At 42.0% G+C, this 1,100,088-nt stretch overlaps 4 protein-coding genes, 1 long non-coding RNA gene, 1 other non-coding gene and 2 pseudogenes across 12 annotated transcripts in view; 4 read left to right on the plus strand and 4 right to left on the minus strand.

The window, feature by feature from the left end:
* Positions 1–221,756: 221,756 nt before the first annotated feature.
* LOC149467208 (U2 spliceosomal RNA) lies at positions 221,757–221,872 on the minus strand (annotated as a pseudogene).
* Positions 221,873–288,706: 66,834 nt separating this feature from the next.
* Positions 288,707–288,822, plus strand: LOC149467209 (U2 spliceosomal RNA; annotated as a pseudogene).
* A 19,673-nt stretch (positions 288,823–308,495) lies between these two features.
* Positions 308,496–312,214, plus strand: ID2 (inhibitor of DNA binding 2). Its single transcript, XM_089672013.1, has 3 exons — positions 308,496–308,965; positions 309,209–309,270; positions 311,555–312,214. The coding sequence occupies exons 1-2, from the start codon at positions 308,618–308,620 to the stop codon at positions 309,263–309,265; spliced, it is 405 nt and encodes a 134-aa protein (XP_089528139.1). The 5' UTR covers positions 308,496–308,617; the 3' UTR covers positions 309,266–309,270; positions 311,555–312,214.
* A 26,901-nt stretch (positions 312,215–339,115) lies between these two features.
* Positions 339,116–339,307, plus strand: LOC149467211 (U2 spliceosomal RNA). Its single transcript, XR_016311993.1, has one exon. It is a non-coding gene; the product is annotated as a U2 spliceosomal RNA (small nuclear RNA).
* Positions 339,308–345,699: 6,392 nt separating this feature from the next.
* Positions 345,700–362,988, minus strand: LOC149467212 (uncharacterized). Of its 2 annotated transcripts, XR_016311985.1 has the most exons (3): positions 357,421–362,988; positions 353,326–353,536; positions 345,700–346,517 (listed from the first exon to the last, which is right to left on the minus strand). It is a non-coding gene; the product is annotated as an uncharacterized LOC149467212 (long non-coding RNA). The 2 variants fall into 2 exon arrangements; XR_016311984.1 differs by lacking the exon at positions 345,700–346,517 and having other exon boundaries at positions 352,381–353,536.
* Positions 362,989–386,556: 23,568 nt separating this feature from the next.
* On the minus strand, positions 386,557–591,005 carry KIDINS220 (kinase D interacting substrate 220). 4 transcript variants are annotated; one of them, XM_089672016.1, is made up of 31 exons: positions 590,869–590,965; positions 576,644–576,731; positions 569,167–569,304; positions 557,138–557,236; positions 554,444–554,542; positions 553,890–553,988; positions 552,547–552,648; positions 550,148–550,246; positions 549,449–549,646; positions 545,614–545,712; positions 545,285–545,383; positions 542,497–542,595; positions 537,249–537,426; positions 532,282–532,446; positions 530,126–530,305; positions 528,710–528,875; positions 522,131–522,282; positions 511,101–511,390; positions 509,986–510,126; positions 501,142–501,385; positions 498,072–498,160; positions 493,581–493,725; positions 487,365–487,527; positions 431,925–432,103; positions 430,704–430,927; positions 427,415–427,528; positions 425,178–425,234; positions 395,859–395,996; positions 394,438–394,536; positions 393,010–393,231; positions 386,557–392,154 (listed from the first exon to the last, which is right to left on the minus strand). In XM_089672016.1, the coding sequence occupies exons 3-31, from the start codon at positions 569,272–569,274 to the stop codon at positions 390,928–390,930; spliced, it is 5,274 nt and encodes a 1,757-aa protein (XP_089528142.1). In that variant the 5' UTR covers positions 569,275–569,304; positions 576,644–576,731; positions 590,869–590,965; the 3' UTR covers positions 386,557–390,927. The 4 variants fall into 4 exon arrangements, with proteins under 4 accessions (XP_089528142.1, XP_089528141.1, XP_089528143.1 ...); XM_089672015.1 differs by lacking the exon at positions 576,644–576,731 and having other exon boundaries at positions 590,869–591,005; XM_089672017.1 differs by lacking the exons at positions 425,178–425,234; positions 576,644–576,731 and having other exon boundaries at positions 590,869–591,005.
* A 23,149-nt stretch (positions 591,006–614,154) lies between these two features.
* MBOAT2 (membrane bound glycerophospholipid O-acyltransferase 2) lies at positions 614,155–972,939 on the minus strand. Of its 2 annotated transcripts, none has more exons than XM_089672019.1 (13): positions 972,468–972,939; positions 871,551–871,696; positions 861,991–862,068; positions 765,742–765,837; positions 740,019–740,074; positions 721,658–721,712; positions 676,084–676,267; positions 648,912–649,104; positions 645,164–645,267; positions 637,675–637,739; positions 636,615–636,747; positions 631,665–631,816; positions 614,155–627,470 (listed from the first exon to the last, which is right to left on the minus strand). In XM_089672019.1, exons 1-13 carry the CDS (start codon positions 972,537–972,539, stop codon positions 627,248–627,250), a joined length of 1,557 nt encoding a protein of 518 aa, XP_089528145.1. In that variant the 5' UTR covers positions 972,540–972,939; the 3' UTR covers positions 614,155–627,247. The 2 variants fall into 2 exon arrangements, with proteins under 2 accessions (XP_089528145.1, XP_089528146.1); XM_089672020.1 differs by lacking the exon at positions 614,155–627,470 and adding an exon at positions 630,833–631,386.
* A 99,150-nt stretch (positions 972,940–1,072,089) lies between these two features.
* ASAP2 (ArfGAP with SH3 domain, ankyrin repeat and PH domain 2) overlaps positions 1,072,090–1,100,088 on the plus strand; it is a 326,350-nt gene continuing 298,351 nt past the window's right edge. Inside the window, exon 1 of one of the 2 annotated variants that reach the window (XM_089672021.1) lies at positions 1,072,090–1,072,464. In XM_089672021.1, the coding sequence (XP_089528147.1) occupies positions 1,072,339–1,072,464 (126 nt within the window). In that variant the 5' untranslated portion in view covers positions 1,072,090–1,072,338. The remainder of the gene's footprint in view (positions 1,072,465–1,100,088) is intronic. The other variant, XM_089672023.1, reaches the window with a different exon arrangement.

Below are 1,100,088 nucleotides of genomic sequence, written 5' to 3' on the forward strand. Positions count from 1 at the left end.
TGAACCTGCAAATATAGTACGACACATCTGCAATGAAACAATGATCCAAATGTTGATGTGAAAAAGCAGTCAGTGAATATGATCTTTTAAGGTATAATACGTCACATGTGGTTAACCTGGAAATGCTCATCTAAAATAAGCACAAGTAATGTCTATAGCTTGTCAAATAGTGAAACAAAATCTAAAGCCTTTTAAATACTTTTAGACAAGACAACCATAAGCACCCTGGACAGCTACTGTAGGGAAAACATGGCCATATGGAGCAGAAGATAATCAATCCACAAAACTATAACACATGCGGTATTTTCATCACTATGTGTTATTTGCTTTTTTTATGGCTGAAAATGAACTTTCAATTTCGTAAAGGTGTTTGTTTTATCGGTTTTTGAGGCACTGTAAATGTTAAAGTCAATTTACACAGATTATTTCATGGCTATGGCTTTTTAAAGTGAACCTGTATCAATGTTTTCACCCAACATTCTGATTAAATATTATGTAGAAAATAGGTGAATCTTGAGGGAAAGTTGAGTAAATGTTGGGTGAAAACATTTATAAACAAATCCCTCGTGTATTTACATATTCTTAACAATCAGTAAAAGAGCCTAAAGTGGTATTAAAGGTTCGGCTTAAAAAAAATAACAAAGATCTCATGCTTACCTGCTCTGTGCAATGGTTTTGCGCAGAGCAGCCCTGATCCTCTTTTTCTCGGGTCACCTGCCGGAGCTCCTCCTCCTCCTTGAAAAGTGCCCCTGAATACAAGCTGCTTTCTATGGGGGCATTGGTGTGTGCTCACTTTTGAGCCTGGCACTATGGGTCCATAAGCCCCTCCCTCTGCTCTCTTCTCATTGGCTCACTGACTGTGATTGACAGCAGTGGGAGCCAATGGCTCTTGCTGCTGTCTCAGCCAATGAGGAGGGAGAGTCCAGCGACAGCACAATGCTGGATAGAGAGGGGGCTCAGGTGGGTTTTAGGAGGGGCTGTGAGGGGAACACATAGAATGCATGAAGGTAAAAATCATTCAGCTTTTACGACCACTTTAAAACTAGACATGTGCAGTTTGTTTCATTCTGAAGCAAAATTTGGATGACATTTTCATTTTTCGGAGATTCAGATGTATCTGAATTTCTAAATTACAATAACAAACTATCTGAATTCGAACTGAATCAGAATTAAATTTGAGACAAATACAAAATGTAAACATATTGCTGACTATTGCTGATTTCCTTCATAGATTGTTTGTATTAGAATATAGCCGTCTTCCGAAATTTGAATTTCGAAAAGAATAGAATGGAAAATAGAATAAAATAAAAAAATGAAGGTTTGGGGGGAAAATAAAATAAAGGAATAGAACAGAAAAGAAAAGAAAAGCATGGAATAGAAAGGAATAGAATAGAATAGAACAGAAAAAAATAGTATAGATTAGAATGGAATAAAAAGTATGATTGTTATACTCACTGTGGAACCTAAGGGGTTAATCCTCCTCGTGTAAAAAGATTGTTTGATCCTGTCTTCCCCTTTTTCTACTGTCCTCATTGCATCTGCTAATGGTACACAGCTTTAAGAGTCACCCTGCACATGTTCAGTTTAGTGTATATTTCTAGAGAGTTTTTTTTTATTTGGGAAGGTGAATGTGATCAGCACAGGACCAATCAGCACTGTCCAGAAAGAGGGTCAGGAGTCATGCAGCCTCATAGGACAGTCAGAAGAGAATGAAAACTCCTCTCACAAGCTTTAACCGGTGCTCTGCTGGACACTGATAGAAGTCACATGACTGCTATATGCTGCTGATGAGAAGAGGTATTTAGCAGTTTAAATTGACTACAATAATTGCATTTCCATGCAGTGTGTACTACGGGAGACCAAATACAGTGAATGCAGGGTCCTGGGTTTAGTAACATTTTAAACTTTTTTACTACTAACACATGCACGCTGCTTTACTTGCTTTACTTACCACTGCCTCTGAACTCTGTGTCACTTACGACTGACCTCTGAAGTTTGTGCTACTTACTACTGACCCCTGCACTCTATGTTACATACTTACATAGAGATGACAAAACTTCCCAACACTCAGCCTGCAAAATAAATGTAAATAGAACTAAAGGCAAGACGTTTTTATATTGGGTAGAGTAGGGAGGGTTAGAACTCCTGTCAATTGTTTTGTTTTTCCATCTGTGTCACTTTGGGGAGATTTCCTCTTACTTCCTGTCCCATATCCAAAACAGGGAACAAGAGGTAATCTCTGGTTGTCACCTGTGTTACCAAAACTAGTGTCTCCATCAGAGGATTTCCCCTTTTTTGACAACGCAAAATTTGGAATTTTCTTTGACTTTCACTCTCAGTGATAACAGTCACAAGACAAATAGAGAGGGTGAATCTCCCTAAGGGGGAAAGTGCTAAAAGCTTGACAGGTGTCTCCAGCAGCCTTGTACAACATATTCCACAGACCTCAAATCAAGGTTGTGTTGACTGGATTAGGAATAAAACAGCACACATTGCATTTGTCACTTGCCATAGTTTCCTCTAGGCCAGCTGCAATCTCAGTTATCATGATGCAGCGGTAACAGAAATTGGACAGTATCTAGGCTCCATGCACACTGGGTGTATTGATCATGCTGGTAACATTAGCTGTGTAAAGTCACGTTAAAAATGTAAGTTTTTTATATTTTTTTTAGCATTTTTGCATTAGTGTTTAGCCGCATCTAGCGGCATTTTCCCACGTTTTTCCACGTTTGCGGTTTTTAGCTGTGTTTTTTTTACTAAAAAACATTTTGTTGGTCAAAAAAGTTCAAAAACACCAGTTTGTGGCATTTTACCGCGTTTTTCAGCGTTAGAGCATTTTTACAGCTAAAAAACTCCTCTAGAAACCTACTAGTCCTGGCGTTTTTTTCCTGCCAAAAAACGTCCCAGCCAAAAAACATTGATTACAGTCTATGTGTGCATGGACACATAGGATAACATGCTGTGGGGTTTACTAGCTATCGAAAAAAAGTCAAAAGCCAAAAACGGCAGCTGTAAAAACGTCAAGTGTGCGTGAGGATGTAGCTTTTCTGACATTGCAAATAAATTGAGTAAAATGTACTGATTTCACTGGAACCTATTATTTTAAAGAAATAGGCTTCCAGCTGTGGCAGGGTGAGGCCATGCCACTGTGTAAAATGGCAGTATAGGCCAGGATTTGTAGAAAACAGGCACACTGATAGCACAGGTAGGACAGGACTAAAGTTCAGGGCCCCACCTTCCTGAAGAGGTCAATGTGTGTTGGGAGCAGAGAGAGGTGCACAGCTGCACTGGTCTGTCCAAGACAGGACAGACAGAGGCCGAGTCTGTGAGAGAGAAGGATGTAGCAGCAGAGAGCTGCAGGATAAGAGACCATCTATGAGAGGTATAGCGTTGGTGCATGAGCACTGGAAAGTGTTTGATGATCAGGAGCACCAAAGGTACTAAACTTGAGCAGTAAAACTGCAAAGAGGACCAGGAGGCTGAATATTATGTTTTGTTAGTTTGATGGTGGAAACCCCTGCATGGGCAACTGATGTCTTGTGTGGAACTTTTCTTTGCCATTTTGAATAAAAGTGGACAGAAAAAGCTCTGAAAAGACACCTCTGGCATGGAGTTGCACTACCAATGAACTACAAAAGCCCCAAGTTGGCAAACAGCTCACTTTTATGTCATTCTCATTGTTGCTGCAATTATGCCTGTTGATTTCTCAAAGCAATATAGAACTGGCTAATACTAGTCACTGATGGGATCAGGTCCTCCAGCACTCAAGGTGACGAAGCTTAGGTTCCCCAACCTCCCCAACGGTGACTCATTGGGGTGAAATAGCTATAGGAAAGTTTGGAGAATCTTGTCCACTCACCGATTTCCTCCTCATGAGTTGAAGCCATTGGGTTTGTAATATTGTACACCATGAATAGCTACTGTGCACAGAGTAGCACACAGAAATGACAGTTGCTTTCCCCCAGCCCTATGATTCTGCAAGACAAAAGGTAACTTAATTCCCCCACTTCCCTAGCAGTATATACTCACCTTTTCTTGATCCCAAGCCACACCGTTCAGCCATCGGCATCAGGAAATAAAGTGCTGTATAAGCTCCAGATCAACTGGTTGAAGTTTACACAGGGATATGGACTTCTTCCCCACCTCATGGCAGTCACATGGGTAAAACCCTTCCTTGGCAAAGGAAAGGGTTAAAGAATAAATCCTGCATTCACCATTTGTAGGCTTCATTCATACAGACGCCACTGTCAGCACTCTTGATACAAAGAGAGTTATTTAGCAGCCACATTTATGGGTAAGTCCCACAGAAAATCCTGGGAACTCAAAGCCACAACTGCACCCACCCTACAAAATGGCCACCTTTTCTAATTCTGTGTTGGCCCATCTCTGGTACTAATAGTCTGAGGGGAATACAGAAAAAAACAGAAAGCTAGATCCAGAAATCCAAAGCACATGAAGAAGGAAAAGGTACAGCCATTGGAAAGCTTCTTTTTACCTAATATGGCTGACAACAGGCAAAATATGCTGCACAACAAAGTCAATTCCAACATGATATATTTTAGTACAAATATGGGAGAGTTTATGTATTTATTGGTGGTTGGCAAATTATATTAGTAGCACTTTACCATAAAGTAACTTGAATTTTATGTTTACTGCTGCTTGAAAATGCTCATCATGACAACTGAATAAGTATCTTAATCCTAGGATCTTTTTGCTTTCCACTGTGCTGCCTGTTCCCATACGTTAGCTAAATAATAATAAACTAAAGTCAAATAAATCTGTCTGTAGGCCTTGAGGGTCTGCAGTTACTTACAATGTGCTATCTCCCTCCCCCACTTAGCAAATGAAGAGGGGGGGGGGAACCTCTACCAGCCATAGAGCTTGCATTGCTTCAGACCACTGACGTTTATGTTAATGTGATATTACTGTCACTTCGAGATCTGCCTGCAAAGTGTTCCGTTTTGTTCCGTAGCAGAGCAAAACATCTGTCTGTGCCTGATTTATGTTGATTGCTGCACAAGAAATTCTGTTAGATTTTACACCATTTTTCTAACTACCTATCTTAACTGTCAAAAGAAAACTTATCATAATGAATTAGGTGTATGGAGGAATCTGAATATTCTTGTGTTACCGTTCAGGTGATAAGCTGCCATGTGATTTTTAGTGGAAAAAAAACACTAAGAAAGAATCATGTATAAATTACGGGGAAATAAATAAGGAAGAAAACAGAACATAACAACTTGTCATTAGAAATATTTTCATTGCAATACAAAGTATAGGTAAGGAGTTTTCAGACAATGCTCCCTAGGAAACATAAAGATAAATATGGAATTCTGGATAAATTGCACATTTCCAAGGTAGATCTTTAAAGTGTACACGTGGGTTGTTTCATGATGTGAAACTGGCCGTTGGTCTAATTAGCATACACCTCCTGTCTGCATACATACTCAGTGTCTTAATTCTCATTTATAAGTGCACTTACAGTTTTCTATTAGACCCCCTGCAAAGGTCCACAAATATCTGCTGAGCCTTCTAATGGAGTCCATCTCGTGAAACTTCTTGTGATCGCCTGCACTGCTCCTAAATTCAGAGTAGAGTTGTCACCCTCCTGTAGGCTCTGCCTGCTTGCAATACAGTGGGATGAAAAAATATTGCAGGGGATGTGGTTATCAGTATTATCCCTGCTGATTCACAAACAGGGGTGGACTGACCATTTGGAAACTGCCCGAGGGCCTGGGGTCAGTAGGGGGCCTCATGAGATGCCCCTGGTACCTTTTTCATAGGCTTTTTTGAGTTCGGGCAAGGACAAAGGGGCCCCATGATCCCCTATTGCCCGGGGGCCCCATGAGTTGTCAGTCCGCCCCTGTTCACAAACCTGTAGCTTGTAAAACATTACTTGACCACACCTAGTCCTGCCCACTGATTTCTGGATTGGCAGCACTGCCTTTATTGCTGAAACCCTCCCACTATGAGCTGCAGCATCTGGGAGGGGGAGCATTGGAGACTCAAATGGAGGAGGATTTGGCACAGTCAGGGAAGGTAAAGGGAGTTTTTAAAAGGCTTGTGCATCACATATTTGTATATTCCATGGCATTTAACCTGCTGAAAGAGCGCGTGACGACCTACCAGGCAAAGCATTTACTTAAAGCAGTAGTAAACTCTGCTTTGTGATTTTTACCTACAGATAATCTTGTAAGAAAGCTTACCTATAAGTAAAATGAATATCTCCTACACATGCACTGTTTAGGAGATAGTCACTTGTTTGGCAACCAGTGATGCGCTCTAAAGGAATGGTGTGGAAATAACATCATTGCGGCATGGCCATTCAAGTGGCCATAGACTACAAAGTCAGAAGGAAGACCAGGTGAAGATGGAAGCCCTGTCAGCAGTGACAGTACACCACTGGAGGGCTTTGTTTCAAGGTATGCTATGCATACCAGCACATTATGATATTACCTTGTAGGTGGACCAGCCTTTTTTTTTTCACTACCACTTTAAAGGCTTGTCATGTAAAATCCTATTTACCCAGAAGGCATCTGCTTGTTATGGTAAAAAAAAACTGTGCTGTATTTAAAGCAAGCTAAATGTCCCTGCATACTTTTGACTGTTTGATACTTTTTATGACCTAAGTCGTCCAAAATAGTTCTTATCTTTGTTGCCATATAGTAACCAAAGTCAAATCTGTACATGGAAATGTCAGTAAATTTTATTCTGACTGCATGTTGTAGTACAACACAGACAATTCTACCTTTACACCTTTGAATACAACCCTCCTAGCTGAATCTAAGCTTGTGTAATATAATTTTTTTACTTCCAAAGCTCCTTGACCAGTTAGCTGAAAGATTCAGCTGCTCTAGAGCTGATCTGCTGATGAGTAACCCATATGTATGACTGTTGCACCCAATCATTTATATTAAAATTGGACTGCTGGACTGGAGCTAAATTCAGAGTTTTAGAAGGCATGTGAGCTATCTGGATAATTCCATTTGTATGGAAAAATATGTTAACTGTAAGGTCTTCCAATAAGGTTAGACAAACAAATGAGCAGGGGCAGACATAATGCTTCCTCTACGATTAAACCTCATCTTGGGGTGAAATGCATCAGAGAGGAGTTGAGTTGAATGAGAGTTGTGCACAACATGGAGCAACGCGGTTTTATTGGATCTCAGACCAAAGCAATAACGTGACTGGAGTTCTTCAATGTGATGCTTTGGGTTAGGTAGAAGGCCTAGTTAACGCCTGTACATCCATGGCCAGCCTTTCCAGGCAGCGAGGTCTAGAGTGCAGCCAGTACTTGTGTTTGAATGTTGAGCTCCAACAGTGTTGTTGACATCATCGCAAATAAAGTGCCCATGGCATCCAAAAACAGATATAATCATTGATGGAGTCAAAATGTTAGGGATGTTCCTTGGAAGCACTTGAAGGTCCAATCAAATCTTCTTTTAGATCAAAGAAAATGTCTGGGAGGTGTTCAAGAAAACATTATATTCTTTTAGGAAAACAGGGATGTATGCTATAAACAGGTCTAGACAATCAGTCTGCACACGTTCTTCACACTGTACCATTGTCAAAGTGTACATAAATATACCAAGTGCTGAGTAGAATAAGAAAATAATGTTTATTACATTGGGTGGTCCACCCGCTGGACCTCTGCAAGGGAAAAAGATAAAATGAAGAGCAATGAATTTTTTTTTTATTTCTTTTGCATCATTAAATTTTTAAAATGCTAGTGGCGACAGACATTGTTTAAATCATACAGAAGAGTATGACATTTAATCACGATTCCACATGAGATGAAAAAAAATGAGGGGACGTAAAAGTGAAACGTGTTTTGAGCAATGCAGATTTTACCCTGCAGTGCTCAGTGTCCTGAGAGATACCGTGTATCAACTCACTGAAAGGTTAAACCTCCCCATCGGAGATTTTGCTATCCAGCCTTTCAAGCTCCCTTCTCTTTAAGTATCAGATTCTTGAAACATGCCTGCAAAGGGAGCCTTCAGACAGCATGCGTCTTAAGTGATAATCGGAGAAATCCTCTATCACATGTTTGTGTACTGTGAGTTGGCATTACCGGGATGAAAAGACATGCAGATGTTGCCCAAATGCTTCCATTAACTTAATCTTGCTCAGAAGAGCCCTTCTGCTGCCAAGTGCTTAAGATTGTCACTTGGGATTTAGATGACATTTTTGTTCGCTGCAGAGGACCGGTCATGTGGAGGAATCTGCAGCACTGATAATAGGGTTTAAGAGAGGAGCATGAAAATAGATTACTGCCTGCCATAAAACAAAACACAATGTGCCTCTTTATTGGTTTCAAAGCGCATCTCCAGCTTCAAAGTCCACGTGCTGTTACTTCATCCCGTTTGTGCTAACCTAGATAGTACCTGCTGATGGTAATTCACAGATTGCTTGACACTGCCACAATTGTTGGCATGTTTGGAGAAAAGTAAGAAGAGGTGGGTGGAGGGAAAGGCAAACCATGGCATTTCCATTGTGCAGGGATAAAGGTGTACCTGTTACCCTAATACATATTTAAAGTGAGAAAGACTGAAGGAGAAAAAAAGAGGATCTAAAAGATGGAGAAGGAGAGACAGAGAAATATGAAGGGAAAGATGGAGATACAAAAATGAAGAAAAAAGTGACAGGGAGGTTGGAATAGAGATAGAAAGCAAAAGGAGAGAGAGGGAACAAGCTGAAAAAAGGAAGACTTGGCAGAAGGAAAATTGGAAAGGGAGAAAAAAAAAGAAACATTAGAAGGCACTTAAAGCAGAGTTCCAGTCAAACTGTAAAAAAATAAAAGTCAGCAACTAAAAAAACTGTAGCTGCTGACTTTTAAAAAACAGCCACTCACCTGTCCCTCTATCCCGCAATGTCCTCCCCACACCAAAACAGATTTGCCAAGTTGGATGAAGATATGGGGGTGCCAAGCTCAGGAGTGGCAGCCCTGTCTGTCACTGCTATCCCTAACAGCCAGGAGAGCAGACCATCTGGGAGGGTGGTGAGGGTAGTGCATGAAGGCCTAGACAGTGGGAGGTAATAGGGGATTCTATAATCAGAAGGACTAATAGAATGATTTGTAATCAGGATCGCCTGAACCTGCAAAAGATGTCAATGAATTAAAGTGTTTGTTCAGCAATGCCAGAAGTATGCCAAGCAAAATAGGTGAGTTGGAAGCTTTGGTGCATGACGAGAACTATGATTTAATTGGTATTGTTGAATCTTGGCTTCATTCTTCACATGACTGGACCATTAATATTCCTGGCTATGTTCTCTTTCGGAGAGACAGGGTAAAAATGAAAGGTGGTGGTGTCTGTCTCTATGTGAGAAGTGATCTCAAAGTGAGTGTGAAGAGGACCTAGTTGATGGAGAGTGTGATGAGGCTGAAGCATTATGGGTGGAACTGCACATGGAGGTGCGTACTACAAAGGTAATTGCTGGAGTTTGTTATAGGCCACCCAGTATTAATGAGGAGGTGGAGACTCAGCTCCTTGCACAGATTGAAAAGGCTGCAAGGGCTGGCACAGTGATAATAATGGGGGTTTTAACTACCCAGAAATTGACTGGAGTAATGGTACTGCAGGAACAGTTTTTTCTAAACCTACTACAGGACAATTTTATGGTACAGTTAATAGAGGCCCCAACTAGGAATGATGCTCTGCTGGACTTGGTAATCTCAAACCATGCAGAGCTTATTACTAATGTCCATATAAAAAAACATCTGGGTAGCAGTGACCATATAATAGATTTCATTTTTTGTTAGCTGTAAACAACAAGCACATATGGGAAAAATAAAAACACTCAACTTTAAGAGAGCTAATCTTCCAAGGCTGAGAGCTACTCTTCAAGACTTAGACTGGGAGGGAATATTGGCATCAATGAACACAACACAGAAATGGGAGTTCTTCAAAAAGACTGTATGTGAACACACAGCAAAATATATTCCCATGGGCAACAAGTTTAAGAGGCTAAAAATCAAACCTATGTGGCTTACAGCCAAAGTTAAAAAAGCTATAATAATAAGAAAAGAGCTTGTATAAAACATAAAAATGAAGGAATGCTATCATCGTTTTAAACATTACAAAGCATATAGCAGAATATGTAAAAAGGAAATCGAGGCCACAGAAGTTGAAAACAAACGACAGATTGCAAAAGATAACAGGACAAACCCCCAAAAATTCTTCAGATATATTAATAGTAAAAAGGTCCAGTCCAAGCATGTAGGCCCTTTACAAAATAATTTAGAGTGGGTGACTGGGGGCAAAGACAAGACAAATTTATTAAATACCTTCTTCAGCTCTGTGTATACAAAGGAGCATGGGGGAGCTCTTGTCCATAATGGGCATGGTATTGGCACAACCCCAGATGATCCACGTTGGCTCACAATTGATATGATCCAGAAATATTTAGACAGAATAAAGGTGAATAAAGCACCTGGAATGGATGACATGCACCCACAGGTCCTTAAGGAACTGAGCTCATTTCAAAGCCATTGTTTCTAATTTTTAGGGATTCTTTAATGACTGGCATAGTACCACTGGATTGGTGTAAGGCCAATGTGGTGCCAATATTTAAAAATGGATCCAAATTTTTACCAAGCAATTATAGACCTGTTAGTTTAACTTCTATAACTGGGAAGATACTGGAGAGTTTAATAAAAGACCACATAGATGTGTTCTTTCTTTAAAACAATATTTTAAGCAACAGACGGCATGGATTCATGAAAGACAGAAGCTGTCAAACAAATCTGATTTCTTTTTATGAGGAGGTGAGCAAAACCTTGGACAGAGGGGTGGCGGTGGACATGGTATACTTGGATTTTGCAAAAGCGTTTGGCACAGTTCTCAACACACAGCTAATGTGTAAGGTAAATTCTACAGGCTTGGAAAAATCTGTATGTAAATGGAAAGAAAACTGGCTAAAAGATCGTATTCAGAGAGTAGTGGTTAATGATTCATACTCTGAATGGTCTAGGGTTGTCAGTGGTGTACCCCAAGGTTCAGTGTTGGGACCCTTACTTTTTAATATATTTATAAACAATATAGGGTCTGAGATTACAAATACCCTTTCAGTCTTTGCAGATGACACCAAGCTGTGCAGTGGAATAACATCCTTACAGGATGTCTCCAACTTACAAGCTGACCTCAATGCACTGTTTAATTGGGCAACTATGTGGTAAATGAGGTTTAATGTTGATAAATGTAAGGTTCTGCACTTGGGGGCTAAGAATATGCATGCATCATACATACTAGGGGAGTACAACTGGGGGAATCAATGGTGGAGAAGGATCTGGGAGTTCTGGTAGATCACAAGCTTAATAATGGCATGCAATGCCAAGCTGCGGTTTCTAAAGCGAGCAAAATCCTCTCTTGTATTAAAAGAGGTATAGACTCCAGAGAGACAGAGATATCATTTTACCCCTGTACAAATCATTAGTAAGACCTCATCTAGAATATGCAATTCAGTTTTGGGCATCAATTCACAAAAAGAACATTGGGGAACTGAAGAAAGTGCAGAGAAGGGCAACCAAACTGATAAGAGGCATGGAGGAGCTCAGCTATGAGGAAAGATTAGAGGAACTGAATTTATTAGATTAAGGGGGGATATGATCAACATGTATAAATACATCAGTGGTTCATATTGTGAACGCGGAGTAGAGTTATTCACCTTGAGGTCATCACAGAGGACAAGGGGGCACTCCACGTCTGGAGGAAAAGAGATTTAATCTCCAAATATGGAAAGCTTTCTTCACAGTAAGCTGTGAAAATGCGGAATAGACTCCCTCAAGAGTTGATTCTGGCCAGCTCAGTAGATTGCTTTAAAAAAGGCCTGGATTTTTTCCTAGATACATATAATATAACTGGATACTAACATTTATAGGTAAAGTTGATCCAGGGAATATCCAATTGCCTCTTGGGGGATCAGGAAGGAACTTTTTCACTGCAGGAGAAAATTTGACCATGCTTTGCTGAGGGTTTTTTTTTTTGCCTTCCTCTGGATCAGCTCTGGGTATAGGATTATAACTTTTATTTTATGGTTGAACTGGATGGACTTTTGTCTTTTTTCAGCCAAACTAACTATGTAACTATGGTTACTGAACCAGGAGCTAGCACTAGCTATAATAGAAAGGTGGTTGAAGTATAACTAAAGGCAAATCTTTTTTTTTCAGTTTTGGATAAAATGGAGAGGGATTAGAACACTTTTCAGTTTTTATTGCTGTCTGCGCCCCCGTCAAGGAGATTTTCCTTCTCTGTTTGTCTTGTTTATCATTATCATTGAAAGTGAAAGTAAAAGAGAATCCCAAATTTTGGCTTGTCCCCAGAAAAGTAATAGAGGGGAAATCTTCAAATGTGGACACTAGTTATGATGACCTGGGGGTCCCCAGGGAATTCCATTAATTTGCAGGGATTTCCTCTCACTTCCTGTTTGGCTTTAGGACAGGAAGTGAAGGGAAATCTCTACAATGGGACACAGATAGTGAAAAAAAAAATCTGACAGGAGTTATATCCTTCCCTTGCTCTATCCAAAATGGAAAAAAAGTTTTGCCTATAGTTCTACTTTAACTTAAACAACAGGAGCTGTATATAAACTTTATTGCAATAAACAGGTTCACTTACCAACAGTTGACCACTACACACACGCACACACAGCGCACAGGTAACACAGACTTAGCTATCTGATATATACTGTATCTACACTATATTGCCAAAAGTATTGGGGCGCCTGCCTTTACACGCACATGAACTTTAATGGCATCCCATTCTAAGTCCGTGGGGTTCAATATTGAGTTGGCTCACCCTTTGCAGCTATAACAGCTTCAACTCTTCTGGGAAGGCTGTCCACAAGGTTTAGGAGTGTGTCTATGGGAATGTTTGACCATTCTTCCAGAAGTGCATTTGTGAGGTCAGGCACTGATGTCGGACGAGAAGGCCTGACTCGCAGTCTCCGCTCTAATTCATCCCAAAGCTGTTCTATCTGGTTGAGATCAGGACTCTGTGCAGGCCAGTAAAGTTCCTCCACCTCAAACTCGCTCATCCATGTCTTTATGGACCTTGCTTTGTGCACTGGGGCACAGTCATGTTGGAATAAGAAGGGGGCATCCCCAGACTGTTCCCACAAAGCAGGAAATTGTCCAAAATGTCTTGGTATGTTGACACCTTAAGAGTTCCCTTCCCTTCAGTGGTACTGTGTACCACTGCATCCAACACTTTGCATTGCACATGGTGATGTAAGGCTTGGATGCAGCTGCTCGGCCATGGAAACCCATTCCATGAAGCTCTGTTGTTGTGCTAATCTGAAGGCCACACAAAGTTTGGAGATCTTTAGCTATTGACTCTGCAGACAGTTGGCAACTTCTACTATGCGCTTCAGCATGCGCTGACCCCGCTCTGTCATTTTACGTGGCCTACCACTTTGTGGCTGAGTTGCTGTTGTTCCCAGTTGCTTCCACTTTGTTATAATACCACTAACAGTTGACCGTGGAAAATTTAGTAGCAAGGAAATTTTGTGGATGGACCTATCATGGTACCACACGACCCATTCTTTCACAAATGTTTGTAGAAGCAGTCTACATGCCTACTGTATGTGCTTGATTTTACACATCTGTGGCCTTGGAGGTAATTAGAACACCCGAATCCAATGATTCGGAGGGGTGTCCAAATACTTTTGGCAATATAGTGTGTATATATATATATATATATATATATACACACACACACATATACAGTGCATCCAGAAAGTATTCACAGCGCTTAACTTTTTCCATATTTTGTTATGTTACAGCCTTATTTCAAAATGGATTAAATTCATTTTTTTCTTCAACTTTCTACAAACAATACCCCATAATGACAAGGTTAAAGAATTTTGTTTTTAAATCTTTGCAATTTATTAAAAATAAAAAAAACACATGTACATAAGTATTCACAGCCTTTGCTCAATAATTTGTTGAAACACCTTTAACACCAATTACAGCCTCAAGTCGTTTTGAGTATGATGCTACAAGCTTGGCACACTGATTTTTGGGCAATTTCTCCCATTCTTCTTTACAGTACCTTTCAAGCTCCTTCAGGTTGAATGGGGAGCGTCGGTGCACAGCCATTTTCAGATCTCTACAGAGATATTCAATCAGGTACAAGTCTGGGCTCTGAATGAGCCACTCCAGGACATTCACAGAGTTGGATGGGGTATGAAGATGCGTTTGTGATGAGAGAGGGCTGCATAACACACCAGAATAGGTGCCTATACTATTTTATGTAACAATGCACCACAACGTGCAGCATTATGGTGCACTGCAGCTCACATTCATTGGCAAGGTGCATTGAGGTGCCATTACAAATGCATGGCACCACGGTGCACCAGCATACAAAACACACGATTTTGCATTTTGGGGTAATGCACACACTAACATATGTAATCCAGCCTTACCCTTGGTTCACATCTGTGTGGCCATTCGGGCTGCGATTTGTACAGGCATGACAGCCCATTCATTTGAATGGATTCCCGTGCCCTGGGACATGCAAAGAAGAAGTCTGTGCACTACTTGGGAAATCGCAGCCCACACAGGAATCAAGGTTCCCAGTACGGTTGCGATTTCCATTGCAAGCGGTGTGCCGTTAGAGTTAATGGCACCCGCCTGTGGATCCCGCATTCCTCTGTGTGGGTGGTGCGGCTGCAGGTATTTGTGCAGGTCCTACAGCGGCACCACATGCACAGATGTGAACCGAGGCTTAGATAGGGGAATCACAAAAGTGCACTTCAGTTTGCAGTCCTGTGACTTGTATTCAGCCAACAGTGGGCTAAAGCAGACATCACTCAGCTGGTCCAGATTCCGGAGCAATTCCAATGTTGTGATCCACCTAGATGCCTGAATGGCAGCTGGCTCATCCTCTCAGCGCACTACTGAGAGTCTGAACTAGCCTCTCTCATCCCCTCCACAGCCCGGTGCTCCAATGAGTACTGGGGGGGGGGCAAAGTAGACAGCCAGTGACTGCCAGTCAGCTCTCTACGCACTGAAGACTGAGAACTGAGTGATTCTCAGCCTTAGAAGTGGCAGGGGACACCTAGGTGGGTATGAATGTTTGTTTTGTTCATCCAGCACTTGTGTTTTAGTCTATTACTTATGAAATGAATATTTACATTTTATTGACTATCCTGGTGAAAAGAAAAATAATTCATTACTTTTTGTCTCTTTCTATTTAGGGCAGTGTGCTTGCCAAAATTCCACACCCTGAATGTAAAATTTCCAGGAGAAGTTTAGGTATTCCTGGGGGCTTTCAGCATAAAGGAAGATTTACAGAAAAGTACCTAAAAGAACTCGAGTGTGGCATATTTTATAGAAATGTGTTCTACTTCTTGAATTTCCAGCTCTGATGTAAAAATGAGAGCTCAGGTTACACATCTTTTATTTGATCATTATAGGTAATTATATAGCGAAAACAATTTATGTGTATTACACATTCACATCATTGATCTGATCTCATCAATCCCGCCCCGCAAGCCAAAGTCCTTGGCGTCATTCTGGACTCTAACCTTTCCTTCTAACCTCATGTCAAATCACTTACAAACACATGCAGGCTCCACCTCCGAAACATCGCCAAGATACGTACCTTCCTTACCCCAGACACCACTAAACTACTCGTACACTCCCTGATTATCTCACGCCTCGACTACTGCAACTCCCTTCTCACCGGCCTACCCCAGTGCAGGCTCTCCCTGCTCCAGACCATCCTGAACTCAGCAGCTAGACTCATCCACCTCACCAACCGCTCCACATCTGCCACCACCTTCTGCCTATCCCTCCACTGGCTCCCGATTGCCCAACGCATCAAATTCAAACTACTAACCCTGACCTACAAAGCCATTCACAACACTGCCCCTAACTACCTCACCAACCTGATTCTCAAGTACCACCCTAGCCCTACCCTTCGCTCCTCACAGGACCTCCTTCTATCTTGCTCTCTGGTCTCCTCCTCCCACGCACGACTGCAAGACTTCTCCAGGTCCTCCCCCATCCTCTGGAACTCACTGCCCCAATCCATCAGACTGTCACCTTCCCTCCTCACCTTCAGGCGCACCCTGAGAACCCATCCCTTCAGGGAAGCCTACCCCTCCCTCACCTAACAGCCGTTCTCCTTCATTCCTCCTACCACTCCATCCCCCACAGCCACTTCCTCCTGTGCTACTACCCCCTCCCTCCTAGATTGTAAGATGGAAAGAGTAGGGCCCTCTAACCCCTCGTGTACTGTTGTTGTTGCTGTTCTGTTTCTTGTATTGTCCCCCCCCTCTATTGTACAGCGCTGAGTAAACCCTTTGGCGCTATATAAACTCGATGTAATAATAATAATTAGAAGAGAAGACAGCTAGGGTACATTACAACAGTGTTCCTCAACTTTATGAATATACACCTTTAAAGTGTCTGTCTTTACAAGTACTCCATGACATGGTTCAGCTAACTTTAAGTAGCCCATGTCATGTACAACTTTATTCTCAGTACACCTAATTTCATGTAAACATTTTCCAAACAATCTATTGTGGGTTTTTATATGTATCTGCTTTTTATGTTTCATCAGCTCTAACGGCAGACTGCTATGATGAGGTTTCTGAAAAGTCCAACTCAAGTTTAAAATAAAATGAAAAAAATAATTGCCCAGCTGTAATTAGAACACAAACCAGCTTTCATTGGAATACTCACCTCCTGTCTGGTACTTTACCCAACAGAGGTCGCTATTCTGAGGTCCAGGGCTGCAACCCTTTAAGGTTAAATGAATCCTTCTTCCAGGAGCCCAGGATATCAAGAACCTATCCCCTAGGGCAGGGGTGGGCAACTGTGTCCCTCTAGCTGTTGTAGAACTACAAGTCCCATGAGGCATTGCAAAACTGACAGTTACAAGCATGAATCCCAAAGGCAGAGGCATGATGGGACTTGTAGTTCACCAACAGCTGGAGGGCCACAGTTGCCCACCCCTGCCCTAGGGTGCTCAGTTCACAGAAGAGTGCTGTAGAGAACAACACATTGGAGTTGATTTACTCAAATCTTGTGCAGCTCTGCATTGAAACAAATCAGCTTCCTGGTTTTTTTGTCAATATTTAACTGAACAAGCTGAAGTTAGAAGCTGATTGGCTACCTTGCATAGCTGCACCAGATTTTGCACTCTCCAGTTTTAGTCAATCAAATCCTACATATTGACATTGCGCCATTCTCCGCAGCATTCAGGAACACCCATTGCACATGAAGAAGAGAAAAAGGAAAAAGTGTGCAAATTCTAAAAAATAAAGACTAAACTTCCTAGGGGTGGGGGACCAAAGTCAGCTCTGTGATGTAAAGTTAAGCATCTCATTCTGTCATTTGTTCATTTTGCTACCACTTGTCCTGATTTCTGCAAGAGCAGTCAGCTGATTTCAAATTGATTGTCACACTCATAATTGACCTGTAACTTTGTACTTTTGAACAAGAAATGAAAAAAAGATAACAAGCCTCTGATTAAATTGAAATTGTATTTAATGTCTTTAATGAGCCTGACATGCACTACACTTACCTTTTATTTTTTTTAATACAATAAGGTTCTTGAAAAATATAATGTTATGAAACATTTGAAAAAAAATTTAATTAATTGTTTCAAAACCAATGTAACTATGTTTGGCTTTAACCATTTTCCAGGCTGTACTGTTTAAAACCCAAATGGGAATGTTTTCCCTGTAGTCAATATTCTATAGTCATAACTTACATTTTCATTTTAAAACACCAATTCTGATGTTACAAATGGAAATGTATGCTATGAATATAGAATGTTTGACAATCCAACATAAGCTTACTTGAAAAATCTGCTTTCATGTTCTGCCTGTCTTCTGGCCAACTCTTTCCACACCTTCTTGCATTCTCTCCATGCTTTTCAGCTTCCTTCTGCTGTTTACTTTCAGTTTGTAAGGACTACATATCCCATGGTACCTTGCTGTCTGCAAGCAGTCATTCCTATAATGACTCCACCTCCTGAAGCTCCTCCTCTGAGCACCTTTGTAGTTCAGAAGGCAGGCTCTATGAAAGGTGTGACACAGTAGTGCTACTCACAGGGCATAGTGACTACATGCCAGAATTCAAGGAAGTAAATGTGTGGGATCTTCCCAAAGAAAGTTTACAAACTTTAATAAAAGTAGACTTGAATATTAATTGAATTTCAATGTGGAAATTATTACAATGATTTTAAATTTTCACAATCGCTACTCTTTCAAACAAGACTGCCAGTTCCCTATATTACAAAAAAACTCCATAGAAGGGTTTTATATATTTAGAAGCACATGCATACCTACATACATACATACACACACATAATACTGCACTGTAAATTTATATTTAAATGACGAATGTATAGAAACCCACTTGCTCAGCCACCAGAAAAATACCTTCAAGCCTATAAAGGGCCAAGGGATATGTGCAACCCTTTACAGCTCCTAATAGCTCATCTATCCTTTAAAGAGTCACAAAATCCGCCAAGACTTATGTTCAAACTTTTTTTTTTCTTTTTTGGCGCGTGCACCTGTGTGTAATATACGTGTACGTTATGTTTATCTTTGACTGGGTTTTACAATAACATTAAATGAGCAAGAAAAACTCATATAAGCTGCCAAAAGAATTTGAAATGACTTGACAGGAAAATCTCTAGGCTACAGAATGCTATTATAAGCACAATATTCTCATTAAAAACTCTCTGCTTTCTTTTCTCCCAGAGGGCAGAGTCCTCGTGAGACTGTCCCTCTGGCACAACATGTGATAGAGCTAATCTGTCTTCACTTGGACAGCACTGTGGATATGCAAACCCAGGTGGCACTAATAGGTTTACTGTAATAACTGTGGAATTGGATACAGTATGTTACACAGACTGAAATTCCCACAGATCCATTATGACTGCAAGAAACGTTAACCACCAAACACAGGGGCTTCATAGTAAAAGTGTAACAGCATACCCGTCTCACAGTGTGTGTGTTTGTATACATATATATATATATATGTATATGTCATCCAATAATTTCACTGTAAAAGCTGCACGCACAATTACATGTACTAACTTAAGGCTCTCGGCTTGCATCGTTTTTTTTAGTACTTCAAATCCTCATTTAAAATAGAGAAATGGCAGTAGGATATACAATAAAAGGGGGCACAGTACATTTTCAATAGCAATGGAACGTCCCATCTGCCCATGGGGGGGTAAAGTAATTATGTTACATTTATGTTTTTTCTTTTCTTTTTTGATCCTTTTTTGAAACTTTATTAGTAATTCACAAAATCACAATTTAAAATGCAGAAGTAGCAGTAGGACATACAATAAGAGGGACGTTTACAATAGCATCAGAACATCCCATATGCCTGCGGGAGTTACATTTATGACCTGTCTCGTTTTCGGTCTTGTGTCATTCAGCCTATTCAAAATGCCCTAATGTAATGCACGTTAATGTGCAAAATACAGCACATTAACACACTGCAACAGGCTGCAAAAGTCTGAAAGGAGTCTAAATCATTTTTATTCTGCATCATTATAGGTGTACATCACAGTAATGCTTTGGTTATTGTTATGATGTTTTTTTTATTTTTTTTATCCCTATTTCGGTTGTTCAAAACATCTGGCGTAAAGTGTAATTAGTGTCGTTACACAATTGCTAGAAATTGACAGAAATCTGCTATTTTTTGCCAAAGATGGCCATAGGTCATTGATGGTTGACCATTCCCTTGGATGATGCTACAGTGTCTACGGAGGTGGCTGTAGTCGGATCCTATAAGCTCTGTCTATAGGAAGAGTAAATCCCGCTCTGTTATTACGGCCCGGGAGGTGGCCCGGTGAGTTGAGACCACTGGTTCCCTCCCCCCATATTCCATTGTGGAGGAACCCTCATCTTTCTCATTTTTACTCCTACCCCAACCCTGTTATCTGGACAAAGTATTGTATAAAGAAAATCAGTGCATAACAGGGTTTTGCTGCAGTTTGCTGGATTGAAAACTCAGTACAATTTACCTAAGTCCCACTTATTTCATTTTTTGCAATTCAGGCATGCATTTCAGGCTCAATTCAAGCTAGCTTGTGAATGCTCCCAATTTGGAAAACGATGATTGGGATGAAATGTGGGAAGCCTTTTTTATTAGATTAGTGTTGGCTAGTGATCAACTAATCCACTACAAGTTCCTGCACAGGAATTATCTGACCCCAGCACGGTTGGCTAGGGTGTATAGCTCCCAATCCTCCACATGTTCATGTTGCTCCATCCAAATGCCAATTTCATACATATTTTTTGGAATTGTCCTGATATTCAAATGTATTGGTTGGATGTCATACATTGTATATAATCTGTGAACACCATCACCATTACCCTCCTATCGAGGTCAGTCTCCAAGCCTCGTGGACGCTTTGGCTCCCATGAAAGCTATCCACACCCTACCCATCCTTCTGTTTTTTTACGCTAGGAAGCTGATAATTCTCTCATGGAAATGCACTTCTGCACCTATTGTATCAGCTTGGAAGGCCTTGGTCAACAAGGCGCTTCCCTTCTTTAAAGCCACGTATGCCCATAAGGGAGTACCTTCTAAATTTAATAAAGTCTGGGGTGATTGGGTTAATTCTATCTCTATGATGTTGGATTGAATCCCTCTGAGTGTTCCATTGTATGGGATTGCATCTACTATCTCTGATAGTCTGGTTGATGTTGTCTATCTGCATTATTCTACCGGTGCTCCTGTTTGACTTTCCGTTCATTGGGGAGTTGATCGAGTCTCTAATGTGCTTGTTTCCATATTACTGTTTGAATGAGGCTTTGGTGTAACATTTGTAATGTATGCTACCATCATTTTACATCATACATACATTTTACATACATTGGACTCAATTGTGTGATAACTGCAGTATGGGGTTGATTTACTAAAACTGGAGAGTGCAAAATCTGTTACGGCTGTGTATGGTAGCCAATTGGCTTCTAACTTCAGTTTGTTCAATTAAGCTTTGACAAAATCCTGGAAGTTTATTGGTTTCTATGCAGAGCACTCTCCAGTTTTTGTAAATCAACCCCTATATATGGTGCGCAAAAGTTGACTTCATCAGACAATGATCTCTGCTGATGCCCCAGAGCTGTATATGAGATAAGTTGTTTTATAGCCAGCTAAAGGAAATCAACCTTCAACCATTACCATGGTTAGGTAGCATCTAGTAATCCTTTCCTTTCAATGGTCACCTGTGCATCCAATGGAATACCCAACAACAGAACAACTGTGCATCCCCGTGGGGCAAAACACGACCCTTGCACTAGCGTATGCTTAAGAACACCCATGTGCCTAACGAGCACATAGAAATAAAATTGAATAGGTTGAAGGTGGTGTGTATATTAAAGGGTGGGAGCTCTTCAAGGTACTGTTGAGGAGATCAAAGGAAATTGGCCAAACCTTTTTAAAAATGATATGCTCATATGTTTGTATAGCAAGAGCTAGTTTGGTTTTTGATTCATTAGGAAAGTGTTTGAATTCCTGTCAATACTAGATAGATTCCTCCTTTATATTTAGCTGTATTGACTACTGGTACCGAGACAGAAAATTAGAGGAAATCCAAAATCTTACAGTTGTCACAAGGGGAAATCTTCCAGTGAACACATCTGTTTTGGTGACAACTTTCCATGATGGGAATTTTCCTTACTTTGTGGAGATTTCCTCTCACTACCTCTGGGACAGAAAGGGAACCCTCCACCAAATTGAACACAGAATGTGAAAATTAAACTGACAGCGGTTTTCACCATTCTCTACTCTATCCAAAACTAAAAAAAACAAATGTTTTGGCTACACATACACTTTTAGTCCTCAGTGCTCATGCCTGGTTGTTGTCCAAACCTGTTAAATCACATGTATTGGGCAGCAGGCAAATAATATCTATCGGCAACATATCAAAAACAACGCAATTAAAGGCAGATGTTCTTTTTACAGTTTTCAGAATTGTTATTTTAGGTGTGATTCTTAGATTGTGCTGCAGGATTTAGAAATGTAGAATAAAGAGCCTTTTATTTCCCTAAAGGGTGGAATTCCTGTGGTGGCTTCCCTACCACATAGCCAGCACCCTAGAGGGACTGTATTCAGATAGAAAGTCAACCAAATAAAAGTATCATTTCTTCTTGTATTCTGTGTGTTATATAGTAGACATGGTGAAGTCATGCCATGTATATGAATATTTATGGAAGCCGAGGATTCAGAATCACTTAAATTTGCTTCTATTTTAATTTCATGCAATGAGAATGTGATTCAATGATGAGAGATTTTTCTGTTTGATGGGTCTCAACACCATATCCTAATAAAGGTAAACTGGGGCCAGTCTGTGAAAACAACATCATTTATTTCAGGAAACTATTTTTATTAATACATACACAAGTGTGAGGACTATGAAAATAATAGAAAACAACACAGTGTTCTCAATAATACAGTTTGAGGGGCTCCAGAATTTCACTTCTGAGCGGAGAAAGGTGTTTTTCATCTTTCTTCAGGTTTTGTAATTTCCAGATCAGGGTTTGGAGCTCAGAGACTTCAAAGTGCTGTGGGAGAGAAGGAGTCTACAGTTCTGTGCCTGGGTCTTCTCAGAAACCAGTAGGCCAAATGTGCAGGTGTTCACAGCTTTTATAATCTAGAACCTGACAATAGATCAGGGCTCCACCCAAGAGACAGGAGGTCTCTGTATATGGGGGACAGGAGGACTCTAATCCTTAATCCTTCCCCTGGAGTCAGAGAGGCCGCATGGGATAGCCAGAGCATCTATGTTGGCATGGTGCAGGTGCAGTTGGTGACAGAGCAGCAAGGAGCCAAGGTACAGAGTTATAGGAGCACTGAGGTGCTGTGTTAGATGGTCTGGAGGACCAGGGCAAAAGGCTTGAGCAGTGTCACTTCTAGGGAGAGCCACAAGGCTCAACCTCATTTATGTTCATGTTGATGGTAAAACCTATGCATGGGAAACTGATTTGTTTGTGTGAACTTTTCTGTTCTATTAATAAAAATGGGCCAGCAAGCCCTTAAACAGCATTTCTGGAGTGAACTGAATTTACTATAAAGTACTACCACTGAATGTAAATTCTCAAAACCTCAAACAATACATTAAAAAGCAATCATATACTTGGGTAAAAATGCTTAAAATTTGCCTCACTTTTATCATCCCTATACCACCACTTTTCTTGTAAAAGGTTACAGATGATTACAATATTTAAAGGGGTCTTATTGATATAATGTTGGGGTGGTGAAAGGGGAACATAATCTCGAATCTGCATTTTTCAACCTTGCTTTCTCTGGGGATATCTTTAAATCTTGTAATCATCTAAATCTTTTACAAAGTAGTGGTACAAGGTGAAAGAAAGTGAAGGAGAATGTAACCATATTTAATCAACCTAACTTAAAGTGATTGTAAAGGCTCCATGTTTTTCTTTTCACAAAATAGAAAAACATGGTATACTTACTTGCTCTATTCAAGATTGTCACACAGAGTGGCCCCTTACCTCCTCTTCTGAGGTCCCCAGGCGTTGCTCTCTACTTTGCCTCTTCTCCAAGTGCCCCTCAGCAAGCAGTGTGCTGAGGGGACACTCATGTGGGCGTGCTCCCATCCATAGACACACCCATCATGGCTTCGTCCCACCCCCAATCACTCCTCATTGAATTTGACTAACAGCAGCAGGAGCCAATGGCTCCCGCTGCTCTCAGAGCCTCCAGTGAAAAGAGGAAGAGAGAAGGAGAGCTGCAGCAGAAAGGCACAACTGTGGATCAAAAAAGGATCGAGGTAAGTGTTTAAGGGGGGCTGGGGGGAACTGCTATTGAAAGTTTTTTTTTACCTTAATCCAGATAATGCATTAAGGTAAAAAACCTTTGACTTTATAACCACTTTAACCATTGATTTTGTATGGGTGTGTATTGTCCTATAGTTTGTAACATTGGGGGAGATTTACTAAACCTGGAGCACTGAATCTGGTGAAGCTGTGCATTGTAGCCAATCAGCTTCTAACTTCAGCTTGTTCAATTAAACTTTGGCAATAACACCTAGAAGCTGATTGGTTACTCTGCAGAGTGGCACCAGATTTTGTACTCTCCAGTTTAAGTAAATACTCCCAGTGTGTATATTAAATAAAAGACATTTTATTATACACTGACTGGCACCATTCAAAAGTCCCATTCATTTTTTATTTGTTCATATAAAGTGAATGTTTTATATGGCAGCATAAAGAAGAATAAAATATTATTGATGACCGAAGTACCCAAACAATATTGATGACCGAAGTACCCAAGCATAATATAATGCACTTTCCTGCAATAAAATCAGTAGAAGATAAAACCTGATTTGCCACGATGGTTCACAGTACTTTGTGTAGTATGATACAACAGCAGTATGATTGCAGTTCAATGGTCAGATCTTCTACCTGTCATCTCATGCCTGTGGATAGTCTGGCTTATAAATGGGTCATCAGAAGCCTTCACAAGCCAAGGAATAATGTAAATTGGCTCCTACAGTATCTCACAGACGTGAGTACACTCCTCACATTTTTGTAAATATTTTATTACATCTTTTCTTGTGACAACACTGAAGAAATCACACTTTGCTACTATGTAAAGTAGTGAGTGTACAGCTTGTATAACAGTGTAAATTTGCTGTCCCCTCAAATAACTCAACACACAGCCATTAATATCTAAACTGCTGGCAACAAAAGTGAGTACACCCGTAAGTAAAAATGTCCAAATTGGGCCCATTTAGCCATTTTCCCTCCCTGGTATCATGTGACTCATTAGTGTTACAAGGTCTCAAGTGTGAATGGGGAGCAGGTGTGTTTGGTGCTGGTGTTATCGCTCTCACTCTCTCATACTGGTCACTGGAAGTTCAACATGGCACCTCATGGCAAAGAACTCTCTGAGGATCTGAAAAAAATAATTGTTGCTCTACATAAAGATGGCCTAGGCTATAAGAAGATTGCCAAGACCCTGAAGCTGAGCTGCAGCATGGTGGCCAAGACCATACAGCGGTTTAACAGGACAGGTCCCACTCAGAACAGGCCTCACCATGGTCGACCAAAGAAGATGAGTGCACGAGCTCAGCGTCATATTCAGAGGTTGTCTTTGGGAAATAGACGTATGAGTACTGCCAGCATTGCGGCAGAGGTTGAAGGGGTGGGGGTCAGCCTGTCAGTGCTCAGACCATATACCGCACACTGCATAAAATTGGTCTGCATGGCTGTCCTCCCAGAAGGAATCCTCTTCTAATGATGATGCACAAGAAAACCCGCAAACAGTTTGCGGAAGACAAGCAGACTAAGGACATGGATTACTGGAACCATTTCCTGTGGTCTGATGAGACCAAGATAAACTTATTTGGTTCAGATGGTGTCAAGCGTGTGGGGCAGCACCAGGTGAGGAGTACAAAGACAAAGTGTGTCTTGTCTACAGTCAAGCATGGTGGTGGGAGTGTCATGGTCTGGGGCTGCATGAGTGCCTCTGGCACTGGAGAGTTACAGTTCATTGAGGGAACCATGAATGCCAACATGTACTGTGACATACAGAAGCAGAGTCTATCCCCTCCCTTCGGATACTGGGCCGCAGGGCAGTATTCCAACATGATAACAACCCCAAACACACCTCCAAGACAACCACTGCCTTGCTAAAGAAGCTGAGGGTAAATGTAATGGACTGGCAAAGCATGTCTCCTATTGAACATCTGTGGGGCATCCTCAAACGGAAGGTGGAGGAGCGCAAGGTCTCTAACATCCATCAACTCCATGATGTTGTCATGGAGGAGTGGAAAAGGACTCCAGTGGCAAACTGTGAAGCTCTGGTGAACTCCATGCCCAAGAGGGTTAAGGCAGTGCTGGAAAATAATGATGGCCACACATTGGGCCCAATTTGGACATTTTCACTTAGGGGTGTACTCACTTTTGTTGGCAGCAGTTTAGTGTGTGTTGAGTTATTTTGAGGGGACAGCAAATTTACACTGTTATACAAGCTGTACGCTCACTACTTTACATTGTAGCAAAGTGTAATTTCTTCAGTGTTGTCACATGAAAAGATAGAATAAAATATTTACATAAATGTGAGGGGTGTTCTCCCTACTGTCAGATACTGTATACTAACTACCCTGTAGAAGAACAATGTATGTTCTTACCTACTCTCAGGGCACTCCTGTCTGGTCACATGATCTCCCCTGTTTACAGGGGAGAGGAGAGAGCATTCCAATATTGGCTGGAATGCCTGAGCGGTGATGTCACCTTGTAGGCAGGTAGAGAGCAGAGTAGGTCCTCTTTAAAGGTTACTCCTCCTACAAAGGATTCTGGGATTCCCTAGGTAGCGCTACCCTTGCAGGGGTCACTTGATAATGCTTGTTCCCAGTGTTTCCCCTAAACTAGCAAGCCTCCCGACATCTCTGACACTCTGGATTCAGACATATTTTAACAGTGTTGTCGCATGAAAAGATATAACAAAATATTTACAAAAATGTGAGGGGTGTACTCACGTCTGTGAGATACTGTACCCCTGAATGGAATAATGACATTAAATCCAGAAGATTGGGACATTATTTTCTGGAATTCTGCAAATATTTCTCTAAAATTAATAAACACCACCTTGTAAATCATTTATAGAGTCTTTGTGTTGTCTGCCCAAGTGACCTCCTGTCTTCCCCAGAAAAGTTGTACTGTATTCATTATACTCCTTACAGGCTCATCCACAGTTCATGTAGGATCCTTAAATAAATTGGTAGATCACGCCACCATACAATTATAGGAAAATAAGCATCTTTGGTATAGTGTTAATTTTGTCTTTTATTAACCCCTTGACGCCGATGTAACACAAATATGCGGCCTCACGGACCTGGGCTTTTTTCCGTGGGGCCGCATATTTGCGTACCTGTCTTTGTGCTGGGAGCGCGCCGCTCAGCGCGCTCCCAGCACCAAGACCGCGGTGTCACTGAGAGCCCCAGGTCCCGTTCTAACGATCGGGACCCGGGACTCCCGATTCCGGGTCACGTGATCGCTGTGATAGCCTCTGATTGGCTATCACAGTGATCAATCACTGTGCAGCCCGGCCCCCTTGTTTTCTCTCTCTCTATGAATGAAGAAGAGAGATACATTGTATCTCTCGAACTCCTGACATAGAGAGATAAAAAAAAAGTTTGTAAAAAAAAAAAAAAGATAAATAAATATTAAAAAATAAAATAAAAAATAAAGAAAAATACCTAGATCAAGGTTTGATCTAGTTCAGTACCAGGGTTAGTGTTTGGGTCAAAGGTCAGGGTCAAAGGTCAGGGTCAAGGGCAAAGGTCAGGGTCAAAGGTCAGGATTTAAAAAATAAATTGGTATCAGTGTCAGTTAGTGTTAATGTCAATGTCAGTGACAGTGTGTTTTATGTAAAAAATAAAAATAAAAAAAAAAAGACAAAAACAAAATGCGCACTGTTGTTTCTGGACTGTACTACGGGTACAAACAACAAATAACATATACATATATGGTATTGCTGCGATCGTCAAGAACTGGAGAATGTATTTTGGGTTGTTCTTTGGTGGTAGGTTATGGTCGTAACAAGAAACACACAGTTAAATTAAAAAAAATGATTTTTTTTTACTATTTTGGCCCAGTTTTCCTTTAATAATAAAAAATTAGGAGCTATCCATGACCATTTACCACCAAATGAAAGCCCAATTTGTCCTGAAAAAAACAAGGTATAATCCACCTGGATGTACAAAGTAGTTGTGACGATATGTACGGTTTTACTAACACGTCAATGTTGCAGAATTGTGCTTAGGCATTTAGATTTGTTTTACCCTTAGGCGTGAAGGGGTTAACATAAAGCGACAAGCTTCACAGGTCAAAGCTTCAGGACCTCGCAGGATTCCTTTTTCAAGGCAGAGTTATACACTAATATGAGACAAAGACCGTAAACAGTACCAGCAACCAATCAAAAACAGGCAAATATATCAAAGCTGTAATGTAACAATGACATATTTGCTATGTTTGCTGCCTGTCTGTTGGCCATCTCTTTCCACAACTTCCTGTATACACTGCATGTTTTGCAGCTTCTCCTCTGCTGTTTACATTCCATTTCTAAGGACTACATATCCCATGGTACCTTGCTGCCTGCAAGCAGTGATTCCTGTACTGACTCCGCCTTCTGAAACTCCTCCTCTCAGCACCCCTGTAATTAAGAAGGCAGTCTCTGTGAAATGTGTGACACAGCAGTGCTTACTCAAAGGGTATTGTGACTATGTGTTCAAGGAAGAAAATGTGTGAGGATCTTCACAAAGTAAGTTTACAGACTTTAAGGTCATTCAGATTAATAGGAGCAGGCTAGAAATACACTGCTCAAAAAAATGAAAGGAACACTTTGAAAACACATCAGATCTGAATGGGGAAAAATATGGAATGGGTAATGTGTTAGGAACATAAAGATGCCCCATCGTTTGATGGAAATGAAAATTGTCAGCCTACAGAGAACTGAATTCAAAGACACTCCTGAAAATCAAAGTGAAAAAATGATGTAGCAGGCCAGTCCATTTTGCTGAAATTTCATTGCAGCAACTCAAAATGGTACTTACTCATTTGTATGGGCCTCATATGCTTGTATGCATGCCTGACAATGTCGAGGTATGCTCCTAATGATACAACGGATGGTGTCCTGGGGTGTTTCTTCCCAAAACATGATATCCCAGAAGTGTTCTATTTGATTTAGGGCAGGCGAGCGTGGGGGCCATTCAATGGTATCAATTCCTTCATCCTCCAGGAACTGCCTGCATACTCTCACCACATGAGGCCAGGCATTGTCGTGCACCATGAGAAACCCAGGACCTACTGCACCAGCATAGGGTCTGATAATGGGTCCAAGGATTTCATCCCAATACCTAATGGCAGTCAGGGTGCCATTGTCTAGCCTGTAGAGGTCTGTACGTCCCTCCATGAATATGCCTCCTTAGACCATCACTCATCCACCAACAAAACGGTCATGCTGAACTATGTTACAGGCAGCATAACGTTCTACATGGCTTCTCCAGACCCTTTTACATGTGCTCAGGGTGAACCTGCTCTCATCTGTGAAAAGCACAGGGTGCCAGTGGCGGACCTGCTAATTCTGGTGTTCAATGGCAAACGCCAATAAAGCTCTATGGTGCCAAACAGTGAGCACAGGGCCCACGAAAGGACATCGGGCCCTCAGACCACCCTCATGAAGTCTGTTTCTGATTGTTTAGTCAGAGACATTCACACCAGTGGCCTGCTGGAGGTCATTTTGTAGGGCTCTGGCAGTGCTCAACCTATTCCTCCATGCACAAAGGAGCAGATACTGGTCCTGCTGATGGGTTAAGGACCTTCTATGGCCCTGTCCAGCTCTCCTAGAATAACTGCCTGTCTCCTGGAATCTCCTCCATGCTCTTGAGGCTGTGCTGGGAAACACAGCAAACCTTCTGGCAATGGCACGTATTGATGTGCCATCCTGGAGGAGTTGGACTGCCTGTGCAACCTCTGTAGGGTCCAGGTATTGCCTCAGGCTACTAGTAGTGACACTGACCCCAGCCAAATGCAAAACAAATGAATAACAGTCAGAAAAGATGAGTAGCGGAAAACACGTTAGTGGCCTCCACATGTAAAACCATTCCTGTTTTGGGGGTCATCTCATTGTTGCCCATCTAGTGCACCTGCTGTTAATTTCCCTCCATGAATTTGCCTCCCCAGATCATCACTGATCCACCACCAAAACGGTCATGCTGAACGATGTTACAGGCAGCATAATGTTCTCCACAGCTTCTCCAAACTCTTTCATGTCTGTCACATGTGCTCAGGGTGAACCTGCTCTCATCTGTGAAAAGCACAGGGTACCAGTGGCAGACCTGCCAATTCTGGTGTTCAATGGCAAATGCCAATTGAGCGCTATGGTGCTGGGCAGTGAGCACAGGGCCCACTAGAGGATGGAGGGCCCTCAGGGCACCCTCATGAAGTCCGTTTCTGATTGTTTGGTCAGAGACATTCACACCAGTGGCCTGCTGGAGATAATTTTGTAGGGCTCTGGCAGTGTTCATCCTGTTCTTCCTTGCACAAAGGAGCAGATACTGGTCCTGCTGATGGGTTAAGAACCTTCTATGGCCCTGTCCAGCTCTCCTAGAGTGACTGCATCTCTCCTAGAATCTCCTCTATGCTCTTGAGACTGTGCTGGGAGACACAACAAACCTTCTGGCAATGGCACATATTGATGTGCCATCCTGGAGGAGTTAGACTGCTTGTGCAACCTTTGCAGGGTCCAGGTATCGCCTCATGCTACCAGTAGTGACACTGACCCCAGCCAAATGCAAAACTAGTAAAAAAACAGTCAGAAAAGATGAGTAGGGAAAAAACTGTCAGTGGCCTCTACTTGTAAACCCATTCCTGTTTTGAGGGTTGTCACATTGTTGCCCATCTAGTGCACTTGTTGTTAATTTCATTAACACCAAAGCAGCTGAAACTGATTAACAGCCCCCTCTGCTACATAACTGACCAGATCACTATCCCAGGAGTTTAATTGACTTGATGCTATACTCTGATTAAAAAGTGTTCCTTTAATTTTTTTGAGCAGTGTAATTGGAAAGCAATGTGGTAATCAATAAATTATTTTGAATTCTTACCATAAATACACATTAAATATGGCTCCATCCAGGCACAGTGAGAAGAAGGTATGGGGACAAGGAAGAAACTACAGTGAAGAAATCTGAAGAAGCTTAGATATAATTATTATTATTGTTATTATTTGGGATTTATATAACGCTAACAGTTTTCACTGTGCTTTAGGCTACATTTGCACTGGTGACTAGCACCGGAGTGAATGACAGTAGTAGGAATCTGCTGCAGAAAGCCTGTCACTTTAGCAAAATAGGAACAAGCAAAGTGAATGAATACATGGACGTAGGGGAATCAATCAGCCATGACACTACAAATTGCAGTCAGAACATGTGAGCCTACCATTACAAGTTAAGGCAAACAAACAGCGCAGGGAATATAACTACACTAATACCTAGTTAAAAAACAAAAACATGTGAAAGTATACAAAGTATTTAAAGTGGATCTACATCCAATTTGTTTTATAATGAACAGAGCTGAAGGGTTAGAGCCCCTGTCATGTTTTTATTGCTGTCTGTAACCCCATTAGAGAGATTTGCTCTCTCTATTTGTCCTGGTGACCCCTTGTCACAGGACTGAAAGTGAGAAATTATACAAAATTTTAGGTTGTTACCAGAACAGTAAAAAAAGGCTGACATTTTCCAATAGAGACACTTGTTCTCATGAAACTGCCTAAAAGGGAATTTTTTCTTTCTTTCCAGTTCTATTGTGTCTACAAGACAGGAAGTGAAGATAAATCTTTAAAGCAAAACACAGAAAAACTGTCTATCCAAAATGAAAAAGTAAGTTTGGCTAATAGATATACTTTTAGGAAAGAGTAGGAGGGCAACTCACAGCTCACCTTGAAATGACTGCCCTGGAGTAACAATTGTTTCCTTGAAGAATGGAAGTTTCACTCTTCAGACATGCATGGGGTTTACTGAGAGAAACAAGAAAGGGAAAACATTTTACAAGTAGACATTGACTATTAAATTGCAAAGAAAGCAGGTTCTTCTTTTTGACTCGATTTTCTGTTTAAACCTCATCTAATACTGGCCTGGAAGAAATGAATTTCTTTCTTCGTAGAAGTCTTGGAAAATGTGCCAGGCAGAAATAATAAAAAATAGGAGCTGACAAGCCCAGCGATAAGGAACATTAGAGAGAGAGCGCGAGTTTGCCTTGTATCTCTCGAGGCAGGAACGTATAATGAAAGGACGGACGTGCAGGGCCCGAGTGCCAGCCAGGAGAAGGAAACATAAAGAACTCTCTGGCATTTTCTCAAAGGATATTCTTCTTCTGAACACAAACTTGAACTTCTGTGAGATGAGGAAGCATATGCACTGGGGAGGAAGCACTGATAATAAATGGAGGTATACACCTGTCACAACCTACTGCTTTGTGCACAGTTTATTAAGTCATAAAATATTACCATTCCGCAAGTGACAGCATAAATTCTCTGTTTGTTAGTAAATTAAAAGAACGAGTTGAGACATATCTCATATCTCCATCTGGAGGGGGTCTCTGTGGTACAACCACGGCTCCAATGTGTTTCACAGTGACTGTGTCCTGAAGCTTAGCAAGGCCCCCATCCCAGTCTCTATTTAGGATGTGACATCCAGGGGGAATTGTGTCTTCTAAACAGGATCAGTAAATTGTAAAACAGAATTGTCTCATCCAGTTACTGATGGGAAGACTTCCTCTATGGATTTGCCCTAGTACTGCTCTATGCTTTTTTAAAGCTATCTCACTGGAAGTAAAGTTTGATTATTTATTTATTTCAGGTACTTATATAGCGCTGTCAATTTACGCAGCGCTTTACATATATATTGTACATTCACATCAGTCCCTAACCCTCAAGGGGTGTACAATCTAAGGTCCCTAACTCACATACATATACAAGGGCCAATTTAGACAGGATCCAATTAACCTACCAGCATGTCTTTGGAGTATGGGAGGAAACCGGAGTACCCAGAGGAAACCCACGCAGGCACAGGGAGATCATGCAAACTCCAGGCAGGAGGTGCCGTGGCTGGGATTTGAACCAACGACCCTAGTACTGCCAGGCAGAAGTGCTAACCATTTAGCCACTGTGCTGCCCATTTGCTGGTCTATAGGAAAATCAATTAAAAGGTGAGTACTTATTGTTACAATATAGAGTACCTTTTTAAAATACTATTTATTGGGGTTTAATTTTTAGGTAGTTTTTATAGAGAGTTTTTACAATTGTTCTGCAACAAACAGATGTAGTGCTCACCCCCGACATGGCCCACGTTTTCTGCCCCAGGTTCTTTTCCCAAGCTAGTGTAGCAGCAGCCAGGCACACATCAACAGTTACTTCTGGCCTAATGAGCAGTCTCGGAGTATCTTTTTGATTTTTATTGCTGATTAAACTTGGATGGGGATCATGGAGCTGTGGGATACTCCAGCAGCACTGTATAAGATCAAGAGGACACTCTCCACTTTGTAAAAGCTTCTTAGTTAATCCCTTCTAGTAGCAGATAAGGAACTGAGCAACACTGAGACACCATAAGAAAAGTCCCAATTTGAGCAAGCTGTGGCATTTGTGCACAAGGGATAGTAGCAGTACACAGTCACTAGGATCTTACAATTAGGGCTATACTCAAAATGACCCTGGATACATGGATGTCTCCTTACAATATCAGCCAGACATTTCTCCTGTGAAATCCTTTTATTAGTTCCTGAAATTTTCAGCAAGGCAGGCCCCCCAGCTCTAGCAAAGCTGTGGCTTCAGTGAGCTTATGTAGAACTACAGCTGGGCTGCCCAGAAAGGCAGTAGCTCTTTAGGGTGGGAACTTCTCCTCCTAGACAAAAACAAAACTGCCTCAGGCCCCAGACTATTTATGCACTCCCACGCTACCTACTGGGCACCCACCCCCAGGAATTGGCTGGGGCAACATAAATATTCAGGCTGTTGATTTGCCTCTTCCAACCAATTACATTCATGAATCCTCCAGAAGGAAGAGGGAACCAGTCGAACGTGCAGCCAGTGAAGCCTGGAACAGCCCAAAACAATCATAAACTTCTCCACTGATTACAGGGGAGCTAAAAGAATTAAATTTATCTAGCATATCTAGCAACCTATCTAGGAGGGTGATACACACAAAAATACAAAAAGTAGAAAATAATACAGTTACGACTTGTTCCACTTTGTAGAGGTTCTTTTTTGATGAAAACAGACCCTCAATTGTTAGCACCAACAACTTGTGCAGTGCAAAATGGAAGCATGGAAGGAGACAGTACACTTATATTACAATTCAATACAGGAGGAACCAGATGACCCTGCCTCTGCTCCTTTGGAGCTTACAATCGAAAAGGGAGGGTCAATTGATACAAAAAGTAATAAATGTGGGGGATGAGCTGATGGAGAAAGTAAAAGTTCAGTTTATTAGAGTTAATATAGGCCTCTTTGAAAAGATTGGTTTTCAGGGATGGCCAAAAGGTGGATAGAGATATTTGGATAGATTGGGGTAAGGTGTTTCAGAGGATGAGGGAGGCACTGGAGAAGTCCTGGAGGTGAGCATGAGAGGAGGTGGTAAGGGAGCTAGAGTAGGAGGGCTTGAGAAGAGTAAAGAGAATGATTTGGTTGGTTTTTGAAACAAGGTTAGTGAGGTGGCTGGGGTCAGAGCCGTGGATAGCTTTGTATGTAGTTGTTAGTATTTTGAATTGTATTTGTTGGGTGAGCACAAGCCAATGTATTGGCAGAGAGGGGTAGCAGACACTAAGCAGTTGGTAAGGTGGATGAGTCTGGCAGCAGTATTCATAATGGACTAAAGGGGGGATAGCCTATGTAAAGGTAGGCCAACAAGCAGGAGTTGCAATTGTAAAGGCAAGAGATGAGTGAATGAAGTGAATAAGCAGCTTTCTGGTGACGGTTAAGAAGGGGCGTATATTGGAGATGTTATGTAGGAAAGACATATGGAATAGAACAGCTGAATGAAAATAATTTATTTATACAAAAACAGCAAATTACAAAATATACAAGCTAGCTACAACCAGTGAGATTGATTATGTTGTTTTTGTGTAATGAAAACACAAAATCCATGTACAGTCACTGACAATGTTATTTGCATGTCATCTCACATGAATGATTTCTTCTGCATACTTTGATTCATTTTATAATGCTGAATTCTATGGGCTTTTTACCAAACTGTTAGCAGGATATGGGTACAGTTCTCCTTACTCTTCTAGCCATCAGTTCTACTTATGTTAATACAGAATGGAAAAAACACTCTTGTGTCCTGTTTGGCCTGTTTGACTGTATCTGCTATTGATTTTATTTATTTATTTACTTTTTTTTTTTACTTTATTTACTTTTTGTTTTAAAATTCTTTTTATTCAATTTTGCATAAAAACAGATACATAAACTTAACATTGCTCATCACTGAGTGCCAATAGTACAGGCCTCGCAGGGCCCTGAAAAATTACAAAGAAAGCAGTAAAACCAGCTTATGCTATTGCCCAATAACAGAGACCGACTAGCATGACTAAAAAAACAAAATTCCCCCTCCACCTCCCAATATGATTATTATTATCCAGCTAAAACACACCAAAAGTATAACTTCCTCCAACCATCAACTAATGGTAACACAGGAGTGAATAAAACAAGTCAAATCCCTCATTCAGGCTATCACAGACATCACTATAAGAGAACGTGAGGAATACTTATATGGCTAACACATAGTGGGAATTTGTAAGAGACCTCAATATAATATACAATGTAGCCTACCCCATCATGTCAGAGGAGGACAGCCACGCTTGTCAGACTTTATTAAACTTCTTTACACAACCTCTAGACAGGTAAGTGGCCTTGTAATATGGGATCATCATATTCACTAGACCTTTCCAGGAGGAAACTGTAGTGGCAGTGGGTTTCTTCTAGTGCAATATGATAGCCTTGTGAGCATAGAATAATAAGATGTTGAGAAGGGTTCTATGAGTATTAGTCCGAACCACCTCGTCTACCAGGCCTAGAAGGCATACAGAGATAGTCAGAGGGAAAGGGGCAGTGAGAACCTCCATGATACATAATGTAACACCCTTCCAGAAAACACTGTCAGACTGGAAGTTCCAGAACATATGGGCGAATTCAGCAGGGGAGTGGGAACATCTCCAGCACTCCTTTGAGGAAGTAGGGTATATTCCAGCCAACCTAGCCAGGGTATAATATATTATATGCAGGAATTTGAAGTAAATCAACCTATCCTTGGCCAAAACCATGTGTTTGAATGGGTGATCCCACATATCACCCCCTTGGACACCCAGAACTTCCACACTCCACTCCTCTCTACACATAAGTAACGTGAAAGGGATTTCAAAACATTTCCTTATACATCACTGATAGTGTTTTTGAGAGCGAGTCATCTTTCAACATATTTTCAAGGACTGAAGGCTGAGTCTCGATGGTCAAGTCGTTAAATTGAGACTGGTACGCATGATGTAATTGAAGATAATGGAAATGATAGTGATTTGGGAGATTATATTTTTCTTTTAGTTGATCAAACATGAGCAATTTACCATCCCTAACAATGTCACGCACCCTTTTAATGCCTCTGGTCCTCACAACCCTGGGTCCGGTATAGAGTGGAAATGAGTCAAAGATGTGTTCATCCATAAAGGGGAGGAAGGCGAAACCCCTTCCATTTCAGGTTGCATCAATTTAGTGGCAAGCTCCCAAGCTAATGGTGGATTTCATGGAACATGTGAGCAGGAGAGAAGATCTTACTCCTCTGAACAATGCTAACAGTAGGCTTTCATAGGACCCCAAAACCACTTCCTCCAGGATCGTTGCCGAATCTGCATGGTCTTCCAAGGGCCAATGGCAGGAAAAAACCATTTGGCCTGCTACTGTAGATAGTACTTTTACCAGTCTGGTAGTGCCAATCCTCCCTGTCCCCAGAGCTCCTGGAGTACCCGTAGACCAATCCGTGGAGGGGAGAGGGACCATAGGAAGGAGATAATGAGGCCATCAATATTCAATTTTTTCTTGAAATATGATTTAGGAACCCAAGTGGGAGCCTGACATAAAAATATAGGATAACGAGGAGTACTTTCACCTTGATGAGATTAATTTTGCCAATTGAAGACAAAGAGATTTTTTCCAGGCTTGGACTTTCTTCTTCAAAAAAGCTTTCAGTGAAATGAGATTAAAGCTCATATAATCCGCTAAATTCGCCGTAATCTGAACCCCAAGGTAAGTTAGTTGAGACACCCACCACAGTGGGAGAGTAGGGTCAGCTACCACTCAAACACTCAGGTCAAAGGGTATAATAGACAATTTGGACCAGTTTACCCTCAATCCAGAGTAAATAGCAAAATCGTTTAGGATATGCACCTGAAGGGATGGTCCTGGGTCCTAGAGGAAAAGAATCAAGTCATCTGCATACAATTCAATGCATTATTTAATGGTACTCACCCATAGGGCCTCCATCGCTGGCGAAGATCTCAAAGTTATAGCCAACGGCTCCATCAATAACGCAAACAAAAAAGGCTAAAGTGGACAGCCTTGCCTCGTGCCCCTACCTATGGGAAAGAAGGGGAAAACCGAAAGTCCAAGCCTGATTGCCAAGCGGGGACTGTATAACATTGCTACCCATCGGCGGATGTGGTCCAAAGCCCATCATTTCCAGCACAATAGACATGTATCCCCAGTCGATAGAGTTGAATGCCTTCTCTATGTTGATAGATACCAAAACCCTAGTAAACTGATCATCCTGGGGAACGTAGAGGTGAGTAAATACCCTACAAAGATTAGTGTCAGTCGACTTACCAGGCACAAAGCCAGTTTGGTCAACGTCCACTATGGACTGGATAACCGGGGCTAATCTGGTAGCTACGACTTTGGTCAGAGTTTTTAGATCAGCATTTAGCAGGGCTATTGGCCTATAGGAATCACAGTCTGTGGGATCCTTCCCTGGTTTAGGCAAAAGGCCCATGTGCTCAAACAAGGCACAGAGTTTAGGGGACAATGTCTCAGGGTAAGTCTTATACAGGTCTACTGGGAAGCCAGTTGGGCCCAGTGCCTTGTGAGGGGGGAAGTCCCCAATGGCAGCCTGAATCTCAAGGGGGGTTATCCTGGCTTCCAGTGATTCCCTGTCTGACTCTGAAAGTGCTGAAAGATTTAGAGGGGCAAGACGATGTCGTAGGGAGGCATATCAAAAGGTGGTATGGGAACCTGAGAATAGAAAAACAACCCCAATGTGGTAGTGGAAGCCATCATCTAACTGGTTGGTAAAGATTGGATGAAAGCAAGGCACTGAGTAGTAGCAGCATCCCAAAGAGGAATCCAGATTCCTACTGGACTGTGTCAAGCCATTCACTAGCCTCTTGCGGAGATTCAAAGATCTTCACAACTCCTTTGTGTTGGACCTGGAGCTTGATAGGGTATAGCAAGCTGTACAGAAGGCCTTTCTCCCGCATGCATTTCCTTATTTCCATGAAGAAAAATACTTTTCTTTGGGTCTCAGCTGAGAAATCCGAGAAGAACATAACTTTGTAACTGTAATTCAGGGTGTTTTTGGGCTTCCACCAGGATCATGTCCCTGTCCCGGTAATTCAAAAAGCGCACTAGTAACAGTCTGGGGGAAGAACCGGGGGGGGGCGGGAGCCCATGAGAACTCGATGGGCTCATTCTACCACATAGGTCAAAGATAAAGCATCCAGGGCCAGCAGTTGTTTGAAAAACTGCTCAGCAAATATGGTTGACCTGGTGCCTTCCACCCTCTCTGGCAGCCCCACCACCCACATGTTGTTCCGGCATTGCCTGTCCTCAGCATCATCTGCCCAATTTTGCAATGCTCTTACCCATTCCTGTAGCTTGATGTGCAGGGCGCTGTGAGATGTAGTGATATCTACCACATCGGAAATGCGCTCCTCTGCTGTAGTCAGTCGGCCCCGCAACTTATCCAGATCACGGCGTATCAGGGTGCATTCCGCTGCCAGGTGGTCAATACAGATCATGAGGGCGGCTTTGCCACCGTCGATACCTTCCAGGATCGGTTGGTGATTGCACCGGCATCTGCCTCGGTAGCTGAGGAGGCCGAGGAGGTGTTCGGGTCCAGCACTAGCTCCCCTGCCAGTGAGTCCATCCTCATGGCGTGAGTTAGGTGAAGAAGGAGCATGCAGCAAGATGTAGGAGGAGGGGGTCTGAGTTCCGGCCTCGCACTGGTTGCTGTGGCCGAGGTTCAGAAGGCACCTTAGCCCTTTTTTTCTAAGCCATGGATGGGGGTTCCTCAAACTGCTTGATCAGGTAAGGGTAACGAAACCAGGTTGCAGGTGGACTACGGAGCTCTAGAGAAGCGCGACCAGTTTCGCTCACATCCCAGCCATGCCCGAATTTATTATACTAAAGCGGAACTGTATCTGAGCACCACAAACTGAAAACTTTCCCTGTTCTTTGGCATCTTCAGGGAAAAATCCTTGGGTGGGGCTTCTATTACTCTGCTGATGTATGTTCTCTACAATATGAGTCTGCAGCCTTGGTTGGTGCTGTGACAGTCACATGGCAAAAAAAGAGCAATTCAAAGTAAATTATAAATATTTAAAAAAATGTTAATTTTAATTTAAATTAATATGGTGTTGGCGGAGTCAAAGATAATTGACACAAGGTTTCATTTTGTTCAGATGGCATCTGCATCCAAGGCTATTTTTTACATTACATGTATTAGTAATTATATTTGATATACAGTATTTAATACTAATCTATAGTAAAACTAAGCTTTTTTTTAGTTTCTTAGCAAATGTAATCAATCAACATTCTATATCCTGCCCCCATAGTGTTCAGCAGTAGGAGGACATGGAGGAGACGAGGGGAGGAGAGTGTCATTTACCACTGTGTATACACCCACATGTGTGACTCTATAGCCATGTGGGCTGCATAGATAAGAATAAAGAGCAAAGGAATAGCTTAGAAGGAAACTAAAGCAGGAGCATGCTCAGTAGACAACAACTAGTCTACACAATCTCAGGCTTCAATGGGGCACAAAGAAGATGGGAGAGGCAGCTGAAGACAGGATCAGCCAGGTATAATGCACTCTACACAAAACAAATGCTTTAGTGGTATTGTGAGTATGAACGCTCTGTTATATAGCATGTAATGAGAGTTGTTCATAGTCTGGGTTTAACGACACTTTCATTCACTTTTAATATTCATAATCAATAAATGATTAAATTATCTGCTTAAAAACTGTTTATATCATTTTAAGGAGCTGGGGCTGGGAAGTTAAAGTTTACCATAAATGCACTTGTTTGTTCTGTGCTGATAGCTCTCACTATCAGTTGCTTACTTGTTTTTGAACACTGTCTGTCCTAACAAAGGGGTTAAAAATGTAAAAGTTGGGCATCTGTGTTGTATATTAATAAGGGGAAACGATGTATCTAAGGATAGACTTACTTTGAAAATGTTCATCGTAGCTTGCAGTCTGCCCCAACAAAACATCTGAAAGGTAAAAATATATTTTTTTATTATTTAGGCATGCTGTGTGAGTTCCAACACATAAACTCATAGTGAGCTTTTTCAAATTTTACTGCAAAAGTGGAATTACACTTTAAGCTAGACAAGACAGTTGGTCTAGGGTGGCAAGATGTATATATGCAGCCCTGGTTCTCACTATGAAATCATGACAATATTCAGGTCCATTCAGGTGGACATATAATCTTCTAGGGCAGGGGTCTCCAAACTTTCTAAACAAAGGGCCAGTTTACTGTCCTTCAAACTTTACGAAGGCCAGAATGCAGCCAGTGGGAGTAGAAAAGGTCCCGATGTCAGTGGGAAAAAAATAATGCCTCTTTGTTTGGTGTCAGTGGGAGGAAATGTGCCCCATCATTGATGTCATTGACCACTATTATTTGTGTCACTGGGAGGAATTGTGCCCCTTCATTGATGTCACTGGACCCTATCAATTGTGTCACTGGGAGGAATTATGCCCCATCATTGGTGTCATTGGAAGGAGTTGTGCCCCCTTCATTGGTGTAAGTGGGGGAAATTATAACCAATTGTTGGTATCAGTAGATGAAATAGTGCCCCAAGGACCAGATAAAAGCAAGAAAAGGGCACTATCTGGCCGCCGGGCGGCAGTTTGGAGACCACTGCTCTAGGGGAACACTTCCATGTTACCACTATAAATGAATATAACAAAGCATTCACTAGCTATTCAAGTAGCCCCATCACATGTAGATTTTAAGAGGCAAAGTAAAGGTTTATGGCAACAGTTTATTTCTGCTTGTAACCCTCCATCAATAAGACAAATCTGCATCTGATGTTCAAAGTCAGAAATGTTTTAAAAGGCCAGCATTGTGCTTGTGACTAACTTTGTTTTGCACATCAGATTATGTCAATGATCCTCATTCACTGTAATGTCAAGCTGGCAGTGCGCAATTAGTGAGTCACTGACGTCTATTCACGTGAGTGACAGTGAACTGCGTTATTGTGTAGCTGACAGTGCTGAACAAGGGTCACATGTCAAAGCAGACTATAGAATTTCTCTGCTTTATAATTGTAGTTTATATCTGTACTAAATCTTCGCTAGTTCTTTGTTCAGAACTTTCACATACATTCATTGCAGAGCTTTGTAATGTTCTTTTCAATCATGGATAATACATACTGTATATATGTGTATGGTAAGCAATACTTAAAATGAGAACCGACTGCATTATGGATTGACTGTTTGACTTATTGATTGATCAGTTGATTGAACCACTTCTTGTCAAAACACTGATTTATTTTATTTAAACTAAAATTTCAGGCACTAACACTATCTAATCTTAAAACTGCTCCCACCCCCCTTCTAACACCTACAGTATCACAGAAGTGAGTACACCCCTCACATTTTTGTAAATATCTTATTATATCTTTTCATGTGACAACATGAAGAAATGTCACTTTGCTACAATGTGACGTAGTGAGTGTACAGCTTGTATAACAATGTAAATTTGCATTCCCTTCAATAAAACTCAACACACAGCCATCAATGTCTAAACCACTGGCAACAAAAGTGCATACACTCCTAATTAAAAATGTCCAAATTGGGCCGAAAGAGTCAATATTTTGTGTGGCCACCATTATTTTACAGCACTGCCTTAACCCTCTTGGGCATGGAGTTCACCAGAGCGTCACAGGTTGCCACTGGAGTCCTCTTCCACTCCTCCATGACAACATCACGGAGCTGGTCTATGTTAGAGACCTCGCGCTCCTTCACCTTCCATTTGAAGATGCCCCACAGATGCTCAATAGGGTTTAGGTCTGGAGACATGCTTGGCCAGTCCATTACCTTTACCCTCAGCTTCTTTAGCAAGGCAGTAGTCAATGAACTGTAGCTCCCCAGTGCTGGTAGCACTCATGCAGCCCCAGACCATGACACTCCCACCACCATGCTTGACTATAGACAAGACACACTTGTCTTTGTACTCCTCACCTGGTTGCCGCCACACACGCTTGACACCATCTGAACCAAATAAGTTTATCTTGGTCTCATCAGAGCACAAGACATGGTTCCAGTAATCCATGTCCTTAGCCTGCTTGTCTTCAGCAAACTGTTTGCGGGCTTTCTTGTGCATCATCTTTAGAAGAGGATTCCTTCTGGGACGACAGCTATGCAGACCAATTTGATGTAGTGTGCGGCGTATGGTCTGAGCACTGACATTCTGACCCCCCACCCCTTCAACCTCTGCAGCAATACTGGCAGCACTCAAACATCAATTTCCCAAAGACAACCTCTGGATATGATGCTGAGCACGTGCACTCAACTTCTTTGGTCGACCATGGCGAGGCCTGTTCTGAGTGGAACCTGTCCTTTTAAACCGCTGTATGGTCTTGGTCACCGTGCTGCAGCTCAGTTTCAGGGTCTTGGCAATCTTCTTATAGCCTAGGTCATCTTTATATAGAGCAACAATTCTTTTTTTCAGATCCTCAAAGAGTTCTTTGCCATGAAGTGCCATGTTGAACTTCCAGTGACCAGTATGAGAGAGTGAGTGCGATAAAAGCAAATTTAACACACCTGCTCCCCATTGACACCTGAAGCCTTTTAACACTAACGAATCACATGACACCAGGGAGGAAAAATGGCTAATTGGACCCAATTTGGACATTTTCACTTAGAGGTGTACTCACTTTGTTGCCAGCGGTTTAGACATTAATGGCTGTGTGTTGAGTTATTTTGAGGGGACAGCAAATTTACACTGTCATACAAGCTGTACACTCACTACACTGTAGCAAAGTGTCATTTCTTCAGTGTTGTCACATGAAAAGATAGAATAAAATAGTTACATAAATGTGAGGGGTGTACTCACTTCTGTGAGATACTGTATACTAACTACCCTGTAGAAGAACAATGTGTGTTCTTACCTAATCTCAGGGCACTCCTGTCTGGTCACATGATCTCCCCTGTTTACAGGGGAGAGGAGAGAGCATTCCAATATTGGCTGGAATGCCTGAGCGGTGATGTCACATTGTAGGCAAGTAGAGAGCAGAGTAGGTCCTCTTTAAAGGTTACTCCTCCTACAAAGGATTCTGGGATTCCCTAGGTAGCGCTACCCTTGCAGGGGTCACTTGATAATGATAATGCTTGTTCCCAATTTTTCCCCTAAACTTGCAAGCCTCCCGACATCTCTGACACTCTGGATTCAGACATATTTTAACAGTATAGTATAATAATACAAGAGACACAATTCTTTAGTAACACCTCTATATTAGTCTTGTTCAAAAGAGAAGACCACAAGAATAATGAGCTCCCTCTAGGCCAATGGTGCCGCAATGGGGCATGCAGAGAATTATGTAAATGTATCCTAATTTGAATAATAATGGGCTTATAAGAGAACAGGTCCCTTTAACTAGAGATTGCAACTTGAGTCCTGTTTAAAGTTCCTGATACTGTATGGTGGCGTCCAATGTCCTCTGCTAGCAGTGGTGAGGTCCATAGTCAGTAGTGAATACTGGTAATTAAGGTAAACAGATAGACTGTGGTACTGCTCAAAGCAAAGATCTCCTGATACTGAGGAGTAAAGGTGTCTGCATGCAGTGTCTCTAGAGTGATGACAGAAAGAGATTGGGCAGCCGCCTGCTCACCAATGGATAGCACGGCCTCCTGGGAACAAGAGTTCTTGCACAGGCTCTTGGCTGTTTGAGGGATGTGCAGAGTTGCAGCCTGACAGCCTGTCAGAGCAGTGTGCAGAGATGTCTGTGTGAAGACCGGATAGTGACAGTCCCAATGCACAGAAGCTGATGTGATCCTGGTCCCAAGATCCTTTGCTGTCAGAAGAGCTTGATCCACTCTGTGAAAGTGATGTAGCAGTCCCAGTACTGAGCACTAGGGGGAAAAGTATTAATTATAGTATCATCTGTAAATGTCCCTGAAGGCATAATGATATAGCCGAAACCTAGCTACATCTATATAGTTTAGGGGGAGAGGAAATAAGTGAAGAGGCCAGGAGAAAGCAGGGAGGAAGACAGGGCTGCTGTGTTCCTGCTCTCCTGTTTTCTTGGGGGGGGGGGAGAAGGGCTCTATGGAGGTTCCCCTTTCTGTATCCCTGGGGAAACAAGGTGAAGCTCCACTACCTCAGAGCTGGGGGAGAAACAGTGAAGACTTGGTCCTCCCCTTGATTACCCCCTCAGGAAAGGAAGTTATGGAAGGTAATGTGCTAGGAAGGTCTAATCACTCCAGCCAAACTTTAGAAGCGAGCATCTCTTAGCTGGGCAGTGATATGCTACCTCTGTCTTGTTAAAAAATGTTCTGGGCAGTGGCGTCCCAAAGCAGGTGCGGGGGGTGCGGTCCGCACCGGGTGACACCGACCGCACGGGGTGACACCGGACCCGCTCCACAAAAAGGTAACTTGTAAAGCAAGCCGACGATCCCCGCAGGATGGATCTGATCCATCCTGGGGATCGTCGGCTTTCTTTACAACTTACCTTTTCTTGGAGCAGGTCCGGTGTCACCCCGTATAGGTTGCATGCCGACGATCCCCACAGGATGGATCTGATCCATCCTGGGGATCGTCGGCTTTCTTTACAACTTACCTTTTCTTGGAGCAGGTCCGGTGTCACCCCGTATAGGTTGCATGCCGACGATCCTGTGGGGATCGTCGGCATGCAACCTATACGGGGTGACACCGGACCCGCTCCAAGAAAAGGTAAGTTGTAAAGAAAGCCAACGATCCCCGCAGGATGGATCGGATCTGTGGATTGAGCATAATGGATCAGAGTCCGATTCATTATGCTCAATCCACAGATCCGATCCATTCTGCGGGGCTCGTCGGAGGGGGTGTCACCAAGTGTTACCACACCGGGTGAAACCAACCCTAGGGACACCTCTGGTTCTGGGTCTTGGAGCTGGATTTCTTGTGCTGCCTCTCAGCTTTATACAGTAAAGAAATGTATTGATCAATTTTGGCCTCCATGTGAATGTTTGCACAGGGGATGTGATCCACAGCCAAACTTGGAGAGTATCATAGTACACATTGTCTGTGCAATCTTGACTGTTGAGCCTGTGAAGGAATGAGGGGCCAGCATGTGGATACACCTGGAAGTGAGGGGGCTGAACAGGCACAGCCAGGAGGGTGGAAGGGTCCGGTCCCAGGCCACCATCCTCACACATGGAAGTACAGTATAATTTTGCCGTGGGAGTTGGTACCACTTACATGGTGACCTGGCTGCTCACTAGGGCCATGCACAAAACAGTCCATGCCCCACTTACAGGCTTACTATGGGCCATCCGTTGTTGGCGCTCCCTTCTCTCCCCTTGAATCTGCTGCTAGGTGAGAGAGAAGAGACAAAAATGTGACCAAACTGGAGCACCCTGAAAAAAGGTATGTATATGCATCTTTCTTCTAAAGGGCAGTTAGTATAGACTTTAGAAGGGTGGAGGGGGAACAGTTTTAAAATTAGTTCATTTTAGCTTTGAATTCTACATTAAGGGCTGAGATATAAAGTGTCTTAAGACCAACCAGGGTTAAGCTTTGCTTGTTGATCACCAACTAATGATAAATATGAGAAACTAACTGCCAATATGCTTGAAACAAACCTATGCTTTTTCTGTGCAATGGTAAATGCTGCCCTCCATAGCATTACACACTTTCCTTTACTCCCCTCCCTCCTCCATTCAGCTGCAAGGAGCACAGGATATACCCAGTACTTCCAGTTATGCAACTGCCTTTGTTTCCTCTCATGTGACTACATTGGTACTTGATGATTGGCCCAAAACGTATACAGAAGGGTGGGGAAAAATCTTTTTTAAGACCTGGTTTACACCTATGTGTTTTTTAGTGCTTTTTGAATTTTGCAGAAACTCACTACTGTCCATTTAACATGGTTTCTTATGAGACACGTTCACATTTATGTGTTTTCTGCTGCTGTGTTTTTGGATAAGGTCAGGGACTTTTTTTTCTCGGAGCAGATTGCAACACACATAGATGTGAACCAGGCCTTAAAGTGTATTTCCACTTTTGTAGCCAAATTAGGATAACACCTGTTACATGTCCCCATTCACATAGCATAACTTAAAAACATAACTTAAAAATGCAGCTTACTTTTTAGATGGTTTATTCTGGACCATCCAGCAAGGAAAAATCCCCCTAGTTATCTTTGTTTATGAGGGGTCTGGGCAGATATAATTAACCCTTCCTGTACTGTGCAGGTAGATCTGCATTATCACTTGTAATTCGATTTGAACACAGAGGGGTGGATTTACTAAAACTGGTGCACTCAGAATCTGGTGCAGCTGTGCATGGTAGCCAATCAGCTTCTAACATCAGCTTGTTCAATTAAGTTTTGACAATAAAACTTAGAATCTGATTGGTTTCTATGCAGAGCTACAACAGATTGACACTCTCCAGTTTCAGTAAATAACTCCCTGTCTGTGCTAACAAAGGGTTAAATGTGTAGGCACTTGGCATCTTGCATTGAATATTAATGAGGACAGACTTGGGACAAGCTCATTCTTAAATTGTTCAGAAAAAAACCTTGCAGTCAGCCATGATAACCTCCCCTGAGAAACATCTGTAAGGTAATACTTTTTTTTAAATTTAATTTTTGGTATGCTGTGTGAATGGAAACACACAACAGACATATAGTGGGGGTTTTCAAATTTGACAGGAAAAGTGAAAATATGCTTTAGCTTACAAGGTTACAGGTTTCCTTTCCTTGCTCCCAACCGCTGAATGGAGGGGGAGAAGAAAAGGTGAATAAAGTATGTGCTGCTGGGAGGTGAATATTACAGCAAACCTGTTTCTTCCTCCTACATGGTCAACATATATTTTTGCTTAAAGCTGACTACAGTGGGGCGGCACAGTGGCTTAGTGGTTAGCACTTCTGCCTGGCAGTACTAGGGTCATTGGTTCAAATCCCAACCACAGCACCACCTGCCTGGAGTTTGCATGTTCTCCCTGTGCCTGCGTGGGTTTTCTCCAGGTACTCCGGTTTCCTCCCACACACCAAAAACATGCAGGTAGGTTAATTAGATCCTGTCTAAATTGGCCCTAGTATGTGTATGTATGAATGTGAGTTAGGGACCTTAGATTGTACACCCCTTGAGGGTTAGGGACTGATGTGAATGTACAATATATATATATATGTAAAAGCACTGCATAAATTGACAGTGCTATATAAGTACCTGAAATAAAATAAATAAATAAAACAGTGATACAGCCAGGGAAAACAATGGTCACAATCTTTACTCACCCACTGATAACATCATTCTCCTGTTACATCTGAATTCTCAACCTTCTCAATTAAGGCGAAAATATTTTTCCAACTGGTTGTAAATTCTCCATTTGCAATAACAAGCATCTCCATTTAGCTGCGGAGCTCATTGTCATCTTCTAACATATAATTCAGTCCAAAAATTTCTGGCAATTCTCAAAGTTGGAAGCATTGCTTTTATTAAGCCATGTTTGGTCCATATCCATTTTAATATTATAGTAGATCTATGCACAGAAGGTGGAAAGACGTGCTTTTCAGGGCTTAGATTTACTATTGTTCATAAGGGTTTGAAGCAGAACTCCACTGTTACATAGTTACATAGTTAGTCTGGCTAAAAAAAGAGAAAAGTTCATCCAGTTCAACCATTAAAAAAAAAGTTATAATCCTATACCCACAGTTGACCCAGAGGAAGGCGAAAAACCCAGCAAAGCATGATCCAATTTGCTTCTGCAGGGAAAACAAATCCTTGCTGATCTCCCGAGAGGCAATCAGATATTTCTCAGATCAACTTTACCTATAAATGTGTATCTAAGAAAGAATCCAGGCCTTTTTTAAAGCAATCCACTGAGCTGGTCAGAACCAACTCTTGAGGGAGTCTATTCCACATTTTCACAGCTCTTACTGTGAAGAAACCTTTCCGTGTTTGGGGATTAAATTTCTTTTCCTCTAGATGTAAAGAATGCCCCCTTGTCCTCTGTGATGACCTCAAGGTGAATAGCTCTACACCGAGTTCACTATATGAACCACTGATGTATTTATACATGTTCATCATATCCCCCCTTAATCTCCTCTTCTCAAGAGAGAATAAATTCAGTTCCTCTAATCTTTCCTCATAGCTGAGCTCCTCCATGCCTCTTATCAGTTTGGTTGCCCTTCTCTGTACTTTCTCCAGTTCCCCAATGTTCTTTTTGCGAATTGGTGCTCAAAACTGAACTGCATATTCCAGATGAGGTGTTGCTAATGAATCTGTATCTGAGCTCCAAAAACCAAAAGTGCTTTATAAATCATTTTTAATATTCAAAGCAAACTTCCCCATCCATTCATGTCTCCATGCTTTATTTTGCTAAAAAATCACTTTGAAAAACTCCTCCTAGTATTTCTGGCTGTGGCCATCTTGAGTAAGGGCAGATGATTTATGTAGCCTTTACTTCCTGGAATCCATCTTCCCTTAACTTAGGCATGCAGGCAGGATGGCGTGCTTAGCTGAGAAAACCCCTTCTCCACTCCTGAAAACTCTTGGGATGTATGACATCATTTGCCTAGACCTGAAAACCAGAAAGTAACTAAAAGAATGTGAAAATCATTTGAAAACTAATACATATATTTTCCTAACTATTTAATATTTCTAGCAGCATAAGGATTCAAAATAGTCAATGTTGATTGAGAGAGTGAAATTCCACTTTAACATCTAAAACAGGGATTCAATGACAACATATGAATACCATGAGACCCTTCATTCTCTTGCTGAGGAAATCAGTCAGAAGCTCCCACACAGGGGTGGACTGACCATTTGGAAACTGGGGCACTGCCCGAGGGCCCGGGGTCAGTAGGGGGATGAGATGCCCCTGGTACCTTTTTCATAGGCTTTTTTGAGTTTGGGCAAGGACACAGGGGCCCCATGATCCCCTATTGCCCGGGGGCCCCCATGAGTTGTCAGTCTGCCCCTGCTCCCACATCATTCAACTCCTTTGCTACTGAGACTGAGAAGGTAGGGCAGAAAGGAGGATATTGGATGGAATCCTCTCCCGACACCTCTAAGGAATCTGACAGGGTCAATGAAAATCATTGATCCTATATCCTATCCGTAGGAAGAAAGTTTTTACAGAACATGATATATGTTATGCAAATAGAGCCTCCGACCGACTCTGGACGCAGAGTGCATCCAGGTTCTACCTTTCTGTGCAGTTTTGGTCACACGCAATCTGGCCGCAGCTATTCTTCCAGTTTGCCAGCATCAAGAGCACAGAGTGTGGTTTCGTCCAGCTGCCTCTGAACGCAGCAAGCCATCCACCCCTGGCAGCCCATGTGAATGTAGCCTTATTGCTTTGTTTACAGAATGTACTGTATATAACAAAGTAAAAGTCTGGACACATTTATTTCAACATTGTTTAATCATCTCTATAAAGCATCATTCATTTGTTGTTTGTCTCAGAACATGCCCCCGCTGACCTTATGTTCTATAAGTGAAATCCACAATCGTTATGGAGGATCGGTGTGAACAGGTTCAGCTCAGTGACACATCGCAGGCATATGTGCTGCCATCCTCCCCATCTTAGAGTGATTACTGAAGTGGCAGAAACAGTTTTTTTTTTCCTCTTTTGCTTTAACAAAATGAAGGTGTGATTTTCTCAGGTTGAGTGAGAACATACACACATATTTTAACAAACCAATCTGTTTCTCTGTAGACGAATGTCCGCAGGGTCTGTGAGCCTGTGCTAAGTGTTAGAGCCACAGCAGCTTGCTGGAGAAAATGAGACAAGAAGAGAAAGAACACGAGCAAGGTGGAGAGGATATCAGTCTGAAAGTTTAACTGATTTTCTGTAGGTGGATATGGAGAAAGGTATACATTAAATATTAGGCAGGCTTTTATCTGCAGGATGACTAAAACACATCCAAGTGGATCCAACTCAGACAGTTGTTATTTGATGGTGAATGCAACTAGGCACTAGGCACCAGACCAGGCCTGACCAAGTCTCTTGCTGTCTCTGTGTCTGCCAATGTGATTTATCACTACCGGTCTAGTACTAGTATTGTTGCCGCAAAATGTTGATATCTCTGAAAGTATTCCTGGAGATGGGGGAGCTCTTAAAGCAACTCTATTGCTATTACAAAAAAAAGAAAAACCTAAAAATAAACTTTCCCTCCAAAGGGAACAATTAGGCATCCTTCACATGGTGGAGGTCCCAGAACGCGACACATACCTGCACCTGCTTGGACGTCAAATTGGGAGCAGTGGTGTATTCGTGCAGTCACTGCATACCAATTGACATAAATGGGACTGCTTGGATGGATGTAAAGATTGCCTTTGCACAGGTGTATGCACTGATACGCCCCGGGCGAACAAGACCTTACAGTATGACTAAAGGCTAGAGTTTTAGTTTTAGAAAGAGTGGTAAAATTTAGAACATTGGTCAGGTTTTTATTTCTGTCTCCCGTTATGGAGATTCATCCTCTCTAGTTATCCTGTTTGCCTTTATCACGAAAAGTGAAAGTGGAAGAAAATCCCAAATTTTATAGTGGATCTAAAGGCAGAAGGTTTTTTACCCTAATGCATTCTATGCATTAAGGTAAAAAAAACATTCTGAGTGCAGCTCCCCCCTCGGCCCCCTCCTCCTTATACTTACCTGGGCCCCATCTCGATCCAGCAATGTGCATGGGAGCAGTGGCTCTCCTGGGTCTCTCTCTCCACACTGACTCACACATCAACGGGAACCATTGGCTGCTGCTGCTGTCCATCATGGCCAGTAAGCCAATGAGGAGACAGTGGGTGCAAGACTGAGCCATGCATGGCTTGGGAGCGAGCCTGTTCGAGTGACCTCATAGAAAGAGGCTCGCTATGGGGTGCACTTGGCAGGGGGAAGGAGCCAGGACCACTGGCGGAGGACCAAAAAAGAAAAGGATCGGGATGGCTCTGTGTAAAAACATTGCACAATGCAGCTGAGTATAACATGTTTGTTATTTTAAAAAAATTACCTTTATAATCACTTTAAGTAGTTACCTGAATAGTAATAGAGTGGAATCTTCTAAATCTTCTAATGGGAGCAGTTCTACTTTCATACTTACCTGTTCCATCACCCACACCAGGACATTTACTACCTAGAAGAGAGAAACCTGCTGAGAAATCATGCAACATTTCTTGGGTGTCAGATGCCTGTGTTCACCATCACAGTTTGTGCTGTCATCCATTGGCCCCACATGACTACAGAACACAATAGTGACCTAGGGGTCAACTGATGGAACCACAGAGTACATTAGAGGGCTCAGACATCCAACACACCCAAAAGCATTGGATGGAGAAGATTTATTGGACCTTTAATCTCTTCAAAACAGCAGAATTCAGTGATTCTATATGGGTTTTTTTAATAAGTGTAACACACTCCTAGAGAAGCTAGGGTGAGCTAGATGATTATTTTTGGTTAGAGGCTGAATAGCAGCCAAGGAGAAAAAGTCAGGAGGTCAAATTTTGGTCAGGACTGAGAGGCTCTGCAGATTAGCTGTCTGGAACCTCCCCTTGATCTACAAACGTCTCCAAGTTTCTAGAATTAAGTGGGCAGGTTTGAGGAGTGGCTGGTCTGCACTCTTAGGGGATCCTGACCTATCCCCAAGTAGTAGGCTTGGCATGGGGTCAGGACAGCCCTTAAGAGTAACCATGCCTGCTCAGCAGCAGGAGAGTTTGGGTGGAAGATGGACTGAGCAGGATGGAGTGTGGAGCCTGGGAGGGGGTCCAGGAGAGGGGTATACCTACAGGCAGAGGAGCTGGAAGGGAGGATCTCTCAGCCTACTGTCTCCTGAGAGAGGAAAACCTTGGAAGCAGGGAAGGAGCCAGCCCAGTGTAAAGCTTGAAGGCAGCCACCAATTCACGAGCTTGCAGGAGTGACTGAGTGAGTAACCCCGCACCCCCTGGGCCAGACAAGGGGAAAGGGCATTTGGGTGGGAAACCTGACTAGCCCCCACCTTTCATTTAAGGTGGCAGCTTCTGGTACCTCTTGGCCAGGGATTCCCTTAGACAGCTGGGTGAAGAGGAGATTTCATCTGGGGTTTGAGGTGGTACACAGGAGAGGAGAAAAACCCTTTCTGACTACTTGAACATAGTTCCAGGAAGTTGTCCTCAGTTTTACAGTTCCTTGGGCATCCCATGTACCCCTCATCCCATCCAAGTTATCATCCCCTAATAAAGTGCAAAAAAACAAGTTCAAGGAGTGTTTACGGTCTATGGAGTACAAGTCTGGGAGGAAATGTGTGTTGCCTGGCTGTGCAGGACTATAGGGGGACCCAAATCTCTAGCGACTCCTAAGGGGGCAGTGCTACGTAAGTAACAGAATTGCTATAAGGCTTGTGTTGACTTAAAGCTGAACTCTGGGAATTAGGCAAAATTTACTTTTGCAGTGGGCCCCCTATGCTGCAAGGGTTAGCTGCTTGTTAATCCCAAGGGTAGCCAGAATCAGGAGTAATGCTTACCTTACTCTTCTCTCCAGCAGCCTTCCTCACTCCGTGAAAGCTGTCCCGCAATGCCTTCTCTCTAAGATGATCCTGTCCATTGTCATAGTCTGGTCTCGTTCAAGTACAATGCTGACATAGAAGGACCACCAACATCCTGAAGTGGAAGGGAGAAGAAGGGGAACCTGGAGCTGGCCAGAGCAAAGTTTAAGATAAACAATACTGCCTGTTCATCTCCCCCAGAGACATAATGTGAATTTAATCCTTGCATTGTTGTGGGGACCATGCTGCAAGGGTGCATTTTCCTTAAGTCATGGAGTTTGGCTTTAAACTACCCTGATTTATCTGCTTCCCAAGTAACTGCAAATACATTCTTCTAATGAGTATTCTGTGCTGCTAAAATGCTAGCAGTTTTCTTTGCAGCTGTGAAGTCAGCACAAGGTCCAGGCTGCCACTGGAAGCCTAGGGTACTGGAAAGTGGATCAGGACAAACCTTTGGGGTTCCCATTGCTTGGTTAATCAAAGTTTAACTGGCGGAATTAAATCACTTAGATAATTGCAGGTTCCTTCAATTAACAATTAACAGTTGCATTAGCTGAAAGTAAAACTGCCTACAGACATTAGACCCAGCTGCCAAATGATCTTTCTATTAAAGGATCTTTCTACAAACATGCAAGCACTGATCAGGCAACATGCATGTTCATGTCTTTGAGGAAGAGCCCTACAGACTCCTGCCCATCTCAGAAAACAATAGTGATTGGCCAAGAGATTCCATTCAATCAATGTTTCCATGAGAATCATGGAGTGGCCAACCAACCAATCTGAGCTCTTGAGTCAACCATAACCATGGAGGGCCTACCAAAATATAAAGTAATGTGAAATGTGATCCAGCTGTAAACATTCTCTAATATACATAGAGACACCCTACAGTGGTCATAAACCTTAAACTGTTAGTTCACCCTCTCACAAATAAAAATTACTAATTACGCAACCCCCTCTCTACACCCCCAGTCCCTACCTCCCTGACCTCCTTGGATGATTATCTTTCACTGCCCACACTCTCTGATGTAGCAGTTGGAGCATTTGAAAACCACCCTCCCCTGCACCCTTCTTTCTTCCAGAATGTCAATCAAAAACATAGGAGGGCATAGAGAGATTATAATCAATGTGGTGACATGCTGGCACTGACCAAGGCCCACTCATCATGGCAAGCATTAAGATGTTACATAGGTTCTGGGCTATGTACTGCATTTTTCAGATGCCAGGACTACTACACTGGCTGACATGGGCGTCAAAAGATAATCAACAAAGGAGATAAGTGCAGTGGGTACCAGGGGTGTGGGGACGGTGTAGTGAGTTGGCTCACCGTTTGTTTTTCATGAAAAGGAGAACTAACCTTTTAGAAAGAAAGATTCGCCACCAGGTGAAATCAAAATTAAAATTTCAGCTGCCAAGAAACTTGGTTTCCAAGATAACATAACCGTAGCATACTTATGTCTGCTCAATGGGTGAAAACAAAAGATGGTGGACCTGGAAGAGGGGAGAAAACATGGCATACTGGCAAGGGTGAAGTGAATCAGATCTCATGGAGGAGAGCATACTAAGAGATATGTGTATATGTGGCAAATGCTGACCTCTCCCACCTTGGTTTACTACTGATTTAGGCCTCCATTTGTTGACTTGACTGCTAGCAGTTCCAGGCTGGCACAGAGAGAAGAGAGGCTACCACTTCGGACAATGGGGTTGAGCACTACTGCATTGGAAGACCCTCTATCTTATGTGCTTTGTGTCTCTGTGCTCTGCAAGACCCTGTTATCAAACCAGCAGCCCAACTCTGCAGATTACACTGCCAAAGTGGCACTTCTATGAGCTAAAGCACTGACACTAATATTTGCATTTAATTGGTAATTATAGGCACACTATTTGTTCCAGTTCTCTACTGAGACATTTTCATAAACCGTATACAGCTGAGTAAGATGAGCCGTGATTTCTGTCTGCCACCACTCTCCTGATCACATCAGAAGAGTCAGGTGCAGGTACCTCTCCCTCCCTGTGCAGTTGGCATAGTGTTATTTTTTATGACATGTAATATTATTTCATCATATTATGCTCTTACCACACTTGTACAGGGTGATTTAATTTTCCATCTGCAAATTTTCCACACGAGTAGATACTTCTTTCTCACTCAATTCTGATAAACAAGCTAATGAAAGTCATCTTTGCCCTTAGTGCACCTGTGATCACTTCCTGAATTCCCTTCTTCTTCACCCGCTAAATGAGTCATAGACGTTCCAAAGAAAAAAAATTAAATTATGGGCAAAAAGATAATATGCCTGTGTAATATTCTTTGTATGTTATGAAAAATGCATTGCATACAAGAGCAGGGAATTAACCTGGGATTGTAATGTTTTCTCAACATGTTAGCTTGGTGCTTACATGAATATAATTCTAAGCCAGTGTTTCTCAACCTGTTTTCAGTCAAGGCACCCTTTAAAATTATGGACAGTCCCGAAGCACCCTTTAAAATTATGGACAGTCCCGAAGCACCCTTTAAAATTATGGACAGTCCCGAAGCACCCTTTAAAATTATGGACAGTCTTGAGACACCCCATTCTAAAATATGAAAAACTACTCTAATAGTTTTATATAACACAGCAACAGCCACACACGTAGGACACTCAACATTAGAGGTGATTTATTATTTCAAAGCAAATATCCTTTTGCACACTGGTACTGACTAGTATTCCAATGTTTCTCTTCTCTCTCAGGTTTTCTCCATCACTGAACTAATGTGACCCCAGCACTGACAGGGAGAGGCAGGGGATGACAAAACTAGGATGCTGTGCAGGCAGCTGACAACCTACTTATTACTATTATACAGGATTTATATAGCGCCAACAGTTTGTTCAGCGCTTTACAATATAACGGGAGACAATTCAGCAATAATACAGTTCAATACAAGAGGGTTAGGAGGGCCCTGCTCCTTGGAGCTTACAATCTAAGAGGGAGGGGCTAGTGGTACAAACAGTAATAACTGTGGGCATGGACTGGTAGGAGGAATAGAAGATTCCATTATTAGTTGAAGGCAGGATAGGCTTCCCTAAAAAAAATAGGTTTTCAGAAAGTTTGCTGATGATGTTATTGGCTGTCAGGACACCGACGGCTAGAAGGGCATAATGATGCAGTATGAAAACCTGTGGCTTTGTTTAACTAAAAGGCAGGCTTGTTCCACCCGCTGGCTTGTATACAAGTTTTGGGAAATTTTTGGACATTTTGCCAAGGCACCCCTGAAGAAACCTCAAGGCACCTGGTTGAGAAAGGCTGTTCTAAGCTACGCTGACATAAGCACAGTGGCTACTAAAAACTCTAGTTGACTGACAATCATGCTGATCCCCTGGCATCAATACATTCTGAGTCTCAGTCCTGTGACAAATATTAAGCCAGGGAAGTCAGAACTTCTGAACTACTTGTCAGTGACTCAGAAGGAATGAAAGCTATTGTAGCAGCATGACAGAATCTTCAGAACGTGGGTACTTTAAAATAATTCATCCTCAAAGCTCACAGCAGAAGGTACTTTCACTTTCATTTCAGCAGCTCAGCTTCATGTGCTCCCCTCTCCAGGCAGGGATATGGCAGGCAGCCAGCCAGCCTACTAATCTCTAATGTAAACAGAAAATGGGTACTCTGAAAGAGAGGAGAGAGCAGAGTGATGAGGGCCACCTTGAACAACTTCACTGCTTCTTCTGTGAACTTTAACAATGAATTGCTCCATGCTATCTGCAACTACAGAGGTCAGTAGGGGTTTGATTTCAAGCTTGTGAATAATATGTAAATACATGAATGTCTGTAACAGAGACACCCATTACTCTGCTAGCACATGTCATATTTTAAAACGAAACTAAACCCTCCTATCCTTTTCAGCCAAGGAAGTTGCCATCTTAGCCTTTGTTTGATCTGCAACTGTCATGATGCTATGCATGTGATCAGTTATGACACCATTCATTTGATGGGTTGACAATTTGGTCGAAAAGCAAAAGCAAATACGAACGCATTCCTGGCATGCCGGGAATGTAACTTTAATTTAATTTAAATTTTTTTTAAACCATTAAAATTGATGGCTTTAGTTTCACTTTAAAGAAGACTGGGGGTGCTAGGGGTTAAGATAGAATCACTGCAACCTTCTGGGCAGGACAGTGTAAACCTGACATTCTGCAAAACATTTGTCATGTGGTTCCATCTACACCACAAACAGCTGGAGAGAGGTACAAAATGCCGGAGTGAAAGGTGCATATTCAAATTTCCACAAATAACAAGGAAGTTTCATTAACTACTTAAGCTCCGGAAGAATGTACCCCCTTCATGACCAAGCCATTTTTTTTCTATTTAGCACTGCGCTGCTTTAACTGGTAATGCTGTACGCAAACAAAATTTATATAATTTCTTCCCACAAATAGAGTTTTCTTTTGGTGGTATTTAATCACCACTGGGTTTTTTTTATTTTTTGCTATATAAATGAAAAAAAGACCCACAATTTTGAAAAAAAAAAACAGATTTTCTACTTTCTGTTATAAATTATATCCAATAAATAAATTTAAAAATTAAAAAGAAAAAAAGCGTCTTCATAAATGTAGGGCAAAATGTATTCTGCTACATGTCTTTGGTAATAAAAGTTGCAATAAGTGTATGATGATTGGTTTGCGTGAAAGTTATAGCATCTACAAACATACCACAAAATGGTATAGATACTGGATTATACATATATACTGTATATATATATATATATATATACATACATACATACATACATACAAGTAATGGCGGCAATCAGTGACCTATAGTTGGACTGAGATAGTGCAGCAGGCAACTAGCTGACGATGAGTGGAACTAACTAACTGCCACTGACATCCCCAGTGAAACTAAAACAGTGATCAGTACTAAAAATATACAGTATATGTGTCATACCTGACCTCCCCGTGGAAGGTGGAGATCACTGTTGTCCCCGAGGAAGCTGGAGATCACTGTTGTAGCTTCTGGGCCCTTTTCAGGGGGACTGTGCTGCTCCTTAGTGAAGTCACTCACTCAGCACAAGCACCATTCAGAAAACAATGTGCAAATGTGAAGCATTCTTTAATTGGACAAGGTGTAGATTTGGGGCGGTGATGTCATAATCTCCACTCCATCCAACTGGAGATCACCTTGCATTCAATAATATTTCTGATAGTTTTACAACATCATGGAAAGGGAAATTTACATGACATTACGAAATGAGATATATACTATATACTGTACATACAGTATAATGAAGAACTGATATCTGCACAAGAATCATTGTCAATCATTGTCAAGAACCACAGGACAGGAGCCATATTTCACAGATAAAAAGTAGGACTTCACAGGAAAGTAAACAGCGTGTGTAGCATTTATTGTGATCTAACATTTTGATGGGGCACAATTTACCTTCCTCACAACCTCCTTTTTTTAAAGTGAAGTTTTTTAAAAGCAAAACTATCACTTATACCCACAAATAATAATCAAATACTATAAGAGAGACTTGGATGCAGCATATTTCTTGCTTGTTAAGGCAGCAGTGTTAATTATGGGTAACACAAAATAAAATTAGCAATTAGCAAAAGATGTAACCGTAAACCATTAAAACAGCAGCATAACATTCATGGCTAGTGAGAAACTCAATAAAAGAGAAGTCATAAATCATGTTCCCAGATTAGTGCAATTTTCTGTGCAATATTCCCTACAATGCACAATCCACTAATAATTTGGCAACAGTCTCTGATGAGGAAGATATACTGTATCAGAGCCCTGTAAAGAAAATGGCACCACATCTCCTCATAGCAAACATAACCAGCAACCTGGTCACCTGGATAAAATTATTATATATAACAGTAATATGTAACATGACTACAATAATACCTGTTTTATGTCATTTTAAGATAAAAAAAAATGTGAACAGTCATGAACCACTGAATAAACAGTGTAATATGAAATACTTTAAAGCTCTATTAAGCACTTTCCTGCCGCCCTATAGCAGATATACTGCTACAGCGTGGTAGGGGTGAGCCAGATCACACATATATATATATATATATATATATATATATATATATATATATATATGTGTGTGAATATGTGATTTTGCATTTCCAGGTAGAGGGCGTGCGCCCTACCTGCGTCGCCATTGGCAGCCTCTCCTGTCGATCACCGGGTCCAGGCTGGTGATTCCTACAAACAACTAGCATTACCTTCAGAAAGAAGAGGTGATATACACTGCTCAAAAAATGAAAGGAACACTTTGAAAATACATCATACTGATATGGACTGCGTAATACGTTAGGAACGTAAGGATGCCCCATCATTTGCTGGAAATTTAAATTATCAACCTACAGAGGACTGAATTCAAAGTGAAAAAATGATGCAGCAGGCTAGTCCATTTTGATAAAATTTCATTGCAGTAAGTCAAAATGGTACTTAATAGTTTGTATGGCCCCCACGTGCTTGACTGCATGCCTGACAATGTTGGGGCATGCTCCTAATGAGACAACAGATGGTGTCCTGAGGTATTTCCTCCCAGATCTGGACCAGGGCATCACTGAGCTCCTGGACAATCTGAGGTGCAACTTGGCGGCATCGGATAGACCGAAACGTGATATCCCAGAGGTGTTCTATTGGATTTAGGTCAGGCGAGTGTGGGGGCCATTCAGTGGTATCAATTCTTTCATCCTCCAGGAACTGCCTGCATACTCTTGCCACATGAGGCTGGGCATTGTAGTGCACCAGGAGGAACCTAGGACCCACTGCACCAATGTAGGGTCTGACAATGGGTCCAAGGATTTCATCTCGATACCTAATGGCAGTCAGGGTGCCATTGTCTAGCCTGTAGAGGTCTGTGTGTCCCTCCATGGATAAGCCTGCCCAGACCACCACTGATCCACCACCAAAACGGTCATGCTGAACAATGTTACAAGCAGCATAACATTCTCCATGGCTTTCACCCTTTCACGTCTGTCACATGTGCTCAGGGTGAACCTGCTCCCATCTGTAAAAAGCACAGGGCACCAGTGGTGGACCTGCCAATTCTGGTGTTCAATGGCAAATACCATTCGAACTCTATGGTGCCAGGCAGTGAGCACAGGGCCCAGTAGAGGATGTCGGGCCCTCAGGCCACCCTCATGAAGTCTGTTTCTGATTGTTTGGTCAGAGACATTCACACCAGTGGCCTGCTGGAGGTCATTTTGTAGGTCTCTGGCAGTGCTCATCCTGTTCCTCCTTGCACAAAATAGCAGATAGTCCTGCTGATGAGTCAAGGACCTTCTACGCCCCTGTCCAACTCTCCTAGAGTAACTGTCTGTCTCCTAGAATCTCCTCCATGCTCTTGAGACTGTGCTGGGAGACACAGCAAACCTTCTGGCAATGGCACGTATTGATGTGCCATCCTGGAGGAGTCGGACTGCCTGTGCATCCTCTGTAGGGTCCAGGTATCGCCTCATGCTACCAGTGGTGACACTGACCCTAGCCAAGTGCAAAACTAGTGAAAAACCGAAAAGATGAGTAGGGAAAAAAATGTCAGTGGTCTCCATGTGTAAAACCATTCCTGTTTTGTGGATCATCTCATTGTTGCCCATCTAGTGCACCTGTTGTTAATTTCATTAACACCAAAGCAGCTGAAACAGAGTAACAACCCCTGACCAGATCAATATCCCAGTTTAATTGACTTGATGCTATACTCTGATTAAAAAGTGTTCCTTTTTCAGCAGTGTACCTACCTTTCCAGTGGTCCGTGTAATGAATCACCACCATGATGCTGCTCTTGGCCACCATAAATTTTCAACTGGCCAGTTGAATTGAGAATCTGTTAGTCTTGTGATACAGTTGTTCTTCCCATCAGCTTATACATCCTGTATTGACATATGAGAAGGAACCACTCCATCCGTATGGGTGTGTGAGGGGGGGGGTCCGTCCCTTTGGGGGATAGCAGGAAATTACACACCTGAAAGTGTAAAATACTTGCAGTGGCTGGAAAGTGGCATCTTGACATGTTTTAAAACACAAGTCCCTGGAAAGGTAAATATAAACAAAAGAAACTGCATGACGTCAGCAATATATGTGATTTTATTGAAACAATTAAAAATAGTACACTCACGTGTAAAGTTCTTGGCAAATGGCTCAGGTACAGATCTTGACACCACTAACACTGCCTTGTGGATATCCGTACACTGTAGGAATGGAGGAGAAGGAGCAGTAACGCGTTTCAAAGGACACACCTTCATTGAGGTTTTGACAAAGAAGGTGTGTCCTTTGATACGAGTCCACGAAGCAATGTCAGCGGTGTCGGCCATTAACGGGGTTTGTCAGCTGTCAAATTTAGTCCCTCGATATGCCGGCTGAGGTATTCGGAATGGTCGTTTACTTAACACACTTGATGTTATTTCCATGTTGAGATCTGTACCTGAGCCTCTTGCCAAGAACTTTACACGTGAGTGTACTATTAAGTGTTCTTGCATGGTAAGACCACTTACTGCTATCTCACATATATATTCTTATTATTATAGCCAAATTTACCACCCTAACTCCTCCCACAGTTTTTACACTAAATAGACAGTAATATACAGGTTATAGGTTTTGTAATCCTGTATCGGGGTCTGGAGCTTGAAGGCTTCAAAGTCTCTTGAGTGGGACAAAGCCTTCAATCCTGTGTCCAGGTCTTACTGAAGACTTGCACGTTGTGTGGGTGTGCATACTTGGTATATGTAAGACAGGTATCACTCAGGCAGTCCATTAGGAGAGAGCTGTGTGCTCCAGCCAGAACCCAGAAAGAGGTGATACCTCGAGGAACTGCACTCCATGATAGAGTAATTCCTCACCTTCACAACTGGGAAAGTTGGAACAGCTGGGCTGAGGCGACTACATGAGTCTAGTGGACGAAGAGTGTCTGTAAGTTTCAAGTGAGTGAGAGAGCCTGGCTTGCCAGGTGATCTACTACCTAGAGGCTAGGAGTGGGCCAGTGCAGCAAGGTGCTAGAACTAAAGGCTGAGTGAACAAGGAGAGTCTGAGAACTGGGTCTGAAGGATACTGACAAAATCAGTGGTGCTGCTGAAGAGTAAGCTAGGTGGCATAGCATTTTTGTTACTTGTTTTTGCTTATACCACTTTCTGAGGCTGAAACACCTGCGTGGGAAACACAGACTTAAGAGACTTTGTTTTTCCTTTTCGTTTGATTAATAAAAACGGCCCAGCAAGCACATAATCACAGTTCAGACAGGCATGACACATTGAAAATGCTCACCACCACTGAGCTAAACATCCCCCATATCACACTAATAACCTGATGACCTTGTTTCACTTCACCAGTGGTTCCACATACAAAGTGGCTGCTTCTTCTGAGTAGATGACAGGTCATCTTGCATTCAGTACCTTGTACATTTCCAGAGGCAGCTGTATGGATGGAACTGGGTAAAGAACATTCGAAAATGTTATTATGTCATTATAATTATCCCATACATAACCGCAGATGCACAAATGATACCTATCACTCCGGTGATTGATGATCTTATTATCTTCATCTATTTTTGTTGCATTTCTAAGTAACATATGTTGCAAAATAGATTACACGGTAATTCATTATTTCATACGTGGATACATCATTTAAAAAAAAAATGAACCTGTACAGGTGTCCCTTTCATAGAGTGATAACGATAAGATAAATGATAAACTTTGTGCAGTGGAACGAGGAGCCATAATATGGGAACGTTCATCAAAAGTTCCATTTTGTACCCTCAGTGCTATGAAGTATAGATTTATACACAGACACAAAGCGTTGGTCTTTCTCAATTGGTTTAACCTGTAAAAACCAAAGTTTGTGAAAGCATAAGAAGAATTTCATAAGTAGCTATTGAGCAAGAAAAAGTGAATGACTGGTGTATGTTTCTCTTAGCCCCGGTTCACATATATGCGGCCATGCGAGCTACGTTTTGCACGAGCATGAGAGCCCATTCATTTGAATGGACTCTTGTGGCCCTTGACAGCGTACTGAACCTTGGTTCCCAGTACTGTTGCGTTTTCCAGTGCAGGCAGCATGCCATTAGAACTAATGGCACCCGCCCTCGGATCTGCATATCTCAGTACGGGTGGTGCGGCTGCACAGATTTTTGTGTGGATTTGCAGCGGCACCACCCACACAGATGTGAACCTAGCCTTACTGATGACTTATCTGCCTAGTACAAATAGGAAGGGAGACCTCTTCCCTCTGAAGTGAAGTACTGATATACAGTAATACTTACCTTTCTTTATGCACTAGCACTATTCAAATTGTGGCCCTGCCCAGCGCCTCAGAGCGCACATGGGTGCAAGGGCCCTTTCACATTTATACAGTCTCTTCAGCAGTCCATCAGAGTATAGCTCAAACATAGGAATTAATTGGGCCAGGGCACACATGTGCAGTAGGAAGAGGACCCAGCAGGGACATTTGTGTTACAAAGGCACCAGGCAGGGTTGCATAGTGAAGAGTGCTGGAATTAAGGAAGAAGGTATGTGTTTAAAAAGACAGCCTGTACTCAGGATAGTGGAGTGAATAATTAATGGACAAATGGACTATATAAACAGTTGTCATTTAAAGCGACAGTTTGTTTTACCCATCCAAGCCTTAAGCATCCAAGCCATCCAAGTTTAAGGATCACTTAGCTTCCCCACTCCAGCAGTGCATAATCACCTTTCTCAGTGATGTGATCACATTGCTCTATATGATCCCTGTGGCCAGGGAAAGAAACCCTGTGCAAGCTCCAAATGATTTGTCAAGACTTACATGGGGTTATGAACTCCTTCCCTGGCCCCATGTGACAGTGCTTGCTCAGTCAAAAGGAGAGGGTGAATTAATGATATGCTGGAGGTGCTGGCAAATTTACTTTGCTCCCAACGGCTGAATGGAGTGGCATGGGGGCAAGAAAAGGTAAGTATAAGCTGCTGGGAAAGGTGTGTAGGGGGCAGGTAAGGAGTTAAGTAATTCATTTTCTTTGCTCTGCATAGTCAAATTAAAGGGCACTCACATGTAGAATTTTATTTGAAATTTCATACGAAACTTTGGAAAAATTATTCATCAGTATATGCAATAATACCATCAATGACTGAACAAATTTTATGAAAAAACCTTTAAAATTTTGGTTCAATTGCTAAGCTGATGGTTCACATTTTAACATTCAATTTTGGGATGCACAGTAAGGATGTAATGTTCATGTTGGTGTCCCAACCACATACCATATACAGTGAAGGAAATAAGTGTTTGATCCTCTGCTGATTTTGAATGTTTGCCCACTCACAAAGAAATGATCAGTCTAAAAATTTAATGGTAGGTGTATTGTAACACTGAGAGACAGAATAGCAACAAAAAGTTCTAAAGAAATGCATGTCTAACAAATGATGCACTGATTTGCATGTTCATGAGGGAAATAAGTATTTGATCTCCTTCACAAAACATGACTTAGTACTTGGTGGCAAATCCCTTGTTGGCAATCACAGAGGTCAGACGTTTCCTGTAGTTGGCCACCAGGTTTGCACACATCTCAGGAGGGATTTTGGCCCACTCCTCTTGGCAGATCCTCTCCAAGTCATTAAGGTTTGGTGCCTGACGTTTGGCAACTCGAACTTTCAGCTCCCTCCACAGATTTTCAATCGGATTAAGGTCTGGAGACTGGCTAGGCCACTCCAGGACCTTAATGTGCTTCTTCTTGAGCAACTCCTTTGTTGCCTTGGCCCTGTGTTTTCGGTCATTGTCATGCTGGAACACCCATCCACAACCCATTTTCAATGCCCTGGCTGAGGGAACAAGGTTCTCACCCAAGATTTGACGGTACATTGCCCCGTTCATTGAAAATCAGCAGGGGATCAAAAACGTATTTCCTTCACTGTATATACCATACACAAAGCAAACTAATGTTCATGACAGATAACAAAAGCTCTACTTCTTTACCTTTACCTAGCACATGCACATAACAATAAGGCCTAGTTCGCATGTGGTATGTGTGCCCCCATCCAGGGCTATGTTTTACCAGCATGGGGATGTACAGGTGTTGCATGTATTCTCATTGTTGTTTGATGGGGCATAGCAGCAGCACTGAAACAGCCAATGTGTTCCAATATGATATCCACATGGGTGCGGGTGCACACGAGTCCCCAAAACCTACTTTGTGTGCATTCAGGGATCCACACCAACACAGATGTCATATTAAGACATAGCGACTATGTCTGTGCAGCCATTGTGATCTAATAGACAACAATGGAGCTGCCAGCAAGGGGATGCATGCAACACCAGTACATCCCCTTGCCGGTAAAACACAGTCCTGCACTGGGCAGGGATGTAATGCCCCGTGTGAATGAGGCAATAGATGGATCGAATGTTAGCTGGCTTCTTTATTATTTCGTTCAGGTACTTATATAGCTCTGTCAATTTATCCAGTGCTCTACATATATATTGTACATTCACATCAGTCCCTAACCCTCAAGAGGTGTACAATCTAAGGTCCCTAACTCACATTCATACATACACATACTAGGGCCAATTTAGACATGATCCAATTAACCTACCAGCATGTCTTTGGACTGTGGGAAGAAGCTGGAGTGTCCAGAGGAAACCCATGCAAACTCCAGGCAGGTGGTGCTGTTGTTGGGATTCGAACCAATGACCCTAGTACTGCCAGGCAGAAGTGCTAGCCATTTAGCTACTCTGCTGCCCAATGTTCAGCAGGGACAGGCCAAAAGTCCATCTATCTATAGGCAGACTAGTTGTAAGGAAGTTGATCCATCAATCGACTTCCATACAACCAGCCTGTCAGATGCATAAGATCACAGCTGGTGGCTATAGCCGCTAGCAGTAATCATTACATCCAACAACTCAATAGCACTGCCGGACACATTCCCCCATTAACACTGCCTGTGTTGATGGGGGAATTGAGCAATTTTCTTTTCTTCCACCCATGGTAGATGGAAAGAAAATTGTACGATCTATGACTTGCGTTACAGTGGGAGCATGGAAATGAACACCTAACAGGAAGTCAAGTTGCAGCTATAAAATGAATAAAATGAAAAAAAATTGATTTGGAGAGTTGCAGCAAGCTGAGAGAAGTAGAATGTTCCTTTTTGAGCTAATACATACTTGATTTTTTTTCTTCTTTAAACAGCAGTTTAGTGTCACTTTAAGAAATGATTTCTGATTGGTTGCTTTTGGTTACTTCACTTCAGATCACGTTTGCTGCGTCTGCTGCCTTACTGACTAAGCCTGTCCTCATACAGGATCTTGTACAGTGTCGCTCTGACAGCAGACAATAGCAAATCAAGTCAGCAGCATTACTGGGGGCATGACAGTAATTATGATGATTTGTGGTGACAGACCATTGTAAAATAACACAACCACAAGAAGACTTACTACTGCCTGACTGAAAAGTGATTGCCTCGGCTGAGTCCACTGTGAAGGGAATGGGGAAATCTGCATACAATATATTTAAACCAAGCTGACAAAAACCTACTGCAAAGCAGCATTAGACTAACTCAAGGTCATTAAAAACCTCTAGATGGGAAATTTATGTCTAGTTTTAGTGTCATAGGAAAGTCATATCTGGAAGTCATATTTTAAGGCTATGTGCACATGGAAAAGCCAATAATAAAAGCTGATGAGTGGGATATTTCACTGCAGTTTCAGCCCATTGATAAAGCTGAAAAAGGCACAAAAACTTCCATTTAAGTAAATCTCTTAAAATGCCTTTGCAAACCTAGATATGTATACATAGCAGTGACATCTTCAGCAGGCTCCACCCACTACAGGCTGCCTGTGGAAAGCTACAGCAGGGGGCGGAGACCAGACCAGTCACCCTGCACAAGGAGAAAAAACACCAGTGACTGGTCTTTATTACAGGAAGGAAAGTTTCACACTGGATTGCTGCACAAATCTGGAAGCTGAACAAGATTCAAGAAAGAATACACAATATTTGCTTATCAGTTCAGCTTTAAAGTGATTCTAAAAGCTTTTTTTTTAAAGAAAAAATAACAAACATGTCTATACTTACCTGCTGTGGGCAGTGGTTTTGCACAGAGTAGCCTGGATCCTCCTCTTCCTGGGTCCCCCGCCGGCACTCCAGGCCCCTTCCTCCTTTCAAGCAGCTTGCTATGGGAGCACCCACTACACTTAGGTGAGTATTAGGGGGGTTGGGGGGGATGCTGCACACAGAAGGTTTTTTACCTTCATGTATAGAATGCATGAAGGTAAAAAATCTTGAGCCTTTAGAACCACCTTAAACACTTCTTTTAGAATGTTTGATATTTCATTCAATCCTAATTAAAGTGATTCTAAAGGCTCAAATGTTTCTTTTTAAAAAAAATAGCAAATATGTTATACTTACCTGCTCTGTGCAGTGGTTTTGCACAGAGCAGCCCTGATCCTCCTCTTCTCGGGTCCCCACAGGTGCTCCTGGCTACTGGAAAGACGAATGTAGCAACCAAATGCATGTGCTCCTGCGTTGAACTGTGGACTCCACAATATTAGTATCCCCACATGAGTTAGCGAAATGCAGGCCTTGCTGCCCTCAACAGACCAGGGAAATCCAAAGAGAACAGTTCTCTTTGGATTTCCCTGGTCCGTTGAGGGCAGCAAGGCCTACATTTCTCTAACTCATGTGGGGATATTAATATTGTGGAGTCCACAGTTGAGCGCAGGAACACATGCATTCGGTTGCTACATTCTTCCTTCCAGATCTCTACAAGGGACCTCCAGCTGCTACAGGACTCTAGAGACTCCTTTCTATCATCTATATTGACTTTTTTTGACACATCACCTCCTTACTTCCCCCTATATCTCATGCATCTATATTTAATGTGTTGCATTGGTTCTTTATGAGTATTTCACTATTTATTAATAAATCCCATTTTTTAAGGTAATGCACTAGGCCTCTCTTTTGTTTTCTATATACTGCTCCTGGCTACTCCCGGCCTCCGAGTGCCCCCATAGAAGGCTGCTTGGTATGGGGGCGCTCGTGCATGCTTGCTCCTAAGCCAGCTCTGTGTATCCATAAGACACACAGAGAGTGGCTTGGCCCCACCCCCGCTCCTTTCTCACTGACCGTGATTTACAGCAGCAGAAGCCAATGGCTCCTGCTGCTGTGTCTGAGTCAATGAGGGGAGAGAAAGAGCAACTGCTCTCATGCACAGCACTTGATCGAGATGGGGCTCTGGTAAGTATAGGTGGAAACTACTTTAAGTATTCAACCCTATTGCTTAGTCACTGCTTACTCCACAATGCTAGAAACAATGGACTGTAAATGTAATAAAATGTAACTTTAAAGAAGTCCAAGCATGTATATTTTTACAGTTTCATTGGTCCAACTTGGATCTGTGTAACTATGTACTGTATATACCATACCTGGCAAATGCCCCGGTAAGCTGGAAATTGCTGTAGTAGGCATTGTTACTTCAGTGATCTCCACTTACTTCTGGGTCTCAAGCTGGGCAGATGGCCTAATGCATTGTGAACACAGAAGGTCAGGCCGCTCAGCATAGGTGCCGTTCAAAGAATGCTTTTAATTTTCTGAATAATTGCAAAGCATTTTCTGATGGGACATGGAAGAGAATGTGAAATCTATTTCTTCCAAAGAGATGCATCATTCAGAAACTGCAAAGCATTTTTCGAATAATACCCATACTGAGTGGCCAATCTCCTTGTTAACAATGCATTAAGCTGGTTGCTCAGTACAAGATTCGGAAGCAAATGGCGAAAACTGGAGTAGTGTTGACTACTACAGTGATTTCCAGCTTCCAGGGGCATCGGCTAGATATGGTATATACCATACATAGTTACATTGGTCCAAGTTTTTTTCTCACCACCAGAAAACGGGGTGGGGATCTGATGTCAAAAACACTGCAGAGCTAGAGCACAGAGCTGATTGTGATCTGAGAGGTGACTGGACAGAAGTGACACACCCCTCTCTTCACAGGCTCAGAGAAACATAGATCTGAAGGTATGAATCATCTGCTGTGCATTGAAGGTAAGTGGGGGGGGTTGTGCCATCTTCAGGACGGTCGAGGTGTTGTCTTAATCCATTAGGAGTGAGTCATGCAGATAGCAGATGCGCTTGGTTCATTTTTCATGTCTGAGGTTTATACCACCTTAAACACTATGTTTAGTTAAAAAAAAAGGAAAGTAATGATCAGTGTGATGTGTGCCTTGTACTGCTGTACCCTGGTTTAGATGAAATCTTCCTCCTCTGCCCCCACCCCTGCAGCCATAATCTTCCAGTGCGGTGGGGGTTAATAGATACGAGGGACCTATCATATGCTCTCACCAAGAGTGCCTGGCTATGCTTGCCCTTTGTGTCGCCCTCTGTCAGTCGCAGAAGCTGTACTATCATGATCTATGAATGAAACATGGAGGTGGACCTTTCAATCATTTGCCTGTCCCCCATTCTTAGATTGTTTTTCATTCATAGAAGCTGCAGTAGAGCTTCTATGAATGGCAGAGCTGGGAGAAAAGGCCAGGTGTAGTCGGGCACTCTTGATGACCAAACAGTATTGGCTACAGTGCCCACTACTTACCAAAAACAATAGTACACTGAGGCCAGACTTCAGCCAAAATTACCTGTCAAATAGTTCAGTTTTGTCACCAGACATTGTTGTAGTTCAGCATCCCACTGAGCTCCTTTCCGTAAATAATATGGGTATCCTGGAAAGCATCTATCTGTAATACTAGAACACACACTTCAGTGTCCTCACTCTGTGGCATCACTAGGGTTGGTGTCACCTGACAACATGGTGCCATTCATGACCCCCCCCTCCTCCAAGCCCAGCATGGAATGTACCATGTTAGTATGTGGGGGGGAGAGGGTTGATGAAATATAACATGTCAGTATGTGGGAGGGGGCGGTGAATGGATTGTATCATGCTAGTATGTGGGGGTGATAGATAGAACGTACCATGTCAGCATGTAGGGGGCTATGAATGGATTGTACTATGTCCCTATGTAGGGGGGTGATGAATGGAATGCACCATGTCAGTATGTTGGAGGGAGGGGGTTGATGAAATATAACATGTCAGTATGTGGGAGGGGGCAGTGAATGGATTGTATCATGCTAGTATGTGGGGGTGATAGATAGAACGTACCATGTCAGCATGTAGGGGGCTATGAATGGATTGTACTGTGTCACTATGTAGGGGGGTGATGAATGGAATGCACCGTGTAAGTATGTTGCGGGGGAGGGCGTTGATGAAATATATCATGTCAGTATGTGGGAGGGGGCGGTGAATGGATTGTATCATGCTTGTATGTGGGGGGTGATGGATAGAACGTACCATGTCAGCATGTAGGGGGCTATGAATAGATTGTACTGTGTTACTATGTAGGGGGGTGATGAATGGAATGCAAAATGTCAGTATGTTGGGGGGAGGGGGTTGATGAAATATATCATGTCAGTATGTGGGAGGGGGCGGTGAATGGATTGTATCATGCTTGTATGTGGGGGGTTATGGATAGAACGTACCATGTCAATATGTAGGAGTGCAGTAGAGGAGGTTGGGAATGCCCCATGTCTCAGTGACATCAAAGGGGGGGTGGGGCAGGGGATGGATGTCTCCCCCTGGTGATAGAGGAAGTATCACACAGTGACCTGCTGTCTCTCTCTCTCACTGGTCTTTTCTATGATCTCCAGCACACAAGCAGCAGAAATATTCATCCCATCCTCTCCACACAGACTCTGACCCAAAGTCTCCGCCTCCTGTCCCTGCTTCATGGGCGTCGCTATCTTTCCATCTCCCCCTATAGGGATGAATGGGGGTTGGACTCCGGACATGGTGGCTCATGGCGGCATGGCTGCTTATCCCTGGCCTTCCCTGGGCCAGAGCGGACACCTCTCTGGCGGGTGCCACCTGGGTGTGGTTCGCTCCCCATATTGACAGGACACTGTCCTTACTGCCTAATACATGCAAAATGCCTGACGTGAGGGCAACACAGTGGCTTAGTGGTTAGCATGTCTGCTTTGAATGCCAGGTTCTAGTCTGAATCCCATTCCCTACAGACACAATCTGCATGGAGTTTGCATTTTCTCCCTAAGCTTGTGTGGCTACCCTTCCATGCTGGGAGGTTAATTGTCTCCTGTCTAAATTGGCCCGAGTATATGTATGCATGTGAGATAAGGAACTGGATTGGAAGCACCTTAAGGGCAGAGACTGATGTGAATGTGCAGTGTGTAAATCACCGCATGTAATGAATAAATAATTTAAAAAAAAATGCCATTAATAAGAAGTTTATCTCAGTTGCCAAATTCATATCTACACTCTCTCACAATAGGTCTGTATTGATCTACGGACAAGGAATGACGTTTATAGAAGGAAAGGTCAATGCTGGTTGTCACATTTAGCCTATTCCATACTAATAGATCAAGTCTACTGTATACTTCCTTCTATTTATGTTAAGGACATCCAGTTCCCACAGTCATTGTGCATAGAATCAGCTGTAACATTCATTTTCTGTTCCCTTTTCTGAGCACACAACACCAACACACAACCAGGAATAATGATGCCATGTTATTAAAGCAGAACGATAATGGTGGGGGATCTTCCTGTCCTATACACATTACATGCCATGACTTTAGCATGGCCCCAGCTAGTGATAAATGGTGGCCTCTGACCATAAGGACCATCTTTGTAAAACATGTATTCTGCACATGTAAAATAAATCATATTTTCATTTTAGAGGAAAAAATGACAGCATTTTGATATGTTTTAAAGTGCATGTAACCCTAACAATGAGCTTCTCTTATTTGCTCCCTTTTGGTCTGCTAAATATACTTGTTGTTTTGGTGGGAAATCTTGTGAGCTGATAACTTCCTGTGTTCTCTGTCTATTTACAGGGAGGAGTTATGTAGATGAGATGGGAAAAGATATTAGGGGGAGGGCGTATGCAAATAAGATGGAGGGGTTATGGAAATGAGATGGAGGGAGGGCTGTGGATATGAGGAGGGGAGGGGAGAGGAGATGAGGGTCTGTGTTCTTTGCAATAGATATTGAAATGAGATGGCGGAAGGAGATGAGAGGGAAGGGTTATGGATATAAGGAGGGGAGAGGAGATGAGAGGGAAGGGTTATGGAAATGAGATGGAGAGAGGAGATGAGAGAGAAAGTTATGGATATAAGGAGGGGAGAGGAGATGAAAGGGAGGGAGGGGTTTTGGAAATGAGATGGCGGGAGGAGAAGAGAGGGAAGGGTTATGGATATAAGGAGGGGAGAGGAGACCAGAGGGAAGGGTTATGGAAATGAGATGGCGGGAGGAGATTAGAGGGAAGGGTTATGGAAATGAGATGGTGGGAGGAGATGAGAGGGAAGGGTTATGGAAATGAGATGGTGGGAGGAGATAAGAGGGAAGGGTTATGGATATAAGGAGGGGAGAGGAGATGAAAAGGAAGGGTTATGGGGATGAGATGGAGGGAGGACATAAAAGGGAAGGGTTATGGAAATTAGATGGAGGGAGGAGATGAAAGGGAGGGGTTTTGGAGATGAGAAGGGGAGAGGAGATGAAGGTCTCTGTTCTTTGCAATAGAGGGAGATGTTATGGCAATGAGATGGAGGGAGGATTATGGATATAGGGAGGGGAGAGGAGATGAGAGGGAAGGGTTATAGAAATTAGATGGAGGGAGGAGATGAGAGGGAGGGTAATGGATATAAGGAGGGGTGAGGAGATGAGAGGGAAGGATTATGGAAATTAGATGGATGGAGGAGATGAAAGGGAGGGGTTATGGAGATAAGAAGGGGAGAGGAGTTGAGAGTCTATGTGCAATAGAGGGAGAGGTTATAGAAATGAGATTGAAGGAGGAGATGAGAGGAAAGGTTATGGAAATGAGACAGAGGGAAGAGTTGGGTTAAGGAAGATGAGGAGGGGAGAGGAGATGAGGGTCTGTGTTTTGCAATATATCAGAAATGAAGTAGGCAGGGCTGATACCACATGATTAGGAATTCAGAGCTGCGCTGTCATGTCAGAGAAGGTAGGAGTACACTATATTCCTGACATATCAACAGTTATTTTTTCTGTACTGACAGCATGTTTAAAGGGATAAAACATGGAGACATATGTATGTATTGCAAAGATGTACTTAATACATATATACAGATTTTTTATTTACCCTGATATGCTTTATGATAACACATTTCAGGGACTTCCATGTAGCTCAGTTTTAACATCAGAGATTGCTCAACAGATACGCCTATGGACTAAAATTTGGATTTTTTTACTTTTTTTTCTTTTTTTTTTTCTTAATTTGGCTAGAGATTTTATGTCTACATTAGAGACAGACAGGAGTTATTGTACAGCAAACATGGAACAGGTGGCTTGTCAATAAGTCATTTCAAACATAAAAGTGAATATATTAACCTTTGTGAGATTGTAAATACTTTCACATTTGGAAACCAGTGTCTGGCTTTTTCCCTTAGAAAAGGGACTTTATGCTTTAATGGTAAAGGAAGCAGATGTCAATGACTTATCTGCAGATGTAGGACTTTTGTAAAATAAGAAAAAGGTGCTGTCCCCATTGTAGTCTATGTTTGTCTTATGGGAGTATTTAAAGGAGATCTCTGGGCTAAACACACTTTTATACAGTTTCTAACTGAAGCTGTTTATATCCATATCTATAACCTACTACAGTTTGGTCTAATTTCTGCAGTGGGGGGATGTAACATGCAATAAAGCATGTAACATGGACAACCAAAATATTAAAGTGTGCATCAAACCAAAAAACTTTTGCAAGTTTTGAAAAGAGTGGGAAAGTAATAAAACTCCTGTTGGGTTTTATTGCTGTGGCTCCATTAGATTTTCCATCACTTCCTGTCCTGCAGACAATGGTTTCTCCAGGTAGGACATTATGGAAATTCTACAACAGGGACACAGACAGGGAAAAAATCTGACAGGAGTTTAAGGCTGGCAATCCACTATACAATTTTCTTACAAATTTCTGTCCAGTTTCTGCCCAATTTCCTTTAGATTTACCTTCAACTATGTAGTGCAAGGGTCTGCCTAATTGGATAGAATTAAAGTGTTGTTTAGGATTGACCTCATATTATATGGTTTTTGGTAAATCTAAAGCAAAATTCTCAAGAAAATTGTATAATGTATGGCTAGCCTTAGCCTCTCCCTACTCTACTAAAGAAAAGTATTGTTGTTCTGTCTGCATTGCTGAGAGTTCCCCTCACTTCATATCTAATGTAACATTGTCAACAGCACAGTATGTTATGTTTCAAGTTCTACTTTATGTGTTGACATACTTCTTTAGATCCAGTTTGTCCGAACAGTATGGCCACCTGCTGATGTGGCACCATCCACAGGCAGCTTAACTCTTCAATAAAATGAAAAACCTAAATCCTATACAATTTATTGCAGGACAGAGGATATTTTTCCAGTCTTTTGAAGCGTAGAAAAACAATGACTTTCCTAAGCTGTCTCTCTTCAAATAACTAGCACTGGCTGAAGGAGCATGGAAGAAACAGTGAGGGTGAAGCTAGAACTAAACTAATTAGCACTAATCAGGAGGAGAGGACAGAGGGAGCTGTTTCTGTTGCTACACATCCACAGCGGCTTCCTGGTGTCACTCTGCAGTATTTGAGTGCTTCCCCAGAAAACTCTGCATAGGCTCCTGAGAATCTTATATGTTGTAGTTCTTGAACCACTGACAAAACAGAGGCCTTATGTGGCCTCTCCAACTTTTAAGTGTAAGTGCAGGAAGATATAAAACACCAGAAAATGTAATTTAATGATATATTCAGTGAATGATTTTAAAGATCAAGGCTAGCCAAAACTTTTAATTTAGTATAAGATAGAGGGAAGGGTTAGATTTGCTGTTAATGATAGCTAAGACATGTGGTCCTATTACAGGTGAGTTTATTTTATGGGTCATCACTACCAGAAGGCAAATTTTTCTTCACTTGATCATTAGAATCTCACGTTCCAACACAGCTTTATACGTTATCCTACTAACTATGTTTGGTTGAATGTATTGAAATGTAATTCAGATATTATTGAAAACCTTTTAGATTCTCACAGGTTAAATAGCTAGTACTCTAGCCATAGCTCTTCCAATTTAGCCATACTGAGTTATTATTATTATACAGTATTTATATAGCGCTAAAAGGTTTGCTCAGCGCTGTACATTATAGTGGGGGACAGAACATGAGACAATACAGTAACAAAACAAAACACGAGGGATTCGAGGGCCCTCCTCTTTCGAGCTTACAATCTAGGAGATAATGGCAGAATCCATGATCACCTGATGTGGTTAATCTCAAGTCTTCTATATGCTGGAGGGGGCTTATATCGCTGTCTGGCTAACATAGACACTTCCCTTTAGCTGTGTATGAGTGAGTTCCTCAAAGAAGACTTCAGCTATGTGATGATCCCACTATGTAGGATACAGTCTGCAGCAGGCATGGACTGCAACACTCAATCACCGGTCTCCACCCCTGGAAGAGGCTCTTGTAACTTTGGTGATGCAGTGTGGGATGGCAGACTTCAGTGAGTAAAGTTTTAGGTATTAGATTAGAGATTTAGGGATAGATTTATTTCCCCTCCATGACTCTTTCCTGTGGTTCTTTACAGTATGCATACTCCATGTATCTAGAATTGTTGTTTCAATATTATCTGTCACCATCCTATGAATAATTTTAAAAGAATATGAGGTGACATAAGATCCAATTACAAATTCATAAGTTTGTTCTGCAGAAAAGTTTCACAAGCCAATGTCAAAAGTAAAAGACAAATGTCTGTGTACACTGGCTTTTAAGCTAAGTTCACATCTATGCAGGTTGCGGTTGATGATTTTTCCAGTGCATTTTGCATTTTTGACATGTTTATGATGCATTTTTGGGGTTGGCTAATAGAAAAGTATGCCAAATCTGTTCATGTAGCACAAATTTGATGTGACTTTGATGAGACTTTGTTGCGATTTTACATTCTCCAGCACACAGGTAGCATTAAAGCCTCATCAAAGTAGTGCAGGAACATTTATGTGTCCAAAGTCGCAGGCTTAAGGGCTGGAGTTAGGTATTAAGGTTATGGTTAAGGGTTAGGATTAAGGGTAAATGTTAGGGTTAACGGCTAGGGTTAGGTTTAAATGTTAGGGTAAGGGCTAGGGTTACATTTTAGGGTTACGGTTAAGGGCTAGGATTAGGGTTATATGTTAGGGTTAAGGACAAGGGTTAGGGTTAAATGTTAGCAATAGGGTTAGAGTTAGGGTTGGCGATAGTCATTAGGGTTAGGGGTGATAGGGTTAGGGTTATCGTTCTAACCCCAACAATTTCCTGCTAACCTTACAATTATCGCTAACCCTAACATTTAACCCTAACCCTAGTCCTTAACCCTAACATTTAACCCTAACCCTAGTCCTTAACCCTAACATTTAACCCTAGCCCTAGTCCTTAACCCTAACATTTAACCCTAGCCCTAGTCCTTAACCCTAACATTTAACCCTAACATTTAACCCTAACTTTTAGCCTTAACCCTAACATTTAACTCTAACCCTAGTCCTTAACCCTAACCCTAACATTTAACCCTAACCCTAGTCCTTAACCCTAATCCTAACATTTAACTCTAACCCTAGTCCTTAACCCTAACATTTAACCCTAGCCCTAGTCCCTAACCCTAACATTTAACCCTAACATTTAACTCTAACCCTAGTCCATAACCCTAACATTTAACCCTAACCCTAACTTTTAACCTTAACCCTAACCCTAACATTTAACTCTAACCCTAGTCCTTAACCCTAACATTTAACCCTAGCCCTAGTCCTTAACCCTAATCCTAACATTTAACAATAACCCTAGTCCTTAACCCTAACCCTAGTATTTAACCCTAACCCTAGTCCTTAACAATAACATTTAATCCTAACCCTAGCTTAACCCAACCCTAACATGTGATTTTGGACACATAAAGGTTCCTGCCTTACTTTAATGTGACTTTGATGCTACATGAGTGCCAGAGAGTGTACAGTCACATTAAAGTCTCACTACATGAACAGAACTGTCATAGTTTCCTATTAGCCACAAAAATTGCATTTTGAAGTCCATTGAAGTCTATTACATGCAAAATGCAATCTGCTGCGGGGAAAAAAAATCCCTGACCCTTTCCAAAAACACACTGGTTCAAAAATGCACAGATGTTAACTTGATCCATCGGAAACCATGTTAAATGGACTGTAGTGCACTTCTGCAAAATGCAATAAAAACACATAGATGTACTGGGTATACACTAAAGGGTTTTTGGTTGAAATTTTTCATTTTAAGAACATTTGTTCAACTTTCAATATATAATACATTTTGTGACAGTTGTTTCTTAGTCTGTAGCAGTAGAGAATCAGATCATATGCTAGTATGCTAATAATGTGAAAGGGATTGGAATTGCAGTGTTACGGGTGGGGGAGGTCACCAAGGGGCTGAAAGTTGTAAACCCAGGGCAGTGCAAAAGTAAAGTATGACATGCCAGTGGTAAGTGATTTCTTACCATGTCACACAAAGTGCACCACTTCTTTTCTGCTCCTTCTTTTATATCCCAAGAGCATTTGCTTTAGACTCTTGCCCCAATCTGTAAGTACAGTACAGCAGTTCAGGAAGCCAAAATTACTTATAAGCTCTTGTTTGCCTATGCGGCTTGCAGGATCAGACTGAAAACTTCTAATATAACGCCTTCCAGAAACTAGAGGCTCATTTACAATGACAGATCCCTTTGTCCTCCTGCTTTGACCCTAACCTTACACCTGGGCCACATCCTCTGAGAAAAATAACATAGCAACTCCACTGCTATTACTTTTAATGTATGCATTATTGCAGTGATACCACAGCACGTATTGACATTTCCCATATATAGATGTTTACAGAGGACAGTCACAGCTGCTCCTCTGTCCATTTTCATTTTAAGTCTCCAGCATTCACAGGAAATAAAAAGAAAAATCACCTATGCCTACTGCTGTATAATTTATAGGGTACTGGATTTTATGGCTGACGCATTGGAACATTGGACACATTTACTGAAAGTATTTCTTGCAAACATAGCACCAGAGTATTTTAGATGTTAAAAAATAAAAATAAATAAAATAATATAAACTTTTTACACTTACTTTTTTGTTTATATTTTCACTCAAATGAATGCAATCACATTTTCAGTTGAATTATATGTATGCTATAACCACATCCCTCTGTCTCCCTTTCATGCCCCTTTGACCCTTTTTTTGCTCTGATGTATGGTCCTCAGTAAAAAATAGTTTTTGCTTATATCCTTACCCAAATAAATACAATTGGTCTTTTTTTCCAATTGAATTACTATATGTATATTGAAACCACATCCCTCCGTCTCGCATTCATCCTCAGTTGACTTTAATGAAAAATGTGTATATAAATATACAGTATTTAACTACTAAGAGTGTTTTACTACTCTAAAACCTTCATTCAACCTCTCAGTTATTAAATTAGTTACTATATCTTTAAAAGTAGTGGCAAAAACTGGCAATTGTCGATTTCATCTGTCACTTTTATTCTTCATAATCTGCATAACTAATGACATGGCAGGGGTGTGCTCTTTGTCTACATGCTTTGTACTATAATGAGTCTCTCCTCTCATCTGAGATAGTTGGGGGGTGTGTTGGCAGATGTTAGTGCCCCTTTAAGCTTTGCCCCTCCTGTAGTGATATCATGGGTGGAGCCAGTGTCCATAAAATGGCAGTTGTGGGTTGGTCCCGGGGAGAGCAGGGTGTGAGAACAGGATACGCCAGTGCTGCACCACTTAAAGCTTATTTCGGTTATAGTAAATAAGAGTGCCTGGCTGGGCAGGGCTGAGAATGAGACCTTTTAAAAACAAGCAGTATGCAATTGAAGAGACCTTTCCACCACTGACCCTCAACTGTGGGTCTGTGACTTGGTGTAAGAGGGCCTAGGGGGCTAGGGCTGAGCAATCTAGAGGGAAACTGAACCAATCTTATGTTCTTCCTAGAGAATTGGTGTCAGGGGGCAGGCTCAGACACCAGTAACTATAGCAGTAGAGAGGCTCTCATTGAGCAGCTGGATGAGTACACAAGCAGGTTACCCTGGTGTATGACACGGGCACACCCAAGGTTCATGTTCTAAGCACTAACTGGTATTCCCCAGAGCTTCCGATGGTGGAGATGGGTTTTGCTGTGTCTTAGTAAAAGGTCGTGGTCCTCAGGATCACCCAACCAGGAGGTGAGTAAGCTCAGGTCCAGTAGCAGATATAGCAGGTAGGTATCAAGCAGAAGCATAAATAAGAAACAGGCCAAAGGTCAGTAACAAGTGGTTTCAGATGGGAATCCAGCAGAAGCATAGTTATGGAACAAACCAAAGGTTAATAACAAATAATAGTGGAGTTAAAGACAGCTGCAGGTATGAAAAGGAGCAAAATATTGGCTGGAGACAGATACAATAATCTGGCAAAAAGGAAGTGCAAAGGCATTGATTAAATAGGACGTTTGTGCGAGGAGCATGAAGTTCACGGTTCAGCAGAAACAAGGTACAAGGCAAGATTATCCAAGGAATCAGACAGGATGCTATCTAGCATCTCAGGTGGCTCAGCAAGAAGAGCTACTGCCAGATGCAGCATATCCTTGTCCTGACTAGTGAGGAAGATGGATGTATTAAGCAAACTAGGATGTTATGATTTGCAATGAAGTGTTCCACTGCAATATTCTTACAGTATGTCAGCTGTGATGTATGTTGGAAGAAGTTGCTGAATGCAGTGAAGTGTTCAAAATGCAAATGGAGTGGACAACTCTTTATTTCAAACATTAGCCCTTTGGCTGGGAATGTAGAGAGGGCCTAGGGCTGAGAGAAATGTGTCCAAGATGGCGGACCAAAGACAAACGGGTGGTTGCTCTGTCCTACGGAGAAGCAGGTTAGGACCTGGACAGCTTGGTGCCAACTGCCATTCAATCCAGGTTCCTTCAAGTATGCTAATCCCAACCACTTATACATAGAGCACTAGGCTACAATCAATATAAACAAACAGAAATCATGCTATTAGACGAAAACAGCTGCTGGCAAAACAATTAGATAAATAGTCTACCAAAAATATCAATTTACATTGCCATGCCACGCTATCACTCATGACATCACCATGCAGGTTGTAACCTGGAAATGACCAGTACGATTCTCTGAACCAGTATTTCTGTTATGATAATTGTTGTTTTTAATCATGTGAGTGGCTAATACTTTTAAAATACATTTTGTATACAGTTTTACACAATGTTGGGGTTCCTAGTTTTCTTTATATGTCACAGCTGAATACCCTGCTTTATTGGATGTTGTGTTTTGGTGACCTTATGCGGAGATCCAGAGGTGGCACATGTTCCCCAACAGATTTTACTGATACACAAGCCCAAGTGACTTTTTTTATGTACAAAGAGTCCACTTGCTCTTCTAAGAGTATATATTCAAGGTGGTGGCAAACTTTGGGATTTGAAGCATCTAGCTAACAGGATTTCTTTCACTATATTTCTTACAAGTTTGGTTGCGTTCCTTTTCTTCATTGTTCACAAGTTTGGACTATTTTTCACTTGCTTGGGACTAACACTCTCATATTTAGGTTTATATGTTGTATCTATGATATTCACTTGGAATTTTTTAGCGCAGCAATGTAGATTTACACTAGGTTACACTCCCCTGAGCCCTCTTTTCTAGTGTGCCACTGGACATGTGCGCATCATAGTTACTAAACTGGTGCATTATGGGTCAGCTATCAGATTTTGGATCATGTAGATGGGTGTTATTTCCCATGTGTGATGTTCATTTAAAACGCCAGTCAAACACAGGTGACTCCAAAGACATGCTGGTAGGTTGATTGGTTCCTGCTTAAATTGGCCCTAGTACCGCATGTGTACGTATGAATACAAGTTAGGGACCTTAGATTGTACGCCCCTTGAAGGTTAGGGACTGATGTGAATGTACAATACATATGTAAAGTGCTGCATAAATTGACGGCACTATATAAGCACCTGTAATAATAAATAAAATTTGGATTTACTTCAATGAAATAATATGGATGACAATTTAGAAATTGTGTTTGACTTGCTTTTCTTTGCTTTGTATTGCATTATGTTTCTTCAGAAGTTACATAGTTAGTCTGGCTGAAAAAAGATAAAAGTCCATCCAGTTCAACCATAAAAAAAAAAGTTATAAACCTACACCCACAGTTAATCCAGAGGAAGGCAAAAAGCCCAGCAAAGCATGATCCAATTTGCTCATGCAAGGGAAAAATTCCTTCCTGAACCCCCGAGAGGCAATCGGATATTCCCTGGATCAACTTTACCTATAATTGTCAGTATCCAGTTATATTCTGTGTATCCAAGAAAGAATGCAGGCCTTTTTTAACCACCTCCCGCCCGCCATATAGTAATATGACGGGCGCAAAGTGGTTCTCTTGTTCTGGGAGGACGTCATATGACGTCCTCCCATTCTCATTGTGCATGCGCGGCTCAGGGAGCTCACAGCGCGGCGATCAGTGGTGCGCTGTGTCCCTCGGACACAGCGGAGCACCGATCACGGAAAGAGCCGAAGATGTCGGGTCGATCATGTGATCAGCTGTGTCCAATCACAGCTGATCACATGTAAACAGGGAAATGCCGGTTATCGGCATTTCTTTCCTCTCGAGCTGTCACGCTGACAGCTCGAGAGGAGAGGAGAGCCAGTAATCGGCTTTCCGCGGAGGAGACATGTACACTGATCATCAGGGCACTGATGATCAGTGTGCCCTGATGATCAGTGTAGCCCTAGCAGTGCCACCTGTCAGTGTCCATCAGTGCCTTATGTCAGTGCTCATCAGTGTCTCGTGCCAGTGCCAGTGTATCAGTGCCAGTGCCTACCAGTGCACATCAATGCCACATATCAGTGCCCATCTGAGCTGCCTTTCAGTGTAACCCATCAGTGCCAGTCAGTGCCACCTATTAATGCCAATCAGTGGCACCTATCAGTGCTGCCAATCAATGCCACCTATCAGTGCCAGTCAGTGCCGCCTATCAGTGCCAGTCAGTGCTGCCTATCAGTGCACATCAGTGCCGCCTATCAGTGCCTGTCAGTGCCGCCTAACAGTTCCAGTCAGTGCCGCCTAACAGTGCCAGTCAGTGCTGCCTATCATTGCCAGTCAGTGCCGCCTATTAGTGCCAGTCAGTGCCACCTATCAGTGCTGCCTATCAGTGCCATATATCAGTGGCATGTATCAGTGATGCCTTTCAGTGCCCATCAGTGATGCCTGTCAATGCCCATCAGTGCCCATCACTGCAGCCTCATTAGCGCATATCAGTGAAGGAGAAAAATCACTTTACACAATTTTATAACATAAACTAAGAAAAAACATTTTTATTTCAAAATTTTCTGTGATTTTTGGTTTGTTTAAGAAAAAATAAAAAACCCAGAGGTGATTAAATACCACAAAAATAAAGCTCTATCTGTCACAAAAAAATGATAAAAATTTCATATGGGTACAGTGTTGCATGACCGCACAATTGTCATTCAAAGTGTGACAGCGCTGAAAGCTGGAAATTGGCCTGGGCAGGAAGGGGGTATAAGTGCCCTGTAGGCTAGCGGTTAAAGCAATCCACTGAGCTGGCCAGAACCAACTCTTGAGGGAGTCTATTCCACATTTTCACAGCTCTTACTGTGAAGAAACCTTTCCATGTTGGGAGATTAAATTTATTTTCCTCCAGACTTGGAGTGCCCCCTTGTCCTCTGTGATGACCTCAGGGTGAATAACCCTACACAGAATTCACTATATGAACCGCTGATGTATTTATACATGTTGATCATATCCCCCCTTAACCATTAGCCGCCCAGCCAATGGCCGTTTGGCGGCTTCAAAAGTGTCTCTGCACTCCGGGTGCACGCCATTTGGCGTGCTCCCGCACATGCGCCGTTTGCGGTAATGCAGAGCGGCGCAACAGTGCGATCTGTCACCGGCCGTGCACCTCGGACACGGCCGATGACAGATCCGAGTACCGGCTCCCGTTGCTGGTACCATGTGACCTGCTGTGACCAATCACAGCAGGTCACATGACAGTTGTATACAATGGATGGCTTCATTCATGATGCCATCCATTGTATACTAGTGCCTAGCTGTGAATGGTCACAGCTAATCACATGCACATGTCATGTGATTAGCTGTGACCAAATCACAGCTAAGCACAAAAAAAAAAAAAGCTGAATGAATCGATTTCATTCAGTTAAATGCTTGCTTATAGCAAAGTAATTCTTTGCTATAAGCAAATTGTGTAAAAAAAAAAAAAAAAAATACTGATCACTTCCCCAAAGTAGTACAATGTTACTATGGTAACATTGTACTACTTTGGTCATAGTAAAATATGAAAAAAAAAATCTTAAAAAAAATGTAATAAAAAATTAAATATAATAAAAAAATAAAAAAAAATTAAAAAAAAATATATATATATATATTTTTTTCATACTGTCACCAGTCAGTGTCCCTGTTCACCGCCATGCCAGTTATATGATGACGCTGTACTGCACTGGTGACAGTATGTAAAAAAAAAAATAGTGAAAATAATTTTTTTAATTTTTTCATTTTCCGAAAAATTATGACAAAAAAATACAACTTCAAAAAACTCGCCATGCCTCTTATGAAGTACGTCGGACTGTCTACTCTGCAAAAAGGGGTCATTTGGGGATATCTGTACTATTCTGACATTCTTGGACCTCAAGAAATTAGATTGGCTGTCAGTACTTCAGGATTGATCAATATTCATATCTATACCATAGTTTGTGAACTCTATAACTATCCTACAAACTAAAAAATACATCCTAATTTGGGTTATTTTCACCAAAGACATGTAGCAGAATACATCTCAGCCTAAATTTATGAAGAACAATTATTTATTTGTAAATTTTTATAACAGAAACAAAGAAAAATGTGTTTTTTTAAAAAAATTTTTTTTTTTTTTTTGTTATTTTAGCAAAAAATAAAAACCCCAGTGGTGATTAAATACCACCAAAAGAAAGCTCTAGTTGTGTGAAGAAAATGATAAAATTTTAGTTTGGGTACAGTGTTGTATGACCGCGCAATTGTCATTCAAAGTGTGAGAGCGCTGAAACCTGAAAAATGGCCTGGGCAGGAAGGTGTAAAATTGCACGGTATTGAAACGGTTAAACTCCTCTTCTCAAGAGAGAATAAATTCAGTTCCTCTAATCTTTCCTCATAGCTGAGCTCCTCCATGCCTCTTATCAGTTTGGTTTCCCTTCTCTGTACTTTCTCCAGTTCCCCATTGTTCTTTTTGTGAATTGGTGCCCAAAACTGAACTGCATATTTCAGAGGTTCCTGAGGTTTTAGGATTCGTACAGGGGTAAAAGGATCTCTCTCTCTGGAGTCTATACCTCTTTTAATACAAGAGAGGATTTTGCTAACTTTAGGAACCTCAGCTTGGCATTGCTTGGCATTATTAAGCTTGTGATCTACCAGAACTCCCAGATCCTTCACCACCATTGATTCCCCCAGTTGTACCCCCCTAGTATGTATGATGCATGCATATTCTTAGCCCCCAAGTGCATAACCTTACATTTATCAACATTAAACCTCATTTGCCACATAGTTGCCCAATTAAACAGTGCATTGAGGTCAGCTTGTAAATTGGAGACATCCTGTAAAGACATTATTCCACTGCACAGCTTGGTGTCATCTGCAAAGACTGAAATGGGATTTATAATCCCAGACCCTATATTGTTATAAATATATTAAAAAGTAAGGGTCCCAACACTGAACCTTGGGGTACACCACTGACAACCCTAGACCATTCAGAGTATGAATCATTAACCACTACTCTCTGAATACGATCTTTTAGCCAGTTTTCTATCCATTTACATACAGATTTTTCCAAGCCTGTAGACTTTACCTTACACATTAGTCATGTGTGGAGAACTGTCAAACGCTTTTGCAAAATCCAAGTATACCACGTCCACCGCCACCCCTCTGTCCAAGGTTTTGCTCACCTCCTCATAAAAAGAAATCAGATTTGTTTGACAATTTCTGTCTTTCATGAATCCATGCTGTCTGTTGCTTAAAATATTTTTTCCAGCAAGAACTCATCCATGGTATCCTTTATTAAACTCTCCAGTATCTTCCCAACTACAGAAGTTAAACTAACAGGTCTATAATTACTTGGTAAAGATGTTGAAGTGAAGTGACATGATGAGAAGCAAAATTTCCCAAATCTTACAAAGACTAAAAAGAGTTTTATTTTTACGTACACTTTGCAGCATATGTAAATGACTGGAGGCAAAGTGATTTTATTTCAACACATGTGCAATTATACTTTTATGGCCCAATTCATAAGTCTTGCAAAGCTTGCAAAAGCCTAGAGGTGTGAGTAGGGTCTCTGGTCCCATTATAGCTTCACAAAGTGAATCCAGCAATCTTGTTTAACTACTTGTGGGATCATCTTTGTTACCTCATATTCTAAAATGGAACGACTTCACACGCCAACCAGTTTATTGGAAAAACATAGTAACTGGACAGCATTCAGATGGCTGTCATGTATGGAATAAAGTCCAAAAACAGCTTCTTGCAATACCCTGACCCCAGGTCCATATGGACTCATCAAAGAGGACCTGTCGCTGTGAATCTATGCTCTGATTAACTGGGCTTGTTCGCAGTTAACTTTATTCCCTACATAACATTAAACTAAGTCCCATCTGACATATTTACATTATAAATCTTCATTTATCACATATACATGAGCCTATTCGCTATAACACATCCATCCTTGCACATACCAAAGCTGTTACACGCATTACTGTTCAATAAAGGGATAGAAGGTCAAACTGTGTTTAGAGCAAATAATGTCACATTCCTCAACATTAAATATATTTAAAACCAGAGAGACACGTGTGTTGTCACATGTTGCTGAAAGCAGTTTCTTCTTTAAAGTCATGGGAATATTAGAGTTTAGGTCAGGGGTCAGCAAGAAACTGAAAGAAGACAAAAAATTGCATGAAGTTGAATCACTGTATTTTTCAATGACACAATGACATCATGCTGGTGCCCAGGTGTACAAGGCCACGCTTATGTCTTATTTTTCTCTGTGGTCACAAGATATATATCAGCAAGCTTTCCATCATTGGCAAATGTCCCTGATTTCTAAGGACAGTCTTAAGTTTTGATTTAATTTGACCCTGAATTTTTTTTTTTCACATTATTATTATTATTATTATACAGTATTTATAAAGCGCCAATAGTTCGCTCAGCGGTGTACATTACAAAGGGGGACAGAACATGTGACAGAACAATACCAATACAATGCAAAACATGAGGGGATCGAGGGCCCTGCTCTTTCGAGCTTACAAGATAGCTGTGGAGGATGGAGTGGTAGGAAGAGTGGAGGAGATCGGCAGGTTAGCAGGGGGTGGGGTAGGCTTCCCTGAAGAGATGGGTTTGCAGGGTGTGCCTAAAGGAGAGGAGAGTAGGTGATAATCTGATGGGTTGTGGCAGGGAGTTCCAGAGGATGGGTGACACCCTGGAGAAGTCCTGGAGGCGGGCATGGGAGGAGGAGACCAGGGAACTAGAGAGAAGGAGTTCTTGTGAGGAGCAGAGTGTGCGTGCTGGGCGGTACTTGGATATTAGGTCAGTGATGTAGTACGGGGCAGTATGGTGGACAGCTTTGTACGTCAATTTTAGGATTTTGAATTTGATCCGTTGCGCAATCGGAAGCCAGTGGAGGGATTGGCAGAGGGGGGGTGGCGGAGATGGAGTGGTTGGAAAGGTGAATGAGTCTGGCAGCCGTATTCAGGATCGACTGAAGCAGGGATAGCCAGCGGCGAGGCAGTAATGTAGGAAGCAATATGAGATGTGTATGGTGACAAAGGGTGGGTGGGAATTTCAGTATGGGGCAATGGAGGAAGGAAGAGATTAGCGAATATGGTGGACAGGACATAAAAGTTTAGCAGTCAAGAGAAAAGGGGATAGGAAAAGACTTCGCCTCTCGGATGCGGTCAGATTAGATGTTTGAAGGTAGTTAAGGAATTTTAGAGGTTTATCTGGTTTATATCCATATAAAGTATTCACAGTTTCCATAATTTAAAGCAGAACTCCAGCCAAACATAAAAAGATACAAATGAGTAGCCTATTAAAATATACAAAAACAACACAAATTTTTGTTACAATATTCACCTTCAAGCCAGATATTTGAACCAAAGTACTTTTTTTTGCAGCTAGATGTCCTCAGTCTGACGGCCAACATCATTCAACCCACTTCCTCTGAGTCTAGGTTGCCCTGCACCCGCCCCAGTCTGTGACTGGACAGTGTAAGGAGAAGTAGCACATTGATGAGCTCATCTCTCTGACACTTTGTTCTCCTTTCCTATCAACATGGAGGAGATCAGCTATTAGGAAAGATTAGAGGAACTGAATTTATTCTCTCTTGAGAAGAGGAGATTAAGGGGGATATGATCAACATGTATAAATATATACAATATAGTGAACTCGGTGTAGAGCTATTCATCCTGAGGTCATCACAGAGGACAAGGGGACACTCTTTACGTCTGGAGGAAAAGAAACTGAATCTCCAAACACAGAAAAGTTTCTTCACAGTGAGATCTGTGAAAATGTGCAACAGACTCCCTCAAGAGTTGGTTTTGGCCAGCTCAGTGGATTGCTTTAAAAAAGGCCTGGATTGTTTCTTAGATACACAGAATATAACTGGATACTAACATTTATAGGTGAAGTTGATCCAGGGAATATCCGATTGCCTCTCGGGGGATCAGGAATGAATTTTTTTTTCCCTTGCAGGAGCAAATTGCATCATGCTTTGCTGGGTTTTTTTGCCTTCCTCTGGATCAACTGTAGGTATAGGATTATAATTTTTTTTATTGTTGAACTGGATGGACTTTTGTCTTTTTTTAGCCAGACTAACTATGTAACTATGTAACATGCTCCTTGCCAGCACATGAACTGAGTGGCTCTTTGTGCTGTTTTATACTTGTGCACTGCAACCCTGTTGTACAGGAGCTGCAAGAGGCTGATTGTATGTCAATGTCAGGTGCTTGCATTGTAAAATAATACATCTATGACGCACTACAGAGCTGCAGTCATTTGTATTTTATATCTGCCTGGAGTTCAACTTTAAAGGACAAATTCACCTTTAGTTACATGTTACATGTTCCATCCATATTCAGACTGTAACATGTGACATGCTACAGATGCACTGGCCTCCGCTCCCCCCCAATCCTCCTTTTTGACAGCTAGTGGGCAATCATCTCCCCTGGCTGGTTGTCAAATCTAAAAATATTCTGTGAATTGGAAAACTACAAGTTCCGACAGCCTTTACGGCAGTCAGCTTGTAGTTCTCAATGAACTACCAGAGCGCTGTTGAGCGCCTTATGTAGTTTATTAAGCTTCCTGTGACTGAGTAACTGCTTGCCCATATTGGAGGTATGGGCAGACAGCTACACAGACAGCCTGTAGGACTGTGGCATTACATCCACGATATGCTGCTTGCAAGAGGGATGCTTTACGGGCTCCTAACAAAAAAAGAAAAATAATAAATGCATATTTTTTACCTAAAAAAATGTGCTTTTATTATTTTTTTGTAAAAGTGAACTTATCCTTTAAAATGTAGGTCATGTCAAAAGTTTTTTTTCAAGTTTTGCATTTTTGAACGTAGAAATGTTGAGTATTTGTTAGGTTACCTAGCAGGGATATATAGCAATAAAAATTAAACCCCCCCACCAATTTATGTCCAAAACTAAACTCTGGTTATGCATAACATTTCACATCATGCACATAGTATGGAATTTACTCATCACAAAATCCAGCAACAATATAGCAATCACAAGCTCTTGCACATAGCAGTATAGGCATAAGGGTGTACAAGGAAAAGTTCACTTGTTGTGGCGCACGGGCCCATTACATCAGTATTAAAGCCAACACCAAACATTTTATATGTTGAAGGTTACCAGTCCTTAGATGTGATGACTGTATTCATTTTCTTTTTTAGCTTTCCTTTCCTTTACTTTCACCTAGTGATCCAGCCAGTAAGTCTGTTATTTTTCAATTTCCTTTAACTGATGAAGCTGTTCAGCAAAAGTAGCAGTTAAATTGTTGAGACAAACCATTTATCACTGACAGGTCAGCTGACTTACAATGGTCAGCTTTTATTTATGTACTGTAAAACCTTTATCCCAAAAAGTAAAAAAAAAACTGTTGCTGCTGCTGTGTTAGCTGGAGTTTGCTTTTGCTTTTAGGTTGTTAGCCAAGTCCATCTAAATCTACTAGTACATCTAGCATGACCAAATCCCCAGACTGACAATGCTGTCATTTAAAGGTGTCCTTGTTGTTTCTCCATCCATAGTGGAGCCACCCTAAGATGAGAAGTGTATTACTGGCAGGATCACCAGGTGAAAATAAAGAAAAAAGACTTAAAAAGGAAAACTAATGCAGACACCACATTTAGAGCTGATTTACACATGTGCGGTGCAGATTGAAGCTCAGGTTTCACAGCTAATTGATACAGTAGTTGTTCGGCGGTTCATGTCAGGTTCACATCAGGTTCAGGATAGGATTAGCTCTTGGGATTATCCTGTTCACACATATGCGGTTTAGAAACGGTTCCCATAGTAGTCAATAGCACCTGAACCGGACTGCACTGCTCTGAAATTGTACAGGACTCTTTTTCAAACCGCACTGAATCTGCACAGCCAGTGCACCAGACGTATGTGAACAGGCACCATAGGAAGCAATGTTTTTTCACATGTCATGTGGATTGGATGCATTTCAAACCTCATCCAATCCGCATATATGTGAACCGGCACTTAGGGATTGCAAAGCTGCAATATATTACATTTTTGTTTTAGGGCTTAATATCACTTTAAGTGCTCATTCTTGCTCAGTGGTTTGCTTTCTTACATTTTCTGATTATACAGAGGGTTGCTGAAAACGGCCACATTAATCACTTGTGCATATCATACCATGTATGGCTTGTATAAGTCTATTTAAAATAAAACTTAAGAAGGTCATGAAAGTTTTGCTGGCCCTCCTCACTGTACATTCCAGAGGGAGAAAAAAGGAAGCCTGAGTGACTGCCGAGCCAGGCTGCAGATATAAATGAGTGCCATCTCCCACACAGCCCGCCAAAAGCGCTTTTATGGCATTTTTGTTCACTGGCAATTGCTATAGAGATCTCAGTATTGCAAGTGGCAACACCATCTCAAGTACTGAGCTGTTTCAGAAGAGCAGATTTTCTTGATTAATAACAAAAGGTTTTGTTGAGATCAGAGCTGTTTCCCACCATCTCTTTGCAATCCCAGCAACACAAACTGTGTTCATTAGCATTTCAAGGAGCTTCATAATAGTGATGCTAAGAAAGGCCACTCTCGATGGGTGAAATCCATTTTGTCCTCTCTGGTGACATCTGTTCTAACTTTTAAAGCCAGAAAGGAAGCAGGATAATGCCAGGGAGCCTTTTGATTTACTGTATTGGCACTTGTGAGGATTCCCCTGCATAGTGTACATAAAGGCGGGTATCCTTGGTGTTTACACATGAATGTGAAAGTGCAAATATCCTGCCATTGGCAACAAAAACTGAGCACTATGATTGCTATCTTTCTACTCATTCCGACAAGCATCATATTTACAGATGTGACAATAGCAGGGATCATGACTGGCTGTATAGGAAAAAAGAACTATTCTATTTCCCCAAAACAACTAGATTCCACCCTTTCATGTCTGTAATAAAGCATGAAGGCAAGCGCGTTCCTATGTTAAATAATTCCTAAGGGAACACTCAAAGAATAAGTTCACCTTTCATAACATGTTACATGTTACACACATATTCAGGGTACAACATGTAATATATTACTGTAACATCCCCCCCCCAATCCTCTGTTGTGACAGCTAGTGGGGGATTCCCCCCCCCCCCCTCCCTGCTAGCTTTTAAAATGTAAAAAAATGCTCCACCCGCTCAAAAATGTCATTTATTTACAGAACTCAATGAACTACCAAGGCGCTGTTGAGCGCTCTAGGTATTTCATTGAGTCTTTCTGTCAGTGTGAAACTACTTGCCTGTATGATGTACGGGCTGACAGCTCACACTGACAGCCTGCAGGAGTTCTACATGGCACCAGCAATCTGCTGATCGCTGGTGCAATGCTTTATAGCAGGGCTTGTAAAAGCCGCTCGCCCGCTCACCAAATGCGAGGAGAAATTCTCTAGCGGCGAGCACAGATGATGAAGCGGCTGCGCTCCAAGCCTCATTGTGAAGCCGAGTTCCGGTTTCCGAGTTCCGGTTTCCTGCTTCTTCTGCACCGCCACTGAGGGGACAGGTGCAAGAGAGGTCCCCTCTCCTCCTCTGAGAGGAGACACCCTCTCCACCGCTGCGGGGGACTCAAGGAGTAAGTACTGTATACATGTCATATTACTATAATGGAGTACAGGGGAGCTGGGATATACATTACTCAGTATATGACATGTATACAGTATGTATATCCCAGCTCCCCTGTACTCCATTATAGTGATATGACATGTATACAGTAATGTATATCCCAGGTCCCCTGTACTCCATTATAGTGATATGACATGTATACAGTATGTATATCCCAGCTCCCCTGTACTCCATTATAGTGATGTGACATGTATACAGTATGTATATCCCAGCTCCCCTGTACTCCATTATAGTGATATGACATGTATACAGTAATGTATATCCCAGCTCCCCTGTACTCCATTATAGTGATATGACATGTATACAGTATGTATATCCCAGCTCCCCTGTACTCCATTATAGTGATATGACATGTATACAGTAATGTATATCCCAGGTCCCCTGTACTCCATTATAGTGATATGACATGTATACAGTATGTATATCCCAGCTCCCCTGTACTCCATTATAGTGATATGACATGTATACAGTAATGTATATCCCAGGTCCCCTGTACTCCATTATAGTGATATGACATGTATACAGTATGTATATCCCAGCTCCCCTGTACTCCATTATAGTGATGTGACATGTATACAGTATGTATATCCCAGCTCCCCTGTACTCCATTATAGTGATATGACATGTATACAGTAATGTATATCCCAGCTCCCCTGTACTCCATTATAGTGATATGACATGTATACAGTATGTATATCCCAGCTCCCCTGTACTCCATTATAGTGATATGACATGTATACAGTAATGTATATCCCAGCTCCCCTGTACTCCATTATAGTGATATGACATGTATACAGTAATGTATATCCCAGCTCCCCTGTACTCCATTATAGTGATATGACATGTATACAGTATGTATATCCCCCCTCCCCTGTACTCCATTATAGTGATATGACATGTATACAGTAATGTATATCCCAGGTCCCCTGTACTCCATTATAGTGATATGACATGTATACAGTAATGTATATCCCAGCTCCCCTGTACTCCATTATAGTGATATGACATGTATACAGTAATGTATATCCCAGCTCCCCTGTACTCCATTATAGTGATGTGACATGTATACAGTAATGTATATCCCAGCTCCCCTGTACTCCATTATAGTGATATGACATGTATACAGTATGTATATCCCAGCTCCCCTGTACTCCATTATAGTGATATGACATGTATACAGTAATGTATATCCCAACTCCCCTGTACTCCATTATAGTAATATGACATGTATACAGTAATGTATATCCCAGCTCCCCTGTACTCCATTATAGTGATATGACATGTATACAGTATGTATATCCCAGCTCCCTGTACTCCATTATAGTGATATGACATGTATAGTATGTATATCCCAGCTCCCCTGTACTCCATTATAGTGATATGACATGTATGCAGTAATGTATATCCCAGCTCCCCTGTACTCCATTATAGTGATATGACATGTATACAGTAATGTATATCCCAGCTCCCCTGTACTCCATTATAGTGATATGACATGTATACAGTATGTATATCCCAGCTCCCCTGTACTCCATTATAGTGATATGACATGTATACAGTAATGTATATCCCAGCTCCCCTGTACTCCATTATAGTGATGTGACATGTATACAGTAATGTATATCCCAGCTCCCCTGTACTCCATTATAGTGATATGACATGTATACAGTATGTATATCCCAGCTCCCCTGTACTCCATTATAGTGATATGACATGTATACAGTAATGTATATCCCAACTCCCCTGTACTCCATTATAGTAATATGACATGTATACAGTAATGTATATCCCAGCTCCCCTGTACTCCATTATAGTGATATGACATGTATACAGTATGTATATCCCAGCTCCCCTGTACTCCATTATAGTGATATGACATGTATACAGTAATGTATATCCCAACTCCCCTGTACTCCATTATAGTAATATGACATGTATACAGTAATGTATATCCCAGCTCCCCTGTACTCCATTATAGTGATATGACATGTATACAGTATGTATATCCCAGCTCCCCTGTACTCCATTATAGTGATATGACATGTATACAGTAATGTATATCCCAACTCCCCTGTACTCCATTATAGTGATATGACATGTATACAGTAATGTATATCCCAGCTCCCTGTACTCCGTTATAGTGATATGACATGTATACAGTAATGTATATCCCAGCTCCCCTGTACTCCATTATAGTGATATGACATGTATACAGTAATGTATATCCCAGCTCCCCTGTACTCCATTATAGTGATATGACATGTATACAGTATATATATCCCAGCTCCCCTGTACTCCATTATAGTGATATGACATGTATACAGTAATGTATATCCCAGCTCCCCTGTACTCCATTATAGTGATGTGACATGTATACAGTATGTATATCCCAGCTCCCTTGTACTCCATTATAGTGATGTGACATGTATACAGTAATGTATATCCCAGCTCCCCTGTACTCCATTATAGTGATGTGACATTTATACAGTAATGTATATCCCAGCTCCCTGTACTCCATTATAGTGATATGACATGTATACAGTAATGTATATCCCCCCTCCCCTGTACTCCATTATAGTGATATGACATGTATACAGTATGTATATCCCAGGTCCCCTGTACTCAGTTATAGTGATATGACATGTATACAGTAATGTATATCCCAGCTCCCCTGTACTCCGTTATAGTGATATGACATGTATACAGTAATGTATATCCCAGCTCCCCTGTACTCCATTATAGTGATATGACATGTATACAGTAATGTATATCCCCCCTCCCCTGTACTCCATTATAGTGATATGACATGTATACAGTATGTATATCCCAGCTCCCCTGTACTCCGTTATAGTGATATGACATGTATACAGTATGTATATCCCAGCTCCCCTGTACTCCGTTATAGTGATATGACATGTATACAGTAATGTATATCCCAGCTCCCCTGTACTCCGTTATAGTGATATGACATGTATACAGTAATGTATATCCCAGCTCCCCTGTACTCCGTTATAGTGATATGACATGTATACAGTAATGTATATCCCAGCTCCCCTGTACTCCATTATAGAGATATGACATGTATACAGTATGTATATCCCCCCTCCCCTGTACTCCATTATAGTGATATGACATGTATACAGTAATGTATATCCCAGGTCCCCTGTACTCCATTATAGTGATATGACATGTATACAGTATGTATATCCCAGCTCCCCTGTACTCCATTATAGTGATATGACATGTATACAGTATGTATATCCCAGCTCCCCTGTACTCCATTATAGTGATATGACATGTATACAGTAATGTATATCCCAGCTCCCCTGTACTCCATTATAGTGATATGACATGTATACAGTAATGTATATCCCAGCTCCCCTGTACTCCATTATAGTGATATGACATGTATACAGTATGTATATCCCCCCTCCCCTGTACTCCATTATAGTGATATGACATGTATACAGTATGTATATCCCAGCTCCCCTGTACTCAGTTATAGTGATATGACATGTATACAGTAATGTATATCCCAGCTCCCCTGTACTCCGTTATAGTGATATGACATGTATACAGTAATGTATATCCCAGCTCCCCTGTACTCCATTATAGTGATATGACATGTATACAGTATGTATATCCCAGCTCCCCTGTACTCCGTTATAGTGATATGACATGTATACAGTATGTATATCCCAGCTCCCCTGTACTCCGTTATAGTGATATGACATGTATACAGTAATGTATATCCCAGCTCCCCTGTACTCCGTTATAGTGATATGACATGTATACAGTAATGTATATCCCAGCTCCCCTGTACTCCATTATAGTGATATGACATGTATACAGTATGTATATCCCCCCTCCCCTGTACTCCATTATAGTGATATGACATGTATACAGTATGTATATCCCCCCTCCCCTGTACTCCATTATAGTGATATGACATGTATACAGTAATGTATATCCCAGGTCCCCTGTACTCCATTATAGTGATATGACATGTATACAGTATGTATATCCCAGCTCCCCTGTACTCCATTATAGTGATATGACATGTATACAGTATGTATATCCCAGCTCCCCTGTACTCCATTATAGTGATATGACATGTATACAGTAATGTATATCCCAGCTCCCCTGTACTCCATTATAGTGATATGACATGTATACAGTAATGTATATCCCAGCTCCCCTGTACTCCATTATAGTGATATGACATGTATACAGTAATGTATATCCCAGCTCCCCTGTACTCCATTATAGTGATATGACATGTATACAGTATGTATATCCCCCCTCCCCTGTACTCCATTATAGTGATATGACATGTACACAGTAATGTATATCCCAGCTCCCCTGTACTCCATTATAGTGATATGACATGTACACAGTAATGTATATCCCAGCTCCCCTGTACTCCATTATAGTGATATGACATGTACACAGTAATGTATATCCCAGCTCCCCTGTACTCCATTATAGTGATATGACATGTACACAGTAATGTATATCCCAGCTCCCCTGTACTCCATTATAGTGATATGACATGTACACAGTAATGTATATCCCAGCTCCCCTGTACTCCATTATAGCGATATGACATGTATACAGTAATGTATATCCCAGCTCCCCTGTACTCCATTATAGCGATATGACATGTATACAGTAATGTATATCCCAGCTCTCCTGTACTCCATAATGGCGATATGACATGTATACAGTAATGTATATCCCAGCTCCCCTGTACTCCATTATGGCGATATGACATGTATACAGTAATGTATATCCCAGCTCCCCTGTACTCCATTATGGCGATATGACATGTATACAGTAATGTATATCCCAGCTCCCCTGTACTCCATTATAGTGATATGACATGTACACAGTAATGTATATCCCAGCTCCCTGTACTCCATTATAGTGATATGACATGTATAGTATGTATATCCCAGCTCCCCTGTACTCCATTATAGTGATATGACATGTATGCAGTAATGTATATCCCAGCTCCCCTGTACTCCATTATAGTGATATGACATGTATACAGTAATGTATATCCCAGCTCCCCTGTACTCCATTATAGTGATATGACATGTATACAGTATGTATATCCCAGCTCCCCTGTACTCCATTATAGTGATATGACATGTATACAGTATGTATATCCCAGCTCCCGTGTACTCCATTATAGTGATATGACATGTATACAGTATGTATATCCCAGCTCCCCTGTACTCCATTATAGTGATATGACATGTACACAGTAATGTATATCCCAGCTCCCCTGTACTCCATTATAGTGATATGACATGTACACAGTAATGTATATCCCAGCTCCCCTGTACTCCATTATAGCGATATGACATGTATACAGTAATGTATATCCCAGCTCCCCTGTACTCCATTATAGCGATATGACATGTATACAGTAATGTATATCCCAGCTCTCCTGTACTCCATAATGGCGATATGACATGTATACAGTAATGTATATCCCAGCTCCCCTGTACTCCATTATGGCGATATGACATGTATACAGTAATGTATATCCCAGCTCCCCTGTACTCCATTATGGCGATATGACATGTATACAGTAATGTATATCCCAGCTCCCCTGTACTCCATTATAGTGATATGACATGTACACAGTAATGTATATCCCAGCTCCCTGTACTCCATTATAGTGATATGACATGTATAGTATGTATATCCCAGCTCCCCTGTACTCCATTATAGTGATATGACATGTATGCAGTAATGTATATCCCAGCTCCCCTGTACTCCATTATAGTGATATGACATGTATACAGTAATGTATATCCCAGCTCCCCTGTACTCCATTATAGTGATATGACATGTATACAGTATGTATATCCCAGCTCCCCTGTACTCCATTATAGTGATATGACATGTATACAGTATGTATATCCCAGCTCCCCTGTACTCCATTATAGTGATATGACATGTATACAGTATGTATATCCCAGCTCCCCTGTACTCCATTATAGTGATATGACATGTACACAGTAATGTATATCCCAGCTCCCCTGTACTCCATTATAGCGATATGACATGTACACAGTAATGTATATCCCAGCTCCCCTGTACTCCATTATAGTGATATGACATGTATACAGTAATGTATATCCCAGCTCCCCTGTACTCCATTATAGTGATATGACATGTACACAGTAATGTATATCCCAGCTCCCCTGTACTCCATTATAGTGATATGACATGTACACAGTAATGTATATCCCAGCTCCCCTGTACTCCATTATAGCGATATGACATGTATACAGTAATGTATATCCCAGCTCCCCTGTACTCCATTATAGCGATATGACATGTATACAGTAATGTATATCCCAGCTCTCCTGTACTCCATAATGGCGATATGACATGTATACAGTAATGTATATCCCAGCTCCCCTGTACTCCATTATGGCGATATGACATGTATACAGTAATGTATATCCCAGCTCCCCTGTACTCCATTATAGTGATATGACATGTACACAGTAATGTATATCCCAGCTCCCTGTACTCCATTATAGTGATATGACATGTATAGTATGTATATCCCAGCTCCCCTGTACTCCATTATAGTGATATGACATGTATGCAGTAATGTATATCCCAGCTCCCCTGTACTCCATTATGGCGATATGACATGTATACAGTAATGTATATCCCAGCTCCCCTGTACTCCATTATGGCGATATGACATGTATACAGTAATGTATATCCCAGCTCCCCTGTACTCCATTATAGTGATATGACATGTACACAGTAATGTATATCCCAGCTCCCTGTACTCCATTATAGTGATATGACATGTATAGTATGTATATCCCAGCTCCCCTGTACTCCATTATAGTGATATGACATGTATGCAGTAATGTATATCCCAGCTCCCCTGTACTCCATTATAGTGATATGACATGTATACAGTAATGTATATCCCAGCTCCCCTGTACTCCATTATAGTGATATGACATGTATACAGTATGTATATCCCAGCTCCCCTGTACTCCATTATAGTGATATGACATGTATACAGTATGTATATCCCAGCTCCCCTGTACTCCATTATAGTGATATGACATGTATACAGTATGTATATCCCAGCTCCCCTGTACTCCATTATAGTGATATGACATGTACACAGTAATGTATATCCCAGCTCCCCTGTACTCCATTATAGCGATATGACATGTACACAGTAATGTATATCCCAGCTCCCCTGTACTCCATTATAGTGATATGACATGTATACAGTAATGTATATCCCAGCTCCCCTGTACTCCATTATAGTGATATGACATGTACACAGTAATGTATATCCCAGCTCCCCTGTACTCCATTATAGTGATATGACATGTACACAGTAATGTATATCCCAGCTCCCCTGTACTCCATTATAGCGATATGACATGTATACAGTAATGTATATCCCAGCTCCCCTGTACTCCATTATAGCGATATGACATGTATACAGTAATGTATATCCCAGCTCTCCTGTACTCCATAATGGCGATATGACATGTATACAGTAATGTATATCCCAGCTCCCCTGTACTCCATTATGGCGATATGACATGTATACAGTAATGTATATCCCAGCTCCCCTGTACTCCATTATAGTGATATGACATGTACACAGTAATGTATATCCCAGCTCCCTGTACTCCATTATAGTGATATGACATGTATAGTATGTATATCCCAGCTCCCCTGTACTCCATTATAGTGATATGACATGTATGCAGTAATGTATATCCCAGCTCCCCTGTACTCCATTATAGTGATATGACATGTATACAGTAATGTATATCCCAGCTCCCCTGTACTCCATTATAGTGATATGACATGTATACAGTATGTATATCCCAGCTCCCCTGTACTCCATTATAGTGATATGACATGTATACAGTATGTATATCCCAGCTCCCCTGTACTCCATTATAGTGATATGACATGTCTACAGTATGTATATCCCAGGTCCCCTGTACTCCATTATAGTGATATGACATGTACACAGTAATGTATATCCCAGCTCCCCTGTACTCCATTATAGCGATATGACATGTACACAGTAATGTATATCCCAGCTCCCCTGTACTCCATTATAGCGATATGACATGTATACAGTAATGTATATCCCAGCTCCCCTGTACTCCATTATAGCGATATGACATGTACACAGTAATGTATATCCCAGCTCCCCTGTACTCCATTATAGTGATATGACATGTATACAGTAATGTATATCCCAGCTCCCCTGTACTCCATTATAGCGATATGACATGTATACAGTAATGTATATCCCAGCTTTCCTGTACTCCATAATGGCGATATGACATGTATACAGTAATGTATATCCCAGCTCCCCTATACTCCATTATGGCGATATGACATGTATACAGTAATGTATATCCCAGCTCCCCTGTACTCCATTATGGCGATATGACATGTATACAGTATGTATATCCCAGCTCCCCTGTACTCCATTATGGCGATATGACATGTATACAGTAATGTATATCCCAGCTCCCCTGTACTCCATTATAGTGATATGACATGTATACAGTATGTATATCCCAGCTCCCCTGTACTCCATTATAGTGATATGACATGTATACAGTATGTATATCCCAGCTCCCCTGTACTCCATTATAGTGATATGACATGTATACAGTATGTATATCCCAGCTCCCCTGTACTCCATTATAGTGATATGACATGTATACAGTAATGTATATCCCAGCTCCCCTGTACTCCATTATAGTGATATGACATGTATACAGTAATGTATATCCCAGCTCCCCTGTACTCCATTATAGTGATATGACATGTATACAGTAATGTACAGTATATCCCAGCTCCCCTGTACCCCATTATAGTGATAGGACATGTCTACAGTATGTATATCCCAGGTCCCCTGTACTCCATTATAGTGATATGACATGTACACAGTAATGTATATCCCAGCTCCCCTGTACTCCATTATAGCGATATGACATGTACACAGTAATGTATATCCCAGCTCCCCTGTACTCCATTATAGCGATATGACATGTATACAGTAATGTATATCCCAGCTCCCCTGTACTCCATTATAGCGATATGACATGTACACAGTAATGTATATCCCAGCTCCCCTGTACTCCATTATAGTGATATGACATGTATACAGTAATGTATATCCCAGCTCCCCTGTACTCCATTATAGCGATATGACATGTATACAGTAATGTATATCCCAGCTTTCCTGTACTCCATAATGGCGATATGACATGTATACAGTAATGTATATCCCAGCTCCCCTATACTCCATTATGGCGATATGACATGTATACAGTAATGTATATCCCAGCTCCCCTGTACTCCATTATGGCGATATGACATGTATACAGTATGTATATCCCAGCTCCCCTGTACTCCATTATGGCGATATGACATGTATACAGTAATGTATATCCCAGCTCCCCTGTACTCCATTATAGTGATATGACATGTATACAGTATGTATATCCCAGCTCCCCTGTACTCCATTATAGTGATATGACATGTATACAGTATGTATATCCCAGCTCCCCTGTACTCCATTATAGTGATATGACATGTATACAGTATGTATATCCCAGCTCCCCTGTACTCCATTATAGTGATATGACATGTATACAGTATGTATATCCCAGCTCCCCTGTACTCCATTATAGTGATATGACATGTATACAGTATGTATATCCCAGCTCCCCTGTACTCCATTATAGTGATATGACATGTATACAGTAATGTATATCCCAGCTCCCCTGTACTCCATTATAGTGATATGACATGTATACAGTAATGTATATCCCAGCTCCCCTGTACTCCATTATAGTGATATGACATGTATACAGTAATGTACAGTATATCCCAGCTCCCCTGTACCCCATTATAGTGATAGGACATGTATACAGTAATGTATATCCCAGCTCCCCTGTACTCCATTATAGTGATATGACATGTATACAGTATGTATATCCCAGCTCCCCTGTACTCCATTATAGTGATATGACATGTATACAGTATGTATATCCCAGCTCCCAGCACAGTTCCTGCTGTATTTTACATGAGGAAAAATGTACATTTAGGAAGTACTTACATCAATTCCTTCCCCAGAGGGGCTTACACTCTAGTATTAAGCAAACAAGATTAAATAAAACTCACTAAGCCTACCAATGTGTTTTTTGGTTATAGGAAAGAGACAGGTCCTCTCAGAGATAATCCATGAAAAAGTCATGTGTGACCCTTTTGTAACACAGAAAAACATGGTACTGTTTGAAAATGGAAACTTGACTGACTAGTTCATCAATTTTATTATTAGAATTTCTGATATGCCACCATACAGGATCCTCTCTGGATAAATATCATGCCTATCATGCCAGCACAGTATTAGATCATTGTCATCCTATTATTCTCATTACTTTCCACACACACACACAAAGCTTACTGACATCCAAATAAAGTAAATAACAACTAGAGTAATTGGGTATTATTTCACAATATAACTAAAAACTTCTATATGGTAAACAGGAACATGCTGAATTTACAAATTTTATTCCACTACAAAATTTTTAAAAACTCTTTGAAACTAATTATTGAGAGTTACATGTTCACGTTCCTTATTATTTTCCCCTTAGAATAAACAATATTAGGCGTTGTAAAGAAGTCCTTACTTTTGTGAAGGCCATTTAGTAAGATTTTAGTTCCCATAGGCCATTGTTCAAACAATTCCAAAGTTTTAGAAGAAAAAACACATTTGGTTATGTATTGCATATACAACAAAAAGTAGGTCAAAGTAGGCTAATGAGTATCTAAAGTTGACCATATAATGCGATCTTTCTTGTCAAATACTCAGGAATCTGAGATTTTTCAGTAAGATACTTGTATAATACAACTCTTTCATACCAGCCAGATTCAAATTTTCAAAGAAAATTATAATTTGGTATAAAGATTTGAAGCTAATTTACTGGGCGGGATGTCCTTTTTATTAAGAATTGTTCTAATTACCTCTTACAGAGTCAATTACCCTCATTTTGCTGTTGCCAAGGGGAAACTGAGACCCTGCAATATACTCACTCTTTTTCTGTTCTTATATAGTCCATTCTTCCATTGTAGTAGGGGACAACTTTTTTTTTTTTTTTTTTTTTTTAGAAGGGATAACGTTTACTCTACGTATGGTAACAGCAGAGTAGTAGATCCTTCTTCAAGCAATAAAATAGTAAAATCAAGACTTGCTATGGATAACAATTGATGTTACACTCTACCACATTCTCTGGATTTGTAGCAGATGTAAAAAGAAATGAGCCATAACAGAAACACATACCAAACCACTTCCTGACTTGCTAGTTGCCAGGATGATCCTCTGAGTAACCCTCAAAAAAGTATGAAGATAAGGAGCTATGACTTAACTGGCTACAAAATTGTTCCAGATCAATGACTCAGAAATTGCTGAAGGTAGAGGATCATCATGACAACAAAGAAACTAGTCTTTTTAGAATGAGGACAGCAATGGCAGCCCATATACATTTCTCTTATGACAAATTTACTTAAAGACAGATGATAATAAATGGGTTCATACTGTATATTGCCAGCAAAACAATCACAGCTACAGTCCTGTTCTCAAAAAAGGATTATGGTTTGAAGTAGTCTTAACAAAGGTTCTTAGGACGGTATACACAAGTAAGCTTAGTGAGAAAAGAAAGTCCTCCAATTACTGCAGATCATTCAACAGGGCCTTCTCCAAATGAGACAAAATGCTCTGATCATGTACATAACACATTTTTGCCTTTCTGAATAAATCACATAACATTTCATCAGCTGAGCTCAAGTAATTTTTAAATAAAAAGGTAGAGAGAAAGTTTGAGTAGTTTGTCTCTTATGGTGTGTGTCATGTTGTTGGCTCTTTTGTAGTATAGATTAGAATAAGGACTGCTGATGATGATTAAATTTCAGGGGGCAGACAAAAACTTCCAGTAATATTAAAATCTACTTGGGTGCTGAAAGTCCATGATGAATTTTGTAGCCTTCTATGCACCTGTTTTTCAAAATAAATAAATAAATAAACAAAAAATTGTCACTTGCCCTACAAAATCAGAAAGTTCCGTTTATGTGCAGATCTTCCAGACCTCTCAGAGGTGATAAGATTAGTCAAATGTGTTAAAGACGTTTCTATTGTAGCACCACTCAAGTTTAGCTATGAAGAACTAGTTAGTTTTTTTTAGGTAGAGGCTGAGTAGCAACCTGGGATGAGTCAGCCTGGGTTTGAGTCAGCCATGTTATTTTAAGTCGGGGCTGAGGGCTCTGCAGGTCAATTCCCTGATACCTCCCCCTGTTTCTAGAAGTCAGTGGGTGGGGGTGAGCAGGGGCTGACCTGCATACTTAAGGGATCTTGGCCAATCCCCAAGCAGAAGGCTTGGCATGGGGCTATGACAGCCCTTAAGTATGAGAGAGCCTGATCAGCAGCAGAAGTAGTGTCAGGTGGAAGATGGAGTGAAGACTGGAGTGAGGAGCCTGGGAAGGGGCCCAGGGAAGGGGCTTGCCTACAGTCTGGTGCTGGACAACGGAGTCTCCACTGTACCACCGTCTTCCAGGAAGGACAACCTGATCAGCAGAGAAGGAGCCAGCCCAGAAAAAGGCCTGAAGGCAGCCACCAACCCATTGAGCTATCAGGAAGGACAGTGTGAGTAACCTTACACCCCATGGGCCAGAGAAGAGGAGAGGAGAGTCGGGTGGAGAACCCAACTAGCTCCTCATGTGGGATTGTGTTTTGGAGTTGGCAGTTTCTGGGTTCCCTTGCCCAGGGAATACATTCAGACAGCTGGGTGAAGAGAAGGATTCATCTGGGGTCTGAGAAGGTACACCAGAGAGCTGAAGTTCACTCAGAGGAGAGACTAATCTGTTCATATCTGTATATAGTTGTTAAGGAGTTGCAGTTCCCTTGGGCATCCCATGCATCCCTCAACCCCATCCAAATTCAAAACCCCTTAATAAAACATCAAAACCAAGCTCAAGCACAGTTTACTGACTCCGGTGTGCAGGTGTGGAAGAAAATTCAGGTTGCCTGACTGTGCAGAGCTTTAGGGGGACCCAAAACTCAGCGACTCCTAAGGGGTAGTGCTACAGTAGGAATGCCCAATATCTTGATGATTAAAAGGGAATGTGTCTACATTCTGCAGATTACATCCACAGTATATCATTATGCATTGACCACCTTTCAGTATTTCAATTCCTCCTGCATATTAGAGATCAAGCAGTTCAAGCACTGACTTTTAGACCTCACTGATCATAATAGTAACTCTTACCCATCAGAAATAAATCAATCGGCCTTCTCATACTGATGGACAGATTGATGACTTCATTTGTCACTACTAATTAATCAGCTTAATTTGCTTTATAACGTATACAATGTAAACATTGTTTGCAGGTTTGCATTATTTGTCAATAACATGGTATAATCTGCTCTTCCCTTTAAAAGATGCTAATATCTATGGGTACATTGGTTTATTAAGTGCAATAATGTATTTTTAAATGCAAGCAATTATAACTCACTCTGCTTTGATGAGACCAGTACATGACTATTTGTGATTGGTTACGTGTGGGCTCACCTTGCTTGGTGAAATTGCCCCAAGTCTTTGGAATAGGGACCTCCAGGTGACTACTTACAGTGCAAACCAGGATGCCCAAAACCAATGGCAAAAAAACAATGGTCATGCTCTGACCCACTGGCCCTGTATCTCCATGTTGGCCACCTTATGTGATGAATGGCATTACTAGCCAATAGGAAATTATAGGTAATGTTAGTATACCTGTATTTTACAACACATTAAGGGTGTAAATGTTAGATAGAGTATTAAGGTTTAAGATATTGTTGGGGCTAGGTTTGAGGTTAAGTGGTAAACCTAAATGTTAGGTCGACAGCTAAGATTAGGTTAAAGGAGCTGCATGCATACACTGTACAGTGCCAACTAGACTGTGTAGCCATGATGTAAGATTGACAGGGTGTCAGAGGTCATTTGCAGTAAAAATGGAAGCAATGGCCCCACAGGTAAGTGAAATTTATGTGAAATGTATGTGTACTTCCTCTTTAAATGTTAGGGTTTAACCAAGGGAGGGTCTAATTTTCAAAGGCAAATTAAGGGCAGGGAATGGATAGTGTTGAGTGTTATAGTAAGGCTGTTAGACATAGGTTATGAGTTATGGGCATGGGTGCATGTATGAAAAAAAATCATGTTTGTTTTAGGTTCCAAAAGCTTGGCAATGCTAAACTTTCACAATCAAAATCTATTTTAATAAGGTTTGACTTCTACAACTTATATGAGAGGTTTAGGCATATAATAATGTTATAAGGGTGCCTTTGACATTGTCTACAAGATTATCCAAAATAAAAATCTTTTTTTTTTCCCAATATATTGATAAATGATTATCCCCATTTTCCATTAACAAGAAATTATTGTTATCGTAATCACCCTGCCTGTACTGTGCTGACAGATCTCATTATCAGTTTTAAAATAAACGTGCACTGTCCTAACTTTCCCTGGTCATACACTGTAAAAAGTTCATCCAATTCAAGGGAATCAACCTAAATTCTTAAACTTAGTGGCCCTGCTTGACAAAAGTGGATTACTCAAACAACTTTTGGTTTCCAATGAGCCTGTCCGAAAATCACATGTGGTCAATCAGCTGCAGGCACTGTTCAGATATTCTGCTTGCAGCTGTCAGAATACAATAGCCCAGCAGGAGAAATTCTTCCACCCATGCTGTTCATGTTGATGAAGGAAGTTACATTTCTTTCATTCAGCCTGTGGGCCTGAAATCTATGTGCATGGCCAGCTGAAGTGTTAAAGATCTTAATGCTTGGAGGAATATTGTATTTGAATGCACTATTAAACAAAATCTGTATCCTAATTGCAGATTACAAGCTTTTTTTAAACAGCACAAACTTGTTTTAGAGTCATATGTACTGTATAAACTTACTAGAAACAACTAGAAAAATATATATTTTTTTTAGGTATGCTGTGTGAATGAAAGCTATAACAAACATATAGTGGGAGGTTGCTAAGTTTTACTATAAAAGTGGAAACTGGAAATATACTTTAAGAAATAAATACAAATATATTTGCACCTTCCAATTTTTGTAAATATTTCTAAAAAAAAAAAAAGAATGTAGGCATATTTTTCAGACAAGAAACAAAAGTAGCTTGGTGAAAAAAAAACTCACCCAGGAAAGATTAAAAGCAAACTAAATCCTGCCAGTTCGTACCTCTTCAGACCATCTGTGCAGGAAGGTTGTTGGGTATTTTACACTGGTCATCTTGAGAACAAAGTGAAAAGCAGATTCCAGCAGTTTTTCCATTCACTATTCATTCAGGGTCTCATCGGCTCCATATGGATCCAGCCAACTGCTGTGTTAAATCAGGACCTTTTCCCAGAATTGACATGGTAATGAAGTCATGGTATTGCTCTCAGAAAAGACCTCCATAGGTATTCCCTCTTCCAACAAAACCCAGCCTTTTCACCCCATTCACTTCTGAAAATTATCTCATATCATTACAACATCTGTGAGTGGTGTTTTTCTTTTATTTTTGCTTTATATTTTTCCTTATTTTTTTTAATTCTATGATTTTGGTGTCTGGAATGCTTTATAGCTCTCTTATGTCTTACATACTGTTTAACAGGGGGTGACGCAGGATCATGATGAAACTATTATTAAAAAAAAAATAGCCCCCCCCTCTTGGCCTGTAATCATTCTCTCCGTTCCGAATTACCATTTAGAATTCATTAAAAATTCTGCCTTTTGTTCCTAATAGGTTTTTAAATGATTATGTTTTTCTCTGCCAAGCCAACTGTCTGCCCATTTTCCAGAAGAAATGTAGTTCTTATGTGCAGTGTATTTACAATATGTCATTCTCAAGGCAGAATCAACTTATTTTTCTTTTGGTTGTTCTATACTTTTTTTGGTTGATTGAATGTTTATGTATTTATTCTAAGGATCTGCAGTTGCTACTTTGTTACTTAATATAAAGACCACCATAGTTAAAAATACTATATTCTTGTAACAATATGGGATTATTATTTGTAATGACAGTACTCGGTATATGACTTTTTTTTTACACAAACAATTATTAGCTCATTAAATGGTCAGATCTCTAAAACTTAGAATTAAATGTTAAGCCAGTATGTTGACGGAGTGGATTTTTATTTATCTTATCTTAAAATATATGTGAACTGTCACCTTGCAAAACAACCCATTCAGTTTAAAATAGAAATTAAAGGTAATTTGTATATATATATATATATATATATATATATATACACATGTACATTATAAATATCTGTCTTCCCCTTTTTTTATAAGTGATCACAAACCCTCTGTTCTCAGCTGCATTAGGATCTTAGAGAGCTGGGGGAGGAGAAGCAGCAGCAGCAGCACACTGGTCTTCCCAGTGAATGGCTGTTCGGGGGGGGGGTCAGCACAAGTTTGATAATTGGAGAGCAGGTCGAGTTCTCAGTCTAGCTACAAAACTGACCAGCTGTGCTCTCATGCGTAGTGTGGTCAGTTTTCAACAGGAAAACAGAAGGACTGGCAGGAACACCAGGGATTTAACTCTAAGGAAGCAATGCAAAGAGAACAGGATACATTTTCATACAAGTACTTACTGAAACAGGCATATATCAGGAATATGAAATTTTGGTATGACATATTCTTTCCTAACAAATCGTTGAATTCTTTTAAAGGGTCTTCAGTGTGTCCATATCACTGCCTGGGTAACATGGACACTTCCTGTTGGCTGTCCAATAGAAGGTTCTCTCAGGCTCCAGAAGATTGCACAATGTTTTGCAATCTTAAAGTAACATTAAATTTAAAAATTTAAAAAAAAAAAAAAATGTAGCACTTTCCTGTTCTGTGCAACGACTTAGCAGTCCTCTTCTTGCACCCCCCACTGATACTGTAAGCTCCTCCCCACCTTTGGGTGCCTCCTGTAGCAAGCAGGGTGATAAGGAGACACCCATGTGTGTGCGGTCTCTTCAGGTCCCCCACCAAACTTTATGTATCCATAACACTTTAAGAGGAGGAAAGCCATGCCCCCGCTCCCTCTTTACAGGAAGTTGGCAGCCCATACGTGAATCATGGGGTTTTTTTTCGTTCAACCGGCAGATAGAACAAAAAATTTCCCCCATCCTCACATTCAATGTGCATGGGGCAATCCTCCCCACTGAGCCTTTGTATTCTGACAGCGAGGAGACTTCGCTGCTTTCAATATACACTGATTAGCACTGCAGGGTATAGCCGGGTGTGCTGATCGAGCAGCAAAAATCTGACAGGGCAGTTGTAAAGAAGCTGATCGATAGATCGACTTCTGTACAACCACCCTGCTCATACATGGATCAAACGTTAGCAGGAACTGGCCATATTTCAATCCATATATGTCCGGCTTTTGACTGATGGCAGCAGAAGCCCAAGACTCTGCTTCTCTCAGGTACTCCTGTGAAACTAGAAAATGAGGGGAAATGGCATTGGAGCCAGCAGCAGTGAGATGGAGTAATGGGGCATTTTTTTACCTTAATGCAGAGATTGCAATAAGGCACAAAACTTTAGACTTTAGAAAATACAGGTTGAGTGTTTTACCTGCCAAAACATATGCATTTGTTTTCAGTCACTTTTCAAATCAGACAGCACAGCCAGATTCTGATCACAAATTTCTCATCTGCAGTTAAAGTGTTACTAAACCCACAACAGTAAAATCAGTCTATATATGCAGTAAAGCATGCTTGTTATACTCACTGTGGAACCTAAGGGGTTAATCCTCCACATTGTGTAAAAAGGCCGTTTGATCCTTTCTTCTCTGTTCCTCTCCTTTTTCAAGTGACCACCTCTTATCTCTTGATAAGACAGACTGAACTGTAGGCATTTGCACATGCTCAGATTGGTGTGTATTGGTAGATAGGTTTTTTTTTCTTGGGAGAATGCATGTGATCAGCATTGGGCCAATCAGCACTGGCCAGATAGAGGTCAGGGGTTTTGCATCCTCCTAGAGCAGAAAGAAAACTCCTCCTACAGGCTTTAGCTAGTGCTGGGCTTGACACTGATAGAAGTCACAAGACTGCTCTAACTGCTGATGATAAAAGGTATTTAGCAGTTTATATTTACTAAAATAATTGAATTTCCATGTTGTGTGTACTGTGGGAGACCAGATATAGTGAGTGCAGGGTCCTGGGTTTAGTAACACTTTAAAGCACTATACTTTAGTCATGATCCACCCCAGCCTTTGACTGGACACTGATAGAACTGAGACGTATGGATACGGTAAACCCTGAGCTTTCACTAGTGGTCTGTGCACTTTGCTGACGGGTTTACAGTACTGTCACTTCCATACCCGGCCATTTTTTAGGGATGTGCCTCTTAACCTTTTTTCAGTCATGGCACCCTTTGAAAGTATGCAAAATGTCACATCGGAATCTACTCTTTCAGTCCTCAGTCCCCCACCCTTTCAAATCAGAGTCCTCAGTTAGCAGAGGGCAGGAGATCAGGGGCGGACTGACCATTTGGAAACTCAGGCACTGCCCGAGGGGCTGGGGTCAGTAGGGGGCCCCATGAGATGCCCCTGGTACCTTTTTCATAGGCTTTTTTGAGTTTGGACAAGGACACAGGGGCCCCATGAACCCCTATAGCCCGGGGGCCCCATGAGTTGTCAGTCCGCCCCTGCAGGAGATGGAGCAGTTCTAAACAGAGGCCGCTTTCTGGTCCCTTCTGAATGTTGGGGCTGCCCTGAAATCCGCTCGCCCTGGATCTCCATGATGCTGGTTGCTGGCCCACCTGCACCATGTTAACATTGTGTAAAAATATCAGAAACAGCACAGCACCCCTGACAACCCCAGAGGGCACACCAGGGTGCGGCAGCACTGCAGTTGAGAAACATTGGTGTAAGGAACTTGATTTTTATCAATGAATAAATAATATATGAGAATTGTTCAAGTCAAACCGGGACTTTTGCGCTTATATAATAAAAGAACAAATTTCAAGGAGTGGAAACTGCATTTATTTTTCAACATACTCCCCTGCTACATTTATACACTTATGCCAGCATTTAACTAATGCCTGGAAAGCTTCGGCATAGAAAGATTTGTCAGTACACCTGAACCATCCTAGGACAGCCTGCTTCACTTTATCATCAGTGCTGAAATGCTGACCTCCGGGGAACTCTTTTAGGGGTCCAAACAGGTGTAAACCACTTGGAGAGAGGTTCGGGCTGTCAGGGGGTTGTGGCAATACCTCACATAGTAATGCACATAGTGCGGTAAGTTGTATGAGCTCATGCGTTGTCAGGCTTCGTCACGTAATGATGCAATCCAGAAAATCCTTGCCTTTCCTGTGAAAACGCTCCTTCAACGTAGTACAGACTCTTGGTACCCAGTGTGTTCCAACTTTTCAAAAATGCAAATTTTTGTGAATGATTGTGTTCACCGTTCCCACAGAAAGATTTGTCTCTCGTCCAAATAATCAACATGTTATGTGTTGATTATCCAGGATCAGGTGTTCTACGTGAGTTGTTCACTGGAATGACTGCTGTGGGCTGGAAACCACCATGGCCGGGATCTTCACTGACAGATGTACAGCCATCTTTGAAACAGTTACACCATTCAAATGTCTTACTGCGGCTGAGCTTCTCATCATCATACTGTGCTTGAAGTCTTCTGAAAATATCCGTGGGTTTTACACCTTCGTTCACAAGAAACTTCATCATCACACGCTGTTCCATGCACACACTAACACTGTTGTCTGCCATCTTGATTAACGGTCTCTGGACTGGCCCGCAATATCAGTAATAGAAAACACTTGCCACTTACTACTGCATGTAGTACCGCCACACTAGCATCCCTTTTTATACCTGTAAAATTAAAAGTCCCGGTTTCACTTGAACGCCCCTCACAAATGGGGGTGTTTTACATCTTAGATTGTAAGCTCTAACAAGCCCTCTGTTTCCTGTGTTACCAAATTGTATTGTAACTGTAATGTCTACCTTCATTTTGTAAATCGCTGCGCAAATTGTTGGCACAATATAAATCCTGTATTATAATAATAATAATATGCCTACATTACTTCAGCTTAAACTTTTGTAAATTGACAGCATTGATGTAAACACCACAAAAGGCATCACAAATATGTATATAGTAAATACGTATACATCATCTACATATTGATTAACTTTATAAAAAGGGCATGTAAACTGCTGAAATCACCAATTTAATTGAACCCTACTCAAGTATATGGCTACCAAATCCAAGTGTCACTTGGTTACCTCCCTCCTGCTGTGGTTCAAAAGATGTACTAATCTGTTTTCAGTGAGGGAAGACAGTGGGGATTCAGGATATCTAATGGACTCCATCACAGCACAGAACAAAGTCAGCTTGCTGGCTCTGACCTCTAGGCCAGACCATTTGTAGACCATCCATTTGTGCCTGGGAAGGAATGGTAAGCCAGTGGAGTAACACAATAAAACAGGACCACTTTTGTAAGACACACCATTGTCAAATTTGTATCTATTGATTAGGCATAAGCAGAAGATCTACTTCATTTCATTGACCTGACCTAACCTAACCCTTCTAGCACCAGATATAATCTTACTAGGTTATTGAGCACGGTGTAAATGTGCTTGTCATTTTATGTGTTTTATTTCTACCTTTCATATTAACTCTTTGACTATTATGTATATACATTAGACATAAGCAAAACTTGCTTCTGCTCCAGATTTAATGGATATCTCCCCTTCTTACTGTTAGGTTTGTGAAGTGTATATCCTCTGTGGTTGACAAAATTGTCCTTTATAAGATTTTATGAGTACAAAAGAGGCAATTTGTTAAAGCCCAATTCCACCCTTAACCAAGTAAAGAAAGCAGCTTTTGCTGCAGTACTCACCATTTCTCCAGTGCTGTCCACTGAAGATTTCAGGAGTAAAGGTACTCATAAAGTTTTTTTTAAGCTGATATGCAAACATTTTCCAAATTGAAGAGTTATGTGTATTCTTACTTGAATTGCTGTGCTTTGTGTATTTCTTCCAGATCTGTGCAGTAATCCACTGTGAAACTTTCCCTCGGTGCAGGAACTTCCTGTAATAAAGACCAGTCACTGCTGCTCTCTCGTTGTGCGGGGTGACTGGTCTCTCTGCCCCCTCCTGTAGTTTTTGCAGACAACCTGTAATGCGTGAGCATTCTAGGCACCTCTGGCAGCACTGTTCTCTGCACAGAGAACAGGGGCACAGTAATGATGTCACTGCTACTTTTATATGGTTATATCTGGAAGGTGAAACATCACATCACACATCTTCAAAATGCCCAATACCTGCTGAAAGGGGACACATTACATCACAGATCCTCAGAATGTAACAATTCCCTCTGGAAGGTGCCACATTACATCCTACATCCCTCCTCACCACATATACCACAATGCTAGATACACAATGTGCTGCACTATTAAAAGTACATATAAAGAAACAATTAATATTAGGAAAAATACAGTGTTATCCAAATCAAAAAGTGCAATGTCCAAAAAAATGCAAAGTCCAAACAATTCTCCTCCAAAAGTGTTCAAAATATGACACCATTTTACAGTGCCCCACCACCAAGCTGAGACTTAAAATCTGTTTAGCAGATTCCACTGACTCTTATAGCATAAGAGTCAAAATGCATCTAAATATAATCCATAGTGATCAGGTAAGATCACTCTTCACCAAGGAATACTTCTGCAGCACCCACCACCAAAGGGATCTGTGTATACTGGTAAATATTATTATTATTATACAGGATTTATATAGCGCCAACGGTTTGCTCAGCACTTTACATTATAGTGGGAGACAATACAGTAACAATACAGTTCAATACAAGAGGGATTTGAGGGCCCTGCTCCTTGGAGCTTACAATCTAGGAGGGAGGGGTGAATGGTACAATAGGTAATAACTGTGGGGGATGGAGTGGTTGGAAGAGTAGAGGATTCCAGTATTAGCAGAGGGCGGGATAGGCTTCCCTGAAGAGATAGGTTTTCAGTGATCGTCTAAAAGTAAGAGTAGGTGATAGTCTGATTCATTGGGATAGGGAGTTCCATAGGATGGGTGACGCCCTGGAGAAGTCTTGGAGACGAGCATGGGAGGAGGGGATAAGGGAGCTAGAGAGTAGGAGGTCTTGCGAAGAGCGGAGAGTACGGTTTGGGGGATATTTAGAGATAATATCGGTTATGTAAATTGGGGCAGTGTTGTGGACGGCTTTATATGCCATTGTTAGTGTTTTGAATTTTATCCGTTGGGCAACTGGGAGCCAGTGGAGGGATTGGCAGAGAGGGGTGGCAGATACAGAACGGTTAGTAAGGTGGATGAGTCTGGCAGCAGCGTTCATGATAGACTGGAGTGGGAATAGCCTGCGATGAGGTAGGCCAATGAGGAGGGAGTTACAATAGTCGAGGCGTGATATGACAAGGGAGTGAATAAGTTACTTAGTGGTTTCTGGGGTTAGGAACGGTCGTATCTTGGAGATGTTGCGGAGGTGAAGTCTGCATGATTTTGTCAGCGATTGGATCTGGGGCTGGAAGGACAGATGGGAGTCTAGGATTACACCTAGTACCCTGGCATGAGGGGATGGACTGATGATTGTGTTATCGATATTTATGGTGATATTATGGTATATTTAAGTACCCAGAAAAAGAAGATCAGATGTTCCACATAGTGTTACAACTGTCAACATTTTGTAAGGAAAAACTAGTAGTGTACTTACAAAGGTAAAAGAATCACCAGCGCTGCAAAAAAAACCATAAAATCCCACATGGAACTGCTAAAATGGCTATTGTTGTGCGCAATCACGTCACGTCTGATGTATTTCGCCATATATCATAATGCTCCATGGGGACCTCAGTGAAGTGATCCCCAGCATGCCCTCTTCTGTATTTCTCCATAATGTCATCAGAGCTCTGCTATGAAATCATGTGAATTCACTGATATCCAGTGGAACCTGATTTGGATCACATGCTCAAGGTCTGAAGGTGGAGCCTGGAGGGCCAGAGTCAGTACTGCAGATAGTGCGTGGGTAGTGGTAAGAGAGTGGTAAGGGTTGCTGGCAAGGAGCTATGTGTACTGAGGGCTTATCATTGCCTTGAGCTGTTATAGAGCCCCCTGCTTGTGCTGTACCACAGGTCATTCTTATTTTGTCATTATTTTATCATCTGGCAGCAAGATTCCTGATTGTGAATAATGCCAGCAAGGTATGTATATAATAAGAGTGCACCTTGCCCCACATAAATATATTGTGCCCAGGGCAGCTGACCCTCCTGCCCAACCCCACTCCCCATTTATTTTGGACCTAATTAGCATTCCCTAGCATGACGCACCATAATGGTGATATAATATTAAATGTTTTGTGGGAGAACTAACAATAACGGCCCACATTTGCTGCTAGTTCTGTTCTCTGCCTGTGTCTCACTTACAGCTGCCCAGGCAGACTAGCATTGGGGTACCAATCAAACTACAGTATATCCTGATTATGTGTTCACTATGACAGTCAATCATAAAAACAAACTCAGCAGCTGGTCTATTATTATGCATCACAGAGGAGGTGTTAAAGTGAAAACCTGAAAAAAATACATTGATAACAAAGATACAAAAATAACATATGCTGTTAGGTGTAAAATGTAAACATTTTTTAGGTAGATAAATGATCCACTACAAAAATGTTTATGAACTGCACCACAGATCTTTATTTATTTATTTCAGGTACTTATATAGTGCAGTCAATTTATGTAGCGCTTTACATATATGTTGTACATTCACATCAGTCCCTAACCCTCAAAGGATGTACAATCTAAGATCCCTAACTTACATTCATACATATGAATACTAGGACCAATTTAGACAGGACCCAATTAACCTTCCATCATGTTTTTGGGGTATGGGAGGAAACCGGAGTTACCGGAGGAAACCCACGCAGGCACGGGGAGAACATGCAAACTCCAGGCAGGTGGTGCATTGGTTGGGATTCAAACCAACGACCCTAGTACTGCCAGGCGGAAGTGCTAACCAGTTCAACAATATATATAATAGTGCAGCTGCTATCTGTATGATGAAAACATCACCTCCAATAAATATTTGTACAGTACTATCACCAATAAATACCAATAGATATTCAGAAAAATTACAATAAATTTATCCGCAATATACAGTGTAAAAACATCCAAAAATCATAATGAAAAAATAAAATTAATTTTGTTAACCAATAAAATGTCCAGTTCTTAATGTGCAAATAAATCAATATACAACTAATATTTCAATCAAAATGTTACGTGCCTCCATGAATTTCATTAACTCTTAGATTGTAAGCTCCAAGGAGCAGGGCCCTCCTAACTATCTTGTAGTGAACTGTATTGTTGCTGTATTGTCTCCCATTATATTGTAAAGTGCTGAGCAAACTGTTGGCGCTATATAAATCCTGAATAATAATAATAATTAACCAGTCCAAAAAACAATTTGTGCAAAAAAGTTTTCTTCACCCAACTTCAAAAAGTCCAAGCAGCCACTGCAGATTCTTGTTAAAATCCACCGGAAGTGTGTCCATCAACACCACTCACATTAAACCACTCATGAGAAGTAATTGCTGGTAACCATAAACACGAGGAAAAAGCACATCACCAAAATCAACTTCTGAAATCACCATCCAGTGGGGTCACTGTTGCCTCTTAAAGAGCATAGTAACATCACCTGGCACCCTCAATCAGTAACCGCAGCTCACACCAGGATCTAACCTAAAAGAAGAAGGAAGAAAGCCTCCATAGTGTAAAACTGTTATGCTATTTATTTATGAAAACCTACGCCAACCACTTCCATATTATAGTGCAGCTACCGACACTACAAAAACCACCCCCTTGAAGACATTGGGAGACAAAACGTGCAGGGAGGGGCTGTGGGCGTGACGTCACCACGTATGCTGGGTCCATGCTCGCAGCCAGGAAGTGCGGCTGGAGCCGGCCTTGTTAAGGAGATACTGTGTGTTTTTCCTAGTGTCAGTAGAGACATAATAGTTGAATTTTTTCAATATATTTGGATGTTTTTACACTGTAAATGGCTGATGGATTTATCCTCTGTTTCCACTTGTACCAAATTGTATTGTAACTGTAATGTCTACCTTCATTTTGTAAAGTGCTGCGCAAACTGTTGGCGCTATATAAATCCTGTATAATAATAATAACAATTGTGATTTTTTTTTTTTTGTATATTTATTGGCAGCACATATTTATTGGTTATTGTGCTGTTTACATCTTTATTGGGTAAATTAGCCATATAGATATTATCAAGTTAACTGACACATACTGAGACTGATAAAGTTTTCCTGAACAAATAGGCATCAATAATCTCATTATAAAAGAGTTATTGATTAATTTGATTTTACGACATTAGTTCTGGATAGTAGAGGTGACTACACAAGATTCCAATGTTTTTGACAAGTTTGCTTCACCACAAGGAGCATAGAAGCATAATTAGAAAATACTCCTACGCAGATCAAAGGTGCCTATCCTTCATTTAGACAGTTACTGCTGGTGACAAGCCCAGCACCTATTGTCTTCTGACTGTGTTTGATTCCATGACTTGACAATTTGTCAGACAGAGATATAGAATCTTTTAGTAAGACATTTATAACTAATAAGTAATTGACTTATGCTGAAGAGTAGACAAGTTGACCACCTCAAAAAGTATTTTCATTTCCAATCTTTATTAAATAGTTCAGGATTTACAGTCATGGCCGAAATTGTTGGCACCCTTGATATTTCTCCAGGAAATCATGTATTTCTCACGAAACGTATTGCATTAACACATGTTTTGCTATACACATGTTTATTCCCTTTGTGTGTATTGGGACAAAACAAAAAAAGGGAGGAAAGAAAGCAAATTCGACATAATGTCACACAAACCTCCAAAAATGGGCTGGACAAAAGTATTGGCACCCTTTCACAACTGCGGATAAATAAGAATGTTACAAGCATGTGATGCTCCTGTAAACTCACCTGGGGCAAGTAACAGGTGTGGGCAATATAGAAATCACACCTGAAAGCAGATAAAAAGGAGAGACGTTCACTTAACCTTTGCATTGTGTGTCTGTCTGTGCCACACTAAGCATGGACAACAGAAAGAGGAGACGAGAACTGTCTGAGGACCTGAGAACCAAAATTGTGGCAAAATATCAACAATCTCAAGGTTACAAGTCCATCTCCAGAGAACTAGATTTGCCTTTGTCCACAGTGCGCAACATTATCAAGAAGTTTGCAACCCATGGCACTGTAGCTAATCTCCCTGGTCGTGGACGGATGAGGAAAATTGATGAAAGATTGCAACGCAGAATAGTCCGGATGGTGGATAAGCAGCCCCAAACATGTTCCAAAGACATTCAAGCTGTCCTGCAGGCTCAGGGAGCATCAGTGTCAGCGCGAACTATCCGTCGACATTTAAATGAAATGAAACGCTATGGCAGGAGACCCAGGAGGACCCCACTGCTGACACAGAGACATAAAAAAGCAAGACTACAGTTTGCCAAAATGTACTTGAGTAAGCCAAAAGCCTTCTGGGAAAACGTCTTGTGGACAGATGAGACCAAGATAGAGCTTTTCGGTAAAGCACATCATTCTACTGTTTACCGAAAACGGAATGAGGCCTACAAAGAACAAAACACAGTACCTACGGTAAACTATGGTGGAGGTTCAATGATGTTTTGGGGTTGTTTTGCTGCCTCTGGCACTGGGTGCCTTGACTGTGTGCAAGGCATCATGAAATCTGAGGATTACCAAAGGATTTTGGGTCGCACTGTAGGGCCCAGTGTCAGAAAGCTGGGTTTGCGTCCAAGATCCTGGGTCTTCCAGCAGGACAATGACCCCAAACATACGTCAAAAAGCACTCAGAAATGGATGGCAAAGAAGCGCTGGAGAGTTCTGAAGTGGCCAGCAATGAGCCCAGATCTAAATCCCATTGAACACCTGTGGAGAGATCTTAAAATTGCTGTTGGGAAAAGGTGTCCTTCCAATAAGAGAGACCTGGAGCTGTTTGCAAAGGAAGAGTGGTCCAAAATTCCGGGTGAGAGGTGTCAGAAGCTTATTGATGGTTATAGGAAGCGACTGATTTCAGTTATGTTTTCCAAAGGGTGTGCAACCAAATATTAAGTTAAGGGTGCCAATACTTTTGTCCAGCCCATTTTTGGGGTTTTGTGTGACATTATGTCATATTTGCTTTTCTGCCTCTGTTTTATATTTGTTCCAATACATACAAAGGGAATAAACATGTGTATATCAAAACATGTGTTAATGCAATACCTTTTTTGTGTGAAATACTTGATTTTCAGGAAAAATATCAAGGGTGCCAACAATTTCGGCCATGACTGTAGCTACATGTGTATGTAAAATAAACATCTTATTAATAAACTAGGGGTTTTATTTATATTTTTATGCTTTATGGTAGGGATGCACCAATACCCTTTTTTTATCGGCGAGTACGAGTACCAATACTTTTGATTAAGTACTTGCCAATACCAATTACCGATACTTTGCGCTGTGATTTGCATCTATATAAAATGTATGAAGAAATAGAATGCGATTTGAACAGGAATGTGATTCCTGCTAAATCTCATGTGGTTTCCCCACTGCTACTGTATGAATCCAGGAGTGGTACAGGGAGGTTTCCTGCGGTGGAAAGTGGGAGAGTGGGCGTGTGTGGATGTATACTATGGATGCAGATGCTCCATATTCTCAGTGGTAGGAGAGGAGAGAAAGCGGCGGGGATTTGAAATCCCCTTTCTAATACCGCTTTCTATCCTCTCCTTGCAGGGATGACATTTCGGGCTTTAGGGCCTTTGATTGGTCAGCACCGTGACATGGACGGTGCTGACCAATCATATGCTGTCTAGCCCATACTGTCATCCCTGCAAGGTGAGGAGAGGAAGCCGATTCACAGGTCTGGAGATTTGAAATCCCTGCAGCTTTCTCTCCTCTCCTTGCATTGATGGCAGTACGGGTGAGACGGCATATGGTTGGACAGCACTGTCCATGTGACAGGGCTGACCAGTCTATAACCCTCTAGCCTGAACTGTCATCCCTGCAAGGAGAGGAGAGAAAGTGGCAGGGATTTCAACTCCCTGCCACTTTTTCTCCACTCCTACCACTGAGAATATGAACCATCTGCTTCCATAGTATACATCCCCACATGCCCACTCTCCACTCAGCATGGGATGCCTGCAGGGAGGTTTCCCGTACCTCTCCTGTGTGAACTCAGGCTATGACAAGCCTGGGTTCACACAGGAGCAGTGGGGAAACCGCATGCAATTTGGACAGGAATCGCATTCCTGTTTAAATCGTATGCTAATCTTTGCAGTGCAATTTGTATTAACACAATTTGCGCTGCAAAGTATCTTCTAGTATTGGGAGCATTTTCATGAGTACGAGTACTCATGACAATACTCAGTATTGGCACTGATACCATACTTTATATGTATGTTTTCATCTAAGATTCATACAACTTTCTCGCAGGAATCACACATTTGTCCAACTGAATCCATCAGAATAATTTGTGAATTTGGGTAAAATTTGTGTGAATTTGTATGAAACACTTATAAATGTTTTTTGTTATTTGTGATACTTTAAAAAGTTTCTGTAGTTCTACAATCCTATAAAAAGAAACACATTTATGAAATTAGGTGTGAACCTTAAACTAAACCTTGCTCTAAAATTATATTTCAGCCAACCCTTACCATGTATAATACATTATAGGTGAAAAAAAAGGATAAAAGTTTAAGAAAATACCCCTATATTGAACTTTTGCACGGAAGAGGGTGACTTCACGGTCCTTCCACTGAGATCTTGGGAACATCCAAAATCTTGCAGGAAGATGCTCCTGTGCTGTGTTGGAGTGTCTTCTCATGAGATTTAGGATTAGGATGTGAAAAGGGACCAAAATAAATCCTAGGTTGTAAAGGGAAAACAAAATTTTAATATGCAATATTTAATTTTTTACCAGACAAACATTTTTATTATTTTGCTTCTAATCATACACTGCTCAAAAAAATTAAAGGAACACTTTTTAATCAGAGTATAGCATCAAGTAAGTTAAACTCCTAGGATATTGATCTGGTCAGTTAAGTAGCAGAGGGGGTTGTTAATCAGTTTCAGCTGCTTTGGTGTTAATGAAATTAACAACAAGTGCACTAGATGGGCAACAATGTGACAACCCTCAAAACAGGAATGGGTTTACAAGTAGAGGCCACTGACAGTTTTTTCCCTACTCATCTTTTCTGACTGTTTTTTTACTAGTTTTGCATTTGGCTGGGGTCAGTGTCACTACTGGTAGCATGAGGCGATACCTGGACCCTGCAAAGGTTGCACAAGCAGTCTAACTCTTCCAGGATGGCACATCAATATGTGCCATTGCCAGAAGGTTTGTTGTGTCTCCCAGCACAGTCTCAAGAGCATGGAGGAGATTCTAGGAGAGAGGCAGTCACTCTAGGAGAGCTGGACAGGGCCATAGAAGGTTCTTAACCCATCAGCAGGACCAGTATCTGCTCCTTTGTGCAAGGAAGAACAGGATGAACACTGCCAGAGCCCTACAAAATTATCTCCAGCAGGCCACTGGTGTGAATGTCTCTGACCAAACAATCAGAAACGGACTTCATGAGGGTGCCCTGAGGGCCCTCCATCCTCTAGTGGGCCCTGTGCTCACTGCCCAGCACCATAGCGCTCAATTGGCATTTGCCATTGAACACCAGAATTGGCAGGTCTGCCACTGGTACCCTGTGCTTTTCACAGATGAGAGCAGGTTCACCCTGAGCACATGTGACAGACATGAAAGAGTTTGGAGAAGCTGTGGAGAACATTATGCTGCCTGTAACATCGTTCAGCATGACCGTTTTGGTGGTGGATCAGTGATGATCTGGGGAGGCAAATTCATGGAGGGACGCACAATCCTCTACAGGCTAGATAATGGCACCCTGACTGCCACTAGGTATTGGGATGAAATCCTTGAAGCCATTGTCAGACACTACGCTGGTGCAGTGGGTCCTGGGTTCCTCCTGATGCATAACAATGCTTCATGTGGTAAGAGTATGCAGGCAGTTCCTGGAGGATGAAGGAATTGATACCAGTGAATGGCCCCCACTCTCACCTGACCTAAATCCAATAGAATACCTCTAGGATATCATGTTTCAGTCCATCCGCCGCTGCCAGGTTGCACCTCAGACTGTTCAAGAGCTCAGTGATGTCCTGGTCCAGATCTGGGAGGAAATACCCCAGGACATCATTCATTGTCTCATTATAAGCATGCCTCAATGTTGTCAGGTGTGCATACAAGGACGTGGGGGCCATACAATCTAGTGAGCACCATTTTGAGTTGCTGCAATAAAATCTAAGCAAAATGGACTAGCCTTCTGCATCATTTTTTCACTTTGATTTTTTGGGGTGTCTTTGAATTCAGTCCTCTGTAGGTTGATAATTTTCATTTCCATCAAACGATGGGACATCCTTACGTTCCTAACACATTACCCAGTCCATATCAGTATAGATATCCAGCATGAGATTTTTCCCCATTGAGATTTGATGTGTTTTCAAAGTGTTCCTTTAATTTTTTTGAGCAGTGTAGTTACATTCACTTTTATATTTGCAATAAAACTAAAGATTAGTAACCCGTACACCCCAATCCTATCATAAAACTAAATTGATATATACAATACAAATGCAAATGTTCTGCTGTTATACTGTTGGGGTTTCTGCCTTCAGTGCCGCAGTTCATGTACTGTGCTATTTACTATGTACTAATGTACTATTTTGTGAGATTTGATATCTCAATCATTCTCGGGATCTTGCTAGAAGGATTTAAAGGTCCGCTTTAAAAAGGAATTGCTAATTGTAATGTTGTGCTTTTGTAGCTTTCTGCTGTTTCTTTGTTTAGAGGGTTGTTTTTGGGTGGATTAATTGGAAGGGTTTAGTTTAGTTTTGTTTTTCTTTTCTTATTTTGTGTAGTTGATCAGTATTTGTAAACCATTGCTTTATATTTTTATTTTATATTTTTGCATATTTTTTATTCTTTCTCTGATAAAAAAATAGTGAGTCCAGTATAGTTGAAAGATGATTTTGTAACCCTCATAAGCAATTTGAAGTCACATTTTCAAACCACCCTAATTTTGCTTTCCTCGCTGACCCCAATGTATTTTGTCAAAATGGGAAAATTTTATCAAAATCTTCCAGTTTTTACCAAAATTTGAGGGGAAAAAAACCTCTCAGTTGATCACTGTTATTTGACAATAGAAGTCCGCTGTCTATAGCTGTGTATAACTAGTGTCGCTCTCAGCAAAAAAGTTTATGTGCTTCAGTTTTAAAAGTGACAGCAAACTCACTAGCTGAATGAGAAGGCATTATTGCTAAAGATAAAAGGTTATCTACACAAAAGCTTCTCAGTCTAACTAGCCTAACTAGAGTCTTTGCTCTTGACAGGCCTAACAGCCACATTCTAGTTAATTGGTCCATTCAATGAATTGACATGCCACCTGCATGGGGTCACTCAGAGTAGTTCTAGGTTCCTTTTATTTTGTAATTAACCGTATGCTGCCCCAGCAGAAAGCAGCTAATTACAGGTTATAAGTTAATACAAGAATAAATATGTGTATAATTAAATCTTTTTAACGACTGGCCACTTTCAAGTAGCAGTAGGTTCAGACTGCCTTATCGTTAGGTGTATGGCTGATCCTGCCATCCTGTAAATAAAATAATTCTACACATATCTTAAGACTCATTCCAGACTATACAATAGCATCATCCCAGGTGTCCAAAAAGAAAAAAAAACACAGATATACTATCCCATTGATGTGATCTTAAATGACCACAAATAATTTAAATTCAGATATCTGAGCACAAAATGGGCTTTCCCATTATTTGCAATTTTTTCTAATTTGTGAATTCAGAATAATTTGAATATCCCCATCCACTACCTTATCATGAGGAATTAAAAGCCCTTTAAGTTGATGTATTTAAATAAAAAAAGTTTGCATACTTTCTTTTAAGAAAAAGTCAATTCTGTACAGTATTTCCTAAAACCTATAATATATTATAATTAGTTCAATACTGTTAGCACATAGCAGGCATATAACATCAAATTCTTCCTATATGCTGGTACCCTTGCTGCCTAGTTCAACCAAAAGAAGGGAAAACAAATATACAATCCTATACCCACAGTTGATCCAGAGAAATGCAAAAAAAAACAAAAAAGCATGATCCAATTTGTTCCAGAAGGGGAAAAAAATTCCTTCTTGATCCCCCAAGAGGCAATCGGATATTCCCTGGATCAACTTTAACTATAAATGTTAGCATCCAATTACAGCATATCATGTGTATCTAGAAAATAATCCAGGCTTTTTTTTCAGCAATCTACTGAACTGGCCAGAACCAGCTCTTGAGGGAGTTTTTTTTCCACATTTTCAACGCTCTTACTGTGAAGAAGCCTTTCCGTATTTGCAGTTTAAATTTCTTTTCTTCCAGACGTAAAGAGTGCCCCATTGTCCTCTGTGATGATCTTAAAGTGAATAACTACATCGAGTTCACTATATGGACCACCTATGTATTTATACATGTTGATCATATCCCCCAATTATCTCCTCTTCTAAAGAGAGAATACATTCAGTTCCTCTAATATTTCCTCATAGCTGAGCTCTTTCATGCCTCTTATCAGTTTGGTTGCCCTTCTCTGCACTTCCTCCAGTTTCCCGATATCCTTTTTATGAACTGTTGCCCAAAACTGAACAGCATATTCCAGATGAGTTCTCACTAATGATTTGTACAGGGGTAAAATGATATTTCTCTCCCTGCAGTCAATACCTTTCTTAATATCGTCTAAGCCTCACTATTGACCTATTACTCTGATAGATTGGCCAAAAGTGTATGTAAATTCAAAACTTTTTTTGTTACTTTTGGATAGAGTTGGAGGTATTAAATCCCCTGCCAGTCTTTTACTGTTATATATATAGTATGTACCCACGGGGAAGGTTAATTTGTCTTGGGGACCACTGACTTTGGTGCAGAAAGTGATGGGAAATCCATAATTTTTGAGTTGTTGCTAAAACAGTGATACAGGTGAAATCCTCCAACGGGGGCACCCATTTCAGTGACACTTTAGAAGATTGTCCTCTTACTCCCTGTTGTGTATTTGAGATAGAAAATAAACTGAAATCTCCCCAATGGAACATAAGCAACAAAAACAAACAACAACTTGGCAGAGGTCCTCTATCCAAAGCACAAAACATTTTGCTCTTAGAGAAGGGTGTGAGTAGAGCCTCTGTCTGTTTTTATTGCTGTGTCCCCATTCTATTTTACCTCATTTCCTGTAAAGGATGAGAAACCTCTCCAACAGAGCACATCTTTTATTGATGTTATAGGGACAGGACATGAGAGGAAACCTCCCCAACGGGCTCCCAGACAGAAATAACAACCTGATAGAAAATTAGCATTTTCCTCACTATCCTAAACTAAAACAAGTTGTTCCATTAGGTGGCTTTTTGTTTCCTTTTTTTAGTTCATTCTATTTCCCCTTAACCTCTCTTTTTAATAACACAATTTATACATTTTTAACTCAACTAAATGAAACATTGTCTATCATCTTTGCTCATCCTATTTCTTAATAAATTCAATGATATGCTGTATCTATAGGCAAATAAATGTCACTGAATTGTGAAAATTGTGGATAGTAATTGCAAATTGTTATTGATTTTGTACAACTGTACGGAAACTAGTGGTGTTATATAAAGTAGTGTTTCTCATAATCTCCAAGACGGGGTGAGATTTTTGAAGGAATATTTCATTAGGTTATTCCCATTCCATTATCTCTTTTTCATTATGGCTGAGCAGGCTGCAGACTCTTCTTGTGTCCCAGTTCTTTCGTACATGTGACAAGGAAATAAATAGGGCCAGCAGTGATATTCTTGAAGACTGAGTTGTTGAAATAGACCTCATGGGATAATGCACAGCCTGGCTAAATTTATATCAAAACCCAATCTGAACATCCTTCTACATTTCCTCTTTCATTTCCTCTTCCATTTATAACAGGATTTGCATAGTAGTTCTGTAAATATACCACTCTGATCATATATTGTTAATTCAGGACTAATAAGAAGGAGAGATCATCTGGATATTAATTATATAGCACATTGTTCATTTTGTTTGGTTATTGATTATGAAATGAACATGTTTTTTTCATTTAACGAACTTTGTACCTATGCAGGTGCAAATGTTTTGGTCAGTAAGTTCGTTATTTGAGTGGATCTAAGCAAAAACATACAGTGGCTTAGTGGTTATCCACTGGTCAAGAGATTATCTGCATCAAAAGACTTCCTGGTAGATTAGGTGGCCCCTGTCCAAATTGGCCCTAGTATGTATGCACTCTTTAAGGGACTGATGAGAATGTGTGCTATATAAAAGCTCTGTTGACCCTATGCACAGTAAATACCTGTAAACAAATTACATTTATTATAATACAACCTATCAGTCCTTATATGTTGTGGTTGCATTTGTTTTCTTCTTTTTTTCAGGCTTTATGTTTACATGGTGATCTCGCCACTAACACACTTCCTCTATTGGGGTGGTGATGCTCGCTCACTGTGGTTTATCTATGGAGCACTACTGAACACCTCCCCCCGCTTCTCATCCCCACCACCTTGGAGAAAGGTGTTCTGTAGCTCATAGAGGAGAACTGTAACAATGCTTTAAATTTCATTGTAGAAAAGGCACTGTGTTGTCAGCTTGCTACAGAAAAATAGCAGCTCACTGGATATTTGCAAAAACTGGTGTAGCACCCTCTCAGTTAGTGCTCAGTGTCTCATGTACTGCTACTCTGATTACTACCCCTTGTATTCTAGAAGATTCTAAAATCATAGAGGGAGGAAGAACAGAGTAGGCAGACTGAATATTTATGGAGATACAACCAATCCCTGTAGAGGTATGCCCAGTAGGTGGTTGGAGAGCCCATAGTCTGATGTCGGAGGCAGAGGAAGAGAGTTCCTGGGGCCTTTCCTGCCAGAGGAGACCCCTGTGCAGGGGCTCTGCTCTGAGGCAGAATTGCTGGAGGTGCCATTTAGAAAACATTGAAGTCCCAGATGGAGCTTTAGCTTGGGGAGCTTGTTAGCAAAGTCTGGTCCTGGGGTCAGTTTGGGTCTGGAGAAGCTCACTGGTGAGTACTAGGAGGAAGTTGATAGAAGGGTGTCCAACTGTCTCATGGTGGTGTGAGTCTATGTCTCCCTCACTGAAGAGTGCCTGGTGGATATCCGAAAGAGGCAATCAATAATCCTGTTTCATTGTGAGTAAACGACCTGAGTGAGGAGCCTTTGTTACTGTGTGTAGCTCTTAGTTCTTGGAAAGAAGACATAGTCACCTGTGAGCAGCAGAGAGTCATGTGGGACTTTTGTGCAGCTTAGAAAGAGAGAGAAGAGTCCGCAAAGAGTTCAGCTCACCAGTATCCCATGTTCCTTTTACCCCATCCAAGTTCAGCTTTCCAATAAAGCATCGAAAAACACCCTTAGACTGTTCTATTCGAGCCAGTGGAAGTGGAAGGAAATGTGCGCCTGGCTATGAGTACATTAGTCTAGGGAAATTATCAGTTTCACCAGTGGCTCCTTAGGGAGTGTGCTACACTAATTTGATGCTGAACTGTTGATATATTTTGCATACTTACATTATGCCTCTATGAAAGCTGTAAATCTTTGTAGCATCCATAGCTACTACTGCGATGGCTGCAGTCTTTCAGGTGCTGTGCCAAGTAGCTGCCCTTCTGCTTAGCAATCTCAGTTTGTTGTTCATTTCGGAGAATGTTTTGCATTTTTTACGAATGAATGTAAATCTTTCTCTGATTGAACGAGCAGGAATTGTGACATCATCACACTCCTCTCCATCTCATCCAATCAGAGAACGCTTTGCATTTACTTACAGTGGGCCAAGCTTCTGTGTTTAGTGATTTATGGAGAGTTCTATGCTCTCACGCTGAAGCAAACCATTCTGGACTACAAGTGAACTGTGCCCACTTTTCCAAGTGGTCCAGGGCACATTACACTCAACTGTTGCTCCACAGTTTGGAGCACTCATGCTACACAGATGAGCTGGATAAAGGGGGGGGGGGGGGGTAACTGCGCCTGGACACAGTTAAAACTGCCTGTGTCAGTGAACCCTTCAATAAGACAGTCAACAAACATCATCCATCAGGGATCTAACACTTCATTATGCTATGCAAAATTAAAACACTGTAACTAAAATCATTCTTCAGAGTTCCCTACATGTACTGGTTTCCCCCTAAGGCTGCTTACAGCTGTACTAGACATATAGTGCTCAGCGTAAATGAGTACACCCCAACAGATTTTGTCAGAAAACCTTTACTTTCCTTTCAGAATCAACATTTTCTATAGGATGTTATACTACAAAATACTCCCACAAATGTGGGCCATTGATTGCAAACAAGATTTGTTAGTTTGCACACACAAAGCAGTATTTTTCCTAACAAATTCATTCAAGACCATGTTGCAAAAATGAATAAATCCCAATGAAAGTCTTAGGAGCAAAGCTAAATTTTAGACAACAAAACAGGTGTCCAGCAGACAGTTGATTATAAAAGAACATTACCTAACAAAGAAAACTCCTTCCCATTTCATGCTGTCAACAATGGCACCACTTCGAAAAGAAATGTCACAAGGCCTGAGAATGAAAATAATTTCTTTACACAAGAAAGGTGAAGGCTACAAGAAGATCAGCAAAACTTTACTTATCAGTCAGAATACTGTAGCAAAAGTGATACAAAAAGTTAACAAAGATGGAACTGCAACCATCTTACAAGGCCATCCAGGCTGTCCATGGAAGTTAACATCTTGACAGGATTGTCTTCTGATGAAAAGGGTTTAAGAAAATTGCCATGCAAGTTCACTGCATTTAGCTAAAGAAGTAGAAAGCCAAACTGGTGTGATTGTTTCCCGTGACACAATACGGAGTACACTGCAGAGGATCCCATGCACAAAAAAGCCCGCCTAGAATTTGCTAGGGCCCATGCTGAAAAAGAAGAAGACTACTGGGACTATGTACTATGGAGTGATGAGACCAAAATAAATATTTTTGGAACTGATGGCTTCAAAACTGTATGTCGCAAAGGTGAGGAGTACAAAGAAAAATACATGGTGCCTACAGTGAAACGTGGTGGCAGTGTCCTTCTGTGGGGCTACATGAGTGCTGTTGGTGTTGGGGAACTGCATTTCATTGATGGTATCATGAATTCACAGATGCATTGCTCTATATTGAAAGACAATTTGTGATGGATCCAGACTGAACACTCTTGTGAAAGGGCCCTTAATCTGGTTAAGCACTGACCGAAATTCGACTTCTTCAGCAGGAACCAGCTGAATGTTGATCTATGTAGTCCTCTCGGTTCAACAGAAGCTGATCATTAGAATGGCTTCTGTGGAACAGTCCTGCTGGAAAAAAACATTTGATCAGCATTGATCAGTGTATTCTACAGGGAAGTGAGTCCCCGCTGTCAGAATACAATAGAACAGAGGGGGGGATTTCTCCATCCACATCACTTGTGTGGGTAGCACCCCTCTAGATAGCTAGATGAAGACAGCTCAGGTTTTTCAGCTAGGAAGGCTGAATAGCAGCCTGGGCTCAGACAGGGGGTTATTTAACATACAATTCCTCCCTTCATGCTGCCAAACAAGCCTACTTTGTCACTCTTATTAATACCTTGTCATCCAGTCCTCATCGTCTCTTCTCTACTTTTAACTCTCTATTTTCTCCACCTCCACCTTCACCCAGTACCTCACTCACTGCTCACGAGATTGCAAATCATTTCAAAAACAAGACTGACGCAATTTGTAAGGGCATCGCCACTGCACAGACATCCATCCCACTTAGCATACCTTATACTAAACCTCCCTCAACACTTTCCTCTTTTGACCTTGCTACTACCGAAGAGGTCACTAAGGTTTTCTCAGAAGCCCATCTCACTACCTGCCCCCTGGATCCTGTCCCTTCACAACTACTACGGTCACCCTCTTCTTCCATCCTATGCTCCCTCACTCACATCCTCAATCTTTCCCTCTCTACTGGTGCCTTCCCCTCCCCTCTAAAGCATGCGCACATCACTCCCATACTTAAAAAGCCATCCCTGGACCCCACCAACCTGAACAACTTAAGATTCATCTCCCTGCTGCCATTTACCTCTAAACTCCTAGAACGCTTAGTCTACAATCGCCTGAGCTCCCACCTCACCAACAACAACCTTCTTGACCCTTTACAGTCTGGCTTCGCTCACTACACTCCACTGAAACTGCCCTACTAAAACTCACATATGATCTACTAACAGCTAAAACCAATGGCCACTACTCCGTACTTACTATTTGACCTCTCTGTGGCTTTTGATACGGTTGACCATCCCCTCCTCAAAAAAAAACTCCACTCTCTTGGTCTCAGACTCTGCTGTCTCCTGGTTCTCCTCCTACCTATCGCAGTGCTCATTCAGCGTTACCTATAACGCTGCCTCCTCCTCTTCACTCCCTCTTTCTGTAGGGGTCCCTCAAGGTTCTATCCTTGGACCCCTTTTCTTCTCCATCTACACCTCTTCCCTTGGTCACTTGATAAACTCCCATGGCTTTAAGTACCATCTCTATGCTAATGACACACAAATCTATCTTTCTACCCCTCACCTCACCCCTTCTGTCTCCTCTCGCATTACTAACCTACTAAGCGACATATCGGCATGGATGTCACTTCACTTCCTCAAACTCAATCTTTCCAAAACTGAGCTCTTAGTTTTCCCCCCATCACGTGCACCCTCCCCTGACTTCTCCATCAAGATCAATAACACAATCATCAGTCCCTCCCCTCATGCCAGGGTACTAGGTGTAATCCTAGACTCCCATCTGTCCTTTCACCCCGAAATCCAATCACTGTCCAAATCTTGTAGACTTTACCTTCGCAACATCTCCAAGATACGCCCGTTCCTAACCTCGGAAACCACTAAGCAACTTATTCACTCCCTTGTTATATCTCGCCTTGACTATTGCAACTCCCTCCTTATTGGCCTACCTCATCACAGGCTATCCCCTCTTCAGTCTATCATGAATGCTGCTGCCAGACTCATCCACCTTACTAACCGTTCTGTATCTGCCACCCCTCTCTGCCAATCCCTCTACTGGCTTCCCATTGCCCAACGGATAAAATTCAAAACATTAACAATAACGCATAAAGCCATTTAAAACTCTGCCCCAAATTACATCAATGATCTTGTCTCCAAATATCACCCAAACCATACTCTCCGCTCCTCGCAAGACCTCCTGCTCTGTAGTTCCCTTGTCTCCTCCTCCCATGCTCGTCTCCGGGACTTTTCCAGAGCTTACCCCATCCTCTGGAACTCTCTACTCCAATTTATCTGCTCACTTTTAGGCGATCTCTGAAAACCTATCTCTTCAGGGAAGCCTATCCTGCCCTCAGCTAATAATGGAATCTTCTACTCTTCCAACCAGTCCATCCCGCACAGTTACTACCTTTTGTACAACTAGCCCCTCCCTCCAAGATTGTAAGCTCCAAGGAGCAGGGCCCTCCTTTCCCTCTTGTATTCAACTGTATTGTTGCTGTATTGTCTCCCGTTATATTGTAAAGCACTGAGCAAACTGTTGGCGCTATATAAATCCTGTATAATAATAATAATAATTTAAGGTCAGGGCTGAGAGGCTCTCTAGGTCAGTTCCTTGACACCTACCCTTGCTCTATAGATCTTGGAGAAGATTCAAGAAGCAGTGGGTGGGGGTGGGGAGGGCTGGCCTGCACACTTAGGGAACCCTGGCAAATCTCCAAGCAGGAGGCTTAGCATGGGGCCAGGGTAGCCCTTAAATGTGAGAGTGCCTGCTCAGCAGCAAGAGGGTTTGGGTGGATGATGAAGTGTAAGGCTGGAGAGCAGGAGCCTGGGAGGGGGCCCAGATGGGAAGGGGCTCACATGCAGGCAGAGGAGCTGGAAACAAAGAAAGCTCAAGGCCTCATCGGCCCTCTGTGCAGCAGGGAAGGAGCAGCCCAGCGGAAGGCCTAGGAGCAGCCACCGAGCTCAGAGGACTGAGGACACCCCCTGTGCCAAAAAGGGGAAGGAGCACTCTAGTGGGAAACTGTATTAGCTTGCTACCCAGGACTGTCTTATATTTAAAGTGACAGGCACTGGATATCCTGCCCAGGGATTCCTTCAGACAGCTGGATAGAGGAGTATCTGGGGTCTGGGGTGCTACACGAGGAGATGCTGGCTAGTTTTCCAATAAGAGAATTTTTGCTGTTAAAGAGACTTGTACATAGTTTCAGGAAGATTGTCCACAGTTGCTATCCCCTTGGGCATCTCATACACCCCTTACCCCATCCAAGTTCAAATTCCCCTAATCAAATCCAACAAAAAACAAGCTCAAAGAGTGGTTACTGTCTCCTGGATGCAAGTCTATGTGAAAAATGCATGTTGCCTGGCTGTGCAGGACTATAGGGGGACTCAAAACTCAGCAACTCCTATGGGGGTAGTGCTACATGTGGATGCAGGAATCTGTGAGGTTTTTTTTTTTTTTTTTCGTTCAGCCTGCTAGTTGAGCAAAAAAAAACCTCACAGTGTGCACCCAGCTTTAGGAAGTAACCATCATTGGATTGAGCACATTTAAGTATGAAGTGACTGTAAGAAGCTGCAAAAGATAAGCAGCACTGAGATGCAAAAAAAGGAAAAAGGTGAAGATAGTAACGACTTTCATATTTCTCTTTTACATGCTCCTATCCTGCACTGAACATTCTATTTATTTGTTTGTTTTGTTTCTAAAGCCATTCCATTCTGACATCTCAGTTTTTACCACATCTTATGTGTTCTAAGTCAGTGTCTCTGATTATACAGAACAGATGAGAACAGACTCAAATGCTCAACTGATACAATTTGAAATCCATTAAAAAAATCTCTTTGAAGACAAATCTGGGTTTTGCTCAAATTAACATTTAGGTTTCGTTCAAGACTGGAGGTTGTGGGTTACAAAGTACTTATATTTCTCAGATAACACCAGCACCTGCATTGAGTTACACCAGCCACACTCCAAATCTAATATATTATATGCTGACAAGACCTCAGGCTGAAGTGTGCATGCTAGGGAACCTTTCCCGCTGCTTATCTGGCCGTAAGGCAGCCCATAGATTAGTCCTTTTTTTTGTTTTTTTTTTCATTCCAATCAGTGGTTTGAACAAACAAAATGAACCGCTTCCCCCATTAACACATTTGACATGGATGAGGGAATCCTCTCCACTGAGCTATAAGTATTCTGATAGCGGGGAGACTTCCCCAATGTCAGAATACACTGATCAGCATTGCAAGTTATAGCCTGCAGTGCAAATCAAGTGGGCAAAATCCAACAGGCCTGCTTTATAGTAGTCAGTAGGCAAATTGACTTCTGTACAACCTCTCTGCCCGGATGTGGATCGAAATTTGGCTGGTCCCTGCTGAACTGGCAAAATTTAAATCCATGTGTGGTCGGCTTAAGAACATTCGCTGTCTTTTGCCCTGCTTGTTATACTGTAACCAGGTAAAAAAATAAAGATTTTGTTGTTTGTGGGGAAAAGCTCACATTCCAACCTTTTGAAAGACCATAAGGAGTTTGGAGATCTCCCCCACTTCACTGATCCAAAAATGTCAAAAAGTTAGTATTTGAATAAGGCTTTGCACAGTGCTGAGACTTGGCAATAGTTTGGCACTGAGCACTGCATTGTGAGAAGCAGGAATGTTGAGGTGTTCATACATGCCCTTTTTTGTGAAGTTTAGGGATATTTCGGGCTCCAATAACAGAGTCTACTCTACATGGTGTGTAAGTATGCTATGTCAGTGTAGGGTACATTTATTCTAAATATCCACTTATAAATATTGTTGCCTATTGCAGATTGGAGTTTCCAGTGGTGTGGTTGTGGAGCTGGCGGGACCACTTGATCCAAAAAAGTTTCTTCTTTTTCTTGTGAAGGTCATCAAAGCTTTCCCATAGAGATGTCACTTACAGTTGCAAGAAAAAGTATGTGAACCCCTTGGGATTACGTGGAGTTTTGCATGAATTGGGCATAAAATGTGCTCTGAACGTCATCTAAGTCACAACAATAGAAGAACACAGTCTGCTGAACATAATACTACACAAACATTAGATGTTGCCATGGTTTAATTGCACATAACATGTAAACATTCACAGTGCAGGGAGGAAAAAGTATGTGAACCTTTGGACTTAATAACTGGTTGACCTTCCTTTGGCAGCAATAACCTCAACCAAACGTTTCCTGTAGTTGCAGATCAGACCTGCACAACGATCCGGAGTAATTTTGGACCACTCCTCTTCACAAAATTGTTTCAGTGTAGCAATATTATTGGGATGTCTGGTGTGAATCGCTCTCTTAAGGTCATGCCACAGCATTTCAATCTGGTTGAGGTCAGGACTCTGACTGGGCCACTCCAGAAGGCGTATTCTGTGCTGTTGCCGCCATTGTTTTGTTGAATTACTTGTATGCTTTGGGTCATTGTCCTGTTGCATCACCCATCCCCTGCGGAGCTTCAGTTGGCGGACAGATGGTCGTACGTTTTCCTGCAAAATGTCTTGATAAACTCTGGAATTCATTTTCCCATTAATGACAACAATCTGTCCAGGCCCTGAGGCAGCAAAGCAGCCCCAAACCATGTTGCTCCCTCCGCCATGTTTTACAGTGGGGATGAGGTTTTGATGTTGGTGTGCTGTGCCTTTTTTTCTCCACACATAGTGTTGTGTGTTCTTCCCAAACAACTCAATCTTGGTTTCATCTGTCCACAGTATATTTTGCCAGTAGTGCTGTGGAACATCCAGGTGGTCTTTTGAAAACTTCAAACGTGCTGCAACATTCTTTTTGGACAGCAATGGCTTCCTCCGTGGTGTCCTCCCATGTACTCCATTCTTGTTTAATGTTTTCCTTATTATAGATGTGTCAACAAAAATGTTAGCATGTGCCAGAGATTTTTGTAGGTCTTTAGCTGACACTCTGGGATTCTTCTTTACCTCATGCAGCATTCTGCGCTGTGCTCTTGCAGTCATTTTTACAGGACGACCACGCCTAGGGAGAGTAGCAACAATGCTAAACTTTCTCCATTTGTAGACAGTCTGTCTTACCATGGACACATGAACATCAAGGCTTTTGGAGATACTTTTGTAACCCTTTCCAGCTTCATGCAAGTCAACAATTCTTGATCGTAGGTCTTCTGAGAGCTCTTTTCTGAGAGGCATGGTTCACATCAGACAGTGCTTCTTGAAACAAGTAAACCCAAAACAGGTGTGTGTTTTTTAAGGGCAGGACAGCTGTCTGCAACACATCCAATATCATCACACTGATTGGAGTCAAGGTTGGCTCACTCCTGGCTCCAATTAGCTCTGGGAGAAGTCATTAAGCTAGGGCCTCACATATTTTTCCTCCCTGCACTGTGAATGTTTACATGTTATGTGCAATTAAACCATGGCAACATCTAATGTTTGTGTAGTATTATGTTCAGCAGACTGTGTTCTTCTATTGTTGTGATTTAGATGACGTTCAGAGCACAATTTATGCCCAATTCATGCAAAACTCCATGTAATCCCAAGGGGTTCACATACTTTTTCTTGCAACTGTAAGCATGAAATCACGTTACCCTTTGAAATGTGGAGTGTATGCACACATGTAAAACATGAAAGCAATAGAATGCTTGACCTTGGTCTACAAATCTATACACTGCTTTATGGGAAAAAAGTATCTATAAAAAGTTGGAATATCCATGTCCCAAACAAGCAGATAGAGAATGAACAAAATGCATAGACTACGGAGATGTCCATATGTATGTCTACTTAGGGGTAATTGCTAAATTTGTAGAAAGCTTATTTAATGTGGACAGGAGGAATATTTGGGGTTGCCTTATCCTTATGGTCATTTTATTATGTGCTAGCAATAGATTACATATTTTATGATTGATGTGTTACAGTGTTTTATATGAGTTAACCAAAACCCTCCTTTCCTAAATTGATGTTGAACATCGTGATGCAAAGTAGTTACATATGGATGGGGTCAAGATAATATTTATATCAACTCCTAGATTGTAAGCTCCAAGGAGCAGGGCTCTCCTAACCCTCTTGTATTGAACTGTATTGTCGCTGTATTGTCTCCCATTATATTGTAAAGCGCTGAGCAAACTGCTGGCACTATATAAATCCTGTATAATAATAATAATAAAAGTCATTAGGGTACACCCACTGGTTAATATAGATGACCAATCTGCCTATTTCAGAATGAGGAAAAGGTTGACTCAGGGCAACAAAATTTTGATGAGGATGAGATAAGTTCCTTTTATAAAGAGACAGCTGGCAACCTGACACTATAGACACTTCCTAAATGTGGTGTGTGTCATTGGAGTAGTCTTCATAGATCTATATGATTCATTCTCATGCTTCCTTACTTCATCTTTTTTATTTATAAGCATATCCTACTTCCTAGTTTCCCAGTTTTGGGAAAATACTGGTGTATAGCAATAAACAATGTATTTGACCTCACTGACCTGAGAACTCAATGGAAACTCACAAATGTTTAGACAATAGTTTTAGAAGCAAAAAAATACTAATATAATATTCAGTTTTATGGTAAAAACAGCTTTTCAGAAAATAAATAATGCATAAAATACAAGAATCTGGCCACATTGCAGCTTTTTACTGTGATGTTCGAGTGGATTGCCCACCTTGAACAGAGCAATTAAATAGAAATATGTTCAAAGAATGACATTTATTGGTTTTTAAAAGCCACAGTGAAACATGAAGTAAAGCAATGACTTTTTTGGGTTAAGAAGCCCTCCATCAGGCTAATTCCTTAATTGCCACTTTCACGGTATGCACCTGGCTCTTGCAACGCTGTTCACCGCTAAAAGCAGAAATGATTTTCCAGCACTCCTGTCTCAGGCAGCTGCTGACATGATATATGTCTCCACTGTCATAAGGTGTTCATTTACTGTGGTGGAAGCTTTCTACAAGATCTAAAATGTTTACATTACTTTTGATCCCATTTTTAAAGATATTTCAAGTTCAATGCTGGATTTCCAGTTCTTTCTTTTCTATCTACCTGGATTTCTACCTAGTAGATCTGTGCCATAAAAAAATTAAAACATGTAAATAAAATAGCCATTACCTTTTTTTACACACCATTCAGAAATAAAATTGAATAGAGAGGGAGAATAGCTCAGTGGTAGGGATGAGCTTCAGGTTTGCAGTGAAACCCCAGGATTCGTGAAGTTCATGTATTGCGAACTTTTGACTGAAAACTTTGCTACCAGAAATAAAGAGCAACCTATACTGGGAGGAGCTTTCTGTGACGTCACCTCGTTCCAGCCAGTGGTCTGACACCGCGGGAATTTTAAATGTTTACACTGTCTTTATGCACCTTATCTATGTAAGTGCAATACTTTAATAAATTCTTTGCTGGTTTATCGGGTCGCACTATGAAGTTTTCTTCTTCTGTTTTAAACCTTTCCTTGCATGATATGGAGAGCTGTCTGATGTGATGGATTCGTTCAAGTGAATCTGCAGTTGTCCATTCATTTATTCATCACCTTGATATGGCTAACTAGGGTGTCAGTGTGGATCTGAACACCATCAGCTTGTTTGATCTCTTGATTGGAGATCAAAGTGACTTGTAAGAGGCTGATTTTTCCTTTGTGTCACGCATTTGTGGACACCTATGCACTTTCCGTTGGAGGATTTCTTTAGCACGCAGCACTGTGTTATTGGATTTTGGGACTTTTAATTATTTAATATATGAATGTGGACTTATATTATTATTATACATTATTATTATACAGGATTTATATAGTGCCAACAGTTTGCGTAGCGCTTTACAATATAAGGGAGACAGTACAATTACAATACATTTCAGTACAGAAGGAATAGGAGGGCCCTGCTCGTGGAGCTCACAATCTAAAGAAGGGGAATGAATGTGGACTTATATCATTTTAATTCATTTATGCACATTTTTCATGTAGCAGCATTTATTTGATTGATTATTGTTATGATTATTTAGTGTACAGAGCACTCATTTTTTATATGTTTATAAGTATACAGTATAGCCTTTACCCCTGGTGATCTGAGGCAATAATATGAAAGAATTAACAACTCAGCCCCTTTGTTTTAAAGGGTGGATTACAAAGCCCATATTGTCATTGTGTGTTAGAATAGTTAAGGAGAGATGACAATTTTTTTTATTTTTTATTCTGGAACTGTTTTTGCTAACCAATTCTAGGCCGATTTGTTCATTACTACTCAACAGCAATATGCATAGTGTACCCACCCCAAAAGTGGCACCACTTGGAACATTGTGCAATCCCAAAACCTTTAGCCGGCCATAGATGGATCGAATCTCTGCCAGATAAGCAGGGACTAGCAGAGATTTGATCCATCTATGGGCAGACTGGTTGTATCCAAGTTGATCCATAAATCAACTTGGGTACAGCCAGGATGGTGGATTCTGTACATGAAAGTACTACAAGCAGCTACAGTATAGCAGCTAGTAGTAATCATTGTGTTCTGCCAGCCAGGAAGGCTCCCTGCCAGTTAAGCAGGGACAGGCAGAGATTCGATCCATCTATAGGCGAGCTTGTTGTATCCAAGTCGTTCCATAAATCAACTTGGGTACAACCAGGCTGGTGTTTTTTTACATAAAAGTACTGCAAGCAGCTATAGCCGTTAGCAGTAATAATTGTGTTCTGCCAGCCAGGACGGCTCCCTGCCGGCACAACAAAATAGCACTGCGGGAGAGATTCCCTCATCAACACTGTGTTGATGGGGGAATCTAGCAATTTTCTTTCCTAGAAGAAAAGAAAATCGAATTATCTATAGCTTGCCTTAGACATGGATTTTTGATCCATATAGTAATTGGTTGCTGCTCCTAGCAATTACCTTTTAGTGATTTTAGTAGTATTAATAAGCTGCTATAAATCACTTACATAACTGTGGCCTTAGCAATATTCTTCTTATTTATACCTATATCAAATTGATTTTTTTACAGGCTAATGTTCATTATAGAACATTTATTATATTATAGGTTTGGGGTTTTTTTCAGCACAATGTGAGTATGGCTAAGAGCACAATTGATCACTATATACTGCTATTGTATGTTACTTGCACTCCACAGAAAGCCATTTGTTCTATCTGAAAAAAAATATGTGAACATCTTGCAGCGATGTAATTTTTTTAATTTTGACCAGATATACGCTGCAATATAGGCAATTTGCTATTATTCACAGGAAATATGTAAAAGCGCAAATTAGGTAATATTGATTAAATGAAAAAATCTTCACATAAATCTATTTCTGTAATTCAAATTAAATAGCTTCCTTAGAGCTATAACATATGAACCAACTCATTAACAGAAAATGAATGGCCACTTGTGACATCCCCATATGTACTTCCATTCTGAAATGAAAATAATGTATTTTGTTAATTATTAACGTAGAAATGTATAAACTATAAGTCTAATTAATGAATGACATCTATATGACTTTGTTGGCAGTATTTAAGAGGAACAACACTTAAATGAAGCTTCTGGTTTTGGATGGTCTACTGGACTTTGTACTTCCCATGTAAGTAGGAAGTTTATGAAGCACAGAAGTGAAAAGACTACATACAGCCATAAAAGAGCCATTAATACCTGCTTACCCATGTATGTATTTTTGTAGCCATTCTTTGGTAGTAAAGTTGATGATACACTGGATATTCAGTATACTGTTCCTCCAAAAACCTGCTCGTGACATGAAATTTTATGTAAATGTTAAGAGCTGTTTGGTATTAATCCTGAACTCCCACAAATTGTATGATCTAAGCAAAGTATAGATCCAACCAAGATGGAAACTGGAGGTCCTTGAGGTATTAATATTCAATGGAAGTACTTCTGCTGCTGACATTTCAGACAAAAAATAAACATCCTAATATATTTTCAGTGAACATTTTTAATCTTAACTAAGCCCTCATTCACACTTGAGCATTTTTATGCTTGTTTATTAACACATGACTTTGCCTCACTACTCCTGACTACACATAACCCATTCAATCTAACTGTCCCAGTTCTTACTTGTACATTCAGTCAACCTATACTCAAAAAAGTACATGAGCTTTTCCGGAGTGTATTAAGTCATTTCTGGCCCCATAGACTTTAATGGGAGCACTTGTAAATGCCCAATACATGTGTTTTCGAGTGCATTTTTGAGCACATTTTAGCACTTGATTGTCCTCTCCTTCAAAAGAATTCACATCCCCTTGTCCAGCTCAGAAATCTAACTCCTGAAGCTTGATACACAAGAAAAAAATGTCTGTAAAATGATTGTAATACACCAAAAAAGCATGTAAAACACATGAAAACCCTCCTGAAAAAAAAGTTTTCAAAATTTCCAGGAATATGCTCTGCTCAGGTGTGAATTCAGACTAAAGTGTTCTATAGAACGAAGCTAGTGGTAGCAAATCACATTCAACTGGACAAGTTCTGTAACGTTGAAGATGTTTTGTGACTTATTCAAGACCCTACTTTAGTTTTAATGGCTACTGCTAGCTATACCATGACCTGAATAAATAAGAATGTTCATAAATATATAGTGCCAACATATTCAAACATACAAGCCATCCTGAGTAATAGTCAAATAAACTACTAGCATGTATTCCAGTTGGAAAAGAAAACAGCACACCTAAAAGAAACCAATACAACAAAGGAAAAACAGATACTGTCCATGCACATAATACCCAGTGGGAGTTGAACACGGGATCCAGCACTCTAAAGCAGCCTAGCTCATCTTCATAAACACTATGCTCCTTTTGGAAGGTCTACCCATTGTCACCCTGAAACTGTTCCCTTGTTCTGTCCATCACTACATGGCCTAACCAAGAGTTAGATCAACAATTCTCAACCAAGGTTCCATGGAACCTTAGGGTTCCTCCAAAAAGGTTGCCGGGGGTTCTTTGAGCAATGAGAAATTTCTGCCTCTTAGATAAGCAACTACTGACAACAATGATATTTTTAGCTATCTGTAAGGGGGGATTCTCCTCAATGACCACAAGTGAAAGGAACATTCTTACCAGTGACCACCACACTATTGTACTGTAGGCCGTAGGTTATAATACATATTAGCAGGGTTCCTTGACACAGGAAAGAAATTTCAAGGGTTCCTCCGTAATATAAAAAGTTTGAGAAAGGGTGAATTAGAGCTTTCATAAGTAAGCGCTGTCAATTTACGCAGCGCTTTACATATATATTGTACATTCCCTAACCCTCAAGGGGCGTACAATCTAAGGTCCCTAACTCACATTCATACATACACATACTAGGGCCAATTTAGACAGGATCCAATTTAACCTACCAGCATGTCTTTGGAGTGTGGGAGGAAACCAGAGTACCCGGAGGAAACCCACACAGGCACAGGGAGAACATGCAAACTCCAGTCAGGAAGTGCCATGGCTGGGATTTGAACCAACGACCCTAGTACTGCCAGGCGGAAGTGCTAACCATTTAGCCACTGTGCTGCCCACCTAGTAGTAGATAACTAGTAGGATTTTGTTCAAAATGTTTAGTTTCAAGAATGTTCATTCAATTTTCTAGTTATTAGTGGGTGATTTCGACTGCAGTGATGAGAAAAGACTCCTCCATCTATTTTGTTTTTGTGGATGGATGGATTTGTTAGGAACCTCCTGCTGGAATATTCTACATTGACAGCTGCACCTGTTGTCAAAATACACTAATCAGCAGCTGCAGCCGCTGATCGATAAAAATTTCCCAAAACGCCCCCTCACCAGATATCAGTCAAACAATTGACTTCTGTTGAGCAGCAACTGCCACAGACTAAAATAAAATTCAGAGTGAAATATTCCACTGCACAGCTTGGTGTTATCTGCAAAGACTGAAAAGGGATTTTTAATCCCAAACCATATATCATTTATAAATATATTAAAAAGTAAGGATCCCAACACTGAACCTTGGGGTACACCACTGACGACCCCAGACCATTCAGAGTATGAATCATTAACCACTACTCTTTGAATACGATCTTTTAGCCAGTTTTCTATCCATTTACATACATATTTTTCCAAGCCTGTAGTCTTTACCTTACACATTAGCCATGTGTGGGGAACTGTGTCAAACGCTTTTGCAAAATCCAAGTATACCACGTCCAGCGCCACCCTTCTGTCCAAGGTTTTTCTCACCCCCGCAGAAATCTGATTTGTTTGACAACTTCTGTCTTTCATGAATCCATGCTGTCTGTTGCCTAAAATATTTTTTTCCAGCAAGAACTCATCTATGTGGTCTTTTATTAAAATTTCCAGTATCTTCCCAACTATAGAAGTTAAACTAACAGGTCTATAATTACTTGGTAAAGATTTTGACTTCTTTTTAAATATTGGCACCACATTGGCCTTACGCCAATCCAGTGGTACTATGCCAGTCATTAAAGAGTCCCTAAAAATTGGTGTAGATGGAGAAGAGAAGGGGTTCAAGGACAGAACCTTGAGGGACCCCTACAGAAAGAGGGAGTGGAGAGGAGGAGACAGTGTTATAGGTAATGCTGAAGGAGCGCTGGGATAGGTAGGAGAACCGGAGGCCAAGAGAGTGGAGTTTTTTGAGGAGGAATGCATGGTCAACAGTATCAAAAGCCGCAGAGAGGTAAAGTAGTAAGAGTACGGAGTAGTGGCCATTGGTTTTGTCAGTTAGTAAATCATTAGTGAGTTTTAGTAAAGCAGTTTCAGTGGAGTGGAGTGAGCGAAAGCCAGACTGTAAAGGGTCAAAAAGGTTGTTGTCAGTGAGGTAGGAGCTCAGGTGATTGTAGACTAAGCATTCTAAGAGTTTAGAGATAAATGGGAGCAGGGAGATGGGTCTTAAGTTGTTCAGGTTGGTGAGGTTTAGGGATGGCTTTTTAAGTATGGGAGTGACGTGTGCATGCTTTAGGGGGGTGGGGAAGGGAGAGAGGGAGAGATTGAAGATGTGAGTGAGGGAACATAGGATAGAAGAAGAGGGTGACTGTAGTAGTTGTGAGGGGACAGGATCCAGCGGGCAGGTAGTGAGACGGGCTTCTAAGAAAACCTTAGTGACCTCTTTGGTAGTAGCAAGGTTAAAAAAGGAAAGTGTTGAGGGAGGTTACGTATAAGGTATGCTAAGTGGGATGGATGTCTGTGCAATGGAGATGCCCCTATGAATTGCATCAATCTTGCTTTTGAAATGATTTGCAATCTCGTAAGCAGTGAGTGAGTTACTGGGTGGAGGTGGAGATGGAGAAAGTAGAGCATTAAAAGTAGAGAAGAGACGACGAAGACTGGATGACAAGGTATTAATAAGAGTGACAAAGTAGGCTTGTTTGGCAGCATGGAGGTAGGAATTGTATGTTAAGAAAGCAGATTTATACAGGGTGAAAGCTTGCTGAGATTTGCTTTTACGCCACAATCGCTCCAGCGCACGACTAATTCGCTTAAGATTTCTGATGTCATCAGTCTGCCAAGGTTGTAATGGTAGGGGCCTGATACTTTGTGTAGTTAGAGGAGCAAGTGAGTCTAATGTGGATGAAAGTGAACTGTTGTAGACAGAAGTGGCCAGGTCGGGGCAGGACAGGGGAGAGATTCTGTCATAGAGGTGGTCAGTTGCAGAGTGGAAAAGAGAAGGGTTAAAGTTGTGAAGGTTTCTGCGGGTAATTGTTTGCTACTTGGAGGGATAGGCGTTTGAAGAGGAGGACACTGTGAAGGTGATGAGATTGTGATCAGAGAGAGGAAAGGAGGTGTTTGTGAGGTGGTAGAGAGTGCAAAGATGGGAGAAAACAAGGTCTAATGTATTCCCATCCGAATGAGTTGAGGACTGTGTCCATTGCGTTAAGGCAAAAGATGAAGTTAGGTTGAAGAGTTGGGATGTAGCTGAGTTGTTCACAATAATGGGGATGTTAAAAGCTCCAAGAATGATAGTGGGTAGTTCAGAGGAGAGAAAGTAGGGTAGCCAGGCAGTGAAGTCATCAAGAAAGCGAGACACCGGTCCAGGAGGCCGATAGATCACTGCAATCCTCAGAGAAATGGGAGAAAACAGCCGGATGCAGTGAGTCTCGAAAAAAGAGAAGGATAGAGAGGGAGGGTTAGGGAGGACTTGAAAGGTGCTCGGTGGGGATAGAAGCAAACCAACTCCACCTCCTTTCTGACCACTGGGTCTGGGTGAGTGAGTCCAGAGATGGTCTCCATAGGAAAGTGCTGCGAGAGAAGAAGAATCTGAAGCTTGAAGCCAGGTTTCTGTAATTGCTAGTAGGTTAAGGGAGCGGGAGACAAAAAGGTCATGGACAGAGGTGAGCTTATTACAGACAGAGTGGGCATTCCAGAGTGTACATGAAAAAGGGAGGGTGGTTTTTAGGAGCAAGGGGATAGGGATTAAATTGAAGGGATGGCGGCTATTCCTGGGGGAAGGAGGGTGCCTGGTGTGGGGGTGAGATACTGGAGGACCAGGGTTTGTGGAGATATGCCCAGAGGTTAGGAGAAGAAGGAGGGTGAGGAAAGTAAGGTGGGAGCGGGATGTATATGAGTGCACATGCCTTCCTGTCCTGGTGTTTGGGTCAGCAGGTGAGTAAAGTATCAGCAGGAGGTGATGAGTTATCCCGCTGTTTTCAACTGCTGCTTCATATTCCAGCATAAAAACGCACTCACTCAGAAAACTGCTCCCCCAGTCTGCGACTGTGCCCCCCCATATTAGGAACTGATAAGGATCACATAAATTGGGGGATGTTGCTCAAAGACAGACCAGCCACAGACACAGGCCAAAGTCATAAAAGATTCTCTGATCACAGAATGGCAAAAGGACATGAGAATCAATCACCACAAACAAACAAATAAAGACTAATTATCCTGAGTTTTGCAGAAAGTCAATGCGGTGTAGATAGACAGTTTAAGGTGGAGATGAAACAGCAGCATTTACCCTAAGTTAACAGAAAGTCAATGCGGTGCAGATAGACAGTTTAAGGTGGAGCTGAAACAGCAGCATTTACCCTAAGTTAGCAGAAAGTCAATCTGGTGCAGATAGACAGTTTAAGGTGGAGATGAAATAGCAGTATTTACCCTAAGTTAGCAGAAAGACAATGCGGTGTAGATAGACAGTTTAAGGTGGAGCTGAAACAGCAGCATTTACCGGTGAAAAGGCAGAGAAGACATGATCAGGGGCTGTTTTCAACTGCAGCTTCTGTGACTGCAGCGTCTGTGACCTCCCCCATGAGCTGGTCGAAATTTATCACTTGGCAGGGGTGTTTCAGATTTCCAGTAATAAAGTAGCAGATTGCAGGCTACAAAGAGTGTGCAGGTAAAGCTAGGCTTACACAGCTAGATTTCTCTTGTTCAGCCCACAGGAATTGAAGAATATTAAAAGAATCCGCACTGATGCCTCTTGTATTCAAGAAGCTGAGAATGTTCATCATACAGTGTTCCTCTGGGCTCCTTCAAATTTTTCAGTTGGGTTTTGATAAAGTGCTTAAAGGGGTTGACAACTTCTGTGGCTAGATGGGGCTGGACAGTGCAGTCAGCACTACTTCTGTTTTCGATAGCATGTGCCAATGGATGAATGCCAAGACTGCTTGTGTACCTGACATTCATCCCTGGACGCATACGTTCCTAAATTTAAATAGCACCGCTGAGCCCCATCCAGTCACAGCAGTTGTCAGACCCTCATAGAGCCTATGTCCTCCAGCCACAAATGTTGGAGTCTCATGCTGCGGGGCTACATGCCCAATGTGCATGAGGCCCAAGTCTTCAGTCTGCCCTGTATACAATTGGAGATCAACTAAACATCCAGATCACCCTTTTAATTCCTAAACTGTCTGTATGGGAAAAATACATATGCAGTCAATTTTTGCATTAAGGTAAAGGAAAAAATTAAACGAGGACATACTGCAAAGGGGAGGAGGGTACTTTGGGGGTAAATTTTGGTAATGTCTGCATTCGCCATACTACCAGTGCTCATTCAAAACAATTATGGTGCAATGATACATTATTGCAATATATCGTATGTAACACATTCCCTCGCACCATAGGCATGAAATATTGTACTATCATTTTTAGCTAATGTTTCATTTACTCTTCAGACTATTAAATATTGTGTCAGCAAAGAGACAAGTGTAAAGCAACAGTTTCAGCTCATCAGTAACGGAATTATTTTCAGTGATGTGAGCAATTTTGACATATATTTATATTGCTTGATGGGTGTATAATTACAAGGAATAATCCGCATACCTGACTCTTCTCCTCCAAATTTATATGATTTACTGAAGGGAGAGAACCAAATAAATATTGAAGGGAATAATATGCTCTCAGATCTGTCGCTGTGATTGAATTTGACGTAGAAGCTAACACCATGGAAAGGAGCAATGACAAAAGTATCTAATACTTCTTAATTACACAAGCTGCCACTGGTATAACATGAATAATGAAATAAGACAATGTGGAGGCGAGGAGGAATCTCAGTGCTTATGGCAGGTCTTCTGTTATTATGGAAGTGCAGGTGGTGATTTCACTGCTATGTAATTGGTGGTGATGATCCACCCCACGGTCACTTGAAGATAAATTGAGAGAATGTGTTTTCCAAGATGAGTTATAGGTGGTTATATAAAAAAATATGGTTTCAATTTAAAAGAGAACTGCCATTGCTTGGAAGGTCTCATATACAAAGACTTTGTGATATTTAGGGCTCGCTTAGAGTTGCAGTTTGGGGGGGCGCGATAAATACTGTTGAGCTGCGTTTTTAGCTCCCCCAGTTGTGCCCCCCTTAGGGTGTTTTCACACGTGTAAATGCACCTGCACTCCGATTAGATGCGAGAGCTCCAGAAGGCGTTCCCACAATTAGTGGTATGAGACAGCCCCATTGTAAGACATGGATGTCTGCTGGCTCCCACAGCTAATTGCGGCCACTCACATGCAATGATCATATTTGAGTGACCAGCCCTGGGCACAGACTGCCTTGCATGTGATTCTCCAGCAGTCTGCATCCCTGAAAGAACCCTGCTAGGGTTCCTGGTATCTAATCGAAGTGCGAGTGCATTTGCAAGTGTGAAAGCACCTTTAAGCTGCAAAGGCAGCAGATGAGGCTGTTCACATATCTCAGTGGTGATTCTTTTCTTCACGCTTACAGCAAAAATTAGTCTCACTGTTGTTTTCAGTGGGTGGTACCACCTCCGAATGTGACCAATTCAAGTGAATGGGAACATACCACAAACACGCCACAGCTGCATGCAATAGGTGACCAATTTAAACAAAAGTGGCCAGATTGGGCAGGCCTGAATTTATCCTTAGGCACAGAATTGTGCCCATAGGTAGCAAAGGCATAGAAGACATTTTTCCACACTTTTATTTTATTCACCATCAGCAGAAATCTAATCATCCTATGTAAACCTATGTATATAATAATCATTATTCTAAATAAGGACAAGGGATTGTTTATCAACAAAGTCATGTGATCACCATGTCAGCACTGACATGGTCATCATATGGCTCTGTTGATAAACAAAGCCATATCAATGACAGCTGCTACTGTATTTTTTCTAGCTGAGCTTAATGTGTACAGTCAAAATAAAAATAAAACAGAACAAAAATATTTTTGCAAAAGCTGAACTCGCAGAGAAAAAAGGAAAAAATAATGCAGCTTTGTAAACAATAATATATCAATAAATGCATTTTGTTAATACAAGCAGTTTAAGTACCAGAATTTTACCTAACTTCAGCATTTTGTAGTTCCTGTTTAGCAAGCTCCAAAAATATAAATATTTGTTTTTCACTATTTTTTTTTTTATATTTTTCTTTTTTATAAATTTTTTTTCTTTTTTTTACGATTTTCTTTCATAACACACTGTGACCAGAGTAGTATAATGTTACCATACTACTTTGGGGAAGTTATCAGTATTTTTTTTTACACATTATGATTGTTTATAGCAAAGAATTTCATTGAAATCAATTCATACAGGTTTTTTGTTGTTGTGACTAGCTGTGATTGGCCACAGCTAATCACATGACACAGATGGGCTGTGATTGGCCCAGTCTGTACCATGTGATTACTGTGATCGATCACAGCTAGTGACACAACTGTATACAATGAATGGCATGAAAGGAAGCCATCCATTGTTTACAATTGTCATGTGACCTGCCGTAATTGGTCACAGCGGTCACATGGCACTGGCAATGGGCCCGTACACAGATCTGCCATTGGCTGTGTCCAAGGGACACAGCTTGTGACAGATCTTTCCACAACGTGGGCACGAACAAGGCAGGAGTCGGGAGGGCATCATATGACCCCCAACCTGGATCAACGAGAGTCCCTCTCGGCCATCATTTTGCTACTGACCAGGTGGGAACTGGTTAATTTTAAAAAGTTGTAAAAAAATTAAAATTAAAAAAAGCTTAATAACCACCAGAACCCATCTTAATTTCACCTTCCTCTTGCCAAAATGACAAATTTTGCAAAAGTGTCTGGATTTTCACAGACATTTCAACCAAGTAAAAATTCTTAAAGGAAAAGTTAATCTTTAAAAAAAAAATAATAATAATTTGCAGGTAAAAAAATGTGCATTTATATTTTTTTGTTGGAAGCCTGTAAAGCGCAGCAAATTGTGGGTGCAATGTCGGGCTCTTGCAGACTGTCAGTACATTGTCTGTTCATACCTCCAATACCGGCAGGCAGTTACTAAAGTCCAGGAAGCTCAATATCCCAACCATGGCACCACCTGCCTGGAGTTTGCATGTTCTCCATGTGCCTGCATGGGTTTCCTCTGGGTACTCCAGTTTCCTTCCACACTCCAAAGACATGCTGGTAGGTTAATTGGATCCTGTCTAAATTGGCCCCCAGTATGTGTATGTATGAATGTAAGTTAGGGACCTTAGATTGTACATCCCTTGAGGGTTAGGGACTGATGTGAATGTACAATATATATGTAAAGTGCTACATAAATTGATGGCACTATATAAGTACCTGTAATAAATAAATAAATAGGCTACAAGAGTGCTCACCAGCATCCTCACAGTTCATCGAGAACTACAAGCCGTCAGCTGCACTGGCTGACAGTACTTGTAGGCATTCATTCACAGAATGTAAATACAGGTGTAACATGTTGAGAAGGGGAATTTATCCTTTAATTTCCCTTATCCCTAGTGAGGAATAGCAGAACATCTTTTTTTATCTTTTTTATTTAAAAAATGTGATCCAAACAGTGGAGGGATCCTGTGGGCACCAACGTTGTGTACATACAGTCTCCAGGAGATCTCACCCCAGCACTGGGCATTGACCATCATATGCCTACTGGTACCTTTGGGCCCCATGTACATAAGCACCTGAAGGAGGCACTAGCTGCCTTTGGGTTAAGTAATCCCAGGTGTGCAGAAAGTTTGTAATCAGCTTAAGCTGGCTACACACACACAGATATTTCTTTTAATACTCAATTTGCGGGCTGAATAAAAATCTAACAGATTCACCCAATCCACGCTATACAGTGCAAATGGAGGAATGTCCCACTTCTGCTTTTGTATTCTGACATTAGCAGCTGGCATCTGTCAGAATAACCAAACAGCGGCTTCATCTGATTGGGTGCAGGTGCTGTTCAGTTGACAATTTTCTTCAACTTTTCAATCAAAGAATGTCAGTAAAGAGGCAGCCAATAGAGGCACCCATGTAGAGAATTTCCCAACGAAGTGGATGAAATTCATATAGCATCTACCCAACCTAAATCTATAAGCCTTTTGTTTCCATCACGGAATAGACAGATTTAAATACCTTGCAATGAGCAAAAACTATTTTAGGATTTACTGGGAGGCACTTGTGTGTGGCAGATTATCTCTCATCCTATTCTAAACTCCTACATAGACACACATCACTCTCTTCCCTTTGATGTTATAGGGTGACACTCCCTGATAATAGGCTGAGCATCCTTTTCAAAATGCGCATTAACATGGAGTCATCACAGCCACCCAGTCATGTCAAAGCACTTAAATGCCATATTGAGATGTATACGTGTCTGCATTTTACATTACTTAGTTGTCCTCCAACATTAACCAGTAATGAACTGAAAGATATCAAAATAGCATCAGATATGTATGAATGATCACTTGCCTATTATCCACACAATGGATCTGATGTATGAAAGGTTATGAAGATTAATTTTAATTGCTGTGTTTTTTTTGCACCCACAAATATTCTCATGATTTCTTCATTAAAATGCTTTCCAAAGATAGTTTTTGTACAAAATGTATCTCTGAGAATTGGTATTGCAAAGTTTTCTTTTAATTCATTATGTGTAGTCAGAAGAAAAGGTTATTTTTGTTTGAAAATTAGCAACTCAGTTGAGAGAGATGAAAAGTTTTGTTTTTTGCTGTGAAGGAACAATCAGTTGAGGAAGTTTTCCAAAAATGCAATAGTCCAAGAAGATGTACCAAGAGGGAGCTAATGATGACAACTGTTGTGTGTTAGTATACAGGATGATCTTCCAGATAAGTAGGGTTTATGTGGCCAGACAACAGTTCTTCACCCCAGTGGAGTCACTGATCCAAAACAAGTGTGCACATAAGGACACCTGACATTTTATGACTTTCCTGATCTTCATACTTGTTTCAGGTCAGTGACTCAGAGTATGTCAGAAAAAGGTCAACAATAGCAGAATTTCTCTCATGACAGGTTTACTTTAATGAGGGAGTTTCCTTTTTATTGCGCCAGGAGAAGATACCTCAATTAAAGCCTAATGTTGGTCAAACATGTAACAATCATATTGAACGATTCTTCATAAAATCAGACAGTATGACCAAATCTATGAATTATTGGGGAAAAAACCATACTGTGTCATTAACTAATTTTCAGCTGAACCAGTAGATTTTATTAAAACTATTCTGATTGGTCTGGATGGAAAATCTGATTGCAGGACATAGATCAATATGATGTCAAGTATATGGCGCATCAAACCATCTTTTTAATTTTTTTCTCCCAGACAGTAAATTGATCATCAGTACGATCCTATATAAAATAATTCTGTGTAAATCGTTGTACCCAAACCAACTTTTTTTATTGATTTTGTTGTAGATAGCGTGAAGTCTAATTTCTGTCCAGGTGTATACTGCATTAGATATGTGGAGTGCAGTGAAGAACAGAGACGGGACAAGGGGTGGGTGGGGAGGTTGCCCTGGGTGCAATGGTTTGCTGATAGGGGCACCTTTCTTCTGTTGCAAGGCTGACAGTAGTAGTGACAGTAGTAGTGACAATTGAGTGACTGCTGGATGCAGGATCCCCTAAGCTTGCATGTCATGAACCGGCTGGAGGGGGCAGTTTGGCATCTTTGACCTGGGCACTGGATGACCTTGTCCCAGCACTGATGAAGAGCATTGCTCATGCTCTGCTTGTGGGCAGTGTACAGGGCCACCGTGGATTACTCCTGAACGTGCTGATGGTGACATACTGAGAAGATTCGTTTTCAGAAGTTTGCAGTATCAGGGGAACCGTGGATGCTGGTGGAGGATGATCTGGGTATCCTTTCCATTGTAACGCGCATACTGACCTCTGATGGTTTGGTGTCCAACTATTACCATACTACCATACCATTACCAATTGTTACCATTTTAACTCCATGTTGGTGGTCACTGATTGCTCCAAGAAGTCAGGAGGGTGATATCCAGTAGCCTTACTTCAAGCTGCAATTTTTAGAGTATTATTTGAAAAACTACATATATCATTCCTTATTGCATGCTGCTGTTTGATTGGAAACTCTATTACCACAGAATCTACTGCTTTTTTGGACACTTACTGTACTTTTGAGCTATTGAGTCAAAGTCATTAACTCAAATGTATCTCTAGATGGAAGGCACCCCAAGTGCGGTAAATGAAGTTCTTTTTTTCATCAGCTCATCCCGTAGTGAAATCATTGGCCTTGCTGCACCTTCTACGCAGACAACAGCACCAACATCTGGTAGTGATAAAGCAGGCCGGAGTGTTATGCTAAGCAGCCAATTACCGGCCTACAGGAGGTAATCTGCTAAAGTGGAAGCCAGTGGATGCTCTCTGTGACTTCTGTACATGAGAAATAGCAAGACTCCATTTTTTTCACTTTTCTAATAATAGGATGAAAGAGGGGAAAGAGAAAAAGCTTGCTCCATGTCTCCTGTCAGCATCTCTGCTCTGTAAGTAATCAGCTACCATCTTGCTAGAATTGAGCTGTCTGCAGATGTTACCACGGAGGAAATGTGTCAGCACCTGAGAACAGGACACGTTCTGACGGAAACAAGCTAGCAAATTGCAGAGAGAGATAACTTGGATCAAATGCACGTCAGAGGAAGCTTTGTCTCTCTTTAACCCTTCAAGGAAAGGAATTATTGTTGTAGCCAAAAGGGCACATTTCTTTGTACCGTTTCATTTCATTTCTCTGTCCACCTTCGTATATACAGTATTTAACTCAAAATGACACCAAAGATTTCCACCAATTACATCAATTTAAAGATCTTCTCGTGTAATCGAATCCAGCTGTTTGAACCAGTAGCTGTATAACTTAAGGCCTTTTTTTGGTTTTGGAGAGGGATTAGAACACCTGTCAGATTTTTACTGCTATCTGTGCCCCCTTCAGGGAGATTTACCTTCTTTATTTGTCCTGTTTACTATTATTACTAAAAGTGAAAATCCTAAATTTTGGATTGTCACCAGAGGAGGAATAGTGGGGATATTTTCCAATGGAGACCCTGGGGACAAGAAGGGATTCCTTCACTTTAGAGGGATTTTACAAAACTTCCTGTTTTGGCTGTTTGGAAAATCTTTCCAATGGGACACAGACTGCAAAAATATACCTTACAGGGGTTATAACCCTTCCTTACTCTACCCAAAATAAAAAAAAAAATTTCCTTTTGTATGTTCTACTTTAAGATAGCTGATTGCCATACAATCAATCAAATCCCATGCTACCAGCACAACTGAAGGAATCTCCACTGCTGGTTAATATATTCAGAGAGCCATCGGACTTAAGCCTGCCCAAATACCCAAACCAGGGGCGGACTGACCACTTGGAAACTCGGGCACTGCCCGAGGGCCCAGGGTCAGTAGGGGGCCCCATGAGATGCACCTGGTACCTTTTTTGAGTTTGGGCAAAGACACAGGGGCCCCATGATCCCCTATTGCCTGGGGGCCCTGACTCAAACACTGAATGCATGTGATGGGATGCAGTCACTGTTTGGCTGATAATTTTCCAACTAGCCCAGTTGGCTTTTTATATCAACTTTTGCTGAGCCAGGAAGTGATTACATGGTCACCCACGGCTCAAATTTCAACCAATTTAGCCAGAATCAGCTGAAATTCATATCATCTATGACCAGCCTTAAGCTTACCATAGAAGGATCAAAACTTGTCCAGTTCCGCAGAGATCAGCTGAATTCTCCTGAATCCACCTATGGCCATTCCTGTTCCTGAGAAGTTGATATAAATATTGACTTCTCAGGAAAGGGCTTGTTGGGAAATTTTCGTTCAATCAGCCCTGCAGCCAATTGGCTGCAGCGCTGCTCAGTGCATTCTGACAGCAGAGGAGTCCCCGTTGTTACAATACAATAATACAGCAGGGAGGATTCCTCTATTCACCACACTTGTGTGGTGTTTATTTATTTTATTTTTTTTCAATCAGCCCGCAAGTTGATTGAAGAAAAACTGCCCCATTTATGCCAGGCTTTAGGCTAGCCATGGATATCGGAAGGCTAGGCTTGGTGGACTGGGCCCAATCATCTTTTAGGTTGTCTCACCAAAAGCAGGTCCATAAGGCACTCAGCCCAGTGTGTGTTTTTGCTATAGGGAATCTGGTGCCATCTTATCACAGGGGAGATAACAGTGATCATGCTCACATCAACAAGGTTTATTTCCCCTAAGATCTAAAGGCCAGTGCAGGGGCAGACTGACCATTTGGAACTCGGGCACTGCCCGAGGGCCGGGGTCAGTAGGGGGCCCCATGAGATGCCCCTGGTACCTTTTTCATAGGCTTTTTTGAGTTTGGGCAAGGACACAGGGGTCCCATGATCCCCTATTGCCCGGGGCCCCATGAGTTGTCAGTCTGCCCCTGGGCCAGTGATGTCTTGAATTTCCCACAGACATGAGATCATCAATTATCAATATCTTATATTGGGTGACTGTCATCCCATGTCTATTGGTACTTATAATGGACAAGTCCACCTACTTTAGAGAATGCACTGGTCAACCATTTTTAGCTCTCCAAATCAAACATACTTAGAACGCCCTCACCTCACTGTTTACTTATCTCATCATTACAGCTGCAATCACCCCTTCACTGTTTACATGCTCTGAGATGCAATTTTCTTTGATGATGGCTGCCCCTGCAAAGGGAAAGTTCATAGACATGGATGGGGCCATTTTCCAAGACAGAAGTCGTTGTGTGGGCCCATTCAGGTCTTCAAACCACACGGTCTCATGCCATTTCTCCAAACTGAATTCTAGGAAAGGCAGTAAAGTGAGAATCCAATCTAAGCTTTAATCCTACAGTGGTACGTGGTCCAGGGAAGGTCATGGTGGGGCACTAGTATTCCACAAAGAATATAGCATGAAGTCACTGGAAACCCAGATGTTTAACTCCTGATAAACGCTTCCAGATCAAGCAAGGAACAATACAGAGGTGTGATAACTACACAAGATGATAAAGGTGTGGTCATTTCAGATCAAAATTTACATTTAATCCACTGATACACAGTTTGAAATCAGGTATCTATTTTCACTGATATGTAGTTCAGTTGCAGAAGATACTTCAAGGTCATACACAGGTGAAAAAGGGGGATTCATTATTACTTTCAGCTACTTGCTCTATAACACTCATCAATAACAGCCAAAGACAAATCTAATAATATTCATAGTTTGACATAAAGCTGAACTATAGGCAGAAACTGTGCATCAATCATAAATTCAAGAGAGAACAGCATGTTACCATTACTGGTAAACTACTTGTATATCTCAATATGTACAATAAATGACAAGAGGAAACCCATAAGAAATATACAAATATAAAAACAAAGTGCATTAGGTGCTGAACAATGCCATCAAATAAAGTGCTGCAACAGTCCATAAAGTGTCTTGTGCTCTATGTGCCCTTCTAACAATCTCCAGTGAGTCTTCACTTTCCCCCAACAGGGTTCTCACTCACCAACAGGTACTGACCATTTATTTCTTTTTTTTTTTATATTAACAATTTTTATTGGTTTTCAAAGAAATCATATGTTACAGAAAACAAGGAGAGAAAAACAAAAAAGACAAGCAAAACAGAGAAGTACATCGATGGCAAGGATTACATTTAGTCAAGACCAATAGAGTCATATATTAACAGTGCGTTAATAATCAGGGTCTTACATTTCAGGCCAGCATAGAGGAAGAGAAATTATCCCACGGGAGCCAGATCATCTCAAATACAGCAAACAAACCACTATGTGAAGCAGTCAAACACTCCATCTGTCTTACATCGGCAATAAGTTTATACAAAGTTGGCAAGGAAGGTGGAGTAGAGGATAACCAACACATAGGAATACTTCTCCTGGCCGCTGTTAGCACATGTGCAGCAAGTTTTCTGGCTAGTTTAGGTAGACCCGGGAATGGCAAGCCCAGCAAAAAATGCAATGGGTCAAATGGAAGAGAAACATGCAACAACGATTGCAACAAGGAGCGAACCTCTTCCCAAAAAGGAGCAATGGAGCTGCAGGTCCAAAAAATATGATAAAGAGAGCCAGAAGCTCTACTACAGCGCCAGCAAGCAGGAGAAGCACTCGGATTATAAACATGAAGAACGTCTGGTGTTTTGTACCACAACATCATAATCTTGTATATATTTTCCTTAAAAACCACACAAATAGAGGATTTAGATGCATTGTCCCATATTTTCTTCCATGACAATAAGTCAATATCACGTTGTATAAATTGAGACCATCTACGCATATAGAGGTGAGCATCATTGGACAAAGGGGGGGCCTCCATAAGAACTTTATAGGTGCTAGAGACAATACCCCTTTGGTGGGGACCTTCCATACATAGACGTTCAAAGGGGGTAGGTTTCCCTAAGCTCAATGAGGGAGATAGAGTAGAGAAAAAGTGGCGTATTTGAAGGTATATATACAGATGGCGAGAGGGTAGAGAGGCTTTCCTCTGGAGATCCGAGAATGAATGCAACTTACGAGTCACCGGGTGTACCAAGTGACGTAGTTGAAAAAGGTTAGATCCTACCCAGAGAGACATCCGGGACTTGGCCATATTGTCTGGAAGATTAGGGTTATAAAGGATATTTGTCAGTGGGGAGCAATCAGAGGCCAATGTGAATTTAGCCTTACATTTCTGCCAAACATTCAATGAGAAAAGCATGGGACCTAGGAATAAGTGTCGAAAAGAAAGGACTTCCACTGCTGAGGTCGACCAGAGAAGGGAACACGGATGAACAGGGGACAATTGCAAAGACTCAATCTCAGTCCATGTATTGGGAGGGTAGTGGGTGGACCATGACATGAGAAAGCGAAGGTGGGTTGCAAAGTAGTATGTTATTATATCCGGCGCTCCCAAGCCTCCCCTAGAACGTGGGGAAAGCAGAACCGAACGAGCAATCCTGTGCCGCCTGTTGTGCCAAATAAAGTGTAAGAAAGATTTCTGAAGGGAGTGGAGCTTGGACATAGGAACGGGTACGGGCAGAGTTGCAAACAGATATAAAAGTTTGGGTAGCACGGTCATTTTTAGGACATTAATACGACCGAGGAAGGAAATGGGCAAGGCATCCCAGTGTTTCAGAGAGCGAGAAATTGCTACAAACAGTGGGGGAAAATTGGCCTCATATATGGAGTGGTAAGAGGAGGTGAGGTTGGTACCTAAATACTTTAAAGAGTGGGTGCACCATCGGTAGGAAAAGGCTGCCTGAAGGGAGGAAAGAACGTCAGGAGAGACATGTATTGGAAGTGCCTCAGTTTTGGACGTGTTGACCTTATAGCCTGATAAAGCCCCAAATTGTTTCAAAGTTTTGTGCAAAATCGGTAAAGAGGTGTGGGGACTCGTAAGTGTAAGGAGAATGTCATCTGCAAATAACGATAATTTGTACTCACGAGAATGGGATTGTATTCCCCGGATATCCGGATCCGACCTGATGGCGATAGCCAATGGCTCCAGGCAGAGAATGAACAGCAGGGGAGAGAGTGGACAGCCCTGACGAGTGCCATTTGACATCTGAAAGGGTGGTGAGAGAAAGGAGGCTAATCTGACCTGTGAAAAAGGGGATGAATAAAGGGCCTTCAAAGCTGCTACAAATGAACCCCTAAAACCAAATCTCTCCAAAACCATGAACATATAGGGCCAGCTTAAACGGTCAAAGGCTTTTTGAGCATCCAGACTCAATAACACAGCAGGGGTAGAGGAACGATTGACCAAATCAACCAGATCAATAGATCTCCTGGTGTTATCTGCAGCCTGTCTGGCAGGTACAAAGCCCACCTGATCCCTGTGTATGAGCTTGGAGATAATACCGGAGAGTTGATTGGCCAAGATTTTAGTAAAAATCTTATAATCGGAATTAAGTGGGGCAATAGGGCGGACCATTTATTTCTTAAAAGCAGGTCAATATGAGCCAGTTTTAATCCATTTCCAGCCTCCATAGACTTTACAGGAACAGATTAACTCCATATTCACATATAGTATTATAAACAGTAAACCAGGGAAACCATCATAGTGCAAAAGGTTTTATTAATAACATTCCCAAAAAATGTTTAAAAGTAATGAACTCACATAATTCTAGGACCCCTGGCACCCAGAATAACCAGCCAATAATATGACTAAGAAACATCCCTGCTCCATGCTATTATGGAGCTGGAGTGTGCTCCAAATGGCGGAAGCTCAAAATCAGAATTTTGCAGTAATTCTAACAATTCCAAATTGCACTGCAATCCTGGCAAAATGCACCACCCGTGTTTGTGTGCCATTCATTTTTAATTATACCTAAAACACAGTGTAGTTTTGCCGTGATTGTTGGCAAACAGCATTGCGCAGAGCTTGTTGCCTAAAAGAAGCTCCCGCTCCTTTTTCAGGTGATAAGCTACACGTGTTGCAGATTGCCACAACTGCCGCACAATTCTGTCACGTCACAATTGTGAAAGAAAAACTGCACTGCGTTTGAGATACCTTTAAAAATGAATGGCACATAAACAAGAGTTACACATTTTTCCATGATTGCAGTGCAGTTTGGAATTGTGGGCACTGCATGTGGAAGTACTGCATGACTCTCAAGACTGAATGCAGAGAACAACAAATCATTTGGCAAGTAAAAGAGCTCCTATATATGTATTTCAAATGTGTCTTGAGCAGGGGCAGACTGACAACTCATGGGGCCCCCGGGCAATAGGAGATCATGGGGCCCCTGTGTCCTTGCCCAAACTCATAAAAGTCTATGAAAAAGGTACCAGGGGCATCTCATGGGGCCCCCTACTGACCCCGGGCCCTCGGGCAGTGCCCGAGTTTCCAAATGGTCAGTCCGCCCCTGGTCTTGAGCCGCTTGCCTGGAAGTCAGCTTTAAAGCTTGTGCTTTCTTGTAATCTCCAGTGCAGCAGTATTTAATTTAGAAAGTGCAAGTCTTCTGACACGTTACTGTCATTTGTGTCACAATAATTCTAACAGCGGACAGTAGTTAGGAGTGCAATCCAGGAGTGTTCTTTCAGTTCAGTTTTGCACGTAGTTCAGCACAGAGCATTCAACACACAGTCAACCAGCAGCAGGAAGATAGACAGAATCATCTTTTACCTCTGATGGCCTCTAGTGCATCACTGAAGATGAGATTTTTTCTGCTGAAATGACAAGCTGAAGGAGAAGGGCCAATGGTCCAGCCAGAGAAAGTTTGCAGAAAATGTTAATGTTGGTTGAAATTCCCAGATCCCCCATATGGAGTAGATTACTCATAGATTTTGTTTATTACAGTTAATTATATAGCACCAACAGTTTATGTAGCATTTTACATACAGTTTATTCACATCAGCCCCTGCCCTCAAGCTCACAGTCTAAAGCCCCATCTTATATGCATACATACCAAGGACAATTTGGATAGGAACCAATTAACATACAAGTATGTATTTTGGGTGTGGAAGGAAACCAGTGTACCTGAAAGAAACCCATAGAATTACAGGGAGAACATGCAAACTCCATGCAGGTAATATCCTGGTTGGGATTCAAACTGAGCACCCAAATGCTGTAACACAGAAGTGCTAGTCAATAAACCACTGTGCTGCTTCTCTGAAGAAGCCACTAGGGGCTGGTAGAAGTGACATTGATTCCTTATTGGATTCCTCTAAAATATAGAGAACAGAGAGGGGAATTATGTAGCAATTCTCATAGGAAGGCACTAGGTGTTAGCGGGGCAATTAGTAAGGGGAAATATTACCAAGGGGGCTGCAGGCAACAATAAAACCTGATAATGGATCTAACCTCGACATTTTCAAACTAAAGTTGGCCATAGACTGGTTGAAATTTGTCAGGTTCAGCCGAATTTCAATCAATGTGTAGCCATACCTGCTCAACAGAAGTTGATTGTTTGATTGACTTCATTCCAAGGGACATGCTAGATACCTTTTGTCAATCAGGCCAATTGGTTGCAGCCACTGATCAGTGTATTCTCAGAGTGACAGGTCCCACTTTCAGAATACAATCTCCCAGCTGGGGGCATTCCTCCATCCACCTCATTTGTGTGAATTGAGGAATTGGTTAGTTTTTTTTTTGGCCAAACAAAAAAAACCCACCCATATACGGCCAGTTTATATGAAAAAGCAAAACAAACTGAGTGGAATAAATATGCATGGAAACACATTGTTCACATAATTATTGAAGTAGATGGCAATGCCATTGTAACATTTAAAGTGTACATAAAACAAAGCATTTTAAACTAGAATACAGTGAGGAAGGATTAGCCATGTTGCAGTTACAATTTACTTTCTGTTGTGTCCCAGGGCAGGAAATTAAGAAAAATGTCCCCAATGGGACATAGGTGGCAAAAAAAGAACCTGCCAGGGCTTTTAAAGTGTACTTGTAAATGTGTAATACCTTAAAGTAGAAGTCCAGTCAAATCCTAACTATACTTAAACCTGCTGCCACGCCAATTCTAAGCCCTATATTAACTACTTAACTACTGATGTCTATACTTACCTATTCTGAGTGCGCTCCAGTCCGGTCACATGATCTCCCCAGTGGCCAGCTTCAGTGAAGAGGAGAGATTGCCAGCAATGGCTGCAGAGCCTGGTCCATGATGTCACCCATAGGCTGACAATAGGGCCATCCATTGTTGGCTGTCCCTCCTCTTCATTGAAGCCACGGCTGAAGCTGATCATGTGACTGAGTGGAAGCAGCCTCAGAATAGGTAAGAATAGACAATCTTTTCTCTACAGGGTAGTTAGAATAGGGATTAAAATGGGGGAGGGAGCAGGTTTAGGTATAGTTAGTATTTGACTGGACTTCTACTTCATTCTGTTCATCCTTGAAAAACCACCTATTCAGTGCTTGGAAGATGCTGCATATCTTCTACACTTCTGGATATATGGAATACTTGCTCCCCCCTCCACACATACGCACATTATTATCATTATTATACAGGATTTATATAGCGCTAACAGTTTGCTCAGCACTTCACACAAAAAGGGAGACAATACAGCAATGATACAGTTCAATACAAGGGTTAGGAGGGCCTGATCCTGGCAGCTTACAATCTAAGAGGGAGGGGCTGGTGGTACAAAAGGTAATAACTGTGGGGGATGAACTGATAGAAGGAATAGAAGATTTTGTTATTAGCTGAAGGCTGGAAAGGCTTCCCTGAAGAGATAGGTTTTCAGAATTCGCCTAAAAGTGGGCAGAGTAGGCGATAGTCGGATAGTATGGGGTAGAGAGTTCCAGAGGAGGAGGGAGGCTCTGGAGAAGTCCTGGAGACAAGCATGGGAGGAGGAGACAAGGGAGCTAGAGAGCAAGAGGTTGTGGGAGGACCACACATGCACACACACTGTGGTTTCTCCAGCTGGCTCATTCGTCACAATAGGACCTACAAGATGGCAGGAGGAACTGTGTATGGCTATCATTAGTGGACTGGGATATCTCATTTATGTCATCTGGAGGTCAACTGCTGTCACCTCAGTGTAAATAGACTTGCACCTATAGAATTTTTCAATTACTGACAGCAAAAAAGATATTTTGCTTTCGTCAATGAAAAGCAGTTACATGAGCAGAACAGCTTTTACAAGCTAAAAATACTCTAGAAATATACCTATAAAAACGCACAATTCTCATGTTTCCAGGCATTCCCATTCAAGTCTATGAAGCCAAAAAACATCCAATTCTGCTTAAAAGCAGCCCATGTAGCTTTAGAATCATCGGTCATTGAGCAAAAGGCACCTCAGCACTCATATGTGAACAGCCACCACTTAAATACGTGGGATTTTCTTTATCAAGAGTTTTGTTGCTTTGAACTTCAAGATACAAAAGGCTCAAGTGTGACTAGGACCAGCAATACTGTGTACTGGACCATGCACACCTCTGCAACATTACCTACTGGGCAGTGCACACCTCTACAACATTGTGTACCGGGCAGTGCACACCTCTACAACATTGTGTACCGGGCAGTGCTCACCTCTACAACATTGTGTACCGGGCAGTGCACACCTCTACAACATTGTGTACCGGGCAGTGCTCACCTCTACAACATTGTGTACCGGGCAGTGCTCACCTCTACAACATTGTGTACCGGGCAGTGCACACCTCTGCAACATTGTGTACCGGGCAGTGCTCACCTCTACAACATTGTGTACCGGGCTGTGCACACCTCTGCAATATTGTGTACCGGGCAGTGCACACCTCTACAACATTGTGTACCGGGCAGTGCACACCTCTACAACATTGTGTACCGGGCAGTGCACACCTCTGCAATATTGTGTACCGGGCAGTGCTCACCTCTACAACATTGTGTACCGGGCAGGGCACACCTCTACAACATTGTGTACCGGGCAGTGCTCACCTCTACAACATTGTGTACCGGGCAGTGCACACCTCTACAACATTGTGTACCGGGCAGTGCTCACCTCTACAACATTGTGTACCGGGCAGTGCACACCTCTACAACATTGTGTACCGGGCAGTGCTCACCTCTACAACATTGTGTACCGGGCAGGGCTCACCTCTACAACATTGTGTACCGGGCAGTGCTCACCTCTACAACATTGTGTACCGGGCAGTGCACACCTCTACAACATTGTGTACCGGGCAGTGCTCACCTCTACAACATTGTGTACCGGGCAGTGCACACCTCTACAACATTGTGTACCGGGCAGTGCTCACCTCTACAACATTGTGTACCGGGCAGTGCACACCTCTACAACATTGTGTACCGGGCAGTGCTCACCTCTACAACATTGTGTACCGGGCAGTGCACACCTCTGCAATATTGTGTACCGGGCAGTGCACACCTCTACAACATTGTGTACCGGGCAGTGCTCACCTCTACAACATTGTGTACCGGGCAGTGCTCACCTCTACAACATTGTGTACCGGGCAGTGCACACCTCTACAACATTGTGTACCGGGCAGTGCACACCTCTGCAATATTGTGTACCGGGCAGTGCTCACCTCTACAACATTGTGTACCGGGCAGTGCTCACCTCTACAACATTGTGTACCGGGCAGTGCACACCTCTACAACATTGTGTACCGGGCAGTGCTCACCTCTACAACATTGTGTACCGGGCAGTGCTCACCTCTACAACATTGTGTACCGGACTGTACACACCTCTACAACATTGTGTACCGGGCAGTGTACAGTATATTTGCTAGTACACTAAGGATCTTTGGGATAACTCTGAATAGGTTTTTATTGGAGAAGGATCACATCACAAACAAAACAAACATTTCAGAACCCCTTCATAAGGTATATAATTACATCACATGCATGTTGCAGTCTCCAGCTGCATCCAGTAGTTTAGGACCAATTCCAGGAACGTGTATGATGGGAATACCTGCTATTATTGCACACAGGGAGGCGAGCACCTCTGAACTTTGCACACAGGGAAACGCACACCTCTGCAATTTTGTACAAAGTGAGGTCCACAGTTCTGTAACATTGTGTACTAGGTAGTGCATACCTCTGCTACATTGCATACTGAGCAGGACAGACCTCTGCAACATTATGCACAGAGAGTAGAACATCTCTGCAACATTATGTACTAGGCAGTGTACACTTCTGCAACATTGCGCACAGGAGGTTTTAAACCTCTTCAACATTGCGCGCAGGGGGTGCACACCTCTGTAACATTGCACACAGGGAGTTGCAAACCTCTGCAATATTGCACACAGTCAGTGGTGTCCCGAGGCAGATGCAGAGGGTGCACGCCGCACCGGGTGACACCTACCGCACGGGGTGACACCAGACCCGCTCCATGAAAAGGTAAGTTGTAAAGCAAGCCGAAAATCCCCACAGGATGGATCCAATCCATCCTGTAGGGATCGTCGGCTTTCTTTACAACTTACCTTTTCGTGGAGCGGGTCCGGTGTCACCACGTATAGGTTGCATGCCGACGATCCCTGCAGGATGGATCAGATCTGCAGATTGGGGAGCATAGTGGATCAGACTCCAATCCATTATGCTCAATCCACAGATCTGATCCATTCTGTGGGGATCATCGGAGGGGGTGTCACCAAGTGTTATTGCACTGGGTGACACCAACCCTAGGGACGCCCCTGCACACAGTTACATAGTACTGTCCCATTCTGTAGGGATCATCGGAGGGGGTGTCACCAAGTGTTATTGCCCCAGGTGTCACCAACCCTAGGGACACCCCTGCACACAGTTACATAGTACTGTCCCTTTCTGTAGGGATCATCGGAGGGGGTGTCAGCAAGTGTTATTGCCCCAGGTGACACCAACCCTAGGGACGCCCCTGCACACAGTTACATAGTACTGTACCATTCTGTAGGGATCATCGGAGGGGGTGTCACCAAGTGTTATTGCCCCAGGTGACACCAACCCTAGGGACGCCCCTGCACACAGTTGCATAGTACTGTCCCATTCTGTGGTAAGTATAGCTACCCTGGCTGGGCCACTTTACATGTATCAATTTTGGGATGTACATTCGGCAGAAGATGTAAATAACCTATACCCATCATCAAATTATGGTTTCATGTCTGGAAAACAAAGGGTTAAAATGTAAAAGCATCAGGTTGGCTTTCACAGCCCCAACAATTAAATAATTATAGCCAAGCATACAAACAATGTAACACTTGTGACGATATCTTAGGGGAAAAAATACATATACAGGTTTGATGTATGCACAACATCATAATATGAGATGGCGCTGAGCTCAGAACAGATCAGCCCTTGTTTGTGGTCTGTAGATAGATGGAAATGAATTCCCACAGATGAAGCCAGCCAAACACTGCTTGGCTTGTGAGCGGCTTTCCAGTGTCACGATGAGAGGAATCACTATAGTAAGAAAGAACTTTGAAGGAAGAGGCATGATTGTTTCTACAAGCTAATTGTACTGAGTGCAGCTGCGTAAAGCTGGATCAGCTGCAATTGAAGCAGGCTGCAGACTTCCTGACGCCAAGCTTGGAGAGCTCCCACCAACACACTGGCAATTCCATATTGTTTTGCAGACATTATCTCGCCGGCTTCATTTTTCACTTGAATTTCTGACTTGAATGAGAGTGCAGCGGCCTCCCTTTGAATTAAAAGAAAAATAAAATCTGCTGTGGAGCAGATCTGGTGGGAAAACAGTCTGTGAGCTTGCGAGAAAGGGCTTGCTTATTTGTAGAAAGCGTATTTTCTGCAAGTTCAGCGAGCTGAGTACAGACAACTTTGGAGCAGAGAGTTTTGGCATGTTCGCGCACTCACTGGAGCGCTGTGTTTTCAGAATCCATTGCTAAATACCAGCTGTACACGTAGGTGGTTTTACATCTTGAGACGTCAATCCTGAACGTGTTTGCAAATATTCAAACTCCACGGGTTTGGTACCTGATAGCATTAAGTCATTTCTATGGCTGACGTATTACGAGACAGATCAAAATCACGTTGAAAGCAACTTTGGATATGGCAAAGGTTAAAGGAGGACTCTGGTAGTTGGCCTCATAACAATTCTAACACAATTTCAGAAAAACAATCATTTAATAGTAGTTTGCAAAAAGAAGTAAAAACAAGAGTTCAGTAACAATGTCCAAGCCAAAATTTATTTTCTATTATCTTTATTTTTATTGAGTTTAAAAGAAAAATTGATTGAATATATATGAATATATTGAATATATATGCACGATGGAGGAGTCATACCACATAGAAGGATAAAATGGAAAAAATGTGAAAATAATGAAATAGGTGGTATGTTTGTAAATAATCAGAAAAATATCTCAGGATAATGGGTACTAAGTAGGTCGATTTAGAGATTTAAACTGAACAACTGTGAAGTAGCAATCTTGTAGACTAATGCGGGCCATAGATGGGATGAAAAACGGCCGAAAATCAGCCGAAAAAAAAATTGGCCGATTTTCGGATTGTTAGTGCGGTAATCAGTCAGCCGTTTTTAGTGATTTTTACCCTTTTCGAATATCCGTCCTGCTGGAAAAAAATCGGACAAATTTGTCGTTCTGCCAATTTTCGCAGCAATGATGGACAAATCTGCCGATCTTTTTCCGATTTTAAAAAATGTGCACGAGCAATGACATGAAAGAAGGAAAAGAAGAAAAGGAAAAAAATAGAATATGAATGAGAAGAAGAAATAGAATATGAATAAAAAGAAGAAATAGAATATAAAGAAGAAGAAGAAATAGAAGAAATAGAATATGAAGAAGCAGAAAAAGAAGAAATAGAATATGAATAAGAAGAAGAAAAAAAGAATTTCAGTCTGATATTATATTTGACATTTAAAAGTATAGCAACATTGTATCTATTTGTATCCGAATAGAAACATCTGTATCCGAAATGGATACAAATAGATACAATGTTGCAACTTTTTTTTCTTCTTATTCATATTCTATTTATTCTTCTTCTGCATATTCTATTTCCTTTTTATTCATATTCTATTTGTTCTTCTTCTGCATATTCTATTTCTTCTTCTTCTGCATATTCTATATAATTGCCAGCCGTAGACGGGACGAAAATCAGCCGACTTTTTTTAACAATGGTGGTAACGTCGGCTGATTGAACGACCGATTTTTCATTTTTCTAAAAAAACCTGGCCGGTTTTCTCCCCGTCTATGTCCTGCATTATTATAGGTTTCTAGTAGAAAGGGTTAGAAAGGGATAGGGAGAATATAGATGGATATGGGGAGTTATGGGGATAAGGGGGAGGGGTTGAGAAGGGGTGGGGGTATAGGAAAAGGATAGTTAATGTTGTTTATGTTTGATAATATATGTATTGTTTTAATTTGTATTGAAAGAAAATTTAATAAAAGATATTAATAACAAAAGAAAAAGAAAAATACACATACATGCATATTACGCTCATGATCCACCTATGACAGTAGGGACTAAGGAAATCTTTTTTTAAATAGCAGTCAGACCTAAATTCACTGGTATTACTGGTATTTAAAACATTTTTTGCTTAGTTCCTCCAGAATTCCAATTTAGAATAGCAAACATGTCTTTTTTAAGAGCCAGCTGCTGCAAGTTCCTATATTTGCAGGTCTCATACACATTATTATTATTATTATTATTATTATACAGTATTTATAAAGCACCAATAGTTCGCTCAGTGCTGTACATTACAAAGGGGACAGAACATGTGACAGAACAATACCAATACAATGCAAAACATGAGGGGATCACATCTGCACGTTAGTTATTATTATTATACAGTATTTATAAAGCGCCAATAGTTCGCTCAGCGCTGTACATTACAATGGGGGACAATACATGCCACAGTACAATAACTATACAATGTGATACACGAGTGTACAAGGGCCCTGCTCCTTTGAGCTTACAATCTAGGAGGGAGGGGATAGTGGTACAGGAGGAGATAGCTGTGGAGGAGGTCGGCAATTAGCAGGGGGTGGGGTAGGCTTCCCTGAAGAGGTGGGTTTCCAGGGTGCGCCTAAAGGAGAGGAGAGTAGGTGATAGTCTGATGGATTGGGGTAGGGAATTCCAGAGGATGGGTGACACCCTGGAGAAATCCTGGAGGTGGGCATGGGAGGAGGAGACCAGGGAACTAGAGAGAAGGAGGTCTTGAGAGGAGCGGAGTGTGCATGTTGGGTGGTACTTGGATATTAGGTCGGTGATGTAATTTGGGGAAGTATGATGGACAGCTTTGTACATCAGTGATAGGATTTTTAATTTGATCCGTTGTGCAATCGGAAGCCAGTGGAGGGATTGGCAGAGGGGGGTGGCGGAGATGGAGCAGTTGGAAAGGTGAATGAGTTAGTTCTTGATGCTTTAGCACTGACTCTACATAACACACATTTTGCTGCAAAATTAATTGGGTGGAAGCTGGGTCCAAGGTAAATTTATCAATTTTTTGGCAGCTTTGATAGGTTGCTCTTTATTTGGGGGCAAATCATAGCTTGGATTTTCATCAACTTTTGCAGGCTGCATTTATTTTAAAGCAAAACAGTTTAGTTTATATATACTAAAAAGTACATTGTGGTGAGCAAGGGATTCTGACAAAGATCTTACAGAAATAGTTGAATCTCCTGCAGCTTTGCCCTTAGTTGTAGAGCAGGGGTGTCAAACTGGCGGCCCTCCAGCTGTTGCGAAACTACAAGTCCCACCATGCCTCTACCTTTGGGTGTCATGCTTGTAACTGTCAATCTTGCAATGCCTCATGAGAATTGTAGTTTGGCAACAGCTGGAGGGCCACCAGTTTGACACCAGTGTTGTTGTGTATACCTGGGTCCATGTACAAAAGTTTATATACAATATAACTGGTACAGTAAAAAGCTGTAAGTCGTCATCAAGCACATCCAAATATGGCAATGCAAAGTAGGTAAGTAGCAGAAGGCTCTTTTTTTTCAGCAGAACAGTGGCTTTGTGGCTAGCACTCTTGCCTTGCAACCATAGGATCCTCCTAAATTCAATTCCCAAACAGGATACTACCTGCATGGAGTTTGCATGCTCTCCCTGTGCTTGTATTGGTTTCCTCTGGTTTCCTTCCACACTCCAAAGATATGCTGGTAGATTTCCTGGCTTCTGTCTAAATTGGCCTTGTTATATTTATGTATACATGTGAGATAGGGACCTTAGATCATAAGCTCATTGAGGCAAAGACTGATGTGAATGTAAAATATACACTCACCGGCCACTTTATTAGATACACCTTCCTAATGCCAAGAAAATATCCCCCACACCATTACACCACCACCAGCTTTAACCGTTGATACAAGGCAGGATGGATCCATGCTTTCATGTTGTTTATGCCAAATTCTGACCCTACTATCTGAATGTCACAGCAACCAGTCTGCCCATTCTCCTCTGGCATCAACGAGGCATTTTCATCTGCACAACTGTCACTCATTGAATATTTTCTCTTTTACAGACCATTCTCTGTAAACCCTAGTGATGGTTGTGTAGTTAAATCCCAGTAGATCAGCAGTTTTTAAAATACTCAGACCAGCCCGTCTTGCACCAACAACCATTCCACATTCAAAGTCACTTAAATCCCCTTTCTTCCCTATTCTGATGTTTGTCTGAACTTCAGCAAGTTGCCTTCCCCACATCTACATGTCTAAATGCATTGAGTTGAAGCCATGTAATTGGCTGATTAGCAATTTGTGTTACCAAGCAATTGAACAGGTGTACCTAATAAAGTGGCCGATGAGTGTATAAAGTTCTGTGTAAATTGTTGGCACTATATGAATGCCTGTAATAAATAATTCCCATAAGCAAACATAACCAGACTAAAACCTCCACTTTCCGATGACCATTTACTAGTGCGCTTATTGATATATCATAGAGCAAGGGCTGTCACCGCCTGTCTTTGTAGAAAATCCATACCGCTCACTCAACTTTAGCCTGGGCAGGCTTGGCCAGAGAGTATCCACCTTATTCATGGACAAACCTACAAGCATGTGAGCATTCCTTGTGTTCTGCCAGGAGGGTTCCCTGTCTGCGGAACACAGTAGCACCGCAGGAGGCATTCACCCATCAAGGTTGACTTTGTTGATGGGGAATTAAACTATTTTGTTTCCTGTGGTTGCAGAAAAGAAAATCGAATTATCTATGGCCTGCCTTAGACTAGCCAAAATGTATCTTACCTAAAGACTAAATACAGCTATATGTTCCCTACGTCTTATTGTTCTTTCATCTATTTATCTACTTGATCTTTATTACTAGTGGTGTTTCTCAATGTCTATTAATTACAGGAGCACATAGGTGTAGGTGTCATATACACCTGTGATGCTTTGTAATAAAATTCAAGGCCAAGAGAGTGTTGCAGATGGATATAAAGGTTCAAAGCCAGGTACTCATTACACATCAACAGGCAATAGTGACTAGAAGAGTAGTTGAGTTTAGTGGCCTCTTTGGTGCCTTTGAAGTAGGTCATCCTGACTGGAATTGCAGCTTCAGAACAGTTTATGACCTTGGACAAGAGTGTTTATCTTGTTGTGCTAACACAAACATGCACATTTTATGCTCTGTATGCCCTAAGTGCACTCCTTCAAGATGTGGATTCTAAAGTTTCTATAAAGACTTTTTATGGATTATGTCCACCAACTTCATTACAGCATCCAACCAAAATAGTTAAAATATGTTTTTATGCAAAACTATTTTTTAAAAGTTGCATTTTCAAAACCTTTTAAAAATGTAAAGTTTCTTTATACCCAGTGACTAGAACTTCATATAAGCTTTAACATGTTAATGTAATTTCAAATGTAATTTTCAGTATTTTGAAATCTGCAACTTCCATTCCCAATTAATCTTCCAAGAAGACCCTTCTTTAGGCACTTCGTATCACAAACTAACAATGGTCTATCTCCCACTTGTTCTCCTGTGTTGTCATTCAGTTATATAGGCTTCCTATGGACATTTTTGCATGTTCTCCCTGTGCCTTTGTGGGTTTCCTCTGGTTACTCCAGTTTTCTTCCCACACTCAAAAGACATACTGGTAGGTTAATTGGCTCCTGTCTAAATTGGCCCTAGTATGTGTGTGTATGAATGTAAGTTAGGGACCTTAGATTGTACACCCCTTGCGGGTTACGGACTGATGTGAATGTACAATATATATGAAAAGAGCTGCATAAATTGATGGCGCTATATAAGTACATGTGACAAATGAATAAAATAATGAGGGCTGTTTCACACAAATTACATATTACCTCCAGCTGTCATACATTCTTTGCCTGCCTCCCAGAGGTGCCAAATTATGTGACATTAGTAAAGGAACTTTAAAGTGAAGATTCAAGTAGAATTATAGGCAAAACATTTTTTATTATTTTGGATAGAGCAAGGGAGGGTTATAACCCGTCAGATTTTTTTTTTGCCATCTGTGTCCCATTGGGGAGATTTCCTTCACTCCCTGTCCCATAGCCAAACAGAAAGTAAAAGGAAATCCCTGTAAATTTAGGAAATGCCTTGGGGCCCCGCAGGTCACCAGAACTAGTGTCCCCATAAGAAGATTTCCCCTCTATTACTTTTCTGGGAACAACCAAAAATGTGGGATTTTCTTTTACTTTCAATGATAATGGTAAACATGGCAAATAGTGAGGGTGAATCTCATTAACAGGGACACAGAAAAAAAATGTTGCCTTCATTTATACTTTCAGCCAAATCCCTAGCTTTGAATAGCAAGGAAAAGGTCCTAAGTGGGGAAGATTAACTAGATCCTTCTCCAGACTGCAGTGCAGTGCCAGCAAAGGTGGAGGCAATCAAGCAAATTTTCCCCAGGCCCTCAGCCCAGCAGCCACTGAGGCCTAGACAGAAGCTGCTTGTCTTTAGTGGAACTGCCTCCAGGGGCAGTAGCCCCAAGAAAATCTGGAACTCTCCCTTGAGAGAAAGAACACTCTGTTCAGGCCTCCTACACATTTATCACCTCCCCAGCTACCTTCTGGACACTTCCTTCCAGGAATTGGCTGGGGCATTATTATTATTATTATACAGTATTTATAAAGCGCCAATAGTTCGCTCAGCGCTGTACATTACAGAGAACATGTGACAGAACAATACCAATACAATGCAAAACATGAGGGGATCAAGGGCCCTGCTCTTTCGAGCTTACAATCTAGGAGGGAGGGGATGGTGGCACAGGAGGAGATAGCTGTGGGGGATGGAGTGGTAGGAAGAGTGGAGGAGGTCAGCAAGTTAGCAGGGGGCGGGGTAGGTTTCCCTGAAGAGATGGGTTTTCAGGGTGCGCCTAAAGGAGAGGAGAGTAGGTGATAATCTGATGGGTTGGGGCAGGGAGTTCCAGAGGATGGGTGACACCCTGGAGAAGTCCTGGAGGCGGGCATGGGAGGAGGAGACCAGGGAACTAGAGAGAAGGAGGTCTTGTGAGGAGCGGAGTGTGCGTGCTGGGCGGTACTTGGATATTAGGTCAGTGATGTAGTTCGGGGCAGTATGGTGGACAGCTTTGTACGTCAGCGTTAGGATTTTGAATTTGATCCGTTGCGCAATCGGAAGCCAGTGGAGGGATTGGCAGAGGGGGGTGGCGGAAACGGAGCGGTTGGAAAGGTGAATGAGTCTGGCAGCCGTATTCAGGATGGACTGAAGCGGGGATAGCCAGCGGCGAGGCAGGCCAGTGAGGAGGGAGTTGCAGTAGTCGAGTCGTGATATGATGAGGGAGTGGATGAGCTGTTTAGTGGTTTCTGGAGTTAGGAATGTGCGGATTTTGGCGATGCTGCGGAGGTGGAGTCTGCACGAGTTTGTTAAAGAGTGGACTTGGGGCTGGAAGGATAGGTTGGAGTCCAAAATGACACCAAGTACTCTGGCCTGCGGGGCGGGTTTGATGGTGGCGTTGTTGAACATGATGGAGAAGTCAATGGGGGGTGGTGTCCGGGCTGGAGGGAAGACAAGAAACTCGGTTTTGGAGAGGTTCAGTTTAAGGAAGTGGAGCGACATCCAGTCTGATATGTCGCTCAACAGGTGTGTGATTCGGGCGGAGACCAAGGGGGTGAGGTGGGGGGTTGAGAGATAGATTTGTGTGTCATCGGCATAGAGGTGGTAGTTGAAGCCGTGAGAGTGTATGAGTTAGCCAAGGGAGGAGGTGTAGATGGAGAAGAGAAGGGGCCCGAGGACAGAGCCTTGAGGGACCCCAACAGAGAGGGGGAGTGAGAGGGAGGTGGTGGCATTATAGGTAATGCTGAAAGAGCGTTGTGACAGGTAGGATGAGAGCCAGGAGAGAGCAGAATCTCTGAGGCCGAGGGAGTGTAGTTTTTTGAGGAGGAGGGGGTGGTCAACTGTGTCAAAGGCCGCAGAGAGATCAAGGAGTAGGAGCACTGAATAGTGGCCATTAGCTTTGGCGGTTAGCAGGTCGTTGGAGAGTTTGAGTAAGGCAGTTTCGGTGGAGTGTAGGGGACGGAAGCCGGACTGTAGGGGATCGAGGAGGTTGTTGTCGTTGAGGTGAGAGCATAGGCGGGCGTAGACTAGGCGCTCGAGGAGTTTAGATGTAAATGGGAGCAGGGAGATGGGTCTGAGGTTGTTCGGGTCATTGGGGTCCAGGGAGGGCTTTTTAAGTATGGGGATGATGTGTGCATGTTTCAGAGGGGAAGGGAAAGTGCCGGAGGAGAGGGCATGATAAATATTCAACTGATCATTTAAACCTCACAGCCCTATGCTCTGGAAACTTCTTTCAGAGGCAGGGGGAAGTAATCAGATAACCATGAGCAGGCCAACACAATCAATCAATCAATCACTGCACCATTCACTAGAATAGAGCCAAAAACTAAATTTACCTAGCAACCTAACTAGAGCTTCTTCCCAGTATCATCTTTCCGATCCTAGAGTGAAGATGCTCCCTTATTGTACTGTATCGGTGGATGAGCAGAATAGTATAGGTCTACAATACTCTCCCCCTCATCTTTCCTCTTCTCCATAACATAGAGGGAAAGGGTTCTGTAGTCCTAAGAGATAAATAGGAACAATGTACCAGTCCACGCATACAGAAAGCAGATGAAGTTATCAGCTCACAAGATTTTGGAAGGATCAACAGGCATTTTGTTACTTATCAAAAAGATATAGCAAAACATTTCAATGGTATATTTAACAGACAGAAAGTGAACAAATAAGAGAAGTTTATTGTTTGGGTTTAAATGCAGTGGAGAAAACTAATCAAAAATCTAGACGTGCCATCTCATGGGGGCTGTCTAGCAGAACAGAATTAAATATATTTTGGCTAGTAAGACCATTCAGATATGAGTATTTTCAGTGTGTATTAGCTGTTTGTGAGTTTAAAATTAACCAATTTTTCTTGATCACAGTTGCTGTAACTACAATATACCCTAAAGAATATGTGCTGGAATTCAAACTTCATGTACAATGGATATAAAAAGTCTACACACCCCTGTTAAAAAGTCAGATTTCTGTGATGTAAAAAAATGAGCCAAAGATAAATCATTTCAGAACTTTTTCCACCTTTAATGTGACCTATAAACTGTACAACTCATTGCATACGTGTGCACACCCTCTTATAAATGGGGATGTAGCTGTGTTCAGAATTAAGCAATCACATTCAAAATCATGTTAAATAGGAGTCAGTACACACCTTCCATCATTTAAAGATCCTCTGATTAACTCCAAATAAAGTTCAGCTGTTCTAGTAGGTCTTTCCTGACATTTTCTTAATCGCATCCTACAGCAAAAGCCATGGACCGCTTCCAAAGCATCAGAGGGACTGCATTGTTAAAAGGTATCAGTCAGGAGAAGGGTACAAAAGAATTACCAAGGCATTATATATACCATGGAACACAGTGAAGATAGTCATCATCAAGTGGAAAAAATATGGCACAACAGTGCCATTACCAAGAACTGGACGTCCCTCCAAAATGGATGAAAAGACGAGAAGAAAACTGGTCTGGGAGGCTGCCAAGAGGTCTACAGCAACATTAAAGGAGCTGCAGGAATATCTGTCAAGTATTGGCTGTGTGGTACATATGACAACAATCTCCTGTATTCTTCATATGTCTGGGCTATGGGGTAGAGTGGCAAGATGGAAGCCTTTTCTTACAAAGAAAAACATCCAAGCCCAGATAAATTTTGCAAAACACATCTGAAGTCTCCCAAAAGCATGTGTGTAAATGTGTTATGGTCTGTTGAAGCCAAGGTTGAACTTTTTGGCCATAATTCCAAAAGATATGTTTGGCACAAAAACAAGACTGCACATCACCAAAAGAACACCATACCCACAGTGAAGCATGATGGTGGCAGCATCATGCTTTGGGGCTGTTTTTCTTCAGTTGGAACTGGGGCCTTAGTCAAGGTAGAGGGATTTATGAACAGTTCCAAATACCAGTCAATATTGGCACAAAACCTTCAGGCTTCTGCTAGAAAGCTGAACATGAAGAGAAACTTCATCTTTCAGACTGACAAGGACCAAAAGCATATATCCAAAACAACAAACACCAGAAGAAGATTAAAGTTTCGGAATGGCCCAGCCAGAACTCAGACCTGAATCCGATCGAAAATCTGTGGGGTGATCTGAAGAGGGCTGTACACAGGAGATGCCCTCACAATCTGACAGATTTGGAGTGTTTTTGCAAGGAAGAGTGGGCAAATATTGTCAAGTCAAGATGTGCCATACTGATAGACTCATACCCAAAAAGACTGAGTGCTGGAATAAAATCAAAAGGTGCTTCAACAAAGTACTGTATTAGTTTAAGGGTGTGCACACTTATGCAACCATATTATTTTAGATTTTGTTTTTTTTTTACTGCGCTCCACCTAAAAGATTTCAGTTTGTTGATCAACTGAGTTGTACAGTTTATAGGTTACATTAAAGGTGGAAAAAGTTCTGAAATTATTTATCTTTGTCTCATTTTTTTACATCACAGAAACCTGACATTTTAACGGTGGTGTGTAGACTTTTTATATCCACTGTACCTTTAATGATTATATATTGTACATAGCAGCACAAGGTATTCAAAGCCACCACCCCCAATAAGAAACACCAAGTAAAAAAATGGAGTAAAATATTAGAGGAAAAATATAAAAATTCACCTTACAACATTCACTTCTCAAAGCAATGGGAAGTGTACTAGTAAACTACTCAGTTCCAGTGACTCAGTTCACAATTCAGTGTTGCAACGCAGGACATGCAGCGCAGTGGGAAGCTTATGTAACGTTTATGTCATAGCTGCCTATAGCTTGTAAAGTTACTACTGGCCTGACGATCCACAAAATGCCAAACTTGAAAGCTTTTAATGCTATGTGAATTGAGCCATATTATTCCCCTATATTAATAGCGCAAGGGGTTTCTGCCGAGTGCAAAGCCATGCACAATTTGGTGATTTGAGATAAATAATGCAAAGTTGCAGCTAGAACGTAACGGTATGTTGAAACCCAAATCTTTGTCTATGCCTGGCTTTATAAATAGATTTGATGTATTTACAGGGGCAGTGTGAAACAAAAGCTCAAACAGTCTATGTCCTCAGGAATTTCAGAAGGAATGCTCCTGCTCACAGTAATGCAACTATCCATGAAGGTATAATCTGACCTATGGAAAGCATGATATGTCCCATAGTACAGACAATCTAAAACGAAATCATTGAATCATACGGGCACACAGGCTGCATATTTTCAGTACATGGATCTTACCATTTTCAATGAGCTTTTTCAGTCATAACAGTATTCCTGGAATGAAAAACAGAAGACATCGATAGAGATGGAAGGAAACAATGTATATGCTCCTGTCACAGCATGATAAAATAAAATGCACGATCTGATTTTTTCAGCATGTGCAACAGATTCTCCTATCCAATCGCTTACAACATCCTTGTTAATGAACATGCCATTTTCTTTGCCATCGCAACTGGCCAGAGCTCACATATTGGAATAATTACTTCTTGGTGCAATGTAAAATAGATATGTGAGCTGAGCTGACATTCTAACACTGATTGCTAAATCAATATTCTATTTTTTCCATCTCGGTAAAGTGGAACCACTTGCACAGATGTTTTTTCATGAAAGTATTGAAGAAGTGATACTGACATCCGCACACAGTAGCTGCATGACCTACATGAAACACATAGCTGCATAAAGATGCAACAATAGGACAGAATGGTGGACATCCTGTTAACGAGACCGCCCAACCTTAACATTGAAAAAAAGGACATTTCAGATCTTCAGACCTACTACCACAAAAAGACACCTGTTCATGATCACAAATGGCCCTGGCAGTCAAGAATCTCTGACCAAAATGGCTGACAAATAACTTCGCAAACAGATAACGTATGTTTACTGCTTTAGCAGACACTTTAAATCAATAAGAAAGCTGACACATCAAACCCAATGATTTATGCTCTGCTTGCCAAAGGGCTCCCAGGAGGTTAGGTAAAAACCTTGTCTCTTACCATCCCTAGAGGGCCCTAGTTTTCACTTTGCCTCCCAAAAGGAGTAGCTTACCTGTGTAAATACATCTGAATGTGACCAAATATAACCATATTTAGACTAAATCACACATATTCATTTTTTATGAGATCTATAAATTAGGATTATCCATAAATTGAGACAACTGATAGGTGTAGCTTCATATTCATTCCTCAAGTGCACAGAAAGAACACGTATTACATTACAGTTAGTTTTTTCTAGAAGAATGCCTATACTTGAATAAGGTGTTCAAGGTAGAACAGCTTCACTCAGCTTCGGTCACCATACACTGTATCAGCCAATCAACTTCAAGCCCACAGTGGAATATGTGAGATGGAGAATGAATGCTTAAACCCAAATAGGTTATTTCTGGGTAATGCAGACCAATGATGGACACACATATATGTATATGATGCCACAATCCATTCTTCTTGATTCTTGGATGAATATGGCAATCAGTCTGGTCTTGTGAGAATAGGAAAAACTAGGCAAGAGCTTTGGTGGATGTCTAAGGGGTCCAGCTACAACCTTCATTCTCCTGAAGGCTGGGAGGGAGACAGTGCAAATTGGTCAAAACTATACACCTAAATATAAACAGTTTCCGGTCACCCTGAATATAAACAGTGTCGGTCACCATGGATATAAACCAAATACCCCAATGTTCAATATAATGTTGCTTTTTCAATATAAATCCATGCACCTTAATAAATCTCCATATAGTCTACCAGCACATAGTGCTCCATCAATTCTTTGTGCTCATCAAACCAATATGTCCTCTTCTATTAATAGTGCCTCAAAGCAAATAAACTAAACATAGTGCATTATCCTTAGATGCAAAAGATGATATTGGTGCGTGTGTATCACAATCAGTATCACCATGATCACCTATGTATCCAGTGATAAGATTCCTCCTCTTGCCCAAATACGTGAACAATTGCTTTATGTTCCACACTCCTCTATGTGCCACACCGCACTGCAAATAATGGTCATACAGTGCAATCAATCAAGTGTGCCACCTGTCAATCTATACACTTTACCAAATCAACAGGTGGTGCAGGTGGTGCAGGCTAAGCAAACCAACAAATTAAGTGCTCCAGAATTCTGCTGCCACTACAAGGTCAGCTATCCTTACTATATTGTGAACCCGTGCCACGTCAAACTTGAATAAGTGGTCAATGTATATACTGTAAGGTCAAAGGGACTATATATTTTTTGTAGCTGGGTGTGTTTTATTCTATATAAAACTATGCACCTACCTGTCTGATGGGGCCATGCCAGCACAGACAATACAAGTAAGAAGGCCTCTTTGTGCCTACTACAGTATTTATCAAGTAATGAGAGGGGAGGGCACCAAAGCTGATAAATTGCTTATGGCCACATGCTTCCATAATTTATCTCTTTTTCTACGTGCCTGTTATTGACTTTTCTGATTCTGTCATCACGTTACAATTGAAAGCACCTCTTCCCAGAGTGACTCAGGGCTGAGGTCCAGGCCCACCACCAACTAGTCTTGTTAGCCCTGTTTGTGTCATCTTTACACTGCTGCAGTCTTCAGGACCAGAGAGGTCTCCACCATAGGACAGCCAATGGAATGTTTCCATGTCACCCGGGGAGCAACGAGGATAGCCAAAGGAGGACACTTCTCTACAGTTCAGAAGATCAAAGACTCAGAACCTGGTGCTTCACGTGACCACAGATTTAGATGTGTAATTGGGGCTTTTAGCTTCATTATTTGTAAGCAAGGGTTAGCACCCTTTAAGGGAAGTTCTGGCCCTGGGCATATGATGTAGATTGGGCTGTCTTTTCTCCATATAAGAAGGGTCCGGAAGAGTTAGAGACAGAGGTTGATGGGAAGTGGCAACATGCAGCTTTATCAGAATCAAACTGTGCACCCTGTTCATGTTTACAGTAAAACATTAAAAAAAGCCAATTGTGTAAATGTTTGTTTATTTCATGGTGTGGGCCTCAGGCAGAGGCTGGGAGTAATCAAGATGGTTCCTCCAAACTACAAAGGTATGATACTCCATTCCTTTCCTGTTGTAGGCGAATAGTTGGAGGTGCCCTTGGTCAGCATGACTGTTGCTGGCAGCAAATCAGGGCCCTGCTTACACTCAGACATCAAATTTTTGTTCAAAAATAACATTCTTATAATAGAGTGGGGAAGGGTTAAAACCTGGCAGGTTTTTGCTTCTGTCTCTGGGCTACAGATATTTTCTCTCACTTCCTGTCCCAGTAAAATTGGTCAACAGGACAAAAAGTTAATTGAAATCTTAGCAACATGGACAAGGACAGCATTATAAGCCTGTAAGCAATTCTAACCCTTTCCCACAAAACTGAAATAAAAGAAAATTGGCTACAAATCAAAAACTACCAGAAAAAAATACTTGCTGACGACAGATAATATTTTCACTTCAAGTTTTGGAAGTCTTACATAATTTCCATATATATAAGGTAACTTCTGTTTTATGTTATGTTTTACTTTTTCAGCTGTATGTTTCAAACGTATATTTTAACTTAACAGAGTTTATAAAATGTAGTCACATTTAGAAGATAAAAGACACCTGATCCAAAAGCAGGTTAGTCATTTCGACACCAATATAGCAACTGCGGTCTAAAGGCAAGGAGGCCTTTAGTTTTGAGATGCCCTATAATTGTGTGACTCAGGGACAGGAAACCAGGTCTAAAGAGACTTTACAGCGCTCAATTATCTGCCTCATACAAGTCACCTAATGGGATGGCAAGAGACTGATCTGCTGTTGTGTGTTTTCTATAGTAGGCTCAGCCTGACAGGAATACTTTCAGAATGAGTGATATGTTCAGGGCTTGCTGTATTCATTAATAAATCACTGACTATGGCACATCCCTACAGTGCTAGACTGGACATAGATTTATGATATCGCACGCTGCACTGCTCCCATCTGATCATCTTTATCAAAATGAGACAAGCAACACCTGGAATCCCCCACATTCCCCCACAGAGAGAAGTAGAGCAGCACATCTGCTTGTGGGTCACGTGAGCACAGCAATGTGGGTTCAACCAGCATTATATAGTCAACATTCTCAGCTCTAGTGGGTCAGGCACATAATAGACCAATCTTGGGGGACTGAACTTTACCATCTCTTTTCTATTGCATACTGTATGCATTATATTACTATTAATTTGCCTTTAAGGAAATATCTTAGCTGGGTCACTCCAGTCCTGTCAAATTGGAACAAGCAACCTTCCTATTTTCTCCTTGCTGCTCTATGCCAGTTTAAAAAGAAACTATGATTTTTTTTAAGTGCTCATTTTGGGTCATTATCATAAACTTGCCTGCAAGTCATTTTGATGTGGCTTTTGCATTTTGCATATTTGCTGCTATATATTTTCATGATTTCATATTTCAGTTACATATTTTTAGATTCCCCAGCTAGTAGAAGTGTACATTAACCCTGTTGTTGACGTGATCTGCCTCCAATTTTGTGCCTCATATGGCTGAAGATAAATGACCATTTTTCACGTGCATGCTATAGACCAGGTGTTTGTGACCCACCCCAACCCAAACTATTTGTTGTCGGAAAGCACAGTCTGAATGCAAGATGGTAATATTGATTTTTTTATGTCCAATGTTAGGCTGGCCATGCAATGTAAGTTTTCTCTTCTGTTCAGTCAATGATTCCCCATCCATGCAAAATAAATCTCTCCTGCCGACATATTTCTACCCAGCTCCATCAGTTTTCAGATCAAAGGATGTCCATCAGAAGGATGCTACCAGGGCCATCTATGGTTCAAAGTTTCATTAGGAAGTCACTCTGTGTATGGCAAGCTTTAGTGTATCAAAGTGATCTTTTCAGCAAAAAAAATTACTAAAATAATTATAAGCACATACAAACACAATCCTACCAAATATGAAAGATAACATAGCATTGAGTTATTAAATAACACATCTATTAGGCTCCATTTACATATAGGCATTTTAAATCGCTCAGCTAAAATGACAAATCGTGGAACCGCATGTTCAGGTGCTATTCTGGAACTTCCTTTGGGCAACACATGTCTCGGCAATTGCAGCATGGTAGAACTGCACCGTGTTTTCAGTTGCCATTAAAGTGAATGAACACATGGTTCCATGATTTATCATTTTACCTGAGCATTTTGAAATTGCAGGCAGAATAGCTGAAAATCTGCCCGCTATTCAAAATGCCCATAAGTGAATGGAGCCTTAGATTGTAAGTTCTAAAAAGCAGGGCCCTCTGATTCCTCCTGTACTGAATTGTATTGTAATAGTACTGTCTGCCCTCATGTTGTAAAGCGCTGCGCAAACTGTTGGTGCTATATAAATCTTGTATATTAATAATAATATTTAATTGTACACTTTAAAAACAGCTAAAAGTGAGCAACTTATATTTACTGTTATATTTAACCAGTTGCCGACCGCAGATAGCCGAATGACGGCTACACTGCGGCCGGCCAGTTCTGCGAGGGCGTCATATGACGTCCTCCCAGAACGCGCTCTCCTGCACACCCCCGGCAATCTACGTGATCGTTGTGTCCTACAGACACAGCTGATCACGTGATGTGGTAAAAGACCAATCACAGCGGCCTTTTACTACGTGATCAGCCGTGTCCAATGACACACTGATCACAGGGAAATGCAATTGCCGGTTCTCGGCTGCACTTCCCTCTCGCTGTCAAAGCAGGGATCGGCACCGATCATCAGGGCACTGATGATCAGTGCCCTGATGATCGGTGCACAGCAGTGCCACCCACCAGCTCCGCCCACCTGTGCCCAGCAGTGCCACCCACCAGCTCCGCCCACCTGTGCCCAGCAGTGCCACCCACCTATGCCCACCAGTGCCACCCACCAGTGCTTATCAGTGCCACCCAGCAGTGCCACACACCTGTGCCACACACCTGTGCCCAGCAGTGCCACCCACCTGTGCCAAGCAGTGCCACCCTCCTGTGCCCACCAGTGCCACCCACCAGTGCCCATCAGTGCAGCCCAGCAGTGCCGCCAGTCAGGGCCACCAGTCAGTGCCCAGCAATTGTGCCAGTCAGTGCCCAACAGTTGTGCCAGTCAATGCCCAGCAGTGCCGCCAGTCAGTGCTGCCTATCAGTGCTGACTATCAGTACCCATTATCAGTGCCGCCTATCAGTGCTGCCTATCAGTTCCGCCTATCCATGCCACCTCATTAGTGCTGCCTATCAGTGCCGCCTATCAGTGCCCTTCAGTGCTGCCTATCAGTGCCCATCACTGCTGCCTCATCAACGCACATCAGTGAAGAAGAAAAATTACCTGTTTGCAAAATGTTATAATAGAAACAAAGAAACTTTTTTTTTTCAAATGTTTTGCAATTTTTTTGTTTATAGCACAAAAAGTAAAACACCCAGCAATGATTAAATACCACCAAAAGAAAGCTCTATTTATGAGAAAAAAATTATAAAAATTTCATATGGGTACAATCTTGCATGACCGCACTATTGTCATTCAAATTGCGACAGCGCTGAAAGCTGAAAATTGGCCTGGTAAGGAAGGGGGTATAAGTGCCCGGTAGGCAAGTGGTTCAAAGAAGTCCTCAAAATTTTTCTTAAACATAAATTATGTAGGGATAGCAAATGCATCTTGTGTGCTAAAAGGTACAAATGTGTGTCCTAATTCTGCATAAGCTGACGTAATAAAGGTGGGGAGGAAAAAGAGCGTTAATGCATTTTTGATGCTTTATTATTTTTGTTACATTTACTGTAATCTTTTTATAATGAGCAACAAAACTGGGTACCGGGGAGGTGAGGACTGGTATAAGGGTAGGCACACTTTTGTTGAGCTTGCGTAAGTGAACAAGCAGCTACTTAGTTGTATAGTTCACTGACAGGCCAAACTTTAAATTTAAAACAAGCTCACGGCTGATGATAAGATCAGTTAAAGGACATTCCACATACAGGCTGTATAATTTTCAATCAGTGTGAACAGAATAATTGAATTGTATCAAAAAGAGGGATCAGTGCAGTACAACAAAGCAAGAAGCTGATCCCTATAGATACGGTATGTATAATTACAAACTATTTACAGAAAAGAGGCTTGGTTATACATTAAGACCCATTGATGAGATTATTATTATAGTAAGAAAGGGGAATTTGAGGGATATAATACACAAAGTGCCAACATCCCTAACGAATACAAGGGGAGGAAAAGTCCTCTTTTTTGGTGGGACTTCAACAGCACAATTTACTTGTATGATAAATTTCAACAATAAAACTTTTATAAAAAAATCTCTTTTGATTTGTTGAAATTTAAAGTCCCACCAAGAAAGAGGACTCCCCCCCCCCCCCATTATTACAGTTAGATGACTTCATTTACGTGCATATTTTAAAAAGACTAGAGATTCCCTATACAAATTTAATTTGAGTGACCCAAATTATCCTGTAGCATAAAGGCAAGCACATTCTTCCACTAAAACATTTAAAATGATCATAACTTAATTGAACATATAGGTTAAACAACAGGAATCACTTGTGTAAAAAATAGATGAATCCCTAAATCTTTTGTTGGCAATAACCTTGACAAAATGCCTTTTGTGGGTTCTAATCAGACATGCAAAGCAATTAGTAGGTCATTTGGACCAGTCCTGTACACCAAGCCTTTTTATATCCTGTGTATTTTTAAGATGTCATACTTGAACATCCTGCCTCAGATCATCCCACAGCACTTCAATGAGATTGAGGTCAGGACTCTGCTTTAGTCTTTCTAATACAGAATTTCTTGTGTACGAACCGCTCTACAACTGAAATGGATACCTGTACCAAATGCACTTTTACTGCTTTCATTTAGTGCCAGATATTTATTTTTCTTTTTTTATGCTGATGTTATACTGTAATGAACATAATTTGTGTACATAGTCTATAGCCAAGTAAGTTGTATAGTTAGAAGCTCAGTATTTTATGTATTGTTTATTGTAACTTTTTCAAGTTCTTGTTATCTTTTATGTGTTAAAACTATACACTGACCAAACGTCTCATACTTTTTAAAATAAAAATGTTGCCTAAAGAAGAAACCAAATGTTGCCCTCCTGATCCTGGTTGTACATTTTACTCTAAAATTAAATTCCTGACAGTGGGATAAATCTGGCCATACACATTAAGATGTCTCTTGTCCAGCCCACATGGATGAACAAAGAATTTATTTGATTCCGCAATGCCGGTTATTGTATTCTGACAGCCAGCACCCAGAGCTTTAAGAATACCTGAAGAGTACCTGCATCTGATTGGTTGCAGGCACTGTTCAGCTGAGCTTTTTATGCCTGGCTCCTTCACCAAAAGTCAATTTATAAGTTGACTTTTGTTGAGTCAGGTGGTGCCAACAGTGCCCCCCCACTGAACAAATTTTGGCCAATTCAGCAGAAATTGAATGACATTTTATTGGTGTATGGCCAGCCGAAGTATATTTTGCTGGGCTTCTGTTTACTTGCTGCTTTTCCTGTCACATCGTGATTTTCCAACAAGAGCAACATTTCTGTCTACAAAATGGAACACTTCCTCCCTATCATTGCTGGCGATGTTCAAATTTGGTTGTGATCAGGCAATACATCTCAACTTGGGGGAAAGCCATTAGTAATAAAACGATGCCCTACCTGTTACAATCATTAGTAATTTTAATGAAATCTGCCCTCTGCTTCTCCGGCACATCCCTCTATTTCAGGGCCAATATCAGTGCATAAATATGTTATGTAACTGCAAACATCCTCAACTGGAATCACATGCTGTTTTCACAAATGGAATAACAAAACTATCTGGAACAGGAATAAGACAAGGAAACTATTCCCATGCAGTAATATAGTGCGCATTGTGACTCATCACAATCAGTCCATTTCTTTGGAAAGTTTGTCTGCCATGGAGCATTCATAAATGAAGCATAAAATGGATAGCAGAAATAGGAAGTAAATTTCAGTGGGGACATCTTTTTTGTTCCTCTTGGCCACCCCATCATTATCATACTATTTGTTTGCTATGTCTGTACAGCTAGAACAACATATAGTAAGCTTGCCAGATTGCTAAAACTGAGTTTTTAGGAATATCCATGCACCGCCCACAACACAATCACTATTACAATGGTATACACTGGTAGAAGACAAAAAATAGAGAATTTTAAAGAAAGTTTTACCTATATTTGTTCAAAGGATGGGTAAACGATTTGCTGCCTCAACAACTAATACTATGAGGTGCGAATCAAGAACATACCTAGTCTATCATGTACATTATAACTTGCGAAAACTAGAAATATCAATACTTTTGCATTTGTATGATATAGTATTTCTAATAATATAATTCACCGGCATACATGTAATATAATACAGAATAAAAACTTAGGCCAGCCATAGCTGGATCGAATCTCGAATGGTTTAGCAGGGACTGGCCAAGATTTAATCCATCTATGGGCTGGCTGGTAGTACCCAAGTCAATCCTTCCAGCCTGTTGGATTTTTCTACATGTGATTACTGCCGGTGGCTATAGCCACTAGCAGTAATCATTGTGTTCTGCCAGCCAGGAAGGCTCCCTGCAGACAGAACACAATAGTTCTGTGCGAGGGATTCAGTCAGTGTTGGTGGGGGAATCAAGCAATTTTCTTTCCTTCCACCCGTGATGGAAGGAAAGAAAATCACATAATCTATTGGCTGCTTTAGATTGACAAGCAGATTGTCAGGTTATTGTCTCTTGTTTTCTGATTTTGGCATCCAAACCCTTTGTACACTACAAACCTCCATTATATTACCACTTTATTGTGGCCTAGTGGCAATAGCAGTACTGAATTCCCTGGAGTTAGTGACTATAATGCCCAGCCGCATTCCTAGTTATCTGCTGGCTAATTATGATGCCAACAGTGTGACAGGTTATATACCGGGCAGCACAGTGGCTAAATGGATAGCACGTCCGCCTGGCAGTACTAGGGTTGTTGGTTCAAATCCCAGCCACGGCACCTCCTGCCTAGAGTTTGCATGTTCTCCCTGTGCCTTCGTGGGTTTCCTCTGGGTACTCCGGTTTCCTCCCACACTCCAAAGACATGCTGGTAGGTGAATTGGATCTTGTCTAAATTGTCCCGTGTATGTATGAATGTAAGCTAGGGACCTTAGATTGTACACTCCTTGAGGGTTAGGGACTGATGTGAATGTACAATATATATATAAAGCGCTGCATAAATTGACGGTGCTATATAAGTACAATAAATAAATAAATATGGTAGCTCCTAATCAGAATGTGGCCTAGTGGTTCTTGCTGAGCTGAGTGGTATCCATGAAATTACCAGTACCTTATAATGTCCTGCAATGTTCCTGGCTTTAACTAGTAATGCTTTAAATCAATGCCTAGCATTGTCCCTGGCTTGGTCTAATATTGCTTTATGACAAAGTCTTGCAAAGTTAATGGATTTTCCTAGAATTAGTTTATAATAAAGCCAATCAATGACCCTGGCAAGATTTAAAATTATATCCAGCAATATACCTGGCACTGGTAGTGACTAATAATAATATCTAGCAATATCCAGGGCTCTAGCAGTAATGCTAGTAATGCTTTATAATAAGACCCAGCAATGTTCCTGACTCTAAAAATGCTTTATGATTATACCAGCAATGTTCCTGGCTCTAGTAATGTTTTATAATAATACCCAGGAATATTCCTGGTTTCTTGTAATATTTTATAATGATACCCAGAAATGTTCTTGGCTCTAGTGATCCTTGATAATGAGACCCAGCAATGCCCCTGGCTATCGTAAACTATTGTAATGCTTTATAATATCCAGCAATGTCCCTGGTTCTAGTAAGCCCTTATAATAATTCTCAAGAATTTTCCTAACTCTAGTAATGCTCCAAACTGTGACCTGTGGGCCTTGGCTTGCCTTTATGCGACCCTTGAGACACTATTCCTCCTACTGACACCAAGGATGGGACTCTAATTCCTTCCACTGACACCAGAGTTGTGGAACTAATTTCCCACTCACACCAATTATGGTGTACTATTCCTCCCACTGACACCAATTATGGGGCACTATTCCTCTCACTGACTCCAATGATGTAATTTTTTTACTCCCACTAACCACCAAGCCTATGGCATTTTTTTACTCCTAACAATGCCAGGGCATTATCTACTCCCATTGGCCACAGTCCAGCCTCCCCTAAAGTTTGAAGGGCAGTAAACTGGCTCTTTGTTTTGAAAGTTTAAACATCCCTGCTCTGTAGTTAGAACCAGAAATGTCCCTGGCTTAATAAAAAAATACCCAGCAATTTCTCTGGCTGTAGTAATGTTTTGTGAAAAGACCTAGCAATGGCCTCGACTGGCTGTAGTAGAAACTTATAGTAATGTCCAGAAAAATCCAGGGCTCTTGTAGAGCTTCATAATAACATACAGCAATGTCCCTGGATATAGTAGAACTTGAAATATCACATAGTAATGACCCAGGCTATAGTAATGCTTTATATTGAAACCCAGCAATGTCCCACCAGGCCACACAGCCCCCTTGGTTGCTAGGATGTAGGCAGCAGCCTGCACCATGACAACCAATTACACTGTGAGTCCTAGGGGCCAAACATACACATGGCGTAAAAAGGAACTAAAGCCATAACTTTAATGGTTTCCAAAAACAGTTACATTCAATGCATGCTGTGAATGATAACTGTTACAGTTGCTTTTACTCTCAACTGAACTGTCAAGCCATCAAATGACCGGTGTAATAATTGATCATATGTGCAGCACCATACCAGATAAAACAGAAGCTCAGATTGCAGCATCCTGGTCTGTACAGGATAGGAGGGTTTAGTTCTGTTTTAACATGCATCGAGTCGAGAGCAGTGTGTCCGGTATGTCCTTCATGAGTGCCACTTGAGGTGACTGCCTCTGTTAGCCCCATGAGCAGCACAGCCTGCCGGCATCGCTCACACATATCAAAGTGCATGATAATGCACATTGCTGTATGTTATGAGATGGATTCATAGCTTTGCATTTTCATGCATTTTCTGCAGTATCAACGATCACACATTTTCATTTGCAGCCGCTGTCCTCAATTGATACTATAACATGTGTTGATATATAAAAATGGACAACACCACAACACCCTGTATATCAGTGCTCTGAATAGATGTGATCTAGTGCCATCTAAAGCACTGGGTAACCTGTGTACACACACTACTCTATGTTCAAACACATACATGTAAATAGGCTCTTACAATGTGAACAAGCTCAGTTAGTATTACCGGTTTATTTCTGACAATAATGAAAAACGTAGCTTTGTTAGAACTTAGCTTGGCCATAGGAGAACATTGACACATGACACATTTCTTCCGAATATGGATTTTAAATTATATGACTTATTCTAACCCTTCATACACCTTCTAGTCACTTCAAGATGTCAGTGCGAGGACCTAAAACGGCACTGTTGGAGCCCAATAGTGTGTTGTATTCAGTGAAACAAATTCACAAAGGCTTACAGATAATAAAAACAAATTATAAGGATAGAAACCCAGATAACATTCCTCCAGTGTCAGGTTCCATTCACGTTGCCATAATACGTATTTTATTGGGTAAAGCTGGCAGCATTTTCTGAAAACTATTAATGAAACAGATTAGGAGCAGATAAACGGCATTGAATTATCAAAGCAAATCATAGCTCAGATGCTTTTAATTGTCATGACCTCCTTTGGTAAATCTGGTTACATACTTCCAATTTCCAGAGAATGTGCAGCATGCGGTCTTTGATAAGTGGCCCCCACCATTACAATTTGTGCCTGGGTGTCTCGGAAAGGAGAGGAATGTGTAATTATCTCAACAGAGTCAGCATCTGGCTGGATGGGAAACGAGCCTGTGTGTGTTTTCTAGGTCGGTTACTGCCCTATCCAGCTTGACAGGATCTGTAAGGATGTTTCCCAAACCTATTGTGTGGCATGACTGTTGACAGCGAGGAAAAGGAAGTAAATGCTGGGCTGGTTAGGGGACAATATACCAACAACGGCTTCTGAGTGCGCCACATGAAAGCAGAGAAAATTGAAACTCTTCAACACTCAGCTTAAAGCCTAAGTAGTATATAAACAGAGCAGAGTATAGGGATTACTGTAGAGTGTGCATACACTGACATTGGGACTGTGCCTGCTGACAGCTGTGATTGAGCCACAGGACACAGAACACTACATGAGGAAGAAGAAGGGAAGAGAAGAGAATTTATAAATTGATATTATCTAGGTTTTAATTCTTTTATATTATTTTTGATCTTTAATTAAAGTAGAACTATAGGTAAAACTTGGATAAAGTAAGGGAGGGTTAAAATACCTTGTTTTTTTTCCATCTATGTCCTATTGGGGAGATTTACCTTCACTTCCTGTCCCATAGCCAAACAGAAAGTGAGAGGAAATCTCTGGAAATTAAGAGAATCCCTTGGAGCCCCCCATGTCACCAGAACCAGTGTCCCCATTGGAAGATTTCCCCTCTATGACTTTTCTGGTTACAATACCAAATTTGGTATTTTATTTTACTTTCACTTTCAATGATAATGTTAAACAGGTAAATCTCCCTAACGAGAGAACAGATAGCAATAAAAATGGCCTGGGTGTTCTAACCTCTCCCTAATCTACCCAAAACTGAAAAAAAAGAAAAAAAAAACAGTTTTCCTTTTGGTTATACTTTTGTGCCTTTCTAGGATTCTGGCTTGTAATTGAGCTGAACTCCAAGTAAGCAGCTAAATATACAACTGCACTACGTATATGGGAACTTTTTCACTTGTAAAAATGTTCGTAATTATGTGAAGCCAATTTTGTGATCCAGGTACACCTGCAGAACAGCAAACCCAGGTGCCTGACTTCCACTGCAGAGGCAACACAGCTTAGTCAATAATACACCCCAACCTGTAATGAATCTAATGGAGTAATCTTCATTATAGTACAATTTAACACTCATCTCAACATTTTTAAGCTTTGGATAGAGTGCAGTAGGATTGCTGTCTGTATTCCTTTCGCAAAGATTTAACTTAATTTCCTTTTTCAACATCATTCAGAGCACTGCCATGAGCCAAAATATCTTGTTTTCCTTCTGTAGATTCTCTTTAAAGGATAAGTTTGCTGGGTTTTTTTGCCTTCCTCTGGAACAACTGTGGGTGTAGGATTATAACATTTTTTTATTTTTTTTTTATAGTTGAACTGGATGGACTTTTGTCTTTTTTTCAGCCAGACTATGTAACTATGTAAGTTCACCTTTTAGACAAAAATAATAAATGCACATTTTTTGCAGGTAAATAAATGTGCATTTATTATTTTTGTAATCAGGAGCCTAGAAAGCATTGCACCAGTAATCAGTAGATCGCTGATCTCATGCAGGTCTCCTGCAGACCTGTCAGAATATCTGCTTGCCGTACGGGATGTACAAGCAAGCAGATATTCTGACAGGAAACTTCAATGAACTACCACGGTGCTCCACAGCACCATGGTAGTTTATTGAAAACTACAAGCCCACAGCCGCTAAGGCTGTCGGGACTTGCAGTTCATTCATTCACGGAAGTCCGTGAATGATGGACACGGCCATGTCGGCGGAGACCTGCACAGCTGCACTGTTTTCAAATTTGACAGATAATACGGGCAAACTTCTCCCCATACTATCTGTCAGAGGGAGGGGGGATGGTTGCTGTGGCTATGGGAACATGTTACATGTTATGCAAAAAAAAGAGGCCGGGGAGTCCACCAAAAATGTAAAATACGGTGAGGTGCCACCAGATGTACCTGGTAGGATGTTGCCTAAAGCAATTCAGGAAAAACCAAAAGAAAAAGAATGTAGGCTACACACCTATAAGGCTTCCCTAAAAACAGGTGGAACATGTAACATGTTCCTAAAGGTGAACTTACCCTTTAAATTCTTGAGAAAGTGGCCAATGACACTGTCACTAGATCCTAGTGGGCTCTTCATAGGAACAACTTCACTCCAGAGAGGGGAAACAGAGAGTGCAGCTTATAACAATGCATTGGATGGCATCTTGACCAGAAGGGACATATCCCCAATTATGACACTTCCTGTACCAGAGACACCATATGTATTAGGGTGTGACATGGTGTCCAGGCCAGAAAATGAGGGTAAATCTCCACAGCTTTGTCACAGCAATGCACTGCTGACACAGTTTTCAAAGCTTGCCATAGACGGTTCATTTTGGGGTTTTTTTCAATCAGTGAGCTTAATGAAGAAAATAAACATATTCCTCCATCCACACAATCAAGGAGGATGAAGGAATCCCCCCCTCCATTGGGACATTGTATTTTAACAGTGGCTCCCAGCACTGTCAGAAGACACTGAACACTTTTCTTCAACAGACGTTGATCAACTTCTTTCGAGCAAGGACTGGGCTGGCCCTGCTGAACTGGACAAATTTTGATCCTTCTATGGACAGATTTATAAGACCACAGAAACTTCAACGCAGTCACTGAAACAGAAAGTGTGGTGCTATCACTCCAACAAAAGGTGAAGTGCTATAATGGTGTAATAAATAATAAGTAGTGAAGTGCACTGGAAACCATATATTATGGTGGCTTGATACCAAATGATGTTCCTATATATGAAATAATAAAAAAGTGATTATGTATAAAACAAACAAAAAGTGATTGCATAAAAAAAAAGTAATTACATACAAGGGTTCTTGAAAAAGTTTCTGCACTTTTTTTTATCTTTATTATATATAAGTGTGGAAACTCACCCCTCATATAAAGAATTTTTTTTTATAAATTAATAACCTAGTGTCCCTACTGCTGTTGACACTATTTGTGTTCCCACAAGTGAACCAGATCTATAAATGAACCTATATGACAGTGCCATACAGTACAAATATAAAGTGTGTTATCCCAATGATCACATACCATTGTAACATACAGTGTATCACATACATATCCATATCCTTCCAGCCCCAAGTCCAATCTTTAACAAACTCGTGCAGACTCCACCTCCGCAACATCGCCAAAATCCGCACGTTCCTAACCCCAGAAACCACTAAACAGCTCATCCACTCCCTCATCATATCACGACTCGACTACTGCAACTCCCTCCTCACTGGCCTGCCTCGCCGCTGGCTATCCCCGCTTCAGTCCATCCTGAATACGGCTGCCAGACTCATTCACCTTTCCAACCGCTCTGTCTCCGCCACCCCCCTCTGCCAATCCCTCCACTGGCTTCCGATTGCGCAACGGATCAAATTCAAAATCCTAACGCTGACGTACAAAGCTGTCCACCATACTGCCCCGTACTACATCACTGACCTAATATCCAAGTACCGCCCAGCACGCACACTCCGCTCCTCACAAGACCTCCTTCTCTCTAGTTCCCTGGTCTCCTCCTCCCATGCCCGCCTCCAGGACTTCTCCAGGGTGTCACCCATCCTCTGGAACTCCCTGCCCCAACCCATCAGATTATCACCTACTCTCCTCTCCTTTAGGCGCACCCTGAAAACCCATCTCTTCAGGGAAGCCTACCCCACCCCCTGCTAACTTGCCGACCTCCTCCGCTCTTCCTACCACTCCATCCCCCACAGCTATCTCCTCCTGTACCACTATCCCCTCCCTCCTAGATTGTAAGCTCGAAAGAGCAGGGCCCTCGAACCCCTCGTGTATCACATTGTATTGGTATTGTTCTGTCACATGTTCTGTCCCCCTTTGTAATGTACAGCGCTGAGCGAACTATTGGCGCTTTATAAATACTGTATAATAATAATAATAAATAATAATAATGAATAAATAAACTGAAATGTGATTAAATAAAGTCCCAAATGTTCATATGAGATGAATTCTATATTATAGTTTTTATATTTATGTAATAATATTATAATATAATAATAATATAAAAAAAAATTCAACTCCTTGGTGCTTTTATATTTTTTCACTTTAACTTCTTATCCCCTGGTTCACACTAGCCTTGTCAGCTACGGGCTGGTTGAGGGTGCAGGAATTGCACCTGTTCCTGCACCCACAACCACCTGAAGCTGCATCGTGTTTCACCTGAAATATGTGTGGGGGGGTGCAATTCAGTATGAATGGGACCCCAAAGCACCTCATCCTGCAGCACGATCATGGGAGCAGGAATCACACACAAACCTCATGGCCAAAAAAGACCATGCTTGTTCCTTGCAGATGCGTTTTGGTGCATGCACCAACTCCTTGCATGCAATGTGGGCACAACAGCCCATTCTGGCTGCTGTGCCCGTGCAAATACAGGCTGCATGGCCTACACTAGTGTGAGCCGGATTTATCACCATATGCTTTTGTCCCATCACCAGTTTCCATATGCTCTCACCTTAATGTTGACCCAATAATATGTCTCATGTGCCTTCCCCTTATAGTGGGGGTCTCCTTTATCATGGTTGCTCTCTCTTTCTCCTTTTCATGGATGATGATCTCAGACTGCCTCCACCCCAGGGGCGGACTGCCCATTTGGAAACTCGGGCACTGCCCGAGGGCCCGGGGGCAGTAGGGGGCCCCATGAGATGCCCCTGGTACCTTTTTCATAGGCTTTTTTTAGTTTGGGCAAGGACACACACAGGGGCCCCATGATCCCCTATTGCCCGGGGGCCCCATAAGTTGTCAGTTCGCCCCTGCTACACCCTCTGCAATCCGGCAAGATTTGTCATTATACAGCTTGTAGGCAGGTACAGTTTGGCCTCCCTGCAGACATGGTGCCTGTTCAGCAGCTGCTATATACAGAGAGTGGAGGAAAGGAGGAAACTCCTGTTCCTCTGAGGCCTCCATAGGTGTTATCAGGAGAGCAGCTGTCTGACTGAATGCTGCTGCTCTGGATGACCTTTGGTGGCCATCTTTATTGTGGGCAGTGCTAATAAATATCACTGTCCCCTTCTGTTGGCAAGCATTTGCAAAGTGAATTGGTCAAGAACAAGATCCCACTGGTCAGGGACAGTGTGATAGCGCAGGGACAGGTTCCAGTGGTGGAGGGACAGAGTAGGGACTGCTCCCCTGGAGCTCTTCCATATAATAGTTACATAGTTAGTCTGGCTGAAAAAAGAGAAAAGTCCATCCAGTTCAACCATTAAAAAAAAAAAAGTTATAATCCTATACACTCAGGCAATCAGATATTCCCTGGATCAACTTTATCTATACATGTTAGTATCTGGTTATATTCTGTGTATCTAAGAAACAATCCAGGCCTTTTTTTAAAGCAATCCACTGAGCTGGCAGAACCAACTCTTGAGGGAGTCTATTCCACATTTTCACAGCTCTCACTGTGAAGAAACCTTTCCAGGTGCCTTTTTGCTTGCCACCTTCCAGACACCTCCTCTGTTAGATGTTGTCAGCATCATAAGTGGTTTCCACATATGCTCTGCAATCCCTCTGTAAGTGCTGCTTTGCGAGTCTGGCTGTGTTGCACAGACTGTTGCCACCTCTGTTGGAACTTTGCTGTTAATATACATTTCTACAATCTGTGGTCTCATTGTGAATTCTCCCCTCTCTGGGTACCAAATGCTTGGCCCCACCCACCCATAAGATTAACTCTTCCCCACTCTTTTCAAAACTACAAAGTTTTATCTGGAGTTGGGTTTTAAGTTGCACATACACCATGCATTGGTATTTGCAATATTTTTTTCCACTATAGCTTTCCAGCTTTCTACGTCAGGCTGAAATTGCATAACAGACAACTCTTTGGACTTTTCTCGGACAGTGCTTCCCAAGTACTTCCAGTTTAGTGCAAAATAAAAAAGCAAGAATAGATGCACTGAGGTTACTAGTTTGTGATATCTGGGTTTATGTAAAATGAATATTTTCGAGCTTTGAGGTCCCTAAATAACAAGATTCAGGGAGCTCATCAGATCGCACAGCAGTACAACTGATGGTTTAAAGACATATATTTAAAAAGAATCAGCGGTAGCTTTTCCATTGCATATCCACAAACTAATTATGCACATTATTAATGAAGCCAGGTGTTTAATTGCATGTAACCAAGGAAATGGAAGCAAAGCTTCTTGTAACAATATTCCACACAATACGTTCTGCAGTTCTACAATAGGACATAACATAAGGGGGAACCGGCCCATCAAAAAATGATAAGTTATAGAGAAGGATGAACTGTGCTGTCTTTATTGTGCTCCAGAACTCCCATTTAAAGGAATCTCATACAAATATGGATGCTGCTAATACCGACTTGCTACTGCAAGTTAATACTCCAGGAATGTCTGCTTACACTTTCTTCATCACTTAGTTAGGATCCCTTCACATACCCACAAACACAGTAAAATAAATTGTTATGTTGTACTTTTGTACTTCCTTGTAAATCTATTCTAAAGTTGCATTTTACAAATTTGTAAGCAGGAGTGTCATCTATCATAAAAGCTCTTTCCCTGCCTGTTAATTGTTTCTTAATTGCACATTGACTGCACATCTCAGTGTATCATCCTCGCATTTTAGAAGTGCAGGGAGTAAAGCTATCCATACATCTATAGATTTCTATTGCTTGGCCTTTGGGCCCAACTGGAGAAATTTAATATCCACCCTAAACAGTGCGGATGGAAGGATCTCCCCTGCCAGCGAATGTATTCTCACAGTCAGCACCCGCCATTTTTCTTTATTTTCCCCTGATGACTGCTCACTCACCACACTGTATATTGTTAAAAAAACTATATTTTTTTATGAGGGGGGTCAGTCTTAAGCACCTGAGGAGACTTGTAGGTGTGGGAAATTGCAGTAGAAAGGGCTCATTACTTGAGCTTACTCACTGATGTAGAGTCCTGCATGTTTAGCTAGGGGGAGCTAGTTAGCTTTTTAGGCAGAGGTTGAGTAGCAGCCTGGGATGAGTCAGTCAGGTTACTCTAGCTCATGGCTGAGTGCTCTTCAGGTCAGTTCCCTGATACCTCCACCTACTCTGGAAGCTTGAGAAAAATCTGGAAGGCAGTGGGTAAGGCTGAGGAAGGACTGAACTGCATGCTCAAGGGATTCTGACCAATCCGCAAGCAGGTGGCATGGCATGGGGTTAGGGCGGCCCTTAAGTATGAGAGAACCTGATCAGCATAGTTCAGTGTCAGGTGGAAGATGGAGTGAAGGCTGGAGTGTGGAGCCTGGGAAGGGACCCAAAAGCTGAAAGGAGGATCTGTCTGCCTCATCGTCCCCATAGAGAGGACAGCCTGTGGAGCACAGAAGGATCTAGCCCAGCATAGGGTCTGAAGTTAGCCACCAACCCATCAAGTTCACAGGAGAGTGAGTAATCTTACACCCCTTGGGCCAGATAAAGGGAGAGGGCAGTCAGGTGGAATACCCAACTAGCTCCTCATCTGGGACTGTGAAATTCACAGCTTCTGGGACCCCTTTCCCAGGGAATACCCTCAGTGCAGCTGGGTGAAGAAGAGGATTTATCTGGGGTCCGAGGAGGTACACCAGAGAGCTGGAATGCTCTCAGAGGAGAGACTACTTTGTCCATATCTGTACATAGTTGCTAGGGAGTTTTTCCTCATGCAGTTCCCTTGGGCATCCCATACACCCCTCAACTCTATCCAAGTTATCAACCCCTAAATAAAATCACAAAAACAAGCTCAAGGACTGTTTACCAAGCCAGGCGATTGCCTGGCTGTGCAGAGCTGTAGGGGTTGGGACAGGATGGATCCCAATAACCCCCCGCCCCCATCTACCCTATCTACACGGAATCTGTAGTCCACAGAGAAAACGTCAGAGAAAGGCGCACAGAAAATTATTGTTTTGCTAGATTTTTGGCAGGGTTTTTTTCAAGGGGGGGGGGGTTGCCTGAACCTATCAAACAAAAATAACAACATGGTTTCAAAGATTGGCAGACCAAAAAGATACAAATAGAAATTTTTTTTTTTTAAGGGATTACATAAATAATATATTCAGCTAAAACCTTATTTGTTAGTATTGGATAAGGTGGGGAAGGATTTTTTACTGCTCTCTGTGGTCTTTTGGGGTGAATTTCCCCTCACTTCCTGTCCCAAGGACCATGTTTCAGCAAGAGAGGAAGTGAAGAGAAATCTCCAAGCTGAATACAGATGGCAATACAAGCACCCTTTTATTTAACTAGGGGAATGCTAGTGTTCCCAAATAGATTGCTGGGTCCCTGTTGGAGATTTTTTTTCTCAATTCCTGTTTTGGGAACAACATTACTACAAGACAGAAAGTGAGAAAATTTCACAACTAAAGTCTTTGACAGTTCTAACTTTTCCGCTATCCAAGACTAAAGGTAGCCATAGACTAGTAGAATTTGGTTTGAAATGTTCTATTTTATGTCTGATTTTTTTAATCACATTTTTTTATCACAGTGACAAGAAAACTTGAGGAATTACTATTATTATTATGCAGGATTTATATAGCGCCAACAGTTTGCACAGTGCTTTTCAACATAAAGGCAGACAATACAGTTACAATACAATTCAATACGAGATGAATTAGAGGGTCCTGCTCTTGAAAGCTTACAATCTAAAAAGGGAGGGTCAAGTGATACAAATGGTAATAACTGTGGGGGATAGGCTTCTCTGAAAAGAAAAGTTTACAGTGATCGCCTTTCTAACAGTGTACATAGCTTTTATTCAAGTCCATTGTTTCAAAAATCAAATGTTTAAAGCATTTTGAAGTACGTTCGAACATCATTTGTCAAGTCATTGAGCGTATTGAGAATTGTCGTAGGATTGTTTGTTCGAAAATCTACTTGTTTATGGCCAGCTTTAAGAGAATAAAATTTTGGCTGTTGGTATTGTTGAAGTGATAATATAGGCAGATAATCATTGGCTAACTTATTATCTAGTTACGTTAATCAATTAAGCAGCAAAAGGTATCATCTTTATTTTCACTTTCCTGCTAATATTCACGGCCAAGATGGTACAACACTTTACGTGCTAATGTCAGAGATTTATGAGCAATTTTACTTCCTTCAGGTGCTGAATATCAGGCAAATAAAAGGACGTGATTGCCTAGTATGTGTAAACAAGTAAATATAAGAGTGTTACTTTGCTCTTGCAAGCTGTACAATTTGATTGATCCATGGCAATGCCATCAGGGAGTTTGCCTTGTTGGGTTTGTTTCTTTTGCCCATCACAGTTTGTTTACAGAGACGGAATGTCTTATTTTTTAAGTTGTTTGCTAGTCTTTACAATCAGCTTTGTTCCAGCTGTGTCCCCTTAACAAATGGCCCCCATGTGTTGCTGTGGATGGTTGATGAAGCTGGTGACATGGCTCCAGTAATGAAAGCTTTTATCCTTAGATAGGAGTTCCTCCGCCTCTGGAGAGTACTGTACATCATTACAGCCAGCATATGCTTTGTAACCACTGACCTTTCCATCTCATGCAGCTTCTTATAGGAATCCGCTGACAGCATTTCATCAGCAAAAAAGCACCATTTAACTTAATATGTTTATTGCATGTCATAACTAGAGAAGAGGGAACCAGAGAGCAAAGGCTGGTATTTGATAAAGATTGCTCACGAATAAGGCACAGATCCAAAGTTTGCATAGACAGCCGCTAACAATTACAAGGTCTTGTATATCAGCACTCGAAAGGTGTACTAAGGCCCTTTGCTCTTCTCCCTCTGACTCAGCAAGGACACTGATGCAGCATACACAGTGCAAGGTCCACTGTCTTTTCTATTGAGAGAAGACCACTGATGGCAACATGGCAATTCCAAACATTATCTAATGTGTGTGATTACCACTACATCACCCAACTACCACAGCCAATTCCATTATTTCAAACTATAGGGCCACTTACTGCCACCTTCGCTTCGTGCAAAGGGCCAGAGTTTTCAGAACAAATATTTGATTTTTGCTGCGAAAATGCTGGAGGCATGAATTATTATTTTATTTATTTATTTCGGGTACTTATAGTTGTGTTCAAAATAATAGCAGTCAGAGATCACAAACCTGATCAATCACTGATTTTGGTAGAAATGATATTTCTACATGGCAAATAATTTACTAGCAGGTGTAGTAGAGTAATAGAAATCCAACAGTCATGACATGCATGCTGCTGATTCTGTGTAATTGAATCACTAATTGAAAGGGGCATGTTCAAAATAATAGCAGTGTGGAGTTCTATTAGTGAGGTCATTCATTCTTTGAAAAACAGGTGGCAATTATTGCCCTTATTTAATGAAGGAAGGCAGCAAATGTTGTACATGCTGGTTACAGTGCATTTCTCTCTGAAATTCTGAGGAAAATGGGTCGTTCCAGACATTGTTCAGAAGAACAGCTTACCTTGATTAAAAAGTTGATTGGAGAGGGGAAAACATATAAAGAAGTGCAGAAAATTATAGGCTGCTCAGCTAAATTGATCGCAAATGCTTTAAAATGGCAACCAAAACCTGAAAGACGTGGAAGAAAGCTAAAAACTACCATTCGAATGGATAGAAGAATAGCCAAAATGGCAAGGACTCAGCCAACAATCAGCTCCAGGAAGATCAAAGAAGGTGTAAAGTTACCTGTGAGTACTGTTACAATTAGAAGACGCCTATGTGAAGCCAAGCTATCTGCAAGAAGCCCCCGCAAAGTCCCACTGTTGAAAGAAAGACATGTGCTGAACAGGTTACAATTTGCCAAAGAGCACATTGACTGGCCTAAAGAGAAATGGCGCAACATTTTGTGGACTGATGAAAGCAAGATTGTTCTTTTTGGGTCTAGTGGCCGGAGACAGTTTGTCAGACGACCCCCAAACACTGAATTCAAGCCACAGTACACTGTGAAGACAGTGAAGCATGGTTGCGCAAGCATCATGATATGGGGATGTTTCTCATACTACGGTGTTGGGCCTATTTATCGCATACCAGGGATCATGGATCAGTTTGAATACATCAGAATACTTGAAGAGGTCATGCTGCCTTATGCTGAAGAGGAAATGCCCTTGAAATGGGTGTTTCAACAAGACAACGACTCCAAACACACAAGTAAACGTGCAACATCTTGGTTCCAGACCAACAAGATTGACGTTATGGAGTGGCCAGCCCAATCCCCGGATCTTAATCCAATAGAAAACTTGTGAGGTGACATCAAAAATGCAGTTTCTAAAGGCAAAACCAAGAAATAGAAAAGAACTGTGGAATGTAGTCCAATCATCGTGGGCTGGAATACCTGTTCACAGGTGCCAGAAGTTGGTTGACTCCATGCAACACAGATGTACAGCAGTTCTCAGAAACAGTGCTTATACAACTAAATATTAATTAAGTAATTCAAAGGAAAGCAAAATCTTCAAACATCTTTCAGTTTATATAGTGAATGTTTGAGTTTGTAAAGAAGAATACAAACACTGCTATTTTTTTGAACAGTCTAATATTCACTTTTCTTCAATTTTTTTAATGGAACAACACAAATTTGATATATTTTTCTTCATGTTTTGATTTGGAATAGAATGTGTAGTGTGCCCAATGCATTTGTATGTATGGAAATAAAAGCTATTAAAAGGATTTTGAGCTTTATTCACTTTTTTCAACACACTGCTATTATTTTGAACACAACTGTATATAGCACCGTCGCTTTACATATATGTTGTACATTCACATCATCATCATCAGTCAGCTCCTTAGAATATATTTTTGTCTTGACAAATATAATTTCCATGCTTGCAGAAGTTGAGAGTTCATATCACATGGATCCAACTCGATTTCTGCTGTAAACACATGACTGAGCCTCTAAAAGTAGTGATATACACACAGTAAACATGGCTGTGAAGATGTCCATAGATTGCAGAGGGTGGAGAAATATGTGCAGACATGATCTAAATGGGATTGGACATTTGATGCATACACAGTACATGGTAGCTGGAGAGGAAGATGGAGAGCAGCAATAGTTGAAGTTGCTTGTTCTAGCTCAGCGATTTACATATTACTGAAGACAGACAGGCACCTAGCATTTTTAGATGTAGGTATGCAATGACAGTGCCCCAAACTTGTGTCAAAAATGTTAACCTTGGTAGGGGCTAATGTATCAAGAAAATATGAAGACATCACAAGACTACTTCTACTATCCTTCGTACCATTTGGAATTCCAACTCAGACATAAAGTTAAGTTGTCGAAAAAAGTAAAGCAACAGAATGTCTGGATTAGTAAGGTTGTTGCTGAATGGAATGTATAGTAAATCTGGCCATAGAAGACTCAAAGTTCAAGCAGGAACATACAGTGAGAAACAGAAGTATTTGAACACCCTGCGATTTTGCAAGTTCTCCCACTTAGAAATCATGGAGGGGTCTGAAATTCACATTGTAGGTGCATTCCCACTCTGAGAGACAGAATTAAAAAAAAAATTCAGGAAATCACATTGTATGATTTTTAAAGAATTTATTTGTCTTGCACTGCTGAACATAAGTATTTGAACACCTAAGAAACAGCAAGAATTCTGGCTCTCAAAGACCTGTTACTGTGCCTTTAAAAAGTCCACCTCTACTCCACTCATTAATCTAACTTAGTAGCACCTGTCTGAGCTCTTTAAAGACACCTGTCCACCCCACAGTCAGTCAGACGCCGACTACTACCATGGGCAAGACCAAAGAGCTGTCAAAAGACACCAAAGACAAAATTGTGGACCTCCACAAGGCTGGAAAGGGCTACGGGGCAATTGCCGAGCAGCTTGGTGAAAATAGATCAACTGTTGGAGCAATTGTTAGAAAATGGAAGAGGCTAAAGACGACTGTCAGTCTCCCTCGGACTGGGGCTCCATGCAAGATCTCACCTTGTGGGGTGTCACTAATGATAAGAAAGGTGAGGAATGAGCCCAGAACTACAAGTGGGGAGCTAGTCAATGACATGAAGAGAGCTGGGACCACAGTTTCAAAGGTCACTGTCGTTAGAACACTACGCCGTCATGGCTTCAAATCATGCGTTGCACGGAAGGTTCCCCTGCTCAAGTCATCACATGTCCAGGCCCGTCTGAAGTTTGCCAATGACCATCTGGAAGATCCAGAGGAGGCATGGGAGAAAGTCATGTGGTCAGATGAGACCAAAATAGAACTTTCTGGTCTAAACTTCACTCGTCGTGTTTGGAGGAAAAAGAAGGATGAGTTGCATCCCAAGAACACCATCCCTACTGTGAAGCATGGGGGTGGTAACATCATGCTTTGGGGGTGCTTTTCTACGAAGGGGACAGGACGACTGCACTGTATTAAGGAGAGGATGAATGGGGCCATTTATTGTGAGATTGTGAGCAACAACCTCCTTCCCTCAGTAAGAGCATTGAAGATGGGTCATGACTGGGTCTTTCAACGTGACAACGACCCGAAGCACACAGCCAGGATAACCAAGGAGTGGCTCCGTAAGAAGCATATCAAGGTTCTGGAGTGGCCTAGCCAGTCTCCAGACCTAAATCCAATAGAACATCTTTGGAGGGAGCTGAAACTCCATGTTGCTCAGGGACAGCCCCGAAACCTGACAGATCTAGAGGAGATCTGTGTGGAGGAGTGGGCCAAAATCCCTGTTGCAGTGTGTGCAAACCTGGTCAAGAACTACAGGAAACGTTTGACCTCTGTAATTGCAAACAATGGCTTCTGTACCAAACATTAACACTGATTTTCTCAGGTGTTCAAATACTTAAGTTCAGCAGTGAAAGACAAATAAACTCTTTAAAAATCATACAATGTGATTTCCTGAATTTTTTTTTAAATTCTGTCTCTCAGAGTGGGAATACCTCTACAATGTGCATTTCGGACCCCTCCAGGATTTCTAAGTGGAAGAACTTGCAAAATCGCAGGGTGTTCAAATACTTCTGTTCCTCACTGTATATATGTAGATGTCTTACAAATGTTTAGCCAGCTATAACTAGCTATACAAGAGGTTACCAAGCCAAGTCAAAGCTTGATGGATGGTGGGCTTCCTCCCTATATGCATACTTACTTTGAAATCTTCTGTGCGATAGGCAAATTTATGCAGTAGCTTCAGATAGACTGCTATGGGACAATCTCCTGGGCATGGTTGGCCTTTGAACATGGTCCCCTAGAAGTCTATGGGGAGCTACTGAGTAGGAGAATAGTTCAATCTTCCCTGGTGAAAAGGTTAAAAAAATGCTTAAAGCTGAACTCCACTTTCATTTAAATATATTCTCAATTACTACAATTTATATAAATCCATGTTGTGTGCACCACATTACTTTGCACACCCAGTTATTACTTTGTAAAAGTAGCAGGGATATCATCACTATGCTGTGCTGTGGAAGGTACCCAGCAGGCTGCACCCACTACAGGATGCCTGTAGAAAACCATAAAAAGGTGCAGATACAAGACCAGTCATTGTGTACAAGGAGAGAGAGCAGAGGCCTTAGAGCAAGCCAAGGTAAAACTAGGAATCAGGCAGCAGAAAGGTCCAGAGACAAGCTGGGTCAGTAACAGGAGGACAAAGGAATACAGGATACACAGGAGCAAGGAGTATTGGTAGCTGAAGATCTTCAGGCAATCTCTGACTGCAACCACTGTCCTTATAAAAGGTGTTTGGTGCCAATCCCGGCAGCAGATGCGTGTGAACGTGCCACAGTGTGTGCACCGGCACTAATACACATGTTCATGAACATGCACACATTTTTGAAAACTAGCACAGCCATATATAGTATTGGTAACCATGCCAGGTCTTTTCATCAGCACGTGCTCATTTTAATTCTGCCCTCTTCTTCTCAGCACATGCCAGCCTCTGTTCTGCATATACACACCTAGGTGGATGCAGCATCGATTTGACATTGCATCTGTCCCCCACCGACTCTGCACTGAAAACTGAACGATCAACATTGCTGATCGCTCAGTTCTCCCTTCTACTCTGGGCAGAGAGCCGTGACTGTCAGTCTCCCGTTAGTTCTGCCCATCCAGTGCTCACTGGAACGCTGGGCTGCGGAGAGGGTGGGAGGGGCTGACACAGGCTTTCTGCGGATTGCTGGAAACCTGAGTCTGGTGCTGGTCCAGGCTTTGGGTGGATCCCAACCATATGGTTTGAACTTTTCAAAGCCTGGACCGGCTTCGTGATGTTAGGCGACAGCAAACTTTAGCCCACTGTTGTATGAAAACGGATAACAGGAGGGCAGTACAAACTGCACTCCTGTGATCCATAGGAGAAGTATAGCCAAAAAAGCTTTGGCTATACTTCTCCTTTAATGCCACCTGGTTCATTGTAACTCATTGCTCATTGCATGTAAACTAGTGGTAACCTATCATGCAGTGAGGTCGATTTACTAAAGGCAAATTAATTGTTCATTTTGCAAGGGAAGTTGCACATTGCCAGGGAATTTTCCCTAGAGCTTAGTGAATGCAGTGAAATTTCACATAGCAAAGAATACCAAATCACATGAAAAGAAAAGAAAAAAGCAGTATTTTTGCTTACACATATTTGGATGGTGGAAGTCAGCAGAGCTTCACCTCATTCAGTTAGCTCTAGCAGAAATTAACTTGCAAATTGCAACTCCCCTTGCAAAAGTGAACAGTCTACCCAGTGTGTTACCGTTTGTAATTGTTTCCTTGTCTGCAAGGCAGCATTGCCCAATAAATCTGTTTACCATCCAAAGGTGTGTTTGTGGGTGCCAGAACTTCTAAGGCAGATCATCTTGTTGGGGACAGAAGAAGCCAATACAACTAGTGGCTCCTCCATGGGTAGCACTACATTTATACAAATTGTTATACATGGCATCCCATTAATCTGCTTCCTAGGTGTCTTACTATAATGTATTATGAGGCAAACATAATAGCATGCAAAGTCTTCTTATTTAGCATAGCAGCAGTTTTTTGCTAAATAATAAGGCACAAGCCCTTGCACCAGGTTTGCCCCTTGGACACACATTTCATCAATGGTGGAACAGAGTGTATGTCAATGTTTTATTATCGGGTGTGCTTTCAACACCACTTTACTAAATAAGAGGAATCTTTGGTGCTTCATAATATGTCACAAAACTGCAAGTAATTCTTTTCAGTACGTGCTAAGATTACCACATACGTCTTCACTGCCATAAGTGAGCTGATTATGAAGTATGAACTGCAAGTCATACTGTGACTGAAACTGACCATACGTCTTTCACAAATTCCTCTTTTACTCCATGTTAGATTCAGTTCCTATAATCCATTAAAGTGCTCCTTCTCCTTCTCCCTAATGTTAAAATCACCCCATTGATGTAACCACAAATACAAAGAAAGGATATTTACCTATATGGGAATGTAAATGGAGGATTCCCCCTACAAACCCCCCCCCCCCCTGTAGTGGTCCTTGCAACTAATCCATAACATCATCTTTAAATGGTGAGCGCTCCTTATGTCTTGTGAGAAGAGCTTTCATGTTAAAAGCTTTTTTATCACTATGAATGCTCCTGGTGCTACTGATCCTCCTCATGTGACTTAGATCACATTGCCCTTAGTAACTAAAAGCACAGTAGATGTTTCATGTCAGTTAAAAGACCCCATTACCAACCTAAAAAATTGCAAGAAAAAGCACAGAAAAAGCAAGTACTTTTTATTCACTTGCAATGTGTCTCTGAACTTGCAAGAATTTGAGTATTTTCATTCTGCATGTGCTGGCCCAACTCCTCCACCCCTCCTTACACCTCCTACATAACCTTTTATATAGCAATAAGTAGAGCATGAATACAATAGAGCAGGGCCGGACTGACAACTCATGGGGCCCCCGTGCAATAGGGGATCATGGGGTCCCTGTGTCCTTGCCCAAACCCAAAAAAGCCTATGAAAAAGGTACCAGGGGAATCTCATGGGGCCCCCTACTGACCCCGGGCCCTCGGGCAGTGCCCTGAGTTTCCAAATGGTCAGTCCGCCCCTGCTATAGAGTATCACTGGAGTTTGCTGATATGACATATAAGACGGTGGCACCCAGCATCAGTCTCGAGGTTTTTGGATGTTTATGCACGGGAGTTAAATAACATGACTATAATACGTTAGCCCCACCCCCACTTGTAAATATGGCCGTTATATGCAGGAGACTGTTCTTTATCCAAGGTTGATCATTCCCAAGTAATCGCTCCATGAGCGAACACATGCAAGTGGCCATGATTAACTGCAGAAGTTATCAGCTTCCCATTGATTTCAGTGGGGCTTCCAACCACAGCTAGTCGCTGGGAACCCCAGTTGGATGCCCACATGTAATTGACAAGTGTAAATTCAGCCTAAATATAAATACCATCTAATGGGAAGATTGTTGCTGAAATGAATAGTCTAGTGATAGGGTTCTTGAGGAAAATTCAGGGAGTCTATTATTTTAATCAGATAGCTCCTGTCTGGTAGACTTGAAGTGAATTAGTAGGATCAGCAAGGAAAATCAGTGCACAATACTACATAGTACGGCCTGCAAGTGTAATGAACAAATATTGCTGCCCTTGTAAACACACTATAAATGCCCTGTAAAAGAACAAATATATTTTATTTAAAATAAAATATTCTGAATTTTGTGAAACGGAGTGGTGCTTCTATTTTATGTCTTATATTTACTATTTCCACCTTCAGGCATCCTAGGACAAACAGAGCTGCCAGTCGACTCTAACACACTTTTCAAATACACATGGGAAGGAATTTACTAAAACTGGATCACAGAATCTGGTGCAGTTGTGCATTGTAACCAATCAGCTTCTAACTTCAGCTTGTTCAACTAAGCTTTGACACTAAAACCTAGAAGCTGATTGCTTACTATGTGCAGCTGCACCAGATTCTGTACACCAGTCTTAGTAAATCCCCCCATTGAGTAATCCAGTGCTCATCACTTCTTGAAGAATTACTGCCTAACGGCTTTTTTTCCCCTGACCTCAGAAATAATTCTTACTAGCTGCCATTACTTTGTTAATTGAGAGTGCCATTAATAGCCATCAAGGCACACTCCTTGGACAGGAGATAGCAATCCATATCCTTAAAAAGGTGGCCAAGTGAAATTTGTTTAAAATGGTTGTAAAGGTAAAAAAATATCTATACTTACCTGCTCTGTGAAAGGCCAGATCTAGCCTGTCCGATGTAGGGGTACAGTAAAAAAAAATGGCAGGGAGGAAGATGATGGGAGGTCATCAGGGCAGTCTACAGGGGGTCAGCGGGGGAGAGGACAAAGGTTCCTGATGGCAGGGCAGAGGACAGAAGTCACTGGTGGCAGCGGGCAGGTAGGGCTGGTGCTAGACTCTTTAGTGCCCTAGGCAAGACCAGCTATTTGCCCCTTCCCCCCAAAAAGATAAAACTGTACACACTGCCCCCATCCTGCACATACTGCCCCTCTTTAACCCTACACACACTTCCCCCATTTAATACTACAATGCCTTCCTGCACACACTGCCCCCCTTAACGCTACACCCCCTTCCTGCACACACTGTGCCCTTTAACCCTACATCCCCCTTTCCTGTACACACTGCCCCCATCCTGCACATACTGCCCCTCTTTAACCCTACACACACTACCCCCCTTTAACACTACACTGCCTTCCTGCACACATTGCCCCCCTTAACGCTACACCCCCTTCCTGCACACACTGTGCCCTTTAACCATACACCCCCCTTTCCTGTACACACTGCTCCCATTTCTGCACACACTGTCCCCTTTAATGCTACACCCCCTTCCTGTACACACTGCCCACCTTTAATGCCACACCCCCCTTGCTGCACACACTGTCCCCCTTTAACACTACCCCCTTTTCCTGCACACACTGCCCCCTTCCTTTTAACCCTATACCCTCCTTCCTGTACACGCTGCCCCCCTTCCTGCACACACTGCCCCCCTTCCTGCACACACTGCCCCCCTTTAGTGATACAATCCCTCCTTCCTATACACACTGCTCCCTTTAATGCTACACCCCTCCCCTCCTGTACACACCGCCCTCTCCTTCCCCTTGCACAGGGGATTATAAAGGGAAGTAAACAGGAAATGATTAGACCCCTACCAGAATATGAAGGGGAGGGATCCTGAGAAAAAATGCACATGGAGTGGATTGCTGGAGACTACTTACGGTGTGGCTGGGTTTGAAGTGGACAAAGAGCTGTGGGAGGCTGAGGGAGGAGGCCTAGTGAATGGCTAAAGCAAGTTCATGAAGCAGGTGACCAATGATGACTGAAGAAGCATGGCTTGGAAAGTGACATATGGGGGTGGATGATCATTTTGTCATAATTTAACAGTGATTGTAGATCCATGCTGACAGCTGAGTGGCTTGGGGGAGTTGTAGCTGAGAGTTCTGTTACTGGCATTGGATGCTGGAGTCTGCATTCTTGCACCCTACGCCAGGACTTGCAGTGGGTCTGTGGGAAACCAGGATTATGCTAGCCCCGGCCCTGGGTACCCTGGGTGGCAGTGCGCCCTAGGTGGCTGCCTAGTTCGCCTAGTGGTAGAACCGACCCTGCAGGTGGGTATGCATCACTTCGTGGCTAAGGCTAAGTTGACCCAACATGTATTGCTCGCCAGGCAGCAAGACCACCGAATGCTACACATGCAAGTCAATAGGGAAGTGTCGCAAATGCCCTGCAATTGTGTGCAAAGCACAGTGTTGCTATGTGATTTTCTGCAAAAATTGGGTTAAAACAGTCAGTTAGGAGGTGTCGCATTACTTCCTCACTGCCTGTCAGTAGCCTCTGGTGCGCAATCCAAATGCAGACCGGGCTTTAGAGGCAAGGGAGATTCACATGCTACTTCAGGATCTGCTCCCACTGGCCACCTCCTTCCCCATAGATTGTTTAATGCATACCACTTCAAAATGTCTTCAGGCTAATCACAAGACATGCAGGGTGATTCTTTTTCAGATCATCTCCCAGTGGTGAGTCTTTACTGATGCAAAGAATGGTGTAATAATGATGTCAGCTCTGCATCATTACACTGGGAGTTCAGAGCACCATGCACTCACAGTATGTCCTCAGCCGTCTGGTCTGAATGATACCAAGGATTATTCAAATCAGAGGGATTAATGCTGGGTACAACGCTGGAGGTGGGTATTGTAGCTTGAGCCGCAGATTTTTTAACCTCCTGGGGGACCTTTTTAGAAAAACAATTAAGCCAGCCATACATGGATTGAAAATGGGCCGGTTCAGCAGGGACCAGCTGAGATCCAACCCATGTATGGGCAGGCTGACTGTACCCAAGTTGATCCACCAATAGACTTGGGTACAACCATCCTGTTGGATTATTTAGATGCATCTACTGCCAGCGGCTATAGCTGCTGGCATTAATCACTGTGTTCTGCCATGCTGTCCCCATGCCCCCACCCACCAATAGAATTCTGGAGGAATTCCCCCATCAACAATGACTAGGGTGATATGGAAATTGAGTGATCTATGGGCTGCTTTAGACCAGAGTGGAGCTTCAAGCATGACACAAATGAGAGCTTTCTTTTTCTTAGGTTTACTTTCAACCAGGACTTTTACATTTAAACATCTAAAATAATTGACAGGTTAGTTTTATCATTTGAAAGGGTTTTTATAATGTAATATTTACTGAGGTGCCACATTTAAAATATAGAGTTTATGTGGCCCCCTGAGTAATGTGTAGACTTAAGTTTCTAAAAACTTCATGAAAAGTCTATTAGGTCAAATGTCCTGTTTGGTTTGTTTTGTCACATTTTATATTTTAAAAAAAAGAATTTGCCTAACTACAGAAGGCTGCGTAGTGCTGACCTACATTAGATAGATACCCGGACATTAGCCTACCACACTACTAATGAGGGCTGCACCTGCGAAAGGTTAAACCACTAAATAGGAGCAAGCAAGTTGTGCGAATATTTTCTCACCAGATCAGATAGAGATCTACATGCGTGTTTTACAGGGACACAGCGCAGAGCGACATGTTGACCACTGTAGCTATGTTTACAACAGCAATCATCTACCAAGCGGTTTTCTTGTAAAGTGCGCTGTGAAGATAAGATCAGCTGTAAGATCTTGATGACCACCGTGAGCAACCATTCAGCTTAACTATCTAGTTTTCTATTTTCAGAAATGTGTGGAAGTCCCTGCAAAAAAAAATGGCAAAGGAGCAGATGTAACAAGGGTTGACTTTTTGTGACAATAAAAATGTCAGTTATGAAACAAAATTGCAGTTTTCAAGAGGACACTGAAACAATGTCATAAACTGTTACTTTCTACATTTGACCTTCCATTGCTAAATAATTGGTAGTTGATAGCCAGCCGCTTTCCTTCCAGGGCTTCCAACTGTCCCTTATATGAAGGGACTGTCCCTCTTTTGAAGACCAAATCTCTCTATCCTTGTACAGCCTCAGTTTGCCCCTTTTTTTGATCTGATGTGTACATCTCTATACAAAATATGCTATTTTATTACCAAACGTTTTATGCTGCCCTAAACTTTTTATACAGACTCTATATTACTGCATTTTTTGTATTGTGAAAAGTCAATATAAAAGACAATGGTCAAAAAGCACTTGTGTTGTTCAGCTTTCTGCATAATAGATCTTAACCTCCCTGGCGGTATTCCCGAGTGCAGCGCGTGGGAAAGTTTCAGTACCACAAGCAGTAACCCCGAGGTACACTTGGGAATACTATGCAGCGCTGCTCCGGGATCTGTTCTTCTCTTGCCTTGTCCTGCGCTCCCGTGATGTCCCTCCTGCAGCGTCCCCGGCCATCTCCTCCGGCCGATGTCTTCTGGGTTCCATTCCCTGCGACGTCGGGACGTATGGGGGACGGACCGGCGGGAGATTTGAAAATGACAAAAAGTGACATTCACTAAATTCACTAAAATCACATAGTAAAACATTACTGTATCAAACCATTTCACATACATTTTGTCCCTAGTGCTTTGTCCTGTGCCCTGCCTGCATTTTTACTGTTCTTTCTGTCTGGAAATGGAGAGTTTTAGACCAGCTAGAGAACAGTGATAGTAAATTAGAACCACTTGCAGAATTGAGTGATAATGATTCGTGGGGAAATTCGTCATCAGACACTGAAAACAATTTTGCTACTAAGCTCAATGATGTGCGAACTTGGCGCTATATTTCAAATTTCAGTGTTTTTGGTTTGATTATATTATTGAATTAAATTTATTATTATTATATTTTATGATTATTTATTAAATTGTAATTTATGATTTTGTGTTTCATATTTTAACATACCCGGGATGTTTACTAGACTCTTGTTCAGACAGATTTCAGTGAGTTATTCCTAAAAATTACAGGCCTACAATAAAGAAAATACATATTTCCATGCAAAAAAAGTACCGCTTTGAGCACAGAAATATGGACATAATCAGACCGCTAGGGAGGTTAAACTGGGCCTTGGCAGGGACGCGTCCTTTGCTCACATCGATTGTGTAAATGGTGTCACTCTTTATCATTCCATTCATCATTATCATTTCCATGTTGAAGGGTATGTATTGCCTGATATGTATACTGTATACTATATTCTATAATACTGACATTTTGTATGTGGCATGACAGTTGCATCTCTTTGTAGAGTGTGGAAGATTGCACAAGGTCACTGTAAGAAGAGTCACTGTACAGCCATCTGATCACTTCCACCTGACAGAAAACATTCCTTGTGTCAGATTTACACATGGAGGGGCTGATTTACTAAAGGTAAATAGACTGTGCACTTTGCAAGTGCAGTTGCACTAATTTTTCTTAGTAAGGCCTCATGCACACTGGCATTTTTGCAGCCACTTTTAGGGGTATCATGTGATTTTATTTACTGCTTCCAAATGCCCCTCCATGTTATCCTATGTGTCCATGCACATATAGACTTTTGGAAGCTTTTAGTGGCAGGGGTGTTTATTAGCAGGAAAAAAACAGGGCTGGCGCATTCAGGAGCAGCAGCATTTTGGCAGAAAAAAATGCTTGACGAGTGTAAACGTGTCTAAACGCACCTACATGAGTGTTAACGCTAGGCACGTTTAGCGCTTGAGCATTCATTAATTTCCATTGCTAGAATAAACTATTATTCTGGCCAATGAAATGAATGCCCAAGTGCTTACCGCCTGTAAATGCACCTAAATGCTTGTAAAAGCATTAGAAACTTTTACAAGCATTAGGAATTTATCTACCAAAATGCTGCTGCAGAGGGAAGGAGCATTTTACAAAATCCATGCGCATGAGGCCTAAATGTAATGTGGTGAAATTTAATTTTGTAAAGAATACCCAATCAGGTGCAAGAAAATTTTTTAAAAAAGCATTGATTGCATTTGATCGGATGACTGAAATCAGCAAGAGCTTTACTGCATTTACTAAGCTATCGAGAAAATGAGTGCAACTGCAAAGTGCACAGTCTATTTTGGCAATGCAGTGGCTAATTGGTTAGCACTTCTGCCTGGCAGTACTAAAGATGTTGGTTCAACTCCGAACCACGACACCACCTGCCTGGAGTTTGCATGTTCTCGCTGTGCCTGCATGGGTTTCCACCCCCACACCAAAGATATGCTGGTAGGTTAATTGGATCCTGTCTAAATTGGCCCTAGTATGTGTATGAATGAATGTAAGTTAGGGACCTTAGATTGTACGCCCCTTGAGGGTCAGGGACTGATGTGAACATGCAATATATATGTAAAGCACTGCATAAATTGATGTAGCTATATAAGTACCTATAATTAATATTAACAATTTGCCTTTAGTAAATCAACCCTAGAGTGTGCAAACCCACTCAACTCCCCACCCACTAACGTATGCCATATGTCGATGGCAGTGAAAGGTTAACATTCAATTTTTGGAATTAATGCAATTTCATGAAAAAAAACTACAAATTGTTTGGTTGAAAAAAGTTCCCATCTTAATCCTTCAAATTTTCTTGTTACTGCAGTCAAAAATTTACATTGAACATTGATTTGTCCCCAACAATTCGTAAACTGAATGAAGGGTTTAGAAACAAAAGTTTTCAAACTACATTTCTCTAGTGTATGGCCAGCTTTAAAATTTTTCCATCCTGCTCCTTAAAATTTTTTTATCACTGATGTCAAAAATGAATGTCCATTTTACCCCACTAACGATGAGAAAATCGCACAATTTTTCATAAACAAAATTCCTTAAGTGTATGGCCAAATTATAGTTAAGGCTGCCGTAAATGGCTTAATGGCTCACCTCCAGGACTTCTCCAGAGCCTCTCCCATCCTCCGGAACTCCCTACCACAGCATGTTCGGTCAGCCCCCACCCTGTCTGCCTTTAGGCAATCTTTGAAAACTCACTTCTTCAGAGAAGCCTATCCCACCTCCACCTAAGAACAGTACTTGAATCACCTCCGCCAGATCATCCCCCGCAGCTATCACCTTTTGTATCACCTCCCCCTTCCTTTAGATTGTAAGTTCCAGGAGAAGGGCCCTCCTATTCCTTCTGTACGGAAATGTATTGTAATTGTACTGTCTCCCTTATATTGCAAAGCTCTGCGCAAACTGTTGGCGCTATTTAAATCCTATATAATAATGGAATCAGCCGAAATTGAAGTCCTGAGCGGCTCTGTGGGCTCCACTTTTTTCAAAGGGGCCAAGTGGAAAATTGGCAGCTGGACAGTGACTGCATCCATACAGATAAAGTCAGTGTTTAGGTATTCTGACAGCTATGGGTATCAGCTGTCAGAATACAATAGTATGAGGGGAGATTCATCCATCCATATGTTTAGCTTAGATGGAAGGATCTATTAGATATTGTTTGTTCAGCCTATATACATGTATATGTGGCCTTTTCACAGATCCAGGCTCATAGGATAGCATCCCACCTAATTACCTATAGGTTTTAAATGTTATTTGTGCCTTGACATTATAATAACAAACTCTATACATGCAAGAACAAGCAAATGGCATAACAGTATAAAGCTGTAATGGAAATATCAATTAAAGAAAATTGTATAAGATTACATTCCTGTGTGGTTTTCATTATCATGTCCTTGTTTGCACAAGAACAGAAGATGCAGGAGCTTAACAAAAGAAACAAAACAGCCTAGAGGTAGAATAGACAGATAAAATGATTTTACTCTACTTAAGTCCTAAAAAATGTAAATCCTCATAATGTACGCTCAAGTCTAACTGTAAAAAATATAATATCCTGCCTGCTCAGCTTCTGTATGCCATCCAAGCATTGCTGTAATGCACATGGAAACCATGCTATGCAAATCTGTGTTCTGGGAACACCAACTGATGAGCCACGTGAGTGAGTATTTCCAAATCTGCCTAATGGACACTCCTTGTTGTCTCTCAGCAGAGAAATAGAATAACCAGGACTGAATCATGTGAGTAGGGAAGGGTTAAAATCTCTGTCAGGTTCTATTTTATGGTATCTGCTGTGCTCTCGAAACAACTTCAGTAAATCCTTCTTTAAATCTACAGTGCTCAGCATAAATGAGTACACCCCAACAGATTTGTCAGAAAATCTTTACTTTCCTTTTAGAATTAACATTTTCTATGGTACACTGTACTACAAAGTACTCCCAAAAATGTGGGCCATTGATTGCAAACAAGATTTTTATTAATTTGAGCACACAAAAAAGTATTTTTCCTAACAAATTAATTCAAGACCATGCTGCAAAAATGAATACACCCCAATGAAAGTCTTAAGAGCAAAGCTAAATTTTAGACAACAAAATTCTAATTAACAAGAATTAAACTACAGGTGATCATCCAATCATTCATTAAACAGATGTCCAGCAGACAGTTGATTATAAAATGGTGTTGCTTAACAAGAAAAAACCCCTCCCATTTCATGTTGTCAGCAATGTCACCACATGGAAGAGACATGTCACAAGGCCTGAGAAAGAAAATTATTTCTTTACACAAGAAAGGTGAAGGCTACAAGAAGATCAGCAAAGCTTTACGTATCAGTCAGAATACTATAGCAAAAGTGATACAAAAATTTAACAAAGATGGAACTGCAACCACCTCACAGAGATGTCCAGACCGATCACGGAAGTTAAAACCTCAACAGGAGCGTTTTCTGATGAGAAGCGTTGAAGAAAATCGCCATGTACGTTCACTGCAGTTAGCTAAAGAAGAAGAAAACCAAACTGGGGTGATTGTTTCCCATGACACAATGCAGCATGCACTGCAGAGGAATGGCATACATGGGTGTCGGCCATGAAGGAAGTGTCAGGGCAGGGCTGTGGAACGGACAGGTAGGCCTAGTGGCAGGGTAACGCACTGGCTGACGACAACCACCACCAACAGACCGAAGTCCCTCAGGGCGCGGAGTCTAAGTCCCAGGCTGCCCTTCACCAGGGCCCCTGATGGTGGGGATGGACTTGACGCAGCCAGGGACCAGGTCGCGGCCCTCGAGACACCCCGGCTGCGGTAATGGCCGCCGCCAATGGCGTGTAGCTGGTGAGAATGACAATAGCGTAGTCAGGCAAGCCGGGTCAATAACAACGGGACAAAACAGTACAGAACAGTAGACAGAGAATCACAGGTCACGGGCCGGGTTCAGCAACGGAAGGTCAGATCAAAGGGAAACACAGAGAATGGTCTTAGTCACAAGCCGAGTCAGAATACCAGAAGAGTCACGAGCGTATACACAGAGCTGTAGCAAGACAAAGACACAAGACACAAGTGCAAAGAGCATGTGCGGATCCCAGGCTTATATGTACTCAGCCACACCCCTCTGGGGGATGGACCTCAGAGACCTGAAGGCATAAAAGATTCCCATCATGCTCAGCAGAAATCCAAGATGGATGCCAGCACATGGAGTAACAACCTCTGGGAAAAGGTAGGACCTTGACAGGAAGCCTCTCCTAAAGCCCATGCACAAAAAAGCCCGCCTAGAATTTGCCAGGGTCCATTCTGAAAAAGAGGAAGACTACTGGGACTCTGTACTCTGGAGTGATGAGACCAAGATAAATGTTTTTGGAACTGATGGCATCAAAACTGTATGGCCTCGCAAAAGTGAGGAGTACAAAGAAAAATGCATGGTGTCCACAGTGAAACATGGTGGTGGCAGCATCCTTCTCTGGGGTTGCATGAGTGCTGTTGGTGTTGGGGAACTGCATTTCATTGATGGTATCATGAATTCACAGATGTACTGCTCTATATTGAAAGAGAAGATGCTACCATCACTCTGTGCCTTTGGTCGTCGTGCACTTTTCCAACATGACAATGATCCAAAACACACATCTGAGGCCACTGTTGAATTTCTGAAGAAGAACAGAGTAAAGTGATTCAGTGGCCAAGTATGTCTCCTTATCTGAACCCAGTTGAACACCTATGGGGAATTCTAAAGAGACAAGTTAAGTATCACTCTCTATCCAGCTTCCAGGCTCTAAAGGAGATCTTTCTTGAAGAATGGAAAAAAATAGATGTTGCAGCTGGTCGCCAGCTTGTTCATTCCATGGCTAGAAGACATGATGCTGTCCTTACAAATCATGAAGGTCATACAAAATACTAGATGTAGTAGTTTTTGTTGTGCGGTGTATTCATTTTTGCATCAACTAATATGAGTAAAACTGAAGATATTGTATGCTAAGTTATATAATTAACCTTACTTTCATGTAATGAGCTAAACAAATGTTCTATAGAACTCAGTTTTGTCAAAATCTTGGAAATTGTTGTTGTGTTCATTGAGATATTGATTAAAATCTTACTTTTCGAAAGGAGTTTGCTCTTTTATGCTGAGTGCTGTATGCCTTGTTGTGCTGGTTTTCTCTTCTCTTTTGGTTTTGTATGGTGCAATTGTAAAGCCATGTGCCCACCCTTGACAAGGATTACTTATGGATGTCAGGGAGTTTTTACCGCACTTTTGCAGCGCTTTCTGAGGGTTTTTTAAAGGACACGTGTCTTAAAAACTGCACCAAAAATACTTCTCAGAGGCGTTTTTCATGTGTTTTCCATTGATTTCAATGGGAAGAGGTGTTTTGGGGTTTTTTTTTTTTTTTTTAAAGATGCTGCAAGCAGGATTTTTTACACCGCACCACAAGCGCAACGCTTCAGTGTGAAAACATGCATAGATATACATTCACATACACAGGGAAGCATTTTTCTTGAGCTTTTCAGATGCTTTTTTTATCACAAAAATGCTTAAAAAACTCCTCAGTGTGAAAGTAGCCTTATAGAAATGTATTTACATTTTTTTCAGATAGTAAAATAAAATTCATAAAATAAAAAATCATCTAGTACTATATGATTGTACAGATGTGAAGAAGAGGTAGGAGGAGGTAAAGAAAATAAATATGTTTTCCAAGTAGAAAAAAGGAAGTGTAGTGGACAGAAGGCTGCGTCATGTGTAAACACAGCAACTGCCTCAGGCCTGTACACCGAATTCTGAGGCAACCAAACTAGTAAGTGTTGGCACAGCTTGCCAGTGTCCTGGGCTACTGATTGATGAGCAGTCTATCTCCTCATCTCTGCTTCACTGGCATCCTATGGAAATTAAAGAACACTTTCTTGTCTGCTGCTGACTGCAAAGTAATTAGTGAGATCCTTGTCTGTAATGTAAAAGGTGCCCACAGACATGACATAGCCAACAATGGCTCCTTAGATGGAATTTCTACACACCTTCATAGTGGCCAGTTGTGCATATTTATACACTGTGATAAAAACCCTGACCTTTAGTGACACTAAAGGCTTGGTTTAAAAAAGTTCTATTCAAGTATGTATTTTTAACTCAAAAAGTTCCTTCTGTTGCCCTCAGCCTTCTCCAAATCCACACGTTCCTGTTTTATTTTGTTGCTACATTACTTCTCCATGGTTCAATTGTATGCAGAAAAGCCATCTTCTCTTGCTCACCTCTGAGATGGACTAGGGACTTTGGGATTTGTAGGGTACATAGAGCCGTGCACGTGACAATTAACATGTGCTGCTCAATCCAAGCAAGCAAAATTGAAGGGGAAATTCAGAGGTTCAGAAGTTGACAAAGTACAAAAGGAGGCAGGAAAAACACAGTCACGGCCAGGCCCAGACATTTTAAACTGAGCATCCCCGTCCTCGAGGGCCCTTCCCTTGGAACCTGGCGGTACAACGCCAGGGCCCAGTCACAAGTGCTGCCTTTGCAACCCTGGTAGCCACTGGTATCAATTTAAATTTTTTTATTATTTTCTACCATTTTATTTTACAATTTAATTTTTTATTACTTTTTTCAATTTTGTTTTTGGAGCCCCATTTGGGGGCTTTGGTGAGATATTATTATTATTATACAGTATTTATATAGCGCTAAAACAGCGCTTCTCAACCTGGGGGTCGAATGACCATTTCACAGGGGTTGCCTAAGACCATCGGAAAACACATATTTCCGATGGTCTTAGGAACCGAGACACCGCTCCTCTGTCTCAGGCGATGTGTGGGCGGGATGATATGCTGCCCCTGTCACCTGGCCACACCTCCGGGATCACTCAACAGCTCCGCCTCCTCGCCGCTGATTGGCCACCGGAACTGTAGCTCAGGAGAGGCACACAGGCGGCCAATCACCGGCGAGGAGGTGGAGCTTGGAGAGGAGGAGCCGAGCGGCAGCGCGCGTAGATCAAAGAAGATCGAGGGAGCTGCCGGAGCAAGTGAAGAGGAGAGCGGCCAGAGAAGGAAGACAGCTGACAGGTAAGTGCAAATTTTGCTGCTGCAGCCAGGTATGCTGCCTGTACATGGGTGAGGGAGAGAGAGAGCGAGCCCAGGCTGGAGCAGGGGTCAGCAAGGTAAGTATCATTGGTGTCAGTGGGAGGAATAGTGCCCCATCATTTGTGTCACTAATACCAACGATGGGGTACTATTCCTCCCCCCACTGACACCAACGATGGAGCACTATTCCTCCCCCCACTGACACCAACAATGGTGCACTATTCCTCCCCCCACTGACACCAAGAATGGGGCACTATTCCTCCCCCTGACCCCAATGATGGGGCACTATTCCCCCCTCCACCACACTGACATCAATGATGGGGCACTATTCCTCCCACTGATACCAATGATGGGGCACTATTCCTCCCACTGACACCAATTATGGGGCACTATTCCTCCCACTGACACCAATTATGGGGCACTATTCCTCCCACTGATACCAATGATGGGGCACTATTCCTCCCACTGACACCAATGATGGGGCACTATTCCTCCAACTGACACCAATGATGGGGCACTATTCCTCCCACTGACACCAATGATGGAGCACTATTCCTGCCACTGAAACCAATGATGGGGCACTATTCCTCCCACTGACACCAATGATGGGGCACTATTCCTCCCACTGATACCAATGATGGAGCACTATTCACCCCACTGACACCAATGATGGAGCACTATTCCTCCCACTGATACCAATGATGGAGCACTATTCACCCCACTGACACCAATGATGGAGCACTATTCCTCCCACTGATACCAATGATGGGGCACTATTCCCCCCACTGACACCAATGATGGAGCACTATTCCTCCCACTGATACCAATGATGGGGCACTATTCCTCCCACTGACACCAATGATGGGGCACTATGCCCCCCTCCACCACACTGACATCAATGATGGGGCACTATTCCTCCCACTGACACCAATGATGGGGCACTATTCCTCCCACTGACACCAATGATGGGGCACTATTCCTCCCACTGATACCAATGATGGGGCACTATTCCTCCCACTGACACCAATGATGGGGCACTATTCCTCCCACTGACACCAATGATGGGGCACTATTCCTCCCACTGACACCAATGATGGGGCACTATTCCTCCCACTGACACCAATGATGGGGCACTATTCCTCCCACTGACACCAATGATGGGGCACTATTCCTCCCACTGACACCAATGATGGGGCACTATTCCTCCCACTGACACCAATGATGGGGCACTATTCCTCCCACTGACACCAATGATGGAGCACTATTCCTCCCACTGACACCAATGATGGGGCACTATTCCTCCCACTGATACCAATGATGGGGCACTATTCCTCCCACTGATACCAATGATGGAGCACTATTCCTCCGACTGACACCAATGATGGGGCACTATTCCTCCCACTGACACCAATGATGGGGCACTATTCCTCTCACTGACACCAATGATGGGGCACTATTCCTCCCACTGATACCAATGATGGAGCACTATTCCTCCCACTGATACCAATGATGGGGCACTATTCCTCCCACTGACACCAATGATGGGGCACTATGCCCCCCTCCACCACACTGACATCAATGATGGGGCACTATTCCTCCCACTGACACCAATGATGGGGCACTATTCCTCCCACTGACACCAATGATGGGGCACTATTCCTCCCACTGATACCAATGATGGGGCACTATTCCTCCCACTGACACCAATGATGGGGCACTATTCCTCCCACTGACACCAATGATGGGGCACTATTCCCCCCACTGACACCAATGATGGGGCACTATTCCTCCCACTGATACCAATGATGGGGCACTATTCCTCCCACTGACACCAATGATGTGGCACTAGTCCTCCCACTGCAAAATTACAGTTATGAAGTAGCAACGAAAATAATTTTATGGTTGGGGGTCACCACAACATGAGGAACTGTATTAAGGGGTCGCGGCATTATAAAGGTTGAGAACCACTGCGCTAAAAGGTTTGCTCAGTGCTGTGCATTATAGTGGGGGACAGAACATGAGACAATACAGTAACAAAACAAAACACGAGGGATTCAAGGGCCCTGCTCTTTCGAGCTTACAATCTAGGAGGGAGGGGATAGTGGTACAGGAGGAATATTATATTAGGAGTCCAAACAGACCCCTGACATCTCACCTTTGAGACAGAGAAAGAAGATTGAGGACACATCCCTCAATCTCCCTCTCTGCAGTCTCAGCTGCACAGAATGAATGGACAGGAATAGCTCTGTACAGAGCTTCCCATTCATTCATAAACTGAAGCATAATAAACACTCTTTACTATGTCTTAGTTATGAATGGATAAAGTCAGTGATTGGTACTGGTTCCTCTATATGCTGCCCGTGACCCCTCCTATCCAGGAGGCCCTGGCAAACCAGGCAAATGCTGTGGTTTTATTACCCCTAACTGCACCCCCTCTCCCACAACCACTCCCCCTTATGCTACAAAGGCGATGGAGGTGTGCACATGCTGCTTAGCCTCACAACGTGGTAAAAAAATTTCCCCCCCCATGCAGTACCATATTCCACATCTGACATATTCAACTAAATGGAGCCGCACTGCAACCACCCAGCAACAATGCATGCAGTTGTGGCATGGTGACACTAGTTCTTACAAGTTAAAACAGATAGTTTCAGACAGTGAATCACTTTTCAGAGGACACCATTTGTGTAGCTGGGCCATTCATATATGCATCTACAGTCAATATATATGTGTGAAACCACATATTCCAGTTGTGCATTACATGCAATTTTGTGTTCATCATCCATCTCTATGGATCTGCCTAAGGAACCACAGTGCACAAAATATCCTGCATCTCCTAGTTTTGTGTTTTTGAAAAAAAATTGTAGCACATAAGCCGGCCATAGATAGTTAGAAACTCAGCCAGTTTAGTAGGGACTGGCTGAGATTCAATCCATCTATGGGCAGGCTGATGGTACCCAAGTTGATCCATCGAGCAACTTGGGTACAACCAGCATGTTGGATTTCTAGCAGGCGATTATTGCCCATGGCATCCCCGTTAAGAGAACACTATAGATCCTCAGGAGGGATTCACTGACTGTGTTGATGGGGGAATAGAGCAATTTTCTGCCATAGCTTTGATCTAGCTTCATAGGCGTGAGTGAGATCTCACCTTAGAATGCACTGTCATCCAGTAATGTATATACAGTTAGCACAGTTGCTTAGTAGTTAGCCCTTTGGTCTTGCAGCCCTGGGATCCTCAGTTTGAATCCCAATCTGGATGCTATCTGCTTGGAGTTTGCTTTAATTAGATTCCTTGGATACTCTGATTTTCTCTCATACTGCAAAGACATGTTGAAAGGTAATTTGCTCCTGTATAAATTGGCCCTAGTATGTGTATGTATGGAGAGGTGTCCCTAGGTTAGGTGTCACCCGGTGCAGTAACACTTGGTGACACCCCCTCTGACGATCCCCGCAGAATGGATCGGATCTGCAGATTGAGCATAATGGATCGGACTCCGATCCATTATGCTCAATCTGCAGATCCGATTCATCCTGCGGGGATCATCAGCTTTCTTTACAACTTACCTTTTCTTGGAGCGTTTCCGGTGTCACCCCATATAGGTTGCATGCCGATGAGGATCGTTGGCATGCAACCTATACGGGGTGACAATGGACCCGCTCCAAGAAAAGGTAAGTTGTAAAGAAAGCCGACGATCGTTGGCTTGCTTTATATCTTATCTTTTTGTGGAGCGGGTCCGGTGTCACCCCATGCGGTCGGTGTCACCCCGTGCGGACCGCACCCCACGCACCTGCCTCGGGATGCCACTGTATGTAAGAATGTGAGATAGGAAACTTAGATTGTAAGTTTCTTTGGTGCAGGGACTGATGTGAATGTGTAGCAAGTAAAGTGCTAAATAAACTGGGCAGCACAGTGGCTAAATGGTTAGCACTTCCGCCTGGCAGTACTAGGGTCATTGGTTTGAATCCCAGCCATGGCACCACCTGCCTGGAGTTTGCATGTTCTCCCTGTGCCTGTGTGGGTTTCCTCTGGGTACTCCAGTTTCCTCCCACACTCCAAAGACATACTTTTTTTTTTTTTTTTTTTTTTTTAACGTGCAACTATAACAAAAAAACCCGTAAGTGTTCACAAAAAATGTGCAAGTGCAAAACACCACACGAAAAAGTGCACTTAGGGGTGTGTTTGTCCTACCCCCGGAAGGGTTGGACCGTTCACCCGATCCCCCGGGGCACGAAGCTCCTGACAGGGACAAGGTTCCCATTTGGTCCTCCTGGCCAAAAGGCCTGGTGGACCACCGTTCCTTATGCCCAGCCGAAGCCGGACATCCAGTACTAGGCAAGGGGGTTCTCCCGAAGAGAAAACCCCCTAGGGATCAGGGGAGGAAGGAACCATAGGGCCACACATCCTCCCCCTAGACTTCAGGTAAGGCCCGAGGACCCACACCCTCCATCCGTGAAAAACACACACATAAGAACAGAAAAAGTGACAAAACGTGGGAGTGGTTAAATTAAATAAAATAAATAAATAAATAAATAAAAAATAAAAAAGTGGTACCGTGCCAAATAGTGCACAGACCAGGCCCTGAGGCCTGTAGCAAAAATTGCCCCGGACTTAGCCAAAAGACCTGGTCCTTAGGGCGCTGTGCAAAAAGAAGTGAAAAACAGTGGCCATGTGTCATCTTCACACCGTGGGGTCCCACACCCAAGTGTTACTAGTGACACCCCTGAGAGCGTCTTCCCCAGGGGGCACTGAGTTTGCGGACTTTTTGCGTCCCCAGCCCCAGGCCAGACCAAGGTAGATCCGTCCAAATCAGGAGGTACTGGGTCTTTCCAGCTTTCCCAGAGGAATTACTCCCAAGGTCCCAGAGCGTATCGTGGCGCCCCCTGGTTTCTGTCCCTCCGGTCCAGCCTTCCGGACCCCCATCATACCAGTGAGGGTACTATACAACAACCATCCCCGCAAAGCTAGAATGGTCGGGAGCACCCCCACTGGACACTGATAAGAACAGATACTACACTTGATCTTAGCCAAAAGGCCGAGAAGCCAAAGACATACTGGTAGGTTAACTGGATCCTGTCTAAATTGGCCCTAGTATGTGAATGTATGAATGTAAGTTAGGAACCTTAGATTGTACGCTCCTTGAGGGTTAGGGACTGATGTGAATGTATAATATATATGTAAAGCGCTGCATAAATTGACGGCGCTATATAAGTACCTGAAATAAATAAATTGTCAACACTATATAAATACCTGTAATAAATATGTTTTACAGCAGGAAAGCAAACGTGTGACTGGAGCCACATGGAATAGGTAGAATGATAACTGGTGAATGGCTTACAGTAGACTCCTTCTGTAGATCTATTGGAAGTAATTGTTTCTAGTATTTTCTATAGGCTATTTACTAACCTTCACCACTGTTTCCACAGCTGAGAATGAGCCAGTAAATATTGACTGACACAAGCAGCATGTCCCATCCATTCCCAGATATTTAACAAGCAATTCACAATTAGGCACTCTGTTAATAGGCCTAAATAAATAGGAATTGATGTAAAAACAAACATCGTTTAGCTGCATGCTACACATTTCTCGTTGGGGAAGGTTAATATATTACAGCACGGCTCAATGCTTACTGGGCCTTGAGCATCGAAATCTCTAAAATGTATGGCTTCGTCCAGGGGTGGTTGACGCTGTCGGATTTAGAGCCAGGAGTTAGCCACCTCTGTTCAGGGACTTTAAAGTGCACCTGTCCTTTTGGAGAAAAATAAGCCCCATAGAAGAAGAGGAGAAACTTGTATATTGTCCATTCTTTTCTTCCTTTCTTCTGTTACAAGATTTTAGGTTTTTATTTTAAGAATATTACTTAGCCCCAGGGGCGGACTGACCATTTGGAAACTCGGGCACTGCCCGAGGGCCCGTAGTCAGTAGGGGGCCCCATGAGATGCCCCTGGTACCTTTTTCATAGGCTTTTTTGAGTTTGGACAAGGACACAGGGGCCCCATGATCCCCTATTGCTCGGGGGCCCCATGAGTTGCCAGTCCGCCCCTGCTTAGCCCCATATATTTGTAAATGATTTAAGTCCCACCTCTATTTCAAACGAATCCACTCCTACTATGTCCACATATTTTGTGTATTTGATATCACAGTGATTTTATAGGCTACATATATCGAAGAATAAAGCGTAGGAACTGTGATATTGGGGGGGAGCCCACAATCAACAGTTCATATAAGGACTTAGTAATCCCAGGAAAGTTGCCAATCAGTTTTCCCCTTTTTTCAAATCACCCCAAAACCCCTCAGCCTTCATGGGTGAGAATCCCTGAGAACTCCCAAACTATGAGTCTTTTTGTCCCCCTTAAAGGGACCACAACTCAAATAATGGGGATACATATCTGGCGTCCTGTACAGAACATAAAGACTTCCTCAAAAAAAATCCCAGTGGAGGGATCTGCTGTTATTATCTCCTGAAGGTTACAGAACAGATCCATGAAATACTCTACTTTGAACTGTTTCACTAAGTTTTTTATTAGGTTTTTAAAGTTTTTAGAAAGTTTTATGCAGCAAATATTTGCAAAATAAAATGACCTGAAGAAGTAACAGGCAAAAACACATAAACAGGTATTTTTACTTTGATTTGGATCCTGATCACAAGGAGATTTCCAGATTCTCTGTATGTGTTGATGAACATCTCCAAAAGCCAGAAAAACTTCTGAAGTCAGAGATGGCCTTTCCTGTGAATATCAAACTGTTTATGGCCACTTTAATGGTTCAATAGCCATGGCAATAGGAAAACATTATACACAAAACTAAAGAAGGCTTTATAGAATATTGCTCTTTGTCAATGCAAGAGAAAGTAACAGGTATATTTTAATGCAGGCACCCCCAGCAGTACAAATTCCCTCCCCTGTCTGCTCTGTTTTCAGCTTAAGAGCTAAAAAAAATCCCTGCTACTTCTAGGTATGGGGGAGCATGTGACTCATTCCCCTTCCTACCACATGAAAGAGATGGTGTTTTGTGATTGGCTGCTCAGGAATAAAGCCATGTCATATGGAGGTGGAGATAGAGTCTTGAGGTAATTATTTGGGACTTTTTAGGTACTTTGCTCGTCAAATATGACCAATACATTATTAAAAGGATTTTTTTTATTAATTTTCAAATATAAAAACTTTTTCTATAAAACAACATGCAATATTTGTGTTCTTAAAGTACATATACATGTTCCACATCAGCCACATAGCACATATCCTCTTGTATACAATTCTCACGATCAACCTGTTTTTATCTCTACATATACAGCATCTATTCTGTGTAAACTAATGATTTGGTTGGAGGAGAAACCTCTCAACACATTTCCCATGCCAAGAAATTCATATTTGGTGAGCAAAGTACCTAAAAAGTCCCAAATAATTTTGGGACTTTTTGGTAGTGGTTTTTGTTGGGATAATTGCATTGAATGTGGGTACATTCCCTAAGAGGATAATTTTTGAATAGACAATGCTGCTATTAGAATACATTCTCTTCTTTACTTTTCTTCAGTTGGCCAGGTCATCAGTGAAGCAATGGGAAGGTAAATGCAGTTTGTGGGGCCGGTGTTAACACATGCATATTACTTTTCCCAACATAGTCATAGCATAGGTAAACTTGAAATGTGACATTTCCAAAATAATCTTCACCGAAAGAACTAAATACAGCATCTGCCTTCACTACTTGTTAACTCTCTCATAACCTTTTGTAATAATAAATTACAGATGGGCTTTAAATAGTATATTTAGTAGTTGTTCAAAGTAGACATAAAACTAATCAGTAAAATTTCATATAAGCTTTAACATGTTAATTTAATTTCAAAAGTTGGTTTTACTCTCTTAAAATCTGCAACTTTCATTAAAATTATACTGGTGATCCTACTATGAAAGTCCTTGTTATAAAGTAGCAACTTCCAATTATGCCCCTTCTTTTATATTTTGTAGTACACATCCCTGGTGATGACTACTAGCTGCCATGCCTATCTAGTCTAGAGTAAGGGTCTCCAATTTTTCTAAATAAAAGACCAGTTTACTGTCCTTCAGATTAGAGGGGGCAGACTGTGGTCTGTGGAAGTAGAAACTGCCCCAGAATCAATTGTAAAAGACATTTCTCAGACTTGGTGGTTAGTGGGAGTAAAAAAGTTTCACAGCATCTGTAGGCGCAGGAATAGTACCCCATCATTGGAATTAGGGGAATAGTGCCTCCATCATTGGTATTAGTGGGATGAATAGTGCCCCATCATTGGCATTAGTGGGATGAATAGTGACCCATCATTGCTGTCAGTGGGAGGAGTAGTGCCCCATCATTGGCATTAAGGGGAATAGTGCCTCTGTCATTGGTATTAGGGGGAAGAATAGTGCCTCCATCATTGGTATTAGTGGGATGAATAGTGCCCCATCATTGGCATTAGTGGGATGAATAGTGACCCATCATTGCTGTCAGTGGGATGAATAGTGCCCCATCATTGGTGTCAGTGGGAGGAATAGTGCCCAATCGTTTATATCAGTGGAAGGAGTTATGCCCCATTGTTGCTGTCAATGGAATGAATAGTGTTCCATTGTTGATGTCCGTGAAATGAATAGTGCTCCATCAATGGTGTCCATGGGAGGAATAGTACCCCACTGTTGGTGTCAGTGGAAGGAATGTTATGGTACCTAATTGTTGGTGTCAGTGGGACAAATAGTGACTCCTATCAGTGGAAGGAACAGTGCAGGGAGTGCATTTATGATGTGCCGCTGACACTGAAAGGAGTGCTTATATGATGCACAGCAGACAATAGAGACAATGCAAGTGTAATGTGCACCTGACACTGAAAAGAGTGCTTAATTGATATACAGCCAACACTGAAGGGCCTGTATGATGTAAAGCTGACAATGGTGTCAGTGCATGTATGATGTGAAGCTGACACCGAAGGGAGTGCTTGTATTATGTACAGAAAACACTGAAGGGAGTGATTGTATGATGTACAGCTGACACTGAAGGGAGTACTTTTATGATGTGCAGCTAACTTTGGAGTAAATGCATCATTAAAGGATAAGTTCACCTTTGGATCATGTTCCACCCATTTCCATAGCCGCAGCCGCCCACACCGCCGCCCCCCCCCCCCCCCCTCTGATAGATAGTATGGGGAGAAGTTTATGTCAGATTTGAAAAGAGCTCGGCCGTGCAGGGCTTCACCCGTATGGCTGCATCGCTCATTCACAGTGTTATGTGAATGAGTTGCTACAAGTCCCGGCAGCCTTAGCGGCTGTGGGCTTGTAGTTTTCAATGAACCACCATGGTGCTGTGGAGCGCTGTGGTAGTTCATTCAAGCATCCTGTCAGTATATCTGCTTGCTCGTACATCCTGTACAGCAAGCAGATATTCTGACAGGTCTGCAGGAGACCTGCATGACATCAGCTATTTACTGATTGCTGGTGCAATGCTTTCCAGGCTCCTTTGGACAAAAAGTGAACTTATCCTTTAATACTGTTTAAAACTGGTCATACAATTGGTTATTTTTTCCATTCAGCTTTCATGCAGAACAAAAAAAAAATCTATTAGATTCCTCTGGCAGTGCTACACAGTGTGGATGGACAATTCTCCCACTGCAGCTATTGTATTTTGACAGCCAGCCCCACCAGCTGTCAAAATACCTGAATAGTGCCTGCATCTGATTGGATGTAATGGCTGTTTTGTCCAACAATTATACAACCAGATCATGTATGGCCAGCTTTAAGGTGTCAGAAGAAGGAGGGAGGTGCACAGACATACATTTCTAACACAGATGCTGCTCTTCTGTGTCTTCATGTGACAATCAGGAATCATTCTGCTAATGTCCCCCACAATGACCTAGTGGTCGAAACCTCTCAGGAGTTCCTCCATTATCTCCAAGTAAAATGGGACATGAAAGTCTGGGCCACTTCCTCTCAAGAGCCTGAGGTCTCTCTAATATGGTAAAATGTCACACATGGTGCTCTACATATACTGCTTGTTTGTAACACAGGAAACAACAAAAAGATTTTCCATTCCACCTTCTTTACAAATAATCAGCCGCATCTTTACAGCAGGTACTATGTGTAACCATGACCCCGATACACCTTTGTATCTAAATAGTATATTAAAGAGGAATTACACTAAAGCCCAAATTAGCTGCAACCTGTCAAAGACAAAGTTCATCAGAAAAGAACAATAGCTACTAACCTTTCTGTGATAATTAAAATTCTATCATTTGTGTTGTCAAGCATTTTGCTATCAATGGCATGAAGATATTGGAAAATTTTTCCCTGTATCACCATATCTTTTCCTTGACATGTAATAGCTAAGCAGATCTGAACAAGAAAAGAAGCAGTGGGACTTTTCCCCATTTGGCAACCGAGTCCCCATTGTCTTGAATGGAGCTGTAGAAGGGAGCCCAAGAAACCGTGAAGGGTCCCTCCTGACCTCTGGTTCTGGGGCCGTTCCCACTGATACCAGGGTTCTTTATTACCGGCGCAGGGCCCTTTATTATGGTCCTGTAGCTGGACCCCTTCCTGATGCCTTGGGTAGGCTTGCCAACTTTTCTTCAAGCCAAACCTGAAGACTTTAGCGGAGCACAATTTGTTTTGTAGTATACACTATACAGTACATATATTTTGTGATTAGATAACAATTCTAAATATATGGATTTAATCACATGTCCCCCCCTTACATCAGGATCCACAGAGTTCCCTCTTTACATCTGAATCCACAAGGTTTCCCATTTACATCTGAATCCACAGAGTTCCCTCTTTACATCTGAACTTGCAGAGTTTCCCTTTACATCTGAATGCACAGAGTTCTCCTTTACATCTGAACTCGCAGAGTTCCCCTTTACATCTGAACTCGCACAGTTCACCTTTACATTTGAACTCGCACAGTTCCCCTTTACATCTCAACTCACAGAGTTCCCCTTTACATCTCAACTCACAGAGTTCCCCTTTGCATCTCAACTCACAGAGTTCCCCTTTGCATATCAACTCACAGAGTTCCCCTTTGCATCTGAACTCACAGAGTTCCCCTTTGCATCTGAACTCACAGAGTTCCCCTTTACATCTGAACTTGCAGGGTTCCCCTTTAAATCTGAGTCAGAATAGTTCCCTGTACATCTGAACTCTGTAAGGGGGGACTCTGGGGACTTTGATTTAAGGAAGAACAGTGACAACTCTGATGTAAGAAGAAGACTTTGATGTAAGGGGGAACACTGTAGACTCTGGTGTAAAGGCTCTGATATAAGGGGGTTACTGGTAACCAAAGCCCCCATTTACATCATAGTTCCCAGCATTTTCCTTTAATCAGGTTTCCCAGAGCCCCTGTTACTTCAGAGTCTGCAGAATTTCCATTGTAAGGGCCCTTTGACAGGGGTGTACCAATCTGACCACCCATTGTTTTCTATGGGGAGGTGGATGTAAACAGACATGTGTCCGTTTATACCCACCTGCATCTGATCTGATCTGCTGAAAAAACATGGATGGGATCTGTTCACCATTCGTCTAGTGGAACAGATGACAGTCAGGTGCAAATGGACAGGTGGTCCATTTACATCCGACCATCCCATAGAGAACAGTGGGCTGTGTCTGTGTCCGCTCTGCACAAGCGAACGCACACGGATCTTTCATCTGACTGCTCAGAGGGGATCAGCAGACAGAACACTTGCTGAGCAGGCGGATCCGCTTGGTGAAGTCCGCCCCATGTGAAAGGGCCCTAAGGGGGAGCTCTGTGGACTGTAAGGTAAAGGGGAACTTTGATGTAAGGGGTGCTCTGTGAACCCTGGTGTAATGGGGTCAATGCTCACCAAACCCCGACTTAAATCAAAGTCCCCCTTTACATTACAGTCCACAGAGCTCCCCCTTACATTAGTATACCCAGAAGTAAGAGAGAGAATGCAGGTAGGGAGAACACTTCACTCACCATTGATGGAGGCTTGGACAGGCTGCACATTTCCTTCAAAATCTAGTTGCCAGCTTCTGGGCTTTCCAGCCCACTCATCCCTTTTTGAGGCATAGCGCTGCAGGGCATTGGGCACACAAAGGAGGAGAGCAGATTAGCTCTCTCTCTCTTCTCCCGTCCATGCAAGGAGGGGGGCTATTAGGGCTGTGTGAGAAAGAGTGTATTGGACACTCTATGATCACAACTACAGCCATTAACCATGGAGCCAAAGTCTGGACTTTTGGGGCCCCATAAGGTGGCAGAACTCCAGAGCCTGGTCGCAAATGTGACCCTTGTGACCCTAGTAGTTCCGCCACTGGGTCATGTGAAGATTCTTTTGGTATCTGTTGTTAAAGGATGACCTTCAAAGACCTTTATTCCAACTACAATTCATTTGCTATGTTTATTGGCTTATACTTATTTATTTATTACAGGTACTTCTATAGCACCATCAATGTACGCAGTGCTGTACATCTATATTGTACATTCACATCAGTCCCTGCCCTCAAGGAGCTTACAATCTAAGTTCCCTAATTCACATTCATACATACACATACTTGGGCCAATTTAGACAGGAGCCAATTAATCTACCAGCATGTCTTTGGAGGGTTAGAGGAAACCCACATAGACACAGGGAGAACATGCAAACTCTGTGCAGGTGGTGCCATGGTTGGGATTCGAACCAACGGTCCTAGTGCTGGTTTACAAGTATGTCATTTGGCTTTGTATTTAATAAATGGCTATTGTGGTCACCAAATCAAGCTTTGTGTGGTTCAGTTAATGTAAAGGGTAGAGGCAGGGGTGGATTTCGCTTGGCAGCTAGGGAGAGAGGGGTTACTGCAGTTTAGATTGGGAATGTTGTAGGGGGGCTTTCTTGATAATAGTTATTATTTGAGAGTTATATACACTATCAGGATTATGTGCACCAAGAGGGCCACATGTCAACTCTGGGCCATCCTTTGGGAATCCCAGTTCTAAACATACCCTTGAATAAACATTACAGAAGATAAGAACAGAGCAGAAGTGGGCATTTTGTTTGTGCAACCACACTTTCAAAGCTTTTAGACGTAAGGGGTGAGAAACTGTAGATTGACAGTACCTAGATCAGGACATAAATGTGACCAGATCATTGTTTTATGTCTATGACAAGTCATAGAGCCTACCTGGATATCTACTGGCCCTGGAGTGCATTAACTTGTATGGCTATTGGACTGTTCCACCAGGGAACAGACTAACATGAATGGTTCAATGCACTCTATGGCTGTAAAGTATATGATAGCACTACATACATTAATAAAAAAAATACTGTACTTCCTTTATGCATGGTGTACGTCATGCTCAGCAAGAGCAAATCATAAGGAGGTTTTATGTTTTCATTCTAAATACCGAATTGTCCAAGGAAAACATCACTTTATCACAGTGTGCTTACTGCTCTCTGCCCAAAAAAAAAGAAACCCGGATGTTAAGTCAATAACGATTCCTTTGTCTTATTTGTACTTTGTATTACATTCTGCACAGATCACATACCTGAAGGATTAAATCTAACATTTGCCTAATTTAAGGGATTCATTGGAAGAATGTATTCACACATAAAGTATTAAATGGAATAACCCTGTCTTTGCTGGAGGCTCACCCATGGCTATATGGAAAAAAGGTCATCCAAACACAAATTACTACTAACAAGACTGTGCATCATATAAAAGGGAACCCCAATTCTAGCCTAAAAAAATTATGGAGTGCTTTTGAAATCTGAAACTTTAATAAAGGGTAACTGCAGTCTCAGCTCATCTTCTCAAACAAAGCATAATCTTTTAAAAAAGGACAGGACACATTTCAGCATTACAAGATCAAATTATTGTGTGAAAAGCTGATCACATGATCTCTGACTACCATCAGCATTCTGGGTGTTTCACTTCATTAGAAACTGAAAAATAATCTGTTGTATTCATCATAAATACCCTATCTGTTAGGCTGCCCATAGACAGTTTGAATTTCATTTGATTCCTGCTAAATCGGCCAAAATTCAAGCCATGGATGGCCCTGCAAGCACCACCCGACTCTACAAAACTTTCTTTACAAATTGACAGGTGGAAAATTATTGAATGAATACTGGCTTCACCCTATCAAATGCAGTCCCTTGCTAGGGTATTCAGGGAGCTATAGGTGCTTTACCTGGTTGAATACAATAACCAGCAGTGGAGTTTAATTTCGATGGAGAAATCAACTGATTCCTGCTCATTAGACATGGACTAAGGTGTCCGTTTATGAACCAGCGGTAATAGATCGCTGCTCAGTTCTCCGGCATTCTCGGAGAACACAGTTCTCCTGTGAATGCAGTTTATGAAGCAGTTCTCCGAACGAAGGGAGAACGGTCTCCAAACGCTGGAGAACGGTCTACAAACTCTGGAAAACGGCTGATTTTACTATGATCTCGCGAGATTACAGTAAAAGATCAGTTTACTAAGAAGAGGTATATTATCTCTGCTTAGTTTTCGGTCCCTCCGATTTTCCAGCTCTGAGCTGGAGAATCTGGAGGGAGAACACAGATCTCCAGAGAAGGGCTGAACATATTCTCCTGGGTGTTATAAACTGTGAATGACCAGAGAATAGCTGTGATCCTCTGAATCTCAGCTATTCTGTGTGTCATAAACAGACACCTAAATGAGAGTAAATTGGTCCATGTATGTCTATGGAAAAGCAAGACTCAAAACTATGCTTTATTATTACGCAGGAAGTAGAGTCTGGAAATATTACATAGTTGGTTGGAAAAAAAGTCTTGGAAATCAAGGGAAACCCAAAAGAACAACAGGCAAATTATCTTTATTTTTTACAGGTACTTATATATCCCTGTGAATTTACGCAGCTATTTACATATATACTGTACATTCGCATCAGTCCCTAACCCTCAAAGAGCTTACAATCTAAGGTCCCACATTCATACATACACATACTAAGGCCAATTTATACAGGAGCCAATTCACCTACCAGCATGTCTTTGGAGTGTGGGAGGAAACAGGAGTACCCGGAGGAAACCCACGTAGGCACAGGGAGAACATTCAAACTCCAGGCAGGTGGTGCTGTGGTTGGGGTTCAAATGGAAGTGCTACCCAGTTAGCCACTGTGCTGCCTTTACAAACCTAAACCCACCTAAACCCACATTTAAATTATTTCTATACTGTATGGTCCAAATTGCACTAACACGAACAAATATTCTACCTGTTCTCCAAAGGCAGTCTGAAAACTCCTGGGATCAACAATGAACAATGTTATTTCTTAGAAATAATAGGTGTGCCATTATTTTGTGCATTTAGCAGCACATGCAGCAGTCCAAATCCTATGGACATCAGTTCGACATTTTAACAGTTGTTTTATTAAAGAACCATTTATATATACTATGTTTAAAAGTTATCTAAACCCAAGTACTAAAACTTAAAGTGGTTCTACAGCCTTAAAGCGGAACTAAAACACATCTGAGCACCACAAACCAAAAGCGCTCATTAATTATTTTTTTTGTAATATTCAAAGCAAACTCCCCCATCCATCCATGTCTCCATGCTCTATTTTGCTGAGAAATCACTTTGTAAAAACACCCTCTATCATTCCTGGTCATGGCCATCTTGAGTAAGGACAGATAATTCAAGTAGCATTTACTTCCAGGAATCCATCTTCCCTTAGCTTAGGCATGCAAGCAGAAGGATGTGCTTAGCTTAGCTGAGAAAACCCTTCCTCCTCTCCTGAAGACTTGTTGGATGTATGACATCATTTGCCTAGCCATGGAAACTAGAAATTAACTAAAGAAATGTAACAAAAAAGACAGTTTAAAACAAGTACTTTCCTATCTACTTATTAATGCCAGCAGCATAAGGATTCAAAATAGTCAATGTTGATTGAAAGAGCGAAGTTCCACTTTAGGTTTTTTACATTAAAGCTGCCCATAGATTATGTGATTTTCTATCCTGCAACTACAGGTCGGTGTTTATGGAGGAAGCCCTCCCACCAGGGGCGGACTGACAACTCATGGGGCCCCCAGGCAATAGGGGATCATGGGGCCCCTGTGTCCTTGCCCAAAATCAAAAAAGCCTATGAAAAAGGTACCAGGGGCATCTCATGGGGCCCCCTACTGACCCTGGGCCCTCAGGCAGTGCCCAAGTTTCCAAATGGTCAGTCCGCCCCTGCCTCCCGCAGAGCTATTGTGTTCTTCTAGTGATGGGGGGGGGAGCCATCTCTGCCAGGAGAACACAGTTCCGGATTTATGCATTCTATGCATTAATGTGAAAAACCTTCTATGCTGCAGGATCCCCCCTCAGCCACCCTATACTTACTCTCGATACAGCACTGTGCCCGACAACAGCGTCTTTCTCCACTCTCCCTCCTCACTGGGCAGATTAATAGCAGCAGAAACCATTGGCTCCTGCTGCTGTAAATCAAATTCTGTGACGAAAGATGAGGGGGCAGGGCTGAGTCGCGCTGTCTCTATCTATAGATGCAGATTGAGCGGCTCAGGTCGAGCCCCACACAAGTGCCCCCCCAGGAAGCAGCTTTATATGGAGGCGCTTGATGAAGAGGAGGAGCCAGGAGCACCGGTGGGGGACCCCAGAAGAAGAGGGTCGAAGTTGCTTTGTGAAAAACCATTGCACAGAGCAGGTGAGTATGACATGTTTATTATGTTATTTAAAGAAAAACTAAAGCTTTACAATCATTTTAACCACTTGCCCTCCAAAGGATTTACCCTCCTTCCTGACCAGGCCATTTTTTGAGTTACGGCGCTGTGTTACTTTAACTGACAACTGTGCGGTCATGCAATGCTACACCCAAATTAAATTTACGTCTTTTTTTCCCACAAATTGAGTTTTCTTTCAGTGGTATTTGATCGCCTGTGCATTTTTTATTTAGTTTTTTATATAGTTTTTTTTTTAAAAAAAAGACTGACAATTTTGAGAAAAAAACAATATTTGTGACTTTTTGCTATTAAACATGTCCAGTAAAAAAAATTTAAAAATCAAATTTCCTCATAAATTTAGGCCAAAATGTATTCTGTGACATGTCTTTGCTAAAAAAAAATCACAATATTATTATTATTATACAGGATTTATATAGCGCCAACAGTTTGCTCAGTGCTTTACAATATAACGGGAGACAATACAGCAACAATACAGTTCAATACATGAGGGATAGGAGGGCCCTGCTCCTTGGAGCTTACAATCTAGGAGGGAGGGGCTAGTGGTACAAAAGGTAGTAACTGTGGGGGATAGACTGGTTGGAAGAGTAGAAGATTCCATTATTAGCTGAGGGCAGGATAGGCTTCCCTGAAGAGATGGGTTTTTAGAGATCACCTAAAAGTGAGCAGAGTAGGTGATAGTCTGATAAATTGGGGTAGAGAGTTCCAGAGGATGGGGGAAGCTCTGGAGAAGTCCTGGAGATGAGCATGGGAGGAGGACACTGTCGCAAACTTGCGCACCAGAGACTGATGCAGTCCGCCATTTTGTTAAGAATCTCCATGTTGTTCCTCATTCTCCCCCTTCCTCTATGTTCAGCCACAGTGACATCTGGTTGTGGGTCACTGGCAGGCTAGAGCCAGCAGGGAGCCCAGAGCTATAAAACACCTCACTGAGCCGGGGCCTAGCTGTCCAAAGAACCTGTGCAATTTCACACCTCGGAAGAGATAAGGCAAACTTTCCCAGGAGTTCAAAGAGATTCCAACCTAATAAACCTAACTCAGCGTAGGTGACAGAATCAGATGACCTTTGTTAAAGTCCATCTTTCCCCTATGTCTCATATCTTGGAATATGAGAGACTTACATAAAAACCAGGAATATCGTCAGATGGGTGATGAGCAGGCGAACAGTTTGATGGGTCACTCGTCTCGGACACATAGGAAAGCAGAAAAATAGATCTCGTGAACCGTTCAGTATAGAATTACATATTTCATCTCTAATCAATCCTCAGACGTGTCTGCATAATAATCTACCCCCGAATGGAATGTCACTTGTGCAGCTGGAAAGTTATGGGCCAAAATATGAGTTAAGGGAGATTTTGGCTCTAGTTGAGGTATCCACCCCTACCTTCACGCCCTAAGCGGGGTATTGGTCCTTGACTTCAGAGACACCCCCTGCTGGGGAATTCAAAATAGGCTGTCAGGCCTAAGAGTGGGAGTTGAAGATGTCTCCCATTTTAACATCAATACCACTGGGGGAGACCTGTGCCCTTTTGCTCTGAAACTTGGATCTGCTAACCCAGGACTTTGGCAAGTACCTTAACCCTTTCACCTCTCTCTGATATCTCTTTGCTGTGCTGTTGGTCTCTGCATGTTTATATATATATCTTAGTTAAATCTTTTTCTGTAAATATTTTTATTACACCCATTTGACCTTTTAGTAATAAATCTTTCCTTCTGAAAGTGTTGAACTGTTTCTATAGCACTTTATTGCAATTTACAAATTCCTGCCTCTAAAGAGAACGCTACTGTGTTTGTTTAACTCTCTGTATAATCGGATATCGTATGTACTCTCCAGCGCCTCAGGATATGCACAGCCAAAAGGGAAGCCAAGGGTACCAGGACAGTGACAACCAAAGGAAATGCTTCAGGGGTGCAGCCCTCCTCAGACGGGGAAATCAGCCACTGGATAGAGAGAAAACAGGTGGCGCACACACCTAGTGCATTATCCAAGGTTTATTGTAGGAGTGAAAGAATAATAAAGACATACTCACAGACGAAGCATGTATCTAAAAAGCATAGAAAAATGACAATGGCCACAACCCCAGGCAAGGTGTTCTCACTGTTTGAGGCATCAACAGCAAGGCTCTTACTTTCCATTTATCATACATTAGCATCATAGGTTGGTCATCAGCTCTGAGGAAAGGGATTCGTCCCCGAAACGCGTCAGCCATTTGACCGCACTGACAATGAGAACACCTTGCTGCCGTTGTGGCCATTGTCATTTTTCTATGCTTTTTAGATACATGCTTCGTCTGTGAGTATGTTTTTATTTTTCTTTCACTCCTACAATAAACCTTGGATAATGCACTAGGTGTGTGTGCCACCTGTTTTCTCTCTATCTCTGCATAATCGGCCTGCAGTGACCGTATTATGCAGACGATTATCTCAACCATTATGGTGTTTTAGCTGACATTGCCGAGTTTCCTCTTTCTCTGTACAAAAAGGAGGTGGTGGCAGTGTGAAGGGTTAATTGCGTAATTAACCTGACCCAGTAACAATCGCTCAGGCTGCCGGTACATCGATTGTGGTCCAATTAGCTGGAAAATCGTTGTGCAGGGTGCAGCTGGGTGTGGCATTGTTCCGCACGTGACATCACGGTTTTAGATCGGCTAGTTCTTTCGGTCACGAGTTTGGTGAGAAGGGCTGGGGTCTGATGCTGCGATCGTGACAGAGACAAGGGAGCTAGAGAGCAGGAGGTCTTGCGAGGAGGGGAGAGTATGGTTTGGGTGATATTTAGAGACAAGATCGTTGATGTAATTACATGTAAATTAATTGGTTTACGTGAAAGTTATAGCGTTTACAAATGGCGGTATATATACTGGGATTCTTTTTTTATTTTGTATTTTTACTAGTAATGGCGGCAATCAGTGACTTATAGACTGTGGCAGACATTCTGACACTGGGGGGAACTGACTGTGTGTGGGAGTGTTTTACTAGAGGCCGTGTCAGTGTGCTTCACTGTAATCACACTGCTCTGGATGGCTGTGCTGTGCAGAGCAGTGTGTCTGAGCTGCCAGGGAGGAGACCTGTTAGTAAACAAAACAATCCTCCTCCCCATCAGAGATCTTTGAAAATCATTGCTACAGGGTGACACAGATGCACAAAATCACGTATATATAGGTGATTTTGCATTTCCGGAAGGGGGCACATGTGAGCCGTGCACACGCCCTACCCACACCGCCATTTGTGTCCGCGGCTGTCAATCAACGGGTCCCAGCCAGTAATTACTCTCTGGCGCTCAGTGATTGACAGCCACAGCCGCTAATGGCAGCACGGGTATATACGTGATTTTGTGCATCCGTGCCACCCTGTAGCAGTATTTCTTCTATAGGGCGAACGGAAAGCAGTTAATATATTATAGCTTACTAATTCTTGAATGTGCTTGATGTATTTGTTTTCTTTTTTCAAGCGCTTTTTCCCCTTTAGCTTCACCTGGAAATCCTGCCAGTAACACACTTCCTGTTCCTAGCGAACAGATATAACAAAACCCTATTAATAGTTTTAGAAGACTTCCTAAACTAGGCTGACAACCTTCATGGTACTATATCTACAGAGGAACAACGTTGTCACCCTAGAACAGAAACCATGTTAGCATTAAAGCACACCTCCCTTTCCCACCATATCCATAATATGGGGGGGGTTCTGTAGTTTACAGAGGTGAACTGTGTGGGTTGAAAACACTTTTGATAACAGTTCAGCAGAGCAGAATGTACAAGAGGTAACAAGCTCACTGGATTTCAGGCAGAATAAACAGATATAACTTTGCATTCATCAAACAGGTGTAATAAATTGCTACCAATTGTATATTTACCAGACTTAAGATACCAATAAGAGAAGTTTATTGTTAGGGTTTACATACACTTCATTTCCTCCAGTCTCAAAGAGTGCGCCCTTATGTCCTTTGTAGTAACTGATAAAGAGAGGGGGGATACAGTACAAGAGGTGCCAACATCCTGGGAAAATGGGAAAGAACGGGGAAAGGTCCTCCAAAGTCCCACCAAGTAGAGGACCTTTCCTCCTTCTTTCTCTTTGTAGTAACTGATGTAATGATGAAAAAGCCCATTATTACATATACAATTACAGACATTATTGCACAGTGATATGACTATTTACATTGAGAAAAAGTGCAATTTATACATATGAAAGTGATACCAATACTAAAAAACCCCGATCTGGTAATCACATTTCCTCCAGGCGTAGCCAGGACATGTTGGCCAGAGTTGTGGAGGGGCCTAGAAACATACAGACATTCCCTGAAGGTTTTTAATGTTGGTAGGCGACACCTTTACCTTCTGCGCACATTCGTGGGATTGCAGTATAGGCAAGTGACAGATCTCCTGGTGTAAACTAATCCTACCTCTTTGACTTCAAGAGTTAGATATTTTATTGTCAAACCTGTCAAGGCTTGGACTGATAAGAAGTACTAAACCATAATGCACATCCAATTGAAGGAGAGACATGGTGCCTTTCTACTTATCAGACTCTGTTAAATCAATACACCCTTCAGTGCTTTCCATTGTGTTCTTAGCCTGTCTGATCACCTTTGGAGCCAGTGACTGGTTTGAATGTTATATACTTTGTTATCGAGTGTCTGGTCTCTTCTAGATCTTTACAAAGCAACAATGTACAGATTAGGAATTAATTGCTATACACTTTAGGAGAGGAAATAGCTTTTTTTGCCACATTTGCTGATTTAAAGCCAGATACTGTGTTGTATTTGAGATGTAAAGAGATGTCCTTGTTTTTGAGCCCTGTAACTTCTTACAGCTAATTGCTCATTTACAGCTGACTGCACTAAAAACTTTCTAGTGCTAGAAAACAAAGTTCATAGTAGAATTTTAAAAAAAGTCATGTCACTTCAATCTGCTATAAGGTGTCACCATTGTACCTGAATATAATGGGTTTTTTTAAATTGAATCTGTGTCCAATTTTGGCTTTCTTTTTAACCACTTGCCAACTGCTCACAGTAAATAAAATGTGAGTGGACAGTAGAAGCAGGCACAATCATGTACATGTACATTTTCGGCCTTTCTGCCGACCTGTGCTGTGATTGGACACAGCATGAGTTTGTCAGCTGATTTCAGCCAATAATATTGGCTGAAATCTGCTGATCTGCTGTGTCCAATCACACACAGAGTTCTGTTTTTTACAAAAACATACAAGGAACAGAAATCTGGCTGTTTCTTCCCCCTGCAAAGCAGGGAGAAAAAAAACAGCCAAATAGTTAATCAAAAGTAGCACACATTACACATATAACACATTCTTAGGCACACAGATAACCCTTTGATTGCCCCTAGATGTCAACCCTTTCCTAGCCAGTGACATTAGTACAGTGACAGTGTACAGTATTAGCACTGATCACTATATTAGTGTCACTATGTCTGTTAGTGTACCTCCCAGTCAGTGCCAGCTAGTGCCAGATTGCCCACCACACTATCACATTCCCACTATACGTCACTGATCACCACCTTTACTAGTATAGCATCATAGCTGCGTAAATTCCAGTATATGTACCATAGTTTGCAGACACTATAACTTTCACACAAGCCAATTGATTAGACACTTATTGGATTTTGTTTTACCAAAGACGTATACAGAATACATTTTTGCCTAAATTTAAAAAGAAATTTATTTTTTTTTAATTTTTTTATTGGATATGTTTTATAACAGAAAGTAGAAAGATTTTTTTCCCCCAAAAAAAATCCTTTTTCATTTATATAATTTTTTTTTAGTGGTGATCAAATACCACTGAAAAGAAAGCTCTATTTGTGTGGAAAAAAAATATATAAAATTTCATTTGGGTACAGTGTTGCATGACTGCCCAATTGCCAATTAAAGTAGCATAGTGCTGAACAGCAAAAAATGTATTGGTCATGAAGGGGGTAGAACCTCCAAGTGCCAAACAAATCCTTTTTCCAGCTCTTTTTTTTACAAAATACAAAATCAGACTTCTAAAGCGATAGCCACCTCCTCTGTTGTGCTGTCTTTGGCAGACCTTCTCTGAGGTTCAGTGTAGTTCTCATTCAGATCCAGCTTTATTGCCAAGGGTGTCATTGACACATTTTCTTTTGGTGTGTCATAATGCCCCTGTTTGATAGGTGCAACGTGGTGTGGTGGCAGAAAACAGACAGAGCCCCAAATTGCAGAAACTAATGTATTGCAGAACTTGCAAACAGTAAAACAAGCCCGGTGAAGAAGCTCCCCTGACTGGGGCACTTACAATAGATGAAGCAGAGAGTCAGTAATGTGTAGGCCCAACCAGGAGACAGCACCTGGCAATGAGAACAGAATGCAGCTTGGCTGGTCCAACTCCAACGGGGAGCTTCCCGAAGTTCAGACAAAGGCCCTATGCTTTTCCTACTCCTCCAGAACCTCCTCCTACTGCTAGTACTGTCCCTGACAGACAGATATACTGTCTCTGCGTCATCCACTCATGAAATGCACACAAAAACCCAGGGGAAGGACATAAAAAGACTCTGTGTGACCCAAAATGGCTGCCAGGGTCACCTGGATCCAGCATAGCCAACTGGATCACTGCCTCAGGGGACCAAGGAAATCAAAGAAAAACCCAGTTTCTCTTGACCTTCTCGCCCAGCTGCAATGCCATTCTGGGCAAGTCCACATACAGTAGACTGCACCTGCCTACACCCCTCTAAACCTAAAACTGGGTACACACTGTCCTGCTCAACCAACTGGATATCGATCAGTGTGTACAGTAGTCTGTCTTTCAGAAGCATTTGCCTAAACATTTGTAATTGCAACAATTTTCTGGGCAAAGTGATGCATTATCTGACAGAAATGCAGGGGTGTCAATATTTTTGGCCATGACTGTATATGTGTACCCATCTGTTACCGAGAGCCCTGGGTCCCATACTAACGATAGGGACCTGGGACTCCTGTTCCAGGTCACCTGATTGCTGTGATAGTCTCTGATTGGCTATCACAGTGATCAGTACTTGTGCAGTCCACCCGTGTTTTTTTTCTCTACACTGGGGTTTATTTACTAAAGCTAGGGAGTGCAAAATCAGGCTTTCTTCTGCAAAGAAACCACTCAGCTTCCAGGTTTTGTTGCCAAAGCTTAAAGTGTTACTAAACCGACAACAGTAAAATCAGTCTGTATATATTTTGTAAAGCACTGCACAAACTGTTGGCGCTATATAAATCCTGTATAATAATATAATAATAATAAATGCAGTAATTCATGCTTGTTATACTCACTGTGGAACCTAAGGGGTTAATCCTCTGCATTGTGTAAAAACACTGTTTGATCCTGACTTCTCTCATCCTTCCCTTCTTCCAGTGCTCCCCTCTTATCTCCTGATAGACATATCCTGTGGAGACACTGCACATGCTCAATTTGGTGTGTTATGCTAGAGAGGTTTGTTTTTTTTTTTGGGAGAGTGCATGTGATCAGCACAAGGCCAATCAGCACTGCCCAGACAGAGGTTAGGGGTTCTGCATCCTTCTAGAGAAAACCCCTCCTACAAGCTTTAACCAGTGCTCTGCTGAACACTGATAGAAGACACAAGACTGCTCTAACTGCTGGTGAGAAAAGGTATTCAGCAGTTTATATTTACTAAAATAATTGCATTTCTATGTTCTGTGTACTGTTGGAAACCAGATAGAGTGAATGCAGGGTCCTGGGTTTAGTAACACTTTCATTGAACAAGCTGAGGTTAGAAGCTGATTGGTTTCTATGCAGAAGTGAGCCTGATTTTGCACTCTTGAGCTTTAGTAAATAAACCCCATTGCATCTCTCTCTCATTGCAGAGAGAAAGTAAACATATGTGTGTGTAAAAAAAAAAAATAGTAAATAATAATATTAAACAATAAAAGAAAAAATACCTAGTGTTAGGGTCAAGTAAGGGTAAAAGGTCCGGGTCAGTACATTTTGTTTTTTTAAAAAGCATTTTTATAATTATCGGTGTCAGTTAGTGTCAGTCTTAGGTAGGATTTTAAAAAAAGCACAATGTGCACTATTGTTTCTGGGCCTTCCTACAGGTGCAAACAACAAATAACATACACATACTGTATGTGGTATCGCTGTGATTGTCAGGAGTAGGAAAATTTATTTTAGGTTGATATTCAGTGGTAGGTTATGGTAATAGCAATTAATGTACAACGAATTGAGAAAAAGTTTTTTTTTTGTACTATTTTGGGCCAGTTTTTCTTTGATAATAAAAAAATCAGGATAAATCTGCTACCATTTACCACCAAAAGAAAGTCCAATTTATCCTGAAAAAAACAAGGTATAGTCCACCTAGATGCACAAAGTAGTTGCGATGATATGTACGAGGAAGGTTTTTCAAGCTGTTTGAAACAATTATTATCACCATATATTATTAGCTGACCACAATCATTTTTGCACCTAGAATGATTTTACTGTTGCCACGTGCATTTGTTCAATCCTATAAAAGAATCCTATGCATGTTTACAGGCCCATGTATACACCAGAGTTAATTATAACAGATCATTTTAAGAACACAAATCAATTTTTATGAGTTATGATGCAGCTAAAGTTTAAAATGATGGACCGTCTTAACGCTGTGGCCATGACTGCATAGCATTTCTGGAGCAATGATAACTAGCAGCATGCTGTAAGTGAGCAGGCACCTGGGGATGAGTTCATTCTAGCAAGCCATCAAAAGCACAGATGTTTCTGGAAAATGTTTTGCCTGGACCTCATGATGGAAATAGACTTTCCAGTAGTTATTGTGGTAACATTACATTTTCCACTTTCTTATCCATTCTACCCATTTCCTCATTGCCAAGAACATTGATATGAATAGATATCCAGCTACCCACTTAAAACGACCTTCCAGCTTGAAGGAATCCATAACTAGGGATATTTTCATTGAACTCACGTATTTTGCTAATAGCATACCACCCAACTTTATAGGATGGGAAAGATGATCAAGCTTTCGCACAACATAAGTGGGAACAGTACACACACCTACTAGGAACCCTGTTCATGAAGATTTCATATTCAGTTAAATTCACTGATTATATTGTTCAGCACTACTTTCCTTTTAACCATTGTTTGACAAAAAGGCAAAACCAGTCATTTATAAATTAGTTGAAAAGATTAGTGGAGTATAGTATTTCTGCATTGTGCTGCAGTATATGTCCCTGCTTTGAGTGACACCCCTAGCAGGTGACACGGACTGACCCAAAAGTGACAACCTGGTCTTTATCATAGCACCCTGAAAGGATTGATGGGTTGGGGATCCTAGTGACCCCTGGGCTACTTTGCTGTAAGCTGACACCAGGTTGAGGTCCTCAGGATTGCCCCAGCATGGGGTTGAAGGAATCGGAAGGCTACGCTGTGGAGACAGGGTGCAGATAAAGGAAGATCAGTGTTCACACTGAGGTCAAGGCAGTAGTTGGTGTCCAGGCAGGTCAAGGCAGGCAAGTAAGTAGTTGGTATCAAAGCAGAGGCTGAAGAAGGCAGCAGGCAAGAGTGTAGCAGGAACAAGCAAAGGTACAGGAGATATAAGCAGAGTCAGGCAATCCAGTTCAGCAACAGGCAAAAGCAGAAACAACAGAACCTCAGGCACAAGGTAACTGACAAGAAGTTAGAGCATTGGCCACCATGAGGAAAGGAGCTTAAATACCCTCTTGCCCAGAGCACAAGCCCAGAACCATGCCAATGCATGTGCGCTAGCACGCACTAACACATACTCACCACTATGCAAGCGCCAACATGCACAACCAGTCATAGCTAAAGGGCCAGTGCAAGACATGCTGCAGGCAGACAGGATGGGCCATGCCCCTGGAGGTACTGTGACATCCCCGATGTGGTTTGCCTTCACCTGTTCCAGTGACATTCTTGGGCCCCTTTCACAAGATGGGTCTGATCAGGTCTGCCTGTCAGTCTTTTAGGTGGCCCTGATCAGCTGGGTCATTCATCCCTATGGAGTGGCCGGAGTAAACACACTTACATGGCTACATAGTTAGTCTGGCTTAAAAAAGACAAAAGTCCATCTAGTTCAACAATTAAAAAAAAAAAAAGTTAAAATCCTATACCCACAGTTGATCCAGAGGAAGGCAAAAAAACCCAGCAAAGCATGATCGAATTTGCTCCTGCAGGGAAAAAAATTCCTTCCTGATCCCACGAGAGGCAATTGGATATTCCGTGGATCAATTTTACTTATAAATGTTAGTATCCAGTTATATTCTGTGTATCCGAAAAAGAATCCAGGCCTTTTTTAAAGCAATCCATTGAGCTGGCCAGAACCAATTCCTGAGGGAGTCGATTCCACATTTTCACAGCTCTCACTGTGAAGAAACCTTTCCATGTTTCGAGATTAAATTTATTTTCTTCCAGATGTAAAGAGTGCCTCCTTGTCCTCTGTGATGACCTCAGGGTGAATAGCTCTACACCGAGTTCACTATATGAACCACTGATGTATTTATACATGTTGATCATATCCCCCTTAATCTCCTCTTCTCAGGAGAGAATAAATTCAGTTCCTCTAATCTTTCCTCATAGCTGAGCTCCTCCATGCCTCTTATCAGTTTGGTTGCCCTTCTCTGTACTTTCTCCAGTTCCCCAATGTTCTTTTTGTGAATTGGTGCCCAAAACTGAACAGCATATTTCAGATGAGGTCTTACTAATGCTTTGTACAGGGGTAGAATGATATCTCTCTCTCTGGAGTCTATACCTCTTTTAATACAAGAGATGATTTTGCTCGCTTTAGAAATTTGTTTCCATTTACACCCACCTACCTCCAATCTAATCCAGTCCTCTAAAAATTAAAAAAATTAAAAATTAAAAAAAAAAAAAAAAACAGAAAGGGATCTATCCTTCTCCATCTAAAAGAACTGGAGGGCAGTTGGGTGTAAATGGACAGTGGACTCAGTTTACACCCAGCCATCCATAGAACAGAGTGGGCTCTGTCTGTGTCCACTCTGCATAAACTTGGCAGACACAGTCCTGTCATCTACCAGCTGTAATCACCAGGGGATCAGCTGACAGATCCTCTGTTGATCAAAACGGGCCTTAGGATGCATACACACTTGAGAACACACCCTTGCTGCGACTGTATGCAAGAACCCCAGCGGGGGGGGGATTCTGCGATTAGCTGTGAGCGGCAGCCCCATTGAAAGCAATAGCTCTCACAGCTATTTGTGCCCACTTACAAGTAATCTCTCAAGCAGCTATTACATGTGAGTTATCAGCCTTGGACACAGACTGGCTGCGTCCAGGGCTGATCACTCGCATCTAGTTGCATGGGCATTAGGTGCTCACATCTAATCGTGGAAATCCCTGTTAGGGTTCTTGCATATGATTGCAGCAAGGATGCATTTACAAGTGAGAATGCAACCTTTTCAGAACTGAATAGAAAATTGTCAAAGTCCATTCCTTTCTTGTAACCACATCCAATACCCCAGGGGTGTATTTACCACAAGGCAAACAAGGCACTTGCCTAGGGTGGCATTTTTCAGGGGGGCAGCACCTCTCCTCAGAAGAAGAGATGGAAGAAGAGACATGCAAGATGGGAACCAGGTGGGATCTGAGAGAGGCTGCAGGCTGCTTGCTGGTGTAAGCAGAGCCTGACTCTCGTTCCCAGGGATGTCCGGAGCTCTGAAGATAAGTGTCTTCCTTTCTATTTATATATGGGGGGGCAGGGTGTTGTTTGTCAATGTCTAGCTCTCTCTGCGAGAGGGGGTTTTGGTCGGTGTCTGTGGGGGCAGATGATTTTTCTGTTGCCTAGGGCAGCACAAAACCTAAATACACCACTGCTATACCCTAACACATTCACAAGCCATATTTACCTACAACTCTGCTCTTTCAAGATCTTCAGTGTTCTGCCTCCCACACAGCCTCTGCCAGAATCTTCCAAAATCTGGCCACATTTCTCTTAAATATGAGCTACATATATGTATGGCAAAGCAATGGATATTGGCATATAAAGATATTGTAGAAATGTATGTTTCTCTTCTATTTTGTTTATTATATACCTATCAAGCAAGCCCTACTAAACAATAAAACAAGCTTATCCCAGAGAGCATGCCAGGACCACCGCAGTAGCCTCTAAAAAGCCATGGCCCCAAAAAAAAGGGGCAAGCTTCTTTTCACTCTTATAACACATCCTGAAACTACGTAGGTGGTCCTTCCATGTGTACTCTGAGAAACGAGAATGCTTTCTAATCAGTAGAAATGTGTAGTAGCCTATAGCAACAGCATAGCCATCTTCAGTTGAAGAAGTATTGTAGACTGATTCATTTTAGATTTAGTACAGCATTCATAAAGAGCAAACAACGGGGTTTATTTATTAAAGCTGGACAGTGCAAAATCAGGTTCACTTCTCCTAGATTGTAAGCTCTAATGAGCAGGGCCCTCTGTTTCCTCTTGTACCAAATTGTATTGTAACTGTACCTTGTACCTTCATTTTGTAAAGCACTGCACAAACTGTTGGTGCTATATAAATCCTGTATAATAATAACTGCTGCATAGAAACCAATCACCTTCTATCCTCAGCTTTTTCAGTTAAGTGTTGGGAATAAAACCTGGAAGCTGATTGGTTTCTATGCAGAAGTGAGCCTGATTTTGCTCTCCCCAGCTTTAGTAAATAAACCCCAATAAGACTAAGGTCATGGAGCTGCTGTTTGTGAATACGGCACAGATAAATAAAATGTAAAATACCTTTGTGAGAAAAGTATACTGTACATGCAGATTATAGTAGGGTCCAATAGTTACATCATAGTCATATTGATGCAATTCTTTTTTAAAGATACAATGTCAAAGATACAGAACACAAACATTGTACAACAGAAAAAGCAGATATCCCTCCACAGACTGGCCTTGTGTAAGAAAAATAAAATAAGGAAAGTTCCAACCAGTGTTGGTACTATAAAACCAACAACACTAGAAATAGTCTGCATGATGCAGGCCATGCACATAACAATATGTTTGTTCAATATTATTGTTGACATAAAAAATATATACATATTATTTATTTATTACAGGTACTTATATAGTGCCAGCAATTTATGCAGTGCTTTACATATGTATTGTATATTCACATCAGTCCCTAACCCTCAAGGGGCGTGCAATCTAAGCTCCCTAACTTACATACATACACATACTAGGGCCAGTTTAGACAGGATCCAATTAACCTACCGGCATGTCCTTGGAGGTGGGAGGAAACTGGAGTACCTGAAGGAAACCCATGCAGGCACAGGGAGAACATGCAAACTCCAGGCAGGTGGTGCAGTGGTTGGGTTTTTAACCAATGACCCTAGTACTGCCAGGTGGAAGTGCTAACCATATAGCCACTGTGCTGCCCATATACTTCAATAAAAGTGTGATTTAATAAAAAAAAAACAATCATTTTTGGATGAAAAAAGGACACTGCCTTTTTTTTTAATGTGTGTGTAGATGAATAATTTGCAAGTGTTATGGGCAGCACGGTGGCTAAATGGTTAGCACTTCCGCCTGGCAGTACTGGGGTCGTTGGTTTGAATCCCAGCCACGGCACCACCTGCCTGGAGTTTGCATGTTCTCCCTGTGCCTGCGTGGGTTTCCTCCGGGTACTCCAGTTTCCTCCCACACTCCAAAGACATGCTGGTAAGTTAATTGGATCCTGTCTAAATTGGCCCTTGTATATGAATGTGAGTTAGGGACCTTAGATTGTATGCCCCTTGAGGGTTAGGGACTGATGTGAATGTACAATATATATGTAAAGTGCTGCGTAAATTGATGGCGCTATATAAGTACCATAAAAAAATAATAATAAATAAGTGTTAGTGATCAGGCAATGTTTTATCTTCAGATGTGAGGACAGCGTAACGAAGAATAAAATGAAAGCTTTTTTAACCAGCACCCTGAACAATGCCCGTGTACTATACTACTACATGATTCATATAGGGATCTGATTCTTTGCAAACGGGAATTGGACTCCTGAAAGATCCTGTATTTACATGACATTTACTATTCACTATCATACAAACCAGGTGACCACCCCCTTCCATTTCCTGCATGTAATGCACAAAATGAGGAATAATATCTGACAACTTCCAACCTGACCTGTTGTGTCCGCCACAGACGCCAGTCTCATGCTGTGGACGTTTATGCATCCTGCACAGAGATGCGTGATCAACTGTATCATGAACAATGTCTTTCTTTGTGTGGACACTCTGCCCCTATCATGACCAGGGGTATGTTCTGCCTTCATGACCACATTGAGTTCAGTTAAAATTTGTAGATTATTATTATACAGAATTTTTATAGCACAGTTGTTGATGCACGTTACAACATAAAGGGAGACAATACACTTACAAAACAGTTCAAGACCAAAGAGTTAGGAGGGCCCTGCTTGTGAGAGCTTACAATCTAAAAGAGAGATGTGAGTGATACAAAAGGCAATATCTGTGAAGCTGGCCATACACTAGTACTGTACAGTGGTCCCCTACCTCAGTCCTCAAGTACCTCTAACAGGACATGTGTTCATGATCTCCTTCATCTTGTACAGGTGCTTTAAATCAATGTCAATGTCTTGTTATTTGACAACTATGGGAACTCCCAAAACCTGGCCTGTTGGGAGCACTTGAGGAATGAGTTTGGGAACCACTGCACTAGTAGATTTTCAAATGAATATTCATCCAAAACTTTGTATGAACATTTGTAGAAAACTTCTCACTACATTCAATGACTTGACAAACGTCGTTTGGAAGCACTTCAACATTTTGTTTGCTTTTAACATTCTATTTTGGAACCAAGAGACTTTCCTTAACAAAAACCACATACATTTGTACAAAAAAAAATACACCCTGCTCCTTTGAATTTTCTTGTTACAATCAAAAACAAACACCGTTTGACTCCAGTAGTGAATAGAAAATTGAACAAACATTCTTAAACGAGAAAATTCTAACAACATTCTCCTAGTGTATGGTCAACCTGAGGGATGAGTTGATGGAGATGGTAAAAGATGAATTTTTGAGGGAGGCTGGATAAGAAATATGTTTTTAAGGATCAAGGATGAAAACGCAGTAGGAGATAGCCTGACAGATTGGGGTAGGGAGTTGCAGAAAATGGGAAAGGCTCTGGTGAAGCCCTGGAGGAGAGCATGTGTGGAGTTATACCCACATGGAAGAAAAATATATTTGAAATATATTTTAAAAATATTCTTCCCAAATATATTGACATATATTTGGAATGCTACAATTTTGGCAATATTCAATATATATATATATATATATATATATATATATATACACTCACATACTGCATGTTGAAATGCATTTTTATTACAAAATATATGTAAAATAGTTTTAAAAATACATTTCAAATATACTGTATGTCTTTAAAAATACAAATCTACATTTTTGGAATGCATTTACAAATATGTAAAAATATATGTTAAAATTACTTTTTTATATGTTAAACAAAATCTGAAGAATATATTAAAAAAAATATTTGTTTAAATATTTTCATACATTTTGTAATATATAAAAAATGCAATTCAACATGCAGTGTGTATATATATATATATATATATATATATATATATATACATACATATACATACATACTGCATGTTGAACTATTTTTCATATATTTTGTAATAAAAACACATTTCAACATGCAGTATATATATATATTGAATATGGCCAAAATTGTAGCATTTCAAATATATGTCAATATATTTGTGAAAAATATTTTCAAAATATATTTCAAATAGATTTTTCTTCCATATGGGTGAGGGAGCTAGAGAGCAGGAGGTCTTGGGAGGAGCAGAAAGGATGGTTTGGGTCATTATTTGAGATGAACTTGGTGATATAGCTAAGAGCAGAGTTGTTAAAGTCTTGCTAAACCCACAACAGTAAAATCAGTCTGTATATGCAGTAAAGCATGCTTGTTATACTCACTGTGGAACCTAAGGGGTTAATTCTCTGCATTGTGTAAAAAAACTGTCTTCTCTGATCCTCCCCTTCTTCTACTGTTCCCAAACCATCTGCTGATAGAACAGCGCCTTTGGGGGCAATCTGCACATGCTCAGTTTGGTGTGTATTGCTAGAGAGTTTTTTGGAGGGTTTTTGGGATAGTGCCTGTGATCAGCACAGTGCCAATCAGCGCTGTCTGACAGAGGGTCAGGGGTTATGCAGCCTCAAAGGATGGTCAGGGTCGAACGAAAACTCCTCCTACAAGCTTTAACCAGTGCTCTGCTGGACACTAATAGAAGTCACGAGATTTCTCTAACTGCTGATGAGAAAGGTATTAGTTTATATTTACTAAAATAATTGCATTTCCATGTTCTGTGTACTGTGGGAGATCAGATATAGTGAATGCAGGGTCCTGGGTTTAGCAACACTTTAATGGCTTTGTATGTTGTTATTAGTATTTTGAAAATGACTTGAATTATCAGAAGTCAATGGAGGGATTGGTAGAGAGGGATGGTGGACACTAAGTGGTTGGTAAGCTCTATAAGTATCAACAACAAAAGATCTCAGATATACCTGTGCTGAGATGTTGGTGCCAAGAAGATTTAGTAAAGTACACTGGGCTGTGACCATAGTGGGCTATCAACAGATATCACATGCAAAAATTGTATTTTGTTTTTATATTTTGGAAATCTCACAGGAGATAATGAGTGTCAATTCATCAAAGTAAAATATGTGAGATAAATATCGCAAAAAAAAAAGAAAAATAGATAAATGACTAAATTCACAAAAAAAACATACATTCATTATTTATCTCAAGTCACAGCAGTCAGTATTTTTGGAATGTACAAAATAACACTGATGGGAACACTGCACTGGCCAGTAAGTTAAAAGTATACAATGTATCAGTGTGGAAATGTTCTGCTCTGAGCTCAGGAAAGGAAATAAAATGTAACATTTTACCAGAGGGTTATAGTTCTGTGAATGAGGGCACACTAAAACTAAGTTTGGACATTTGGTTGGTGGGCAGTAAAAATGCGCAATTGAGATGCGTTCTTACTGCCTTCCAACTGCTCCCCTTTAAAAGCTAAATTCACCTTTCAAAAAAAAAATATAAATGTACCTATTTTTGCAGGTAAGAAAACAGATGTCTTCCTCCAGCTTTGTGCCCAAATCCTCATTTGGGCTTTCTATTACAAAGCTAGAGGAAGAAGGTATGAAATACGAGCATGCTGAGCAGTGTGCTTGCAGCCCATTCAGACTACAGGTACATCTGCCACAGTAGAAGATGGTACTTGTGTTTTTTCATCCACAGATCTCTGTGAATAAATGATGTGTCTGTGTGGGCGGAGCCCAGCATGAACAAAAAAAAATCTATTATGGTTCATGCACACAGACATAGATACAGGTGTACAGCATAAAATACACCCGTTTGCTGCATCAGGAAACCCAGCTGGTGGGTAATTCTGCCCATAGAGCTGTATTGACAGAATAAGCTGCAGTTGGGTATACAGCTGTAAAAGCTGGTTCCTGTGCTTACATGTGCATATGTATTCTCCTGAATGCGGAAGTCTTGTGTTTGGGAATGTATGCCCAATTATGCCCATATGTGAGCACATGTAGCTGGAAATACTGATGCTTATAGGCATACATCCACATACAGATTATACAATTCTATCGGCAGAATGGGCAACTGGGGCTCCAGCCATTCTCAGCCAGGGATGTGTGGATTCCTAGGGTTCAGCCAGAGGCTGCTAGGGGTTCCTTGAGCTGTGGCTTATTGACCTCCAACATGATGATGCCTGTAAAGTTTTGGGGCCATTGTGACCTGGCAGAACCAGCAGCATGACACCAGTTATTTTTTTAATTGTAAGGGAGACATTCTGATCAGCACAGTAAAAGGGACATTCCTCCCAATGACCTCCAATGTAAGGAGCATTCTTCCCATCGACTTCCAATGTAAGGAGCATCCTTCCTACTGACCTCCAATGTAAGGGCATTCTTCCCACCAACCTCCAATGTAAGGAGCGTTCTTCTCACCGCTCTACAATGTAAGGGGCATTCTTCCCACCGACCTCCAATGTAAAGAGCATTCTTTCCACCGACCTCCAATGTAAGGAGCATCCTTCCTACTGACCTCCAATGTAAGGAGCATTCTTCCCACCAACCTCCAATATAAAGAGCATTCTTCCCACCAACCTCCAATGTAAGGAGCGTTCTTCTCACCGATCTACAATGTAAGGGGCATTCTTCCCACCGACCTCCAATGTAAGGAGTGTTCTTCTCACCAATCTACAATGTAAGGGGCATTCTTCCCACCGACCTCCAATGTAAGGAGCATTCTTCCCACCGACCTCCAATGTAAGAAGCATCCTTCCTACTGACCTCCAATGTAAGGGGCATTCTTCACACCAACCTCCAATGTAAAGAGCATTCTTCCCACCAAGCTCCAATGTAAGGAGCGTTCTTCTCACCGATCTACAATGTAAGGGGCATTCTTCCCACCGACCTCCAATGTAAGGAGCATTCTTCCCACCAAGCTCCAATGTAAGGAGCATTCTTCCCACTGACCTCCAATGTAAGGAGCATTCTTCCCGCTGATAACCAATGTAAGGAGCATTCTTCCCAATTTTTGTTTATTAAAAGTCTTGCAATCAATAAACATAAAATCATATACAGAATATACAAAAATAAATAATTCTATACCTCCAATGTAAGGGGCATCCTTCCCACCAACCTCCAGTGTAAGGAGCATTCTTCCCACCAACCTCCAATGTAAGGAGCATTCTTCTCACCGACCTACAATGTAAGGGGCATGCTTCCCACCAACCTCCAATGTAAGGAGCATTCTTCCCACTGACCTCCAATGTAAAGCGCATTCTTCCCAATTTTTCTTTATTAAAAGTCTTGCAATCAATAAACATAAAATAATATACAGAATATACAAAAATTAATAATTACATAGATATTTACACAAAAACTAAAATAAATATAGCAAAATCTGCTGTCAGACAAAAGCAAACTCTCAGAAATGAAACTGTTATTAATGGGGAAAATAAATCTTACTAAGACTCACATCACTACACCAGACATCAAACCCGGGAGGCCAAGAAATAACCCCGCCCCCATTATGCATGCAGCTCTTCTTCAAAAAGATCTTAACCAACAAAAACTAAGGGAGTTAAAATAACAGCATTAGAAAAGAGCCCCTCACCCAGAGATGGACAGTTCACCAAAGGCAGGTCTGATATTCCTCCACGCCCATATCCAGACTGCCCGAGGCTCCCTGCCCTTCTCAAGACCCAAAATCTTCCCAACCTCACCCAGAATATCGTGCACCACCACCTCAACAGGGAGGACTTTCTTGCGCAGGGTAATCTGACACCGTGCATTCTACGTGAAGTAACGAACAACTATACTAACTAGAAAAAGTGTATCCAAATCAAAGTCCCAGCGAGCTGGGAATGCCCCGTACACCCACTCTGCATAACTCATGCAATAGAGGAAGGGGATGCCCAGAACCCTCTCCACCCTTTTATATACCTCTACGTTAAAGGGACACTGGAGCAGAAAGTGGTCCATAGACTCTACTTTACCAACACACTCCACTCTAGAACAATCCTGATCATCCACAGGGCGGTGCTTCAGGTTCCCCCTCACATAGAGCCTTCCATGGAAAGTGAGCCAGGCTTGATCCCTAAACTTCAAAGAGATTCTCTCCAAATTAATTAAACGCAATCCCTCCCTCATTACAGAGTCTGGGCAATCCTTTAAGGCCAGTGACACACTGAAAGCAGAAGCCAAAATCCTCTCCCCCAGAAGCTTCCTGGGAAGGGACCTGATATCCTCCACTGTCTCCTGCCACTGCTGAAGTATTTTCAGATATGGGAAAACATAAGCCAGGAGTCTGCCATGTTGGACTCTCAGACTTTTTATTGGCCTGCCATTTTCCCAGCAATGCAGAAAAGACTTAAACCAATATTGAAAAATATCCACCTATCCCGGCAGGGTCTCTGCTAACATATTACCAAGATTGTACTTTAAAAAGAGCAAAGAAAAGAAAACTATCGGGTTGACCATTCCTAGGCCACCCTCCTGCCTGGACAGATAAGCTACATTGACTTTGATCAGGTTCAGCCTATTTCCCCATAACAGTTGGAAAAAACAGCTGTAGACCCTTGCATAGAGAGATACTGGCACGATACAGATGAAGCTGACATATAAAAGATCGAGATCAAGTAAGTTTTAATCAAGTCAACTATCTTCCTCAAGGAGAGCCTCCATCTCTTCCAGCTCGCTACTTTGGCATTGGCATCCATCAACCTGCTTTCCCAATTTCAATGACCATAGTCACCAGGACCAAATTTGATGCCCAACACTTTAATTTCCTGCTGGGGTTCTGGGAAGGCATCTGGAAGTTCGAAGTTTTCAGGCTCCTCACCCATCCAGAAAACTTCACTCTTTTCATGATTGACTTTAGAGCCAGATGCCTCTGTGTACTGCTCCATCACAGAGACCACCTCCTGCGCCTCCTCAGTCCCAGAGACAATAACAGACACATCATCAGCATAGGCCATGACCTTCAAAGGTGGCGCACCAACAATGCCCAGAGGCACCCGCACAATGATGCACCCTCTGGCCTTCTTACAAAGGGGTCGATTGCTAAAGCATATAGCAGGGGGCTCAAAGGACAGCCATGGCACACACCAGATTCAATATCAAAAAGCCGTTCAACCCAACCATTAACAAGTGGGAAGCTCTCAGCCTCTCTATATAATGTCTTCAGCCAATCTTTAAACCTCCCCTGCAGGCCGTATCTACCAACTAGCAACCACAGATATTCATGATTCACTCGATCAAAAGCTTTTGCCTCATCTAATGCCAGTAGGTACTTTCTCCATCCAGCAGCCCTGTATCATTCCAAAGCATCCCGGACAGCCAAAACTGCTGAAAAGGTACTTCTACTTTGGACCGAACAATGCTGATGGCTTGATAACAAATCACCTGCTACTGACAACAAGCGTCAAAAAAGAATCTTTGCCAAGATCTTTTTATCAACATTGCGAAGACTGATGATGCACCAGTTCTCAATCATTGAGCGGTCTTTACCTTTTGACAGAATCACAGCGTATTGTCTCATGGAGGGAAGGAGCGAACCCTCTTCTAGACAGCTGTTAAAAACCTCTGCTAGAAAGGGAGCCAGAATGGAATTAAAACACTTGTAAAATTCAGCTGTCAATCCATCTGACACAGGTGATTATTTGGTAGCCAGCTTGTCTATAGCACGGACTACCTCATCGCTGAAATTGGTTCTGTCAAATTCATTAAAAGCAATGTACCATTTCCAAATCCTGGAGTAGAATCCAGAAAGCTTTCCATCCTGTCCCGGCTAAGGTCCTTTCTTCCCAGGAGGTCTGCATAATATGACCCAAAGATCTCCAAGATCCCTGAACTGGACTTCATCAGGGTACCTGTACTGTCTTTCAGGCCAATGATCGTCTTAACTGCTATGCCTTGCTTACAGTTCTGGTAAGGATCAGGCAAGTGATATTTCCCATAATCCCTCTCCAGAACCAAGGAGGCATGCTGGTAATATTGACACTTCCTAAGAAGAAGCTTCGCTTCAGAGATCTCCCCTGAATCTCCTTCATACGAGACAAGACGATCAAGCTTCCTCTGCAAATGCAGGTAGGCAATATACAAACCAAGCTGCTTCTTTTTACTTATGGCCTTGAAAAGTCCAATTGCCCTTTGTTTCACAAGCTTCCACCACTCTAACTTACTGCTGCAAAAGTCCAGAATAGAAACCTGTGCCAGAAAAAAATCCTCAAAGGATTGTCTTACCTCTACATCTTCCAGGAGAGCCGAATTCGGTTTCCAGACACCCCTTTTTCTGGGTGGAGTGTCCGAGACATTCAGAGTCACAGACAGTATACAGTGGTCAGAGAACCCCACCTCCTTCAACTCGGGAGTCAATAAAGCAGAGTTCTCCTTTTCAAAAAAACTGTCTATCCTGCTGTGACTATTCCCTCTCTGAAATGTGCTGCCAGGGCAGTGCTTAATGTGCACATCTACCAGGCCTACCTGTCTAACCATATCTCTGAGAAAAACGCTATCATAACCCAGCCGGTCTATGAAGCCTCTCCTGTCTTCAGGAATAATTATGGTGTTAAAGTCGCCTCCAAAGACAACCTGCTAGGACCTAAAAAATAAGGGCTTGATCTTTGTGAGAAGGTATTTCCTGTCCCATTTTGACTGAGGTCCATAGATATTAATAAGCCGCAGGTCCTGCCCCTTAACAGAGATGTCTAAGACCATGCATCTCCCCATTTCTACCTCAATTACCCGCCGACATGTTACCATATCGGTTTTAAAATGCACCGCAACGCCGCTGCAGGTTCAGCCACAAAAGACCAAAAGGAGGGGCCACATCTCCACTCCCTTTTTGCTAGACATCGGCCAATGTATTCAGCCAGGTCTCTTGCAACAATAAAATCTCAGCATCAAACTCACTGACCAAAAATAAGACCATATCATGAGCTCATGCAGACTTAAAGCTGGCGACATTAATGGTTGCCACTTTAACGGAGCGGGAACTGCCATCAGGACGATTGGGGTAGTCGTTTCTTAACCTCTACCACACTCTCATCACCTGAAATTGTTCTCTTCAGGCCAGGGGCGGACTGACAACTCATGGGGCCCCTGGGCAATAGGGTATCATGGGGCCCCTGTGTCCTCACCCACACTCAAAAAACCCTATGAAAGGTACCAGGGGCATCTCATGGGGCCCCCTTCTGACCCCAGGCCCTCGGGCAGTGCCCGAGTGCTCGAATGGTTAGTCCACCCCTGCTTCAGGCTATGTGATTCCCCCTCATCCATAGATGAGAAAGAAATTGATAGATCAGACTCCATCTCATCACCTGACAAAACTGAATAGGTGTTGCCAAGAGGGACCCCTCCTGGGTCTGATTCTGAGGAAGAAAGGACAGCTCTTCTCATCCTCCTCTTCTTCTTTTTCTTGCTCTTGACCCTCTCCCACCCATCAGCCGAATCCCCTTCAGCAGGTGAGACTTGGGACATGGATACCCTTCCCTGAGCCCTATCAGCTCCACCCCCATCCAGCACCCCACACTCTCCTGACCACGTTTGTGGTGTTGTGGCACATGTACCGGAAGTGGAGTAGGCCGAGAGGGAAGATCTGCTAAACCCGCCCACCCAGCAGCTTCCACTAGTCTGGAGGATCTACGAACAGTAGGATTAGGATCAGACTCAGAGATGACATTACTAGGGGACAGAGAATCTGCCACAACAGACGGAACAGACACAGGAGGGGCAACAACAGTTTCCTCCCTAGCATCAGCTGCCTCATCTTCTTTATCCAGCCTCTGCAGCTCATTCTCCAATCCTGGCAGGTTGTGTAGTGCCTCTGGGCACTGACTATATGGACGACCCAGCTGCTGGCATAAATTGCACCAAATCTGAGTGCATTCTTTGGCCAAATGGCCTAAATCCTGGCACAGTGAGCACTTCTTGATGGTGCAGGACGATGCAAAGTGGCCTTTCTCTCCACATTTATTACAAACCTTAGGCTGACCCTGATAGAAAATGGTCCACTTCTGGGTTTCAGTTTTTCCAACAATAAAGATTGTTTCTTTACTATTTACATAATAGCAACAAAAAATTCAAAAGAAATGCATGTCTAACAAATTATGCACTGCTTTTCATGTTCATGAGAAAAAGAATTATTTGATCCCCTATCATTCAGCAGGATTTCTGGCTACCAGGTGTCATTCATGCAGGTAACAAGCTGAGATTAGAAGCAGTCTCTTAACCCCTTCACGCCTAAGGGTAAAACAAATCTAAATGCCTAAGCACAATTCTGCAACGTTGACATGTGTTAGTAAAACCGTACATATCACAACTACTTTGTACATCCAGGTGGATTATACCTTGATTTTTTCAGGAGAAATTGGGCTTTCATTTGGTGGTAAATGGTGATGGATAGCTCCTGACTTTGTTTTATTATCAAAGGAAAACTGGCCCAAAATAGTAAAAAAGAAATTCTCCAGCTCTTGACGATCGCGATACCATATAAGTGTATGTTATTCGTTTTTTTGTACCTGTAGTACAGCACAGAAACAATAGTGCGCATTTTGTTTTTGTCTTTTTTTTTTTACCTAAAACACACTGACACTGACACTAACTGACACTGATACAAATTTTTTTTAATCCTGACCTTTGACCTTGACCTTTGAACCTGACCCAAACACTAAACGTGGCACTGAACTAGATCAAACCTTGAGCGAGGTATTTTTCTTTTATTTTTTAATATTTATTTATTTATTTTTACAAAAAAAAATGTTTCCTTCTATGTCAGGAGTTAGAGAGATACAATGTATCTCTCTTCTCCATTTATAGAGAGAGAAAAAAGCAAGGGAGCCGGGCTGTACAGTGACTGATCACTGTGATAGCCAATCAGAGGCTATCACAGTGAACATGTGACCCGGAATCGGGAGTCCCAGGTCCCGATCGTTAGAACGGGATCCGGGGCTCTCAGTGAAACCGTGGTCATCGTGCTGGGAGCGTGCTGAGCGGCACACTCCCAGCACAAAGACAAGTAGGCAAATATGCGGCACCACAAAAAAAAGCACAGTTTCGTGAAGCCGCATATTTGTGTGACGTCAGCGTCAAGGGGTTAAAGGGAGTGCTGCTAATCTAATTTTGTTACCTGTATAAAAGACTCCTGTCCACAGGAGCAATCAAACAGATTCCAAACTCTCCACCATAGCAAAAGACCATAGAGCTGTCCAACAATGTCAGGGACAGGATTGTAGACCTACATAAGGCTAACCTGGGCAACCAAACTATCGCCAAGCAGCTTGATGAGAAGGTGACAACAGTTGGTGCAATAATTTGCAAATGGAACAAACACAAAACAACTGTCAGTCTCCCTAGGTCTGGTGCACCATGCAAGATCTCACCTAGTGGAGTGTCAATGATCATGAGAACAGTGAGGAATCATCCCAGAACTACACATGAGGATCTTGTCAATGATCTCCAGGCAGCTTGGACCACAGTCACCAAGAAAACAATTGGTAACACACTACGTTGACAAGGACTGAAATCCTGCAGTGCCCACAAGGTCCCTCTGCTCAAGAAAGTACATGTCCAGGCCCCTCTGAAGTTTGCCACTGAACATCTGAATAATGCAGAGGAGGACTGGTTGAAAGTGTTGTGGTCAGATGAGACCAAAATCGAGCTCTTTGGCATCAACTCAACTCACCGTATTTGGAGGAGAAAAAATACATACATAAGAAATGTGCAGCACTAAAAGGTTTATACTCCAGTCTGGTAATAAAATATAAAATGATAAAATAATAATATATTAAAATAATAAAAAAATATAATAAAATTGGTGACAGTTTGTGATAGGTGATCGGTACAGGAGATGATAGTGACTTCACGTTCCAGTGGTGTGTTGATAAATAGTAAAAATACGCACTCATCAGATGCGTATCTTTCAATACGCATATAATCAAAAAGACCAGTGGTCCCCCTCATGGGATGGGATGGATGAGCTGGGCCGCCTTAACGGACTCTCCTCCCTCTGGGTAATAGGCAGCCAAACAGTCGTCGCCCTTGGCGTATAAAGACAGGCATCCAGGTAGAGGTCTCTTTAATGGATGGGCAGGATGCTTATCAGCTTACACTGGAACCAGCACCCTCCTCTGGACTGGTGTCATATATAATGCAACTCCTGTATCTTGAAATATGGGCTCTAAAAATGAATGTTAGCTCTCCGGTGAGCCAACCAAAAAACGGGCCATAGTGTAGTATTCTTAAAAAATGAATTTATTAATCTACGTGGTTAAGAACATAAAAGGTGTACAAGCAAATGGTATACTGACCATTTACAATAAAAAGATGGCCCCCGGAACTGTGATAGGTACCGGTGGCAAGACGTCATGGCATAATGGAGGAGGAATACTGCCCATGACCCCAAGAACACCATCCCAACTGTCAAGCATGGTGGTGGAAACATTCAGCTTTGGGGGTGTTTTTCTGCTAAGGGGACAGGACAACTGCACTGCTTCAAAAGGGACAATGGACGGGGCAATGTACCGTCAAATCCTGGGTGAGAACCACCTTCTTCCCTCAGCCAGGGCACTGAATATGGGTCGTGGATAGGTGTTCCAGCATGAAAATGACCAAAAACACCTGGCCAAGGCAACAATGAGTGGCTCAAGAAGAAGCACATTAAGGTCCTGGAGTAGCCTAGCCAGTCTCCATACCTTAATCCGATTGAAAATCTGTGGAGGGAGCAGAAAGTTAGTTTCCAAACGTCAGCCACCAAACCTTAATGACTTGGAGAGGATCTGCCAAGTGGAGGGGGCCAAAATCCCTCCTGAGATGTGTGCAAACCTGGTGGCCAACTACAGGAAACGTCTGACCTCTGTGATTGCCAACAAGGGATTTGCCACCAAATACTAAGTCATGTTTTGTGAAGGGGATTTTGTTGCTATTCTGTCTCTCAGGGTTACAAAACACCGAACATTCGATTTTTAGACTGATCATTTCTTTGTAAGTTTGCAAACATTCAAAATCAGCAGGGGATCAAATACTTATTTCCTTCACTGTGTGTGTATAAGGAGGGAAGGATGTCTATGTGTATATGGAGGGAAGGGTGTCAATGTGTATATGGAGGGAAGGGTATGTATGTATATAAGGAGAGAAGGGTATGTTATGTGTATATGGAGGGAAGGGTATGTTATGTGTATAAGGAGGGAAGGGTGTCTATGTGTATGGAGGGAAGGGTATGTTATGTGTATATGGAGGGAAGGGTGTCAATGTGTATATGGAGGGAAGGGTATGTTATGTGTATAAGGAGGGAAGGGTATGTTATGTGTATAAGGAGGGAAGGGTGTCTATGTGTATGGAGGGAAGGGTATGTTATGTGTATTTGGAGGGAAAGGTGTCTATGTGTATACAGAGGGAAGGGTGTCTGTGTATATAGAGGGAAGGGTGTCTGTGTATATGGAGGTAAGAGTATGTTATGTGTATATGGAGGGAAAGGTGTCAATGTGTATACAGAGGGATGGGTGTCTGTGTATTGAAGGAAAGGGTATGTTATGTATATATATGGAGGGAAGGGTGTCTGTGTATAGGGAGGGAAGGGTGTCAATGAGTATATGGAGGGAAGGGTATGTTATGTGTATATGGAGGGAAGGGTGTCTATGTGTATTTGGAAGGCAGGGTGTCTATGTGTATACAGAGGGAAGGGTGTCTGTGTATATGGAAGGAAGGTGTCTGTGTATATGGAGGGAAGGGTATGTTATGTGTATATGGAGGGAAGGGTATGTTATGTGTATATGGAGGGAAGGGTATGTTATGTGTATACAGAGGGAAGGGTGTCTATGTGTATATGGAGGGAAGGGTATGTTATGTGTATATGGAGGGAAGGGTGTCTATGTGTATGGAGGGAAGGGTATGTTATGTGTATACGGAGGGAAGGGTGGCTATGTGTATATGGAGGGAAGGGTGTCTGTGTATAAGGAGGGAAGGGTATGTTATGTGTATATGGAGGGAAGGGTGTCAATGTGTATACAGAGGGAAGGGTGTCTGTGTATGTTGAGGGAAGGGTATGTTATGTGTATAAGGAGGGAAGGTGTCTGTGTATACAGAAGGAAGGTGTCTGTGTAAAGGGAAGGAAGGTGTCTGTGTATATGGAGGGAAGGGTGTCAATGTGTATACGGAGGGAAGGGTGTCAATGTGTATACGGAGGGAAGGGTGTCAATGTGTATATGGAGGGAAGGGTATCTGTGTATATGGAGGGAAGGGTGGCCGTATTTGTAGATGGAGGGAAAGGTAACTGAGTGTAAATTCAGTGTGTCAGGATGTACAGATCTCTTCCCTCCTCTCTCTCTCTCACACATACATTGAGTGTAACCTAAGAAATGCAAATGTGTGCAGGTGTGCGGGCCCCGGAGCAGCACACAGGGGCCGAGGTGACGGAATGTGAGGGCTCATTTCTCCCCGCTCCGGCCTGATTGACAGGCGCCGTCTCCATGGCAGCCGCCTCAGCGGCGCCAGCCCCAGCACAAGAGGCTCTGGCAGAGAGGGCCGGCCATGAATGGAGCCGAGAGAGAGAGAGAGAGAGAGAGAGCGGGGAGAGGGGCGCCGGTGACGTCACGGGGGCTGGCGCCAGAGAGTCTGCAGGCAGCCCCGGCTTCTCTCCGTTCTCTTTCTCTCCGGTGCCAATTCATCACCTGTCAGGGGGATCACTCAGGGGGTGTCAGGAGAAATGTACACAGCTGCGAGAACAAAAAAGAGGAGGGAAAAGAAAGAGGAGAAAAAAACTTCCAATTGGGCCAGATGTGTGTGTGTGTGAGGGGGAGAGGAGTACAAGAAAGAAAAGAGTTTGAGAATCCCAAGTCTGCATTGCATCACATAGAGGAGTCCCTGCCCCTCCTCCTCCTTCTACAATACATGTATAGGAGCTGAGCCCGGTGCTGAGCTGCTGCTGGCTGTCCAGGGATGTGTATGGAGCAGATGTTTGTGTCTGAACTCAGATAAGGGCTTTTATAGGGAAGAGAATGAGGACAATGGCGCAGAGGGTGCTGGGCCTGCTTTCCCAGACACATTTCTCACATGCCTTGGGTGGCCCTGGTTACCGGGCCTGTGGAGGAGTGAGGGAATGCAGGTGTTGGCCTGTGAGAGGGATGGCACACCGTCACCTCTGTATCCTCCTCACTGCCTCGCCTGTGTTCTCCAATATAAATACACCTTCACCCCAACGCCTTGTACACATAGAGCGGTTCTTCCCTAATCTGGACTACTTTGCTCCAGCGGAGGAAAACGCACCTAAAGCCACGTTTTGCATGCACATTCACACGTTTGGTATTAATGCATTCAGTTGGCCAGAATATTCTTTTATTCTGGCCTTTACAATGCAGTAACACATGAACATACTAGCATTGATGGGCATTTTAGCATTTTTTTCCCACCCAATTGTTTCTCTCCTGAATGCCCTGGTGGTGCGCATCTTTTTCTGCCCCTGAACCACTGTAAATGCCTATGTATGCATGGACACACAGGCCAACATAGAGGGGCAATATAGAGGCAGAAAAAAAGACAAACACTTGTAAAAGTGGCATTTTTGATGTCCTGTGTGCATGAGGGTCAAAAATCAAATGATTTGCACCTGGGTCTACCCCCCTCCTCCATTTTATTGTTTAGGGCCAGTTCACACCAATGCAGTCCAGTTTTTTTTCTGTATAGTAGGTTACATGGTTTCCAATGGCATAGTTCACACCAGTGCTGTCAGTTCCAGTGCGTTCCAGAAAACAAAAAAGAACGTGCTGCATTTTTTCTGCACTGAACTGTACTGGAATGTGGTAAAACGCACCAGAAATGCTACAGAATGCGTGTCCTTACAGCACAGTGGCGAAATGGTTAGCACTTCTGCCTGGCAGTACTAGCGTCATTGGTTTGAATCCCAACCATGGCATCACCTCCCTGGAGTTTGCATGTTCTCCCTGTGCCTGTGTGGGTTTCCTCTGGGTACTCTGGTTTCCTCCCACACTCCAAAGACATGCTGGTAGGTTAATTGGATCCTGCCTAAATTGTCCCTAGTATGTGTATGTATGAATGTGAGTTATGGACCTTAGAATGTATGCCCCATGAGCCCTGGTTCAGACTGATGCGGGGTGGAATTCGCAGCGTTTTCTGTGCAAATTCTGCACCGCATCAGAATCGCACCCCGTTCATGCGAACTGATGCAGGTGTGTATGTTAACAACACCCCGAAAGTGGTCCGCAAAACGCAATGCGATGTGCAGAATCGGATCACATAGGTGTGAATACCAATGCAATCCAATTCTAGTGCGGACCCAAAAAAGGGTCCTGCACCTTTTTGATGCGGTGCGATTAGTGCCATACAAAATGTATGGTTCCAATCGCACCGCCCACAAATAGCATGTGATTTGCGCAGGAATGTGGTGCGGTTCCTGTGCAAATCACATGCGATATACCACACCGCATATACGTGAACCCAAGCTGAGGGTTAGGGACTGATGTGAATGTACAATATATATATATATATATATATATACACATGTAAACCGCTGCGTAAATTGACAGCGCTATATAAGTACCTGAAATAAAAAATACATACATTTAAGGTGGAGGAAAAAAGAGGGAAACATGGTATACAGGTATACAGTTGCAAGAAAAAGTATGTGAACCCCTTGGGATTACGTGGAGTTTTGCATGAATTGGGCATAAAATGTGCTCTGAACGTCATCTAAGTCACAACAATAGAAGAACACAGTCTGCTGAACATAATACTACACAAACATTAGATTTTGCCATGGTTTAATTGCACATAACATGTAAACATTCACAGTGCAGGGAGGAAAAAGTATGTGAACCTTTGGACTTAATACCTGGTTGACCCTCCTTTGGCAGCAATAACCTCAACCAAACGTTTCCTGTAGTTACAGATCAGACCTGCACAACGATCCGGAGTAAGTTTGGACCACTCGTCTTCACAAAACTGTTTCAGTGTAGCAATATTCTTGGGATGTCTGGTGTGAATCACTCTCTTAAGGTCATGCCACAGCATTTCAATCGGGTTGAGGTCAGGACTCTGACTGGGCCACTCCAGAAGGCGTATTCTGTGCTGTTGCAGCCATTGTTTTGTTGAATTACTTGTATGCTTTGGGTCATTGTCCTGTTGCATCACCCATCCTCTGCGGAGCTTCAGTTGGCGGACAGATGGTCGTACGTTTTCCTGCAAAATGTCTTGATAAACTCTGGAATTCATTTTCCCATCAATGATAACAATCCGTCCAGGCCCTGAGGCAGCAAAGCAGCCCCAAACCATGATGCTCCCTCCGCCATGTTTTACAGTGGGGATGAGGTTTTGATGTTGGTGTGCTGTGCCTTTTTTTCTCCACACATAGTGTTGTGTGTTCTTCCCAAACAACTCAATCTTGGTTTCATCTGTCCACAGTATATTTTGCCAGTAGTGCTGTGGAACATCCAGGTGCTCTTTTGCAAACTTCAAACGTGCTGCAATATTCTTTTTGGACAGCAATGGCTTCCTCCGTGGTGTCCTCCCATGTACTCCATTACTGTTTAATGTTTTCCTTATCATAGATGTGTCAACAAAAATGTTAGCATGTGCCAGAGATTTCTGTAGGTCTTTAGCTGACACTCTGGGATTCTTCTTTACTCATGCAGCATTCTGCGCTGTGCTCTTGCAGTCATTTTTACAGGACGACCACGCCTAGGGAGAGTAGCAACAGTGCTAAACTTTCTCCATTTGTAGACAGTCTGTCTTACCATGGACACATGAACATCAAGGCTTTTGGAGATACTTTTATAACCCTTTCCAGCTTCATGCAAGTCAACAATTCTTGATCGTAGGTCTTCTGAGAGCTCTTTTCTGCGAGGCATGGTTCACATCAGACAGTGCTTCTTGAAACCAGTAAACCCAAAACAGGTGTGTGTTTTTTAAGGGCAGGACAGCTGTCAGCAACACATCCAATATCATCACACTGATTGGAGTCAAGGTTGGCTCACTCCTGGCTCCAATTAGCTCTGGGAGAAGTCATTAAGCTAGGCCTCACATACTTTTTCCTCCCTGCACTGTGAATGTTTACATGTTATGTGCAATTAAACCATGGCAACATCTAATGTTTGTGTAGTATTATGTTCAGCAGACTGTGTTCTTCTATTGTTGTGACTTAGATGACGTTCAGAGCACATTTTATGCCCAATTCATGCAAAACTCCATGTAATCCCAAGGGGTTCACATACTTTTTCTTGCAACTGTAGATGTTTTGCACTTTCTGAATGAATGCAAAGCATTCTCTGATTAAACAAGGTGGGGTGGTGACATCACACTCTCCACCTCATCCAGTCAGAATGGTTTGCATTCATTCAGAAAATGCAACGCATTGTCTGGATGGCAGCCATGCTAAAAAGCTGACCTACTTTTTTGTTTCTGTTTTTTGGAGCTCCGCGGTTCCATGCTTTGTTGAATCCCCCAAGAACAAAAAAAGTGACCCGTGAAAACACAGCACGCAAACATGCACTCGGTACAGATATGTCCAAAGTGGAAGGGTCTCCAATCCATACCCCTAGGGGCGCAAGGCTCCTGACAGGGGCAAGGTCTACATAGACTGAAGCCAGGTAGACCCCACTCCCCTTCCTGACCTTCTGATATATTTATGGTGTAACATGTTTAGCATCCCCCACCTCACCCCCATTACGCATGACAGCAGGCAGGGGTTCCCCCGCAGAAACTGTCACATTCTAAAATAGCTCCACCCCTCACATCTGGTTCATTCATTCACAGAGATCTGTGAATGAATGTACTACAAGTCCCATCTGGCACCAGAGCAGACAGATTTGTAATTTTCAGTTAACCGCGAGCGTGCTGCTTAGCACCCTCATAGTTCACTGATGATTCCTGCAGCTTAATAACTGTCTACCTATATAGAGGTATATAACTGTCTAGCTATACAGAGGTATAATAACTGTCTGCCTACACAGAGGTATAATAACTGTCTGCCTATACAGAGGTACAGGCAGAGAACTGTCAGTAGTGTCTGCAGGAGCCTGGCATTGCACCCGTGATCCACCAATGGCGGCTTCAATACTTTGCAGGCTCCAGTGTAATAAATGTACATTTTTTACCTGCAAAATCAAGTGCTTTAATTTGCTTTTCTTAGTAAAGGTGAACTTATCCTTTCAGCTAGCCATGCATGGGCTGAACAAGAGAAAATCTTATCATTATCTATCCATTCATGGATTTTAATGCATTGGCAACAGGTATTATTAGGCTTTGCTCAATGGCTGCTAACTTTATCCACAAATTAAAAATGTTAAAATTCAATGAAAAAGCTCATTGATCATAAACGCACTATAAACTCATCATAAATAATTACAATATTCCCCAGGTAGCTGGGGTTGTCTGATGCAGCCTGTGGACAGCAGTCATCACATGTCAGTGGGTAGGATCCAGCAAACAAATCTCCCGTCGCTGCTCACACCATGCTGATTCTCAGAGTTTGATGTTGGTCACGTAGGCTTCACAGGGTAGCTATCCTATACCAAGAGAGCAGGAGTATGTAAGCGGAGCAAGACTCCTAGAAAAACAATATTGCCCTTTCACATTGGGGCTGTAAAGGTAAATATCTTTCTACTTACAGACTAAGGCATCATGCACACAGGACATTTTTTTTTTCTCCCATAGACGCCTATCCTCCAGGGGAGGAAAAAGGAGTTTTAAAACTGTGTCTTAACCCGAGGCTTCAAACACGTTTAGGCATGACGAGCGTCTGGACATTCATTCATGCCATTGACCAGAATAATATTTTTTTCTGGCCATTGGAATGAATGAATGCTTAGGCACTAACTCCATTTACATGCATTTAGGCACGCTGGGTCTTTTTTTGCGTCAAAATGGTCCTCTACTGAGCGCTCAAGTAAATTTTTTTCTGCATCTAAACTCTCCTACCTCTAAACGCCAATGTATGCAAGGACACATAGACTAACATTGATGGGCGTTTAGAGGAAGAAAAAAGTCAGCCCCCCCTAAATTGACATTTTGACACCCAGTGTGCATGAGGCCTAACTAGGAGAGGAAATGTTTTTAGTGGAGGTCTGCTATAGACATACGCACAGACCTTTCTATAAAAAAAAAGACAAAATCAGTGTTCTGGTTGGGTGCTATCGATTGCTACAGTTTTCTTCTTTCACTGGTTGTTAAATACAAGATTTTCAAAATACATCCCTTTTTAACCAACACCACCTCCAGGCTACTAATTCACTCCCTAGTTCTAACTTGTCTCGTCTACTGCAAAACCCTCCTCATTGGCCTAACTCTATGAAGACTAGGCATGCTCAACCCATGGCCCACAGAGCCATCTGATGTGACCCGTGACCTAAAACCTATGGTAACCTGCACAGCTTCCTTTGGGTGCAAGCCGCTCATCTGAATGATTGTTGGTCCCCCATAATCCCAGTGGCTGTCATACACAAGCCACTATTGTGTCCAGCTCCCAGATCTTCTCTTTCCTTCCTAGCACCCAGACATGGTGAGAGGAGCCTTTAGCCAAGTAGATTACATCTAGTGGCATCCATACAGAGGTTCTGAAAGTGGATTCTCACAGTTGTGTGATGATCTTGGTGTCATTCCGGAAGCATGTGAGTGCACTATGTGTCATTTTATCTTTGTCTAATAAAGAAGCTTATTGCACTACTGGGGCAGGTGCTTCCCTGGTCTGTTGTTTTTTGTTTATTGTCTACAGTCCTTGTTTTGGCAATTCAAGGGATGGCTACAAAGACCCTAATATAGTGAAGGCTGTAACACTGGTTCGTAGCTTTTTTGGCTGCTCATATCTGAATGTGAGAGTGGGATTAATGGTGATTTTTGTGGTTGTGATTAAACAGCGGGTAAACATCCAACAGGGATTGGTCCCACGTTACATGGTGATCCTGATTGTTTGTTTAAAATCTTCATTATGCTATTTGAAAAAAAAATGGTTACCAAATTATTATTATTATTATTATACAGGATTTATATAGCGACAACAGTTTGCTCAGCACTTTACAATATAACGGGAGACAATACAGTTCAATACAAGAGGGATAGGAGGGCCCTGCTCTTTGGAGCTTACAATCTTACAAATCACTTACTGTAAGTGGCCTGCGCTCTTCAAATGGTTGAGCGATGATTGATGTAGACTATCCCCCCTTCAGTCTATCATGAAAATTGCTGCCAGACTCATCTGCCTTAAACACCTCTTAGGCTGCATTCACACTTGAGTGGATTTGTAGCTTGAAGCTCAAAGCTCCAAAAATTGTCAAATTTAAAAAAAAGATTGTTCACTATGGTGCCTGTTCTCACCTGATCCTATGAACAGGCATCATAGAAATTTACTCAAGTGTGAATGCAGCCTTAGTGTTCACCACCACTCTCTACCAATCCCTCTACTGGTCTCCAATTATCCAACTAATAAAATTCAAAACAATAACAGTATTCAAAGCGAAGTACAGCTCTGTCCCAGCTACATAACCAACCTTGAGGAAAGAACAAACAGAGGGCGCACAGGCCTAGTGCATTACCATAAAAAATGTTTAATAAGAAATAAAGTAGGTGTTGTACTCACAAACGACAATAAAGTCAAGGCACATCATAAAAGAACAGCTGGGTCAACACCGCGCTGAGTAACAGTCCGCAATATGGAGTGTAGACATCCAATAGGCTGACGCATTTCGAGGACCTGCCTCTTCCTCAGGGCTCTGAGTGCATGTTCCAGGACATTCTTAATGTGGTTGTAGCCTGCATCGAGTCCATCCCCAAGCATTTGTGTTTGCTGGTTCTACATAACCAACCTTGTCTCAAAATATCACCCAAACTATCCACGGCTCCTTCCAAGACTTTGTGCTTTCTAGCTCCCTCATGAACTACTCCCGTACTTGCTTCCAGGACTTGTTCAGAGATACTCCCATCCTCTGGAACTCCTTATCCAAACCTTTCTGGTTATCTCCTACTCTGTCCACCTTTAGATTATCCCTGAAAACTCATCTCTTTATGTTGTTTGAGAAATTAAAATTCAGTGGCGGGTAGAAGCAGGACACTGCATCTACCTAAAAACAACATTTGAATTACTCATTTGAATTACTCGAACAGCTCATCCACACACAGTTAATACGTTTTGTATCAATTGCATCATTTTGTATTACCATTTTAGAGTGTAAGCTGTCATGAGCAGGGCTGTCCTAATCCTCGTCTTGAGTTGTATTGTAACTGTACTGTCTCCCTTTATGTTGGAAAGCGCTGCACAAACTGCTAGCGCCATATAAATCATGTAAAATGATAACAAGTCCAATGGAGTCAAATTGTGACATGCTGTAATCATGCAAAGTTACAGTATGGGGAGACTATCTATGAAGTAAGACGATCTCTGACCTGATGAAATATCAGTTGGCCTCTATAGCAATTTGAGGTTTATTTGCTGCTGGGAGACGTTTAAAAAGCAGCCCCGAGTACCCGTTGAGTAATAACATCATTGTTGAGCTTCTGCAGAATGAGCTTAGCAATCTTCAGTGGGGGGAGAAGTCTTGAAATAACTTCACTGCAGGTGAACAAGTTAATGTGACAAAAGTTCAAAGGTTAAAAGAAACCAACAACCTTTATTTTGGCAGCATAAGCACATTGCATTTCTTAATCATTGACTTTAATTAACTGCATTCATTCTAACAGGACTGGAGTTGTCATGGAGGTGTAATAAGAATTTAAAAGAATATTAGGCTAGGGTTATACAACAGCTATTCAAAGCTGAGAGTGATTTCTTGCATGTGAATTATTTCCCTCCAGCTGGATTATTGCTTTTTTTTTGGATTCTGTGAAATTTAATTTCCCAAATATAGATGATTTATTTATTAAAGCATGTCAATGTGCAATCACACATTGTGAGCTAGTTCACACCATGCTGGTTGAGCTGCGTTGATCTGCATAGATCAACACAGGCTCAGTCCAAAGGCACAAGGAAAATAATTGTTTTCTATGCGCCCTGTTCGCACTATAATGCTGCGTTGAGGTGGGACGTGCTCTGTTTTTACGCACCACACTGCAGCATGTCACAATGCACTTTGGCGGAATTGAAAGAAGTATTTTTGTCATTTCAGTAAGGTTAGAAAAAAAGCACTGTTGAAATGTATTTTTTTATGTATTACAAAATATATGAAAAATAATTTTAAAAACATATTTTTTAAAATATATTCTTCAGATTTTTTTTTAAATATAAAAAAAGTCATTTTAACATATTTTTGCATATATTTGTAAATGCAGTCATTTAAATTTTAGATTTTTATTTTTAAAGTCATACAGTATATTTGATATGTATTTTTAAAAATATTGTTCATATATTTTGTAATAAAAACGTATTTCAACATACAGTATATATATATATATATATATATACAGTTATGTTCAAAATAATAGCAGTGTGTTGAAAAAAGTGAATAAAGCTCAAAATCCTTCTAATAGCTTTTATTTCCATACACACAAATGCATTGGGAACACTACACATTCTATTCCAAATCAAAACATGAAGAAAAATAGATCAAATTTGTGTTGTTCCTCTAAAAAAATTGAAGAAAAGTGATTATTAGACTGTTCAAAAAAATAGCAGTGTTTGTATTCTTCTTTACAAACTCAAACATTCACTATATAAACTGAAAAATGTTTGAAGATTTTGCTTTCCTTTGAATCACTTAATGAATATTTAGTTGTATAAGCACTGTTTCTGAGAACTGCTGTAGATCTGTGTTGCATGGAATCAACCAACTTCTGGCACCTGTGAACAGGTATTCCAGCCCAGGATGATTGGACTACATTCCACAGTTCTTCTCTATTTCTTGGTTTTGCCTCAGAAACTGCATTTTTGATGTCACCCCACAAGTTTTCTATTGGATTAAGACCCGGGGATTGGGCTGGCCACTCCATAACGTCAATCTTGTTGGTCTGGAACCAAGATGTTGCACATTTACTGGTGTGTTTGGGGTCGTTGTCTTGTTGGAACACCCATTTCAAGGGCATTTCCTCTTCAGCATAAGGCAGCATGACCTCTTCAAGTATTTTGATGTATTCAAACTGATCCATGATCCCTGGTATGCGATAAATAGGCCCAACACCGTAGTATGAGAAACATTCCCATATCATGATGCTTTCACAACCATGCTTCACTGTCTTCACAGTGTACTGTGGCTTGAATTCAGTGTTTGGGGGTCGTCTGACAAACTGTCTCCGGCCACTAGACCCAAAAAGAACAATCTTACTTTCATCAGTCCACAAAATGTTGCACCATTTCTCTTTAGACCAGTCAATGTGCTCTTTGGCAAATTGTAACCTCTTCAGCACATGTCTTTTTTTCAACAGTGGGACTTTGCGGGGGCTTCTTGCAGATAGCTTGGCTTCACATAGGCGTCTTCTAATTGTAACAGTACTCACAGGGAACTTTAGACCTTCTTTCATCTTCCTGGAGCTGATTGTTGGCTGAGTCCTTGCCATTTTGGCTATTCTCTCCATTTGAATGGTAGTTTTTCGCTTTCTTCCACATCTTTCAGGTTTTGGTTGCCATTTTAAAGTATTTGCGATCATTTTAGCTGAGCAGCCTATCATTTTCTGCACTTCTTTATATGTTTTCCCCTCTCCAATCAACTTTTCAATCAAGGTACGCTGTTCTTCTGAACAATGTCTGGAATGACCCATTTTCCTCAGAATTTCAGAGAGAAATGCACTGTAACCAGCATGTACAACATTTGCTGCCTTCCTTCCTTAAATAAGGGCAATAATTACCACCTGTTTTTCAATGAATGAATGACCTCACTAATAGAACTCCACACTGCTATTATTTTGAACATGCCCCTTTCAATTAGTGATTCAATTACACAGAATCATCAGCATGCATGTCATGACTGTTGGGTCTGTTGGATTTCTATTACTCTACTACACCTGCTAGTAAATTATTTTCCATGTACAAATATCATTTCTACCAAAAACAGTGATTGATCAGGTTAGTGATGTCTGACTGCTATTATTTTTAACACAAATATATATATACATATTTATTTATTTAAATATATTTTGAAGTATATTGAATATGGCCAAAATTGTAGTATTTCAAATATATGTCATGATATTTGGTAAGATTATTTCTAAAATATATTTCAAATATATTTTTCTTCCATGTGGGAAGGTAGGTGTTCTCGAGCTACTACTTAATGTTAGTGGAGTATCCCACGGTTACCCTGCACCCATCAAAGTTCAAGTTTTCAATAAAGCATAAAAAAAGAATACCCCTAGACCAGGGGTGGGCAACTGTGGCCCTCCAGCTGTTGGTGAACCATCATGCCTCTGCCTTTGGGAGTCATGCTTGCAACTGTCAGTTTTGCAATGCCTCATGGGACTTGTAGTTCTACAACAGCTGGAGGGCCACAGTTGCCCACCCCTGCCCTAGACTAATCATTGAGCCAGCAGAGTGGCTGAGACTGTGTTCCTGGCTGCTAGTGCACTTATTGGGAAAAGAACCTTAAAACCAAATCAGCGGGCTCTATTGGGGGGAGGGGAGCACTACACTTTGAAGATCACTGGAGTAGCGGTGCCAGCTTCCAAAGGCATCAGCCAGGTATGTTACATTGGTTCAAGCTGGACCAATGTAACTATTTATAAAGTATCCATACATTTATTTATTTATTATTTACAGGTACTTATATAGTGCCATCAATTTACGCAGAGCTTTACATATATATTGTACATTCACATCAATCCCTAGCTCTCAAGGGGCGTACAATCTAAGGTCCCTAACTTGCATTCATATATACACATACTAGGGCCAATTTAGACAGGATCCAATTAACCTACCAGCATGTCTTTGGAATGTGGGAGGAAACCGGAGCACCCCGAGGAAACCCACACAGGCACAGGGAGAACATGCAAACTCCAGGCAGGTGGTGCCGTGGTTGGGATTCGAACCGACGATCCTAGTACTGCAAGGCAAAAGTGCTAACTATTTAGCCACTGTGCTGCCTACATGGAAATCTTCTTTAACCGCTTCCCGACCACCCACTTACAATGTACTACGGCAGGGCGGCAGCTACAGGCAAAGCAACGTACCCATACATCGCTCTGGCTGTACCAACATAATGGGGTGGCACATGCCCGATCGGGTGTGCAGCGCTCCCATCTTGCGAATGCTGTGTCATTATGTACGCAAAGCTGTTATGAATCAATCTGATTCATAACAGCGCTGCGTCTCTTCCTAGTGAGCTGTGATTGGCCCACAGCTGTCACATGATACATGGGGCCAATCACAGCACCCTGTACCATGTTACCAGCTCAAGTCAATCACAGATCACTATACTGAGCTGTCAAAGCTTAACTCATTCATGACAGTTCATGAATGAGTTAGGTTCTGACAGAAAGCTTTGCATTTCAGGAGAAATTATCTTTCTATGGTAACATTGTACTATTCTGATAAAAGTATTAAGATAAAAAAGATGTTAAAAAAAATGTAAAAATAAAACCATATTGAGAATTTTTTAAAAAAAAATTTTAAGAGCTTTTTTTTAAACTACTTGCCATCCACTTACCTGCATTTTGCGGGCGAGCAGCAGCTTTTGGCAAAGCAACGTAATCTTGCGTTGCTTCCTATTTTGCTGTGTGAACTCAACTGCGCCCCCCCCACCCGTTGGTCCAGGGAGAGAAGTGAGAACACAGCACGGAGTAAAAGCACCACTACATTTTACACACACACTTTAGATTAGCACATTTATTTCTTTGTGTGCCCCTATTAACCCTTTGATCACCCCATCAAGCAACCAGTGCCATTAGTACAGTGTCAGTATATAGAATGTTTCACTGATCACGGCATTCCTGCCACTAGCAACATCAGATAGCATCAGGGTCAGTAAGTGTCCCTCCCAGCCAGGGTCAGTCCGCACACTATCACACTCACGCTATAGGTCACTAATCACCGCCATTACTAGTTTAGTGTTTGTACAGATCAATATATTGATTATGAACAGAACTATACTAGTGCCTCCTTTGTATAGTGTCCACAAAAATGCAGAGTTAGCAGGATCCGCCCCGTTCACTGCCAGCAATAGCCCCTCTGCTGTTTTTCACTGAAGATTTGTACCAATTGATTATGGGCCAAGGCAATTTATACGCACAACAATACATGGCCGCCTACTCAAATTCAGCTCTTGCCAGACAATTCGCATGGAAACCTATCAGCTGGTGGTCGGCTTTCATATAAAAGCAATCCTAGTGGCCAATTAGCTGCTGAATTGTTTTTACGAGCAGCGGGAAGGGAGATCCAATGATGCGGTCAGCAGATCCACTGGCTGACCATAGAGCTGATCAGAGACCAGAATGGCTCCAATCATCTCTATAGTATAAGAGACCAGATGCTACGAGCATTTCATCACTTCAGTTTCGCAGGATATAAACAGCGCCATTTGTAAATTGGGAAAGCATCTGATCACACCGATCTTGGTGATGTAAGGGCAGAGGAGATATCTAGAGTCTGATAGACCCCAGATTTCTCAAAAAAGAATATATGACAATGTCCATTGAAGTTATAGGGGATATTTGTATTCCCTGTGATAGCATTAACAGTGATAAAAAAAATGAAAGGGACAGTATAAAAATAATAAAAAAAAATCAAAATAACTAAAAAAAAAGAAAAGTACCCTTGCCTCCCTGCGCGTTTGCACCTGCGTGCTCAAGCGTTGATCCCACGCTGGCATGTAAACAGCGGATGCATCATGGATGTGAGATATTGCCGTGAATGTCAGATCAAGAGCAGTAATTCTAGCACTAGACCTCCTCTGTATATATAAAGTGGTGACCTGTAAAGGCTTTTAAAGCGTTGCCTAGCAATAATAAAAATGTATGTACTTTGTCGCCATTACACGGGCATGCACAATTTTAAAGCATGTCATGTTTGATATCTAGTTACTCAGTGTAGTATCATCATCTATATTCTATCAAACAATTGGGTAATATATTGTGTTTTTCTGCATTAAGATTCTAAAAATAGTATTTTTCCCAAAACATCTGCGTTTGAAAAATTGCTGCACAAATACTGTGTGACTTAAAAAATTTCAACACCCACTAGGGCCTCTGCTTTAAAAAATATATAATGTTTGGGGGTTCAAAGTAATTTTTTTACAAAAAACGTTTTTTCATGTGAACAAAAAGTGTCAGAAAAGGCATGGTCTTCATGAGTGAGTGATGTGTGGCATAAGCTTCAAATATTGGCCCTGAAATGCCAGGATAGTAGAAGCAACCCCTCCAAATGACCCCTTTTTGAAAAGTAGACTCTCCAAAGTATTTGCTAAGGGGCATGGTGAGTGTTTTGCAGATCTCATTTGTTGCCACATGGTTTTGGAAAACGAAGAGAGAAAACAAAAAATGATAATTGTCAAATACGCACTATGCCTCTTATTAAATTCCTTGGGGTGTCTACTTTCCAAAAAGGGGTAATTTGGGGTGCGTTTGTACTATCCTGGCATTTTAGAGCCACCGAAACTGATAGGTAGTGGGGAAGTGATATGAGGAATATGCCCTTTGAAAGCCTGGAGGTGGTCATCGGACTTTGGGGGCTTGTATGTAGCTAGGCTGCCAAAAAAGTCTCTCACATGTGGTATCCCCATACTTGGAAGAAGTAGGAGAATGTGCTTTGGGGTGTTATTCCACATATACAAATGGCATGCAAGAGCAATATATCATTAAAGTGACAACTATGTGTAAAAAAAAAATGTCATAGTCAAAAAATTAGTGGCAAAAAATAAAATGTTCCATGGACTAAACATGCCTCTCTGCAAAATCCTTGGGATGTCTACTTTCCAAAAAGGGGTCATTTGGGGGGGGGGGGTTATACTGCCCTGGCATTTTAGCACCTCAAGAAATGTAATATGCAGTCAGAAAGTGAAAGCTACGTAAATTCCAATATATATACCATAGTTTGTAGACGCTATAACTTTGACACAAACCAATTAATATACATGTATTGAGATTTTTTTTACCAAAGACATGTAGCAGAATACATTTTAGCCTAAATTTATGACTAACTTTGAATTTATTGGATATTTTTGATAACCAAAAATGAAAAATATAATTTTTTTTTCAAAATTTTCAGTCTTTGTTTATAGCGCAAAAATTAAAAACCGCAGAGGTGATCAAATACCACCAAAAGAAAGCTCTATTTGTGTGAAAAAAGGACATACCGTATTTTCCGGCGTATAAGACGACTTTTCAACCCCTGAAAATCTTCTGAAAAGTCGGGGGTCGTTTTATACGCCGGTGCGAGCCGGTGTCAGGGCGGCACTTTTTCGAGGGGCGACGCAGCGCCGCCCCCCCTCCTCCTCCAGCGGACACTAAGTACAGGGGTGGACACAGGGGCTGCTGTACCTTACCTGGCTCCGGTCCCACGACGATCCGGTCCAGGAAGCGCGGCTGCTCCTTCTTTCAGTTTGGCCGCTCGATGGTCATGCGGCCGCTCGGCTCCGCCTCCTCACCGGTGATTGGGCGCCAGCAATGGAAAGGCACACAGGAGACCAATCACCGGCGAGGAGGCGGAGCCGAGCGGCCCCGCGAAAATCGAGCAGCCGCACTGGAAGAAGGAGCAGCCGCTCCTCTCCCCCACTGACACCAACGATGAGGCACTGTTCCTCCCCCACTGACGCCAACGATGGGTCACTATTCCACACTGACACCAATGATGGGGCACTGTTCCTCCCCCACTGACACTAACGATGGGGCACTATTCCTCCTCCACACTGACACCAACGATGAGGCACTGTTCCTCTCCCACTGACACCAACGATGAGGCACTGTTCCTCCCCCACTGACACCAACGATGAGGCACTGTTCCTCCCCCACTGACACCAACGATGAGGCACTGTTCCTCCCCCACTGACACCAACGATGAGGCACTGTTCTCCCCACTGATACCAATGATGGGGCACTATTCCTCCTCCCCACTGACACCAAAGATGGGGCACTATTCCTCCCCCACTGACACCAATGATGGGGCACTATTCCTCCCACTGATACCAATGATGGGGCACTATTCTCCCCACTGATACCAACGATGGGGCACTATTCCTCCCACTGACACCAATTATGGGGCACTATTCCTCCCACTGATACCAACGATGGGGCACTATTCCTCCCCACTGATACCAACGATGGGGCACTATTCCTCCCCCACTGACACCAACGATGGGGCACTATTCTCCCCACTGACACCAATGATGGGGCACTATTCTCCCCACTGACACCAATGATGGGGCACTATTCTTCCCACTGATACCAATGATGGGGCTCTATTCCTCCCACTGACACCAATGATGGGGCGCAATTCCTGCCACTGATACCAATGATGGGGCGCTATTCCTCCCACTGACACCAATGATGGGGTGCTATTCCTCCCACTGATACCAATGATGGGGTGCTATTCCTCCCACTGATACCAATGATGGGCCACTATTCCTCCCACTGACACCAATGATGGGGCACTATTCCTCCCACTGACACCAATGATGGGACACTATTCCTCCCACTGACACTAATGATGGGACACTATTCCTCCCACTGACACCAATGATGGGGCACGATTCTTCCCACTGACACCAATGATGGGGCACTATTCCTCCCACTGACTAATGATGGGGCACTATTCCTCCCACTGACTAATGATGGGGCACTATTCCTCACACACTGACACTAATGATGGGGCACCATCATTGGTGTCAGTGGGAGGAATAGTGTCCCATCATTGGTATCAGTGGGAGGAATAGTGCCCCATCATTGGTGTCAGTGGATGAAATAGTGCCCCATCATTGGTGTCAGTGGGAGGAGTAGTGCCTCATCATTGGTGTCAGTGGGAGGAATAGCACCCCATCATTGGAATACCATACTGAAATAGCATACCATATTGAAATCAAATCTGATGTTTTTTCATTTTTATTTGGTGTGTGTTGGAAGAGGGGTAGTCTTATACGGCGAATATAGCTCAAACCTATATTTTAACAGGAAAAGTAGGGGGTCGTCTTATACGCCCAGTCGTCTTATACGCTGGAAAATACGGTACATTTTGTTTGGGTACAGCATTGCACGACCACGCAATTACCAGTTGAAATAGTGCAGTGCCGAACAGCAAAAAAAGCCTGGTCAGGAAGGGGGGGGGGGTTGGGGTAAATCCTCAGGAGGGCAAGTGGTTAAGTTGCTCAAAAATGCTTTGCTTTGCCTATTTCTATTGTTTGCACAAATATTGGGCATTGATCAGATGTCAATTAGCATGTTTCCAGTGAGAAAAGTATGATTTTCAGATAAGGAAAGACTGTTTAGTGGTTGGGGGGTTGAACAAGATAAATCTTAAGACAGCCATACAAGGATCAAAATTCTGTCAGTTCAGCAGGGACCAGCTGAATTTCTAGCCATGTATGGGCTAGCTGGTTGTATCGAATGACTATCTATCGATTGACTTGTGTACAAGCAGCCGTTGGGTGTTTCCCGAATGATCAGTGCTGCTGGCTATAGTCATCAACACTGATCATTGCATCACTGTAATACAGCAGCACAGTGGGAGTGATTTCTCCATCCACCTCAAAAGTGTGAATGGAAAAATAGGTTCTCTGGTTGAACAAAAAAAAAAAAGACACTTTTGTATGACTAGCCTTTCAGTGTATGACCAGCTTTAGCATGTCTGCTGAGCTCAGAGCTTAGACAGTCAGACATGTGAGTTACAGGTCTGGTAGTCTATGCCTTAATTTGATAAACTATATCTAAAGCCAAAACATTTTTCTAGTTATGGATAGAGTAGGTAATGGTTTGTTTATTTTTTGGCATCTGAGTCCCCATTGGGGAGATTTCTTTTAACCTCCTGTCATGTAGACACTACATGTAGACACTACAGACATGTAGACATTACAAACACAAAAAATTCTGTCCAAAGGGACAGAAATCCTCTCTTAGATAATTGTCTCCAGAACAAGTGTCCCCACTGGAAGATCTTCCAGGGCTGGCGACTATGGTCACTTGGACAAACAAAAAAACGGATTTTCTGCAGCAGGGACACCTGGAATCTAACCCTCCTTTACTCTATCCAAAAGTGCAATGAAAGGTTTTACTTCAGTTGCAATTTAAATACTTGGCTACCAAAATCCTTGGCAAAAGAAAAACATTAGAAAGATAGTAAAGTAAATTATATCTATACCTATGGCAAGGTTTAGGGCCCAATCACAGAAGCTTGCCTACAACTGAAACTCAGTGGGCTGTCATCACTATCACTATGACTGAATGGGCATAAGTGAAACATGACAATCATCAATAATAAAATATGAGTCTTCACAGATTGGTGCCTGCATGAATATGATTTAAAAAGTTTCCCTATTTTCCTTACATTCATGAACCCCCGTGGTACAGAGATTCCAAAGACAGACAATATCTGTGCTGTAAACCAGCAGCTCTGGATGCGTAGTTAGTTCTTCAGCAAAAAAGAACCAATGATTAGGCCTTTATGCTAAAAATGAGAAAATTGCTGTTGCTTTAGAAATTTGTAATAGAAATTAGTTATGATTACTTTGTGACTTAAGAAGGTTCTACTGTGCTTTTCGCAAATTTTGTAATTTTGGCAGATGTGGGGAAACAGATGTGACTGATTCTGGGGAATACATTGAGTAGTCAGGATGTCGCATATAGGAGGGCAGTGGCTGGTACTGCCAGACATTATAAATGTTATTTCTAGGAATCGAGGGATGCTTGTTTATGCGGAGTCCATCCTTTATCAGTCAAGCAACAACATGGTGTCTCTGATTAGTGTCACAACAAAATCTGTTTCACTGAAAAGTGATGGCAAACACTAGAAGAAAGGCATGGCTGTAACATGTCACAGATACTCCGCTGAAGCTGCCAGGCTGGGTCATGGGCTTTACCATCCGGAAAACAACTTGCTTTTGCCTGTGTCAGCTTGTAACATTTGTGTACAAAAGGCCTAACATTGTCTGACGGTGATTATAGACATTCCCAGTCTGGCCACTGGGTCATGCAAAGTCCACCCATTGAATGACCCTTGTGATGAAAGATTGTGGTAGAAGCATGCACAATTCTAGCAGTAATGGTGAAAGAGTGCTGACATCCCTGGTACCAGTCTGTCTCGGGGTGAAAAAGTATCCATTGGCGAGGAAAAGTCCAGCCTGACCAGTCCAATCAGGAGATGTCTGTTGTAATAAACAAACAAATTCTCCATCTTCCCACCATAAACACCCAATCAGGTGAATGTTTTCCAACCTCCGCAGGCACCTTAAGTCTTAAAGTACCCATACGAAGGGAAGAATTAAACACTGGAGCAACTGGTTTCCATATGCTCTGCAAATCCATTGGATGCATTTCGAATTACCTCTCCATAGCAGGGTATACATAGCACAGACGTACCTCCTAGGGAGAAAAACGATATGTAATACAGAACTGGAGCCAAAAATAAAAATGTAAAAAAGAATATACCATGAAAAAATAAAACAACTTTTGCTACACTATTCAAAATCAATCCAGAGGTTTCCTCCTCCAGTTTTTTTATTTTCTGCTGCTAGATGTCTTCAGTCTGATGACCAGCATCATTAAACTCACTTGCTCTGAGCCCAGGTCTATCAGCATACTTTGTCTTTTCATTAAAATAAGAGCTGGTGATGCTGGTCCTTGTTTAGGTATTTCCTATTATATGTCTTGTCTTCCAATTGGGCTGCTGTGTTGGCACCCTGTCAAAGGGGGTTCTCAAAGCGAAGCTCCACCCAAAAGGTGGACAAGACAAGTTCTGCTAGTTTGTACCCCCCCCCCCTCCACTGCCACATTTGGCACTGTTTTGGGGGGAGCAGATACCTGGTTTTATCAGGTACCTTCTCCCACTTACGGCTCAGTTTGCTGTGGAAGATCAGCCCCCCTCCAAAACCCCGCAGTCTTCTGGGACACTTCACAGGTCCCAAAAGACTATGGGACCATTCACAAGGAGCAGTGTGACTCACGCATGCACAGTAGGAAACTGGTTGTGAAGTTGCCATACAGACATGGTCCACAGTTGTCATCAGCAGGAAACCTGCCCTGAGAAATGCCATGCAGCCTTCAGACAGACAGATCAAAATGTGGTCGATCCCTGCCGAACCAGGCGAATTTCGGTCCATGTATAGCTGGCTTAACAGCCAAATAGCAAGGCATTTAAAAAGAGATACTTTTTTTTTGGGGGGGGGGGATAAAAATCCACTTAAGGCAATAATAATGTTCAGCAAGATTGTTTATTATATAATAATAATTTTTATCCTCTTTGTCTTTAAGTTTGCATTCAGGGACACTGGCATTCTTTCCCATCTGTTCAGTAAAAAGGTAACATATCTGCCAAAATGCTCCATTTTGCTGGTGGTACGTTCAGAAGAAAATGTCTACCAGCTGTATATACAACTACTGTTTTTCAAGCATCACTTTCTGATGATAATTCTTGCTAGAAATTTTCTTTGACCTCAATTTAAAGAACATTCCATAAAGCCCGCACCTAAAACATGTGTCTCTAGAATGCCACAAAATATTATAAAGGAAGGCTGTGCGGTCAATGAGAACAATATAGTTTGTAATTTCACCAAATTGATGCAAACAACTTTTTTTTTCTTTTTAAATATGTATATTTTTCTGCCCTTGTTTTCTTACAGATCAAATTCCTCAATCATAAAAAGTTACAAGATACATTTTAAAGTTGAACACCAGGCAGATATACAGTGCCTTGAAAAAGTATTCATATGCCTTGAAATTTTCCGCATTTTGTCATGTTACAACCAAAAACGAAAATTTATTTTATTGGGATTTTATGTGATAGACCAACACAAAGTGGCACATAATTGTGAAGTGGAAGGAAAATGATAAATCGTTTTCAAAATTGTTTACAAATGAATATCTGAAAAGTGTGGCATGTATTTGTATTCAACCTCCTGAGTCAATACTTTGTAGAACCACCTTTCACTGCAATTACAGTTGCAAGTCTTTTTGGAGATGTCTCTATCAACTTTTCACATCTAGAGAGTGACATTTTTGCTCATTTTTATTTGCAAAATAGCTCAAGCTCTGTCAGATTGGATGGAGAGCATCTGTGAACAGCATTTTTCAAGTCTTGCCACAGATTCTTAATTGTATTTAGGTCTGGACTTTTACTGGGCTATTCTAAAACGTGAATATGCTTTGATGTAAACCATTCAATTGTAGCTCTGGCTCTATGTTTAGGGTCGTTGTCCTGCTGGAAGGTGAACCTCTGCCCCAGTCTTTTGCAATCTCTGATTTTCTTCTAATATTGCTCTGTATTTGGCTCCATCCATCTTCCCATCAACTCTGACCAGCTTTCCTGTCCCTGCTGAAGAAAAGCATCTCTACAACATGATGCTGCTACCACCATGTTTCACAGTGGGGATGGTGTGTTGAGGGTGATTTGCAATGTTTGTTTTCCTCCACACATAGGGTTTTGCTTTTAGGTCAAAAAGTTAAATTTTGGTCTCATCTGACCAGAACACCTTCTTCCACATGTTTGCTGTGTCCCCCATATGGCTTCTTACAAACTGCAAACGGGATTTCTCATGGCTTTCTTTCAACAATGGCTTTCTTCTTGCCACTCTTCCATAAAGGCCAGATTTGTGGAGTGCACTACTAAGAGTTGTCCTGTGGACAGATTCCCCCTCCTGAGCTGTGGATCTCTGCAGCTCCTCCAGAGTTACCATGGGCCTCTTGGCTGCTTCTCTGACTAATGCTCTCCTTGCCTAGCCTGTCAGTTTAGGTGGACGACCATGTCTTAGTAGGTTTGCAGTTGTGCCATACTCTTCCCATTTTCAGATGATGGATTGAACAGTGCTCTGTGAGATGTTCAAAGCTTGGGATATTTTTTTTATACTTAACCTGGCTTTAAACTTCTCCACAACTTTATCCCTGACCTGTCTGGTGTGTTCCTTGGCCTTCATGATGCTATTTGTTCATTAATGTTCTCTAACAAACCTCTGAGGGCTTCATAGAACAGCTGTAGTTATACTGAGATTAAATTACACACAGGTGGACTCTATTTACTAATTAGGTGACTTCTGAAGGCAATTGATTCCATTAGATTTTAGTTAGGGGTATTAGAGTAAAGGGGGCTGAATACAAATGCATGCCACACTTTTCAGATATTTATTTATAAAAAAAATGTGAAAACCAATTATCATTTTCCTTCCAATTTACAAATATGTGCCACTTTGTGTTGGTCTATCACATAAAATCCCCAAAAAATACATTTATGTTTTTGGTTGAAACATGACAAAATGTGGGAAATTTCAAGGAGTATGAGTTTCAAGGCACTGTAAAACTCATAAATTAATGCAGTTAAGTATTCATTGATATACTGTATCAATACTTTTATTTTTAATATGCAAGTAGTGTAAGTACCTAATGTGACTTGGTATCAGCCTCTTGAAATCCACACACAGCATAACTCAGACTTAGAAAGGGAAGGTCAGGACAGACAACCAATCAGGAATGTTGTATTCAAAATAGATTGCAAGGAGCACACTGATAGAAGGAGACAGCAGATTGAGAAGAGCGGTGACTTCATAAGCCCCTTTCTGTACTTCCAGTGTACATCTAGCAGCTTGGGTGTGGAGAGAGGAGACCACTATCATCCTTCTACAGGCTTGAACCCTAGTTGTGTCATCTCCCTATGTGACCTGTGGGCAGAGCTGTGTAACACTCAAAACTGAATGGGCACAAATGTCTGACAGTTAAAACAGATCTTTATATACTTTAGATCCTTATATGTATTTAATTTATGTAATAAGCTGTTTGTCTGGAGTTATGCTATAAACTGGAATGCGTTAAATACCAAAAGCCTATTTTAAAAGGAAGCCACGCTCTTTCTGTGATTTTTTTTTTTAAGTTAAGAGTTCTGCTTTATGAAGATAATAACAATGGGTATTAAGCCCCGTTCACATCCTGCCATTTGGGATTCCAATTCGCTGCACAATGTGCAACATGCTTTTGGGTGCCATGATCCCCCAAAATGCGATGCAATTCTACCACGATTGTTGCGTGACAGAATTGAATGGCAATCTCAGTAAACCATGCCTTTGAAAATTGCGTGAAGCTTGTTATCTGAAAAGCAGCAGGATCTTCTTTTCGGGCGACAAAGGCTCATAGGGCAGCCCATAGCTGGCCCTATGCAACATGCAGAATCATGTGACAACCGTGCAATGGAAAACGTGTATTTGTAACAATCATTCACGTTACCTGTTATGTGAATGGGGCCTTAAAGATCCCTTGTCAGTGTGTATTTTTTATACACATACATCAGGCAACTGTATTTGTTATTAAATATGTTGGTTCTGCTTCTTCCTAGTGCTGCAATGATGTCTTTCACTAACCCTGCAAGTTTATCAGATGGGGAAAACAACAGATTCTCTGCATTCTCTAATTATGTGATATACACACAATGCCCCTTCTAGTTAGAGACCATGTGATCTTTTCCTAGGTTTTTGATCACATGAGGGCATTGAGGAGCAGTGCTGTGGAATTAATTTTTGTCAGAACGAATGCGTGGCATTAGATCTCCTGACCAAACTTTCACATCTATTGATATATTGCCAAAGTGTATCTGGCAACCATATACACTGCAGCTCATGGTAAGCTCGGGAGAGAAACCGTGCAGGCACGGAAATCTAAACCCTCAGAGGAAATGTTAGATACAGCAATTGAAGGAAAAAAGCCTGGAGTCATTTTCTAAATTCCTAATGATATGTAAGAGCATATGGGAATGATCTATCATTATTTTTTAGTTTATGGAGTGAAAAGGTGGCATTTCACCAGATTCATGCTGTGATTGTTATCGTAAGCTGTCTCAGCTGCAGAAATAAGGATAGTGGACTGGTTATATTTTATACAAGGAGAGGGAATTAATGTATTACTTTAGCAGTGACATAGTCTCCATACATATACTGTATCGTCTTCTGGGCTACCACTCATATGCAGTTCAGTGGTCTAAGCAGAAGTACTGATGGCCATGAAGGGAAGCTGCATGCTGAGACTGGACAGGGGTTCTTGGAGGATGTAGGAAACATCTGGTGAGGATGAGAATGGGACTAGTGGAGATAGAAGAATTACAGAATAGCCATAAGAAACATTTCAGTCTCTTGAGAGACAGGAAGAATCAATGGGATGCCAGTAAGATATTCTGGGCAGTCAAGCAAGTCACGAAGGTTTGTGCCAGCACTAGAAAAAATTTCTATCACAGTGCTTATCATCTAGCACTTAGCCATCCCAACGTCCAACACAGAAGAAGGAAGAAACGTAACACACACTAAAGTAAAGCTGGCCATAGACTAGTAAAACTTAACCACTTGCCCTCCTGAAGGTTTGACCCCCTTCATGACCAAGACATTTTTTACTATTCAGCACTGTGCTAGTATAGCTGGCAATTGCTCGGTCATGCAACACTGTACAAAAAAGAAATTTATATAATTTTTTTCACAAATAGAGCTTTTTGGGTGGTATTAAAATCACCACTAGGTTTTTAATCTTTATTATATAAATGAAAAAAAAAGACAGAAATTAAAAAAAAACAAAACAATATTCTCTATTTTCTGCTATAAAACATATTTATGTTACATTTTGTGTTTACACTTTGATTTATGTTGTAGTGATGATCGCTGTAACAGCAATGCTTTGAACTGTCCTCATATCAGCTGTTCTTAGGTATTGTGATCACATGGTACAGGGTGCAGTGACCAGGGCTGGATTTCCCAATTGGCACACAGCCATGTTCCTACAGGCACACTTCTGAGAGGGAGTCAAGTAGGTCAGCATATGAAGCAGTAAGGAACAGTGCCCGTCTGGCTTTGCTTTAATCTAAAAGAAACTTGTGTCATTAGATGATAAAGGCACCATAAGGTGCAAGTAGGTTCCCGTCTTACAGTTCTCCATCAGAAAGATTCTCTATTCTATACAGTGCAAAGTGTTGACTCTACTCCATGATACAGATGGCTCTCAATAGGTGGGGCACCTAGTAAAAAAAATTGACCTCCGTATGCTGAGCTGTACTGTAAAAAAAAATTAAAAAATGTACATACATATATATTTGGGTTTTTTTTTTTTTTTTTTACAGTACAGCTCAGCATTTGAAGGTCTGCTTTGTTTTGAGAGCCCACTGTCCCCCCACCTTCTCCAATGGAACTGGCTTTAAAAAGCCATTTGCAAACAAACCGTTTGCCCAAAAAAAAAATAATGCCTCAGCCATACATACACTTTAAGCTAATTTTTAACTGTTATTTTATTTTGTTCTCACACATGTTAAAAGAAAGCTTTGATATCTGATCAGATATCAAAGCGCTATTTTAACGCGTGGGAGAACAATTCAAAATGACAGGTAAAAATCAACCTAACCACCTGACCTCTGGAAGGTTTTACCGCCTTTCCTGACCAGACCATTTTTTTGCTATTCAACACTGTGCTTCTTTAACTGGCAATACACACACACACGTGTGTTTGAGCTTTTGTTTGGGGTACAAACCACAATGCAATAGCTGTGGGCCAATCATGCAGGTGGGTGTTGCAATTACAGGAACTGATCCCTGTGTGTGTCTTCCTGCAGCAGCTGAAAGCCGACTTCTGCTTCTCTACCTCCCGCTGGATTTCAGCATATGTCATATTTACTGGCCCCATCCTTTCCTGAATGAACACAGTGAGTGATCAGTACCAAACACTCATTGTGTTCATTCAACACTGAAGCATAATAGGAAAAAGAAGCACACAGGTGGTGCAAACACTTAGCGCATTATCCAAGGTTTATTAAAAATGTAAAAACAAAATACATACTCACAAAATGAGGTGCATATAAAAGCCTGTAAAACCACTGGGGTGGCCCAACGTGATGGCAGAGTTTTCTTACTGGCGGTGAGGTCAGCCTGCTGACATGTTTCAGGGACGTGTCTCCTTCTTCAGGGCTAAAGCCGACAAAGGTTTATGCCCTAATAAATATGTGTGTCAAAGGTGCCGCCTATAGCAAGGCCCCTCCCCTCTAGCTCAGAATGGGAGGGGGTCAACAAAAATGAAAATAAAATTAAAATAAACCAATTATACATAATACTTAATTGCGTCTGGTCCTCTAAATAACCACTGGTTCAAAACACATACATATGATATAATGTGCATATTATAAATGGATGAATGAAGCCATACTTATTTAGAGGGCCAGGCGTAATTAAGTATTATGTATAATCAATCTATTTTAATTTTTATTGACCCCCTCCCATTCTGAGCTAGAGGGGAGGGGCAGGCATTGCTCTAGGTGGCTCCTTTGACACACATATTTATTAGGGTATACACCTTTGTTGGCTTTAGCTCTGAGGAAGGGGACACATCTGAACACTGCATATTTAAACAAAGGCCAATGAAACCAATGGCGTAGATTTTATTTTTATTATAAAAAAATCCAACAGAAGGATCTAGAACATGCAAAAGGTGATTGGCAACTGGAACACGCAAAGGTGGGTGAGAACAGCCAGACTACCAGGTGGACAAGAACAGATGTGGGAATTATGGCAGAGGGGTCTCACTGTTGGAGCATCCAACACTCAGCCCTCTAGGTTCTACCAATAACTAAAATAACACTTTAAATGATGCCTAAAAAATAAAAGGTCAATATTAAAACCAATGAAAGCAATTGAGACGTGGGTGTCCAATTAATACGGAAAATTCAGATGCTTGGGTAATGGATGTGGGTGAAGCTAGACAATAATAAGTGACAGGTATCCAGATGAAGAATAATTAGTGAATAATTCATTGACCGCTTTATAAGTGCCCCAGGAAATCAGGATCATTTAAGAGTGTTTCCTAGGTCCTTCAAGGCAGTGAACAGGTTAAAGTGTGGGTACAAGTGAGAACAATCCATCATGGTCATTTATAAAGTGTTTTCTACTGTAACACGATTAACTGTCAAAGCAATAGATTAGAATAAATCCTGTGCACATATGTTCACCGCGGCTGTGTCTTTATTCAAATTAAGTATGTACCTAGCGTGGACGGTATGATGAGACAGGATTAGAGGCAAGTATTTCTTTCAGGTTTAACTAGATGAAAAGTCTGTCACTGGGAACCAGTTATGAAAAACCATTTATCATCAGGAAAGACAAAAGTATTTTTAAAAACTCTTAGATGTGTCCCGCTGTATGTGAAACCCAAGAATGCTGTAAGACACAAACATGGACAGGTGTGTTATTGTTTAGTTTTATTCTAATGAACTTTCTGTCCAGTTGTACAAAAAAGGTCATTGGACTGCTATGGGATGCTTTGACACAGAAGTCTCTTGAAGGAGTCAGATCATCCTAAAGGTACTTATAAACACAGAGGGGAAAGGAGATGAGCGTTGTGGGTAGATAGGACTAGTGCGGTAATAATTGTGATCTAAACATATCTACATATCTAAACAGGATGCACAATTCCTAGGCCAATATTTATTTGAAGTCACCATTAATAATTTAAATACATATGGCTTCCTCCTAGTACTCCGTTTTTCTCCCACACTCCAAAGACTTGCTAGTAAGTTAATCGGCTCCTATCAAAATTGGCCCTAGTATGTGTATGTATGAATGCACAGTAAGTTAGGGACCTTAGATTGAAAGCTCCTTGAGGGCAGGGACTGATGTGAAAGTATTATATATGTAAAGCACTGTGTAAATTGTCAGTGCTATACAAGTACCAAAAATCGCTTCTCGGCCTTTTGGCTAAGATCAAGTGTAGTATCTGTTCTTATCAGTGTCCAGTGGGGGTGCTCCCGACCATTCTAGCTTTGCGGGGATGGTTGTTGTATAGTACCCTCACTGGTATGATGGGGGTCCGGAAGGCTGAACCGGAGGGACAGAAACCAGGGAGCGCCACGATACGCTCTGGGGCCTTGGGAGTAATTCCTCAGGTGAAGCTGGAAAGACCCAGTACCTCCTGATTCGGACAGATCTACCTTGGTCTGGCGTGGGGCTGGGGACGCAAAAAGTCCGCAAACTCAGTGCCCCCTGGGGAAGACGCTCTCAGGGGTGTCACTAGTAACACTTGGGTGTGGGACCCCACGGTGTGAAGATGACACATGGCCACTGTTTTTCACCTCTTTTTGCACAGCGCCCTAAGGACCAGGCCTTTTGGCTAGGACCAGGGCAATTTTTGCTACAGGCCTCAGGGCCTGGTCTGTGCACAATTCGGCACGGAACCACTTTTTTATTTTTTCTTTATCTTTATTTATTATGCACTCCCACGTTTGTCACTTTTTTTGCTCTTATGTGTGTGTTTTTCACGGATGGAGGGTGTGGGTCCTCGGGCCTACCCTGAAGTCTAGGGGGAGGATGTGTGGCCCTACGGTTCCTTCCTCCCCTGATCCCTAGGGGACTCTTCTTCGGGAGAGTCCCCTTGCCTAGTACTGGATGTCCGGCTTCGGCTGGGCATAGGGAACGGTGGTCCACCAGGCCTTTTGGCCAGGAGGACCAATTGGGAACCTTGTCCCCGTCAGGAGCTTTGTGCCCCGGGGGATCAGGGTAAGCGGTCCAAGCCCCTTTAGGGGTAGGACACAGCACACCCCTAAGTGCACTTTTTCGTGTGGTGTTTTGCACTTGCACTTTTTTTGTGAACACTTACGGGTTTTTTCGTTATAGTTGCACGTTTGCGGACTTAAAAAAAAAAAAAAACAAGTACATGTAGGGTTCTTTGAAGTTTAATAATCATGTTGGCTTTTTTTCTGCAGTTCTAAAGGAACATTTAACAATATTCATTGAAATCAGCGAGAGCTAGTAACCTCACATACTTGTACATATAAAGTTTTCTAATCCATCTTCTCTTCAGCTGTCAAGTGAGGTCAGGTCTTCCCAAAGACGTAAGATCATTGCCCAATCAAGCCGAACAACTGTTTTTTCATGGGTGTGTGTTGAAAATTTACACCTGATTCTGTTGACCATTGTGTCACAGCTGCAATTCTGTAATAATTGTAGTCAATTGGTGTAGTTCATGGTCATGGGATCACAGTGATAGCCTTTCAGTGTTGTCACAGTGAAAATATTATTTTTAGATAAATGATGTATTTGTACCTAAAGCTGCCCATGGGCTTTAGAGTAGGGGTCTCCAAACTTTTCAATATGAAGGCCACATTGTATATTTTACAAATAATCACAGGCTAAAAAAAAAGTTTTATAAATGAACAAATCAAATTTAAATGAATGAATATATATTACTCAGAGTTTTTTTTTGTAATTAGCATTGAATGATTTACAACAACAGAGAAAAAAAGCTTTGGGTACACAAAACATAGAAATTCCAAATAAACATGAACCCATCAAAGTCCCCATCAGCGTTTCACTTACATCAGAGTCACCCTTACATCAGGGTTCCCATCAGAGACCACAGAGTCCTAGATTTGGCCATAGTTTGGAAACCCCTGCTTTAAAGGAAAGTGAAGACATGCCTGTAAATGATCGAAGTCTTTCCAAAACAGAGGTCAGTTCAGTATTGGGAAGGGAGGAGGAGACAATGTTCCTGATGCCAATTTACTGGGGTAACAGCAGCAATTGGGACAAGATTTGTGAACCAGTTCCTTCCTGCTGGCTCCCTCTGACAGTGGCTTGAAGGCTTGTTTGGGTGACTGACGGTTTTTGTTATAAGCCTAAAAATAATTGAAACTGTTGTTGTAATACATTTATGCATGTGTATTTACCCAATAATGTATTTTTCACATTATTTCTATGCTTACCCAATTAACTAATTAAGGTAAAATTAAAGGCAAAACTTTTTTTTTGGACAGAAAGGAGGGGGATTAGAACCCTGTCAGGTTTCTTATTGTCTGTGCCCCCGGTTTGGAGATTCACCCTCGTTATTTATCACATTTACATTTATCCCCAAGAGTGAAAGTGAAAGAAAATCCTAAAATTTGGGTTATCACCAGAACACAAATAGACAGGAAATCTTCCAATGAGGACACTAGTTCCAGCAACCCCGGGGACAAGCAGGGATTCCCTCACTTTGGTGGGATTGCTCTCACTCCCTTTTTTGGATATAGGATGGAAAAGAAGGGAAATCTCTGCAATGGGATGCAGATGGCAAAATGGAAACTGACAGGGGTTATACCCCTCCCTTACCCTATCCAAAATGAAAAAAGAATGTTTTACCTTTAGTTCTACTTTAAGGAAATTCCTATCTAATTATCTTTGCCCTGTCTGTTGCTGGGTAGATATACAGCTGAATGTCAGAAAGACATCTGAAACACATAAATATGAAATCCTTTACCTGCCATTTGTAAATCTGTTTAGGCCACTCTGTGATTCAGGTTCTCCTTCCAAACATCCCAGCTAGGCTGGTGACATTTTCCTTAGTCAATAAAATTCAACTGTGGCTCTCTTAGATTGTAAGCTCCGAGGAGCAGGGCCCTCCTAACCCTCTTGTATTGAACTGCATTGTTGCTGTATTGTCTCCTGTTATATTGTAAAGAGCTGAGCAAACTGTTGGTGCTATATAAATCCTGTATAATAATAATATAAGAATAATGAAGGAAATTTGTTGTTCAAAAACGCATTCCTTAGAGTCAAACACACATACTCCCTCGGTGGTCACACCACGCTGTCCATCCCTTCCTGCACGGCAGTTCTTCCCAGAGAAGCTTTCTCAGAAGAAGGTTCCAGCGATCTGCTGATCTACTGGTTCGCTAGTTCACACAGCAACTGAAGCTTTTGAACTTCTTGCTACTTGGCTTTGTATCCCGCTCTCCAAGGCGCCCATCCTCTCTGCATCTCCAGTGGCTGCCTTTCCATCCAGCTCCCAGTGGCTCAAGCCATCCATCTGCCTGCGGTTATGGATTTCTGCCACAATGACATGCCTGCATACACTTCACCTTTGTGAGTGCAATACTATATATTTTTAACAATTTTGTAATAAATTGACATACTACACTATATTGGCTATTGGCTTCTGGGGCGCCTCTCTCCCCTTCCTCATTTATTATTAAAATACAACTAAAGGCTAAAACAAGTACCAAATAAAGTTTCTATTTCATGCCCAAACCTTCTATATTTATTTCTCAAGCCAAATCCTTCTTTATTTGTGTCTCACACGCTTCCAATCCCAGATACTGCAGCTTGCAGGTTGGGGGGAGTTCAGCAACAGAGGCAGTGCAGTCAGCTCAAAAAGCAGTGGGCAGGACTATGTGTGGTCAGGTGATGAAGAACAAGCTACTATACTGATAGCCACCCCCACAGCATTTTTTCAGTCTGCATGAGAGTGGCAACTCTGCTCTGAATTTAGGCACAGTGCAGCATTGTTGCCACACCATCACAAGAAGTGGTATTAGGTGGACTTCAATGGTAAGATCAATATGTATTTATGGGACTTTGCAGGGAGCCTCATAAAAAATTGTAAGTGTACATATGCTTACACTAAAGTGCCACAGGACATATTTTTTCTAATTTACGTACTTCCAATTTAAGCTGTACAGCCTGGTTTTGGACACACCATCCATGTGCTCTCTCCTCTTACCCACATGGAAGAAAAATATATTTGAAATATATTTTAAAAATATTCTTCTAAATTATATTGACATATATGTGAAATACTACAATTTTGGCCGTATTTAATATATTTCAATATATACACTGCATGTTGAAATGTGTTTTTTATATATTACAAAGTATATGAAAAATATTTTTAAAAATATATTTTTTTAAATATATTCTTCAGATTTTTTTTAACATACAAAAATTAATTTTAACATATATTTTTACATATAATTGTAAATGCATTCCAAAAATGTAGATTAAATGTATTTTTAAAGACTTACAGTATACAGTGAGGAACAGAAGTATTTGAACACCCTGCGATTTTGCAAGTTCTCCCACTTAGAAATCATGGAGGGGTCTGAAATTCACATTGTAGGTGCATTCCCACTCTGAGAGAAAGAATTAAAAAAAAAAAATCAGGAAATCACATTGTATGATTTTTAAAGAATTTATTTGTCTTGCACTGCTGAACATAAGTATTTGAACACCTGAGAAAATCAGTGTTAATATTTGGTACAGAAGCCTTTGTTTGCAATTACAGAGGTCAAACGTTTCCTGTAGTTCTTGACCAGGTTTGCACACACTGCAACAGGAATTTTGGCCCACTCCTCCACACAGATCTCCTCTAGATCTGTCAGGTTTCGGGGCTGTCGCACTGTCAACACGGAGTTTCAGCTCCCTCCAAAGATGTTCTATTGGATTTAGGTCTGGAGACTGGCTAGGCCACTCCAGAACCTTGATATGCTTCTTACGGAGCCACTCCTTGGTTATCCTGGCTGTGTGCTTCAGGTCATTGTTATGTTGGAAGACCCAGCCACGACCCATCTTCAATTCTCTGACTGAGGGAAGGAGGTTGTTGCTCAAAAACTCACAATAAATGGCCCCATTCATCCTCTCCTTAATACAGTGCAGTCGTCCTGTCCCCTTCGCAGAAAAGCACCCCCAAAGCATGATGTTACCACCCCCATGCTTCACAGTAGGGATGGTGTTCTTGGGGTGCAACTCATCCTTCTTTTTCCTCCAAACACGACGAGTGAAGTTTAGACCAAAAAGTTTTGCTTTGGTCTCATCTGACCACATGACTTTCTCCCATGCCTCCTCTGGATCATCCAGATGGTCATTGGCAAACTTCAGACAGGCCTGGACATGTGATGACTTGAGCAGGGGAACCTTCCGTGCAATGCATGATTTGAAACCATGACGGCGTAGTGTTCTACCGACAGTGACCTTTGAAACTGTGGTCCCAGCTCTCTTCATGTCATTGACCAGCTCCTCCCTTGTAGTTCTGGGCTGATTCCTCACCTTTCTTATCATCAGTGATACCCCACGAGGTGAGATCTTGCATGGAGCCCCAATCCAAGGGAGACTGACAGTTGTCTTTAGCCTCTTCCATTTTCTAACAATTGCTCCAACAGTTGATCTATTTTCACCAAGCTGCTTGGCAATTGCCCCGTAGCCCTTTCCAGCCTTGTGGAGGTCCACAATTTTGTCTCTGGTGTCTTTTGACAGCTCTTTTGTCTTGCCCATGGTAGTAGTTGGCGTCTGACTGACTGTGGGGTGGACAGGTGTCTTTAAAGAGCTCAGACAGGTGCTACTAAGTTAGATTAATGAGTGGAGTAGAGGTGGACTTTTTAAAGGCACAGTAACAGGTCTTTGAGAGCCAGAATTGTTGCTGTTTCTCAGTTGTTCAAATACTTATGTTCAGCAGTGCAAGACAAATAAATTCTTTAAAAATCATACAATGTGATTTCCTGAATTTTTGTTTTAAATTCTGTCTCTCAGAGAGGGAATGCACCTACAATGTGAATTTCAGACCCCCTCCATGATTTCTAAGTGGGAGAAATCGCAGGGTGCTCCAATACTTCTGTTCCTCAAAAATGTATTTTTAAAACTATTTTTCATATATTTTGAAATAAAAATGCATGCAGTATATATATATATATATAGAGAGAGAGAGAGTTTAGAAAAAAATTGTATACACATAAATATATTTATTGAAATATATTTTGAATTATATTGAATATGGCCAAAATTGTAGCATTTCAAATATATGTCAATATATTTGGGCAGAATATTTTTAAAACATATATCTTTCTCTCATGTGGGTAAGGGGGTACCACCAGTCCTCCTGTATGGGGCCCAGGCCAGCAGGGGGGCCTAGGCAGCTGGGTGAATCGGATGTGGACAGGGAGGGTGATCGGTACAGCAGGGAGCAATTACTGGAACTGATCCCCTGTATGACTCTCTCTGCAGCAAAAGAAAGCTGACTTCTTTTCCTCCTCCTCCCCTTCCTGCTGGCTTTCCGCTGCTGCAAAGAGAGCCATACAAGGGTTCGGTTCCAGTAATTGCCCCCCGCTTCCCCTGCACCCCCTGAGTGCACACATCCCAACAGTGCTGTTGGTTTCCCTCTCCTTTCCACTAATAGCTGCAAGCACACAATATGATTTCTTAGGATGGAGAGAGGGTAAGGGTCCGGTAAATATGTCACATTTACCAGCCCGTTGCTTTCCTGAACGAACACAATGAGTGAACTGCACCAATCACTCACTGTGTTAATTCATAACTAGTTTTTTTTTTTTTTGTGGGGCTGTCAGGTTGGCTGTATGGGGCCCATGGTTTCTAACAGCAGCCCTGCAGTTGATAGTCATATTTATGTATTCATAGTCGTATTTGAAAATGTATGTAATAATTTCTTATTAATAATTATCAAAGAAACCGTAGTGTTTTTCTACATTTTCCTGGGGGCCAGAGATAAAACCAAACTATTTTGAAAGACTCTGATCTTTTAAAACAGAAAACAGCAGTTCAGTAAATGATGTCGGACACAATGGGGTGAATGGATACACATTCCAGTCTCATAAAACAAAAATAATAATATGGCACATGTTTTGTGCACACATCCAGGTGCCATCTAGTGTCAATGGCCAGCTTAAAGTCTCCTTAAAACCTTTATAATTGTTTACACTCCTTACTCAAAAGGTCATTTGCAAACATCTGATCTGGTGACTGCTCCATGAGGCTGTAGACACACCTGCAAAGAGATGTTTTATGGCAGGTTTATAGAGGTAGAGCCCTGCCATAAACAAACATAAACACGCTGAGTAGTCAGCTGCGTGCTTCCAAGGTGCAGTTGGAAGACATACAGGTAACTAGGGCTGGAATGATTCCGAGCATGCAGGTGGAATTAGCAATCAACTGCCCTGATTACTGCCGAGATCTGGATTGTTGGGTGACAGCACAAACCTGATTCTGCTTCTGCTTCATAGAAAGATCCTGAGCAAATGTTACCTGATATGTAAATCAGGAAACACCGAGAGGATTTTACTTAGCTACAGATATGTGTTAATTATAGTAAAGAAGATAATCTTTGCACAGCAGGTGTGAAGTGGAGGTCACAGTCTCTTTAACATCAACACTGCAATGGAAGATCAGAATATCATCATCACATAAGACAGCAACATTAGCTGATTCAGACACAAGCTGGCAACCCTGTCCTCACCAAACACACCTTAAAGTCCAAATAATGGCAAATAAAAAAAATGATCCTTTGCAGAGGGGATGTGGGGTTCTTTTACTAAGCCCCCGGTCACATCGGGTGCAATTTATCATGCGATTTGCATGCCAGGTGACTTGCAAATCATACGCCAAGTCGCACCCTATTGTCCACCATTAGAGCGGTCATATCGGCGCAGTTCTGACTTGGTCGGAGCCACACCGATTTCTAAAGTAGTGCATGCACTACTTTTCTGCGATTTGCATAGACAACTGTGTCAGATGTCTTGCAAATCGCAAGGAAATCGTCAGGTCACCTGATTTTGAAATCGTGCGACTTCACTGTAAGTCGCACAATTTCAAAATCAGCTGTGCCCGGGTTGTAAAGCTGGTTTACTCAGAATCTTCTGCACTTCTGTATAGAAACCAATCAGCTTCCAGGTTTTATTGCTAAAGCTTAACTGAACAAGCTGAGGTTAGAAGTTGTTTGGCTACCATGCAAAGCTGCACCAAATTCTGAGTGACCAGCTTTATTATTATTATTATAATACAGGGTTTATATAGCGCCAACAGTTTGCTCAGCTCTTTACAATATAACGGGAGACAATACAACAACGATACAGTTCAATACAAGAGGGAACTCTTTGGAACTCCTTGGAACTTGCAATCTAAGAGGGAGGGGCTGGTGGTACAAAAGGTAATAACTGTGGGGGATGAACTGATAGGAGGAGTAGAAGAGTCCATTATCAGCTGAAGGCAGGATAGGCTTCCCTGAAGAGATAGGTTTTCAGAGATCGCCTAAAAGTGGACAGAGTAGGCAATAGTCAGATAGATTGGGGTAGAGGGTTCCAGAGGATGGGGGAGGCTCTGGAGAAGTCCTGGAGATGAGCATGGGAGGAGGAGACAAGGGAGCTAGAGAGCAGGAGGTTGTGGGAGGAGCGGAGATAGGACGGTGTGGGTGATATTTGGAGATAAGATTGGTGCAGAGTTATAAATGGCTTTATATGTTATTGTTAATGTTTATCCGTTGGGCAATGGGAAGCCAGTGGAGGGATTGGCAGAGAGGGGTGGCTGATACAGAACGGTTAGTAAGGTGGATGAGTCTGGCAGCAGCATTCATGATAAACTGAAGAGGGGATAGCCTGCGATGAGGTAGGCCAATGAGGAGGGAGTTACAATAGTCAAGGTGAGAGATAACCAGGGAGTGAATAAGTTGCTTAGTGGTTTCCAAGGTTTCCAAAGAATGGGCGTGTCTTGGAGATGTTGAGGAGGTGAAGTCTACAAGATTTGGACAGTGATTGGATTTGGGGCTGAAAGGACAGATGGGAGTCTAGGATTACACCTAGTACCCTGGCATGAGGGGAGGGACTGATGGTTGTATTATTGATCTTGATGGAGAAGTCAGGGGAGGGGGCACAGACTGGAGGGAATAGTATGAGCTCCATTTTAGAAAGATTTAGTTTGAGGAAGTGGAGTGACATCCATGCTTTAGTAAATAAACCTGTGTCTGACTGTTGGAGAGCATGTCAGCAGGAGGCAGAGAAACAGCAGTACACTGAAATTCCCAGTGATGTGCTGTGCATAGGGGCATGTCAGCACAAGTCTGACCATTGGAGTACAGACAGAATCTTGCTCCCAAATAGAATGAAAAGAAGAAAACTGACTACACTGTGATGGATGTGTTTCCATGCCCTGGCCTATTCAGTTTGGAGAAAAGCAGGGGGACTGGCAGGATCACCAGATCTATCATAGAAAAGAAGCAATGTAAAAATAATAGGATACTTTTCATACAAGTACATGGTACCACAGACACATACAGTATCAGGGATATGAAATGTTGGAGTAACATAGACTTTAAAAAGCTGGGGTGTAAAGTGGGGGGGGGGGAGGGATGTTAGTGCAAATTTTGGCCAGGAGGGGTGAGAGAGAAGTTTAGTTCAGTTTAAATGTACAGTTGTCTTTAGAGATAACTCGTTATGAGAGAAATACAGGTGCTGCCATTGCTAACCTCCTTCTGAGATTCCTTGCTGCCTGGCTGTTTGTGTTGACCCATCAACTCCGGTACTTTAAGAGTCTTGACCTGGAATAAGTATGCAGATCAGGAAAATGAAAGAATTCCTTTTACAGTTTTATCTCATTTGACTAGCTTTTCAGAAACAGAGGTCATCAATGGCAGCTTCCATATCTCTCACATGACAGTTTTACTTTAGAAAACTGATGCCCAGAATCAGATTGTAATAGAAATGTATACTGGTAATATCCAAACTATAAGTCATTTTTGGTAGCTCCTTTATAGCCTGTTGGCATTAAAGTGTCTGATGTCTGTATAATCTGTGACAGGTTGGCATTCAGATCATGATCATTGGTCAGGTCATGCTAGAACTGTACTGTTCTATGCCTTTATGGAGTTTACAGAATTGTATTATGATCATGTCCATGGTTTGGTAATTTTGAACATATAGTGCGGTACTGAATATGTGTTTTAGTTGTTTTCATACATTCAAAAATGTATTTGTATAAGGACTATTACTTTAGGTCACATTTGCGCCTAAGCATTCCAGGAGCAGGGGCAGAAAAGTAAAAACAATGCAGCAAAACGCATTTTGCGCTTGTGGTGCCATTATTTCATAATGGCGCCCCACAAATGGGTAGCAGTCTTGTATTTTGTCTTGCATTTATCATGCAGCAAAATGCAGAACACAGAACTGAGCCAGCTTCTTAAAGTGTATGTTACCCCAACATTTATATTCCTGATATGTGCCTGCTGTAGCATTTACTGGAAAAGTATCCGGCTCTCTTTGCATTGCTTCCTTTGTGTGATATAACTGGTGATCCTGCCAGCCCCCCTGCTTTTCTTCAAACTGACCAAGCCAGGGCATTGAAGTACATCTGTCCCAGCCTCGTTAGTTTTCTTCTTTCAATTTTGTTTGGAAGCAAGTCTGCCTGGCTCTGTTTTGCATTATGTGCCTGGTTTGCACTTGGCTTGGTGCCAAAAAAAAGGTACATGAGCTATCTTGGCATGTTTCTCATACATAGGGAAGACCATCTGAATGGGCTGTCCTCTGCTGTCACACAACAAATGTGCCAAAAAAGTGGGTAGAAAGGTGTGAATACCGCCTTAAGCATGGGATTATCCTGAACTGTGTCATTATAATGTCTACTCTGGATACCTTCTCCTGCTTTCCATACTATTTATTCTCAGTACTAGTGCTTCATGATTGGTAATATCCCCAAGTCACTAACTGCTGCCCCCCCCCCCCCCCCCAGTGCACTTTATTTGCCTTTTTGCACAAAATATAGCTGGCTGACTGGTTTATGCAGTATTGTTTTAATATTATATTTTATTTATCTTTTAGTTTTGTTTTCCTACAGGTCACCACCTCCAAGATAGGTCTGTAAGATCAAAACTCAGGGCTGGTATCCTTTAACACCATGCTTCAGGTGCTTAATAAGACAAGTAAAGTGCTTTGCATAAGGATTTGACCCTGACCTTGGTCTTTTTGCCATTTTGTAGTGATAAGGGTGGGAATTAATTGATTTAATTTGTTTTTTCTTCCTATGATTTACACAGTATTTAAAGGTACACTTTTGATATTTGTAATATTCAATCCCCCCTTGCTCTTTCGAGTGAGTACTTCATTTAACAACCTTTGACTGCTATTATAGCTGTAAATATCTTGAGGTGAGTGGATCCTGAAATTTTTGCCTATACTTTTTGGCCAATCCTGAGCCATTCTAAGACATTCAAAACCACTATAGTGTAGCTTTGGCTGTTGGGTGCCCTGCTGGAAGATTTATTATTTATTTATTTCAGGTACTTATATAGCGCTGTCAATTTACGCAGCACTTTACATATATATTATACATTCACATCAGTCCCTAACCCTCAAGGGGTGTACAATCTAAGGTCCCTAACTTACATTCATACATACACATGCTAAGGCCAATTTAGACAGGATTCAATTAACCTACCAGCATGTCTTTGGAGTGTGGGAGGAAACCAAAGTACCTGGAGGAAACCCATGCAGGCACAGGGAGAACATGCAAACTCCAGACAGGTGGTGCTGTGGCTGGGATTCGAACCAATGACCCTAGTACTGCCAGGCGGAATTGCTAACCATTTAGCCACTGTGCTGCCCCATGTCCACTACATCAGGTTACTTGCAGGCAGGCACAAGTTTACCTTTAGAATTTGTGGGAATGTGTCTCACTGTATCTTGTTTCATGTCCTGATTAGTGTCCAACTCCCTGCTGATGAATAGCAACCTCAAAATAGCTCCACAATTACCTTTTTTCAACTTGAGATGGTGTAACCAGGATGACAAGCTATGTTGGGTTTTGGCCACACATACCATTTTGAATTAGGTCAATAAGGTCAGTCTTCATCTCATGGGACGAGAGAAACTTTCCATACATATTTGTTGTGTTTCCCATGCCTTTTTTTGCAAACTCCAAGTAAGGATTCAACATGTTTCCAATAGAGGCTTCTCCTCATTCTTCCATAAAACCTCAGCATTTTGGGGTTATACTTGACACATTGGACTATACATTCCATCTCAGCAGTACATTTGAGGTACCATTGGCCTCTGATGCTACTCTGAGTTTTGGTTTAAAGTTTCCCTTAGTCAGATATCCAGTCATACTACATTTTCCATTTGATAATGACTTGTTGGCATTTTTAAAGTGTTACCTATGGAAAACATAAGGTACTGGCGTTCATTATTGTTTTGTGGGCGTGTGCAATTTTAAAGCTTGACATGTTGGGTATCTATTTATTTGACACAACCTCATCTTTTATATTTTACAAAACAAAATGGGTAATATATTGCATTTGTGTGCCTTAAACGAACTTTAGTGTATTTTTGCTGAACATTTTCTCTTGATAAAAATGTGTGTAAATATTGTGTAACATGAACAATTGGAACTACCACTATTTTATTTTTCAGGGTGTCTTCATTCAGAAAATATGTTTGTGGGCTTTAACTAATCTTCAGGCCTAAAATTATTTTTAAAATATATTTGAAAATAAAAGCTTAGGAGGGTGGAAAGCACCAGCAGATAACAATAGTAATCGCTGCACATAACCAGGTGTATTCGCAATAACACCAAAATAATCAATATGTACTCCTAGATTGTAAGCTCCAAGGAGCAGGACCCTCCTATCCCTCTTGTATTGAACTGTATTGTTGCTGTATTGTCTCCCGTTATATTGTAAAATGCTGAGCAAACTGTTGGTGCTATATAAATCCTGTATAATAATAATAATAATAATAATACAAGGGGTTCACAGCATAGTAAGCATAATCTTATATTGTCACCAAAAAATAGCAACTTCAGGAATCCCTGCCCACTTTAATTACTAACCTGAACCAAACAGTAAAAAGGGAGGCATGAGTGTTCAGGTCCAAAAAATCTTCCATATACAACGTGCAACACATGAGATACTAAAGAGGTGTAACCACTTACCTTTCCATATAGCAAACTCTTGCTTATAAAATGGGGATTCTTAGTTTGCATATATTGTAAAACATGTTCAAGCTGGCCACTGCATCAAATTGATCCCTTTCTGGCCAGTCCCTACTCTGTCATGCAGACATGCCAACCTGCTACTTGCTATAATAATATACTCTTGAGACTGTGAACATATAGTGCCAATATGGGGCAAATAGACACAGATGGAGATGAAATGAGCTCTAGACAAAAGTCAAATGTGTGCAAATAAATGCAAAAACAGCTCTGCCAGTGAAAACGTTAAAGAACTGTGAAATATGTTGGCAATGTATTAATAAAAAGTAATAATAATAATAATAATATTACAAAATAAATACTGTATGCATGCATCGCCGTAAACTATGCTTGTAAGATCAAAAAAGAGGTAACATTTCGATTTCAGATCTGGCAACAATTAGAAAATACAGTGGTATCATAATTGTACTTGTTACCAGATGTGGTAGCATCCCTTGTAAAGTGAATGCGTTCAATCTGTATTCGCAGGGAACATGCTAGCCTATGTTTCTAATGTGCTTTGACAATTCACTTGTACCTCCTGCTGTTCTTGCTCAAAACCTCTCATCAGGCTCTCGGGCGCTGGCAAAGTAAATCTAGCAGGCAGCTCTGTATCCTTCCTGGTCTGTGTAGGGTCCTGAACCTCTACTCTTACTGTATCAATTTGTTACACTTTAAAGACACTCAATGTCAACCTATAGTGCCAGCATGAGATAAATGGAAAAAGATTAACCTCATACAGAGCAGAGGGGAATAATGCTGTCTCCTGCCTGCTTTCACTTCTCCAGACCTTAAAGTGGAAATGCTTGCTCTATTACTCAGCAAGTGAGCTGTCAGTCTTCAAACAGCACACAGCCACCTTCTGTTTACCCATAACACAGGCATGGATTCCTGCATTCCTTCTAGGGACAACCTCACCTCATTATCAGTGCTGAGACAATTTTAGCTGAGGATTTCTATTTCCCTCTAAATAGTATAGGCTATAGGGAAGGGTGCTCTCCTAAAAGCTGTTTAAGGCTGTATTTCGATTGCTGCCCCATGTAAGTAGGCTCAGTATACATTACGGGTAAGATGTACTGAGAGACAGGTGCCTGCTTGGCAAATGATCCCATAGGATGGAAAATGTCTTGCAATTTTCTTTTCATGTATGCGGATACAGCAGAGATAATCTGGCACCAGGTGGTAGTGCCTTAGAGGCAGTAATGAGAAGATCACCCAACATGCACTGAATAATGGCTCAATATATCACGGAAACAGAGGATTGTTCAGGAAATATCAGAACTGACCAGGTGGCTATTTTAGGGTATCTATAAATGTACTGATCAATACAAATGATGTAACAGGGTGGAGCACTGCATCCAACATCTAGCAGATCATCGGACTGTCTAAGGATAAACTAGGAAGGAAGATAACATTATCAAAGCCAGAGCCTTTTTTTGACCATGTTGGGAAATCTGTGTGTCCACATAATCATGATTTCCTCTTCAAAATAAAAAAGGGATCTCTCGCCTGATTGCATTTTTATTAATCAGCAATTGACTAGTATTACTAAGACTCAAGCTGAATTTCTTAAAATTTGGAGCCCATGGCTCGCATACCAACATCCAATGATTTCCTTGGCGATCCTGACAGCCACATAAATGGCCTTCCAGTTGGATGGACACTCCCTGCATCACACCCTCCCGCTCTTCTCCTCCTTCTCCCCTCTTTTCCTCTTCCAAATGAAACCTAATCCTCCATTACTGGATTGATGCCATGATGGTCATCCAGGTCAATGAATATTATCAGCCTTATGGCCAAAATCTCCCTCGCTGTTTTGCTATATTGACCAATCATTGACCATGCCATTTTGCTGTTTGTACCATTTTTGTTATGATGACTCTTTTGTTGGTATACTGGTTGCTCAGCTTTTGGGCATCAATTTGTAAACTGTATTTGTACCTCTCTTTAAAACAAAATAAAACATATTGAAAAAAAAAAAAGGATCAAACTTCTTACTGCATATGTACCACATTTAGTCAACAATGATGGGGTCATTCTCCTTGTTCCACCAATGCAAGTGAAGATAGCTTCCTAAACACCCCATTCCTATCAGGGAGACTACGCACCGTCTGTGGTCAGCCCAAAATCCAGATTCACAATTGGCATGAAATCAGTCCTGGCTACAGGAAATTGCAAGTACTGTAGCTGCTGACTTTAGATACTTACCAGGCCATGAAGTCCAGAGCTGTCTTCCCTGCACCTGATTCCTCTGATTGTGCTGCCATCTTGCATTCGGGAGCCAGCATTCACTTCCTAATCACTCACAGCCAGCAACCCCAATGCACGTCTATATTTCCAAAATATACAAAAAACATTCTTTGTGTCCCTTAATGATCTCACAACGTTTGGTCAGCTTTTCATTTTGTAAGAAGCTTACAAGAAAAAAGCAAACTTCTGATCTATCAATATCTAGTAGTAAATCAACCAAACTAAAATGGGACTTGCAGATTATCATCTGTGGGTATGTAACTGTAGTCTGTCCAGGTTCAGAATACTGGCTGGTCACTTGGATCACATTATTGTCCCCCCTACCCATCCATTGCATGTTTTGTAGTCCCTGCTCTCCCCATTAATGTGTATTGTATGTCATGCTTGCAACCTCCGCTCTCCCCCCATTGCCATGTCTTGTATGTCATGCTTGCAGTCTCTGCTCTCCTCCATTGCCATGTCCTCTATGTCATTCCTCCATCCCCATCCTCTATGTCTTCTTCTATTTCCTGCTCTATGTCATTCCTGCACCCCCCCCCTCCCATGTCATGCCTGCAGTCCCCAATGTCCCTCTCTATGTCACGCCTGCACTCCCCAATGTCCATCTCTATGTTATGACTGCATTCCCCCTATGTCATGCCTGCACTCCCCAATGTCATGCATTCTATGTCATGCCTGCTCCCCCCCCGTCCCATGTCTTATGTCATGCCTGCACCCCCTCACCCCTCCCCCCACATCCCTCTCTAGGTCATTCCTGCACTTCCATTTCCTTTCTATGTCATGCCTGCCAACCCCCCTCCCCCCCTGTCCTCTTTATGTCATGCCTGCTCCCCCCCTTGTCCTCCTCTATGTTATGCCTGCATGCCCCCCCCATATCCTCTCTATGTCATGGTTGCAGTCCCCCATATCTTCTCTATGTCATGCCTGCACTACCTCACATCCTCTCTATGTCATGCCTGCACTCCCCCCATATCTTCCTCTATGTCCCTCTATATCCTCCTCTATGTCATGCCTGTACTCCCCCATATCCCCCTACACTGCACTCCCCCCATGTCCTCCTCCATGTCCCCCCATATCCTCCTCCATGTCATGCCTGCCCTCCCCCTCCCCCCATGCCCCTCTCTAGGTCATTCCTGCACTCCCCCCATTTCCTTTCTATGTCATGCCTGCCAACCCCCCTCCCCCCCATCCTCTCTATGTCATGACTTCTCTCCCCCCATGTCCTCTCTATGTCATGCCTGCACACCCCCAATATCCTCTCTATGTCATGCCTGCACACCCCCAATATCCTCTCTATGTCATGCCTGCACTCCCCCCATATTATGCTCTATGTCCCTCTATATCCTCCTCTATGTCATGCCTGTACTCCCCCTATGTCCTTTCCTATGTCCTCCTTCATGTCCCCCCATGTCCTGTCCCATGTCATGCCTGCACTTCATGTCCTCCATGTCCCCCCATGTCCTCTCCCATGTCATGCCTGCACTCCCCCCCATGTCCTCTCCCATGTCCCCCCATGTCCTCTCCCATGTCATGCCTGAACTCCCCCCATGTCCTCCTCCATGTCCCCCCATGTCCTGTCCCATGTCATGCCTGCACTCCCTCCATGTCCTCCTCCATGTCCTCTCCCATGTCATGCCTGCACTCTCCCCCCATGTCCTCTCCCATGTCATGCCTGCACTCCCCCCATGTCTTCTCCTATGTCCCACCATGTCCTCTCCCATGTCATGCCTGCACTCCCCCCCATGTCCTCTCCCATGTCATGCCTGCACTCCCCCCCCATGTCCTCTCCCATGTCCCCCCCCCCCATGTCCTCTCCCATGTCATGCCTGCACTCCCCCCTATGTCCTCTCCCATGTCCCCCCCATGTCTTCTCCCATGTCATGCCTGCCCTTATGTCCTCTCCCATGTCCTCTCATGTCATGCCTGCACTCCCCCCCCATGTCCTCTCCCATATCATGCCTGCACTCCCCCCTATGTCCTCCCCCATATCCCCACCATGTCCTGTCCCATGTCATGCCTGCAATCCCCCCCCCCCATGTCCTGCCTGCAATCCCCCCCATGTCCTGTCCCACATCATGCCTGCACTCCCCCCTATGTCCTCTCCCATGTCCCCCCCCATGTCATGCCTGCACTCACCCCCCCCCCATGTCCTGTCCCATCCCATGTCATGCCTGCACCCCCCTCTATGTCCTGTCCCATGTCCCCCCCATGTCATGCCTGCACTCCCCCCTACGTCCTCTCCCATGTCCCCCCCATGTCATGCCTGCACTCCCCCCTATGTCCTCTCCCATGTCTCCCCCATGTCCTGTCCCATGTCATGCCTGCACTCCCCTGTATGTCCTCTCCCATGTCATGCCTGCACTCCCCCCCATGTCCTGTCCCATGTCATGCCTGCACTCCCCCCCATGTCCTGTCCCATGTCATGCCTGCACTCCCCCCCATGTCCTCTCCCATGTCATGCCTGCACTCCCCCCCATACCCTGTCCCATGTCCTCTCCCATGTCATGCCTGCACTCCCCCCCATGTCCTCTCCCATGTCATGCCTGCACTCCCCCCCATACCCTGTCCCATGTCCTCTCCCATGTCATGCCTGCACTCCCCCCCCTTCTCCTCTCCCATGTCCCCCCCATGTCCTCTCCCATGTCATGCCTGCACTCCCCCCCCCCATGTCCTGTCCCATGTCATGCCTGCACTCCCCCCCTTGTCCTCTCCCATGTCCCCCCCATGTCCTCTCCCATGTCATGCCTGCACTCCCCCCCATGTCCTCTCCCATGTCATGCCTGCACTCCCCCCCATACCCTGTCCCATGTCCTCTCCCATGTCATGCCTGCACTCCCCCCCATGTCCTCTCCCATGTCATGCCTGCACTCCCCCCCATACCCTGTCCCATGTCCTCTCCCATGTCATGCCTGCACTCCCCCCCATACCCTGTCCCATGTCCTCTCCCATGTCATGCCTGCACTCCCCCCCATACCCTGTCCCATGTCCTCTCCCATGTCATGCCTGCACTCCCCCCCATACCCTGTCCCATGTCATGCCTGCACTCCCCCCCATACCCTGTCCCATGTCATGCCTGCACTCCCCCCCATACCCTGTCCCATGTCCTCTCCCATGTCATGCCTGCACTCCCCCCCATACCCTGTCCCATGTCCTGTCCCATGTCATGCCTGCACTCCCCCCCATACCCTGTCCCATGTCCTCTCCCATGTCATGCCTGCACTCCCCCCCATACCCTGTCCCATGTCCTCTCCCATGTCATGCCTGCACTCCGTCCCATGTCCTCTCCCATGTCATGCCTGCACTCCCCCCCTTGTCCTCTCCCATGTCCTCTCCCATGTCATGCCTGCACTCCCCCCCCATACCCTGTCCCATGTCCTGTCCCATGTCATGCCTGCACTCCCCCCCCATACCCTGTCCCATGTCCTCTCCCATGTCATGCCTGCACTCCCCCCCATACCCTGTCCCATGTCCTCTCCCATGTCATGCCTGCACTCCCCCCCATACCCTGTCCCATGTCCTCTCCCATGTCATGCCTGCACTCCGTCCCATACCCTGTCCCATGTCCTCTCCCATGTCATGCCTGCACTCCGTCCCATGTCCTCTCCCATGTCATGCCTGCACTCCGTCCCATGTCCTCTCCCATGTCATGCCTGCACTCCCCCCCATACCCTGTCCCATGTCCTCTCCCATGTCATGCCTGCACTCCGTCCCATGTCCTCTCCCATGTCATGCCTGCACTCCGTCCCATGTCCTCTCCCATGTCATGCCTGCACTCCCCCCCATACCCTGTCCCATGTCCTGTCCCATGTCATGCCTGCACTCCCCCCCATACCCTGTCCCATGTCCTGTCCCATGTCATGCCTGCACTCCCCCCCATACCCTGTCCCATGTCCTCTCCCATGTCATGCCTGCACTCCCCCCCATACCCTGTCCCATGTCCTCTCCCATGTCATGCCTGCACTCCCCCCCATACCCTGTCCCATGTCATGCCTGCACTCCGTCCCATGTCCTCTCCCATGTCATGCCTGCACTCCGTCCCATGTCCTCTCCCATGTCATGCCTGCACTCCCCCCCCATACCCTGTCCCATGTCCTCTCCCATGTCATGCCTGCACTCCCCCCCATACCCTGTCCCATGTCCTCTCCCATGTCATGCCTGCACTCCCCCCATACCCTGTCCCATGTCCTCTCCCATGTCATGCCTGCACTCCGTCCCATGTCCTCTCCCATGTCCTCTCCCATGTCATGCCTGCACTCCGTCCCATGTCCTCTCCCATGTCCTCTCCCATGTCATGCCTGCACTCCCCCCCATACCCTGTCCATGTCCTCTCCCATGTCATGCCTGCACTCCCCCCCTTGTCCTCTCCCATGTCCCCCCCCATGTCCTCTCCCATGTCCTCTCCCATGTCCTCTCCCATGTCATGCCTGCACTCCCCCCCTTGTCCTCTCCCATGTCCCCCCCCATGTCCTCTCCCATGTCATGCCTGCACTCTGCGCTCTGACAGTGTGAATCCATCGCAGGTTATTTACTAGCACAGCTGTGATCTCACGGACACGCCCCCCGCTGCCCTTAATTGGTTTAGAACGCGGAAGGGATTCGCATTCCGTGAGTCTAATCCCCTTCCAATCACAAATCACCGCCGTTCCTTCTAGCCAACCAGAAAGCTGTGTCCCGCCCACCTGTCAGCCGCCTCGCTCTGAGGTATATAAGTGAATGCCGAGCATCCTGCAGCTCATTCTGAGCTAATCAATAGCGGAGTATAGGGAGTGTGAGACCCGCAGAGGGACCGCTGAGCGCTCGTCGTCTCTGTGTGTGTGGGGGAACCTCTGTCTATACCGCCGGCACTATGAAAGCTTTCAGCCCCGTCCGATCCGTCAGGAAAGGCAGCCTAACGGAGCACAGCCTGGGCATCTCCCGAAGCAAAACCCCGGTGGACGATCCGATGAGCCTTCTGTACAACATGAACGACTGCTACTCCAAGCTGAAGGAGCTGGTGCCCAGCATCCCCCAGAACAAGAAAGTCAGCAAGATGGAAATCCTCCAGCATGTCATCGATTACATCCTGGACCTGCAGATCGCCCTGGACTCCCACCCCAGCATCGTCAGTCTGCACCACCCGAGGATGGGCACCTCCTCCACCACCAGGACCCCACTCACCACCCTCAACACAGACATCAGCATCCTGACACTGCAGGTACGGGGATCCGACCCCCAGGACTGTGCATGCTCCCCACCCCATGGTGCTCCATCATTGTCCTGCCTCTCCTCCATCTGGACTGCACACTTGTACCCCATCCCCTATACCCCCATGGCCAGGTGTCTCCTCTCCTCCTCCTTCCCCTGCTGCTTTGTGTATGTGCTCCCCTCCCCCTCTTCTAGCACACTGTCAGCCTCTCTTGGCTCCCATCTACTTACACGTGCTTGTTTTCTCTTGCAGGCGTCTGATTTATCGGCAGAGTTTATCACGAATGACAGCAAAGCTCTTTGTCCTTAAAAATGGTGAGTGTCTAATGTGTGGTGTGGTCTCTGGCAGAGTGTGTGTGGGGCTGGGGAGGGATGATCACTCTCCCTGGGGAGGATACTCCACGTTCCATCACAATAAAGAACCATCTATTGACATACTCACGGTTCTGTTGGGTTCTGCGGTCAATCTGAACCTTCTAGTACAACAGTTTTACCCCAGGGGAACCTTAAATCCTCTTCAGGTCTTGGGGGGGATCTCCTGCTAAAAGTGGATTAATTGGGGGTCATTTGGAAGCATGCCTTTTTGCATTGGTGAGAATGCTCCGTTTGGTTGGACTGTCGTTTGAGAACACCCCCTCCTTCAGTTGGGTGGTCATTGGTGGGAAGAACGTGGTCGTTTGGTGAGAATGCTCCTCACATTAGTGGTCAGTGGGAAGAATATCCCCTTTTGGTGGTCAAAGGGGAAGAATGCTCCTTACAATGGTGGTTGTTAGGAAGAATGCCCACCTTCAGTTGGGTTGTCGTTGGTGAGACTGCCCATTTCGGATCAGTGGTCAGAATGCACCTCACATCTGTGGGGAGAACATCCCCTTTGGGTGGTCAATGAGGAAGAATGCTCCTTACATTGGTGGTCAGTGGGAAGAATGTCCCCTTCAGTTGGGGGTCTTCAGTGGGGAAGAATGCTCCTTACATTGGTGGTTGTTAGGGAGAATGCACACCTTCAGTTGGGTGGTCGTTGGTGAGATGGCCCCTTTCAGATGGGTGGTCAGAATGCTCCTTACCTTGGTGGTCAGTGGGAAGAATGTCTCCTTCAGTTGGGGGTATTCAGTGGGGAAGATTGCTCCTTACATTGGTGGTTGTTAGGGAGAATGCCCACCTTCAGTTGGGTGGTTGTTGGTGAGACAACCCCTTTCAGATGGGTGGTCAGACTGCAGCTCACATTTGTGGTCAGTGGGAAGAACATCCCCTTTGGGTGGTCAATGAGGAAGAATGCTACTTACCTTGGTGGTCAGTGGGAAGAATGCACCTTATAATTGGTAGTTGTTAGGGAGAATGCCCACCTTTGATTGGGTGGTCGTTGGTGAGACTTCAGCTCACATTTGTAGTCCGTGGGAAGAACATCCCCCTTTGGGTGGGCAATGGGGAAGAATGCTCCTTACCTTGGTGGTTAGTGGGAAGAATGCCACTTACAGTTGGTAGTCAGTGGGACACTGGTGAGAATGCCCCCTTGCGGTTGTGTGGTCAGTGGGTAGCATGCACCTTTTACAGATGGCTATATACACAACTGGTGAGATGTAGCTGGCTCAACCAAGTGGCATAGGGCCCCCAAACTATTCTGAGGTCGGTTATAGCCCAAGAAACCCTAAGGGTTCCATTGAACCCAGGCTGAGAATGGCTGCACTATTAGGATACTGAACTTTCTAATCGGGTGTGCTGTAAATCTCAAGGTGCTATTCCCATACTCTGAAAGATCTACTAGGTTACTGAATGCTATGTTGGATGTGTTGTCATAGCTGAATGTCCAGTTTATACTTCCCATTCAGTTTGAGCAGTTCATCTTTCTGCCTCAGGCAGAGTAAGTCTACCCTAATGCCTAAAATGTTTGTGGGCTCCTGCCATCACGTCTAAGTGGCTGCATTTAATCAAATAATTGATGCAAGCAGTAGACTGGCGCCTGCATGCTTGGATCCAAGGAGAGAATGGCTTAAACATTTTTTTTTTTCTCCCCTCATCCTATGTTATTTAACCTGTGCTTTGCAGTCTGCCCAAGTTATTTATTTTTATTCCCATAATCTCCCAGTTACCTGTGCTGTGCCTGGCAGCCTGTACTAGTCTTATTCATTAGTATGCTCTGTCCTTAATAACCAGTGCTATACCCAGAAGCCTGCCTTGATTTCATTCCATCTTAGACTGTTCCTTATAATAAGTGCTGTGCCTAGCCACCTGCCCTGGTCATTGTTTATGCCAACTGTGTCCCTCTTTTAGCCCAAAAGCTTGCGGTGAAAGGAAACATGCTTTTGCTTCCCCTCTGAATTTGTGCTGATTCTACAGCAGTATCGGTTGTACAAGATCTGTAGACTAATGCTCTAGTAAGTCTGATGGGTTGATCGGAGATGTGTGGGGTCTAGCATGTGACATAGCAGTGTGGGTGAAGTTGCCTGTAGCGTGGGAAGGGTTAATCCCCAGCTCCTGTGTACATCTGGAGGACTGGGTTCGCCCCCAGTGAGTGTTTGGTTAAATGTTCAGTGTGGCTTCCTCACTGGCGCCAGTCTGTCTCCTGATCGCTTCCACTAAAGGCCTCCTTCTCAATCTCTTGCAGGTGTTCCGATTGACTGTTTTTCTTTGCACAACATGGCTACAAGACTTCTCTATTTCATTATTTGAGTACTGCATTTGTACAGAAGCTTGTGGAAGAGGGGGGATCCGTGTGGCTATGAAATGGGACTCGCATCCAGTTTTTATTCATTTTATTTTTTTTTTATCCCCCCTGAAATAAATTTTTTTTTTTATTTTGTTCCCAGCCAAGCTTTGGACTGCTTATTTATGAAAGACTTTAATTCACCTTTCCTAACACAGGGAAGGCTTGAAATCTACTATTCTCTCCTGCAATGGGGAGTGGAAGCTAAAAAAGTTGTTACCACAAGGGATTTGCCACTTTACCAACAGCTATTTTAATGCCTTTTTATTTAATAAAAGGTGAAGCATCAGGCAATGTGGACAGGAGTTAAAGTTGTATGGGATCAGATGTCCCCTCCGGGACTGAAATGAAAATGTTTGTATATAGATTAATAAATAAGAAAATTGTGAACTCTTTAACATTCCACGTCTTTTCCCCTCCCTTGTACAGTGGCAGAGATTTTTATTTCTGCAAAATGTGTAATAAGAATTTAATCATGCTAAACTTTTTATAAAAGTTTAGTTGTAAGCTTTTTTTTTTTTTATACAGAATAAATCAATGGTGTTTATTGAAATGAAGAAATTTTAGTCTTTGTGGGTTTATTCTAATAAATGTATTGCCTTTATGTATTAGAAATGGTTAATGTAAATGATTTTCTTTACCTGTGTACAGATATTCCTCCAACCGATCCTTGTATGAATCACTCTAATTGACTTGTGCAAGTAAATGATTGTCTAACAGACTTTGCACTGTTCAGGTGGATCAGGTCACCCATTATCTGTAGGGTTATTGAACAAACCAGACAGAACATAAAAAATGTGGAACTCTCCAGCCGTGCTGTCTGTACCAGTTTGGCATGGGGGTCTTGACCTAACCAGTCTTCCATGTCCCCTTGAACAATTGCGAGCTGTTTGAGATATACATTCTTTGCACCCAAAGCAGCTGCCTCTACTGCCTTTCCATGTCCTGTTGAAATGGGCAGTATCTCATTGGGAGCTGTTGGAGATATAAATTTGAACCCAAGGCAACTACCTTACATATCATATGCTTGGTGATGGGGGAATAGATTGTACAGTGAAAAGACCCATATTTTTCAGCAGCTGAGCTGTTTCAGTTTTCTCAAGATCAGTCTGGAGTGTTTGAGAGTAAGTTAACCATTATATAACTGATTAAACCTTGGCTCCTTTTGGAACAAGAGTCAACATCTCCCATCAGAATTAAATTATCCCCTGTAACAGGACTCCCACTCAAATTCCCCCCCCCAGTTCCATTTGGAGACTCCATTTATTCTATCCTATTTTCCCACTCTGCATTGGTGTTTGGCTTTATGCTTGGAGTATAATTGAGTACCTCTTGCCCAATTTAGTCTGTCTCTATAGGGGTATGGTACACGGGTGCCAGCTATCAAGCCACCAAATTTGAATATTTTATCATGTTTAACCCAATGTAAAAATTAAAGCATTAAGATGTTCAGACTGGAGATGGAAGAATATTATTTAGGAACAAATGGCTTTAACCATATTTACCCAAGTTGGCCACAGTGTGAGCTAGATTTCACATAAATAAAATTATATATAATATTTTGGGCAAATGTGGGGTTGTCTGTAGAGGTCGCATACTGCCCAGAGCTACTGTGCAATAGTTTCATGATCTGACCATAAGCAGCTGATCTAGTTGTGGTGACCTTTTCTGGTTGAGAAGATGGTTGATGGAACAGACTTTCGGTCCAATGTGTACCAAAAAACTCCTGCATAATTAATGCAACACACCAAATCTTTTCCTGTGTTGAAGCAGAACTCAAAAGTCCAGTGAATTGTGTTTTCTGAAGCTTATATGCCCACACTGTTAGGATGAGGTTAGATGGTACCTGACCCATATTAACCAACATTTCACTATTCTCATATAAACTGCAGGTGAGATCAACACATTATTGCTTTTTGGACTGACTTGCCTCGGATATATGGGGACCTACAGCGGTTGCTGGCTACTACAGGCTGTCCCAAAAGTCACCAGGGGAAATTCTAGTCAAATGTGCAAAGATTTTACTAAATACTCTTTTGACCGAGGTATTCTTTTAGGGTATTTGAAAGTATAAAAATATATACTGTATATGAGTTTTTTCCTACATATGGAGACTTTTGCAACACCCTGTAGTGTCTCGAGTCTGTGGGGTCATGCACAATAGTTGTACATGCTCATTATCTGTAAGAGGGAACTGGACTTGTCTCCACATTCATTTTTCTATTTAACTTCAATATTGAGGCTTAGTGTAAAAAAAAAAAAAAAAAAAAGCCAAAAAAACATTATACTATGGTAGTGGAAGAAGTCTCAAAAAGTTCTGCAACGCAAGGGGACTTTTGCTCAGGTTTGTCCCATAGCAACTGCTGTCAATAAGACCATTCAAATATAATTCTGCTTTGGTGGTAGAGAGTTAAGGTAGATTTTTGTCTTGCTATAACCCAATCTTCTACTGGAACGCATGGAACATTGCAGCTGTTACCATACTGTAAGTCCCAGGACGGCACGGCTTCGTACGGGGCAGGTTCTCTATAGTGAAGGAATGCAGTGTTGGTCTATGAGAAGCAGAATGGTTTCTATCCTGCTGTTGGTGGACAGAAGGGGTTAACATAGCTACCTGGGGATTGCCTGCTGCAAGGACTGTGAAAGGAAGCCTCCTCACCTGTATGCTGGAACACTTTAACCTGAGTTAAACAGGTGTTTGGGAGGCGCCAAACAGTCTGGAGCAGCTGCCCTTCCTTGCCCTTGACACAAAATCCATCTCTCAAGCCTGGGAGCCAGACCAGTCCTGATCTAATCCAAACACTGCCCTGACAGCTCTGCAGCCAAGAAGGCAGCGGAGGGGGAGAAAGCCTTTCATGGTTTATCAGTGAACCCAAAACATGAACACTGCTCTGACAATCGCATACAAGAAAGCTAAGGAGAGGCTCTATCTGGCTGGGCTCCTCTAACCACACAAAAAAAGCTCACGTTCTACAAACATGGAAGTGTTTTAATGGTAGACGTGGGTTCCGTCTTAGTTCACGGACCTGACAAAGATTACATTCCCTCTTAAACACGGCTGGCTGTCTTAAATTGCATTTCTACATTTACAGTCAAATTTGAGATGCCTGAATTATGGGGGGGGGGGGCGGCCTTCATTTGTGACTCATTGCTGGCGGTGGGGATGTAGTTAGAATCCTCGCTCCAAAATCTAAAACCAGTTTTTATTGGCAAAACACTTTTACTATCTGTCACTATCGTTGCAACAAATTTATAAAGATGAGAAGTAAATAAAGACCTCGTCCATGTTGGAATAAATTATGTCTAAAACAACATCTTACTGGAACTGATTACTATGCCCCTCACTGACATACATAGAACTGGCGCAAGCTCTGCCCTTTGTCACACTACCGTGAGACAGATTTCTAACAAGTATCTAAGACACATTTTGAATTTCATAGCATGTTTGTTTTTGTAGGTACTATGTGTTTTTAAGTTTACAATGTTCCTAGTCACATAGCATACCTAAAACATTTTTTTACCTTTTGTTTGGAATTTTTATCTTTCCTTGGAGCAGGTTTATATATAGGACTCTAATGGACAGTTTGCAATGTGCACTTAGGGGACAGATTTGTTTGCATTAATATGCATTGTACCACACAAGCCATGTGATCTTTAATGCAGTGTGCCCATCTAGTTTACAACTGATAATGAAAGTATGCCAGTGCAGGCATTGTTCATTATGGTAAAAATAATTTGCTAGCCCTCTCCCAAACTTTACATAGAAGGCAAAAGCCAAATAAGATTTTTCAGCAAATAAAAAGGTAATCAGCAAATTATTTTTTTTTTTTAAAGGATTATTTCACCTTTGCAGTAAAATTCAAACCGTAGGGGGGCCTGTACTGTAATTAATTGCCATACCTGAAGGTCCATCACAGTTTCCCCCGAGCCTAAGAAAACTACTACTGGGATCGATCAGATCTGGGTGGTGCACCCAGCATCACGGTTATACAAGCATTCTCCCTCCCCTGACGCAGCAAAGCAGAGTTCAGCTGCAGCAGCAGCAACAGAGGGGGCACTGTGCATGCGCAAAACATGGACGAGGGAGCGCCTGTGTTCCATTTATGCTACTTTTAACTAATGCAATGTGGGCTGGGACTTCCACAAGTGCTACTTCTATCCCTAACTAATGCAATGTGAACCGGAACTTCCACAAGTGGCTGTAGTACAGATATTTTGTGGGTACCCCTAGAGCCTGTGCCTCCCATTCTTTAATGACAGCATTGCATTACATGTAATATGATCAGAATTCAATATATTGTCAGAGCTTGGAGAGAATAAATATTATATATTGTCATTTCCATAGTAAACACCATTTGAGACATTTACTGTCAGAGGAGTTACACATCCCAACATACTGCAAAACTTACCTGCAGGGCATGCTGGGAATTATAGTTCACTTTCAGTACTATATACTTTAATACATGTATGAGCATATAGAAGTACCATACTAATGTGAAGGTGATGGCACATTCTTATACAAAAAAATAAAACTCCACCTGTGCAGTTCTACCCCCAATTTTTTTTAAATGGAAGCTATTACGGTATTCATTAGTTATGCAATTAAAGCTGATTTTTGTTTTAAATAATTATATGGGTAATCAATAAAGCAGGCTAAGCCTGGGAATGGCAACACTGCATTTATTAGGCTCTACTGAACTGTACAGTGCTATAAAGCCTAACATGTTTCAGGCATTTAGTACTGAGATAGAAGGTGCTTATACAGGATTAATTGAAGGCTAGACCAGGGAAGGACCTCTCCAATGAATAAAAGGGTTCAATAAGGCTCCGTTCACCTGTATGCATTTTGCATGCGATGCCTTCTCCAGTGCATTTTGTTCAGCTTTTTTTTTTTTAAAGTGGATTTTTTTTTTTGGCTGGACAGAATAAAAATGCAAAACATGGCAAAAACACACTACCATGCATTGCTGCAGCTTCTCCATTGAACACTATTGTAGCAAAAATGCTTCTTTTTGCTTTTAAAAAAAAATCCCTGACCTTTTCCAAAAATGCAGCTCAAAAAAGCATAGATGTGAACATGTCCCATGCGAAACCATGTTAAATGGATTGTAGTGTGTTTCTGCAAAATGCACTAAAACCACATTGGTGTAAACAGAGCCTAATAACCCAGTGAGCAGATCTGGAAAAAGGACATAGAAAGCTGCATGTCCCGACCAACAGGGTCACCCTCTGGCTATGTAGTGTGGCAGGGGTGTGTGTATGAGGGACTGAACAGAATTACAAATATTTTGGCCGAGAGATCAGGTCACGTCTCTCATCACATAGTTAGCTCTTTGCCTGGAGTTGTAGTTTCACACATATTCAGTGGTAGCCTTCAGTTTTATTCCCTTTATCTATGTCTTTTTTCTCTAACAACATTTTTTTCCAGCTGATAAAGTTTCAAGTGCTCAGGCCTGAGTTACTAAACTTCATTTAGAATTTTTTTTTTTTAATGGAGAATTCAAGTAGAGGTCCTAATTACATGCACCTGCAAATACATGTAAAGACAACCTCTTTAAAGTAGAGTTCCAACCGTTTTTGTGTTTTTTTTTTTTAAAAGTCAGCAGCTGCAAAAACTGTAGCTGTGGACTGTTCTTAAACACACACTCACCTATCCCAGGGTCCAGCAATGTTCTCACTCGCACCGTCCCTTCTCTCCTCCACGGCGTCGGCATCTCAACTGTGGGCACCAGGCTGTGACAGCTTGTGGCTTCACCGCTTGGTGCCCACTGCGCATGCGTCAGTTGCGCTGCACCTCCTGATTGGTCCGGCAGTCTTCTGGGACCTGTGAAAGATCCCAGGAGACTTCAGGAGGAAGGAGGGGGTCGAACTTCCCACTCACTTTGTTGTGGCGAACTGAGCCAGAAGTGGGATCAGGTACCTGTCAAAACCAGGTACCCCCCCAAAAGGTGCCAAATATGGGAGTGGAGGGGGGGAGGCAAACAAGCGGAGCTTCCACTTTTGGGTGGAACTCCGCTGTAAGTATGGGTTTACAGTAATTGATGGGAGTACCAACATTGGGACATACAAAGACAGCACTAAACTGAGACAAAGGTTTAGCACAGCAACTTGTGTTATTGACAAAGGCCACACAAGGGTTTTGACACACTGGGGCTGATTTACTAAAAGTGGAACACTCAGAATCTAGTGCAGCTCTGCATGGTAGCCAATCAGCATCTATCTTCAGCTTGTTAAAGCTTTGGCAATAAAACCTTGAAGCTGATTGGTTTCTTTACAAAGCGGCACCAGATTTTGCATTCTCCAGTTTTAGTAAATAGTTATAGTAAATAACCCCCTACTGTATTATTCCATGAAACATCAAGTTGTCAAACCATCAATAGGCATGATTTTCTTCCCTTATCACACTGGAAGTAAGCTATTAGCCACCAAAAACAATTCCCAAACCGGTTTTGGAAGAGACTCCTCTTCCCTATGGTTGTGGGACACATGCAGAGATATGGCTTTTTTTTTTTTTTTTTTTAAATTGAGAGGTTTTTTTTTTAATTTTTAATTTTATTTTTAGTAGAAATAATAGCATCCCCCCCGTTGATAAAAATGCATGTGCCAGATTTTGTCAAATCTGCACAGACAAATGTTCTCATCTATATACACAGCTTAAAAACCCTCCTAACCCTCTTGTATTGAATTGTATTGTTCCCCGTTATATTGTAAACCGCTGCGCAAACTGTTGGTGCTATATAAATCCTGTATAATAATAATAAATAAAAAGCATAAATGTAAAAATATATTAATTGCAGTGTATGCTTTCATATTTTATCTGCAAAAAAGCATAGTACAGTATTATGATTATGGTTGCATTTTTATATTATTATAATACAGGATTTATATAGCACAGTGCTTTACAAAATGCAGGGAGGCAGTACAGTTCAATTCAAGAATAGAATGTGAGAAGGGCCCTGCCCGCTTGAAGTTTAGGGTGCAGGCGGCACACAATGCCTGTCTCTTCTAGCAGTCAGTCTAATCAGCGCCAACACAATAATGTTAAGTAGCTCTCTGGCTCCCTCTAGCTGCCACACAGCATTTAGCAGTGAATGGTATGTGGAATTTGGTGGTATATGGTGACTCTCTTGCCAGTGACTCTAGCATCCTGCTGATAAACACTTTGCTCTCCTTCCTGTTCTGCTAATCTTGAAGCAAACCTCCAAAGTGTCAGAAGGCTGCTGAGCAGAGCCACACTTGCAGGACTCTTGTCTTGACAGTGTCCCTTGTTAAAACAAAGCTGATCACTAAACTGCAGTCAGGGTATTTTTAGGTAGACATTTCCTGGAGAGGAAAAAGTAAAGCCACACTTCCTATAGCAACGTTGTGAAAATGCTTTTATGCAGAGCCTTGTGTGCTGAGAGAGGAGATCCGGACCAAATAACAAACCCTCAAGATGATAAGGTGCAGACATTGAAGATTTAGCCGGGATCAGACCAAAACATAGGTTCAAAGTAGAGCAATTTATCTATTATCAAGTCTTCATTGCATTGGTTGAAGAGGTGTGGATATTTTTCCAATTTAGTTTAACCAAGGTGAACTTTAGCAAATGTTCTAGTGTATAAAACTTTTTTTTCAATTTTGAACTGAACAGAGTGAGAAAAAGTTAAAACAACTTTCATTTTATTTTTGCTGTTTAAATTCCTTTGGGTAGATTTTCTTTCATTTGCTTTTCAAAAAAAAGCAACATAAGTGAGAGGAAATATCTAAAAAGCGAGAGAAAAATCCCCTCCCTGGACCGTCTGCCACAGTTGATTTGTACTCACTTCCTGTTCTGATGACAATTGTAAAACATTGGTTTTTCTATCATTTTCTGTCTCTGTGACATGGGAAATAGTGAGGGTAAGTCGACCTAGCAGGAAAACAGAAATTTTGAAAGAAATTTTAATCCTTCCCCACTTTATTGAAAACCAAAAAGTTTTTTCCCCTGAGATATGCCCTAGAGCAGTGGTGGGCAACCTTTTTTTTCAACTGAGCCAAATCTCGCCAAAACCACGATTGAAATTTATTTTGAGAGCCACATTTTTAAAACTGAAAATACATCTCCCATATAGTAATTCATCCCCCATAGTAATTCATCCCCCCTAGTAATTCATCCCCCCTATAGTAATTCATCCCCCATAGTAATTCATCCCCCATAGTAATTCATCCCCCCATAGTAATTCATCCCCCCTATAGTAATTCATCCCCCATATAGTAATTCATCCCCCATATAGTAGTTCATCCCCCATAGTAATTCATCCCCCATATAGTAATTCATCCCCCATATAGTAATTCATCCCCCCCCCCAAGTAATTCATCCCCCATATAGTAAGTCCCCCATATAGTAATTCATCCCCCATATAGTAATTTATCCCCCATATAGTAAGTCCCCCCTGTGTCAATTCACTTACCTTTGCTCCGTGCGTTCCTCTCGCCGTGTTCCCACGCCGTTCTGGTCTTCAGGGCGGACTGTGAGAGGAGAGGAGTTCGTCACACTGCCCCGCCTACATCCTGGCTGCCCCGCCTATATCCTGACAGCTGCAGAGTCCTGACTTTTGGGAGGGCCGCCCGAGAGGAGGGAGGGGAGCGGGCGCCCGGCACACAGAAGAGCCGCATTGAAGTTTGTAAAGAGCCGCATGTGGCTCGCGAGCTGCGGCTTGCCGACCACTGCCCTAGAGGAAACCTACGCAGAGAGCAATGTGTAGGCAGGCACTGCTGACCTCTTCTTTCGAAAATGCAAGCTGCCTGTTTGTCATGCTAATCCAGTGACTTCATTGCTAGTGTAAGGCCTCCTTCACACAGAAGTATTATACACCGGTGCAAAGGGCCACACTATCTGCATTCAGGCACACAAACCCATACCTGCACAGCTGTCTAATTAGGACCAACGGCTGAGCCTGTGTAGCCGCTGTGTCGCAATAGATATGAATGGGACTGCCTGCATGCAACACCTGTCTACCTATGTGGGCAGAGATTCTGGCTCAGAGTTTAAATGTTTTTTAGGCACTGAATCAGTATGTGTCCAGGTCTCACACATACTGTGACTGGGGATTGGTCCGAAGTTCTAGGAGGAGAGCGGTGGGAGAGACTTGAAGGAAGTTGCAGCAGACATGTCTGAGCCATTGAGCAATGTGGAATGGAGGAGCTGCTTTCCTATTATACAAAGTTACAGGTATGCAGCAGCACCGGTGGCTTGGCCCCACTTTACCATGCCAAGCATCCAAGACATCTCACTGGATACTGGCTTGTGGGTGATGCCAAGAAAGGAGTTGGCAATATGCCACTGGGAAGTTGTTGAGACCCTGGTTCCTGTGTGTGTGTGGAGGCCTAACCTCTGCTCTGACTCCTTGGGTCGCCATGTGAATGGCTGGTACCCTGGCAGGATGATGCTCCATAGCAAGTAGTGTAGACTAGTGTGTCAACACATCAGCCAAGTCAGCGGCAGATCGCCACCTGGGCTCTCCAGGCTTGGTGGTGCAGAAAGAGGATGTTCCTCACCAGGGCTCCCCCATAGACAACGGGGTTGAGGCTCCCCTAAAGCCAGCATTAAGCTCCCACCAATGTGCACCTGCTCATCTTCCTCTAGGGCAGAGTCCCTTCCTAATGCGGTTTTCGCAGCTACAGCACCGCATGATTCAGGACATGTCGTAGCTCTGTGGTCTGGAGTTCTCTCATGTCCTAGAGGCTGTTTTCGGGGTGTTAGAAACAGTGGTATAAGACTGACATCTGGGAACACTTGCGGGTACCCAAACATCATCGGGTACTCAGAGGGGATTGCTACCTGTGCTAAGTTCCACCATGTGTACAGGGAATGAAATTATGGGTGGCACATCTATATGGACAAAGTAGTTGCGGCCCACCGAGCATGTTCATTATTATTGTCAAGTACCTGATAAGAGACTGAGATGATGAGGTTGGCTTCATCAGCCCAACACAACTGAAGGTGGAACAGATGGTTCCAAGGGACAGAATGGATATGAGTGCCAGCAGGTGTTAATGGCTGAGCTTTTAGTAGGAGATGCTGTCTGGAACAGTCTGGCAGGACATCAGGTCAGGAGCAGCAGCCATACAGAATAAGCCAGCTGAGGTCAAAAGAGCACATTGCATGAACCGAAGGTTCAGGGCATAAGGCTTGTGAGAGCCCCCAGCAGACTGAAGACATGAACATACTATGATGAATGAACCTGATATGGGTGACAGCCAAGCAGGCACTCAGAGACAAAATGTAGCCAAATCAGAGACATAAGCAATGTGTTGTAATATAATGTTCATGTATTTTGTGCAACAACTACACTATATTGCCAAAAGTATTGGAACACCCCTTCAAATCATTGGGATTAGGTATTCCAATCACCTCCATGGGCACAGGTGTATAAAATTAAGCACCAGGCATGTACTGTAGACTGATTCTACAAACATTTGTGAAAGAATGGGTCGCTCTCAGGAGCTCAGTGAATTCAGGCATGGTACCATGATAGGTTGCCACCTGTGTAATAAGTCCATCCGTGAAATTTCCTTGCTACTAAATATTCCACAGTCAACTGTTAGTGGTAAAATAACAAAGTGGAAGCAACTGGGAATAACAGCAACAAAGCCATGAAGTGGTAGGCCTTGTAAAATGACAGAGTGGGGTCAGCGCATGCTGAAGCGCACAGTGTGCAGAGGTCGCTAACTGTCTGCAGAGCCAATAGCTAAAGATCTCCAAACTTCGTGTGGCCTTCAGATTAGCACAACAGTGCATAGAGAGCTTCATGGAATGGGTTTCCATGGCCAAGCAGCTGTATCCAAGCCTTACATCACCATGTGCAATGCAAAGCGTCAGATGCAGTGGTGTAAAGCACATTGCCACTGGACTCTAGAGCAGTGGAGATGTGTTCTCTGGAGTGGCGAATCACCCTTCTCTGTCTGGCAATCTGATGGATGTGTCTGGGTTTGGTGGTTGCCAGGCACCAGGCTATAGACCATTCTATTGTATACTTATGCCTTTGGGCCATATATTTGATTACTCTTCTGTGGTAAATTACAAACAGTGGATTCTTTTTACTATTTGTGGCTTTTATTACATTCTATAGATCCTCTCACTGGCTGCTTCAGTGTGGTCCTTGCTGATAGATGATTTATTGGGGCGTCCTTGCCTGTCCTCTCCAGAGTTTGTCAATTGGAAAGTATCCTCATCTAATCCTGTATAAATACTTGTCAACCATTATTCCATGTGGTGCAAATTAAAAGTAAGTGTATGAGTAACCAGCCTTTTCCAAAACTGATGGTGTGTGTTTTGTTGTTTTTATTTATTTGACATTTTGTTATGTAATAGACCTGACATATTTATTCCCTAAAGAAGGAATCATGAGTTCCGAAATGCATTGGATTTGTCTTGATAATACAATTGTTCAAGCTCTTTTGGGTTGTTAGTCCACTTGTCAGTTGATGTTTTACATACGGTCAGGTCCCTTGCACATTTTATATGCTTTTTGTATGTGAGATATGCACCATTGTATTTTAGTCCAATTTTATTGAATCGTCTGATTCATTTAATTGAAACAATATTATGTAATAAACATTTACCATTTTATACCTTTGTATACTCGTGTTTTTGCCATACAAAATCCCAGGGGGATATCTCTATTTTTTTCTGTTGCCAGGAGAGCGATACTTGCCTGACTGCATTGTGCCAACTGTAAAGTTTGGTGGAGAGGGATTATGGTGTGGGGTCAGCATATCAAGGCATTTTGGACAATTTCATGCTCCCAACGTTGTGGGAACAGTATGGGGATGGCCCCTTCCTGTTACAACATGACTGCGCACCAGTGCACAAAACAAGGTTCATAAAGGCATGGATGAGCGAGTTTGAGCTGGAGAAACTTGACTGGCCTGCACAGAGTCCTGACCTCGACCTGATAGAACACCTTTGGGATGAATTAGAGAGGAGACTGTGAGCCAAGCCTCCTCATCCGACATTAGTGCCTGACCTCACAACTGCGCTTCTGGAAGAATGGTCAAACATTCCCATAGACACACTCCTAAACCTTGTGGACAGCCTTCCCAGAAGAGTTGAAGCTGTTATAGCTGCAAATGATGGGCCAACTCCATATATAACCCTACGGACTAAGACTGGGATGCCATTAAAGTTAATATTTTTGGCAATATAGTATACATCAGTATTCAGTAGAGATATATTCCTCAACCAGTAGATGGCAGGGTTTATAAGTTTGTAGATGCATTTATGGTATGCGCGGTCTTTTCTCTGAATAATGTTTCCTGCTTCCTTGGTGCAGTGAAGCAGAAAAGCTCATGTGAAATGTGCACTGTCTGTTTTGTAGGGCTATATACAGAATTTCTAACAGGTTATGGGCCCTGTCATAGCTGGCTACAGCAAATAAGTGCAAAATACAGCAACAGAAAGAAGACTGCAACAGGATAAAGAAAATGGTCAGTAACACAGCTACAACAAAGCTTTCATTTGTAAACCTGACAAACCAGAACTACCAGTCTTGGAAATTCAAGAAGAAAATGCTACTAATAAGGGAAGGTATGTGGACATTTAAAAATTAAGTCAGGGCAGAACACCCTTCAGATGAGTGGATAGAGAAAGATCAAAAAGCTCAGAGCACAATCTCTCTTCTAATTTAAAAGGTGATCAACTCATACATATGTGTAGGTCTGGAACTGCTAAAGAAATGTGGGAAGGATTGCAAAAGGTGCATGAAATAGCTAATCTCAGCAATAAGCTGTATTTGATTAGAAAGCTACACCAAACCAAGCTGATGAAAGGCCAGGATATTCAGGATAACATAAGGCACAAATGAAAATGTGTGCCTAGGTTGATTTTAACTGGGGGTAGACCAATGATGCTTCAAAGCTCACAGTGTCTTCCTGGCACTTTAAACAGTATAGGAGTTAAAAATGAAGAGCCAGCAACTCATCCTCCCGATAAAAGTACTTTATTCATAAAGGGTACAGTGTGCAAGTTACAGGAGCTTACTCGTTTTGGTAAAAAACCTTATTCATAGCCACAGAACAACTTAGAACATATTTAAATACTAGGCACAAAGACAAATCTCTGTAAAACCTCCTCCCACTGCACATTGCACCATCAATTAGATTAATGAGTCCATTATCCATTAGGTGTCTTGGATGTCACTTGCAGATGGGAGGAAAACAGCAAAAGACATATAAGATATATAAGATAACAAAAATGACAGTATATGAAAAAAGTAAAAATAGAATATACAAAAATATAGCTGTACATTCCGGGTAGAAATATCATGAGCAGGGTACTTATCTATGATGTATAATAAAGATAATAATTGCTATGCAGCACAAATATGTGTATATAAGAGAAGGGGGCAAAGCTCAAACTTTTGAAAAATAAAGAAGGAGATGGATTAGAAAAAAAAAACACACACACACAAACAACTTTCTGACAGATAAACTCATTAAAACTGTGTAAATGATGATGTAATATTATAGAAAGGCATTTACAGACTGCAGAACACAGTTCACAAAAACAACCTGTTGCATATAGATGGAATAGAAATAATAAAAAGATAACCAAATTGTTATTTGAGAAAAAGATCTATATTCCATCTATAATTTAATCCTAAACCTGTAAAAATTACATAAGGCACACCTTGAAAATGGTTGAACACAAGAGAGGTATAGGAGAGGAAATAAAAAGTTTTAATGTTGCAGCACTATTACTTGGTGGTGTACCAGAAAGTTATGAAACGGTTGTCACGCCACTTGATGCACATCCAGATGATGAACTGATAATGGAATATGTTAAAGGCAAGCTTTAGTTTATGAATATAAGCGTAAAACAGAAAGTATTAATACTGAAAGTGCTTCTGTCATAGGGTCCGCTTTAAAAGCGAAAAATAGGAATAAAAATAGTAACATGCAACAAGAAACACAAATGTTTTGTGTGCAAGAAAAAATGCAATTTAAAAGCAGATTGCAGAGTCTGGAAAGCTAAAATGCAAAAGTAAACTAAACTACAAAAGGCCAATGGTGTGAAGGAAGAAACTGATTGTTCTTCAGATAATGTTTTTCAATCCAAAAGTTGCACCTTATCTTTGCAAGCATGGTATGTTGATTCAGGAGCTGCAAGTCACATTACTAATTACAGAAATTTCTTTAATCACTTTGACCAGAGTAAAACAGAAAAAAATCACCACAGCTAATGAACAAATAATGGAATCAGAAGGAATAGGAGAGAGTTTCCTTTACTGTCCTATTTCCCAGAATGTCACCAGAAAGATACCTGTGAAAAATGGCCTGTATGTCCCTGCTTTTGAAGCAAATATTTTATCAGTGAAGAAGCTCACAAAACAAGGCAATGTAATGACCTTCCAAGATGACAGTTGTGTCAACACAAAAGGGGATATCCTACTTGCAAAGGCTAAAATTACAGATTATTATTATACAGATGAACTGAATCAGCTGAACTGCAATGAGGTGGTTAATACTGCCAAGGAGGAATATCATTCAAACTACATTCACACATAGCACTGAAGTCCTGACATAATAAAGAAATTAATTGAGAAGGTCTATGCAAGTGGAATAAACATTTGGTAATGTGATCAAACAATGAAATGCACCAGCTCTATAAAAGGAAAAATGACAAGAAAAGCCTTTCCAAAGCAGAGTAACAGCAGTGCTAAAAAAAACCTCTGGACTCCATTAAGATCTTTGCAGACCAATGGAAAAATTGACTTTGGAATGAAGAAGTATTTTCTCGCTTTTATAGATGATTACTCCAGGTATACTACACTATATCTGTTAAAAAACAAAAGTGAAGTACCAGAGAAAGTTGAATAGTAAATGCCGAGTGTATTGTGCACAAACAATGCAAATGAATATACAGGTGATAACACACAGGCGTTTCTCAGAAGGCTTGGCATAATATTTCAAACTACTTTACCATACAACCCAGAACAAAACGGGGTTGCAGAAAGAATGGACCGTACTCTATGTGAGTGTGGAAGAACCATGCTGTTTGATGCAGATATGCCAATGGCATACTGGGGGGAGGCAATTATGCTATCTCCAAAATCAACTACCAGAAAACTCCATATGAACTGTGGAGTAGAAAGGCCCCCGAATTTGAACAATCTAAAAATTTTTGGAAGCAAAGCCTATGTGCATATTCCAAAAGAAAAATATACAAAATGGGATGCCTATGCAAAGAATGATGCACTTGTGGGATACAGTTAATCTCAAAAGGGATAAAGAATTCTACAAGAAGACAAGGTAACCATCAGTAGATCTGTAATTTTCGATGAAACTTCAGTGTGTTTAAAATGTCATGAATAATATAAATGCATCAAACTGAGGGAAATTCCACATCAGTGTCGCATGAAGATTAGAAACAAAGTGACACAGAAATAGAAATTAACGCAGACAATCCAAATACTGTAAATGAAGAAACTAGGCCATAAGAGGCTTCAATCATGAAATCCATCAGAAGCAATAAAATCATCCCAGCCACACGTTTGGCCTATGTTGCTCGTGTAGCATTAAAACCAGACCCAGATTCATGGGATGAGGTACAGGGACTTCCAACCCATAAGAATGATTTATAGAACTGAGATCTGATATGGGACTAATAAAAGAGTAGTTGTTGAGTGGGGATGTTGGAATACTGTGTTCATGTATTTTGTGCAACAACTACATCAGTATTCAGTAGAGATATATTCTTCAACCAGTAGATGGCAGTGTTTATAAGTTTGTAGCTGCATTTATGGTATACTATGATAAAGTATCATGCTTCCTTGTTGCAGTGAACAGAAAAGCACTGCACATGTGGACTGTCTGTTCTGTAGAGCTATATACAGAATTTCTAACACAAAGTCACAGGAGTAGCAGACGTCAGCAGCGTGCAGGCAACACAGTATACAGGCATAAGCAGCAGTGTGGTAAGGACTGAATCGAGGTCAGGAACAGGTAAGCAGGTAAGCAGAGCAATCATGATCCGAGATCACATCAATAACAGCCGAGTCAGCAACAGAGGTCAGACACAGGATACAAGTAGGACACAGGAACTGCTGAAAACCAGTCAGCGCAGAACATGGGCATAAGCATCCTTTAACCACGTGCCAACCACGCTATAGCCAAATGATGGCTGCAGCGCATTGTCCCGTTCTGGGAGGGCGTTATATGACATCCTCCCAGAACGCTCCCTCCCGCACGCCCTCAGCGATCTGTGATCGCTGTGTCCTAAAGACACAGCTGATCACGTGATGTGGTAAAAGGCCATTCACAGCAGCCTTTTACCACGTGATCAGCTGTGTCCAATGACACAGCAGATCAATGGTAACTGCAATTGATGGTTATCAGCTGTACTTTCCTCACATTGTCACAAAGTGAGGAAAGTACTGCCAATAACCGTCAATTGTCAGACGGATCTGCAACGATCATCAGGGCACTGATGATCAGTGCCCAGCAGTGCCACCCACCAGTGCCATCCACCTGTGGTCAGCAGTGCCACCCACCTGTGCCCATCAGTGTCTAGTAGTGCCACCCACCTGTGCCCAGCAGTGCCACCCACCTGTGCCCAGCAGTGCCACCCATCAGTGCTGCCGAGCAGTGCCGCCCATCATTGTTGCATATCAGTTCAGTATCATCAGTGCCGCCTATCAGTGCCACTTCATCAGTGCTGCCTCATCAATGCACATTAGTGAAGGAGAAAAATTACCTGTTTGCAAAATTTTATAATAGAAACAAAGAAAAACTTTTTTTTTTGCTTTTTTTTGTTTATAGAGCAAAAAATAAAACACCCAGTGGCAATTGAATACCACCGAATGAAAGATCCATTTGTGGGGAAAAAGGACATAAATTTCATTTGGGCGCAGTGTTGCATGACTGTCAGTTAAAGTAACGTAGTATCGCGAAAAATTGCTCAGTCAGGAAGGGGTGTAAATCCTCTGGAAGGCAAGTGGTTAGTTTCCTGCTTGCTACATTTTTGGTGTAGGCAAAAAAAAAAAAAGCACCAAAATCACACCTCCCCATTAGAATCAATGAAAAATGTGGCAAAAACGCATTATGTTGCTTTTTTGAGTCACATGTCCTTTTAAAAAAATGCACCACAAATGCGGTAAAACTGTGGCAAAGACAAAAGTAGCCTTAAGTGCGGAAACTGTACTATTGGTGTGGACATTTCTTTCTTTTCAATACAAAGGCGAATGGCTTGGGATGTTGTGGGAGGCCAATGACATGGAGTTTAGCACAATATGGTGGAGATGGAGAGCTACAAGCAGGTGGGTTGTTGTTCTATCAAGACGAAGTGGGGTGGGGACTTGTATCTCTTGGCGACAATACACGGCCAATCAGAAGCTCCCTTACATGTATGTTACTGACATGATCACCAGCTGAAAATAAGGGAAAAAAGTTTCAGAAAAGAAAATGAATATAGTCACCACACCTAAAGACTGCAATGTAATATATATGTTTGTTCTTGAGTTTAGAGCTCCACCCAAAAGGGGAAGTTCCGCTTTAAGGAGCGAGTGCCCAAATTTGGCAGGTACACGCTCCCACTTCCGGTGGCCTAGCCGATGGGAAGCGGAAGGTGTCCTCCCTCCCTGTAGTCTTTTGGGACACGTGACAGGTCCCAGAAAACTACAGGCCCATTCATGAAGCACAGTGCTACTCGCACATGTGCAGTGGGTACCCAGCTGTGAAGCCACAAGCTATCACAGCCGGGTGCCCACATTGAAGATGCCAGCCTCCTGGAATCCAAGACGGCAAGTGAAACAAGCTGCGGGGGACACACCGCTGGACCGAGGAACAGGTAAGTGGCTGTTTTTTAAAAGTCAGCAGCTACAGCTTTTGTAGCTGCTGACTTTTATTTTTTGAAAGGTTGAATGGAACTCCGCTTTAAGGCAGTTTCAGAATGTAACTTCAATGGTAGAAATAAAAATTAAAAACAGCTGTAGATAGTTTATATGAATGTACTGATAAGAGATTTGTCTGCTTGCTATTGCAGTGAATGTGTTTGTGAAGCCAATGGATTTGATTATAAGTCTGGTTGGGTAATTCATCTGGGATCCTGCCTAGAGTAAGGATTTGACAGACTGAAAATCCAAATTACTCTGCTAGGAGAAAACATGAATATCAGTGATTATTAGGAAAGCAATTTCCAATGGCTGGGCACCAAATCCAGAATTCAGATGGGTTAAAGGTGAGATTTGTGAAAGTTATAACATGTAGGTGAGCAAGTTTTATACAAGAAACAAAACACTAGAAATAAAGCGCTGCGCAAACTGTTGGCGCTATATATAACAATAATGTACTGTATATGGGAGTGTCTACCATAAGTCAATTCTGTAATTCGGCACCCTCCCAGACAGCACAACCAGATGTTTTACTCCAATGTAGCTCACCTTCTTTCAGAATACTGATCAAACCACTTTCAGCTGATTGGATAATGGGAGAGCAGTAAGATACTGAAGAGGCCATCACTTTAACATAACTAGTATGTTATCTGTCTGTAGTGTGCATGTAGGAGAGATTGTCTCCAATTGTGAACCTTCTTTCTCCCAGACTGTAGTCAAGATTAGGAGGAAATATAAGAGGCACAAACTCCAATTGTTAATGTAAAATATTGTATATGATTGTCTTAATAATTAAGCTGAATCACTTCTGTGGAACTGTTCTCACACAATGGAACCCCCCCTTCCCAAACAAAGAGAAGGTGCTGAGAGAAATCTAGTAGATAGCAGTAAGGGCGCCACATCCTTCGAGATAGAATAGAGAGTAGTTTATATTATAGAAAAATTAACAAGGCAAGAAAGCAAATGGATTTTGGGGGTTCACACTCTCCCCCTTCGTCAAAGCTTGTATGTCATTAAAGGAATGACTGGACTCAGAAAGGTTGTACTGGTCGTAGGCTGAGATTTCACAGTTATTTAGGTTCTTACTACATTTTTCTACGTTAGGGGACACCTTCCACTAAGTCCCATGCAGCTGTTCCATGTTATTACTACTTCTTGAGGGGACCCCTTACACATGGTGATCCCCCTATGTGGGCCTGCAAGTGATTGTAAGGCTACGCAAGTCTTTTGTTCATTATTTGTAATCTGTTGCCCACGTATTGTAAGCTATAGTTCAACTGTGTATCTCTGTGAAACTAAATACATGTTAGATATTTGTATAGGTGTAAGATTTATTATGCTCAATAAAAATGTATTGAAGTAGAAAGAGTGTTTGTAGATTCACGGTATCTGCATTACTGGGGAGAGTGTATGAACCCCCAAAACGTGTTATCTTACAATACCATGTAGCAACTTGTGGTGCTGCACGAGGTGTTCTAGTGTTAAGTCCGGTGTCTCACGGTGTTGTATGGGTGCAGGCCATCAGATACTTAACCCAGAAAGTAATGAAGCATGTAAGAACAGAAGGGACATGTAAACGGCCTTAGCCTTAGACTCTTCCTAAGCCATGCTCAAGGCCGAGGTCATTTACATCTCTTTTTACTTGATGAGCCGGAGGTCTGCAGCGTTGTTCTGTTCTTACAGGCTCTTATTTTGTTGCTCTTTCAATCTTTGGAAAAACTGGGGGTGCTGGACAACAGATCGACTGCTGCAATTTTACTACTGCTACAACCTCAGCCACTCCCAGTATCCCTTGGGGTCTCGATCCCTATCACTATGGTGTACTGCCCATGAAAGAAAGGAAAATCAGGTCAGACCACAATGCAGGAGGCCTTAGGCTGTGTCCAGCAAGCTATTCGGGAAATCTTCCAGACTCCTCAGACCCACCAGAGGAAGAGACCTCTGCCTCACATATAGAACTGATTAACCCACAAACATTAGGCCCTGGTTCATACTGAATGCTACTTTGAAATCAAGCTACTTCACTTCACTTCGATTTCACAGCGGCTTGCAACTTCATTTGACAGAAGGCAGTGCAAGTTGCAATGAAATCAAACAAAAGTAGCGCAGGAACTATCTTTGAAATCACGCTGCTTCAAATCGCACTGATTAAGACAGTGCCAAAGAAATAGATGCGATTTCCGGTAAATCGCATGTTGCATCTGAAGTCGCACTGGTATGAACCAGGGCTTATTAACCAGCTTGAGGCCCTGAACATGGTCTTTAAACGGATTACATTGCATCTAAGAAGATCCAGGACATAGCAAGCAGGACATTGTCAAGCAGCTCTCAACACTGAAGATGCACAGCATCAATATTATTGGCTACTAGCCAACCACCCACAGCACTTTTACTGCAGGCATGTATAGGCAAAGCTACATACCGGTCGTTTTGCCTGTACCGATACTAGGGGGGTGCACACAAGTGTGCTACTTTGCAGCATTATGGGACTTTACCCAAAAGCCTGACATAAACTTTGAATGATTAATATGAGGGCTGGGAAATTTCCTGAATGCAGTAGTATTCTCCTGATTTCTGTGTGCATAACGACCCACTTGGGGCTTTAGCTTTTGTCACATAACCATAATTGTCTTTGGTCCTAGTGACCCATGCCACAGTACATTATTTCAAGTTGGGAAGTGTCCCCCCCCCCTTCTGTAACCCCTAAAGTTTTTCCCTGATATAGCTTGTCTAGTTAGACATAAAGCCTTATCTGACTGAACCTATCTTACTTGCAAGCGCTCCATGTTGAAGGCTGCAGTGTAATAAAGTGGGGGTTGTATGGCCTGGTAGCAACCATAATGTACTATTCGCAGGGATTGCTATGTGTGTGCCAAATTCAAATCAGATTGGTTTCTTCACAAACCCGTTCCATGTGCTTGACTCACAAACTAATAGTACAGTACTTTGTACAGATTCCAATTTACTTTTGAAGCCTCATGAGGATCAGCATGGCCCCCAAAACCCATCTGTATTAACAACTGAAGTTGTCTCAGCCAAAAGGTTTTGTGCCATACTACCTCAATATCATTTTGTGGACTCCTGGAGGGACAAGCACGCTTTTAAAGAATCTTATACATTTTACTTGAACACCCTCCAAGTAGAATGCAGTTACATTAAGCACATATTAGTGTACAATACTTCTCTGCCTTTGATGAATTCTGTGTCCATTATTCCAAATTCATGCACTGTCCATGATGCCTTGAGCCTGATTCTTATGCAAGGTCCTTGGCCTTGCATAATAGTCTGTTCACAGATTCTGACACTGTCCTTACCTTACAATCCATCCTACTAACAATCCTATAACCAATGTGCTCTCAGTGACTTCCTCTATAACAGTTTTGGGAGGAGCATAAAGCTACTATTCAAGATAAGTTGATACAACTTACTTGACAAGAGAAAAAATGGAAGGGGGGGTCTATGTCCAGCAACAATAGCCCCCTTGACAGACAGTGGATGCTTTCTTTGACAGGTTTGCCCTCCCACTCCTCTCAGAGTCCTCTAGGGCTTCTGTTGATTCAGGAACTGGTCTAGAAAAGGTCCAACTAGCTACAAGAGCCTGGAATCCCTGCAAAATACTTGGTTCTGGTGGTTTTACAGCAGCTTATTACAAAAAAATTATTGGCCACTTTGTCCACCATCTTACTAAAGTCTTTAATGAGCTTGCTTTGGCAAGATTCTTCTATTTTGATGATTTGTAGGCTACCAAAACCTCAAATGTGCCATACCTGTTGGACCACCTACCTCCCCATCTCTTTGATTAATATTGATGTTAAACAGTTAGCCAAGATAATATAAAATAAACCAATCTGGCTTACCGTAATTTCTAAGGATCAAGTTGGGTTTGTAACAGGTAGACAGACAGGGGATGATGTTCTTAGGATCTTGCTTCTCCTTCACACACACCAAAGGAAATGTCCCTGAATGCTCCTCTTGGCGGATATTCAAAAAGTGTTCAACTTCCTAAAGTTGGCCTTGCCTGCATTTAGTGTAAAAACACAGGGAATTAGGCTATTTGTCCTTGAATTGGATTATGGCCATTTGCTCATCTCTGACACTGTCTGTCAGAAACAGTGGTTATCACTCGACAATATCTCCAATACTGAGTGGCATAAGACAGGGATGCCCCCTGTCCCTGCTGCTATTTGCTCTGGCTATTGAGCCTCTTGCCCAAGTAATTGAGTTACAATGGAACATTAGTGGGTTGGAGGTGGCGGGATACCATCACAAAATCTGCCTGTTCATAGATGTGCTCCTGATATTTCTCCAACCCTCTTATTTTGCTCCTGAACTAGAAGCCATTGCTCACAAAATTGGGAAAATGTTCAGGGCTGCATGTTAACGAAACTAAATCTAATGCTTTGAGTATTTTTCTTTTACATACAGTTACCAGGGTATGTTTCCGCAAAAACCCTGAAACTTGTACCGATACCCAATTTAAGCCGGTTACTTATATCCTATCAGAAGCCAAAAGGGCGATCGCTAAAGCCTGGAAGTCCCCCACCTTTAGTAACATATTACATCTGTATTTGGGGTGTAACATGCTACTAAAGAGCACTGGCCCGCACCCACCCTTTTCTCCCTGCACCCACTGTCACATTTTAAAAACAGAGCAGTTGGGCAGCTGAATAATTCAGAGTTCTGTGAATGAATGAAGTACAAGTACTATCTGCCTGTGACAGAGGTCTTTTAGCTCTAAATGAACTGAGAGGGCGCTGGTGAGCGCTTTTGGAATTTATTGATTCTTCCTGCTCTTCTGTAACTGTCTGCCCATATGGGAGGTATGGGAATACAGCTGTACTAAGAGTCTGCAGGAGCCTAACATTGCACCCATAATCTGTTGTTTGAGAGTGCAATGCTCAGCAGGCTCTTGGAAAAATAATAATAAATGCACATTTTTTTACCTGCCAAGCTAAACAGAAGGACACTAAAAAAAAATTGAAAAGTTTAGGAACCATGGGTCAAGTCATATCTACTTTTCATGGGGAATCTGTCAATTTTTAAAGTTGGACATCTAAGCTTTTCCCTCTGGCCCTCGCTGTCACCTATCCCCTTCTTCCTCTCCTTTCCTGTTTTTCTATACCCTTCCCCATTTTTCTTTCCTACGCCCTTCCAAACATCACTCCTGCTGTTTTCTTTCATAGATTTCTGAACACTGGCTTCTCCAATCCTAGCTCATATCAGGTGGTGTCCTCAATTATGCTATCTTGTTGGGTAATGAAGCATCTGCTATAACATATCTATGTGTAATGTCCACACTGTTTCCATCCAGCATGCGCTGGGACAGATTTGTCTTCTTGCTGACTTTAATTTCTGTTAGGGCTCATTCACACTTGACTTTATTTCTAACTCTTGCCAAAAGCCCCTATAGCATTTGACAGGTGTTAGACATGCATTTGTGAAATGTTTTTAACGCTCTCCAAATGCCCTATGCGTGGTTTTGAGGCTGTTGATAGGCGTTTGCCAACCGCACCACAAACACCTATAATGAAGTTAAATGGTATTAATGCTCCGCAAACACTTCGCAACCACAGGCGTTTGCGGAGCGTCACCATAGACTTGAATGGGAGACTTCAACTCCTCTTGACTCAACAAAAGGCATCAGTTTTGCTGTGACGCGATGATAACGCTTCCGTGTGAACAGCACTGTGTGCTGCCATGTGCAGAATTTTCATTGGCATTTGAGAAGCGTTAAAAACGCTTCCCAAATGCCTGTCTGACACCTGCTAACAAAGATAGTGTGAACGTAGCCTAAGTGTGCCTGTTCTTTGTTGCCTGAATTGTTCTGCCTACTTTTGTTACACAGTATTGAACTGTCAACTGAATCTGACATATTCTTGTATTGCTCCACTCATTGAAGTATTAATGAAACTTACTGAACAAAAAAAAAAAGCTACTCTGTAAATTACTGTGGCACCCATACTGCTATCTACCGTATTCCAAATCAGGACAGCAGCCTAGGGTTACATCTCCATAGATACAGTATAGGCAAGGAACGTTGACACCCTATGATAAGAAGTGTGTTAATGGTAGGATCTCCATTTAAAATGAAGGGGAAAAAAAATGAAATAAGAAAACTCATGCAGTCATCACTTCTGAGGACTGGTACTATGCAATATATTACATAAAAACAAGTGTTCGAGGGTTTAGATACACTTTAAAGACATTTTTCAAGGTTAAATAAGTTCTGTACTAATATGGGCAGCGTGTGAGCTGTGGATGTCTCATGAGCATTGACCTATGACAGTGAATCTGTCTAGGTGGAAATTGCAGTACTTGAAGTGTGTCAATCGCTGAGCGATCACAAATACAGACATTTCTGTACTGCAGAGCTCTGCTGCTAAACAATATGACTGGGAACAGTAAGGCTCAGGATTAATTTGCAGGGCAGCTTTGTGAGAGAATATGCTTACTCTAGAGCAGGCAAATAAAACCGGTCGATGTTCTTCAGATGACTTTATTATTAAAGTGTATGTTACCCTAAATATTTATGTTTTTTCTGTGTGTGTTTGTATATGTGTATTTTATAGATCATAGTCTTTTTCATTTTCATGTACTTCTTCCATCTGAAGCACTTGGTTGAACTTGCCAGTCACCTTTTTTTTTTGTTCTAAACTGACCACTTAAAGCATAGAAGCTGATTTTGTTAGCGTGGTCAGTTTTCATCCTTATACTGACCAATCAGAGGTACAGGGCACTGTACAGGCAAACAGCATGTTTGTATTGGGTACTTTGTTCAGCCACCATTCCCCCTGACCAATCACAGCCTGCCTCTGGCACACAGCTCCTCCCAATCACAACCTGACTTTTGAACATTGCCCCTGCTTAGGCACAGCACAGCCTGCATCTTGTTTCAGGCTGACCAGACTTGGGCTCCATGCACACTAGCACTTTTTTAAGCCAGAAAAAAACGCTGGATTAATATTGATGGATGCAGTTAGGAGCACTCAGCGGTTTTCTTATGCTGGCAAATCGCTCCCAAAAACACAAAAAGCTTTTTTTTCTGCTCTTAGAAGCTGAATCTTGAAAAACACTTCTATCCTACAAGAGTGTGCATGGACACATAAGATAACACTATTTGCTTCTAGGGACAGAAAAAAACGCTGATAACTAGCTGCTAGGAACTTAAAAATAAGCTAGTGTGCATTGAGCCTGAGGCTGGTTTCACACTCATCCTACCAAAAAGGCATATGCATTTTTGCTGCATTTTAACCACAGATTTTACAGGACATGTGAACCAAAAAATGCACCGCGGGTGTGTTTGATGCATTTTTGCCATGTTTTCCATTGATTTCAAAGCATTTTGGTCCATTTTTTACTGCACCAAACCATCACCAAAAATACACCATGCGTGATTTTAAAAAATGTGAAGAGTTCCATAGGAATACATGCTCACACATTTTTCTTCCACATTTTTTAACACAAAAGTGGGTGAAAAACAGATCGATGTGAAAGGAGCCTAAGGAATACAGGCACACTGTGTCTGCACAGTATCCTGCAACCCTGCCCCCCACTATCAGAAAGAAGATTTGCGAGGTCACATGACAGAACTTTTTAGCCTGAAACCTTGTAAAAACAAGTAAGAAAGATCATTTCTGAAACTAAGCAAAGCAGTTATGGTACCTGCATACTTCTAACTGCATTATTAAGTACCTGTAGCACTTTTTGTTCACAACTACTTTTTGTACTATAGTGCAATATGTTTTGGGGGGAAATAAGAAGGTTGAGTGTTAACAGGCATTGTAGCCCTCTGAAGACCAAATCTACGCAAATTGGCCCACTTATTCAGTCAAAGTATAACTAATAACAAAACTTTTTTTTTAGTTATAGGTAGAATGAAGAGGGATTGGTATACCTGTCAAGTTTTTTTTTTTATTGCTGTGTCCCTGTTCACCCCCTGTTTGTCCCATATACTTTTATCCTTCCACCCCTTGAAGGCGTTTGTGGCGCCTGGAGGCGGGGCAGGGTTCAGGGTCATGTGACCGCCGTGATTGGCTGTCTCAGCGGTCACGTGATCAGAAAGATTCCGATTACAAGTAGCGATCGGGACCTGTCGGCAAATGTGTCAGGAGCAGGCAGGGTGCGCTGTCTCGGCACGTTTGTTTACAATGGGTACGCAAATATGTGACCCCTCGGCGTCAAGGCCCAGCCACCAAGAGGCTGCATGTTTGCATACTGTCTGTGCCAAGGAGTTAAATGTATATCTCTGTGGCTGTGCTCCCACACCCTGCTCCTGGGCAGTCTTCTGAAGAAAAACATTAAACAGTTGCCCAGAACAACCACTGACAGACAGAAGTTACTGTTATTAGCAATAGCAGAATTTTTGTTCTGGTCCCCATGAATCAGCCCCAGCGTTAGGCCTCATACACACGATGAGAATACTGGACGAATGACCCTGTGTTGTTTTCTTTGCTTGTATCATATTGAAAATTCAGGGGTTACTAAAGTCACAAAAATTCTCGTAAGACAGAATACAACTTTGGAAGTAATGTATTGTACTGTAATGTATTCTTACATTTCTGCACATGCGTGGTCTTGGTTTTCCAGGGTTTTTTTTTTAGGAATACTGTACTAATTAAACAAAAATCATTCATTCTGGTGTCGTACTAGAAAAGTTTTCATGTTTGTCCCTTCAGATAATTTTGCATGAACTGTCATGATTGGCTCTTGAAAGCTGTATACTAACGATCAGATTATTAGACAATTGCACTGTTATTTTTTGTCCAATTTTCTGATTGTGTGTACTAGCCTTTAGAATGTATTAGCCCTTATGTCACGTGTCCAGTCTCTGGCCAGATAGAGGTACGTTCCTGTGTAACAAGCAATAACTATACAGCACTACATCTCCCACATGGGAGTTGCCTCATTCTCATGATTTACAGAGTCATTACAAATGTAGGAAGTGTCTCCTGTGCGGGCTTTTAATGAAGTAGTCTTTTATCGTATGACTTTGCTACACTGAATTAATGATCCCGTATCTCATTACAAATGGATGAAATTAGCTTCCCTTTATAAAAAACTGAATATTTAGCGAGTAGATCACTTATAAACACATTAAACGTCAGCCTTCTTTTGCCTTTCATGGATCCTCTCCCCACCCCCTGCTGCCTTATCAACAGGCTAATCCCATCCCTACCATCATGACCATGTTGCAATTTTTGGTGCACTTCTAATTACATTTTTTAAATAAAACCTTATTTCATTGCATTCCTTCTTTTAGATGCAGCAACATCACTGCTGGGTTTCTGTGCTCCTCTATGCCTACCAGGCACATCGTGGCTAATCGGAAGGACTGGCAAGGTGCTGTACTCAAAACATCCCAACATCCTGTTAAAGTGACACTAAACCATATCCTGACTCTGTATTCTATATTTCAAGAAATCATTTTTTACTATGTTTCTCCTTCCTTCTAACATCCTCCATGAGCTCCTGAAACGCTTTCCCTCCCCTCACTTTAGTTTCCTTGGAACAAGCAGTGCACGTTAGTTGCAGTTATGTGCATTTTTTTTTTTTTTGTACGGAGCTTTGCAGTGCGGAGCTTTGCAGTGCAGAGCTTTGCTGAACCCCTCTGATCGCTTCTCAGCCTTTTGGCCAAGATCAAGTGTAGAATCTGTTTTTTTTAGCATTCAGGAACAGAACACAGATTCCCCTTGCCAAATGGGAGTGGCAGAAGTATTACTGATGTAACAAGGCGTCTATGGTGAGAGGGATATTTTCCTCCATGGTTAAATCTGGTCTAGTTTACCAGGCTTGTCTGAATTTGTCTGACCCGGGGGTGGAAGGCACAAGGAGCTCCTCGTAATGTGTCTCTTGGGAGTGGAGGCCCAGGGGTATCAGGAATAAGTAAATTTTGGGAACTTGCACACCATAAATTTTCAGTGGCACTTGTTCACATCACTTTTTGCTTTTCTGGCCCATGCCTCCTGAGCAGGCCTTCTCGCCAGCTTGGAGCAACTTTATACTGGCTGAAAGGCCTGCTGTGTGTATTGCACATAGCACCCATTTTATTTTCACTATTCAGTTGTGGGCGCTTGCACTCTGTATTTGTTGCTTCTTTTTTTTTTTTTTAATTTATGCACAGAGATGGAGGATACAGGTTTTGGGCCAGCCATAATGTCAGGGGTAGGATCTCTGGTCTTCAGGTCTTTTTCATCTTCCCATTTGGGGGGAAAATGCGCTCAAGAACTTGGAGGACTGGCTTTGGCAGCTCCCTAAAGAGTGGAGTCCAGCTCCCTGTGGCCTAGGTAGAGGATGGAGTGCCTTACTCCTGTCAGGAGCTTTGTGCCTTGGAGGGGTTCAAGGCCCCTCCTCTTCATACGTCTGGCCATTTCTGTACCTTTGTGCCCATTTATTGTGTGCTGTGATTTCACACTGCACTTTTTTTGTTCACTGAAGTCAAGTTCCCTGCTCTATTCACACTGCACATTCCATGTTCATAGTCCCTAAACCATCTTGATAACAAGCGTGAGCGGTTAGCGACATCCTTACTTACAGTGGAACCATGAAAAACAAAACAAACAAAAAAAAATCTGGAGATTTGGAGGGCAGCAATAGAAGGTACTTTTTGAGTTAATACTATATATATACATACATACATACACACACATATACATACACATATACACACACACTATATTGCCAAACGTATTGGGGTGCTTACTTTTACACGCACATTAGCTTTAATAGCATCCCAGTCTTAGTCTGTAGGGATCAATAGTGAGATGGTCCACGCTTTGCAGCTATAAGAGCTTCAACTCTTCTGGGAAGCCTGACCACAAGGCTTAGGAGTGTGTCTATGGGAATGTTTGACCATTCTTCCAGAAGCGCATCTGTGAGGTCAGGCACGTGTGTCGGACGAGAAGACCTGGCTCACAGTCTCCGCTCTAATTCATCACAAAGGTGTTCTATCGGGTTGAGGTCAGGACTCTGTGCAGGCCAGTCAACTTCCTTGCTTTGTGCACTGGTGCGTAGTCATGTTGGAACAGGAAGGGCCATCCCCAAACTGCTCCCACGAAGTTTGGAGCATGATATTGTCCAAAATGTCTTGGTATGCTGACACTTTAAGAGTTCCCTTCACTGGAACTAAGGGGTCAAGAACAACCCCTGAAAAACAACCCCACACCAAAATCCCCCCTCCACCAAACTTTACACTTGGCACAGTGCAGTCAGGCAGGTGCCATTCTCCTGGCAACTGCCAAACACAGATTTTCATCGGATTGCCAGACAGAGAAGCGTGATTCATCACTCTAGAGAACTTGTCTCCACTGCTCTAGAGTCCAGTGGCGGCGTGCTTTACACCACTGCAGCCGAGGCACTTGCAGATTTGTGGTAAACTAACTCAATGTATTGTATATGGTATAGAATAAATAGTGGTTTGAGTATATATGAACACATAGAAGGTAGGTTCAGACACAGCCCGCAACTTAGTATAATCGCTATGCCAAGGCAACTTCGAATATAGTTTGTACAACTGAACTAGGATTAATTCATGAATCAGCTATAAACAGTGCATAGAAGTGTAGCGCTTACCCCCCGCAGGAGCCGCTGGTGATGACGGGTCCTCTGTTCTGTCACGATTCACTTAACTGCGCGACTCCCCACGGTCACACTTAGTCGTAAACTAAAGACTGTTTGCACCTGTGGATTTAAGGGTTAGCAGGCTACCACTCTAAGAATGCACAGGAATGAGGCCACAAACAGCTTGGCAGTGAATCAAGTGAATGTATAAAGGTAATTCAATGCAATACGGTGTAAATCAACAACCAGATGAATGCATAAACAAAAGATCACGATGATAGAAAAAAGGGCAATGAATCACTAACTCTAGAATGGCTAGGATATGGATGGTGCAATACCCTGCGAGGTACCACTTTACTTCTTATTGTAAGCAATAGGTGTGGGTTTCTGTGTAACAGCTGCAAAGGAGCAGTCTATAGTCCTAACTCTTCAGCTGTCCTGCGTTGGGGCCCAGTTTTGCCATTGGTGAACATGGGAATAGTCCCAGTCAAGCCTGGGGGCTGCAATAAACCTATTAGATGTATAGTCAGTTCCTAAAGGGCTCAGTCTCTCCAGCAGCTGATAGTAAATTCTCACAGCAGCAGCTCATCAGTCTCAGCCATACTGTAGCTCATCATCTAGACACACACAGCAATTACTCCACTCTCTGCTCAGCACCCAGGTGACCCTGGCTGTCAGCACACCTGGACTCGGCACTCCGGATCACGCTCAGGCTGACATTATGCAGCAGTGGTGGTGCACACTGGAAAGCCATGTGTATCCTCCGGGCTCACTCATGACAAGAGGAAGCTGTGTGCTGTACAGCTTCAGAAAATGCAGTTCTTTCCCCTCCTAATGGCAATCACCCTCTGGGAAATGCAGTTTAAAAGCTCTTGATTACAGTAGAGTCTCTCTCCTCTGGACTACAGTTCCCACAGTGCAGTGCTGCCTGACTCAGTCTTTTAAACTCTTCCTGCTCAGCAGCTCCTTCCTCTTGCCGATATGGCTGTTAAACAGTCCAGCACCACAGGGCAGCAGCAGCGTTTCTCTCACTATTTATTCTTAGCCAAACACCTGGCTACATGTACATGATTATTTGTGTCTAAACTCAAGTAGCACTACCCCCATAGGAGCTGATGGATAGGATGGGTCCTCTGTTCTATGCTTCAACCTTCTCAAGAATCTCAGCCACTCTGACACACCAGGTGCATGTACAAACATACAATATCAAAGGAAAAAACAAAGTAATGCTTAGTACCCAACAGTAGTGCTATAACAAAGAAAACAGGCACCAAACCAGGTAGTAAAGGCGAACTTAACATATTGTGGTGCAATATGGGTGGTATCTAGGCAAGCATGAAATGGATTGACAATGGTAATAACACAATTTAGCATACAAAGTGAATAGCAGTAAGCACTAGGCAAAAGGTGACATTTGGCATCCAGATCAGAATAAACAGTAGCAAGGCCACCTCAAGTGCAACAGTGAACAGTAGTAAAGTTTAATTTACCAAGCGCTGAAACTATACTTCCAGAGCGCATTTATAGCAGCGATGCTAGTCCTAGACCAACTGGGTATGCACTGTCCAAAAGAAAAGGAGGATGGTATCGAAGAGGGCAGGGGAAAAAAAAAAAAGAGACTTGCAGAATAAATATTATGGGAGGGACAGTCCTTTGAGATGTTATTCTGTGTACTATCATTGGGGCTCTTTAAGAGCATCAGTGAACTTAACGACATTCCCAGTAAACCTGCATGCAATATAGGTACTGTATACTTTTGGCACAGGTGCAAGAGTAGATGTGGTTCAGATGCAGTAAAAGTTTGGTATAATGCACAAGGTCTATGTTTGGAATAAGTGCGGTATAGAGTGCAGTATGGGTGTGGTATTGATTGGGTATACTTGATTTCCTGCTCTCAGTGGCTCAGCCCCTGCTGGTTGTATCAGCAATGGGCAAATAACTTTAGAAGGGGGGCCCCTTTCTCTCCATAGGATGCCTTTGATGATCAGCGATGGAAAGCTCTGGGTGAGAGGAAACTCTGGGTCTCCCTGCAGGAACGGTGTAGATGTGATCACTGCAGTCTGTGTTGCACTGCCACAGGTATCTTTTTCTTCTCAGGCTCAATCTCCACTAGTCTGGCCTCTCAGCAGTCTTGGTTCCCACAGCTGCAAAAGGAAGAGGTTTCCAGGGAAGTTTGATAAAACCCATCTCACCACTCCCCTTCCTCCTCAGTGCTCTGCACAGAAGTCTATGGGTTTGATTGGCTTTAGCTCTCCCTTGCTGATCAGAGAAGAATGGTGCAGCGTAGCATCAGTATCTCAGTAGAGGGAGAGAAGAATAAAAGACAAGATCTCCTCCATATTGCTGTAGCTCAGCACCTGGCTACACCCCTTTACTTCCCAGACAACTGAATGAAAATGCAACACAAAACATCACAGAAGTAACTCAATGCTTGTTAGAATCAACTTGAAGCAGCTCAAGAGTCAATCATAGGTATCCAAAAAGTCAAGTCAACCAAGTAAAACAAAACAGTAATCTATTACCTTTGACAATATACTGCATTTTTCACTTTGAATTTTAAACCATCCCATATGAATCTCCTCTGAAAAGATGAGAAGCAAGGAAGGAATTGTAGTGGAGTTCTTCACCCACCTTGTTCAGAGCTGGGTGCAGGCCCCTTAACTCCTTTTCCAATTCCAATTCAGTGGTCTCCCACAACTCCTAGGACTCTTGGACACATTCAGGGGATATAAATTCCACTGTTTCTCACCCAGGTTTGATGAGAGTTTTCACCTCATGGGACAGCAGTGATTGGGCACCACTTCAGCAGGCGCTGGATCCACCATCATGCCTGCCTGTGTGCGGGTTGCCAGCTAAGAGCACAAACTTGTGGAGGGGACTGTGCCTATGAGCCCTGACATACAGGAAGATACTGAGATACTACATTTCCAGTGTGGTGGTCCTGCTTCTGTGGCAGTACCCCTATAGATCTGCAGCCTGCTCCAGTGAGATTGCAGCCATCTAGAAAACAAATCCTGGGATACCTCACAATACCCACATTGGCTACTAAACTGACCCTGCAGAGACTCTGCTAATTGGGCCAAATGCAATAACTGAATATGTACCGGACTAAATTGCACTCTGTTTTAGTGCTTTTCCTTTATATTCTATTTTGAGTACTTGTATTATACGGTTTACCTTACAGATTTTATTGAAATCTAGGAATCTGTTATTCTGCACTGTGCTGCCACCTAGCAGCCTTTATGAGAATCTACCCCTAGATGGTCCTGTCACTGCACTGCAAAAGTTGTCTTGCCTGTTAGGCATGTTCTATACTTATTACACACTCTTATCAATCTATTGCATTGTCAGTTTATCCTGCCTTCATCCAGTAAACAAAATTGCACATTGCTGTTTGTCTTATTTGGCTGATACCATGCCACTACAGAATGTTTTTAAGCCTGAAATTTCAGGTGCTTTTCCCATCTCATCGCTTTGTGTCCCTACTGGGTAGCTGTATATTTGTACTGTTGCCCATTGTCGGAGCTTTCACCGGGGACACATTCATTGGTGGCAGCTGTCTAGAATAATTCATGTTAGAAAGAGCTCCTCTTACTTATTGCAGGGCAGGCAGTGAAGAGGAATCTCAAGCAGACAGCAAAAAATAATTAACAGGGCTTTTGGCTAGACATACACTTTCATGGCTTACATAGGGGAACTACAAATCCAAACGTGTAAGTATATTGAATAAGATTGGTGGGCCCGCAGTAGAAGACCTCCAGTGGGTCCAAGAGGGCCCATTATTTCAGGGAACAGCTTGAGATATAGATATATATATATATATCAGTTTGTGCTTCACAACACATGAAGATATGTTAGGAAGACACCATTAGCAAATAAATTGATGCGGGTGAGCCTATAAATTCACCACATTGGGACCACAAGAAGCATGAGACACTGTAAAAGTCACCCACATATTTCAGGATGTCAGGCATGGAAATGGTTCATTTAAAAGCTTAGTCTGGCACTTTAGCAGCACGTTTTTCTTAATGTGCTACTACCCCAGCTTGCTGAGTGTTATTACACCACTGATGCTACCGTGGGTGAAGAGATCATTTGGATGACATTTGCAGAGTTGCCTCCTCTAACGTGAGAGAGATTGAGAAGGGATATTATGCTTGGAAGCTGCCTGACTGTGCATAATATTTTAATGTGCACAACTTCCATTTACCTGTAGTAAAATCTTTTATGAAGGTTTTCATTATGATAGCGGAACTAGCATCATAAAGCTTTATAGGTTGCATTTAACTTGCAGGTGGAGTGGGTGATGGATGAGCTCACTGATGCCCGTTATAATATGGGGCCAAGTCTACATTTCATAGTGCCAGCACTGAGGCGCATCACATTGGGGGTAATTAATGATTGTTCCCTTTATTTATGCCTCCCAACCTTGCAGGTGTAAACAGAAGCAACAAGTGGAGCAGTATCATGTCCAGCATTCACTGTTGTCAGTTTGCAGTCCTACAGCCTATTTTGCATCGCCATGGTGACAGTCAAATAAGATGAAGGCATACTAGCATGATAATAGTACAAATAGTACAAAGTCAGTACATCAAACACTTCAGTCTAGATAAGTATTTAAATTTCAAATCTCATAATAGCAAAAAAAAAAGTATACTTTAATGCAGCATGTAGTATGTATAAGGAATCTATTCACAATGATCATTAAACAATACAATAAATAGTACAGGAATATAATTGCAACCAAGAGTAGACAACGCTAATAAGCAAAACATAAGACAGAATGAGGGATAACAAACCAATACATATCAACATATACAGTACATAGCAAAGGAATGTAACCAGAAAAGTACCAAAAAGAATAGCAAGCAAACCCAGACACCCAACAGAAGGTGTAGAGGTGGAAGGACATTTTGGGGTGAAAACCCCTTTATCAAGTTTTATCCCACCTGTGGTTAATGGGTGTTACTACAAAGTATACTAAAATGTATTCATTGCTAGTTTTTAAGGTTCACCTGTGATGTCTTGAAGAATTGAAGAATGACATCTCTACACCTTGTATACACTGAAGATTTCAAAATCTGCTACAAGTGACCATGGATACGTTTTTTTTTTTTTACTGAGTGAGGGTTGAGACTCAAAAGTCAAAGCCCACTTCACTTCCACCTCCCCTATACAATTATTTTTTATTTTTAAATTCTTATAATTTTTTTTTCAGCAGTCTTCCATCTAGTTGTATCGTGACGGATGTCTCTTCTTCTATATGTTCCTCCGGTGGTGAGTGCTGAATGTTGCCATTTAATTGTGGCGCCCCACTCTATTGCATTTTCCTGTACTTCCAGGGTGACCTAATGGTGCACCCCAAGAGGGCAGGTCTTTGACACCCTGGGCTCACTTTTGTCCAGTGTCATTCAACCCAGGAGAGGACAAGGCACTTGACAATTGCAGTGGTGAATCTGCAAAAGATAGAGAAGTTGAGTATTGCAACAGTAGTGTATATTTTCTATTTTAACCCTGGCAGGACTTAATGGACAGTATATTTAATTATTAATGGAGCATTTTGAAATAAAAAAAGCTGCATCCAGTCAATAGCATTTTCAATTATAAATTTGTGGTGGCTGAAATCTGTATTTTTCACATTCAGTCAAAACACTTTACTATCTGGTGAGATGGGCAATACAGCTACCGTGTTTGGGGGCTCAGTCACTCTTCTGGTCAATGATCGGTCTAGAGGTATACCTTTGATGCTTTATTGAACAAATATGAACTTGGACGGGTGCAGGGTAACTGTGGGATACTTCAGCAATGTTAAGTAGTAACTTGAGTTCAACTATCTGCCTCTTAAAGATTCTGAGCACAGTCCTTGCAGCAGCAAATAAGGGGCTGAGCTACACAGGAACACCAGAAAAAGCTGTCTCTGTTTCAAGAGGGATAGCAGCAGCACACAGTCACTGGGATCTTTCACAAGGATCTGTACTTACTAAAGTCCTTGAATAATTGGATGCCTCTTTCCCAATATCTTCCAGACACCTCTCCAGTTAATTCTCCTGACCAGATTCCCAAAGAAGTCCATCTGCAAGCTTCATACTATTTATGCTCACTCCCAGACACCATCTGGGCACCTTTCCTCAGGGATTGGCCAGGGACACAAATATTCAGACTGTAGATTTGACTACCCCAGCCCACTACTTTGCAGAATCATCCAGAACAAAAGAGAAGCAGCCAAATGCACAGCCTGTGAAGCTCAGAGCAGAACAAAGAAATCACAAGCAAGTCCACTGATTAGGAGAGCTAAGAACTAAATTTACCTAAAATAGCACTTATCTAAGAGGGTGCTACACAAGCATTCTAAAGTTCCACTGTTTAGCTTTTTTCCACCATCAGTGCCTTATAGAGTGCAGAGGAGTCCTCCATAAATACCTACTCATATTCCAACATCTGATTTCATCTGATTTGAGTTTCAGCATTGGCACAACCCATCCACCAAATGACAATGTTTGAGTTTGTATTATAGGCCACTTAGGCTTCAACATTTGGATATTTCAATTTCACTATTTGGGTTTTCTTTGTACTGTGAAAGGACCAATGGTAAACTAAAAGGTGCCTTGGCATCTTTTGATGCCTTATTAAAGTTGACCAAAACTAAAGCTATATTGTGGTTAACATCTGGAAATGATTGGAGATTCTTGTCATTACCTAAATGTGGCCACTGCCACATCAGCAAGCATCTTTGCCTGTTTGTTCACATTCAGCTGTAGGCTGGGGAATTTTCTGGCTTGTAATTGCATGGGGCTGGGTATGAGTCATTGGTTGCTAGGAAGCTGGCAGTCGTTGGCATCCTGGCAACCATGAACCCTGTGCAGGCAGCTGTCATGTTGTTCCAGCTTCTCACGACAAAATGTCACACTTTCAGCACTAGTGTCACGCTGTATGCCAACTCAAAGTTAGTCTTATTTACCAGCAGTTTGCTTATCTGAAAACTGGCAGTAATTCTTTTAGAATCTTTCACAACCATAGCAATAGATTCTGAAAGTACCATAAATAAAAGCTACCTGAATATGATATGCATTGGATCTTCTACCGAAACTGTTGCAATGTTTTTCTGAATTACACATGGGCCATTTTAAAGGAAAAATACCACTTTTATTAAATTCCCTGTGCTGTGGTTTTGACTTTGAATTGACAACTGAAAACGACAGGTTAATGCTCTCAAATGCAGCAACACTATGGTTTATTTTTCGTAAACATTTTTCTATAAACTGAAAGAAAGATTCTGATGTTTAACACATGAAGACCTTGGCTTTCTAAAGCTTTGCGTAGGAACAGTACTTACACATTTCTTAGTATGCCTTCTCTCCTGGTTATTCAACAGCAAATGGCCTTTTTTTCCTGTGTTGAAAATGCCCTGACCATGTGTATAGGCTCTAAAGAAGAAAATCTCAAGCTAACAAACTCTGTACTCTTCAACATTTTACAAACATTGGATAGCTCTCTAAAAATGTTGTACATAAGACAGAGAAAGATTTAAAACAAACACCTGCACAAAAAGAAAAGGAGGGCATCTCAAGCTGTCTACATCCATTCCAACCCCCAATTTCCAGAGCAGATAGAAATTAGTGTCTAAAAGTCATTAAATTGCTGGTAATCCATCGTGACAGTGAGGCAGAAAGGAGATCCTTGCCAGCACTTGAAAAAGTGCATCCTTTGTGTGGAGCACACACCTGCCTACATGCTGTTCCAATGCATTACCAGTGGACTGCCTCTTGACAGACACTTCTATTTGTGATGCATGAGATAATAAAGTTGTTTTTGCCAGAAGGGACAGGCCGAGTCACCGCTACACAGCATTGCTCATTCATCAGCAAAATGTACACCTCAATGCCAAGCCAATGCAATATGGATTTACAATATGCTTTCTGCAGTGTTTCCAAAGCTGCAGATGCAACTTGACTTTCTAATAATATGCTGCAAAAAGTAATTGTGATCAATAGGTAGTAACAACCAGATGAATCAGGGCTCGTTAGCCTACATTCCCTTAAAGAAACACTCATAATCACTTAAAGTAACCTGTACCATAACCCCAATGCAACCCTAGAAGAAAATAAACATTCTTGTAAAAGAAAAAAGGCTATTAAAAGTGCATCCAGGGATAACATACGGGCACAAATCGAAAAAAATGTAAAGTGTTTGAGCACTCCTCTATCATAGGTGAAGTGGAGAAATATAATCTCTCCTTCCAAACTCCAATAGAACTTACACTTTCAGCGTTTTTTAGTGAGGAGACACACAAAAATTCCATCATCTAATTTATTGTAAAGCATGATGGTAAAAAGAACAAAATTTTCTTGAATTTAAGGAGATTTTCAGTAGAAACAGAGCCAGCAGAATAGAAAATGTCATCTGTCAAGTAAGAGTAACCCACAGACATCAATGATTAGTTTGACTCTCACCAAACATCAGCTTAAGACAGTCCTACCAAACTACTGACCACCAGTGTAACTGGAGTCCCTACTCTGACCATCAAAGTAAGGGGACATAACACTGGTCACTAATGTAAGGGGGAGGTACACTGACCATCAATGCAACTGGTGGCACTAAACTGACCACCAATGTAAGGGACACTACACTAATCACTAGTGATGTGCTGTACATACCAGAGTTTGGTACAGGGTGGGTACTGCGAACCTTAGAGCAATTTGGATGCTGAATCTGAACCCTAATGAAGTCAATGAAAGCCGAATCTTAAAAATCAGTACTGCCCATTTTTTTAGGCAAAAAGGCAAGGGTTTGTCAAACAAATGTCAAGGAGGGCCATTAGGGATACGTACCAAAGCAAAAAAATAAAAATAAAAATGAATGAATGAATGGCAGGGAGAAGTGATTTAATAATGCTTCAAGTGAAATATTTAGAAAATGCAAAAATTGAAATGCAAAATACTTAGTGGATGCCCTGAACCTGCCAGCGAAGTAGTGTATCTGTACGATGTATACAACCTACAACTGCAAAATATATTATTTACAAAAAAAAAAAAGCCCATTTAAATTGATGGTAAATGACAGCTCAAAACCACATTCTGTTTGTAAACAAAGTGGTTGGGGATTCCTTTCTTTACTACCAGACCCTTATACTAGATAAGAGTCTGGTATAGATGGTAATAGGGGAATGTCACACACGAAAAAAAAAATCCCAGATTCCAGGTAACATGTCCTCAACATTCAGAGAGTACCTTGCCAGTAGTGATCCCCCTGGCAAAGCACCTTGTTTGCACATCCTTGAGAACAAGGTCCTTCTCCCTAAAACCCTGTCCTGGTGGTTGTTGGGGGTTTGTGGGGGGGGGTATTGGAATCTGGAAGTCCCCTTAAAAATTAAAAGCAGCGGGACTGACACTATGGCTGCTTTGTGCCATATAGTATATATATATATATATATATATATATATATATATATATATATATATATACACACACATATACATATATATATATATATACACATACATACATACACACACACACACACACACACACACACAGGCACAGGTGGCAACCTATCATGGTACCATGCTTGAATTCACTGAGCTCCTGAGAGCGACCCATTCTTTCACAAATGTATGTAGAAGCAGTCTGCATGCCTAGGTGCTTGATTCTATACACCTGTGGCCTTGGAGATGATTGGTACACCTGAATCCAATGTGTCCCAATAGTGACAATATAGTGTGTGTATGTATGTATATATATATATAATTTTTTTTTTTTTTTTTAGAAACAATTGTGCCAGGCACATTTGCACAACATTTACCAAGTCCACAGATCTCAAAACCACAGAATACGCCTCAAACTTATGATAGTGACAAACCAGAACCTGATCCCTAATTGGGACCACTTCTCCACTGACCACCAATGTAAGTGGTAAATTGTCTACCGACCACTACTGCTTGAGGGGACTATATTGACAACTAGTGTAATTAAGAACATTTTTGTAAGGGGGTCCTTATTCACTGACCACCAGTGTAAGGATACCCTTCAATGACCACCAATGTAAGTGGGGCCCTTCTTGACTCACCGATGTAAGCATGCACAATTTTTACTGTCTGAGTTGCTTTTCTGGGCATCAATATTATTTAATTTAGTCGTTATTCATTAAAATTATTTTTTTGCTTAGAGTAGGGGGTCGTTTAAGAGATGATCTATCTTGGCTGTCACTACACTATACCAGGTACGCCTCTGCTAAGGTGTCATAACGAACAGGAACACCTAACATGAAAAATACCATTAATTTAAATTAAAGGTTTTTTTTTAGTTGGCATGCATTGGGAGCAGTTGGTCCCCCTTTTGCCTCCACAACAGACCTGACTCATGGTACGGCACGGATGCCACTAGACCTCTGAAGGTATTCTGTGGTTTTTGGCATCAAGCAGTCAGTAGCAGATTCTTTAAGCACTGTAAATTGAGAGATGGGTCATCCATGGATCAGACTTATTTTTCCAGCACATCCCACAGATGCTGGATTGTATTGAGATTTAAAGATCTGTGTTCCTCAAACCATACCCTGAATTCAGTAGGCCAGGCCACCTTCTTCCATTGGTTCATGGTCCAATTCTGATGCTCAAGTGCCCATTAAAGGCACTTTTGGTTGTAGACATGGGTCAGCATAGGTCAGTCTCTGTCTACGCAGCTCCATACGCAACAAACTAAAATACACTGTGTGAAGATTCCACAGATGCTTGATTGGATTGAGATCTGGAGGATTTGGAGGCCAAGTCAAAACCTTGAACTGTTGTGTTCTTCAAACCATTATTGAGCCATTTGTGCAGTGTGGCAGGGCGTATGATCCTGCTGAAAGAGGATACTGCCATCAGGGAATATAGTTTCCATGAAGGGGTGTACTTGGTCAGCAACAATTTCTAGACAGGTAGTGTGATGATAGTGACGTCAGACCCCTGCCCTTCTCACCAAACTCGTGACCGAAGGACTGGCCAATCTAAAACCGCAATGTCATGTGCGTAACAATGCCCCGCCCAGCTGCACCCTGCACAACGATTTTCCAGCTCACTGGACCACAAATCGATGTACCGGCAGCCTAAGCGCGATTGTTACTGGGTCAGGTTAATTACACAATTAACCCTTCACACTGCCACCACCTCCTTTTTGTACAGAGAAAGGAAACTCGGCAATATCAGCAATAACACTATGATGGTTGAGATAATCGTCTGTATAGCACTGTCACCACAGACAGGTTATACAGAGGGTTAAACACACACAGTAGCGCTCTTTTAGAGGCAAGAATTCGTAAGTTACAATAAAGAACTGTAGAAACAGTTCAACACTTTCAGAAAGTAAGATTTATTACTAAAAGGTCAAAAGGGTGCAATAAAAATATTTACAGAAAAAAGATGTAACCAATATATATATATAAATATACAGAGAACAATAGCACAGCAAAGAGGTAACAGAAAGGAGGTTAAAGGGTTAAAGTACTTGCCAATCAGGCACAAGTAACATTCCACCCGTGGGTAGATTAATATGCAGATGCATCTGAGGAACGGTTAGATATGAAATATGAAATACATACTTGAATGGTTCAAGAGATGTAATTTTCTGCTTTCCTATGTATTCCAGCCAGGGTGTGTGACCTATAAAACGATTTGTCTGATCGTGAGCAATCTGAAGATATACCTGGTTTTTATGTAAGTCTTTCATATTCCAAGATATGAGACATAGGGGAAAAATGGATTTTAAAAGTGTTATCTAGTTTCTTACTCCTCTGGAATGTCTTTGAACTCAGGGGAAGGCTTGGGTTATCCTTTTACGAGGTGCCAGATTGCACAGCTTCTCAGCCAGCTCGGCAGCCAGCTCAGAGATGTTTTATAGCTCTGAGCTCCCTGCTGTGCCCTGGCCTGCCTGTGACACTTCGAACACACACACCGACCAAATGTCACTGTGGCTCTCAGAGAGGGAGGGGGAATGAGGAAAGATATGTTTGTACAAGATGGATGATCCTTTGCCAAGATGGAGGTTGGAGCAAAATGGTTGAACCGCGTCCATCTCTGTGGGTACGATTGCTACAGGTAGTACATGTCAAGCAACATCCAAATGAATGGTAGGACCCAGGGTTTTCCAGCAGAACATTGCCCAAAGCATCATATTGCCTTCTTCCCATACTGCATCATGGTGTCATCTCTTTCACAGGTTGGGGATGGACACGCATCCAGGCATCCACATGATATAAAAAACAAAAAAACATGATACATCAGAAAAGCCCACCTTCTTCCATTGCTCTATGGTCCAGATCAGATGCTTACATTGTAGGTGCTTTTGGCAGTGGATATGGGTAAGCATGGGCACCCTGACCAGTCTGTAGCTGCACAGCCCCATAAACAGCAAACTGTGATTCCCATTTTTTTTGCTTTTAACACTTCAGATTCAGAGACAAGATGTTCACTGCATAATATATCCCACCGACTTTCAGATGCCACTGTAAAGAGATAATCAGTGTTATTCACTTAGGCGTCTTGCACACTTCTGCATAAAAATGCAGTGTTTTTAGGCATACAGGCTTTTTTAATTATGTCAATTCAGACTATTGTTTTCAGTGTGCCTGTACACGCAGGCATGCAAACATGCACTACATATAGATCAGTAAAGAAAAAAAAAATGCTAGAAATCTGTGTTGCCGGTCAGTAATTTTACGCATATCCACACATATGCCACACTCCCTTAATTACAATAAAGCTAGAAGAATTTTTATGTGTGTGTACGCATATGCACAAATATACGCAAGTGCCATACATCCCATCCTTGTATGTTTTCTGCCAGGACTGTTTGATGTTCTTACATCATCACAGTGTGCAAGTACCCTCAAACTTTCCATAGGCATAAAGTTATGGCTGATCAGTGTGTGCATGTGTGTGTCAGTTACCCCCGAAGGAGGCACACAAATAGCACCACACACTCTGACACACCTGGCACTGTGCAAAGGTTTTAGGCAGGTGTGAAGAAATGCTGTACATTAATGCTTTCAAAAATATATTTTTATTGTTTATATTTATCAATTTGCAAAATGAAAAGTGAGCAAACAAAAATAAAATCTAAATCAAAGCAATATCTAGTGTGACTACCCTTTGGCTTCAAACCAGCATCAATTCTTCTCGGTTCACACAGTGCTTGTACGCAGTTTTTGAAGGAATTCGGCAGGTAGGTTGTTCCAAACATCTTCGAGAACTAACCACAGATCATCTGTGGATGTAGGCTGCTTCTATCTCTTCATGTAATCCCAGACAGATTGGGGGGGGGGGGGCAAACCATCACTTCCAGGACTCTTTTTTCTATTTTATGTTGACGATAGTTCCTAATGACACTGTCTGTATGTTTAGGCTCATTGCACAATAAATATGGGGCCAATCACACGCCTCCCTGATGGTATGGCATGGTGGATATGTATCTGCTTGTATTTCTCAGCATTGAGGACACCATTGATCAGGCAACGTTGAGGAACATAGATGCAGTTGTTGGCCAAGGTAACAATGCAGTAGATGAAAGACATGATAACTTCCCTTTGACATCGGAAGATGCCCTGCAGTGCCAAGAGCACATAACTGGCAGAAACCAGTTGGACCCAGGTACACCCCATCTGCTGTCCAGAGAAATCTGTCCAGAAGTGGTATTCATGGAAAAATTGCTGCCAAAATGCCATACCTCCAACGTGGAAACAAGGCTAAGTGACCCAACTATCAACTATGCACACAAACATAGGAACTGGGGTGCAGAGAAATGGCAGTAGGTGCTCTGTGCTAAAAAGTCAAAATCTGAAATATTTAGCTGTAGCAGGAGGCAGTTTGTTCACCAATGGCCTGGAAAGCGGTATCATGAGTGTCTGCAGGCAACAGTGAAGCATGGTGGAGGTTCCTTGCAAGTGTGGGGCTGCATTTCTGCAAATGGAGTTGGAGATTTAGTCAGGATCAATGGTGTCCTCAATGCTGAGAAAGCTCCAACACTTGTGGTTAGTGTTAAACTTGCTTCTAAGCCCCACAAACTGGCTAGATTTAAGATCAGAAATAAAGTAGTCATCCATGAAAACTGAGCACAGCAGACAAGAAATACAGCAAGGTTACTTCCCTTTAAATCAGTTGATGTCCAGCACTGTCATGAGCTCAGAATGGTCAGAAGTAACTGGAACCCTTGTAATCTACAATCCTGAGAATTCTTTTCAGATGTTGTCATGGAAGAGTTGCAACCATAAAGCCATTTCCAATGAAGTGGAAATAAAACCAAAACTCTCCCCGACACAAAAAAACCTCAAGGACTCGATTGTAAAAAAAAAGGCAGCAGGGGCTCCGGATAGTAGACACAAACAATATAATATAAGGGCCACTTAAAAGGTATTTTGTTTATTGAAAGTCTGGAGAATGGATACATACTTACACACCAATGTATATTATCTATCCTGCAATGGCTATTATCCCCTTTTTCACTCAGATCAGCAGATTCCATTCATTGTCACTAATCCTTCTGTGTCCAGAAGACACATGCTCAAGTATCTCAGCTATCATTTCCTGAATCATTAGAAAACGTCACTTCTAATTGCGTATGGGTTACTCGGCATGTGACGTCCAAGTGGGGGAACATGCTAAACTATTTTACCCACCACTGAGCATTTTTTTTTTACTCTGAACCACCAATGTTTTATATAAGTACAAACATTGAGTGCCCAAAGCCCAAAGAACACAGGGAGACCAAATACTCAAATGGGGAAACTGTTCCACAAAAATCAGCAACTATATTCACATACTGCACTTATGTAATGCAACAGTATTGAAGTAATTGACAGCCAATCAACCAGTATGGAAAAGTGATGAAAACAGAAGTTCTGCTTTATTCTGTACACAATGCAATGTTGTGTGCACACAGGTGGTAAATAATGGGAAGTAGCAGTCATAGTTGGGTCCTCCCACCTCGTTGACCCAGGAACAGCTGCGCCCTCTGTGCCCTATGTATTTAAATCCTAGAAATATTTTATAGCTACATTTACACCGTGTATATATACACACACTTTCATTTCTAGGATCTCGCCTTTCCTGTTCATGAAAGCATGTAATGCAGTGAAATAGGATGAAGGACAGAAATTTAATTTCACAGTGACCTACACAAGTGGAACAGTGGATAAAAATGTGGTGGAGGCATTCTGATGCCGACTAATGCAAGCAATACATCAGACATCAAACAATTATAAGCGAAGGAGAGAGAAGGAAGCAGTGTAATGGAAAATGACCTCAGGCTGCTAATAAATAAACTAAAATGTGATCACAGTGTACTGCGGCAGACAATTACCAAGTGTGACATGAGGAATGAACTTCATTATTTTCACAGAGAAGCCCTATCATAATTTGATACACAATTTGGCAGCCTCTGTTGCAGGAAAAACATTACAGGACTTCCACACGGTTATCAATGACAGAGAGGGAACTGTGAATTTATTCCAGTGAAATTACTCTCTGTGCTGGATATACTGGCCGTAATTCTTTTACGCTCAAAGCACAAAGTCAGAGGTAACAGCACAATGCACAGTTACACTTCCTTTAGATGATCACAGAATCCCAATGGCCAAAAACCAGTAAGAAAATCCCTATTGTGATTCTTGAAGCACATCTCACTTTTAGAAGGTCAATGCACTCCAAAAATGTTATCTTGGGATTAAGATGCAAGTGAGTCAAAGAAGCACTTGCTTCTTACATACATTATATTGTCAAAAGGTAGTGGACCTTACCATCACACCTACAGGAGTTTGATGAACATCCTGTTTGTGGTTATAACAGCCTCCACTCTTTGGAGAAGGCTTTCCATAAACGTTTGGAGTGTGTCCCTAGGAATTTGTACCCATTCAGCCAAAAGAGCATAATTGAGGTCAGGTTATGATGTTGTACTTCAAGACCTGGCTTGCAATCACCATTCCAATTTATCCCAAAGGTGTTCAGTAGAGTTGAGGTTGAGTCTCTGTGTAGGTCACTTAAGTGATCAAACCATGTATTTATGGAATTTGCTTTTTACACAGATGCACAGTCATTCAAGAGCAGAAAAGGGCCTTCCCCAACCTTCCACAAGTTTCAAAACATACAATTGTATAAGGCTCCATATGGATGGTTCGAGACATGTACCCGAGTATGATCATGTTATTTACTTCTATGGTCAGCAGTACAAGCCACCTGTGGTTCCTTTGGTGGGGACAAGCACCAGCTTTTTACACTAGAACTTGTTTTAAGCCTCAAAACATCTGTGTGCACGAGCCCTTAAATGTCTATGTTTTAGCTTTAACAGCACTCTTCACTGGAAACACCTAAACTCATTAAAGGATTGTCCACATACCTTTGGCTGTAAACTGTATGATGGGGCTGTAGTTGTAAGATTCTCCCTCTTGGGGTTTCCTGGCTTGGCCACAATGCACCTTGGAATCTTGCTTTTCACACTTCTGCTACATGAGGTTCAATTCACAAAGTTAAAACACTGGTAAAACGATTACTTGTTAAAAAGTAACAGTTATTTTTAGCAGAGAAAATGGGATTTGAAAATGATTTCCTTTTATTTTATTTCAACTTAAAGTGGAAGTCCAGCCTATTTCTAAACTTACATCTGCTCCTACCCCCTTCTAAACCCTATTCTATCTACCCTATGAAAGGAAGATGTCTATACTAACCTATTCTGAGAGTGATTTGGTCCGGTCACATGATTAGTTAACAGTGGAGACTTTAATGTAGAGGAGGAACAGCCAACAATGGATGCCCCATAGTAGGCCTATGAGTGATGTCAGCATTCAGGCACTGCAACCATTGTCTGCTCTATACTGAAGCCAGCCACTGGGGAGATCATGTGATTGGAGCAGATTGCTCTCAGAATAGGTAAGTATAGACATCTTCCTTTCACAGAGTAGATAGACAAGGGTTTAGAAGGGGGGTGGGAGTCAGGGTCCAAATCCATTGGTCCCTGACTGTAAAGATAGCCCATGAGTGACGATGGCGTCCAACTTGGCTGTGGTAAGGGGGTTGTTGTTTCATTTGACCACAAAGTCAGTGCCATAGAACTAGTTCTTTAGCTGGTCTACTACCACCTACTTGAGGGCCAGAAACTCACTTGTGAGTGGTAGAGTTTCCTTCAGCAGAGGTCAGACTTTTGTTTGCATATGCAACAGTCCCTGCTTACATCAGCATGAAGCTCATATGGTTTAGAGGGGTCAGCTTATGCTAGCACCGGGGCATTGGTTGGACTCTTCAGCTGGTGAAATGCCTGCTCAAACTGTTCTACGTTGAATAAATTCTTGAGGCTTCCTGGGCCCTTTACCTGCTCTTTCTTCCTCACTTTTTAACAACTCAATGAGAGGTTTTTTTTTACAAAGCCCTCGAAAAATCTTTTGTAGTAGGAGAATCCTAAAATTGATCTTTGCTCAGTGACCTTGTTCATGGGGATCTGATAGTACCCACTTTTCAAGTCCAGCACACTGAACCACTTTGTCCCTGACAGGCTCTGTAAAGCATACACTATCTTTGAAGTAATATACTAGTTAGGGTAGTTCTGTTGAGCACAGCCTTACAGTTCCATTCTTCTTTTGCATCACTACTATAGGGGAGGCAGAAGGACTTTGTGGCTCTTGTATGATGTCTGCTCTCTTCAGCTCTGTCAGTTGCTTGTGAAGATCTTCCAGGTCACTCAGGGAATGCGCCAAGCTCTCTCTGTGAAGGGTTTATCTTCTTGAAGTCAAATTTGATGTTGGGCACTGTTAGCGCAGCCTACAACGTAGTCATTTTTTCAAAAACATCTCCTGCCACTTTAAAGAAAAAATAAAATATGTTTTTCTGCTTTTACTTTTTTTTTTAGTTTCCACTTTCTGCTTTCTCTGAAGACAGGCGCACAAATGCCCATGTGCAGGCATTGTCACAATTGCCTTCAGGGAAACCTCATACCTAAACTGTGAGATCCCAGAAGCATGTGTGAGATGAAGCTCATGATGTCATGTGCCTCATTTTGCACATGCACCGTACAAAATTACTCTTTTTTGGTGGTTAAAAAAAAAAAATTGTTTTTTTTATAGATGCATGTAATGTATGGTACATTGTGAAATGAGGTGCGTGACGCCATGCGCTTCATCTTGCTCATATGCAGTACGAGTGAATAATTTTTTAAATTCCGGCACAGGAAAAAGGGGAGCAGGCAGCACAGAAGCAGAATGAAAACTCTTAAAAATGAACAAAGTCACATGGACAAAGGTAAGTATACTAAATTATTTCCCCCTCTACATATTATTGAATGTTTTATTGGGTGGGTGGCTCTTTAATGAAGTTGGATGAATGGGGGAATCTCCACTGCCAGAAATTATGTTCAAACAGCTGCTTCTACTGCAGCTGCCTGAATACTTGAGCGGTGACCGCATCTGATTAGGTGCAGCCACTGTTTGGCCGACAAGTTTCCATTCAGCTCTTTTAATTTTTCAATTGAAGTTTGTAGAGCCAATTGGTGCAGATAGAGCCACACATGGCTTGAATTCTGGTTGATTTAGCAGGAACTGAACAAACTTCAAGCTGTGTATGGTCAGGCTTAGGCCCTTATAACTGTTTGAAAGTTTCCTGTATCTAGCATACAGCAGACAATATAATTTGATTTTTTTTCATTTTATCCCCTCCCCTCTCTCAGGAGAAAATTTGTATGCTTGGTGGAACGTGGACTGGATGAAAGTGCCCCCACTGAAATATTCTTCCTCAGCTTTTCTTCTTGTGTTAATGCTACAGTTTTGGATTACCCATAACTTTCTGTCCCAATACCAATGCTAACCAGGACAGAGAGTGTGTATTTCCACAGTGGGGCCACAAACAGCATTTAAAAACTGTCAGAGGTTCTAACCCACATATTAGGCAAAATTGTAAAGGAAAAAAAAAAGATTTTGGCTAAACATTTTAAGAATATGTTGAAGCCTGATAGCTATTTCTGAGGATGATCAAAAAAGAGAACCCTCATACTTCCCTCACTAGAGGTTTCTTTAAGTGGTCATCTGGATTCCAGGTGGAGTGCATAACATATCTAGGCCAAACTTGTAGAGCAAGGCCCAGGGAAGAAAGTGCACGGGTTGTGCAAGTGCCAAGCATTGTAGGATGCCACGTACTGGGGCACCTGCTGTTTTGGCTGAAGAAACTCCTTTGAAGGTGGACTGGATGTACAGATGTTTGTAATGTGAATAAGCACTGTTGCAATGAAATTGGGTTCCTCCGCATTAGGGCCAAGTCTCCACTCCACACCAAGTTAGCAGGTTGTCATTGCAGAGACAGGAATGCCAAGCAGTTAACAGAATTCATCCTGCAGTTTAGTGCATGAAGCAGTTCTTGTGACTTTCCCTTCCGGATAAATGTACAGCACAATGTTAAGACTCTCGTACTGGAGCTAGGCACCAGCATAGTCTCAGTCTGGGAAAAACTGGCATTGCCTGATGTTTTGTGTATTACACAGTCATTTTCAACTCCGCAGAAAAATGTGTTTTGCAGCAGTAAAGATCTGTGCTGTGCCAAGTCATCCTATTGCAGAAAGGATACAAATTATAGGTAATAAGAAGGGGGCAGCTGTCCACAATAGTCGCCCATCCACGTGGGAACCTGGTCATCACATAAGTAACAAGAATACGAGATGCAGACAAGTTGAAAGGTGCAAGAGGAAAGAATGAAGGGGTAAGAAAGAGAGTAAGACTGGTGCAGCCTAGTATCTATTTGCAAAGACTAAAGAGCAGTGGTCCCCAAACTACTTGCTTTGATCTGGCCCGTGGGGCACTAATTTTCCCAGTGACACAAAAGATTAGGCATAACTCCTCCTGCTGACACCAACGGTGCACGATTCCTTCCATTGACAGAAACACTCCACTCCTCCTAATGCTAACAGGTGCCAGATCATCTTACTTTTACTCCCACTACCCACCAACCTTGGAGTATTTTACTCCAAATGAACAGTGCACCTGAGGCAAGGTTTACTCCCAATGATGTTAGGGCATTTTCCATAGGCATAAGTCTTAGCTTGCCCCCCCCAAAGTAAAGCTGGCAATTGTTTAGAACTTTTAGGGACCCTTACTCTAAGGCCTATCCTCAGGCTTTGTTAACAGTTTTGGGCATGCAGACTACTGCTGTGTGGATTGATTGAACAAAACAAGTAAGTTTCCCTAGGCTTTTTTTTTTTTTTATATATACAAAAGATACCTAATGTCAGTTAGATTAAACAGAGCATCTGCACATTAAAATAATCCATAAAAAAGCCATTGGAGGGTTAAAGTGGAATTCTGGGATAACCCTAACTACTCTTAAAACTGTCCATTTTCACCTCCGAACATCTATCCTTACTAACCTGTGTAAAAAAAAGATGTATATTCTTACCTATCTTCAAGTCACTCCAAGCTCAGTCACGTGATCTACCGTGTCAGCCAGTGCCAGCTGTAGGGGAGAGGAGAAAGCACACTGACAATGGCTGTTAATGCCCAGGAGCATGACATCACTCATAGGCTTCAATGGCTCATCTGTTGTCATATATGTTTTTCGAAATCTGTATATAGGATTAAAATGATTCTATAGGCTTATTTTTTATAGAAAAAATAACAAACATGTCTATACTTACCTGCTGTGTGCAGTGGTTTTGCACAGAGCAGCCCAGATCCTCCTCTTCTCAGGTCCCCTGCCGGTGCTCCTGGCCCATCTCTCCTGTTGGGTGCCCCCACAGCAAGTAGCTTGCTATGGGGCACACACTGCTCTGTGTGTGCATTCACACACGGAGCTGCAGCTCGGCCTCACCCCCTCTCATTGGCTGACTGGCTATGATTGACAGCAGTGGGAGCCAATGGCTCCTGCTTTTGTCTCAGCAAATGAGAAGAGGGAGTCCTGGAATAGCTGAGATTACATTGCACATCGCTGAATCAAGAGGGTCTTAGGTGAGTATTAGTGGGGGCATGAAGGTATAAAACCTTGAGCCTTTACAACCACATTAATTAGAGGAGGACATGGTTGTCTAATAGGCCAGATTCTGCAAAGTTTTCAACAAGGGGCAGATAGAACATGAAGTGTGTGAATAGTGCAACAATATTGCTCAACAATTGTATGTATAGCCTTTGAGACACAATAAGAAGGGAGAGAAAAAACTGCCCATAGTAAGAGGAAATCCCGCTCTTAGACAGTTGTCACCAGGACATGTGTACACACTGAAAGACTAACCAATACCTTCTGTACTAGTAATACCACTAACATTTTGGAGTTCCTCTCACTTTCTGTTTTAGTGGCACTTGTTAACCAGTACAAGTCAGAGAGGGTTAGTAAAAAAACAAGACAAAAGGGGGCTTTTAAGTGGGCAAAACGATCCAAAATCTTCTTTACCCACTCCTCTGTGCCAACTATAACAGCCTTTAGCAGCTCTTTGTAAGCCTCATTTCAATATATGGGGGTTATCAAAGGGGACTCGCATGCCTGTAAATTAGCAGACTAGAAATGCAGTTTTGAACGTGTGTGCATTGAAATGTGTTGCACCTTGTAGTATCTCCTGTCCATCAAATGGTGAATGGCAGCCCATGGACAGTGCAGCAGCCCCCCCCCAATACTTACTTGAGCCCGATCGCGATCCTGTAATGTGCACAAGAGCTTTGGCTCTCCGGGGCCTCTCCCTCCTCAGTGGCTGAGACCACAACGGCAGCCACTGGCTCCATTCATTTGTCAGAATAGGAAGTCCAACACCCCTCATCCCCATTCCAGGAAGCTCTGTGTATTTCACAAGGGCTAAGACAGGTCAACAGAGCAGCAAGACAGAATGGTGAAGATGAATGTAAGTGATTCAGGGGCATAAGTTTTCACTAAGAGTTATTTTCCTCTTAAAATTTGAGATAAAATAACTCATAGCTTTTTTCTTTTTAATTTAAACTTTTATTTGGTTTTCTTACAAACAGGACATCAATTCAGTTATAAAAAAAATATTTCACATATAATCCATTAACCCCAAATATTTCCCCTGTCCCTCCCCCCCACTGCACCCCCCATCCCCTCGACCTATCCCCCCATTCACAACCTCTTTCCCAATCTAGTTCTTCTCTCATACCTGTCTCTATCAAATTCTTCTTTTTCTCATATTTACCACTGAAACGCTCTTCTAGTTTCTAGACTTCCCCCTTTACTCTAATCAATTCCATGTATATTTCTGAGGTTTTAAATTTCATCCAACTAAACCATGTTTTCCTAACTTTTTCCATTTTATTCTCTGCCATATGATACATCTCCTCCATTCTATAGATGCCTTCCACTCTTATTTATCCAGTCTCTAATTTTTGGTGCTTCAGGAACCTGCCAATACTTGGGAATCAAACCCTTTGTCACGCTAATTAAGTGGTACAATACTTTATTTTTATGTAATTCCAATGGGGGTTCGAAATAATAAAATAAGCACTTTCACGGATCTCTCTGAAATGTTATCTCACATATTTCCTGAATAATTTGGGTTATATCCCTCCAATAATTCTGTATTTTCAGGCAACTCCACCATATGTGTGCCATTGTACCCCCTTCTCCACATCCTCTCCAACACAAAGGGGGGAGATCTACTTGCTGCTTGTGGGCTACGCTTGGTGTTCTATACCATCTAGCTATACATTTATAGTTCATTTCCACTGTACACATATTTATCGCCTTATGTGTTAATTTGAAAACAATATTCCTTTGCTGTGCTTTCATTTCTACTCCCAGTTCCTTCTCCCATTTTCCCAGAAACCCTGGGGGATCTACTCCTTCCATGTACATAAGGATCTTCTATATCCTTGAGGTAACATGTTTTGGAGTCATATCTCCATTTAATAATTTTTCAAAACGGATACATATCCTCCAACATCCTCTGTGGTTGTGGGATGCTCGCAACAAAATGGTTTAGCTCGTAATACCACCAATCATCCAACATGACAAATAAATCTTTATTCTTTTTTAAATTTTGAAAAGTGTGCAATTTCCCATCCTTTAAAATATCTTTCAAAACGTGCATTCTTATCCTTTATCCAATTCCCACTAATTTTATCCTTTCCTGGGGGAAAAAACTTTGTTCCCACTAATGGAATCAGTGAATTAAATTTCCATCTTTTTTGACGGTCTATTCTATCCCACGAGCTCAAAACTATCCTTGTCAGTGAACTAATATTTAGGTCCAATGTGTGAAACTTATGTGGTATCCATATGATCTTCTCTAACTGAGATTTACTTAATATCCCTTCTATATTTACCTATCTCTTCCCTTGTGAATTAAGTGCCCAATCTACTACAGTTGTGTCCAAAATTATTCAACCCCCAATGCTGTAAAGGGGTTTAGGGACTATAGTGTACATTTGGAATTGTATTCAGAATCAAATCCTACAAGGACGTTGTAACTACCCAAATGCAACTAAAATGACATCAATTGTTTATGTAATACAGTAGTAAATGGTTCTTATGTGGTTTCTTCATTGCCACAATTATTCAACCCCTTAAAGACTACCACTCTGAAGAACAGAGGTTCATACAGGTGCTTTCCATCAGGTATTGAAAACACCTGTGGATGTCACCGAGCAGCAATCAAGCATAATAAGCACCAATTAGGCAGCTTTAAAATGACTGTGATACTCAGCTCCTTCTAGACATTTACTGGTGTGGTTACAAACATGGTGAAGGCAAGAGAATGGTCCAGGAAGACAAGAGAAGAGGTGATTTCTCTTCACAGGAAGGGCAATGGCTATAAGAAGATTGCAAAGATGTTAAACATACCAAGAGACACCTTAGGAAGCATCATTCGCAAATTCAAGGCAAAGGGCACTGTTGAAACGCTACCTGGTCGTGGCAGAAAGAAGATGCTGACTTCGACTGCTGTGCGCTACCTGAAGCGTAGAGTGGAGAGAAGTCCCCGTGTGACTGCTGAGGAACTGAGAAAAGATTTGTCAGATGTGGGTACAGAAGTTTCAGCCCAGACAATAAGACGCACACTGCGTAATGAAGGCCTCCGTGCCAGAACTCCCAGGCGTACCCCCTTGCTGTCTCCAAAGAATAAGAAGAGTCGACTGCAGTATGCCAAAAGCCATGTGGACAAACCACAAAAGTTGTGGGATAGTGTTCTGTGGACTGATGAAACAAAATTAGAACTGTTTGGGCCCATGGATCAACGCTATGTTTGGAGGAGGAAGAACAAGGCCTATGATGAAAAGAACACCTTGCCTACTGTGAAGCATGGTGGAGGGTCAATCATGCTTTGGGGCTGTTTTGCTTCTGCAGGTACAGGGAAGCTTCAGCGTGTGCAAGGTACCATGAATTCTCTTCAGTACCAGGAGATATTGGATGGAAACGTGATGCAGTCCGTCACACACCTGAGGCTTGGGAGACGTTGGACCTTTCAACAGGACAATGATCCCAAGCATACCTCCAAGTCCACTAGAGCATGGTTGCAGAGGAAAGGCTGGAACATTTTGGAGTGGCCATCGCAGTCACCAGACTTAAATCCGATTGAGAACCTCTGGTGGGACTTAAAGAAAGCAGTTGCAGTGCGCAAGCCTAAGAATGTGACTGAACTGGAGGCCTTTGCCCATGAAGAATGGGCGAAGATACCCGTAGATCGCTGCAAGACACTTGTGTCAAGCTATGCTTCACGTTTAAAAGCTGTTATAACTGTAAAAGGATGCTGTACTAAGTACTAAGATTGAATGTCACTTGGGGGTTGAATAAAACTGATAATGCTGTGAGCACAGAAAAGACATTTGTGGTTATTTCATTATAACTGTTATGTTATATTTGTCTGACCTACAAGTGCCTCTTTAATGTAAATGTAAGCAAGATGACTGAATGATCAAAAGCAATGTCAAACTGGCCAAAACACTCAATTTCAGTGGGGGTTGAATAATTTTGGACACAACTGTATGTGTGATAAAATCACTGCTATGTAATAAATCCTCACATTAGGTAATCCCAAGCCTCCATTTTCTTTTGCTCTACTCAGTACCTCATAGCGGATTCTTGGTTTCTTATTTGCCCAGATAAATTTAGTAGTCATCTTTTTAATTATCACGAAAAAAGACCCTTAAAGATTGATCGGGAGCATGTGGAATTTATACACAATTTTTGGCAGTATCACCTTGTTAACCAGGTTTATACGTCCTATCCGAGGGGCTCCTCCTTTTAAGAGTCTTCTCAACTCTTCCTTAATTTCATTTATTAAGGGAATATAATTTGCTTGATATAAACTTTTTAATGAGGTGGTTAATTTTACTCCAAGATAATCTATTTCCTTTTCCCTCCGAGTAAAAGGAATTTTTGTTGTAAACCAGTCTTCTCTAGCATTGAGAGATTAATAATTACAATTTCTGATTTTACAGGGTTTATTTTCAGGTTTGATAGCTCCCCATACTATTTTAATACTTTCTTGTTCAAAATTTTTATTTTGTTCGTAGGGAGGGGTAACATAGATAAAACAAATAAAGTATACAATATACAATACTTATACAGTGAATTTTCTTGGGAATACAGTATTAACCGTAAACATCAGAACGGTAACAGGTAAGAACTGGTTAACAAACTTAGGTGGGGAATGTAAAGGTGGGAAAAGACAGGGGGAAGGTATGCGACTCTGCAAATGAGAAAAAAAAAAAAAAAAAAAAAGAAAGGGGAGCTGCAGGAGTAAAGGGGAGGGTACCAGAATAGTTAGGAGTGTTGGTTATGGGGTGAGAAGAGATTCATCAAAGTTAGAGGGTAGAAAATGTTCTACCCATGGGTCCCAAATCATCCTAAATTTGGGGATAGTATGTAAGATTGTGGCTTCTACTTTAGCATGGATCATCGCCTGGGTTACTTTGTTTCGGACCGCGGTAATGTTAAGCGACGTAGACTTCCATGATTTGGCAATGACCTGTTTGGCAGCTGTAGTAACCTGTAATAGAAGCTTAAATTGTAGTTTCGTGACTTCGGGTGGTCGTAGGTTAAGCAACGCTATTAGCGGGTTAGGATGGAGGTTTTTCGTACTTAATAAGGAGAGCATTTTGAATATTTCCGTCCAGAAGATCCTAGCGGTTTGGCATTCCCACCACGTATGGAAGAAAGTGCCTGGGTCTACGCAACCTCTGAAGCATGCGGAAGAATAGTTAGGGGTATATTTAGCTATTCTCGCTGGTACTAAGTACCAACGGGTTAAGACTTTGTAGTTGGTCTCCAAAGCCACAATATTCTGCGACGACCCCTTAGTGGTAGACCAAATACGGTCCCAATCCGAGGGTTATTTTAATACTTTCAATAAATTAGGCAACGTTATTCTAGGGTTAGCAAAGTAGAACAGCATATCATCTGCATAAGTGGCAATTTTATGCTCTACATCTCCTAATTTTATCCCCATTATATCTATACATTTCCTTACCCTCTCCAGGAGTGGTTCCAGGGACAAAAACAAAGGAGAGAGGGGACATCCTTGTCTAGTACCATTGTACATTCTAAAAAACTGAGAAAGAGATCCATTAACCTTAACTGCCACTGATGGGCCATTATACAATCTTTTTATCCAATTATCTAAGTATCAAGCATAAATCCCCAATTAACCCTATCAAAGGCCTTTTCAGCATCAATCGACAAAAGTATTGCCGGTATTTTTTCTTTTAGTTCTTTGTACAAGAATCAAGGATCTCAGGACATTATCCCTTTCCTCTCTTCCTGGGATAAAGCCCACCTGATCCAAGTGGACCCAATCAGGCATCAGATCCTTCAATCTTGTTGCCAGTACCTTAGTGTATAATTTAGTATATGTATTTAATAATGATATAGGCCTATAACTGGTATATTGTGAGCTAGCCTTCCCTTCCTTTAGAATAATCGTGATGTGGGCTTGCAATGACTCCTCCCTCATTTCCAACCCCTCTCCCAGAGCGTTCATGTATCTACAGATTTTAGGGACAAGAAGATCCTTGAATTTAAAACAAAAAAAAAAAACACTGTTACCCATCTGGTCCTGGGCTTTTACCTCCAGTCGTATTCTTTAAGGCAAAATTAATTTCCTCCGGGGTAATAGGTCTCTCGAGAGTCTCTAATTTTTCTTGTGTTATTCGTGGCAACTCCACCTCACATAAATATTTGTCTAATTTTTTTCTTTTCCTCTTCACTTTCCCTTTGCTCATTACCCCTCACATCATAAAGTTCACTGTAGTATTTATAAAACCTCTTAGCAATATCAGATGTAGTATACGCTATTTCTCCCTTCCCATCTCTAATTTTTTCTATAAAATTTTTGGATTTCTTACTCTTAAGTCTTCTCATTAAATATTTTCTGGGTCTATTCCCCCACTGGTATCTTTCCTTTGAAACCCTATTAAATATCCTCCTTGACTCTTGTTCCACTCATCTCTTTTCAATATTATCTTCTGATATACAACTATTCCGTTCTTTTTTTATGTATTTGTTCCAACTTATAAAGCTCTTCCATCATCAACTTTATTTTTTTCCTTTAACCTTTTCTCTACTTCAGGGTCCTGTATAAGCATTTAATCTAATCTCCATGAAAGTATTTTATCTTTACCTCCTCCTACTTGGAACCTCATCGTAATGGGTTAATGGTCGAAGATAGACATGACCTCTATGTTGGAGCCAATCAATGCCTCCAACTGTCTGTGCTCTATCATTATATAATCCAGTCTTATATACGAACCATGCACATGAGAGAAGAAGGTATAGTCTATTTCTCTTGGATAAAAAATAAAAAAACTTGCGCCAAAGGAATAAACAATAAATCAAAATAAATGCTGCTGTTCAAAAAATGACTGAGCATCAAAATATACTCATAAAGTGACACAGCACAATAAAAAATTTGAAAAATTATATATTAAAGTCCAACAAGCAAAAGTCCCAAATTAAAGACCAATGTCCCAAAAATGTGTGATGAAAAATATATAGAACTCTAACACAAACTTAATACATTTTCCAGCGTGCTCACATCCTCCGTGAAAAAAACATTTGTTCCACACTCACCAAATACTGTGAATTTTCGAGCTAATATATATTTAAGAGACAAAAAGACAAGCCTGCAGATGGAGTGTGGTATCCTCATATGGTGTAATACTCAAACGATTTCTCACTGACTCTCTTTCCCAGATATAAAGGGCAATATAAAATATGCCAATAGTATAATACTGTATGATGATCAAATGCAAAAATTCCAAGAAAAAGCCTTCCTTACACTCACATAAGGTGATTTAAACACCAATTTCCATGAAATCATGCGCTTCCCAAATCACAGATGATGATCCCTCCTTAACTTCCTCCAAGCTTTCACTCATGGATGGACGGATGGATGGATAAGGGTAAGATGTGTGGATGAAAAATGCAAAAGAAAGGATACAAAAATAATGTAATACTGTTAAAAAAAACTTTTAATACTCAAGTGATGCTCCAAATGCACTCACAATTTAAAAATGAATATAAAGCCTTTTTCATAAATAAATCAGGACTCTTTAAACTTGTTCCAATAGCCCTTCAGACAATTCCAGCTAAGCAGACACAGTTGATCAGCATTGGCAGTGAAGAACTGGCAAAAATGTAGAATCAGATCACTTTGCCCACATTAAAGATGGCCACGGAACGCAGCATCGGCATGCGCTCCACTCACCGGATATGACGCCACACGTTCAGGGTTGGAACTAGAAGTTATGTCAATGCATTTCGCCTTCCCACAAGGCATCGTCACAGAGACAGTAAGAAATCGTTTAAGAGTATTACAACATATGAGGATACCACACTCCACCTGCAGGCTTGTCTTTTTGTCTCTTAAAGCTATATTAGCTCGAGAATTCACAGTATTTGGTGAGTGTGGAACAAATGTTTTTTTTCACGGAGGATGTGAGCATGCTGGAAAATTTATGAAGTTTGTGTTAGAGTTCTATATAATTTTTGTCACAAATTTTTGGGACATTGGACTTTAATTTGGGACTTTTGCTTGTTGGACTTTAATATATAATTTTTCAAATGTTTTATTATTTGTGCTGTTTCACTGAGTATATTTTGATGTTCTTTCTCTTGGATGTTTTACTCTCCACACATCTGCCAATTGGTGTTTATATAATAACTTGTTCAATAATTTCAATTTCCTATCCTCTTCTCTCTTTGTACATGACGACGCATCCCACTGAGGATCTAAACACAAATTAAAATCCCCCTCCATGACCAAATAACCTTTTTAAATTCAGCAAGTTTCCTTAGCACCCCCTCTAAGAATATCGCTGGACAGTAAATATTTGGACAGTAAATATTAGCCAATGTGTATTCCACTCCTTGTAACTTTCCCCTGATAAACAGAAATCGACCCTCAAGGTCTTCCATTCTGTCCTCCAGGGAGAAATTAAAATTTTTTGAGAACCCAACTGATATACCTTTGGCCCCTTTTACTGATGAATCAGCATAATACCACACTTGGTGATACTTCTAGTATATTTTCACATTTGTATTTCAAGTTAAATGGGTTTCTTGAAGAAATACTGCATCTATAGAATATTGCTGAACTTCCCTGAGTATCTTATGTCATTTTTTGGGGGAGTTTAACCCTTTAATGTTGTAGGTTTTAAACTTAAAACGAATTTCTGTTATAGTTGTATTTGCCTACTAGCTTTCCTTCACGGGATAGGATACAGATAGTTTAGAGTGTGGACCTTCTTCCTCCTCCCACTCTCGTTCCCCCCCACCCATCCTCCCCTCCTTGCCTCCATTAAGCCTTGGAATCTGACGAGGGAAATCTCTGCTAGGGGATTCCTAGTTTAGGGTGAAACCCGAAACATGACCACCTCCCCTTCACCTGGACAGATGACATTCCTATTTTGAAGGCGGTCATATGCTAAGCCTCCGGACTGCCTACTCGCTCCATCCACCATGTCCCCCCCTCTCCCCAGTTTCCCAATTCGGGGGGTGAAGACCAATGAGGAACACAGGGAGACCCTGGCGCAGCCCAGTGAGGCCAAAGGAGAGAGAGAAAAAGCACCGCATCCTCCTAATTCTTCTTCCTAGATATCTATTGCCACCTTCATGGGCCCTGTCCTCCCTTCTCCATAGCCCGCTTCTGACCCTTCCTCAATATTCACTCTCTGTAGGTCTAATTTTTCACAAAAGTCATTATATTCTTCTGGGAATCTCAGCCTTGCCGATCTTCCACCTTTCTACCCAAATAAGAAGACTGGGAAACCCTAATTGTATCGAACTTTTTTCTTTCATATGGTTTAGCAATGGTTTTAAGGATCTCCTCCTCGCCAATGTCTCTGGGGAAATATCGGCATAAATATGTATGACTGTTTCTTCATATTTTATTTCAGTGAGGTCCCGCAACCCTTTCCATATCAGATCTTTGTCTCCTAAATCATGGAACCTAACAATCACATCTCTGGTACTTTCTACTAGAATTACCTTTGGCCATCTAACCCTATCCACTCTGTCCATTTTCAAATGATCCATCACCGGTCTTCCCATTATTGGATTACAAATTTTCTTAATTTTTCCCAGTAAGTCCTCTTCCTGTCCTAATTCTTCTGGTAAACCTCTGATCCTTACATTGTTCCTTTTGTTGCGGTTCTCCTGGTCCTCCATTTTAAATAGTAATTCTCTGTTATATCCGCCTCTCCTCTGCTTGTACTTCTAGGTTCTTAATTTGTTGAGCATATTCCTCTGTTTTTCCCTCTATTTCTTCCATTTGAGTTAGTATATGACCCCAGGTCATTATGAAGAATCCCGATCTCCTTTTTCAAAGCCAACTCTTATTTTGCAAACATTTTTGCCGGATCATTTTTTAAGAGTGGATGTGATAAAGACCCTTGCTGTTCCACTTTTCTTTGTTCTCCTGCACTTTCCATAATTGAACTTTCTTTATCTTGGTTGTCTTCTAGATTGCCAAATGACAGTCTAGATTGATCTCCGCCAGGGTTAGTGGGTCTTTCACAGTAATTCTCTTGGGCTTGCGGCTCTGGGCTTTTTTTTTCTTGTACAGGCAAGTATTTTTTTATCATGGAAGTTACACTTGATTGGGGGGTTTTAGAGCCACCCCCTTTAGTTGGTCTGCTTCTCATTTTTTCTTAGAACTTTACCTTTTGTTTACCTCTTAATCTAGAAGTCAAACACATTGCAGCCCATACAGTCTTTACCTTTCCCACACAGTAAATTACTTAACAGTATCTTTGGTCCTATAGGGATCAGTACTACATAAACTTCAGTACAGAATAGTGAAATGATGGATGGCCCCTCTGAGCCACAAGACCCCTCTGTTTCATTATCTTTTCTCCAGACAGCAAACAATTAGTGTATTGGTATGTTGCAGAAAAGTAACAGTTCATAAGCATGTTTTACAGTGTCTTGCTGCAACTCTCCCTCCTCTTACGAACTGCTTCTGTGTTGCTGTCCCATCCGCTCTAAGGTCCACAATGTTAGCTGCACTTCGATGCTGGCAGGGTCCCCTTTAGATCCGGGGTCTTGGGGCCACTGTTGTTCTCTCCCACAGTGGGCTTTGGAGAAGATATTGTGGGTGTCACTTGGTGTGGGTCTATAGGGAACTGTGAGGGGGACTGTGGGGCTCTGTGGGGTATTCACAGCAAAGAGGACACTGAGCTCCAGTCCTGCTGCTGCTTAATCCCGGGTACTTCCAGGTTGCAGTGCTCCCGCCGCTCAGGCAGTCCCTGGACACCTACGAGTCCCTCCGAATTCTCGAGGTCCCTACCTCCTCTCTGTCCTTCCGCCCTCACTCACCACCAGTCCCCCACCGGCTTCACGGAGCACAAGGGACCAGCTGCACATACTGCTCCCACACTTCCGCTGCACCGAGGCTCCGGTCCACTAAAAGCCCGGCCCCCGGGCACACTCCACTCGGGTCCAGGTAAGGTTCCTTCAACCTAGGGCACCTTACACATACAAGCAGGCTGGCGTCCGGAGCTCCCTAGCCATCCCGCTTACAGCGCAATGTTGCGGCTCCTCCCCCACTCATAGCTTTTATCAAACTTTTTTTGCAATTCACAAAAAAAACTAAAAAATAAAGCATGAGCTAATTCATCAAAATTTGAGGTAGTTATCTCATGAAACCATTCAGTATTTTATCACATGATGTGATAACCAGTGGAAAGGGTACAGTGCAGAAGGATCAGAACCCCCGTAGAAATATGCTAACAAGTCAGTGCGGTCCCTGAAGCATATGTTTTAATACAAAAGAAAAAAGGTGACAAGAATACCAGTCAAAGGGAAGCTGCTTTTACTGGACACACGTGGTGTATCAAAAACCACTAAAGTTAAATGATGTAAATACCAAATATCTTTATAAATATCAAATATTGAATGAAAATAACAAAAAAAAAAATAAAATCACATATATAAATACCCTTCTTCCACCAATAAAAAAAAAAGACACCGTTGTCATTGAGATTTCCCTTCACTCTTGTCACGTAGCCAAAACAGAAAGTGAGATTCAATCCCTGCAAATTAACCACTTGCCTACTAGGTACTTTTACCCCCTTCATGTCCAGGTCAATTCTGAGCTTTCAACACTGTCGCACTTGGAATGACAATTGCGTGGTCATAAAACACTGTACCCATATGAATTTTTTATCTTTTTTCACACAAATAGAGCTATCCTTTGGTGGTATTTAATCACCACGGGGGTTATTTTTTGCTAAACAAACCAAAAGTTTTGGGGAAAAAAAGTTTTTCTTAGTTTCTATTCTAAAATTTAGTAAAACAGGTAATTTTTCTCCTATACTGATGTGTGTTGATGAAGCTGCACTGATAGGCAGCACTGACGAGGTGGCACTGGTGGGCATTGATGAGGAGGCACTGATGAGGCCGCACTGATAGGCAGCAATGATGTGCAGCACCGATTGGCACAGACTGGCATTTATAGGCAGCACTTATGGTCACTTTTGGGGCTACATTGATAATCAGGGCACTGATCAGTTCCCTGATTATCAGTATAGATGTCTCCTTTTACACTTGTCGGTTATCGGCAGTACTTTCTGCACGCTGTCGATAACCAGCAACTGTGTTTACATCGTTATTGGATACAGATGATCACGTGGTAAAAGGCCTCTGTGATTGGCCCTTTACTGTGTCATGTGATCAGCTGTGTCCAAAGGATGCCTTCCCAGAACTGGAAGACTGTAGCCATCATTTGGCTATAGCGCGGTCAGCAAGTGTTTAAAAGAATCCCTTGGAGACCCCCAGGTCACTAGAACCAGTGTCCCCATTGGAAGATTTCCCCTCTTACTTTTCTGGGGACAACCCAAAATTTGGGATTTTCTTTTACTTTCAAAGATAATGGTATACATGATAAATAGAGAGGGTTAATCTCCCTAATGAGGACACAGACAGCAATAAAAACCTGACGGGGTCTAATCAATCTCCACACTATTCAAACCTTAAAAAAGTTTTGCCTGCAGTTATGCTTTGTGTGTTTTTCCATATTTAGGTTTCCATGCATTACTGTTGAGAAACTGATCCAAAGAGGTAGGGGACTACTTCAAATTGGCTAGTATATTTTCACATACCTCAATGCCTGGACCAGTACTTATTTAACTCATGCATTTATTTATTTCCTTTAGTAAATTGACCCTAATGCCATTTTATGAGTTATATAGCTCATGTTTTTGGTTTGTGAGGTAAATAACTCAAAAGGCGATAGTGAATTGACATTTTTAGCATCTCATGAGATAATTGGAAACAAATGTGTCATGCGATTCAATTATGGCTACTTTCACACTGAGGAGTTTTTGAAGCATTTTTGCATAAAAAAAAAAAACAAAAAAAACACATGAAAAGCTCAAAATGCTTCCCTATGTACAGTATCTCACAGTGAGTACACTCCTCACATTTTTGTAAATATTTAATTCTATCTTTTCATGTGACAACACTAAAGAAATGACACTTTGCTACAATGTGACGTAGTGGGTGTACAGCTTGTATAACAGTGTAAATTTGCTGTCCCCTCAAAATAACTCAACACACAGCCATTCATGTCTAAACCGCTGGCAACAAAAGTGAGTACACTCCTAAGTGAAAATGTTCAAATTGGGCCCAAAGTGTCAATATTTTGTGTGCCCACCATTATTTTCTAGCACTGCCTTAAACCTCTTGGGCATGGAGTTCACCAGAGCTTCACAGGTTGCCACTGGAGTCCACTTCCACTCCTGCATCACGGAGCTGGTGGATGTTAGAGACCTTGCGCTCCTCCACCTTCCATTTGAAGATGCCCACAGATGCTCAATAGGGTTTAGGTCTGGAGACATGCTTGACTAGTCCATCACCTTTACCCTCAGCTTCTTTAGCAAGGCAGTGGTCGTCTTGGAGGTGTGTTTGGGGTCGTTATGTTGGAATACTGCCCTGCGGACCAGTTTCTGAAGGGAGGGGATCATGCTCTGCTTCAGTATGTCACAGTACATGTTTGCATTCATAGTTCCCTCAATGAACTGTAGCTCCCCAGTCCTGGCAGCATTCATGTACCCTCAGACCATGACACTCCCACCACCATGCTTGACTGTAGGCAAGACACACTTGTCTTTGTGCTCCTCACCTGGTGCCGCCACAAACCCTTGACACCATCTGAACCAAATATATTTATCTTGGTCTCATCAGACCACAAGACATGGTTCCAGTAATCCATGTCCTTAGTCTTCTTATCTTCAGCAAACTGTTTACAGGCTTTCTTGTGCATCATCTTTAGAAGAGGCTTCCTTCTGGGACGACAGCCATGCAGACCAATTTGATGCAGTGTGCGGCATATGGTCTGAGCACTGACAGGCTGACACCCCAACCCCTTCAACCTCTGCAGCAATGATGGCTGCACTCATACGTCTCTGGATATGATGCTGAGCACGTGCACTCAACTTCTTTGGTCGATCATGGCGAAGCCTGTTCTGAGTGAAACCTGTCCCATTAAACTGCTGTATGGTCTTGGCCACCGTGCTGCAGCTTAGTTTCAGGGTCTTGGCAATCTTCTTATAGCCTAGGCCATCTTTATGTAGAGCAACAATTCTTTGCCATGAGGTGCAATGTTTAACTTCCAGAGACCAGTATGAGAATGATAACACCATATTTAACACACCTGCTCCCCATTCACACCTGAGATCTAGTAACACTAACGAGTCACATGACACCGGGCAGGAAAATGGCTAATTGGGCCCAATTTGGACATTTTCACTTAAGCCGGCCATAGACTTGGAGAAAACCGGCCGTTTTTTTTTTTAGAAAATCATAAAATCGGTCGTTCAGTCGGCCACATTACTACCATTGTAAAAAAAAGTCGGCTGGTTTTCGTCACGTCTACAGCCGGCAATTAATATAATAGCGATGTCCCTGCATAGAGCCCCACTATTATATTTGACAGAAGAAATAGATTATGCATAAGAAGAAGAAGAAACAACATTGTATCTATTTGTGCTTGAATAGAAACATCTGTATCTGAAATGGATACAAATAGATACACTGTTGCAACTTTTTCTTCTTCTTCTGCAAATCTATTTCTTCTTCTTCTGCAAAATCTATTTCTTCTTCTTCTTCTTCTTCTTGATATTCTATTTCTTCTTTTTCTTCATATTCAATTTATTTGAAAATCTGCAAAAAGAACGGCCGATTTGACCATAATTACCGCGAAAATCGGCCGAACGACCAAATCGTCCGACGATTCTCCAGCAGGGCCAATTTTCTAAATGTCTTAAAATTACGAAGAACGGCCGACCGATTTCCCCACTAACGATCTGAATATCGGCCGATAATTTGTCAACGTTATCGAAAGTCTATGGCCTGCTTTAGGGGTGTACTAACTTTTGTTGCCAGCGGTTTAGACATTAATGGCTGTTTGTTGAGTTATTTTGAGGGGACAGCAAATTTACACTGTTATACAAGCTGTACACTCACTATGTCACATTGCAGCAAAGTGTCATGTCTTCAGTGTTGTCACATGAAAATATAGAATAAAATATTTACAAAAATGTGAGGGGTGTACTCACTTCTGTGAGATACTGTATGTGAATGTATATTTTCACACTGAGGCGTTGCGTTTGCGGTGTGGTGTAAAAACTCCTGCTTGCAGCATCTTTGGGGCATGTTTGGTGGGAAAAAAAAAATGCCTCAGAAACACCTCTTCCCATTTAAATCAATGGAAAAAGCCTGAAAAATGCCTGAAAAGTGCCTCAAAAACACCTCTGGGAAGCGTTTAAGAAGTTCTTAAGTCACGTGTCCTTTAAAAATGCTCAAAGCGTGGTAAAAACGCCTATGCAATTTTGCGTCGGATCTTTGTGAAAGTAGCCTATCTCATGATATATTCTTTAGTGAATTGAGCCCTTTGTCACTGCATCTAAATTCTTTTTGAAGCAACCCTTCCACTTTAGGAGTTCAAAATGAAGTAAAGCCAGCCCATAAAAGATGATTTATACTTTATAGTGGGCCATGTCTTAAAACTCCATAACATTGCAGATCTTTGGCCGCTGCAAGTATTTGGCACTTCCACATATTTTGAATTCTTCCCCCACTGCCCCTATGGTTCACAGCATATACTGGGGGAGCAGGTATTTGACACACCTAGAAGTGCCTGATATCTGCAATCCCAGTTTTATGACAGAAGCCATCAAAAAGGTTAAGTGTACATTATTCCCTTTTACAGACAGGATTTACCTTTAGTTGGACCAACAAAATGACTCTAAGACCAGTATGAATACATTTTATGGTTAATTTTCTACTATAATTCATTAAAGGAGGAGGGGGGGCCAAAGCTCTTTTAGTTATACTTCTTCTGGGGATCACAGGGGTGCACTTTATTCTGCACTTCTGTAACCTGTATTCAGCCAACAGCGGGCCAACGTCTGCTGTCAGTGGACATTGTAGGATGCACCCCGGTGTCTGAACTGGCAGCTGGATTAGCTTCCGAGCAAGCCACTGACAGCCTAAGCCAGCTGCTTCCACTCCCTGCACAGCTCAGCATTCCAGCAAATGCTGACTGACAGTCACCGGCTCTCTGCTCACTGAAGACTGAGAACTGAGCAATCAGCGGTCTTTCATCGCTCAGTACTTGGTCTTAGAAGAGTTGCAGAACAGATGTACCATTAGACTGATGTTGCATCTACCTGGGTAAGTATGATTGATTTCTTTTTTTTTTTACAATTCCAAACTTCTCTTTTAACCACGTGTCCTCCAGAGGATTTACCCCCTTTCCTGACCAGGCCATTTTTTGTTATGCGGCACTGCGCTACTTTAACTGACAATTGTGCAGTCATGCAACGCTGTACATAAATTAAATTGATGACATTTTTCCCCACAGCTTTCCTTTGGGGTTATTTTATCACCTCAGTCGTTTTTATTTTTTGCGCTATAAACAAAAAAAGTCCGACAATTTTGAAAAAAAACAAACAATATTTTTGCCTTTTTTCCTAAAAAACATGGCAAAAAAATAAAAATCAAATATAGTCATAAATTTAGGCCAAACTGTATTCTGCTACATGTCTTTGAAAGTTATAGTGTCTACAAATGACAGTATATATACTTTAATTTTTTTTTTTAGAAACTAGATCAGCGACTTATAGAGGAACTGCGACACTGCGGCGGGCATACTGACACTGGGGGGAACTAACTACCACTGACATCCCCAGTGACAGTAATCCAGTGATCAGTGCTAATAAAAAGTACTGATACTGTACTAATACTGGGCAGGAAGGGGTTAACACCTGGGGTGATCAAAGGGTTAACAGTATGCTGTGTGTGTTTTACATTGTGTGCTGTGTTGTGTTTTACTTGGCATACATGCTGCTTTGTATGTAGAGAGATATAAAGCAGCATGTTATTGCTGACATGTTATTTGCTGATGATCGCCGAGTTCCATCTGGGAATCGCTGGCTGGGACCTGGTGATTGACATCCCCAGCCACCAATAGCAGCACAGGTAGGGTGGCGCACCTGCACCGCCTACCCGGAAATGCAAATCGCGTTTATATACACACACATGATTTTGCGATGCCGTGCCACCCTGTAGCAGTACTTCTGCTATAGGGCAGATGGCAATTAGTTAAAAAGCAAATTAAATGAACAAATTATGAATGCCATCCAGCAACTGCACTAAAAACAGAAGTTCACTTATTGTATCTTTATATGACTTCCATGTATTTAACTGTAGCCAGAATCTAGAAAGCACCTTACAGAATCACAGAAAGTGTAATTACTGAAATCTACACTGTTCAACTTCCCCTCTACTTAGTCACATTCAAAACCTCCAAGGCAAATTTTCAGCATGAGACACAATGAGAATACCATTTTTTCCAATAGCTCTCCAGCAAGTAGATATCCTCAGATCACCACATTAGGAAGAAGGAAGTGGGATGGACTGGTGTACAACATCTATGCCTAGATGAGAGCCCGAGCAGGTAAAAGTAGGATTTTTGATTTACCTGGTAAATTCTTTTCTTGAAATACAACAGGAGACAGAAGACTTCATATTTATGATTACTTTTGTTAAGCTGCTATGGAGGTAAATGGACACTAGCCAAAAAGGCAAGAATCCCCTCCCTGCTAAACAAGCAATTATTTTACAGGTAAATAAAAAATCCTAATTTCATAATTATATTCATGAATACTTGGAATGTCCTAAAGCACTGAACACGAGGATCAGGCAACACAGCAACAAGGCCAAACATACCCAGAACCCAAAAACACAACACCACCATTACAATGCCTACATGACTTTTCTTCTACATCAGCAGAGATGTGAAGCATTAACACCTCTGATGGAATAGGCCTTGAACAGAAAATGAGGCACCTTTCCTCTGACATCATAGGCCTGAGAAATAAGCTGATGAATCCACCTAGAAATACTGCAACAAAAAGCAGGCTGACCCTTGTGAGGACACTCAGGCAAAACAAACAGGGAATCAGACTATTAAAATGAAGCTGTAGACCTCAGATAAGTTTAGAACAATCCAATCAACATCCAAAGAGTGAGCACCTTCTTAGGATGTTTAAGGATAGGTTAAAAAGATGGCAACCCATGTTCAGATTCAGGTGGAACAAAGAAACCACCTTAGGTAAGGAGGGGGCGTCATCCAGGAAGGGCTCCTTGCAGGAAAGTGCAGCCAACTAGAAAGACAGCCTTGCTCATGAGAAGCTACAAGGGACTCTGCAAGAGAGACTCAAAAAGGAGAAGTCTGTAAAACAGCCATCCAAATTAAGGTTCCACAGTGGCAAGGTGGACCACGCAGGCAAAACAATCTGTGTGGGCACCTTGCACAAAGGCTTTTACCATAGAATAAGATGCTATGGGTCTATGAAACAGAATGACGAAGGCCAAGATTTGTCCCTTAATAAGAGACATCTCCACAGCAGATTTGAGAAAAGCCAAACATCAAACTGCCGCAGATGAAACCTAAAAGCCTCACACCATAGAAGAACAGCTTCCAATATATGGGGATACACTTTTCTGAAGGTCAACTCCGGATAGGAATAAGACTCAGGAACACCCCTTTCCCTTAGGACTTGGTCTTCAATAGTTATGCTATCAAAGCCAGCGACCATAAAGCAGAAAACTTGACCAATCCGGAAAAGCACATTACATGTGTCTGGCTATACACTATATTGCCAAGAGTATTGGGACACCTGCATTTACACGCACATGAACTTTAATGGCATCCCAGTCTTAGTCCATAGGGATCAATATTGAGTTGGCCCACCCTTTGCAGCTATAACAGCTTCAACGCTTCTGGGAAGGCACTGATGTCGGACGAGAAAGCCTGGCTTCCAGTCTTCATTCAAATTCATTCCAAATGGGTTCTTTCGGGTTGAGGTCAGGACTCTGTGCAGGCCAGTCAAGTTCCTCCACCCAAAACACTCATCCATGTCTTTGCGCACCAGTGCACAAAGCAAGGTCCACAGTCATGTTGGGACAGGAAGGGGCCATCCCCAAACTGTTCCCACAAAGTTGAGAGCATGAAATTGTCCAAAATGTCTTGGTATGCTGAGGTCTTAAGAGCCCCCTTCACTGGAACGAAGGGGCCAAGGACAACCCCTGAAAAACAACCCCACACCATAATCCCCCCTCCGAAATTTAAACTTGGCACAATGCAATCAGGCTAGTACCATTATCCTGTTAACTGCCAAACCCAGACACATCCATCAAATTAACAGACAGAGAAGCGTGATTCATCACTCCAGAGAACACATCTCTAGAATCCAGTGGCGGCGTGCTTTACACCACTGCATCCGACACTTTGCATTGCACTTGTTGATGTAAGGCTTGGATTTAGCTGCTTGGCCATGGAAACCCATTCCATGAAGCTCTCTACGCACTATTGTTGCGCTAATCTGAAGGCCACACAAAGTTTGGAAGTCTTTAGCTGCTATTGACTCTGCAGACAGTTGGCAACTTCTGCGCACTTCAGCATGCACTGACCCCACTCTGTCATTTTATGTGGCCTACTACTTCATGGCTGAGTTGCTGCTGTTCCCAGTTGCTTCCACTTTGTTATAATACCACTAACAGTTGATGGCTGAGAAAGTCAACCTGCCAATTTTCAATGTCCACAGTGGAAACAACCTGAAAGGGAAGTACTGGCCAAGAAAAGCTCAGGTCAGCTTCTTCCTAAGCAGCACAACTTCTTATTGGTTGATGTACTGTATGCCACAACTGTGGCATTGTCCAACAGCACCCTGACAGAAATACCCTGAAGTAGATAGATCAGTGTAGGAGAGCAAGCCAAATCACCTGAAGTTCCAGTAAGTTGATCAGCAACATCCACTCCTCTGATGATTGCGTTCCTTTAACCTAGAGGTTCTCCAAAATACCTTCCAAGTCAAGACTTTCCAATTCATTGGAAGGAACAATTTCCTAGCAGCAACATCTGTGTGGAAACTCAATATTCTAGAGACGGAAGAGGGAGCAATGCATGCTGCGAAACAAATTAGGGGTAAGAGATTTACTAAAACTGGCGCACAGAGAATCTGGTGCAGCTGCATAGTAACCAACCTGCTTCTATGTTTTATTGTCAAAGTTTAATTGAACAAGCTGAAGTTAGAAGCTGATTGGCACCTCTGCACCGAATTCTGTGTGCTCCAGTTTTAGTATATCCGTCCTATTGAGTTTAATCAATTGTAATAAATTTGTGACATTTTTTAATTAGCATTGCAATTCACTTCCTTACTCTGCTTTGTGAACTCCCAATATCCAGCAATGCTGATGTTAAGCGTGGTAGACGCAATCTTGGGATTAGTTTTCGAAGATCTTTTGGAAATTTACTTGAGCACTTGCTAAAGGAAACTTCATATCTTGATTCCAATTTACCTGCCCCCTCTGCTGAAACTCTAAAGCCGACCATAGATGGATCGTATCTCAGCTGGTCTCTCTGCTGCTGCCGGCTGCAGGTGCACACAAGGTGGGGGCAGACAGGGTACATACACTCTGTGCTGCTGGGTGGAAGCGGTGGGCTTGAGGGAAAAAAAAGAAAAAGCTAGGACACTCTGAAATGCATAGCCACACCCCCTTGCCGCTGTTCCTCCCACGTGTGGCATCACTTCCTGGTTTGCACCCTTTGTTCATTCCAAGGTGGTTCCAGGGCTTCTGGGTTCGGCTTGTTAGTGTTCATCCACCAAATCGGCGGCTGCATGCTTCAGCACAGATGAGTGCACCATTAGGCTGGACAAGAACAGAGCGGCATGTTTGAGATGAGAAATCCTTTGTTTTTAAACAAGTTGCCATTTGTCCTTTTAATAAAAGAGCATTTATAACACTGCAATTAGCTGGGGCCCCCTATTGTATTCTTTTATGACCTAGTACACTGTACCCTGAAGATCCCTGCCTGCAGGATCCAGTGGCAAGTGGTTGAGTTACAGGCCATCCCCGCCATCACATGCGGAGTCTGGGTTCAGTCCTCTCTTGGCCTGCTGGCTGTAGCAACCAATCCAGAAAAAGCCCCCACTAACCCCTAAGAGGTGCTAAGCTTTTAGGAACAGGCCAGGAATTAGTGAAAGTAAAGCCCATGAATGGAATCTTTGGAGAAACATTCATCACCTAAGGACACTAGCTAAAAATCGGCTGGGATTATGCCTTTTTTTTACCAGAATCCAGTGTCCATTCACCAGAAGGTGGCAGCGTAACCCAAATAGTCATAAATATCACGTCCGCTGCATCCTATGATGTACACAATTAATAAAATGTGCTATCAAGGACTGCATTTCAATCTTTACTGGAGTATACATTTACTGACACATGCAGAGCAACAATTACAGAGTACCCTTCCAAGCTAGGGAATCTGTCAGAATACTGATGTAAATATTTGCCTTTTGATGAAAGCCACCATCATTGTCCAGATAGAACATCCAATAGGTGTGTTGAAAACCTGACACTACAGAAAGGAAACCAAATATGCCCCAGGTCTAAGTAGAAATGTTTGCTCTCGCTTACAGTTCCCTGAAACACCTGCCAACAACTATTTGGTGGGTCTGTTTATTGACTGTGAAAAGGACGGAACCCTGGGTCTAAACATTGATAAATAAACTCCTTGGACTCCCACAGAAGTAGCAAGTCTAGATTGGAGCTTTGGTGACATGTCTGGAATCTGGGAACAAGCTAAGCCAGAGAATATTTCCAAATACTTAAAAATGCTTTAGAACTTCTCTGTACACATTTTGTGGACAGGACAGATTAGCCCTGTCCAAATGGTCTTAAAATAGTATTGCCTAAAAGTGGGCATCAAGTACCTGACATAATAAATTTTTTACTTCAGCTTTGATTTAGGGCACTGATACAACCCATTGTCCCATTATCTGATGAGGAAGACCTGCCAGCCAACAGAGGTATACTTTGGATAGTGGGATCACAGAGACAGGTGCCAAGAATTCTAAAGCAGAGCTAAAAAGTCAAGGTTCATGTAGGGAGGGCACTTAGGAATTTTAAACCTTTGTTTGCATGTATAGTTTGTAATTATATATGTATATTGGAGCAGCCATACTTGCCTATTACATATCACTTGCAGCTTGTTAACAGAGCAACACAAGGTTGTGCTTTGTTGATCCTTTTTTAAATCAATCCACTACTACCAGACAGTATCTACCCATAGGCTCGATTGACATGAAACATCCACAATTCTCTGGTAGCCGAAGACCACATTAATAAGGCTACCTATACTTAGGTTACAAGAGAGCTATGGAGAAGCAGTTTTTATCTATTCCAGGGGTCTCCAAACTACGGCCAACTGCCAGCTCGAACATCTAATAGTGCTTGTCCCAACATTCACAGAATGTCACTTCCACCATCTAGACTTGCTCCACTTCCACCTGCTACTACCACCACACTCCCAGGCTCTCCAGCCACGCTGTTAGTGTGTGAGGTAAGGGTGGATTCATGTATGGGGGAGGGGCAATTCTGATGAAGACCCCGAGAGGGGGGCTCTAATGGGGATCTGGATATAGGAGGAGGCTCTGATGGGGACCTTGCTGTTAATGGGGACTCTGTTTTGGGGGATAATTCTAGCTCTGACGGGATTAAGTTTTTTTGTAATTTCTTTGCTATGTTTTACTTGAGTGCTTTTTCTGTTCTGAATCATATAATGCTAATTACTACAACAAAACCTCCACATTAAACGCATTCATTTAAATTTTATTTGCTCATAAAACTGATTTTTTTTCAGCACGCAAACATTCGTAAACCATATGATGTGACTTTAGAAATTTAGGATACCCCTAAACTAATATAGTAACACAACTTGTACGTTTTCATTCAAAATAAAATTTTTGAATGCGGACAATGGCCTTACTGATTTAGGTTAAAATGAACCAGTACCAACAGAAAATGGAAGCTGCTATTGGTGACTCCTCCTTCATAAAAAGCTGGCTGCAGTGGCTATTATGATGACCCTCTGACATCAATATTTGAGTCACAAACAAAAGCAATCACTGAAAACATGTTTATGTATAGTAGGGTATGCAGCGCTGTAGGATGATAAGGTGAATATTATGATATATAGATCAACCGCATAACATTAGATAATCATATAGCAGTCTTTATATTGAGACTCATATATCCAGTTCATCAGGAAAAGTAGCACTTATAGGGATAAGTTCATAAAGGTAGCCGATATAAAAGATATGAAATACACCAGGTGATATCAAAAGCAATTGGTGCTCGGTGCGTTCCAAATCCAGTTCGTATATTCAGAAAATCTAGTGCAATTATGCGCTTACCAAAGGAACATACAGACTGAGCGTTGTATGTATGACATCAAGTACATCGTCGGTGGCCCCATGAGCAGTAAAGATAGCATCCAGTCATCGGGGATGGTGAATCTCACTCTGGGGTCATCTCAGTCTCCCTGGTAGGTCCAGCGAAGCTCAGACTCCTGATAGCATTCTTCCAAAAACGCTCCACCTTGCAAAGCTCGTAAATAACGAGCCAGGGTGCAAAATGGTCGATTGGGTGGATCCCCTGACATGTTTCAAGCAACCAGCTCGTTGTCAAAGGGTTATCTGAGGTTGCCTTTAAGTGTCAGTTCAGGTTTTGCTTTAAGTGTTAACTTTCATTATAAGATCCAAATTAACGGTTAAGTTGACCTTTGGGAACATGCTACATGTCATACCCAGGGGCGGACTGACAACTCATGGGGCCCCCGGGCAATAGGGGATCATGGGGCCCCTGTGTCCTTGCCCAAACTCAAAAAAGCCTATGAAAAAGGTACCAGGGGCATCTCATGAGGCCCCCTACTGACCCCGGGCCCTCGGGCAGTGCCCGAGTTTCCAAATGGTCAGTCCGCCCCTGGTCATACCCCTTTTTAGGGTGGAACATATAATCTGTTCCCACTTCTGCAGTGAGCTGTTTGATCTTCTCCACGCACCTGCTTTTACAATTAAAAATAACATGGCCGCGTCATTCATTCACAGAGATCTATGAATAAATTAACTATAATTACTGACAGCCTTTGCAGGTGACAACTTTTCTAGGTAGTCTACTGATTCTTCCTGTCATTGTGTAACTGTCTGACCGTACGAGCAGACAGCTTACACTGACAGTCTGCAGGAGTCCTGCACTGCACCAGCGACCTGTTGATCACAGATGCAATCCTTTCCAGGCTCCTGGAAAAGTAAAATGCTCATTTTTTTATCTGCAAAAAATGTACATTTATTATTTATTTTTAGAAAGGTGAACTTATCTTTTAAGTGACACCAAAGGGAGAGTCAATGCAGCCATCCCTCTTTATTTCAAATGGGGGGAAGAAACGTTTTATTTTATCATGGTAGTACACTTGGTGGACAACAAAATTGGCAGATGTTCTATAATTGCTAAATTAAAAGTCTTTTTTTCTTCTGGTCTGCACTGTAGTAAAGTAATGCTGGCACCAGATACCTAAAAATGTCATTGTACTGCTAACCAGATCCACTGCTCATTCATCCAGTATAACGGTTTACACGCTTATTACTATAGTATTATAACTGTATGCTGTATTATGTCTATTGGTGACTACAGTAAAAGCAATCAGAAAAGACAGGACACAACACTGTTTACATTTTGTTTTATTTTGACATATTATGAGAAACCGTTAACAGCACTTTAAGTGTGTTTTGAAATACTGTAATCATGCAGGCATGGGGACAGGTAAATGGCATTTAACAGTCTGACAACAAGGGACACTAGCACATACCTTTCATATTAACCACTGACACATGAACACTTCTCAGAAACTGTCTTGTGCTGGCCATGAAACAAAGCACAGATCTTATGACCAAGGAACTCCGCTGAGCTGTACTGACCGGCAGCACAAGTCAGTGCCAGGAGCTCTGGCAACCACGTCCAGACCACTGTCAGCCATCAGTCAAATTCACTGCAATGCTCAGAGCACTGATATGATTTAAGTTCAGAGGGATTTCTTTACATCCTTCATATTTTAAGTACATTTAACTAATCAATTAGTAAGTGGACTGTATATTTTGAAGTAAGGGCCACTTTAACCATATATGTTACTAAAAGCTTTTTTAAAAAACACTTTCTGAACATGACATAACAGTGGCCCTTTAGGCGTAGGTGACTTGTCTTTTCCAGAGTCTGCTGACATACACATTTACAGCAGGCCTTTTTCTGAATGCTAAATCTCATATTCCCTGTGGGGAATAAGGCAGTTACTGTCAAAACTGCAGCATCTTCAGAGCAGTGTCCATAAATCTGACACCTGCATTCACCATAGGAATAAATGATCATTATATAGGTATATTATCTGTGGTTTGGCACGTCATGAACCATACCAAGCCAGAAACATGCACCACAACTAGTCTTGAGAGAAAAGAAGGATGTACTGAAAAAACAACCAGATATCTGCTTTCAAGTGGCACTGGAAAAACGACGTCTTACCATTGGCAGCACAAGTTAAAGTGTATCCAGTTTTTATATGCAAAATAAACCCATTGCTAAATTGCTAAGTGTTTACAATGCAACCCTTATACTGTTCTAGTGTTGACTGCATTCAATTGTACAGATTGTTCTGTTGAATAACTCCCCATTTTCAAAACTGGAAAAACTGACCTTTAACCCGATGATGTCAAAGAAAGCCCCAGTGGTTTATTCCTTTATTAGTTTGGCCATTGGTCCAGCAGAGACAGTTCCAACCGTTCTACCATATCATCACTTCATTCAAGCTTGCCCGAGTTCTCAATGACTGTTGTGAACTTGGCAAACTTTTCTGGGCAATTACATCTTGTATTTTCTATTAGAGTTGCTCCTAAAATACAGACTTAACAGATAACAAAGGCTCCTTTGACCAGGAAGGATAACTACAGGTCTACAGCATGCAGTTCACCAGGACACTATCATCAAGGCATGCGTTGCAAACACTTAGAACACCACATGGCACAACATAATCTCAGAGTTACTGAAACAAATGACCACTGGAAAGAATTACTATTGTACAGTCACATTTCACTAGTGATTGCTCAACAGAATGTGTTGATTTGACTTCACAAGAAACAAGGTGACCCTAAACACTCTTTAGCATGAAGATATAAAAATATCAAGAATCAGTGACATCAACCTGGAAAATGTTTGAGGACCCAACATGACACAGTTATTTAAGAATTCCACTTTAAAATACAAAGGGAATTCATGAATATTGTGTCATCTACTGATTGCAAACCTCATTGTCACACATTTCCAAGACCCACAGCCTTCAACTGAATTACCCACAGAAGTGAAGCCCAACACTTAATACTGAATAGATAAGTGAAATGGCTGTAGATCTTCAGAAGTGAATCACTGCGTTATAATCAGGGGACAAATATGATGAGGAAAGTTTGCTGTCACACTTCTCACAGATTTCTGCTTTGCAAGCCTCTGGAAAAGCCTTTACAAAATTCCTAGGCAAATTAGGGGCAGCCACATTGCAATGTGACGCCATTCTCAAAGCCCTGAGCATTGGTTGCCTTGCTGAAGATACACTACTGAACACAACAAATGCACCATATTCAGGCTGCCACTAAGCTTCCCATGAGTCAAAGATATTAGTTTCCAATGAACTAAGAACATACAAGATATATTAGTAATGTCCACAAAATGGCTGCCTACTGTGTAGATGGGAGACACATCCATTTTAAAATATATGCAGCCCACAACAAAAATAATTCAACTGAAGTTTCTGATTTTTGGAACATTAATTTTATATTCGAAAATTTGTTTTCAGTCACTGCTGTGAGGGATTTATGCTAGGAAAACAGTTTTGGAAGCCATAAGGGGCCCTTTGCATTTTTTTGTAGAGATTTGATATTTTATGCTGATTCAGCAATTCCGTTACCATAAGCAGATGTCATAACATTAGCTTCTATTCGGACAATGTTGTCCACTGTATTAACTTAGTCAGTCTTAGAAACTCTAGTGGTTTGTACAGATTTAAATCTCAAACCACATATTGAATTATTTAGCATTTATTCTTACTACAAGTGTGAGCAATGTAGATTCACCCTCTTCATGAAGCAGTTTTAGAGTGCCTGTGATAGAGGTTTGCAAAGACTTCCAACACACCACTCAGTGTAAATCCAACAAACTTTCCACCATCACTGAACCAAATTTTAGCACAGTTACTTATCCCTAGCCCTTACTGGCATCGAACAGTGTAAAGCAGGCCATAGAAGAGACTCAAACTGAAAGAAAATTCTTGTCGATCGTCAGATCATTCAGTTTTTGCATCATTAGTGTGCCAGCTACAACACATGATTTTCATGCCCCAACCAAAAATGCTTGACCCAACATGCTGGATTTTTTTGGAAAAGCAATTGATGGCACAATCGTATGACAAAACCAATGGCATTTTTTGTCAATCAACAGAACGTTCCCTTTTCAACTCATCTATGGGCTGCTTAATTTACCTAGAATTTCAGATGTAAATGCAGATTGGTTATGCAATAATGGCTAGGAAGAACAGTTAATTCTGTGAAGAGATCTGAAATACATGCACTGCTGGCAGCCACCAAGGGACTAGATTTGAGACACTCTGCTACAGATCTTTAAATGGTTTCCCCACCCAGCTATGGATTTTTCTGGCTTCTAGTTAAAGTGTAACTTAAGGAAAAAGTTTTTTTTTTATTGTGAATGGTCTAGAGAAGTTATGTGCAATCACCTGGAGGGTAGTTGGGGATGATAAAATTTTATTTTTATTATGCTGGAAACTGACTGCGAGCCATGCACTTCTGCAGCTCAGATTGAAAAGTGTCAGCTTGTGTACAGTGAAGGATAGTGTTTGATTACTTTCCCCCTCCTCTCTCCTAGGGCATTCACAAAAAGCCTTGTATTCTATTCAATGGTTCTGTGAATGGGTGAGAGGAGATCCCATGGTTTACCTATCCTCCTCTTATCTCTCCTATTCAAATGAAGCCCTGCATTCAGTGAAAAGTATAGTGAATGGCTGAGGAGAGCAATCAACAGTATTCTTCTCTGTGCACAAGCTGGTGCTGTCAGGCTGAGCTGCAGAAGGACATGACTCAGTATCAGTTTGCGGCAAATAACGTTTTAGCATCCCGAACCACCCTAAATATGCGTTTGGCTAAGATTGTTCATAACATCTCTGGACTATTCACAATAAATGAAAGCACTTGTGTTCTGGAGTTCCACTTTAAACCACCTTGACATTCACTAGTGTATAAGAAAGAACTCCAAATTCTAGAGTTCAGTTGATCCTTTGGACTACATTTGGACAGAAGAGGTCTTTTAAAGACCTCCTATGTTGATTTATGTACTTATTATACAATTGATGATACTGATCAGATTTAGTTAGGTTGATCCAAATCTTTCTTTGAGCTTTTTACATTGGAATCTTAACTATTTCCTGACTGGCTCTTCAGCTGAGGGGCAAAAACCCAGTATGGAAAATTCAAGCTTTATAGTGGAAATCTGTCCACTAAGGAAACTGCTAACCGTTTAAGATACAATTTAGCTGGAAGAAAATATTGTGCTACATGGAAAAACCTTTAAAGAATCTCTTCAAATAACCGGTCTAATCTCACTGTCCATTATTTCAGGTCATGACTTTTCAATAATGCTTCTAAATGTGAATGTAATGGAATAACAAAATGGCTAATGAAGAGCACAAAATCGAATGGTCATAAAACTTTCTGGAACAAGATGTTCTCCTCTTGTCACATTAAAGAGCAGTAGAAAGATCTGCAGGAGGTATTATGGCTGCTGATAGGATTCAGTGCTCTTTACTAGGTTACTTGCTGGTTTTTGCTTTTACATATTTTCCAGAACATTTTAAGAAAGATGTGTTAAGGATCACAAGTGCTTAAGGTTTAAGGTGGATGAGGTTGGCAAAAAATGGTAACTGAGAAAGAAAAGGTAAAAAAAAAACCAAAATGGATGCTGACAGGAACTGAAACGATGGAGATTGAGTTTAAAGGATACTCTCTCGTTCCTCCGCAAAGCCAGCAGAGTCAGATGGTATGACTGTGTGTAGCTCTGAGGCATCTTTTGCCAGGCGGCTGTATCCTGATCGCTGACCTCTCTTGTGGGTCAATCTCTTCAGGTTCTCATTGTGAACTGGGCTGGACCCAGGCACCACTATGATTGGTGACTCTTCTTTTGCTGCTTCTGATTCTTCAAAGTTTTGGTTTGCTGTGTTATTGTTTAGGGTCACTGTACTGGGAGTTCGGTTGAGATTGTAGCCTTTCTGGCAAGTTGGCCAATTCTCCTCTGGGCTGCTGGCTATGAGGCTGCTTTCAGATGGGCTCTTCTTGTCTTCTGAGCAGATGGACATGCGTGCTATTGCAGAGTCTTGAAGACCGCTTAGACTGTTTGGTATTCCCCTCTTTGCACGCATGCGGTCATCCTCAAGTTCGATAAGGTTAGCCTTTTCAAGCTGTGAGTCATCACCGCCTTCGTTGTTGAGAGAATGGTTTGGTGAACTTTCATTGGACCTCACGCCAGAGTCGGAAGAATCTTTCTTGTCTAATATAGCATCAGACAGGTATTCTTTTGCTTTAATGAATGTCCTCACAGGTTCTGGTGCATGGTCAGACACTTTCTTGTCTGTGGCGGTGTCTGGCTTTTTTTCCTTGCCATCCTTTAGAAGAGGAGTGTTATCAGACTCCTCTGGTCCAGACTCATCTTCATCGCTAGGAAGCTTCTGGTAGCGCAGCCCAGATCCCTTAAGTTTTATATCAGCTCCCTGGAATATGCTTGTCCTCTCTGCTGTCTTCTTACCAGGAAGAAGCTTGGAACCAGACTGATCAGACTTTTCATCCTCTTCTGTGATTGGGTCCAATGGGGAAGCATCAGTTGTAGAAACTGTAGAAGATGTGTAATCAACATCATTTCTCTTCAGCAAAAATGGCTTTCTTCCATCTTCCAGCTTTTGCTCTTCTTTCCCTTTGTCTTGCTCTGAAGTTGAGTGTATGGAGCTCACAGACGTGCTCTGCCCAACGTAGTATGCACTGGAGCTCATAGGAGAGGATCTGCCACTAGTAGAACCCACGCCACTTTCTATTTGTGCCATCTGTGCAATATATTCCCGATAGGCATCTCTGTATTCTGCCTGAACTTTATCAGTTAGCTTTGAGATTTCTTGACTTGATTCCTGGGAGTTGAGACTGGTTAAGCTTGGAGTTCTATGTCCCTTTCCCTGAAACAGAAATACACCACATCATCAAACACAACGCACCAGTTACTGAAAATAGATTTTTCTTCTACAATTATACATCATATGGATTACTTTAACATCAATAGATTTTTCCATGTACTTTGCTATCCTCGACAACTCCTTCAACGTACTGACTAATTTTTGCATATCCAAGAAAAGGCAAAATCTCTATAATCCCCATAAATGCAAGCAAAATCTGCATTACCATTTATGTGAATGAATGCACATTTATTTTTCAAACTTCTGCCTTTCAAGCTGCCCTATCACTATTATGATTTTTTTTCACCAGCCATCATTAATCTGTAGGAGACGAAGTGGAGGGCATGCTTCTGCACTACCAGGAGGTACCAAAAAGTCTAATCAGAACCACCAGACATGTAGGCAGTGCATGGGGCATTCACAGCAGTTGCAGATATCGGCAAGCATGTTAGGTAACTTCCTTTTATATCCTTCAGAAGTTGTTTTAAATATAGGGAACTTATATTAAAATAAAAAAAACATAGCATAGTAAGGGGAACACAAACAAAAATATTTTTAATTTTTGCTCATTTTGTAAATTCTAATGCTGTCATCCAGAAGAAACAAAATGCAGATTTTCAATGAAACAATCAATGCTTCGTAAACAATTAAATAAATTACTTCGATCCTAACAGAAGTTGCTTCATACACTGGAATTCTATTGATAAACTCTACTACTCATCTAGATGGTGATGCCCAATTGTCCCAGTACACATTTAGATTTATACACCGGACATCAATTTAATATTAGTTCCAAAGACTGAGCACCATTTACAATGAAATAATAAAAAATCAAAAAAAAATCAAGTTGATGTGTACCTGCCAATTACGTTGTTGTGCCTCCTCAAATCCAAGTGTGTTAATTTCTTCAAAGCTAAAGCTGAAATCATAGTTCTGGCGGGCAAGGTCAGTATGTGGAAGTTCTGGACCTGGCATTAGACGCCGGCTAATCTCATTGTGAGCAGCTACATTTCTGACTGGCTCAGTCATACGAGTATCATCATGATGTATTTGTGTCTCACCGCTTCTCATCTCTTGAAGCTTTAGAATAAATAAAATGCAGACAGAATTACTTGACAAAGCAAATACAATTCACTGGTGCCCCCCTACAATTATACATAGAACGCTATCACCATCACATATCAAAACAAACCGGAAAGTATGACAAGTGTTTCTTTTCAAGTTTCATAGCTCATTTTCAGGCTCACGTGTCAGGTTAGCAGGCTGGAGATATAAAGGGGGAATGTTGAGCAACCTCCTTTTGCACCTGTCATCCTACTGCCTTACATGTTTTTTTCATGGCTTACAAAAGAGCAGTACTGATAGAATGTGCAGATTCTCAATCATCATAAACAACACTTTACCATTTTGATTTTAATAGATGAAATGACGTAATGATCACCTCAAGTGCCAGATCAATTTTTTCCTATAAAACAAAGTCCGACAGAGGAAGGTTTGCAAAGTAGGGAATGCAACTACAGAGTTTTTGCCACCAAGCCCCTGGAGAATAGAAGAGGTCAATTGGTGTATTAACCTGATATCTACTCAAATCTGAAATATCAGTTTTGTTTAACAGAAGCTATATCTGTTTCAATACAAGTTTTCAACAAGAGATGTACCGCTGGATACAGCCATGTAATCTAAGCACTGGCAACAAATTACTACATGTGCTGCTTTTTAAATGCAGATGAAAAGGGGAGCATTTTAAAAACACATTAAGAGAATGCCCATGTTGTACTTAGGAGTGGTGGGAGAGGTTATTCCGGGTGACTTCACAAATCATAATCTCTCTTAGGGGAAACCAGCACTGGTCTAGGAAATTTCAGCCTAACCAATCAGCTTTGCCCTCTGGAAAGCTTAGGCTGGGAATATACATAATGGGGTCTGGAAGACTTTATAGATGAAGGTTGTTGCCGGATCTTACTATAAACTGGCTGTATATTCGAAATACATCTGTAAGCAACTGCACGTGGATTGGTGGGTGTGATAAATATGAGAGGAGTAAGTGGAGATGCATAAAATCTTCAAGAGTGCAATACTAGGAATTACAGTACTCTCAAATTGAAGCTTTCCATTTGACAAGAAGCAAAATCAGAGAAATGCAGGAAAAGTATACAGCTAGTAGGTACAGGCCAGGCACTGAGACCCAGCCTTTAATAAGCAGCACTAGCTACAATATACCACATGCAGTCAGTCAATTGACAAATCAGCAGACCTAGCAAGTAAAAATGAGAGCAGAATCCTTACTGCGCTCTTGAAGAGGTGCCAGTCACCGAAGTTCATGCTCATCTCCTTCTTCAGCTCATCCATGCTGCACTGTACCAGGACACGACCATTGATGTTTGCCTGCAGAGGAGACAGAAGAAGTCAGTGACAGCAGGACAACTCTGCCTTAAGCTCAGATAGCAAAGATAAATTCTACCTGCAATGGCATAGTTGTCAGTAGCAAAATGTTCACAACGCTAGCAATCCAACCGTTCTATTCATTCCATAATGACACTGAAAATGTACATTTATTGCAATAAAAATAAACTTTACGTATTAGGGAATTTATGTGAACTGGCTCTATTATAAAGTTAGCTGACTAAAGGAACTGGCACCAAGTTACTGTATATAACTTGTTTTTTGAAAGTGTCCTCCTGAGCACCCCAAATACCAAAATGTGGTTCTCTATATGCCAATATTAAATTCCAGAACTTGTATCACTGACATGTTCCCCCTCCCGATGCAAAGCATCCCTCCACCTTGATCAGGACACAGGACTCTGTACTAGGTGATGTGTGTGGGTAACGGAGCTCTGAGTTTGAAGCTGGGGTCTGCAATGGTCACAAAACCAAAAGGTATATGCAGGCATATCTTAGGGACTGCTTTTCAAAGGTCAGACTGGCTTCACAGCTGAGAAAGTTGCGTTTAAAAATGGTCATGTATTATTCCAAGGATAATTAACACCTAGATGAAGGAAGGCTCAGCATTGTAGGAACTGGATCACAATTGAACCCATGTCCCACTTTCCTTTTGGCTTGAGAGGGTGGTTTATATAGACAAGAAATACCTCTAAAAAATCTGCTACTAGAGTGTAAGGAATGCTAGATGTGTGAAATTTAATAAGGGGGTTCTATGGTAACAGCATACACTTTCATTTTATAACATCAGCTTTGTAATGTAAACAGCTGTATTTGGCACACCAACATAAGCTTGCATGAAAAATCTCCATTCATATTTTGAATGCTGCCTGTCTGCTGGCCATCTCTTTAATCAGCTTCATGGATTCTCTGCATACTTTGCAGCTTCTCCTCTGCTGTTTACTTTCGGTTTCTAAAGACTACTTATCCAATGGTACCTTGCTGCCTGCAAACTGTTATTCCTGTGTGGACTCCACCTCCTGACACTCATTTTCTCAGTACCTCTGTAGTTCAGAAGGCAGGCTCTGTGAAAGGTCTGACACAGCAATTCCTACTCACAGGGCATAGTGACTACGTGTCACAGAATTCAAGGAGGTAAATGTGTGTGGAGCTTCACAAAGTCTACAAACTTCAAGATCGTTCAAATTAATGGGAGTAGACTAGAAATTATTGAAATATAACGTGGAAATGAATATATGATTTTACAATTTGGCCATAGATACACTTGAAATTTAAAATGATTAAAAATAATGCATTAAAACTCACCTTGCGGATGGTTGCAGTGTATTGTGCTAACATACTCTGATCAATGCCATCAATTTGCTTCAGCTTTTCACACACTGCATCCACATTCAAGACACTCAGTGCAGAAGAGTGTGCAGTTGCCACAGCACCACCACTAACCTGCTCATAGATGAACACAGTGTAAGTAGAGAAAACAAAGCCAAACAGATAAGCTAATCAAATAAGCAAATAAAAAGCCATGTTCCCACATCATTATAACCCGGGTCCATTAGATACAAAGCAGGTGATCCTTCTGCAAATCTGATTTCAACTTTCAGCTAGCACACAGTAATTCAGAAAGCATATATATTTTAGGTAATTACACCTAACGGAAAAGTGATTTCATTATGTTTAAGAGAATACATAACTAAAGAATGTAGTTTTTCATCAAAAAGTAATTGTACTTCTAAAATACATTAACATTATTAATTTACATAGGTATTTGAGCATCTCTGAGCAACAAAATGAAACACGTGATCATTACTCCCCTCCGAGCCCAGTCCAAAAAAAAACCCACAGCTATTGTGATGGATTGTTGATCACATAATAAATATCTGTCTTTGTAAATATAACCTCTTATGTCCCATTTATTCCCCTCTTGTCAACAAATGCCTCGGTCAGTGTAAAAAACTGCTCTGTTTGCATTCAGCTTTCTGCGGCAGCACTATAACGGCAGAGAAGATATGAAATCGAAGAAGGAATCAGATTCAACACATTTGGTGTCAGAAGCCAAAAATGAAGGTGTCTATACTGTTCTCAAAGAATCTCTAGAGAAAGGCTGCCAACTGCTGGAAACAGGCATCCCCTGAATAAAATGAATTACCAGCACAGACAGCACATGCCTTCAGACCAAAACTGAGGACAAGGATGACACTGGAAAACACTAGCAGTAAAATGAATTAAAAGGTTGGAGTAAAACAACAGAAGTCAGTAATCAGTGGGCACTGTTAAAGTCTACCATCCTGGAGGCAACTAGATTGTATGCCAGGCAAATTAGTAAGAGTAAAGGAAAGAAAAAAAAAAAAGAACAGTATGATACATTAAAGATGCAGGTAGGATAGTAAAGGGGAAAAAAACAGCATACAGGAGATTCAAGAAAACTGGAGGTGTATCTAATTTAAAAAAAAAAAAAAAGTATAAAAATAGAAAAAGGAGGCCAAACACATTATCAGTGCTGTCAACACACAGAAAGAGGGAGAAATGGCTAAATCTAGTGAAGTAGACAGCGGTAAACTAGTAAGCCTTATTTAGGTAAATCAGCAATGAAAGGAAAAAATAAAAAGGGATCACCTTAAAAGGTAAACTGGGCACAATACTTACACTATACTGCCAAAAGTATTGGGACGCCTGCCTTTACATTCACATGAACTTTAATGACCTCCCAGTCTGGGTCCGCAGGGTTCAATATTGAATTGCTTCACCCTTTGCAGCTATAACAGCTTCAACTCTTCTGGGAAGGCTGTCCACAAGGTTTAGGAGTGTGTCTATGGGAACGTTTGACCATTCTTCCAGAAGCACATTTGTGAGGTCAGAGACTGATGTCCAACAAGAAGGCCTGGCTCACAGTCTCCGCTCAAATTCATCCCAAAGGTGTTCTATCAGGTTGAGGTCAGGACTCTGTGCAGACCAGTCAAGTTTCCTCCACCCCAAACTCGCTCATCCATGTCTTTATAGACCTTGCTTTGTGCACTGGTGTGCAGTCATGTTGGACAGGAAGGGCCATCCTCGAAATGGTCCCACAGAGTTGGGAGCATAAAACTGTCCAAAATGTCTTGGTATGCTGATGCCTCAAGAGTTCCCTTCACTGGAACTAAGGGGCCAAGCACAACCCTGAAAAACAATCCCACACCATAAATCCTCCTCCACCAAACTTTACACTTGGCATAATGCAGTCAGGCAAGTACAGTTCTCCTGGCAACCACCAAACCCAGACATGTTCATCGGATTGCGAGACAGAAAAGGTTGGTTTGTCACTCCAGAGAACACGTCTCCACTGCTACAGAGTCCAGTGGCGGCATGCTTTACACCGCTGCATACGACAGTTTGCATTGCACTTGGTGATGTAAGGCTTGGATGCAGCTACTCGGCTATGGAAACCCATTCTATGAAGCTCTCTACGCACTGTTGTTGTGCTAATCTGAAGGCCACACAAAGTTTGGAGGTCTTTAGCTATTGACTCTGCAGACAGCTGGCGACTTCTGTGCACTGTGCACATCAGCATGCGCTGCCCCCGCTCTGTCATTTTAATTGGCCTACCACTTCGTGGCTGAGTTGCTGTTGTTCCCAGTTGCTTCCACTTTGTTATAATACCACTAACAGTTGACCGTGGAATATTTAGTAGCAAGGAAATTTCACGAATGGACTTATTGCACAGGTGACAACCTATCACAGTACCACGCTTGGATTCACTGAGCTCCTGAGAGCGATCCATTCTGTCACAAATGTTTGTAGAAGCAGTCTGTATGCCTAGGTGCCTGATTTTATACACCTGTGGCCATGGAGGTGATTGGAACACCTGAATCCAATTATTTGGAGGGGTATCCCAATACTTTTGGTAATATAGTGTATGTTGAGGGAGACCTGGATGTAGCAAACCATTTAAACAATTACTTCTTTCAGTCTTCTCAAAAATAAATTGTACTAAAAAGTTGGGCGATCATATTGGTTCTAGTAATGATGGTTCATTTTCAGAATTTTAATGTTTGAAAAAAAAAAAAAAAAAACATTTAAAGCCTAAGTTTAATTTAAAAAAAGGGGGGGGCATTACATATTAGCATTGTCATGTGTCCCCTACGCTGCTGGCTTTGCTTTAGTTTAAATCTTCCTTCTGATATATGAATGGAGGAGAGGCAGATGAATGAAAGGTCCGCCTCCCCCATTCACAGAGAGTTCCTCGTATATAGAAGCTATAGCACAGCTTCAAATACAGGAGGTGCACTGAAAAGGTGGACATAGTTGGCACTCTGGATGGGTGTATATGACAGGACCCTCTGCTTTGTTAGCCCCTGCCACATCAGAAAATTACAGTGGAGGGGCTGGGGGGGGGTTCAGAGGAGCAAGATTTCAATTAGAACAGAAGCCAGCAGCACAAGGGACACATAGCACTGGTAGTAAGTAATGCTCTTTGTGCAGATTTGTTGTTTTTTTTTTTTACTAAATTTAGGCTCCAATTACTAGAATCAAGTCTGGCTTCTCACTCTTCTAATATGGAGGAACCCTTAAATTAACTGTATGGTCTTATAGTAACTACTAGCAGGGGTTCTCTATCTATAACTCATGGTACATTACTGTGAGTGAAAAGAATGCTTTATACATTTGTGGTCAGTAAGAAGAATCTCTATTTACAGATAGCTGAAAAGATCATTGGTTTGAGAGATTACTTATCTGAGAGATAGAAATTGCTCATTGCTCAAGGAACTACTAGCAACCTTTGGAGGAACCCTGGCTGAGAAGAGCTGATCCAGCCTGAAGGACTGGTTCAGTCTAGGTTCACACTTTACCGCATTCCTGTGCAAATCACATGCAATGTCTGTGGGGTGAAATTTGAGCCATACATTTTGTATGGCTCAAAACGCATCACATCTACACCAAAAAGGTGCAGGACCCTTTTTTCCCCCCGCACCCGATTTGCATTGTATGGGTGTTCACATCCATGTGATGCAAATTTTGGCAATCACCCTGCGTTTTGTGATTTCTTTTGGGGTTCGTTAATTTAAGACACACGCACCAGATCGTATGGATGCTGTGCGATTATAATGTGGTGCAGGAAATGCACAGGATTCACTGTGTTTCCCTCACCGCATTAGTGTGAACCAGTTCTCACTGACCTGAGTAGCCACCAACCCCAAATTTATGGTTCTTCAAAAATTAAAAAGAAAAGTATTTTGCTGTGACACACAGACATTATTAAGCCCTTCCTTCTTTACAAAGACAAACCACCTATTCAACAAATACAATGGTTTCTAAGTAGAAAATTGTTAGTATCCCAAGAAGAGACTATAAATAACTGGATCACAGCGATACCTCAAACTATTTTCTGTAATTAGTAGGACACCTCTACAACGCTGAAATCAGTCAGCCTATTTGAATGGGAAAATTGTCACACTGCTGTCTGGTATTGTAAGCACCACACCAAACATGGACCAGGCAGGGCAACAGAGAGTTGTCTAAGGAGATCAGAAAGAATTGTAGACAAGCATGTCAAAGATAAAGGCTATAATGTGCTGTCACATAGTAACATATGACAATTCTCTATATTCCCACGTGCACTTTTAGTGGGTATTGAAAACGCTCAATAAAGTTTTACTATTATTAAAAAAAAAAAATTAAAAAACGATAAATTCTACAAGACCCTCCACAAGCAGCTTGGTGTTCCTGTGACTTCACTTCATCAAAAGACATTGATGGTCTATGGGAGTGTAGCCAAACTCCCTGCATGTGGCCACAAGAGGAAAACCAATCCCAGATTAAACAGATTCATAATGTGAATGTGAGATACTAAATGAACTTCAAGGTCAAGGTACATCAGTTTTGAGAGGCAGTGGATTGAAAGGAGAAGATTCAGAAGGAATCAAGGCTTAAATTTGCTAGAATGCATAGTGAGGAGCTACAATGCTTCTACGAGAATGTCTTTGACAGATGAGACAATGTAGTTTTTTGGCAAGTGACATCAGCACAGATGAAAAAATTAAGTTTCTAAAGAAAGGGTGGTGATACATACTTTGAAACATGAAGGAAGCTTGGTTATGTTTTGGAGCTACTTTGCCGCGTCTGGAAGCGGTGCCTTGAATCTGTGCAGAGGACAATTAAACCTTGAGACTATCGGAAGTGGAAACCTACTGCCTAGTGTCAGAAAGCTCTGTCTCAGTCATTGGACCGGAGTTCTCCAACAGAATAATGACTCAAAACACACAGCTAAAATACCAAAGAATGATTAAAAACAAAACACTAGCCTACTCTTAAGTGGCCTTTTATGAGCCCTGATCTGAATCCTATGTAACATCTATGAAAAAAGATGAAACAAGCAGTCTAGTGGGGGCACCCTTCAAACCCAAGACATCTGGAGCAGTTTGCTCAAGAAAATTGGGCAAAAAAGCTACCCGATGGCAAATGCAATGTCCCACTGAGAGCTACAAAAATTGCTTGTTTGCAGTGATTGCCTATAAAGGTTGTGCAACAAAATATCAAATTAACCACTTGCCCTCTAGAGGATTTACCCCCCTTCCTGAGCAGGCCATTTTTTTGCATTATGGCGCTACTTCACTTTAACTGCCAATTACGCGATCATGCAATGCTGCACCCAAATGAAATTTAAGTTCTTTTTTCCCCCACAAATAGAGCTTTCTTTCAGTGGTATTTGATTGCCTGTGCAGTTTTTAATTTTTTGCGCAATGAAAAAAAAAAAAAAAAAGACTTTCAATTTTGAGAAGAAAAACAATATTTTTGACTTTTTGCTATTAAACATGTCCAGTAGCAAATTTAGACCAAAATGTATTCTGCTACATGTCTTTGCTACAAAAAATCCCAATATGTGGAAATGAATTGGTTTACGTGAAAGTTATAGTGTTTACCAATGGCGGTATAGACACTGGGATTTTGTTTTTCAGCGCTTTATAGCGGGACTGCGGCAGACATTCTGACACTGGGGGAACTGACTTGGTGTCACTGACATCCCCAGTGACACCAATACAGTGATCAGTGCTCATAAAAAGCACTGACACTATACTAATAGCACTGGAGCAGGGAGGGGTTAACATGTGGGACGATCAAAGGGTTAACTGCGTGCTGTTTTACTTTGCGCTGTGTGCGTGCTTCACTGTAAGAACAGTGCTTTGCATGGCTCTGGAATGCAAAGTCATGAATAGCAGTGTGTAGGAGCTGACAGAGGAGAGAACTGTGTTGTTAATTTACAGTTCTTTCCCTCTGTTGGCAATGCTCCTTGATCACCGGGACCCGGTGAATAATCGCCGGCCGGCACCTGGTGAATGACAGCCAAGGCCGCGAATAGAAGCGCAGGTAGGGCGCGCATGCCCCCTACCCTGAAATGCAAAATCACGTATATATATATATATACATACATGTGATTTTGCGCACCTGTGCTGCCTTGTAGTAGTATTACTGCTACAGAGTGGATGGAAAGCAGTTAAAGTGATAAGATTTGTTTTTTAAATTAAAATAATATGTTATACTTGCCTGCTCTGTGCAATGAATTTGTACAGAGCATCCCCCAAAACTCCTCTTCTGGGGTCCCTTGCTGGCACCTCCTCTTCGACAAGTGCCTCCATAGAAAGCCGCTGTCCGCATCTATTGACACAGTGTGGCTAAGCCCCACCTCCTCGTCACAGGTTTTGATAGACAGCTACCAATCTGCCCAGTGAGAAGTGACAGTGCTGGGATAGCAGCTGCTCTCATGCATAGTACTGGATCAGGAATGGGCTCAGGTAAGTATAAGAGGGGGCTTGAGTGGGATTCTGTGACACAGAAGGTTTTTTTTTTTTACCTTAAAGCAGTTGTAAAGGCTCAAGGTTTTTTACCTTCATGCCTTCTTTGCATGAAGGTAAAAAACCTTCTGTGTGCAGCAGTGCGCCCAGTCCCCTTAATATTTACCTGAGCCTCATTGCAATCCAGCAATGTGCACAACAGCCTCAGCTGTCCTGGGTCTCTGCCTCCTCATTGGCTGAGACAGCAAGTGGGAGCCATTGGCTCCTGCTGCTGTCAATCACAGCCAGTCAGCCAATGAGGAGAGGGGGCGGGGCCGAGCCACACCACGGCGCTGTGTGTGAATGGACACACGGAGCTGTGGGTGCCCCCATAGCAAACTGCTTGCTGTGGGGGCACTCGACAGGAGGGAGGGGCAAGGAGCCTGCGGGGGACCCAAGAAGAGGAGGATCAGGGCTGCTCTGTGCAAAACGTAATTATTATTATACAGTATTTATATAGCACTAAAAGGTTTGCTCAGCGCTGTACATTATAGTGGGGGACAGAACATGAGACAATACACTAACGAAACAAAACACGAGGGGGGTCAAGGGCCCTGCTCTTTCGAGCTAACATGTTTGTTATTTTACAAAAAAAAAAATTAACCTTTAGTATCGCTTTAATGCATGAAGGCAATAAACCTTTACGTTTTAGAACCACTTTAAGTGTCCCATTGTTTTTTTGCCTTGGCATTTTTCTTTTGTTTTATTATTTATAATATTTATAATATCAGATGCAAAGCAGTCTGATTTTTCTCAAATATGAAATAAACAGTGATGGATACTGATTTTGTCAATTTCAGGTTATTCCAGAAATATTGTGGTTTTTTTTTTTTTTTTAATGAATCATCAACAAATTTACTTACGTCTGTAGACTGCGGCAGAGTTTTGGATGGTTTTGTATGTTTTTATATTGTGAATTTTATTTGTTGGGCGCATGGAAGCCAGTTCAGGGATTGTCAGCGAGAAACAGTGGGCACTTATCAGTTTGTAAGTCAGAGGAGTCTGGCAGCAGCATTTACTATAGATTGAAGGGGGAATTGTACATATAGAGGTAGACCAACAAGGAAGAGGTCCTAGAAGGCAAAGCAAGTGATAAAGAAGTGAATTTGAAGGTTTCTGGGATGACTGATAAAGAAGACACGTATTCTAGAAATGTTATGTAGATAAAGGCAGCAAGATTTGTACAGAGATTGGATGTAGGGCCGAAAGGAGAGGTCAAAATCCAGTATTACACCTGGCACCTTAGCAGGGCCCTTGACCCCCTCGTGTTTTGTTTTGTTACTGTATTGCACTCTTGTGCTACTGGTCTTGGCGGTAATGTCGGAAATGGGGAAATATAATGAGCTGAGATTTGGAAAGGTTTAGTTTTAGAAAGTGGTGTGACATCCTTCTCAATATCAAATACTACACATGCCACTCCAGATGAGATTAGGCTCAACATTCATCTCAGGTGTTGGCTCAGCTCTGCTCCACCGAAGATATTCAATTATTTTCCAACATGTTTTGTGCCTGGCATAATGCCTTCTCAATTCTTGAAAAAGCGCTGTGCCCTGCACGAAACCACTGCAAAACACGTCAGAACAGAATTTGTTCTTGCTGTCTAATTTAATAAAGATCTTTTTATCTTTTTTTTATTGTGCGGTAATCCTTTTGCTGATACAAATGATCCTTGTCGATATGTCAGAAAATTAGTGATGCATGAGGAAACAGATGGGGTGACCTGAGGAGTAAAGAGATAGTTTTGAATGTCAGCAGCATTGGAGATGGCACTGAAAACCATAGGAGGCTAGGGAGGAGGAGTAGATAGAGAATAAAAGGGGCCACTGAAGAGATCCATGGGAGACCCCTAATTACATACAGTATATTAGTTACATTATCCTCAGTAATCTGAACTACAGAACATCTCTATTTGTTATGTGATGAGTAACGAAAGAGGTGTTTTGTAGTCCTAAATTTCTAGGGTAACACCGCTGCTCCTCCATAGTTACAGTGAGTGGGCGTTGTCACCTTGGGAGAGAAAGTGTGTTAATGGAAGGCACTTCAGGTGAAAATAAAGGAAAAACTAATTAAGAAAATCATTAATAAAAGAAAACTAATGAAGCTTCTATTATATCTAAGGACTGGTAAGCTGCAATATTACATTTTTGCTTGGGTTTAGATATACATTAGGCATACCCATGAAAGCAAACATTTATGCAAATATTGCCATGAACAAAAAAATTCCTTATTTTTACGAATGAATAAAAATTAATAACTATTTTGGTGTAAAAAAAATGCTCTGGTTGCTAAATAGCATTCCGACTCTGTACTCGTTTAAAAGAAAGACAATGACAGACAACTTTGCTTAAATCCAACCTTGAACATAAAATCACAGCAGGAACATTTCCTTGAAATGAATTCCTTTTTCTATCAGAAACCATTATATACAATGTACATAATGCACATGAACACCACTAAGGACATAAATTGTACATTCACATTCATATACATATATTTCAACTGTGGAACAACCCCACGTGTATTCACTACCATTCTTCCAGATTTCATCACAGATGATCAGTGTGCAATCACAAACTTAAGCCGGCCATAGACTGTTTGAATCTCAGCTTGTTTAGCAGGAACCAGCAGAGATTGGAATCATGTATGGGCAAGCTGAATGTACCCAAGTTGATCGATCGATCAACTTGGGTACAACCAGCCTGTCGGATTTTACATGTGCATATCGCTAGCCTCTGGCAGCAATCATTGTCTTCTCCTGGCAGGGATGGCTTCCCCCGTCTAAAGAATACAATGGCTCAGCGGGAGGGATTCACCAGTTAACACGGTCTGTGTTAATGGGGAATCAAGCAAATATTTTTCCTGCAGGAAAGAAATTAGCTCTGTTTATGGCTTGCCTTTGTATTACAGACTTTTCATAGAGTTCATTCTTATCACAGGGATGAAAGGTCTGACTGTCACAAATAAAGAAAACTATTTTTTCCCATTATTTAGAAGGTTTAATGATTTTTTTTTGGGGTGGGGCATTTGAAGCTAACCAATTCCAAATACAACCATACAATTCAATTTGAATCTGTAAAAATAATGTGTGCCCAGTTTTGTACAAATCAATGACAATGTATTTAGTTGAGAAGCCTGTATGCATGTGCAATAGGGAGAATAAGATTACAACACTTTATACACATTGCCCAGATACAGGTGAAACTCAAAAAATTAGAATATCGTGCAAAAGTTCATTTATTTCAGTAATGCAACTTAAAAGGTGAAATATATGAGATAGACTCATTACATGCAAAGCAAGACAGTTCAAGCTGTGATTTGTCATAATTGTAATGATTATGGCTTACAGCTCATGAAAGCCCCAAATCCACAATCTCAGAAAATTAGACTATTGTGGAAAGGTGCAATATTCTAGGCTCAAAGTGTCCCACTCTAATTAGCTAATTAAGCCATAACACGTGCAAAGGGTTCCTGAGCCTTTAAATGGTCTCTCAGTCTGGTTCAGTAGGAATCACAATCATGGGAAAGACTGCTGACCTGACAATTGTGCAGATAACCATCATTGACACCCTCCATAAGGAGGGAAAGCCTCAAATGGTAATTGCAAAAGAAGTTGGATGTTGCCAAAGTGCTGTATCAAAGCACATTAATAGAAAGTTATGTGGAAGGGAAAAGTGTGGAAGAAAAAGGTGCACAAGCAGCAGGGATGACCACAGCCTGGAGAGGATTGTCAGGAAAAGGCCATTCAAAAGTGTTGGGGACTTTCACAAGGAGTGGACTGAGGCTGGAGTCAGTGCATCAAGAGCCACCACACACGGACGGATACTGGACATGGGCTTCAAATGTCGTATTCCTCTTGTCAAGCCACTCCTGAACAACAAACAACATCAGAAGCGTCTTACCTGGGCTAAAGAAAAACAGACCTGGTCTGTTGCTCAGTGGTCCAAAGTCCTCTTTTCTGATGAGAGCAACTTTTGCATCTCATTTGGAAACCAAGGACCCAGAGTATGGAGGAAGAATGGAGAGGCAAACACTGCAAGATGCTTGAAGTCCAGTGTGAAGTTCCCACAGTCTGTGTTGATTTGGGGAGCAATGTCATCTGCTGGTGTTGGTCCACTGTGCTTCATTAAGTCCAGGGTCAACGTAGCCGTCTACCAGGAGATTTTGGGGCACTTCATGCTTCCTTCCGCAGACAAACTTTATGGGGATGCTGACTTCATTTTCCAGCAGGACTTGGCACCTGCCCACACTGCCAAAAGCACCAAAACCTGGTTCAATGACCGTGGGATTACTGTGCTTGATTGGCCAGCAAACTCGACTGACCTGAACCCCATAGAGAATCTATGGGGCATTGCCAAGAGAAAGATGAGAGACATGAGACTGAACAATGCAGAGGAGTTGAAGGCCGCTATTGAAGCATCCTAGTCTTCCATAACACCTCAGCAGTGCCACAGGCTGATGGCTTCCATGCCACGCCGCATTGAGGCAGTAATTGCTGCAAAAGGGGCCCAAACCAAGTACTGAGTACATATGCATGCTTATACTTTTCAGAGGTCCGATATTGTTCTATGTACAATCCTTGTTTTATTGATTGCATGTAAAATTCTAATTTTCTGAGATTGTGGAATGTTTTCATGAGCTGTAAGCCATAATCATCACAATTATGACAAATCACGGCTTGAACTATCTTGCTTTGCATGTAATGAGTCTATCTCATATATTAGTTTCACCTTTTAAGTTGCATTACTGAAATAAATGAACTTTTGCACGATATTCTAATTTTTCGAGTTTCACCTATATAACAGAATCTGTATTTATACAGTATTTTATATATTTATGGGAGGCCCATTTAAAGATAAGGCACCATTACCTTTTCAAGTGCTAACAGCTCACTTTCTGGCATAACTACTATGGGTCCTTGAGGTGTGTAGATGGCATATATGGCTATTTGTATAACATTTGTTTGTGTCAGGATTTCATTTTGTGTGAGCGATGGAAGAGAATTGGCTGCAAAGGCAGTGACACTCTATTCTTTACTCCAGGTGGTGCAGTCTACAGGGTGTATCTATTATAACTGTGGCTGGATTTGGAAGGTAAGAAAAGACCCGCTTGTCCACCTGACTCGTGATAATAGTCAGCCTTGTCTGATGCTGTGTACACAGCAACATATGAAATGCCTACATGGTTAAAATTCACTGTGATGACAAATTTAGTCATCAATTTTTCAGAAAAGTAAACTTCTAAAAAACAGGAAATTACTTAGAAAAATTTTATTTTTTAGAATTGGTTTTACTTCCTTTACAACAGTTTTGATTAGAGGGAGAACACAGTACAAATATATTAAAATGTGAGTATCAAATGATCAGATGTTTACACTACTTTGTCCAATAAATCCTGTGTATTATTTAAAATGAGTAAAGAAGTTAAACATATTGCATACCGCACATCTACAACAGATAGAAGGACAGCTGCAAAATGTATATAGTTGCTACCAGTTCATGTCCTCCATCACCTTGGCCAAGAAAAAAAAAAAAGTAGGAAGTGCTTTTGTTTTTTTGGTACTTGAAAGCTGCCTACAATGACCAGTTTCTTAGTAGTTCTGTGTGTTTGAGGGAAAATACCTTTGCCTGGGAGACAGGTCATCGCCTACAAGTGGGTGTACGTGAAAGGTCAGAAGTGAGTTTGGGCTAGATGTTTTCCAATTTAAGCCAAGCAGCAGTATATCAGTACAACGGACATCTGGTGCAGAAATTTCCTTGATGTTTGAAAAACATTACCTAATTTTCAATGGTGTTAAAAAAACCTCTTAGACATCCAGTTGTAGGAGACTTTCTTGGGGTTGTAAGTGAAATAGCATACTACAAAGTCAGCTCTCTCCCCCAGCACTTAACCGAAGGGGACAATAAAGGTTAGTTCAATTTTTTTAAAAATCAGGACATGGGCTGTTACGTACATTTAATCTGAAGTGTGCCTTGTGCTGGTGTTGGCTACAGTAGTGGAAATACAAAGCCCTCAGCCCCTCCTCCTATACTTCACAGCTGTAATCTTGTGGTGTTATAGGGGTTAAAACCAATGCTGGACTTGTGACAGGCACTCATCAAGTGTCAACTATGCCCGCCCCTTTTTGCTCACCTCCTCCTCTCATAGAACCTTCCATGAATGAACAGTGATCTATGAATGGAGGACGGGCTACTTAATGAAAGGTCCACCACCTCCATTAATGCATAGACTGCATGAAGGTAAAAAACCTTCAGACTTTACAACCACTTTAACATTTTTGTATTTGGGTTTACATACACTTCAAAGTATAACTAAAGGCAAAACTATTTTTGTTAGTTTTGGACTGAGTGGAGGTGGATTAGAGCACCTTTTTTATTGCTGTCTCTGTCCCATTAAGGAGATTAGCCCTCTCTATTTGTCTTGTTTACCATTATCATTGGAAGTGAAAGTAAAAGAAAATCCCACATTTTGGGCTGTCCATAGAAAAGTAATAGAGGGGAAGTAATCTAATGGGGACTCTAGTTCTGTTGAGCTGAGGGGCCCCACTGGATTCCCCCTCACTTCTTGTTTTAGCTCAGGGACAGGATATGAAGGGAAAAATCCCCAATGGATCACAGACTTAGAGGGGTTATAAAACCCTCTCTTTCTCTACTCAAAATGGGAAAATGGGGAAAAAATGCCTACAATTCTACTTTAAGGTCTGTTTAGCCAAGTCCAGATGCCACTAAGATTTTTTTTTCAAACCACTGGCAACCCCCCCCCCCAAAAAAACAAACAGCAGTAAGTCTTTCATTGTGCTTTGACAATGTTGACACATCAGTACTTACTCATAAGGTCCAACAAAGCTTGCTGGTATCTAGACTTGACTGAACGGATCGTTCTCTATATACTAAAGTTTCATTATGGTCCGATCTTACTTGAAGGGATTCCTTAAGTTGGGCTGTCAGCTACCAGCATTTTAAGGAACAGCCTACATATTTCACTCATGACAGATTTAAAAATATTTTAACTGTGCTAGTCAGGAAAGTCAGCTAATGATTTATACAATAAATTGCAGGTGAGCTTAAAGTGGTATTAAACGAAAAAAACAAGTATCAAATCGCAGCTTACCAATTTAGATGTATTGGCTGCATTAGTTTTCTTATTTAGGTGTTTTCTTTTAAATTTTCACCTGGTGATCTGGCCAGTAAATCAGTTGTTTTTCCACAGAACAAGCTCTCCTGTGAGTGTCAAGCCAAGCCATTTACCACTGACAGGAGTGCTTACAATGATCAATTTATTTATTCATGTAAAACCTTTTGTCCCCAAAAGAAAAAAAAACTGTTGCTTTAACTGCTTGTGTGCTGGAGTTTAGCTTCACTTTGGTAAATCTAAATCTGTTCCTCCATCTAACACTCCTCTCCCCCCAGATTAACAATGCTTCAGTCCAAAGGTGCTTCATTGACAGTGGGGGCATGCTAATATAGGTGTGTTACTGGCCAAATCACCAGGTGACAAAAGCCTAAAAAATGCAAGCCAATTAAGTTACTACATCTAATGATTGGTAAGATGCAACATATCACAATTTTGGTTTTAGGTTTAATACTGCTTTAAGCCAATTTTCATGGCTGTCTGGATTGTAATTTATACACAGGGCAAGACATTCAAAATAGATTTTCTATCAATGCGGACTTTTGTAGCTGTTCTCAGTAGAATGTGAATGTGTTATGGCACATAAAAGTACAAAGTGCATTTTGTCATCATACACGTTTTTGGCCCACTTATTATTCTACTGACTTAATGTTGTGTTATACTGTGTTACAATTTCCCCTTAGTGTTGGAACACACTTCTACAGAAGCTTGAAGACAAATACTGAAAACAGTGCATTACCGCAAGTTTCACAATGGAGATGACTTGAGTAAGTTCCTTCCAGGAGCATTCTACACACAGTGGAACCGTCATGTAATTTCTTCATTAAAAAATACTAAAAGTAAGCACACTGATGTACAGTGTTATTGCAACCATGTATGGTGTTATTGCAAACACCAATATATATATTTTCCTGACGACTCGAGAGAAAAAAAAAAAAAAAAAAAGGATCAGAACCTGTTCTATTGCAGACATTCTTTGCATGACAAGTATGAATATATACACATATATGAAGAATTATCAGCGTCTTTGCACCATCTCTGTGGAGGTGTCCATTATGTGTTTTACTACCGTCTTACCTATGCACAGCCAATATCTGGTCTCATAGAATGACTACCCCTGCTATAGGTCAATGAGAGTTGGGTTAAAAAATTAAATGTCTTCTTCCCTTATGCAAAAGCAACCCCTTTGCTTGCTGTCTCAACTATGAGCTAGAGAAGGCCAGGTCCAGGTCATGGCTTTCACATAATTCACAATATGGCAGCAACTACAAAGAATAAAAAACAGTAGAACTTTCAAGACTTCTGAAATTACACTATATGGCTATGTATGAGGATACCCTAGACATCACACCTATATGACTTTGCTGGACATCTCATTTAGAAACAATTACGAGATTTTGGAGCAGCTGCAGGAATTTGTGAACTACAGATCCTGCGCCTCTCTGTGAAGTCTCTTTGCGCAGCACAAGATAATGGGGTGCACTGTGATGTAAGAGAGGGTGGGGGACTCTTGACATCTGATGTAAGGGGGTTGGGGATACTGTGGACAACTGCTTATAAATATTATGGGAATAATTCAATTCTATGCCAGCTGAAAAGGAGGGTCGTACAACACTGGTGGTATCAACAAGAAACGTTGCTGGAGACTGCTCAGAGAGAACACCATGGCAGAATCATGATGATACCAGCAGTGTGCAAACCTTTGCAGACTCGCATCATCTGCTACAGGAGTGTGAGTGTGCTCCATGCCTGTCTCCACCTGCCCTTCACAACTTAAGTCTTAAGTTATTAATAAAACCAGTAATAATCAAATGCAGAGGCAATTATTAGTATGATAAAGAGTAGATACATTTATATACAGTCGTGCCCTGGAGCGACTATGGCGCAAAACCAAATCCCAACAAGCCTTCACCCGATACAAATCTGCCTTCCACACCTACACCTCCTCCCTCCATACTGCCAAACAAGCCTACTTCCTGACCCTCATCAAGGCCCACTCCTCCAATCCTCGCCGACTCTTCTCCACCTTCAACTCTCTACTCTCGCCACCCCCACCTCCACCCAGCACCTCACTCACTGCCCTTGAGATTGCCAATCACTTCAAAAACAAGATTGACACAATTCGCAAGGACATTGCTGCAACTCACACGCCTTCTCAACCCGTCCCCTCTCACACAGCTACCCCCTCATCCCCCCTCCCCCTCGACATAACCCACAGGGACTTCGTCGCTGCTCAAACTCCCTCCAACCCCCTTCCCCCTCACTCAGCTACCCCCTCTACACCCCTCTCCCACGGCCCCACCACTGCTCTGACCTCCTCTCCCACCCCACCCTACATTCCTCATACTGAAGCTCCCCCAACACTCCGCACCTTTGACCTTACTACCATCGAAGAAGTCTCCAAGATCCTCTCTGATGCCCGCCTCACCACCTGCCCCCTTGACCCTATCCCCACACAACTCCTACAACCTCCCTCCCCCTCCATCCTATGCTCCCTCACCCACATCTTCAATCTCTCCCTCTCCTCCGGCACTTTCCCTTCCCCTCTGAAACATGCACACATCACCCCCATACTTAAAAAGCCCTCCCTGGACCCCAATGACCCGAACAACCTCAGACCCATCTCCCTGCTCCCATTTACATCTAAACTCCTCGAGCGCCTGGTCTACGCCCGCCTATGCTCTCACCTCAACGACAACAACCTCCTCGATCCCCTACAGTCCGGCTTCCGTCCCCTACACTCCACCGAAACTGCCTTACTCAAACTCTCCAACGACCTGCTAACCGCCAAAGCTAATGGCCACTATTCAGTGCTCCTACTCCTTGACCTCTCTGCGGCCTTTGACACAGTCGACCACCCCCTCCTCCTCAAAAAACTACACTCCCTCGGCCTCAGAGATTCTGCTCTCTCCTGGCTCTCATCCTACCTGTCACAACGCTCTTTCAGCGTTACCTATAATGCCACCACCTCCCTCTCACTCCCCCTCTCTGTTGGGGTCCCTCAAGGCTCTGTCCTCGGGCCCCTTCTCTTCTCCATCTACACCTCCTCCCTTGGCCAACTCATACACTCTCACGGCTTCAACTACCACCTCTATGCCGACGACACACAAATCTATCTCTCAACCCCCCACCTCACCCCCTCGGTCTCCGCCCGAATCACACACCTGTTGAGCGACATATCAGACTGGATGTCGCTCCACTTCCTTAAACTGAACCTCTCCAAAACCGAGTTTCTTGTCTTCCCTCCAGCCCGGACACCACCCCCCATTGACTTCTCCATCATGTCCAACAACGCCACCATCAAACCCGCCCCGCAGGCCAGAGTACTTGGTGTCATTTTGGACTCCAACCTATCCTTCCAGCCCCAAGTCCACTCTTTAACAAACTTGTGCAGACTCCACCTCCGCAACATCGCCAAAATCCGCACGTTCCTAACTCCAGAAACCACTAAACAGCTCATCCACTCCCTCATCATATCGCGACTCGACTACTGCAACTCCCTCCTCACTGGCCTGCCTCGCCGCTGGCTATCCCCGCTTCAGTCCATCCTGAATACGGCTGCCAGACTCATTCACCTTTCCAACCGCTCCGTTTCCGCCACCCCCCTCTGCCAATCCCTCCACTGGCTTCCGATTGCGCAACGGATCAAATTCAAAATCCTAACGCTGACGTACAAAGCTGTCCACCATACTGCCCCGAACTACATCACTGACCTAATATCCAAGTACCGCCCAGCACGCACACTCCGCTCCTCAGAAGACCTCCTTCTCTCTAGTTCCCTGGTCTCCTCCTCCCATGCCCGCCTCCAGGACTTCTCCAGGGTGTCACCCATCCTCTGGAACTCCCTGCCCCAACCCATCAGATTATCACCTACTCTCCTCTCCTTTAGGCGCACCCTGAAAACCCATCTCTTCAGGGAAGCCTACCCCGCCCCCTGTTAACTTGCCGACCTCCTCCACTCTTCCTACCACTCCATCCCCCACAGCTATCTCCTCCTGTGCCACCATCCCCTCCCTCCTAGATTGTAAGCTTGAAAGAGCAGGGCCCTCGATCCCCTCATGTTTTGCATTGTATTGGTATTGTTCTGTCACATGTTCTGTCCCCCTTTGTAATGTACAGCGCTGAGCGAACTATTGGCGCTTTATAAATACTGTATAATAATAATAATAATAATATAGTCTTACAGATAAAACCATAATGCTGATGCAGCCCAAATGGAGTTTGACTCCCTATTACTCTAATCTGTAGCATGACAGTATGATGCTTCACTGGAAACAACTAAAAAGAATTTAGTAGGTGTGTCTACATACCTTTGGCCATAAAGGGCACGTGAGGTGAGAATCAACCTTATAATATGGCGGCCTTCCATATACAGCCATGTGAAAGTACACCTTATGGAAATTGAATAAAGCACACCTTTGACATCAAAAGCTAGTATTCCCCCCTGCAGCAGAAATGACTTGTCCATCAGTCTTGACTATCCATTCATCCTCGATGAATTAGTTTAATTTCTATGCTCCTTGTAGACTTTTTAAATTCTTGGCCAGACAGACAGGCATCCACACCTTTTTTCCCTCAGGGCCTTCGAAAGTTCTTGGTGAGGTGATGCCAATGACTTGCCAATAGCAATGAGAACACCAGACTCTAGATACTGGAGGTTTAAATAAGGTTCTACCTGCATATTCCCCAAGGAGGTTCTAATCATGAGCACCTAACCTGAAAACACCAGAATTTGTTTCTATGATATAAATATAGAAAGTTTTGTCAAAAGTACAAAAGAGAAAGAACAACAGGTACAATCACATAAAGGGATACATAAAGGGCAGTCAAAAACTACCCTCAACAACTAGACCATCCAGGACCAGCCTAAGACATTCAGGTTCAAGAAGAGGACCATGCCAAAACAGAAGAAAAAAGAACCCCCTCCAAAATTTTCAGCTGTACAGAGTATCAGACTACTTATGTTCAAGAAAAGATACCTTCAAATATAAGCTAGGAGATCTTCAGGCTTAAAAATATGCAGCACAAGTTAAGAAGAAAAAAAAGCCCCACACAGGTCATTCCCTTTAGCCCACCCAGTTTAGTGGGTGGGGGGGGGGGGGTGAGGAAAAAGTTTTGTTCCAGGACACAGAAGATGATGATACACAAGAATTTTAATTAAATCTATTTCATAAGTTGTGCTAAACATAGTGGGTGTGCTTACGGAAATGACGTGAGCGGCTCAGCCTCAATGCATTTCCAGTCCTCCCGCTACGTCACTTCCGGTTGCTGGAAGGCACACTGGCTACAATACTGGGGTAAGGTTCCCTTTGGTGGGCTGTACATGGTGGTGCCCTTCATGGCACCAGATTCATGTGAGTGCATATACTGTATATGTTTTTCTTGTGTTTTTTAAATAAAGATACTACACACTACATACATTTCCTTTCTGGCTTCTCTCTGAGAGCAATTAGCAATACTGGAAGAGGTGCATCAATGAATGCTTATGAGGACACTTTTTTGGAAATTCTGCATGAGAAATAAACATCTAATTGAGGCTGATAAGAGGATCTATCACTCAAGGCACACTGACCACTTGGTGGTGGAGGAAATCTGGTGAGTGCACAATTAAGCTGAGCACGTTGGTGGAACACTGCTGGAATATTAAGATGATTTGGTCACTCCATTTCTGAGTTTATACACAAGAATTTGGTGGATGGGGACTTTTCTATCAAATATTATTTGAACTTTATTATAACCATTGCAGATTTATTTATTTACTTGTTATTGTAAAGGTGAGCGCCAATGATTATTGGTTTTTGTTTAGATCTAGAGTGTCAAGGTGCATTTAAAAGGGGCAGCTTCCTAGTAAATCAATGGAATGAAATTAAGATATTCACTATATGGGGCGGCGCGTTCTTGTCATTAGTATTTGGTTTTTAGCTAATGTCCTGGTTGAGGTGGAAGGAGAAACTCACCTTAGAGAGAAAAAAAGGCTCTTGGCTTTAGGGCAATCTGATCTTTGTGTAACATTAATAAGGGCTATTAACAGGATAACACTGCCAATTCAGAGACCCTCTGCATAGAGGTGATAGCAATAAGGAAGACTGCCTTGTGAATTAGGTCAGATAACCCAAAAGGTTCAAAGGGCAGCCTCTGAAGGGCCAAAAGAACCTGGTTAACACATGAGGAGAGATTTGTGCAAAGCTCAGAACAAAAGCCTTAACTAAGAAATGAGAGGCTAATGGTCTTTGAAAGTAGATTTTTCCCTTTAAAAAAGGTACCCAAGGCAGGAAGGAGAAGATGCATCATACTCCCTAGGATGGAGCTTCTTATCCTTGCAATAGACAAAATAGGCATTCCTGGTGCGATGGTAGATGTTCCATGAACCTAACTTCTTAGCCTTCAAAAGGGTAGGGATGACTAAATCTGATAAAACCCTGCCCCTTAGGATCTGGGACTCAACAGCCAAAAGTCTAAGTATGTTCAAATACAACATCCTCCTGGGTCAGTTCAGTGCAATGAGAATCTGGGACTCCCTCCATCTACGGAGCAGATGGTGGAGATTCTGGATTGCAGAAAAGCATTCAACAGGTGGAACTGATACCATTGAGTGTCCAGAGGATCAATTGCGATCAAGATGTGGATAGCAAAAGGGCTCGAACATCTAATTCAGCCCAAGAGAGGATCAAGTCCAATTTCCTTTTAAGCCATTCACAGTCTGCATTGTCCGCTGGACAATGGCCAACAGGGATAAGGAGGACAGACCCTTTAGTAGAAGATGGTCCAGGTAACCCGCAACATGCATGTCCTGGCAACAGAGCATGGCTAAGACTGGAACAAGCACCTTCATTAAAACCCAGGGAGCAGTGGACAGGTTAAAAGGGAAAGGTGACAAATTGGTAATTCTGATCGCCCAGTGCAAAATGTGAAAAGTGTTGATGAGGAAGAAAGAAGGGATTGTGCAAGTAAACATCCCGGATTGTCTACCTAAAGCAGAACTACACTGTATATGAGCACCACAAACCAAAAATGCCATTTAATTAATTTTTCAAATTAAAAGCAAAACACAACCATCCATCCATTTTTCCATGCTTCAATTTGCTAAGAAATCACTTTTAAAAACACCAACCTAGCATTTCTGTCCATGGCCATTTTGAGTAAGAGCGGATTCATACAGCATTTACTTCCTGGAATGCATCTGCCCCTAGCTCAGGCATGCAGGCAGGAGTGTGTGTTACGCCGAGAAAACCCTTGCTCCCCTCCTGAACACTCCTGGGATGTATGCCATCATTTGCCTAGGTATTAAAACAGGAAGCAGCTAAAGAAATGTTAAAAAAAAAAGTTTAAAACATGTACATATGATATACTTTCCTATCTATTTACTAATGCTAACAGAATAAGCATTAAAGATATTAAATATTGATTGAGAGCGTGAAGTTCCGCTTTAAGCCAGAAAATCCCCCAGAAGAATGAAGGCAATAACCAATGTGGCTGATTTCATCTGAAACTTTTGAACCCATAGGAACAAGTTGTGAGTTTTGTCAGAATGGGTAAAACTCCTCCATTTGGCTTTGGAATTGTGAAAAGGTTTGAGTAGAAACCTTGAAAGCATTCCTTGCTGAAGACTTGGGAAATTATCCACTGTGAAAGGATCAGCTGAACAGCATGAAGGTCCTCCCATTTTTTTGGGGAGAGTGGAAAATTTGACAGCATAAAGCATTGAAGAAGTAGTGTGAGAAAGTCCAGTTTGTAGGCCCTTAAAATTACACTTTGGAATTAGACATTTGAAACTCTTGGACAAGAATGCCGACAGACTCCACCCCCTCCCCTTCCTACCTTGACAAGTGAAGATGCTCCTTCACTGGGAAAAGAGCTTGGAGCCAGGTTTTGCTGGCTTGGAGGATCATGTTTTCTGACAAAAGTTTGTTTCAGGATTTGGTTTGGAACAGAATGTCAGAGAGGGATGAAAAGGATGTTTGCATAAAACTCTGTAGTAAAAGGGTCTACCCAAGGAAATGAAAGCCTTCTTTTTATGGGGGAGGAGAGTACTCTTGCGCCCTGTGGTCTCTTTAATGTACTTATCCAAAGAGGGACAAAACAAGCTCTCTCCTTCAAAGAGCACACACTCCAGGAGTTTCATGCACAGTAGTTCAGTTGATCAGCATTTGAGCCAAACAATCCTCTTCATATGAACAGAGATAGGGGTCACCCTGGAGATTTGGCAGAGCATATCAGCCATGCCGCAGTAGAGTAAGGCCATAGGTAAAAGTTCTAGTTGTTGGTGTTTGGAAGTATCCAGAAGTATGAAGGCAGGGTCTTAGGGTATTTGCTCAGTCCAGACAGTAAGGGTTTGGCAAACTGCAACGGAAGCAACTGCAGGTTGCGTGTTGGGGCCTATTAAGAAAAAAAGGGCCGTTAAGAGGCCCTTAAATCTTATATCCACCAGATCCTTGAACAAAGGATTATCCTCTTCAGAGACCGAAAGCATCTTAAGAAAAGAGATGGTAGGGTCCACAACAAGGACCATCCATTTTTGTATGAAGCAAGGTGAATAGCTGCCCAAGGTGATTTCAGCCACCATATAATTGCATATTTGTAGGGATCCTATGCAGGAGACATTTGGGAGTGAAGACTCTGGCTGTTTTAAAGCATCCTTAACTGCAGATGAAATTTTAACTAAAGGTGCCTCATCCTGATCGATTCTTCAGAAGGAGAGGGGGACTCTTTCAGCCACCTTATGTCTGCCTCAAGGGCAAAGTCAAAAACCAACATAGGAGAACAGACTGAAGGGACAGCTTGTGACCCCTGTTGTTATCTATGATCTCTATGCAGAGAAAACTTTCACAGGAAAGATTAAAGCTTCCCTCAGTAAAAAGAAAAGGTACATCACGTAAGAACACTAGCAAACAGCTGAGGCTAGCTGGGAGTGGGAGTAGTTAAATAGAGGAATGTCCCTGCAGTTCTGCTTTACCAGTGTCTAATCACTTGAGGGTAACTACATTTAACACACAGTCTAAGACAAAGATCCCGTGTCCTGCACTGTATGACTAGGAAACTACTTTCATTACTCCATGCAAGTGACAAATAAATTCACAAATTGACGATTTAAAATAAATACAAGTACATTCTAAAAAGATTGAGAACTTAAGAACAGTGAGAAACCTCAGCATGGCAGTGTATAGACATCTGCAGTACATTGTAATGCTCCTTGCTATGAAGAGTTCCCTTATCAAGCATTTATCCAGTGAGGAGCCAAGAACACAGGGTTAAATTGCTGATTCAGCAAAACATAAGTATTAGCATGCAAGCAGCAGCCTGTCCACAGCACGTTAATGTGGGTGAACAATTTGCCGTATAACTATTTTGTGTCGAGTGCCATCCATTTGAAATATGCAGATTGGTATCTCTCCCCACAAGCAATGTTTTATTTAACACACCGTCTTTACTTTGTTTTGTATGCAAAAGAAAGCTGAAGTCTACCATTTCACTGGCTCCAATTTTATTTTAGAATATATTCCCCCCCCCCCCATAAACTCAAAGAAGGGGGAGGGTACTTTATACAAACATGAAAAGCAATTTATGAATATTTTCATAATGAAAAGAGCATTGTTAAAGCTATGCAGCCCTTCGTGCGCCCGGATCACCGTGAAGCTACCTGTTTTTATTGACCTAATGCAGATTTATGTGTCTGCATGGAAAGAAGATAAAATATTCAACAGAATGACATCTTCAATTTCCTTACATTGATATTCATCTTCAAAATAAAAACATTTTTATCTTAACCCACAAGGAAAAACGACAAGATTCTTCAATAAAAAATGTTCATATTAAAAATTCATAAGTGAACTCCATTTTCTAACTCATAATTTTATCAAGAGCTGGCGTTATTGCCTTCTACTGTTGGAATGATGATGGCTCTCTCCCTAGATAGCTGAAAAGTGCCTTATATAGCAGGCTGCCAGAGCAGTGTTTGACTGGAAGAATGAAAAGTGTCCATTGCAGCTGAAGTTGTTCTTTTATTAGAAGTGGAAAATCCCTTCAGGATGGCAACCCCTCCGATATGAAAATTGATCTTTTCAATAAAAATTTAAGATAGATCATCTTCAATATAGGCTATGCTACACAATGTTTTACAGACTGTGTACTTGAAAGATCAATTCCTTAAAATCAGTCAAGAGAAGAGATCTTGGCCCCTAGGTCAGTCTATGAGTGTGACAATCAGTCTTCTCCTAGAGGTCTTGGGGATTTACAACAAATAATATAGGTTTTGTACTTATCATAAAATCTATTTCTTGAAGTCTGTTAAAGGATACAGGAATGCAGACTGTTGCGACTCCCCCCCCCCCAAAAAAGTGGCCATGTATAACAACTCCTACTCTCAGCATGCCTTAGATTTGTGAGGGGTGGGACCTCGATCTCTCAATGGAGTGCAAAAAATAGATTTTTAAGTACAAAAACCTTATTTTCTTTCTTGTCAATTGAGGGGCACAGTAAAACTGGTAAAATAGGAATACCTTGAAGGCGGCTACCATAAGCCCCCCAAAAAATGTCAAGCCACTATTGAACTGAAGATCACAAGTCTGGAAGCAGAGAGTTTAAAATTTCTCCTAGAGAAGAAAAACTCTGGCTTGAGCTGTGTCTGTGATAAAACCTAGATGTTCCAATCAATGAATCATTTACAGTCGACTTCTCAATGTTCAGGACCTAATTGAACTTTAGCAATGCCTGGAAAGGCCAGGCTACGTTGTCTGCCGGAGCCCATGCCATCTAGATATCATACAATTTGGATGCCCTAGGAGCACAGAAAAGCTAGTACATAGGCCAACCTGCCAACAAGCCAGCTTGGTGAATTGCTTGAGGTACAGAAAACAGGCCAAATGGCAGCGCCACAAACTGGAACTGCCGAGGGCGCACAGTAAAGCAAGGAACTGAGCTGGAAAAAAGAGCACCTGCAGGTATGTTTCCTTGATGTTCACAGAGACCAGAAAGATCCCTGATAAGGGGGGGACTATTACAGACCAGGTGGATTCCATGCAGAATTTCTAGGCCAGAATGAAGACATATAGGGCCTTGACATACAATTTGGGTAAGGGGATACCCCCTTTTAGTTAACCCTAACAGGTTAGTGTAGAACTCTTGGAACTGTTCTGTCACAGGGAATGGAGCAATGACACCCCGCTCCAGAAGAACTTGCAACTTTGGAAAGTGAGGCACCCTAATGCCCCGTACACATAAGAAAAGCGTATGAAAAACTTCACGGAACCACTGATCGAACGATTTTCTCTTCGTTGATGAGCAGGATATTTTAACCGATAACGATATTGTGAACGAAAAAATCCGGTTGAGCAACAGTGAAAAATTTGGTCGTTTCGCATACAAACGACTGATTTTCTATGCGATGGTATGACGGTCGTACAAAAAAAATCTATCAAGCGCTATCATGCATGAGCGGAAACAGAAGATGACCCAGATGTTTATGTCCCCAAAATCTTCGTAAACACGAACGAAAAATCCAAATGTTAAAAGTAGATTGGCCTAATGAGATAATGAAACCAGAATTATGCATATTATATTTTTTGTATCACTATTTATGTATATAGGTCATGTAATAAACTATATTATACTCATTGCTGTTAATTGTGTATATTGTTCGTTCTGTCCGGAAGGGCGTGGCCACAAGGTCGCACGCACACTGCATGACTTCCACTTGTACGGAAGACGTCAACACTACATATTGCCCGACGAACGATTTCTTTTAGATTTGTTAATGTGGGCCACGATTTCGACCAACGAACAAATGCCTCTCGGTCATCGGATGACCGATCGGTCGATTTTCTAATTGTGTATTCCCACCTTCATGCTGAAGATCTGAAAAACTAGGAAGTCTATTTGTGGGTGGGCTGGGAGCCAGGCTTAGACTTGGCTTCAGAAACTGAGGTCTGGAAGTAATCAAAGGAACTCTTTTTGACCTCCAACATGAAGCAAGCCTTCCCAGATTGAGTTCTAGGCTTCTTCTGCTGAAGCATTCAGCTAGAATGCTTCAAGGGAGCCCCCACTGATAAACCTAGGTTCTGTAATGTAGTTGAATAATACTCATTAGCGAGAAAGTGACATTCCATTGGTCTGGCTAGTGAGGGAGTAACTTCACAGCAAAATGTAAGTGATCCGTTATTATTCTTGTCACTAAAGAGTTGTTGCCGGTGACAGAATCGCTTATATGACGGCCACTTCCATGCCCAGTTTTAGAAAAAATGATCATAGTAACAGCAACAGAAAAGAAAATTTTTAGGTGTTGACACAGGTGAAGACTCTAACACATCATTTACACCCAAATGTTTCTCCCTTTGAAGAGAAGCAGCACAAACTGCTGGATATCACCAGAATGTGTGTGGAATGCGTTACTATAAATTTCAGCTCCACAAAAACAGTGGGCATCAAGGATGAACATCCACCCTGCTTTTCAAATGCCATTTTCCAATTACTTGTGTAATTTGCTCTTCGCCAATATAATCCCAAACACAGAATAAGCCCAGTGAGGGCAGTAAGCTGCTCGGGCACAGTGTCAGTTGCAGTTTGGCTTCAAATGACTGCAGTAAGAGGGATATCCTGGCATTAGAGAGAAGTTATGTTCCCTTTCAATGTGGAAACAGGCTCTAGGCAACCAGGAATGCAAGACAGAGCAGATTTCACGATTGTTATATGCTGGCTGACATACATTTGTTTGCTCCCAAATAAACAGCTAAGTCGATCTGTGTGAAAATAAAGACAGGTTACTGGCTAAGCGGAAAAGATTCTCTAGGCCCAAATAACTTGTTAACACAAGTTTGCTCACCAATCAGATTAAAGAACGTCTGTGTCAGAGAACCTTTACAACTAACATAACACCGGAGTGATCTGTAGACCTAAAGATTCTGAAGGAACTCTAGTATCTGGGAGGACAGAAGTAATAATTTGGTTGTTGGAACAGTATTTCTTTCAAACACTAATAGCAACGGTTCAGTGCCTTTCTGCAAGGTCCTTAACCAGAACTCTATCTAAAATAAATATCACCTTCAGGGGTGGTACAACATTTTAGGTATCTAAACTCCTATAGGTAAAACATACTGTATACCCCTAATACTAAAAGAGTGAAAAGTGAAATGGAAAATGCATCCAACTTATTTTGAATAGAACCTTCATTTAATGCCCAAGTCCACCTTTTACATAAACTGGTCTATGCAGACAAAAGGGTCCAAAGTAGTTTAACTAGTTCACCTCCTTGAACGTGCCTGGTACACTGACAGATTGCTCAATGCCCAAGGAAGACGTCCCTTGAGATGAAACTTGCGTAAGGTGGTAGTTGCGTAGCAGTGAAGTCAGTACAACTGCCGGAGAAAGTGGAACGTTTTCTGTGTTACACTGCATGAGTCTTTTTGTTTGTGAGTACCAATATTACAATATTAAATGGTGTCTATAATACTTCATTATGTAGCATTGTTCTTTGTTTCCTTCTTATTAATATTAAGTTTTGAAGACCAATATTGGCGTTTTGAAAGGGGAAATAGTCTGATCCAGCCATCCATCTGGGATTTATCCCTAAAGCGCTGTATGACCTGTGTGAATGTGGGGTCTATTGCACTGGTAAACAGTTCTGTGCGCAGGTAGAGGAGCAGTGGATGGACTGTTTTGCCCTGAGATCTCGCACACCTGAAGCATGTTTTTACATGTGGATGGACTTTGTTTTATCATTGATGAATAATGAGCACCGTGATTGATCCACATTGGATATTACTATACGTTTGTATTAGTAGATAGACAATATCTGGTATTTTAAAGCAGAGCTCCACCCAAAAGGGGAAGTTCCACTTTAAGGACTGGTTCCTCGTTCCCCATTAAGGGTTGGCACCTTTGAAGAGCGGGGTGGGGCGAGCGGGTACCCGAAAATGACAGGTAAACACTCCCACTTCTGCTGCGATCTCCTATGCGATTGGAAGTTATCCTCCCCCCCCCCTCCCCGTAGTCTTCTGAGACACATTATTATTATTATACAGTATTTATAAAGCACCAATAGTTCACTCAGCGCTGTACATTACAAAGGGGGACAGAACATGTGACAGAACAATACCAATACAATGCAAAACATGAGGGGATCGAGGGCCCTGCTCTTTCGAGCTTACAATCTAGACACATGACAGGTCCCAGACATCGGCCGGCCGGTGAAACGGGCTATGGGGAAGACACCACAGGATCGATTGACAGGTGAGTGTCTGTTTTTTAAATGTTAGCAGCTAGTTTTTGTAGCTGCTGACTTTTGTTTAACAGTGTGATTGGAACTCTACTTTAAGTACATCTGTTGAATATATAGTACTGCACAACATGTTTAATATTTATGTTGATAATAGGGAGCGCCGCAATATTTTGATTTACTAGTACACATCCACATACTGAACAGGTTAAAACAAGCTCACATCTGCAGTAGGAGCCGTGAGTTTGACTTTTTATCTGCAGATTGTGTTTTAGGCCTCATGTACACGGATGCTCCTAGAGGCGAGTTTAGGAGCTTTTGGCTGTTTTTGCCAATGCCCCTGAACTCAACAACTACCATGCTGTTTGTAAAAATATTGCTTAATGCAAGTGCCATGCATGTAGGCCTTTTCTGTTATTCATAAAGACTGGGGTAATTTTCATTGCAGTCGGCTGGACCCATGGGAACACCCTTGAACATCCATACATTGTATTCTCATCTGTCTTTTTTTGGGTCCCTGCATGCATCCCTATACATACCATTTGGTATGATCACTACTTGGGTCCACAGGCTGGAGCGTTTTTAAAGCACCTGAGGCTGAAAAGTATGCATCTCTCATTGATTCTGGGCTGGGCCCCAGACAGGAGAAATTTGAGGCACATCAGGCAATATTATATTCAATATGGATAATGTAACAATGCTGAGATCACCAGAATTATGATGTATGTTTGTACCATGATGTACATGTCTATGAGAGTATATTTGTGTTATTGCATCACCAGCCTATGCTTTTATACTGCGTGTTTTAACTTTGTTATGATATAAATCTGGATTTTTTTTATATATAAAACAAATTACGTTTTGTCAAGTAGTGGTGCCTCAAAATCCCGTACACCCACAGTATATTCCTTCTTTATTATTTATCACCATTGGGATGTTGGCATCCTGCCCAGTCCGAGTCACACTTTACTTCTTATTTTCCCAGCAAGAAATCTCTATACCCTCTCACTGTGGAGGCAAATAATTTTGCTGCATTCTATATAATATGCAATAAATAAAAGATCTACAGAAGATCCCACTGTAGTGACAAATTACAAGAGTGGACCTGGAAACCCACATTCAGAAATCTCTCTATCAAAATCCATTTTAGATATAGGGAGGCAGCAATGGAATCATCCCACTGGCATCCAACAAAAAACGTAATTCATGTTGTGTGAACTGTCTTATATTTAAATTTTATACATTATGCTAATAGTATAAACTAAAATAATTTCTACACAAATAAAGGAGGAGGAAAAAAAAAACAAAACAAAACCATAAAACAAGATTACACAAAACACCAGTGAGTCACGCCATTAGTTTTTAGACTAGTCTAATGGATGTATATCAACCAGCTGCTGATGCAAGGTTAGTAAGGTGTACGTTAAAGGGACTGATCCTAAAGCAATGGGATGCCACCACACAGCACCACACAAGTGCAGGTTTTACCAGAAGGGAGTGTATGGGAGTAGACAGATTCTCAGCTGCATCTTCTTCAATAATGTCCTAAGCAACACAACAATGTGTACAGTGTGAAAAAGGTCCCCAGCAAATACACAGTACTGTGATGAGATGGCTAAAGAAGTTATCAAACAGCCCCGAATGTTAAGGTGGAACAAGTTATAGAAACCGTACCTTCACATTTACTACAGAACAAAATAAAATACAACTATAGTAAACCCAAAGCCTACCATGCCACCCACTAAAGGGTTTTCTGGGTCATTTAGGAAATACTAAAATGCATTCTTGCATATATGGTGAATCTACATTTTACGTCTTAAACAGCTTACTGACAATCTATTTTCTTGGACCAGCATTTAAGCAGCAGGGAATATCAGATTGCCTCTCGGGGGATCAGGAAGGAATTTTTTCCCCTGCAGGAGAAAATTGGATCATGCTTTGATGGGTTTTTTTTGCCTTCCTCTGGATCAACTGTGGGTGTAGGATTCAAACTTTTTTGTTTATTTAATGGTTGAACTGGATGGACTTTTGTCTTTTTTCAGCCAGACTAACTATGTATCATTTCATTCAATTTACAATTCTCCAATTTTTAAAGTCACCTGAAAAAGTGAACAGCTACTTTTAAAGTGCATATGTCACAGAAATGTCCTTACCAAGGCTTCTTGCCATGTGGCCAGCAGACTGATATACCCATGCCATTTGCAAACCAGGCTGTGTCAAGTAACTTACAGCACCTGCTTGCCATCCTCTTATAGTCCCCAATACATTATGCTTACAACAGTATATGTTGGGATAGAGAGAGGAAAGCAAAAAGATGGTTTTACATTTACGTGGCATACACATGGGAGTTAATGCAAAATTGCATCTGCAGCCTGTGTGCAGATGCCAGCATTGCTTTGTGGGAACTTGACAAGATCAGTACAACAAAAATTACAAGCACCAAAAAGACAGCATTATAAATTCTTGTTAATGCTATGAGCCATATCAAAGAATGCTTTGGGGGTGTTGGGAACAAATGTTTGTACAGAGCTTTGTTGCTTCATCCAATTCAGGCCTGGTTCATAACAGGGTGACTTTTCATGCGACTTCACAGATCAATGCGGACAAGTCACACCCTATTTTCGGCTATAGAACCGTTCAAATCAGTGCACCAACTTCTTCCAGCATTTTCTGCAATTTCGCATGCAACTTGCATAGACATCTGTGCATGAAGTGGCACAGATGCAGGCAAGCCACACATGAATTCGCACTGATCGGTGGCTTTGAAATTACGCTGAAGTAGCAGGATTTCAAAGCCACATTCAGTGTGAACCAGAGCTCAAAGGCAACATTTTTTAGAACTGATGTTATTGCAAGGTAGTGTTGGAGAAGGTAAAATGCACTCTTCTTTGTCACCCTGTTCAATTAAATTCAATTAGTATTAAAATCACTGTTTTTTAAATTGCTGACAGGTGTCAACTGTCATGTACACTTAGCTATGCATGTGCAGCTCAGCGTGCATTAATGAAACCCGCTCTGTGCCGCGATGATGCGACATTCGGAGAGATGTCTTTGTGGCCAGACCATTCCAGCCGCCAAAGAGACGAAACCCGGAAAGAAGAATGGGCAAGAACGGAAGCACCTGGGACCTGCGAGATCAGCGAGACCGCAGTGCTGGAGGGTGACATTATGACAGATAAATCTGTCATAATATGTAGTATGTGGTGCATATAAGCACTTTATGGCATTAACCTGCAGGGATTATGATTATAAAAAAAAATACACAGTTTACTACCACTTTAAAACCCTGATCTGAGCACTTGCAATCCTTTTTTCCAGGGTCTATAACCCCCCCCCCCCTTCCAGTTCCACTAGGTGGTGGCCTCAAAAAAGTCTAGAAGAACCTTCAATACCAAGCAGCTGCTGAGGGGAAAAAAACGTGAGTGACATATACACAACAATGTAACCTGCTCTACTGAATGGTTATGGGACTCCCTTTATGTGGCTTCTGTAAATAGTGAGTTAACATATATGATGGAATCTGTACCAGATGCATAAACAAGAGGACAGACAGTAGAAGAGGCATAAGCAAATTTAAAACCTAGCTAAATACATCTAAAAATTTCAGCCTTTCAGCCCAAAGACAGTGAGAATAGTTAGTAACAGCACACTGCCTACTACAACCAGTCATGGTTAACTGCTTCTGGTTAGTTTCATGTGGCCCTCCTCAGTTTCTAAATACTTACTAGGCCATTGGTTTGATCTCTGGACAGACTGTGTTTTACAGGTGGACGTGACATGGGATGTTGGGAGTGGCCAAAGTAATACCTTGGCAGGTAAACATGAGGAGCAAAGAACGGCTATGGAAAAGAAAAAAAAAAACAAAACATGCAGGAATAAAAACCAAAAATGACAAAACTTAAAACATGGAATAAAATAAATGATAACAAATGAAGCTTAAAGTGTTACTAAACCCAGGACCCTGCATTCACTATATCTGGTCTCCCACATTACACAGAACATGGAAGTGCAACTATTAGTAAATATAAACTGCTAAATACCTTTTCTCATCAGCAGTTAGAGCAGTCTTCTTCTAGCAGTCTAGTGACTTCTATCAGTGTCCAGCAGAGCACTGGTTAAAGCTTGTAGGAGGAGTTCATTTTCCTCTATGAGGCTGTAGGACCCCTGACCCTCAGTCTGGACAGTGCTGATTGGCCCTATGCTAATAACAGGCACCCCCTGCCCCCGCAAAAACAAACAAAAAAAACAGAAAACTAGCAATCTAGCAATACACACCAAACTGAGCATGTGCAGAGTGCCTCCTAGGCATCTATACTATCAGATGGATTGAGAACAGTAAAAGAAGAAGAGGATCATAGAAGAGAGGAGCAAACATCCTTTTTACTCAATGCGTTGGATTAACCCCTTAGGTTCCACAGTGAGTATAACAAGCATGATTTACTGCATATACAGACTGATTTGTGGGTTTAGTAACACTTTAATGTGAAGAACAGAAATAACTGAAAATGTAGCATTAAAACTTGAAATAAAGGTCTAAAAATGTCACTAAAGACAAAACATTTTTTTCAATTTGGATAGAGTTAGGGAGGCATATAACCCCGTCAGTTTTGTTTTTGCCAACTAAGTCCCAATGATAGTGATTTCCTTTCATTATCTGTCCCATAGCCAAAACAGGAAATCCCTCCAAAGGGAGGGAAAACTTGTGTGTCAGTAGGGTCACCAGAACTAATTTGCCCATTGGAAGATTTCTCCTCTATTAATGTTCTGATGTCAACCCAATATCTGGGTTTTTCTTTTACTTTAATTTGTTAAGGAAAATGGTAAACAAGACAAATAGAGAAGGTGAATCTCCCTAATGATGTTCTGTTCCCTCTCCAGTCTATCCAAAACTTAAAAAAAAGAAAAAAATCGTTTTGCCTTTTTAAAGTGGTACTATACCTTGGGGAAACATGAAGGAATCTCCACCTTTTACATACCCTGTTTCTCTAGAACCATATCATATCTTAGATTTAAAGTACAGTCCATAATACAATGCATCCAGAAAGTGTTCACAGCGCTTAACTGTTGCCACATTTTGTTATGTACAGCCTTATTACAAAATGGATTACATTCATTTTTTTTCCTCAACATTCTACAAACAATACCCCATAATGACAATGTGAAAGAAGTTCGTTTTGAAATCTTTGCAAATTACTAAAAATGGAAAAAAAAAAAAAAAACACAGCCTTTGATCAATACTTTGTTGAAGCACCTTTAACACCAATTATAGCCTCAAGTCATTTTGGAGTACGATGCTACAAGCTTGGCACACCTATTTTTGGACAATCTCTCCCATTCTTTTTTGCAGTACCTCTCAAGCTCCATCAGGTTGGATGGGGAGCATCGGTGCACAGCTTTTTTCAGATCTCTCCAGAGATGTTCAATCGGGTTCAAGTCTGGGCCACTCCAGGACATTCACAGAGTTGGCCCATAGCCACTCCTTTGTTATGTGGGCTGTGTGCTTACGGTCATTGTCTTGTTGAAAGATGAACCGTCGCCCCAGTCTAAGTTTCAGAGCGCTCTAGAACAGTTTTTCATCAAGGATGTCTCTGCACATTGCTGCCTTCATCTTTCCTTCAATCCTGACTAGTCTCCCAGTTCCTACTGCTGAAAAATATCCCCACAGCATGATGCTGCCACTGTAGGGATGGTATTGACCATGTGGTGAGCTGTGCCTGGTTTCCTCCAGACATGACGCTTGGCATTCAGGCCAAATAGTTCAATTTTTGTTTCACCAGAACAGAGAGTTTAGTTTCTCATGGTCTGAGAGTCCCTCAGTCCCAGGCGGGCTGCCATTTGCCTTTTACTGAGGAGTGGCTTCCGCCTGGCCTCTCCACCATACAGGCCTGATTGGTGGAGTGCTTCAGACATGGTTGTTCTTCTGGAAGGTTCTCTTTTCTCCACAGAGAAACGCTGGAGCTCTTTCAGAGTGACCATCGGGTGCTTGGTTACCTCCCTGGCTAAGGCCCTTCTCCTTCGATCGCTCATTTTGGCCGGGCGACCCGCTCTAGGAAGATTCCTGGTGGTTCCAAACTTCTTCCATTTACGGATGATGGAGGCCACTGTGCTCATTGGGACCTTCAATGCTGCAGAAATTTTTCTGTACCCTTCCCCAGATCTGTGCCTTGATACAATCCTGTCTCAGAGATCTACGGACAATTCCTTGGACTTCATGGCATGGTTTGTGCTCTGACATGCACTGTCAACTGTGGGACCTTATATAGACAGGTTTATGCCTTTCCTAATCATGTCCAATCAACTGAATTACCCACAGGTGGACTGCAATCAAGTTGTGGAAACATCTCAAGGATGATCAGTGGGAACAGAGCTCAATTTTGAGTGCCATGGCAAAGGCTGTGAATACTTACATGCGGTTTTTTTTTTGTTTTGTTTTTTTTTTATTTTGAAGACATTGAAAAGATTTCAAAACAAACTTTTTTCATGTTGTCATTACGGGGTATTGTTTGTAGAAAGTTGAAGAAATAAATGAATTTAATCCATTTTGGAATAAGGCTGTAACATAACAAAATGTGGCAAAAGGTAAGTGCTGTGAACACTTTCTGGATGCACTGTATAATGGTCTTCATGTATTAAAAACGGATGACTGAAAAAGTGGGAACATTAACTATAACCACCAATTACTGATATTCTCCAACATCATGGATAGGTGGGATTTGACTGATTGCACTGAATACCACTTTTACACATAAATAATACTGTACAAATAATGTACATGCATTAAACAAAATTCCTAGAACTGGATATGATACATTTAGGATACAGTGTTTTAACATTTTACTGATGTGGGTCTTCAATACAACTTGAATATAAAAGTGTGACATAAAAAATGCAAGGGAAAAAAAAACATCCTATCATCGAATTTATCAACACAAGCATCACCTTACTGAAAAGAGCTGTGCTCCTATTTTCATATAGATCAATCTTCTGACAAGAAAAAGTGAAGGGCACACTTACCCTATTATAAAAAGGATGTTGTGGACCAGTCATACCACTATAGTAGCTGCTGGGGGGCTGTGGGGAAACAACGCCACCAGGGAACGGACCATTAAATGAAGAGGAGGAGCAAACAGAGGATGGCTGGCTGAAAACAGAGGCTGCCCTGGGTGGAGCATCCTGCAAAGGTAATGAAGGATAGGGAAAACCTCCAATGTTCATCTGATCCCTGGCTGCACGCACATCTGAAACAGGAGCATCACACATGGCAATCAATTTGGTACAATGCAAGCTGGGCACAGACTATGGCAGAGGCTCGCAGAAACCGTGAATATCACCCAACATACGCAAATGCCTAACTATCAAATAAACTTAGGCTGTCAAAGTGCAAAACAAGTTAAAAAATAAGTTAAAAAATAAGTGAAAAATTAAACAAAGGGGAGTCCTAGAATTCCTGTGTATATTCCACGTGGTACTTCCTTTTGGACCACAGAATTCCACCTTCCTTCCCCTCTCTAAATGCATAACTTACTTTATTTGCCAGCAAAACAATGATGCTGCCTCAGCTCCCAATATCCAACCACACACGCTGTGTGAAGAGAAAAGTCTCTTGGAAGATGTAGTTCTTTGGGACATACCTATGTCAGTTAGAACCTACCTAGGCACCCTGCTAATCCCTCATTAAAGAATATGAACCAAGTACAGTATATGCTCTGCAGGGGGTGAGGGAGGTAATTAAACACAAAAACCTAATGATCAGTTTCACATAATATTCACAAATCTTATAGCAGAAATACGTGAAAAAATTATTTTGGCCTGTACAGCGGGGCTGTGCCAGCACAAGTCAAATGCTTGTTTTGTTCTAGGGGAGAAGACACTAAAGATATAGTCACCTGACTTGTCTATCTCCCCTGCACAAGACCGGTCCTTTTGGCTCCTGCCATGGACCTCTCCTCCGAGGTCTTGTAAACGGACTGTTCCTGACATCAGCACGCTCAAGGCACGCTCCACAGACAGGGGCAGTCTACTGCCGGACCACAGGGGAGTGTGGTATTCCATAGGATCGGCAGGTCAGGTGAATATAAGCTTTGTCCTCAGCCCAAAAAAAAAAATGAGCAGCCGATCCATGCAGTGGGGGCACAGCCCCACTGCATTGGAAAAAAAAAAAATTAACTGGAGTACTGCTTTAAAGTTTGGCTTAGGTTAATTTTTTTATTCTCTGGTCATTAAACTCACACTTACCTGCAATAATCTCCCTGAGTTTTGGATCCAGATTTACTGTACATGGTAAGAAGGTCTTGACATCCCGTGCCACGAGAACAGGTGTCCTAGATGAAAGGAAAACTTCAAAATTTCTTATGTCAGCATCAATCTCCAGGAGTGGTTCCACATCTTTTGTTGTTGGGATATTTTTAGAAATTCTAAAGAGGAGAAAAAGAAAATGAACGGTATATTACAACTGGCATGAGGATAAAAGGCTCCACAAGAAGATGTAACTTTAATGTACATTGTTGGCCTGTTAGCAAAGGCCTCACCTGCAGGGGGTATAAAGCACTCCATGGCCACTGCTGACTGAAAACATGGTGGAGAGTACTAGTCTGGCTTCTGGGTCTCAACAGCTAGTTCTTAACAGCACGTGAAGAAACATAAGTAAAGGACAAAATTTTCTTCTAGCCGCTTTAGCTCCGCCCCCTAGCAGAAATACTGCTACAGGGCGGCAGCTGTGTGCAAAATCACGTATATATGTGATTTTGCATTTCTGAGTAGGGGGCGTGAGCGAGGCACGTGCTGCCATTCGTGGCTACAGCTGTCAATCACCGGGTCCTGGCCGGTGATTACTCGCTGGCGCCCAGTGATTGCTGAGGATCTCCGCAGGGGGGGTGGTTAGGACTGTTGGCAAACAAAACAGTTCTCCTCCCTGTCAGCTCCAACACACTTCTTTAGTTGCATAGCAGTGCGCTTACTGTAAAGCACAAACTCAGAAAATGATATAAAAAACGGCACACAGTTAACCCTTTGATCGCCCCACATGTTAACCCCTTCATGCCCAGTTCCATTAGTACTGCATCAGTGCTTTTTATTAGCACTGATCACTGTATTGGTGTTACTGGGGATGTCAGTAACACCAAGTCAGTTCCCCCCAGTGCTAGAATGCAGCCGCAGTCCCACTATAAGTCGCTGATCGCCACCATTACAAGTAGAAGAAAAAAAAAAAAGCCCAGTACATATACCATCATTTGTAGACGCTATAACTTTCACGTAAACCAATTAATTTACACGTATTGGGATTTTATTTTTTTAGCAAAGACATGTAGCAGAATACATTTTGGCCTAAATTTATGACGAAATTTGATTTTTTCCTTTTTTTTTTACTGGATATGTTTAATAGCAAAAAGTAAAGAATATTGTTTTTTTTCTCAAAATTGTGTTTTTTTTTTGTTATATAGCGCAAAGAATTAAAACCGCAACAGGCCATCAAATACCACTGAAATAAAGCTCTATTCATGGGAAAAAAAGGATGTAAATTTCATTCGAGTGCAGCGTTGCATGATCGTGCAATTGTCCGTTAAGTAACTCAGTTAAAGTAACGCAGCACTGTAGCACAAAAAATGGCCTGGTCAGGAAGGAGGGGGGGGGGGGGGTAAATACTCTGGAGTTCAAGTGGCTAGGGAGTACCCAAGTACAATTACAGAGACCAAAGTATTGGAAGACATGAATGTGGTATTATCATTGACAATGGGAACAGTCTATGTAAATAACTTGTCAAGAGAATGCTGGGGCTGTGGAAGGGACTTTTCCCAACACAAATATTAAAATGCATGGGCATCATCAGACAGAGCAACCAAAATAGAGACTAAACTTGCTGTCATCAATGGGAAATGAAGTACTGTAGGTTCCAACAAAATGTAGAAGTATATAGAGGAGTGCAAACTGGAGTGATCATTAATTTACATAAGATTAATAATCCTTCAGCTACTCAAGACAAGCAGGTGCATGCAAAAGAAAAGACAGTTTAACCTCCTGGTGCCCGACCTACGGCCCTTTGACATATGCTGTTTTTTACCCTTTACAGACCCTAGCACTCAGTAGTGGGAGCCTTCACTTGAAAGGAGGTTGTACTGTCAGTGCCCCTAGCTGTCTTATGTTGCATACCCACAGTGTTTGACTGTCTTCTGTTTCAAGTGCACCTGTCGCATGTCCACAGTCTCTAACCATCTCTTCTAATATGTTTAAAGTCTTCTGTCATATACTGAATATTATGTGCAGCCCTTTGGAGCTGTCTGGAGCCACAGTTGAGGCCCCCTATGCCTCCTATGTTGACAACCATTAGTTTAATCCATCCTAGGAAGAGTATACAATAGAACCCCAAAAACACTTTCGTATCTTGAGCAAGAAGGTGAAGAGGTCATTTAAAAAATTTGACCTTGCATTTAGAGGACTAGAAAAAAAGTTCTTTAACACTTTGTTCTTATAAGTCAATCAAAAGGTTAATTACTTATTTGGTTTTATTTTAATAGATGCATATACACAAAATGTAAAAGTTGAAAATTTTAAATAAAAAGTAGAGCATGCCACATATCTAGGCTCCAAGATGAAAAAAATAAACAAAAACCATACATGTCTCAGAGCCCTGTCAAGTCTTTACAGCACTCTTTGGGGAGCAAAGTGCATCAGCACTATCACCATCAACATATTAAAGACATTATGTCCTCAAAACATTAAGGCTCCATGTACACCGTACTCCAAAGGATGCCTAGGTGAAAGTCAGCTGGAAAAGCCACATTATTGCATGCACATTAATGCATTCTATTGACCAGAATAATATTAGATTTATTCTGCCCATTAGAATGTATTAACATGCGGATGTGCATAAATAGGGCTAAAAATTTCCACTTGCCTGCTCGCATTTTGGCAAGTGGAAATAATGTGGGTGCGCCACATCTAGGGTTGCCATGTGTACAGGATTGACCCGGTTTTCACCTGAAATCTGTCCTCGGAATGGAGCCAGCCAGTGAGGGAACTCTGATTCCTGTTGGCTGCGTCTGCCTGTCCTTTGTCCTCTCTGCCTTCTCCCCTGCGATGGCACCCCCCTTCCCCACCTGGTGTCCTAGCAACCAATGACGCTTTAGTCTGGCTGCTGTGCATACATGGGATTGTCTGCCCTAGAGCCATTTCACCTCCACTCCCTAACTCCAGCTCCCACACAAGACTGAGTGCTTTCTTTCCTACAGCGGCTCCACCAGAATCCCTCTCTCTCCTGCTGGTAAAGCATTATTCAGAGGCATTCAATAGAGGGCGGTGGGCACTCTCTAATGGAGGTCTCTAAGGCAGTGGGGGGACAGGGGCACTGATATAAAGGGGACTGTAAGTTAATGGGGATCTGTAAGGGGGGTGCGGATATAGGGTCTGATTGGAACACCTGATATAAAATGGGACACCTGATGTAAAGGGGGACTCCAATGGGGACACTTAATTTCCTTTTATGTTTACATTGCTTTATGTTACCATTGTTAAAGTTGTTAATATTTATTTTTGTAACTTTGTTCTGCATTTGTAACTTTGTATTTTTGTAACTTTGTTCCACATTAAACATTCAACAGTGTAATTTCATGAGATAATTTACAAGGGCATGTTTAAGGGGCACAATTAGGGGTGGGGTTGAGTGGGACAAATGGTGGTGAGTAACTCTTAAGGCCTGGCCAGTAGCTCAGGACTTGAAATTTTGAGCCCTGTGTATAACTATACATTTATGCACATTTGCTTTTTTTTTTGTCGAAATGCTCCCCCAGAATGCGCAAATGATGTGCTTGTAAATGCCTATGTGGGCATGGACACATAGGCTGACATGGAGAGGATCTAAAAAGGCAGAAAAAAAAATGCCAAATGCCTGTAAAACAAGCGTTTCTGAGCTGCAGTGTGCATGAGGTCTAATATATATTGCAGAATGATGAAAGATGTGCCCATTATCCACAACCAACCAAAAAGCCAAATAACAAAACCCAACAAGGCAATGATGAGTACAGTGGAGACAGCTGTATGACTGCAGAGATGATTAAGTAACTTTAACTACTGAAATATTATACATGAATTTAAGTTTCAGAGGGGTCAGCCAAATCTATAGGCAACATATAAAACCCATATAATGCAAAAACATTAATGCAAACATAGCTTTCATTGAAACCGCATTTAAACAGATGCACAAGTCAGCACAATTATTGTTTATTGTGTACAGACTGAAAATGATGGAACCAATAGTTTCCGAAATCTGCAATATCGATGTTTAAAAAATAGAAACGGTAAAAATGAAAAAAAAAATACTCCTCGAGTTTATGAGCAATAAACTGTACTGTTTATGACTCAACCAGTAAATTCAACTTTAACTACCAAGCAATAACACATCTACCAAAGGGAGCAAAAATATATTGCTGAAAAAAAAAATGTGCAAAGCAAGCAGTCCACTTGTGCTGATTCTACCCAATTCACATTGTTATTGCACTAGGGTCACTTAATATAGTTTGGAAAAAAACAGCCTATTAAGAAGAAACTTCAAAATGAGAGAAGAAAAAATTCAATTCCAGGATGTAGAGGATGTAATTTGCATTCTGCAGCACAGAATGATGCATAGCAGAGATCCATGTATCTATATAGAATTATAACAATTTGGTAAATAGAGAAACAAAAAAAAAAGTAAAAAAACAAAAACACTAAGGCCCCTTTCATACAGGCTGATCAGGTCTGCCTGTCAAGTTTTTCACCTGAAAAGGTCCAAGCATTCCTATGGACAGCACTGACAGCTGGCACTGATGCACACTGACAGGTGGCACTGCTGGGGCTACACTGATCATGTGTCCGAGGGAGGCAGCGAACCACCTATCGCCATGCAGCGCGCTCCCGGAGCTGCGCATGCGCGGTTAGAATGGGAGGACGTCATATGACGTCCTCCCAGAACGAGAGAACCCGTCATTGTACTATATGGCGGGCGGGAGGCGGGTAATGGGTTAATCCAAATGTATAAAAAATAATTTTCATTTTTGCAGCTTTCAATAAATTGAAATTAAACCTAAAACATTGAAGGGTAGGAGTTTTATGACAGAAGAGAAGCTATTGGTCTCATATGTTATTAAACCTTCTCCCTGCCTGTCAGCATGTGTGTACACTACTCTGTATATGTACAGCTCAATGTGCAATTGCAGCATGGCTCTGTGTCGTGACAATGTGACTCCTGGGCTCATTGGTTGGGCTCATCACGGCCCAACCAATCCAGAGCTTGAAGAATTAGAACCCGGAAAGAAGACTGGATTGGAAGTGCCCGTGACCTATTGGATCACTGACAGTGCTGGAGGGCAACGCTTGCCAGGTAAGTCTCTCATAATGTTCTACTATAATAATAATAATAAGTTCTACTAGCACATTTTGGCAAAAAGCTCCTGATGACCCATTTTCATTTTTTTTTCTTTTTTTCTTTTTTTAGAAGGTTTAATGCTACTTTAAGAATGTCCAGTGAGTTATTTATAAAAAAAAAAAAAAAAAAAAATCGAAGAGGTCGCCGTACTAAGCGATGTTAGGGTGGCGATCTTCCTCCCTGAGCTAATGTGTTCTAACAGGAGGACAGCGCTGACTGTATGTTAGTTTTCCAGCATACTCATTTGCCAGAACTTCTGCAGGACAGGGAACTGTACGCATTGGCCAAAAGTCATCTGGTTCCTGCCAAACCAACCATTTTCAGCCCGTGCGTGCCCAACCCAAGAGTCCTAACTTAGATACTTGCAGGTACAAAGAATGTTTAGGAGCCCTGAAATAAACTGAAAAACGACAGCTTTTTCACATTATGTGCTTCGTTTTCCACAAGTGTACAAAAAGGGGTAAAGGGACAATAACTTGCATCTATGTAATGTCATCAATTTCTGATGTGCACTGCTCTGTGGAACTTCCAATTCAGAAGTGTACAATAGCTGCCCAGGGCAATATTTGGATAAGGTAAGGAGTCGGTCTATCAATGTAACACCACCATGCCCTTAATCACACCTCATGGGTATCTCCTCACGTTATATCATGGACCCCACTGAAAAAGGAGGGGCAATTGCGCTTTTATATTAGAGACCACGATCTTCTTCAGCACTCACCCAGTCATTACCGATCTCTCAGGAATAGATATATTAAAAGGAAGCAGAGAAACATCCAATAGTGCAGACCGCTAGTTTATTTCAATAAAAGTTAAAATTCCACTCACATGTTAACGTTCACAGGCTATTAGCATACTCAACTTTCCAAAATGGCATCTAAGCTTTGCCCAGTGTGATGAGGTCACTGCCTTCCAATATTGGATGTTTCTTTGCTTCCTTTTAATATATCTATTCCTGGGAGATGGGTAATGATTAGGTTAAAGCTGAAGAAGCTTGTGGTCTCTAATTTAGAAGTTCAATTGACCCTCCTTTTGCAGTGGGGTCCATGATATAAGGTGAGGAGAAACCCATGAGGTGTGGTGAAGGGTACGGTGGTGTTGGTTCATGCTGAAGAAAGTCATATTGCTGTTCTGACAAGAATATATCAATTGAAGATTGCACGAAGATTGGTTGGTCTATGGGGTCTACATTGGACTATATGTTTTTGTTTTTTATGCTTTAAGAGCTATACTGTATCTATATTTTGTTTTGCACATTTACAAAGGATACTTAATACTGGGGGGACCAGCTTATGATAAAGGGCTATAGTATGACATTATATGATATTTGATTTATGTCATGTCATATGGGAAGCACTTCACCAGTATTTGATTTAGATTCATTACCACAGTGGAGTGATTGCACAATTGGGTGTTAGCTGCTTTCCTGATTCAATTTGACTTTATTTGACCTATTTTTTTATTTACATTTGTTTTTATAGAGTACTAATAGCGTGTTTTTTTTTGTATTTCTATTAATGAGTGAAACTAACATCTTTAGCCAGGGTCGTAACCCTTAGCAACCTCCTGAGAGTGTTTCTTTATTTTCCCCACACAAACTCTTTAGCCGAAGCTGACTTTAAGGCAATATTTTCCGCTTTTCAGCAGTGCATGCAATCCAGGAGAGATAAGACGTGAAAGGCGGGAATGAAAACCTCAGCTGACAAGTCACATGAAGTGTATTAGCTTTCCACTAATACCCGTTCTGCTAAAACCTGTTAGTACAAAGCTTTTATTATACGCACAGTAGAGCCATTGTTTATGAGGGGAAACTGAACAGACTGGAAGAGGTCACGAATGTCTAAACAGTCCATAGAAATAAAACGCCATACAAAAGGAAAACATATACTTAATGTCATGATGGGATACATTTCATTGTAAACACTTTTTTAGCACCTATGATAACAGTAAGGTACTTTTACAATTTTAATCCAAGTCAAGTCAGTGAACAAGCTAAAGCACCCAATAGTCAAACTTTAGAAAGTAATCTCAGTAATGTAATGGTGATCTCAACTGCTGCTCAATTGCGTAGCCTAGGCTTTCCTTTGATAAAGTGAAAGGTTTGACCTGCACTTCCCCTGGAGATGTTCCAATGTACTGCTAAAATGTTCCACAATGGGAGCCGTAAGGGAGGTTCTGAAAGAATAATGCAGCTAGTGCGGAGCTGGTCAATTACAGGCGGTCCCTGAGTTACGAACAAGATAGGGTCTGTAGGTTTGTTCTTAAGTCGAATTTGTATGTAAGCTGGAACAGGTACATTTTTTAAGTGTAGCTCCAGCCACAAAAATAATTTCTAAGTTTTTTGGATAGAATAAGGAAGGATTAACACCCCTGTAATGTTTGTTTTGCTGTCTGTGCCCCTGTTCAGAAGATTTTACCTTACTTTCTGTCCCAGCGACAACTGGATTTTGAAAAGTTTGGGTTGTTGTGGAAACAAGGGATTGGTGATAAACCTTAAGTGGAGGAGACACCTTTTCCCCAGGACAACTCTCAAAAGGAGTGAATTTCCCTTCCTAGGGGTAGATTTGCTCTCACCTACTGTTTCTCCCTCTGTTCGTAAGTACGAGTTGTTTGTACACTACAGGCAGTGCCCGAATTACAAACATTTGAGTTATGAAGATTGCAGTGAATAACATAAGACATATCATAAGACAACCCAAATATGTAACCAGTTGGTGGCTAAGATTGTGATGCACAGAACCCATAGCTAGTCTTGGATGTTCAGAACAAATAAAAACAGTAGGTATAATAACAGTCTACAACAAGCTATACAAAGCAATATTTAAAAGAAAGCCAGTCATACTTTCTAAAACTTCCCTAGGAGGATGGAGAATTCAGTTCTATAATATTTGTAAAGTGAGCGTGATCTACCAATTATACCAATCGCAATGTACTAAAACCATACTGGTGCTCTGAATATTTATAGAAACTGTCTTTGAATACCTGCAGGCTTTGTAAAACATGATGTGCATAGTTTCTTAAATAATTTAAAATAAAACATGGGTGCAAGGTTACAGAACAGCCATGGCAGAGTATCCACTCTATCTACAACCCACCATAGTACTAGCCTGCAGGATATAAAGTGCTTCTCAAGGTCACTGGATCTTCTTTAAAATGGAACCTATCAACACAAATCAGGTTTATTCTATATACCTGCAGCACAATTCCCCTGCACTGTAATCCAACAAAATGTAATTTTATAAACTTTTTGACCTGTATTAAAAAGGTACAGAATGGTAACAAGCCTGAAGAGGTCCAGAATATTCTCATCGCCTTATCAGTAATGCACAATGTGCCATCTTTATAGCACCTGGAGATTATCATTTTAAAATGTATTTATGGTCTTTTATTCTTGGATGTGTATTATTATGAACTGATATAATTAATTGTCAATGTAAAGGTTATAAAAAATTTATGTTTTATAGTTTGGAATTATATAGGTTTTGCTCTTGTTTTAAAAATATTTACCAATTTTTTTTAGAATTATCAAAACAATACATTTTAATGGAGCTTTTAAGGCGATTCCTTTGAACTGAACTACAATCAAGCATAATTGACAGTATTGTAAAGATTTTTAGTATTATTAAACAGCGTTTAATCATATGCACATGAATAAGCTATATTAACTCATCACATAGTTGAGAATCCTATTTATTAAAAAACTAAAAAAAAACCTAAAAAACCCACAAATGTCTGTGACTGACTTCCACCTCAAAGAATGTTGAATGTTTAAGGGCAACCTCACATGTATAGGTTAGTAAAGTGCCTTAGCTGTTAAGGACAAGTCACCTAAATTATAGGGTACTTCCTCATGATGGCAGTGGCATTTCATATAACAATCTCACCCCACATTATTTCGGAGCTGTTCCAGGCTCTATAAGGATCCTGGCATAACTACTGGGATCCACCCTGCTGCCTGATGCGTCTTCCCCCTCTCCTGCCTGATGATCCATTGACCACTGGAGGAGTAAAGCAGAGAGCAGTGACTGTTGGTCACTGCCCTCAGCTCTGAACAGACTGGGAACTAAGCAGCCAGTGGCCACGTGAGTATTCAGTTTTTGGTCTAAGAGCCAATGTGGGACTCATGCTGCAGAATATAGGAGAGTATAAAATGTCAATGGTTCTTAAAAGCCCATACTTCTGCTCAGAGACTTTAGGGAGCAGGTGGTAGGTGACGGTGCTGGATGAACTTAGCAGGGGTCACCCAGTATAAGCAACTGACAACAAGGGGCTGTTAATCTATAGTTGATCAAGCAACCATCCAATGTTTACGAAGTAGCACATGAGAACTCCAAGAATGCATTTAAATGGAATAAAACTAATTGCACAAATTTGAAAAGCTTGATCTGTTATCCCCATTATACCTAATGCCAGAACTGACTTGTATTTGGCATTCTTTCCCTCCTCTCATGTGAGCAGAACACTTACGTTTAAGGGAGCTACTGGACAGGCTGAATCAGCTCTGACTGATCCTTAAAGCAGAAGTATGGGCAAAGCTTTTTAGCTATATTTCTCCTCTGAGTCACAGGAGTGCAATTAGTGCTGCACTCCTATGTCCTATTTTCAGCAGACACTGGGCTAAAGCCTGTTGTCCGCTGATGTCATATGGTCAAGATCTGCCCAGAAGCTTGGACTGGCACCTGCTGGCTCAGCCACTCAGTGATCCACTGAGAGCTTGAGCCAGCCGCTCCCGCCCCCTCCATAGGGGCAGAGTAGAGAGCCGGTAACAGTCACCAGCTCTCTGTAGGCAGAGGACCAAGAGCTGAGCAATCAATAGTGTTTGATCACTCAGTTCTTGGTCTCAGTGGCAGCGGGGTACAGCTGTAGCTGGTATCAATGCTGCAGCCAGCCATCTAGGCGAGTATGTTTTTCAGGGGTTTTTTTTTTTTTTTTTTTGCAACTCCCAAATTTCTCTTTTAATGTCTACAGCCAGGTTTAATAAAGGACATTGGTGGTGATGTCTGTAATGTGACCTTAAAGCTGAACTCAAGGCAAACAGCCAAATACAGAGGTAAAACACAAATACTGTAGCTGTTTTAAGGATTTTTATGTCTGTCCATTTAATGCTGACATTTACAAAGCCATGCCAAAGTGTATAGGCAGCCTGGTGACCTGACTTTGCTGCAGTTAAACTATGATCACTCTGCTCTCTCCTCTAATGGGCTCCTAATGTTAACCCTACCCTCTCACAGTTTGAATGGTACGGATTACTTGCTTGTTATACCATAATATACATATGGCCATTAATAGGTGTGTTTTCATATCTGCCCAGAAAGACACCTTAAATTCCATGCAGACTAATATAGACAATCAACAAGCCAATCATAAGCAAAAGAGTGAACATTTTGAGAAGTCATGTCTCGTGTTGTCACTGTGTCATGAAAAAGGGACTTCGATATGTTGTCATTTTTAGAAACCCATAGTTGGGCATATATAGGAAAGTCATTTTAGGAAGAGCAAAGGTGAAAATTGCTTGTAGCAATATGTTACACTTTTTTTTATAAAAGTTTTATTTTACTTTAAATTTACAACCATCAGAGAGACATAGCTGAAATGTATCACAAAGCAGAACTGGAATACATTAAGTGAAATATTTGCAGAGTGGGGATGCTTTTAAAGATAATCAAAGACAGCAAGAAGTGGTCATGCCAGAACCATGCCTTCAAGCACGAGAAGATCAGCATCTGAAGCCACAAGGAAGAAATGAGCAGACTATGGACTTCATTCTAAGTTTCCACTATTGGCGTCAGTGTATGGAGGACTAACACATTGACTTGTATAAACACTCAAGACAAAATGAAACAGGGCAGCAAGCTCTGTGAAATCAATTCCATGTTCTGTGGAAATGCACTAAAATGTTGAATTCCTTGCAATAGTGGCACACAAAGCTGTGGAGGCATGTTTTCAGAAAAGAGAACCTTACACACACAATGCACTTCGTAGCTTCTAGAAGAACAGGAAACAACCTTTTGGTTCCTTTAAGAGGGAAACTCCAGCTTATAAAATTTTTGAACAAACGTATTAAAACTGTCTAAGTAATATGTTAATTGCTAAGAACCTAATACAAAGATATAAGAACAAACACACAGCATGGACCTGTTTTTGCAGCCTTAAAGTGAACCTGTGGCTAAGCAATGGACATTCAAATATTTATATAACAAGATGTAAATGAGCTTTAAAACAAGCTCTGACAGACCTCTGTAGCTACATGTAGATTAGAACAATTAATCCTCAAAGCTAACAGCCAAAAACACTAAGCCCTGGTTCAAACGTATGCAGTTTAAAATGCATTTGAACTGCCAGAATCTAATTACATTAGAAATAACGTGTTTCTATGGAGGATGCGTGTGTGTATATATACACACACACAAACACACACACACACATATATATACATACACACACACACACATTTCAGCTGTATGGTTTTTAAAAAAGTGTCCTGTGTGAGACTGGTACAGTGCAGTCCAAATCCAGTGCGTTTCTTATATCATATACCAAGACCTAAATGATAACGCCACTTTCGTGGGGTTAATAAATTACCAAATAAATAAAAATTAATTCAGCGCATACAATTGCGACACAAGTCTCATTGTAATTGAATGTCATTAACAATGACCTTTCCTTTTCCCTAGATCTGTCATTTCCTGCTTATGTGATCAAATTACTGATTTTCCCAGATTTTAAGCATCCCCGAAACAAAAATGTCATTTTTGCTAAGATACTCCCCAAGGGAAATCACATCTAAAAGGGATGCAGACCATGCCAATTTCCTCATTAGAACCCTGCAGGTGCAGCAGCTGATTGAGGATTATAAAATCACTGCCAGACAGATTAATTCTGCACATGGATACAGACAAACCGCTATCTCTTCAGAATAACAAAAAGGCAACAAAGTTTGTTAAACTACCTACAATGTACATTCATCATTCCACAAAAGTGGAGTTACTCTAAAGTTGTTCAAGGAGTTCTCTGTGTAGCTCAGCTCAGGATAACCTGAGTAACAGAGTACGACTTCAGTACTTTTGCTATGAACTTTGAGGATGAATTCCTTCACACTGCCTGTAGCCAGAGGTCAGTGTCACTAAACTAAAAATGAATAAAACCCTTCCTAATATTTAGTATATTGTGCCTGTTCCCTTTGTTTAGCTAAAAAAAAAAAAAATCTTTATTTATAAAAAAGTTACTGCTGCCTACAGTCACCTAGTGTGTGTGGTAATGATCTGCAAGCTCACAGTGCCTATGCATCCTTCCGACACTGCGCATGATCCAATCCTTCAATTTAAGTAAGCCTTATCTACGCACAGCTTACTGTGAGGGAAATCCCTGTTATTACTGATGGGTTGGGGGTGGTGCTAAGCCGGTGTGAGTCACATGTCCTGTGATGGTGCCTCAGCTTTTCAGACCCCATTCCCAGGCTGTGCAAAGTGGATTAGAAATGTCAGCCAGGGATCTGATCCACCACAAGGTGATGGTGGTTGGATCAGATCATTGATTGACAATTCCACTCTGCTTTATGCAATCTTTTGCTGCCTGTGGCTGTGCTCAGCACAGGGCAGCATACAGGCTTGTACAGTGATGAGAAACTTCCTGTGATAAGAATCTCGTGTCCCAGTTTGTTATCATTAAGCTCCTACTCAGCTGAGAATGTTCTGTAATGTGAGCAGGATGTTAATATGCCATTTTAAGTAAACTGGCCACTGTTAGAACTGGCTCACCTTACAGAGCATTCTCAGCTAAGCAGGAGCAGAATAATCACAGACTGGGGACACATGATTCCTACCACATCAATGGGATCACCAATGCATCCACTGCAAAGGCCTTAGGATTCCTGACCCTGGCCATGAATATGACCACTGGGCTGTTAAAGCAGGATGCCAACTGATCTACTGTACATTCAGTATCCTTTCAACAGTGACAGATGTCTCATAACAGACTAAACCCACACCAGTTGCCCCTGAAGCTGGTTGGTCTACTGCAGCAGAGAATGACAAATGGCCCTTAGCTTGACAACACTGATAGGAAGTCTGGCCTCCAACAACCACATCTCTGCTGCTTCTGTTCCCAGGACTAAGGCTGGCATCTGCCATAAGAACTGCCTAGGTTAATGGGAGAAAAAAACTTCAGATTCCAGAGCAGGTGGGGAAATCCCGAGGACCCAGATCTGAGCCTGCAATCTTCACTGTTTCTCGAAGTATCTCTTCTTGCTCAATCACCTGAGATGCTGGACAGCTCCCTGCCTGATTAGTTAAACAACTTCGTCTTGCATCTTGTTTCTCTTAAACTCTTGCTCCTCCCACAAACTTCCAATTTTGGGCAGCCCTTTTCACTTCCCCTATGCCTGATTATTGTGCTCTCCCCAGCCAATTTCTTGCTCGTCACTCATGCTGCCATTTGGACCTTTGCTACTGACCTTTGGCTTGTTCCTCAACTATTCTTCTGCTTGACCCCAACCTGCAACCACTTATCGACCTTTGGTTTGTTTACTGACTATGCATCTGCTTAAAACAGAAAAATACTCCTGCGCTGCCTATATACTTTATAGTTTTTCCTTCTCACAAGTTGCTAGAAAATGTGTTCCCACATAAAAAAAATGTGACCGTTAGTGCTGTGCTGCTCAAAATAACCATCAAACTATAGTGACAATATATCCTCTACTGAACCCCAGCCTGCTTACCTTCTAGTGGGGCGATCCTGAAGACTGTGACCTGGTGCTAACATACAGCAAAACCCATCTCCTCCATCAGGAGCTCTGGTATATACTAGTTAGTGCTTAGATCCTGCACATCAGGTGAATCTACGTCATCCGCCTGGGTGACTTGCTTGTATAACTATCCTGGTAATTGGTGGGAGCCGCTCTACTGCTATACCTACTGGTCTTCAAGCCTAATCCTTGGCTGTGACAGCTGGTCAACCACCACTTCTGACATATCCTCATGTATGAGTTGGTCCAAAGACTGCAGGCATATGTCCCATGCATTCAGTACATTCAGCTGCAGACTCTTGGAGTAAACCTGGAAAAATATCACTGCCTTGGATGATGTTACCAAGGGGCCCAGTATCCTCACTGAAAATTGGACTGACAGATGCATGCATTTGGCTCAAACTGCCTGGGACTGGGAACAGCCATAGACATCCCTAACGATTGCATGGTCAAGCTCAACAGAACAAAGGAAGCTTAGAGTACAGCCTCAAATATTTTGTCAACTTGGCCTTCAAAAACAGGGACATTCTCAGTCAGAACCATCAGGGATTTGTTGAGGCGAGAAATAGCCAAGACTCACCACAGGCACTTTCCACTATTTGTGATAGACCTCCTCCACTGAATACTGTGGAGGAAACCTTTTGAGGAGGGCATGCCGCTTTGTCTGGCTTCCATAAGACCTCTTACAGAATATCCTGTACAAGTAAGTGAACCAGAAAGAACCTAATCGATTTCTTGGTCTTGGGAAGAAATCCCATATCAGACACATTAGGTTTTGTAGGTGGTGACGGCATGAGTTTTAAACAGGAGGGTAACCTCATCCATCAGAACCTTAACTGTTTCTGTCTTTTAGCTTAGGTGAGATAAAGGACGATTACACATCTTTCTGGGAGGGTAAAAAAAAATTAAACAGCACCCAACAGCTGTGACATGTTCTACATGCTATAGATTCCAATACTTTGTCTAGCATTGTAATTCAATCTTGATTATTTGGTCATCCCTCTATATGTTGTTTTTATTGTTTAAGACATTTTATATCATTTTCAAATAGATTTTTGTAATTTTATACTTAAGCCTCGTTGGACATATTGCGGCATGAAAGTCCCTACATTTAGAGGGTATTTTTTTGTCTAACTGTATGATTTTGGGATGATTGCAGCCTCAGATTTCACTATTCCATTACATCTTTCTGGTGGGAGTTTTTAGACGCCAAAGGATTCACCTTCTACTTTCTCATCATCTTCCCCCTTCTCATCAGGAAACAATGCTTGCACAATTGACCAATAGGGCAATGACTCATTGGGCTATGCCAAATGGCAGCACATATACCTTGTGCATCTCACTATTAATGCAGAAACTTCCCCCATTGGGTATGTCATAGGCAGAAAATTCCTCTTCATGAGTGGAGTATGCCCGAGTATATATGGGAAGACTGAGTCCCAATGTCTCAGAAGCAGAGTTTTCAGGTGAACCCTGAAAAACCTCATCAAGGCACAATTTGTGCTGGTCTGTCACTTCATCCCATTTCCCTTCTGCCTCTATGACCACAACAAACTATGTAAAAGTGTAACGGTGCCACCCCCGGGCTAAAGAAACTCCTGTCTCTCACCTCTATGTGCACAAGGCAGGAGGTCTGGTGTCCAGGGACTACCCTCAGGCTGGAATTGGGGGGGGGGGAGTATAGGGGGGAGGCTTGGGTGTGGGGATCTGTGAGGCAGAGGGACAACACAGCAAAAAGGGCAAAGCCTCAGACTCACAAGAGGGTACTGGCTTCTTCCTGAAAGAGAACTCACCAAAGGACTCCCAACTTTGCTAGCTTTAAGAGTACATACTCTCGCCTGACCTGAGATGGTGATAAGGCACTGGTTCACATCAGCACAGACTGGAACTGCCCTTAACATGTAGGCTGCATTCATACCTTTGAATTTCCTGAACATATAACATGCATGAAAATGGCACCCCAAAGACAGTTAACAGACGCGCAATAAAAACCCACAAACCTTGACACCAGAAAATAGTTAGGGAGCTTCTTTGACACTTTTATTAAAAAAAAAAAAGTTATATATATATATATATATATACACACACACATATATATATATATATATACACACACACATACACACACACACATACATACAGTGGGGCAAAAAAGTATTTAGCCACCAATTGTGCAAGTTCTCCCACTTAAAAAGATGAGAGAGGCCTGTAATTGGCATCATAGGTAGACCTCAACTATGAGACAAAATGAGAAAAAAAATCCAGACAATCACATTGGCTGCTTTGGAAAGAATTTATTTGCAAATTATGGTGGAAAATAAGTATTTGGTCAATATCAAAAGTTCATCTCAATACTTTGTTATATATCTTTTGTTGGCAATGACAGAGATCAAACGTTTTCTATAAGTCTTCACAACGTTGGCACACACTGTTGCTGGTATGTTGGCCCAATCCTCCATGCAGATCTCCTCTAGAGCAGTGATGTTGTGGGGCTGTCGCTGGGCAACACGGACTTTCAACTCCCTCCAAAGGTTTTCTATGGGGTTGAGATCTAGGGACTGGCTAGGCCACTATAGGACCTTGAAATGCTTCTTACGAAGCCACTCCTTTGTTGCCCGGGCAGCATGTTTGGGATCATTGTCATGTTGGAAGACCCAGCCACGTTTCATCTTCAATGCCCTTGCTGATGGAAGGAGGTTTGCATTTAAAATCCCACGATACATGGCCCCATTCATTCTGTCCTGTACATGGATCAGTCATCCTGGTCCCTTTGTGGAGAAACAGCCTCAAAGCATGATGTTGCCACCCCCATGCTTCACAGTAGGTATAGTGTTCTTTGGATGCAACTCAGCATTCTCTCTCCTCCAAACACGACGAGTTGTGTTTCTACCAAACAGTTCTATTTTGGTTTCATCTGAGCATATGACATTCTCCCAATCCTCTTCTGGATCATCCAAATGCTCTCTAGCAAACTTCAGACGGGCCCAGACATGTACTGGCTTAAGCAGGGGGACACGTCTGGCACTGCAGGATCTGAGTCCCTGGCGGCGTAGTGTGTTACTGATGGTAGCCTTTGTTACGTTCTTCCCAGCTCTCTGCAGGTCATTCACTAGGTCCCCCCGTGTGGTCCTGGGATTTTTGCTCACCATTCTTGTGATCATTTTGACTGCACGGGTGAGATCTTACGTGGAGCCCCAGATCGAGGGAGATTATCAGTGGTCTTGTATGTCTTCCATTTTCTAATTATTGCTCCCACAGTTGATTTGTTCACACCAAGCTGCTTGCCTATTGCAGATTCAGTCTTCCCAGCCTGGTGCAGGTCTACAATTTTGTTTCTGGTGTGCTTCGACAGCTCTTTCGTCTTCACCATAGTGGAATTTGGAGTGTGACTGTTTGAGGTTGTGGACAGGTGTCTTTTATACTGATAACAAGTTCAAACAGGTGCCATTGATACAGGTAATGAGTGCAGGACAGAGGAGCCTATTAAAGAAGAAGGTACAGTTCTGTGAGAGCCAGAAATCTTGCTTGTTTGTAGGTGACCAAATACTTATTTTCCACCATAATTTGCAAATAAATTCTTTCCAAATCAGCCAATGTGATTGTGTGGATTTGTTTTCTCATTTTGTCTCTCATAGTTGAGGTCTACCTATGATGCCAATTACAGGCCTCTCTCATCTTTTTAAGTGGGAGAACTTGCACAATTGGTGGCTGACTAAATACTTTTTTGCCCCACTGTACGTGTGTGTAACTTGCGTAAAAATAACACTGCAAGCAGGAATGCGCGTTCCTGCTACATGAACGTGAAATGTGGATCCGGCAATAGAGTATCATGTAGCTAACTGCACCTAACTGTATCAAGGGTGAGCATCAAATGCAGAGTTAAATATCAGAGGCAATGCCTACAGGCTCTGGTTCCCCGAAGAGCTGCCAGGGGGTGAATGAAATGAAGGCTGCAAGAATTAGCCTGAGTGACTTTAGATGCAGCTAGGTGGAGAAGGGACTGTGTGGCCCTCTCAATCTTCCGGGTAGAATCGGAATTAAAATCCAGAAACCTGCAGTAAAGAGAGGACACCAGGAAATAACTGAGGACTGGTGGGAGCAGGAGGGGTCGTATTGGCTGTCCTAACTACTTTGTTTACCACTGTCCTCACCTGAAGGCAGCAGCACTTAACCTATGATCTGGCTTAATTAAAGCTGGTGTCCTTTACAGCAAGATTACAAAATTGGATAAAATTATACTTTACAAACATATAATGAACAAGATGCAGGATCTCAGAGTGGCTGCCCTCTGCATGGCTCACTTCTCTCCAAAGACTGCAAAATCTTTTATAGTCTGCCCATTCTCTACACCATGACCGGTTCCAGAAAAGCCAACAGGACATAAGCCCATCAACTGGTAGTTGTAAAGATATACAACTCTCTGGTTACAGCCTTAATCCAACTCTGTCATATGGAAAATGCGGTTTGGTCATCTGAAAAAGAAATGTTGATTTTATTGTCTGATCTAGGTGCAAACAATATGAAATTTTTGTTCACGGTCATCCTGGTGTTGAAAGTTCCTGCTGACCGTTTCTGTTAAATATTCTGCAACATCTATAACTGCTTTCATATTAGAAAGTTAAAGTGCTGCCTGCCATCTACATTATGATGAGAGAGAGAGTAATAAGAGAGTAAGGAGTAATAAAAGAGTAAGGACTAACTCACAGCCTTTCACCAAGACAATCCTTTTTTTAACATGCTTGTTTCCAATGGCAAAGTCAATGTCCACAAATAGTACTCTCAGGACATGAGTTTTCAGTTATTTCTTAAACAGACCCAGTTGCCATACCATTTTTCACCAACAATCATCTCACAGTATTATATGTGCATTTAACTTATGTTAGGCTTCTTAATATTGGACACTGTGTCAGCAACTCCATCAACCAGGTGACACTCGATAGTGTTCCTTTTCACTCCATCCCCGGCTGCTGCATAAAAGGTTAGGTAGGGAGATGACATGATGGGCAGAAAAGCTAGGCCAGTAATTAAAAAATTAAAGCTTACAAATTAATAGATTTGGTGGCTTCATTAGTTTTCTTTTTCTAGGCTTTCCCCCTCCATTTTCACCTGTTAATCTGGGCAGTAGCAGAACTTCTGTATTAAAGTCCCCCCCCCCCCCCACACACACACACACACACACACACACACACACACTCTGGATGAAGAAGCATAGGGGAAACATTTGTACAGCAACAGTGTCAGTCTGGGGGGAGTGTTAGATGTACTAGCAAATTTAAATACAATAACAAATTGAAGCCAAACCTCAGCTAACACTTTATAAGCAGTCACAGCAACAATTTTGTTGCTTTTGGGGAAAAAAAAAAGTAAAAAAAAAAAAAGATAATTGTAAAACACCCTTTTCAGTAGTAAATGGTTTGTCTCATCCATGTAACTGATACATCTGAATGAGAGCTTGTTTTGTGAAAAACCGGCTTGGTGGCCAGATCACCAGATCTACAAAAAAAAAAAAAAAAAAAAGAACTAATAATCCATTACATCTAAGAACTGGCAAGCTGCAATTTAAGTATTTACTTTTGGGTTTAATACTGCTTTAAGACCCAAAAAAGGAGAGGGCAATATGGGAGGGGGACTGTGCTAGGGAACTGACACTTTCTAGAGTGTGAAGGTACAGGGGATCATTGCAAATTAATTTAAAAAGGTTTGAGGAAATGAAAGGATTGGAAAGATAAGCATTTAAAATACTTGATTTTTTTGGTGCTTATACCAGCAACCTTTTAAAGTTAGTGACAAGGTCTCTTTAAACCATCCAACTGGCCATAAATTGCTTGAGAAAGTAAATGATACTCCAAATTTTATGCACCATTCATGATAATCAGGTCATTACTGGTAGGCATGTATAATGGGCAGACCGTCAGGAAATACCCCTATGAACAGATCCCAAAGTATCACTCTCTTATGGAAAAGAGTGAAGGATCCAAACTACAGCATACACGGCTATCCACATTCGACAATTGTGGTCCTAGCACGCACTCAAGCACTACCATCAGTGTTAAAAGGTTTGTCCCATCCCTGTAACTGCAAGAGAGCTTTCCTGTTGGAAAACACTTAGTGGCTGCATAGCCAAATGAAAAGAGACAAAGCCTAAAAAAAAAAAAAAAAAAAAGAACCAAGAGCGATCACATCTAAGAATAGGTAAGCTGCAATATAATAAATGTTTGCTTTTGGGTTTAATATACTGCTTTAACTGAAATAAAAAAAATACCTCTAATCATTAAAAAGCATGAGCTCCAAGCAAGTGAATCTAATTAGACTATGACAGAGATGTCATTAGAATGTTGCAGGCAGGAGGAAGCATTTCCTAAGTCTCCTCTCCCTTATTGATCAAATTGCAACATTCTAGAGGCCTGCATTTACAAGCTTGTGGTCACAGATTCTGCAATCCCATACAAGTATTAGGTAAAGAAGCAGTTCAGAAGGTGGTCAACTGCGAGTCCAATGTCCCTGTTATTGGCTGTTGCCAGCACCAGGCCCTAACTTTGTAGCAAGTCAACAGGCGAAAGGCTGAAACGGGGTTCATCTGTGTCAGACTTTTGTGAACACAGCCGCAACCTACACCAGGATATCTTCTCTGAGCCAGTCTAGAAATTGAATTCTGACATTGGATAATGGACAAAGATAACACCATACTTGGAGAGAAAAGCAGATGAAAACAATGTCTGTAGTACTGTAATCTCTGAAAGGCAATAAATTACCTGTAAGTTTTATACTAAAACAGTACTTATTGTGCATGCACTTAACATATAACAAAAATTCTGATGTTAGGCCCAGGAACACTGTGGTGAGAAACTCCGAGCTATCATTGCTGACCACTTCCTGAAAAATGCAGGCTGTTTGGCAATCTCTGGCCTCAATATTTTCAGAGTAACTTAATTCAGAACAAGCAAGGAGCTACTGAAGTCAAAGCAGAAAACTTGATATAAGTGATTTAAAGTACTAAAGCCTTTGGATCAGAATCAGAACTGCAAGCAGGTTTTGTTACTGCACCCTCACAGATATCCTCAAAGATTTCCACTTTCCTTCTACCCTAGAGACACAAAAGAAAGTAAAAGGAAATTTCCCCAAATGAAAGGTATCACGTTTAGCAGACATCACTGGAACAAGTGTCCCAATTGGAAGATTTGAAGAATAGAAGGTGTCGGCACATATCACTGTAAATACTTTTTAGCTCAGAACTGAATCATTTTAATGCCAATTTCCTGCAAAAGAGAAAGTTTTAAACCTATTCTGGTGGCCAGTTTCTCTTTAGATTTGCCCTGGGTTGTCCAAGCAGTATGCATAATACCTCTTTTGCAGGGAATGGCTTTTGAATATTTTTTCAGTAATGGTGTCACTGTAAACTTCTAACAAGCATGACAGAACTCACCCAGGCTAGCAATAGCAGTTGCTAGGCCACTACTGACCTCTTAAGTTGTGGCCATGTCAAAAAATTGAGAGCAAGCATCCATTTGACTAGAGTTACTCTTTAAAGCAAAACACTAACTTTGCATAACAGGACTTTAGGGGGATTATCATTTGTATATTCATAAGTTAGGATGTGTTACAATGGCTAAAATGGTTAGCACTTCTGACTGGCAGTACTAGGGTCATCGGTTCAAATCCCAACTATGGCACCACCTGCCTGGAGTTTACATGTTCTCCCTGTGCCTGCATGGGTTTCTTCCAGGTACTCTGGTTTCCTCCCACACTCCAAAGACATGCTGGGAGGTTAACTGGACCCTGTCTAAAATTGGGCCTAGTATGTGAGTTAGGGACCTTAGATTGTACACTCCCTTGAGGGTTAAGGACTGATGTGAATGTACTATATATATGTGTAAAGCGCTGCATAAATTGACGGCACTATACAAGTATCTTCTAATAAATAAAATAAAGATGTGGTATCTTTTTGGCAGCTAAAACTTTCTGGAATAACTAACTTTGCATATTGTATTGTTTCATAGTTCAGCAAGAGGCTATTCAGTCTTGGTTCTCATGGACTGACTCCACATCACAAAAGAAACCCTTTAAAAAAAATCTAATTTACGATATGCAACTCTCAGCACAACTAAAGAAACCTCTTAGGATTTCCAAGGGAATGGAGAAAAACCACTGATACAATACAAGAGCTATACAGCAGCGCTCTTCAGTGGCTGCACTCAAGCTTGCCATAAAGATCCTTACAAGCAGCTCTGAAGACATACAAGGAGGCTTGTTGTTGATTTATAATTTAGCATGAGAAACAGGAAGGGTGGGAATGCCATCATATGCCTGTGATGGAGAATTATAAAGAATTAATGTTTCATCTCAATATCAGCAACAAAGGCAAGCTATATTTTGATAAATAGAGCTATCTAGACAAAAATGATTGCCACTCGATACATTTTTACTGATACAAAGGGCACAGTGAAAGAGCTCAGCAGCTGTTGAAATGTTAAAGCCTATTAGGCTAGAGGGTCCTGAAAAGCGTTCTGTGCAGAAAACGCCACAGATATTTCAGCCAGCTTGAGGGAAATAAGGCCCCTTTTAAGTAATGCACAATTTGGCAGAACATTTACATTTTTAGATGGAGAAGAGAATGTAACCCTTATGAAGACAAAGTATAACCCACAAGTGTGTTTTCTGCAGTGTTAACATTTATGGTCATTGGAGGGACGTACATGAATCTTAGAAAGGCTTCTCTTCATTAATTGGAAAAGTACACACTGGATGATTTAACCACTTGTCTGCTGTACCTAGAGAACCTACGTGTATGGGCCACTAGCAGCTTAGCAAAAAGAGTATGAATAGTGTAGAAAATTAATTTACCCATAGCAACCAGATCTACAGTAACTTGAAATTTAAAGAGTATGTAAACCCAACATTTTATATTCCTGATATGTGCCTGCTGTACCATGTACTTTGAAAAAAAAATGAAAAAATATCCTGTTCTCTTTGTATTGCTTCCTTTGTATGAAATCCCTGGTGTTCGTGACAGTCCCTCTGTTTTCCTATTAAAACCGACCACAATAGGCATGAGAGCACAGCATGGTCAGTTCTGTTCACACGCCCCCCCCCCCCCTGCACAGCCATTCACTGGGAAGTTCAGTGTGCTGCTGTTTCTCCTCCCCTAGTTCTCTTTTCACAGCTGTATAAGGAGCTTAGCGGGTATGTTCTCACTTATAAAATGGGGGGGGGGGGATATTTATAATCTTTTTATATTCTATTTTAAACCGAATAGGTTGTTTTACAAGGTGAGGGTTTACACATACTTGTTTTTATCATATCTTAACTGAAAACAAAAATCGTTTTACCCATAAATACAACAATCATGCAAATACATCATTCAAAAATACAAACATCATTTCATGTACTACTTTTCAAAAAGCATACATTTCAACATGAATATATATTATTATAATAAAATAAACTATTCTCTCTACTACCTATAGTTAGTATCTCCTTAATTTTAAGAGAGTCCTTCCTCTGTAGATCTTATTTACTTGACCTATTCTTTATTAGCCATTAAATCACTTGGGATTAGCCCCGTAGTATCCAGTCATGGGTCTACATTTACTTTAACATGTCATAGGCACTCATCAAGAATGCTGACTGTGCCCATCCTTTCTGCCCCCCTCCTCCGTTCATAGACGTTGTACTACAGCTTCCATCAATGAAAAACACCCTATGAAAGGAAGATGGGCAGATGAATGGAAAGTGTGCCTCCTCCGTTCCTACAGCACTTCAGAGCTGAGAACTGAAGACTTCAACTAACAGCAGCCACCAGCACAAAGGACAATTCTCATTGAATATAAGTATCATCCATTGTATTGATTAAAAAATAAAACAAAATAAACATAGGTTTTAAAGTGGTTCTAAATGCAGAACATTTTCTACCTTAAAGTGGCTGTAAGCCCTTACATATACCCAGTGAAGTGACTGACTTCAGGCAATACTCTGAGATGAAACAAATGCTCTTTCATAAGCTTGTCTGAGAGTTCAGAAAAAAGGGGGTTGAGAGCTGAAATTACACTCTGCAGATCTCTGAGAGTTGATTGGAGGGAAGGGAAACACCCCCCTTCACAAAGCACACAGGAACAGACCTGAGGATGTCAATCTACTGGAGGTCCCTCCCCTGTCACCATTCTTCTCTTGGTGTCAGGAAAACTTATCAAAAGTGATTCATGCTGATAGCAGAGGAATGAAGTGGCAGACAGAAATGACACTCTGGATTGAGAAAACACGCACTATAGCAGGATACTGTGTTCATATTTTATGTCTGAGGTTTACAACCACTTTAATTCATATCCTGCATTAAGTAAAAAAAAATGTTCCAGTGGAAGTATGCAGTAACAGCCATCAGCTTGTGCTCTGTTTGTTTATCTGGCTCCAGGCTTCAACGTGAAAGTGATGTGGTGGCTCTGTAGCCACTGATCACTTTCAAAGAGCAGGTGGGGCAGGGCAGTGTGGTAAACCCCTCCTCCCAAGCAACCCTATGGAGATATCTGGTTACCGTAATTTTGGCAGCATCAATGGCAATTTTAAGACTTGGCAAGTTTGGTATCTATTTACTTGACACAATCACATCTTTTACATTTTATTAGAAAATGGGCATTATATTGTGTGTGTTGGCACAAAAAAATCTATATAATTTATCGTGAAAATTTGCATTTAGCAAACAGATGTAAACTTGTTTGAAGCATTTCACACCCACTGATGCCACTTTTCCTGAAAAATCACCATTCAAATTGGTCTTTCTCGGAGTTGAGCAGCCTAGGAATTCAAATTAATGCATTTGATGAACTCTGATACTCCTTTGAGAATTCAACCAGTTTAAGCTGTTAATAACCCAAAGTGCTGCTCAAAGCTCCATCCAAGTCACCTCTGTGACTAAGCCCATAAGTGGGTGAAACATGTTGGAAGGAGACAGAACTGACGTCTTTGATATTCAGTGAACCAGAAACTTTTATATGTGATTGACCTTAAAAAAATACAAAAAGATTATGTATATTCTGACTTAAAAATGATGCCACAATAATGGTGTACTGACTCCAACCATTTATGTTATTTTTGGTGACAGAACCAATCCACTCATTCTATACAAACAAGGTGTTGAGAACATTATATGGTTGCATAGATGTCAATAACAAAAGCAGTAAATACAGGAATTTTTGGCCTACATTCTGCAAATAACCGAATCTTTTATATGACATGGAAATAGTTTTTGGATGACTGGACAAAATGTCCTTCCTTTTCTAATGTTTGATGAGTCTGAGGTTACAAGAAGCCCTGTGTTTAAAATAGTATGTCATCTGCATTTGTCTTTTAATTGCTTTTGTTACAAATATACGCTGAAGTATTTAAATTCTATACTGTTAAGACAATATAAATGAGGTTTTTGTTCTTTGACCCGCAAACCTACCTTCCTTATTTTATCTTTCCTTTTATATAAATTAATGACTTCCATCATCTTCATTTAGTTAACTACTCCAGCTTTAAAATTATTGTGTGTGCAGTGAAATAAATTGAATACATTATATGAGAATAGCTTTTGCTAAAGCTATCCATAAATTTCAAAATATAGACAAATTCTTAAGCAAAATATTACACAATGAGATTACCATACCACCCTTTGCCAAGTGCTTATGTTTATACCTACAGACAGTGATAAGAGGCCAGGGCAGATGTACTGGAGGCCAGCTTTTCTCAACCAGGGTGCCATTTGGGTTCTTCAGGGATGCTGTGACAAAAAGCCTAAAATTTCCTGAAAGTTTTCAACAGGCTGGCAGGTAGATCAAGCCTTCCTTTTTTGTTACACAAAGCTGTAGGTTTTTATTGTGAGGTATCAAAATCTTGAGCACTAGGTGGGCCAGCCACCACCACCCTAACAACTGACAACATCATTGGTTGATAAGCAGCACATTAGATGCTTGCTATGCATTCTTGTTTTCCCCTCACCTATCCCTCTCCATCAGCACTGGGGCTATAATAGCTGTGTTATTTTCATTTGAAGGTCTTAATTGGCTGTCAGAAGAAAATCACATGATTGTTCTTTGTACATAAATGTTTTCCCGTTTTACTTATAGTGTGTACCCGGCCTACGGAAAAGAATCTGAGGGAGAAGAGAAATGCTAGGATAATAGTCAGTACCAGTAAGCAAAGGTGTATTTGCTTTGTAAAAAAAATCTTTTGGGTATCCTATGTGTGTGAATGCTGCTGTGTTACGTAAAACTATTAGTTTACTTTTTTATATTTTAGAACGAGGTGCCTTGACTGAAAATAGGGTGAGAAACACTGCCATTCGCAGTCCCAGAGCTGGGTTATCTAAGGGCACACTTTTTCCATAAATTGTCCAAAGGTTTCTTTACTCTTGAGATACATCTATGCTGGCCTGCAGCTGCCCATATACATGAGAATGCAAAAATCAACAGAATCGGACAACAATTTATTATTTTTTTTTTTTAATCTATTGGGAACCTTAAGAGAAGCAGAACTGGAAGTACAAAGAAAAAAAAACTTCAAACTGTTTTTAGAGTAAACAAAACTCTGATCCTAGAACATATGCTCGATAAAATATCCATCTGCTCTTTTTTACCAGCCAAATGGTAATGAAAAAGTCCTAGACGTTTGGACCATTGCTTATGACCACTCACAAACACACCAGTTAAAACAAAATAATCAAAAGATGAACAGGAGACAAAGGGTATGAAAGGAGGAAAATTTGCATACATTACAGTATTTTCCAATCCATATTTTATTTATAATGCACAGGATGGTCCTTTTCTTATTTGTCACAAATGTGGTTTCAAGTGTGCAAATTTGTGTTGTATTTATATCACACTGTACCTAAAATAGATATGTATATGTCGCTAACCAAAAAATATTATTAAACAGGATTAATATAGCGCCAACAGTTTGCGCAGCACTTTACAGTTTAAAGGGAGACAGTACAATTACAATACAGTTCAGTACAGAAGGAATAGGAGGGTCCTGCTCATGGAGCTTACATTCTAAAGGAAGGGGGAGGTGGTACAAAAGGTGACTGCTGCAGGGGATGATCCGATGGAGGTGACTCAAATACAGTTCTTAGGGGAAGGTGGGATAGGCTTCCCTGAATAAGTGAGTTTTCAAAGATCACCTAAAGGCAGACAGGGTGGGAGCTGACCAGACATATTGGGGTAGGAAGTTCCAGAGGATGAAAGAGGCTTTGGAGAAGTCCTGGAGGCGAGCATGGGAGGAGGTGACAAGGGAGCTAGAGATCAAGATGTCTTGGAAGGAGCGGACAATTTGAACGAAATCTGTGGATGAGGTTGGTGATGTAGCTAGGGGAAGTGTTGTGGATGGCTTTGTATGCTGTGGTTAGTATTTTATACGTTGGGTTAGAGCAGTGTTTCTCAACTCCAGTCCTCATGGACCCCCAATAGGTCATGTTTTCAGGATTTCCCTCAGATGAAACAGCTGTGGTAATTACTAAGGCAGTGAAACTGATCAAATCACCTGTGCAAAATAATGGAAATCCTGAAAACATGACCTGTTGGGGGTCCATGAGGACTGGAGTTGAGAAACACTGGGTTAGAGGAAGCCAGTGAAGGGATTGGCAGAGAGGGGCAGCAGTCGCTGACGGGTTGGTAAGGTGTATAGGCCTAGCAGCAGCATTCATAGGAGACTGGAGGGGGGATAGCCTATGTAATGGGTAGGCTAGTGCGGAGGGAGATGCAGTAATCAAGGCAGGATATAACTAAGGCACAGATAAATTGTTTTGTGGTGTCAGTCAGGAAGGGGTGGATTTTGAAAATGTTGTGGAGGTTAAGGCGACAGAACTTAGCCAATGATTGGATGTGGGGCCCAAAGGAGGGGTCAGAGTCTTGGATTACACCTAGCACACTGGCATGAGGGCAAGGACCAATAGTTGTGCTGTTTTTCTTAATGGTAAGTCATGAGTGGGGGATCGGGGAAGAGGAAATATTACAAGTTCGGTTTTAGAAAGATTGAGTTTGAGCGAGCGGTGGATATCCATACTGATATCGACAGCACTAAACGCCTCAAACGTCGCAGTCGCGCACTGGAGAGACTGTGGCGCAAAACCAGGTCCCCTCATACTTTCTCCCTCTACAAATCTGCATTTCTTATCTACACCTCCTCCCTCCACGCCGCCAAGCAGGCCTACTTTGTTAACCTAATAAACACCCTCTCCTCCTGCCCCCGCCGACTCTTCTCCACCTTCAACTCCCTGCTCTCCCCCCCCCCCCCTCCTCCACTCAGTACCTCTCTCACCGCCCACGAAATTGCCACCCATTTCCACAACAAGATTGACGCTATCCGTAAGGACATCGTCAACTTGCAATCTACCTCCCCACCTAGCCTCCTCGCCCCCGTCACCCCTTCATCTCCCCCCTCCTCTGCCCTCACAACCGCACTGCCCCCCTCCTCTCCCACTGCCCCGCCCACCATAACCCCCCCCCGCACTGCACTCCCTCAGCCCTGTCACTACTGAGGAAGTCGCCAAAGTCCTCTCAAAAGCCCGCCTCACTACCTGCCCCCTGGACCCTATCCCCTCTCAACTTCTCCGGTCACCCCCCTCTTCCCTCATCCGCTCCCTCACCCACATCTTCAATCTCTCCCTCTCTACTGGCGTATTCCCCTCCCCCCTAAAGCACGCGCATATCACCCCCATCCTCAAAAAGCCCTCCCTGGATCCCGCGGACCCCAACAACCTCAGACCCATCTCCCTGCTGCCACTCACCTCCAAGCTCCTTGAACGCTTAGTCTACGATCGCCTAAGCTCCCACCTTACTGACAATAACCTCCTTGACCCTCTACAGTCCGGCTTCCGTCCCCTACACTCCACTGAAACCGCCCTCCTCAAAATCACTAACGACCTACTTAACGCCAAAGCCAAGGGCGACTACTCTGTCCTCCTTCTCCTGGACCTCTCTGCGGCCTTCGACACAGTTGACCACCCCCTCCTTCTTAATAAACTACTCTCCCTTGGCATCGGAGATGCTGCTCTCTCTTGGTTCTCATCCTACCTATCCCGACGCTCCTTCAGTGTCACCTACAATGGTGCCACCTCCCCCTCCCTCCCCCTCTCTGTTGGGGTCCCCCAAGGCTCTGTCCTTGGACCCCTTCTCTTCTCCATCTACACCTCCTCCCTGGGCAAACTCATACAATCTCACGGCTTCAACTATCACCTCTATGCTGACGACACCCAAATCTACCTCTCCACCCCTCACCTCACCCCCACTATCTCCGCCCGCATCACTCACCTCCTAAATGACATCTCAGACTGGATGTCGCTACATTTCCTCAAGATTAACCTCTCCAAAACCGAGCTTCTCGTCTTTCCCCCTGCCCACACCCCCCCCCCCCATCCTATCCATCATCACCAACAACTCCACTATCACTTCCGCCCCGCAAGCCAAAGTCCTTGGCGTCATTCTTGACGCGAACCTCTCCCTCCAACCGCATGTCAAATCACTCACAAACACATGCAGGCTCCATCTTCGCAACATTGCCAAGATCCGCTCCTTCCTCACCCCAGACACCACCAAACTTCTAGTACACTCCCTCATCATCTCACGCCTTGACTACTGCAACTCCCTCCTCACTGGCCTACCCAAGTGCAGGCTCTCCCCGCTCCAGACCATCCTGAACTCAGCTGCCAGACTCATCCACCTTACCACCCGCTCCACCTCTGCCACCCCCCTCTGCCTCTCCCTCCACTGGCTCCCGATTGCCCAACGCATCAAATTTAAACTCCTTACCCTGACCTACAAAGCCGTTCACAACACTGCCCCTGACTACCTCACCAATCTGATCACCAGGTACCACCCTACCCGTACCCTTCGCTCCTCACAGGACCTCCTTCTATCCTGCTCCCTGGTCTCCTCCTCCCATGCACGACTGCAGGACTTCTCCAGGTCCTCCCCCATCCTCTGGAACTCACTGCCCCAATCCATCAGACTGTCGCCTTCTCTATTCACATTCAGGCGCTCCCTCAAAACCCATCTCTTCAGGGAAGCCTACCCCACCCTCACCTAACGGCCATCCTCCCTCCTTCCTCCTACCACTTCATCCCCCCCAGCCACTTCCTACTGTACCTTTACCCCCTCCCTCCTAGATTGTAAGCTCGTAAGAGTAGGGCCCTCTTACCCCTCGTACGCTGTCTGTCTTTGTTGTACTGTGCCATGTATTGTCCCCCCCTATTGTACAGCGCTGAGCAAACCCTTTGGCGCTATATAAACTCCATGTAATAATAATAATAATAATATCGCTCATTAGATTTGTGATATGTGTGGAGATTGAGATCTGGGTGTCGTCAGCATAGAAGTGGTATTGGAAGCCATGGGATGTTATAAATTAGCCCGGGGAGGTGGTGTAGAGAGGGAAAAGGAGGGGCCCAAGGCTCTGGCCTTGCGGTACCCAAACAGAAATAGGGAGAGGAGGAGTTGTTGTATGTGATGCTGAAAGTGCACTGAGAAAGGTAAGAGGAGAACCAGGAGAGAGCAGAGTCACACAGGCCAAGGTGGTGGAGTTTACTGAGAGCGTGTGGCTGACTGTGTCAAAGGCAATGAAAAGGTCTAGGAGTATGGAGTAATGGCCATTGATTTTAGCAGTTAGTAGGTCGTTAGTGAGTTTTAGTAGGGCAGTCCAGTGGAACTTTGTGGACGGAAGCCAGACTGTAGAGGATCGAGAAGGTTGTTGTCAGTAACAACTCAAACAGTTGTGAACAAGACGCTCAAGAAGCTTGGAGGCAAACGGGATATAGGTTATTCAAACAGGTGGGGTCCAGCGAGAGTTTTTTTTATAGTATGGGGGTAACCAGTGCATGTTTGAGCAGGGAGGGAAAAGTGCTGGTGAAGAGGGAGGTTGAAGATGTGGGTTAGAAAGTTCAGAATAGAGCAGGAAGGAGGCCGCAATAATTATGAGGGGACAGGGTCCAAAGGACAAGTGGTGAGGTGAGCCTTGGAAAGGAGTTTGGCAACTTCCTTGGTGGTAACAGGGTTGAATGAAGAGAGCACTGAGTGTGGTGTTGGGCCTGGTACGTTGGTTGGAGGAGGAAGCTTGACACTGGAGATCTCATCACAAATTGTGTCGATTTTGTTCTTGAACTGATTGGCTATCTCCTGGGCAGTAAGTTGGTGGGTGCAGGCAGTGGGGGATGAAGTAAGGAATTAAGGGTAGAAAAGGGTTGACGAGGATTGGATGAGAGGGTTTTGATGAGAGTTTTGTAGTAGGTTTGTTTAACAGCGTGGAGGCTGGAGTTGTATTTGAGAAGGGTGGATTTTGCTGGTCGTGTTTCTAATTTGAAATTGCAATTTAGGGCTGATTTAAATATTGTGTTTTATTGTATTTAATATCTGTTTGCCAAGCAACTATTTTTTGGCCAGAACAACCCGCTGTCCTACAAGCTAAGTGGTGGCTGGTGATCTGGTCACTGACACAGTTAACTGCCCCCTATAAGTAAATATAAATCCTCCTGCGCTTTTAAGGTGGATACAATATTCAGCTAAAAGAAGCCGCCAGCATCTATCCTATACCAAAAAAAGGACAATGAAAACTAATATATAAAAATGATGCAGCGCTAACAATAATAAACTAAATATGATAGCAAATAACCCAAATCCACCGGGGGATATGGAAACAGGCAAAACCCTTAACAGGTAGATAATAGTGGCTTAGTGCAAAATACAGTGTCCATAGTTCATATCTTTAAAACGTGCAGGTGAGTCACAGCACACTCCAAACGTGATCCAAGGCAGTCTGGCTGCAATGGCCTCTCACCTCCACTCTATGACCCCACAGGGCCACAAAGCATATTGCAGATCACCTCTGGGTCCCTCCAACCAGTAGCTCCTCAAAGAGAAATGGCATGGGCGGACATCACATGAATATGAATAACCTCCAGCCGGACCAGCGGACATACAGAATGTACCCTCCTCAGATGTCAGAAAGCTCGTATGCTCATAAATGAGGAGAGAAACACAATCCTCATAGTGTATTACTGATTTTAATGGCCAGACAATCACAGTAAGCCAAGAAAAACAGGAAAAAAAAAACAGGAAGTCACGAGTTACGTGACGCAACGCGTCGACGTTAATAGCGTGGTGACGTATTTCCGGCGTGGCGCCATTTTGGAACACCTTCTGATCATGCTGTACACCCAATCCATGGGGAAAGTAACTGCCGTTATGTAAGTGTATGTTTTTCCTGTTTTTCTTGGCTTACTGTGATTGTCTGGCCATTAAAATCAGTAATACACTATGAGGATTGTGTTTCTCTCCTCATTTATGAGCATACGAGCTTTCTGACATCTGAGGAGGGTACATTCTGTATGTCCGCTGGTCCGGCTGGAGGTTATTCATATTCATGTGATGTCCGCCCATGCCATTTCTCTTTGAGGAGCTACTGGTTGGAGGGACCCAGAGGTGATCTGCAATATGCTTTGTGGCCCTGTGGGGTCATAGAGTGGAGGTGAGAGGCCATTGCAGCCAGACTGCCTTGGATCACGTTTGGAGTGTGCTGTGACTCACCTGCACGTTTTAAAGATATGAACTATGGACACTGTATTTTGCACTAAGCCACTATTATCTACCTGTTAAGGGTTTTGCCTGTTTCCATATCCCCCGGTGGATTTGGGTTATTTGCTATCATATTTAGTTTATTATTGTTAGCGCTGCATCATTTTTATATATTAGTTTTAACTGCCCCCTATGCCACAATCAGCCATTTCATAGCAACACATTCCTAACCAGAGCAGATACCAGATAGATATGAGACACACATGAATGCAGGTCAATATTAATTTATTCATCTTTAAAATTCAGGTTTTTAATATGCAACCAACCTAAGTACTTGAATTTGATTTGATATCAGGCTCTTGCAATCCCCTATGCAGTAAAACACTCACAATGGGAGAGGAAGGGGCAGAACTGGGAGCCAATAACAATACAAATATATTGACAAATATGCTGAGAGAAGGAGGGCAAAGAGATGACCTCACGCATCTGCTTTTGCCATTTCACTGTTCAGTCAGCAGGCTGGGGGTGGAGAGCGGGCACCCCCTGTATTCTTTCACAGTTTGTATTTTTAATAAAGTGGTTTTGTCTGTCTATTTGGCTGTGTTGTGTGATGTGCTTTGTAATTTGCAAAACTGGATTAACATCTGATCTTTAGTCTTTGAGAAAGAGTTTTGTCTGTTTGGAGCCTATTATGTAACCTAAGTAAAACACAATTTGGGTCAGTGTTAAGTGAAATTCTTCTTCATTCACTAGCCACCCAGGATTTGTGAGGTATTGGGTGGCTATCTGCAGGTTGTGTACCAAAGTTTTCTTTGAGCTGGCTTCAGCCAACTGCCCTGTGGACCTCTGATCAAGAACCTCAGGTACTGATGGTGGCTGTGTTTGATAGGGGCATGTAAATAGGCATCCTTCAGATCTAATTTTGCCATAAATGTTGCCGGTGGCAGTATATTCCAGATGGAGTATATTGATTCCACCAAGAATTTTTTTAATCCTATAGTCTTGTTTACAGGTTTGAGATTTAGAATAAGTGAGAATATTCCTGAGGGCTTTCTTTTTTCCAAAAATGTGAGAATAGAACCCTCTCCCCTCCCCTTCACGTTAGGGGTCACAAATTAGATGAGTATGCTGCCACCATCTACTACCACTCCCCCCCTCCCCAAAAAAAGTCTCAAGGTAGTTTGAAAATAAACCCCTCTTTACCTTTCCCTTTGGTGAAAGATCACCTCTTTCGGATTTATTTTTGTTTCTTCTGAGACTGACGCGGAGGGTGAAATTCCCGTCCAAAAAGTAAACTCCATGAGAATGGAATTTCAGATAGCTTGTCCTTGGAAGCAAAATCTCCCGCTCAAGTTTTGAGTCATAGTGACCTGGAGGAGTTTGAGGGCTGTGGTCAGCTTAAAAATGGTCCCTAGAGTAAGCCATTTTAAGAGTCTTGCCCCAGCTCTGTCTCGCCCCCAGCTGTTAAACAATATGTATGGGTGGATGTGCATACCGCAATGGTGCTTGACGCCTCAGCCGTCCCTGATGCAAACAAAATAATAGTCCTCATGTTCCCTGTCTTCTCAATCTCCCCATGTCTCTCGCGATCAGAAATGATGTATACCGGACAGAGTTGCCATAGGTACGGCTAGCTCTATACATCTGTTGCTCACCGGAAATATCAATAGAGGAATCGCATCACTGAAGTGACATGAACAGCATCTTGCTTCATCTGGTGTTGTGGGTATCCTACACTGAGCATCCAGAGCACCTTGAAATCAGTGAGGAAAACCCTGTGTAGGGCCACAGGTGTGTCTGATTTTTAACTTGGGTATAGAAGAACGAGTAGGGTCTGCCGAAAGAAGGCAGAAGGAATTGCTACTAGAAAACCTTTCATCTGTGGAGTAGTTGAAGACCTCCCAGTGGAAGTGAAATCTTGGGCTTCTAAAGATTTGAGTGGGGAGCAATATTCTGTCTATTCTGTCTTTTCTGTCTGTTGGTGGATAGCTGCAGCCTCTGAGCCCAAACACTGCAAGGACACACTGTTGGTGGCTGTAGCTATCCGCTCACAGCTGTCAAAACAGCAGGGATCAGTTCTTAAGTGATCTCACTTTCCCTAGGGAAAAAATAGGCTGTATTTTAATTCATAAGGTTATAAAATGGCTGCATCTAGAAGTCCCGCCATTGTGCATCCATACCCAATATAATGGGCCTAGATTCAAATCATGTGTTGAAGACTTAGTCCCGGAAGATTGAGATTGAGTTCTGCAGTCACTTTTTCAGCAGTTGTTTACTTATTCCAGATCACAATCCTGTGCAATGTCCTTTTGTCTTTTTTGGCCAGTTGACCAGTTAACCGAGCTTATGCTCATCAGACGGTGTATTCTTGGGAACTGTATATGCAATCATAACATTTGATACTGAACCTCGCAATATGGCAAACAAATTGGCAATTTCAGTCACAGAGGCACCAGCTAGCGGGCACCAACAATTTTCCCTCTCTGAAGCTCAGTTAGCTAGGTGTCATCACACAGTGGAAACAAAAGAATGTTACATCACTTTCAATGAAAAACATGTTGTCACTTTTACACCTACAAATCATGCAGTGTTTCCATTTTTTTGTCTACCCCTGGTCTATATGACACACACATGCACAGTAAGAAATCAAAGGCTGCTGCCCTCCACTACTTCAAGAAATGTCTCTTTATTTCAAAGTAATATCCATTTCATCCAGCAAAACAAGAGTTCCTTATGTCCTTCCTCAGGCTAGAAACACCACATGCTTATTTCAGTTTAACATGTTCAAATGGGGGTGACTGGTGTCCTGCTGGTTCTGATACGCTGATGAATACACCATATACCTTCTCTCTGGAGGAGAAGTGGAGGAAGAAATGGCCCCCCAGGATTAGTGGAGGAGAGGGTCCCGGGCTGGTGAGCAATAGAAGAGTAGGCCCTTGGGTGGCTGGAGGAGGAGGGGGCCCCTGGGTAGTCCTGGCTTAGGAGAGGGCCCTGGAGTAGTTGGTGGAGTAGGAGGGTCCCCAAGGTGGTTGCTGAAGGAGGCAGGGGTGCAACTGTGCCCCCAGGCTGCTCTGATGCCCCATAAAAAAGGCGGCACTGCTGTACCCACTCCGCTCGCTATGTACCTGGCCTGGCCCCTCTGGTGATGCCAGAGCCAGTTGCCAGGAAAAAGAGTGGAGAAAATTTGATTTAAGGAAGAACTATTATGCACTGTGGACTCTGACGTAAGGAGGAACTCTGGGAACTATGACCTATAGGAAAATGCTGGGGACTGTGATGTAAGGGGGGACTCTGATGTGAAGAGGATTCATCTTGGTTGCTGCACTCTATATGCAGTTTTGCAGATTAGTTACTCCTGACCCCTGAACTCTATACAGTATGTTGTACATTACATAGTCCACGGGTTAGGGGGCACATATTACTTGCCTTGCCTTAGACGATGACAACCCACGCTACGCCACTGAAAGAATGTACTACAGGGTGCAGGGCACAGAACTGTCATCTGTCCTCATGTAGATTTTTTTTTTTTTTTTACTGATGCTACCAAGTGGTTTTACCATATATCTGCACATATGTTAACTGAGACGTTAAGTATTGTATGTTTTAATCAGGTTTATTTCAGCTGCTAACAGAGTGAGTACAGGAACACTTTTGTATTTTCTAAATAGTTAAAGATAAACCCATTGTGCACCTGCATGGCTTATTTATTGAGAGCATGCCATTTTCTCTATTATCTGTACTTGCCCTCTTACACGTGTAAGATCTGAAGGTGTCAGGAGCAAATCTGGTCCTTGCATGCTTCTATATTCTTAAACTGTACTTACAGTCATTGAAAATTAGTGTGTCTGTTTAAATGATAGTGCGGTGTCTACACAGACATAACCTTAGCAAATGTTGGCTGGCTCTTGTGGTCAAGAGCTTTGGCTCTCCTTTTGTGCTTCACTAGTGGTCAGTATGGTCACCAATTACAATAATGGGCTAATAGCTCCGCACCAAGAGAATCATAATTTAAATACAGAACCTTGGGGTTCAGGACTCCCAGGTTGCTTTGGTAAACCAACTTAATACAGATACCTGATGCACCAGACATGAAGTAAAAGTTTACTAACATTTTAATGTCAAAAGGTTTGTTTAATGCCCAAAGGCTGTTTTTAAATAGGGTAGCCTGTAGGCAAGAATGTGCTTTAGTTATTCTTCTTGATGGATAAAAGGGGTGATACCAGACATTTCAATCTGGCAAAAAGTAAAAAAGTAAGGCCTAGCCTGTCACAGCCTTACCAGTAGTGGGGGGCAATAAAGATTCACTGGTGGATTAAACGCTGCTCCATTGGGTCTAGTAGTCTTAAACTAACAGATTGATTAATGTATGGGGGCTAGTGGTTTAATAGATTCCATTTTTTTTTACCAGTAAACATCAGTATATGCCTCTGTCCAATAAGCAGTAGAATATTTGATAGCAAAAAAGCAACCAATATGTTTTAGATAATATTTCATAATATTGGGCTTTAATCTAATAACAATGGATTACAAAAGCATAATCTACATTTTACATCACACTTATCTAGTGTGTCAAAAAACCTCAAATCATTCAGACAAAAGCTTTTAACTCAACACATAATTGCATCAAAATTACAATAATTGTACCAATTAAAATAATCCTGAATGAACAGTTTGTCATTTTAATGTTCCAGTAGTTTATAGAAGGATCTACTTAATTAGCTGAAATTACTTTCCAGTGCTGGTATCAAATGTCATTTGTTAAAAGTTGAACGGTTTGGAAAATAATTTAACCAAGCAATTTTACAAAAACACCAAGAAGTAACATTTCCCTTTTCAGCTGAATAAAGCAAGCAGATGTGTCATCAAATTACTATAAAAATAAATGAGGCTTTTTATGGAAAAAATAAATTTTACTACTTGCGCTAGGAAGAAAAAATACCAATTCTAATTGTTTTACCAAATCTGAATTCCTTAATAGTAAAATAAATGTATCATTTATCTCCCCCAGCTATTAGCGTGCTGTAAATACAACAGATTTCCACCCCCGCAATTCATGCGACATGAGCGTGGTGTAGAGCATGTTAGAAAGGGAGACGCAGAGTGAGAGAATGCGTTTAATGTGTGATACATGGAATCAGGTAATGGCGCTATAGGTCCTGCAATGCAGCTGGGTAATTTGCTTACAAAAGTAAGCGCTCAACTAAAAATGGAAACATTAACCAGCCGTCTGCAATGAGTCAAATGAAACGAACATTCAATTTTAACAAAACTGTTAAGTGTTCCAGGTGGAAAATTTAAAATAAATAACTTTGCTTTGTTTCCTTTTAAAGCGAGTGGGCAATTGTCATTTATTTTTTTTTTCTTTTGCTATGTGCATATCAGCACTGTGCTTCAATTTTAGCATTATTAAAATCTCTGCAGTGGAGACATGTCTGGCTTATAATAATAGGGTCCTTGCTATGACTTGCACTGCCTAGCATCTACTATGCCCAACCCAACTGGAGAGATCCACATCTATCCTCTGCATGGCTGTGTCGATCTGCCATTGTCACAGATTTAAGTGAAATCTTCAAAGTAATATATGACACGATGGGAGCAGGGTTATTAGGGAGACGGGTAGAATCTTCAAACTGAGGACTTATACAACACAGATACTTTCTCCCTACCCTAAATCTACAGAACAAAATATTATTTAGATGTAGTAACTCTAGGGGTCAAGCATGATGAGGAGTTACATTTCTCCAACTTGTTGGATGGCGGCAGACAACTGATCCACCCCATCAGCTGCTTATTTTTCTTAAAGGATATGTTATTCTTCGGAAACATGTTACATCTTCCACCCATTTTTAGGACTGTAGATCTCAATGAACTACTAAGGCACTAGTGAGCACTCTAGGTAGCTCATGGAGTCTGTCAGTGAGCAAATACCTGCCCATATGAGCAGACTGATACACTGACCGTCTGCACAAGCCTGAGATGGTACTTGTGATCTGCCAATCACAAGTGCAATGCTTTACATGCATTTTTTTACCTGCTAAAAAAAAAGTAAAAAAAATTTGCATTTATTTATTTTTAAACAAAACAAAAGCTGGTTGCTAACTATTATCCTCAGATCTGAATATATCAGGCCCAGCAATCAATAAAAGCATAAGAAACTAGCGCATGTGGAATGAAAGAAAACCACTCAATTCACTCATTACTACAGTCAGTGTTGAAGAAATCCCTCGATGAATCGACGACTTGGGTACATCCAGCCTGCCCATAGATGGATTGAATCTCAGCCGGTCCCAGCTGAACCTGCCAAGATTCGATCCATCTATGGCCGACTTTAAATTAAATCGTTGGCACATCTCAGGCCTTAATACAAGTGTCACTTCATTGTCCATTAGCTTCACATTGCTCAAAACAGTGAATAGCGTAACTAGCAAAGCCACTATAAAGAGGCAGTGTCATACCAGGTGTAACATCACCCTGGTCTGTTAGATGCTCAACAGTAATCACCCAAAGTGTACTGAGGACCTGTGCATACAACACATACTAATTATTATTATTACTACTACGTCTATAGTGCCGTCAGTTTACACAGCTCTTTACATACATACTGTATATTGTACATTCATGTCAGTCCCTAGCCCCCAAGGAGCTTGCAATCTAAGGTCGCTAACTCACATACAAATACTAGGGCCAATTTAGCCAGGAGCCAATTAAAATACCAGCATGTCTTTGGAAACTGGAGTACCCAGAGGAAACCCACGTAAGCACAGGGAAAACATGCAAACTCCAAGCACGAATTGTAAAACTCTAATAGGGTGGTGCGAAGGTCTGAACTAGTGATGTGGACAGATTGCTGGGTTAAAATAAACCCTAACAAATAGGCATTATGGAAATTGTCTTTAGGTTTAAACGTCTTCCCTGTACTCTTGCTGCAATAAAATGTTATCCAGGCAGTTAAATATCAGGATGCCATTTTGAAGTAATAATGCTTTAGAGAAAACGCTTAAAGCACTTTGGCAATACACTGAATTTATCTTTAGAAAACCAAAGATACATTAAAGTTTGTGTAATTAAAATTAATTTGCCCTTTATGCTTTAATTTTTGTTTTAAATCAACCAAAATATACACTACTCAAAAAAAAATTAAAGGAACACTTTTTAATCAGAGTATAGCATCAAGTTAATTAAACTCCTGGGATATTGATCTGGTCAGTTAAGTAGCAGAGGGGATGTTAATCAGTTTCAGCAGCTTTGGTGTTAATGAAATTAACAACAGGTGCACTAGATGGGCAACAATGAGACAACACCCAAAACAGGAATGGATTTACAGGTGGAGGCCACTGCCATTATTTTCCCTACTCATCTTTTCTGACTGTTTTTCACTAGTTTTGCATTTGGCTAGGGTCAGTGTCACTACTGGTAGCATAAGGCGATACCTGGACCCTACAGAGTTTGCACAGGCAGTCCGACTTCTCCAGGACGATCACATCAATATGTGCCATTGCCAGAAGGTTTGCGGTGTCTCCCAGCACAGTCTCAAGAGCATGGAGGAGATTCCAGGAGACAGGCAGTTACTCTAGGAGAGCTGGACAGGGCGATAGAAGGTCCTTAACCAATCAGCATGACTCGTATCTGCTCCATTGTGCAAGGAGGAACAGGATAAGCACTACCAGAGCCCTACAAAATTACCTCCAGCAGGCCAATGGTGTGAATGTCTCTGACCAAACAATCAGAAACCCTTCATGAGGGTGACCTGAGGGCTCAATATCTTCTGGTGGGCCTTGTACTCACTGCCCAACCCTACAGAGCTCAACTGGCATTTACCATTGAACACCAGAATTGGCAGGTCCACCACTGGTGCCCTGTGCTTTTCACAGATGAGAGCAAGTTCACCCTGAACCCATGTGACAGACATGAAAGAGTCTGGAGAAGCTGTGGAGAACATTATGCTGCCTGCAACATCGTTCAGCATGACTGTTTTGGTGGTGGGTCAGTGATGGTCTGGGAAGGCATATCCATGAAGGGACACACAGACCTCTACAGGCTAGACAATGGCACCCTGACTGCCTTAGGTATCGGGACGAAATCCTTGGATCCATTGTCAGACCCTACGCTAGTGCAGTGGGTTCAGGGTTCCTCCTGGTGCACGACAATGCCCAGCCTCAAGTGGTGAGAGTACGCAGGCAGTTCCTGGAGGATGAAAGAAACGATACCATTGAATGGACCCCATGCTTGCCTGACCTAAATCGAATAGAAAATCTCTGGTATATCATGTTTCAGTCCAACTGACGCCGCCAAGTTTGCAACTCAGACTGTCCAGGAGCTCAATGATGCCCTGGTCTAGATCTGGGAGGAAATAACTCAGGACACCATCCGTTGTCTCATTAGGAACATGCCCCAACATTGTCAGGCATGCATACAAGCACATGGGGGCCAAACTACTGGGTACCATTTTGAGTTGCTGCAATTAAAATTTCAGCAAAATGGACTAGCCTGCTGCATAATTTTTTTAACTTTGATTTTTGGGCTGTCTTTGAATTCAGTCCTCAGTAGGTTGATAATTTTCATTTCCATCAAACAAAGGTGCATCCTTGCGTTCCTAACACATTACCCAGTCATATCAGTATAGATATCCAGCATGATATTTATCCCCGTTGAGATCTGATGTGTTTTCAAAGTGTTCCTTTAATTTTTTTGAGCAGTGTGTGTATGTGTATATATATATATATATATATATATATATATACACACACACACACACACACACATATATACAAATATATATACACACACACACTCCATAGAAACGCGTTATTTCTAATTTTTTGGCTGTTAGCTTTGAGGATTAATTGTTCTAAACTACATGCAGCTACAGAGGTCTGTGAGAGATTGTTTTAAAGGTCATTTACAGCTTGTTATGGTTATGTAAATATTTGAATGTCCGTTGCTGAGCCACAGGTTCACATTAAGGCTGCAAAAACAGGTCAATGCTGTGTGACTGTTCTTATATCTTTATATTAAGTTCTTAGCAATTAACATATTACTTATAGACAGTTTTGATACATTTGTTCAAAAACTGTATAAGCTGGAGTTTCCCTCTTAAAGGAATCAAAAGGTTGTTTCCTGTTCTTCTAGAAGCTACAAAGTGCATTGTGTGTGTGTAAGGTTCTTATTTCTGGAGACATGCCTCCACAGCTTTGTGGGGGCCATACAAACTACTGCACTGAATACCATTTTGAGTTGCTGCAATTAAATTTGCAAAATGGACTAGCCTGCTGCATAATTTTTTCACTTTGATTTTTGGGGTGTCTTTGAATTCAGTCCACTGTAGGTTGATAATTGTCGTTTCCATCAAACGATGGGGCATCCTTACGTTCCTAACACATTACCCAGTCCATATCAGTATAGATATCCAGCATGATATTTTTCCCCATTGAGATCTGATGTGTTTTCAAAGTGTTCCTTTCATTTTTTTTGAGCAGTATATTTAAACTCTGCATTTATTACTCCATCAACATGTAGCAGGAAACAGTGGTTTGTTATTATGCAACATTCTACTTCGGAACTAGATTTCCTCAATTTGTGTTATTAAACCAATAGCATTGCAGTTGGACCCCAAGGACACAGCCACATAATTGTGGTTTTATTAAGAGGCATGGGACAAACAAGCATGGTTTATAAGTCACTATTATTTTGCTTGGACAGTGCTATGACCACTATGTTAGTTATGGTTCCTGGTTAATATGATCCAAATAGAACACTGACTGCCAAAGAGGTGACATGCAGGCACCAACTCTGCCAGTTTTGAATGCAGAAGGTGGCTATTTTTCCATAAATATCTGGTTATTAAATACTAGTGGACAATAAGCTTTCTGTAATAATGCATGGCAAAAAAACTGACGGCAGGGTAAACAAGCCTCTTTAGATCGTATGACTGATTCAAGTCTCATCACAGTACTGATTTTTTTTTTTTATGTTATTAAAGCATACCTTGTAAAAAAAACTCTATTTGTTGTATTCTGATGGGGAGGGGGAATTTCCTGTTTTTAGAACAATAGCTCAGCGGGAATGATTCCTCCACCCATCTTGAATGTGTACATTTGGGGGTATTGGGTCTCCATTTTTTTGCTCAACCCAATGGTTTAACAAAAAAGAAAGAAAGAAAAAAAAAAAAAAAAAAGACTAATGTATGGGCTGCCTAAGGGAGGGGAGAACAATGGCCTCTGCTGATTTTTTTTGCCATCTGTATCCCATAGAGGATATTTCCCTTCCTTTCCTGTCCCATAGTTAACACGGGAAACACTGTTCAACAAATTTTTATTTTTTGCCAGTTTTGGAAACAAAAGGATCCATTTCTTAATGAATTTCACATTCTGAGTTCAAATATAACAATGAAATTTGTCAATTGGCTCTAGTTTTTCTGTAAACGGAAAGTTTTCTACTATAGGCGTAATGACTACATAATGCACAATAATTATATAGATAGATGTCTTTCCACAAATATAAATCAAGTGATATTGACTACATAACAAAGCCTAAATGGCATAATATATTGCATAGGATTATCAAGAAAAATTATAGCCATAAGCTACGTTGAATCATTTTAATACTTAGGATTCTCACTAGTTTTGTCTTCAGTTTGTGTCGGTTTTGCTTCTCTTGGCTTTTCTCTTGTATTCGAGGAAAGGGCTATCTCTTACAACTGCACGTGACTACACGCTTCAGGTTCTTCCTCACTTGACTCAACCACGAAGGATTCTGGTGCTTTAGGAATTGGTAGCCCCTCTCCATGAGGAACTGGACGTATTGCCGATGGAATATTTGGATAGTGCACAGATAACTTTTTCTTCTTATTTAGCCCTTTTACAATTGGAGGCACCATACAAAAGTAACAATTACTAACATGATCTGTTGGCTCTCTCCAAATCATTGGCACAGCGAAAGGCATAGATGCCTTTTTTCCATTCAACCATTGCTCCAGTGCCGTCCCACAAGAATTGCAGCATATATGTGGTGCCCAGCTCTTGTCCTGGTCTCCTATCTTGCAGCCAAAATACAAGTTGTAGGCTTTCTTAATCATTCCTGTTATCCTCATTTTTTGTGAGATAAAAGTTATTTCACCGCAGATATAGCAGAAATTATCTGCTTTATTCACACAAGTTCGAGGCATTACTGAGTAGCCTATATAAGCATAAAACGAAATGTAAAGACGCTGTCGAACTATAATCAGCTACAGATACTGCAGCTTTTATGCAGTGAAGTGATGCAATTAAAGGCTAATATTGCATCATCTCAGTATACATGCAATTTTCTATTGGTCACCAGTATCAATTGCGCAATATGCAGCTGAAGTTGCATCATAATTTTGAATGGCTTACGTCATTAGATGGGTGAATATATCATGGAAACTAGAGCCAATCAACATTTTTTAGGGTCATTTTCGTTTTCAGCACCCCAAAATTATGTAAGATTAGCTAATTTTATGCCCAAAACATTTTACCTGTTGAACAGTGAAATCAGAGGAAATCCCTCCAAAGTGACGGAATCCTGGAGAGTCACCATTGCATTGGAAGATTTCCCCACCATTATTGTTCTAGTGTCAACCCAAAATTTGGGATTATTTTTTATTTTCACTTTTGATGACAACAGTAAACATGACAATTATTATTATTATACAGGATAAATAAAGTGCCAACAGTTTGCTCAGCACTTGTCAATATAAAGGGAGACAATAAAGCAACGATACAGTTCAATACAAGAGGGTTAGGAGGGCCCTGCTCCTTGGATCTTACAATCTAAGAGGGAGGGGGTAGACTCTCCTAATTAAGAGGGTGAATCTCCCTAATGGGGCCACAGACAGCAATAAAAATTGACAGGTGTTCTAATCCCTCTCCACTCTATCCAAAAATAAAAAATAAAGTTTTCCCCTTTAGTTACAATTTAAAGGATAGGTGATCTAGCTCTAGTGACAGGTTAACATATCAGATTGTATTGATGGTTGATCCATTCAAGAGATACACCCATTTATATTAATTTAGGTTATTTATCACATAACATTCTGAAAGCTACAGATTCACCATAAAGATACATGTGTCAAAAGTATACTGGCATCTGTATGAATTGTATAAAATGCATTTTCCCTACCACTTTCTAAACTGCACACCTTCCACTCTCTAAACTACACTGACAGTTTAAAAAACAAACCGGTTGTCTGGACAACAGAGGCAGTTTTACTTTCAGACACCATTATGAAAGTTCCTTTAGCTACATAGCTGACTTTTGCCATCTTAGAGCATTGCTCCAGAACAAAATGAGCCATAGTGATGTGAATTAGAAACAGCCCATCTCACAGCTACTCCGAAAGATTAGATTTTTATATGGTGCAACAAAGAAAAAGAATCAAGCTATAACACTGCTGTCCTCCTTATTAAATGTATATGATGATTTGTTATGATGAAATGGCATTAGAGGTGCTTTAATATCCGACAGGCAGTGAAGCGACTGGGCTGTGTTTCCATGAGGGAGGCTTAACAGAGCACTGTGGACCTCAAGAGGGCATCTAATATCTCTGACTGAATTACAAAGCCTGCAGCCATACTTTCAAAGCAGGGAGATGGGGTGGGAGGAAGCCCAATCACCACATAAAACAAAAGTATTAAAGTAAGATAGACTCCACTGTGCAGCTTTATGAAAACCAATTCAAATCATGGGCCTGTTTCAAAAATCAAGTCATCAAGATTCAAATGAATCAAACAATATGGTTATAATGAGCAACAGTGTTTAAAGTGGTTGTAAACCCTCGCATATACCCCAGTGATGGGACTAGCCTCAGATGAAACAGACGAAACCTATGCAAGTCATACCTGTTTATCTGGATTGTGTTCTCCTCCAGTGTCTTCCAACACACACATTTTACACAGCATCTCTCAGCAGCAGAAAGCAGGGAATGGGGATCTAAAGTCACGCACACTGCAGTGCTAGAGCACAGAGCTCAATTTAATCCGATAGCTGGAGGGTAGGGACATACCCCACTCTAAAAGGTTCATAGTGAAAAATAGAGCGGAGTCTACGTCACCTGCTATGTTCTGGGGGGGTGCTGTCTGTCAGCCTAATTGTTTAGCAGTAAGTCATGCAGTTAGAAGAGAGATCAGAGAGGAAGCAGACTCAGCGCTTTTGATTCAAATTAGTATACACTGTAGTGGGATGTGCTTTGTTAATTTTCATGTCTGAGGATTACAATCATTAAAGTTTTCAGTCCCCAGAGATGGAGTAAGAAAAAGCAAAGGCAAAACTATAGTCAATGGTGATCAACCAGTATTTTAACATCTGAGCAATACTTAAAGTGTTACTAAACTCATGTCCCTGCACTCACTGTATCTAGTCTCCCACAGTACACAAAACATGGAAATGCAATTATTTTTACAAAATAAACTGCTAAATACATTTTTTCATCAGCAGTGTATAGCAGTCTTGCGACTTCTATCAGTGTCCAGCTGAGCACTGGTTAAAGCTTGTAGGAGGAGTTTTCATGTGCTTTGACTGTCCTATGACGCTGCCCTCACAGAGGTCCTGACCCAATATCTGGACAGTGCTGAGTGGCCCTGTCAAAATTACCAAAATCCTGTGCAGCGGTTAAATTACAATACTAAGGCTCCTGCTAGCAGTGAACCACAAATAAATGTGTATCAATAAAAACCCGAAAATGTGCTGCACTGCCTTGCTGTTAAAATGGTCTAGAGGTGTTAATTGTAGAGTGTAGTGAAGTGCTACAATACACCTCCCTATACAATATGTGTTTTGTTGTGTACCACTTCCAATTGTGCATATGTAATTGATAATAAATAAAATATTAATTGATGTGTCTGTGTGAACGCAATTGTGTACTATAATACACCCCCCCCCCCCAAGGGGGTATACCTCTAGTGAAGTTACTGAGCGATGAAAACATGCAAATTCACGTAAACCATAAGATAATATTGGATTGATTGTATAAATAGAATGAATAATAGGGGACTACAATGTACCTCCCCTTGGCCTGGATGCACACCTAGTGCACAGTGTGGTGAACACTTTTGTGCTAGCCTGCTAGTGCAAACGATCTAGTTTGTATTAAAACCATACAAACATAAACCAATTCATATAAGTGAAGTCCAGGTGCTATAAGACACCTTCCACATTTAAATTCAACCTAGTGTGCAGTGTAGTAAACACTTATGTGCTAGCCTGCTGGTGCACACATCTTATAAATGCTAAAACTTGTGAAAAAATCAAATAAGTAAAACAGTTCATATAAACAAAGCCCAGGTTCTATAGGACACCTTCCACATCCAAGAATTCAAAGTGATATTGTGATAATTTGGTGGTCTTGCCAGCAAACGGTGATACGTGCTCCACTCGTGCTTCCCCTCCAGAGCCCCACTCACCGCAAGGTATTGACCACCTGTGTGAAGGTAAGTCAACAGGCACTTTTCGGTGCTTTAACAAGCCCCTATGGTAATTCAATCTCCTGTGCCTTGAACAGCCATTGCCCTCTGAACCTGGACTACTCTTCTAAAGAAATCGTTCAAACGGTCACACTGCTCCTCCTCCACAGTAAAGCAATCAAAGGAAGACCTCCATAGCGTTATACCGTATTTAATTGCATAAAACCAATTAAAAATGCACTTACATGTATTCCATACATATGGCACTTTAAAACCAAATATGTCCTGGGACACTAGCTAGCCCCACAGTGGTGGAATAAAGCATCACAAAAAAAGTAGCAAATAAATGGAGAAGGAAAAAATAAGGCGCAAAGCATACAGCATAAAACAGACCATGACATATAAGGAGATCACACAGAAAAGTGGTAATGAGATTTTCATATGGGATGTGATTCAGCTGGTGTCCCTTTCCCATACCTCTCACTGACTTGAAAACCTCCTAAAAGCAAACACAAACCAGTGCTAAATGATAGTTTGGTAACTGAATCCCTCTACGCAATGGGTTCTGTCAAAAGCTCTTAGAAGAACCAAACCTACTTCTGCTAATACCAGCGATCTCCTCTTCCGACCCATTGGATTTTAGAGAGCAGGCTCTCAACTAAAATATCAACATATCTACATACCAACCCAAAAAATAGTCACTATATTGGCACACTAAGCGCAAGCAGGGAGAATTGAGGCAATATTTCAAGGGAAACTTGCCAATATACCAATCAAAAAGACTTCTTGGTAAATGACATCCACTTATTGTCACTGACCTGAAAGAGTGTAATTGATCTTCACAAAAAAAAGAAAATTTAAACTCATTCATTGGGCAACATGCCAGGCAGAGGACAGCAACTGTTTTGAGCCCCAACAGCTATGTGGTAACTACGTTAATGTAGTTTTGAGACGGCTGATCTCTGGCATTATGAAACCATTTCTGTCAGGCTAAAGATGTCTGTGGTCTTAGAGGTGCTCTATGGTGGCTTCAAAATGGCCTAACTTACTGTTAATCTTAAGACCGTGAAATTGCAAAAGAGTGAAGAACACTTTGAGGTGACATGGAAGAAATATATACTATAAATATATTTTAAAAATATTCTTCCCAAATATATTGCTATATATTTGAAATGCTACAATTTTGGCCATATTCAATACATAAAAAAAAACAAAAAAAAAACAAATATATATATATTTTTTTTTTTATTTATTTATTTTTTTCCATACCTACAGCACCTGGTATTCCCAGGCGGTCTCCAGACCTTAATCCGATTGAAAAGCTGTGGAGGGAGCTGAAAGTTCAAGTTGCCAAATGTCAGCCACCAAACCTGAACTTGGAGAGGATCTGCAAAGAGGAGTGGGCCAAAATCCCTCCTGAGATGTGTGCAAACCTGGTGGCCAACTACAGGATTGCCAACAAGAGATTTGCCACCAAGTACTAAGTCATGTTTTGTGAAGGGGATCAAATACGTCTTTCGCTCATGAACATGCAAATCAGTGCATCATTTGTTAGACATGCATTTTGTGTTGCTATTCTGTCTCTCAGTGTTACAATACACCTACCATTCAATTTTTAGACTTATTTCTTTATGATTGGGCAAACATGCAAAATCAGCAGGGGATCAAATACTTATTTCCTTCACTAATATATATATATATATATATATATATATATATATTTTTTTTTTTTTAATATATATTGAATATGGCCAAAATTGTACCATTTCAAATATATGGCAATATATTTGGGAAGAAGGTTTTTAAAATATATTTCAAATATATTTTTCTTCCATATGGGAAGGGCCATGTTGTTAAGAGATATGAATTTCACCCTTCAATTTGACTTTCCATTTTCCTGATGCCCACTGTCCTATAGTTGGGGCATATAGCATATTCCAAGGTGGTCCATCCCCTGACGAATAATAAGAAACTGTAAAAATGCATCCTGCAGTCAAATCCTAAGCCTCAGTTAAGGTATTCTAATCATAAAAGAGACTGTCCTATACAAACCCAATATTTTATTGGGCAAGTCTTTTACAAATCCAGGAAGGAAGGTAATAATCACATTTTCTTGCAAATTATTATCATTATCTGTGCATTTGTCATCAGAACAATCACTTTTCTCAACAAGGTAGACAAAAAAAACACAAAATTAATGGAAGTAATGAGTAGGGTAAAATCTGATAGAAAGCCCATAGGACGAAAGGAAACGAAAAAAAATAATCATGCTGCAGGAGGATTTAACTATCCACTTTAAACGCTGTCATTTCCCATCTGCTCTGGGCAAGAGGCAAGGAGAAGAAGCAGACCTGCACAGACGGAGGCTTGATATTTATTTCACTAATGCCTCTCAGGCTAGAAATCCACAAGAAAATCCTGCTTAAACTTCTTACTTACTAAACTGCCCAGAGGAGAAATATGGCTTCTGCTGGAGAAATAGAACTTGAGTTGGAAGATTGGCAAAAAATAAAAGATGCCCAACAACTCCTTTTACCGAGAAAAATATTATTAGGTTCTTAACAGACTAAATGTGTCTACTGCTGAGCTTTAGTTCGATGACTGAAGTGGTCATCCCCGCAACAGTTTGTGGCTTTCCTGAGCCACCTATCCCACATTTTATTACCTGTTGATCCTTCAAGTAGACATATAAATTTTCCACTTCCAATAATCGGATAATAATGCTGTTTGTTCTACTATGAAATTGCACACCAGCGTTTTCACCTTGTGACTCAGGATCGCTTAAGCTGTGTAGCAGCAACCGACCAACATTTGGGCCATATGTACATGTGTCCCTCCAACAAAAGCTGGTCTAACGACCGGCTTTTGCTGCAGCAACATGTTAGAAAACCAGCATCAACCAGCCAACAGCTGATTAGTGTGTTCTTGTGGCTAGGGAAGGGGGGTACCCCTGTTAGAACACAAAGGCACAGAGGGAGAGATCTCTGCATTAGCATCACTTAATACAGCAATCTCTCAGTTTTTTCCATTCAGCCCGCTGGGTTGAACAAAATAAAAATGAATGCTAATACCAGGCATTAGGCTGCCCGTAGATGGGTCATCTAAACAAGGGAGGTGAATGGAGGAATCCTCCCCACTGTGCTATTGTATTTTGACAGTGGTGACTCCTCTACTGTCAGAGTACACTGATCATTTCTGTAGCCAATTGGCTGCAGCCGCTGATCAAATGAAGAGCTCCCAACATTGTTGTTTGACAGAAGTCAACTGTTAGATTGTATTCTATTGAGCAGGAAAGGTCACACAGTTATGCTCAAAAGCTTGCATACCCTGGCAGAAGTTGTGAAATTTTGACATGGATATTGAAATTGTGACTGATCAGCCCAAAAAAACTGTCTTATTTAAGGATAGTGATCATATGAAACCATTTATTATCATATAGTTGTTTGGCTTCATATTACATCATAATAACGGAAATCACCCAAATGTCCCGGATCAAAAAATTACATACCCTGGAACGTTTGGCTTTGGAACAGACACACAAGGTGACACGCAAGTTAAAATGGTAATACAAAGGTTAATTCCCCACATCTGTGGCTTTTTAAATTGCAATTAGTGTCTCTGTATAAACGGTCAATGAGTCTGTTAGCTCTCACAAGGATGTACTGAGCCATGGGTAGCAGAAAAGAACTCTCAAAAGTCTTGGACTTTCCAACATGACAGCGACCCTAAGCATAAGGCCAAGTTAACCCTCCAGTGGTTACAGCAAAAAAAGGTGTAGGTTCTGGAGTGACTATCACAGTCTCCAGACCTTAATTTCATCGAGCCACTCTTGGGAGATCTCAAACGTGCGGTTCATGCAAGAAGAACAAAAACTTTGCATTACCTGGAGGCATTTTGCCAAGATCAGTGGGCAGCTATACCAACTGCAAGAATTTGTGGCCTCATAGACAACTATTACAAAAGCCTTCATGCTACCATTGATGCTATAGGGGACAACACACAGTATTAAGAACTAAGGGTATGCAGACTTTAGAACAGGGGTCATTCCATTTGTTTACTTGTTGACAGGTTTTGTTTTATGATTGTGCCATTTTGTTATAACCTACCTACAGTTGAATATGAATCCCATAAGCAATAAATGTGTTTTGCCTGTTCACTCATGTTTTTTTTTTTTTAAATTGGTAAATGCAGTATATTACCAGTTCTCAAAGGGTATGCAAACTTTTGAGCACAGCTGTAGATAAACTCATAAATTAAAGCCAAACTCCAAGCTCACACATTATAAGCAGTTACAGCAACATTTTTTTTTTACTTTTGGAATAAAAGGTTTACATAAACAAATAAAAGCGGATAGTTGAAAGCACCCCTGTCAGTGGTTTGTCTTATGCCTCTAACTGCTACATCGGCAAGAGTTTGTTCTTTTGAAGAGCAACAGACTTCCTGAAAAAAACACCAAGTGAATATAAGAAAAAGAAAGCCTAAAAAAGGCAACTAGTGCAAGCGCCGCATCTAATGACTGGTAAGCTGCAACATAACAAATGTTAGTATTAAAGCAGTAATAACTGCAAAAGCAAAGGACAGAATGGGGTTGGTTTACTAAAATGGGAAAGTGCAAAATCTGGTGCGGATCTGTATGGTAACCAATCAGCTTCTAATTTCAGCTTGTTCAAGAAAGCTTTGACAAAAACAAAACAAAAAAAACCTGGAAGGTGATTGGCTTCTATTCCTAGATTGTAAACTCCAAGGAGCAGGGCCCTCAAATTCCTCTTGTATTGAACAGTATTGTTACTGTATTGTCAAGCGCTGAGCAAACCGTTGGCGCTATATAAATCCTGTATAATAATAATATTCAGAGCTGCACCAGACTTTGCACTTTTCAGTTTTAGTAAATCGACCCCAATGTGTCATGTATATATTTTCTTGATCTTGCCCAAAGTTACACTTTACGTCTTAAACAGGGCCTTCAATGGCTCCATCCTTAAATTAGCAATTAAAGAGCACATGTAAGCTACACTGAACTTTTAAAAAGTTGTGTCCTAAAGCAGGAACCTCAGAGTGTAGCTGCTTTTACCCTTATTACTCAGAAAACCCTGCTCCCCCGGGGACTCCAATAAAAATGGTTTCACTTCATAACCATTGGGCTGGACTTCCTTGCTTTGGGACTTAACCCTTTCAAGCCCACCAACCCAATGTCCAATGACAGCATACTTCTACTACCATTGGACAGGGTGATGACAGCTTAAGGGGACGTCATGTACTCTGTAGCAAAACTAAATCACTTTTTTAGATTAAGAAAGCTAACAGCATTGCAGCCTTTACTGTTCTTGAGAAGGATTTTTTGTTAGATGGCTGAAAGGTTCATTATAATCTTGAACTAGCCCCTAAATCTCTTAAACAAAACCGAACAGTATAAAGGCTCAAAGACTATATTCACATTGAACAGAGTGTTATTAAGTAGATAATACAGCCAAAAAGAAATCTGCCTCAAAATACCAAAATAATGGCAAAAAATGGCAAATGTCACAGCTGACAAATTAGGTTGCATCCAGTACTGATGCCGTGGAGTCTAATCTCTCAACAGAAGTCTACCATCAAGCTTCCAAAAAATTTTGTGAAAGGAGATTATATGCACTTTCTTAGGAGGATGAAATTGTGTAGAGACTCTGTCACCAACTTTAAAATTACAGGTAAAAGCAAAGTAAAATCAAGCATTTTGTTGCTTACCTGCTGTGTTTTACCACTCCATAAATATTATATTTGTATTCACTTAAAATGTGCTTTTGAACATGAAAAAATTTGACTACCTCAAGAAAGTTAATATCTTAGCACAGTCTCCTCTCTTCATCATAGTCCCTTCTGTTGTGAGTGTCTACTTACTGTCTGTGTTGAACCAGCTCCTAGGCCCTCCCAACGTAACCTTTTTGTAGCTGCCAGGGGAGGAGCAAAGGAAAATACTATATAGCGTCACTTGAGTGACAGCTCAGAGACCGCTGACAGCACATCCAAGACAGCACACATATAAAAACGCATGGAAAGATTGTTGCTGAAATGAATAGCCTGGCAACTAGGTCTCCAAGTGATTAGTCTTACTGAAAATTGTAATAAGACTAATCAAGTTATTAAAGAGTTTATTTTATTTCACATTCTAATATTACCAGTAACATACTACATTGTCACGATCAATGTCTGAAGGGCTGGTTGACATCAAATGCAGTCCAGTGTATTTTTAATCAGCATGAAAAAATAATGCATTGTTTTCCATGTATTCCAACCACCCTAGTTCATACCAGTGGAGTGCGGTCCAGTGCAATCAACTAAAGTAAAATATGCTGCATTTGTCTGTATGAAAAGGCATCTGGAACGTGACAAATGCATGGAAAATGCACTAGAAACTATGTAAATACACCAGAAAACACAAGTCCTTAATTGAGACCAAGAAAAATAAAAGGGGGAAATACAGCAAAAACAAAAAAAGAGTGAAAACGCACAAGCAGAAACGCAACCAAATTGCAGAAATAGTGATGTGAACCAGCCCTAAAGCCAGTGAACTGAAACAGCATGTAATGTGCCAAAATAAAAAGTCTACAAAGTGTAGAGAGATCTTGAACACAAGCATATACCTTTCATATGCCTTATAAACACTCTAAAATATGCCTGTGTTTGTGTAATAAACCAATCCACTCATCAGCAGATGAAACCACACTTAATCAAATTTATTACGGCTATTGAACTTTATATCCTAATAAAGCAGCTCTTAGTTAATAAAAGCCATTGTGCTAGACTATACACAATCCATGTCATTCCATTACGGTTAGTATGGCATGGATTTTTACAGATAAATAAATAAAATGGCGGATAGTCCCCTAGCATTGTACAACACTGCCACCTGCTGGGCTTTAATATCTTTCATTCTGCACTAAAACCATGGAGCTAGTTCTAGAAGCAAACCAATACTCGTTTATTGAAAGTTATGTAATTTGCTAGATTGGAAAAAGAAAAAAGTGAAAAAAAAAATAAGAAAAAATAAATAATATATCTTAACATTTTTGGTCAATAGCCATAGAAGCTGTCGCAACATTTCTGCTGAGGCTAAAGATCATACAAAATAAGCTTTGATCTTCCCCTTCAACAGAGACCATTTGGGCAAGTACTACTTAATACATATTTAAGATCTTCCACCACTCAATGTATTCATTCATCTCAGCAAGATTGCCATTACTTTCAGGTGAATATTTGAGTAAAAGCCAGCCTTAAAATTTTAGGGGCCACTGCCACTCAGACTCCTCCAAAGGGCTCCGCATCATTCTATTTCTGTTCTTTAGGCTGGTCATTCTGCCTGGACAAGATTTTGATCTGACCTTCACTGTGATTATGAGTTTCAGCTAGAATGCATCTCTGATACGGTTTGTATATTCTATGGGGTCACAATCGCACCAAAGTAGTACAGGAACCTTTTCCAAAATTGAACCGTGCTGAGTCGCATCAATATAATCAGGCACCATTGAAAACAAAGTGATTTCCATTGACACGTGATTCTGTGCAATACACGTCGCATCTGAATTTGCGCTAGTGTTAACAGAGACTTAGCGACACAGGACAAGATCCTTCAACATGACAACAGGTAATGAAGGTGATATGGGAATTCACCACTCACCTCCCTCTCTTTGTCCTGAATGTGGATACAGAGTTAGCCCCGGTTCACACCCGTGTGACTTGTTATGCAATTTGACAGTTCCAAATTACAAGACAAGTCCCACTCTATTGCCAGCAATGGAACTGTCCATATTGCCATGATTCATGTTGCAGCGATTTTGAAAAAGGTTCCTGCGCTACTTTTTGCCGATTTTATTGCGACTTGCATAGACTTCTGTTATATGACGTCGCAAGCTGCAATGAAATCGGCAGTGCAAATCGCACTGATATGCGGCTTTGAAATCATGCTGAATTTCAAGGCTGCACAAGTGTGAACCGGTGCCAACAGTTCAAACTTTTTTTTTTTTTTCCCCTCTATCTGCTCTATAATGGTTTTGCACAGAACAGCCTCAATGCTCCTGGCTCCTCCCTCCTGCTAAGTGCCCCCAGAACAAGCAGCTTGTTCTGGGGTGCTCACTACCAAACCGGCCCCTTATGTCCATAAGACACAAAGTGCAACTTTGCCCCTCCCTGCTCCCTCCTCACTGGCTGTAATTGACAGCCAATGGCTCTCACTGCTGTGTTCAGCCACTGAGAGGGCAAAGACCCACAGAGCTTCTGTTCTCATACACATCACTGGATCAGGATCGGGCTCAGGAGAGTATAAGCGGGGGGGCTGGGGAACTGCAAACAGAAGGTTTTTTACCTTCCTGAAAGAATGCATGAAGGTAAAATACCTTAAGCCTTTAGAACAACTTTGAGCCCCAGATGGATTTCGAGCCACCCAAATAGCTTATACACAGAAAAAAGAATGCCAGCAGATAACATATTTCAGTCTTTTAAGATTCCTGTCATACTAGGTATAGCGGTAGATGTAGTCTCTTTAAAGGACAGATAACAAAAAAAAACCCCCCCAAAAAAAAAGACATTTTATACTGTAAAAATAACACTTACCTTTCATAAATAGTTTTCAATGTGGCCTGATCATGGACACCCTCTGTCTCTTCCAGGTACAAGATAAGCCAAGATGTTCTATACGGCCACTGCTCTGTAAGATTGATCCATGAGGCCAACCTGTCCCAGTTAAAACTAATTTGGTTGGCTCTTAATAATCGTCCTATAAATGGAACAGGAGAGAAAAAAAAACACACAAAATTTGAAACAGTATTGCATGTTAAATTACTGATGGGCAGTTGTCTCACACGCATTCATGTATAAAAAGTTAGATCTTGTAATCCAGACTTGCAGTTTGAAGTGTTTCTGCTGATGCACTTACATGACAGGCATATTGGACAAAACATCAAACATGTCTGTTTCTCTGCATTGTTCCAGTACAGTAGACAAGGACTCGCAGAGGAACTCTACATTGAATCATCTGAAACACCTGGAAATTTCAGATTCTTGGTCCTGTAAAGAATGGCCTCTCTAGAAAGTCTGTTCCTTTACATGGACATGCCCTGGCTGCCCTGCAATGACATATGTAGGTGGCCAACTGTCCACTTATAGCTTTCTTTTAACTTTCATAGAAGTTTCCTTTATGCAGCACCTGCCAATTACACACAATTAAAGGAGCCATTTTAAAGCTGGAACCTGCGTGACACATAAATGTTTATTAAAAAAAAAAAGAATAAGTCTCTTGCTTCAATTAGGTTTTTTCTTTTTCTAAACAAAATGGCTATTGACTTATTCTCTCTCCATTAAGCGCTAACCAGATGTACTGTCCTTTCCAAGATGGATGGATGGGTGAGGATGGATGGTGCAGGGACACTTAATAAAGCAGCAGAAACACAGCATCAATATTTAGACTGCATTAACCTACAACAACCGGAGAAAAAAAATCTCTTAAATTATTTGACTGAACTGAAATTTGGTTGGTCACTATAGATTACTGCACTTTATAAATACAGTTAGGTCCCTATATATTTGGACACAGGAACTATTTTAGTTTTTTTTTCAGGTATTTACCAAAACATATTCAAGATATAGTTATAGAATGGATATGGGATGAAAGTGCACACTCTCAGATTTAATTTGAGGGTATGTACATCCAAACTGAAGGAAAGGTTTAGAAATTACAGCTCTTAAGAGTAGCCATCCCCCCTTTTTCAAAGGGACCAAAAGTAATTGGATAGTTGAATCAAAAGCTGATTCATGGCCAGGTGTGGGCTACTCCATTATTTATTCATCAATTAAGCAGGTAAAAGGTCTGGAGTTGATTCTAAGTGTGGTATTTGCACTTGGAATCTATTGCTGTGAACCTACATCACGTGTTCAAAGGAGCTGTCCTTGCAAGCGAAACAGGCCATTGTAAGGCTTCAAAAAGGAAACAAATCCATCAGAGATATAGCAGCAACATTAGGAGTGGCCAAATCAACAGCTTGGTACATTCTGAGGAAAGAAGAAAGCACTGGAGAGCTCAGCAACATAAAAAGGCATGGACGTCCATGGAAGACAACAGTGGTGGATGATCGCAGGATGCGCTCTATGGTAAAGAAAAACCCATTCACAACATCCAGACAAGTGAAGGACACTCACCAGGAGGTAGGCGTATCATTGTCTAAGTGTACAATCAAGAGAAGACTTCACGAGAGCAAATACAGAGGGTTCACCACAAGGTGTAAACCATTCATAAGCCTAAAGACTAGAAAAGCCAGATTAGACGTTGCCAAAAAATATCTAAAAAAGCCAGACCAGTTCTGGAAAAGCATTCTTTGGACGGATGAAACTAAGATTAATCTGTACCAGAATGATGGGAAGAAAAAAGTGTGGAGAAGGCTTGGAACAGCTCATGATCCAAAGCACACAACGTCATCTGTAAAACATGGTGGAGGCAGTGTGATGGCATGGGCATGCATGGCTTCCACTGGCACTGGGTCATTGGTGTTTATTGATGATGTGGCAGAAGACCGAAGCAGCCAGATTAATTCTGTAGTGTTTAGAGATATACTGTCAGCCCAGATTTAGCCAAATGCAGAAATGTTGATTGGATGGCGCGTCACAGTACAGATGGACAATGATCCAAAACACTGCAAAAACATCCAAGGAGTTTTTGAAGGAAAAGAAGTGGAATATTCTGCCATGGCCGAGTCAAATCACCTGATTCACCAATTGAGCATGCATTTCACTTGCTGAAGGCAAAACTAGAGGCAGAAAGACCCACAAAAAACAACTGAAGACAGCTGCAGTTAGAGCCTGGCAAAGCATCAGAAAGGAGGAAACCCAGTCTTTGGTACTGTTCATGGGTTCCAGACTTCAGGCAGTCATTGCCAGTAAAAGACTCTCAACAAAATATTAAAAATGAACATTTTATTTATGATTACATTCATTTGTCCAATTACATTTGAGCCCCTGAAAATGGAGGGACTCTGTATAAAAATAATTGCAGTTACTAAAATTTGTACTTGATATTTATGTTCAAGCCCTTGAATTAAAGCAGAGAGTCTGCACTTCAAATTCATTTGGATTGTTTTGTTTTAATTTATTCTGGTGGCATACAGAGCCAGAAGTATGAAAAGTGTGCCTGTGTCCAAATATATATGGACCTAACTGTATATGCTGCTCTTTGCATTGCTATACTGGATAAACCAGACCACACTGGCCTGTAATAGATTGGTTTAAAAAACAGTAGCGCTGTCTTCCGAAAGCTGAAGCAAAAATACAAGAAAGCTGGAACCACGGTCCACTGCTACGGCGAACTACTCTAGTTTTACTCCAGCTTTTGAAAATACAGACCATCTTGCCTCTTCTTGTCGGTGTTAATTTTTTATACATTCCTACTGCTAAGGTAAGGACTAAATATTTCCTTAAAGTGGGTGAAAACCCTTACACATTACCCAGGGAAGTGACTGGCCTCAAGTAATGCACAGAGAATAAACAAATCCTCCTATATAGGTTATACCTGGTTATCTGCAGCCATCTGTCCTGTACAGCCTCTTACAACACACAGAAGTTACACAGAATCTGTCAGCATCTCTCAGGAGCACAAACAGGGTACGTGGATCTGAATTCACACACTGCACAGGTATGGGAGAAGAGCTCTGGGCCTGATTGGAGGGAAGTGATACATCACCCTTCTCACTCTAGATCAGGGGTGTCAAACTGCTGCCCTCCAGCTGTTGCGGAACTATAATCCCATGAGGCATTGCAAGACTGACAGTTACAAGGATGACTCCCAAAGGCAGAGGCATGATGGGACTTACAGCTTCTCAACAGCTAGAGGGCCGCAGATTGACACCTGTACACAAGATGGAGAACATAGCCAAGGCTGTAAATCGGAGGGTGTGTGCTGCTGCTCTCCTCCCCCCACCGCCCTGTGATTCCCGAGCTGCGCTATGTATCCATTGACACACACAGCTGTCGTCACTCAGCCGGTCTAGGCTGGGAAAAGAACCCAACTTTAAAGAGCGGCGACTGACAGTCACCGCTCTCTACTCAGAGCGGCTGTGAGAACTCAGCAATCAGCGGTCATGTGATCACACCTACTAGCGGGGAATAGATGCAGCATCAGACCGATGCGTATAACTGCTGGGGGGGGGGGGGGACAAACCCCATACTTCTCTTTTAAGGTAAAAAAAAAAAAACAAACCTTTAGCCTTTACAACCACTTTAAAAAGGTACCTACAGGCATAAAATACACCAGCCAATCCAGCCAGTTTTGGTCAGGTCGAAACACAATGGTACTTTGGTAGGCAACTGAGGATCTCCCCACACATACCTTAGTTTCACCTTCTCTAAAGGAATCAGTTCAGTCTGGGCTAGATTCCTCAACAAATTGCAGGTTTGTGAAATTATTAGAAAGATCTTTGGATGATCAATTAACTCTGACCTGTCTCACCACATTCTGAGGTCTGTATGTAGCTTTCAGGAGGGAGAGGAGTGTTGGGTTTAGTGGAGGTGAGTTCAGATGGGCTAGGGAGGTTGGGCTAAGAGTCTTTTTTTTTTTTAAGGTACAGATGTTCTTTAAAGCCCCTACTCCATGCACTCTCTTTTTTATACTTTCTCTTAAGCCTAATAATATTTACCTCTGCCTGTTGTTATCAAATAGTCTGCTTTCTTACAATTGCTTACAAACCCTCTGCTTTGTGTCCTCAGACAATACAGCTCCCTGATGCATCACAGCATAACTTGTTTCAGGCTAAGAGCAAAGAACTGGGGATAATTAAACATGCCAACCAAACTACTAACATTTTCAGAATCACAGGATAATGGAAGCAGCCTCCATACTTCCTCAGTAAAGATGACCCTTAAAGTCCAACTACAAGTATTATTATTATTATACAGTATTTATAAAGCGCCAATAGTTCGCTCAGCGCTGTACATTACAGAGGGGGACAGAACATGTGACAGAACAATACCAATACAATGCAAAACATGAGGGGATGGAGGGCCCTGCTCTTTCGAGCTTACAATCTAGGAGGGAGGGGATGGTGGCACAGGAGGAGATAGCTGTGGGGGATGGAGTGGTAGGAAGAGTGGAGGAGGTCGGCAAGTTAGCAGGGGGTGGGGTAGGCTTCCCTGAAGAGATGGGTTTTCAGGGTGCGCCTAAAGGAGAGGAGAGTAGGTGATAATCTGATGGGTTAGGGCAGGGAGTTCCAGAGGATGGGTGACACCCTGGAGAATTCCTGGAGGCGGGCATGGGAGGAGGAGACCAGGGAACTAGAGAGAAGGAGGTCTTGTGAGGAGCGGAGTGTGCGTGCTGGGCGGTACTTGGATATTAGGTCAGTGATGTAGTTCGGGGCAGTATGGTGGACAGCTTTGTACGTCAGTGTTAGGATTTTGAATTTGATCCGTTGCGCAATCGGAAGCCAGTGGAGAGATTGGCAGAGGGGGGTGGCGGAAACGGAGCAGTTGGAAAGGTGAATGAGTCTGGCAGCCGTATTCAGGATGGACTGAAGCGGGGATAGCCAGCGGCGAGGCAGGCCAGTAAGGAGGGAGTTGCAGTAGTCAAGTCGTGATATGATGAAGGAGTGGATGAGCTGTTTAGTGGTTTCTGGGGTTAGGAACGTGCGGATTTTGGCGATGTTGTGGAGGTGGAGTCTGCACGAGTTTGTTAAAGAGTGGACTTGGGGCTGGAAGGATAGGTTGGAGTCCAAAATGACACCAAGTACTCTGACCTGCGGGGCGGGTTTGATGGTGGCGTTGTTGGACATAATGGAGAAGTCAATGGGGGGTGGTGTCCGGGCTGGAGGGAAGACAAGAAACTCGGACAAGTATCAGAATAAATAAACTTGCAGTGGGCCCTCCCCACACTGCTAGGGTTAAATGCTTGTTAAGTATAGGGGTAGAGGAATACTTAACATATATTACTGACTCCAGCAGCCTTGCTTCACACTGTGCAACCAGTCCCTTGAAGCCTCTTCTCTAAGGTCAGTGTTTACACTCGGAGGTCAGCACATACAATGAAGGACCTACAGTCCTGCACTGTTGGTGATGACAGCTTTTTGGGAGTTGACCTGGTGACTTTGGAGATTGCGAAGCCTTTGACACACAGGTAATGTATTTTCAGGTAATGCACTAGGCTTGTGTGCCCCTTCTTCCCTTGTTTTTGCAATTACCATTCATGACATGCCTTGAATGTAACCATTTTAAGAAACCGTTAAAGTGACTGAAATCCCTTACATATACCCAGTGAAGTGACTGGCCTCAGGTGACACACAGAAATGAAACAAATCCTCCTACATAAGTTGTACCTGTTTATCTGCAGTTTTCTCTTCCCTACATTTCTTCAAAGTCCAAAATGTATACAGCTTATCTGAGCTTTCAGAAAGCAGGGGTGGAGAGCCGACGCTACACTCTGCAGAGCTCCATGAGGAAAGATGAGAGCTGATTGGTGGTAAGTGACACACAGCCCTTCACAAAGCACAAAGAACAGTGTGGAGGCTGTCATTCACAGGCTGTGTTCTGGAGCTCCCTCCCCTGTCACCTTTTTACCAGTTGGTGTCAGGAAAACCAGGCAGAGGTGACTCATGCAAATAGCAGAGCAACATGACAGCAGACAAAAATGATACTTAGTGCTCTGGAATAAGACAAGTACACACTATAAATTGATATGCTTTGCTCATATTTCATGTCAAAGGTTTACAACCATTGCTGGGAATTGGGTAGTTTGGCTATAAAGTTACATTCACTTCTAATAAACTTCCCCACACTGATACTCCCTCACTTCATTACCTGTAACTGAAACAATATTTAACAATCTTCTCATTGTCTGGGGACTGATGTCACTGAACCAGTCCTCTGTCACTAATAGTTTGGTAAGGTCAAAGGACATCTGTCGCGTAATTGATCTCTGCATATGACGTCTTCTGTAGGTATCCTAGGAGAAAAAAATATATATATGTTAAAAAATAAATAAATAAACACATGGTAGCAGTAAAAGGACTGTGTTGCTGCTCCTTCCCAAAAAAACTGATTAAAGTAGTACTATAGTCAAAAAAATTGACTTTTCATACTCACCAGATGATCTATTGAGCGACACAGATTGATAGCAAGAAACCTAAGGTTACTCTGCTACCTATAGGTCAAATGGACAATAGGCATGTAAAAACTGAAGGCTGGCCCTTCGATACTATAACCCCTCCAATATAAATCATGCTCAGTTTTAGCAAGAAGTCCAAAGAGAGTGGTAGACTATGAGGGGAATAAGCTGTTCCCTCAATGTGCAAAAGCACAAGAGAGATAGTGAAGGACAACTGAAGAAAGTGCCAGAGACAAGGGTTTATCTAGTGGGCTATGAGGAGTGAACTCTGCACCCAAATGCCAGAAAGTCAAGCTACCAAAGGACTCAACCAGGTACACAGCCTACCAACTTGGGGCACACTGACATGCTTTTCAGACTTAAGTGAACTCTGGCTTCAAGCCTCACACTCTGGAGACCTGTGAGTAGTTACTCAGTTTTTCACTGCCAAAAAAAAAAATAGATTTTGGTCTCACCTGTACAATGAATTTCTTGGAGTACATCACGGGACACAGACATACCTCCCAACTTTTGAACTTTAGAATGAGGGACACATTAGGGAGGAGGTGACCTGCGACATGCATAGCGCGCCATGGCAAAAATGGGTGAGGCCAAATGCTTAACAGTGGAAGGGGCCTAAGGGGCATGGTTAAACAAAACCCCGGCTTCCTTGTACCTATAAAATATGTTTTGATTGCTGTGCCACAAGCAAGAATCTCACAGACATTTACCCCAGCACAACCATTAAAAAAAAAATAGACTAAAAAAGTTTCCATCATGTAGAAGGATTCAGCAATGCATTATGCACAGAGTGCAGGATTCAGGAGTGTGTTACATAAAGAGTGCAGGATTCAGGAGTGTGTTACATACAGAGTGCAGGATTCAGGCGTGTGTTACATACAGAGTGGAGGATTCAGGAATGCGTTACATACAGAGCGCAGGATTCAGGAATGCGTTACATACAGAGCGCAGGATTCAGGAGTGTGTTACATACAGAGTGCAGGATTCAGGAGTGTGTTACATACAGAGTGCAGGATTCAGGAGTGTGTTACATACAGAGTGCAGGATTCAGGAGTGTGTTACATACAGAGTGCAGGATTCAGGAGTGTGTTACATAAAGAGTGCAGGATTCAGGAGTGTGTTACATACAGAGTGCAGGATTCAGGCGTGTGTTACATACAGAGTGGAGGATTCAGGAATGCGTTACATACAGAGCGCAGGATTCAGGAATGCGTTACATACAGAGCGCAGGATTCAGGAGTGTGTTACATAAAGAGTGCAGGACTCAGGAGTGTGTTACATACAGAGTGCAGGATTCAGGAGTGTGTTACATACAGAGTGCAGGATCCAGGAATGCGTTACATACAGAGTGCACCATTCAGGAATGAGTTACATACAGAGCGCAGGATCCAGGAATGCGTTACATACAGAGCGCAGGATCCAGGAATGCGTTACATACAGAGCGCATCATTCAGGAATGCGTTACATACAGAGTGCACCATTCAGGAATGAGTTACATACAGAGCGCAGGATCCAGGAATGCGTTACATACAGAGCGCATCATTCAGGAATGCGTTACATACAGAGTGCAGGATTCAGGAGTGCGTTACATACAGAGTGCAGGATTCAGGAGTGTGTTACATACAGAGTGCAGGATTCAGGAGTGCGTTACATACAGAGTGCAGGATTCAGGAGTGCGTTACATACAGAGTGCAGGATTCAGGAATGTGTTACATACAGAATGCACAATTCAGGAATTCGTTTCATACAGAGTGCAGGATTCAGGAGTGTGTTACATACAGAGTGCATGATTCAGGAATGCGTTAGAGTGCAAGGTTCAGAAGTTAAACTGCGAAGACACCAGTTAAACATACACTTACATTCTAAAATCTTGATTAACAGCACACAGGAGCAGAGGCAAGAATGCAGGCATCAGATGGATAAATGAATGCAGCCGAGCAGGACCTGCAGCAGTGTGAACATCTAGCACAGCCAGGGACTGGCAAACAAGACGGTGGAGTTACGGCTGCAATAAGAGAGCTGTCAAGTCCAACCCATGATGTCAGGGATCGGCAGGGCCGATATGTGTTTCAGGGTCTCTGCCCCCTCTTAAAAACAACCCGTTCATAGGGAAAAGGCCAGCATTTATATAGTGCCAACTGGGAAAAAAGGTGGCAAGGGGCAGGACCAATTGTAACTACTGCATGTGCACCCACAGCAGTGTATAATTCAGCTGGTCATGCCCCTTGTCACCATCTTCCCTGGCCAGCAATGTATAAATGCCGGCTGTTTGTCTATGCAGTGCTTGCTTGACAAATGGGGTGGAGCCCCTGAAACGCATATCGGCCCCACCCATCCCTGATATCACAGGTTGGAGCTGACAGCTGTGCTCTCTCTCTCTCACTGTGGCTGCAAGCCCTGCTGGCTTGCTCGCCAACCCCTGGTTATGCTAGATGTGCACACTGTTCACACTACTGCAGGTCCTGCAAAATGAGCGACAAAGCCCCTGTACACCGGGACCGCGGGACAAAGGTGAAATTGCGGGAGAGTCCCGCCCAATCCAGGACTGTTGGGAGGTATGCACAGAGCATCTCTAAGAATCATTACATCAGGGTTATGACCAACCTACAGGTGATTGGACACTGGCAAGAGAGGCAAAATCCCTCCTCTGCCAGGAAGGCTTCACTTTAGTAACAAGCCATAAACCAACAACACAGAGGGGAGGGATCACGGTGTCCTGTTATGTACTCCAAGAAATGGATTTTACAGGCAAGACAAAAAAAAAAAAAAAGTTTCTTTATTGTACATCATGGCACACAGAGCAGCTTTAAGAATCCTTACATCATAGATGTCCCAAAGCAGTACATTATGTAAAACAGCACACAGTTAATCCTTTGATTACCCCAGATGTTAACCCCTTCCTGCCCAGTGTCATTAGTACAGTGTCAATGCTTTTTATTAGCACTGATCGCTGTATTAATGTCATTGGGATGTCAGCGATAGTCAGTTCCCACCCAGTTTCAGAATGTCTGATGCAGTCCTACAATAAGTCGCAGATTGCTGCCATTACTAGTATATATTAAAAAAAATTAAAAATTCCAGTATAAATACCGCCATTTGTAGATGCTATAAATTTCATGTAAACCAATTTACATGTATTGGGATTTTTTTTTTCAGCAGACACATGTAGCAGAATACATTTTGGCTTAAATATGTGAAGAAATTTTATTTCTTTTATTTTTTTTACTGGGCATGTTTTATAGCAAAAAGTCAAAAATATTGTTTGTTTGTTTTTTCAAAATTGTCATTTTTTTTTGTTTATAGCGCAAAAAATAAAAAATGCACAGGTGATCAAATACCACCGAAAGAAAACACTATTTGTGAGAAAAAAGGACATAAATTTCATTTATGTACAGCGTTGCATGACTGCGCAACTGTCAGTCAAAGTAACGCAGCGCCTGGTCAGGAAGGGGGGGGTAAATCCTCTGGAGGGCAAGTGGTTAATGTCAGTCAAAATGTAAATTAAACATTGAGTGGTATACAGTTTAAACAGGTTATATGGGGATAAAATATTACTGCTTCTAAATACACACAAATAACAGTCTGCAAAAATCACAAATTTTCTTCCTGGTAAACTATCTGTAGACAGCCAGACCTACTCGGTCTTTGATTTTCCAAGCTTCTAGTCTAGCGGTTTTTATTTTTATTAACGCCATAAGAAAGTCAATACAGCCTGGGCTATGTCCCAGTGAAAATTGCTTTTCTAAAACAGTCAGGAAACAGAATATAATAAACCTTCAGTATCAGACTCTGGAAGTCGAACGCAATTCTGATTTCACCATTCCCACTAAGTGAATTATAATCTAGCCAGCATGGCTATTGGCCCGGTCTACAAGTAATGAGAACAGCAGAGTTTGGTCAGGCACCATATTTCCTGTATTTGGAGAACACACTGGCCATGTAGGGAAAGGATTTGCTTTCCAAGCATACTCAAGAATCGGAAAGACGAGTGTTTTTATTTATTCATCTTTTGACAGCAACATGTTTTTCCCTTTCTGAGAATTTTACAGGTGGACATTTCAGATGTAGAGAAAATTAAAACAGAATACAAATGTTTTGCTGCAATGATAATGCAGGGAAAACTGTGGAATGGCCCACAACTGGCTCTTGAATGCTGACTGCTAAAGCTAGCCATCTCATCTTACCCGTCTGTTTAGGGCTGTTTTGCTGCCAACTTTGGCGTTCTCGGCAAGACTGTGTTGTGACACCCTGCGGTCCAGATCCTCGTGGCCACCTAACAGGAAAAAATGTGGGTATATTTTAAAGGAACTTATCGAAAACCATGTGGAAAAACTACAGACCAATGGTATGCAACTTTGACTCAAAACACTGTACAATCTAGGCACAGCTCTGTGGCAAATAAGTTAGTTTTGCTGCCTAACATAGGTCCGCAAGGACTGGAAACAACAATCCCTTTAAAAACAGTCTGGTAGCCAAAGTTCTTAAACAGCTTGTTAGTAGTCACATTTAATAGTTCTACAGTGTTTAAGAAATGTCACTCCACTGGTTCCCTCAGTACAAAATGAGTGTGAAGAACATGCTTCAGCATTTAGAGCTAAACAGAGAACCCCTTTGTTTTGAATTATCTTGACATTATTTACAGCATTATATATTGGGGTATATCCCGGGCAAGAATTTGAACTGAAAAAGCCAGTGAGTGGGTGGCGAAATGTCTAACATTACAAAACAAGTACAGATAAATGTAGCCAACTACTACTAGTTATACCATGACCTGGAAAAAGGAAAACGTGCGGCTGGTGTCCCCAAAATGGTCTTTAATAAAATGCCCTATTACAAGCCAAAATCTTAAAGCCCCTTTCAGAATTCCCCCCGACAGATCCACCTGCTCAGCAGGGATCTGTCCTCTGATCCCCACTGAGCATGCGGATAACAAGTCCGTGACCGCTCCGCCTATGCAGAGCGGACATGGACACAGCCCACTTTCCTCTATGGGCAGTTTATGGGCTCGCCTGTCCGTATACATTCAGCTATCATCCGATCCGATAGGCAGATGGGTTATGGATCTACCATCCATTTGTTTTTACTGATCAGATGCAGGTCGGTGTACACGAACACGTCTGTTTACATCCGGCACTCCATAAAGGGCAATGGGTGGTCCGATCGGGTCAACCTGAAAAGTAGACAGGCGGACCCGATCGGTCCACCTGTATCAAAAGGTCCAAAAGCAGAACTAAACTCTGTTTAAATCTACTAAATCTTAAAGCAGTATTAAATCCAAAGCAAGCACTTATTAAATTGCAGCTCATCAATTCATAGATGTGATGGCTGTATTAGTCTCCTTTTTAAGGCATTCTTTCTTTATTTTCATCTGGTAATCCAGCTAGTAAAGTCTGTTGTTTTTCAACAGAAAAGATATTGCAGTTACAGGGATAAGACAGACCATTTAACACTGGTGCTTAAAATGATCAATATTTATGTAAAACATTTTATGTAAAAACAGACTATAAAGCATTAGCTGGAGTTCAACTTCAATTCGTTATTATATATAAATCTGCTAGTCCAGGCCACACACCTCTGCCAACAAACTGACAATGCTGCTGTCCAAATCTGCCCTCTGTGCTAATTTACCCAGAGTGGAGTCTGTATATTACAGAAGGTGTGTTACTGGTCAGATCACCAGAGGAAAACAGAGGGAAAAAAAAAAACTTACAAAAGAAAACAAATGCAGCCACCACATCTCATTGTAAGCTGCAATAAATTAAATTTTTGGTTTGGGGTTTAATACCAAGTTAAAGGCATGCAAAGAATGTTTTCTTCTTGAGAAGGCAGACAACAAAAAAAGGCTGTCCTCTGCGAGCATGCAGCAAAGAAGGTCCCTGGCTCTCTGTGTGGAAGCAGTGGTCTCTCTGCAGAGATCTGACATATGGCTTTGCAGTCAACAAAGCTCATGCTCCTTACAAAGCTATAAAAGTCTGAAGCAGAAGTCATGTCAGACTTACACAGAGAAACCACTGCTTCCACACAAAAAGCAAGGGTCTTTCTTAGCAGCACGCTAGCAGGGTACAGACTTTTCCAGTCAGGCTGAGGCTATTTTCTAAAAGAAATGAACTGTAAGGCTTTCACAATTTTTGTTTTGATACACATGAAATGTATTTAGTATATTTAAACAAAGTGAATTCAAACTTGAATCAACCATAGACATAGCTATACAAGTTTTATCTAAAATTACATTAATTCTCAAAAAAGCATAGAAAACCAATTTGGATTGGACTTATAAGCAGTCAACGTTAGGTCAATAACAGTCACTGAAAACCATGTACTGCCAGCAGGTATTGACAGGTAATAGTGCAGCAACTGTCTGGTGATATCTTACTGATGACTCTTAAGCTAGGTCCACACTATCGTGCTGTAATAACTCAAGTATTACCATACTATGCATGTGCTAGTATGCCGCTAATATCATTCATTTTGGATGGCACAGCAACATACTCCAGAAATGCACCTGCACTGCAGAGCACAGCAAGGCATATCAACCTACTACTGTGTGTGTTACATTCCCCAAAAAAGTCAGATGTGCTTTTGGCTGTGCTGATGTGTGCTGGCGGATCATTCAAATTGAATAGACTGCCTTAAGGTAAAGTGAGTTAATGCACCAGGACAGTGTGAACAGGTCTGAAAGCTAAACGTCTGGCTCAGATGAAGAACGTCAAGCTAAATAAACAAGCAAATAAAAAGCTTTCATAAGTAAGCCTACACATTCATAGTAATTCATGGCAGTACATTCAGATACTAACAAAAGCCTAATCGTGACAGTTTTCCTTTCATTTATATATGCACACATACCATTCCTTTGGCCTACTTAAAAAAAAAAATAAAAAAAATAAAAAAAAAAAAATAAAAAAAAAAGGGAGGTGGGGGCACCTTATATCTTAAAGCTGCCATGACTATATGTAAGCAGTTTCATGTGGTCTGCAGCCAAATATCTCGGCTGAACAGAGCGAAGTGTAATGACATGCTTTACTACTGCCCATGTGCCTGATCACATTACAGTGTATCATGGCTCTGCCCTCTGCAAACAGAAAAAACCTAAGGCAGGTCAATGAAAACTGGGGAATTATACTATATATTCTTCACAGCAACAAAACTCTTAGTTTGATTTCCTCAATTGCTGCTGTTGTAGGCCACACCAATTCTGCATTGCTCCCGTTTCCAATAGTGAGCCATACAACGGCAGTACCCTCAACCAGGTCCCACCTGCATTATCCACGCCTGGCACATCTCCATTAGTAGTTGCTGCCACACACAATTTCTTGGCATTGCTAAGCCCACGACTGTTGAGGAAAACAGGCAAGTGGACGATATTGCGCATGTAATCATGACCATTAATGTTGGAGTCTCTCAGGACACTATTGAGGTTCTGGTTGATTGCCTTGATGATAATATGTGGGTCACTTGCAAAGATTGCAATGAAAGGGCCTTTGGAGAACAAGATCCGCACCTACAAAAAAAAAAAAAGAAAAAACCAAGACACACTATAATTAAACATTCAAAATAACAAAACCTCTTTTAGAACAGTTAAAACAGCTACTTTCTACCAGTAGATTTCACTCTCTACAATCAGATCTTGGTGACATCCCTGTCTGAAGTCTACAAACGGACCCCTGCGAAATATCAATATTCACGCCTCTGCCAGGTGGAGAGTCCTAACTTTTCCTATGTGTAGATATCCAAAAGCCCAGACTGTTGGGCACCACCATTTTAATTTTGTCATCAGCCCCAACAGACTCAGAGCTTCATCTAAATAACACTCTGTAGCAGCATTTCTCAACTGGGGTGCCACAGCCTCTCACCCTGGTGTACAGTCTCAGGTTGTAAGGGTTGTCACCCTGCATGTAGAATTTTCACACAGCATCAAATGTTTCCATGGTGCAGGCAAGCTGGCCATATCACCATGGAAAGGCAAGATGCTAATCCATGGTGCATGGCTTTCAGGGCTGCCCAAGGATTCAGAAGGGGAAGAATGCTTCACGTCTGGCTTGAATGGGCTGAGGGCTCTGTTGAGAAATGAGGAAGGGGGAGGTGAAGGGGGAACCGAGAACTCATGTGAAAGGTACTTGAGTTTGCATACTTTCAAAAGGGTGACTAAAATAAAGTTGAGAAACACTGCTCTATAGTATTCCCTACATTTTACCCCTGGCAACTATAAAAGGCCTTATTCATACTGCCATCCAGAGCAGCACCCCACCCAGATCAGAGTATTTCTGATGTGGATAAAGCCAGCTGTTTGTGATCAGCTTTGGAGAGGAAGCCTGTACAAATCAATGACAGGCTGCCATGGCTTGTAGCGGTGACCAGTGGTTAGAAACAGATGAGCAGCCCTGTGCGTAGACAATTTGCATAGACGGCCACTAATCTGTACCTAACAGCACGTAATTGAACCATGTGCAATTACGTACAATCAGCTGTGGAGCCTGTCATTGATTTGGACAGGTTGAGCGACTGCAGTTCATCACAAACATCTGGCCATATCCAACACAGAAATACACTGATCCATGAATAGTGTACGGCCCTGAATGGCTGTGTGAATGAGACCAAAAAGGTTATATAGGGAGATGAGGGGAGCTAGTACAAAAAAAGGGAGTAATTAGATGCTCCTAGAATAGGTGAGGGCTATGAACTGTAAGGAGGGGGCTGTGCTAGGGAATTATCTGGCTGATTTTTCTAGTAATTTCAAAAGGCACATTGCGAGTGAAGGAAAAATAAATTTATGCAAAGGAACAATACGGCAAGTAAGCATTTAAAAACACCTTTTTTCTGTGCTTTTATCTGCATTTTTTAGGTTACTGACATGGTCTCTGCAATGGACATGGTTCAGCTGCTACTAGGATTCCACAAACCACTAGGGTAAGAGCTAACATGTAACTGTGATGGAAATGTACATTGCGCTCCCGCTATTTAATTCACAGTGGCAGTTACAGGAAGGAGATAGATCACACAAAGCAGTTTTTTGTCCAAAAAGGTGGGGGGCATGATTTTACTAGCCACTGAAGAACATACTGGATATTTTCAGCCTTCCAAGTCTATACCTACTTACAGGTAACATGGAAATGCTGAGAACATTTGCATGATCTACCAGACTTTTAGTGAATAAGTGTCAACACAAGGACAAACTCCATGACACCCCCTAATTAACTGCCAATATCGAAGATGTACAAATGCACACCTCTTCTATAAAACGATCAGCAATATCTCACATAACTATTTATGCTACAGGATCAGCAGCTCTAATGTAAGTTCAGTTTTATATTCGAAAAGTACATGTTTGCTGCATTTCATACTTTCATTGTTAGCTCTGGCACAAAGATAAATGACAAGTCTATTTTATTTATTCATCAACCCAAAGCCACTATAGAAGCAGAGCCAATCTGCATAAACTGTAAAATATGCAAGTCTCTTCAATAAATAAATTGGATATTTAGTGCATAATCCCCCAGCAGGTGGCACTAAAGGAAAATAAGTGCTAGTACCTTGCTGCCCTCCTGTAAGAAGGTCAGTGCCTAGGTGACAGCCGGTGTTTACTGGTCCTGTGTGTAATCAAGCAGCCCATTACGTCTGAGATATACTGCTCAATAAACAACCTGCTCCCATAAAACAGACACAGACTAGCAGGATGTATTGCTATCATTTATTTCTGCTTCTTTCATGAAGTGCTCTGTCTCTGGCTATGGCAGCCCTCCGGGGCAAATTCACAAGCTGCTTGTAAAACCTCCTGCGAACGGCAATCATTATAGAAATAATAGTCATGTAGATCATTTGTGGAACTTCCAATGCAGTTAATTATGGCTGTAAAAGTGCTACAAAACAGCAGTGATACAGCATTCACAGCACCGCAAAAGAACGGGCTTTCAGAGCCTGTAATTAAAAGGCAATGTTTTCACTAAGTGTTCAGTGCCATCATTTGTTATCCAGCATCATTCTATGCCATTTATTCGCAATTCACCTAAATGTGGAGCATATTTATTCACCTAAAGCAGAACTCCAGGCAAGAACACTAAAAAAGGCTATAACCCAATGACTACGAACATAATTTGGCACCTTACATTTTCTTATCTTTTGATATGACAATAGTTATTCGCTAACTTTCTTGGAGTACATCACAGGACTTGATATTCATACCTACTTGGGTTATACTGCCACCTTCAAGTGAATAAACACTAGCCAAAATAAATAAACATTATAGGCTGGAAACCCCACCCAGGCATAACCTCCGTCAACTCAACTAAGCCTCAATTTTGTAGACATTAGGGACACGCACAAGAGGGGAGGGATCTTTGTGCCCTGTGATGTACTCCAGGAAAAGGATTTTACAGGTAAACCAAAAACCCCATATTACCAATTGTGCATCACAGGACATAGAGTACTTGATATTCCTAACTTCTTGGGATGCCCCAAAGCACTGAAGAAGAGCAGTAGGCAACACGCCAACAAACCCAAGACAACAATCAGAATAGGGGGAACCACTACAAGATCATCTGCAAGACGTTTCGGCCAAAACTGGTGTTCACAGATGCATGAACATCTACCTTGTAAAACTTTGTAAATGTGTGAAGAGAAGACCAGGTAGCAGCCTTACAAGAGAAACTTCATGCTGAAAAGCCCAGGAAGCACTGACACCCCTGACAGAATGGGCCTTCGCTAGCAAAGGAGGAACCTTACCCTTGATACCATAGGCCTGACAAATGAGCTGAGGAATTCAACTAGAAATACGGGATCAAGAAGCAACCTGACCCTTTGCAAGGACCTTCAAGGAGAACAAATAAGGAATCAGACTGTTGGAACAAAGCTGTAGATGTCAGATAAACTCAAACAGCTCAAACAACATCCAAACAGTGAAGTAACTTCTCATCAGGATGTGTAGGAGAAGGATAAAAGGTATGGCAGCACAATGTCCTGATTCAGGTGCAATGAAGAAACCACCTTAAGTAGGAGGTGAAACGAAGCCTCAACACTGCCCTATCCTGTTGAAAAACTAGGGAAGCTGCCCAGCGGGAAAGCGCAACCAAACCAAAACCCTGCGAGCCAATGTGATGGCAACCAAAAACACAACCTTGTGCAACAGGGGAATCTCTTACAGGTTCAATATGAGAAGGCTGCAAAAAAGACCAGAACAAATTAAGGACCCACAGAGACAAAGGAGGGATTCCTCAAAACAATGAATTTGACACTCTGCACAGAGGCTGTAACCAAGGAATGAGACACAATAGATCTCTGAAGAGCCAAGACAGAGTTCTGTCTCTTGATAGTACTTAAAGCCAGAGACATCTCAATACCAGACTGGAGAAAAGCCAAAAGCACCCCCCAACATATTAGTGGGAAGCTCACACCAGCCAAAATGGTTTTCTATGTATGGCAGAACACCTTTGTGGAGGTTGTTTTTCTAGCCCTGAGAGGGGTAGGGATTATAGATTCAGAAAGCAAACCCAAAATTGATGGAACTTCCCAATGACGTCAGAGACTGCACCTGGGTTAAAAGAAACAGGCATTTCTCGGCACAAAGCAGTACCCTGACCCATGCTGTGTCAAGTACCAAGCCTAAGTACTCCAGACACTGTAGGAACTAAAATCAACTGTGGAAGGTTTAGCACCCAGCCAAACCTCTTCAGGACTTGTACCATCTGCTGTTAATCTGACATCAGTTTCTGAGCAGATTGCTTGCAGAAAACCAGGTTGTTCAGGTACTCCAAAATAAGGATACCCAAGTTCTACCCAGAAACAGAGCCTACACCTTGATAAGCATTCAGGAAACCATGGACAGGCCAAAAGCCAACATCACAAATGGATAGTGACAATCCTCTACTGCAAACTGGAGAAACAGCTGGCCAGGCCTGGAAACTGGGATGTCTGCATAAAATGGAGGGGGAAAGCAGCTAAACCCTAGCGTGCAGCCTTTCAACACAACACTGCAAATCCAGGCATCTGACTGCACGAATCCAGGCGGCTGCAAAGGCCAATAGATGTCACCCCACCTACATTGGGGGCTTCACGGCGAAGAGAATTAGCCTCCTGAACCTTGGGGGTTCTGCTTCTTACAGAAGTGGGATGTAGACTCATGCTTCGAGCCTGAGGCTGGCTGCATACAAAAGGAACTCTTAGATTCTGAAGACGCCAATGGTTTCTAACCTGTCACCTTCACCTTCTTTTTAGGGGTAAAAGAATGCTTTTCCCCACAGTCACCTACTGGATGAAGGCATCCAAGGATGGTTCAAACAAGTATTCATTCTGAAAGAGGAGTCTCTCAATTGTCCTTCCCACCTGACCTTTCTGCCTGTGCTTGCTGAGAGTTAAAAAGGCCTGTGATCCTCAGAGGGAAGCAGCCACCCAGCTGACAGGTGTTTTGGCCTAAGCCAGAACACCTATGTGGTAGTCACACCCCCTGTGCCTCGGATTGAGAAAGAGGCATGTGCTGCTATGGAGCTGAGGAGAATGAATTTCAGTGTAGTGTGACTCAGTATCCCCGCTTTAATGCACGTGTACTGTATCCTGGAGCGATTAAAATGGTGCATGCACAAATGCCTTTTGTGATCTGCCACTGCTATTATTCACGCCAGGACACTAGGGAAGGAAGGAAACACTACCAGTCCACTGCCTGAGAAATCAACAGTCCATAATTGCAGAACCAGTAGGCTGGCAGGAAGTAGATGCTTCTCCAGGGGGATCACTGATTTGGATCTGTATAGCATCCTGTCATTGAGGTCACTAGATACACTGTACCCTGAAGGTCACTGCCCACAGAACCCAGCACCAAATGGCATACATTAGAGGCCCCTGTCCATGCCCTTATATGTGGGGTCCATATACAGTCCCTCATGGCCAAGATGCCATAGCACCCAATCCAGATTATGAGAGGAATCTTCACAGAGACACCTCTATGGGCACATCCAAGAACACTAGGTAAAAACTGAGGCTTAGCTGATCTGAGAGGGATTATGCCTGGGTGGGGATTCCTACTTTCCTTTGGCAAATACCCATTCACTTGAAAGTGAAATACAATCCCTGTAGTCAGAATATCAAGTCTTCTGTGACCTGTAATGTATGAATAGGAAATATAAAGCTTAGAGGGCTCTAAAGTGGGCACATGGCTGCCATGCCTGTCAATTCCAGACTCCCATTTGTTTTTCACTCAGAAATAGGATCTCTCTAAAAACAAACATTATAGTCATATATGCCTAAAAGATCCCCTAACAGCCCCCCCACCCACCCCCATATTTTTTGACAGAAAGCTCTTGCTGACCTTGTGATCCCCTACTCATCCAATATGTTAGTAAAGCATAGGCAATCGGCTTCAAGGCATCAGATTACAGCACCTGTTTCTGCCTAAGCATCACAGGGATGACAGGATGATATGATGAAAGGAAGGGAAAATCTGATTTGTTTGCAGAAGATCATTTTAAGATTGTACCCAAAGTTATATAAGAATTTTTTTCCACAAGAATATATGGACTATTGTGGGGTTTTTTTTGTTTTTTTAGGAGAAACTATAATGGCTTGGGGTAATCTTAACACATTCCTTTAAAACTCCATACACTATGTTTTTAACTTATGGGGCTTGTAATACCATATGCATAAGATTTTTTCCCAAGTGAGCATTTTATACATGACAAATAATTTATAAAGCACAATGGGCTATCTAAAGTACAGCACGGCAGTAATAACCCCATATCAGGCAGAATAGCTCTTTACCTAAACATTAGAGGAATAGGGATCATTTCAGTCCTGATAAGGAATAAGTTACTGTGAAGAATCACTCCAATTGATTCAATTACATATGTAAATTTCAGTTTGTGCTACTGATCTGGGTAAACAGGTTTTATTCAGAAGGTAAGGCTGCCTTTCCAACCTGGGGTGCCCTCTGGATTCTTAAAGGTTGCCGTGGGGGGGGGGGGGGGGGTTCTAGGGTTTAGGCAACTGGTCTGCACAGCACCCCTGCTTGCATCTTCATTTGCCCCTTCCTATGGTACAATGTCAATGCCAGAATCAGCATGCTGTGTGAACTACCTGTGTTTAAATGGTGCTCTGGCTTGGTGAAAAGGCAGACCTTTGTTTACTTGCTGATGGGAGTCATGAAGAACTGTATGGGGCAGGTATTGAGCTTTCCTCTCATACTGTAAGCCATGCTCTGGCTTGGTTGGAAGGCAGACCTTTATTTACTTGTTAAGTGCATTCCTTGGATGTGGAAAGAACTGCAAAGTGTTGTGTTCCAGTTGTAGAAGTTTGATTAAATGCACTTTTCTAACTGTTGTGGTACTGCTAATCTCCCTACTCCTTCAAGAAGCTTTTCTTGTCTAAGTACAGCTTGCTGGGTAGTGCCTGTGTCAAGTACAAGTTAAAATATGAGAGTGCAGCATGTTTATCAGGTCCCTAATATAGTCCTGCATCCTGTAAAAGGGCATGTACGTAGAGCAACTGAGCGCTGTGGACCAGGAGCTCAGAGTTCGCTTCTTATCCATGTCTGCCAAAATAGTGTTTACCAGCCCCCTTCCTTTCCTGAATAAATACAGACACCAATCAGCAGAAATCACTACTGTATTTATTCATCACTGGAGCATAGTAAACAGGTTTCTTATTCATTCAGGTGCATTGCAACTGTGGCTGCAGAGAAGACAAAGTCCTCAGTCCCTTTTTTTGTATCAAAAAAGAGACATCAGGGGTCTGTTTAGACCCCAGATATTGCACCACAGTTCCTCATTCACAAAGGGCATACTAGAGCGTACACCCCTGCAAGGCTGTATTTACCCACATGGGGATGCACAGGCAGTTCTATTAATGTAGCAATTGCACAGGCAGAGCTGCTGCTCTCAAGCTGACATCCGTGTGGGTCTTGGTGCATTTCCCTGAGCTCACACTATCTGCGTTTGGGGTCGTGCACCCATACTCTCTCCGAAATTAGATTGGAAGCAGTGTATTTGCACAGGCAGCCGATGCTTCCCAACTGAGATGAATGGGACTGCCTGCACAAGAATGCACAGAACACTTGGGCATCCCTGTGCAGATAAACACAGCCAGCCATGGGCATACACTTTAGCACGCCCCATGTGAATGAGGCCTTAGCAGGAATGTTGTGTTAGTGTCCAATAATAATGATTTTAATGTATTCTTAGTGAAAAAAGCGATTTGATAAACATTTACACAACTATTGCGGGGCCTAAAAAAAAAAAAATAAAAAAAAATAATCAGTAGAACTTTTTTTTTTATTCTACAGGTTATGTGCTTTCAGAAAATGTATGGTTTGTGGTCTTTTACAAACTCTGAAAGCTGTAAGTGAAACATTATAACCTCAGATTTTTAGAATAAATTGTTTATTTACAGTTTTGCACACCTTCAGTTTTCACCATTTCAAAAAAAAGGTGCAATTTAAAATGTACAAATACTTATTAACTCAGTACAGTTTTAGCTTTTATATTTAGTAGAAATTTAGCAAGAATTTTGAAAAATTTAGCTGTGTTTGTATCCGCATATAATGATGTTAATGTATTTTTAGCGAACCTATTGTTTTGATAAAATATTTGCATAAATATCACAGGGCCTAAAAAAATCAGTAGCACCTTCTTTTAAATCTACTGGTCCTATGCTTTCAGAAAAAGTATGGTTTGATGGGTCTTTTACAAACTCTGAAAGCTGTAAGGGGAAAACAAGAAAAAAAACTGTGGAAAAAATTTTCAAAAATGATCTGGCCCCGAGTTTAAAAGTGGAGCGCAGAGACTGGCAGCAAAAGGGTTAAAGGCTATGAAAACACTGAGGTAAGGAAAGTTATGTGAAATGGAGCCTAAAGCTCCACCTGCTGGCTCACTGGAGAACACACAATGCTAAAATTGAACATTTGGTATCCAAGTATACACCCTCCCCCCCAAAAAATACATAACTTGGTAAGATTATAACAATAATAATAATATTTCCACTATACATTCCTTTAAAAAGTAAAAGTAGTTTTCTTTATTCTAATAAAAATAGCAAACAGATTTTATTATATTACAAAGCATATAATATATTACTTTTATGGAGCATATGGCATATATCCAAACAGAAAACTGGGGTACCCACCGTATCCAGCATTTGCAGAACCTTGTCTTGCTCACAGGCATCCAATCCATCAATGATCACAACAAGTCTTGTCTGGTTCTGTGTGAAACTGTCAATTGTCTTTGTCATTTTAGCCATCAGTTCTACTTCACATTTCAGGACCTAGAACCAAATGTTCACACTGACACTATTAAGGCAAGAACAAACTGGCTGTGGGTTATAAGTAGTTTGGATACTTAGTTGCTTAGAAGTCAGGGTAGGATGGAACCTTACAATCTATTATATACATAAAACAACAGAGCAAGTTAAAGCTTGTAGTAATACATTGTTCCAGTAGAATGGTTTCCTTGTCCTTTTTTCTGCTATCTCTGCTATATCACCCTAACACCCACGTGTCTAAAAAAAACAAAAAACAACTTCAGTGGGAGCCAGTTTCTGGCTTATCAAAAATCTCTAGACCTATTCCTATCAAAAGATTATTTTCTCAGTTGTCTATAAACTTGTGAACATACTTCTGTACTTCCCTTTTCCTTTTATAGTATAGCTCAGGTTAGTTCTTGACGTCCAAAAACAAAAACTTTAGTCCCTCTCCCCCCCTATAGTCAGCCAGCACTGTCAACAGGCTATGATACCATTACAACTCAAACTAGCAAAGGGCATTATTTGGAGTAGTGTACACAACTACCCAGTGGTTCTAAATGTTTGAAAAGTTTACATTTCTGCTGCCGTTCCAAAACCATTTCCTCACGCATGGTCGCGGTAAAAACCTTGGAACAACCCAAGGACCTGCCCAAGGCATGCTGATATCACACATGGGTAAACTAAACAACAGAACTGGTAGTCCTGAAGAAGCTAATTAAAATTATTGCAATTGGACACAACAGGGCCAAACTTTTCTACACTGCAGCAAGCATGCTTAAGTCTATGTATTGGTGCTATATAGACCGTGTGACCTGGCAATGAAACAAAAAACTGTACTTAAAAAATGTCCCCCAAATCAACAATATTATGATAAAAGGGATGTTAGACAAGTAAGAGGGCAAATATTGGATTATTGTGCAGATTATTTCTTAGTACAAACAATGCAGTGTCTTTTTAATTGATCCTAGACTTGACAATTAGTGTAGTGTCAGTACCTTCATGAAGCCCTCGCTCTTCAACCTGTGTAGCCTGGAGGCAGCACTGTGAAGGCGTTTTCTCTGCGAGTTCAGTATGGAGTCCATCACTTGCCACCACGTGAGACAATTCAGAACTAACACCAGACCAACAACACAAGCCACGGCTATCAGAATAGCATTCACAGTCATGTTCTTTGCATCCACTTTGAAGATTGCCAGTAATATAACCCCAGCAAAAATGCAGGTCATGATGAAGATGAAAATGACAAAAGATGGAAGGCAACAGGTCTTTTTCCATTTCTTCTTTCCTAAAATAAAGAATAGATAATTAACAAATCTGCTGTTTTAAGAGACAAACAAAAATGAATTTTGTTCTCAATTTACACTCACAAACGTTTGACATTATAACTGCGGGGATGGCCCTGCACTTAGAAGTCTGACAAGTGTGAGTTTGAGCTATTTTCATTAGACTTCATTTTATACAATTTACTTCCAACAGGGATAAGGGCACAAGGAGAGTGCATATATGGACAACCAGAACCCATCGATAAGATCAATATTAAGCCGCAACCAAAAACAATTACCACCCAAAGACCTTCATTCAAACTTGAGTTTATTGCAGGTGGAGGATAGTGATAACATTTTGCTTGTAAAGCTGCCCATACATTGGATAATTGTTACAGAAAGATGTTCAATCTGTACATTGGATAATTGTTAGAGATGTTCAATCTGGTCTTTCAACAACTGGCAAACAAATTAGCAAAAAAAAAAAAAAAATTGAAATGTCACATGAGCTTAAAGCGTTACTAAAACCAGGTCCCTGCATTCACTATACAAGGACTCCCACAGTACGAAGAACATGGAAATGCAATTATTTAAGTAAATATAAACTGCTAAATACCTTTTTTCAACAGCAGCTAGAGCAGTCATGTGACTTCTACCAGTGTCCAGCAGAGCACCGGTTAAAGCTTGAAGGAGAAGTTTTCATTCTCTCATGATTGTCCTATGAGGCTGCAGGACCCCGGACCCTGTGTCTGGACAGTGCTGACTGGCCCTGTACTGATCACATGCAATCTCAAGGAGAAAAAAAACTCTCCGGCAATACACACAACTGAGCAAGTGCAGCTTGCCCCCAAGGCTCTGTTCTATTGTTCTATCAGCAGATGGATTGGGGGCAGTAGATGGGGAGGATCAGAGAAGGAAGGATCTTTTTACACAATGCAGAGGGGATTAACGTTCCGCAGTGAGTATAACAAGCTTTCTTTACTGCATACAGAGACTGATTTTACTGTTGTTGGATTCGTAACATTTTAACCACCTCAACACTGGGCACTGTCACCCTCTTCTGTCCTGACCAATTTTCAGCGCTCTCACATTTTGCCAATTACTCAGTCATGAAGCACTGTACCCATATGAAATTTTTATCTTTTTTTCACACAAATTGAGCATTCTTTTGGCAGTATTTGATGACCACTGGGTTATTTTTTGCACTATATATGAAAAAATACCAAAACGTTTCCTTTTAAAAAAAAAACCCACGTTTGTCTTAGTTTCTGTTGTAAACTTTTGACCATAATTTATACTGCTACATTCAAATCAGTGTATATTATTTTGTCTGTGTGAAAGTTACAGAGCCTACAAGCTATGGTACCAGTCATTGAAAACTGATCACACCTGATATAGGGTCTCATTTCTTGAGATACTAACAAGTCAGGACAGTACAAATAACCCCCCAAATGACCCCTTTTCGGAAAGTAGACAATCTGAGGTGTTTAGTAAGAAGCATGGTGAGTTTTTTTGAAGTTGTAATTTTTTCCCCACAATTCTTTAAAAAATAAAAGTAAATTTTTTTTTCACAAAAACATCATTCATATTAACAAGTTATTTCTCAAACACGGAATAGGCATACTTGCAACTACTCCCCAAAACACATTCTGCTACTCCTCCCGAGTATGGCAATACCACATGTGAGATTTCTTTCTCCTTAAGGCACTTTCAGGCATTATCCACTTTAAGATCAGGTCTCTTCTGACACTTTTTGTTTAATCAGTATTTTTACCAAAAAAAAAAAAAAAAAACTTAGAACCGCAAACATTTTTTTTGCAGAGGCTCTGGAGAACAAAGAAGTAGGTTTTGCTAATTTTTATGTCACATGGTATTTGTGCAGCAGTTTTTTTGAGCATAATTTTTTTGGAAAAAATAAATTTTAAGGAGTTTTAATGCACACAAACACAATATAATACCCACATTTTTGGTAAAATATAAGATATGGTGTTGCACCAAGTAAATAGATACCAAACGTCATGCTTTAAAATTGTGCACGGTCATGGAATGGTGCCAAACTACAGTATATAAAAATCTCCATAGGTGATGTTTTATAAGCCTTTACAGGTTACCAGCTTACAGTAACAGTGAAGGTCTGGTGCTAGAATTATTGCTCTCGTTCTGATGTTTACGGCAATGCCTCACATGTGTGGTGCAATCGCTATTTACATATGCATATGACACCAATACGTGCGTTCACCTTTTCACGTGAGCAAAGGGGGACAGGGGTGCTTTAAAGTTTGGGTTTTTATATTTGTTTTGTACACTGCGACAGATGTTTTTGTACACTGACAGATGTTGACAGATGTTGAGCACTGTGACTAGGGACAGATGGTGCAACAGTGTGGGATGGATGCAGTGTGAGATCTGTGTAGATGAATAAAATCATCAGCTACACCGGTCAGCTGTCACAAGCTGCATCTCCTACCACTACCCCGCCCTCTGCACTGAGATCAGCGGGGGGGGGAGCATGTCTCTGTTCACATTTAGTGATGCCATCACATGATCAGGAGGGCCAATCAGAGAAATCACGTGCAGGCACCCGTTCTGAGGGGCATACAGGAATGTCCACTCAGAACGTGGAAGCTCCCAGCCGGCCATTTATGAACACTGGCCTGGGTGGGAGGTAGTTGAGCATTTAGACCCTTTACTCTGTATTTTGTTAAAACACCTTTGGCAACAATTACATCCTCAAGTCTTTTTGGGTATGACACAACAAGCTTTGCACACCTAGATTGGGGGATTTTCTACCATTCTTCTCTACAAATCCTCCCAAGTTCATTCATGTTTGATGGCGGACAGACATTTTCAGGTCGCTCCAGAGATGTTTGATAGGGTTCAAGGCAGAGCTCTGGCTGGGCCACTCTAGGACATTCACAGAGTTGTCCCTAAGTCACTACTGTGTTGTTTTGGCTGTGTGCTTAGGATCGTTGTCATATTGGAAAATGAACCAGTCTGAGGTCCTGAGTGCTGTGGAACCAGTTTTCATTGAAGATATCTCTGTACTTTGCTCCACACAGCTCTACCTGAACCCTGACCAGCCTCCAAGTTCCTGCTGCTGAAAAACGCCCCCCACAGCATGATGAATGCCAACACCATGCTACACTGTTGGGGTGGTATTGGACAGGTGATGTGCGGTGCCTGGTTTCCTCCAAACGTAATGTTTAGAATTAAGGGCAAACAGTTCAATCTTGGATTCATCAGACCATAGAATCTTGTTCCTCAGAGTCGGAGAGTCCTTCAAGTACTTTTCTTTTTTTGGGAAAAAAAAAAAAAGAAAGCGCCAATCAACAATATCAATCCTCTCCAGCAGCAAACCTTTAACCCAAACTATTGGTAAAATGTAAAAAATCAGCAATAGGAATGCGCTAAATATATATCAAAATTAACATCATAAATATATGTGTAAAAAGTCCAAACATAAAAAACTTTTTAGTGAAAATAATCCATAAATTTCGTGTATATAAGTGTACAAAAGAAAGTCCAACACCACAAAAAACAGAAAATTTTCTTCTTTAAACATATAATTCCACCGTGCTTTATCCATCACCAAATGAATGGAATGAACTCACCAGAGCTCAATGCTGATTAGATTATAAATCAGCACAAGCGCGTTTGCTCTGGGAGCGATGAGTAAGTAGATCATGAAGTAGCACTCTATAGTCTAGACACTTCCAGATAGCAGGAACAATACTCTGCAGTGATTTTGAGGTATAGCCAAGACTCCTTATACAACGATCATCCTCCAATTGTATAGTAAAATCACTCAAAAATAAAGAAAAGGCATGATGGTGCAGCAAGTAAGAACCATTTAAAACTTTTATTTCAATTGCATCCTACTCACAAAATGAAGTGTCCACCTGACACTGGTATAGCAAGCGATCAAGTATACGGAATGGACGAGCCCCGTTCACCGCGGACACCTCGCCGACAGCTCCAGGGAACGTCCTGACGTCATCCAATAAGCTCCGCCCTACGCGTTTCGTCACTCTGACGTCCTCACGGAGCGGCATGGATCAAGACGTCAGTGAGACATATATATACCGCTCGCACTCTGCATAATAGTGCTTTTCAACCAATAGCGGTAATAACCACACACCGCTTGCATTCACGCATAGCGGCGCTTCCTGACCAATACAAGTGGCGGTGTATTACCCACCACCACTCGCTTGGCAAGATTACATAGTATACCAATATCAATTATAACAAATATCTTTTCCTTTATAATTATATACAACACATCATATAAATAAATTGGGTTTCACATAAACCACTATAAAAAAGCATATTAAAAGCATTGAAAAATAAAAATAAAAATAAAAATTAAAATTGAACTCAAAGAAAATTGCAATAAATTAAAAATGAATTACAAAATCCCAAATGTCGAGTTCTACAAGGACAACTTTATATTACTCGACATTTATATTTCTTTGTCAACCAGTGCATTCCTTCATAATTCTCAATTCCATAGTCACCATATTACATAAAGGGGGACTCCAACACATCTCATATTCAAAGGAGATGTATATGCATACATTCACTACAAATTCCAATATTAATATCGTATCACAACTACAAGTAATAAACTTATTTATCCCCAAGACTAAAATCACCTTAAAGGAAAAAACTCCCTATAAATCACTTCAAAGGGAGAATCTTTTCTTCATCCTTACTTCTATTAGTGATATGCATGCATATATCATCCCTTATTTTTCCACCTATCTTATATATTTGGCCTACTTTAACCTCTATACATATCTCTTTCAGCTTTTTATCAAAAATTGGTAAGGAAGCAGTTTAGGTCTATATCTATGTTTAACCCATTCGGTTTTAATACATCTAATTCATGTATCCAGAATGTTTCCCTTTTGGATATTGCATTAATCAAGTCTAGTCCCCTCCAATGTTTGTTAACTTTCTCTATTCCATAAAAGGTGACTAGACTAGGGTCACTATCATGTTTCATTTTGAAGTGCCTGGATACACTATGCTTATCATATCCCTTTCTTATATTATTAAGATGTTCTCCAATCCTAGTTTTTAATAATCTTCCTGTTCTCCCTACGTACTGTAACCGACTAGGATTGGAGAACATCTTAATAATATAAGAAAGGGATATGATAAGCATAGTGTATCCAGGCACTTCAAAATGAAACATGATAGTGACCCTAGTCTAGTCACCTTTTATGGAATAGAGAAAGTTAACAAACATTGGAGGGGACTAGACTTGATTAATGCAATATCCAAAAGGGAAACATTCTGGATACATGAATTAGATGTATTAAAACCGAATGGGTTAAACATAGATATAGACCTAAACTGCTTCCTTACCAATTTTTGATAAAAAGCTGAAAGAGATATGTATAGAGGTTAAAGTAGGCCAAATATATAAGATAGGTGGAAAAATAAGGGATGATATATGCATGCATATCACTAATAGAAGTAAGGATGAAGAAAAGATTCTCCCTTTGAAGTGATTTATAGGGAGTTTTTTCCTTTAAGGTGATTTTAGTCTTGGGGATAAATAAGTTTATTACTTGTAGTTGTGATACGATATTAATATTGGAATTTGTAGTGAATGTATGCATATACATCTCCTTTGAATATGAGATGTGTTGGAGTCCCCCTTTATGTAATATGGTGACTATGGAATTGAGAATTATGAAGGAATGCACTGGTTGACAAAGAAATATAAATGTCGAGTAATATAAAGTTGTCCTTGTAGAACTCGACATTTGGGATTTTGTAATTCATTTTTAATTTATTGCAATTTTCTTTGAGTTCAATTTTAATTTTTATTTTTATTTTTATTTTTCAATGCTTTTAATATGCTTTTTTATAGTGGTTTATGTGAAACCCAATTTATTTATATGATGTGTTGTATATAATTATAAAGGAAAAGATATTTGTTATAATTGATATTGGTATACTATGTAATCTTGCCAAGCGAGTGGTGGTGGGTAATACACCGCCACTTGTATTGGTCAGGAAGCGCCGCTATGCGTGAATGCAAGCGGTGTGTGGTTATTACCGCTATTGGTTGAAAAGCACTATTATGCAGAGTGCGAGCGGTATATATATGTCTCACTGACGTCTTGATCCATGCCGCTCCGTGAGGACGTCAGAGTGACGAAACGCGTAGGGCGGAGCTTATTGGATGACGTCAGGACGTTCCCTGGAGCTGTCGGCGAGGTGTCCGCGGTGAACGGGGCTCGTCCATTCCGTATACTTGATCGCTTGCTATACCAGTGTCAGGTGGACACTTCATTTTGTGAGTAGGATGCAATTGAAATAAAAGTTTTAAATGGTTCTTACTTGCTGCACCATCATGCCTTTTCTTTATTTTTGAGTGATTTTACTATACAATTGGAGGATGATCGTTGTATAAGGAGTCTTGGCTATACCTCAAAATCACTGCAGAGTATTGTTCCTGCTATCTGGAAGTGTCTAGACTATAGAGTGCTACTTCATGATCTACTTACTCATCGCTCCCAGAGCAAACGCGCTTGTGCTGATTAGATTATAATCTAATCAGCATTGAGCTCTGGTGAGTTCATTCCATTCATTTGGTGGTGGATAAAGCACGGTGGAATTATATGTTTAAAGAAGAAAATTTTCTGTTTTTTGTGGTGTTGGACTTTCTTTTGTACACTTATATACACGAAATTTATGGATTATTTTCACTAAAAAGTTTTTTATGTTTGGACTTTTTACACATATATTTATGATGTTAATTTTGATATATATTTAGCGCATTCCTATTGCTGATTTTTTACTTTTCTTTTTTTGCAAACTCCAAGCAGGCTTTCGTCTAGCCACTCTGCCAGAAAACCCAGATCATTGGAGGGGTGCATTTATGGCTGTCCTTCTGGAACTTTGTACCATCTCCACACAGGGTCTCTGGAGCTCAGAGTGACCATCTGGTTATTGGTCACCTCTTTTGCTAAGGCCGTTCTCCCTCAATTGCTTAGTTTGGCCATGTAAGCATCTCTTGGAAGAGTCCTGGTTGTGCCAAACGTCTTCCATTTGAGAATGATGGAGGCCACTGTGCTCTTGAGAACCTTCAGTGCAGGAGAATTTTTTTTTCCCTTCCCAGATCTGTGCCTTGCAATAATCCTGTCTCTGAGCTCTGCAGGCAGCTATTTGACCTCATGGCTTTTGCTCTAATACAGTATGCATTGTCAGGTGTGAGACCTGAGAGGTGTGTGCCTTTCCAAATCAAGTCCAATCAATTTAACTTACCACAGGTGGACCCCAAATCAAGGTGTAGAAACTTCTCAGCAATTATTAGGAGAAATGGGAGTCACTCAAGCTAAATTTCAAGCGTTGTTGCAAAGTCTGACTTCAAGATTTCAGACATTTGCTAAATTTCTAAAATTTTGTTTTCACTTATCATTATGGGATATTATGTGTAGATTAAAGCGCTAGAAAACTCCACAAAAAAAAAAAGTTTTTCCATGTAAGGCAAAGGTGTAATGTGCTAGTATGCATCGATACTAGAACATTATGAAGGACTTGCCTTAAATAGAAGCCCTCCAGCAGTGTGCTGTCACCGCTGCATAGGCGTCCATCTTCACCCAGACTTCCTTCCGGATTCGTGGGATGCGGCCACTTGATTGTCCAAGTCACAATGACGTCACTCCGCACACGTGCGTGGTCGTCTCGGCCGTGGCACACAGCTCTGAAGGAATGGCACGGGTATGCTGTTCCTTCAGAGCACAAGCGCCGGTGATGTCACCGGCTGCTTCTCGCTAGAATATCCCCTAAATTGTGCACGTTTAGGAGATATTCATTTTACCTGCAAGTAAGCTTTATTATAAGCTTACCTGTAGGTAAAAATAAAAAAATCTGAGTTTACTACAACGTTAAAGAGAAAAAAAATGAGTTTAAACAACTGTAGTATCAGGTTGCAACATAACTAAATTGAAAAAGTGAAAGGGGTCTGAATACTTTATGAATGCACTGTGTGTATATATCTATTACTCTATAGTCTTCTCTTTATAAAGCTTGTATGAGCTTTCAGAAAACGGGGCAAAGAGCTGAAATTACACTGCAGAGCTCAGGGAGGAGAGTTCAAAGAGCTGATTGAAGAGAAGGGACCCCCTTTACGCAGCACACAGGAACAAAGCTGGGGCTTTCAATCAAGAGTTGTCCACTGGAGGTCCCTCCTGTCACCTTTCTACTCTTGGTGTCAGAAAAACTTGTCAGAAATGCTGATAGAGGAACAATGCAGCAGACAGAAATGACACTTAGTGCTCTTAGTTGCGACAAGTACACTTTGAAACCACTTTAACCCTTTCGCTGCTATGTCTGTACGTCGCACAGCCAGATTGCTTCCACACACCCCCAGTAACGTGCAATCTGCACTACATTAGATTCAGTGGAGCACAAAGGAGACATCCAGGGTCTTTTAGACCCTGGATGTCTCAAACAGAACCTGTCACCAAAAAAATTATAGGGATTTTTGATGCGATTAAAAAAAAAAAAAAAAAAGTTAAAAAATGTTTTTTTAAACTGTAAAAATTAAAGTTACACCCAAGCACATAACATATCTTCCCCAAAATTTTTGAGGCCCTCTCACTCCCAAATATACAAACATATGAACCTAAACACACAAGTCCGAGCTGCCTACGCATGAAAACTTTGATTGTGATACAAGTTACATATCACCGCACACGCCAGAGTGAGCAATATTTCTAGCACCAGACCTCCTCTGTAACGCCAAACTGATGACTTATAGGGGTTTTTAAAGCATCACCTATAGAAAATAAAGGGTATAAAGTTTGTTGCCATTTCAGATTGAGGTGATTGTAGCTGTATTAGTGCACTTGAGTCAGAAACAATTGAGTACTGATGTGATAGTTTTTTTATTTGCACCAACATACAATTTTAAGGACAAGCTTTCGGGTTATGTCCCCTTCTTCAAGGTCCAAGCAGTACTATTACATAGTTTTCTTGCCATTTTGGGGAAACACAAATTTAAAGTTGGCATGTTGGGTGTCTATTTACTTAGTGCAACCTCATCTTTTATATTTTGCCAAAAATGGGTAATTTATTTCGCTTGTGTGCCCTACAATTAACTTCAGTGCATTATTTACTGAAATTTTGCATTTCCTAGATCAGGGTTTCTCAACCAGGGTTCCTCCAGAGGTTGCTAGGGGTTCCTTGAGCAAATTAGAAATTTCTGACTCCCAGATACATTTCTACTGATACCAATAATCTTTTTAGCTATCTGTAAGGGGGTAATTCTTCCCAATGACACAAGTGTTAGGCGCATTCTTCCAACTGACCATCACACTATTGTATCATGAGTATTAGACATAGTAATTTTTTGCAGGGGTTCCCTGAGACCAGAAAGTTATTTCAGGGGTTCCTCTGTGTTGAAAAGGTTGAGAAAGGCTGTCCTAGACCCTTGTGGTAATATTATGTGACATAAAAAAATTGCAACTACCACTATTTTATTCATTAGGGTGTTTGCTTTCAGAAAATATATACGGTAATGTTTTGGGGGTTTATACAATCTTCAGGCCTAAAATTGTTTTTAAACGTTTGTAAAAAAAATGCAAAACTGGCTCTGGCAGCAAAAAGTTAAAGCACATACAATGTACATGGGTACTGAGTGCTAAGGGGTTAACCTTCATGAATGGAGTACTGAGTTCTGAGAGGTTAACATACTACTCTAGTGACTGAGCACTGAGGAGATAAAGCACATGGGTTGAGGGCTGAACACTGAGGGGGTTATCATATTTTATTTTACAGGTTTTATATAGCGCCAACAGTTAATGCAGCACTTTACTAAATAAGGGCAGGCAGTACAATTACTATAAAATTTAATACAGTAGGAATAAGATGGCCCTGCTACATAGCACAGAGGAATGGGCAAAGGAGGTTAATGCACATGAGCTGAGGTCGGAGGTTAAGGGGTTAATGCTTATATTTGGGGGATAGGTTGCTGAGTGGTTAATGAGTGATTCCTCACTCAGGGGTTGGTACACATGCTCTTGAAGCATATTGATCACTGCAGACAAGTGATTGATTAAAGCTTAGAAGCTGAGAGACTGAGGGGTTAATGCTTCTTCCATGACAGAGGTTAATGCACACACACACTGCAGACTGGTCACTGATTGGGTGGTGCACAAATTGAATGCAGCTCAGCCACCCCCCACCCCTTCCCTGCTTGGTCCTCACTGGCAGTGATTGACAGCAGTGGGACTTGGAGCCAATAGCTCCCACTGCTGTGTCTCAGCCAACAAGGAGAGAAAGACCATGGAGGCCAAGGCTCCCATGCACAGCACCGGATGAAGATTAGGATCAAGCAAATATAAGGAGCGCTGTGGGGAGAACAGCACACAGGTTTTTTACCTTCATGCATTGAATGCATGAAGGTAAAAAAAACATTAAACCTTTAGAACCACTTTAAGCTGGGTTTTTGCTGAAGAGATGACTGCTCTCTCTTCCTTGAGTTCCTGTTCATGGACCCTGACTGGCTGGGTGCATACTATCTGGGTAGACATCATCATTTTTAACTTTGCCTAAAATTATAACCTCATCCTGACAATTTTATCTTGCTGAGGAAGGTGCAATTTTCTGCCTTGATATTCATTAGAACTGCTTTAAACATATACAGCTTTTAAAATAAATACAAGTATTTATGTGACAGTAGGATAAGCTTTTCCCATACAACCAATCCTAACTGCCAGTTAATGTGTCATAATAAAAAGTACCTTGGGTTTCTTCCGTCTTGAAGACCCTGAAAAGTCGGGTTGCTAGAAAACCAAACTCTCTTTCACATGCATCAGAGAGGGTGGCGATCATTTCTGCCATGGAGGTCTCTCCACCAACACTAGAGAGCCTATTATAATCTGTAAAAAGGAACCTGAAGAAACATAAAAATACACCGGTGTAAATCTTCTAATAGAAATTACACACATACAACATCACTTATACAGTGCAGTATGTCTTCTGGATCATAAGTAATAAAGAAATCACTGAATTTGAATTGATAGGCCCTTAGCTGAAATGCAAAAATGACTCTTAATGGAACTACACGAGACTTGCACATAAAATTTTACAGCAAAAAAATTTAGACTGCCAGTCAAATAGCATAATACTGGTGGTAATTTGGGAGTTCCATCCAGGGAGACTTAATAGTTAAGCAAGAAAGAATTGCGTGTTAAAGTTCCACTCCGGAACACTGGCTTTGCAAGCTGGGAGCAACAACACAGACTTGTCTGTCCATGTAGTGAACTTATAACTATCCTAAATCGTGTATTTTTAGGAAATGGGGACTACATTTTTATTAAAAAAGTGCTGATACCACTGATGCATCCAGAACTCTTTTTTGTGTGGTTGGTTAGAGATTAACCACTTGCCTGCCGGGCACTTTTACCCCCTTTGTGCCCAGGCAAATTTTCAGCTTTCAGCGCTCTCATACTTTGAATGACAATTGCACGGTCATGCAACACTGTACCCATATGAAGTTTTTATCATTTTTCTTACAAATAGAACTTTCTTTTGGTGGTATTTAATCACCACTGGGTATTTTATTTTTTGCATTATACACAAAGAAAGAGCAAAAAAAAAAAAAAAGTTTCTCTTTGTTTCTATTATAAAATTTTGCAAGCCGGTAATTTTTCTCCTTCACCGATGTGTGTTCATGAGGCTGCACTGACAAGCAGAACTGATGGGCACTGATTAGGTGGCATGGATAGGCAGCACTGGTGGGCATTGATGAGGCACTGATGATGCTGCACTGATATTCAGCAATGATGGGCGGCACTGCTGGGCACCGATCGTCAGGGCACTGATCATCAGTACCGATCTGCTCTGTCACATTTTCCGGTTATCAGCAGTACTTTCCTCACGCTGTGAAAGCATGAGAAAAGTGATGCTGATAACTGGCAACTGTATTTACTCGGTGATCTGCTGTGTCATTGGACACAGCTGATCATGTGGTAAGAGGTCGCTGTGATTGGCCTTTTACCCCATCATGTGATCAGTTGTGTCTGTAGGACACAGTGATCACGGACAGCACCGGGTGCGCGCCGCTGGAGGCGAGCGGAAGGGTGCATTCTGGGAAGACATAAGACACCCTCCCAGAACTGGACAACCGCGCTATTGCCATCAATCAGCTATAGTGTGGTTGTTAAGTGGTTAAACTAATGTGATCATGTTGTATCAACAATGTTCAAAGCAACAGGACATAATGTCCGGTAGAATTTTTTGGGTAATCATTGCATGGAAAAATGTGCTGCTTCACTGTTAACCCACTGCCACAAAATGTATATACTCCTATTATGTCAATGGTTACTCCCTTAGAGGTTACTATCCAATTAATATTTACCCTGTGTATATACAGCTATTCAAATCAGTCCCTGCCTAAGGAGTTTCTAACTAGTGACTCTACACATAAATGAGGTTCTATGGACAGAAGTCAATTTGTCTATCAGTATGCCATTTGATTTTAGAAGAAATATGTAACAAATATGTCAATGTCCTGTTAAATTCTAGAAAGAAAGTGGTTACTGAACACCAAACCAAAGCAGTACAAGGTTAAAGTGCTAACTACTTGGCCAAATAAAATTAGGATCTATGATTGCAACAAGCAGATTGTGGTGTCATCGCTCTGGCTCTCCACCTCATCTAAATCAGAACGCCTTGCATTAATTGAGAAAAATGCAAGGAATTCTGTGAATGGAATCCTGAGCAAGTGAGCCCCCAGCAAAGTGCCCCCAGCACATATCCTCTTAAACCCCCAATCACTCTTTTTTTTTAAATCCCCTTTCACGGTCACTCTGTCCCCCTCCTCTGCCCAGGAACAATATAAGAAAATCGGTACAGACCTCAGATCATCACAGTCATGCACAGCAGTGTCTCTCCTTCTCCCACCTCCTCCTCTCGTGTACATGTAGACAGAGGAGGATAGGGAGGCGGCTTCAGTGCGACTCTGCTGTGAGCCAGCCGGGGACAGAGCTGCGGATCAGTGCAGCTTGTGCATTGTCCACTCCAGTGCCCCTGCCAATGGACCCTGCTTCGGTACGCCTCCCCAATGCACACACAATGAGCAGAGCTGAGCGTCTGGCCACTCCCAGTCCTAGCACTCAGATCACTCTGTGTCCTGTGTCAGTTCGGCCGGGGGAGGGGGGGCAGTACCGCACCGCCCCCCTGAAAAAATGCCACCCTAGGCAAACGCATTGTTTGCCTCGCAGTAAATACGCCCCTGCCTGGAGGTTACTGAACAGCAGGGCAGCCGCTCGGCACAGGATCAGGATAACAGTGGAATTTGCTATAGTAGTGGCAACTACTACAAAGCTGCTCTGCTTGCAAGCTGGACCGTTTTAATTATGCAAGAAAAAAAAATCCACCTCATTTCAGCTTCACCAAATTGCTTGTTTAGGACTTAGATGTCGGGTCCTACTACTGGAACAGACCACTTTTTTGTGAACTCTTTCCACAGGATACAGTTCAGCAATGATTCTCAGAGGCATTAAAGTATTTTCTGTATTCTCCCAAACATCATATATAGCCCATTCTATTTGTTTAAGAATAAGGAATATCTTTTTTAGATTTAGGTGGTCTCTTTTTACTCAAAAGGGCATGGCAAGACAGAGGAAAATCAAGTACAGAAATGGCAAGGCATCTGTGCACAGCAAAAGTGAGCAAATCCAGAATGGCAAGCATATTGCCAACATGGAAGCTATAACATCAGGTATATAGGAGCCTGGGGAGGAGAGAAGTCTTCCGTAGCCTCCTCCAACATTGCCTTTGTTTCCTTGTCATTCCTTTCTGCGCCTGTTTCTTCTAAGGCAGGCATTTCTGAATTGAACTTCGAGACAGTGGAGCTGGAGAAGGAGCCTGTCTTTTTTGAGCTCTGGACAGTGACTGCTGTAAGCTGTTAGCTGTCCATGGAGCTGTGTCACAGTGGCAGAAAAGTCTGCCTTAGTCAGATAGACCATGTGGTGCATGTGTGCAGAAGTGGAAAACCCAGTTACTCCTTTGCTTGGGAATAGACTCAATGTCATTAAGACCACATATGGAAATTATTGGGATACGCACGCCTTGCTGCCCTCAAAGAACCGGGGGAGTCCAAAGTACTGAATAGAGAAAAACAAACAGAGGGCGCACCGGCCTAGTGCATTACCTTAAAAATGTTTAATGAATGTTAATAAGTATTATACTAACAAATGATCAATAAATAAAAGGCACATCATAAAGGAACAGGTTTGTCCAATTCACACTGCGTGTCTATCTGTAGTGAGAACTCTGGACATCCAAAAAGTTGACACGTTTCGAAGACTAGCCTCTTCCTCAGAGCTGTTCATTTATGATGTGTCTTTTATTTATTAATCATTTGTGAGTAGAACACTTATTATTTACATTCATTAAACATTTTTAAAAGGTAATGCACTGGGCCGGTGCGCCCTCTGTTTGTTTTTCTTTATTCAGACCATGTGTTACATGCCTGAGATTAAGCTAGAAATGGATGCAGACACTGGTCATGTTCTGGTGCAAGGGAAAAACTGTCCCTATGAGTTTGAGTGTTCTGCGAGCACTCAGCAGGACAATGCTTGCCTGAGCTTTTATCATTGCTCCCTTGCACCAGGTTTCTGCCATTGCTATGGGTGAGAGTACTTCCCTGTGCAGTACTCTTGGAGTATGGTGCAGAAGTGGGGTAAATGTGTCCAAGGAAGAGTGCGTAGTAACCTGGATGCCAAACATCCTGTAATGAAGTCCTTGTGTCAAAATGGCAGACAGAATGACAACTACATAACAGTGCCATGTTTTTTTTTTCCCCCCACAGTACAATGTGACTTCAAATATTCTTCCAAATAACACTGAATGTCTGAGCCCAAAAATCTCAGGTGAGGGCACAGCTGGTGTTATTGATGGTGGAGGTGCACTGTATACGAAAAAAAATGATAAGGATTATTGAAGGAAAAAGTTTTTTTTGCAAGGATAATGAACAAGGATTGACTATTATTTTGGCATATCATTTATAGTACTTTTCACTAATTCAATGTTATTAGGAAGAATATTTGAAGTCACATTTTACTGTGGGGGGGAAAAAAGCACAACACTATTATGTAGTTATTGTTTTGTGGCACATTTATATGAGTATGTGTAGGTGTGGGCGTCTTTGTTTTTATCCCTTTTTTTGTACTGAGTTGACACTTTAATTCTATTTAACTGCTCATGGGTTTTTATTTATATTTTGGCAAACAGAATGGCCTGAATACCTTATAAAGTGCTCTAGGCAGAATTGGAAGTAAAGTGTGTGACCTGTGGTGTGATGTAATACCTGGATATCCACCTGAGACTGAGTGGTTGAGTTTTAGCTCCAAGTTTGACAATTCCATGTAAACGCAAAATATTCAGGACACACATGATAATAGTGTCATGGAGGCTGCAGTAACAGTCAGACATACAGGGTGAACCTGTCTTACCTGTTATTGTCAATGGTCCCAATAAGGAGGGTCCAGGCTTCAACCGCCATGGTGGGCATACTCACTAAAGAGTCTTCATGGTCTATGTTCCATAAGGATGGACCATGGCCCTGTACCAGCATAGCACAATGTGGCTAATTATACAAGCTGCACCAATTACCAAGGTGAGTGTGCATGCAAGATCCAGTGTCTAAAGCAACTTTACAGGTAGTTCCCATAGTGCGGGTCCAGACATGGCTTGTATGGTTTTACTGAGGGTGCAATGATCCAGATGCAGATCTATTGTATTATTAGAAGACTGAGGAGTTGGTTGAAGTGTTGATCAGATAATTTAAAGTAAAGTAGTAAAACTAGTTAGGCTACAAGTGATTCCTTCATAAGCGAGAAGAGGTCCATCACCTTGAGAAATTAGCAAAAACCTGAGGAATCACAGAGTGGGGTAGAGTTACAGGGGGAAGCATCTTTCAAAGCTTTGCCAGTGCCCAATCACCTGACAGTACCAGCCTATAACCCAGGGTCTATGAATATTGAGCCTGTGTCCTGTACTGTACAAGATAAACGGTTACCCAAACAAATCATAAGTCTGGTTCAGTACTACACATTATGATCAAGATAATAGATAATAGTTCTTGCATGGCAAAACCACTTACTGTTATCTCACATATATATTCTTATTATAGCCAAATTTACCACCCTAACTCCTCCCACAGTTTTTACACTGCATAGACAATAGTAATAGTAATATACCGAAACGTGCGGATTGTTCCCGATTGGTGTGCTATTACTTTGTGGAACGTTTCGCCGAATGGTTCACGAAATATCTGCGTTTTTGTGGTGAAATTGGTCCCATAGGAATGAATGGTGCAATGTTCAAAACTAGAGTGGGAGCTGACAAAAGCTAGAGTGTGAGCTGAAAAATCAGGACATGATTTCTAAACTGCCATCACTCCCTCATTTTCAAGCCCACCTACACAAATCTTATATCAAAACGTTCAGCTATCCCTGCTGCCACTACAAATGTCCACATCTAAGCCATAGTCCTGATAGTTTTCACAATATGATCATTTGTTTGCAACTCACGACGCCTATTGACATTCATTGAAACTCCACTCTAGAAGGGCAATTTCTAAACTGCGACTGTGCCTTCATTTTTAATATTTCCGAGACATACTGTGCATCAAAATGTAGGTCTGGGTCTTGTGATTCTCACAATATAAAGCTCTTCACTGTAGGATCCATAGTTTGAAGTTACAACCATCTGAAGTTGAAAACTGCCAGTGAAGTGAGCAAGTTGGAGCAGTTTGTTTTTAACCACTCCTCTGCCCTTGCTGTAGAGTGAGTTGCCATAGGAACCCAGGTGTGTGAGCAGGTAGCAGAGTGACAAAAGCTACTCTGCCCACTCCAGTTGTAGACTACTGGTGGAGACAAGAACACTTCACACAATTTCCCCAGAAATTGTAGCTTTTCTAGTTATTTTTGACTTCCATAGAAGCATTTAGATAAAGCCCTGGTTCACACCAATGCGGCTTGTCATGAGATCTGACAATTGGAAATTGCATGACCAGTCGCACCCTATTTTCGGCAATGGAACCGTTCAAATTGGTGTGACTCCGACTTTGCGATGCCGCATTGATTTGAAAAAAAAAAAGGTTACTGAACTATTTTTTGCGATTTCAGGCAGGACTTGCATAGACATCTCTGCATGAAGTCGCACAAATGTCATCCAAGTTGCACTGACATGAAGTTTTGAAATTGTGCAACTTCAAAATAATTCTCACAATTTCAAAGTTGGATCCAGTATAAACCAGGGCTTAGTTAGAAAACAAGCATTTGTTGATTCCTATAATATCATCATCGTACCTGACAGGCAAAGCCTTTGTGGTCTGCTCTGGGAGTTCTGGAGGGTTCACAAACATCAGTTTCAAAAGCAGTTCTAGATAACCGATATGTCGCGCAAGTCTGGTGCTCAACACCCAAGCCCAGTTCCAATTCTCTCCTTCTTGTCGCCCACCAAAATACACGGCAGCTGAAAATAGATGCATATGGTGTAATGTAGTTACATGCTTAAATCTATGAGAACTCTGAACAGATTTTCCAATTAAAGGTAATCAATTAAAAAAACAGGACAAGGTATGAAAAGAACTAGCTAAATATGAATATGTTTATACTGCAGTTAGAATAAATGACTCCAACACTCCAATCTCCTAGATTGTAAGCTCCAAGGAGCAGGGCCCTCAAATCCCTCTTGTATTGAACTGTATTGTCTCCTGTTATATTGTAAAGCGCTGAGCAAACTGTTGGCGCTATATAAATCCTGTGTAATAATGATAATAACACACTAGGCTATTTTGCACTATACACCAGCAAATCTGGATGTGCATTTGGCCATTGCAGTGTAAAGGAATGATCCGCATGGATTCTCTCACTGTCCTAAAACGAGTAGTAAACCTCATTTTTTGGATATGTGATGGGATGAGGCATGTGAACAGGCGGCTCTACTGTTCTACAGACTGGTTCCTCTGGAGGACTTGGATTTCTTTAGTCCCTTCTCACCATCACCTTAATGATTATACTGTCTCTTCATGCTGTGAACAAATCAATGTCATAATGTCAAAATGTGGGGATGGCAAGGGAGGGAAGGTAAAAAGGCCAGGTAGACAAGAAATTGACTAAACATGAATCTGGCAGGTCATCAAATTGATAACAAAAATTTCTAACAATTACCCTGTTATTTAAAAAGAATGTACAGATCAGATATTTGAATCCAAGCAGAGAGACAGTCAACTGACCAGAGGAGAACATCATAAATGGGATACCTGAGGAAAGGACTATAGAACCTTAGATACAATCACAAGTCAGCTGATTTGGAGGAAATATATGAGCATTACAGAGCCTCAGAAGGGAAAATACAGTTTTCATTATGGGTGTAAGACTGTTGAAATCACTAAATAACACTTAAAACTTTTACCTAATTCCCCTACAATGACTAGCGCAGCTAATATGCAGAGCAGTAATTGAAACCATTAAAAAAAATTTGTCCCACCACCTCTGCTCTGTCAGGCTGATAGTGCAAAGGACAGAGATGACAAAGGGGTGGATTCCTACTGCATCATGCGAACAGTGTTTATTATTTCAGTTTTAGATTTGCTTACCTACAACATATTGAAAAGAAGAAGCGGCTATGCACTGTAACTAAAATGTAAACCTCTTCTTGTGTGAGAGGCAGTCAGAAGCGCGAGAACTAAAAAAAACTAAAGTAATAATGTAGAAACTTACTGAAGAATATATAGAGGACAGCCAGCAGGCTGAGTGACACAGATATCCCCAGCTTGGCATCTACACTGAATGAAAGAAGCAAGCCAACAGTGCTACACAACATCAAAATGAGGAAGACAATGAGCCAAGAGAACTGGAAGAGGGGCTCAATCTGCTGACCGGCAAATGTCTTCATTTCATCTAAGAGAAGAAAGAACAATACAGGACAATAAACCATCAGATATGCAATGTAATGGCCCATTTATACAATACCATGTTACACAATGTAAGGCTAGGTTCACATATATGTGGGTGCGGTAGTGCATGTCAATCGCACACATTTCCGAAACCCACACGTGGCCAACACAAAACACGTTGCTTTTCAGAAAACAGTTTTCCGCAAGTGGAAAATCATGGTGCTAAAGCACCATGCTATTTCCATGCGGCCGCATTTTAAAAAAAGGTGTAGGGACCATTTTTTTTTGCAGGAAACCCAGGCTCAGAAGACTATTCAAATGAATGGGTTGCTGTGCAAGCACAAAAGTGGCATGCAGAGCCGTATCGATGTGAACCAGGCCTAAAGCTGAATTCAATGCTGATATAAACAAAATACCCTTCACTACAGCTATGTATTACTTGAAAAAAAAATATTTAAAGACCAAGTTCACCTTTAAGATTTCGTTCCTAAAGAGGAAACACTGCATGCACCAAAAGACCCTCAGAAGGGACTCCCAGACTATTTAGCAGCCTGAGACCTGGGAGAGGTTGAACCCAGACAGAAAGCTGCTCTAGGCAGAGGTAGGTACATGACAGTTTGAGGGGGGGGGGAATACAGAGAGCCTTAATCATTGCCTTTAATGCAAAATCACGTCCCATTACCTTCAATGAAAAAATGCCTCCCACTGACTTCAAGGCAAATACTCCTGTCAGTAGCAATCCTATGTGAACACTTATCTCCCTCTGTATGCCACTATATTCTAACACTTGCGAATCTGAAACGCACAGCTACAAATTCGCACAGGCACCTTTTTGTAATAGCATGCAATGGAAACAAATATCTAGCCTGTAGTGCAAATCTGAGTTTGAAAATGCATCCAGAATCGCATATGTGTGAACCAGGGCGGCTCCATTCACACCTGGGTGTTTTGGAATCATGGCAGAATCACTATGACTGCAAAACGCAAGTTCAGGTGCCATTATTTTCAATATGTGGTGCAGTTTTGTCATGATTGTCGCGTGGCAAATCACAACAAGTGAAGTTTGCCACCCAAAAGTTGCCTTTCCCGGGCACTGACAACCCACGCTACGCTAAAAGCAAAAAAATGGCTCCTAACTTTTTTTATCTGGCTCCTAGATTCAAAGAAAATTGGTCAAGCCCTGCCCTCAGTTCTCGGGTCCGCTCTGAGCACAGAGCAGGGACTGTCGGTCCCTGGCTCTCTGCAGCACACTAAGAGGCTGAGCCAGCTGCCGATTAGGCATCCAGATGGATCCTGACATTACTGCAGAATCTGGACTGGCTCTTTGATGTCAGCTGACAGCAAGCCTTAGCAATTCAATCACAAAGTTTAAAGTTTCTCAAAAAAGTTGATAGTTCAATCCAGGGGAGCTACAATATTCTTACTGAGCAAATCTTACTTGTTGTTCTGGCTGCTAAATAATTTCCAGCAGCATTAGTACAGTCTGTGGCTGCAGAAGAGGCTGGTGACTATCCAGATATATAGTTGGAAATCAGGAAAGCTTATGCTTACTGCTGATTGGACAGTTTTAGCTCTGCTCCAACAGGGGGAGACAGGAATGTGCCAGATCTCTATAGAGAGAACACTGCTTTCAACCAGAGAGAAAAGGGCCCTCTTCCATAGCATTCTGGCAGGGTACAGGCTTTTGTACTCTTAAAAGAAAAAAAAAGAAAAAATCAACTTTGTACACCTTTTGTTATGATGTACTTGGAATGTATTTAGTGGATCTAAACTGACATTTCCTTTGGGCTTTAATAGTGTATATACTTCTCCAGAGTGGCTGTGAGCCAAAAAAAAAAATAAAACACACCACACACACAGGTCCACAACTCAGTATTGCTAAGAAACAGAATTAACCATTTGTTTATACAGAACACGTTCCCCTGTTTGTTATGGTAGTTGAAGTGTAGCTGATTCCAGATCTCCTGTCAGGCACATTACCTTCAAGCTTTTTAAGCAAAAATGACTTTCCACTTCCCCACTGAGCATAGAGTCCAACACAAATCGGAGGCTGCATGGTGGGCTCACTGAGTATGTCAGCCAGCGCACTGCTGTATAGATCATAACCCAGCATATCGCCATCTGATTCAGTAGGAGAAAGGTGCCCTGTGTCAAAAAAAAGAGACTGATTAAACATGGCTGGAAACAAATAGCCTCATATAAAACACAGTTCGTGTAAGGAGAAGGAATGCTATAAAAGATCCATTCAGCTATTAGTCTAAATTTGGGAAGTATATGATGATAGAAGCAATAGGGCATAAAAAGAAGAAATCAAATAATTACACATTGCAAAACTTTATTACCGACCCTTACCCTCTTCTGTACTGCATAAATTAATATAAGCCATGTCAGTACACTTGCATACATTTTTCTAAACAGTGCAATGTGGGAGGAAGTGCTCTTGAAATAAGAAGCTCCCCACCAACAGGTAACAGCCACCTTGTGCAAGCTACAAACAATGCTTGTACTAATTTAAGCTTAAAATGATTCCAAATATAAGTTTTTTCGTCTTAAAATAAAAAAATAAAAAAGTCATACTTACCTGCTCTTTGCAATGATATTGCACAGAGAGGTCTCTTAGCTCCTTCTCTGGAGTCCCCCACTGGTGCTGTCTGCCCCTCAGAGTGCTCCCTCAGCAAAATGGCTGCTAAGGGGGCACTCATGCGCACGTGCTCCTGAGATGGGCTGTGTGCGTCCACAGACAGACAGACATTCTCCCACTGCTGCCTCCGCCTCCTGAGAGACCAGCATGAGCTCAGCAAAACCACTGTATCTACCGGACACCAGCACCGGGCCACTTTAAGTTGCTTGGGGATCATGTGATCGCCAAGCAATCACATGATCACAATGTCAACAAAGCTGTTATGAATGAATCTCATTCAGAACAGCTCTGCTTCCTGTACCAGTGATTGGCCCACAGCTATCACATCGTAACTGGGCCAATCAAAGCACACTGTATCATGTGATTAACTGTAGCCAATCACAGATCACTACTAATCACAGCTGTTATGAATTAAACTCATTCATGACAGTTCACAGCATTACTGTTACAATGATCATCATTGTAACAGCAATTAAAGTGTGTAAAAAATAAATAAAAAATCCCTGATCACCCCCCCCCCCAAAGTAGTACAGTGTTATTATTGCGACACTGAACTACTTGGATGAAAGGATGTAAACAACAAAAAAAAAAAAAACACCCTCCCTTTTTCATATGCACTCTGGAATGCCCGCTCTGCCTGTAATAAGCTCACCTCTGTCCATGACCTTTTTGTCTCCAGCTCCCTTAACCTACTAGCAATTACAGAGACCTGGCTCCAAGCAGCAGATTCTGCTTCTCCCGCAGCACTTTCCTATAGAGGCCTCCACTGGACTCACTCACCCAGACCCAGTGGTCGGAAAGGAGGTGGCGTTGGTTTGCTGCTGTCCCCACTGAGCACATTTCAAGTCCTCCCTAACCCTTCCTTCTCTATCTTCCTCTTTTTTAAAGACTCGCTGCATTCGGCTGTTTTCTCCCATTTCTCTGAGGATTGCAGTGATCTATCGGCCTCCTGGACCGGTGTTGTGCTTTGATGACTTCTCTGCCTGACTACCCTACTTTCTCTCCTCTGAACTACCCACTATCATTCTTGGAGAATTTAACATCCCCATTAATGTTAACAACCCGGCTACATCCCAACTCTTCAACCTAAAATCATCTTTTGCCTTAACACAATCTATACAGTCCTCCACTCACTCTGATGGAAATACATTAGACCTTGTTTTCTCCCGTCTTTGCACTCTCTACAATCTCACAAACACCCCCTTTCCTCTCTCTGATCACAATATCATCACCTTCACAGTGTCCTCATCTTCAAACACCTATCCCTCCAAGCAGCAAACAATTACCCGCAGAAACCTTCACAACTTTAACCCTTCTCTTTTCCACTCTGCAACTGACCACCTCTATGACAGAATCTCTCACCTGTCCTGCCCTGACCTGGCCACTTTTGTCTCCAACATTTTGCTTTCATCCACATTATACTCACTTGCTTCTCTAACTACACGAAGTATCAGTCCCCGACCATTACAACCTTGGCAGACTGACACCAGAAATCTTAAGAGACATAGTCGTGCACTGGAGCAATTGTGGCGTAAAACCAAATCTCAATAAGCATCCACCCTATATAAATCTGCTTTCTTAAAATACAATTCCTCCCTCCATGTTGCCAAACAAGCCTAATTTGTCACTCTTATTAATACCTTGTCATCCAGTCCTCGTCTCTTCTCTACTTTTAACTCTCTACTTTCTCCACCTCCATCCAGTAACTCACTCACTGCTTATGAGATTGCCAATCATTTCAAAAACAAGACTGATGCAATTCATAGGGGCATCTCCACTACACAGACATCTATTCCACTTAGCATACCTTATACTAAATCTCCCACAACACTTTCCTCTTTTAACCTTGCTACTACTGAAGAGGTCACTAAAGTTTTCTCAGAAGTCCACCTTACCACCTGCCCCTTGGATCCTGTTCCCTTACAACTACTACGGTCACCCTCTTCTTCTATCCTATGCTCCCTCACTCACATCTTCAATCTCTACTGGCACCTTCCCCTCCCCTCTAAAGCATGCACAGATCACTCCCATACTTAAAAAGCCCTCACTGTGATCGATGTTTTCGGGGTTGTGGCCATCGTGGCGATGTACTGCATATCTGGTGGTCATGCCCGAGGTTGGTTCGTTTTTGGTCTCGTGTGTTTGGCCTCCCTTTCACTTTGTTCCATCTCTCCATACGCCGGGATGCTCGGTATGCTTTGCTTCATTGCCCCATACCGGGCCTCTTGGCTCGTCAGCAGCGGTTGGCTTCCTATTTGTTTTTATCGGCTACTAGGACAATTGCTCAGGCCTGGAAGAGTCCGTTTGTACATTTCCAGGGGGTGCGGGATCGTATGACTACTATGATGCTCAACGAACAGATGTCGAGTATATGCAACGACTCTCAACATAAATTTTTGAAAGTATGGGAGCCGTGGTTGCAATACGCCTTTCCCACGCTCCCCCCCGGCCAGTGTGGGGAGGTAATGGAGTTTGGTATTGGCGCTCGTGGACCCCTGCTCTTTGGGTTTTTTTGTTTTTTGTTTTTTTTCCCTTTCTTCTCTGCTCTTCTTCTCTCCTTTTCTGTTTGTTTTGATGTGACAGTGGACAACTGTCTTTAGTTGCGATAGTCAGAGTCTTACTGATGTTATTGTAACCTATGTGCCATTGATAGCCCCTGCGTGGGCATACGTTTTGCCTTATTGGAATTAGAGCGTTGTCTGCTCTATTATGCCTTTTTTATTGGTGCAATTGATAGCCCCTGCGTGGGTGTGTTTTGTTGCCTCTGTTTTATACTGTTTAAAATTAATAAAAACCATTGAAATACAAAAAGCCCTCACTGGACCCCACCAACCTGAACAACTTAAGACCCATCTCGCTGCTCCAGTTTACCTCTAAACTCTTAGAATGCTTGGTCTACAATCGCCTGAGCTACTACCACTGACAACAACGTTCTTGACCCTTTACAGTCTGGCTTTCACTCCACTGAAACTGCCCTACTAAAACTCACCAATGATTTACTGCTAAAACCAATGGCCACTACTCCGTACTCTTACTACTTGACCTCTCTGTGGCTTTTGATACTGTTGACCATCCCTCCTCCTCAAAAGCAGCATGGATGTCACTCCACTTCCTCAAACTAAATCTCTCTAAAACAAAGCTCATTCTATTCCCTCCAGCCCGTGCCCCCACCCCTGACTTCTCCATCAAGATCAATAATACAACCATCAGTCCCTCCCCTCATGCCAGAGTACTAGGCGTGGTCCTGGACTCCCACTTGTCCTTTAAGCCCCTAATCCAATCACTGTTCAAATCTTGTAGACTTGACCTCTGCAACATCTTCAAGATATGCCCGTTTTTAACCTCTGAAACCACTAAGCAACTTATTCACTCCCTTGTTATCTCTCACCTTGACTATTGTAACTCCCTCCTCATTGGCCTACCTAATCGCAGGCTATCCCCTCTTCAGTCTATCATGAATGCTGCTGCCACACTCATCCACCTTACTAACCATTCCATATCTGCCACCCCTCTCTGCCAATCCCTCCACTGGCTTCCCATTGCCCAACGAATAAAATTCAAAACATTAACAATCACATATAAAGCCATTTATAACTCTGCCCCAAATTACATCACCAATCTTGTCTCCAAATATCACCCAAACTGTCCTCTCCGCTTCTCCCACAACCTCCTGCTCTCTAGCTCCCTTGTCTCCTCCTCCCATGCTCGTCTCCAGGACTTCTCCACAGCCTCCCCCATTCTGTAGAACTCTCTACCCCAATCTATCTATCGCCTACTATGCCCACTTTAAGGTGATCTCTGAAAACCTCTCTCTTCAGGGAAGCCTATCCTGCCTTCAGCTAATAACAAAATCTTCTATTTCTCCTATCAGTTCATCCCCCACAGTTATTGACCTTTGTACCACCAGCCCCTCCATCTTAGATTGTAAGCTCCAAGGAGCAGGGCCCTCCTAACCTTCTTGTATTGAACTGTATTGTTGCTGTATAGTCTCCCTTTATATTGTAAAGCGCTGAGAAAACTGTTGGCGCTATATAAATCCTGTATTATAATAATAATAGTAACATTTACACAACATTAAAATAATTTGTTTTAGGGAAAAGGTCTACTAAATACTCCAAAATGACTGTGTACAGATTAAACAGTCATTGTGAGACTAATTATTATTTACCACAATGTAGCCTTAGTAACACACAACTGCAGCTAGAATAGGATTCTGCTTATAAAAGGCCTACTTTTTGACGACAGCTCACTATACATAGGTATAGTATATAATATTAATGCAAGCCAACAAAACAACCATACGTACTGGCTCCAAATATCTGGGTAAGTATGCTCTTCTGGTGGCTGCAGTCAATGTTATATGGAGTCTCTCCTGCCTTATTTGGCCTGTACAGTAATCTGCCATCTTTTGGGTTCCTAAGAAGCAACTCTGCAAGTTTCCGGCTTCTGCCTCTGATGGCAATATGTAGTGGAGTGTCTCCTTTCTGAAAGAAAGCATGTTTGTTAAAAAATTACCAGTGTATCTAAAATGACTCTAAAAATAATGCCATAAACAAAAGCGCTCTCATAGCCTTTAATATAGAATGCAACTCTGAATTAAAATTTTTCTTGATATCGCATTGTCACATAATTTTTCACATATGCAGATCCAAATGCAAACTGCTTTGTCTTTCTACTGTAAACTCCTCAATTAAGCGTTATTCAAAAAATAAAATATATATATATATACACACACACACACATATATTATATACACACGTACATATAAACACACATATAAACACACATACATACATACATACATACATAGGCCACTTTATAAGGTACACTTTGCTAGTGACAAGAGAATATCCCCCACACCAATACACCACCACCACCAGCCTGAACCGTTGATACCAGGCAGGATGAATCCATGCTTTCATGTTGTTTACGCCAAATTCTGACCCTTCATCTGAATGTCAGCAACCAATCTGCCCATTCTCCTCTGACCTCAACAAGGCATTTTCAACCACACAACTGCCGCTCATTGGATATTTTCTCTTTTTTGGACCATTCTCTGTAAACCCTAGAGATGGTTGTGTGTGAAAATCCCAGCAGATCAGCAGTTTTTGAAATACTCAGACCAACCTGTTTGGCATCAACGACCATGCCAAGTTCAAAGTCATTTAAATCTCCTTTCTTCCCCATTCTGATGCTCGGTTTGAACTTCAGCAAGTCATCTTCACCACATCTACATGCTTAAATGCATTGAGTTGCTGCTATGTGATTGGCTGATTAGCAATTTGTTTAACCAAGAGACTGTACAGGTGTACCTAATAAAGTGGCAGGTGAGTGTATATCTCTCTTTGAAAAAAAAAAATGACCAGATCCCGAGAGCATTCATTCTTACATGTTACTACATCTATAAATAACCTGAACCAATAATGAAAATCAAAACAACAAGCAAATGATAACATGAGAAAAGATTTTGCAAGAATTTGTAACGTGCAGTCTTCAGATTTGCATCCGCCATGTCTGTTGATTTGTAGATTGATGCAGACGCAAATCATAGACACAGAGAAGACAATTGTTTTCTATGTTCCGTTTACCATATAACACTGCACTGAAATGTGATATGTTGCATAAAAATGTAACCTGTCTGAATTTTTACACAGTGCAATACACAGCACCACATGCCACTGCAATTAAGCACATCACAATGCGCAGCGGTGCACACACTTGCATTATTAGACACTTCGATAACGTAAAAAAAACATTTAAACTTGTCAGCCTTTACTGCCCCCACATAACGTGGAACTACATGTACACATTTTAACATGTGGGCTGGTGAAAATGAACACCCGATCATTCACTAATGCGGAGATAGTATACATGAATGGTCATTCATGTTTGCGATTTCTTCTTTTGAGAATAAACAGGAATCACTCTGTACAGAGCACTTCCTGTTCAGTGCGTGTGTGCAGACGTGGTTGTAAAAGAGAAGATGATTGTGTTAAAAGTGAAATATCAGGCAAGGGGTCTGTTCAGAGCCCTGGTATTTCACAAGAGCTACAGTGGTAAGAAATAAAGTAGAAATAAAATGTAAAAGAAATGAGGAAAAAATGATTCCCTATTTACATCTGTGCATTGTGGAATCATTCAAGACCCTGCACACTTTGCCGCAGCTCACAAAAATACATGTTCATGTTGGTGCACTGCAGTACAATTCATTGTTAATGGCATCTCAATGCACTCTGCTAATATGTGTTGCAGCGAAGCACAACACATGGAGCAGTCCATTCAGAAGAATGGGCTTCCCAAAGGCAAGGAGCATATAATGCACATGAAAACAAGCTTGCATTGTCAGAGCACATAGATATGAACCTAGACTTAATGCTTTGCTAGCGCTGCCCTTTACGAGGTTCTAAATGCCAGCACACAAAGGTGGTCTTCCCAATCATATGACTATTGTAATTGGCTGTCACAGATGATTGGGAACTGTCTGTGCCAGCTTGGTCACTATGCTGAAACCACAATCTCAGTGCTGCAGCTCGGTTTTAAGGTCCACCCTTCTGCCGCTGCATAAGTACTCACGGCTGGTGAAAACTGGTCTCACACACTGACACACACACACACTAAGGGCTAGTTCACACCAGCGATGGCATGCATTGTACACATGTGCTGCAGTGCATCATTACAAAACACGACAGTGCTTTTTTTTTTTTGTTCAAACTATTTTAAAGCTGCAAGTGAAAAATTAAAAGAAAAAGTGAAATATTGCAAAAACGGTCTGGCCACCTGCGGTGGAAGTAAACCCACTTTTGTATCTTTTACCTAGAGATAAGCTTATAATAAAGCTTACCTGTAGGTAAAATATCTATTAAACATGCACCGTTTAGGAGATATTCATTTTGTTTTGTTTTTTTACAGCTGGTGAATGCTCTCTGAAGAAACAGAATACCTGTGCCATTCCTTCAGAGCACTGAGCTGTGGCCCTAGACATCAGCGCACATGAGCAGGAGTGACATTATCGTGGCTCGGCCAGTCAGATGGCAGGAGCTCACGAACACAGAAGAAAAACCAGGTGAAGATGGAAGCCTCTACAGCGGGTACGGGTGCTGCCGGGTTTTGTTTTAAGGCAAGTCCTTTATAATGTGCTAGTATGCAATGCATACTAGCACATTATATCTTTTTTTTTCCTGCAAGCTTCGGTTTACTAGTGCTTTAAAAGTGGAGCACATGGCCTAGTAATGAGAGGGTTAAAGCCCAATTGTACTTTCCTCAGAAATCCAATAGATCAACTAAGGAGAACTGGAAAAAAAAAAAAAAAAAAAAAAAAGACTACTTATTCAGCAACTCTTACTTTTTGTTCTATCTGCTAAATAATCCCTACCAGCTGTTGTAAAGTCTGCGGCTGAGCAAGAAGTTACAGAGAAGACTCTTATGCAGGCCATAGACTGGGAGAAAAACTTCTTCTTCTTCATCATCATCCTCTTCTTCTTCATCATCATCCTCTTCTTCTTCTTCATCATCCTCTTCATCATCATCATCATCATCCTCTTCATCATCATCATCCTCATCCTCTTCTTCATCATCCTCATCCTCTTCTTCATCATCATCATCCTCTTCTTCTTCTTCTTCATCCTCTTCTTCTTCTTCATCATCATCCTCTTCATCATCATCATCCTCTTCTTCATCATCATCCTCTTCTTCATCATCATCCTCTTCTTCATCATCATCCTCATCCTCATCTTCATCATCCTCATCCTCTTCATCATCCTCATCCTCTTCTTCTTCATCATCCTCTTCTTCTTCATCATCCTCTTCTTCTTCATCATCCTCTTCTTCTTCTTCATCATCCTCTTCTTCTTCATCATCATCCTCTTCTTCTTCATCATCCTCTTCTTCTTCTTGCAGGTCACTGCTCATGCGCAGATTTTTTATCGGTAAAAAATCGGCCGATTTGCCCATCATTGCCGCGAAAATCGGCCGATCGGCAAAATCGGGCGTTTTTTTTCCCAACTTTACCGATAAAAAAAAATCTGCCAAAATACCAAAAAACGGCCGAACAAATAGCCCATTAACGATCCGAAAATCGGCCGATTTTATTTTCGGCCGAAAAATCGGCCGATTTTCGATCCATCTATGGCCTGCATTACTTTCTGTGTGAGTGCATCCATCTATATATTGCAGTCCAACACTCCTCTGGCGACTCACAACAGAGGAGTGTTGGACTGCAATATAAGCAAATCAGTAGGGAGTGGGAGCTTTACTAATTGCCTAGCTCTAGTTGCCAGTAACCATAGGGAGTATCAAACAATGGCCAAGAGATCGAAGCAATCAGAGTAGCGGTCCTCTCTACAGATTGGGCACTGGGAACAGTTACTGGGAATTGTTTAACTGCAGGTTCAAACAGCAAGTATAACTCAATAATGTATTTATTATAGCCCCTGGGTTTAAACGATCAAATTTATGAGTAAGGTACACTTGGGCTTTAAAGAACTTTAGACAACATTTCTTCACTAGTAAATGATAGTACCAAGTTATGTGTGCTTTCCTGAAAAATTAGAACTTTAATTACAGCTAAGGACAGGCTTCTGATCAATTTTTTTGGGATTGGCAAATTAATGACTGTTGGATGGTAATACAATAAGTAATTAACGTGTAGTGCATTGTCTGAGGCATAATGTATTCTCAAACTCTGCTACCTTTCTTCTGTAGTTCAGCACAACCATGACCAAGGATGGCTGCTCCCTTGTCCCTTGCAAATACAATACACCCTGAAGGAAACAGTAAAGCATGTACAGCCAAAACATTTTTTTATTTAATTCTGTATAGAGAAGGGAAGCAGTTTTTTTTTTTATCTCAGTGTCCTGTTGGGGTGATTGCCAACAGTTTTAGGCTATACATACACGTTAAAAAACAAATGGCATCAACATAGACCTGAGGTCAATTCACTGTGCCACAAAAATAGTTGAGTACCTAACTAATATGTGAACCCTCACCTTGCAAAACAACCCATTCCGTTTAATATAGAAATGCAAGGCAAAATATTTGTATATACATATAAAAATCATTATATACAAATTTTAATCCCATTTTTATATAAGTGATCACATACCCTCTGTTCCTCATAGCTGCATTAGGAGCTCACAGAGCTGGGCGAGAACATACTGATCTTCCCAGTGAATGGCTCTGTAGGGGGGCATGCCAGGACAAGTCTGATCAATAGAGAACAGGCTGAGATGCCTAGCATGGTCAGTTTTTCATAGGAAAACAGGGGGCCTGGCAGGAACACCAGGGATTTCACACAAAGGAAGCAATACAAAGAGAACAGGATACTTTTTCATACAAGTACCTGAGACAGCAATCACATACCAGGAATATGAAATGCTGGGTTTACATATTCTTTAAGTACCAAAGCAATGCCCTCAAAAGATTCCACCTGTTCCAGGAGTCAGGAATGGCTCAAAGTAGCTTTAGGAATTAGCACATAGGTGCTCCAGTTTGATGCACGTATGTGTACTATGCCCAAATATTTCCCTGACCATGGGCTGGACTGGTGTTTTTCTTACCTTATCAATTGCGGAAACCTTAGCTCCCTTATCCAGTAAGAGTTCTACAATTTCAATGTTTCTCATCTTTGTGGCTTTAATCAATGGTGTTTCTCCATCCTGCATAACATAGGGAACAAACAGAAAAATGTTATTACATACAAATCCAACTGCAGGGAAAAAGTAAACCATAAATAAAATATAACACTGAGGCCAGGGGGTGTTTCCACAACTGACTGGACTCACAACTTCTTCTCCGGTTGGATGATGTCAAGTGTCACTTAGCTTGAAAGTGGATTGGTGACAACTGTGCATGCAAGACACAGAGCAGAGCTGGAGTGTGCAGTAAGTAGGTAGTGCATTTAGAACAAAAATACACAAGAAGAGAAAAGAAACTGTGGAACTGCAGCTATTAGCATTATACATTGGCACCACAATGAGTTTCTTAGCAAGGCAGATTTACAGCACACTGGTATTGCTGCTTAATTGTAGAAGGCACATGATTCCTTACCTTATGAAAAAGCTTTTGTGATACTTTTAAAACACATTAGTTCTTTTAGCAAGCAACTTTGTAAATATTTCCTCTTATTGTGCCTTTTTTTTCCATGTGCATTCAAAGCTGTAGGCACAGGCCAAGGCCAGTTTACATGTTACATTGTTTATATTCAGACTGCCAGAAGTAGGTACCAGCTGCATACATTTAGTCACAAATTAGACAGGAAAGGTCTCCAAACCAGGATTGGGAAAGAATGACAGATGTAAGAAATTGCATTTCCAAAGCTGCTTGGTACAGATCAAAAGAAATTCCAATGTACTCTAAAATAAGCAGTTAAGTTTCCAAAAAAAAAGTTTTCCCAGTTGATACTGAAGCCTAACTTAACCCTACCCCGTTTTACACTCTTACAGGTAAATACACATTTCCTTCCCCAAGCATCAGGAATTATTTGTCTGTCAGAACATACAGTATGCCAAGTGCCCCTTTCAGGGGACAGAGTGTGGCCGGACTAAACTAATTACCAATTATTTATTACAATTTGAAAAACAGACACACAAATCACAATTACCTGAAATCAGACATGAACATTCATCATTAATAAAAAGGAACTTCAAGTAGTTGTAAAACCTTACATATACCCAGTGAGGTGACTGGCCAGAGATTAAATAAATCCTCCTACATAAATGTACCTGTTTATCTGGGGCCCTCTAATCTCTACAGCTGTTCAAAGTCAAGAATTTATAAAGTTTTTCTAAACTTTCAGCAAACAGGGCAGGGGAGCTGAAATTACAATGTTCTTGGACAACTTGCCAGCCAGCTTGCTAACAACCGAATTAACCTGCCTAACAGTGTGCGTTTATAACAGGGGTTTAGTTAGCACACATTTGCAAATACATACGTAAACTCGTAATAAACGCATACTGTTAGACAGGTTAATTCAGTTGTTAGCAAGCTGGCTGGCAAGTTGTCCAAGAACATTGTTCTCTCCCCTTTATTCCCTATGTGATGCCTGTTTATGTGCCCTTGCTTCATAAGCCAGTTATAGACTTGGGAGGTGGCCATTTTTTATTTGTGAGCTGAAATTACACTCTGCAAAGCTAAGTGAAGAGAGCAGATTGGAGAGAAGGGACACATCCCCCTTGATGCAGAACACAGGAACATAGATGAGGCTGTCAATCACAGGGTGTGCTGGGTGTCAGGAAAATTTGTCAGAAGTGACTCATGCGGATAGTAGAGGAAGGAAGCAGCAGAGAGAAATGACACCTAGTGTGCTTAACCACTTGCCCTCCAGAGGATTTACCCCCCTTCCTGACCAGGCCATTTTTTGCAATTCGTTGCTGCATTACTTTGACTGACAATATTGCGGTTATGCAATGCTGTAAATAAATGAAATTTATCTCCTTTTTTCCCCCCCACAAACAGAGCTTTCTTTCAGTGCTATTTGATCACCTCTGCGTTTTTTTATTTTTTGCGCTATAAACAAAAAAGGATCGACAATTTTGGAAAAAAAAAAAAAAACACAATATTTTTGACTTTTTAATATAAAACAGATCGAGTAAAAAAAAAATTTTAAATCAAAATTTAGTCATAAATTTAGGGCAAAATGTATTCTGCTACATGTATTTGCTAAAGAAAATCCCAATACGTGTAAATTAATTAGTTTACGTGAAAGCTATAGCATTTACAAATGGCGGTATAAATACTGGAATTTTTATTTTTATACTAGTAATGGCAGCGATCAGCAACTTATAGCGGGACCGCGGAGGGCATTCTGACACTGGGGGGGGGGCCAATTATCACTGACATCCCCAATGACACTAATACAGTGATCAGTGCTAATAAAAATACTGACACTGGGCAGAAAGGGTTTAACTTTTGGGAGCTCAAAGGGTTAACAACTGTGTGCTCTGTGTTTTACTGTGTGCCATTTTACTACAGAGACATGCGGCTTTGTATTTTTCTGCTGTGCAGAGAAATACAAAGCAGCATGTTCTTGCTGGCAGGAGAGAGACCTGTGTTGTTTACAGACAGGTCTCTTCCCTGACAGTTCTACACGGTGATCGTCGGATGCAGATGGGGAATCTCCGACTGGGATCCAGTGACTGACATCCCTAGCCACCAATGGCAGCGTGGGTAGGGCGGTGCACGCCCCCACCCAGAAATGCAAATAGTGTGTGTGTGTGTGTGTGTGTGTGTGTGCTTGCACAGCCCTGCAGCAGTACTTCTACAACAGGGCGGCGGGCAAATGGTTAATTGAGAAAAGTACTTTGAGGTTATTTCCTACCACAAAAAAAGAAAATGTTAACATATTACCTTTGTGCAGAATTCAGTGTCTGGATTACACTGTAGGATATCCCGAACCATGGTGGCATTACCTTTCTCAACAGCCCAATACAGGGCAGTTTTGTTATCCTACAAAAATAAAATACGAAGTTTAGCATTCATTCAAATAGATATACAATGATAAATTAAAAGCCACTTTCTTTTAACAAAACATTGTCATTTTAAGGGGAAACAAGTGTATTAAAATAGACACTTTTCAAAGTCCCACTGCACATTCATGACCCATTTCAAACAAATCTCTCTTCAAACCCAATCACTCCACCACCACAGTCTGGAACATAAAGAGTGAAGACATTTACCTGTCCTCTGATGTCGATATCAGCATACTTGTTCAATAGAGCCCGTACAATTTCAACATGACCTCCTCGAACTGCACCAATCAGCACAGTATCTCCATTCTGCATGGAAGAAAGTAATGAGATCTAGGTTTTCAACAACAGATAATCTTTCAGCTTCTTTCAAAAAACTGTATATTCACAGTCTTAGAATGACCTGTATAACACTACCTTTCTTTCACATCTATTCATTTCAATAAATTAATATACACTATATTGCCAAAAGTATTGGGACACCCCTCCAAATCATTGGATTCAGGTGTTCCAATCACCTCCATGGTCACAGATGTATAAAATCAAGCACCTAGGCATGCAGACTGCTTCTACAATCATTCGTGAAAGAATGGGTCACTCTCAGGAGCTCAGTGAATTCAAGCATGGTATCGTAGTTGCCACCTGTGCAATAAGTCCGTCTGTGAAATTTCCTTGCTACTAAATATTCCACAGTCACCTGTTCATGCTACTATAACAAAGTGGAAGCAACTGGGAACAGCAGCAACTCAGCCACGAAGTGGTAGGCCACATAAAATGACAGAGCACGGTCAGTGCATGCTGAAGCACACAGTGTGCAGAAATCACCAACTGTCTGCAGAGTCAATAGCTAAAGACCTACAAACTTCATGTGGCCTTCAGATTAACACAACACTGAGTAGAGAGCTTCATGGAATGGGTTTCCATTCTCAAGGGTTGGGCTTGGCCCCTTAGTTCTAGTGAAGGAAACTCTTAAGAAGTCAGCATACCAAGACAGTTTGAACAATTTCATGCTCCTAACTTTCTGGGAACAGTTTGGGGATGGCTCCTTCATGTTCCAACATGACTGCGCATCAGTGCACAAAGCAAGGTCCATAAAGACATGGATGAGCGAGTTTGAGGTGGAAGAATTTGACTGACCTACAAAGAGTCTTGACTTCAATACGATTCCCATATACACACTCCTCAACCTTGTGGAAAGCTTTCCCAGAAGAGTTGAAGCTGTTATAGCTGCAAACGGTAATCAACCCAATAATGAACCCTACGGACGAAGACTGGGATACCACTAAAGTTCATGTGCGTGTAAAGGCAGGCGTCCCAATACTTTTGGCAATATAGTGTATAAGAAATATTTGTTTAATCCTATGAAAGACTGGGCAGATTATGGTCAGTCAATGTGATAGGATGTTATTCAGAATCTTAGAAAACTGTAAAATCAGATTCCTTCCATAACTTAACCTATTTAAGACCAGCATATGCTATGGCCATTATAATAAAAGGGGCCTTTATTATTATACAAGATTTATATAAGTGGGCAGCACAGTGGCTAAATGGTTAGCACTTCCGCCTGGCAGTACTAGGGTCGTTGGTTCAAATCCCAACCACGGCACCACCTGCCTGGAGTTTGAATGTTCTCCCTGTGCCTGAGTGGGTTTCCTCCGGGTACTCTGGTTTCCTCCCAAACTCCAAAGACATGCTAGTAGGTTAATTGGATCCTGTCTAAACTGGCCCTTGTATATGAATGTGAGTTAGGGACCTTAGATTGTACGCCCCTTGAGGGTTAGGGACTGATGTGAATGTACAATATATATGTAAAGCACTGCGCAAATTGACGGCGCTATTTAAGTACCTGAAATAAATAAATATAGTTCCAACAGTTTGCTCAGTGCTTTACAATATAACAGGAGACAATACAGCAACAATACAGTTCAATACAAGAGGGTTAGGAGGGCCCTGCTCCTTGGAGCTTACAATCTAAGACTTTAGATAGTACATGTGGTGTTGACTTTGTTATATTGATCAAGCCACATGTCCATGTAGTACTCAAAATCCGCCTCATTATCTTCTTAAAGATAAACTCTGGGGAAACAAATCCTCCTTGCAGCAGATCTGGCCCTTGAAGTGCAAAGTTTAAATGCTTGTTTAAGTCTAGGGAGAACAAAAAAAACATTTCTACTTACACTCTCCTTATGCTTTAAGAGCAGTACCTGCAATAACTTCTCGCAGGTCTGCAGACGTCAAGACCAATGCAGGGTCCACAACTTTGCACTGGACATGAGGACATGGAGGAATAGTCCATTGCTGGAGCATCAGGTAACACGGTTGCTAAAGAACTGGGTAAGCAGGGATGCACAAATTATATCACCGAACGCTCGGGACATGCAGTTCTGGGTGCCAGGCAGGTGTTTTTTTTTTTACATTTAGCCCTGTTGTGAGCAAGTGTGCGATTCAGATGCGAAATCTGTCTGCCAGCCACTTCTATGTAAATCTGGCTATGAATTGCATTCTATGTGAACGGTTATCTCAGAATGCCACTATACTCTATGCTGTGTGCGTTTGGAACACATCCCTCCTTTTTCAATCAGATCTGTATCGCACCACATAGATGTTTACGGCCTTCATAGAAAACTATATATTTTTAGATGCCATGCGAATCTATGCCCTTCGGATCGCATCTGATTTTCATCAGTGTGACCTGGGAAAAAGGCTCCATTCACACCTGGACGTTTTGGGATCGCAGCAGAATTGCTGCAATTCTGCTCGCAATCTCAAAATGCACAACAGCAAAATGCAGGTTCAGGTGCCATTATTTTCAATGGCACATAAAACGCAGGGCAGTTTTGCCACAATTGTTGTGCAAATCACACTGCATGAAGCATATCGCCTAAAAAGGAGCAGAAGCTTGTTTTGGGCGATAAGCTTCACACAACGTGATTTGCTGCGATTGTCGTGTTTTTTTGAGATGCCGGGCAGAATCGTAGCCTTTTTTTTTTTCTCATGGGGGCCAGCACCTCATTTACTTACACAGCACATGGGATTCTTCTGCCTGACACTCCTCTTTCCTGACAAGCACCCAATCGGTGCTAGTCACACTGCAAGGTTTCTCCCCTCCCTGCTAGTCCCAGGCAGGCGAATACGAGATAAACAGCACAATGTTAAAATCTTATTTAACAACTTGCCTACCAGGAACTTTTACCCTCTTACTGCCCAAGCCAATTTTTAGCTTTCAGCGTTATTGCACTTTGAATGACAATTGCACAGTCATGCAACAATGTACCCAAAATAATTTTTTTTTTCCCACACAAATATAAGGTTTTTTTTGGTGGTATTTAATCCCCACCAGGTGTTTAACTTTTTGCTAAACAAAAAAAGACCAAAAGTTTTGAAACAAAAAACGTTTTTCTTAGTTTCAATTATAAAATTTTGCAAACAGGTAATTTTTCTCTTTCACTGATGTGGCTGTACTGATGGGCACTGTTCTGGGAGGATGTCAGTAGACACCCTCCCAGAACTGGATGACTGCGCTGTAGCTGTCACTTGGCTTTAGCGCAGTCGGCAAGTGGTTAAATACGGTTTTGGTTAAAACATTTTTTTCTTTTAATCAGGACAAGTCGATTGGGACCCCGATTTAATCCCTTGGTAGTTTTTTTTAAAAATGTCCACATCTTTGCTAAGTAAAACTGCTTTTCCTGTGACCTAGAACCAAACAAGCAAATAACCCTAAAAGCCCTACTGCAAGGTAAAATTTTTATTTTCCCTGGAGTTAACTTTAATCAATGAAAATGGTGGCTTGAAAGACACTTAAAGGGTTAACATCCAAAATGCCTCAAACCTTTTCTGAGAAATAAAAAAAAAACAAACAAAAAAAAAAAAACACACCTCTTTATTATTCCATGCAAAACAACCCCCTGGACCCGTCTCAAGCACTCTCTAGTATACAGTTTACAGTATTTCACAAATAGGGGTCTAGGAAAGTATTAATGATTCGCTTAATACACACAAAATATGTCTTACAAATAAAATTGAAAAAAATAATAAAAAAGCTCACCCGATCAGGTATATTGACATAAGTTCCAGCATCTAGAAGATCCTGCACAATCTCCGTATGACCCTCCTTGGCTGCGATGGCCAGAGCAGTGTTACCATCTTTGTCAGTCAAATTCACGTTGGGATTTCGCTTTAAAATCTCCTTTACTGTGTCAGTATAGCCACCTTTCACAGCCACAATCAAGGCAGTCATTGAATTCTAAAAATGGAAAGTTAAAAAAAGCATAAAATAAATTAACACGTTTACTCCATAGCTTTGGTCAAAGGAAAAAACTTAACCAACAACTGTAATCAGTTTTTCATTTACGGAGAAAATAAAAACAAACTTGCAACACACACACTAGTCACATACAACTATATTACAGGAAAACAAGAAGATAATCTAGAACTTCCCATGTACTGTAGGGTTATGCTAGAATTGTAAAAGCCACATTCAACCCCAAAACTGAATAAAAGCATTACCCCAATCTACCAGCAACTTTTCAATAGTTTCATTAGAAACTGCTGGTAATAGGTTTCCTTGATACATCTGGTCATCCTTTTAATTGACAGAGGACTCTAGTTTGAAAAGGATTGACGTCTTTATGAAAACTGATGTGTATGGACAGCATTAGAGTTTACATTCTAAATCTTCCTATTCTTATGTTAGAATTCCAGCAGCTTTGTTAGGGTAACTAAAAGTGAGATTTCAGATACTTACAGCTCCCTCCTGATCAACATCGGCCCCCATTTGCAACAGAGACTTGACACTCTCCAGATGCCCCTTTCTCGCAGCCCAGATGAGCGGAGTGGTTCCATACTACAGATAAAATTAAAATGGTACATTTTCATAAACATATCACAACAGATACAGGAAGGCTTAGTAAGGTAAGGAAGACAAAGCACTGATTGAATAGATAGAGAATATATATATTTTTTTTTTAACAGGAAAAAATTACTGGTGCTCTTAGGCCCTGTTCAGACTGGCATTAGAATCAAGCATTTAGGGCACTTTTTTGTGGCTCCCCGAACGCCTAGCAGAGAAGTCTACAATGGATAATATGAACAGTGGGGAAGTACAGTGGCTAAGTGGTTAGCACTTCCACCTGGTAGTACCAGGGTCCCCAGTTCAAATCCCACCACCTGCTTTGAGTTTGCATGTTCTCCCTGTGCCTGCATGGGTGTCGTCCAGGTACTCTGGTTTCCTCCCACACTCCAAAGACATGCTGGTAGGTTAATTGGCTCCTGTGTAAATTGGCCCTAGTATGTATATGTATGAATGTGAGTTAGGGACCTTAGACTGTACACCCCTTGAGGATTAGGGACTGATGGGAATGTACAATATATACTGCATAAATTGATGGTGCTATATAAGTACCTGAAATAAATAAACAGTGCACAAAGCTATTCACATTTGAAAAGCATGTAGCATTTGCATCGCATTGCAGCAAAAGCAAAAACAAAAACGTACATGTCAAGTCTGGGTTGATGCTCATAGGTGCTTTGGTTTGCGTTACTGTCTGCATTAGCATTTTTTTTTCAAGTGTGAAGCCTAAAACACTTGTTCACAGCTGTAAGAGTGCTAAAAAGATGTAGGCTCCATTCTGGCCTTCTGATATACATTCTCCAAAAACACAAATCAGTCACCAAGTCAAAATTCTTGTGCTTTCCATACCTCACATTACAGTATTTGAGCAATAAAGAGCTTTGAATTTCATTTGGAAATTCAATTGTGTACTAAGGACTACACTGGAGGGATCCTGAAGAAATAAGTCCTACAGGGTTGGCAAGTAACAGATAGATATATTATGATACATTTGTTCTCAAGCACCTAGCTTAGACATACCACACAAATCTTAGAAGGACAGAGTCCCAAAATGCATTAGTAGAGTTTATATCAGAGGCAATATCCCATATTATACGGACTGTTTCTCCCACTGATCATCATACAAGCCTGAGTCAATTGTACAGTAAAGCAGGAGGGACCATGCAGTGCAGCAGGGGACAAGGAGATCAATGCTACTTAAAGTGTTTGTTTCTGAAAAGACTTCAGTGGACAATTTCTCTTCACTAGAGTTCTGAAGCACAAGAAGCGGGAGAGGTATTTAATTCCCTCTTTACAGGAACATCTATCATTTACACATTGAATTAAAACAGTTTGAATTGTAAGGATTTGTCACATACAGTATATTGTGCAATTTATTGTCAAATATGCAGTGCCTGGAACGAAGACCTAAGCCTCAAATCTCTTAAAGTTGGTTCACACCACAAAAAACGCACTCCCGATCCGTTCTGGATAGGTTTCTGCATGTGTGTTTTTAACACATTTTTGATGCATTCCAAATTCTTTTTTTTTTTACTGTACAGTGCATTTCTTATGCATTCCAGTGTGTTTTTGATGCATTTTACTGCATTCCACTGCAGTCCAGTGCGGGAAAAATGCAGCATTTTTTTTGGAACTGAAACACCTGGAACTGTCCGCAATGGTGTGAACTATGCCATTGATAGCCATATAACCTACTTTCCATGCGTTTTTGACACAGTAAAAAAAAAAACACACCGGCCTGCATGTAATGTGAACTGTCCCTAAAAGAAAAACTAAATTTGTGAGCAGGCAGGCACATTATTGCTGAAAAAAACTAAATTACCTTCCTGTCAGCAATCTTCTTTAAAATGTACTGTGAGCTGCACATGTGCAGATCAGTGTACATGTTTGGCACAACTTGGTGCTGGAATGAATGGAGATGGATGAATGGAGATATCAGTAATCGACAAGGGAGCTCATGGTCCTCCTGTCAATGGAAAAGAGGCGAATATTTTCAGGGCTTTAGTTCCACTTTAAAATTATCCTTGGACAAGTGGAGTTTGTAGATTGTGATTCAGCAAACCAAGCACAGGAAACCCAAATTAAAAAGTAAGTGATCTATTATATATTTGTACATTAATATTACATAAGTGACCGATCTTCACTTTATCCAGCAACACAGACAATGTCCTGATCATTCCTCACAGTTGAACTTTTAAAACAGACCTTTGCTATTTCATGTCCAGAACCTAGAAGTTAATTCCCCACAAACATCCTGCAATCCAGAGTGACAGTTGAAGTTTTCAGGCACCCACCTTATCAGAGCAGTTGACCTTGGCTCCATACTGCAGTAAAAGCTTCAGTATATCAGAGTGGCCTCTCCCGGCTGCCCAGATAATTGGGTACACACTATATTGCTGAAAGAGACCAGAAGAAAAAGTAATGATTTTGTGCTTATGGTAATTGCTTCACAGGAAATAGTAAGAACGTGATTTCAGTAGCTCACTGAGAAAAACCAGGAGAGCAGCCACAAATCACTACCTGTGATCCAGTATATACTTACAGGTAATATGAGGTTGTCTGGACTAAGAAGGCACCAGTGGCTACATGCATGAACTTAATTGTAGAAAATGCAACAACTTGTGTCATATACATCAAAATGACTCTTTTTCCTTTAACAGCATTCCCATAACAACTTTAATTGCTCTGAAAAAGCACAAGCCTTTAGGATGACTTGTTTTTTCTAAATATGTACCCTCAGGGAAGTCATCTCCACTTTAGCTTCACTATACGAGTGAATGACCTGAACTAAGCATGTAGCCAGTGAAGTGTGAAAAGTTTTGAATACCCAAATGGCATACTTATCTCAGGAGAGATACGCTCACAGTCCTATACTTGAGACACCTCTGAGATCATTCACAGTTCAATGACAGATGCATTTTACCCGAACTGACCTCCTAAGCAGCACTAACCTGCTTAAAGTGGCATTATAACAAACGTTCATCTATACAGGTCTTTAGTGTAGTTTGTGTTTCCAATTGATACAAGCCCTCAGTTTTCCATAAAAACATGGCTTGTGTTTCTAATGCAAACAACTACAGCCTCCACCCATCTCCCATTTTATCAATTAGGCGTTTGCTCTTCTAACCTGCAATCATTCTACGTTATTGATTGTTCTTTCCATTTAAAAAAAATGAGAATTTTGAATGAAACTGGACATTGCCCCTACAACACCATAATCCTTGCTTTTTGTATTTTGAGCCAAATATAATAATGCTTATCTAGCTTGGCCTCAATACTGATAACACGGAGGTTCACCTTCAGGTGGCACTGCAACTGGAACCTGAAAGGGCAGCTCCCCCCCAAAAAAAGAGCATCCAAAAGAGCCAGTAGTCAAAAGTAAACTTTTCAATAAAAAGAAATGTATCAAGACATTTTTTTCTCAATTAGAAAGTCACAAAAAATGCTTCTGCAGTGCTCCCTGTAGAAAGCCAAGAAAGCACTGCAAAAGCAGCGAAACTGGTGAACCCTGTATTAAATGGTTACTTAGGAAATAAAGATATTTCATATAAACAGGAAATAAAAATGTCAGGATTTATACTTAATGCAGTTTAAAACTTCCAAAAGATATTATCTGGGAAGACGAGAGATGACTTACCAAGCCAGTTATGTTTGGGTTTGCTCCTTTAGAAAGTAGAAGATCCACCACATCAGTGCATCCTTTATAAGAAGCCCACATAAGGGCAGTCCATCCTCCCTAACAAGGGACAAGAAAAAAAGCACCATTATAACAAGACAATGTGATTCCCTGCATTTGTGAATCACTGAATACCCTTGTGTTTTCCAGCTGCTATGTATAGTAAATAGAGCAGATTCTAGTCATTTTTTTTACTGAACACAACCTACTTGCTTCAATACATGAAACCTACAGAGAAACACAAAACACTTTACATTACGCATGTCACTTGCATGCATATGTCCATTTCCTCTCTCGAAAGAAGGAAAGGAACAGTAATGTCCATGTGTCAAGCACAGAGCTTTTTAAAAAAAAAAAGGATTGCACTGGGTCCCAGCAGGCTTGACTGTGGACAGATTTTTAATATCAGCAAGCAGCCTTTTAAAATCACTTGTAATCTAATTGTATACAAGTAGCTATACCACGATCACAAAAACATTTTAGAAATAGCGATCCTATGTGATCACAAAAGATACCATATCACGATGTTCCAGGTTGGCATTGCTGTCCAGGAGTTCTCTAACAATCTCCAAATGTCCTTCTTTGGCAGCAGAAATGAGCGCAGTCCAGTTATCCTAAGAAAAAAAAAAAAAAACTCAGATTTAGTAAAGCAGGCAACACAGGATAATTGGAGCAAGGACAGTGATCTATAAACACCTACCAAATAGTCATGCCAGACAGACATGGAAGCACCGTAATCTGTGACAGTCTCCTCTAAAGAGGTAAAGAAGACCTGTGCTACTAGCTGTGTTGTCGGCAGGTATTTAGATAATTACAGTATATACCCACAGTAGAATTATAGGATGCAGGATAAGTAAATGTTCAGGAGGTAAGATATTATGCAGCTTCTCCTAAATCAGTTATACTAAATATGACTAAAAAAGAAAAAAAAAAAATCACCTCAAATTCTGTGATGTCATAGCACCATGCATTATGTGTAATGAAGCAAGCTTACTAATTGCTGTAAAATTTACACAAAAACAATAAATTTAAGTAGCTGAAAACATGGAAGCAAGCTACTTAAAAAAAAAGGCATGAACAGATTTCCCCTCTGCACAGTAAGGTGCACATGGAAGGGCAACGCAATCACAAACAAAATATTTTCCAGCACACCTACCAGCCAGCAAAATAACTAAACTGACCCTAACAACTCACATTATAAAAGTTACCATGAATTGTTAACCATTTGTCCACCACAGGATTTACCTGCCCCCTCCTGACCAGGTGATGTTTTGCGTTACGGAGCTGTGTTATTTTAACTGACAATTGATCGGTCATGCAACGCTGCACCCAAATTAAATTTACGTTTTTTTTTTTACCACAAATTGAGCTTTTTTTCGGTGGTATTTGATCGCCTGTGCATATTTTATTTTTTGCGCTATTAAAAAAAAAAAGACTGATAATTTTGAGGAAAAAAAATATATATATTCTTGACTTTTTCCTATTAAACATGTCCAGTAAAAAAATTTTAAAAAATAAAATTTAGTCATAAATTTAGGCCAAAATGTCTTTACTAAAAAAATCCCAATACGTGTAAATGAATTGGTTTATATGAAAGTTATAGCGTTTACAAATAGCGGTATATATACACTGGGATTTTTTTTCTCTTTTTCTTTTAATTTTTACTAGTAATGGCGGCGATCAGCGACTTCTAGCAGGACTGCGGCGGGCATTCTGACACTAGGGGGAACTGACTTGATGTCACTGACACCAATACAGTTATCAGTGCTAATAAAAAGCACTGACACGGTGGCACTGGGCAGGAAGGGGTTAACATCTGGGGTGATCAAAGGGTTGTGTGCTGGGTGTGTTTTACTATGGGGCTGTGTCTGTGTGCTTCATTCAAAGCCATTCAAAGCAGTGTGCATGAGCTGACAGGGAGGAGAACTGTTTTGTTTACTAACAGTTCTCCCTCCCCCCCCATCCCCCTGTCAGAGATCCTCAAAAATCACCGGGCGCTGGCGAGTAATCGGCTAGGATCCGGTGACTGACGGCCTCGAATGGCAGCACAGGTATGGCACGCTTGTGCCCCCTACCCCGAAATGCAAAATCACGTATATGTACACGTGATTTTGCACACCTGTGCCACCCTGTTGCAGTATATCTGCTATAGGGCTCACTGGAAGCTGTTAAACAAGGTCAATTTGATTGTTTTGCCGATTGGCAGGTAGGTATGCTGGGAAATATTTTGTTTGTTTGTGATATGCTTTGCCCTTCCATGTGCAACTTACTGCAAAGACTAGTTATAGGTTGGGGTGGTTGTCACTTTTTTTGTACAGTTGGTTGAATTTGGTGCGGGTACACATGGGATGCCTTCAGCTGCCATTGTGCCCTTGTTGGGCGGGCTCCCACCAGGCACATCTACCCTTAATCTATCCATGGCTATATGTGCTCCAAATTGGGAGACTGAAAATTATAGTTAGGACTGCAACATATAGAGGGCACTGCTGCTAAAGCATATATTTGCAAATGTGAGCAAACAAAACCTTCTGTTTTTAACATGAATTGTTAGACAGGGACAATTTGGTTGTTTTGCAGAGTGGCTAGCAGGTGTGCTGGGAAATCTTTTGTTTGTTTGGTCTGGGAAAACCTAGCATTCTAATATGGCCCACTCTAGTAAATTGTCATTGCAGGGACTTGTATTCAGCTCCTTCTTCCTAAAAACTAGAAAGCCCATTCCCATCCAAGTATAAAATGAACAATCCTTTAAATATGTGATGTAATAGAGGAACATGAAAGGACATATAATGAGTCCTGGTTACATAAGCTGTGCATATCATAGATACTCTCATGGGTACTAAGAGAGATACCATACTTGGTGATGCCAGGTTAAACGGTTTTCAGAATGTATTTTTGATCTAGCTACTAGCTTGGAAGCTTAATTCCAGGTATGGTTTTTTTTTTTTGCATAGTTACACTGGTCCAGTTTGGTTCAATGTTAGTATGCATGTTCCATACCTGGCCGATCACAGTGGAGGAGAAGAATCACTGTAGTAGCCACCACTACCTACAGTGACCCTTGATGTCTTCCATACCCTGTGCTGAATGGCTGCTCTGCTCCATAGTAAACACAGGGATTAATCAGCTCAGCACGGGTGCCATTCATATAACGGCTTGCTGTGACCAGTAGTTCCAGTAGGAATACTGCTGGCATAAGGTGACACACTTACCACATCATCTAGATTACAGTTTGCCCCCTTCTCTAGCAGCTCCAGGACCACTTCCATGTTGCCTTGTTCTGCTGCAATCATTAAGGGGGTCTGGCCATTCTGAAAAAAATTACACAGCTATTAGTTTTTCTAGCCTAACAAAAAAGTCCGGTCAGTGTCAACAGGGATATATATTTTTTTTAAAGAAGAGAACAACAACCATCATTATTATTATACAGTATTTATAAAGCGCCAATAGTTCGCTCAGCGCTGTACATTACAAGAGCACAAGTCCATCATGAGCAAAAGTGTTGGATATGAATATTCCATGCATTTTTCACGCTTTAAAAAAGCAATATGCATGAAAACCACAATTTTAGGCCAAGCACAAACCTTACAATTTGAGTGTACAATCTTCTACCTAAAGAATCCATTCAATTTATATAGAGTAATGTAAGGCCATCGCACTACTAGGTTGTTAGTAAATTCAAGGATATTGGATAATCAGATTATATATCATGTGGCCAGTGTTTCTAAACTGTGGGGTAAAGGAAGCCATATACATTACAATCTCCTTTAAATCTACCAATAACTCTTTAGGACAAGGACAAAATATGCCCCCACATTACTTAGATATGGTACATTTCAAAGGAGATTTTACAAAGACACTTTCTCCCTTGCTCACTAACCTCTTTATGGGGTTGTGGGAACTGTCCAGCATCTTTGGCAACCCCTTCAGACCTTTAATCAAAAAGTATTTACGGTACATTGTTGATCTTATATTTATTTGTAGCAATGGTCTGGATAATGGAGATTTTTGGCATACCTCAATAACAGGATGAATGTAAAGTGGTAGTAAACTCGTTTGCAAAGAAGAAAAAAAAAAAAAGGTTTCCTGCTGCAAGGTAATATCACTGTCGGCAGTTTCAGGAGTCCAGTGGCAGGGGAGTTTAGAGTCACAAAACAAAAACCCTCCAAAGTTGAATTCTGAAGAGTAGTTTTTTAAGCTCACAAAACACCTGAACACTCAAATGCGCCTAAATGCACATAAATGCAGTGAATGAGCATTTTTTTTGTGCGTTTTCTTGCCAAGTAATGCCAGGTTCTCTCATTTTTTTCAGCCACTTGGAGTGCATGAACCCTTATAAACTTATGTTTTTAATGAATGTTTGCTACTAAGCTTATGCCACCTAGTGGGCACATTCCCTAACCACCAAGGTAAGCATCCTTCATTTTATCTGTAAAAGGAGAAGTACAGCCAACACTCTTTCGGTCCTACATCTCCTAAAGATCACAGGAGTACACTTAGTTCTGCACTCGGGTAACCTGTTTTCAGCCAACAGCGGGCTAAAATCAGCTGTCGGTTGACGTCACTCAGCCAGTCCAAGCTCTGGAGAGATCCAAATTTTAAAATCCAAATCCACCCCAGATACCTAGACTGGCAGTTGCTGATTTTTGTTTGATTTTTTAAATAAACTTAGGCTGGCCAAACAGTATACAATTTGGTTGTACAATCACCTCTAGATCTTCCATTAATATTGTAGTACAAGGGCCTGATGCATTTGATAAAATTGACTGGACTGTTAAGGTGTGTCCTCATATTACATTGTTTTGATAACTCTAAAGGAGGTTGTACAATCAGATTGTATAGTGTATGGCCAGCTTTAGGCTTTATGTTTTTGCTACAATTTTATATATTGTACTTCTTGGACTGAGTGGAAGGGAACACCCCCAAAGGATTGTCCTGAAAATTTAAAATGTCAGTGCAAATAAAAAAGCATCGCAGACAGCACTCAGCTGTTTTTGTTGCAAGTGCACTGATACAGCAACAATACCTCCTAGCTTAATAACGGTATGTGTACCAGGGTAAAATTACTCCTCTCCAGCAGACAGAGCAAGACTCCTTCAGAATAGCTTTAGTAGATTGCAGAAGAAACAAATACAGGTGCAAGAAGCTCATCATATGCACAGCAGAAATACTTGGATTTTATATCACTTTGTCTTGGTGACAATGATCACTAGAACTAATAGAGGGGTCAATCTCCCCAGAGGGGGCTACATGGTACGAGAGTTTAAACTTTTCAGCACTCAAAAAAAGAAAAAAAAAAAAAGGGGAAGAACAACCGACAATTTCAGAAAATATGACATGACTCACTATCCAAGTGAGTCAGTGGCACCTGTTCAATTTCAGAGATGCATACAAAAACTTGCTAAACACAACTGACACTCAAGTCTTCCTATGGGGTTATGAAGACCAACCACCCTGCCTTTCCTTCTTTGGTTGAATACCATTCGACTTACCAGGGGATCAGTGAGATACATTCCAAACCCTCCCAGCTGACACACTATACATATCTTCCCTACCCTCCTTCACTTACCTATCCTGCCCTCTTCCCCTCCCAGAAACTCCCATAATAAAAAAAGTGACACTGTGGGTTGTATGGGAGGACCCTCCATGCAGGTCTGTGTACAACTGTACTGCACCAGAAAATCCCACCTAGGGGAGGGTTAATGTTATTGCCAAGTTTTCCTTGGAAAGTGTTAGTAAAAGACAATGAAGCACATGTATGTGTGTGTGTGTGTATATATATATATATATATATATATATATATATTTATATTGACAGTATGGACGGCAAGGTGATGGATGGACGCTATGTGTCATACTTTGAAGTTTAGGTGGAGTCCACTCCGGGTTTTCGGGGTCACAATGGCAGAGGTGGTTCCGGACCGGAGTTTGTGCTCCACTGGTGACCACCAACAGGTGGTATCAATAAAGCAGGGCTGGAGCAAGGAAGTCGCTCGTGTGGCCTGGGACTCAGAGAACCATTCCGAGAAAGCTGTGCTTGGAAATGGTTATAACACAAGAGACAAGGTTTGCTTATGGTTTTGTTTTGTTGGTGACAGGGAGAAGCCCTTCACCAGTAAGAGAGGGAAAGCTCTATGTTTAGTTAGTGCCTGGATGGCAAGGGTTTATTTTGCGGTTTTGTTTGATATTTTTTGCAAACCTGTGAATAAAAACTGACAACCAGTCAGAGTTTTAAGAAAGCCTGCTGTGCGGTCTACCTGTTTTCCCAGGGAAGGTGATCCCCCCACCTGAGTTAACCCCACATATGGTGGAGAATGCTGGCAACTTCCCGAGCAAGTGGGAAGATGGACGTAATAAGAGCCTTGCTGCAGCCGCTGCGACCCAGCAGGAAACTAATCGCCAGTTCGCAGAGGCCAATGCAGCGCAACAGGAGGCAAATCGCCAATTTGCGGAGGCCCAACGAGCAGACCGAGAGATCCTTAAGGAGGTGGCCCAACACCTGGTGCAATTAAAGGAGTCTAAAGGGCCGCTGCCAGTGGAGCAGAAAATGGTGCGGGCCAGCTATTTTCTGCAAAAGTTGACGCCTGCGGATGATGTGGAGGCCTACCTCACAACTTTTGAAAGGGTTGCTGTTCGGGAAGGATGGCAAAAAGAGCAATGGGCAACACTGCTTGCACCATTTTTGACAGGTGAACCCCAAAAAGCCTATTATGACCTGGAACCAGGGGATGCCCAGGACTACGAGAAACTGAAGGCTGACGTCCTTGCACGCCTGGGCGTCACCATTGCAGTCCAGGCTCAACGGGTGCATCAGTGGCATTATAGGGCTGACAAGGCACCCCGATCCCAGATGTTTGATTTGATACATCTCACCAGGAAATGGCTCCAGCCAGAGGTATTGTCAGGCTCTCAGACTGTGCAGCGTGTGGTCATGGACTGATATTTACGTGCGCTCCCTGCCACTTTGAGGAAATGTGTTGGCCATGGAGACCCTAAATCTGCAAACGAGCTGGTGGACCTGGTGGAGAGATATGCAGCCGCTGAGGACTTGTTGCACTCACCTGGGCCGTACCCCAATGTCACTAGGGGCGGAAAACTATCCAGAGGATCTGGTAAGACTGTTCCAGGGGTCCAAGGCTCAGGGAAAAATGACAAGACTGTTGTAGGCGCAGGACCTAGAGACTGGCCAAATAGGTCAGGAGGTCCCTGAGGCCGTTTAGAGGTCTAGATACGGAACATATAAAATTGTCCTTTAAACGGTCCTTTAAATGACAAACCTATGCAATGTGGAAATGCTTATTTAGGAAAACGCATGTCCCTTTTTGCACAGGTGGTATGCACTGCAGCATGTCAGGAACGCATGCAAAAGCAAATGTGTGTGATTACAGTTGATAAAAAGCCAGTAACTGCTCTGCTAGACTCGGGTAGTGTTGTGACCTTAGTCAGAAGTGATTTGGTAAACCCTGCAAGGTTCCACCCTAGCACTATTGGGGTTATTTGTATTCATGGGGATACACGTAATTACCAGACTGCTATGGTGGAGATTGATCCTCCCTGGGGCCCGGTTACACATTCAGTGGGAATGGTGCCATCTCTGCTTCATGAAGCCCTAGTGGGGAGAGATTTTCCCCATTTCTGGAGGTTATGGGACAAGGAGAGGAGTCAGGAGGACCAAGCTCCCCCTGCTGGGGAAACACTTGAAACTCCTGAACTCACTCCTGACCCCTTTGACGGCAAGGGGGAAGTGGAAACTGTTGGTGTGTCCGAGGAAGGTTTAGAGCTTTTCCCTTTCTCTGTAATGGCTGGGGAGCAGGAGGAGTTGGATCCCCAACCAGAGCATGAGGATACTGAACAAGAGATTATCTCTGGCTCTAATGAGAATGGACAGAATGTGGTGCCTGACCTAGAAGTCAAAAAGGAGGATTTTTGTTCAGAACAGCTGAAAGATTCCACCCTTATTAGAGCCGAAGAAAACCTTAAAATGATTGATGGAGAACCAGTTGAAAATGAGGGAGGGGTGTCTTTTCCCTACATGGCTCTTAAAAATAACTTGCTATACCAAGTGGTAAATCAAGGGGAGGAGGTGGTAGAACAGTTAGTGGTCCCCAAACCCTTTCGCCGGATGGTACTAGATTTAGCCCATGGGCATATAATGGGTGGACACTTGGGTGTAGAGAAAACAAAGGAGAGGATAACCCAGAGATTTTTTTGGCCAGGCTTACATGGAGATGTCAAAGTGTATTGTGAGTCATGCCCGGAATGTCAGTATTCTGCGCCCTCACCCCATTTTCGCAGTCCGCTAGTAACTCTACCCATAATTGAAGTACCATTTGAAAGAGTGGGCATGGACCTAGTGTGTCCAGTAGTAAAGTCTGCCCAGGGCCATCAGCACATACTGGTGATACTTGACTATGCCACCCGGTATCCAGAAGCCATTCCCTTGCGTAATACCTCCGCTAAAACTATCGCCAAAGAGCTTGTCCGGGTGTTTAGTCATGTAGGTATTCCAAAAGTGTTAACGGATCAGGGTACGCCATTTATGTCTAGAGTTATGAAAGAATTATGAAAATTGTTCAAAATCTCCCATCTCCGTACCTCGGTCTACCACCCCCAAACCGATGGGCTGGTGAAGAGGTTTAACAAGACCCTTAAGAATATGTTAAAAAAGGTGGTGGCCAAGGATGGGAGAAATTGGGATTTTTTTGCTACCGTACCTCATGTTTGCTATACGAGAAGTACCTCAGGCATCTACGGGGTATTCACCTTTTGAACTTCTGTATGGTAGACATCCCAGGGGGTTGCTAGATGTTGCAAAAGAAACCTGGGAAGGAGAGTCCACACCCTATAAAAGTATCATCGAGCATATTTCACAGATGCAGAATAGAATCGCAGCTGTCATGCCGCTTGTACGGGAACACATGGAGCAAGCCCAGGAGGTCCAGAGAAGGGTTTATAACCAGGGTGCCAGTATCCGTACCTTCAACCCTGGGGATAGAGTGCTGGTGCTAGTCCCCACCATGGAAAGGAAATTCCTCGCAAAGTGGCAAGGTCCCTTTGAAATTAGGAAGAAAGTGGGGGAAGTAAATTATAAAGTTTACCAGCCAGGGAAAAGGAAACCCGAGCAAATCTATCATGTTAATCTCTTAAAACCTTGGAAAGACAGGGAAAGTTTGTTGGCAGTACCAAGCCCCCAAAAGGGCGGGTTCCCCGTGGCCTCTCATGTACCTATAACTGAAACCTTGTCAGTAGTCCAACAGTATGACGTTAAGGAGTTCGTGAGAAAGAATGGAGATTTCTTCTCTCACCTACCTGGACTGACCACGGTAATACAGCATGACAGTTACCCAGCCGAGGGTCCGTGTAAATGTAAAGCCCTATAGAATACCCGAGGCCAGGCGGGAAGCGATGGCAAAGGAAATAAAGGACAAGTTAGAGTTGGGAGTGATCGAGGAATCTCACAGTGAGTGGTCAAGTCCCATAGTGTTGGGACCAAAACCAGATGGAACAATTCGGTTCTGTAATGATTTCAGGAAACTGAACAGTGTGTCTAAATTCGATGCCTACCCGATGCCTCGGGTGGATGAGCTCATTGACAGGTTAGGTACGGCTCGTTAAATAACTACCTTAGATTTGACGAAAGGCTATTGGCAGATTCCTTTAACGGAATCTGCAAAAGAAAAGACGGCATTCTCTACCCCCGAGGGGTCCTTTCAATATAAGCGGATTCCGTTTGGTTTGCATGGTGCTCCTGCATCATTCCAAAGAATGATGGACAAAACATTAAGACCATATCGCCAGTACGCAGCTGCCTATTTGGATGATATCATCCACAGTCCAGAGTCTCATTTGTCCCGCTTGCAATCGGTAGTAGATTCGCTTAGGAAAGCAGGTCTTACCGCCAACCCCAAAAAGTGTGCTATAGGCTTGGAGGAGGCCAAATATCTTGGCTACATTATTGGTCGAGGTCTCATTAGGCCTCAAAAAAATAAAATTGAGGCAATTCAAAAGTGGCCCCAACCTGTAAATAAAAAGCAAGTCCAGGCATTTCTTGGGATCACAGGATACTACAGGCAGTTTATTCCCAATTTTGCCACCATTGCAGCCCCACTTACAGATCTGACAAAAGGTAGGGGGTCAGTCATGGTTAAGTGGAATCCTGAGGCGGAGACCGCATTTCAAAGGTTGAAACAAGCTCTCTGTGCCCAACCTGTGCTTGTGACCCCAGATTTCACAACAGATTTTGTGGTACAGACTGATGCCTCTGATGTGGGTCTAGGTGCTGTACTGTCCCAAATCAGAGAAGGGGAGGAGCACCCCGTGGTCTTCCTAAGTAGAAAGCTCAACAAACATAAGAGAAATTATGCAATTGTTGAGAAGGAATGTTTGGCCATCAAATGGGCCTTGGAGGCCCTGAAATATTACCTGTTAGGAAGACAGTTCAAGTTGGTTACTGATCATGCCCCGCTCAAATGGATGTGCGATAACCAGGAGAAAAATAGCCGAGTGACAAGGTGTTTTCTTACGCTACAAGCGTTCAAATTTACAGTGGAACACAGAGTGGGGAAACTGCAGAGTAATGTAGATGCCCTTTCCCGGGTCCATTGCCTGGTTGGGACAGTTGCTCAGCCGCAGGGGCTTGAGCAGAGGGGGGGATATGTGACAGTATGAACGGCAAGCTGATGGATGGACGCTATATGTGTCACCTCGCATGAGGTCATACTTTGAAGTTTAGGTGGTGTCCACTCCGGGTTTTCGGGGTCACAATGGCAGAGGTGGTTCCGGACCGGAGTTTGTGCTCCACTGGTGACCACCAACAGGTGGTATAAATAAAGCAGGGCTGGATCAAGAAGCTGCTCGTGTGGCCTGGGACTCAGAGAGAACCATTCTGAGAGAGCTGTGCTTGGAAGTGATTGTTATATCACAAGAGACAAGGTTTGCTTATGGTTTTGTTTTGTTGGTGACAAGGAGAAGCCCTTCACCAGTAAGAGAGGGAAAGCTCTATGTTTAGTTAGTGCCTGGATGGCAAGGGTTTATTTTGCAGTTTTGTTTCTGATATTTTTTGCAAACCCTTACATATATACACATACTGTATGTGTATATCTATCAATCTTCAGTCATTTTTGCAACACTTAGGCTAGCCATACATTTTATAATTTTCTTGTACATTTTTCCTTTAGACTTATCAAAACCATATAATGTGAGGTCAAACCTAAACACAATTTGTATGCAATCAGGCAGGCCCTTGCACTACACAGTTGAGGGTAAATCTAAAAGGAAATCATACAATTTTCTTGGTGAGTGTAAACATGTACATTCAGTTTGTTCTGAATTAAAAAGTCGGACAAAATCTTCATTATTCAGAGATTCGAATGCATGCAAATTTCTGACTTACAATAGCAACAAATTTAAACGAATCTGAAATAAAGAAACAAAATTTCATCTAAAATAACCAATTATCCGAATTCGAAACAAATTTGAAAACTAAATCTAATTCAAAAATAAATTTGAAATGTAAACATAATGCTGACTATTGCCGATTTCCTTCAAAGACTGTGTACATTAGTGTTAGAATGTAGCCGTCTTTCGAAAATAATAAAACAGTAAAAAATAGAATAGATTTAAATCTAATCAAATAAAATAGAATATAGCCATCTTTTAAAACTCGGATTACAAATAGAATAAAATCTAAAGAATATAGCTGTCTTCTGAAATTCGAATTTCAAAAAGAGAATAAAACAGGAAAGAATGGAAAAAAATAGAATACAAAAGAATACAGCGTCTTTCGAAATTCAAATAGGATAAATTAGAAAAGAATAGAGAATAATAGAATAGAAAATAAAGGAGTAGAATAGAAAAAAAATTGAATAAAATAGAAAGAATATAGCGGTCTTCCGAAATTCTAATAAATTAAAAAATAAAAATAGAATAGAAAAAAATATAGCTGTGTTCTGAAATTCCAATTTCGAATGAAATAGAATATAGCAGTCTTCTAAAATTCTAATTTCAAAAATAGAACAGAAAATGTTTTCTGTTTTTATTTTCTAATATAGAAAATAAAAAAATAGAATATAGAAAAAGGAATCGAATAAATATAGCCATGTTTCAAAATTTGAACAGAATAAAAGCAGATATTCTTCACAATGAATTTGAACTGATTAGATATTTTCAATTCGAATTTGATTACTTAGAATCCATTGGAAAAATTTGAATCTGGCAGAAAACAAACTAAACAAATTTTGTTATGAATGCAAAGAAACAAAATTAGTAACTTATTGAATAGGTACAAAACAATTTTTTAGTTCTTCACATGTCTACTTCAAGGTGTGGCCAACTTTATTTTATAAAGGCAGACATTTGTTGGATTTATCATCCTCCCAAGAAAGGACTTGGAAGAACTACCTTTGGATACAATTACAAATGCAAGTAAATCCTTGCACTGTAGCAGTTACATAGGTTTAAGAGTACCTCCGTAGAGCCAACCATCAGTCACCTACACTCCCCACACACAGACAGGACATTGCCTCCCATGCTTACAGTCCTGGGAGAGATGAGACACTTCTTTAAAATTGGACCTTGTTGTAAAATGAAAGATGCGCTTCTACTGTCCGGGACCCTCCACCTTTTCAAAATGACCTAAGCAGTTCTAAAATGTACCTGTAATGAAGAAAGGTATACTTTATATATACCTAACCCCCATCTGCTGCCCAGGGCACCTAGGCAAGGATGACGTCAAATTTGGCTAGATCCAGAGGAATACTGAGCAGTCAAAATCTTGAGAGATGCTCTTTCAATAGATTGAAGGGTCTTGCGACACTTTACCTGTTCTGTGTTCCACAGATATCTTCTCTTCTTGTGGGAATTGCCTGCTCCATGTTCTCCAAGTATCTCCTCAGGACAGTGACATCTTACCCATGATGTGGAAGATGGGGATAAGCCATAAGTCTAACGACTTCTTTACAGGTTCAATAATAAAAAAAAACCCACAACACTGCAGGCGATTTTCAAAGGGGGTGGGAATCTGAACTGTATATGCGGACCTTTCACTGTACTGCAAGGTCTGCTTTAACATCAATACAATGATGGATACAATTATATCCTATAGATGGCCGAATTTGAGTCAGAACTGCATGAATTTGCCTCATACTCTTTGCACTACTATAGCATCATTTCCCGCCATCTTACCCTCAGCACTCCTGCTCTGCACATACTGCCCACCGTCATATTCTCAGCACTACTGCCCACCGTCATATTCTCAGCACTACTGCCCACCGTCATATTCTCAGCACTCCTGCTCTGCACATACTGCCCACCGTCATATTCTCAGCACTCCTGCTCTGCACATACTGCCCACCGTCATATTCTCAGCACTCCTGCTCACCATCATATTCTCAGCACTCCTGCTCTGCCCATACTGCTCACCATCATATTGTCACCATATTCTCAGCACTCCCCCACACAGTCATACCCTCCCGTTCTACTTAACTGCACATAATACCTACAGTCATACCTTCCATAGTCCTCTCCTGCATACAGGCCATTTGCATACCCTTCAAACTGTACTCCAGCAAACACTGCCCAATGTCATACCCTCTGCATGCCTATCCTGAACATACTGCTCACAGCCATCCAATATATCCCCAAAAATTCTGAAAAACTACAAAAAATAGCAGCTAAACGCTATACCCTGATACCAGACATTTTATAGAGAGTGTACAATAAAAAGAGCAGCGATAAATTCATTAAATATTTAACCAAATAAAAATTATACAATCAAATATCCTATATCATGTGAAAATGCTGTGAACATACAGTGTCCATGACAAAAAAGTAATGGTGAAAATCAAATTTGATCAGTCCCACATGCCGTGATGGAAACAGGAAAATTTCAGAGATAGCCAAAGTGACACCATCCACTCCCACGCAAGGCTTACCGGAAGGCTTGTGACCCCTTACTAAGAGTGGTCAGTCTTTACGGTAATGTAGGTGACATCGTGGGCATTAGGTGGTCATCATTCTCCAAAAAAAAGCTTGAAGTAGTAACAAACGATTATTTAAAACCGCCCCTTTAATTAGCAATGGCTCCAGACCCTGCAATTTGAATAAATAGGACCGAAACTCAGTTTACCAGAAAACCTGATGCAGAAGTCATGAAGCTTGGGTTGAGCAGGGCTCCAGTTCTCTTCTGAACTAGCAGAGCCATGCAGTTCTATGAATGCTTGACCTATTCTACATCAGCCCTGCAATGCAACAGAAACAAGATATACCTGTGCTCACAGTCCTACCTTGCACATACTGCCTATAGTCATACCCTCTGTTCTGTACTCCACTCTGCCAACTAAAACAGTTCTTCAGCAGTTCCAACATCCCCACTCTTTCCCATTCCAGAATACACTTTTGCTAGTTTATCTTAAGATCAATATGCTGTTGCCATATTATTCCATTTATCTGTTTTCTATTTTTTATGACAAATTATGGTATGTGTTAATATGTGCTTTGGTAACACGTGCTAAAATGCACACATTGAGAGATGGGTTGCCAGTAGCAGAACTGGTTGTAGGACATGGCTGTAAGGACTTTGCATTCTAATTTAATGGGGATAATTTAATTAAAAAAAAAAAAAAAATCACTAGAATGACAATGTATCTGTGCTCAGCCTATGGTCAATTGGACCGGTGCAAAGACAGCAAAAATACAAGGCAATAACTACATCACGATCTGTGTGAACTGCTATTCTATAACTTATTTTTCTTTAAAGTGGAAGTTTATTTATTTTTTGGTATGCTAATCCATTACCCGAAGGCTGATAATCTTCCTGCAGTTGCTCCTTCACAGGTGCCAGATACTACTCATGATCAGTAGTCTTCCAGCACTGTGAAGTTTAACAGAAGCCGCTGCTACTTACAAAAATTGTGCTGTCCGCCTCCCCCCCCCCCCCCCCCTCAATCTGTACATTGAACTCAGTGTACTACTATCACACATGCATCGTGTTCTGCAATGGGCAGGCAAGTCACAAAACTCTGGTGAATAACAGAAGCTTCTGTTCACCTTGGGGTGCTGTATCCCTTCCCCCCCCAGCCCCCCTCCTCAAAAAAAAAAAAAAAAATCACCTAAGCTTCAATGTTACCCCTAACATATAAGGCTGTCACGTGTAAGATATGTAATTATTGGTTTGTTTGCCTTTATTGATTAGCAGCAGAAGGCTGCCATATTAGAACTTTGGTTAATACTGGGAATCACATACCTCATTCCTCTCATCCACATCCTTGTATTTTTCCAACAGAGCTTTCAGAGCAGCAATGTTGCCCTCTTCCACATAGGACAATAGGTTCTGAGAAACCAGGCTGGCCATGGTGTCAGTCTATGTCAACAGCCAGGCAACCTGCAAATAAAACATTTTATTAGAAATACTTATATAGCACCATCAATTTACGCAAAGCTTAACATATATATTGTACATTCACATCAGCCCCTAATCCTCAAGGGGCATACAATCTAAGGTCCCCAACTCATATTCATACATACTCATACTTGGACAAAGACAGGATCCAATTAACCTACCAGTATGTCTTTGGAGTGTTGGAGGAAACTGAAGTACCCGAAGGAAACCCACGCAGGCACAGGGAGAACATGCAAACTTCAGGCAGGTGGTGCCGTGGTTGGGATTCAAACCAATGACTCTAGTACTGCCAGGCGGAAGTGCTAACCATTTAGCCACTGTGCTAATTGGTTAGCATGGCGTGAAACCTCTCACATTTAGGTGAACATAACAAGAAACAGCTTAATGTGTGCAAAAGTTCAAAATAAATAAATGTTAAATAACTAAAAGCAAATAATACATCACTTATTACCAAGACCTACTAAATGTCAGCAAATGGCAAAATTAGAAAATGGGTCCAAGGTACACAATCAGAGGATGTGTATAACACTCTTTATGCTACATTCACACCTTATGTTAGGTGCAGAACGTTTTATGTGCATGAACTATTTTTAATCCTTATGTTGCTAACCCTAGTAAATGGATAGAAAGGTATATCATTTTTCCATCAGATCATCTTTATTAATCTTTTCTTTTTTCTTTTCTATTTTCACAAGAAAACATGCAAAAAACACACTTCACATTAACCATACTTTTAGCTCAAGTTATCTTATTATTAAATATTTCATAGTCTACAATATATGTATATATATTCATCAACAGACTCCATCGCCCTCTTGAAACCCTCTCTCTTCAAGCACCTTAAACTAAATTACATACAACAGATAAATATTAAAGTGTTAGTTAGTCTGCCTGAGTTGGGGGAAGCATACAGTTTCTGAACGTACCACCCATTACTTTGGAAGAACTACAAGTGGCATTTGCAACCTACCCCAGGGCAAAAGCTCCTCCACTCTTCCTACCACTCCATCCCCCACAGCTATCTCCTCCTGTGCCACCACCCCCTCCCTCCTAGATTGTAAGCTCGAAAGAGCAGGGCCCTCGATCCCCCCATGTTTTGCATTGTATTGGTATTGTTCTGTCACATGTTCTGTCTCCCTTTGTAATGTACAGCGCTGAGCGAACTATTGGCGCTTTATAAATACTGTATAATAATAATAATAATAATAATAAACCCACAACAGTGAAATCAGTCTGTACAGTTGTGCTCAAAATTTGCATACCCTGGCAGAAATTGTGAAATTTTGGCATTGATATTGAAAATATGATCATGCCAAAAAATGCTCTTTTATTGAAAGATGATGATCATATGAAGCCATTTATTATCAAATAGTTGTTTGGCTCCTTTTTAAATCATAATGATAACAGAAATCACCCAAATGGCGATGATCAAAAGTTTCCATCCCCTGGAATGTTTGGTCTTGGTACAGACACACAAGGTGACACACATGGGTTAAAATGCCAATTAGAGCTTAATGGCCCACATCTTTAAATTGGAATTAGTGTCAGTGTATAAATAGGTTAGCTCTTACGTGGAAGCACAGACTAAGCTAGATACTGAGCAATGGGGATCAGAAAAGAACTGTCAAAAGTCCTGCTTAACAAGGTAATGGAACTTTATAAAGATGGAAAAGGACATAAAAAGATGTCCAAAGCATCTAAAAAGACAAATTGTCTCTATTACCAACATTATTAGGTGGGATCTGAAGACTAAGATATTGTCCACGTATACTAACTGCTGTTGACCTGTATGGAAAACATCTTCATTGATCTGAATGCACAAGCCTTGTCATGACTTTAAACAGGTGTGTAGCCAGCACCTTAGCCAGAATTTTTAGATCCGTTGTCAACAAAGAGATTGGTCTAGAAGAATCTGCAACCATTGGGTCATTCTCTGCTTTCATTAACACCACAATAATTGCTTCGTACATGGATTGAGCGAGTCTGCCCTGTCTTTTAGCTTCCATTATTATAGATAATAACTACAGAAAAAGTATAATACCAAAGACTTTATGAATTTTGATGGGCAAGCCATCGTTCCCAGGAGCTTTTGCCCTGGGGTAGGTTGCAAATGCCACTTGTAGTTCTTCCAAAGTAATGGGTGGTACGTTCAGAAACTGTATGCTTCCCCCAACTCAGGCAGACTAACCTTGTTCAAAAAATTATGGAGATCTTGTTCCCCATAAGAGACTTTAGATGCATAGAGATCTTCATAAAACATTCTAAATCCGATTATAATTGAGGGAGTATCTGTAACAATACTATCGGAGGAGAGCCACAGAGGGTGTTTGTGATCTTGCCGCTACTGCTAACAAATGTCCTGTTTTTTCACCCTCTTCAAAAAAACGCTTGTGAGGTGAAAAAACGTTTTTTCTGCACTACATAACCTTGGAGCAGTAAAACTGCTGAGCATCAAGCCATTCCCGTTCGTCTCAGTTAGGATTTGCCACATATGCCTGCTCAGTCTCCCCAACCCCTTGCCTAGCCCTTGTTTCCCATTTCCTAGTGTTGGTTTCGATAACTGATACTTCCTGTAAACATAAGCCCCTTAGATACGCCTTTAATGCATCCCATACTATTAAAGAAGAGGCGGGGTGCCTGTTATCAATTAAAAGCCCTCCAGCTGTGATCATCAGTATTCTTAAAAAGGGAAAGCCGAAAAGTATTTAATTTCCAAAGCACCTAACTCCTTATCTGCCCTAGGTTAATGGTCAGCAAAGTCAGTGAATGATCTGACAACCCCATAGCGAGGTAGTTTACCTGAGGGGGAAGTGAATATACTGGCCTATTTCCTAGGACCAAATCAATACATGTCAAAGATAAATGTGTACATGAGAAACAAGAGTATGGAGACTCCAGGGGATGACAACATCTCCAGAAATCTATAAGGCCAGTTTCAGAAAGCTAGTGGGCAAAAGGTGTTCGTTCCCTATGGCCTAGAGGCTGAAAATGTTTAAATACATCCAATGTTGGATCCAGTATATTATTAAAGTCTCCAATTACAATAAGTGGAACCAGTGGATGGCTTGTATTAAATTGGAGCAGGCACTTCAAAACCTCTATATTCAAGGGCGGTGGCATGTAGGCATTTGCCAATATACAAGTGTGCAAATCCCAATTACACAATAAGAAAATATATTGCCAATCACTGATTGCATCACTCTGAGGGAAGTCGCAGTTGCAATTAATATACTTACACCCCTAAAATAATTAGTGTGGACTGAGTGACATTGCACAGAATACTCAGTCCGTTTGAGCACATGTATAGTCTCCTTTGTTAAATGGGTTTCTAGTAGACAAACAATAATGGGCTTATAATGCTTTACGGTACTAAGCATTGGTATATCATATTTACTTGTTTTAAACAATCGTTTTACATTTCTTTAGTTGCTTCCTGGTTTCTGGTCTAGACAAAAAGGATGTCATACATCCCATGAATCTTCACAAGTATCTTCTCTTATTTGGAGGAGGGGCTCAGCTAAGAAAACCTCCAGTCTGCATGTCTGAGATAAGGACAGATGGATTTTAAAAAATAAATTAGTTACAATAATCATCTGCCCTTGCCCAAGATGGCCGCAGCTAGAAATGATAGGGGGTGTTTTTTAAGGTGATTAATCAGCAAAAAGCATGGAGACATTGATAGATGGACAAGCCTGCTTTAATCATTAAAATTTTATTAAATAGCATTTTTTGTTTGTGATTTCAAATACATCTTTAAATAAATTGTTTCAATTCTTTGTTTAAGTAATTCTAAAGGCTTTTTTGTTTTTACAGAAACAACAAACATGTCTATACTTACCTGCAGTGTGCAGTGCTTTTGCACAGAGTAGCCCGGGTGCTCCTCTTCTTGGGTCCCTCCCTCCTGTCGGGTGCCTCCACAGCAAACAGTTTGCTATGGGGGAACTCGCTGTGTCCATTCACACATGAAGCTGTGGTTTGCACCCCCCTCCTCTCTTCTCACTGGCTGTGATTGACAGCAGTGGGAACCCATGGCTCCCGCTTCGGTCTCAGCCAATGAGAAGAGGGAGTCCAGAGATAGTCGAGACTCCAGTGCATATCGCTGGTTCGAGAGGGGGTTTAGGTGAGTATTAGGGGAGCTGGGGGTGAGGCAGCACACAGGTCTTTTACCTTAATGCACAGAATGCATGAAGGTAAAATACCTTGAACCTTTAGAACCACCTGTTCCCCAAATGACAAAGTACATGTAGTATTTGTCACATCAGGTGGTTTCTAAATTCTAGCTACATGGTTGGACAGAGCACCCCCCCCCCCCAATGCGGTCTGCAAGGGGCACAAGATGAATATTAAAAGTCCAATGTCATGAATGAGTCCATATAGCACTAGGGCAAGCTCTTCTAGCTGTAGAAGGCTCTGTATAGAACTTAAGAGGTGCTTCCCCCCCCCCCCCCAATGCTGTCTGACCATGCAGCCAGCTAGGAGGCAAATAACAAATGAGCTATGATTGATGGAACTTCTTGTCGGCTCTATGCACATGCCCTAGACAAGCAGTTTTGCTAGGAATGTAGGGAGAGAAAACATATCTTGCCTAAGAGTTCCCCTGTTCCCTGGGGACCTGGCTTCCCCTTATTCAAGTTCCCTGGTTCAACCCAGTTTGCCTTACTCTGGCTCAACCACCCGGCAATTACTAGGATGCAGGAAGCTGGGCCACCACACAGGTTCATGTATTTATACGATGCAGGCAACCCTGACACCTGAATAATGCAAACCAAAAAACTCTGTATGGCTCAGGGCACATGTACCATGGAAACCAATGATGCTTGTAGCAGTCCAGACCAACAGCACCATGGATACCAATGATGCTGAATGACAGAATGGCTGATCCATATGAGCCACAGTGAAACAAAACAGGGTGTTGAGCATTTAGTTATGCTCCCAACAGGTACAGTGCAGAAAAAGAAATGGGTGGAAACTTAGTAACGACCACAAATCTGTCTTCTGGCAGGGGAAAAGCTGAAAGTCAGCAATGGGAGAACTAAAGAAGAGATTTGTCTTCACAATTCATTGGTGTTTCTTCTTTAATTATAGTTTACACACTATGGAGCAATAGAAATCTATCAGGACTGCATAATAAAACAAAAAATGTTAGAACATATAACCAATTATAATGAATCACAGCAATAGGACTTCAGTAAACGGACATACTGACTACTGCAAATTACACATCATCATTGCTTGTTTCATTGTCATACCGAATAAGTCAATGCACCTACACCTCATGACCCCACCAATGAGCATGGACACCATCATACAATAAATAGAACACACATCCACTAAAAAAAGCACACATACAATTCTGCATTCAAAATTCTGACTAGTACAAATACAGAGGAAATTTCAAAGAAAAGCTCAGACTGTGGCTGTGATCCTCTCTATTAAATATTACAATGGTTCAGCTTAGGGAACAAATTCATGTCATGGTAACAGCAGCACTTCAGTCGAGTTAATGGAATGCCATGGAAACAATCCTCCCAGCGATGGGAGATTATATATGGATATTAGCATACTGTCACTTAGGTCACCCGCTGCTATGGACAATTACAATGACAAGGAATAGGGCTTTCAGTACACCCCCTCCTATATCACATGTACAACTAAAGTTATAAATATCTCTAATAATGTTTACACTGAGAAAGTCCTCCTGACTCACCTGCCCTCACTGACCGGCTCGTCAATCGATCAATATTTGCTCGCTATTGGTGTAATATTTGAACTAGTTTCTAATTACACATTGCTTGATAAGACAGCCGTGATAAGCAATAATGCCATGCCAATCTAAGATCTGTTTGATGGCTGCTTATGTAGTTTTTAACCCAGAGCATTGCAAAAATAAAGAGGAAAAAGAACTGGCTATCCCACACCAGATGACTACATTGCAGCGAATGGAGTGTGCATGAATGGCTGGAATCTTTGATTAGGTGTATATAGGGGTAGGGATTGATGAGGCCTAGCTCCAGTCCATGCATCTGCTGTAGCGAAAACCACTGTATACGCAATCATAAGGTAAACAGCAGTTTTCTCTGGCTCTAGAATAAAATCCCTATATGTGAAATTCACAACAAGGGAACACAACTGCCAACAGTGCTCTAATTGGCGCCACATCACAAATTGCATATGGAACAAAAAGAAGGAAGAAAGACTTTAAAGGTGCCAAACATAACCCCAAGGAATGGTGATCACGCACCCTTATAAAAATCAAACACATTTTATTCAGAACATTATTAATAAAAGAATATCATAAAAAAAAGCTTAAATACAGAATCTATAGACTTCTGCATACTTCTGCTTAAAAGATCATAAAAACAAACTTAAACCTTCAGGGAGAAGTATGCAAAAGTCTATAGATTCTGTATTTATGCTTGTTTCTATTATATTCTTTTATTAATAATGCTCTGAATAAAATGTACCTTTCTTTGGGTCTATAATAGCACCTTAAAGTCCTTCTTCCTTCTTATTGAAAACATGGATTTAATATAAACTACTAGAGAAGAGCAATATGAAAATAGGAACCAAGGAACAGGGCCTTCCAAGGAAAATAACGAAACATGCCAAAAACATTCAGCACCTTCTGTAAATTTTCGGTTGGATTGGCTGCCTGGGATTTGTTTCTATTCCAAAACTGATAGGATTAACCTGGTCCCAATTTAGAAAAGAAAGCAGCACCCCCAGGTACTACTGCTCTTCAGAAGCCTAGACGGCGCAGTATGCTGAAATGCATAGGGAGGGACCTCCAGGGACTGCACTCCCACTGTTTGGGGGGGGGGGGGGGGGGGTAGCAGCATCTTCTGGTGTACATACAAGGTCTCTCTTTTGTCTTGGCTTTCCATGTCTTTTTGCACCTCCTTTTCTTCATGTTTTCAATACTTTACTTGTGTCATTCCATTTTATTACACATAATTTCATTTCTGAATTTGTTTTTGCTTCTTTGCATGCATGGATTGTTACCGACATGTGGTGAAAATTTCATGTCATTAGCAGCTTTACAAATATATTTCCTGACACAAAGGGTAACATGTTCCATACTTATTTTACCCGCTGTATTTTAATTTTTACTATAGTATGGGCGAGTGGGTATTGATTATCAGATGCAGATATGCAGACAAGCCCACAGGCAACAAACAATAGCAGTGATGGGGTGTAACATTTATTATTTGAAAAATAATAGCCCTACTCCCTGCGGTATTCAATTTTTTTTTTAAATATATATTTGCCTTCTTCAGATATCTTCCCTCACAGACAGGGCCAATAACACCCCTAAACTCACTTTTCTGGATGAATGATGCTGGCTGTAATCCAAGCTGCTAGACTGAAGACCATTGGAGTAGCAGAAAAATGACTGCAAGGGACAGCACCTGAAAGAAGCAAGTATTGTCATTTTTTTTTGTTTTTTTTTTGCTTGGAGTTAAGCTTTAAGCACTACTACTGGTGTCTCGCATAGCAACTAGAATAAAGAAAAAAATTGTAGAAAAAAAAAAATTGTTTTTCCTAAACCATTCAGTTTTCTTTTGGAAATTGGGAAAAAAACAAATGTAGTAAGGATATGTTCTTTTAATATGATAAATAATATATGTATGGCATGGTATTCAAACTATATAAACAAGGAAACCTTAATGAAAGATGTCTGAGACTTTGTCTTAAATTATTGCAACTTCTCTTAGCTGAAGACACGCAAATCCTAGAATACAATTCAAGTAACACTGTACTTCTCAACGCAGTTCTCAAACGAGAGAGATCTGCATTTCCGTGACTTGGGGGTAATGCAGGGGAAAGGCTCCAATTTAGTTTGCTTGTGGGCTCTACCTCCTACAGTTGGGTGATTGCTGGGATACAGTAGATGGTTTCTGGCTTCTCAGGCCTTAAATGACAGGTAAGAGGGTAAATTTGTCTGACAAATTAATTTATCTTTATAGCCTTCAAATGATTCCTATTAATCCTCTCCACCATCATGGCATAGCATTTACCTATAGTCTGTTCAGTAAATTGTTTTTTCTTTTCCTCCTCTCAGTAAAATGGTGAGATCAACATCTAGAGTTTGGAAACATTTCCACAGTGCAATTGCTGCTGAGAACAATAAGAAATATTCTTTTCCAAATGCTACAAGGATGACAAAACATATCTTGGCATGCCAGAGGTGCCCTAAAGACATAAAAAATAGTTTATGGAATGAAATGAGGACCATAATGAAAGTGCAAGTAGCTTTTTCTCATTCCAGAAAACACGCTCTTTCTGCTGCTTCTGGATCATTGCAAAGTGTTTCTTCACCAGCAACTCTTTGTAGGTAAGAGTTACAAACCATTGCCTCACAAAAATACACAATCCCTTCATTTATAGAGAAATTGACACCTGAAAAATCGAGAGAACTTTGATCAAGCTCTTTGTAGAGCAATGTACACTTCTGGATCAGCATTGTCAATAACTGAAAATACAGATTGGCAGGAGGTTTTTACAATATTATAAGGGAAAGGGGGGTGGTTATCTGTTCTCATGTATAGTTGAAATGTTCTTTACATATACAGTCCTTGTTATTCCATTTGTAATAAAAAATGCAAGTTTAGTATTTATACTGAATAAGCTGTATTTTTATTTCAAGCACAATACTTTTACAGAGATTTGCAATTCCTATTGCCCGACGCCCGGGATACACATTTCAGGGAAGTAGAGTTTTGATACATTTAGTCCTGCAGCGAGCAAACAGCAGGGTTTATTTTTTTCTGCCTGGGCAGATGGGCAGGGTCCGGAGTAACTTTAAAGGGAATCTCATAGACCTTTAATTAGGGGCTGCAGATCTACTGCGATTCCTATCACCAGGCTGGGCTCCTCAGGGAATAACGCCACACGTGGTCGCCTCTGGGCGACTATGTCATGAGGGTGCTGGGTATAGATATAAGCTATGGAAGTGCTGTGGGACTTTATGTACGCTTCATGAAGGGAGGGAACATGTAGTGAGAGGAATGTACTGGCTGACATGGCTATCCTTCTGGAAATGCTAATTTCCTGGCTATCTGTTGTTGTGGTCTCTAATCTAGCAGGCTACGTAGATCAGGAATAGAAGAACTGACTTGGTGGCTCAAACAGCTGATGTCTGTAATTGACGACAGCCAGGTGAACAACATTTTCAGGAGAGGTCAGCAGCACCAATACTTCCCTGTACAGGAATGGTCAGTAAAGTAGAGCAGCCATATTTACTGATGATCTGTCCTCAGGATGGACTAACCTGAGATCACACAGTAATGACTGCACTCTGCACAGCTTGGACTTAGGCCTGGTTCACACTATTGTGGACCGTGTAGCCCGTGTTTGCTTGGGCACAACAGCCCATTCATTGAAACGTTTCCCCACACAAAAATTGTCTGACCATATGGTTTCTTTGCAGTTCCAACACCTGCAATTGCGCTGCAGGCTGAGATGCGTGGGGGCGCTATTCAGAATGAATGGCAGACCCGCACATCTAGTAAAAGCAGTGCAATTGGGGTGCAGAAACAGATGCGATATCTGCAACCATCCCGCACAGTGTGAACCAAGGCTCAGGCAGGTTCACATCTATGTGCGTTTAGAGCCTTTTCAGATTTGCAGGAAAGCAGATCAGTTCCTATGGGGCCGATTCATATCTATGCAGTTTTCTGCAGTGCATTTTTGGAAGAGGTTAAGGGTTTTCTTGCAGGGAGGTGTGTTTTTGGTTCCTTCAAACTAGGTTCACATCTATAAGTAAAAAGTGAGCGCTAATTGATAAGCTGCTGGAAACACCAAAGAAATACCAAATACTCCTTTAACATATAAACATCATAAGTAAGCGGTGCAGCGCTGGAGCAATTGCAATATATGACAAAGAGATGACAATCATAAAAGTAAATCACCATATGTCAAAGTATAGGCCACATACATATAAATTAAAAAATGTTACTACAAAGTGACAATGTGCATTCAGGTATACATAAACTTATACTAAAGTGATCACAGGTGCGTATAGGTGAAAACGTCCTTTTAAAAACGTGAAACTCATAATCCAAGTGATCATGCAGAATTCTTCTGGTGTGACACAAATTATAAAATCACGCACTCACCAGATGCGCAATTTTACAGTGCATGAAAAGATATATATCTCATGAAGTCAGCTGGATCATAATGGAATGCACCAATCCCAGGATAAGGACCCGCTCTTGGATAATCACTGGCACCTTACACCCCTCGTACGGATGGATAAGCTGTGGGTAGTGGGACTCAAAACAAGAGCCCCCCAAGAAAGGATGCCAGGATAGAGTAGTACAGCTAATAATTTTATTTGCATAAGGTACAACAAAGTATATATAACAGCAGTACTGACCATGCCAAAGAAATCCAATAGAATCGCTAGACCCGCATAGGCCTCGGTAATATGATGTCGGGACGCTGCGGCTCTACGTTTCGTGTGCAAACACGTAGTCATAGGGATCAGTAGGGGTCAGTACTGCTGTTATATATACTTTGTATTAACACTTTTAGGTTCACATCTATGCATGTGCAGTTGATGCATTTTTTGCAGCATGTTTTCCAGTGCATTCTGGGGGGTTTTTTCACGTGTATTTTTAATGCAATTTGTGTTTTGGTTGAAGCAAGGTATGCGTTGAGGAGGTGTCTGTTGTCATGCGGAAAAACTCATAAAAAATGCATGAATATTTGCTAGGAAATAAGGTTAAATGGACCGTAGTGCGTGTCTGCACATCTGCAGAAACTAAAAAGCACATAGATGTAAACTCAGCCTTAGACGTCAACAGAAGTACAATAACATGTATGTAAATGTATTTGGTGTGTTATTGGTAGGGTATTATGTTTAACAATCAGTCTCCTACAACAAAAAATCATGAAACATGAAAACGCATCAAAGACTGGCTGCAAAAATGCATGAAAAGCACACGCACAGATGCGAACCTAGCTTGAGGCAGGCTGCTGTACCTGCAGGCAAAAAGTCCCCAACTTTTTTTTCTAGAACCCACTTACTAGACAGCCACACAGAACCACAAGGTGCTTAAATATGATTTTGGTTAAAATTATATATTTTTTTATCAAAGTAAATCATGAGGGACAAGTAGCTTGGGAACCTGATTTAGTCCCTTGGACAATTAGTGTTTTAAAAGTTTCCATACGCCTGTTTAATATACACTGCATTTCACCTTCCCAGTGCAACAAAACAACTTTCAATTTGTAAAACTATTCCACACAGAAATTTTTTTTCCCAAAAGTTCAATTTTTTCCAGAACAAAAGCAAAAAAACTTTTTTTGCCCATGGCTTCAAAATTTCTGGAATTTTTACTTTTTATAACAATCCCCCCCAACAAAAGTCTGAAAGAATGCAATTTCCAGTGTCCCATTGACTCTATAATAAGGTTTCACACAAGATTCACACAACTTTAACCCAGGATCTACACTGTTTCCCCAAATCAGTCTAATTAGAAAAGTGTGAATCCTGGATAAAACTCTTGTGTGAAAAAATTTACAATTATTCCCAAGTGCCAAGCACATCTGCACAAATTTAAATTTTAGCTCCTTTGTGTGTCCTGTCCTTCCCAGCATGTCACAGCTGAAGAAGTCTGAACCAGTAAAAAAAAAAGCAAAAAAATAAAAAAACAGATTTCTTGATAAAAGCTTTCCATGGAGTGATCCAACATGACCTGCACAATCAGCATGGCACAGCGGCAGCAGGAACACAGTTTGTATGCTGTCAGATAATAGTATTACCTCCTCATAGCTCTTCCATCACAAAGGGTAATAGCAAAACCGACAGTCCTGGGCATTTCAGAAACTACCGACTAATGTTTATTAGGCTGAAATTCCACACAAAAAGGAACTCGTGTGGTAGACCGGTCATCGGAAAGCAGCAATGAGCAGATGTTATTTTGGGATGCAATAGATCATTTCACAGAAAGAGTAAAACATAATCCACAAAACTGAAGAGGAACTCTTGCCAAAACTTTAATACGCTTTCTAGTTTTATCCCCGACTCCTTTACCTGCCCTCCTCTAGAGACACCTCACTACAACTGACAGCCAGAAGCTAGAAGGATTTTAAAGTGACTGTCATGAGAAAAGTATAGGCTGCCATTTCTGATCTCTCCCCTGAGAATACTAGCATTCTGGCTGTCATAGAAGTATAGAGAGAAGGAATGGATTTTTTTCCCCCACTTATTTACAGCATGGTTGTCATGGGAATGTGACCTTGAAATATTGAAGCCAGATACAGTCAAGCAATTGACATTTTTAACCACTTCCCATCCGTTCCATGTACATAAATGGCCAGACGGCAGCAGTGCAGGAGCGGGTGGTCATTTATAAACGGCCTCCGCATTCACTGCCTAAGCGTGCGGCACCGTGATCCGGTGCCCGCTGTGTCCTCCGAACACAGTGGAACACCGATCGCTGTATGGGACCACTGTGTGAGGTCCCGATTCATGTGATCACTGATTGACCAATCAGTGATCACAGGAACAGTAGTAAACAACATGTCACTTCCTGACATCATTGCTTACTATGTGTGAAATCTGTGAATGATCACAGAGGTCACATGGTACAAGGCTATTCACAACAGCCTTGTACCATGTGACAAGCTGTGACCAATCACAGCTCTCACAGTATTTCTCAATGGCTGCAAGAGACGGGAGCCAGAGATAAGAAGAAATGATTGCTTTTACAGCCTTTATGGGTATAAAAGCAATCAGTGTAACAAAAAAAAAAAAAATCTTTATCAACCCCCACAAATAGTACAATGTCACTATGGTGACGGTATGTTAAAAAATAACAAATAATAATATAAAATAAAAATGTAAAAAATGTTTTTGAAAAATTATAATTTTTGGTTATAAACTTATTTGGGTTTTTTTTTTTTTTTTTACTAAAAAGATAGATGAATACATTCTGGCCAAAATTTATGAAGAAAGATTATTTGCAAAATTTTATAAGAATTTTTTTTTGTCTCAAAATGTTTGGACTTTATTTATATAGCAAAAAAAAAAAAAAAAATCCCAGTGGTGAATAAATACCACCAAAATAAAGTTTTATCGGTTTAAAAAAAATGCTAAAAAATTCATATGGGTACAGTGTTGCATGACAGCGCAATTGTCATTCATAGTGTGATAGCATTGAAAACTGAAAATTGGCCTGGACAGGAAGGGGGTGAAAGTGTCCGGACCTGAAGTGGTTAAAGAGAGGCAAGAAATGGCAATTGCCATATTTTGTTTATGACAGCGTCACTTCATTGTGAGATAATAATGGATAAACTTTGTAGACAGACAGGGATGCAGTAAATTCAGCTGAACCTTATGGCACTGCTTTCAGTGCTGATAAATTCTTTTACACTTATAAAATAAAACAGCATGCGGCAAGGAAAGTTTTGTATGTATTAATGCTTTTGTGCACTGAACCTACTTGGTATGCAAAATTAAAAGGACAATTTGGATGGGATACGAGTGTGTCCTTCATGTACCCGCTGTGCTAAGAAGCCAGAACAGCGGATTAGTGCAGTATGAGCTCAGAATGTCCTCCCTCACAGCATCCACCCTGTCTTTGTCTAATATATCTGTGAAAGACATACATCAAACACATCTATAGACTCACAGCAGAAGGCAATGTGCAAACTGCAGCCACTTCAACCAACCAATCAGATCCCAAGCTATGCTAACTTGTAAAAAGGAAGCCAATATTTAGTTAATAAAGGTAACAGATCTCTGCATTTCACAACTGTGCTCTTCTGTTTTCAGAAACATTAAGCCGTTACTAGCAATGTCTTCAATATTTATTAATGGCCGACTGCAAAAGTTAGTGATTTTCATTATTGTTATCTCTATTATAGTCAATGAAAGCCTATGGCTGAATTCCAGGATACGCAAATCATGTTTTAATAGAAAAGCTTTGTGTATTTCTTCCAGATCTGTGCAGTAATCCAGTATGAAACGTTTGTCTATGTGCAGGAGCTTCCTGTATTAAAGACTGGTCATTGCTGCTCTCTCACCTTGTGTAGTGTGGCTGGTCATGTATCTGCCCCTCCTGCAGTGGGTGGAGCTTGCTGGGTCCCTACCTCGGCTCTGCTCTCTGCATAGCCTATATACAGGACAAGGATAACAACCACACCACTTTTACAAGTGGATTTGCAAAAGCATTTATTTATATCATTTGTGTTTATCATTTGCGCAATGATGTTATCAATAAAGAGTCAAGTACAATACTGGGCCAAGAAATAGTTATTTAACCCTATGTGTATATAGCTATGCAAGGTAGGACGCTTAGACTATAAGTTCCTTGAGGACAGGGATTGATGTGAATGTACACTACATGTAGCGCTGCATAAATTATCAGCGCTAAACACCTTAATAAATAATACTGGAGCCTATTGAGATGATTAACACACTGGCTTCTTTGCTCTCTTTGGATTTCCCCCATAAAAACGCAACAACATGGTTTAGCTTTGCTCATGCCCAATCTGGGTTGTCCTTCACTCATATCGCTGCATTCTCTGCAAGATAAATGATATACAAGTCTAGCAGGGAGAGTGGGTGTAGAATTTTCTGAGACAAACGTCACGATCGCACGGGCGCCGCCACCAACATGCGACAATCGCACGACCGTGACTAATAGTAATACGTCACACCCACAGCGTCAGACCCCAGACCTTCTCACCAACTCGTGCCCGAAGGACTGGCCGATCTACAACCGCAGTGTGATGCGCGTAACAAGACCCCACCCAGCTGCACCCTGCACAGCGATTGTCCAGCTAATGGGCTACAATCGGTGCCTGCAGCATGAATGCGCTTGTTACTGGGTCGGGTTAATTACGCAGCTAACCCTCCACTGCCATCACCGTCTTTTTTGTCAGAGAAGAAGGAAACTCTCATCATCAGATATACACTATAATGATTGAAAAGTCGCCTGTCCAATGCGGACCCCGTAGGCCAATTGGGCAGAGAATTAAACAAACACAGTAGCGTCTCTTCGAAAGGCAGGAATTCGTGAATTGCAAGTAAGCGCTTAAAAACAGTTTAACACTTTCAGAAAGAAAGATGTATTACTAAAAGAGTCAAACAGGTGCAATAAAATATTTACAAAGAGATGTCAAAAAAATATATATATATATGTATATAGAAATACAGCAAAGAGATAATAGGAAGGAAGTTAAAGGGTTAAGTTACTTGCCAATATGCCTTGGTTTGTAAACAGATCCAAGTGCAGAGCAGCAAGGGTCTTGGATTTCCTCTGTTACGATGTTAAACTCAGGAGATGTGCTTTTCTTCTAGCTCCCTCCAGGCTTGCAGCCTGTCCTTTTTAAAAACCCTCTGCAAGGGGGGGGGGGGGTGGCTCTGAGTCTGCCCAATACAATATTTTGGACAGGAGGTCAGTGGACTCTCAATTGAAACGAACAGCTTCATACTCCATGATATGAAACATAGGTGACAGCTGACCTGAGGAATGTTCAATTAACTGCTGGTCAGTTTTATGAGGTTCCAACTTCTTTCAAGTCCGGGGAGAAGCTGCCTTATCTGTTTTATTATGGGTGAGAAAGGTTACACTTTCCGCAGACTGCTGGCACCAAACCAGGGATGCCTTCACCTGTGTTGACCCCCCACCATCTGTCACTCAGGAGATAACGTTTGCATCTCAGGAAGGGAGGGGGTAGAGAGTGAATGATCGAGGAATACCTCAAACAAAAAGAAAAAAAAAAAGGAAAAGGGGAACTCCGCGTCCAACTCTGATGAGCACGTTTGCTACAACATATAGTACTTCTTTAGTGTCTATAGGCGATTTTGCTTGTGATTAAAGAGCCGGCAAAGTAATAAAGTATGATTTTATTTTAGCACACAATGGCTTAAAATAATGTAAAGTGTATCATGAAGAGTTCCATGTAGATAAAACCAGAAATATCAAAGCAGAAGTTTAAAGATGTGTCACTCTTATGTCCATTGTCTCATGTGCTTCTTCCATGTTCTGTTTGTCCTTCAGAGTCTTTGGGAAGAAGCCGGAAGTAGACGGAAGTGACTAATTCTTATCCTAGAGAATGCACCTGTTCCAGTCTGTCACTTCTGTGATTAACCATAGCATCTTTATGCTATGTTTGTGTGTGGGTGTCTCTTCAGTGTGTATGAGTGTGTGTGTGTGTCCCCGCATCTCCTAAGATGCCTTTTTATGATACTTGTAAGCTTCATAATTTGTGATCTTAGAACCTTGTATGGTAAACAATACTGATTAGCAGAGCAATATCATTGAAGGGAGGGGACGCTACATATATGGTCTTTTGACTGACAGGCACATATGTAGTGACCATAATAAGCTGGTGATGTTACATCAGCTTGCTCATTTGACCAGTCTCTGATTAAATAATATAAATTAAGAATGTATCTTTACAACATCTCAATAATGTTGTATAACCAGAAATCTATGTATGTAACAATATTACCAACTTATAAACCAAACTAAATAAATACAGATACTATTAGAATACGTTATGTCATACTTATACTATTTTGGTTACTCCATGACATTCTACACAAGAGTCTTCTAACCAGCTATGCCCTATTATAGAATACTCAGCTCTCAGCTGGTTAGCTAGCTTAGCTTATAACTGAAGAAATTAACACTCACTGGTTCAAGGTGGCCATTCACACATTTAAATATTAATTATGATTAATCATAAAAACCAAATATTTTGCAAGCTTGCCATCAATATAATATAAGTGCCAAATTATGAATTTGATATAATATTTATCAGTGGGAACCCCTATAATGGTCAGAGCAGGTACAGAAAGCCACTAGATCCAGAAACTGAACAGCAGAGATCTAACCACCACTGTCCCAGGAGGCTAGAGAGGGATCAATACCCCAGCATCTACAGTATCTGTTGCCATGTCCTTTGTCTATGAGAAATGTCACTGTTGACAATTCTGCCTGTTTATAGAAAAATATCCCCCAAATTTCATGGAACACAAAAGGAGTTACATTTAGTAGATGCTCACGCTCATCTGTAACAACCCTTGGAAGCACCTTCATCTTTGACAACTCAAAAGACCTTCCAACCCTCACTAACAACTGAACCTTCTCATTTTGGGGAGAACATTTGTGCCTCCAATCTTTATCATGGATTTATTATGATAATGTCGGATCAATTGGTGCATATCCCATACTGCACACCGATGCTGACTGTCAATGCATCTGGGAACCCTGTAGTCAATTCATACAGTACTTTCTTGCTTTATATTATTACAAATACATTTTTTTTATATATAAACAATGGAAAGACCTTTTTTGTCTTTGAAGATTATATGGAAAACATATACCACCCTAAACAGGTTCCCATGGATTATTTTCAATGAAGGAAATATGGAGAAGGAAGTTCAGCAAGCGGAGAATAGGGGAGAGGACCACACCCGGGATGACACACAGGGATGTGACAATGACAAGTGGAGGACATGGAAAACAACTCATTCCATCAGCAGGCAGACACTGAGCAGAATATTGTAAGCTCCAAGGATCAGGGTCCTCCTATCCCTCCTGTATTGAACTGTATTGTTGCTGTTTTGTCTCCCGCTATATTGTAAAGCGCTGAGCAAACTGTTGGCGCTATATAAATCCTGTATAATAATAATATATTGGCATATATTAGTATAAAGGTTTAAAATAGGCAAGACACCAAAGAGGTCTGCTAATACAAGAGTGACATTCAATTCAGTGCAGAAAATGGGCTTCTGTTATATGTTGACACGGTAATAACATTGTGTGTTCATGAATCAGAGGTCAAATTTAAAAAATAAATAAATTTCTTAATAAAAAAAAAATCAATGTGCAGTGTCTTTTCTAATCAAAAGGATGGACATAGGCTGATGACATATGGACAATTGTACCACCAAGATAAAACACCAACGGTAGGATCACTAAGGCAGCCCATAGATGGTTCAATCTTCTTTCCTTCCACAGGAAAGAATCACTTTATTTCCCCACACAGCTATTATGTTCTGCTGGTGGAGGAGGGGGAGCCTTCCATCCAGTAGAACACAATTATTAATGCAACTGGTTATAGCCACTGGCAGTAACAGCATGAAAAAAATCCAACAGGCTGGCTGCACCTAAGTCGATTGACTTGTGAACAATCAGCCTGCCCATAAACGTTTGAATCTTGACCAGTCGCTGCTGAACCGAACGAATTTCAAGCCATGTATGGCTAGCTTAAGAGGCGTTCTGTCGGTCCCTATGAAATCGCTCCCTCGCCGCTGCCACACACAGTGGCATGCCCTTCGCTCGCTGGACTGAACGCTGCTGAATCTTGATGAGAGGGGACACCTTGCTGCTACAGAGGACATGATTACATAGGAACAGACTTAATGATCCCGCCAAGGCTGATTTCAACAAAAAGACCATTGGCAGAGTCGCCTGTCTCATCAGCCTTACGCCATGATTTGTACAACTGCCAATCACAAGACATCTTGCTTGTTTGAACGCACTAGACCGGGGGTAAGCAACCTTGGCACTCCAGTTGTGCTGAAGCTGCAAATCACCCCCCCCTTCTCCTGAGAGTCATGCCTGTGGATGTCAGTCTTGCAAAGCCTCTTGGGACTTGTAGTCCATAACAGCTGGAGTGCCAAGGTTGCCTACTCCTGTAGTAGACTATTGATAAAAGAAAGTTACATATAAATAGGAAAAGATACAATGTAACAAATGAGCACTTTTACCATCAGGAAGGCAAAGTGAGCACAACTGATGGTCAAGGACTGATGAAGGTGTTCCATGTACTGCAACATGTCACATAGTATATACAATGAAGGTGCCCAAATACAGCAAACCAATCAACCTGTCCAGAGACTGCATGAGACTAGGATCTCCAAACATAATCATTTGTCATTGCAGATGCACATAAGAAGGGCAACGTGAATGATACAAATAAGAAATAAAGCTACTATCAGCAGAGAATTTACACACTACCCACGTACCAATAAAAAAACAAGGGACATTTAGCTCGCACACACACTTCAACAGCCAGTGCACAATTGTATGCCCCTGTCTATGGTGGTTCCCTAATAAGTGCGCTCTAGATAATAGCTTGCATATTAAAAGTGCAATGCAACAGCTCCTTTTCTTAAAACACACTATCTTGCCTTCCCTGGTTCCACCTAGCCCCATGATGTGCATACTAATGACATTTCTAAATAAAACACAGCGATGTCACCACCGGATCTCTGTGCTTCGCTATGTAATGCAGGAAGATCATGCCTGCTGGTGAAAAGTAAAGGTATGGGGGGGGGGGAGGGGCAGGGTACTGTAGATAACTTCCTTAACACACCACAGCACCCTGCCTTAGTGCTTCTAAAGAACCGTCAGCCCTAATGCTAGCACTGGGATAGCTCTTGGGAGTTATACAAATGTAAAATGCCTTGATAGGTGGATGTCAGTTTGGATGACTAGAGGCATTCTTAGGCACACGGTACTGATGTCTGAGCATCAGCATTTCTGGCATTTGTTTTCTGCGTATTTGTACGTATGTGCGCATTCTCACGCACAATATATTCCCAGGCAAAATCTATGAATATTTATGTTCATATGTGCGTATTTGAGCACACTGGTGCAAATTACTGACCAGACACGCACATTTTTCTTTTTTTTTTTTCCTTGAGAATATGCAGTGCTTGTTTACTCACCTGTGTGTACAGGCACATTGTAAACAATGGGCTGCATTAGATCAGCAGTGCGCAAGAGGCCTTAGGCAGGCTGTGTTTGTATAGTAGTGCTTTCATTTGAATTGACACTGGGCTTGCATGATTAAAAACAAAAGTCCAATGAATGAAAGGTACAGGCTAGGGACATTAAGGCTGAGGAGGAAAGAGCTATGTAATACTGGATGTCCTCCACCCAGGGAATGAGGCGAGTTCTGTCTGACTTGTTGCAGCTTCTAGAGAACACTGTGAGGTACTCAGTGTGCAGTGAAATCAAATTAAGTAATTTCAGTACAGGAGAGGAGCCGGTACAACTATGTAAGACTGAATGGAAGGTCAGAGCTGAACTATAAAAGATACATGTTGTATACATATAAGAATCTATGTGACATTTTGAGGACACCCAGGTCCCCTTTATCAATGTAAGAGACATGTCATCCATATCTAGAAAAGTGGGCCTGTGGATTAGGTCAGTTCTTCTATCTGTGTAAATAAAGCTGTACCTGTGTCATTGGATGATCTGATATCTGTAGAAGGAGCTGTATCATTGGATGATCTGATATCTGTAGAAGTAAAGGAGCTGTGTCATTGGATGATCTGATATCTGTAGAAGTAAAGGAGCTGTGTCAATGGATGATCTGATATCTGTAGAAGTAAAGGAGCTGTGTCATTGGATGATATGATATCTGTAGAAGTAAAGGAGCTGTATCATTGGATGATCTGATATCTGTAGAAGTAAAGGTGCGTATCATCGGACTATCCAATATCTGCATAAGAAGCTATGACATTGGGCAATTCAATATCTGTGTAAGGTGTTGTGTCATTGGACTGTCTGATGTCTGTATAAGTAATGGAGCTGTGTCATTGGACGATCCAATATCTGTATAAGCTGTGTCATTGGACAATCCAATATCTGTATACATAAAGGAGCTTTGTCATTGGATGATCCAATATCTGCATACATAAAGGAGCTATGCCACTGGACGATCGGAAACCTGTATACGTAAATAATCTGTGTCATTGGACGATCAGACACCTGTATACATAAAGGAGCTATGCCATTGGATGATCGGACACCTGTATAGGTAAGAGGGCTATGCCATTGGACGATCGGACACCTGCAGAGGAAAGGGAGCTATGTCATTGGACAATCGGACACCTGTATAGGTAAGGGAGCTAGGTCATTGGTCGATCGGACACCTGTATACATAAAGGAGCTATGCCATTGGACGATCGGACACCCGTATAGGTAAGGGAGCTATGTCATTGGACGATCGGAAACCTGTATACGTAAACAATCTGTGTCATTAGACGATCAGACACCTGTATACATAAAGGAGCTCTGCCATTGGATGATCGGACACCTGTATAGGTAAGGGAGCTATGTCTTTGGACGATCGGACACCTGTATACCTAAAGAAGCTATGCCATTGGACGATCGGACACTTGTATATGTAAAGGAGCTGTCATTGGATGATGGGACACCTGCATACATAAACAGTCTGTGTCACTGGACTACCTGCCATCTGTATAAGTGAAGGAGCTGTGTCACTGAAGAGGTGAGCTGTCCTGTGGGGAGGTGACCAGTCAGAAGACACCCCATTGTTCTCCATGTCCATCTATGGACCCCTCCCCTGTACAAGACAGACAGAGCCATGTCCTCCATGTATCAGAGCATAGAAAGTCTCCCTGCCCCCATCCTCCCTGAGATGTCTATCCCCAGCAATCACAGGAGGCTCCTCTGTAGTGCACCCCTTCCTCCACACACCCTCCGGGTCACCCCTGTCTCTCGGGAAAAGCCCCCCTCCTTCCCTACAGTCATATCATCTCACCGAACGTCACGGGACCTCCTCACCGACTGGCACCTTCCGAACGTCACAGCCCAGCTCAGCAGCACGCAGCCATCTTGTCTCTCCGGCTGAGAGACAAACAGAGCAGCAGCTCGTCACGTGACATGGAAGCCGAACGCTAGCCGTTGGGCGGAGTTGTCATTGGTGGAACATCCAGCGAGACAACACGAGGGGCGTGGTAGAGCCTGCTGCTCAGGCGAGGAGAAGAGCGTGAAAGTGTTTCCATGGCAACTGAGCCCCCTCTGTATCCTCCTGAGAGAGACAATAGAACGTAGAGTATAGAACCTGGCTACGTGTGTCCCTTCTATGAGGGCTTTGGTATGTGGACGGTGACAGAATGTTCTACATCTTCTCTGCCAGGGCTCTTGTAGCCTGCTGCTGGTTCCTCAAAGGGAGGCCCACCTAATTCATTGCCAATAGGTACCTGTGGAGGATGCAATACAGTCAATACCAGAGCATAAAATCAAAGTGTTTTAAGAAAAGCGCCACACCCCAAAACTCCAAAGCAGCAAATTCCCAACTCAAAAAAAATCCCAATTTTTTGCTTAAACAAATAAAAGGAAAGCGCTAATTAAATAAATAATACAAAGTAAATATGGAAATTATAAAGAATAAAAAATTATGAAAAAAGTGTCCATAAATAATACCAGAGCATGCAGGCACACAGTCTACCACAAGGTCCATACGGAGCGTAGGTAGAGATTAATATGGGGACCCTCATGAACACGCTCGCTAATGCCCTGGGAACACAGGCACGGGGGTCGTGGTCATGTGAAGTCACGTGGAGTCTAAGCCCCAGTCCGCTTGTTCACCAGAGCCCCTGATGGTGGGGATGGGCTTGGAGCAGACAGTGACCAGGTCGCGGCCCCTGAGTACACCCACCTGAGATAGAGGAATCACCAGAGGTAATGACAGGTGGAGAGCCTGGTGTGAAGAGGCAGACAGGTCTGGAGAATAGCAGCTAATCTGTGCGGGTCAGATGGATGGCTGAGCAATAGCGTGGTCAGACAGGCCAGGTCGGTAAAGGGCGGACAGCATGGTACAAGACAGCAAGCACAGAGCAATCAGGTCACTCGCCAGGTCTGGTAACAGAATGTCAGGGATGCGGGTGTGACCACAGATATGTGTACTGACACGGAAACGCAGACTTCAGATATGGTATAAATAAGACAATTTATTAAGACTAACAATACAAATATAAATGCAGTGCACCAAACCCAAAGCTAACACAAATACATACAACAAGGTGAAACAAACCCAAACCTAAACTGATATAGATACACAGGTACATACACATATAGAGCACAACGTAGTCAGGCAGGCCGGGTCGATAACTATCGGGCAGGTAGGTACAGGAGGAGCAGGCGGAGAGAATGGTCAGGGTCACAAGCCAGGGATCAAACAGGAGAAGTCAGCAGAGGTCAGGATCAGGCAGGGTCGACAACAAGTCAGGCAGGAACAGGAATGCAGGTTACAAGGTACAGGGGCCCATGGAAAAACACACACCAAGGCACAGACTGCAGGTCTGGCCATCCCTTAAATACACCACCTGCAATCAGCCCCAGGTGATGGCTAATTGCCGAAGTGAACCTCTGGTTGTTGAGAGCACCCGCTGGCCAGCCCTGGTACTGCAGCCCACAAGGCAGGTGAGTCCCACCACTATTGGCAAGTCCATTCCTGACACAGAAGTTCAGATCAGAAAGGATATCCAGAAGAGTAGTCAAACGAGCCAGAGGGTCAGGGCAGGAGAATATCAGCAAGGTCAGGTTCAAGCAAGGTCAGCAACAGTCAGGAATCAACTCACAGATCACAGGAACAAGATCAGACCATATGGCAACTTGTGTCTGTGCAGGGCTGGTTTAGGTAGCCAGCCCTGCACCTGACAGGCACAGCCTAGGTCCTAGTGCCTGCCCAGCGCCGTCATAGGTGACGGATGCACCTGGGTCCTAGTGCCCTGCTTCCTGCATGTCTTGACAGACACCTACGCATGTGCAGACCCATGCGTCGCGATGGTCCCTGACAAATACGATCTTTTAGCCAGTTTTCTATCCATTTACATACGGATTTTTCCAAGCCTGTAGACTTTACCTTACACATTAGCCGTGTGTGGGGAACTGTGTCAAATGCTTTTGCAAAATCCAAGTATACCACGTCCACCTCCACCCCTCTCTCCAAGGTTTTGCTCACCTCCTCATAAAAAGAAATCAGATTTGTTTGACTTCTGTCTTTCATGAATCCATGCTGTCTGTTGCTTAAAATATTTTTTCCAGCAAGAACTCATCTATGTGATCTTTTATTAAACTCTCCAGTATCTTCCCAACTATAGAAGTTAAACTAACAGGTCTATAATTACTTGGTAAAGATTTTGATCCTTTTTTAAATATAGGCACCACATTGGCCTTACACCAATCCAGTGGTACTATGCCAGTCATTAACCACTTGCCCTCCTGGAGATTTACCCCCCTTCCTGACCAGGTTATTTTTTGTGTTACGGCGCTGTGTTACTTTAACTGACAATTCCACATTCATGCAACGCAGCACCCAAATGAAATTTACATCCTTCTTTTCCCACGAATTGAGCTTTTTTTCAGTGGTATTTGATCGCCTGTGCATTTTTTATTTTTTGCACTATAAAAAAAAAAGACCGACAATTTTGAGAAAAAAAACAATATTTTTGACTTTTTGCTATTAAACAAGTCCAATAAAAAAATTTTTAAAAATCAAATTTCATCAGAAATTGACAAAATGTATTCCGCTACATGTCTTTGCTAAAAAAGAAACCCAATATGTGTAAATTAATTTGTTTACGTGAAAGTTATAGCATTTACAAATGATACATGTATAGATAGTGGCAATCAGCGACTTGTATCGGGACTGCAGCAGGCATTCTGGGAGGAGCTGACTTGGTGCCACTGACATCCCCAGTACCACCAATACAGTGATCACTGGTACAAAAAAAAAAAAGCACTGACAATGTACTAATAGCACTGGGCAGGAAGGGGTTAACATAAGGGGCGATCAAAGGGTTAACAGTGCACTGGGAGTGTTTTACTGGAGGGTGGTGTGTTGGTGCTTCACTGTAAGCACACTGCTCTGGATGGCAGTGCTGTGCACAGCTATCTAGAGCAGTGTGCCTGAGCTGACAGGGAGGAGGAATGTTGGTAAACAATGCAGCCCTCCTGCCCGTTAGAGATCCTCTGTAATCACCACGTGCCTCCTACCTGGAAGTACAAAATCATGTATATATATGTGATTTTACGTACCCCTGCCACCCTGTAGCAGTATTTCTGCTATAGGGCACTCGGGATGTGGTTAAAGAGTCCCTAAAAATGAGAAACAATGGCTTTGAAATGGCAGAGCTCAATTCTTGAAGGACCTGTGGGTGTTGCCATTCAGTCCAGGTGCTTTCATTTTTTTTGGCGTATACACTATCAGATTGTAAGAGACCTAGGACACTTTTGGGTGCCCCAAAGAGAGTACCAATGCGGCTTAGCACACCTCGGTGAACAGTGGGTGTGGCCAAATTGTGAGTGTTATGCATGGAATGCAGAGGTCAGGAATAATTAATAGACAGAATGCTGGGGACAGGAGTGTGTAATGCATATTAGGAGGCAGGGATGTGTAACGCACAGTGTAGGGGTAAGGAGAGTGCAACATTCCCTCCTTGAGCAATACTCTCCCCCACTTTACCCTTTAATCAAAAATCCCCACTCCCTATCCTGCAAAAAAAAAATCCAGCACTAATTTTTATGCTCACCCTCCCCCCTCCAGCAAAAATAATTTCTCCACCTCCAAGAAAATGATCCCCCCCATAACAAATCTTCTTCCCCCTTCTTCAGCACAAGTCCTCCTACACCATCCCCAGTCCTAGCACAATCCCCCCTTCTTCCCCATCTCACAACTTATCCCCACACCCTCAATTCCCCCTCCTAATACAAATTCTCTTCCCCTACCAGAACAAACCCTCCTTCCTCCCCAGTACCCCTCTCAGAATAAATCCTCTTCCATCCACCAAATCCTCCCATCCAGCACAGCCCTCCATTCCAATACAAATCTTCCCCCAAATGTCTCTTGTAGTACAAATCTTTCTCCTCCCACTCCCCACCAAAAAAAAAAAAAAATCCCACTTCTAGCACAAACCCTTTCCCTGAAAAATCCACCTTCCCAGCACACATCATCTTCCAAATCCCCCTCCCTGCACAACTCTGCATCCCTGCACAAATACCCCACCCCCACAAGCATAAATCCCCCTCCCAGTACAAATCCTTTACCCCAAATCCCCCTTCTAGCACAACATGTTCCCCATCCTGTAACAATTTCTCTCCCCTTGTGCTCTCCGGACAAATCATCTTTCCCCCAAGCCCCTCCTACAGAAGTACTCTCCCTACTTCCATCCCAAATCCGCCCAACTAAATCCCCCCTCCCAATACAAACCCTTCCCCCCCAAACACAAATACTCTCCCCCTTCTAATACAGATCTATACCTCCCAACCCTCCTGGTTTTCATGGGCCATTTCTGAGATTTTAACAAAATCCCAGTGTCCCATGAGTCCTGGAACAAGTTCTGGCACTTGGCTCCACCAACTTGCATTCCTATGAGAAACCGTGTTGCAGTTTAGGAATATTTCGCAATATAAAACGTCCAGCAGAACGCATTAAATTCGTAAACAGAGGTACGCTTGTATAATAAACTTTCTACAGACCTCAGATCAGCGCGTGTCCCTCCTCCTCCTGTGTGTGCACACAGAGGTTCGGTCAGTTTGGAGTCAGTCAGGAGTGAGTTGGGCTGCCTGTGGGGAGGGTAGACATTCAGGAGATAGATGAGCAAACTTGTCACAGGTTAGCATGCCCCTGCCGACTGTCCTGGCACAATTCCTTCTGAATAATGTGTCCAGATCTCAGGCAAACAGAAACCCGGACACATGATTCAAAACCCGGACAGGTGGAAACCCTAGGGTGCATCCTTACTAGATGTATTGCACATATGGTTCATACCAGGGGGCGAGACAAGTCAAGAGAATATTTAGTACATATGGTATGTCTAATATACAGTGGGCTAAACAGAAAAGGCTATAGTGCCAATGCCAATGACCACAGTACTAGCGTCTGTGTGCATGTAGCAACCATCTAGTTGGGAGGCGGAGTGACTTGACATAGGTGATGGAAGGTCCCGATCGTGAAGGAGCTTGTGTGCTTAGGCTTCTTCCCTAGTGCCCCAGGATTACGCGATACGGGGTATCCTAGGGACCCAGTCTGTATGTCCCAGAAGATGGAGTGAGTCCTCCAGGAGAGTAAACATAGGTTTTGCACAGAGTCAAGCTTCCTGGAGCTCAAGTCTAACTTACAGATTAGTGTCACTGAGATGAAGTAATAGGTAACTGGGCTGGTGGAGTCTGGTGAAGGCTCCGCAGCGTCAGCTCAAAAATGCTGAACGGAAGACAGAAGTGTAATAGGAACTGTTATCCATAGTGTACAGAGCATAATAACTTAAAGAACTGTACCACAGATTACAAACAATTAAAGTATAACTAAAGGCATTTTTGTTTTGGATAGAGTGGATAGGGATTAGAACCCCTGTCAGTTTTTATTACTGACTGTGCCCCCAGTAAAAGAGAAGTATGGCATTTCTTTTTAAATCATACTTACCTAGGTGGATGCAACATCAGTCCCCCGACGGCTTTAAGTGTGAGAACTCAGGAATCACATGACCACAGTTCTCATAGCCGCTCTGAGCAGAGAGCATTGACTGTTAGTCATCACTCTCTGCTCTGCCCTCTAGACTGAGAGAGCATTCCGGTGCGAAACCTGACTAGCTCCATACCTGGGACTGTTAACCCTTTCAAGTAGCAGCCACTGGATCCCCTTGCCCAGGGATTTCCTCCAGATAGCTGGATGAGAAGAGGAGTCATCTAGGGTCTGGGGTGGTACACTAAGAGAGGCTGGAGAGTTCTCCAAAAGGAGAAGTTCTATCCTTGGACTTGCAAATAGTTGTCAGGAAGTTGTCCTCAGTCTACTGTTCCAGGGGGATCCCATAAACCCCTTACCCTATCCAAGTTCAATATCCTTAATAAAAACAAAAAAATAGACCATTTACTGTCTCTGGAGTGCAAGTTTGAGAAAATGCATGTTGCCTGTCTGTGCAAGACTACAGAGGGACCCAAATCTCAGTGACTCCTAGGGGGGTAGTGCAACATGTCTGTGTGTAGAAGTGCAGATTTTATGGAGAGGGCTGCCTTAAAAACCATACCTGTGTGTATTCACATGCCTCCATTAGCCTCTAGGACACTAGCGAGCATTTCTCTCTGTCCCCAACTGGGCACCGCCTACTAATGGAGTTTGATTAGTAGCTATAAGTGAAATTACAAGTTTCCATTTCCCAGAAATTTTTGCACAAATCTGCAGATTTCAGCAAAATGTTGCCACTTTCTCAAACTGCATTGGAGTCAATGGTGAAGGATAAAATAAGGTGAAAGGAGCATATTCATGAAGCAGTGAATGTGACTTTTCATGTAAACCTATGCAACTAGAAGATTCACTTGGAGTGCAATTGCCTTTAAATGGCATCTGAAATTTACACTCCTTTTATCCATCCTAGACCTGTTTTTCTGCCCAAAATGGCTCCTTTACTATTTATTTAAAATGGCTTCGTTATTTTATTACTTTATCACACTAAAAAAACAAACAGCAAAAGTAAAAAAAAAAACAAATTCAAAGCACCCGAAAACAAAATATCAACCATGTCAATTCAGCAAGGAGGGCCGAAACCTATTCTGGTGGCAAGTGACACACACACACACAATAGCTCACTGAAATGGGATTCAAAATAATCTAATGGGCCCATTTATAAAGCACCGAATGTGAAATTACCCAAAAATTGAGTACAGGTGTATTTTCCTGATGCTCCTCATTTTCAGTCATCACCATCCCCTCTAATCTAACGTCTACTCATATGCTCTCTTTTGTTCAACTGTCACCAGCTGGGAGTCCACCACCATGGAGAACCATCATTTCAGGTCAGCGATCACTCACGAAGAGGATTAGTGAATATATATATATATATATATATATATATTACCCTGCGGCCATTTGTTTTAAACTTCCTATCTTATGTGAGACCATACCTCACACCTAGTTATTCTTCTATATGACATCTCAGTTCCAGAGCATACACTTTTTTTTTAGCCTTGGATATAGAGGGACTCCACATCAATACGGATTGCAGGTTGTAGAGAAGACATTACCAGCATGAGCAATCCACAAGAGGAAATGCAGTAAATTTATATTTGCTTGGATAACACTTTACAAATTTGGTTTTTACAGATAGTAATTTTATCAAGCTCAGGGCACAGCAATGGGCATTAGCTTTGCCCTGGCTTTTGCCAACATTTATCTTGGCGATTGGAAGAATTGGCTTTTGGAATGGGGGGGGGGGTATCTTGATGGTGTAACTCTTCAGGATTCTTGGTAAAAGAACATACACTGTAAAGAATAACTTGGTCTTGTGAACATGCTCTATGGAGTAGGCCAAACTTTTTTAAGCAATTTTGCAACCAAATGGCTTTTACCTGAAGTTTACAAGAATGTGTGATCCTGTTTGGGTTATATTTTTGGATTTTATAATTGAAATTGTAATGGGGGAGAAATCATTATCAAATTATATAGGAATCCTACTGCCACCAACAATTTCCTCCACGCAGACATCGCACAGCATTGACTGGAAATATTCCGACAGGACATTACTTGAGAGCATGATGCAGCTGTTTGAATCTGCAGGATATGATGCTGTTAACTTTTTGGTATATTTGTTTGTTAACATATACAGTGATTGATAGAGTCCATAAATTATATTGTTTTATTTCATTTGTTGGTTCACCAACCCTAATATCCATTTCTTGATGTTCATTAAAGGACACAGGATCAGTAATATTTAATAGACAGCTGGGTTTACCTTTCACCTTCAGGAGGAATTGTACATTTGCAAACAAAAAGGCCATTGTCCTTTTTGTGTAAGTGTAACCCCCTCTGTCCACTCCCATCATGCTTCAATTTTGTAGAATAGCAGCATTAGGAGTAGATCACAAACACAGAAGGGTGGATCCTATATACAAAAATCTAGTTTTCCTTATCTTTCATTAAGGGACACGGGATCATTTGTAATTCATAGGCAAATGGGAAGGACCTTCTCTAATTAAACAACATACATATAAAAGTGCTGCCCAAATACAATAAGTGAAAAATGACAAACTAAATATCCATCACACATAAATTCAATGAAACAAATAAATATGAGAATAATTATTAAATTGGTGCACAAGCTTCTTCCACAAACAATTCGTGATTTATGCTCTGTGCGCCCCATCCTCAGAGGACGCCCAGTGGGAGGGGCAAAACTCATTATGCAAATCACTTCAGGTGTTTGGAGCGCACGGCGATGTGCTGCTTCTCAAGCCGGCGTTTATGCTCTCTTTTCTCTGGAAATATGAGTGCAACATATATCTATTTACCTTTTATTTAATAAATGAAATAACACTATTTGGATGCCTTCTTCCATTCTTTGCATGCACATACTCCATATTATGTTACCATATCGGGATGACTGAGGATGACAAGCACAAATAATACCAGGAGGACTACAAGACTCAGCAGAACTCCACATGCCCCACCAAAGCTTGAATGACTCTTGTTTCATTATAAGAGTCCAATACAACTGGTGAGTTAGTGGGCACACTGGTGGGGATCACAGAGCATGAATCACAAATTGTTTGTCTAAGAAGCACGTGCACCAATTTAATAGTTATTCTCATATCAAGGACTTTATTTTTTTCATTGAATTTATGTGTGATAGATATTTAGTTTGTCATTTTTCACTTATTGTATTTTGGCAGCACTTTTATATGTATGTTGTCTAATTAGAGAAGGTTATACCTTTGTAGAAGCAGCAGTCTGCCTATTCACTTTTAGTTGATTATATCACAGAGTCGATAGATATACACAATTTGTTCAATTTGTCCTGGGTGCAGGTTAATTACCATACATTACAATTAGGAAGGACCGCATAACAAGGAGAAAAACACTGGGAGTAGCCTTCAGCTCAAAAAGCTGCCTGAAGAACCTTACTTCCAAAGCTCCCATCAGATGAAGCATTAAAATCCACCTAGTAAAACGTTTGCTATAGATACAGGGGGCAGCCTTGCAAATCTAGGAGTTGCCCAATGCCTAAAAGCCCAAAATTCAATCACAGATCTTGTAGACTGTGCTTTGACAAGAACATATGGAAATTTATCCCTAAGGCCAAAACACTGGGTGCAAATTTATCTTAGCCACCAAGAAATTGTGGATCAGGAAGCTGGTTCCTCTCCCCTGGGCCATAAGGAATGAAGAAAAAAAAACCTGCCTTCCTAACAGAATCAGAAGCTGCAAAATAGACATGAACAGCATAAACCACATCCAAGCAATGAAGAGAGAATCTGCTTTGGAAGTACTGGGGATGGACAAAGGGATAGAAGCACAATGGCATGGTTGAGGTAAAATGCCAAAATCACCTTGTGAGGGAAGTGTTTCTCTTGTGTGAGATCAGATATGGTTCTTTACAAGACAGGGCAGCCAGTTGTTTTTGAAGACCTGATAAAACCAAATTTATTTCCACAAAGTCACTGGTGGTTGTGGGGCATATACGAGGCACCCTGTACAAAAGTCTTAACCAAGAAATGGGCTGCTATTGTTCCTTGATGATACTCAGGGCCAAATGCTGATCCAGGCCAGATTCCAAAAATATATGGATTCTTGAAACTGAGTATTTCCTGGAATTAAAACCTCTTTCATTGCATTGGGTGAAGTAAGATTTCCATGTATGATGGTAAACCTTGCAAGATGTAGATTTCCTAGCTTTTAAGAGCATAGGAGTGACAGATTCATAAAGGCCCCTATCTCTCAGGAGCTAGGCTTCAAGAACAATGTTGTTAAAGCAATTGAAGCAGGGTTGTAAACTGGCCCTTTAGAAGTTCCTGTTGATCTGGTAGAGCTCACAGAGAGTCTGCGAGGAACATGGAAAGGTACTTTATTCCCCTGGGCCAATCAGATATTATACGTATCACTGGAATGTCTTCTACTTTGATATTTTGGTGTAGACGAGGAAGGAGTTTTAGAGAAAGGCACAGATCAGGTTATACTGATCCCACAGAGCCACCAGAGCATCCACTGCTTCCACTACTCGACCCCTGTAACTGGAGATGAGTCTGCACAGTTTGGTGTTGAAACTGGAGGCCGATGGTCCACATCCTATTTTCCCCACCTGCAACAGATCCTGAAAGATCAGGTGAAGAGACCATTCCGCTAAGTCTAGAATTTGCTGGCTGAGATAATCTGCCTGCCAATTGTCCACACCTAGACTTTGAACAGTGGACAAGACTGGACATGAAGTTCTGTCCAAGACATAAGTTTTTATGCTTCTCTTTCAATAACAAAACATCTGATTCCTCCCTGATGCCGGATGTATGCCACTACTGTGGCATTGTTCTGTTAATTATGTATCATATGGTCCTGCAGTTGAGAGGTCCAGCAATGTAAGGATAACTAAATCACTCAGAGCTCAGATATGTTGTTTGGGTTATGAGTTTCTGTTGGCAACCAGGTCCCCTGCATCAATATGGTCTTTAGGACTTCCCCCTGATTTGTCGGCTTGTATCAATCACACTTCAAAGACAGTGGAATTAAAGATTTCTATCACATACCTGATAAAGACTGGAATGTTATGGAGGCCTCTCTTGCAACCTCCTGCCCAACATTCCTGAAGGTGGAGACAGAGAGTGTGAGGGCAAAGATTGGCATGAGTGACGGAGTAGCTGGCTGGTGGTATCCACTCTGTAGGTGGGTAGAGCTGGTAGTCACAGTCCTTGGAATGGGACGCAGGAACAGCTTGGCACCAGAGCAGAAGATGAAGCAGGACCAGGAGGCAAGCAGCATACAGCAGTCAGCAGCGAACAGGCAGCGAGGGACCGAATCAGCAGGCAGAGCAGATCCAGGAGGAAGTCCAAGGTCAGTAACAGCCAGGTAAATGGAGGGGCTAGCAAAGGATAGTGTTATATACTCACTGCAAATCAAATGTAGCGTTGGTGCGCTGGCAAGTTGGAGCCATGCAAGTAAGCATCCTTAAAGGCTAATATTACCTTTTAAAAATAAATAATATATGCACATATACATTATATTGCCAAAAGCTTTGGGACACCTGCCTTTACACACACATGAACTTTAATGGCATTCCAGTCTTATTATGTAGGGTTCAATATTGAGTTGGCCCACCTTTTAATCTATAACAGCTCAACTCTTCTGGGAAGGCTGTCCACAAGGTTTAGGAGTGTGTCTATGGGAATGTTTGACTATTCTTACAGAAGCACATTTGTGAGGTCAGGCACTGATGTCAGATGAGAAGGCCTGGCTTGCAGTCTTCACTCTAATTAATCCACAACATGTTCTATAGGGCTGAGGTAAGGACCAGTCAAGTTCCTCCATCCGAAGCTTGCTCGTCCATGTCTTTATGGACCTTGTTTTGTGCACTGGTGTTCAGTCATGTTGGAACAGGAAGGGGCCATCCCCAAACTGTTCCCACAAAGTTGGGAGCATGAAATTGTCCAAAATGTATTGGTATGCTGATGCCTTAAGAGTTCCCTTCACTTGAACTAAGGAGCCAAGCCCAACCCCTCAAAAACAACCCCACACCATAATCCCCCCTCCACCAAACTTTACACTTGGCACAATGCAGTCAGGCAAGTACCATTCTACTGACAGCCGCCAAGCCCAGACATGTCCATCTGATTGCCAGCAGAGGCATGATTTTCACTCCAGAGAACACATCTCCACTGCTCTAGAGTCCAGTGGCAGTGTGATTTACATCACTGTATCCAACGCTTTGCATTGCACTTGGTGATGTAAGGCTTGGTTGCAGCTGCTCAGCCATGTAAACCCATTCCATTAAACTCTCTACGCACTGTTGTTGTGCTAATCTGAAGGCCACACAAAGTTTGGAGGTCTTTAGCTATTGATTCTGCAGAAAGTAGGCGACTTGTGCGCACTGTACGCTTCAGCATGTGCTGACCCTGCTCTGTCATCTTTCATGGCCTACCCCTTGGTGGCTGAGTTGCTGTTGTTCTCAGTTGCTTCCTTTTTATTATAATAACACGAACAGTTGACTGTGGAAAATTTTGTAGCCAGGAAATTTCACGGATGGACTTATTGCAGAGGTGGCAACCTATCACAATACCACGCTTGAATTCCCTGAGCTCCTGAGAGCGACCCATTCTTTCACAACTGTTTGTAGAAGCAGTCCGCATGCCTAAGTGCTTTATTTTATACACCTGTGGCCATGGAGGTGATTGGAACACCTGAATCCAATCCAATGATTTGGAGGGGTGTCCCAATACCTTTGTCAATATAGTGTATTTTCAGGAAACAGATTGCATTTATTATGTTTTCACAACGTACAATTCAGGTGGCAAAGTATTGCAACCATGATCAGTGGATCGTAGGTGCAATGCCAGGCTCCTGCAGACTTTTCTTCCAGCTCCCTGGCTGTACCAAGGTACAGACTTTCAGTTAGAGAGCTGGAGCAAGTGTCAATGGTGATCACCACACAGGTGTTCCATTGAAAACTACTGTACAAGTCCGTCTGCTGTGGTGACAGGCAAGACTCGCAGTTTATTCATTCACAGATCCTGTGGTTGAATGGTTTTGGTTGGGGGTTCTCATTTGCAGCATGTTAACATGTATCATGGTGTGAGTAGTACCAGAGTTGTTACTTCAGTTGGGATTGTTCTTTTATGTTATGTTTTATTTTGAGCCAGGGAATGCCCAAAGGCTCTGTTTTGTAAAGTATTTTTCAAACAACCAATAAAAACTATTTTGAAAAAAAAAAAAAAAAGTAACATGGTGCAAAGGGTGGAGTTAGTTTTTAAGGTCCATAGAGGCTAAAATGTTTCCCCGATGTAGGGAAGTTATGACAGTCATGGTGAATTTTTTTTTCCTTTCTTTCTTTCTTTCTGCAAAATCAGCATCGAGGTCGTGAAGTGGGGCAGAGGTAAAGAACAAAACTCTTTTTTGTAGCCCCTGGACACCAAATCGTTTATTGATGCATCCAAGATGCTTGATAACCAGATGTCCACATAGGCTAACAGGTGTCCCCACTATGGAAAATCAGGGTGTTACTTCATGCTGAAGAGGACTTGTCTGTAGTCTTGGAGGATTTGGGCGGGCAAGGTTTACGATTGAATTAGGCCACTGGCTTGGGTCTGGCTTGAGAGTAGAAGTTCCCAAAGCTCAGACATAAAATTGGGAAGTCTTCAGAGATGTACTGGGAACTGGAGAGTACTCTGTGGTTAACGAACACAATATATAAGGGACTGTTAATCGCCACAATTAGAACTTAATGCTTGAAGGTCATAGTCCAGGTTATCTTCATACCTTCCTTGGGCATACTCACTGGAGTGTTTCCAGAGACTGGGTCACACCAGAAGCTATGCTATAGCTTTGGACAAGTAAAGCACCCTGAGGATAACACAGCACACAGAGGTCTTAGAAGAGCCAAAATTACATCCCAGAGTAAGAAGGCCCTTAGTCTGGGGAGGTCTGGGTGCAGCTTCCATGACATCACTGAGGATTAGCTGTCACAGATGCTGAAAAGGGAGCTCAGGTCAGCAGCATACTAATGATAAAAATAAAAAAAAGGTTTTGATAGAAAAAATTAGGAAAAATGGCAACACTTTACGCAAAAGATAAAAGACATCCATCCTCCTAGGACACTAGCAAAAAAACTGAAACATGGAGTGGGAGTTGTTACACCCAGCTGCCCAATGGCTTTTATGTTTGTCAGTGTGCAATTACAGTTTGTTAGTATAACCCAATTGTATACACATTGCTACTGATCTCTGTGTCTCTTAATGAATGCTAAATAAATATTATGAGCAGAACACCTATCCTTGCTGCAATGCAATTGTTTAGCATTTTATTCATATGTGTAGTGCTCTGTAACCAGCAGAAACAGGAGGGAAAGCAACTAACTTCCAAAAATGCAGATAGCAAAATGATAACTAACAACCAACCATGTAATATGGGGTTTAGCAATGTGTTTGTCTTTTTGACTGAGGAAACTGCTGTCAGTCAGATCACTTGTGTAGCACTACCCCTGTAGGAGCCACTCCCAGCAGATTGCCCCGCAGCTAGGCACACATGATCACAGCCACTCTTTGGCTCAAAAACCTCTAGGGGTGTTCTTTTTTTATTTTTTGCAACACCTTTTCTAGTGATACTAGACTAGATCTTTAGATGACAACTCCTGTCAGCAATCTATAACTTCAGCATCCAGGTCCTCAGGTCACCCATCTGAGACCTCATGAACAGAAAGCACATAGCAACACTGCCCACTGCCGCGTTTTGGGGACGAATCCCTTTCCTCAGAGCTGATGACCAACCTCTGATGCTGATGTATGATGAATGGAAAGTAAGAGCCTTGCTGTTGATCAACAGCAAGGCTCTTACTTTCCATTCATCATACATCAGCATCAGAGGTTGGTCATCAGCTCTGAGGAAAGGGATTCGTCCCCGAAACGCGGCAACCATTTGACCGCACTGACAGTGAGAACACCTTGCCTGCTGTTTTGGCCATTGTCATTTTTCTATGCTTTTTAGATACATGCTTCGTCTGTGAGTATGTTTTTATTATTCTTTCACTCCTACAATAAACCTTGGATAATGCACTAGGTGTGTGCGCCACCTGTTTTCTCTCTATCCAGTGGCTGATTTCCCCATCTGAGGAGGACTGCACCCCTGGTGCATTTCCTTTGGTTGTCGCTGTCCTGGTACCCTTGGCTTCCCTTTTGGCTGTGCATATCCTGAGATGCTGGAGAGTACATACGATATCCGGTTCGGTCGTACGAGGGAGATGACTGCATGGAGATGCTCGTAGGAGGGAGATGACTGCATGGAGGTGTGTTTAGGATGGAGATGACAGACTGCCATCCTCACCAGATAGAGACCCCAAATGGCTGCTGCTCGCTTCCCCCCCCCAAAAAAAGAACAGAGAGACCCTTAGCCATCATGATCTCCCCTGCTCCCTCACAGATGGAGATGCAAAGACAGCAAAATTTTCAGCACCAACATACCGCCAGTCGGGTCCACTGCAGCCTCACATGTTACCAGTGTCCTGGAAATCTGAGATCAAAGCAGGGGCAGCAGCAGATAGGGGTTCCGTAATATTTTGAGAGAGCCTAGAGTAGTTAAAAGAAAACTTTTCTTGCCTTATTTGCTCAGCGGGAAGGGGGTGGCCATGGCAGACTGGGGACTATTTCTCCATTTTTGGGAGCGGCGTAGTAATCTGTAGTGCCGCTGTTTCCTTTAGTATCACAATTCGATACTAAAGTACCTATAAATCAGTATAGTTTTGAAACTCTGTCACCTTCTCGCCTTTTAACTTTAAGGCGGGATCCTCAATAGCAAAACCAATGTGTCTAATGCAAGCGATGAGGGCTAAAGGAGACCACCGTAGGAAGTAGCTACCTGTCAGGGATCCCGTCGCCGTCACACTGGCACCCCTTGAGTCACGGCGGTGCGAGCGCGCAGGCACGGGACCGTGCGGCTGCGCATGCGCAGTAGCGCGGAAGACTCGCGCATGCACAGTAGTGCACACGTCACGTCTGGCACGCTATTTAAACCTGCTTCATATGGAAATCACTGCCTTCTGGTCTAAATATGTTCCTGCATACATTTCCTGATTCTGATCCTGATACCTGTATACCCACCTAAGAAAGAACTCCGCCTGCACTGACCCCGGCTATCCCTGATGATTCTCCTGCCTGCTCCTCTTGTACTTATCTGCCCACTTGTTACCGACCCTGCCTGCCTGACTCTGCTGTATTACTCTGCCTGCACCTGCACCTGACCTGCATCCTGTCAGCTACCATATCCACCTACGTCCCTGCACCCGCACCTGGCTTGTGTCCGGATCTCCTAAGTCCCCAGCTACCTGCTGACAGCCGCAAGATTTACACGGCACTCCTGCCCCTCCTGTCTCTGCACCCCTGTTCCCACTTTCAGGGGTTCCAAGCGGGAGTTGCAAGAGGACGCCCTCTCTCCACTTCAGGCTCCCCAACCAGGTACGTGACACTACCAAAGAGGATCAACCACGGTATACCAGAGTATCATTCTTTATTAGAGTATAAATATAAAAAAATTCCACATACATCAAATATAAAGTCTAAAACTTCCTCCAAACACCATTAAAATCAAAGATTGACAACATTGTCACCTTTAAAAACTAAAGCCCAGGCCACCTACACATCTCATATCCATGCACCACTGAATAGCCAATTCCATACAATGCTCTCGCCAGTGAGTGTGGAGCTACCCTGTTATACTAAGGGCTAATGCAATGGTAATCCACCCTTTTGGGATTATAATGACATTACTATTCCATACAAGATGGTAGTAGCATTGGGTAGTCCTGTCTCTTTAACATTGGTGGTCTTAATACACATGGAGCGTTGCCTATAAGGATCAGTTGTCAAGTTAATTATGCTGCAAATATTGGTGTACTAGCCTCATATTATAACCCAGGCTACTAGCGTTCATCAACCTCTCTGGTAGTCACAGGAAGCCATTGGCATTCTAAAGCCTCTTCCATCCATATAAATATAGTCCATCTGTCAGTTTTCCATATAACTCAGTCATACAGCAGTGTATCAGCATTTAAGCACAGTGGCTAAATGGTTAGCATTTCCACCTGGCAGTACTAGGGTTGCTGGTTCAAATCCCACCCATGGTACCACCTGCCTGAAGTTTGCATGTTTTTCCTGTGCGGGTTTCCTTCAGGTACTCTGGTTTCCTCCCACACTCCAAAGACATGCTGGTAGGTTAACTGGATGCTGTCTAAATTGTCCCTAGTATGTGTATGTATGAATGTACGTTAGAGACCTTAGATTGTACACCCCTTGAGGGTTAGGGACTGATGTGAATGTACAATATATATGTGTAAAGTGCTGCATAAATTCATGGTGCTATATAAGTACCTGAAATAAATAATAAGCAGGCAGGTGTAATAAATCATTGTGAAGCAGAAATTCCAGTAAGGGCAAAGCAGCATAAGTTCAGTCCATCATATTCCTTCCCATGTGAGTATACAGAGTACTGCAATGCTCTTATGCCATTATACAGTCCGTGAGGCTCTCACCACTCCTGGGTCCAGTTTTAATCAGATTCCTGCTTGTCCTAGTAGGTCTGCACTTCCTGATAGTGTAGCTCCGCACCTACCTTCACATCATGTGCCAGGAAGCATACAGTGCGGCAGCAAGATGGAAACTGCTACAGTGTGTAAAGACTGTGCTTGTTGATGCTGCTTATGTCCAGTGGATTGATACAAAAGTGGCCAGGAGTTTACTTTACTAATAAGAAACAGCCACGCTACAGATTACTCGGCCACTCCCGAAAAAGGAGAAATAGTCCCGTCTGCCACGTCCCCTACTTCCCACTGAGCAAATAAGGAAAGAAAGTTTTTAATCTTTTATCTACTCTAGACTCTTGCAGAATATTAGGAACCCCTATCTGCTGCTATCCCCGCCCTGATCTCGGATTTCCAGGACACTGGCCGAGATTGAGGCATGGCGGGACATCATTCAAAAATTTGTGACTGTCCCAGGCAATCCGTGACAAATGGAAATTATGCAAGCCCTGGAAAACAGAGGAAACAACCAAACCAGCAGCAGCTAAACCCTAAGCAGACCTAACTAATCACATGCAGCTGCACTGATTACAGTGAGCACAACTAAATTTACATAACACAACAATTACAGTCACACTGGTTACAGTGAGACAAGCTAAATTTGTCTAGCAACAACAATACAGCTCCACTAAACACAGTGAGCCAGAGCTAAATCTACCTAATCCTGGCATCTAACTATGAGGGTGCTACACTTGTATGGCATCATACTTACTACTAGGGTCACCACCTCATCCCTTTAAAACTGAACACATAGTAATTACACAGGTTCTGAGGCCAATTTATTACAGTTAAGGAGTTTAATTAGCACCTTAGTCAGCCACAGAACCTGTGTAATTAATATGTGTTTTCCGTTTTAAAGGGATGAGGTGGCAACCCTACTTACATGCTTCAAGGCATTGTGTGTGTTAAATAGGCAGGGGGGGCCTTAGTCATCTGAACTGTTTCAGCCACATTGGTCAAGAATATGATGTCTGTGGGAGCTCTTTGACCCTACAGGTTAGCAGCTAGGTGGGAGAATAGTTGATTAGATTAGATTGGTTGATCCAGGGAATATCTGATTGCCTCTCGGGGGATCAGGAAGGAATTTTTTCCCCTGCAGGAGCAAATTGGATCATGTTTTGCTGGGTTTTGTTTGCCTTCCTCTCGATCAACTGTGGGTGTAGGATTATAAGTTTTTTTTTTAATGGTTGAACTGGATGGACTTTTGTCTTTTTTCAGCCAGACTAACTATGTAAAAAGCCTGTTCCAAAAAACTATGTTCCTCAGTAAAATAAGCAGCACCAGCAGGGTCTGCTAACCATTCTCCTCTTACACCCTCACCCCTCTCTATTGACATGAACAAGCACATTCAGCAGAATTTTCATGTGTCCATGTGGTCAAGTCTAAAGGTCATGTCCTGCTGCTGCTCTTGCAACTTAAAATACATACGTAAGCTAAGGAAGCAAGAGAATGTCCATTTGTGTTGTATTCTGCAGTGCATGTAATCTGATCTCCCCAAATTTTGCAACAGTAGTTAGTACAGAAATCTTTTTCTTTTGTCTGGAGCTTGCCATTTGTGGATTGTAAGTAGTAAAAATGAAATATAACATTTCATATTTCATACCTACCTGTTCACGAAGAAAAGGTGTTATTCCTAAACATAATAAATAAGAAATTATATAATACAATTATACATTTACTTTACGTGTTATAAAGGTTTTGACACCCAAGCTTTCAGAGATTCCTAAAATTTCAATTAAAGCAGATCTAAACCTTAACCGGTTATAATTTATTTTGCTAAAGAACTGTGTATCATAAACACTTGTCATGTGTTTTTTCTGGTAAATAACATGTCATTTTCATCCTCATTTGTATTTCATTGCTGCTATTCTGCTCTGGCTTCTTCCTGTCTACATGCACTTACTCCAGTGTCAGCTGCACTTCATTGCTGTGTACCAACTTCCTGATAGTAACCTGTGATGAGCTCATGTGTGTTCAGACATGAGTCTGAGCTATCCCGCCTAAAAGCTGTTAAAGCTGACAGCCAATCATAGGAGGCGGAGGCATTCGCTATCCCGCAGCTGCACATATACACTCCCCTTACATATGTGCACATGTGGTGTGGGAGATGCCTCCACTACCTATGATTGGCGATCAGCTTTGACAGCTTCTTGGCGGGATAGCTCAAGCGGGTTTGGACTCGCATCCGAACCTGCCTGAGCTCATCCCTAAGGCCCCATTCACACTGAGCATTTGTGATCTTGGGCAGAATCTCTGCAATTCTGCCCGCGATCCCAAAATGCTCTACGCAAATGACAAATCATACCACACCTGTTCGGGTGCCATTCGTTTTCAATGGCACCAAAATGCGGCGCAGTCCTTCCACGATTGTTGTGCAAAAAATCGTGCTGAAATCACGAGCAGGAGCTTCTTTTGGCGCTTCGCGTTATGTGGTTTGCTGCGATTGCAGTGAAATTTCAGCGTGATTTATAATACATGATAATTGCAGCAGAACCACACCATGTTTTGGTGCCATTGAAAAATGAATGGCATCCAAACAAGCGTGGTGCAATTTGTCTTTTGTGCAAAGAGATTTGGGATTGCAATTCTGCCGCTCAAATATGAACAGGGCCTAATAGTGGGTCATGCCTGAGGAATGAGTAGCAACATGGTTAATTACAGTCTTTACTGGAAGCACCTCTGGTAGGGTGACAACACAGGAGAGCAATTAGGAGACAGGAACAGATTGTTGTCACCCCATAACAAGGACTATTGCAGGCCATAGATGGGTCGAAAATCGGCCGATTTGTCGGCCGAAAATAAAATCGGCCGATTTTCGGATCGTTAGTGGGCGATTTGGTCGGCCGTTTTTCGGGATTTTGGCCGTTTTTTTTGGTAAAGTTGGAAAAAAATCAGCCGATCGGCCGATTTTCGCGGCATTAATGGGCCAATCGGCCGATTTTTTACCGATAAAAAATCTGCGCATGAGCAGTGACCTGCAAGAGGAAGACAAAAAGAAGAAAAAGAAGAAGAGGAAGAGGATGAAGAAGAGGATGAAGAAGAGGAAGAAGAAGATGAGGATGAAGAAGAGGATGAGGAAGAAGAGGATGAGGAAGAAGAGGATGAGGATGAAGAAGATGAGGATGAAGAAGAAGAGGATGAGGATGAAGAAGAAGAAGGAGGATAAGGATGATGAAGAAGAAGAGGATGAGGAAGAATAAGAAGATGAGGATGAAGAAGATGAAGAAGAAGAAGAGGATGAAGAAGAAGAGGATGATGATGATGAAGAAGAAGAAGATGAGGATGAAGAAGAAGAAGAAGAGGATGAGGATGAAGAAGAGGACGAGGAAGAAGAAGAGGATGAGGAAGAAGAAGAAGAAGAAGAGGATGAGGATGAAGAAGATGAAGAAGATGATGATGAAGAAGAAGAGGATGAGGATGAAGAAGATGAAGAAGAAGAAGAAGAGGATGAAGAAGAAGAAGAAGAAGAAGAAGAAGAGGATGAAGAAGAAGAAGAGGAGGATGAGGATGAAGAAGAAGAGGATGAGGATGATGAAGAAGAAGAGGATGAAGATGAAGAAGAAGAAGTAGGATGAAAATAAGAAGAATTCCAGTCCAGCAAAAAGTATCTCTGCAGAGAGCTCCGCTATTTCTGACAGTTCTCTGACAGTTCTTTGACATTTACAGCGGTTGAAACATTGTATCTATTTGTTTCCGAATAAAAACATCTGTATCCTAAATGGAAACAAATAGATACAATGTTTCAACCGCTGTAAATGTGAAGGGACTGTCAGAGAACTGTCAGAAATAGCGGAGCTCTCTGCAGGGACACTTTTTGCCAGCTGTAGAAGGGATGAAAATCGGCCGATTTTTTTTACCATTGATGGTAACGTCGGCCGCTTGAACGACCGAATTTTCGTTTTTTAAAAGAAAAATCTGCTGTTTTTTCTCCCCATCTATGGCCTGCATATCTGAACAAGGACCATCATGACAGGAACTTTACTGAAAGCTGCAGATATAAAAAGGTTAAAAATAATCTTCTATGTACACTCTAATGTTAAAGATCTTATAGGGTTTTTGTGATTGGGTTTAGATAAACATTGAGCAAAACTAATTGGAATGCACCTGGACCGGATGGCATACACCCGCGGGTCCTTAAAGGATTGAGCTCTGTCATTTCAAACCCATTGTTTCTCACTTTTAAGGACTCTTTAATGACTGGCATAGTACCACTGGATTGGTGTAAGGCCAATACGGTGCCTATATTTAAAAAGAGGTCAAAATCTTTCCCAAGTAATTATAGACCTGTTAGTTTAACTTCTATAGTTGGGAAGATACTGGAGAGTTTAATAAAAGACCACATAGATGAGTTCTTGCTGGAAAAAAATATATTAAGTACCAGACAGCATGGATTCATGAAAGACAGAAGTTGTCAAAAAAATCAGATTTCTTTTTATGAGGGGGAGAGCAAAACCTTGGACAGAGGGTGGCGGTGGACGTGGTATACTTGGATTTTGCAAAAGCGTTTGAAACAGTTCCCCACACACGGCTTATGTGTAAGATAAAGTCTACAGGCTTGGAAAAATCTGTATGTAAATGGATAGAAAAATGGCTAAAAGATCAAAGAGTAGTGATTCATACTCTAAATGGTCTAGGGTTGTCAGCAGGGGTGGACTGACAACTCATGGGACCCCCGGGCAATTGGGGATCATGGGGCCCCTGTGTCCTTGCCCACACTCAAAACACACCCAAAAAAAGCCTATAAAAAGGTACCAGGGGCATTTTATGGGGCCCTCTACTGACTCCGGGCACTCGGGCAGTGCCGAAGTGCTCGAATGGTCAGTCCGCCCCTGGTTGTCCGTGGTGTACCCCAAGGTTCAGTGTTGGGACCCTTACTTTTTATTATATTTATAAATGATATAGGGTCTGGGATTAAAAATACAATTTCAGTCTTTGCAGATGACACCGAGCTGTGCAGTGGAATAACGTCCTTACAGGATGTCTCCAATTTACAAGCCGACCTCAATGCACTGTTTAATTGGGCAACTATGTGGCAAATGAGGTTTCAGGTTGATAAATGTAATGTTATGCACTTGGGGGCTAAGAATATGCATGCATCATACATACTAGGGGGGTACAACTGGGGGAATCAATGGTGGGGAAGGATCTGGGAGTTCTGGTAGATCACAAGCTTAATAATGGCATGCAATGCCAAGCTGCGGTTTCTAAAGCGAGCAAAATCCTCTCTTGTATTAAAAGAGTTATAGACTCCAGAGAGAGAGATATCATATTATCCCGGTACAAATCATTAGAAAGACCTCATCTGGAATATGCAGTTCAGTTTTGGGCACCAATTCACAAAAAGAACATTGGGGAACTGGAAAAGTGCAGAGAAGGGCAACCAAACTGATAAGAGACATGGAGGGGATCAGCTATGAGGAAAGATTAGAGGAACTGAATTTATTATCTCTTGAGAAGAGGAGATTAAGGGGGATATGATCAACATGTATAAATACATCAGTGGTTCATATAGTGAACTCGGTGTAGAGTTATTCACCCTGAGATTATCACAGAGGACAAGGGGGCACTCTTTATGTCTGGAGGAAAATAGATTTAATCTCCAAATACAGAAAGGCTTCTTCACAGTGAGAGCTGTGAAAATGTGGAATAGACTCCCTCAAGAGTTCGTTCTGGCCAGCTCAGTGGATTGCTGTAAAAAAAAAAGGCCTGGAATCTTTCCTAGATACACAGAATATAACTGGTTTACATTTTTAGGTAAATTTGATCCAGGGAATATCCGATTTCCTCTTGGGGGATCAGGAAGGAATTTTTTTCCCCTGCAGGAGCAAATTGCATCATGCTTTGCTGGGTTTCTTGCTTTCCTCTGGATCAACTGTGGGTGTAGGATTATAACTTTTTTTTTGGTTGAATTGGATGGACTTTTGTCTTTTTTCAGCCAGCCTAACTATGTAACTATCTGCAGGCTCACCTTGTGAGGCAATATACATAATTCAGACATTGCGACAAGACAGTAGATAAAACTTTATTCAACATATATTTACAATGAGGATTATAAAATTATCATTACAATAGGCCAAAAGAAGGGACAGTATATTATAACACAGAACATAAGATCGTAATGCTGATTTTGATTCCGGGCATTTTCAGTGATCTAATGGATACAAGAAAATATTAAAATGATTTGTTTTCTTGTAAAATAAGAATATAGTATAGACATGTTTATTACAAGATTACAGGTTGTAGAAGATTGCTGGTAATATCCTGAAACACTGATTTTATGCCATTGAGGCACACACCCAGGTGACTGCATGTAAAAAGTCCAGATGGAATGATAATGATGGAAATGACGCATGGTAACTGGAAGAAAAATAAGTGTTGGTCGTGGCCTTAGCCGATCACACTAAAGTCTCATGCACATGGTGCCTGGGAAGCCACATGTACCACATACAGCCACCAACACAAGTGAATGGGAAAGTGACATATTCAGGAGCATCGTGTGCGCATGCATGGGAATACACCAATGCAGAAGTCATCAGCATTTACCCCAGCACTGCCGTGTACAGCCATTCACTTGTATTGACAGCTGTACATGGTATGTACAGCACCATGGGCATCAGAAAGCCTCGGCACACAGGAGCTGCTTAGGAAACATTCACATGGGCATACAGGGATGGCCATCAATAACAATCACTGGATTCTTGCTGGTGGTTCTAATTGCTGTCTGCATACACTGTGTGTGAATAGCAGCAACAGGTTGGTACTCTGCAAATCAATGACTAATGCCACCATTGTTTGAATATAACTGCTCATCTGAGCGACAGACAGAGTACATCCAGAGTTGGGGATTCTGCAGAGTTCTGGCCCCAGAAAAACTGGCTGAAGCTAATCGGCCAGGTTCTGTGCACCCATAACTGCATCCAGAAGTGGCATTTAGCTGCCCTTGAACTATATGGCCATGGCTACCTGGGTGAATGTAGCCTAAGAGTCCGTGCACATGAGGCCTATGGGTTTTATGTCCCAATCTGCTCAGAAAGCAGAGATGAATCTGATTTTATTGGTATGGACAGCACAGGCACTTTTCTTCCTCCATTGACGATAAAGCAGGTGCAGTAATTCAGTAGTCCCTGACCAAAACATAGCAAATGCTTGTGAAGCATTATCAGCAGATACCTTTATATACTGGAATGTAATGTTCTTCATTTTGCTCTCAACTGTCACATGCATCACCTAACAGTATTGCTTAGAAAAAGCAAACGTCTTTTTAGTGAAACAGAAGTTGTTGTTGTTGCTGCTGTGCTTCTTCTGAAAATGCTAGTTGCCTGGCTGTTATGTGGATCCACTACCTTTAAAGCCAGGCAAACCATCAAATACACAGATGAAATACATACAAGGGAGCGGTTTTACTTCCCAAAGGATTTGTATTTCTGTCCATCCAGTTGTGCGACTTAAACAGCCCTCTCAGGCAGCACAGCCCTGTCTGGTAAAAGAGGGGACCTGAACTTTCTCTGCTGAAGTTAAAGATGAACGCTAAGAAAACAGTTAAATACATAGAGTAAATGTGATTGCAGGTGCTCTTTTTTCTGCCTGAGATATACAAAGATCTGCCCCACGTGGAGGGGACCTGATACTTCTCTGCTGCAGTTTCACTTTCACTTACAAGTACTCTCCCCAGCTCCATCCTGTTAGAAAAGAGTAAAAGGGGAAGCAGCACATTGGTTAGCTCAATTAGTTGATAGTTTTTCCTTTCCTCCTAACAAGATTGCCCTTGCATTACAGCTTCTTGTGCTGCCCCCCTTCCCTCAAGCTATGCTGTAGAGACTATACAGTAGTTTGCAGAAGACTGAGACAAAGTCATTTTCAGGCACTTAAGCTGCTTGCATTTAATGATGTATAAATGATTGTAGAGGTGCATTAATTTGGGTCCTTTATATCTGCCCGGAGTTCAGCTTTAAGTAACACAGGTCTTGTTCATGTCCCCAGCCTAATAGGTGTTCAGTAAAGGAGCACACAGATGAGCTCCACCCCCTGCTTTCTATCAGCATGTTCATTGTTCGCACCTGAGCACTGCAGCCCAATGATTTGGCTTCTCATGCTGCTTCTCCCTTCCCTAGTGTAAGCTCTTCTGTACATGGGATTACAAGAGGCTGATACTATATAGAATTCAACTTCTTACACACTACCTACATATACAGATCAGAAAATTTAGAAAAATATGAATTTTTTTTATCTGAATACTTGTTCTAGGATGTTCACTTAGACCAGGGGTGTCCAACCTTTTGACTTTTCTGGGCCACATTGAAAGAAGAGGAGTTGTCTGAAAACTGAGGTCATGGATAAGGCGTTATTGTGAAGAGTGGGAGATTTTCCTTTAGAAAGATAAAACTTATAAAAGTCCAGTAACGACACACTGTCAAATTTTTCTTTGGCCACATGTATTCACTAAGTGTAAACGCATTTAAAAAAAATCCACCAAAAAATCCACGTTTTAAGTAAGTTTACAATTTTGTGTTGGGCCACATTCATAGCCATCTTGGGCCACATGCGGCCCGTGGGCCGAGTTGGACATCCCTGACTTAGAAAATTAAAGCAAGTAAGAAAAGACAGCCAGGTTATTAGCATTTTCAGAGGGTTAGCTCAGCAACAGAAACCTCAATGCTTCTCTCAAACCAGGTTTCTTTTAAAGTGAATTTGTCTGATCCCCATTTTAGGCTGTGTACATGCAGTGTCTAATACACAAACTCTTTCCTCTACCTTTGAAGGTTTCCTGGATGAGGATGGCCAGGTGTGACATTTAACTGAATGATGGAGTCAGTATTCCCCGTTCCATGTTCATGTTGGTGTAGTGCAAAGTAAACTATGGTGCTTAACAAACTGAAGTCTGACTGGGAAGATACGATGGTCTCACTGCACTGCTAGATTTCACCTGAAGATGGTGCTGCAAATTAAATTGAGCTGCAAGAGACACATCTGTGTCATTGTATAAGATTGTCACAAGCAAACAGGTTATTTACAGTGTCACTGGAAACCCACTTTGAGGTACCTCCATCGCTTTGGTCACGTTCAGGTTGCCTGTGAGATAAGATCAACTTCGGCAGATAACCTGAAGGTACCGCTGTCAGAAGAAATGGCCAAGTTGAACTTTTTCTCCACATAGCCTCATTTTTCTGTGCCAATGGTGCTACTCACAGCCTATACGTGACAACAAAATAGACATACTTCCACCGCAAGAGGGAACAAAAGATCTTTTGACAGTTGGATTGTTGGATCACAACATTCAGTATGGCTGAGGTATGACAGTTCCTTTAAAAGAACTTTAGTGAAGATGTGATTCACCAGTTAACTTCTGTAAGATCACACTACCTGACTTCATCTTTTTCTTTATTACTGTGAGTAGCGGCAGAACCTGCAATAAATGTATATCCCTTCATAAAAACAAAGAGCCAGATTCCTTTAATTAAAGGAGGTCAAACGGTGAGGATTAAGTGTTGCATCAAATTGCATTGTGTGTCATGGTTGCTACATTGTCTGGAACCCCGAAGTACTGGGTTGTCAGAGGCAGGCTTCATTTCTAGCTATAGGACCTAACTTTCATGGCAATTTTTTTTCCCAAATAGGCCCCATATGTATTTCGATGTTGGAAGTTACAGGTGTACTACCCAGCCTGCTGGCGGCAGCCTGTAAAAACTCTATAAAAGGCTGACAGCTGGACGATACACCGAGCAGTACGTATATTTAGTGCAGTATGCAACCAGTCACAAATGCCTGCAACACAAGCATTTAGCATCATACATTGGGGCTAAATGACCAGTGTGTATGAACATATAGGGGGGATTTACTAAAACTGGAGCACACAGAATCAGTGCAGCTGTGCATAATAACTTCTAGGTTTTAGGGCTGGTTCAAATAGGAACAGACAGCTGCCAGTGTGTTTTTTTTTTTTTGTATTCAAAGAAAATTTATTGGATTGTGATTCTGTATAACGGGCTGCAATACAATGCAGCATGTCTGCATTTTAGCAAAACATGCTGCAGCAAATCCCGAGGCTGCATTGCCGTATGAATGGGACACAAAAGAAACAATTGTTTTCTGTGTGTCCTTGCGGTGACAGGAATTTTACAATGCAGTAAAACGCGTGTCACCACACCATGTGTGAAATAGCCCTTACTGCCAAAGTTTCATTGAACAAGCTGAAGTTAGAAGTTGATTGGTTTCTATGCACATCTGCACCAGATTCTGTGTGCTCCAGTTTCAGTAAATAATCCCTATTGTGTCCAAAGAAACAAAAAAAGGCAAAAAATAAAATAAGGGGAATAGCTTTATTAATTGCTGAATTTTTATACTTGTTTGGAAATTTCCCATATCACTCTATGAAAAGGTTTACATGTACACCTAACTAAATGGCAGTAATCCTTCAGACTCCTTGGTGACAGGGTGACAACACAGCAAGACAATTTGGAAACAGGGACAGAATGTTGTCACCCTAAAAGAGAAAATGTTCATACAAAGACCTTCATGTCAGGTTTAACAGATTATATTAAGGAAAACTTCAGATTTTAAATACATGAACATGTTAGAGTAATTGTGAATGTGGCTTTTTTAATAAAAAAAAAAAGTCATACTTTTTCTGTGATACTTTATAAAGACAAAACACACAAAGATAGGGCGAAAACTCCTAGTACATCACCCTTGATAAGAGTGTCAAGGGTAATGCACTAGGAGTTTGTGCCTTCTGTTGGTGTGTTTTGTCTTTATACAGTAATGGATTCCCAGATCTGAAGAGAGCTGCAACCACCTTCCTTGTCCCCCCATCCCGGGTTGCACAGTTGACATTTATATATGCAATAATACTGGTGGACATTTCCCCAGGTTTCTGAATGCCAATGGTTTGTCACAGAGCAGCCCCTTCCTCCTCTTCTGGGGTCCCATTCTACTACTCCTGGCTCTTTTTCTCTGCCAAGTGCCCCATATCAGCTTGCTATGGGGAACTCAAGCATGCTTGTTCCTGAGCCCTGCTCTGTGTGTCTATTCACATAAAGAGTTTGGTTTGGCCCCGCCCCCTCCCTCCTTACTGGCTGTGATTGACAGCAGCAGGAGCCAATGGCTCCCATTGTCAGCTCTGAGCCAATGAGGAAGGAGAGAGACGCTGCTCTTGTGCACATCGCTGGATCATGCTCAGGTAAATATAAGGGGAGGCTGGAGAGGGGAGTTGTATGCAGTAGGTTTTTTTTTCCATTAATGCAGAGAATGCATTAAGATAAAAAAAAAACCTTCTGCCTTTAGAACCACTTCAATGGTTATTCAAAATTTTAGTGCTTGGGTTTATATACAGTTTAGGGCAGTTATTCTGTGGACTCTGTCAGTACTTACATGAATGCAGACTACCATCATGTCAAAGGAGAGCTCCAGGGACTATAACTAGAAAGGACAGCTGGGGGTAAGTGTAAATTGTTCATAATACTGCCCTCCATGCTATCCTCTCCCAGATACAGCTCTGAATAGGCTGTGCCGGGAGGAGTGCAGAGATACCATTAGCTCCATGGCCCTGCTATTTTATGAATGGAATTATTCATTGGAGTGGATTTCTTTGGGCCATTTACAGTGACCAACTGCATTAAAAAATAACAGGGACTAAAAGTACAAAGCACATGGACTGGAAGCATTGAACTAATGGTACCACTGCATTCCTAACACGCAGTTCAGTGAGCTATATCCGAGAAAGGACTGTGCAGAGTTAAAGCAGAACTAAATCCTCTTATCCTTTAGCACACTAGTAACTGTGACAGTTATCATTCATGACATGCCTTGAATGTAATTGTTTTGGTAAACAGCTGAATCAGTGGGTTTAGTTCCGCTTTGAAGAAAAACTAAATCCATCGATTTAACAGTTTCCCAAAACAGTTATATTCAAGGCATGCAATGAATGATAATTGTCACAGTTACTTGTGCTCTCAATCAAACTGTCAAGACATCAAATGGCTGGTGTTATAATTGATCACATGTCCAGCACCATGGCAACTGCAGATCAAACAGAGGCTAAGATTGCAGCTTTCTTGGCTGTAAAGGATTGGAGGGTTTAGTTCCACTTTAAGCGTAATAAAAGGTGCACTTTCAGAGAAGGTGCACTTATCCTGTTTGCACCTTTAAGGTGACTTAATACCACCACATCTACAGAGATGCATTACCTTGATTTGATGGCCGTGGCTTCCGGGGATTGCTTACATTTCCATGCTGCATGTTAACTGAGTCCTGTGCAGTAGAGCCCCATATAATTCTGTGGGGCCTGTCCACCTCCATCTTCAGCCAGGAGATGCAGGGATGGCCAGAACACAGAGGACTTGTGGCATGGAATATAAAGAATCCCAGGAGGCTGCACCCATAAGAATGAGGTAAGTATGCATTCTGCAGGGGAAAGGGAGGCTTGGTTTAATTAGGTCACCTTAAAAGAGACACACAGGGTTAGTCCTTTAACACTTTACACTTACACAATATTGCGAAAGATTAGTGGACACCTGACCCTTACTCCTTCTATGAGCTTGGTGAACATCCTGATCCACAACCATGGGCATTAGACTGGAGCCTCTACCCCGTTGTGGCTATAACAACCGTCACTCTTCTGTGAAGGCATTAAACAGTGTTTTCAGAGCGTGTCCGTTCAGCCAAAAAAGCGTTTGTTAAGATAGGTACTGGTGTTGGACAAGAAGACTTTGCTCCCCAACCAACCTTTTAAATCATCCCAAAAGTGTTCAGAGATATTGAGGTCAGCATGTAGACCTTCACACAAAATCATCAATCCATGTCTTTATGGTGATGGCTTTGTGCACAGGGGTACAGTCATGCTAAAGTAGAAAAAGGCCTTCATCAAACTTTTGTAGCAATTGGTATAATTGCTTATGATGGTTTTGTATGTTGTAGAATTAACAGGACTCTTTAACCACTTTTCAACTGCCCTATAGCGGAAATACTGCTACAGGGTGGCACAGGTGCCCAAAATCACATATATATGCATAATTTTGCATTCCAATGTAGGGAGCACATGTGAGCCGTGCGCCACCATTCTCAGTCGCGGCTGTCAATCACCGGGTCCCAGCCGGTGATTACTCGCTGCCACTCGGTGATTTCCGATGATCTCCGACTGGGAGGAGAACTGTTTTGTTTACCGTCAGCTTGGGCACACTGCTTTGGATGGCTGTGCACAGCACAGCCATCCAAAGCAGTGTGCTTACAGTGAAGCACACGGACACAAGCCCCTAGTAAAACACTCCCAACATACAGTTAACCCTTTGACCGCCTCTCATTTTAACCCCTTCCTGCCCAGTGCCATTAGTATAGTGTCAGTGCTTTTTCTTAGCACTGATCACTGTATTGGTGTCACTGGGGATGTCAATGACACCAAGTCAATTCTCCCCAGTGTCAGAATGTCTGCCGCAGTCCCACTATAAGTTGCTGATTGCCACCATTACTAGTAAAAAAAAAAAAAATTCCAGTATATATACCGTCATTTGTAAACGTTATAACTTTCAAGTAAACCAATTCATTTACACATATTGGGATTTTTTTTTTTTTTTAGCAAAGACACGTAGCAGAATACGTTTTGGCCTAAATTAGATTTTTTACACTTTTACTGGACATGTTTAATAGAAAAAATTCAAAAATATTGTTTTTTTCTCAAAATTGTCGGTCTTTTTTTTATAGCACAAAAAAAATGCACAGGTGATCAAATACCACCGAAAGCTCAATTTGTGGGAAAAAAAGGACATACATTTCATTGGGTGCAGCACTGCATGACCGCGCAATTGTCAGTTAAAATAACGCAGTCCCGTAACGCAAAAAATGGCCTGGTCAGGAAGGGGGTAAAACCTCAGGAGGGCAAGTGGTTAATGGAAACACCTGAACTCTAACATTTTAAAGTAGTTCATTATACTTTTGGCCATATAGTAGGTGTGATGGTCAGGTGCCCTGCTGTTCTTTTCTTCAGATACCTGGAGATCTCCTTTAAAAGAAAACTCCACTGTACAACTTCATAGAATATATATAATTTCCACAAGATATATTTTTAATTTAACAAAAAAAATACCATTTCATTGGAATTTGCAACTAATTTTCATTTTCTAAAACTGACAAATATTTCCAAATTTGCTTCCTCACCACCATGGCAGCAATAGGGTATGTACTAAACCCCCCAAAATTTTATTTCCTGCTTATTTGACTGCTTTACTTCTTTTCCACAAAATCTTTGAGATATGATTTCTGGTTTTCCAAGCATTTAAATTAGGTGGGTGCAGTGAGACTTTCATCTTTGGTGATATACTGGGAATATGTCTACAAGGGTGCTAGGGATACAATATTTCTCTCATTGATCATAATTATAGCAGACATATCCCCTACTCGGCCCTCAATTTGAGGGTTACTGCAATAGTCTGTTTCTGTATCTACAGAACAGAAACTGGTAAGATCATGAAGTTGCAATGAACTTTGACCTTCAAAAAAATCTTGAAAATGTTCAAGCTTTACAATCGATCTAGAAGGGGTTGTTTTTCAAAGACAAAAGTGAAGTTATCTCCACTCCAAATATATGCTATATGACCTCATGCATAGCTTCTTTGATGGAAGGGCTGTGAAGATACGAGCACCTTTTGCTCCCTTATAGTGGTCCTATTCAATGATCTTGGACTGTTGCAAGAAAGCAGATCAGTATCACAAGCAATCTGCTTATTGCGCTGTTCAAGACAATGAGCAAGTTGATTCAATATATTAGGCTTCAAGCATACTGGGATTAAAAAAAAATGCCAGTTCCCTTGGCAGAAAAAAGCGCTGATATAGAGCATTTTTATACACAGTTTAGACGGGTTTAGGAAAGTTTAGAGTTTTTTTCTGCCAGAAAGCTCCAATCAAAAACACAAACCAGAAGGGGTTTTTTTCTGCCTCTAAATGTTGAACCTAAAATATGCCTCTAATTGTCCTAATGTACATAGACACATAGGATAACACTGAGCTGCTTCTACAGGCAAAACACAAACCTCCTGTAGAAGCAACACGCCAGTGTGTGTGAAGCCTAACTCCATTTCTTCTTACTGCAGCAAAGAGCTTTATTCCATGATTTTGAAGGCAAACCACTGTCCCTCATTACAATTTGGTTCTAGGACATAGATTCGCTTACAGGACAATTACTAAGACTGCAACGAACAGAATCTGGAGCAGATGTGCATGGCAACCAATCAGCTTCAAGCTTTCATTTTTAAAGCTTATCTGAACAAGCTAAGGCTAGAAACTGATTGGTTACTATGCACAGCTGCTCCAAATCATGTCTATTCCAGTTTTAGTAAATTTACCTTTTAGACCACTTAGTAATGGGCTTACCAGTTTCAAAACAACCAATATGTACCTCACTATATGAACAATACATGGCTTAGCATGGATCTTTGTAAGGCCCAGATTTGCTGCCGTTTCTCCAGGTATACACTAATTAAAACCTAAAAATGTAATACACAAAAATATAGGGCTCATATACTGAAGATGGCCTTAGAAGGCCACTAAACTTCACCTGCAATAAAGAGTAGAGGATATTGTGGTGGGTACAGCATGATACCAGAGGAACCTGGACAGTATCTTAAATGATCATTAGCATAACCACTAAAGAACAGTGTCATCCAATGAATCCAAAGCCTGCCTTATTGTGAACATACCCTACAATGGCTGCCCTAAAAGCCTGTAAAAGATGGTTCGATGGTCAGGTGTAACCATAAGGAAAAAAAGTTCTAATACAAATCACACTTTTTAGGCTGAACTGTAAGTTTTTGAGCAACAACATTAAAGATATATGGCCCCTATTAAACAATTATGTGTTACTTTTAAGTCTTTGAACTTCCACTAGAAAATTAGAATCCATTTGGTTGTTAGGACAGGCTAAAGTCAAGTTGTTCTCTTCTATCTGTCAAGCTTAAGGGACTCAGCAGTGCTAATCAATAGCAAATTGCCTTTATTCAGAAAATATCAGACAATGTTGAGAATGAAGCAGAACTAAGAGGATCCTTAATAAGGAGTTATTGTACTGGAGGCATAAGTACATGACATAGATAACCAAAGTGCAATAGCTAGTGATGGTAAGAAAGTGGTATAGTTCAGTTGTCTGCAGAGGTGAGGGTCCTAGATAGGGTCCCAGAATGTATTTTTGGGACCACAAATAAGGTGGATGGAGGAATCCACCTCACTGGGGCATTGCATTCTGACAGCTGCAACTGCTTCTTACCAAGAAAAAAAATTCCAACATGTCCCTCCAACAGAAGTTGATCAAACGATCAACTTCTGTTGAGCAGGGATGGCCACACACTAATTAAAATTGGCTGCTCCCTGTTGAATCGGCTGAATTTCGATCGGTGCACGGCCAGCTTTAAGCTCTATCATGCCTCCTCCCACACCTCATTATTAGTCATCGGGAACAATGGGCAGCCCTACTGACCAATATTTACTAGGCAAGAGGGTGTGCCAGAGTTTAAAGTGCATCTAAACCCAAAAAATAATGTATTGCAGCTTATCATTCCTTAGATGTGGTGGCTGTATTTGTTTTCTTTTTCAAGCTTCTCTTTCTTTTTTTCACCCTGTGATTCTGCCAGTAACAAACTTCCAGTACTAAGATGGCAACACTCATTCACCCTTCTGTATCAGGACAACAGAAACAAGAATGTACTACAGAACCATACTCTCTCCTATCTTCCATAACATAGAAGGGCATGGTTCTGGAACAATGTAATTGACAACAGTCAGCACAGGCACAGGAAATTATCGGTTCATGACATTTCTGGAATACTCAACAGGTAAATCTTTGAACTTATATAACAAACAATTTCTGGCATATTTCACAGACCAAATGGGAACAAATAAGAGAGGTTCATTGATAGGGTTTTCATACCTTAATTTGCTGAGCTAAGTTAGACATTTGCATAACTGAGAACCTAAGGATTCAGGCCTTTGGGGGAGCACATCAAGATGTCTGGTTGTCCATGCAGGCACCTCTTGATTACTGCACAATTGTACTTAGAAACCTCTCACGTTTGAAAAATGTGGAACTGCCAGTGCTGACTTGTTTTTGAAGGTGCATGTTCTGAGGGTGTCACCTTTATTCTTCCTTCACTACTTGATCAGTCACTGATCCAGAACAAACTTGTGAACATACTTTTCCTGGCTCAAAGACTTACTGTGTAGTGAGGGGTGTATGGGGTGCAGTGCCCCTTTTTTTGTGAGTACACCATGCAAAGTCCTAGAAAAGTACAGTTTCTCCACCAAGAAGTGCAATCATATTTTACTATATTGGAAACCCAGAGCGGACAATGGGAAATATACAGGCAGAAGTGCCGGATATGGAACCTTTACACTGGTTTATCACTGGTGCAGGGACACAAAGGTAAGATTTGTATTTTGCCTTATTAGAGTGGACCACCATGGAAAATGCAAATTTGGATTTTGAGTGGAATCCTTCTTTATCTGCCAAGAACTCTTCTTATATATAAAATTCTAGTTTTATCTAAAGCTAGACCAAACCAATTATTGTGTTTGCTGTCAATTTTGCCACAAAAGATTCATAGTTCTAAAAACTAGGACTTCTATGCATTAGTAAACATGAATCACATAATATATATTTCAAAAAACATGAAAGGTGGTAAAACAAGTCTTCCTACATCCTTGTGACCAGATAAAAGGAAACATATAAAACCTTTCTGCCCTTTCACATAGTGCCTGCCCACATCATTAAGTAGAAGGATAATGAAATGTCTTAACATATAGTGACATAGGATGATACACCTGCTGAGTTGTTCTACCTTTTAAAGAGAACACGTTAGTCCAATAACACAAAAAAAAAACCCAAGACATCTTTCCTCAGTCTGTTGCAAAATGCCTACCGATTAAAAGGATAAATCCACTTCTTGGCCTTTTTATTGGGGAAGTGTAGGGATACATGGGGAAGGTTAAGGAGGAGGGGGGATTGCACATACCTCCTGGAAACTGGGATCATTAGAAAAAAGTAAAAGGGGTATGATCTGTGATTTCCCTTTGTGAAGTCGTAGCCTGAGCGGCTTTTACATCCCATACGCCTGCACTCTGCCATGTGTTTAGACACGGGTAGAGACCCATGTCCTCTGTATGTTGCCACTTAGATACTGCCAGTGCATGAGAAGCGTAATACTGGCTTTGGCTTCGTATTGCTGCTGAGTGAACCATGCCTGTGAAACAGACATGAGAACTGTCCATTCCCAGCCTATACCACAAAACCTGCCAGTGATGCCAAGCAGCCAGATTACAGGTCCCTGCAGTACCTAGTTCAATCCACTGTCTGACAGAGAAAGACAGAAGCTGGTCACAAACCAAGATTTTTGTGATAAAAAGAACTTTAATACACTCTAATACAGAGTGCATCTAACTAGCTGTTAGACATACAATTTCCAAAATGGAATGTCTGCATCTACATGACACATTTCATTCTCCCCTTCACCTCCCAGCTCCTCAGAGAAAGCGTATAGCCTTTAAAGTACAACAGTCATTTGACATGATTGCTATAAACACAGGTTCATGTCATCTGGTTGAATGAACACAGGATGGTCAGTCTCGTTAATCATCTTGTTTAAATGAGCTCTATCCACTATTCTATAGAACTATTAAAAATACTGCTTCCTCATTGGATATACTACCCTTCTTGGCAGCACCATTAGTAGAAAGATTACTTATGCTTACAACAAGTCAGTGATTTCATTCAGTATAGAGAGGGATTAAGGCAAAAGGGTTCTGAAAGATTTTTCTGGATCTTTATGTTTTGTGCCCAAATTGTGTAACCCCTGCAATGCCTGGAGACGTCATACGTTCATTAAAGGAATACCCACGTAACATGGTCCTAAGAGCGTATGTTACAAGTCCTGAGTGCCCATTATAAAATAATGGAAATATTGTAAGGCTAGGCCCACATGGCATGGCATCGTGGGGTTATTGAGATTCCCTTGCAGTGTTATCCTCACAGAATGTTTTGTAATACCGTCTTCTCCTGTGCACAATTCACAAACCAGTTGGAGGTTCTAAAATTGGAGTTTTAAAAACATACAAAAAGTCATGTGGCAGTCATTGGGGGGCACTGGGGCGTCTCCAGGCTGTCTCTTCTCGCTGACTGCTGTTGTTGTTTGTCGTAGCATGGCTGTTCTGTTCAGAAATAGGTTCTTCACTGTTTGTTTTTTCTAGAAGGGGAGCAATGGATTCCTTTTCTGTGCTTCTTTTTTTCCGGGCACGAGCTGGCATAGTCAGCAGCACCAATATGCACACAAAATGGAGGCAGTAGTACCAGGAGCTTAAAAAAAAGTAAATTACATGTATTGAAGTGAATCATAAATCAACATATCTTTCTGTATGTAAAACTAATATATCTTCTACCAAAAGGAGCAAAGTCTATTTTACTAAGAAGCAAATGCATTGCTTACATATGCTTTTTGACAGTCCCAAAAAAGGAGAGCTCAAGTACAATAAACATGGATTTACACATCTCTAGATGTGGTTGATTTGATCAGTGTGAGGTCTGGGACCTTAAGGTCTAACTCCAGTGTCAGGTTCCCCTTGGAGCACCCCCCATTTTTGAAAAAAATCCCTATACATACCTTTTCCAGGTGTTGTCTAATGACATCACAGGTCTTATTTCTCTCTTCCTCCTCCAGAGGTGGGTAGATCCTAAATGCAGAGTGGCTTCCAAGACAAAGTTTTGATTTAACCTGCCCACTCAAGCTAAATCTGAATGTACGATTACAGAAAAACTACAGTTTGAGATGTGGGGGACATCCAGATAGGATATAAAATGAACGGAGGTTCATAAAAGCCCTTATGCTACACTGTACAATCAGAAAGTGTGACCACTGTTAGTTTGGTACTTTAGAATGTTGAGAGAGATGCTGAGATAAAATAGTTTTCTTGAGTCCATTGAGGAACATAGGAAGTCTTCATTCTTCAGGTTATTCATCCACCTACAGGAGCATTGGACACTGGCAAACAAAAAAAAACCTGTAGGCCAGCCTGAGATAACCCCTTCTACTATCAGCATGCCCCAGTATTCTAGCAAAGAAAACATTATCATAAACACAGAGGAGTGGGACCTGTGGCCTTCAATGGACTCCAAGAAAATGGTTCTACAAAAGTATAAAAATCCTATTTTCTTTCTCGTTCATTGAGGGACACAGGAAGCCCTTAATCTAAACTAGAGATTGCCTGCCACCCAAAGAGCTCTCTGAAGGACTGTATGCTCAAAGCTGGTATCTGAGGAGACCAAAACTGCCACCTGGGAGAACAAAAGGAATGTGTGAACAGAAGATCAAGTGGCATGATAGGGATCTATATGAGCTACCCAGAGATGGTGGAATGAGAAGCCTGTGCATGCTTACTGGGTCTATCATGGAATACAATAATAGAATCATTCTTCCTGAAAGAAGCAGTGGCTCAGATATTTTTACAGCCTGAACCATGTCCAGACAATGGAGGGAATTTCTCTTCAGTTAACTGAAGCCTGACAAGTTGATAGAAGAACAATGTCCCAGTTAGGGTGAGGCAGAAGCTACGTTTGGCTAGAAGGAAGTCCTGGGCCTTAAAACCACCTTGCTCCAATGAGGAAAACAGAAAGGGTTTCTTGCAGGATAAGCCTGTCAGTTCAGACACTGAACTCATGATTGGTAAAGTAGCACAACCTTGCAGGTGAAAGAAGAGAAAGGAATGTCTCCAACAGGTTCATAGGGTGGTTTATGAAGTGCAGTGAAAGTCATCTGCGAATAAGAAAACAGAATGCATTCTTTGCAGTATAAGCTCGCCAGCTCAGACACTGAACTCATGATTAGTAAACTCACACCACGTTGTAAGTGAAAGAACCATGAAGTTCTGCCCAGGACAGGATCTGATCCAATTCAATCAAGCAAAGTTCTGCAATGTTGATCAGGAGACAAGACTCCTCCAACGCCAAAGTTCCCTGCACTTGGCATCTGTTGTGAGGATTCTTGAAAAAACAGGAAGAAGAAACCTTGCTGACTCTAAAGCCACCAGGCCAGGTACAACCTACTACTTGCTGATAGGTGAACTGGTCTGTCCAGGGACTGGATTGACAAAATGTTATGTTGCAGAGATCTGGAGTAAAACTTGGCAAATGAGACTGTTTTCAAATAGACAACCAACAGACCTGGGGCTCTCATGCAGAAATGTAGAGTTAGACAGCTCCTGGACTGGAGAGTCTGAATCATGGGTTGGAGTATCTGAAGTTTCTCCAGTGGAAAGAGGACTCTGGTTTGAGGTGTGTGCAGGACTGGAACCAGATTCTCCAAATAATCACTTGGGTTTAGTCACAATTTCTGTAGTTTTCAGAATTTATTGATAATTTCATGTAGTTAAGCATCATTAATGCTTACAGAAGCCAGAAAGTCTCCTTCGTGAAGGAAGGTAGAGAAGAAGATTAGATTTACGGAACTTTGGACTCAATTGATAACATTTAGAACTTTGTGATCCAGTATGGGGCTTTGGACTTGGGCTTAGTAAGTAAAACCCTTGGATCCATTTTGCCACAGGGAATGGTCTTTTGGAGTCTCAATAGAGATCTGCTAATCTGTGAAGTCTGTTCCTTGGATTTCTTCTGCTGAGAAAGATTGGGTGCTCTTGCCATCAATAGTATCTTTGATGATGTAAAGAGCTGGTCTGAAGAGACACTGCCCCTTGAAGGTGATGTGGATCACCTTCTTCTCATATAAGGGTTCTCCAGTCCAGCACTTTAGCTAAAGTACCCTAAACATATGCACTGATATGAGACACATGCAAGGAATGAGATGGGAGACTTCCAGAACACCATCACAGATGAAAGTGAGAAATTAACTGCAATAGCAGTTAGATCTCTTTTCAGGGATTTTAATTGCGAAACATAGTTTGAAAAAGTATTGTCACAGCCAGAATCAGATGAATGGCATTACCTCCCTGCAAGAACAGAAAGAGTTTTCAAATGCTTATCGATAGGGTCCTTAAAGTTTGGTGTACCCTTTGCAGAAATAGTAAGACCTTGTGAGACAGGTGGAACAAGTCGTTATGGCCATAGGAATTCTAAACAACCCAAGACTGAAGCCTCATTAGTGGAGGCAACAAGGTCATCCTCTAGTTTCAACAATAAGAGCTGAAATGGTCTTTTTTAAATTAGGAGTAATATCAGAAGACAGTGGCTCCTCAGGCGTAAGCTCATCAGTGAAAGACTAGAGCGTCTCAGAATCAGAGTCTGTATAGTTGAAGCTGCTAAGGTCACAGGCAATTCAGATACAGAATCTACAGGGGAGGGTGCAGTAGTATGTTTGTGGCCGCTGTGAACAGAGCCAGCAAAAAACTGATTTATTTGGGTCATAAAGTCTTGCGTGACCATGGTAAAACCTCAGCAGAAAGGACAGGGAGTCCAACCACACCCAACAGAACCAAAGAGGACTCCAAGAATGGAAGCAATTCTAAGAGCAGAGGATAACATGATTCCAAGCTGCAGAGGTTGGCTGTCAGGAGGTGCACTGCAAGCAGCTTCAGGACCATTAGAGGAATATAAGCTGGAGGTGCACTGTACAGCAGGACTGCCCTCCCCATGTCTAGAATTAAACATGTTGCAACTGCATGGCAATAAGGCAATATTGAGGCTCACGGTAACAGCCAGGGCCTCAGGAGCCCATGTAACCTGGACAGCTGGTAGCAGGTGATGGTCAGGTTGCTGGAGGCGATCAAGGAGGTGACCAAGGAGGTGACCAAGAACACATTGAAGATAAAACTGCCATGTGAGTTTTTGCAAGCAGGAGCAGCAGCAGATAAATGTTTCCTTGATACTGTGTGGTAGGAAATACATGGTGATGTGCGTAGAATATTCCACCCAGTGAATGCTGTCAGCATTAACCCCTTCCGCGGCAAACGCAACAGGAATGGTGGTTAATAGTGCTCAATGGCCTAAGCAAATTAATTAGCTCCCGATGCTTGGCTCCACATCCTACTCACCGAGTCTTTAGAAACAGGGCAAGTTCTGAGTCAATGCCAGTAGCTTTTGAGCTTTTGACCTGGAAAGCACTCTGCAGCTAACTTTTACCAGAATGGAGTTTGGAAAATTACCCCCGAGGATGCCAGTGCTGGAAGGCTATTTCCATATTATCCCCACAATATCCAGTCCACTGGGGTCTGAATGCAGTGCTGCAAACATCATGCAAAAGTCCGCCAGCTGTCCAGAGAAGAATCTTGATTGAAGAAAAAAAAAATCAAAGACTATAAAAAGGTGCTAACAAAAAATTATCAAGTCTTTAATAAAGCAGTGCCCTGGTTCCAGGGGTTTTACACTAACCTGTTCACTGTTCCCAAGTCCAAAGAGAGCATTTGCTCCATTCTAGATCTTAAAACACTAAGTATCTTCATGTGAGCCAATATCCCATCAGTGAAATATGTACACTTTGAGAAACACTGAGTTGTCTCAACTAACATGATGGAGCACTAATAGGCAGTTGATTGTCTCACTTACCTGTAAAACTGTAGAGAAGGTTTTACTGATAAGAGCACAAATGGTGCCACAGTATAGCTGATTGCCACTTGTGTTGCCATCCACGTCATGACATCATATACAAACTTGAGTTCAGGAGACCGTAGAAAATGGTGTCGGACATTGTTTCTAATCTGCAAAAACAAAAATAAAGATATATTATGCTGTTAAACAGCTATAGTCCTGTTAAGACTGAACTCCAGAAAATATAGGTGTAGGAAACTCATTGATGGTTAAAGGAAGCGATTGATTTCAGTTATTTTTTCCAAGGGTTGTGCTACCAAATATTAAATTGAGGGTGCCAATAATTTTGTCCTGTCCATTTTGGGGGTTTTGCGTGGAATGTGTAAGATTTGGCTTTTTGTTCTCCACTTTGTTTCATACCAATACAAACAAAAAAAATAAACATGAGAGTGCCTAAACATTTGGAATTGCAACAATTTTGTGCAACTACAAATGTAGTGCATTATCTGACAGAAATGCAGGGGTGCCAATATATTTGACTGTGTGTATATATATATATATATATATATATATATATATATATATGCATTGGGTCAGTTTTACTTGCCAGAGTATTTCTGTTTCTGCCTATCCAGTCCTGAGATTCACACAGCTCTGCCATACAACACAGCCCTGTCTGCCAGGGAAGAGTGGACTTGATTTTTTTTTTGTGCTGCAATTCAGGTCTTCTCTCCCACCCCCCACCATATGACTGGACCATGAAAGTAGAATCAGCTGACTGATAAGCTCATATCTCAGTCACTCTGCTCTCTTTTATCAGCATGCTCCTTACACTGCAGCACAACTTATTGGCTACTTCTGTTGCTTCTCCCTCCCCAGTCTGAGCTTTGCTCTACAAAGACTGCAAAGGGCTGACACTACATCAAATTTATCCTGCTTGAATTAAATAAAAAATTGAAGGATATTTTAATGCAAATAGAGCTCTATTAGTTTGTGTTATTTATATCTGCCTGGATTTGAGATTTGAAAAATTTCTTCAGCACAGTGGCTAAGTGCTTAGCTCTTCCGCATAGCAGCAGTAGGGTTGTCAGTTCAAATACCAACCATGGCACTAGCTGTACGGAATTTGCATGTTCTCCCTGGGTCTGCATGGGTTTCCTCCGGGTACTCCAGTTTCCTCCAACACTCCAAAGACATGCTGTCTAAATTTGCCCTAGTATGTGTATGTGAGTTAGGGACCTTAGATGGTAAGCGCCTTAAGGGCAGGGCCTGATGTGAAAAAACAGTATTTATGTTTAGCACCGCATAAATTGATGGCGCTATATACGGTAAGAGAGACAATACCAAACTTAATATGCTCTCTCACTGTGACACCAATGCAAAAAAATATTTATATATGCTTTGTTGTTCAGCCAAAAAATCAAACAGGGATGTTGAAGATGACTATTCCCACTTGTGTCAACCCTAAAAATATTCTTTAAAACTTCTGTATAATACCGTATTGGTTTACTCTGTACAGTTAACATCTAATTATTATACTGTGGAATGTTATGAAATGCTATTTCATAAACAAACACAGAACAGATATAGTATCAAGACATTGTACACTCTACAAATAAACTATATGGCCAAAAATATTTTAGATCCCTGACCAACACACCTATACCTATGATAGCTATCCCATTCCAAAACCACAAACAATAAAAAATGGAGCTGCCCCCATTGTGTCCGTATCCGCCTCCACTCTTCTAGAAAGGCTTTTTTACAGGAGTATGTTTGTGAGGTCAGGTATGAATGCTGGACAATAAGACATGGCTTGCATTGATGTCAAATTCATCTCAACAGTGTTCAGTAGGGGTAAGATCTGGACTTCGTGAAGGCCATTTGAAATCCAACACACAAAACCTGTCACGCCATGTGTTACATGTTAATAAGATACATGTACAGTTGTGTTCAAAATAATAGCAGTCAGACATCACTAACCTGATCAATCACTGTTTTTGGAAGAAATTATATTTCTACATGGCAAATAATTTACTAGCAGGTGTAGTAGAGTAATAGAAATCCAGCAGACCCAACAGTCATGACATGCATGCTGCTGATTCTGTGTAATTGAATCACTAATTGAAAGGGGCATGTTCAAAATAATAGCAGTGTGGAGTTCTATTAGTGAGGTCAATCATTCTTTGAAAAATATGTGGCAATTATTGCCCTTATTTAAGGAAGGAAGGCAGCAAATGTTGTCAATGCTGGTTACAGTGCATTTCTCTCTGAAATTCTGAGGAAAATGGGTCGTTCCAGACATTGTTCAGAAGAACAGCGTACCTTGATTAAAAAGTTGATTGGAGAGGGGAAAACAAATGATAGGCTGCTGTGGAACTGTGGAATGTAGTCCAATCATCCTGGGCTGGAATACCTGTTCACAGGTGCCAGAAGTTGGGTGACTCCATGCAACACAGATGTACAGCAGTTCTCAGAAACAGTGCTTATACAACTAAATATTAATTAAGTGATTCAAAGGAAAGCAAAATCTTCAAACATTTTTCAGTTTATATAGTGAATGTTTGAGTTTGTAAAGAAGAATACAAACACTGCTATTTTATTGAAATGTCTAATATTCACTTTTCTTCAATTTATTTAGAGGAACAACACAAATTTGATATATTTTTCTTCATGTTCTGATTTGGAATAGAATGTGTAGTGTTCCCAATGCATATGTGTGTATGGAAATAAAAGCTATTAGAAGGATTTTGAGCTTTATTCACTTTTTTCAACACACTGCTATTATTTTGAAAACCAACTGTAAGGGTAGGTTAATATGATACATGTAAGACTAGGTGAGGCCTACCCCAGGGTGGGTTGTTTTGCTACACTAGGCACCTGCAACAGGATCTCCACTTCACATATGGAGTACATATAGGGTACCTTTGCTCTGTGCCATTTTTCCTGGGACAAGGCTGAGGCCACTGTGGGGGAATACTCCACCTTAAAGGTTCCTAAAGGTTCATGTTTTTTTACCTTCATGTATTCTATGCATGAAGGTAAGAAACCTTCTGTGAGCAGTGACCTTCCCCCCAGCCACCCCCCCCCCCCCCCAATTCTTACCTGAGCTCCCTCCAATCCAGCAACGTTCATGACAGACTCTGCTGTCTGGGGACTCTTTCTCCTCATTGTCAATCACAGCCAGTCAGCCAATGAGGAGACAATGAGGCTGGGGCCAAGCCTCGGCTCTATGTGTCTAATGGAAACATAGAGCAGTGGCTCAGGGACGAGTACACAGCGGTGTCTCCAGAGCAGGGGAGGACTGACCATTCGGAAACTCGGGCACCGCCCGAGGGCCCAAGGTCAGTAGGGGGCCCCATGAGATGCCCCTGGTACCTTTTTCATAGGCTTTTTTGAGTTTGGGCTAGGACACAGGGGCCCCATGATCCCCTATTGCCCGGGGGCCCCATGAGTTGTCAGTCAGCCCCTGCTCCAGAGTGAACGGCTTTCTCTGGGGGCAATACTCGAGGGAGAGGAACCAAGAGCGCCGGCTGGGACCAAAAAGAAGAGGATCAGGACTGCTCTGTGCAAAAGCACTGTACAGAGCAGGTAAGTATAGACATGTTTGTTATTAAAAAAAAAACAAAGCTGTAGTGTCACCTTAGGCTGGGCCTCTACTCTTAGAGATGAACATACATTGTGTACACTTGCACCATAACTGTTCACCAGATAACCCTTAGGTCCCCATGGCAATGTACACTCTCCCTGTAGACTTGCAATTAGGAGGGACACTCTGAGCCTTGTCCACATTCACCTGACCAGCATTTTCCACTATCGTTTCCAGTAGTGGAATAGAGCTCCACTGTGCACCTGGCACATGCTCCATATATGCACTTGACTTGACTCTTGGACTTCTGTACCTCTGTACAGGATGGAGACCCCTGCAGTTCTACTCTGCTCCCTTTGCTATGGGAGACAGATCACTGGCAAAAGGCGTGCCAACAACATCTCCCTTGCTGCTAGAGGACATTCCACCTGTAACAGGTATACGCTACCGACAGGCTGCATTAACTGACGGTAGACTTCTGTTATCCATGGCAAACATTTGCTGTACTGCACCAGGATGACTCTTAAGTGCTGTCTCTTTATACCCCAATATGCTAGTGACCCAAGCTGTGCAAATATGCCTGTTGCTTGCTCTGCACTCCTTTAAATAACTTCAGACCAGGAAGAAGGCAAAGTTTCAACTCTTTACTTAAGAAAAGACTCTGAGCCTACAAAGTCAACAGTATAGTCAGTTCTTGTCCCTACATCCCTAATCCTAACTCAGGCTATGTGCTGCCTTAGCATAACTGCAAAAAGGTGAAGTCGATGTACTAAAAGGTCCATAGATGGTATCCTCCAGTGGCCGGTGTCTTAGGAGCGAGCCCCAGGACCCAATGACCTCTCACATCATGGCAGGCTCCCAGAAATTAGCATAGTGGTGTGCTACAACTTCCCAAGAAGAAGAGCTCAGCTTCAGGCTCTCAGCTCCGGAACACTGCCCTTCATTTATAGACACAGAACCAGTTAGTCAGGCCCAAAGAAACCCACCAAGCAAAAGACCCAGGAAAAACATTAACCCTAACTCCCCTGCTACATTGCAACCTGCTTACATACAGCCTAGAAAACATCAGATAACTGACTTATTTTAAGTGGAACTAGAAGATGTTCATTTTAAATAAAACATGCTCCATTTGTAAACTCTCAAGTCTGTAAAACATATTTTATGGATGTGTAGTTCAGCACACCCCATACAAGTCCCATGACCCCATACCTAGGTGTCTATTCTTCAGCATTTAAAGTCTGGCAAAGCCAAAAAAGAAGAACAAAGGTGGATAAACAAAATGGAGAAGTGTTTTGACCTGAGAGAAATACAGGTTATAATGTATATTAAAGGGCTGGGCTTGTGGGCAAATAAATTCTATCTGGATCATCTTTACTTACATTTCGGGCTGCCAGTGTCATCAAACTGCCAGTGAAGAAGGTCATGTAATATCCTGGATATACGCCGTGCCATATAGCTGATAGTAGAAAAGTTTGAGCTGTAGGACTGTAGGTGGCTCTCTCATAACATACTCTGAGGAGCAAAGGACATACAGTTATTCCCAATAATACCTCACAAATGATTAACCTCAAGAACAGTTATGCCCCTTTCACATGGGTGTCGTCCGGTCGTATCATCGGGATCCATGAACAGATCCTCTGCTAAATCAGAGCAGAATGAGACGGAAGTCACTTTTGTGACATCTTTGGCGGTTTAGTGTTTAGGTCCAATTATGGAAAGGAGCTTTATAGACGTATATTAGATTATGGGTGGCTGGATGTAAAAGGAGTTGTGTCGGTTTACATCAGACTAACATGTCACGTTTGGGTTGGGAAAAAAAGGACAAATATGCAGACCTTTTCCATTTTTTTTCCTGACCTTTACAGACTTGGAGGTAAGTGAATGTAAATGGACACATGTTCGATTACATCTGCCTGGCCACAGACCTACACAGAGCATCCGATCAGGTTTGTTTGAAAAACTGACAGGTAGTTCTAAACCGATTACCTGTGTGGAAGGGGCTCTTGCTAAACATTACACATTGGTGCTTGTCTTTGAAATTATGCACTATGAAGTCTTAGCTTTGTGGAAGATAAATTCTCTCTCCAGCAGCATGGCCTAGCGATGTGTCTGCATCCATCTTAGCATCCATGCACTTGGCAAAGCATCATTGTACTTTACTCCAAGTTGCTGAATAAGCGTTTCACTTCTCCAAGCATTCTGTACATTTAAAAGGAACTTTACACCATCGCAACCCAACAAGCAAAAGGAAATGAAATTGCTTTTGGGCTCATTTATAAAAGCTATAAAAAAAATAGTTCTAGTGTATCTCAGAAAATGGATACATTCTAAATAGTGGATGTTTTTATAAATCAGACTTCTTTGTACATGTTTGGTGTATATATAGTAGAAAAATATGGCTGTAGAAATGCAATATAGAGAAACAAAAAGCTGGCATACCTCTTGAGCCACAGTGCGGTCTGTATGTTCCAGTTATCAATAAACATCTTAAAGCTTGTTGAAAACTGAAATGAAAAATGCCATTAGCGATAGCAAAATACGTCCCTCTTCTGTCTTTATCAAAGAAATTACATATTACTGAAGTACCTAATAACTGAGTTAAGGGGACATGTGTGAATGAGACTTAAAAATTTAGAAGAATAGAGATGCAAAACAGAGTAGGAAAGTGAGGCTAGGTTTACACAGGCAGCAGCCTGGCTGCCCCTCTGAAAAGCAATCCACGGTGAACTGCTTTTCAGAGGTGTTTTTCTCATACTGTAATTGCCACACCACTCCATGCACTTGAAGGGTAGAGCTTGGCACTGGACTGTCTGCTGAACATGACACGGGGGGGAATTTTTTCTGCAGCCATGGCATGTTTACAAACTCATCCAGCTGTCTTTTCAGCTTAAGGGGGTGGTAGGGGAGAGGGGGGGCAGTAAAGACACAACTCAATCATTTGTTTTTATCGCCTACAAGTGTCAACAAGCCCTTCGTTTGTCATAAAATGGTAGCTGCTACAGTCTCAAATACAGATATTCCTAAGTATCTCAAAGTAACCAATAATTCAAAACAAATAAGAGACTCCTGCGCTTCCCAAATGATAAAGTAATGCATCCACAATGATTACCAAACATTTGGATAATATTGACTAAAAGCGTGTCAAAAAACTGCTGTGCTGCCAAAAAAAAAATAACAGATTAATATGAATTTAGTGTCTGAAGAAGCCAGGTGAAGTCACTTCCATTTTCGGCAGAGACCGGAAGAGTAGTGAGGAGAAACAGCAGTTCATTCATTATGTGTATTAGACACCTTTGAGTGTCCTGTATTTATGAGTGCATTTCTGGCAAAAAATGTGAACTTTTATCTTAAACAGTTTTACATTGTGGGCTATTGTATTATGTTCCTTTGAGCAACATTACCAGCTCACAGCAGAAGGGGAGCTTCTTAAAGAAACCCACTCAGTTATAGGTGGAAGATCAAGCGTGGCACTAATTTCTGGGATTGGCACTTATATAAGAAGGTCTGCTGTTGCATGTTTGGACTTTTGGATTTACAGCACTGGGATTGTGGACTTCGTTATCAATATTAGTGTTTTGAAGCTACACATTTACTTTTTAAAAATTGTTTCTGGAGGTTTTTTTTTTTATGTTTTGTGCAAGATGGCCATTGATTGGTATTATTTGAATAAGGATGTTTTAATCATAATTATTTAAGGGTTGCACTTTACTATTTTTTTCTTTATTTGAGCAATATTACGTGTTGATTTGTATAATTAAATTTATCCAATTGCTTATGTGAACCCTTTTAGAAGAAATTAACATAATCTATATATTTCCAGTGGCCCAAAGCATACATCTCTTGGTTCTAGATGAATTTTGATTTTCAATATACCATAAAATACGGTATACAGAATATGGTATAGCCCATCCCCATAGCTGTGCCAAAAGTCTGAAGACAGAAGAAATTGGCCTTCCAAAAAAAAGTTGGGTGAGTATGGACTAAAAGCCTTCCAAAATAAACTCTTTTAAACTTGTATTAAACAAATAAAGCAATTTCTTTGCTTGTAGGAACAATGTAATAGCTTCACAAACTCTTTCATAGTCAATATTAATATATACGTAGGGATGTAACATCCAAAGTGCCTAAAATGTAGTCCCTCAACCAGGACATAGAGGATAAATGTAATGAACATCCAGTAATGTCTTTCAATGCAGGGATAGCAACTACATACTACTGTAAAAAAAAATAAATAAAAAAAAAAAAAATATATATATATATATATATATATATATATATTGGAGATTAGATATTAAAGACCATATCTCTGAGAAAATGGAACATCTAGGGGCATTGTTAAGATCCTTCTGGATTTTAGGTAGATTTTCGAATACTGGAATTTTTGATGTTTTGTTAGTAATAAAGTTTTATTCAGCTTTCTTGAGAATTCCTAAATCATTCCCTTTATGGGTTATTGTATTTAAACCCGAACACTATACCTTCCCTTTATCTGCTGGGAGTATAAACAAATTTTAATTTTTGGATAGAGATCTCACCGCTTGCCCTTCTTGTCTATTTAAATTGCCATCCTTACTTTGGCTTGTATCCAAATTCTTGATGACTCCAACTGTTAATTCCCAAAATGCTGCTAAACCAACTCCAATCTCTAATTTTGTTTAAAATATAGATTTAGGTTTCAGTATAGCATGTTTGTCACCCCTCAGGGTATTTGATTCAATTGGATTTTTTAGATAATAATTTTTTAACACATAATTTTCTTAGAAAGTGTTCACTTGTATGAATGTGTTGACATTGTTTAACTTTCAAACCAGAGCATTTTTTACATGCATTCTTTTTTTTATAAAAGGAAAAAAAAATCAGGAACAGTACAATGTGTACATTCTAGGGGTGAATAAGATACAAGTTACACTTTATGGTAAAAACTCTAATGGTATAGAGACATTCCAGCAACAAACTGAACAAAAGCATCAGCGGCAGCTAAGCTACCATGTCCACAAAGATAGGGGATGGGTCAATGAGGCATAATCAAGATGGCATACATTTTTAGTTTATCTTAAATAAGTGGGGGTAATAAATGAAGGGAGCTGCTACTGTAGCTGGTAGGGGAGGTGAGGGAAGTATGATCAGACTTACTATTAGGCCAGCTTTTGAGAGAGAGGTGTGGGGGGTGGGAGGATGTAGCTAAGTCCAGAGAGAAAAAAAAGAATAGAGTAGAGCCCAGGGGGCATGAGAAACAGAGGGAGCCAGGAAACCCATCCTGGGTAGAGGATAAAAAAAAAAGAATAAAAAAGTAACGGGGGGGGGGGGGGGGAGGGGGGGAAAGGGAGGAATTAGGGTGGGATGGGAAGGAAAAGAGGGAGGGCAGGAAAGAGCATTTGGAAAAAGACTGATGGAGGGGGTCAGTTATTTGATGTGTACTGGGGAAGGCATCTGCTTAGGACAAGATAGAGTAGGGCTGGCAAGAAGCTGTCTATATTCTTTATTGAAGGAGAAGTTGATCCAGTAGAACCACATGATCTGGAACTTAGTTTGTCCCTTTGAGGGGGCTATTCAGGTCTTCAATTAGTAACTGTAAATTTTAAACATTTATTTAGTAACTTTTTAAAGCATCTGTTAGATTATATAAGGTTAGGTTAAAAATATCATAGTGGTTGTTGCCTGTTGAACTATTTGTTCGGAGTTACAAATTCCTCTCCTTTCCTTCCTTCTTTGTCCAACCTAGCCCTAAAAATTCCCCACACTGTTAAAAACAAGAGCAGTAAGCAGAAAGGAGGCATACTGCATATTACAGGGGGCTTCACGCATTTGTAATGTAAGGCTTTCAAATGCAGCAAAACAAAACAAAGCATTTCTACCAGGACAAAAAAAATTTTGTTTAAAGATCTAATAACCTGCAATACAAAAGGGGCCATCTATTGCATACAATGCCCTTGTAACAAACAGTATATAGCACACACTAAATGGGAAATTATGATACACAAGAGGGAACATGTGCATGGTATTTTAAAGCAAAGGACAAAGTATCTGTCGTATGACCATTATAAGCAATATAAGTACAGGATTCTGGTCCATAAATCCATAAAGATACAAGGAGGAGACTTTGAGAAATGGATGCCCAGAGCAGAGACAAGATGAATTTTTAATAGGAATTCACTGTGGGGTGTAAATGTTGAGGTTTAATTTTTTGCTTTTAATTATTGGATTGTTTAAATACTTTATTTAAACATTTTTTGTATTTTTTTTTTTTTTTTAAATCTTAACATATATTTTCAATAATACCTGGCCACAGACAGATTAAATGTTTGTTTTTAAAGGACACTTTCCACTTAATGTTTATTTAAGATTTGCATCGAGGGAGGCCCAAATTATAGCTTGTGTTCTGATTAATGAAGGAGAGCCAAGCAATTCATACCATGGTAGTCTATGAAAACCAAAGATTCTATACATTGCAGTAGGCTGACACTGCCAGAGTTAGCTGTCATCTCTCACTGTATAATTGCAGAAAAAACATGGGATAGATAGATAGATAGATAGATAGATAGATAGATAGATAGATAGATAGATAGATAGATAGATAGATAGCAAATGGATAACTTTTAAGAAAAATGTAAGATATATAGTTGGAAAACTGAAGACTGGTATAGATTGTGGGGGAAACACTGCTTATTTCAACCCTATCCCTGCCTCTTTTTTTTACCTGTTTAAATGCTAAATTAGCCAAGCAGGGATGAGTGACTGGTTGTTAGGACGCCGGTGGTTTCGGGAACCCTGACAAACAGTATCCCTTAGCAGAAGCTGTAACATTTAGCAGTGGTAGTAATCCTGCTGCTTAATGTTTCACTTTCCGCTGTTAACGCAAGAATTGTCTGCTTCTGAGGAATATACAGCTTGATTAATTAAAACTAAAAAATTCATGCTGTATTTATCTCTTAGTGACCTGACCCCAATAACAGGTAAATGTAATCTGTTTAAGTTAATGACACATATAATTATACTCTGCTCCCTCCTTCTCTCAGTATATCCCCTGTCAGCACATGTGCACTGCAGCAGAGCCTAAATGGCTGCTACTGCTGTCCTTCCCTCCCTAAGTGTTGTCACCCCAGCGATTACTGTAGGTCAATAACAATAACTCAGATCCATGACTTTTCTATATGCTTCATGTATCAAATATGCATCAAATACGAACTTCAAAGACAGGTTCAAAGATTAAGGCCTCTTTCACACAGGCGGTTGTTCTGCCGCTTGTAAATGCATGTTTATTTATTTTGAAATTCCAACACTCCTAGCACAGAGATCACTTGTGTTTGTACATTGCTTTTATCTGAGATTACGTGCATTTACATGCGGCTGCGTTTAGCTGCGGTAGTAAATTCTTGCCTTCTCTATAGCAACTGTTTACTTATTTTTTCTTTGTACTGCGATTAACTGCGTTTACGTACAGATAGCTGCGGTACATCGCTCCTGGACTCTGTCATCTTTATTTTTTATAAAACCGTATGTTATGAAAACGTTGCTAAATGCAGTGAATGGAGCCATAGGGATGCATTGTCTGCATTTAGCTGCGGTAAATAAGTTCCTGTAACCGCAGCTAAAAGCTGAAATCTAACCGCTCATGTGAGAGGTGCCTATTAGTGCCTGTGATAAAGCAGAACCATTGAAGGGATACATTAGGCATACTTCTTGTAAAGGACAGCAAGTTACTACAGTGGTGTGTTGAGCACCTCTCCTGCAGTACAAACAGGTAGGCAAAAGGGCTTACTAAATCAATAGACTATCAACCAAAGCAATTGAGATGGACTGATGCATTACAGGTAAATCAGCATGAGAAATAAAGTCCTGAGCAAATAGGGCTTAACACATACCTGTATGGATTTTAAAGATGAACGACAGGAATTATCTGTATTGCATACTTCCATTGGTCCAGCTTGGCACAATGTAGGTATACAGATCTCATACCTGAGGGGCCACTGGGTAACCTGAAAAATTACTGAAGTAGTCAGCACTTGAACAGTTCTGTGAAATCTTTCCGGTCCTGCTTGAATTTACCTCTGCACACTAACCACAGGAGGTTGTTCACTTTGCACTGTCATCATTCACAGAACACCTTCTATATATTTTCAATTAATACAAGGTGTTCTGTGATTGGACAAGGTTGAGAGGAGGGTGGTCTGTTACGATGTCCAATTTGTCACAGTACACCTTGCATTTATTGAAAAAAATACAAGCTGTTTTCTAAGTGTGGATTCATACATGCGGTGCGGATTGAAGCTCAGGTTTCACAGCTAATTGTTTCAGTTGTTGTTCAGGTCAGGTTTTCATCAGGTTTAGAACAGGTTTAGATCAGGTTCAGGTCACGATTTTATCCTGTTCACAACTGAAAATGTGCGGCTTAGAAACGGTTCCCACAGAAGTCAATAGCCTGTAATCCACACCTGAACCGGACCGCACTGCTCAGAAATCGTACAGGACTCTTTTTCAATCCACACTGAATCCGTACTGCCAGTGCACTGGACATATGTTAACAGGCACCATGGAAAGCAATGTTATTTTACACGTCATGTGGATTGGATGCAGTTCAAACAGCATCCAATCAGCACATATGTGAACCGGCACTGCATGGTGGCGGCACCCCTGTGGTCAGAGTGCAGAGAAGAAGCCTTGCATAGAACCCAAGCAGGACCCAGAAGATCGCAGCTGTCACTGTAGTAGCTTTCACTACTACCGTGATTTTCACCTTCCCCATCCAATTATCATGTAAGAAATATTCAAACTTATATTGTGCTAATCTGGGTCAATCTAAGTATGCAATACAAAGAAGGAGTTCAGCTTTAAGGTTTAGATTGTATTGTATGTAAACCCTAACAGTGAGCTTCTATTATTTACTACAGTTTGGTCTGTTAAATATTTTATATTAAAAGTGCTTTGTTACATCTGCTTGGTAAGTGCAAAAAAGTATGCATTAGGTTCGGTTCACACTAGCCGACTCCAAAGTCGTGCGATTTTCAGTGCAGCTTTGAAGTATGACTTTGATAAGACTTTGATGTGACTTTGAAAGAACGCAGGAGTGTGAACCGAGCCTAATAGAGAGGAGAACTTCTGTAGTCCTAAAACACTTCCTTTTCTAGGGTGACAAGGCTAGTCCTCTATAGATACAGTACAGTGAGTGGGATTGTCAGCCTAGGACAGGAATTATCCACTGGCAGGATCACCAACTGGGAGAAAAAGGTGCAAAAAAGCAAAACCTATACAGCCATCACATGACTTCAAATGTAATCTCCAAACATGGAAAGGTTTCTTCACAGTAGGAGCTGTGAAAATGTGGAATAGACTCCCTCAAGAGTTGGTTCTGGCCAGCTCCATGGATTGCTTGAACAAAGGCCTGGATTCTTTCCTAGATACACAGAATATAACTGGATACTAACATTTATAAGTAAAGTTGATCCAGGGAATATCCGATTACCTCTGGGGGGATCAGGAAGGAATTTTTTTCCCTGCAGGAGCAAAGTACACCATGCTTTGCTGGGGTTTTTTTGCCTTCCTCTGGATCAACTGTGGACATAGGATTATAACTTTTTTTTTTTTTAAATGGTTGAAATGGAAGGACTTTTGTCTTTTTTCAGCCAGATTAACGCTGGCCATACACTATACAATTTTCTGCCCAATTTCCTTTAGATTTACCTTCAACTATGTAGTGCAAGAGCCTGCCTAACTGGATAAAATTGAAAGTGTTGTTAGGTTTGACCTCCTATTATATAGTTTTTGGTAAATCTAAACCAAAAATCTCAAGAAAATTGTATAATGTATGGCCAGCCTTACTATGTAACTATGACTGGTAAGCTGCAACATACTGCATTTTTGCTCTAGGGTTTAGTTACATTTTAATATCCAGTTTTGACATTTATCTTATTGCCAGACAACAGCCACTTACCTCTATTTGTTTAATGTTCAGATTTGAAACCAGATCCCAGTTTTCTTCTCCATTTTTGTCATAGCCCTGGAATCCAAATCCTGCAGCATTATTGATAGCATCGGCTAAAAGCGAATGAAAATGTACAATTTGTTGTTGATTCGTTGTACGGAAATAGAGGACCACAAAGCTTTGTAGACGTTTTCACCCACTTTCTCAAATATACTGATCAGTGCAAACCTACTTATTACCTAACCAGACTAGCTCAGGCAGTTTTACTTAAGTCAACTCACCATAGTTTGACTATTTTGTAAAAAGAAAATTTAGAGTTGCTCTTGAAAATGGAGTATACATTGCTCACTGTGCAGCTGTAAACCTTACCGCACTTCCTCATAGGTACTCCACAACCCTTTTAAACCTGCATTTAAATGATTACAAAGGGTTTTGAAGGTGTCCTTTCAGGCAGGCTCCTGTTGTTTGACAGAGGTGTGTACAGTACATCTCTTTATATGTTAAAACTATCTTTTATACCTATCACAGGAAGCACAATAACCTCAGCACCCAACATTCACAGTGGCATCAGTACACTTCACCAAAGTGCAACAGTACACTGCAGACAAGACTGTTTTTTTTTTTTTTCGTAGACAATAAAGGGCATCGCCCTAGGGTAGGAGGTTGGCCGGGGGAAGCACAGAGCAAGTCAGACATTAAGTTACTATTAGTAATGCATTCCTGTGTATAATAAAAGTTTCCAGACTACTATCCTGCCTGTCAGAACCATCTGGCTGAGCCTTCATTATTGTGTTTCCTGCATGGCATGTGCATTTTTGCTGGTGAAATCATGCAATGTGTGCTTACAGTTCACCCACTCTGGGGCCATACATCTAGCACCAAAGTGCAGAGTAGGGCACCGGTTTCACCTCCTCTTCTAGTTCTCAGTTGTAAGTGTACTGGTGTAGCATTGCTCTTTTAGCGTCTTTGTCCCCAGCTTGCTGTGCTTCTGTGCCTATAGAATCTAATCTCTTTAGTGCGATACTAAGCTAGCCAGTCCAACTGCAAATTCAGTTTTAAAACATAGAACTGATATTCAGACTAGAGGTCCTATGATCAAACTATACCATTCAGGAATGTAATGGGCTCAAGGCTCCCAAAATGTGTGCCAACAACTGCAATTGAGCTATCACACACCAAAAATATCCCCTCTCACACTGTTTATCCTAGTTCAAGCCTGGAACTTAAACTGGCTGTAATCCTCAGCTGTGAAATATGAACAAAGCATATCAATCTATAGTGTGTCCTTGTCTCACTCCAGAGAATTAAGTGTCATTTCTGTCTGCTGCCTTGTTTCTCTGCTAGTTGCATTACACCCCGGTCTCACTGGGTGCGACTTGGCACGCGATTTGCAAATCGTATGCCAAGTCGCACCCTATTGTCCACAATTACAGCGGTCAAATCTATTTCTAAATCAGTACATGCAGTACGTTTTGTGCGATTTGCATAGACAACTGTGTCAGATGTCTTGCAAGTCGCACCTGAAATCGGCATGTCCCCAGACTTTGAAATCGTGCGATTTCACTGTAAGTCATACGATTTCAAAGTCGGGCTTGATGTGACCGGGGTGTTGGTCTCTTCTGACAAGTTTTCCTGACACCAAGAGAAAAGAGGTGACAGGGAGGGGCCTCTAGCACAGCCAGTGATTCACAGCCTCAGCTCTGTTCCTATGTGCTGTGTAGATAAACAGATATAATGTATGTAAGAGGCTTTGTTTTTATCTCTTTTTATCTCTGTGTATCACCTGAAGACAGAGAAATCTTACAGCTGCTAGGACACAAGTTTGATTAAAGATTAACTTTAGGTGACCAATGATCGATTCATTTACTTTCCAGTATTGTAAAACACCTTATATTTCATTATAAATTCAGCTAGTTAACAGGATATACTGTATATTATACACTGCTCAAAAAATTAAAGGAACACTTTTTAATCAGAGTATAGAATCAAGTCAATTAAACTCCTGAGATATTGATCTGGTCAGTGAAGTCGCAGAGGCGATTGTTAATCAGATTCAGCTGCTTTGGTGTTAATGAAATTAACAACAGGTGCACTAGATGGGCAACAATGAGATGACTCCCAAAACAGGAATGGTTTTACAGGTGGAGGCCATTGACATTTTTTCCTTACTCATTTTTTCTCGCTGTTTTTCACTAGTTTTGCATTTGTCTAGGGTCAGTGTCACTACTGGTAGCATGAGGTGATACCTGGACACTACAGAGGTTGCATAGGCAGTCCAACTCCTCCAGGATGGCATCTCCGTGCCATTGCCAGAAGGTTTGTGGTGTCTCCCAGCACAGTCTCAAGAGCATGGAGGAGATTCCAAGAGACAGGCAGTTACTCTAGGAGAGCTGGACAGGGCCGCAGAATGTCTTTACCCATCAGCAGGACCGGTATCTGCTCCTTTGTGCAAGGAGAAACAGGATTAGCACTGCCAAATCCCTACAAAATGACCTCTAGCAGGCCACTGGTGTGAATGTCTCTAACCAAACAATCAGAAACAGGCTTCATGAGGGTGGCCTGAGGGCCCGATGTCCTTTAGTGGGCCCTGTGCTCACTGCTCGGCACCATAGAGTTCGATTGGCATCTGCCATTGAACACTGGAATTGTCAGGTCCGCCACTGGCGCCCTGTGCTTTTCACAGGTGACAGCAGGTTCACCCTGAGCACATGTGACAGATGTGAAAGGGTCCTGGGAAGCCATGGATACTGTAACATCGTTCAGCATGACCGTTTTGGTGGTGGGTCAGTGATGGTCTGGGGAGGCATATCCATGGAGGGACACACGGACCTCTACAGGCTGGACAATAGCACCCTGACTGCCATTAGGTATCGGGATAAAATCCTTGGTCCCACTGTCAGACCCAACACTGGTGCAATGGGTCCTGGGTTCCCCCTGGTGCACAACAATGCTCGGCCTCATGTGGTGACAGTATGCAGACAGTTCCTGGAGGATGAAGGAATTGATACCATTGAATGGCCTCCACGCTCACCTGAACTATATCCAATAGAACACCTCTGGGATATCATGTTTTGGTCCATCCGATGCTGCCAAGTTGCACCACAGACTGTCCAGGTGCTCAGTGATGCCCTGGTCCAGATCTGGGAGGAAATACCCCAGGACACCATCCGTCATCTCATTAAGAGCTTCCCCCAACGTTGTAAGGCATGCATACAAGCACTTGGGGCCTTGCAAACTATTAAGTACCATTTGGAGTTGCTGCAATTAAATTTCAGCAAAATGGACTAGCCTGCTGCATCATTTTTTCACTTTGATTTTCGGGGTGTCTTTGAATTCGGTCCTCTGTATGTTGATAATTTTCATTTCCATCAAACGATGGGGCATCATCACGTTCCTAACACATTACCCAGTCCATATCAGTATAGATATCCAGCATGAGATTTTTCCCCGCCGAGATCTGATGTGTTTTCAAAGTGTTCCTTTCATTTGTTTGAGCAGTGTAGTTTGTTAAACAGAGTCTTTAACAAAAAACATAACAAAAGTATTTATTATATTACGCTTCTAAACAAGGAAATTAATCAGTTGTTTCCAGGTGAATTATAGAACATGATAGAAAGCACATGCAGTTATAGATTCATTTATAAGCAAGAGCAAATATCAAAACAGCGACTTCCCAGAGCATTTGAATGAAGATAGTACTGCAAATCTCAATTTGACCACAAGATGTCAGAATTCTCTAATTTTCCAGCCAACTCACCAAGGGTCCAGGCAAAGTAATACTTTGGTCTTGCAGCCATTAGGGACAGGTAGAGATATATTACTTTTGTGGGCACTGATGAGGTCTCTACAAAGTGTTCATCGATATTGTACTCTACTGGTAATATCCGCGTGGCAGTCATGTAAAATGCTAATGAGACTGCACAGACCACAATCTTGTGCACAACAACCGTCTGCAAACAGAAAAAACACATCTCATCTTTATGATTTTGTACTAAAAGACTGCTTTGACATAAAATAAAATCACAATAAATAAGAGAAATCAAAATTTAAAAAAAGGGAAGTGGTTGAACATGGATTCTAGCTGAACACCGCAATTACATCAAAAGGTTTACAATTAAACAATGTCACTCATTAGCTCTGGTGCTTTCTAGCCCTAGGCTCGGTGACCTACCAAGGCAATTGACGGATGCATGCAATTTTCGTAAGTTCTCTCCAGGCTGCTTTAATAAAGGGAAATAACCTGCATCATCTTATAAAGGGCACCCAAAAATAGGCTCGGGAACAATGGAGAGTAATAGATTATGTGTAAAATAGCTCACATCCAGCCTTATAGTCAAACTGAAAATCTTTAAATTATTACACAAACAGCATATATTTAAGTGTAATTTTTCATATTTTCAAATTTTATTTTTAAATACCTGGCAATCCTGCCAGTACCTGGTGCTATAGGGTGACAATGCTTATTTACCTGCAGTGAAATGACTGCAGTGTTGTCATCATGTTGACCTTGTCCCACTGGTAGAGTTGTCACTGGTGACAAACCTCCTCCTCAATAATCCTGAATAATCTCGGTGAGACCTAACAAAGTGTATGTTAGCCCAAATAGCCTAGTCCATGTCTAAGATTTTTGCTGTGTGTCCTTTTATTTATTTATGATTTATTAACAGTCTGTAAATGAGGTATTGAATAATTGATAAATGAAAAGAATATAGGCACACATCAACATCTCCACCAGTGTGGAAATAGTGCCGTGTTAACCAAGGTAGAAAAAATGCCATGTTACACTCCAGATACCCTCCTCTTACCATGCCTTACCAGAGCTGTGCTAACAAAACCAAACTGGTGCCGATTTTCCCAAGTCATGATTGCATTCGTTTTCATGGGTTGGAAGTTTGCCGTGTTACTATAGTGATGCTAGTGCTATAGAACGCTGCAATGTTGTCAGATGGGTATCAGATTAGTGAACGAGAGCCTTGTTATTATATCTAATACACACCGCCATAGGGTTTCCCTATTGCCACAGGGATTTTTCAGCCAATCGCATTGCTTGAGCTGGACTGTACATCCAGGAAAAGTGCACCATGTTTTTCAGTTAGGAGTTAACAACACCTCACGCGTTTTCTTAAAGCAGTACATTTTTTGTGTGGCTAAATGTGGGTAAAGGAATGTGCACAATTTACACAAACTACCACACCCGCACATAGGGTTGCTGTTAGAAACCACGGGGCCCCATACAGCCGACCTGTTTAAGAGGCTTCAGTTACGAATGAACACAATGAGTGATCAGAATCAATCACTCCTTGTGTTCATTCAGGAAAGAAAGAGTATGGTAAATGTGACCTATTTACTGGGCCCATCCCCCACTCTCCATCCTGAAGGAAACTATTGTGTGCTTCCAGCTGCCGGTGGGAAGCATAGGAGGAAAGCTGGCAGCACTGCGGGGGGGGGGGGGGGTCCTGGGCAGCAGAGGGAAACGTATGGTGCACAGAGGGGGTGATGGGTGCAGTGGGGGGGAGCCGTTACTGGAACCGATCCCCTGCATGACTATCTCTGTAGCAGCTGGAAGAGGAGAAGAATCCAGCTTTCAGCTGCAAGAAGATCCATGCAGGGGATCGGTTCCAATAATTCCACGCCGTGCTGATCACCCTCCCTACCCACATCCAATTCACCCAGATACTTGGGCCCCCTGCTGGTCTGGGCCCCATACAGGAGGACTGGTGGTACCCCCTTATCCACGACCCTGCCCGCATATATATGTGAACCTAACCTAAGTGTGGATTGTTACTAGTGTGTTGCTAGTAATAGTGTGTAAGGCTACGTTCACACTAGCGTTGTGTGCAGGCGGCAGAGAGGCGTTTGGGAAGCATTTTTACCGCTTCCCAAATGCCTCTGACAATTCTGCACATTGCAGCACATGGTGCTGTTCTAACGGGAGCGTTAGCGTCGCGTCAAAATGGAACGCCTCTGGTCGAGTCAGGAGGTGTTGAAGCCTCCTATTCTAGTCTATGATGCAGCTCCGCAAACGCCCAGCCGGCGTTTGCGGTGCGGTTGCGGGGCGTTTGCAGAGGGGTAACATTATTCAAACTTCATTATAGGCGTTTGTGGGGCGTTTTTAATGCTCGGCAAACGTCTAGCAACCGCTGCTAAACCGCGCATGCGGCGTTTGCGGAGCGTTTGCTGAGCGTTAAAAAACGCTCCACAAACGCCGGACCGACGCTTGCCAAACGCTATAGGGGCATTTGGCAAGCGTTGGTAAAACAGTCAAGTGTGAACGAGCCCTTACTTCTTCCTGTCCTAGTTTGCCCCTAACTCTCCACACCCTGATTACCATTGCTGTACCATGAATTGCGTGACTTGCCTCTCTCGGCTCCCCTTCTATACAGCAGTTAAGATTTACAAGTGTCTCCACTGCTGTGACAAGCCCTGAGATGCGCTGGGCAGATAAATGACTTGGCTCTTCCTTCCATGGAAGCAATTAGAGTTCTTTAAATTTAAAACAAATAAATATTTAAATGCTACTGCAAGCACTGATCATAAACAAAGCTCTAAAACTTTCTGGGCAATAATGGAACAATATATCTCCTTCACAATTTAAACAAACATTCAAAAAAATTTCCAGGCAAAATGTGTGCAAGTAGAAAAATAATGACTTTCCATTTCTTTACTGGCAGCATCCATACATACCTTAAAACATCCATTTTGAAAAATGTAGCCCCTCACATCACTGTGGGGTTTATTTACTAACACTGGTTCACTCAGAATCTGGTGCCCCTGTGCATGGCAGCCAATCAGCTTCTAACCTCAGCTTGTTCAATTAAGCTTTAGCAATACAACCTGGAAGCAGATTGTTTTCTTTGCAGAAGTGCACAAGATTCTGAGTGAACCAGTTTTAGTAAAAACCCCTGTATGCTTTCTGGAAGAACAATCAGGCTAGCCTGTGAAAAAACCTACCCCAGTCTCACCACTCAATTCTCCTTCCTCCCTTGTCATGAACTTTAAAGTGGAACTAAACCCTCCTATCATTTACAGCAGGGGTGTTGAATTAAATTTCATGGGGTTACAGTAGTAAAATTTTCTTTCAGCAGAGGTCCGAATCTCATGTTTGCACTATAACACATCAAAGCCCCCCTTTACATCACAGTTCCCCTTGTATGTCAGTGTCTTCAGCCTACCCTTCACATCAAAGCCCCCTTAACATCACAGTCCCCTCTTTACATCCGTGCCCTCAGCCCCCCTTCACATCATAGCCTCCTCTTTACATCAGTGTCCTCAGCCCCCCTTCACATCATATCCCCCTCTTTACATTAGTTCCCTTAGCCCCCCCCATTCACATAGCCCCTTCTTTACAACAGTCCCCCTAGCCCCCCATTCACATCATAGCCTCCTCTTTACATCAGTGTCCTCAGCCCCCCTTCACATCATAGCCCCCTCTTTACATTAGTTCCCTTAGCCCCCATTCACATCATAGAACCTTTTACATTAGTTCCCTTAGCCCCCCTATTCTCATCATAGCTTCTTTACATCAGTGTCCTCAGCTCCCCTTCCCATCATAGCCCCCTCTTTACATTCGTTTCCTTAGCCCCCCATTCACATCATAGCCCCCTTTTTACATTAGTTCCCTTAGCCCCCCATTCACATCTTAGCCCATTCTTTACACCAGTGTCCTCGGCTCCCTCTTCACATCCCAACCCCCCTGAACATCACAGTCCTCCCCATTTACATCAGTTCACACATGCAGTCTATGCTCCTGTGCAATTCCTGTGCTATGCAGTGGGATGCTATTTTCAGTCCATTGATTTAATTGTGAGTTGAAAGTGTGCTGATTGCACTACTTTTCATAAATGCACTGTACCAAATTGCAACATACTGCAGTTCCAGGCCATCCAGTGCAGGCAAACGCACTGAGTTTGTAACCTGCATTTGGGGTGTCATACATTGGAATGTATTCTGGAATTGGGGGGAATACATTGATATCCACAGCAGATCACACTCCCAATGCATTTTGAACATAGTGCAGGAAACATGCACAGAACGTGGGAGCCCTTATATAACAGACCTCCTTCACATCACAGTCCCATCCCCTTTACATCACAATCCCCGTGTCCTCAGTTACCCTTCACATCACAGTCCCCCTTTACATCACAGCCCCCTCCCTCATCACAATCCCTCTTGCAATCACAGCCCCCCCCCCTTTCCTCCCTTACATCACAGACCCCCTTTAAATGGCAGCCTCCCCTGCACAGTCCTACCCTTAATATGGCAGGGTAGAGGTATGGCACGTATCAGTCTAGATGTCCTCTCTGGGGTCTCCAGCCTGGCTGCCGCTGTCAACCTCCTAGCAGGGCGGGGGAGGTGGGGGGTGCTACAGATCTGGGCAGAGGTGCCAAACTTATGTTACCAAACAGGTGATTACCTGCTTGGTAATTTGAAAAGACTCCGGCTTTCTGTCTAGATCTGCAGCACCTCCCACCCCTTGCCCTGCTGTGAGGCGGACAGGCAGTAGACCTGTGATAGGACATCCAGCTGCTAGTAAACATCCAGCCCACTATTTAGTGATCCCTGCTTTAAAGCCAATGAAGCTGCCATCTTGGTCTGCACAGCAACCAATATTGTGAATAGTCCTCAAAGCCCACACCCTGAAGGGCCAACTAAAAAGAAGTATTCCACAGCCAGAGACCAAAGAAGAAAAATTCAAGAAACCACCAAAATGGTTTCTGCCATCTTAGCATCTGTTTGCTCTGCAGTTGCCATGGTGTTGTACATGTGATCACTTATGACACCAGCCATTTGGTTGTCAGTTTGGTTGGGAGCACAAGCAACTGTGAGAGCTATCATTTCCAGCATGCCTTGAATGTAAATGTTGATGTAATTATTTTTGGAAACTGTTAAATCGATGGGTTTAGTTTCCTCAAAGTATGTTTATACCCAAAACGATTTAGATAAAGTAGAGCAAAAATTAAAACCAGTTTATTTTTTGCTGTCTGTGTACTATTGGGGAAATTTCCCTTTACACGCTGTCTCAGCGATGCAACAGGAGGTTAGTGAAAATCTCAAAGTGAAAGGAACTCCCCTCCTAGACATTTTTCCCCTTTGGAAGATTTCCCCTTGCCTTGGATTTCCCCTCACTTTTTCTCGGTGACAATAGTTCTCAGTGTGAAGATAATGAGGTCTGAGGACCCCCAGAATTAAGTGACAAACTGAACATTGTCCTGAGAAGTTACAGCTCTACAACTCTGTATCTAATGTAACAGCTTGTATGTCTCATTCACTTAACAGATCTACTGGATTCCTTTACAACTAGCCCAGACAGAACAAAGGAAATACACAAACAGAGACCTTCCATTGAGCATCAAAAAACCTGGCAGCAAAAGGGTTCAAACACATGGTGGCAGCTGGTGCATTCCTGTGTCTGTGTGTGTATATGAAAAGGATTAACTGCAGGGTAAACTGACCCTGATGTCAATCACTCCCAGCCTGCTGGTACTTACATTTTATTCCCCGCAAGTTGGAAAATCCCTGTGCAGGGTGAGGCTGAGAGTGCCATTGTCGCACTCAGTACAAATGTGCCTTCTTGCACACAGAAGTTTTGCATTTACAGCCATTCATTTTAATTACATTTATTATACAGAAACATGCATTTACTTTTTTTTTTCTTTAATTTGTCCTCCACTTCTGCAGCTTGTTTACTAAATGTAGGGCAGGATTGACAGCTAGAGCTTGGTTTGGCAACCCGTTCTGTTTTTTACATGTAGACCACAATTGGCTGTGGCCAGCACGTAGGAAGCCAGTGTGCAGGTAAGGACTGGAAAACTGTGCCAATGGGAAAATGCAATGAAATCTATTGTTTACCTGGTGCCAACATTCCCTGGGCCCACACAGAGCCCCAGCCAGCTGCATATTGGACGCAAGGTGTCTGTCAATAACCACATGCAGATACATGCATGGGTCAATACAGGGTGCAAAAAAAACTAACCTCCATGTAGTTACGAAATAAGCAAATGACCCAAATCATGAAACCATGTTCACCACTCTAAATAAATGCATACTTTTCAACTTACTTAGAGTAGAAAGTGGGACACCGCAGACAATTAATATGGAAAAAAATGGTTAAACCCAGAAGCGCTTTTATGCCCCACTACTTTTCCTTTATTGGCACTATTTTTGAAGTTGGACAAAAAGTTTAATGTAAAAAAAATACTTTTTTTAGTTTTATTACTACATTATTATATACATCTATAGATTAGACCAGAAGAAGAGACAACTGAGGTAGAAAAACAGGGATTTGTTTACAAAAGAGGGGCTTACAAAGGTTCGGAGCTTTATCAATGTTCTTATTTGTTTCCTACTGTTTCCTACCCCAAAGGCTGTTTAAACCCCATCTTCTGTTACAGAATGGACAGCACCATCATTACTGTGCTTCTTGTTGATTATGGCTGTTTGTCTACATTGCAACTAGAGTAGAACATCTGGAATAAGACCCCTCTCGGTAGGGTATGCCTTATCTGCATTCCAGAACAAAGCCGTTTGTAAGATGAAAAAGCAGCAAATCACTTTTTGGTTCCATCATCTCTAAAAATAGATTTACAGCTCAGACAGCGGTTTTAAAGAAACTTAAGCATTTGTGATCCTTTCATTTTTGCTCCTCGTCTTCCTTTGTTTAAAGAAACCTCTATTGAAAGAAATACATATGCCATTGCTGCCCTCTTCTTCTGAAAAACCTAGCTGCCTGTCTGTCAAGTTGATCCTCTTGCTTTGATTATTTCAAAGTTACAGAGCCATAACTAGCATCAAGGTCAGGAGTTTCGACTTGAATGGCTACATTCGTGCACTGAATACTGAGGCAAGAGCTATTTTTTAGAGGGAGGTCATTAATGTTAGCTACTGGATCCCTCTCTGTTCAGGATTCCTTTAAAGTAAACCTGGCAAAAAACCTGGGTAATTTAGGCTGAGCATATGATCTCTACATTTTATGTAAAGGGCAGAATGTTATGGCCCCCATCAGTTTATTTATGTTCTGTCTATGTCCAGTCGAGGAGGTTTACCAGATACATTTTCTTTCACTTCCTGCCCTAGAAACACTGCAAGAAGTAAAAAGCAGATCTCTCCAAAGTGAGGGAATATCCCTTCTTAGATAATTATCACCAGAACAGGTTTACCTATTGGAAGACTTCCCCTCACTTCCAGTTTTTGTGACAACTCAAAAATATTGGATTTCCCATCTTTTCCTGTGCCACAATAGTCATCAGGATTAATAGTGAGGGTGGATCTACCCTCATGCAGATAATGAGAAAATCCCATCAGAAATTCTAACCTCTTACTGCTCTATCCTAAACTAAAAAAGTTATGGCTTTGCATACAATTTAAATAATCAAGGGCTACTTTCATTAAAAACACACACATAAAAACCATCAACAGAGATATAGACAAATTAAATTACATCCAGTAAATGTGTTGTAAAAGTCAAGCTCAATTGTGGTCCATCTTTCCTTCCGAGTCTTCACTTTGGTCACAGAAGAACCTTCATTGGCAGTAAGCTTGTCTTGGGCATTTTCCCTCATATGCTCAGCTTGCATTGCCCAGGTTTGTGATAGGTTTATTTTAAGAGTTTTACTGAGCAGTATATTTATTTATTTATTTCAGGTACTTATATAGTGCTGTCAGTTTACGCAGTGCTTTACATATATATATTGTATATTCACATCAGTCCTTAACCCTCAAGGAGTGTGCAATCTAAGGTCCCGAATTCATATTCATACATACACATACTAGGGCCAATTTAGACAGGAGCTAATTCACCTACCAGCATGTCTTTGCAGTGTGGGAGGAAACCGGAGTACCCGGATTAAACCCACGCATGCACAGGGAGAACATGCAAACTCCAGGCAGTAGGTGCCGTGGCTGGGATTCAAACCAACTACCCTAGTACTGCCAGGTGGAAGTGCCAACCATTTAGCCACTGTGCTGCCCATGTTACATTTCAGAGGCTGTGTTTGACCCACTTTGTGTTGCACTACGTCTCTTGGATGCATGTCCCATTGAGGTGCTTTTGAAAGGCAGACAAAGCAGGTTAAACTCAGTCCTTTCATGTCAAGCACATGCGTTCAAATAACAAATGCAGCATTTGACAAGAATGCCCATCAACATGAGCCCTAATAATTTTAGAAAAAAATACAACAATTTCTGGGAAACAGTACTACCAATTACATGGGCTCAAATCTACAATTTTCTACCTGTGCGTGTCCACACCTCCTCATCAGCATGCGATGACTGGGCACGTCTGAGTCAGAAAAAAAATTCCAGTTTTCATAATGCAAACAATGCTTTCCCTGTTCTACTCTTGCCTAAGCAGTGCTTTCCGTCAGTGATAACGTATATATGTTTCTAATTTAAAACAATATTCTGCTTTTCCATTTCACTAGTGTACTTCATTAAAGAGACAGTGTCAGTCTGCATTTATACCTTTGTTCAGCATTGCCTGCAGAGCTACATAAGGTCTCATAGTTCGCCCAGGCCCTGCAGGAGAGTGTGGGCTCAGTGCCAGGACAGATCAGAACCCTGCATCACAACACTTCTGCTAGGCACAACATCTTAAATACATTTCAGTAACTCTTAAGTCTGCAATGTACCCTCTTGTTCACTGATTGTAAACTCTTGTGCCAAATTGTGCCATGTAAAGAGCACTGCATTAGCTGGCAGCAGAGTATTGTACTCTACTATCCTCAGAGTTTGAGAGAAATACTAAAAGAGTCAAGTACTGCAAAATAGATGTGAAATTGTTCCCTTCATTTCTGAGCTGTTGGGATTTGCTGAGGAAGTCAGACAGACATCTGGTCTAGTCTAAGCTCACCAATACTCATAGAGGGTGAGGTAAAGAAATCTGTGCAAGTCTACTGACAATATTAAAAACAGTTTGAACATAGGATTACAGTGTCACAGAACCAAACATCTAGGACCTCATGCACACTAGGCGTCTAGCCCCTGTACATCAGATACTTGGCTTTTCATACAGGCTGAAGATACAGGTGCACAATTCAGACCCACATCCAGCAGGCTGTAAAGGTCTATGAGAGGCTGAAAAATGTGGCAGCTGGGGATGGGGGACGGGCGGGTTGGATGGGAACTGGATGCTGTCAAGAGTGATACTAAGCTGCTGATTTTGCATTTTGGACATTCGCTCCTGAGTGAATACAACCCTATGCCATAGTACCACTTGACAGAGGATCCAGCCACCATATTTTTCAGCCTCACATAGACTCTGGTCTGGGCAGTGCACTTGTGTCTTCTGCCTGCACGAAACCCTGGAAGTTGAGGCACAGGGGCTTAACATCCAGGGTGCAATGAAACCTAAAACACAAACACTATATGACCAATGGTTTATGGACAGACTATCATACCTATATAAGATTGTCAGACATCTCATACCAAAACCAGGTTTATAAAATCAAGGACATAACCATGAAATCTTCACTCACAAACACAGGCATACAAAGATATTTTAGACAATTGTGTGCTTCCAGCCCCGTGGAAACAGTTTGGGGAAGCCCATTCCTTATTCTATCATGGTTGTGCAGCAGAGGCTCAAATCCAGCTCCATAAAGATGGGGTTGGACGAGTTTGATGTGAATCATCTCTAGTGGCCTGCACAGAACCCCAGCTTCAGAGTTACTGCACAGTTCTGGAATAAACTAGAATGCTGACTACAAGCCTGGTCTCATAGACCAACATCAGGACCTTATCTCACAATTGCTCTTTTATTGTTACTAATTCCCACAGACACACTCTAAAACCTTGTGGAAAGTGGTCTTAGAATAATGGAGGCTGTTATAGGCGCAAAAGGGGGTGCCAACTTGGTTTCTGAATGGCATCTCCAGCAAGGAGATGGTCACGTGTCCTCAAGCTCTCCACCATAGAGTGTATGTAGGTAGCTGTTCTTATTGATCCAATTAGTAAGTAAATAAAGATGAGAATGAAAAAAAAAGCAGCATTGTATCACTGTCAGAATTAGTTTCCATATTTCTGTCCTAACAGATTCCTTTTAAACTAGCACAACACTGTTTCTGATCACTAGAGGGATGGATTCGCCCAAAAACATTGTAGTTGATATTTTACTTATCTAAACCTCTTGCATGTTACACTTGCTTTCCACTCTGTCAGACTATGTATGTAAGTCTTCCTCACTGACTATAAAGCATCAGTAATCCTGTTCCTCCACTAGCCTTCCCTTTGTAGTCAACAGCTTCAGATCTTCATTTGCAAGCTGCCCATAACTGCAGTATACCATACCCATTTCCATGAATACCCATGAAAAGGGGGTTTGTTGGAAGTACCTAATTACTGTGGGCACACCTGCGCCTATGCCTGCTGAGAGCTTTTCAAAGACCATTCCATACAGCTGTATCTCTTAGATATGTAGCTGTGCCTAAAGCTCTCTTATAAAAAAAGCATTATTATAGCATTCTGTACTAAGAAAATTGATATTTCAATATTCTGTACTGGCATAAAGGAGGATTTTTGATGTTAAATCATAATTACAAAATTGATCAACTAATTTTTCTTCCTTGTAATAACAGATTTGCCAGAAAGGTATCTTTTTTAAATATACTTTTTATTTAGGATCAACACCCAAAGTAATTACATGTGCCAAGCATAAAGAATTGCAGTACAAGAGAGTCTAGTGCCAAGCATAAAGAATTGCAGTACAAGAGAGTATAAGTAGCTAGAATCCACAGAAATGTAATGCAGTAATATGACATAAGTATTTAAAGTGCAGGTGGGGAGTTCTTTGCTGATGCAGTTTAAGAAACAAAACGACTTCAGATGCAACATTTAAAGTATAACTAAATGCAAACCTTTTCTTTTCACAGAGTGGAGAGAGATTAGAATGCTGGTCAGTGTTTTGTGTTTTTTTTTTTGCCGTTTGTGCCCCCTTAAGGGAATCCACCCTCTCTATTTGTTCTGTCTACCATTATCATTGAAAGTGAAAGTAAAAGAAAAATCACAAATATTGGGTTGTCCCCATAAAAATAATAGATGGGAAATCTTCTAATGGGGATAGTTCTGGTGACCTGGCGTCCCCAAGGAATTCCCTTAATTTGCAAGAATTTCTTCTCACTTCCTGTTTTGCTGTGGGACAGGAAGTGAAGAGAAATCTCCGCAATGGGACACAGATAGCAAAAAAAATATGCAACAGGAGTTATAATCCTCCCTTGCTCTATCCGAAATGACAAAAGTTTTTCCTATAGTTCTACTTTATTGATATTATCTTGAGAGGGTTGGAAGGGGGGGGGGTGAGGAACTGACTCGTCTGAAGGGGCTGGATAGAGGGAGATAATAAGACGGAAGAATAGTCAGGGGTTTGACTTCCTAGGAGGTAAGAAGGGGGAGATGGGAGGTGATGTCAGAAGAGGGAGCAGATGGGCTAGGACTCCTGGCCACCTCTCTAAATAAAAGGGGGAATCAAAGAAGGGGGGGGGAGGTAGAATTTGGGGGATAAGGGGATGTTGGGAAGGGAGGGGGAAGGGGCGGAGGAATGGAGGAAAGGAGGGGTGTGTGGACAGTGGAGTCTGTGGAGATAGATGGGTTTTGTAATCATCTGTGAAGGTACAGGCTATCCAATAATGCCAAGTGGTGCTGAATTTTGCATCAATACCTTTGATAAAGCTAATGACATCCACCAATAGCTGGATGTCATTGATGCAGGGAAAGCATTGTTGAATTGTGGAGGTGGATACAGGAGCGCATGTCATTAACAATGTGTATTATGACAGATTGTATGTTTTTAGTGGAAACATTGTGGTGTAGCATTGGTGTATTGTGGTGTAGCAGAAAGAACATGGATTCCCTGTGTATGAAATAATCGGTCTGTTTTTTTGGGGGGATAATGGCATAAAGTCCAGAAACATGGTAGGGTCAGGCAGGTTCGGAAAGATAGGCATCAGTATGGCTTTAAGTAAACCTGCCACTAGTAAACAGGCTGCAGCACTGCAATGCTGATATCTAGTCTATTTCATTGTCCTGGGTGCCCTGATTACAACGGTATAATAAAAATACAAATTCCTTAACATGCAAATGTAAATACCTCCAGCTAGTGTCAAAAGGTGTCTCACCCTTCCCATCTCCAGCATATTCCTGTTCTTTCAATTACTCTGGTACACTGTCTTTCTAGACATTGAGAACATGGATGACAACTGGTTGTCCCATCCCTACAATCACTATCCTGTACCCAAGATAAAGTAAGCATCAGGTATCTCAGCTCAATACATAAACAAGCACGCTTGGCTAAAACAATCATGAATGTTTATGTCATGATCTTTCTGCAAAATAATCACATGTGCATGCTTAAAAAGCATGAAATCCCATTCTTTATTGTACAGTGAAGTATACTGAACATAATGTTATGCTCTTGTTTTTTTTTTTTTACTTCAATGCACAATAAAGCATACAATTTTATCCATTTTAAATCTGCAAGCAAGTCTTGGTACTTTACTTTTTGTGGGAATTTTTGCTTTGTCTATAGGGGTCCCGGGAGCTTACTTTAATTAGGATTTGCTTTATACAGTTCACGGAACAATCATGCAGCACTCGGGTCAACGCTCATTTCATGAAAAACGAAAACTCTAGACAGATTTTATCAGCCCATTCTGTTTCCCTCTCAGGCCAGCCTGAAGACAGATCACATTTAGAGTCTTTTTTCCTCCATATCAGCAGGCGAAGGGACAACCTCTAAACAGATAATGATCTATTGCCATTTTTTCCTGGGTGTGCTGGAAGGACCAGCGAGAATGTGCTTTTTATAAGCACACATGCATGTGCAGACTAGTTTGCTAAGTTGAGCAGTCACACTACGTGATTCTCTGTAAAATACACAAGTGAGGACAGCAAAGCTGAGCACTGCATTTTAGAACTAGAAAAGATGTATATTTCCAGAGCCAAGAGTATGAATGTTTGTCACACCTAAATCTTTGAAGATCTGGTCTAAATCTTTGAAGAAATAACAGATTGCCCTCTGCATTTACAAGGCAGTAATAACAGGAAGGAGTATTTGGAACATAGGAACTGTTTTGGTATTCTTCTGATTTTTCATTAGTAAAGTGTTAAATATACAGTATATAAAAATTTTCATTCTGTTCAAATTAGGTCTCACTTCCTACGCTAATTACCCTGTCCTTTGCTAAATGCATGTTTCATGGTAGTTTGGTTTAAGGCTGCATTCATACTTAAGCATAGCAAATTTGAGTGTTTTTCGCACGTTCTAGCGTACGTTTGTGCATTTACATACGTTTTCCAGGCGTTTTTGAGGTTTGGATTTTTTTTATTGGCCAATAGAGAAAAATATCATCTGTTGCATTATTTGTTGCAAACCTTTTCAGCTTTTTTAGCTTTTCCATCAGCTTTTCTTTTTTTTCTTTTTTAACCATTATTATTTTTTGTTAAGGCTTAGGGGTTAGAGTTAAGGTTAAGTTTTGGGTTTGGGTTAGTGGTTAAGTGTAGGGTTAGAGGGTTAATATTTTATTTGTCTTCTTATTATTTATTTATTGTTAGGGTGTTAATAATTATAATAATGATAAATAAATGTAAACTAAATACACAAATAAATACAAATATTCATAAATAAATAAAATGAATAATATGTAGTTAATAAATAAATAATAATTAACCCCTAACCTTAACCCCTAACCCTTAAAACATTTTATAAATTAATCATAATTTAAAAAAAAAACCCTAACACAAAAAAAAAAAATATATTATTATTATTTTTATTATTATTAATAATAATTCAGAAGTAAACTTTTGGCATGGATTGCAGAAGTGAGTGATGGATATAGAGTATAAAGGCGAGGAATGGACATGAGGTACAGGGATGAGCAATGGACAAGGGATTTAAAGGTGAGTGTGAATGATGGGAGCAGAGTTGAGCTATAGATGAGGGGTGCAGCAGTGAGCCATGGATGAGGGGTGCAAAGGTGAGTCTTGGATGAGGGGTGCAGAGGTGGTAGATGAGCATTGCAGGGATAAGGAGTATAAGGGATGTTGGTTGTTGGGCACTCCCTGACAATTTTAAAAAAGCTCTTCTTTAAGGCATACTCAGACAATGTGTTAGCTCTGTTTTAGGTTCATATGAAAAAAAGCAGTTTTGTTTTATAAAAACCGATTGTGCTGAGATTTAAATGTGCCTCTAAGACTTTCACTTAAGGCACAGTGTATAAAGCATGTTTTGTGGGTACAATAACTGTGGCATACTTGGGCTGTGTACACAGCAAGTAGGCATGGGTCCTAGTTACCATACCCCTTTATGCTTCTCCTACGGATAGCAAAGTGTGGTCACACCCAATGTGCACCATGGTCTTTCACTGTCAGCACAGTATGGCCACAACATTTAGGGCCTGTTTATAACTAGTACCCTTTACTGCAGCTCACTAAAAATTGTGTTTATGTGAGTCACCATTCATTTTAAATGGCACCACAAACACACATAAGCAACTCACATGCATTGTGGTAAAAAAAAAATAAAAGCTACAGCAGTGTTTTTGTGCACTGGGTCCCTGCAAAATGAAACGGCCATGGTAACTTTGTAATAAAGCATATTGCTATGCATACATCATAGCCATGCAGTATGGTGTAAACTGGTCTTTAAAGGGAACCTGTATTTTACCTTATCAAAGTAAAGTATTGCTGGATGGCAGGCACTCTCCATGTTTTTTATTTACCATTCACTAGCTCTCCCGCCATTTCTTGCAGGCTAAGGACTTAAAGCGGAGTTCCACTCAACCTATCAAAAAATAAAAGTCAGCAGCTACAAAAACTGTAGCTGCTGACTTTTAAAAAACAGCCACTTACCTGTCCCTCGGTCCCGTGGTGTGTCTCCCGCAGCTCGTTTCACCAGCTGTCCTGTATTCCAGGAGGCCGGCATCTTCAGTGTGGGCACCCGGCTGTGATAGCTTGCGGCTTCTCAGCCAGGTACCCACTGCACATGCACGAGTAGTGCTGCGCTTCATGAATGGTCCTGTAGTCTTCTGGGACCTGTCACGTGTCCCAGAAGACTACAGAGAGGGAGGGAGGACACCTTCCGCTTCCGATCACCTAGCTGGAAGACTGGAAGTGGGAGCGGGTACCTATCAAATTCGGGTACCTGCTCTTCAAAGGTGCCAATCCTTAATGGGGAGCGGGGGAGCAGTCCTTAAAGCGGAACTTCCCCTTTTGGGTGGAGCTCTGCTTTAAGTGGACAATCGTCATGCCTGAGCGCTGTCTAAGGGAGTCCTTAACGTTGTGCAGCCAAGAAAATATGCATATATTTTTGGTAGTTCCAGAAGGCAAATGAAACATAAAAGTACTGGAGAGTGCCAGCTTTTCAGTGAAAATGTATGGGTAAGGTTCAAGTACCCCTCATCAGGTCTAGAAGTTTGTGTGTTTGAAGGACAATAAACATGAGCAGTGATCAGAAGTACACAAAGGTTCTAAGCGGGTTTCCAAGAATACAGGTTCATTGGTCACAAACAAAAACATTGAGCCATTTAAAAAGAACTTCTAGATTTGATTTACTTGGCACCAAATCCTGTACATACAGTATCTGCCACAAAGAACTTTAGCTATTCAATGTTCCATTAAACTTACTGTTTATAAAAAGAATAATAAAGAGATATTCAAGAGCATCTAACAGAGAAAAAGTACTGTATGCATATAATAACAGCAATTAAACATAAAGTGCTCTAGTTTTAAAAACACATAATCATGCATAAGTCTATCATCTATATTTTATTGCACAAGAGAGTTTTGAAGATAGTTTCTACTAAACAGAGAAATGAACTTGAAAGTGAGACAGCATGTAGCATTTTACATGTTGTGTCTTCAGTAAGAATTCGGTACAAAACCAGCAGTAATGGCTCTAAATGTACAGCCTCCAAGTCTCTATACAGCAGGATCTCTAAAATGTCTACAAGCAATATAATACCGCTGACTTATGGGCAATCTTCTCAACTCTCTGACTCATAAAATGTTGAAGTTTTATAATAAATTCTCCATATTCAGTCTAAATGGTTAACTCTTTCAGGGTTAGTGGTTGTGTACCTTATATGAACCAGAGCGATTTCTGTTTAGCTGCTTTTCTATTCATTTAGCAAAAACGTCAGCATACCTTGTATTGCAAGGTCTCTCTCTCTCTTTATATATATATATATATATATATATATATATATATATATATATACATATACACATACACTTACACATACACACACACACACACACACTGCAGGTTCTCTAGGGGTTTAACATACACAGGCCATGCTTGTAGGGATCTAACATTGTCCATGATGTTCTCATCCTCAGATGTTTTACCAGGAAAACCAACTTTTTCCAAAGATTTAATTGTAATATTTTCATCATATATTTATTTTAAATGAATGAATAGGCATACTTTTGTTATTACTATGTTTTCGTGCACAGCTGAGTTGTTTAACAGAAAAGTGGCAGCAGGTGCTCTGTACTGATGAGTTATAATTTGAATTATTTGGCTGCAGTAGGAGGCAGTTTGTTCGAAAAGGGCTGGAGAACGGTACAACAATGAGTGTCTGCAGGCAGTAGTGAAGCATGTTTGAGGATCCTTGCAAGTTTAGGGCTGCATTTCTGCAAATGGAGTTGGAGATTTGGTCAGGATCAATGGTGTCTTCAATTCTGAGAAGTAAAGGAAGATATACCATCAGGAAGACATGTGGTTGGCCCCAAATGTATTCTGGAGCAGGACAACGACCCCAAACATGGGGCCAATGTAATTAGGATCTATATTTAGTGTAAAGAACAAGGAGTCCTGGAAATGATGGTTTGGCTCCCACAGAGCCTCGATCCCAACATCATGGAGTTTATCTGGGATTACATAAATAGACCAAAGGATCTGAGGTAGCCTACATCCACAGGAACTGTGGTTAATTCTTCAAGATGTTTGGAACAACCTACCTGCCAAGTTCCTTCAAGTATACCTAGAAAAATTGATGTTGTTTTGAAGGCAAAGGGTGATCACACTAAATATTGATTTCAGTTGGATTTCTCTTCTGCTCTTTACTTGACATTTTTAATTGATAAAAATAAACTATTAACACATTAATTTCTGAAAGAATTTTTAATGTATAGCATTTTTTCACTCCTGCCTAAAACGTTTTCTATATATAGATTTTTTTATAATATATATACTGTATATATTGTATATACAGTATAGTATATTGCAAGGAGGGGGACAGGTTCCCCTAATGGGTTCCTCAGCACAAACAGACAGCTCTTCTATCAGCAGTCCGCCTTTGCACGCAGTAGGCTCCCACAGCTGACAGCCCTGGGCATCAGTCAGCAAAAGGCCAGTGGACAGCTTAGACTAATAATGAAGTCCAGAAATGTGCTAAACTTAGGAATGCAGGCGTTATCCCACCAAAAATTCTATAAAGACTCCAGGACCAAAAGAACTTATTAGTATTTTGAGAAAATAAAAAGTTTGTTTTCTCCACATCATCCATAAACCCTGCAACCCTCACAATGTGTATGTGAGAAAGCTAGGTTTCATATATTCACATAAATTAGTTTAATTGAAAACATCAGGAAGAGGCCTCATAGTCAGAGTTCCACTAAGAACATTACAATACTAAAACAATAAAAAATACTACCTAGTGGCAGAACCACTAATTACAGTATAATATACTGTATGAGATTGGCTGTTGCACCTATATCTGTATAAACAGCAATGCTAATACCCTCACTCAGCAACTTCTCAAATAAAGCACATGCATTTTCATAGTTCTGGGTCATCATTTGTAGATATTCTTAGGCTCACGACTGTTTTATGCACTGCACGACTCTTATTTGCTTTCCAGTCTCTTTCCTAGGGTTTACTTACACATCTGTAGAAAACTGACAAGTCAGCTTTTATATCTGGACGTGTAGTGGTTGCAATGTATGACATATATAAATCCCCACCTCCCCGCTGCTTGTCTGTGCTATCCATTGTTAGAGGTTATTCTTTCCCTTCCAATGTTAGGTAAGTTGTTTCCATTGGTGTGCTTACACCTCTGCATTTTGCTATGCCAGACTGTTTAAGGATTACATCAATTTTGTAACTTTGATTTAACAGGAAACTTCCATCTTCCTCATGCTGTATTTAAATACCTAGATAGGATACATTTCTAGGATCCTTAGTTTCACAGTACTTGTTGAGTGCAGTAATCATATTTCCATATCCTCTTTGTGAGCAATAAGCAAATTATTAACATACATTAGTAGATACTTCCACTTCCCATTTGTATATTTAGAGTATAGAGAGTATACTGTAGATATCAACTCTACTTCTTGTCAACCCTTCATCCAACAAAATTTAATTAATTTTTTAATTCCATGCTCTAACTGGTAGTCTATATAATGATCTATATACCCTACAAACAATATGTTCTTCCTAGCTATTACGTTATACCCTTCTGGTTGTGTCATTTACAGTTCCTCTTCAATGTTGCCAATGAGAAAAGCTATTATGGTGCCAAAATGTTTCACAATCATATTCTGTTGATCAGCTCTTGCAAGCAAGATTCTAAAAGTACTTTGTTTTTAAACTAAAGAAAAATGGCATCATAGTCTTACCTACAGTTTTTGAGTATCCCTTTGCAAACAATTTTGGTTTTTATCGATATGCAAATTAGCTAACAGTCATATCTGGTTTTAAAGAAGAATTCCGGGCAAAATTATTATTTTCCCATGCAGTGGGGCTGTGCCCGCACTGCATGGGTTAAATGCTCGTTTTTGTCTAGGGGCTCTGAAAGCAAAGATATACTTACCTAATTCTCCAATCCTCCGCGCACACTCCCAACTGCTCCTGCCTCCAACTACCAGTCTTGTAAATGGGCTGTTCCTGATGTCATCACGCCCATAGACCAGCTCCAGAAGGGAGGATGGCAGGAACAGTCCACCGCTGGTCATGGGGGAGCGTGGTTTTCTGGAGGATTGGAGGAATGGGTAAGTACAGCTTTTCCCTGAGCCCTTGGACAAAAGGAGCAATTAACACATGAAGTGTGGGCACCCAGTTGCATGTTTACTTTGTGCTAACTCTGAAGTTTGCATGCTTAGAACTAGTTAAGAGATGTCATCTCTTCATCTGGAATTTTAATCTACTTATGCTACTCAAAAACAGGTAGCTAATGCATTTCGTCACATAACACCGGCTCAGAGTGTAGCCATATATTACAAGCATCTACAGCCCTGGCCAAAAGTTTTGATAATGACACAAATATTAATTTTCACAAAGTCTACTGATTCAGTGTTTTTAGATCTGTTTGTCAGATGCTACTATGGTATACTGAAGTATAATTACGAACACTGCATAAGTGTCAAAGGCTTCTATTGACAATTACATTAAGTTTATGCAAAGAGTCAATATTTGCAGTGTTGACCCTTCTTTTTCAAGACCTCTGCAAATCGCCCTGGTGTGCTGTTAGTCAACTTCTGGGCCACATCCTGACTGATGGCAGCCCATTCTTGCATAATCAATGCTTGGAATTTGTCAGAATTTGTGTGTGTGTGTGTGTGTGTGTGTGGGGGGGGGGGGGATTGTTCACCTGCCTCTTGAGGATTGACCACAAGTTCTCAATGGGATTAAGGTCTGGGGAGTTGAGGTTTTGTTCCCCAAGCCACTTTGTTATTGCTTTTTCCATATGGCAAGGTGCTCCATCATGTTGGAAAAGGCATTATTAATCACCAAACTATTATTGGGTGGGTGGGAGAAGTTTCTCTAGGAGGATGTCTTTGGACCATTCTTTATTCATGGCTGTGTTTTTAGGCAAAATTGTGAGTGAGCCCTCTCCCTTGGCTGGGTAACAACCCCACAAATGAATGGTCTCAGGATGCTTTACTGTTGGCATGACACAGGACTGATGGTAACGCTCACCCTTTCTTTTCTGGATAAGGTTTTTTCCGGATGCCCCAAACAATTGGAAGAGGGGATTCATCAGAGAAAATGACTTTACCCCAGTGCTCAGCAGTCCAATTCCAGTACCTTTTTCAGAATATCAGTATGTCCCTGATGTTTGGAGAGAATGTGGCTTCTTTGCTGCCCTTCTTGACACCAGGCCATCCTCCAAAAGTCTTTGCCTCACTGTGCGTGCAGATGCACTCACACCCGCCTGCTGCCATTGCTGAGCAAGCTCTGCACAGGTGGTGCCCCGATCCCACAGCTGAATTAACTGTAGGAGATGGTTCTGGTGCTTGCTGGACTTTTTTGGGTGCCCTGTAGCCTTCTTAACAACAAGTGGCAACAAGAGCATCACTGACAAGATGTCAGCTGCTCCTTTTGTGGCAGGCTGAAAAGCAGTGGAAATGTTTTTTGGGATTAAGTTAATTTTCATGGCAAACAGGGACTTTGCAATTAATTGCAATTTATCTGATCACTCTTCATAACATTCTGGAGTATATGCAAATTGCCATCATAAAAACTGAGGCAGCAGACTTTGTGACAATTAATATTCGTGTCATTCTCAAAACTTTTGGCCAGGGCTGTAGCTGGAATGCTCTCATTGGATCTCACTGATTTTCTGACTGAGGTTGTAGGCAGTTCAACCTCTTCTATTGCAGCAGATAAGTCACTAATGCCAGTTTCAGTTTTGTTGATGTCCTGTTCCTTCTCCTGCAGCCTTGGCGGGCGTCTTGCTTGGGTTGTTGTTTAGGTGGTGCTGTCTGTGATACTTCATGAGGCTTTTGACAAAAGGTGTTTCATTAATAATTACACTGCTGCTGATTGCTATCTTATTGGTGTCTAGATACAGAATTCTGTAACTCTTTTGAGACTCACTGTAGACAAAAAGTATACCTTCCTTAGTACAAGGCTTCCATTTTGTATGTGTTTCTTTAGGAACATGTACATATGCTTTGCTTCTAAAAATTTTGATGTGCTTCAGGTCAGGCTTCTTTTCATTCCACAGCTCATGTGGAGTTTTCTTGGTTGCTTTTCCAGGTAAGGAATTAATTCTCTCTGCAACACTGTTTTATGCTGGATTGTATAGTACAGTCGTCTGGAATATAATTTCATGCTTCTTTGGAACAGTTTATGGTCTGTTCAGAATAATTTAGGTATTTTGACAAATGTGTTGCTTACGTGGCCAAGATTATCTGACACTTAATCTTTGCTTTATAACAGGTAGAGCACAGTATAGCTTGAGTAGTCATCAATGAATGTGAGAAAATACCTTTTAGTTCCTGAAGTCCAAGCTTTCAAAGGACTACACAGATTTCAGTGAATTAAGCCCAAAGGCTATTGGGCTCTGTTGTTGCTACTTTTGGGGAAAATTGCTAAATTTCATTATTTGACTAATTGATTAACAAACTGTCCATAGATGTATGTTACTGATGTAAGGGGGAAAGAATACACTAAGGTAAGGGGAAACACTGATATAAAGGCTTCCCCCTTTATCAGTAACTCTCCCTTACCTTAATGTATTCACTCTGTGGAAGGTGATCTCTTCCCGGCATTCCCCCTTACATCAGACTCTGCAGAATTCCCCCTTACAGTGCATGGGGGAACTCCATGCACCCTGTTGTAAAGGGAAACTCTGTGGAGTCTGATGTTAAGGGGAGCTCTGTGAACTCTTTTGTAAGGCGGGGGGGGGGGGGCTGTGGTGACCAGAGCCCCCTTACATCAGAGTCAACACAGTTCCCCTTTGCACTGTATAGGGTAACCTTACAGACTCTGATGTAAGGGGGGATGTGCTGGGTTACATTAACCTGACCTTCATGTAAATGGAGAAATATGTTTTTTACCTTTTGTTATACCTTAACCAGTTCTCGACCGCGCTATAGCCGAAGGATGGCTACAGCATGGTTGTGTAGTTCTGGGACGACGTCCATGGACGTCATTCCAGAACATGCCCCCCTGTGCGCCCCCAGCGGCACGCATCTGGCGCCGCTGTTGATCGTTGTGTCCTACGGACACAGCTGATCACATGATACAGTAAACGGCCAATCACAGCGGCCTTTTACCACGTGATCAGCTGTGTTCAATAACACAGTAGATCACCGGGTAAATACAGTTGCCGGTTATTGGCTGCACTTTCCTCACGTTGTCATAGCGTGAGGAAAGTATTGCCGAGAGCCGGCAATTGTCATGCAAGGGATCGGCACTGATCATCAGGGCACTGATGATCAGTGCCACCCACCTGCGCCCAGCATGCCACCCACCTGTGCCCAGCAGTGCCGCCCATCATTGGTGCCCATCAGTACCACCCATCAGTGCAGCATCATCAGTGCCAGCTCATCAGCGCCGCCTATCAATGCCACCTATCAGTGCCACCTCATCAGTGCCCATCAGTACTGCCTATCAGTGCTCCCTATCAGTGCAGCCTCATCAACGTACATCAGTGATGGAGAAAAATTACCCGTTTACAAAATTTTATAATAGAAACAAAGAAAAACTTTTTTTTTTTTGCTCTTTTTTTGTTTATAGCGCAAAAAATAAAACACCCAGTGGTACTTAAATACCACCAAAAGAAAGCTCTATTTGTGTGAAAAAAAACTATAAAAATTTCATATGGGTACAATGTTGTTTGACAGCGCAATTGTCATTGAAAGTGCAACAGCACTGAAAGTTGAATATTGCCCTGGGCAGGAAGGGGGTATAAGTGCCCAGTAGGCAAGTGGTTAAACAAATTGCTAATAGCACTAGCTACATGTGTGTAGCTTAAATATTGATATTTTTGAAGTGTCAGTAAAAAATGGGGAGCAGTCAGTAAGTTTCATGAGTTTTGTCAGTGAAAAAAATTAATGGTGCTGTCAGTAAATTTTTGGCATCCTTTCAGTAAATTTCACTTCGGGAGGTTGGCAACACTGGCGTCTTTATAGTTTAACCTCCTTAGCGGTCTGATTATGTCCATATTTCTGTGCTCAAAGCGGTACATTTTTTTGCATGGAAATATGTATTTTTTTTATTGTAGGCCTGTAATTTTTAGGGATAACTCACTGAAATCTGTCCGAACAAGAGTCTAGTAAACATCCCGGGTGTGTTAAAATTTGAAACACGAAATCATAAATTATAATATAATAAATAATCATAAAAAATAATAATATAATAATAATAAATTTAATTCAATAATATAATCAAACCAAAAACACTGAAATTTGAAATATAGCACCAAGTTCGCACATCACTGAGCAAAGTCGCAAAATCGTTTTCAGTGTCTGATGATGAATTTCCCCACGAATCATTATTACTCAATTCTGCAAGTGGTTCTGATTTACTATCGCTGTTCTCTAGCTGGTCTAAAACCGCCTTTGACCTAAAGGGACGCTTTTTGGACACCATGGACGTTTCTCAGTTTCCAGGCAAAAAGAACAGTAATAATGCAGGCAGGGCACAGGACAAAGCACTCGGGACAAAATGTATGTGAAATGCTTTGATACAGTAATGTTTTATTATGTGATTTTAGTGTATTTAGTGAATGTCACTTTTTCACGTTTAAATTTCCCGCCATTCTGTCCCCGTACGTCCTAACGTCGCAGGGAACGGAACTCAGAAGACAGAAGCCGGCATCGGCCGGAGGACATTGCTGGGGACACTGCAGGAGGGACATCGCGGGAGCGAAGGACAAGATAGGTGAACAAGAGATCCCGGAGCAACGCTGCAGGGTATTCCTGAGTGTAGCTCGGGGTTACCGCTTGTGGTGCTGAAACTTTACCCCGAGCTACACTCGGGAATACCTCCAGGGAGGTTAAGGATTCCTGTGTCCAAGATTACAGAAGTGAATACAGTTCAAATGTTTTTCCTCTTAGACAGTGTTAACTACTTCACTGCTACTCAGATAATAATACCAACTTTTTTTCCAAACTGACAAGTGGCATTTTTTCCTCCCACTGATCAGCAAGACCAGGCATTTTTTACTTCCATTGATCCCAGGGCCTATACTTTCTTCTCAAAGGCCTCCAGGCCATCCTCTTTCCTCCTGGCCACTACAGGTCTGTTTATCACACAACTGACAGTGGGGAATTTTTTCCTCCCACTGACCAGCAATTTAAAGGGTATTACACAGTCCTGACACCTGAACAATATGTTGTGTATTACACAGTCCTGACACCTGAACAATATGTTGTGTATTACACAGTCCTGACACATGAACACTGTGTTGTGTATTACACAGTCCTGACACCTGAACAATATGTTGTGTATTACACAGTCCTAAAACCTTAACACTATGTTGTGTATTACACAGTCCTGACACCTGAACACTATGTTGTGTATTACACAGTCCTAAAACCTTAACACTATGTTGTGTATTACACAGTCCTGACACCTGAACACTATGTTGTGTATTACACAGTCCTGACACATGAACACTATGTTGTGTATTACACAGTCCTGACACATGAACACTATGTTGTGTATTACACAGTCCTGACACATGAACACTATGTTGTGTATTACACAGTCCTGACACATGAACACTATGTTGTGTATTACACAGTCCTGACACATGAACACTATGTTGTGTATTACACAGTCCTGACACATGAACACTATGTTGTGTATTACACAGTCCTAAAACCTTAACACTATGTTGTGTATTACACAGTCCTGACACATGAACACTATGTTGTGTATTACACAGTCCTGACACCTGAACACTATGTTGTGTATTACACAGTCCTGACACATGAACACTATGTTGTGTATTACACAGTCCTGACACATGAACACTATGTTGTGTATTACACAGTCCTGACACATGAACACTATGTTGTGTATTACACAGTCCTAAAACCTTAACACTATGTTGTGTATTACACAGTCCTGACACATGAACACTATGTTGTGTATTACACAGTCCTGACACCTGAACAATATGTTGTGTATTACACAGTCCTGACACCTGAACACTATGTTGTGTATTACACAGTCCTGACACATGAACACTATGTTGTGTATTACACAGTCCTGACACCTGAACAATATGTTGTGTATTACACAGTCCTGACACATGAACACTATGTTGTGTATTACACAGTCCTGACACATGAACACTATGTTGTGTATTACACAGTCCTGACACCTGAACAATATGTTGTGTATTACACAGTCCTGACACCTGAACAATATGTTGTGTATTACACAGTCCTGACACATGAACACTGTGTTGTGTATTACACAGTCCTGACACCTGAACAATATGTTGTGTATTACACAGTCCTAAAACCTTAACACTATGCTGTGTATTACACAGTCCTGACACCTGAACACTATGTTGTGTATTACACAGTCCTGACACATGAACACTATGTTGTGTATTACACAGTCCTGACACATGAACACTATGTTGTGTATTACACAGTCCTGACACATGAACACTATGTTGTGTATTACACAGTCCTGACACATGAACACTATGTTGTGTATTACACAGTCCTGACACATGAACACTATGTTGTGTATTACACAGTCCTGACACATGAACACTATGTTGTGTATTACACAGTCCTGACACATGAACACTATGTTGTGTATTACACAGTCCTGACACCTGAACACTATGTTGTGTATTACACAGTCCTGACGCATGAACACTATGTTGTGTATTGCATAGTCCTGACGCATGAACACTATGTTGTGTATTGCATAGTCCTGATGCATGAACACTATGTTGTGTATTACACAGTCCTGACACATGAACACTATGTTGTGTATTACACAGTCCTGACACATGAACACTATGTTGTGTATTACACAGTCCTGACACATGAACACTATGTTGTGTATTGCATAGTCCTGACCAAAGTGTTTATTTTCTCAACAGTTGATTGCCCATTTACGTGGAAATTAGCTCTGTGTATATATTTTTTTTATCCTTTAAATTTAAGTTAGACTCTTACTGTATACAAGTACTGCAGACTGTGACAGTGTGTACAAGAACTGTAGACTGCACAGGGTTTACAATATGTAGGCTTAGACTCTTTAGACCACACCCAGTATTTAGTGCAATCTAACCACACCCACTTTCAGAGCAGCTCCCGGATTTCCCCACGTGCATTTTTTTTTTACCCCAAGGTGTGCCTCTTTAATAAGATCTAAAATTTAAAGGTTTGTGCTCACTAAAGTCGGCCATGAATGGATCAAATCTCGGACAGTTCAGCATGGACCAGACGAGGTTTCATATGTCTATGGGCAGGCTGATTGTACCCAAGTTGATCCATCAGGTAAACCAGCCTGTCGGATTTTAAGCATGGAATCAATGCCCGGGGCTATAGCCGCTAGCAAAAATCATTGTGTTCTCCCCACAAGAACAGCTCCCCATCGGGAGGACAACACTGACTGTGTTGATTTTCTTTCATTCAACCACAGACAAGAAAATTGCATAATCTATGGCTTTCTTTAGTAAGGCAAGGCATATTTTGAAAATCTGACACCTTCCTAATGACCCTGCTGGTGGAGGCAGAATAACAAATTACTATGTAGAAATGCTACCTCTAGAGCCTAAAAGACATGTACAAATAATATCATAAAGGGCTAGTTCACACAAGAATGTGGTGCAGGAAAGGCGTATGCCATGCACTGTATTTAAAATGCACTGCATTTGCCATCTACTACAGGTGCCAATATATTGGTGATGGCACTCCAAATCCAGATTGCAAACGCAGTATGTTTGTGGGTGCCAGATCACATGTTACCTAAGTACCATACAATTTGGAGTGATGCATTTTTTTAAAGTAGTGCATGCACTACTTTTTGTGTGTTCCAGCAAAAATCAGTGGTGTGAACCGACCCTTCCACACAGAATTGCAATCCAAGCTGAATTGTCAATTTTACATGGGGTTAGTCTTTAAACCACAGAAGATAGTAAGTATACAGGTTTCTGTTATGTTTTATAACTATAAGAGCAATCCACACAATTCAAGCAAGGGCACAGCAAGTAGAAAAGCAAGGTGACACTCACATTAGGAGATGGCTCTTTCTGTTCATATTTTATGTCTTCTTTCCCATTGACCTCCGCCTCTTTCACATGATATGATGTGCCTTCGATGAAATTAGTATAGTCTTTATAAGAGCATAATGGGCCTGCCAGGATGCCCAGGAAATTACAGCAGTAACTTAAATACTCCAGTAGACTTGGCATGTGTCTGTAATTTAAACATAAGCAGCGGGTGAGATGTCACTTCCTCGGAATAAAATCAAAACAAAGAAAAATGCATAATGGGCATTAAAAGCATTATTGTAGTTATAAAAGTTCTGGTCACAGGGAGTGACAGCCAAAAGGTCTGACTTATATCAACTGGAATGTAAAGTATCTCTGTTATCCACCGGAACCAGACTCAGGGTGTTATCTTTCCAGTGTTGACAGAAAATAACAAAAGGCATTTCACTAATTGCAAATGGCAATATAGTACTAAGGGCAGCATGCTGGGAGTGATATGACCTACATGCAGGCAATAAGGAGCTTACATGGTCTGCACAGACTGGGGTCTAGGAAAACCCAGCTAGCATACAGGTAGTCCTCAGCAGATTGATTCCACATCCAACCGTAACTACATAGTTCCAGTGCTGATGTCTCTTGGCAGAGCCAGTGGCAATGAAGCAGCTAAGTAACCACTGATACAAAGTATCTATTTAGCTGATCTTACTGACAAACAATGTAAGCAGGCACTTATCTAATGACCACCATTGAAAGGGGGCACTTATCTATGTACCAACAATATAAAGAGATACTTCTATGTTGGCCATCAGTGTGAGGAGCACTTTAACTGACCACCAATGTAAGAGTATCTTTCTCCACTGGACACGAATGTAATGGAGCACAACACAAACCATCAATGTAAGGAGGCATATCTCCACACACCATGAATATAAAAGGGACACTTCTCTACTGACCACTGACATAAGGGGGCAATTCTTCAATGACCACCAATATATTTTAAGGGGCACTTCCCTTCTAACCATCAATGTGAAGGGGGCACTTCTCCACTAACCACTAATAAAAGATGGCATATCTCCACAGGCCATCAATATAAGGGGGCACTTCTCTGCTGAACACTAATATAAGGGGGCTAGTCTCCATTGACCACCAATATAAAAGGGACAATTCACTCCTGGCCACCAAGGGAAACAGGGCACTTCTCCACTGACCATCAATGTAAAGGAGCACTTATTTGCTAACCAACAATTTAAGATGGCACTACAGGACAGTGACTACGCTACACAACGCAGACAGACATACTTCAGTCCTGACCCCTGCAGCCTGTAATCTGCGCTGTTCATTACATCTTTGATATTATTAAGAGAAAACAATTCACATTAAGAAACAAATGGTAAGAAGTTCATGAAATTTATCACCAGCATTACACAAAGCAATAAAATAGGTTATCAACTATCCTTGAGAATTCAGAAGCACAACAATGACCAGAGTCAAGGGTACCAAGATAAAGAGACAATCCCTTTCACGTGTCATAGTGATACAATTTCAAAAGGAATGTGTAGCCAGGGGCTACTAAATAATGGAGAGGAAAGGACATCTTTAGAATGCATAACAGACTGAGTGTTTGTCTCCTAATGTTCAAGCATGCAAATGACATTTCCAGCCTCTAGAGGGAGACCACCTTTCCTGATTTGCAGCAAAGAGTCTTGGGACTTGTAGTTTAACAGCTAACATCCACTGAGGAGTCAAGCCTGTTTTGGACTACAAATCCCAACGTTCTGGAGCTACAGAGGATTCTTGGAGAGTCTATAAATTTGAAGGACACTGGCGGGCTCGCTCTCTTGGCCTAGGGACACAGCAGAGGACAGTTACGAGCCATTGTCCTGCTTACAGCTGCAAGGAGGTTTAGCGATCCAGCCTCACACAAGCAGCAGTCCACAGATCGATTTGCACCAGAGGTTCAGCGACACCGCACATCACATTGCCATACCGCCAGCTACAAAGCTGCCTTTAGCAGCCGGAGGCAAAGAGACATCTACATTGTTCTCCATTCATGTCTCCACACCAACGCTACCACAGTCTACTGTGTACTCGCCACTCTAACCAACTGCTGATCCAAAGCATGCTCATTCCACCTTCTTGAACTGGAGTCCTGTCTTCAACCTGTTCTTTTTCATACATGGACACTGCTAGCAGACATCTTTATCCCCTTCTCCCCCCTCCCCCCAGTTAAGGAGGTCTTTCTATCTTGCCCTCACTGTATGCAGATATATTCCAAGTGTTAAAGGGCTCTGTACAATTGCCAGGAGAAGATACAGCCTCAAATATGAACTGACCTTTCCCATACAGATACAGTTGTGCTAAAGTTTACATACCCTGGCAGAAATTGTGAAACTTTGGCATTGATATTGAAAATATGACTGATCATGCCTAAAAATGCTCTTTTATTGAAGGATGATGATCATATGAAGCCAATTGTTATCAAATAGTTGTTTGGCTCCTCTTTAAATCATAACCCTTTGGCGCTATATAAATACTGTATAATAATAATAATAATAATGATAACAGAAATCACCCAAATGGCCATGATCAAAGGTTTCCATCCCCTGGAATGTTTGGCCTTGGTACAGACACACAAGGTGACACACACGGGTTAAAATGCCAACTAGAGGTTAATGTCCCACATCTGTGGCTTTTTAAATTGCAATTAGTGTCAATGTATAAATAGTCAATGAGTTTGTTAGCTCTTACGTGGAAGCACTGACTAGGCTAGATACTGAGCCATGGGGATCAGAAAATAACTGTCAAAAGTCCTGCGTAACAAGGTAATGGAACTTTATAAAGATGGAAAAGGACATAAAAAGATGTCCAAAGCCTTGAATATGTCAATCAATACTGTTAAATTACCTATTAAGAAGTGGAAAGTTCGGGGATCTCTTGATACCACGCCAAGGTCAGGTAGACCAAGAAAGATTGCAGCCATAACTGACAGAAGAATTGTCTGGGATTCAAAGAAAAAGGTACAACTGTATCTATCACCCATCCAGGATTGCCTATCCTCTACCCGAAGAGGACAACTACCTTTCTTCCCAATACTGCACAGGTGGCTGTGCTGAGCCTGACTGCATTGGTGGCAGGCCTCCCTTCCATGGCCAGTGCTGCACCTCTAGAAGGCACTGCTATAATCCATACTGCTTCACCCAGTTGTTCATTATTACCTGTTTTAATCTGCCTATTCATTGTCACCTGTGATAACTCTACTTACTTTCTAACATCATCTAACTGTATTACTGCAAGCCAAATGTTTCTATATTGACCTGAACTGCTTTGCAGTACTCAATACAGCAGTGTGAAATGGAATCCATGTTCACTGCCTTTAATTTGTGCTGGGTACTGTTGTGACGAGGTTACTGAACAGTGTTTGCCAAATTTATATCTGAACCTTGAGTGTCAGAAGGGTCGAGCTGTTTGCCAGGTCAGGGCAGTTCCAGAGGATGAGCATCACTCAGCGGCCCTTATGGGGGTAGCGCTACAACTGTATAGGTGGAAGATAAAGGAAATAAAGACTGAGGTTTTGCTTGTAGTGGCCAGATGTCAACATACATATGCCAAAATACTTTAGAGAACTGACAGCTGGATTTTGATTGCTTGCTGAGGGCTACACAGACACTTTGTATCTTCCAGTGTACAGTGACCATGAAAACAGTTTTGATATTGCTAACAAAAAAAAACAATTCACATTTAGAAAATGAAATCGTAAAAATCTCATAATATTTAACCACCACCATTACACAAGAAATAAAACAGGTTATCAACTGGCCCTGTATATACAGAAACATGACAATGACTAGAGTCTTGAGTGCCAAGATAAAGAGACAATCTCTAGTTTCATAAAAATTTCATGTGTTATTGTGGTACAATTTAATGTAATGGATTTTTTTTTATAAAATGTTTAACTGTAAAGTAAATATTTTATACAAATAATTAAATATATCAAACACATTTTGTTAAATGTATACAATATTTATTTCTAAAATAAACCTTAAACAAATTTAAACTTGAAAAAGTTACTAAAATATGGAAGTAAAAACTGACCAAAAAGCACTTGTCCTTTACGGTAAATTTACTGGGAAACCAGAATTTTATCACATAACTATAGCTGTAGAAACTGTGCAATTACAAAGATCTGCGGTAGTAGTGGGCAGCACAATCAAAAAAGCCTGGAGGGCACATAATTGAAATCTGGCATGGTAGCAATGTAAGAAGACATCTGTCACATCTGTTCCCCTAGGCTCCCCTAAGCAGTTTACTTTGCACTCATTAGGTATAAAATATATGGCAACTGCCTGACAGGTCCTCTCAACTCAGCTCTCAGGAAAAATACTGAAAGCTGTCATCTACCTCTGGAAAACTAAAGCTTTTTACTTTTGAAAAGAACAGGGAGGGTTGGAATCTCTGTCAGATTCATAATGCTGTCTTTATCCATTGTACAGGATACCAGAGATGGGTCCTGGATGGCAACTTCATTTGGGTTGTGGTCTCTTTAAAAGGGGGTAGCTTGAAGGAAATGTTGAGAATTCAAGGGTTCTCACTTATACAGGGTGGGGCAGTCTGTCTGGAGAAGATGAATTTTCAGTACTCTCTGAATTGCTACATCCTTATTAGGGGCCTAGAATTTCAGGGGATTGAAGAGTTTTGGGAGGAAAGAACCTCCAAAACCTGACTATAGGGACTTTGGTCCTGAAGGAGTTAACCGGGGTGCATTAGAGTTCAGAAAAAGGAAGAGAACAGTCAGCACCTGCCTGAGATGGAGGGAGCAGGACACACCTGAGTGAGCAGGGTGGTCTAGCTTGGGACTGAGCCAAGGTGGTTGAACTGTGAAAGCCTCCTCTGTGGAACCTTTAGATCAGATGGGAAACCTGGGAACCTAAACCCCAGTGTGGGACTGGTACACTGGTGGTAAGCCATTCTTGTTTTCCATTTGTACCAGAATGATTGACTATTCTGTGTTCATTTGCTGAAGAAAGCGGTTTTGTTTTCTGTACTGATTGCAAGTTCCATAAAGAGTTTCACTTTTACAAGCGGTCGGCGGTAATCCTGAGCTTTTATATTACACCATGTTGAAGCAATTTCCCTCCACTTCCTGTTGTGTCAGCAGTTCAGGAAGCAAGCAGTAGCTCTTTAACAGGAACACAGACAGCAGAAAAAAAATTTTATTAGTAATATGAGAAAGAGTTGGAAACTCTGTCAGGTTTTTGTACAGTCTGAGGTTCTGCTAAGGAGTGTGCCTTAGCAGAACTGGTATACATTCCCCCAACTTGGACAAAGACTGCAATAAAAACATAGCAAATGTCTTAGTACTTCACCACGTTAGAAGAAACATGACTGGTATTCTTCTTTAACTTTTGCTGTCCAGGGCACATTTTTATATTTTTTCCCACAAGTCAAAATCAGCATTTTTTGCTAGAAAATTACTTAACCCCCCCCAGACATTTTACATTGTATATTTTCTGAAACCAGAGGCCATGAGAATTGTATATTTTCTGAAAGCAGAAGACATAATAATATAATGATGGTTGTTGGAATTTTTTTATGTCACAGGATATTTGCGCAGCCATTTATCAAACACAAATGTTCAGTAAAAAATCAAAAATTAATTTTGGCGCAGATGAACACAATATAATACTCATTATTTATTTATTTATCGAGTTTATATAGCGCCAAAGGGTTTGCTCAGCGCTGTACAATAGAGGGGGGACAATACATGAAACAGAACAGTAACATCAAACAGCACACGAGGGGTTAGAGGGCCCTACTCTTTCGAGCGTACAATCTAGGAGGGAGGGGGTAGAGGCACAGGAGGAAACGGCTGTGGGGGATGGAGTGGTAGGAGGCGGGAAGGGCAGCGGCTGTTAGGTGAGGGTGGGGTAGGCTTCCCTGAAGAGGTGGGTTTTCAGGGAGCGCCTGAAGGTGAGGAGGGAAGGAGACAGTCTGATGGATTGGGGTAGTGAGTTCCAGAGGATGGGGGAGGACCTGGAGAAGTCTTGCAGTCGTGCGTGGGAGGAGGAGACCAGGGAGCAAGATAGAAGGAGGTCCTGTGAAGAGCGAAGGGTACGGGTAGGGTGGTACCTGGGAATCAGGTTTTGATTGAAAAATCAAAAATTAATTTTGGCGCAGATGAACACAATATAATACTCATTAAAACAAAAAAACAAACAACCTGTGCACAGCTATGTCAACAGTAATTCACACTGCCCCATGGAAAAACCTGCTGTAGGGTGGCATAATCAACACGCAGTCATTTATACTGCATGCATAAAAATGCATAAAAAGTGGGGAGTGGGGTCCAGTGTTAGGTCGCCTTACAGATTTTCTGTAAAGGTGAAAAAACACTTTAAGTACATAGATGAGAAGTGGCTTAGCTGCCAATAGGATTTGTAATTTTGTCAATCCAGTTCTAATATTTACACAACTCTGCCATTCTACTACAGCTTTACTTCCACTTACAGGTCTTCTACTTACCCCCCCAATGCTCACAATCCTTGCCTGGAAGTTGTTTTACCTTCTATAGAATTTATATTTCTGACCACCCAGTTCTAAAATTAACTCTGCCACACAGTAGGGGAAGTGACCTGTTTTTTTTTCAGTGAAGCAGTTCAGTAACACTTGCAGGTCTTCCCCCTAGACTCTGCTTTCTACTAATATCAGCATGCTCCTTGCTGTAAGGGAATTCCATTATGACAACTGATGCAAAGCTATGTGCATAGAATCACTCATAGAAATCAGCATAGGCACATCGCGAATAGAAATGAGCATAGGCTCGCACATGCACGCAGGAATGCCCAGAGTTTCTGGCTCCAGAAGGGCTATTTAAGGGATGCTTTTACTCACTGTCAGTGCTGACTGATCTTCAGCTTTTCCTGCGCCCTGAGTGTATTGTGTATCTGATTTCCGTTGATGACCCAGATTGCTATTGACCTGATCCAAGATTCTGTCTGTACTGCTGCCCACCAGTTCCTGACCCAGCTTCGTTCCTGACCACACCTGGCCTACATTTCTGTACCTCGTCGCCTGCCTCCTACTGAGCTCTGCTACCTCTGTGGCCTCGCTCCCGCTTCCGACTTGGCTTCATACTACTTCTGAGTGTCTGCTTCGGCTGTCCTTCATAACCGCTCTGCCTAAAGCTTCCTGATAGCTTCAACAAGCCATGCATCCAGAACCTGCAGTATATACAGAGTGCCCCTTTAGCCTCAGCTGGTCCAGCGTGCATCACATCTGCTCTTTGCCTAATATATTGCCTGACTTTTCAAGTCTGCATCTCCTGCTGCAAGTTCTGCTATCAACACCTGCTGGCACTAGAGTTCCTTCTGTCTCTCGGCACCATCTGTACCACTTTCAGTGGGGCCTGGGCTGGAGATACAAGATAGGCCAACTTCATCAACTCAGTCTCCTACCAGGTACATGAGACTTTGAGACTTACACTGCAACATACCTGTATGGCTCCTTGTGCTGCTTTTCCCTCTCCCAGTCTGAGCTTTACAAAAGGCTAATACCAAGTAAAATTCATGTATTTACATTGCCTGCTTTTAAGTAAATTTAATGCTGTGTCAATTAATACAGACCTGCATCAATTTGTGTCTTTTATACCTGCCTGGCTTTAAAATAGAACTATAGGCAAAACTATTTTTAATTTTGGATAAAGTAAGGATGGTTTATAACCCCATGTACGGTTTATTTTTGCTATCTTTTTCCCATTGGGGAGATTTCCCTTTACTTCCTGTCTCATACCCAAAACAGAAAGTGAAAGGAAATCCCTGTTAATTAAAGGAATCTCTTGAGGCGTCAACACCTGTGGTAGTGAGCGCTTAATCCACAGCTTGGGGTTCCCCAGGGCGTGGAGTCTAAGCCCCAGCCTGCTTATTAACCAGAGCCCCTGATGGTGGGGATGGACTTGGAGCAGGTTGGAACTAGGTCGCGGCCCCCAGGTACACCCAGCTGAGGTAGAAGAGACCGCTAGCGGGAGCAGGGTACAATGGGAGTAGACTCAGGGGATCCAGTAGGCAAGCCGAGGTCAGGACAAACGGAAGACGGGCAATGTCAGGAACGAAGCCGGGGTCGGTACATGGATAGACAATATAGGAGGAATGTCAGGGACAAGCTGGGCTCGGTACACAGATATACTTGAATGGATTCTCAGAGGACCACAGGGAAGCTCGGACAACAAACGGTGCTCAGGCAAAGTGAGACAGACTGAGCATGTCTTAAATAGACAAGCCAGCTAGGAGGCGGGCCAGGAAGTGATGAAAGGGAAGCACATAAAACCTAGGGAATAGCAGAGGACGCCCATAGGTGAGCACAGACAAACCACACATGTGAAAGAACAGCAAGGAGGTAAGACAAAACAAACAAGAGGCTGCAGGCTAACTTGTGACATGAGGACCTCCAGGTCACAAGAACTAGTGTCCCCATTGGAAGATTTCCCCTCTATAACTTTTCTGGGACAACCCAAAATGTGGTATTTTCTTTTACTTTCAGCAATAAAGGTAAACAGTACAAATAGAGAGAGTGACTCTTCCTATTGGGGGCACAGACAATAAAAACTCACAAGGCTCCAATCCCTCTCCCCTCTATCCAAAACTAGAAAAAACGTTTTTCCTTTAGTTATACTTCAAGTCAGCCTTAACCACTTCAACTATGGGTACATCACTGGAGTTTGAGCGTTGAGCTGCAGGCATCATCCCTAGACCGTTTTTTAGAGCTGACAGTCGGCTCTCTTGTCATTGCAATCAGAGCAGCTAACTAGCCGCTCGATTGCTATTACAAGCAGCAGGAGGGAATGCCCCTCCGCCACCTTCCGCAGCTTTAACGGGATCTCCTATCCCACCGGAAGTCCCAATCGACCAGCCGATGTCTCCACTGGCTGACCATAAAGGCCAACAAAGACCAGATTGGCTTTGTTGGGCACTATGACATAGTATTCCGCAAGCAATGACCTTACTCGGAAATACACAGCACCAATTTGAAAAAGAAAAGCATTTAATCACATTGACCTTGGTGTGATTGAAGGCTTTTAAGGGCAGAGGAGGGATTTGGGGTCTTATTGACTCCAGAGCCCTCCACTAAGAGTACCTGTCATATGCCTATTGCTGTCACAAAACATTGCAAGATCCACAAATTTATTATCTTGGGCCCCAGCTTTAAAAAATATATAATGTTTGTAGGTTCTTAGAAATTTCTGACAAAAAAAACACTGATTGTTACATAAACAGAAAAGGCTTGGTCTTCAAGTGGTAATTTATTCTGTAAATTGTTGGCCTTAAAAGTAAAAGGGATGGCTTCCAAAACAGGAATGACAAGTGTTTGTTTTGATTTAGTTTATAGGTTGCTGCTTTCAGATAATTGAGTAAAGCATGTTCCTGGGAATGTGTAATGATGAATTAGCATTTTGTCTGTCTTTCCACAGTTTCACTAAACGGTTATCCGAGACTGAAAACACAACAAATGTGACATTGTTTCCAATTATGGGAGTAGGAATGGAATCTTCAGACAGAGTCTCCTAAAATGCGGGCATGTAGGTAGGGCAGGGTCCAACAATGTTTATGATATGTAGATCCATCTGACCTTTCTGGGGACACAAAAAGTGACAATAGATGTTTTCTTTCATTTAAAGGTCTGACAGTTCCAGCACATCGCGCTCTCACCCCTTTATCTGTACTGCTCACCTTAGCCTTTCCCCTATTGCTTTTCTATGGTAATGTAATGAACCTTTCTTCTGAAACAACATTGCTTGTTATTACCTTGCTGTTCGGGAAAAGAAAGAGCTCTCTGTAGCTGCCTGAGCCTTATGGGCATTGTACCCACCATATACTGTACATAGGAGCTGCTGAATGTAGACTGAAGCATGTAGATGTGGATGAGTTCTAAGTGAGAAGGACTATTCATTCAGGACTGGTTTAGTTATGTCAGTGAAATACAAAAGGACCTAAAGCTCAATTCCACACAAAATATGTTTCAATGTTAGAAGGTTATGGTCTCTGACAGTGGGGGTTTTACTGAAAAACTAGCTTAACAGATTTACAAATGTTGTAGTGGGTAAAAGAGTTTTGTGAATATGTGTTTTAGCTGTGTATTAACTGTCTGCCTAAATAATAGCTAATTTAAGAATTAACTTGGGGTCACCCTTATCCTCTACCAATTAGCAATCACCTATAATTAGCACAAAAGTCAAGATTACCAGTAACTGAAAACTCATGATCTATAATTCAGTGACTATGACAATTAGGTATCACTACAATAGGCCCACCTGTCTGTTACAGCATAGATACATACAATTACTGACAGCAGTGTATACTGTACAAATGATTAATTATTAGTAGGTGTCAAAGTGTAACAGTCACCTAATAAGCAATAACTGGAGCTTCAAGCCCCAGTTACACCCACAGTGTGCACAGTCCATGGTCATGTGTAAACAAATGTCTAGCACAGGTTTTGATCATGCAACATAATTGTGATGTGATTGTGATGACAATGTAAATATGTTTGTCACAATTTAGTTATAGACTGCCTGTACTGTACTGGCCTGTACTGATCCAGACAAGATATCCTGGAGAGTCAAATGCCACCATATACACTATATTGCCAAAAGTATTGGGACACCTGCCTTTACACGCACATTAACTTTAATGGCATCCCAGTGTTAGTCTGTAGGGTTCAATATTGAGTTGGCCCACCCTTTGCAGCTATAACAGCTTCAGTTCTTCTGGGAAGGCTGTCCACAAGCTTTAGGAGTGTGTCTATGGGAATGTTTGACCATTTTCCCAAAAGCGCATTTGTGAGATTAGGCACTGACGAGAAGACCTGGCTCACAGTCTCCGCTCTAATTCATCCCAAAGGTGTTCTATCAGGTTGAGGTCAGGACTCTGTGCAGGTCAATCAAGTTCCTCCTCCCCAAACCCGCTCATCCATGTCCCTTAGACCTTGCTTTGTGCACTGGTGTGCAGTCATGTTGGAACAAGGAGCGGCCATCCACAAACTGTTCCCAAAAAGGTGGGAGCATGAAATTGTCCAAGATGTCTTGGTATGCTCACGCCTTAAGAGTTCCCTTCACTGTAACTAACGGGCCAAACCCAACCCCTGAAAAACAACCCAACACCATAATCCCCCCTACACCAAACTTTGAACTTAGCACAATGCAGTCAGGTAAGTACCGTTCTCCTGGCAACCGCGAAACCCAGACACGTCCATTGGATTGCTAACAGAAGTGTGATTCGTCACTCCAGAGAACTCATCTATACTGCTCTAGAGTCCAGTGGTGGTGTGCTTTACACCACTGCATCTGACATTTTGCATTGCACTTGGTGATGTAAGGCTTAGATGCAGCTGCTCGGCCATGGAAACCAATTTCATGAAGCTCTCTACACACTGTTGTGCTAATCTGAAGGCCACATGAAGTTTGGAGGTCTTTAGCTATTGATTCTGCAAACAGTTGGTGACTTCTGCGCACTGTGCGCTTCAGCATGCACTGACCCTGCTCTGTCATTTTATGTGGCCTACCACTTCGTAGCTGAGCTGCTGTTCCCAGTTGCTCCCACTTTCTTATAATATCACTAACAGGTGACCGTGGAATATTTAGTAGCAAGGAAATTTCACAGATGGACTTATTGCAGAGGTGGCAACCTATCATGGTACCACGCTCGAATTCACTGAGCTCCTGAGAGCGACCCATTCTTTCACAAATGTATGTAGAAGAAGTCTGCATGCTTAGGTTCTTGATTTATACACCTGTGGCCATGGAAGTGATTGGAACACCTGAATCCAATGATTTGGAGGGGTGTCCCAATACTTTTGGCAATATAGTGTATCTCTGTATGGGCTGTAGTTTTCTAAGGAGCCTTTATAGAGTTTAAATCCCTTTATCTCTGCTTAAAAAAAAAAAAAGATACATCAATTTGCGTCAGAGGCAATTTTTAAAACGCGTGTTTAAAATCAACATTTTTTTCTACATGGTGCCAGTTTCAACTTTTTATGTCACCCGATATTTGTGCAGCTGTTTATCAAATGCATATTTTCACAAAAAAAAACACACTAAAATGAATTTTAGTGCAAACAAACTCAATAAAAATACCTAATATTTTTGTAAAATATATAAGATGGCATAGTGTTGAGTAAATAGATACCAAACAATTCATGCCTCAAAATTGCATGAAATTTTGAACGGAAAAAACCCTCTACCCAGGGTGTCCCCCTACCAACAGCGGGACACCTTGGGTAGAGGGCTAGCATATAGATAGTTTTGGGGGGAGCTGCCAGTGTTCTTGATAGGAAGAGAATAAGGACAAAGCTGCAGAAAGAATGGATAATGTAAGGATTTATTTCAGAACTTGCTCTTAGTGGGGGAAGCAAGGAATTAAAGAGGAACGAAAAGCAACAATACTTACCTTAACTGCAACAGTCCGACACCTTTGTGGTTCCTCGCCAGTGCCAGCATCTTCTACTTGGCTTCTTCTTGGTGCCAGTCTCTGGCCGCCTTGATTGGCCGTTGTGGGATGATGTCACTGTTGCGCACGTGTGGGAGTCACTTATTTTATGCTCCATTTGCATTCTGCAGATTATGAACAGACAGATAAGTGCGGTTTATTGCACAAGAGACCATGCATGTCTCTTCTGCAATAAAGAGCCTGCCTGTTGGCAAAAATAAAAAATATGTCTTCTGTTTTTTTTTTTGTTTTTTTTTTTTAAAACAAAACTGGACTATTTGGATTATTCACATCCCTGGCTAGCTGGACAGGACTCTGGGCAACCCCTGTAAGGTATGGGCTGCTCCTCAACTCACTCTCGCTCCCCTTAATTATCAAATGTTTTTTTGCAACCTGGGATTAGAATGACCATAATCATGTATGTAAAGATTTGACCAGACTGTTCAGTAAAGCATTAAAAAAAGACCTTCCACTGCTGGACCTTCCTTCTCCTACCCTGATTTGGGAACATCAGCTGGTAATGGGCTTGTGCAAGTGTGGGCTGCTTTGGGATACATTACTGTAAGGCCTGTGGTGGGTATGTGAAAGCACAGCTAGAGGATACTGTTCAGGCCAGGCCAAGTATTTCTGAAAGGGTGAGCTCACATGAAGCTTCCACAGTCCCTGGATACTCAGTGTGCTTACTAGAACAACTCACTGTCCAGGCATTTAGAAAAGCAGCTAAAAAAATTACAACAGAAATTATGTAAAAGTCTAAAATATAGGGAAGCATAACCCAATTATCAAGATCAGCTTTTACTGCAGACACCACCCATAGACTAATGCATCACCCTGCCAATAAACAATACAATCCAAAAATTTGAAAACAGCTAAAGTACAAAATCGTAAAAGAATTGTTGTGGATACAAAACTCAACATGACATAAATGTATAGAATATTGATTAGAGCAGCCTTTTTCAACCAGGGTGCCCAGGCACCCTGGGGTGCCTTGAGGTTTCTTCAGGGGAGCCTTGGAAAATGTCTAAAAATTGCCGAAAACCTGTATACAAGCCAGCGGGTGGAACAAAACTGCCTTTTAGTTACACAAAGGTTTTTATTGTGCAACATTACGACCTTCTAGCCGCCGGCGTCCTGACAACCAATAGCATCATCAGTTGAGAAGCAGGATGTCAGCTGCCTGCACAGCATCCTAGTTTGACCCTCCCCTGCCCCTCTCCATGAGTTCTGGGGTCACATTAGCTCAGTGATGAAGAAAAAAACCGAGAGAGAAGAGAAAACACTGGAATACTAGTCAGTACCATTGTGCAAAAGTGTATTTGCTTTGGAAGAATAAATCACCCCTAATGTTGGGTGTCCTATGTGTGTGGATGTTGCTGCATTTTATAAACTTTTAGAATAGTTTTTCACATTTTGGAATGCGGTGCCTCGGGACTGTCCATAATTTTAAAGGGTGCCTTGAGTGAAAAAAGGTTGAGAAACACTGGGTTAGTGTAAATCACATACTTCAATACCTATTACTCAGCTCTATCGTATGGAGACCACTTGAGGTCCCCAAGAGCACCCAAACCCAGAATTAACATCCACAAGTGTATATGTGCATTGTGAACAATCCTCAGAGCAATTAAGCTCCTATGCAATCACATTGGCCTCTGTATGTGTGGAGAACCTCACTCATAAAAGTGCATGAGGTCCCATTCGAAGTTTAACCCCTTAGGGATCCACATTCCCAGATGAAAAATCCAATAAATCTCCTTTTTACACAAGAGTCTAAAGGTGTCCCCCCTCTTTTTTTGGGCGAACCACTTTTTCGTTACCCTGAATCTGTAATGCTGTGTGATTGCCCCCATTACGTTCATTAAAATGGCGAGCAACTTTGTACATCTGCATACCTTAATAAAAACTTTTACTGGTAAAAAAAAATGGCGAGCAACATTTGTGGAATTACATTTTTTAATATCATAAGCATGATCACGGAAGCGATCACGCAGTCTTCTAGGGATTCTACCCTCATACGGTATACCACAAATGTCCCAAAGTAATCAAACATATAAGATGTGTGGTATTACAATTGATAAACCTTTTGATCTTAAATTCCTTTCCACTTACTGTGGATACAAAACTATCCCCTCTAACAATATACATACAACAGGGGCCATCCGTACCTCTACACCTGAAATTACCTTTGAAATCCAACCAGGTCCGACCCCTTGTTGTGGAAGAGGAAAAATGACTCTGTGATAGAACACTCCTCAGAGAGGGTGCTCATTGGGATACCATCTTAATGCCCCCAGACAATATCTGGGCATATATATGGTCATCAAAAAGTAATGGAAGATCAAGTTCCAGTATCTTTCTAATTTTTTTAAATTCAAGACTAAATGATGTAGAAAATACAGGAGGTTTATTAGTATTATTTTTACTTTTTTCAGACACAACAACTTGCTTCTTGGAGTCTACCTAACTATGGACAGTGCCCTATTTAAAGAGGGCTGTGGATACCCTCGCTGAAGAAGGCGGTCATACATGGTTCCCAATTCCCTCTCAAAATCATTTTCATCACTACATTTTTTTTCAATCTTAGGATCTGACCTTCTGGGATACCCCTGATTACATGTCTGGCATGGCATATTCACCTCGCAGTATATTGGTTCTCTGACATAGGTTTGCAATATACATCGGTAATGACACATCTACTCCGCCCAATCAAGTGCCCATCTAAGAAACAGATGGATCCACTGTCAATCTGCCCAATGAATCTCAAGTTGAGAGTATTATCATTCAGGTAAGACGAAATCTATCCAGAAAGTCTTTAGTGGGTCCCATAACCCCAGAGCACACAGAGACGAGCTTATCTATATACCAATAAAATAACCTTGTATATGAGCGGAAGGGATTCTCCTCTCCAAAAATACGTACCCTTTCCCACCATCCCATATATAGGTTGGTGAGAGAGGGTGAAAAATGGGCACCCATAGCTGCCCCGCACTTCTCCCTGTTGCTCCTTTTTGGGATTGGGGGTTATGAGAAATGGCCCTTCCCAAACAATATATTGCACTAAACCTGTAGGTAAATAAGATAACCAGAACCTGAAGAGTGTGTATAAAACTTGGCACCACCTTCCTGGTATATTGACAAGTAATCTAATCAAAGTCATTGGGAGCAGAAGAACTACTGCAACCAGCATATAATATTAATCCTAGGTACATAGGTGGGCATCAGTATGGCGATAATACAAGTTTTATATAAGAAAAGAAAAATAAGAGTACATACATCCAATATACAATCAGGTAGTCTCAGCAAAAGGCCCAATAGGAGTCTTGGTGAAATTGTGCACATAAACCCTGGTACAGGCCTTGAAATTTCCACTCGCCTGCTCGCATTGGCAAGTGGAAATTATGGTGGGGGCGAGTGTGTCCCCAGGGCAGTCTTGCTAAGCACGCTTGGAACTCAGGGCTGGATCTGTCACTCACACTGGGAGCCGTCAGACTGCTCAATAGTTGAGCAAAGTGAAAGCAAAGGAAGGAATATGTGCTGTGCTCTCTGCCTCCCCCTAGAGTGCAGTACCCGGCTCTGTGAGTGAAGGTAACAAAGTACTGCAACTTTTTATAGGGCTGTGTGTGTGTGTGTATTTGTATGTGTGTGTGTGTATGTATGTATGTACATGTATCTGTGTGTGTGTCTGTGTATGCATGTAAATCTGTCTGTGTGTATGTACATGTGTGTATCTGTACACGTGTCTGCGTGTATGTACATGTGTGTGTACATGTGTGTGTGCATGTATATGTGTCTGTGTGTATGTACGTATGTACATGTGTCTGTGTGTACATGTGTCTGTGTATGTACATGTGTCTCTGTTATGTTCATGTGTCTGTGTATGTATGAACATGTGTCTGTGTGTATGTACATGTGTCTGTGCATGTGTATTTCTGTGTATGTACATGTTTGTGTGTCTGTACGTGTGTGTGTATACATGTGTCTGTATGTGTGTACATGTGTCTCTGTGCATGTGTGTACATGTGTCTGTGTGTGTATATGTATGTACATGTCTGTGGGTGTGTACAGGTGTCTCTGTTTGTGTGTGTGTGTGTGTGTGTGTGTATGTATGTACATGTGTCCGTATGTAAACCTACATGTATGGGTGGTTTGGATAGGTTCAGGATGATGTGGTTATTATGGGTGGTAGAGTATGGGACATTTGAGGTATTGCTGAGTTGGATAGTAGGTAGGATATACTTGGTAGAGTTATGGTTTTGTGAGTGAAAGATTATGGGGGGTTATGGTTGTATGCGGTGCATGGTCTAAGTATGATGGAGTGTTTAGGGGGACATTGGAGGCTCTGATGTAATGTGGGGGGACTCTGGGGACCCTGATTTAATGTGGGTAACATTTAACAGCGTCATTTCATGAAATAATTTACGAGGGCATGTTTAAGGGTGGAATTATGGGTGTAGCAGGGTAGGGGTTTGGTGGGGCAACTGGTGGCGAGTAACTCTTAAGGCCTGGCTGGTAGCTCAGGACTTGAAATTTTAAGCCCTGGTATATATAGTTATTAATGGAGATACCTCCAGGTGAATGATGCAGCAAAGTTCAGTTGCAGGGGTCCAGAGGATCTAATCTGACATGCAACCTGACCTCTAATTACCAGAAGTGGCTGTCAGATGCCTAACCTGGCTCTAGCCTATGCTGGTTATTGAGTGCTAAACTAAAACTAGCTATAGAATCCCAGATTAGAAGGAACAGGGTTACCTAAAATAACAGCAGTTACATATAAACTCTATTACAATAAACAGGCTCACCTACTAGCATACAGCCAGGTGACCACTATATACATACAGTAGCACAGACCTAGCTGTCTGGCACTGAGCATGTGAGATAACAATAGGACAGAAATAAGTCTGTCACAAGGATTTAAAAGTACACTAAAAAAGGTATGAAAAGCCGCAATTAATTACTACAACATATGAATATTTGAATAATAATCTTTGCTTCTCATCTGGGTTAAAATACAGCAGCAGTAGCAGCCCCTACGTGTATAAAGCCATGTGACTCAGTTACCTGTTTCTCCACTTTTTCTCTCTGGGGTTTTCAAAGCCCTTCCCAGAGCTTAGGTGATCTGAGTGGAAGTTCACCCCTCTCCCGATAAAAAATCTGTGTATGAGCCATGACCTGCAAGAAAAAGAAGAAGAAGAGAAAGAGGAAGAGGAAGAGAAAGAAGAAGAATTCCAGTCCGCTATTATATTCGACATTAAAAAGTATTGCGGTTGCAACATTGTATCTATTTGTATCCATTTCGGATAAGATGGTTTTTCAGATACAAATAGATACATTGTTGCAACCGCAATACTTTTTAATGTCAAATATAATAGCAGACTGGAATTCTTCTTTCTCTTTCTCTTCCTCTTCTTCTTCCTCTTCTTCTTTTTCTTGCAGGTCATGGCTCATACGCAGATTTTTTATCGGTAAAAAGATCAGCCGATTTGCCCATCATTGCCACGAAAATCGGCCGATCGGCAAAATCGGCCGATTTTTTTCCAACTTTACCGATCAAAAAAATCTGACAAAATCCAGAAAAACGGCCGACCAATTAACCCATTAACGGTGCGAAAATCGGCTGATTTTTTTTTTTTGGCCGATTTTCGACCCATCTATGGCCTGCATAAGTCTTCGACTGGATTATAATGCCACAATCAAGAGGCTTGGACACTGTCGACCTAAAAACATTTAGCCAGCCCCCAAACAAACTAGCCTCCAACTGTCATGCCTCAGTTTTTATAAGCAAGCAATACATAAGGCCAACAACATAGAGGAACAGGACTTCAAGAAAAGGAATTTACTGTAAATCTTATTTAGTTTGTCATCCACTAAGGGACACAGGAATATAGTAAGTCACCCGGGTGTTTTAGAGTACAATAGGTAGCATTACTAAGGAAAACTGCTATCTGAAAGAACGATGGACCTCAAAAATAATGTGGAGGGCAACCAACCATCCTCCATAAAGAAAACAATAACTATCTGAAAAGGTGAAGAAAGTTAGGTCAACAAACAAGAATGTTTGTAATGTGTATGTAAATAAAGTGCAGCGCTAAACAATCACAGAAAAATGGCAAGTATTAGATCAAGATAGAAAGTCCTCCTGCAAATTAATGAAAGAGAATAGGTGCTCAGGTGTCTTGATCCTGGTATCCGTGTACCTATGTGATAAAGCAATGCGCACTCACCAGACCCGCATAAAATATGCGCCTTTGTATATAAATAATCCAGATGTCATCCGGTAATGGGTGGTCCTCCCTCAGCTGTATATGAGGCTGATGATCCTCTCCAATTGGGGGTCCCCCTGGTGTTAATAGGTGAGAGATATGGTCCGGGTCCCTCCGGTATATCCAGGAGTAGGTCTGCAAATTAGAGTGCTGCCTGGAGTTAGCATGTTCTCCCTGTGGTTGCGTGGGTTTCCTCTTGGTACTCCAGTTTCCTCCCACACTCCAAAGACTTGCTGGTAGGTTAATTGGATCCTGTCTAAATTGGCCTCAGTATGTGTATGTGCATTCACTTCAGCCCCTTGAGGGGGCTGAAGTGACCCTCAAGGGGCTGAAGTGAATGCACATACACATACTGGGGCCAATTTAGACAGGATCCAATTAACCTACCAGCAAGTCTTTGGAGTGTGGGAGGAAACTGGAGTACCAAGAGGAAACCCACGCAACCACAGGGAGAACATGCTAACTCCAGGCAGCACTCTAATTTGCAGACCTACTCCTGGATATACCGGAGGGACCCGGACCATATCTCTCACCTATTAACACCAGGGGGACCCCCAACTGGAGAGGATCATCAGCCTCATATACAGCTGAGGGAGGACCACCCATTACCGGATGACATCTGGATTATTTATATACAAAGGCGCATATTTTATGCGGGTCTGGTGAGTGCGCATTGCTTTATCACATAGGTACACGGATACCAGGATCAAGACACCTGAGCACCTATTCTCTTTCATTAATTTGCAGGAGGACTTTCTATCTTGATCTAATACTTGCCATTTTTCTGTGATTGTTTAGCGCTGTACTTTATTTACATACACATTACGGACTTTTAGGGGTTATTGGTACCTCACATGTGCATAGCAGCTTTACAATATAAAGTACTAAGGCGCTTCTTCCCAATATCTTTATAAACATGAATGTTTGTTTAGAAAAATGCTGAAGCCTATAATACCCGACCTTTGACCTCAAGGAAAAGAAAGTTGAACAAAGTATGTCCCAACCAAAAAACCAATCACTTAAAGTGGTTATAAACCCTTACATATACCCAGTGAAATGATTGGCCTTAGGCAATACACAGAGATGAAACTAATCCTCCTACATAAATTTGTACCTGTTTATCTGCAATATTTTCTTCTCTATGTCCGTTCAAAATGCTTTTTAAAGCTTGTCTGAGGGTTCAAAAAAAGGGGGACGGGGAGCTGAATTACACTCAACAGACCTCAGTGAGGAAAGCTCTGAGAGCTGATTGGAGGAAAGAGACACACTCTCCTCCACACAGTTCACAGGAACAAAGCTGAGGCTGTCAATCTGATGGGGCTCCCTCTCCTGTCACCATTTTTTTCTTGGTGTCAGGAAAACTTTGCTGATAGCAAAGGAACAGAGCAGCAGAGAGAAATTACACTTAATTCTCTGGATTGACACACTATAGAGGGATATGCTTTGTTCATATTTCATGTCTGAGGTTTACAACCACTTTAATTGCTAGGGTTGAATTAGAACCTCCATAACCCTAGACTTGAGGTAAAAATAGATCTATAATATAAAAACCCGCTCAAGAACACTCTAAAAAGAGAGAGAAAGAAGCCTTCAATGTAAAACCAGGAAAGGTAGAATACCAAATCCCTTTGAGGCCTTATTCATACTTGTTTAACTTCAAAATCATGTGATTTTCATTGAGACTTTACAGTGCAACTTGATGTGACTTTGTCGTGACTTTGGATGAATGCGATTTTGGTGAGAATTTAGCTTACACCACAGATGATTATTTGTGCTGTAAAAAGTCGCATGTATATCATTCAGGTGAGACTTTCATGTGACTTTGGGGGGTTTACATTGAAGTCTATGGCCCTCAGGTCACGTGAAAGTCAGACCAAAGTAGTGCAGGGATTACTTTCAAGTCACTGTGACTTGAATTTGCACACATATGAATGGTACTCATTGGGAAACATGGGTTGTGGCTTGTCATGCGATTCTGGACCCCAAAGGCGCATGACAATTCACACAAGTGTGAATGGGCTCTTAAGGAAGGGGTGGAAATGTAAAAGGGAAGACTGAGGGAGGGGATATATTGTAGTGCAATAAATATACAGGGATTTTAGGATGAGAAAGATCTTCCAACTCATACCAACAGATGATTCAGAAATGCGAGAACAACAATACAACCTGACTGATAATGTATCTAATACTGAAGAAAGATGATCTTTCTTCCCATAATCAGATCCATAAGGACTTCTGGAATTCTGTGTCTGCTGACTTTTAAGGGAAGTACAGATCTAACAAGGCTTCACTCATGGTCACAACCCTTAATGTTTAAAAACAAAAGCAGATACCTGGAGGCAAGATTTTGAGTTGTGGATGGCACTGCCAATGCTGTTTAGCTGTAGAAGCAAAGTACAGAATTTTTCCTAGAGATGGGGGTATTGCACACTTTTTTAAAGTGTAGTGAAAGTCAAAATAAAACAGCTTCCTACAACTTGGGAGAGGTGTCTGTTCCATAGAGCCAAAAGTAGAAAGATGGATACATTCAGTTAGAAAAATATTTCAAGGATGAAGAAAAGGGAATAGGAATTCCCACCCTATCCAGAAACCAGTAAATAATACAAGTCAAACCAGGACGCATCAGTAAGTGGCAAGTGTGTCTTGTTACTGATAGGCGGCGCACATGTTGAGGGCCAGTAAAGAGTCCGTTATTCAAGATGGCAGACAACAGTGTTAGTGCGTGCATGGAACATCATGTGGTGATCATTTTTCTTGTGAACGAAGTGTAAAACTCGAAGATATATACAGACGACTTTGAGCACAGTACGGTGATGAGACGCTCAGCCACAGTAAGACGTTTCAAAGATGGCCATACGTTCATCAGTGATGATCCCAGCCGTGGTGGTTCCCAGCCCACAGCAGTAATTCCTGTGAACATTCAGCGTGTGGAACGCCTGATTCTGTATAAATCGATGCATAACCTGTCATGATATTGCACAAGAGATTAATCTTTCTGTGGCAACGGTGAACACAATGATGATGACGTGAAGTAGGCTGTGCTAGGTTCAGGTGTACTGACAAATCTTTCTATGCAGAAACTTTCCAGGCATTAGTTAAACGCTGGGAAAAGTGTGTAAATGTAGCAAGGGAGTATGTCGAAAAATAAATGCAGTTTCCACTCCTTGAAATTTGTTCTTTTATTATATAAATACAAAAGTCCCAGTTTGACTTGAATGCCCTTAGTAAATGGGATTGTAAGACCAAGGACCATTTTTGTGCATTGTCCAATTCTAGATTCTGGAATTCAAGAGATGAAATCAGAAAATACCATGAAAAGAAAATATGTATATGGAGTTCCCAATCAATCCCACAAATCGTAAAGAGGTAATTGGGATAGTATCTACTATACTGAAAAAATAGAGAAATGACACTTGGTATAACAGGAACTGCCAGAATCTAGGACACTGAATTCTTTCAGTAAGGATCTATTGGACATTCCACAATGGGGAGGTTAGGAAGAAAAGGAGCACTTGAGTGGAAGTAATAATCAGTGCAGTAAGCAGAGTCCTGAAATCTCAGGGAAGCTCAAGATAATCAGTTCCATATAACGGGAAAAAGAGCAGGAACCAATCTCTAGATCTTGCAGGTAGAAAGGTCTTCCATGAGAGAGACAGGTCTGAAGAAAGCAATTGTCCTAAAATGTTAATACACTTCATTAAAAAAGGGGAGGGGGAGGAAAGGGGTAATATACCCCAAAATAGGCTCCAGTCAACATAGGAAAACCAATATTTTAGGTTGTAAGAAGCCTAAATAATCCAGGATTATGTACATTGGGGTACAGAATACCCAGAAGAGTAAGGAAAACCAACTGAAGCAGGTGCCTGGCTGTAGGGTCTATAGTAGAAGTTGCAGGTTGAAGACTGAGCAACCATACCTACCTAATGCCCGAGACCCAAAAGGATAAAACAAACTAGAATCTGCTGGTAAACGTATATGTTAGGTTTATGGCTCAACAGAGGTTTATAGCTTTGAGATCTGTAGTTTGTGGGGGAGGCAAAGTATTATAACTGTAGTAGATGAAGATTGAGATTTTTCTACCCCACCTACAGTTCTTATGCATAGATGCAGACACACAGTGAAAGGACCAGCAGGGTCAGAACCTCCACTATCCAATGCATAACAGAACTGATGCCTTCCCTCAAAGATAAATGAATAAGGTATTCTTTAAACATATACTCTACATCCCAGACAAGAAGCCAAAGTGCTCTACATATACGTAAGACATACGTAGATGATTCGAAGAGGCCATGACAACTAAAGTGTAGTGCCTCAGACATTTCACAAGACATTAACAAGTGTTTTGTATTGTGTTGGAGGGATTCCTTTTAAAGCATATGATCTATTGTGACAAGAAATAATAAAGCAATATCAGCGACAAAGGTTGTTCCAATTAAATCAAACTGAGATCTACATAGAGAGCCCAATTATCCATCAGCAAAATCCCTAAAGGTAGAGACACCATCCACGAGTGTGGGGTGATATATCTGTTAAAGTGAAGAAATGGAGGGAAAAAGCCAGAAGGGACCATTTATCAATAATTTCCCTATCCAAGGAAAAAAGCTTCATCACATTGAGGAAGCTATGATTGCATGGATTGTTCCCAGTCCTCACTGAGGAACATTTCATGTATTGAGTATATAGGAAAGGTCTCTAGAGCAGCACATGTTCTAAAAGACTCTATACCTGGTACAACAGGTTGATCACTAGAGGTGTACATAGCACAGCATACTGCTAAAATCAGATTGGGAAAAAAACTGTAGGCATGAGTTATATGAAACCTGGTCAAATAAAAGTCTCATTGGAGACACATTGTGCAAGCTCTAAATCTGAATGAGAGATGGTGATGGGGCTTCAGGTGCTCTGAAATATAAAAGCCCAGTAAAGTCAGTAGTAGACCTTTACATGGAACCAAATTGTACCGCTCATGAGAAAGGATCCTTTGTCCTGTAAGAGTCCTGAACTTACATCTAAAGTGTATGTACCCACAAAACATTTTTTAAATTATGAATAAAGTAGGGAATAGATTAAAACCCAGCCAAGTTTTTTTTTGCCATCTGTGCCCTGTTGAGATTTTCCTTCCCTTCCTGTCACAAAGACACAACAGAAAGTGACTGGAAATCCCCCCAAACTGAGAATTTCTACCTTATACATTTGTCACCATTAAAAGACGTCTTTGGATATTCTGTTTCCCTAAACTTTGTTGCTGTGACAATTGTCACCAGAACAAATAAGGAGGTAAATCTGCCCAGTGTTGACTACAGAACACTCCTTTCATGTTATGGAGCTAAGGAGAGGGGGGAGCTGATCTGTAGTCTTAAGGCACTTTCTGTCCTAGGAAGACAATGCTGATTCTCTGATTTAAACTCATGTCATGTTTTTATTAATATCTACACTATATTGCCAAATGTATTGGGGCGCCTGCCTTTACACGCACATGTCTTCGTCCATACCAGTCATAGTCCGTAGGGTTCAATATTGAGTTGGTCCACCCTTTGCAGCTAGACCAGCTTCAACTTTTCTGGGAAGGCTGTCCACAAGATTTAGGAATGTGTCTATGGGCATGTCTGACCATTCTTCCAAAAACGCATTTGTGAGGTCAGGCACTGATATCGGATGAGAAAGCCTGGCTCGCAGTCTCCACGCTAATTCATCCCAAAGGTGTTCTATTGGGTTGAGGTCAGTCAAGTACTTCCACCCCAAACTTGCTCATCCATGTCTTTGTGGACCTTGCTTTGTGTCCTGGTGTGTAGTCATGTTGGAATAGGAAGGGGCCATCCCCAAATTGTTCCCGCAAAGTTGGGAGCATGAAATTGTCCAAAATGTCTTGGTATGTTGTTGCCTTAAGAGTTCCCTTCAATGGAACTAAGGGGACAAGCCCAACCCCCGAAAAAACAACCCCACGCCATAATCCCCCCTCCACCAAAGTTTACACTTGCCACAATGCAGTCAGGCAAGGAGCGTTCTCTTGGCAAATGCCGAACCCAGACCCATCCATCAGATTTCCAGACAGAGAAACATGATTTGTCCCTCCAGAGAACATGTCTCCAGTGCTCTATAGAGTCCAGTGGTGGAGTGCTTTACACCACTGCATCAGATGCTTTGCATTGCACTTGGTGATGTAAGGCTTGGATGATTTGGTGGGGTGTCCCAATACTTTTGGCAATATAGTATATATCCCCTCTTGAAAGATTCACCCTCTGTATATGATCTTGTAACCATCGTCAGTTAGTCAGAAAGTGATTGGAAATCCAAAAGGTTAGAGTTGTCACCAGAAATATAGGGTGAGGGTAAATCTTTCATTGGGGACACTTGTTGTGATGGCAATTGTCTAAGAGGGAAGTACCCATTCTTTGTAGAGATTTCCTTTCACTGTTGTGTAACTGGTACACAAAGTGAAGGGAAATCTTTCTAATGACACAGAAAACAGAGAGTACACCATTCTCTACTCTGTCCAAAACAAAAAGAAGTTTTGACTATACGAACACTAAGGAAAACTTTATAACTCAAAATGAATGCTGTAATCACATGTAAAAAACAAAAATGTAATTGCATGTTTAAATAATAATACTGACTCATCTGGATGCAGAACATGTAATACAATATGGAATTGAGCTACAGAAAAAGCTCATTCAGCTGGCAGACATGTTATCACATCAGTGGATATGGTTGAGAAATTAGTGATTCAATTATCACTGTGTGTGAATGCGCTGTGACTTGGGAGGTTGCCCGGCTGGTAATCATACACCATCTCATTACCTGAAGCTGAAACCATTATCTACAGTGCCTGCTGTAGCTGAAAAGACACATCTACACAGTACTAACCTGTGTGCTCTTGGTATGAGAGGAAGGTTGGCGTTGAACGACAAGGCTTAGAAAAGTCTAGTAGACCTTTCTGTGACACTGCCTGTATGCCTTGTATAACCATTTATGACACTGCTAGGGTCTTTCGACCCTCAACTTTTGCTTCTTGTGTAGCCAGGTGCTGACTATATCATTATATTATTCAGGGACATTTACAGATGAGACTATGTTTACTCCTTTTTCCCCTAGTGCTTAGTTCTGGAACTGCTACATCACTTCCTGTTAGCAGAGTGGATTGTTTTTCTGACAATAGAGGATCATGGGACCTGTAGTCCTATAGCCAATACTTCTTGTATTCCTGAGCGCTGATTGAACTACAACTACCAGAGAGCTGGCGAATGAAAAGGGTGCTGGGAAAGCAGATATATTCTACAGCAAGGGACTGGCTCTCCCTCTTGGCACAGGATTCAGAGCTGAACACAAGGGGACTCCTGATCTCCTCCTGAGACAGATTGCTGGCCTACTGCTGTGGGACTTTGAACAACAGTTCAGCACAGCAATGATGCTGATCACCACACCAGGATCGTATCAGCTTCTGTGTATTGGGACTGTCTTCATACAGACATCTGTGCTCACTGCGCTGACAGGCCATCAGGCTGTAACTCTGCACTTCCCTGCAAACAGCCAAGAGCCTGGGCAAGAACTCTTGTTCCTAGGAGGCCGTGCTATACATGGGATTGGTGAGTGGGTGGATGCCCAAGCCTTTTCTGTCATCACTCTAGAGATACTATATGCAGACATCTTTACACCCCAGTATCAATAGATCTTTGCTTTGAGCAGTACCACAGATTATTTGTTTAACTTAATTGAATTATCACTGTAGAATATAAATAATTCAGCTTAAAACAGAAGTCTGTATTCTTAATATTTCTGACCAACCTAAGTGACATTGAAAATTCACTTTGCTAGTGTAAATTTAAACCTTGCGTGTGTGATGGCTTTGAAAACAGATGAACCATGGTATATTTTTGACTAAGAGGTCAGTAGGTAATAGGCTTCTAACTTAAAAATAAGATATCGGAATGCAGTAAGAAACTAAGAGAGTAAAGTAATATGTCTTATATAAAGAAAATCATGTCTAATCCATAATATAGTTAGTTAGATAATTATTTCATATAGTTAAACAATTAGTTAGGAATAGTGTGTGATAGTATAGTCTCAATTATTGTTGGTTATGTTTATGCATTTATGTTATCATTGTCCTTATGCTGAAAGTTGTAAAAGAATGAAGTTATGTGAAGCTAATGTACAGTTGTGTTCAAAATAATAGCAGTCAGACATCACTAACCTGATCAATCACTGTTTTTGGTAGAAATGATATTTCTACATGGCAAATCATTTACTAGCAGGTGTAGTAGAGTAATAGAAATCCAACAGACCCAACAGTCATGACATGCATGCTGCTGATTCTGTGTAATTGAATCACTAATTGAAAGGGGCATGTTCAAAATAATAGCAGTGTGGAGTTCTATTAGTGAGGTCATTCATTCTTTGAAAAACAGGTGGCAATGATTGCCCTTATTTAAGGAAGGAAGGCAGCAAATGTTGTACATGCTGGTTACAGTGCATTTCTCTCTGAAATTCTGAGGAAAATGGGTCGTTCCAGACATTGTTCAGAAGAACAGCGTACCTTGATTAAAAAGTTGATTGGAGAGGGGAAAACATATAAAGAAGTGCAGAAAATGATAGGCTGCTCAGCTAAAATGATCGCAAATGCTTTAAAATGGCAACCAAAACCTGAAAGACATGGAAGAAAGCGAAAAACTACCATTCAAATGGATAGAAGAATAGCCAAAATGGCAAGGACTCAGCCAACAATCAGCTCCAGGAAGATCAAAGAAGGTCTAAAGTTACCTGTGAGTACTGTTACAATTAGAAGACGCCTATGTGAAGCCAAGCTATCTGCAAGAAGCCCCCGCAAAGTCCCACTGTTGAAAAAAAGACATGTGCTGAAGAGGTTACAATTTGCCAAAGAGCACATTGAGCCTAAAGAGAAATGGCGCAACATTTTGTGGACTGATGAAAGTAAGATTGTTCTTTTTGAGTCTAGTGGCCGGAGACAGTTTGTCAGACGACCCCCAAACACTGAATTCAAGCCACAGTACACTGTGAAGACAGTGAAGCATGGTTGCGCAAGCATCATGATATGGGGATGTTTCTCATACTACGGTGTTGGGCCTATTTATCGCATACCAGGGATCATGGATCAGTTTGAATACATCAGAATACTTGAAGAGGTCATGCTGCCTTATGCTGAAGAGGAAATGCCCTTAAAGCGGGTGTTCCAACAAGACAACGACCCCAAACACACCAGTAAACGTGCAACATCTTGGTTCCAGACCAACAAGATTGACGTTATGGAGTGACCAGCCCAATCCCTGGATCTTAATCCAATAGAAAACTTGTGGGGTGACATCAAAAATGCAGTTTCTGAGGCAAAACCAAGAAATAGAGAAGAACTGTGGAAAGTAGTCCAATCATCCTAGGGCTGGAATACCTGTTCACAGGTGCCAGAAGTTGGTTGACTCCATGCAATACAGATGTACAGCAGTTCTCAGAAACAGTGCTTATACAACTAAATATTCATTAAGTGATTCAAAGGAAAGCAAAATCTTCAAACATTTTTCAGTTTATATAGTGAATGTTTGAGTTTGTAAAGAAGAATACAAACATTGCTATTTTTTTGAACAGTCTAATATTCACTTTTCTTCATTTTTTTAGAGGAACAACACAAATTTGATATATTTTTCTTCATGTTCTGATTTGGAATAGAATGTGTAGTGTTCCCAATGCATTTGTGTGTATGGAAATAAAAGCTATTAGAAGAATTTTGAGCTTTATTCACTTTTTTTAACACACTGCTATTATTTTGAACACAACTATATGTGAAGATCACATAACAGTCTATCACAGTGATGGCGAACCTTTTTGAGCCCGAGTGCCCAAACTGCAACCCAAAACCAACTTATTTCTTTCAAAGTGCCAACACTGCAATGAAACCTGAATATCGAGCTTTTGGTTTAGAAAAAACAACTCGTACAGTAGTGCAAACTAATTAACAGTACAGGGATGACCAGAGACTGCGGACAGTACAGGGATGACCAGAGACTGCGGACAGTACAGGGATGACCAGAGACTGCGGACACAGTACAGGAGATGACCAGAGACTGCGGACACAGTACAGGGATGACCAGTGACTGCGGACAGTACAGGGATGACCAGAGACTGTGGAAAGTACAGGAGATGACCAGAGACTGCAGACACAGTACAGGGATGACCAGAGACTGCGGAAAGTACAGGAGATGACCAGAGACTGCAGACACAGTACAGGGATGACCAGAGACTGCGGACACAGTACAGGAGATGACCAGAGACTGCGGACACAGTACAGGGATGACCAGAGACTGCGGACACAGTACAGGGATGACCAAAGACTGCGGACAGTACAGGAGATGACCAGAGACTGCGGACACAGTACAGGAGATGACCAGAGACTGCGGACACAGTACAGGAGATGACCAGAGACTGCGGACAGTACAGGAGATGACCAGAGACTGCGGACAGTACAGGGATGACCAGAGACTGTGGACACAGTACAGGGATGACCAGAGACTGCGGACAGTACAGGGATGACCAGAGACTGCGGACACAGTACAGGGATGACCAGAGACTGCGGACACAGTACAGGGATGACCAGAGACTGCGGACACAGTACAGGGATGACCAGAGACTGCGGACAGTACAGGAGATGACCAGAGACTGCGGACAGTACAGGGATGACCAGAGACTGCGGACACAGTACAGGGATGACCAGAGACTGCGGAAAGTACAGGAGATGACCAGAGACTGCGGACAGTACAGGGATGACCAGAGACTGCGGACAGTACAGGGATGACCAGAGACTGCGGAAAGTACAGGGATGACCAGAGACTGCGGACACAGTACAGGGATGACCAGAGACTGCGGACACAGTACAGGGATGACCAGAGACTGCGGACACAGTACAGGGATGACCAGAGACTGCGGACAGTACAGGGATGACCAGAGACTGCGGACACAGTACAGGAGATGACCAGAGACTGCGGACACAGTACAGGGATGACCAGAGACTACGGACAGTACAGGGATGACCAGAGACTGCGGACAGTACAGGGATGACCATAGACTGCGGACACAGTACAGGGATGACCAGTGACTGCGGACAGTACAGGGATGACCAGAGACTGCGGACACAGTACAGGGATGACCAGAGACTGCGGACAGTACAGGGATTACCAGAGACTGCGGACACAGTACAGGGATGACCAGAGACTGCGGACATAGTACAGGGATGACCAGAGACTGCGGACACAGTACAGGAGATGACCAGAGACTGCGGACAGTACAGGAGATGACCAGAGACTGCGGACAGTACAGGAGATGACCAGAGACTGCGGACAGCACAGGAGATGACCAGAGACTGCGGACAGCACAGGGATGACCAGAGACTGCGGACAGCACAGGGATGACCAGAGACTGCGGACAGCACAGGGATGACCAGAGACTGCGGACAGCACAGGGATGACCAGAGACTGCGGACAGCACAGGGATGACCAGAGACTGCGGACAGTACAGATGACTGCTGACCTTTGGGGAGGGAGGGGGAGCGGGTACCTGAATTTGACAGGTACCCGCTCTTACTTCCGCAGAGTTTTTTTTTTATCTTACCTGTTCCTTTATCCAGCCGCGCGTTGTCTTCCCGGCTTCTGTAGTGTGGGCGGACAGCCGGATGCCCAGTGCGCATGCGCGAGAAGCGCTGCGCTTTGTGATTGGTCCAGCGGCTTCTGGGATCTGTCATGTGTCCCAGGTACCGCCTTACCATTCACAAAGAGCACTGCTTCTTGTGCATGCGCACTTGGGACCCGGCTGTCACGCACACTACAGCCGGGAAGACAGCGCGCCGCTGGATTCTCCTGGCGTGCCCACAAATAAGGCTCGGCGTGCCGGCTGTGGCACGCGTGCCACGGGTTCGCCATCACTGGTCTATCATAACAGTATCATGTATTTCTGTCAACTAAGAGTTTTTGTAGATAACGTCACACTAAGAATTATAAGTATAGAATACTTACAAATATGGACACTAAGAATCATGTTTAGAAGATTTACAAATAAGGCTCTTACATATTTAGCTCACACTGAATTAGGAAATAACTGTTTAGTGGGTTGAGTCTTTTTTGTCTTTTAAAACATATATAAGATGTGCCTTAGACACATAGAGACACACACATACCCATACATTCTGCAGCTGACACACATTGACATTTTTGTTTTCTTAAGGCCTACAAAGCCTTGATACACCTGTTGTCTTCCTTTACAAAACTAAAACACTTTTCATTTATCATAGAACAGGCAAGAAACTAGATATTTTTCAAAGATTATTTCTTTTCCATAAGCTAAAACTTTTGTCATATTTTACTCTGTATTTTATTTTATCTTTTGTATTACTTTTATATTGTTGCCATGTGTGAATTAAATAAAAGTCACACTGTTTTAAATCAGCCTGGCACTAGAACACTTTACCTCAAACGCCTAAGAAAGACACTTAAATAATATAAATTTCATGATATTTAACAATCAGAATCCACTAATGCTTATGGGCCTCACCATTGCTAGCAGAAGATAACGGACACCACCATATCAGGAACTGTAAACATTGCTGGACTAAAGCTGCAATCTCTACTTAAAAGGGACCTTTTCTCATCTAAGGCTATTGTTATTCAATTTAGGGTATTTATATCTATTTATGCCAGAGTATACATTTACATAATTCTCTGCATGCCCTGTTGCGGCACCGATAGCATGGAGGGAGCTGACAAGTCAACAAGTCTTTTCTTCCCTCCTCTTGTTGCTGGTGCTGCAATAACTAGTCAAAGCTTACTACTCACGACTGTATAACCTGTCAAACAGGTTGATTATTCCTATTTTACCAGTGTTATGCTTTTATGCGTTAACGGGGGTTGTATATCCTAAACCCATTATTCCTGTAGCCTACCTCTGATATAGATGCGTTACTAAAGAATTGTGTCTCTTGCATTATTATTCTATACTGTTGAAATATGTCTGAACCCAGAGTGTCAGGGTTGTCGGGAGGCTTGTAAAGTCAGGGCAACCATTGGGGACAAGCATTATCAAGTGGCCCCTACGGGGGTAGCACTGCACTAGTACAGTATGCTAGCCTACTGAACATTCTTGTCCTTTATGGCTAAACAGGGTGAATGGAAGGTAATGACCATTCAAACCTTTTAAAGAAATTGTGAGATTTTTATATCAACTGTCTCCATCTGTGGATGTTCTGATTGTTATGCCATAGGGATAATTGGGGGCAATCTCTGTTTATGCATATTTCAATAATTAATGTTTCTATTGCCAATAGATTAAAATGTCAGCTTTACATGGTCCTGGCACACAAAATCACCTGACTGTAACAAGTATTACAAAACCATATACAGTAAATGGCATTGCGCTCCCTTAATGGGAGGGGGGGATACAGTGGTATAAAAATGACATAACAGCCATGGCCTTGAAGGAAAAATCCCAGAGATACAACAACCAAATGTTGCAGTAACATGTACAAATCTGGAATATTTCTGCACTCCTTGGTATCTTTTTTGAGGCATTAAATGACATCACAGGTATGACGGAAACATTAAAAAGGTGAGGAGTTCTCGCTAAATTCAGTGCTTAGGTGGCGATTAATTTAGTACAAAACACGCACCTTTTTAATGCTCCCTTCATACCTGTGATGGTATTTTAATGCTTCCATAAAGATACCAAGGAGTGCATCAATTTTTCAGATTTGTGTATGTTACTGAATCTCACAGACGAGCTGTGCAGCACCGTGGGTTCCAGTTCACAACATGAGAGTTGGTCACTCACCTGGAGCGGCATCATTTTGGCTTTACTATCCTCTTCCAATGCCTATCTCAGACCTGATCTTTTGGATGGATTTGGCCTGTATTGTTCACACATTGATCTGCATTTGCCCATGTAACAGAAGTTATTTAGGAGTTTCGCACAGCCCAACTGAAAGAAAATCTTAGCTGCTCTGACAGTGTGATGTCTGCATCTAGTATCTGTATTATTCAGGATAGCCGCAAGGATTTCCAGCTAACAGTGTCTGCAGAGTATGGGGTTTAGCTGAAAACCACCAAAACATTCTTCTTAAGATGTATCAGAGAACAAACGCAGAAACTACAAGCCTCGAGAATCTGCTTGTCTCTGCACCTGGAGATTGTTTTCCATGATTTCAAGAAGCTTTTCTGAGCCAAAGTATACCAGCAAATGCTCTTGCATATTCCAAAACTGAGAACGATGTTCTATAAACAATGCCATCTGATTAAACAACCTGCACTGAGCCTTGTTGAAGATTATACTGGCATCTCAATGATTGTCACAAGCAAAAAAAGAAAAAAAAAAAAAAGTTTAACTGGTCTTTCATAGCTATAATAAATCATCCAGACCTCCTTTCTAGAGACAGTCAGGTTTTGACACTGAAGAAAAGGAAAGTAAGGGCCTGTGATGTTGATAGATTTTTGTTTGCTTCAAGTACGTTTCGCATTCACATACAAGTCTATGGGAATGCAAAATTCTCTTAAAAAACATCAAATGCAGATCACAAGGAAGTCAAATGCAGGTCAAATGCATCTGTTAATGAAATCTGAATGATCGGAGAAACATCTCAAAGTGATGTCAAACATGTTGACTGCTGTCACCACAAGCCCAAATTCCACACAAACTCTAAGATCGACCTTAAGTCTTTGTCTTCTATTGATGAAAATACCATAGCTCTCAACTGTCCCTGATTTCAAGGGACTGTCCCAGATTTGGAACAAAGTCCCTCTGTCCCTCTTTCCTTCTCATTGGTCCCTCATTTTGGTCTGATCTATATAGTTGTACAAAAAATCCACTTTTTATCTTTCAAAAAGGGTTTCTCAGTGCTAAACCTTTTATCCAATTTCTAAATTGCTGCATTTGTACATTAAAAGCAAATGTAAAGGAATAGTGCTAACAAAAGCATTAGGATAGGAACACCAAGGATAAATTCACCTTTCAGAACATGTTACACCCATATTCAGGGTGTAACATGTAACATATTATGAAAGCCCTGGCTCCGGCTCCCTGCCGATTTGACAGCTAGTGGGGGATCTTCCCCCCTCCATTCTCGCTAGCTGTCAAATTTAATTACTGTCCATCGGCTGTATAGCAGTTTTACTGCTACAGGGTGGCTCTACTGTGCAAAACCATGTAAAAAAATAATTTTGCACTTCCGCCAGACAAGGGTGCCCACGCACCACTAGAAAAGATATTTTGCTGTGACACCTGCAGATTGTCAGCCAAGGAGGAAGACCAGTGCTATGGCTATGTTTACATTGCCATAGTACTGTTTTGACAGGGAAAAAGTCCTGAATCGTTTCTCTGCGGAGCAGAGAAAACAATCCATCACTTCCCATAGTAAAAGCACCACCTAGTGTATACCAAGCAGATAGCTAGTTACACACTTAACCCTTTGAGCACCCTAGATGTTAACTCCTTCCCAGCCAGTGTCATCAGTACAGTGTCAGCGCATATTTTTAGCAGTGATCGCTGTATTAGTGTTACTGGTTCCTACAAAGTGTCAGTTAGTGTCAGTTTGAGTTTAGTGTAAAAATGTCCGCCGCAATATTGCAGTCCTGCTATAGGTCGGTGATCGTCGCCATTACTAGTATAACTAAAAATGAATTAAAAAAATTCCAATACATGTACCATGGTTTGTAGACGCTATAAAACTTTTGCACAAACCAATCAATATACAATTGGGATTTTTTTACCAAAAATATGTTTTAAATTTATGAAGAAATGTGATTTTTTAAAAATTTTTTATTGGATACGTTTTATAGCAGAAAATAAAAATATTGTTTTTTTTTTTTTTTACAAAATTGTCAGTCTTTTTTTGATAATAGCACAAAAAGTAAAAACCGCAGAGGAGATCAAATACCACCAAAAGAAAGCACTATTTATGGGAAAAAGGGACATAAATTTCATTTGAGTGCAGCATTGCATGACCGCGCAATTGTCAGTTAAAGTAACGCACTGCTGTATCGCAAACAATGGCCTGGTAAGGAAGGGGGTAAATCTTCTGAAGGTCAAGTGGTTATAAAAGTGTGGCCATGCAAAAAATAGCTTCCTCTTCTGAGAATAATGTTTCAGCATGTTGGCAAATCAGTTAGTTCTTCTATATGAAATTAAACATTTGTGAAGCTTTTCAGTGTTTGTTGAAGTTTCATTAGTCTTCCTCTAATGGTGACCAAACATGTTTTCAATAAACAATCATTTTTTTTTCTGATTGAGCTTTTCCAATAGGAATAATCAATCTTTAGCTGACCCATTTGATCGATATTAATAGTTAACATACGATTGTAAATTGCAATCATAAATTAAGGACCACATCATTGTTTCCACCATGTAATCTCATAATATAATCAATCGAAATACAATCGTATTAACGAACAGAGTTTCTCAGTGCAGTCACTGATTTTTCTGCCCTGGTTGTTCGACTCAAATCTAATAAAAATCAAGTTTAAATTGATTGGAAGGGAATGGCTAATGAATTATTTGCGGAGTTGATTGCTTTGAGAGCGAGAAGCAGGGAGTCCACCTGCAGGAATCTTCGGGAAGGACAAAAGAGGCTTTAGGCCTCAGGACATTTTTATCCTTGTGTAATACTAGGAAAGCTTTTTTTCTTTTTTTTATATAGGATAAGGCCACTAACTTAGAGACCCACCATACAGAGGTAATACCAATGAGAAATAGTTTAAAACTGGGGTAACGACTGTCTAGTTTGTAGCCCTTGGAAATGACACTCTGCATTCAAACATCTGGGAGTTCTTGGGACCATATGGCTAAGACGACTGATGCACACCCCATCACTGTGCCAAGTGGGGTGCCCATTCATTGGAAAGCTGGAGCTTACACCCAGACTGACTTGGATGGCTTGAAGATCCACATCTTCTGACAGAGGGGTGCGCCAAACTTAGACTTTGAGCTTAAAGCATGAGAGGGGTACCTGTGGGAGCACAAGCCTTCTTATTGGGGGGTTGAGTATGCCTCCCCTAGGGATTTCCTTGTTGTACTTGTCCAATGATGTACCAAATAGGCTCTCTCTCTTACAGGGCATCCTCTCAATATTCTTCTTGCACAGGTGTTCTGAAGACCAGCAGTTGAGCCAATGTGAATATAAAGAAGACTCATCCCACATACCTGGCTAGGGGTATGCACCAAGCTGCCCACGTCTAAGGCCACAGATAGTGGTGAATGGAGGGATCTGTTTAGCCATTAGCCGCCCGGCCTATAGCCATTTGGCGGCCACAAAAATGCTGTAGCTTTCCGGGGTATACGCCATTTGGCGTCCTCCCGCACATGCGCAGTTCGTGCGGTTGCAGAGCCGCGCAATCTGTCACCGGCCGTGTACCTCGGACACGGCCGATGACAGATCTGAGTACCGGCCCCCGTTGCCGGTACCATGTGACCTGCTGTGACCAATCACAGCAGGTCACATGTCAGTTGTATACATTGGATGGCTTCATTCATGCCATCCATTGTATACTAGTGCCTAGCTGTGAATGGTCACAGCAGGTCACATGCACATGTCATGTGATTAGCTGTGGCCAAATCACAGCTAAGCACAAAAAAAAAAAAGAAAACCTGAATGAATCGATGTCATTCAGGTAAATGCTTGCTTATAGCAAAGTAATTATTTGCTATAAGCAAATTGTGTAAAAAAAAAAAAAATACTGATCACTTCTCCAAAGTAGTACAATGTTACTATGGTAACACTGTACTACTTTGGTCATAGTAAAATATGAAAAAAAATCTTAAAAAAAATAAAAAAAAGTAATAAAAAATTAAATTAAAATAAAATAAAAAAAATATATATATTTTTTTCATACTGTCACCATTCAGTGTCCCTGTTCACCGCCATTCCAGTTATATGATGACGCTGTACTGCACTGGTGACAGTATGTAAAAAAAAAATAGTGAAAATAATTTTTTTAATTTTCCAAAAAATTATGCAAAAAAAATACTTCAAAAAAACTTGCCATGCCTCTTATGAAGTACGTCGGACTGTCTACTCTGCAAAAAGGGGTCATTTGGGGGATATCTGTACTATTCTGACTTTCTTGGACCTCAAGAAATTAGATTGGCTGTCAGTACTTCAGGATTGATCAATATTCAGATCTATACCATAGTTTGTGAACTCTATAACTTTCCTACAAACTAAATAATACATCCTAATTTGGGTTTTTTCACCAAAGACATGTAGCAGAATACATCGCGGCCTAAATTTATGAAGAACAATTATTTGTAAACTTTTATAACAGAAACAAAGAAAAACGTGTTTTTTTTCAAAATTTTTGGTCTTTTTTTGTTAATTTAGCAAAAAATAAAAACCCCAGCAGTGATTAAATACCACCAAAAGAAAGCTCTAGTTGTGTGAAGAAATTGATAAAATTTTAGTTTGGGTATAATGTTGTATTACCGCGCAATTGTCATTCAAAGTGTGAGAGCGCTGAAACGTGAAAACTGGCCTGGGCAGGAAGGTGTAAAATTGCCCGGTATTGAAATGGTTAAATGGAGTCAGTTCCTCAGGCTATGAACTTAGCTCAGACAATAGAGGGCCAAGGATGCAATGGCAAGTTATATGGTGGAGTATGCCAGAGTAAACAAGACCTTAAAGAGGGCTTCTAGCTGCAAGTCCAAAGGGTTCTTGAAAGCGGGATTATTTATCACAGGAATCACTGAGGTTTTATTAAGGCAAGTAACGGCTGGGTCAACCACAGAGACTGTCCATTTCTGAAGGAAACCCTCCTCAAAAGGATATTGCTGAGCAAAACTTTAAGGGTGAGGCCAGTCACTGTACAAGATCAGATCCAAGAGCATGTAAAATAGGAAGGTATTAGCTGGTTCAGACATTTTTAAAGAACCCATGCTACAGACTTTTGTTTGAGCAGACACGGGTTATTTTAATGCGAAGCATGAGCGCACTGCCTTATATAGGTTATATGCCTGTTTTCTGGTCCCATCACCAATGGTTAAGACTAAGATTCTGTGTTCTGTACTGTACAATTGAGAAAGTTGTATTTATTTATTTTTTTTAGTACATAAAAGCATTAAATGTCATCTTTCTATCTGTCAGGAACTCCAATTTAGGCTTACTTCCTCGGAACCTTACTGCATTTGATTGCATTTCAAGGGTTCACGTTAGGGTTGTTCTCCAAAGAACACATTTACAGTAAATATCAGTCCAACCTAGAAAAGCAGTGACCATGTCCAGATTTCACTTTATGTCATGCCGAGAAACATATTGCAGGTAGTCGGTTTACAAGCAACCTGCGGCGCCTGGATGGAGCTGTTTCAGGTTCGCATTTTTAGTGATTGAACTTGTGGCACCCGTTAGGAATTCGCCCAGCAGCTTTTAGCAGCCATCGTTCAGAATGCACAATCAGCCAGAGCTGAGCACTGTGACCATAGCACACACTTGGCTCTCTGACTTCCATTCACTAAGCTCAGCTGCTTCTCAGTTAATGCTCAGTGCAGAACAGTAGCACAAGGCAGCTGAAACAATGGCACTAGGAACTGAGCAAAGTTACCAGAAACTGCAGTACAGATGGACGTGTAGAAATAATGAACTTGTGCTGAGTGAAATATTGTACGTATGTAGGCTGTCAGTGGTAACCTCCCCTTCTGAAAATGCTAGTTGTCTGACTGTCATGTTACTGCTAGTGACTTCAATTTGTTAGAAGTTGGAACTGATATGAAACAAGGTCGTGGATCAGGAGTACCAATCTTAGTCATGTTTACTATATTTAACCGTGTCTGTATTGTGCTGGCTGATTCATTATCAGTTGCCAACTAGATAGTGTGACATTGTGAAGGGAAAGACCAACGAGGAGAGGTATATTTTTCTATGATTCTTTTCATATTTGAAAGACTGAGGCTAGGTTTTTGTTTTTCTTTTGTGGTATGTTACTTTCTCTTAATACCTGCAATTTTTTTTATAATAAAACTGGCTGCTTATCAATTTGAAAAATAACTGCTGTCTGAAGTTTGCTTATGTATACTTCTGAAGTTTGAGTATACCTTTACTCCAGAAAATGTGGTCCCAATATACTGAAATATCACAATATGTACACTGTTTGTCCTACTAAACGGTTAAAAATATCAAGACTTATGTTCTGCATTGTATATTAATGAACAAAAAGGAAAAGTACAGCCAAAGCACTTTTGGCTGTACTTCTCCTGTGTATCAAAGGAGTGTAGTTCGTTCTGCACTCCTTTGACCCGTTTTCAGCTGGCAGTGGGCTGAAGCCCACTGTTGGCTGATGTCCCCAAAAAAAGTTGAGCCACCCCTCCCCCCCATATACGCACATATGAATGTAAATGCACGCATCAGAGTGAAAACGTTGATTGTGAAACATGCCGGAGTGAGAGCAATAAATCTAGCACAAGTCCTCCTCCTTAACACTAAACTGATGACCTGTAGGAGCTTTTGAATTGTCACCTATGGAAAATATAGGGTACTGAGGTTTGCTGTCATTTCACAGGCTCACACACATTTAAGGTTTGACATGTTTGGTATCTATTTACTTGGTGAAACCTCATCTTTTATATTTTACCAACATTTGGGTAATTTATTGTGTTTGTTTGCCCTAGAATTCACATTAGTGTGTTTTTTACTGAAATTTTGCATTTCTTAGACCTTAGTGGTAATATCGTATGACATAAAAAATTGGAACTACCAATATTTTATTCTGTAGGCTGTCTGCTTTCATAAAAATTCAAAAACTGCTCTGGCAGCAAAAGGGTTAATACTATGCTACCTGAAGTACCTTCACTCTCAGAACGTTGTGGCTAGTTAGTGGAGGGAATGCACTAGGAACCAATCAACTGTCTTGAAGTGTGTGCTGACAGAAGCAAAGAGCAGAGAGATACACTTTTTATCCTGCTGCTGCTCTTTCAGTGTCCATTCATAGGCTCTGTGGAGGCCCCTGGGCAATTAAAACCTTGGAGTCCTCATTGCAGGTTTTCGGAGGTTTCTCATGCGCACGCTCTAGTGATTAACGTTGACCTAAGTAGCGTGCATGTCAGCCACTAGATGGAAATTACCTTTACTACTGTACATTACATGTACATAGGTTGCACAAAAGTTTTTACAACTTGACGGCTGAAAGCAGATAAGCTTTTAGGAGGCAAAATGTAACCTGAATCTGCTGTCTAAGGTTTATGTACTTTAAGTTGTTATTGGTACATTACATTAATACAGAATTTTCACTATAGAGTTTGTAATGTAAAGTTTTCATTTCTTTGAGTTGGTTAATTTTTCATATCTGGTGTAACCAGTTTAAGAAAGCTTTATTTTCATTTCCTTTCAAGATCAAATCAATATTATTTTGATCCATTGTCCTGGGTCCCTTAAATAGCATGGGGCTGCTACTCTGCCTATTTGGTAAAATGGCACTGGAGGTGGCTAAGCTGCATTGCTTAATTGAGGTAGAGAAAATTAGGTCACCGACCTGACTCTGTTGTGTGGCAGGGTGGTGTAAATCTCGGGGCTGGATAGAGAGAAACACTTTGAGCACAGCTACATATATAGTTCAACACTGCAAGTGTTTCCTGGCTTTCAGCTCTAATAGGAATGGTCATATATAGGAAGTTTTTCTTTATGAGGAACCTTCACTCTCTTTGCCCATTTTGCATCATATTACTTCTTTCCTCTCCTTTCACACAATTCCAGATTTTTTTTTTTTTTTGTAAATACTTTTTATTTTAAATATAAGCTGCCTCACTTCCATATTTCTTGCCTAGGTGAAAATGACATTCCCCCAGCTGCCTGCACCCTCCTGGAGTACTCATGTCACACATGCCTGGAGACTTCAAGGCAATCTACAACACATGCATGTGCACTATCAGACGCAGCTGCAAAAACCAGGAAGAGAAGATGAATTAGCAGAACAATGCTGGATTTGTTGGATACATGAGTATGCTAATTGAGGATTACTCAGCAAAAAGGTAAGAAGTTTAATAAAAAAAATACCAAAAGGGAGTGAAGTTACCCCTTATTGACTAGTTTAAAATGGAAATAAATTTTTATATTTAAAGGGTAACTGCACTTTCGTGGAAAAAAAATATAGCATTTACAAGTGCGACGCCTATTGTAATTGAATGTTATTAAAATGTAACTTTCCTTTTCAATATGCAGTGCTGTAAAATGAAATGCAACATTGCTACCTGGGAGGTGTTCTGAACACCCCCTTGAAAATGTCATCTCCTGCTTGTGTGAAAAAAAAAAAAAAAAGTAGTTATAATCCTACACCCACAGTTGACCCAGAGGAAGGCAAAAAACCCAGCAAAGCACGATTCAATTTTCTCCTGCAGGGGTTAAAATTCCTTCCTGATCCCCCGAGAGGTAAACGGATATTTTACTTATAAATATTAGTAACCAGTTATATTCTGTGTATCTAAGAAACAATCCAGGCCTTTTTTTAAAGCAATCCACTGAGCTGGCCAGAACCCACTCTTGAGGGAATCTATTCCACCACCTCACAGCTCTCACTGTGAAGAAACCTTTCCGTGTTTGGAGATTATTAAATTTCTTTTCCTCTAGCCGTAAAGAGTGCCCCCTTGTCCTCTGTGATGACCTCAGGGTGAATAACTCTACACCGAGTTCACTATATGAGCCACTGATGTATTTATACATTTTGATCATATCCCCCTTTAATCGCCTTTTCTCAAGAGAGAATAAATTCAGTTCCTCTAATCTTTCCTCATAGCTGAGCTCCTCCGTGCCTCTTATCAGTTTAGTTGCCCTTCTCTGCACTTTCTCCAGTTTCCGAATGTTCTTTTTGTGAATTGGTGCCCAAAACTGAACTGCATATTCCAGATGAGGTGTTACTAATGATTTGTAGAGGGGTAAAATATCTCTCTCTCTGGAGTCTATACCTCTCAATACAAGAGAGGATTTTGCTTTAGAAGCCGCAGCTTGGCATTGCATGCCATTATTAAGCTTGTGATCTACCAGAACTCCCAGATCCCTCTCCACCATTGATTCCCCCAGTTGTACCCCCCCTAGTATGCATGATGCATGCATATTCTTGGCCCCCAAGTGCATAACCATACATTTATCATTTGCTCATAGTTTCCCAATTAGACAGTGCATTGAGGTCAGCTTGTAAATTGAAGACATCCTGTAAGGACGTTTTTCCCTCCACAGCTTGGTGTCATCTGCAAAGACTGAAATGGGATTTTTAATCCCAGATATATTATATCATTTATAAATATATTAAAAAGTAAGGGTCCCAACACTGAACCTTGGGGTACACCACTGACGACCCTAGACTATTCAGAGTATGAATCATTAATCACTACTCTCTGAATACGATCTTTCAGCCAGTTTGCTATCCATTTACATACAGATTTTCCCAAGACCGTAGACTTTACCTTACACATTAGTCATGTGTGGGGAACTGTATCAAATGCTTTTGCAAAATCCAAGTATACCACGTCCACCGCAACCCCTCTGTCCAAGGTTTTGCTCACCTCCTCATAAAAAGAAATCAGATTTGTTTGAAAACTTCTGTCTCATGAATCCATGCTGTCTGTTGCTTAAAATATTTTTTTCCAGCAAGAACTCATCTATGTGGTCTTTTATTAAACTTTCCAGTATCTTCCCACCTATAGGAGGTTAAACTAACAGGTATATAATTACTTGGTAAAGATTTTGAACAGTTTTTAAATATTGGCACCACATTGGCCTTACGCCAATCCAGTAGTACTATGTCAGTCATTAAAGAGTCCCTAAAAATTAGAAACAATGGCTTTGAAATGACAGAGCTCAATTCTTGAAGGACCTGTGGGTGTATGCCATCCGGTCCAGGTGCTTTAGTCACCTTTATTCTGTCTAAATATTTTTGGATCATATCAATTGTGAGCCAATGTGGATCATCTGGAGCTGTGTCAATACCATGCCCATTATGGACAAGAGCTCCCCCATGGTCCTTTGTATACACAGAGCTGAAGAAGATATTTAATAAATTTGCCTTCTTTGTCCCCAGTCACCCACTCTAGATTATTTTGTAAAGGGCCTATATGCTTGGACCGGACCTTTTTACTATTAATATATTTGAAGAATTTTTGGGGGTTTGTCCTGCTATCTTTTGCAATCTGTCGTTTGTTTTCAATTTTTGCTGCCTTTATTTCCTTTTTGCATATTCTGTTATATTCTTTGTAAAGTTTAAACAATGATAGTGTTCCTTCATTTTAATATTTAATAAAAGCTCTTTTCTTATTATCTATAGATTTTTTTACTTTGGCCATAAGCCACATAGGTTTGATTTTTAGCCTTTTAAACTTGTTGCCTATAGGAATATATTTTGCAGTGTGTTCACATACAGTCTTTTTGAAGAACTCCCTTTCTGTATTGTGTTCATCTATGCCAATATTTCCTCCCAGTCTACGTCTTGGAGAGCAACTCTAAGCCTTGGAGAAATTAGCGCTCTTAAAGTTAAGCGTTTTTATTTTTCCTGTATGTGCTTGATGTTTACAGCTAACAATAAATAAGATCATGTTATGGTCACTGATACCCAGATGTTCTTTTATATGGACATTCGTAATAAGCTCTGCATGATTTGAGATTACCAGGTCCAGTAGAGCATCATTCCTAGTTGGGGCCTCTATGAACTGCACCATAAAATTGTCCTGTAGAAGGTTTATACATTTTTTAAGTCCGATTTATGACATCCCCTACAACAAAAATGTCATTTTTGGTGAGATACTCCCTATGGGAAATCACGTCTAAAGGGCTGCAGACCCTTCGATTTTCCTCATTAGAGCTCTGCATGTGCAGCAGCTGATTGATAATTATAAAACCAATCCCATACAGATTCACTCTGCAAATGGACACAGACAAACAATCATCTATTTCTTTCATGATGCCTTAGATTTCTTTTTTAGACTTGAAGAAGGAATCTAAGATATCTTGAAGCTTGCATCTTTAAAAATTGAAGTTCACCTATGACATATGAAAGCTACAACATATATTTAACATTAGTGTTACTAAAGCCACAACAATAAAATCAGTCTGTATATGAAGTATACAGCTCTTGGCTGCTCCCCTCAAGCAGCATGCTATGGGGCACTTGTGCATACTCGCTCCGGAGCCCTGCTCTGGGTGTCTATTGACACACATAGTGGGGCTTATCCCCGCCCAGCTCCCTCCTAACTGGCTCCTGCTACTGTCTCTGAGCCAATGAGGAGAGAAAACAGGGAGAGCCGCTGCTCTCGTGCACATTGCTTAATCGAGATTGGGCTCAAGTAAGTATAAAGGGGGGCTGGGGGGGAAGCTTCACACAGAAGGTTCTTACCTTCATGCATAGAATGCATTAAGGTAAAAAACTTTCAGCCTTTACAACCACTTTAACATAATGTGCAAAGCCTCAGGTTATTCACATTGATGAAAATAACCAATCCACGTAACCCTTAGATAGTTTTCTTCACTCACCTTGCTTTCTCACCCTTCCGAAATAAAGTCTGAGAATGGCAATGACAGGATACAGTAGACGGGAATCTGACATCAAAGGCTCTCAGAGTATTGATCACCCAACACTACAAACAGATTTCCACAGCACAGTCCCTGAGTTTGTACACAGGCTTGCTTTCCAGGATCTATTCCCCACACTAGCTAAGCAGAAAGAGCTTTAACGCCAGAAAAGTTGGGACACCCCCTTTTTTGAAGCTGCACATTGGAAGAGAAGTGAATGTATTTCCTCTTTACTTGCCCTGTCAAACAAAGGCTGTTGCATGCAGGAAGGGGGCTGAGTGACACCATGGATCACATGGTGTCACTGAAAGTAGCCAGCAGATTTTCATACAGATTGCATTATAACCCAGAGACTTTGCACAACAGAAATATACAGATACACAAGGCATAATAAAGTGTTACTAAACCCATGACCCTGCATTCACTATATCTGGTTTCCCACAATACACAGAATGTGGAAATGCAAATATTTTAGCAATTGTTTTAGCTGCAGGACCCCCTAACCCTCTGTCTGGATAGTGCTGATTTGCCTGTGCTGATCACATGCACTCTCCCAAGCAAAAAAAAAAAATCTCTAGCAATAAACACTAAACTGAGCATGTGCAGCTTGCTCCCAAGGCTCTGTTCTATGAGAAGATGGATTGGGGACTGTGGAAGAAGGGGAGGATCAGAGAAGACAGGATCAGACATCCTTTACACACAATACAGAGGATTAACCCCCTAGGTTCCACAATGAGTATAACAAGCATGCTTTAGTTCATATACAGACTGATTTTACTGTTGTGGCTTTAGTAACACTATTGTTAAATATACATTGTAGCTTTCATATGTCATAGGTGAACTTCAACTTTACGTTAGTAAAGATGCAAGCTTCAAGATGCCTTGGATCCCGTCTTCAAGTCTAAAAATGGAATCTAAGGCATCATGAAAGTTTGCATCTTCTCTAACACAAGCTAGCCAATAAAGGGTGTCACTTAAACTCCAATGCATACATTGATAGCTAATATACTATATACAATGCAAACCTCTAATACTGAGTGAAAAAATCCAAATCAGTTTTGTTTTGCTATGGTTCCCTGGTTCATGAGTTAAAAACACTCTTCAAGTTGTTCTCCTTACATATGCTGCTTTGGTGAAGGATTTCAACATGTTGTCAAATTTCTTTCAAATCCCCTCTCTTTGCAGCTAATGCCACCCATGCTCAGGTGGGTCACACAGCCAGCAAAAATCACATAGACAATACGATACAACAAACTGGCAATTGACATTTTCAGAACTTTTTGTATTAAAAGTTTGTTTTCATTTCAGTATAGTCTGTAAAATGTATAGATTAACAGACAGAGCAATCTTACCTAATAGCCAGTCTTCTTTGCGCTGGCGTCAGTGTCTCTTCTTTACAAAATATTCCTATAAAAGAGGAGAGGAAATGTAAGTATTTGCATGCAGGCCCCCTTCTCCTGCTACAAAGCAGCCTTTCACATCTATAAAATATAGGACTGTAATGGATATTTTGGGCCTATAATAATTTTTACCTTCATGAACATTTTGGTGAACTTTTGATAGGTATCTACTGTAGGTTTTAAAGAAATTCAAGGAAATGGACATTTTGAGAACTGCTGTAATAAAAGGACAAATAACTCCTGGGGGATGCCACTTCAAAGGACTCCACTGAGGTGAAGAGGAAGGAAGGCAGCTGGAACTTCCTGTCTTTTTTACCCCCAGTTCACATCTGTGTGGGTGGTGCCGTTGAGGATCCACAAGAAGCTGTACAGAGAATTGCAGACCCGCGGGCGGGTGCCATTAGATCTAATGGCACGCTGTCCAAACTGGGAAATGCAACTGTACTGGGAACCGAGGTTCCTGTGCGGGCTGCGTTTTCCAAAGTAGTACAGGGACTTCTTTCCCTGCATGTCACGGGCACGGGAGTCCATTCAAATGAATGGGCTCTCGTGCCTGAGCAAAACACGGCCCACATGGCCACTGACCAGTTCTTAAGCACCACCCATTAGAGGGTAAGATATGTGGAAGGGTGTGACTTTACCTGGGTTGGCGAGTCTAGAAGTGGTCTTTTGCAAAGAGTATATAACAAAAAAGCAAGACCCCCACTTTCTCTCTTTTGAAGTCCAGTCATCAGGATGTCTGGGTAACATACCATCATTATTCTATGTTTCTCTCCTGTAACTTTCTTTCCTGTAGTTTTCTCTAAGTATTGGTACCATTCAGTATTTGCATTGTAATATCACTACTTTTAAAGTTATACCGGCTACATTATATTTTGTTATAATTGATTAGTAGTCAGCTTCTTTTCTATGTAAATAAATTAGATCTTTATTTTTTGCACAGTTGTTTTCATTTGGTATTAAATTTTTGGTAATAGCCACATGAGGATTGGCTAAATTCATATATACTGTAGACAAAAGGTTGTAATCACTTATTATGTTTATCATCAAGTGAATAAGTGAGGTGGAAAAACCGCCAAAGCAAGGACACTCTCTGCAAGTGTGTGGTGCAGCTAATTCAAGACCTCCATGTCTCAATGGGACGTGCTACATAGTCTCTCTGCATTCTCCCTCTCATTTATGGGATGTATTCTATCATTTTATGTGGAGAAGATTCACTTTCCCAAATTTCTTTAATTATATCAAGCAAACCTCGTGGTCTACACCCGTAGAACAACTCAAACAGGAAAAACCAGGTGGATGCTTGAGGTACCTCTCTGGCAGCCAATATGAGCGCTGGGACAAAGCAGTGCCAATCTCTTCCATCTTTTTGCAGCACCCACTTGAGCATAGATTTTAAGGACTTACTGAATCTTTCAACTAGCCCATACATCTGCATGTGATAGACTGAGGTAGGAACAACTTGCATAGGTCTGCCATTTGACATGAATGATGTGCCTTGGTCTTTCAGAATTTCATTAAGGAACCCGGACCTCGAGAACATTAAATAATTCTCTCACAATCACTTTTTAGAAGGTAATTGAGTACCAAAAGGATATATTGGTGACCCCAAGCCGATTTCACCAAGGGGCCCACAAGATCCACCGCACTATGATCAAACCATATTTCGATAATAAGCAGAGGCACCAATGGGCAGTGGTGACTCTAGGAACAATATATGGGGGGGAGGAGGGTACATAAAATACCACAGTCAAAACTGGGAGGGGGGGGGGCATTATGAACCATACCACTTAAAAAAACTAAATAAGTATATATAAATTTGATTACAAAAGATGAGAGTAATGTGGTATGCAATGATATCTTTTTACTGTACTAACCTAAAACTTAAACAACAAGCTTTCAAGAGTTTTCCTTTCTTCCTCAGGTATTGCTTCAAACCTGAGAAAGAGAGGAAAACTCTTGAAAGCTTTTCTTTATACTTTAAAACAATTTCAGCAAACGCCAGGACTGTGTAAATAATCCCCTATGTTAAATGTGTCACTAATGAAGATCAATGCATATTATAATTCGACTATGACCAGCTGGATTTTGTGCATAGATTAGATGTGGCCTTAGAAGTTAACATTATTCATTTTATCCTCTCAGCATGAGTAAATGGCTTCTAAGAAGCACATGACTGTCAGAGGCACAACTAGTAACCTCAGGGTCCTGGTTCAAGAATCCATGAATGGTCAAAGACTGCAGACAGACTACAGGAGATGGTCAGAGACTGAAGACATCGGCTAGGCCAAGCTGTCTACAACCAATAGTGCCGGCCCTCCCGTGCATGAGCCCATCAGCCCCATAATGTAACCAGCACTGGGTCCTAATGCGCTACTGCTGCTACCACGGAAACAGATACGCCGGACCGGCGCTGTCAATAGCAGGGGCAGGATCACAAGAGGAAGCTGGAGACCCTCACAGAGGTGGAATGCCAGGACCCAGTCGCAAGGTTGAATGTGTAGAAGGGGGAATTGGATCATATATTGTTTTCCATGAAACCCAATGGCTAAAAGGAAAACAAAGTGATTAATGTATGGGCTGCCTAAGTGCTAACTGGAAGTGAGCAAGTTTGTGAAGCTCTTGGAAGAACAGACGGGAAGGGAGACAGATGGAGAGAAGGGAGGGAGATAGGAAAAGGTCAGCGATCACAGTGTGCTGAAGTGCTCAGTGTTCACTCACCCCAGAGCTGAGGCTGTTATCGGATGGCTTAGGTGGTAGCATCATTCATATTTCCCACCCACACATCCCCTTTCTGTCAGATACAGCTACACATTGGGGATAGGAGAGTGGGTGGGCTGGGCAAACACAGGAGGAACAGGGGTGGGGTGGGGGGGGGGGGAAGAGGAGCAGGTTGTATTCCTCTCTCTTCTTCCATCTATGAGGGGAGGGGGGAGTGTTCTCCGTGGGTTGTGTCATAGACACTCTGCTCAGCTGCAGCCACCAGTTCCTAGATTTACAAACTGGTTCTCCTCTCTGTAGGACAGGAGGGTCAGTCTGTCTTTTCAAACTGTCCCTACAGTAAAAGACTGTTTGCAAAACTGCTTGCCCCCCCCCCCCCCCACAGTCGTAGAACCCCAGAGCCCGGTCGCAAGTGTGACCTCTGCAACCCTGGAGGTTCTGCTACAGGTGGGGGGCCTTGGGGTTCTGTCACTGTGGGGGGCCCCAAGCCGTTTTGCAAACAGTCCATTACTGTAGGGTGGGACAAGTGGGACGTGCACCAAGTCTGTTATCTGTGCCTCTATTTTCTCAACCTCCAGGTAATCACTGTGACCTGTTCCCTGGCATTTCTTAATGTGGATTCTTACATCTGGGCAGCACCAAAGACCCCCAGTGACACTTCAAGGTCAGGATGCACAGGATTAAAGGAAACTATCCTTCATCTTCCTTGGACACAACCTGTAGTAAGGAAGTTTCCTTTATGTTCTCCCCAACTATGACCTACCAAAGAGGAGATTCCCCACCGTCCCAGGGGTTAACTTAACTTGTAGACTGTCTGCCACCAGTACAACCTTATTAGCACTTTCTACAGTCACATTGTCCAGCCCTTCAAAAGGAGCAGAATGGCCAAACTGTCCAGGCAGTCCTCTGCTAACATAGTCCTACAGTTCCAAGAATAAAGGACAGTCCCACCCCACTATGATATTGTGTATTAGGTTGGGTACCACACACAGTTGTTCTTGTCACTGGTGCCAGCAGGTACTTTCTAGTGTACTCTTGTACACATACTGCCTTAAGGGTCTAGTTACAAAGCCCACTCTCTCAGCCACCCCATTATGGATGAGGTTTACCTTACTTGCACAGGTGTGAGACTGGTTCAGATACAGGTGTGCAGCACAGACCCCCTGGTTCCACATTGCATGGTCTCCTCCTGCAGGGGACACTGAGCCTGGACATGACCCCTCGTCTGACAGTGCCAGCACAGCACACTCTCATTCCTTCATGCTGAAGTAGAACTCTGGTACAGTGGGGTGGTAGCTCCCTTTTGCAGAACCAAGTACATCTCCACCACGGTGTATCACTCTACCATCTCAAGCAACTAGTCCATTGTCTGAAGTTCCCTGTGGCTGACCCAGTGCTGAAGCTCATTATCAAGTGCCTGTTTCTAGTGGCCCATGATGGCCCGCTCCATGATCTGTGGTCCTGTTAACTTCTCTGGCTGAAAACACTTTATGGCCAGCTGCAGCAGGTCATGCATTAGAGACTGCAGTGACTGGCTTGCACGATATCTCCAACAAGGCACACAGTGTGCCCGGACAGCAACAGTCACTCCAAGGAGGTCCAAGATCTCCCCCTTAAGCACTGAATAGTCCTTTGCATCATAATAGGCTTTCTGCGGTTCCCTGATAGGAGTGGGGCAATGCTAGCCCACTGATCCTGATGCCACCACTCTCTCTTGGCTGTGCACTCAGATGTGGTCAGAAAAGTCTCCATGTCGTTATGGGGAGTAAGCTTTCGTAAGAACAAACTATTTTTCCCTTTTACCATGGAATTTTCAGGGCATATACTGTACACTATATAGCCAAATGTATTGTGACACCTCTCCAAATCATTGGAGTCAGGTATTCCAATCACCTCCATGGCCACAGGTGTATAAAATCAAGTACCTAGCCATGCAGACTGCTTCTACAAACATTTGTGAAAGAATGGGTCGCTCTCAGGAGCTCAGTGAATTCAAGCCTGATATCGTGATAGGTTGCCACCTGTGCAATAAGTCCATTCATGAAATTTCCTTGCTACTAAATATTCCACGGTCAACTGTTAGTGGTATTATAACAAAGTGGAAGCAACTGGGAACAACAGCAACTCAGCCACAAAGTGATAGGCCACTTGAAATGATAGAGCGGGGTCAGCGCATGCTGAATACACAGTGCGCAGAAGTCACCAACTGTCAGCAGAGTCAATAGCTAAAAGACCTCCAAACTTTGTGTGGCCTTTAGATTAGCACAACAACTGTGCATAGAGAGCTCCATGGAATGAGTTTCCATGGCCGAGCAGCTGCATCCGAGCCTTACATCACCAAGTGCAATACAAAGCATCGGATGCAGTGGCGTAAAGCACACCGCCACTGGACCCTAGAGCAGTGGAGACGCGTTCTCTGAAGTGACGAATCAAGCTTTTCTGTCTGGCAATCCAAAGGACGTGTCTTGGTTTGGAGGTTGCCAGGAGAACGGTACTTGCCTGACTGCATTGTGCTAAGTGTAAAGTGTGATGGAGGGGGGATTATGGTGTGGGGTTATTTTTGAGGGGCTGGGCTTGGCCCCTTAGTACCAGTGAAGGGAACTCTTAAGGCGTCAGCATGCCAAGAAATTTTGGACAATTTCATGCTCCCAACTTTGTGGGAACAGTTTGGGGATGGCCCCTTCCTGTTTCAACATGACTGTGCACCAGTGCACAAAGCAGCCCTGACCTCAACCCGATAGAACACCTTTGAGATGAATTAGAGCCTGCAAGCCAGGCCTTCTCGTCCAACATCAGTGCCTGACCTCACAAATGCGTTTCTGGAAGAATGGTCAAACATTTCCATAGACACACTTCTAAACCTTGTGAATAGCCTTCCCAGAAGAGTTGAAGGTGGTCTAGCTGCAAAGGGTGGGCCAACTCAATATTGAACCGTACAAACTAAGACTGGGATGTCATTAAAGTTCATGTGCGTGTAAAGGCAGGCATCCCATTACTTTTGGCGATATAGTGAATATCACAAGAATTAAAAAAAATATATATATGTTTTGCTATAAGATCATCATATTTTTGGTAACATACAAAAATTAAAAAAGAAAACACATACGGCTTGCAAATGAATGTATCTCAACACCTATAATAACCTAGCTGTCAACATATGTATAGTTTATACTTCACCGACGCATTTCAGAGAATTGTAACTATTTCTTCAGAGTTATTAAGGGTTTCACATCTCTACAATGCAATTGGATATATATTACGTTACATACATCTTTCAATATAAGTTTAACTTGCGTCCGTATATAATATATTACTTACAACTTGACAGCGATACATGAGAACAGGAAGCCATAGGATACAATTAAAAACAATGAGTGAAGATTTCACCATGCCGTGGAAATGAACCCAGGGCAGCAGGGAGGCCCGAACTATCCCACGGAAGGAGAAAGGAAGAAGCGGGCAACAGCTACTGGGGCAAGGAAGTGGACCCTAAAACAATGTACACTGCTCAGAACAATGAAATGAACACTTTGTAATCAGAGTATAGCATCAAGTCAATTAAACTCCTGGGATTTTTTCCCTACTCATCTTTTCTGACTGTTTTTCACTAGTTTTGCATTTGGCTAGGGTCAATGTCACTACTGGCAGCATACCTGGACCCTACAGAGGTTGCACAGGCAGTCCAACTCCTCCAGGATGGCACATCAACCCGTGCCATTGCCATTGTCTCAAGAGCATGGAGGAGATTCCAAAAGACAGGTAGATAGGAAAGCTGGATAGGGCCATAAAAGATTGTTAACCCAGTGGCACCCTATGCTTTTCACAGAAGAGAGCAGGTTCACCCTGTGCACATGTGACAGACGTGAAAGGGTCAGGAGAAGCTGTAGAGAATGTTATGCTGCCTGTAACATCGTCCAGCATGACCATTTTGGTGGTGGGTCAGTGATGGTCAGGGGAGGCAAATCCATGGAGGGACACACAGACCTCTACAGGCTAGACAATGGCACCCTGACTGCCATTAGGTAACGGGATGAAATCCATGGACCCATTGTCAGACCTTATACAGGTGCAATGGGTTTCTCCTGGTGCACGATAATGCCCGGCCTCATGTGGTGAGAGTATGCAGGCAGTTCCTGGAGGATGAAGGAATTGATACCATTGAATAGCCCCCATGCTCGCCTGACCTAAATCCAATCGAACACCTCTGGTATATCATGTTTCAGTCCATCCGACGCCACCAGGTTGCACCTCAGACTGTCCAGGGGCTCAGTAATGCCCTGGTCCAGATCTGGGAGGAAATACCCCAGGATACCATCCGCCGTCTCATTAGGAGCATGCCCCGATGTTGTCAGGCATGCATACATGCACGTGAGGGCCAACAAACTACTGAGTACCATTTTGAGTTGCTGCAATGAAATTTCAGCAAAGTGGACTAGCCTACTGCATTCTTTTTTTTTTCACTTTGATTTTCGAGGGGGGGGGGGGTCTTTGAATTCAGTCCTCTGTATGTTAATAATTTTCATTTCCATCAAACGATGGGGCATCCTTACGTTCCTAACACATTACCCAGTCCATACCAGTATAGATATCTAGCATGATAGTTTTCCCCTTTGATGTTTTCAAAGTGTTCCTTTAATTATTTTGAGTAGTTAAAACATACATTTCACTTTGATTGGCTTTAATGGCTGGCAAGCACCAGTTGTAATATGGAGAGCCTGGAATCCCCAACCAGCCACTTGTAAAAGTGAAATGTCTTTATTGGTTTCTCAAAACCAAGCAAAGAAAACCAGCTTTTTTTCAGCAAACGTAAAGGTAAACAATCCATATTCCTGGTAGCAGTAAGACAACAGAATAGCTCACTGCCTGTATGCCAGTCCCACACTTGGATTCAGGGTTCCCATCTGCTTTGGGGGTACCACAAAAGCTGCATGAGCTCAGAAAACAAATGTCTCAGTGGCCACACAGTCCACATTTGTTCACAGCTGTGAACTACTCCACCTCAACGACAAGTGCTGACTCCTTCCTGTTCACTTTGGCAGATGTGGTTCCGGACCGGATTTTGTGGTCCACTGATGACCACTAGCAGGTAATATAAATCAGGCAGGAGTGGATCAATAAGTTGCTCATGACCTTGGACACAAAGAGCCATATCTGAGAGAGAGCTGTGGATGAAAGTTTGCGTTGTACAAGAAAGAAAAAGGTTTGCATACCAGTTTGTTGGTGTCTGGGAGAAGCCCTTCACCTGTGAGATAGGAATCTCCTCTGTTTAGTTAGTTAAAGTAAGGTTAATAACATAACTTGGATTACAAAATCTTCAGTTTTACTCAAATTAATTGATGCAAAAATGAAGACACCCTACAACAAAAACTACTACATCTGGTATTTTGTATGACATCCATGATTTGTAAGGACAGCACCAAGAGTTCTAGGCATGGAACTAACAAGTTGGCGACATATTGCAACATCTGTCTTTTTCCATTCTTCAAGAACAACCTCTTTTAGATGCTGGATGGAGAGTGATACTCAACTTGTCTTCAGAATTCCCCATAGGTGTTCGATTGGGTTCAGATAAGGAGACATACTTGGCCACTGAATCACTTTCACCCTGTTCTTCTTCAGAAATGCAACAGTAGCCTTAGATATGTATTTTGGATCATTGTCATGTTGGAAACGTGCACAACAACCAAGGGCACAGAGTGATGGTAGCATCTTCTCTTTCAATATAGAGCAGCACTTCTGTGAATTCAAGATATCATTAATGAAATGTAGGTCGGTCCCTGACACCAGCAGTACTCATGCAACTTCACAGAAGGACGCTGCCACCACCATGTTTCACTGTAGGCACCATGCATTTTTTCTTTGTACTCCTCAGCTTTGCCATGCCATACAGTTTTGAGGTCATCAGTTCCAAAAACATTTATTTTGGTCTCATCACTCCAGAGTACAGTGTCCCAGTAGTCATCTTTTTCAGCATGGGTCATAGCAAATTCTAAGCGGGTTTTTTTGTGCATGGGCTTTAGGAGAGGCTTCCTTCGTGGACGACACCCATGCATGCCATTCCTCTACAGTGTACGCGGTATTGTGTCATAGGAAACAATCACCCCAGTTTGGCTTTCTATTTCTTTAGTTAACTGCAATGAACTTGCATGGCGATTTTCTTCAACACTTCTCATCAGAAGACGCTCATGCCAAGGTGTTAACTTCCATGGATGGTCTGGAGATGATTTCAGCTCCATAAATTTATGTATCACTTTTGCTACAGTTTTCTGACTGATACGTAAAGCCTTCACCTTTCTTGTGTAAAGAAATTATTTTCTTTCTCAGGCCTTGTGACATTTCTCTTCCATGTGGTGCCATTGCTGACAGCATGAAATGGGAAGGGGTTTTCTTTGTTAAGTAATTCCCTTTAATAATTGACTGTCTGCTCGACATGTTTAACAAGAATTCAACTACAGGTGAGTATAATTATTCTTTAATTAGGATTTTGTTGTCTGAAATTTAGCTTTGCTCCTAAGACTTTTATTGGGGTATATTCATTTTTGCAACGTAGTCTTGAATGAATTTGTTAAAAAAAAATACTTTTTTGTGTGAGCTCTCTTTATCAAGGTGACAAGGAAAGCAAATCTCTGCTTGTCATCTTGATAAAGAGAGCTGCAAGCCCTTAAACCTTTGTTGTTATCAGTGTGCTTTGCTGATATGGGACACTCTCCATTCGGATTTAAAATTGGTGTGCTGGGATTTCCTTCTTTTTGGATCTACAAGGCACCACAGTCGTGCACCCACCCCTATATAGGTGTTTTTCACAAGTCTGTGCAGTTTGGTTTCATGTACTGTCAGGCACACTTTGAAAACATACCAGTCTGTCCATTGTGATATAGTAACATCCATGTCTGGTAGGAACAGCAACCCTTCCCTGATATAATCTCACATTCATGCCTGGCAGAACCAAAAACTCCATGAAGATATAATCTCACATCTGTGCCTGACAGAACCACAAACTATTATGATATAATTTCACATGTATGACTAAAACGACCAGTACCCTCACTATAATATAATATTTCTGCCAGGACCAAAAATCCGATCTGATAAAAATTAAGCCTAGCACTACTAAAAACTCATTCAATTAACAAAGAATGTAAAATGCACAAACTATGCACACACACCCAAAAAGGTATTCCCAAGTCTTCTTTCATGTATTCGTAAATGACCTTTTGTAAATCCATAGGGAGCTGAAAACCTTATGTAGAATATAGAGTAGTCTACACAGCAGTTGTTCATTAATCATGCCAGTATGTAATTAGCAGTGTACTCTGGGAAGCATTTTAAGTGACAGGAAAATAACTACACATTTACATTTCTAATTACATTTGCTGGCGATGAATAAAGAACGGAAGTTAGAAATTCTGAGAGTGTTCAATGAATGATGCAGGAAGATGCTCATTAATGAGACATCATGAGGTAAACAGGACCTGTCACTAGCACAAATTCAATAATAAAATTGTAATACAGCACGTAGCTGTAGGAAAACATTGACAAAAAAAGAGTTATCTTTTTAAAGACTTGTATCCAAAAGTGAACATCAGGTGAAAAGTGATTTAAGGTGATTAATTATATTTACCTTCAGAGCCCCACTGTGCAGATCTGATGTTCTGTTGTTTCTTCTCTAATGTAATACTTACAGTATTAGAGAATTATGCTCCTCAATCTCCACCTGCCTGCCACAATTTTGTGCTGGTCCAATTAATTTTAAAGTGCAGAATATGGATTGCACATATTCCTAACAAGCAGTAAAGGAGCTTTAAAAGAAGCCCTCACTTACCTCTGTAGCTGCTTGCACTGTGAAGTAATTTATTCTCAAATATCCTCAAAAGATCACAACAGAGACTTTGAAGTTGGTTTCTAACAGCTTGGGTCTCATTAACACAGGCTCTGAGGCCCATACAGCATGAGGCATTTGTTTACACAATTTAAGCTACATTCAGGCAGCCTAAGGGGGGATTTACTAAAACTGGAGTACACAAGAGTCTGGTGCAGCTGTGCCAATCAACCAATTAGCTTCTAACTTCAGCTTGTTCAATTAAGCTTTTACAATAACACCTAGAAGCTGATTGGTTACTATGCACAACTGCACTATATTCTGTGTGGTCCGGTTTTAGTAACCCCCCACCATGTTAGTGAATAGAGACATAGCAGGTATGCATTTGGGGCCATGCACCCACCCCTGCAAGCTTGTTAAACGTGGATGTGCGGTTGTGTCTGTACAGCTGCTGCATTACTATTCAACACACAGCTCCAGATGGCTGTAGACGTGTAAAAAAAAGATTCTGCTTTCCATAGAAAAAAGCTGAAATTTCAATACCTTTGTGAACTTTGAAAATTAATTTCCAAACAATGCCTATAGCTACAAAGGTGAGTTGGGTCTTGTTTTTTAAAGTGAGCGCACTACTTTTTTTCAGAATATGCAAATACCTTAATGTGCATATTTTGAGCAAAACAGGTTTGAAGAGGTGGGGTTTTCACACAGAGTTGGGGTTTTTAGTGAACAGGAAGAGGAGACTGCAGCCATGTTTTGGACGATGCTGAATGCAGGAGCCATGTTTTGGCAGTGCTGAATGCAGGGGCCGTGTGAGCTGAGAATCCGATGACATCCAGGTGTGAAAGCGTCCCTCACTAACCAGAGATTGCTGTCAGGAAGGCTGATGAAAGCAGAGTAACTACGCAACATTTGTTCTGTTCAGAGTCACCAGCGGATGCAAAGCAGACCCGGGTCGGTAAGATCGTGCACACACATCATTTCAGTGTTGAGACTGAGTCCAGGCCGATAGTTAGTTAGTTAGGGTCTCTGTTTGTGTCAGGCTGCAAGTGTTGTTTCTGATTATTAGAAGGACTCCACCACTTAAAGTGACATTTCACATTGGAGAACTGATAAAATCCTACAAACTCAAGCCAGACTGGCATTTTGCTCAGAAGGAATAATCAGGCATGTGCTACAGGACCAGTTATGGGATGGAGAATACTGTAGATTTGTGTAAGATTGTAAGCTGTTGTGCTGCACCGCAGGCTAGCCAATACCATACACCCATACACTGATTCCTGCTCTTTTAGGGTAATAACAGGTAAGGTGTGGCAGCTTAGTTGTGCCCGCCAGTAGGTAAATTACTTCACTTTCTACCTTCATCCACCAGAAGGCGCCGTGCTGTGCAGCACAAGGGTCTCAGCCTTTGGGCTGGGTGTATGTAAATTTATTGTATGTTTCCAGCATTTGTGGTTGTGTTTTTGCCACATCTAAGTAAAATTCTGTTGTGGCAAAAGCTGGTGTTGGGGCTGCTTTCCTCGTTCGTGACTTTACTGTATCCTGGGGAGCCCACCCCGGTACACAGCTTACACATGCTCAGCTGGACATTGGCTTATCATAAACTCCAGCTGATGACCCACAGCTTACCGATATCTTTCACAGTTACAGCACCCCCTCTTGAATGGAAATGGCAAAGTCTTAAGATTACTGGAATTTATTGAAGGGTGTGACTTTACCTGGAGGGGGAAGGAGAGGGGGTATAAAAGCAAGACACAGCTCTCTCTCTGAGCCCCGGTGTCAGGACGTCTGTGTAACGTATCAGCAATATCTGTCAGGAATGGACTCGCCAATGGTGGTGGGACTCGCCTGCCTTGTGGGCTGCAGTACCAAGGCTGGCCAGCGGGTGCTCTCAGCAGCCAGAATCTCACTCCTGCAATCAGGCCATCACCTGAGGCTGATTGCAGGAGGTGTATTTAAGCAGGACCAGGCCTGTGATCAGTGCCTTGGTGTTGTTTCCCATGAGCCCCTGTACCTTGTATCCTGTGTTCCTGTTCCTCTGCCTATCTGGTTTGTTGCCAACCCTGCCTGATCCTGACCTCTGCTGACTTCTCCTGCTCTGACTCCTGGCTCGTCCCTGACTATTCTTCTGCCTACTCCTATGCTGTTTGACCTCCTGTTGCTGTACCTTGGCTCGTGGCCCGTTTACTCTTTGCCTGCTGCTTTGTACTGATCTGCCTCCACCATTACTGACCCGGCTTGTCTGACTACGCTACACTCCATACTGTCATCCATCCATCCTGCACGGATCCAGTCACTACTGTCCGAACCTGCCAGCCCCTTCACATCAGGTTTTCCCCCGGTACATACCCTCAGCGGACCCCTCTACCACAGTTGGGTGCACTCAGGGGCCGCAACCTGGTCTCAGTCCTGCCCCAAGTCCATCCCCACCATCAGGGGCTCTGGTGAAAAGGCAGACTGGGGCTTAGACTCCGCGCCCTGGGGAATCCTGTTCTGTGGGTCACTAGAGATCCCGCCGGGCGGTGCCTGAAGGTACCTTACGGCCTGCATGACCATTCCATCTCTCCAGCCTGACTACGCCTGTGTTCCAGAAGCCTGCTGTTTCCCTGTGTCAGTCCACACATCTCTGGTCATACCCGGATCCCTGACAATATCAATATATTCTTTTTTTTCTGTAAATTTTGTTCCTGTAGTTGTCTCTATGTATTGGTAACATTTGGTGTTTACATTGTAATATCACTACTTTTAAAGTTTTTAACAGCTACTTTATATATTCTTATATCTGATTAATAGCAAGCTTCCTTTCTATGTAAATAAATTAGATCTTTATTTTTTAGCACAGTTGTTATTTGGTATTACCTTTATTGGTAATAGCCGCATCCGGATTGGCTAAATTCATATATAGACAAAAGGTTGTAAACACTTATTATATTTATCAAGTGAATAAGTGAGGTGGCACAACCACCAAAACATCTGCCACTGCATTGTTTAGAGCTGAAAAGCTGAACAAAATACCGGGTACATCCAGGTAAAAGGAAACATGTGACCCACTCGCTGGAGTTTATAATTCTGTATAAGGAAGGCAAGTATGAGCGTTTGTGGACATCTGCATTAAGTTGAACCTGTTGCTTTGCCATTCAAGTGCAAGTGACTTTAAATTGAAATCTTCAAACCCATTGAAGAATCATCACATTCCAGCTCTAGGGGTAATGTATAAAATGAACTGCAACCCAGTAGAAATAAACATTTTAAAGTACAGATACTGTTTATGAACCAGCACTGTCATATCAGAGTAATTGTCTTGTTGCCACAGGCTAAAGTTCTATGAGTGGAAAGTCGCTTTCCATTAAATGTATAGTTGTATTGGTAGAATTCTGTTTCTATAAAAAAAAAATGGAATGTATGAACATGAGGCAGCTTTATTACTCCTCACATATGCTATGTTTCTTGCTTTGCAGTGCTACAAAGTGCTTGTGCCTTACTGCTTCTTGCAAAGCAAATTTATGACGACCAAATCACTGAAAGCAGCACATTCCCTGTGTAGTTATCTACCTTTGCTAGCCCTCATGCACGCTTGACGTTTTAATAACGCTGGTAATGTTAGCTGTGTAAAATCACGTTAAAAACATGAGTTTTTCAGCTTTTTTAATTAGCGTTGTTTTGCCACATTTTTCCACGTTTATGTTTTTTAGCCTTTTTTAAAAAAAAAAAAATTTTTTTTGTTTTGGTCAAAAAAAGTCAAACGCCGGTTTGCTGTGTTTTAGAGCGTTAGAGCGTTTTTACAGCTAAAAAACTCCTCTAGAAACCCACTAGTCCTGGGTTTTTTTTCAAGCCAAAAAACATTGATTATAGTCTGTGTGCGTGGACACATAGGATAACATGCTGGGGGTTTACTAGCTGTAGAAGACGACATCAAAATCCAAAAACCGCAGCTGTAAAAACGTCCAGTGTGCATGAGGGTTTAAAGTTGACCTGAACTCGGTGTGTTTTCAAACCCCCATATCTGTCTACGCTGTCTGGCAGGAATGCCTGAATCACATGAGTGACTGTGCAGGTTTATATGTACTTTGGAGAATTATCAAATTTCAAATGTTTGTAATATTGGTGCCTGATCTGCACCAGCACCACTGAAACATCATGCCCAGGATCCCTTTTTCGCTCTTTCCAGTAGAGATGGTGGGTGGCCCCTAATGATGTAGCACATGGCCCTCTGGGTGCCATGGAGAGGGTGCTGCTTTGTGACTTTTTTTTTTTTTAAACAGTATTTTGGTAAAAAAAAAATTGTTGGAATTGGGCTTTAACTTTGTACAATGGATGCAGAAATACAAAACACTATAAAATGGTGTTTAATTTTCTGTATCAAGCCAAACAAGAGGGGCCAGGTGCAATTACTTGGTATCCATGTGCATTCAATTTCATGGATGCTGTGGAGTTCATGCTTAACCTGCATTGCGTTTCCTGGATACTCCTGTGAATTGCAGGTCCAGACTATAGGCACTGCTATGCCAGGCTGCTAAATAAATGCAGAGCTGACATCATCTCTAGAGGACTGTGAACTATCCTGCTAGAAACACCAACTTTGAAAAACACTTTTTTTGAACTGTTCAAGGACATGCAGTCAATATTATTTATTGTCCATCAAAGCCTTTGCTGTGTAAAGGGAAAAGCATTTATTCCTAGGAAAATGCATAGAAGGGCAGCAGAGGACACTGCATTGTGCACACAGCCAGTGATAGCTTCTGCTCTCAAATGTTTTCTTCTTGTTCGTAAAAGAGATTTATATAACAGTAATGGCAGTTTCAGGGAAAATCAAGACAAATATATGGCACATGTGCACTATACAGCCAAAAGTGTGTGGACACTCTTTCCAATTCTTATGTTCAGGCACACAAATATGTCCGTAAAGATATGGTTTGATGAGTATGTGGTGGGCCCCTAATGGCCTGCACAGGGCCCTGATCTAAATCCTAATGAACAACTTTGGGGTGATTTGAAACACTGATTGTGAGCCTGGTCTTCTGGTTCAGTGTTGGTACTTGACCGCATCAATTCTCTGTTGGCTGAATGGACACACAGGGATTTATTTACTAAGCTGGTTCACTCAGAATCTCGTGCACTTCTGCATGGAAACCAATCAGCTTCCAGGTTTTATTGCTAAAGCTTAATTGACCAAGCTGAGGTTAGAAGTTGTTGGCTACCATGCACAGCTGCACCAGATTCTGAGGGAACCAGCTTTAGTAAATCTCTCCCACATTTCCAAATCTTATGAAAAGTCTTTCCACAGGGGTGGAGACTGCCCTTCAAAAAGGAATGGGGGCACCTCCATAATATTGCCCATTGATTTAGCCCCTGGTTACATCGGGTGCTATTTGTATGCCATGCGACTTGCAAATCGTATGCCAAGTCGCACCCTATTGTCCGATATTAGAGCGGTCATATCGGTGCAGTTCCAACTTGGTCGGAGCCGCACCGATTTCTAAAGTAGTACATGCACTACTTTTGTTGCGATTTGCATAGACATCTGTGTCAGATATCTTTGGAAATCAGCAGGTCGCCTGATTTTGAAATCGTGCAACTTCACTGTAAATTGCACGATTTCAAAATCGGCTTTAATGTGACCAGGTTCTAAGAATGGGATGTCGATCAAGTTGATACAGGTGTGATGGTCAGGTGTACACAAACCTTTAACCATATGTTCTACATACAGTCCACCACCACATGGTCTCTTTATAAAAAAAAAAAAAAAAACAAGTTGATATTTTGTTTTGTTTTTTTGCTGAAAACATTGATTTTTTTTGACAGTTTTTCCAATTCATCCATTCAGTCATTCATTCAAGATACATAACAGACATTTTTTCCTTGCAAAAATAAAGATACATCTTGTATTTTTACAATAACCAGACAAAATTAATTTGTAGACAGATTCATAGGGAATGTTTTGGAATGTCAATAAACTGTTATTTTCAATGCAGATCAGCTGCAGATGAAACTCCATAAATGAAGGAATTATTCAGTTTATATCAACCATTTGAGCTCCGGAAGGTCTTACCCCTTCATTACCAGGCCATTTTTTCCTGTTTAGCACTGCACTAATTTAACTGGTAATTGCGTGGTCACGCAACGCTGCACCCAAACAAAATTTATATAATTTTTTTTCTTACAAATAGAGCTTTCTTTTGGTGATGTTTGATCATCACTGGGTTTTTAATGTTTTATTATAGAAGTGAAAAAAGACCAAAACTTTAAAAAACAATATTTTTACTTTCTGCTGTAAAACATATCAAATAAAAAAAATAACATTTCTTCATACATTTAGGCCAAAATGTATTCTTTTACATGTCTTTGGTAAAAAAAAAAATACACAAGTGTATATATACTATGGTATATACATGGACTTTTTTTAACTAATGGTGATCAGCTATTTATAGTGGGACTGTGATAGCACAGTGGGCAATCTGACACTAACTGGCACTGGAACACAGTGATCAGTGATAATACGATTCGCTGTACTAATGACACCAGTTGGGAAGGAGTTATCTCAGGTAATAAAGGGGTTAAATGTGTGCCTAACAATGTGTAATGTGTGTATTATGTGCTATTTTTTACTAAACATCTCTGTTTCTTTTCCCTGCTTTACAGGGAGAAGAAACAAAGAGATCACTGCCTCTATCCTAACGTCCCAGTCAATGATTCATGTCAGGGACCTGCTGATTGGCTGTGTCTAATCACAACCCAGAGCCCTGTATTGACAATCGACACAGGGCTCTGGGTTGTGATTAAACACAGCCAATCAGCAGGTCCCTGCCACGAATCATTGGCTGGGACCTTAGGACAAACTCCCTGTGTGTACAATCACAGCAGTAGTTGGTAGGTGAGGGGCAGGCATGCATGCCCTGTACCCAGAAGAGGCCAGCAACATACAGGTATGTTGTTGTGCATGTACAGGCTGCCCATCCACAGTACATTACGACCAGGTGGTTCGCAAGCGGTTAAGTAGCAATAAGGCCCAAAAAGTATGCTCAGTTATCTAAAATAAAGTAGAACTCCCGCCAAAGGGTTACTGGATACAATGGGGAAAGGTTAGATCTTCTGCTATCACTATTAGTGATACGAGAGGAAAACTCCTATTGGTAAAGAAATCCCACCTTTGAAAAATTTCACCAGGACTGATGCTTGAAATGGACAAAGGGCAAGATTTATCAAATTTTCTCGAGCCAAAAATTGGAAAAAGTTAATTTAAATAAAGAAAATTTCACAGGAATAAAAATATGCCTGCGCTTTGAAGTAGAAGAATTGCACAAAATTCTACCAGTCTGCAGTATGTGTTTTTTAAGTGTCTTCTAAAGTCTCTTGTAACATGCTGATGTGGTACTGACAAGCGGCAAGTATGATTTGTAAAGTATGACACTTCTGTCCATAGTAATCAGATTCTTGATTTTCAATTTCCAAATGCATTACAGCACGGGTGTCAAACTGGCAGCCCTCTACCTGTTGCCAAACTACAAGTCCCATGAGGCATTGCAAGACTGACAGTTACAAGCATGACTCCCAAAGGCAGAGGCATGGTGGGACTTGTAGTTTCGCAACAGCTGGAGGGCTGCCAGTTTGACACCCCTGCATTACAGAATGAAGGTAAACAAACTGAAGACAGTTACTGGCAGGAGTCATCTTTCTTTCCCAGCATTCTAAAACATTTCCTCTACATTGGACACACATACTACTAAACAGGAGAGTACTTTAGCCTCCCAAGCATAACAAACACAAAAAAACGCTTACCATCTCTTACTTCAAACGCCAAGCTTGTTATTTTTTGTGTAATAATCATCATTGGCCTGTATTTAAAGGAAATAAACCAGTTTAGTCACACATATTTGTCCTTTACGAAGACAACAGTTTCAGTTTAACCAATTTTATCAGCAACAATGCTTTACTAAAGTGCTATTAAAGCCAAAAGCAAAATTCATTATATTGCAGCGTACTATTTCTTACATGCCCTCTTGGCTGAATGGACACACCTTCCCAAATCTTATGGAAAGCCTTTCCACAGGAGTGGATGAGGAATGGAGGCATCTCCATAATAATGGCCATGGATTTAGAATGGGATGTCCATGAGGCTCATACAGGTGTGATGGTCAGGTGTCCACAAACTTTTGACCATATGGTGTACATACAGTCCACCACTACAGGGCCTCTAAATAAAAACAGAAGATGATATTTTGTTATTTTTTTGTTTGCTGAAAATATTGATTTTGACAGGTTTGCCAATTCATCCAAAGATACATAACAGTCATTTTTTTTGCAAAAATAAAAATCCATCTTGTATTTACATTAACCAATGAAAACAACAGTTTCAATTTAACCAAATTTACCAACAACAATGCTTTACTCAAGTGCTATTGAACCCAAAAGCAAACATTATATTGCAGCATTCATTTTCTTTTTAAGGCTTGCTTTCTTCTATTTTCATCTGGTGATTCAGCCAGCAAGTCTGTTGTTTTTCAAAAGAACAAGCTTTCCAGCAGAATGTATCAGTTACAGAGATGAGACAAACCATTTAGTTCTCATGCACACTGGACGTTTTTAAAGCTGCTGTTTTTGGCTTTTGACGTTTTTTTTTTACAGCCAGTAAGCTCCCCAGCCTGTTATCCTATGTGTCCATGCGCACATAGACTGTAATCAACGTTTTTTGCCAGGGACGTTTTTTGGCTGGAAAAAAATCCCAGAACTAGTGGGTTTCTAGAGGAGTTTTTTTAGCTGGAAAAATGCTCTAACGCTGAAAAACACGACAAAAATGTGGTAAATCATTGCAAACCAGCGTTTTTGGACTTTTTTTGACCAAAAAATTTTTTTTTTTGGCCAAATAAAATTCTTAAAAACCTAAATGCTGAAAAACTTGCGTTTTTAACGTGACTTTACACAGTTAATGCTACCAGCGTTATTAAAAGCCCAGGATGCATGAAGCCTTAACTCTAGCAAGGATGTTTACAATGATCAGCTGTTATGTATTTAAACCTTTATTCCATAAGGAAATAAACTGTTGCTGTAACTGCTTATAAAATATTAGCCGGAGTTTGGCTTCAGTTTGTTTGTTTATTAAAAACTGCTAGAACATCCAACACCCTTCCAGACTGACAATTCTGCAAAGGTACCCCTGTGCTCCTTCATCTAGAGCAGGAGTCAGCAACCAGTAGATCTCAGCCAGGTGACTAGTAGATCGCAGTGTGGGCTTCTTGACACGCCATCCCATCAAACAGAGTGCAATGCAGAGGGACTACTTGTAAAGTTGGAGCTGTAGTAGGGAGCAAGAGCCGCATAAATTGCTGTCTCCTCTGTAGTGCTGGTTCCTACGCCCTGTCAAGGTTGGTGCGTGTAGTACCTGCTAAGCATGGCCCATTCAAGTGAATGAGGCCGCTCTGCAAGAGCCCTGCAACCTTGTGCAGTACTGCAAACAAGGGGTAAACAGGCAGCGCTGTGCTGCTTTCTCACCACCTGCTTTAAGCCCTTGAACCCCGCAGAAGCATGCAGTTGCAGAGTGGCCCATTCATATGAATGGGTTTCAGTTGGCAGGCGGTAGCACCCATCAAAAGCAACAGAGGGTGTAATTCCTCCTGTGGCATGTATACAGCTTTTGGCTGCTTCCTCAGCAGCTAAAGGAGGTAGGGATTGTGTGTGTGTGGTGGTGGTGGTGGGGGGGGGGGGGGGTCTGGTGGTAGCACTGTGATTCAACAGCAGAGTTTTACCACCCCCCCAACCTTAGGGTGCCGCTGCCGATTACAGCTAAGGACTCAATCACAAGTGCAGTAGGCACTGCTGCTCCTCTGTAAATCGATCCCAGTGCATTTGACAGGTGCTGAGGAGGCGATATGTTGCCTTCTCATCACCAGATTTAAACCCATGATTGCCTTGCGATGCACGTGATTATGACACGGTAGTACGGTAATTAGAGGTGTAAATCTGGTGTGAGGGGTCAACACTGTGCCCGGTGATCTTTGACTTCTCCCATGTTGTTCAGGTGGATCTCCACCTCTTTAAGGTTGCCTACCCCTTATCTAGAGTGGTTCAGGCCTGGTTCACACCTATGCGCTTTTTAGTGCTTTTTGTGTTTTGCAGAAACACACTACAGTCCATTTAACATGGTTTCCTTTGGGACACATTCACATCTATGCATTTTCAGACACTTTTGTAAAGTGCCAGGTACTTTTTTTTTTTTTTCCCCACAGCAGATTACAGCACACATACAGTAGGTGTAACCCTGACCTAATACAGAGGTGTGTTACTGGTCAGATCACCAGGTGAAAACCAAGGGAAAATGCCTAAAAAAGAAAACAAATGCAGCCACCACATTATTATTATACAGGATTTATATAGCACCAACAGTTTGCACAGCGCTGTACAAAATGAAGGAAGACATTACAGTTACAATACAACTTGGTACAAGAGGAAACAGAGGGCCCTGCACATTAGAGCTTACAATCTAGGAGGAAGGGTTGAGTGATACAAAAGGTAATAGCTGTGGGGGATGAGCCGATGGAGGAAATAAATGGCGGTTTACTAGGTAGAAGCAGGATAGGCTTCTTTAAAGAGAGGTTTTCAGGGATCGTCTAAAGGTGGATAGATTAGGAGACAGCAGGACAGATTGGGGTAGGGAGTTCCATAGAATGGGAGAAGCTCGGGAGAAGTCCTGGAGGTGAGCGTGGGAGGAGGTGACACAGGAACTAGAGAGCAGAAGGTCTTGGGAGGATCGAAGAGAGCAGTTTGATGGATATTTTGAGACCAGGTTGGTGATGTAGCAGGGAGCAGAGTTGTGGATGGCTTTGTGAGTTGTCAGTATTTTGAATTTTATTCGTTGGGCGAGTGGAAGCAAGTGGAGGGATTGGCAGAGAGGGGTAGCAGACACTGAACGGTTGGTAAGGTGGATGAGTCTTGCAGCAGCATTCATGATGGACTGGAGGGGGGATAGCCTATGTAAAGGTAAACCAATGAGGAATCTCAAACCACATCTAATGATTGGTAAGCTGCAACAGTGTATATTACATTTTTGGTCTAGGGTTTAATACCATTTACTATTGCATTTAGGCCTCATGCATAAAGATGTTTATTAGCTGGAAACTTCTCAAGCATAACATCCCCATCCCTCTCCTGCAGCTGGGGAACCATAGGTGCTGCATTCAGCTGCCAATATAAATGAATGGCTGTATGCAGCCACTTCTGCATCAGCATTTTCTAGCACATGCGGTGTATTTCTCCAATCTTGAAAGCGGTGTGTTTTGGGGAAATACACCATAAGCCCATACACACGGAAACACTGATGCAGAAGAGGTTGGCACGAATGGTTTACATGACTATGGATGCATACTGTGTACAGACCATTGAATCTGCCAGTCCTAAAGAAATTATTGATACTTAAAGGTTTCTGCAAGTGCTAATCCCCCCAAATAACTGCTATGTGGGCAGGAAGCCCCAGGGATGCTGAAGGCACACTGTACGCAAGGCAATAAATTCAACCTAAGTCAATGCTAAGATCGCGCTCACCTTGAGCTAAAACTGAATCTGCTATGCAGCCATTTAAAGAAAGAACTCTCACTGCCCACTGTGGCCAAATTTTGGACTATTTCATTGAGGGGCTTAGCCCCAGGTCCAGATACAATGCCAGGCCTGTGTTCAGGTCATGAGGTGTTCCTCAGAACCAGAAGCTAATCTGAGGATCAACATAGCTACTTGGCACCAACAAGTGCTTGCAGTTTAGCAGTAGATGGTGTGGACATTTTTTAAATCTGACAGGTTCACTTTAAAGAGAATCTGTCACAAAGCAAAACATCTCTGGGATTAAGCTTTCATGGAAAAAAAACACTTCCTATTTGTATATTAGTTCTAGCACAGTGACACACTAAATAGCTGAATTTCTACCCCCAACTCTCCCTCAGAATAACGCTGACAATGCAAAGCTTGAATTTTGGCTGATTCCTGCTGAACAGGGTGGATAAAAATCAATGATTTTTTTAAAAAAATAAAAAAAAATCGGATTTTTTTTATTTAAAATCGGATTTTTTTGAATAAAATGCTTTTTGAGGAAAATATATTACCATCCAAAGGTTATTCCATCATGAAATAAAGATTAGTTTTGTAATTATGTAGAATTAGACTGCATATGTTTAATTTTTTTTGATGAATAAATTCCATGAATCCATTCACAATGTCATGCTCTTCCAGAGGTTTTTGTAAGATTATTGGGCAGTTTCTCTGCCTACAAGATATTATCACAGATGCTTGGTTTACATTTGCAGTTCTCAAAACTGAATATGACTCAGGGAGATCACATGCCTCTTCTTCACAGCAAAAATGTTATAACATGAACAGAGTTAAGAAAAAGACCTTAATCCTAACTTCTACAAACCTATGAATACAGAATCAACCCCTTCAGTGCTAAATTTCAAGAAGTTCAGTGAATAGAATAGAAACAATATTTTTCTGATTGTTTGGAGTGGAATAGATCTGCACAAGAAGAAAGTGGAACTAAGTGTGAGGAGGAAGGGGCTGACAGTCTAAGTTTCTTTAAATATATATATTTTGTTTAGCCAAATTAGTTAACAAACATGGATGTTTGTTTAAGCAAATAACATATTCTGGAATGTTATTGTTTCAGTTGAATAAATCTATTTAAATTGTTATTATTAAGGGAATGATTATTTTTCTCCTTCCTAAGTACAACAGAAAAGTTGTCCAAATATGAATGATTAACCTATTAAACTGGGGATAAAAAAACTAATATGAAAAGTTATTCTAAAAATCTTTATATTAAATCTTAATATTAAAGTTATACCAGCAAGAATTAGTCTATGTAGAAAACTATGATTTAAATCAAGCCTTACTGACTAGTGATTTAAATCGTGATTTAAATCAGTTTGATTTAAATCAAATCCACCCTGCTGCTGAATCCACCAAAAGTCCAGTGAGCGGCACCATCCAGCTTGACAAACTTCAATCTGAAAACTGCAGAAGCCAGGTGGAAAACTCTGCCAAACAGTGACTGCAGCCAATTAGATGCAACCACTGTCTGGGTATTCTGACAGCTATAGAGAGAGCTGTCAGAGTAGAATAGATTGCAGGGCTAAACAGCATGGATGGTGGAATCTATGGATTCCTCTCTCTCAGCCCCCACGACCATCAAAGTCTAATCAAAAAGACAATTTGACCTTTCAAGATATGCAATTGTTTTAGAAAATGTCATTTATTAGAGAGCTATTGTTACATTTTGCTGAACAAACCAGTGAAACCAAAACAAGAGAAGGCTATTCTATGAAAGTTGTAGGGATTTTTTGTACTTTTACCATTGTCTTTTTATCCCACTGTACTATCGGCACTGTGCACAAGAGCAGGAGCTCTCTCTGCTCTCTCTCCACACTGGACAGAGAGGCAGCAGTGGGAGCCTTGGGCTCCTACTGCTGTCAATCACAGCCAGCAAACAGTGAGCAGAGGGTGGGGCCAAGCCTTGCTCTGTGTGTCACTGAACACACAGAGCGCAGCTCGGGATTGAGTCCACACAAGTGCTCCCAAAACAAGCTGTGTATAGTGTATGTGTAACTACAAATTTCTTTATAGTTTTGGATAGATTAGAGAAGAGTTAAAAGCTCTGGCATTTTTTAACTGTCTGTATACCATTGGTGAAAATTCCTCTTATACTGCTCTTGTTTTGGGGACAATTTTTAAATTTCGGATCTCCCCTCACTTTCTCAGTGACAATAGTCCCAAGTACAAGTAGAGGGGTGACTCTCCACAGTGGGGACACTGACAGCAATGAAAACATTGGCAAAGGGTCTAACCCTCTCTCTATCCCAAGTAAAAAAAAAAAAAAGTTTTTTCAGGCAGTTCTGAGCTAAATCCGTTTTTGTAATGCAAGATTTTGACAGCTGTGACATCAGTCAGACATGATTTTTTTGATGATGGTTGATTTCAACCCTGTGCCTTTTGGCTGGAGTTCCACTTTAATTCCTTCACACCGGTGCCTCCTGGCCCTTTAAGGGGTTTCTGACGCCAGGAGGTGGGGTGGGATTTAGGGTCATGTGACCGCTGTGATTGGCTGTCACAGCAGTCACATGATCAGTAAGGTCTCGATCGCAAGGAGAGATCGGAACCTTTCCATGGGACACTGACACATGTCGGGCAGGGCGTGCATTCTAAGCACGTTTGTTTACAAATGATACACAAATATGCGGCCGCTTGGTATCAAGACTCAGCTGCCCAGAGGCCGCATATTTGTGTACCGTCGGCGTGAAGAGGTTAAGATAACAGTGAAAACTGGGCATGCTTTTGGGGCCTTATTTGGGCCTACTTGGCAATTAGTATTTAGTATATTTATTAATTTTAACCCTTTAAGTCTTGTGATATGTTAGATGGCTTCAGTCATAGATGGGCCCAAACTTGCCTTTTTACAGGAAAAGTCAATAGTTACATACAGTATTTTTGAGTTGCTATTGTTTGTTTTGACCTACTGATTTCACTCATTATTATTATTATTATTATTATTATTATAATACAGTATTTATATAGCACCAAAAAGTTTGCTCAGCGCTGTACATTATAGTGGGAGACAGTACATGAGACAATACAGTAACAATACAATACACGAGGGGTTCGAGGGCCCTGCTCCTTGGAGCTTACAATCTAGGAGGGACGGCATAGTGGTACAGGAGGAAATGTCTGTGGGGGATGGAGAGGTAGGAGGATTGGAGGAGATCGGCAGTTAGGTGAGGGCGGGGTAGGCTTCCCTGAAGAGATGGGTTTTCAGGGTGCGCCTAAAGGTGAGGAAGGTAGATGAAAGTCTGATGGATTGGGGTAATGAGTTCCAGAGGATGGGGGAAGACCTGGAGAAGTCCTGGAGTCAGACATGGGAGGAGGAAACCAGGGAACTGGTTACTGCTTACTCATCGTACTGCTTACTCATCTGCATTTTTTTATCATGTCCTTAGTTTCATTTGATGAGGTTGATGACTGGTATACTGGACTCTGAACTATCCTTTCAGGCCCACATCCAATCCCTGTCCAAATCATGCCGCCTCAATATCTCCAGAACACGCCCCTTTTTAACCAATGATACCGCAAAGCTCCTAACTCACTCCCTGGTTATCTCTCGCCTCGACTACTGCAACTCCCTCCTCATTGGCTTACCTTTACATAGGCTATCTCCCCTCCAGTCCATCATGAATGCTGCTGCCAGGCTTATCCACCTTAACAACTGTTCAGTGTCTGCTACCCCTCTCTGCCAATCCCTCCACTGGCTTCCACTCACACAACAAATCAAATTCAAAATACTAACAACTTACAAAGCCATCCACAACTCTGCCCCCAACTACATCACCAACCTGGTCTCAAAATACCAACCAAACCACTCTCTTCGATCCTCCCAAGACCTTCTGCTCTCTAGTTCCCATGTCACCTCCTCCCATGCTCGTCTCCATGACTTCTCCTGAACTTCTTCCATCCTATGGAACTCCCTACCCCAATCTGCCCGGCTATCTCCTAATCTATCCATCTTTAGACGATCCCTGAAAACGTCTCTTTAAAGAAGCCTATCCTGCTTCTAATTAGTAATCTGCCTTTTATTTCCTCCATCAGCTCATCCCCCACAGCTATTACCTTTTGTATCACTCCACCCTCCCTCTTAGATTGTAAACTCTAACGAGCAGGGCCCTCTGTTTCCTCTTGTACCAAATTGTATTGTAACTGTAATGCCTTCCTTCATTTTGTAAAGCGCTGCGCAAACTGCTGGCACTATATAAACCCTGAATAATAATAATACTTTAAAGTAGAACATTGCTCTCTCAATCAACATTACCTATTTTTAAAGCGGTAGTAAAATCTCGAGAGCAAAATAAAAGAAATAGTCCCACTGCAGGTTTAAGTCATAAAGGCATGCTTGCGAAAGTCACATTGTCGCCGCACACAGAGTGGGCCGTACATGTGGTCTGAGCTGCGCATGTGTGGCTCAGATCATATTACCCACTGACAGGCAGGGGGACATTCATGAAAGAAGAGAAAACTCTAGCCTGCCTGTCAGTGGATTTTTAAATTGCTGATTTTACTACCACTTAAAACCTTATTCTGCTAGCCTTAGTAAATAGATAGGAAATTATGTTTACTTATATTTTACATTTCTTTAGTTGCTTTGTGCCAAAATTATGTCACATGCCCTTCTTCCTGCATGCTTGAGTTAAAGGCTATGGAATCCAGGAAGTAAATGACACATGAATCATTTCTTCTACTCAAGATGGCATAGTTGCCAACATTAAAAAAAAATTATAGGGAGACCATTTTTTTTTTGTGTGTCCAGAAAGCCAGTGTAGGCAGAGTGATATGTAAATTAGGGGCAGGGGCATCAATTGTGGGTGTGGCTTGGAGATAAAAAATATGGTTGCGCGAGGACACCAAAAAGTGGGTGTGGCTTAAAGGGGGTGTGGTGAAATGGCGTCTGAGATTTTCTTGGGCTCCCCAATAATATAAATATAAAGAACTGGTCCACACTCACTGATTGGCTGCTAAAGGTTACTGCTGTTAGTACAGGGGAGGGTCAGAGCCTGCAGGAGTAGTACAGAAAATGGTCAGAGACTGCAGACATTCTACAGGGGACAGAGACTGCAGACATGCACAAGGGATGGTCAGAGTACAGCATGCCCCACCACAAATATCACAGCGTGCCCCACCATGAATATCACAGCATGCCCCACCATAAATATTACAGCATGCTCCACCATAAATATCACTGATGCGCCACCATAAATATCACTGATGCGCCACCATAAATATTACAGATGCTCCACCATAAATATCACAGATGCTCCACCATAAATATCACAGTATGCTTCCCCATACTGCACCCCCCCCCCCCACACACACAGACACCCCACACTGCTCCACCCCCCCAAAAAAAAAACAATACTACTTGCCCTTCTCAGGTCATGATTCCACCACCCCACCCCCCCCCCAAAAAAAAAAACACTCACAAAAACAAATACCTAAACTGCCACTTCCAAAAAGTCAACTTACTCATCATGATGTCCCTGCAACTCTCCTGTCCCTCAGAGACCTTTCTGCTTGGTGGTCCAGGTGTCCATCCTGGGCCTGGTCCTGAGTCTGCTCTGCAGCAGCTTTCTCTGCTTTGCATGTGACATGCTTCTCTGAAAGGTAGGCTGGTGTGATCACCCCTGGGCTGGCCACAAACCTCACAGCAACAACCAATCAGCATGGGAGGAACGGCCACATGACTTCCTGTTTCTCACTGATTGACAGTCCCAGGCAGGGGGTGATGCGCCACCATAAATATTACAGAGAGGGAGGGCAGAGGATCGCAGGGAACGAGGGGGAAGAATACAGTTAACACACTGCAGTACTAGATGCCCAGACTGCCATGACAAAATAAAACCTGTCTGTGACAAAAATAATTTTCTGTGATTCAGCCCGGGACAAAGACAGTCCCTGACAAATGTCAAAAATCCATGAGCGTCCCGGGCAATCCATGACTGTTGGCAACTATGAGATGGCTACAGCTAGAAATGCTAAGGTGTTTTTCAAAGTGATTTCTCAACAAAATAAAGCATGAAGACATGGATAGATGGGTCTTTATTGAATATTAAAAATTATTCAAATAGCATTTTCCATCTGTGAAGCTCTGATACAGTTAGGTTCCGCTTAAAGCCAGCCTTTTATATTGAGAAACCCTTGAAATAACTTTCTAGTCTCAAGGAACCCCTGCTAATACACTGCTCAAAAAAGTTAAAGGAACACTTTTTTAAATTAGAGTATAGCATCAAGTCAATTAAACTCTTGGGATATTGATCTGGTCAGTTACGTAGCAAAGGGGGAGACTGTGAAAGAGGCCTTCTCATCTGACATCAGTGCCTGACCTCACAAATGTGCTTCAGGAAGAATGGTCAAACATTCCCATAGACACACTTCTAAACCTTGTGGAAAGCCTTCCCAGAAGCGTTGAAGCTGGTCTAGCTGCAAAGGGTGGGCCAACCCAATATTGAACCCTACTGACTAAGACTGGGATGTCATTAACCATTTGCCGCCTGGCCTATAGCCGTTTGGCGGCCGCAAAAATGCATTAGCTTTCCAGGGTGTACGCCATTTAGCGTTTTCCCGCACATGCGCAGTTCGCGCGGTTGCAGAGCGGCGAGATCTGTCACTGGCTGTGTACCTCGGACACGGCCGATGACAGATCTGAATACCGGCCCCTGTTGCCGGTACCATGTGACCTGCTGTGACCAATCACAGCAGGTCACATGACAGTTGTATACAATGGATGGCTTCATTCATGCCATCCATTGTATACTAGTGTCTAGCTGTGAATGGTCACAGCAGATCACATGCACATGTCATGTGCTTAGTTGTAGCCAAATCACAGCTAAGCACAAAAAAAAAAAAAAACCTGAATGAATCGATGTCATTCAGGTAAATGCTTGTTTATAGCAAAGTAATTCTTTGCTATAAGCAAATTGTGTACAAAAAAAAAAAATACTGATCACTTCCCCAAAGTAGTACAATGTTACTATGGTAACATTGTACTACTTTGGTCATAGTAAAATATGAAAAAGAAAATCTTAAAATAAATAAAAAAAATTTAATAAAAAATTAAAAATAATAAAATATATATATATATATATGTATTTTTTTTTTCATACTGTCACCAGTCAGTGTTCCTGTTCACCGCCATGCCAGTGATATGATGATGCTGTACTGCACTGGTGACAGTATGTAAAAAAAAAAAATTGTGAAAATAATTTTTTCATTTTTCAAAAAATTATGACAAAAAATACAACTTCAAAAAACTCGCCATTCCTCTTATGAAGTACGTCTGACTGTCTACTTTACAAAAAGGGGTCATTTGGGGGATATCTGTACTATTCTGACATTCTTGGACCTCAAGAAATTAGATTGGCTGTCAGTACTTCAGGATTGATCAATTTTCAGATCTATACCATAGTTTGTGAACTCTATAACTTTCCTACAAACTAAATAATACATCCTAATTTGGGTTATTTTCACCAAAGACATGTAGCAGAATACATCTTGGCCTAAATTTATGAAGAACAATTATTTATTTGTAAACTTTTATAACAGAAACAAAGAAAAACTTGGGTTTTTTTTTCAAAATTTTTGGTCTTTTTTTGTTAATTTAGCAAAAAATAAAAACCCCGGCGGTGATTAAATACCACCAAAAGAAAGCTCTAGTTGTGTGAAGAAAATGATAAAATTTTAGTTTGGGTACAGTGTTGTATGACCGTGCAATTGTCATTCAAAATGTCATTCAAAAAGGTGTAAAATTGCCCGGTATTGAACTGGTTAAAAGGTCATGTCCGTGGAAAGACAGGCGTCCCATTACTTTTAGCGATATAGTGTATATCACAACAAGTCAAAAAAATATATATGTTTTGCTAAAAGATCCTCATATTTTTGTTAACATACAAAAATTAAAAAAGAAAACACATATACGGCTTGCAAATGAATGTATCGCAACATCTATAATAGCATAGCTGTCAACATATGTATAGTTCATGTCATATACCCTTCACCCGACGCATTTCAGAGACTTGTAACTCTTTCTTCAGGGGTATTAAGGGTTTCCATCTCTACAATCTCCTCAAACTAAATCTTTCCAAAACAGAGCTCATACTATTCCTTCCAGCTCGTGCCCTCTCCCCTGACTTCTCCATCAAGATCAATAATACAATCATCAATCCCTCCCCTCATACCAGGGTACTAGGTGTAATCCTGGACAACGATCTGTCCTTTCAGCCACAAATCCAATCACTGTCCAAATCTTGTAGACTTCTCCTCCGCAACATCTCCAAAATACACCCGTTCTTAACCTCTGAAACCACTAAGCAACTTATTCACTCCCTTGTTATCTCCCACTTTGACTATTGTAACTCCCTCCTTATTGGCCTACCTAATCGCAGACTATCCCCTCTTCAGTCTATCATGAATGCTGCTGCCAGACTCATCCACCTTACTAACCATTCCATATCTGCCTTTCCTCTCTGCCAATCCCTCCACTGGCTTCCCATTGCCCAACGGATAAAATTCAAAACATTAACAATAATATAAAAACCCATTTGTAACTCTGCCCCAAATTACATCACCAATCTGGTCTCCAAATATCACACAAATATCCCATGCTCGTCTCCAGGACTTCTCCAGAGCCTCCCCCATCCTCTGGAACTCTCTACACCAATCTATCCAACTATCGCCTACTCTGCCCACTTTAAGGCGATCTCTGAAAACCTATCTTTTCAAGGAAGCCTATCCTGCCTTCAGCTAATAACGGAATCTTCTATTCCTCATATCAGTTCATCCCCCATAGTTATTACCTTTTGTACCTACAGCCCCTCCCTCTTAGATTGTAAGCTCTAACGAGCAGGGCCCTCTGTTTCCTCTTGTACCAAATTGTATTGTAACTGTAATGTCTTCCTTCATTTTGTAAAGCACTGCGCAAACTGTTGGCACTATATAAACCCTGAATAATAATAATACTTTAAAGTAGAACATTACTCTCTCAATCAACATTACCTATTTTTAAGCGGTGGTAAAATCTTGAGAGCAAAATAAAAGAAATAGTCCCACTGCAGGTTTAAGTCATAAAGGCATGCTTGCGGAAGTCACATTGTCGCCACACACAAAGTGGGCCGTAAATGTGGTCTGAGCTGCACTCCATGTAGCAAGGCCCTCCTAACCCTCTTGTATTGAACTGTATTGTCTCCCTTTATATTGTAAAGCGCTAAGCAAACTGTTGACGCTATATAAATCCTGTATTATAATAATAATAATAATACAGCTCGACTGGCATTTGCCATTGAACACCAGAATTGGCAGGTCTTCCACTGGCGCCCTGTGCTTTTCACAGATGAGAGCAGGTTCATCCTGAGCACATACAGTTGTGTTCAAAGTAATAGCAGTGTGTTGAAAAAGTGAATAAAGCTCAAAATCCTTCTAATAGCTTTTATTTCCATACACACAAATGCATTGGGAACACCACACATTCAAGGGCATTTCCTCTTCAGCATAAGGCAGCATGACCTCTTCAAGTATTCTGATGTATTCAAACTGATCCATGATCCCTGGTATGCAATAAATAGGCCCAACACCGTAGTATGAGAAACATCCCCATATCATGATGCTTGTGCAACCATGCTTCACTGTCTTCACAGTGTATTGTGGCTTGAATTCAGTGTTTGGGGGTCGTCTGACAAACTGTCTCCGGCCACTAGACCCAAAAAGAACAATCTTACTTTCATCAGTCCACAAAATGTTACGCCATTTCTCTTTAGGCCAGTCAATGTGCTCTTTGGCAAATTGTAACCTCTTCAGCACATGTCTTTTTTTCAACAGTGGGACTTTGCGGGGGCTTCTTCCAGGTAGCTTGGCTTCACATAGGCGTCTTCTAATTGTAACAGTACTCACAGGTAACTTTACACCTTCTTTGATCTTCCTGGAGCTGATTGTTGGCCTTGTCATTTTGGCTATTCTCTCCATTTGAATGGTAGTTTTTCGCTTTCTTCCACGTCTTTCAGGTTTTGGTTGCCATTTTAAAGCATTTGCGATAATTTTAGCTGAGCAGCCTATCATTTTCTGCACTTCTTTATATGTTTTCCCCTCTCCAATCAACTTTTTAATCAAGGTACGCTGTTCTTCTGAACAATGTCTGGAACGACCCATTTTCCTCAGAATTTTCAGAGAGAAATGCACTGTAACCAGCATGTACAACATTTGCTGCCTTAAATGAGGGCAATAATTGCCACCTGTTTTTCAAAGAATGAATGACCTCACTAATAAAACTCCACACTGCTATTGTTTTGAGCATGCCCCTTTCAATTAGTGATTCAATTACACAGAATCAGCACCATGCATGTCATGACTGTTGGGTCTGTTGGATTTCTATTACTCTACTACACCTGCTAGTAAATTATTTGCCATGTAGAAATATAATTTCTACCAAAATCATTGATTGATCAGGTTAGTGATGTCTGACTGCTATTATTTTGAACACAACTGTATGACAGACGTGAAAGGCACTGGAGAAGCAGTGGAGAACATTCTGCTGCCTGTAACATTGTTCAGCATGATCGTTTTGGTGGTGGGTCAGTGATGCTCTGGGTAGGCATATCCATGGAGGGATGCACAGACCTCTACAGGCTGGACAAGGGCATCCTGACTGCCATTAGGTATCAGGATGAAATCCTTGGACCCATTGTCAGAACCTACGCTGGTGCAGTGGGTCCTGGGTTCCTCCTGGTGCACAACAATGCCCAGCCTCATGTGGCGAGAGTATGCAGGCAGTTCCTGAAGGATGAAAGAATTTATACAATTGAATGGCCTCCATTCTCACTAAATCCAATAGAACACCTTTGGGATATCATGTTTCGATATATCCGATGCCGCCAGGTTGTACATCAGACTGTCCATGAGCTCAGGGATGCCTTAGTCTAGATCTGGGAGGAAATACCCCAGGAGACCATCCTTCGTCTAATTAGGAGCATGCGCCGATGTTGTCAGGCATGCATACAAGCACGTGGGGGCCATACAAACTACTGAGTACCATTTTGAGTTGCTGCAATAAAATTTCAGCAAAATGGACTAGCCTGCTGCAAATTTTTTCACTTTGATTTTCGGGGTGTCTTTGAATTCAGTCCTCTGTAAGTTGATCATTTTCATTTCCATCAAATGATGGGGCATCCTTACGTTCCTAACACATTACCCAATCCATATCAGTATAGATATCCAGCATGATATTTTTTCCCATTGAGGTCTAATGTGTTTTCAAAGTGTTCCTTTAATTTTTTTGAGCAGTGTAATTACTATAGCTACAGCTCACGATACATTAGCTGGATGGTTAGGGGAAAGAATGGTCATTACATTTGTGGTCGTTGGGAATTCACCTTTCCCAGATAACTATAAGATTACTGGTGTTATTGGTTCCTTATCTGAGAGGCAAATATTGCTCATTGCTCAAGAAACTGTTAACACTTAGCAAGTACCCCTTCTTAAGGAGTCATCTGATTCTGGTTAGCAAGACGTCAGTGACTTTGGCTGTATTCCTCTGTTCTCTGGGACTAGATGAGAAAGACTTCAGTATCTCCCTCTGTTATCTTTCCCCCATGCACTGCTCAGCATTGACAGGGTTGACTAGCAGGGACACTGAACACCATGACAGAAGCTTTCCATAGAGGGAAAGATAATACTTCTCTGGCAGGGGAAGGAGATGTTCAGCACTAAAACCAAGCTTTTGGTTATCAAATCATTACTTTTTAAGTTAAATAATAAAGTTCAGCTTTTCAGGCAGAATTTTGCTTTTCATAATAAATAGAAGCGTTTTTCCAATGCCATTTCTGGCCCAGCCATCCCAATGTGCTTTTCTCTCACTTTCCACCTCCATCAGAGGTTTAAAATCTTGTCAGTTTAGTTGATTTTCAGATTCCATCACTTCCTGTAGATCATCTCTCAGCATTCACTTCCTGTAGGCCATCTCCCAGAAGCCTTCACTTCCTTGTTGCATCACAGAAGAGGGTGTGATAGGGCGTGTTCACCACTCTGGACCACACCTCCTTCATTACAATACTGCCTTCCACCCACTTTCTATACAATCTGATTGTGCAATCTCCTTTTTTTTTTTTTTTTTTTTTTAATCAGAAAAGAGTTTATTGAACAAAACTTAGGTAGAATTTCCAAAATGTCTGTGTCATGAAACAGCATACAGTAAAGATGGTAATCAGCATTAGGGTACAGATTCTGAAAAATCCGAAAAGTATAGTATAATAAAGTAGTAAGCAGTAGACCATACAACAACACCCCTACCTTTCTTTAGTGAGTAGACATGGCAAAACCAATAAAAACATCATGACTAGAGCGGTATTATGATCATTCATATTCCATATGAAATTGGAACTGTCCTAGAAAGACAACCCGTGGAAATATATATATATATATATATGTATGTTTCTCATAACGCAGGGTGGTATGCATGTTCTTAAGCCAGTCCTACGTAGATGGGGGCAAAGGGCTGTTCCAGTGCAACAAAATCGCCTTTTGGGCTTGGAACAGGGCTCTCGATACTGCCTCCTTAACAAATGCATCAAGGATCAATGAATTCAAAATACCCAAAAAACAAGAGAAAGGGTCCAATGATAACTGAAGTTGATAGGCCTGGTTAATAATACACAGCACTCCAAGCCAGTATCTGTGAAGCTTGGGGCAGCGCCACAGCATATGGATCAGGTCCCCCTGGTCCCTTCGACACCTAGGACAAAGGGGGTCAATCAGTATACCTATCCTGTGCAGTTTAAAGGGGGTGTAATTTACTCTAAGCAGTACTGACAACTGTGAGAAGTGCTGCAACACATTCAAAGAACTGCAGCAAAACGCCTCCATAGCCTCCTCCCATTGTTCTCCAGTCAGCTCCCACACATCTGGCACCCAATGCTCTCGAGCCCTACAAGGGTAATTATCCAAATAGGGTCCCAGGAGATGTTGGTAGCAATTCGAGATAAAGCCCTTAGTGGAGGGAACCTGTTGCATCAATCAAAAAATGGGGGTAGGGGAGAGGCAGAATTCATGAGAAAAGCGCTGGGACATTACCACATGTCTTAACTGTAGATAATAGAAATGCATCTGCACAGGGAGATTAAATTTAGATTGCAAGTTTGCAAAGGGTAGCAAATTGCCATTTTCAAAAACTTGGGTAATGCCATATGCCTGCCACTTGGATACATATTGGAGCTTAACCAGCTCGATGTACGTAGGATTGTGCCAGAGAGTACTAAAGCAGGTATATCCTGTAACCCCCTGAAGTTGTTAAGTGTTGTGCCAAATCTTATGCATCAGCCTATAGGTGGGGAAATTCCCATTTGGTTTAGCAAAGGATTGCGATTCCAGCCCTTCGGGTAAAGATGGTTAATGAAACAAAGAGCCGCAGCTAGGGTAGTGTCGTGGTGGAACTAAGCATTACCAGCAGGGGGGTTCATACCGCTCACCATATCTTTCAGTTGAGCATATCTGTATTTTATCTCGAAAACGTTTAACCGGTTCCCGCCCGGCCAATAGCACAAAGGCAGCTGTCAAAACACCTCGTCCCTCCGGGTGGACACCATATGGCGTCCTTTCAGGGACGTGCAGTGCGCCTGCCCGCAGGGCCGCTCTGCAGCACAATCTGTGTACTGTGTAGCAGGTCACATGACAGTTGTATACAATGGATGGCTTCCTTTCATGCCATCCATTGTATACAAGTGTGTCTAGCTGTGAATGGTCACAGTGATGACATGCACAAGCTGGGCCAATCACAGCCCAGCTGTGTCATGTGATTAGCCGTGGCCAAATCACAGCTAAGCACAAAAAAAAACCCTGAATTAATCGGTCATTCAGGTAAATGCTTGCTTATAGCAAAGTAATTCTTTTCTATAAGCAAATTGTGTAAAAAAAATAAAAATAAATACTGATCACTTCCCCAAAGTAGCACAATGTTACTATGGTAACATTATACTACTTTGGTCATAGTGGAATATGAAAAAAAAAAATCTTAAAAAAAGAGAAAAAAGTAATAAAAAATTAAAAATAAATGTAAAAAAATATAACACCAGTCAGTGTCCCTGATCACCACCATGCCAGTTATATGATGACACTGTACTGCACTGGTGACAGTATGTAAAAAAAAAAATAGTGAAAATAATTTTTTTTAATTTTTTCAGTTTCTGAAAAATTATGACAAAAAATTACAACTTCAAAAAACCATGCCTCTTATGAAAAACGTCAGACTAATGATTAAATACCACCAAAAGAAAGCTCTAGTTGTGTGAAGAAAAGGATAAATTTTAGTTTGGGTACAGGGTTGCATGACCGTGCAATTGTCATTCGAAGTGTGAGAGCGCTGAAACCTGAAAAATGGCCTGGGCAGGAAGGGGGTAAAAGTGCCCTGTATGGAAGCGGTTAAGCAGCGGAATTAATATTGAGCCCTAGAAAATCAGTGACTGTTCTAGAGATCACAATGCCCAAATATTTAAAACTAAAAACTATAGATATTAGGCACCCAAGTGGAAGACTAGGGGTGAGCTGATTATCAGGGGCCAGTAAAGCCGACTTGGACCAGTTAATGGTTAGGCCCGAATACAGGCCAAATTCACCAATAGCATCCATCACGGTTTGCAAGCTGGAAGAAGAGTCCTCTAACATGAGCAGCTTGTCGTCAGCGTATAATAGGAGCATATTTCTCCATATTGAAAACCACGAATGGACATGGAGGCCTGAATACGAGAAGCCAGTGGCTCTATTGCCAGGGCAAACAGTAAGGGTGATAGGGGGTAGACCTGACAAGTGCCCCGTCCCAGGGAGAACGAATTGGACACCAGATTACCCATATGAATTACAGCCTTAGGGGCATAATAGAGCAATTGCACCCATGAAATAAAGGTATCTCCAAAACCAAAGCATTTCAAAGCCTCCCAAAGGTACTGCCACTCAACACTGTCAAACACCTTATTGGCATCTAAAGATAATAAGACCCTCGATCCCATGTTGTCAGAGGGAGTTTGCATGTTCAGGAAAAGTCCAAGCAGGTTGATGGCGGTAGACTTGTAAGGCATGAAGCTTACTTGATCAGAATGTATTACACTAGCAATGACTTTATTTAGCCCTCTGGCTAATATCTTAGCTAGGATTTTTATATCTGTCTGCAATAGAGAAATAGGCCTATATGACTTGGAATCAGTGGGGCTTTTTCCCAGTTTTAGTAACAGAACAGTAGTGGCTTCAGCCATGGAATCTGGCAATCTCCCAAGATGGAACATGTCATTGAAGGTTGTAATCAAGTGGGGTATCATAGAGTCCGTGTATTGTGAGTATACTTCCATGGGAAGCTCATCTGCCCCAGGGGCCTTTGAGGTGGGGAAAGAGGCCACTGCCTCCTGAACCTCTTCTACAGTGAGAGGTGAGTCGAGTAATGCTCTCTGTGCATCAGACAGTTGTGGCAGGTGCACTGTACTCAGATAGCTCTGCAGTTCGTCAGGGGTACACGAAACCTTAGATTGGTACAAGGTGGAATAGAACAATACCAGTTCCGCCATCACCCCATCGGGAGTATTTAGAAGAACACCAGATTGGGAATAAATGGCAGTGATGACAGAAATGGTAGACTGAACCCTGAGAAGTTTAGCCGAAAGACGGCCTGTCTTTTCTTCCTCCTCATAAAATGCCTGTTTGTTGATGAAAAGTTTTTTCTCCGCTACTGAGCGGATCACATTCAGGGAGGCTTCCTGTGCTTAGATCCAAGCTGCCCTAGAGGCCTTTGAGGGTCTGAAAGATAATCCTGCTCCTTTCTCTCTACTAGCCTCAACAGCGGTTCTTTCCGGCATTTACTTGAGTTTTTAATATTCATAATCTCCTCTAAGAAGACACCCCGGAGCCAACATTTAAAAGCATCCCAAGTTAGCAAGGGGTCACAGTAATATGCATTATCATCAAAACATCTGGTGATGCGAGTTAGGATAATAGCATGGGAAGGAATCAAGTGCAGGCATTTTCCAAGGGGTCTACTAAGGAGGGTGATAGGTTTAACATTTAGTACTACCACTAAGGCAGAGTGAGATACCCCTAGGAGCATATCTGATATCATGTATCAAAATATTGGACTGGACCGTTCCCAAACATAGATCAATTCTGGATAGGGTAATGTGCGTTTTAGAAAAACAGGAGAATTCAATGCGGAGAGGGTTTCTTGCCCTCCATATGTCTAACCATCCCACCTCGGCAATGAAGCGTGCCAGCAGGGAGCCCCTACACACAGGCCCCACGGCCACAGGCAGATGTCTATCCAGTTAAGGGTGAACCACGCCATTAAGGTCACCCAGAACAAAGAGAGGAAGGTCCAGCTTTTCCAACAAAATATCTACAAGCTATTGTAAAACCAGAGTAGAGAAAGGAGGTGGGACGTACAGTATACCAATGCAAAAACACAGTGGACTGTATATAGCCTGCAGTGCAAAAATATAAATCTGCCTTTTGTGATCAATACTAGAGGAAAACACCTGGAAGTCCAAGGATTGGTGGACCAATAAACTTACCCCCCGAGAGTATGAAGTATAAGTAGAGTGGTAAGAACAACCGACCTAGGCATACGCAATACATTTCAGCGTGTCCCTGGTCAAGTGTGTTTCCTGCAGCCCGTATATACCTGGGTGGTATTTACGCATGGAGCACTTCAAAAGATCATGTAACCCCCATACATTCCACGACACAATGGGGGCATTAGCCATCATAAAACATAAAAACTATCAAGCCACACCCTTGGGGAAGGGATCCCCCCCAGCAAATTACTTAACCACCCTCTCCTTCCAGAAGCCCATAATAGCCTATACAGGGGAAAGCAAAGTACAAATACTGTCGAGTATGATATACTCCATCTGTCCCAATAGTCTGCTCGTGACACAGTGTAATCCATCAATAAAAAACAAAGAAAAAAGGGTGGAAAACGGGTCCCAGCACAAAGGTGCTGGGATCAAAGTTTGTGAAAAATTTACAACCAACAGAGGTGACTGGGCTGAACCCATGTCAGCCATCTAAAAAAAAAAAACAGTCCACCCTGCCTAACAGCAGGTGTTGGGAGGACCATACATTGCACATTTGCAAAGAAATCTGCATCCCCAAACAGTTGGAATACAGGGGAGTGTTCATCCGTGTATACAAATCCCATAGCGAGAAGCAGTAGGATAAGTTCCTTTGGCTTGTAAGAAAGAACAGAAAGATGAAAAATTGTAAAACAGCACATATATATGTTGCTCCCAACCATCACCAGGCAGGTGCTGGATGGGAGGGAAAAAAGACATCAACAGGAGTATACGGTCAGACCGACCATCTTGATGAGGCATCTTAAGGGAGGCTTCATTGACATCGAACCATTGTGCTGCATCACCAGATGAATGTCAGGGCTCCGGGAATGACCAGAGGTGTGTGGACCGACACAGGGAAACACAGACTTCAGGTATAGCGTGTAAACAAGATAATTTTTAAGGACAACACAAACATAAACGCAGTGCAACAAACCAAACCCAAAACTAACACAAATACATACAACAAGGTGAAACAAACCCAAACCTAAACTGATATATATATATATATATATATATATATGTATATATATATATGGAGCACAACGTAGTCAGGCGGGCCGGGTCGGTAGCTAACGGGCAAACAGGGTACCAGGAGCGAGCGGAAGAGTGGTCAGGAATAGCCGCGGTCAGGACAGGCGGAGTTCGTTCAGTGAGGATCAAAGCAGGATCAGGCAGGAAGCAGACAGGATTCAGGTACAGGGGCTCATGGGAAACACACACCAAGGCACTGATCACAGGCCTGGTCCTGCTTAAATACACCTCCTTCAATCAGCCTTAGGTGATGGCATGATTGCAGGAGTAAGATTCTGGCTGCTGAGAGCACCCGCTGGCCAGCCTTGGTACTGCAGCCCACAAGGCAGGTGAGTCCCACCACCATTGGCGAGTCCATTCCTGACATGTGTCAAAGAAGTGAGCTCGGCCTCTCGCTGTGATCCGCAGGCGAATAGGGTATAGCATAGCTTATTTAACTTGAAGCCTTTGGAGTCGCTTCTTGATATCCAAAAATGTAGCCCTCCGGCACTGGACTTCTGCAGAAAAATCTGGAAAGAAGGATACTCTGGCTCCATTAAACTGCAAGGGTGCCCTCTCCCTGGCTAATCGTAGAATGATTTCTCTGTCCTTATATTGTAGCAAGCTCGCCAGGACAGGTCTGGGGGTGTCTCCCGGAATAACTCTAGCAGGGACACAATATGCTCTTTCCACAGCGTAGAGGGGAGAAAAGGAATCTTTACCGAAAATGTCCTGAAGCCATGTTTCAATGAAGGTAGTTGGGTCTCTGAGCTCTACTAGTTCTGGCAGACCAACTATGCGGACATTGTTACGCTGCAATCTATTTTCAATGTCATCTGTTTTATCCGTGACCACATGTAATTGGCGAGTCGTAGCGCGGGTTTCAGCCACCAGCGGGGGCACTTGATTTTCCAAATCACTAATGCAGCTTTCAGCCACAGTTGTTCATTCTCTAATCTTTTGGAGGTCCTGGCGCAAAAAGGATACCTTCTCTGTCAGCCCCCCTAAGTGCTCCTTCACCGATTGCACCGAGGCTGTGCATTTATTCACATCCCTCAGAATATCACTCGTAGTGGGTTGTTCTCCCCCATCCAAGATCTCAGCATCCTCCCTGGACGTGTCGGTGGCCACCTCCTGCATAGCAGCCAGGTCAGAGCTGGGGACAGTAAAGACCACTTCTCCCGGCAGATCTGAGCAGCCCTCCCCAGTTCCAAAATCAGTGTCCATCTGCAGATCGGAGAGTTTATGTGTAAAACTGAAAATATTACCATCTTTACAGGTGGAGCGGCCACACTTTCCAGGTTCGCTGCCAGGCTCCTAGGATCTCTCAGGGCCATGAGGAGTCCTCTGCGAGAGCGCTCCACTGCCATGTTGAGCCTCCAGGGCCGCAGCTTCTTCCATTCAATTTGCGAGTCATCATGTGAGCAGGTCACCCGTGTCAGGTATCCGCAGAGAGCTGAAGCCGAAAGGAAGGCAGTAGTGGCGGTAGGAGCATGGTACAATGCCAGGGGAAGGATCGTTAAAGGATCAGAGCCGGGAGCCTTGTGAAGCAGGTCCGCTCACATGCCCCCCCATACAATCTCCTTTAGATCTCCCATCATCTATGCAGTACATGGGCCTACCTGATTTGATACAGATTGAACAGATTGTTCAGGTGTGTCATCCTATTCCATAGTTCTGGTAAATCTAAAGGAAATTGTACAGAGATTGTACAATCAGACTGCATAGTGTATGGCCATCTTTATAAAAGTACATAGGAGGAAGTGGATGGAGACACTCAATTGTCAGGCCCTGTTCACATGTCCACATAGCAAAAACCTCACATTCCCGCACACATTTGTTTTGGGTGTTTTGGAGCATTTTCACCCGTCACGCATAGGGCAGCTCATTCACTTGACAACAATGGCCCCAAAGAAGCTCCAGAAAATTTTTTTTGAGAAGAGCACGGTGCATTACCGCAGTTTTTGGTGCGTTTACTGCACTTGGGGTCCCTTTAACATGTAATGACAACACAAACACGATACACATTTGCAGCTTGTTTCTGAAACGCATGGCAGTGTGCATTTTCTGTGCAGTTTGCCATGAGTTGTGTGTGGATGTGAATGGAGCCTCATTGTTCTTGTATAAACACGGAGGGGTTCTGATCACTTGCACTCTCCCAAGTAAACAAAAACCTGCACTCTCCCAAGAAAAAAAAAAAAAAAAAACCTCTCTAGCAATACACCAAACTGAGCATGTGCATGTGAGTACATATTCAGTTTGTATCGGGTGGTCATTTCAACAAGAGCAGGGGCAGAGAAGAAAGGATCAAACAGCCTTTTTACACAACACAGAGGATTAACCCCTTAGGTTCCATAGTGAGTATAACAAGCATGCTTTACTGCATATACAGACTGATTTTACTGTTGTGGGTTTAGTAACACTTTAAGTATCCCCATTGGTAGATTTCACCTCTATTACATTTCTGGGGACAACTCAAAATTTGGGGTTTTCTTTAGTTTCACTTTTGATGATAATGGTACAAAGGACAGAGAAGGTAAATCTCCCTAATGCTGTGCAGACAGCAAAAACCTAATATGTGTTCTAATCCATCTTCATTCTGTCAAAGTTCAGTCATGTTATAACTTTACGATGAGTATTTGTCATCATCAAGCTGGCACTCAGACATACATCAATTTACTCAATGGCTGAAGTAATATTTTATGTCCATATTAGAGTGGAATTGCATACACATCTCAAAAAATCCAAACTACAATGCACCTGAGTACCTCAAACCAAAATTTATGTAATTCATTTATTTTTAATATTGAACACAAACTCACCCATCCATCCATGTCTCTATAGTTTATTTGGTTGAGAAATCACTTTGAAAAAAACACCCTTGCATTTATAGTCGTGGCCCAGACTGAGTAAGGGCAGATGATTCAGGTAGCATTTACTTCCTTGAATCCATCTGCCCTTAGCTTAGGTATGCAGGAAGAATGGTGTATTGCTCTCTTGAAGACTCCTAGGATGTATGGCAGCATGGATGGAATTTACTAAAACTGGAGCACTCAAAATCTGGTGCAGCTGTGCATGGTAGACAATCAGCTTCTAACCTTAGCTTGTTCAATTAAGCTTTGGCAATAAAACCTGGAAGTTGATTGGTTTCTATGCAGAGATGTGCCAGATCTTGCACTCTCCAGTTTTAGTAAATAACCCCTCATGTGTCTAGGCCTGAAAATCAGGAGTTAACTGAAGAAATGCAAAAAATAGTTTAAAACTAGTAAATATTATCTACTTTCCAATCTATCTACTAGTACTAGCAGCATAAAGATTAAAATAGTCAATGTTGATTGAGAGAGTAAATTTCCACTTTAATATAGATCTATAAAATAACATCTACTTTCCCTGATGAATGTGCAAATTTACCCATTCATTCTATCAGGCAAACAGTTCCCCCTCTACTGCTTTAATTAGAGTGACAACGGTGTGCCATGACTATCCCTGATGAATCTGTGGCTGGCCACACATAGCAGCAGCCACATTTCGTTGTGGGACTATGTGGTAGTCCCACAAGGTCATCACTGTGAAAAATACAGTAACTAATTTTCTGATCAATACAATTATATCTGCAGGCTGGTTGTGGAGCTGTACACAATAGTATCTGCAAGACAGTATCCTTTTAAATACAATGTATTAAAACTACCGGTCTCCCAATGCAAGACGCTTGCCAGTTACCAGTGGCGCCAATTGTCAGCGTACTATACCAGCATCGGGAGATTCACTAGATTTCTTAGTTCACAGGCTGAACAAAAAAAATCTGTAAGTGTATGGACAGCTATAGACATAGACGTAGAGTGCATTAAAATGGCCATGAAGCTTAATAGGCACCACAGTTAGCCCACTGATCTTTGTAATTCACAAAAGCCTGATCAGACACAGTCCCCACCATTCTCTGCAATACTGTGCAAGGACATGAGATGAGAGGTGTGGCTGTCACTCAGCTCTGCCAGCATGGGACACTGCAGTGTGAGATTGGGAAGCAGTATTTTCACTAGGATAACAAGATATATTAAAGTATTTCCAAGCAAGCATCAGTCACAAACCAAAACATGCTGGGGAACTGAACTTTAAAGAGATAAAAGGGTATGAAACATCAGTCGAGCTTTAAAAAGTAAAAACAATTTCTGTATTATTTTAGTCTCATGTCCAGCACTGTGATCTTGCTTCATACATTTCCTTTGCGTAAAAATTCTGTACATGTAATAAAATCTTTCTGAAAATTTCAAGAACAAAATATCTACTGCTACATTAAAGCCAAGAATGATGAAATCTGATCAGTGAGTCTGTGCTGTACTTACCCAGAAAAATCTGTAGAATACTGCCCATAATCAAAAATATAAACTCTTGCTATTTGGCACAAGGTGAGGTATCCCAAAGCAAACACAAAGCAGTATCTGAAAACAAAGAAAACATTTAATTAAAGTCCAATTGCTAGGAACATAAAAATGCAATAATAAAATCATAAAAACTGCAAAAGCCATTACATAAAAACTACATTCAAACCTTTACATGTGCACCAATAGACCACTGCAAGTGTTGGAGAACCATAAAAACCATAAGCACAGTGGCTAAATGGTTAGCACTTCCGCCTGGCAGTACTAGGGTCATTGGTTCGCAATCTCAGCCATGGCACCACCTGCCTGGAGTTTGCATGTTCTCCCTGTGCCTGCGTGGGTTTCCTCCCACCCTCCAAAGACATGCTGGTAGGTTAATTGGATCCTGTCTAAATTGGTCCTAGTATGTGTATGTATGAATGTAGGTTAGGGGCCTTAGATTACATGCCCCTTGAGGGCTAGGGACTGATGTGAATGTACAATATATTTGTAAAAGCGCTGCGTAAATTGATGATGCTATATAAGTACCTGAAATAAAAATAAAATAAAAAGATACAGAAAGCAGGATATTTCAAAACTGCACTGTGATGTACCATAATACAATGCGCTAATATAATTATTTTTATAGATTATTATGGTACCATTTTTTTATTGTGGTTTTATGGGAAGACATGGGGGAAGATTTACTAAGGCAAGCCATAGACGGTGCAAATTTCTTTCATGCAACCACAGTTGCAGGTTAGAAATTTGCTCCATTTCCCCCATGAACACAAACAGTGTTGACAAGGAAATCCATCCCTCCCCGAATAACAGACAATTTTGACAGGGGAATCCCTCCCAGCAATGGTGAAGCTGTCCCTGCCAGGAGAACACAGTGATTACTGCTAGCAGCTATAGAAGCCACTAGCAATAATCGTATGTAAAATCCATCAGGCTGGTTGTACCCAAGTTGATTGATCGATCAGCCTGCTCATACATAGAACTGGCCGAGATTCAAACTGTCTATGGCTGGTTTTAACTACATGCCGCCCAGCCACTGTACATATACGGCGGCAGGGCGGCACTCGCAGGCAAAACCACGTTTTAAAACGTGTGTTTTGTAAACAAATAGGGGGAGCGCGTGAGGCGCGCCGTCGCCCTATTTGTCCCGCGGATCACCGCCGCAGATGTTAGTCGCCGGGTCACAGCCGCTCCTTAGCGGCTATGTCCCGGCGATCAGCGGCAAACAGTGACAGACAGCACAGCTGCAGTAGCTGTGCTGTCTGTCACTTCCCTGTCAGCTCGAGGATGAGCTGATCGAGAAAGAACAGAACAGTTTCTCTTTCTCAATCAGCCTTGTCCCACCCAGTACACACCCCCGCCCCCTAGTAAAACACTCCCCTGACTCCTATAACCCTTCCCTGCAAAATAAAGTTAACCCCTTCCTCCCCATTGCCATTAGTACAGTGTCAGTTTTTTTTTTTTGCACTGATCACTGTATTAGTGTTTTTGGGGATGTCAGTGACCCCAAGTCAGTACCCCCCAATGTCAGAATGTCCGCCGCAGTCCCACAGTCCCGCCATAAGTCGCTGGTCGCTGCCATAAGTCCCTGATCGCTGCCATAATTTGCTGATCGCCGCCATTATTAGTATAAAAAAAAAACAAAAAATCCCAGTATCTTTCCCACCATTTGTAAATGCTATAACTTTCACGTAAACCAATTAATTTACACGTATTGGGATTTTTTTTAGCAAAGACATGTCGCAGAATACATTTTGGCAGAAATTTATGACTAAATTTGATTTTTGCATTTTTTTTACTGGACATGTTTTATAGCAAAAAGTCCAAAATATTGTTTTTTTTTCCTCAAAATTGTCAGCCTTTTTTTTTTATAGCGCAAAAAATAAAAACCGCACAGGCGATCAAATACCACCGAAAGAAAGCTCAATTTGTGGGGGAAAAAAGGATGTAAATTTCATTTATGTACCGTATTGCATGACTGTACAATTGTCTGTTAAACTAGCGCAGCGCTGTATAGCAGAAAAATGGCGTAAATTGCAGTATTTATACCATAGTTTGTAGACGCTATAACTTCCACACAAAGCAATCAATATACACTTATTGGGATTTTTTTTTACCAAAAACATGTAGCAGAATACATTTTGGCCTAAATTTATAACCAACTTTGAGTTTACTATATATTTTTTATAGCTGAAAATAAAAAATATTGTTTTTCTTCAAAGTTTTTGGCCTTTTTTTGTTTATAGCGTGAAAAATAAAAAGCTCACAGGTGATCAAATTACACCAAAAGAAAGCTCTATTTGTGTGAAAAAAAAGGACGTAAATTTCGTTTGGGTGCAGCATTGCATGACCGCGCAATTATCAGTTGAATTAGTGCAGCGCCGAGTAGCAAAAAGAGGCCTGGTCATTAAGGGGGGTAAATGGAGGTCAAGTGGTTAAACTGGTACACACAGAATCTGGTGCAGCTGTGCATAGTAGCCAATCAGCTGCTAACCTCAGCTTGATCAATTGATCAATTAAGCTTTGAGAATAAAATCTAGAAGCTGACTGGTTACTATGCAGAGATGTACCAGATTCTCTGTGCGCCAGTTTTAGTAAATCCCCCCTTTGATGTCATGCTGTTACAATGCAGTGGTGTGGACAGGCCCTTATAATAGTCTATCTTACTTTGTGAATTATCTTCTTCTCACCACCATAGAACAATATACTACTTTCTTCAGTGCAAGATGTCCAAATAATGCTTCAAGGAGTGTAGTAACAGTTTGTTCCAACACACCTTCAAAGGTGGCAATACATGTAGCATTTTGTGATCAATCTAGTTATAAGCGATCACAAACAAGCAACTCATCAAATAAAATACTAAATGAGACAACATAGATGGTATTGTTTCACCTTTTGCAATCGAATGAAAATATGACTGATTAGTCACAGGTGGAAATGATTGATTAAAACTGGTTAAATAATTGTTCTGTATTATGATAGGTTTTCCAATAATACAGATAATTAATTGAATAATCAGAAGCTAAATCAATATAACTCTGCTATGGCTGCCAAACTTTCAAGGCTTAAAGCGGAACTCCAGTCAATATGGTTACATAGTTAGTCTGGCTGAAAAAAGATAAACGTCCATCCAGTTCAACCATTAAAAAAAAAGATAGAATCGTATACCTACAGTTGATCCAGAGGAAGGCAAAAAAATGGTACAAATTTAAAGTCAGCAGCTACAAAAACATTAGCTGCACTCTTGTAATAAACAGACACTCACCTGTCCCTGGATCCAGCTCACCCGAGGGGCATCTTAGATGTGCTTTTGGCTTCCACAGTTGGGTGCCCACTGCACATGTGCGAGCTGCGTTGCACACTGTGGTTGGCCCCGCAGTCTTCTGGGACCTGTGCTGTGTCTCAGAAGATTGCAGGGAGGCAGGGGGAAAGGAGCACTCCCATTTCAGAAGTAGGAGCCAGTATCTATCAAAATCAGGTACCTTCTCCTCCCCCCTCCCAAAAAGATTGTCAAATGTGAAAGAGGAGGGGGGAGGAGGCCTTAAAGCAGGACTTCTCCTTTCGGGTGGAGTTCCACTTTAAAGTGGAATGAAACCCTCTTCTCTGTTACAGCCAAGGAAGCTACCAATACTAGCCTCTGTTTGATCTGCAGTTGCCATGGTGCTGCACATGTTATCAGTTAGGACACCAGCCATTTTTTGGCTTGACAGTTTGATTGAGATCACAAGCAACTGTGAGAATTGTCATTTACAGCATGCTTTGAATGTAGATTTCTTTGGGGGGGAAACAGTTAAATCAGTGCGGGTTTAATTCTACTTGAATTTATTTCCCTTGCTGCAGAAAAACTGTAAATGGTTAATACATTACATGTTCCCTGAAAAAGACCTTTTGCATAACACTGAAATTTACATTGTTTTCCATTTCTTATTAACCAAAAAATGTGCAAAGAACATGTTGATAGGAGAAGAAAGCAGAGTGACAGAGAGATGAGCTCTTCAGTCTGCTGCTCTTTCTTACACTATCCAGTCACAGGGCGAGGGTGAGGAGGAGACCTGTAAGTAAAAGTGAAACTGCAGCTGAGAAAGATCAGGTCCTTCTCTACCACCAAACAGGTATGTGTTGCGTGGCAGAACTGTGTACATCTTTTCGTTTTTTGTTTTTTTTAATGAAGCTTTAAATTTCAATATAAACTGTAAAGATCTTAGAAAACCTTTGCTACTGTATACTGGCAAAACTGATATAAAATAGTTTGTTTTACAGAAACAGCTTAATCAAATAGGTTATGCTTTCACATACACTCACCGGCCACTTTACAGAGAATGGTCCAAAAAGAGAAAATATCCAGTAAACGGCAGTTGTGTGGATGAACATGCCTTGCTGATGTCAGAGGAGAATGGGCAGACTGGTTTGAGATGATATTAAGGCAACAGTAACTCATATAACCACTCGTTACAACCAAGGTATGCAGAATACTATCTCTGAACGCACAACACATCAAACCTTGAAGCAGATGGGCTACAGTAGCAGAAGACCACAACGGGTGCCACTCCTGTCAGCTAAGAACAGGAAACGGAGGCTGAAATTCACACAGGCTCATCAAAATTGGACAATAAAAGATTGGAAAAATGTTGCCTGGTCTGATGAGTCTCGAGTTTAGCTGCTACATTCAGATGGTAGGGTCAGGATATGGAGTAAACAACATGAAAGCATGGATCCATCCTGCCTTGTATCAACGCTTCAGGCTGGTGGTGGTGGTGGTGTAATGGTGTGGGGGATATTTTCTTGGCACACTTTAAATGCCACGGCCTACCTGAGTATTGTTGCTGACCATGTCCTTCCCTTTATGATTACACTGTACCCATCTTCTGATGGCTACTTCCAGCAGGATAATGCACTGTGTCACAAAGCTCAAATCATCTCAAACTGGTTTCTTTAACATGACAATGAGTTCACTTTACTCCAATGGCCTCTACAGTCACCAGATCTCAATCCAATAGAGCATCTTTGAGATATGGTGGAATGGGAGATTTACTTCATGGATGTGCAGCCGACGAATCTGCAGCCACAAAGAATTAAGGCAGTTCTGAAGGCAACAGGGGGTCCACCCCGATACTAGCAAGGTGTATGTAATAAAGTGGCTGGTGAGTACATAGGAACAACACAACTAACACTGAGAACTGTGTACTGGCTGAATAACTTTCAGATGCTGACAAAACATTAGTATGGAGCAAGTGAAGTCAGAATTTGTAATCTGCATACTTATTCTGCAGCGGAGCCAGAAATATTTGAGGTAAGTAGGAAAGCCAGGCAGATAGCACTTTCAGAAGAAGGGGTCATGAGTGGCACCTTTATGTAACTCTTTTAGTACGGGTTTCCTAATCATAAAACAATGTATTGGCAGTGATAATGTTCCTGTACAGCTAAAACGATAAACAGCTTTGTAGTTATGGGAAATGATTGGCTCGGACTGGGCTAAATTATAAGCAAACTTCAAAAAAATGTGTAAAATAATAATAAGCAGCGTAGGCGGTGTTTAACCTTGAATGGGATTAGACATGTTGATTAAGCTGCCCTTTCCATGAAACACATCTGCAGTCTGGTAGATAAACGAGGATTCAGCTATATCAGGCGTCTGCTTTTCATAGCCCGGCTCCCTCTACATCAGATACAAGCAGAAGAACAGCAAGCAATGTACAAAGAATAGCAAACCACAGCAACCAATACAAACTTATTTTTTGATCTCACTACAGGTAACTGCATTCTGAAGGGTTGCTATGGCTTACTGCATTTTGTGTAGTATCATTGTACAAAACTTTGCATTCTGCAAAATCCCCAACTAAGTACAAGTCCTAGGTGTGTGGCCTGTTGGTCAAGACTCCAAATGGAGTTCTGCAATTAGATTCTTGGGTCCCCAGTTTGATAAAAGCAGTATTTATTTACTAGGCTTTTAGGAAATCTTTAACCCATTATCAGAACGCTGCATGGATCCAGTATCCCTGGATGGTGGACATATTGGCTTATGATTAGGATTGCGACCTCATCCCTTTAAAACTAAACACATATTAATTACACAGGTTCTGAGGCTAATTTAATGCAGATAAGGCACTAAGTGAGTTTAATTACCACCTTAATCAGCCACAGAACCTGTGTAATTAATATGTGTTCGCTTTTAAAGGGATGAGGTGGCAACCCTACTTACGATACCAGTGACTTCACCACACCGCTGTCATGGTGTCAGAGGGGACTTATCATATTTGCATTCAGCAATCCTGTGAATGGATGACATGGCTGTGCAGAATTAGAAAAAAAAAAAAAAGAAGGAACAAGAAGCACCGTATGATAACAGTAAGGGGCAAAACAGCTTTGTGTTTTTGGGCATCGTGTATGCTAAATATGGGTGTTACATGAAACATGGTCCAAAAAGTGGACTATGCCTTTCATATGAATACTGGCAGACTTCAGGTGGGTAAAGGAGAGAACTCAGAACAGGGGCTCCTCATACTCCACAAATTAACTTTGATGGTCCCTTTGATGGTTCTGTTCAGTTCTTAGCCTGCATTTCCTAAAACAATGGGGTATGCCTACTTATTTTTCAATAAGCTTTGGGCACCTACTTGAATGGGAAACCAGAATAAAAAGGAAACAAAACACTTGATTTATCCTGTAATGAATATGATGTGAACTCTTTTTTTTTTTTTTTTAAGTCCGCGGAAGTGCGAAAAACGAAAACCCGTAAGTGAACAAAAAACGTGCTAGTGCAAAACCAACACAAAAAAATGCACTTAGGGGTGTGCTTTGTCCACCCCCCGAAGGGGTAGGATCTCTACACTGATCCCCCAGGTACGAAGCTCCTGACAGGGACAAGGTTCCCATGTGGTCCACCTAGCCAAAAGGCCTGGCGGACCACGTTCCTTGTGGCTAGCCTAAGCCATCCACCAAGTACTTGGTAAGGGGGCTTTCCCAAAGAGAAAACCCCCTAGGGACAGGGGAGGAAGGAACCAAAAGGCCACACATCCTACCCCTAGACTTCAGGGTAGGCCTGAGGACCCACACCCTACCATCCGTGAGAAAAAAAACACACACACATAAGTGAAAAAGTGACAAACAGTGGGAGAAAAATAAATTAAATAAATAAGTAAAAATAAAAAAAGTGGCCGTGCAATTGTGCACTGGCTAGGCCCTGAGGCCTGTAGCATAAAAATTGCCCTGGACTTAGCCAAAAGGCCTAGCCCTGAAAGGCGCAGTGCAGGACAAGTGTTTAGAACAGTTACCATGTGCACGTTTCACACTTGGGATCCCACCCCCATGTGTTACAGTACTAGGAGCACCCCTGAGGCGACCACTCTCGGGGCACAGTTCCACAGACTTCCTGCCTCCCCGGCCCCTGGCCAGACAAGGTAGATCCGTTCAAACCAGGAGGAACTGGGCCCCTCTGGTTTTCCAGGGGGAATTACTCCCGGGCCCCAGCTGCCTGTGGGTGCCTCGGTTTCTTTTCCAGCCTGTACGAACCATCAGGAAACCCATCCTACTAGCAGGGGTAATATACAACCAATCATCCCCGCAAGCAGGAATGATGGTGGAGCACCCCTACTGGACACTGATAAGAACAGATTTTTTTTTTTTCTCCATCAGTTATGACTGCGTTAAAACCTCCATAAAGTACCTTCATCGCAGGTCGCAGTAATCACATCATTGGAAAATAAGACTCACCAAAACACATTAACAAACAACCAATCGACTCCACTCCTCCACCTTCCACATCTTGTCAGCCTCCACCCTCCCAACTCTATGCACATCAAACATATAAATCATATATAACCTAGCTAATATCAGTTTGGCTACATTCTTAGGTATTAATTCCTCCTTCTTAAAAACCAAAAGGTTCCGAGCGTCCCATATAGCCTCCCTAAAAATCATAGCAAAAATCCAAGAGGTTCTCACTTCCCCACCTGCCACCCATGCTGATGTAAATAAACGTGAATCCAAAATCTTCTGATCTAAAACTGTCCAGCGAAACGAACGGAAGATCTCACGTACCTGCACAGTAAAGGGGCAAAAGAAAAACAGGTGATGTAAATATTCAGGACTTCCACATCCTTCTCTGGGACATTTTTCTGTCCTACACAGGTCCCGCCTTTTTTGAAAGACCCTGGTTGGGAGACACCCCTGCAGAGTCATCCAGGTAATATCCCTTTGTCTACCAAAGACTCCAACTTCCTTCATCCTCCTCCATGTTAAGGCAGCCTGCAATGACTTTAAACCTGCTATAGGACACATCATCTCTAACCCTTCTAACCTCCTAAGTATCAGTCCCTTATCCAGTTCCTCAATCCCAAGGTCCTCCACCTTCAGCTGTTTCCTAATTGTCTCCAAACAAATAGAACGGGGCCACCACCAGGGCCCAAGGCCTAGTTAGGTCTTTCTGGATCCACTTCCATCGCACAAATTTCCATCCGCCTAAATATTTCGCCATAAAGGCCGCCTTACTACCCCCATATAAAATCTTTTTGACGAACAGTAAGTAGTGAAGTCTAAGGATCGGTCTATGTTGGGGAAACCGAGCCCCCCCTTATCCTCCCTCTTCATCAGTACTTCCCGAGCAGCTTTCTCCATCCGCGCTCCCCACAGGAAGATGAAGAGCTCCCTTGTGATCTTTTGTACCCACTGTTTCCTAGGGGGAAAAACCACACAAAGGTACAACAACAGCGGCAGAATAACCGCTTTAATCACCAAGATCTTTCCCCTCAAAGAGAGGTCTCGCAACTTCCAGAAGGCTAGTTTATTCGCCACTTTTGTCGACATCACCTCATAGCTGGCTGCCCCGCCCAGTCCTCCATCAAAGTGTAACCCTAAAATCTTAACCTCCTCCACCACCTGGATCCCATCCACTCTAACTTGGATTTCTCGGCCCAACTGACAGAGCTGGCTCTTCTTCCAGTTCACTGCCATCCCTGCCATGCCACAGAAGATCCTCAAGTGCAACCCGGCCCTGTCCAAATCTCGCTGGGATGTAGCCACGATCACGATATCGTCCATATAAGCCAGGGACTTGACTGCCTGTCCCCCGCACCCAGGAACCACAAAGCCTTTGCAGGCCTTATCACACTGTATACTCTGTAACAAAGGTTCCACTACAGAAATATAGGCTAAGGGTGACATCGGACAACCCTGCCTCACTCCTGATTGAACCGGGAACGGCTCACACAACGATCCATTAACCAAGACCTGGCTAGTGATACCATAATATAACCCCCTAACCGCTCTCATCATCCTAGGCGGGAAGCCCATGCTGACCAGAACCTGCCACAAGAAATCATGAGACACTCTGTCAAACGCCTTCTCCAAATCAATACCCTCCACAATCAAAGGACTGTTATGGGATCTTGCATAGAATATTATATCCCTTAAGAGTGTCAAATTCTCCGCTATCCTTCTTCCGGGGACTGCTCACACCTGATGCTACCCGATGGTCTTGTTCACAACCTCTCTTATACGATTTGCGATCACCTTAGCCAAGATCTTATAATCGGCATTCAACAAGGTGATCGGCCTCCAATTCCGCATATCCTTAGCGTCACCTCCTTTAGGGATCAAAGTAATCACTCCCTCTCTCATGGAGTTGCTCATCTTTCCTGCCTCAAAAGCATACTTCACCATCTCACAAACATCCTTCCCAATTATATGCCACAGTTTGGCATAGAACTCAGCCGGCAAGCCGTCTTTACCCGGAGTTTTATTACTGGCCATGCCTTTCATAGCCCTGACGACCTCCTCCTCCTCCACCGACATTCCAAGGAGATTAGAATCCTCTGCCACCAATCTGCCATTAACCACACCACAATATTCCTCCACCTCCCTCTTATCTACCCTATGCTTTCCTTCAAACAGGTCAGCATAGAAGGACCTGACCACCTTCACCACTTCCTCACCCTCCACCACCCCCTCCGGCCCATACACTGAAACCAAGGCCTCCCTCCTCCTCACCACCTTCTTAAAGAAGAAACGGGTACACTTCTCGTCCTCCTCTAAATGTTGCACCCTGGACTGATATATGATCCTCTTCCCACGTTCCTTCAGCCGTTTCCTCCGCTCCTCCTTAACTTTTGCCAGTTCAGCTCCAACCTCCACCCCTATGGCTTGTAGCTTATACAACGTTTGCAGCCGCACCACTAGTTCCTCCTCCTTCCTCCTTTCCTCTCTTGCCAGCCGCACACCCCGACTAATGAAAAAGCCCCCACCACACAAGTAGGTCGGGAAAGGTACTTTTCCTTCGTACTAAGAACCTAAAAAAAGGCTCAAAATCCTGAATCACCCTCTCCTCCTCCAAAAGCCTCACGTTTAGCTTCCATATACCACGGCCATACTTTACTTTTGAACCTGCATCTAACTCCACTCTCACCATCCTATGGTCCGAGAAGCCTACCCCCTCAGTCCAGAACTTCACTGGGACCAAGTCCTCAGAGACCAACACAAAATCTATGCGGGACTTAACCGTCCCCTTGTCTGAGAAGAAAGTGAACCTGTCCCCGTCACTTGCAATCTCTTTCCCAACATCAAATAATTTGAAATCCAAAACTAAATTGTTTAACAGAACTGAGGTGCTGTCCAGGGCAGTTTCAGACTTACCCACCCTATCCTCCACACTTCTAATACAGTTCAGGTCACCGACCACCACTGTGGGGCTCCTCCCCGGTAAGTATAACATAAGGGTCTCAAAAAACTCTTGTCGCTCCTTCCTACTCGTTGGAGCATAACAATTAAAAATACGAAACTCAAAATCAAAATAACAATCTTCCGGGTATTATCATTTTATAACTCAGGATCTTGCAACGGTCACTCTTCAGCAAGACTCCTACACCCTCATTCTTATTCACACATGCCGTATACCAGACCGCATCCCCAAAAGCCCACTCCTCCTGCTTGGGCGCATGGCTCAACATACACTCCTGTACGCAAATCACATCACAGGCCAATCGGCCTAGATCTTGCAAAACCGCTGCCCTTTTAATTGAGGAGCCAATGCCCCTCACATTCACCAAGGTAATATTAATCATGGGTTAATGCTATGCTTCTGACACAAAACCCATCCGATTCACAGCATACCCCTGTGTCCACCTCCAGTCTCTCTCTTCCGGACGGTGTCCTCATCCGACTCTTCGGACTCCGACACCATCAAGTCCCCAGCAATCATCAAATCCGAGCCCAAACAGACTGTGCCGTATGGACTATCAGGCCCAATCTCCAGCCTACTCCTCTTCAAAATGCTCTCATCCTCACTCTCTTCTCTCTCCCTCTCCCGCTGACCAGCCGTGAGAGGGCGGTCCGACCCGCCGGGCATCTCCACCTCCTCCTCATCAGACTCTCCCGGGTCTTCCACCTCCATTGCATTCTCCACACTCCACTCTTGAACCTTGGACACAACCTCCCCCCCCTCCACCACAGCCCGTAAAGTTGCATCGCTCACACCACCGTCCAGCTTCTCCACGCCCACATTTTCACTCCCACCGCCATCTATCACAGGTGGGTGCACGCATACCATCTTCCGCACCTCACCACTCTGCTTCAGCACACCTCCAGGCTCAACAGAGCTAGCTCCAGCACTAGCACCGTCAGTGGAAGCAAGATTTCCAGGCAAAGAAACCTCCACCCCACTCTCTGCAGTGTCCACCCCTCCCCCCTCCTCCTCCCGTTCCTTACTGTCTTGCTCCTCGGTTGAGGACTACAAGCTCACAATCTGCCTAACTGCAGAGAGGTTCCTACCCCCTGCCACATCCGCATAAGAGTATATCCTGCAGTCCTTAGCCCGCGGACAGTCCCGAGCCCTATGAGAGGCTACTCCACATAAGTCGCACACAGTAGGTTTAGTGCAATTAGCCGCCTGGTTTCCCGCCACCCCACATGCTCTACAGCACATACCCACATCACAGTCCTCTTTGGTATGTCCATATCTGAAGCATTGCCGGCAATATTTGGGCTGACCCACATAGAAAAGGGAACAACGATTACCCGCTATGCTAAAGAAGGCAGGAGGGTGACTGATCCCCCCCATATGCCTCAGGATCTTCCTTGAAACGAACCTTAAATTTGATTTTGCTGCGGTAGATCCCATAAGGATTCTGCAACTTTTCCCCCATATTAACCTCCTCACAGTAACGTCTCAGAAACACCCTAATAAGCTCCGTCTCCAAAAAGGGATTATAAAGATGAACCGTCACATACTTGACTCCTGGGTTAAACAGCAGCTCAACGGTCACCTTCTTCAGCAGTGGGACATCTTGGAACTTCTTCACACGCACATTCTCAAACACATCAAGGCATGTTCTCTCAGAAAAAAAGGAAACGTCGTAAGTTCCAGTACCCAGGAAATCTTGCAACGCAAATATCTCACTTACCCTCACACTGAGGATTTCGCCCAAAACATCCACGACAATCTCCTTCAATCCGACTTCAGTCCTGAAAGCTGGCTTCACCAGAAATCTTAAAGTGTTACGCACCTCCCGACGCGCCATGATAACGGACAGGTAAATACGCCTCACCAATCGCCTTCCGCTAACCCGGGGAACCCCAAAAGGAGAACTCCGGCGAAACCCAGAGACAAAGCCCGCGCGATAGTACACTTGGTCTTTGCCAAAAGGCCGAGAAGCCACCCTAATTTGCATATGATGTGAACTCTTGCAGCTGGTGAACCAAGTGTCAGGAACAGTCATGGTTGGGCCCCCTTAATCTCAGGAGCTAGGAGCACCTCTGTACCCCCTGTAGTTACCATGTACGGTGAAATGCTGCATGTAAAAAAAACTCTTTTCTTGGGGGGAAGATTTTTTTTTTAAGTTCTGTTTCTTTTAAGTAGAACTAATTGTCCTTCTTTGTGTAAGTCCCTCTTTTGTGACTTAAAAAGATGGTAAGTGTGAGGATTACAGTTCAGAATTGCTGTTCTCAGCTATGCAAATATAAGTGCTGTGCAATTATAGCACAATTTTATAAGCTGAGCATGCTAACGATGACGTCTTCCAATTTGCATATGTTTTTGTAAAATGCATCTATTTAACCAGATTCTAAGCTGTAGAAAGCTGAGACTATGAGGAGAGAGAAATACACCTGCGTGTCCTAGATGGGATGTACATTCCTCCAAATAAAAACATTACAGCAATGGTTCATCAGTCAGCTTTATATATCAGCAAGCCTGATATATGGTGTCACAGCTCAGTGTAACCTCTGAGCTGTGACACCACCTGGTCCATGTCTTTCCTGCATACATTGCTATGGCGAATGCATATCATCCCTGCTGTGCGTTTGGAGTCCTACTAGTGGTGAGGGCTGCAAGTTCCTGCAAGTAGAAAATATAACCATGGGATTCACAGAGCATTAAATCAAGAATATAGGTTTAAGAAACTGAATTCATTGAGGGCTTGCTCACGCTAAAATTTCAGGATTTCAGATGAATTTTTGCATATACATTTACATGCCATTTTTAATGCATTTTTTAAACATGTTTTCATTGCATTTCAGTGTTTTTTTCCCTTTTTTTTATTTTAGCAATTGAACATTTTTTATTTTAACTAAGACAATATACACAAATTTACAAATATGCATTTTAATATGTAAAAGACAAAGAAAACTGCAGCAGGGTGTGCTTTTGTTGAAAGCGCTGGAACTGACCAGACTAGTGTGAACTAGGGCCATTGGAATACATTGAAAACATTGTGCATGCTTTCTGGATGCAGTTTAAAAATGCACTGGAAAGTGTGAACCAGCCCTAAAGTAGATATCTCTTGATTACTGCGAGTGGAAAAAAGCTCTACTGTGAGTGGACAACCCCTAGGAGTATAAGGTGAAGAGCTGGCAACTCGTTCTCCCAATAAAAGTATTCTATTCATAAAGGTTACAGTGTGCAAGTTACAGCAGCTTTTTTACTGTAACACATAAGCTGCTGTAACTTGCACACTGTACCCTTTATGAATAGAGTACTTTTATTGGGAGAACGAGTTGCCAGCTCTTCATCTTATACTCCTATGCTGTTTTAAAGTGCCAGGAAGACACTGTGAGCTTTGGAGCACTTGGGAAATTGTCTTGGGTAAGCAAATTGAGCCTGAGTCAGGTGCTGTTGGTCAAAGCTCATTTGTTGTTCAACTCCTTGCTAGTTGCGTTGTGGAACAGTGTTGTGGGGAAGGGGTGCACTGTCCGACCATGTAGCTAGCCTTATACACCAAAAAGAAAGACTGGAGAAAGTGCTGCATGCATTTGCCTCCTAGAGTACAAGAGCTACTACAAATAGTGAGATTTCTTTGCGTTTACTTTTTGCCCAGAGAAGCTAATTAATCAGTGATTGCTCAGTTACAAGGTTTTCTTTGGTAGAGTTAGCCTAAGTCAAAGAGTCTATTCAGATTACCTTAACCTGAGTTTTTTTGCCAGGATTTTCGGATGAATTCCAGGTGGGATTGGTGGCACCTATCACATACACTATATTGCCAAAAGTATTGAGACAACCCTCCAAATCATTGGATTCAGGTGTTCCAATTACCTCCATGGCCACAGGTGTATAAAATCAAGCCAGAAAAAAATGTGTTGGGGAGGCCACCTAGAAAGAGGCTTAAAGGAGGACTAACTGGGGTGTGCCTAAACCAAACAACTTTATTGAGATCAAATTTGAATAAAATTAGCCCAAGTGGCCAACAATCCTACAATCACCGTTAAAATAAGGTTAGATAATGTTATCACTTTAAAATACAAGCCTGGGCATTGCACATTCACTCACATATGCTGCATTGCATTAGCTCGCTCTCATAGAGAGCATGTCATGTCAGGCCAGCAGTCTCAAGACCGGTAGTCAGTGTGTACTAGTAAACAGTAAGCGGACTAGACACTCTACCCAATCAACTAACACTCAGAGAGTGGTAAATTGACTCCAGTCTGAGAAAGGTGGCCCATTCAGTGTGGAACAGCAACAACATCAAAACCATATGACCTATGCATCCAAAACCTGATGTATAGTGATACGTAGCCACAATAGAGCCAGGTTTGGCAATATTAGCATTTGGAAGTCCATATAAAGAAACAGGACATCAATGAGGATTATAGTATGTACCCCTGTTCATATGGGGTGGTAGATTGACATGATGAAATGATGATGATAGATAGGGCAGGCTGGAGAGGCCCACAACCTGGGCATGATAGTCAATGGTGAGCTGGATAATGATAACACCAGTGTATCCAGGTACAGCCAAGGCCCTAAGCATATGTAGCTGTGAGTCATGTACAGTCAAGTAGACACCAGAGTGGTAATTTAGAAGTCTCCTGCAGGGTATGAGTATAATGCAACCCTTACAGTGTAGTGGAGTCAATGACCATATGATCAGGTCTAGTGATAAAGATCTGCACAAATGGCGACATCTGGCACATAAAGTGTGCCCGCAGGCTCCCACCACTCCGGCGTATAGTTAAACAACTCCTCAGTGATGTCCTCCACTTAAGGGGTATGAAGAGTTTGAAGGAAGTTGTAATATTTCTGCTGGTCTGTGCCTTCCGTTAACAGTCTCCTTTTGCAAGCCGAAACTTTCAAAATGTCGTGCTGACAACAGGTAGCTCTATTAGGAGATCCATGTGTTGTTAGTGGGGAATTCCGCCATGTGGTATCCCAGCATCAGGTGGTTGAGGATATCGCCACCAGTCGGGGCGGGGCCCACGGCTCGTTGATGCTGCCTACGTCAATGCATTTCGCTCACGTGGCAGTGAGCTTCGTCGGGACTGACTGCCTTTTCAGGCAATTGTAGTGGCTGGGGGAAGTCCCATATTTAAAAGAACAACAATCATAAAGTATACAAATAAGTGTTAAAACAGGAAAGGCAAACTAGGTGACATATGGATTCTGCATATCTCGCATAGATATCTACACTCATAGACTGACTACAAAGCCTAAGTACACCATCCATTCAATATCACCTTGGGTTCAAAGCTGGACACAAAAGCTTGTGGGATTAGCAAAGATATTTATCAGGTCGGATGACAGTCCTTAATATAGGAGTACTTCAGAATCTGCCTTATTAGGGAGGAGCGGTAGAAGAGAGCAATATAACTTTTTAATGATACATTCCTAGTGCAAAGATAAAAGAAGAAAAAAAAAGAAGGAAAAGACAAAGGGGAAAGCCACAGTAGTTTATGGTTCAAGAAACACTTTTAAGCTCATTTCGTTAATTATTCCTTGGGGAGTCATAGTTTGGAGTTTAAAAATCCAGCCCTTTTCTTTCCTCAATAACACCGTATTGAAATCCCCTCTTCTATGGGATAGTTTAAGGGCATAAAAGCGTTTAACTCTCAAACATGCTGTTTGACCACCAGGGAATTCAGCAAAATGTTGAGCTGATGGTGTATCCTCATTTAGCCTGATACTTTTAAGGTGTTCACCCACCCTGATACGAAGCTGATGTTTAGTTTTGAATAAGAAGAAACAGCAGTGAGCGCTAATCCTGAAAGCGGCTAGGCACTCTAAGTAACCAATAACACTTAAAAGCAATAACATAAAAATAGTGCAGCGCTGAAAATAATGACAAAATGACAAAAAAGTAGTCCACTAAAAGTCTATGTCATATAAACGTATCCAGTGTCAGATGTGGATTCAGAATAGGTGATCCGTGTGGAAATGGCTGGAAAACGCACTCACCAGAAGTAAGACACATAAACGCAGTGTGTATATAAAGCTCATGGATCTTCAATCCAGAGGGAAGTAAAGCTGATCCGGTTACAGGAATGGTGGATCCCTCCTCCGCAGATGCAGCAACAGATCTTCCTTAACACGATTAGATGTAGAATTCCAAGACCAGGGTTCTGCAAGCAAAAGCTCCTATGCTGATGTGACTTCTGTGAGATAACATAGAATTCTATGGGGCTGAAATCGCCCTGAAGTCCAAGTATAATGTGATTTCCCTTGCAATGGGATTTTCTGAACCACGGCTTGAAAACGTCTAAAGTTGCATTAAAGTTGCATCAATCGTGGCAATTAGGACATATTGGGGAAGATTTACTCAACCTGGAGTGTTCAAAATCTGGTGCAGCTCTGCAAGGGAATTGCAAGGGAAATCACATTATACTTGGACTTCAGGGCGATTTCCCATTGCAAGGGAAATCACATTATACTTGGACTTCAGGGCGATTTCAGCCCCATAGAATTCTATGTTATCTCACAGAAGTCACATCAGCATAGGAGCTTTTGCTTGCAGAACCCTGGTCTTGGAATTCTACATCTAATCGTGTTAAGGAAGATCTGTTGCTGCATCTGCGGAGGAGGGATCCACCATTCCTGTAACCGGATCAGCTTTACTTCCCTCTGGATTGAAGATCCATGAGCTTTATATACACACTGCGTTTATGTGTCTTACTTCTGGTGAGTGCGTTTTCCAGCCATTTCCACACGGATCACCTATTCTGAATCCACATCTGACACTGGATACGTTTATATGACATAGACTTTTAGTGGACTACTTTTTTGTCATTTTGTCATTATTTTCAGCGCTGCACTATTTTTATGTTGATGTTTAGTTTTGCCCACATAATATTTTTTACATGTACATTCGATAATGTAGAGTACTCTTGTGGCACAATTAATACATTGTCTTATTTGGTAGCTTTTCTTCCCTTCAGAGTCTGTGAACGCCTTAGTTTTATTCCACAAATTTACATATATTGCAGTGCCCACAAGGAAACATTCCTTTCAAATTCAGTCAACGAGGTTCAACCAGTTGTTTTAATGAACTCAGACTGTAGGAGCATATCATTTAAGCTTTTGGCTCTCTTGGCGACCATGGTCTTAGACCAACAATTCCTTCTAGTTCATGTGAGCGTGTCAGTATATGCTAATGCCTCTTGAGAATCTCACATATCTCATTCCACTGGGCCCCAAATTGGGTAATGATTCAAACTGGACCATCATTAGATATATCTTTGCCTTTCAAAGCCTTCCTAGGTCTTACCAGGTCATGTCTCTCCCCTCTAGCAGCCCTCTTCTTAGTCTCTCTGAGTAATTGATGTGAATAGCCTCTTTCTTTGAATCTACTATAAAGGTCCCCTGCTTCTCTCCTATAGTTGTCGTCCTCAGAGCAATTTCTCTGAATTCGCATGAATTGGCCTACTGGTATGCCTCTAAACAGAGAACTGGGGTGATGACTGGAGGCGTGGAGAAGTGTATTTGCTGCGGTTTGTTTCCTGAAGGTTTTGGTCTTAAGTCTATCATCTTCAATCCTAATGGACAGACCCAAGAATGATATCTCACTGACATCTACTAAGTAGGTCAACTTAATATTGAGGGAATTATTTCCAAGTTCCTTCATGAACCTGTCCAACTCACATAAGGTGCCATTCCACAGCATCAACACGTCATCGATGTACCTCAGCCACAAGCAAGCATGGCTGAGGTACATCGACGAAGTGTACACTGCTTCCTCCTCCCACCATCCCAGATGGAGCTAGGAATAAGCTGGAGCCCAAGGGGCCCCCATAGATGTACCTCTAATCTGCTGGTAATTCACAACGCCAAATTATTTTACAGTGCCATCTCTAGTACTTCAATGAGGAATTTGTTTTGAGCCCCCATATCTGGAAAAGATGCATTCAAAAAGTGAGACATTGCTGCCACCCCCCATTCATGTGGTATGGACATGTATAACAACTCCACATCGATACCCACGAGTAATGCCCTTTCGGTCACTCGGATCTGTTCAGTTTTATCCAGGACATCTTTAGTATCCTTCACATATGATGGTAGACAAACTACAATATCTTTAATCAGAGAATCAATATATTACCGATTCTCTCCAACGGGCCTTTAATGACTGAAACGATAGGTTAGCCTGGGGGGTTATTGGCATTTTTGTGTATTTTCGGAATAATATAAAAGGTGGGGGTATTAAATTCCTGCACGCTTAGATACTCCAACTCTTTTTTGGAAATCAAGCTTGACTCACAGGCAAAGGTCAATTTCTAATTTAGTAGAGCTACTAAATTAGTCAAGTCTAATGTAGGTGGAGCTATCAGTCAGCTGTCTATGAACTTCCTGTTCATATAGTACTTCATATAGTTACATAGTTAGTCTGGCTGAAAAAAGACAAAAGTCTATCCAGTTCAACCATTAAAAAAAAAAAAAAGTTACCCTATACCCAGAGTCGATCCAGAGGAAGGCAAAAAAACTCAAAGCATGATCCAATTTGCTCCTGCGGGGAAAAAAATTCCTTCCTGATCCCCCAAGAGGCAATCGGATATTCCCTGAATCAACTTTACCTATAAATGTTAGTATCCAGTTATATTCTGTGTATCTATCACGACTTGACTACTGCAACTCCCTCCTCGCCGGCTTACCCCAACACAGGCTATCTCCGCTTCAGTCTATCCTGAATTCTGCAGCCAGACTCATCTACCTCACCAACTGCTCCGTATCCGCCTCCCCCCTCTGCCAATCCCTCCACTGGCTTCCGATTGCCCAACGCATAAAATTCAAAATATTAACATTGACGTACAAAGATATACATAACACTGCCCCAAACTACATCACCGACCTGATATCCATCTACCACCCAAAACGCACTCTCCGCTCCTCACAAGACCTCCAACTCTCCAGTTCCCAGGTCTCCTCCTCCCATGCCCATCTCCAGGACTTCTCCAGGGCCTCCCCCATCCTCTGGAACTCACTACCCCAATCCGGCAGACTATCACCTTCCATCCTCACCTTTAGGTGCACCCTGAAAACTCATCTCTTCAGAGAAGCCTACCCAGCCTTCACCTAATTGCGGATCTCCTCCACTCTTCCCACCACTCCATCCCCCACAGCTATTTCCTCCTGTACCACTCTCCCCTCCCTCCTAGATTGTAAGCTCCAAGGAGCAGGGCCCTCGAACCCCTCGTGTATCGCATTGTATTGTTACTGTAATGTCTCGTGTACTGTCTCCCATTATAATGTACAGCGCTGAGCAAACTTTTGGCGCTATATAAATACTGTATAATAATAATAATCTAAGAAAGAATCCTGGCCAGAACCAACTCTTGAGGGAGTCTATTCCGCATTTTCACAGCTCTTACTGTGAAGAAACCTTTCCGAGTTTGGAGATTAAATTTCTTTTCCTCCAGACGTAAAGAGTGCCCCCTTGTCCTCTGTGATGACCTCAGGGTAAATAGCTCTACACCAAGTTCACTATATGAACCACTGATGTATTTATACATGTTGATCATATCCCCCCCTTAATTCTCCTCATTCTCCTCTAATAAAGATACTAGGTTTTCCAATGCCTCCTGTTCATCCATTCCCAAATTACCACCCATATTTAGGTTTTCTGATCTCTCTAAATGGGTTAAATTTTAGATATACCTTCCTCAAAAAGAGGCACAAGTCCTTATAAATTTCAAAATCGTCCATCTTACATACGGGTGAGAAACTAAGGCCCTGATGTAGGAGTTCTATATGTCTGTTCTCAAGTGGGAAATCAGAGAGGTTAATCACCCTCATGTCATCAAGGGTACTGGTCTCATATAGAGAATCCAAAGTACCTATGGTTACTGACTCCTCTGACTCCAAGTGCGTGTTTGTTCTACTTGATTGGTATTGCAGCGCTGAGCAATCTAAAAAACCAACTGAATGTTGTTCATCTTCCTCACTTTCAGAGGAGGTGACACCCACTTGAGATCTTGTTCATGAGCATCGTCCCCTCCTTCTAGTTCTACGTCTACCTTTTGGGGTGAGGTAAAATATGTATCATTTATAAAATCAAGCACCTAGACATGCAGACTGCTTCTACAAACATTTGTGAAAGAATGGGTCGCTTTCAGGAGCTCTGTGAATTCAAGAGTGGTACCATGATAGGTTGCCACCTATGCAATAAGTCCATCTGCGAAATTTCCTTGCTACTAAATATTCCATGGACAACTGTTAGTGGTATTATAACAAAGTGTAAGCACCTGGGAACAACAGAAACTCAGCCATTAAGTGGTAGGCCATGTATAATGGCAGAGCGGGCTCAGTACATGCTGCAGCTCACAGTGCACAGAAGTCACTGTCTGCAGAGTCAATAGCTAAAGACCTCCCAACTCCATGTGGTCTCGAGAGAACTGGAGACATGTTCTCTAGAGTGACCAATCATGCTTCTCTGTCTGGCAATCCAATGGATGTGTCTGGATTTAGCAGTTTCCAGGAGAACAGTACTTGCCTAACTGCATTGCGGTGTGTGGTTGTTTTTCAGGGGTTGGGCTTGGCCCCTTTCTTCCAGTGAAGGGCTCTCTTAAGGCGTCAGCATACCAAGACATCGTGGACACTTTTATGCTCCCAACTTTGTGGGAACAGTTTGGGGATGGCCCCTTCCTGTTCCAACATGACTGTGCACCAGTGCACAAAGCAAGGTCCATAAAGACATGGATGAGCGAGCTTGGGGTGGAGGAACTTTACTGGCCTGCACAGAGTCTTGATTTCACCCCCACAGAACACCTTTGGGATGAATTCGAGTGTACAAATGTGCTTCTGGAAGAATGGTCAAACATTCCCATAGACACACTCCTAAACCTTGTGGCCAGCCTTCCCAGAAGAGTTGAAATTGTTATAGCTGCATAGGGTGGGCCAACCCAGTATTGAACACTACAGACTAAGACTGCAATGCCAGGCATCCAGTCCAAGGCAGGCATCCCAATACTTCTGGCAATATAGTGTAGTTCTATAATGTGCAACAGCTCTGTCTTTTTCTAATGAATATCATTGTGGGCTCAGAGAGGAGGCAGTGCTGGAACCAGGGAACACACTGGCCTATATTTTCTCAAACTAGGGTCCAGAACTGTACAGTAAGTGAGGATACCAGAAGAAAGTTGTCCCAGCCAAGTATGATTGAATGCCAGGTGAAAATGAAAAGTCCAGCCATAAAGAAAGCAGACGGAGTACGATAGCAATATTTGAAATCATATGTGGTATTTTATTAAATAATTAAAAAGAATGCAAAAGCATTTCAGAGGCTCAGACACTCCCCTTTCCTCAGGGTTTGTGCGTTGTATAACCACAAACATGAATTAAAGTTGTACTGAGGAAAATGTAATGCATAGGCATTATATAGCTACTGTCTGTAGTAGGAATTGTTTAACTGAAATGTAGTGTGGATTGTATTACTTCTGCTGTATGACATATTTATAGGTAGATTTATATTTGCATTGGATTGACTCAATGATTTCAATAATACAAAGTACATTACTGCAGCTTTTTCTGTGTCTCATTTCCAGTTGCTGGTTCTGTGAATAGCAGCAGACAACGTTAACACTGGCCATACACACTACAATGTGTATATTATACAATCACTGTAACATTGTACTGTAATGTCATGTAAAATTATCTCTGTAATATTGTGCAATATTGTACAATCTCCTTTAAACTTATCTAAACTATGAACTATTAAAGTGTTACTAAACCTACAACAGTAAAATCAGTCTGTATATGCAGTAAAGCATGCTTGTTATACTCAATGTGGAACCTAAGGGGTTAATCCTCTGCATTGTGTAAAAATTATGTTTGTTCCTGTCTTCTCTGATCCCCCCCTTCTTCCACAGTCTCCAGTCCATCTGCTAATAGAACCTTGGGGACAAGCTGCACATGCTCAGTTTGGAGTGTATTGCTAGAGAGCTTTTTGTTCTTGGGAGAGTGCATGTGATCAGCACAGGGCCAATCAGCGCTGTCCAGACAGAGGGTCAGGGGTCCTGCAGCCTCACAGGACAGTGAGAGGAGAATGAAAACTACACCTACAAGATTAACCAGTGCTCAGCTGGACACTGATATAACTCACAAGACTGCTCTAACTGCTGATGAGAAAAGGTATTTAGTAATTTATATTTAGTAAAAGTATTGCATGTCCATGTTCTGTGTACTGTGGGAGATCAGATATAGTGAATGCAGGGTCAAAGGTTTAGTAACACTTTAACTTGACCATACACAGATCAAATCTGGCTAATTCCTGCTGAACTGGCTGAAATCCAAGTTGTGGGTGGCCCTGTGGGCCACCATAACTAAAATGAACAATCACAGAAGTTGGGTGGAACATTGTTGACTGTTACCATTATTATTGATTATTCAAGCAGCCATCGGCGCTGTGGCAGCTTGAATACAATAGCTGGCATTTCAGATTCCTCCATCCACACTGTTTAGCATGGAAGTGGGAACCTATTCATTTTGTCATGTTCAGCCCATGGGTAAAATGACAGAAATTTAGCTGTGTATGGCTAGCTTTCCTAAACAGTCCATTAAATTGGTATTTATTGAACCAGGCCCCGGAGCTACATAGTTGTTGGTAGTTCTAGAGGAATTGAGTAGTTAGATTATAACATGTATGGTAAACTTTAGATTGAATTTGCCTTGTTCTCTGAAAAATTGACAAGATAACTCACCCAGGAGTGTATATGATACAGTATCTGACAGAAGTGAGTACACCTCTCACATTTTTGTAAATATTTTATTCTATCTTTTCATGTAACAACACTGAAGAAATGATACTTTGCTACAATAGTGAGTGTTACAATAGTAAAGTAGTGAGTGTACAGCTTGTATAACAGTGTAAATTTGCTGTCCACTCAATGTCTAAGCCATTAATGTCTAAACTGCTGGCAACAAAAGTGAGTACACCCCTAAGTGAAAATGTCCAAATTGTGCCCAAAATGTCAATATTTTGTGTGGCCACCATTATTTTCCAGCACTGCCTTAACCCTCTTGGGAATGGAATTCACCAGAGCTTCACAGGTTGCCACTGGAGTCCTCTTCCACCCCTGCATGACGACATCACGGAGCTGGTGGATGTTAGAGACCTTGCGCTCCTCCACCTTCCATTTGAGGATGCCCCACAGATGCTCAATAGGGTTTAGGTCTGGAGATATGCTTGGCCAGTCCATCACCTTTACCCTTAGCATCTTTAGCCAGGCAGTGGTCATCTTGGAGGTGTGAGGGGACAGCAAATTTACACTGTTATACAAGCTGTACACTCACTACTTTACATTGTAGCAAAGTATCATTTCTTCAGTGTTGTCACATGAAAAGATATAGTAAAATAATTCCAAAAATGTGAGGGATGGACAGCTGGCATTCCAGTAAGCCCGACAAATAAATCCTGTAAGTAAGCTGGCCCTCCACCATGGGACTGTACAGAAAATGTTATTTTAAACAGGGTAAAGCATCAGAAATGCAGTCAGTTTATGCCACACAGGGCCTTACTCATAGCTATGAGGAAGACCCTGCAGGGTAGAAACGTGTAAGCGGACTGCACTTGTTTTACCTTTACTGAAACAAAGTTTTCCATAAAGTCCTGTGGTGGAGTGCCAGCTTACTTGCAGGACTAAACAGTTGCTCCTATTGATAACGTTCCTCAAAGTAATCATCTACCCAAAAAGAATTGCCCGAAACTTTGAGTATTATTTCTACAGACATTTTGTTTTTTATGGCTTCATTATTTAGAATTTTTGATTCTACTTTATCAATTAGTAAAGACACTCAAAAAAGCCCATATATACGTTGCTCCCGAATTCCATTTTGTTACATTGCAATATTGTAACACTGGTCATATGCTTTTTGTGTCACCAGAAATAAATGGTTAAGTCAGATGGCAGAAAATAAAATCACCAGTGTGCCAAAGATTCTATTCATCCAGCTCAAGACGCCCTCTGCACAAAGCGCCTTGTGTGAGAGCAGCAATGAAGAATGCGTTCCGCTGCTATTGTATGAATCTCTGGATTATGGAGACAGCCGTTAGTAACATTGTAACACAACAGCTTACTGCAGCTGCACATTATCTCCGGGCCAGATTAACTTCTCATTCACAAACAGCAGAGATACCAGCAGTGACATCCAAATCCTAAACTGATCCCTGCAAGAAGAACTGAGACTTTTACAAGAGGTGTTTTGATCACTTGCTAACTCTAAACAGAGAAACTGATACACAATCGGCCATATTGTGCAATAATCATTCTATTTTTGGTGGATGAGAATTTCATTGGAGAGATATCATTTGTAATTGGATGGGTTCCTGATAATATAAAACAGAGACAATCTGGTGCCATATGATACTGTCACAGTTGTAGATGTGCAACGTGATTGTGTGTTAGCTGAAGGGGAGCTCCTATACAGCTTAATCTTCCTCCTCAAAAGTATGGCCACTTTACAGTATGATACACTGGAGATAAATGGCTTCCAACATGTGCATGCTGCCACGCTGTGCTCCATTCACAACTCACAAGACTACTCACAAGAGCTGACACTTTACAGTTTCCATCTATCAGTTTACATCATTTCACAGACTGCATCCATGGACTGATACTCTAACAACTACAGACAAGAGCTGTCACAGTCTACTTAAAACAGCTAGCAGTATACTGCCTGTATACAAGAGCTGACACTCTGTAGCAGCCATTTTCAGCCAGGGTTCTGTTAAATCCTAGGGTTCCTTCAGAGGTTGTTAGGGGTTCCTTTAGCTGTGGCTGATTGACCTCCAATTTTGCAGTTCTGAGGCCAATACCACCTGGCAGAGACAGCAACAAGACACCAATGATCTTTTTAGCTGTTTGTAAGGGGTATTCTTCCCATTGAAGACCAATGTAATGGGTATTCTTCTCACTAACCAAAAATGTAAGGGGCATTCTTATTTATTCTATGACCAAAAGTGTAAGGGACATTCCACATGCCACTTTACAGTCTATTTACAACCACTGTACAAACTGTATATAAGAAATGACAATCTACAAACTCTATGGACTGCCTCTCAGAGCTGACACTCTACAGACTCCACAGAAGAGCTATCACAATACAGTCTACTCAAAAGAGCTGTCAGTCTACTGACTGTACACAAGAGCAGACACTCTATATATTCCTTAAAAGAACTGACATTCTAAAGAGCTGACACTTTACAGACCATATCCAAGAGCTAATACTCTACAGGCTGCTCACAGGCGCTGACACTTTACAAACTGTATGCAAGAGCTAACACTTCACAACCTGATCTCAAGAGCTGAAGCTCTACCATCTGCATCCAAGAGCTGACACTCTACAGCCTGAATAAATGGATGATGTGCTACATACTCCACCAAAGAATTTGCCCTTAGCCAACAACACACAAGAGCAAACGTTCTACAGATTGCATCCAAGAGCTGACACTACATACAAGGGCTGTGACAATACAAACTGCTCATAAGATCTCACACCCGACAAACTGCTCACAACAGTTGACACTTTAACAAAGTTAAAACACTATTTATATATTATATTTTTAACAATCCTGACTTTAGCTTTTTATTGAACAAACAAAGCCAAAACCATACACAATTCAATTTGAACAAAGTCGCAATGATTTTAATGTACACGCATCATATTTGGAGTTTGGAATGCCATGGCAACTAGCTTCATTAGAGCTGTGGGTTTATACAATGAAGCCCAGCAAGACAAATTCTCCACAATGTTAGATTGACTTTTATAAAATGTGAAATTCAGTTTGCTTTATTTTTACTCCTACAATCATAATCTTTTATGTGGGAGCGAGGAGAACCCTCTGCAGGAGGCGCATGGGACAGTTGTATTAGGTGGGCACATGTCAAAGGGTTAAAAACAAAGATATGTATACTCTGACACATATAAACCCCTGATGGCACTGTCTTGTTCTAACAACTCTTCTACAGTTATCATGTAACATTTTTTCTATAGACGAGAGGATCCTAGGCCTTTTGTAAGTATACATATAGGGGAATATGATCACTTGTCAATAATCAGATGGCACTATGAGTCTTTTGCCGTGTTCATGTCCTGGACAATGATATTTGGTTTTGTGTATCATATGGCACCCACATATACACTATATTGCCAAAAGTATTGGGACACCCCTCCAAATCATTGGATTCAGGTGTTCCAATCACCTCCATAGCCACATGTGTATAAAATCAAGCACCTAGGCATGCAGACTGCTTCTACAAACATTTTGTGAAAGAATGGGTCACTCTCAGGAGCTCAGTGAATTCAAGCGTGGTACCGTGATAGGTTGCCACCTGTGCAATAAGTCCATCTGTGAAATTTTCTTGCTATTAAATATTCCACTATCAACTGATAGTGGTATTATAACAAAGTGGAAACAACTGGGAACAATAGCAACTCAGCCACACAGTGGTAGGCCATGTAAAATGACAGAGCGGGATCAGTGCATGCTGAAGCACACAATGCGCAGAAATCGCCAACTGTCTGCAGAGTCAGTAGCTAAAAACCTCCAAACATGTGGCCTTCAGATTAGCACAACAACAGTACAAAGAGAGCTTCATGGAATGGGTTTCCATGGCCAAGCAGCTGCATCCAAGCCTTACTGTACATCACCAAATGCAATGCAAAGCATCGGATGCAGTGGTATACAACGCGCCACCACTGGACTCTAGAGCAGTGGAGACATGTTCTCTGGAGTGACGAATCACACTTCCCTGTCTGGCAATCCAATGGATGTGTCTGGGTTTGGCAGTTGCCAGGAGAACAGTACTTGCTTGACTGCATTGTGGTGTGCGGTTGTTTTTCAGGGGTTGGGCTTGGCCACTTAGTTCCATAACTCTTAAGGCATCAGCGTACCAACACATTTTGGACAATTTCATGCTCCCAACTTTGTGGGAACAGATTGAGGATGGCCCCTTCGTGTTCCAACATGACTTTGCACCAGTGCACAAAGCAAGGTCCATAAAGACATGGATGAGTGAGTTTGGGGTGGAGGAACTTGACTGGCCTGCAAAGAGTGCTGATCTCAACCCGACAGAAAACCTTTAGGATGAATTAGAGCAGAGACTGTGAGCCAGGCTTTCGCGTCCGACATCAGTACCACACCTCACAAATGTGCTTCTGGAAGAATGGTCAAACATTCCAATGGACACACTCCTAAACCTTGTGGCCAGCCTTCCCAGAAGAGTTGAAGCTGGTATAGCTGCAAAGGATGGACCAAGTCAATATTGACCCTACGGACAAAGACTGGGTTGCCATTAAGGTTCATGTACGTGTAAAGGCAGGCATCCCAATACTTTTGGCAATATAGTGTAGGTGTCTTCAAAGGTCACAATCATCCACAATAAATAATCATTTGTACCAATACACAGCGTGGGTAGATTTAGCACATCTGAGTTTCCCAGGGAAATCCCTTTATAGACAGCTGTCACCAGAACAGGAGTTCCCACTGGAAGATTTCCTTTCACTTCTTGTTCTGGTGACAACTGTAAAACCTTTTCCAATCATGTTACGTCTGGAGAGGGTGAATCTACCTAGCAGGGACATAGACAGTAATACAAAACTGGAAAATGTGGTTCCTCTAAGAATATCAATAAATCCATGATTAATATACTTCAATATATTGACAATTGTTAGAGGCGCCCAATTTTCGTTTGTATTTTCTTGTGTCTATACCCCTCTGGGTGCCCAGGAGACATTATCTGTGAGGAATCTATTTTTAGTGTTGAATTCCTGCGTTCCCCATTTCCTCAGGAGGGTTTATCTGTGTGGATTGTTTTAAAATAAAAATAACAGGAATTCTAATCCTTCCCTACTCTAAACTAAAGCAAAATCTAAAAACAAACAGTTTTGGCTATGCATACAATTTTAACTGACGGTCAGCAACCCATCAATCTACCAGTGGACTGCAGCCAGGTGACCAGTAGATTGCGTTCTTGACTTGCCATCCCGCCATCTGCAGAATAGTGGAGCCTCATGCAGAACCACTGGGACTGGTTTTATTAGAGCAGGGCCAGCGCCGATGGAGTAAGCAGGGAGCCGCATTTTCTGACTTCTCTAGTTCCAGCTGCAGTAAACTGCATTCTGCCTCTCTGTATCCTGTTTAGAGTGGTTGTAAACCCTTACATACACCCAGCGAAGTGACCAGCCTCAGGTGATACACAGAGATTAATCAAATTCTCCAACATAAAATGCACCTGTTTATTTGCACCCCTCTTTTCTCTACATCTATTAAAAGTGCCTAATTGATAAAGCTTGACTGAGAGTTCAGTAAAAAGGGGGTGGAGAGCTGAAATTACACACTGCAGAGCTCACTGAGGAGAGTTCTGAGAGCTGACTGGAGGGAAGAGACACACCCCACTTCACACAGCACACAGGAACAGAATCTGCTGGAGGTCCCTCCCCTGTCACTATTTTTCTGTTGGTGTCAGGAAAAGCAGCAGGCAGAAATGACGCTTGGATTGAGACAATTACACACTATAGAGGAATATGCTTTGTTCATTTATCTGAAGTTTACAACCATTTTAATAGGACTGGAGTGGAGCCAGCAGCAGTTGCCAGGGACAGAAACAGAGAGGATCTTGGGTTTGATGTACTGACAGTGGACTCCTGTCCTCTATTATCTTCCAGCTATTTTTAGCCAATCACAGGGATCACATGCTACAGGTTTACATGGTTGATCCTTCCCCTTCCTCTTACAGTGGAATCTCAAAAGGAAGCTCTCTCTATGTAAAAACTATCTTAAGATTAAAAAAATGGATACAGTGTTGTGCAACCAGGTAATTGTCAAAGTGTCACAACACTGGAAACTGAAACATGGTAATGTAATAAGGGGGTTTTTACAGGCTGGTACTCCGTGGTTAAAGAACATTCCTTGCAACCAGTAAAAACAGTCAATGAGCTACTAACTCACTCACCAATATCCTCCATGTTATTTTATTTAAAAAAAATGTCACATCTCAGAGTTCCTCTTTAACTACTTGCACTCCAGAGGATTTACCCCCCTTAATGACCAGGCCTTTTTTTGCTGTTTGGCGCTGCACTAATTCAACTGATAATTGCGCGGTCATGCAATGCTGTACCCAAATGAATGTTACGTCCTTTTTTTCACACAAATAGAGCTTTTTTTTGGTGGTATTTTATCACCTGTGCGCTTTTTATTTTTTGCGCTATAAACAAAAAAACACGAAAATTTTTTAAAAAACCGATATTTTCTACTTTCAGCTATAAAAAATATATTGTAAACTCAAAGGTAGTCATAAATTTAAGCCAAAATGTATTCTGCTACATGTTTTTGGTAAAAAAAATCCCAATAAGTGTATATTGATTGCTTTGTGTGAAAGTTATAGCGTCTACAAACTATGGTATAGATACTGTAATTTATGCCTTTTTTTGCTACACAGCGCAGCACTAGTTTAACTGACAATTCCGCAGTCATGCAATGCTGTACATAAATGAAATTTACGTCCTTTTTTTCACACAAATAGAGCTTTCTTTTGGTGGTATTTGATCACCTGTGCACTTTTTATTTTTTGCGCTATAAATAAAAAAAAAAAAAAAAGTTTGAAAAAAACTGTATATTTTACTTTTGACTATAAAAAATATATAGTAAACTCAAAGTTAGTCATAAATTTAGGCCAAAATGTATTCTGCTACGTCTTTGGTAAAAAAAAATCCCAATAAGTGTATATTGATTGCTTTGTGCGAAAGTTTATAGTGTCTACAAACTATGGTATAGATACTGCAATTTATGCCTTTTTATGCTATACAGCACTGCATTAGTTTAATTGACAATTGCGCGGTCATGCAATGCTGTACATAAATTAAATTTATGTCCTTTTTTCCTACAAATAGAGCTTTCTTTTGGTGGTATTTGATCACCTGTGCGCTTTTTATTTTTTGCGCTATAAACAAAAAAACCACAAAAATTTTGAAAAAAAACCCCCATATTTTCTAATTTCAGCTATAAAAAATATATTGTAAACTCAAAGTTAGTCATAAATTTAAGCCAAAATGTATTCTCCTACATGTTTTTGGTAAAAAAAATCCCAATAAGTGTATATTGATTGGTTGGTGCGAAAGTTATAGTGTCTACAAACTATGGTATAGATACTGTAATTTATGCCATTTTTTGCTATACAGCCATTTTGACCACTAAATTTATAGGTACCTAGTGCGACTCACGGGAAAAAGAGCGCCTGGCTGTCAGGGACTGCTTGAACCGCTACAAAAAATTTACTGACAAGTGCTAACAGAGATCAGTCCTGATTCTGTGAACACTGCGGTTTTGTATGTAATGTATCAAGTGACAGTTATCTACTGACACTGCACTTGCTGGGGGAGAGGGGGGGGGGCGTAGGAGCTAAACACAGGTGCTGGCAGGTGTCGGGGCTGATCCCGCTAATGCTGCGTTTTTGGGGATACTATAGTAATGTGAACGCTGGTATAGCGCTGATCTGATCAAAGATATTGATCCAATCAGACACTATACTAGCAATGGAGGTTTAGCGCGCAAGTGAGCATGTTCCTGGCAATCAAGGGGTCAAATATGATTACTTGTGTACTAGCGGCAATCTGACGCTATCTGGGAAGGGCGCTAACTGATGCTAACACTATCGGAAGTCACCAGTGACACTAATACAGTGATCAGTAAAAATCTGTTCACTGTAATCAATGACACTGGTGACAGGGTAGTGAAGGGGTTAACTGGTGGGGGGCGATCAAGGGGTTAAATGGGATTACTGGTGTACTAGCGGGCAAACTGGCGCTATCTGGGAGGGACGCTAACACTATTGGAAGTCGCCAGCGACACTGATACAGTGATCAGTAAAAATCTGTTCACTGTGATCAATGACACTGGTGACAGGGCAGTGAAGGGGTTAACTGGGGGGGCGATGAGGGGGGTTAAATGTGACCTAGGTGTGTTCTAACTGTAAATGTGTAGTGTTTTACTCACTTTTACTGTGTCTTCTTCTCTCTCTGGGACGGAATGTGCCCAGGCAGAGAAGAATGACATCATATCCTGTCCTGTGTAACTGTCAACACAGGACAGGATAGGACAGGGACCGATCATACGATTTCAGCCGGGCATCACTGGCTGAAACCGAATGATTGATCCCTCGGGGATCAAATGGTAACAGCCGCAGGTCGGAGGGCGCGTGCGTGAGCCCCCCCCCCGCCCGCAAAAACCTCGGGAGCGCGGAGCACGTTTAAAAACGTGCTTTTGCGCAGCCGTGCTGCCCTGCCACCATTTTAATGCAGTGGCTGGGCGGCAAGAGCTTAAAAGCAATGGCAGAAAAGTAATTCATGAAAGGCTAGATGTAACAAAGCATGGAGGTTACTATGTAAAATATTTTGCATTAGCTCATATGTATGTTTGATGCTAAATCACAATGAAAAGATGGTTTGAAAGCAAAGTGCCTATGGTGTCCATAACAAACAGAGATGAGGAAAGATATAATGTGATTGGTTACTTTACTAAACAGACAGTGGGGTTGATTTACTAAAACTGGAAAGTGCAAAATCTGGTGCAGCTCTGCACAGAAACCGATCAGCTTCCAGGTTTTATTGTCAAAGCTTAAATGAACAAGCTGAAGTTAGAAGCTACCATGCACAACGGCACCAGATTTTACGCTCACCAGTTTTAGTAAATCAACCCCATTGGTTTCATCATTCATTTTTAAGACAAAATCTGATATTTTACTACAGCATCTGGAGCATCAACACCTCAGACACACCATTCTTAACTGCTTCCTGTCCGCCCTATAACAGTAATACTGCTACAGGGCGGCAAGGGTGCGCAAAATCACATATATATATATATACACGTGATTTTGCATTTCTGTGGCCTCGGCTGTCAATCATCAGGACCCGGTGATCGAGGAGCCTTACCAATGGAGGGAGAGAACTGAAAGTAAACAATACAGTTCTCTCCTCTGTCAGCTCCTGCAGACTGCTATGCATGGCTTTGCATAGAAGACCATACGTAGCAGTGTGTGTACAGTGAAGCACACACACAGTACACAGTAAAACAGCACACAGTTAACCCTTTGATTGCCCCACATGTTAACCCCTTCCTGCCCAGTGCCATTAGTACAGTGTCAGTGCTGTTTATTAGCACTGATCACTGTTTTGGTGTCACTGGGGATGTCAGTGACACCAAGTCAGGTCCCACCAATTTCAGAATGCCCTCTGCTGTCCCGCTATAAGTCACTGATTGCCATTACTAGTAAAAATATTTTAAAAATCCCAGTATATATACTGCCATTTGTAAACGCTATAATTTTCCTGGAAACCAATAAATTTACATGTATTGGGGTTTTTTTTTAGCAAAAACATGTAGCAGAATACATTTTGGTGTAAATTTATGATTAAATTTTTTTTACTGGACATAATAGCAAAAAGTCAAAAATATAGTTTTTTTACGAAAAAAAAATTTTAATAGAAAAAATAAAAACCGCACAGGTGATAAAATGCCACCTAGAGAAAACTCTATTCATGGTAAAAAAAAAGGACGTAAATTTAATTTGGGTGCAGCGTCGCATGACCGCGCAATTGTCAGTTAAAGTAATGCAGCGCCGTAATGCAAAAAATGGCCTGGTCAGGAAAAGGTTTAAATCCTCTGGAGGGCAAGTGGTTAAAGCAGAACTCCAGGAGGATATCATGAACAGGTCATTAAAAGATACAATAACAATATCAACTTTTGCTCTAATACTTTTTTTTTCTGCCACTAGATGTGCTCAGTTTTATGATATGAATTATTCAATCCACTTCCTCTGATCCCAGGTCATCCTGAACCCACCACAGCCTGGGACTCGTCAGTGAAAAGAAGAACAGCACAGTGATGAGGTCATCTTGCTGTCACTCAACATGCTTCTTGTCAGCATATGAACTGATTAGTGTCTTGTATTGTTCTTCCTCTCATACTCCAGCCCTGTTGTACAGGGATTGCAAGAAGCTGATTCCAGGTCAGATTATGGTACTTATACTGCATGAATTTAGTTATGTATTACTGATTACAGAGCTGAAAAAATTGTGCCTTTTATATCTGCCTAGAGTTCATCTTTAATGGACCTAAAAGCACTAAAATGTTGCATTACACAGGTTGTATTACAGATATAATCCAGATACAGACAGCATCTTTCTGATTAGTGGGAAAAAGCAGGACTCTATCAAATGAGAACCGAATGACGTTAATAGCTTCTAGGTAAGAGTACTGGGGGCCTGTGAGTGCTTAGGCCAATACATTGAGTCCATTAGTGGAGGAGAATGTCTGCGTTAATTGGTGCTTATCAGTGAAAAGCCCTGGAAAGATACTGGACTAAATGGGCACTACTGGATTTTACACAAGATTAGCCAATACAAAACTGGAGCTTGTGCTGGTCTTACTGATAGAGTGCATGCCATTGTATGCAATCAGTACCTGAGCAGATCTATACAGCCACCGCAGATTGCATATCACTATTTTCCAAAAGAGACTACCACAGTCATTTAAGCATTAGTATAAAAAACCTTATAATTAAGGATGAAGAATAATATGCACATATCTCCGTCAGTCACAGCTACTGCAGATCCAAAGTATTATGACCCCATCTTTAGGCCCTGCTGCTACTTCCTTAGTTGTTCACTAAAGTCCCATTAACACCATTGGGCACATTTATTCTGAATGACACCCCAACACACCTTCTCAGCGCACTTGCATTGCAGAGGTGAGCTGCCAAAAAATACTGCATGCATGATTGTGGTCCATTTTGGTGCAATTGGAAGCCTATTCAAATGAATAGGTTGCCCTAATGCAACATGACAACTCACACTGGCAAGCTGTATTGAGAGAATAGCTAGGGCTGAGAATTGACCCCTGAGGGAACTCAGGCCAAATGCTAATGCAGACAGGATTAGAAAAAAATTGGATTAATCCCACATAGTACCTCCTGGGATGGATTTTTCTAGCCTCACACCACAGAAAGAATACATTTCAAGTTTGACTTTGCAAGATTATTTCCTAGCTTTCACAAGCCTAGGAATGACTGAATCCCTTAGGGCCTGGGCTTCAACAGCCAAGCCATTAAAGCCTGTGATCGAGAAGCAGGATGGTGAACCAAGCCACATGGAGTTCCACCAAAGCCAAAATCAGATCCATCTCTTTTTGAGTTGCATATCTTCTGATGCCCCCCTGATGGTTAATGTAGGCCACTTACAGTACATGACCTTGCAGCTAAAAGATCCAGCAATAAAGGAAAAGACAGAATCAATCTGAGTTTCAAGGTTTGATTGGAAACCAAGCTTCCTTTGATGACCAAGTCTCCTGAACTAAGAAGGCATCCAGACCTCCCTCCCACAGTAATATGCTGGTGTCCCTTGTGAGCACCTTCCAGGTAATTGAGATAATTTTTTTTCAATATGAGCACCGAATTGGAAATCTGCCACCCCAGGGCAAGCCCAATTTTGCTAATCAAGCATATTGGACAATCTAGAGATTGTGTTTGCTTGTTCCATTCTGCCAGAATGTTGGCTTACAACAGCTTGGAGTGAAACTGGGAATAAATTACTGCATCAGAGAACACTACCATTATTCCCATAGCCCTCATGCCAAAGCAAACGGTTAAGTGATTCCTGGACCGTAGGGTTCTGAGCATGGGAGTGAAGAGACAGGAGCTTGCCTGGGAAAAGGAAGACCCTGCACAGGGCTGTATATGAGATTAGGCTCAACTGCTCCAAGCAGTGAGTGATATCCAGCGCTGATCCCTAGAAATTTAGGAATAATCCAAATTTCTGCAGGGTGTACATTGTCAAAAAGATATTGGCTGACAGATTCATGGCTGACTGTTTTTTATTGACTGTTGTTTAAGAAGGAAATCATCCAGACTTTGCATGATGGGGATACCCCCGTTAGTGAAGCAGAGCTGGAAAAGGTGCTAACGCGCTGGAGAATACCCGAGTGCCATGCACAGACAAAAGGTAAGGCCAACAATTTGGTAATGTTGCATGCCCACAATACAATGCAGGTAGTGTTCATGTGGTGGGACATACAAGTAGGCAACCTTAATATCCACAGAGGCCAGAACAAACCTGACCTGGTTGATTCCAGACAAAGGCCTCCTTTTGACTAGGGGATGGTGAATATGTTTGAGTATAAACCCTGGAAACATTTTTCTTCTGGGACAAGGGCTATGATCCCTTGAGAGAGAAGCTGCTGGAGAGCAGCATGGAGATCCATCAACCTCTGTGGGTAAGTTTGCAAGTTTGACAGCATGAAGCGAGGTGAAGAGAGACTGAAACTCCAGTTTGTAGCCCTTGAATATGGAGTTCTGGACCCAAGCAACTGAGATGTCCTAGGACTAAATAACCATGAAGGCTCACAGTCACCCCCACTCTAACTAGTGGGTGTACCCCCTCATTGAGAAGAGGGCTTATCTCTTAACTTGTGGTCCAGATCTTACAGTGGAACGGTGCTCCAGGCTTGGATTTGGACCCAGAGTCCTGAGAGAAATGAGAGGAACTCTTATTCATCTAAAGAGCAAAAGGTTTACCTGCAGAACCTTTTGAGTTTTTTTTTCTTAGGGGTACTCAAAAACACTACTGCAGAGCAGTCTCTGGATGCAGTGGGTGCCCAGAACATCCAAGGATCCCTATGTTTGGAGATAGGTAGTAAGGTTGGTATCAGAGGTAAGCTGATATGTATGTGTGTGACCAGCCAAAATAACCAAAAAACATGCGCAGTGTGCCTGGAGAGGAAGGAGACTGTGCAGGTGCACTGACATTCCTGGACTTAGGGCCCTGTGATCAATATAAATGAAAAGGGCACAAAATTCAAATAAAAAAAAAAAAAAGAGGTGACAGCACTGTTCCCACCACCGGCTGGGACTAAATGAGTCGCTTTTTATCCCATAAGAGACTGGAGCTGCGGCACACTAGGCTTCCAGATAGGGCTAAAGCACTGAATTACCACAGCACCTTGTGGTCCTTCCAGTCAGTCAAGTATGGATGTAAGGAACCAAGCCCCATGCAGATTTTCACCCTCACAGTGAGCATGCCCTCTAAGGAGTCCTTAAGCACAAGGTTCCACCGGTGGATAGACCACGGCCCTGGACCTTTATAGCAACTGGTGGCTAACTCACCGCATTGCACTCTGTGCCAAGGTGAGCTCCTAATACAGGATCCAGTGCCTGGAACAACATTAGAGGCCAACTTCTTTCTTGTGGAGTCTGTATACAGTCACCCATAACTCAGCCGAGGAGGCAACCGATCCAGAAATCTGCAAACAAAATGAGCCGAGGTGGCAATGTAGCAGCTGAGAATATTTAGAAATTAACTAAAGAAAAAAAGGAAACTGGTGTTCTCTTGAAGCAGAAAAGTCATCTGTTCTATTAAGGATACCAGCAAAAAAATGAAGCTTGCTGAAATTCGAAGGGGGTCAAATCTTCTGAAATCTGCTGCATAACCCATGGTCTAATACTAAGATCCTGTGTAATATAATGTACAATTGCTGCCAAAATGTACGCACGCAATGAAGAGCACTGGAGGGGCCATATTTAAAAGGTGGGGCATTATATAGTCTAAATATCTATTTTAATTCTTATTGATAATGAAGACATACTTGCATAATTGGTGTTCATTTGATCTTTTTGGAGTTTAGACTTAGTGTAAAAATTATAGGGGTTCAGCAGAGCATGCTGGATATTGCAGTGCACTACAGCTAGAGATTTGAACAGATTGCCATTGAATGGCCAATGGTAAAAAAAATAACATGAGAAAATTATATACACATCGATTCCCAACTGACGTCATTTTCCAGTGTTCTAAAATAATTCTCAGCATCCGATTCCCGAAGTCAGATGACTGACTGCTGCACACGCTGCTTTTATACTGAACTGAATCAGTGTGTCAAGAACAAAAAAAACCCTCGCTTTTTACAGACGGACAAAATAGATTCTGACACATGACAAATGGCATTGTTACTGCAAAGGATTCTCAGCGGGCCTTGTGTCGATATTTTGTTTGGCAGGATCAAAACAAGAAATAAATGACTTAAAGATCAAAGCTCGCTTCCAGTGAAAGGCAGAGAGGAGATGAAAAGTGGCATTGATGAGAGTCTGCACTATCAGGTCAGTGGCGCAGCAGTCAGTTTTACAGAAAGTCATTCGCCTGCATGGCTGACAATGTGAGGCAGGGTGGATGTTTCTGGTGCCTGTAGAGCTAGGATACTATTTTCTACTTTTAGATCTCAGGTCTTGTAGTGTCAACAGGATAAAACTTATTGCTGAATACGCTCTTCTTTTGGGGAGGCATGGGGCAAGTGCAGAGGAAGGAGGATTTTTAATGTAAAGCCAAACTCCAGAAAAATAGCTAAACATAGATGAAATACATACAACTGTTACCTACTAAAGGACCTTTGGTTTTGTCCATCCAGTCCTGAGATTTACACAGTCCTTTTACAAAGCACAGCAGGTGGCTTAAGTCAAGTCTAGTTCAGGTATTTACATTGGTTGCATTAAAAAAATAATACATTGAATGATCTATTGATGAATACAAAGCTGCATTAACCACTTCCCAACTGCCCTATAGCAGAACTACTGATACACAGCGGCAGGGCTGCGCAAAATCACATATTTATACGTGAGTTTGCATTTCTGGGTACAGGGGTGCGTGCGCTAGTGACCCTACCTGCGCCGCCATTGGCGGCTACAGATGTCGATCACAGTGTCACCGAGATTCCCCGCTGGCACCCAGCGATTGCCAAGTATCACTGACAGGGGAGAGACCTGTGTGTAAACAACACAGGTCTCTCTCCTGTCAGCAGTAACATGCTTTTGTGTATTTCTCTGCATAGCAGAGAAATACACAGCAGCATGTTTCCCTAGTGAAATACACAGCTCACATAGTAAAACAGCACATGGTTAACCCTTTGATTGCCCCAGATGTTAACCCCTTGCTGCCCAGTGTCATTAGTAGCACTCAGTATGAGAAATGTAAAAAAAAGTATGCAAAAAAGTCTGGGTTTCAGAGGTTACCTTTTTATGCTAGCGGCTTTATATTAATGTTCCCAGCGCTCAATTACCACTTTTATACTTTAGTAGCACTGATCACTGTATTAGCATCACTGGGATGTCAGTGGAAGTTCGTCAGTTCCCTCCCAGTGTCAGAATGCCCGCCGCCTCGCTACAAGTCGCTGATCGCCACCATTACTAGTATATATAAAAAAAAAATTCCAGTATATACACCGCTATTTATAGACACTATAACTTTCCCGTAAACCAATTAATTTACATGTATCTGGATTTTTTTTTAGCAAAGGCATGTAACAATACATTTTGGCCTAAATTTATGACAAAATTTGATTTTTTATATTTTTTTACTGGATATGTTTTATAGCAAAAAGTCAAAAATATTGTTTTAGTTTCAAAATTGCAGGTCTTTTTTGGTTTATAGCGCACAAAATAAACGCACAGGTGATCAAATACCACAGAAAGAAATCTCTATTTGTGGGGAAAAAAAGGATGTAAATTTAATTTATATACCGTATTGCATGACCGCACAATTGTCCGTTATATACAGCGTTGCATAACCACGCAATTGTCAGTTAAAGTAACACAGTGCTGTGTCACATAAAATGGCCTGGTCAGGAAATCCTCTGGAGGGCAAGTGGTTAATGTGTCTTTTTTTATATCTCCCCAGAGCTTGGCTGTAAACCATTATTAATCTTATCCTTTAAGCGGTAGTAAAGTCTAAAAATAAAAAGCCATTCCCCTGCAGGTTAATGTCATAATGTGCTAGTATGCATACTAGCACTTTATGACAGACTTGCCTATAAAAGGGATCCCTCCAGCAGTGTGCTGTCGCTGTTGACATGGCTTCCATCTTCACCCGCTTCTCTTTCCGGGTTCATGCCCTCTGGCCATTTGAATGGCTGAGCTGCTATGGTATCACTGCGCTCATGCGCAGGGGAGCCAGGATCGTGGTACAGTACTCTGAATTGAGGGGACACACTCAAGTGTGGCCTCCATTGAGAGAATAGTGTGCTTGTGGCAGTGGCATCACCGGCTGCTACAAATGTGAATATCTCCTAAACAGTGCACGTCTAGGAGATATTCACTGTACCCACAGGTAAGCTATATTAGAAGCTTACCTGTAGGTACAAATGACCAAGAGGTTTTTAAAATGCAGGTTCCCCCAATTCTGGCAGCTTCTCAAGTCTGCCACTTACCTGTCTATGATCCTTCAGTGTGGGGTCACTGGGAGCCACACAACATGCATACAGAAAGTATCCCAACCAAGCACTAGATTCCTTAGTCCAGTTGCACACTGCATAATAATCTATTAATGTCTATACTCAGGCTCTTGTTGACAGAAAGTAAAATGTTCTGGAAAGACCTTGCGTTATCACACATATAGGCGCGTAAAGGTACATAGGCATATAGATGAGTAAAATTCTTCTTTGTTGACACTGACATTGTAATATGCTAATTATACTTGCCTAAACAAGCTTTTATATGCACAAACATGCTTATGTGTGTAAATGACTGCACTCAAATGTAAAATCTTCTATTTTTGTCATCATATTACAGATCTTTACTCAGCTGTGTGCATTGTTCCATAGACAACAATACATCTAATTTCAAATTAGTAAAAAAAAAGAGCCATTTTTTACTCCTGTGTGCAAAAAGCCTTATTTATTCTTAAAATAATGTGCAGCCCAGGCAGGATACTTTCTGTTGAGAGGCTTCCAGTGGCCCCACATCAAAATACCTGTGTGGATGAAGGACAGTTAGGTGGCAGACTTAGGGGATTGCTAGGGTTGGAGGGATGTGTCAGCACAGCCACTTGTAGTCTTTACCAGAGGTGCAGGTGACAGGGTCACAACTATGGAGCACAACTGAAAGACAGTTGTCACCCCATAACAGGAAGTGTCTGAACAAGGAACTTCATGGCAGGATTACCGATATTCTTTTAACCACTTGCCCTGAATAGGATTTACCTTCCTTCCTGACCAGGACATTTGTTTGAGTTACTGCGCTGCGTTACTTTAACTGACAGCTGCACATCCATGCAATACTGTACATAAATTAAATTTATGGCCTTTTTTCCTACAAATAGAGCTTTCATTTGGTGGTATTTAGTCACCTGTGCATTTTTTATTTTTTGTGCTATAAAAAACAAAAAAAAACAATATTTTTGACTTTTTTCTATAAAACATATCCAGTAAAAAAATGTAAACAATCAAATTTCATCATAAATTTAGGACAAAATGTATTCTGGTACATGTCTTTGCTAAAAAAAAATCCCAATAAATGTAAATGAATTGGTTTACGTGAGAATTATAGCGTCTACAAATGGCAGTATATATACTGGAATTTTTATCTATTTATTTTATACTAGTAATGGTGGTGATTAGCGACTTATAGCGAGACTGCGGTGGGCATTCTGACACTGGGTGGGAACTAACTGCCACTGACATCCCCAGTGACACCAATAGTGATCAGTGCTAATAAAAAGCACTGACACTGTACTAATGACACTGGACAGGAAAGGGGTTAACATCTGGGGTGATCAAAGGGTTAACTGTGTGCTGTTTTACTCTGTGCTGCGTGTGGTTTACTAGGGAAACATGCTGCTGTGTATTTCTCTGCTGTGCAGAGAAATACAAAGCAGCATGTCCTTGCTGGCAGGAGAGAGCCCTGTGTTGTTTACACACACACAGGTCTCTCCCCTGTCAGTGTTACTCGGTGATCGCAGGGAATCTCCGGCTGGAACCTGGTGATTGACATCTGTAGCCGCCAATGGCGGCGCGGGTAGTGCCCGGAAATGCAAATCACGTATATATATATATATATATATATATATATACCTGATTTTGCGCAGCCCAGCTGCCCTGTAGCAGTATTTCTGCTATAGGGAGGCGGGGAAGCGGTTAATTTAAGCTGCAACATTTACAAAGATTGAAAACATTTGAAATTACATTATTATGTTAAAACTTGCATGAGATTTTCGTGATTATATTTTACATATACTTTAATGCAGCAACATGTTAAAACATTTATGAGATTTTAGTGATTGGGTTTACATATATTTTTATTCTGTTTTGTGTTTAATAAAATCATCAAATGTACTTTTCAATGCAACTGTAGACTTATAGGACAACATGCTGTCACGGAAGGAGAAGCATCCATGGCTGGAGAGACATAGTCTCTTTTGTTCTAAACAAATCCCATCTGTCACATTTTTTTTGCTAAAGTAACTTTAGCTTCACTTTCAGAATGAGTTGTAACACGCATTTCCAAGCATGGAGAGATGTGAATCCAGTGTTACAGAAAGCAAAGCTGATGCTGCTTTTTTATTTTCCAATCAGTGGGCAGGGAGTATTTTTTGATCAAGCTGCTGCCACCGTGGATGACGACCTGGTGGTGCAGTGTGATGGTGTTGTGTCTATTAGAACCTGCACTGAATTACTCTTCTTTTGGGAAATAAAACAGTTCCCATATATGTACAACTAGCAACAATCTATGTCCCTCCTGAAATGCTCGCTGCCCCTTCATCCTCCAGCAGTTGTCAGGTGCCAGCCCAAGAGTGCATCCCTGCTCAGGAACCATATGTCAGAAGGAAATGCACTCCAATGATGTCACAGTTTTTAACCCCTTCACGCCTAAGGGTAAAACAAATCTTAATGCCTAAGCACAATTTTTCAACTTTGACATGTGTTAGTAAAACTGTACATATCATCACAACTACTTCATACATCCAAGTGAATTATACCTTGTTTTATTTCAAGACAAATTGGGCTTTAATTTGGTGGTAAATGGTTATGGATATCTCTTGATTTTTTTTATTAAAGGAAAACTGGCCCAAAATAGTAAAAAAAAAAATCATTTTTTTAATTTAGCTTTGTGTTTCTTGTTACTTCCATAACCTACCGCTAAAGAACAACCCAAAATAAATTTTCCAGCTCTTGAGGATCGCAGCGATATCTTATATGTGTATGTTATTTGTTGTATGTGAATACTATGGGGTTGATTTACTAATGGCAAAATAATCATTCACTTTGCAAAGTTGCACTTTGCCAGGGGATTTTCCTCAGAGCTTAGTGAATGAGGTAATGTCCTGCTACCAGGGGCGGACTGACAACTCATGGGGCCCCCGGGCAGTAAGGGATCATGGAGCCCCTGTGTCCATGCCCAAACTCAAAAAAGCCTATGAAAAAGGTACCAGGGGCATCTCATGGGGCCCCCCTACTGACCCCGGGCCCTCGGGCAGTGCCAGAGTTCCCAAATGGTCAGTCTGCCCCTACCTGCTACCATCCATCATCCAATCATGTACAAGCAAATCTGCTTTTTTTATTTCCTTTGCACATGATTGATAATTTCTTGGAAGGTAAATTTTCACCACAATCACTAGGCTCAGGTTAAAAATTCACTTACAAAGTGGATCCTCCCTTGAACAGCCTAATTGCCTTCAGAAAATCAACCCTTTTGAGACCTAGCAAGGTCTGAGGTACCAGTGGAGTTGAGTGTATAAATATCAAACTTAGGCCTGGTTCTCCTTAGTGACCACAGAGATTCATTTGTGTAGATTGTAAAGAAGCAAGTGCTTTGGCAGCACAGGTAATTATAACAAACTTTTATAATTATATAATTTATAACAAACTTTTACTATTCCTTATTTTATGGGGGTAGAAATATCCTTAATCTATGTTCAGGTCTACTTTAGAAACAGTAAGTAGAATCTTCCTGGCAAATAAACTGAAATTATTTTAAAAATAATATCACAAAGCTTCCACTATCTTTTTAAGCTCCGTTCACACTTCATGATTTGGAATTGTGGGCAGAATCGCATGGCAATCGCAGCACAATGAGAAGTCCTCGTTTCGGTGCTGTTATCTTTTATTAGCACCCCAAACGCAATGTGATTCTGCCACATTTATCTCACAGCAATCACGGCAAACTGCGCCTTTACAAATCGCGTGAAGCTTGAGGCTCCTGCTACTTTTTAGGTGACAAATGTACATAGGGCAGCCCACTCCAGGGGGATGAGTTGGCCTTATGCAACACACAGAATAGCATGAAAATCACACCGTAAATTCCGTGTAGTGGGAACACTTGTTCCAGCTATGCAATATTGTTTATGGGGCCTAAATCAAATGAATGGGCACTCTTACGGTCAAGGAAAAAATTTATCATTTTGTTTCGAAAGCCTTAATATGAAGCAAACTCATGATTCTGTAATTGTACGTTGCAACTGATCAAATGTATACAATATAGATCAATGGTCTCCAAACTGCAGCCCGGGGGTTGGATGCGGCTTGGGGGCCGGATGCGGCCCTTTGCTTGCTTTTATCTGGCCCTTGGGGCACTATTTAATCCACTGACACCAATTAATTCCTCCCAATGATGGGGCACAATTCCCACCAGTGACACCAACAATGGGGCACAGTTTATCCCAATGATACCAAGAATGGGGCCCAATGACACCAATGATGGGGCACAATTTCTCTCACAAACACCAAAGATGGGGCATGGTTTACACCCACTGATATTTGGACATTTTCCAGTCTGGACCTCCTAAAGTCCGTAGGACAGTAAACTGGCCCTTTGCTTAGAAAGATTGGAGACCCCTGATATAGGTGTTTAACTACTAAAGATACAAAAACATGAAGTTTTATTACCACATTTACAAATGCCCTTGAAAAACAGAACTGTTATATGAAATTGTAAAGGGAACACAATATGAGGAACTGCAAGATAAATCTTGTTTGCGCAGACAAAGATATACTGACATGGCTTGAAGTCGAATGCTAATAATAAAGTGATGGTGCAGAAAGAAATAAACTAGATCTTGCAAAAGGTATTAGAATTCTTGAGGCAACCAAAGAATAAAAAGAGAAATCAATTTAAAATGGATAAAAACAGATTATTGCAAAATAGTTTGCGAACAGTAAATACTGCAGATTTCCTGAGCCAAGTACAAAAGACTGAATAGTAATGTGGAAAAAAAGATTGTCCAGTGAAATGAACACTGAATTTTAAATGGAAATATGCAGATTATAGAAGTAGAGATTTGCATTTCCTTGTCCCATTGAAATAGACTTTTTATGGTTCAATAGAATATACAAGGCTACTTATATATGGAGAATTATCCAATAAGGCAGAGAAAAGATCAATGACCATAAGCAAAGTGCAGTAACTGCTAGCAACCAAACTTCTATGAAAGATGAGTTCTAATTGGATTGCACTTCTCTCCCTACCCTTTGCTTTACTATGTTTTGTCTGTTTACATATTGATCTATTTTAGGCATGTCTGTCAATAAGAAATAGTTGTAGATTATCTAAAATTTTAAAAATGTTATGTCATCTCACCATTGTAGATGAAGACAAAACTTTCATTAACCAGCAAATGAGTTCCCTTAACCACTTGCCCTCCAGAGGATTTACTCCCCTTCCTGTCTAGACCATTTTTTGCGATACGGCACTGGATTATTTTAACTGCCAATTGCACAGTCATGCAACGCTGTACATAAATGAAATTTATGTCCCTTTTTCCCCACAAATAGAGCTTTCTTTCGGTAGTATTTGATAACCTGTGCGTTTTTAATTTTTGTGCTATAAACAAATAAGACTGACAATTCTGAACAAATATACAGTGGGGCAAAAAAGTATTTAGTCAGCCACAAATTGTGCAAGTTCTCCCACTTAAAAAGATGAGAGAGGCCTGTAATTGGCATCATAGGTAGACCTCAACTATGGGAGACAAAATGAGAAAAAAAATCCAGACAATCACATTGGCTGATTTGGAAAGAATTTATTTGCAAATTATGGTGGAAAATAAGTATTTGGTCAATATCAAAAGTTCATCTCAATACTTTGTTATATATCCTTTGTTGGCAATGACAGAGGTCAAACGTTTCCTGTAAGTCTTCACAAGGTTGGCACACAATGTTGCCGGTATGTTGGCCCATTCCTCCATGCAGATCTCCTCTAGAGCAGTGATGTTTTGTGGCTGTCGCTGGGCAACACGGACTTTCAACTCCCTCCAAAGGTTTTCTATGGGGTTGAGATCTGGAGACTGGCTAGGCCACTCCAGGACCTTGAAATGCTTCTTACGAAGCCACTCCTTCGTTGCCTGGGCGGTATGTTTGGGATCATTGTCATGTTGGAAGACCCAGCCACGTTTCATCATCTTCAATGCCCTTGCTGATGGAAGGAGGTTTGCACTCAAAATCTCACGATACATGGCCCCATTCATTCTGTCCTGTACATGAATCAGTCGTCCTGGTCCCTTTGCAGAGAAACAGCCCCAAAGCATGATGTTGCCACCCCCATGCTTCACAGTAGGTATGGTGTTCTTTGGATGCAACTCAGTATTCTCTCTCCTCCAAACACGGTGAGTTGTGTTTCTACCAAACAGTTCTATTTTGGTTTCATATGACCATATGACATTCTCCCAATCCTCTTCTGGATCATCCAAATGCTCTCTAGCAAACTTCAGATGGGCCCAGACATGTACTGGCTTAAGCAGGGGGACACGTCTGGCACTGCAGGATCTGAGTGTCTGGCGGCGTAGTGTGTTACTGATGGTAACCTTTGTTACGTTGGTCCCAGCTCTCTGCAGGTTATTCACTAGGTCCCCCCGTATGGTCCTGGGATTTTTGCTCACTGTTCTTGTGATCATTTTGACCCCACGGGGTGAGATCTTGCGTGGAGCCCCAGATCGAGGGAGATTATCAGTGGTCTTGTATATCTTCCATTTTCTAATTATTGCTCCCACAGTTGATTTGTTCACACCAAGCTGCTTGCCTATTGCAGATTCAGTCTTCCCAGCCTGGTGCAGGTCTACAATTTTTTTCGTTTCTGGTGTCCTTCGACAGCTCTTTGGTCTTCACCATAGTGGAGTTTGGAGTGTGACTGTTTGAGGTTGTGGACAGGTGTCTTTTATACTGATAACGAGTTCAAACAGGTGCCATTTATACAGGTAACGAGTGCAGGACAGAGGAGCCTCTTAAAGAAGAAGGTACAGGTCTGTGAGAGCCAGAAATCTTGCTTGTTTGTAGGTGACCAAATACTTATTTTCCACCATAATTTGCAAATAAATTCTTTCCAAATCAGCCAATGTGATTGTCTGGATTTTTTTTCTCATTTTGTCTCTCATAGTTGAGGTCTACCTATGATGCCAATTACAGGCCTCTCTCATCTTTTTAAGTGGGAGAACTTGCACAATTGGTGGCTGACTAAATACTTTTTTGCCCCACTGTATATACTTTTTCTATAAAACATATCAGTAAAAAAAATTTAAAAAATCAAATTTCGTCATAAATTTAGGCCAAAATGTATTCTACTACATGTCTTTGTTAAAAAAAAAATCCAAATACATATAAATGAATTGAGTACTTCTCTGGAAGACTTCTGCAACACCTTCCCTGAACCGCTGATCACTGAATTCTCCTCTCCACTCTGAGCAGAGAGCGGAACTGTCAGTCACCGCTCTCTGCTCAGCCCCCCCCCCCAGCATTCACTGGAGCGCTGGGCTGTAAAGGGGGAGGGAGCAGTTAGCTTTGCTTCGCTGGGAGGCTGAATCAGGTGCCACTCCTGACTCCGGGGTGGATCCCGGCTTTGAAGTTGGGATTTTTCCGCAGCCTGGACTGGCTGAATGATGTCAGCCGACAGTGGACTTCTGAAAACTGGTCACAGGAGTGCAGAACAAACTGCAGTCCTGTGATCCACAGGTGAAGCTTTGGCTGTACATCTCCTTTAACCTGCCACACTACAAGGTCACATATGAATCCAGATGTTGTTTAAAAAATGATTCTGGGATAAAGCTAACTAAACTTAAAAATGCTCCCTCTCCCCTCCTAACACCTATTCTAACTATCCTGTGTATTTACATTCTGCTCTGGTCTGGTCATGTGATTTCCCCTGTGTCAGCCAGTGACAGCTGGCCATACACATAGCGAATTCGCTACATGGATGGTCCTTCAACCCAATATAATTGGATTGGAAAACTGAAGGAGTCCAATGTAAAGTTGTTGCTGAAGCTGCATCCACAGCAAATGCAGCCAATGTTCGGACACTATGATAGCTGTGGGTGCCAGGATCTACTAAATTTCTTTCATTCAGCCTGTTAACAGCTAGCTTAAGGTGGTTGTAAACCTCAGTCTCGGAATCTGAACAAAGCACAGATATCTGTAGTATTTACTTGTCTCACTGCAAAGCTCTAAGTGTCGTCTCTATCTGTGCTAAGTTCCTCTGTTATCAGCATGAGTAACTTCCTATATGTTTTGTGGACATGTAAAATAAATTTGTGTCAGGGAGAAGGTGGAGGGGGGAGCTCAGCAAAGAGCTTATGTATTCACAACATAGCTCCTGTGTGCTGTGTGTATAGAGTACGTCCCTTTTCCCCAATCAGAAATCTCAGCGCTCTAAGTGCAACTCCCTGTCCCCTCCTCTGTGATACTGACAAGTGCAGGAGGATTTTATCTAAAAGCAGCCCTTTTTAAGGGATGTAGAAAAGAGAAGACTGCAGATAAACAAGTAAAACATATGTAGGAGGATTTGTTTTGTCTCTTTGTATCACCTGAGGCTATTCACTTCAGTGGGTATATGTGACTATTTACAATCACTTTAACAGCTTCCATCTGAACCCTTTTTAACCCCTTAGCACTGTGGGTTAATCCCATTTTTGCTCACTCACATTTCGTTATCACTGCCTTCTGTGTACCCCTGTCCAATCCACCCAGGTTTTATGAATGTGGCACCCGACCCCCTCCCTTCTCACCAATTCTTGACAAAGGACCAGCCAATCTCACACTGTTCTGCCACTCACGTAACAATGCCACTCTCAGCTGCATTCTGCACAGAGATTTTCCAGCTAACTGATAAAGGCGATTCTGACTTTATTTTGGCTATGCTGTTATAATTTCAGAAGTTATGAAACATGCTGAAGTTTCAGAATCTTGGCTGATAAACCATTTATCAGAAATGTATATTCCACTAAGGTATTTATGACCCAAGATCTGTTAGGTTTCTGGATTTCTCAAGTTTGTGAGGGTGACAGTTTTATAAGGGTTTTCAGACTGGGGGATTGGGTTAATAGACATGAGAGGGCCTGTATCTGCCCTCGGCTGATAGGAAGGCTCTGGCATCAATTAACAATTGTGTATTGCACCACAGGCTTCCTGGGGATAAAGAGAAGGGAACCACTGCTGCAATTCACCAACTTATGTTACATACTGTCATGGCTGAATCTGAACAACATGACATCCTTGCCCTTCCACACAGCTTTGTAAGGGCTCAGTGTGCATTACCATTATACCAGGTATCACAGCAGTGCCATTTTGAATAAATGTGTCCAATGGCAGACAGAACAGAATAGCCGCAGTGGGAAATTTGTCCATGCTGTTGGCATTCTGTCCCCTGCCTTACCTGCTTTATTGGTTGGTGATATGCAGTTATATAGCCTCTGTCCTCCCTAAGGATTACATACTATTTACTGTAGAGAACAAGTAGAGGGCAAATAGAATGATATACTTTCTTTTATGTTGAAGGGATACTCTTTGATACTTCTCCAAGTGTTTCACAGAGCCTTAGGAAGTGGGATATTTATAACCCACTAAATATGCTGTGACTTAACTGTTGAGATCCCCCCTGCTACTGTCATCTAAGATCTTGAAGTCATCTGATGTTACTACAACAAAGGATGTATATATTCTCAGAGTAGCATGAGAAAGCCAATGTTATACTTTGAAACAAGTGTTTTCTAATGTCAATAAAATGTGGATCTGTAAATAGACCATGCATGGCACAAATGCTTTGTACTTTCAATACTTTGAGAATAAATTTGTATAAGTTTAATTGTGGTGCATGTTATTATTGGCATTTTTCTAGTGTATTCTTCCATCCATGCTGTATAGCAAAAAATCTAACTGTGTATGGCTAGCTTTAGTGCTAGACTATATCAGGACATGGTAGCAGAGGAACTACTTTACTTCATTCCTTTAAATTTTACCCCCTTTCACTAAAAATCACATAAGCATTCAGCTCTGTAGCTGATACGAAATCGATCTACATTCATTAGGCAATTTCCTACAATTCCTGTTTTCCCATTTTGTGGTGGAATGATGCACTAGTGATATAACCAGGGAAAGCAATGGCAAGAGCAATGCAGAGGTTTACATGTTCCTCCTCTCTCTGCATTACTTGTTATTGCTTATTATTGCTTGTCTCAGGAAAGTGGGAGGGGGGCAGGTTGGACGTCATAACTAGGGTTAGAAAGCACTTAGAAACATAGAACAAAGTGCAAACTGTATACGTTGTCATATAAGGGACAGAACTGTAAAAACAAAATTATAATGATGGCACTTCTTATCTTCAAGGAGCCAATCTGGCTAAAGTGAAGATCTGGTCTCAAGTTGGCTCTGAAGTATCAGTGTACATCTCTAGAATAATCCAGAAACATTTTATAGCGATGTCTGAAAAGTGTGGCTAGAATGATATCTGACTACAGTCAAAGAATTGCAACACCTGTTGATAGCCGGGACAAAGTCACTTTAATCTGGTTAGCCTTTAGCCTCTCATTATTTGCAGAAAGATATACTGATTAGCTGTCCTTCTGAACAAAATCTTTCTTGACCATCATATGTAGGCTGTATTTATTTAAGGGAAACAAAATTATATATGCAATTAACACATATTTTGATACATTATTGCAAAGTTTACATGAAAATAACTTTTTTATTGTGACTTTCACATTTTACTCATATTCAGATTTGCAGATTTTCCGGCTAGTGACTGTCTGTATGCCAGATTCTGCATTTGGCACCCTTGCCAGGAAAACAGAAAACATCAAACATCGATAGACCAACTTCAGTACAACCAGCCTGCCCATAGATGGATCAAAATTCTGCCACATCCTGCTGACAGATGAATTTCGATCTGTCTCTAGCCGGATTTGTCTTCCCTCTCCCCCAGACTGACAATGCTCCTGCCCAAAGTTGCCCCTGCAAGGGACATAAGGCTACTTAAGTGTCCCCATGGGACTTGTAATCCCTTACAACCAACCCCAATTTTCCTTCCTGTATGGTCTTCCATGGTTCATAGCTTTAATTGAAATAACAAAATAAAAGGTACAGAATCTTTCTGCTGGCTTTCTCTGTTTCTTTCTGTATCTTTTCAGGCCCTGGGACATATCCCCCTCCCAACCTCAAAAAAGCACAGATGACAGCTATTGCCAGAAAACAAACAAAGCTTTGATCCTGGGCAGTTAAAAAAAATGCTTAGAAGCAGAATTTGAATGTGAATCAAGCAACCAATGGGGATGAAGTGTTTTCCTTTATAGGTGCCAACATCTGCAGTCAGGTACAACAATATGACTCTTCAGTCAAGCTGTCATCTCCCCTCCCTCCCTTTGTCGTGGCTCTAACTTTATTGGGGTAATGTCGCCCCACAGTTGTGGGTGTACAGTGTTTATGGTGGTACCTGGTGGTTGGTATAGTTACTTGGTGCTCAAGCCCTAAATGACTGAGCAGGGTAATGTCACCCCACAGATGTGGGTGGACAGTATTTATGGTGGTACCTGGTGGTTGGTACAGTTACTTGGTGTTCAAGCCCCAAATGACTGAGCAGAGTAATGTTGCCCCACAGGTGTAGGTGGACAGTGTTTATGGTGGTACCTGGTGGTTGGTACGGTACCTGGAGCTTGAGTTCTGAAACACTGAGCACGTGGTTTGGTTAGTGTGTTTAATAGTAAATGTATGGTACAACGCAGGTTAAAGGTTATCATATTTGTTTTAAAAGGGGCCGTGGCCATAATTTTCCACACTTCAGTTTCATGGTTTTCTATGCTATCATGATTGATCAGACCATTATGGTGGGGTGGAATCAGGGTGGTTGTTTATGGGGTTGTACAGTTCCATGTGCTCCTTCATCCAGACTGGGGGCACTCTCATACAGTAACTATGTTACTGGCCAGATCACCAGGTGAAAACAGAGGGAAAAATGCCAAAAAAACCTGATGCAGCCACTACATCTAATGACTGATAAGCTGCAATATATTACATTTTTGGTTTTGGGTTTAATGTTGCCTTTATATCTTCCAAAATATTAGCCGGCAACTCGATTGCTTCTTAATCCAGTTTCTTTATTGGTTACAAAATATTGGTACAATATCTGTGAGTGCTAACATGTTTCAGCGAGAGCCTTATTCATAGCATACCATTAATGTTGCCTTTAGGCTAGGTCCGCACTTGTCGAGTCTCTGAACTTTGACAAAGCAACAGTGAACACAATATACAGTACATATCACTGTTCTGCATCAATTTTCCATCCAAACCATATCATAGGTCTAAGGAAACACACATCATGACAACGGTCAGCCCATTTGAAATTGATATTTCAGTTACAAGTGGAGTGTTGTGTACTTTTGAAGGAGCCACCCAATCACCTCTTATATAGTATATCTTGGAGCCACCAATGGTAAGATCTCAGAATTAAGGCCCCCTTTATAATGACTGTTGTAGGTATGCAAGCATGCATGTAAACTCAAGCTAAAAGAGCTGACCAGCTAAAAGAAAAACACCAAACCACAGAACACTGGTAACATTGCAAATATGACGTGTGGTTTGGTTTGGTTGTTATTGGATTTGTTTATTATTATTGCTGTTCCGATTGTCATTATTGTTATTAAAAGAACTAAAACATAAATTCAAAAATGCATTAATTGTCACATAAATATGAAATAGTGCATAGGAATAAGAAAATGTCATATTTAGCCAGCTGTTTGAGCTCTAGTCTTCAATCCACTTGTTCATATATATATTACTGCTTGGCTTTTTACAGAGCTCAGTAGCCCATGCTGAAGCTAAAACATACATATGCAAAGGAGTAAGAAAAGTGACTCTATCCCCCTAATTTCACCTATTTTTTTTTTCAGTTGGCTCAATCCCCAATTTCCAGAGAAAAACAACTCCTGCTGTGCTCTCTCTTTAGAAAACCCATAATTCTCTGGGAATCCATTGTAATGGGTGCTGTGACAACTGTGGGTCAGACCACTGCCCTTTTCACTGACTTGTAACAAATGGCTGGTTCATCTCACACCATGCTGTCACTGATTTGCAACAATGACACTCTCATCCTCACCCTGCACAAAGATTTTCCAGTTTGCAGGACCACAATCTAGGTGCCAAGAGATCAATTGTCACTAGTTTTAGTTAACCCTTCAAATTGCCACCAACTACATTTATCAAGAAGTAGTAAATGTTAACAAGGTTAGCAATAGCAACTATGATTTTAGAGTAACACACACTGTCACCACAGACAGGTCTATTCAGATATTTACCAGGTAGTCTCTTCAAGAGACAGCGATTCTTTGGGTTCTGCATTAGGGCATTAGAGACAATTTAACACTTTAACACAAAATATTATTTAATAATGAAAAGGTAAAAAATGGTGCAAAGAAAATATTTACAGAAAAAAGTTTTACAAAAAGAACAAATATACAACAGCAAAACAAAAAGGGTTGAAAAAATGACAATACTTATCAAGTCCTGGTTCAGCAGGCCAATCAACAAGCAAGATGTTATAATGGCTCTCATATGATTTGACATGTGTTCCTTGTTTTGATGTTAAACAAGAGCTGTCAACTTTAATCGCAGTCCCCTTTTCTGGACCTCAAGGGGGTGTTGACAGAAATGAATTGACCAATCAGTTTAAGGTGTGGATGCTGGGATGTCACTGTGTTTATGACTATGTCCCAGATACAGTTTTATACGGGTTACAGTCTGCTAACCTGTATACTGTATATAGTTGTCCAGTGTGCAATTACCTTTTGAATGGATATATATATGACAGGTTTCGGATGCCCAGCTCACCAAGGAGAGAAACTGGGCAGGTTCTGCTTCTGGTACTCCTCAGGTAGCAGTGTGTGGGCTCAAAATGGACCCCAACTGATGGAGGTAAATATGTCCATATTCTGTCTGTACTGTTATTATTTCAGAAGTTATGAAATACACTGTGGTTATTGATTCAGGCAGGGGAGAGAGACAAAAATGTGTATTGCTAAAGATTCCAGCTAAGGTATTTACAATGGGGTTGAACTGACAAGACATCTGGTTGTTCTTCTGGCTGCTCGGACTTGCAAGTCTGCCAGTTTTACAAGGACCCCAGCCTAAAATGTGGATTCAAGTAATAGGCGTGCGAGGGTCTGCATGTACCCTCTCAAGGGACTGATAAGAATGTTCTGGTCTGCAGCTAAGAGTTGTTGATTGTATATAGTGGAGGGGGAGGGAAGGTGACTGCAGCTATATCTCTTATTCTGAAAAGATGGTATGGGGAAACTATGCATGTTCATTACAGCTGTAACTTATTTATGGGTATAATATTGTTTATTTTTAAAATTAAAACTGTATATAAATAAAAAAACAGATATCACATGTACCAGTTTATAATAAACGTTAAATAAATTAAAGTGTTACTAAACCCACAACACTAAAATCAGTCTGTATATGCAGTAAAGCATGCTTGTTATACTCACTGTAGAATCTAAGGGGTTAATCCTCTGCATTGTGTGAAAAGGTCATTTGGTCCTGTCTTCTCTGCTCCTCCTCTTGTTCAAATGTCCACGCCTTATCTTCTGATAAGACAGACTGAACCATAGCCATTCTGCACATGCTCAGTTTAGTGTTTATAGCTAGAGAGATTTTTTTTTTTTCTTGGGAGAGTGAATGTGATCAGCACAGGGCCAATCAGCACTGTCCAGACAGAGGTCACGGGTTTTGCATCCTCCTACAGCAGAAAGAAAACTCCTCCTACAAGCTATAACCAGTGCTCTGCTGGACACTGTCAAAAGACTGCTCTAACCTCTGATGAGAAAAGGTATTTACCAGTTTATATTTACTAAAATAAGTGCTCTTCCATATTATGTGTATTGTGGGAGACCAGATATGGTCAATGCAGGGCCCTGGGTTTAGTACACTTTAATAAAAACATTACACTTTCACTATTAATTCATGAACAAACCTGTAACTGCAAAATTAATCCATTTGGCTGAATATTGTGTGTCTTTCCTAAACTCATCTTTGTCTGCACACTGGTCTTTTTGGAAGCTTACATTACATGGGTGGGTAGCTTAACTTAATCAATGTCAGCACAGGGCAAACGTGTGAGCAATATACCCACCCCAAGGCCCACATCCTACCCCATCTCTTCCCTGTAATGCTAATGTTGCTTTGCCTACCAGAAGTAGTCATTATCAACCTCCTCCAACCCTGTCTTTTTTAATGCTTGACGTACCGCAGGAGCCTAATTATGCCGGAGTTTTGGTATGAGACGCCAAAAGTTGTAATAACAAACTAAATGTCTATCTGTAGCAGAAACTGAGAATCCAAGCAGGCATTTTTAAGTGAAGCTTAAATTCATCATTAAGGTTCGAAGGACTCTCTTCCTGAGCCCATTTGACGACGCTATATGCAACAGCCTCAAATCACCAAACACCAGAGCTGTTAAAGTGGACCTTCACCCTAAATTCATAGTTTAGCCTGCCTCCCCCCCATCCTACACTATTTGACAGCATGCCCATGCTCCCACAGACTGGTAAGATATCGCATCACATATTCCAGGAGGTTTTAGAAGTAGGGGAACAGAGCGGCCCATGTGCAGAGCTGCTCATTTTGTGGGTGCTTGGTGCCTGAACAAAGAAGAGGCAGTTGGCTTTTAATGGCTCAGGAGAACCAAGATGGTGGCATGAAACCCAGGTTGAGTCACCTGAACAGAGGATCATAATGGGACAACACTGGATTCATGGGGCAGGTGAGTACAATGTTGCACACGAGAAGTTAAAGAACATGGGTGGGGGGAAGTTCCTTTTTAATTAGGAGAAAACTGGAGTGAGACACATACTCCCAAAGGATAAATCACTGGTTATATACACTGCTCAAAAAAAGTTAAAGGAACACTTTAAAAACACATCAGATCTCAATGGGGAAAAATCTCATGCTGGATATCTATACTGATATGGACTGGGTAATGTGTTATGAACGTAAGGATGCCCCATCGTTTGATGGAAATTAAAACGATCAACCTACAGAGGATTGAATTCAAAGACACCCCAAAAATCAAAGTGAAAAAATGATGCAGCACGTTAGTCCATTTTGCTGAAATTTCATTGCAGCAACTCAAAATGGTACTCAGTAGTTTGTAGGGCTCCCTGTGCTTGTATGCATGCCTGACAACATCAGGGCATGCTCCTAATGAGATGACGGATGGTGTCCTGGAGTATTTTCTCCCAGATCTGAACCAGGGCATCACTGAGCTCCTGGTCAGTCTGAGGTGCAACATGGCAGCAGCGGATGGACCGAAACAAGATATCCCAGAGGATTTAGGTCAGGAGAGCGTGGGGCCCATTCAATAGTATCATTTCCTTCATCCTCCAGGAACTGCCTGAATACTCTCGCCACATGAGGCTGGGCATTGTCGTGCACCAGGAGGAACCCAGGACCCACAGCACCAGCATAGGGTCTGACAATTGGTCCAATGATTTCATCCCAATACCTAATGGCAGTCAGGGTGCCATTGTCTAGCCTGTAGAGGTCTGTGTGCCCCTCCATGGATATGCCTCCTCATCACTAACCCACCACCAAAACGGTCATGCTGAACGATGTTACAGGCAGCGTAATGTACTCCAAGGCTTCTCTAGACCCTTTCATGTCTGTCACATGTGCTCACAGTGAGTGAACCTGCTCTCATCTGTGAAGAGCACAGGCCACCAGTGGCAGACCTGCCAATTCTGGTGTTCAATGGCAAATGCCATTCCAGCTCTATGGTGCCGGTCAGTGAGCACAGGGCCCAATAGAGGACATTGAGCCCTCAGGCCACCCTCATGAAGTGTGTTTCTGATAGTTTGGTCAGAGACAGTCACACCAGTGGCCTGCTGGAGGTCATTTTGTAGGGCTCTGACAGTGCTCATCTTGTTCCTCCTTGCACAAAGGAGCAGATACCAGTCCTGCTGATGGGTTAAGGACCTTCTATGGCTCTGTCCAGCTCTCCTAGAGTAACTGCATGTCTCCTGGAATCTCCTCCATGCTCTTGAGACTGTGCTAGGAGACACACCAAACCTTCTGGCAATGGCATTGATGTGCCATCCTGAAGGAATTGGGCTGCCTGTGCAACCTCTGTAGGGCCCAGGTATGCTACCAGTAGTGACACTAGCCAAATGCAAAACTAGTGAAAAATAGTCAGAAAAAATGAGTAGGGAAAAAAATATCAGTGGCCTCCACCTGTAAAACCATTACTGTTTTGGGGGTCATCTCATTGTTGCCCATCTAGTGCACCTGTTGTTAATTTCATTAACACCAAGGCAGCTGAAACTGATTAACAAACCACCTCTGCTACTTAACTGACCAGATCAATATCCCAGGAGTTTCATTGACTTGATGCTGTACTCTGATTGAAAGTGTTTCTTTAATTTTTTTGAGCAGTGTATATCTCCAGCATCTAGCAAAAGCTGAAATATGTGTTTTGCATGGACCCTTTAATTCACTTACTGCAAAGGAAGAGAAAAATGAAAGGAGAGAAAAACGTAACATATGAGAGATGGCCTATGACAGACATATAGGACCTACTTTCAGGCAAGACTCAGGCCAATGGTATGTACTGAATGCGGTAGCTTTAGCCAAACAATTGAAACAAATGCTACTTGATGAATATGATTTCAAAAAGTCCTCTGGAAGGGAATCCTGTAGTGAGGGACATACTGTATAGGGGTTGCTGTTACTGAACTATTAAAAATACTAGTTGCCTAGTAGACTTTATATCTACTACCTTTATAGTCATTGTCCCAAAACAAGTATGTAAGTTAGAAAACCAGATTAAAAATAGAACTCTTGAATAAAAGACCATCAAAACAGCCAGGCAACTAGTATATTCAGAGGGAGGGGTCAGAAATTTTAACCTACATATTCTCTCATGGCAGGATTCCTTTAGGCTAGGAGAAAGTTTTGGAGGCCAAAATGGTCAGGAAAATGGTCTGAAGATCAAGATGGTCAGGAGAAAAATCTGGAAACTAGGATGGTCAGGAGAAAAGTCTGGAGGCCAGGTTGGCCAAGAGAAAGATCTGGTCAGGTCTGGTCTCTAAAAAGGAAATATGGAGATTGGACTAAGCAGAATGGAAACATCTGAAGAATGGAAAGTGGGAGAGACTATGGAATAAAGGAAATGTAGGATTAATATATACAGAACATCAAACTGCAAGTGCACACAGGGAGATCAGACAATACATCTACTTTTTAAAAGCAGAAAAAGTCAATGATAATTTCATTTCAGTTGGCTTCACTAAACACAAACAATGTCAACCACAAATGTAATATACATCCCATTACCAGTAATGCAGTCACTTCTGGGAAGCAAACTGAATGTATTCCATCAATGTAGAGTGGCAACACAATGTAGGTTCTAGAAACCTGACTTATTAAGACCACATTATGACCACAGCTTCACAGGGTAAATTTAGTTCTAGGGCATTTAAGCATTTAAAAGACCAATAACCGGAAAGCTTTACTATACTTTAAATGGAAATCACACTAGGTGGAAACTAACAAGTGGATTACAGATGATGCTGATCTGATCTATATCGGAAAAATTTAAATAGCAGCAGACAGCCTTGGGATACTGGAGACATTTAGAGACATAAGTAGGATGACCTCCTGAAGAGATACTTCAGTCAAAAACAACTGAGGAATATTTTAAAGCAGTTATAATGGCCACTGCCTGTCTGTAAATTTGTGGGTGTCCCTATATAATAAAATAGGATCCAGACTGTACAGCGAGCAGCTTATTGATAATGCGTGGCCTTATAAACAAAGTGAGACCTGGGAGCTGCAGTTTGGACTTCCATTCATGTGATCCCATCACCTCTTCACCAGCCCCTCTTTTAACAGGAAAATGACTGATCAAGGATAAACTGGTGGGAACACAGCCACGTCTTAGTTCAAAGCCAATCACAGAGCTCAGCACTTATAGTATTAATAACTATCGTTATTATAGTACAAATAACAGTATAATTATATAATTCTATAGTTATTATGGTATAAATTAGTTTAATTCTTGCATAAAAGTGTCTTTACTTGTATTCCTTTAAGAGCTCTCTCTAAGCTCCACTGAGTGTTTCTGATATACAGCAGGAGCCAAAGTTCTGGCTCCCTGCCGCAATTTATAGTGTCTATGAAGAATGTCAGTTCCAGTGTCATGCCTCAACCCTCTCACTGTGCTGTGTATCACTGTGCTGTGCTTTGTGACTGGTACAGCAGAGTGAGGGTGGTGGAGGCACAATACTGGCGTTGACCATTACGATGCAGAGGGGATGTTTAGCTCCCACTTAATATCAGCAGCACTCAGTGGAGCTTAGATAAAACATCTAAATCAGGGGTATTGAATTAAAATTTGCTGAGGTCCAGGAAGTAGATTTTTCATCCATCAGAGGTCCAAATCTCATGTACGCCCTTGTGGTGCATTCTTCTGTGCGCTAAACCATGCGTTGCTGCGGTGCAGTTGTGAAAAAAGGGTCGGGGTAGTGCAGCCCCATAAAATTAATGGGTTGACCTACCCACAACATTTGCACCACATGCACATGTACAGACCTGAGCCTGTTCTTGCATCAGTGTCCTCAATCCCCACTGCACATCACAGTCCTCCTCCTCATTCACAGCAAGATCCCCTCTTGATAAGTGTTCTCAGCTCCCCCTTTACAGCACCCCCCTCCACCCCTCTCACACTTCCTTGACATCACCCCCCCCCCCCCCCAACAGTACTGTCCTCTGCCCCCTTCAATGCAGAGTACTCCACCCCTTTTTACATCATCCCCCCACATTACTGTTCTCAAACCCCCCCCATGTTGCTGTCCTCAGCCCCCACATTACTGTCCTCAGCCCCCCCCCCCCCCAACGTTACTGTCCTCAGCTCCCACATTACAGTTCTCAGCCCCCCCCCCACTAATGTCCTCCGCTGCCCCCACGTTACTGACTGTCCTCAGCCACCCCACATTACTGTCTTCAGCTCCACATTACAGTTCTTCCCCCCCCACTTTAATGTCCTAAGCCCCCACATACTGCATTCCTTAGCCCCCCACATTACTGTCCTTAGCCCCCCCCACCACTTTAATGCTCTCAGCCCTCCCCACATTTCCATTCTCAGCTTCTCCACGTTAATTTTTTAGTCTTCCCTCCCACACTACTGCTCAGTTTCCCATCATTACTGTTCTTAGCCCCCCACCCCCACATTCATTCCTCGGCTTCTTTTCACATCAGCCCTCTTTCACACTAATGTTCTTGGCCCCTTTAACTCCGCCTCCCACACTCCTACCTTACACAAACAGTGAATGATTGCTAAGACTTCCCTTCATCCTAGCAACTAATCACCTGCTTGTTAGCCTCGGGCAGCTCCCACCCTCAATCCAGAACTGTCCTGTCTCCTGCTGTCAACTGTGTGAAGATAACCGTGAGACGGCTGGGGGGGAGAAAAGGCTCCTAAATGGCAGGACTGCATGGGTCTGGATGGGATAGTGACTCGGTCCACATCCGGAGCCCGGTCCGCCATTCAGTGATGCCTGATCTAAATGAATAAAAATAAAGACATTTCTAATGCAAGAAATAAAGAATGAAAAAAAGCTTTGTCTGGAGCTGGGCTTTGAAATAATACCTGGTTATTCTGCCACAAAGGTCCTTGTTTGAGTGCTTCTATTTTAGGGTTACAACTCTGCTTCTGTCTCCCAGTTGTGATCAGGCACTGTCACTCTGTCAGTCTGCAGCTTTCATTAAAATAATACTTGTGATCCTGCCATGAAGATTCTAGTTCAGGCACTTCCTGTTATGGGGTAAGAATATTCTGTCCCTGTCTCCCAATTGTACTCCTACGTTGTCACCCTGGCTGCTGACAGACCCTACTTGTGACCATTGCAATGTACATTACACTGGCATGATCCACTGTTGTCTCCCTGAGCAATGTCATGAAGCAGTCAGGAAATGAATAGAGCTAGTGTTGATTCTCGTGAAGTTAATGCTCTTTTCCATGCAGTAAATGCTCATTCCCATGCAGCTAATGCTCATGCACACTTACCAGCACACAGATGAGCTTGAGCTAGTATCCAGCGTGCACTGACATATAGGCGCATTTCTGTGCACCAGAGCGCATCGGAGCACTCATCTACACGCATTGGCCCCAAGCTACCTATTTAAAGGAGATTCTGCTGTTTGCTAATAGCTGGATGTTGTACAGCTTTTCCATGTTCTTGCTGACTGATCTTCCATTGCTGACCCGGCTCATTCCTGACTTTGTTCTGTGGATTCTGGATGCTGACCTCGGCTTGCCTCTGATTATTCTCTGCCTGCTTCCCTGGTGTTGACCTTGGCTTGCTACTGGACCTTGCTCTGCCTTCTTCCCTGCTACTGGCCTGCTGCCTGACTACATTGCTATCTCACTGTGTTTGACCCTGGCTCACCTTGACTATGTCCCTGACCATGGCAGTCACCTGCTACCAATCTATCAGCACCCATGCTTCTTTGAGCCTTGTACCTCTGTCATCACATTCAGGGGTGCTCACACCACAGCCGCAAGGAAGCCCTCTCATCAACTTGGCCTCCAACCAAGGTAATTGACAGCAGCTATCGCTGGAGTGCATATGGATATTAATTGGCTCTATATAGGCTTCAAGAAATGGGCAGTTCTAAAATGTGAAAAAAGGATGAACAAAAGGTGAAAATATTATAGCAATTATAAATAGCAATTGTTTATGGTACCACTAATATCGTTCAGTTAAAGCGTTACTAAACCCAGGACCCTGCATTCACTATATCCGATCTCCCACAGTACACAGAACATGGAAATGCAATTATTTTAGTAAATATAAACGGTAAAATACCTTTTCTCATTAGCAATATATATGTGTGTCTACCTGAGAACTGGTTAAAGCTTGTAGGAGGAGTTTTCATTCTCCTCTCACTGCCCTATGAGATTGCATAACCCCTGACCCTCTGTCTGGATAGTGCTGATTGGCCCTGCGCCGATCACATGCACCCTAACCAAGAAAAAGGAAAAAACTCTCTAGCAGTACACACCAAACTGAGCATGTGCAGAGTGTTCCCGAGGTGTTCTATCAGGAGATATAATGGGGAATGTAGAAGAAGGGAAGGATCAGAGAAGACAGGATCAAACATCCTTTTTACACAATGTAGAGGATTGACCCCTTAAAGTGGTTGTAAAGACTGAAAGTTTTTTACCTTCATGCATTCTATGCATGAAGATAAAAAACCTTCTGTGTGCAGAAGTTCAACCCCCCCCCAATACTTACGCGAGCCTCATCGCAATCCAGCGATGTGAATGACAGCCTTGGCTGTCTGGGGTCTCTGTCTCCTCATTGGATGAAACAGCAGGTGGTAGCATGTAACGGAACCAACCCAGACTGAGCTTGAGTACTTCCATTAGAATACCGCTTCCCCGTCCAATCAGAGACACCACAGCCGACCATACAAGACTAGATGACATGAGTCTTGAAGTAAACCAGGAGGTAGACTAGTTTATTTGAACACAGATACAAGATATATACACTTAGGGACAATCCCCCCTCCCTCCATAACGGCACAGGGCAGGGCAATCTACATTTAGTAACAAGAGACACACAGGTATTCAAACTTCACACCAGCAGACAGTCCCATCAGGAGGGAGGGCTGCTGGAGACAACCCCCCACTAAGCTAATACACATAAACACATACATCCCATAATAGTTTGCTCCCAACCCAGACAGACAATAGAACAATGGGATGCAGCCACATGACATTAAACAATCAACAACCCCCCACCCCAATATTAGGACAGATCACCCTGTACCCCTAACAGGCACAGGGTGATTTACACATAAGAGGGATATGGGGAGCTGAGACAGGGGTCTCCCCACCTCTCCAAAGTGAGCTGGGTTCCATGGGCCCCCCACCCAAAGTGACTTCCGTCACAGAGCCATTGGCTCCCGCTGCTGTCAATCATAGCCAGTCAGCCAATGTGGAGAGAGAGGGCGTGGGGCCAAGCCATGGCTCCATGTGTGAATAGACACCCAGAGCAGCCGGTGCCACCATAGCGAGCTTCTTGCTATGGGGGCACCTGACCGACAAGAGGAGCAAGGAGAGCCTGTGGGGGACCTGAGAAGAGGAGAATCCGGGCTGCTCTGTGCAAAACCACTGACATGTTTGTTATTTTACAACAAAAAAAAAAGAACCTTTAGAATTGCTTTAAGTTCCACAGTGAGTATAACAAGCATGCTTTACTGTATATACAGATTGATTTTACTGCTGTGGGTTTAGTAATACTTTAAAGGTTAGCAATCACATTAAGAAAGTGACGCTTCAAGAGGGCAATCCCTATCAGGAGAGCTATCCATGTTATTTTTCCTTTGCACAAATGTATTTGTTCTTCAACTTTTCTGTCACTTTCATGTAAGTTCTAAAGTCTAGTAAGAAGGTCTATTGCTATTATGCTCCTTGCTCCCTTGCTTTGGGTCTCCGTGCAATGGGTCCAATCCAGTACAAGGGGGAAGGTTGCAGCTGACCTCCAGAGGAGAGGGATCTCTCTGGGTTTGGTTAACATTTTGTATTTTGGTTTACCATGCTTTTTATGTAGTAGGTGGTATCTGTTTTAGAGCATTACCCTGTGGACTTTTAAAAGAACAAATACCATTCATGAAAGAATTACACCTTAGGTAGCTCCCTTTAGGTATAGCATAACACAGGATTCTCACTGCATCCCATGGCCTCACCTGTCATTTGGGAAAATGTGCTAGAATATATGTTTTGTAGTAGCTAACAATGTTTACACTCTTTACTCTCACAGACCTTACTCTTATACCATTCTACCAGTTTTCAGCAGCAAAATACAGGATAGCTATCAGTTAAAAGTAACCAGAAGCCAGTACAGGAAAAAGCGGTTCACAGTGACATAAGTTTATAGCCAATTAGTGGCTTAATAGAGGTTATAAAGACAAACAATACAGTTGTGGCATGATGCCTCCTGACTTGGCATGATGCCAGTAGCACTTGAGAAGAACCTATCAATGCCAGTACAGCATGAGCCAGTAAAATGACAACGCAAGAACTTTAGACCAGTGTGTCACAGTCTAATGCTGTTTTTATCCAGTAGTACAAAGGGCTTCCAAGAGCGGTGTAATCTTTATTCATTACTCTCTGGGCTTCTGCTCAAATGACACTTTTTTTATCCAGATCGACCATTTCAATTGTATTTATCTGATGAAGCATTAATTATTCCCAGGGTAATTCTTCAAAACCTTGGACAGAGGGCAACTAGTGATATCCTCCTCAATTTAAATACATCAATCTGTATTTTTGATGTAGATTATGTAGCCTATACATTTTTTTTTCATTTAACCTTTATAACCTATTTATAACATGCAAACAATACAGTCTTTCACATGCAGCATGTCTTACAGTGTTTTGCCAGTAAGTCACTAGGCAGCATAGTACAAAACCGGACCAAGATATTGTGACATTGTGAAAAGTATATACTTGACCATTGTGATTATACATATACCAAAAAATTGAAGAAAGGGAATCATCAGGAGACCCAGTTGCCAGCATGCTCCTCTATCGGCCAAGAGAAAGCACTTCAAATAGAAATAAAACTATGGTTTAAAGTGATAAGAACGGCTTGTGGTTTTTTTTTATAACAAATAGTTCATATTTACCTGCTTAGTGTAACGTTTTGTACAGAGCAGCCACAATCGTCCTCTTTTTGGGTCCCCCATCGGTGGTCCTGGCTCCTCCCCACTGCTTAGTGTTCACAGAGCAAGCCACTTGTTCTGCGGGCATTCATGCATGCTCACTCCTGAGCCCTGCTCTATGTGTCTATAAGACACACAAAGCGCAACTCAGCCCTGCCCCCTGCTCACTCCTCACTGGCTGTAACTGACAACATTGTGAGCCAATATGGAGAGAGAAACCCGGGATAGCCAAGGCTCCCATGCACAGTGCTGAATCGAGATGGGGCTCAGGTAAGTATTGGGGGAGGGGCTGCACACTGAAGGTTTTTTACCTTCATGCACATAATGCATGAAGATAAAAAACCTTCAGCGTTTACAGCCACTTTAAACAAATTACTATGCCAAAGGAAGAGTCATTGAGTCTACAGTTGTAAGCCATATATGTGCCTCATTCCTTCTTAAATTTTCCTGGGATTCCCCTATGGGTGTATATATTGTACCTTATGTACATGGACTTTCTATTCAGCCACCAAAGGTGAGTTTGGAAATGTCTAGTAGTGCATAAGGATTCCTTTACAAGCCTGGAATAATTGCTTCACATAAATACAGTTTGTAAGGAAGACATTCCAAATATCCTAGAAGGCAAGTAAGGGGATCCCTAGGAATGTTCATTTAGAACACTCCATTGGGCTTGCTGACAATAGTAACATACTAGCTTCAGTCAGTTCCATAGCATGTGTAGGAGGTCATCATGATCTCTCATGCGTCCATGGCAAATGGGAGCCTGTCTTTTTACAAAATCATGTAGGCATTTAGGCCAATGATATATAACTGTGTCAGTCAGTGATCCGCCATTAATATTTAGTAATAGCTCTTTGAGCAATATCTATTAACAGTTTGAGATAAAGCCCTTTGTTTAGCCAGACTGTGCAATCAAGTTAAACACAGACATGGGGCTGAGAGTACATAATTGCAATAGAGTGTTGCAAAAAAAATTCACTGTAACGACCTACCACCAAATGAGGCAATCGAGGTGAACTGAGGTTGTATATCAGTGTTTCCATCTGTTGACGAGACATGAAAATGGAAGCACTGATCCCTTATTCATTTAACCCTTGTACACTGTAAAATATATCATTACCAAAAAAATGTTATGCCAAAGTAAAATACCCACCCTTAGGGACACAGCTTTGATTTAGAAACCTTTATTGTTTCCTCTTATCATGAAAACCCAGAAGAACCATTACAGCAAATTCATTAGAAGACAGTGTTAACTGTGTATAGTAGGTATTATATTTAAAAAGGAGGTTTGCCTTCATTTAATTTCCTGCTAGGGATTCTTCTGAGGTTACTGCTCTCCTCCTAATGACAATTATTGATGGAGCACAGGCATACACTGACTAATGTTATAGCTATTCCAAATAGATCATTGGCTATGTGTACAAATACAAGGCTACAATTTCACTATGCATCAAACGGCGGAGTTTAATTAAAGAGGACAAAGGATATTTTTGCAGATGTGGCAAGATATAATGAATACATGTAAAGTGACTACATCAGCTGGGCACGTCACATCACATGCTACGAATGACAAGACTGCTTTCTGAAATACACAGAAAGGCTTGAAAAATAAAAAAAAGAAACCCTAAGGGCTCTGCATACTCCTTTATCAAATGCTACAATAAAGCAATGTGTTGTTTTTAGAGGATTAAGCGTCTATCAAAGCTGTCTTTAATGGAAAGAGAATATTGTTCATGTCCCTGTTGATCCAGATGCCGCCGGGGAGTTGGTTACAGAAGAATTTTATTTAAAGCATTTATAAACTGTGAAGATAAACATTAAAGGAGTCAGCATGACCATAGAGTGACGCATGCTAAACAGCCCTGCTGTGTTTGCCTATAGAGAATCGATAGACACTGAAAGGAACATGGTGGATTACAAGCAGAAAGATAAATACTCCGAAGATGTCATGGTGGGTAAAACATTTCTTTGTGATTTCCCACTGGATTCCAAATCAAAAGTAACTGTGTCACACTGGGCATAACACAGGGTCCCTGACAAGGACCCCAAAGTTTCCTTCTTGTATCAACTATTCTACTTGGTGATTGCAGCACAGCCTTTTCACCACTTCTGATCACATGCACTGTTTATTTATATGTTTCCTTTACAGAATTGAAAGATATCTACCAGTAACACAGAATTAAAGCTGTTCAGACTAGATTTTGTATTGCTGTGTTATCTGGGAAGGATTGATTGTTTTATCTGTCATACTGTCACTTATGATTAGACAAAAGAAAAAATTATAGATTAGAAATGCACATGCTGGAAAATTCTGCAGATAATATATATATCTATATATATATATATCTATATATAGATATATATATCTGTTCTTTAACTTGTAACAGACCCGGTTGCTTAATGACGTGTGTTATGTGCACCCTGAACACATACCAGGGTGAGGGACTTTGACAAAGCTCCAGTGCAGTGATAATAATAAATTAGGTATATAAAACCTCAGGTCTTTCAACTGAGATGAGAAAGAGGGACAATTATTTTTAAGCCTCAATCACATGGGGTGTATCAATGCATGCTCGTGTAAGGGTTGTGTGAGGGTAACACCCGCATGGATGTCAAATTGGGAACAGCAACTGTCTGTGTCTGTGCAGCTGCTGAGTCCCAACTGACATCAATGGAACTGCCTGCATGGGGATGCATGGAATACGAGGCACACACTGATATACCCCATGTGAACAAGGACTTAGTGACAATAGTTTTATAGATAAGACACACCCTACAAAGCTCTACATTTGCAATTGTATCGTTTTTCTTCAATTCAAGATAATATCATTTTGCACATCTATCAAGGTCCTACCTTTCCTCAGGGCTTGTGCTGCTCCATGTGCTGGCATCCATCTTAGGTCTGCAAAGCATGGTGGGATCCTTTATGCTTTCAGCCCTCTGCGGCTCCTCCCAGGAGGTGGCGGCTTATCACATTTAAGTCTGCTGTTTGCAGCTGTCCATTACATTCGTGTCCTGTCTGTTGCACAGCAGCAAGCTCCTGTTCAGTTAACTCTTGGATACCGACTCGGCTTTGGCCAAGACTCCTCCTGGCTTCTGACCCTGGCTCTGGCAACCATTCTTCCTGGCTTCTGACCCCGGCTCTGGCGACCATTCTTCCTGGCTTCTGACCCCAGCTCTGGTGACCATTCTTCCTGGCTTCTGACCCCGGCTCTGGTGACCATTTATCCTGGCTTCTGACCCTGGCTTTGGCTACGATTCCCGCTGGTTCTTGACTTGATTATCCTGGAAGACGACCTCGGCAGGAGAACTTCTGTCCTACCAAGTCATCCTCTGTTGCTGTCAGACTTGCATAGACTCTTGCCTTGTTTCTGTGTAACTAAACCTACCTTTAATTGCACCTCCTTGTGTGTCTGGCTCCTCGCTCCCTGACAACATCACTCCTACACTAGTTTGCTGAACATGGAAAGGGTGATATAGCATTTGACAGGGTCAAGGGTGTTTCATATTTCTACCTCCCAATACATGTATTGGCCTACCCCTACACAAGCTATTCTCCTTCAATCTATCATGAATGCTCCTGCCAGGCTCATATATCTTACCAACCACCCAATGACCATTATCCCTCTCTGCCAATCCCTCCATTGGCTTCTGACCACCCAACAGATAAAACTGAAAATACTAACAAAAATATACAAAACCACCAACAACTCTACCCTCAGCTACATCACCGACCTCATAGCAATATTTCACCAAAACTGTCCTCTTCACTCCTTCCAAGACATCCTGCTTATTAGCTCCTGCATCATCTCCTCCCATGCTTCCATCCAGGATTTCTCCAGAGCCTCCCCCATCTCCCTCCCTCACCTCAGCAACATCTCCAAGATACGCCCGTTCTTAACCTCGGAAACTACTAAGCAACTTATTCATTCCCTAGTTATCTCTCGCCTTGACTATTGTAACTCCCTTCTCATTGGCCTACCTAATCGCAGGCTATCCACTCTTCAGTCTATCATGAATGCTGCTGCCAGACTCATCCACCTTACTAACTGTTCTGTATCTGCCACCCCTCTCTGCTAATCCCTCCACTGGCTTCCCATTGCCCAATGGATAAAATTCAAAACATTAACAATAACATATAAAGCCATTTATAACTCTGCCCCAAATTACATCACCGATCTTGTCTCCAAATATCACCCAAACTGTCCTCTCCGCTCCTCCCACGACCTCCTGCTCTCTAGCTTTCTTGTCTCCTCCTCCCATGCTTGTCTCCAGGACTTCTCCAGAGCCTCCCCCATCCTCTGGAACTCTCTACCCCAATTTATCAGACTATCGCCTACTCTGCTCACTTTTAGGCGATCTCTGAAAACCTATCTCTTCAGGGAAGCCTATCCTGCCCTCAGCTAATAATGGAATCTTCTACTCCTCCTACCAGTCCATCCCCCACAGTTACTACCTTTTGTACCACTAGCCCCTCCCTCCTAGATTGTAAGCTCCAAGGAGCAGGGCCCTGTAAAGCGCTGAGCAAACTGTTGGCGCTATATAAATCCTGTATAATAATAATATTCTTCTGGAACTCCCTAAACCAGGGGTAGGCAACCTGTGGCTCTCTAGCTGTTGTGGAACTACATTTCCCATGAAGCATTGCAAAGATTACAAAACTGACAGTTACAGCTATGACTTGCAGAGGCATGATGGAACTTGTAGTCCTGTGGCTCTCAGGTTGCCTACCCCTGCCCTAAACCAATCTATCTGGCTATCTCCTACTCTGTTCACCTTTAGGTGATCTAAAAAAACTTGATTTTCAGGGAAGCTTATTCCTCCTCTACATAAAAACTGACCTCTTACGGATCAAACAGGGGGATGAGTGGAAGACCGCGTTTAACACCAGAACCGGTCACTACGAATACCTGGTGATGCCCTTCGGGTTGTGTAACGCGCCCGCAGTTTTTCAGGAATTCATAAACGATGTCCTTCGTGATTTGTTGCAGCAGTGCGTGGTAGTTTACTTGGATGACATCCTGGTTTACTCTGCCTCCATGGAGTCCCATATCCAGGATGTCAAGCAGGTGCTGCAACGATTACGTGAGAACGAACTTTTTTGTAAACTTGAGAAGTGCGAATTCCATCGATCCCAAGTTGCCTTTTTAGGCTACATCATTTCTGCGGAGGGATTCTCCATGGACCCTCAGAAGGTTTCGGCGGTTCTGCAGTGGCCTCGTCCCAATGGTCTTCGGCCCATTCAGCGCTTTTTGGGTTTTGCCAACTACTATCGGAAGTTCATCCGGAACTTCTCCACGCTGGCAAAGCCTCTCTCAGACCTAACCAAGAAGGGCAGTAATCCTCACGAGTGGCCACCTGAGGCCATCGTAGCGTTCGAGGCTCTGAAATCCGCCTTTGCGTCGGCTCCGATACTGTCTCATCCCAATCCTGGATTGCCCTTTGTCCTTGAGGTTGATGCATCCGAGACGGGAGTAGGCGCTCTCCTGTCTCAACGTCGGTCGCCCGATGGACCCCTACTTCCCTGTGGGGTCTACTCCAGGAAGCTTTCCTCTGCAGAGTGCAACTACCAGATTGGAGATCGGGAGTTGTTGGCAATCATTCTGGCTCTCAAGGAATGGAGGCACCTGCTCGAGGGCTCCGCGGTTCTGGTCCTCATTCTTACCGATCATAAGAACCTGACTTATCTTTCGGAGGCCAAAAGATTGACACCCCGCCAGGCCAGATGGGCTCTGTTCTTGTCACGCTTCAACTATGTGGTTTCATATTTGCCTGGTTCCAAGAATGTCAGGGCTGATGCGTTATCACGGCAATACTCTGAGTTGTCCAGGGAAGACTCTGAGCCAATCTCGGTTATTCCTCCAGATCAGATCCTGGCTGCCATTCGCACCAGTCTGACCTCTCCTCTTGGGGAGCAGATTTTGGCGGCCCAATCTGATGCTCCCCCCGGGAGGCCGGAGGGTAGATGTTTTGTACCCGCCTGCTGCGTACCTACCATAACGCCAAAACTGCCGGGCATCCGGGGAAGAACCAGCTGTGTTGGGTCGTCTCTCGCTTATTCTGGTGGCCAACCCTCCGTGCCGACATTGCCTCTTATGTAGCGGCATGTTCGATCTGTGCCCAGAATAAGTCTCCACGGCATCTCCCTTTGGGTCTTCTGCAACCCATTCCCAATGGGGAGCGTCCTTGGTCACATCTAGGGATGGACTTTATTGTAGACCTCCCGGTGTCTCGGGGTCATACGGTCATCCTCATGATCGTCGATCGGTTTTCCAAGATGTGCCATTGCATTCCACTCAGGAAATTACCCACAGCGCAAGAACTGGCCACGGTCTTTTCCAGGGAGATTTTTCGCCTGCATGGGTTGCCTAAGGTGATTGTCTCGGACCGCGGGAGTCAGTTCGTGTCCAGATTCTGGCGCGCCTTCTGCTCCCAGTTGGGTATTAGTCTCTCCTTTTCCTCAGCCTACCACCCGCAGTCCAATGGGGCTGCGGAGCGTTCCAATCAGGCCTTAGAACAATTCCTTCGATGTTATATTTCAGACCATCAGGACGATTGGGCCGATCTCCTGCCTTGGGCAGAGTTTGCCAGGAACTCGGCGGTCAACTCCTCCTCCGGGATGTCGCCCTTCATGGCCAACTATGGGTTCCAACCCGCAGTATTACCTGAGAGGTTCTCACCACAGGACATTCCGGCTGTGGAGAACCATCTTGCTGCCCTGCGTTCTTCATGGGGGCAGATCCAGAGGGCCTTGAGGGACTCAGCTCAGCGCCAAAAGTTCCAGGCTGATCGCAGACGGTTGCCCGCTCCTTCATACCAGGTCGGCGATCGTGTGTGGTTGTCTACTCGCAACCTCAATCTTCGGGTGCCCACACCCAAACTAGCTCCCCGTTTTGTCGGTCCTTTCCGCATTCTCCGCAAAGTGAATCCGGTGGCCTATGCCCTTGCCCTTCCGTCTGGGATGCGGATCTCCAATATCTTTCATGTTTCCCTGTTGAAACCTCTGATCTGCAATCGCTTCACTACCTCTCTGCCTCGGCCCCATCCTGTCCGGGTTGACGGTCATGAGGAGTATGAGGTGAGCCGGATCCTGGACTCTCGATTGGTGCGCGGTCGATTACAGTTCCTGGTTCATTGGCGCGGTTATGGTCCTGAGGAGCGTTCCTGGGTTCCTTCCGCGGATGTCCATGCTCCTGCCCTCCTCCGCGCTTTTCATACCCGCTTTCCTCAGAAACCTTTTGTTGAGCCGCGGAGGGGGAGGGGTCCTTGAGGAGGAGGTACTGTCAAGCTCCTACCTTTTCCCTGAGGTTATGTTACTCCATGTGCTGGCGTCCATCTTGGATTCTGCTGTGCATGATGGGAGTCCTTTTTATGCCTTCAGGTCTCTGAGGTCCACCCCCCAGAGGGGCGTGGCTGATGACATATAAGCCTGTGGCCCGCACATGCTCTTTGCACTTGTGTCTTGTGTCTTTGTGTTACTATTACTCTGTTCTGACTCTCGTGACTCTCCTGGTATTCTGATTCGGCTTGTGACTTGACTATTCTTTGTATTCTCCTTTGATCTGACCCTCTGTTGCTGAACCCGGCTTGTGACCTGTGATTCTCGTCTGCTGTCCTGTACTGTTTTGTCCTGTTGTTGTTGACCCCGGCTTGTCTGACTACTCTTTTGTTTCTTCCACCAGCTACACGCCATTGGTGGCGGCCATTACCGCAGCTGAGGTGTCTTGGGGGCCGCGACCTGGTTCCTGGCTGCGTCAAGTCCATCCCCACCATCAGGGGCCCTGGTGAAGGGCAGCCTGGGACTTAGACTCCGCGCCCTGAGGGACTCCGGTCTGTGGGTGGTGGTTGTCGTCAGCCAGTGCGTTACATTGTTAGGCCTGCCTGTCCGTTCCTCGGCTCCTGCCCTGACAGCATCAGGGGTGAAAACTTTCTCCCTGCCAAGGTGTGAGGTGTTATTTGGATGCCTATTGAGATCCGAATGTACTACAGAGCACTGCCACCACTTATGAGGAAGGAAAAGAGGAACTGTCCTAGCAGGACTGAAAGAGAGAGACCATTACAACTTCAATCCCTGTCTGACTTGAACTGGACTTTTACTGAATTAGAGCACATGTTCAGAGACCCAGAAGAAGGCTTCCTGGGACTGGTAAGAGACTAACATCATATAAGTGTATTTAATGTCTGTTGGGAACTGTTGTACATTCTTCAAGGGCCCCAACTTTGCCGGCTAATATTTTTCAATCACTGGCCAGTAGGATAAAACTAAGGCTGTTATAGCAAGTTAGGACCGTCTGTATATACTGTTACTAGGTAAATGCAGTTCAGTTCTGCTACTGTTAAAGTACTACTGGTGTTTAACCATATATCTTACAAAAATTGTTGTCCCATTGATTTGTTTGTATGAGTACACTTGCTAAACCTCTTTTCTTTTAGGCTACCCTTGGCCTAATACATTCTTTGAAAGACTTCAAGGTGTGTTGGTAAGTGCTGGATGAGCAAGGTGTGTCATCTTCAGGTTTGCAGAGAAATCACAAAACAATCCATCAGCTCCTCTGAAGTAGTGCTACATATATTTATCTAGTATTCTTGAAATAGCAATAGGAGTATGATGAGGCTCTGAAGTATGTTGGGATTTAGTTAATTTATCATATTTTTAAAGTGCACCTTCAAATCAGCACCCTAGCTCTAATAACAACTTTCTAACTATCATTAAGTACCTGAAATGCCATTATCCTGTCATTTACACTGGTCCTGCACAAAAGATAGCTCTATTCTCAATATAGTTCATTGTGATGTGAATATCAAAAAGGATTCCTCACCTAGTGCAAAGCATGATAAGTCTACATCCAGCACAAAGGGATTTTATAAAAGCAGCACAATGACCCGGCCACATCCAGTACATTAAAACAGTTATCAAAGCAGCACCCAGAAATGTATATCCAAATACAACTAAAAATATATTTTATTCAAAACATCCACAATGGCAGAGAAAAACTAAGAGGACAGATATGTTTCAGGATCAGCCTTAGCATTCATTAAGGCATACTGAAATTAATCTCTCCCCTCAGTTGTGCTTGGCCATCCTGATTCTTTTTCACAAAATGTGCTTTTTATTGATTGTCTTTACAACTTAAAGTGGAACAAAACTCTTTTCTATATCCTTAAAAATGTTTCCTCGCCCCTCCTCCTACCAGTCCTGCCTAACCTGGATAAAAAAGATCTGTGTACTTACCCATTTTTAATCTGCCCTGGTCTGGTTACATTATCCTGCAGCTCTATGTAAGGGGGCACTTGACAAGCGCTCTGAATCCCAGAAACTATGACAACACCCATAGGCTCCCATAACCCAGCCATAGTCAGCACTTCTTCCTCTTTCATGCAGCATCCACTCACTGATACAAGGAAGCTGGAGCTGCAGGATCATGTGATCAGACTGGAGTGGATTAAAATAAGTATACAGATCTTTTTTATACAGTTTAGGCTGGATAGGTAGGAGGAGGGACAAGGGAACATTTTTAAGAATAGGTATAGTTAGGGTTTTCTTCCATTTTAAGTTTGGAAAGTGATACAACAAGATAGGTAGCATTGTGTATGACAACTATATATCATCTACTGATACAGAAATACATTGAAAAGTGACATACATTGTCTATTTCGACTATTTTGTCTTATTTTTACTTTTTTTCTTTAAAATATGAGTTAAATTATACATGATACTTGGATTATAAATCTCATAACAAATATCTTTAAAATAATGGATCAAAGTGTTTGAGCTTATTTGTTCATATACGTGTTTTTACATAGAATAAACCTTTATTAGTTAATGCTGCTTAAATGTATAAGGTGTATGAGAAGGATTAAAGCTGAAGTTTATTAGCAAGTTACAATTGTAAGCATGCACATGTCATTTCCTCAGTGTGAACAAAAAAAAATCAAATTGATTCTTCCATCCATGCTATATAGCATGAATGGATGAATTTACAGCTGCAGCTATTTAATTCTGACAGCCAGCACTGGTGACTGTCAGAACAGCCAAGCAGCATTTGCATCTGATTGCATGCAGCCTTTGTTCAACTGATAATTTTTCATCTGACTGGAAGGTGCCAACAGGACCACCCACAGCAAATTTCTGTCACTTCATAATGAAGTTCAAACAGTATATGGCCAACTTTCCTTTCCTTTGGGGATACAATAAAAGAGCTCAAAGAAGAACACATATTCTATCCATTAGCATGAGCAATTTAGTGTTCCCACATAAGCCCTTAGCATAGTTGCCAATATTTTAAAATCATATTCAAACACACTTTGCTGATACAGTCAACCTAAGGAGATTCCTCTCAACACTGTGCTGGAGGAACACAGCAGGCTGCCAGCTCATCATGGTACATTTACTAATCAGATTTACAGATTAAGCATTTTGCAGTTTAAATGTTCCTACTCAAAATACAGTATTAACTCAAAACAAGCAATAATAATGTCCATAGCTAATCTGGCCCATGTAAAAACTGTGGTTCAGGGGGCATCCTGGGAATAGCTGGATTTCGGTACATAAACGAAATGTCACTTGGCATTTTATGTGTACTGAAGATTTCAGCTCCACTTCAGTAGCCAGGGGCTGCTGCATAGGAGGAAGACCTGGTACTTTTCTACATGAGCCTGAAGGGAATCTGAACAGAGCCATCAAACAAAAGGACTTCACTTTGAAGTTGATCTTAATTAAAATGTTTTAAGGTCAAAAATCTTTCCAAGCAAATGTCCTAAAACCTTGGGGTGTTGCTGAAAATCAGGGACTATTGGAAACTGCAGATTTGTACTTAAATGAGACCTGTCAGAACAGATGTTGGTTGTTACATCCAAGATTCCCATCCACTGCTGGAGGCTACCACTGCTGGACTTCCAGTAGCAGTGCTAGTTCCCAGAGAAGGCATATCACTGTAGGTGTTACTACAAAGATGGGATCTGCCCCAGAACAAACATCAATTCTGGTTAATTGAAGTGCTAGACAGGTGTCTCAACTGTGGGAAATGCCATCCTGACAGGTTCTCTTCATTTGCTGCAAGTTGCTGCACAACATTGGTGTATGTTACTTGCTTTTAAAAAATACTTTATAGTCTGTCTTCCAGATTTTTATTAATGTAATTCACTGAAGGTATATTGTTACACAATGTAATGAGTACAGACAAATTGTCTGACCAAAGCATTTAAAATAAGCTGCCACTTAAAGGACATGGGCACCTTGCTTGTACTTGCCACAGGCAAAAAACACAACCCTCTCTTTAAGACACAAGCACAGCAGGATGCCTTTTTTTCCAAATGTCAGTTAACATTCCCAATAGATGTTCTTATTCTGTATGTGTTGTTGAAAGGTTGGTAGTATCATATGAGTATGCTAGATGTTTTTACCAGAATCTGCACACATAATACAAAGTGTCAGTACCAGAAGCTGGGGTTTTCTCCTCAAAGCCCACTATCAGATTCAAAGGTGAAGAAAAAGGCTTGAATCTAAAGATGGCTATGGGCAAGTAACTCCAGTTCTCCCATCCAGAAAAATCCTGGAATAATAATGTCTGCACACAAAAACTGATGTAGGTTATATTTCACCATCTACAGGTAGCTTTTGGCCCAGGTGATAATCATCTAAGGAAGGTCAGACATGGAGGCACAATCCAGCCATCTGCTGGTGTCTTTTGGCCTGGCTGACTATAATCATCTGAGGAAGGTTAGATATGGATGCACACAATAACCAACTACAGGTACCTTTTGGCCCCGCTGAATATAATCATCTGAACAAGGTCTGACATGTTGGCACAATTCAACATTCTTCTGGTGTCTTCTGGACTGGCTGACTATAATCATCTGAGAAAGGTTAGATATGGATGCACACAATAACCAACTACAAGTGCCCTTTGGCCTGCTGAATATAATCATCTTAACAAGGTCGGAGATGGAGGCACAATCCAACCATCTGCTGGTGTCTTTTGGCCTAGCTGACTATAATAATCTTAGGAAGGTTAGATATGGATGCACACAATAACCAACTACAGGTGCCTTTTGGCCCTGCTGAATATAATCATCTGAACAAGGTCGGACATGGAGGCGCAATCCAACCATCTGCTAGTGTCTTTTGGCCTGGCTGACTATACTCATCTGAGGAAGGTTAGATATGGATGCACACAATAACCAACTACAGGTGCCGTTAAATATAATCATCTGAACAAGGTCAGACACAGAGGCAATATTCAGCCATCTGCAGGCGTGTTTTGCTCCAGCTAAAGACAGCAATAATCAAAAATTATCAAGTCACATCAGCAATCCTTTACAGGGTAAAGGAATAACGTTTACTTCCCCAAGACGTGTTCTCAAAAAGTTGAGCTCTGCTACTTCAAAGCCAGTAATGCTTCATGAGTGCCAGTGCTTAATTCTAGTATAAAGTCTATTAAGAGTGCATGATTGCCTTGCTACCAGGTGAGTGCATAGTTACTATACCTAAACCTATGTAAGAGAACAACACTCAATATTTTATTTGTGAGTCTGGGAAGTATAAATATGAGGTCTGGGTTTACTGCTGCAATGAGTTTGCAGTGAATTCTGCATGTTCATGAATTGCGGACCAGGCTAATGTGATAATTCACCAGACCCTTTGTAACCATAATCCACTGCCTGGCCAGGTCAGCTGGCTTAGAAGGGCCAATAAGGTGGCTTTTGGAAATACATTGTAAAATTACAAAACAGTGAGACCACAGCAACCATATTGACAATGTGCTTTAGCTGTGATAGGGAAAGGGTAAGGAGTGCTGCTGATAAAGTGCATAGGGACAGTAGTAGAAGCTCTTAATGCAGGACTTGTAGGCCCTGGAAAGTTTGTTTTGTAGAGGTAAATTATTACTGAATGTCCTGTACATAATAAAATGCTGTGTGGTGCTTAATGTAGAATTTGGAGGTGGGGGGGAGGGAAGGGTTTCCACCTTTTTTCATTCTTTGCTACATCTTAGTGATGCTGATATTTTGCAGCCTCTTTACAGCATGGCTCTATCCAATACAGTGATAACAGACTTCATGTGTTTTTTCACAGGACATATTTAGCTGTTGCTGCCTGTAATTGTTTTTTCACAGGCGTTTTTTTTTTTTAATAGAAGGTCCACTTTAATGAGGTCCCCAAAGTCAAATTGCCTGCAAATGTGATTTAAAAATAAAGCTGTTGCTGAAAAAAAAGCTTACTTTGGTCTGGGCATATTCTTGTGGAATTTTGAGTACCGAAATGTTCCAGGAGGCAGCAGTCAGGCATGCAGATGCTAGCTACTTCTCAGAAGTATCAGAAGCCAGGGCTGAGATAAATATTTTTTTATTTTTTAATCATACCTGCAGGTGATTTGACTTTGGGGGCTATAAGTAGGTCTGTTTTAAATGGTGACAACAGTGGAGTATGCTTAGGCAATGTGAATCAGCACAGCAGCTTATAGTTTTGTTTGGAGAAGCATGCAATAGTTATTTAAGGAGAGGAGACAGGGCAGAACAAGGCCCCCCAAAAACACAATATGCCCAAATAAGGACCTTTATATCAATATCTAGACAAAGTTATCAAATGTGGCAGCCCCTATAATTCCATCTGGGTCACCCTTCCCAGCTACCATTATTTTTAAATATGCTAATGTGGGATTGCCCAGGGAAGAAGACGGAAGGAGACTGCTTTCAACAGTTCTTCACCAAGTATGATTCAATTCTTCCCAGATAACTTCAGCTCCCCAGAGCCACTCTTTCTACCATAATCACATAGGAGGCAGAGCTGGAAGAGGAAGAGGTGAAGTAGGAAGGGGAGGAGGAGTAGGTGAAGAACTGGAGGAAGAGGGCTGTTTTCAATAGTTCTTCAGATGATTACAACATATACAATCCAATATAATTCAGTATATAACCCAAAGTAATTTTAAACGTTTTTATCTATATATTGGATTGAATTAGTTATATACCTTCTGTTAGTATCTGAGAACCCCCAGTTTCCATTTATTTATTTATGTACTGTATGTATGTATGTTCATATTGTAGATTTAAGGATTTTGGGCACTCATTATATACTGCCCCATAGCAGACTCTCTGCACTCCTCTCCTATATATGCCACCCCATGTCAAAAAAGTGCATTTTGTCATGTTTGGTTTTAACATGTCTGCAATATCAGCACATATGCAAATTTTAGACTGAGGCTCACATGCCTTGTAACTTACATTCACTAAATACGTAGAACCTGATGATGTCAAAACAATTTGGCTGATCAAGGGAGAATTCCAAGCCAATGCATTTACCTACTTTTCCTCCAAATTAGCACAATCATGGAGAAAGTTTCTGGGATTAAAAGAATTTACTAGCCTTTCACCACTAAGGGCAGCCACAGCAATGGCATTTTGAACAATAACATTTTGAGCATTGTTAAACAGGTTGATCTTTACATTATTAATTATAAAGTTTTCCTTAAAGTGTATCTAAGCCCAAAAAGAAAAATGTTATATATTAAATGTTACCAGTCTTAAAATATGGTTGCTGCATTAGTTTTCTTTATTCAAGCTATTCTGCCAACAACATACTTCAAGTCCTAAAATGACAACATTCACTAGTTCTTCCATATTAGGCCAACAAAAACAAGGTAGGACTATGGAATCCCACCCCTGTCCTATTGTCCATAACATTGAAGGGTGTGATTATGCAATCCTAAGGGTTGTAACTGATAACAATCAGCATATTCAGAGAGCACGGGAAGTTATCAGCTCACAGGATTTCCCGTAGGACCAAAAAAAGTAGTTATTTGTTATGGTTTAAATACTATTTAAAAGGTTTATATTACAAATGTTTGTTTTCCCATTTTGGATAGAGTTGGGGCTCGTGTTGCCTGGCTTTTGATTTTGATTGTGTCAGAGGGATTTGCATACCCATACAAGCCTAAATAAACTTTATTTAATTTACTAACAAGTCTGAAAATGGTTAGCAGAGATCTGATTTACTGAATAAAACCATATAAAATTTTACAGAATTTAAAGAACAACCGATTATTCTGCATTCATTTTACCAATTAATTAAACAACAAGTTAAGTATGGATCACATAGATAGGTAAGTCAATAAAATATCATTGTAATGTGAAGATTTTTATTACAGGATGTAATTTTATACAGGATAAAATGATTGCCACTGAGTAAATATCATATATCATTATAAAGTGATGGGATAAAGGTGAACCTATACCATATAATGGATTTAGAATTAAACTATAATTCACCATTATTTCATTGCAGTGCAAGGCTAAGGCTCCTTCTCATTCATTCAGCTGTATCCCAGCATAGCAATTCATCCATCCAATAATGATAATTATCAAGCAATAAAATATAGATGTATTGTAGCAATTGCCTATTTCCAATTTTCACAGAACACCTAGCTGAAAGTAATGCCATTTATACTTGAACGAATGCACAGACAGAGTGTGATTATTTGGGGGCTGAAGCACGCAAGAAGCAAAGAAAATTAGATGACAAAGAATAAAGAAAAGATCAGGTCTGGAATGACTACCTAACAGCTGAGCATTTTTGCAAACTATAACATCTGCTCAGTGTTTTCAGGTTGTAGGCTTCTGTGGGTAGTTCATCTTCAACCAGCCCTGGATCTGTACATCAGCAGTGTCTGCTTTTACATTGAAAATCCAGCATCATTCAACCCACTTCCTGGGAGCACAGGATGTCAAGGACACGCCTGCTGGGAACATGTCATTGCACCAGCCTGGGCTCACAGTACTGCTGCATAGAATGGCGCTCACAATTATTTAGGACTGGCCACTGCTGCCACTGGAAAAGAAAAAGGACCTGTGAAGACATGTGTACAGCTAGAAGACTTTTGGATTTAGGGTGCGTATAAAGGGATTAAAAAAAAATATATGAGGACTTGAGGAGAGGGTGGGGGCAGAAAGACTGGAGTTAAGCTTTAAGGTAAAGGCCAACTTTGGGAAAATTTAAAATGATCCCTTGCAGTGGGGATGTAGCTGATCTGCAAGGGTTTATTGCTCGTTTTGTCTGGGGGAGAGGAGAAACAATTTTAGTTACCTGATCCTCTGCTCCTACGACAGTTGGCGCTCCTCCACACTATAGCATGGAGAGTCCATCTGTGTTTACATGTCCATTGCAGGGCTATGGACCTTGCTTTGGTCTTGTTGATGTAAAAAAACCTAGGCTATTGGAGTATGGAGGAGAAGAAGTAGCAGAGACCAGTCTAGCTCCAAGGAGGAGCAGGGAATAGGTAAGTAAACCTTTTTTTTGCTCCCCCAGATCTAAACAATTACCCTTGCAGTGGGAGCACAACCCCATGGCAAGGCATCCTTTTTTAGCTGCCTGGAGTTGGGCTTTAGGCAATCCTTCACTGAGTGGATAGAGGACTCCTATATACTCGTGTATCTGTGTTTGTGCCTGTTTCTTTACAAATTATTGAAGAACATGAAGACAAACACTGTCATAGCAAATACAATAATAAATGCTGCTCAAAGATGCCCCTTTCTACCAGTCTCTTTACTACCTGTATGTCTGACCTCATGCCAAATTCCCACCACTATCCAACCTCTCTATTCATCCACTCACCTACCTACTTACTTCTTCCTCACTCATAGCTGCATGTGATACATTGCTCCAAGATGTCTCTTGGACAATATTGTTGTCAGCAGGTTATCATTATATGAATCACCTTTACTGGTTTAAACAGAAGAACCAGTGAAAAAAATTCAAACCACACAAAGCCAAAACTGAAATGGTGAATAAGCATTAAAGCATGACATAAAAGGGTAGATATAGATGTGATGAGTAGTTCTGACTGTTGTCAAAACAGTTCAGGACTTAAACAAATTCCACCCCCCACCCCCAGTTAAAAGTAACTGAAGGCTTCTTATTTATACTGTTAAAGGATAATTTATTTTTCTTTAACTTGAATTAGTCTCATTTCTAAAAAATAAATTGTGCCAATTATGGACAGTCTAAGATGCACAAAAATACATAAAAATGATTCAGTCAGTCTTGTTTGGTTGGCGCAGCATGGTATGGCAGCAGTAAACTCACAAATGCCTAGAATTCAGTAACAAATGTATTGAAGAACTTGAAAACAGTACAACACCCCGGCAGGGAGCTTAAACGACTCACGGAACTTACAGTGAATACAGCGGAGAGTCAGTGGTAGTAGGCCCGAACTGAAGATAGTGCTTGCTAAGGGGGTTGGAATGCAGCCAGGCTGGTCTAACCCAAGAGGTGTAGACATAGGCCCTGCTGTAGTGTAGACGTAGGCCCTGAGCTATCCCTACTCCTCTAGAACCTGTCCCTACCACTAGTGCTGTCCCTGACAGATGCATATGCTCTCCCTACACAAGCCACTTCGCAAATATGCACCAAAACCTGAATAAAGGGACTTAAAAAGACCCTGCATGACCCAGGATGGCCACCAGGGTCACCTGGATGCAGCATAGCCAACTGGAATGATGCTCCAAGGGATGGAGGAAACCATAGAGAAACCAAATTTCCCTAGACTTCCCTTCCAGCTGCAGTACTGGTCTGGACATGCGCCACCTACAGTGGAGAAAATAGACTGCACCTGCCAACAGGCCTGATAGATATGGACAGAGAGGCTCATAAATAAGCATGTAGACTGCAATCTAATTATATAAGCAGTTATACAATAAATAGACATACAGAGGGCAAGCAGCGAAACAGCCACCTATGTAGGCAGAGTAGACTAATATATAACAAACAGGGAGACACAGGTAGACATGAAGATAGGTACATATAAGAAAGGTTGGTAGGTGAATGGAAGAGAGATACAGCAGGTAAATAGTTGTTAAAACAGATGGTGAGATAATAAACCACACTAATGGGCAGATATAGAGTCAGGCAGGCAATGAAATATAAAGGAGAAGTAAGCCCACAAACATATCATGATACAACTGCGTAGGCAATAGGACAATTACATGGTAGTAAGAGAGACAGGTAGGCAGGAAGAGGTACAAGCAATCCGGAAGAGCAACAGGTAAGTGGACAAACTGACAGGGTAACAGACAGGCAAAATGACTGATACTGTAAGTAAAAGACAGGTGACATACTATAGATGGTTGGACAGACATTCGGAGAGAAAGAATAAGATAAATTTGCTTATATACTCTGTATGCATACTGTACATATAAATTTACACACGTTCTTAAGCTATGCATACAAAACATATATGTAGTATGTAAAATATATCTAAATATCTGACTCTAAAATAAGCATTATGCAAGATAGCAATGAGTTCCTGATGTAATCTAAAAATGACAAATGAAGCAGCAGCATAATGGTTTTACACCTTCTCCGGAGCCAAGACTTGTAGCAAGCAGGTGAAAAGTTCACTTGGCTGCAGGTAGGAGTTCACTAACAAAGTGAAATAATGGAGTTCACTGATCCTAAATGGGCCTTGTCATGCTGCTTAATGAAGTGTAGGGTATGAGATATTCACTCTAGCACATTAACCATACATGGGTACTTGCCAGCAGCAAGGACTGAATTATCCTCTCAGTTATAACAATAGCTCCTCTTACTAAAACCACTGAGTCTTTGTGATTTTTTAAAAAAATAAATTACATTTCAAGACTAAGATATTTGAACTCCCAAGCCTCCAAAAGGAGCACAACCTTTGTGGCCTGCACTGCCAACAGCATACTAGCACAGGGACCAAATATTTTTTGTTTTTTGTTTCCAAATTCATTTTGTCTAATTTTGTCTTGTAAAAGTGTGCTAAACATAGCCAACTGGGCATACCCTGGCTTGCATAATACATCAAAGCTCACAAAGTGTACTAAATACAAGATAATTTAAACATCCAGATACACATGGTTCAACCAACAAAGAAATCATCCAATTGCATCTCTTAGGATATGGGGGTGTTCACGCTAGAGCAGACTCAGTTTTATATAAATAGTAGACCATAACTTTACACCTGATCACCTCCCAGCAGAGCCATTCAAGGCACTTTCATTAAAGTGGGTCTAGCCTAGATCCGACAAGGCATTGGTAAAGGCTGAGTTAAGCCAGATGTCCCAAACTTTGGAAAATTTCCAAGGACAACCCCTTGATGTATATGTGAATTTATAAAGGAGGATGGCTGAACTGACCAAAGCTTCCAATAATCTAAGGTTGGGGCCATGGGAGATTTCCATTTCAGTGCTTTATGCCTTTACTTGGGGTATAATAAAAGGAGTCCTAACAGGACTCTAAGGGCCCTAGTTGGAGATAAGGGATTAACTAGGCCCAAGAGGCATATAGCAATACTCAGTGGGATTGAAACAGTAGTGAGCAGGAAAATTAAATGTGAGAGCTCAGCCCAAAATATTTGAATTGTGGGACAGTTCCAAAATAAGAGTAAAGTCAGCCAGGTCTGCTGCCCATCTCCAACATCCCGCCAAAATGGAGAGAAAAATCCTATGTAACTTATGGGTAGTAAGATACACTATATTGCCAAAAGTATTGGGACACCCCTGCATATCATCGGATTCAGGTGTTCCAATAACCTTCATGGCCACAGGTGTATAAAATCAAGCACCTAGGCATGCAGACTGCTTCTACAAACATTTGTGAATTAATGGGTCACTTTCAGGAGCTCAGTGGTAAAGTAATAGGTTACCACCTGTGCAGTAAGTCCATCCATGAAATTTCCTGGCTACTATATATTCCACTGTTCAACTGTTAATGGTATTACAACAGAGTGGAAGCAACTGGGAACAACAGCAATTCAGTCACTCTGGAGTGACGAATCACGCTTCCCTGTCTGGCAATCCGATGGACGTGTCTGGGTTTGGCAGTTGCCAGAAAAACGGTACTTGCCTGACTGCATTGTTCCAAGTGTAAAGTTTGGTGGAGGGCGAATTATGATGTGGGGTTGTTTTTCAGGCCCCTTAGTTCCATAACTCTTAAGGCATCAGCGTACTGAAACATTTTGCACAATTTCATGCTCCCAACATTGTGGGAACGGTTTGGGGATGGCCCCTTCCTGTTCCAACATGACTGCGCACCAGTGCACAAAGCAAGGTCCATAAAGACATGGATGAGCAAGTTTGGAGTGGAGGAACTTGACTGGCCTGCACAGAGTCCTGACCTCAACCCGATAGAACACCTTTGGGATGAATTAGAGCGGAGACTGAGAGCCAGGCCTTCTTGTCCGACATCAGTGCCTGACCTCACAAATGTGCTTCTGGAAGAATGATCAAACATCCTCATAGACATGCTCCTAAACCTTGTGGACAGCCTTCCCAGAAGAGTTGAAGCCGTTAGGGCTGCAAAGGGTGGGCCAATTCAGTATTGAACCCTACAGACTAAGATGTGGATGCCATTACAGTTCATGTGTGTGTAAAGGCAGGCGTCCCAATACTTTTGGCATAATAGTGTATATTCTGTGCTCATTTTTAAATTTCTATCAGCTATCTCTAGGGGAAACAGTTCTATATATCCTCCCAGAGTTCCCCGTCTAGTCCAGAGACCTCCACTCGCCAGACAGTTTGGAAAGTCTCCAGTCCCTCATGTACAGAGGGAAATAAGACAATGTAGATCATGGATATAGGTCTAGTTAGATTATAGTTTCCAACGGAGGAGGTAAGAGACAATGTGGTAGTGCTGAACTGAGTTTGATATGCATGGTCTAGCTGAAGGTACCGGAACAGATATGAGTTAGGGAGGGCATATTGTCATTTTTAGCATGTCAAAAGTTTGCAGACCACCGTTATCACAGTTATAACTGAGGTACCTTATCCCCTTGGATGCCCAGATTGTGGGCACGGGTAAGGAGGGCAGCAAGGAATAAGGAACACAGATCCAGATAAGCCAGCCTGTCTTGTTTGAAGTTTTTCTGTGGGATCCAGACTAGAGAGTGTTTTAGGATCTACAATAAAACAGGGAGTAATTTCATTTTCACTAGGTTAATCCTGCCAATAAGGGATAGAGGTAGATTGTTCCATGCCTTCATTTTCTGTTTTGCAGTTTGTAACATAGGTAAGAAATTAAGTTTGCAAAACTCAGAGACTGGGGGGAAATATAGATACCTAGGTATATTAAGGTTGCTGCCCATTTCAGTTATAAATGGTTGTCAGCACCTTCTTGGGCAAATATTTTTAGTTTTACCCAGAAAAAAATTCTAGTGCTGCAGCTGCACCACTATACAATCAATGGAAGTTTGTTGAAATATTATACAATAAATAAAAAAAACCCTAGCCATAAAACCACTGTATTGCAGGATTCTACTCTCAAATACAGTAAGTCCCCAACGGACCTCGCATTACGAACATTCGTAGATGCAAACAAATCATAGATGTGGAAGTAGCTCACGTGTCTGCCAGACATTGTCTCAGCTGCACATTGTCATAGCTGTGCTGCTGTGAGCTTACTGTACAGTGCAATAGTGTACTGTACAGAGTCCAGGATGTCCGGAAGCAAGAGGAAAAGCAGTGGTAATGTGGAGGGGACTGCTAGGCAGCACAAATCAATAACCATGGAAACAAAAGTGACAATAATTGAGAAATTGGACTGAGGAGAAAAGATGGTAGACATCGCTTGTTCTTATAACATGAATCATTTAACCACTGGCACAATTCTAAAGAACAAGGCCAAGATCGTGGAACATGTGAAGTCTGCTGTGCCTATGAAGTCAACAATAATTTCCAAAAAGTGTGCATCTTTTACTGCCAGCTATGGATGGTTTAACAGATTCAAGGCTAGAGCCAACCTTCACAACATAAAAGCAAGTGGTGAGACTGCAAGTGCAGATACCATAGCTGCCCAAGAATTTCCAGCAACACTTAGAGAAATTATTGACGAAGGTGCTTATTTACCATCACAGGTTTTTAACGTCGATGAGACAGGACTGTACTGGAAGAGGATGCCAGAACGAAGTTACATCAGTAAAGAGGAAAAGGTGATGCCAGGCTTCAAAGCAGCAAAGGACAGACTTACTCTGTTGTTTGGTGGCAATGCTTCTGGTGATATGAAACTAAAGCCTCTCTTAGTTTACCACTCAGAGAACCCAGGAGCCCTCAAAAACATAGCCAAGGCCTCTCTACCTGTTGTGTGGAAGAGTAACTCCAAAGCCTGGGTTACACAGGTCATTTTACAAAACTGGTTTTTCCACCACTTTATCCCAGAGATAGAGAAATATTGTTTATAGAAAGATATCCCATGCAATATTCTTTTGCTGCTTGACAATGCACCAGGTCACCCCCAATTCATGGATGACTTTCATCCCAACGTCAAAGTAGTGCATCTGCCACCGAATACTACGACACTCATCCAACCTATGGACCAAGGAGTTATTGCGACTTTCAAGAAATATTATTTATGTCACAGTTTTTTTCAGGCAATGAGGCTATTAATGAAACAGAAACAACCTTGTGACAATTTAGGAAGGACTATAACATCTACAATGCCATAAAAAACATCAACTTTGCTTGGTGTGAGGTTTTAGCTGTCACCATGAATAGGGTTTGGAAGAACCTTTGCCCACAGTTTGTTCATAAAGTTCATGGACTTGAGAAGATGGGCAAGGAGTCCAAAGAGGTCTTCAACAACTTAGTGACCCTTAGCACAAAGCTGGAGCTAGATCTGCAAAAGGACGACTTCATTGAACTCCTTGCTGTGCAACATGAGGAGCTTACTAATGAAGACCTGATGGAATTAGAGGCCCAGCGAAAAGAGGAAGAGAGCCAAGAGGAAGATGTAACTGAAGAACCAAAGAGATTCACAAGACAGGAAATGGCAAGGAGATTTTCTTTTCTTGAAGAGGCACTGTTATTTCTTGAGGCACAGGACCCCAACGTAGAACAATACGCAAAGCTTGCAGCAGGCGTTCAGAATGCCATGCAGTGCTACAGAGTCATCTATGATGAGAAGAAAAGAGCTACTACTCAGACATCACTGGATCATTTTTTCCAGAGGGTAGACAGAATTGAATCCATCAAAAAACCCGTGTCATCAACATCAGGTGTGAGTGAAATTCCATCTTGCCCATCATCTCCTATTGTTGATGATCCTTCAGCTCCATCAACATCAGGTATGGGCCAAATTCCATCTTGCCCTCCATCTCCTATTGCTGATGATCCTTAAGCTCCAACAACATCAGGTGTGGGCTAAATTCCATCTTGCCCTCCATCTCCTATTGCTGATGATCCTTAAGCTCCATCAACATCAGGTATGAGCCAAATTCCATCTTGCCCTCCGTCTCCTATTGCTGATGATCCTTAAGCTCCAACAACATCAAGTGTGAGTCAAATTCATTCTTGCCCTCCATCTCCTATCGCTGATGATCATTCAGCTCCACCATCTCCCACCTACCCTCCCTCCTCCAGTTAGTAACTCTCTTCCACTATATGCCATTTGTGGTTCTGTACTGTACTGTATCACCATTTTAAGGAAACTGTAAAAGTATAAATAGTTTACTTACAGTATTTTTGAGTGTGTCTGTTTTTTTTATGCTTTACATTGTATATTTGTGTCAAAATGTTCTCCCAGAATAGAACTCGTTCTTAAGTCAGAGAATTACTGTAGTTCAATATGCAGGGTTTGTATATGTGTATACTTTTTGTGTAGTATTTCAACATTTTTTATTGACTGTATAGTGGTACAGCTGTGGCATTTTTTTTTTCTGGGTAAAGCCTCTATATGAAGCCATTGTCACCGACATACCTTCAGTTTTATCCTCCACAGCCTGCGCTTACTGCAGAGAACATCTGTAACCAGTGTATGCCAATGCACTGCATGGTGACTGCACTACTGTATAGAGGCGATTCCCAATTTAAACATAGCCGTAAGCAAAGTCCTTCTCACTGCAATTACACAGGTCTATATAATTAACAAAGATATTCAGTTGCAAACATAAAAAAGAAAATGGTGTTGCGCTTCTTTACACAGTGCATAAATACACTTACCGGTGAAACTCGAAAAATTAGAATATTGTGCAAAAGTTAATTTATTTCAGTAATGCAACTTAAAAGGTTAAACTAATATATGAGATAGACTCATTACATGAAAGCAAGATAGTTCAAGCCATGATTTGTGATAATTGTGATGATTATGGCTTACAGCTCATGAAAACTCCAAATCCACAATCTCAGAAAATTAGAATATTACATGCAATCAATAAAACAAGGATTGTACATAGAACAATATTGGACCTCTGAAAAGTATAAGCATGCATATGTACTCAATAATTGGTTTGGGCCCCTTTTACAGCAATTACTGCCTCAATGCGGCATGGCATTGAAGCTATCAGCCTATGGCACTGCTGAGGTGTTATGAAAGACCAGGATGCTTCAATAGCGGCCTTCAGCTCTTCTGCATTGTTTGGTCTCATGTCTCTCATCTTTCTCTTGGCAATGCCCCATAGATTCTCTATGGGGTTCAGGTCAGGTGAGTTTGCTGGCCTATCAAGCACAGTAATCCCACGGTCATTGAACCAGGTGTTGGTGCTTTTGGCAGAGTGGGCAGGTGCCAAGTACTGCTGGAAAATGAAGTCAGCATCCCCATAAAGCTCATCTGCGGAAGGAAGCATGAAGTGCTCCAAAATCTCCTGGTAGACGGCTGCGTTGACCCTGGACTTAATGAAGCACAGTGGACCAACACCAGCAGATGACATGGCTCCCCAAATCAACACAGACTGTGGAAACTTCACACTGGACTTCAAGCATATTGCAGTGTGTGCCTCTCCATTCTTCCTCCATACTCTGGGTCCTTGGTTTCAAATGAGATGCAAAAGTTGCTCTCATCAGAAAAGAGGACTTTGGACCACTGAGCAACATACCAGGTCTGTTTTTCTTTAGCCCAGGTAAGGCGCTTCTGACGTTGTTTGTTGTTCAGGAGCGGCTTGACAAGAGGAATACGACATTTGAAGCCCATGTTCAGGATTCGTCTGTGTGTGGTGGCTCTTGATGCACTGACTCCAGCCTCACTCCACTCCTTGTGAAAGTCCCCAACACTTTTGAATGGCCTTTTCCTGACAATTCTCTCCAGGCTCCGGTCATCCCTGCTGCTTGTGCACCTTTTTCTTCCACACTTTTCCCTTCTACATAACTTTTGAGCCGAGAATATTGCACCCTATATTTACAATATTCTAATTTTCTGAGATTGTGGATTTGGGGTTTTCTCGAGCTGTAAGCCATAATCATCACAATTATGACAAATCACGGCTTGAACTATCTTGCTTTGCATGTAATGTGTCTATCTCATATATTAGTTTCACCTTTTAAGTTGCATTACTGAAATAAATGAACTTTTGCACAATATTCAAATTTTTTTACTTTCACCCGTATATACCATAATTTGTGTATAAATATAAATCTCAAAAAAATTCTAACAAAAAGGAATATACACATCAAAAAAGGACAATATCATGTGATAATATGCAAAAAAATATATAAAGTGTAAACGAGAAATAGACATCACACACTGGAGAAAATGGTGAGACAGTGTACATGCATCCCTTAATGATAAGTGACCAAAAAAAACAATATATGACTCGTGATCAATTTGTTTTGCATATTATCACATGATGTTGTCCTTTTTTGATGTGTATATTTCTTTTTGTTAGAATTTATTTGAGATTTATATTTATGCACGAATCATGGTATATAAGTGTATTTAGGCACAATGTAATGTTTGCAACTTATTCAAGTATGTAGCCAGGTGATAGCAGCTTCCTGATCTTTATATTTATCTTTATTCTGAGTAGCACAGGTGGTTTACATACTACAAAGATATTCAGTAACAATGGAAATTATACCACTTAAAAGATGTGAAGATTGACTGAAAAGGAAAATAAGGAATGTGACAGGCTCATGTCATGTCATGTCATGTGTGAAGAAAAGTAGATCTATGTTCACCTCAGCTATCCGTCACAGTTATTTACATCCTGTGGCTCAGCACCGAGCATGATAGGGCAGTGTGCTGAATCTGCCATTTAAACTCGAGTAGGGCATGCTGTCTTCAGCCTTAAACAAGCAGTCAGAATGCTCCTGTGACTTACTGAAGCCAATATTCACCTCAGCATTACAGCCATAGCATCCACTTTACCCATAGCAGCTACTGCACCCACAGTCTCGCTGCACCTCCAACCCAAGCTGCATATCAGCTTATCCCACAATATCTTCAGCACCCACTGGGTTAGTCTCCACTGTACCTGCAGACCCTGTTGCATTCATGGGCAGCAAAGTACAGTGGCTAAATGGTTAGCACTTCCGCCTGGCAGTACTGGGGTCATTGGTTCGAATCCCAACCAACGTGCTTGGAGTTTGCATGTTCTCCCTGTGCCTGCGTGGGTTTCCTCCTGGTACTCTGGTTTCCTGTCACACTTCAAAGGCATGCTGGTAGGTTAATTGGAACCTGTATAAATTGGCCCTAGTATGTATGAATGTAAGTTAGGGACTTTGGATTGTACACCTCGTGAGGGTTAGGAACTGATTGGAATGTACAATATATATGTAAAACGCTGCGTAAATTGATGGTGCTATATAAGTACCTGTAATAAATAAATAAAAAATACAAATATATTCATAGTCCAAGCCTCTACTGTGTCTACAGTCTGAGCCTCTGTTGCAATACCTCTACACCCACAGCCTCAAGCCTCCACTGCACTTGTGGGTTCAAGCCTCAGCTTTCAGCTACATACTGTACAGTGAGGAACAGAAGTATTTGAACACCCTGCGATTTTGCAAGTTCTCCCACTTAGAAATCATGGAGGGGTCTGACATTCACATTGCAGGTGCATTCCCACTCTGAGAGACAGAATTAAAAAAAAAAATTCAGGAAATCACATTGTATGATTTGTAAAGAATGTATTTGTCTCGCACTGCTGAACAGAAGTATTTGAACACCTAAGAAACAGCAAGAATTCTGGCTCTCAAAGACCTGTTTTTGTGCCTTTAAAAAGTCCACCTCTACTCCACTCATTCATCTAACTTAGTAGCACCTGTCTGAGCTCTTTAAAGACACCTGTCCACGCCACAGTCAGTCAGACGCCAACTACTACCATGGGCAAGACAAAAGAGCTGTCAAAAGACACCAGAGACAAAATTGTGGACCTCCACAAGGCTGGAAAGGGCTACGGGGCAATTGCCAAGCAGCTTGGTGAAAATAGATCAACTGTTGGAGCAATTGTTAGAAAATGGAAGAGGCTAAAGATGACTGTCAGTCTCCCTCGGACTGGGGCTCCATGCAAGATCTCACCTCGTGGGGTATCACTGATGATAAGAAATGTGAGGAATCAGCCCAGAACTACAAGGGAGGAGCTGGTCAATGACATGAAGAGAGCTGGGACCACAGTTTCAAAGGTCACTGTCGGTAGAACACTACGCCGTCATGGTTTCAAATCATGCATTGCACGGATGGTTCCCCTGCTCAAGTCATCACACGTTCAGGCCCGTCTGAAGTTTGCCAATGACCATCTGGATGATCCAGAGGAGGCATGGGAGAAAGTCATGTGGTCAGATGAGACCAAAGTAGAACTTCACTCGTCGTGTTTGGAGGAAAAAGAAGGATGAGTTGCATCCCAAGAACACCATCCCTACTGTGAAGCATTGCGGTGGTAACATCATGCTTTGGGGGTGCTTTTCTGCAAAGGGGACAGGACGACTGCACTGTATTAAGGAGAGGATGAATGGGGCCATTTATGGTGAGATTTTGAGCAACAACCTCCTTCCCTCAGTCAGAGCATTGAAGATGGGTCATGGCTGGGTCTTCCAACATGACAACGACCCGAAGCACACAGCCAGGATAACCAAGGAGTGGCTCCATAAGAAGCATATCAAGGTTCTGGAGTGGCCTAGCCAGTCTCCAGACCTAAATCCAATAGAACATCTTTGGAGGGAGCTGAAACTCCGTGTTGCTCAGCGACAGCCCCGAAAGCTGACAGATCTAGAGGAGATCTGTGTGGAGGAGTCGGCCAAAATCCCTGTTGCAGTGCAAACCTGGTTAGGAACTACAGGAAACGTCTGACCTCTGTAATTGCAAACAAAGGCTTCTGTACCAAATATTAACACTGATTTTCTCAGGTGTTCAAATACTTCTGTTCAGCAGTGCAAGACAAATACATTCTTTACAAATCATACAATGTGATTTCCTGAATTTGTTTTTTAATTCTGTCTCTCAGAGTGGGAATGCACCTACAATGTGAATTTCAGACCCCTCCATGATTTCTAAGTGGGAGAACTCGCAAAATCGCAGGGTGTTCAAATACTTCTGTTCCTCACTGTATGTGCCAAATGTCTCACACTTCAGTCCTTGTTACCAGACAACTACCTTACTCTGCATCTGTGAGTAACTATTGAGTGACCTGGAGAAAGCCAATACACCAGCTACCTCCTAGACTCCACCCTCGGAGACAGCAGCTATAGCAGAGTGTAACCAGAAAAGCTACAATTTCGGGGGAAATTGTGTGAAGTGTTCTTGCCTCCACCAGTAGTCTACAACTGGAGTGGGCGGAGTAACTGGGTGGAGTGGCTTGTCACTCTGCTGCCTGCTCACACACCTGGGTTCCTATGCCAACTCACTCTACAGCAAGGGCAGAGAAGAGCGGTTAAAAACAAACTGCTCCAACTTGCTCACTTCACTGGCGGTTGCCATTTTCAAACGGTTGTAGTTGAAAAATTATAAATCCTACACCAAAAAGCTTTATATTGTGAGAATCACAAGACCCAGACCTACACTTTGATGCATAGTATGTCTCTGGAATATTAAAAATGAAGGCACAGTCGCAGTTTAGAAATTGCCCTTCAAATTTGAGGTGGCTAGAGTGGAGTTTCAATGAATGTCAATGGGCGGCGTGAGTTGCAAACAAATGGTCATATTGTGAAAACTATCAGGACTATGGCTTAGCCGTGGACATTTTTAGTGGCAGCAGGGATAGCTGAACGTTTTGATATAGGATTTGTGTAGGTGGTCTTGAAAATTAAGGAGTGATGGCAGTTTAGAAATCATGTCCTGATTTTTCAGCTCACACTTTAGCTTTTGTCAGCTCCCACTCTAGTTTTGAACATTCCGCCATTCATTCCTATGGGACCAATTTCACCACAAAAACGCTGATATTTCGTGAACCATTCGGCGAAACGCTCCACAAAGTAATAGCACACCAATCGGGAACAATCCGCACGCTTCGGTATATTACTGTCTATGTAGTGTAAAAACTGTGGGAGGAGTTAGGGTGGTAAATTTGGCTATAATAATAAGAATATATATGTGAGATAACAGTAAGTGGTCTTGCCATGCAAGAACACTTAATAATACAAGCAGGTTTGTCCTGCACTTTTATTCAACAAGGCAGTAACCAAACACTGTTCAATGTATGAGGGTTTTGTACAGCAAGTCAAACAAATAAATATCCACTCGTCTGAGTTACTAAATAAACTGATAAACAAGGTGTCCCCTAAGACGTTTCCCAACACAAACAGGCAGCATTTGTACACTTGACACGCCAATAAGAGTGCGTGTAAACAAGATCAAAATTATGAAGCTTCTCCTAAAGCAAAAGCATTAATTAAAACAGGAAATCATTTGAAAAGCAACATACAGACAGTATTGCTCGATGAGTTTCATCTGTTAGACCTTTTTTAGGAGCCTAAAGAAGTCAAGAGAGGTCAAACAGGACATTCTGGAGGTTGCATGAATGTTTTTGCATAGTATTTGCTGTTTTAACAATGCTTCTCCTTTTTGATTTTTTCCCACGTTTTGAGTGTCAGTGCTGCAAAAGAGGTACGTTGTAAAAAGATTGGGAAATTTCCTTGTTTTTCTTTTATTATTTCATAACGTTTATTAGTTTCAAAGAGACAATACAAATCAAAAAGTACAACAAAGAGGGGGTATCAAAAGGATCCAAGTGAACAAGGCAGGTAGGAAGGCACAGTGGTTTAGGCGATACAGTTTGTCCGATGTACACAATCAATACACAATGTGAGAAGAGAATGCAGACTGCAAGGGATTGCATCAAAAATAGAGGCTAGGCAATTCCTATTCACGGTTTCGGCATAAGTCTCTGCGTAAGAGTATGGATGTATGTCTGATCGAGAAGCAAAATATGCTGAATTCTTTGGAAGTTCAATGAGAGATGAGGCTTGGAACGAAATCAGGTGAATCTACATATGAAAGAATTGCGAATTGGGATCTGTAATAACCTCTTGTTAAGTCAAGGGTTACCTATTCTGTTTTCAATAGTGGTATGTGTGCCTATCAGTATCAACTGAAGAAGGTCTGGAAAATGTGAATGGGAGAGTGTTAGTGTATCTTTTGGGGAATGAAGTTCCTTGTTATCAAGTACAGTTTCTATCACGCAGGACTATGACCCTTGGACAGTAGTGAAAGGAATATACTTTGGAATATACCTATACAAGTGAACATCTGTGACTACAGGTATACTGTATATATACTGTAAATATAAAAATATATATATATATATATATATATATATAAAATGTATATATATATATATATATATATAAATATATATATATATATATATATATATACACACACAACATATATACGCAGAGTGAGAGAGAGGAATGGTTACAGCGCTGACTCTGTGCATGCAGTGTGAAGCTTTAAGCTCAGTTAATGTGACAGATGAATATTAGTAAATGTATGCTATAAAGTGCTATGTATCATGTCGGTGCTATATGAATACCAAAAATAAAAAATATATATTTTCATATAACATTTTGGTGACATTTTGGTGACACACACACAATCTGGGATCATTGACTTTCCTTTTCATATTATATGTTTTTTGAAGTTGTTAATTACTTATTTGCATTTAAAAAAATATCTTTTCTTTTTAGTTTAATAATGCCTGTAAAAGCCCTATGAAATGCATGAAGAACAGGACATAATTCAATTTTGCAGTTGGTCAAACTGAGAAATAGCACCAGGTGTGACTTGGCATGGGATTTGCATGTCATATGACTTGCAAATCGCATGGTAAGTTGCATCCTATTGTCCACAATTATAGCGATCATATTGGTGCGGTCGGAGCCACACCAATTTCTAAAGTAGTACATGCACTACTTTTGTGTCAGATGTCTTCAAATCACACCTCAAATCGGCATGTCAGTTACAGTGAAGTCTCATGATTTCAAAGTCGGAATCGGTGTGAGCGGGCTGTGATACACCACGCAGATGTAAACAATTTAATGCAGCTCTGTATCCATTAATACATCATTGACTTTATCTAAACAAAAGCAGTGTGCATTCCTGAATTTAACCTTATATGCAATCCCCGATATACTGTAACAGCATTCAGACTGGGGAATGTGTGCTGCTTTTCAGCCATCTTCACTGGTCGATGCAGGATGATGCCAACCCTGCATGTGCAGGAGGCCATCATTCTTGCACTCAGAGATCAGGCTGGCTGCTGTAAGTTGCAAATAGACAGGTAAGTGTATTTTAATGCATTACGTGTCTTCTGCAATTAAAAAAAAAAAATGCATGCTTGCAGTGAACAACAATGGAACCTTAGTTCTGATTTACAGATCAGTTCATTATAAGAAGACTGATGCAAAGCATAACCTAACACAGCAAATATACAGTTATCTATATTACAGATATTTAAGGACTGTAAAATATTAGCAATGCAGAAATAATAAATGACAAACAACAGTTAATAGCTTTCCAAGTTAAGACAGTTTAATAAAGAAAAAAAGTGTGTTTTTTATCTATTGTAAAGAATGATTAATCAAACATATATCTTACTTGTGCATATGTTCCATGCCTACCGTGATCATGATGAGATAGGAGATACTGCTTTGCACAATAAAATGTAAGGCATACCTAAGGAAAGGAGACAGAAACATATCACAGTTTTACTGGGAATGAGAAAAGTACACTCTAATTATAAATGCACCAGTAACGCTGGGTATACACTAGTAGAATTTTGTTACAATTTTTTTTGTTTTAAGAACATTAGTTTGATTTTCTAGGGGAAATAAACATTCAATTTCGACCACAGTGATAACAAGACTTAAAGAAGCAAGATGGAAAATTTATCTTGAAAGAACAATTTTCTAACAGTGTATGTGGTTTTTCTTTGGGAAAGCCCACCCAAGACCATTAATTCCAATATCAAAAGCAATCGAAATGTCAAAGTACTTTTGAATGACATTCATTAAGTCATTGAATGTACTGAGACACAAATTTCATACAACTTTTCACTGGTCTTCTAGTATAAATCTTCTAGTATATAGCCAGCTTTATACAGACAGAGGAGGCAATCATGTTTTTGAGAAGGGCCAGTCAAATGTGGAGCTTATCCTTTAATTAGAAACCGTGGTATGGTGTGCTCTATAGTTGTATCAGCCTGCTCCTGTGTTGTATAAACCATGGCTTGCAGTAGACGGAAGAATGCTGTGATGGACTCCCATTATTCAATGCAAGCAGCCCAACGCAGAGCTCATCCCAACCCAGCTGTTCTTTATGATGTGCCTTGACTATATTGTCATTTGTGAGTACAACACCTACTTTATTATTTATTAAACATTTTTTATGGTAATGCACTAGGCCTGTGTGCCCTCTGTTTTTTCTTTCCTCATTCAGTCCATTTGAGGGCAGCAAGGTGTGCATGTTCCAGGACATTCTTAATGTGGTTGTAGCCTGCATTGAGTCCATCCCCAAGCGCAGGAGCATTTGTGTTTATCGATTGACTTTGTGTGCACCAGAGGCATCCCTAGGGTAGGTGTCACCCAGTGCGGTAACACTTGGTGACACCCCCTCCGATGGTCCCCGCAGAATGGAACGGATCTGCGGATTAAGCATAATGGATTGGACTCCGATCCATTATGCTTAATCCGCAGATCCGCTGCATCCTGCGGGGATCGTCGAGTTTCTTTACAACTTACCTTTTCTTGGAGCGGGTCCGGTTTCACCCCGTATAGGTTGCATGCCGACGAGGATCATCGGCATACAATCTATACGGTGTGACACCGGACCAGCTCCAAGAAAAGGTAAGTTGTAAAGAAAGCCGACGATCCCTCCTCAAAAAACTCCACTCTCTTGGCCTCAGAGACTCTGCTCTCTCCTGGTTCTCCTCCTACCTATCGCAGCGCTCCTTCAATGTTACCTTTATCGCTGCCTCCTCCTCTTCACTCCCTCTTTCTGTAGGGGTCCCTCAAGGTTCTGTCCTTGGACCCCTTCTCTTCTATTTTGTATGGCTTTGTGATCTGTACACCTCTAACTTATTTCTAGATAGTCTACACTTCTTCCCTTGGTCACTTGATAAACTCCCATGGCTTTAAGTACCATCTCTATGCTGATGACACACAAATCTATCTTTCTACCCCTCACCTCACCCCTTCAGTCTCTACTCACATTACTAAGTGACATATCGGCATGGATGTCACTCCACTTCCTCAAACTCAATCTTTCCAAAAATGAGCTCTTAGTATTCCCTCCAGCCCGTGCCCCCTCCCCTAACTTCTCCATCAAGATCAATAACACAATCATCAGTCCCTCCCCTCATGCCAGGGTACTAGGTGTAATCCTAGACTCCCATCTGTCCTTTCAGCCCCAAATCCAATCACTGTCCAAATCGTGTAGACTTCACCTCCATGACATCTCCAAGATACGCCCATTCCTAACCTCGGAAACCACTAAGCAACTTATTCACTCCCTTGTTATATCTCGCCTTGACTATTGTAACTCCCTCCTCATTGGCCTAACTCATCACAGGCTACACAGTTACTACCTTTTGTACCACTAGCCCCTCCCTCCTAGATTGTAAGCTCCAAGGAGCAGGGCCCTCAAATACCTCTTGTATTTAACTGTATTGTTACTGTATTGTCTCCCGTTATATTGTAAAGCGCTGAGAAAACTTTTGGCGCTATATAAATTCTGTATAATAATAATAATACCACTGACAGCAATAATGAGGCACTATTCCTCCCACTGACACCACCGATGGGGCACTATACCTCCCACTGGCACCAATGATGAGGCACTATTCCTCCCACTGACACCAATGATGAGGCACTATTCATCCCACTGATACCAATGATGGGGCACTATTCCTCCCACTGACACCAATGATGGGGCACTATTCCTCCCAGTGACACCAACAGTGGGGTACAATTCCTCCCACTGATACCAATAATGGGATACTATTCCTCCCACTAACACCAACAATGGGGCACTATTCCTCCCACTGACACCAATGACGTGGCACTATTCCTCCCACTGATACCAATAATGGGGCACTATTCCTCCCACTGATACTAATAATAGGACACTATTCCTCCCACTGACACCAACAATGGGGCACTATTCTTCCCACTGACACCAATAATGGGGCACTATTCCTCCCACTAACACCAATGATGGGGCACTATTCCTCCCACTGACACCAACAATAGAGCATTGTTAGCGACACCAGGACATTTTTTACTCCCACTGGCTACAGTCTAGCCCTTCTGAAGTCTGAAGGATAGTAAACTGGCCCCTTATTTAGTTTGGAGACCCTTGTTCTACGGCATCAATAGCAATGTTTCCTTTTGCTGTACCGAAAATAAAAAACTTTACTATCTGCGCTTAGTGCCTACCTGATTAAGGTGTCCGTTTATGAACCAGCGGTAATAGATCGCTGCTCAGTTCTCCGGCATTCGCGGAGAACACAGTTCTCCTGTGAATGCAGTTTATGAAGCAGTTCTCCAAACGAAGGGAGAACGGTCTCCAAACGCTAGAGAACGGTCTACAAACTCTGAAAAACGGCTCATTTTACTATAATCTCGCGAGATTACAGTAAAAGATCAGTTTACTAAGCAGAGGTAAATTATCTCTGCTTAGTTTTCGGTCCCTCTGATTCTCCATCTCTGGGCTGGAGAATCTGGAGGCAGAACACAGATCTCCAGAGAAGGGCTGACATGATCTCCTGAGTGTCAAAAACTGTGAATGACCAGAGAATAGCTGAGATCTGTTGAATCGCAGCTATTCTCTGTGTCATAAACGGACACCTAAAAGAGAAAAGAAAAGACAAGGAAAACAGCCTGCTGCAACTCATCACTGGAATACTCAATACTTGGAAAATAGTCTGGAGGTGAGTGTGCTGTCTCTTTAAATCATAAGTGCAGAAATATAAAAGATACATAAAACATCTGTGGGGTCCAAAGGAAGTTACATAGAATGTTCACTTATTTGGTTCTTTGATTTTTTATTTTTCTCTGATGAACAGCTAAGTTGACTTGGCAATGTGTTGTTTCTGTTCTTTGCCTTTCACATTTTTTTCTATTTTGTATGGCTTTGTGATCTGTACACCTGTAACTTATTTCTAGATATTCTTTAATAAAAGTTATTTAACAAAAAAAAAAATCAATAAATATATGTTCAATTCATCAAGTAGGTGCAATTTCCTCTTCCTCTTTCTCAGCTTGGACGTTGCTTCTATTTCCTTTTGCTGTGTAAGGGTAATAGGCACTGCAAAGCTTATTCATTATAGATAGCAGAACAAGCGTGTTAGCATTCTGAAATAGACTAACATTTTTTTTTTTTAGAGAATGAGGTCTGCAAAAATCAGGACCAAAGTGTTTAATGATGCAACTGCTCTGAGGTGAGCAAATGCAGAGACAAGGGTTCATTGCATAGGACATAGACAATTAGTCTAATTGGTGGATAATTGTATATCTTCAGGTCTAGATATTTTAAGTAGGCCACAAAGCCAGGCTTTAATAGTTTCCATAACAACGCCCATTGTGAAATATTCCCATTACTATGTCTTTACTGACGCTCATAGTTCTACAGGAAACACGCATAGTAATAATGCAGGCCAACCCACACAGTAAAGTTAGGAGGACAATATGACAGGACAGAAAAAGTCCTTGCTTCCTCATATCAAGAAGAGGAATACCGCACTGACTTACAGCAACACATGTCTAGGTGGCTGATGGAAACCCTTCAAGAGAAAAATATTGGGGTTACCATTGTCTACCACTCCACATGCTTGTTGCTGTCTGTCAGCTAATTTCAGGGGCTTTTATTCCAAGTCACAAATTTGGAGCAAATAAAGTTAAAGTATACAGTTAAAGAATAACTATACTAAAAAATAATGTGATAAGTTGCAGCTTACCAGTCTTTAGATGTGGTGGCTGCATCTGTTTTCTTTTTCAGACTAAGGCAGCCTATGCATAATTTTAAAAAAAGTGCTTGATACCCCCATTAACACTGACACAGACTAAATGCCTCCTGCCATGCTATTGCGTTCTTCCTGGAGGGAAGGGGGGTGCGGGGAGCCTTCCCAACTGGCAGGACAAAATAATTACTGCTAGCGGCTTTCCATCAATTTACTTGGGTACAATCAGTCTGCCCATACATAGATCGAAATTCGGCTGGTTCAGCAGGGACCGGCCAAAGTTTGATTATTGTTTGGCCAGCTTAAGAATAGTTACAGCATGTACACAATATACCCATTGATGTTGCCAGAAATCCAGCATTCCTGTCACATCCTTTGAGTGTAACAGAAGGCACAAACAACATAGCTCTCAAATGTCCCTCACTGGTGACCAAATTTCTCTGTCCTTTGTACAGCCTCAGTGGTCCCTCTTTTTGGTCTAATGTGAAGATGTCCATACAAAATGTATATTTTACCATAAGTGTTACACCATACTAAACGTTTTATCCAATCTCTATAATACTGCATTTGTTATTTTGAAAAGCCATTATAAAGGAAAATAAAGGTGTAGCGCTACCCCCAAAGGGTGCTTCACAGTACCTCCCGAAGAAGCCATGGTGAGGATGGGTCCTCTGCTCTCCCACAATTCTCTAAACTGCTTGGTCCCCTCTGACACACTTGGTCATATACTAAAGACTGTATGCATTAGCAAGCTACCACACTAAGAATGCCCAGGTATGAGGCCACAAACAGCTTGACAGTAAATCAATGGAATGTAGTTAGGCAATTCAATGCAATACAATGCAAATGAACAGATAAATGCATTGACAAAAGTGCACTATATTAGACAAAGGGGCAACGGTTCCCTAACATGCACTTAAAAAAACTACAGCACTGTTAATTTGAATCTAAACTGGGCTATTAGAGTCTCTCAATAATCTCAATCAATTCAGAAGCGTCAAAGAGGGTATTTGCATTCCTAGAGTGGGGGTATCCCTGGAGGTGGTGAAAGTACCTAATGCCTAGTGACTAGCCAGTTTTAAGTGAGGCCCTTCTTTAGGTGGTGCACTGTCTCTTTACGAGTATTTGATCAACAAAGGCTAAGTCGCCAAGTAGGAGAAGTCTCCATTTTGGCTAACCATATGGGGTGAGCAGTTAGGGCATGTAGTTTAGCTCACCACTTCATGGTAGGCAGCTACTCTGGTCCCAATGGCATGGTGACTTGTGATTCTCAGCGAGCAGGTCCTGGATCCTCACACAGGCCGCAGTGCCTCAGCTTAGACCCTGAAGATGCAACAATTCTCTATCTCTCAACTTGGTCTCAGAAGGCAGCTGCAACAGGCTCAATTGCAGGTCCGTCCCTTCTCCCTCATGTGGGGGAACAGGAACAGCAACAGCTCCTCTTAGCTCCTCTTTAATAGTTCCAGTCCATCGGCTGTGGGGCACAGACCCTGGCTGAAGATCTGTTCCCGTCACACTCTTCTCAAGACTGCCCTAACTCCTCTCTGTAGTGAAGCTCTCCCTCCTTCTGCAGAGGGGATCTTCTCACTGTAGTCACCTCTCCTCCTGGGTACAACTCCCATGAGTGCATGCAGCAGCTGTATCCTTTGTGTTGATCAGCCCAGGTTGAGGTAGCCAGGAGGAAGGGGCAATGAGTGAGCAAGGGATCCTATTGCTGTTCTCTCCCATTGCAGGCTCAAACGGAGGAGAGAGGGAGAGACCACTTGCAGCCATGCTACTGCTCTGCACTTAAACAAGTGAAAGAATAGCTAAAGATTCCACAGCCCGGCAATCCTCTCTGTCAGCATCACTTCTAGACTGGGAGAGCGAGCACACACAGCCTACAGCTGTACTGCTTTCCTGATACTCTGGGTGGGGGCGAGTGGAGACTACTATGAGCTGACTTTATGAGCCGGCTACACAGGTAAAAGAAACATTTATGTGGTTTAGCCAATCATTTTCTACATATTAGATCTTTGTGGTCTGTGTAACCAGAGCCATGTCAGGGACGTGTCATTTGCATACACACTAAAAATATATTCCACTTGATAATTTCAGAAAGTTTGACGGGTATGCAAACAACCTTATCTTTCTTCTGTAAACTACTAATCTCATCAGACCCTATGTAATGGAGATTAAATGAAGAAGACACATTTAAAATCCAGCCTGTATGACAACTATGACTGGCTCCATAGATATAATGCAGGAATGAACGTAGCCCCAGGGACAGGAAGTGTGTTATTCTCAGGGTTACTAAAATAAATTAACCACTTCAAGTCTGGACACTTTTACCCCCTTCCTGCCCAGGCCAATTTTCAGCTTTCAGTGCTATCACACTTTGAATGACAATTGCGTGGTTATGCAACACTGTACCCATATGAATTTCTTAGCATTTTTTGAGACAGACAAAATTTTATTTTGGTGGTATTTATTTACCACTGGGATTTAAATTGTTTTGCAATATATATGAAAAAGTCCAAAAATTTTGGGGGGAAAAGGGTTTTTCTTACAAAATTTTGCAAATAAATAATCTTACTTCAGAAATCTTGGCCAAAATGTATTCATCTATCTTTTTAGTAAAAAAAAAAAACCAAATTAGTTTATAACCAAAAATAATTTTTCAAAAAATGTTTTTACATTTTTATTTTATTTTTTTATATTATTATTTATGTTTTTTTTTTTTTTTTACATACTGTCACCCTAGCAGTACAGTATGTACTATTTGTGAGGGGTGATGATTTTTTTTTTTAATTTTTACACTGATTCCTTTTACACCCGTAAAGGCTGTAAAAGCAATCATTTCTCTTTCTCTCTGGCTGCATTCTTGCAGCCATTGAGAAATACCATGCGAGCTGTGATTGGTCACAGCTTGTCACATGGTACAAGGCTGTTGTGAATAGCCCTGTACCATGTGACCTCTGTGATCATTCACAGATATCACACGAAGAAAGCAATGATGTCAGGATGTGACATGTTGTTTACTACTATTCATGTGATCACTGATTGGCCAATCAGTGATCACATGAATCGGGACCTCACACAGAGGTCCCATACAACAATCTGTGTTCTGCTGTGTCCGGAAAACACAGCGGGCACCGTTCGCGGTGCCATGCTCTCCCAGGCAGCGCGCACAGGCAATAGATGTGCGGGACGTTTAGAAATGTCCAACCGCATCAGCAGCACTCCGGTCCGGCCGTTTATCGACATGGGCCGGACGGAAGAGGTTAAAGGGAAAAAGCCTGAACTAATTAAAATTAATACAGCTGCCACATCTAAGGACTGGTAGGCTGTAATCTATAAACAAATTCCTAGCCTGTGCTTTTTCTCTTCTGATGTGACCATCGGTGTGGTAGACTAGGACAGTCAGGGTCTCCATGTGCTGATGGGTCGCCCACAGCTGTGTGATCACTCAGGGGAAGTCTTAAAAAGTGCTTGGGGCCATACAAACAAACCAAACAAAGATTCATTTAGGGCCCACTGTTTTGTGCTTGGCTGTCTGTGTATGTACTCTTTCTGACTAGAATTGTGCTTTCTATTCTGTAGGCCAAAAAAATATAATAAAACATTTTGAAAGGGAAGATTTTTGTGATGCGGTATGTTGCTGTAACTTTACTGTAATAATACATTCCTTAAGACGTTGCATTGCCCTTCATTCTGAATGGCTTTCTCAAAGTATTAAGGCATTGAAGGCCAACACACATGCATCAAAGGACACCACAAAGCAGGGTAATAAACTGCCATACACTGTGGTGCATTGAGTCGAGAAAAATGCTGCATGCCCATTTTCTGTTAACAGTCCATTCAAAATGAATGAGCTGCCTTAGCACAATGCAATGCATGAAAACAGCAATGTGTCAATGGTCCATAAAGCAATGAAAGTTGATTATACATAACTTAGACACTGGAGATCTCATAGCAATTATATTCAGGTTGGACACGTTTTGGAGAACTTGCACTTAAAGGTGAAAACACATGAAAACGTACTGTGACATGATACAGCCACAGATGTATGTGTGGTGTAAATAAAGAGATCGGAAGCAGCACTGCAAGTGACATCATGTAATTTAAAGGTGATATAAAAAAAAATACAGATTAATGCAATTAGGTATGTTTTTATTGCATTTTTAAATACAACCACTATACTGTATGTACCTGAATGTAGCTTTATATCAGTTTCCCATAGTACTCTACACCAGTGTTTCTCAAACTTTTTTCAGTCAACGCACCCTTTAAAATTATGGCCAGTCCCGGGACACCCTTTAAAATTGTGAACAGTCTTGAGACACCCCATTTTAAAATACGGTGTCTCAAGACTGTCCATAATTTTAAATGGGCAGCCTATTATAAAATGTGAAAAACTATTCTAATAATTTTATGTAACGCAGCAACATCCACACACGTAGGACACCCAACATTAGAGGTGATTTAATCTTCCAAAGCAAATACAAATTTCCACACTGGTACAGAGTAGGATTCCAGTGTTTCTGTTCTCCATCACTGAGCTAATGTGACCCCAGGACTGATGGAGAGGGGCAGGGGAGGGTTAAACTAGGATGCTGTGCAGGTAGCTGACATCCTCCATATCAACTGATGAAGTATTTGGTTGTCAGGATGCCAGTAACTAGAAGGTCATAATGGTGCACAAAGAAAACCTGTGGCTTTGTGTAACTAAAAGGCAGGCTTGTTCCACCTGCTGGTTTGTATACAAGTTTTGGCAATTTTTAGACATTTTGCCAAGGCACCCCTGAAGAAACCTCAAGGCACCCCAGGGTGCCTGGGCACCCTGGTTGAGAAAGGCTGCTCTACACAGCAGCTCAGGGTGAACCAATCAGGCTGTAATGTAATGCATGGTACAGTTAAACTAAGAGAGTGAACATCCTTAAAGGAAGAGAGAGCAGAGATGACCTCATAATTATGCTGCTTCACTTTCCAATCAGTAAGCTGGGGAAATGAGATAAAGTTGACATATACCTTAACTGCTGCTGAGAAAGTAATGATACTGTCCTGACTATGCAGTGTGGTAGAAGTGTGTAAACAAACTCAAAAAATCGTGGCTAAGCATTCCCAATAATAAGTGGACATATACCAGTCATTCAGTACAGAAATTATTTTCTTTAACCATAGACTTTAAAACAGTGTACATTAACCAGAGTCTACTTACCATCCAAAGCAAAAAAGTGCAAGATACAGGCCCAGAAGGGTTGCAACTACATGTCTGATTAAAGAACTAGTTTTGCTTGAATGTAGGTAGGTACGAAACCAGATAGCAGCAAGCAAGGCAAATAGTTGGCACGCTACAAAGTTGACCTGAGGAGAAAGCAGAAAAAAAAATTCATAAAAATGGTGTCTAAAGCAGTTAAGTATTTCTCATTTATTAAATGCACTTGTACATCCAATAAAACATCATCAGGCTTTACATGTGTAATAATAGACTAAAACAGCCAGGTGTCAGGTGCGTCTAGCGCTCCTGCTCAATCATGTCTGCTGGTGTCATTCCAGCATCCTGGTTTTGGTTGTGAAACACTCTCTCTGTCTATCTGTCCATCTGCAAGGTGATTGATGTGGCCAGTCTCTGGGTGGAGACTAAACCTGATTTAAACCAGCCAAGCCTGCAGTCTCATGCTTGTGTTAGCGTGTGTAAAACGTGCTCAAGCTTCCTCTCTGTCTGTCCCGCTCTGCTGTTTGGATTCCCCTGTTTATGACCTCGGATCAGATATCAACCATTCTCTTAACTCTGCCTGCTTTTTGACTCGGATTGGGCCCTGACTACTCTAAACCTTGCCTGCCTTGTACCTGGACTGTCACTGAACCCCTCTTTTACCTGTGTACTAGCCTTTTATAAAAATGTACGCTGTCTGTGGCATATGCAAGCTCAGCATCTGTAAGATGCCAGGAGTTGCTAGGATAATGTAACTCCAATGCACATGCACAGGAGTTACAGTGGGGCAAAAAAGTATTTAGTCAGCCACCAATTGTGCAAGTTCTCCCACTTAAAAAGATGAGAGAGTCCTGTAATTGGCATCATAGGTAGACCTCAACTATGAGAGACAAGATGAGAAAAAAAATCCAGACAATCACATTGGCTGATTTGGAAAGAATTTATTTGCAAATTATGGTGGAAAATAACTATTTGGTCACCTACAAACAAGCAAGATTTCTGGCTCTCACAGACCTGTACCTTCTTCTTTAAGAGGCTCCTCTGTCCTGCACTCATTACCTGTATCAATGGCACCTGTTTGAACTTGTTATCAGTATAAAAGAAACCTGTCCACAACCTCAAACAGTCACACTCCAAACTCCACTATGGTGAAGACCAAAGAGCTGTCGAAGGACACCAGAAACAAAATTGTAGACCTACACCAGGCTGGGAAGACTGAATCTGCAATAGGCAAGCAGCTTGGTGTGAACAAATCAACTGTGGGAGCAATCATTAGAAAATGGAAGACATACAAGACCACTGATAATCTCCCTCGATCTGGGGCTCCACGCAAGATCTCACCCCGTGGGGTCAAAATGATCACAAGAACGGTGAGCAAAAATCCCAGAACCACACGGGGGGACCTAGTGAATGACCTGCAGAGAGCTGGGACCAACGTAACAAAGGCTACCATCAGTAACACACTACGCCGCCAGGGACTCAGATCCTGCAGTGCCAGATGTGTCCCCCTGCTTAAGCCAGTACATGTCCGGGCCGTCTGATGTTTGCTAGAGAGCATTTGGATGATCCAGAAGAGGATTGGGAGAATTTCATATGGTCAGATGAAACCAAAATAGAACTGTTTGGTAGAAACACAACTTGTCGTGTTTGGAGGAGAGAGAATGCTGAGTTGCATCCAAAGAACACCATACCTACTGTGAAGCATGGGGGTGGCAACATCATGCTTTGGGGCTGTTTCTCCGCAAAGGGACCAGGACGACTGATCCATGTACAGGACAGAATGAATGGGGCCATGTATCGTGAGATTTTGAGAGCAAACCTCCTTCCATCAGCAAGGGCATTGAAGATGAAACGTGGCTGGGTCTTCCAACATGAGAATGATCCCAAACATACCGCCCGGGCAACAAAGGAGTGGCTTCGTAAGAAGCATTTCAAGGTCCTGGAGTGGCCTAGCCAGTCTCCAGATCTCAACCCCATAGAAAACCTTTGGAGGGAGTTGAAAGTCCGTGTTGCCCAGCGACAGCCCCAAAACATCACTGCTCTAGAGGAGATCTGCATGGAGGATTGGCCAACATACCAGCAACAGTGTGTGCCAACCTTGTGAAGACTTACAGGAAACGTTGGACCTCTGTCATTGCCAATAAAGGCTATATAACAAAGTATTGAGATGAAATTTTGATATTGATCAAATACTTATTTTCTACCATAATTTGCAAATAAATTCTTTCCAAATCAGCCAATGTAATTGTCTGGATTTTGTTTCTCATTTTGTCTCTCATAGTTGAGGTCTACCTATGATGCCAATTACAGGCCTCTCTCATCTTTGTAAGTGGGAGAACTTGCATAATTGGTGGCTGACTAAATACTTTTTTGCCCCACTGTATATCATCAGAGGCTTCCCAACAGCCAAAGTAAGAAGACACCAGTCCAGAAGAATAATCCAAGAATATGGAAGCAGTGGCATGGAAAAAGTCTGCATGAAGTGTGAACTCTGATTGCTGGAGGAGCGTAAACAAAAAAGGTACATTTGCCATAATATGCAAAAATGCCAAGAATATAAATCTACAGATTGTGTTCAGAAAGAATTAAATATATAGATTTGTAGATCAAAGTGATTTTAAAGGCACTTTTTTATTGAAATGAAAGAGGTTATACTTACCTGCTCTGTGCAATTGCATTGCACAGAGGAGTCCCTTTCCTCTTCTTCTGAAGTTCCCCGCCATTCCTGCTTTCCTGCAGGTGCGCCCTTAGCAAGCCGTGCACCCAAGACAGGCTATGTGCATCCATAGACACACCCTCCTCACAGGATTTGAGTGACAGCAGCAGTTTATGGCTCCCGCTGCTCTCAGAGTTGCCTGTGACAGCAGAAGGAGAGAGCAGAAGCACTGCAAACAGGACAGCGCTGGATCAAGCGAAGAGTCAAGTATATTAGTTTTAACATTGCGCTGTTTATCTCCTACTCAACTCCCTGCCTATCTCCACCACCACACCCAAGAACTAGTGGGGGGGAGACACTGATTAAGTGCTTGTTAGAAAAGGTGAGTGTCTGGCTCTCCTAACGCTCAGCAGAAGCGCATCTGCTGAGCAGGTAAATGAGGCTACCGCTCAAATGAGAAAAAAACCCTTTATTTCTTCAGGTTACCCTCGCACATGGACACACTTGGGCGCTCAGTACAAGTGCATACTCAACAGCTAAATCAAGCTCTAGTGTTCGCTCCGCGAGGATCCATTCACACCTGAGCATTTTGGGATCATGGCAGAATTGCTGAAATCTACCTGCAATCTCAAAACACAGTACAATCGCAAAATGCAGGTTATTATTATACATTATTTTCAATGGCTCCTACAATGCTGTGTGGTATTGCCACAATTGTCACGTGATTTATTGCTCGGCAAATGCGGCAAATCGCATTGCACAAAGCTTGTAGCCCGAAAGAAGCTCCTGCTCTTTTTTGGGCGTCAAGCTTAATACAATGTGATTTGCTGCGATTGCTGCACTATAAATCGCACAACAAAACGGCACTGGTTTTTGGGGCCACTGCAAAAAATGTCACCTAAACGTGCAATTTGTGATTGTAGTGCGCTTTGAGATCGCGGACAGAATCACATCGATTCTGACGCAAACCCAAAATGCTCAGGTGTGACTGCAACTGTAGTCCTGTTTAACAATGGTGTGAATCTGATGCACTCCAAAAAGCATTGATTCACATGGCATCTGAAAATACATTGTTTTCTATGAAGGACATCCACATTTATGTGGTACAATTTTGACACAGTTAAAAACTTGCACAAACTTGCACAGCATAGAGTATAGTGGCATTCTGAGATAACTGTTCACATAGGATGCGATTCATAGCTAGTTTTGCATAGAAGTGGCTTGAAGGCAGTTTTGCATAGAAGTGGCTAGAACACAGATTTGAATTGCACCTGAACCACTGAACAATTACCTTTGACAATCATACTAAAAACTGACATGAAAATTGCACCGCATAAAGTAAACCCTGCTGCTTTCCCATAGGATAAAAACAGCTTCCTGGCACCCAGAATTGCATGTCGCAGGCGTTGAGCGATATGATTTACATGTCCCTGCAGTCAGAGCATTGTCTTCAATCAATTAGCCAACCCATAAGTTGGCCATTACTTATGGGTCATTTTCAGTATCTTTCAACCACCTTTGATCCAACAGTATTCTAAATACAATGAAAAATAATATCCCAGAAACTAAACAATCTACCACCCATAAAATCAGACAATACTGAGTTGTATTGATTAAACAAATGTGCCTTTCAATTCACAAAATTAATATAGAAACAAATTTTTATTTAAGTAAGCACTAACATTTTTGTCAATGCAGTTGGAATAGCAGTTTCAAAGTTTATTAACAGAAAGGTTGAGCAAAAATTGTGATAGACTTGAAATGGAAGTGAAGTGTGAAAGAACTCTGGTAATATCATAAAAAGTCATCCTATTTTTCCACTGTGTTCCATTGGGAAATTTGGATTTCAACTTCAAAAAACCACTATGTCTTTGATAGCTTTGCAGCTGCAACAAAAAATGGAATCAAATTCAATTGCATGTGAAAATAGAACGTGTATGGCCAACAACAGTATAGCATTGTACAGCAGGAAGCAAACAGAGCTGTGTATGCAGTAACTATGATTACTGATATATAAATACATATGTGTATTACAAACAATACCCTAATTCAAAAAAAGTGTAAAATCTACATAAAAACAGAATGCAATGATTTGCAAATCTCATAAATCCATAGTTTATTTCAAATAGAAAACATCACGTTAAAAATAAGAAAATGCACCATTTTAAGGAAAAAAAAGGTACATTGAAATTAATGGAAGCAACACATCGCAAAAAAGTTGGGACAGGGCCATGTTTACCATGGTGTAGCATCGCAGTCTTTTAACAACACTCTATAAATGTCTGGGACCTGAGGAGACCAGCTGCTAAAGTTTTGGGAGAGGAAAGTTGTCCCATTATTGTCTGACATAGGATTCTAGCTTCTCAACAGTCCTGGGTCTTCTCTGTCATATTTTTTGGTTCAAGATGAGCCAAATATTTACATTTGGTGAAAGGTATGGGTAGCAGGCAGGCAAGTTATGTACTCGGACTCTAATACTACAAAGCCATGATGTTGTCATTGATGCAGTATGTGGTTTAACATTGCCCTGCTGAAATATGCAAGGCCATCCCTGAAAAAGGCGTCATCTCGATGGGAACATATGCTGCTCTTAAATCTGACATATCTTTAAGCATTCATGGTGCCTTTCCAAATGTGCAAGCTGCCCATGCCATACGTGCTAATGCATCCAAATACCATCAGAGATACAACAAGAAAGAAGGTCCAACTCCTCTGGAGGACGCAGTGCCCATGGTTGCCAAAAATAATGTAAACGTTTGATTCATCTGACTACAGAGCAGTCTTCCACTTTGTAACAGACCATTTTAAATGAGCTTTGGCCCAGAGTTTCTGGATATGGCATCTTTGCATGATAGAGCTTTAACTTGCATTTCTGGATGGTACAGGGAACTGTTTTCACAGACAGTGATTTTTGGGCATACTGTATTTCTGAGCTCATGTAGTGATGTCCATCACATAATTTTGTTTTTAATACAGTGCTGTCTGAAGGCCTGAAGAGATTTCAAAATTATCCTATTTTTTCTTAAAAATTGTACAGTTTCTCAATTGAAACATTTCATATGGTTTCTATTTTCTATTGTGACTAAACTATGGGTTTAGGTCATTTGAAAATCACTGCATTCTGTTTTTATGTAGATTTTACACACTGTCCCAACGTTTTGGGAATTGTTATACATAGAAACTTTTTTCTTTTATACATATAATTTAAAGATCATCATAAAGACTATACCATATCGATTTCATTAGCAAGAGGTTCAAGACAGGAGTGGATAAATCTACACAAACTAGAAAATATCTTTTACCACAACATGTATTCTATGAGCTGAAATCTGGCTTTGTCACAATGAAGTAATACCCTGCTCCACTTCCCCTTACAATATGACTTATTATGGTCTTGCGCTGTCAGTCATGTGTCTATGCAATCATCGCCAGCCCAGGAAACTTCATTCGCTGACTTGGGCACAGGGGACAGGAGAGGCATGTTAGATATTAAATCAATGTCCACATAATATAACAGATTCTGAATGATGTCCCCAGCAATTTGGACTGCTCTGACCTTTAGAGAAGTATTACAAAGAATCACAAGGTAAAAACTAAGTTTACAAAACCACTCCAGTTTTTTTTCTACTTAGATGGCCTCATGTTGTCTGTGTATAAATATTACACATTAAATGGGTTGCCACTCTACCATAGTGCAGGATTAAACAGACACTATTACTCATATAGTATATGCTTATATGTTTTGTGTTCCCTTTGATATTTTTTGTCTTAAGGCAGAACTTGCAACCTATGCTGCTAAGGTAGTTTACAGCTCATGTGGGGATCACTTTAACAAGCTGAAGTTAGAAGCTGCTTGGCTACCATGCACAGCTGCACCAGATTTTGCATTCTTCAGTTTTAGTAAATCTACCCCCAAGTCTCCAAGCAGCTGTGGCACCATGTATCTAAGAACCTAATGGCTCCTACTGATTTTGCAGTCATGTGCTGCTTTATTCACATTCTTCTTTAGTCACTTGTCAAGTTGTTATGCCAACAGATACTATCTCGACCAAAAGTGTGCTCCAGACCATTTCTCTGCCAGGCATGCATGAGATCAGATAGCAGGTGTCAGGGGACTCAACTTTCATCGTTTTCTGGGTGTCACTGCCCTCACGAGTGAGCAGTGGCAAAAAAATGTTGTGAGACACATGAAATCAATGGTTTGTGGAGCCATAGATGATGAAAAGGATAAGGTAGGAAACACTAAGAAACACACAATTCAAACACACCATTACTAGACTTCAATGGACGCAACCTATTACATTAGGAACTTATTGTCCTTGTCAATGGACAAGTATCAAAGTGTACACCAAATCATTATCACTATTCATGAAAACAAAAACTCTACAATGTTCCCATTGTAAAAATGCTACAAAATTTAAAGTGGTTATAAACCCTTACATATACTCAGTGAATGGACTATCCTCAGGGGATACAAAAATTAGTTGTTCCACAGCATGATACATTATGAAAGATATAAGAAAATAGAACTGGAGTCTGACTATGATCCTCTACAACTTTACTTATTATAATTCAGCAGCATCCAATACTTACTAAATATTTACTTTACAGCCTTAAACTATGTGATTATGCTGAGCAATAGCGGTCTTGTAACTTACAGATGCTGCTGAATTTTCATCAATAACATTGAAGGGCATCATAGTTGGACTCCAGAATTTTTTAATTTATTTGACAGGATTATGAAGTGGAGAGGAACCCAGTTATTAAATTGGTACCCCAATGGTGGCTTTGAGAGAGGGAGAGCTCTCTTTAACTGTTTTGCATCATAAAAGGCCCTATTAAAACCCAATTTAAAGTATATTTTTTTCACTGGCTTAATCACCTAGGTAGGAAAAACACTGATTACTGACATCTAGGGATCCAAGAGCCACATGTTGAGGGCATTTAATCTAGTGCTGCCTGCTTTCTTTATTTATTGGCTTGTCATGTTGCTGATCCTGTGTCACCTTAGGCTGGAAATTGTGAGGCAGCATGTCCCATACATACCTGTCTACAGATTGCCAATACATTAGGGTCTGTATATAGGAATAACAACGCAGGAAAACTGTAATCGCATTAATCAATGTTGTATAAACTCGATATTGCAGGCAAGCTAATGGTCTGTGAACATTATTGTCAGGACCCGAATCTGAACCTGCAGCCTCTGCTGTGTCTGGAAACTTCTCTTCTTGCTGAAACACCTGATATGCTGGACAACACCCTGCCTGATTCCTTAGAGAACCTTAGTTTATGTATTGTTTCCCTTGAACCCTTTGATCCTTCCATGAACTTCCTTTTTTAAATCCATGCCTTTGCACTTCCTGTTTGAAAGATTATTGTGCTCTCTCCAGCCAATATCTCGCTCTTGTCGCTTCTACTGCCGTCCGTATACTTGACTACACTTCCGCTTGATTCCAACATGCAGCCACTTATTACCAACCTTTGCCTTGTTCGTTGACTATGCTTCTGCTTGATCCCAACCTGCTCCTGGACCCAGCCTGCTTACCTTCTAGTGGGGCAATCATGAGGGCTGGTACCTGGTACTGGTACCCATCCCCACCATCATCATTGGGAGCTCTGGTGAATATTGGTTAGTGCTTAGACACACCTCAGGTGAGCTCATGCCATCCACTTGGGTGACCTGCTTGTATACCTATACTGCTGGTTGGTGGGAGCTTCTCTATTGCTATAGCTACTGGTCTCCGAGCCTGACCCGACTGTAACAATTATTTAATAAACGTGGCCTCCACGTGTGTATGTTTATGCATTTATATAGATATGTCTTTTTGACAATATAAATAATGGTAAAGGAAATTATGTATTTAGCTTTGTTACACTTGCAATAAATATTATCATGTTTTCTTGTTAAGGTGTTCACCACAGGGAACAATTAAACTCCATTCAGTGATGATTTAATTCTGTGTACACAGGAGGTCTCAACAACTCTATAGGCATTGCTGCTATTTATAAGTACATTGTTGTTGTGGCTCTATCAAAACAGAAAGTAGAGGGAATGCCAAAGACTTAAGGGGGCTGTTCGCATATATTTCCTAGGAAGCGTTATTCTAAGTTCCCCAACCGTTATACCAGTCTTTTTCAAACAGAGTTCCATAAAACCCTCCAGGGGCTGCTAGGGGTTCCTTGAAAAGAGAGTGGTGGAAAACACATTTTTCAATGACCACCAAATAATGGGTCAATGTATTATTTGTTTCAGTTTATACTTATCACTGAAGATAATTTTGTTATATGGGAGAGGTTAAGTACATCCCAATCTTCATGCTTTTATTTAAAACTCTCTGCAACCTACTGATCATGCAAATGTATCATGAGCTGTAGATATAATTTTTATGAGGTTGCTTTAGAACTTTTTAAAGGGTTCCTCCAAAGCAGGGGTCTCCAAGCCTTTCATTACAAGGCCCATATCGTATATTTTACAAATAGTTGTGGGCCGAAAAATATCGTTTTTTTGAACAAATCAAATTTAAATGAATAAATGTGTTTTACTTGAACTTTTCCCTTGTACATTGGAGTCACCCTTACAGCAGAGTTTCCCTGTAACTACTGCTCCAAAGTTACATGAGCTACATTTGAGGCAGAATGGGGAGTTTTTGACTCCACAGACTTGAATAGGAATGCCTGAAAACATGCAAATCAAACATTTTGTGTGCCTTTTAAATTTTTTTAGCCTGTAAGAACAGATCTCCTCCTAGTGCTTAAACATTAAACAAATATGCTTGAATACGCCTGAAAATCATTCTGCTAGGATCTGAATACAGGTTTAAAACCAATGGCTAGCAGATAAAGAGGAAAAAGAAAAGTAATTTACACATGTCTAGTGTCACCGAGCTGGTCCTTTCTCCCCATCCTCTAGGTTTGCTGCCTGCCACCCCCCACTCCTCAGCAGCCCCTCACTCTTCTGTCCCGTCCATGCTGGGACTTCTAGTCCTCCGTGCCCCTGACACAGGCAGCCCTCAGCAGCCCCTCACCCCCCTGTCCCTGGCAGTCTGGCCCCCTGCTGAGGGAATCCACAAACAGGCCCCCCTCCTCCCTTCCCCCTCATGCACATCTTCCCAGGCTCCATGCCGGAGGCCGTGTTCCCTGGGCGGGTCTGGAGACCTGGGAGACAGGACCCATTGCCATGGTAACCCAACAGGAAGTATCGGGTTGCCACTGCAGCAGCAAGGCACCCAGCTCTCTACTTAAGAGAGAGGAAGGAAAACCCCCCTTGTGTTCTCCTGGCTGCGTGTGTGAGAGAAGGCTGTGCTGAGCGCCAGTTTCTCTCATCCGACCATCCCCTGTCCTCCTTCTCATCTCCCTGGCTGATCTGACTGTTCATCTGCTGCTGGATCCTCTCCGGTGTGGGGTGAACTCTTTGCTGCCTGGAACCTTTTCCCTGCCTGGACTTACCTCTTGTCCCCTGTGAGCCTGCGGGCTGGACATTTTCCCTGCCTGGATTTAACTCTTTGTTGCCCGTGAGCCGAACAGACTTAACCCTTCCCTGCCTGGAGCTGCCTGTGTGGATTAACCCTGTGTTGCCTGTGTGGACTGTAGCCCTCTGTGTCCGGCTCCCCGCATCCAGTAAGTGGACTAACCCCGTGCTGCCCAAAAGACTGAGCCCAATTCTCCCCAGGAACCCGAAGTCCCACAAAGCCACCCTGCCCTTGCCTTACTGAACCCTGTGGATTACCATACCCCTGTTGTTCCATATTGCCTTCCAAAGACCTTTACTGTAATACTGTGTCTGCTGTGGATCTGTGGACTAACGGAACTGTTCTCTGTGCCCCAAAAACCTCCCCAATAAGAGCCTGCACGTTGGGTTCCATGCAATCTGTCTCTGTGTGCTCTCTGGTTCTCTTGACATCTAGAATTAAAGAATTATTTTTATTAAGGTATAACTAGAGGGAAAACTTTTTTTTGGTTTGGATAGAGTGGAAAGGGATTAGAATCCTGGTCAGGCTTTTATTGCTGTCTGTGTCCCTCTTCACATTCAATGAAAGTGAAAGTAAAAGAAAATCCCACATTTTGGGTTGTCCCCAGAACAGGAACAGTGGGAATATTTTCTAATGGGCACACTAGTTTTGGTGACCCTGGTAACAACAAGGAATTCTCTCAATTTAAAGAGATTTTCTCATCTCCAGTTTTGGCTACGGGACAGGAAGTGAAGGGAAATCTGTCCAATGGGACACAGACAGCAAAAATAGACCTTACAGGGGTTACAACCCACCCAGACTGCTATGAAAAAAGTCCAGTGTAGTGCGAAACATGTCAGTGGGTCATCGTGGTCCTCCGCTGGTATTTCCTTGATGCTTTTACCCTGTATTTTCTAAATAAAGGTGATTTCTACAGTAGTGGGGCCAACTGGACTTCCTTTTCCCTTCATCACCAGCTGTGAGCTGGGCTGGCAGCTGTTTAGTGCCATGACAGCAGTGCCTGGCTGGGGAACCTGGAGCAGTGTTTTCTCTTTTGTCTATAACACTCCCTTACTCTATCCAAAATAAAAGGTTTTGCCTTTAGTTCTACTTTAAGTCAAATAAGTGGGCAGGTTGGATCAAGGGTTTCCCACTAGGAAATGTAGTGCTGGATGCCAATTCAGCCATCAAGCAGTTGGCATCATAATGCATTCAGTTCATATCCTGAAGAGAGAGGGACGTCATAAATGAGATTCACTGCTAGGGAGACGAAGGAAGGCTGCCAAACACACCAAAGGAAAGGGAATACCACAGTGGCGTCTAGGTTGCACAATAAGTTACAAGTGAACTGAATTCACTGATCTCTGCATCCCTGAGTGTACATCTGTGCAGGACCAATGTATGGCTCAGAACGCAGTCCGTTTTTATTTTTCCTGAAAAATCCTACAAACACTGCCAAAAAGTTTGTGTAATAACATTTTATATCTTTTTTTATCTGCCAGAACAAGTGCATTGTGATTGTACAAACACACCATACTGGTTACAATTCAGCTGGATAAAGCAAAATTAATTTTCTATTTATTAAATTGTCACTGCATTGAATGTGTTTAAATAAAAGATATGTCTCCTTTATTTCCTGACCCAATGTTCTACCCTTTTCCCTTTTTTATTCTAGACTTTGCTTATTCTTTTACATTTTTTTCATTCTTTAAAATCACCATGCACAATTCACCTAGGTATGGGCCACAACCCAGTGACCTGTAACTCCAGTTTCATCAGGTGTACCACAGGTTATCAAAGAAAAGGTCCTGCTTCCCACTACAATATCTTTCTGCCAGACTGCATTTTTATTGCACTGGAGTATCCAGGGCTCCTTGTACAGACACAGACCTAGCCACCCTCATGTATAACTGCCCCAATGCCCTTTGAAAATTGCGCTTAAGCAACTGCAAATGGGCTTGAAGCTGTGTATCTCTTTTATGGTGGTGAACTGTTCAAATTCGTATGTTTAACACTTGCTTGTAATAGCCTGTAACTTTGCAAACATCTAATAAAAATGTATTGAAACTGAAAAGATACCAGTCATATCTGATCAAAAAGTCACACCTCACACGTTTAACATTCACACTTATATTTGATCAAACAGCAATTCATACGTTTTGGCAGTAAAGTTGTGGCCTTCATGTATTTGCTAATACTGTCACTTGAGTCTTTGTAGAGTATCTCCATCACTAAACTATCCAAGCCAGATCCCTGATTGCCACATCCACCCACTCAATGGCACAGCAAAGATCTAATCAGGTTAAAGCTTTCCCCAAAACAGCCACCAGAGCCAATAAAAACAGACACTTTAAACCTAAAGTTTAATTCACTTCTAATACCTTGTTGGAAGGACCAAAATCTTTTCTGTCTAGTGGCAGCTGCTATGCACTAGAGAGAAAACAGGGAAATTTAAACCATGAAACAAAATAATGCTCTCCTCTGGTTTTCAGATAGTTTGTTTTTCAGATGCCAAGCTGTATACTATACATCACATTTATATACACAAATATGATATGGTTTAGGAATTGCTTTAGCTGCAAACATGGTATGAACACAAGGGCATTATAAATCAGCTGAGAACTGAAGTTAAAGCCATACAGCCTCCAATCAGATTCCGGGAGGATCTCATAATGATTGACAGATAAGAACTGTTTCTAGTTCTTAGCAAGAACACAGTGATAAATGAGGCCCACAGTGGACACTCTAAACAAGCTTTTCTCAACCTTTTTTACCCTTAAAATTGTTTTCAGGTCTGCCCATACACATCCCTATTTTATTTGTGAAGGTAGTAAACTATACATTCGATCAGTTTCTATGGGCTCATAAACCATCAAGACTAAAATAGTCCATCCTCAGACATCATAAAGATTGGGGGGATCATTTTACCAGATTTCTTGCTTTACCAAGCAGCCACTATCAATACACTAGTTCAACCACAGCCAGATAAAACAATGTGTGGCAGTAGAACAAACCTTTCGAAATATCCAGTTGAAAGCACTCCCATGGCGCCTAGGTAATATCCCTATCTTGGTCAAATCCCACCATACCATAAGTCCTACATGAATTCTTCTAAGAGGAGACACCTCTCCACTACCTTCCTCACACTGTCCAATCCTTGGAAAACCTTCCTTCCCTCCAGGTGTGGAAGATCCCCAGTTTCAGAAGCGAATTCAAGACGGGTCTTTAGGGCCCATACTTTTATCACCACACACCGATGGTCCACATTAGAACAAATAATGACACATACTCAACTATCCCATCTAGGGTTCTGGAACACCTTCTTTGCTAGACTCCTTGCAAGATTTGAAAAAGAACGAAAACAACAAGACAATCTCTATTATGTACAGGCTACTAAATTCACCATCTGACACCTTCTTAGCTCCTTACATAGAAAAACAAGTGGGAGACAGACTTGCAGATTTAAATGACTCCTGAACAAAGAGACAGGATAATCTATTATATGCACAAAACATCAGTATGTATGAAAAACAGTCTGGCTTCAAGATCCTTAAGCATTAGTACAGGACACCATATATATCTACCATCTTACTCGTGCTAGAGATATGTCATAGCCTTTTTTCTATTGCACCTTTATAACATCAAATCTTATAGATAAATCTTAGAGATCCAATATCCCTCATCTGATCCTGCTGCCAGAAGCGGAATGGAAGACTTTATAGCATAAGGTAGAGGCATCCATGGCAAATTCTGGAAAGCCTGGTTTTATTTGAATAAATTCTCACCTACACCAGAAAATGAAGCCCTTGTGCACTCTGACTCTTGGACAAGATTATCAGACCCTTCCAGAAGGAGAAGGGGGATAAAGGAGAGAGATCTTTCTTTATCCTGGACTTTCGTCTCTTTTCTTTTGCTGACATTCCTACTCTCATATTCTTCCCCACACTCTCATCTCATAACCTTCAACATTTTTTATGCAGTGAATAACTTGATTTCTTAGACAATTTCTATATCTGGTTTCTTCCACCATCGGTAAGCTCCTAATGCAATTTCTTTATACAGAAAACTAAGGTATTATGTACTACTAAAAATGAAGAAGAGGGTGACATACAGGCTTTATGTCATCAAATGTATATTAACTACAAACATGTAACCTTACCTACTGTATGAAATTTTGATATAAATAAAGAATGAAAAAAAAAATCAATTTCAGGTATGTGAAAACCTAGATAAAACTGACTATACTTACATTTCATAGCACATTAGCGTGATCAGAAAGCTGTAGAAAGTTTGGAATATTGAAGAAAAAGTTTGAATAAGCCACAAAAAGTCTTCAAGATTATAGATTTTGAAGTTAAATGTGACTAACTACTACTAGCTGTATCAGGACCTGGATAAATGAGAACCTTCACAGACAATGTGGAATACCTTGAGTATTTGACACCCATGGTAGATCATAAACCAAATATCAGTAATAATAATGAAATTAAAGTGATATTAAAGTGTCAGCTTTTTTTTTTTTAAATAACAAACATGTCATACTTACCTGCTCTGCGCAATGGCTTTGCACACAGCAGCCCAGATCCTCTTCTTCTTTGGTTCCCACCGGTGCTCCTGGTTCTTCCCCCTTGACCAGTGCCCCCAATAGCAAGCTGCTTGCTATGGGGGCACTGGTGCATGCTCGCTTCCGAGACCCACTGTATGCAGCCATAATACATATAGAGCCACGGCTTGGCTCTGCCCCCACTCCCCTCAATGGCTCACTGGCTGTGATTGACATCAGTTGGAGACGATGGCCCCCGCTGCTGTGTCTCAGCCTGTGAGGAGAGAGAGCTCCGGACAGCCGAGGCTCCCGTGCACATTCCTGGACTGAGAGGGGGCTCAGGTGAATATTAGGGGGTGATGGGGAAGCAGTACACAGAAGAATGCATGAAGGTAAAAAAAACCTTCAGCCTTTACAACCACTTTAAGTAAACACTAATACAGAAAAGCAAATAGTGAAAACCGTGGTGCCCCATAATGCTATTGGTCAGTGTAGGGTATAATCCCTTACACTGGAAGTAAGAGAAAAATTGCCTCCTTCCATTGGTGGCCCCAGCAACCTCAAGAGGAATAGGGTTCAACAAACCTTAGTTGAGAAAGGTTGCCCTAAGCACTTACTGTATCTTATAAAGGTATGCATTTATTATTATTATTATTTTACAGGATTTATATAGTGCTAACAGTTTGCTGTGCGCTTTACAATATAATGGGAGACAATACAGCAACAATACAGTTTAATACATGAGGGTTAGGAGGGCCCTGCTCCTTGGAGCTTACAATCTAAGAGATTTGTACATTGTCTACCAACATTTAGTCAATCATCTAACACTGTCAATTTTTGCAAAGTCTAAAGCAGACTGTGCACATCTGATTGAGCGATCTCATTTACTGTAGATCTACCAACAACTATGTAATACAAGGGCATACCTGGCTGGATACAAATAAAACAGATTATCTGAGTAGATTCTTGAATTACAAGTGTGTAAGCAGGCAGATCAGGAAAAGTATTATCCTTCCTATTGTTTGATTATTATTACACAACGTAGGAACATAAGTGATCATATTTTTCATCTCACATACAGGCAATAAGTCTGATAACATCAGCACTGTAATAATAATACAAACAATAGTTAGTGTTGATCATCCAATATAAGCTTCCATGTTGTGAGTGCCTCCTTGCATGCTTTGAGCTTTTCCTCAATTTCTAAGGACTACATATCCCATGGTACCTTGCTGCCTGCAAGCTGTGATTCCTATACTAACTCTGCTTCCTGAAACTCCTCCTCTCAGCACCTCTGTAGTTCAGAAGGTAGGCTCTGTGAAATGTGTGAGACAGCAGTGCTACTCACAGGGCATAGTGAATACGTGTCACAGAATGTTTTCTTGAAGTCGAATTGGAGAATGGCACTTCCATGGAAACAGTATTGTGAAAGGGGTCACACCTATGTGGGAATGTAAAACTTTTCAAATAAAGGGTCAGCAGGTTAGGCTGACAAGAAGGACTCTAAGATGACTTAACACCAAGCAAAATCTCTGCCAGAGCCTGAAGACACTTTCAGCCCAATCTCCTGCAACCATTTTAGAGTAAGCCTGGGGTCCAAGTTGCCTACGGAGACCGTGAAGCCTCTATAAATCGGAGCTTAGTAACTTTTTCTATTGTATATAGAACATAGTTTCGCTAGGAAGTAGGTAGCATTTTGCGTGTTGTAAGTACTGTATATTTGCTAGTCTTGTACTGTTTTTCCTATAATTGTAATAGTCTGCATGTACAGAATTTTCTTTAGTAAAGGCACATTAATATACAACGCATATATATAACGCAAATTAACCTTAACTAGATAAATCAAAACATAATTCAAGCACGTAAATGTGTGGGTATCATTACAAAGTACATTTTTAACCTTTCTCCTTCAGATTAATAGGAGTAGGATAGAAATAACTGAAATACAGAGTGGAAATATATGATTACACATTTCAACCACAGACACACTTTAATTTTTGTGATAAAGCACCTGTCTTTACCCTTTTACTTCAGTACATTTCAGCCAAATCTCCTTCATTGAAAATGTCCTGCTGCTGACAAATTTGACATTGCTGTATCATCTGCAGTGTCTTATTCCCTTAATGAGCCAGTGGCATGAGAATTATACAGCAGGAAGAACAAAGACAGCCAGAATACTGGTCAATTTCTATCTGACGGTCAAAACAGCTCTAATACTTGGTAAAAAAAAAAATCGACAATCGCCACATACAGCTTTAAGGCATTCCCCAAACATGTAATTGAAAAGATTTGTATATTTTTAATGTTGCCCTCAAAACCATATGACATTTTTTTTTTGCATTGGTACTTCATGGCAGTGTTCCACTTCCTATCCCTTTACTTTACAGTAATTTGAAAATATGATTTTTTTTTGCATTGATACTTCATGGAAGTGTTCAGCTTCCTATGTCTTTATTTTACAGTAATTTGCCTATTAGCCTTAATATTTAACAACAGGATTCACCCCTCACAGTCTTCAATGGGATTTGCCTTTAAGCTTGGGTTTGCCAAAGTTTGAAAAGATTCTCCGAAACCTTGGGGAACCTAACCTGGACAAGTTTGCCCATCACTAGTAATGTACAGTCAGGTCATTTATGATAGATTTAATATAGTAATGATTGGTATCTAGAGTGCATTTCAAAAGTGCTAGATCAATTGTCTCTTCAACAGAACATCTCACTTGTGTGTTGCAGCCCTTTAGAACACAGCTATCATTATTTCTTCTAGCACCTGGCTCAAAGCAAGACTCTGCTGCAAGGTCACACCCCAGACCATCCTATGATCTCTGCATAGTTTGATTATCAGAGAACACAGCCCTGTGCATTGCAAATGACTCTTCTGTATAGGAAAACAGCTACTGCGGTGTTTCTCAACCTTTTTTCAGTTGTGGCACCCTTTAAAATTCTACACACACTCAATGCACCCAACTCTAAAACGTAAAAACGAAACAAATAGTTTAACATAATGCAGCAGCATCCAAACACATGGCTCATCTAACATTACAAGCATTACAAGTGGTTTATTCTTCCCGAGACCTCCTGCTCTCTAGCTCCCTTGTCATTTCCTCCCATGCTCACCTCCAGGACTTCTCCAGAGCCTCTCCCGTCCTGTGGAACTCCCTACCCCAATCTGTCCAACTGTCTCCTACTCTGTTCACTTTTAGACAATTACTGAAAACTCATCTCATTAGAGGGGCCTATTCTGCCCCCATCTAACAACTGTACATGTATTTTCTCCATCAGCCCATCCCCCACAGTTATTACCTTTTGTATCTTTTGACCCTCCCTCTTAGATTGTAAGCTCTAATGATCATGGCCCTCTGATTCCTCCTGTATTAAATTGTATTGTAATTGTACTGCCTGCCCTTATGTTGTAAATCACTGTGTAAACTGCTTCCCTATATAAATACTGTATAAAAATAATAATACACAAATACACCTTTACACACTGGTACCAGCTAGTATTTCAGCATTTCTCTTCTCCCTCCATTTATCTCCTTTATTCACCTAACGTGACTCCAGAGCTGATGGAGACAGGCAGAGGAGGGACAAACAATAATGACCTCAGATGCCTACATTCTCCTTATCAATCTACGACATCATCAGTTGTTAGGACACCAGTGGCTGGCCAGCACGGTGCCCAAGGTTGTAATGCTGCACAATAAAAGCCTTTAGCTTTGTGTAACAAAAAAGGAAAATTTGATCCACCTGGCAGTTTTTTGACAATTTTTGGGCAACCTGGGTCAATTTTAGGCATTTTACAAAAGCACCCCTGAAGAACCCAGAAGGCACTACAGCATTGCTACGGCACCCACGGCACCCTGGTGAAAAAAGGTTGACCTACTGTAATGAACACTGGACTAATGTAACACAAATCTCAAGCAAGATATGTAGAACCACTTTGGATTGATGATGCTTTATTGCAATGGCTTACCAACTACAAAGTTTGATGGTGCCCTTAATGTGACCAAAGGCTTCTGCCGCTGTGATGCTCCATTGTCAACACCAAGGAGGTTTATGGCTAACATCTAAGGGGAACCAGCATAGACATAAGGGGGTTAATAAAGAGTGGGGCAGGCTTCTGTTCTGCTTCCTATGCAGTATCTGTGGAAATATCATGAAGAGGTAGAGCTGCTTGCTTTGGCTCCCCCTGCTTACCCCCACTCAGCTGAGAGCGAAGACTGGTGACCCTGCTTTTGCTTGGCATATAGGCAGGAAAAGAAGCCTCCTTTGTCTAAATGCAGGCTCTACTGGAGTAGCATCCATTGCAGGAGCAAAGAGGCATGTCAGCTGTCCAACAGATTTCTGGCAGACAGTTCACATCCTGTATATCAGGTTTAATCTGACAGGGATCTATGGCAGTTTTCTATATTGAAAGCTGCCACATTCCTTTTGTTAATTTGACTTTGAAACAAAAGCTGACTTGGGTGCCACAGATAGACTTGAAAACAGGTCTACCTGCTTTGATATTGTGGCACATGCCATTCGCTTCAGTTACATGCATCATTATAATGGAGCAGGAAGCCACGCTATCCACAGTAGTTGTCCCTGACACAATCTTCTCAGTATCTACATACCAGGGAAAAAAATGCTAGTTCTCTGGAATAAAATGTTAGTTCTCTGTTGCTTTGCCTATGTAAGGCAACTTAATAGGTACATTTAATGCTGACCCCCACCACCCCCACCTGTACATGCTTATCTTTCTTTTGATCCCACACTGCTCCATTCAGTTGGAAGGAAATCCCTGTGTATTGCTGCATGACAGCATTGATTGTCCCAGCGCTGTCACAAGGAGGGAGGCCACACTTTGAAGAGCTGGGTATTTCTTTTGGCTTCCAGTGCTGAATGCAGAGGTGAGGGACAAAGGAAACATAAGTATGTGCTGCTGGACGGAGAGATGGGGGGGGGGGGGTCTTAAAATAACCATGTTCATTTGCCCAGAATGGGAACTGAAAAAATATGCAGCGAAAAAAAAGTAGGACTCTTCACCTGAATCAGCCTTTCAGAACCAGGGTTCTTTCAGAGGTTGCTAACAGTTCCTTGAGCAAGCAGCAATGTCTGCTTCTCAGATGATCGTTTGATCTTCCCTCTGATATTTTTAGCTATCTGTTAGAGGGTTTTTTTTTCCAATTGACCATAAATGTAAGGAGCATTCTTCCCACTGACCAATCACTAATATACAGTGAGCCATTGGCTGCATACGTTGGTCAAGCTTTTTTTTTTCCTTGACAGGGTGAAAAAATAGAAGTTGATCGATAGATCAACTTCTGTTTAACTACAGTGGCCACACATGGAACCAAAGTTAGCCGATCCCTGATGTGCCCAAATTTTGATCCATGTATGGCCAGCTTAATTTCCCTGCAGCATTGCTCAGTGATTCCCTCTTGCACTTACCTTGTCCTTGGCTCCCACGATGTCCCCACTGCAGCATCCCCAGCCATCTCCTCCGGCTGGGGTTCCAGGTTCCAGTCCCTGCAAGCGTCGGAACGTACGGGACGTACGGGGGCTGGAACCGGTGGGAAATTTTAAAATGTTAAAAAGTGACATTCACTAAAATCACATAGTAAAACATTACTGTATCAAAGCATTTCACATACATTTTGTCCCTAGTGCTTTGTCCTGTACCCTGCCTGCATTTTTACTGTTCTTTCTACCTTGGAACTGAGAAACTTCCATGGCGTCCAAAAAGCGTCCCTTTAGGTCAAAAGCGGTTTTAGACCATCTAGAGAACAGCGATAGTAAATTAGAACTAATAAATAAATATATAACCTCTTCCACTTCAAACCCCTCAAAAAGTCATACTTTCTCCCTAGAAAGTGTAATAATCATATATTCTAACCTTTTTGTGATACAATAATAATACAATTAAACCTTAAAGTGTCATATATAATCACCAAAAACCCTCATAAATTGTCCAAAAAGAAAAAAAGAAAAATCCAACGAAAAGTCCAGTGTTCAAAAAAGTCCCAGATTTCCAAACTTTATCATCCAATAAGAAGAATTGAATCCTATTCCATCCCGTGATAACCTCAAAGAAAAAAATATATAGATACTCTAGTGCAGCGGTTCTCAACCTGGGGGTCGCGACCCCTTTGGGGGTCGAACAACCATTTCCCAGGAGTCGCCTAAGACCATCGGAAAACACATATTTCTGATGGTCTTAGGAACCGAGACACCGCTGCTCTGTCTCGCGATCTGTGGGCGGGATGATATGCTGCCCCTGTAACCTGGCCACACCTCCGGGATCACTCAACAGCTCCGCCTCCTCGCCGCTGATTGGCCACCGGAACTGTAGCTCAGGAGAGGCACACAGGCGGCCAATCACCGGCGAGGAGGTGGAGCTTGGAGAGGAGGAGCCGAGCGGCAGAGCGCGCAGATCGAAGAAGATCGAGGGAGCTGCAGGACCGAGTGAAGAGGAGAGAGGCCAGAGAAGGAAGACTGCTGACAGGTAAGTGCAAATTTTGCTTCTGCAGGCTGTAGATGGGAGAGGGAGAGAGCGAGCCCAGGCTGGAGCAGGGGTCAGCAAGGTAAGTATCATTGGTGTCAGTGGGAGGAATAGTGCCCCATCATTTGTGTCACTAATACCAACGATGGGGCACTATTCCTCCCCCCACTGACACCAATGATAGGCACTATTCCTCCCCCCACTGACAACAACGATGGGGCACTATTCCTCCCACTGACACCAACGATGGGGCACTATTCCTCCCACTGACACCAACGATGGGGCACTATTCCTCCCACTGACACCAACGATGGGGCACTATTCCTCCCCCCACTGACACCAACAATGGGGCACTATTCCTCCCCCCACTGACACCAACGATGGGGCACTATTCCTCCCCCCACTGACACCAACGATGGGGCACTATTCCTCCCCCCACTGACACCAACGATGGGGCACTATTCCTCCCCCCACTGACACCAACGATGGGGCACTATTCCTCCCCCCACTGACACCAATGATAGGCACTATTCCTCCCCCCACTGACACCAACGATGGGGCACTATTCCTCCCACTGACACCAACGATGCGGCACTATTCCTCCCACTGACACCAACGATGGGGCACTATTCCTCCCACTGGCACCAATGATAGGCACTATTCCTCCCCCCACTGACACCAACGATAGGCACTATTCCTCCCCCCACTGACACCAACGATGGGGCACTATTCCTCCCCCCACTGACACCAACGATGGGGCACTATTCCTCCCCCCACTGACACCAACGATGGGGCACTATTCCTCCCCCCACTGACACCAACGATGGGGCACTATTCCTCCCCCCACTGACACCAACGATGGGGCACTATTCCTCCCCCCACTGACACCAATGATGGGGCACTATTCCTCCCCCCACTGACACCAACGATGGGGCACTATTCCTCCCCCCACTGACACCAACGATGGGGCACTATTCCTCCCCCCACTGACACCAACGAAGGGGCACTATTCCTCCCCCCACTGACACCAATGATAGGCACTATTCCTCCCCCCACTGACACCAACGATGGGGCACTATTCCTCCCCCCACTGACACCAATGATAGGCACTATTCCTCCCACTGACACCAATGATGGGGCACTATTCCTCCCACTGATACCAATGATGGGGCACTATTCCTCCCACTGATACCAATGATGGGGCACTATTCCTCCCACTGACACCAATGATGGGGCACTATTCCTCCCACTGACACCAATGATGGGGCACTATTCCTCCCACTGACACCAATGATGGGACACTATTCCTCCCACTGATACCAATGATGGGGCACTATTCCTCCCACTGACACCAATGATGGGACACTATTCCTCCCACTGACACCAATGATGGAGCACTATTCCCCCCACTGACACCAATGATGGGGCACTATTCCTCCCACTGACACCAATGATGGGGCACTATTCCTCCCACTGATACCAATGATGGGGCACTATTCCTCCCACTGACACCAATGATGGGGCACTATTCCTCCCACTGATACCGATGATGGAGCACTATTCCTCCCACTGACACCAACGATGGGGCACTATTCCTCCCACTGATACCAACGATGGGACACTATTCCTCCCACTGACATCAGTGATGGGGCGCTAGTCCTCCCACTGATACCAATGATGGGGCACTATTCCTCCCACTGATACCAATGATGGGGCACTATTCCTCCCACTGACACCAATGGCGGGACACTATTCCTCCCACTGATACCAATGATGGGACACTATTCCTCCCACTGATACCAACGATGGGACACTATTCCTCCCACTGACATCAGTGATGGGGCGCTAGTCCTCCCACTGATACCAATGATGGGGCACTATTCCTCCCACTGATACCAACGATGGGACACTATTCCTCCCACTGATACCAATGATGGGGCGCTAGTCCTCCCACTGATACCAATGATGGGGCACTATTCCTCCCACTGCAAAATTACAGTTCTGAAGTAGCAACGAAAATAATTTTATGGTTGGGGGTCACCACAACATGAGGAACTGTATTAAGGGGTCGCGGCGTTAGAAAGGTTGAGAACCACTGCTCTAGTGTATTACCCTTATATAAAAGAATATTCACTCTGTGCAAAAACACAACCTATAAAAATGTGCAAAAACTTTTTAGATTAAATTAATAATTAATTAATAATTATATATAGTGCACATATCAACTACAGATTAAACTGTGAGCACTCCGTGAACACTGCAACACTGTGCAACCACCAACACCAATAGTATTACATACTATTACCCTCTGTATATATATATATATATATATATATAATCAGCTCATCAGCATTAAATCAGAGATCTTCCATTTCCTCTTCAAAGATATTTTCCAAGGTCCTCAAAAGACAAGAAGGGTCTCAAGACTCATATTCAAAGTATAGGGAAAATTTTAATAGCCACTTACATTTAAAATTCCAAATTTCCAGCTCCAAACATGGCTCCTATGCAAGTTCTAACAAACAAATGCAGTAAGCCATGTGTGAACAACCAACAAAATGGCCACGGCGACACTTCCGGTCTGCGTACGTGCGTCTTGACGTCACACCCCTAACGCATTTCGTCACTTCCGGACTTGGTTGGTCACACATGGCTTACTGCATTTGTTTGTTAGAACTTGCATAGGAGCCATGTTTGGAGCTGGAAATTTGGAATTTTAAATGTAAGTGGCTATTAAAATTTTCCCTATACTTTGAATATGAGTCTTGAGACCCTTCTTGTCTTTTGAGGACCTTGGAAAATATCTTTGAAGAGGAAATGGAAGATCTCTGATTTAATGCTGATGAGCTGATTATATATATATATATATATATATATACAGAGGGTAATAGTATGTAATACTATTGGTGTTGGTGGTTGCACAGTGTTGCAGTGTTCACGGAGTGCTCACAGTTTAATCTGTAGTTGATATGTGCACTATATATAATTATTAATTAATTATTAATTTAATCTAAAAAGTTTTTGCACATTTTTATAGGTTGTGTTTTTGCACAGAGTGAATATTCTTTTATATAAGGGTAATACACTAGAGTATCTATATATTTTTTTCTTTGAGGTTATCACGGGATGGAATAGGATTCAATTCTTCTTATTGGATGATAAAGTTTGGAAATCTGGGACTTTTTTGAACACTGGACTTTTCGTTGGATTTTTCTTTTTTTCTTTTTGGACAATTTATGGGGGGTTTTGGTGATTATATATGACACTTTAAGGTTTAATTGTATTATTATTGTATCACAAAAAGGTTAGAATATATGAGTAAATTAGAACTACTTGCAGAATTGAGTGATAATGATTCGTGGGAAAATTCGTCATCAGACACTGAAAACGATTTTGCGACTTTGCTCAGTGATGTGCGAACTTGGTGCTCTATTTCAAATTTCAGTGTTTTTGATTTGATTAAAAAAATTATTATTATTATATTATTATTTTTTATGATTATTAAATTATAATTTATGATTTTGTGTTTCAAGTTTTATCCTACCAGGGATGTTTACTAGACTCTTTTTCGAACAGATTTCAGTGAGTTATTCATAAAACTTACAGGCCTACAATATAAAACGTCAAATTTCCATGCAAAATAATGGCACCGCTTTCAGCACCAAAAATCTGAAATAATCATACCGCCAGGGAGGTTAAGCCATGTTATGTTCATAACATGTAAAGAGCAAAACATAACAGAGCAATTGGGATTTGCAGAGTGGTAATATCTACCAACCAATCAGATTTCATCTCAAATCATTTGACAGATTTGTTGCCCTTGGTTACTGCACTTTTACTCTCATCGCTGCTCTGTTTGAAGTCTCAGTGAATCTACCTGTGCCATCCTTCTACTATTTCTGAAAAAGTGCTGGCTGGTGAAAGTCTGTGAAGCATGTCTGAATTTTGAGCACACAACATGCTGCTAATGACAGAGACAAGATTATCAATAATTCACATAGAAAACATCACATAACCTCTGTGCTTACTCTGCCTTTCTGGCCTGTAAGCTTTAACTCTTCCAGCACTGCACCGTCATCAGTCACTTGGAACCAGACCAGCTTGTCTAAACTTGGGTTCCTTCCAACTGAAAAAGTGATTTGCATTTAGGTGTGTTTCATTTTTAATGTTCATTTTGCAATCCTTCATAAAAACATCACATAAAAAATGTGGTTGAACTGGGTAGGGTTTGATTTACGACCTCAGGACAATGTACCTTCATGACATAATCGAATCAAACGCAAAAACAGAAACAGTCACACTAAATATTATATGAGCCCAGGTGCTGACCAAAAAAAACTGTTTAACTTGTCAAGGCCTTTACAGGGTAACTGCTTTAAGAACAAGGTAAAGAAGAGGTTAAACCGCTTTAATGCGAAGCCTTCTTTGTGTAATCAATTACATCCAGCCTTCTCTGTTCTGCTGATGATTAGTAAGGGGGCGGGATGTAATAATGAGGGGTGTGTCGCAATGACAAATCCTTTCATTGGTTTTTGATGGTGCTGAAACAAGCATCTATTCACTCATTAGGACTGATTTACTAAAGGCAAATAGGCTGTTCACTTTTCAAGGGTATTTTCCCAGAGCTTAGTGAATGTCGTGGAATTTCACTTTGCAACAAACACCCGGTCATGTGCATGGAATATTGAAAAAAATGAATTTTGCTTGTATATGGTTGGATGATGAAAGTCAGCAGAGCATCACCTCATTTACTAAGCTAAGAGAATATTTGCTTTCCTTTGCGAAGTGAACGGTTTGTTTTCCTTTAGTAAATCAACCCCACTGTGATTCAGTATCATAGTGGAGTTAGGTTAGTAAATGGAAATAAACTGCTCTGCTCACATTGCAAAATAATTTGCCCTTGAGCTTATTGAATGAGATGAAGCTCTGCTGACTTCCTCCATCCAATCATGTGCAAGCAAAAATACTTTTTTTTTATTTATTTCCCAGGAATACATGGGTATTCTTTGCAAAATAAAATGTCATCACGTTCACTAAACTCTAGGGCAAAATCCCTTGCAAAGTAACAGATAATTTGTGTTTAATGAATAAACCAAAGAATCAGTGGCAGAAGTGCCCGAATTGATGGAAAAGATCATTCCTGGGGGGAATGTCTTTTTTTCTCTCTGTAAGCCTTTGTTACACTATTGATCTCCTGCAGGCACTTTTGTCTAAATGTACATACTCCAGTGATGACTGCATGGCTATCCTCCGAGTGGGCTTAACAGTCGTGACAACAGTGGACCATACCTGCTTAATCTGTGTGTTGTCACTTGTAGTCTCCATCTAAAACTCATGTGACAACACAGGAGAACAGTTTGGAATGAGGGACAGACTGTTGTCACCCCTAAAAAGCTGTATAAATGTAATTCTCCCTAGAGTTCAACTTTAAAAGATAACTATCCCTTTAGTTATCCTTAAAATGCAGCTAACCCAAAAATTCCAGCAACCACCCAAGTCTGCCACTTACCTTTCTTTGATCCACAAAGATCTGCACTGTGGGTCCCTGAAAGCCACAGAACATGCCCACAGAAAGTATCCTAGACAGGTCACCCATGCACTGTACATTTCTTATTCATTCTTAAAGGATCGGCATCCCATTCCAGGGCCTCCATGGAAGAACTCTCTGGATCAGGGTTTCTCAACCAGGGTTCCTCCAGAGGTTGCTATGGGTTCCGGGAGCAATGAGAAATTTCTGACTCTCAGATACTGTACATTTCTACTGATACCGATGATCTTTTTAGCTATCTGTAAGGGGGTAATTCTTCCCAAAGACACAAGTAAGAAAGACATTCTTCCCACTGACCATCACACTATTGTATCATTAGTTTTAGACAGTAATTTTTTGCAGGAGTTTCCTGAGACCAGGAAGTTATTTCAGGAGTTCCTGTGTTGAAAAGGTTGAGAAAGGCTGCTCTGGATGGAGGACAGGTAAGTGGCAGACTTATGGAGTTGCTAGGGGTTGGGGTATGTGTCAGCACAGCCACTTGTCTTTACCAGGGGTGCATGTGACAAGGTGCCAACTCTGGAGCACAATCAGCATTCCGCTGTTACCTCATAACAGGAAGTGCTTGAACAAAGACCTTCATGGCAGGATCACCCGGCTTTATTTTAATGAATGAATTCTAATGAAATAAATACAAAACAATTAGAATTGCTAAATGAATGATCTGATTTGCCACCATGACATGCAGCACTGAAGGCATACAAACCTGAACCTGACCCTGAAACTATATCAAATTTATTTAAAAAAAAACAGATGAAATGTAATTTTTAATTTGATTATATTCACAACCGACATGGTTAATAATTTGATCATATTCACAGCGGACATGGTTACTAAGCTTGTCTTTTCACCCACGCATACCAACATATTGCATGCAGTTAGAAGACACTCTTCTTTATACGCCTAATGAATTAGCAATAATTAGCACAGTCAGACAGGTCAGTGGCTCCCTTTCAATGTACCGAAGTAGAGTTAAAAGGTCAGAAGTAATTTAGCTTACAATAATTTAATTTGCCTCCACAGAGAATTAAAAATAAAACCCCAAACCAACCCCCCTAGGCTGTGTGCCTTCACGTATCTTCCCCAATCCTATCTGTCATCTTGTTAGAATACATTGTTCATGTATTTGTGTGCAATAACTGCTGTACATCAGTATTCAGTAGAGATATATTCTTCAGCCAGTAGATGGAGGTGTTTATAAGTTTGTAGCTGCATCTATGACTATACTCTATGTCTTCTTCCTGAATAACGTTCCTGTTTCCTGTTTGCAGAGAAGCAGCAGATAAACACATTTGGACTGTGCACTGTCTGTTCTATAGAGCTATATACAGAATCTCTAACAGGTTATAGACCCAGACACAGCCCAGACACCCATCCAAACATAACTGACTACAGCAAAAGAAGTGCAAGATACAGCAATAGAGAGAAGCTTGCAACAGAATAAAAGAAAATGGCCAATAACACAACTGCAACAAAGCTTTCATTTTCAAATCTGACAAACCAGAACTACCAGTCTTGGAAATTCAAGATGAAAATGTTGCTAATAAGAGAAGGTCCGTGGAAATGTATAAATGAAGTCAGGCCAGAACACCCTTTGGATGAGTGGATAGAGAAACATCATAAAGTTCAGAGCACAATCTCTCTTAGCATAGAAGATGATCAAATCATTCATATATGTAAGTGTGAAACTGCTAAAGAAATGTTAGAAGAATTACAAAATGTGCATGAAAGAGCTAATCTCAGCAATAAACTGTATTTGATTAGAAAGCTATACAAAACCAAGCTGATGAAAGGCCAGGATATGCAGGTTACATAAGGCACACCTTGGAAATAGTTTAAAGCCTGAGAGGTATAGGAGAAGAAATAAAAGATTTCCATGTCGCAGCAGTATTACTTAGTGGCAACTCAAGCTTATGGATGAATAAAGGCGTAAAACAAAAAGCATTAATAGTGACAGTACCTCTGTCACAGAATCTGCTTTAAAGACAAAAAATAGTAATAAAAATGTAACATGCAACAAGAAACACATAAAAGCTAGAATGCAAAAACAAGCTAAACTATAAAAGGCCAAAAGTGTGAAAGAGGAAACAGATTTTTCTTCAGATAATAAATGTTTTTTAATCCATAAATTGCATCTTATCTTTGCATGCATGGTGTGTTGAAGGGGTGGACTCCCTCAGATTCACCTGCCCTCAGTCTATCCATTAAATACATGTCCCTCTACTATGGGGGCTCTCAAAATTTGTAGAGTTAGGAACTGCAGAATATCAGGGAGCCGTGAAGAGGCTTTGCAGCTTATGCATTTGTTTGCAAATGTGTGCTAACTAAACCCCTGTTTTTAACGCATACTGTTAGACAGGCTAATTTGGTTTGTTTGCAAGCTGGTTGGTAAGCTGAGCTGGGAATTTTCCCCTTTATTGTGTTGATTCAGGAGCTATGAGTCCCATGACAAATGACAAAAAATTTCTTTATTCACATTGACCAGGGTAAAAGAGAAAAAAATCACCACAGCTAATTGGCAAATAATGGAATCAGAAGGAATAGGAGATGGCATTCCTTACTGTCCTATTTCTCAGTGTTACCAGAAAGATACCTGTGAAAAATGTCCTGTATGTCCCTGCTCTTGAAAGAAATCTTTTGTCAGTGAAGAAACTCACAAAACAATGCAATGTAGTGACCTTCCAAGATGACAGTTGTGTCATCACAAAAGGTGATATCTTACTTGCAAAGGTTATAATTACTGATGAACTGTATCAGCTGTACTGCAATCAGGTGGTTAATACTGCCAATGAGGAAAACATTGAAACTGCATTTACACAGGCAACTTGGGCACTGAAGACCTGAAATAATAAAGAAATTAACTGCAAATGACTATGCAAGTGGCATAAAAATTAGTTCATGTGATCACACAATGAAATGCACCAGCTGTATAAAAGGAAAAATGCAAAGCAAAGTAATAGCAGAGCTTACCTCTGGACTTAAATTAGTTCTAAAGGCTCAAAGTTTTTTACCTTCATGTATTCTATGCATGAAGGTAAAAAACCTTTTGAATGCAGCGGTACCCCAGACTCCCCCCCCTTACCTGAGACCCCTCCAATCCAGCGACGTTCTAGACAGCCTCCACTGTCTGGGGACTCTTCCTCCGCATTGGCTGAGACAGCGAGAGCCCATTGGGGTGCAGAGGTATTTTCTCACTTTTTAGATGATTACTGCTGATATACTACACTATATCTGTTACACAACAAAAGTGAAGTACCAGAGAAACCTGAACAGTACTGGCTCAAGTAAGCAACAAGTTTGGCAAAATGCGCACAGACAATGGAACTGAATATACAGGTGATAATACACAGGCGATTCTCACAAAGCATGGCATAATATTTCAAACTGTACATTCAACCCAAAACAAAACAGGGTAGCAGAAATAATTAACCATACTCTATGTGAGAGTGGAAGAACCATGCTGTTTGATGCAGATATGCCAACCACATACTGGGTAGAGGCAATTATGACTGCATGCTATCTCCAAAATCAACTACCAGGAAAATCAACTGAGAAACTCCATTTGAAACGTGGAATGGAAAATTTTAACCATCCCAAAATTTTTGGAAGCAAAGCCTATGTGCACATCCAAAAAGAAAATTGGATGCTTGAAAAAAGGAAAGTGTACTTTGGGGTACAATGAATCTCAAAGGGTTACAAAATTCTACACCAAGACACAAACAAGATAACCATCAGTAGAATTGTATTTGTCGATGAAACTTCAGTGTGTTCAAAATGTAATGAACTAACACAAATGATTCAAACTGAAGGAAATTCCACATCGATGTCACATGAAGATGAGCAAAAAAAGTGACACAAAAATAGATATTAATGCAATCTAAGTATTGTAAAAGAAGAAACCAAACTACAAGAGGCTTCAGTTAGGAAATCCACCAGAAGCAATAAAGGCATCCCAGCCAAACTTCTGTCTGATGTTGCTTGCGTAGCATTAAAACCAGAGCCAGATTCAGGGGATGAGATTCAAAGACTTCCAACCCATGAGAAACAAAAGCGGATGCTTGACAAAACTGCTTACAAAACGTGGATTTCTAGAACTGAGATCCGAATTGGGACTAATATAAGGAGTAGTTGTTGAGTGGAGGCGTTGGAAAACACTGCTTATGTATTTGTGTGCAACAACTACTGTACATCAGTATTCAGTAGAGATACATTTTTCAGCCAGTAGATAGCAGTGTTTATAAGTTTGTAACTGCATCTTTGACTATACTCTATGTCTTCTTCCTGAATAAAGTTTCCAGTTTGCAGAGAAGCAGCAAATAAACACATGTGCATAGCTCCCAACTGTCCCTGATTTTGAGGGACTGTCCTTCATTTGGAGCAATGTCCCTCTGTCCTTCTTTCCTCCTCATTTGTCGCTCATTTTGGTCTGATCTATATAGTTGTATATAAAATGCACTACATAGCTATCAAAAAGTTTTCCACAGTGCTAAACCTTTCATCCAATTTCTAAATTGCTGCATTTGTAAATTTTAAGAGCCAACATAAAGGAATAGTAGTGGTAAAAACTCACTTGTGGGTTTAACCAATGCCTACATACTTCAGCTAACAGGTGTCCTTTATTCCCATCTCAGAAAGTTGGAAGGTATGCATGTGGACTGTGCACTGTGTTGTGAAGGGCTATATACAGAATTTCTAACACATCTCAATCCCTTCTCATACATCCAATCATGTGTAGGAGAAGATTGATTTAAATCAAATTCCTCTGCATGCAATTTCTTTGATTAGACTCTGGTGAGAACCAGGTTGCATAGGGCCTTGCGTGACAGGTCCTAGATGCCATATATATATTAATTCAATGAATTCTAAGCTCCATCATTTGGCATTTGGCCTAGGCCAGAATTATGTGTACCTGGTCCTGTAGTGTCCTGGGGTACTTATATCAGATCCCCCAGGAGGCTGCAGGATTAATACACAGAACAGCCCGGGAAGGGGGGGGGGGCAGTCTAGAAGGCAAACTGGCGGTGGGTCTAATGTGTGTCACTGGGAAGACCAGTCTGCTGCTCTTTCTCTTCCCCCACCTCTCTGAGCTCATTCTGCAGCTGAGAACAGAGGGAATGTGAAAAAGGGTATTCAATGTTTTATATGTAAACACACATTTTTCTATTTTAAACTGAATGGGTTGTTTTACAAGGTATCTCTGGGCATACGCAAACCTCCCTACCTTCCCTCCCTCCACCCATTTATAACCTCTTAAAAAAAACTTGAGGAGAAGGTCCTTACTCACCTGGATATACAAATTAATTAAAACTGTGACTGTCCTAAATTTAACAATATCTATTATATTAATAACTAATATAGCCAGCTGCCAATAAAAATGCACTCCCCAGTGTTCTAAATACCAAATAAACTTTTTTAATACATGTAATAAATGTTAAATCCTTAACATAAAGTGAGGACCACTATATAAATTAAAAAGTCTCACATGAAATCTGTGAATTAGAAATCAATAGTGTAGTCAATAGTGTAATCCATGAAGATAAAAATTCAATAGATTAAAAATCCTTAATTTCTCCAAGGTGATTGTAGCCGTATTAGTGCATTTGCGACAGAAACAATTGAGTACTGTCCGTACGCCTTCCATAAGAAAGGTTACAAGGACAAAACTATCAACACCGGCATAAACACAGCCTTGAGAACACGAAGGGAAAATCTACTTCAGTACAAAGAGAAAAAAACAAACAACCGTGTACCTCTAGTAACCACATACAACCCAGCTGTCAGGGCTCCCAGGTGTGACCAGAGGTGTGTGACTGACGCAGGGAAACGCAGACTTCAGATATGTGATAAACAATATAATTTATTACCACTAACCATACAAACATAAACGCAGTGCAATACTAAAACATAATACAGTGCAAACAAACCAAACCAACCACCCACAGATAACAGTACATACAAGCAAGCGTCGTCAGGCAGGCCGGGTCAATATCAATAGGGCAGGTAGGTACAGGGGGAGCAAGCGGAGATGGGTCGGGGTCACAGGCCAGGTTCAGCAGGTAGCTAGCAGCGTAATACAGAGGGTCAGGCAGAGGGATGGTCAGGGTCACAAGCCAGGGATCAGAACAGGTAGCAAGCAGAGTGGTACAGAGGGTTAGGCAGAGGGATGGTCAGGAGCGAGCCGGGATCAGAGCAGGAGAAGTCAGCAGCGGTTCAGATCAGGCAGGGTCAGCAAAGGAACAGAAACAGGATGCAGGACAGATACAGGGCCCAGGACAAACACAACACCAAGGCAGAGTCTGCAAGTCTGGCCATCCCTTAAATACACCAGTATCATCAGTTCCAGGTGTTAGCTGGCTGAAAGGTTGAGTCTCTGATTGCTGGGAGCACCCGCTGGCCAGCCCTGGTACTGCAGATCAAAAGGCAGGTGAGTCCCACCATTGCTGGCCAGTCCATTTCTGACACCAGCACTAGAAGGAATAAGAAAAATAATCAAAGATTTACAACCCATCATAACAGAGGATGGAACTCTGAAAGAAATATTCCAGCAACCCCCAATACTAGCTTTCAGACAACCCCCCAACCTCAGAAATAAACTAATCAGTAGGAAACTTCCTTCTGATTATGATGTCACAAATAATGGAAGCACACCCTGCAATAAGAAACGCTGCAAACTGTGCAACCAAATCAATCTATCAAAAAGTGTCAGACACTCAAAAGGGATCTTCAATATTTCCGGATCATACAGCTGCACCTCCAGTAATGTTTTGTACCTTATCCAGAAAATGCAGCAAAGGATCTTATGTTGGTGAAACAGGACAGAAGTTGCAAACAAGGATGAATCTGCACAGACATACCATCAAGGAACATAAAGAAGATGACTTCTGCACACCTGTAGGACACCATTTCACACAACCAGGCCACAATATGGAAGACCTCAATGTTTTGGTTCTGAAAGGAAAATTCAAATCTATCCAGGAAAGAAAAACATTTGAATTAAGAATGATAATTCTAATTGACACAAAAGATAACGGCCTTAACTTGGACATGGGACTCCTCAACCATTATCCAACAGCTTTATGACTATCTATTAGCTGAAGCTTGACCCCCTCTGTGTGAGTGTAGTATCCCCCCCCCCTCCCCCCTCGCTCTTGATGTATCTTATCTGTAGCCTTTTTTTTTTTTCTCAATCCCTTCTAACATTCTGCTTAAACTTTGTGATTTGTAATAGTACTGTTTGGACTTTGAAGAAGGGGACATACCTCGAAAGCTTGTCCTCAAAATTGTATGTTAGTGCAAATAAAAAAAGTATCACGGACAGTACTCAATTGTTAATTTCTCCAAAAAATTGTTCAAAGTGTCTACAATAGTTTGAGGCTCACCAAAATATATTGACCCCTTAAATTACAGGTAGGTAAAAAAACGCTCTTCTAAAAAAAGGATGTGTATACCCAGGGGTGGACTGACCATTTGGAAACTCGGGCACTGCCCGAGGGCCCGGGGTCAGTAGGGGGCCCCATGAGATGCCCCTGGTACCTTTTTCAAAGGCTTTTTTGAGTTTGGGCAAGGACACAGGGGTCCCATGATCCCCTATTGCCCGGGGGCCCCATGAGTTGTCAGTCCGACCCTGTGTATACCAGATCTACTGATCACCTCTTCCTTCTCACTCGCATCAGATTTTTTTCTCCTTAATCCTTTGACTTGAGGTGCATGTTAAAAAGAAAAAGATATCTCCATAGTGTAATCCTAAACTTTGGTATTATTTTACTCACAAAATAAATGATTCTTAAAATCTCCTTGTAAATCAGTCATATACAGTAGATGAGAGGTTTCATTAGTATCTCCAAGTTAGAATCTACACCCCACATAAATGCCTTTCCACCAGTCCTTCTGCATCCACACTAGGACCCCTTCAGCTGCTTTAAATCTAGTGGGACCCCGAGTATAAAAAAACATATGGTGTAGTATGTTAGATGATTCAGTATAATGCAAAGTTAGATATACATCGTTTTGTACACAACTATTGTGATATTACTACGACTCTCCAGATGGGCATGCCTGGCTTAACAAATAAGTGAGTAAAAACCAAATTCCACTTAGGGGTACTGTGTCTTTAAACACACCACCAGGGCTCACCAGAGGTTTTCGACACCTTCTCTTACAAAGTAAGTCATGAAACGTGCTTTGATATCACTACACCACTCTCCTCTATTTTTAGCAATACCAGATCTAGCTGGGAAAAAACTCCACTTAATCTTCCTTCCTCTGATTTGCAGCAATATATCACTTAAAGGATAAGTTCACATTTGGGAACATGTTACATGTTCCACCTATTTTTAGGGTAGAACATACAACATGTTCCTGATCCTGCAGCCACCACCTGATCCCCCTCCTCCCTGTGACAGCAGTACACGGAGAAATTCCCAGTACTAGCTATCATTTTTTAAAAAGAGCGTGGCAGTGCAGGGCTCCGTCCACATGGCCACATCATTCATTCACAGTGTTCTGTGAATGAATGGACTACAAGTCTCAACAGCCTTAGCAGCTTGTAGTTCTCAGTTAACACCTTCCCGTCTGGCCTATAGCAGATTGATGGCCAGGTGGGACACTCCTCGTTGTGACAGGGCATCATATATCGTCCTGTCACAACGAGCCGCTCACACAGCCACAGGGCTGCGCAGCGGCACATTCTGTCACTGGCTGTGTCCACGGGACACATCCGATGACATATCACTGCACCGGTCCGTTGCCAGTGTCATGTAACCACTGTGACCAATCACAGCAGATCATATGTCAATTGTACACAATGGATGGCTTTCTGTTATGCCATCCATTGTATACAATTATGTTGTTAGCTGTGACTGGTCAAGGCAGACACATAATACAGACAGGGCCAATCACAGCCCATCTGTATCAAGTGTTCAGCTTTGCCCAATCACAGCTAATCACAACAAAAGACTGAATGAATCAGTTTCATTCAGTAACAATGACTGCAAATATCAATGAAATACATTGGTATTAGCAATCATAATCTGTTAAAAAAAATAAATATAAAATCCTGATCACTTGCCCAGAGTAGTTCAATGTTACTATGGTAACATTGTATTGCTTTGGTCACAGTGTGCTGAAAAATAAAATAGTAAATATAAGAAAAAATTTAATAAAAAATAGAAACATTTGAAAAAAATACAAATTCCATTATTATTATTATTTTCACCACAGAAATGTAGCAGAATACATTTTGACCTAAATTTATGAAGAAATGTTATTTATTTGCAAAATTTTACAACAGAAAAAGGAAAGTGCGTTTCTTTTTCAAAAGTTTCAGGTGTTTTTTGTTTTATTTAGCAAAAAATAAAAAACTCAGTGGTGATTAAATACCACCAAAAGAAAGCTCTATTTGTGTGAAAAAAATGTTAAAAATTTCATACGGGTACAGTGTTGCATGACCGCGCAATTGTCATTCAAAGTGCAACAGCGCTGAAAGCTGAAAATTGGCCTGGGCAGGAAAGGGGTAAAAGTGCCCGGTATTGAAGTGGTTAACTACAAGTGTGAAGACTGTGGTGGTTCATTGAGTCTTCCTGACAGAAGTATCAGCTTTCCCATATGGGATGTACTAGCAAGCCGATACACTGACAGTCTGCAGGAGACCTGCATGGCATTAGCGATCTACTGATTACTGGTGCAATGCTTTACAGGCTCCTACTACAAAAAATAAAAAATGCACATTTTTTTATCAGCAAAAGGTAAATTTATCCTTTAACACAGCTTACACACCACAAGGAACAAACCATCCACAAATAGATCCTGCAAAAAGGAGAAAGCATAAAAGAGAAAGCACAGGGGGATGTGTCATCTTCTTGTCATCCCACTATGTAGTCTTTTGGAGCCATTGAAGGACCCTTCCTCTGGACTCCCACAAAGGAGTAGCCCACTCATCCAGGTAGTGACATTGACACCCAAAGAAGGACCCATCTCTTCCACAGTGGGACCCATTTAGGTGAGTAAAAGATGTTTCTAGCTTTTTAGATTATTTTCCTAATCTAGTGATTAGTTGGGTGAGCTGATGCCTGGGGAAGAGATTTAAATACTAGCAGTGTGGGAACCCAAATCAGACCTTTTGGCTACGTTCACACTAGCCTTGTTTTCAAGCGGCAGAAAGGCGTTTGGGAAGCGTTTTTACAGCTTCCCAAATGCCTCGGACAATTCTGCCCATTGCAGCACATGGTGCTATTCTAACGGGAGCGTTAGCGGCGCGGCATGGCAAAACGGACGCCTCTGGTCGAGTCAGGAGGCGTCAAAGCCTCCTATTCTAATCTATGGTGCCGCTCCGCAAACGCCAGGCCGGAGTTTGCGGTGCGGTTGCGACGCAGTTGCGGGGCGTTTGCTCAGTGGTAACACCATCCAAACTTCATTATAGGCATTTGTGGGGCGTTTTTAACGCTCGGCAAACGCCTAGCAACCACTGCTGAACCGTGCATGCGGCGTTTGCCGAGCGTTAAAAAACGCTCCGCAAGCGCCGGACCAACACTTGCCAAACGCTATAGGGGCATTTGGCAAGAGTTGGTAAAACAGTCAAGTGTGAACAAGCCCTTTATCAGCCTCTTGCAATCTCCTGTACAGTAGAGCTCAGGTCAGAGGGGGAGAAGCAGCACAGGAAGCCAGTCATTTCTGCTGCAGTGGCTACAGTGCCCATGGGCTAAACCTGAAATATGCAGATATGGGGAGAGAGCAGGGTGGCAGAGAGATGATATCATCAGCCTGCTGCTTCCACTTTCATGTTGCATATCTCTGCATCGATGTTGATCCAAACTATACAGTTGTGGTGTGTTGCATAAAAATGGAATCTTCCTTGAAAAATATTGGCAGTATCAAATCAAAACATGGTGGTATAGGCAGGAAGTGATGTCACCAGTACAGGGCATTGGGGAGTTTTTTTACTATCAGACACAGGCTGGGTGTCAGTGGACGGAGCCCGGCCTGTTTGTGTTAAGTTGATTTGTGCTCCTCTTCTTTACTTTGCTCCTATTGAACCTGTCATTAGACACACACATTCCAGCCTGACCTGCAGCAACCCGACCTAACTACAGATTCACACAATTACCATGTGCCATACCGCCGTAATATACATTTACCTACACTAACACTAGTAGCACACTAGAGGGTGCTGCTTTTCTGTGTGGTATGTGCAGAGACTATGTCAGGGCAAAGTGACAGAGATTGACCCCCAAAGAGGGTTGCCACATTTTCTGGAGAAAAATACAGACCTTATTGTCTCTTTTCTATTATTAACACTGACAACACTTTCTATTATTAGTGTTCAGGCCAGTACAATACCAACCAGGTGGCAACCCTACACCCAACCCACTTATCCTCACATGCTCCCCCATACCGTTAACCACTTCCAGACCGGAAACCTTTACCCCCTTCCTGACCAGGGCAATTTTCAGCTTTCAGCGCTATCACACTTTGAATGACAATTGCGCAGTCATGCAACAATGTACCTAAATAAATTTTTTACCATTTTTTTGAGACAGATAAAGCTTTATTTTGGTGGTATTTATTCACCGCTGGGATTTTTATTTTTTTTGCTATGTAAATGAAAAAGTCCACAAATTTTGAACAAAAGTGTTTTTTTTATAAAATTTTGCAAATAAATAATATTTCATCATAAATCTTTGCCAAAATGTATTCCGTTATCTTTTTAGTAAAAAAAAAAAAAAATAGTTTATAACCAAAAATTATAATTTTTAAACATTTTTTTTACATTTTTTTTTTTTTATATTATTATTTTTTATGTATTTTTTTTTTCTTACATACTGTCACCCTAGCAGTACTGTCACCATGGTGACACTGTACTACTTGTGGGGGGTGATGAAGATTTTTTTTTTTTTTTTTTGTACAATGATTGCTTTTACACCCATATAGGATGTAAAAGCAATCATTTCTCTTTCTCTCTGTGTGCATTCCTGCACTCATTGAGAAGTACTGAGTGAGCTGTGATTGGTCACAGCTTGTCACATGGTACAAGGCTGTTGTGAATAGCCTTGTACCATGTGACCTCTGTGATCATTCACAGATTTCACACGTAGTAAGCAATGATGTCACAAGTGACATCTTGCTTACTACTTTGCATGTGATCACTGATTGGCCAATCAGCGATCACATGATCGGGACCTCGCACAGAGGTCCCGTCCGACAATCGGTGTTTCACTGTGTCCGGAGGACACAGCGGGCACCGGATCGCGGTGCTGCGCGCTCCCAGGGAGCGCGCACAAGCAGGGTGCGGGGAGGCCGTTCATAAACAGCCACCCGACCCTGTACTGCCACTGTCCGGCCGTTTATATGCAGCGGCCGGTCGGGAAGTGGTTAAGCACTGAGTATTTGTCATCAGCTACAATGGACAAAGGAGAGGCTACAAACGTGAGTATAAGTCCATACATCCTAGATTGTAAGCTCCAAGGATCAGGGCCCTCTTATCCCTCTTGTATTGAACTGTATTGTTGCTGTATTGTCTCCCGTTATATTGTAAAGTGCTGAGCAAACTGTTGGCGCTATATAAATCCTGTATAATAATAATAATAAGTGGGTAAGGAGGTAGGCACCCTAAATTGAACTTATATAGGAGAACCCCTGCTAAGATTGGTCCATCAGGGGTCATTAGGAAAACACTGGTGGCCAGTAGGAAGAATGCCCCCCTCAGAGTGGTGGTTAGAATGAGCCCCTTACACTCAACTAAAAAGATCATGGATGTCACGCTGCTGGCTTTGTCAAGGCGCATTGGATCTGGAACTATGCAGGCACTATGACCCCCGGTTCACACATATGTGGCCGTGCGGGCCACGTTTTACACAGGCACGAGAGCACATTCATTTGAATGGACTCCCGTGCCCGTGACGCGCAGGGAAGAAGTCCTTGAACTTCTTTTGAAAACACAGCCCGCACGGGAACCTCAGTTCCCAGTACGGTTGCGTTTACCAGTGCAGGCGGCGTGCCTATTTCTCTGTGCAGGTGGTGCGGATTTTTCGTGCGGATCCGTAGCGGCACCACCCGCACAGATGTGAACCTAGGGTCAGATGGGAAGTCAATTAAGCTGGCCAAGATTGATAGCATGGTAGGTGGCCATTGTTGATTTTCCAACAAACCTACGGATAAAAATTCTTATTTGTACATTTGAAGCGCCAACAGAGACTTGGCTAATGTCTTTTGAAAGTACTTAGTATTTAGCTTTTAAAGCGGTAGTAAAGTTTTGAAAAAAACTAAATTTCCCTGGAAGGCAATAATGTGTTAGTATGCACTGCACACATTATGAGAAACGTACCTTAAAACAAAGCCCTCCAGCGGCACACTGTCACCACTGATAGGACTTCCATTTTCACTTTCTCTGTTCGCGGGCTCTAGCCATCTGACTGGCAGAGCAGCGATCATGTCACTCCCACGTATGCCCACGGGAGTCATAGCCAAGGCATAGAGCTCTGAAGGAATGGCACGAGTATGCTGCATGTTTAGGAGATATTCATTTTTTCTATAAGTAAGCTTTATTATGAGCTCACCTGTAGGTACAAATACCAGAAGCAAGTCTACTACACTTTAACAATTGATTTTAGTATAAATATAATTTCCCAAACAAAACCACATACACTGTTAGAAAATTTCTATCCTGCTCCTTCAAATTTTCTCCTCACTACGGTCAAAAATGAACGTCAGTTTGATCCCACCAACCATTAAAAAAATTGAACAAACATTCTAAAAATGAACAATTTCAAACAAAATTCTACCAGTGTATGGCCAGCTTTAAGGAACATCTAGCAACCTCTGGAGGAACCTTGGTGGAGAATGGCTGATCTAGCACCTTTAGCCAGCCAGTGCCTGAGCAAAGTCAAAATACACAAAGACAATAAACTGCACAATCCAAACAATCCCAGCACATTTAGATGTCAAAATGATGCTTTCAGGTCATTTCTCCTGCTGCAGCCTTTATCAGAATACTCAACTCCCCACCTCCATCAGATTTTCCATTTAGCATACATAGTGGAGAATGCAGCTGGTGGCATGTGACTATGGAGAGGTGGAGGTCAGGGATAAAGATTCCAATGCTAGAGTTCAATATAAGGCCTGGTTCACACCAACGCAATTTGCGGTTTTGTCTGTTTTGCAGTGCTTTTTACAGTGCGTGTTGCAGTTTTGCATGCGTGTTTTTGACGCTTTTATTTAATGCGTTTTGCTATTTTTGGGTCAACTTGTTGCTGTGCAGATTAAATGCAAAACGCATCAAAAACGTACTACATGTGTTTTCTGCAGCGTCGCCATTGAAGTCTATTGAATCAAACACACAGTGTTTTACATTTTATAAAGTCCCTGACCCTTTCCAAAAACGCAGTTCAAAAAAAGCATAGATGTGAACATGTCCCACAGAAACCATAGTAAATGGACTGTCGTGCGTTTCTGCAAAAAGCACTTAAAAACGCATTGGTGTGAACCAGGCCTAAAAGTCTGGTATGTACAGTCAGGTCCATAAATATTGGGACATCAACACAATTCTAACATTTTTGGCTCTATACACCACCACAATGGATTTGAAATTAAATGAACAAGATGTGCTTTAACTGCAGACTGTCAGCTTTAATTTGAGGGTATTTACATCCAAATCAGGTGAACAGTGTAGGAATTACAACAGTTTGCATATGTGCCTCCCACTTGTTAAGGGACCAAAAGTAATGGGACAATTGGCTTCTCAGCTGTTCCATGGCCAGGTGTGTGTTATTCCCTCATTATCCCAATTACAATGAGCAGATAAAAGGTCCAGAGTTCATTTCAAGTGTGCTATTTGCATTTGGAATCTGTTGCTGTCAACTCTCAAGATGAGATCCAAAGAGCTGTCACTATCAGTGAAGCAAGCCATCATTAGGCTGAAAAAACAAAACAAACCCATCAGAGAGATAGCAAAAACATTAACGTGGCCAAAACAACTGTTTGGAACATTCTTAAAAAGAAGGAACGCACCGGTGAGCTCAGCAACACCAAAAGACCCGGAAGACCACGGAAAACAACTGTGGTGGATGACCGAAGAATTCTTTCCCTGGTGAAGAAAACACCCTTCACAACAGTTGGCCAGATCAAGAACACTCTCCAGGAGGTAGAGGTATGTGTGTCAAAGTCAACAATCAAGAGAAGACTTCACCAGAGTGAATACAGAGGGTTCACCACAAGATGGAAACCTTTGGTGAGCCTCAAAAACAGGAAGGCCAGATTAGAGTTTGCCAAACGACATCTAAAAAAGCCTTCACAGTTCTGGAACAACATCCTATGGACAAATGAGACCAAGATCAACTTGTACCAGAGTGATGGGAAGAGAAGAGTATGGAGAAGGAAAGGAACTGCTTATGATCCTAAGCATACCACCTCATCAGTGAAGCATGGTGGTGGTAGTGTCATGGCGTGGGCATGTATGGCTGCCAATGGAACTGGTTCTCTTGTATTTATTGATGATGTGACTGCTGACAAAAGCAGCAGGATGAATTCTGAAGTGTTTCGGGCAATATTATCTGCTCATATTCAGCCAAATGCTTCAGAACTCATTGGACGCCACTTCACAGTGCAGATGGACAATGACCCAAAGCATACTGCAAAAGCAACCAAAGAGTTTTTTAAGGGAAAGAAGTGGAATGTTATGCAATGGCCAAGTCAATCACCTGACCTGAATCCGATTGAGCATGCATCTCACTTGCTGAAGACAAAACTGAAGGGAAAATGCCCCAAGAACAAGCAGGAACTGAAGACAGTTGCAGTAGAGGCCTGGCAGAGCATCACCAGGGATGAAACCCAGCGTCTGGTGATGTCTATGTGTTCCAGACTTCAGGCTGTAATTGACTGCAAAGGATTTGCAACCAAGTATTAAAAAGTGAAAGTTTGATTTATGATTATTATTCTGTCCCATTACTTTTGATCCCTTAACAAGTGGGAGGCACATATGCAAACTGTTGTAATTCCTACACCGTTCACCTGATTTGGATGTAAATACCCTCAAATTAAAGCTGACAGTCTGCAGTTAAAGCACATCTTGTTCTTTTCATTTCAAATCCATTGTGGTGGTGTATAGAGCCAAAAATGTTAGAATTATGTTGATGTCCCAATATTTATGGACCTGACTGTACTTCTGCCCACTGCTATCCACTTCCTCTAGTGGCCTTTAAATGATTTCAAATCCATTCTGTCCCTTGTGCGTGAAAAAGCTTTTTATTCACATGTGTTTTCAGAACATTAAATTATCAATATCACTGCATGGAAATGTCATGTGAGACTAGGGCAGCTATAGCAACCAACACAGCATTACAGAAGGTCAATATTACGAACATCTCATCACAGTGACAGTGAGACAGAAAATCACATTCTAACAAACTTTCCCGACAAGCATAGACAGCTGAACAAAGCCGCAAATTGCTGCCATTTCCGATTTGTATTCTATGGTATGCAGGCAGGTGTGCAGGCTCATAATAGTAAATAGTATTCACTGGAGATTTAATAAAAATTTGCCCACTGTCATTGTTGTCTCTGCAATGAAAGAATAGTCACAGAAGAAACAAAAGAATTAAAGGAAATCTGTAGTGCCGTACTGCCAATACCACAAAATCTGAATAGTTTTCTATTTATGTCAGGGAACTGTGAAATATTTCATATGAATATAATATAGTCATTCGTCCAGACAGCAGGTGGAGTTTCAGACTCCTTTTCACATGTTGGAAAGTTTCTAGTAATCATCAGATAACTGATTCATCCAATTATTGGAAAGCTCATTTACATCTTTCAGTCAAAGGAGGCCAGCTGGAAAATGCATAATTACTGCTGTGATGCCTCTTTAGCTAACCCTTGGTGCTTGGGGAACCCTTTATCAAGTAAAAGGGCCCTGTTATTCAGTATAGATATGTTCAGTATAGATGGAGTTAAAATAGGTGAAAGCATGTCATTTCTGTTGCCAGTGAGTTTAACCTCTTCACGCCGGCCGAACGCAAATGTGTGGCCTCCCGGTGTCTGAGCGATGCACATTTGGTTCTATTAAAAAAAGACTTATGTGCTGAGAGCGCACACAGATGTCCGGTACTCCCGGAAAGGTCCTCTTTCGATCGGGACCTTTCCCAATCATGTGACGGCCTGTCACATGACCCTAAACCCTGCCCCGCCTCCTGGCTTCTGAAACCGTTAAAGGGCCAGGAGGCACCGGCGCGAAGGGGTTAAAAAGCCCTATGTGTATTTTATACAATAGATACTGCTTTAAAGTGTTTCTAAACCCAGGACCCTGCATTCACTATACCTGGTCTCCCACTATACACACAACATGGAAATGCAATTAGTTTAGTAAATATAAACTGCTAAATACCTTTTCTCATTAGCAGTTAGAGCTGTCTTGTGACTTCTATCAGTGTTCAGCCGAGCACTGGTTAAAGCTTGTAGGAGTTTTCTCTAAGAGGATGTAGAACCCCTGACCTCTGTCTGGACAGTGCTGATTGGCCCTGTGCTGGTCACATGCACTCTACCAAGAAAAACAAAAAACCTCTCTAGCAATACACATCGAACTGAGCATGTGCAGTGTTTCCACTCCATATGTCTTATCAGGAGATAAGAGGTAGACACTGGAAAAAGGGGAGAATTAGAGAAGTCATGATCAAACAGCATTTTTACACAAAGCAGAGGATTAACCCCTTAAATTTCACAGTGAGTATAACAAGCATGCTTTACTGCATATACAGACTGATTTTACTGTTGTGGGTTTAGTAACACTTTAATCGGTTTTCCTGATGGACCTCAGCCCCTTCCAAAATGCTTTAAAATAAAGCTTTCCTTAAAGTCTAGCCACACGTTTTGCCTGCATCATATTTCCTTTTCGGAAGATATATCCAGGATTGTGTACATTTAATTGTTACTAATAAGCTATGTCATAGGACGCTACCTTAAGAAGCAAGCTGAAGCCTATATAGATGTTTTACATCTGAGGCCTATATAGCCGTTTTACATGTACAGTATGTGCATTACAGCAATCCTATAAAGTGAGGATAACCATAGTCTAATCTAATGGTTTCTTAATAATGAAATGATTAATCTTGGACCTCATTTACATGTGTAGCAGCATTTACTACCTCTCTGAAAAGCACTCTGTGCCTGCAACACACGCTCCACAACCACATTTTTGACATGGTCCTAGAACGCCTGATAAATTGGTTATATAATTTTTGCCATGACGCAGTCTGGGAGGTTGTCAGGAACATGGTGCCAGCCATCAGGCTAAGGTTTGCTGTCTGGCAAATGCGCATGTGCATAGGTGCAGGCTAGCACATTCCTATAAAGACAAACAGCACGTAAGTCATTTCTCACATGTATTAGTACATGCACACACAAGCTTGTGTGCGTGTCCACTGCCGTCAAGCAGCCAATGTAATTCTGAAATCCACGTGTAATGTGCTACTAGAATGACTCATGGCAGTTGTGTGATTTATGTGATTGAGGTCGGTTTGTTGCAGGTCAGCTGGCTGACTCAACAGGTTGTCGCTCTATTGCCTCCTCCTGGCTCTGGAGGACAATAGAGCCTTCCAGAAGTCGGTAAACTGGAAGGGGGGAGACCTAATCTACGTGTTCATAGCGGTCCAATCCCAGGTTTGGAGGCCCTGGTGGAATGGTGGACTGACCCATAAATATGGGAGAGTCAGGTTGACAGAGGAGTCGGGTGGCAGATGGAGTGCTGAGGAGACTGTTGGTGTCTAGGAGAGAGGTCCCCTAGGTCTAGGGGAGGGGGGCATCCTCCAGGCTGGGCTCAGGCTGGCTCAGGAGGCTACAGTCAGTGGTGAGGTGTTAATGGTATTGACCTGGAGCAGCAGGGAGCACAGAGGACAGTGTGAGTACAGGAGCACACTCTAGGTTCTGCAAGGGGAAAGACTGCCACACGTAGCAAGCTTTCTAAGGACATCGCTGGGCTCAATACTTAATCCTTTTCAAGGGAGATCTTCTGAGAAGCCTGGAGGGCTGGTAGTGCTTGCAGGCTGTGAAGCTGGGAGCAGCTCTATAGGGGAAGAGAAGACGTCTCTGCATGTAGCTACGAGAAGTAAACTGATTTTTGAGGGACTGCTAGTTCCTCGCCTGTAAAAGGGCAACTGCAACTGATCTGCAACGACTGATGGCTTTCAGGAAAAGAACAGTCCAGGATCTGCCTTTCTGCATAGGAGGGAAGTATCCCTCTTTCATTCTTTCAAGTCAAACTGGGCATCCCATAATCCCTAGTGCATATCCAAGCTGATTTCCCATAATAAAAAAATACAACCAAGCCCGTGGACTGGTCATTGTCTCTGGATGCAAGTTTGTGTGAGAAATACCTGTTGTCTGGCTGTTCGGAGAGAGGCTTAGGGATACCCATTACACAGCGGCCCTTACGAAGGTAGCGCTACACACACTGGGCCTTTGCTGAATGGTCTTCAGTCTTGTCCCAGTTACCAAGCTCCTGATAAGTATTTTGATGTTGTTATTGACCCGCCTTCCTCTCTGAGCTTGCTCTCGTATTATCCTTGTCTGTCCATGTTTGCTGTATGTCTCCACCGCAGACCTTGGCTTGGACTACTGACTATGCTTTCGTATACTGAATGTGTACTTCACTGCCCGATCGTTGTCAACTTCTGCCTGTTCCTGACTCAGATTCTGTGTCCTTCCACTCGGCTATCACCTGAACACATTTGGGACCTGACTCCACCTTCAACTGTACTTGGCATCTGCATGGTACATTTTCAGCTAAACCTCTGCTCATCGGGTCCCCGTGCTCTCATATTTCTGTCTTGTCTCTTATATACTTTTCTTTGCCATGCAAGGGTGCTGAGATGGAGAGGCCACCCTCATCTTCTCAGGCTCTGCATTCAGGTACGGGACAGAGGTATTGTCCATGGAATGGCAGACACTGATAAGCAGATTCAGACGCTAATGTTAAGGCTCCATGTACACTGCAGCTGATAAACTCACATTTAGGAGCTTTTCTGCGTTTTTTTTTCAGCAGTCCCTGAACTCCCCCTAATGTTTTCCTATGTGTCCATGTACACTATGTTGTTTACAGTCGTTTACAGGCAGTTGAGTTTACAATCATTTTTTTTAATGCACCAAACTTGCGTTCAGGAGTAGATTTTATCAGCGTTTCAAACGCCAAACGCTTGTAAACGCGGCTAACTGCGTTTATAAGCGTTTGGAAAATTCTTTTAACTCTTCCATTTCCAGATGCTGTCCAGAGCCTTTTTTCATCATGAAAAATGCATGCAAAGCATTGTCCCGGTACTCAAATGGACTTGGTACACCATACTTTGAGGTTTTGCATGAAAGAAAATATGTTACACACTGCTGTAATAATGTCTGCACAGAAATGAGCTGGAACACATCCAAACACCACAAAAAGAAAAGACAGCTAATCTCAACAAATACTGCTCTCTCTGCTTCTGCTCTCTCTCTCTTTCTCTCAAAATGTCTGAAATAGTTAATTTTTTACTGTTTTTCAGTGCATTCTGGGCATTTTAGAAGGTCTCCTGAGGTTAACGTTAAAAAACATTTCTAAGCGCAAACGCTCATAAATACGCATAAACGCGGTATGCAAACATGGCTAAACACACGTTTTTTTAACCTACGTTTTCCAGCAGTCAGTTTCCATCGTTCAGAAGTGTCCCGTGTACATGGAGCCTAATTGTATTTTAAAACTATTTTTTTTTTGTAAAGGAATCTATAACTGCATTAAATGAGGATTTTTACACCTGCCTTGCATTTACCTTTAAAGTGATAATAAACTCTTCCAACAAAAAATAAATAAATAAATAAAATAAAATCCCCTGCAAGGCAATGCCATAATGTGCTAGTATGCACCACATACTAGCACATTATGAAAAACGTACCTTAAAACGAATCCCTCCAGCCACGCATTGTCCTTTGAATAGCCGAGCTGTGATAACATGATGACATCACTCCCACGTGCATGCGGTAGTCACAGGCACAGCACACAGCCCTGAAGGAAAGTCCCTTACTTCAGAGCGCACGTGCCGGTGATGTCACCAGCTGCACAACAGTGAATATCTCCGAAACGGTATACGTTTAGGAGATATGCACTGTACCTGTAGGTACAAATGAATAAAATGCATTTACTACCACTTTAAATGTTACTGCCCAGACCAGGCAAATGGCATATTTAATTTTTTACCAGCTCTCTTGCATTGTTTTAAGAATAAAGTAACTCAGTCCAGTTTTCGGGATAGTAAGAAAATGACATATGCTTCCATTTTTAATGTAGGCACATTGGTGGAGACTGGCACATGCTAAGTATGGATGGCTCACCCGGGCACTCAGGTCATCATTGTTATTCAGCGGTGAGATCAGCAATTGAAATCTATTTAACACACTATAATACACTGTATACTCAGACTGTCAGGAAAGTGATCTGACTCAGTGATCCATCACAGGTGCAGAGTATCGGAGACTGAACAAGAATTCCATTAAATGGCAAACAAATAGGAATAAACTTGGAGAATAATGTTTATTTTAGCTTTATTCATGTATATTTCATGAAGCTGTTAAAGAGGAGGGAATAAAGAAAATTACATTTTGATGCTCTGCACTGTATTTGTGTCATTTTAAACAAATTTGTGAAGTTGCATGCCTATAGGGTGGACATTCAAAGGTAAAGCCACCAAGGCAGTCACTTGAAGTCAAAAGAGGAAAAGAGCCCCTTTGCTGGTAAGTTGTAGGAATATAAAGAGAACCAGGCAAGATATGGCCTTATATGTCAGTGTTAAAGTGACTCCAAACTCTAATTTAAAAAATACAATTCTATTCATGTATATCTTCATAACTCAGAAAATTACCTTCTAGTACTTCCATCCTCCTCCAAATTTAAATTTTTTTGCTGCTGTGATTTGACTTCCTGCCATAGAGTGGCTACATCTTGTTCTCTTCGTCCCACTGTATGTATGCCACATTCTCTTGCTCACTCCTGAAATGTACTATGGACTATGGGATGCGTAGCGTACATGGAGCAGTCCACATGACTGCAAATAATGCGGACAGCTCATTCCAAACAAGCAAAGTGAGAGGGAAAAGGAGATATTCAGGAACTCATGGAGGACATTAGAAGGAGGCAGAAAAATACAGTTAGGAAACAATTTAGTAAAAAATAGATTACAGTACCATTAAGTAGTGGATGTGTATGAATTATTTCTGGAGAATAAAGATATCATTTAGTGTCACTTCAACCACTTAAGCTCTGAAAAAATGTATCCCCTTCATGAATAGGATGTCTTTTGCTATTCTGCACTTTGCTACTTTAACTGGCAATTGCGCAGTCATGCAACACTGTACCCAAATACATTTTATTTCATTTTATTCACACAAATAGAGCTTTGTTTTGGCTGTATTTGATCACCACTGGGTTTTTTACTTTTTATAATACAAATTAAAAAAGACCAAACATTTAAAAAAATGTTTTTACATATATATATATATATATATATATATATATATATATATATTGTGGCAGTGCGGTGTCCTGCCACGGTCAAACTCCAGTTGAAAACCCTGGATTCTCAACCAGGCAGGTTGAGGGGCTCCAGAGAGTTAATGTATTGCAGAGGAAACTGACTTTTCGGTTTCCTCATTTATTTATTAAGTTTGTTTTGGGATCTGGAGCCTGGAGATTTCGAAGAGATCTGGGAGGGATGAAATCTCAAATCCGGGGTCCATGTTTTGAGAACCCCCAGCACACTGATTGCACAGGTGTGTGCAGGCCTTTTTGTAGAGGCCTAACCATAGTTCTGGGCTCCACCCCAGCAGTTAGGAGTCAGGCGGGCTCCACCCCGGCAAACGGAGTCAGACGGGCTCCACCCCGGCAAACGGAGTCAGGAGGGCTCCACCCCGGCAGACGGGAGGTCTCTGCCTTGGAGTCAGGTGGAAGCCAGACTAGCTGTGTGCTGGTGCCATATTTTGGGAAGAGTCTGCAGGAGGCAGACTTAAAACTGCGTGTAAGCCAGGAGGCTGAATACTATTGATTTGCTTGATGTTGGATACCCCTGCGTGGGAAGCATTTGTGTTTCTTGAACTTTCTTGTAAATAAAAGTGGGCAAAAAAGCCCTTAAAAGAAGCGAGTTGCTGTGTGCTTTGAAGAAGCTCTACCACGTTGAAGCGAGTTCCCACATATGGTGGAGGATGCAGTGGGCAGAACTAGAGATCCCAGCAAGGAAGTAAGTTCATGTGTTGAACTGTGTTTGGTGCATGACTCTGCACCATCAGTGTGTGCAGGTGAGGAGATCCTGCAGAGAAAAGGAACTTTCCTTAAAGAGACAGTGCTCCATTGTGTTGCTGGACTGTGCAAAATTGTTGTGGAGTGACTGCAAAGATGGGGCGGTCAAAACTCAAAAAAGAAGCAAGATTTTCTGAAATGAGAGACAGAGCCCTGTGGCTGGAGGGGTTGTTATCACCAGAACAAGCCCCATACATGGCTGCACAGAGTTTGCCACAGTGGGAAGTGCATGCTGTTGCCCCTAGCAACGCTGGTGAAAGGAAACCCGTTTTCTGTGTGCAGAGTACTAAGCCTGAAAGAGGATGCAGTGTTGGAAGTTCGGCCAAGATACTGCCGCAAGAGCGCTGTTTGCGGTGCAGTGAATGGGGGCACACTGTCTCCAAGTGCCCATTATCCCAGCTTCCAGTACAAGGTGACACAACCAGACAAAGGTCTGGGTATGCAACTGGGAAGCCTGCTTGGAGTTCCAGGAAGGAGCAGCAGGCTCCCCAAAAGTTTCAAAAATATGTGGTTGCCAAGAGCAACACCTGTGACTTCAGACCTGTGGACCCTGTGAGAGAAGAGTCGTCTGCAGAGGATTGTGGCAACGCCGAGATGAGAGTTCAGCGCATCTGGAGGAACCCACAAAGTTCAGCTGGGAGAGTGCCATCTCCCATAGCAACAGGAGAAAGCCTGCCAACCAGGAGAAGGGGCTACAAGGGAGATGTGGTTCCATATCCCAAGAAGGTTGTCGGTGGAACCATACCCTGCCTGGAATGTGGTCAGTTTGGGCATGGTATCTTTACCTGCCACATATTATGGAATACCACTGATGAGGGTGCTACTGGGCAAAAGTCTTCATCTGCAAGCCCAGATTCATGTTTAAAAATGTTGGCAGCCACCTCTAGCAACAGTGAAGTACCCGTTTTGCCTGCAGGGGGTGCCAAGGAGTCAGAAGTGCCTGCCACAGTATCCTCCTATAGCTGCATGGATGAACTGGCTGGCCAAAGCCAAGCAGAGGAGATGACAGAAAGGATCCAGATTCCACGCACTCAAGTGAAGGTGAAGCCTGTTACAGTGGTGGGTAAGACTGGTACTTTTGAGATAAATGTGAGAGACACTAATGCACTGCTTGAGACTGAACTTGAGACACTCTGCTATAAATATGGGATACTCCCAGTTGGGAAACCCACTGCTGTTGATTGTGAGAAAGACTTGCCTCTGTATAATGCTTTTAGTGGGGAGGCAACGGTTAAAAATATCAATGTGAAGAGTACTGATATTGGGGTTGCACCAATGTCATATAAACAGAATGCTGAATTAAATGTAGTAGGGGTGACCACTAAGGATGTGTTATCTCCCCTAGCAACGGTGGGTAAGGTAACCCAGAATAACTATGATGTTGCTCTGGTGGACCAGAGTGTATCTGAATTGAGTGATGAGAATTTATTTCAGTGTGGCAATGGTGAATCTAAAAGGTATGAACGTATTCATAATGATGATGGGTTAATGCAATCCACTAATGCTAAAGTTTTTGTAGTGAGTGACACGCCACTAGGTCACGGTGGTGAGAGTAGGAAATTGCAACCTGCTGTGCCTAGAAATGGAGTCTCCCAGTGTGATATGGATAATGAAGATATAGGTAATGGGTCTGATACAGAGCCACTCTGTCCCTCTGTGTCGCCTTCAGCGGTTGGAGTGGTACTGCGTAGTACCTCTGATGGGATCACAGGGACAATGGACTGGGACAGATGGGCAACAAGCTTGTTGGCATTTATAAAAGATGCTTCTGTGGGTAACAATGGGGTGGACATGGTTTCTGCTGTGCTGAATAGAGGGACTGTGGAGCAGCTATTAGTCCAGGGCGCTCCTGTCGCTGCTAAAATTAACCCACCGCTGGTAAAAGGCACCGTTAAGGACAAACGCTCAGCAGAAGTTTTGCCCACAGCCCATAAAGGAGTTAATGGAGTGGTATACCAAACTGACACCCATAGAGAAGCCGTGGAAGAGCTCATTGACACTGAGCCTCAGAGTATTTGGGTGAATCCCACACCTGGTTACGCTCTGGGAGAGCCCCAGGTTATTGTATTGGGTACCTCCAGCCGAGAGGAAGCCTCGTTAAGAAGCCCCACCTCTGAGGCATCAGTAAATGAGTGTCTCCATGTCTCCAGGAAGGTCTTATGGGTGGAATCAGGCTGTCTTTTTATAACAGACCTGCTGAAGGAAATGTTATCCTTCTGGAGTGTACAGCCGGTGTATACCTTGCGGTCTCTTCCGTGTTCAGGGGAGCTGGTACAGTGGAGTCCCGCTAATCGGAGCTTGGTATTACAGGCTATACAAGACAAAGATGGTCAATATAGGAATTCTGTGATACCATCCTTGTTGGTAATGCTGAAAATTGTCTTTCAGTGCATGGCTGGGTTGCTTCATAGCAGTAATCTGTATGAGAGGCACACCAGAGTACTGTTGGACAGGACAGAGGTTTGGCCAGAAGTGCCGGAAGACACATGTATATGTGATGTGGTTGGGGTCATCTACCCAAATGCAGAATTATGTAAGGATGGTTTGGCATCAGGACAGTTGCTGGCAGAGTCTTTTGTGACAGCGAAGTCAGTGGGTAGTGAAGTTTCCATGGGAGACACCCACTCCGCTGTGTGTAATTCCTCTCCAGAAACTGCCCTGCCAACTACTAGTGAACTGAGTTCTGACAAGAGTCTTTTGGCTAATGATGAAAAGAGAAATGTGTTGATGAACTTGGATTGTCTGATTACTGTGTGTGATAACAAAAAGAATAGTAGACCTGGTGGTCAAGTTGACATGGTAGCTGGTCATCCCGGAAAAGGTAATGAGTGCTTAACAGACACAAGAGAGGTTAAGAGTCTGGAAATAGGCCCCCTACAGGTTCAGGAAGGTAATTTTGGGAAAGATTTCCAAAGGTCCAGGAAACTCCCAAGTTTTAAGAATGAAAGGTCTAAGGTAACTGGCCCAAAGCTTAACAAGGGGATGTTAAAAGTGTTTGATTCCCAAATAAAAGAGCCCACCTCTATTACTAAAGGGTTTAAAAATATATCCCCTGTAAAAGTAAATGAAGCAAAAAGGGATGGTCTAGAGGAATTTGAGGGAGCACATTGTAATATTACAGGTACCAGGCACTTAAAGCTTAGGCGGCAACCCCAGGTTATAAAGGGTACTGAGATTTGTAAACCCCCTAGTGGTAAAAGGACTAGCATAGTCTTAAGGAAATTAGAAAGACCACGCTTTTGGAAGCGCACTCATAAAAAGGCATGGGGAAGTAGTAGAGCCCAAGTAAGGGGAGACAGGGGAAGTCACCTCTTGGGGCAGGGAGTAGCGTCTCCCTTTGATGAAAATGAAGTCAGCCAGGATTGGACCTTTACAGGTGATAGCACGCACGGAAGGTCTAAAGCAAGAAGTTTAGATTTGTGTGTTCCGCCCCCTATGGGGTCAAAACAAAGGGGGGGGATATGTGGCAGTGCGGTGTCCTGCCACGGTCAAACTCCAGTTGAAAACCCTGGATTCTCAACCAGGCAGGTTGAGGGGCTCCAGAGAGTTAATGTATTGCAGAGGAAACTGACTTTTCGGTTTCCTCATTTATTTATTAAGTTTGTTTTGGGATCTGGAGCCTGGAGATTTCGACGAGATCTGGGAGGGATGAAATCTCCAATCCGGGGTCCATGTTTTGAGAACCCCCAGCACACTGATTGCACAGGTGTGTGCAGGCCTTTTTGTAGAGGCCTAACCATAGTTCTGGGCTCCACCCCAGCAGTTAGGAGTCAGGCGGGCTCCACCCCGGCAAACGGAGTCAGGAGGGCTCCACCCCGGCAGACGGGAGGTCTCTGCCTTGGAGTCAGGTGGAAGCCAGACTAGCTGTGTGCTGGTGCCATATTTTGGGAAGAGTCTGCAGGAGGCAGACTTAAAACTGCGTGTAAGCCAGGAGGCTGAATACTATTGATTTGCTTGATGTTGGATACCCCTGCGTGGGAAGCATTTGTGTTTCTTGAACTTTCTTGTAAATAAAAGTGGGCAAAAAAGCCCTTAAAAGAAGCGAGTTGCTGTGTGCTTTGAAGAAGCTCTACCACGTTGAAGCGAGTTCCCACAATATATATATATATATATAGATATATCACCCTCCTAGTTAGGTGCTAGGATGTGTATAGTTGGGTTAAGCATAGCTGTGTTTCTCTGCTTACCAGAGAGGCTGTCAGGTAAATGTCAGTGTGGTGTTCTACTTAACTGAGTGCTGTGATTGATTGATTAAGTAGGTCTGCTCATACTGCTCTGGTGCTGTTGGAGTTTGTCTGCGATCTGCCTGCGGTCAGGAAGCTATGAGAGTCTTCCAGAACATGGGAAGGGGCTAGGCCAGGGGTAGGCAACCTGCGGCTCTCTAACTGTTGTGGAACTACATTTCCCATGAGGCATTGCAACATTACAAAACTGACAGTTACAGCTATGACTTGCAGAGGCATGATGGAACTTGTAGTCCTGCAACAACTGGAGAGCCGCAGGTTGCCTACCCCTGGGCTAGGCAAATGAATATGGATAAAGCCCTGGCCTACTGCAGAGGAAGGTAGTCCCATTGCATGCTGGGAGTGGTATTTATAGTCTGAGAGCACATGGGTTTAGTGTCTTTTGTCGGGGGTGGATTGTACCAGCCAGGCTGGAGGCAGGCTGCCTCGCCTGGCACTAGCTGCCATGTGGCCTCAGGTGTGTTGACCCGAGGGCCTGAAGTTTGAGAGAGTGACCCTGGTTTTGCAGGAAACTGATTGAGGAGAACTGTCCACCAAAGCTCTGTCTGGTACCACTGGAGGGTTTCGCTTGGAAGATTGGAAGGAGAAAACCATTCTATCCTTGGGCCAGTTAGTACTGACATTGAGGAACTTGGGGACGTTGTGTGCTTGCTACCCCCCCAGGGATTTGATAATCAGCATGGGTCTGGAAAAAGGGAACACTGGCTAATCTGATGAAGAGCTTGTTCAAGTGTTGCTACTGCAAAGGACTTTGCTTAGCTACTTTACCTTTGGGCTGTCGCAGTCTGTTGTAATTGGCTAAACAAATTTCTTCAGAACTGTTTGCTAAAATGTACTCTGCTAAAATCCCAATAGGTGTAAATTGATTGGTTTGTGTGAAAGTTATAGTGTCTACAATGGTATATATACTGGATTTTTTTTTTTATACCAGTAATGGTGGAGATCAGTAATTTATAGTGCGACTACAATAGTGCAACAGGCAATCTGACACTAACCGACACTGGCTGGGATCTAACTGACATCTCCAATGACACTAATACAATGACCAGTGATAATACTATACACTGTCACTGTACTAATCACACTGGCTGGGAAGAGGTTAAAATCTAGGGGCAATCGAAGGGTTAACTGCATGCCTCCTGTCTGCCGGGGTGGAGCCCTCCTGACTCCTGTCTGCCGGGGTGGAGCCCAGAACCCTGGTCCTGACTACAAAAGAGCCATGCACACCTGAGCAATCAGTATCCTGGCCATTCCCAAAACCTGGTACCAGGATTGGAGATTTCATCCCTCCCAAATCGCTTTGAAATCTCCAGGCTCCAGGTCCCAAAATGGACCTTACAAAGAAATGAGGAAAGTGAAAATCCACTTCCCTCTGTATCAAACATGTACCCCGGAGCCCCTCAACCTGCCTTGTTGAGAATCCTGGGTGAAATAACCTTTCCACATCGTGACAGATCACCACACTGTCACAATATATATATACATGGCGCGGTATGCAAGTGGTTATATTATTATTATAATATTTGATTGTGTTATTACCTTTCATCACTTCAGTATTTATTGGACCTATTGTAGCAATGCCTCATAATGCCTTCATTCATGAATATTTACTCAAATACTTAATGCTCTATGTGATGCACATGGTAGTTCCTATTTATGTTATAAGAATGACAACTTACTATGTGGAATGTACAATCTTTATTGTTAAATATATTTTTCTTGTTATTAGTTACATGTTTTCAGACAAATTATTATATTACAAATGAAAGATTTATATTTGCCTTCTTATATAGTTTTATGTACTGAGCACACAAAATGATGAATGCACTATTGGCCCATCACTGTGATGGGTAGCCTTAGTGGCCCACAGTGATGAGTTAGGCCTGATATGGCTGAGACGGTGAGGGTGATGTTCTGGATATAATAAACAAGAGCAGGATAAATCTCAAGCACATAATTGGATTGCAAGCCTGCATGTTAACACAATCCTGCTAGCCTGCATGTTAACACAATCCAACTAACATGTAGAATGTGGACCTAGTTTGTTGGTCCACATTCAACACATTATAAAAAATGTGACTGGCTTGCTAAGCATTTTTTTTACACGTCAAGCTAAACGTCATATCAAAGTCATCTCAAAAACTCATATGAAGACACATATGTATGGGTATTTATCATTGGATTGTAGTCCAAGCACCGGGGTATGGAATCTCTTACAATGACTAGTTGTCAAACCTCGGAGTATGCTCTCAAAGATCTGCTCAAGTGTAGTATGATATCTATAAATTTACAGTTCAGTAAGACTTTTTATAAATCAAGCTTTTTACAGCCTTCTTTTAAGGGTTAGTTCACCATTTTTACAAAAAAATTGAAAAGGTAAACTTACTCACAACACCCTCCCTATCTCTCTGGTCCCTGCTGCATATACCTTATGTGATCATCGTCTACCAACACCCTTGCCAGCTAGTATAATTGTCTGGCAATTTATCTGGCTGCATAGTGATGTTTTAAAGTGGTGGACCATTTTACAAGCTGGAAAGGGCATGGAAAGAAGGGTATCACATAAGGTATATACAGCATAGACAGGAGGGGTGGGGTGGGTGCTGTGAGTTACTTCACCTTTTAATTTTTTGTAAAAAAGTGAAATAACCCTTTAAAGAGGATTGTAAAGACAATTTAATTAGCCTCCCTAGCGATCTGATTATGTCCATATTTCTGTGATCAAAACGGTACATTTTTTTTTGCATGGAAATATGTAGTTTTTTTATTGTAGGCCTGTAATTTTTAGGAATAACTCACTGAAATCTGTGTGAACAAGAGTCCAGTAAACATTCCGAGTACCGTATTTGCCGGCGTATAAGACGACTTTTTAACCCATGAAAATCTTCTGAAAAGTCGGGGGTCGTCTTATACGCCGGTATACGGCGAGCCGGTGTCAGGGCGGCACTTCCGCGGTGGCGGAAGGGACACTAAGTACAGGGGCGGGCAGGGGGCTGCTGTACCTTACCTGGCTCCGGTCCCGGTCCCACGACGATCCGGTCCAGGAAGCGCGGCTGCTCCTTCTTTCAGTTCGGCCGCTCGATGGTCGCGCGGCCGCTCGGCTCCGCCTCCTCACCGGTGATTGGGCGCCAGCACTGGTAAAGCACACAGGCGACCAATCACCGGCGAGGAGGCGGAGCCGAGCGGCCCCGCGAAAATCGAGTGAGGGAGCGGCCAGTAAGTGTGCAGCAGCATCATGCTGTGACACTCTTGGCACTATTCCTCTCCCCCACTGACACCAACGATGGGGCACTATTCCTCTCCCCCACTGACACCAACGATGGGGCACTATTCCTCTCCCCCACTGACACCAACGATGGGGCACTATTCCTCTCCCCCACTGACACCAACGATGGGGCACTATTCCTCTCCCCCACTGACACCAACGATGGGGCACTATTCCTCTCCCCCACTGACACCAACGATGGGGCACTATTCCTCTCCCCCACTGACACCAACGATGGGGCACTATTCCTCTCCCCCACTCTGACACCAACGATGGGGCACTATTCCTCCCCCCACTCTGACACCAACGATGGGGCACTATTCCTCCCCCCACTCTGACACCAACGATGGGGCACTATTCCTCCCCCCACTCTGACACCAACGATGGGGCACTATTCCTCCCCCCACTCTGACACCAACGATGGGGCACTATTCCTCCCCCCACTCTGACACCAACGATGGGGCACTATTCCTCCCCCCACTCTGACACCAACGATGGGGCACTATTCCTCCCCCCACTCTGACACCAACGATGGGGCACTATTCCTCCCCCCACTCTGACACCAACGATGGGGCACTATTCCTCCCCCCACTCTGACACCAACGATGGGGCACTATTCCTCCCCCCACTCTGACACCAACGATGGGGCACTATTCCTCCCCCCACTCTGACACCAACGATGGGGCACTATTCCTCCCCCCACTCTGACACCAACGATGGGGCACTATTCCTCCCCCCACTCTGACACCAACGATGGGGCACTATTCCTCCCCCCACTCTGACACCAACGATGGGGCACTATTCCTCCCCCCACTCTGACACCAACGATGGGGCACTATTCCTCCCCCCACTCTGACACCAACGATGGGGCACTATTCCTCCCCCCACTCTGACACCAACGATGGGGCACTATTCCTCCCCCCACTCTGACACCAACGATGGGGCACTATTCCTCCCCCCACTCTGACACCAACGATGGGGCACTATTCCTCCCCCCACTCTGACACCAACGATGGGGCACTATTCCTCCCCCCACTCTGACACCAACGATGGGGCACTATTCCTCCCCCCACTCTGACACCAACGATGGGGCACTATTCCTCCCCCCACTCTGACACCAACGATGGGGCACTATTCCTCCCCCCACTCTGACACCAACGATGGGGCACTATTCCTCCCCCCACTCTGACACCAACGATGGGGCACTATTCCTCCCCCCACTCTGACACCAACGATGGGGCACTATTCCTCCCCCCACTCTGACACCAACGATGGGGCACTATTCCTCCCCCCACTCTGACACCAACGATGGGGCACTATTCCTCCCCCCACTCTGACACCAACGATGGGGCACTATTCCTCCCCCCACTCTGACACCAACGATGGGGCACTATTCCTCCCCCCACTCTGACACCAACGATGGGGCACTATTCCTCCCCCCACTCTGACACCAACGATGGGGCACTATTCCTCCCCCCACTCTGACACCAACGATGGGGCACTATTCCTCCCCCCACTCTGACACCAACGATGGGGCACTATTCCTCCCCCCACTCTGACACCAACGATGGGGCACTATTCCTCCCCCCACTCTGACACCAACGATGGGGCACTATTCCTCCCCCCACTCTGACACCAACGATGGGGCACTATTCCTCCCCCCACTCTGACACCAACGATGGGGCACTATTCCTCCCCCCACTCTGACACCAACGATGGGGCACTATTCCTCCCCCCACTCTGACACCAACGATGGGGCACTATTCCTCCCCCCACTCTGACACCAACGATGGGGCACTATTCCTCCCCCCACTCTGACACCAACGATGGGGCACTATTCCTCCCCCCACTCTGACACCAACGATGGGGCACTATTCCTCCCCCCACTCTGACACCAACGATGGGGCACTATTCCTCCCCCCACTCTGACACCAACGATGGGGCACTATTCCTCCCCCCACTCTGACACCAACGATGGGGCACTATTCCTCCCCCCACTCTGACACCAACGATGGGGCACTATTCCTCCCCCCACTCTGACACCAACGATGGGGCACTATTCCTCTCCCCCACTGACACCAACGATGAGGCACTATTCCTCCTCCACACTGACACCAATGATGGGGCACTATTCCCCCCCCCCCACACCAACGATGGGGCGCTATTCCTTCCACTGATACCAACGATGGGGCGCTATTCCTTCCACTGATACCAACGATGGGGCGCTATTCCTTCCACTGATACCAACGATGGGGCGCTATTCCTTCCACTGATACCAACGATGGGGCGCTATTCCTTCCACTGATACCAACGATGGGGCGCTATTCCTTCCACTGACACCAACGATGGGGCGCAATCGCTGCCACTGATACCAATGATGGGGCACTATTCCTCCCACTGACACTAATGATGGGACACTATTCCTCCCACTGACACTAATGATGGGACACTATTCCTCCCACTGACACCAATGATGGGGCACTATTCCTCCCACTGACACCAATGATGGGGCGCAATCGCTGCCACTGATACCAATGATGGGGCACTATTCCTCCCACTGACACTAATGATGGGACACTATTCCTCCCACTGACACCAATGATGGGGCACTATTCCTCCCACTGACACTAATGATGGGACACTATTCCTCCCACTGACACTAATGATGGGACACTATTCCTCCCACTGACACTAATGATGGGACACTATTCCTCACACACTGACACTAATGATGGGGCACCATCATTGGTGTCAGTTGCAGGAATAGTGTCCCATCATTGGTATCAGTGGCAGGAATAGTGCCCCATCATTGGTATCAGTGGCAGGAATAGTGCCCCATCATTGGTGTCAGTGGATGAAATAGTGCCCCATCATTGGTGTCAGTGGGAGGAGTAGTGCCTCATCATTAGTATCAGTGGGAGGAATCGTGCCCCATCATTGGTGTCAGAGCGAGGAATCGTGCCCCATCATTGGGGACAGTGGGAGGAATAGCACCCCATCATTGGAATACCATACTGAAATGGCATACCATATTGAAATCAAATCTGATGTTTTTTCATTTTTATTTGGTGTGCGTTGGAAGAGGGGTAGTCTTATACGGCGAGTATAGCTCAAACCCTATATTTTAACAGGGAAAGTAGGGGGTCGTCTTATACGCCCAGTCGTCTTATACGCCGGCAAATACGGTATGTTAAAATTTGAAACATGAAAACATAAATTATAATTTAATAAATAATCAGAAAAAAATAATAATATAATAATACATTTAATTCAATAATTTAATCAAACCAAAAACACTGAAATTTGAAATAGAGCGCCAGTTCGCACACCACTGAGCAAAGTCACAAAATCGTTTTCAGTGTCTGATGAAGAATTTCCCCACCAGTCATTATCACTCAATTCTGCAAGTGGTTCTAATTTACTATCGCTGTTTTTTAGCTGGTCTAAAACTGCTTTTGACCTAAAGGGACGCTTTTTGGACGCCATGGACGTTTCTCAATTTCAAGGCAGAAAGAACAGTAAAAATGCAGGCAGGGCACAGGACAAAGCACTAGGGACAAAATGTATGTGAAATGGTTTGATACAGTAATGTTTTACTATGTGATTTTAGTGAATGTCACTTTTAAAATTTGTAAATTTCCCGCCAGTTCCGTCCCCGTACGTCCTGACGTTGCAGGGATTGGAACCCAGAAGACAGATGCCGGCATCGGCCGGAAGACATTGCCAGGGACACTGCAGGGGGGACATCACGGGAACGCAGGACAAGGTAAGGGAAGAAGATATCCCGGAGCAACGCTGCAGGGTATTCCCGAGTGTAGCTCGGGGTTACCGCTTGTGGTGCTGAAACTTTACTCCGAGCTACACTCGGGAATACCTCCAGGGAGGTTAAAAAGCCATACGTCGGACAGGTATCCTACTACGCCTATGCTGTATACGGCCTCCACTGATGTTTAGTGAAGTGTGAAAGTGATGGCTGAGGAGGAATTCGGAAGATGGGGATCACGCAAGGTACATGTACAAAGAACTGGAGGCGTGGGGAGAGTGTTGTTAGTTGACTCATATTTTCATTTTTTGTGAAAAGGTGAACTAACCCTTCAATGGTAACTGTGTGCACTTAACTTACAACTAAAGTGCATCTAAACTTGCTACCTCATTTACATAGATGCAATACCAACGAAATCACATTTTTCATTTGAGCACACCACAACTTAAAGTGGAACTTCACCCAAAAGAGAAAGTTCCACTTCTTTGCATCCCCCCCCCTCTTGTTTACCTATTGGCACTTTATGGGAGGTGGGGAGAGTACGTACCTTGTTTTGACAGGCATCCACTACCACTTCCAGTCAGATTGCTACGGCAACGTACAGTCCCTCTTCTTTCCCCTGCAGCCTTCTGGGACACTTCTGAGGCCCCAGAAGACTGCGGGACCATTCACAGAGCGCAATGTGGCTCGCACATCCACAGTAGGAAACCACCTGCTGGTTTCCCTTACTTTAGATGCTGGCCCAGGGGACCCAAAGCCAATTAAAGAATCTGCTCAGGTGAGGAAAATGCTGGATCCCTAGACAGATAAGTGTAGTTGCTGATTTTTCATTTTTCTGGGAGACTGGAGTTCCTCTTTAACTAGTGTAAATTGGATGTGGAATGTACATTCTATAGCAAAGCTCCCTTGTTACTAAACTCCATGTACATTCCTTGTAGCTTATGCATGAATGCTAAGGAACATCATGGAGGAATGATACATTCCATAAGTATACATTTTCTCATCCACACAGCGCTGATGTTCACTGGTACACAAATATACACTATATAACCAAAACTATAAGGACACCAGACCATCACACCTGAACTATATGTCTAAAAGGATGAGGACACCTGACCATCACACCTACAGTAGGCGTGATGGTCATGTGTCCTCATACGTTTGGCCATATATTGTAGGTGCGATGGTCAGGTGTCCTCAAACTTTTGGTCATATAGTGTATGTTAGTATTTAAGGCCCATGTGTGAATGATTCCTCTGTTCCTCAAGACCAGGTCAGATTCAGGACTGCGTCTGACAAACATGAAAGAGCACTAAATATTTTGAACATAGCGTTACAAGAGTAACCATTGTGATGCCATCATGGGGACATTTACAAATAAAGACATATAACAGCATTCTCACAAGGATCTAAAATGATTTGGTAAAACAATGCGTGTGATCGATCTTCCAGCACGCTCACCTGACAGATCACTAGAAGATTAAACTGTAAAAAACATAACAGCAAATGTTACACTTTAAATTCTGCACTCTACATAGGCGCCGCTAAATGTGCCTGTCTGATTTTTCCCTTGGATATGATCCAATTTACCAAAGATCTAACAAGACCTGTCAAGTGACAAGCACAAACATGTTGTATTTCCACTTGTTTTTCTTTCATTTATTTATGAGTGTGAGAGAATGTAAAATTCTAATTTCTTTTTAATAAAATGTTTATTTTCGCCTTTTTTTAACTGCATTTAGTTGCATTTCGAAGCTGCTCATGTGGACTCTTCCTTTCTACAGGCATACACCAACACCATGACTGCATGGAATTTTTCAGGGTGGGTGATGACAACACTAGACCAATGTGTGACAGGGTGACAATGCAAGGAGCCTAATTTGGGTGATAGGTTACTCTATAACAGTAAAGAGCCGAACAAGGGCCTTCGTGGCAGGATCACCAAGTATAATTTTAAAGAAAGCTGCAGGTTTAAAATGATTAAAAATCACTTTTAAAGCCGGCCATAGATAGATCGAATCTCGAATGGTTCAGCAGGGACCGCCCAAGATTCAATCCATGTATGGGCAGGCTGGTTGTACTGAAGTCAATCCATCAATCAACTGTGGACTTTCTGCATGCGATTACTGTCAGCGGCTAAAGGCTCCTTGCCAGCAAAACACATTAGCACTGTGGGAGCGAATTGAGTAATTTCTTTCCTACAACGAGTGGTTTTAGGAAAGAAAACTGAATCATCAATGGCTTCTCTGACATTGATAAAGTCTACCTAAATTCAAAATGTGAAGATTTTTTTTGGCTGTATAGAGAACATCTAGAGATGTTAATTCCTCTAGTAAAATAGCAGTTACTCAACTGTGCCTAGGCACTCCTGTGCCTTCAGTTTCATAGCTGTATATCTGCAGTATCATCATAGGCACTCTACCCTTGACTGGTGGCCCCATGAGATTTGAGGTTAGATTTGGTGATGCCGCTCACTGATCTCCATGCTGGAGAGAAAACTCTGCCTTGGAACCTGCAGTACAAGGATCTCCTGCTTTCATTCTGTAGATCAGTGCTTTCTAAACCTCTCATGCTCCTTCTTAAACCCATTAGTTATCAAATGACTAGTCATCAGGGGGCAGCTCTGATATTAGAAAGAAAAGCTTCCACATAGAGACTCAGTGCAGAACAAGGCAATGTAAGTCAGTAATGGGAAAATCAGCTGTAAGTGTCTCCCAGCATCGGGTGACTTTATTTAACCTCAACCTAAAGGTGACTGCTCGAAGAATATTTAGTTCCTCCCTGCTGTATGTTCCTTGCCTCAGCATTGTGCCTGTGCATCTATTCTCATTCTTAACCTGCATCCCTTGTACTTGCACGACTTGTTATTTCCTCTGCCATCTTGCCACCTTGCCTGAGCTCACTTTGCTCTTCATCCCCTGCCTGATTTTCTGAGATTCTTTGTATATAGTAAGTCATCTTGTAGTTAAGTACTTGCACATGTGTTATACTGTTTGGTTATTGCTTTTGCTGTATGTATGTTGTAATGGAGACAGGCTCAGCTGGTAACAGCAGCAGTAAACATGTATTAGGCAGTGAGACTCAGAAAGAGTCCAAGCACCTTTGTTCCACAAAGCAACAAGCACAGATTCAGTGCCGCGAGGGTTTTGTACAGTAAGCCCATAGCATAAAACAAAACATCTGCTCATAGTTACATAGTTAACCTGGCTGAAAAAAAGGCAAAAGTCCATCCAGTTCAACCATTAAAAAAAAAAAGTTATAATCCTAAACCCACAGTTGATCCAGAGGAAGGCAAAAAAACCCAGAAAAGTATGATGCAATTTGCTCCTGCAGGGGAAACAAATTCTATCCTGATCCCCCGAGAGGCAATCAGATGTTCCCTGGATCAACTATATCTATAAATGTTAGTATCCAGTAATATTGTGTGTATCCAAGAAAGATTCCAGGCCTTTCTTAAAACAATCCACTGAGCTGGTCAGAACCAACTCTTCAGGGAGTCTATTCCACATTTTCACAGCTCTTACTGTAAAGAAACCTACATTTACATTTCTTTTCCTCCATACATAAAGAGTGCCCCCTTGTCCTCTGTGATTACCTCAGAGTGAATAACTCTACGCCAAGTTCACTATATGAACCACTGATGTATTTATACTTGTTGATCATATCCCCCCTTAATCTCCTCTTCTCAAGAGAGAATAAATTCAGTTCCTTTAATCTTTCCTCATAGCTGATCTCCTCCATGCCTCTTACCAGTTTGGTTGCCCTTCTCTGTACTTTCTCCAGTTCCCCAATGTTCTTTTTGTGAATTGGTGCCCCAAATTGAACTGCATATTCCAGATGAGGTCTTACTAATGATTTGTACAGGGGTAATATGATATCTCTCTCTCTGGAGTCTATACCTCTTTTAATACAAGAGAGGATTTTGCTCGCTTTAGAAACCACAGCTTGGCATTGCATGCCATTATTAAGCTTGTGATCTACCAGAACTCCCAGATCCTTCTCCACCATTGATTCCCCCAGTTGTACTCCCCCTAGTATGTATGATGCATGCATATTCTTAGCCCCCAAGTGCATAACCTACATTTATCAACATGAAACCTCATTTGCCACATAGTTGCCCAAATAAACAGTGCATTGGGGGCGGCTTGTAAGTTGGAGACATCCTGTAAGGACGTTATTCCACTGTACAGCTTGGTGTCATCTGCAAAGACTGAAATGGTATTTTTAATACCAGACCCTATATTGTTTATAAATATATTAAAAAGTAAGGGTCCCAACACAGAACCTTGGGGTACACCACTGACAACCCTAGACCATTCAGAGTATGAATCATTAACCACTACTCTCTGCATACCATCTTTTAGCCAGTTTTCTATCCATTTACATACAGAATTTTCCAACCCCGTAGACTTTACCTTACACATTAGCCGTCTGTGGGGAACTGTCAAACGCTTTTGCAAAGTCCAAGTATACCACGTCCGCCGCCACCCCTCTGTCCAAGGTTTTGCTCAACTCCTCATAAAAAGAAATCAGATTTGTTTGACAACTTCTGTCTTTCATGAATCCATCCTGTTGCTCAAAATATTTTTTTCCAGCAAGAACTCATCCATGTGGTCATTTATTAAACTGTCCAGTATCTTCCCAACTATAGAAGTTAAACTAACAGGTCTATAATTACTTGGTAAATATTTTCACCCCTTTTTAAATATTGGCACCACATTGGCCTTACGCCAATCCAGTGGTACTATGCCAGTCATTAAGAGTTCCTAAAAATTAGTGGTTCACCTGAACCACTAACTAAACTCAGGTCAGTTCCTGACAAATAGGGTGTCCCCTATTGGGTCACCCTACACATACTGAGAGTACAAGTACCTTTTTGGTGTTATGGCAGCACTCAGCCTTTTCACCCAGCAGCAGGCTCTCAAAGCAGAGAAAGCAAAAGAGAGACAGAAAAATAGAAACAGAGAAAGCTCATCCCTTTGGTCTGCAGATGAATAAGTAGATACAAAAGTAACAATGATTACTTTGTGTTTCCAGTCTGAACAGTATTATCAAACACTTTGCCAGACATTCTGTTTTTTTTTTTTTGTTTTTTTTTAAATAGAATTAGCTGTTATAGATACTCTGTTTACACAGCAACAGCCGGCTATAATTTTGCCAGCAAGTCCAGGAGGGGAACAGCAACAGAGCAGGAGGACAGGGTGTACTACATACGCTAGTGTACTTCACTGTTGGTTTTTAGACATATGTAGTATGCCCAGTGTTCACAACTGAGTAACAAATACAGCCAATATATTTAGCTATCAATTTAGCAAGCTGACATGGAGCTAAAAGTGCAAAAATACAGTGCCAGAGTGACTTTATAGATCTATTCATAGTACACCAAGAAGATCTATTAACGGTTTTAGGCTCCACAATGCTTAAGATACCCGAAACCAGCCAGTGCTTCCTGTGATAGTAATCAAAGAACAGTATAGAGTTTAACCCATCAATTTTGCACAGAGCTCACTAAATTAACAATTTGAAGTCTCAGGCTTTCAGCAATGAAAATTCTGCTTTTCCAGGGGATCAAGTAATAACAATGACCTTTCCTAACAAGAGAGCATATGAGGCTTGCTCAGTGTTAGCCAGCTAGTTCAGTATGTTATAAAGCAAACTGAATTTAGGAAAGATCTAAAAATACAAGTAACATCCAGAACATACAGATAATAGAATAAAGCACCTTTCTCCAAAAGCATTGAATAGAATTTTTTTTTGGAAACATTATAATGGATTCTGAACAGCAACTTTAACTGCTTTCCTGCCACCCTATAGCAGAAATACTGCTACAGGGCAGCAGGGGTGCGCAAAATCACACATATATATATATACTGTATATATATGTGATTTTGCATTTCCGGGTAGGGGGCGTGCACGCAGCTCACCTGTCAATCACCAGGTCCCGGCCAGTAATTCCCCGCCGGCACCCAGCACGCGCCATGGGAGAGACCTGTATGTGAACAAAACAGATTTCTCCCGTCAGCTCCTGCCATTGATTTGTATGGCTCTGCATAGCAATGTGCTTACACAGTAAAGCACACAGCACACAGTTCACCCTTTGATCACCCCAGATGTTAATCCCTTCCTGCCCAGTGTCAATAGTACAGTGTTAGTGCTTTTTATTAGCACTGATCACTGTATTGGTGTCTCTGGGGATGTCAATGACAGTTAGTCAGTTCCCCCCCAGTGTCAGAATGCCTGCTGCAGTCTCGCAGTCCCGCTATAAGTCACTGATCGCCGTCATTACTAGTATTAAAAAAATTCCAGTAACCTATACCGCCATTCATAGACACTATAACATCCACGTAAACCAATTAATTGACACGTATGAGATTTTTTTTTAGCAAAGACGTAGCAGAATACATTTTGGTCTAAATTTATGACAAAATTTTATTTTTTAAATTTTTTTACTGGACATGTTTAATAGCAAAAAGTCAAAAATATGATTTTTTTATCAAAATTGTCTGTCTTTTTTTTCATAGCGCAAAAAATAAAAACCCGCAGAGGCTATCACATACCACCAAAAGAAAGCTCTATTTGTGGTGAAAAAAAGACATAAATTTCATTTGGGTGCAGCATTGCATGACCACGCAATTGTCAGTTAAAATAACACAGCACCGTATCGCAAAAAGTGGCCTGGTCAAGAAGGGGGGTAAATCCTCTGGGGGGGCAAGTGGTTAATTTAACTGCCTAAACACAATGTAAGTCCTGAAGGACCTGCAGCAGAGCCATACTGAATGACAGTATGTCCCTTTGTAGATGATAGAATATCAATCTACCATCCAAGCCCTCCTCAGCCATGGGCACAGATAGCTACCAAACTGTGACTGCCAAATATCACATAGACTGCAATTCAATCTGGAAGTTTGGTCAGACCCAAGGGTGAGATCTATTGGTGATCTGTGTCAGCTACCATAACTGCAAGATCAGTCATGTATAGAAGTGAGCTGTCGTCTATACAGTTGTGGCCAAAATTATTCAACCCCCAATGCTGTAAAGGGGTTTAGGGACTATAGTGTACATTTGGAATTGTATTCAGAATCAAATCCTACAAGGACGTTGTAACTACCCAAATGCAACTAAAATGACATCAATTGTTTATGTAATACAGTAGTAAATGGTTCTTATGTGGTTTCTTCATTGCCACAATTATTCAACCCCTTAAAGACTACCACTCTGAAGAACAGAGGTTCATACAGGTGCTTTCCATCAGGTATTGAAAACACCTGTGGATGTCACCGAGCAGCAATCAAGCATAATAAGCACCAATTAGGCAGCTTTAAAATGACTGTGATACTCAGCTCCTTCTAGACATTTACTGGTGTGGTTACAAACATGGTGAAGGCAAGAGAATGGTCCAGGAAGACAAGAGAAGAGGTGATTTCTCTTCACAGGAAGGGCAATGGCTATAAGAAGATTGCAAAGATGTTAAACATACCAAGAGACACCTTAGGAAGCATCATTCGCAAATTCAAGGCAAAGGGCACTGTTGAAACGCTACCTGGTCGTGGCAGAAAGAAGATGCTGACTTCGACTGCTGTGCGCTACCTGAAGCGTAGAGTGGAGAGAAGTCCCCGTGTGACTGCTGAGGAACTGAGAAAAGATTTGTCAGATGTGGGTACAGAAGTTTCAGCCCAGACAATAAGACGCACACTGCGTAATGAAGGCCTCCGTGCCAGAACTCCCAGGCGTACCCCCTTGCTGTCTCCAAAGAATAAGAAGAGTCGACTGCAGTATGCCAAAAGCCATGTGGACAAACCACAAAAGTTGTGGGATAGTGTTCTGTGGACTGATGAAACAAAATTAGAACTGTTTGGGCCCATGGATCAACGCTATGTTTGGAGGAGGAAGAACAAGGCCTATGATGAAAAGAACACCTTGCCTACTGTGAAGCATGGTGGAGGGTCAATCATGCTTTGGGGCTGTTTTGCTTCTGCAGGTACAGGGAAGCTTCAGCGTGTGCAAGGTACCATGAATTCTCTTCAGTACCAGGAGATATTGGATGGAAACGTGATGCAGTCCGTCACACACCTGAGGCTTGGGAGACGTTGGACCTTTCAACAGGACAATGATCCCAAGCATACCTCCAAGTCCACTAGAGCATGGTTGCAGAGGAAAGGCTGGAACATTTTGGAGTGGCCATCGCAGTCACCAGACTTAAATCCGATTGAGAACCTCTGGTGGGACTTAAAGAAAGCAGTTGCAGTGCGCAAGCCTAAGAATGTGACTGAACTGGAGGCCTTTGCCCATGAAGAATGGGCGAAGATACCCGTAGATCGCTGCAAGACACTTGTGTCAAGCTATGCTTCACGTTTAAAAGCTGTTATAACTGTAAAAGGATGCTGTACTAAGTACTAAGATTGAATGTCACTTGGGGGTTGAATAAAACTGATAATGCTGTGAGCACAGAAAAGACATTTGTGGTTATTTCATTATAACTGTTATGTTATATTTGTCTGACCTACAAGTGCCTCTTTAATGTAAATGTAAGCAAGATGACTGAATGATCAAAAGCAATGTCAAACTGGCCAAAACACTCAATTTCAGTGGGGGTTGAATAATTTTGGCCACAACTGTATGTCTACTATTGTAGTAAGGCTAGAGCTATATGGACGATTTTCAATCACACAATCAAGAAATTAAGATTGCATGTGGCAGATTGCCTGTTAAAGACAAACAGCACAATGCTCCAATCCAGTCACATTACACATGGACAACTACCAATAGACGCATGCGGTAACTCTTTCAGCGCTTTTAAGTAAAAAATGATCTGACAAACGCTACACCCTTTTTAGAATGGGCTGCCCTTCTCAGCAAAAATCTCAGAAAATCACATCATTTAGCCCGGGTTCACACTGATGCAGTGCGGAATTCGCAGTGTTTTCTGTGTGAATTCCGCACTGCATCAGAATTGCACCCCATTAATGCAAACCGCTGTGGGTGTGTATGTTAAGTTAACAACACCCCGAAAGTGGTCTGCAAAACGCGGTCCAATTTTCAAAAATCGGATTACATAGGTGTGAATACCCATGTGATCCAATTCTAGTGCAGACCAAAAAAAAGGGTCCTGCACCTTTTTGATGCGGGTGTGGTGTGATTAGAGTCATACAAAATGTATGGCCCCAATTGCACCGCACACAAATCGCATGTGATTTGCACGGGAATGTGGTGCGGTTTCTCTGCGAATCACATGCGATATACCGTACCGCATACAGTATATGTAAACCCAGGCTTAAGGCTGAACTTCACTTAAAGATGAAAGCTCCGGTCATCCTCTTCCTTGCCCCTACCATATATTGGTAGACTTTTTTATTTTGGGAACAAGTAACATTTTCCGACAGTTACCCACTCCCACTTATGCAATTCTCACCTTGTATTAGTGTTATTATTTTCTGGTAATTGTGGGTGGTTAATACATGTAATGCTAGGATTTAAAAAAAAAAATTATATATATATATATACAGTATATACACATGCACACTTCTTTCCTTTTTTCATCTACCTTTGTTTTTTTATTCATATTTCCCTCTACATTTATAATCAGACCGAGCAGTCTAGCAAAAGTGACCTTTACAGATATTGGGGCAAATCATAAAACACTGCTGGGGGTGCTTACAACAAGTAGCTTTAATTCATATTTTTAAAATATTTTTTTCCAAAAGAAGTTAAACTGTTGCTATAACTTTTGAAAAAGTGTTAAGCCTGCCATAGAAGGAGCAATATCCTAGCCGGCCATAGACAAAGCGATTTTCTTTCCTGCAATCCCTCTCACAGAGCCATTGCATTCACCTGGCGAGGGGACAGAGGGAACTGTCCCCACTGGCAGAACACAGGTATTAATGTCAGTAGCTATAATCGCATGTAAAGTCCGAGAGGCCGATTGATTGATCAACTTGGGTATATTCACCCTGCTCATACATGGTTCGAATCTCAGACGGTCCCTGCTGAACCGGCCAAGATTCAAACCATCTATGCCCTGCTTTAGCTGGAGTTAGGCTTTAATTTGGTTACCACTTACTCAAATGACTGTGTGATTTCACCGCAGAATGAACAGCATTACCCCCCAATCATATTAGGTGGAAAAATAACAAATATACTGGCAAGATCAACAGTTAATAAAACTATGTTAAAAAGAGAAACTCTGAAAAACAAAAAGCACGTTAATCTTAGTGACAGACTGCATTATATACTGTACTTCATTTTTTACTTTGCTCATAGTTCCACTTTAAAGGATAAGTTCACCTTTTAACAAAAAATAATAAATGCACATTTTTTTGCAGGTAAAAAAATGTGCATTTATTATTTTTTGTTTCTGGAGCCTATAAAGCATCGCACCAGAGATCAGCAGATAGCTGGTGCCATGCAGATCTCCTCCAGACCTGGCAGTGTGTGTTTGTGCTCATACATCATACGGGCAAGCAGATACTTACTGACAGGAAGACTCAATGAACAAAGGCTGTCGGAACTTGTAATGTTCTCATTCACAGAATAGAAGATCCCCCGCTAACTGTCACAACGAGGGATCGGGGGGAGGCAGGAGCCGGTCCAGTCGTAATATGTTACATGTTACACCCTGAATATTATTATTATTGTTATTATTATACAGTATTTATAAAGTGCCAATAGGAATGTAGGGTGGGGTGGAAGTGGAGGTCAGAGCAGTGGTGGGGCCGTGGGAGAGGGGTGATGAGGGGGTAGCTGAGTGAGGGGGAACGGGGTTGGAGGGAGTTTGAGCAGTGACGAAGTCCCTGCGAGTTATGTCGAGGGAGAGGGGGGATGAGGGGGTAGCTGTGTGAGTGGGGACGGGTTGAGAGGGTGTGTGAGTTGCGGCGATGTCCTTGCGAATTGTGTCAATCTTGTTTTTGAAGTGATTGGCAATCTCAAGGGAGGTGACTGAGGTGCTGGGTGGAGGTGGGGGTGGAGAGAGTAGAGAGTTGAAGGTGGAGAAGAGTCGGCGAGGATTGGAGGAGAGGGCCTTGATGAGGGTCAGGAAGTAGGCTTGTTTGGCTGCGTGGAGGGAGGAGGTGTAGGTGTGGAAGGCAGATTTGTAGCGGGGGAAGGCTTGTTGGGATATGGGTGTAACATATAACATGTTACGAAAAGGTGAACTTATCCTTTAAAGAGCAGCCCTTCCCTTTCAAGAAATACAAAACCAAAGCCAGTATCTCTTTATCAGAGGATGCTGAGGTCCTTATTTGCCCTTGACTATAGACTAGAGTTGGCCATATAGATTCCCCCATCCACACTGAACAGCATGGATGGCTGTACCCTTTCGGCTACTATATTATGTCAGTAAACCAGAGCAGTAGCTGCATTTGATTGGCTGAAGTCACTACTCAGAGAAACCCATCCTTTGATTTCTCAAGGTGGTTATAATGTCACTGTCTGAATCAAGGTAAACAACTGCTGTCTCAGCTCCCTCCTCAGTGACCATGAAGGCAGCAGTGGGAGACATTAGCTCCTGCTGTTATCAATCACAACCAGTGAGCAAAGGGCAGGGAAGGGGGGCAACTCGCACTCTTTGTCTCAATGGACACACAGACCACAGCTTGGGATCAAGCCTGCACAAGTGCCCCCATAGCTCAGTATGGGGATGGAGCCAGGTGCACCAGCGGAGGGACCCTAGAAGAGGATGGCGGCTGCTCTGTGCAAAATTATTGCACAGAGCAGGTAAGTAGGACATGTTTATTATTTTAAAATATTTTATTTATTTTCCAATCACTTTAATAATTGTGCACTGGGTGAAATACTCTATAAAGTGTACCTGTAACCTAAGCACTCCACTGGCACCCATTCATGAGAATGCGATTTAGCCAAGGAACCAGTGACATTACAAGAGCAAGAGCAAGTAACTCATCAATTAATTAAGTTCAAGTGACTCCATTGCTCAAAAGTCACTTGTGCAGCTTTAACCTAGAGAAGTGGGATCAATTTGTAACAATTCTGTGAAGTGTATTACCATTCTTCCCAAAGTGCTTATCATCTTCAGGATTCCTGTGTGTCCTAAGTAAATCCTGGGGGCTGACTGGTGGGGCTCTGAACACTCCAGCTCACGGACTAGTAGCTTGATAATTAGCTGTACAGGATAGTGAGGGAAAAAGCAGATATTTCTAAAGACGCGGCAACATCTCTTTCATACTTATGTAGTACGTCTCATGCAACCCTATTAATTCTCTCATCTTGATAGGAATGATGTTGGATTATCATCCCATTCAACTGATTGTTTTACATCACTGAGAAGCAATAAGTATGTTTCAGAATTCATGGAGAAAAATGGAATTTATCATTCCTCATACTTACACTAATGTTGCTGTCTGGAAGCTTGCCTAGTACATATAGAACATATTGCCAACATTATCAAAAATCATCTGCCATTAGTAAACATAATACTGTGTAGGAGTAGAGTGGGGGTGGTAGACTTTGCACTTGTAAGAAGGTTTCAGTGGGTTTTTTTGGAAGATAGTGTTTAATAAAAAGCACAGCTAATTTCCTTTTAAAAGTGCAAGTTGCCTGGCTATCATAGACATGTTCGTCCATGCAAAAAATGCCCAGTGGGAGTCAAACATAGGGTCCAACACTCCAAAGCAGTCTAGTTCATTTTCAGAAACTATCCTTTTTTTTTTCAAAAGTCTACCCATTGTCACGCTGAAACTGTTTCCTTGTTCCTCTATCACTACATGGCCTGATTAAGAGTTAGATCAGCCTTTCTCAACCAGGGTTCAGTGGAACTTTAGGTATACAGTTTATACTAGAATTTTTTGTTTTCTTTTATTTATACTAGTAATGGCGGCGATAAGCGACTTATAGCAGGACTGCAGCAGGCATTCTGACACTGGGTGGGAACTAACTGCCACTGACATCCCCAGTGACACTAATACAGTGATCAGTGCTAATACAAAGCACTGACACTGCACTAATGACACTGGGCAGGAAAGGGTTTACATTTGGAGCGATCAAAGGGTTAACTGTGTGCTGTTTAACCCCTTGGCACAGGTGCCTCCCAGCCCTTGAAGGATTTCAGAAGCCGGGAGGCGGGTCGGGGTTTAGGGTCATGTGACCGCCGTGTCACGCTGTCACGGTGGTCACATGATCGGGAAAGGTCCTGCTCGAAAGAGGAGATCGGGACCTTTCTGTGAGTACCGGACATGTGTGCTGGGAGCGCACTGGGCGCGCGCTCTCAGCACATATTTTTTTTTCAATAAAATTCAAATGTGCGGCCGCTCAGTGTCTAGGCACAGACGCCGGGAGGCCGCACATTTGCATTCGGCCAGCGACAAGAGGTTAACATAATGTGCTGTGTGTGTTTTACTTGGGAAACATACTGCAGTGTATTTCTCTGCTGTGCAGAGAAATACAGAGTAGCATGTTACTGCTCTCCCCTGTCAGTGATACTCGGCGATCGCCGGCTGCCGGCGGGGAATCTCCAGCCGGGACCAGGTGATCGACATCTGTAGCCGCCAATGGCGGTGCGGGTAGGGCGGCACGTAATCACGCCCCCTACCCGGAAATGCAAATCAAGTAAATATACGTGATTTTGGGCAGCCCTGAAGCATTATTTCTGCTATAAGGCAGTTAGGAAGCAGTTAAAACTGATAGGGATTATTTCCTATTTCTTCTATATCCAAAAAGAAATAGGAAATAATCCCTAGCTGGAGTCCCACTATAATGCCTCTTCTGGGTATCAGCTGGGTGAAGGTTTAGGTTGCAGTAGACTAATCCTACCCTCAGACTGCGATCTAAATAAATGTGCGATTTCTAGGCAAACATTATTTGGTGTGAGATCATTTAGTTGTATTTTACTAAATAATTCTTGCAACAGACCACTGCTAGAAAAATCGATCTGTAAGACTGGAATTTTCCATTCGTTTCTGTTGGACTAACAATTTTTTGCCATCGATCCAATCAATCAAGCACAATATGTGAGTGTATTTTCTGTACTTAGGAGCATCATTTTAGTACTATTTGGCACCATTAGGTGTATTTTTCAAATGTGTCATTGTTCTTTTCTATAGTCAGTCATTGTTTATGAAATGGTTCAACCACTGAATAAGCACTGAGTTTGACAAGCACTGTCTATGTCACAGAATATTGTCTACAATTAGCCTTAGCTTTGACAGCCACAAATGTTATACAGAATCCCAGAACATCACTAGAAGATATTCTAACCATTTGAATGAATGAATCAGAACACACAGAAGACAAGCACAATTTTTTGCTCAATGCAGGGGTGTTGTATGGAGGTGTTGGGGTACTTTTCAAAATTAATGACACCAAAATATAGCAATTTACAGTTCCACAATATAGAGGACACCACACTCATCCATGGTACACTCTATGTAAAATTAAGCTAGGACTTGATTGGCATGGAAGGTGGGCCTAAAGTAGACCTGAACTCAAGAAGGGAAGATTTTATACGTTGATAAGTGACCATCTCGAAATGTTAATTGTGCCTAAGCAGTAACTGAAAATGTTACCTATTTTGTCTTAAGTGCTTCCTGAAAAATAGCAGTGTATTTCCTGTGTGTGTGTGCCTAGGCACTCCTGTACCCATAGCCTTATAGTTGTAAATTAATGCTAGTCTCGGAACATTTGGAGTGAGAACTATTGTTCTCCTTGCTGGAGACTCGGACATGAGGAAGCAAAGCCCTGCCTCTAGAAATAAAACTGTGTTCACAGACCGAGGGCAGAAAAAGGCATGGTGATTCAAGAAATAGCTCAGCTGTAGCGAGACCACAGGCAATACTGGTGACCAAAATAAACAAACCTGCATTTTCCCTATATAAAACAGCACACTTAAATACTGCTTACACAACCACATAAAACATACAATACAGGAAGTAAGTTGCGCTGCTTTCAATAAACACTGCAAAATATGGCGTCTATTGAAATCTACACTCACTGGCCACTTTATTAGGTACACCTTGCTAGTACCAGGTTGGACTCCATTTTTGTCTTCAGAACTGCCTTAAAGTATAACTAAAGGCAAACCTTTTTTTTAGTTTTGGATAGAGTGGAGAGGGATTAGAACACCTGTCAGTTTTTATTGCTGTCTGTGTCTTTATTAAGGAGATATACCCTCTCTATTTGTCCTGTTTACCATTATCATTGAAAGTGTACGTAAATGAAAATCCCAAATTTTGGGTTGTCCCTAGGAAAGTAATAGAGGGGAATCCTGCATTAGGGACACTAGTTCTTGTGACCTGGGGTTCCCCAAGAGCTTACCTTAATTTGCAAGAATTTCCATATCACTTCCCATTTGGCTTTGGGACAGAAAGTGAAGGGAAATATCCATAATGGATCATGAAAAAAAAATCTGACAGGAGTTATAATACTCCCTTACTCTATTAAAAATGAAAAAAAAATAGTTTTGCTTATAGTTCTACTTTAATTGTTCATGGCATAGATTCAACAAGGTGTGTCATGTGTCACATGACTGTCATATGCTTTTAAGTGTTTTCTGTATTTTGTCTCTGCTCCTCCCTTTCCTTTGGTTTAGGTAATGCTGTATAGATAGCCCACCCCTTTTTCCCAAAAATGCATTGCAGCTTCTAGCCTCATGTCATGAAGCAGGTCACATGATGATCTTTTGACCTATCAGATGTTCATTGTTGTAAGATTCTCTCAGTGTATGGAATAAACTTTACAAGATCTACAAGATATCTCGATTGAGTCACTGACTGTGGTATCCAACTGAGATTGGAGCTATCACTATCTCATCACAACTGTAAGTTACAGAGATCACACTTTCAATGCTTAGACTGGAGAGACAGAACAAGGTGTTTGAAACATTCCTCAGAGATTTTGGTCCATATTGACATCAGATACTGTTGCCTTTCTATCATTTTGAACCAGTCTGCCCATTCTCCTCTGACCTCTGACATCAACAAGGCATTTCTGTCCACACAACTGCCGCTCAGTGGATATTTTCTCCTTTTTTGGACCATTCTCTGTAAATCCTAGAGATGGTTGTGTGTGAAAATCCCAGTAGATCAACAGTTTTTTAAAAACTCAGACCAGCCTGTCTGGCAGCAACAACCATGCCACGTTCAAAGTTACTTAAATCCCCTTTTTTACACATTCTGATGCACGATTTGAACTTCAGCAAGTCATCTTCACCACATCTGCATGGCTAAATGCATTAGGATTCTGTCATGTAATTGGCTGATTAGCAATTTGTGTTACCAAGCAATTGAACAGATGTACCTAATAAAGTGGCCTGTGGGTGTATATGTACACCAAAGTGGGGTTCAGAATTAGTTCAATCTTCAGAAAATCCTTCACATTGCACCTTATAGTGAGCAGCACCTGGCCATGCACAGGAGTGCAGTCACCCCAGCAAACAGCGAATGTAAACTGAGCTGTGCATGTGGGCTATTCGCATGCCATTCCTGCCGCATGAATGCGCTGATCCGTTGCAATCCAGTGGATGCATCAAAACAGCCATGTAAACAGGGCCTTAGAAATTTGTTAGTTCGAGAAAAAAAATTCCATCCTGCTCCTTCCAATTTTTTGTTACTGTGGTTGAAAATGAACATCGATTTGACCCCACTAATGATTATAACATCCAACCAACGTTCTTAAGACAGGAAATTGCGAACAAAATTCTACTAGTGTATAGCAGGTTAAGCAACAAGATGGCTGGCGTATGCTGTATACTACTATCACAGAGGTACATTATAGCTGGCACATCAATTCCTCCCAGTCTTCTCATTCCAATGGATTTTTCTTGTCTACTGGGAGAGGAATTCATGAAGCACAATATTGTTTCAATGATGATGAAATCTGCCAAGTTGCTGTTAAATTTCAAAGGGAATTCTCTCCAGGAACCTTCCAGGTAAACAATTCCCCCTGGGCCTGCATACAATTTTCTTTTCCATTACATTTAAATGAACTTGTTTCTGTTTTTGTTTTTTTTTATACACCCGTGAGGAGCTGACACACAACATCTAAATTCTATGGTTCAAGAGTAGTCTTCTGTAACACACTGAAAAAGGCATTCCATGAAAAAATGTACAGCTAGTGTACTAAAAGAGACCTCATCCTTCTGATCCCTGGACAAGTCAGGGCCAGGAGCTCCGTCTCAGATTCTGTTCCGATGTAATACAGAGCTGCATTAAAATGAACACATTAGGGCCTCATTCAGATGGACTCTGGCACCCTTCCTGCATGCTTGAGCCGTGCTTTTTTCAAATCTGCCTCGAGTTATGTGCAGGCAGACTATAGAAGGGGATGCAGATGCAGCATCTGCATGGACACACCTGCATGTCAAAATTTGGACCCACGCACAAACGAGTACAAGGATCCAATTGCAGATTGTGTGCATTTGGATTTATATAGTGCCAACAGTTTGCTCAGCGCTTTACAATATAAAGAGAGATAATACAGCAACAATACAGTTCACTACAAGAGGGTTAGGAGGGCCCTGCTCCTTGGAGCTTACAATCTAAGAGGGAGGGGCTGGTGGTACAAAAGGTAATAACTGCAGGGGGGTGAACTGACAGGAGGAATAGAAGATTCCATTATTAGCTGAAGGCAGCATAGGCTTCCCTGAAGAGATAGGTTTTCAGAGATAGCCTAAAAGTGGGCAGAGTAGGCGATAGTTGGATAGATTGGGGTAGAGAGTTCCAGAGGATGGGGGAGGCTCTGGATAAGTCCTGGAGACGAGCATGGGAGGAGGAGACAAGGGAGCTAGAGAGTAGGAGGTCATGGGAGGAGCGGAGAGGACAGTTTGGGTGATATTTGGAGACAAGATTGGAGATGTAATTTGGGGCAGAGTTATAAATGGCTTTATATGTTATTAATGTTTTTAATTTTATCCGTTGGGCAATGGGAAGCCAGTGGAGGGATTGGCAGAGAGGGGTGGCAGATACAGAACGGTTAGTAAGGTGGATGAGTTTGGCAGCAGCATTCATGATTGACTGAAGAGGGGATAGCCTGCGATGAGGTAGGCCAATGAGGAGGGAGTTACAATAGTCACGGCGAGAGACATGTGGCTGTGTCCATGCATATACAGCATCTGCATCCACGTCCATGGGCTGACTGCATGCAGCTTGGGGCTACAAATAAAGGGTGTCATGCATGCTGGACAATTGCCAGTGCCTGCCTGAATGAAGCCTAAAGGTCTGTATGGTTAGTACTGCCAGGCTCAAGGTTATAATTCATCTTTGAAGAGCTGTACATGGGTTAAATGCTTGTTTATGGCAATGGTGACGGTAAAAAGCACTAATACCCCTAGGACTTTACACACTGATGGCCTGGGTTGTGGATGGTCCCTCAGCATCCTCACATGCAATGCAGGGCTATGATGCCAGAGTGCCTAGAGCTGATGAAGACCCTTAGAAGAGGCTTTGGGGGCTGGTTTTATAGGATTGAAGTGAGCCTGAGAGACAAATTTTAGAATTGTATAGGTACTTATTTGTAATGTTTTATATTGCTATTCCATGAAAAAGAGGCCGGCCTGAAGTGATCCAGGAATTAATTTTCTGACTAAAGTTCCACTTTGCGTCATAGTCCTTTTTACTGGTACCCTAAGCTTACAAGAGCATTTAAAGAATAAGAATACCTGTATTTTGTGTGTAACATGTAACTGTTCACCTCTCCCCGCACTCTCCAATTCTCCTCCTGTGACAGTGAACAGGGGATCCTCTCCCGGGCACCAACTGTCACAATTTAGAAATAGTGTGATCTGTGAATGAATGAACTGCGAAAGATGGCTTGTAGTTCTCAATGAAATTCTAGGTAGCTGTGATTGCTCTTGTAGTTCACTACCCTTCCTGCACTTCATTCACTAGGACTTTACTCACTGATGGCCTGGGTTGTGGATGGTCCCTCAGCATCCTCACATGCAATGCAAGGCTATGATGTCAGAGTGCCTAGGGCTGATGAAGACCCTTAGAAGAGGCTGTGGTGGCTGGTTTTATAGGATTGAAGGGAGCCTGAAAGAGACAGAGCTTATGTTAGACAGTACATACATAAGTCAAGTTTTTTTTTTTTTCATTCAGCCAGCAGGTTAAATGAAAAAACTGACTTAATTCCCCCTTCCACACATTCAAGGTGGATGGGGAATGCTTCCGCTGAGCTACTGTATTCTGACAGTGGGGAGAATTCCCTGCCATCAGAATACACTGATCAGTGCTGCCGGGTCCTGGATGGTAATTACCTGTTGGCACCCGGTGATTACCGACAATCACCGACGGGGAGGAAGACTGTTTTGTTTACAAACAGTCTTCCTCCCTGTCAGCTTGAGCACACTGCTCGGGATGACTGCGCATAGCACAGCCATCCTGATCAATGTGCTTACAGTAAAACACACCCCCCACCCCCTAGTAAAACACTCCCAGCATAGTTAACCCTTTGATCGCCCCTCACATTAATCCCTTCCTGCCCAGTGCCATTAGTACACTGTCAATGCTTTTTTTAGCACTGATCACTGTATTGCTGTCACTGCAGATGTCAGTTAGTTCCCCCCCAGTGTCAGAATGTCTGTCGCAGTCCCGCTAAAAGTTGCTGATCGCTGCCATTACTAGTAGAAAAAAAAATCCCAGTATCTATACCTATCTATTTGTAAATGCTATAACTTTCACATAAACCAATTAATTTACATTGATTGGGATTTTTTTCAGCAAAGACATGTAGCAGAATACATTTTGGCCTAAATTTAAGATGAAATTTGATTTTTAAAATTTTTTTACTAGACATGTTAAGGTCCAAAATATAGTTTTTTTCTCAAAATTGTCAGCTTTTTTTTGCTTATAGCGCAATAAATGAAAAACACACAGGCAAACACCACAAAATTTGTGGGAAAAAAGGACGTAAATTTAATTTGGGTGCAGCGTTGCATGACTGCACAATTGTCAGTTAAAGTAACACAGTGCTGTAATGCAAAAAATGGCCTGGTCAGGAAGGGAGGTAAATCCTCAGGAGAGCAGGGCAAGTGGTTAATCAGTGTGCAGTGCTCACTGTTCTGTGATTTGCAGGTCTCATTCATCAATCATTGGCTGGGACACCCTGCCGCTGGAGATGCAAGTGGGGCGGTCCGCAAGTGGTAAACAAACTGATGGTTGACAACTGAAACCAAGCCAGGAGTGTGTATATAGGTCAGCAGGCGTATACTGGGCCAGAAGCTGCATAGTACTGCTTACAGCAAGGCTGTCACCAACTGTCACCTGGAAATAATGGATCTCATTCCTGGAAGTATCTGCAGGAAAAGCTGGATGATTCCGGGACTGAACAGAAAATAAAAATCTGAGTGATACTATGGACAGGACAGATGTTTCCTATCCCTGATACCTTCATATTTTACAGAAATCAAATGTATCTATGGTCAAAATGTAAAATCATATATTCAATTCTAAGTCCTATTCCAAGTATTTCTAGTCTACTCCTATTAATCTGAATGATCTTGAAGTTGGTAGACTTTCTTTGTGAAGACCCCACGCATTTACTTCCTGGAATTCTGTGACACGTAGTCACTATGCCCTGTGAGTAGGCACTGCTGTGTCACACCTTTCACAGAGCCTGCCTGAACTACAGAGGTGCTGAGAGGAGGAGTGCCAGGAGGTGGAGTCAGTACAGGAATTTCAACTTGCAAGCAGCAAGGTGCCATGGGATATGTAGTCCATAAAAATTGCAACTAAGCAGCAGAGGAAAAGCTGCAAATCATGCAGAGAATCCAGGAAGTTGTAGAAAGAGATGGCCAGTAGACACAGTATGAAAGAAGATTTTTCAAGTAAGCCTTTATTGGATTGCTAAAAAACTATTGACTGTGTTGCTAATACAATGATGATATTATAAAATAAGGAAGAGTATGCTGTGACCATAGATCTTCTATGAAGCCCTGCTCCAAACTGCTGTATAATAAACCCAAGCAGTGGGGCTCACTAGTCACTGCATGGGTTAAATGCTTTAGTGAGAAAGGAATAATGCCTAGTACAAAATGAGAAAATCGGACAAAAAATACCACTTTCGGAGTGATCGTCCGATAACCTTTGGAGGGCCGAACACAACAGTTCATGCAAAATTATCCAAAGGGGCAAGCACAAAAGTTTTTCTCATACGATAACAGAACAAAGGTTTTTTTGTTTAATTGGTATGGTAGTCGTCCATAAAAAATCGAGTGAACAAGACCGCGCATGCTCAGAAATTAAAGAATACATTACATTATATCATCATGGTAGTTGTATTCTGTTTTACGAAATTTTCATAACTCTAGTAACCTATTCGTTTTTGATATGAGACTAGCATGCAAAAAAAAAAACCCAGAGATCATTTGTGCAATGTTCTCATCATATGTACGAGGCTTAAGGTGGAATACTTATCCAGATGCACTTAAAGTGGAACTTCACTCTTTCAATCAACATGGAATGCTTCTAATCCTTACACTGCTAGCATTAGTAAACAGATAGGAAACATATCACATTTACTTGTTTTAACCTCTTTTTTTGCATTCCTTCATTTACTTCTTGGTTTCCATGCCTAAGCAAATGATGTCATACATCCCAGGAAAAAAATTAAAGTTAGCAGCTACAAAAACTGTAGCTGCTGACTTTTAAAATACAGCCACTTACCTGTCCCTCGGTCCAGCGGTGTCCTCACCAACGCTGGTTTCACTGGCCGTCTTCTCTCCCTTGCGCCGGCATCTTCAGTGTGGGCAGCCAGCTGTGACAGCTTGAGGCTTCATAGCCGAGTGCCCATTGCACATGCGTGAGAAGCACTGCGCTTTGTGAATGGCACCATAGTCTTCTGGGACCTGTCACGTGTCCCAGAAGTCTACAGGGAGGGAGGGGAGGAGGACAACCTCCGCTTCTGATCTCCTGCTAGTCATTCGCAGTGGAAGTGGGTACCTGTCAAATTTGGGTACCTGCTCCCCAAAGGTGCCAATCCTTAATAGGGAGGTGGGGACAAAGGCTTAAAGCGGAACTTCCCCTTTTGGGTAGAGCTCTGCTTTAAAATCCTACCTAAAATATATTGACTCTGACCTTTGACCCTTACCTTGACCCTATCACTAACCCTGACACTGGACCTACATCAAACCTTGATCTAGCGATTTTTTTTTCTTTATTTTTTTTTTTCCCTTTTGTTTGTTTACATTTTTTTCCCTGGCAAGGAGAGAAAGATACAATGTACCTTTCTCTCCATTCAGAGAAGAAACAAACCCAGGGGTGGGCTGCACAGTGAATGATCATTGTGATAGCCAAACAGAGGTTATCACCATGATCAGGTGACTGGGAATTGGGACTCCAGGTTCCCGATCTTTAGTAGGAGACCCAAGGCTGTCGGTGAGAACCTGGTCTTTGTGCTGGGAGCGCACAATGGGACACTCTCCCAGCACAAACAGGGGACCACATATATGCGGCACCCAGGTTTAAAGCTCACCTCCTGGATGCTGCATACATGTGTTACCAGGTCATAAAGGTGTTAAGATATTACCAAAACACTTTATAAAGAAAAACATCCAGTGTAACTAAAAGCAGAAAATTGGAGCTGCTGAATTCCCCATACACAACCAATACAATTGTCCCTTGTGATGGAAAAGCAGCGCCTAAGTTCCTGATCTCAGTATGACATGTACGTGCTCGCAGCCCTGCACTCTCTACACGTGTTCACTGACAGAACAGGAAACTTGAGATAAAAATGAGGAAGCCACAAAAGGAATTTTTTTCAAAGAAAGGCTTGATTTTTCCAGACCATAATGATGTCATGTTATGTGTCTCTATTAGATACATACCATGTTTGGCAGAGTTCGCTAAAGGGCTCAGTGGGAACCCTGAAAAGGTTAAATATGATATACAGTATCACAAGGCTTCCCTTCAGGTTATATACCAGGTCCCTGTTGTTTTAGTTATGCCTCTAGAACAGCAGTCCACAAACTACTGCTCTTTGTTTCCTGTAAACTGGCTCCTGCAATGAGCATGTCGGGCCTTCTCTTTGCAAGACGGAGCTGCAGGGCCCTGCACTGGAGTGCAGACTGTTCCATCTCCTGCCTATTTACATTAGTTACTGTCAGTCTTCATGATCTCCTGTCTGATGGTGTCTGTTTAGTTCCGGCCATGACTTCATCCAGTCTGTAAAGTATTATTGTGGGACATGGAGCATAGTCTGAGGTAAGTGACAAATGAACATGAATGCTGGGGGTACCTAATCTGACTGACACCAACAGTAAAAAATCCATTTGATCCTCTGAAAAAAACAATGAGACACTATTCTTTCTACAGGCATTAACAAAGAGGCATTCCTCCCACTGACACTAGTGATGAAGTACTATTCCTCTCACTGGCACCAATGATGGAGGACTGTTCCTCCCACTGGGACCAATGACGGAACACTGTTATTCCCACTGGCAACAACTATGAAGTACTGTTCCTCCCACTGGCACCAGTGATGGATCACTATTCCTCCCACTGGCACCAATGATGGAGCACTGATCCTCCCACTAGCATCAATGACACAGAGCACTGTTCCTTCCACTGGCATCAATGATGGAGCAATGTTCCTCTCTATGACACCAGTGATGGAGCACTGTTCCTCCCAATGGCACTGGTGATGCAGCGCCGTTCCTTCCACTGGCATCAATGATGAAACACTGATGCTCTCAGTGGCAACAATAATGGAGCACTGTTCGTCTTGCTGGCACCAATGATGGAGCATTGATCATTCCACTGGCACCAATGATGGAGCACTGTTCCTCTTGCTGGCACCAATGATGGAACACTATTGCTTCCACTAACACCAATGACAGAGCACTGTTCCTCCCATTTGTACCAATGACACAGAGCACTATTCCTCCTAATGGCACTGGTGATGGAGCACTGTTCCTTCCACTGGCATCAATGATGAAACACTGATGCTCTCACTGGCACCAGTGATGAAGCACTGATCCTTCCAGTGGCAACAATGATGAAGCACTGTTCCCTTTGCTGGCACCAATGTCGAAGTATTGTTCCTCCTACTAACACCAGTGATGGAGCACTGCTCCTCCCACTAACATCAATGATGGAGCACTGATCCTCCCACAGGCACCAGTGATGGTGTACTGATTCTCCCACTAGCACCAATAATGGAGCACTGATCCTTCCAATGGCACCAATGAAGGGGCACTTTTCCTCCCACTGGCACTAATGATGGGATGCTACTCCACTGACACCACCAGGGCATTTTGTACTCCCACTAACCAGTAATGCAGGGGCATTTTTTAGGCTGGTCATACATGGTTACATTTAGAATAGATTTATCATAGAATAACCATTTGTCAGAACATTCTTTCTTGCCATCACTGAGTTAACTAATTTTGTTCAAAAGCCCTTGGGGAGATAAGGTTTGTACCAAATACGAAAATAAAAGGACCACTAAATCATTAATGCTCCCCCCCCCCCATTGTAATAACACCACGTTCCTAGTTCACAGAAGTTCTGAATATCTGTGGTATGCCGGCCCTGATTAATTGTAAGTTCTTCTAAAGCTGGCCATACACTAGAAGGACCTTTGTTTCAGGAACATTCAAAATTCGAATCATTGGTGGATCAAATCGATGTTCTTTTTTCGAACACAGTGATGAGAAATTTCAAAAGAGTAGTGTGGAACATTATTCTCGATCAAACAAGTTTCTAACCGCAGATGTGGTTTTCATTTGGAAAATTATATTCATTCCAAAACCAATTGTTAAAGAGCAATCAAAACTGCTTTTGAATTTCATTATTCAAGTCATCGAATGTATTGATAAGAACTTTCGTACTAATGTTCATAAGAAAGTTTGTCGTAAATCTACATGTGTATGACCAGCCTAAGGGGCAGTGATGGAAGGTGGGGGGAGAGCAAGGGCTGAGCCTGCTGTGACTTTTATATCTATGACGGTGTGTGTTGGTGAATGTTTGAATGTACTTCATACATCAGGTGAATGTTCCAACACAATATGTGCAACCCTAACTTTCCACCCATCTCAGAGAGATGCCTTAGCCATTTCAACAGCTCAATAGGCTGCCTTTTAATTAGTGAAGATTTCTTTAATTCGTGGTTCACCATCATAAGCGTGATGTGTATTTCTGCTGAGCAGCAGACAGAATTCAAGAGACGAGAAACAACAGGGGGTATATTGTTCTGTCTAAACAATTAAATACGTGGATGTTTAATATTATTCCAGGAGTCCACCCATTGAAATGACTCTAAAGAACTAAGGCTCTTCCTTTTGCTTACATATATAAATAATTCACAGGCGGTTGTATCGTACACCCACAGATGTGTGATCTGTGTGAATTCAGGGGAGGGAGAAGAATCACACATGAGAACACTTTCATCTCAATGGAAATAAAACCCCTAATGGCCAAGCCTGTCCAGCCTGCTCCGCAACAAAGTAAAATGATTGGAATGTACTTGGAGGTGGGTATCCTGGATAAAGAGATATTAGGTAATATTAGTCTATCACAAGTGAGATAAGCCAGTGTTAACATACATGGGTCAAAATCTAATTTTAAATTGACTGAAAGCCCAATTCTGGGCAAATAAATAAAGCAATAGCAATCTGCATTTGAAAAAAAAAAAAAAACTCGCCTCCCGCAGGGTAAAGTCATAATGTGCTTGTATGCACCACACCTGTGAAACAGATCCCGCCATTGGTGCCCTGACAGGGAATCCATCTTCACCCGGTCCTCCTTCTGGGTTCACTGGCTCTGGCCACTTGATTGGTCAACCCGCAATGATGTCACTCCTGCAGCACAGTTCTCTCAATGGACATCATGCCATCCATTGAGAGAGCAGTGTGCATGTGCTGGTGATGTCACTGGCTGCTTCACATGTATATATCTCCTAAGTGCTGCATGTTTAGGAGATATTTACGGTACCTACAGGTAAGCCTTATGATAGGCTTACCTGTAGGTACAAAGCAATATAGGGAGTCCATTCCCACTTTAATAGCCGTTTCTGTCTAGGGGAGAGGAGAAACAGTTTTCCTTACCTGATCCTCCACTCTCCTGGCAGATGGCACTTCCCTATGCTCTGTTGGTGGACTGTCCCTTGGCGTCCTCTCATCCAATGCAAGGCTATGGACCCTGCTCTGGTCTTGATGACATCAGGGTTCTAGACCAGGGGTTTACTGTCCTTCAGGCTTTAGGAGGACCGGACTGTAGCCAGTGGGAGTATAAAATGCCCCGGTGTCAGTGGGAATAAACAAATTCTCCATTATTGGTTTAGTGGGAGAAATAGTGCCTCATTGTTGGTATGAGTGGGAGGAACAATGCCCCATGGATGATGTAAGAGAAATGGTACCCCATCAGTTGGAGGAAAAGTTTCTTGAGCTCCGGATATAGGCAAGCAAAGGGCCACATCTGGCCCCCGGGCCACAGTTTGGAGACCACTGCTCTAGACCAATGGAGTGTGGGGTTGCAGAAGAGGAGCGGAAGACTGGATACGTATATTCCCTCTTATTGTTCCCCTAGGCATAAATGAGCAAATATCCCTTGCAGTGCAGACACAGCCTTACTGCAAGGTTTACTTGTTTTATTCGATGGAGTTGGGCTTTATACACAGGCTACTCTTCCACCTTCATACAAGGCCCTTCGACCTTATGTTCTAAATAGTCCTGAGACTGCAATATGCATATCACTGTGCTCCTGGTTCCTAGCCCACTGCACACCGACAGGAAATGGAGTTTGCACAGAACCATGTAAGAAGAGGCTGCAGACCCACCCAGAAGTACAAAGAAAAGCTTTGCTGCAGAGCTGAGGTGAAAGATACAGTAGTGGAAATCCTATTGCACAATTTCTGAGTGTTATGCATTGCATTAGGAGTTATATTCAAATTTTTACCAGTTGCTTCTAAAAGACAAATGTAAAACCTCAACCCCTTTACATTCATTTAAAGCAGAAACCCAGCACAGAATCACAAGATAAACATGAACAGCCTATTAAAAGGTACAAAAGCAAAACTAGCTTTTGGTGCAATATTCACCTTCAATGCTGAGATTTTCCCTGCAGCACTGTTTTATGCCACTAGATATCTTCAGCCTGGTGGCCAAGTTCATTCAAACCACTTCCTCTGAGCCCAGGTTATCCTGGACCCACTTCAGCTTGCGACTGGACAGTGAAAGGAGGAGCAGCACACTCCAGCCCTGCTGTTAGGAATGGACTGGCCAGCAATGGTGGGACTCACCTGCCTTTTGATCTGCAGTACCAGGGCTGGCCAGCGGGTGCTCCCAGCAATCAGAGACTCAACCTGTCCAGCCAGACGATCCAATGTCTGACCCAGTGCCAGCGGTCATTCCAGTTGACTCGGAGCCCACGGTTGTGCCTGGTGACTCGGTGCCCGCCGCCCCGCCTGGGGGCCTGAGACCTGTCGTTCCGCCTGGGGGTCCGGCGCCCGCCGCTCCGCCTGAGGGTCCGAGACCTGTCGCTCCGCCTGGGGGTCCGGCGCCCGCCGCTCCGCTTGAGGGCCCGAGACCTGTCGCTCCTCCTGGGGGTCCGGCGCCCGCCGCTCCGCCTGAGGACCCGAGACCTGTCGCTCCGCCTGGGGGTCCGGCGCCCGCCGCTCCGCCTGAGGGCCCGAGACCTGTCGCTCCGCCTGGGGGTCCGGCGCCCGCCGCTCCGCCTGAGGGCCCGAGACCTGTCGCTCCACCTGGGGGTCCGGCGCCCGCCGCTCCGCCTGAGGGCCCGAGACCTGTCGCTCCGCCTGGGGGTCCGGCACCCGCCGCTCCGCCTGGGGGCACGATGCCTGTCGCCCCGCCTGGGGGTCCGGCGCCCGCCGCTCCGCCTGGGGGCACGATGCCTGTCGCCCCGCCTGGGGGCACGATGCCTGTCGCCCCGCCTGGGGGCACGATGCCTGTCGCCCCGCCTGGGGGCACGATGCCTGTCGCCCCGCCTGGGGGCCCGGCGCCCGCCGCCCCGCCTGGGGGCCCGACACCGGTCTCCCCGCCTGGGGGCCCGACGCCTGCTGCTCCGCCCGGGGGCCCGGTGCCTGCTGCTCCGCCCGGGGGCCCGGTGCCTGCTGCTCCGCCCGGGGGCCCGATGCATGTCGCCCCGCCCGGGGGCCCGGTGCCTGCTGCTCCGCCCGGGGGCCCGGTGCCTGCTGCTCCGCCCGGGGGCCCGGTGCCTGCTGCTCCGCCTGGTGGCCCGCTGCCTGCTGCTTCGCCTGGTAATCCGATGTGCCTCTGCCCGGAGTCCTGCCCGATGTGCCTCTGCCCGGAGTCCTGCCCGATGTGCCTCTGCCCGGAGTCCTGCCCGATGTGCCTCTGCCCGGAGTCCTGCCCGATGTGCCTCTGCCCGGAGTCCTGCCCGATGTGCCTCTGCCCGATGTGCCTCTGCCCGGTGTGCCTCTGCCCGGTGTGCCTCTGCCCGGTGTGCCTCTGCCCGGAGTCCTGCCCGATGTGCCTCTGCCCGGAGTCCTGCCCGATGTGCCGCTGCCCGGAGTCCTGCCCGGTGTGCCTCTGCCCGGTGTGCCTCTGCCCGGTGTGCCTCTGCTCGATGTGCCTCTGCCCGGAGTCCAGCCCGGTGTGCCTCTGCCCGGAGTCCAGCCCGGTGTGCCTCTGCCCGGAGTCCAGCCCAGTGTGCCTCTGCCCGGAGTCCAGCCCGGTGTGCCTCTGCCCGGAGTCCAGCCCGGTGTGCCGCTGCCCGGAGTCCTGCCCGGTGTGCCAGTCTTTGATATCCCGCCAGTTACCAGACCCGGGCGGTGGAACATTTTGCCCAGCTAGGACTGTTTGGAGCGTCCTGAGGCCGCTCCTTGGGGGGGGGGTACTGTTAGGAATGGACTGGCCAGCAATGGTGGGACTCACCTGCCTTTTGATCTGCAGTACCAGGGCTGGCCAGCGGGTGCTCCCAGCAATCAGAGACTCAACCTTTCAGCCAGCTAACACCTGGAACTGATGATGCTGGGGTATTTAAGGGATGGCCAGACCCACAGACTCTGCCTTGGTGTTGTGTTTGTCCTGGGCCCTGTATCTGTCCTGCATCCTGTTTCTGTCCCTCTGCCTGACCCTCTGTACTACGCTGCTTGTTACCTGTTTTGATCTCTGGCTTGTGACCCTGACCATCCCTCTGCCTGACCCTCTGTACTACGCTGCTTGCTACCTGCTGAACCTGGCCTGTGACCCCGACCATTCTCTGCTTGCTCCCCCTGTACCTACCTGCCCAATTGATATTGACCCGGCCTGCCTGACGACGCTTGCTTGTATATACTGTTATCTGTGGGTGGTTTGGTTTGGTTTGTTTGCACTGTATTATGTTTAGTATTGCACTGCGTTTATGTTTGTATGGTTAGTGTTAATAAATTGTATTGTTTATCACATATCTGAAGTCTGCGTTTCCCTGCATCAGTCACACACCTCTGGTCATACCTGGGAGCCCTGACACCTGCTGTTCAGGTCCTGCAAGAGGCTGATACCAGAGATCAGTCAGTGAATGGTGCTATATGTTTTAAGTGTATCATATGTTTTATACTGAGTATTTTTATTATATGTTTTTAATACACGTATGCTGATGTTAATAATTGTCAGATTGTGTTATAGGTCAACTGAAGGATTGTATGGTTTGAGATCTGAAAGTGTTAAACCTTGAGGGAGAGAGAGAGCACTGATTGCAGTGATGAGAGCCCCAACACAGTGGACTGCATGAACCAGCAGAGAATGTGATAACATGGTGTGACATACTTAACGTAGCATCAACTTTTCATACTAGCATGACCTGACGCCCAACAAATTACCATCATGAGTCACAAACAAAAGTAAGCAGCCCCAAGCAGATAAACATGTTAGATTGATAGGCAAGGAAGCCAACACCTAACACACCTAGACATACACTCGCACTCTTCATTACTATGCATGTGCATTAAAGTCAACCTGTACTGTATTTTATAAATGTCTGACTTAAAAATGCACCTCTTAAGGAGCTTCTGTTTCCTTTATTAGCCAGACAAGGCTCCTATGATTTAGAGCCCCTTTACAGAAACTGCAGGATATCACTCGATTTACTCCACAGCCATGTGCTCTGACATGATTTTGCATAGCGCTGCAGGGAATCCTTGCAGATATGGGAAGAACGCTGCCACATAACATGCTTCAAGGTCAAGTGGCAGGCATTTTCTACCTCCCCAGACACCCTTTTTCCATTCATTGGGGCTTTACTTGCTTCACAACTGATATTTAGGTGGTGTATATTTATAAATATATATATGGTATATAAGGCTTTTTATCTCAGAAAATAAGTCTCAACCAGGACCCCCAAAAAACCTTCCACACACACCCTCCAAATCACAGTTTGGAGGGATTACACACAGAATGCAGAGTTTGGGGGTACATTATGTACATAATGCAGAGTTCAGAGGTGCACTACATACAGAGTGCAGAATGCAGCCTCCTTCCACAGCTGCTTACCTCTGCATCCTTCATCCACATCTCACTTTCACCCCTCTTCAGCTTGGGCCTCTGCCCTCCTTCACTGCCCCATCTTCTCCCACTCTCCTTAAAAGCGCACATGTCTTACTTTTGTTGCTGTATTAAGTGGAATTACCCAGCTGTGTATGAAATCCGCAGCTCTCAGCCACCATACACACTACCATTTTTTTACTTTACAAAATGCTGTAAAAACACTGGATAAAAAATGCTGGTAATAGTTTAGAAGAATTTAGTAGCGTTTAGGAGTGCTAGCATTTTATTAGCATTTCTACAGTCCATGAAGGGAAAAAAAGCTAGGAAAAAGCTGTTAGGAGTGTTTTAGTAGGATTTAAGAGCATTCAGCATTTTTTTGCCGGAGAAACGCTCCCAAAAACTCAAAAAAAAAAAAAAAATTCTGCTTCTAAACCCTGAAGCTTCAAAAATGCTAGTGCACATGGGGAATCATAGTTGCAGCACTGTAAGTGTTAAGTCATAAATAGTAAAGAAAAGGAAGCCATCCTAATAGTATCGGGCAGCACAGTGGCTAAATGGTTAGCACTTCCACCTGGCAGTACTAGGGTCATTGGTTCAAATCCCAGCCACGGCACCTCCTGCCTGGAGTTTGCATTATCTCCCTGTGCCTGTGTGGGTTTCCCTCGGGTACTCCGGTTTCCTCCCACACTCCAAAGACATGCTGGTAGGTTAATTGGCTCCTGTCTAAATTGGCCCTAGTATGTGTATGTATGATTGTGAGTTAGGGACCTTAGATTTTACACCCCTTGAGGGTTTGGGACTAATGTGAATGTACAATATATATAATGTGAATGTAAATATATGCATAAATTGACAGCGCTATGTAACTACCTGAAATAAATAAATAAAAGTAACATACACCCCTATAGCACATTCATGGCAAGTTTTTGTGTTTGTCTTTATATATATATAGCATATAGCTATAGCATAAACTCTTTTTACACAGAAAAAAATGTTTGCCTGGAGTTCTGCCTTACCCACTTCCCGAACTACTGCTACAGGGTGGCAGGGCTGTGCAATATCACGTATATATACGTGATTTTACATTTCCGGGTAGGGGGCATGCGCGCCAACCTACCCATGCTGCCGCCATTGGTGGCACAGCTGTTGATCACTGGGTCCCAATCAGAGATTCCCCGCCGGCAACCGGCAATCACCGAGGAACACTGACAGGGGAGAGGTCTGTATGTAAACAATACAGAGCTCTCCCCTGTCAGCACCAGCATGCTGCTTTGTATTGCTCTGCATAGCAGAGCAATACAGGGCAGCACGCTTACATAGTAAAACACACACAGGCCACATAGCAAAACAGCAGACAGTTAACCCTTTGATCATCCTAGATGTTAACCCCTTCCTGCCCAGTCTCATTAGTACAGTGTCGGTGCTTTTTATTAGCACTGATCAATGTATTAGTGTCACTGGGGATGTCAGTGGCTATTAGTCAGTTCCTCCCCAATGTCAGAATGCCCGCCGCAGTCCCGCAGTCCCGCTATAAGTCGCTTATCACCATTACTACTATAAAAAAAAGTAAAAAATAAAATCCAGTAAATATAACGCCATTTGTAGATGCTACAACCTTCATGTAAACCAATTAATTTACACGTATTGGGATTTTTTTTTAGCAAAGACATTTTGGCCTAAATTTATGATGAAATGTGATATTTAAAAATTTTTTACTGGACTTTTTATAGCAAAAAGTCAAAAATATAGTTATTTTTCCCCAAAATTGTCAGTCATTTTTTGTTTATGGCACAAAAAATAAAAAATGCAGAGGTAATCAAATATCACCAAAAGATATTTGTGGGAAAAAAAGGACATAAATTTAATTTGGGTGCAGTGTTGCATGACCTCCCAATTGTTAGTTAAAGTAACGCAGCAATGTAAAATGGCCTGGTCAGGAAGGGAGGTAAATCCTCTGGAGGGCAAGTGGTTAAAGTGGAGAGAGCATAGCTATGGGAGGGACCCAGCAGATTTACACACTACAGGCTGCCTGCAGAAAAGTATAGTAAATGAGGGGCAGATGCAGGACCAGTTACTCTAAATATGTCTAAACACTTGTATATTTAGGCCTTATGCACACAAGTGTCTGGGGCTGTATGACATAAAAATGTGATTTTATTTCCCCACCCAGGAGCCACGGATGCTGCGTACAGCCATTCACAGAAATCAATGGCATTATGGGCATATGGTGGTACTTGCATAAGCATGCGTATGGACGTACGCCTAGATGAAGACAGTATGCAACCATCATATGTCTGTATGCATGCACATAATCAGGCATGTGCCAATGTATACCCGCGTACAGCCAAGACCCTGTAACCAGGGGCATATGTCCGTGTGCATGCACATAATTAGGCATGTGCCAGTGTATACCCGCGTACAGCCAAGACCCTGTAACCAGGGGCATATGTCCGTGTGCATGCACATAATCAGGCATGTGCCAGTGTATACCCGCGTACAGCCAAGACCCTGTAACCATGGGATATGTCTGTATGCATGCACATAACCAGGCATGTGCCAGTGTATACCCGCGTACAGCCAAGACCCTGTAACCAGGGGCATATGTCTGTATGCATGCACATATTCAGGCATGTGCCAGTGTATACCCGCGTACAGCCAAGACCCTGTAACCATGGGATATGTCTGTATGCATGCACATAACCAGGCATGTGCCAGTGTATACCCGCGTACAGCCAAGACCCTGTAACCATGGGATATGTCTGTATGCATGCACATAACCAGGCATGTGCCAGTGTATACCCGCGTACAGCCAAGACCCTGAAACCAGGGGCATATGTCTGTGTGCATGCACATAATCAGGCATGTGCCAGTGTATATGCGCGTACAGCCAAGACCCTGTAACCTGGGGCATATGTCTGTGTGCATGCACATAATCAGGCATGTGCCAGTGTATACCCGCGTACAGACGAGACCCTGTAACCAGGGGCATATGTCTGTGTGCATGCACATAATCAGGCATGTGCCAGTGTATACCCGCGTACAGACGAGACCCTGTAACCAGGGGCATATGTCTGTGTGCATGCACATAATCAGGCATGTGCCAGTGTATACCCGCATACAGACGAGACCCTGTAACCAGGGGCATATGTCCGTGTGCATGCACATAATCAGGCATGTGCCAGTGTATACCCGCGTACAGCCAAGACCCTGTAACCATGGGATATGTCTGTATGCATGCACATAATCAGGCATGTGCCAGTGTATACCCGCGTACAGCCAAGACCCTGAAACCAGGGGCATATGTCTGTATGCATGCACATAATCAGGCATGTGCCAGTGTATACCCGCGTACAGCCGAGACCCTGTGACCAGGGGCATATGTCTGTGTGCATGCACATTATCAGGCATGTGCCAGTGTATACCCGCGTACAGCCAAGAGCCTGTGTGCATGAGGTCTTTAATACAGGAGAATTTGGGAAGCATGACATATTTTTACACTTCTGAGATTATTTCTCCAGTGCTTAAACCTTTTTTTTTTTACTTTTTGGTAACGTGGAGATGGATTAGAATACCTGCCAAGATTTTATTGCTGTCCTTGTCCCTGTTAGGTAGATTCACCTCTCTACTCATCCTGTTGATCGTCATCAAAATCCCACATTTTGGACTGCCACTGGAACAAAAACAGAGGTGAATCTTCTGATAGGGACACTGGTTCTGTTGACAGCAAGGGATTCCCTCACTTTAGAGGGATTCTCTTTTACTTTCTATTTTGGCTATGGGACAGGAAGTGAAGGGAAATCTCCCCAATGGGACAAAAATGGCAAAAAGACTGACAGAGGTTATAACCCTGTTATACGTTATTCAAAATGAAAACAAAAAATGGCTTTTGATTCTCCTTGAAATAAATTAAGGAGCAGGAGGCTAGTGTACATATACAGTCACAAAGATAAATATTATAACAACATAACACATAACACCCCTAGCTACACCTTTAGGGCTCGTTCACACTAGGCTGTTTTGCCAACGCTTGCAAAACGCCCCTATAGCGTTTGGCAAGCGTTGGTCCGGTGTTTGCGGAGCGTTTTTAACGCTCGGCAAACGCTCCGCAAACGCCACATGCGCGGTTTAGCGGCGGTTGCTAGGCGTTTGCCGAGCGTTAATAACGCCCCACAAAAGCCTATAATGCATTTGAGTGGTGTTACCGCTCCGCAAACACCCCGCAACCGCGTCGCAACCGCACCGCAAACGCCGGCCGGGCGTTTGCGGAGCGGCACCATAGACGAGAATAGGAGGCTTCAAAGCCTCCTGACTCGACCAGAGGCGTCCGTTTTGCCGCGACGCAACGCAAACGCTCCTGTTAGAACAGCACCATGTGCTGTAATGTGCAGAATTGGCAGAGGCGTTTGGGAAGCGGTAAAAACGCTTCCCAAACTCTGCCGCCTGCACACAACGCTAGTGTGAACGTAGCCTAATACACAGGGAGCTGCTAAAGTACACAAACGTTTTCAATCGCTTGATATGTAGCAAACGTGTAATAAATACCATAGGAATACATATGCCTGCAAACACATGATTCATTAGGATTGATACCAATCCAGGATAGGACCAATATGAAGTTAATAGTAACAGATCAGTAACCAAGTATAATAGAGTACTATCATTTTGTATGCACCTAACACATCTTATCCAAAACAGCCATAACCACACGTGATCTCTGGCACAGACTCTATAAGACGACACTACAGCATTTGTACGGATACTTTTCTTGTAGTAAGAACTTCCTGAAACACCACACTTATATTAATATGTTGCTTAAGCCTTGCTCACCTGTATTTACATAGAAATTAAGAGTTACTACGCATAGGCTGTCTGTTCAAATACCATTAGCTTATTCCTCTCCGTATGCGAAAACCAATATAGATTTTTAATATGGTGATATTTCAGTATCGAGAGATCACAAACGATCAACAGAAAACAGATAAGGCAATAAACCCTACTTGTTTTATATAAAAGATCAATTAATAAATATGTTAATCTTTTATATAAATATAATAAAGATATGGATCTTTTATATAAAATATCAATTTACATATGAAACCACTACTTCTGGACCTGGATATAAGTGAGATGACGCTTTAAACCTAGAGGAGATGGTTATTACATAAAGTTGGCTTCTCATTCAGTAAGCCCAGTGAAGGACACTGCATACAGATTCTGGCAAGCCTTCTTTAGCCCTACAATGACTGCTAATATAACCCACAGTTCTTATCAAAGTAAACAAAAAAACATGCCAAATCTCTCAAGCTTTACAACTTTTTTAAGCATTATGCACACATGGTTTAAAAGGTGGCAATTGGAGATTGTTATCCTTGCCCAGATAGAACCCCTTAATAACAGGCTTTAAAGTACACTATAGTTGGCAAAGAGTTTTATGCTACGATAGCTGGTGCACAGAAGTCACCATAAAGTGACAGATTTTGTCTTATGCGTTGTTTGCTGATTGTAAATGCTCTGGTATCTGGGGTAAGGGGGAGGTATGCAGACCCACTTCCCATCTCACAGTTTATCAGGCCCAAGCACAGGCAAACAGGGGCAAGTTTAGCCATGCTTAAGTCTAGGCAAATGTTGACATTTGTAAAGTCATAAATTGCAAAGGGATTTCTAGAGGGCTCTAGCAGTGCTTTCAGTAGGTCTGTAATTAGACATCATGCTGTCTTTTTGTAAAGCCCTGCTCCTTCTGTTATGTGGTTATTTTGGTAAAAACTAAGTTGTGTTAGCTCAAATAGTAGCCAGTTCCTGCTGGATTGGCCAAAATTCGAGCGTGGGTGGTCCTGTTGGCTACACTTTGCTCAACAAAAGTTGATTTTTCAATTGATTTTTGGCGAAGAAGCTTGGTGGAAAATTGCAATTAGGTGCAATCACTGTTTGGGTATTCTGATAGCTGTCAGAATACAATAGCCAGCAGGGGGGATTCCTCCATCCATACGGTTTAGTGTGGATGGAGGAAACTATTAGCTTTCTCTCCTTCAGCCCACAGTCTGTATAAGAGGAATCTAAACTATATTGCCAAAAGTATGGGACGCCTGCCTTTCCACACACATGAACTTTAATGACATCCCAGACTTAGTCCGTAGGGTTCAGTATTGAGACTGCCCACCCTTTGCAACTATAACAGCTTCAACAATTCTGGGAAGGCTGTCCACAAGGTTTAGGAGTGTGTCTATGGGAATGTTTGACCATTCTTCTAGAAGCACATTTCTGAGGTCAGGCACTGGTGTCGGACGAGAAGGCCTGGCTCACAGTCTCTGCTTTAATTCATCCCAAAGGTGTTCTATCGGGTTGAGGTCAGGACTCTGCAGGCCAGTCAAGTTCCTCCACCCCAAACTCACTCATCCATGTCTTTATGGACCTTGCTTTGTGCACTGGTGCGCAGTCATGTTGGAACAGGAAGGGGCCATCCCCAAACTGTTTCCACAAAGTTGGGAACATGAAATTGTCCAAAATGTCTTGGTATACTGGTGCCTTAAGAGTTCCCTTCACTGGAACTAAGGTGCCAAGTCCAACCCCCAAAAACCAACCCCACACCATAATCCCCCCTCCACCAAACTTTACACTTGGCACAATGCAGTCAGGCAAGTACTGTTCTCCTGGCAACTGCCAAACCCAGATATGTCCATTGGATTGCCAGACAGAAAAGTGTTATACGTCACTCTAGAGAACACCTCTCCACTGCTCTAGAGTCCAGTGTCCGTGTGCTTTACACCACTGCATCCAATGCTTTGCATTGACCTTGGTGATGTAAGGCTTGGATGCAGCTGCCCAGCCAAGGAAACCCATTCCATGAAGCTCTCTATGCACTGTTGTTGTGCTAATCTGAAGGCCAAACAAAGTTCAGAGGTCTTTAGCTATCGACTCTGCAGACAGTTGGCAACTTCTGTACACTGTGCACTTCAGCATGAGCTGACCACGTTCTGTCATTTTACATGGCCTACCACTTAGTTGCTGTTGTTTCCAGTTGCTTGTTATAATACCACTAGCAGTTGACCGTGGAATATTTAGTACCAAGGAAATTTCACAGATAAGAGTTATTGCACAAGTGGAAACCTATCACGTTACCACACTTGAATTAATTGAGCTCCTGAGAGCGACCCATTCTTTCACAAATGTTTGTAGAAGCAGTCTGCATGCCTAGGTGCTTGATTTTACACACCTGTGGCCATGGAGGTGATTGGAACCTATGAATCTAATGATTTGGAGGGGTGTCCCAATACTTTTGGCAATATAGTGTATATGTGTTTGGCTATTTCAACCACAGAATGCACTAATGGAGGTGGCCTGGGATCTGCTTTAAAATAACTGCTTTTCAATAGTACGAACCAAATAGAGATTTTTTTTCATGTGTCCTGAACTATGAAGAGTCTCCTGACTACTCTATACATCCTTATACTTTCTTCTCCCTACAGTTCCCTTGATAAATGTAGCCAGACAGGTCCAGAAGTGAACAGAAAAAGAATACAACAGAAGGAAAACATCAGAATTTGACAATGTTGAAAATCAGTGCTGCCCTTTCTAAGGATAATACCCTAGAACTGGCCCTTCATTTCATTCATGGAATTTGTGACAAACAAGGTAGGCTCTGGAGCTATGTCCCAGCTATCTTAATAAGTTAAATGACCTCTTTTACAAGCATGTTCTTCCATATTTTTTGTAATAAATATAACTTTTTGGATAAGCCAGTGGAAGGTGCTATCAGGGTCAGTGCAATCACTCTTTCTCAATTTTTTACTTGCTATAGGTATATGTAAAATACAGCAGTATGTAAAGCCCTGCATTTCAGTAGGCACAAGTACTTTGCTTTGCATATCCAAATAAACATGCTCAAAATTATTCTGCTGGCCCATTTACTAATGCTGCCAGAAGAGTGTTGAAATGCCGGCTTCTGTACCCAGCTGCTGCATGGATGAGGTCCAACATGTATTTATGAATGGAATAAACCCTATTACATTATGAAACATGCATTTTTTTACTGGTCCTTTAACCTTGTTCCATCCTACAGTGCAGTAGCACTGGTGAACCATAGCCAGAACACAAGCCTGAATGTTTTATAAAAAGTATTACCATAGTTCATTGCCAAGTCTATATACCAACCTTTTCAGCCAGTATAGCTGTGTAGTTTATATATGAGTCCAATAGTGTAAAGGCTATACACAAAAGTACCAAATCCACAAAAAACACCAAACATAAACCATTTTTTGAGTGGATGCTGCTGTGTACATATTGCTAAGAGTTTACACCATTGGTCCCATCATTAATATTATTGTTTGAAAGGTTATACACAATAATATGTTTAATTAGGTACGCGCTGCCTCAGGACACTGTTCATGCTCCCTCCCGCTTTCCAACTCTGTACTTTGTCAAAAAGACATTGGCAGTTTCAAAAACCAGTTCCTTACAAATAAGATCTTCAAGAAAAGTTGTCAGAGTCACTGCTTTAAAAAAAACAAAGCCACCTGCTGTTCTAATCTCTCTAACATCTATAGCAGGGAACACACAATGCCAGACTTTCCAAAGAGTGTTTCAAGTATCATTTGCCATTGCTACGTATATATAATAGAAGATCAGACATTTAAAAGTATACTAAAATCATGAACCCATCTCCAATCTGAAGGGTGCAAACAGATGTATTGCACGCTAAGGTCAAGGGGAAGCAGAGTGTTTATATGTGTGTATTTATTGTTATATAGCATCATATATAATAAAGTTCAATGCTAGGCAGGGACTGGATGAGTTTATAAAAGTTTTCCTATTACTAACTTTTGTGTTTTGAATGTAAACAACTATATGGTAAAACAGTTTGAATGGCTATGTATATCCTCCAAGAGTACTTACCACTCAGTTTTATATGATATATATAAAACAATATATAGATATATATAGATATAGATAGATGTATGATATATATAAACAAAATATAAAAAATCCATTTAAGTCACTGTATCTCACGCAGTTTTTTCCTAAATTCCAACTGAGAAAAAAAAGTGTGGCATGCAGTGACTTATTTGGAGTTTATGTGGGATGACAGAGTGGAGCCTGTTGGTCTGTTGCACCCTTTCTACTACTGATACGTGCAACCCATCTCATTGCTATACTGTGCATTAATATATACAGTATATTATATATATATAGTTGTTTTTTTGTTTTTTTAAGAGGAATCTTACCAGGGCAAGAGGCACAAGCTGTGCCCTGTGCAGCTGCTGACCCCTCTCCCACCCCCTGTCCCATCACCCCATCTACTTACCTGGTCTACAGGCAATTGCACTGCATGGCTGAGGGGGAGCAGCAGTGTGGAGCCCGTGGTACTTGTAGCCATGGCAATCCCTCTAAATGAAGGATGAGGAAGATGATGCTCAAGATTCTCTCCCAGCAATCCACGGACAGGTTGACGCTAAGGACCTTCGCCTGGTCCTTGCTACAGCAGGAAAAAGACAAGAAATCCACAGATGTGCCAGCAGCGAGCGCCGTCCCCCCAGCAGTAAAGCAGTGAGATGCACCCAGCCACCCCCCACAATGTGAATCCAAAGCCACAAAGAAAATAAAAATTAAAAAAAAAAATCTCTGAAGTGCTGCCACTTGATCTCACATCATGAATGCGAAGGGAGAGCTGCAAGCACTGCAAAGCAAAGCTCCAGCGGCAGCAGCAGCAGCAGTTTATCCATGCAGAGAAATGACAAAGCCACAGCCTGTTCTTCCACCTCCTCACACTGCTCAGTGTACTGAATGCAGAATTAAAGGGAGGAGGAGGAGGAGGAGGAGGAGGGAGGAAAAAGCAGCACTGGGCTGGGAAACAGCAAACCTTCATGTATGGAAGCCCAGACAGCACATTCTGTGTCATTCTGCAAATCAGTCTTCCTACTGTACCTCTCCAGAGGGGGGTGCAGGGTGTAGGAGGAGAGTCACAGCTCATCGTGATGGGAAATGCAGAGTTATTAGGAGATGAAAGGCCAATGGTGGAGAAGGATCTGGGAGATCTGGGAGATCACAAGCTTAATAATGGCATGCAATGCCAAGCTGAGGTTTCTAAAGGGAGCAAAATCCTCTCTTGTATTAACCACTTCCAGTCCGGACACTTTTACCCCCTTCCTGTCCAGGGCAATTTTCAGCTTTCAGCGCTATCACACTTTGAATGACAATTGCGCGGTCATTCAATACTGTACCCATATGAATTTTTTACCATTTTTTTGAGACAGATAAAGCTTTATTTTGGTGGTATTTATTCACCACTGGGATTTTAATTTTTTTACTATGTAAATGAAAAAGTCCAAAAAAATTGAAAAAAGTGTTTTTTTTAATAAAATTTTGCAAATAAATAATATTTCATCATAAATGTTGGCCAAAATTTATTGCGTTATTTTTTTAGTAAAAAAAAAAATCAAATTAGTTTATAACCAAAAATTATACTTTTTAAACATTTTTTTTTACATTTTTATTTTATTTTTTTATATTATTATTTTTTATTTTTATTTTTATTTTTACATACTGTCACCCTAGCAGTACAGTGTCACCATGGTGACACTGTACTACTTGTGGGGGGTGATGAAGATTTTTTTTTTTTTTTTACACAGATTGCTTTTACACCCATATAGGATATAAAAGCAATCATTTCTCTTTCTCTCTGTCTGCAGTCTTGCAGTCATTGAAAAGTACTGAGTGAGCAGTGATTGGTCACAGCTTGTCACATGGTACAAAGGCTGTTGTGAATAGCCTTGTACCATGTGACCTCTGTGATCATTCACAGATTTCACACGTAGTAAACAATGATGTCACAAGTGACATCTTGCTTACTACTTTGCATGTAATCACTGATTTGCCAATCAGTGATCACATGATCGGGACCTCATACAGAGGTCCCGTCCGACGATCGGTGCTTCACTGTGTCCGGAGGACACAGCGGGCACCGGATCGCGGTGCTGCGCGCTCCCAGGGAGCGCGCACAGCTAGAAAAGGCGGGTGCCGTTTATGAACGGCAACCCGCCCTTGGAGTGCCACCGCCCTGCCGTTTATCAACAGCAGGCGGACGGCAAGAGGTTAAAAGAGGTATAGACTCCAGAGAGAGAGATATCATTCTACCCCGGTACAAATCATTAGTAAGACCTCATCTGGAGTATGCAGTTCAGTTTTGGGCACCAATTCACAAAATGAACATTGGGGAACTGGAGAAAATACGGAGAAGGGCAACCAAACTGATAAGAGGCATGGAGGAGATCAGCTATGAGGGAAGATTAGAGGAACTGAATGTATTCTCTCTTGAGAAGAGGAGATTAAGGGGGGATATGATCAACATGTATATATAGTAAAGCACTGAGCACACTGTTGGCACTATATAATTCCTGTATAATAATGTATAAATACATCAGTGGTTCATATAGTGAACTCGGTGTAGAGTTATTCACCCTGAGGTCATCACAGAGGACAAGAAGGCACTCTTTACATCTGGAGGAAAAGAGATTTAATCTCCAAATACGGAAAGGTTTCTTCACAGTAAGAGCTGTGAAAATGTGGAATAGACTCCCTCAAGAGTTGGTTCTGGCTAGCTCAGTGGATTGCTTTAAAAAATACCTGGATTGTTTCTTGGTTACACAGAATATTTTTATTTATTTCTTTCAGGTACTTATATAGCGCTGTCAATTTACGCAGCACTTTACATATATATTATACATTCACATCAGTCCCTACCCCTGAACTTCTGGTCTTCACAGGAAAGAGTTAACAGTAGACAGTGCAATCTCTCTGCAGTACATTAGCTTGGAGAAGGGGGAGGGGGAAACAAGGGATTGCCTTGCTGTTCTAGACCACAGGGCTGTGTGTTTCTATGGATGCACAAAGTGTAGGAAGGCACAACTCTAGTCCCTGCATGCAAAGGTGACCCCATAGGAAGCTGCAAGAGAAAGGAGCCATCCTGAAACAGGAAACCTGGGGCAATGTTCTTGACACCACCTTAAACAGAAACATAGACAAGGATTAAAAGATAAAGAAGCTGCATACCCAGTAAGTGATTAAATCAGCTGCTGAAATACATTATATAAACTGAGGGTTTGATATCACTTAAGCCCCGGTTCACACTGATGCGGTTTGGGAAATACAGCGATTCCTGTGTGTTTCCCGTACCGTAAAGCAATCACACTGTTCATGCGATCTGCTGCAGGTGGCAATTAAAAGTTGATGACACCCCAAAAGCAGGTTGCAAAATGCAGTGCATTTGCATGAACCAGCTCATCTTCAGCTTCACAGCTCATCTCTGCAACCCTGCCCACCCATTGGCTTGTGTGGCGTCGGCGCCATGTTTTTCTATGATGCCGGCGACCTGCCTCCACCTTGTCTTTTCCATGATAATGGCGGCCGGTGCAGGTATGACTTCGAGCGCATGCATGAGTAGTAAACTCGCATGATGCATGCACGTGACATGTGTCGTGTCGCCATGAAACTGTCAGCCGCTGCACTAATAGGACCACTGTAGGTGTGTCCCCATTGCAGCTTACTTGGCAATCGGAGACACCCCCCCCCCCCCACATCTCTAGACAACAGTCTTTATCTTCTGTCAGAGATATATATGCTGCTGGTCGTTGTTGCCAGAATACAGCGCTGCTTTCAGCTGACACTTTATTACAATCCGGGGAGTACTATGTTACACATGTGACCACAATGTTTATATCCCCGGGAATGCAGGTTATGCACATCAGATTATCGTTTTATGGTTTATTTTAGCAGTTTGTGATGTTTCTGTTTACATTGATTTGAATGCATTTTTGGAGGGAACATGACATCATTGGGTGGGGCCAGGCTCATTTCACTTCAATCTGATTGGTGGATGGTTTTCTTAAATAGTTCTCCAGTTTCTGTCACAATTTGTCACATGCCTGATGAAGGGTCCTGCGAGACTCCGAAACGTTGCCTTGCTGTAACTATGTGATCGTTCATTAAAACTTTTGGACCCATATTGGTGATCCTCGGTGTGCCTATTTCATGCGGATGTAGTGCGATTTGAGCCATTCAAAATGAATGGCTCAAATTGCACCGCACAGAGTCACATGTGAATGTGGTGCAATTCCTGTGTGAATCACATGCCAGTGTGAACCAAGGCTTAAGGCTAGGCCAGGGGTGGACTGACAACTCATGGGGCCCCGGGCAATAGGGGATCATGGGGCCCCTGTGTCCTTGCCCAAACTCAAAAAAGCCTATGAAAAAGGTACCAGGGGCATCTCATGGGGCCCCCTACTGACCCCGGGCCCTCGGGCAGTGCCCGAGTTTCCAAATGGTCAGTCCGCCCTTGGGCTAGGCTCACATAGATGCAGTGTGATTTTCCTGCCGGCATCAGTGTGATTTCAAGGGGTAGTTGTTCAGCGATTCAGATTGGCAGCGATTTGGCCTCAGTCAGTCTCTCACTCTGTGGGGTTGATTTACTAAAAGCAGATAGTCTGTGCACTTTGCAAAGTGCAATTGCTCAAGAGGTTAGTAAATGAGCAGAAGCTCTGCTGACTTCCATCATCCAATCATGTGCAAGCAAAAATTCTGTTTTTGTTCATTTCCTTGTACGTCATTGGCTATTCTTTGCAAAGTGAAGCTTTACCTCATTTACTAAGGTCTGGAGCAACTGCACTTGCAGAGTGCACATTGCAAAGTGCACAGTCTATTTGCCTTTAGTAAATCAAACCTTGTCTCTCTCCCATGGACCAGGGATGGGGGATAAGGAACAAGAAAACGTACTGGAATTGTGTTATCTTAGGACAGATAAGCGATTTCAATTCAAGTCCATGTAGCTACAAATCGAACCACACTGCACTAAACTTGCACAGGACCCCTTTTAAAATCACATCAGAATTGCGCTGCATATATGTGAATAGCCTCAATAGAAATGTGTTACTTCACTGGTCATGCGATTCCATGCATTCTAGAATTCATCAGGAATCGCATCAATGTAAACCAAGTTCTTTTCAATCTTTTTACATTTTCAGCTTTCATTACCTGGTGATTATTTGGTCACTTATTTGGGTCACAATGGTTTGTACCTGTTTCTGTAGCCTCCCTGGCGGTATTCCCGAGTGTAGCTCGGGGTAAAGTTTCAGTACCACAAGTGGTAACCCCCGAGCTACACTCGGGAATACCCTGCAGTGCTGCTCCGGGATCCTTCGATCACTTACCTTGTCCTGCGCTCCCACGATGTCCCTCCTGCAGTGTCCCTGGCAATGTAATCCGGCGGATGCCGGCATCTGTCATCTGGGTTCCGTCCCCTGCGAGTGTCGGGACGTACGGGAGACGGAACAGCGGGAAATTTGAAAATGACAAAAAGTGACATTCACTAAAATCACTAAAATCACATAGTAAAACATTACTGTATCAAACCATTTCACATACATTTTGTCCCGAGTGCTTTGCCCTGTGCCCTGCCTGCATTTTTACTGTTCTTTCTGCCTGGAAACTGAGAAATGTCCATGGCGTCCAAAAAGCGTCCCTTTAGGTCAAAAGCGGTTTTAGACCAGCTAGAGAACAGTGATAGTAAATCAGAACCACTTGCAGAATTGAGTGATAATGATTTGTGGGGAAATTCATCATCAGACACTGAAAACGATTTTGCGACTTTGCTCAGTGATGTGCAAACTTGGTGCTATATTTCAAATTTCAGTGTTTTTGGTTTGATTATATTATTGAATTAAATTTATTATTATATTATTATTTATGATTATTTATTAAATTATAATTTATGATTTTGTGTTTCAAGTTTTATCATACCCGGGATGTTTACTAGACTCTTGTTCAGACAGATTTCAGTGAGTTATTCCTAAAAATTACAGGCCTACAATAAAAAACATATTTCCATGCAAAAAAAATGTACAGCACAGAAATATGGACATAAGCATACCGCTAGGGAGGTTAACTGAGCTCCACGCACAAAAACTTTAAATTAACCACTTGCCCTCCAGAAGATTTACCCCCCCCCCCCTTCCTGACCAGGCCATGTTTTGTGATACGGCGCTGCGTTACTTTAACTGACAATTGAGCAGTCATGCAATTCTGCACCGAAATGAAATTTATGTCCTTTTTCCCCACAAATAGAGCTTTCTTTCAGTGGTATTTGATCACCTGTGCGTTTTTTATTTTTTGCGCTATAAACAAAAAAAAGCTGACAATTTGGGGGAAAAATATTTTTTACTTTTTGCTATAAAACATCCAGTAAAAAAATTACAAAAATCAAATTTCTTCATAAATTTAGGCCAAAATGTATTCTGCTACATGTCTTTGCTAAAAAAAAATCTCAATACATGTAAATTAACTGGTTTACGTGAAAGTTATAACATCTACAAATGGCGGTATATGTACTAGAATTTTTATTTTTTCATACTAGTATTGGTGGCGATCAGCGACTTATAGAGTGACTGTGGCGGGTATTCTGACACTGGGTGGGAACTGACTAACTGCCACTGACATCCCAATGACACTAATAAAAAGCACTGACACTGTACTAATGACACTGTGTAGGAAGGAGTTAACATCTGGGGCGATCAAAGGGTTAACTGTGTGCTATTTTACATTATGTGCTCTGTTTGTTTTACTAGGGAAACATGCTGCTTTGGATTTCTCACCTGTGCAGAGAAATACAAAGCAGCATGTCCTTGTTGGCAGGATAGAGACCTGTGTTGTTTACACATAGGTCTTTTCCCTGTAAGCTTTCCCCGCAGATCAATGGGTGGCGGTGGGAAATCTCTGGGCAGGACTTGGTGATTGATATCCCTAGCTGCCAATGGCAGTGTGGGTAGGGCAGCATGCGCGTGCAAGCTCCTTACCCGGAAATGCAAATCACGTATGTATATGTGATTTTGCGCAGCCCTGCCGCTCTGTAGCAGTACTTCTACTATAGGGCGGCGGGCAAGCGGTTAAAACCCAGACCTGGGAAACTATAAAACTATCATTTGCAGTGTGACTGTGCCTGCACTGCAAGGGTAAAGCCTAGTACACACGATCAGAAAATCATATGAAAAATACAAATCAAATAAATGAAAACCTCTGAGCTAATGCAAATATAAATGTTGCAGCTCCTCACTGTTGTTTGTTCAAACACCAATAGAAATCAATATAGAAAAAGTGTAGCCGAATTAAATTGGATTATACACATTTTAGCTGCACTACTTTTTTTCTATATGAAAAATACCACTTAACAAAGCGATCATACGATAATCTGATCGTTAGCTTTCATCCGATATTATTCGAAGGGACAAGCACAAAAAATGTTTCTCATGCGATACCAGATCCAGATACGATTTTCATTTAATCAGTACAGATTTAATGCGAAAATACAATACAAATACAATACAATACATTACATCACTTCTGAATTTTTATTCCGTTGTACAAGCATTTTTGTAACGTTAGTAACCTCTTCATTTTCAATATGAGACTAGCAAGCCAAAAAGAACCCAGATGATAACTCAACCGATATTCTGATGGTGTGTATGGGACATTAGTCTGGGGTAGGGATCTCCAAACTTTCTTAACCACTTGCCCTCCTGAAGACATAACCCCACCCCCCCCATTCCTGTCCAGACCATTGTTTACATTACGGCGCTGCATTACTTTAACTGACAATTGCACGGTCATGTAACGCTGCACCCAAATGAAATTTACATCCTTTTTTTCCAACGAATAGAGCTTTCTTTCAGTGATAATTGATCGCCTGTGCGTTTTTTTTATTTTTTGCGCTGTAAAAAAAAGACCGTCAATTAAGAGAAAAACAATATTTTTGACTTTTTGCTATTAAACATATCCACTAAATAAAAATTTTAAATCAAATTTCATCATAAATGTATTCTGCTGCATAATAATGTGTAAAATAATTGGTTTTTGTGAAAGTTATAGCGTTTACAAATGGCGGTATATATACTGGGATTTTTTATTTTTTTTTACTAGTAATGGTCGATCAGTGACTTATAGCTGGACTGGGGGGGAACTGACTTGGCGTCACTGACATCCCCAGTGATACCAATACAGTGATCAGTGCTAATAAAAAGCACTGACACTGTACTAATGGCACTGGGCAGGAAGGGGTTAACATGTGGGGCGATCAAAGGGTTAACTGTGTGCTGTTCTGCATACTGGGCTGTGTTTGTGCTTCACTGTACGCACACTGCTTTGCATGGCTGTGCTATGCAGAGCCATGCAAAGCAGTGTGCAGGAGCTGACAGGGGAGAGAACTGTTTTGTTTACAAACAGTTCTCCTCCCCCCCATCAGAGATGCTTGGTAATCACCGGGCACCGGTGAGCAATCAATGGACATGACCCCATGATTGACAGCCAAGGCCGCAAATGGCAGAACTTCTTCTATAGGGCAGATGGGAAGTGGTTAACAAAGGGCTAGTTTATTGTCCTTCAGACTTTAGGGGGGCCAGACTGTGGCAACGGGGGTGAAAATTTACTTAGCAACAGTGGGAGTAAACATCGCCACATTTGGTATTAGGGAGAGGAATAGTGCCCCATCATTGGTATCATTGGGAAGAATAGTGCCCCATCGTTGGTATCATTGGGAAGAATAGTGCCCCATCGTTGGTATCATTGGGAAGAATAGTGCCCCATCGTTGGTATCATTGGGAAGGATAGTGCCCCATCATTGGTATCATTGGGAAGAATAGTGCCCCATCATTGGTATCAGTGGGAGGAATAGTGCCCCATCATTGGTATCATTGGGAAGAATAGTGCCCCATCATTGGTATCAGTGGGAGGAATAGTGCCCCATCATTGGTATCAGTGGGAGGAATAGTGCCCCATCATTGGTATCAGTGGGAGGAATAGTGCCCCATCATTGGTATCATTGGGAAGAATAGTGCCCCTTCATTGGTATCATTGGGAAGGATAGTGCCCCATCATTGGTATCATTGGGAAGGATAGTGCCCCATCATTGGTATCATTGGGAAGAATAGTGCCCCATCGTTGGTATCATTGGGAAGAATAGTGCCCCATCGTTGGTATCATTGGGAAGAATAGTGCCCCAATGTTGGTATCATTGGGAAGAATAGTGCCCCATCGTTGGTATCATTGGGAAGAATAGTGCCCCATCGTTGGTATCATTGGGAAGAATAGTGCCCCATCGTTGGTATCATTGGAAAGAATAGTGCCCCATCGTTGGTATCATAGGGAAGAATAGTGCCCCATTGTTGATGTCTGGGCCACAGTTTAGAGACCGCTGGTCTAGGGAATAGACGTGCCTGTACTTACATGGTCCTTTGCTCCCCCAGCGGTTAGCGCTCCCTCACGCTCCAGCTGCTGACTGCCTCTGGGTATCATCTTGTACAGTGCAGAGCTATGGAGCTTGCACTGGTCTTAGTTACATCAGGACCTTATACCAGTAGAGCATCAGGGAGAAGACAGTACAGGGATTGATCTAGCAGTGGAGAGGAATACTGGGTAAGTAAACCTACTATATACAGTTTGTGTGAACTAAATGCTTTTACAAATTCAGATATAACCTTGTAAGAGTATCACTGTGCTCTACATAGTCTGTGCAAAAAGCAGAGCTATGGGAGCACCCAGAGCTCCTGCCTGAAAAAACTACAGGAGGGGGCGGAAACAAGACCAGTCCCCCTGCACAAGGGGAGAGAGCAGCAGTTATGGGTCTTTATTAAAGGAAGCAGAAAGGAAATGTTCATACTGCATTACTGCACAGATCTGGAAAAAATACACAGAGCACACAAAAATTCAAGGTAGACTATATATGCCTGTTGTATTTGGAAACTATTATCCTGAAGTTCAGGCTATTTTCACTCTGTCACATACACTTTCAATGCAGCCATGTTTGCACTCATTGTTTGGGTATGGTCCATTGTTATCACTATTAGGAAGCTGGTTCAGAGAAATGGAGTGAAGCCAATGGTGGAAGGAGTCATAGTGAGTAGAGTGATGTAGACAGGAAGTGGCTGTAAAGAGGCTGAGGGAGATTGACAGTACTGAGATGCAACAAAAGTTAAAAAAGGTGATAAAAGCACTTTTAAAAAATAATAAATGTTTATGATGAATGTACTGTATGTACCCATCCAATATCAATAATCCATGGTGTTACTCCAGGTCAGTCCACACTTGTCGGCCAAAGTCAGGTGCTCACGCTGCTTGCCATTGGCAATGACAGTTACAGGAAAGATGGATGACAGCACACCAACATATTCCAAAGTGGCTTCTTTTTTGATCCATTGAATCAATTACACAGGAGATGAGCAGATACTTCTAACATGTTTCACACACACAGGGGCCTAAGTAAAAGAATGACTGTAATGACTAAGCGTCTGTGTGCAGGAACCAAGTTAGAATGCTCTGCTCATCTCCTGTGTAATTGATTTTATGGATTTTTCCTGTACCCGTATGTATCTGTCCAGTCATATCCGACTCTTGCCAATTCCAATGGCAACATGACTGATACACTTAAAAGGCTTTTTTCCATAGAATACGAGGAAGATTGCCAAGCCTTCCTTCAACCCTGCCCAATTGCACATGCTAGGAAATGGCATTGACAATGTATAAACAAATACGCAGAGCAAATTTGTACATACATACTAGTACATACTAGGCCTTGTTTAAAGAGGAGCCAATTAACCTACCAGCATGAAGCCTGGGAGAAAACCCACACAAACACAAAGAGAACATGCAAACTCCGTGCAAATAATATCCTGCACAGGATTTGGAACAAGAAACCAAGGGCTGTAAGGTATAAATGCTGGCCACATTTATGACACACAGAGATTTAACAAACTAATTGTCATCTGAATAGAGATTACATCTACTTTTGAAGCATATCTTGCACTAAAACACAAAGTCTACTTATTTATTGTGCTCCCCTCCCCATGCCAAAACACTGAAAAACACTGAAAAAAGAATAAATTAAAAAAAAAGGAAGGGAAAAAATGTATTAAATATACTTACCTTTCCCCTGACTAGGTTCTATCTGCAGCAGCTAGGTGGGGGTGTAATGATGATTCTGCTTTTGAAATCTTGAGGAATGGTGAGTAGCCCAAATCTCACTCCTTCACTTTGTTTGAGTGCCATCCCATGAGATCTGGGCTACTCAGCATTCTCTGACATCTCATTGAAAGGGGCGTGATGTCACTTGTAGTACAGAAGCCAGGGGAAAAGCAAGTATGTTTGTTAACCTTTTTCCTTACAGGTGTATTTTTTGCAACATTTTGGCTTTGGGGGCAGAAAGTTAATAAATTAACCTTACTCATATTGAAGGGTTTGCTTTAAAGGAAACTTGTAGTGGTAAGAAATGCAATAAGGCAGTAACTGCTATATAGTAGGTAACACAAGTTGACAAATTATATATTTATTATTACAGACAGCATTGTCACAACTCTTACAAAGGCATTGCATGTTCCTATGGAAATATCACCTCTAAGAGAGTCAAAATTGCCATAAGCCATTGCCCACCCCTTGTTCCCCCCTAGCAACGCAGATAATATGTTCCAATTATGGATCCAACATAATCGCCTCCAGGTATGCCATCTTCAGCTGGCAGATACCTACCCCCCCCCCCCCCCCCACCAAGCTAAGGCATGTCAGACCTTGATTTCTGGAGACATACCCAACTTTCACACTTGTAGGCAGTACTGCCATTTATGTATTGCATTAAAAGTTACTGTGTAAGTCTGTAAGGGTTAACTGTCTGTAAGGTGTCTGCCTTTTGGCTTGTTGAGGTTCCTGGAGCAGGGATATTTAAGCAGAATGGGGTGGGCAATCGGGTGGTTGAAGATTGGTCATGGGATGGAGAGAGGCCATACACAGAGAGATATGGTGTTAGGCCACTGTGGGTACCCCTTGGTGGGACCCTGACATGGGACTATACAGCAAGCAAATCACCATTGGTTGGGAATCATTGCAAGCTAAAGGTATGAGACACCACAGCATAACCCAAAGATTCTGTCGAATGTTAAGAGGAACTCTGTTCAACTGAAACCAGGAGGTTGTGTCAGAGGGGTGAATTGGTGGCTATATGGTCTACCTCTCTAAGTGGCAAAGACCCTAAGTTGGGTCAACAATTTAAAAGTTATGCATGAATGCCATAGAGATCCACCTTTTGGACGTAAGGGCTTGTACACTTGGTCAATGCAGTCCAGGCATATGGGCAAGGGACAAAGCCTTGTTTTCTGTTGAGTCAGTTTACTATGGTGTGTTTTCTGTGTTTTTTTTTAAATATTAGGTAGGCTGCATATCACACAGCTTGCATTAGGTGAATGAAAAAGCAAAGTGTGTTAAATTAAAGCATGCAAAACACTTTAGAAATGCATTGTAGTTCAGTGCACCGGCAGGCACAGCTCTGCAACGGCCCTAAAGTACTAAATTGAGTAAAGAAAATATTCATATGCAACATTTCTAATTTAGGGCCCTTTTACACAGGTGCACCTAAAAACATGGCAATGCTTTTTTCATGAATGCATATTTTGAACATGCTTTTAAAGCACTCTCTTGGTGCACTTTCTGGTTTCCACATGGGCATGTGACTCAATGTAGATGTGTTCCTTTTGACTTTCAATGAAAGGTGCGTTTTTTAGTGTGCTTTTGAAATGCACACCTAAGTTTCAGTATGCAGGACTTTTCAAATTGCAGCTCAAACACAAGCACCAATATCTACGGTTACATAGGATTTAAAGGGAAATAACATTCATACATTTTTGTTGTGCTGGAAACGTGTGTTGTAACGTGCCAGAAGTGCACAGTGTGAAAAATGCCTTACTTAACAAACGAAATATGAAAAATTTTATTTTTAGTTCTGAACCTAATAAACAAAGAAGGAAAATATATACAAAACACTGCACATTGCCTGTAAATGTCACCAGGCCAAGAATACTTCTGAGAACTATTCCAAATATAGGAATGTCCCTGTAAATCATTGCATCAAACTGGGGATGTAGCAATTTTCACCTTTAAGTATGTAACCTGTGAGTATTTTGATAAAAGTTCCAACATTCTTTTAGGGTTTTTTCACTCTAGTTTTCATAAATCATATTTACAAAGCATGTGACACACGCACTTTGTAAATGCACACTGGTTACATAAACATATATTGACTTAGGCACTGATAAGGGCAAAGAGCAAAGTGCTAAACGGGATTTCATTGCACTGGTCAGCTAACTGACGGATGGTTTGTTCATCAAAATAATATTTCTAACTGTGGGGCCCATTTGATGAATAGTAGAAATCACTGGACCACAGAAAGATTTTTTCCAAGTTCAGGGTATTATAAAATATTTTCAGTATGATGAAAAATGTACTTTTCAAAAAAGTATGATCCTTTAACTGTGCACACCGTGGCTCCAAATTGCAGAAAGCAATCAAGAGTTTCTAAAAAGGACATGTGCCTTTTATAAAAAATGGAGGCTCTCATTCCTTTCTTTTCTTTTTTTGCAAATCATCAACAGGAATATCTTCTATAAGTATAATTACTCTTTACATTTTTTTTCAAATCTGTTTATTTGACTTTCACAAGAGAATAGGTGGGGTACAGAAAAGTAAGGGGATGTATATTGATTATGGGAAGAGAGACATTAAAGTGACACTAAACTCAAATTTTTACATCAGTTTTTCTGAAAGATCAAGAATATAATGGCTCTGTTTTTATTCTGTTTCAATAATGTTTATTGGTTTTAAAAAGCAGGGGCAAGGAATGACAATCCTAACAGAAATAGGCACACATAAAGGCAATGATGACAAAACAGAGGAATTGTAAAGCAGTCAGAAACTGACACAGCAGCAGTAATGCAACACAGCTCATAGGGTTCAAAGGGTTGAGGATTGGGAGGGACCTCTCCATGGCTGCAGGGAGTTCCCCGGGGCTGTCAACACCCATGCAGAGTCCGCAGCTCATGTAGATGCAGGAGGGTAAGGGTGACAAGCCCAAACATAACAGAAACAAGACTAGAGGATAAAGCAGAAGATGAGAAGGAGCACATACCTTTAGATAAGGTGGAAAGAAAAGACAGAAAAAGAAAGTGTTGGCCCAGAGGCCAGAAAGCAGGAGAGAGGACAACTGGCTTGGGGAAGAGTGGGAAAGGCATACATCAACCACGGTTCCCAGACTTTGAAGAACTTAGCTTGACAGTCATTGCAAATACTAGACATCTGCTAATTGAGCATCAGGGTAGTCATATGATTTCTCTTGAGAGTGGATAGGTGTTTTTTTCTGGACTTTGGCTATTGTTCTGGTGGCTGACAAGAATAGGTAGAAGGCAAGCCTCCACTGATGAGCATACAAACCTGGTATGGAGCAGTGTAGTAGAGCGAACTTGGCTTCTCTACATATGCGTAAGTGGAATAAAGTAAAAAGGAGGTCAAATACACGGGACCAGAACCCGACTAATTTAGGGCATGTATGCAAAACATCCCCTCACTGGCCACAACCCTGAAAGCAGCCGTCATTGTAGGATGGGTTTGCATGGGCGATACGGGCTGGAACCCAGTACCAATGGAGCAGCACCTTATATGCTGCCACCAAGGTAGCCATGTTAAATGAGTATCTAGGCACAGAAGACCAGGCCCTACTCCAATCTGCTAGATCTACCTCAATTGCCAGATCCCGTTCCCATTGGGTGACATAGGAGCGACCGTTCAGAGAAGCGTAATGGGCTGAGATAAGACCTGAAGAGCCAGGGTAATGTTAGCATGTATGCTCAAATGCAGTTTTCCAGAACGGATAAGTGGAAGTCCTGTGCAATGAGGTTACCCAATGTTGAAGCTGGAGATAGCAAAATAATTCTGATTGAGGGATATCATGGGACTCCCGAATAGAGGCCCATGTAGGAAAGGTCAAAAAATGTGGGACATGAGTAAACCCATTGGTGACCCACCAAGAGAACGCCCGTGGCTGGTCCAGACCAGGCGGGAAGAGAGGGTTGTTTATAATGGGGAACAAGGGCTGAAAAGATGACATGAGACCACCAGAATACCGCACAGTCCCAGACTTGTAGACTATGATGTATGAGCAGACTCAGTGCTGCTGGGTGGAGGTTAGAAGACAGCCAGAGAAGCATTGACATGGAAACAGGGGCACCATTGGGAAGTTCCAGGAGAACCCATAGGGGGGCATCAACTGAGGCCTGCAGTAAATATATCTGAACCGCCTGATAGTATTTAGCTATGCTGGTACCCCTAGTTCCCGCTGTAGCCTGTGCACAAAAAGAGTAGCCCTAGAAACCCTAGGGCATTTATTAGCCCAGATAAAATTTACGATCCTATTCTGGAGCAACGGTAGAAAATGCGATGGGACCCGTACCGGAAGGGTGTGAAAGTAATATAATAGTTTGGGCAGAATGGTCATCTTCAAAGTATAGATACAGCCTATCCAGGACAAATGTGGGAACTGCCAGGATTGCATAAGAGCAGACAAGGCACGAAGCAATGGGTAGTAGTTAGCTGTGAATAAAGAAGAGTAGGAAGCAGTCAGCTGGATACCAATGTAGTCAATAGAGGATGATGTCCATTTGAAAGGGAAGTATGACTGTAGATGGGTGACCAGGTGAGGCTCTAAGGTGACATTAAGGGCCACAGTTTTGTCTGAATTAATCCATAGGCCTGACATTGCTGATAAGCGTGAAAGAACTTGCTGCAAGTTGGGAAGAGTGACAAGAGAGTTACTGAGGGTCAGGAGGGCATCATCTGCTAAAAGGTTGAGTTTATACTCATGGCCTACATAGGGAATGCTGGTCACATTGCGGTCGCATTGGATCGTCACCAACAGTTCTAATGCTAAAATGAAGAGGACTGGGGATAGGGGGCACCTTTGTTTTGTGCCTCTAAAAATGGAAAAGAGGGCAGAGAAAAACCCAGCATATTTTACCAAAGCAGAAGGGGCAAAATATAGGGCCCGAATACAGGTTACAATAGCCTCCCCTAACCCCCAGCGGGATAACCATAAGTTCAAGTAATCCCAAGACAGGGAATCGAAGGCTTTGTAAATGTTTAAAGAAAGCAAGATTCTAGGAATTTTCCATTGGTGAAGGAGGTGTATAAAGTGGATCACCTTGCGGATATTGTCGCTAGCCTGCCGCCCAGGAACAGAGCCCACCGGGTTCCGTTGAATTAGGCAACGCAAATAGGCGTTAATACGAAGAAGAATACAAACCTTTCCCAGGATCTCCAAGTCTTCGTTCAGAAGGGAGATAGGCTGAAAGGCCTGTGGTTCCGATATGTTATCTATATTTTTAGGGATCATGGAGATATGGACCTTGAGCCTGTCAGGAGAGGGCAAGGATCCCTTTTTCAAGACATTAAAATAATTAGTTAGGTGAGGCGCCAGGAACGTAGAATGTTTCTTATAATAAAGGCCAGAAAAGCCGTCTGAGCCTGGGGCAGTGGAGGGCTTCAAGATCTTAATGGCTTGGAGAACCTCAGTCGCAGTAATACTAGTGTGAGAATTGATCTTGACTAATATACAGTATCAAACCTCGTATGTCTAAGGTTCCTTTCAGACAGGGCAGATCCATCAGCGTGATCCGCCTGCTCAGCGGGGGATCTCTCTGCTGATCCCTGCTGAGCAGGGGAATGACAGGTCTCTGTCCACACAACAGGTCTCTGTCTGGACACAACTGCCCACTGATTTCAATAAGATGGTTGAAGGAAAATGGACTTCCTGTCCATTTCCACCCGAGTGTCATCCCATCCGTCTATTTTTGTTGTACAAGATTGGATCGAATGCCGGTGGGTGTCAGTGGACTATTGTTTGCTGAAAGCCTTCGGTCCATAGAAGTCTATGGATGGACCGATCGGGTCCACCTGAAAAACAGACAGGCGGACCCCATCGGTCCGCTCGTGTGAAGGGGGCTTTATTGTAAAATTTGAATTGTAAAATGTGCATAAATAAACACATATAGGAGTCTTTGTTGTAAATTAAGGGGTATTTGTATGATTGGAAGTATGTATGCAAAATTAATTTAGGGTGTATATGGATATGGTGGCAGGAAATACTATAGCTTATGCCTTGGCCCAAATCAGCCATATGTCTTTGTTGTGATAAACTTCCTGTCCGGTTGGGTCTTTATTAAAACTATTTTTAAGGTTGTAAAGCATAGTTTGACATCCTGTACATGGGTGCCTGAGCCCATTTAATGTAAATTCTGGCAGTTTTCCCCCTCTTCCAGAAAGCCCAAATGCTGCGCACAGCCTCCCATGAACTCCCATGTCTGTGTACAGCTATAGCGTATGAACGTATGCAAAAAAAATAGAATATTTATGTTGAGCGGGCTCAGACAGCATTGTGCAAGAATCCTTTGACTGTACACAATGGAAACAGCTGTAGAGAGTTTTCTTCAAAACAAAACTTTTCAGTCAGCTGCCATTAGACAGAAGATGTACAGAACTAATTATTTTATTGATGCAACATTAGAAAGATCATCAGACCAGCCAATCAAAACCCCCCACCCCAGTGTTAATAAAAGGAAGTAAACTGTATATGAAGGGAAAGGCTACTTGAGATATACAGCATAGGTAAAGAGTATATGGTAATAAGTATAGAAGACCATACATAGGTTGGGCACAGGGGCGGACTGACAACTTATGGGGCCCCGGGCAATAGGGGATCATGGGGCCTCTGTGTCCTTGCCCAAACTCAAAAAAGCCTATGAAAAAGGTACCGGGGGCATCTCATGGGGCCCCCTACTGACCCCAGGCCCTTGGGCAGTGCCCGAGTTTCCAAATGGTCAGTCCGCCCCTGATTGGGCATATATGCTTGGTGTGTGCAATGTGTGTATCTGTGCTATAATTCTGAAAAGAAGATCCTAGAATTCTAAAGAGACTCATAGGGCTGGGTCTATAGATCCTTGTACAATAAACGCTACACTCTCTGGAAAGTGACCGGTGGCTGTACACCCTGAATATACGGGCTGAATAATATTTTAACTACTCCTGCAGTCATAAATATTATCACATGGATTGCCAAAATAAAATTTGTGCCAGTACATCCTCATGTGTCAGAGATAGGGGATGAGGGATTGGTAGCATAGGGGGTACAAAAAGTACATCTTTTTTAACTTGCTCCCCTTCCCATCCACTCTGTCCCCCTCCCCTGTCCATCTACAGAGTATAATAAACTTTCTACAGACCTCAGATCAGCCAGTGTCCCTCCTCCCCTCTCCTCCTGTGTTTGTAAACAGAGCTGAGGAGGAGGCAGCTTTGGTCTGTTCTGCTGGGAGTGAGACGGGCCGAGGAGGGGAGACATTCAGGAGATACACGAGCAGACTTGTCACAGGTTAGCATGCCCCTTCCAATGTTCCGGCACAATCCATTCTGAATAATGTGTCCGGGTCTCAGGCAGACAGAAACCCGTACACATCATTCAAAACACGGACTGTCTGAGTGAAACCCAGACAGGTGGCAACCCTAGTCTGAGGAAAGTCTTTACAGTACCTTGTCTGGCAATTTTCATCTCTACTTTATGTACCTTACCATCATCACTAGGAATGGTCTTTACAATGAGCCCAATGGGCCATTCAATTCTTGCGCAGAACAAAATCTCCAACTTGGAGATTAGGGTTCAGACATTGCCACTTTCTATGTCCTTGCAGAAGAGAAAAATACTCCCATCTTCCAACGATTCCAGAAGCAGTTGGTGAGGTGTTGTACTCGCTTTCATTGATCATGGTATAGATTTCCTGCTTTAAAGTCTCCAGGTGGAACAGGAACAGACCCAAGCTTCTGGGTAAGAAGAGTAGCTGGTGTAAGGATGGTGGGGGACTCTGGATCTGTAGACACTGGAGCAAGTCGTCTGGAATTGATTATAGCAGACACATCTGCCAAAAGGGTGGTTAAACTGGCATGAGTAAGCCTTGTGGAGAACAAGTCCAATTACATAGAGTCCAGTATTCTATGTGTGATGCCTATCATTCTCTCCCATGAGCCACCCATGTGGGAAGAATGAGGAGAACTGAAAATCCATGTACAGCCCTTTTCGGCTAAAAAGTTCTGGATTGGCCTAGAATTGAGCTGTAACTCTTGACAGGCTCCAGTAAAGTTAGGTCCACAGTCAGATCTTAGCAACTTCACTGACCTGGTGGCATGATGTGAAGGAACATAATGTCACTGTTCGGCCTTAAGGATTTTCTGATTCTTTCTACATGGTTGCTGACATAGACATAGAAGCAGGGGCGGACTGACCATTAGAGCACTCGGGAACTATCCGAGGGCCCAGGGTCAGTAGGGGGCCCCATGAAATGCCCCTGATACCTTTTATAGGATTTTTTGGGTGTGCTTTGAGTGTGGTCAAGGACACAGAGGTTCCATGATCCTCTATTGGCGGGGGCCCCATGAGTTGTCAGTCCTCCCCTGCATAGAAGCGTTTTGTTTGATTGTACATGTAGCCCAAAAAAACTTTGCTATCTGTGTAGAATTTGATGTCATCTATCTGAATGTCTAGCTCACACAGTATAAAATCTGCAATTTCTACAGCTAGCACAGTCCCACAAAGTTCAAGCCTGGGAATTGTGTGCTCAGGCCTAGGTGCTAACTTAGCTTTGCCAAACAGAAACCCTACATTGGTTTAATTGAAAGAGTTTGTTACCTTCAGGTAGGCTACAACTGTTATGGCCTCAGTGGATGCATCTGAGAAGATGTGAATTTCTTTTCTCTGACATGGCAGCAAGGGAAGCTGAAGTGTAGTAGCGTGGTATGTCAATTTCACCTAAGGCATGTAAAGATTGTTTCCAGTACTCCAGTTTTAAATGTTTGTCTGTTGGTAGTAGAGCATCCCAATCTTTAATAGTCTTTGATAGCTAGGTTAATAAGAATTTACCTTGTATGGTGATGAGAGCCGAAAATCCCAGTGGATCGTATAGACTGTTTACCATTGACAAAATACCATGTTTGGTAAATGGCTTGTCTGCAGAGCTGACTTGAAAACCGAAGGTGTCTTTTATTAGGTTTCACAGTAAGCCCAGACTTCTCTGAACAGAAGGCATGTCCATTCCCAGATTTAAATATTTAAATCTTGTGGCGTGATCACCAGGCTGAAAGGCTTTCATCACAGCAGCACTGTTTGAGGCAATCTTATGGAGTCTGAGGTTGGCCTCAGAAAGCATACCTTGAGTCCTTTGGACCAAGTCTATGGTATCTTCATCTGTTGGTAAAGATTTGTGTCCATCATCCACATAGAAGTCTCTCTGAATGAAATTTCGATCATCTGCACCATACTCCCTTTTGCCATCAAGAGCAGTCCTTCGTAGACCATATGTTGCAACAGCATGTGAGGGGCTGTTTCCGAAGACATGTACTTTCATGTGGTATTCAATCACTTGATTGTTTATGTTTTTATCATGGTGCCACAGAAACCTTGCCAGCTTCCTGGTGGGGTTTGGCTAGGATCCCTCAAGAGTGCAAGCCAAACACTTCTCAGATCCACCCTCTGCCTCTAGGGCCTTCCTCCAAAGCCCTAGAGCAGGAAATTCCAGAGGGGCTGGCCTCTCAGCTCCTGACTAAGATTTGACTTTCTGGCTCTTACACCCAGGCTGCTACTCAGCCCTCCTCACTGACAGTAGCTCCCACTAGCTAAACTAGGAGGGTGCTACAAAAGCAATGGAACATTTGTTCAATGTCAGCAATTATGGCAACTGTGAAGCCACAAGCTGCCACAGCCGGGTGCTCACTTCGCATGTGCGAGTAGCTCTGCACTCAATTTTGGGTACCCGCTCCCCAAAAGTGCCAATCCTTAACAGGGAGCGGGGGACCAGTCCTTAAAGCGGAACGTCCTCTTTTGGGTGGAGCTCCACTTTAATCTTCAATTCACAGTAATATGAACATTCAGTATGACTGTGCATTACATTATATTTTTACACAACAAGTGTAACAGCACAATAGGGGAATCAGGACCTCCTTCCTGGTAATCCCCCTAGTGATGCATCCTAGAATTCTATTCGCTTTCCCCACTGCCTGGTCACACTGCTCATTTTGCAGTCATCTGAAATAAGTACCCCCATATCCTTTTCTTTTGCAGTGCTGCCCAACACTGCACCCCCAATGTTATACTCTCTCAAGGGATTCTTTTTCCTTAGGTGCATTGTTTCACATTTAGAAACATTGAACTGCAGTTCCACGTCTTTGACCAGTCTTCCAGCAATGCCAAATCATGTTCCATGCTACAGACACCTCCAGGGATGTCAACCCTATTAAAAAGCTTTGTATCATCAGAAAAAAACATACCTTATCAACAATTCTTTAGTTATATCGCTTACATATAGATTCAATTAAACAGGACCTAATACAAAATCTTGTAGTACACCACTAGTGACTGGTCTCTGTTCTAAATGAACCCCATTTACAGCCACATTCTGGTATAGATCCTTTAGCCAACTGCATATCCACTGAACCACCCAAAGTTTAAGTCCTAGTTTGTAGAATTTGTGTATTAGTTCAATTAGTGGAACTGTATCAAATGCCTTGCTGAAATTAAGATATTCTATGTCTGTAGTAGCAATTTCCACAAAATCAGATAAAACTCCAGACACGGACTTCTGAAGGAAGCAACTGATTTATTAAAAACAGCGCTGTTTTACTCAACAGATGGCTTGTGCCCTCATCTGCTAAGTGAGTTATAGAAAACTTCTTACAAGCGTATATACCAACGATTACGTCACAAGGCATACATTCCTTTCCTACTTTCTATACACTTAAAAGGCTTCCTAAACTCTGCAGAATTACCTTGGCCAGCAGCTAGAGAAAAGAAATACCAGCTACCGACCTGTACACAGAAAATAAGGGAGGGGGGAAGATGAGCCAAAAACCTTGCTTCTACAAACACAGGCTGCTAGAAGTGTTAGAGTTTAACCGTTTCAATACCGTGCAATTTTACACCTTCCTGCAAAGGCCATTTTTCAGGTTTCAGCGCTCTCACACTTTGAATGACAATTGCGCGGTCATACAACACTGTACCCAAACTAAAATTTTATCATTTTCTTCACACAACTAGAGCTTTCTTTTGGTGGTATTTAATCACCGCTGGGGTTTTTATTTTTTGCTAAATTAACAAAAAAAGACCAAAAATTTTGAAAAAAAAACACATTTTTCTTTCTTTCTGTTATAAAAGTTTACAAATAAATAATTGTTCTTCATAAATTTAGGCCGAGATGTATTCTGCTACATGTCTTTGGTGAAAATAACCCAAATTAGGATGTATTATTTAGTTTGTAGGAAAGTTATAGAGTTCACAAACTATGGTATAGATCTGAAAATTGATCAATCCTGAAGTACTGACGGCCAATCTAATTTCTTGAGGTCCAAGAATGTCAGAATAGTACAGATATCCCCAAATGACCCCTTTTTGCAGAGTAGACAGTCCGACGTACTTCGTAAGAGGCATGGCGAGTTTTTTGAAGTTGTATTTTTTTGTCATAATTTTTTGGAAAATGAAAAAATTAAAAAAATTATTTTCACAATTTTTTTTTTTACATACTGTCACCAGTGCAGTACAGCGTCATCATATAACTGGCATGGCGGTGAACAGGGACACTGACTGGTGACAGTATGAAAAAAAAATATATATATATATATATATTTTTTTTTTTTTTTTTTTTAATTATATTTAATTTTTTATTACATTTTTTTAATTTTTTTTTAAGATTTTTTTTTATATTTTACTATGACCAAAGTATGGTAACATTGTACTACTTTGGGGAAGTGATCAGTATTTTTTTTTTTTACACAATTTGCTTATAGCAAAGAATTACTTTGCTATAAGCAAGCATTTACCTGAATGAAATCGATTCATTCAGCTTTTCTTTTTTTTTTTTTTTTTTGTGCTTAGCTGTGATTTGGTAACAGCTAATCACATGACATGTGCATGTGATTAGCTGTGACCATTCACAGCTAAGCACTAGCATAAAATGGATGGCATCATGAATGAAGCCATCCATGTATACAACTGTCATGTGACCTGCTGTGATTGGTCACAGCAGGTCACATGGTACCAGCAATGGGAGCCGGTACTCGGATCTGTCATCGGCCGTGTCCGAGGTGCACGGCCGGTGACAGATCGCACTGCTGCGCCGCTCTGCATTAGCGCAAACGGCGCATGTGTGGGAGCACGCCAAATGGCGTGCACCCGGAATGGAGAGACACATCTGAAGCCGCCAAACGGCCATTGGCCGGGCGGCTAATGGTTAAAAGGGGAACTCTACAACATCTGGATGCTACCATATGTCCACAACAACACCCTGGTCCAAAACATTTTTTATATGGTTAAAAAAAGTCAATCAGATTAGTCTGACATGATCTGACCTCATGCTGCTTTGGGTCCAGCACGTTGTGTATTTTTAAGTGACCAATGATCCTTCTTTTCGGGGGGGATTCCATTAACTTGATTAAAACCGATGTTAAACTCACTGGCCTGTAATTGTCAGCTTCTACCTTGCTGCCCTTCTTGTGGATAGGTATAATATTACCTGTTCGCCAGTCATGGGGAACTTTTCCTGTTAGAAGAGATTGATTAAAAAGATCTTTTAATGGTCCAACAACTATACTTTGAAGTTCTCTTAGAACCATCAGGGCCCATTGGTTTATTAAACTTTAACTGAGCCACTTCCTCTGCTACCTTTATCTCCATAAATCCTAAAAATGAACTCTAATTACTAGAACCAATATGATTCCCCATCTTGTTATTGCTATTACAATTTATTTCTGAGAAGACTGAACAGAAGTAATTGTTTAAATTGTTTGCTACATCCAGGTCTCCCTCAACATAAGTTTTGTGTCTTGCTTCCTCTATGTAGATCTATATAGATGTTTAGTTATCACTAAACGGATCGTCAGCAGATCTTTAGTTAGACCGCATTTAGAATACTGTGTCCAGTTCTGGAGATTTCTACTTACAAAAAGAGTGAAGGGATTGGGGGGGTTGGTCAAACATACCTTTAAGTACATAAAGGGTATGAATAAGGTTCCGGAGATCACAAAGGGACAATTTAGCAGCAGCCAAGTTCAAAACTAACCTTAAACTGGGTATACGCATATCGAAATTCATCTGGTTCAGCAGGAAACCAACTTTGGAAAGTATTATCTTTATGAAAAGAGTAGTTGATGCGTGGAATAGACTTTCAGCAGAGGTAGTGAGTCAAACAAGTGGATTTGTACATGCTTGGGACAAACATAGACCTACACTCACTCAAAAAATGGTTAAAAAGATGGGGCTCAATAAACCACTTGGTCTTTTTTCTGCCATCACTCTTCAATATGCAGGAAAATCTGTTCTGTTTTTTTAAAGGCAAAAAATATGGTCCTTTAAATGTGCACTATTCCTCTTCGTTTAATCAACAACTCATCTCTTTATCATCCAAATACATGAATTACGTATTCTATAAGTGTGACTGAGATGATGCACTGACTAAAAGTGATTAAACTTGCAATCTGCATAATGTAAATTGATCAGTAATTAGGATTACATTTCCCCTTATCAAGGTGGGAGGCAGACTGCACTTCTTCTGCTCCGCAGGAGCTGTCAGTACTTTTTTGAGTGTCTGGAGTAAAGAGACTTCACTTGAATGTGACATCACTCCTTGCTCTTACAGTATACAGTGGTTATAGAGAAGAATTACCCCTCCTTTAAAATAATTAAAATTTTTTTGCTTTGCAGTCTGAAATGAAGACAGACACAGTTTTTGATTTATCAAGATGTATTTACACAGTGCAAATTATAACATCCAAGTGAAAGATATAACACCAACATATCAGAAAAAATGTAAACATAATCGCTGAATTGGAAAAAGGATCACCCCTGCCTAAAAATGAAAAAAACAGAGTCAGGTGTAGCTAATCACCTTCTCAATGGCAAACAAATCCATTGGACTTTAAACTGTGATCAGCTATGGTCATTTTGATTAGCTCAGCATAAAAAGAGATTTCCTGGAGCATTTCAGTCCCTGGTGGTGTTACTGAAGCAAAAATGAACTATGGGTTGCAAAGCACTGTGTGAAGATCCCTGGAATGAAGTTGTTGACAGACACAAGTCAGGAGATGGGTACAAAAACATTTCAGAGGTTTTATCAATGCCTAGAAGCATAGTGAAGTCTATTATTAAGAAATGGAATGTATTTGGTACAACTAGATGAAAGAGCTAGGAGGAAACTGGTCAGAGAAGCTACCAAGAGGCTACTGCAACATCAGGAATTGAAATGAAACAGTTGTAGGAATTGATGACAAAGAGTGGTCATTGTGTGCATGTGACAACAATATCACAAATTATCCACAAATGTGCCTTGTATGTGCCTTGAAGATTCTAATGGCACATGGAAAACGTGTTATGGTCAGATGAGACTAAAACTGAACTATTTGGCCTCAACACTAAAAGATATGTCTGACAAGAATCCAGTCCTGTTCACCATCCAAATAACATCATTCCTACAGTAAAGCATGGAGGTGGTTATATCCTGTTGGGGGGGGGGGGGTTCTCTGCAGCAGGAACTGGGGCACTTGTCAGGATAGAAGGAAACATGGATGGGGCATGGATGTTCTTATTATTATACAGGATTTATATAGCGCCAAAAGTTTGCTCAGCGCTTTACATTAAGGTGGGAGACAGTACACAAGACAGTACAGTAACAATACGATTCAATACACGAGGGGTTCGAGGGCCCTGCTCCTTGGGGCTTACAATCTAGGAGGGAGGGGATAGTTGTACAGGAGGAAAAAGCTGTGGGGGATGAAATGGTAGGAAGAGTGGAGGAGTTCAGTAATTAGCTGAGGGCGGGATAGGCTTCCCCGAAGAGATAGGTTTTCAGAGTGCATCTAAAGGTGAGCAGAGCAGGTGATAGTCTGATGGATTGGGGTAGGGAGTTCCAGAGGATGGGGGAAGCCCTGGAGAAGTCCTGGAACCGGGCTTGGGAGGAGGAGACCAGGGAACTAGAGGGTAGGAGGTCTTGTGAGGAGCAGAGAGTACGGTTTGGGTGGTATTTGGAGACAAGATCAGTGATGTAGTTTGGGGCAGTATTATGAACAGCTTTATACGTCAGTGTTAGGGTTTTGAATTTTATCCGTTGGGCAATCGGAAGCCAGTGGAGGGATTGGCAGAGGGGGGTGGCAGATACGGAGTGGTTAGTAAGGTGGATGAGTCTGGCCGCAGCATTGAAGATAGACTGTAGCGGGGATAGCCTGCGGTGAGGTAAGCCGATGAGGAGGGAGTTACAGTAGTCGAGGTGTGATATAATGAGGGAGTGAATGAGTTGCTTAGTGGTTTCCGGGGATAGGAACGGTCGTATTTTGGAGATGTTCCGGAGGTGGAGTCTACATGAGTTTGTCAGCGATTGGACCTGGGGCTGGAAGGACAGATTGGAGTCTAAGATTACACCTAGTACTCTGGCTTGAGGGGTGGGACTGATGGTAGTGTTGTTGGTCTTGATGGAGAAGTGAGGGGGGGGCACAGGCTGGGGGGAAAACTAGGAGCTCAGTTTTGGAAAGATTTAGTTTGAGGAAGTGGAGTGAAATCCAGTCTGATATGTCGCTCAGTAGGCTTGTGATATGGGCGGAGATTGAGGGGGTGAGGTGAGGGGTAGAGAGATAGATGCATAGAGATGGTAGTTGAAGCCGTGAGAATGTATCAATTGGCCAAGGGAGGAGGTGTAGATGGAGAAGAGAAGGGGCCCGAGGACAGAACCTTGAGGGACCCCAACCAAGAGGGGTAGTGAAGAGGAGGTGGTAGTGTTATAGGTAACACTGAAGGAGCGCTGTGCTAGGTAGGAAGAGAGCCAGGAGAGAGTGGAGTTTCTGAGGCCAAGAGAGTGTAGTTTTTTGAGGAGGAGGGGGTGGTTAACTGTGTCGAAAGCCGCAGATAGGTCGAGGAGTAGGAGCACTGAATAGTGGCAATTAGTTTTGGCTGTTTGGAGGTCGTTGGTGAGTTTGAGTAGGGCAGTTTCGGTGGAGTGTAGGGGGCGGAAGCCAGACTGTAGGTGGTCAAGGAGGTTGTTGTTGGTGAGATGGGAAATCAGGCGATTATAGACTAAGCGCTCTAGGAGTTTGGATGTAAATGGCAGCAGGGAGATGGGTCTTAGGTTGTTTGGGTCGGTGGGATCCAGGGAGGGTTTTTTAAGTATGGGAGTGATGTGCGCGTACTTTAGAGGGGAGGGGAAGGTGCCAGTAGAGAGGGAAAGATTAAAGATGTGGGTGAGGGAGCGTAGGATGGAGGAAGAGGGTGATCGTAGGAGTTGTGAGGGGACAGGGTCAAGGGGGTAGGTGGTGAGGCGGGCTTCTGAGAAGACCTTAGTGACCTCTTCAGTAGTAGCTCCAGAGCTTAGAAAATGAGGTGAAGCGTCACTTTGCAAAGAATACCTAATCACATGCAAGGAAAATAAAAAACAACATTTTTGCTTGCATATGATTGGATTATGAAAGTTAGCAGAGCCTCTGCTCATTTACTAAGCTCTGGGGCAACTGTACTTGCAGAGTGCATAGTCTATTTGCCTTTAGTAAATCAACCCCTATGTTCGAGGTGTGACAATGCATCGTGGTAAAGTTTAAATAGTGGATGATATGGCCATAACACTCTGTGTAAAGCCTGGTACAGCAGTAGATTAACCACCTCCCGCCCGCCATATAGTAATATGACGGGCGCAAGGTGGTTATCTCTCGTTCTGGGAGGACGTCATATGACGTCCTCCCATTCTCACTGCCATTGCGAGGCTCAGGGAGCGCGCAGCGCGGCAATCGGCGGTGCACTGTGTCCCTCGGACACAGCGGATCGCCGATCACGGAAAGAGCCGAAGATGTCGGCTCGGTCATGTGATCAGCTGTGTCCAATCACAGCTGATCACATGTAAACAGGGAAATGCCGGTTATCGGCATTTCTCTCCTCTCGAGCTGTCACGCTGACAGCTCGAGAGGAGAGGAGAGCCGGTAATCGGCTTTTCGCGGAGGGGACATGTACACTGATCATCAGGGCACTGATGATCAGTGTGCCCTGATGATCAGTGTAGCCCCAGCAGTGCCACCTGTCAGTGTCCATCAGTGCCTTATGTCAGTGTCCATCAGTGCCTTATGTCAGTGCTCATCAGTGCTTCGTGCCAGTGCCCATCAGTGCCTACCAGTGCACATCAATGCCACATATCAGTGCCCATCTGAGCTGCCTTTCAGTGTCACCCATCAGTGCCAGTCAGTGCCACCTATCAATACCAATCAGTGCCACCTATCAGTGCTGCCAATCAGTGCCACCTATCAGTGCCAATCAGTGCCGCCTAACAGTGCCAGTCAGCGCCGCCTAACAGTGCCATATATCAGTGCCATGTATCAGTGCTGCCTTTCAGTGCCCATCAGTGATGTCTTGCAATGCCCATCAGTGCCTCCTCATCAGTGCCCATCAGTGCCACCTATCAGTGTCCATCAGTGCAGCCTATCAGTGCCCATCAGTGCAGCCTCATTAGCGCACATCAGTGAAGGAGAAAAATCACTTATTTACAAAAACTAAGAAAAAATTTTTTTTTTCAAAATTTTCAGTGGTTTTTGGTTTAAGAAGAAATAAAAAAAACCCAGAGGTGATTAAATACCACCAAAATAAAGCTTTATCTGTCACAAAAAATTATAAAAATTTCATATGGGTACAGTGTTGTTTGACCGCGCAATTGTCATTCAAAGTGCGACAGCGCTGAAAGCTGGAAATTGCCCTGGGCAGGAAGGGGGTATACTGTAAGTGCCCTGTAGGCTAGCGGTTAAAGAGGCACTGGTACTGAAACGGGAAAGGTAACCAATAGAGAGGAGAGGCAGCTGCAGATTGGTTAGTATGGTAGATGAGTCTAGCAGCAGCAAACTTCATAGACTGAATGGAGTCATCCAGTGCAAAGGTGGATCAACAAGACGGGAGTTGAAATAGTATACAGCAGGGGCGGACTGACCATTTGGAAACTCGGGCACTGCCCGAGGGCCCGGGGTCAGTAGGGGGCCCCATGAGATGCTCCTGGTATCTTTTTTCATAGGCTTTTTTGAGTTTGGGCAAGGACACAGGAGCCCCATGATCCTTTATTGCCCGGGGGCCCCATGAGTTGTCAGTCCGCCCCTGGTATACAGTAGGTGGGAAATATCTAGGAAGGTGTTATTAGTTAAGAATGGGCAAATTTTGGAAATGTTACAGAAGTTAAGATGACAAGATTTAGCCAGTGATTGAATGTGAGGCCTGAAGGAGAGGTCAGAGTATAGGATTAGCACCCTTGCATGCGTGGAGGGACGGATATACAGTGGGGATCGAAAGTTTGGGCACCCCAGCTAAAAATTTGTATTAATGTGCATAAAGAAGCCAAGGAAAGATGGAAAAATCTCCAAAAGGCATCAAATTACAGATTAGACATTCTTATAATATGTCAACAAAAGTTAGATTTTATTTCCATCATTTACACTTTCAAAATAACAGAAAACAAAAAAATGGCGTCTGCAAAAGTTTGGGCACCCTGCAGAATTTATAGCATGCACTGCCCCCTTTGCCAAGCTGAGACCTGCCAGTGTCATGGATTGTTCTCAATCATCGTCTGGGAAGACCAGGTGATGTCAATCTCAAAGGTTTTAAATGCCCAGACTCATCTGACCTTGCCCCAACAATCAGCAACATGGGTTCTTCTAAGCAGTTGTCTAGAAAACTGAAACTGAAAATAGTTGACGCTCACAAAGCTGGAGAAGGCTATAAGAAGATAGCAAAGCTTTTTCAGATGTCAATATCCTCTGTTCGGAATGTAATTAAGAAATGGCAGTCATCAGGAACAGTGGAAGTTAAAGCAAGATCTGGAAGACCAAGAAAAATATCAGACAGAACAGCTCGCAGGATTGTGAGAAAAACAATTCAAAACCCACGTTTGACTGCACGATCCCTCCGGAAAGATCTGGCAGACACTGGAGTTGTGGTACACTATTCCACTATAAAGAGATACTTGTACAAATATGGTCTTCATGGAAGAGTCATCAGAAGAAAACCTCTTCTACGTCCTCACCACAAAAATCATCGTTTGAACTTTGCAAATGAACATATAGACAAGCCTGATGCATTTTGGAAACAAGTTCTGTGGACCGATAAGGTTAAAATTTAACTTTTTGGCCGGAATGAGCAAAGGTACGTTTGGAGAAGAAGGGGCACAGAATTTAATGAAAAGAACCTCTGTCCAAGTGTTAAGCATGGGGTTGGATCAATCATGCTTTGTGGTTGTGTTGCAGCCAGTGGCACAGGGAACATCTCACAAGTAGAAGGAAAAATGGATTCAATAAAATTTCAGCAAATTTTGGATGGTAACTTGATGCCATCTGTGAAAAAGCTAAAGTTAAAGAGAGGATGGCTTCTACAAATGGATAATGATCCTAAACACACCTCGAAATTCACGAGGGATTACATCAAGAGGCGTAAACTGAAGGTTTTGCCGTGGCCTTCACAATCTCCTGACCTCAACATAATTGAAAATCTATGGATAGACCTTAAAAGAGCAGTGTGTGACAGACAGCCCAGAAATCTCAAAGAACTGGAAGACTTTTGTAAGGAAGAATAGGCAAAGATACCTCAAACAAGAATTGAAAGACTCTTGGCTGGCTACAAAAAGCGTTTACAAGCTGTGATACTTGCCAAAGGGGGCAGTACAAGATATTAACTCTGCAGGGTGCCCAAACGTTTGCAGACGCCATTTTTTTGTTTTCTGTTATTTTGAAAGTGTAAATGATGGAAAAAAAATCTAACTTTTGTTGACATATTATAAGAATGTCTAATCTGTAATTTGATGCCTTTTGGAGATTTTTCCATCTTTCCTTGGCTTCTTTATGTACATTAATACAAATTTTTAGCTGGGGTGCCCAAACTTTCGATCCCCACTGTATGTGTTTTCAGCTTGATGGTAAAGTTGGGGGAGGGGGATTAGGGGGAGGAAATAATACAAGCTCTTTTTTTGACAAATCAAGTTTGAGGAATTTGTCAGTCTGTAAATTAGTGATGTACAAGAAGCGATTGAACGGATTAACTGAGGAGTAGAGAGATAGATTTGGGTGTCATGGACATAGAAATGGTTTTGGAATTCGTGGCTCAGGGAAGAGGTGTATAGAGAGAATAGAAGGGGCCCAAGGACAGAGCTTTGGGCATGTGCTTCAGTGTCTTGGCTTCAAGCTTAGAAAGAGCACAAGGTGAAGAGTGCAATAACTGTGAGAAGGTAGGACTGAGGGTGATATATATATATAGACTGTGAGGTGTAGAGGGGGAGAGGAACAGGAGTTTGAGAGGAGAACTGGGTGTATGAGGATTTTAGCACTCATTGTAATTACCTTGGTGATCTTTTTGTGTGGTTCTCTTTGGTACCAGTAGATGTACCCTTAAGTCCTTATTTTATTTATGAAGGATCCTTTTAGAGAAGGTCTTGTTCTCTTGTTACTGGCTCTAGGGGGAGCCTAATGTGTCCCTTGCTGGGGGGTATCAGGCACCATCTTGGGGAGGTCTGTATCATAGTTAGACATCAAACTTCCATAAGAATTTGGTAACCATTTTTGAAAATGTGATATAAAAGTTCTGAACCTGCATCACAGAAGAGGAAAGATGCTGCTAAGTACCCAGAAAGGAGGGATTACATTGTGCTTGGTGATACTGCTGAAAGCCAGAATGTAAAAGTTGAAAGGTTAGACTGTGCGTTTCTCTTCAGGGGACTGCTGGGACTACTCCCCACTGGAAGTGGGACAGGAGGAGGAGTGTTTGTCCAGCAGTATAACTGAAGAGGGGCCACCCTTAACATATACTGGAATTGGGACTGTGTCATGCACTGCAAGTACCCTTTTGTGAAGAATGTCCCCTATTTGGATGTTAAAGTTAACAGCAGAAGAAAGCTTACTTGTAACCCCTAAATAGAGAGACTAATTGAGCACATGAGTCAACTTTAAAAGAGAAAAGAGAGTTTTTGTTCTGGTTCTTATTCATATACATGTATGCTGAAAGAATTGTTATTGAAAACTTGGTTGAATAGCATTTCAGCTCAGGGTGGAATCTTTGACTCTTTAAGGGGTGGAAGAAATTGGGTGAAAGTTACTTTAGTAAGTTTAACAGAGTTTAATAAGCCTATCACTCTGAAATACAGAGGGGTTAGGGCAAAGGATACCCCAGAAGAAAAAAAATGCAGACTCTGTATCCTACTCAAAGTCAAAACAGAAAAATGACCTTTAAGCCAAACCAGTACTCTGTATTCTTCAGATTGTAGAACAGCTTCAATGCAGCACTTGTACTCATATGCGTACTTCTTGAATGAGCCACAGGGCCATCCTGCAATGTCCACAGGAATATAGGGGCCCCCTTGTTAAAGGAGGCTTCCAGATCTCGATACATCACCCCCCTGCAGACCCCCACAACCAAAGCCCAGGGTTGTGGGGAAGAGGCCCTTGTTCCCAACAGGCTCCAACCCCAAAGCACCCCCCCCCTGTGTTGAGGGTATGTGGCCTGCTACTGTTCAGGGGGCCTTTCCTGACCTGCCAGGCCTGTGCTTGGACCAAGGGTCTGGTAGGAATTTAGGGGGGACCCCATGCTTTTTTCCACCATTTTGTGGAGGTGGGGTTTCCCTTAAAAGTCCTACCAGGCCTAAAGGGCATGGTAGGGCTTTTAGGGGAAACCCCATGTACTTAAAAAACAAAAAGTACTGTGGGGTCCCTCCTAACCTTCCTACCATTCCTAAAGGGTTTGGTATGGATTAGGGGGGACCCTATGCTGTTTTTGTTTTGTTTTTTAATAACAATGTCATTTAAAAAAAAAATGTCAGTCCTGCTGCAGCAGGTTCTATACATCGTACAGATGTGTAACTTTGCAGGTACTTCAAGAGACCCTCCCACCTCAAATATTTATATCCTTCCCTTACACGCACCACTCGCAATAAACCTCCTAGAGCTTGGGCAGGGAGACATAAATATTCATAACTCAGTTTATTATATCTTCTTACAATATGCCAGGGATACTCTGCAGCAGCAGTTAACACTGAGCTTAGGGAAAACCAATAATATTATATTTCACTAGCAAATGTCGATCCAGGTGAAGTCTGTAAATGCAGCTTCTGGTCTCAATAAAACATAGGAGCTCAGGAAATGGTCAGAATCAAATACAGCATTTCCTCTTCATTGGCAAAAAAGATAATGCAAATAAATTATGTATGAAAAAGCAGAGTTATTAATATTATTTCTTTATTTTCTTGAATTCTTTAAAATATAAAATTAATAAGCAGGGGCGGACTGACCATTTAGTCACTCGGGCACTAACTGAGGGGCCCATGAGGGGCCCCATGAGATGCCCCTGGTACCTTTCATAGGCTTTTTTGGTGTGGTTTGAGTGTGGGAGAGGACACAGGGGCCCCATGATTTCCTATTGCCCGAGGGCCCCATGAGTTGTCAGTCTGCCCCTGTGAATAAGTCTCCTCTGGGTACTTCCATTTCCTCTTCTAGATTTTTTTGGCTTCTGATCTAATTGGTTTGTGTGTGTGTGTGTGTAATGGGGCCCTTCTCCCACTGACCACCAGTCTAAAGAGACCTTTCTCTTACTGACCACCAATGCAATGCTGCCCTTCTTCTACTAACCACCAGTGCAAATGGACCCTGCTTCCAATGACTACCAGTGAAATGAGGCCCTTCTCCCACTGACCACCAACTTAAACTGGACCTTCTCCCACTGATCATCATTCTACTCCATTGACTACCACTGTAAAGGAGCATGTTACTGACCACTGATGTAAAGGGGCACTTGACTGACTACAAATGTAAATTTCACTGTTCATTTTTTTTTCTAGCTTTCATTATTGTTTAGGTAATTGAATTAATATTACTGAAAATAACTGACATACAATGTGGGTGTCAAATAGGGTTGCCACCTCATCTCTTTAAAACCAAACACATATTAAGTACACAGGTTCTGAGGCTAATTTAATGCAGATAAAGCACTGGGTGAGTTTAATTACTACCTTAATCATCCACAGAACCTATGTAATTAATATGTGTTCGGTTTTAAAGGGGTGAGGTGGCAGCCCTAGTGTCAAATGTGCAAAGTTTGCCAAAGTCCTTATTTTTTATTTATTCTTATATTTCATCCTACTATTCATGCTAATGTACCATGAGATGTAGATATAGTAATTATTAGTAGGGGATCCCTGAGACCTAAAACGTTATTTCAAAGGGTTCAGTTATGTTAAAAAGGTTGAAAAAGTCGGTATAACACTTCATTTTCCAGTTTTGCATTTGGAAGATAGGATTTACACTGCCTCCTGCTGGTAAAGTTGTGTGGCTGTTAGTAAAAAAAGTATTTTATCCTAAAGGCTAGCCTAGTTTTATTGTATAGCCATGTTGAAAAATCCAATGTTAACCAAATACAGGTTTTTTTAGTTGTGACAGTGGAGTCCCATAACTTAGTAAAAGCACAGTATTGCAGGATGACTGCTGGAAAGATCATGCACATTGTAGCTAGCTAGCATCTAATGCTCCTCTATGTGCTATGTATTCAAAGTGATTATAATTCATCTGAGAGTATTATGGCTTAACCCCTTGATACTGACGTAATGCAAATATGTGGCTTCACTAAACTAGGCTTTTTGTCGTGGGGCCGAATATTTGTGTATCTCCCTTTGTGCTGGGAGCATGCCACATAGCGTGCTCCCAGCATCGAGATCAGGGTCTCACCGAGAGCCCCGTGTCCCACACTAATGATCTGGACCCAGAGCTCCAAATTCTGGGTTATCTGATCACTGTGATAGCTTCTGATTAGCTATCACAGTGATCAGTCACTGTGAAACCCGCCCCGTTTTCTCTAAATGTACAGAGATACATTGTATCTCTCTCCTTACAGAGAGGGGGAAAAAACACCAGTGTGTTAAAAAATAAAATAAAGAAAAAATACCTAGATCAAGGTTTGATCTAGGTCAGTGCCAGGGTTAGCGTTTGGCCAAAGGTCATGGTCAATATATTTTGGGCAGGATTTTTTTTATAATTAGTATCAGTGTCAGTTAGTGTCAGTGTGTTTTAGGTAGTACAAACACACTAGGCGGTACTACTGGTACAAACAACAAATAGCATACACAGATCTGGTATTGCTGCGATCATCAGGAGCAGAATTTATTTTGGGTAGTTCTTTGGTGGTAGGTTATGGTAGTAACAAGAAATATACAGCTAAATTTAAAAAAATATATATTTTTTTCTATTTTGGGCCAGTTTTCCTTCGATAGTAAAAAAAACAATCAGGAGATATCCATAACCGTTTACCACCAAATGAAAGCCTAATTTGCCAGAAAAAAAACATGATATAATTCATCTGGATGCACAAAGTAGTTGTGATGATATGTATGGTTTTACTAGCACATGTCACAGTTTCAAAATTGTGCTTAGGCATTTAGATTTGTTTTACCCTTAGGCGTGAAGAGGTTAAAGGGAAACTCCAGGTTAAAGGGGAACTTCATACACTATCTATACTGCTTGCTTAGTCTTGATGGGACTTACTAGAGTGAGTGTTACAATCCACCTGGCGGTACCTCTGGCAGTCCACCGGACAGGATTTCCCAGAGCGTGGAGTCCTAGTCCTAGTCTACTTGTTCACCAGGGCCCCTGATGGTGGGGATGGACTTGGAGCATACCAGGACCAGGTCACGACCTCTGGGTACTCCTACCCGTGGCAGAGGGGTCCGCCGGGGATCTGTACAGGGGGAGAGCCTGATGTGAAGGGGCCAACAGACCTGAGCGGTGTGGATGGATGGATGGACGGATGGATGTTTCGTAGTCAGACAGGCCAGGTCGTTACCGTGGGAGCAGCAAGGTACAGGACGGCAGGCAGAGGAGAGTCGGGTCACACGCAAGGTCAATACCAGAGTTGTTAATCCAAAGGGAGATCCAAGAGAGAGGTCAGGATAGGAGAAGGCAGCAAGTCAAGGCAATCCGGGTCAGCAATCAGGCAGTACACACAGGAATCAGAGCAAGGGAACACAGGGAGACCTAACGGCAATCAGTGACAGCGCAGGGCATCTTTAAATACCGCGCCCCGCGCTGTCATTGGTGCCCAGCGTGCACACGCGGCACCTAGTGCGCATGCGCGAGCTTCCTTCTGCCGCGGTTGGACCTAGTGCCCGTATCCCGGCGAGAGCCGGCAAAACTGCGCATGCGCCGGATCAGACGCCGCGGCGGACCCTGACAGGGAGCTACTTAACTTACTGCATGGTTCCACAGACTCCCTCCAACAGGGTCAACTTAATAGCATCATGGGCCCCTGGGCAAAGTAATGCACTGGGGCCCCTACCAGGAAGATAGCAACCTGCAGCATGCTTAGCACACCGAGGCAAAATGTGGGTATGGCAGGTGGAGGGAGGTTAATGTTCACTGCAATGACCACAAATGCAGGGGAAGGATGATGTGTTAAAATTTCACTACCATGATCACCATTGCAGGTGGAGGGGTTAATTTTCATCACCACTCACCACCAATGCAGGGGGGTCATTGGCAATGAAAGCTAACCCCCCATCCCCCACATGTAGTAGTGGTCATGATAGTGAAAGTGAACCTCCATCCCCCACTCCTGCATGGTAATGGCAATGAATGTTAACTCTTTCCTCAGCCACAGCCCTCTCTCCCATTGTAATCACTTACAGTACATGATCACAGGCTCCCACGCCCCTCTCTCCTGGCCAGGACTTTGCTTGTTCTGGGGCATAGAAAATTCTGCCCACAGTGTAGTCTTCCTTTCTGTTCCAGGTGCTGGATCACAGAGTTCCAACGCCCAGCACCTCACTGCCACTTAGTGTTGAGTACCATACAGTATTGCAGATGTCCCCAGGGCTCCAGTCCTGGGACATAGGTTGGGACAAAGCAGCTGCAGGATGGCTCATTAAAAAACAGGACAGTTGCAAACTATGTCATGGGCCCCCATACACATGGGGCCCCTGGACAGTGCCCAGGGGTACCTGTGCACAAGACACCTCTGCCCTCCACGCTGACCCACTGGTCCCCTGAAGCCGCTCCTTTACATCAGTTATGCAGCCATCACCTCACCAACATCATCTTGTATGAGATGATGTTAATGGCTCTGTAGTCCACAGCAAAACTCTGTAGTCCACAACAAATACTGCAAGTAATTAATTCAACATCATATGTACCCTAAATCTTAAAAACCTGTTCAAATCATTAAGATGTATAACCTTACCATGAAACCACCACAGTCTGCTTCCCACCCCCCTCCTGCTGAAGCTGTTGGCTTCTTAGATCCATCCTGCTGTCTTCTTCTTGCATGCATTCTTCCACTCAGCACAGGCATCTGTAACAATTCTTACGCATGCGCTATAAAACAGGGCCAAGCCTCACATTTACCTACTGTTGCTAAGGTGCTGCTGGGGGCACTTTAAGGATTGGCTGAAAACCCAGTGATATCACTAGTCACATGGGAAAGCTGACAACCAACAGGCCAGGTGCCAATACCAGAGGAGGGAGAGTGTGATGTTATCCTGGCAAGGTGCTCTGTGGATCTCAGCATGGAGAACATGTCAAGAATTCAGCAGAGACTGTAAGAAACAGTATATTCACCTATCAGGCTACCAAATCATCACAACCGAGACTGAAGCCCTCCAGCTAAACATGTACCATTTTATGACTCTCCATTTAAAAAACTGCTATTTCTATTCCTGGAAGATTTGGATTTGAGAGTCCAGCTCACACTGAATTACCATTCCCTTTATGTCGGAAATGTTCCACCTCTCTTTAAGGAAATATCCCAGACCATATGAAAACGGAAATATTTACCCTTATCACTACTCTTAGACCATATAGCTGAAAATGGCCATTCCCCCTAACCTTATGTGTCCCAAATGGGATCTTAAAGAAACAATATTTTTTTTTGTTAGATTTGAAACACTCTGAAATTTAAAATGTTATTGGCTTTTTCAGCTCAGTTCAATTTGCACTATAAAACCAAGGTACTTAAATACCAAATACAATACAACATCAGACTTATGCACATTGGCATATTGGTCAACCTTCTATACTTACAGCAAGTAGATGAAGTTGAAGAAGCTTGTAAGCAGGTGCAGTTGGCTACACTGCCACTAGGTGGCTCTGTACCAAAATAGTGGGTGGTAACAGGGAATAGTGTAACTGGGTGTAGGGCCCCTTTTAGACAAAGCCTTCCAGCAGTGATGTTTTAGAAGTAGTCATTGCCCATTTAAAAGGCATGAGAGTTGAACACCTCACCAGCATGCAGATGGAGTTAACTAATGCAGAGGACCTGGAAAAAGCAGAAGGACAGGGTGAGATAGCCCTACACCCAGAAGAGCCAGCTGTACTCATTCTGACTCTTTATGGTTGTTAGAGGCTAAGAGCAGGATGCAAATGGCCTTTTAGGGCAGGCCAAGGGTTCTCTGTTTTGAGTGCTGTCCCCCTGGAGGTCCTGGGTGAAGTGTACAGAAACTAGAGGAGCAGCTGCAGCAGTCTGGTCTCTGGAACGACATGCAGGGAGTGGTGAGCTGGCTTCATAGACCCTAATGTCAAGACAGAGCCCTCTGAGTGAGTAAAAATGACCCTGGGAAAGAGAAAGACAGATAGTAGGCTTACCAATGATGGCTTAACAATGATGTGAAATGTACTGCTTTCCCATGATGATGGCTATGGTATGTCCACTGTATGTGATTGTCAGAGAATGCCAAGTGACCCCAGATAGTATGTCTGTGTGATGTGATTTGTCATCTTGAGAAACATCAGTAAAGTGCAGAAATTATAACATTTTTGTGGACATTCCTTTCTTCTGAATAGAAAGGCTAATGGCCAGGCACCAAAAGCTGGACAATCACAAGCCCCCTTACAAGCTTTGACTTGCCCCAACATTCTTAAATGTTATAGAGCTCTTCCATCAACATTCTGGATGTTGACCTTCTACAACCTATGACTTTCACTAAACATATCTGGAGCCAACTTAGGGGCAAATATAAACATACAACATTTAAATCACTGATGACTTCTTCCTACTCATGCTTGTAATCTCTGATGGTCTTTAACACATACTAATGTTCACTAATAGACCGAACCCTCTCTATTCAAAGTAGAGCTAATGGTGGATAGGACAAACAGAAGACTGCTCCCCTTTGAGAATCTCCAAGAAAAACACTCTATTCATAAAAATACATTTTACTTATATCTCCAGATGCATGGTCACTCATACTCTCTCCCACAACCCATCTTCCCTCAGCCTACACAATTTGAAATGAGTGACTGAACCATGGGACCAAATTCTGAAACACAAAAGCGTTGATAGCTGGTGGGAAAGAGACCCAGGCTGAGAACTTTCTATTGATACTCGGCAACCATATGGGATTGGGAGCTCCATCTGCATGATATACAGGTGAAACTCGAAAAATTAGAATATCGTGCAAAAGTTCATTTATTTCAGTTATGCAACTTAAAAGGTGAAACTAAGATATCAGATAGACTCATTACATACAAAGCAAGATAGTTCAAGCCATGATTTGTCATAATTGTGATGATTATGGCTTACAGCTCATGAAAACCCCAAATCCACAATCTCAGAAAATTAGAATATTACATGCAATCAATAAAACAAGGATTGTACATAGAACAATATTGGACCTCTGAAAAGTAAAGCATGCATATGTACTCAGTACTTGGTTTGGGCCCCCTCTGCAGCAATTACTGCCTCAATGTGGCATGGCATGGAAGCTATCAGCCTGTGGCACTGCTGAGGGGTTATGGAAGACCAGGATGCTTCAATAGCGGCCTTCAGCTCTTCTGCATTGTTCGGTCTCATGTCTCATCTTTTTCTTGGCAATGCCCCATAGATTCTCTATGGGGTTCAGGTCAGGCGAGTTTGCTGGCCAATCATGCACAGTAATCCCACAGTCATTGAACCAGGTTTAGTGCTTTTCAGAGTGTGGGCAGGTGCCAAGTCCTGCTGGAAAATGAAGTCAGCATCCCCATAAAGCTCGTCTGCGGAAGGAAGCATGAAGTGCTCCAAAATCTCCTGGTAGACGGCTGCGTTGACCCTGGACTTAATGAAGCACAATGGACCAACAACAGCAGATGACATGGCTCCCCAAATCAACACAGACTGTGGAAACTTCACACTGGACTTCAAGCATCTTGCAGTGTATGCCTCTCCATTCTTCCTCCATAATCTGGGTCCTTGGTTTCCAAATGAGATGCAAAAGTTGCTCCCATCAGAAAAGAGGACTTTGGACCACTGAGCAATAGACCAGGTCTGTTTTTCTTTAGCCCAGGTAAGATGTTGTTTGTTGTTCAGGAGCAGCTTGACAAGAGGAATACGACATTTGAAGCCCATGTCCAGAATCCGTCTGTGTGTGGTGGCTCTATATGCACTGACTCCAGCTTCAATCCACTCCTTGTGAAAGTCCCCAACACTTTTGAATGGCCTTTTCCTGACAATCCTCTCCAGGCTGCGGTCATTCCTGCTGCTTGTGCACCTTTTTCTTCCACACTTTTCCCTTCCACATAACTTTCTATTAATGTGCTTTGATACAGCACTTTGGGAACATCCAACTTCTTTTGCAATTACCTTTTGAGGCTTTCCCTCCTTATGGAGGGTGTCAATAATGGTTTTCTGCACAACTGTCAGGTCAGCAGTCTTTCCCATGATTGTGATTCCTACTGAACCAGACTGAGAGACCATTTAAAGGCTCAGGAACCCTTTGCAGGTGTTATGGCTTAATTAGCTGATTAGAGTGAGACACTTTGAGCCTAGAATATTGCACCTTTTCACAATATTCTAATTTTCTGAGATTTTGGATTTGGGGTTTTCATGAGCTGTAAGCCATAATCATCACAATTATGACAAATCACAGCTTGAACTATCTTGCTTTGCATGTAATGAGTCTATCTCATATATTAGTTTCACCTTTTAAGGTGCATTACTGAAATAAATTAACTTTTGCACGATATTCTAATTTTTTTAGTTTCACCTGTACAAGGAAAACACCTATAACATTATATTCTGCTGGTACTACACCCAGAGAACCTTCACAGGATAAAACTTTTCCACCATCTATTGGAGATGCAACTCCAATATGGGCTCTCACCTTCATATTTTCTGGACTTAAAGTAGAGCTATAGCTATTTTTTCATTTTGGATAGAGTCAGGGAGGGTTATAACCCCTGTGTCCCATTGTACTACAGCCAAAAGCAGGAAGAGAGGAAATTACCGTATTTGCCGGCGTATAAGACGTCTTTTTACCCCTTGAAAATCTTCTCAAAAGTTGGGGGTCGTCTTATACGCCGGTATACGGCATACTGACACTTTTTAGGGGGGCGGCGCGGTGCCACCCCCGCCCCCCCCACTTCCAACGGAAGGGACACTAAGTACAGGGGTGGGCAGGGGCTGCTGTTTCTTACCTGGCTCTGGTCCCACGACGATCCAGTCCAGGAAGGGCGGCTGCTCCTTCAGTTCGGCCACTGGATGTTCGCGCGGCTGCTCGGCTCCGCCTCCTCACCGGTGATTGGCCGCCAGAACTGTAGCTCAGGAAAGGCACACAGGCGGCCAATCACCAGCGAGGGGGCGGAGCCGAGCGGCCCCGCGAAAATCGAGTGCAGGACCAGCAGGTAAGTGTTCAATGTAGAGGTGCTGCTGCAACCACATATGCTGGCTGCAGCAGCACCATACGAGAACAGGGTCAGCAAGTGTCAGTAGGAGGAATAGTGCCCCATCATTGGTGTCACTGATACCAATGATGGAGCACTATTCCTCCCACTGACACCAACGATGGGGCACTATTCCTCCCACTGACACCAACGATGGGGCACTATTCCTCCCCCCTACTGACACCAATGATGGGGCACTATTCCACCCCCCACTGACACCAATGATGGGGTACTATTCCACCCCCCTACTGACACCAATGATGGGGCACTATTCCACCCCCCACTGACACCAATGATGGGGTACTATTCCACCCCCCACTGACACCAATGATGGGGCACTATTCCACCCCCCACTGACACCAATGATGGGGCACTATTCCACCCCCCACTGACACCAATGATGGGGCACTATTCCCCCCCCCCACTGACACCAATGATGGGGCACTATTCCACCCCCCACTGACACCAATGATGGGGCACTATTCCCCCCACTGATACTAATGATGGGGCACTATTCCTGCCACTGATACCAATGATGGGGCACTATTCCTCCCACTGATACCAATGATGGGGCACTATTCCTGCCACTGATACCAATGATGGGGCACTATTCCCCCCACTGATACTAATGATGGGGCACTATTCCTGCCACTGATACCAATGATGGGGCACTATTCCTTCCACTGATACCAATGATGGGGCACTATTCCCCCCACTGATATTAATGATGGGGCACTATTTCTGCCACTAATGCCAATGATGGGGCACTATTCCTGCCACTGATACCAATGATTGGGCACTATTCCACCCACTGATACCAATGATGGGGCACTATTCCTCCCACTGACACCGATAATGGGGCACTATTCCTCCCACTGATACCAATGATGGGGCACTATTCCTGCCACTGATACCAATGATGGGGCACTATTCCTTCCACTGATACCAATGATGGGGCACTATTCCCCCCACTGATACTAATGATGGGGCACTATTTCTGCCACTAATGCCAATGATGGGGCACTATTCCTGCCACTGATACCAATGATTGGGCACTATTCCACCCACTGATACCAATGATGGGGCACTATTCCTCCCACTGACACCGATAATGGGGCACTATTCCTCCCACTGATACCAATGATGGGGCACTATTCCTGCCACTGATACCAATGATGGGGCACTATTCCTGCCACTGATACCAATGATGGGGCACTATTCCTGCCACTGATACCAATGATGGGGCACTATTCCTGCCACTGATACCAATGATGGGGCACTATTCCTCCCACTGGTGTGCATTGGAAGAGGGGTAGTCTTATATGGCGAGTATAGCCCAAACACTGCATTTTAGCAGGAAAAGTAGGGGGTCTTCTTATACGCCCAGTCGTCTTATACGCCGGCAAATACGGTATTGCAAATTAAGGGAATCCCTTGAGAACCCCCAGGTCACCAGAACTAGTGTCCCCATTGGAAGATTTCCCTTCTATTTCTTTTCTGGGGACAACACAAAATTTAGGAGATTCTTTTACTTTCACTTATAATAATAATAACAGTAAACAGGACAAATAGAGAAGGTGAATCTCTCTAATGGGAGCACAGGCAGCAATCAAATCTGACAGGTGTTCTAATTCCTCTCCAATCTATCCAAAACTTAAAAAAAGTTTTGCCTTTAGTTATACTTGAAAATTAATCTTTCTGGCATACTGTGAAGAACCTACAGATCCTACACACTATCTTCTTGGTCTAACAATTCTGGGTTTATCTTCTACAGTACCAAGACTTATCTCTCATGTCATTACAACAGCAAAATGCTTGATAGCCCTAAAGTGGAAACACAGAGAGACCTACTCAACCCCTTAAGTGGGGTTCAAAGAGTTTCCGAGTTCCAGTCAGATAGACCACACAACTTCAATATAATAAAACTTGGGACCTTTGAGCAACTTTGGTTATTATTGTGACTGATTGAGGGTTTCCTGCTGTGTGATATTGACCAAACCCTGTAGCTGGATACCCCCCCCCCCCCACCACCACACACACACACACAACAGAAACTATTATTTCTCTGGTTCTACTGTCCCCTCTATACCATCTCCCATTCCTTTTTATTTTCATAATTACTGCAAAGAGTGGAAAAAAATGTGTTTTGCTCTAGTCATGTCATGGAAATACAGGACGTACTCTTTATTCCCTGTGCTCCACAACTTGTGGATATGGACCCTCAAGTAATTTCTATGCACAACCCTGAACTTCACCTAGACTGGTACAAACATCTCAGGGATATCAGCAATCTCCAAATAACTGAACTGTTCCATACCCCCTTCCCCTGACCCTTTTCCCTTTACCTCTTCCTTGCTCCCATTTCAACATGGATCACCTTATTTCAAATAACTACTGTATAGTATTGTGACTGTACTTGGTTCAAATATGTCTCTATTGTTATTATTGTTAAAAAATACATAAAATAAACAGTTATAACAAAACAAAGAGGAAATTTCACTAAGTTTATAGTCTGCATGAATACATTTTAACATGTCATAAAATACAGTAACTGCATAATATTTGAAAAAAGTCCTCCTATACTGTAGTCAAATGTCTTTGCCTAAACTGAGATTATGTCAATAGTCTGCTGCAAGCAGCAGGAAGCATTTCCATGGTCTCCTCTATTTCAGTGATCAGACTTCAATAGTGTGACTATGGGTTTATTTACTAAAGCTGGACAGTGCAAAATCTGGTGCACTTCTGCAGAGAAACCAGTCAGTTTCCAGATTTTATTGACAAAGCTTAAAGTGATTCTAAAGACTTACGTTAAAAAAAAAATAACAAACATGTCTAAAATTACCTGCTGTCTGCAGTGGTTTTGCACAGAGGAGCCCGGATCCTCCTCTCTTCGGCCGGCACTCCTGGCCCCTTCCTCTTGTTGGATGCCCCTCCCAGCTAGCAACTTACTATGGGGGCACCCAAGCATGCGCACCCCCCATCCGCTGCTCCGTGTGTCTATTCACACATGGAGCATTGGCTCGACCCCGCCCCCTCTCTTCTCATTAGCTCACTGGCTGTGATTGACAGCAGCAGGAGCCAATGGCTCCAACTGCTGTCTCAGCCAATGAGGAGAGGAAGTACTGGGATAGTCGAGACTCCAGTACCCATCGCTGGATCGAGAGGTAGCTTAGGTGAGTATTTGGGGGGGATGCTACACAGAGAAGGCTTTTTACCATCATGCATAGAATTCATGAAACTAAAAAACCTTGAGCCTTTAAAACCACTTTAATAAACAAGCTGAGGTTAGAAGCTGAATTGGCTACCATGCACAGGTGCACCAGATTCTGAGTGAACATACTTTAGTAAATCTCCCGCTATGTAACAAGGCAGAAAGTAAAAGACTGCAGAATATTATATCAGGGGTAGGCAACCTTAAAGCGAAGTTCCACTCATTCTGTAAAAAAATAAAAGTCAGCAGCTATAAAAACTGTAGCTGCTGACTCTAACAAAACAGCCACTCACCTGTCCCACGATCCCGCATTGCCCCCGCCACAGCCTGTTTCACCGGCCGTCCTGTATTCCAGGCACCAGCATCTTCAGTGTGGGCACCCGGCTGTGACAGCTTGCAGCTTCCCAAGTAGCACTGTGCTTCCTGAATGGCCCCGTCGTCTTCTGGGACCTGTCACGTGTCCCACAAGACTATGGTGATGGAGGGTAGGAGGACAACTTCCGTTTCCAATCGCCTAGGCCAGGGGTCTGCAACCTTTAAGACATAAAGAGCCACTTGGACCCGTTTCTGAAGGGAAAAAAAAGACTGGGAGCCGCAAAACCATTGCAACATTTATAACAAATCCGACACTGCATATATTGCAAAAAGCACTCTGGTCATGAAGGGGGTTTAAGGGCCCAGTAAGCAAAGGGTTAATCAGGGCCACAGTGTATCTTCATAATCACAATCATAGCCTTAGGTCAGTGGTGGGCAACCTTTTTTTTCAACTGAGCCAAATCTCGCCAAAACCACGATTGAAATTTATTTTGACAGCCACATTTTTAAAACTGAAAATACATCCCCCATATAGTAATACATCCCCCATAGTAATTCATCCCCCATATAGTAATTCATCCCCCATAGTAATTCATCCCCCATATAGTAATTCATCCCCCATATAGTAATTCTTCCCCCATAGTAATTCATCCCCCATATAGTAATTCATCCCCCATAGTAATTCATCCCCCATATAGTAATTCATCCCCCATATAGTAATTCATCCCCCATAGTAATTCATCCCCCACATAGTAATTCATCCCCCATAGTAATTCATCCCCCATAGTAATTCATCCCCCATATAGTAATTCATCCCCCATATAGTAATTCTTCCCCCATAGTAATTCATCCCCCATATAGTAATTCTTCCCCCATAGTAATTCATTCCCCATAGTAATTCATCCCCCATAGTAATTCATCCCCCACATAGTAATTCATCCCCCACATAGTAATTCATCCCCCACATAGTAATTCATCCCCCACACAGTAATTCATCCCCCACACAGTAATTCATCCCCCATATTGTCTCAATTCACTTACCTTTGCTCCGCGCGTTCCTCTCGCTGTGTTCCCGCGCCGTTCTGGTCTTTAGGGCGGACTGAGAGAGGAGTTCGTCACTCTGCCCCGCCTACATCCTGGCTGCCCCACCTACATCCTGACAGCCAATGTTCCACGCTCCGCGGGCCGGATTTTTGAGGAGGGAGGGGAGCGGGCGCCCGGCACACAGAAGAGCCGCATGTGGCTCGCGATCTGCGGCTTGCCGACCACCTGGTGGGCAGTGTGCTCCGGAGCCGCAGCAAAGATGAAAAAGAGCCGCATGCGGCTCTGGAGCCGCGGGTTGCCGACACCCGGCCTAGGCGTTCGCAGCAGAAGTGGGAGTGGGTACCTGACAAATTCAGGTACCCGTCCCCCCCCCCCTCCCCAAAGGTGCCAATCCTTAATGGGGAGTGGGGGACCAATTTTTAAAGCGGAACTTCCCCTTTTGGGTGGAACTCTGTTTTAAAGAGGTGGAGATCCTCCTGAACACCATGGGAGAAGTCAAAGATCACCGGGCACAGTGTTACCTCCTCACACCTGATTTAAACCTCTAATTGCCATACTATCGTGTCACAACCCCGTGCATCGCAAGGCAGTCACAGGTTTAAATCAGGTGATGAGAAGGCAACATAACGCCTCCTCAGCACCTGCCAAATGTATTGGGATCAATTTACAGAGGAGCAGCAGTGCCTACTGCACCTGTGAATGAGCCGTAAGTTGTAATCGGCAGCGGCACCCAAAAGGCTTGTTGACATGTAAAGTTGGGGGTGGTAAAACCCTGCGGTTGAATAACAGGTTTACCACCCCCAATCCCTACCGTCTTTAGCTGCGGAGGCAGCAGCCAAAGGTGTGCATATGCCACAGCAGGAATTACACCCTCTGTTGCTTTTGGTGGGTGCTACCTGTCAGCCGAGACCCATTCAAGTAAATGGGCCACTCTGCAAGTGCATGCTTCTGCGGGGTTCAAGGGCTTAAAGCAGGTGGTGAGAAAGCAGCACACCGCTGCCTGTTTACCCCTTGTTTACTGTACTGCACAAGGTTGCAGGGCTCTTGCAGAGCGGCCTCATTCACTTAAATGGGTCATGCTTGGTAGGTGCTACACCCACCAACCTTGACGGGGTGTAGGAACCAGCACTACAGAGGAGACAGCAACTTATGTGGTTCTTGCTCCCTACTACAGCTCCAACTTTACAAGTAGTCCCTCTGCTTTGCACTTTGATGCTCTGGGTTTGTGGGCCAGCAAGCCCAGATGGAGATCTACCAGTCATTTGGCCGAGATCTTCTGGTTGCTAACCCCCGATTTATATTATTGCATTGAATACAGATTTTTGAACAATGTATCAAGTATTCGGACGTAGCACTGCTGGAGGGTTGGTTTATTTTAACATTTAACACTAGATGGTGCCAGTGCACTGTCTTGCTCTGCCTTTATATTCTTTTTTTAAAAAAAAGCATACAATTGGTCCTAACTGTCCACCAAGAAACAGGAGAAATGTCTACTGAATGAAATACAGGAGTTGCAGTTGCTGACTCACCCAAAAAAATATCATGTGCCTGGCTTTCCCTAGCTTCAATACCTTCTGCTTCAGACTGATCTGCATACTCTACAGCAGCCTTTCTCAACCAGGGTGCCCAGGCACCCTGGGGTGCCTTGAGGTTTCTTCAGGGGTGCCTTGGCAAAATGTCTACAAATTGACCAAAATTTGTATACAAATCAGCAGGTGGAACAAGCCTGCCTTTTAGTTACTCAAAGTCACAGATCTTCATTGTGCACCATTACGACCTTCTAGCAACCGGCATCCTGACAACCAATGACATCATCAGCTGATAAGGAGGTTGTCTGGTGTCTGCACAGCATCCTAGATTGACCCTCTCCTGCCCTTCTCCATCAGTGCTGGGGTCACATTAGCTCAGTGATGGAGAAACACTGAGGGAGAAGAGAAACCCTGGAATACTACTCGGTACCAGTGTGCTTTGGAACAATTCAGCTGTAATGTTGGATGACCTACATTTGTGGATGTTGCTGCGTAATATAAAACTATTAGAATCGTTTTTCACATTTTAGAATGTATATAACGTTATGGACTGTCTTGAGGCACCCCATTTTAGAATGGGGTGCCTCAAGATCAGGGGTGGACTGACCATTTGGAAACTCGGGCACTGCCCGAGGGCCCGGGGTCAGTAGGGGGCCCCATGAGATGCCCCTGGTACCTTTTTCATAGGCTTTTTTGAGTTTGGGCAAGGACACAGGGGCCCCATGATTCCCTATTGCCCGGGGGCCCCATGAGTTGTCAGTCCGCCCCTGCTCAAGACTGTCCATAATTTTAAAGGGTGCCTTGACTGAAAAAAGGTTGAGAAACACTGCTCTACAGTATTAGAACTCTTGGGTCAGCTTGAAAGTCAGGCAACTGGCATTTTCAGAAAAGATTAGCAAAATGAAGCCTCCATACTCTATCAGTGTAGGGGTAATTGAAGCCAAATCGTTTGATCTAGTTTTGCATAGATCAGGGAATGATAAGAGCCTCTGTCAGGTTTTTATATCTACCTTGCTCTTATTGGGGAGATTCTTCTTCCTGTGATGAGATATCTCTCCCAACAGGGACAGATACAAAAACACATTTTTAGTAGAGTGTGGACTGGTTAGACCTGATATAATTTTTTTTGTTGCCTGTTACCTCTTGCATCCTACTGGATGCAGTCAATGGGAAAGATTACTACTTGATTGTGTCCTGGTATCATTCTCTTGCCGTCTATTTTTAGTACAGCAGAGCGCAGAGAAGGTGATGGAGAAGCAGCACAATGAGCCAGTTAACTGTGTTGCGTTGCAAAGAGCATGCTGATAGGAGGACAGTGCAGAGTGGCTAGAGATAAGCTTATCAATTTGCTGCTTCTTTTTTCTCTGTGCAGCTGCAGGGTTGGATTGGGAAAAAGAACTGTAAGTGAAAGTGAAACTGCAGCTAAGAAAGATCAGGTTTCCTCCCCTACGAGGCAGGACCGTGCCGTATGGATAAGCTGTGTAAATTTCAGGACTGGATGAGCAAAAAGACATATTCTTTGGCCAGTAAAACAGCTCTTTTATATGTATTTCATATGTTGATTTAGCCTGGAGTCCCACTTTAGGTAACAGAGTCATTTTAAGTCCACTTTATGTTAAAAGCATATTTAATAACAGTGAGAAAATTGGATGAGAAGCAAAAAAAAGATTGTAATTTATGCGGCCAGCTCTACAATCTGTTTAGAGCTCATTATAAAGCATAGTTTATCCAATAACTGTATCAGAAGCTCATCCAAATTGTATGAATATGTTGGATCTCATGTGAGCCCACACATATTGGTCACACCACAGTATGTGTCATCTGTACAATAATTGTTTCATTATGCATTTATTTATGTCTCAATCACACCAGCAGGCTATGCTCAATGCATTTCTGCTGGTGTGCGCTGAGATAACCCAGCCGCAACACACTGTTTACATTTTCCTTTTTTTTTTCATTAGAACTTTATTTAAATACCAGCAGTGACATTTCATTTAGTTCTATTCCAATGCAGTGGTGTGAATTGGCCTTATAGGGAACAAGGCTTTCAGCTTTGTCTTGCTGTGGGACTGCACTGGGCAACCTTGTCCAGCACCGTACCAATGCACCTGATGTGAACAAGCCCTTTGTGAATAATTTTTGGTTGCCTGTGGAATTCTGTACAGCTGGAATCACATTTATTTATTATTATTTATTTTAGGTACTTATATAGTGCTGTCAATTTACGCAGCACTTTACATAAATATTGTACATTCACATCAGTCCCTAACCCTCAAGGGGCGTACAATCTAAGGTCCCTAACTTATGTTAATGCATACACATACTAGGGCCAAATTAGACAGGAGCCAATTAACCTAACAGCATGTCTTTGGAGCGTGAGAGGAAACCGGAGTACCTGGAGGAAGCCCATGCAGACACAGGGAGAACATGCAAACTCCAGGCAGGTGGTGCCGTGGTTGGGATTTGAACTGACAATCCTAGTACTGCTAGGTGGAAGTGCTAACCTTTTAGCCACTGTACTGCCCATATGTAACCTACTATTGATGCTTTTTTGATGCAGAAAAAAATGCACTGGGCTATATGTGGTGTGAACTGGACTTTAAAAAACATCAGGTGGTGCCATGGTTGGGATTTGAACCAACGACCCTAGTACTGCCAGGTAGAAGTGCTAATCATTTAGCCACTGTGTAACATCACCATGCTAAACAATAGACCATTCAGCAAGTGCTTCCATATTTCCTCCATATCAAATCAATATATAGCACATTTAGGCTTGTTTAATAAAGCAGCATGCATATGCAAAAGGATAAGCAGCACATAGTAGCCAATCAGATTTCAGTTTGATTTGCGGTTACTATGAATTATTTCACTTTTCACATCATTAGTACCCTGCTGCCTTATTGATCTGCTTCAGCTTCTCTTCTACAGGAAATGAAAGTCTGTGAAGGATAATACCATCAAGTGGCCATGGGAGAACCAAGCCATTACAGGGGCAGATATAATGCGATAGGCATTGTGCTACTGACCTAGGGATGACATATTTATTGGAACAAGTAGAGGGCTGCTGAATCTGGATTGGAACCTCAAGGGTCATTTACAATGATGCTGATGTGCTGGCTAGTAATGGGGGATGGATGTACTTGTGTGTGTCTTCCTATTTGGAAAACCATTTAGCTTATTTGCTTTATATATTTTTTTAAAGGACATTCAGCATTTTTGGGCATTTATATGCTTGTGTTTATAGTAGTTTTAAACTCACTTCTGCTGTATTGGTGTGTTGTGGTGCACTACAGTGGAAAACAATGCGGGTGCAGCTTTAGGTGCATTGACACCTCACTGAAAGGCATTGTAAACCTTCGCACCTGCACCTTGTATTTTTCACCTGTGTAAGATGTGCATTGTTCATGTAGTGTCATTTGTTGTCCCGTATGCAGAGCCTATAGTAGAGTAAATCCTCACATTCCTTTGTCAGTAGTTTCAGTTTGTGTTGAAACATCAGGCATGCAGCATGGCACTGCAGAAGTGTTACTAAACCCAGGACCCTGCATTCACTTTATCTGGTCTCCCACAGTAGACAGAACATAAACTGCTAAATACCTCTATTCATCAGCAGTTAGAGCAGTCTTGTGACTTCTATCAGTGCCCAGCACAGCAGTGGTTAAAGCTTGTAGGAGGAGTTTTCTTTCTGCTCTAGGAGGATGCAAAACCCCTGACCTCTGTCTGGACAGTGCTGATTGGCCCTGTGCTGATCACATGCACTCTCCCAAGAAAAAAAAATTCTCTAGCAAATACACACCACACTGAGCATGTGCATATGACTTCGGGTTCAGTCTGTCTTATCAGGAGATAAGATGTGGACATTTGAACAAGAGGAGGGGCATAGAAAACAAGATCAGATGGCCTTTTTACACAATGCAGAGGATTAACCTCTTAGTACAAACCAAACAAGAGCATGTGCAGAGTGACTCCTAGAGCTCTATACTATAAGCAGATGGATTGGGGACAGTAGAAGAAGGGAAGGATCAGAGAAGACAGGACCATACAGCCTTTTTATATAATGCAGAGGATTAACCCCTTAGATACCATAGTGAGTATAACAAGCATGCTTTACTGCATATACAGACTGATTGTACTGTTGTGGGTTTAGTAACACTTTAATGCATGGCTTCTGTCTGTAATGATAGACCTGACACTTCCTGTGAAGAAACTATATATCCCACAATCCCTAGTTCTCTCGGTCTTGTGCTCTGCAGGTGAGAACTGCACAGTAATTAGATCTGACACAGACACAAACAGGCAGAGCTTTCACAGACACACAGAGAGCTTACTTATGCAGCTAGGTGATGCATCGCTCCCAACTGTCCCTGATTTCAAGGGCCCGTCCCTCATTCAGAACAAAATCCCCCTGTCCCTCTTTCCTCCTCATTTGTCCCTAATTTTGGTCTGATCTATATAGTTGTATATAAAATGCACTTCTTATTTATCAAAAAGTGTTTCCTGGTGCTAAACCTTTCATCCAATTTCTGAATTGTTGCATTTGTAAATTCCAAAAGCCAACATAAAGGAACAGTAGTGGCAAAAAAGCACTTGTGGGTTTAACCAATCATTTTTTTTTACAATTCTCCTTTAAGGGGGGTGTGTCCTGTGCCTACATTCTTTTGCTGATAGGTGTCCTTCGTTCCCATCTGAGAAAGTTGGGAGGTATGGGTGATGTATTTCATCAAATTAGCTCTCCCACATTTGTGATGAAACGCAGAAAAGATGGCGAGGCATGCATTGAATGCTGTGACCTGAAATGGAAAGTTTGCATGTCCCCTTGGCACATAGGGACAGGTTAGGTGAAGCAACACTTGGACATAGGGGAGTCTATCAGCCATGACACTACAAACTGTATCCGCAACATGTGAGCCCATCATTACAAGGTAAAGCAAACAAACAACACATGGCATATAACGACACTAAGGGCCGGTTCACACCATAGAGACACAGTCCAGATGCGTTCCAGATGCATTTCTGCATGCACGTTTTTACGCATTTTTTGGCACCTTCCAGTGCATTTTTTGTGTTTTTGACTCGTTCTGGTGCGTTTTTGATGCTTTCCAGTTAATTTTTTCCCTTCTAATTTTCTTCAATTCAAATAGGGACATGTGCGTTGAAGAGTGATTTGGTGCGTTCCAGTGTGTTTTTGATGTGTTTCATTGCTTTCCAGTACAAAGCGCAGTAATGTGCACACTGAACCGCCAGCTCATGGAACTATACCTTACATATGACATATGGATCGTTAAGTGCAGAGTGTGTGAATGTACATTTTCTGCCTCCCCCTCCTGGATTGGAACTTGCAGACTTTGGGAGGACAAGACATATATAAAATATAGGGACTGGCCTGCAAAATCAGTACATTTAGAAGCCGTGCATTATAATAGTTCCTATAGTTCAGGCAGATTTCATCCATATCACTGTCTGGAAAACAAGTAAATGATATTGGCAGCAGATTCAGTAATATACTGCTCCCCACCCGCTTCCATCCTGACAGTTCAGCCTATAAAGAGGAAAATAATTGGCTTTGCAGTAAATCAGATGCCAGGGTCACCTCATCAGGGACTATTTACATGCACAATAAGATATGTCTGTCTAACTGAATGTGTTCTGCTTGTGAAATCCACAGCGGAACCTTTCCATGGCTGCAGTTTATTGCCGCCAAGGCGCTTCACTGAGCACCAATAATCACAAAGACTTGCAATGTTTTCATTCTTGTTTAGATGAGATGACACAATGTCTGTCACACGAGCAACTGTGTGCAGTGACAATGTAATTCAGCACAGGGTCATGATAGCTTTACGTTATAGCTTTGTTAATATATGTTCAGTTAGAATGATATCACTTAAAGTACAGTGTATACAATATATGTCAACATATAGAAATGGAACAGATTAGAGACAGAAAAAATGTGGCCAACCGTAGGCATGGTGGGGGGGATTTACTAAAACTGGTGCATGCAGAATCTGGAGCAGCTGTGCATGGTAGCCAATCTGCTTTTAACTTCAGCTTGTTCAAATATGTTTTTACAATAAAACCTGGAAGCTGATTGGTTGATTGATTTTACACCATGTAGTTTTAGTAATAACCCCCCATAGTGACCTTGGATTTTAAAGACTTCTTGCAGACTGCCTTAAAAAAACGACAGTGCTCTTGGTAGAAAAAACGCTAATTTTGAGCATTTTTTGTACTAGTGTTTAGGAGCAATTACTGTTTATTTCTTCCAGAAAAATGCTCTCCAAAACGAAAAAAAAGAAGGGTTTTTTTCTGCCTCTAAATGCTGAGCTTAAAAAAATGCCTCTAGACTACCTAATGTGCATGGACACATAGAATTACATTAGTTGATTCTACAGGCAAAACTCCTCTAGGAAAAGCATTTTGTTTAAGCCAGTGTGCATAGAGCCTGAAAATGTTTTTAGCGCCGTGTTATATCTGTTTGATAAGTGCAATAATCCCACATGGAAGAAAAATATATTTGTAATATATTTTAAAAATATTCTTCCCAAATATATTGACATATATTTGAAATGCTAAATTTTGGCCATATTCAAAACATTTCAATAAATATATATATATATATATATATATATATATATACACTGTATGTTGAAATGCATTTTAATTACAATATATATGAAAAATATTTTTAAAAATACATTTCAAATATACTGTATGTCTTTAAAAATACAAATCTACAGTTTTGGAATGCATTTACAAATATATGTAAAAACATATGTTAAAATTACTATTTTATATGTTACAAAAATATCTGAAGAATATGCATGCTTCCTGTGTTATCCCAAGAGCTTATTTGGCCCTCCCATTTCTCTTGGATCTATAAGTCAATTAGTGCCTATGCAAGCCATTCTAAACCAGGATTCCATGAAAGTGTCATGACACCAATTATTTTTTTTCATAGCTTACAGTGGTGCCATTTTGACCACCAATGAAAGAGATGACATTCTTCCTACTGGCCACCAATGTAAGGGCCATTTTCCTAATGACCCCCTGACGGACTAATCTTAACAGCGATTCCCTGAGAACTGTAAATTACTTCTAGGGTTCTTCTAGGGTAAAAAGGTTGAGTAAGGCTAACCTAAGCTTTGGAAATGAAGTTAGTGGAGTGGTTGGGTCATATAGCAAAAGAAAGTGGCCAGGTCTGACACCTCTCAGTTTACAAAAATGTTGTGTGTTGACAGCCCCCAGTAGGAAATAAAGACCTGAGTGCATTTCTGGCAAAGCAGTAGGTATTTTTCAGTACTTTCAGGGTCTATACTGAGATAAAACATTGAAGATGTCCATGTATTACAGACATGTACAACATACGTTTTTTTTTTTTTGCCTTGACATACACTTTAAAAATAAAAGAAATTACCAAATATTTCAAAACATGATTTCAGAATTTCCAAGAAAGGTTCATCTGTTGGCTTGAATTTTCAGCAGATTTCAGCAGGTACAATAATGGTCAATAAAGTACCTTATTGTACAGCTGTGCTGTCAGTCTCTGGGGAGGAAGGACTGAATGTACAGAGTACACGTTCCACCTTTGGTAATGTGTTACCTCATCTGCAGTCATTGTAGTGTTGTCTGGTGTCTGCTCAAAATTAATGTCTTTCTCACCACTTCTCCTGAGCTGACAGATGACTGATGGAATTGTCATAAAAGCAGAACCATTATTAACCGACATCTACAAGACATGGGAACTGAGAAAGTGACAGTTGCAAAGACCCAGTCTGTAAAAAAAAGACAAACACATTTCTTACATAGGACACATTTTACAGGCATTTCACAATTTAACATATGGGTTGCTTTAAAGTGTCATTGGATCTTCTTTTTGTTGTTTGCTATTTCTAGATATTTTACAACAGATCATGAACCCCACTACCTTATGCTTCTACAGGCTTTTGTAATAATCAATTGTGAACAAAAGCAAAAAGTTTATAGTAGATTTTTTTAACAGTTAAATTGTTCCCTTTCCTCCTGTAGAAAAAATATTGCCAATATCCTTTTACCCTCTCCATTTTCAAGTGCTGTCCACAATTTCCTTTTCGGTTCAAGGGTGGCCGTCTTCTTGGTGCAGAATGACATTCGCTTCATTCTGCTCATTTATCAGAAGCCTAGCCTGTCGTATACACCCCTTTCCCCCAGGGGGTGCATTATCGTGCAGGCTAACACGCAATTACATGAGCGCTGCTTATTCCTGGAAGAATACCTGACCCCTGCTGCTGGAGGAAGAAGAGAAAGTACTGAAGACATCAGCAGACCTGCAAAAAATCTGCAGGAGAAAGGGTTGCATAGATTTTTAAAAATAAAAAACTTTGGGATGGGAGGGGGGCTGTGGGGTGGCAAAGTGTGGTGAAAAAAACCTGCTGAGTTCTGCTGTAATTTTGCTTGCTCATTTAGGAGAACTGTAGACATATCCTTGGGTCTTTGCAAAGTTGCTTTACAAAACTATAAAATTATAATAGCTCAGTTTAAAAGTGGAAAAGTTTATTTTTGACTTTTTAGTCCATAGGCAGCAACCACTATAGGTTACACCTCCTTCCTCTGTTACTTGATAGGACATGTAATATTAGCAATTACCAACAAAATGCCAATCACATTATGTCATTAGACAAAAAATCCCTTTCCACAAGTCTACTCAATGTTATGAAAGCCCAACTACATTTTGATTTTTGGGTGGTGAATAAATCTGCCTTTGCTTGTAGACCAAAAGGACAGAAAGTCTGATGTTAATGTTTTCCATTTGGTCCTACAGCAGCACACACAATGCAGCTTTGAGTAACTGGGGAAGGACATAGGATTTTATATTCAGACACAGAACACAGAATTTTGTTTTCAGAGCTCTGCACAGCACTGCTATACCAAATGAAGTATTCCTTGAAGGTAAAAGATCATGCCTATTATGTCTTACAGAAGTAGAAACTGTAGACCATGATGCAGCAAGACAAATGTCCTGAGCGATGCTAACTCTGCACATGAATCTGCACAGGCTGGAGTAGAATGAGCACATAGATGAGGATATTTTTTTCATAAGCAAAATGAATGATATATTTATCAACCTAGACAGAATTTGGTTAATTATCCTACTTGGGATCAAGTTCATTGTATTAACAGATTGTCGTCGTTATAGAACTGCCCTCTCTAGTGACAGAGTGACAAGTTAGGCCACTTTTTTCCATTTGCAGACAACTATTCTGGGAAGAATTCAGACAATGCTTTTCTGTATATTAACCACAGAAGGCTATAGCATAGAAGTAATAAGTATTCTGTCTGACATGGCATTCAGATACAATCAAGGCCTAGAGATTTCTCTTGGCTGTAGTCACTACTACAATGAAAGAGTCTTCCAGGAAACAATATTCTTCAGAATAACCTACAGAGGTTTTTAAGGACTTAGCCATTAAAAATTAAAATACTAAATTGAAATCCCAAAAGCAAACGTAATGTTTTTTGGGGGGTAATATTTCAGAGCACCTTCGGGAGCCTTGATTAGATAGATAAGGTTTCATTAAGTGAAGCTATACAGCATCATAATGCTAAACAAATTCAAAAGTTCCTTTTAACGTAGATTAACCATCTGTGAATTAAAGAAGTTTGAAGTATCCTTATGTAAGGCAATTGGGGCGTATATGTTGTATCTGCTTTACTGCCCAAGGGATCGCTTAGAGATGCAAGAGGTGCTGTGGGATTCATAGAATGCTTCAGTTATTTGGTAACTGCTAATTTAGAAATAATTTGGCAATATTATCCCAAGCCACTAAATCAACCAATAATCTCTTCTCTAAATAATTATCTCTTCAATAATCCTAATTTAAATCTAGAAGACATAACTAATTTTCTATCATGATTATACAACTGAGATTCCATGGCTTCATCACTGGATGAGAAGAAATCTTTACTAAGGCTGACAACACTTCTTTTGACTCCAATCCTTTACCCATGTCAGGAATGGACTCAGCACTGGTGGTGGGACTCACCTGCCGTGTGGGCTGCAGTACCAGAGCTGACCAGCGGGTGCTCTCAGCACTGGTGGTGGGACTCACCTGCCGTGTGGGCTGCAGTACCAGAGCTGACCAGCGGGTGCTCTCAGCACTGGTGGTGGGACTCACCTGCCGTGTGGGCTGCAGTACCAGAGCTGACCAGTGGTTGCTCTTAGCAGCCAGAAGCTCACAATCAGCCAAACCTGGGGCTGATTGCAGAAAGGTGTATTTAAGGCATGACCAGGCCTGTGCTCTGGGCCTTGGTGTATGTTTTCCCATGAGCCTCTATACCTGGTATCCTGTGTTCCTGCTTCGTTGCTGACCCGGCTTGATTCTGACCTCTGCTGACCGTCTCCTGTTGAACCCCTGGCTTGCCTGACCATCCTTCTGCCTGATCCCCTGTACCGCGCTGTCAGTGAGTTACTGGACCCGGCTTGTGACCTTGACCATTCTCTGCCTGCTCCTTTTGGTACCTTGCTGCCCGCATGTTGCTGACTTGGCCCGTCTGACCATGCTAACTACTCTGCCATCCATCCATCCTGCACGGATCCAGTCGTACCTGCACATACCTCTGGCAGATCCCTCTACCACTAGCAGGTGTACTCAGAGGCCGCGACCTGGTTCCTGTCTGCTCCAAGTCCATCCCCACCATCAGGGGCCCTGGTGAATAAGCAGACTGGGACTTAGACTCCGCGCCCTGGGGAATCCTGTCCTGGGGACCACTAGAGGTACCACCAAACGGTCATAACAGAACCCTACGGCCGGCCTGACCGTTCCACCTCTCCAGCTCTGACTACGCCTGTGTTCCTGCACCTACTAAGATTAGTGGAAGGTTGGTTTGTTCACTGTGCGTTTATATATATATATATCCGGGTGGCTAATAATAACCTGTATTATACTATACCTGAAACCTGCGTTTCCCTGTGTCAGTCCACACCTTTCTGGTCATTCCTTGATTCCAGACAACCCAGCTTTAATTTTTTTTTTATTATTTCAATCATTTTTTATTAGTGTCAAGAAAAACTATAGAAATATAAAACAGTAGCAAAAGAATATCAGAACCCCAAGAAGTCTAGATATAGTATAACTGAAAGTGCTCACACAAATGTGGTAGTGGACAGGATAGAGTTATAACAAAGGTAATTATCATTAGGATCAGGATAATTTCAATTGATCACATCTTGATATAGCCCTATCAAAAAATTCTTCTAACCCTGCAACCATTCCTGCAAACATATACCCTTGCTGGATAGAGGTTGGTTAACATATATGCAAAGCTAATAGTATTGAACATACTCAACCATTCAAAAATATCAGGATGAGAGCCCCATGCTCCGTGACTTTAAATTATCAATGGTAGTTCAATTAGGGTTAAGAAAAAGGGGAAAAGGGAAGTGGGGATAAGGAGAGATCTGAAGACTGGAAGAGGAGGAAGGGATATAGGAGAAGAGAGGAAGAAAGAGGAAAGAACTCACCCATCTACTTAAAGTTTTTTTTAATAACAGTTTTATGGAAAATAAAATTATGTTCCAAGTTGTAATTCTTAGTAGAGGACAATTGCCCTTGTTCCTCAGAAAGTTCCACCTTTATTTCCACAACTCTAAAAAATGTAAGAGGCGACTGAGAGTGGGTGGTGGTGTCAGAAACCATCAAAGATTCAAAAATCATTTAGTGTGAAAAAGTATCCATCATGACAGATTTTGGGAGTTTGGGCTGAGCACAATACTGACAGATTTATGCTTCAAGGTTATCTGGAAGTAGCTGTTCACAAAAAAACATGAAATCTATGTTTACATTTGCTTTTTGTGAAATACTTACACATCATTACATGAGGAGTGAGACATCTGTAGCACATAAAAAACACAACACAATGGATGGAATTATGTTCAGATAAGATATGAATAAGCATAAGTCTTTTTAAAGTCACTATACAAGAAAATGCAGCCCAAATGCTACAATATACTGTATACTCCAAAAAAATGGTGACCACAACATTTCAATTTTAAAGTGGTGCTGTCACTGCAGTAAAAACCTTTAAACCGCACCATCCCACAAAAGAAGAGATTTAATAATTATCTTTACGATGAACGTATCTCTATGTTTTCATGAATAGCTATGGATGCTATCGGTATCTTACATTTCTGGATATATCGAATGCCTGATTCCCTGCTGGGCATTGTGGTTCCCACTTCCTGAAAAAGCGTCACCACAGGACCTCAGGTTATATTTAAAATGTGGCATGTATATTTTGTGGTGTAACCTTTAGTCCAGTGTTTCTCAACTTTTTTCAGTCAAGGCACCCTTTACAAATTTGCACATTCCCAAGGTGCCGCATTCTAAAATTTAAAAAACTAAACTTTTTTAGTTTTATGTAGTACTTTTTGAGTTTTATGTAGCACCCTCCTAGGTTGGTAGGGGAAGCTCTAGATTCAATTGTTAGTAAGGAGGGCTGAGGAGCAGCCTGGGTGTGATAGCCAGGCAGGTCAAAATCATGTCAGAGCTGAGAGGCTCTGCAGACCATCCCTCTGGCATTTCCCCTGCTCTAGAACTATGGAGAAAGATCTAGAAGCAGCAGGCAGATGTGAGGAGTGGCTGGTCTGCACTTTTAAAAGATTCTGGCCAATCCCCAACAGGAGGCTTGGCAAGGGGTCAGGACAGCCTTTGAGAGTAACTGAGCCTGCTCAGAAGCAGAAGAGTTGGAGGAGAGTTTGTGTGGAAGATGGGGAGGATGTGAAACTGGAGAGCAGGGGCCTGGGAGGGAAACCAGCTGGGAGAGGGGCTCACCTCAAGCAGGAGGACCTTGGAAGGAGGAAAGCTTGGAACTTCACCGGCCCCCTAAGAGAGGAGCACCTGTGTGGCAGGGAGGACTGGCCCAGCTAGAAGGTCTGGTAGCAGCCATGGACCCACTGGCAACACAGGAGAAGTAGACCTGCACCCCCTGGACCAGATAGGGGAAAGATCACTCTGGTGGGAAACCAGATTAGCAACTACCTGGGACTGTCTTATTCTAACATTGCAGGCACTGAATCCCTTCAGATAGCTGGATGAGAGGAGGATTCATCTGGGGTCTGGGGTGGTACTACAGGAGACGCTAGCTTGCTCTCCAAAAAAGACCATTTTATTGTAAAAACTTGTACGTAGTTCAGGAAGTTGTCCTCAGTTTCTCCTTTCCATTGGGCATCCCGGACGCCCTTTACCCTATCCAAGTTCAATTCCCCTAATAAAACGTAAAAACAATGATAACCTTTGGCTTTGTGTCACTAAAAGGCAGGCTGATCCATCTGCTAGCTTGTGGGCAATTGTTGATAAATTTTGTAGGCATTTTGCCAGAGCTCCCCTGAAGACACCCCAGGGTGCCTAGGTATCCTGGTTGAAAAAGGCTACTTTAGGGGCAAGAGGCATCATAACAACTGTGACGGGAGTCACTTTGGGTGGGGGGCCCATGGAACCCAGCTCACTTTGGAGAGGTGGGGAGACCCCTGTCTCAGCTCCCCATATCCTTTTTATGTGTAAATCACCCTGTGTCTGTTAGGGGTACAGGGTGATCTGTCCTAATATTGGGGTGGGGGGTAGTTGATTGTTTAATGCTATGTGGTTGCATCCCATTGTTCTATTGTGTGTCTTGCTTGGGAGCAAACTAATATGAGATGTATGTGTTTGTGTATTAGCTTAGTGGGGGGGTGTCTCCAGCAGCCCTCCCTCCTGATCGGACTGTCTGCTGGTGTGAAGTTTGAATACCTGTGTGTCTCTTGTTGCTAAGTGTAGATTGCCCCACCCTGTGTCATTATGCAGGGAGGGGGTATTGTCCCCTGAGTGTATAAAAAGCCAATTCGAGTTTCAAATAAAGAGTTCCATGTTCAGACTGACTGGTGTCGTCTAGTCTTGTATGGTCAGCTGCGGTGTCTGTTGTCAGTGTTCGGACGGGGAAGCGGTATTCTAATAGAAGTACCCAAGTGCAGTCGGGGTTTGTTCCGTTACAACAACATTGTATTTTCAAAGCTCCCGGGAAACCAATACCGCACCATACAACACTGAACATCAACGTGCGATCAAGTAGCTACACTTTTGGATGGTAGTTAAACATCTGCTAAACATTTGCACATACATTTGGGCTTGCAATTCAGTTGTACCTCTGATTTTGTTTGTTTTATTCAGTAAATTGGACTCTGCATTGGTGTTTACTCATGCATGTGCATACAGTTTTGTGCGTATAATTTTGGGAGAGGTGCTGTATATAAATGTGCAGGTAAATTCCGATGCAAAAGTCATTGCCATTTACCCAAGCACAATTGAGTACAGCCATTCACTTGTATTGGTGGCTGTACGCAGCATATGCGGTTCTCTTGAGTGCCAGAAAGTGATCAGGCAATGCAATCTACAGCAGTTGGTGGGCAGCATTTCCTGATTTATCATAGCAAAAAGGGGCTATTGGCTGCACTAAGAAGTGCCCCAACAGTACAGCTGGGGTATTTGCTTCATTTTTTGGTATGCCCAGACAGCAGCTTTAAATTAAAACATAGTATATGGGAATGCAGACATGCTATAGAAAGAGAAAAAAAGAAAGATATGTGCTAGCAGACTTCTTAGTCTGGATCAGGGGCGGACTGACAACTCATGGGGCCCCCTAGCAATAGAGGATCATGGGGCCCTGTGTCTTCGCCCACACTCAAACCACACCCAAAAAAGCCTATGAAAGGTACCAGGGGCATCTCATGGGGCCCCTTACTGACCCTGGGCCCTCGGGCAGTGCCCAAGTTCCCAAATGGTCAGTCCGCCCCTGGTCTGGATCTTAAAACTTTTCCTCCTAATGTTGTTTGTTATACCTGATGGTTCACGTGTCAGCAAGATTCCTCCATATGTTGTGTGAGATCACTCAAATGTTCTCATTCACTTTGATTACAGTACTGTAGTTTTTTTGGATGAAATGAGCTATGCCTCTGAGCACAAAGTCAGCAGGTTTAATCATTATCCCATCACTTAGCCTCATCTCATAAGCAGAGAGGATTATGTGTTACATTAAATGGGATAATGACATATAATGAGCTTTCTTTCACGTACAATCTTCTCTCTATATCTGAATGTGAGGTTGGCCGAGGTAATAATGAGGAATTCAAGCTCTTACAAATTGGCACTCTCCAAACATGCTGCTGAATTTCCGAGATGTTGACTTTCTGTTGTGTTGCCCATCTGGGGATGAATAATTTCACTCCAGTCCAAAACAACATCCATGAAATTCCCTGTAAGACAACAGATGTCTTGTATCATAGGGAGAGTCGGCCCCATTGGATGATCAGCCAAGAATCAGGAGCAGCAGCTGAAAAGAGAATGCAAGCCTTTGCTAAGCACAGATCAGCGCATGGTTTTATAAATGTCATGTCTCCCAAAATGTGTGTATGTACATGTGTGTGTGTGTATATATATATATATATATATATATATATATATATATATATATATATATATATATATTTATTTTTAGTGTCTTTTTTTTTCATTTTAGGGCCACTGGATTCCACAGGCTCTTCTCCCAAGTTAGTGCCAAGGCAGTCAGGCACACAGCAACAGTTCAATCATTCTGACTCAATAATCAGTCTGTGTGTCTTTTTTTAATTTATTGCTGGAAATTTGTAACTGGAAAGAAAATTGGGGTATGGGATACTCTAAAATGTCAAAGCACATATTTTGCAGAGGACACTTTCTCTAGGTGATAACAAGCCAGCCTTTCAACCCAGCTGTGGACTAGGAGAGTAATAGGTACAAAATTAGCAGAGACAGTCCTCCATTAGGCAACACATTGTTTCGCTCTCAGACCAGCAGAATATTAAAGCATGAGTAGGACATGTACTGTAAGTAGATTCAGTTCAGTACACCTTATATCACAGCTTATCATACTGAAGCCCAGACTGTCTACCTTATTGCAGTCTACTGATTAGTGCTTTATTAATATCCTTACTACAGTATATGCACCCTGCAGACAGAATCACATTAGTGTCTCTTTTCAAGTCTTTTCTAATACCCAAGGAACTTGTTTCTTTAGATTAGCTCACCATCTTTGAGGAGTCCACCCCTGCTAAAATCTGCTTCCGCCCTTTTTCCAATCTTAGTAAATCTTTGCCTTCATCCTTTGTATTAAAGAGATCTCATTTAAATTCAGCATCACTTCAAGGAGAAGTTTTCCTTTTCTGAGACTACACCATCTTGAGGGAAACTTGCTTTCACACAAGGAAAAAAATCTGAACCTTAATGTGCACCAACCAAGACCCCATCGAGCTTGCAGAATATTGGACACTTTTGCTAAAAAGCGATACCAGAAAGGGACATTGTTGCTTTTTACCAAAGAATTCACCTCCAGAGCAGGGGCTGACTGACAACTCATGGGGCCCCCGGGCAATAGGGGATTATGGGGCCCCTGTGTCCTTGCCCAAACTCAAAAAAGCCTATGAAAAAGGTACCAGGGGCATCTCATGGGGCCCCCTACTGACCCTCGGCCCTCAGGCACTGCCCGAGTTTCCAAATGGTCAGTCCGCCCCTGCTCCAGAGTTAGGCCCAGCCACCAGCAACTGAGAGCACAAAAGTGAGTTAGTGTGACAGTTTGATAGTCCTCCCAGCTCACGTGGGTAGAGACATCCCAGAGGCTGGGACTGATGTTAAATTCTGATCCTGCAGGACATTTGGGAGTTGCTTAAAGTGATACTGTGTTACAATAATTTGCTGAACCTTCTAGAGCAGGGGTCTCCAAACTTTATGAACGAAGGGCCAGTTTACTGTCCTTCAGACTATAGGAGGGCCGGACTGTGGCTTTTGGGAGTAAAAAATGTCCTGGTGTTAGTGGGATAAACAATGCCATCGTTGGTGTCAATGGGAGGAATAGTGTCCCTCAATGGTGTCAGTGTAACGAATAGTGTCCCTCAATGGTGTCAGTGTAACGAATAGTGCCCCTCATTGCTATCAGTGGGAGGAATACTGCCGCATTGTTGGTGTCAGAGGGAGGAATAGTGCCTCCCATTGGTGTCACTGGGAGGAATAATGCCCCTCACTGGTATCAGTGTGAGGAATAGTGCCCCACTGTTGGTGTTAGTGGGAGGAACAGTGCCCCAAGGGCCAGATAAAGGCAAGCAAAGGGCCACAGTTTTAAGACCACTGTTCTAGAGCATTTAACTCATATTGCATGCTTATCTACTAGTATCTTTTGTTGTACTTTTACTTTTATTATTCTGACCTCTATATACTGTAATCACAATACTTGTTCACCATAGACTGTGTGTGTTTATTTTATTGTTCCAAGGCAGGGGGTCCTCCCGGTCAAAGGTTTACAGTGGTGTCAGCAGGGGTTTAGCTTCTAAAGCAGGCTCAAGGCAGATAGAAAACCCCAAAATACTCAGCAGCCCTTAAAGAGTTCCTAAACCCATTACCCTGCATTCACTATATCCGGTCTCCCACAGTACACACAACATGGAAATGCAATTATTTTAGTAAATATAAACTGCCAAATATCTTTTCTCATCAGCAGCATACAATCTTGTGACTTCTATCAGTGTCCAGCTGAGCACAGGTTAATCTTGTAGGATGAGTTTTCATTCTCCTCTAACTGTCCTATGAGGCTGCATGACCCCTAAACCCTCTATCTGGACAGTGTGTATTGGCCCTTTACTGATCACATGCACCCTCCCAAAAAAAAAAACTCTTTAGTAATACAAACCAAACTCGAGCGTGTGCAGAGTGTCTCCTAGAGCTCTGTACTATCAGCAGATGGATTGGAGACAGTAGAAGAAGGGGAGGATCAGAGAAGACAGGACCATACAGCCTTTTTATACAATGCAGAGGATTAACCCCTTATACTCCATAGTGAGTATAACAAGCATGCTTTACTGCATATACAGACTGATTTTACTGTTTTGGGTTTAGTAACACTTTAAGGAGGTAGTGCTACACATATATGTATGCTTACACACAGGTATCTACAGTTGATGGTGGAATATTTTCATTGACAATAAATTTGAAATATCTCAGGTACTCTCGGAGAAGTCTCCCTCTTGGTTTTTTAAGCTTCATCCCCATCTTTTCTTGGCCTAAAACTAAGCAAGACTTTGGCTATCAGATGTAACAGTAATATTGCACAGCAAGATGCAAAATAATTTTCTTCTCTTATTAAAATAGCCAGATGGAATATACTGACATGTTTCATGCTGGAAGAAAGAATGAAGAATGAATGATACAAAACAGTGCATTGTTATGTCTGGTTGATAAGTGCAAAAAAAAAAAAGTCAATCCTGCAAGAAATTCAGTGAATCGGTAACCTTATCTACACTTTGGCTGAGTTGACTTTTATGAGTTAGCATTTTCCATCTCTTTCTGTGGACTACAAAACACCCCCTCTCCATGTTTTAAGTAACGCCAACACACTTACTGTCCTGTGGTGAGAAGGACGCTTCTTTACTAATAAATTACAGATTACAATTCCCTAGGATGGGAAGTGTTACTGCCAGGATCACCTGGTGAAAATAAGAGAGAAAAATGCCTAGAAAAGGAAAACAAATGCAGTCACTACACGTAAGGGTTACTGAAATAGATTACATTTTTGTTCTTGGGTTTAGAGACACTTTACGCACATAACCATGCTTACAAAACTCATTATAATTCCTGGGGTTAATCACTACATTCTATTGGATAATATTAGCCCAGAACAGCCTGATGCATTTGTTAAGGGCGGACATGGGTGTTTTTACAGCTAAGATAATTAGCAGATTTGGGCTTGGAAAGTTTATATCTATTTTTGTTTTATTCCATCACTATAAAAGTTGTTTTGTAAATACAAACTATACTGACTTCCCTGTGATTTACTAGCTTCCAATCTTTGTTACATAATCTCTATGTTACAATACATGTTACCGAAAAAGAAATACAGTCATTACCGGTGGACTTTAGAATCGTACACACAAGGCACGAGAGGAAGCACTTGTCTGCTTTCTTAGTAACAATTTATGACTAGACAGCATTTGACGATTGGGTGGACAGGTCCTAAAAACTCAGTGTAAGCCTGAAATTCATTCAATTGTATTCCTAAATGTCTTTCTCAATGCTCATCCAATACCACTACTGTTAAGCTTGCCATAGATGGTTCAAATCTCGATTTGAATTTCGATATATCCAGATTCAAACCATGTACGGGCAGGCTGAATGTACCCAGATTGATCAATCAATCAACTTCGGTATAAACAGTGAGTGTAATTTACATGCAATTATCTATAGTGGTTGTTATAGTTGCTAGCAATAATCACCGTCTTCTCCTGCCAGACATGGCTGCCCTATCAAGAATAGGGCATGTTCCATGAATCACATAAGCTGGCAAGTCTGACAACTTTTTATGAGCAAATTAACCCAAACAAATGCATACTCACAAAAGCCATAGGACAACCAGCATTGTAGATAAACCCAAGTGGCAAGGTGGTCCTTAATTAGAGATGAAACTCATATGTCAGGGTTGTATGAGTTTCATCTTTAATTAAGGACCACCTTGCCACTTGGGTTTATTTACAATGCTGGTTGCCCTATGTCTTTTGTGAGTATGCATTTGTTTGATTTTAATTTCCTCATAAAAAGTTGTTAGTAATGCACTAGACCTCTGTGCCCTTTTGTTAGTGTGTTGTTTCACGATTCCCAGTTCTGAAGAGGGCGCCATTAGCGCAGCTTACCAGCCCTGGATGGGGAACCAACACTTGAATGGTTATCTCTCACAGCCGTTTTAACTCTCAATGACCCACTAGTGCTTTCAAATATATGGAACCTGAAGATAAGAGACACATGGATGATGCAGATGATCCAATCTGTTGACATCCATCAATAGTTGGTATACTTACCTTTTTTATTTATTTATTTATTTTTTGTTTCCTCCTTGGTCAGGGTACTCAGCCCACTGTTCCCCAGTATGTTTTGATTCGTTGAGGGTACAGGACTATGCGGTACGTATAATTGACATGCTAAGTTGCTTTCAGATGCAGATACCATGAAAAAAGCTATGTTTATTGTATTGTGCTCAGTCCATCTATGAAAACATATACAGTGAAGGAAATAAGTATTTGATCCCCTGCTGATTTTGAATGTTTGCCCACTCACAAAGAAATGATCAGTCTAAAAATCGAATGGTAGGTGTATTGTAACACTGAGAGGCAGAATAGCAACAAAAAATTAAAAAGAAATGCATGTCTAACAAATTATGCACTGATTTGCATGTTCATGAGGGAAATACGTATTTGATCCCCTTCACAAAACATGACTTAGTACTTGGTGGCAAATCCCTTGTTGGCAATCACAGAGGTCAGACGTTTCCTGTATTTGGACACCAGGTTTGCACACAACTCAGGAGGGATTTTGGCCCACTCCTCTTGGCAGATCCTCTCCAAGTCATTAAGGTTTGGTGGCTGATGTTTGGCAACTCGAATTTTCAGCTCCTTCCACAGATTTTCAATCAGATTAAGGTCTGGAGACTGGCTAGGCCACTCCAGGACCTTAATGTGCTTCTTCTTGAGCCACTCCTTTGTTGCCTTGGCCATGTGTTTTGGGTCATTGTCCTGCTGGAACACCCATCCATGACCCATTTTCAATGCCCTGGCTGAGGGAAGAAGGTTCTCACCCAAGATTTGACAGTACATTGTCCCATCCATCGTCCCTTTGATGTGGTGCAGTTGTCCTGTCCCCTTAGCAAAAAAACACCCCCAAAGCAGAATGTTTCCACCACCATGTTTGACAGTTAGGATGGTGTTCTTGGGATTATAGGCAGCATTCCTCCTCCTCCAAATACAGCGAGCTGAGTTGATGCCAAAGAGCTCAATTTCGGTCTCATCTGACCACAACACTTTCAAACAGTCCTCCTCTGCATCATTCAGTGGCAAATTTCAGACGGGCCTGGACATGTGTTTTCTTGAGCAGAGGGACTTTGCGGGCACTGCAGAATTTCAATCCATGTCGGCGTAGTATGTTACCAATTGTTTTCTTGGTGACTGTGGTCCCAGCTGGCTGGAGATCATTGACAAGATCCTCACATGTAGTTCTGGGATGATTCCTCTGTTCTCATGATCATTGACACTCCATGAGGTGAGATCTTGCATGCTGCACCAGACCTAGGGAGACTGACAGTTGTTTTGTGTTTCTTCCATTTGCGAATGATTGCACCAACTGTTGTCACCTTCTCACCAAGCTGCTTGGCGATAGTTTGGTAGCGCAGTCCAGCCTTGTGTAGGTCTACAATCTTGTACCTGACATCCTTGGACAGCTCTTTGGTCTTTGTCATGGTGGAGAATTTGGAATCTGATTGTTTGTTTGCTCCTGTGGACAGGTGTCTTTTATAGAGGTAACAAAATAAGATTAGCAGAACTCCCTTTAAGAGACTGCTTCTAATCTCAGCTTGCTACCTGTATGAAAAACACCTGGTAGCCAGAAATCCTACTGAATGATAGGGGATCAAATTATTTCCCTCATGAACATGCAAATCAGTGCATAATTTGTTAGACATGCATTTCTGTTGAATTTTTGTTGCTATTCTGTCTCTCAGTGTTACAATACACCTACCATTCGATTTTTAGACTGATCATTTCTTTAAGAGGGGGCAAACAGTCAAAATCAGCAGGGGGTCAAATATTTATTTCCTTCACTGTAGAATCCCCGTATAAAGTTTAATTTGGACACTGAATCTAAAGCATCACACTGCAACTATAATATACCATTGTGTATGTCATCCACATTATAATTCCTGGTATTAATCACTACATTCCAATGGATAATATTATCCCAAAACCACCAGATGCATCTGTTATGGGTGGATATGGATGTTAATACACGAATGATAATTATCAGATTTGGACTTACAAAGGTTATATCTAATTTTGTTTTATTCCATCATTATATAAGTTGCTTTGCATATACAAGGAAGTATACTGAACTCTCCAAGATTTGCTAGCTTCCAATTATCATCGTTATATAACCTATATGTTACCATACATGTTCTGTCTAGTTACTGAAAAGAAATACAGTTAGTACCTGTGGACTTTAGACTCATATACACAAGCCATGAGAGGAAGCACTTCTTAGTATCAGTGTATTAGTCAGCATTTGGTGTTTGTGTGGACAAGCTCTCAAAACTCAGCATATTATTATTATTATTATTATACAGTATTTATAAAGCGCCAATAGTTCGCTCAGCGCTGTACATTACATAAGCTATAGTTCATTCCGTTCTTCGTAATGTGCATCCCAGACCATTAAGTCTTTAGTCATCAGGCCAAAAGCCATCATATTGTTACACGTAGCAGGGATATCAGATAACAGAGTCTGCTGAATGGGTCACCAGAAACAGAACACATAGAAACTTAAAGACATAGAAAAGCGATGGCAGAATATGACAAAGTGGTCCATCAAGTCCGCTTTTTTTTTTTTTTTTTTGTGTGTGTGTTTTTTTGTTAACTTTCCTTGCTGAAATGAAACAATTTGGCTCAGTTTGGGTAATATATATATTTTTTCCAATCACAAGGCAAGTATTGACTTAGGCTACATGTACACTGGAACTGCCTTGGACGTTAACTCTGTTGGCAGCAGAAAAACGCTAAACACGACAGAAACTCGTGTAAATGCAGTACCATATTTATGCCGCATTTAGCGTTGAACATTTATTAGTTTCAGTGGCCAGTACTTGCCATCGAAATTATTAAACATCCAAGTGCTAAATGTGGCTAATGCTTAGGTGAATGTACACATGTTTATATGCGTTTTTGCTGCATTTGGGGTTTTTTGGCCAGAACGTTCCTCTCCTTAAAGCGATTCTTCTGCGTTCAATAGAGGGACGCTTAAGTGCCCCTAAACTCACACAGGCTTTTATTGAGTTGAGTTCAGGGGCTTTGGCAAAAAAACGCCAAAAGCTCCTAAACTCACGTTTAGCAGCAGCAGTGTATGTGAGGCCTTATATTTTTTGGGCATCCTCTTCTTGCCTTTTGGCAATCAAATGTCTACAGTTACTACGAACACTGGAGAAACAGCACTTGGATTGAGAACCATTACCCTGTAATGGTTCTTTCAATGTTCATACTATTGAAACCCTCCATCATCAATTTGACTTACTGTGGGACGGGGCTTGTGCCCAGTATGTGGGGGCTGACCATTTTAAAATATACCTAAAGACAAAACATTTTTTTTATAACTGTTGGATAGCGTGGAGATGGATTACAACACATGGCAGGTTTTTATTGCTATCTATGCACCTGTTAGGAAGATTCACCCTGTTTGTCCTGCTTACTATTATCACCGAAACACTAGTTCTGGGAAAACCATGGATTCCCTCATTTTGGTATGATTTTGTCTCATTTCCTGTTTTTCAAGTAAACAGGAAATGAAGGGAAATCTCCCCAATAGGACAGATGGTAAAAAATTGACAGGGGTTATAACCTTCAATTGCTCTATTTAAAATGAAAAAAAAGTTTTGTGTATAGTTCTACTTTGATATTTCTGATGTGCTTACAGTAACTCAGCTTTACAACTGGGAAATCCTTTGTTTGTGATGTGCATTGCCCTTCCATGTGCATCTTGTTGCAAAGACCAGTTATAGGTTGGGGTGGTTGCCAATTTTTTTTTACAGTTGGACTAATTGGGTGCAGGGACACACTGGACCCTTTTGCTGCCATTGTGCTCTTGCTGGGTATCACACGAATCCCTGTGCCTTTAAGAAGAGGTGGGCTCCCTCTGGGCATACCTGCCCTTATTCTATGCATTCTTATATGTGCTCCTGCTATGGAGGCTCTGTAAATTTAGAGTTAGGACCGCAGCATACACAGAGTTCTGTTGATGCTTACACATATATATGCAAATGAGTGCAAACAAAATCCTCTGGTTTGAAAGCAAACTGTTTGACAGGGACACTTTGGTTCTTTTGTAGGCTGGTTGGTAAGTGTGCTGGGAAATCCTTTGTTTATGATGTGCATTGCCCTTCTATGTGCACCTTGCTGAAAATACCAGTTATAGGTTGGGGTGGTTGCCTATTTTTTCATAAGTTTTAGATTACTATTTCAGTTTATTGCTTATGTAAAATATGAATGGCACAATCAGGGTTAAACACTCCAGAAAATTAATTTCCACTATCGGGAAGAATACCATTTATAACAGCTAATGAAATAAATTATGCCAAATCACCAAGAGGGCTCCTTGGAAAGCTTTTATCTCTGCAGGCCAAGGCATAGAAATATCCGGTAAGTGATCGTTTATCAAGTTATGTATAGTATTTCTATCTTGAACGTAATGTAATAGATGTTATGGTGTTAAACCCCTCTGGCATATGAGAGCAGGGGTCGTGATAGCCTACCAGAGTATGTAGTTCAGCAGTAAAGATGTAGCCAGCTTCAATATTATGAAAGTCCAATAAAATATCTGTTATGGGTGTTTTAATGGCTTACGTGCCTAGTTATTAATTAAACAGAGTGATCCATCTGTATTACATCTAATTCATAATACAGCAAGGAAAAACAGTCACTGAATATTGTCCAGTTATGTGGTAAAACAGGTTTCTGGACCACTTAGAGGCATGTGAATAAAGTCACACGTGCTTCCTATTTGTTTACTCTGTATTTCAATATTTAATCATGATAATTAACCTCCCTAGCAGTTTGATTATGTCCATATTTCTGTGCTCAAAGCGGTACATTTTTTTGCATGGAAATATGTATTTTTTTTTATTGTAGGCCTGTAATTTTTAGGATTAACTCACTGAAATCTGTCCGAACAAGAGTCTAGTAAACATCCCGGGTATGATAAAATTTGAAACACGAAATCCTAAATTATAATTTAATAAATAATCATAAAAAATAATAATATAATAATAATAAATTTAATTCAATAATATAATCAAACCAAAAACACTGAAATTTGAAATATAGCGCCAAGTTCGCACATCACTGAGCAAAGTCGCAAAATCGTTTTCAGTGTCTGATGACGAATTTCCCCACGAATCATTATCACTCAATTCTGCAAGTGGTTCTGATTTACTATCACTGTTCTCTAGCTGGTCTAAAACTGATTTTGACCTAAAGGGTCGCTTTTTGGATGCCATGGACCTTTCTCAGTTTTCAGCCAGAAAGAACAGTAAAAATGCAGGCAGGACACAGGACAAAGCACTTGATGTATGTGAAATGGTTTGATACAGTAATGTTTTACTATGTGATTTTAGTGTATTTAGTGAATGTCACTTTTTGTCATTTTCAAATTTCCTGCCATTCCGTCCCCGTACGTCCCTCCCGACGTCGCAGGGGACGGAACCCAGATGACAGATGCCGGCATCCGCCGGATTACATTGCCGGGGACACTGCAGGAGGGACATCGCGGGAGCGCAGAACAAGGTAAGTGAAGAGCAGATGCCGGAGCAGCACCGTATGGTAAGCCCGAGTGTAGGTCGGGGTTACCGCTTGTGGTACTGAAACTTTACCCCGAGCTACACTCGGGAATACCGTCAGGGAGGCTACAGGGTTTAATTTAACGGTTCATGATAATTACACTGCCTGTGTAGATAAGGAACGTCCAGTGAGGTATTTACCCCTTGTGCTGCCTTAGGCAATAATCGGCCGCAACCCCCCACCCCCTGACTGTGACTGCCTCCATCCAACACCACCAACACCCCCCGGCCACACCCACCGCCATCCGCCACTGCCACCCACCAACAAAATATTCTTGTTTTAATTTTTTCTATAATTTGTTGCAGTTTAGTGCTGCTAGTCTCTTGGAGCCTGTTTTGGGCTACTTGCTGCCTGCATGCATTTACCCCAGCAATGGCCACATGGCATTTCTCAGGAAGGGTTTTCTGGTGCAGTAGATCATGCGACATAGAACACAACTGGAAGACAAAGACAAAGCGTTGTCACCCTATTACAGGAAGTGCTGGAACAAGGACCTTTATGGCAGGATCACTAGGTATTAATTAATTATTTTTCTGCATTTCTTTCCTGAAACTTTGTATTTGATAAATGGCTGACATAAAAGAATTACAACAGCCACCTTTTTTTTCCAAGGACCTCCACTTTAAAAAAAAAGTAATGTTTGGGGGTTCTAAGTAATTTTCTGGCAAAAAATGCTGATTTTAACATATTTGAAAAAATCTGGGTAAAGAACAAAGTATTGCCGCAGCAATAGCTGTGAATAAACATGATTGGAATGTCATTTTGTAATCAGCGCATTGACACTGTGTACTCCACAGCGCACATCAGAAGCTGTGTTACAATGTGGCTGCTCATGTGAACAAGTCCCTAAGCTGGTCATTCACATACAGATTTTTTTTCATTCAGTTTGCAAAAAATTTAACACATTCCTCAGCCAACATTTTACAGTGTGAATGGATGGATCTGCCCAGACAGCTATCAAAATATCCCAACGGTGGCTGGATCTGATTGCATACTCCTCCTTTTTCAATCAAGGGATGTTTGGTGGGAGCAGACTAACAGGGCCACCCACTAAATGAATTTCTGCTGATTTTTCAGGAATAAGGTGAAATTTGCATATTGTATGGCCAGTTTTACTCTTAAGCAGATGAGTATTTTCTAAAGTATTCCTCTATTATCTGTATCTTCAGTGAGCTTCAGTGTTCCAAGGTAGGCCCGAATCTCATTGATGACTAATAGAAACTTTATGCTATTACTTTGTTACATGGGGCTTTTTCTGTATGAGACAGTCAGTGGGTGTGTTTGTGAATTCTTCTGTAATTTAAAAAGGTAAACAGAAGGGGTTCCCAGAAGAGCAGTGGGATGCACTGTTGTCCTTCAGCTCTTCCCGGAACATAAATGCACTTCTTAGCAAAAATCACTGTAGATATTTCTTAGAAGAATTTGAAGACTTACTTTTCATAAAGACTGAAGTGTGACTTAAGTTAAATTCCAGGAAATTATAGTATTTGAAAAATGTGGACAAATACCTTTCACTAAATGTGATAGTGCTAAGATGGATCTTGCTAGTGTCTGTATCCATACACAAAACTGTTACATTATATTTCTAATAATCACTACTGTAATGAATTGATGTCTTAATTACATATGATCCTTATTTAGAAAAGGTTTCTGATTTTTTGTGAAAAATTTAATAAAAAGATAGCGATACAATTTCCAGGCAAAATACACTATTCTATACAGCAGAGGCATAAATATAGGGGTCACTGTCACAATACCCCCCGTCACACTGCCTCCCTCTTATCACACTGCCCCCACCTGTAACACTGCCCCCTCACATGGCCATCCTCCTGTCACAATACCTCTCCTGTCATACTACCTCCCTCTTGTCATAAAACCCCTGTCATACTGCCCCTCCTGAAACATTGCCCCCCTCCTGTCACACTGCCCCCCATCTTACTGCCCCCCTCCTGTCACAATACTCCCCCACCTGTCACACTGCCCCTCCCCTGTCATTATACCCCCCATCACACTCCCCCCATTGTCACATTGTTCCCCTGTCATACTGCCCCCCACCCCTGTTACATTGCCTCTCCCCTGTCACACTGTTCCACTCCAGTCACAATACCCCACTTAAAACAATCATTACAAAGGGGCACCATCCCAGAACATATATAAAAAAGGAAAAGCAGCTCTATATGTGTGAAAACACTATATACCAAAATCAGTGAAAATAAAGGCGTTAAAATAAATACCCACAGTATTGAGCAAACAATTATGTTAAATAAAAAATGTAATCAATTCAAAGTCTCAATAAATGTCCATCCTTTCAAATAATAGTTACATAGTTAGTCTGGTTGAAAAACGACAAAAAAACCATCCAGTTCAACCATAAAAAAAAAAAGTTATAATCGTACAGCAACAGTTGATCCAGAGGAAGACAAAAACCCCAGCAAAAGCATGACCCAATTTGCTCCTGCAGGGGAACAAATTCCTTCCTGTTTCCCCGAGAGGCAATTGGATATTCCCTGGATCAACTTTACCTATAAATAGTAACCAGTTATATTCTGTGTATCCAAGAAAGAATCCGGCCTTTTTTAAAGCAATCCACTGAGCTGGTCAGAACCAACTCTTGAAGGAGTCTATTCCACATTTTCACAGCTCTTACTGTGAAGAAACCTTTCTGTGTTTGGAGATTAAATCTCTTTTCCTCCAGACGTAAAGAGTGCCCCCTTGTCCTCTGTGATGACCTCAGGGTGAATAGCTCTACACCGAGTTCACTATATGGACCACTGATGTATTTATACATGTTGATCATATCCCCCCTTAATCTCCTCTTCTCAAGAGAGAATAAATTCAGTTCCTCTAATCTTTCCTCATAGCTGAGCTCCTCCATGCCTCTTATCAGTTTGGTTGCCCTTCTCTGTACTTTCTCCAGTTCCCCAATGTTCTTTTTGTGAATTAGTGCCCAAAATTGAACTGCATATTCCAGATGAGGTATTACTAATGATTTGTACAGGGGTAATATGATATCTCTCTCTCTGGAGTCTATACCTCTTTTAATACAAGAGAGGATTTTGCTCGCTTTAGAAACCGCAGCTTGGCATTGCATGCCATTATTAAGCTTGTGATCTACCAGAACTCCCAGATCCTTCTCCACCATTGATTCCCCCAGTTGTACTCCCCCTAGTATGTATGATGCATGCATATTCTTAGCCCCCAAGTGCATAACCTTACATTTATCAACATTAAACCTCTTTTACCACATAGTTTCCCAATTAAACAGTGCATTGAGGTCATCTTGTAAGTTGGAGACATCCTGTAAGGACGTTATTTGACTGCACAGCTTGGTGTCATCTGCAAAGACTGAAATAGGATTTTTAATACCAGACCCTATATCATTTATAAATATATTAAAAAGTAAGGGTCCCAATACTGAACTGACAACCCTAGACCATTCAGAGTATGAATCATTAACCACTACTCTCTGAATATGATCTTTTAGCCATTTTTCTATCTATCCCATAATTTGGGTTGGAACATATAATATGCTTATACTGATAGCTTTCTGGTAAGTCATTCAATCTTACCACATATAAAGAATTAGATGATCAATTAGATACATCACTGGTTTTTGGCACATTAATGGGATGAAAGCACTACTATGAGAAAGTTAATGAAAGCAGTGTAAGGACCATTTGAAAGAATGGACATTTATTGAGAATTTGAATTGATGAAGTTTTATTGTTTAACATAATTGTTTGCACAATACTGTGGGTGTTTATTTCATTTTATGAGTGGGATTAGTGCCTTTATTTTCACAATACCCCACCTGTCACACTGCTTTTTTTTGCATTAAAATTAAAAAAGTGTATTTTTCCCAAAAAGTTGCATTTGAAAAAACCCTGCACAAATACCATGTGATAAAAAATATATATAATGTTTGGGGGTTCTAAGAAATTGTCTAGCAAAAAAAAAAAAACCTGATTGTTACATGTGATCAAAAAGTGCCAGAAAAAGTCTGGCCCTGAGCAGAGCTAACCTCTCTAATACTTACAGTACCTCTTTTTCTAGAGTGTGTAAAGTTAAAGAGTAATAACTACAGTGATAGTGCTTCAGGATCATATTCAAAGCCATTTTTCAGAAATATAAAAAGTTTTTATTTTCTCCAAGACAAATAAAAACAGTATTTTCAGCAGCAAACCTAAATAGCTTGACTCCAACGAAATGAGAAAACAAATGTCCCCTTATATTCAACGCAAATAAAAATAACAGTGTACAAGTCACACAAGGATTTTACCCCCATTTAGGAAAGTCCATACTGAGTCATTATGGCAGCTTCCAGAAGACAGGCAGCACTTCAGACAGGTGTCTCCTCTCCAAACTCCTCACTACTTCACCGCTACACTAGGAGCTTTCTGTCTTTAAAGGGGAGAAGTTCTGCTTTAAGTACTGGTCCAATGCTTCCCGTGAGGAATTGGTACTGTTTGGAAATGAGGGGAACAGGAACCCGATTTTGACAAGTATCCTCTCCCACTTCTGCTGCGAAAGCCCAGAAATTATTCATGCAAACAGAACTGTAAGTCAATGATTACACATAAGATAGATCCCATTTGAATGTGGATCAGCAAAAAAGACGGCGTCAGTTCATCAGATGTGCTAAATACGTATACAGTCTCCAACACTTGAAGAGCCAGGGATAGTAGATATCAGAAATGATAAAGAAAAGCCAAGTAATGCACTGACCAGATAGCGCAAGTTAAAGCGCATGGGACATTTAAGACCTGTCCCTGGTACTCAGCCACTGTATCACTGGAGCAAGGCGGTGTCATCTATAGGGTGACCACTAGATGTCATCTGTCCGGATGGAAGCTGTGTTCAGCCACTGTGTTGATGGATCAGGTGGGTGTTGTCTGTAGGGTGACCACTAGATGTCATCGGTTCCAGGGGAAACTGTATCACGGATCCAGGGACGTCACTGCAGATGTGTTCTTGTTAGGCACAATCCCAGGACCTACTGGATTTACAGGCTCCCCAGAAATAAAGAGCCCGTGGAAAAAGGCCTCAAATAGTGTGATAACGTTTATTTAAAATTGAACAATCAGAAAAGAACTTACTTAGCAAAGGTACAGCTGCTTATAAACGGCCAGACACATCGTGTAAGTACACATCTCTGATGATGTGTACTTACACGATACGCTTTAGGGAAGTGCCAAGCTATGTTTATCTTATGTACATGTACCTCCGGTCTGGCCGTTTATAAGCAGCTGTACCTTTGCTAAGTAAGTTCTTTTCTGATTGTTCAATTTTAAATAAACGTTATCACACTATTTGAGGCCTTTTTCCACGGGCTCTTTATTTCTGGGGAGCCTGTAAATCCAGTAGGTCCTGGGATTGTGCCTAACAAGAACACATCTGCAGTGACGTCCCTGGATCCGTGATACAGTTTCCCCTGGAACCGATGACATCTAGTGGTCACCCTACAGACAACACCCACCTGATCCATCAACACAGTGGCTGAACACAGCTTCCATCCGGACAGATGACATCTAGTGGTCACCCTATAGATGACACCGCCTTGCTCCAGTGATACAGTGGCTGAGTACCAGGGACAGGTCTTAAATGTCCCATGCGCTTTAACTTGCGCTATCTGGTCAGTGCATTACTTGGCTTTTCTTTATCATTTCTGATATCTACTATCCCTGGCTCTTCAAGTGTTGGAGACTGTATACGTATTTAGCACATCTGATGAACTGACGCCGTCTTTTTTGCTGATCCACATTCAAATGGGATCTATCTTATGTGTAATCATTGTTTAAGTTAGCGCTGCACTTTCATATTTTACCATTACTCTGGAGGTTCACGAGGTGCCTTTTGTGCCAGCAGCTACCCTATCTACATCCTCATACTGCGCTCGATTTTATATATATATTTATATATAAGTTTATTTTATCTAGAACTGTAAGTCAGTCTTCTCCTCTATAATTGGACTGCCCCGGGACCCCTTACCCTGAAAAGTGGGAGGGGGGTACCCCTGAGTACACCAACTGCACCAAAAACCACTCCCCTTAAAGAGACCACAACCCACATATTGGCAACCTGTAGCGCCCTTCTGGGACCCTCCCTTGGCTTCCTGTACAAGTGCAACATCCCTCATCAGTGCCAGCATCTTCTACACAGTTTCTTCCAGGTGCTGGGCTGTGGACATGTTCAGAGTCATCCGGGCAACCAGGAGACTATGATGGAATGTATATTGAGCTGTGCTTGCACAACTCAGTGTACATTCCAGAGCATAATACAAGCAGGCAGGTAGGTTGACTACTTCCCTTGCACATGTATGGGATGATGTCATCCCCCAATCAAGAGGCTGAAAACCTGGGGAGAAGTTGACAGCGGCAGGCGAGGGATGTAACCACTGCATCGCTAGAAAGTGGGAGTGAGAGTACTGGGGAGTTAGTTCCTCTTTAACACTAGGATAAGGATCTTTATTTTCACCCATGTGAGTGAAAATTTTAAATCTCATTGGACTTTTTTTCAAAATAAGAACATTTATCCTGGTGTGTTAGGCATTTGTCAGTGACATTGGTGATCTTGTGTTCATTTTTTTTTTTTTCATGTCACTGAAATCTATTAGCATTTGTTAGAGAATAAAATAGGAAAATTAAAGGGGAAAAACGTTCCAAAAAGGAGTATTATGACAGAATAGTAAAGGAGAGACCAAAAGAATGACTGTTGGGGTATAAGTTAAAGTTAGCCTGTACCCAGACTATGAACAATAAAGTATTTATATGTAGCCAGGTGCCGGCTATATCATTATGCATTCAGTGACATTTACATATGAGATTATAATTACTCCTTTTCCCCCTAGTACCCAGTACTGGGACTGCTACATCACTCCCTGTTAGCAGAGTGAATCCAGTTCTGACAGCAGAGGATCTTGGGACCTGTAGACTCATAGCTAATACATACTGTATTTCTAAGTGTTGATTGAACTACAACTACCAGAGAGCTGGGGAACCAGAAGGATGCTGAGACAGCAGATATATTCTACAGCAAGGGACTGGCTTGCTCTCTTGGTGCAGGATTCAGAGCTGAACACAGGGGGACTGCTGTTCTCCTCCAGAGACAGATTGCTGGCTACTACTGCTGGACTCTGCACATTAGTTCAGTACAGAAGTGACGCCAAACGCCACATCGGTATAATATGAGCTTCTCTGCATCGGGACTGTCACTATCCAGTCTTCAGCCAGTCATCTCTGCTTGTCGCATTGACAGGCTATCAGGTGGCAACTCTGTACTTCTCTTCAAACAGTCAAGAACCTGTGCAAGAACCTGTGCAAGAACCCTGTTCCTAGGAGGCCATGCTATCCATGGGATTGGTGAGTGGCGGATGCCCAACCTCTTTCTGACAACATTTTAGAGACACTGCATGCAGACATGTTTACACCTCAGTACCAAGAGATCTTGAATAACCATTACTCACTACTGTATATGGGCCCCACCATTGCTAGCAGCAGACAATGGCCATTATCACATGAGGGACTCTAAACATCTGAGAAATTAAGTTACTTCTCATTAAAGGGACCTCTTTGCATCTAAGCCATTATTATTCAAATTAGGGTGTCTATACTCATTTATGCCAGAATATATATATATATATAAAATTATTTGCATTCCCTATTGTGACACTGGTTGCTCAGAGGGAGCTGATAAGTCAACAAGCCTTTTCTTCCCCCTCCCGCTCCTGGAGTTGCAGTTACAAAGTTATAATGTACCCTTTGTGACTGTATAATTTGTTAATCATTGCTATTTGGTTATTTACATATTATCTGTGTTTTGCTTTAATGAGTTAATGGGGGATGTACCTCCTAAACCTTCATTCTGTGGTCTGCTCTTTTGAACAAGCTTGTTGTAGAGGTATTACTAAAGAATTGTGTCTCTTTGCATTAATATTTCATACTGTTGAACTATGCCTGAACCCAGAACGCCAGTGGTGTTGGGAGGCTTGCATGGTCAGGGCAATCACTGGGGACAAGGATTATTAAGCTGCCCCTGTAGGTACATATTCTAAACCAGCAGTTTAGTACTTTAAAACAAGCCCTCAATTACCTCTGTAGCAATACGCATTGCTGTGAAATTCATATTAAACCATCCGAAAAGTGTGTGAAGAAACCCACACAAGCACAGAACAAACCTGAAGATAATGTCCTAGCTAGGATTTAAACCCAGGATCCTGCTTTACTGTATGTGCACTTGTCAAACAGGTATAAAAAATGCTTTTGATGGTGTATTTAGCAGACAACAAGGAAGCTTATAAGTGAAATTCATTGTTAGAGTTTACATAAATCGATGGATTTAGTTCTGATTTAACTGCAGCATTAGAAAGCCAGGTCACCAGCCTATTTATGCCGCGTGGAAGGGGTGTCTGGATCAAGAATGGTTGAACAAAATTACAAATGTTTTGGCAGTTAAACAGTCCACATACTGTATATGTACCGGTATTTTAAATGTACAGTTACCTGTTTGCCAAGTGTTTAGCAGGCACCTGAAGGTATAAACAGTCAGCATACACCTTCACAGGCAGGCTTTGTCCAGGTACTGCCCAGAGCATTGATAAATGAGCTATACAAATACTAGAACTTTCTCAAACTGAGCATTTCCATAATTATAGGTATTCCAGCACCATTGTGTCTATGCACAGGTCTTCAAATAGGTCCAAGAGGCAAAAGGCATTTTCTAATAGCATTACAGTAAAACATGCATAGTTCCCTCTATATGGATGAGGAGAATGTTCAGAGAAGCTCTGGTCAGTAAACGAAGCACACAAAGGTGTGCTGGATACAAGGATTTGTTTGAGTTCATTGTAATCTGTTAAATTATCCCATGCAGTAGACCTTTCCTGCACTACATGGGTTAAATACCCATCTGGCCCAGGGGGGAAGAAGAAGTACAAATACTTTATTTTCACTCCTGGAATGTGGGTGGGCCCTCGTCGTAAAAGAGTACAATGCAGAACAGCTGGTTCTGCATTGTACGGGATGAAGTGAGAGAGCGATCCCTGGTATGGCTGAAAACCTTTTTGTGAAGCATAATTGACCATCTTTTGTAATCTGCATGTCTTTATGTATTTAGTAATGTGAATTGTAAAATTAAAATCAGCATAGTAAACACAACATAAACAATATAAAATAGATATAAAAATATTGGTACATGGATAATTTTGCTATAGAGAAATGTTGTTTAATTCTTGTAGCCAAAAAATTAAGAAATATGGAAACGATCTCCAGAGAGCTACACTCAACTTGTTGTTATTTCCTGAGAGTTAACTGCTGGCTCTGACCCAGCTTTCCCAAACAATGCTCTGCATGCATCGTGTGTTTTGTACATCAAACCAGATCAACTTGTTCTAGTTACAGGAAATACTGCTGATTGCAGCCAGGTCCCTGTCTAAATTATGAGCTACTCAAGGAGTTGGACAGTTTGGTTTTGATAAAGGAGATGCCGGGAACATCTGTGCATACTCTGCTCTATCTCCACCAACAGCTGACACCAATAAATGACCTAAACCGCAAAGGTTCTTATGTATGATTCTTAGTTTTCACCCCCTGTGGGTAGGAAAGGTAGAATATTCTAATGCTACTCAGGCTATTGTCAAATAGGACTGCCAGTGTTCTGTATCAACTCTCTCCAACTTTAAGGTGGCTCCAGCAACTGAGCTCCAACAGTTGGGCTTCAGCTGTTGAGCTCCAGCTTCAGGCTTGCTCTGGAACTCCAGCACTGCTGTAGAAAATGCTAGCTCTTATATTTTTCTTCAGTGATGGGTAGTTCCTTTACCACATTTAAGGACTGGTGGATCTGTAAATTATTATTATTATACAGGATTTATATAGCGCCAACAGTTTGCTCAGCGCTTTACAATATAACGGGAGACAATACAGCAAGGATACAGTTCAATACAAGAGGGAAAGGAGAGCCTTGCTCCTTTGATAGGTCATTATGACTTTGCATGTGAATTGCTCTGTCAGATCTCAGATCCTTAAAGGGCCACACAGGAATTGCCAATGGGGCAAAGGTTGAGAAGAAGGGCATTAATGAATACAGAGAAGCAATAATCTGCACCTTTTAGATCTGCCTGGGTTCCAGCTTTAATTGAGAACAGAAATATACAGTATATTGTTTTAATGTCATATGTTCATAAATGACTTGGTTTAAACCTTTAATATCTGCTAAATTAAATAAAATAGGACATTGGATTTCTTTGAAAGCATTTTTGCAAAACAACATCTGCGTGGCAACCTAATTCACTGTCATAGCAAATCCGGTAACTGCGGAGAGACATGTTCGATCGTAAGTCTCTGAAATCACCACCAGTAAACTTTGAAGTTATGGTGATGCAAATACCAAGCATAATCTTTTAATACTGACTGAATGATGTGTTCAGGTTATAACAGTAAAAAATGCTTGATATAACAAACATACACCTGCCACACAAAGTCTTCGGGATTTGTTTATCATATGCCTCAAAGCTCATAGTAGGCAAGTCATATTCAACTGGACTTGTTCTGTAATGTTGAATAACGCAACTCCCAGGTAAGTCTGCAAAGGTTCTCATTTATCCAAGTCATGGTTTATCTAGTAGTTGTGGGTTACATTCAACTGGACTTGTTCTGTAATGTTGAAGATGCAAGTCTCAGATAAGTCTGTGAAGGTTCTCATTAATCCAAGTCATGGTTTATCTAGTAGTAGTGGGTTACATTCAACTGGACTTGTTCTGTAATGTTGAAGATGCAACTCCCAGGTAAGTCTGCAAAGGTTCTCATTTATCCAAGTCATGGTCTATCCAGTAGTAATGGGTCACATCCAACTGGACTTGTTCTGTAATGTTGAAGATGCAACTCCCAGGTAAGTCCGTGAAGGTTCTCATTTATCCAAGTCATGCTTTATCTAGTAGTAGTGGGTTACTATTCAACTGAACTTGTTCTGTAATGTTGAAGATGCAACTCCCAGGTAAGTCTGCAAAGGTTCTCATTTATCCAGGTCATGGTCCATCCAGCAGTAGCTCACCACACCCAAGTTGGCTTGCTCTGTACTGTTTAAGGCTATACAAAGCCTATCCAAACCACCTCCTCAGTTGAAGAAACATTTTGGACAAGCCTTGACATGTCTTCAACACCACAGAACAAGTACCAGTTGAATGTGACGAACCACCACTAGACAAATCATGACCTGGATAAATGAGAACCTTCACATATAAACTCGCTGTGCTTCAACCTGAATCCCAGGAATGTGCTGAAATGAAGCATAGACTCCGACCAGAGCCCCTGCTATGCTACCACCAGTGGTATCATTAGCCAAAGAAAGCTATGACACCACATATGTAGCACAGCTGGAAGAAGAGGCATAAATGATTGTAGACCTTTCTGTTTAATGACTGAAAATCACATAAATTCCCAAGCTTCAATTAACCTAACATACTACAGCCATGCCTGCTGTCGCCTCAGACAGCGACTATGATCACTGAAGAGTGCAATCATGTAACCTGGTTTAGTCAGGACTGCAAAACTATGAACAAAAACAGAGCAGAAGCAAAATGTAAAGTCAGCCCTACACCAGAAGAATTTTGTTTGCAAATGTTCATGGTTGGAGTGGTCAAATTGACAATTGTTTTCAAACTCAGTGAAGTGAACATTTGAAGGAGCAGGATGGAAATTGTATCTTGAAATAAATTCAATTAATTTGATTTTCATTCATAAATATTGTAATGCGCACATTTTAGGTAAAGAACTTTGTTTAATGTGTTTAGGAATCCATTCAAGTAGCAGATGTGCACAAAATTTTAAGGGCTTTTGAACTAAATTAGTTCTGAAGAACAGTTTTTCAGAATTTCCATATGAATGTTCAAATGAAATTTAACTGGTGTATGGCCAACTGAGAAATGAAGTCCAGGGAAAGGAAAAAAGCTACCTTGCAGTGGGACTGCCTCTTGCACTGTGAGGGATGCACACTATGAAGAACACGTGGCAGTGATGTTTTGTGAGGAAAGGCTATGTAATGCCAAATGGGGCCACAAAGTGAAGAACACTGAATTGATGAAGATGGCATTTAAAAATGTGGGCTATATTAAAGGGGGCTGGAGGAGGGAAGGGGTGTTTGTTAAAGAACAACTTGTACTAACAGTACAGCTGTCCTGTAAACTAGATATAAATTCAATCAGTAAAATCTCTTAAAAATGTTAACATGCTAGTGTAAGTTCTCATTAAAAGAATACCTGATGATACTGTCATGAAGATCCTTGTTCAAGAACATCCTCTTATGGAGTGACAACTGTCACCCAATTGTGCTTCTGACACGTGACCCTGGTGGAGACTAACAAACAGCCCTGCCAACATAGGCACGATCCATTGCTATCATTGTAAAGCTGGTACAGAGCAATGATGTTCAGATTTGAAAACAGCACTCACATGGCCACCTCACTCATTTACAGTGTTCTGTGAATTATTATTATTATTATACAGTATTTATAAAGCGCCAATAGTTCGCTCAGCGCTGTACATTACAAAGGGGGACAGAACATGTGACAGAACAATACCAATACAATGCAAAACATGAGGGGATCGAGGGCCCTGCTCTTTCGAGCTTACAATCTAGGAGGGAGGGGGTGGTGGCACAGGAGGAGATAGCTGTGGGGGATGGAGTGGTAGGAAGAGTGGAGGAGGTCGGCAAGTTAGCAGGGGGTGGGGTAGGCTTCCCTGAAGAGATGGGTTTTCAGGGTGCGCCTAAAGGAGAGGAGAGTAGGTGATAATCTGATGGGTTGGGGCAGGGAGTTCCAGAGGATGGGTGACACCCTGGAGAAGTCCTGGAGGCGGGCATGGGAGGAGGAGACCAGGGAACTAGAGAGAAGGAGGTCTTGTGAGGAGCGGAGTGTGCGTGCTGGGCGGTACTTGGATATTAGGTCAGTGATGTAGTTCGGGGCAGTATGGTGGACAGCTTTGTACGTCAGCGTTAGGATTTTGAATTTGATCCGTTGCGCAATCGGAAGCCAGTGGAGGGATTGGCAGAGGGGGGTGGCGGAGACAGAGCGGTTGGAAAGGTGAATGAGTCTGGCAGCCGTATTCAGGATGGACTGAATCGGGGATAGCCAGCGGCGAGGCAGGCCAGTGAGGAGGGAGTTGCAGAAGTCGAGTCGTGATATGATGAGGGAGTGGATGAGCTGTTTAGTGGTTTCTGGGGTTAGGAACGTGCGGATTTTGGCGATGTTGCGGAGGTGGAGTCTGCACGAGTTTGTTAAAGATTGGACTTGGGGCTGGAAGGATAGGTTGGAGTCCAGAATTACACCCAGTACTCTGGCCTGCAGGGCGGGTTTGATGGTAGCGTTGTTGGATGTGACGGAGAAATCAATGGGGGGTTGTGTCCGGGCTGGGGGGAAGACAAGAAATTCGGTTTTGGAGAGGTTCAATTTAAGGAAGTGGAGCGACATCCAGTCTGATATGTCGCTCAGTAGGTGTGTGATTTGGGCTGAGACCAAGGGGGTGAGGTAGGGGGTTGAGAGATAGATTTGTGTGTCGTCGGCATAGAGGTGGTAGTTGAAGCCGTGAGAGTGTATGAGTTGGCCAAGGGAGGAGGTATAGATGGAGAAGAGAAGGGGCCCGAGGACAGAGCCTTGAGGGACCCCAACAGAGAGGGGGAGTGAGGGGGAGGTGGTAGCATTATAGGTAACGCTGAAGGAGCGTTGTGACAGGTAGGATGAGAGCCAGGAGAGAGCAGAGTCTCTGAGGCCAAGGGAGTGTAGTTTTTTGAGGAGGAGGGGGTGGTCGACTGTGAATGACTGCCTTCAAGTCCCTACAGCCTTAGTGGCTGTGGCCTTGTAGTTTTCAATGGACTACCATGGTGCTGTGGTAGTTCATCGAAGCTTCTTGTCAGTATATCTGCTTGCTCGTACATCCCGTACAGCAAGCAGATATTCTGACAGTCTGCAGGAGACCTGCATGGCATCAGCGATCTACTGATTACTGGTGCAATGCTTTACAGGCTCCTTTGGACAAAAATAATAAATGCATTTTTTTTAAATTTTTGACCAACAGGTGAGCTTATCCTTTAAGTTTAGACTTACTTTAATACTTATAATTATGCAGAGATTATTCAGTGATGCAGACTTTGCTTTTACTAAGCTTACACTATAATCCAGTGATGATGCTGTAACTGATTTTATAAGTTGTAAATTGTTTTTTAATGTTATGTATTACAGTACATGTTAAAAATAAAAATCACAGGAAGAGCAAAATAGCTTTCCATTTTAGTTTGGGGCTGTGATTTTCTCAAGCTGTCAAAAATAAAACGTCCTTGCACTATAGCAACTTGAGGATGTATGGAATTCTGTAGCTTGTATAATTCAGTTTGTGTATTTGGCTTGCTGGTGTTGCCTAGCTGTGCAGGACTGTAGGAGGGCCCAAATATTTAGCGACTTCTAAGGGGGTAGTGCTACACTAATTGTTCACAATACAAGCATCAAAATTTCTTTCCATAACATCCATGATAAGGGATAAACAGATCACCAACCTTCCTTTACCAGGTAAGTAATGAGGAGTAAAAAAATAGAGGAAAAAAGAACTTAGCAAAAATATGACACTGGCCTGCTCATCAGCAACATTTTCTAATGTGCAACAGTGAGCCCCACTATTAAGTTTAGAAGTTGTTACCAATGTTATCGGGCTTGTTACCAGCCAGAATGGAACAACTGGAAATGCTGGATTGTGGAGATGGGTAACTAAATTAATAAGGAGCAAGAATGGACCCTCTCTACTAGGTAGGATTAAAGCATATGTATAGCTAAACCACTTTTATTAGTTTTAGATATAATATGGAAGGATTAAAACCCCTGCCAGCATTTTTACTACCTGTGTACAATTGGAGAAATTTTCCTTCATTTTGTGTCCCAGAGATGCAATAGGATGTTATAGAAAAGCTCTAAAATTAAAGAAATTCCCTGCTTAGAAAGTTACCCTTGGAACAAGTGTCCCCATTGGAAGATTTCCTCTTACTTTTCTTCTCAGTGATAATGGACACCAGTACAAATAAAGCAGTGAATCTCCACAATGGGTACTAAGAGAGCAGTAAAAACTTGAGGGTCTAAACCTTCTTGCTGTTACTTAAAGTGCTTGTAAAGGCTGAATGTTTTTCACCTTCAAGCATTCTATGCCTGAAGGTAAAAACCCTTCTGTGTGGCCCCAGCCCCCTCAATACTTACCTGAGCCACATCTCTATCCAGCGATGTGAATGACAGCCTCGGCTGTCACGGGTCTCTGCCTCCTCATTGGCTGAGACAGCAAGCGGGAGCCATTGGCTCGGGTCCCCCACAAGCTCTCCTGGCTCCACCTTTCAACTTGCTATGGGGGCACCAAGCTGCGGTTCTGTGTGTGAATGGACACACGGAGCAGTGGGTGCCCCCATAGCAAGCTGAAAGGAGGAGCCAGGACAGTTTGCGGGGGACCCAAGAAGAGGAGGATTCTGGCTGCTCTGTGCAAAACCACTGTGCACAGTAGGTAAGTATAGACATGTTTGTTATTTTACCCCCAAAAAATGAACCTTCAGAATCGCTTTAAAAAGGTTTTGCCTGGAAATAAACTTTAACTCAACTGAATTTATTTACCCTTGAGAACAGGTGACTGTAGCAGGATATGATCACCTTTATATAAATAAATATGTGATCCAAACGGAAAACCTGGTGAAAAGTTGTTCACTTTAAGGTCATATATAAATAATTATAGAACGGTCCTTCTGTCATTCATTCCCCTGCTTGAGAAAGGAGCGCGCTTCCGGCATTAGAAGCCAGCGCATGCTCCGAAATGCGTCGCATTGCATCTTGGTCACTGACGACATCACGCCTACACCGACGGTGCGGTTCAGCGTGCGTTCCAGACGCCATCTTTTAGGAATATGTGCATGCCGGCCAGTTCCACATCTGTCTCCCTCCTGAACCATGCTCCCTACCACTGAGATGCGGACGATACAGGCACCAGTGACAGCCGTTCTACATGGTATTTCTACACCACAATACCCTACATGCTTTTATTACTCTACTACCATGTGAGAGTTCCTACTTTTTATTATATATTAAAGTGGTCTGCTGCACTTAGAGATGCTTCTTCTTCTCTCCTTGCTTCATACCTACCTCCCTACCTCAATCCTTTTTTCAGCAGCTTGCAATACTGCACTGCAGTGGGCACTCCACAAGATCTTCCATACTGAAGTTGGTTTTATATCACTGTAGCGCTACCCTCTTGAGAGCCGCTGGCTTTGGGTCTCACTTTACTTCCTGCACAGCCAGGCAACATGTATTTTTCACTTGCATCCAGAAACAAGACACAGTCAAAACACAGGGCTTGTTTTTCTATACTTTTATTAAGGAATTTAAAGTGATACTAAAGGCTTATTTTTTTTTTAGAACAAACATGTTATACATACCTGATCTATGCAATTGTTTTGCACAGAGCATCTTGGATTCTCCTCTTCCCGGGTCCCCCGCCCAAGCTCCTGGCCATTCCCTCCTGTCTGGTGCCCCCACAGCAAGCAGCTTGCTATAGGGTCACCCGAGCAGGCGTGTTCCCAAACCGCTGCTCCATGAGTCCATTCACACATGGAGCCGTGGCTCAGGCTCACCCTCTCTTTTTTCACATTGGCTCGCTGGCTGTGATTGACAGCAGTGGGAGCTGCTGTCTCAGCCAATGAGGAGAGGGAGTCCTTGGATAGCATTTAGCAAAGTAAGCAACTTGCAGGACCTCTGAGTCCCCTTGAATGGATTTTTAGCTACAGACCGAACTTGTAGGATCTATAAGTCCCCTACGTGCACAAAATACCAGCCCACTTGGCTAGGGTATCTTATCCCAGGACAAGAGATTGGGTAAGCTATGCACTGTCTCCTGAAGACCTGCCAAGAACTTGCTCCCTTCTAGGCCCTGTGGGGGAAGAGATACTCACACTTGTCCTGTAGCTGTGGATAGAATTGCTTTCAGGCCTCTGTAGCTGGGCTGGTTCCTCTGAAAGCTTTGCAGGCTGTCCTTCCCCAGCTCCCTCTTTCACTTCTCCTCTTTCCTCCACCAGCTTCCAGCCTCCAGCCTGGAAGCAAGACCCCCCTTCTCCGGGCCCCCTCCCCCATGCTACAAAGCAGCACCTCTCTGTGACAGAATACATGTCACTCCAATTGGGTGATTCCATCAGAGAACTGCTTCCTCACCGCTGAGACACAGAACCAAGGTACTATAGCTGGGTATTGCACCCAAGACTAGATGAGACTAGCTTAGATGCCAAATAGGAACTACTTTATTGAGCAAGAACACAGATTTTTATATAATTCAGAAATAGGGGCAGTCCCCACAATAAAACAAATATTACATATTGAGATAAACATCCCATACTGATTAGATAATGAGGCAAAGCTGATATCAGTCTAATCCTATCATGTAGGCACCTCCAGAAGAACTTGCCAACAGACAAACAATAGGTGACTCAATTAACTCAATTAAGAAAGGGAATGCATACATATGGGAGAAGATAGTAAACACATAACACCTTATAAAACATTAGAGCAAAAGTCCTCAGCATGAGGTTGTTTTAAGCTGCTCATATCAACATCTTCTTAGAATCTTTGAGTCTAGGAAGGAGGGGGGTTGGAGCAGTCAATGCAAGTTTGGGCACAGAGACCCCAAATATTTATCTTGGTCCTCCAGACCTCAGAATCTGTGTGGTTTGGGAAGACATAGACTTGAATCCGAATTAAACTACTCCAAAGGTCCCCCCAGGCACCCACCAAAGAATAGAGCCCTCTGAGATGCCAGGGCCATGGTCAGTAGGCAAGAGGCTAGCCTGCAGTCCTCTCCAAAAGCCCCTGTCCTTGTTGGGTCTGTCACATTTCTTTCCCCTCAAAAGTCGACTAGCCAGGTCCCAGACCTCAACTTGGTCTGGACATGCATCAGTGGGGCAGAGAGAACCCACGTCGTTGGTCCACACAATCTCCATCCTTGGCCTCAGAGAAGAGTTGTCATCAGTAGGTGAGGAGCAGAGGTCATGGACCCTTTGTCTGGCTGCCAGTGCTTCAGCTGGAAGGTCTTTACTGTCCTAGGGCTTGGGCTCCTGCTGGGGAGAGGGGCCGACTATCCCAACTCCCTGGAGCTGTCAGCTCTGGCTGACTGTTGGGGAGGAAGAATGACCACCTCCTCTTCTGGACTGTGGAACTGCCGCTAGGAAGATGAGCCGACTGCTCCATCCCTTGGACTCCTGGATTCCCGTTGTGGAGCGAGGATGACTTCCTGCACTCCCGAGTTCCCTCCTCTCCCAGACTGTGGAATTGCTTCTGGGGAGGGAGGACTACCACCTCCTTTCCCTGGGACTCCACAACTGCTGTGGGTGTGGGGCAGAAGTCTTGGACCCTCTGCCCTGATGCCAACTCTTCCGCTGGAGGCTGATTGGGTTGTTCCTTCTTAGCGGAAAAGTCTATTAAATGCCTAGTCTCTAGAATTGCTGAAATTCCAGGGCACGGGCAGGTGGCACTTGGGCCCAGTGCCAGTGCTTTGGCAGGTGACTCATAATCCATAACATCCATGGGTGCTGGGGCATACTGTTGAGCTTTGTCAAACAATCTTTTATATGCTTGTTCCAGATCCCATTCTTGTGTAACCAAGTCAGGGCTTAATCGGAGCTCACTGGGAAGTTCCAACTCCCTAATGCCACGAATGTCCTCCCATCTGCACTCCACTGCACCAGCAAAATATGGATCTTCCTGAAGCATCTCAAATATCAATCCCGAGCCACCAAAGTCATAGCCTTCTATGGGATTGCTGTTCTTCAGCCAAGGACACACTTGGGTAGTATACCAGTGTGGCGCCTTATACCCATCGTCCAGCACCATTTCAGTGTGTACCAGCCTATACAGCTCCATAATCCATTCCTCCCGAGAATGCTCCCCTAGGAAAGGTATACGCAATTCCAACTGCAGCCAGTACCTATCCAGGAATGTAAGAAGAATCTTTCCATATTAGTTTTGCTCCACTTGGAGAGCATTCTTCCAGAGCTTCCAGAGGATTGCATCTCTCATTTGCAGCATGTCCTGGGCAGAACCAGGCTCTCTATAATGGGCAATATTCTCTTGCATTCGGCACTGGAACTCAGCTTCCATGGCAACCAGCTCCTAGAACACTTCTTCAATATCACCCGACACTGGGTCCCGGTGGTAGCTTGGATGTCCCAGACTACAGGAAGCATCTCACCACTTGCCACCAAATGTGACGGAACGCCTCTCACCCCGATTGGGTGACTCATTCTGAGAACTGTTTCCTCACTGCTGGGACACAGGACCAGCCTATACAACTCCATAATCCATTCCTCCCAAAGAATAGAGTCCCTTCAAATGCCAAGGTCATGGTCAGTAGGCAAGAAGTTAGCCTGCAGTCCCCTCCAAAATCCTCTATCCCTGTTGGGTCTCTCACACTCAAAGCACTTCATCTTCCACCCAGCTGCCCTGCTGGCCAGGCTCTGACATATTTATGGGCTGGTCTGTCACATTGCCAGGCCCATCCACCTGCCTGGGATTGTTCAGACTTCCATAAATATGCAGATCAGCCCCTCCACACCCTACTGGCTTCTAGAAGCTTCTCCAAGTTTCTGGAGCAGGAGAGGTAACCGAGGACTGACCTGTACAGCACTCCAGCCTGACCAACTATATACACCAGAGGGCGCTACATAATTTTCATTTGCTCGCTATTGTACAGCGCTGAGCAAACCCTTTGGCGCTATATAAATACTGTATAATAATAATAATAATAATTTGCTGGTAAAACCTTTGACATATTCTGAATTTAGTTTAAAACAGCAGTGTCCCCTGGATATTTCAAAGATACCGCCTGAGGGCACAAGCGCCACTTGTTAAATAGCCATAATATAATGAGCAAAATGAATTCAACTTCCAAAGAAAACTCCCAGGAAGTGTTATACTATTTGCAGCACACCCTTGGGTGATGCTTGGCTAGATATATAGGTTCAGCTCCCACCTGAATCTGGTGACACCTCCGATTATACCCAGAACACTTCGACACTCTGGAATATTTTTTATGGGTTTTATTGAAGAAGACAAACCCGGAAAAAGAACTAGCTGATTTAACACAGGTAATGTACATAAAACACAGATACCACTTTGCATAACACAGTAAGAAGTCACAATTCACTCGCCAAAGACTCCAAAACTGACTAGTATCACATGAGAGTGACATTGACACATGAAACAATAACTGTTAATGAGGTTTAGCAGCTTATTGACATTTGCAATAGCAGTACTATCTAGAGCAGAAATATCCTACCTAACCATTGGCCAGTGGGATGAAACTTAAAGTCTCTCAACGTTGGGGCCCTTTAATCAATGGAAGAGCGCTCACTCTCTGCATGAGAGAGTATTTGTAATCCAAAGGTAGCAGGATAGCACAGTCTCCTTTAAGCAGAATCTTCCAGTGAACATTGCAATAGAAAGAAACAACACTTCAACAAAATCTTTACCATACAGGTGAAATCCTGATATATTGACACTTGCTCAGTATATTCAAAGCAGCAAGCTTCTGTGGGGACTTGGAACTAAACATACTCTTCAGCCACAGCACAAGTCTTGAGGAGACAATCACCAGTAATATACAGAGACAGTCAGCAATCAGCAGCAGGAATAGCTAATTCTGAGCAGCTTGGGCTTTCCAAGATCTGTGTCACTCTGAGAATTAGAGAGCAGGCTTTCTCATGACCATTCTATAGAGATGAACAGCAAATGTAGCAATATCAAAGTCCCCTTTCATCACAGAGTACTCACTGTTTCAGGATTGTCCTCTAGATAGCATTAGACAGTAGTAGAAATCCTCTCTCTTTCAGCAGCTCCAGGCTTTGAGAGACACATGCACTTGAGTGGCTGTAATCCTGAGTATCAAGCAGGACAATCCTTGATTTGCACACTGTCCTCCTGCAACAATTCCTCTGCTACACACTCTCAGCCCAGCCCATGGGCTCTAGCAGCACAGAGAGTGAGACTCTGTGACTTTACACCAGGAGCCCTTGCTCCATGTGGTCCCCTGAAAATGTCTCCTTCCCCACATGTGCTTCTTCTTCCTTTTTCCTCTCTCCTTTCCTCCACAGCCAATCATAAGTTCAGCTGCAACAGTGCTGCTATGGGTGGATCCTTCTCAGCTGTAGCAACAACCAATCAAAGCACAGTCCTGCTTTTCCTGTCTGTCACTCACAAAGAGGGAAAAGAAAAAAAAATGCTTTGCAACTGCTGTTTAAGATTTAAAGCAACCAGCACATCTCTACATATACATAGTTAAAGTTTACACAGAAGTAATGTGTGTTTTAGCTTCAGTGTGGCTTTGATTATGATCACAGACTGACAACAGCAATTTGTAGTTATTATTTCCCGCATAGTATAGTCTGTAAGGACATAAAAAATGATATAATTGATTTTACTAGATTTTTGACATATGTATTTGTGGGGTAACTAAATTGCAAACATATTTCTAGTAAAGCACAGAAACTGCCAGTTCTTAGCTTGTATGGGTTTTACAGAGGTTCCTACTATGGAGGTAAGAGAATTGATGCCATAGCCAGTTTTTTTTCTAGTCCTATCAGTCAAGTGCTGACATCAGTTAGCATGCCCCGTATTTCTTGTGCCAAATACGCTTAAAAGGAAGTTGATTTGAACATTATTCTTTTAGCACCGGAGAGTTCTACAATAATAACCCTTTGAAGCTCAGTGTGTTAGCAGGTTGAACAGGTTGCCCAATAAGTTGCCCAATAGGGGCTCCTGGGGAACCAACAGCTAATAAAGTGTTACTAAACCCACAACAGTAAAATCAGTCTGTATATGCAGTAAAGCATGCTTGTTATACTCACTGTGGAACCTAAGGGGTTAATCATCCTCATTGTTTAAAAATGCTGTTTGATCCTGACTTCTCTGATACTCCCTTTCTTCCAGTGCCACCCTCTTATATCCTGATATGACATATTGTGTGGAGACACATGCTCCGTTTAGTGTGTATTGCTATAGAGGTTTTTTTTTCCTTGGGAGTGCATGTGATCAGCACAGGGCCAATCAGCACTGTCCAGACAGAGGTCAGGGGTCTTGCATCCTCCTAGAGCAGAAAGAAAATTCCACCTACAAGCTTTAACCAGTGCATGGCTGGACACTGATAGAAGTCACAAGACTGCTATATACTGCTGATGAGAAAAGGTATTTAGCAGTTTATATTTACTAAAATAATAGCATTTCCATGCTCTGTGTATTGTGGGAGACCAGATATAGTGAATGCAGTCCTGGGTTTAGTAACACTGTAACTGTTTACATCACGGGTGTCCAACCTTTTGACTTTCCTTGGCCACATTAGAAGAAGAGGAATTGTCTTGGCCCACACATAAAATACACTAACAATAAGGATAACTGATGAGAAGACAAAATTGGGCAGACCACAAATTAACAATCACAGATATAGATAATGTACCTATCTGAGTATTTAAATGTATTTATTTTTTGTAATGTTTGTTATTCTAAAAGTAAAAAAAGGGGAACATAAAACAAGTACGTTATTTTGACACTGTTTTTGATAAATAAATGCATCAATATCTGGTTCAGTGGATGTAGTAGCAAGTCTCATTTAATTCTCAAGGTACTCTTCAGACATTTTGGTTCTAATTTTGCCCTTCATGTGCTTCATCCATGAAAATAATTGCTCACAAGTATAGGTGCTGCTGAACACTGATGACGTGAATAATGCATGATTGTGAAGAGTGGGAGATTTTTCTTTGGGAAGATAAAACTTATAAAAGTCCAGTAAAGAGACACTGTCAAATTTTTCTTCGACTTCATGTGTTCGCTAAGTTTAAACACATGTTTTTTTAAGTTTTAAAATGTCTGCTGAGTAGCTTGAGAATTAATTGAGACTTGCTACTACATCCACTGAACCAGATATTGATGCATTCATTTATCAAAAACAGTGTCAAAATATCGTACTTGTTTAAAGCAAAATTTTTAAGTACGTTTACAATTTTGTGTTGGGTCACATTCATGGCCGTCTTAGGCCACAGGTTGGACAAGCTTGGTTTACGCTCACTTCTTGTGTGGACTGTGACACTCTCAGACCATATAACATGTACAAGTTCCACATATACAGATGGGTCATGTCTTCTTCTCAGCTGACAAGATGGTCTATTCCTACTTGTCTCAGATACTAGACTATGAAGTCATTTTGAGGAAGTAGCCAAGAACACCAGATTGATTCCTCCAGTTCTTCCTGGCACAGCACACTGTTCTCTTGGCCAGCCCAGGGACACAGAGAGAAGCCACCTTACTTCATCTTGCAAAGCCTTGCACACCGTGGCCACAGACTTGGTCCCTATCTCCTTCAAGATAAAGCCCCTTCTGCTTAGTGAGGTGCATGAAGTACCAAGCTACCCCTCACTGACAAACCTTTGTCACCTGCCAACACAAGTGCCACCTCTCCCAAGCTGACTTCTCCTTCTGCCAGTTCTCTTCTCCATAACCTCAAGAGTTAACCAGGGCATACACTTAAAATTCATAACTGCAAGGGTTAAAAGAGAAGTGAGGGATCCAAAACAAACATTTAAACTCACCTAGATGGCAGCAGCATTGATCCAAGCTGCAGCTGCCCCCTCCAGCTCTACACCAAGAACTGAGCGATCAAAGGCCGCTGATCTCTCAGTTTTCGGGTCCACTCTGAGCACAGAGCAGTTACTGTCAGTCACTAGTTCTCTGTTTTGCCTCCCCAGCAATCATGCAGCACTGCACAGGGGAGGAGGCAGAATACATTTTGGCCTGAATATATTATGATTTTTTGATTTTTATTTATTATGTTTTATAGTAAGTAAAAGTAAAAAAAAAATTTTTTTTAATTCGGTCTTTTATTGTATATATAATAAAAAATAAAAAACTCAGTGGTGATCAAATACCCTTAAAAGAAAGGTCTATTTGTGTGAGAAAAAATTATATAAATTTCATTTGGGTACAGTGTTGCATGACCACGCAATTATCAATAGTAGCACAGTGCTAAATAGCAAAGAATGGCCTGGTCATCAAGGGGGTAAAATCTTTTGGAAGTGAAGTGGTTAAAATAGACACAGCTATTATGGTGGGTTTGTTGTGCGTAGGGCAGCCTGTGAATGGGAATGTGCTGCCTTATGTGTGTTATGCGAAAACACGGCAAAAAAAAGGCGCAGGAATGCAGGTTGCTGCTGCGCTAAGTGTGACTGGGGGCCTGATGTCTTCCTAAAGAGGACCTGTCACCTGCCCAATGGTAGCCGACTTGTGATAGCTTATTAGAATGATCAAAATAATAAAACTGATTAGTATATATGTTAGAATAAAAAATGTTTTAAAAATGTAATGAAATAAAATGTAAAAAATGAAAAGTAACCCCATTAGCCCTGCAACACCTCTGAAGGCAAACTCGCGCACAAGATGCGCACATGTAAGGAAACGGCGATTGCACCACACGTTATGTATCACCAAAACCACCCAAGTGAGGACAATCATTGCAGATCCCTCGCTTAGGATTTAGTCCGCACTGACGAGCTAGAAAGGCGCTTTAAATGTTGCCTATTGATAATTGTAGGTGCTGGAACCTGGATTTTTCTGGGAGGGCACACAGTCTTGAGCCGCGACACATCTGGAATCTCTTTCCACTCCCGCGTCAATGGGGAGGACATTGTGTACAATCAGGGGAAACTTGGGCACTGCCTGAGGGCCTGGGGTCAGTAAGGGGCCCCATGAGATGCCCCTGGTACCTTTCATAGGCTTTTTTGGGTGTGGTTTGAGTGTGGGCGTGGACACAGGAGCCCCATGATCCTCTATTGCCCCGGGGGCCCTATAGATTGTCAGTCTGCCCAACTCATGGGGCCCCCCGGGCAATAGGGGATCATGGGGCCCCTGTGTCCTTGCCCAAACTCAAAAAAGCCTATGAAAAAGGTACCAGGGGCATCTCATGGGGTCCCCTACTGACCCCGGGCCCTCGGGCAGTGCCCGAGTTTGCAAATGGTCAGTCCGCCCCTGTGTACAATATAACAGATACATCTTTTTTCAGGAGGAGGGGGGAGGTAGTCATTTTATAGTCAAAATGTAAAAAACGTGCACAAAAAATGAAACATTGCTGTAGAAGAGAAAGGGTTACAACAAGTCATCAACTTCGGCCAGCTGATCCATTCTCGGCACATCCACCGAGCTCCACATCTCCATGTGGATTACTAGTCACAGCAGCCTGCCCAGCCACAACACAGGCGGGGTCACACGGGAGAGGCGGGGCTCTAGAGGGCTTCATCTTATCAGAGAGTGCGGGGGGTGCGGCTACAGAGAGCGCTCCGGGATTGGTGGACGGGAGAATACACTGAGCGGGACACTGGGGCAGAGCAGAGTGGCTGCACTTGTCTTTCCACTGGCAGGGAGGAGGAGTAACAAAAGGGAAAGGGGAGGGGTTACAGGATGAGTTAAATCATTGGATATTGCTTGATAGGAGGGGCTATGTGCGGGAGAGGAGGTGTTACTGCTTGATAGGAGGGGCTATGTGGGGGAGAGGAGGTGTTACTGCTTGATAGGAGGGGCTATGTGAGGGAGAGGAGGTGTTACTGTTGGGGAGGAGGAGCTATGGGGGAGAGGAGGTTGATGGAGAGGAGGGGATATATGGGGAAGAGGAGGTGTTACTGCTGGGGAGGAGGAGCTATATGGGGGAGAGGCGGTGATACGAAGATGGGATGGATTATACAGAAAGAAGGAAGGGCTTATACAGAACAGAGAAAAATTGTTACTGGCAGAGAGGCGGGGTTATACGGGGGGGCGAGAAGTTACTAGTAGGGAGGCTGGGCTCTAAGACTGAGAGTCAAGGCTACAAAAGAGGGCTTTACAAGGCGAGGGGAGGGATTTCATTGAAAGGAGGAGGTGTTATGCGGTAAGGGGCGTGATTACTTTGAAAGGGGTAGGTTTATGCGGCGGGGTTATAATAAAAGAGGAGGGGTTACTTCGGGCTATGCCGGTAGAAAGGAGGTGCGCTTTCTGAGTTAGGATTAGATGGTATGATGAGAGGCGGGGATTTTCTAGGAGCGAGGAGCTGTACTGGGAGAAGGAGAACAGGGAGCTGGGTGGACATATTCTGGGAGAGGGGCGGGGCGGTAGTAGTAATGAAGCTACTTGGAGGGGGCGGTGTCGCGCTGAGAACGGGGCGGGTAGCGGGGTCGCACTATGAGAGGGGCGGGGCGGTTATAATATAGATACCGGAAGAGGGGCGGTGCGCTAGCTGTGTAAATAGTGGGAGAGGGGCGGGGCCGCACTGGGAATGGGGCGGTAGCTGTGTAGTTACTGGGAGCGGGGCGGGGTCGCATTGGGAGAGGGGCGGAGCGGTTGCAATATAGATACCGGGAGAGGGGAGGTGCGCTAGCTGTGTAGATAGTGGGGAGAAGGGCGGGGTCGTACTGGGAATGAGGCGGGGCGGTAGCTGTGTAGTTACTGGGAGCGGGGCGGGGTCGCATTGGGAGAGGGGCGGAGCGGTTGTAATGTAGATACCGAGAGAGGGGCGGTGTGCTAGCGATGTAGATAGTTGGAGAGGGGCGGGGGCACACTAGGAATGAGGTGGGGCGGTAGCTGTGTAGTTACTGGGAGCGGGGCGGGGTAGCACTGGGAGAGGGGCGGAGCGGTTGTAATGTAGATACCGAGAGAGGGGCGGTGTGCTAGCGATGTAGATAGTGGGAGAGGGGCGGGGCGGTAGAGAGGAGTGGTGACAGTGGGAGGTGTGTCCAGCAGCCACTGCCCTACTCCGGGGATCTGGGACTCATGGAGCGGCGGCTGCTGGTGCTGGGGATGGAGCCCGGGCTGGTGTGATCGCCGCTGTCATCTGCTCGAACTTCGCGGCTGTGTGTGCGGAGTTGCGGCTTGTGTAGCCGGCGGAGTCCCGGTCCGGTGCGGACGGTGCCCGGTGCTTTGTTGTGAGAGGTCCGCTCTCTCCCCCGAGTGGGTACCTCTGTGTGCCCCCCTCCTCCGATCATCATGCCGGATCAGATCAGTGTTTCGGAATTCATCACAGAGACCAATGAGGATTACAAGTCCCCCACCACCTCCAACTTCACCACCCGGCTCAGCCAGTGCAGGAGCACCGTCACCTCCATCGAGGAGGTAAGAGGGGGAGGGGAGGGGGCACTCTGAGTGGGGGAGAGGGCAGAGGAGATGGGAGCAGTGATGGTGGGTGACTGTGGGGCTGTCAGTGCCATGGTGGGGGCACACAGATGACACACTGAGGAGGACAGGAGGGGATCACAGAGTGCAGATCCCATACAATGTATGGACATTAGATTGTAAGCTCCTGGAGGGCAGGGAGCTGTGTGATGTACAATGTGTGTAAAGTGCTGTGCAGATCCATAGAGCTAGACAAGTACCTGGAATACATACAAAGTGTGTAGAATGTGTACCCCTGGGGATCACGTCTCCTCTGCACACACTGCTCTCATGGTAAAGTCATACTACATGCTATAAGAAATATGTACAGTGTAGCCGTTCTCGGAGGTGACGTCTGCATTGGTTTCTTTTTTTCCGCCTTTATTCTCACCTGATGTTCTGGCCAGTAAGTCTGCTATTTTTCAACTTCCTTTAACAGGCCAAGCTGTCTAGCAGAAGTGGCAGTTCGGACTCATTTACACTTGCAATTGGAGGAGGATGGAAACCCAGTGGTAGAGCCGTGTTTTTACTGCCCCTCAACCACTCCCCTTTTGCCAGGGCTGTACACACACTGTGCTGCACAGAATTATGTCCCCTGTTGCTCTCAGTGGACGGTACCACCTACGGAGTGTGACCAACTTCAAGTGAATAGGGCCACGCTGCAACCAAGCACAACAACGTAGCCATAGGCACCATTGTCTGGTATTTTGGGGGTTAAAACAGGATGGCAGCTCCTGTCAAATGCTCTGCGAAGAGCGTCCTGAATGCAGGTTGCTCTTCAAAGCGCAAAGCAGGTGTAAATGTAACTTCGAGAGTTCAGACAAGCCATTTACCACTGGCTGGGGTGCCTACAGTGATCAGCTTTTTATTTATGTGAAACCTTTAGCTATTCTTCACACCTGAATGGCACAGGAGCACAATCTGCATTACTATGCAATTTTTTTTTTTCCAGCCCATTCATTTGAATGAGCTGGAGTTGCACTGGACCACATTAAAAGTAATGCTTGCACCACATTTCAACAACGCACCAGATCACATGGTACTGCTGCGGCACCAGCCAATCAGCTGCAGGTAAACACCCTGCATTTGCAGTGTCATTGGGAATATATTTACACCCGCAGCAGATTGCAGCACCCAGTGCAGGATATGCGCATGGCACACAGAATTCCTACACCACGTTCTGGTGTGAACAAGCTCTTACCCCAAAAGGAAAAACTTTGCTGTAACTGCTTATAAAGTGTTCATTGGTCAGATCCAGTAAGTGAAGTCCATCAAAATCTACCAGTGCATCTAATGGTGACCATACATGGTGAGATCAAACTGAACGATCAATGTCTGATCTGGCAGAATGATCAAGCCAGACCACAATCAAGAAGGTTAATAATGGTATGGCCATTGCGGAGCAATAGACAGCGGCAGTTTCCATCCAGGCAGCGGCAGTTTCCATCCAGGCAGCGGCAGTTTCCATCCAGGCAGCGGCAGTTTCCATCCAGGCAGCGGCAGTTTCCATCAACTCAAAAAAAAAAAAAGTCCTGGACCTTTTCCAAAAAACACAGCGGGTGAAAACACGGAGATGTGAACCTGTCCTATAGGAAATCATGTTAAATGGACTGCTGTGCTGTGCAAAATGCAGCGGAAAACGCATAGATGTAAATCTGACTGAGTCCATGGACAGCGTTTCCCACGGTTCACCACAGGAGAAGTGCGCTTCCATGCAATGAACGTAACACCATCAATTGCAACTCGCTGTGCATGTGTATAGAATTATGTTTGCCATTAGATCAATGTTTAGCCTGATTTATGTTGTCCGTTTAGATCACCCACCTTGTTGCACCGTGTGGTCACCATGACCCTACCTCCAGATGGACAATTCTGATGACCAAAGGTTCCTCCATCTGGAGTAGAGGCCCCCTAGAGCTGGCCATACCCTGATCAAAGCCCGGAGCAGCAGAATCCAAGCTTTATTATGTATAAAGGGGAAGATTCTTCTCTGAGGTGCTGAGTGGTCAGTCATCACTTCTACTCTGTACTTCCATTGTAGAAGAGGAATGAAGGTCTATCTAAAGCCAAAGAATGATATTTTAGATTTGAAGAAGCGGTGAGGGGTTGGGACCCTTATCGGGTTTTTATTGCTGTCTGTGTCCCCGATATAGAGAGAATGTACTGAAAGTGAAGGAGAGACCAACTTTTTGAGATGCCATCAGAACAGGAATAGAGGAGAAATCTTCCAGTGGGGACAACTAACCCTTTTCCTTGCCCTTTAAGAGGTTCATAATGCCAGGAGGCAGAGGCGGGCATTCCGATCATGTGACAGCTATGATTGGCAGTCACAGCATTTACATCAACGGAGGGCTCTCAATTGCAAGTATGCATGGGGAGATTTCCAGTACCCACCAGTCAGCACTGAAATGTTTACATCTGGGACACGTATATGTTAACCACTTGAAGTCCGGACACTTTCACCCCCTTCCAGTCCAGGCCAATTTTCAGCTTTCAGTGCTATCACACTTTGAATGACAATTGCGCGGTCATACAACACCGTACCTATATGACATTTTTAGCATTTTTTTTGGAACAGATAAAACTATTTTGGTGGTATTTATTCACCACTGGGTTTTTTATTTTTTTTGCTATGTAATTGAAAAAGTCCAAAAATGTTGAAAAGTTTTCTTTTTTCTTATAAAAGTTTGCAAATCTTTCTTCATAAATCTTTTCCAAAATGTATTCATCTATCTTTTTAATTTAAAAAAAAAAAAAAAAGCCCAAATTAGTTTTATAACAAAAAATGATAATTTTTTCAAAATTATTTTATTTTTATATATTTATTTTTTAACAATGTCACCCTAGTAGTACAGTGTCACCATAGTGACACTCTACTACTTGTGGTGGGCAATGAAGATTTTTTTTTTTCTTTTTTTTTTACACTGATTGCTTTTATACCCATAAAGGCTGTAAAAGCAATCATTTCTCTTTTCTCTGGCTGCATTCCTGCAGCCATTGAGAAATACTGTTTGAGCTGTGATTGGTCACAGCTTGTCACATGGTTCAAGGTTGTTGTGAATAGCCCTGTACCATGTGATCTCTCTGATCATTCACAGATTTCACAAGTAGTAAGCAATGATGTCAGGAAGTGACATCATTGTTTACTACTGCTCATGTGATCCCTGATTGGCCAATCGGGGATCACATGAATTGGGACCTCAGACAGAGGTCCTGTACAGCAGTGATCTGAGGACACAGCGAGCACCGATCGCAGTGCCGCGCACTCTCGGGGAGCGCGCACAGGCAATGGACGCGGGGGGACGTTTAGAGATGTCCACCTGCATCGGCAGCACTCCCTTCCGGCTGTTTATCGACATGGGCCGGACGGGGAGAGGTTGCATATGTGCGTACGGCTAACGGGAAGAGGTTAAAGCCCACCCCCCGAGAGGCTGCATATGTGCGTACGGCTGACGGGAAGAGGTTAACGCCCGCCCCCCGAGAGGCTGCATATGTGCCTACGGCTAACGGGAAGAGGTTAAAGCCCGCCCCCCGAGAGGCTGCATATGTGCCTACGGCTAACGGGAAGAGGTTAAAGCCCACCCCCCGAGAGGTTGCATATGTGCGTACGACTAACGGGAAGAGGTTAAAGCCCACCCCCCGAGAGGCTGCATATGTGCCTACGGCTAACGGGAAGAGGTTAAAGCCCGCTCCCCGAGAGGTTGCATACGGCTGATGGGAAGAGGTTAAAACCCACCTGCCAAGAGGTTGCATATGTGCGTACGGCTGACTGGAAGAGGTTAAATCCTAACTCCAGGTTTTGTTACTTTACATAGTTTGGAACGATTTTCTTTACTAATAGATACACCCACCCAGGGGCGGACTGACCATTTGAACACTCGGGCACTGCCCGAAGGCCCTGGGTCAGTAGGGGGACCCATGAAATGCCCCTGACACCTTTTTTATAGGCTTTTTTGGGTGTGCTTTGAGTGTGGGCAAGGACACGGGCCCCATGATCCCCTATTGCCCGGGGGCCCCATGAGTTGTCAGTCCGCCCCTGCACCCACCATTGGTGCGTCAGCCACATGATCCCTCCAGTATACAGCGCTGTGTTCCGGCAGTGGTACGGGGTCTTTCTGTCTTGTTCCTAGGAGTTCTGCTCGGCCCTTCACAGAAAGCCTTGTACTTTGGTGAACGAATATAAGGCTTCCTCTGATTGGATGAGGTGGAGATCATGATGTCATTCATCCGCCTTTCCACCTTATATTCATTCATAAAATACAAGGCTCCCTGTGAATGGCTACGCTCAGCCTGACTTGATTTTGTTTTGGGAGCTGGACAGGAAGTCTCCATATTGATGCCAGAACACTACACTGTGTATGTATGTAACTGATGACACATACCGGTGATACAGTGCTGATAGCCACTTCATTTCTTAGGGCCCTTCCACACTAGGAACTGCATGAGAATGGCACGGGAATGCTGTGTGGTTCCTGTGCGATTCCCGTGCAGTGCGATTTCAACTCCATTCATTTTAAGTTTGCTGAAGTGACACTGCACCGCACCAAAAGTAGTGCATGCACTACTTTTTAAACTGCACAGCAGCTGGATCGCATGGTACTTTTGTGCTTGCAACCTGCGTTTGGGGTGTCGTTAACCTCACACCAACACCCATAGCAGATCTCAAGGGCAGTGTGACTGCAATGTGGTGTGGGAAACCGCACTGGAACGCACCTTTCCTGCACTGCTTTCTAGCTTGAAAAGGGTATTAGTCATGGAAATAGTTAGGTTAGGTTGGCCCATACAAACTATTTATTTATAGTAATACAAAACGTAGAAATAGACTTTGAGACCCAGTTCACATATATGTGAATTGGATGTGTTTTGAACCACATCCGATCCACATGACATGTGAATCAAAATCCTTTTCTATGAAGCCCATTCACAGGGCTGGCCACAGTGCGATTTATAAAAAAAAAAAAAAAAAAAATCTCAGCCTTGTTCATACGCGATTTCCGATGTCATACACTTTAGCAATTCACACAGGGATCGCTCCGGACTCTTTAACAAATCGCACTGCAAACCAGCCCTGCATCTGTGTGAACCCAGGCTAATTCAGGTGACAGCTGTCTAACGTCCAGTGTGGATTTCCTTTGTACATTGACATGCTAGGTTGGTGTCACACGGCTGCATTTTTGCTTTGCTAAAAAAAGCAACAAAAACGCAATAAAAACATTTCCCTCTTAAATCCTATGGGAATCTTCATACCACTTCTGCTGCGGGCGCAGTGCATTTTGAAAAGTTCTCCATGCTGCATCTTCGGTGCGCTTTCAAAACCGCACTAAAAATGCAGCTCATTCTAGGAGTGAATGGAGACATGTCAAAAACGTACTGTGGTTGCGTTTTTTTGAGTCTCATGTCCATGTTTTACAGGGGCTTGCTGGAGTCAGGCACCCAGGAAACGCATCGTAAATGCTTAAAAAAACTCCATAAAAAATACATGTGGTTTTTTTTTTATGTGTTTTATTCAATGGAGCAGTGTGAAAGCAGCCTTATTGAAGCACGTTGATGCACAATCTAATGTGATTTTGAATGTAGGATTTGGAGTGGATGGGGTTGGCAGCCATTGACCAAGTCATGTTCATACTTGCTGGCAACACATCAAAAAGCATATAGCAGGTGGTTTGATGGCTGCCATTGACTTCTATAGGAATCCCAACGCACATAAACGCATATAAAAATGTTAATGTGTTATTCTTCAGTGCACACTGCACAGAGATGGAATCGGACACCATTTTTATTATGGGGATCCTGGAAGTGTACATTTTTGTCCCCATGCCCAGTTGATGTTTACCCCCGATGTATGAGGCTCCAGTGTTTAGCAGAGGGCTCAAGTTCCCCTTCCAGCCCCACTGCCTCCAGCCTGTCAAACTTCCTTCCAATGTTGCTAGGGGTTCCTTGATCTGTGGCTTATTGACCTCCAGTTTGATGGTGCCTGCCTATTACCAGGACCAACACCATTCAACGACAGGACACCAGTGATCTTTTTAGCTGCCTGTAAGGGTGGCAGTCTGACCACCTTTGTAAGGTGCATCTTTGCCATGGCCCGCCTATGAATTGGTTTTAGTAAGGGTTCCCCGAGACCTGAAAATTATTTTGCGTTTTCCTTTGGGGTAAAATGGTTGACAAAGGCTGCTCTGGATACTTTCCTTTTACAACATCCTATTCTGTGAATGCTCAATGAACAGATTGTCACCTGGGATGAAGGAAGTGTCTTTATGATGAATGCTTTGGTTTTTTTTTTTTTTTTTTACGTATTCTGTGAATGCTGGTGTTTGTTGCCTTTGACTTCTCAGGCTTGTTTCCCATCTGTGGTGTGAATATCCCTGGCATTGTGAAAAATCTATGGCTTGCTTTTGCTGCTGCATTGAAGAATCTTGTCAGATCCTTTTCTTAAGTGGCTAACATACCTTTCCACTGCTTCTTTCATCAGGACTCTGGAAACAAAGACTGCTAGATGTTTGCTGTCTCCTATTGTCCCTGTACTAGGATTGTACTGAGCCATTATAATAGTGAGCTGAAAGAAAAGTTTTTTTGTTTTGTAGCTTCTCATATGAAATTGCAGTCTTTACTTCTTTCCATTCATCCTCCTAGGCAGACACTAACATAATGGCTATTTCCGGATTTACAGTTGTGCTAAAAAGTTTGCATACCCTTGTAGAATTCGTAATATACAGGATGTACCATTTTAGAAGAAAACATGAGTGAGCAGGCAAAATGCATTCCTTGTCTTTCTTATGGCATTCATATTCAACCATAGGTTATAACAGAATGCAAAATGTGGCAACAAGTAAACAGATTAAATGACCCCTGTTCAATCATCTACATACCCTTAGTTCTTAATACTGTGTACTGTCCCCTATAGCATCAATGACAGCCTGCAGTCTTTTGTAATGGTGGTCTATGAGGTTCTGAATTCTTGCAGGTGGTATAGCTGTTCATTCGCCTTGACAAAATGCCTCCGGGTCTTGCAAAGTCTTTGGTCGTCTTGCAGGAACCGCATGTTTGAGATCTCCCCAGAGTGGCTCGATGATATTCAGGTCAGAAGACTGTGATGGTCACTCCAGAACTTTCATCTATTTCTGTTGTACCCACTGCAGGGTCATTTTGGCCTTGTGCTTAGGGTCTGTGTCATGCTGGAAGGTCCATGAGCTTTTCATACGCAGCTTTCATGCAGAATAATGCAAATTGTCTGCCAGGATGTTCTGATAATATGCTGCATTCATCTTGCCATTAATTTTAACAAGATTCCCCATGCTTTTAGAGCTTGCCCAACCCCAAAACATCAGTGAACCACCACCATGCTTCACAGTGGGAATGGTATTGTTGTCACTATTGACTTTTTTTTGACCCCTCTCTAAACAGTGCTTATGGTTGTGATCATCACTCCAGCTTAAAGTGTGTCAGAAGCTGTGAGGCATGTCAAGGTGTTGTCGGGCATATTGTAACCGGACTTTGTTTTGGCATCAACGCAGTAAAGGCTTCTTTCTGGAAAATCGACCATGCAGCTAATTTTTGTTCAAGTATTGTCGAATTGTGCTCAATGAAACAGCCACACTGTCTTTTTCCATAGCAGACTGTATTTCTCCTGAGGTTACCTCTCAACTCTTCTGGCAGTTGTGGAAGCAATCTTTCTACGTCTACCTGACCTTGGCTTTGTATCAAAAGATCCTCAAATTTTCCACTTCTTAGTATGTGATTGAACAAAACCAACTGGCATAATCAAGACTTTGGGTATCTTTTTATATGTCCTTTTCCATCTTTATAAAGTTCCATTACCTTGTTGCACAGGTCTTTTGACAGTTCTTTTTTGCTCCCCATGGCTCAGTATCTAGCCTGCTCAGTGTATCCTCATGAGAGCTTACTAGCTCACTGAATATAAAGCCACAGGTATGGGAAATTAACCTTTAATTGGCATTTTAACCCGTGTGTGTCACCTTGTGTGTCTGTACCAAGGTCAAACATTGCAGGGCACGTAAACTTTTGTTCAGGACCATTTGGGTGATTTCTGTTATTATGATTTAAAAAGTAGCCAAACAACCATGTGACAATAAATGTCTTCATGTGATCACTGTCCTTAAATGAAAGAGCATTTTTTAGCATGACCAGTCAAATTTTTAACTATCGATGTATCTTTAAAATGCATCAACACTGCTTTCTTCACAAGGCACAGCAGCAGACGTTGCTGTGAACAAGCCCTAAACATTTTTTAATTTTATTAGTTATTTTGTATAGTTCAAAACAAATTGTGTCTGCTTAAGTAAAGCATGCTTACAGTGTTAAAGTGGAACTGCACTGCATCTGAGTACCACAAATCAAAAATGCTATTTTATTCATTTTTAATATTCAAAGCAAACTCCTCCATCCATCCATCCATCCATCCATGTCTTCATGCTTTATTTTGCTGAGAAATCACTTGGAAAAACACCCCCAAGAGTTTCTGGCTGTGGCTATCTTGCATAAGGGCAGATGATTCATGTAGCAATTACTTCCTGGAATCCATCTGCCCTTGGATCAGGCATGCATGCAGGAGGGTGTGCTTAGCAGACAAAAACCCTCCTTCTCTCCTGAAGACTTCTGGGATGTATGATATCATTTGCCTAGGCATGGAAACCTGGAAGTAACTGGAAAAAAATCAAAAAAAAAATCAAAGAAAGTAAATATGATTTACTTTCCTTTCTATTTTATTTATTGCTAGCAACATAAGGATTAATAATAGTCAATGTTGATTGATAAAGTGATGTTCTGCTTTAAGAGAGAAGATTGCATACGTGTGCACAAGTGCATAATTTTCCAGTGACACATGTGACATGTGTCAGGCATTTTGAAAATGTGTGCCTGTCATTGAAGAAGTAAAGCAACTTCATAATTATTGATTTGTTAGTAAAAAGAAGTTTACCATTGAGGATATTCTGTGTAGAATCTGGTCAAAGCCAAACCGTGCTGGTGGAAAGGCCCTTTTAATTGTTTGGTCTCTTGAAACTGGGAATCAATTAAAATTGTGGTGTCAGGTTGTTGTGGATACCTGCGTAGCTTTGTCATCTATTCGGAGATCTATGAATAGGAACACTACAAGTCCTATCTTCCACAGAAGGACCCAAAGATCTCAATGGAGCACCTGTGCTGTGCCATTTTATCTCAGTACGGACCTGGGACTGGAAGAATGGTCTGCAGAATCCTGTGCCCCACTTGTGGTTGTAATGCTCTGCTGACTGCAATGCAAAAACATTCATAATCCATGTCTTTTGGCTTTTCCCAATGTGGGTGGATCTATGTTGTTGTTTTTGTTTTTTTGTGAACTATGCCTTTTATTCACACTTCTCGTGAATCAGCATGACATATGATTGTTACCAAAAGCAATACAAATGTGTCTCCTCCCCATTAAAAGAAAAAAAAAAGGGCAAACTGTTGTCATGGTCATATGTAACTAGAAACCCTGTGCCGAGCTAGGGTCAGTTCACATCTGTGCTGTGCTTTTTTTTGGTCAGTCTAGCCATGATACCATTAAAATCTAATGATCATGCGTTTTATTTGAAGATGCAGCACCGCGTGCTTAGCAGCTCCTGTCTGGTGAACCACACTTGGTGCTTCTCCCAGAATGCAAAAGTGATGAATTAGGGTAGAGGCGCCATACACGCATACACAAGTAAATGATGATGTAGAAACATCTGCATTTACCCAATCATGACCATGTACAGCTATGGGTGGCTGTATGCAGCATGTTCAGCTTCCAGGGCCCCAGAAAGCGTCACATTTTACACCTGAGCATGCAAGAGCTGCTAAACCTCCATCTGCATGAGACCTTAAAGCAATATTAAAGGTTCGCTTTTTTTTTTTTTTGGAAAATAAAAAACATGTCTATACTTACCTGCTGTGTGCAGTGGTTTTGCACAGAGTAGCCTGGATCCTCCTCTTCTTCTCGGGTCCCCCACAGGCTCTCCTGGCTCCTCCTGTCTGTTGGGTGCCCCCATAGCAAGCAGCTTGCTATGGGGGCACCCAAGCGACGTGTTTCCCAACCACTGCTCCATGTGTCCATTCACACCCCCTCTCTCCTCATTAGCTGACTGGCTGTGATTGACAGCAGCGGGACCCAATGGCTCCTGCTTGCTGTCTCAGCCAATGAGGAGGCAGAGAGCCAGGATAGCCCAGGCTCAGGTAAGTATTGAGGGGGCTGGGGGCACTGCTGCACACAGAAGGTTTTTTAATTCCATGCATAGTATGAATGAAGGTAAAAATCTTGAGAATTTACAACCACTTTAACTTTTCAAACCATTAACACCGTTAATAAAAATGATTTACCTTTCACTTCCCTTGTTCGTTTTTGTTTTTTTTTTTAATTTATCTGAAAAGCTGGAGTTCCCCTTTAAGAGTTAACTCACTTGCTGTGGTGAGAGCATTGCACTTTGTCACATGGGATTGTCTTTGACCCTGGGCCATTTCTCTGGCATTGACTCATGTCTGCATTATGTCTCCATTCATGGATCCTATGACACACCTCTCCATTTCCATAACAATAGTGAGGATTTGAAGTCAGTGTGCTTCACAGATCAGTTGGCGCACCCTGTACTGAAAATCCCATCTGCATCCTCTTTATTTATTATGTGTCAATGGAACTATTATTCCTGATGCTGGAGTTTTTTTTTAATTTGTGTCTTAAATGTACTAAATTATGAGAACAATGTCCTGTCTTCCCCTTTCATGTGTAAATGCATCAGAGAGGGTCCTAGTGCTCCCTATGGCTTTTCTGTTTAGTAATGCGTGCTGTCATTGTTCATGGCTCTGTGCAAAGATTTACGAGAGAGAACATATGTAAATATACGATCAACAGGTATAGCAAAACATATGCAATAATGACAGATATAAAGATACTATAGGAGTTAAGCTGGCCATAGTCTTCCTCTTTCAATTTCAACACAGCAAAAATGATCTCCCCCATAGCATTCAGGGGACAGTACCAAATGCAGCCTATTAAAGTGAAAGGGGGACATGCCGCAGCCACCTGCAGTTTACATGGTTGTGGTGCATGCTTTTTATGGGTTAAAACAGGTGGTGAAGAGGGGACGTAATGTCCTCATTGCCTGCCAAACTCCATGGATTGCTTTTCAGAGGGATCCTGCAAGTGTAAACAAGCCCATAGTATAGATTATTATAATACAGGATTTATATAGCGCCAACAGTTTGCGCAGGCTTTACAAAATGAAGGTAGATATTAGTTACAATACAATTTAGTACAAGAGAAGACAAAGGGCCCTGATCGCTAGAGCTTACAATCTACAGTAGATGGCTTATCACTAATGATTCAGCATTAGTGGACACAAGTTACTTCTGTAGCCCACCTACACAGCAAACCTGAACGACTGGATACAGAAGTTCTTGAACTAGCAACCCCTAGAAAATCAAAGCTGATGTATCTTTATTACTACAGGTCAACTGAATAAGTAAAAGAAGTTGTAGAATGGGGGCATATGATGTCACTTGATACTTTATTTTTGCCAAGCACTAGAATATAAGGAAGGTTCTTCAAGTTGGCTGAGGGTCACCGTAGAGTAGCAGAACCTTCCTCTCATCCTGGTAATTGGTGGAAATAGCAACAGAGTTGGGCAGACCAGGATGGATGAAGTCCTAATTGATGGAATAAGATGTACCACCAGATCCCAGGAATCCTCAGTTCTGAGCCCAGCATAGCCACAACACTGCAAGGGTGAGCGAAGGGACCCATGAAGGTATTGTAGATGGGTCACAAAAGATATATCATTGTAGTGATGGAGGGTGAAGTTGGTGTCTCAAGACAGTTGGTGATCAGACAGGCTGGAATTTTTCATTTTACCTTTATTGATAGAAATTACTGTACAGACAATAATTCATTACTGATTTAAATGTTGTAATTTGAGGGTCATTTGTATTTATTTACATTTTGGCCAGTGTAACCCCTGGTTCACATATCCGTATTCCTGCGGTCCATGTTTTGCACAGGCACGAGAGCCCATTCATTTTAATGGACTCCCGTGCCCGTGACACACAGGAAAGAAGTCCCTGCACTTCTTTGGAAAACACAGCCCACATGGGAACCTCGATTCTCAGTAAAGTTGCGTTTTCCAGTGCTGGCGGCGTGCCATTACAACTAATGGCACCCACCCGCGGGTCCGCAGTCCTCTGTGTGGGTAGTGCGGCTGCACAGATTTTCGTGCGGATCCGCAGTGGTGCCACCCGCACAGATGTGAACCTAGGGTTAACCAAAGAAGCCCACACACTGATTGACGTTTGGTTGGTCCCTGCTAAACCAGCTGAATTTTGATCAGTGTATGGCCAGGTTTACATTGGTCTGTGCTTTGAAGCTGAACTCAGGGAAAATCGAGTTAATAGCCCTTCACTGTGTATAATGATCCCGACGGACCACCCACAGCCCAGAGCTTGAGGGAAAACGCTGAAGTGTGTTGGAGCGGCAAAGTGTAGGGTGATTATTACACCATACCCCTGCACCTCTAGACTAAATGAGCTTTTTGGCCTTGCTGGAGGTCCATTTTAGGCCTCTTCTAAGTGGACTGCTTCTGAAATGATTAACATATATCTAAAGCCTGATTTTTTTTTTTTTGGATAGGATAGGAAGTGGTCAAAATAATGACACAATAGGAAGTGAGCGAAAACCTAGTGTAAGGGAAATTCCCTCTTGGATATTTGTCAGTGGAACAATTGTCCCTACTGGAAATTACCCTTTCATTCCTCTTCTGGTGATAATGTTTAACATTTTTGCATTATCCATCACATTTGGTATGAAGATGATGGCAGCGCCGATGACCTCTTACTTGTGAATGTAGGGGTGGCAGTACACGACTGTCTAGGCACAGGCTATGTTGTTACGTTGTTCTGCTACTCAAGGTGCTTAGCTGGTGTAGGTCAGAAGGTGACTTGCTTAATCACATTTTGTCCCCCCCCCTTTCCCCTGATCTTTTTTGTGGCTAGTTTTATTTTTTAGCTTGCTTTGCAGAACTTTGGTTGTCAGAGCATTAGACGTTTATTTGTTCCAATCCAATGACTCACCCTGAGCTGTTGTAAATCCAAGGCCAGTGTCCCCAGGCACTCTCTCTGAAGCACATTCTATTGATAAGTAACATTCTGTCCTGGTTCATGGAAGGTGGACACGCTTCTTTACTAGTGATTTTCACTGGTGCTTCTATTAGATGTATTGACCCTTCTTTGACTGCATTTATCAACTTTAAAGCGGAGTTCCAGTCATTTTTGTGTTTATTAAACATCAGCAGCTACAAAAACTGTATTTGCTGACTTTTAATAAACGCACACTCGCCTGTCCCAGGGTCCAGTGATGTTCTCACCCGTGCCATCCTTCTCTTCTCCCTGGCGCCAGCATCTGAGTTGTGGGCACCAGGCTCTGACAGCTTGCGGCTTCACATTTAGATGCCCACTGCGCATGCGCGAGTCTCACTGCGCATCCTGATTGGTCCGGCAGTTTTGTGGGACAGAGTCCCATAAGACTGCGAGAGGCAGGAGGGGGCTGAACTTCTGGCTCACTTCGCAGCGGCGAACTGATTCGGAAGTGGGAGCGGGTACCTGTCAAAACCAGATACCTGCTTCCCCCCTCCCCCCAAAAAAGTACCAAATATGGCAGTGGAGGAGGTAAACGAGCAGAGCTTCCACTTTTGGGTGGAACTTCACTGTAAAAAAAAAAAAAAAAAAAAAATGTGCTTGCATCATCATACGCTTTTACTTTAGATTCACTTGAGGATTTTGAAAGGCATGTGTGTTTTTTTTTTTTTTTTTTTTTTTTTTTTTTTTTTTTTTTTAATCCTCAACGCCAGTCACGTGATGTGCAGGTCTTCTTCCTATCTTCTCCTGTTGGTTGGTGGTCATGGATGATGCAGAAAGCCCAACTGACGTGATGATAGTACTAGTATCTTCATCATGATATTGTAAACTAAAGCTGGACATGGACCCCCCCTAGGGTCAGACCCATGACTCCTTGTGCTTGGTTTCTCCTCAGTCTTTCAGGTTGAGCAACATTAGGTGTGGAACTGTAACAAGACAGAGGCACCACCATCTAAGTGTAGCATACCAGCAGAGACAACAAGCATTGCAGGGTGAACCTAGTGGACACTGACAGCAAGTAAGTTTCACTGATCTCGGCACCCAACACTGCCACTGATTCCAATCACCAGCACTGCCACTCAACCCATTTCCTCCCCCCCAACACAGCTGCCACTGATCCCTTTCCCCCCCCCAACACCGCTGCCACTGATCCCATCCACCCCCAGCACTGTTACTCAGTCCATCCCCCCCTCAGCACTGCCACTCATCCTGGGGCATACATGCAGGGGTTTCAGTTGCGACCTGGCCCCATGCTCCACGGGGCCTCATGCAGCCCCTGTACACCTGAATAGGAGGGGCAGCATATAGAGGAATTAATCCACTCCAGGAGAGAATTGGTTCCTCTGTGCCACTCCCTCATCCACCTCCTGCTGCCCCGGGCTCCTATATACTCCCTTGATCCCCCCTCAGTGGTACAGAGTCCCCCCCCCCCCCCCTCCCGCCGGCTGCTGAGGGGAATCTGTCAAGGTGGAGAGAGAGGGGAAGGGGCCAGTAAATGTATCATGTACTGGCCCCTTCCTTGTCTTAATGATGAGAGTCACTGATCCGAACCGATCGCTGACTCTGTCCATTCATAACTGAGGCATAGTAAACTGTTTACTATGCTTCAGTTTGTGCATGAACAGGAAGCGCTGTACAGAGCTATTCTTGTCCATTCATTCTGTGCTGCTAAGGCTACGGAGGTGGACATTGAGGGTTGTGTCCATAATTTCCTTTCTTTGTCTGAAAGGTGAAACATCACAAGTCTAGGTTTAGACCCCCTAACATTTCACCAAAGCCCCCAGATGGGACTCCTAAAAAATTGTAAAAAAATAAAATCTCAAATAATATAAAATGGTAAATATTAACCGCCTCTGGTCCAGACCATTACTTCTCTGCACTGCAGCCAAAGCAACACCTCTTTGATTGTCATTTATGTTGTCTTAAAATCAGTAACATCTGTTTAGTAAATTCGCAGCTCTGTGCAGGACGGTAAAGGCTGATTGGCTTTGGCTAGCCATACAACTTTAGATTCCTCTCGTTCAGCTTGTGGGCTGTATGAGAGAGAATCCATAATTACCTTCATCCATCCATGCTAGACATTGTGGATGAAGGGGTCTCCATTGCTGGTTATTGTATTCAGAAAGCTGTAGCACCCGTGGCTGTCCATAAATTCCAAACTGAGCCTACATCTGATAGGATGCAGCCACTGTTTGGACAATAATTTTCTATTTGACTATGATTATTTATTTTTTTTTAACTCACATTTTGTTAAGTCAGGTGGTGCCGAAAACAGTTATCAGTGGCTTTAATTTTAACCATCTTGGCAGGAATTTGATCGAACTTTGAATCATGTATGGCTAGTGTTACAAGGCTAGCCCTTCCTCTTCAGCTGTGAATGGGATACAAGATAAAAGGATAGATTGAGGTACCATTTCATACTTAGTGTTACTAAACCCAGGCCCCTGCATTCACGATATCTGGTCTCCCACAGTACACAGAACATGGAAGTGCAATTATTTTAGTAAATCTAAACCGCTAAATACCTTTTCTCTTCAGAAGTTAGAGCAGTCTTGTGACTTCTATCAGTGTTCAGCCAAGCACTAGCTAAAGCTTGTAGAAGGTGTTTCCTTTCTGCTCTAGGAGGAAGCAGAACCCCTGACCTCTGTCTGGAAAGTGCTGATTGGCCCTTTGCTGATCACATGCACTCTCCCAAGAGAGAAAAAAAACCTCTCTAGCAATACACACCAAATTGAGCATGTGAAAAATGCCTACAGTTCAGTCTGTCTTATGAGGAGATAAGAGGTGGTCACTTAAACAATGGGAGGAACAGAGAAGTCAGGATCAAATGACCTTTTTATACAATGCAGCGGATTAACCCCTTAGGTTCCACAGTGAGTATAACAAGCATGCTTTACTGCATATACAGACTGATTTTACTGTTGTGGGCTTAGTGACACTTTAACTATGTTCTGGGCTAGTGAGTCTTTGACTCGGGACAAGCATCTTAAATGAGAACTCACACTTTCCAGACTAAAGTGGCTGCAGGCTTTTGATATTCTTCCATGCAAATCTTCTCTCTTGTGGTTGCTAAGTGCAGAAGTGGGCATTATCAGTGGTATAAATGATGTGTTGATTTGCTTTCATGCAGCCGTACTTAACAGAGATGGTGTCCCCTGTGAGTATAGATCACTCCGAGCAGCTAGCAGTGTTGGAAGACTGGAAAGGGTCAGAATGACTCAAAAAATAGAGAATAAAACGGCGGAAAGGAAACTAATTGAAAATAATTTGGAAAGAAGAATTCACAGCAAGCACGTTTTTAAAGCGAATGTGAAAAAGGAAGTTAGACTACTATGAGATAACGGTGACTCTGCGTAAAAATATATAACTCTGCATCTTTGTTTTCCCTTCTGTGCCATGAAAATAAATGCCAGATCACCTGCTAATATTCTCACCTTTCCTGCTGCTTTTGCCACCTATAATCCAATTGCTCTCCACTGAAGTGTGGTTTGGTGGCTAAGGCAGCATGAAAGGTAAGTAGTTTCCTCTTTGCAGGTAAACCTTTTAGTTCTGACATTTTATTTTTGCTGCAACATTATGCATTTTAGTGTGCATGGAAAAAGTTGCGTTAGCAGATGCATGGGGGTGCCTTTAGGAGAGGGTGTTTCTGTGTGTGTTGGGAAAGGTACATGTTCCCGATCTGTACTAGTGTGAACCTACCTTTAGTAAGATTAGTAAAACTGCCATTCCCTTTTTTTCCCCAGTTTACTAAAATATAGGATAATGAATCACAGAGTGCAAGTATACATTGATAATTATGGCTAGAAACTCTCGAATAGGAAGGTGTGTGTGCTATGTTTTTATAAAATTATAAATCTATAAATTAAAAAAAAAATAGCGCATTTATAAAGTATTTAGGCCCCCTTCACTTTTACAATTTTGTAATGTTGCAGCCTGATACTACAGTTGTTTAGATTCATATTTTTCTCATTAATCTACACTCAGTTTCCCATAATGACAAAGTGAAAACAGAATTTTAGAAATGTTTGCAAATGTATGAAAACGGAAAACTGAAAACGCACAACTTGATTGGAGCCCACCTGTGGTAAATTAAATTGATTGGACATGATTTGGAAAGGCACACACCTCTCTAATGCAGGCCATAGATGGTTCGTTTATTGCCGTTTTTTTTTTTTTTTGTCTGAAAGAATAATCGGACGATTTTCGCACTGTTAGTGGGGCAATGGCATTGGCCGATTTTCTCGGTTCCTCCTCATTTCGTTTATCGGTCATGCTGGAAAATTTCTGAAAACCAGACGATTTTTGCAATCATTGGTGGCAACATCGGTTTACAGAACGAACGATGTTTCATTTTTCGGATGAAAAATCGGCCGATAAACGAACTGTCTATGGCCTGCATAAGGCTAGGTTCACATATGTGCAGGTGGTGCTGCTGTGAATCCGCACAAACATCTGTGCAGCTGCACCACCTACACAGAAGAATGTGGACCCGCAGGCGGGTGCCTTTAATTCTAATGGCACGCCGCCCGCACTGGCTGCGGTTTCCAAAGAAGCGCGGGAACTTCTTCCCTGTGTGTCCCAGGGCACAGGAGTCCATTCAGATGAATGGGTTCTCGTGCCAGCGCAAAACGTGGGCCGTAGGAACGCATATATGTGAACCAGGGCTACGTCCTCCTGCACACTGGACATTTTGATAATGCTGGTAATGTTAGCTGTGGAAAGTCATGTTAAAAACGTGAGGTTTTTCAGATTTTTAGCGTTTTTGCTTTGGCGTTTAGGTGCGTTTTCCTGTGTTTTGCATTTTTTAGCATTTTTTTTTTTACCAAAAAACCATCCAGGAACGCCGGTTTACAGCTAAAAAACTCTAGAAACCCACTAGCCCTGGGGTTTTTTCCAGCCAAAAAACATCCCAGCCAAAAAACATTGATTACATTCTGTGTGCATGGACACATAGGGTAACATGCTGGGGGGTTTACTAGCTGTAGAAAAAAAGTCAAAAGCCAAAAACGGCAGCTGTAAAAACATCAAGTGTGCATGAGGACTAAAAAGGCCTCGCTGCTGACAATTCATACTTTATCAGAGCCAAAGCCATGAGGTCAAAGAAATTGCCTGCAGAGCTCAGAGACAGGATTACTGCAAGGCACAGATCTGGGGAAGGGTACAAAAACTTTTTTGCTGCACTGAAGGTTCCCAGGAGCACAGTGGCCTCCATAATTCTCAAATGGAAGACGTTTGACACAACCAGGATTCTTCTAAGAGCTGGTCGCCCAGCCAAACTGAGCAATTGGGGGAGAAGGACCTTAGTAAGAGAAGTGACCAAGAACCCAATGGCTATGACTCGATGGCTATTTCAAATACATTGATGACTATTTTTCACAATTTTCATACAAATGAAACTTCTACTGTTGTAGCCAGTTTAAATATTTCACAGCAGTAGTTCCACAAAGGGGAGGGGGGTCTTTACAAGACGTTTTCATTCATTCATTTATTTCAGGTACTTGTATAGCGCCGTCCATTTACGCAGCACTTTACATACATATTGTACATTCACATCAGTCCCTAATCCTCAAGGGGTGTACAATCTAAGGTCCCTAACTTACATTCATACACACACATACTAGGGCCAATTTAGACAGGATCCAATTAACCTACCAGCATGTCTTTGGAGTGTGGGAAGAAACCGGTGTACCCAGAAGAAACCCACGCAGGCACAGGGAGAACATGCAAACTCCAGGCAGGAGGTGCCGTGGCTGGGTTTTGAACCAACGACCCTAGTACTGCCTGGTGGAAATGCTAACCATTTAGCCACTGTGCTGCCCATCCCCATTCATTTCATTCTTTATAATTGAATCTGTCGTACCCTACTGGAAAAATTTATAATTTTGCATAATGCAACAAAGAATGTTTTGACTGGATACACTGAAAATTTAAAATTTTACTAGCAACATAGGTGATGAATAAACTATTTTGCCTTACTGGTTTTAAATATCAAGGTCTGTCTAAATGCTACCACAAGTATGATCTACCTACATTTTGGCAATATGACTGTTACTATATAGTCTTGGGCTGGAACTTGTACATAAACCTGCCCCCAATTGCTGTTTCACCTGTTCAAGACTCATATTTTCCAAATTTTTAGGACTTGCTGGCCGCTAAATATTGACACGTGGTCAGTTGGTTAAAATGAGATTCTCTTCCTAGTGCAGTATTCACTTTGGTCTTTGGATTGCTAGTGGCTCTTTGGCACGTGTCAGGTGTTTGCTAAATCATTTCTATATTGTGTTTGTGGGACAGGATCTCAGTGGTTAGAGTTGGTTGATGGAACATTTCTGGAAATGTAGTTGAATCCCCAGCTCCACCTGTCATCTGTGGCCATTATACGGGCCCATGCACGTTAGGGGTGGGAAAAAAATGCTCATGGTGGCTCATATTGCACAAGAGTTTGAGCGTTTATGGGCATTTTGCTTTTTATAAGGGTTTTTCTCCAAAAGATTCCCCTCGAAAATGGCAAATGTTCTTAAATGCCTCATTTAAGCGTGTTTGAATGTTAAGCTTCTCTAAAAAAAAAACAAAAAAAAAACATGATGCTGAAGGTTGTGTTTTTGTTTTTTTATTTATTTTTTGCATCTAAATGCTCTTCTGAAAATATGCTTGTAGACGCCCTAATGTGCTTGGACACGTAGGCTAACATAGAGCTGCTTCTACGAGCTGGAGAAAACAGTGCAAAATGCCTGTATCAGCAGCATGGACTCTTAGGGAAGTTGAAGTCTTGCTGTACCATTTGCAATTTATTTTCTGCTTTAGAGAAGTGAGACTTTATACTGGGAGACCTGTGCTAAATCCTCGTCCAGAGATCTCATTGCATGAGTCTGTAAAAGGACCAATGGGGGTGTTCAGCAGGCATGCGTCCTTCTTTATAACTGGCTTAGTGGATTTATGTGCACTGTCCCTTTAAATTGTCAATGGCATACACAGCCTGACTCTGACATCTGTTGTAACCTTCACCTCTCCATCTGGTTGTTACCAGTGCTCTGCTGCTGGAAAAGTTGTTTGTCAGGTTCTCCTAGGCATGGTGTAGCATGTGTACTTAGAATGCAAATATCTGTGCCCAGGTGTGTTCTCAAGTACAAAGATCCTCTTAATGATGACTACTGACAATGGAATTTCCATGCCAAACAGATTCTAAAGAAAGTATGACAGTAAATACTGATACTGTAAATATCGGGTGTACTTGGACAGGAATTTAATGTGCAGTGTTGATGAACTACTGACTTATTATTATTATTATTCAGGATTTATATAGCCATGCTGTAGGTGCAGATGTCTTGTACTGCATTTAAAAATGAAGTTTTCGGTCTTTTGCCATACGATGACAGCCCATTGTCAATGAACCTACCTCAATAGACTGGCCTGGTGTGAAGGGGACCTTAATGTGTGTGCAGCAAAGACATGTTTCTACCCGAATGTTAAAGTGCTATTTAAAGGCAATTAAAAATAAATGACAAACATGTCATACTTACCTGCTCTGTGCAGTGGTTTTGCACCGAGCAGCCCTGATCCTCCTCTTTTTGGGTCCCCTGCTGGCTCTCCTGGCCCTTCCCTCAGAGCAAGCAGCTTGCTACGGGGGCACCCAAGCAGGCTCGCTCCTGAGCGTCTATTCACACGCACAGCAGTGGTTTGGCCCCACACCCTCTTTCCTCATAGTCTTACTGACTGTGATCAACAGCAGCGGGAGCCAATGAGGAGGGAGAGTCCCCAGAGTCAAGGTACTCGTGCACATCGCTAAATCGTGATGGAGCTCAGGTGACTATTGGGGGGGGCTGCATACAGAACGTGTGGGTTTTTTTTTTGTCACATAGAATGCATGAAGGTAAAAACCTTGAGCCTTTAGAACCACTTTAAACTTCAGTGTATACAATGGGAAATACTTGATGGGAATAAGCTGATATAATTGTAGCTGGGTAAGGGTTAAATCCCCATGTGTCCATGCATCCAGCCCGGTTTCCTCTAGCAGTCATGTGTCATTGTGTTTCTGTTTTCCTATCGGAGCATTGTATGGAATGAACTTCATGGACCAAAAATAACATCCGTTTCGGATTAGGCTCCATGAGATCACATATTCCCCTCGATGTCCGGTGTAACTAGTGTATATCTCCAAGATACAACCGTTCCTAACCCCAGAAAGAACTAGGCAACTTATTCACTCCCTTGTTATATCTCGCCTTGACTATTGTAACTCCCTCCTCATTGGCCTACCTCATCGCAGGCTATCCCCTCTTCAGTCTATCATGAATGCTGCTGCCAGACTCATCCACTTTACTAACCGTTCTAGATCTGCCACCCCTCTCTGCCAATCCCTCCACTGGCTTCCCATTGCCCAATGGATAAAATTCAACACACTAACAATGACATATAAAGCCATTTATAACTCTGCACCAAATTACATCACCGATCTTGTCTCCAAATATCACCCAAACTGTACTCTCCGCTCCTCACAAGACCTCCTACTCTCTAGCTCCCTTCTCTCCTCCTATGCTAGTCTCCAGGACTTCTCCAGGGCATCACCCATTCTCTGGAACTCCCTACCCCAATCTATCGCCTACTCTACTTACTTTTCGGCTATCACAGAAAACCTATCTCTTCAGGGAAGCCTATCCCGCCCTCTGCTAATACTGAAATCTTCTACTCTTCCAACCACTCCATCCCCCACAGTTATTACCTATTGTACCATTCACACCTCCCTCCTAGATTGTAAGCTCCTAGGAGTAGGGCCCTCAAATCCCTCTGGTATTGAACTGTATTGTTACTGTATTGTCTCCCGCTATAATGTAAAGCACAGAGCAAACCGTTGGCGCTATATAAATCCTGTATAATAATAATATATGTGATGTATGGTCACCAAGTGTCAGGCATTACCAGGAGTAGGACCTGGTCTCTTGGAAATGCCCATAGCTATGCAACAAAGTACCAAAGCCCAGAATTTTCATAAAAGGGTCAATGTGCACATACCCCTATGCTTAAATGATTACCCCAACAATACTTCAGTTCAGTTGTGACAACGTCTTATTGACAAGGACCTACGTGATGGCAGTCGTGGCATTGAGCCAGGCTGCCCGCTCTACAGAAAACCATATCCTGAACATTGTAGACACAGGCTGTGGTGTTGAGAAGAAGGAAATGGGTGATTATGGTTCATTATGTCACATACAGAGGTCTTCTGCTACCATAACTTAACTCCATCATCTTTTATGCCTTCACTGGGCAAGACATCAAAAGCCGAGTGTTACGAGGCATCAGATGTGAGGAGCATTGTCCTCGTAGACACAGTCCAGAGCAGATGTCTCGTAGAGCGGCTCAATAGACTGAAAATAAAGCTGTGTTAATGTTCAGCAGGCCTCCAGCTCGTTCTCGTATCAGCAGCAGCTGGCTAAAGTCCGCTGACAGGGAATATCGTACTGCTTCCAATAGGAGATGACTTGGAACACAATTGTGTGGATGTTGTTTTTGAAAGCGTCCCAAAGACTGGATTCCCTGTATAGATAATATTCAGACTGAAGGTCAGAATATTGTATAATGAAACTGAGCTAGCTGGACTCAAGAAAAACATGAAAGACACAGATTTACCACTTGACCTCTGAAAGGTTTTACCCCCTTTATAACCAGGGCATTTTTTTTGCTATTCAGCACTGTGCTACTTTACCTGGCAATGGCTCGATCATGCAACACTGTTCCCAAATGAAGTTTATATCTTTTTTTTTTTTTTTTCTCACAAATAGAACTTTCTCTTGATGGTATCTGTTCACCAGTGGGTTTTTTATTATAAAAAAAAGAAAAAAACAAATATTAAAAAACCCGATATTTTCTACTTTGGTATAAAACAGATTCAATTCATTTTTTTTATACCAAATAAACCAAATTTCTTGATTACATTTAGCCCAAAAGGTATTCTGCTACATGACTTTGGTAAAACCACAACAACATAAAAAAAAAGTGTATATTGATTGGTTTATGTGAAAGTTATAGCGTGTACAAACTGTTCTGTGCGTGTATACACTCACCGGCCACTTTATTAGGTACACCTTCCTAGTGACAAGAAAATCTCCCCCACACCATTACACCACCACCAGCCTGAACCGTTGATACAAGGCAGGATGGATCCATGCTTTTGTGTTGTTTATGCCAAATTCTGACCCTACCATCTGAATTTAGCAGCAACCAGTCTGCCCATTCTCCTCTGACATTAGCAAGGCATTTTCTTCCTCGCAACTGACGCTCACTAGATATTTCCTCTTTTTAGGACCATCCTCTGTAAACCCTACAGATGGTTGTGTGTGAAAATCCCAGGAGATCAGCAGTTTTTGAAATACTCAGAGCAGCCCGTCTGGCATCAACAACCATGCCATGTTCAAAGTCACTTAAATCCCCTTTCTTCCCCATTCTGATGCTCGGTTTGAACTTCAGCAAGTCATCTTCACCATGTCTACATGCCTAAATGCATTGAGTTGCTGCCATGTGATTGGCTGTTTAGCAGTTTGTGTTACCAAGCAATTGAACAGGTAATTATTACCTAATACTAGAGTGGCCAGTGAGTGTGTATATTGCAAATTTACACAGCTATAGATGCTATCCTTGCAATGGCGGTGATCAGCGACTTATAGTGTGGCGTGGAATCTGGCGCTAAGAGACACTGGCTGGGAAGGGCAGTAACTGACACTGACGTCACTAGCGACATTAGCACAGTGATCAGTGATAATACTGTACACTGTACTAATAACAATATCAAGGGGTTAACTGTGTGCCTAACAAGTGTAATGTGTTCTGCTTTTACCCACAGATCCTGGCTTCTTCTCCTCCCTGAAACAGCTAGATTTCTGTTCTGTGTATATAGGGGGAGGGAAGAACTCTGTGCTGTGATTGGACAATGGGTTTGGCTGAAACCTGTTAATCGGCAGTGTCCAATTGCAGCATGGGTGAGCAGGGGGTGTGCGCCCAAAAACCAGTTCACCGCGACGTACCCATGCCCGGTTGTGTCGCTTGCTAACAGTAAATGTACTGTTAGTGGGCAGCAAACCGGTTAATGCAATTCTGCTGTCATTAATACACCCTGAAGTGTATTTTTTTTATTCAAGTTGTGCCAGTCCCTATACAGCAGAGCTCAGACTGGGCGAAGAGGAGGCAGCCCAAGGAGACAGTCAGTCAGTTGTGCTGCATTGCAAAGAACATGTTGTCCAGAGGAGAGAGCAGAGAGAGGTGAGACATTATTTTTGATAACACACATCTTTTACCCTACTTGTCCGTGGAAAACATAGACTTCCTGCCCCTATCTTACAGTGTACTGGCTGGATCTATGAGCACACCGATGCACTATCAAGTGTGTGTGTGTGTGTGTGTGTGTGTGTGTGTGTGTGTATATATATCGATCGTGTGCATACCCCCTATACATGTTATGGGGGTAAAGTTCCCTGTACAGTATGTCCCTTTGCAACTGTGCTCCTTGTGTTTTGAGTGCCATTATGAAAAAGGTCCTGTGCGAGTTTGTTGTGGTGCGTTCCAGACTCACAAGTGATAGAGTAGAGTGGCATGCAGAGATAAGTGTTCACACAGGATTGCTATTGACAGGCGTTTTTGCATTGAAGTCTATGGGAGGTGTTTTTGCATTGAAGTCTATGGGAGGCATCTTCCTACTAAGTGCTTTTTGCACAATGTGAAAGTCTATAAACAATAAAGCTGTGTGACTTTCAGACAGTTTATGAACTCCAGGGTTGTCAAGTATGTGTGTGGTGTTGTTTGTTTGTGTTTTTTTTTTTTTTTTTTTTTTTTCTTGTTATATCTGGCAGTTATACTGAACTGAAGAGGCGCTAACCATCTCACACTGTCCAATGCATTCTTTTTATTTATTTTTTTTTCCCTGGAGTTCTACTTCAGAGGGGAAATGAATTCCCCATTATACATTTTTATAGTTGGATTTGCTCATTTTATATGTTAGACATCAGTGTGTATCATTTCTCTCTCTCTCTCTCTCTCTCTCTCTCTCTCTCTCTCTCTGTATATCTATCTATCTCTCTGTGTCTGTCTCTCTCTCTCTCTCTCACCTCTCTGTCTGTCTCTCTCTCTCTCTCTCACCTCTCTGTCTGTCTCTCTCTCTCACCTCTCTCTCTCTCTCTCTCTCTCTCTCTCTATCTCTATCTCTATCTCTCTCACCTCTCTCTGTGTCACTCTCTCTCTCTGTATCTCTCTCACCTCTCTCTGTGTCACTCTCTCTCTCTGTATCTCTCTCGCCTCTCTCTGTGTCACTCTCTCGCTCTCTCTCTCGCTCTCTCTCTGTGTCACTCTCTCGCTCTCTCTCTCTGTGTCACTCTCTCGCTCTCTCTCTCTGTGTCACTCTCTCGCTCTCTCTCTCTGTGTCACTCTCTCGCTCTCTCTCTCTGTGTCACTCTCTCGCTCTCTCTCTCTGTGTCACTCTCTCGCTCTCTCTCTCTGTGTCACTCTCTCGCTCTCTCTCTCTGTGTCACTCTCTCGCTCTCTCTCTCTGTGTCACTCTCTCGCTCTCTCTCTCTGTGTCACTCTCTCGCTCTCTCTCTCTGTGTCACTCTCTCGCTCTCTCTCTCTGTGTCACTCTCTCGCTCTCTCTCTCTGTGTCACTCTCTCGCTCTCTCTCTCTGTGTCACTCTCTCGCTCTCTCTCTCTGTGTCACTCTCTCGCTCTCTCTCTCTGTGTCACTCTCTCGCTCTCTCTCTCTGTGTCACTCTCTCGCTCTCTCTCTCTGTGTCACTCTCTCGCTCTCTCTCTGTCTGTGTCTCTCTCGCTCTCTCTCTGTCTGTGTCTCTCTCGCTCTCTCTCTGTCTGTGTCTCTCTCGCTCTCTCTCTGTCTGTGTCTCTCTCGCTCTTTCTCTCTCTCTCTCTCTCGCTCTCTCTCTCTCTCGCTCTATTATTATTTATTATCGCTCTGTCTCTCTCTCGCTCTCTGTCTCTCTCTCGCTCTCTCTCCAAGCCCTAAAAGTAAGTATATATTTATTATTATTGACAGACATTCGGATAGTGCTGACAGTTTACGCAGCACTTTACGTACTGTGCATTCCCATCAGTCTCTTCAAGGAGCTACCAATCTGGTGTCCCTATGTAAACAGGTGCACTAGGGCCAGTTTAGACAGGGGCCAGTTCGTCTTTTAGTATGTCTTTGGAGTGTGGGAGGAAACCCACACAAGCAGAAGGGAGAACTTGCAAACTGAATAATGTGTCCTGGCCAGAATTTATACTGAAGACCCCAGTGCTGCAAGACAGAAGTGCTAACCACTAAGCCACTGTGCTGCCCTGCATTTGTATGCAATGTTCACTTTATAGAGGTAACTTTGGAAGGCTGGATTCCTTCCCTGAACACCCCAGATGCCCAGAGACAAAACCCTTACTTTCAAGCATGGGGGATCACAAGACACCCCCTCATTCTTGTCGCTTCCTCCTAATGTTTTGCTGGGTGCCTGAGCAGCCAATAGCCTGACGACAACAGCACTCTTGGGGAAATGGCTTGCCGAGTCCTGTGAGTATTTCAACTGTACAAAAGTCATAACAGAAAATTGAAGGCACGAGATTGTGAGGAAGGTAAGTACCCCCTGACCTATGGTTGCCTTCTGTAAAGCAATTTTCCATAGTGAGGGCAAAGTACAGGTCTGCTTGAAGTGAACCTGTACTTTGCCCATTGTATGCAAAGTCGCAGGTTTGCTGTATAGCAGGCACTATAAGCTACATTATATTGTCAGATGTTTGTGGGCACCTGACCATCACACCTAATATGAGCTTGTTTGGTATCTCATTCTGCTTTTTTTACTATAATGTCCATCACGCTTCTGTGAAGACGTTCCTGAAGATTGTGGAGTGTATCTATGGGAATTTGTGCCCATTCAAAACAAGAGAATTAGTGGTTTTAGGTACTGGAAGGGAAAACCTGGCACATAATCTACCATTTTATATTCCAACTGTGTTCAGTAGGGTTGAGGTCAGGGTTCTGTGCAGGCCTTTCGTGTTTAAACAATGTATGGGACTGGCTTAGTACAGAGGACACTGATGCTGCAACAGAAAGGGCCCCCCCCCCCCAAACTGCTGCCACAACATTGGAGGGCACTATTGTCTAAAATGTCTTAGTATGTTGTAGCATTAAAGTACCGTTCATTGGAAGCACCTCTCATGCTTCCCTGCTGCTTTGATACCCACTTAAGATAATTACTGGATGTTATGGGGTAAAGTCCCCTGTACAGTATGTCTCTTTGCAGCTGTTCTCCTTCATTGCTGGTATCAGTTGCTGCATATGAATAGCGCCATGCTACACCACATATTCTGTAGTTCTTACAGACCGCTATGAGGAGTGTGCCTTTTAGTGCACTGGGGCACTAACTCAGACTTTTTGAAACCTAGTGTCAATGTATTGTACCCCCTGAAGGGTTCAAGAGTAAT

Source organism: Staurois parvus, unplaced genomic scaffold, assembly GCF_062004578.1.
Source record: "Staurois parvus isolate SC_StPar_1 unplaced genomic scaffold, SC_StPar_1.0 ptg000118l, whole genome shotgun sequence".
Taxonomy (NCBI): domain Eukaryota; kingdom Metazoa; phylum Chordata; class Amphibia; order Anura; family Ranidae; genus Staurois; species Staurois parvus.

Bases quoted from the DNA above. Each gene is read 5' to 3' on its own strand.
- ID2 (XM_089672013.1), top strand. From the start codon at position 308,618: ATGAAAGCTTTCAGCCCCGTCCGATCCGTCAGGAAAGGCAGCCTAACG. The intron at 308,966-309,208 runs GTACGGGGATCC...TTTCTCTTGCAG, and splicing joins TCAGCATCCTGACACTGCAG to GCGTCTGATTTATCGGCAGA.
- KIDINS220 (XM_089672015.1), bottom strand. From the start codon at position 569,274: ATGGCCAGCCTGGTTTCTCAGAACCTATTGTCCTATGTGGAAGAGGGC. The intron at 554,543-557,137 runs GTAAGTGTGTCA...TTTTTTTCTTAG, and splicing joins ACTGTAATCTAGATGATGTG to GATAACTGGACTGCGCTCAT. The intron at 393,232-394,437 runs GTAAGGATTCTG...TTTATTCTAAAG, and splicing joins GGCACCTCTTCAAGAGCGCA to CTTCAAGAGATGAGAAGCGG.
- MBOAT2 (XM_089672019.1), bottom strand. From the start codon at position 972,539: ATGGCTACAAGTACCACGGGCTCCACACTGCTGCTCCCCCTCAGCCAT. The intron at 765,838-861,990 runs GTAAGATATATG...CTTTGTTTTCAG, and splicing joins GGCATGGAACATATGCACAA to ATACTGCTTTGTGTTTGCTT. The intron at 649,105-676,083 runs GTGAGTGTCACC...TTCTGTTTGCAG, and splicing joins AGAAAGAGCCATCTCCTAAT to ACGGTTGTTGTGCACAAGAT.